Genomic DNA, 1153433 nt, shown 5'->3' with positions numbered 1-1153433 from the left:
CCTCCACCGCCGGCACCGAAACCGCAACCGGAGACCTAGGCAAAACATTCGGATGATAACCCAAGTTAGCAAAAAAGGGCGTTACCTTAGTGGAGCTGCTCTGAGTGTTGTTATAGGAGAACTCCGCCAACGGAAGCATCTTCAACCAATCGTCTTGGAGATGGCTGACATAACATCGAAGGTATTGTTCCAGGGTTTGATTCGTCCGTTCGGTTTGCCCATTTGTCTGAGGATGGTATGCAGAAGACAAACAGACATCAATCTGGAGTGCCGTACAAAAGCCCTTCCAGAACCTAGACGTGAACTGCACGCCCCGGTCAGAGATGATCTCGTCTGGTACCCCATGCAATCGGAATACGTTCTGGATAACCAAATCCACTGTCTCTGCGGCTGAGGGAAGACCGGTACACGGAATGAAGTGAGCAGCTTTAGTCAATCGATCCACCACCACTAAGATGGTATTGTGCCCGCCTGAGACTGGCAACTCCACAATAAAATCCATGGAGATAGACCCCCAAGGGCGAGATGGCACGGGTAACGGTTGGAGGAGTCCCGTAGGAGCCACACGAGGGACCTTGCACCGGGCACAAACCACGCATGAGTGGACATAGTCCTTCACATCCTTTAGACAGGTAGGCCACCAGAAAAAACGGCTCAGAAATTCCTGCGTCTTCTGTACCCCCCTATGACCAGCCAACACGGAGTCATGGACCAACTTGAGAACCCGAAGTCTTACGGCCTCCGGGACATAAATGCGTCGCTCTCTCAACCACACACCATTCCGAAGAACAAGAGTTACATCATTCGGGGGGGCAGCAAGAAATACGTCACCATCATACGCCAGCTTGATGTCCTTCCACAAGTCCTGGTCCTGGATTACTCCAACGAAATTGGCATCCGATAACACGGTCTGAGACGGGGTTCCAGGCACGGAGTCCACGGCGTGGATTCGGGACAAGGCATCGGCTTTCCCATTACGTGAACCTGGACGGTATGTAACGACAAAATTGAATTGGTTAAGAAATAGGCTCCAACGGGCTTGCCGTGGAGACAGGCACCTGGCAGACTTAAGGAATTCCAGATTACGATGATCTGTGAGTACTATCACTTGCTGCGCGGCTCCCTGTAAGTGGTGTCTCCATTCCTTGAAAGCGGAAATAATCGCCAATAATTCCTTGTCCGCAATGTCATAGTTCCTTTCTGCAGGGGACAACCGTCGGGAAAAGAAAGCACACGGATGTAAGAGACTCTTGTCCCCAGTCCTTTGAGAAAGGATGGCCCCTAATGCGTAGTCGGAAGCGTCGACTTCCACGATAAAGGGAAGTGCGGGATTCGGATGTACCAATATAGGCGCTGAGGTAAAACAAACCTTGAGACGATGGAAGGCTTCCTGGGCCTGGGCGGACCACACAAACTTCTGTCCTTTCTTGGTTAACAGAGTGATGGGACGAACGATCTCTGAAAAATTACGGATAAAACGTCGGTAAAAGTTGGCAAAACCGACAAAGCGTTGTACCTCTTTGACGTTACCCGGTTCCGGCCAGTCCAGAATTGCTTGTATCTTGCCAGACTCCATGTTCAGTCCCTGAGGAGAGATGACATACCCTAAGAATTGTATCTGTGAGCAATGGAATTCGCATTTCTCCAGTTTAATGTACAGGTGATTTTCCCTCAGCCGGGTAAGTACGGTCTTGACGTGCTCCTGGTGTTCCTGTAGGGAATCAGAAAAGATTAGGATATCGTCCAGATAAATCACCATGAATTGGTCCATGATATCCCTAAAAATATCGTTAACTAGATGTTGGAAAGCCGCGGGAGCGTTACAAAGTCCAAAAGGCATCACTAGGTACTCAAAATGTCCATACCGACATCGGAACGCGGTCTTCCACTCGTCTCCGGGACGTATGCGAAGTAGATTATATGCCCCACGGAGATCCAATTTGGTGAATATTTTTGCCTGTTGGACCCTCTCCAATAGCTCAGGAATCAACGGTAACGGATACCGGTTCCGGATGGTTATTTTATTCAGTTCCCGGTAGTCAATACAGGGTCTCAGAGTCCCCTCTTTCTTTTTCACGAAAAAGATGGGTGCCCCTGCTGGTGAGGTAGACGGGCGAATAAATCCCTTGGCTAGGCTCTCATCAATGTATTCTTTTAGTGCTTCTAGCTCAGGTGCCGCCAACGGGTAGACATGGCCAAACGGAATCTCCGCCCCTGGGAGTAAGTCTATGGGGCAATCATACGGTCTATGCGGGGGAAGCCGATCGGCTTTTCTTTTGTCGCATATGTCAGCAAAGTCATCATAAACCGGGGGTAGAACAGGTACCTGTACAGTGCCCTCCGCATTCGGTGTTACTGGAACCGGAACAGTTGGACTAATGGTCGGACCACTCTGCGGTGGGAAGGATATTTCCTTAGTTTCCCAATCGATGACCGGATTCGTAGACCGTAGCCACGGAATACCTAAAATAATCGGAAAATGAGGAGAGGAAATTATCATGAAAACAAGGGTCTCCTGCTGACCTGGCTTCATCACGCATTCTAGTGGTACTGTTTCCCGATCCACTGGTCCAGAGCTTAACGGAGATCCGTCTACCGTCTCCATGGTAACCGGTGAGGATCTTTGCTGAGTCCGGATACCGTGTTTCCTGGCAAAAGAGGAGTCCATGAAATTTCCCCCTGCCCCAGAATCTATCATTGCAGAGGTAGGTATTAGATGCCCCTCCCACCGGATCTGAATGGGGAGCGAGCAATGGGTATATTTCCCTTCTGAGTCCTTCGGTGAGGTTGACATTACAGTCAAGGGAAATACCGCATCCAAGTGCCCACTTGCCTCAGAGATATCGGACTCTGCGTCCGTGTTGTCACACTCTGCCATGGCTGCCAATACCTTATTTGGGCGATTCGGACGTTTCGGGCAGTCGATCAAGAAATGATCCGATTGACCGCAATAGAAACACAAACGCTCACGGAGCCGGTGTTCGCGACGTTCGTTGGTCTCTCGCTTTTGCAGAGAGTCCACTTGCATAGGAACGTCCTCGGCCTCCCGTGGTGTCCTGAGAGCGGGTTCTCTAGAAGGAAACGCAAAGTTGTTTACACGGTTTACAGCTGCCCATTTTTCCTGTCTACGCTCCGTCAAGCGGGTATCAATACGCACACAGTGCTGGAGAAACAGTTCAAAATCCCCTGGAGATTCGGAACGAGCTAACTCGTCCTTGATGGTACCGGACAAACCTTTTCTGAAAACAGACAATAATGCATTGTTTCCCCAATCGGTGTCTACCACTAACCTCTGGAACTCAGTGGCGTATTCAACGACAGAACGCTTTCCCTGACGTAAGGAAAGGAGAGCCGATTCAGCGGTAGCACGGCGATTCGGATCATCAAACATTTGCGCCATTGCGTTCAGAAAGTCATCCAGGTGATTTAAACGGATGTCCCGATTCTCTATCATAGGATTAGCCCAAGCCAGTGCTCGTGAGGTTAATAACATGATTATACATAACACTTTGGACCGGTCAGAACGGTAATAATCAGCATGTACATCAAAAAACAGTATACATTGGTTCACAAATCCACAAAACTGACTACGATCACCATTGAAACGGAATGGGGGTAACCTAGGCATACCGGCAGCTGATACGGACGTAGTGGGGACGGCTTCCTGAGCCTCCACTCTGACTTGCAAATCCTGAATAGCCGGACCCAGTACCTGGTGATCATGGCCCAGCTGTGCCTCCACATCTCTGAGTTTAGTTTGCACCGCCTCCATCTCCTGCTGCAAGGAGTTGATCATGGAAAAGAGCTGATCTACTCGTGTCTCAGTCATTGCCCCAGCGAAATCCTCTTATGGCCTGAGTATAATGTAATACTACTGTATGTTCTGAGGATTTCGATAGCGTAGGGCAATGACAACAGAGACGAGTTCTTGGTACAAGATGTTATATAATATGTACACACGGTAGATACACAACGGGAATAAACACAGTAAAACAAACACACAAAACACTTTTACGCAACGGAGTGAAGGGGATTCCCGGGGCCACGCACCGGACTCCCCCAGGGAGACCACCAGAGCGAACCCCTGGACAGGGACTGTCCGGCAATCAACCCCGGAAGGCCTAAATGCGCAGCAGCCGGTACACAAGGGGCAAGTGGTATAGTCCAGGAGTGTCCGTACGGGATGATTGTCCAGAGTGGTTACGAACCGGGCAGAGTGCTGATCAAGACGGCAGACGGAGTCCGGGCACAGCTTGACGAAAACCGGGTATGGTCCAGAGTCGGTCGGTAGATTTTCAGGAGAATCCAAGGCAATCAGGAAGTAGAAACAGCAAAGCAGGAGCACACAGCAAGCAGTATACTCAGGCACTGGACTGGGCTGAGAGGCGGCCTTTTAAGCAGCTGGACAGGAAGTAGGGCAACAGAACCTTAAACTCCATGTTAACTGAGGGCAAGCTCATTCAAAAGAGAACTGGAAAACCTGGAAACCTGACACATGGACTGTTTCCACCAAGCTCAGAGATCGGGGCACTAGCACAACGAGGGGGATAGGGCTTTCCAAACAAGCGGCCCACTGAAATCCCATGCGTGAGCTCCTGAGAACAGGCTCCTTCACTTAGCCACAGTGGGGACCGGGGCCCGGAAAGCTCCAAGCTACCGGGCCACCGTGGACAATCTAAACTTTTGTGCCAGGAGGCAGATTACGGACCACCAGGCAGTGCTGCAGGGGACGTGACCCAGACGAGCTCCCCTGAAGAGGCAACGGCAGCCAGAGACTTGGTTTACCCTGTTGTCAGTGTCTGCTTCATTGCTGAGTGAGTACCCGACTGACCCCTGCACTGCAACCCTACATCCCCATCCAGAGTCCCGGGGCCCACACCTACCCATGGAGGGTAACGTCATCTTGCTTCTCCACTCCATCACCCCGGGTACTCCCAACGGTAGCGGCGGTACTCCCAATTAACATACACCACGGGTGGCCTCACAAACTGTACCAATCCCCTGTAAATACCCCCTTTTCCATGTGAGTGTGGCCCCTAGCCCCCGGGTCCGGAGACCCTCGAGCCACGAGTAATCATCACCCCCGGATCTGAGCGGTTCGATCCGCTGCAGGGGCGGCACAGTCATAGTAAGGGATATGGGGCTACAAAATAAAACAAAATGGGGTCAATTGCTCTGCAAACACATGTGGATGAGGAATAAATAAAAAAATGATGTTGGATCCCCTCTATTTTTTTATAACCAGCCAAGGTAAAGGAGACAGCTGCGGACTGGTATTATCAGGATGAGAAGGTCCATGGTTATTTGACCTTTCCCAGCCTAAAATAGCAGCCCTCAGCCATGCCCAGAAATGGTGCATCCGTTAGATTCGTCTATTCTGGCACTTTTCACAGTTCTTTCCGATTGCCTTGGTGTGGTGGCAGTCTGAGTAATATTTTTAGGGTTCATGTCAGCTGTGAATTGACAGCTGACATCAAGCCCAGAGGTTAGTAATGGATAAGCGTCTATCAGACACCCTCATTACTAACCAGTTAAAAACCACACACAAACTGGAAAAAAATAGTTAATTTAATACAGACTTCCCCACACTCCCTTGTTCACCAATTCAATAATTCAAAAAAATCCTTGAAGTTCTGGCATAATCCATAGGTGTAATGTCCCACAAAGTCAATCAAATCCTATAGAGCCTTGTTCTGAAACCATTCTAAGAACAAGGTTCCATACGTCACTCCCAGACAGCGGCAGGTATGGAATTTTTCACACTTGTGAGAAACTCCGTGTCTGCCGCTGACTGGCAATGATCTATGGAGGCTCGTTTTCAGAATGATGCTCCATAGGATTCAATGGACGTTTTTGTCTGACATTACACCATTTGATTACGCCGGAACTTCAAGGATTTTTTTAAATTAATAAATTGGTGAATGAGGGAGTCTGTGGGGAGTCTTGGAGTCTTTATGCAACATTGGATTACATCAGAACTTTGAGGATTTTTTTTAAAATTAATACATTGGTGAATGAGGGAGTGTGGAGGAGTGTTTATACAAATAAACAATTTTTTTCCAATGTGTGTGTGTTTTTAACTGTACTACTGGAATAATAATGTGGGTGCCTGATAGATGCCTATCTATCACTAACCCAACGCTTGATGCCAGCTGTCAATTCACAGCTGACATCAACTACAAAAATTATTACCCAATTGCCACTGCACTAGGGCAATCGGGAATACTTGGGCAAAGTGCCAAAATTCTTGCATCTAATGAATGCGCCACTTCTAGGGTGGCTACGGGCTGCTAATTTTAGACTGGGAAGGGCCAAATAACTACGGACCTTGCCAACCTGATAATACCAACCCCTAGCAGTTGGCTTTAACTTGGCTGATTATCAAAAATAGGGGCCCCACACCATTTTTTTTATTTATTCCCTATCCACATTTGTTTGAAGGGCAATTTTCCTGCACTTACCCCTATTTTGTTTCCTTTTGTAACCCTCTAGCCCAAAGGTCTCAAACACATGGCCCGTGGGCCGCATGCAGCCCCTGAGACTGCTTCTTGCGGTCTCCAGACACCTAGACTACGTGATGATTGCGGCCCGGTACATAGACAGGGCTGCCGCCGTCAGCACTTTTTTCCGGTGAGTATAATCTGTGCACCACACAGAGCAGCACATCTCTACACAGCTTTACTAATGGCAGCTGCCACCGGTCAATCAGAGGCCAGCAGCTAATGTGGGTGTATTCTGATTGGCCGGTGCGGCTGCCATAAGTAAAGATGTGAGAAGAGCAGCAGTGCCGCAAATTGTTTCCCAGTAGGAACACGCTGATGGCGTCGACCCCGTGTCTGTACTGGGCTGCAATTGTCACGGGCTCTAGGTGCCTGCAGCTTCAAGAAGCAGGTAAGGAATACAACAAGGGAACAAAGGAAAGGTGAAGGGGGCAATATGGGCACATTACTACTAGGGAGCAATATGGCCACATTACTACTAGAGCATAATATGGGCACATTACTACCAAGGAACAATATAGGCACATTACCACAGGGGAGGGGACAATATAGGTACCTTACTACCTGGGGACAATATGGGCACATTACCACAGGGGATAATATGGGCACATTACTACCAGGGGACAATATTATCACATTACCACAGGGGAAAATATGGGCATATTACTACAAAGGGGCTATATGGGCACATTACTACAAGGGAACAATATGGGCACATTACTACAAGGGAACAATATGGGCACATTACTACAGGCGACAATATGGGCACATTACTACAAGGGAACAATATTGGCACATAACTACAGGCGACAATATGGACACATTACTACAAGGGAACAATATTGGCACATTACTACAGGCGACAATATGGGCACATTACTACAAGGAGGCAATATGGGCACATTACTAGAAGGAGTAAATATGGACACATTACCACAGGGGACAATTTGGGCACATTACTACAGGATGGGGACATTGCTAAAAGATGAGGACCAGGATGGAAATAGAACTACAAAATGTTGGCCAAAATTACTATATGGTGGTAATTGTAAAATGATATTACTTACAAGAAGAGGATAAAATTTTAAAAAAAATCACAATAAAGAATGATTTTTTTCCCATAAAAGTATTTTTAATATATAAACTAAAATAAAAAAGTGCACATTTATTATAATAAACAGGCAAAAAATGTTCAAAAAATGTGATCCAAAGGTGTATAGAAAAATATGTGATCACTAAATATGTCACTGGGTTCAGTAATGAATGCGGCCCCCAAATATTTTTTTTTCTATGTGTGGCCCTTATACTCAGCCGAGTTTGAGACCCCTGCCCTAGCCCTTACTACGACCATTTTACAGCACCAAAGTTCAGGTCCCCATTGACTTATATTGGGTCCAGGGTCAAGACCGGGCGCCAAATGGAAAAGTCTGGCCCAACCCGGACAACCCGAACATCCTCAGGTCCGTTCATCCCTACTGGAGTATGCGCAATAATTTTTAAAAGCCTGATGTGTGATTTGGCTTCTATATAGTAGCACAGATTACCCATGGTCTGTTTTATCTCATTGGCTTCCATCCCCAGTACAGGAGCCAGCACTATAGTATTTAATCCTTTAGTGGAGACAAAAACCTAGGAGACAGCACGGACCACTCTATAACTCTATACAGCGTTATTTTTGTGTTCAATGTATAGATATTACAGTAGATTACAGTTGAAACCTTAGGCTATATTAACAGGTTGTGCATTTGCAGCATTTTTTAATGCCTTTTTAATGCAAATGAAAAAGTTGCTTTTTCAGTAACAAAATAGCTATAAGAAGAAAATTTCTTTTGGAGATTTCATGCACAAAATTGCTTTTTTTCCCCCCTGACTAAATCGGAAAAATGCTACGTTTTTTAAATCCGCAACATGTCAATTTGTTCAGCGTTTTTGCTGCGTTTTTTCACCAAAGAAAGCAATGAAGAATTGTAAAAGCTCTGCAAAAAACCCACAACCATGCATTTTTGCTGCGCTTTTGCTGAATAAAACTAACTTTATTAAATGTACACTGCAGACAAATGACACATATAATTCACACAAAAAATGCAGCAAAAAACACAACAAAGACACACCCAAAAGAGCAGCAAAAATGCAGGAAAACCTGCTGTTTGTAAACATTATCTTTAAAGGGAACCTGTCACCACTTTTCGGCCTATAAGCTGAGGCCACCACCACCGGGCTCTGATATACAGCATTTTAAAATTCTGTATATAAGAGCCCAGGCCAGGGTATAACATACAAAACACTTGATAATACTTACCTAATGGTCGCGCTGTGGACCTTATGGGCGTCTCCATTGTCCAGTGCCGGCGCCGCCTCTTTAGGCCATCTTTGTTCTCCTTCTCTAGCCGCGGTGCATGACGGGTCCGACGTCATACACACTCACCGGCATTCAGATCCTGAGCAGGCGCACTTTGATCTGCCCAGAACAAATCTGTTCTGTTCTGAATCTGGGCAGAACAAAGTATTGTAGTGCGCCTGCGCAGGACCGGTGAGTGTGTATGACGTAGCCGCGTGATGCACCCAGGCTTCAGAAAGAGGACGAAGATGGCCGAAAGAGGAGGCGCCGGCACTGGACAACAGAGATGCTCATAAGGCTCACAGCGTGACCGTTAGGTAAGTATTATAAAGTGTTTTTTATGTTATACCCCCGGCCTGGGATCTTATATACCTCATGTTAGAATGCTGTATATAAGAGCCCGATGGTGGTGGCCGCAGCTTATAGTCCAAAAAAGTGGTGACAGGTTCCCTTTAATGCTTAGAGAGCATGTTTTCCATGCAAAAAAAGGCTGCAAATATTGCAATATAGCGTAAGGCGGGCTTTGCATGCTGCGACATCAGTAACAATGTGTTACCGATGCTGCAGCGATAGTCCCGCCCCCGTCGCACGTGCAATATCTAGTGAAAGCTGCCGTAGCGATTATTATCGCTACGGCAGTTTCACACGCACATACCTGCCGTGCGACGTCCCTCTGGCCGGCGACCCGCCTCCTTCCTAAGGGGGCGGGTCGTGCGGCGCCACAGCGACGTCACACGGCAGGCGGCCAATTGAAGTGGAGGGGCGGAGATGAGCAGGATGTAAACATCCCGCCCACCTCCGTCCTTCTCATTGCAGCCGGCAGCAGGTAAGGTGAAGTTCCTCGCTCCTGCGGCTTCATACACAGCGATGTGTGCTGCCGCAGGAGCGAGGAACAACATCGTACCTGTCGCTGCACCGGCATTATGGAAATGTCGGAGGCTGCAGCGATGATACGATAACGACGCTTTTGCGCTCGTTCATCGTATCAAAAAGGATTTGCACGTTGCGATATCGACTGCGACGCCGGATGTGCGTCACTTTCGATTTGACCCCACCGACATCGCACGTGCAATGTCGCAACGTGCAAAGCCGCCCTAAGTCCTTTCAAGTGTTAACAATTACGAATGCCTTTGCTTTTATTTTTAATTGCATTTAGCATGTGAAAATGAAGTTTGCTTCTCCAGCATGCACTTATTGAAAGGCACTTCAAGCTGTTTGATGCCTTTCAGTGTCCAACCCCAAGTGCCGAACTTAGTTATGAACATATCATATCAAATTAGTTATTGACTTTAATGAGAAATCAATTTCAGAATTTTCATTTTGTTTACATAAAACCTGTTAAGCAATATGAACAAAAAAGGATGCAAAGGTGAATAATATACTTTGTGCTTCAATTTCTCACTGTTTGTAAAGTACTGTTAACATTCAGGAAAAATTCTTTCTTACATCTAGAGACTGAAAACTGAAGAGATAAATGTAGTTTTAACCAGTCTAGGTAATATTAAGCAAAAACAAGCTATAAATATGTGTATCACCAGTCTCGCTTTAGTCTCGAAGTTTCTCGAAGATACTATATATCTGAGAAGGAAAATGTATCAGTCTCGCTCTAAACTATCAGAGGTCGTCTGTAAAGATTTTTTAGACCTGGATATAAACATTGTTATATATAAGTGTATACAGTGCAAACTATTTCCTTTTAGGACTACAATTTCTATTTAGGCATCTGCATTATTGGTGATGGTCACTTGCAGGTTTTATTTTCATTGCTGCTTTTTCATAAGGTCATATATAGATATGAGCAGACGCATGGAAGTTCGGTTCCATGGGTTCAGCCGGACTTTAGATTAATTTCGATTTGTGACCCAGACTTGACCTGAACCCCAATGGAAATCACTAATTGGGCAGTTCGGGTCTACGCCCACATGCAACCAGCCATACACAGAACACTTTTGGAGTGGGGACTTTTAATTTTTTTTGGGTGCACACTACATCCGATCACGCTGTTGTTACCTCCAGTGCAAGCCATGCAAACACTGCAAGCGACTCATACTGGGCTGAGCACCGAGTGTACCCGAGCAAAACGATGCTTCCTCGAGTGGTCAACATACGTAAAGAACCTGAACTCCGAGCCTTGTCTTTAGGTAAGGCTGGCAGTATCCTATGGAACCTCGTTCTGAGAAAATTCTTAGAACAACACTCCATAGAAATCAATGGACATCATGGGATATTACTCTTTGGATTACATTGGAACGTCCAGGATTTATTTTGAAGTAATAAATTGGTGCATGAGGTTGTGTGGGGGAGTGTTTATTCACCAATTGGATTACGCTGGAATATCAAGGATTTTTTTTTTTAATTAAAAAAATTGGTGAACAAGGGTGTGTGGCGGAGTGTTTATGCAAACAAACTATTTTTTCCTGTGTCTGGGTTTTTTTAAACTCTATACTTGTCAGGTTAGTAATGGGGGGTTTTGATAGAATCCTCACCATTACTAACCCCTGGGCTTGGTGTTAGCTGTCAATTCACAGCTGACAAAAACCCCACAACTATTACGACAATTGCCAATCAGGAAAAGCCAGGCAAAGCACCAGAATTGAGGTATCTAATGGCTGCTATTTTTAGACTGGGAAGAACCAAATAATGTGGGCATTTCCAACCTGATAATACCAGCCCCCAGCTGTCTGCTTTACCTTGGCTAATTATCAAAAATAAGGGGGGTAAACTCTGCTTTTTAACATCTATTTCAATCATTTTAATAAACCGGGGTGGGATACCCTCTATTTTTGATAACCAGCCAAAGTAAAGCTGACAGGTCAGAGCTGCAGCCCGTAGCTGTCTGTTTTACTTGTGCTGGTTATCAAAAATAGGCGTTAAGCCATGTAATTTTTTTTTAATCTTCATTGTTCACAGAAGTGAACAGTCATCTTCCACATGCAATAAAGATTGTTGATTGGCTGCGCTGCAGCCAGTCATCAAACTTTACTAACATACGAATACGAACAGTACCTGAACACCAAACACGGACATGGACTTTTTTTTCTTAAAAGTCTGTGTTACAGTCCGAGCCCCAGACACCAGGTGTCCGGTACAAACCCCAAACTTCATCCTTCGGGTCCACTCTTCCCTAGTCAAAAGGATATTGCTGTGTAATCAGTCTAAGCTTTGCCTGCATCCGTTAATTTCATTCAGGTTTACGGAAGATAAAAGGTTAAAACATTTTTTCAGTATGACTCCGTGCATCTGGTGACTTTTTCTAAATGAAATCACCATACAGACCGGAACCCAGGCCTTGTTTACTTATGTCTCCCTGAATTAGAAGTCTTAACTTGCTACATCACAGAGAGTTGCAATAACCATATATAACACAAAATACAGAGCTTTGATACAATGAAAGATGATGGAAAACAAAGCATCTGTCAAGACTTATCTTGGTGATTCTGGAGCATTGCATTTATAAAGCTTATCTGCCTAGATTAGACTGGTCATTTTTTAATACTCTGATTTTTAATTCCGCAGAAACCTCCCACAAAACAAATACATGTAATAAACAAAACAGATGACTTTTATATCCTGTTTCTCTTAAAGTATCGCAGTCATCTTCTGATATTCCATTACCTGTTCCTTTGATGAACTGATATTGATGAGAAAAAACATTCCATAATATATCTGTAGGAGTTATATTATTAACAGCTATTTATTGTCTATCTATATAGAAGTCTGATTTAAAGGGAACCTGTCACCAGATTTGTCCCCCATAAGCTGCGTTCACCACCAGTAAGCACTTATATATACAGCATTCTAGAATACTGTACATAAGAGCCCAGGCCGATCTGTATAAAGTAATAAAACAGCTTTTATTATACTCACCTGTGGGGCAGTCCGATTCGTCATTGGCCTTGGTCCAGCGCCTCCTTTCTTTTTGCGATCGCCTTCCTCCTTCTTGCTTCATGTGGATGACGCATTTTACGTCATCCACACAGAGTTTGTCATTGCGCTCCTGCGTATGCGCACTTATCTCTGCGCTGCTGAGGGCAGAGCAACGTACTATAATGTGCAGGCGCTGGGAAAAGTTAAAGAATGCCTGTGCATGCGGACTACAATACTTTGATCTGCCCTTTGCAAGGCATAGAGAAGTGTGCATGCACAAGAGTGTGGAGGACTCTGTATGGATGATGTAGGACGCATCATTCGTACGGAGCATGGACAGAGGACAGCGATCGCAAGCAGAGAGGAGCTGGCTGACCAAGATTAGCGGCGCCCATTGTACAGGACCGTGCCACAGGTGAGTATAATAAAAGGTGCTTTTTTACGTTGCACAGATCAGCCTGGACTCTTATATACAGTATTCTAGAATGCTGTATATAAGAGCTTACTGTTGGTGGCTGCAGTTTATAGAGAGGGCAAATCTGGTGACAAGTTCCCTTTACAAAGCCTAAAATGCTGAAAAATGAAAAAAAATCAACAAATGTATGGTCTCCTTACCTACAGTTGTGTATAAATAATTTATTAGGAGGTTGATTTTAAACAGAAGCTATTGGCTCTTGTTTTCGATATATACTTTTATTCTGTTCCTCATAAACTGTAAGCTTATGAGCAGGGCCCTCACTTCTCTTGGTATCTGAATTTTGTTATTTGTATTGTCTCATATTGTCTGTATGTGTCCTCTCTGAATTGTAAAGCGCTGCGGAATACGTTGGCACTATATAAATAAAAATTATTATATTATTCTGAAGCATATTTTTGTAGACCTCTAAAATGTACAGTTTGCAACTACAGATGGATTTGAGTAAATTGGAGAATTGGGCTGAAAAATGGCAAATGAGGTTTAACACTGATAAGTGTAAGGTTATGCACATGGGAAGGAGAAACAGATGCTACGATTACTTACTAAATGGGAAACTGCTGGGGAAATTAGACATGGAAAAAGACTTAGGCATCTTAGTCAAGAAGAAGCTAAATTGGAGTGCCCAGTGTCAGGCAGCTGCCACCAAAGCAAATAGGGTGATGGGATGCATTAGAAGAGGTCTGGGGGCACGAGATGAAAACATCATTCTCCCTCTGTACAAATCACTCGTCAGACCACACTTGGAGTATTGTGTGCAATTTTGGGCGCCAGTGCTCCAGAAAGACATTACTGAACTTAAAAGGGTTCAGAGACGGGCAACTAAAATAATAAGTGTAGTGGGTGCATTGCAATACCCAGAAATGTTATCAAAATTAGGTATATTTACTCTAGAAAAGAGAAGACTAAAGCCCAGATCACATGTAGCGACGCAGCAGCGATCACGACGACGATCTGACCTTATCAGGATCGCTGCTGCGTCATTACATGGTCGCTGGTGAGCTGTCAAACAGGCAGATCTCACCAGTGACCAGCCCCCAGCCAGCAGCGACGCGTGGAAGCGATGCTACGCTTGGTAACTAAGGTAATTATTGGGTAACCAAGCAAAATGCTTCACTGGTTACCCGATATTTACCTTGTTTACCAGCGCACACCGCTTAGCGCTGGCTCCCTGCACTCGTAGTCAGAGTACACATCGGGTTAATAAGAAGACCGCTTTGCTTATAGTTACCAGATATGTACCTTGGCTACGTGTGCAGGGAGCAGGGAGCTGGGAGCTGGCTTCAAGAAGCTGCGGACGCTGGTAATGATGGTAAATATCGGGTAACCAAGCCTTTGCTTGGTTACCCGATATTTACCTTGGTTACCAGCGTCCGCAGAAGCCGGCTCCCTGCTCCCTGCACATTCAGTTTGTTGCTCTTTCGCTGTCACACACAGCGATCTGTGCTTCAAAGCGGGAGAGCAACGACCAAAAAATGGTCCAGGACATTCAGCAACAACCGGCGACCTCACAGCAAGGGTCAGGTCGTTGCTGGATGTCACACACAGCGATATCGCTAGCAAGGTCGCTGCTACGTCACAGAAAATGGTGACTTAGCAGCGACGTCATCGTCGCTGTCGTTGTGTGTGACATGACCATTAGAGGAGACCTAATAAATATGTACAAGTATATCAGAGGGCCGTACAGAGATCTCTCCCATGATCTGTTTGTACCAAAGACTGTGACAAGAACAAAGGGGCATTCTCTTCGATTGGACGAAAGAAAATTTCTACATCAGCATAGAAGAGGGTTCTTCACGGTAAGACCAATAAGGCTCTGGAACTCTCTTCTTGGGGTATTGGTGATGGCCAACTCACTGAATGAATTTAAGAGAGGAATGGATGCTTTTCTTGATAGCAACAGTATAGAAGGTTATGAATAACATAATATTACAGGTAGCTGGTTGACCCAGATTAGGAGTTGGGAAAGAATATTTTTCCCTATGAAGAAAATTGGCTCCTACTCTGTGGGTTTTTACCTTCTCCTGGTTCAACACTGCAGAACAGCCGCACTAAAAATAGGCTGAACTAGATGAACATAATGTCTTCCTTCTGCCTTACAAACTATGTTACTATGTTACTATGTATTTCTGTTATTCCATTTAGAAATTAATCAATCAATTTACAACTGGGTGTCACTAGTTGAGGGGTTCAGCACTCACTACTCACTCTACAATTGGCCAGTCCTTCCTGACAGTGTTAGATTGTGTAGGGGCACATCCCCTCTAAAAGTGTAAGTGTAAAACCCTCTTGTTACATTTCCATGAGGCAGGATGCCCCAGAATTATTTCTGCATGGGTGATACAAGCATACTTGTCACCACTGTGAGAGCTCATCTTTAAACTTTATGATCTAGCTGAAATTAATAAAAGTAGTATCTGTGTGTGTGGGCGGTGAGGAGTAATATATATATATATATATACAGTATATAGTAAAGGCCAAAAGTTTGGACACACCCTCTCATTCAAAGAGTTTTCTTTATTCTCATGACTCTGAAAATTGTAGATTCACATTGAAGGCATCAAAACTATGAATTAATACATGTGGAATGAAATACTTAACAAAAAAGTGTGAAACAACTGAAAATATGTCTTATATTCTAGGTTCTTCAAAGTAGCCACCTTTTGCTTTGCTTATTGCTTTGCACACTCTTTGCATTTTCTTGATGAGCTTTAAGAGGTAGTCAGTATGAATCTACAATTTTCAGAGTCATGAGAATAAAGAAAACTCTTTGAATGAGAAGGTTTGTCCAAACTGTTGGTTTGTACTGTATATACAGTTAGGTCCAGAAATATTTGGACAGTGACACAAGTTTTGTTATTTTAGCTGTTTACAAAAACATGTTCAGAATACAATTGTATATATAATATGGGCTGAAAGTGCACACTCCCAGCTGCAATATGAGAGTTTTCACATCCAAATCGGAGAAAGGGTTTAGGAATCATAGCTCTGTAATGCATAGCCTCCTCTTTTTCAAAGGACCAAAAGTAATTGGACAAGGGACTCTAAGGGCTGCAATTAACTCTGAAGGCGTCTCCCTCGTTAACCTGTAATCAATGAAGTAGTTAAAAGGTCTGGGGTTGATTACAGGTGTGTGGTTTTGCATTTGGAAGCTGTTGCTGTGACCAGACAACATGCGGTCTAAGGAACTCTCAATTGAGGTGAAGCAGAACATCCTGAGGCTGAAAAAAAAGAAAAAATCCATCAGAGAGATAGCAGACATGCTTGGAGTAGCAAAATCAACAGTCGGGTACATTCTGAGAAAAAAGGAATTGACTGGTGAGCTTGGGAACTCAAAAAGGCCTGGGCGTCCACGGATGACAACAGTGGTGGATGATCGCCGCATACTTTGGTGAAGAAGAACCCGTTCACAACATCAACTGAAGTCGAGAACACTCTCAGTGAAGTAGGTGTATCTGTCTCTAAGTCAACAGTAAAGAGAAGACTCCATGAAAGTAAATACAAAGGGTTCACATCTAGATGCAAACCATTCATCAATTCCAAAAATAGACAGGCCAGAGTTAAATTTTCTGAAAAACACCTCATGAAGCCAGCTCAGTTCTGGAAAAGTATTCTATGGACAGATGAGACCAAGATCAACCTGTACCAGAATGATGGGAAGAAAAAAGTTTGGAGAAGAAAGGGAACGGCACATGATCCAAGGCACACCACATCCTCTGTAAAACATGGTGGAGGCAACGTGATGGCATGGGCATGCATGGCTTTCAATGGCACTGGGTCACTTGTGTTTATTGATGACATAACAGCAGACAAGAGTAGCCGGATGAATTCTGAAGTGTACCAGGATATACTTTTCAGCCCAGATTCAGCCAAATGCCGCAAAGTTGATCGGACGGCGCTTCATAGTACAGATGGACAATGACCCCAAGCCTACAGCCAAAGCTACCCAGGAGTTCATGAGTGCAAAAAAGTGGAACATTCTGCAATGGCCAAGTCAATCACCAGATCTTAACCCAATTGAGCATGTATTTCACTTGCTCAAATCCAGACTTTAGACGGAAAGACCCATAAACAAGCAAGACCTGAAGGCTGCGGCTGTAAAGGCCTGGCAAAGCATTAAGAAGGAGGAAACCCAGCGTTTGGTGATGTCCATGGGTTCCAGACTTAAGGCAGTGATTGCCTCCAAAGGATTCGCAACAAAATATTGAAAATAAAAATATTTTGTTTGGGTTTGGTTTATTTGTCCAATTACTTTTGACCTCCTAAAATGTGGAGTGTTTGTAAAGAAATGTGTACAATTCCTACAATTTCTATCAGATATTTTTGTTCAAACCTTCAAATTAAACGTTACAATCTGCACTTGAATTCTGTTGTAGAGGTTTCATTTCAAATCCAATGTGGTGGCATGCAGAGCCCAACTCGAGAAAATTGTGTCACTGTCCAAATATTTCTGGACCTAACTGTATACATATAAAAAAATAAAATTAACCCTACTTAAAAAAAACCCTTAAAAGTAAATGACATTGCAACAGTAATATTAACGTTGCCTTTCTATAACGTGTAGTTATTGAATCTGATTTTGAAACAGATTGTAAAAAGATGAAGCATTGCAGCTTTCCTGTGATTTAAAGTAGCTGCTTTTAACAAATTCTTAAAGAACATGTCTCAAACAGAAAGCAACTTGTAAAATGCTTTGAGCTTTTTTATCTGATATAGAGGGTGACTGTTCAGGACCCCTTACCTAAATTAGGTAGAACACCAAGCTCCATAAAGCTCAAATATTGGACTATAATAGCAGCAAACCATACTGAGTTCAGCTTAAAGAGAATCAATCAGGATGATTTTACTAGTGAAACTAATGGTATGACTGTATGGTTTCCAGTAGAGCAATAAATATATGATACTTGTTCTGTAATAATCCAAAGTGCTGAGAAATGAAGATTTGATGCCACATGTGAATGGGCTTGAATTGTTCCCGGTACTTCACTGCCCTTCCAAGCAAATTTGCTAGTTGCTTGTAATCTTGATTTCTCAGTGCTACAACCTTAGATTACTACAGAACAGTTATCAATTGTATTATTTTACTAAGATAGACCTACCACTATTTTTAGTATCAGGGAATCTTGGGGCAATGGCCAGTAAACTCCCAGATTTTGTAAATTATCACATTGCCTTTGTTACATTTAGCCTCCGGCCAATGCAATATTTGTATGTGACTTGCCTATTACTATCACTGTTCATGGGCATTTCTTCAGGTAATGTATTCAGTAAAGAGAAATATAAATGATCTGATCACCCTATTAAATTCGAAGGACTCTAGACACTTGGTGTACATTATTCATGCCATGACCTTCAACGCGGCAGCACAGATCTGTTTCCTTAGGAAACAATGCACAGGGAGAAGACTCCTGACCCCTTTACAAAATGACTTTTTTTAACTGAGTATTTGTAAGAAGACGAAAAACAAAAGTTTTGTTTTATCTTGTGCTTCTGACAAACTCAAAGAAATATTTTTATACATTCCTCTGATCATCGCCTTCATTTGTATGCAAACCTCAGCAGTTTGTTTTGTTTCACTGGAATATAATTGATATGGCTTATAATCTGGATGCAAAGACTTTGCAATTTCATTATCAGTCACCTAATTGATAAATGTATCATCCTTCGAAATAGCAAGATAAGCTTCAACACATTTAGTTGATTGTTAAGAGAGATGAACCTTGAACAACACTTTAATTTTTGGATTTATTGTAACTTTTCTCATTTGGACTGTGAATAATGGAGTTTATGAACAAAGCAAGATGTCTTTATTAAAGCTAAAAGTCAAAATCAATTTTATTCTGAAAACCATAGGGAGTTTTCTACCTGAATGATGCAAAAATTACAAATTCAAGGTTCATAGTCATTTATAGAAGTCTGTTGAGCAGATGGGTATTTAGAGCACTGTAATTGGATATAGCTAATTGGTAGCAAAACAATTTTAATATAAAGCATTTAAAGGGGTTGTCCACCACTAGGACAACCCCTTTTGATTCCCCATTTTCCCCATGTAAAGTAATAAAGCTTACACTAACCTCCTGTACCGGTGTCATTGCAGCTGCTCGCGACGTCGGAGCTCTCGTGACGTCACAACCCCATATGAGCCCCGGCATCGCGAGCATCCAATCATCACTGGCTTCTTCCCTGCTTTTAGATCAAACAAGTTAATTAACAGGAAGTGATTGGAGCCACTGCTGCTCACTTCCTGTCAATTGTTCATTTGGTCTGAAGGCATGGAGAAGGAAGCCAGCGCTTATTGGATGTGGAGCTCGCGTGATGTCACAACCCTACATGAGCCCCGGCATCGCGAGCTGCTGCAATGGCGCCGGTACAGGAGGTGAGTATAAGCTTTATTATTTTTTTTCTGGGGGAAACATGTGGAATCAGACAGGGTTTTCCTAGTGGTGGACAACCCCTTTAAAGGAAACCTTTCATCTTAGAATCTAAGGGAAGTTGGGGCTACTAAGACTCGTGATCTTTTGAATAATGTTCAGGGTTTAGTTTGCAGGATATTTATGAAAGGAGAATATACGGTAATGTTATTATTGCACTACACCCAATCTGTGACTTCTGGGCAGGGTCCAGCACTGAGCAGTCTCAGTGTTCTTCAAATTATACCCACTGTTTTCTTGTGTGATATATTGTCTTGCCCGTGATTGTGCTGAGTGGGTCACCAAGTCCCCTAAGGGGATTAAAAAAAAAATAAAATAAATGAATAAAAAGTAGTTGGAGGTTTTTTTTTCTAATTTTAAAAAGTTTCAAAACAACCCTCTTTTCCCAAAATGAAAACTGTTTTATATAAAAAATAAGCATGTGTAATATTAGTACATTCATAAAACTCTATCATTTAACATGTAAACAAAATGGCCTAATTTCCTTTTTTGCACCTTCTTTCAAAAAACCTATAAAAAGTAATAAAAGAAAAAATTATGTCCTAAAATTGAACTACTAAAACCTATAGCGTTCACACAAACTACCATACCTCGTATAGTTCCATAGATGAAAAAAGAAAAAAGTTATGGGTTTAAGAAAATGATCGCTGTAACCATTGAAGCTCTGAATCTTTTTAAACCACTAAAATAATTGCTGTGAGGGCAGACGACCGAATTTTCTGTCCAAGGGTGATGCCACAAAATGTAGGATCCTGCCTGGGCCAATGTTATTCAATGACACTGTGCACATGTCCGATTTTTTTCACAAACATGCTCTGCCTCATTGAATATCATTGGTTGCATATATACGGTATTATGTTTTCATGTATATACAGTTAGGTCCAGAAATATTTGGACAGTGACACAATTTTCGCGAGTTGGGCTCTGCATGCCACCACATTGGATTTGAAATGAAACCTCTACAACAGAATTCAAGTGCAGATTGTAACGTTTAATTTGAAAGTTTGAACAAAAATATCTGATAGAAATTGTAGGAATTGTACACATTTCTTTACAAACACTCCACATATTAGGAGGTCAAAAGTAATTGGACAAATAAACCAAACCCAAAAAAAATTTTTTATTTTCAATATTTTGTTGCGAATCCTTTGGAGACAATCACTGCCTTAAGTCTGGAACCCATGGACATCACCAAACGCTGGGTTTCCTCCTTCTTAATGCTTTGCCAGGCCTTTACAGCCGCAGCCTTCAGGTCTTGCTTGTTTGTGGGTCTTTCTGTCTTAAGTCTGGATTTGAGCAAGTGAAATGCATGCTCAATTGGGTTAAGATATGGTGATTGACTTGGCCATTGCAGAATGTTCCACTTTTTTGCACTCATGAACTCCTGGGTAGCTTTGGCTGTATGCTTGGGGTCATTGTCCATCTGTACTATGAAGCGCCGTCCGATCAACTTTGCGGCATTTGGCTGAATCTGGGCTGAAAGTATATCCCGGTACACTTCAGAATTCATCCGACTACTCTTGTCTGCTGTTATGTCATCAATAAACACAAGTGACCCAGTGCCATTGAAAGCCATGCATGCCCATGCAATCACGTTGCCTTCACCATGTTTTACAGAGGATGTGGTGTGCCTTGGATCATGTGCCGTTCCCTTTCTTCTCCAAACTTTTTTCTTCCCATCATTCTGGTACAGGTTGATCTTGGTCTCATCTGTCCATAGAATACTTTTCCAGAACTGAGCTGGCTTCATGAGGTGTTTTTCAGCAAATTTAACTCTGGCCTGTCTATTTTTGGAATTGATGAATGGATTGCATCTAGATGTGAACCCTTTGTATTTACTTTCATGGAGTCTTCTCTTTACTGTTGACTTAGAGACAGATACACCTACTTCACTGAGAGTGTTCTAGACTTCAGTTGATGTTGTGAATGGGTTCTTCTTCACCAAAGAAAGTATGCGGCGATCATCCACCACTGTTGTCATCCGTGGACGCCCAGGCCTTTTTGAGTTCCCAAGCTCACCAGTCAATTCCTTTTTTTCTCAGAATGTACCCGACTGTTGATTTTGCTACTCCATGCATGTCTGCTATCTCTCTGATGTTTTTTTTCTTTTTTTTCAGCCTCAGGATGTTCTGCTTCACCTCAATTGAGAGTTCCTTAGACCACATGTTGTCTGGTCACAGCAACAGCTTCCAAATGCAAAACCACACACCTGTAATCAACCCCAGACCTTTTAACTACTTCATTGATTACAGGTTAACGAGGGAGACGCCTTCAGAGTTAATTGCAGCCCTTAGACTCCCTTGTCCAATTACTTTTGGTCCCTTGAAAAAGAGGAGGCTATGCATTACAGAGCTATGATTCCTAAACCCTTTCTCCGATTTGGATGTGAAAACTCTCATATTGCAGCTGGGAGTGTGCACTTTCAGCCCATATTATATATATAATTGTATTTCTGAACATGTTTTTGTAAACAGCTAAAATAACAAAACTTGTGTCACTGTCCAAATATTTCTGGACCTAACTGTATGTTGTGGAACCAAGCCTAAAAAAGTCATTTAACATAATTTCATCCATAACAATATTAAGGTAGAGTTTTTGAAACACAGACTTTATGTTTTAGACTTGAAGAGCCACAACACGATTTTTTTATAGGTTGGTAAACCCTCATTCACCTGCATTGAATTGTAATTTGAGGGTGAATTTTGGTATAAATTCTGCAGTTTTGTTATATATGTAATAAGGGTGAACATGTTATAATGAATAATCCATGAAGAATAAATTGTTTTCCAGAACAACATTAAATTCTGTATAGTGTATCTGATCTATGCATAGAAATATTTTTTTTTCTTTTGCCTTATTTTTCTTAAAGGGAACATGTCATGTTTTGCTTTTTTTCTATATTAATCTACCCCCAATGTGTTTTAAATGATGCAACGTGTATCGCTAACATGGTTTTAAAAACAAAAAATTCCATGTATTTATCTTAAAAAAGACTTTATGCCTAGGTGAATGCAGTACATACCTTAGGTTTCAGTCATAGGGGTGACACTTTTGCTGGGTTCAGTCACTGTCACTCAAGTTCAGGCACAATTCTGTTTTTAACTTAGTCATGCATCACCACCAATTCTCCTCTGCTGAGCCCCACCCATTACAGTCACATGGTCATGACATCACCATAGATCCTGCACCACCACTTCTCTGCTTAGCTCCGCCCATTACGGTCACATGGTCGTGACATCACCATAGGGCCTGCATCGCCACTTCTCCTCTGATGAGCCCCACCCATTACAGTCACATGGTCGTGACATCACCATATATCCTGCACCACCACTTCTCTGCTGAGCTTGGCACAGTACCGGTCACATGGTTGTGACATCACCATAGAGCCTGCACCACCACTTCTCCTCTGCTGAGCTCTGCCCAGTACGCACATGGTCGTGACATCATCATAGGGCCTGCACCACCACTTCTCCTCTGCTGAGCTCCTGACTCTTACTTTTTATAGTCCATGTGACTGCTGTCTTATAGATCTTTAAATGTTAACAGAAGCTGTTATTAATATGACAGCCCTAATAATCCCAAATTTTCATCTCTAATGTTTATCAGAGGATAAAAATTAGAAAACAATAAGAATTTGTATTTCCATCTGGTTTTCGTTGTTAGAAATGCCAGCTTTGGCCACAAGCCATATTTATTCTGCAGATTTACAGCTGTAATAGCAATCATATATAATATTTGAATTACATTTGAAGTATTTTAACCTACTATTGTATGTAATTGAAATCCTTCATCTGTGGATCTTCTTCGTTCAAGTAATGACAGGAGCTTCATGCAATCCTGAGATTGATGTTTGCAACCCTTGACATAAAAACTTGGCACCTAGAACAGATCGTTTAATTCCATGGTCACTGCCAAAATTGCTTGGATTGGCATTTTATTTTCCTGTCAAGAATTAATGACATGTTTGAACTCTGCCCCTGACAAGGTGAAGGATAATTTGTGAATCAAAACACATCAGCATAAACACTATTTATACTAGTATTTTCTGTATTTTAGTTACTAACTGAACACTTAAAATTACATTTAGTCGTTTGTTTATTATGTACCTGGGTACATATGTAAATTTTATGTATACATTTCTTTAAGCCTTTACAATAACATCATTAGGACATTGCGAAGAAAAATGATATTTAAAGGGAATGTACAGTGGGCACGGAAAATATTCAGGCCCCTTTAAATTTTTCACTCTTTGTTTCATTGCAGCCATTTGGTAAATTCAAAAAAGTTCATTTTTTTTCCTCAGTAATGTACACTCTGCTCCTTATCTTGATAGAACCCCCCCCAGAAATGTAGAAATGTTTGCAAATTTATTAAACAAGAAAAACTGAAATATCACATGGTCATAAGACAGAATACACAGACAGACAGTATACATAGACAGACAGACAGTATACATAGACAGACAGACAGTATACATAGACAGACAGACAGTATACATAGACAGACAGACAGTATACATAGACAGACAGTATAGATTCACAGACAGATAGTATAGACCGACAGATAGTATAGACAGACAGATAGTATAGACAGACAGATAGTATAGACAGACTGTATAGACAGACAGACAGTATACACAGCAGACAGTATTGACAGACAGACAGTATACACAGAGAGATAGTATAGACAGACAGTATACACAGACAGACAGATAGTATAGACACAGTCAGGGGCGTAACTAGAGTTTGATGGGCCCCGGTGCAAAGTTCAGACCTGGGCCCCCCCTCCACGTACATCGACATTTAGGGTACAGGATAATGACACTGACACTCGGGGTACAGGATAATGATGCTGACACTTGGCTCTTACCCACAGCACCCAGATTTCCCATGATCTGAAATCCCTCTATCAGCACCCAGCTTTCCTATTTTCTGATATCCATCTTGTCCTCGGCACACTGCTTCCCCATGCTCTGCTATACATCTTTCCCTCAGCACCCGGCTTTCCCATATCAGAGCATGGGAAAGCTGTGTGCTGAGACATGATGTATAGCAGAGCATGGGAAAGCTGGGTGCTGAGAGAAGATGTATAGCAGAGCATGGGAAAGCTGGGTGCTGAGAGAAAAGAGCCTTTTTCCCTCAGCACAAAACGTTCCCATCCCCTGCTTATATCTTTGTCCCCCCTTGTATATACAGTCAGGGCCAGAAATATTTGGACAGTGACACAAGTTTTGTTATTTTAGCTGTTTACAAAAACATGTTCAGAAATACAATTATATATATATAATATGGGCTGAAAGTGCACACTCCCAGCTGCAATATGAGAGTTTTCACATCCAAATCGGAGAAAGGGTTTATTAATCATAGCTCTGTAATGCATAGCCTCCTCTTTTTCAAGGGACCAAAAGTAATTGGACAAGGGACTCTAAGGGCTGAAATTAACTCTGAAGGCGTCTCCCTCGTTAACCTGTAATCAATGAAGTAGTTAAAAGGTCTGGGGTTGATTACAGGTGTGTGGTTTTGCATTTGGAAGCTGTTGCTGTGACCAGACAACATGCGGTCTAAGGAACTCTCAATTGAGGTGAAGCAGAACATCCTGAGGCTGAAAAAAAAGAAAAAATCCATCAGAGAGATAGCAAACATGCTTGGAGTAGCAAAATCAACAGTCGGGTACATTCTGAGAAAAAAGGAATTGACTGGTGAGCTTGGGAACTCAAAAAGGCCTGGGCGTCCACGGATGACAACAGTGGTGGATGATCGCCGCATACTTTCTTTGGTGAAGAAGAACCCGTTCACAACATTAACTGAAGTCCAGAACACTCTCAGTGAAGTAGGTGTATCTGTCTCTAAGTCAACAGTAAAGAGAAGACTCCATGAAAGTAAATACAAAGGGTTCACATCTAGATGCAAGCCATTCATCAATTCCAAAAATAGACAGGCCAGAGTTAAATTTGCTGAAAAACACCTCATGAAGCCAGCTCAGTTCTGGAAAAGTATTCTATGGACAGATGAGACAAAGATCAACCTGTACCAGAATGATGGGAAGAAAAAAGTTTGGAGAAGAAAGGGAACGGCACATGATCTAAGGCACACCACATCCTCTGTAAAACATGGTGGAGGCAACGTGATGGCATGGGCATGCATGGCTTTCAATGGCACTGGGTCACTTGTGTTTATTGATGACATAACAGCAGACAAGAGTAGCCGGATGAATTCTGAAGTGTACCGGGATATACTTTCAGCCCAGATTCAGCCAAATGCAGCAAAGTTGATCGGACGGCGCTTCATAGTACAGATGGACAATGACCCCAAGCATACAGCCAAAGCTACCCAGGAGTTCATGAGTGCAAAAAAGTGGAACCTTCTGAATTGGCCAAGTCAATCGCCAGATCTTAACCCAATTGAGCATGCATTTCACTTGCTCAAATCCAGACTTAACACGGAAAGACCCACAAACAAGCAAGACCTGAAGGCTACGGCTGTGAAGGCCTGGCAAAGCATTAAGAAGGAGGAAACCCAGCGTTTGGTGATGTCCATGGGTTCCAGACTTAAGGCAGTGATTGCCTCCAAAGGATTCGCAACAAAATATTGAAAATAAAAATATTTTGTTTGGGTTTGGTTTATTTGTCCAATTACTTTTGACCTCCTAAAATGTGGAGTGTTTGTAAAGAAATGTGTACAATTCCTACAATTTCTATCAGATATTTTTGTTCAAACCTTCAAATTAAACGTTACAATCTGCACTTGAATTCTGTTGTAGAGATTTCATTTCAAATCCAATGTGGTGGCATGCAGAGCCCAACTCGCGAAAAATGTGTCACTGTCCAAATATTTCTGGACCTAACTGTACATGGAGGCCTGAGGAGACTGGCTGTATTATTATACATGGAGGCCTGGAGAGGCTGGCTGCATTATTATATATGGAGGTCTGGGAGGGCTGCATAATACAAAATGAAGGACACCTTATACATGGAATATAGGGGTGCCTTATGCATGGAGGCGTATGGGGCCGCAAAATGCAATATGAAGTTTTATGGGGTTGTGTTATAATACATATAGGACTATGGGGGCTACATTATAATATATGGAGGACTATGGAGGCTACCTTATACATGGACTATGGGAGTGCATTATAAAACATTGGGGACTATGTGGTGCAGTGTAATATATTGAGAACTATGGGTGAATTATAATATATGGAGAACTATGAGAAATTCATTATAATAATTGGAGGGCTACTTTATACAAGGAGGACTATAGGGCTGCATTATAATATATGGAGGCCTATGTGGTGCAGTATAATACATGGAGAACTAGCGGGTGAAATATAATACATAGAGAACTATGAGAAATTCAAGATAATAATTGAAGGGCTACTTTATACATGGAGGATTATGGGGGTGCATTATAATATATGGAGGACTATGTGGTGCAGTATTATATATTGAGTACTATGGGGTGAATTATAATGCATGGAGAACTATGGGAAATGCATTATAATATATGGAGGACTATGGAAGTGTATTCTAATATATGAAGGGTTATGTGGGACCCTTTATACTATTTGGAAGGCTATGTGGGTGACATTATTGTATTTGGAGAACTACAGTTAGGTCCAGAAATATTTGGACAGTGACACAATTTTCGCGAGTTGGGCTCTGCATGCCACCACATTGGATTTGAAATGAAATCTCTACAACAGAATTCAGGGGCAGATTGTAACATTTAATTTGAAGGTTTGAACAAAAATATCTGATAGAAATTGTAGGAATTGTACACATTTCTTTACAAACACTCCACATTTTAGGAGGTCAAAAGTAATTGGACAAATAAACCAAACCCAAACAAAATATTTTTATTTTCAATATTTTGTTGCGAATCCTTTGGAGGCAATCACTGCCTTAAGTCTGGAACCCATGGATATCACCAAACGCTGGATTTCCTCCTTCTTAATGCTTTGCCAGGCCTTTACAGCCGCAGCCTTCAGGTCTTGCTTGTTTGTGGGTCTTTCCGTCTTAAGTCTGGATTTGAGGAAGTGAAATGCATGCTCAATTGGGTTAAGATCTGGTGATTGACTTGGCCATTGCAGAATGTTCCACTTTTTTGCACTCATGAACTCCTGGGTAGCTTTGGCTGTATGCTTGGGGTCATTGTCCATCTGTACTATGAAGCGCCGTCCGATCAACTTTGCGGCATTTGGCTGAATCTGGGCTGAAAGTATATCCCGGTACACTTCAGAATTCATCCGGCTACTCTTGTCTGCTGTTATGTCATCAATAAACACAAGTGACCCAGTGCCATTGAAAGCCATGCATGCCCATGCCATCACGTTGCCTCCACCATGTTTTACAGAGGATGTGGTGTGCCTTGGATCATGTGCCGTTCCCTTTCTTCTCCAAACTTTTTTCTTCCCATCATTCTGGTACAGGTTGATCTTTGTCTCATCTGTCCATAGAATACTTTTCCAGAACTGAGCTGGCTTCATGAGGTGTTTTTCAGCAAATTTAACTCTGGCCTGTCTATTTTTGGAATTGATGAATGGTTTGCATCTAGATGTGAACCCTTTGTATTTACTTTCATGGAGTCTTCTCTTTACTGTTGACTTAGAGACAGATACACCTACTTCACTGAGAGTGTTCTGGACTTCAGTTGATGTTGTGAACGGGTTCTTCTTCACCAAAGAAAGTATGCGGCGATCATCCACCACTGTTGTCATCCGTGGACGCCCAGGCCTTTTTGAGTTCCCAAGCTCACCAGTCAATTCCTTTTTTCTCAGAATGTACCCGACTGTTCATTTTGCTACTCCAAGCATGTCTGCTATCTCTCTGATGGATTTTTTTCTTTTTTTTCAGCCTCAGGATGTTCTGCTTCACCTCAATTGAGAGTTCCTTAGACCGCATGTTGTCTGGTCACAGCAACAGCTTCCAAATGCAAAACCACACACCTGTAATCAACCCCAGACCTTTTAACTACTTCATTGATTACAGGTTAACGAGGGAGACGCCTTCAGAGTTAATTGCAGCCCTTAGAGTCCCTTGTCCAATTACTTTTGGTTCCTTGAAAAAGAGGAGGCTATGCATTACAGAGCTATGATTCCTAAACCCTTTCTCCGATTTGGATGTGAAAACTCTCATATTGCAGCTGGGAGTGTGCACTTTCAGCCCATATTATATATATAATTGTATTTCTGAACATGTTTTTGTAAACAGCTAAAATAACAAAACTTGTGTCACTGTCCAAATATTTCTGGACCTAACTGTATAATGTAGCAGCCAGCTTCTCCAGGCCTCCATGTATAACAATGCACCCAGCCTCCTCAGGCCTCCATGTATAATATAGCACCCAATCTCTCCAGACCACCTCCATGTATAACAATGCACCCAGCCTCCTCAGGCCTCCATGTATAATATAGCAGCCAGCCTCTCCAGGCCTCCATGTATAACAATGCACCCAGCCTCCTCAGGCCTCCATGTATAATGCAGTATCTCCAGGCCTCCATGTATAATGCAGTATCTCCAGGCCTCCATGTATAATAATGCAGCCACCCCAGACCTCCATATATAATGCAGCCTCCCCAGACCTCCATGTATAAAGCAGCCTCTACAGGCCTCCATGTATAAAGAAGCCTCTCCAGGCCTCCATATATAACGCAGCCTCCTCAGACCTCCATGTATAAAGCAGCCTCTCCAGGCCTCCATATATATTGCAGCCTCCTCAGACCTTCATGTATAAAGCAGCCTCTCCAGGCCTCCATGTATAATAATGCAGCTACCCCAGACCTCCACATATAATGCAGCCTCCTCAGACCTCCATGTATAAAGCAGCCTCTCCAGGCCTCCATATATATTGCAACCTCCTCAGACCTTCATGTATAAAGCAGCCTCTCCAGGCCTCCATGTATAAAAATGCAGCTACCCCAGACCTCCACATATAATGCAGCCTCCTCAGACCTCCATGTATAAAGCAGCCTCTCGAGGCTTTCATGTACAATAATGCAGCTTCCCCAGAACTGCCTTCCCAAGCCTCTGGCCACTGTTTACTCACTTATATTAAAAAAAAACAAGTACTCACCTTCTCTCTTCCTTCCACCGCTGCTGTCCTCCCCGCTGCTCGTTCTCCCGGTGCTGCGGTCGGCGTCCTCCTGTCCTGCACTCTGTGCACTCAGCACAGCAGTCGCTCGGGAGTGATGTCATCGCACAGGGGGAGAATGGTGATGCATAGCGCGGCACCGGCCACGCTATGCTTCATCATTACTGTGCGCGGTGACGGGGGAGACGCCGCAGCCGCTGACACCAGGTAGGGGGCCCCGGTGCCGCCGCTGACATCAGGCAGGGGGGCCCGGTGTCAGCGGCGGCAGCAGGTCAAATAGCGGCCGCGATGTCTGTGACAGATCAACGCAGCTCCTCTCACACTGACAGGAGCTGGCTGCTGATCTGCCTGGCGGCCGCCGGGCCCCTAACCTCCCGGGCCCGGTCGCGATCGCGACCGCTGCGACCGCGGTAGTTACGCCACTGGAAACAGTATACACAGACAGACAGTATACACAGACAACTACATATTGCACACTATACAGGACACCCATATCTTATACATAACACGTACAGACAGCACATAACACATGATTCACATTATATACTCACCTCCTTCTTGGCCTCCTGGAGTTCAGAGTGTCATTAAAAGCAACTTCTCCTTCCACAGCAGTGCAGGCAACCCTCCCCCCTCTCTGTGTGGTGAAGACGGAAGCAGACAGGACACAGAGGAGGGGAGGGCATCCTGTGCTGGAGCCTGTGCACCGCAGAAGCAGCAAATGACAGTGAACTGCTGCTCCCTGCGGCGCCCTATCTGCTGTCTGCCAGAAGGGGCCCTGTGTGACTGATGGCCATTATACTCAACTAGCCTGTGCTCCCCCGGCGTCCTCCTACGATGCTGAGAACTGACCAGCGTGTAAGCTGCGCAGCGCATGATGTCAGTGTCATGCACGGCCACTTACAGCAGCGTCGGCTATCAGTGTATTCTCTGCTCCCCATGCCCAGGATCGTGTGCGTGTGGAGCAATATTCATGGCCTTAATTGGCGGACGGCACATCACAGTACAGGGACCCGATGGATCTATCTGAATCAGCGGCTGGGGCCGGCGGGCTCCCTACACCCCCGGGCCTGGTTGCAGTGGCGACCTCTGCAACCGCGGTCGTTACGCCCCTGGCAGTATGTTTAGGGTCATTGTCATATTGGAAGGTGAACCTCTGCACCAGTCTCAAGTTTTTTGCAGCTTCTAACAGGTTTTCCTCTAGGATTGTCCTGTATTTGGCTCCATCCAACTTCCCATCAACTATAACCAGCTTCCTTGTCCCTGCTGAAAAAAAGCCTCCCCACAGCATGATGCTACCACCACTAAGTTTCACGGTGGTGTTTTCAGGATGATATGCAGTGTTACTTTACCACCACACATAGAGTTTTGAAATCAGCTAATAAAGATCTACCTTGATCTCATCTGACCAGAGCACTTTATTCCACATGCTATGTAGAGGACACAACCAACATGAGGAAAAAGGTTCCCTGGTCAGATGAGACCAAAGAAAAACTTTTTGGTCTAATTGCAAAATGCTATTTGTGATGGACATTCAATTGAAATTACAAAGAAAATGGTGCTATAACCCAAAAATAACGGCTTTTGCATGGAATATAGATATTCAGTAGCGATAAGAGAATTAATTCGCTGTTGAGACATCCTGCAGCCCATGTGATTTTTTACTTGAAAGATTAGAAAATACATAACATGCTTTATATTTCAGTACACAGACTACCATATTGTTATTGCAATATAATTGTTTTTTGGCCTTGAGAATGACTTATAAAACTAAATTTGCTAGTGGATTCTTTTTGAAATTCCTAGTTGTTCAGATTTACCCAAAGCATAATATTATGTGATGGTAAAATGCGGTATAGCTAAAAGCTTTCACAGACAGAGGAAAAAGGTATTATAACACAAAGCTTGTACGATGTCAGATTCTTATTATGTCTGCAACAATGAAGAGTCAGTCTTTGATGCATCCCTAAAGGTGGACATTTTTATTTTAATTGGACCATCTTGTAGTGTCCTATGATGAGTGTACCTGTGTGCCCTGCAATGACTTCATTTGCCCAAAAAACTTTTAAATTCTTGGATCACAACTGTCTTTGAGTTCTGAAGATGCACAACATTTTTGGATCGCTTCTTATCACTTAGAACTGATTTGGGAAGTTTGGCTTGTATCAAAGACTTGTACTATACTACTGCCAAGGGATAGTAAAGCACATTACTTGGCGCTGAGCTACATCAAGACAATGAACACGCATCCGTTATTTCACAGAGTTCTACTGTTAATAGGAAAATACATTTTAAAAATAATCTTGAATTGTCACTAAAAATATCCACTTGTCACTACACAACAACATGATTAACCCCTTCACGACCCCTTGGACATGTGTGTCCCTTTTAATGCGGGCTCACACGGCTAGCTCGCATTATTCCCTGCACATATCTGCTCATCTAATCAGCAAACATGCAGCTTACAGGCGCAGGTAGATCTCTGACCCACCCGTGCCTGTTAATCCCTTACATCGTGCTGCCAAATTCTGACAGCACATTCTAAAGCGCTCCAGCGGGGATCACACTATTGCCCACTACCTTCAGCACTTCTGTGACATAATGACAGGGTGGGGTCAGGTGATGACCACTATCGCTGTCATGACTCACTTTCTGTGAATGCGGGCAGAGCGCCTGCACTGACAGGAGATCAGCATTTCTGCTGATCAGAGGGATGCTGAAGCATTGCCCTGATCAGCAGAAGCTATCAGACACTGCAGGCATAAAGTCCCCTATGGGGACAAGTAAAATCATTATTAAAAATGGTAAAAAAAAGTTTTAAAAAATATAAAAAAGCAAACAAAAAACTTAACGTTCAAATTACCCCCTTTTCCCTTTGAAAATAACACAATAAAAAAAAAACAAAACCCCAAAACCACATATTTGGTAACACCGCGTTCAGAAATACCTGATCTATCAAAATATAAAATCAGTTAATCTGATCGGCAAAGGGCATAGCGAGAAAAACAAACAAACGCTAGAATCACATTTTTTGGTAGCCGCAACCTTGCATTAAATTGCAATAACAGACGACCAAAACATCACATCTACCCAAAAACAGTATAATTTAAAATATCAGCTCAAGATGCAAAAATAAGCGCTCACACTGCCCCAGGTACCAAAAAAACTGAGAATGCTACGGGTCCTTAAAAATTGCACCAAAACTGCAATTCTTTTTTTTTTTTTTTTTTTTTTTTACAGGCTTCTGATTTTTTTTTACCACTTAGTTAAAAGAAAAACTACGGTATATATCTTTAGTATCTACAAACTCGTACTGACCTGGGAAATCATATTCCCAGGTCACTTTTACCATATACTGAACATGGTAAATAAAAAACGTGAAAAACAATTGTGGAAATGCACTTTTTTTTTTTTGCAATTTCACCGCACTTGGAATTTTTTTCCCCATTTTCCAGTACAAAATGTGGCAGAATGAATGGTGTGACTCAAAAGAACAACTCGTGCTACAGCAAACAAACCTTCATATAGCAATATTGATGAAAACATAAAAACGTTATGGCTCTTGGAAGAAGGGGAGGAAAAAACAAAAACGAAAAATGGAAAATCGCTCGGGGGTGAAGGGGTTAAAGGCAATCTGTCACATTGAAAAATTAGTCTGATCTGTCAGGAGGAGTATGTTAGAGAGCAAAAGAAGCTGAACAGATTTATATATTGTTTTCAGGGTGAAATATTCCATACAGCTTGCATTTTGTTTATTTAGATTACTGTTCTTCCTATAAGTGCACTGGGTGGTTCTATAAAGTGATTGACAGCCTTTTCTGATTGTGTACACAGGAATAGCTGTCAATAATAAACTAGGACTTCCCACTGTACACCTATGCATAGAAAAAGTGCTTAAATGGCTACAATTCAAATTAGGCTGGATTCACATGATTGTATGGCATCCGATGCAAGTGCATCGCATGCAATAATGCTAATGACCCTCAGCTCTCGCTCTGCTGGCAGCAAGAGCCATGTGATTTGCAACTGGAATCCGATCCTGCGATTGGATCACAACTGCGGAGGAGAGGTAGGGATTAATCTCCCCATCTCCTCCATTGTCAGCTGATGGGATTATCGCACAGCACTCGGATGTCATCCGAGTGTAGTCCAATTTTTCACTCGCACCCATAGACTTGAATGGGTGCGAGAGAAAAGAGTCTCGCATTGCAATCGCAGCATGCTGAGATTGTTTTCTCGGTCCGATTAGGGCTGAGAAAATAATTGCTCATGTGCGCTGACACACAGGCTAATATTGGTCCGAGTGGAATGCGATGCTTTATCGCACGCCACTCACACCGATTTTCTCGCCGTGTGGCTTAGGCCTAAACACTCTAGATTTTGCTGCAAGTACTCAACATGTGCACAGGACCTTTGGCTTCCAGACATTTTTATCTAAGATATATGCACAGAGCCATAATGTAGCCATGTGCACGAGGCTTGTATTCTTCGTCTCGTACCGTAATAGGTAACTCGTGGAGATCCTTGCAGACCTGTTCTTACCTTTTTATTCCGTAGCTTTAGTGATGAGAACAAGGTTCACTACATTTCAATGAAAGCAATCAAGCGGCTACAGCCTAATTGGCAATAATTGGAAGAATTGGCAGAGCACCATAGTAGAAGTGGATAACATTCTCAGCATCAAAGCTGATGAAATAGCTGTCATATAGATAAAACCGCCCGTACTGTGGGAGGTCAGGGCAGTGTTACCATATTATGTGCTATAGATGATATGCTGTAATTTGGTTCAGTAGATCCGTGTAAAATTTGGCTTCATTATTGCTCATTGTCCCAGATTGATACTATCTAATTTCCCTATGTCAATTATACATAAGCCAGTGTAATTGAAGCCAATTAAGTTGGGTTTAAGCTATGTCCACATGCTGCAGTTTTGTGTTCACTGAGTGACAGTGTGTCTGACGCTTACAAACACATGCCCGGTCTGCGAGTTTATATCGTACAGTAAAAATAAATGAATCAAAAAATTGGCGTAGGGTCCCCCCATATTATGCTACCCAGCACAGATAAAGCATACGACTACAGGCTTCAGCCCCATGCCATGTGCTTATCTTGGCTGTGTATCAAAATAAGAGGAACCGCATGTGGCTTTTTTTAATTTTAATTATGTAAATAAATAATTTAAAAAAAACGGCATGCAATCCCCTTCCAATTTTGATACCCAACCATGATAAAGCCTGACAGCTGGGTGCTGATGATCTCAGGCTGGGGAGACCGATGCTTATTGGGCCCTCCCAGCCTAAAAATAGCAGCCTCCCAAGATTGCTGCATCCATTAGATGTGACAAACCCTGCAATTTACCCAGATTTTCTCAATTTCCCTGGTGCAATGGCAATCGGGTAATTAGGTGTTAATGTCAGCTTACATTGCCCCTGAGCACTAGATTAGAAATGGGAGAAAACTATAAGACACCCCCATTACTAATCTGTAAGTTAAATTAATTAAACACACTGAAAAAAATCACCACTTTCACCACTTGTTTAACTCCCAAAACACCCCTGCAGATTCGATGTAATCCAAACAAGGTTCCATGACGATTTGAGCTCTGCTACATCTAAAGGTACAGCGCACGATCATGGAACATGACTGCCCTTTGTGGACTTCAGGCAGAGAATGAGCTGCGATCAGTGGTGACATCACTCAGGTTAGCCGCGGCCACAGCTGGAGATTCTCATGGCCCTCCACATGTGACCGCAGGTTACTTGACCTCATGTGACTTCAGTGACCTCACCTGAGGTGAGGTCACTGAATTCATTGAGGTCCCCTGAGGTCAGGTTACCTGTGGTTATAGGTGGAGAGCCGTGGGAACCTCCAGCTATGGCTAACCTGAGTGATGTCACCGCTGATTGCACGGCTCACTCAGTCTCTGCCTAAAGTCCACAGCGGGCAGTGGACTAGACCAATGGCAAAGATACAACGCTGGATCTCGAAGGTTATAGAGCTGGAAGTAACAGATAATTTTGTTATTTTGAACATGGTTGTGATGATTTAGTTAAAAATGTTAAAGAAGACCTGTCAGCAGGATATTTGACCCTTAAATAATGGTATGAGTATAAAGCCCCTTTAATGCTTATTAAATTTCTTCCTTTATAGTAGAATTTCATTAAGGAAGTTTTGAGAAATCTATTTTTGAAGTGCACCATGGCAGGTTCTTCTCTCAGCAATTCCGCTGTACTTTGTTGAACACTAAAAGTTGATTGATAGGTCACTCTTCACTCAGTGCACCATCATTGCCAATCAAACACTGTCATTGCCCAGGTTTGTTTCATCAGAAGGGACTGCCTATCCAGTGAGCTCTTGATGACATTGTGAGATTAATGTATTGGCTCCCTCAACATCATTGAAAGGAATCTGTCAGCAGGTTTTTGCTACTTCATCTGAGAGCAGCAGCAAAGAGATTCTGAATCTAACCATATTTAACTTAGATCACTGTGTGCAGCTGTTGTAACTTTAACTAAGAATAGAGTTTAGTAGAGCTGGGAACTGTCCCCGCCCACACCAGGCTCTCAATAGAGATTGTGCATTGACTTTGAGGTGTCAATCACAGCTGGGGGCATGTCTGACTGCCATGCATGAGGCCAGGAGTCACACAAGTGTTAATCACAGAGCAATAAATTCTTTAGTTTAGATAAACAATAGCTCACACAGGGATAAGAGAAGCACAGTTGCATTTTCTTTTTTAGCCCTCGCAGAATGCTGTCCTCAGCTTACATTGCAAAATCCTGGTGACAGATTCCCTATAAGAGCTCACTGCTAACAAAGGCATCATCATACCTATAAACTCGGGCTACAGGTTTACAGGTCCTCTTTAAAAGGTTAAACTCCTTTAAGATAAGACACTCTAATACTTTTAAAAACAGTCCTCTATGCTGTAAAACATTTCCCACACAGGAAAGTGAGAAACCAAATACTGGTAAAAACTGTACTATTTTTCATCAATAGCTTTTGAACTAGTATTAATATTTGAGAGAGTCTGGTGGATCCATTTTTATGGTTATAAATTTCAGTTTGCAGAGCTATCATTCATTATTTGCAGTGCGGGTTGCCTATGTCTATTCACATATAAGTCAATGAAACATACTGGAGGTGCAATAGAATTTCTACTTTTCCATATTTTCTCTTTGGGTTTTAACATTAATTCTTCTGTGCATCCCTGTACACAGCTACTTTGCAGCACTGAGGTTTGAACACTTCGAGGTGTAAGCAGAGGATATTTTTTTTTCACTGTCATAGAAATCCATTTGCATTGATGAAAATAGTTTTTTTTATTGCTTTGTAGCTGCCATATATAGGTCATCAAGTGCACCCTGCATAATTGTCACCTGTCACTTGCTGGGCAACGTGGTGTCATATAGAAAAACCATCTTCCTATATCTACATTGTATTTTTGCATAATGTGCGTCCCCTCTGCCCTGGGCTGATAACCATAACAAGAGGATCAGGTTGATGGCTGGTGCTGTCTCTCAATTTTTACCTCCCTATGCACCAACGGTAAATGTGGACTTGTCACCTGTCATGGAGGGGTCTTACTTACCGGTAGCTGTCACCTATGATAATAGTGCTGTCACCCTCCTCCTTGCTTTTACACCTATGCTGTAAATTATACCTAGTTTGCTGTATACACATACACCTGAAGCACAATATGCCACAGTTTTAACAAACAGAATTTAGGATGTGATGACTGTTGTGACCACTTGTTGTCTTTAAAAAGGGAACTAAAATAATCCGCCTGTGTACAAGAGCCCAAATCGCATCATTTTAGTGTCCGCCTCTACAGTAGTAGCTCATTTACTGCAGAGCTAGTGGTAAAAGCCATAATAGGAGAAATATTTCCAGGAGTGGGTAGAACAATAACAGAAACAAGGCCAGGTGCCACAGGGGGGCTTAACAGATTTTGCATTAAATCCTGTTAGGAATACCCGCCGTGGTCACAATCATCCTCCTCCGGTTGCCAGAATTCCCTGCTGGTCTGTCCACTCTGGGCTATATCGCCTTCAGGTTGCACGACTATACACGATGCTGTCCCATGTGTGAAAGTGGTGTGTGATATGGGGACGCTGCGCATGCAATGTGTTCCACAACCCGGGAGACATGGGACTGTGTCTCCCGGATGGCAGGCAATATGGACGCTGCCTTGCCTAGTGTAAGCCAATAATGGAAAAGTGTGCACCCTGCTGACAGGTGGGCATGAGTGGGGAAGGAGGGGACATCTGAGCTTAATCATTAGCATTGGGCAGGCTATTTCAACCCTGCTCCTAACCCTATCCCAATGCTGTTTATTTCAGTTCCCTAACACAATTTTTGGTGAATGTTTCCTGGTAAACTTCTGGTTGTTTCAAGTTACTTCTAGTTTTTCATCCCTGGCTATAGTTTTCCCTTAGTTTTTCTTATTCGATACTGTTCCACTAGTTTTGGTTTTACTCCTTTACCTGACTCTGACCTCATCCGCATCACCAGACTCCAGCTATCCTGCAACAGCAGTCTGGGAAGGGCTCTGTCCAAGCCCCACTTCCATTCAGAAGTGGGTGAAGAATATCCCGGCCTTTAATGACTACCTAGCAATGGGAGCTATTGCTGGTCTATGCGCGTCATAACTGGATTGGTTAGCGTTACCTATGCTCTCAACTGTCGGTCAAGAGACGGGGGTGACCTCAAATGGGAGAAGCAAAGAGGCGCCATAAACTGCAAGTGCACTGAATCACCCAGCAGTGCAGTTGTAAGCCAGATTTGCATAATAGTAAAAAACAAATTGTGGTGCAATGATGCATCAAATGGCGCTTTAATAATAATGTTTTAGAATGTTTTACACTTCTCTATCACACAATAGCTTTTTTTGCTCATAGTGTTACGGCTTGTTCCCTGAGTTTTCAGAATATTCTAATTTTTATGATAAAAGCAATCCCCACCCCTTGTAGGATCAATACAACTCAATTTAATACACTTATAATTTTCTTGAAGCATTGAGAACTTGTTTACTGATAATAGCAATTTTACAATAGGGGTTTAATTTCCATGAAATTGTTTTGGCCTAGTATGAAAGTAAAAAAAAGACTAAAAAATCTCTTATCTTTACTATGTAGGATATGGACTGTTCTGCATATGGTCCAATGACATTAAAACACCTACATTGTAGATAAGGCTCTAGTTTTGTCTTATCACAAGGCAAACAGAAAATTAGACCACAGCATTATGTTGTACATCCCAACATTATTGATATACTCACGTAACAAAGGCTCTGGTCTGAAGCCAAATCCTAGTTTGTGCTTGGTAAATTTTGAATCAAGGTATGTCCTTATTATTTGCTGTTTACCACCTTCCTTCATCGGGCAGCACATCATCAGCACTCCTCCATGACTCTGTATCCTAAAATTTTTAGGACTCTTGGCTAAAGTTGTATTTTTCTGCTGGATTCAAAAATTCATATATTCCATCTACAATATCTGAAATATTGTAAATAAAACTAAGGTCCCTAACATGATAAAATACAGTCTGAATAAATAATATAATATTGAGCAGCATTCAGTATGCTGACATCCCCATTTGGACAGGATGTGTGACGCCCTGGTAAATCCAGGTAGTCACAGAAAGAGTTAATCCTCCTTGGCAGCTACACAATCCCCACACAGATGTACAGCAGCCAATCAGGCCCTACTCACCCCCTCCCAAGGAAAAGGGAGGGGGCGAGGGGAGTTAAGGAAGTGACAGAGCAGAATTTAGTTCAGTTGTGCTGTAGCCAGTGGAAAGTTGACAGGGGAGGCTTGCAGCTCCCCAGAGAAAGTGGTAGCCGGGGTCGGAGCCCTGGACTACTGGACTAGGTGGCTGTGAGGGCCACAGGCGACGGAGAACCTGAGGCGACCGTGACAGGGTTGTAGCCCGCCGGTGCCTGGAGAGGGACCCAATCCGGAGGCTGTTCAAACGGACTAGTCCACACAAGAGAGAGACAGACAGAGAGTGTGGAAGGAAGGGCCCCTGGCTGTACATCTGGGTGTGGGACCCGAAGACACCCACCAACGGTGACCGGCCATTTGGCAAGTTGCTTTACAAAGGACTCTGTGTTTTCTGACCACACACATCAGCCTTGCTTCATCCAACACCAAGACAACCGAACTGTGAGTTTCCTGCTCCTTGCAATCCCTGCTACCACTACAACTCCCAATTGGGCCCCGGGACTACAACTCCCCTACACGTGAAGGGGATCCCATCTTGCTGCCCCACACCATCAGTCATGGGCACGGTCCCCAGAGGCAGCGGCGGTGCCACTATCTCATCACCGCAACCCACGGGTGGCATCACACACAATCCCCCTTTACATATTCCCCTTTTATTGTGGAGCCTGGGGTCACAGACCGGGTCACGCCACCGTGATACCTCTAGAAGTGACCCTATTGGCCCGGCTCTGAGTACGCCCTATCCCTGGGTGACACAATTTGGCGTCATGAACAGGATGATTCTTACCCCATCCGTGACTTGGTTGACGTGCGCCTTATAATCCGTGAACTGTTTGAAAAATTTTGGCCTGCCACCATCTTGCCCGCCATTTTTGGCGCCAAAACAACGGCACCATCTTCTTCCCCGAAAATGGCGCAAAGTTGAAGCCCCGCCCCCTGGGAATACGGCCAGAAGGAGTGCTTGCAAAAGACCAAGGGGGGACGGGCAGAGAAGCAGTGGCATGTAACCGGAACTGTAAAGTGCAGGGACGCCAGGACTCTGCAAAATTCCATTCCTGGACACAAGAGCGGCAAGATGTCACAGCAAGCTGCAACCCTGATGACATCTCACCCACCCCCGAGCATGGCCGCAACGGTGATGACGTCGGCTCCAGCAGTCCGCCCGTCCGCAACGGTGATGACGTCGGCTCGGGCAGTCCGCGCGGCCGCAACGACGACAGTACACGTCCTGAAATCGCCCCCAGCTGTAGCGCTACCAACTCCCAAATGCCCCGTCCCGGCTGTGGAGCAGCCAGAGTGCAACTGTAGAGAGGAGGAGCAGGCCACTGAGCGATGGGGCCCTCGGCAGTTAGCGAGGCCGGTTGTAGATAGCGCCGAGGGCATCTGAGTGGGCCTGGCTCCTGAGCAGGAGGCAGAGCACGGAACCCGTGCCCCGTACTGGGAGTGGCGGCAGCAGCAGCAGTGGTAGTGGAACATGGACGGCTACCCACAAGCTTAAAGAATGACTGTTTTATGGACTGTCACCCCTGTCGAACGTCCTCAAGTTCCCGGAGGAGGCCATTTGCACAACAGGCGGTGGGTGTCAGGATAGTTAAAGGTTTAAGAAAACGTACCTCCCAATGTGGGAAGATGTATGGTTGTAATGTGTTAATTTTTTTTCTTTTCCCGCTAAAATAAACGTCAGTGGCCGGACAGCCCACGGACAGGCTGTATTCAACCAAGGGGGAGTGTGACGTCCTGGTAAAACCAGGTAGTCACAGAAAGAGTTAATTCTCCTTGGCAGCTACACAATCCCCACACAGATGAACAGCAGCAAATCAGGCCCAACTCACCCCCTCCCAAGGAAAAGGAGGAGGCGAGGGAGTTAAGAAAGTGACAGAGCAGAATTTAGTTCAGTTGTGCTGTAGCCAGTGGAAAGCTGACAGGGGAGGCTTGCTTCTCCCCAGAGAAAGTGGTAGCCGGGGTTGGAGCCCTGGACTACCGGACTAGGTGGCTGTGAGGGCCACAGGCGACGGAGATCTGGCAGCGGGGAACCTGAGGCGACCAGGACAGGATTGTAGCCCGCCAGTGCCGGGAGAGGGACCCAATCCGGAGGCCGTTCAAACGGACTAGTCCAGACAAGAGAGAGACAGACAGAGAGTGTGGAAGGAAGGGCCCCTGGCTGTACATCTGGGTGTGGGACCCGAAGACACCCGCTAACAGTGACCGGCCATTTGGCAAGTTGGATTACAAAGGACTCTGTGTTTTCTGACCACACACATCAGCCTAGCTTCATCCAACACCAAGACAACCGAACTGTGAGTTTCCTGCTCCCTGCAATCCCTGCCACCACCACAACTCCCAATTGGGCCCCGGGACTACAACTCCCCTACCCGTAGAGGGGATCCCACCTTGCTGCCCCACACCATCAGTCCCGGGCACGGTCCCCAGAGGCAGTGGCGGTGCCACTATCTCATCACTGCAACCCACGGGTGGCGTCACAGACAATCCCACCTTTACATATTCCCCTTTTGTTGTGGAGTCTGGGATCACAGACTGGGTCATGCCACCGTGATACCTCTAGAAGCGACCCCATTGGCCCGGCTCTGAGTATCCCCTATCCCTGGGCGACACAGATGAGCCCCGACATAGCCCCTATATACAGTATAAGACCCCAACATAATCCCCTATATACAGTATGAGACCCCACATAGCCCCTTATATACCGTATGAGCCACCACATAACCTCCCTATATGCAGTATGAGCCCTCACATAGCCTCCTATATACATGCATGAGCCCCCACATAGCCTCCTTATATAAAGTGTGAGCCCTCAAATAGCCTCCCAGCCCTCATATAGCCCACTATACACAGTAGGAGCCACCACATAGCCTTTCTATATACAGTGTGAGCCACCACATAGCCTCATATATACATGCATGAGCCCCTACATAGCTTCCCTTTATACAGTGTGAGCCCTCATATAGCCCACTATATATAGTGTGAGCCCCTACATAGCTTCTCTATATATAGTGTGAGCAACCACATAGCCTCTCCATCCATATACAGTGTGGGCCACCACATAGCCTCATATATTCAATATGAGCCCTCATATAGCCTCCTATGTCCATACATGGCTGGTAACTTAGGCAACACAAATGTCTGTGTTTTTGAGAATGGAGATGAATTTTTAATAAGGAATAAACTGTGAAGTTGCTTGTTTTTATAAATATTTTGCAATTTTCCCCATTTATATACTTGAGACAACCCCTTTAAGTAGGATGTTTGGTATAATGATTGCTCTATGAATAATATAACCGCCACCTATATGTATGATTGGGATTTCACATTCTCTTAGCCACCACCTGAGATAACAGCAGACAGCATCTCTGCAATATTTTTTGTTAATTTAATAAATTAACATGTATAAATCAAATCAATTGACCGTTTTGTTAGAGAACTCACAAAGTGATTGAGACACTTGGCAATTAACAGTGATTGATAAGAAGTCAAACGGTGAGGATATTCAGAGCAGTTTCAATGTTCTCTGTTGGCCTCTAAAACTCAGACTGATAAATATCAAAAAGAAACATAGAGACCTCAGTGGCAAAGCGCAGTCAATTACCTCTGTCCCAGAGCATTCTCTGAAATGCTCAGAAGAAAGATCTATAATTAAAACCAAAACAATCCTCCGTGCTGTGCAGGTTATATTCTGCGGTCACTCCCCACTGATCTGATTCAGCTGCAGACTGAGAAATTGTGTTAAAATTTCCCTTGTGGATGGAAGAATGAGATATACACAGCAGAACCAGCTGGACGCGGTCAAGAATTATCTCTTCCTTGCAAGCAGAAAAGTCTCAAGTCAATGACTATTTCTATGACATTTTGGCTATATATAATGATCAGAATAAAATACTGATCGTTTTCTATTCATCCAGTTTACATGTGTGTTCCAGTTCTGATTGATAGGTCAGACCTTACACTGGTTTGCTCTTATTTTTAATTTTTGGTCCAAGTGCAATGCGACAAAACAGTGCATGGCACTGGGATCAATGTTATTTTATGGGGTTGTGCACATGCCTGAGTTGCTTCTGTCAATCAGATCTCACATGGCCATGCAAGTCAATGGATTAGTGGAAAAAAAACGGACCGCACTCTGATTACATCTTAGGCCTCTTTCACACGTCCGTGTCTCCGATACGTGTTTGGTCCTTTTCCTCACGTACCGGAGACGCGGGCACACGTAGACCCATTAAAATCAATGGGTCTGCGCTCACGTGCGTGTTCTGCCATGGACCGTGTGTACATGTGGAGCATACGTGTGTCCGTGTGCTCCAAATGTCAACATGTCCGTTTTTCTCCTGCATCACGGGTGTCAAATGGAGCGCAAACGGACCACACAGAGGTGTTCCGTGTGACACGCTCCAGAGAAAACACACGTGTCTGAGGAAAAAAAAACTTTACTCACCTTCAGCACTGCTTTCTCTGCCGCTGCTGTCACTTGCTTCTGACCGCCGCTCATTATGCTCATTGCATATTCACTTCACTGCGGTCGAAAGCTGCAGCAGCGGGGAGTCGTCAGGACCGGAGACCAAAGATCAGCACCACGGACAGCGTCGCCAGGGACAGGTGAGCAGAAAGTTCCCGTTCTCCGTGTGTTATCACGGATAACACACGGAGAATACACGTGTGCCATAAACACTGCTCACGGAGGGCAAAACGCTCCTTTGACACGTTCGTAAAAAACGTGCATGGTTTTTCACTGATGTGTGAAAGACGCCTTATGTACAATTTGATTTTCACAAACTGACAGAATAGAGAAGATAGAATTTTTTTTTTATCAATCCTCCCCACATCCGAGAAAATCACAGTCTGATTATACTGTGGTCGCTCTTTGGTGTGGAAAAGGAAGATTTTCAGCTTACCTAGAGTGGGTGCCCCATGACTTCAGAGATGGTGCACGGAAATCCTCCAGTCCGGCCTGGTCTGGTGTAGTGGTTAAAGAGGTAAAGAAAAAATGGATCCAGCACCAGAGATTAAGTATAAAAATAGATTTTTTTTTTATTGATACATTAAAAAAATGGCATCTTAAGATGTAACCGCATCAGGCATACAAGACACCTTACACATTTCGGACAACATACATTAAAGAACGTCCTTAATCATAGGTCCTATGACTAAGGACGTTTTTTAATGTGTGTTGTCTGAAACGCGTAAGGTGTCCTGTATGACTGATGCCGTTACATCTTAAGATGCCTTTTTTAATGTATCAATAATTTTTTTTTCGATTTTTATACTTAATCTCTGTTGCTGGATCCATTTTTTTTTTACCTGTTTAGTCGCTCTCTGGTCACACTCTAATCGCACTCTGGTTACACTCTGGTCACTCTCTGATCACACTCTGGTTACACTCTGATTATATTGTGGTCACTCTCTGGTCACTCTCTGATCACACTCTGATTATATTGTGGTCACACTCTAAATCACACTTTGGTTACACTCTGGTCACACTCTAATTACACTCTGGTTACTCTCTGATCACACTCTGGTCACACACTGGTCACTCTCTGGTCTTTCTCTGGTCACACTCGTCACACTCTCACCCATCTGACCAGAGTGTGATTAGCTTTATTGTTCAAATCTTCCAACAGTCTCAAGAGCTTGGAGCATATAGCAGGATACAGGCCGTTATACAAGGAGAGCTGACAGGGCTTAGAAGGGCACAAACCCAGCAGCACGACTGGTATTTGCTCCTCGCGATGATCAACAAGAGGAGTACTGTATGAGCTGTATATAATGACCTTCAGTGGGATACTACATGTTTAATTTTAAACTGTCATGAACAGACTATATGAGGGCAGCACGAGGCCTGATATCCTGTAATGGGACCTTGGCACATAGCCCATTAGGTACCAAGATGAAATCCTCAGAGCCAATGTCAGTCTACAGCATATGCTGGTGCAGTGGGGATTGGGTTCCTCCTGGTACAGAACAGTGTCCTGCCTCATGTGGTCAGAGTATAGGCAGGTCCTTGATGATAAAAGCATTGATTAGCCTTTACACTTCCTAGATCTGAATCCAAATGGAAACCTCAGGGGCACTATCTATTAGTGCACCAGACGCTGCAAAGTACTAAAACAATTAATAACAGTAAATCCATAAAAGGTACAAATATTTGTGCGCAGACAATCCAAAATAATGGATGTCATGACAAAAAGGCGACTCATTAGGACATGAGAGGAAAAAATGAAGAAGAAAGAGTTATACTGCACATATTTTATTGGAAAACATCAATAATAATAAATTACATGGATAATATAAAAAAATTGTTTAAAAGAACAGAGAGTCCTCAGTGGTTGATACCTTTTAATGGCTAACTGAAAAGATGGTAATAATTGCAAGCTTTCGAATAAAATTGTTTAAAAGAACAGAGAGTCCTCAGTGGTTGATACCTTTTAATGGCTAACTGAAAAGATGGTAATAAAGCTTGCAATTATTACCATCTTTTCAGTTAGCCATTAAAAGGTATCAACCACTGAGGACTCTCTGTTCTTTTAAACAATTTTTTTATCTCTACTGGCTAACACGGTACAAAGATATATTTTACTTGTATGGATAATATAATACATAAGAAAAGGCACTATAAAAGGAGGTAGATGGATAAGGAGGCAGCACAGGTCCAAGGGTGTTCAAAAAGCCTACTGCATAAACCCAATAAGGTTTATAACAAAACCCAAATGGTAATTGTACACAAATGACACTTCACTGGCATCACATTAGAAGGGGTACAAAGGAAATAAATACACATGTAGAGTTTAAATTGCCAAGTGCTGTGAACAGGTCCGCATGGAGATACAGATAATATCCAATATTGTCTAAAAAAAGTAGTGAATCTTTGAATTATATAGAATAAATTAATTATATTGAATAGATCTCTTCTCCCATGTGTATATATATATATATATATATATATATATATATACAGTTAGGTCCAGAAATATTTGGACAGTGACACAAGTTTTGTTATTTTAGCTGTTTACAAAAACATGTTCAGAAATACAATTATATATATAATATGGGCTGAAAGTGCACACTCCCAGCTGCAATATGAGAGTTTTCACATCCAAGTCGGAGAAAGGGTTTAGGAATCATAGCTCTGTAATGCATAGCCTCCTCTTTTTAAAGGGACCAAAAGTAATTGGACAAGGGACTCTAAGGGCTGCAATTAACTCTGAAGGCGTCTCCCTCGTTAACCTGTAATCAATGAAGTAGTTAAAAGGTCTGGGGTTGATTACAGGTGTGTGGTTTTGCATTTGGAAGCTGTTGCTGTGACCAGACAACATGCGGTCTAAGGAACTCTCAATTGAGGTGAAGCAGAACATCCTGAGGCTGAAAAAAAAGAAAAAATCCATCAGAGAGATAGCAGACATGCTTGGAGTAGCAAAATTAACAGTCGGGTACATTCTGAGAAAAAAGGAATTGACTGGTGAGCTTAAATTTGCTGAAAAACACCTCATGAAGCCAGCTCAGTTCTGGAAAAGTATTCTATGGACAGATGAGACAAAGATCAACCTGTACCAGAATGATGGGAAGAAAAAAGTTTGGAGAAGAAAGAGAACGGCACATGATCCAAGGCACACCACATCCTCTGTAAAACATGGTGGAGGCAACGTGATGGCATGGGCATGCATGGCTTTCAATGGCACTGGGTCACTTGTGTTTATTGATGACATAACAGCAGACAAGAGTAGCCGGATGAATTCTGAAGTGTACCGGGATATACTTTCATCCCAGATTCAGCCAAATGCCGCAAAGTTGATCGGACGGCGCTTCATAGTACAGATGGACAATGACCCCAAGCATACAGCCAAAGCTACCCAGGAGTTCATGAGTGCAAAAAAGTGGAACATTCTGCAATGGCCAAGTCAATCACCAGATCTTAACCCAATTGAGCATGCATTTCACTTGCTCAAATCCAGACTTAAGACGGAAAGACCCACAAACAAGCAAGACCTGAAGGCTGCGGCTGTAAAGGCCTGGCAAAGCATTAAGAAGGAGGAAACCCAGCGTTTGGTGATGTCCATGGGTTCCAGACTTAAAGCAGTGATTGCCTCCAAAGGATTCGCAACAAAATATTGAAAATAAAAATATTTTGTTTGGGTTTGGTTTATTTGTCCAATTACTTTTGACCTCCTAAAATGTGGAGTGTTTGTAAAGAAATGTGTACAATTCCTACAATTTCTATCAGATATTTTTGTTCAAACCTTCAAATTAAACGTTACAATCTGCACTTGAATTCTGTTGTAGAGGTTTCATTTCAAATACAATGTGGTGGCATGCAGAGCCCAACTCGCGAAAATTGTGTCACTGTCCAAATATTTCTGGACCTAACTGTACATATACATATGCAGTATATATATATATTTGACCTATCCCATACGTGAAACAATACCAGTCTCTAAAATTTGTAAACAGATATACACTAAAAACTCATGCCCATAAAAGTGTTAAAAGGTGCAGGCAGGCCTGTGGCACAGAGGAGAAAGATCCCCGAAAGATAAAAAACCCAACATACGTTTCACTGTGTTATCATAACATGCTTCATCAGGGTATTACAAGCATATAAACTACTGAGTCACATTACGAGCTGCCATAATGAAGTTCATGTTAATTGGATCAACCTGGGATTTAAACTTTTTCCTTTGATTTTCGGAGTGATATGGAATCCAGCCTTCAGTTGGATGATGATTTTGGTTTCCACTGGCTGTTCATAACTCATTTCGTTTACAATGAATTGCTCAATTTATGTCACTTAAAACTTAAAACTTTTGTTCATCAACATCAGATTTGTGATTTAAGTGTTTCCTTAAATTTTTTTTGACCAGTAAATATACAGGTGCATCTCAATAAATTAGAATATAATAAAAAATTAGTTAATTTCAGTAATTCAATACAAAAAGGAAACACATATATTATATAGAGCTATTACAAACAGAGTGATCTATTTGAAGTGTTTATTTCTGTTAATGTTGATGATTATGGCTTACAGCCAATCAAAACCCAAAAGTTATTATCTCAGAAAATTAGAACATTATATAAGACCAACTGAAAAAAATATTTTTTACACTCAGAAATGTTGGCGCCTACTGAAAAGTCTGTACAGTAAATGCACTCAATACTTGGTCAGGGCTCCTTTTGCATGAATTAATGCATCAATGCAGTGTAGCATGGAGTCGATCAGCCTGGGGCACTGCTGAGGTGTTGTAGAAGCCCAGGTTGGTTTCATAGCAGCCTTCAGTTCGTCTGCATTATTGGGTCTGGTGTCTCTCATCTTTCTCTTGACAATACCCAATAGGTTCTCTATGGGGTTTAAGTCAGGTGAATTTGCTGGCCAATCAAGCACTGTGATACTGTGATTATTAAACCAGGTATTGGTGCTTTTGGCAGTGTGGATAGGTACCAAGTCCTGCTGGAAAATTACATTTCTATCTTCAAAAAGCTTGTCGACAGTAGGAAGCACAAAGTGCTCTATAATTTCCAGGGAGATGTCTGCGCTGACTTTGGTCTTGATAAAACACAGTGGACCTACACCAGCAGATGACATGGCTCCCCAAACCATCACTGATTGTGAAACCTTCCCACTAAACCTCATGCAGCTTGGATTGTGGCCTCTCCACTCTTTCTCAAGACTCTGGGACCTTGATTTCCAAGTGAAATGAAAAATTTACTTTCATGTGAAAACAACACCTTGGACCACTGAGCAACATTCCAGTTCTTTTTCTTCTTGGCCCAGGTAAGACACTTCTGGCATTGTCTATTGGTCAAGAGTGGCTTGACGCAAGAAATGCAACAGTTGTAGACCATGTCCTGGATATGTCTCTCAGTGGTGGCTCTTGAAGCACTGACTCCAGCAGCAGTCCACTCCTTGTGAATCTCCTCCAAATTTTTGAATGGCTTTTTCTTAACAATCCTATCAAGGCTGCGGTTATCCCGATTGCTTGGGCACCTTTTTCTACCACACTTTTTCCTTCCACTCAACTTTCCATTAATATGCTTGGATACAGCACTCTGTGAAAAGCCAACTTCTTTAGCAATGACCTTTTGTGGCTTACCCTCCTTGTGTAGGGTGTTAGGTGTCCAGAAGGCAGTCATTATCAAGTCAGCAGTTTTCCCCATGATTGTGTAGCTTACTAAACCAGATTAAGGGACCATTTTAAACAGTTAGGAAGCATGTGTTTTCTGGTAATTATTCTAATTTTCTGAGATAATGACTTTTGGGTTTTCATTGGCTGTAAGCCATAATCATCAACATTAACAGAAATAAACATTTGAAATAGATCACTCTGATTGTAATGACTCCATATAATATATGGTTTTCCTTTTTTGTATTGAATTACTAAAATAAATTAACTTTTTGATGATATTCTAATTTATTGAGATGCTCCTATATTATAAGTATATTGTGAGTAGAGTTGAACTGATCAGTTTGTGGGACACTGGTCCATATGTCAAGCCCATAGTCTCTAGCCACTACGTAAGAGGTTTGCAAATCTCTTAACTTCCGGGATACCTGACACGGCTTTCAATTACCAGTGTCATGACGTCCTCTGTGCATTGCACCGCAATGATGACTTCATGCCAACCTGGCTACTCAAGTGCTGCTCAGGGGATCCCAGAAGGTAAGAGATTAGTGAGTCTCCCATCAGCAGCCAGAGACTACAGAATTTTACGATACTCCAGAGTCTTGTGAATTATTCTGTTCAAGTCCAATCATGAGACTTTTGTGCTACATGCCACAATATACACGTTATGTTAAATCCATAGCAATTTACCGATTTGGGTTTGACTCACTGACCCAACACCAGGTCAGATTACCAATACATGTTTCTTTTTCCATGAGGAAATTTGAAGTTATGTGACTTATGTCTTATGTGAGCCATTTTTGACTGACCAACTCTCTGATGTATACTGGCCTTGTTGGATTAACATGCTCACTTGGCCGAGCTTGCTCATATATTAGGGAAAGAGAGATCTGATTGGCTAAGGAGCTTTTAGCAAAGAGCAATGTTATGTAAAAGGGTCAAATTGACCTTTTGTTCTAGATAACTGTATCCTACTTTAGAGCTTCAGTGCTTTTTGTAATGATTGCTTAAATATGATAAATGATCCTAATTTCTTAGGTGATGGTCGTGAGGAAAAATTGAACTAGTTCAACTGGAGCTCTTGCTATATTCTTACTGATTTCAGGGATGCAAAATTGGCTAACAAGGACAAATCGTTAAATGAACAATTAATTGTCAAAGAAAGTCAGGTTTTCTCATTTCTTTTTTTTCTTGTATTGAATTTGTCACTTTTGAGATACATTTGAGACGTAAAGCCTATGGTATGGGGTTATTAACAAATATATGAAAAACTATTCTTCCTAATGGGATCTGGTAGTATGAGTGATTACACAGTAGCAAGCATTCAGTCTGGTAATGGAATATCAGAGCTGATTGCTTTGAGATCCGATCTGTAGACTGAATTTTGTGATTTCTGGCAGCCTGTAGTTGCAGGACAGACAAAAGAAGTACAGATTTCTTTTCAATAGTTCGGTCTGTGATTGATTGTCAGGTAAGTTGACAGAAATCCCAATTTCCCCGGCTGCCCTAGTTCATTTCTACATCTATCTTTTGTCAAGATTTTCAGTAACACTATATGGATTTGCTCATTTTAAATTCGTATAGTTCCCTTCCTCCGATGCTTTTACAGGTTATGTTGTGGTTATCAATGATTGCATTTAATGGACATTGCTTGTGCTTACATAGTGACCACTGATAAGATACAGCCCTTCTAACAAATTCTTGGTAATTCAGTTGGAATAGGTTGTAAGTTGTTAATGATTTTAATCTCATGTTGTTTTTCTACTTTTAGACACACTGTCAGTGCCTCGCTGGTCCCCACAGATTCCACGCAGAGATCTGGGAAACTCCATCAAACACAGGTAATCATAACTCATGCAAAACAATGGATGTTGGCACAATGATTCCAAATTCTATTTTAATAATTCTCTATGATTTCACAACCAATTGGTTATATGCCTTGGCCTTTACATAATACCAATGTTGTGCATATTTTCACTATAGAAATAGAGTATAAAGGTAATTGTATAAAAAGGAAGAACCTATTCATTCTGCTTTAGATTTGAGTCAGAAACATGGGACATTTAAGTCACATTTTGATTTACCCCCAAATAATCTCCCATTTATTGTCCATCAAAACATCCATCTCATTGTAATAATATTGTATGTATCCGAGGATTGATGTAAAAATATGCATTAAAGGGGTATTTCCAAGTAGTCTCTTTACCAGCTGAAAACTATGCAGCCTCCTTACTTCCTAGTTTCTAGGAGTGAGGACATTTCTGCTTGAGTGACTGTTCTGGTAAGTAGCAGAGCTGTATTATTTGTAGAACAATAAAACTCAACAAAGGTTCCACTGTAACATTTCCAGCTCTCAGTGGTTTGTACTGGAGTGTGCACACTACTATCACTATATTTACATATAGAGATAACAGTAATTTGAACAAGCACATGGCTCAGGACAGTGAGAGCAATGATTAGGAGAACTGTTGTGAGAGCAGTCGTTTGTCGGCGCTGGTGATTTTGCAAGATTTATAACAGCAGCTTGTCAGGAGCTGAGAAGCTAACTGCTGTATAAAAATAATTAGGCTGCGGAGAGCTGACTGGTCTGATAGGAGTTAACCACTCTCTTTACGTGTAACCACTGCACATTCTGGTCCAGGATCTGGGCAGGCAGTAGTGACTGAACGTTATTGAATCCAGCTGTAAACTTTGTGACATAGAAGCTATAATTGCAGGAGAATAATGGCAGATAGAAAAGGCAAGTCAATTGCAAACTTGCTTATTTTCATGCCTTTTAATTAATTAAAGCCATTTAATAACTAGGAATATACCCATTTAAGTGATTACTTCACCTTTAGGCTAGATCAGAAAAATCACACAGATTTTTGTTATTTTTACACTTTCTGTTGCTATCTACAGTAGGAATGCATTCTTCAAGTACATACAAATCTTTAGAACTAATATGCCTATTATAAGCTACACTTTATGGATAAAAGAATGGGGACACCCCCTTATTATCATTGAAGTCAGAATTTTTATTCAGTGCCATTGCAAAAGATGTATAAAATCAAGCACGTGGTCATGTCGTGTTCCATTACAAACATTTGGGTAGGGATAGGTGGAGCTCACTGGATTTGAGCATGGTCCTGTGATAGCATGGCACAGTAGTAATAAATCAGTTCACATTTTTCCCCCAAATATTCCACAATCAACTGCGAGTTTTATTATTCAAAATTGAATGTTCTTAGAAACCACAGAAACTTGTCCACAAAGTGGAGATGAAATAACATTACAGAGCGCAGTTGTCAAATGTATAATATAGTCACCAAAGTTCTCCTGACTCAATAACTGCAAAGTCCAAACCTCCTCTGGCATTAACATCAGCACAAAAACTGTAGGCTGTGAACAAAGTTGGCATTGGTTCCATGGTCAGGCAGTTGCTTGCAAGCCTCACATCACCAAGCACAATGCCAATAATCAGATGGAGTGGGGTAGACCCCAAACATGACAGATATATGCTCGTTATCCAGTATTGAATAGCGAATGCAAAGAAAGTCAGTCCTGTTTCCACAAAAATCATAAACCCTAAGAAACGTAAGATTGCAGCATTCCCTCGACCCTAGAAGCAGAATGGGTGTTTTTATTTGCGTAATCCCATGCTACATTTCATAGTGAATAAAGAGACGTGTTCTGCTTGAAATGATGATTTGAGAGCTGCAATCTTCTTTTTGTTTGTGATGTAAAGCACACCGCCAATGAACCTGAGGACAACTGGATTTTGCCAACTCTATTGTTTGGTAGAGGAGAGATAATGCTATAGGTTCTTTTTTTATGGGGAAACCTAGGCCCTTTAATTCCAGTCACTGAATATTTTAATACTTCAGCATATAAAGGCATTTTGGACAATTTTATGCTTATGACTTTATGAGAGCAGTTTGAGAAAGGCCCTTTTGTGTTCCACCATGAATGTTCCACGTGCACAAAGCAAGGTCCATGGAGGCATGGTTGAGTGTTTGGTGCACGCAGAGTTCTGACCTCAACCCCATCGCACACCTATATTATGAACTAGAATGGAGATTGTGAGCCAGGGCCTCTCGGCCAACGTCAATGTCGGCCCTTATAAATATTTTTCTACAGGAATGAACCAAAAATTCCACACTCTTGTAGAAAACCTTACCATATGAGTGGAAAATATTTTTTTGCTGTAAAAGGGGGAAAACTCCATATTAATGCCCGTGGAATTAGAATATATCAAGCAAATCATTGAGCTTACTTCTATAATACATTATTAATACACAATAAAACAGAAATGTTAATGCTGAAGAGGTCACTTGTATGATCTGCATTGATAAACCAGGTTGAGGGATATACGTGTTGTGAAGAAAAAGGTAATAAGCACCTTAGTGTCTTATTATTACTATTAATGGATGGTTATCTGGTTTGCACTTATGATTCAGAACTAATAGCATGTGTTGCAGAATATTATAAATTACAGGTTGGCAGGTTAAAGGAGATTAGTGTCTTTACTGTGATGCCATCTTCTATAAACATGGAAGAATTGCATGATTGCACAGTAATTTAACCAACCCGCTCATTAAATTTTGTATTTTATGACCACCTTTTCAGCTTCATTTGCTCAGTCTATAGTAGTAATTTTAATAAATATTTATACATAAGTTAAAGATGACGCATTTCCTTTGTATTTTAGGCCAAAAAATACATATTTTCATCTTTTACATGTTTAAATTACAAAAATAAGAAAATGGGCTTATGCAAAAGTTTGGGCACGCTGCATGGTTAGTAAATAGTAGTATCCCCTTTTGGCAAGTATCACAGCTTGTAAACACTTTTTGTAGCCAGACAAGAGTCTTGCAATTCTTGTTTGAGAGATTTTCTGCCATTCTTCCTTGGAACAGTCTTCCAGTTCTGTGAGATTCCTGGGCCGTCTTGCATGCACTGCTCTTTTGCGGTCTAGCCACAGATTTTCAATGATGTTCAGATCAGGGAACTGTGAGGGTCATTGTAAAACCTTCAGCTTGTGCCTTGAGGTCATCTATTGTGGATTTTGATTTGTGTTTAGGATCATTATCCATTTGTAGAAGCCATCATCTTTTCAACTTTAAAGTGTTTACAAGCTATGATACTTCCCAAAGGGGTTGTTACTAGGTGCTAACCATGCAGGATGCCCAAACGTTTGCATTGGTACATTTTCCTTTTTTGGTAATTTAGAAATTTAAAAGATGAAAATATTTTTTTTGCCTAAAATACAAAAATACAAGGGAAATTTGTCAACTTTATACCTTTTAGAGATCATTTCATCTTCAACTTGCGTAACTGTTCACAATAACAGTAATTTTGCATGCCACTGTATATATGTCTGTGCATATACAGTATATCTAGTTATATATATGTATATAATTTTCAGTCACATGTATGTATATATGTATTAAATACAATACTCTTGTGCACATATCTAGGGCATTCATGGACCAGTACTGCTATAATACGCGGTAACATGAATATTTGGAGCATTAAATATTCCATGTAGTAGTGTTATTAGGCTAAATCGTACATGGATTTGAAAATCACTTTTCTTAGCCAGAACTATAACCACTACAGTTGTGATTTTCCCTCCCCGTTCTGTTTTCTAGGCCATGTATTCAGCTTTTGGACATTCAGAACTGCCAGTGGTAAAAATTGATTTTAAATATACAAATCACAGCACTAATCAAAGTGGAAATACTAATTATTAAAAAGAAATTAACATCACAGTGTAACAAATAATAAATATAACATAATAAATAACTATAAACATTTTATGTTCATTTGAACTACATAGCCTTTATATGCAGTGCCATAAAAGTACAGTCCCGTAAAAATACAAAATGTCATATCTATTGTATTAGCTTATTTGGATTTAATAATATATTGTACAAAGGAAATTCATTATCATGTCTTTGTCTCTGCAGCAGAAAATTAATGGCTGGTATGATTAAATATAGTGGTCATGGTCAACGTTGAAAGTGTTTTCCAACTGGGGTTCCCATGCAGCCTAAAATTCCTTGGACTTTGGTCAAGGGTTCTCTATCTGTTTTCTTTTAGGGATGGCAAACTAAGGGTATGAGCATATAATGTCGTTTAGATGCCAGTGCAGTTTCTGACTTTTCCTGGCTTTGCTCTTGTTCTTACGGTGATGGCAGTTTTCACTCTATACTGCTAAGTTTAGAAAGCGGGTGACTTTCGGTAGTAGAATGAGCATTTCCCTTCATGATGTCATTTAGATGCCAGTGCAGTCTCCGAGTTTTCCTGGCTTTGTTCTTGTTCTTATAATGGCTGCAGCTTTCACTCTATACTGCTAAGTTTAGAGACTGGGTGACTTTCAGTAGTAGAATGAGCATTTTACTTCATGATGTCATTTATATGCCGGTGCAGTCTCCGATTTTTTCTGGCTTTGCTCTTGTTCTTATGTTGATGCAGCTTTCACGCTATGCTGTCAAGAGAGCGGGTGAGTTTCGGTAGTAGAATGAGAATTTCACTTCATGATGTCATTTAGTTGCCAGTGCAGTCTCCGACTTTTCCGGGCTTTGCTCTTTTTCTTACGGTGGCGGCAGCTTTCTCTGTATACTGCTAAGTTAAGCGAGCGTGTGACTTTCGGTAGTAGAATGAGCATTTTTCTTCATGATGTCATTTAGATGCCAGTGCAGTCTCCGACTTTTCCTGGCTTTGCTCTTGTTCTTATAATGGTTGCAGCTTTCACTCTATACTGCTAAGTTTAGAGACCTGGTGACTTTCAGTAGTAGAATGAACATTTTACTTCATGATGTGATTTAGATGCCGGTGCAGTCTCCGAATTTTCCTGGCTTTGCTGTTGTTCTTATGTTGGTGCAGCTTTCACGCTATGCTGTTAAGAGAGCGAGTGACTTTCGGTAGTAGAATGAACATTTTACTTCATGATGTCATTTAGTTGCCGGTGCAGTCTCCGACTTTTCCGGGCTTTGCTCTTTTTCTTACAGTGGAGGCACCTTTCTCTGTATACTGCTAAGTTAAGCGAGCGTGTGACTTTCGGTAGTAGAATGAGCATTTCACTTCATGATGTCATTTAGATGCCTGTGCAGTCACCAACTTTTCCTGGCTTTGCTCTTATGTTGATGGCAGCTTTCACTGTATACTGTTAAGTTTAGAGAGCGAGTGACTTTCGGTAGTAGAATGAGCATTTCACTTCTCCGACTTTTCCGGGCTTTGCTCTTTTTCTTACGGTGGCGGCAGCTTTCTCTGTATACTGCTAAGTTAAGAGAGCGGGTGACTTTCGGTAGTAGAATGGGCATTTGACTTAATTTACTGACGTAGCTAAAAGAAGTAATATAAGACAAAACGTGCAAAGTCATATGTCACTGTGCACTCTATAATAATAATTTATACGCCGCTTTTGTGGCTATTTTTTGGGCAGAATTCGCCTGAAAAATACGTTGTGTGCACATATACCAAGCCAAATCAAAAATACTTGGCAGGTATATGGAGCCATCAATGAATCTGTGCCACAATAACTAATCATGAAATATTTTTCCAGACTTTAAATCAACTTTTTCAAGTAGGAGAGAGAGTAGAGGTACCTTCATATAAAAAGTACCCAAGTGAATAAAAAAAGAAAAACAATAACAATTATAGCTATAATATCACTTTGCACCATAGGAAATTTTTTTTTATGGAAAAATGGGAATAAAAGTATTACAAATTTCATATCCCCTACTAGTAAAGTACTAAGTCCTTCACCTCCCCGGCAGTTCAGCCGATTTGTCTGTAAGAGTTAACCATAGTGTTCCAGGATAGCAATATGTTCCTCTTGCTTAATACAAGGTGATTGATTATCCTGTTTAACAAGAGTAAAGACTGAATGGTTCGCATCCTACTTGAGAGCAATCTCATCTTCTCTCTCGCTCCCTCACTCATCTCCCAAGAAGGAGGATCTGGCCTGAATTTGAATCCCATTTCAGCAACTGAACTATTAAGATGAGATAAAACTCAGCAAGGATGATAAAAAGAAATCAAATTAACTTGAGGTCTGGCAGTAGTGCAATAAACTCAACGCTGTTAAGATGGAAGTATTTTGTATGCGCATTGGAGATAGAAGCCAATCCTTCCTCCCCATCCAGGCATCGATAAGACATTTTCTCGCGTGAATATTGGACTAGGTTAATACTTGGTATATGAAGTTTGATATCAGGCAGACATAATGATGTCCATTCTGCACATTCTGGTAAATCCTTCATGTTGCAAAATTTAAAAGGCATTGTGGGTGTAAAATAAACCAGAATGACAGCAACTTCATGTGAAAATGAAAATGACAATCAAGTACGCTATATCTGTTGGGGAAGTACAAGAGCTGCCTACAAAGTGCAAGTCTTCACATGTAAACATACTGATAAAAGTGGATTTTAACTCAAAAATACGAATATAATTCAAATAATTCATATATTTTACTTGGATACATCAGCATTAATGTAACACACTGACAAAAAGATATAGTTCAACAAAAATTCGAACCTTTCCACGCTCTATGCAACACATTAAATCAGAATAAATAAAGCTTATTCTTACGTAGAGCAAATGAATGGGGAATTAAACTGGTTGTTTCATCTTAAAGTCCATTTCCAGAAAGTATTTTCTCCGGGCACTCCTGTTTCCTCCACCCTCCAAAGACATTCTAATGGGGAATTTAGATTGTAAGCCCCAATGGGGATAGTGATGATGTCTGTACAGTGCTATGTAATATGATGGCACTATATAAGCAATGCATAGTAAATAAAAAAGAATACCACTCTTGTTTATAGGTTGTATTTTGTGTTGCAGCCCAGCCTCATTCAAGAAAATAGAGCTGAGCTACAATACTTCATGCAGCCTATAGACAAGAGTTGGGAAAGAAGAAGCCTTTAAAATCTCCTATAGTTTCACACAATCAATTTAAGGGAATCTGTCAGCAGGTTTTTGCTATGTAATCTGACAGCAGCATTATGTAGGGACAGAGACCCCGATTCCAGCGATGTTTCACTGTAATCCGGTGTTTGGCTCCACACTCACGGGGTGCAATAACAGCTTCAGACTCTATTCACATTGTAGACAGGCAACTTGATGTCTCCTAGTTGCTCAGAGAGACGGGCATCAGCAGATTAATTTCCATTTCTCCTCAGTCCTGAAAAATTTAATTCCCGTGGATTGGTGTGCAGCTCATGGGAGCTTAGGTTGCTGATTACCACCCACTGCCATCTTCTTCCTATTTAAGGGATGGGAATCTGTTTCTATGATCTGATAATAGGTTCAGCATAGCTCCAGCGATTGTGGTGATCCAGTTCTTAGTGATCTGTAGTTGCTATTTTGAGTGGTGTGGAAGTTTCCCTGTTGTGCATTTATTTCCTTCCTTTTTATTTATTCCTATGTACACGTATAGTCTCTCCTTTGTGGTTGAGTGCAGTGTGTATGAGTTTTTGTTCTCCCTTGTCCATGTCATTTTTGTGGGGTTTTGTTACTGTGTTTTCCTGCCCACCCCGAGGGTGAGGGAGAGGGGGAGTAAGATCAGGGCTTGGACAGTAGTCAGGGTCACGCTGGGGGCTCAGACCTTGCTACCATCAAGCGTACTTCTGAGATAAGGGACAGCACAGGGTCCCTAGTCTGAGGGTTAGTCTAAGGGCGGCTTTGCACGTTGCAACATCGCATGTGCGATGTCGGTGGGGTCAAATCGAAAGTGACGCACATCCGGCGTCACTTTCGACATCGTTGTGTGTAAATTCTAGATGATACGATTAACGAGCGCAAAAGCGTCATTATCGTATCATCAGTGCAGGCTCCGACTTTTCCATAATTACGCTGCCGTGACAGGTACGATACTGTTCCTCTTTCCTGCGGCAGCATACATCGCTGTGTGATACGCCGCAGGAGCGAGGAACATCACCTTACCTGCCGCCGGCGGCTCTATGGAAGGAAGGAGGTGGGCGGGATGTTTACATCCTGCTCATCTCCACCCCCCGCCGCTATTGGCCGCCTGCCGTGTGACGTCGCTATGACGCCGCACGACCCGCCCCCTTAGGAAGGAGGCGGGTCACCGGACAGAGCGACGGTCGCAGGGCAGGTGAGTGAATGTGAAGCTGGCATAGCGATAATTTTCGCTACGCCGGCTATCACAAGATATCGTACCTGCGACGGGGGCGGGGACTATCGCGTGCGACATCGCAGCATCGGCTTGCGATGTCGCAACGTGCAAAGCCCGCCTAAGAATCCCTGTGTAATCATTTCATACCCTGTAATAGTCATTTAGTTTACTGGGTGCAGCAGTTATGATAGTCACAGTTTTCTCAGATCTAGCAGAGCTCAGCTGTTGAGCTGTGTATAACCCCACACACTCCACAGCTTTCTGTGTACATTGTTTAATGACAGAGCTGCTAATCAGTGCTGGGGTCATGGTTGGACTTTGAGGCACAAGGCCAGTTGTCTTGTAGTGATAAGCTTCTGCTAATAAAACACATGAATGTACTGAAACAGCATAACATATCTCTGTAATCAGGGTTTGTGTGCCTACATTATGGTGCTGTCAGATTACACAGCAAAAATCTGATGACAAATTCCCTTTAAGACAGATCTGTACCAGATTTTACTTTACAAACTACATACATTGCTAAAGCAATCTCCTAGACCCTATGAGGCTGGTGTACTTACTTGAAATTCTATGTGAAAATAGGTTTATAATCCTATATGAAAGTGTCTTAACTTGATACTATAACGAACATGAGCTGGACTGTTAAAATGTTTGTGTTAATATTATGCAGGAAAATTTTCAAAAAACGTTATATACCAGCTCCATCTGGTCTAAGGGATCTAACAATATATTTAGTTTGTCGTATGAAATCTGTTAACGGATCCCATTTAAATACTTTTTTAATACTCCATTGGTTCTCTATACAAACCTCCCCTAAATCTCTAAAATGCTATGATAGATGGAATGGAAAAAAAAAAAGTTAAAAGTCAGACTGAAGTGAACTTTTGTTGACTTTATGTCAATATAATCTTTTTCCAAAACCTTAAAAAGCAAAAGCCTAATTAATCTTTATATATGGCGGAAATTATTTCTTTGGTGTATGAGGGCTAACCAGTCTTGACTGTAGGACAGCAAAGGGCATCTCTAATAACGAATGACTAATATATCTACTACAACTTTGTGAGTGAACTTAATATACTTCCCTTATTTCGCAGGTTCTCAACCAAGTACTGGATGTCTCAGACCTGTACTGTCTGTGGGAAAGGGATGCTATTTGGACTCAAATGTAAAAACTGCAAGTATGTGATTCACTTTATACCCTGTGCAGAACTGTTCATGACTCAGATGAAATGTATTTAAACTTGGGGATGGATAAAATACGCTTCTTTTCAGTGCAGATTATTGCTATATATTTTAATAATAGAAATATTTTTCCCCGCTATTCCAGAATTAGTATTCTAAATGGAATGAGCATTTTCAATACAAAATGTATTACCTGAAGTATTGTGTTATTCCATATTTACAAATAGATTTATAGTGTTTAATACAACATTCTGTCAATAGCCTCCCTAGAAATTACACTATTTTAGTTTGTCCACAGATAGATATTTTTTATGACCCATATACATACATTATAATGAGCCATGTACAGCGGGTGAAATAAGTACGGATTATGTCATCAATTTTCTAGTAAATATATATCTAAAAGTGCTATTCCCACCATATGTCAGTAACAACCCATCCAATCCACACAGGCAAAGAAATCAAGCCATAGATGTCCATACATTTGTTTTTCTTTAATAATGAGAAATGACATACGTAAAAAATATGGAACATATGAACACAGAAATAGGTGCAAAAAGCCATGGAAAGTCATGACACTACCTGTAACCTTTCAGTAATTAGAAAGCAATCTTGCTACTTAATGAAAAAGATTATCAGCTGGTTCAACTGATGGCCTACAAAAAGGTGTCTTATTACCAAGGTGCCACACAAAAAACATCTCATGATGGGTAAAACCAGTGAGCTGTCTCAAAACCTTTGTAACCTTATTGTTGCAAAACATACTGATAGCATTGATTACAGAAGAACTTCTAAGCCACTGAATGTTCCAGTGACCACTGTTAGGGCCATAATCTGGAGGCATAAGGAACATCATTAAAACAAAAACCAGCCACGACCAGGTGCTCACCACAAGATTTTAAATAGAGGAGTGAAAGAATTATCAGAAGAGTTGTCAAAGAGCCACAAAACCCCTATGGAGAGTTACAGAAAGACCTGGAATCAGCAGTTAACAATAGTTTAAAAAAAAAAACCATTGAGCAGCCTCCATGGCCTGTATGCTCACCATGCAAGACTCCATTGCTGAAGAAAAAGCATGTTCAAGTGCTTTTAAAGTTTGCTCAACAACATTTAGACAAGCCTGTGAACATTGGGAGAATATAATCTGGTCAGATGAGACTAAGATGTAACTCTTTGAATGCCATAATACACACCATGTTTAGAAGCCAAAAGGCACCATACTAACAGTAAAGTTTGGAGGTGGGAACTTCATGGTGTGGGGCTGTTTTTCAGTATATAGCACTAGCAAACTTCATATAATTGAAGGAAGGATGAGTGGACAATTGTAATGAGACATTCTTGATAAAAAATCAGCTGCCATGTGCCATGATGATGAAGATGAAACAGGTATTGACAGTTCAGCAAGACAAAGATCCCAAACACACAACCAAGGAAACTCTCAATTGGTTTCAGAGAAAAAAATAAAGCTGATAGAATGGCCAGGCCGATCACCTGACCTTAATAGAAAATTTATGCAAGAAACTAAAGCACAGAGTTCATAGGAGTCCATGGAACCTTCAGGATTTGAAAAGTCAAAAAAGAGGAAAAAACAAGAGCATATGTGCAAAATATAGAAAACTTTATTAGAAAATCACAATAAGTATTTATAAAATCAAAATATTAAAAACCACCACAGGAGATGAGGGGGGTACATATTATAGACAAAAGGAGGGTCTACTTTTAATAGTAAAAGGGACCATAAGTACCTAAAGTGCATCTGCACCTAGGAGAACACACAGGCCCAGTCCCATATCAACATGTTGCCCCCGAACCAAAGGTAAGGGGGATACATGACGTCTGATGGGAAATGGTCCCCCAATATAAAAAATGTAAATGTAAATAATCACTCCACAGTCCACTGTAAGTGTAAGTGGGAGCAGGCGATCAAAACGTAGCACCTGCGCAAAAATAATACCATTAAAAACATCAGCTTGAGACACAAAAAATAAGCCATCACTGAGCTCCAGATTCTGAAAAATGAGAACGCTACGGTTTGCAGAAAATGGCGCAAAAAATGCACCACTTTTTAGGACATACTCTGATTTTTTTTTAACCCCTTAGATAAAAGTAAACCTATACATGTTTGGTGTCTACGAACTCGTATAGTGAATAAAATATCTCAAAACCAATCATGCAATCCCACTTTTTTTTTTTTTGCAATTTTTCTGTAAAGAAACCAGTTACACTGCAATCCCTTGTGTGGCCTATCTTCTTCCCGCGCTCCAACACCATCATCTATCCCCTGGGGCCTGGCCCTACTTGCGGAGGGCCCAAAATCCAGGCTGCCATTAACATCAGCCCCAGTAGTGAGAAACTGTGCAGTGACGGCTCCATCTAAATAGCCGCAACCCGCAAGTGGCGTCACGACAAAAACTTTATTATCATTCCTATGTACATAACCCCTTTCAAGCGACCCCCAGGGTCACAGAACCAGGCAACGGCCACCCAGTGAACTGTCCCAGTGAATATACTGCCCGGGACCGAGTACCGTATAGCCCTGGGGTGCGTCATTTACACAGGACAAAAGGGCTGCCAATCCAGATCGTTTTTAAGAAAGCTTAAATATAACTGCACTTAACAATGCGGTTCTTTGCCTGTTCGGACAGTCTAAAAGTTGGCAACACGCATTCCTTGCAATGTTCAATCTCCAATTATTGTCCTTTCTGGATGGGCCTTAAACGAAATCTGTCATCTTAATTTTGCCACCTATTCTGAGAGCAGCATATTGTAGAGACACAGACCCTGATTCCAGCGATGTGCCACTTAGGCTACTTTCACACATCCGGTTTTTGCTCTGCGGCACAATACGGCGCTCTGCAGAAAAACCGCAACTGTTTTTTTTGCCGCCGGTTGCGGGTTTTTTTGCATAGACGTACATTAGTGCCGTATTGTGCCGCATGGGCTTGCGTTCGGTCCGGTTTTTGCCGCATGCGGCAGATTTAGCCGATGCCGCGGCTGGATGAAACGTTGCCTGCAACGTATTTTGCTCCGGCAAAAAAAAACGCATCGCGCCGCATCCGGCCGCTGCGGCGCATTTTTCAATGCATGCCTATGGACGCCGGATGCGGCGCGATGCGGAAAAAAACGCATCCGGCCTCCGCATGCAGTTTCTTCCACTGCGCATGCTCAGTAGCGTGCCGCAACCGGAAAAAAACGGACCGGCCGCATGTAAAAACTTATGCAAAGGATGCGGTGTTTTCGCCGCATCCGTTGCATAGGTTTCACAGCCGGATTGAGCCGCACGGCTCAAACCGGATGTGTGAAAGTAGCCTTACTGGGCTGCAGAGTGTAGTTTTGATAAAATCACTCGTTTATCAGCAGAAGATTATTATCAGAGGATTAGTATTGCCAAGTAGTCCTCTATATTCATGAGCTCTGTAAAACCGCTGATCACTATCTTTCTGCCAAAAAAAAGAAAGTTGCCAATCAGTGGTGTGGGTGGGGTAATACAGAGTTCAGAATTCAGACAACTGCTAGCTCTGCAACTGATAAAACAGTGAAATTATCAAAACTGCAGCAAGCAGCCCAAGAAGTAGTAAGTGATACATTGCTGGAATCAAGGACTCTGCCCCTACATCTTGCTATCAATCTGATATAATTCCCTAATACAGATCTTAAAATGACATGTTTACCTCTTCCTTTTGTCTCTAGAAGTTAAATATAGGGAAGATTTTATATATATTTTTATATATTTAGGTCATTAACATATAGGGGTGAAATGTATGAATGTGCACAGAATATTCTCAGCAAGCCCTGCGGTTTTGAGCAGCACCGCACAGCCGTCCTCCACTGCGTGGCCTCTTATGTCTTCCTTGTGCCTTTTATTTTCACCTTCACACTTTAGATTTAACAAATAAATCTAATGGCCAAGAACAGTCAGGAGCACACCACTAAATAACAGGGCTGTTTTCACTATGAACTGCAGAGACATCAGTCACATGCTTGACTCTGTTTTGTATTTGGAAATAACCTTCACAAAGTTCTCAGCGGCTATGACTATAATAGAGGGAACTCAATTACCAACATAAAAATGAAAACGAGTACAAAATCAATCTTGAAAACGATAGGTATTTGATCACATATACTGCAAAAACTACAGCACAGTCACATTTACTATGGGGGGGGCAGGAAAGCATCCAAGCTGAGCAGCATGGAGTGTAATGTGTACTGTATGTGAGTATCAAATGGGAACTAGAAGGCAATATATACAATTATGGTATGAACTAACTCAAGTTTAATAAAAACAGCTTCCAAATTTGGTAATTTCCACTTTTTATTTTGAAGGGTTATTCCTATGTAATTATTTTATGTCTGACTCTGCCCACAGTAAGAGGTGCTACAAACCAGCAGAGAACGTCTGAGCTATATTGGGCCTAAAATGGTTTCCATAAAAAAGCAGTGCTGCATACCTCATAGTGTAAAGCTGTTTCCATAGCTCCTATTAAAGGGAATCTGTCAGCAGGATTTTGGAATGTGATATGATGGCAGCATTAAGAGGCTGAGACACTGATGTGTCACTTATTAGGATCTATGCTTTGGTTTCAATACAATAAATGTTTTATTAACACTGCCTGGACTATAGCCCGCCTGATCCCTGGTCTGACCACGCTCCCTCCTCTGTTAAGCAGCTCACTGTCAATAGACAATGTACACACAAATCTGTGGTGTGGCTGAGGTTAGCTTTCTGAGATCTGCTACATCTAAAAACTCTGCTTCACCCAGTAAATTAAGTAATACATCACTGGATTCAGAGTGCCTTTCCCTAAATTATGCTGCTCTCAAATGAGGTAGCAAAAACCTGGTGACAGATTCCCTTTCATTTCTGTAATTGATATTGGACCAGGTTACCCGGTTGACACTGTAAGGTGGCAGAACCTTGAAGGAGTTATTCCCCTCTCAGCCAAGAGGAATAACTAATGAAAAACAGTATCCAAAACAGTAAATTTCATTTTTATTTTAAACTCAGGTAGGGTCTTACTGTAGTTGTGTATATCACTATACGGAATAGTCAAATACAGTAAGCAATACACCCCATGCTGCTAAAGTTGGATGAGTTTTCCTGCCCTTGACTTATTAAATATTACTGTTGTCAGGCTGCCACTAGGGGGAGCTAGAGTCCTGCAGGGAAATACACAACACGGAGCTGAATAAGCAAGGAGGGAAACTCTGTGTGTGCTGGTGCAGTATCTCGCAGCATCAGCCGAAAAGCATCAGCGGGGGATGGTCGGGCAGGCTGAGTCATACACAGTACGGGGAGAAGGAAGACCGCAGGAATGAGCAGAGGCAGGGTCGAGGCCAGGCCGAGGTCAATACCAGAGGAAGCAACCGAGTGGGGAGGTAGGAAAGGGAGGAACAACCGGGACTATTGTGGGAAGGAAGGAGGTGGGACAGAGGAATTACAGAATGACTAGGGGACGGAATATAGACAGAAACTGAGGGCACAGAGAGGAGACGGATCAGGATCACACTTACAGGGACCAGTAAATACAGGCAAAGCAGCGCTAAGCTTATAGCTGGCGCTGGTTCACCGGAGATAACAGTATTTAAAGCATCCAAGCTCCGGAAGGGAGGCCTGGGAGAAGGCTCTGCCCCCTAGCAATGTGGATGGGGAGGCGAAACCGTGACAACTGTGCTATAGTTATGGTAGGATATGTGATCAAAAACCTATCGTTGGCAAGATTAATTTTGCCCTTATTTTCATTTTTATGCTGGAAATTGAGTTCCTTCTATTCCTTACTTCAATGTCGCCTAATAGGAACCTGCAAATTATTTTGAAATATTTATATATCATAACAATTTGTTTACTCTATCATGCTTTATCCTTAAAGTGATTCTCTGAGAAATGTTCTAAAATAAATAAATAAAATGTCTTAAATAGCAAACATTTTTTCAAGTACCTTTATTTATATTTAGCAAAAATGTGTGCTTCATCTAGTGCACGCTGTCAGGAGGTTAAAGATGGCAACTTCCATCTAGCTGTGTATAAAAATCCTAGAACGTGTGAAGATCGAGACAGACATTCTTCCTGCTCTGAACTGAACTGTCAGGCTGACTGAGATGGATGTTCTTTCTTAGTCAGTTAAAGAAAGGTGTTTATCTTCTCCTTTAGTCTGCCTCACTCAGTGTCCTGTCAGGTTGACTGAACAGTGGACTGTGTGTTCACGATGCCTGACAGTCCGTCCTCCTGTGTGTCCTCTGAAATCTAGGACAGGTACACACTGTTTATGGTAGCTGCCATCATTTAAAATCCTGACAGAATGCACTAGATGAAGCATACCTTTTTGTTAAATAAAGGTATAGTATTTAGAAAAAAAAGTAATATTTAAATTTGTTTTATTTATTTTCTAACAATTCTCAGAGATAATCTGTAAAAGAGATCTATGTCAGTCTACAAAAACTCTGTTAACATATACAGATGTACCGTGTTTCCTTGAAAATATGACACTGTCTTATATTATTTTTTGCCCTGAAAAATGCTCTAGGTTTATTTTTGGGGTAGGGTTATGTTTGGGGAAACATGGGTTGATGGATTGGGTTAAGATTACCCACAAAAGAAGGCAGGCACCCCCCAGGAGAATCATACTTGCCAGACCCCAGACATCTGCATCACTCCCAGGTCTCATGAGTTCCACAGCCCGTGCTCCCAGTAGTGCAGGTCCTCGACGTGTTCCACCACAAGTCCTCGATGTGTTCCACCACAAGTCCTCAATGTGTTCCACCACAGGTCCTCGATGCATTGCACTGCAGGTCCTCTCGGAAGCAGTACGGTATCCCCGTATGTGTGTGTGATGTTACTGCGATCAGATGTGTGTGTGTGTGTGTGCGTGTGATGTGTGATGTCACTGTGATCGGATTTGTGTGTGTGTCTGAGAATAGAGGGATCCTGGACCCGATGTGTGTGTGTGTGTGTGTATATATATGTATGTGAGCAGACCTGACAGCAACGCTGATCAGCCTGGGAGAGCTCATCCATTGTCGGCACCTGCCAGTTGTAGCTATTCAAGGTCTGGTGAGTGCGTATGCAGGGTCTGTCTTCTCTCTTTTGGGGCTGTCTTCTCTCTTTTCGGGGGTGTCTTCTTTCTTTAAGTGTCCTTCATTGTTAAATAACAACTAGTTCTTATTTTCTTGCTGGACTTATATTAAAGGCATACTCCGAAAAGGCTGAAAATCCCTGCTAGAGCTTATTTTCGGGGTAGGGCTTATTTTTGGGAAACATGGTAGCAGCTGCCACCTTGACAGCAGTGTGCCTACATGCGGTTTATTAAGTTAATGTTTTGATGAGCCTAAAATTGTTTTTTTTTTTTGTGATAGCAAAATAATAAAAAAAAATCTTCTTTCAAATCTGCAGGGATACCGCCTCCATCAGTCCTGAAGCTGGTTGCATGCTATATATGATTCACATGTCCACTGTAGTCAATCACTGGCCTCAGCAGAAATGTTCTTTACATGCTCAACATCACCTCTGAGGCCAGTAAATGAAGACAATAGTAATGGAAAGTATAGCATGTCTGTGATATCACCACTTCAAGACTGATGGTGTTTTTTTTATTAATGTATTATCCTATTGCCATTTTTTAAGCTATTTTCCCTTTAATTAGTTGGCAGAACAATGGCTGGACTCGGCATAGGGCAACAGGATAATATATAATGCTGTGTGTGCATTTTGGGTGTGCTCATACAATCATCACTGGTCTAAACTAAAACTTTTAACTTTCATAAAAAAAGAAACATTTCATTGACTGAATTTCCAAGGAAATCTGGCAATTTTATTTTAATTTTTATTTTGTATTTGATACTTTTTTACTTTTGGCAAATAAGCGATGAAGTAGCTCCCACATTGTACTTCTGATTGCACCAATAAATCCAGTAATTGTGGATCTCCTGCTGCCATATTAGCTTATTTTACTAGCAATTTACTTATATTTTACTCTTTATACTAACGACTTACTTTTGTTCCTTTTTCCTCTATAGGCTAAAGTGCCACAACAAATGCACCAAAGAGGCCCCTCCATGTCATTTGTTAATTATACATCGGGGAGGTATGTATCCCGGGAGTACAGAGACTTCAATTGTAGATTTCAGCACTTAGAATTCTCATTGGATCTTAAGATAATTTACGTGAAATAATACAATCAAGATAACGGTGGAGAAGACCCTGGTGGACCTATCTAGGCTTGCACAAGACCGATCTTCATCCAGCTAGTCGCCATAGCTCGAGATCGAGACAAAGGCCATTAAATGATAAAGAGAAATAAAGAGAATACATTGAGCATTGTACATTCAGTGTTCCCAGCAGATTTGCTGTGCCTTTTTTTATTCAAAGGAAATGCAACCATTGTGTATAGTGTGTCAATCAGTTCACTATGTGCGCTAGTGATATTTTACTATTAGAATGTTAATCATTCTATGGATCTATGCTTTCACAAAAAAACGGAAATGGAAACCCTATCTGCCAGGAGCTTACTTGGGCATACAATGCATTATATGCAGGTGTTTGTGGTTAAAATGTACCCCTGCGTATAGTAACAAGCTAAGCCTCAAGTAGAAAGGAAACTGTGAAGGATGTTCCATTGCAGGAACAATTAGGTAACCCCAGATCCCAGCTCCTATGTGCAACTATGTTCTCTACAACTCATATATTCACGCCCTAAAAAATGCACACAGTGCTATTATTCCCATGGAATAAACCATAGATAATAGTTGATGGAACGGACAGATTTCGGCAGTGTCAGCTGTTCATCTAAGGCCTCTTGCACACATTGACTGTTTGTTGAGGTGTTTTTACCTCAGTATCTGTAAGCCAAAACCAATCAGAGGAAAAGTATAATGAAAACATGACACCACGTCTGTATTTTTTACGCACTCTTTGTTTTGTCTTACAAATACCTTTTGTGAATAAAGTTGCTCTGACCTTCCCTGATCGGCAAATGTTGAAGGAAAGTATGGACAGGCATGTTGGATTTAAAGAGGACCAACCACCAGGATTTTCCTATATAAACTAAAGCCAGAGCTATACTGACACTATCATGCTGATTCTATACATACCTTTAGTTGTGAGATTGGATGTCTAGTTTCTGAAATACAGGCAAGTAAAGTTTGTGAAATGCACTGTTATTTAATGATAGGTTCACCGGAATATCTAATAGGTGGGTCGGGTTTTGCTAGTTATTCCTGCCCTTGTCGTCCTGCCTGTCCTTCCTTCTCCTGTCTCTGTTATTTATGTTAATTACACTATATCACAGATTTACTAAATCTCTTCACTAAGATGGCATCGGAGTTGGCCCCTGCGCATAGTGCATATCTCGGCTCCATCTTTGTGAAGACAGTGTGACATCATCTTATTGTTTTGTGGCCTATGCAAGGGTGGCGCGTGCGCCCTCACATCCTCTACTCTGGTTGTGACCAGGAGAGGGAATGCACCGTACTCACGTAGGCCACAAAACAATAATATGATGGCATGATATCACCAGTATAGCACTCGCTTAAGTTTATATATGAAAATCCTGGTGGTTGGTCCTCTTTAAACATTCCCAATTCTTATGAACCCAAGAAAAATAAGCCAACACCAAAGGTGTGTGGTCGCAATGTACTCCCCTCTCTCCATTGTGCATGTGTATCAGAGTGTGGGGGGTTAGGGTTAACAGGACTAGATGCTGGCCCTTTTGATCAGTATCCAAAGTGAATGACAGGTATTTCAAAGAGTCTGGATACTTCACTCAATCCTATGTGGTCAATCTCTAACGGCAAGTAATGAAGATCGGAATCTATCATAAAGGATAGTAGACATAATAAAGTTATCTTACAGGAAAAATTAACAATAAGATCTCTGCACAGGCAATAAAAAGGTAATAATGTCACAACACAGAATCAACAACATAGGAATTGTAGTCAAAGCAGTGCGACAACGCAGGAAAGATACACTGAGTACAGTCACAGCACAATTATATTATTATGTATACAGGTATAATGCGCAAGGTCATGCAACAAAATAGTAATACCAAACACAATAAGGTCACATTACATGAATAATAAACATACTGCTACTACCAGAAGTGTAGGCATATTGCTCTATCTTTGAGTTCAGCTGATCTCAGACCACCACTTTTTGCTTAAATGCTGTACGTGAAATACATATGTAAAATCTTGTGTAAATATTGAGCGATCACATAACCACAGTCCTTGAGAAGTCTATGCATTTGAGAATCAAGGCAGTATATAGCGTAATAATAATAAGTATAATATTTTATTTATTTAGTGACAATATATTCTGCAACACGTTACAATTCCTACTGATCTATTAAGTAAAAAATGACTCCTTTACAGATGAAAGAAAAACGGATATTTATTTAACAGATCAGTTTTCCATAGACTTCAATTTAAAAAAAAACCCAAAACATATGCAGCTGAAATCAGTTTTTTATAAATGGATAAAAAAGTTTTGTCTGCACAACTTTTTGCCAAAAGATTGCTGCTGGATTCAGTCTAATGGATGATTACTGGTCATATGAACAAAGCCAAACACATACTTCAATACATATAATGAGAAGTGAGGGTCCTGATCCCAAGCTTAAAATCCATGAGAAGGTTGAGATAAAACAAAAAAGGGAAAGGGTAAAAAAAGTGTCATGTAAGGTCCGACCATCAGTATAATAATAAGGTACATTCAAATAACACTGCATGAACCGATCTCCAGCCAGTATCTGTACTAGTACAGGTATAAAGAGCTAACAAATGTGTAGAAGAGAGAACAGGGGAAAGTTAGTTAGATTAGTGAGTGGATACTGGGAATGAATCCGATTGTAGCAGCACGAGAGAAGTCCTGGAGAAGGGAGTGGGAATTTCGGATTATATAGGATGTTAGTCTTAGCTAATTAGCGGGACGGAGAGGATGGGTAGGGTGACAAAGAAAGATGGGGAAGAAGATCAGGGCAGTGCAGAAATGTGAAGAGCTTTGTGTGTACACTGACGAGCAAAAGAGTAACAATGTTTTGAACATTTGACTCCCAAGCTCCATATCTCACCATCCACTAAACCTTTGAACGTGAGGCTACCTTCGATATATAGACAATCACCTTGGATATCTCATACATAAATTTGACTTACAATTATTTAGCATATGATTAGCTAGACCGATTCTTGTCATGTCACTGCATTATTACTGTTTTGCTTTTAGTGTTTGAAAAATATTTTTCTTCCTGTATACTACAAATTACAACATTTTCTTACGTTCCCTAATAGCTCAGTGTGCTTGTAGGTTAATTCCCAAGGGAAAGGTCACTGGTTTGAATTGAGAAGCAGCTATAAAGAATATTTCCCAAGAAAAGAGAAACAGCATCATCTAGCTCATTGATAGCGGTCTCTCGACCCCAAAAATTGTCTAACTGCATCATGTGAGTGCCATGAGGGTTGGAAGAATACTAAATGAAGTCTGTCCATCCATTCAAAAGCCAAAAATGGACATCGAGGCAAAATATTGGCGTCAACAAGTTGGCTCATTACAATGTCTATCAGTTCTGGTGCAACAAACACGGCAGTGGAGGCAGCTCATATAATTCGTAATAGTGAGATCACAAACATCCATGAAAGCACTGTGAGATGCATGTTACACAAGTCTGTAATGGTGGCACGAAAAAAGGGGAAGAAGCTTCGACTTCAATATCATCATAAGACACGTCGGCTTCGGTTTGCTAAAAAGTACGAAAAGTAGACAGTAGAAGATTGCAAACGAGTGATTTGAAGCTATGAAATGAAAGTTAATAGACTAGGCTCTGATGGGTGCAAATGGGTCTTGAAAAACAAGTAAAAAAGGGACTAATGGATTGAGAAATTGAAGGAACTGTCAAGTTCAGTGGAGGAAGCCTCATGATATGCGGTTGTTTCACAGCCAAAGGTGTTGGATACTTGACCAGGATCAATGGTGGTCTCAATGTTGAGCTATACAGTATGTCAGTATAATACAAGACAAGTTACTTTGTATATTCGAGTACTATGGGTATAAAAATGACGATATAATGTTCAAGCAGGATAACAACCAGAGGCTTACAGTATGTCGGGATTGGCAAATAAATGGTTCAAGGACAATGAAGTAGAGGTGCTGGATTGGCCACCACAGTCCCCAGACTTCAACCGAATCGAACACTTGTTTGTAGAGTTGAAGAAAAAGCTGTACACATAGCCAAGTGAGTCGATCAGTATGCACCAACATTGGGAATGTGTAGAAGAGATTTGGGATCAGATTTCGGTTGAGACATGCTTGAATCTGATTAAGAGCATACCCAGAAGGATTCAGGTAGCGTTGAAAGTTAAAAGTGGATTTAGAAACACTAACAAAAAAATAAAAATAAAAATTTAGAGTTTTAGGAGCAAAAAAGTAACAATGCAATGACATAACAAGAATCTGCTAAATATTTACTACACATAATTATGTAAGAAATAGCCAAGATGATTGTCTATATAACTATGGTAGTCTCACACTCAAAGTTGTAGTGTGTTTGTTAACCTTTTGCTTGTCAGTGTAAGTGAGATAAGTTTATATTGGATTCTGTAATGGATGGGAAAATAATGTAAAGACTGGCACATGGTAGCGAAAGGACAAAAATATGATACTCTTTTCCGCATTCATGATAGATTATAGAGCAAAGAATTTAGTGAGTAGAAGACGGATTACTGGAGAGTTGCAGTAGTCCAGATGGTAATAAATCAGAGCAACTGTAAGAGTTTTTGCAGAGTCAAAGATAAGAGAAGATCGAATTCTAGAGATGTTGTTGAGCTGCAGGTGATATAGAGTGTGTTATACACTTAAGCTCCTAGCCTACTTCATTAAAATCTGTTTGTCCGGTAGAATGCCATTAACCACTGTTGATATAGAGTAAGTCCTGGAGTATCTGTAGGTAACATTCCCTAGCATGTATAGGTGATAGAGTATGTGACTAGAGGGGGAAGATACAGCAAATGCTGCCTATTTATTGGTTACTTCTAAATTTTTTAAAAATTCTACCTGTGTAAAGTTGACCATCACTAACAAGAGCTTTTTTTTAATTTTTAGCACGACTAGTTAGGACTGAATCGGTTCCATGTGACATCAACAATCCTTTAAGAAAACCTCCACGGTACTCAGACCTCCACATTAGCCAAACCCTTCCTAAAACCAACAAGATTAACAAGGTAAGTCACTATGGGTCAGTACAACAAAATAAGCAGTTTGCCTGCACATTATCTGTCTATGATAGGGTAAAATACAGAAGACCAGGGCAGACAAGTATGCGATTTGACAGAGACAGACCATACATGCAGTCTGTATGTGCCACGTAAATAATTCACCCATTACTTTAAGACATGGCGTCTGGTTTACTGCAAGCGTCATACAGATTCCATTGTTTGCTACCAGCATACAGTCATTTAGTTCTGGTTTAGTTGGAGAATTGTAATAAGGGGGCTAAATGTAGGAAGCTATGTTCGTCAAATCTCATTTATTTATGTTGTCAGTATCAATAGCCGAGACATATGGATATACGTAACGGAGAATTTACAGGCCTGGCATGGATGATAATGCATTTGTACAGATGAATAAAGTCAGGGACAAATGATAAATACACACGTCTACACTACACAACAGATAACAGGAAACACAGGCCTGATTGCATTACATTGATTTGTTTTATGCCAGTCATTGCAATTACAGCATGCTCTCTCATTTATAATGTAAGATCTAACTCACGGTTACTCCGGGATCGGAAACATTGAACTTCCCATTGCCTTCAGTGGTTATTTGTCAGTGTTGTCTCTGGGATGTTTTCTCTAGTCCTTACTTACCTCATGTGTTTGACCTCTGGTCAAAAATATACAGAAAATAAAGTGCTAGGATAAATAAGTGTAAATGACCAGATCCATCATTACAGATAATATATTACAAATTGAAGAATTTAGCACTAGTGTACAATGACTTCATCGATTACTATGAAAATGAGTATTTTGTTCACCTTCTCTGTTCACTTCTTGCACTACAGTCTAGTTACATCTAGATTTAAATGGCTGTACCGAATTTAGAAGTCTTACCCCGTTCATCGGATAGGGTATAGCTCCCAATCGCTGGTGTCTGAGCGCTGGTACCTCCATCGATCCCTAGAACTGGGGAGCCCCTTGTGAATGGACTTGTTGTCAATTATGCACACCTCCATTCCATGCATTTGTAATAGTACCGACAGAGATAACCGAGAGCAGCAGTCACTTGTCTTCAGCAATCTGTTTTTTTGGGGCTCGTTAGGGGTCCTAGTGGTCAGACCCCCTAGAAATCAGTAAGTTATCCCCTATTATATGGATTAGTCCTAACTTCTAAACTTGGTGCAACCCCTTTAAAGGACTTGGGGGGTTTTCATGCCACAGGCATCTCTTTGTTTAAAGGGAACATGACAGGTTCCTTGAGGTTAACTACAGTGGTTTGGATGGAGATTTGCATATTTTGATAATGTGATTTAGGTTCCACATTAATGTTCCTATCTTCTAAAAATTCCTGCCTTATATTTTCTCCATAGGCTTGATTACCAGCCTACACATTGGTCTTAGCCTAATGATTTTTGCAGGCTGTCTGTCATGCCCAGGTAGATGTGATTATAGGAGCCAAGACAGGATTAGTCCTGGGAAGAGACACTCACCAAAATAATTCTGGGTCATTATCAAGATCAACGTTTATTTCTACAAATTAGTGTGCAACATACATAAAAGATTTTATGAGAATAAACAGATCTGCATCTGTACCAGTATAATAGCAGTTTGGGACGGTCAGAGGACCTGACAGGTTCCATTTAGTGAAGATGGCTTTTCGGTGACAACTAGTATGCCAAAATTGGGCACCCTGATTTCCCTGGGTAATCCAAAATGACACAACTGCAATATCTAGAATGATAAACAATTAAAGGGGTTGTCCTCTACTAGGACAACCTTTGCTCTTCCAACATGTTTCCCCCAATTAAAATAAAAAAGCCTATATTCACCTAGGCTGCTGGCATCGCTCCAGCACTATCAGCGCTCGAGTCAGGATATCATCACTAAGGATGCTGCATCATCTGAAATGCGTAGAGGATTAATCTAATATTTTTGTAATAAAGACTTTCTAATAAAGAGATTTGCAAGTCTGTGATGCTGGACACTCTCGACTTTAGGCGAGGATACGTTTTTTTATTTTAATTGGAGAAAACATGTGGAATTAGAAGGGTTTGTCCTAATAATGGAGAATTCCTTTAAGGACAATTTTAAAAAGAGATCAAATTAAGAAGTTGTGATTAGTGGCACAAATATTTCATTACATTTTTCATTTACTTCTTTCTTTTTAAGAAGGGGGGGGGTGATATTTATTATAGTATTAGGAATATTTTGCCCTGATTGCTAGCTCCCTACTGTAAATTGAGATTATGATATCAGTGGTCGCACATTTGCAGAAAATGCCGTGCCCCAAGCAAACAGCTTAAGCAATAAAACATGATAAAATGGTGAAATGTTTGGGATAAACATAACACTAAACGTGGAGTGAACAGACGGGCTAGAAATAACTGTGACATTTGAAATAGAGAGCGAAATAGCAATTTTATCTGAGATTAATACATATGTTCCTGTCTTCGTCGTCAGACATGTATGTTTCCCTTCCATCCCTGAACAATTAGTTTGTACCAATCTAGACAATGACAAATATTTCCAAAAGCGCGGTGCTTTATTTTCTTTTTAGAACAAATGGCTTTATATATAGAACAGAGCTGATGCATTTAACATGGAAAAAAAAGTAATGAGTTAATAAGATGCCGTGAAAAGTTTGTTTCCCCATTTTGCTTGAAATATATTGGGCGTATAAGGCCATGTACACACTGTATTTGGAGAGGGGTTTTTTTACCTTAGATTTTCTAAGCCCGAACCAGGAGTGGGTAAAAAAAAGCAGAAATTGTGAAGTTTTTGTGTCTTTTACACTTTTCCTCTGATTGTTCCACTCCTGGTTTTGGCTACAAACACTAAGATAAAACCTCATCCAAATTCTCAACATGTGTACCTGGCCTAAAAGAAATGACAGCGTGCTTTATTGTGATGCATATAATGTATATTACACAGTCATAACTAAATACTTCTTTACCGCTGAGCTTACACTTCAGTGACGGCTCCTCATATAATAATAGAAAATAACTCCGGCACACTCCAAAGAATTGTGTTCAAACAAATATCTTTTTATTGTAATATAGTCCGTAGTGAAAAATGGTATTTTACAGACAGTATCATCAGGCTCCTCATATAATGTCCATTAAAAATTATTTTGTGTATATATATTATTGAAGTTCTATTTTCTTACTAGGATTTATTGGTTATTGCACTTAATGTTAAGGCAATTCATTGATTAACGTCACAAGGTTCTTGATGAATATACTGAAGATCGCAGGGGAAGCATGCTTGAGTTACTCGGAGCAGTGGGCGAGTGACAGGGGTTATGCTGAGGGCACAATGTTCACTTGTTCCTTTGTGAAACTGACTGGATGGCTGCGGAGCCATCTGCTTCTAGCGTCTTCCCAGATGGTATGTTGGGATTTTAGGCATTGTGTCTTTACATATAAATAAAATAAGGCAACAAAACAAACACACACTCGTGAGGAGGAGTACTGAGAAATTGTGTGGGAAAAATATCAGATAAAAATCAACTTGAACCTTTTGCATCAGACTCATAGAGCCGTTGCATAGACAGAACACATAGGCTATGTTAGGGCTAAGATATGTTTTTTGACAATGCACTTCACCAACGCACTAAAAATTGGTGGAATAATTCATAGGCTCCAATTCATCAAGACCGGCAATGTTCTCTCAGGTGTTGATGAGGGGGAATGGTGAAGTCATTGAGGCACGCGCTTCTTACCGGTGTTGATGAGGGGAAGTGGTGGAGTCACAGAGACACATGCTTCTCGACGGTGTTGATAAGGTTGAGTGGTGAAGTCACAGAGGCACACGCTTCTCGCCGGTGTTGACTAGAGGGAGTGGTGGAGTCACGGAGGCACACGCTTCTTGCCAGCGTTGATGAGGGGGAGTGATGGAGTAACTGAGGCACAAACTTCTTGCCGATGTTGACGAGGGGGCTTGGTAGAATCACAGAGGAACATACTTCTCGACAGTGTTGATGAGAGGGTGTGGATGAGTCTATGAGACACACACTTCCCTCCAGTGTTGATGAGGGGGAGTGGTGGAGTCACAGAGGCACACACTTCCCTTCAGTGTTAATAAGGGGAAGTGGTGGAGGCACATGCTTTTTGCTGGTGTTGATGTGATAGAGTAACTGAGGCGCACGCTTCTTGCCGGTGCTGAAGAGGGGGAGTGGTGGAGTCGGTGAGGCACACACTTACCTCCAGTGTTGATAAGGGGTAGTGGTAGAGTCACAGATGCACGTGCTTCTAGCTGGTGCTGATTAGGGGGAGTGGTGGAGTCGGTGAGGCACACACTTCCCTCCAGTGTTGATGAGGGGGAGTAGTAGAGTCACAGAGGCACACGCTTCTTGCCGATGCTGATGAGGGGGAGTGGTAGAATCGGCGAGGCACACACTTCCCTCCAATGTTGATGAGGGAGAGTGGTGGAGGCACATGCTTCTCACTGGTGTTGATAAGGGGATATGGTAGAGTAACTGAGGCACATGCTTCTTGCCTGTGTTGATGGGGTTGAGTGGTGAAGTCATGGAGGCACATGCATTTCACCAGTGTTGAGGAGAGTGGTGGAGTCAGGAAGGCACAAGCCTCATAATGAATCGGGAACATCTGACAAGTGGCGTGTGCCTCCATGCACCTCATTCCAGTCATAAGCTGGAGTAAGATTTCTGGCATAAGGAACACAACAGTTTATCATGAATGAGACAACCTGTGGGGTCATGCCACCTTCGTGCACCAATTTGGCAGAACTGGGAGAAACAGGCGTGAAAACGCTAAATGTTGGAAAATTTGGGAAAAACTCTGAGTGACTCTTCACAGCTTTTTAGGAGACTTCTGGAGTAAAAAAAAACTTGATGAATTGGGACCATTGACTTCAGCTGTGTTTAGTTAATTCACTTGCTGCATTTTATCAGGGGTTTATAACTGTTGCCCTTTTGATGTTACTGAATACGTTTTGACGTACTTTCATAACCACCGAAGCTCCAAAATTCAGATGAGACTGTATTATTCTTTAACACTTCTATGTAACACCTTCAGGAGTCCAGGCACTTCAGATATGGGATTTTGTTTGACAGGGTCTACATATTTTATATTTATTTAAGGCCTTACCCTAAATAAAACAGTATTGGCTATACAAGGGTAAAGAGTAGAGATGAGCAGATCAATCTGCAGGGGTTCGACTTTGAGTTGAATTTCCTGAAGCTTGCAGTTCCATGCAAATTTAAATGCTTTGAAAATTGATTCACAAAGATGGTAAAAAATCCCCACAACTTGTCCGGCAGTGTTTCCCACAATGCTGAAGCATCAAAGAGCGGGGGTAATGATGTTTTGCATGGCTGTGCATCCTTCCCCCTAATACCATGCAACACGGTCTGTTCCCATTTATCAAGAGGAAGATTATACCTTGTATGATGGTGGGCAGTATTTGGGTTATCAGAGATCAGCATGTCCCATTGGAGCATAGCCAGCCTCAGGACCGGAAGCTTGTGCAGTAGAGTTGCATTCCTCTTCCAGAATCACCAGGTAAGCGCATTATACAGATCAGATTGAAACAAAATGACCCTCTATCTGTACAGTTACAAACTATCTAATGATGTGAGTTGACGCAAATCTATTTTGGAGGGTAAATTCTGAGAATTCAATTTCAAACGGTCCGCTTATCTCTACAGCCCAAATGTTTCTGAGTTTAGTGCTGCAGTCGGAGTAAAGATATAATTTATGGTGATTTCTGGTGATCATTAGTTGATAATTGTAAAACATTTGTCAACCATTTGCTTATATCTCAGCTTCCTAATATCTGTAAGTGTTAAAAGAGGTTGGTTAGGACTCTGTTATAGTGGTGTTAGTCCACACTTTGCGCTATATAGATAAATGTCTACAATTCACCCTGACTCTGCTGCTCTGCACTTAGTACAGTACTATGATGATGACTACGCCGTCGTGTTAACCTACTGTATACCTATAGAATAACGAAGATGAGTTTTGTCCAATGTGTCACTGTGCGTCTGCTCTCCTCTCATCTGCTTCCCAATGTGTTATCTCTTTTGTTTTCCCAGGACCACATTCCAGTGCCCTACCAGCCAGATTCCAGCAGCAACCCTTCCTCTACGACATCCTCCACACCGTCCTCACCTGCTCCTCCGCTTCCCCCCAGCGCCACCCCACCCTCTCCTCTCCACCCGTCCCCACAATGCACCCACCAGCAGAAGCCGTTCAACTTACCAGGTACCAAAGCCCACCTGGGACAAACAAAGAGCTTGACAACCTAATTCTGTGCTACATTACTGACACAGGAAAGGTTTTATTACTTATGTTACACATGAGGGGGTTCTGGTGTTTTATGTAAATATCAATAAATGTTGGCTGGAGCATTGGAGGGCAGATTGTCTTTATACACACCTCTATAGGTTGCTCTATGGACATAATACCTACATAATTATGTATGCATGCATCCCACAAATCCAACTCACAGCACAGCCTGTGTGACTGCTTTTATGAGTATTAGAATTTTTGGTTACATTTAATAAAACTAAGAATCCCCCAATTACCAACAGATTAACAACCAGACCTGTTCATGTCTGGTGATACTTTGTAAAAGTATAAGCGTCTTTAAAAGGGTATTCCACTACTAATGTGATCCCCTTTCATTTATCTTAACTTTTCCTAACTAACACTTTCCAAATATACTTCTGCTTCCTAGACTGCTCCTGTAAGCTAATATCTCTGCTGCTCCTATATTCTTATGATGTTGTTTTAGCTTTCATCTTTTCTTTCTGGAGACCAGAATCGGCCCTACTCAGCAGGGCATGTGACTGGTGGAGGTGGGGCTCCTTCTCTGTGAGTGGCAAAAGTCTGGGCACGTATACCCAGATCGCACTTCACTCTCCTCTGTCTACTTTACAGTTCACTGCGAGGTGCAGCTCGTGCGATGTGATATGCTCTCTAATGATGATCACATCGCAGTGCACACTTCACTCTCCTCTCTGCCTGCTTTACAATGCAGTGCTTTCATGTGACAAACGCTGCGATATGACAATCATTAGGTAGTGTATCACATTCCACGATCTGCACATCACAGCCCTTATCAAATCAAAGCAAAGCACTGTAAAGCAGACTGAGAGGAGAGTGAAGTGTGATCTGTTCATACGTACCCAGAGTGCTGTCACTCACAGAGGCAGCTGCGTCCCCACCAGTGATGTGCCCTGCTCAGTTGGTCCGATTCCGTTTTGCAGCCAGAAGGATCAAAGCTACAACAACAATAAAGGTATTTATGAGCCATTTAGAGATTAGCTTACAGGAGCAAAATAGTTAGCAGAAGTATGTTAGCAAAGTATTAGAAAGTATTAATTAGGAAGAGTTACATTAGAAGTGGAAAACCTCTTTAATATTCGTCTCTATAGATTAATAGCCTTTTAATTTATGTGTTTAATTATTTTTTTTTCAGATTGTATCAAACATCTTTATTTGCAAACAATATTATTATTATTATCATCATCATCATCAAGGTTGTGAAATTATAATCATATCTCACATATTTACAAATTAATTGATTTTACCCTATTGTGAATCCTGTACATTTAGTATCCTGCTTCATAATCTATGAAATAGACAAAATGTTTGATTATATCTTCAATATAAGCAGCTTAAGGCCCTGTTACAAGCAACAACGTATCTAACGATATATCGCTGGAGTCACGGATTCCGTGACGCACATCCGGCATCGTTAGAGACGCCATTGTGTGTGACACCAACGAGCGGCCGTTAACGATGGAAAATACTCACCAAATTGTCCATCGTTGACACATCACTCATTTTCAAAAAAATCGTTGATTGTTGAGGACGCAGGTTGTTCGTCGTTCCCAAGGCAGCACACATCGCTACGTGTGACACCTCGGGAACAACGAACTACAGCTTACCTGCGGCTGCCGGCAATGAGGAAGGAAGGAGGTGGGCGGGATGTTACAGACGCTCATCTCTGTCCATCCACTTCTATTGGGCGGCCGCTTAGTGACGCCGCTGTGACGCCGCACAAACCGCCCACTTAGAGAGGAGGCGGTTTGCCGGCCTAAGCGACGTCGCTAGGCAGGTAAGTCCGTGTGACGGCTCCTAACGATATTGTGCGACACGGGCAGCGATTTGCCCGTGACGCACAAACGACAGGGGCGGGTACGCTCGCTAGCGATATCGCTGCGTGTAAAGCCCCCTTTAGTCTCCAAAATACCAATTAACTAGACCAAACTGATCAATCAGTCAAAAAATGTTGATGTCTTGTGGATTTCTATTGCATTGTCAGTTTAGACTCGTGATTGTCTAAATCTGTCACATTTAAAGGGAACCTGTCACCAGATTTGGGCCCTATGAGCTGCGGCCACCACCAGTGTGCTCTTATATACAGCATTCTAACATGCTGTATATAAGATCCCAGGCCGCTGTCTAGAATGTAAAAATCACATTACAATACTCACCTAACGGGCGATGCGGTGCAGACTGGTCGGATAGGTGTCTCCATTCTCCGGCACCTCCTCTTTCGGCCATCTCTGTCCTCCTTCTTCTGAAGCCTGAGTGCTTCAACTTACTGATTTGCATTAGTACTTGCAACTAATGCACATTTGAAATAAGGAGTTAATTTTTAGTAATATTCATTGATGTTATTTTTAATAACACTTTATATTGTCAGCGCGCCTAGCTGCCTACTAACATATATTGTCAAACTTAATAACCTTTCAGCCAATTGGTCAATATTTTGTGAATTTCTGTTGTCAAAGTTTTATTCAGAGTAAAAAAAATAGTATCAAAATAGTTATCATTTATATTTTTCTTCTTAGAGGGTTTCCCAAGAACAAAGTTAATTTTAATCAATAGATCTTACAATAAAAAAAGGTTAAACAATTGGATGTGATTAAAATAATGTTCCTGTACTGAAATAATCTTATATATGTGTCTCTGCTGTGTACTGTGTAATGGATGTGTCTGACCGTACAGGGACATGACCTGATCATACATATCCTGGGCTGGAGAGGACGCAAAATAGTATAAAGACATTACAGCATGGGATCACAGCTGATTTTCTTTTTGTAAGGTAAAGTATTTCTCTGAGAGTATTTAAAGGGGTATTCTTATTTCCAAGATCCTATCCCAATATGTAATAATAATAATAATAATATTAGCAAATACCTTCAATAAGAAATGTAGTATAGTTCTCCTCATATAGCCATTTCTCTTACCTCATGTGAAGGGCATTGCAGTTTACTAATTTTCACTATTTTACCATGGATACCTAAGTTACAATGCCCTGCACATGAGTTAAGAGACATGGCTATATCAGGAGACCTATACTACATTTCTAATTGGAGGTATTTGCTAATATTATTACACCTGCTACATATTGATATAGGATCTTGGAGGTGGGAATACCCCTTGAAGCAATGTTTTTAATGTTTTACCTCAAAGAAAGAATAATTTGTCATCTCAGGCTATCCAGTCTCTATTACTTTCTCCTCTGCCCAGGAGCTGTGGTATGATCAGACCATATCCCTGTATAGTCAGACACGGACATTACACAGTACATAGCAGGGACACATATAGATTACAGTATCTCAGCACAGGAACATTTTTTCAATCTCATCCAAAGGTGTAACTTATTTCTATTCCGAGATCTATGGATTAAAAAGAACTTTGTTTATAGGACAACCCCTTTAATCCACCTCATAATTAGCAGGTAATGGCTGTGTATTACAGCTATGACCTGCGTCTAACAATCTATCCATGATTGTTAACCTGTGAAAGCCAGGTGTCAAACTCCAACAGCTGGATTTTGCACTCGCCAGCATAGGGGCGCGCCATTTTAAGATCACATCAGTGCGCCTGTGACATGATCACAGGTTGCTGATGAGTTGCTATGACAGCAGGGATCTGCTGAAAACATCTGTGCCTGTCATAGCAGAGATACTTTGAAACCATGCCTGTGGCCAAGCTTCAAAGGAGACTGTGATTTTTATTATATGTAGCAATGCCATGGCATTGTTGTATATAGCACAAGCGATCAGATGATTGCAATTTTCAAGTCAATCATACTGCAAGATAATTTTTTACCACAAATGGTACACCGTAAAACAATTCCCAAAAAACATGTCAGAATTATATTTTTTCACAATTTCTCCATATTTGAATTTTTCCCCCCATTTTACACTATACGTGGTAAAATGAATGGTGACATTCAAAAGTGCAACTTTTCCCGGAAAAACCAGAGATGTGCGAACCCGAGGTTCTGTGTTCAATGTTCATACTGAACACAGACTTTACAAAAAAGGTTTGGAGTTCGGGTGCTTTACGTATACAAACCACTCACGTGAGCATCGCTATGTTTGGGTACTCTCGGTGTTCAGCCCAATGCAAGCCGCTTACAGTGTTTGAATGTCTCTCACTGGGGGTAACAACAGCATGATCGGATGTAGTGTGCACCAATAAAAAAATAATAAACAACCCAGTACACCCTCTGACGGAAGTGTTCTGTTCATGGCTGACTGCATGTGGACGGAGACCCTAACTGCCCACTTAGTGACTTCCATTGGGGTTCAGGTCAAATCCGGGTCCCAAACTGAACTTTATCTAAAATCCGGCTGAACCCGCCGAACCAAGCTTTCACAGGTCCGCTCAGCTACTTGGTTAGTGTGGACAGAAAACTAAAAAAGTTATGGCCTTGGAAATAAGGGAATGAAAAAGCAAAAACTAAAATTGGCTGTTGAGCACCCCACAGGGCCTGGGGGTTGTACTCGTCACTGAGCCGACGGTGGAGATTTGGAATGTCACGGTGACCTGGCCCGGCTTCATGGCCCCGAGGTTTTCAACAAAAGGGAGAGGGAGGTGGGATGGGGATGTTGGGAGTAGTTGTCTTTCGTGATGCTACCTGTGGTATGCGGCTATGAGAGGAGCCGCCGCTGCGGGATGTCGCTTGCTTCTGGGGCCGATGGTGGGATGCAGCTCGGGTGTTCCAGCTCTCCACAGGTAGAGCTATGGACCCAGGGAGGATGATGAGTGCGGTAGTCTATGGCACCGGAGAGCGGGGGCAACGACGCTGCCAATGACAGGGAAGACACAGGAGCTGTGGTTCAAGTTCTACTCACTGTCAGATTAGCGCTCCTGGAGTACTGGTCTTCAACAAGATGGGCTCCAGCCGATGCCGGATAATTCAGAAGCCAGTGCCAGTGTTGTGGATGGTGAGCCTTTACTCCGTTCATGGTTTCAAATGGGCCCCCGTGGCCTGAAGCTACACATGGCCCCCTCTCTGTGGTGTTTAAGTACAGTCCCGTCTAGTAGGCAGTGCAAGTCCTTTGATGGACCACTCTATGGTCACGACTCCTGGCTCTATATGCTGCTTTGCCCCAAGCACTGTTGTGGGACAGAAGACCTGAAATCCTTTGCCCGGCAGAATTCTTAAAAGGACTTGAAGTTTCCCTTAATCTAGGGCTCTACACCCGTCTGCGCTGGTCCTGGGGGAGCTGACTCTGTATCCCCTCAGCGATCGTGTTCTCCCTTGTCCCACCAGATCCACCGGTATTGCTGTTCTCCTGTTTGGAACTTCACTCCACCAGCCTGTGTCTGTCTCAGGCCGGCTCCTAACTCCTTTTCCTCTAACTGCGTTGTGTCTTCTCTCTTCCCCCGGACACCAGCTCTCCCCCTCCCAGGTTCCTAGACTAGTGGGTGGGAAGGCCCTTACCATTAGGCGGCCTTCCATGTGACCCGACCCTAGCCTGGTCACCAGTTGGAAAAGGGCAATGGTGTGTATGTATGGAATGAGTAGTGCGGAACCAGCACTGACCTCCTCTGAACCCGGGATGAATATTACACCTTAAGTCAGGTGCAGTACACTGTGGCGCTTGAAGCCTCAGGGGCGCCACAGCTGTGCCGCAAAGAGGTTAAAGGAAACCTGTCACGTGATAAAGGGTTAATCTGTAGGTTAATAGCTTTCCGAACCTCCCTGGCACCTGCACTTTAAACTCCGCTGCCGGGAGGAAATTAACTTTATTCCTCCTGACAATGTTTGTTTTTTGTTTTTCAGTCATCATTGTAGCGCCAGGTTCAGTCACCGTGTATTGAAAGTCGTGGCTGTAACTGCACCCCCCTGCCCTGACTGACTCCTCTAATGCGTGTTATGGGCTAACATAATTTTATTGATTCTTCCATTTCACCAATATTATTTTACAGTGTAAACTCTGTGGGGTAGGGGTTTCCCCCCAAAATGTGGATATTTGTAAAAAAAATAATTATTTAGTGTTTTGCCTTTTTTAGGTCTTGTAATGTGAGGAAATTGTACCATTCAAGGGTTCATATGACTTTTAGTTGACTTTTTATTGCTGATTATTAGGAAGGAGTTGGAAGAGAAAAACTGCAATACTAGAATTTCAATCTTTTTTATATTCCCTACGTGCACACGGAGTCTTTTTGGAGCAGAAAGTGAGCAGAAACAGATAGGAAACTGAAAATCCTCCTCCAAAACTCAAGGCTCCTCAAAAATTTGGAGTTTCCACTCAGTTTCTTTACAAAAAAAAAACAACTCAGCAAAAGACTCCATGTACACACAGCCATTGATAGAATTTTTCAAGCAGGTTAATTATTTTTTTTTTATATATAGACTCAGTGATGCCATATATGCATAGTTTATTTTTTATTATTTATTTATTCTCTATAGGGAATAGATTCAAATTTTCCTAGATTTTAATTATATACATTACAGTTCAAAAGTTTAGGGTCACTTAGGTATTTCCTTATATTTAAAAGAAAAAGAAGCTAACATTTAGAAATCCCTTGAAAACCCTTGTGCAAAGATGTTAGCACAGCTGAAAACAGTTTTGCTGATTAGAGAAGCTATAAAACTAACCTTCCTTTGAGCTAGTTGAGAATCTGCAGCATTACATTTGTTGATTCCATTAAAGTCTCAAAATGGCCAGAAAAAGAGAACTTTCATGTGAAACTCGACAGTCTATTCTTGTTCTTAGAAATTAAGGATATTCCATGCAAGAAATTGCCATGAAACTGAAGATTTCCTACAGCGGTGTATACTACTCCCTTCAGAGGAGAGCACAAACAGGTTTCAACCAGAGTAGAAAGAGAAGTGGGAGGCTCCGCTACACAACTGAGCAACAAGACAAGTACATTAGAGTCTCAAGTTTGAGAAATTGACGCCTCACAGGTCCTCAATTGGCAGCTTCATTAAATAATACCTGCAAAACGCCAGTGTCAACGTCTACAGTGAAGAGGTGACTCCGGGATGCTGGCCTTCAGGGCAGAGTGGCAAAGAAAAAGCCATATCTGAGACTGGCTAATAAAAGGAAAAGATTCATATGGGCAAAAGAACACAGACATTGGACAGAGGAAGATTGGAAAAAAGTGTTATGGACAGATGAATCGAAGTTTGAGGTGTTTGGATCATACAGAAGAATATTTGTGAGATGTAGAACTGCTTAAAAGTTGCTGGAAGAGTGCCTGACACCATCTGTCAAGCATGGTGGAGGTAGTGTGATGGTCTGCGGTTGCTTTGGTGTTGGTAAAGGGGGAGATTTGTACAAGGTAAAAGGGATTTTGAATAAGAAAAGCTATCACTGCATTTTGCAACACCGTCCCATACCCTGTGGGCAGCGCTTGATTGGAGGCAATTTCATCCTACAACAGGACAATGACCCAAAGCACACCTCCAAATTATGCATGAACTATTTAGGGAAGAAGCAGGCACCTGGTATTCTATCTGTAATGGAGTGGCCAGCCCAGTCACCAGATCTCAACCCTATTGAGCTGTTGTGGGAGCAGCTTGACCGTATGGAACGCAAAAAGTGCCCATCAAGCCAATTCAACTTGTGGGAAGGGCTTCTGGAAGCATGGGGTGAAATATCTCCAGATTACCTCCGCAAATTAACAGCTAGAATGCCAAAGGTCTGCAAAGCTGTAATGTCTGCAAAGGGAGAATTCTTTGACGAAAGCAAGTTTGAAGGAAAAAAAGTATTTCAAGCAAAAATCATTATCTCTAACCTAGTCAATGTCTGGACTATATTTTCTATTCATCATGCAACTCATTTGATAAAGCTAAATAAAAGTATGATTTGTCATGGAAAAGACAAAATTGCCTGGGTAACCCCAACAAACTTTTGAACTGTAGTGTATATATGTAATATATACAACAAAATACACACATATATATATATGTGTGTGTGTGTGTGTGTGTGTGTGTGTGTATATATATATATATATATATATATATATATATATATATATATAAAAGCGAAGTCTAAAAATCAGAGTAAATAAAAGGTTTTAAAAAATATATATATATTATATATATATATACATATATAAAAATATGCATGTATATTTTTGAAAAACATTTTTTTTACTTTGATTTTTAGACTTTTTAGGTGACTTGAAACTGCAATCATTTCTCCGCTTGTCTTATGTACTGCAGTATTGTGTTTTTGCATTATGTAGCCAAAATGATGTTCTTCTATAAAGCTCAGCCACAGGATTAAGATGGTAGCCATGGGGGCTTTCAGCAGACCCCCAACTGGTATGAAAACATTATGGTCGCTCTGTGATTGCTTTGTGGGACCGATTGGAAAGGAGAGTAAAGACACACCGACAATCACATAGTTTAAATGCTGCTGTCAGTGTCCGTCATTGTTAACAGCATTTAAAAGGCTAAAACACAGTGATCAGAGCAAGCTCCGATTGCTGATGTTACCGGCAGATGGTGGATGTTTAACATTTAGCATCTGCTAAGTATGATGCTAGGTCATGTCCTGATCCCACTCGATACATGAAGACCTGACATCGGATGTCTTAGTCATTTGAAGCATGAGCACAAGATCACATAGTCATAGTCACATAGTTACTAAGGTTGAAAAAAGACCTAGGTCCAATAAAGTTCAACCTTCCTCCACCAGTTCTACAATTGGTCACTAATTCATTTATAACCAACAATGCTTTGTGTACTGAGGAAATCATCCAGCCCTTTTTTGAAAGATGTTATAGTATCTGCCATTACTACCTCTTGTGGTAGGGCATTCCACAGTCTGACTGCTCTAACTGTAAAGAACCCTTTCCTATTTAGCTGTCGGAATCGCTTTTCTTCCACTCGCAGTGAGTGCCCCCTGGTCCTTAGTATTGTCTTCGGAAGAAATAAGTCATGTGCCAGTCCTTTATATTGACCACACATATATTTATACATATAAATGAGATCTCCTCTGAGACGTCTTTTTTCTAAGCTAAACATATCTAAGATGGGAGTCTATAGATCAGTACCATTTAAACAGAGGTCGTCTTGCGATTGTCAGATGGGCACACTTACTTTGAATACATTTGTGCAAAGAACCTTGCATTTTTTACATGTGTAGCATAGTGGAATGTATGTAATGTTAGCAGAGTGCTGCTTGTTTATATATCTATATGATTGAACACTTATTTGCCACCATTATTTTAGTTTTATTGTATTCAGAAAGTTCAATTACCAAATCCTTCATTCTTGAGTGATATACAAATATCTGTAAACACTAATCATATAACCATTAGAGATAACATTGGCTTGAGATGTTTCTTTTCTTGTAGGGTCGAATAACACCTCTCATCCATGTACCTCATCTTTGCTGCAAGGTTCTCATTACTACAAGTACAAACAGCAGTTCATATTTCCAGGTAATTTCCTCACAATTCTTGTGTAAACCATTTTTCTATAAAGAAATTTACATTATGGTGACTCGCTGATGGTAATTTGTGGAGACCTATAGAGATGAGCTACAGAATTTCTTGCATTATTCCTTGATCTTTGGGATCTTTTGATATATATTTTAACATCACCGTGTACTTGTATGATTCAGAATGGAGATCTATGCGTAGGACACCCAGTCTTACACTATGTTTGATGTATTTACAGATACTCACTCTTTCAACACTGTTATTATATGGCTTGTTTGATTAGTTTAAATCTAATATCTGTCGTGGCAGAGATATAGTTACGGTATATATATGAAGATCTGGTATTTAATAAATATTACAAAATCGGTGTTTTCATCCTGTCAATATGGTCATCTTAGGTGAAGACCACTTTAAATGTGTTTGAAGAGTTCTTCTAATCTCGTCTATTATTTCCCATAGATGTTGTGCCTGAAGTTCCTCCCCGAGCACCTCAAGTAATCCTTCATCCTGTAAACTCTAATCCAGTGTAAGTGTTCCCTGCAGCTTCCATTCTAATTTTAATGTTGTTTAGTACAGTTTTGGAAGGAGAACTATTTTATTTCTTTGTCCCTAATAGTAGAAAGAGTAATCTACTGTATGTAATTTATATAATATTGTACTAACAGTTTTTAAAATCCACATCAATGTACCTCAGCAGTGAAATCACATTTAAGTTTTCTTCCAGGGGCAGACATACAAGTGCAGCTCAATATATTAGAATATCATCAGAAAGTTAATCTATTTCAGTAATTCAATAAAAAAAGGGAAACACATATATTATATAGAGTCATTACAGAGTGATCTATTTCAAGTGTTTATTTCTGTTAATGTTAATGATTATGGCTTATAGTCAATGAAATCCCAAAAGTCATCTAAAAAAATTAGAATAATATCCCATTAACACCTGCAAAGGCTTCCTAAGCATTTAAAATGGTCCCTTAAGGCCCTGTTACACGCAACGACATCGCTAACGAGATGTCGTTGGGGTCACGGAATTCGTGATGCACATCCGGCCTCGTTAGTGACGTCATTGCTTGTGACACGTATGAGCGACCGCTAACGATGCAAAATACTCACCAAATCGTTGATTGTTGACACGTCGTCCATTTCCCAAATATCGTTGCTGGTGCTTGACGCAGGTTGTTTGTCGCTCCTGAGGCAGCACACATCGCTACGTGTGACACCCTGGGAATGACGAACAACCGTATCTGCGTCCTCTAGCAACGAGGTGGCCGTGACATTCATGCGGCTGCTCTCCGCCCCTCCGTTTCGATTGTACGCCTGCCGTGTGACGTCGCTGTGACGCCGCACAAACTGCCCCCTTAGAAAAGAGGCTGTTCGCCGTCCACAGTGACATCGCTAGGAAGGTAAGTATGTGTGATGGGTACTAGCGATTTTGTACGCCACGGGCAGCGATTTGCCTGTGACACAGAAACAACGGTGGCGGGTGCTTTCACGAGCGACATTGCTAGCGATGTCGCTGCGTGTAAAGCCCCCTTTAATCTAGTTCAGTAGGCTATACAATCATAGGGAAGACTGCTGTCTTGACAGATGTCCGGAAGGCAATTATTGACACCACAAAAGGTCAATGCTAAAGAAGCTGGCTGTTCACAGAATGCTGTATCCAAGCACATTAATGGAGAGTTCAGTGTAAGGAAAAAGTGTGGAAGAAAAAGGTGCACAAGCCACCAGGAAGGAGACACAGACCCTGGAGTTTGAGGACGAGATCTAAGATAGCGAGGGGGGGGGGTGGGGGGGGGTGGCTGGGGGAGGAAACAGATCAAGGGGTAATATCCCACACAGAGAAGAAGGAGATGAAGGAGGGGAAGAAAGCCATGTCTGTCATAGTGGAGGGAAGAATAAAAGTGAAAGACTCTGGTTGGCTAAGTGAACTCTAGTGTTGCATGTGTTGCTAACTGTCCACTACGGCGAAGAAACCAGTAAGTGTCATGCATCTCACTCAGTCACATCTGGAGACAGAGACTCCTTGACGAAAGATTGTGGTGCCCATGCGGCCCGGGGCAACACCTTCCATCAATAGTATTATTCAATATTTACTTGAACCCCCAGGTTTCTATAAACTGTGTGACCAAAAATGAGCCTAAATTCAGACATAAATCTGTCAAGCAACAACGAGCCTAAGCTGAATGTATTTTTTAGCTTTATTTTAAACGTGCCCAATCCCAGGTACAGATACATAACTCCATCATTTCTTGATCCTTTCAGGATGAGTTTGTCCTTACGTTGAGTGTTTTCTATTCCTCTATGCGAGGTATTAAAGTCATTTGGGCTATTTGGCATCTTGAATGTCTGGATTACATTAATATGCTTCAGAGCTGCTTGTCTATCGGTTCAACTGAAGACTAAAACATAAAAAGAGATTTAGTGTTTAGCTTGAGAGACCAAATAAAATAACATATAAATTAATCCTCCGGCAGGGTGCAGTGTGGGCAGCTGAATAAACAGAGAAAATAAAATGAGTTGGCAATCGCTAGGGCTCCTACTTCTGCCTTTTTTCTACATTTACATTATCCGTAATGCCACTACATGATCTTGCCAGTATTTAAAATGCGCCGGTTTATTTAATAAGGTAACCAAAAGCTGAATGCAAACATGTTCATCTTTGCTGTTAGCTGGTTTAGGAACTGCACAGGTTTGATAAATATTCCATGCGCTCCAATCCTGTTTGCGAATATTGATATCTTCTTTACTTTGGCATTCATTCTATGCGCACAATTGAAGAACGGATACGGATGTTCACATCGTTGTTTTGTTTTTTTAATTTGCAACGGCTGAACATTCACATTCCAGCACCACTTTAAAGATAGAGAAAAATCACAAAACTTTATATTATTTGTAAACCTGTAGATTGGGGTCCATCTTAACAGAGGTCGCCTTGTCATTGGCAGATGGGCTCACATAATTTGATCAAATGTGTGGAAAGAACTTCATGTTTTAACATGTACAGCAATAATGGAATTCAGTTATATAAGGTTTGCAGATTGCTGTTCCATAGTGTTAGTTTATCTACATCTATATGAAGACGAAGTTTCAAGAATACCATTGTAATCATGTAAAGCATTCTTCTATATTAAGAAAATATGTGTTATGAATAGAGATGAGTTGACCCGAACTTTAAAGAAGTGGTTCCCTCATATTTATTATTGGCCACAATTATATTATGTTGGGAAACAAAGTTTCTCTCAAATACCTTGTGTTGCCAATAGTGCCTGTGTGCTGCGCTATCGCATTCCGCTCTTCCCCATCGCCTGACCCTCGGGCTCCGTGACCTCAAGAATCCGGTAATTTCACGTCAACGTCCTGACATCACTGTGACCGGCCCCAGTCTCCATGAGTCACTGGGCTGTGGGTGGAGTTTTCCCCCGCTCATCACAGCCCTGCGTCACAACGCAGCATCTCCCTGCTCACTCCTCCTTCGCTGCAGAGAGCACAAGCAAGAGGGATTCTGGGTGGTGACGAGCGGTTAAACTCCGCCCACAGTCCAGTGACTCATGGAGACTGGGGCCGGCCGCGAAGATGCCAGGTGATCAGGAAGTTGACGTGACATCACCGGATTCCCGAGGTCACGAAGCCCGGGGGCAGGTGATGGGGAAGAGCGGACTGCAATAGCGCCACTCACAGGCACTATTGGCAACACAAGGTATTTGAGAGAAACCTTGTTTTTCAATATAATATCGTTGTGGCCAATAATGAGTATGGGTGAACCACCTCTTTAAAGTTCGGAGTTTGCATGGAACACGAAATTTACAAAAACAATCAGTGTTGGAGTTCAGGTGCTTTATGTATACTGACCACTCAAATGAGGATTGGGTGCTCAGGTACACCCCATGCTCAGCCCAGCGCGAGCCACTTGCAATGTTTGACTGGCTCGCAGCGGGGGTAAAATCAGCCATATCAAATGTAGTGTGCACCCAAAAAAATGAAAAAAAACAATCTCCCTCCTCCGGAAGTGATCTGTTTATGGCTGGCTGTATGTGGGCAGAGAGCTGAACTGCCTAATTAGTGACTTCCAATGAGGTTTGATTCAAGTTTGGGTCCAGAACAGAACTTTATCTGAAGTCCAGCTGAACCCATCAAACCAATCTTCCACGGGTCCGCTCATCTCTGGCTATGAACACTGTACCAATGGAGTAGTCTGGGGAAAGGGGATGGGTATGGCATAGTAAAGGCCTGCCCTGGGTGCAAAATTCTTAAGGATGCAAAATTTGGCAAGAAAAATAACAAACCACCACACCCACCAGAAAGTAGCTGTGGCCACAAATCTAAGGCAATGCAAATGCTTTATACTTCTAAGCAAACATCACTTTGAACTCTATTGGTGACTACATGACTCTAATACAGTTACATCGTGGTAGAGCAGGGACCCTTAGCGTCCACCACTCTCTATTCTGTAGTCTGCATGCTGCTTGTAGGCCTGTGGCAGTGTCGCTACACAGATGTATTGTACCACCTATGCTGGCCTGGGTCATGTTCAGAGGAGAAAAGGACTCAATCACTTGAATTAGTTGAGTATAACCTTTGTTATTATGTCTTTTTTCTTTTTTTCGGAGGGAGGGTGGGGAGGGTTAGCAAAAACGTGACATTGTTCCTTTTAGAGTCAGGCACTCAGAGGTCATCATTATTTTTAAGGAGGTGTTAATACTTTTTAAATGTAGCACTCAGGAGGCATTATTTGCCTTAAAGAAGCACTCTGGGGCTATTATTACTGCATTAGGGGGCGTAATACTTACCTTGCCCTGAGGCTGACAACCCACACTATATCATTACACTGTACCAAAGCCATGTGTTTGTGAAATATCTGCCTGAAATTTCAGCACTGGAGTGGTGCTTTTAATCTAAGGGGTACTTTGCACACTGCAACATCGCTAGCCGATGCTAGCGATGCCGAGCGCGATAGTACCCACCCCCGTCGCACATGCGATATCTTGTGATGGCTGCCGTAGCGAACATTATCGCTTCGGCAGCTTCACACGCACATACCTGTTCATTGACGTCGCTCTGGCCGGTGACCCGCCTCCTTCCTAAGGGGGTGGGTCGTGCGGCGTCACAGCGACGTCACACGGCAGGCGGCCAATAGAAGCGGAGTGGCAGAGATGAGTAAACATCCCGCCCACCTCCTTCCTTCCGCATAGCCAGTGGAGGCAGGTAAGGAGATGTTCCTCACTCCTGCGGCTTCACACACAGCGATGTGTGCTGCCACAGGAACGACGAACAACATCGTATCTCCTATTGGTGCGACATTATGAAAATGACCGACGTTACACAGATCACCGATTTTCAGCGCTTTTGCGATCGTTTATCAGCGCATCTAGGATTTACACATTGCGACGTCGTTACCGGAGCCGGATGTGCGTCACTTTCGATTTGACCCTGATGATATCGCAGTAGCGATGTCGCAACATGCAAAGTACCCCTAAGTCCCCTGTCTTATACTCACCATCTGGCATCCTCTTCTGTTGTCACTGCAGCTCCTGTCTGTGTCCTGTGATTTGCGACTTGCTGGCAGCTCCAGTGCTTCATGGAGCCTCCGGAGGTCCCAACTCAATACAGTTCTATGAGAGACTCGTTCTGGCCTCGTTCTTGCTCTCATAGAGATGCATTGAGAGATTGTAATGTAACTTTTGTACTCTGGGCAGTCATTAGTTAAGGGCACAAGATAGCGCTGCGGGGCCGGAGTGGTGCCAAAAAGGAAGAAAATGTATATCTTAGAGACTCCGGCTGTCCATGGGTGGCCACATGTAATGTTACATTTTCCCTTAGGAACTATTCACACTGTGTTAATGCAGTGCACCCTATGGGATGCATCAGAATCCTTATAAATAGGATTCAGGTAGAAACCTCAACTGAGCCATAAATTGTAATGACACCATTGCAGTTCAAATGGACTGAAAGAAGGTGGGCACCGTCTAAAAAATACAGAGTCCAACTCAACTGTATTTTTGTCATCACAGTCTATGGCTATGTCAGAGATCCAGCTGAAGCCTGTTTTTTAGGAGATTCTTTGGACGTACCGTACAGTGTAAATAGGGCTTTATAGCAGTCCTTACAGTGGAAAATAGACTACGCTATCGTCCTCAATTAGAATATGGTTTTGTACCAAAACACCTTGGGTAGAGATGAGTGAACCCGAGGTTCGGTGTTTGTACCAAACACAGACTTTACACACAAAAAAAGAGAGGTCGCATTCAGAGTTCAGGTGCTGTACATACAGTCATATGAAAACGTTTGGGCACCCCTATTAATGTTAACCTTTTTTCTTTATAACAATTTGGGTTTTTGCAACAGCTATTTCAGTTTCATATATCTAATAACTGATGGACTGAGTAATATTTCTGGATTGAAATGAGGTTTATTGTAGTAACAGAAAATGTGCAATCTGCATTTAAACAAAATTTGATCGGTGCAAAGTATGGGCACCCTTATCAATTTCTTGATTAGAACACTCCTAACTACTTTTTACTCACTTAATAAAGCACTAAATTGGTTTTGTAACCTCATTGAGCTTTGAACTTCATAGGCAGGTGTATACAATCATGAGAAAAGGTATTTAAGGTGGCCACTTGCAAGGTGTTCTCCTATTTGAATCTCCTATGAAGAGTGGCATCATGGGCTCCTCAAAACAACTCTCAAATGATGTGAAAACAAAGATTATTCAACATAGTTGTTCAGGGGAAGGATACAAAAAGTTGTCTCAGAGATTTAAACTGTCAGTTTCCACTGTGAGGAACATAGTAAGGAAATGGAAGAACACAGGTACAGTTCTTGTTAAGCCCAGAAGTGGCAGGTCAAGAAAAATATCAGAAAGGCAGAGAAGAAGAATGGTGAGAACAGTCAAGGACAATCCACAGACCACCTCCAAAGACCTGCAGCTTCATCTTGCTGCAGATGTTGTCAATGTGCATCGGTCAACAATACAGTGCACGTTGCACAAGGAGAAGCTGTATGGGAGAGTGATGCAAAAGAAGATGTTTCTGCAAGCACGCCACAGAGTCGCCTGAGGTATGCAAAAGCACATTTGGACAAGCCAGTTACATTCTGGAAGAAGGTCCTGTGGACTGATGAAACAAAGATTGAGTTGTTTGGTCATACATAAAGGCGTTATGCATGGAGGCAAAAAAACACGGCATTCCAAGAAATGCACTTGCTACCCACAGTAAAATTTGGTGGAGGTTCCATCATACTTTGGGGCTGTGTGGCCAATGCCGGCACCGGGAATCTTGTTAAAGTTGAGGGTTGCATGTATTCAACTCAGTACCAGCAGATTCTTGACAATAATGTGCAAAAATCAGTGACGAAGTTGAAGTTACGCAGGGGATGGATATTTCAGCAAGACAATGATCCAAAACACCGCTCCAAATCTACTCAGGCATTCATGCAGAGGAACAATTAAAATGTTCTGGAATGGCCATCCCAGTCCCCAGATCTGAATATCATTGAAAATCTGTGGGATGATTTGAAGCGGGCTGTCCATGCTTGGCGACCATCAAACTTAACTGAACTGGAATTGTTTTGTACACAGGAATGGTCAAATATACCTTCATCCTGGATCCAGGAACTCATTAAAAGCTACAGGAAGCGACTAGAGGCTGTTATTTGTGCAAAAGGAGGACCTACAGAATATTAATGTCACTTTTATGTTGAGGTGCCCATACTTTTGCACCGGTCAAATTTTGTTTAAATGCGGATTGCACATTTCAATCCAGAAATATTACTGAGTCCATCAGTTATTAGATATATGAAACTGAAATAGCTGTTGCAAAAACCCAAGTTGTTATAAAGAAAAAAGGTTAACATTAATAGGGGTGCCCAAACTTTTTCATATGACTGTATGCAAACCACTCACGCGAGCATCGTTGTGCTCGGGTACGCTCGGTGCTCACCCCAGTGTGAGCCGCTTGCAGTGTTTGAACAGCTCACACTTCGAGAAACAACAGCATGATCGGATGTAGTGTGCACAAAAAAAAAAATAATGGAAAAAACATGCCCCCACCCACACCCGGAAGTGTTCTGTTTTTGGCTGGCTATATGTGGATGGCGACCTGAACTGCCAATTAGTGAAGTTCCATTGAAGTTCAGCTCATGTCCAGGTTCCAAACCAAACTTAATCTATAGTCCGGCTGAACCTGCCGAACCGAACTTCCACGGGTCCACTCATCTCTAATCTTGGGAGCAATATCTGCCATGTTGATAGATTAGGTTTTCCTTGCCACCAGTGTATTAATTCTTTTTTTATGGCAAACTATATGCCAGCTTCAATCTAAAGCTGGGTTCACACATAGCGACAATGACAACGACGTCGCTGTTACATCACCATTTGCTGTGACACAAGCCGGCGCTGGCAGCGAGAGCGGCGGATGCTGGTAACGAAGGTAAATATCGGGTAACCAGGGAAAGGTCTTCCCTTGGTTACCCAATGTTTACCCTGGTTACAGCTTACCGCAGGCTGCCAGTCGCTGGCTCCCTGCTCCCTGCTCGCTTCAGTTCGTCGCTCTCTTGCTGTCACACAGAGCGATGTGTGCGTCACAGCGGGAGAGCGACGACCAAAAAATGAAGCTGTACATTCAGCAACGACCGGTGACCTCACAGCAGGGGCCAGGTCGTTGCTGGATGTCACACACAGCGACGGGACATCGCTGCAATGTCACAGAAAATGGTGACGTAGCAGCGATGTCATTGTCGTCGTCACTGTGTGTGACACCACCCTAACTGGCTGTTATCATTTACTACCATAATATATTTACAAAAATTGCATAGAGACAGAAAACTGCCTGTTCCACGTGGCACTTGACAGTTTTTGACTGATCTGCATTATTTGCCTTACTAGAAATATTATCATCATCATCACCATCATCATCATCAACAAAAGTAAACTGTTAGTTGAGGTCTCTAGGTCCAGGGTCTCTAAAGGTTAAATATCTGCAGATCGGTTCATTATAAAGCATGCATTTATGATGAGTACAAGAGGCATCACATAACTTCATGGGAATGTATAGAATGAGGACATTTCTCACTGCAATGGAAAGAATGCGTCAGAGGAACAAATAGATGTTTTACGTGGATTATAGCTGCTGATCAGCTTCACTTCTCAAAGCAAATGTTTGACTTTACCTTCACGACTTCCCTATAAATACATGCATTGTGTGTGCCAGGGAGATTTACTATGTACTACAACTGTGATGCGAAGACTATGTGTTTTCAGTCTGAGTGTAGTCTGGGATAACAACTGACCACATTCTAACCAGTAGCGCTGTGCAGCTGAGCGTTTATTTACTTGGATCGAATATCCACATGAAAATACTCACAGCATTCACTAATCACTAGTCCTCTGAGACTCCCCTACTCAAGTCTATGGGTGGGCAAAAACAATTGGATTCTATACTGATCAGTTGTATGGCATCTCTGTTTAACAGATACATTACAATTCTTTAACATAGAAACTGTATTTGTTCTTATTAATTGTAATAACTGCTGAGTATAGAATGCATATGGATGACAATACAGAATAAATAATGTCTATATTTCTTTGGATGAAAATCAGATGACTTTTTTATTCACTTGTATGGACTTCACGTAAATGTTACTATCAGTTTAGAGCCCACTAGATATTAAAAGAAAATCAAAAGAAACAGAAACAAAGATTACAAAAATAAACAATGGAATAAAAATCCATTTAACCTCTTAATGATCCATGACGAACCTACATCTGTCCCTGCACATGTCGGCTGATCTGATCAAGCAACATGTGCTTTTAACAGCCACTATAAGGATGTGCTCACATGAGCGTATGACTCAGACGAGTGCGATGCGAGAAAATCTCGAATTGCACTCGGACCAATGTTAGTCAATGAGGGAGAGCAGATGGTCAGCTTTTTTCTCATCCACATTCAGAATGCTGCGATTGTCAGCGAGAGACGTGTCATTCGAACCTATATAAGTCTAAGGATGCCAGTGAAACATTGGACTACACTCGGATGATATGTGAGTATTGTGCGATACACACATCAGCTGACATTGGAGGAGATGGGGAGATTAATCTCCCCTTCTCCTCAGCAGCTGAGACCCGATCGCAGGATCGGATCACAGTTGCATGACACTTGGCTCACACTGGCAGCACAGCAGGAGCCGAAGGTTATTAGCATATCGCATCCGATGCACTTGCATCAGATGCTATACGATCATGTGAATGCAGCCTTAGACTGGAGATCTGACCCCAACTGTTAACAAGATAAATCCTGCTGTCAATCTCTGCAGGATTTACCACACGCCAGTGGGGAGCACGTTGTTTCCCGCTCCCATCGGCGCTCCTGTGACATGATTATGGGGCACCGATAGGTTGTCATGACAGACGGGGGTCAACTGATGACCCCTGTGTCTGTCATGACGATCCTCCTGTGAATGCCGGCTGTGAGTTGACGTTCATAGCAGATTGTGATTTCTGCTATATAGGTTCCCTAAGGGGACTAGTAAAAAATAAAAAAAAAAGGTTTAAAAAATATGAAAAAAAATACCCATTGCCCCATTGAAAATAAAAACATAAAAAATTTAAAAAACATATTTGGTATCGCTGCATTCAGAAATGACCGATATATCAAAATATCAAATCAATTAATCTGATTGGCAAAGATAACGAGGAAAAGAACATAAAAATGCCAGAATTGCAGTTCTTCAGCCTCCACAACAGAAAAAATGTAATAACAGGCAAGCAAAACAAAATAATATCCCAAAATAATATCAATAAAAGCATCAGCTTGAGGTGCAAAAAAGGCCTGTACAGCCCCAGATCCTGAAAATTGAAAATGGTACGTTGTGACAATTTCTGATTATTTTTTACCACTTACTGTAAATAAAACAAAAATTCTACATGTTTGGTGTCTACTTAATCAAACTGAAATGGAGAACCATATTACCAGGTCAGTTTTAAGTAAAAATCTTCCAAAACAATTGTAGACTTTCACTTTTTTCCTATTTTGCCACACTTGGAATTTTTTCCTACTTACCATTACACCACATGATAAAATGAATGGATTCATTCAAAAGTACACCATATCCCGCAAAAAATCAAGTCCTCACACGGGTATATTGACAAATAAATGTAAAATTATGGTTCTTGGCATAAGGGGAGGTAAAAACTAAAGTGCAAAGCCGAAAAATCGTCAGGTCTTAAAGGGGTTAAATGAAAAACTATCAGAGATGAGTGAGAGTGAGACGGAAACCATCCATTTAAGATGGCAGATGATTGTGTTACTCTTCTCACATTGGTTGATGATTTGTGACGGTGGTTTTCTTATAGAAATACAGCTTTTAATATTCTGATAACAGGTCTCTGCACTGAAGACAATTCATACATGACTTTTCTCACGTCTGCCAAACCATTTTCTAAAAACAGCCAAAAATGGCAGAAAGCCACTGAGGTTTCAAGTGGGCTACTGGGATGATCTTTCCACTGAATATATTCAGAAAACTTCCATCTTCTGAGCCAAGACAGGCTGTGAAAGGAAGGAAAAACATTTCACAGGAAGGGCGTATGGGTGTGGAAACCATGAATATGATCTCAGTCTATGTTTCTACAGAGGCTATGGTTTGGAACAAATAATTTCCAATTCCCTCTTCATGGCTGTAAGAATAAATCGTGAGATCCAAAATTAAAACAAGAAATATAGCCCCATTCCAACACAACCACCAACTTTCATCAAATCAGAACATGAAAAACATAGAATAGTTTTTTCTCTACTCCATGTCATGTGCTATGGGCCATTTGTCATTACCCCATAACTTTCTATGACATATTACATGGACAATGTATTTAGTGACAGCTAAAATGCAGTAATGTCATAGCGAAGGGATAATTCACACAGTACTGTCACATCATAGAGACATACAAATAGCATCTTCACAAGGAAGACAATGGGGCCTCTAGTGCCAACCATTAGAGGTAACCATCTTGGAAGTCAATATTGATTCTTTAATGAGACTTGCCACATGACTTAAGGCCCCGTCACACTAAGCAACATCGCTAGCAACATCGCTGCTAACGAACAACTTTTGTGATGTTGCTAGTGATGTTGCTGTGTGTGACATCCAGCAACAACCTGGCCCCTGCTGTGAGGTCGTTGGTTGTTGCTGAATGTCCTGGGCCATTTTTTAGTTGTTGCTGTCCCGCTGTGAAGCACAGATCGCTGTGTGTGACAGCGAGACAGCAACAACTAAATGTGCAGGCAGCAGGAGCCGGCTTCTGCGGAGGCTGGTAACCAATGTAAACATCGGGTAACCAAGAAGCCCTGTCCTTGGTTACCCGATATTTACCTTTATTACCAGCCTCCTCCGCTCTCACTGTCAGTGCCGGCTCCTGCTCTGTGCACATGTAGCTGCAGCACACATCGGGTTAATTAACCCGATGTGTGCTGTAACTAGGAGAGCAGGGAGCCAGCGCTAAGCATTGTGCGCTGCTCCCTGCTCTGTGCACATTTAGCTGCAGCACACATCGGGTAATTAACCCGATGTGTGCTGTAACTAGGAGAGCAGGGAGCCAGCGCTAAGCATTGTGCGCTGCTCCCTGCTCTGTGCACATTTAGCTGCAGCACACATCGGGCAATTAACCCGATGTGTGCTGTAACTAGGAGAGCAGGGAGCCAGCGCTCAGTGTGCGCTGCTCCCTGCTCTCTGCACGTGTAGCTGCGTGCGGTGTTAACCAAGGTAAATATCGGGTTGGTTACCCGATATTTACCTTAGTTACTAAGCGCAGCAACTTCCACGCGGCGCTGGGGGCTGGTCACTGGTTGCTGGTGAGCTCACCAGCAACTTGTGTAGCGACGCTCCAGCGATCCCTGCCAGGTCAGGTTGCTGGTGGGATCGCTGGAGCGTCGCAGTGTGACATCTCACCAGCAACCACCTAGCAACTTACCAGCGATCCCTATCGTTGTTGGGATCGCTGGTAAGTTGCTTAGTGTGACTGGACCTTTAGTGTATAAAGCCAAGCCAAAATCTTCTCCAATTTGTAAACCACTTTTTTGGGGGTTCCTTGACACTACAAAATAGGAGACTGGTTGACTGATAGAGAGGCCCTTGACTGAAGTTCTTATGCAAAGTTGCATAAGAATGAGCATAGAAGCAGTGATGTACAAAGTAGAGGTGGGCTTGTTACAGATTTCACATCCGGATTCAGAGCTTTAAAGAGGTATTCCCATCGCCAAGATCCTATCTGAATATGTAGTAGATGTAATAATGATAATATTAGCTAATACCTCCAATTAGAAATGTAGTATAGTTCTTCTGATATAGCCATGTCTCTTACATCATGTGCAGGGCATTACAGTAGCTTCGATATCTATTGTTATGAATACTAGCAACTAACTAAAAGGTGCTTTACATGCTGCAACATCACTAATGATATATCATCGGGGTCACGTCGTTAGTGACGCACATCTGGCGCCGTTACCAACATCGCAGCGTGTTACATCAAGGAGCGATGATCAACGATCGCAAAAATGTCAAAAATCGTTGATTGTTGACACGTTGCTCCTTTTCATAATATCGTTGGTGGTGCATGCCGCTGGTTGTTCGTCGTTCCTGCGGCGTCACACACCGCTATGTGTGACGCCACAGGAACGACGAACATCTCCTTACCTGCGTCCACCGGCCATGAGGAAGGAAGGAGGTGGGCGGCATGTTCCGGCCGCTCATCTCCGCCCCTCCTCTGCTATTGGGCGGTCGCTTAGTGACGCCGCAGTGACGTCGCTGTGACCCGTCCTTAAAGGAGGGATTGTACGGCGGTCACAGCGACGTCGCTGAACAGGTATTTGCAGTGACGCTGCCGTAGCGATAATGTTCGCTACGGCAGTGATCACCAAATGTAGCACGAACGACGGGGGCGGGTGCTATCGTGCACGACATCGCTAGCTATCGCTAGCGATGTCGCAACGTGTAAAGCACCCTTAACTGTCACCAAATACGTGGTTGTAACCATGGAGCTTAGGTATCCATGGTTATCAGGAGAACTATACTACATTTCTAATTGGCAGGTTTTTGCTAATATTATTACACCTATAACATATTGGGATAGGATCTTGGAGATGGGATTAACCCTTTAAATTCTGCCCTTGAGTACACTTTGGAGAATGTATGAAAGCATACACCTTAATATACTGCTATGTTCGTGCTAATACCTGTGTTATGACTTTAAAAAGCAGATTTAGAAAATTACAAATTCTATTATGTTGATTGTCCTGTTCCCATGACATTATCCAAATATCAGTAATTACAACTGAATTTTTTATTATCTGTTCCAGTAATGAAGGAAATCCATTACTTCAAATTGAAGTGGAGCCAACATCTGAGGTAAATAATCGCACTGATTTACATAAGTCTTGAAGGACGGCAAAATTTAATATTGTTTTTCTTACTGTATGCTACAAATTTCCATATGTTTATGGGACATACAGTATAATAATGATTTTGTACAGATGTAAGCACCATATAAGTTCGGCCTTTGTAAAATGTTTCTAATCACGCAGTGGTATATCTTGGGGTAAATTATGTAAAAGGCTTTTTCAATGTGGGACATTGATGACAAACTTACCATAAGATGCCGGTCCCACCGCTGTAACCTGCATCTGTCTTGAGAACAGGGCCGCACTGTGCTCTGTCAGGAATGGAGAAGTGGCCTCACGGTTATCATGAATTTTTATACAAGCTCTAACAATTGCCGACTATATCATCCTGTATATATGCCATAAGTGTCCCAGATCAGACAAACCTTTTAATGTAAAAAGTACCTGTTACAAACCAATCAGGCCAGAAATAGCTGCACAATAGTCCAGAATCATGCGTGGACTGAGTGACGTTGGACCTGTTTCATAGTAGAGCGGACTTTTCTTACCAATATGCTGCCCATATTCAGATGACAGCACAGCATTAAAGTGAGTCTGTCACCCCCGAACTGCCTAAACATTTATATAGGAGACTTAGCCCCTATTTAAATCATACTACGAAAGTATAGCTTAACTTAATATTTTCTTAGGCTATGTGCGCACTAGAGCTTTTTACCTGCGGATTTACCCACGGATTTGCCCCGGAAATTTCTTGAGAAATGTCTGCAATCTTTGTGCAGACATTTCCCATGAAATTCAATGAGAAAAAAAAATAGCTGTGCGCACTGTGCGGATTTTTCTCAAGAAAATTTCTTGAGAAAATTTTCTCGAGAAACTTTCTTGAGAAAATGTGCATGTCCATTAATTTCCGCAGGTACCTGCGGTATTCCGGGGGTATTCCGCAGGTAGCAATGATGTGCGGTATACCACCGGAATAGCCGCAAATTACCTGCGGGAATGCTCATCGCTGCCTGCGGTTTTGCAGGAAGCGATGTCATTATGCCAGGAAGAGGAAGCGGAGCAGAGTAAACACAGACGTCACACTCCCTGGACGCCGCACAGAAGCACTTCCGTGCGACCTCCAGGTCTGTCCCGTGCAGTCTGTGTCCTGCTCCGGCCTCGCGGCTGCCTGTACTGCAGGGTGTCAGTGTCTGCCCGCAGTGTCAGCAGCCTGTCACGCTGCAGCGCAGGCAGACACTGACACAGGCAGACACTGACACTGCACTGCAGGGTGTCAGTGTCTGCCCGCAGTGTCAGCAGCCTGTCACACGGCAGCGCAGGCAGACACTGACATCCTGCAGTGCTGGGAGCCGCGGGGATGACGATCGCTGCTGTCAGGAGGTGAGATCATTACCTGCTGTGACGATCTCCTGCCTCCTGACGTCAGCGCTGTCACTGCTGTCTATGCCCGTCTCGCGAGCGGCCCGAGACTGTCACTAGCGGTGACGTCACGGGCTCTCGCGATACTTCTGACAACGCGGCGGGCATAGAAGTCAGTGACAGCGCTGACATCAGCAGTACAGGAGATGATCACAGAAGGTAATGATCTCATCTATGCTCCTGATGGCAGCGCTCGTCATCCCCTGCAGTGACCTGAGCTGACCTATTGATGTTAGCTCAGGTCACTGCACAGCTCTCCCAGCCAATGGGGAACATTCTGTTCTTCATTGACTGGGGCAGCGACTATGGTATGGATCGCCGTGGGACCCCCCCTTATTGGATTACGCCGGATGTGGATTGATTGTTCTTTTAAATAAATTGGTTAAAGAGGGAATGTGGGGAGTGTTTTTTCAAATAAAACTTTTTTTGTTGTCTATTTTTTAATTATTACTGACTGGGTTGGTGATGTTGGGTATCTGATAGACGCCTGACCTCACCAACCCCAGGGCTTGATGCCAGGTGACATTACACATCTGGCATCAACCCCATATATTACCCCGTTTGCCAACGCACCAGGGCGCGGGATGAGCTGGGGCAAAGCGCCAGGATTGGCACGTCTAATGGATGCGCCACTTCTGGGGCGGCTGCGGCCTGCTATTTTTAGGCTGGGGAGTGTCCAATAACAGTGGACCTCCCTAGTCTGAGAATATCAGACCCCAGCTGTCCGCTTTACCTTGGCTGGTGATCCAATATGGGGGGGACCGCACGTTTGTTGTTTTAAATTATTTATATAATTTAAAATAACAGCGTGGGGTGCCCACTGTTTTGGATTATCAGCCAAGGTGAAGCTGCCAGCGGTGGTCTGCAGGCTGCAGCCGTCTGCTTTACCCTAGCTGGCTACAAAAAATGGGGGGACCTCACGTCGTTTTTTTTTAATTATTTATTTATTTTATGGCTAAATACAAGGCTAAGCACCCTTTAGTGCCACATGAAAGTCACTAAAGGGTGCCAGCTTAGAATATGCAGGGAGGTGGAACATTATATAGGTTTTTCTCATCTATCTATCTATCTATCCCTCTATCTATCTATCTATCTATCTATCTATCCATCTATCCCTCTATCTATCTATCCCTCTATCTATCTATCTATTCATCTATCTATCTATCTATCCCTCTATCTATCTATCTATTCATCTATCCATCTTTCCCTCTATCCATTATCTGTCTATCGATTATCTTTATTATTTATTGCAGGGACAAACCTGCGGTAAATCCGCAGTAAATCCGCGGCAAATCCGCGGCAAAACCGCATGCGGATTTGGTGCGGATTTTTTCCGCAGGTCCGGAAATCTTTCACTGGCAGAAGTTTCTCAAGAAATTTTCTTGAGAAACTTCACATTTCTAGTGCGCACATAGCCATAAAATGTTATTTGTAGTGATGAGCGAGTACTAAAAAGCTCGGGTGCTCGAGGCTCGGGCCGAGCATCCCAAGATACTCGTGTACTCGGCCCGAGCACTGAGCCCAATGTTATCCTAAGGGAGACCCGAGTATTTTTATGAAATGACCCCCGGCAGCATGTAGAAACCCTAAAAATGTCACAAAAGTCTCAGAAGAGTGCTCAAATGACATGGCAACAGCATGGGGAAGACCCCTTGAAGCATTTATCACTGAAAAGTCACAGCTGTGAACAATTTTGTCCGCGTTTTACGCCATTTTTACGGACTCACCAGAAAACCTTCCAAAATGACACCAAAATGAATTTTCATGGCGGAAATGTTAAGGGCACATACCCAATAGTGAGATAGAGCTGGTGTATGTTACTTTTGGAGATTACATGAAAGATTTTACGTGAAAACATTGTGTGGCACTCCGATGTCCCTGAGAAGAGACGTACATGAAGGCCTCTTGAGTCTAATGTGCCCATTTTGAGGAAGTGGATCTATTGTAGTATAGCCCTTTGGCAGGGCAGCCAAAAATTGGGAGGCTCCACATTGTCCCTGGATAGAGACGTGCATGAGGGCCTGTAACCCTGAAGTGTCCATTGTAAGGAAGTGGGTCTATTGTAGTATAGCCCTTTGGCAGGGCAGCCAAAAATTGGGAGGCTCCACGTTGTCCCTGGATAGAGACTTGCATGAGGGCCTGTAAACCTGAAGTGCCCATTGTAAGGAAGTGGGTCTATTGTAGTATAGCCCTTTGGCAGGACAGCCAAAAATTGGGAGGCTCCACGTTGTCCCTGGATAGAGACGTGCATGAGGGCCTGTAAACCTGAAGTGCCCATTGTAAGGAAGTGGATCTATTGTAGTATAGCCCTTTGGCAGGGCAGCCAAAAATTGGGAGGCTCCACGTTGTCCCTGGATAGAGACGTGCATGAGGGCCTGTAAACCTGAAGTGTCCATTGTCAGGAAGTGGGTGTATTGTAGTATAGCCCTTTGGCAGGGCAGCCAAAAATTGGGAGGCTCCACGTTGTCCCTGGATAGAGACGTGCATGAGGGCCTGTAAACCTGAAGTGCCCATTGTAAGGAAGTGGGTCTATTGTAGTATAGCCCTTTGGCAGGGCAGCCAAAAATTGGGAGGCTCCACGTTGTCCCTGGATAGAGACGTGCATGAGGGCCTGTAAACCTGAAGTGCCCATTGTAAGGAAGTGGGTGTATTGTAGTATAGCCCTTTGGCAGGGCAGCCAAAAATTGGGAGGCTCCACGTTGTCCCTGGATAGAGACGTGCATGAGGGCCTGTAAACCTGAAGTGTCCATTGTCAGGAAGTGGGTGTATTGTAGTATAGCCCTTTGGCAGGGCAGCCAAGCCAAAAATTGGGAGGCTCCACGTTGTCCCTGGATACAGACGTGCATGAGGGCCTGTAAACCTGAAGTGTCCATTGTCAGGAAGTGGGTGTATTGTAGTATAGCCCTTAGGCAGGCCAGCCAAAAATTGGGAGGCTCCACATTGTCCCTGGATAGAGACGTGCACGAGGGCCTCAAAACATTGTTCCCATTGCAAAGGAGCGGGTCTCCTGTCGTGAAACAAAGGCCTAACTATTGTAACGGTCATCATGGTGGCGCATGAGGAGAAGGAGGAGCAGTCCAGCGATTATCCAAAGTCCAGAAGTGTGTACCCATGGGTGAGTGGAGGTACATGGCAAATTCCCGTTTCAAACTGTAAATTACGCTCTCATTTGCTGGTGGTGTGGTGAAGTCTGGCCCAATCCAACCCTTGTTCATCTTGATCAGAGTCAGCCTGTCAGCATTTTCAGTTGACAGGCGGGTGCGTTTATCTGTAATGATTCCACCTGCGGCACTAAAAACACGCTCTAACAAAACGCTAGCGGCAGGGCAGGCCAGGACTTCCAAGGCGTAGAGAGCCAATTCATGCCACGTGTCCACCTTGGATACCCAATAATTGTAAGGCACAGAGGAATGTCGGAGTACAGTTGTTCGATCTGCAAGGTACTCCTTGAGCATCTGGGCAAACTTAGGATTTATTGTGGCACTACCCCGCACCTCAGGGGCTGTGGTACGTGAGGGGCTGAGAAAACTGTCCCACATCTTAAAGACTGTTCCCCTACCTCTGGCGGATTCGACTTGTGCCTCTCTCGGCTGTACGCCTTGGTTGTCCACTGATTCCTGACCTATGCCGCTAGCGTTTTGTGAGGGGAATGCTTTGCCTACTTCCGTGACTATGGCCTTCCGGAACTGCTGCATTTTGGTTGACCTCTCCGCCTCGGGAATAAGAGACATAAAGTTCTCCTTGTAGCGTGGGTCTAACAGTGTTACCAACCAGTAATGATTGTCGGCCAAGATGTTCTTAACGCGAGGGTCACGAGACAGGCAGCTTACCATAAAGTCAGCCATGTGCACCAGACTCTTAACAGCCAGTACTTCAGTATCCTGACCAACACGATGACTGAACATGCTGTCCTCCTCCTCCTCCTCATCTACCCTGTCCTCTGGCCAGCCACGCTGAACCGAGGATATGACTGGTGTGCATGTCATATCCTCAATTTGGCCGGAGAGTTGCTCCATGTCTTCATCCTCCTCCTCGTCATAGTCCTCCACTGCACGTTGTGATGAGACGAGGCTGTGCTGTGTGTTATCACCCACACCCACTACTGTTTCTTGCTGCAACTCATCGCGCTCCGCCTGCAATGCATCATGTTTGTTTTTGAGCAGAGACCGTTTTAGAAGGCAGAGAAGCGGTATGGTGACGCTAATAATGGCGTCATCACCACTCACCATCTTGGTGGAGTCCTCAAAGTTTTGGAGGATGGTACATAGGTCGGACATCCATCTCCACTCCTCAGGTGTTATGTGTGGAGTTTGACCCATTTCCTGACGGCTTAGGTGATGCAGGTACTCAACAACTGCCCTCTTCTGCTCACATATCCTGACCAACATGTGCAGAGTTGAATTCCAACGCGTGGGGACATCACACACCAGTCTGTGAGCCGGAAGATGCAAACGGCGCTGAAAGCCGGCAAGGCCGGCTGAAGCAGTAGGTGACTTTCGAAAATGTGCAGACAGGCGGCGAACTTTTACCAGCAGATCAGACAGCTCTGGGTATGACTTTAGAAACCGCTGAACCACGAGGTTGAGCACATGGGCCACGCATGGAACATGTGTCAGCTGGCCTCGCCTCAAAGACGCCACCAGGTTCCAGCCATTGTCACACACGACCTTTCCTGGCTTTAGGTTCAGAGGTGTGAGCCAGTGATCTGCCTGCTGTTTCAGAGCTGTCCACACCTCTTCTGCATTGTGGGGTTTGTCACCTATGCAGATTAGCTTCAGCACAGCCTGTTGCCGCTTCGCCGAGGCAGTGCTGCAGTGCTTCCAGCTTGGGACTGGTGTGGAGGGTAAAGTGGATGAGGATGCGCAGGAGGAGGCTGAAGAGCATGACATTCCGGAGCTGTAGAGTGTGGGTGAAACCCTGACTGAGGTAGGGCCTGCAAACCTTGGTGTGGGAAGGACGTGTTCCGTCCCTCGCTCAGACTGGGTCCTAGCTTCCACAATATTAACCCAGTGTGCCGTCAACGAGATGTAGCGGCCTTGCCCACAAGCACTTGTCCACGTGTCTGTGGTTAGGTGGACTTTGGGTGAAACAGCGTTGTTCAGGGCACGTGTGATGTTTTGTGACACGTGGTTATGCAACGCGGGGATGGCACACCGGGAGAAATAGTGGCGGCTGGGGACCGAGTATCGTGGGACAGCTGCCGCCATCAGGTCGCGGAATGCTTCTGTCTCCACCAGCCTAAAAGGCAACATTTCCAGCGCAAGCAGTCGCGAAATGTTAGCATTTAGAACTGTGGCATGTGGGGCGTTGGCAGTGTATTTGCGCCTGCGTTCAAAGGTTTGCTGAATGGATAACTGAACGCTGCGCTGGGACAAGGACGTGCTTGATGATGGTGTTATTTCTGCGTAGGCAACTGCAGGTGCAGGCCCGGAGGAGGCTTGTTCGCAGGCAGCATGGACAGGGGATTGGCTCGCATGCACAACAAGCGAAGACGTAGCAGTGACATCAGCAAGCACTGCTCCTCGACTCTGTTGTACTTCCCACAAAGTCGGGTGCTTGGCTGACATGTGCCTGATCATGCTGGTGGTGGTCAGGCTGCTAGTTTTGGTACCCCTGCTGATGCTGGCACGGCAGGTGTTGCAAATGGCCTTTTTAGAATCATCTGGAGCCAACTTAAAAAAGTGCCAGACTCGGGAAGACCTAACATTTGTACAGGCACCTTGTGTCGTGTTGTTGTTCCGGGGAACGGTTGCCTGACTTCTGCCTGGAGCCACCACCCTGCTTCTTAGGGTATGTGCGCACGTTGCTTTTTACCTGCTTTTTACCTGCTTTTTTGCTGCTTTTTCTTCTGCGCTGTTTAATGCCAAAATGGATGTGTTCTACTGTTCAAGCAAAGTCTATGGGAATTTGGGTTTCTTGTTCACACTATGTTGTTCAAAATGCTGCCTTTTTGTGGCAGAACTTTGGTCAAAAACTCAGCTTTGCAGTGCAAAACCCAAATGGCAAAAACAATTGACATGTTGCTTCTTTGAAAAGCTGAGTTTTTGACCAAAGTTCTGCCACAAAAAGGCAGCATTTTGAACAACATAGTGTGAACAAGAAACCCAAATTCCCATAGACTTTGCTTGAATAGAAAAACACATCCATTTTGGCATTAAACAGCGCAGAAGAAAAAGCAGCAAAAAAGCAGGTAAAAAGCAGGTAAAAAGCAACGTGCGCACATACCCTCACTGCCTTTTGGGATGCTACGCCTCCCTCCCCCTGTGCACTGCTGTCCTCGCTCTGCATATCCTCCTGCCAGGTTGGGTCAGTTACTGGATCATCCACCACGTCGTCTTCCTCTTCCGCACCCTGCTCCTCCTCCTGACTTCCTGACAATTGTGTCTCATCATCGTCCACCCCTTGTTGAGACACGTTGCCAACTTCGTGAGAACGTGGCTGCTCAAATATTTGGGCATCTGTACATACGATCTCCTCATGACCCACTTCAACATGAGCTGGCGAGAGGCCAGAATGTGCGAATGGAAACGTGAACAGCTCTTCCGAGTGTCCAAGTGTGGGATCAGTAATGTCCGAGGATGTGTACTCAGCCTTGTGGTAGGAAGGAGGATCAGGTTCTGAAATGTGCGGTGCAGTATCACGGCTACTGACACTTGACCGTGTGGAAGACAGAGTGTTTGTGGTGGTGCCAATCTGACTGGAAGCATTATCCGCTATCCAACTAATAACCTGTTGACACTGGTCTTGGTTCAAGAGTGGTGTACTGCTGCGGTCCCCAAGAATTTGGGACAGGACGTGCGAGTGACTAGATGTGGCCCTTTGTTGTGGCGAAATTAGAGCTTGCCCACGACCTCTGCCTCTGCCTGCACCACCATCACGTCCACTTCCTTGTTCCTTGCCAACGCCCTTGCGCATTTTGCAATGCTGTGCTGACGTGTATTCACTAGACTTGTGCGTTATATCCAAGTTTGTGCAAATCGTGCACCTGTACGCTGCCACCGACAGGCACACACGTGCGGTTTTTAAATGCAAGCACGGACGCACTAAGAACCTAACAGGTTTTTAGGAGCGACAATTACTGAGAAGTCTGACACTATCAGACACTGCTGACTGATGTGTATTATACACTAGACTTGTGCGTTATATAATAGTTTGTGCAAATCGTGCACCTGTACGCTGCCACCGACAGGCACACACGTGCGGTTTTTAAATGCAAGCACGGACGCACTAAGAACCTAACAGGTTTTTAGGAGCGACAATTACTGAGAAGTCTGACACTATCAGACACTGCTGACTGACGTGTATTATTCACTAGACTTGTGCGTTATATAATAGTTTGTGCAAAACGTGCACCTGTACGCTGCCACCGACAGGCACACACGTGCGTTTTTTAAATGCAAGCACGGACGCACTAAGAACCTAACAGGTTTTTAGGAGCGACAATTACTGAGAAGTCTGACACTATCTGGACTGTTTTAGACTGTGTACACCAGCCCCAGATATGATGATGAAGGCTGGTATACGGTCACCACTAGGAATGGCTATATACCCTGCCTGCCTGCCTGCCTGTATACTGCTACAATAGTCCTGACAAGGACTCTTCTGGTCACTTGCCTGTATTCCGACCTGGCTATACCCTGCCTGTATATAGCAACAATAGTCCTGAGAAGGACTCTGCTACTGTACTCCGACCTGGCTATACCCTGCCTGCCTGTATACAGCTATAATAGTCCTGAGAAGGACTTCTGGTCACACTGTTTGCAGCCCTGCTATGGAAATAGCTATAAAGGGCCGCAAACCTTTCCCTGAAGCAGAAACACTCTCCCTGCACTCACTGTCTGGATAGCTGTGTGCAGAGGACAGCGCGCCCGCCGGTATAAAGGCTCGGTCACGCTGTGCAGGCCGGCCAATCACTGCAATTCCACAACTAACAGGGCTGTGGCATTGCAGTGGTCTGCCAGCCAATCCCTGCATGAGGGCTGGCTCTCAAAAGAGCGCCAACATGCAGGGATGAAGACCACGAGTAGAGCACGAGTATTTCGAGATTACTCGGTCCCCGCCGAGTAGCCCGAGTACAGTGATACTCGTGCGAGTACCGAGTAGTGACAAGCATACTCGCTCATCACTAGTTATTTGATATGCAAATGAAGGCACTTTAGTGGTGGACTTGAGATGGCCTATGTGCTGGTACACCATCACGCCCTTCTATTTAGATAATAAAGGCGGTACATTGATTGACTTGTCTTCAATGGTCAGAGTCTCCTATCCACACCTGTGCACTGACACTCGATGATCGTGGCAACACACTCATAGTGTTAGTGCAGGCACACTCTGATGTCTCCTGCAAGGAGCCAGACATAATAGCACACTCACAGCGTATTGACACTATAAGCATGGTGCCACCATCATCCAGTGCCAGAGCGCAGACAGGAGACACAATGTTTTCTCTTGGCATTAAAGATAAATCAATTAATATAAGAAACAGGCTTGATTATGCAAATAGGAGGGTGTGACGGTGCACCAGGACATAGGCCACGCCAAAGGTGCACCAAAGTGCCCTCTTTTGCATTTCAAATAAAATTTAATTAAACATTAAGTTAAGCTCTACTTGCCTATAATGATGTAAAGGAAACATGTACATTTAAACCCAATGCCATGAGGAAAAGAACTTTAATCCTCCTGGCAGCATTCCATTTTCAGTCATGGGGGCGGTGCGCATGTTCACTCACCGGTCTGTGTATGTAGAACAGTGGCTAAAACCACCCCCGCACATGGACTGACAGTCGCTCAGAATTAGAGGAATCTGTCAGTCAGTCCGGAGGACATGGTTACAACCACCTCTGTCCATACACAGAGCAGTGTGCCGCCCCCGCGCCAGCAGCCGGGCCGCTCGCATCTGGATCCACGGTGGCTCGAGGGACCTCTGGACCCGGGGGTCGGGGTGGCGTGGCCACTCGGAATGAAGGGGGAATATTTACAGGGGAGGATGGGAAAAGTTCGGGACGCCACCCGTGGTGTGTGGTAAGGTGGAGTACCACCGCTGCAGTTGTGAGAACCCGGTGGCGATGGTGTGGGCAGCCAGGTTTTTAACCCCTCCACGGGTAGGGCAGATGCCCCGGGACTCGATGAGGGTGACGGGAAGGTGCCTTTGGGATGGTAAAGGTCACTTATATACTCAATCAGTCCAATAACGCTGACACCGACAACTGTGGTAAACCAAAGTTCTTGACACCGCTGCCGCTGGGAGGGAGGACGCCTGGATCCCGTGCCCGTTGGTGTTGCCTGTTAGTCTGTGACCTTTACCTTGGCACCTAGTGTTTTCTGGTTGGTCCCTTGAGTATAAAACTGGTCAGGTCCTGCTCACCAGTATGGCTAACTGGGTGAGCTTGCTCTCAGGGTTCACGCTTGGAATTTTCTGGACCGTATAGTGGGAAAGTCCTAGTACCCCGATTTTGGAGCGGGTGGAGAACGGACCTTGAAGGTTCCGTCCTCGTCAGGTAAATTGCCAGGATGCCTGAAACTACTTCCTGACCTAGGTTCCACGTACCTTGTCATGCCCTGGCCCCTGCACGGTGATGGCACAAGGCCGCCGGCTGTCCTCCTCGACAGTCCGTGCCCCTTGTCACGATCCCCTGCGCCCGGGGTCCAGCTCCTACCTGTAACGCCTGCCTGGATCAACAGACTCAGGGGGGATGTATTGGACAGACTAGAGGGAAGCCACTCACCAAGCAGGACCCCCAGAACCCTGAAACCCTTTAACCCCTATACAGGGATTTGGAATTACACAGGGCCCTAGAGATCACTACCTGTGGAAGGCTGCAGTCCGATGAGAGTAGTCGTCAGGCAGGGTCAAACCAGGAATAGCAGAACAGGGACAGAATTGGCAGACAAGAATGTAATCAGAAAACGGAGCAGAGGTCAAATCCGGATAGGGCAGCGAGGTACAAAAACAGCAGGCAGAAGGGTAGTCAGAAAACACGCAGAAGTCAGCACACAGGAATCACAAAACAGAATAGGGCGGACCAGGAGCCAGGAAATCAGAACTATCTCTGGCAGTGGTCATGTGACAGGAGGGGGAATAAGAAGGGTGTGGTGTCTTCCCATTGGCTGTAGCTGAACGCTGGCAACTTCAGCTGGAAGACACACGCCACCCACAGTCTGCCAGCGGTACTGCAGATCCCAAGATAACCCAGCCCAGTGGATGATCGGAGCCTGCGCCCACCGGTGCTACTGGCATCGACTCCTCTCCCATCACCATAACCATCCACGGCAGGAACACGATGTCACCTGGTGATCGGAGCAGAAGTTGCTGGAGCAGACTCCGGCGGTGACACTACCAAGCCCAGACCAACGTCTTCCACCTAGTAGTTCCAAGGAGCCCAGCTGCTGACCTCCTCTCACTTTCACCTCCAGCACTACACTGCTCTGCTCCTGACACTCCTGACCTCCCCTTAAACAACCCCCCAAGTGGGCGACCCTATTCCACTCAGGCCGTCCACTGGTGTGTCTGGTGGGTGTGGTGCAGAGTGTTCCTAGGATTTTGATTAGCTTGTTCTTGGCAACACCAAAGGTCAGGGACCCATATCTAAGGAGGAGGTGGATACTGTGCAGAAGGGCAGATTGCACAATACCCAGTGACGACCTGGTAGGCCAGGGCGTCACAGCAGCGCTACCCTTGTGGATGAAACCAGATTGTCACCAGGAGGAGTAATGTTCTTCTCCCAGCAGTGGGGCTTAATGTGCTGGTGCTGCGTAGGTTCAGAATGCTATAAACCTGCAGATTAACCCCATATCTGCAGTTAACATTTTTCCACATGACATGTTCATTTAAATAGGGGCTAGGTGCATTGTATAAATGTTTAGGCAACTTAATTGCCATTTTTGGAGATTCACGTAGCATTTATAATAGAAGGAAATAAATTGTTTATAACTGCAGAATATAAGACTATAAAGCATGGATGGACTGCCAGAGAGTGAGAGGTCCCTCAGGAGCTCCAGATTCTGGAGAATATTAACATATTGGCTTTTGCACTATATAAACCATGCAGTAGCTACTGTATCTCAGCGCTATCTGCTATATTTTCTTTTTGCTTTAAGTAGCTTTTAGTTTGTTTATTCCATGATAGATTCGGATTTACTTCCCTCAGCAATTTTATAGCGCTTTGTTGTTTATTTTTATTTTGTTTTAATGTTAATTTCAAAGTTTGCAAATTCAAATACTTTTAATTTTGTGCCCTCCAATTTAAAACAATACGACTGAAATCTGTCTGCTGAGGGTAATTCTGTGGTTTTATTTCTTTTCTGTTTTAGACAGGACCCCCAAAATCCTTTGAAGTGCTGCCAGACGTCCCAGCAGGGCACTATACTGATCATTGTTCTAATATGAAATATTTATTTTTGTTTTTCCATATTTGAACAATTCCGTACACATTAACTCCTAGTGCCTGAGGAGTCAAGATTATGATGGGAAGTGAACGGAACACTAACAGACGTATTTAGTCACAAATATTTAGAACCCAGGGCAGAATTTAAGACGATTTGGATGTAAATATGTAAATAAAATGAAACATTTAGGACTATACAAAGAAAGTCTTATTTAAGGGTTTTTCCGGGGAAACTCCAGTACTACCTCCCTGCTGTTGTCATCTTTGTCTACTTTGCCGCAATAATGATGCGCCATCTACACCTATGACTGCTGCAGCCAATCATTGACTTTAGTAGTATATGGCAAGAATACAGCTGAGGCTGATGATTTTTGGCAACTGTCATATGAGTAGATTGTGCGTCATTCCCATAGCCACGTAAGCAACAGATGGCACCGGAATGGTGGCGCTATAGTGGAAAACCCCTTTAAAAGTTGATTTCTTTGAATGTCTTTTTGATTTTATGGTCTTCTGATAAGCTGTTTGCTGATTGTTAATTATTCTTAGAACGAAGAAAGCAATGAGAAAGCAGACGAGTCTGAAGATGACTTTGAGGAGATGAACCACTTGTTACTTTCAGCCAGGAACTTTCCTCGCAAAGCCAGCCAAACCAGTATATTTTTGCAAGAATGGGACATTCCATTTGAGCAGCTGGAAATTGGGGAGATGATCGGCAAAGGTCGCTTTGGTTTAGTGTATCATGGACGTTGGCACGGAGAAGTGGCAATTAGGCTCATTGACATCGAGCGGGATAATGAAGACCAATTAAAGGCATTCAAACGGGAGGTAATGGCTTACCGACAAACACGACATGAGAATGTGGTACTCTTCATGGGAGCCTGCATGAGCCCTCCACACTTAGCAATCATCACCAGGTAATATTCTACTTCATATTTACAATTGCTTTGTGTTACAGCTTGTTTTATCCATATTTACTATTTATATTGTATTTTATCCCACATTGCTGCCACAAATACAGACTAGATAAATATTCTCTGCAAGTTTTTCAGTCTGTATTGGCCATTAGGAAAATGTTTTACGAATATACACTGGAGGAAATAAGTATTTGTTCTCTTGCTGATTTTGTAAGTTTGCCCACTGACAAAGACATGAACAGTCTGTAATTTTAAGGGTAGGTTAATTTTAACAGTGATTAATAGAATATCCAAAATAAAATCCAGAAAATCACAATGTATAAATTATATAAATATATTTGCATTTTGCAGAGAGAAATAAGTATTTGATCCTTCTGGCAAACAAGACTTAATACTTTGTGGCAAAACTCTTGTTGGCAAGCCCAGCAGTCAGACGTTTTTTGTAGTTGATGATGATGAGGTTTGCGCAAATGTCAGGGGGAATTTTGTTCCACTCCTCTGTGCATATCATCTCTGAATCATTAAGATTTTGAGGCTGACACTTGGCAACTCAGAACTTCATCTCCCTCCATAAGTTTTCTATGGGATTAAGGTCTGGAGACTTGTTAGGCCACTCCATGACATTAAAGGGCTTCTTTTTGAGACACTCCTTTGTTGCCTTGGCTGTATGTTTTGTGTCATTGTCATGCTGGAAGACCCAGCCAAGACCTATTTTTAATGTCCTGGAGGCGGGAGGGAGGTTGTCACTCAGGATTTTTTTATACATGGCTCCATTCATTGACCCATTGATGCGGTGAAGTAGTCCTGTGCTATTAGCAGAGAAACACCCCTAAAACATAATGTTTCCAACTCCATACTTGACAGTGGGGACATTGTTCTTTGGGTCATAGGCAGCATTTTTCTTCCTCCAAACATGGCAAGTTGAGTTAAGGCCAAATTTTTGTCTCATCTGACCACAGCACCTTCTCCAAATCACTCTCAGAATCATCCAGGTGTTCATTGGCAAATGTCAGATGGGCTTGCATATGTGCCTTCTTGATCAGTGGGACTTTGCGGCCACTGCAAGATTTTAATCCATTATGGCCTAATGTGTTACCAATGTTTTTCTTGGTGACAGTGGTCCCAGCTCCCTTGAGATCACTAACAAGTTCCCCCTATGTAGTGTTAGCCTGATCTCTCACCTTCCTCTTGATCCTGGATACCCCACAAGGTGAGATTTTGCATGGTGCCCCACATTGATGTCGATTGACACTCATTTTGTATTTGTTCCATTTTCTTACTATTGCACCAACAGTTCTCTCCTTCTTACCAAGCCTCTTACTTATGGTTTTGTAGCCCATTCCAGCCTTGTGCATGTTTATGATCTTGTCTTGACATTCTTAGAAAGCTCTTTGGTCATGCCCATGTTGTAGAGCATAGAGTCTGACTGATTACTTGAGTCTGTGGACAGGAGTCTTTTATACAGGTGACAATTTAAGACAGCTGTCTTTAATGCAGGTAACGAGTGATTAGGAGCATTTAACTGGTCTCTAGGAGCCAGAAATCTTAGGCTGCTTTCACACTTGCGTTGAACGGCATCCGTTGCATTGCGTTGTGTGACGGATGCAATGGATGCATTGCATATAGTGGCACAATGGATGCTACGGATCGTACAAAATAACGCAATCCGTTATAAGTTTTTTTTCTTGACTTTACACATCTGGGCATGCGCAGTTGTGTAAAGACGCATGCGTTAACGGAATCCGTCAAATGACGGATTCTAACTGAATCAGCCACCATAAGCGTGCACTATAAAAACAACAGACGCCGACGGAATCCTGCAGGTTGCGTTTTTTTTACACTCCGCCAAGCGCAGAAAAACGCTACACGCAGCGTTCCATCCGCCAGGCGGATGCAACACAGCATCCGTTGCTATCCGTAGCTAATAGAAGTCTATGAGGAATAAAATAGTTTCCTGCAACGGTTACCGTAATTCCTCTAGGCAGTGGATAGCAACGGATGCCGTTCAATGCAAGTGTGAAAGCAGCCTTAATGTGTGGTAGGGGATCAAATACTTATTTCTATGTGCAAAATGCAAATAAATTTATATAATTTATACAATGTGATTTTCTGGATTTTATTTTTGATATTCTATCAATCACTGTTAAAATTAACCTACCCTTAAAATTATAGACTGTTCATGTCTTTGTCAGTAGGAACACTTACAAAATCAGCAAGGGACCAAATAATTATTTCCCCACTGTAGATAATGCTAGAATATGCTTAGATCAATGCCTTCAGTATAGATAGAGCAATATACCAGCGGCCTTCCTATAATTATGGCCTGCGGCTGACACAAACTTCCTGTTTATTGCTCGTTTGGTAAGAAGGCTGTGAAACAGAAGCCAGAACTGATTGGCCGCGGGGATTGCGTGGTGTCACAATGTCACGTAAACACTGGGAGAGCAATCCGTGGCACTGCTGCAATGGCGCTGGTACGGGAGGTGAGTATAGGCTTTTTTTATTTTACCTAGGGGAAATATGTAGAACCCTTTTAATCTGTCCTAATGAGTGCCGTGGCTTGGCTCTTTCTCTAATTTTCATAGATTTGATGGCGAGTGCATCGCATAAGTTCAACCACTTCTTAAATAACTTGTTTAGTAAAATGGTGGCCAGTTTTCATAATATTCCAACTCAAGGGTCTCATGGGATAATCAAATATTTATGGCAACTCCTGATGATATTCCATTGGTGAACGATGAGGATAATCTTTGTAAGCAATAGCCAACTTTGCAAAGTTTTTTTTATTGCTCCAATACAGTATATGCACTTGCCTATCTTACCATTTTGTTTTTATGCGGATCTATTTTATCTTATTCCTTTCCTTCGGACCACACATGATTGAAGGGGAATCAGAGGGAGGAAAATAGCTTTGCATAGGAGCTTTGTAGAAAAAACGCCTTTAGAGTCAAGTCTATGCAAAGTTGATTTATATTCTCCATTTGCATTGGGCCATGGTTGAAACATATGATTTTATCCCTGTAAAATCAGTCCCTTGGTGATTCAAGTGGTCTCTCCTGTAAATTCGCTAAGCATTTCATCTGACTTTCCCTTGCTATCCAGACAGCTGTTCAGTATGGATACATGTTGGATATAACATTTCCCTTGAGAGTTCCTCTGCCAAAGTGAATGAGTTAGGCATTTTAGTATGTAAATAGCGCAATAGTTTACCTACATTTATCTATAATTTCACATGATTGGCGTTAATGCTTTGAAACCCTAATGAGTATTAGCGGTACTCTATTAGCTTTGAGTTAAAATAGTCTTGCCATCCTAACTCGTATCCTAATTATCGTAGTATGTATACAACTACCCACCAAGTGACCCACACATTGCCTTTGATGATGTTCTCCTGAGAGCGGAATATAATGATAATTACTTTATTCATATCCTCGTGTCTTTTTATGATTAAGGCACAATTATAGTAAGTATGCTGTGTTAACTTTATGGACTTAATTTCATACTAAAGTTAATTTTTATGCATTTCTAGCAAATATGGTTAAGCGATAACAGTGGTTCAGATGGATCATTATAATAGGATTGGGAATTCTTGTGTATAATTTATGAAGTGTTTCTGTACAGGAGATATTTATGCAGGACAGCAGTTATACATCACTAGGGGCAATTACACAAATGCAAGTCACCGGAAAGTACTTAATCATGGCCATGAACTTCAGAGCTTCTGATAAATTCTGTATGAAAGGAAAGGACAACCTTTCTGAATGCCCCTAAAGTGGAGTTTAGTGCGGTTATCACTCCGACTTCAGTGTAGATATGAGAGTTGTGCACATTGTGCTGTATTCACTCACAGAATGGATGGAATTACTCTTGGATCAAGAATGAGTCAACATTTGTTCAATTGGTTTTACTGTTTGGCATCAGTAGATGTCTTTAAATCAGCGTAGGACTTTTGACTGCAATGTTCTCACAACAGAGCGTACAGATGCTCAGCGTGTAGCACAGCACAAGAGTGACAACGAGGAAATCTTAGAGGGAAGGCTCTGGTGATAGAGAGAGGGGAGATGGGACACTACCTGCAACTCACCTCAGTCTGTACCCTAAGTTCTCTAATATCCATACATAGGTCCTTCCTCCCATCGTCATCATATGCTGTCCCATCGCATGCCCAAACTCACCCTGGCTAGTGAGAAGGCCGTCGAGAGATGGGACACTTCCTTCAACTCACCTCAATCTGTACCCTAAGTTCCCTAATGTCCATATACAGGTCCTTCCCCCTGTCACCATCACGTGCCTAGGCCCTCACTTGCCCAAACTCACCCTGGCTAGTGAGAAGGCTGTCGAGAGCACTAGTCTCACTAGTACAATAATACAACACAAGGTAAGAGAGACAGACAGAGGGAAACAAACACAAAAAGGAAAACTTTTTTTCTATGCAGCAAACCACCACCACTGCAATAGTCAAGACTCCTCAGCTTCTTCCAGAGACTGGCTTCTTCCAAAGTGGTCAGCATAAGAATGAGATTCTATATCCAGCATCAGTTGGTAAGACATGTGACTTTTTATAGCGAAGGGCAGTGGTCACAAAAGAACTGCACCTGAGATTAGTGCTACAAAGAACAGCCAGATAGGGAAGAATCCTTAACCTCTGCAGCACTAAGAGAAATAGATACATTCAAATACCAGTTGTAGACCTGCGAACAATGAGGAATAGTGACCTTCAGGTCTTACGCATACCAGAGGTATTCCCAGAGCGGGACACACTAACGACAAATGTGTAATAGTTCAGCAGCAGTTACAGGGTCATTAAAAGTACTGTACATTTAATATATGAAACATAATTTGTAGTGTCAAACATATCAGTTAGCGAGTTTGTGAGATTCACCAAGGGGTTTTATCAGACAGTCTTAATCCCATTAGTTGATGAATTGGCAAAATGTCCCAATTCCTCGGTGAATGCTGAAGTATGTTGGACTGGGACTTGCCTCTGAAGCTTTCCCTGTGGGTACTGCCTCAGAAAGTGAGGCCTGATCAAAGGCGCACATCAAGAGCCTCTCTCATTCTGCTGAACACAGCAGTGACATTCCCATGGCAGTTGTTTTTGGACACAGAATCTGTAAAAAAATCAACCAGACTGACAGTTCCCCAAAGAAATGTCAGATCTTTTATGTCATAGAAAGAGCAAACATATATGACCATGGTCTGAGAATTATAGATCACAAATGTTACATCTATCTACCTGCTCGACTTCATCCTCTGGGTTTAATCATCGAGCAGATAACCTAGAGAGACATCCGGAGACGCCATATCATTTTTACATTAAAACTGTATCTACAACATTGGAATATTTCTGGAATCCTAATCCAAATGAATGTACCTTATAGTATTATAAATCTCACTGACTAGTAAATTTATCGAGGTCAGCTGCAGTTACTGAAATAACAGCCCATGTTCTTTATAGATGACTTCAAGGGAATCTGCCACCAGATTTTTAACACTTAATATGAGAGCAGAATGATGTAGAGACAGAGTCCATGATTCTAGTGATGTGTCACTTAAAAGGCTTCTAGTTTAGTAGTTTAGTTTTGATAAAATCATTGTTTTATCAGCAGGATATTGTTACTAGAGGACTAGTAAATCTGCTGCTATGTAGCCATCTGTATTTGTGAGCTTTGTATATGCCACACTCATCAATGATTGACAGCATTCTGCCTACACACAGGGTATCCATCAGGGTTGTGGGCAGAGTTATACAGAGTTCAACCTTCAGAGAACTGCTAGATCTGCAGCAAATGAAACAGTGTTTAATCAAAACTGCAGCAAGTAGCCCCGTAAGTGATGCATTCCTGGAATCAGGGTTTTTTCCCCTACATCATGATTCTCTCAGGTGCAGTAACAAAAATCTGGTGATATACTTCATGTAAATAGAAGAATAATCTAAAGTTATTGTGCCTATACCACTTGTGGGACTTAATTGGCCAATAAAAATGCGTCTGCGTGTTGCTTGATTTTTCAATGTCAAATTCTGTCCCCATGGTGCCCGTAAAGCTCTTTCACTTTACATCTCATTCAGACTCATTCTGGACAGATATTTATCCGTTAGCTTAAAGGGGTTGTGCACTACTAGGACAACCCCATCTGATTCCAAATATTTACCCCAGGTACAATAAAAAAGCCTCTACTCACCTCCCAAACCGGTGCTGTTCCAGCAGTGCCATGGCTCATGTGACGTTGTGACATCACGTGAGCCCTGCGTCCTATGAGCGCTTCTGTCTCCCCGCCTTTAGATCAAACAAGCAGTCAACAGGAGGTGAGTGCAGCCACAGTGCTCAAATTCTGTTGATTAACTTGTTTGGACCGAACGCTGGGAGACTAAAGCCGGCGCTGTTTGGACTCAAGGCTCAAGGTATAGGCTTTTTTTCTTGTACCTGGGGAAACATTTGGAATCAGAAGGGGTTGTCCCAGTAGTGCACAACCCCTTTAGGAGGATAGATAGGGCTATAAAGGATTGCTAGGAAATGCATTACATGTGCTGCTGTTCTTAACTCGTGGCGTGATACTTGATACTTGCCGTATTCTTCAATCAGGTGCCTATGTCTAAGAGTGGGATATACTGATGTCACTTTTTGGTCAATAGGGCTTGTAACAAAGGACGCTTAGCGCTTGATATCATATGAGAAGGAGTAAACTTATATGCATAAGTATGTAAGAAGTGAAAAGGTAATGTAACCCCCTTACTATTATCTGTAATTGAGGACGCCTGGAGCTCATACTGCTCAGGGAAAGTGCGTTTTCATTTTATTCCAGTTGAAGACATCTTACAATCCTCACCATTTTCTTCTAGTAACATGTTTAAGGTCATTTACCAAGCCATTAAGGATGTAAGTCCCAACTGTTTGGCAATACCCTTAATCGCATCTCTAGTGTAGTTTTTCAATCTCTGTTGATTGTAGTATATAAAGTTTATCCAGTCTGCATTTTTGTTTATAGTTACCCACCATATAATGGATTTCCACCCAGCTGCTACCTGGTTTCTAGCCTTGTATGCATTGGGCACTCCCCAGGGAACTCCAGTGTCATCTATGTAGATGCTAGAATCAAAGGATCCTTGGGGGTGGGGGGTTCACGTTATTGTCTCTCCCTACTATGAATATTTGGCCATATCCCTATTGACAACTGGGGGAAGGGCATGACTAGCTGGATATCCACAGAATCCCCTTGAGAACTATGTCGCAAACCAAATGTCCTGCTCTTACCGTGGTCTGATTTGACCATATGGCTGAGTAGTTGACGTGACAGGAGATATTGATCCGTTCTCTACAAGAGTTGTCCTGGAGCTCACCAAGATTGTGTCCATTCCCTGAAAGACTAAAAGAAGTATAATTACCAAGATAAGCAACTACCTATGGTGGCAAATCCGATTTTGTAATTGTCGAGAATAAAAGTGATAACTGGTGATGGCTGAAACCTGTAAAAGTCCGGATCCACTCAGGTTCCCAAGTAGCCATACACTGAGCCTGGGTCCGGAGTTTTCAGGGAACTCGAGGTAACTATCTGGATCTGGCCACTCGGGTAATTAAAAAAAATAAAGGAAAAAGAAAAAAATAGGCAAAAACAGTTGCGTTATACTTACTAGTCTAGTGCACGCGCATTAGTGACACTACTTCTGGGCCTGCTCATTTTTCTTCATACATAGGCTCTACTTCCCCCGCCCAGCGTCTGTGATTGGTTGCAGTCAGACTGCGCCCCACCCTGTGTGACATCGTGTCTGACTGCAACCAATCACACATGCTGTGTATGTCCCTATTGTGGTGTAAAAATAAATAAATAAATTGGCGTAGGATCCCCCCATATTGTGATACCCAGAGCAGATAAAGCATATGGCTACAGGCTGCAGCACCCAGCCATGTGCTTATCTTAGCTGTGTTTCAAAATAAAAGGGACCCCATTGAGGTATTTTTTGAATTATTTAACTAAACTAAATAATTTAAAAAAAAAACTGCGTGCAGTCCCCCTCAATTTTGATACCCAGGCATAATAAAGCCGATAGCTGGAGGCTGGTATTCTCAGGCTGGGGAGGCCCATGGTTATTGGCCCCCCAGCTTAAAAATAACAGCCTGCAGAGATTGACTGTGCTGTGAGCGGTGATGTCACTATGTTTAACTGCAGTCACAGTTGAGTCTCCCATAGTACCCCAACCTGTGTCTGCAAGTATACTGACCTCAGATGACCTCATTGAACTCTAGGGGGACCTTACACCAATTGATTTATTTATTTTTACAACACTGTAGGGACACAGACAGCGTGTGTAATTCCAACCAATCACAGATGCTGTCTCACAGGGTGGGTACGCGGTCTGGCTTCATCCAATCACAGACGCCGGGACTGACAGTGGGCGAGAGAAGCAGTGAATATGTATGAGGGTTAAGGAGCAGACCCGGAAGTAGTGTCACACCTGCATGGGACACTCTGTAAATATAATTGTCCTGCTCTAATCCTGCTAGCGCCTTCTACTACCATTTTACAGCACAATATTTAAGTCCATATAGACATATTGGGTTTGGTATCTGGGCAGATGTTCAGGTTCAAGTCCAGTCCCGAACTGGATTTTTTTTTTTAAACGCAGAACCCGAACAACAGGCTGGATGGTAAAGGGATTAAAGGTTTATTACCATCATCTAAAATGGTGGCATATTGCTAGGCTACACATTACTTTATTATTAGTGGGGATTAGAATTCCGGAGCCCCTGTGGATCCAGAGAATCAAGGGAACTTGGTAGAATTTGTTTGATTGGAATAACTCCAAAACACCATTTCTAAATATATTTGTTTTTAATCTTAAACAAATTGTGGTTTATTAACAATCTAGTTTATAGCAACAAAACAAAATAAAACAACTGCAAAGAGAAAAAACAGACTTTGTGTGTGGGTTTTATTTCAAGTGAAAAATAGCAATAGAAACACATTTTAATGTTGCCTCTATTTCAGCTAATAGAAATACTTTTTAATACTTTTGCAATAGAATTTCTGAATTACTCAATTTTCTATCACACAATTTCCTACATCTTGTGTGTAAGGCACACAAATGGTTAATCAAAAACCATGGGTCTTATTTCTATGTGTCACTGCTTTTCCTCATTGAGATTAATGTAAACCATCTAGGACTCATTAGATGCTCAACTATTATGGGATGCAGTAATCTCTACAGTATCTAAGTGTATAGGCCAGTATATAGCAACGTATGTAAACTACTTACATCCCGAATATGAAAATTTGATGGCTACCCCAAAGCTAATATTTATAAATAGTGTCGTAAATCACAGCACCTTTCAGTCATCAGCTTTTGGCAAATTTGAAATCCTATACATATTTATTGAAGGTTTCTTAATGAAACTAGATGGGCTTCACTGAAGAGTCCCATAAATCTTGATAGATTAAGGCATGGCCATTGAGTGATACCATTTTACGGAAAGTTTTTTGTAGGTGACCTAGAAAAGTTTTATCTAATCATATTTCATATTATCTCGGAATTCCTTAAAATGCATCCATTCTTGGAAAATCTGTGCTTCCATTCATACTTCAGGAAAGCTTTATGTAGTTGAGGTTAAAAATGTTAGGATTCTTTTTTCTTAAAGGGGTATTCCCATCTCCAAGATCCTATCCTAATATGTAGTAGGTGTAATAATAATAATATTAATAAATACCTCCAATTAAAAATGTACTCGCTTACCTCATGTTCAGGGCATTGCAGGACCTTAGGTATCCATGGTTATGACCACACTTAAAGTCACAGTTAGTTAGTTACATAGTTGCTTGTGGTCATCAGCATGAATACCTGAAGGTTGCTTTACACGCTGCAACATCATTAGCAATATTGCTAGCAATCGCACCCGCCCCCATCGTTTGTGCGTCACATACAAATATCGTTAGGAAGCTTTACACGCACTTAACTTCCTACCGACGTCTCTGTGGCCGGCGAACAACCTCTTTTTTAAGGGGGAGGTTCATGCGGCGTCACAGCGGCATCACACAGCGGGCCACCAATAGAAGCGGAGGGTCGGAGAGCAGCCGCATTAACGACACGCTTACCTCGTTGCCGGAGGACGCAGGAATGCTGCTGTTCGTCGTTCCTGGGGTGTCACACGTAGCGATGTGTGCTGCCTCAGGAACGACGAACAACCTGTGTCCAACACCAGCAATGATCTTTTGAAAATGAACGAGGTGTCAACGATCAACGATTAGGTGAGTATTTCTGATCGTTAGCACTCGTTCGTAGGTGTCACACGCAACGACATTGCTAATGAGGCCGGATGTGCGTCACGAAGTCCATGACCCTGCCAACATATCGTTAGATACGTCATTGCGTGAAAAGTGGCCTTAAGGTCTTGGAATGCCCTGAACATGAGGTACGTGAAATATTGAATAAGAAAAATTATAGTACATTGTTAATTAGAAGTATTTGCTATTATTATTATTATTACACCTATACTTATTGGCATAAGGATCTTGGCTATTGTAATACCCGTTTAATACTAAATCCCAGTATATCAGTGAACCCAAGGTGGGAAATAGTGACCTAAAGAATGGAAGCATATAGACACTGTTTTATTGATATGTTGTACAGATTACAGGACAGGCACCATAACCATTGACAATACATGGGATAATTAATCATCTTGGCATATTCCAATCAGAACAACAGTGCATCACTGAATGGCAATTGAGTACAGTACAGTGCCAATAGAACACACAATGTACACATGTCAACAACATCCAGGAAATCATAAAAAGAGACCTTCAGAGTAACAAGTAACAAGAAACACAAAACATGCTACCGGGACAATATTGTATGTTACAAAGACATTATATAATTAAAGGGTATATCTGGGACTTTTTTTTTTTAAATGAGTCTGATGCTGCTACTTACTGGCTTGTTGTGCCTGGTGCCATTCTTCACCGACACACATGGGTCACAGACTGCTCCTGCCGTTGATTCAGCTGTTTCTGCTGATGTCACTACAACAGGGCAGTGGCTTCCCATCCGCTCTGCTCTGTAGACAAGACAGGACTGCTGACATCATGCTTATTGACAGCCGACTCTCCCAGTTAGGCAGCGGGGAGTCGGCTGTCAATCAGTATGACGTCAGCTGTCCCACCCTATCTACAGTGCAGACCAGAAAAGAAGTCCTCGATCTGTTGTCGCAACGTCAGCAAGAGCAGTGAAATCAGCATGAGCAGTCTGTGACTAATCTGTGTCAACAAAAAATGGCGACAAGCACAGCAGGCAGGTAGGTAGCAACTACCTGCCTGTTAGTGCTTGGGCACATTTTTTCTTTTTGTAGAAGTCATGGATATTTTCACTTTAAAGATCTAGCATAGTCAATGTTTTGCATTTTGATAGTTATACAGGATAGATGAAACTTGTTACTATATGGGGAATTGTATGATGTTTTATAATTATTAGTTCTGAAGGGTAACATCTCTCTTTGTGGAGAGTGACATGCCAGTGTAAGGAAACTTAAAGGCTATGCAATGCTCCTCGGGGAAATTAAATGTGCACATTGCCTCTTCAGAGAGAAAAAGGAATTGAACTCTAGTGCTATCTATTGGAAGTAGCAATCCTATAAAGGGTACTTTACAAGCTGCGATATCGGTACCGATATCGCTAGCGAGCGTACCCGCCCCCGTCGGTTGTGCGTCACAGGCAACATCGCCAACACCCGTCACACGGACATACCATCCCTGCGACGTCGCTGTGGCCGGCGATCCGCCTCCTTTCTAAGGGGGCAGTTCATGTGGCGTCACAGCGACGTCACACGGCAGCCGTCCAATAGCTGAGGAGGGGCGGAGATGAGCGGCCGGAACATGCCGCCCACCTCCTTCCTTCCTCATTGCGGGTACGCTGAGTTTTGTGTCCGGTTTCGCGATAGACTTGCATTAGATGCAGAAAAAACGCAAGTAAAAAAATGCATGTATTTTTAGAGCGCTTTCTCTGCATATAATCGGCATGTCTATATCAATAAAGTTTTGTCAAAGCCAAATATCAGGAAGTAGAAAAAACAAAAGCAGCTTTAAGACATAAAATACCAACAAGAGACAAAAACCATAGTGTCAAAAATGCGATAGAAAAGCAAATAATCTAATTTACATAATGGGTGCAGAAATTCTGCAACATCAATATGTCACCCAAAAACATCATCGTGAGACCATAGCCTTAGGGGCACTTTGCACGCTGCGACATCGCAAGCCGATGCTGCGATGCCGAGCACGATAGTCCCCGCCCCCGTCGCAGCTGCGATATCCTTGTGATAGCTGCCGTAGCGAACATTATCGCTACGGCAGCTTCACATGGACTCACCTGTCCTGAGACGTCGCTCTTGGCCGGCGACCTGCCTCCTTATTAAGGGGGCGGATCATACGGCGTCACTGCGACGTCACACGGCAGGCGGCCAATAGGAGCGGAGGGGCGGAGATGAGCAGGATATAAACATCCCGCCCACCTCCTTCCTTCCGCATATCCTACGGAAGCCGCGGTGACGCCGGTAGGAGATGTTCCTCGCTCCTGCGGCTTCACACACAGCGATGTGTGCTGCCGCAGGAGCGAGGAACAACATCGGACCGTCGCGTCAGCGTAATCATGGATTACGCCGACGCTGCACCGATGATACGATCACGACGCTTTTGCGCTCGTCAATCGTATCATCAAGCCTTTACACACTACGATGTCGCATGCGATGCCAGAAGTGCGTCATTTTCAATTTGACCCCACCGACATCGCATCTGCGATGTCGTAGTGTGCAAAGCCCGCCTTAGATGTTTAGTCAAAACCAAAAGTGGGACACGAAGAGGAAAAGTATAATAAAATCATGGGCACCGCTTCTGAATTTTTTACCCACTCCTGGTTTCCTGGTTTTGTCTTACAAATTCTGAGGTAAAAACTATCCAAATACTCAGTGTGTACATGGCTTTCGTGTGGCGGCCAAACAACATTGTTAGGTCACGTGCATTCGTTAAGTATTTGGTGAGTTTTTACTTTAGTATTAGTAGCCAAAATCAGGAGTAGGTGATAAATACAGAAGTGGTGCTCATGTTTACTTTTCCTCTGATGGTTCCACTCCTGGTTTCCTGGTTTTGTCTTACAAAATACTTGGTTTCATCTTAATACTAAGTGTTGACATGGCCTAAGTGTGGTGACCAAACAGGATTGTTAGGCCCTTTGCACACGTTGAATATTTGGTGAGTTTTTTACCTCAGTGTTTGTTCCACTCCTGGTTTTGTTTTACAATCAGAGGGAAAGTATAATAAAAACATGAGCACCAATTCTGAAGTTTTTAATCACTTCTGGTTTTGGCTAACACTGAGGTAAAAAACCTCACCAAATACTCAATATATGCACAAGGCCCAAGTATTTGGGGAGTTTTTACCTCAGTATTTGTAAGACAAAACTAGGAGTCGGTAATAAATACTCATGTTCATGTTTCTATTATACTTTTCCTCTGATTAATCCACACCTGGTTTTGGCTTACAGATCCTGAGTAGAGTTGAGCAAGTACCTAACTATTCATACTTTCTATACTCATAACGAATGCTGTCTAATACTCGCGTATTCGTTCCAAATAGCGTGTGCAATGCAAGTCAATGGGGAAAAACTCGCAATGTAATGAGTAACCTGAATGCCGTACTTTTTGTGTGAGTAGCGAATAGTGCGGAATTCGGGTTACTCATTACATTGAGAGTATTCCCCATTGACTTGCATTGCACACACTATTCGGAATGAGTACACGAGTATTAGACAGTACTCGTTATGAGTATAGTGACTATGAATAGTTAGGCACTTGCTCAACTCTAATCCTGAGGTAAAAATCTCACCAAAAACTCAACATGTGCACGTGGCCTTACACTTTTAACCTGCAAATTAACCAGGTTAATAGTCCTTGGGGACATAACAGGTTTATTTCAGTGCACAGTTTGATTGTGGTTCTTCCAACCACCCCAGTGCATTCATTTACTAATTTGTAGGTGTTGACAGTTATCATGGTAGGACATTAATGGACAAAGGAACGTGCAAGCCAAAGCTTTGCTATATACATTTACATCTCTAATGAAAAAAGATCCTTAATTTAAGAGGTTTTGTTGTTCAGAAAACAATAAAAAATATGAAAATAAAAGGAAGAAAAGTAGATTAGGAAAGACAACACAAGGATAAATTACAATCTATGTTTTAAATTTTGTTTTCTAAATTACCGTAATAAGATTTTTCTGAACTGAGCCTATATCGGATAATAGACGTTCACCCTGCCTAGTATACTTTTCCTGGACTGAATGATCTTGCATACTGTAGGTCTTCACTTCCTTCATGCGAGGGCTATTTCTTTGCAGTATTTAATGTAATGAATGCCATTAATCTAAAGTTAAGGAGATATTGGCGTTCAGTCAAGGGATATAGCAGGATGCATTGATCAGGGGTAGAAAACCTGTCCTTCCATCAATATAAGGCTAGAAGACCAAATCAATCCTAGTAATGAATCAAAACAAGCAAATGATAGGTCTTTATATCTATCTTCTATGCAGTTCATCAACCAAATATTTTTTTTGCTTCCAGCTATAAATCTACAAGTACTGTAGGCTTCAAAGTGTTAACCCTTGCTTGTATCCATGATAATAGTTAAATAATGCAATCTAAAGTTATTTTTTAGACTTTTTACCATTTCATAGATGTAAGTTTATTTTTTTTCCATTATTGAACATAACTTGACTGGCACGGTCATTAATAATTATTGACTTTATGTTGGATAACAATCTACCAACAGCGTAAAGCTTTGCTTATTCAGTAACCGGCACATAATCAATGAAATATTCTTTACATGTCAGTCAGTATTCAGATTTTAATGTCTAACCTGATGCGATTTAGTCGTCTGATGTTATTTGATTAGGAAAACCTCTTTTAGTTTAGCAGATGCATTCTCATCCGGTAAATTACTTAAAGAATTATATACAACAGGGGTGGACAATTCATTTGCCCCAAGGGCCATGGGAGACTGTGACTGTTGTGTACTAAAATTAATTCTGCTCAATATAATTATTATGCTATAACTATTGTTATCTTTTTATATTAACATTCATTTTTATTACTTAATTTTGAGCAGAATTAGGTAGTTTATTCGCTGCTACTGCTATTATATATTATGGCAGGGCTTGTTGTAACATATTTTAAGCAGTAGTAGCCAATCAAAACCATAGAATATACTGCTTTTAATAAAGTTTATAAATATACAGCTTCTGTTATTCATCCCTTGTATCTTGATCCATATTCCCATCATAGTTTGATGCCCCCACAGCCTCCTACACAGTATAATACTCCCACTATACCCCACACAGTATGATGCCCCTATGGCTTCTCCCTCCTCCCACACACAGTATGATGTTTCTATAGAAGTGACTGACAAAAAAAGGTATAGTTGAAATCGAGATGCTAGATGGGTGACAGGGCAGTTGGGGTGTGTTGCCGATCAGCACCAGGGTCCCCTAGCTAATGGGTGGTACACCACTTTTTCTAGCTCTCTGATTATTCTGGTCCATGGTTTGAACGTTGGCAGCCAAAGAGCCGCATGTGGCCCGTGAGCTGCAGATTGTCCAGGTCTCATATAAGGGAATATAATAGACGATGCATACTCAATGTACATAATGCACTGGTTCTGCCTGTATCTACCTCAGTCAGAAGCATCTGAAACTTGATATTAATTTGAGTTTTTTTCCAATGGATTTTAAGAGGTTAAATTGACCTGATTGGGGCTAGTTATGACCGCATCAGTTACTACAACTACCAGCTATGCAACTCAGTGGATACCCATGCTTTGTTGAGCTGGTTCTGCTCCTAAGATCCTTTTCACACATCAGTTTTTTGCCGTCAGTCCTAATCTGTTGAATTTTGAATAAAACGGATCCGGTGACTGATGCCGATGGATCTGTTTTTCTCATTGACTTGTATTAGCGATTGATTGCGACGAATGGCCTCACGTTTTATCGACGTTCGTCGATCCGTCGAAAATTGTTTGTCCGGCAAACAGAGACAATGGACAAAGTAACGTTTTTTGTCTACGTCGAAAAATCGGACAGCAACAGATCCGTCGCCGTCCATCATTTGGTAGAATGGAAGCCTACAGGCGCAGGATCCGTCGTAATCCGTCAAATGACGGAATCCGGCGACGGATTCTGTTTTTTTTAACTGAACATACTCCAATTTATTATTTAGTATCCGCTAGTCGGATCAGTCGAAAAACGGATCCGTCGCATCAGTTTTTCCACAATCTGCGACAAATCTGTCGATCTGTCGAACCAACGGATTGTGACTTATGGCAAAAAACTGATGTGTAAAAGGGGCCTAAACCCACTCTAACAGTGATAGTGCGTGGACACCACACATGTACAGCGACCATTTCTAAGGGGTTAATGTTGCTCCCTTTGGATAGTAGGAGTGCTTAAAGAATTCACTGAACACAACATTTAACCTTGGAGCATGTAGGACTTGTAGTCTTTTCGTCTTCTACAAGCCAAGTGACACGCCATTTTTTATGCTGTTTTGGGTAGTAGGAGTATGGGTTTGTAGGTCTGATATGCTTCCCTATTTGGGGCATTTTTAGTTGGTATATCTGCTTTACAGAATTAAGAAATTATATTTTGATTCAGACCTGCATTTATTTACTTGTCAAAAGGGGTTTTGTCTCCCAAGATGGGAGGGACAGGAGCTATCAGCTGATCACAGGGGGACAGGTTCCATCATTCCTTGCAGAAAGCAGTACTGGAAAAATAGAGTCCACACCGACTGGAGTATATTTTCCTCAAATTTTGTGACTTTCTTTTTAAAGTTGCAAATGATCAATCAGGCAAAAACATCTGGAAACCCTAAACTCTGCCCACAATAGTTAACTAAAAAAAGAATTGTGATTATTGAGAACTAAAAAGATCACTAAGCTAAGAAGAAGGGAGAGGGAGATGATCAGATAATAGGCTGGGATGTTAAGAGATAACTCCCGGTACCTACCTGCACGCAACCTCAGATCCTCACAAGATCTCCTTCTCTGCTCCTCTCTTATCTCCTCTTCCCACAATCGCGTACAAGATTTCTCCCGTGCCTCCCCCATACTCTGGAACGCTCTACCTCAGCACATCAGACTTTCCACTACCGTGGAAAGCTTCAAGAGGAACCTCAAGACCCACCTCTTCCCACAAGCCTACAACCTACAATTGCCCTCAGTCCAGTAGACCACTGTGCAACCAGCTCTGTCCTCACCTATTGTACCATCACCCATTCCCTGTAGACTGTGAGCCCTCGCGGGCAGGGTCCTCTCTCCTCCTATACCAGTCTGTCTTGTACTGTTAATGATTGTTGTACATATACCCTCTCTCACTTGTAAAGCGCCATGGAATAAATGGCGCTATAATAATAATAAATAATAATAATAATAACTCATTTCCTGGAGTGTAACTAGTGTGCCAGGGTCTGGTTAGGTACTAGTGACCCTGGCTCCATGGAAACCAACTGTACACTAGGAAAGATAATGGCTCTCATTGCAAGATGACAGCAGATAGAAAAGGAAGGTCAATTGCATATTTTCTTGCTGTCTGATTTAACCAAAGTAACTTAATAACTTGAGAATACCCCTTTAATATGTTGTCTGTCATAAATTATCCTACAGGTAAAATATATCTTTGTACCGTGTTAGCCAGTAGAGATAAAAAATTATTTACAAGAATTGAAGTCCTCCGTGGTTGATACCTTTTAATGGCTAACTGAAAAGATGGTAATAATAGCAAGCTTTCGAGACTACGGAGGTCTCTTCTTCAGGCTCAGTATAACACAAAATCTTAAGAGTCACATATTTATACACAACAGGACATAGAATGGGGCAGTAAATAAAGCAAGTGACATGAAGCAGAACTATCACTAGGGCAAGAGGACAAACTGTTGTGACCATAAATATTGCTGCAGTTCAGTGTGAAAGTTTTATTGTCCTCTGATTAGGATCTAGTCCAGGGCTGTGATGCCCCTGGATGGTCTGAGGAGCACATCTCTTAATTGATGTAAAAAGACAAAAAATGCAAAAAGGAGAATCTGATCCCCAAAGGACTCTGGATTACAAACCCAATTCTACATACCTATAATACCCATGGCTAACACGGTACAAAGATATATTTTACTTGTAAAAAGACATGAATCCATGAGACACATTCATTCCTGCGCTTTATCCTAAATCAGAAATGCAAAAAACGATTTTGCATTATTATTTTTTTTTTGCTTTAGCAAACGTATATAAGTGAAAAATAAAATCTGCCAGGGAGGCAATAACTACTTTAATTGTAGATGCCAATTAGAGAGTTTGTTTTTCTACCGAGATTACCAACTCCTGGCAGGTTGTAAATAGCAGGACGGCCAACCCATATGTATCTTTTACAAACTGCTCTTAGATTTGCGCAGCTTCGCTAGCTGTATCCTCTTGAGTATAAGTGCATGTTCAGCACCAGCCGGTAAAATACATTATCTCAGCCAATGCATCTGTGAACATGGAAATGTCATGTGACCGTATCCGCAAAAAAATGAAATAAGTTAGCAAAAAACTCAGAAGAATCTGGTTACTTGAGGGATTTTCTAATACCGCTAAGGAAAAATATGAAGCATAAAAATTCCTTTTAAAAGAAAATTACCACATTTTTCTAAAATTCTGACAGATGTTCCAAATAAAGACAAACCTTCTCAGCATATGTTATTACTAATAAAATGGCTTCTTCTTCCAGATGCTAAGGTGCAGCTGTTTTAGTGAACCTGTGTTTTATATGCTCTTTTTAAACTAGCTATAATTCTAGCAGATGCTGATTCTCCGCAGAATTTCTAAGCTATTAGCTTTACTCATCTTATAACACACTTCTTATAGCGGCGTGCAGACACAGTTTTGTATATTCCGATACATAAATTATATTTCTGTTATGGGTAATCTGTCAGGAGGTTGTTGCTATTTAATCTGAGAGCAGTATGGGGGCGGACAGGCCGATGCCAGGTATGTGTCACTTACTAGGCTGTGGGCTGTAGTTCAACCAGTGTTTTATCAGCAGGAGTGTTCTGTTTCCACTTAATGGCAATTGAAAGTCTGTAGTTAAAGGAGTTGTCCGACATTAGCTTAACAAAAATTTTTGAGTTTATCTGTGCTGTATTGTCATATAAATCACACCTACATTGTTATTTTTTGTTTTCTAACTTTTGTTCCTCTTGAATTATCCCTTTATTCTCTGCAGCTTCTTGTTTACATTCAGATCCAGCAAACATGACCACTTCCTGTGCAAAACCTCAGTCAGAGCTGTCACCACCCACCCCAGTGTCCAGCCTCACCCCCTGCCCGCCCCCTGCACACACATTCCCTGTCAGTATATTCTGCCCCAGCACCTGACCTGGTATCACTACAGTATTGCAAATAACAGCCCCACATCGGGCTCTGCACCGCACACGCACACATATGGCTCTGCACCGCACACGCACACATATGGCTCTGCACCGCACACATATGGCTCTGCACCGCACACATATGGCTCTGCACCGCACACGCACACATATGGCTCTGCACCGCACACATATGACTCTGCACCGCACACATATGGCTCTGTACCGCACACGCACACATATGGCTCTGCACCGCACACATATGGCTCTGTACCGCACACGCACACATATGGCTCTGCACCGCACACGCACACATATGGCTCTGCACCGCACACATATGGCTCTGCACCGCACACATATGGCTCTGCACCGCACATGCACACATATGGCTCTGTACCGCACACGCACACATATGGCTCTGCACACGCACACATAAGGCTCTGCACCGCACACGCACACATATGGCTCTGCACCGCACACGCACACATATGGCTCTGCACCGCACACGCACACATATGGCTCTGCACCGCACACATATGGCTCTGCACCGCACACATATGGCTCTGTACCGCACACGCACACATATGGTTCTGCACCGCACACATATGGCTCTGTACCGCACACGCACACATATGGCTCTGCACCGCACACGCACACATATGGCTCTGCACCGCACACATATGGCTCTGCACCGCACACATATGGCTCTGCACCGCACACGCACACATATGGCTCTGTACCGCACACGCACAAATATGGCTCTGCACATGCACACATAAGGCTCTGCACCGCACACGCACACATATGGCTCTGTACCGCACACATATGGCTCTGCACCGCACACATATGGCTCTGTACCGCACACGCACACATATGGCTCTGCACCGCACACGCACACATATGGTTCTGCACCGCACACGCACACATATGGCTCTGTACCGCCCACGCACACATATGGCTCTGCACCGCACACGCACACATATGGCTCTGCACATGCACACATATGGCTCTGCACCGTACACGCACACACATGGCTCGGCACACGCACACATATGGCTCTGCACCTCACACGCACACATATGGCTCTGTACCGCACACGCACACATATGGCTCTGCACCGCACACACACACATATGGCTCTGTACCGCACACGCACACATATGGCTCTGTACCGCACACGCACACATATGGCTCTGCACCGCACACGCACACATATGGCTCTGCACACACACACATATGGCTCTGCACCGTACACGCACACACATGGCTCTGCACACGCACACATAGGGCTCTGCACCGCACACGCACACATATGGCTCTGCACACGCACACATATGGCTCTGCAACCCCCCCATCCCCATCGGGAACACATGTGGAGTACATACTCACCTGTCCTCGGTCCCCGCCGCTCCTGCACGTTCGTGCGCTGTCTGTGCTCTCTTTAGCACAGTAGTGACGTCACCGCTGTGCTGAAGAGAGCACAGAGAGCGGGAGGGACAGTGATGAGAAGCAGCGCTGCGCTGCTTCTCATCAGCACTTTCAAATGTACCGGCATCTGTGATCTGTGATGCCGATACATTTGAATGTGTGATCCTGAGCAGGGGGCCCGGTGCTGGAGCTGACACCACGGCAGCTGCCACCAGGCCCCTCCCCCAGGTCACGGACTTCACAGCAGTGCAGGGGGAGGTTACTGGAGAGTAAAAGAGGTGCGGGGGAATGTGTGGGAGGGTGCAGGGAAGGGAGCGGGGCTCATCACACTATAGACACCCAGCAGGGAGGCGACAAGGTGTTCCACATTTGCATGTCAACATGGCCCTGCCCATGTTGACATGAAATGACCGGAAGCAGCAAAATCGCGGCAGGAGCGGTCACATGACCGCTCTGAGCCGGGGGAGAGCGGCTGACAGCAGGGCAGGTAAGTGGTCTCTATCTACTTACCTGCCCCAATGTAGCCCAATAGGGAAATAAAAAAAAAAATGTCAAAGAAGCCGGATAACCCCTTTAAGGGAATGGTGTGAGAAGTCCTACCTTCATTTCCAAGAAGTGGAGCAGACATGACCAGAGCGCTCCAGAGTGGATGGATTCAAACGTGCACACGATGAGATGAAACAATGGTGGTTTATTTGATCCATAGGCCAAAGAGATGCAGTAGTACTATACTGGAGTTGTCCGAGTAGCTGGTACTGTGGTTGTCTTGTGGGTGTCTGCCCCTGGAGCCGCTACTGGTCAAAAAACGTTGGCCTTCTGTAGCCCAAAAAAGTATTTCTCACACACTGCCTGAAAACTAAAATGGATGCTAGGAAGTGAGTTTACAAAAAGGGCTGCAAACCACTCCCACCGACAAAGGGAAAATCTAAAGGAACAAACCAGGAAGCAGCAAGGCCTGACCAGTAGGTGGCAGTAGCAGTTAAGTATGAATAACATAATTAACATAAGGCTATGTGCGCACATATCATTCTGTACCTGCAGAAATTTCTACAGCGATTTGAACAGCACACGTGCGCTTCAAATCGCTGCAGAAAGAGTCCGTAATGAAAAAAAAAAAAAGCCGATTCCATGCGCTCTGAGTGCAGCCCCTCCCATAGATAGAGTGGGGGATGCATGCCGAGCGCAGGAAAGAAGTGACATGTCACTTCTTAGAACGCACGCTTCGGGCAGCAGCTGAAGCACTGCGCTCTAAGACGCCACGTGCGCAAGTCTCCTGCATAATCTTCATAGATTATGCTGGGGATGCAGGACGCATGCAGTTACGCTGCGGTGCAGATCGCAGCGTAACTGCATGCAAATATGCAACGTGCGCACATAGCCTCACAGTTATAAAGAAAAACATGGAGGAACAGCACACGGAGATTATCACTAAAGGGCTAGGTCTTGTGCAGGTAGTCCAGCTAATCTGTATAACCCCGCCCCCCACTGACTAGCAGCTTGCTCACAATGCACAAAATATACAGGAAGCTGCCAGTGAGGGGCTCAATATTCTGAACACTGCTACATCTACAGCAGAGAAAACAGGAATTCTATCAAATCTGCACCAAAGTGTCCAATAAGTGACACATCACTAGAATCAGCGTCTCTGTCTTTACATCATGCTGCTCCCAGAGTATATAGCAAAAATCTGGTGACAAATTCCCTTTAGACCTGCAACACACATCCGTTTAATTTGTACGTGTGCAGTACGTAATTGCACGTACCGGAGACGCGTACACACGGAGACCCATGTTATTCAATGGTACATGGCACACACACGTAAAATCACACGGAACATGTGTCCGTGTCGTACGTACGTGTGTGCGCTTTTCTACACGGACGACATGTCCGTTTTTTGCCGGCAGCACGCAGGCACGGACCCGCTTTAGTCTATGGGTCCGTGCCTACACGTACCGCACACGGAGTATGTCCGTGTTCAGCACGTTTCGTGCGTGTGCGTTTTTACACTAGCGATCTTATTTTTTGGTTTTTTTTATATTAAAGTCAGTATACTTACCTTTTTTTCTGCTGTTCTCAGTCATACTTACATTGGCGCTCGGTTTTTTTCTTCCCCCGGCTCATACCGCTCCCCGATCACCAGCGCGGCGAGGAACAGCTGTGCAGAGAATACGCGGCAACAATTACTTTGAATATGCCAGCCGCTCATTAATCAATCTCGTATTCCCTGCTTTCCCCACCCACAGACGCCTGTGATTGGTTGCAGTCAGACACGCCCCCCACGCTGAGTGACAACTGTCTCACTGCACCCAATCACAGCAGCCGGTGGGCGTGTCTATACTGTGCAGTAAAATAAATAAATAAATAATTAAAAAAAACGGCCTGCGGTCCCCCCAATTTTAATACCAGCCAGATAAAGCCATACGGCTGAAGGCTGGTATTCTCAGGATGGGGAGCCCCACGTTATGGGAAGCCCCTCCAGCCTAACAATATCAGTCAGCAGCCGCCCAGAATTGCCGCATACATTGTTGGCAAATCGGGGTAATAAGGAGTTATTGGAAGCCCATAGCTGCCAATAAGTCCTAGATTAATCATGTCAGGCGTCTCCCCGAGATACCTTCCATGATTAATCTGTAAATTACAGTAAATAAACACACACACCCGAACAATCCTTTATTAGAAAAAAAAAACACTAACAAATTGCCTTGTTCACCAATTTAATAAGCCCGAAAAAGCCCTCCATGTCCGGCGTACTCCAGGATGGTCCAGCGTCGCTTCCAGCTCTGCTGCATGAAGGTGACCGGAGCTGCAGAAGACACCGCCACTCCGGTCACCTCCACGCAGCAACTGAAGACAGCCGCGCGATCAGCTGAGCTGTCATGTCACTGAGATTTCCCGCGGCCACCGCTGTATCCAGTGACAGCGGGTAACCTCAGTGACAGCTCAGCTGATCGCGCTATTCCCTTCATTAGCTGCGTGGAGCTGACCGGAGCGGCGGTGTCTTCTGCAGCTCCGGTCACCTTCATGCAGCAGAGCTGGAAGCGACGCTGGACCATCCTGGAGTACGCCGGACATGGAGGGCTTTTTCGGGCTTATTAAATTGGTGAACAAGGCAATTTGTTAGTGTTTTTTTTTCTAATAAAGGATTGTTCGGGTGTGTGTGTTTATTTACTGTAATTTACAGATTAATCATGGAAGGTATCTTGGGGAGACGCCTGACATGATTAATCTAGGACTTATTGACAGCTATGGGCTTGTAATAACTCCTTATTACCCCGATTTGCCAACGCACCAGGGCACATCGGGAAGAGCCGGGTACAGTCCCAGAACTGTCGCATCTAATGTATGCGGCAATTCTGGGCGGCTGCTGACTGATATTGTTAGGCTGGGGGGCTCCCCATAATGTGGGGCTCCCCATCCTGAGAATACCAGCCTTCAGCCGTATGGCTTTATCTGGCTGGTATTAAATTTGGGGGGACCGCACGCCGTTTTTTTTAATTATTTATTTATTTATTTTACTGCACAGTATAGACACGCCCACCGGCTGCTGTGATTGGGTGCAGTGAGACAGCTGTCACTCAGCGTGGTGGGGCGTGTCTGACTGCAACCAATCACAGGCGTCTGTGGGTGGGGAAAGCAGGGAATACGAGATTGATTAATGAGCGGCCGGCATATTCAAAGTAATTGTTGCTGCGTATTCTCTGCACAGCTGTTCCTCGCCGCGCTGGTGATCGGGGAGCGGCGAGTATGAGAGAGGGCTGCTCACTTCAGTCACTCGGGGGATTAGCGGTCACTGGTGAATCCTTCACAGGTGACCGCTAATCAGTACGCGGCACACAGACAGAGCCGCGGCATGACAATGAAGTCGGGTGAAATTCACCCGAGTTCACTCTCATCGCGCAACTCTGTCTGCTGTCAGCCGACATGTATCAACAACATTGTGCATCACACAAACGGACATTCCACACGAACATTCCACGTACACATACACGGGCATTTTACACACAAACATGGACATTTTACACGTACACACGGCTCGTATATGCCATCACACGGATGCCATACGTACCGGAGAAACGCCCCCAAAAAAAGGAACACTGACCCGAAAAACGGACCGTGTCACACGGACTTTTTTTTTTTTGCGGAAGTGTGTTTTAGGCCTTAATTTGTATTTTTTTGTTTCTATTATATTTATGGTTATAAAATTATATGTTTAGTACCAAACATCTTTTATGGTCCACAGGCCATTGAGCGGACAATATTGATAAGCTTGCGACTGCTGTGTAATATATCCTGTAATGGTATGCATCTACAAGAATTGTAATGAATGCTACCAAAACTTGAACTGACACAACATGAAAATCTCCATTGGTCCCTAAACCTTGACTGAGCCTTCCCCAGCTCCCCTATCTCCTCTGTCCCCACTTATCTCTATTCTACGAGCATGAGCATTTCACATTGTGGAGCAGAACAATTCTTATGCGGGCGTCACACAAGACGATCTATTGTGCGATATGTTGTCGGGGTCATGGTTTTCGTGACGCACATCCGGCATCGTTTGCGACGTCGTTTCGTGTGACACCTACGAGCGTCGCAGAACGATTGCAAATCGGTTACAAATCGTGTATCGTTTACATGTCGTTTATTTTTAAAAAATCGTTTATTCTTCTTTGCGCCGGTTGTTCATCATACCTGGGGTAGCACACATCACTCCGTGTGACATGGAGGGAATGATGAACTGCAGCTTACCTGCGGCCGCCGGCAATGCTGAAGGAAGAAGGTGGGCGGGATGTTTACGTCCCGCTCATCTCCGCCCCTCTGCTTCTATTGGCCGGCCGCTGTGTGACGTCGCTGTGACGCTGAACGTCTCACCCCCTTCAGGAAGTGGATGTTCGTCGCCCACAGCGACGTTGCTCAGCTGGTAAGTACGTGTGACGGGGGTTTAACGACTTTGTGCGACACGGGCAGTGATTTGCCCGTGATGCACAATCGGCGGGTGCGGGTACGATCGCTCGTGCGATCGCACGATAGATCATATCGTGTGACGCCCGTATTAGTCTCTTGTGTAGAAGGAGTTTTCTGAGATCAGGAAAAATTGGGCTGAAGAAAAACAAATTGACAAAAATAATCAAAGGCCCATTACTTACCTGACGATTCCCCTGTGTACTGCAGCCATCTCTTTTCACTATATTTGTTTGCTGAGCTGCAGCGATGATCCACTACCTACATGAACATTATGGTCTGTTGCTGATCTTAGTAAAAGTGCAAACTCTGAAAGATTGTGAGCAGCAAGTATTTGCATGTATCCGGTAATCCAGTATGTGTCCAGTGTGTGAGTTTAGTGCTCTAGACTAAAAGAAAAAGCCTTATAAGCTCCTGAACTTAAATATTTTGTAAAAGTTTAAATACTATAAAACGTAAACACAGCGCTTCGCATCATTCTCCTTCTCCTAATTTCTGTTTTCTGCTTCTAACTGCTGATAATCAAATTTGAAGTTTAATCCCACCGTGGCCAATTTTCACTCTTCTTCTTTCATTTTTTTCCTCCCGCTTCAAAGAGCTATAACTTTTTTATTTTTCTATCAAAATAGCAATATTATGGCTTATTTTTTGTACATAGTTTTCCAATGCAATGTACTTGAAACTAGAAGAGAAATTCCAAAAATAGTGGAGTGATAAAAAAACTGAAATTCCATCATTGTTTTGTTTTTATGTCATTCCTAATCCTACGATTATGATGATTTGATTTGTATCACATTTTTCTAAGACCCATAAGTTTAGTATTTTTTTTTCATTAGATCCGTGTTTTTGTCTTTTTGTGTTATGACACAGTATGTTCTTTTTTTGCTATTATTTTGTGGTTTCATTTTTAGTAGAGGCTTGAAATTTTGCTGCTGAAATGACTATTTGGAATTGTTCATAATTCTCTCCACCTTGATTAAAGCCCCAGTTCGACCTGCTGAAAACCAGCCTTAAAGCATAACAATGTCTCAACCATGCTTCACTGTGGGATGGCGCTCTTTTTATGATGAAGTGCAGTGTTGGGTTTTCCTCAAACAAACCTTTTGGAATTATAGGCAAAATTTCAACCTATGTCTCATCAGACCATAACACGATTTCCCAAATGCTTTTGGAAGACTTGATGTAGATTTTGGCAAAACATAGCCAGAATTTATTTATTTATAAATTAATAATTTAAAAACAATGCCGTGGGGTCCCCCTTATTTTTGTTAACCAGCCATGGTAAAGGAGAAAGCCATGGTTATTTGGCTCTTCCCAGCTGAAAAAGAGCAGCCCACAGCCGCCCCAGAAGTGGCGCATTCATTAGATGTGTCAATCATGACGCTTTGCCCGACTCTTCCTGATTGTCCTGGTGTGCGGGACAATTGGGGTAATGTTTTAGGGCTTGATGTTAGCTGTGAATTGACAACTTGTATCACGCCCAGGGGTTAGAAATGGATAGTCATCTATCAGACATTCCATTACTTATCCCAGTAAGTGCAGAGTTAAAAAACACACACATACTGGAAAAAGTAGTTTATTTGTATAATTACTATCCTAAACTCCCTTGTTCACCAATTTATTGATTTAAAAAACTCTGCAAACTTCTGACGTAATCCAATGGTGTAACGTCACACAACGTTCATAAAATCCTATGGAGCCTCATTCTTAGTACGAGGCTTCATAGGTCACTCTCGGTCACCGGGAGGCATGGAATATCTCATGCTTATGAGAAATTTCATATCTGTCACTGATCACACGGGACCTATGGAGCCTGCTTCTTAGAACGTTCTGAGAACAAGGCTCCATAAGTCACTTACAAACAGTGCCAGACATGTAATTTCTGACACTCAAGAGAAATTCTGTACCTGTCACTGACTTCGAATAACCTATGGAGCTTTGTTCTCAGAACAAGACTTCATAGGTTAGTCACGGTCAGTAGCAGGAATCTTTCTGGCATCTTTTCGTCCATGCATCTTTCCCATGCCAAACGCTTCGTCTGTGTTTGAGTTTGAGCAACGGACACTAGGTGTACAGTAAGAATCCCGAACTATACCATTCGGGTTTGCTCATCCCTACTCAGCACTAATAACAAATGTAAAAGTAGAAGACAGGTGAAGAGATCTCTATTGTAATCTAATACTACTACATACAGTTAGGTCCAGAAATATTTGGACAGTGACACAATTTTCGCGAGTTGGGCTCTGCATGGCACCACATTGGATTTGAAATGAAACCTCTACAACAGAATTCAAGTGCAGATTGTAACGTTTAATTTGAAGGTTTGAACAAAAATATCTGATAGAAATTGTAGGAATTGTACACATTTCTTTACAAACACTCCACATTTTAGGAGGTCAAAAGTAATTGGACAAATAAACCAAACCCAAACAAAATATTTTTATTTTCAATATTTTGTTGCGAATCCTTTGGAGGCAATCACTGCCTTAAGTCTGGAACCCATGGACATCACCAAACGCTGGGTTTCCTCCTTCTTAATGCTTTGCCAGGCCTTTACAGCCGCAGCCTTCAGGTCTTGCTTGTTTGTGGGTCTTTCCGTCTTAAGTCTGGATTTGAGCAAGTGAAATGCATGCTCAATTGGGTTAAGATCTGGTGATTGACTTGGCCATTGCAGAATGTTCCACTTTTTTGCACTCATGAACTCCTGGGTAGCTTTGGCTGTATGCTTGGGGTCATTGTCCATCTGTACTATGAAGCGCCGTCCGATCAACTTTGCGGCATTTGGCTGAATCTGGGCTGAAAGTATATCCCGGTACACTTCAGAATTCATCCGGCTACTCTTGTCTGCTGTTATGTCATCAATAAACACAAGTGACCCAGTGCCATTGAAAGCCATGCATGCCCATGCCATCACGTTGCCTCCACCATGTTTTACAGAGGATGTGGTGTGCCTTGGATCATGTGCCGTTCCCTTTTTTCTCCAAACTTTTTTCTTCCCATCATTCTGGTACAGGTTGATCTTTGTCTCATCTGTCCATAGAATACTTTTCCAGAACTGAGCCGGCTTCATGAGGTGTTTTTCAGCAAATTTAACACTGGCCTGTCTATTTTTGGAATTGATGAATGGTTTGCATCTAGATGTGAACCCTTTGTATTTACTTTCATGGAGTCTTCTCTTTACTGTTGACTTAGAGACAGATACACCTACTTCACTGAGAGTGTTCTGGACTTCAGTTGATGTTGTGAACGGGTTCTTCTTCACCAAAGAAAGTATGCGGCGATCATCCACCACTGTTGTCATCCATGGACGCCCAGGCCTTTTTGAGTTCCCAAGCTCACCAGTCAATTCCTTTTTTTCTCAGAATGTACCGGACTGTTGATTTTGCCACTCCAAGCATGTCTGCTATCTCTATGATGGATTTTTTCTTTTTTTCAGCCTCAGGATGTTCTGCTTCACCTCAATTGAGAGTTCCTTAGACCGCATGTTGTCTGGTCACAGCAACAGCTTCCAAATGCAAAACTACACACCTGTAATCAACCCCAGACCTTTTAACTACTTCATTGATTACAGGTTAACGAGGGAGACGCCTTCAGAGTTAATTGCAGCCCTTAGAGTCCCTTGTCTAATTACTTTTGGTCCCTTTAAAAAGAGGAGGCTATGCATTACAGAGCTATGATTCCTAAACCCTTTCTCCAATTTGGATGTGAAAACTCTCATATTGCAGCTGGGAGTGTGCACTTTCAGCCCATATTATATATATAATTGTATTTCTGAACATGTTTTTGTAAACAGCTAAAATAACAAAACTTGTGTCACTGTCCAAATATTTCTGGCCCTGACTGTATACCAGTGTGAATAGTATTGATCTACCTTCTATAATGTCTTGCATTTTATGATTTTCCATGCAATATAACAGTTCATGGACAGGTTTATCATTTTGTGAATTTATGTTAATGTTATTGAGTGTAGTCTTGGGGTCAGACCAGTGGTTAGTATTGCTTTGCTGGCTTATAGATCGTGCCTTGCAGCACCTTGATCAGTGTAATTGCTTGCATTTGACAACTGAGTTTTTTAGGGTGATTATCTTTTAAGGTAAAAATAAAAAAGTGAAATTTTAATAGTATTTGTATTTCTGTGAATATGGACTTAGAAGACTATTTCATAAAATGTACATGAGCATTTATCTAATAGGAATAGGTAATATTTCCTTGTAGCTGGAGTTGGGTTCTTGAATCTATACTGCTCATGGGCCTAAAGGGTACTTTACATGCTGCGATATCGGTACCCATATCGCTAGCAAGCGTACCCGCCCCCGTCGGTTGTGCGCCATGGGCAAATTGCTGCCCGTGTCGCACAACATCGCTTACACCTGTCACACACACTGTGTCACCTGTCACGGTCATCGCTTACACCTGTCACACACCTGTCACGGTGTTTGTGACGCACATCCGGCGTCATTAGCGACATCGCAGCGTGTAACACGTATGAGCGACCTGGTAAAAATCGTTGGTTTTGGAGAGGTCGTCCAAACACCAAATATCGTTGTCTGATGAGTAACGAGGTTGTTTGTCGTTCCTGCAGCAGCACACATCGCTGTGTGTGACACCGCAGGAATGAGGAAACTCACAGTACCTGCGTCCTGCCGGCAATGAGGAAGGAAGGAGGTGGGCGGGATGTTCAGCCTGCTCATCTCCGCCCCTCCTCTACTATTGAGCAGCCGCTGGTGTCATAATTAAGATTAACGACTGCTTTCACAATGCCAAGGTAATGAGAAAAAGAGTAGAAGAACAACTAAACGAATGGACAGACATGCTGCAATATCGCTAACGATTTAACGTCAGGGTCACGGTGTTTGTGACGCACATCCGGCGTCATTAGCGACATCGCAGCGTGTAACACGTACGAGCGACCTGGTAAAAATCGTTGGTTTTGGAGAGGTCGTCCAAACACCAAATATCGTTGTCTGATGAGTAACGAGGTTGTTTGTCGTTCCTGCGGCAGCACAGACAGCACAGACGTTAAATCGTTAGCGATATCGCAGCATGTCTGTCCATTCGTTTAGTTGTTCTTCTACTCTTTTTCTCATTACCTTGGCATTGTGAAAGCAGTCGTTAATCTTTAATATGACACCAGTGTGTACTTGACTGTCATGTCAGAAAAACTAATAGATGAGTTGAAATGGAGAAGAAACTCATTATATGAATGACAGCACATTAGATAACGCAGCAGACATATGCTCCTTTGCCCATTCACCTTTCTACTCCCTCTCCTCATCTCCTCCTCTACTAGTCCACTTAACTGCACCATTGATAAATTTGTACAATTTTCTTGCTCTGCTTTTTTTTCAGTTTCATTTCCCCTCCTGCTATCTTGGCAATTTGACACGGAGTCTTACATTTGTTTATATTTATTTGCTTGTCGGAGTTACCGTAGTTTGGGACATAGCGTAGGTTTAGATACCTGTGGGCTCAGAAGCGCTTTCACCATCAATCTTTGTCGTCTGAAATACTACATCAGAAAAACTTCTGTAATCCATTCAGTTTTGGGCACCTCTTTAGACAGCTAACAAAATTACTTACTAATAACCTGTACATATTAGATGACCTAGGAAATAGAATAGGTTTTACGCCTACACAATATACTTGCTATTGCTCATTTCTGTGGCACATTTTATACATTTTATCCACCGCTGTCTAAGTGAATCTATTCACTATATGGTATTACACGACTTACTGGATATATGTATTCCTATACAGGTGAACAGTAGGTAACGTATATCTGCTATAGAAATTAGACTGAATGATTTCCATTATTTTTTGTTAATGGTTATCAGCTGTTAAAGGGAACCTGTCATAAAAATAGTGTATAGATGCTGACTGCTCACAGTCCCTTCAGATGACTGAAAACAAGCAGCTGCAGGCAGAATATAACTTTATTATCTACAGGGATGTCCATTCAGAGAGCCGCATATACAGTGCGGGAAATAAGTATGTGATACACTGCCGATTTTGCACATTTTCCCGCCTACAAAGTATTGAGAGGTCTGTAATTTTTATTGTAGGTACAATTTAACTGTAACCAACAAAATTAAAAAAATCCAGAAAATCACATTTTATGATTTTAAAATAATTAATTTGCATTATATAAGTATTTGATCACCTCCCAACCACCAAGGTTCTCACAGACCTGTTATTTTTTCTTTCAGAAGCCCTACTACTCTGCACTTATCACTATTAGTATTTATTGAACCTGTTTGAACTCGTTACCTGTATAAAAGACACCTGTCCACACACTCAATCAATCACACTCCAATCTCTCCACTATGTCCAAGACCAAAGAGTTGTCTAAAGACACACAGGACAAAATTGTAGACCTGCACAAGGCTGAAATAGGCTACAGGACAATAGGGAAGCAGCTTGGTGAAAAGGCAACAACTGTTGGCGCAACTATTAGAAAATGGAAGACACACAAGACACATAAGATGACTATCAATATTACTCAGTCTGGGGCTCCATGGAAGATCTTGCCGTGTGGGCTAAGGATGATTCTGAGAAAGATCAAGAATTAGCCCAGAACTACATGGGAGGACCTGGTTAATAACCTGAAGAAAGCTTGGACCACAGTCTCAGAGATTACCATTAGTAACCTACTACGCCGTCATGGATTAAAATCCTGCAAGGTATGCAAGGTCTCTCTGCTCAAGCCATGACTGTCCCCATTTGAAACTTGCTAGTGACCATCTAGATGATCCAGAGGAGACATGGGAGAAGGTCATTAGTGATGAGCGAGTACTAAAAAGCTCGGGTGCTCGAAGCTCGGGCCGAGCCTCCCAAGATACTCGTGTACTCGGGCCGAGCAACGAGCCCAATGTTATCCTATGGGAGACCCGAGTATTTTTGTGAAATGACCCCCCGGCAGCATGGAGAAACCCTAAAAATGGCACAAAAGTCTCAGAAGAGTGCTCAAATGACATGGCAACAGCATGGGGAAGACCCCTTGAAGCATTTATCACTCAAAAGTCACAGCTGTGAACAATTTTGTCCGCGTTTCACGCCATTTTTACGGACTCACCAGAAAACCTTCCAAAATGACCCCAAAATGATTTTTCATGGCAGAAATGTTAAGGGCACATACCCAATAGTGAGATAGAGCTGGTGTATGTTACTTTTTGAGATTAATACATGAAAGATTTTACGTGAAAACATTGTGTGGCACTCCGATGTCCCTGAGAAGAGACGTACATGAAGGCCTCTTGAGTCTAATGTGCCCATTTTGAGGAAGTGAGTCTTTGTAGTATTTTCCTTTGCCAGGGCAGCCAAAAATTGGGAGGCTCCACATTGTCCCTGGATAGAGACGTGCATGAGGGCCTGTAAACCTGAAGTGCCCATTGTAAGGAAGTGGGTCTATTTCAGTATAGCCCTTTGCCAGGGCAGCCAAAAATTGGGAGGCTCCACATTGTCCCTGGATAGAGACGTGCATGATGGCCTGTAAACCTGAAGTGCCCATTGTAAGGAAGTGGGTCTATTTCAGTATAGCCCTTTGCCAGGGCAGCCAAAAATTGGGAGGCTCCACATTGTCCCTGGATAGAGACGTGCATGATGGCCTGTAAACCTGAAGTGCCCATTGTAAGGAAGTGGGTCTATTTCAGTATAGCCCTTTGCCAGGGCAGCCAAAAATTGGGAGGCTCCACATTGTCCCTGGATAGAGACGTGCATGATGGCCTGTAAACCTGAAGTGCCCATTGTAAGGAAGTGGGTCTATTTCAGTATAGCCCTTTGCCAGGGCAGCCAAAAATTGGGAGGCTCCACATTGTCCCTGGATAGAGACGTGCATGATGGCCTGTAAACCTGAAGTGCCCATTGTAAGGAAGTGGGTCTATTTCAGTATAGCCCTTTGCCAGGGCAGCCAAAAATTGGGAGGCTCCACATTGTCCCTGGATAGAGACGTGCATGATGGCCTGTAAACCTGAAGTGCCCATTGTAAGGAAGTGGGTCTATTTCAGTATAGCCCTTTGCCAGGGCAGCCAAAAATTGGGAGGCTCCACATTGTCCCTGGATAGAGACGTGCATGATGGCCTGTAAACCTGAAGTGCCCATTGTAAGGAAGTGGGTCTATTTCAGTATAGCCCTTTGCCAGGGCAGCCAAAAATTGGGAGGCTCCACATTGTCCCTGGATAGAGACGTGCATGATGGCCTGTAAACCTGAAGTGCCCATTGTAAGGAAGTGGGTCTATTTCAGTATAGCCCTTTGCCAGGGCAGCCAAAAATTGGGAGGCTCCACATTGTCCCTGGATAGAGACGTGCATGATGGCCTGTAAACCTGAAGTGCCCATTGTAAGGAAGTGGGTCTATTTCAGTATAGCCCTTTGCCAGGGCAGCCAAAAATTGGGAGGCTCCACATTGTCCCTGGATAGAGACGTGCATGATGGCCTGTAAACCTGAAGTGCCCATTGTAAGGAAGTGGGTCTATTTCAGTATAGCCCTTTGCCAGGGCAGCCAAAAATTGGGAGGCTCCACGTTGTCCCTGGGTAGAGACGTGCATGAGGGCCTCAAAACATTAAGTGTCCATTTTAAGGAAGTGGGTGTATTATAGTATAGCCCTTAGGCAGGGCAGCCAAAAATTGGGAGGCTCCACGTTGTCCCTGGGTAGAGACGTGCATGAGGGCCTCAAAACATTAAGTGTCCATTTTAAGGAAGTGGGTGTATTATAGTATAGCCCTTAGGCAGGGCAGCCAAAAATTGGGAGGCTCCACGTTGTCCCTGGGTAGAGACGTGCATGAGGGCCTCAAAACATTAAGTGTCCATTTTAAGGAAGTGGGTGTATTATAGTATAGCCCTTAGGCAGGGCAGCCAAAAATTGGGAGGCTCCACGTTGTCCCTGGGTAGAGACGTGCATGAGGGCCTCAAAACATTAAGTGTCCATTTTAAGGAAGTGGGTGTATTATAGTATAGCCCTTAGGCAGGGCAGCCAAAAATTGGGAGGCTCCACGTTGTCCCTGGGTAGAGACGTGCATGAGGGCCTCAAAACATTAAGTGTCCATTTTAAGGAAGTGGGTGTATTATAGTATAGCCCTTAGGCAGGGCAGCCAAAAATTGGGAGGCTCCACGTTGTCCCTGGGTAGAGACGTGCATGAGGGCCTCAAAACATTAAGTGTCCATTTTAAGGAAGTGGGTGTATTATAGTATAGCCCTTAGGCAGGGCAGCCAAAAATTGGGAGGCTCCACGTTGTCCCTGGGTAGAGACGTGCATGAGGGCCTCAAAACATTGTTCCCATTGCAAAGGAGCGGGTCTCCTGTCGTTGTAATGTCCATTCTGCAAAGAATGGGCGAAAAAATTTACCACTGGGGGTATACCTGAAACAAAGGCCTAAGTATTGCAATTTGTAACGGTCATCATCATGGTGGCGCATGAGGAGAAGGAGGAGCAGTCCAGCGATTATCCAAAGTCCAGAAGTGTGTACCCATGGGTGAGTGGAGGTACATGGCAAACTTTAAATTCCGCTCTCATTTGCTGGTGGTGTGGTGAAGTCTGGCCCAATCCAACCCTTGTTCATCTTGATCAGAGTCAGCCTGTCAGCATTTTCAGTTGACAGGCGGGTGCGTTTATCTGTAATGATTCCACCTGCGGCACTAAAAACACGCTCTGACAAAACGCTAGCAGCAGGGCAGGCCAGGACTTCCAAGGCGTAGAGAGCCAATTCATGCCACGTGTCCAGCTTGGATACCCAATAATTGTAAGGCACAGAATAATGTCGGAGTACAGTTGTTCGATCTGCAAGGTACTCCTTCAGCATCTGGGCAAACTTAGGATTTCTTGTGGCACTACCCCGCACCTCAGGGGCTGTGGTACGTGAGGGGCTGAGAAAACTGTCCCACATCTTAAAGACTGTTCCCCTACCTCTGGCGGATTGGACTTGTGCCTCTCTCGGCTGTACGCCTCGGTTGTCCACTGATTCCTGACCTATGCCACTAGCGTTTTGTGAGGGGAATGCTTTGCCTACTTCCGTGAGTATGGCCTTCCGGAACTGCTGCATTTTGGTTGACCTCTCCTCCACGGGAATAAGAGACAAAAAGTTCTCCTTGTAGCGTGGGTCTAACAGTGTTACCAACCAGTAATGATTGTCGGCCAAGATGTTCTTAACGCGAGGGTCACGAGACAGGCAGCTTACCATAAAGTCAGCCATGTGCGCCAGACTCTTAACAGCCAGGACTTCAGTAGCCTGACCAACAAGATGACTGAACATGCTGTCCTCCTCCTCCTCCTCCTCCTCCTCATCTACCCTGTCCTCTGGCCAGCCACGCTGAACCGAGGATATGACTGGTGTGCATGTCATATCCTCAATTTGGCCGGAGAGTTGCTCCATGTCTTCATCCTCCTCCTCGTCATAGTCCTCCACTGCACGTTGTGATGAGACGAGGCTGGGCTGTGTGTTATCACCCACACCCACTACTGTTTCTTGCTGCAACTCATCGCGCTCCGCCTGCAATGCATCATGTTTGTTTTTCAGCAGAGACCGTTTTAGAAGGCAGAGTAGCGGTATGGTGACGCTAATAATGGCGTCATCACCACTCACCATCTTGGTGGAGTCCTCAAAGTTTTGGAGGATGGTACATAGGTCTGACATCCATCTCCACTCCTCAGGTGTTATGTGTGGAGTTTGACCCATTTCCCGACGGCTTAGGTGATGCAGGTACTCAACAACTGCCCTCTTCTGCTCACATATCCTGACCAACATGTGCAGAGTTGAATTCCAACGCGTGGGGACATCACACACCAGTCTGTGAGCCGGAAGATGCAAACGGCGCTGAAAGCCGGCAAGGCCGGCTGAAGCAGTAGGTGACTTTCGAAAATGTGCAGACAGGCGGCGAACTTTTACCAGCAGATCAGACAGCTCTGGGTATGACTTTATAAACCGCTGAACCACGAGGTTGAGCACATGGGCCACGCATGGAACATGTGTCAGCTGGCCTCGCCTCAAAGCCGCCACCAGGTTCCGGCCATTGTCACACACGACCTTTCCTGGCTTTAGGTTCAGAGGTGTGAGCCAGTGATCTGCCTGCTGTTTCAGAGCTGTCCACAGCTCTTCTGCATTGTGGGGTTTATCACCTATGCAGATTAGCTTCAGCACAGCCTGTTGCCGCTTCGCCGAGGCAGTGCTGCAGTGCTTCCAGCTTGTGACTGGTGTGGAGGGCACAGTGGATGAGGATGCGCAGGAGGAGGAGGAGGCTGAAGAGCATGACATTCCGGAGCTGTAGAGTGTGGGTGAAACACTGACTGAGGTAGGGCCTGCAAACCTTGGTGTGGGAAGGACGTGTTCCGTCCCTCGCTCAGACTGGGTCCCAGCTTCCACAATATTAACCCAGTGTGCCGTCAACGAGATGTAGCGGCCTTGCCCACAAGCACTTGTCCACGTGTCTGTGGTTAGGTGGACCTTGGGTGAAACAGCGTTGTTCAGGGCACGTGTGATGTTTTGTGACACGTGGTTATGCAATGCGGGGACGGCACACCGGGAGAAATAGTGGCGGCTGGGGACCGAGTAACGTGGGACAGCTGCCGCCATCAGGTCACGGAATGCTTCTGTCTCCACCAGCCTAAAAGGCAACATTTCCAGCGCAAGCAGTCGCGAAATGTTAGCATTTAGAACTGTGGCATGTGGGGTGTTGGCAGTGTATTTGCGCCTGCGTTCAAAGGTTTGCTGAATGGATAACTGAACGCTGCGCTGGGACAAGGACGTGCTTGATGATGGTGTTCTTTCTGCGTAGGCAACTGCAGGTGCAGGAGTGGAGGAGGCTTGTTCGCAGGCAGCATGGACAGAGGATTGGCTCGCATGCACAACCAGCGAAGACGTAGCAGTGACATCAGCAAGCACTGCTCCTCGACTCTGTTGTACTTTCCACAAAGTCGGGTGCTTGGCTGACATGTGCCTGATCATGCTGGTGGTGGTCAGGCTGCTAGTTTTGGTACCCCTGCTGATGCTGGCACGGCAGGTGTTGCAAATGGCCTTTTTTGAATCATCTGGATCCAACTTAAAAAACTGCCAGACTCGGGAAGACCTAACATTTGTACAGGCACCTTGTGTCGTCGTGTTGTTCCGGGGAACGGTTGCCTGACTTCTGCCTGGGGCCACCACCCTGCTTCTTACTGCCTGTTGTGATGCTACGCCTCCCTCCCCCTGTGCACTGCTGTCCTCGCTCTGCATATCCTCCTGCCAGGTTGGGTCAGTTACTGGATCATCCACCACGTCGTCTTCCTCTTCCGCACCCTGCTCCTCCTCCTGACTTCCTGACAATTGTGTCTCATCATCGTCCACCACTTGTTGAGACACGTTGCCAACTTCGTGAGAACGTGGCTGCTCAAATATTTGGCCATCTGTACAGACGATCTCCTCATGACCCACTTCAATATGAGCTGGCGAGAGGCCAGAATGTGTGAATGGAAACGTGAACAGCTCTTCCGAGTGTCCAAGTGTGGGATCATTAATGTCCGAGGAGGACGTGTACTCAGCCTGGTGGTAGGAAGGAGGATCAGGTTCAGAAATGTGCGGTGCAGTATCACGGCTACTGACACTTGACCGTGTGGAAGACAGAGTGTTTGTGGTGGTGCCAATCTGACTGGAAGCATTATCTGCTATCCAACTAACAACCTGTTGACACTGGTCTTGGTTCAAGAGCGGTGTACTGCTGCGGTCCCCAAGAATTTGGGACAGGACGTGCGAGCGACTAGATGTGGCCCTTTGTTGTGGCGAAATTAGAGCTTGCCCACGACCTCGGCCTCTGCCTGCACCACCATCACGTCCACTTCCTTGTTCCTTGCCAATGCCCTTGCACATTTTGCAATGCTGTGCACTGCTGACGTGTATATTCACTACTTGTGCGTTATATCAAAGTTTGTGGAAATTGCACACAAGTGCACCTGTACGCTGCCACCAACAGGCACACACGTGCGGTTTTAAAAACCTAGCACGGACGCAATAAGAACCTAACAGGTTTTTTTGGGGAGCGACAATTACAGACAAGTCAGACACTATCTGGACTGTTTTACACTGTGTACACCAGCCCCAGATATGATGAAGGCTGGTATACGGTCACCACTACCCTGCCTGCCTGCCTGCCTGTATACTGGTACAATAGTCCTGACAAGGACTCTTTTGGTCACTAGCCTGTATTCAGACCTGGCTATACCCTGCCTGTATATAGCAACAATAGTCCTGAGAAGGACTCTGCTACTGTACTCCGACCTGGCTATACCCTGCCTGCCTGTATACAACTAGAATAGTCCTGAGAAGGACTTTTGGTCACACTGTTTGCAGCCCTGCAACTGAAAAAGCTATAAAGGGCCGCAAAGCTTTCCCTGAATCAGCGACACTCTCCCTGCACTGACAGTCTGGATAGCTGTGAGCACAGCACAGCGCGCCGGCCGATATAAAGGCTCGGTCACGCTGTGCAGGCCGGCCAATCACTGCAATTCCACAACTAACAGGGCTGTGGCATTGCAGTGGTCTGCCAGCCAATCCCTGCATGAGGGCTGGCTCTCAAAAGAGCGCCAACATGCAGAAATGAAGACCACGAGTACAGCACGAGTATCGCGAGATTACTCGGTCCCCGCCGAGCAGCCCGAGTACAGCGATACTCGTGCGAGTACCGAGTAGTGACAAGCATGCTCGCTCATCACTAAAGGTCATATGATCAGATCATATTAAAATAAAGCTTTTGGTATTAACTCTACTCGCGGTGTTTAGAGGAAGAATAAGGATGAGTAAAACCCAAAAAACACCTCCCCAATCGTGAAGCATGGGGGTGGAAACATACTTTGTGGGAGTTTTTTGCAAAGAGGAGAGAACTACTGCACTGTATTGAAGGGAGGATGGATGTGATCATGTATTGCGAGATTTTGGCCACAAATTTCTTTCCCTCAACAAGAGCACTGAACATCGGTCGTGGCTGGGTCTTCTAGTATGACAATGACCAGTCAGGGCAACTAAAGAGTGGTTCTGTAAGAAGCATTGTAAGGTCATGTAGTGGCCAGCCAGTCTTTAGACCTGAACCCAATACAAAATCTTTGGAGGGAGCTGAAACTCAATGTTGCCCAGCGACAGCCCCGAAACCTGAAAGATCTCGATAAGATCTGTATGGAGGAGTGGGCCAAAATCCCTGCTGCAGTGTGTGGAAACTTGGTCAAGAACTACAGGAAAAGTCTGACCTCTAACTGCAAACAAATGTTTCTGTACCAAATATTAAGTTCTGTTTTTCTATTGTATCAAATACTTATTTCATGCACTAAAATGCAAACTAATTACAGTGGAACCTTGGTTTACGAGAACAATACGTTCTGGGAGTGTGCTTGTAAACCAAGTAACTCATCTAGCAAAGCAAGATTTCCCATAGGAAATCATTGGAATGCAGACAATTCGTTCCACAACTTGTTCAATGTCCCATCCTGGTCTCCTATTGTGCCATTCCACACATGCCCAAACATGCACAAACACGTGCAAACACACATATTATGCTCACCCTACCTTCTGTTCCCTCGCTGGCCTCCTGGTTCTTGTAGTTCGCTGCTACAGGATGTGTATCGGGTAATCATCGCGACGATGCCAGAGCCTCCGCTGCCAGAGCGCTGACGTCAAAGGCATGAGCCGCTTGCCTCTGCTTGGTCAGCACGCTGCCTTTGAGTAGCGGCTGACAGCGGATGGTTACCTTATACACATCCTGTACTGGCGAACTACAAGAATCAGGAGGTCGTCGAGGTAACGGAAGGTAAGGTGAGCATAATATGTGTGTGTGTGTGTGTGTGTGTGTGTTTGTGCGTGTTTGTGCGTGTTTGTGCGGACTGCAAGAGCGGGTCAGAGCGCGGTGAAAGTACGGAACCAGAAGTGTGTGCAGTGGGTATTTGCTCGTACAGCAAAGCTTGCTCGTAAACAGAGTTACAAATTTACAGCAAACTTTCCTCGTATAGCGAAATACTCGCACACCGGGTTACTCGTGAACTGAGGTTCCACTGTATTTAAAAATCATACAATGTAATTTTGTGGATATTCTTTTTTTTTTTTTTCTGTCTGTCACAGTCACTACGATAAAAATTACAGACATCTCCACTATTTGTAGGTGGGAAAACTTGCCAAATCGGCAGTGTATCAAATACTTATTTTCCCCACTGTATTTAAAACACTGCCTCAGGTAAATCCTATTTTATTAATGTTTTGACTAAATGCATTATTCAGAGTGATTCAGAATATCCTTCAATTCAGTGACATGCTATGGATGGTAAGGTTTTCTTTTCAGCCTTCGGCTCAAAATGGATCAATAATCTGATACTGTTTGGATTATTTAACAATAATCAATTTTCTATCAATATAATTACCATATTTTTAACTTTTTGCCTATTAAAGGTGTTATCTGGGATTAAAAAGAAATTTTCAAATAGGAAATTCAATTAAAGAGGCTGTTCAACCAATAAATAGTATTTTTTTAAATGAGTTCAGACTAGTAAGAAAGGAGAACTATTCACTCACTGATCCCTCACCCTTCTGTCCTGTTTACCCAGCCCCTACTGGTCTCTGATCTTTGGTAGGGTCTCAACTTACAATAAATAGTGGTCAGTGCTCGCTAAGCCAATCATTTGCTGGGGATGGTCACAAAAAGTGACCATTCTGGAAATTTTGGTATGCTTATAAATTGTACACACCGCTCATTAATTTCAATTAGAATTGGCACTGTTATAGCTTGCCCCACACCCTTTGAACTGTTTTTTTTTTGGGGTACCTCTCTAACAAAAAGATATTTTTCAACCCAGAATACCCCTATGTCCGAATTAGTTGCTAATATGTACAGTGTGCTGTCGAGTGATAAATGTCATGGTTAAATCTTCTATATACACATAATTATTATGGACAATTGAATACTACCCCAGATATAAAAAAAGCAAGTATAAAAATATAATATAAATTATTTTGATAGTTAATAATTGGGATTTTAAGTTGGGAAGTTTTTAAAATAAAAAAATTAAAAAAAAAGTACCTTTATGACCTCTTTTACTTAGGGTTACTTTACACGCTGCGACATCACTACCGATATATCGTCGGAGTCACATTGCTAGTGACACACATCCGGCGCCGGTAGCTACATTGCAGCATGTAACACAAATGAGCGACGATCAACAAAGGCAAAAACGTGAAAATCGTTGCTCTTTGACACGTCATTCATTTCCATAATATCGGTGCTGCTCCAGGTATGATGTTGTTTGTCGTTCCTGCGCAGCACACATCGCTATGTGTGACGCCGTAGGAACGAGGAACATCTCCTTACCTGCGTCCACCGGAAAAGGAGGAAGGAAAGAGGTGGCCGGCATGTTCCGGCTGCTCATCTCCTCCCCTCCTCTTCTATTGGGCAGCAGTTCAGTGACGCTGCTGTGACGTCGCTGTGACGCTAAACGAACCGCCCCCATAGAAAGGAGGTGGTTTGCCGGTCACAGCGACGTCGCAGAGCAGGTATGTGCGTGTGACGCTGCCGTAGCGATAATGTTCGCTATGGCAGCGATCACCACATATTGGCCGTACGACGAGGGCGGGTCCTATCGCTCTCGACATCGCTAGCAATTGCTAGCGATGTTGCAGCATGTAAAGCCCGCCTTAGTCTCCTCTCAATTTATCAAACCATTCAGAATGGTACAGAAATATTGGAGGGAAATAGGTGAAAGAAAATATGTAATTAATTTCTATGGGATTATTTCCTGTCACCAGGTGTATCAGTTCTTGGGTTCTAGAGGTAGATCAAAGTAAATTGCATACAGCATTTTTTCATACGAGTGTTGGTGCATCATGTGCCCAACTACATATCAGTTGTATCTATCTCATAGAACATCTGATTATATATTGTTAATCCACTAAGCTGTAGCTCAGAGTGCACACATTGATCTAGGGTTTTGGCACAGCAAGCTGGAAGGTATGTCAACCTACAAGGACTTGGACAACAGGATTTGATGAATGGCAGACAAAGAAGGCAGTGTACTCCGGAAGCCACAGAACTAGGCAGACAAATGAGGAAAACACCAGGTGTGAAGCATCAGATGGATGCTTAATGTGAACAGTGTCCAATAACAATTTGCGATGTTAAAGTAAATGATGGGTTAACCTGCAGGTAGCAAATGAAGAGTTAACCAGTGGGTTTTAAGGATTGCAGAAATAACAGGTATTTGCAAAGATGAATGCAGCATAATGTACAGAATCTGTAAGAAGCAGATTGAGATGCCTACAGCAGACAATGAGTTATCCAGGAGGTTTTGAGGGGCATTAGGTGCAAATTGTGGAAATCCCATGAGTCTGGGGATATGATGGCAACAAAAGACACTTGGTGGAAAACTCCAAACAGCAAATGATCAAATTGCAGAGTCACTAGTCATATAAATACATACATAGGTGTATCTAATTGGGTCTAAAACAATTGTAGGCTTCTTGTAGGACTTGATGTGGAGCACAGTTTAAGGGTCTGTCTGCACGTTGCTTTTTTTTCTTATGTTTTGGTTGCGTTTTAAACTGCACTATGTCAAACTGCATGCTTTTGCTTACCCAGCAAAGTCTATGAGAAATCAAAATTTCCATCTGCACATTGCTTTTTTCAGGCAGCGTTTTGTTTGACAAATATTTGTCAAAACCTTTATCAAAAAAGCAGCATGTTCATTCTTTTTGTGTTTCGGTCACATTTTGTCACCCTTTCAAATGAATGAGGTGTGTCAAAACGCAACAAAAATGTTAGCTGTGCATTTGCACTGCCTTTTGGTTCCATTTTCGATGCATTTTTATCAACAAAAACGCAGGTCACCAACTTTTCTCCATTCTCTCTCTCTCTGTCTCTCTCCGCTTCATACTGTTACACTGCTCCAGCGGCTTCTCCTGCTTCTGAAAGTTCCGGCCGCTCATTAGGCTCATCTCATATCCACTGTTTCCCCCACCCACTGGCGCCTATGATTGGTTGCAGTCAGACGCACCCCCACGCTGAGTGACAGCTGTCTGACTGCAACCAATCACAGACACCAGAGGACGGGTCTATATTGTATAGTAAAATAAATACATTTTAAAAAAACAGCGTGTGGTCCCCATAAATTTTGATATCCAGTCAAGATAAAACCTCACAGCTGGGGGCTGGTATTCTCAGGCTGGGGAGACCCACGTTATTGGGAGCCCCCCAGCCTAAAAATATCAGTCAGCAATAGCCTGGAATTGCTGCATCTATTAGATGTGACAGTCCTGGGACTTTACCCGGTTCATACTGATTGCCCTGGTGCAGTGGCAATCGGGGCAATAAGGAGTTAATGGCAGCCCATAGCAGCCACTAAGTCCTAGATTAGTCATGGCAGGCATCTATGAGACATCCCCTCATCACTGATCTGTAAGTGAAAGTAAATAAACACGAACACCGAAAAATACTTTATTTGAAATAAAAGCCAAAAAAGCACCCTCTTTCACCACTATATTAACCACCCAAACACCCCCCAGGTCTGACGTAATCCACATGAGGTCCCATAACACTTGCAGCACTGCTACATCTGACACTCACAGCGAACGCCATAGAACAAGACTGAATGCTGTGAGCACCATGCACCAACTGAAGTGAGGCACGCTATCGGCGGTGACGTCACTCAGGTGATTTCCGGTCACAGCTGGAGTGGTTCAGCTGTGACTACAAATCAGGCCATGACACAGAGACAGCGCGATGGAAATGAACTTGGGTGAACCTTTAACGTCACAACTATGGGCCCAGCACTATTGCCTGTGTCGTGGCATTGACATCAGAGGTTCACCTGAGTTCATTCTCATCACATGACTCGGTCTCTGACTGCTGTCAGCAGGCAGTCATGCTTTATGGTGCTTCTGTGACAGGACAGGGATGTAGCAGAGTTGAATCGCCGAGTGACCTCGTGTGGATTACTTCGGACCTACAGGGGTGTTTAGGGGTTAATAAAGTGGTGAAAGAGGGTGATTTTTGTAATTTATTACAAATAAAGGATTTTGGGGGTGTATGTGTTTATTTACTTTCCCTTACAGATTAGTGATTGGGGCGGGGTCTCATAGACAACTGCCATCACTAATCTAGGACTTAGTGGATGCTGTGGGCTGGCATTAACTCCTAATTACCCTGATTGCCACTGCACCAGGGCAACGGCAAGAGCCGGGTCCAGCCAAGAATTGGTGCATCTTATGGATTCACCTCTACTGGGGCGGCTGTGGGCTGCTATTGTTAGGCTGGAAAGTGCCAAATAACGATGGCCCTTCCCACCCTAATAATATGAGCCCTCACTTGTCTGCTGTACCTTGGCTGGTTTTAGAAAAATGGGGGGGACCCCACGTCCTTTCTCTTTTAAAAAAAAATAAAAAAAAATAAATGACTAAATCAATTTTTCATAAGCAGCCAATGTACAGCAGATAGCTGAGGGTTGCAGCCCGCAGCTGCTGCTGTTCTTGTGCTGGATAAGAAAAGTGGGGGGGACCCCACGTCATTTTTTACCCCCAAAAAATTAAAAAAACAACTGTCCAAATTAGCTGTCGCTTTATCGAACTATTCTATTTCTTTCAGTCTATTTTACATGTTCTTTCTATCTGTTCTTTCTATCCGTTCTTTCTATTTTTTCTATCTATCCTAGCTATCTATCAATTATCCTATCCTATCATATTTTATTTCTCCTTTAAAAAATGCACTGTCAATAATGCATCCAAAACACATTCAAAATGCATCTACAATCATATGAAAAAGTTTGGTCACCCCTATTAATGTTAACCTTTTTTCTTTATAACAATTTGGGGTTTTGCAACAGCTATTTCAGTTTCATATATCTAATAACTGATGGTCTCAGTAATATTTCTGGATTGAAATGAGGTTTATTGTACTAACAGAAAATGTGCAATCCGCATTTAAACTAAATTTGACTGGTGCAAAAGTATGGGCACCCTTATCAATTTCTTGATTTAAACACTCCTAACTACTTTTTACTGACTTACTAAAGCACTAAATTGGTTTTGTAACCTCATTGAGCTTTGAACTTCATAGGCAGGTGTATCCAATCATGAGAAAAGGTATTTAAGGTGGCCACTTGCAAGTTGTTCTCCTATGAAGAGTGGCATCATGGGCTCCTCAAAACAACTCTCAAATGATCTGAAAACAAAGATTATTCAACACAGTTGTTCAGGGGAAGGATACAAAAAGTTGTCTCAGAGATTAAAACTGTCAGTTTCCACTGTGATGAGCATAGTAAGGAAATGGAAGAACACAGGTACAGTTCTTGTTAAGCCCAGAAGTGGCAGGCCAAGAAAAATATCAGAAAGGCAGAGAAGAAGAATGGTGGGAACAGTCAAGGACAATCCACAGACCACCTCCAAAGACCTGCAACATCATCTTGCTGCAGATGGTGTCAATGTGCATCGGTCAACAATACAGCGCACGTTGCACAAGGAGAAGCTGTATGGGAGAGTGATGCGAAAGAAGATGTTTCTGCAAGCATGCCACAAACAGAGTCGCCTGAGGTATGCAAAAGCACATTTGGACAAGCCAGTTACATTTTGGAAAAAGGTCCTGTGGACTGATGAAACAAAGATTGAGTTGTTTGGTCATACAAAAAGGCGTTATGCATGGAGGCAAAAAAACACGGCATTCCAAGAAATGCACTTGCTACCCACAATAAAATTTGGTGGAGATTCCATCATGCTTTGGGGCTGTGTGGCCAATGCCGGCACCGGGAATCTTGTTAAAGTTGAGGGTCGCATGGATTCAACTCAGTATCAGCAGATTCTTGACAATAATGTGCAAGAATCAGTGACGAAGTTGAAGTTACGCAGGGGATGGATATTTCAGCAAGACAATGATCCAAAACACCGCTCCAAATCTACTCAGGCAAATTTTGTTTAAATGCGGATTGCACATTTTCTGTTAATACAATAAATAAACTTCATTTCAATCCAGAAATATTACTTAGTTCATCAGTTATTAGATATATGAAACTGAAATAGCTGTTGCAAAAACCCAAATTGTTATAAAGAAAAAAGATTAACATTAATAGGGGTGCCCAAACTTTTTCATATGACTGTAAAACGCATGCATTTTGGATGCATTTTTTTTGTCAAATGCAGTGTTTACAGTTGTCAAAGTCTGCCAGAGGGTGCATTTTTTTTGTCAAATCAAGAATGCAGCATGCGCACATACCCTAAAGAGTTACAGCAGTTGAGGAAGGGAGCCAAACATGTCACTAAGGATGCACTCACACGAACGTGTGACTCGCACGATTATCGGATCGCATCACCCGGCACGGCTACACACTCTCCTGACAAGAGCGGTTCTGCTGCATGTATTTCTATGCAGCTGAAACGCTCCTGTCCAGAGAGTGTGCGGCCATACCACGTGATGCCGATGTGAGACTCGCCGAGTCACTCGCAACTGTGACTCTGGCCTGAAGATGAGACATGAGACAGGTGCGTAAGAGATACAACTGATCTATTGAAATTAGTGTAAGAACATAATTAAGGTACATTCAATATTTGCTCTCCAAAAAGCTGTTGAGAAATGTATGTCATTCCCAACAATGGTGTGGAAGAAGTTGCTGAAAAGCAAAGCAGAATAAGAGTTAAAAGTAATTGCAACAAATATTATAACGCCTAATATAGAAATATTATTTTTACACATTGTGTTACAGCCATGCCATTCTTATGAATAAATTAAGATAGTTACATAAATGGCACTCTTGTAACTACTTACACCACTTTTCATAAATCTTCCAATCTGTGTTAAAAAAAAAGTGAAGATCTATTACAAGCACTAAGACATGCAAAAACCATTTAGAAACGTATGGTTCTGCAGCATGTTTTTGTTGCTTCTCAACCATTCTTCTTGGGTGTTAAAGTAGCAGCATTTTAGGGTACATTTACATTGGCTGATAATTGGGAATGAACATTCCTAAGAAAAAATAGGCTGCAAATTACCTGATGAATGAGTGTTGTGCTTAAAAATCATGACTCTTGGCAGCACATCATCCGGTGTAAACAGCACATGTGCACAGAACATTAGGTGATACTTCTGTGCACATGGGCATAAGGTTGACCTGTCTAAAGAGGCTATTTAATGAGACATGTGATGCCAGTGTTAAGGCAGCCTTAGTTTTCTTTTATAGTAGTCAATGACCTGGAGAGAGCTGGGACCACATTCTCAAACATTACTAGTAGTAACACATTTTGCCGTCATGGATTAAAATCCTGCAAGGCATGTAAGATCCCCCTGCTCACATCAGCACATGTCTAGGCCCATTTGAAATTTGCCAATGACCATCTGGATGATCCAGAAGAGACATGAGAGAAGGTCTTGTGGTCAGATGAGAACAAAATAGAATTTTTTGGTATCAACTTCACTCACCGTGTTTGGAGGAAGAAGAAGGATGAGTATAACCTCAAGAACACTGTCCCAACCGTGAAACATGGGGGTGGAAACATCATACTTCGGGGTTGATTTTCTGAAAAAGACGACTGCACCGTATTGAAGGAAGGATGGATGGGGTCATGTATTGCTATATTGTGGATAACAACCTCCTGTCCTCAATAAGAGCATTGAAGATGGGGTTATGGCTGGGTCTTTCAGCATGGCAATGAGCTGAAACACACAGCCAGGGCAACAAAGGAGTGGCTCTGGAAGAAGCATTTCAATGTCCTGGAGTGGCTTAACCAGTCTCCGGAACTGAACCCAATAGAAAATCTTTGGAGGGAGCTGAAACTCAATGTTACCCATCAACAGCCCCGAAGCCTGAAAGATCAGGAGAAGATCCATATGGAGGAGTCAGCGTATGATAAAAATGACAGACCTCTCCATTCTTTGTAGGTGAGAAAACTTGCAGAATCAGCAGTGTATCACATACTTATTTTCCCCACAGCATATACCAGACTGACGCTGGTCTAATGAACTAGCAGCATTATACCCTATGGACTTTCAGCAATTATTACTGGTCACAGAAAGAAAGACAAACTTCTTTATGAGTACCGTATATAACTTTTGTTTTCAATTTAAATTAAAGAAATATAGTGATTAAGGTTAAAGAAAAGCCATTCATCCAGGTTAATCTATTATTGCATCATCGTTTTTCAGTGAAAATGTAATCACCACGTTTAGAGGTTTATTCAGAATTATATTTTACTATATTCCATTGTGCACCTCTGTTTTAGTGTCTCTTTGGTGTCCATTTTTTTTTAGTTACTTTTAGTTTAATTTAATTAAATTGGAAGTGAATGTGTCTTAAAAGTTTGCCATTTTCAGGTTTCTTCAGCCCACAGGCTTGCACAAGCTAAAATAATAAAATCAGTGTGAGGCTTTGTTCACATGTTGGGTTTTTTTATTACAATTTTTGATGCGTTTTTGAGTGTAAACGTGTCACAAAACCTGAAGGGAATCCTGAGTCAATGAAAATCCTGAAGTCTTATGCGCACGTTGAGTATATTCTCCTTGGAGCTCTGGTGCAGATTTAAATCTGCAGCATGTCAATTCTTGCAGCGTTTTTGCTACATATTTCACCCATACTAACTGAAAGAATTGACATGTTGCAGATTTAAGTCTGCACCAAATCTTAATTTGCAAGGAATAATATTCAATATGTGCATGAGACTTCAAGAATCTCATTCACTTTGGTGGGACTAGGAAAGCTTTCACATTTTGTAACAAATCTGCAGAGAAAAAAAGAAATGACACAAAAATGCAATAAAACAGCAACATGTGCACAGACTCTTAAAGAGTCAAGGGATCAATAGTACACATGAAAACACTCAACTTTTGTATGTTATTAGAGATATTTGCTTCCTTCTCCTCCTGGACTGATGTGTAAAGCCCGCTTTACATGCTGCAATTTCGCATACGATCTTGTATGCGATTTGCAACGCCCCCATCGTATGTGCGGCACATTCAATTTGTTGAACGTGCCGCACATACGAGTAACCCCCGTCACACGTACTTACCCATCCATATGATCTCGATGTGGGCGGCGAACGTCCACTTCCTGGAGTGGGAGGGACGTTCGGCGTCACATCGACGTAATGCGGCAGCCGGCCAATAGAAGCGGAGGGGCGGAGCTGAGCGAGACGTAAACATCCCGCCCACCTCCTTCCTTCCGCATTGTGGGCCGGGAGCCGCAGGATGCTGGTAAGATGTGTTCATCGTTTCCGGGGTGTCACACACTGCAATGTGTGCTACCCCGGGTACGGTGTACAACCTGACGTGCAATTCTAGAGACAGGTACGATGTGTATGCGATGAACGTTTTAACGTTCAATCGCAATCGCACGTACCTGTCACACACTGCAATGTACTTATGATGCCGGATGTGCGTCACTTACGACGTGACCCCGCCGACACATTGTAAGATACATTGCAGCGTGTAAAGCGGGCTTTACTCTAAATTCATGGTTAAATTATGTAAAATCGGTGATGGCACTTGGTGCTTTTAAAATTCTGCGGAGAGGGGAGGAAGAAGGAGGAAGAATCTGGAGAAAGACGCAGACATGCTGCTACAAGCTCTCCTGAAAATTACAGTGGCAATTCTCCATGGAACTTTATTAGCACCAACTGCCATCTCCTATCTCAGTAAGGAGAAAATCTGTATTCACTGAAGACAAATTTTACCAGCGACTTAAGAATTGTGAGAATGAAAAATCAGTTCAGGTGGCAAAAGAGGCGGATTTCTCTAATAGAATATAAAACAAAATATCTTATATTCACGTACTGTTCATTTATAGAAAAAAAATACTCTTTAAGGTTTGAGTTACAGAAACCACTGTGACTTATCAAATTCTATCACACTCTGCAAGGAGCCAACGGTGTACAGAGACAAACGGGAAAAAGAATACTGCTATTAGGGATGGACAGGAAGGGCAAGCCCTGACACTAACCCTAGGCAACCCTGAGCTCCCTGTTGCCCAAAATGGGTTCTTTCACCACATCATGTTCCTACAGCTATCTTACCCTAAGCTTGGCCCTTACTAGTGTGCAGGGCATGAGGAGCATTGGTCCTGCTCTACAATAAGGACTCAAAGGGAATAAGACAGACAAGAGTAAAATATACTTCTAGGCAGCTACTTTAATTTCCGTGGCCCTCATCTCTACACTGATACCAAGGTATAGCAGGCTATCACTGGCAATTACCCAAGCTAAAAGGTTACTACGTATACCGCTGATAAAACAGAACAACTGAGATTGGCCTGTACGGAAAGTCTTAGGAGACAAAAGAACAGCTTTAACCCTTACAGCACCAGCACAAGGGAACTCTGCATGGCTAACATGGAAGCAAAAAAGAAATCAAGTCCTTGCAAAAATGGCGAGTTTGGCTGATATTCATCCAGTATGTATGGTCACAAAAGCCTTCTAGCTGTTCTCAGAAGCAGAAGTCAGTCGTTGGCCTATCAAGTTAACAAAAATCTGGCTTTTTCATTAGCTTTTTTGGGAACAGGAACCAGTACATATTACACCCATGTCCTTTATTTAAAGTTGACTCTTACAGGAAAGATTAACAGATCAATTAGATGCCATGATAAGGAATCACAACTTCCTCTGTAAATGAATCATGGGGCAGGGCTGTTTCTGGAGCAGCGCGCTCGCGCTGCTGTATTGTGTACTGCCTCACTTTAATGTGATGGTGACAGATTTATAGTCATGTTCCTTTTCATTAGTCTGGTAGAGAAGGATGTCTGATAACAGAAAGCACTTATCAATGACATACTGTAAGCCATTTATATCAGACCAGCGCAAGACAGAAGCTAATACGATTCTGCGATACGTGACGGAATTGCATGTTTTTGATCAAGTTGCCTAGGATGTGCAGTACAAATGTAGAAATAGAATAACAGCCATACAATCCCATGTCAGGCCATATTTATTAGATAATAGATATTGAATTATTTGTAATATATTTGACATTCTGATATTTGCCTGTTGATTTCTTACAAAAATAAGTTTTATCTGAATATGTTGAAAGAAGAAATAATTGCAATTATATTCTTATTAAAAGGGTTATCTGGCCATTTAAATTTTCCTTTAAAAATGGCGTAGAATGCTGTCTATATGTCATAAAGTATGCTCCCATTACCGATCCTCCGCTGCCCCCGGTCTGATGCTTCTGGTGGTCTCTGTACTTCCTGCTCTGTCACAACACAGATAGATGAGCACGCCAGCCAATCACTAGCCACGGTGGTAACTCAGTCGAGTTAACTCATCAGCAATGCAGACAGTGATTGGCTGGAACAATCACATTTTTAAAAAGAACCAAGACTGGCAAGGAATATAAGGAACCATTAGAACCTCAACTGTGGGGAATTGTGACAATAAAAATTATTTAACACAAATAACATAGGGCATTTGGGTAACAATATTTGATGAAAAAGCGCAAAAGACATCCTACCGCAACAAGGTGTACCCAGTTGGAATGGTCTTGTATCTAGTATTAAAGTGAACCTGTCACGTGGAAAAATGCTCTTAACCTGCAGATCTGTAGGTTAGTAGCATTCTGAACCTGCCCGGCGCCTGTACATTAAACCCCGCTGCTGGGAGGAAATTAACTTTAATCCTCCTGGCAGCATTCCGGTTTCTGTCTTGGGGGCGGTGCCGCTACAGGTTCAGTCACCACTCAGTTCAAAGAGAGTGGAGCCACACCCACCGCACTGACTAACAGTTCTCCAGCAGTAGAACCATCTGTCAGTAAGGCATAGTTACAGTCGCTTCTCTACATACACAGAGTAGTGACTGAACATGCGCCAGTGCCGCTCCAATGACTAAAACTAGAACACTGCCCGGAGGATTAAAGTTCTTTTCCTCTCAGCAGCGAGGTTTCATGTACAGGTGCCATGCAGGTTTAGAAAGCTATTAACTTGCACATTAACCCCATATATGCAGGTTTACAGCATTTTTCCACATGACAGGTTCCCTTTAAAACCTTACTTGTCAGTGGCATCAATGTAAATAAGTGCCGAGAGGGACAAGACCCAACTGCAGCCACCTGTCGTGGGAAGCTATATAGATAAAATGCCTAGCTCAGAGAGAGAGAAACCACTATTTGTACAAAAAAAATATAGAAAAACTAAAAAAATGAGGCGGCGCATAAGATGGTAAATGTGTGTGTTACCCCCTGGAGCAGGCGAACTGCTCGGATCCGGGCTTTGCTGTGGCTCGAGGGTCCCCGGACCTTGAGCTCAGCGGCCTCTCGATTTTAAAAAGGGGGGCAAGTTATTTATAAGGGATAGTTTGAGACGCCACCCGTGGTTCGCGGTAAGGGGAGTACCGCCACTGCTGGTGGGAGTACCCTGGGGAGATGGAATGGGGCAGCCAAATGTTGATCCCTCCACGGGTAGGAGAGGTCCCGGGACTCTGGAGGAAGGTGGTGGATAGTTTTGTGCAGGATATGTGGGCAGGCAGGACGCAGGGAGGGCAGTGTACTCACTCAGGCTGTGAAGATGTTAGTACAGTCATTAAGCAGACTCTGACACAGGAGTAAACCAAGTCTCTGGGTACCACTGCCGCTTTGGGGAGCCCGTCCGGGTGTCCGTCCCCACTGGTATTGCTTAGTGGTCCGGAGCCTGCCTCCTTGCACAAGTGTAGAAGTTCCTAATTGACCCGTCGGCCTGAAGCTGTCACGGTCCCGCTCCTTATATTTATATACTGGAGCTGTGCTCTCAATGGTTGACACTTGGGATTTCAGTGGGTTGCATAAGCTGGAAAACCATATCCCCCTCCTTTTGTTGATGCCTTCGATCTCTGAGTGCTTGGGGAAAGTTCATAAAGAGACTATCCTTCACAGGTTAATTATCAGGTTGGGTGAAGCTACGTCCCGATCTAGGGTCCTGTACCCCCCCGTGCTCGGACCGGTCCGGTTACTGGACTTTCTGGTGCCGACCTGTTCTCCAAAACTAAGTCAGTACACCCTTTCCAATGCCCTACGACCAGGTCTCCGACTCCTCTGGTCCCAGACCACCGTCTGTGACCCAACCAAGGTCACACATGGAGCTACAACTCCCTCAGCTCCTCACTCTTTGAGGGCTACTCTAGAACTGACTAAATCCCTCCCACCAGTCTGCCTGACCCCTAGGCGGGTGGCCCTTTTCCAGCTAGACAACCCACTGGTGTGTCTGACAGGGTGTGGTGTGAGGTGTCGTTAGGATTTGAGTGCCGATGGGAGCAATACCAGTGTGTAGAACCCAGAACCATGGAGGGTGGGTTCTGCACTTAGGCCTGCGACACACTCACGTGAAAATCACGCACGTGCCGAGAGACACGTATTTCCCCTGCGTGTTGCGTGCAGGTAAGTACATGTCTTTGGTACATGCGGGCCACGTGTGTTCTCCGCATGCTATCCGTGATAACATACGGAGAACAGGTTATTTACATACTCACGTGGTCCTTCCTGCTGTCAGTGGTGCTGATCTTTGGTCTTCAGCCCTGCCGTCTCCCCGCTGCTGCTGGCCGCAATGAAGTGAATATTAAATGAGAATAATGAGCGGCGGTTGGCAGAAAGTGGCAGCAGCGGCAGAGACAGGAGGGCTGGAGAAGGTGAGTTAAGGTTTTTTTTGTTTTTTCTCTGACACGTGTGTTTTCTCCGGCGCGTGTCACACGGGACCGCATCCACACTACATCTGTGTGGTATGGGTGCGGGCCCTGTGACACCCGTGCTGACGGAGAAAACGTGGACATGTCAGCGTGTAGAAAAACGCACACACGTACAAACGCACACGGACACACGTTCCATGTGGTTTTACATGTGTGTGCTTGCTACAATAGGGTAGCATTGCAGAACGTGTCTCCGTGCTGCCGATACGTGCAAAAAATGGCAAACACGTACCGGCGGCACGGATGTGTGTCGCAGGCCTAAGAGAAAGGAGAGTGCAGTCCACTGTGACACCCTGATAGTTAGGGGCGTCACATGTGTAATAGTAAGAGCACATTTCCACTGTGGCCATTTCACACACAAAACCTAGGACGACTCTTACGCTTTTTGATACAATAAGGTTAACCAAGTGCCCTATGTTATTACCATGTACTAATACCATTTATTTACTTATAGGGCATATGGTCATTTTGTGTTTTTTTTAACTTGGATTTTCTCTGAAGCCTCAGTGTATACGTGCTCTTACTATTGCATGTATTCCAACTTATGCTCCTACTTATTTATTTATTTTTTTATTATATCATTTTATAAAATTGTATGTTTTTTTTTTTACAAAATAAGGGATCAATCTCTTTGTGATACAGTTTCTCTTTGAACAATAATCATTGTCATTAATAGTCGATTGTATTACTGTATATGCTGCCGGTAACGGCTTGTGCTCCGGCACATGTACATGACAAGCAGGCAACAATATTTTGTTTACTTGGATCTCTTTGTAAAGAACTTCTGTTTAGAAAACTTCTTTGTAACTGATGATTAAAAGGCTCCTGATCTCTCCGAGCAATTAGTACAGATTTCACAAGTCCCATTGAACTATGTATAATGTAAAACTAATGAGAACTTCAAAGACACTGAGAGTCCAGGTTATCACTAGTAGTAAATGAGGTATTATTAACTCCTCATATCTTTTTTTGCGCCTCGCATACTGTGATTTGCCCATAGTGTTTAGATCAGGTTTCTGAGTTGCATTTACTGCATATAGTGATGAGATTTTTTTTAAAGGAAATCTGTCAGCAAGTTTTTGCTATGTAATCTGAAAGCAGCATGATATACAGACAGAGAGCTTTATTTTGGTGATTTATATGTTGTCATTTTGATACAATTACTTGTACACATCAAAAGTTCTCTGAAGCTCTGTATAGCCCTGCCCACATCACTGATTGTCAGCTTTTTGTAAACACTGTGCATAGTAGGGAGCTGCTAATCAGTGGTGGGGCAGGGTAAGGCCCCCTTCACACGTCAGTGAAAAACACACATTTTTCACTGACGTGATAAAGATGCATATGTCTCCCCGTGGGTCGTGATATTGTCACACATGTTCTCCGTGTGCTATCCGTGATAGTACACGGAGAATAGGCGCTTATGTTCACCTGTCCATGCTGCTGCTGTCCGGGGTGCTTAAGTCTCCCGAAAAGCTGTGTCCGACCGCTGCCGTCTCCCCGCTGCTGTTACTTTCGGGTTGTGGTGCAGTGAATATCCATGAGCATAATTAACCGGCCTGAAAGAAGAGACAGCAGCGGCTGAAGACAGCATTGCTGGAGATAGATGAGTTTAAACAGCTGTTTATTTTAAATGTACCTGTTTTTCTGGTATGTGTTACATAGATCACATCACTGTATGGGCCGTAGGACATCAGTGATGCCGGAGAAAAACGGACATGTCTCCGCGCAGAACACATGGGCATGTGTGTGTACCACACAGAAACATGGTCAGCAAAAAATCACTGATGTGTGCGCAGACCCATTGATTTTAATGGGTCTGCACATGCCCGTGATTCTATTTCGTATAAAAACTGCAACATATGTACCAGAATCACTGACGTGTGAAGGGGGCCTTAGACCGAGCAGGAGGACTAGTCTTTGGGTTCGGTTCCACTTGCATTTTGCACTCACGAGTACAATCCGATAAAACATTGTATTGCACTCGCACCAGTGCAAAACTATGGGTCAGTGTTCATCTGCGATTGATATCTCATGCTATAGCGGCATGTGGAATGAATCGCAGCATGCTGCATTTGGCAGCGAGTCTCAGCTCACACCCCCCCATACAAGTCTATCGGAGTCTGTGAAACATCGCACTGCACTCGCATGTAATCCGAGTACAGTGCGATATACATAGAGACAGGCAAGGGAGGAGATGTGGAGAAAGCGCTCCCTCTCTCTTCTCTGCAGCTGTGATACGATCGCATGACCCTCAGCTTACACCCGCAGAAGAGGGTCATTAGCATATTGTTTCCGATGCTCTCGCATAGAAAGCTATACGCTAGTGGAATCGTACCCTTTTAGTGCTAAACATTGATTTTATTGAAACAACAACAGGCAGCCCAGTAAGTGATACATTGTTGGAATCAGGGTCTCTTCTGCTTTATCATGCTGTTATTACATTACATAGAAAAAACTTGCTGACAGATTCCTATCAAGTTTCCATAAGAAATTGTATTTATACACGGACACCTATTGTATTCACAAATACATAATTACATATGTTTAGGGCACCATTTCTCTTTGAATCATATTTTTAAATCTCTGTAAAATATCAGGTAATTGTCTTTACTCCACTTTTGTTAGCAAGATAAGAATGCAGATACAAGGGCATTACACATCAGCGTAACTCATGATCTCACATTGTGGGGATTCTGGGCATTTGTATCTAATGTACATATGTGTTTTTGTTTCAGCTTGTGCAAGGGACGAACACTGTACTCAGTGGTACGGGATGCAAAAATTGTCTTAGATGTCAACAAAACTAGGCAGATAGCACAAGAAATTGTGAAGGTAAGTAAGCAGTTCATTTTCATTGTCTCTGTTAGGCAATTTCTGATGTTTTTGGCATTTTTAGAGCAAAAATAATATTAAAAAAGCAGTACAGTTAAAAGTAAGCAGTGCACAACAACAAATTGTCATTTTGTTATTATTATGTACTGTTCTTCAGATCCAGATTATTCATTTATGTGCGCACACCTTTGTGATGGCGGGGAACAGTAACCATTAGGCCTCGTTCACACAATCGGTTTTCATCAGTTCACTCTATCAGATTTTATTCTGTGTTTGATCGGTGTGTTTGTTTTTACCATCAGTGTTTTTATTTTATGGCGGAAGAAAAAATGTCAGAGGTCCCCTTCCCATTACAATGTTAAAAAAGAACAGCACACAGCTGGTATCTACATGCAGTCTGTGATGTTCACAAACCCATAGACTTGGATGGGTGAGCTTGAGCTATGACTCAGATAACAAATAGACATGTCTCCGTGTCTTATGAACAGCACCATGTACTATAATGAGTACGTGTTCAAAATACATGAAAAATGGACTTCTGGATCAGGCCTACAACAGCACGGAAGTCACAAATACAGGGTGATTCCCTCGCTACTTTACCCTGAAAACTTGCTGTAACTTCTAAAAGAGACGATCTATCATACTGAAATTTAGACTGTATGTACCACCCTGAGAGGGGCCCGGCCGCTTCCTCCGCTTGCTCGGACCACTACCACTCACTGTCACTGTACAAACTAATCTGCTTGAACTTCCTGCTCCAGGACAGTAGTCTCCTCGGTGGGCGTGTCTTTCCACCTGACTCCGCCCACCTGGTGTGCTCTACTAGCCCTGAGGGAGGCATAGGGTCTCCCTTTCGGGTGACATGTGTGTGACCTCACAGGGGGCGGGGGTGTGTGTGTACGTGGCTGATGTAATTACCTGTGACCCCTGGGGTCCAGGGCGTCACATACTCCCTTGGTTTAATGCAGACCGTCCGCGGGCTGCCCGACCAACTCCGGTTTATTTTTCTTTCTCAAACTGTAAAACGGGAAAAACGGGAAAACACTACAATTATAATAACATTAATACACACTATGGTTACTGAAGGTCTTCCCTTAAGGGAGGCATTTTACTTTAACGTTTCAAACTTTATTAAACGGGAACGGGTCCATGTCCTTCCGCCTTCCGCACCCAAGCAACCTTGCCCTGATGCTGCCCCTAAGAACTGGGCAGCACCCCTTTTCCCCAGTCCGGAAACATGGCAGGTCACCCAGGCGGGAACGGGTACAGTGCAGCGCACCCGGCAGTTGTCAAAGGGCTCCCCGGAGGATGGTCACCGGTCCCGGTACTGACCAGACCCCAGCCTGCTCTGCTGTGGGTCCTTCCTCCAATCTGCCTCTCCGGAGGCCAAGGGAACGGGAAGGCATGATAAAGGGGGCAGTATAGGGCAATATTTACAAGCCCAAAAGTTTTTGGGTGGCCGGCAAGTCCACGGCCTTGTCCATGAGCAGTCACTCACGCAACAGGGGTTTTCAACAACACACAAGTCCCAACGAGGACGGGTACTTTTTAGCTACTCAGATTTCCACCTTACTCAGTGGGAGGTTCCTCTTCCTCAACCTCCGATGCGGATTCACCCTCCGCCTCAAACATCTCCAGAACGCAACAGGCCCGATGGGAAAGGACCATCCGGTATCCATTCCCCCCGCATCGCGGGATGTACGTGGCCGTCGGAGCACTGCCATCCGGGAGACTTTCGCCGGCCTCCTATGACCCTAAGACCAGCTCGGTGTCGGGACCGGAGTCGCTGCTATCAGTTCCCACTCGGCTGGGCCTTATCTCCCTTTGGGCCGGGCGGGCTGCCGGGGCTATTTCTCTCTCCACAGCCAGCGGGCTGCCAGCAGCTGCAGTAATTTCTGGGCCGGTTTCTCTTCCAGCCACCCCGACCTCCGGGCCTTCCTGACTCAGCACTTTGGGTCCTGCTACCATGGCAGGAGGCAGCGGGCCAGGTCGACCAGCCGCGAAACTTCCCACGGGTGACAGCGGAGACCGTATATGGGCTAAGGGCAGACCTGGCCTCTCAGCCGCAGCGGCCGGCCCCGGAGGGGCACAGAAGCGTGGGTCACTCACCAGCTCCTCCACTCGGCCTCCATTTCATACACCCGGGCGGTCGCAGCCAGCGCCTCTACCTCTGCGGTCCACCGCTCCATCAAGAGGCGTATCTGGCTCTGGTGGCGCTGGCAAATCTCCGCCGTCCTGACCCTCATCCATGCCACGATTCCGGGTGCGGGCTCTGGATCCTCGGGCTGCTCGGATGGGGCGGACATGTTACTTCTGCGCCGGCGGGGTCCAGGAACAGAGCGGATGCAGGGCCCTGGAGTCCCTGCCTTTTTATCTTCTCGGTCACATCAGGCAGCCTTCTCGCCCACGGTGTGGGGGGTTGGTGGTCGTGTAACGGGTCGTGACGCCACCCACGGGTCGTGGTGACGGGAGACACACCACCGCTGCGGCTGAAGTGATGATGGGCTCCTCCGGGATCGGTGTTGCGGCCGCAGCCGAGATGTTAGCCCCTCCGTGGGTAGGGGCGGTGTGTCCCAGGGCCCAGTGGGGGACTGTAAGGGTTATTTGATGCTGTTGTCGGGGTGCAGGGCGCCGTGCCGCGGTGTAGTGTGTCGTGCCCGGATGGCACTGGTGTACTCGCAATTAATTCACACTGAGTCACTGGTAAACCAAAGTTCGGGTCTTGTCGGTTCCCGCGGCCGGCTGCTGATGTCCCCCCTGCGGGGTTGATGGTGGCCCCTTTTCCCGTGCACCTCTAGATGTTGTGTTTCGGCCCCCCCCTGCCTGAGCAGTGGTAGCCCGCTCCCCGGCTTTGAGCTGCCGGAGGAGCCCTCGGTTGCCCGCAGGCGCTGGCCCGTCGGGTGTTTGGCCCTTGGTGGTGGCGCTCACCCGGTCTCGGTGGGCTTTTGCCTTCTTTCGGGACTTTGGTTGTGGATGAACCCCTGAGGTCCGGCCAGCAATCAGTCAATTTGCCTATACTCAGTGGCTTCTAAGCTAGGACGGGGTCTGAGTACCCTCCTTTTGGTGCTCCGGTACACGTTTGACTCCCCGGTTCAGGACCGGCGGGCTCCAACCCAGGCCCGGTCCGTACGGTTCCGCCGGTTGCTGTACCGGTACACCTGCAGATGGCCACCACTGTCTGTCTGCCTGCCTGATGTTATCCAAGGGGCCCAGGCTCCTACCTGAGTCCCTGACAGCTGCTCCACTACCACTCACTGTCACTGTACAAACTAATCTGCTTGAACTTCCTGCCCCAGGACAATAGTCTCCTCGGTGGGCGTGTCTTTTCGCCTGACTCCGCCCACCTGGTGTGCTCTACTAGCCTTGAGGGAGGCAACAGGTCTCCCTTTCGGGTGACATGTGTGTGACCTCACAGGGGGTGGGGGTATGTGTGTATGTGGCTGATGTAATTACCTGTGACCCCTGGGGTCCAGGGCATCACACTGTACATACTTTAGTTAATGAGAAACTAATGTTTTAAATCAGGTGTTGAACATGTTCATCATTTACATCCAAGCACGCCGGCACGCGGCGTTCCATATTGATGTATGTGTTCCACAGGTCATCTGGGGTCATAGTCTGAATTTCTCTCTGTATGTTCTCTTGGAGAGCCTGTAGTGTTTGTGGCTTTTTTGGAGATACCAGAAGTCGCTGTTTCACTTCTTGAATTGTTTTTAGAAATCCTCCATCATGCCTATCCAGTATATCTCCTGTACAATCCAGGTTAAGTCCGCTTTAGGCCTCTGCCACACTTCCGCAAAAAACACGTACGCGTCTCGTGTTCCATTTTTCGGGTCCGTGTTCCATTTTTTATGTCCGTTTCGCCGGTATGTTTGACATCCGTGTGATGGCGTATGCTCGCCGTGTGTGCGTGTGGAATGTCCGTGTATGCGTGAGATACGTACTTGTCATGTCCGTGTGCTGTCCGTTTAAAATGATGCGTTTTTCAGTAAAAATGACTTAGAAAAATCATCATCATGAGATACTGGTGTGTCTAATTTGATCTAATTGAACTGCAGGATTGGTAACATGTGTAGGTGTTTTTTCGATTAAAAACGCACACGGACGGTACGTGTAGCACACAGACATGCTACGTGTCACGTACATGCATGCACGGATCCATTGACTTTAGCGGGTATGTGCCTGCATGCTGCCGGAGAAAAACGGACATGTTGTGCATGAGGAAAAACGCACACACGTACAAACGACATGGACACATGTTCCATGTGGTTTTACGTGTGTGTGCCTGTTACCATAGGGTAACATTGGTGTATGTGTCACCGTGCCGCCGGTACATGCAAAACGTACCAAACACGTACCGGCGGCACGGATGTGTGTTGCAGGCCTTACACACTGCGACATCGCTAGCGATCGCACCCGCCGCCGTTGTTTGTGCGTCACGGGCAAATCGCTGCAATACAAAGACAGAAAGAGTAATGAAACTAGTGAAAAAGGATCAAGAGCAGATAAAAGGCTACCAAAGTATGTACAGTCCAAATTTCACTGCGGTCGACCTTCTCTATAAGAAGTTACAGCACTTTTTCCGGGTAAAGTATTGTGTGAATCACCAAGTATATTCAGCACGCGCTCAAATCATATACAGTTGACAGCAGAAGTTTACATACACTATATAAAAAGACATATTTGCATGTTTTTCTCACTATCTGACATGAAATCAGAATAAACCTTTCCCGTTTTAAGACAATTAGGAACCAAAATTATTTTTATTTACCAAATGCCAGAATAATGAGAGAGAATGTTTAAGGCATTTTTATTACTTTCTGCAAAGTCAAAAGTTTACATACGCTAAGAGTACTGTGCCTTTAAACAATATAGGACAGCCCATATGATGATATCATGTCTTTGGAAGTTTGTGATTGGTTTATTGGCAACATCTGAGTTAATTAGAGACACACCTGGGAAGTATTTTAATGCACACCTGAAACACACTGCTGCTTTGTGTAGCATCATGGGAAAGTCAAAAGAAATCAGCCAAGATCTCAGGAAGAGAATTGTGGATTTTCACAAGTTTGGTTCACCCTTGTGTGCAATTGTCAGATTCCTGAAGGTGCTCGTTCATCTTTCCAAACAATCATATGCAAGTACAAAAATATGGCAATGTCCAGCCATCATACCACTCAGGAAGAAGACGTGTTCTGTGTACCAGAGATGAATAAGGTTTGGTCAGACATGTGCATATCAACCCAAGAACAAAAGCAAAAAACCTTGTAAAAATGCTGGTGGAAGCTGGTAACATTGTGTTATTATCCACAGTTAAATTAGTACTGTATTAGGCTATGTTCGCACGTACCTGCTGAATATTCTGCAGCGATGTGACAGCACATGTGTGCTTCAATTCGCTGCAGAAACACTGCATAATGGATGCAATGTTTCAGCAGAATAACTGCCAAATTCATGCACTCGGGATGCTGCCCCCACCATAAACAGAATGGGAGCAGCATCCAAAGCGCACAAATTAATTGACATGCTGCTTTTTTGTACGCACGGATTTGGGTCAAAATTTTGACATCCAAATCGCTGTGTTCAAAAAAGCATTGTGCGCACATGTCATGCACAATCTACATAGATGGTGCAGGGATCGTAGGACGCATGCATTTACGCTGCAGTACAATACGCAGAGTAAATGCATCCAATTACGCAACGCGTGCACGAGCTCTTAATATGGGCTGAAAGGCCACTCTGCCAGGATGAAGCCATTACCCCAAAAGAAAAATAAAAAAGCCAGATTAATGTTTGTAAATGCACACAGGAACAAAGACCTTAATTTTTGGAGACATGTCCTGTTGTCTGACAAAACTAAAATTGAACTGTTTGGCCATAATGATCATCGTTACGTTTGGAGTAAAAGAGAGAAGCTTTGAAGCCTAAGAACATCATCCCAACTGTGAAACACGGGGGTAGCAGTATGATGTTGTGGGGTTATTTTTCTGCAGGAGGGACTGGTGCACTTCACAAAATAGATGGCATCAGGAGGAAAGAAGATTATGTGGCAATACTGAGGCACCATCTCAAGACATCAGCCAGGAACTTAAAACTTGGGAGGAAAAGGGTCTTCCAAGTGGACAATGACCTGAAGCATACTGTTAAACTGGTTACAAAGTGGCTTTTTATATGGTGTGTGTAAATTCCTGGTGTCAACTGTAGATTCTTGACAGTTCTTGTCAAATGTACTACTGAGAACTGAAGTTAGAGGTTTCCATTGTCGAAGCACGAATGTAAACTAATTAAAAACTAAAAAATAAACAGCTCAGTTGCATTTGACTTCAGGGATAAATAATAGTAATGACAGCAGTAATACTCGTAGTCAGAACTCTTTCCTACACTTTTCTGGCACCTCTAAAAAGATGTAAGCCTACAGTAAGTGAATAATAGAACAGTGAGCACACAGCTGGATAGTTCCTCACCCAGATCTGCCCGCTTGATTCTTTCTGAAGCCAGGAGTCAGAAGTGGAGCAACAAAAAAGTAAAGAACAGTTAGGTCTTGTGCCTACAGGGCGTTTTTCCAGCGTTTTTTCTAGCGTTTTTCATTGCTTTTTTAATCAATAAAAGCAAGGAAAAAGCATCCCAGCAAAGTCTATGAGAATCGGGACTTGCTGTGCCCACGTTGCTTCTTTTTCAGTTGCTTTTTTTCTTGCTGAAAAAAGAAGCAACATGTCAATTGGTTTAGCGTTTTTTCCTGCTTTTTCCTCCAATTGACTTTAATGGACTCTTGAAAAAAGCAGGAAAAAATGCATGTGTAATGCCCACGGTGCTTTATATTTTATGCGTTTGGGTGTTTTTAGAGAGAAAAGAAAGCTATGGCTATGTAGATTCCTTCATAGAAGAAAGCCACATAGCCAGTGTAGGCAGCTGTTTCCTTATCTCAGTGTTTACTACTACACCTTTCTGCAGGGAACCTCGCTGACATCACAAGGTAAAGAGTTCATCCCAGTGGGGGATCTCCAGGAAACCCCCTTGGTAATCCTCCTGCGTGAATTGTATTCACCTCCTGACATCCCTGGACTTCCTGCAGAGAGGTGTTGCGGTAATACACCACAAGAATACTGAGTGCCTGGTGCACAGCAGGGAACCCCCGCTGACATCAAGGTGAAGCCCGAAAAACCCCAGTGATCCTCTTTCATGAACTGTGTTACCCTTGTGCTGTACAACAGCCATTCAGTATTCTTGCGGTGTTTTACTGCAACACCTCTCTGTAGAGAAGTCCGGGGAAGACACAAGGGGAATACAGTTCATGCAGGAGGATCACCAGGGTTTCCTGGAGATCTGCTGCTGGGATGAATTCTTCACCTTACTCACCTCTCTGCAGACTCCCGGGCTGTGTTCGATCGGCTCTAGGACCCGCCGGTATGCAGCTGATGTTGTCACCTGACAGCATCAGCTGATCGTTTATGTCCAGGGGTGAAAAGCCAGCCGGCTTTTTAACAATCAGATGATGAATCAGCTAATCTTTTCTGGACATAAATGATCAGATGATGCTGTCAGGTGACGGCATCAGCTGCTTACCGGTGGGTCCTGGAGCCGATGGGACGTGACCCAGGAGTCTGAGAAGGCTTTTAAACAATCAGCTGATGTGTCATCTGATTCAGGTCCTTGAACCTGTGTCAGGTTCAAGGACCTGAATCCAATATCATCTGATTGGAAGGCAAGCCGATCAGATGATGTGTCATCATCTGATCAGTTTGCCTTCCGATCAGATGATATTGGATCCGGACTGGACATCGCGGGACCCTCGACCAAGGACTATAGCGGAAGGGGGGTTCTTTAGTTCAATGAAGATGGAGTCACTAATTGTGTTGTGTTTTATTTCTAATAAAAATATTTTTCTCTGTGTTGCGTTTTTTTTTATCTTGACTAGAAATTCATGGTAGCCATGTCTAATATTTGTACCCAGCCGGGAACCAAAAATATAGGGAAGCCCTTTTTTTTAATTATTTCATGAATTTAATAAAATTATTAAAATAAAAAAAAACAAAACGTGGGCTACGCCCAATTTATGTGTCCAGCCAGGTACGACTAGGCAGCTGGGGACTGGAATCTGCAGTACAGGGTGGCCCAAGATTTCTGCCCCCCCCGCTGCGAATTGCAGTCCGCAGCCACCTCAGAAAATGGTGCGTTCATAGAGGCGCCATCTTTTGGCACTGTATCCAACTCTTCCAGTGGCCCTGGTATCGGTTTGATCGCTGGGTAATAATGAGGTTAGGGCCAGCTGTGTATTATCAGCTGGCCCTAAGCCCAAAATTCATAGTGTCACAACAATATTAAACATAGCCACCATTTCTAGTAAACATAAAAAAAACACAACACAGAGAAAAATATTTTCATTAGAAATCAAACAACACAATTCATGACTCCATCTTTATTGAACTAAAGAACCCCCCGCTCCGCTGTAGTCCTAGGTCGAGGGTCCCGTGATGTCCAATCCGGATCCAATATCATCTGATCGGAAAGCAAACTGATCAGATGATGACACATCATCTGGTCGGTTTGCCTTCCGATCAGATGATATTGGATTCAGGTCTTTGAACCTGACACAGGTTCAAGGACCTTAATCAGATGACACATCAGCTGATTGTTTAAAAGCCTTCGCAGACTCTCGGGTCATGTCCCATGGGCTCGAGGACCCGCCGGTAAGCAGCTGATGCTGTCACCTGACAGCGCCATCTAATCGTTTACGTCCAGCGAAGATCAGCTGATTCATCATCTGATTGTTAAAAAGTCGGCAGGCTTTTCACCGCTGGACATAAACGATCAGATGATGCTGTCAGGTGACAGCATCAGCTGCTTACCGGCGGGTCCTGGAGCCCATGGGACATGACCCGGGAGGCTGCAGAGAGATGAGTAAAGTGAAGAGTTCATCCCAACACCAGATCTCCAGGAAACCCTGGTGATCCTCCTGCATGAATTGTATTCACCTTGTGACATCCCTGGACTTGCTGCAGAGAGGTGTCGCGGTAAAACACTGCAAGAATACTGAATGGCTGTTGCACGGCACAAGGTGAACACAGTTCATGAAAGAGGATCACCGAGGTTTTTCAGGCTTCACCTTGATGTCAGCGGGGGTTCCCTGCTGTGCACCAGGCATTCAGTATTCTTGTGGTGTATTACCGCGACACCTCTCTGCAGGAAGTCCGGGGATGTCAGGAGGTGAATACAATTCATGCAGGCAGATTACCAAGGGGGTTTCCTGGAGATCCCGCACTGACATTAAAGCTGGTGTCACACTAAACGACAGCGACAACGACGTCGCTGTTACGTCACCATTTTCGGTGACGTAACAGCGACCTTGTAAGTCGCTGTTATGATCGCTGCTTAGCTGTCAAACACAGCAGAAGCAGCGATCATAAGGTCGCTGTGCTACATGTGCAGAGAGCAGGGAGCCGCGCTTAGCGCTGGCTCCTTGCTCTCCTGCAGCACACATCGGGTTAATTAACCCGATGTGTGCTGCATCTACATGTCACAGTTCAGAGAGCAGGGAGCCGCGCTTAGCGCTGGCTCCTTGCTCTCCTTGCTACAGTATGCATTGGGTTAATTACCCGATGCATACTGCAGCCACATGTCACAGTGCAGGAGCCGGCGCTTGCAGCAAGAGCGGAGGCTGGTAACCAGCGTAAACATCGGGTAACCAGGGAAAGGTCTTCCCTTGGTTACCCGATGTTTACGCTGGTTACAGCTTACCGCAGCTGCCAGTGCCGGCTCCTGATCGCTTCATTTCGTCGCTCTCTCGCTGTCACACACAGCGATGTGTGTGTCACAGCGGGAGAGTGACGACCAAAAAATGAAGCTGGACATTCAGCAACGACCGGCGACCTCACAGCAGGGGCCAGGTCGTTGCTGGATGTCACACACAGCGACAGCGACGGGACGTCGCTGCAACGTCACAGAAAATGGTGACGTAGCAGCGACGTCGTTGTCGTCGTCGTTATGTGTGACACCAGCTGAACTCTTTACCTTGTGATGTCAGCGAGGTTCCCTGCAGAGAGGTGTCACGGTAAACACTGGGAGATAAGGAAACAGCTGCTGACACTGGCTATGTGGCTGTCTTCTATGAAGGAATCTACATAGCCATAGCTTTCTTTTCTCCCTAAAAACGCCCAAACGTATAAAATATATAGCAGCGTGGGCATTACACATGCATTTTTTCCTACTTTTTTTCAAGAGTCCATTGAAGTCAATTGGGGAAAAAAGCAGGAAAAAACGCTAAAACAATTGACATGTTGCTTCTTTTTTCAGCAAGAAAAAAAGCAACTGAAAAAGAAGCAACGTGGGCACAGCAAGTCCCGATTCTCATAGACTTTGCTGGGATGCTTTTTCCTTGCTTTTATTGATTAAAAAAAGCAATGAAAAACGCTAGAAAAAACACTGGAAAAACGCCCTGGCCTTAAGCATTCCTTGATTCTATTTCTTGTATAGTTACTTTAAATATTATAAATTACAATACTGATTTATAATATTGACTAATCTTGCATATTTCCTATGAGTTTCACAGTACAGTAGCCATGAACAACATTGCTGACTGTGAAGGATTACTAAAATAGTGAAGACTTGTGTTATAATAAAAATGTGTATTTGATTAGCTGCTCATATTTACATCGCATGTTATCTGATAGATGAAAGGATAACTAATGTTGCTGCCGTTGTTGATTAGCGGCTGTTATGTAATAGTCAGAAAAATAGCAATTCTGGAAAAAAAACAGAGAAAAGATTATTACTCATTTTTTCCATGTGTAACACCATATTGTTGCTGAAGATGGAAACAAGATAAATCACAGAGCAAGATAAACATTTTGATGCATAGTTCATAATTTATTCTGCTTTTCAAGAAGGTAATTGCTTTGTGCTGCTAAAAATGTTTAGATCGGAGAACTCTTGCAGTGTAAGCAAGATTGTGCCACCAAGTATGGTACAGCGAAACAACTGACAATGATAGATCTAAATCATTTCTCCACAAAATGTTATGCAGCACACATCAAAAGCCAGAAAAATTACAAGACTTCATTTTCTGCTCCGCTGAGCATGTAGAGGTGAAAAGATCACAATCCATTGTATGGGTAGGTGTGTTTTTCATGTAATTAATCTCGTCACTATTGGCCTTTGTATAATAGAAGATTATTCTTAATCACCAGTAGAAAAATTGGATGATCTGCTATAATAAACTTGTTTTTGTAATATTGCTGCGCTTATAGTTTGTTTATTAATTGTATCCTCATTCGTCTATATATTACTAGACTTTGGTTACTTTTAGCTTGTTTACAGTCATATTATGTGACTAGATATTTTTTTTTTATCTCCTGCAGATTTAGTTTAGTTTTCTGTCTACGTGTAGCGCCGAGGGACTCTGACTTACTCACTGCCCTGGCGAGGTTTTGTCCTTCTGCGAACTACCCGGGTCGACCATGTGAGCTGCTGTCTTCTCCTCTTCCCGGGACCTGTGCACACTGCACAGGTTCCCTTGGAACACATCTAGTAAACGTGCACATGCCCCCTCTTAAATGGGCGGCACGCAATTTACATTAAATGCCTCTCAGTCTATGACTGAGAGGCACTAAGTATTTAAGTAACCCTCCCATTAGCGGAGGTGCCTGCGTAACTCCTATAGTTAGTCAGTCTCCAGTCTGATAGCTAGTTGTTAGGTTCCTGTGCTCCTGTCCTGTTTTCCCTGTGTCAGTTACCTGTACCTGTCTTCCCATACCTATTTATCACTGCTGTGCTCACCATATCTGTCTGTACCCCCCTGCCTGTCTGCCTCAGCCATCCCGCTTGTATCTGCCGATACCGGTGTCTGTACCTGAGTCCGTCAACTGTCCTAGGGGTCAGCTGTCACAGTCTGCTACCCTCTCACTGCCAGCACTGTACCAGGAGATAATGCAGATGCGGGAACAGCACAAACAAATTCTGTCATTTTTGCAGATCGTCAACACCTGTCAAAATGACCTGTGTCCGGTTGGCTTTTCGGCATCTATCCAGCCTGTAGTTCTGGCACCAGCAGAATCCTGGCCTTGTTTATCTGCTTTACCTTGTTTTGAAAACAATCCAAAGCAATGCCGAGGGTTCATCAATTAGTGCTACTTGCACTTTGAACTTTTGCTACATCAGTAGCCTTCAGAGCGAGCCAAACTTTAATTTCTGATGTCGTAGCTCGACAGGGAGGCCTTGTGGTACAGGCTTAATTAAGCCATTCCCACTAAAGGTTAAGTCCGCATCCCACCTGTGGTCCAGTGGATCTACTAACGCGCTCGATGCTCTTACACCGGCTGCTAGTTTTACACTACGCCCTATATTTTAATGTCTTGCTGGAGAGGAATAGCTTGCTACTGCCCCCTCTACCATGGTACCCAACTCTCATGACCCCACAACTTTCCTCCTGGAAAACCTCTGTTGTGTGGCTGCAGTTATGTGGATAATGTACATCTTTATATTTTCTACCTTGAAGTTATGTTTGAGGGCTCCAATTTAAGGATCATCATTGCAGATTGAAGCTAATTAGAGCATCGCCAAATATATCCTTTCTGGGTGTGACTTTAAGGATTAAATGGAACTCCACAGCTAATTATCAATCTCGGCTTAGGCTACAAACAGTCCACTCACCCAGGAAGTCCCAACAGCACATGCACAACATCATCCCTGGTACAAGAACACACAATATAACCGGTACCAAAAGCCACAACTTATACAGCGATGCTTAGGATTCTATGGAAGAACTTACTCTGACACTGATAGTACTTTTTATACTCACACCAAGGTTCTGGTGATTGAGCAGAAATCATCACAAGAAGGAAAACTTCACAGTCCTTAAACTGGTATGCAGCATTTTAATTAGTACCAATTTAATTGGTATTATTTAACACTTACTTTTTTTATACACTCGGGGTGCTTCTTGCATGGTTCCTTACTTGAAGGAGGGGGTAAACTATAGAAAGTATCTCCCTGTTGCAGTCAATGAGAGCACGCACTGTCTCACATTTTGAGCTGTAGTTGCTTTTCACCAAGTCGTCAGTCAATCGTGCTAATGTGATGCTATTTGTTGGGATTTCATTATCCTTCTAGACATTGTGTAACCACTGAATTCCTTACAAACAGCATTTCAGACTCATCAATGTCCATGGCTCATGGATTTTATCCTCTTAGGGCGTTCTATCTTCAGGACCCTCACTGCACATACACTCTTCATAGGCCCCATACAAAGTTCTATCTATGCAGTTCAATCCCACCGTCAAAGGTTACTCAACTATCACAGGTCTTTAATAGTATTGCTATGATCATATTGGCCACAGAGACCTTTTGGTCTCCGACCAGATACATGCTAAGGATTGAGTGCAACCCCTGAACCCACTATGGTTATGCAGTTAACAAAAAGCAAAATTCCTAAAATGTCAATCTATTAGATATGCATTAACGGACAAATAACCAAAAACAAAAACACTCCCCTTAAAAGTTACCAGACAGTAAGAGCAGATTAGGGAAAAAGGAAGGTAGGTATACAGGGCTGCCGGACTGGATCAATCTAATACTTCAATTGCGCTGCTACTGCCCCTAATAAACCGCCCTACCTGCCTGTGGAAGTCAGCACCCTAATAAGCGCAAATGGTGCCCCCACTCACCGTAGACTAACCCTAAAGGTCCCTAAACTGTCCCTCGCTCACCATGTGAGTACCAAACCACCACTAACCACATGTACAAAAAACATCTTAAAGGGGAGATGGCTATCAATCAGCCTGACATCAGCAGTCAGTCCCAGTCAAAATAGCAGAGCGGAAGCCGCAGAATTGCCAGCAGTCTGTGACAGCTCTGTATGAGCAGAGATTTTAGCCAGGAAAAGCAGACCGGTAGTTAGCCACCACCATCTTTTTAGTTCTTAGGCACATAAGAAAAAAAAACCCCTTTTAACTAAAACAGAAATATTGACATCATTGAGACAATGGTTACATAGTTACATAGTTATTTAGGTTGAAAAAAGACCTAGGTCCATCTAGTTCAACCTTCCTCCACCAGTTTCACATTTGGTCACTAAGTCATTTATAACCAACAATGTTTTGTGTACTGAGGAAATCATCCAGCCCTTTTTTAAAAGCTGTTATAGTATCTGCCATTACTACCTCTTGTGGTAGGGTATTCCACAGTCTGACTGCTCTATCTGTAAAGAACCCTTTCCTATTTAGCTGTCGGAATCGCTTTTTTTCCACTCGCAGTGAGTGCCCCCTGGTCCTTAGTATTGTCTTTGGAAGAAATAAGTCATGTCCCAGTCCTTTATATTGACCACACATGTATTTATACATATAAATGAGATCTCCTCTGAGACGTCTTTTTTCTAAGCTAAACATATCTAACTTTTTCAACCTGTCATTATATGGGAGGCCTTCCATTCCTTGTAGTAGTCTAGTTGCCTGCCTTTGAAATGACTCTAACTTCTGAATGTCCTTTTTAAAATGTGGAGCCCGAAACTGGATCCCATATTCCAGATGTGGCCTTACATGTGATTTATAGAGGGGTAACAATACGTTGGGATCACGGGATCTAATCTCTCTTTTTATACACCCTAGAATCTTGTTTGCTTTTGCAGCTGCTGCTTGACATTGAGTGCTGCTGCTCAGCTTATTTGTAATGAGAATACCCAAGTCCTTCTCCTGTTCTGTAGTCCCGAGTTTACTTCCATTTAATGTATATGCAGTTATAGGATTACTCTGTCCTAGGTGCATTACTTTACATTTATCAACATTAAATCTCATTTGCCAAGTATCTGCCCATTCTGACATCTTATCCAGATCTTTTTGGTTCATTAGCTGGACACTGTGGTTGGACATTGTACCGTGGGTGCAGTGGCTAAACATTATAAGCTTACATAGGCATATCGATAAACTTTATTAAAATACAGCAGCCTAAATCTGGCTTTACACGCTACGATATCGTTAATGAATTATCGTCAGGGTCACGTTGTTTGTGAAGCACATCCGGCGTCATTAACGATATTGCAGTGTGTGACACTTATGAGCGACCTTAAACGATCGCAAAAGCGGTCAAAATCATTTGCCGCGAAGAGGTCGTCCTGAAACAAAAAATCGTTTTCTGCTTATTAGTGATGTTGTTCCTCGTTCCTGCGGCAGCACACATCGGTGTGTGTCACACCGCAGTAGCAACGAACATCTCCTTACTTGTCTCCACCGGCAATGCGGAAGGAAGGAGGTGGGTGGAATGTTACGTCCCGCTCATCTCTGCCCCTCCGCTTCTATTGGACGCCTGCCATGTGACGTCGCTGTGACGCCGCATGCACCGGCCCCTTAGAAAGGAGGCGGTTCACCGGCCAGAGCGACGTCATAGGGCAGGTAAGTCCGTGTGATGGGGGTAAGCGAGGTTGTGCGGCACGGGCAGCGATTTGCACGTGTCGCACAACCGACGGGGGTGGGTATGATCGCTTGCGATCTTGCTAGCGAGATCGCAGCGTGTAAAGTCCGCTTAAGTTTGTAAGGGGGCAATTATGGCTATGTGGAGATAACCGCCTTTAACATAATATCTAGATTTTTTCATTTTCTGCTGTTATGAAATTTAAATATTTCAGTTGGAACATTCCTGGAAATGATCTCGCAAAGGTTTCCGCACTATATATCTACACTGGCAAGCAGTTTGTCAGTTTCCTGCAGTCAGCTGCACAATGATTTAGAGCGCATTAATGTCATGTAACTTCTAGTAAGAACACAATAGCTATTTTTCTAGTCTTCAAAGAAGTCTTAGATTATGATTCTCTTTGCTGGGAAACATGAAAATGAAGCAACAATATGTATCTAAGGCAAAGAACAGTCTTGGAAAAAGGAATTTTAAATTTCCGTCTTTGCCCTGTCAAGCTAATACATCTCTGTCATGGAGCAATAAGTATTTTATAGTTTTTGTGAAATGCTTTTACGTAATAATGAGGAATACTGGACTAGCTTGTATACTAAAATGGCCATTTTGCATTCGACATTTGCCTTGAAACTATACTAGGTACAAGAATTTTTCCAATTGATAAAATAAAAAGAAAAAAATAAAAACTTAGTTTTTAGATTTTAGAATAGGAAACTGCAAATCATTCAGAACTTTTTAGGCATTCTACAAACTTACATATAACAAAATCTAGACTAATCTTATAACAGTCACTGGCGCCCTCTGCTTCCTTTTACATCATTCATGCAACAGATGCATTTTGGACATGAATTACGCTAGTCTGTACCAAAAACAGGACAGATAAAAAGAAATTCCAAACACAGGTGTGAACATACTTTTATAAAAACAGACATGTCTATAGAGCAGAACAGTCCTCTTTAATTTTAACTTAAAGAGGTTATTCACTACATTTACATTGATCGCCTATCCATAGGATTGGTCATCAATGTCTGATTGGCCGGAGTCCGGAGTCCGACACCCCGCACCCCGACACCCCGCACCCCACTTATCGGCTGTTTTCAGTTCCAGTGGCAGCAGCAGGCAGTTGGAAATGCTCAGTTCCGAAGCTGCTCTGTTTTCTGATAACAACCACAGCTGGGTACTGCACATACACCTTCTATTGATTTGAATGGGAGGCAGATGTACAGTATCTGGCTGTGGCTCCGGGACTAAGCATTTCTGTCTCTGATATTGTGTCTTTTTAAGTAGTTTTTGTCACGGATGTGACATGGTTGACAGACAACCCTGTGATGTCCAGTTGCAAAAGGTCGCTGCATTTGTCTGTGCAAACTGCTCCTTAATATTCCAGTCTTTCCAATGTGGTGTGAATGGAGTTTTGTGTGTCTTCTCTGTTAGGCTTTACTTTCTTCCCTTTAGGACCCTGCGGAGATCTTTTCCTTTTAGCTGCTATTCATTATGCCTCTGTGTTTTTATGTACCTGCATTTTCCCTTTGGTATTTTGCTGGTGATAGAGTTAAGTTTCTATTCTGTCCTGACAGCTTTGCATCACTTTAAATGTTTAATTGGAAGGACCCTGAATAATCTTGAGAGCAGGGAATATCTGATCTCTGTTCCTGCCCAGACCTATTTTTTATTATATGAAGATTTTCAGAACAGCAGTTTCTAGTTTGCTGAATACAAGTGACTTTTATTTTTCCTTTGCCATAACTATATTCATTATTGACTATAAGTATAATACCAAAATTAAAAAAGTAAGAAACTGTTATGTATCTGCCTACTTAAAGAGGGCACCATTAATGATCTCGGCAGTAGGTATTCTTTTTCCAGGTCCCAAAGGCTCCCTGCTGTTCACTTTTACCCCCATATTGTTATTTAACCTTTGCTGCATGGGTCTCTGGGTTGTGTCCATAGAATAGCTGCTGACCAGTGGAGTGAGTTAAGGGAATTAGTTTGAACAAGACAGTTCAGAACTAGAGAGGCGAGGAAAATGGCTAACTCATATCCATAGGTTTTGTCATGGCTAGCTGAATTCAAGTCAAGTGGGTCAAGAAGGACAAATGGGAAATAAAACCCGTGTCAGAAAACAAAGGGTCAATCCTTAAATAAACCCACCAGAGCAGTAATATGATACTACAACTGGCAAATGACATGGTGAATGGTGGACATGTAAATAGGGTTCTGTGCACAACCATTGGCCACCAAACTTGTCACTGGTCTGCTGACCATCCCTAGTCATTGGCCAGTGGCCACCTCACAGAACCTGTATTAATATAGTTTCATTAATATCCATGGCAGCTCAACACAGGCATGTATGGGAAGTAACTCCCCCAACAGAAGAGGTAAGATGGAGTATGGTGGACAGCGAGCACACCGACAACCTCTAAACCCAACACTGACTGCTCTGCCTTCAGCGCCGCCTAAGAAGATAGATTGGTGGCAACTGACAGCAGTAATAGCCAGCGCAAGACTTCAAGAACAAGTGGCATATTACAAGGAAGTGACAAAAATGGTTGCAAAGCCCAGGATAAAGAATAGAGATTAATGATAGTAATGTGACTACAGTAATGTAAAAGTACACAATTTGTGGTATGCAGCTGATTTGCACAAAGGCGTAATATTAAGCTTCTGATCACACCATGTATTATGCACCATTTATAATAGCAATGTCTGAATATGTAGCAAAGAAAACTTTGTGACCCTGTGGGTGCGACAGCTGCCTCTGCACTTCCTAGCTTCAACCCTAAACCTATACCGTAGCTTTACATTGTTTTATAATTAGTTGAATTTAACAACATCATTGTGAATTTGTAAGTTTTTTCTTCAAAAAAAACTAGAAGCAATTAATAAATTACATTTTTTTTTTGTTTTTATTTTAGGGAATGGGATATCTTCATGCCAAGGGCATTCTACATAAAGACCTCAAATCAAAAAATGTTTTCTATGACAATGGAAAAGTAGTGATTACTGACTTTGGCCTTTTCAGTATATCAGGTGTGCTGCAGGCTGGCAGGTATGATATAATGTCGTTCATTAATATTGTATATGACCTATGTGTTTATATTTTCATCCCTACCTCATAAATCATGCAGAAAAGTATAAGGGGTACTTTGCACACTACGACATCGCAGGTGCGATGTTGGTGGGGTCATGTCGAAAGTGACGCACACCCGGCGTCGCTCTCGACATCGTAGTGTGTACAGCAAAAGCGTCGTAATCATATCATCGGTGTAGCGTCGGCGAAAACCATAATTACCTTGCTGCGACGGTCCGATGTTGTTCCTCGTTCCTGCGGCAGCACACATCGCTGTGTGTGAAGTCGCAGGAGCGAGGAACATCTCCTACCTGCGTCCCAGCCGGCAATGCGGAAGGAAGGAGGTGGGCGGGATGTTTATATCCTGCTCATCTCCGTCCCTCCGCTGCTATTGGCCGCCTGTCGTGTGACGTCGCAGTGACGCCGCATGACAGGTGAGTGCATGTGAAGCATCAGTAGCGATAACATTCGCTACGGCAGCTATCACAATGATATCGCAGCTGCGACGGGGGCAGGTACTATCACGCTCGACATCGCAGCATCGGCTTGCGATGTCGCAGCGTGCAAAGTACCCCTTAGTCTTGAGTCATATATTTCAAATATACTAAATGTAAATTTGACTGGAGTAAATGAAGAATGATCCTATCATAAGTACTGGGATGCAAAATATACATGTATGATAATAAGTAAGTGCACATGTCCCATAGAAGAACCCCATGTGACTGCCAGCTCTGGATATTTCATACTACTTGCCAATAAGTGGCAAGACTCCAGTTTCAAGAAAAATATGCATTGATATCAAATGTGGATGTGTAGGTTTGGCTTAACGGTTGTTGTAGGGAAAAGGGAGGACAAACATTATATCTACCTCTTCTAGGTGGCTAAGCAAGACACCTTATAGGGGTTGTCTGGGACTTTAAGATTGATGACCTGTCCTTAGGATGGGTCATCAATGTCCAATCACTGGGGGTGTGACACACGGCACCCCTGCCAATCATCTGTTCCCAGTACCAAAGTTTGCCAAAACTATTGAGTTGTGGAGCCTTACAGCACAACTCTGTTGATGGATGACCAGGTACTGCACGTCCCTATTGACTACACTAGAGGGTGAATATTGAGTACCCAGCTGTGCCCACTATAAACAGTTGATGGAGGTGTATTGTTCAGTCCTGCAACTGAGTAGTTCCAGCTGGACGGCACAAGAAACAGCTGATTGGCGGGGTGTCGCTCTCCCACCGATCAGACATTGAGGACTTATCCTGAAGTTAGGTCATCAAGGTTAAAGTATTGACAACCATGTTAAATGGTTGGCCCATTTTGATTTTTTTTTATGGGACATCTTATATCCCTATGTACATTACTTTTATAAGTTCTGCAGTAATAAACGTAATTTAGTGGTTACTTTTTCATGATCTTAGAAATTAAAAAAAAATAAATCTAAGGACTTCAAGATTCATCTTTTATAGTATATCTCTAATCAATGGACAATTCCACCCAAATTGTCTGAATAGGAGTAGTTTTTTTAATGTAACTGAAGATTTCTTTTTGCCGAATGCCATTGATAAAACAATTTAAAAATAAATGGAATATCAACAAAACTACGTCCCTCACATAAGACACGACAGAGGCACCAGGTACTCTAGCGGTTCTTCATTGTAAATGAATTAAAGTATGTGGGTAACTGCACTGTGTGATTGACAGATTGCCTAAGAACAACCGGAGATATAAGATAGTCTTGAAGATATACAGTGTTGTTTTAAATGTGAAAAGATCAAAAATTCATGTTTTCCATTGATTAATTTCAGTGATATTGGGTTTGTTCTAGGTTTTAAATTTTTTTTGCAAAAAAAATCCATACGAAATTGAGTTAGAAATCCCTTGCTTTCCCTTCCCATAACCATTGAAAAGGTGTTATATCTTATAAACAATCCTTCATTCTGTGCACTTTTAGGACATGTACATCAATTTGTAAGGAGTATCCAATTTAAGACTGTTTGGCCCTATAGTCAGTGGCTCCATCAATGCTTATGTCCAATCCGTCTGAAAACAGGATTAGGGTTTATGTACCGATGGGGTCATAGACTATGATGATGCAGACTGAGTCACAGCATGCTCTGTGTGTTGTATCATTTTCGGCCATATATGCCTATTGGAGGTGGGCAGCAAGATGCAGCCGAGGAGGAGTTGATTTGGCTTTGTGCTAAAGTCATCCAAATTTTGGGGGAGCTCTTTATCAGAAAAATAGATCTCTGACATACTGTACGTAATAAACAGAATTTTGGACACCAAAAAATTAAATAATGATAGAAAATGGACATTGATTTTCAGTCAATATTTACATGTATATACAGCAGTTGAAATAAGTGTTGAACGTGTCACCAATTGTTTAAGTAAATATATTTCTGAAAGTGCTATTGACATGAATTTGTGTCAGATGTCGATAACAACCCATCGAATCCACACAGGCAAAGAAATAAAATCATAGATGGCCATAAATTTAGTGATGTGTAATAATGAAAAATGACAGAGGGAAAAAAGTATTTCACACGCTTACTGAAATTTATTTAACACTTCATAGAGATAACGCAAATTTGTGTCCAAACACCGAACTTTATGTGGCGGGGAGGCTGTAAAATAAAGAATATAATTAATAATAAACATTGTCATTATATCTACAGTTCCCGTGACGCGTCCTGCAGACTCTGTCTTCTGGCCGCTTCTGCTTTCGGGTCCGATCATTGCTGTGCACCCGAGTAACCACCACTGACTTACAGGACCTTCCATGATGTCATAGCCATGTGACCAGTCTGGTGTGAATGTTGTACAAACATTGGGTTACAGACTGGTCACATGGCTATGACGTCACGGAAGGTCCTGTAACCCACGAGGTAACAACATTCACACCAGACTTGTCACATGGCTATGATGTCATGGAAGATCCTGTAAGTCAGATGTAGCTGAGCTGAAGATGCTCGCCTGCCTTTGGACTACGTCGGAGATTTTTTTTGAGTAATAAAGATGGAGTCCTAAATGTCTTTTGTTTTATTTCTAATAAAATATTTTTTTCTGTGTGTTGTTGTTTTATTTTACTGTTAAAACAGACAATCACAGCATGGGCGTCTGTGATTGGATGCTGGAGTAACCTGAAACCAGCCCATACATTCTAGAATCTAAAATGTATGGGCAGATTCCAGGTTACTCCAACAGCCCATTCTGCTTGACAACATCTGTGATTGGCTGTAGGGTCCCTCACACATATAGAGGTATAAAAATAAATAATTAAAAAAATGACGTAGTGCTTCGCAGTATTTTTGATTTTGATTCTTAGTGCAGATAAAGTGGATGGCTTCGGGCTGCCACCCCATCTGCCTGGCTTTACCTTAGCTGGCAATCAAAATACAGGAAGCCCATTAATTTTTTTTTAATTATTTTAAGAAATAATAAAAAAAAATTGCATGCGTTCCCACCGTATTTTGATTGCCAGTCAGGTAAAGCCAGGCAGTTGGGATTCGTAGCGTGGTACGGCTCAAGCTTTCTGGTCCCCCCACACTAAAAACCGCAGCCCACACCTGCCCTTGCAAATGGAGCATTGATTCTTAGCGCCGTTTCCAGGGCCTTTACCAGGCTCATTCAGCGACCCTGATGGCGGTGGCACGCTGGGTAATAAAGGGGTTAATACCAGCTTTGTATTCTCAGCTGGTACTAAGCCCGAAATTCATGGTGTCATGCCAAATTAGACATGGCCACCATAATTTCTAGTAAACAGTAAAAAAAAACACAAAACAGTAAAAAAAAAAACTTTTAGTAATCGAGGGGTACGAACAATTTTGATCGTGTATATATATATATACTGTGTGTATATATATATATATATATATATATATCTATATATCACATTTGCAAGTGACTAAAAACATGTAAATAAATAATTTGTGCAGTAGTTATTGTGAGATTGACATTTTCTGATGTGTATGACTTTATGTTTGTACTATCTGTGTTGCATGTAGTACATCACACACTAGATGTGGCTGCAGATGGTCATATCTTTAGGTATTGTAAAAATTAGTTTGGAAACATTTTACGTGATGTTGTCTCGTATTTATGTGGTAATTCCAAGGTTTCCATAAGTTTGCTATTATATCATTATCCACACTATACTGTTATGATCCGGAACCATGGAAGATCACCACAAATCATTGGCAAAAAGGTGACAAGAGCATTGGCAACTAATCTGGCCGCCATCCCCTTACTAACCAACACAACTAGAAGTAGCCGAGGGGTGAACTAACATCCTGTGCACCGCGAACCCAGCCGGAGAACTAACTATCCTAAAGGTAGGAAAGATGAATAACTCTCTGCCTCAGAAAATAGACAAGAATAGCAAGCCCCCCACATTCAAAGACTGTGGTGATATAGGAAAAACACAATACACAGGTAGATGACAGGATTAGCAAAAGGTGAGGCCCCCGCTGACTAAAATAGGAAAGGACAGGAAAGGGACTGATGGTAGCCAGAGAAAAACCCTGCAAAATACCAACTTCCTGATAGTACAAAAAGGCCCTCAGATCGCTCGATCTGAACTCCATCCTATACCAGGTGCCCTTGTCATACCAATGAACAGAAAACAAGAATTATAACAAATTCAATAAGCCATAAACACATGGACCCAAAGGAGCTATACTCCACACAGAACTGCAGGGAGTTCCTCAACAATCCACTGAGGGGGAAAATCCCTGGAAGGAAATAAACTGAAACCAACCACAACAAATGACAAACCCAGATAAGCAAAAGAACCAGGCAATAAATAAAGAGCAAGAACTTATCTGCAGTGGATGTGATGTAGAGCAGGATTAAGCAGGCTGGAGATACAGAGAACAACTGACATCCGGCAACAGCCTGCAATCAGACCAGGACTTAAATAAGCAGAGAGTTAGGAAAGGAAACACCCACTGCACAACACACCTGGTCTCTGTCCAAACCCTTCCTGGCCACCAGAGGGAGCCTCCCAGCAGCCAAGACATAACTAAAATTCACAACAGTACCCCCCCCTTGAGGAGAGGTCACCGAACCCTCACCCACGTCACCGGGTCGCTCGGGATGAGCATGATGGAAGGCGCGAACCAACCTGTCCGCATGAATGTCAGAAGCCACAACCCAAGAGTTATGCTCCTGCCCATAACCCTTCCATTTCACAAGGTACTGAAGCTGACGCCTACTGCGACGGGAATCCAGAATTTTTTCAACCTCATACTCCAGATCCCCTTGTACCAAAACAGGGTCAGGAGGCGCTGCTGCAGGAACTGCCGGCTCCACATGTTTCTTCAACAAGGACTTATGGAAGACATTGTGAATCTTAAATGACGCAGGCAGAGTCAAACGGAAAGATACAGGATTAATAATCTCCGAAATCTTATAAGGTTCAATACATCTGGGCTTAAATTTAGGAGACGGAACTCTCATAGGAATATTTTTAGAGGACAACCACACCATGTCCCCTACTTTAAACCAGGGACCAACAGTCCGACGCCGGTTGGCAAACTTTTGGGCAGTTTCTTGGGACTGAAACAATTTATCCACTACCTGTCCCCAAATCTGCTACATTCTGTTGACCACCGAATCCACCCCAGTCAGACGCCTCAAGCTGCCCTGAGAGGAACCTAGGGTGATACCCAAAATTGCAGAAAAAGGGGGACACCAACGTGGTAGAGCTAGCTCTATTGTTAAGGGCAAATTCAGCCAAAGGCAAAAACGAAACCCAGTCATCCTGATCCGCAGAAACAAAACACCGTAAATAGGTCTCCAGGGTCTGGTTAGCCCTTTCAGTCTGACCGTTGGTCTGAGGATGAAACGCCAAGGAGAAAGACAGCTGAACACCCAATTTGGAGCAAAAAATCCTCCAAATCTTGGATACAAACTGCACCCCTCTGTCAGAAACAATGTTTTCGGGAATACCATGCAAACAGACAACATGTTGCAAAAACAAAGGCACCAACTCTGATGAAGACGGCAACTTAGATAGGGGAACCAAGTGGACCATCTTGGAGAATCTGTCACAGATCACCCAAATCACAGTCATTTTCTGAGAGACGGGAAGCTCTGAAATAAAATCCATAGAGATGTGCGTCCAAGGTTTCTTAGGTACAGGCAAAGGCAATAATAGCCCACTAGAACGTGAACAACAGGGCTTGGACCTAGAACAAACTCCACACGACTGCACAAAACGACGGACATCTCGGGACAGGGAAGGCCACCAAAAAGAGCGTCTCACAAGATCCCGAGTACCAAAAATGCCAGGATGACCCGCCAAAACAGAGCAATGAACCTCAGAGACAACTCGGTCTCTCCATTGGTCTGGGACAAACAGTTTCCCTGTAGGACATCTCTCAGGTTTATCCCCCTGAAATTCCGCCAGTGCCAACCGCAGATCAGGCGAAATAGCCGAGAAAACTGCACCATCATTCAGGATAGTAGACGGTTCGACAACCTCCAAAGAGTCAGCGCAGAAACTCCTGGAAAGGGCATCGGCCTTAACATTCTTGGTGCCCGGCAAAAAAGAGACCACAAAATTAAACCGGGTAAAAAACAAAGCCCACCTGGCCTGCCGAGGATTCAACCTCTTGGCCGAGTCCAGATAGATGAGATTCTTGTGGTCCGTAAGCACCACAACTTGATGCCTAGCCCCCTCCAACCAATGCCTCCACTCTTCAAATGCCCACTTCATAGCCAATAATTCCCAGTTCCCCACATCATAATTCCGTTCAGAAGGAGCAAACTTCTGAGAGAAAAAGGCACAGGGCTTAAGTTTACCCAAAGTAGCGTCTCGTTGAGACAGAACAGCACCTGCTCCGATCTCTGAGGCATCGATCTCAACTTGAAATGGGAAAGACACATCAGGTTGCTGCAGAACTGGGGCAGAAGTGAATCGCCTTTTAAGCTCCTGGAAGGCCACAATAGCCTCAGGGGTCCAATGCTCAGCATCAGCTCCCTTCTTTGTCAAATCTGTCAGAGGTTTGACAATGGCAGAAAAATTGGCTATAAATTTACGGTAAAAATTAGCAAACCCCAAAAACCGCTGCAGGGATTTTAGAGAAGTCGGTTGCACCCAGTCGTAAATAGCCTGAATCTTAACCGGGTCCATTTCAATAGCGGAGGGAGACAGGATGAAGCCCAAAAAGGAAATCCTTTGCACCCCAAAGAGGCACTTTGACCCCTTAACATACAGTGCATTATCCTTAAGTATCTGAAAAACATCCCGTACTTGCCCCACATGAGAGTCCCAATCATCAGAAAAAATCAAGATGTCATCCAAATACACAATCAAAAGTTTACCAATAAGGTCCCGAAAAATATCATTCATGAAGGCCTGGAAGACGGAGGGTGGATTAGTGAGCCCAAAAGGCATCACTAGGTACTCAAAATGCCCCTCAGGAGTATTAAAAGCCGTCTTCCATTCATCACCCTCCTTAATACGGATGAGATTATACGCACCCTTGAGATCCAGTTTCGTAAACCATTTGGCACTCTGCACTCTAGAGAACAGATCAGACATCAGAGGCAAAGGGTACTGATATTTGACTGTAATTTTATTAAGAAGACGGTAATCAATACAAGGCCTCAACGAACCATCTTTCTTAGCAACAAAGAAGAAGCCAGCACCCAAAGGAGAAGATGAGGGCCGAATGTGCCCCTTCTCCAATGATTCTCTGATGTATGACCGCATGGCATCATGTTCGGGCACAGACAAGCGTTCCCTGAAGAAGTTGTCACGAAACGTGCGTTGGAGGCGTGGGTGTGTGGACAGAGGTAATATGCGCTACTTGTAAGCCTATTTACTCATTCAATTGTAGATCTTTAATCCTCTTTGCCTGATTTGCCCCTGACTACTGGTTCTTTCAGTATGTTTGTACATTGCAGCAGCCCGAATTCCTTTAAACTTGCTCTGCATAATTATATTATCTACTCACTCTGGATTTCCATATAAACTAATTGTTTGGGCTCCCCCTGTTGGTTGTTTACTGCTAGAACGTGCACTTTTGCACTTTATAATCCCATAGGCTGCAATACAGGCTGATTACATATTTAATTTTCCTTGGATGTTTATAAGCACTGTTTCACTTTATATTTATTAATCCTTGGACATAATTTTGATCTACCTTTAAAATGTTAGATCAAACAAACAGCATGAGTTGGATAACCATTGCATCAATTTAGGCCAGAGAAACAAAATGGTATAACTCCAATATAATTAAAAATATTTTAATTTTATTTCAAATTCATAAAATCAAGACATAATAAAGACAAAAACAAAATTCACAGCAGTAAATCCTCAATAGAAGGAGGACCGGTACCATACATAAGGAGAATATAGTATATGAAAAATTTCAACAGATGTCAACATACAGTTAGTAATGGTATTTCATCCTTAATCCATAGGGAAAGGGAAAGATATACTCTAATCGCTACTAGAGTTTCAGCAATTAATCACCCTCAGAGATGGTATAATCCCTATAGGTGTTGATATCATGCATAAAGAGTATATGAAATATTTCCAAACATATGTCAGCAAACAGTTGGTAATAGTATTTGATCCCTACTTTTTTTTTTTCCAAAACGTTTTTTATTGATTTTTCAAATTTGTAAAAACATGACAAGTATCATTGCAAAAGAAGAACATTCGTCTGACAAAATGTGACATAGAGGTGGGTGATACCCCAATTTGGAGTTCCATGTTGCTGTTCGATTTAAGATAGTATACAGTAACATTAAACCAAAACATAGGTAATGAAATATAATATAACATATGCAATACAATTCGTTAAATCTCTGTGTCGTCCCTGAATGATTTCAATTTTGCTAGCGTGTCTTGGTATTCCCAACCGTCTCGTCTCCCCCTCCCGCCAGAGCCCCCTCCTAGGTGATTCTCAGTTTACCCAGGCTGTCCTGAATATCGCTCAGGATATACCACTCCGAGTGAACAAAAGGTGCCATCAGGTTAATTATTTCTCCCTGTGTGAATTGGCTTTCAATAAAATGTCTCCATCTCACAAAAAACTTGGCTGTCAACCCATCTTTATCCCTCTCCGCTTCTAGTTTTTCCCACTTCAGAAGGTTGTGTAGTTCGCCCACAACCTCCTTTATGGATGGGCCCTCCCTTTGAATCCAGTGTTTTAAGATGCAACGCTTAGCTATCATGGCTATGTCATGCATTATTGCGTATTTCCTCTTTTCCTGCGTGCTCGGTCCTCCTCCTACTCCTCCCTCAAAGGAGTGGAAAATCCACACCATTAAGTCTAGTTTGCTGAAAATTCCCCATGTTGACTGGGCAAATAGTCTGACTTGGTTCCAGAACCTAGCGATTGTCTCACATTCCCATAGCCCATGCAGCATATCCGTTTTTTCTTTTTGACACTTAGGACACCACCTATCCCTACCTGGTATGTTGAAACCTATAATGGCCCTATGTAGAATTCTGAATTGAGTGTCTCTCCATCTCTCATTGGTAATATGTTTCCGCACTTGTACCCATCCTCTCAGTATATCATCCACCACTTCTTCCCTTCCCAATTGTTTCCCCCACGCTTTTAAAGTCCGACTATCCTCCCGTGAGATAAGCACCCCCCTTAGCGATCGATAAATTTTAGAGACATTTATACTTGTTACATCACATTCCAGTAACTCATCAATCGAACTTCTGTTCAGCTCTCTTCCAACCACACCCAGGTCTCCTATTATTCCATGTTTCAATTGTTCATACTGGATGACATGTGAGCTATTAAGGTTGTACTTATCCAACACTTCCCGACCTGTCATCCACCTCCTGTCCTCCACATTCATAACATCTATCATTCTCCTGACTCCCCTCTCTTTCCATCTAGTAAATAGCTTGTTTTCTCGTCCCAGGGGAAAATTTGGGAATGCCCAGGGGTTCAAGTACTTGGACACTTTCCATGAGAGCCCCAGTTTTTTCCTTACCGACTTCCATGTTAGCATGGTGTCTCGGAATATAATTGAGTTCCTTATGTGCCCTTCAACCCTGGATAGTGGGGAGTGCAGAATGGACGTCAGATCCCACGGTGACGCATATTTAGTTTCCATCGCATGATCTGAGTGCCTACTCGTTCCTCTCACCCAATCAATTACATGCCTCATGATACATACAAGATTATACCCTTGGACATCTGGAAAGTTTAGACCTCCCTCCTCTGCTGACTTCATCAGCGTACGCAGCTTTATTCTGGGTTTCCTTCCCCTCCACAGAAATTCTGTATACGCGGAGTTGAGCTTATTCACATCCTTTAGTTTTAGCAATAGCGGGATTGTCTGGAAGGGATACAGCAGCCTAGGAAAGCTCATCATTTTTATCAGGTGGCATCTTGCCAGTAATGGAAGTGGCAGACCTTTCCATCCCTTTAATTGAACTATAATTTTCCTGATTAGCGGTCCATAATTCAAGTTATAGATTGTTTCCACCGATCTTCCTATATGCACTCCCAGGTATTTAATTGAAGATTGTGCTATAGGAATTCCACATAGACAGCCATCCCTTATTTGTCCCCCCATTGTCCCATGATGCCCCTTTAGGAACATGATCTCGCATTTTTTTTTGTTCAGTTTGAAACCGGAGAATGAGCCAAATTTTTCAATCAAGGCAAGAGTCTGTGGCAAATCCGCACCGGGGTCCCCCATATAAAGTATGATGTCATCAGCAAAAAGCGCTGTCTTTACTTCTGAACCCCTTATCTTGATTCCTTTAAAGCTATTTTGTCCCTGTAGTATTCTTGACAACGGCTCGATTGCCAGGTTGAATAAAAGAGGAGATAATGGGCAGCCCTGTCTTGTTCCCTTCATCAAAGGGAACACGTCTGATAGAAAGCCCGGAGTGTGTACCCTAGCTCCCGAGTTGGCATAAAGGTTTCTAATGTAAAGTCTCATCTTGCCTACAATCCCTATGGCCTCCATTACCCTGTCTAACCACCCCCAATTTACATTATCAAACGCTTTTTCTGCGTCAAGTGTAACTAAGGCAGGTCTAGCCCCTCCCTCAGTGAGACCCAGTCTAACCGCGTCTACCACTAGAATTGTCTTTCGGATATTGGTAACGGCATTTCTCCCCTTGATAAACCCCACCTGGTGATTCGTAATGATCCTAGGTAAGATCTCGGCCAGTCTATTAGCCATGATCTTGGACATAATTTTTAAATCCTGATTTATGAGCGATATAGGTCTATAACTAGAGGGATCATCCAGGTCCTTGGTTCCCTTGGGGAGTAATTTAATATATGCTATGTTGGAATTTTTGGGTATTTCCGCCCCTCCCAGGAAAGCATTAAAGACTGAGGTTAGATCCGGCGAGATCAGATCCTTCAGAGCCTTATAGACTTCACTATTGAAACCGTCAGGTCCCGGTGCCTTGTTGGTGTTAAGCTCCCCAATTGTTCTCGTCACCTCCTCTACTGTGATATCTGCGTTTAAGGCACTCAAATCTTCCTCCGTCAAGCTAGGCATTTGGGCTTGTCTTAGCCACTCTGCCTCATCAGTCATGTCGTTATTCCCTGACCCATATAGTTTTCTATAGTAATCTCCCAACAGTTTATTAATGTCCTTAGGATCCGTAGTCACCTCTCCCCCCTTTGTTTTCAGTTTAGAGATCACTGTCATCTTTCTGCTGCCCCTTGCCAGATTGGCCAACATCCTTCCCGCCTTGTTGCCAAACCTATGTAAGTCAACCTCCTTGTGCGACCAGAATAGTTGTTCCTTTTTTTGGCCCATTCGTCAAATCCCTCTTTTGCCTCCAACCATCTGCCTTTTGTCATGGGAGATCTATTTGTCACATAATTTGTATATGCTACCCGTACTGCTTCACTATGGAAATTATAATTCTCATTGGTTTTCCGTTTGATCATGGCTGCGTACCCCACCAGACGGCCCCTTAGGACCGCTTTTGCCGTTTCCCAAAATATCACTGGGGACTCTCTATGTTCCTTATTGTCCTCTGCGAATTCTCCCCACCACTCCTGTAGCACCTTATGGAAATTATCTTGCCTGAGAAGGAACGATGGGAATCTCCATATGATATCTGTACCTCTCCTGAATTTCTCTCTAATGCCCAATCTCACCGGACTATGATCAGAGATCACCATATTCTCTATCACACAATCTTGCGTTCCACTCAGTAAGTCTTGCGAGATCCAGAACTGATCAACACGTGACCAGCTATCATGAGGGTGAGAGAAGTGTGTATACTCTCTGTCATGTGGGTGAGTTAGTCTCCAGATGTCTTTCAGTCCTACGTCTTCTAATGTTACATCCCTATTGTCTAAACTCCTGCCCACATTAGCTGTCCCTTCCTCGCCCCTCCTCCTATCTTCAGCTGAGTCTGGGACAGTGTTAAAATCGCCTCCCACTATAATGTTAGCCTCCCCATCTGCTAATATGGTGGCCTTTATGTCATCATGAAATGTGATTTGTTGTGAATTTGGGCCATAGACATTATAAATACTGAGTTTACCCGCTGGACTAACGATTGTTAAGTGCTGCCACCTTCCATGGTCGTCTGCCTCATGTGCCACTACCTCATGACTGAATTGTTTATTTATTAGAATCATAGTGCCCGCTTTTCTACCTTGTGCCGCTGCCCCGTAAACGGTGCCCACCCAATGTTTCTTCATGCGGAAAAAGTCCTCCCCCCCCAAGTGGGTTTCCTGTAATAAGGCAATGTCTGTCTTTAGTCTTTTCAGATGTCTCAATATCATTGCTCGTTTGTTAGGTGATCTCAGCCCTTTAACATTCCACGTAGTTATCTGTATCATGTTAACCTGTGTATTCTGCTTTTACTACTCCCTCCCCTATGGGCCCCTGCATCAAGGAAGACGAGATGTTCGACACTAGAATCACAGTTGGTACCACAAAATCGACACTCCCTTTCCCCACCTTGCAAATATAACAAATACAACAAAAAGCATGTAACTGTAAAACATATTTTCCCTTCCGAGAAATCCACGGCGCTTCCCGCCACGTTGGTGAGCTCCCCTATTCCTAGCCAAAATATGTAGCTCCCTAATCACCCCCCAAAAAATATATGTTCTATCCCCGGACTAACTTGAATAAGCCTTTGAAAATTATGCAAAAATTAGCACAGTATGTCAAAACCTCAGCAAGATTCTCCAGTCCTACTTATCTCTGACTCCAGGTAGCCATCAGTCCGCCCAGAACAGGCCCACTTCATTTGAATTTGGATGATGTTCCTGGACAAAGGAGAAAAAGAAAAAAAGAAAAAAAAAAGACCAAGGGGAGAGAAGATGGAGAAAGAAAGGAGAAGAACAAAAAAAAAAAAAAAAAAAAGAGAGGGGGGGGAAGAGGACCCAGACTTTGGGATGTTTTCCTCTCTTTTCTCCCTTCCCCCTCCTCCTCTCACCTCCCCAACCCTCTCTCCGTAATGCATCCTCCTCAACGCCTCTCCCTGTTTGGGAGGAGAAAAAAAAAAAAAAAAAAAACAGGCAAAAAAAGGAAAAACAATGAGCGAGTTCCAGTTCAGGTATCATGGTTTCTCTCCAAGGGTTGGTTCCTGTGTTCCAGGCGAGAATTATGCTGTCGACCCGGGCTTGGCCTCCTTTCCTCCCTGGTCTCGACTTGCTTTTGTCCCCCAAAACGTCCCACATCTCTTCCTGAGCTTGTGGGGGATCTTCTTCTATTATTCCCTTCTCCACTAGCTCCTTTTTCTTGCCTTTCTGACCTAGTCTTGTCGAGCTCTGCCATGAGAATGTTTTCTGCTTCTTTGTAGTCCTTGTAGTATACAAACGAGCCATTGGGGTTTCTAACTTTCAGTGTAGCAGGGTATAATAGCTGGCACTTTACTTTTTTGTTGTACAGAAATGAGCAAATTTTGGTAAATTCTTTTCTCCTTCTGGATACTTCCGCTGAATAATCCCCAAAAATTAGCAGTCTGTTGCCTTGATATTGTAGTGGACGCTTTCGTTCTCTAAAGGCCCTCAATATTTCCTCCTTATGCTTATAATCAAGGTATTTGACAATCACCTACCTGGCTCTTATCGGGGTATTCTTGTTTGAGTTTTGGCCCTCTCCCTTATTCGCCTCCTGGTGTCTCAGTGGACCCACTCTGTGGGCTCTTTCAACTCTGAATTTCGCCTTTATGCCCAGGGCCTGCGGTAGCTCCAACTCGCATATATTATCCAACTGTCCAATCGATACAGACTCTGGCAACCCGACTATACGTAGGTTGTTTCGTCTCGATCTGTTTTCCAAATCGTCTGCTTTATCCTTCAAGTATTCATTAGATTTTGCTAGAGCTGCTATTTGTGCTTGCATAGCCAGTATTGTCTCCTCGGAGTCAGATATTCTCTGCTCTGATTCTGCCAGTCTAGAGGCATGGGCATTTATCTGTTTTTGCATATTAGCTAATGATGTTTGTATGGCTGCCTCAATAGCCACTTTAACCTCTTTTGACAAGTGTGATGTCACTTCTTCAGCCAGTTTTTTATAGTCCACATTAAGCTTTTGTGTGTACTTGTCTTGGCCTGCAGGTGGTGCTGTTTTCTTAGTTCTCTTTGTCTGGACTGGGCCACCACCTCCATCCCCCAATAGCTTGCAGGCTTGTGATGTTGGTGTAGTAGGCTGCTTTTTGTTTCCTTTGGAAGGGGTACTATGAATTCTTGCATTTGACTTCCTGTGAGTCTGAGTGGGATTAATCTCCCTGTGCTGTTTGTCAGTTTCATCCTCCAACACTGCTGTGTCTCTGAGCTGCCCTGCTTTGCCTGCATCTTCTCTCCCCTCTGCCTCCATATCTCCTTCATCCTCCCATTGCGATCCACTGTCATCAGTCCCCTGCATCCACCTCTCTCCTGCTGTGTCCTCCTGTGACTCCTCGCTCATATCTTCCTTATCTCCTGTCTCCTCGCTCATATCTCCCTTATCTCTCCCCTTCCAGCTCTGTGTTTGCTTTTCTGTGTCTCTCACCATGCGTTCAGGCTCCTCCCCCATCAGGCTCGGCGCCATTATCTTATCTTCTCCTCTGTCCATATCAAAGCTTCTCCAGGCTGATTCACCGCTCCCAGCACTTCTCAGGAGGTACCTTTCCATAGCTGTCTGCTTTAGGTAACCTCCTGTGCTGCTCTCTGTTTGGTGGCTCGTCCGGGGGGTCTGTTTTTAGTCGGTTTCTGTGAGGGGTGGCAGGAGATTCTCCTCTAAGCTTCCACCTCAGCCAGGACAGGAACAGGAAGTCTGATCCCTACTTTTAAGGGCAAAGGTACACTCACACACCTCCCTGGGGACAGGCAGGTGTCGCGGTATCTATCCTACTGGTCAGTATATGGTTGGTTTTTGATGTCAATACTCACAGGGATTATATTATCCGTGAGGGCGATTAATTGTTAAAACCCCAGTAACTGTGTGAGTGTACCTTTGCCCTTAAAAGAAGGGATCAAATACTATTACCAACTGTTTGCTGACATATGTTTGGAAATATTTCATATACTCTTTATGCATGATGTCAACACCTATAGGGATTATACCATCTCTGAGGGTGATTAATTGCTGAAACCCTAGTAGCGATTAGAGTATATCTTTCCCTTTCTCTATGGATTAAGGATGAAATACCATTACTAACTGTATGTTGACATCTGTTGAAATTTTTCATATACTATATTCTCCTTATGTATGGTACCGGTCCACCTTCTATTGAGGATTTACTGCTGTGAATTTTGTTTTTGTCTTTATTATGTCTTGATTTTATGAATTTGAAATAAAATTAAAATATTTTTAATTATATTGGAGTTATACCATTTTGTTTTTCTGGCCTATCTTTAAAATGTGCAATATTCTCTGTCCTCCCAATACCTGTTGGCATTATTTTATGTATGCTTTATGCTCTATGTTCAATAAAATTTGTTAATAAACTGACTGATTTTGGCCGTATACTATGGTTTTTGTTTTCTATATTATACCATTATACATACTTTTCAGAATTTATGTTGCGGCAACCTAAGTTCAGCCTCACGGGGGAAACAGGGTCCTAGTCTGACCCAATGACGTCTCCTTATTGTTACATTATTATTATTCTTTTACTATAAATAGTTGTCACAGAGACCATTGCTTAGCAACAGTTTCAAACCAAACAATTTGGACTATTCTTCCTGTATACACCTATACACAATAGTATGCAGCATTATTCTCTAAGAATACTATACTATGTTCTCTTCTAGTTGTCCTTGATTTTGATGGTTGCTTCTTTGAGTAATTTTTATATTTGATTATTACAATATAAATACATTACTCACACATATTTACAGACAGGAAAAGTGAATGCCTCTTTATGTTAGTACAAAGCACCACAAGTGTATAGAAAAGGCATATTATGTGAATACTAAAATAATAAGGGCTTAAATAGAATTTTAATGACTCATATACGGTAAGTAATAAAAAAAAACCCCAAACCTTTAAAATTTGTACTGGTCATGGACACAGCGATGTATTATAATGAGATGTGCATCCATGTGTTTATCACATGACAGATTCTTATTCCACGAAACAACATAGTTACGTATTGAATGCCTACAAACAAAGATCTCTAAAACTGCAAAAATGTATATAGCAAGTCTTTTGGAAAATTGAAAACTTTCTATTATACAAAGAATAAGCTGTATTTCCTGAGACCTTAATACGCCTTAAGCCTCAGCTGGATAGCATTGCTTTCCCTTTTCTTACCATATCACAAGCTTGTTTTCTTGTCTATAAAATGCTTCATGAATTAAGGGGTTGTGCTTTTTCAGAAAATTTTGGTTCAAGGGCACAGTTTGTTATATAAAAAAACAATGTTGTATTTGCTAAGGAACAACAACCGATGTTCCAGGACAGTAGATGAGCTATAGCACCAGGTCAGGAATAAGGTAAAACTTAAATTTTATTAGTCTAATAAAAATTAAGAATTTATTGTGCAAGAGAACCTAATCCATAATAAAAATACCAAAGGAATTTGCCCTATAGAAATGCACATGCAAGGATGCTCAAAAAAAATGGCCATAGTATCAAAAAAGCTAGATAATAAAACCTAGTTCAAAAAGGCAAGGGGAATCAAGCAGTAGACCATATGTACTGTATGTTAGTAACCGTGTGGACAATATTTTATATAGAAATCAAATTGGTACTTAAACAAGACCGTGGTCCAAGAAAACTGATATAAAAATGGGCCTATTCAGGGATTATATTAGCACACAGACCAAAGCTTAGACAGTGACAGTGGTCCAGTTTAGTAAGCGGTATGCAGCTTTTTTTTTTTTTATTCTTTTTATTATTATAAACTGTGCCCAGGGAACAAGATTTTCTGAAAGGGCACAACCCTTGAAATAGGTTTGATGATGTCTACTCAAATGGGTATTCTACTACTTTTTCAACCCGTTGGCATATATCATAGATCTTTAAAACAATACCTTTTGTAATATACTTGTATTAAATGAATACCTTCTATGAGTGCATCTCAGCAGGGATTACATAGTATTCAATTGTTTTACAGATTCTTCTTCCTCCTATTATATCTGATACTTCCTTTTCTGGCACAGAATTCAGACCAAATGAAAGGAAGTTGTCACTGGGCTGCTGATAGTGGGTGTCAGCATTTTGGAGTGCATAAGAGCTTACCTGAGCATGTCTCCTGAAGACACAATTAGTTTGCCTCATGCAAGGTGACAGTTTCATTCAGCAGTAACAGCTGGGGCCAACACCTTTGCTAGTGAAGTGCTGCAATCTGCATTTCAAAAGCAAAGGTTTTAGGTGATCTAATCACTGACATGGACAGCTGAAAGCGCCAAAATTTGCATAACAAACAAAGTGACAGGACAGTACTGGCCATGTAGGAATTTCTAGATGTGCTAGTACCTATCCTGAGCTGTTCTGACACTTGGTATCTCCCAATATCTTCAGCAGTGCGGGGTGGAGAGTGGAGGGGGTGTGCTGTGTGCTGACTCACAGGCCACTGCAATGTATGATGGAACTTGTAGTACTAGAGCACAGTAAGTGTGGGGACAGGAATTGATCAATATAAACATTAGAGTTACAGCAGGCAGATACCAAGCGATGCTATCTGCATGATAAAAGGTTTATATTACTATAATAAGAATATGGATGCATTTAGTGGCACATAATAGCACAAGTAATGAATAAAAATGAAATCAGTTAGGGTAGTGGATAACTTTTATAATGCAACAGTTCAATAAAAACAGTATAACCATTCATGATTTCCTTAGCATCTACTTCAACTTCAACCTATGTTGATTGTGAGGCATCTCAATTTTCTGAAAAGACTCACATGGGGTTGTAGGGCTATCCTATACAGTATATTTGCAAATATAGAACAATGTTTTTCAGTTTCCTAGTTCACAGATGTTCTCTAGTTGAAACAATCAGGCTATGTGCACACAACATCTCCTAGACGCTGGTGTATAAACCGGGTTTTCCAAGATGAAGATGCTTCATAAAATGATGATGTTGTTTTTCTTGGTGTCTTCATCAGCATTAAACTTGTCCTTTTTGCAGATGTTTTGCCACTGTTTTTTGGGGGGATTTTCAACTTTACATAAAGCACAGCTTCTAAAGGCCGCTTTACACGCAGCGACATCGCTAAAGCGACGTCGTTGGGGGTCACGGAATTCGTGACGCACATCCGGCGCCATTAGCGATGTTGCTGCGTGTGACACCTACGAGCGATCGAAAAAGGTCACAAAATTGTGAAAAATCGTTAATCGTTGACATGCTCCCCTATTCCCAATTATCGTTGCTGTTGCAGGTACGATGTTGTTCGTTGTTCCTGCGGTAGCACACATCGCTATGTGTGACACCGCAGGAACGAGCAACCTCACCTTACCTGCGGCCGCCGACAATGAGGAAGGAAGGAGGTGGGCGGGATGTTCGTCCCGCTCATCTCCGCCGCTCCGCTTCTATTGGGCGCCCACTTAGTGACGTTGCTGTGACACCGAACGAATCGCACACTTAGAAAAAAGGCGGTTCGCCGGTCACAGCGACGTTGCTAGGCAGGTAAGTAGTGTGACGGTTGTTTTTTCCCTAGGAGATCTCCAGTGATGTCTGTTGCAGTGTGCCTGTTTTTGGATGCAATTTTTGTCTTTTTTCCTAGTCATCTTGATCTCGCTTTTTGGAGCCTGGGACAAGTACTTTGTCTTCTTTCCTGTGACTGAATGGATTTCATGCATTTTTCTCTTGTTTGCAATGTTTACTTGATTCTGTTTCAATTTGTTTTGAAATGCTATGGAAACTGTTCATTCTCAGTGAAAAAACGCATAGTGGAGTTTTTCTCTCTCTGTCTGAACATTGTTCTGCATTTTTTTGCTCAACTATGCGTTTATGTTCCATTGTGTTCCCACTGATGATCTTTATCAAAAGGACATTGCTGAGCATCCAGTAAAGGCTGTTTTCCATCATTTTTTGAATATTTACTTTTTATTGTATTTAGTATTCCACTTCTATATACTGCTCATTATTAGTCATGTTGAATATTTTTCTGCCTATGGCAGTTGCTACTAAGCCATTTTTGTGACAACCTCTTTTAAATGCAAATCCTGCCTGCTGCCCTGCACAAGAGTTCCTTGGTGTAGTAGGAGGAGGATTGTGTGGTCCTAAGGGAATTTTTGATCATCAGGAGTTGGTATATATTAGGGGTTTTGCTGGCTGCACCCAGTGATATATCTTATCCTTGTGTCTTAGCAGGGCCTCTCTTTGCTCAAGTCTATTCCTAACCAACTGAGTATTGTTTGCTTCTTATATCATTATCAATATGTGTTGGGGGCTTTAACTATCCCTTTGGGGCTGCTCCGAGGCAAGATTCCTTTCTTTATCTTTGAGGCTAGCTAGTTTTTAAGGCGGTTGCAAGGCGTCTGTCACGTCCCCACCAGAGTCCACTCCTGCAACTTCAGCTTTGATCACCAGGCGACGCTGTGTTCCTGCTGTGGATAGTGCTGGGGATAGGAGAGGAGTCAGTGCCAGTAGCTCTGGTGGGCAAAGGCTCCACTCATCCACTAAGCTGGGTTTCACTGGGATCTGCAGTACCACTGGCTGACTGTAGGTGGCGTGTGTCTTCCAGCTGAAGTTACCACCATTTAGCTACAGCCAATGGGAAGACACCACACCCTTCTAATTTCCCCTACTGTCTGCTGCTTACTGCCAGAGATCGTTCTGAATTCCTGCTTCCTGGTTCCCGCTCTGTTCTGTATAGTGATCCCTGTGTTTTGACCTTTGCCTGTTCTCTGACTACCCTCCTGCCTGCCGTTTTTGTACCTTGCTACCTGATCCGGATTTGACCTCTGCCTGCTTTCCTGATTACATCCTTGTCTGCCTGATTTTGTCCCTGTCTGCATTTCCTGGTTTGACCCTGCCTGACCACTACTCTCAACGGACTGTAGCCTACCACAGGTAGTGATCTCCGGGGCCCTGTATAATTCCAAATCCCTGTACAGAATTTCAGGGTTCTCGGGGTCTTGCTTTGTGAGTGGTTTTCCTCTAGCCTGTCCATTACAGCCAGACTGAGTCTGTGGTTCCAGGCAGGCGTTATTGCATCTAGGTAGAGTAGGCATGCTCCACCGCTATTTCTTGTTGTGTATATATAGTCAAGGGGTTGCTGCCAGTTAGTTTCCAACCACTCTTGTTCTCTATTTTTGGGGTTTACCTGTTTTTTTTCTCCCGGACTATTGGGGTAGCAGTTCATAGTTCTTGGGTTTCCCCTTTCCCTGGATTGGGAAGGAGTTTACCCGAATGGGATATTTACAGGAATATCAGTGGTCTCCTGATCATAACAGCAGGGACTCTTGCATCAAATGAATGCGATAATTCCGGGCAGCTGCTGGCTAATATTTTTAGGCTGGGGGGCACCCAATAACCTTGAGTATCCCCAGCCTGAGAATACCAGCCTCCAGCTGCCAGGCTTTATCTGTGCTGGTATCATAATATAATGGACCCTGCACCAATTTTTTTAATTTATTTATTTTACTGTACGATATGGACCCGCATACCGGCATCTGTGATTGGAAGCCTCAGACACGCTGTCACTCAGCGTGGGGGCTTGTCTGACTGCAACCAATCATAGAGGCTGGTAGGCGAGGGAAGCAGTGAATATGTATGAGCCTAATTAGCAGCTCGGGAAGAAGATTGAGAGGCCGTGGGAGCAGTGTGACAGCCGCCTTGTTGATTCGGTAAGTCTGAAGCGTTTGCACCTACCGATTTGTGCCAGATTCTGGTCCCCATAGACTTTATATGGGGACTGAAATCTGGCCAGACACCAGGAGTCAATCCCCCGCCAACCCCGAGTCAGTGGGGGATTGATATGCCAGTCCTCTGAAACGCAGGGACAAAATGAAAAGAGAAAGATGCACAAAGATACAGCCAAAATAAAACTACAACGTGCACACAGCAAAATTGGAATCTCATAGACTTTGCTGGGGAAGGAAATGCATGCAGTTTTGGTACTAAAACTGCACCCGAAAAACGCGGCAAAAAACACAACGTGCGCACATAGCTTAAGAGGTTCTTTATATTTAGGAAGCGGCAAATCTATACATGACTTGTCTTGGTCTAAGCTGAGAATTGGATGTAATTGCATGTAGACTTGGCAGTCATATAGTAAGTTAATCAGCGCTTGAAATTAATTTGTATACAGTGTGTCCACCCATATCCTGTCCACCGCCATTAACTTGAGAACGGCGGCAGCTATAGGCATAGAAGTGGTGTCTAGGTATAGTAAAGTAGCCATGCGCTTCGCAATGAAACCACCTATAGCACCACCTGGTGGAAAACAACGGAGTTAGCATTTTTATCTCGAAAACGGAACGAGATAGAGAAAAAAATGAATTACAAAGTTGTAGGGCATCATCAATGCAATACGAATCGATACCTTGCATACAGAAATGCTGTGATTAGAACGTGTAAAATTCTCAAGGCTGCGGACGTGAAGCGATACCTCATGGAGACTTTCCTACAAGTCATTGGGTACGGTGGCTGAGTGGAGTGGACTCCACGCTCACCTGATCTGACCTCATTGGACTTCTTTCTGTGAGGTCACATCAAACAGCAAGTTTATGCGACCCCTCCACCAACATTGCAGGACCTACAATGACGTATCACAGATGTTTGTGGAAATGTGTCACCTACCATATTGCTCAATGTGCAGCACGATACAGTATGCGGTCCAGAGTCCAGATGTGCATTGCAGCTGATGGTGGCCACTTTGAGCATCAAAGTTAAATGAGCGCCATATGCGTGACCAGCATTCAATGTTTTGGGGGGTGTCATGGGTTTCATATCATAGCATTTCTGTATGCAAGGTGTTGATTCGTATTGAATTGATGATGCCCTACAATTTTTTAATTCACTTTTTTTCTCTATCTCGATAAAAATGCTAACTCTGTTGTTTTCCACCAGGTGGCGCTATTGGTGGTTTCATTGTGTAGTGAATGGCTACTTTACTATACCTAGACACCACTTCTATTCCTATAGCTTCCGCCGTTCTCAAGTTAATGGCGGTGGACAGGATATGGGTGGACATACTGTATATTTTAGCAGTGGACTTTTATACAAAGATGCCCTAGTTTGTTATACAAATAAACAGATATATAAAAAGTGAGTCTACCCTTGAAAACATGCCTAACATATGACAAACTTGATTGCTGGTAGGAAATAGAAGTTCTACTCAATACTATGACAGAAATAGCTTTTTTGCAAAATAGGTAAATAAATGAACTCGCAATAAAGATTAAATTATTTACTAAATCTCCTAAAATACATCAATACACAATTTTGAAGTATAAATTTATATGCAACTTTTAAAGTTAATGCAGATTAATTGATTAATGCAAATACCATGTCCTGACCAGTAGCTTTCGTATTTTACTTGAAATTTAAAGTTCAACTTTACCAAAATAGTATTAAAAAAATCCAGTGGTTGCATCAAGAGATTACGACCCAGCATGTTGTTCAGTCGATACGCCTGTGCAGCAGGATGGAGAGGAGGAAGAGGCTGACTCATTGTCAGCTTCTCATTGAAGCGAAGGCTCTTCATCGAGGTGTCTAATCATTCATCGGATCACCATTAGCGGGGTTCACACAGATGTGGGCTGTAGATGTTTTTGGAAGAACTTTTACATGGAGGAGTCTCCAAGCAGATAAAGGGGTTTGGAGTCACATGGAAACCAAACAATTTAACCTCTGCAACAGAACCAGGTAGCTCAATATTCCTCTCTAAAATTTGCAACTTTGTGAACATAGCGGCTTTGGGCATCTACCTACATGCCAGGGAGTTGAGATCATACTCCACATGAGCAAAGTCAAAACATTCACAAGCAGCCTTGGGATAAAAAGTTCTGGGAGAAGAGAGTGAGGCCAAATCAGGAACTCAGTCCTCCTCAGTGGGCATATTATCATCAGATGGGGTAGGACTGGTCCATCTGCAGTGCACACCTTTTTGACTAATCAAATTGATTTGGATATGCCGCAATCAAAGTCTGAAAAGGTATCAATATGCACTTCAAACTTTCCCCACACATTGGGTTGGCCTGTAATCAGCCTAAAAGACATATGCATCCATACAATTAGTTTATAGGTATTGATCCAGCTGTTAGGTTACATTTAAATGGAAAAAATATATAAATAAATACATTGATTTGCCAGAGAACGCTGGAAAATTAAACTTTCAAAGTCACACTTTGTATCTCGACCAACTTGGCAGCATTCCATGCTTCTGCTGATATAAAACACACCATTATAAACCAATGATAGTTAGAAGTGAATTGACTATGAAACCCACTCCTCTGTGTGTGACGCTTTGTCACTTACTGCTATTAAGTTTAATGACCTGACTTACTTACCTCCCACTGCTATCTAAATTCTTTCCCTTACTCCTGATGAACTGTCACCATGAAAATGGAAATCTGCCACCCTCCACTGAGTATTATCTCTGTATATCAATATGTATGCTATGCATAACCTGTCTAAAAATATGTGCAGTACCTCTATGGAGGGGGCATATTATACATCTCTTGAATAGAGTTATGAATTTCTTTAGCATGATCTTAATATCGGCAATATTCCCCGTTCTGCCTCAGATCTCCCACACCTCATAATTAGTAATGTCTTTATAATATTATACTACACTCTCTTACACATTTTACATAGAAAACCAAGCTAGGAAGCGGGCATTAAATAAGATTATTTTTTTATATCTTGTCTTTTTGCAATTATGGTTCATCAAAGTAAGTGAATAGGAAAAGAAAAGATAATGAAGAAATAAATTATTGTAAACTAATTAATTAGATTGGGCATGAATTGCTTTGGAAGAAATGTGTTTCTGAAATATTACCCTATAAATGAGTTGTTAAATTACTGTAAAGGTATATGAAAGGTACGTACCTTTAAAATGGTGTGGCTAGAATCTATTATATAGTTATTGATTAAAAGATATTTTAAAGAGAACCTTTGAGGACCATTGTGCAATGTAAAGTAAACACATGGCTGTAATACTTTGGTGAACAATCTGTTTTGTTGTTCTTTCTATTTGAAGTTTTCTGCTAATTAGATTATGGTGTACAAGGGCCAGACTGTGTACTAGGTCTTCTCCTCCCTGTCTGTGATTCCCCGGCCCATCCACCTGCCTTTGGTCAGTGAATGACCTGCCTCCTATGTTTGAAATTTCAGCACTGACCAGTCAGTCACAGACTGAAGGCAAGCGGAGGGGCAAGGGAATCATAGACAGGGAGAGGACCCAGTGTACAGTTTAGCCTGTGTGCCCTAAAATCTAAATTGCAGAAAATTTAAGATACTGATTAAAGAAAAACCACAAAGTGGATTTCTTCCCCGAAGGTATCAATTTAATCAGTATTACAACACCATTACAGAATGTCTTTACTTTACATTACAAAATCGTGCTGACAGATTCTCGTTAAGTTTTTAATTTAAAGTTTTTCCATTTAAATTATTTTTTTCATTAATTTGAAATTAAAAAGACCTTTCTTATACTCATACATTTAAAATTCATCCTGTGTTTGGCACTAATAAACATGATTCGCTTTGAATTGCTTTTATAAATAGGCTGTGCACCTAAAAAATGGCTAGGGCTAACTGATGCGAACTACAGTGCCCAGCCAAAGAATTAAATGGAACTTCAATAAGATGAGCAAAACAATCACAGGTCAAACCACTGAAAAAAATGAAAAAACAAAAAAAAATTTCCTTATTGATGCATTTGTGGTGCGCACCAGTTAACCCTAGCCATTTTTTATGGACTTTTGCTTTTTTGTGATTCTATTTGGCTATTTGCAGTGACTGCACTCATTGTGGTGTTTGCTTTGGCTTTTTTTGGTTATTTAACCCCTCAAACTCAAATCTTCAGTTTGTGGATAACTTATGGTACGGGCAGGTTCTAGTTTAGAGGCTCCTAAAGGCCACTTTACACACAGAGATAAATCTTTGGCAGATCTGTGGTTGCAGTGAAATCATGGACATATTGTTCCATTTGTACACAGCCACAAACCTGGCACTGATTGTCCACAATTTCACTGCAACCACAGATCCGCCACAGATTTATCTTTGTGTGTAAAGTGGCCTTTAAGGAATCTCAGGTAGAGTCATCCGTGAGCGGGAGCATCAATTGCACTTTTTAGGGTGCCGACCTCTGCAGCAAGGTAGGGCCATCCCTTAGGGATATTCCTAGGGCCCTGTAGTGTTTGTATATTGTATACGTTTCCTCTTACTCATTTAGACCTGTTTCATACGTCAGTGAAAAACTTGGATGTTTTTCACTGATGTGTAAAAAACGCATATGTCCCTTTGTGTGCCGTGATTCATGGCACACATGGGTTATCCATGTGCTATCCATGAACAGTGATCCGTTATCCATGATAGCACATGGACGTATACTCACCTGTCCCCGCTCCTGCTGCCCGTGGTGCTGAACTCTTCGGCTCTGCTGTATCCGGCTGCCGCTGACGACCGCTGCAGCTACTTCCGGATCAGCTGTGCTATGCATATGCATGAGACTAATGAGCCGGCTTGGAAGCAGCAGAGCGCAGCGGCTGAACACAGTGTTCCTGGAGAAGGTGAGTATAAAACCTTTTTAATTTCGACGTACGTGTTTTTTTGGTACGTGTTACATGGATCACACCATAGTGTGGTCTGTGGGACATCAGTAATGCTAGAAAAAAACGGACTTGTCTCTGTGCAGAAACACAGACACACATGTACGTCGCACGCAAAAATCACTGATGTTCATGGTTCTGCATATGTCTGTGATACGTACCAGAATCACTGACGTGTGAAAGAGGCCTTATATCGACTAGTTTCTGGTCTATTACCTTTTTTTGAAGGAGTTTTTCATTGATATCTTTGCTTATTGTGTTTTTAAAGCATATTTATTACTTTTGGAAGTTTTAGGAATTTTTTTTTCTGTTAACCATCTTTTTAGATTCCTCCCATATTGTTAATTGTTGGCTTATGAACACATGTTGCAATAAGACCCATAGTAGCATGAGACCAGCTCTGCTACATGTTAAGAAAGTAATATCATTTTAACATTATATATTATCAATAATAATAACAACACTAATAACAATAACTAATAATTAATGACTCATATTGAGCAGAACTAAGTTCAGCCTATTGGTTTGGCCCTCCGTCTCACACTCGAGAAAATTAATTTCTCACCTCTGAGAGTCATGCTGATGTTGTTCGGTATGACTCCAGTACTTCACAATGCCCAAATTTTGAACCTACCAAATCTCATTAAAGAGTTTACTCTTAGGGCTCGTGCACATAACTGTGTTCTGATCAGAGTTTGATGAGAGTTGTATCAGTTTTTCTCTGACGAGGAGAGGAAAAAAAAGTTTCTCCACCTTCTTCATTGTATTTCTCAGTGAAAATCGGACTGCGCTCGGATGTCATCCAATGTTTTTCACAGACCCATATACTTGAATGGGGGTGTGCCATCTGATTTCTTGGAGAAAAATTGTGCTTACTGTAACTTGTTTCACACACTGGATCAATCAGAGAAAAAGTTAATCTCAACTGCGCCTTTGATTAACCTTGATCCGAGTGCAATCCTTTTTTTTTTTTTTTAGTGGATAGAATTCAGACCATAAATAGTGGACCCTTTAAAATAGTGTGAAATCCTCTGAGAAATGAAAAAATTGAGGCTACAGCTCAAAAATCGCAGAGCAGGGGGCACAAATCTAGAAGACAACTTTGTCCACGGACCCTAAGATACTGCCTCTGCTTGCTCTGAATTGTTGTGTCATGGGTAACAATCCTAGTGATAACAAACCAATGATATAAGTCTAAGAGTACTTCGCACGCTGCGACATCGCTACTGCGATATTGTCGGGGTCAAATCGAAAGGGACGCACATCCGGCAACGGTAATGACGTCGCAACATGTAAAGCCTAGATGCGCCGATAAACGATCGCAAAAGCGTCGAAAATCGGTGATCTGTGTAGCGTCGGTCATTTTCATAATGTCGCACTAATAGGAGATACACTGTTGTTCCTCGTTCCTGCGGCAGCACACATCGCTGTGTGTGAAGCCGCAGGAGCGAGGAACATCTCCTTACCTGCCTCCACCGGCTATGCAGAAGGAAGGAAGTGGGCGGGATTGTTTACGTCCCGCTCATCTCCGCCCCTCTGCTTATATTGGCCGCCTGCTGTGTGACGTCGCTTAGGAAGGAGGCGGGTCACCGGCCAGAGCAACGTCGTAGGGCAGGTAAGTGCGTGTGACGCTGCCGTAGCGATAATGTTTGCTACAGCAGCTATCACAAGACAAGATATTGCATGTGCGACGGGGGCAGGTACTATCGCGCTCAGCATCGCTAGCCGATGCAAGCGATGTCGCAACGTGCAAAGTACCCCTAAGTTACAAAAACAATCAAATAAAGTAGTACAACAAAAATAAATAAACAATGACACTATAAAATGACTGGAATGACCATTTTATCCACCTTTTAGTTGGAAATGTCCTATTAAGTTATATTTGTCATTGTATTTTCTTATGAGAAGTACGGTATATGATTTTTCAGAGTGGATGTTTCTGCTTTTAATACCACATACCGTGCTATATTATGTTCATTTAAAAAATCCTCAAGATCTTAATGAATAACAAGCCTAGCTATTATTCATGATAATTACTTTATATAAGAATAATGATGTAAGTGAAATGGAAGATTTAACCGAGAACATTACACATAATAATTAAACAGCTGGATTTATTTTTAATTCTTGCATTATAGTTTACAGGGGCCTGCATAGTTCTATTAAGAAAAATGTATAGTACTGTAAATATAAACCTAAAATCCTCAAGTAATATATTAGAATAAACCGAGTTGGTAAACAAAAGTGTTTAATTGGTGAAAGGATGGGGGAATCTGAAGAGAGCATTAGCTTTGGAATATATTCCCAAAAAGAAGAAACAAAAACAAAAAATAATTGGTGTTATTACAGAAATCAGCTATAACATTAAAACCATTGACTAGTGCAGGGGAAAAAAGGCTTCTTGTTTCTACTCAGAGTTTAGAAGGATTCAGCTAATCTGTTTTTAATCATGTTATGTTATAGACCTAATTGAAAAGAGAAGAATTAACTGGGTAAATAGGCAAAATTAGCAATTGTAAGTAGCTACTGTATATAATATGATGACAGCAATATATTAAAATGTTACAATTTTTGATGGGAATGTTTCCTTAATTTCAGACTGAAGGCACCAAAACCATGAAGGAACACATGGAAGCAAGGAGTAAAAGCATATATCAGGTGTTATCTCAGCTAGGTATGTTTGACTCTGAAATGTTACGGCATTTAAGAGAAAAACATACTTCAATAGTTGGCCCAAGGACAGAGCCATGCTGTAAACTAGTAGGACAGGCAGGTCCCCATTGGTTTCTCATCACTCACTGACCTAGATTGACAGGTGTCTGCCCACTTGCACATATAGGCATTGATCTGTCAGTCCAGGGTAGCGGGTAAGGAGAAACAGTCGGGGACTGGTCTGTCCGACTAGTCTGCTCTGCTGCTCGGCATGTTGCTCTCAGAAATTCTGCGGTGTTTCTGAGTAAGCATACCTGGCTGAGATAATACAGTATATCCAATGTCTGATACATAAATCAAAAATTAGTGGCTATAATTATAAAAAAAAAAGCATGACACTTATAAATAAAAAATACACCAAAACTAGTGGATGTAATTATTAATCCCATCAGTAAACAAAAGATTAATGCAAGTAATGGTAAATATTATTTTTTTTTACTGATAACTATTAAAAACAGAATATTTAAACAGGAAAAATTCATAAGAAAGATGCTATGTACGTATGGCCTGGATAACGTAAAGGCATAAAAGCATATAAGGTGCAATGGAGCAAAAAATAGAGGATAAAGTTCAGTATATGTATTGCTGTGAATTTATTTAATAATAAAAGAGGGAGAGCCAGCACTGCTTGGGAATGGCAGGCATTCAACAAATAGAGTGTAAATTCACAAATTCATTCCAACTGTACTATAATGCAAAATGAGATTTTTATCAAACAATTCATCTATTTTTTGATCCACCCCTGCCACATCACGGCAAATCTCAATAGGAGGGTCCTACTCTATATTTTATATTTTCATTGTGCCATGCGGCCTAGTAAATTTATTAAAAGCAGAACCATATTAAAGCAACACATTTACCTGTAACATTTCAGAACCACTTCCATGTTGGAAGGAGAGGCAACGGCAAATAAAGGCAGCCCAGGTCCCAGCATGTGCAGCAAACGCCACACACACCAGGACAATATCAGAACTGGCCCTCACAGTGCCTGACCAGTAACCATGAATAAAGGCGGAGCAGGCCAGAGTAAATTGTGCTTAATTAACATGCCTGTGAATAAGGTAATACCTCCAATAAATATAAGTGCATCTCAATAAATTAGAATATCCTCAAAAAGTTAATTTATTTCAGTAATTCAAAACAAAAAGGAAAACTCCTATATTATATAGAGTTATTACAAACAGAGTGATCTATTTCAAGTGTTTATTTCTGTTAATGTTCATGATTATGGCTAACAGCCAATGAAAACCCAAAAGTCATTATCTCAGAAAATCAGAATAATTACCACAAAACACCTGCAACGGCTTCCAAAGCATTTAAAATGATCCCTTAATCTGGTTCAGTAGGCTACACAATCATGGGGAAGACTGCTGACATGACAGATGTCAGAAGGCAGTCATTGACACACTCCACAAGGAGGGAAAGCCACAAAAGGTCATTGCTAAAAAAAGCTGGCTGTTCAAAGAGTGCTGTATACAAGCATATTAATGGAACGTTGAGTGGAAGGAAAAAGTGTGGTAGAAAAAGGTGCACAAGCTACCGGGATAACCGCAGCCTTGATAGGATTGTTAAAAAAAGGCCATTGAAAAATCTGGGGGAGATTCACAAAGAGTGGACTGCTGCTGCAGTCAGTGCTTCAAGAGCCACCACACACAGATGTATCCAGGACATGGGCTACAACTGTCGCATTCCTTGTGTCAAGCCGCTCATGACCAATTGACAACACCAGAAGCGTCTTACCTGGGCCAAGGACAAAAAGCACTGGACTGTTGCTCAGTGGTCCAAAGTGTTGTTTTCAGATGAAAGTAAATTTTGCATTTCATTTGGAAATCAAGGTCCCAGAGTCTGGAGGAAGAATGTAGAGGCCAAAATCTAAGCTGCTTGAGTTCTAGTGTGAAGTTTCCACAATCAGGGATGGTTTGGGGAGCCATGTCATCTGCTGGTGTAGGTCCACTGTGTGTTATCAAGACCAAAGTCAGCGCAGCCGTCTACCAGTAAATTTTAGAGCACTTCATGCTTCCCTCTGCCGACAAGCTTTTTGGAGATGGAAATTTTATTTTCCAGCAGGACATGGCACCTGTCCACACTGCCAAAAGTACCAGTACTTGGTTTAATAGCCACAGTATCACTGTGCTTGATTGGCCAGCAAATTCACCTGACCTAAACCCCATAGAGAATCTATGGGATATTGTCAAGAGGAAGATGAGAGACACCAGACCCAACAATGCAGACGAGTTGAAGGCTGCTATCAAAGCAAGCTGGGCTTTCATAACACCTCAGCAGTGCCACAGGCTGACCGCCTCCATGCCACGCCACATTGATGCAGTAATTCATGTAAAAGGAGCCCCGGCCAAGTATTGAGTGCATTTACTGTACAGACTTTTCAGTAGGCGCCAACATTTCTGAGTTTAAAATCATTTTTTCAGTTGGTCTTATATAATATTCTAATTTTCTGAGATAATGACTTTTGGGTTTTCATTGGCTGTAACCATAATCATCAACATTACCAGAAATAAACACTTGAAATAGATCACTATGTTTGTAATGACTCCATATAATACGTGTTTCCCTTTTTGTATTGAATTAGTAAAATAAATTAACTTTTTGATATTATAATTTATTGAGATGCACTTGTAAGTGATAATAAAAGCCTAACAATAGAAACCCACACAAATGAAAATGCACAATTATTGATAGTACAATTATAACTTGTTGTGTATGATGCACATGTGGGGTTCCAGGCAGAGTGTCCCTCCTCTGCCTTGCTAATGAAACTTAGGGTAAAGATGCTAAACCCTATTTAGCACCTGTGTGGCTTTCTCAAACTGATGGTAAAGGACCACAAGGTTTCTAACATCCACGAGCTCTGTGATGTCATCATGGAGGATGGAAGCGGATTCAAGTGGCTCCTGTGAAGCTCTAGTGAACGCCATGCCCAAGAGAGTTAAGGCAGTGCTTGTCGGTACTTGAAAATAATAGTGGCCACACAAAATATTTATATTTTGGGCACAATTTGGTCATGTACACTTAGAGGTGTGCTCACTTTTGATGCCAGCAGTTTAGACATTAATGGCTGTGTGTTGAGTTATTTAGAGGGCACACCAAATTTAGCCTGTTATACAAGCTGTATACTGACTACTGTACATTTTATTAAAGTGTCTTCAGTATTGTCCCATGAAAAGATATAATAAAATAGATACTGTATTATTAGTAGGGTCATTAATATCAGACTGAATGTGTACCGTAGTACACCGTTTACTAAGTAAACTATTTACTAAGCCAGAATACCAGTGCTCGGTCCACTGTGTTGTGACTTTTCCTGGGCACTACACCTCAACTCCCATTGAAGTGAATTGGAACTGAGATGTAGTATCAGAGAATGGCCTCTATAGAGTATTTAGAGCTCTAGCGGTCCAGGTCCATATACTATTTAGTTCCTGCTGTTATGAGTCTTGGTAAAAACTGATCATGGAGGTGCAGAGTGTTGGATATCTGATATAGATGATATAGATTATATAGATGACTAAAGACAGATAATTGGTTTCTAATTTCTGTATGATTCTTTTAATCTTCCTTAAAGGGAATGTGTCAGGTGATTTTGTAGTACAATACTGTTATCTTTAAATAGGGCTTGAGGAGACCTTTCAGAATCAGTAACTTTTATAGCTCTCCCTCTTCTTGTTATCTTGTTGTAAGCTCCTTAGAATTCAGTTTAACATAGTAGCTAGGCAAGCATATGTACAAAAAACTGCATATTCACTGCTTCCCCCTCCCACTCCTCAGAGCTGGCATCAGTGATTGTAAATCTGAACTGAATTTGTATTGCTCAACAGTGATAGTGATTGCACTGGGAGGTGGGTGGGGGGAGAAGTGAATATGTAAATCGTATTTACATACACTTGACTAGTGTGCACTAGACACTGAATTCTACTGAGCTTACAACAAGATAACAAGATAAGGCAGAGCTATAAAACTTACTGATTCTGAAAGGTCTCCTTAAGCAATATTTAACATTAGTATTATACTAGAAAATCACCTGGTTGATTCCCTTTAATCAGTGTGCTCAGTAATCTTTTGTCTGTGTTTTATATGAAAAGTAAATACAACTATGGGTAAATCCCCCACCTCTAAATCTTTATATATATATATATATATATATATATATAGATATATTTTTTTTTCTATGTTTTTAAATATATGTAAAGTGGCAATGGACCTCAAGGTCAAGCTATCACCATGTGTGGAATGTGAAAGTTTCACACAAACTAAATTTTGTTTTTGGGTGTATAATTACAGAGTAAGGTGTATATGTATATATATATATATATATATATATATATATATATATATATATATATATATATATATATATATAATATATATATATATATAGAGAGAGAGTTATAGGGACCTCTGTGTGCTTTGGGGACACAGCAAATGTTCGGATATCTAGTTGTTTTGTACAAAGTGCAAAATCTCTCTCTAAAATAAATCTTTCTACAGTGACAGCAGGAGGGAAGCACTAAGTTCCCGGTGAAGTAAATTGCTATGAATAAAAATAGCAATGCAAGAAGAGACAATTCCATTGCCACTCTGTTTACAAAGTAGTGTATTGTAATCTTCAGTCTAGAATACAGAATTCAGCCAAATCTAGGAAGTCATGTTTTAGGCTCTTGACATATGCTATATAAGATAACATGCACATTGCAGTGCGACTTGACACCATCACCTTAGGTGATGAATTTGCCTTTTTAGTCTCACAAAGGTTCACCGTTAGTTAATGGGTATCAGTCTTTAAACGTGTTAAAACTGCTATTAGCAGCTGGAAAGTTTCTGCATTATTATGTGGGAGATCCTTTCTTCTATGGCTTTTATGAAGAGTGTTTCGTTGTATCATAACTTGCAATTAAAACACAGCAAAAAATGATGTTGGGCAATTATTTTTCTTATCATTTGTCAGGATGAGCTGCACAGTCAGGAAATGAGGACACCTGGCGCAGTCTACTGTGGGCTTCGCTGTGGTTTGAAGGCTTGGGATGCATTAAACATCAGTTCCAACAATGGAGAAAAAAACCCTTCTAATTATATGCTTCAAGGTTATCTTTAAACACCCAGCTTTGTTGTTCTTTGGTCTTAGGGCAGGCGTCCTGTGGAGGTTGATAGCCTCTTCCAGACATGTAGAAACACCATTTATCCTATATGATATTGGGTCTATGACAGCTCTCAAATGGCATTTCAGCATAATTCTTATCCCACATTTCACTGCAGCGTACTGCTCTGCACATATTGTTAATAATGCAATATATTTCTTGTATACCACAATGTTCAATACATTTAAAGAGAATCTGCCACCAGGTTTTTGCTATTTAATGTAAGAGAAGCATAATGTATAGACAGTCACACTGATTGCAACAATGTACAACTTACTGGGCTTTTTGCTGTAGGTTTGTTAAAATAATGGTTTTATCAGCAGGAGATTATCATTAGAGAACTAGTAAACTGGTTACTAGGATGTCCTACATATTCATGAGTAGAGATGAGAAAGTACCTAACTATCCATACTTGCTATACTCATAACGAGTACTGTCTAATACTCACGTATTCATTCCGAAAAGCATGTTTAATGCAAGTCAATGGGGAAAAACTTGCAAAGTAACAAGTAACCCAAATGCCGTTCTATTCATGCAAGTAGCGAATAGTATGGCATCCAGGTAACTCGTTACATTGCAAGTATTCTCCATTGACTTGTAACCTCGCCCCCACCACTGATTGGCAGCTTTCTGTGTACCGTTTACATGGGCAGAAAGCGGCTTATCAGTGGGGGGAGGTAAGCGATTACTTAGCACTCAACATTCAGATCTGAAGCTGATAAAAGTGATTTTATAAAAATAACAGCAAGCAGACCAATAAAGGCCGCTTTACACGCAACGACATCGCTAATGAGAAATCGCTGGGGTCACGGAATTCGTGACGCACATCCGGCGTCGTTAGCAACATTGTTGCGTGTGACACCTACGAACAACCGCTAACGATCCTAAAAATGGCAAAAATCGTTGATTGATGACACGTCGTTCCTTTCCCAAATATCGTTGATCATTTTGGACACAGGTTGTTCGTCGTTCCTGAGGCAGCACACGTCACTATGTGTGACACCCCGGGAATGACGAACAACAGCGTTTTTGCGTCCTCCGGCAACGAGGTGGGAGTGACATTAATGCGGCTGCTCTCCGCCCCTCCGCTTCTATTGGTGGCCCGCTGTGTCACGTCGCTGTGACGCCGCACGAACATCCCCCTTAAAAAAGTTTGTTCTCCGGCCACAGCGACGTCGCTAGGAAGGTATGTGCGTGTGATGCGTACTAGCAATATTGTTCGCCACGGGCAGCGATTAGCCCGCGACGCACACACGACGGGGGCGGGTGCGATCGCTAGCACCATCGCTAGCGATGTCGCAGTGTGTAAAGCAGCCTTAAGTGACACATCAAAAGAATATACAGTGAGAAAGCTGTAATTTTCCCCTAGCACTTTGATGGATGCCCACTTTGCTCTCTGCATAGTAATGACTGAGAGCTGCCTTGATGACTGGAACCGAGTGGCTCCAGGGAGAACATCACTTTTCTTTCCCTGTAACCGCTGCTTCATTAAACCTGCCATGTATGATTTATATCCTATTTGTCTGTAGATTACCACTTTATCTGAACATAAAAACTAATTCCTAGAGGTGAGAGGTTTACTTTAAATTCTAGTAAAGTGGACCTCTCCCAGAATTTCACAATACAAATGGCATACATTAATAATTTCATACTGGACCTGCTGAGGTCGATGTACTTACTAGGACAAATCCATTTGAAAATGGCTGTATAATCATTTGTTGAAATTTCTGTTCTTAATATTAAAATGTGTATTTTATGCATCTAAAGCTAAAGCTGGAATCATACTATGATAGTTGGAATGCCTATATTATATATGCAGTTTGTATTCCAAAATCTAGTAATTTACTCTTGTACTGTTTTCATTCTTTTCAGTTATGTTTTCAATAGTCCATTAAGTGAATCTTGAAAGACTCTTGGGATTTTTTTAATACTTTTAAGTACATGATTTTTTTTCAGTAGAGTTCATTATGGTTCGAGGCGCTAAAAACTTCTTACTGTGTCCCTTATCAGTACAGTATAAATTAGCACATTTACTTCAATTACCCAGCTGCAAATCCCCAGCAATTTACCATCATGAAAAATGAGCAAAAAAAATACTGTAAATAACAGATCTTTACCACATACAGTGCATAAATGATTACCAAAAGTTTCTCCTAAAGTCAAATTTAGTTGGTTGTGAATCTCTGAAAGGTAATAGGTTTTGTCTAAAACCACAATGGCCCCACCTTTGTCTGCCGGTTTGATGACAATGTTTTGATTACTCTGAAGATTAGAAATAGCACGTGACTCTTCAGGTGTACAATTATGTTTTAAGGTGAAATTTGCCCCTGTGTATATCATCCAGAGTATGATTGATGTCATTGGTGACCAGACAAATGTATGTCTCGACCGAGTGATAGTTTTTGGGAGGGCATAAATTACTCAGAATGCGTAGACCTAAATTATTAAGCTTAAAGGTATCGGTGGACCCAGAGCTATCAATCTCAACCTGGCGATGTGATGGGACGTTAAAAAGTACTTTGAGACGGAGATTTCTGAAGAATCTCCTGGTCTCTTGGTCTAACTTGAAGGAGTCGAAGGCTGGAGTAGAACAGAACGATAGTCCTTTTTGGGTGGATTCTCACTTGCGAGTTTCTCGCAGTAGAGCAATGCGAGAAAAACTCGCATTGGAATCGGACACATGTTAGTGAATGATTCAGCTCTCATCTGCGATTTTTTTCTCAGTCCAAATCGGGCTGAGAAAAAAATCGTAGCATGCTGCTTTTTTGCGAGTTTCTCGGCGAGTCTCTCCAATGCAAGTCTATGGGAGCGTGTAAAAAATCAGATGCCATGGGATGGCACTCACACCATCCTAGTGACATCCGATTCTCTAACGACATTTCTTGCATGTTTTCCTAAAACACTGGAAACGAGTGATGTGTCACAATGTCTGTCAATCTCTATTCTCTGTCAGTCGGTCTCTCCCTCTCGGTCTCTATTCTCTCTCTGTCAATCTGTCGGTCGGTCACTATGTCTGTCCCTCTCTCTGTCCATGTCGGTCTATCCCTCTGCCCCCCTCTCTCATACTCACCGATCCCCGATCACCGGCGCGGCGCTGCACGGCATTCACACTGCTCTGACGGCTTCTCCTCTTTTGAAAAAGCCGGCCGCTCATTATTCAATCTCGTATTCCCTGCTTTCCACGCCACCGGTACCTATGATTGGTTGCAGTCAGACACGCCCCCACGATGAGTGACAGCTGTCTCACTGCAACCAATCACAGCAGCCGGTGGGCGTGTCTATGCTGTGCATTTTAAAAAAATAAATAAATAAAAAAACGGCGTGCGGTCCCCCCCCATTTTAATACCAGCCAGATAAAGCCATACGGCTGAAGGCTGGTATTCTCAGGATGGGGAGCTCCACGTTATGGGGAGCCCAACAGCCTACCAATATCAGCCAGCAGCCGCCCAGAATTGCCGCATCCATTAGATGCGACTGTTCTGGGACAGTATCCGGCTCATCCCAATTTGCCCTGGTGCGTTGGCAAATGGGGTAATAAGGAGTTAATGGCAGCCCATAGCTGCCAATAAGTCCTAGATTAATCATTGCAGGTGTGTATGAGACACCCACAATGATTAACCTGTAAATTAAAGTTAATAAACACACAGTTAAAAAATCCTTTATTAGAAATAATAAACAATAACAAAAACCCTCGTTCACCACTTTATTAAGTAGCCAAAAAACCCATCCATGTCCGACGTAATCCACGGAGATCCCGCGTCGCATCCAGCTCTGCTACATGAAGGTGACAGGAGCTGCAGAAGACACCGCCGCTCCTGTCAGCTCCACGCAGCAACTGAGGTGAGTATCGCGGTCAGCTGATGATGTCAGTCAGGTAACTCCCGGCCACCGCTGGATCATCCAACAGTGACAGCAAGTCACCCGAGTGACAGCGATGAAGTCACAGGTGAGTTGCGGTCACAGGGGGAGAATACAGCTAGCCGCGTGTAACCTGAGTGACAGCAGCACTAATCGTGCTGCTCAATTCAGTCACTCAGGGGATTAGCGGTCACCGGTGAGTCCTTCACAGGTGACCTCTAATCAGGACGCGACACAGACAGAGCCGCGGTATGACAATGAAGTCGGGTGAAGTTCACCCGAGTTCATTCTGATCGTGCGGCTCTGTCTGTGTCTGCTGTCATCTGCCATTCAGCTCGGCTACATGGCTGTCTGTGTCTGCTGTCAGCGGCCATGTAGCAGAGCTGAATGGCAGATGACATAGTAAAAATGGATCCCCTACGAATTACACACGCATTACACACGCTCTGCTATCCTTGAAGTAATTAAAAAAAATCATCGCACTTGCATTGCACACTGACCTAACGTGAACTTAAATCGGTCGAGCTTTTTTCAGCCTAGTCGGACCGATTTTACACCCAAGTAGTGATACAGACAAATTAGCTACTGTGGACTGAGCACCTCTTCCTCACTGTGGTGTTACCAGTGTTGGGGTTGATTCCATCTATTAGGGGACACTTCTAACCCTTGAGGGAGGGACTAACTAGGGTTAAGTCGTCGAGGAACGGGGGCGTCTTCACTTTAGGACGCCGACGACCGTCATTGAGGAAGGGTCAGGTTAGGGAAGTTTTTTCCTCCCTTTCTCAAAACACCCATTTTAATTATACGTGTTTGTAAGTGATTTTTTGATAAATAAAACATTCTAATTTTAAAGTAGTCATACTCTGGTTTTGCTAAAAATTTCTACTTTATGTCATCTATATTGGTATATAATCCCCTACGAATTACACACGCATTACACACGCTCTGCTATCCTTGAAGTAATTAAAAAAAATCATCGCACTTGCATTGCACACTGACCTAACGTGAACTTAAATCGGTCGAGCTTTTTTCAGCCTAGTCGGACCGATTTTACACGCATAGGTGTGTTTCCAGCCTTTGTAGGATGGTTGACTCGCTGGGGGAAAGGTTGCAAGAGGAGATATTGTAGACCAAGTTGGTCCTACCTGTGAGCGGACTATAAGCACCATGTATATTTAGTCTATATCAATCTCTTTTAGACTAATCTCTATTCTACATATGTGTGAACAGGACCTGATTCTCACACTCCTTAAAGGAGTATGTCTTTTTTTCGCATTACCCCTCTTTTTCTGATATCCTTTTTCTCATATCTTTTTCTCATATCCTTTTTTTCATGTCTCTCATGTCTTTTTTCCCCTTCTTTTAACCTTTCCTTCTTCCATTTTCTTTTTCTTCTCTTCTTCTTTCATCATCTTTTCTTCACTCTTTCCAGATGTCATAATATAACAAAAACCTCCCTGATAATAGTCCCATCTCGGGTTTGCACTTTGGGATATATGTTTCAATTAGACGCACATAATGATGTATCTCCTCACCTATGCCCACTTACCTTGCAGGCCATATGTTTGTATGTTTTATTTCATGTCATGATGAGATTGTAATCTTTTCTGTGATTTTTCTGTTATACCCTGTCTGATCTAGTGTTAAAATGTCCCTGATGAAGGCTCTTTCATGAGCTGAAGCATTGGACAGAACCATTCAATGTGAATTGTTACACACTGGTTGTCACCAACATTTTTTCTTTGAATAAAACACACGCATACAACGAACTTATTTACTGTGTACCTTCTTCCTTAAACTGTGTGCCGGGGTTTTTCTACAATTTTGGACTACTTTTTTCTCCTGAGCACCAGGCTTCCAGCAGTTGAGTGCAGCTTATCTCCTTTTTATCATAACAGGGCTAGACATGGGATGTGGCTTCAGTCTCTATAAAAAATGAGATCTCCAACTTACAGGAAATCATCGCTGAAGATATTGTGGTCATGTTTCTTATCATGTTTTATCTTTCTATAGATATAAAACATGGTATGTATAGCATTATCCATTTAGCCAATCTCAATTTGGGACTGATACTCCAGTTGCACAATATGCCGCAAAATATTATGATTGTGATGCTGAAAGTGTACCTCCCACAAATATCAGATCGATACAAACCCCAATATTCATGACTGACCACTGGAGCTCAAGAACTCAAAAGACTAGGACAATCATTTAAAATTCAGCAGTTCTCCTCCTCTGCATAAACAAACCTCAGACTGACTGTCTTTTTCCCAAGAATTCCCCTGCTGCAACTACTTTTCCACACCATGGGGTCCTGGCTAAACGGGGACAGATGTTAGATTGCAAGCTCTCTTTTCTCCTCAGTTATAATTAGTTTCGTCCTTCCTAGCTATACTTAATCCCATATGTTCAGTGTCCGGGTGGATATGTCCTTTCTAGAGACCACGAAAAAGCTGTGGAAAGATAAGGCACAATAGGGTCTTACCCGGTATGACAAATGGTGGTGAATATCAGAAGGAACACTCACCTGGTAGGGTTGTGTCAGTCACAACCCCTTTGAAAGCATGTAAATAACGTGGAAGGCAGCGGTCCCGCAGCAAGGAGTAGTTTCAAACAGCAGGAGAAAAGCAGGTTTTGAATACCGCGCCAAACCACAGGAGTCCAGGTGAAGATAGTAAAACTCTTTTCTTTATTTTCACAGGTCTACGCGTTCAAGGACGTATTCGTCCTCTTCCTCAGGACAAATGTGCAGAGAATACTATAGTGAAACAGAGGCCAATGGCTTCCAACATACATATGGGAGCCATTGGCCTCTTTTGCGCTATAGTATTCTCTGCACATTTGTCCTGAGGAAGAGGATGGATATGTCCTTGAAACGCATAGACCTGTGAAAATAAAGAAAAGAGTTTTACTATCTTCACCTGGACTCATGTGGTTTGGTGTGGTATTCAAAATCTGCTTTTCTCCTGCTGTTCGAAACTACTTTCTAGAGACCAGAGAGATGTAGAATAGTTTTACAACTTTTCTTTTGCTGGCCACTATCAAAGGCCACTCTAAAATGTGAAGTTTTACATAATTGAGGGAAACCAGTCAGTATCAGCCTTAGGCCTTTTAACAATGCGTTCTGATCTACATTCAGTGGTCCAATCGGGGCTTCTGTCCAAACCACCCACAAAACGGGTTTCGTACACGTGGTGACGGGGCCATTGACTATAATGATGCAGATGGAGTCACACTGGGCTCTGTCTTGTACCATTTTCAGGCGTATACACTTTCTGGAGGCGGACAGCCACATGTAGTAGACATAGCAAACTCCAAATCTTCTCCAGAGGGGAAACTCCACCACATCCACTGAAAAGCTAACCACAGCTTTTTTCAGAGACAACTTCTTTTTAGGTCAGCATAGAATGAACTATCACTGGCATATGGGAGAGCCAGGAGTGAGTTTAACTAATGAAGGCGAGTGGCATTAAGGTGCAGCAGCTGAGATTAAAGCTAAATGTAATCTCAGAGGAATCAACAAAGATCCCTTAACCCCTTCATCATCAAATAAGTTAAATCCATTCAGGTTAAAGAGAACACGTGATCAGCAAATCGCCATGACTTTTTAATCAAAGAAAGTGCAACGGTCTCAGACAAACCTGACACACTCGTGACAGACAGTTCTCAGGAGCTGGAGCCTGAAACTAGATAAACAGCCAAACACAAGACTCAGGCAATGAGTGAATGTTCCATGTGGTTTTAAGTAGGCCCAACCAGGGCACAAGATGGTATCCACAGGTTCAGAATCTGCTATCTTATTAAAGGGCAATTGCAGAAGACAGCAGCAGCCTTCAATGGCAAGGAATGAAAATGCAGCACAATTATCAAGCTGAATAATAGCAGCCACTGATTGTCAATCTGCAAAAGGACACCACACTCCTGACACTAAGCTTATGAGCAGTGCCCTCATTCCTTTGGAAGTGATGAATTATCTATTGATCCATAAAGTCTTATCTTGTTTGTACAAGTACCCTCTAAGTTGTAAAGTGCTGCAGAATATGCTGACGCTTTATAAATAAAAATGATTATTATTATACCTCCTAGAAATTTGTGAATACATTGACAACAAGGTGTCACTAGTTGGAGGTCTGTCCCAACACAGCCTGACACTGTCTAATCAGTACTAACAGTATCTGACTGTGTAGAGACACACCCATTTGTCAAAAGGAATTGTAACACCCAGTTGTCAATTTATTCCTAAGTAGTCAAAAGAAATAAAACAGAAATGTTACAATGTTAAGTTTAAAAAATGAAAGGTCCAGCATTGTTAGTTCATGGGAAATCCAAGTATTAACAAAAATGCAGTCAGGAACAGTGACCTGTCTTTTCTGAAGTGGCTATCCCGGATCAGGAAATCGTAGCTACCTTCTTTTAAAACATTCCCACACCAGTCCACAGCTTGTGTGTGATATTGCACTACAGCTCCATTTTCTTAATTTAGCCTGAGCTGCACAACCTATGGACCGGTGTGTCGCTTTTACTGGAAGACGTTTTTCAGATCCTATGAGGCTTAAAGGTGTTACCTTAGGTTAATATCTTCAGGAGCATACTACTCATATGCATGTCAACTTCCTGCTTGCAATGCACTGCGGATGATTGACAGTGAGCAGCAATATTGCTCTTCTGGCCAAAACTGTGCATCGCTTCTAGCAGAGATAGCTGTATCTCTGTCATAGTAGGAGTGCAAGGACACTGAAGGTGCCTGGTTCCAACAATCCCTCCAGCTTCAGAACAATGCTCGCAAGCTGTGTAGCAGACAGCTTGTAAGTGCATGCTATTTTCTTAGGAAACTGGACATCTTTGATAGACTACAAAGTGGCTAGTAACGAGCTGTAAATTAAAGAGAAAATATCATTCCTTATACCGGATAAAATCTTAAATACTTTATTACTAACTACCGTATTTTTCATTTTATAAGACGCATCGGATTATAAGACGCACCCCAAATTTAGAGAAAAAAAAGGAAAAATAAAAAACATGGGGTCTGTTTTATAATCCAATGGTGTCTTACCTGAGGGGGGTGGTGGCGGTGGTAACAGGAGGCAGGGGCAGTGCTGGAGTAGGCGATGCTGCGGGTGGTGCAGAGGGGAGCCCAGATAGTCACTGCAGGCTGCGGCGCAGCTCTGTCCTGTACCTGCGGGCTCTGCTCTGCGCTGGGGCTTCAAAGAAATGCCGGAGCCGGTGCCTGCACTTATGAGAGCTTGAGCTGAGATCTCCATCTGCACATGCGCCGACTCTGGGCGCCATTATTTGAAGTACTCACCGTTGCCGGCAGCACAGATGCCCGTCACCACCCACACAGATGCCCGCCTCCGCCGGCCGCATAGTTGCCCGCCACCGCCGACCGCACAGAATCCCGCCACCGCCGGCCACACAGATTCCCGCTGCTGCAGGCTGCACAGATGCTTGCCGTCGCCACACAGATGCCCGCAGCCGCAGGCCGCACAGATCCCTGCCACCGGATAATTGTCTATAAAATGAAGGTAGTTTCTGGTTGAAAGCTGTAGTGGATGGTGAGATATGGAGCCTGAAAGTTAGTTTTTGCTGCTGCGTTTTTCCTGCCAAAAGATGTAGAAATGATGAAGAAATTTTTACATCCAAATACTCAACGTTGCACATAGCCTAAGAAGGATTTTCTTTATAAGAGGCTTCTCGGTTTTCACCTTAGAAGGTTTATTTTGGGTTTTGATTTTCAAATATTATATTTCAGGAAAAGATTTATGTGCTTGAAAGGGAATGTTTGTATGTTTTGATAAAATCTGGGGTTCTAGCATAATACTATTAATAAGGGTTGTCAGTATCAAGTAGTACTATTTTTTCCTTCGCATATGTTGCCAAACAGATACAGGAAGTGGCATGTTGGGTAGAAATTAAACGTGTTAACCCTTAATGTATGAAACTAATGTCTTTTAGTTTTGTTATTTGAATTTAAAAAGAAACAATTAAAAAAGAGGTAAATTGCAAAGTTGTTTGTTTATAGAAGCACTTTACAATTTTACCCATTTAATAAAATGAGATAACTGCTTTAACACATTGAAGGAAATTATAATCCAGCTACATTGAAAAGAACAGTGGACATACTGAATATTATGTTTATATGAGTATTGGTAAATGTGCCCCAATGTTTTCACTATACTGTTCTGAATGTGACAGCATATTGTACCATCCATTCCAGATCAGGTCACTCTCTCTGGCTTTTTACAGTCATTTGTTTTTATACTGTCAACGTGCAGCAAATAAATAATGGCTCATTGTGATTTTGGATTGACAGGATGTAGTTTTTATATACAGCACCATTTTTTCAGAGTTTTTTTACTTCTAACTTTGATGAAAAAAAAGTGTGGCTTACACCGGTCAATTTTGGTGAAGTTTTTATTTCTTTTTACATTAGGAGTGAATTCATAAGTGCTGTAATATGAAGGCAAAACATAACATTTTTTACATTTTTGCTGGAAAATTAAATACATCAATAAACTGGTATGTGAAGAAAGTCTTTAAAAAAAACAATTAGTTTACTACAAGGCACATGTATAGGCACATTACCACAGGAGACAATATGGCCACATTACTACAGAGACAAGGATGGGCACATTACTACAGGGGACAAGGTGGGCACATTACTACAGAGGACAAGGATTGGCACATTACTACAGGGACAAGGATGGGCACATTACTACAGGGGACAAGGATGGGTACATTACTACAGGGGACAAGGATGGGCACATTACTACAGGGGACAAGGATGGGCACATTACTACAGGGAACAAGGATGGGCACATTACTACAGGGAACAAGGATGAGTACATTACTACAGGGGACTATATGGCCACATTACTACAGGGGATAAAGATGAGGACATTACATTTTATTGGTATCTATTTTGATTTTTGATATTTATCAGTAGCTGCTGCATTTCCCACCCTATGCTTATACGCGAGTCAATAAGTTTTCACAGCTTTTTGTGGTAAAATTAGGGGCCTCGGCTTATACTTGGGTCGGCTTATACTCTAGTACTGTATATACAGTAACTAAAAATCTGTCAGTGAGCTTGTTGTGATGGGGAGCTTGTAACATTTTCATCTGTCATCTAGAACCAACAAGAGAAACAAAACCCACATAAAAAATATAGTTCTATATTTTGCATTAAAAATTGGCACCAAAGACTAAATAGATTTTATCTGTGTATGAAGAGTCTGGTGTAACTACTGTATCTCCCAATGCAGCATATATGGTACACACAAGGGGGCAATCAGATTAAAAAAATAACTGAATATATAGATAACCCCAATACCATATATTAGCAGCTCTGGTCTGATGTACAGTGACAGAGATGGTAAATGTACAGATGATAAAAGAAATTATTGTTGCAGCTGACTAGGTAAATAAGGCTAGAGAAGACAAACACAAAAAAAAATACTGTGCCTTTACTGTCATATTACATAACCCTACCTAGAGACATACAATATGGCGTCCTGCTCGTCTGTCCCTATATGTTCTCCTGGTAAACACCTATTCATTCAATAGTTATTCCAAAAAGTAAAAAAAAAGTAAAAAAAAAATGTATGGAACAAATTGTCGTTGTGACGCCGCATGAACCGCCCCCTTAGAAAGGAGGCGGTTCGCCAGCAACAGCAACTACGCAGAAAAGGTAAGTCCGTGTAATGGGTATTAGCGATGTTGTGCTATTTGTTGGGCAGCGATTTGCCTGTGTCGCACAACTGACGGGGGCGGGTACGGTCGCTAGCGATATCAGTACCGAGAACTAAAGTCTATAGGTGTGCAAAAAAAATGTAAATCAAATACTATTCATCCGTATTGCCTCCTTCCTTTACAGATACTTTGTGATTATTAACGTAAATTATATTTGAGCATGTAATGTACATTTTTAACCTATTGATAAAAACAGACATACTGATGACACATGAATGTTATACGGATTAAAACCTTCTGTCTTTTTTTAATGGAAAAATGGATCATTTTGTCCAATACAGGGGATAGTTTGTTCACAAGGGCGCAACTGTCGCTGAGGTCATGACTGCGACTGAGCTCAGGGGTGCAGGGGACCTGCCTAGTCAAGCACCTGCTTCAGCTGAATGTGCATCCAAGAGCTGGTCAGGTCCCAGCTCTGCAGAACAAGCTAGCAGCCGAACAGTGGCCGGCAGCTGATGTCGGTGGTACCATGACTGGTGGCTGCACATGACAGTGACATCATGTGCCATGGCACGCATGCCGATATCAGCTGCTGGTCACTGGGCGCTGGCTACAGAGGACAGTATGGGAGCAGAGGGAGGGGAGTAAAATTGTTATTTTTGTTTTTTAATGCTTTGGAGACTGAACAGGTACTGTATATACCAAGATAGTGCCCATGATAAAGACATATATACCAGAATGGGGACCATATATATCAGGATGGGCCCAGGATGAGCTCATATATACCAGGATGGGCCATATATATACCAGGATGGGCCCAGGATAATGACATATATACCAGGATGGGTGACATATATACCAGGACGGGGAAGAGATATACCAGGAGGGGCCCAGGATGGGGACAAATATACCAGTATGGACCCAGGATGAGGGACATATATATCAGTATATGCCCATGATGAGGGACATAAATACCAGGATGGGGGCCAGGATTAGGACATATATGCAAGGATGGGGGACATACATACCAGGATGAGCCCACGATGAGGACATATAAACCTACCAGCATAGGGACATATATACCAGGATGGGGCTCATGATGGGGAGATATGTACAAGGATGGGGCATAGGATGGGGACATAAATCTTCTTGTTAGCGCAGTGCTGTCAGTGACCTCTTTAAATACATAACACCGTGCAGCCTCCATGGAGACCCCAGGCTCCCAGATGCAGAAGCCAAACCCCTGCATCCTGCAACCCTCGCTCGCACAGCCTGTGCCCTGCACCACAGCACACCGGTCAGCAGCCTCTCTACAGGCACAGCCATCTTCAGGTCATGTGATGTCCACATGCTTCTGACCTCCCTCACTATGATGCGTGTGGTGTGGGCCGGTGGTTCCTCATATCTCCCCTTCCTCCCTTCCTCACCATGACTGTAGTGCGGGCCATTGGAGGTGATGGCCAGCGCGTGCGCAGTGCTATGTTGACATGAACATAGCACTATGCACGCGCCGGCTCGGCTTTGGACAGAATAATTAATTCAGAGTTATAAAATTAATAGATAGATTATTTGTTACACTTGATAAGGGTCTATTTGCCCATAGCAACCAATCAGAGCTCAGCCTTCACTTTGCCTCAGCAGCTTCAAAGCTGAAAGCTGCACTCTGTTTTCTGTAGGCAGCCAGAACAATCTTTCTCTCAGTTTTAGTTCTGCAGTAGTAAAGAGGCGTGGCCTGTGACTGAACGGGGCAGGTCTCTTGTGCACTGCTGAAGCCAATCAGGAGCTGGGGGCATGTCCTCTTTTGCCATCCCGTCTTCGGACACAAGGACACATTCAGTATTACATTATAGATACCGGTGTATTAGGCCTCATGCACACGTTGAGTATTTGGTGAGTTTTTTACCCAGTATTTTTTTGTAGCCAAAACAAGGAGTGGGTGATAAATACAGAAGTGGCTCACGAGTTTCTATTCTACTTTTCCTCTGATTGTTCCACTCCTGGTTTTGGCTACAAATACTGAGGTAAAAAACTCACCAAATACTCAACATGTGCACGTGGCCTTACCCATCTGCCTGTATCTGCTCAGTATGGAGCAGGCTTAGAAACTGATACATACCTTCGCACCAACTATAACATATAGTTACATTAAGGGTGCACAAAGGGAATTAACAACATTTTTACAAATGTTATTAAATGTCTGGATTCAGATTCAGAAACACACTTGCAGCTTGTGAAAAAACCCAGAATGTTTAGGCTAGGTTCACATTTCCGTTGTTTTAAATCCATCAGGTCCATCAGCAATGGATCAGTTGTTTTTTAGATGTCCCAAATTGTAGAAAAAAGACCTTGCGTCACCACACATAGGTGCTCAGGAGAAAGAACGTTAATAAAAGGGGGTAACTCCGGAACACTAATCATTTCCAGTGGGTATTTGAAGTAAATACACGAAAAAATTGATTTCAGATCCTTTTCTTTTTATTAGTCCAAAAAAATTGTGAAGAAAGTGCTGTACAAAATAATGTCCACCAGGTAACGACGTTTCGGCCTGAAAGGCCTTCCTCAGGTCGGACAGACTAGATTCAGCAGGTTATATGTAGGGTACGTATGTACGTAATCAACCGTGTATATAGTCAGATAGTCACAAAGGTCGAAGCGGCAAAAGTATGCAGGATTATTCAATTGAAGATGAGTAGTTGCAGCAGTTTGCTGTATATGGAGGAGACTGGTCAAACAAGCAATCAAGTAGACCCTTCTATGTTGTGACTAGAGACTGAAGACAGGTAAGTGGACGTCCTCAGGGTAGGTAAGGATGATCTCAATTGGTATAGGTGAATCCCGCACGGTCTGGTAGCACATAGGAGATGTGGATCTCTAAAGATGTATTGCTGTACCTGAATAAAGCTGGGTTCACACATAGCGACAGCGACAACGATGTCGCTGTTACGTCATCATTTTCTGTAACGCAACAGCGACCTTGTAAGTCACTGTTATGATCGCTGCTTAGCTGTCAAACACAGCAGAAGCAGCAGCGATCATAAGGACACGCTTCACTGTGCTACATGTGCAGAGAGCAGGGAGCCGCGCACACTGCTTAGCGCTGGCTCCCTGCACTCCTAGCTACAGTACACATCGGGTTAACTACCCGATGTGTACTGCAGCTACATGTGCAGAGAGCAGGGAGCCACGCACACTGCTTAGCGCTGGCTCCCTGCATTCCTAGCTACAGTACACATCGGGTTAATTACCCGATGTGTACTGCATATACATGTGCAGAGAGCAGGGAGCTGGCACTGGCAGCGTGAGCGGTGGACGCTGGTAACGAAGGTAAATATCGGGTAACCAGGGAAAGGTCTTCCCTTGGTTACCCGATGTTTACCCTGGTGACAGCTTACCGCAGCTGCCAGATGCCGGCTCCTGCTCCCTATTCGCTTCATTTCGTCGCTCTCTCGCTGTCACACACAGCGATGTGTGCGTCACAGCGGGAGAGCGACGACCAAAAAATTAAGCTGGACATTCAGCAACGAGCGGCGACATCACAGCAGGGGCCAGGTCGTTGCTGGATGTCACACACAGCGACAGCGACGGGACGTCGCTGCTACGTCACAGAAAATGGTGACGTAGCAGCGACGTCGTTGTCATCGTCGCTGTGTGTGACACCACCTTTAGAGAGCAAAGGAAGTTTACCACATCAGTAAGGAAGTATACCTCATCAGCAGGGAAGTATCCCAGGTAAACATATATGTAGATAGATAGATGTAGGTCTCTGGATAGCTGTGACTTCAAGGGGTTAACCTGGGAAAGGGGTCCATAGGTTATGTTTGGCAAAAGTCCAGAGACTACCAGGCTACAGGTGCCTGTGGTGTGGTGGGGATGGCCGACCGAGCGTCCTCTGCGTCCTGTGAGGTACCACAGTTTTTTAGATGTCAACTGACGCAACGGATGTGTTTTTCACATGATTCCTTTCACAGGAATCCTGTGAAAAAACTGATCCATCGCGTCCGTTACATCCGCTATGCGTCAGTTTTTTGACGGATCAGTCATGATCCGTTTGTGTTTGGGACAGCCCAGTGGGTGTGCCAAACATGCTGGGCATGCTCAGTAGAGCATGACGGAATCCAGCACTTGATTCCGTTGTAAGATGGATTACGACGGAATCCTGCACCATAGACATCCATTACAAGCTTGACTCATGGCGACGAATTCCTGCGCGGCGCGTTAATTTTGACGGCCAGAAAAACGTTACATTCTGTGTTGCTCCCGCCCGGCGGTCAGTCAAAAAACGACGGACCGCGACGCAGTGGCTGCAACTCAAGGTCATCAGTCGCATTCCGCCACTACTACAAGTCTATGGGACACAACGGAAACCGCTAAATGGATTGCGTTGTTTACCATAGCCGTGGATTCTGACTGATACATTTTAACGGAAATGTGAACCTAGCCTTAGGCTGCTGAGGTCCGGTTCAAGACATAGAATTTCTCAGATTTTAAGAAAATGCTTAACAATTTTTTGGGGAATTCGTGTTTTGTTATTCACTGACAGAAATATTGGCATGTACAGAATCAAGTCAGAAGATAAGAAAGACTGCAATAGTTTATCTTCAGTCTGTGTGATCTCTTAAGCTGGGTTCACACTAAGCGACAGCGACAACGACGTCGCTGTTACGTCACCATTTTCGGTGACGTAACAGTGACCTTGTAAGTCGCTGTTATGATCGCTGCTTAGCTGTCAAACACAGCAGAAGCAGCGATCATAACGTCGCTGTGCTACATGTGCAGAGAGCAGGGAGCCGCGCTTAGCGCTGGCTCCTTGCTCTCCTAGGTACAGTACACATCGGGTTAATTAACCCGATGTGTGCTGCAGCTACATGTCACAGTGCAGAGAGCAGGGAGCCGCGCGCACTGCTTAGCGCTGGCTCCTTGCTCTCCTAGGTACAGTACACATCGGGTTAATTAACCCGATGTGTGCTGCAGCTACATGTCACAGTGCAGAGAGCAGGGAGCCGCGCTTAGCGCTGGCTCCTTGCTCTCCTAGGTACAGTATACATCGGGTTAATTACCCGATGCGTACTGCAGCCACATGTCACAGTGCAGGAGCCGGCACTGGCAGCAAGAGCGGAGCCTGGTAACGAAGGTAAATATCGGGTAACCAGGGAAAGGTCTTCCCTTGGTTACCCGATGTTTACGCTGGTTACAGCTTACCGCAGCTGCCAGTGCCGGCTCCTGCTCTCTTCATTTCGTCGCTCTCTCGCTGTCACACACAGCGATGTGTGTGTCACAGCGGGAGAGTGACGACCAAAAAATGAAGCTGGACATTCAGCAACGACCGGCGACCTCACAGCAGGGGCCAGGTCGTTGCTGGATGTCACACACAGCGACAGCGACGGGACGTCGCTGCAACGTCACAGAAAATGGTGACGTAGCAGCGACGTCGTTGTAGTTGTCGCTGTGTGTGACACCAGCTTTATTCCAGTTTATGGCTTTCTCCTCACCCATGGGTATTTGTAGGTTTGTATAATCTATGGAGCACAGCAGACTTTAATAATACAATGGACGTCTCTCTCGTCTGACAACAATGATGCTCTAACCCCACATGCTCTTACAGGGAATGTGTCACCAGAAAATGATCTTGTTTAAAACAAGTTTTTGTGTTACTCCTTGTAACTCCTTCACGACTGGTCAATTTTCAGTTTTTGCACTTTTGTTTCTTCACTTTCATTGTTACTTCTCCTTTTTCCAAGACCCATAACTTTGGGGTTTTTTGAGAGGTGAGTCGTATTTTTGAATGACACCCTCCATTTTATCACGTGATGTATTGGAAACTGGGAAACAAATTCAAAGTGAAGTGACAAAAGTGCTTTAATTGCCACTGTAATAGATTGATGGCACCATTTAAAGGGAATCTGTCACCAGGTTTTTGCTACCCCATCTAAGAGCAGCATAATGAAGAGACAGAGACCCTGATTCCAGTGATGTATCACTTACTGAGCTGTTTGCTGTCATTTTGATAAAATCAATGTTTTCTCTGTTGCAGATCTAGCAGATATTTGAATACAGAGTAGGGTTATAAAATGCTCATGCAGCTGCTGGACTGAACGCCAAGTAGTCCTCTAATGGTAATCTGCTAATTAAACAGTGATTTTATAAAAGCTACACTACACAGCTTAGCCTAGTAAGTGACACATCGCTGGAATCAGGACCTCTGCCCCTACGTTATGCTGCTCTCAGATTAGGTGGCAAAAACCTGGTGACGGAGACCCTTTTACAGGTAAATGGGTGTGGATGGAGGTCCTATCCAATCAATGTTGTTAGAGTCAGATGATGGCTGAATAACAGAGCCATTATCTGCCGGGAAAGATGAGGGCTTAAATCCTGGGCCCGCCTAAATACAGGGAACCAACATATGACATGCCAATGCATCATATGTCGGTAAGGGGCTGGACTTTTTTTTTTTTTTGCAATATTTTCAATTTTTTTTCTTTATACGATTTTTATAAAAAAAAAAATTGCAATCTTGCAATTTTTACATTTGCAAAAATATAAAACATGCAAAACATACTAATTAGTAATTGTGACAACTTAGGCCTATTGTTCAGCCTCTTTACAACAATGGACATACTGGGTATGTCAAACAAGTTGGTGGGCTTCCACATTATTGGTAACACAAAGGCTCTGGAAAAACGCTATGGCTCCCCCCTCATAAAAGAATTCCAGCAAAATCTGTGCTCCCAAATCCAAATACCCCCCCCTTTCTAAGTCCCACAATGTGCCTAAACCACAGTTAAGGTCCAGTCACACTAAGCAACTTACCAGCGATCCCAACAACGATAGGGATCGCTGGTAAGTTGCTAGGAGGTTGCTGGTGAGATGTCACACTGCGACGCTCCAGCGATCCCACCAGCAACCTGACCTGGCAGGGATCGCTGGAGCGTGGCTACACGAGTTGCTGGTGAGCTCACCAGCAACCAGTGACCAGCCCCCAGTCTCCTAGTTACAGCACACATCGGGTTAATTAACCCGATGTGTGCTGCAGCTAAATGTGCACAGAGCAGGGAGCAGCGCACAATGCTTAGCGCTGGCTCCTTGCTCTCCTAGTTACAGCACACATCGGGTTAATTACCTGATGTGTGCTGCAGCTAAATGTGCACAGAGCAGGAGCCGGCTCTGACAGTGAGAGTGGAGGAGGCTGGTATCGAAGGTAAATATCGGGTAACCAAGGACAGGGCTTCTTGGTTACCCGATGTTTACATTGGTTACCAGCCTCCGCAGAAGCCGGCTCCTGCTGCCTGCACATTTAGTTGTTGCTGTCTCGCTGTCAGACACAGCGATCTGTGCTTCACAGCGGGACAGCAACAACTAAAAAATGGCCCAGGACATTCAGCAACAACCAACGACCTCACAGCAGGGGCCAGGTTGTTGCTGGATGTCACACACAGCAACATCGCTAGCAACGTCACAAAAGTTGTTCGTTACCAGCGATGTTGCTAGCGATGTTGCTTAGTGTGACGGGGCCTTAAGTGTCCACATGTTTGGCATTGTTGTAGTGAGGAGAGAACGCCTAATTTACAGGGTGCAGGTCTCCAGAAGCACGAGCTGGGCACAATGTACAGTCACCACAATGGGCAAGACAAGGGCTTATTTGTAATTTTTAATTCTGCAACATTTTCCAGAGACTAAATCGTCACTACACCATAGATGAATTCCAAGAGGGGCGTACTTTCCAAAATGTGATCACTTCAGGGGTTTTCTGTTGTTCTGGCACTTAGGGGCTCTGCAAATGGAGTCCGCAAACTATTCTAGGAAACTTTGTGATCCATAAATCAAATGGCACTTCTTCCCTCCCGAATCCTGAGTGAAGCCATTGTAAAGCCACATGTGGGGTCTTATTGCTTATTCCAAGCAGCATTTGCTTGGGCCTGTCCCGCCCACAACCATGAATCATGGAGACGGAACTGAAAAGCACCAGGTACATGCTGTGCAGTTCTATTTTTGCATGTGAGGCCGCATGGCACACTTTAAATAAAAATATTTTAGTGTAGGGCTTGGCAGGGTAGCTTGAAAAATTGCAATTTTTTGCCAAAAATCTCATTTTTCAATAGTACAGCTTGGAATGTTGGTACTATGCACACTTTGCAATACATATTATTTTGAGTAGAGGTTGTTTTTTTGTTGTTTTTCATTGTTATAGAGGTTTTTGGTTGGTCCCCATCTTGCAGTGCACCTCAATTTTATTTTTCCATCTGTCCTGATTTTTGGCGATTGGTGGCTGTTCACACATTGCCATCCAACCCTGTCCACAGGGTATATATTCTAAGCAGCATGTGCTTGGGCCTGTCCCGCCCACAACCATGAATCAGTCATGGAGACGGGACTGAAAAGCACCAAGTACGTGCTGTGCAGTTCTATTTTTGCATATGTGAGGTCGCATGGCACACTTTAAATAAAAATATTTTAGTGTAGGACATGGCGGTGTAGCTTGAAAAATTACAATTTTTTTGCCAAAAATCTAATTTTTCAATAGTACAGCTTGAAATGTTGGTACTACGCACACTTTGCAATACATATTATTTTGAGTACTGGCTGAGATCATACCCGACTGAGATCATACATGACTGAGTTCATACCCAGATGAGTTCATATCTGGCTGAGATCATATATGACTGAGATCATAACCAGATGAGTTCATTCCCAGCTGAGATCATACCCGACTGAGATCATACCTGGCTGATAATCATACTCGGCTGACAGCATACCTGGCGGAGATCATACCCGGCTGACATCATACCCGGCTGACATCATACCCGGCTGAGATCATACCCGGCTGAGATCATACCCAACTGAGATCATACCCGACTGAGATCATACCCAGCTGAGATCATACCCGGCTGAGATCATACCCAACTGAGATCATACCCAGCTGAGATCATACCCGGCTGAGATCATACCCGGCTGATATCATACCCGGCTGATATCATACCCAGCTGATAATCATACTCGGCTGACACCATACCCTGCTGGCTGAGATCATACCTAGCTGAGATCATACCCGGCTGACATCATACCTGGCGGAGATCATACCCGGCTGAGATCATACCCGGCTGACATCATACCTGGCGGAGATCATACCTGGCTGAGATCATACCCGGCTGAGATCGTACCCGGCTGAGATCATACCAGGCTGACATCATGCTGCATGTATCACTTCTCAGGTTCCTTTTAATAAAAACCTGATTAAAACATTAGGTGATTTTTATATTGACACATTCCATGTAAAGAGCATTATATATCCGCTGCATGTGGCATTTTTACTGTATGTACTATCTTTCATGCCATGCTCAGCCGACTTTGATCAAAGAACTAAAACTTATAAAATATTTGCTGCCATGAGATTTTATATAATTTAATTTCCAGATAAAAAAAATTGACATTTTTGAAGATGCATTCAGATTACATTGGTCATCCTTCTCCTAGCCCTTCACCATTAAGCTTCTGTGCTCCATCACCTGTCACTTTGTCATTATTAGAACATGCTGACAGAATAATTGGGATAATTACATAATGACATCCCATGTGGTTCCTCTTCCTGTTATCAAAGAAATGGTAAACTGTTATGATTTAATTTTGAAATATTGTTCCGATAGTTATCCAGTAGTTATCTATCTAATGCTGATCTGCCTACCAAAACCACTTGCATAAAGATGGCTTTTCTGTAGAATAAATTAGTAATAGACTAGGGTCACACCATTTTTTTTTTTACCATATAACTGCAACATACAGTTTTGCTGCCTACTGCAGAAAAAAACCACAACATATACACTAGAGATCAAAATTAGAGAACAATGTATGATCATTTGCGTTTTTCAGAAATAATGTAATCTACGTTGATCAACATTTGAAGGTTTTTTGTAAGGGGTACACCATGCCACTAGAACAGTGTTTTACAACAGATACAAAGTTTATCAACATAAAACCTTCATTATGCCCAAAATGTAATGATCATAATAAGAGAACAACAATGACTGTAGCACAGACAAACATTATAAGTACATTTTCCAAAGGTAACAACAGTCACCTATCAGTAGGTAGTGCACAGGCCATTGCTTTGAATGACTTGAACACATCTGCGGCCACAGGACGTCACTGATCTCTCACACTGCTCTGGTATGATTTTGGTCCACTCTTCTTCCAGTCTCTTCCACACTTCTTTGACTGTTGTGGGTTTCTTGGCCATAACTTTGTCACCAAGGATTTTCCAGATTTTTTCTATTGGGTTTAGATCAGGACTCTGGGCTGGCCATTTCAATGTTTCAATGTTTTCTGGTTCAAGGAACTGCTTTACCCGTTTTGCTGTGTGACAGGGAGCATTATCCTGCTTGAAAATTTCTGGCTGATTGAGTGATGAACGCACGTAAGGAACCACATGTTGTTGAAGAAGGTTATGATACACATTTGCATTCACTCTGCCATGTAGCTGTATAAGAGGCTGAACTTTGGCTGCAGATAACATTCCCCAAACCATGACACTTCCTCCACCACCTTTCACTGACTTCATAACACACTTTGGGTTCAATCTGTCCCATTTGTTCGCGAACATAATGTTTCCCATCAGACCCAAATAAATTATACTTGCTTTCATGACTAAAGTGAACTGTGGACCACTTCTCCTCTGTCCACAGAACATGCTCCTCACCAAAGGGGAGTTTAGCCTTTTGATTTTTTTCTGCTAATGAGAGGTTTGGTCACTGCAGAGTTTGCTTTCAGTCCATATGCTCTTAAACATCGTGATACTGTATGACAAGACAGATCCTTACCTTGTTCAGTGCTGACTTGGCGAGCAATTCCAGCTGCAGCATTTAAACGATTACCCATGGAGATTCTCCGCATTATCCTGTCCTCTTGCATTTGTATTTTGAGGGCAACCAGCCTTCTTGTGGGACTTGAAAGAGTTTGTGATGTTGTAAAAATGCAATATTCTTAAAATCACCGACTTAGAACGACTTACTTTTTTCGCTATGGCTGATAGGATCACCCCTTTGGCCTTCATTTGGACAACCTGCGGCCGGAGGGTTTCAGTTACTTTGGCACACCATTTTTGCAAAGTCAGTGCAAACTGGAAAGTTAAGCTGCCAGTTAAATAGGGTTTGTCAGATAATTAAATTAAAGAAATTAGCACCCGATGCCATATTAACACCAATAACTTGCAGGAGTCTGAAAGTGTTCTCTAATGGAGTTGAGCGGACAGTGAAAAATCCGGGTCCGGCGGCTATCCGGCGGGTTGATAAAAAAGTCCGGATCCAATCCGGAGTTCGGCCCCATATATGTCAATGAGGACTGGAATCCGGGGACGAGAGAGAGAGAAAAAAAAAAACTGATCCGGATCGTGCACCCGGAAAAAACGCGTCCGGGTCGGACTCGGATCTGTCGCTCAAACCGTGCGGATACGGATTTTGCCGATCCGGGTCCGCTCAACACTATTCTCTAACTTTAATCAGTGTTCTTTTTCATTTTTCTCATTTACATTTTTGTGCTTTTCAATAAATTCTATGTATGAAATAAGCTTAAAATACCGCTAGTTTACTCATGTTAGGATATAATCACATAGGACTACACAATTACCTTTACATTTAGGAAATTGTGTGTTGTTCTGTTCTCTAATTTTGATCTCCAGTGTAATGCTGCAGTACCATTCCATTAAAGAAAAAAACAACACATTGTGAAAGAGAGGACAAAAATCAAGCAGGCTGCACTTTTCTGTCATGTCAAAAACATTATTTAGATGTATATATACACTGTATACAGTGGAACCTTGGTTTGAGAGTGTTTTGCAAGACAAGCAAAGCTTTTTAAAAATTTGTAACTTGGTTTAAGAGCAATGATTTGCAAGAAGAGCAAATAATCATCATGCACACTTCCGGTTCTGTTCTTTCACTATGCTCTGACTCGCTCTGGAGGTAACTTTCTGTACATATGTACTGTATACAGTATACCATTGTACAGTACAGTATATACTATACAGCATGTCTATCAATTTGCATTTGTGGGTACAGTACTGTACATTCTTTCTTTTATTGCTTGTACTGTAATCTGCCTATGCAGTATTATATCCTACTCCATATTTGGCTTAGTGCTCCCCTTATTTTGGGGAGAATACATTTGGGGTGTGTTTTTTGGGGTATTGTACTAGAATAAATGTTGTTATTTTTATACATCATTTTTTCTTACACCAACAATTCCATTCTAAGCTAATGTGCAGTTTAATATGTTTTATATGTTTTTTACTGTATTGTACAGTATTTTGTATTAGCATACTGTAAAAAATGTTATATGAATACAGCACATTATTTTGTATTACTGTAATAAGTTTGTATAAATGCAGTAAATATTTTTGGTTGTGGAGCAAATTGTCTGCATTTCAATTATTTCCTATGGGAAAATTTGCTTTGATATAAGAGTAACTTAGTTTAAGAGCACACTCCCGAAACCAATTATGCTCACTGCATATATTTTTTTTTTAATGTGGGTATCATTTTGGGCAGAATCCAACTCTATATGAATCTTAATCATCATGCTTTAACAGAACAATACATTTTTAAATATGCAGAAAATAAACATATGCAACAGCTGAATGGCAAAAACATGGTGTGAACCTAGCCTCACATGGCAGCAAATCAAATGAGTAGCTCTCGTAAATGGCCTGGAGTCGGCCGGAGCAGATGTAGTGCTGTTGCCATTTCACTTATCTTCTGATCATCATTGAGTGGCTCAGACTTGTAGCATTTTCTTTCCAGTCCATTCCAAGCAACTTTAAGGGTCTTAAGAGTATTTAGAACAGGGAGCCCTTGACTGTCATGGATGTTTGCCAGCGAAAACACTGCTGTAGATGGAAAACATGATCTGGAATCAGTGACAAAATCCTTATTATTTGTGCACATTTACTAAACCTGTTATTTTTAAATGCAAGTATCAATCCATCATTTTTCAGTGTATAATGTACCAAATTTATGAGGGGTGTACACTGTACACCCACCTGAAAACATGCCCCTCTGGTATACCGACCACCAACTTTTCATGACACTTTTCTAAAGAGACAAGAGAGAACGGCCTCCTATTCTTGCTTGAATATGACATGCACTCTTATTTGATACATTTTACCTGTGTAAAATGATTTTAAACATTTAACAGTTTCCCTTATTGTGCTTTTCCCAATGGCTAGTTTAAATGTGGCCATGGGTATGCATATCACATATTTGCGGTCACATGACTGCCGACTATCGGCACTGGAAAATCTGTACAGTGTGCACTGTGCATGCTGTGAGGATTCAAAAGTCTGCAGTCACACAGTGTCAAATCTGGACAGCCCCTTTAAGTTTTGTATTGCCTCAGTTAGGCTTCTTTTTAGCTGGACATTTATGTGCTCCCTCTTTTCTCTGCAGTGTCGGTGGTACTTTCTCATTCTCCAAACCATTTCATTGTGATTCATAAAACACTATTCAGTAGATATTTCACTGGATGAAATTAATCTTGTCAGGCTTTCCGTAATTACTGCTTTTCAGTGGCCAATTTGTGGTTTGATTTGTTGACTTGTGGTCTTTTATTGCCAAATGCATAATCCAATTTCACTTTAATGTCATCAGAATGTTTTCTTATTTATGAGGGCTGTTCCGTAAGCTGCTGCCTTGCTTTGTTTATTACATTGAATCCATAAAAGAATAATTAGCGCTTAGTGACCTAGAGCTAAGAAGCAGAGAACAGGGCATAGGCGCGCTGTGTTCTTGAACAGTAGTGTGTGTTTAGGAATACGACATGTGACTGAGATCATACAGAAGGCATCCAAAGCCATAGACACTGTTCTAGCTGCTGAATAAAACTGGTAACAAAAGTTCAAATCCCAAAAGTTCTTGCACAACCAGAACAATTTCCGTACTAATACAGATGTAGCTTTACCTACACTAACTTTTCACAATGCAGACAATTAACTCCGTACTCTCAAAGTGGATATGCCAATTTATAAAACTTTTTGTATATTATAGGCTCTGAAAAGTGTTGCTGCTTGGTGGAGGTCTGTGCCCTAAGACATCCACAGACCAATAAACACACCTCTTTGAAGTCTCCAGTTCTTGTATAAGGTCCATACACAGGTCAGAGAGAGCGAACTTACAAACCTTTAGGCTATGTGCCCACGCTGCGGAAAATGCGTGGATTTTGCCGCGGATTTCTCGCGGAAAAGCCGCGGATTTTCCAGAAATCTGCAGCACAGCTACTCCCCAGCCATTTCTATGGCATTTGGGAAATGCTGTGCCCACGCTGCGGATTTTTCCGCAGCGGAAATCGTGCGGATTTTCGTGCGGAAAAATCTGCAGCATGTCAATTATTGTTGCGGATTTCTCCGCAGGGTCCCATATACTTACCTGCCTTGATAGAGACCAGAGTCACTTTCTCCGTCCGGTGTACAGCAGCGCGGTGGATCCAGCCAGGTACAGGAAGGAAGAGGTGGGCGGGGCCTGCACGAGCTCCGGTCATGTGACAGCCGCAGCTAGTTCAGGCCCGCCCACCTCCAGCACAGTGAACCAGACGCTGCCTGACAGTGACCCGGCCGTCGGAAAGTGAGGTGCTGCATGATGGAGGTAAGTATGAGCACTCCGATCACTGCAGCACTTGTTCTGCATTGAGGATGCAGTGCCGAAGTCATGGTACTGTATCCTCAATGCAGAATCACCGCACCATATCCGCACGACATTCCGCTGTATATCCGCAGCATTGAAACAGAGAAAGTTCTGTTGCGGATTTCTGGGAGCACCTGCGGAATGTCTTGCGGATATATCCGCAGGACAATGTCCCCGTGGGCACATAGCCTTAGAATTCAGAGAGCTGTTTTGACCGATGGGTGTGGGTTTCCAGACCCATCCCCCCACCGTACCCTACCCCCCCCACGTCTGCATCTGTTATCAGTACTGCTCCAGTCCAGTTTGTGACCTGTCAGCAGTCATAGTGTTTGCTGAGGGAGCCGGAGGTCACAACTCAATGCAACTCTATTAGAGCTTCATTCTGGCCTCATTCTGGCTCATGTCATGCCAAGCACCCTAGCGATTTTGCTGTACTCCACACCGACCGTCTGCACCTCACCTGATCCCTCAGCTGCCGCACTCAGCAGCGTCTCACAACAGACCGTAATATACCCACCTAACACTTATAACAGTGTTTATATGAGGAAGGTCATTGATTGACCAAAACGTCAGAAACTAAACACTGCTACGTGAATTACCCAATGCAAGGGATTTTTTGCTTTCACTTCATTTGAGTGCCAGATTATTTTTCTATATCCCAATATAGTATCAATAAAAAATGTCTCGGCCCACAAAAAATAAGCCATCAGACAGCTTCACCGACTAAAAAATGAAAACATTACAGGTCTTGGAAAATGACGATGCGATGCCCCAACCTTTTTTTTTCACCAGTAAAATAATAAAATAAACTTGACATGCTAGAAATTGTCTTAATTGTACTAATGAGGAGAATCTCGTTGTGAAGTCATTTTTACAACACAATTTATACTGTATAAACAATTTCCCCCAAAAATGTCTGATTGTAGTTTTTTCATAATTTCTTGCCATTTGGAGTTTTTTTAACTGTTTTCCAGTACACTATGTGGTAAAATGAATGACGTCATTCAAAAGTACAATTTGTTCCACAAAAAACATGCCCTCATATATCTATGTAGACAGAAAAGTAAAAAAGTTATGGCTCTGGGAAAGAAGGGATGAAAAATGCAAAAAATGGAAATTGGCCCCATTGGGAAGGAGTCAAAAAAGGCTCCATGTGTAAATGCAAGATTCAGTCAATCTTCACCTCTAGAAGAGATCTTTCTTGAGCTAAGCATGATTTCTCTTTGACTGATTTTCAATTACCTTTTATCTGATAATTCTCGACTTATTTCAAGAAATAAAGTGGGGAAAAATAAGTATGTGACACACTCAATCAATCACACTTCAACCTCTCCACCATGCCAAGATCAAAGAGCTGTCTAAGAACACGAGAAACACAATTGTAAGCCTGCACAAGGCTGGATGAGCTACAGGACAATGGACAAGCAGCTTGGTGAGAAAACAATAACTGTTGGTACAATTGTTAGAAAATGAAAGAAACACAAGATGAATGTCAATCTTACTCGGTCTGGGACTTTGTGCAAGATCTTGCCTTGTGGGGTAAGGATGATTCAGAGAAAGGTCAGGAATCAGCCCAGAACTACAAGTGAGGACCTTGTCAATGACTCAAAAAGAGCTGGGACCACAATCTCAAAGATTACCGTTAATAACACACTACGCCATCATGGATTAGAATCCTGCAGGGCACGCAAAGTCCCCCTGCTCTTGCCAGCACATATCCAGGCCAGTTTGAAGTCCGCCAATGACCATCTAGATGATCCAGAGGAGGCATGGGAGAAGTGGAAAGGTTATATGGTCAGATGAGATCAACATAGAACCTTTCGGCATGAACTTCACTTGCCATGTTTGGAGGAAAAAGAAGGATGCATAAAACCCCAAGAACACCGTCCCAGCCATGAAGCATGGTGGTGAAAACATTATACTTTGGGGGTGCGTTTCTGCAAAGAGGACAGGATGACTGCACTGTATTGAAGAGAGGATGGATGGGCTCATGTATTGTGGTATTTTGGCAAACAACCTTCTTCCCTCATTAAGAGTATTGAAGATGGGTTGTGGCTGGGACTTTCAGCATGACAATGACTCAAAACACACAACTAGGGCAACTAAGGAATGGCTCCAAAAGAAGTGTTTTAAGGTATTGAAGTGGCCTAGCCAGTCTCCAGACCTGAACCCAATAGAAAATCTTTGAAGGGAGCTGAAACTCAATGTTGCACAGCAACAACGCCGAAACGTGAAAGATCTGGAGAAGATCTGTATGGAGGAGTGGGCCAATATCCCTGCTGCAGTGTGTGCAAACTTGTCAAGAACTACAGGGAACATCTGACCTCTGTAAATGCAAACAAAGGTTTCTGAACCAAATATTTAGTTTTGTTTCTTCTATTTTATCAAATACCTATTTTATGCAATAAAATGCAAATTACGTATTTAAAAATCATACAATGTGATTTTCTGGATTTTTTTGGGGATTCTGTCTGTCACAGTTGAAGTGTACCTACGATAAAAATTACAGACCTCTCCATTGTTTGTAGGTAGGAAAACTTCCTAAATCGGCAGTGTATCTAATACTTATATTCTCCACTGTACACCTCTATAAGATTGTGTGAGGCCGTAGCGGGCCAGGTAGTCACAGATAGGGCCTTGCACTACACCGTTCCCTAACAGGTGACAGCAGCCAAACATAGAAAACTCTAGTCACCCCCCTCAGTGCTTGATGGACACACCAGGTGGCGGAACCAGGTGGTTGGAAGACGCCCACCGAGGAGTCTCAGACAGCCTGAGGCGGGAAAGTAGTTAGTACAGTTCTAGAGTTCAAGTCTAGAGGTCAAGTGGAGAGGTGTGTGGGCTGGAGCTGTGTGCAGCTTCAGCAGAGGAGAGACCCAAAACTAAACCGGTACCAGGGAAGGAGCCCTGGTACTGCTGGCTAGGAGGCAGACAGCGGTCCCTGTCTGCAGGAGCCGTGACGACGTCTCGGTGGAACCGTGGTGGACCAGGACAGGATAGTGGCCCGCCGGTACCGACCCGGGGAACTGACTCGGAAACCGGAGCACAAAGGGGGGTACTCAGACCCTGAAGCTAGGTCCAGAAGCTACTGGGTGCTAGCTAATTAACTGATTGTGGCCAGGACTAGAGGTCCTGTCCCACCCAAAGTCCCGACTGAAGAAAACAGCCCAACGAGGGTGATAGAATGCCACCACCACGGCTCAGAGATCCCACGGGCCAGCGTCTGCGGGCAAAGGGCTCCTCAGGCAACCACAAGCCGGGAGCGGACTCCTGACGTTGCAGGCGCAGGTAGTCCACCATCACAAACGGGTGCAGGAGAAAGACGGAGACCACCAACCGAGTGGGGGACCAGACTGAAGCCGGCTGCGGGCACCGACCACCATCACCTTGGTTTACCAGAGACTCGTGTGTTTACTAATAGTGAGTACATCAGTGCCCTCCGGCAGCCCATCTTCCTGCACCGCCAAACATCCCCAACGGGTCCTGGGGCCACCATCCCTGCCCACGGAGGGGTTAACAACTTGCTGCGCAACATCTCCCCCGGGTGCCGAGTAACTGCACGTCCACCTTCACCACATCCCGCCACCCACTGAAGGTCCGGATCCGAGCGGCTCGGCTGCCGAGCACGGGGCAGTACAATTGTATTTCATGACAAGAATAGGCTAAGAACACAATGCATCTGTGCCCACTGTCGGGTGCATGTACTCAGGAGGTATGTGCTCGCCAATTCCTATAGTCAGGAAGGATGCCAAAGCATCCATCCACCATAGTTACTCATTGCAAAAAAAAAAGATACTTCATAGTTTATGTTTCTTTACAGTAGGAATGCTCAGTAAAACAAATGGTGAGCTAGGGAGGCCGAAAGAAAATAGTTTTGGCTCCATCTGGTGAGTGGGGCTAATGGCAATATTATAGTGTATGGCGGTTGGACCCTCAGCAATCAGTAAATTATTCCCTATCCTGTAAATAGGGAATAAACTTTTATTCTGCACACAAGTATTTTATAGTTCTGGACAAACTCCATTTTGTACAGAGTGATAGTACAACTCCCAGGCATGTATAGTATATGGGCCCTTACTGTCTTTTATTTCATATGGAGGCACACAGAAAGGTTTTTTAATGGATCTTGTGTGAATTCAACACAAAACAAATAGCTTGTTCATCAGTTTTTGTACAGTAATCAATGGAACCTGTGTAGCAGCACGAGCTCACAGTAGCCCTAACAAGTATCTCAAGACATTTTAGTAGTCCATACCAAGAAACTTTCAGAAACGTAGGATGGTGTACTCACTTTTTCATTACATAATCTACATTCTTTATTTATATAAGATTTTACTTGTTTTAGAGTTACAAAATGAGTTTGATATTTCATTTATACCTGCAGTACTGTTTGAAGAAATATTCATTTAATAGTTACTTAGTACCTTGAATGGAATTTTGTCCAGCATCCCATGTTATAATCATGACATTATCCTACAACGATAGGAGTGGTGAGCAGCAGGTAGCCATAGTACATTCCCTATAAATCTAAAGGTACCATCACACTCAGCGACGCTCCAGCGATCCCACTAGCGATCTGACCTGGCAGGGATCGCTGGAGCGTCGCTATATGGTCGCTGGTGAGCTGTCAAACAGGCAGATCTCCACAGCGATCAGAGATCAGCCACCAGCCACCAGCGACCCGTGTAACCACGCTGTGCTTCGTAAGCATAGTACACATCGGGTTACTAAACAAAGCGCTTTGCTTATAGTTACCCGATGTGTACCTTGGCTACGTGTGCAGGGAGCAGGGAGTCGGCTTCTAGAAGCTGCGGATGCTGGTAACCAAGGTAAATATCGGGTAACCAAGCAAAGTGCTTTGCTTGGTTACACGATGTGTACCTTGGTTACCAGCGTCTGCAGAAGCCGGCTCCCTGCTCCCTGCACATTCAGATTGTTGCTCTCTCACTGTCAAACACAGCAATGTGTGCTTCACAGCGGGAGAGCAACGATCAAAAAATGGTCCAGGACATTCAGCAACGACCAGCGACTTCACAGCAGGGGCCAGGTTGTTGCTGGATGTCACACACAGCAACATCGCTAGCAAGATCTCTGTTGCGTCACAAAAACTGTGACTTAGCAGCGATGTCACTAGCGATGTCGCTTAGTGAGACGTGGCCTTAAGAATGTAAAAGTAATGCATATTCATTGTTAATACACCATTATCAAGTGACATATAGAGGTTTTTCCGGAGACTTTGCTATTGTTAGCCTTTATAAAATCTATTGGGATCTGACTCCCTTTCCAATCAGCTGGTGAATGCCACTTCTCCTACATTGTTTACAAGCCAAAGATCCCTACATTTTCTAGTGGCTGTGGCTTTACCTGATACTACATCTCCCTGCTGCTCAATACTAATAAAGTTTGTGAAATGCAGCTACTTTACCAAGGAGACATCAATTACAAGCTAGGAAGAGATGTGTCATTTAAACAATGAAGACAGAAGGGAAGAGAGTGCGGTGCTCGCTTGATGGTTACAGAACTCCCAATAATCTAGTTCGGAGGCAAGGTCACCAAAGTTTCAGAAAACCCTTTCCAAAAATAGTAAAAAAAAAACTTGGCAGATAGTTGTGATTTACTTCCTATGGCTTTTATGCAAATCTGTGTGTCTGCATGGTAACAGACTACAAGTAGTGATGAGTGAGCACTACCATGCTTGGTACTTGTAACAACCAGTTGGATGCTTAGATGGCCTCGACTCGTGTACCGAGTATAATGGGAGTCAATGGGAAGATTCTTGCATTCTTCATTGTCTTCCATTATACTCAGTACAGAAGTCAAACCTGTCTGAGTGACTGCTGGTTACGAGTATTGAGCACTCAAAGTGCTTGCTCATCACTAACTACAAGCAAACTCAATAGTCTGATTCTGTAGTCATACTACCTTCCATCTGTCACTTACTTCTTAATAACATACATTTCAAAGGTTAAGAGTTAGTACAGGTGAAAGAAAGTAACACATGAATGCAGGGCTGCCATCAGGAATTTCAGGGCCCCATATTGCCAAAATGTTTGGGCCCCCCTCAGACTCCCACTCCACCACAGCTCCGCCTCTACCTCTCAAACCTTCGGCAATAAAAAAAAAGTTGCTTGCAGCATCATAACCAAGAAATAAGGTTAAAACACAATTTTATTCTATAAGGTTAAAACCAACACTAGGTTGGATACACGTCCACGAAGTATAAAACAATGTCTTACGTGTTTCAATCCTAAAAGAGCTTCTTAGTCTTAGATATATCCTGCTAGATTTGCAAAAGTAAGTTATGGAATAAAATAGTTTTTTAACCTGATTTCTTGGACGTGATGCTGGAAACAACTTTTTTCTATTGCCGGACTTTGCTTCTTTGAACACGAAGCTGACCTCCTTGCACCATCTCCCAATGAAAGGACCCAGGTTATGCGTTTACCTGGTGAGCTGAGATCCTCCTTTGCATACCTCGAACATTCCACAGTCACATAAATATAATAATAATATATAAAGCTACACATATAAATATATGTGTGTGTATGTATGTATGTATGTGTATGTCCACTAAAGGAATCCGCACATTTACAATCACAAAGTTTTGCACAGACGCCTCATTTGACTCAGGGAACGTCATAGACTACATTTTGAGGGGAAAATTTAACCCCACACTTTGCAGTTATTTGCCAAAAAACCCTGCCTCCATTAAAGTCAATGTAGCTGGGAGCTACAGGTCATTAATAGGAGCTGTGATTGGTTGCTATAGGACATTCTTAGTATAAGAAACTTATATGTGAGATAATATGATTTCTGTAGAGAGATGGATAGAGAGAGAGAGAAACAGATAGAGAAAGACACAAGGAAAGAGACAGACAAGGAAAGAGACAGTCAGACACAGACAGGGAAAGAGACAGTCAGAGACAGGCAGACAGAGACAGACAGGGAAAGAGACAAAGTCAGATAGACAGAGACAGACATACACAGACAGACAGAGAATGAGACAGGGAAAGATACAGACAGGGAAAGGGACAAGGAAAGAGACAAACAGGGAAAGAGACGGACAGAGAAATAGACAGACAGACAGGGAAACAGACAGAGACATACAGAAAGAGACTGACATACAGAGATAGACAGACAGAGTGAGGCAGACAGAGACTGAGACAGACAGACAGGGAAAGAGACAGACAGAGAAAAAGGCAGAGACAAACAGTAAAAGAGGCAGAGACAGACAGGGAAAGAGACAGACAGACAGGGAAAGAGGCAGATAGAGAAAGACAGACTACATGAACATTTACACACACAGCTCTACAATAGCCACATATATACACACACTATGCATTACCTCATCTTGCAGTTTCTGATCGGTGCAGAGCAGGAGAGGAGCCACTGGGAACTGCACGGTGGCTGCAGCAGCTGAACAGCTGCAGGACCTTCCAGTTCACCGGTCATATGATCAGGCACATGATTAGTTAGATGACCTGAAATCTCCTTCACCTTCTCAGCCTCCATTCTGGTCCAGTCCATTTCCTGTCCTGCTCTTCACCGATCACATAGATCAGTGCAGAGCAGGAAGAGAGAGGGCAGGTCTCTATGAGCGACCTAGGCCCCCCTCATTACCCTGATGGCGGCCCCACCCCCTGTGTCCCGGTCAGCAGAGGAATGAAAGAGGAGGGGCCTGGGCTGTCAGCGGTTTGGCCCCCCTCCTGGCTTCTGCTCACGGGGCCCCTTACAGGAGTCATGTGCTCACGGGGCCCCTTACAGGAGTCACGGTTGTAATGCCCTGATGGCGGCCCTGCATGACTGCATGATCATGGCATAGAGTTTGTTTGATGTCTGTAACCTCAGTGACACATTGGTCTGCATGGCAGCTGTTGATACAAAATGGTAGAATATTTGTATTCACGTTGTACATTTGTTTTTATTTGTAATTGCATTGGACCAATAAAAAAAGTTTGGCTCCAAGACCTTTTCATAGCAATCACTATTGATCTGTTAACATGAGTATATACAGTATATTTGAAGGATACTTCATGAAAAAATAACATTTTATGATGCTTTTGGATCAAAGGAAAGTTTTTCTACTTCTATAGAAGTTATACTTCAACTTTGTGCATGTCTGTGGTCATCGAGTTCCTCAGAGGCTTCGTTCATTCCCACTGTTTGACAGCTGTTTCATTATTCCTGTTATAACATTGGTTTATCGCCATGTCTAAATACATGGAATAGATCTAATCCATGGCACAAATATTTATATAGACTACTCTTTTCTCCATTGATCAGACGAGAAGACAAGCTGCGGGTCCCTAATGGTTGGCTTTGTCATTTGGCTCCTGAAATAATACGGCAGCTGTCTCCTGATACGGAGGAGGATAAACTTCCATTCTCAAAGCACTCTGATGTATTTGCACTGGGGTAAGTAAATTAATTAAATATTTCTGTGTAGTGGGAGAATGCTGTATAGAAAATATACCCGTTCCAAGGAATTTTACATTACATAGGACCTTAGTTCATTTAGTTGAGCATATCATTTTTCTACCATGAATAGTTAGTTAATGGATTTTCTTGATTAAATGAGTTATTTCCATAGTTAGCAACATGTGAAAAGGAAATCTTAATTATATAAATCATTCTCGCTGCACCTAATTTGAAATATTTTTATCTATTCATTCTAAAAAAAATTATAAAATTAAATTCAACTGGAATTTTTTTTTTTTTTTTTAAGATATCACAATCTTTTTTTTAAAAAAAAGTTATACTCATGGTATGTTAATACTTTATTACATATCCACAGAACTATTTGGTATGAGTTGCATGCTCGAGAGTGGCCATTCAAAAGCCAACCTGCAGAGGCCATCATATGGCAAGTGGGAACAGGCATGAAGCCAAACCTTAGCCAAATTGGAATGGGAAAAGAGATATCGGTAAGTAATACGCTAACAAGATTCTTTCAACCTCCTGTAAATACTGTATTTTCTGTGATCTGTTGTGTGGAGAGATCACTAGTTACATCTAAGTAAATTCTCTTTGGCCCCATTCACTCATTACAGGTTTTGTTCGTATTTTCCTCAAGTGTTTGAAGCCAAGATAAAAAGTGGATTTTAAACATGTAGCAAAAATAATATAAATAAATAGATTTCACTGAGGTCCATAGAGAACTACAAAGGCAGTATCAACAAAACATGTGTCGCGGGCGGAGGAGGGGACGCTGCGCTCACCTACTGCTCGGGTCCGGCTGCTGCTGCTCGGTGGTGGCTCGAGCGGTGGGCCGGATCCCGGGGACTCGAGCGGTGCTCCTCACCCGTGAATGAAAAGGGGAATGGTTTTGGGGATTTATTGTCCGTGACGCCACCCACGGTTGTGGTGAGGTTGTGACACCACCGCTGCTCTGGACGGGGATCCCGGGAGCGATGACAGGGAGCAGCTTGGATGTTGTTTTGCCCCTCCGTGGGTAGGGGGGTTGGTTGTCCCGGGGCCCGGTGAGGGGAGGATGGCAGGTGGATTACGGGACCTGGTGAGGTGCAGGGTCGCGGGGGCAGCGCGGTGCCGCATGGCACAGTGGTACTCACTCAGCCAATGATGAATACAAAGTCTCCGGTAAAACAAACGGATGGATGGACGGGTCCCACAGACGGCTGCGGTGGTTCTTCTCCCGGTAGTTTGGTGGTGACTGCCTTTCCCTGCGCCTGTGTTGTGTTCTCGGTTCCGGTGGCTTCCCACCGGTAACCCGCTCCCCAGCTTGAATGGATGCTGAGGGAGCCCCTTTTGCCCGCATGCTCTGGCCCTGGGAACTGTAGCCTTGGCGGTGACTGTGTTTCCCTTCACGGTTCGAGCTGTTGCCTTCAATCGGGTCTTGACTGCTGGGAAACCCCGGAGGTTCCCTTCGCTAACGGATTTGACCAGTTTTACGGCAACTCCTAGCCTGGTCGGGGTCCGTAGGCCCTGCCGAATGGTGCTGGCTTCTCTTCGCTCCCCTATCCGGTACCGGCGGGCCACCACCCGTCCCCGGTCCTTACGTTCACGTCCATCTGCCTCGCCTGCAGACGGTCACCACCGTCTGCCAACTTTGCTATATGTGCCCGGGCCACGCACCCAGACACGGTCAGTCTCCTCTACTACCACTTCCCTAACTCATCTCACTGCTTTTTCCCGCCTCCAGGACTGCGAACTCCTCGGTGGGTGGGGCCAACCGCCTGGCTCCACCCCTGGTGTGGACATCAGCCCCTGGAGGGAGGCAACAAGGATTCTTGTCTGACTTTGGTGTGCCTAGCCGGGGTGTGGGGTGTGTTGTTGCAGCACCTGTGACGACCTGGCCTGTCCAGGGCGCCACACATGAGTTTTTGAAATCTAGGTGTTACTAGCTGCTAAGTTGTTATATGAGGCTAAACAAAGAATACACATTTCCTTTCTTCCACAAACAAAGCAACTCATGTCCATGGATTGCACTAACATTTTCTAATAGTGTTGTTCAGTGGACAGTTTGTATTTAGTACCTTCAAAATGTGGAAATCATGGCAAAATAAAATATGCTTTGGGAATGAAACTATGGCATATTGTGTACTCCAAATGCTTTTCCATATGTAAGATAAACATAGTAGATACTCACCCTGCCTCTTTGATGCTGCCCTAATCTCAGGGATTTGGCTGCGCCAGTTATGCCACATCGACAGCTGACATCACAGCTGCAGCCAATCACTGACCTTGGTGGCTCATGCTAACTACAACGGTAAAGCTGGTGAGCTCATTGTTTTGGCTTTAGCTATGATGTGAACTGTTGACTTCACATCACCGCTGCAGCCAAAATACTATCACCAGAGCAGCGATGGAGAGCCGTCTCTGGATCGATCAGAGAGTATGAATACCTGCTGTGCGATTTGGATCCACGTTTCTCAAGGTTGAAAACCCTTTTAAGCATTTAATGCAACAGTTCAGAAAAGATCATTTTAGGTGTGTATGGTTGCAGGTGATTCTCTAAATAGGAACATCTATTAAATATCTATATGTAGATGAGTAAATATTGATACAAGAGGACAAGAGTGTTGCTTTCAAAAATTGACAAGCTTTATTATACAAAAGTGGATCACAAACAGCTATGCTATAAAACCACCGTGTAAAAACAAGCATGAAGTGCCCAGTGCAGGGTGATGTACAGGACCTTGGATCTTGGATTTCTGCTTCCAGGACCAAGGTTATACCATCAGGGATATCAAGAGGGGTTATCTTCGTGCTTGGAGGGCTCCTCATTCCCAATTGCTTAGATACACCCCTTAAAACGATTAGACTGACTCAAAAGTCCGCTTCATTGGGACTTATAACAATCAATGGAATACCATGTGGGGAATTATGAACAAACACTCTTGTCCTCTTGTGTCAATAATGTATATTGAGTAGTGCTCAGCAATGGTTTTGCCTAATCGTGGCACACCAATTGCTATTATGTTCTGCAACAGTTTGAGAATTTTTGTATATATAGATGAATTAGTATACCTGATCCAGTAATTAAGGCATAAACAACCCAAATTATCATACTATATTGACTATAGAAGTGTATGAAAAGTTGAGAAGAAGAATGTCGCAGTGGTCTCCCATCATTAGGAGATTTGTGACAGGTTTGGGGCCCCTTTGCCTTATGAGACTCTGGATTTTAAATGTGTTTTCCTTTCCTTTGGTGCAGCAAGGGGTTAATGTCAGTTTCTCTGCTAGCAGCCTCTGGCTAATTCTTCTTGTGTTGCCCAGGGTTATGGGGTACTTGGTAAAGGGCGGTGTGTAACTGGGGAATGTCACTTTGTTGGCCGTTGCCCGGTCCCATGCCCTGGGTGCTTTGTGATAAGGGGAATATTTCCAGGGGATTAGGATAATGTTCACATGTCACACCACTTGCGGTGTTGCGGCTATGTAGATGGAGCCGACGCTGCACAATGTTCACTACTGGGGCTGGTTTTAATGGCAGCCTGGATGTTAGGCCCTCCGCAAGCAGAGTCGGACCCCAGAGGGTAGGTGATATGACGGGTGTCGGAAGAAGGTAGGCCACACAAGGGTTTCAGTGCAACTGGTTCTTTACTCACTTTCTGGTGGTAACTGGTCACACGAGGCTGATTTCACCTTCAGGTACCCTTAGTCCTAGTGCCAGTGTGACGCCCTGGCCTATCAGGTTATCACAGGGTATTGTGCAATCTGTCCTTCTGTGCAATATCCACCTCCTCCTTGGTTATGGGTCCCTAACCATCGGTGTTGCCAAGACCAGCTAATCAAAATCCTAGGAACACTCTGCACCACACCCACCAGACACAAGTGGACGGCCTGAGGTGAATAGGGTAGCCCACTTGGGGGGTTCGTTAAGGGGAGGTCAGGAGTGTCAGGAAGAGGCAGAGTAGTGTGGGAGGTGAAAGAGAGAGGAGGTCAGGAGCTGGGCTATTTAGAAGTACTAGGTAGCAGATGTTGGTCTGGGCCTGTTTGGAGCTGGAACCCCGGTCGCATGGGATCGTGACAAGGGGCACGGCATTGTCGTGGAGGACAGCCGGCGGCCTTGTACCATCACCGGGCTGAGGCCAGGGCATGACTGGGTACGTGGACCCTAGGTCAGAGAGTAGCTTCAGGCAACCTGACAATTCACCCGACGAGAATGGAGCCTTCAAAATCCGCTCTTCACCCACTCCAAAATTGGGGTACTAGTGCAATGAGGAGAATAGGACTTTCCACAAATACGGTACAGAAAATCCCAAGCGTGAACCCTGAGAGCAAGCTCCCCCAGTTAGCCACACTGGGGAGCGGGACCCGATTAGTTTCAAGCTATAGGGACCAAGTAGAAGAGAACAAGGTGCCAAGGGAAAGGTCACAAATCAACAGGCAACACCAGGGGAAATGGGACCCAAGCGTGCTCCCTCTCAGCGGCAGCGGTGTCCAGAACTTTGGTTTACTAAGTTGTCGGTGTCAGCTTTATGGACTGAGTGAGTACGCAAGTGACCTCCCCAATGGCACGTCCCGCCACTATCACCGAGTCTCGGGGCATCCCCCCTACCCGTGGAGGGGTTAAACACCTGGCTGCCCACTCCATTGCCACCGGGTACTCCCAGTTGCAGTGGTGGTACTCCACCTTACCACACACCACGGGTGGCGTCACAAACTATTCAATACACCATCCCCTGTAAATACCCCCTTGATTCGATTGGCCGCACAACCCCCGGGTCCGGACGCCCCTTGAGCCACCGCGGATACGGATCCGAGCAGCCTGGCTGCTGACATGGGGGCGGCACACCAGTTTAGTAACCTGGTGGCTTCTTCCCCTGTACCTGTATTTTGGTTGGTGGGTCCCCATGGCGTAGAGCAGCTGGGGATCCCCTCCTGGTTGTCTTCTAAAGCAGTCCGTATGACGGTAGCTTGAACCCTGTGGGGTTGGAGTCTCTGGTCCTGTCTCCGGTTCTCCCGTTGCTACTGAGTTCCGAACTTCAAGGTCAGTGAGGTCGTTGATGGTCCCCTCACTGTGCAGGTGTTATAAGGTCTGCCTGGAGCTTTTGCCTGACCTAGGGTCCTGTACCCCGTTGGTGCGAAGTTCCGGGAGTACTCCACCGTTATCCACCGGCAACTAACCGCCTGAGCCTTCAGGTCACTGTTCACTCCTGTCAGTCCGTCTGCTCACTTTTACTGTCAAACTCTTTCTCTTGCCCCCACACTCTCCACTGTCTGACTGTCCACTGTCTGCCCCTTCCACCTGGTTGTCTAGTGGACTGGATTGGCTCCACCTCTAGGCGGCCATTCATTGGTCCAACCTTAGCCTGGTACCATTCTATGGGGGAATGTTGGGGAAAAACAGGGATTATGTAGTGTTTGTGTGTTACCGGTGCTGGTCTTCTGGGTCCCTAGGGGGTAGGCCCTGCATCCTGGTGGGGATGCAGTACCTTATAACTCCCTGATGGCTTCAGGGGCGCTACATTCTCATATGCAGCCAATTGTGAACACACCCATTCCTTTTGAATGGTCACATGTACTATCACATAACGCCAGTAATAGAATCCACATTCTGAGACTAGCCACAGAGGAGAAACGTCAGAGTAGAAGAATCCGACAAACCTGCCTCACAGGAATCACTGCACCTTATCTGCCCCATATTCATACATGCTGATATACCACTATACTCTGGAGTTGGGTCAGAGGTGATCAATTCCTGCATAGACAGTGTTTGGAAGGACTCGCAATCAGGGCATACATCAGGGCCACCTATCTGATCTTCTTCCTCCTCAGTCAGGGTGATCCGTTCCTCTCCTACCTTCTGCTCACCAGCAGATATTACCCCTCGACAGGTACCAGAGACCTCCTGTGTTACACTGCAAGATGGCACCAGATCATAGAGTCCTACCTGCTCCCTGATTAGAGAAGCGTCCGGAGTAGTTGTGGATGCCACCAGAGCAAGGGCCTCAGCCGCAGAAGACTTCACCCTTCTGAGATGCTCTGTCTCTTCAGCACGGCATCCTGGACATGCTCCCCTACCTATCAGTTTTTGATTTCTAGCGGTCTAATGAGAAATGCTGCACCTTCATTGTTTACACGTGCAGCAACACCAATATGTATGTTGCTTTTCTGCTGTAAAGAAGTAAGGGTATTTGGCTTATTCAGTTTAAATCACAAGGAACCCATTAAAGGTATATGTCAATAATGTACATTTTTTTGTTCTCTGTGTTTCTTAACATCTTACTTCATGTTGTTCTTGTTTTACATTAAAATAAAAACTATTTATTAATTCATATTTTTAGGACATTTTGCTTTTCTGCTGGGCCTATGAGCAGGAAGAAAGGCCAAGTTTCACCAAACTGATGGAGATGCTGGAAAAACTGCCAAAGCGGAACAGACGCCTCTCTCATCCAGGTCACTTTTGGAAGTCAGCTGAGTGAGTGCACTTAATAAGTGAATTAATTATGTTAAATAACTTGTTTAAAGAAGATTTAAATTATATCAATAGCTAATGGTATGATGTTTATTTATAGAAGTGATATGGGAATTATCTTAAGTATTATAGAGGACATAATCTGTCTGATACGTCATGGAGAAGTGATTCATTAAAGCTCCACTCCAGGGTTTTTCTTCTTTTCACCTCTGGATAGGTGCTTTTAATCGGAGGTTCCTGCCCCCCCCGGTTTTATACTCCACCTTTTATCGCTCCCATCGGACTCAAGCGGTTTATGACCTGCCGGCTGCTCCAGTGTTTAATGCAGAGACCACTCTGCAATGCAAGTCTATGAGATCCTCTTTCTGCTTCTCCTAGACTTGCATTGAGAGCATGTCATATAACATCTGACTTCTGGTCAGTCAGAAGTTGTGGTCATAATATGGCGATATGGGTCCAGAGCAATGTGATTAAAAGGTGAAAACACCAGAGGGGGAATATAAGATCGGGGGCAAGGACCTTAGATTAAAATCACCACTTCAGCGATGAAAAAAAAGCTGTAGTGGTGTTTTAAGTATCATGTGCTTTCCCAAATATTTCCACATTTAGAGGGGTTTTCTGGCCTTAGGTTACAAGCCTGCAGTCACTCTGCGTGACTGCAGACTTGTGAATACTCATATGATGTGCACTGGATGAGGATTTTTTGGTGTCAGTGGGCGATCATCTTATGGCAAGTATGCCATTTGCATATTCCGACTAGACTGATCTGGCCTTACTCAATACACTGGCATTGAGCGATGCCGCACCCATCTAGTCAGCATGTGCCCGCATGTATGCAAATTGCATATTTGTGGTCATGGGCCTGCTGCTCCCAGCGGCAGCATAGAGAATCTTCACAGCGCAGTGCATGCGATGTGAGAATTCGCAAGTCTGCAGTCATGGGGAATACAAGCAGACTTGTAGTCTAAGGCCAGATAGCCCCTTTAAAATATTTGACCATAATCCAATATACTTCTTATCACGGAGAACACCAAAACTAGTGATATACAGAGGGTGAAACAAGTATTGAGCACGTCACCAATTTTTTTTTCAATAAATATACTGTATTTCACCAGATGTAGTTAACAACCCCTTTTAATCCATAGAGGCAAAGAAATCAAACTAGATGTCCATAAATTAAGTTATGAGACATGACACAGGGGAAAATATTAAATACCTGAAGAAAGAGAGGTGCAAAAAGCCATGGAAAGTTATGACATTATCTGAAATCTATCAATAATTAGAAAGCAATTCTGCCACTTAGTAAAAAAAATAATATAAGCTGGTTCAACTGATGACCTATAAAAAGGTGTCTCATTACCAAGGTGCCACACAAGAAACATCAGCGGGTACAATTGTTTCAAAGAAAACAGTAAGTAAATCACTCAACCTCCATGGAGATTAGAATGGGCAGCACAGGGGCTCAGTGGTTAGCATTGTTGCTTTGCAGTGCTATAGTCCTTGGTTCAAATCCCACCAAGGACAACATCTGCAAGGAGTTTATACGTTCTCCCTGTGTTTGCGTGGGTTTCCTCCAGATTTTCCAGTTTCCTCCCAAATCATACTGATAGGGACTTTAGATTGTGAGCCCCAGTGGGGACAGTGATGATCATGTCTGTAAAGTGCTGTGGAATTAATATAAGTGAGTAAAAATGCCTTATAATGGGTAAAACCAGTGACCTTTCTCATGACCTTCGCAACCTTATTGTTGCAAACATACCAATGGCATTGGTTACAAAATTTCTAAACCACTTAAGGTTTCAGTGAGCACTGTTGGGGCCATAATCCAGAAGTGGGAATACTTAATTTTACCATAAACTGTCTACGACCAGGTGCTCTTTGCAAGATTTCAGAGAGAGGAGTGAAAGAATTATTAGAAGAGTTTTCCAAAAGCCAAGAACTACCTGCGGAGAGCCACAGAAAGACCTGAAATCAGCAGGTACCTCCATTCCTTGTATGTATGCTCACTTCACACCGATGCTTCTCATACTCTTCACCAAAGTGTGTTCAATAAAATGGCGCTGGAGATCGCGGTATGCGCATGAGCGGACTCCGGTGCCATTTTAATGAAGACCTGAGTACTGTGGTAATGCGCACGGGCCACCAACAAACAGCAATGGCGGTGTGATATTCAAATAAAGAAAAGGGGGCAAGCCAGGAGGACGCCAGAGGATGAGGAATAAATGCGAAGACTTGACCCACATAGACCCGTCCATATTGCACACATCAATCAAACTGCAGTGTTTTTCTGCAACTTTGATTAAAGATATTTAATCAACCAAGCATCACATCTTTCTATAACAGGTATACCTGAATTCAGCATCTCCGTGCCTGTATGGCACTGCCTTTACCTCATATAGCAAAATCTTGCTGATTGGTCCTCTTTAAATAAATGTCTGTAAGCGTGTTCAATAATTTTTCCCTGTGTCATTTCTTATTATTACACATCACTAAATTTATGGATATCGTCTTTGCCTGTGTGGATTGGATGGGTTGTTACCAACATCTGGTTAGAAATTGATATCAATAGCACCTATTGAAATATATTTACTTAGAAAATTGATGATGTGTTCAATACTTATCTCACCCACTGTGTATGAATACATGTAAAGTTGCTTAGTTTTGACCCTGTTATAACTGATTAATACATGTTTTTTCATTCTTTTTTTTTTTTTCAGGCTGTGACATATCTTGTGTGGTACATTGGCATCTTAGTTCCCCCTTTTCTACATCTGCCTTCTCCCTGTCCCATGCACTACTGTTCTCTTCCTCAAGCTTTGGAAAATCTGAAGGTGGTAGAACCTGTAGGAAAGACAGTGAAAACTGAGGACAGGTGGAGCCTTGCACTCTTACATGACAACAAGCCATGGGCTGTCCCATCTGATTTCGCCCACCTGTAGGTTGGATTGTTTCATTGAGAAGTTCTGACTTCCTCAGAGACTGGAGTGGTAGAAGGAGATTAGAAGATATGATTTTGGCCAGAGCTGTTAAGATTCTTGGTGGTCATTATATGCGCTGTATTGTTGTGAGGGCCAGTTGTGCACATAACTCTAAACTGACCCTGAATATGCACCTCCAATATGCTAGAAACTGCTGCAGAACTCTGGGATTTCACAGTCCTGTGGCCCTCTCTAGCAGTTAACGTAGATGGGGGAAATTTCTTGACTTTACCTAGAATAAATTGTCTCCCGTTTGTCCTACCCAATCTAAGGAAGGCAAACGAAGCTCCAATTTTATTTTTTTAAGATGTTTTTTGATGATCGAAACTGATTGGGAAATATGAAGACCCTCTACAGTTTTACACTGATCAATCTGGCTGATTGATGTGAGATTGTACATTAGTGACTGGATTGGTTGAACGATAGATGTCCTTTATTTGTGTCTAATTTGTATTCTTCGTTAGGTTACTGGCAGCATGCTGCTTTTCCCGTGCAGTACAGGGGGCACGTTTACAGAGAAAATAACCTCCCAGTTCTGAATCCATAAACACTGCGTTTGACCTCCCCAGGGTTCATTTTAATGACTTTACACTTATGTGTACAATTTTTCCCGACCATAGAAACCAAACAGACTCCAGTTTTAATGATCTAATTGGAACCATTTAAGGAAAAAGCTGATCATTTTAGATTGATTCTTGTTATTCATTGTATTTTCTCCACCTTATTGTTAATGATTGAACCATGTTCACACCTTGTATTGACTTCCACTAAGATGTGACATAATTCAAGTTTGTGAAAGTTCACAAGGCATTTTTTGCTAGTGTTGCATGATTTAACACAAAATATACTTGCTAAATTTTTAATGTTGTATGTTTTATGAGTTGAAACATAGGCCATTTTAATCCCGGATAGTGATACACTACTCACAAAATGTTAGGGATATTTGGCTTTTGGGTGAAATTTATGTAAAATGTTCACACCACAGTGATATTTTATCATGAAAGTAGAGCATTTAAGTAGAAGCAGCAATGGTGATTTCCTCATTTCAAACAATTTAGTGAAACAAAAGCCAACAACAGTGGCAGGTATATACCCCAAAAATGTCAATGTCTCAATAACTTGTCATGTGGCCTATAGCATCAATTACAGCTTGACAACAACATCTCATGCTGTTCACAAGTCGAGTTATTGTCTGCTGAAACATGGTATCCCACTCTTCTTCAAGGGCGGCCCTCAGGGCATTGAGGTCCTAGGATACAAAGTTGCAAGCCTCTACCTGGTAACTCAGCTGATCCCATAGATTTTCTATGGGAATCATGCTTGAAAAAGCTCAGGGCACTCCATTTGCGGTACCAGTCTCCAGCAGCCATTCCCTAATGATGCAACCTCAGTGAATTGGAGCATTGTCATACGTAAAGATGAAATTACGCTTGTGTTATTTATGCAGAGCCACAATAACTGGATTAATTATGTTATTCAAGTAGTAGGGGCTTGTCACTGTACCATCCATAAACTGTATGGCAGTTCTGTATTGATGAGATGCCACCTGGCCACACTGTAACACTACCACCAAAGGCTCGTCTGGTGACAATAGTGGCTGATGCATAGAGATCTCCTAGACATCTCCAACATCATTGGTGGCCATCATTTCTGCTCAGTGTGAATCGACTGTCAACAGTGAAAAGCATTGAGGTCCACTGATCCCTCACTGATCCAGCAAGACGATGACATCTGTGCCTGGTCATCTGGTCAGGTACCCTTGAAAATCATCTAGCAGGCAGACCACGCTGATGTAAATGGTTTTAAATGGTCTGTCTTGACACTTGGGTACTTCTCACCTCCCTTAAAATGTACCTGGAGTTGTGTGGTATTCATCATTTGGCTCAGAAAGGCATTGTTTATAATGAAGCAGTCAGTGTGTGATGTGGCCAAAGGAAGTCTATTTCTATGCCTTTCTGTCACTCTTCCAGTCTTTATTTATCTTTTTTGCAATCTGTTGATAACTCTGACCCTCTAAGCTTAGTGAGTGGCCACTTCCATCTGAGAACATCCTGCTTGAAGCCTCGCAATGGCAAGGTAATGTTGATCAATTGTTAGGTGTTGTCTTGGTCTCATGATGTCAAAATGTGATCAGCATGATGAGGAGGACTGTTTAAATGCCAAGTCTAATTGAACTTCAAAATTTATTGGGCGATTCATGGATCAAACACTTGTTGTGTATTTTGCCATTAAGCTCCTTGTTAAAGAACATTAAGTTGTGCAAAAAATACTGAAACATTTACCAGTTGGACATGTGCATTCAAAAGTTTAGAGAAGGCCACATTAAGTTCATCTGAGAAGGTTAGCGTGCATTTTAGAATCATCTTGAAATTTCACCCAAAAAAACAAATATCCTTAACTTTTTAGTAGTGTAATTGAAGTCCATCCTGAGAAAATCCAAAGCAAAGTGATTATTCACATCAGCCCTTGCTCTTGAGTGGACTTTCTTATTCCATGTCCAATTCAGCTCTAGCGTTACATTAGTCACATTAGACTAATTTCAGCCAAATCTGCAGGTTTAGCCGAATGTTTTTGTGTATTGGGGTCCCGGACAATTGGCAGGGGAGTTAGAGATCCAGCATGTTTGATTTTTAACTGGGAATCATTTTGTTCTCCTAGAGATAAGACGTGTCTAATGTCAGCTTTCTCATGAAGAACACAGGAGCGCTTGGCCAAACGAGCGATCCTGTGTATGGGAGAGCCTGTTGAGTTGGCTGCTGACACAAAGATTGCCCAATCAATTGTTCGGCCTACAGTCATCTAATGTGTATGGCAGCCCATAGATATATTAGATGCCAATTGACTTCCTGCCACTGGTATCCATCAGGAATTGGTGGTGTCTGTCACACTATTGGGCACTGCATTGTGTTTTTTGTTATGAGTAATAACCATAATTTATGTGTCATCTGACCCTTATATATGCTACATGCAAACACTGCATCTGATTTGAATGCATATTCTCAGAGCTACATGACAGAAGACCTGAAAATGTTTGGTAGTTTTGTGGTTAACACTATTGCGTGGCAGTTTTGGAATCCCAGATTCCATTCTACCTGAGTGCGTGTTCAGACAGCTGTGTTGCACTGTCCATATACAAACTCTAATGCCAGATTACCTTTGGGTCTCCTGTCCCGAATTTAAATTCTCGTAGGCCATATTATTATTATTTTTATTATTTATTATTATTGCGCCATTTATTACATGGCGCTTTACATGTGAAAGGGGTAAACATAATAGGGACAAGTACAATAATCATAAACAATACAAGGCACAGACTGGTACAGAAGGATAGAGGTCCCTGTCCGCGAGGGCTCACAGTCTACAAGGGATAGGTGAGGATACAGTAGGTTAGGGTAGAGCTGGTTGTGCGGCGTTATATCAGACTGAGGGTTACGGCAGGTTGTAGGCTTATCGGAAGAGGTTGATCTTCAGGTTCCTTTTGAGTCTGATATGTTGTGGCAGAGCATATGGACCTGACGTGCTACACAAGGGTCAGGAGACTCCCATTTTGGCAATGTTTTGGGTTTCCAGAGATAGGCACATAATGGACCATAGGTACTTATTAGTGATGAGCGAGCACAACCATGTGCGGGTGCTTGACACTCGTAACGAACAGTCGGATGCCTGGACAAGCTCGACTCGTGTACCGAGTATAATGGAAGTCAATGGAGAATGCAAGCATTTTTCCAGAAGATCTTCTGGAAAAATGCTCAAGTTTCCCATTGACTTCCATTTTACTTGGTATACAAGTCGGGCCCGTCTGAGCATTTGACTGCTACTTACAAGTACTGAGCAGGGTAGTGCTCGCTCATCACTAGCACTTATCTGTCCTTCCTCTGCACTATATGCACTACTGTACTCTTTTCTCTTACTAGGAATATACATGGCAGCTATCAGACACAGGACACAAGATTGTCTGTGACCAGATGGTTGGGGGCAGCTTAGTATGACTTCATGGCCCGCATGTAGCCCCTAGACCAGACGTTATACATCAATACTGTAAAGTTTATGACCCTCTAATGTAAATGATCAGGATACATTTTCTCTCTTACAAACCTACAAACTACACACACAACAAAGTTAGAATTTATGTATCACAATAATTAAAAGCACATAGAGAAAAATGGCTGAAATAGAGAGTTTGATGTCATCTTCAGGTATATTGTCCCTTGAGATATTTAGGGGGAAAACAACTGATTATTAAAAGAATTGGATCATATTAAGAGTAGAGTTAGACCTTTCTGCAGGTTTAGAAATTCGAAATAATCTCCTCCAAAACATTTCTAACCACAGAAATAGGACACATTCTCATAGGGATAAAATGCTAATATTCTTTTGTTGCATTCTGTTGCAATTCTTTTAAAATAGCTGTTCTTTTAAAGCCTTCTGCTTATATTAAGGAAAGAAAACAGAAAAGGCATACAGGCAAAATATAAAAGGACGTAAAAGTGAACAACAAGGCATTTAATACAAGCTTGAGAACAATGAAGGATAGGACAACATACAGTGTAGTGACAAAGTTCTAGGCTATACTCATTTTGATTGTGTATATGTCAGTAGCTATTTTGAATTTATGTGTAGAACAGACCCTAGAAATTGGATTAAATAGCCCTTAATTTCTTTTAAATAGTCCCTCATTCTTTGTTATAATATGAATTAAAAAATGTTCCACTCTAATACTAAAATAGTAGAGTAAATTGCATTGATCACCCTAAATGTCTGGTTTGTCTCAGGGAAATATGGTAAAAAAAAAGTATCCATACCCAGTTAACTTTTCCACAATTTTTCACGTTATAATCACAAACTTACATGTGTTTTATTGTTTGTTTTTCTTATATGTCAACACAGAGTAACAAGTATTTGTGAAGTGTAATGAAAATGATATATGGTTTTCTAAATATTTTAAAAATATAAATCTGAAATGTGATACACTTTTGTATTGAGCCCTCTCTAGTATGACACTTATAAATAAAATCTCCCCTGAAGTAAAAAAAATACCCCAGAAGTCACCTAATTGGTAAATTCTGTCGACCTCTGTGTAATTTATTCTCAATATACCTACAGCTGTTCTGTCAAGGCATCAGATGTTTGCTTGAGAACATTAGAGATCAAACAGCATCACGAAAACCAAGGAGCACACCAGACAGGTTAGAGATAAAGTTGTGAAGAAATGTAAAGCAGGGTTAGGTTATAACAAATAGCCCAAGCTCTGAACATCTCATGTAGCACTGTTCAATCCATTTATCAAAAATAGAAGGAGTATGGCCCAACTGCAAACCTACCAAGACATGGCCGTCAACTAAACTAACATCCCAAGCTAGAAGAGCACTAATTAGAGAAGCAGCCAATAGGCCCATGGTCACTATGGAGGAACTGCAGAGCTCCACAGCTCAGGTGGGAGAATCTATCCATAGAACCACTATTTGTTGTATACCCCACAAATTATGCAAAAGCGGCAAGAGGAAAAAATTTTTTGAAAGCAAGCCATTAGAAGTCCCATTTGCAGTTTGCAAAAAGCCATGTAAAGGACACAGCAAGCATTTGGAAGAATGTTCTCTGGTCAGATGAGGCCAAAGTAGAACTTTTTGGGATAAATGCAGAACACTTTATGTGGCGGAAAACTAACACTGCACATCACTCTAAAAACACCATCCCCCAAGAAGCATGGTGGTGGCAGCATCATACTGTGGAGATGCTTTCCTCAAGCAGGAGTAGGGAAGCAGGCTAGAGTTGATGGAAAGATGGATGGAGTTAAATACAGGACAATCCTGGAGTAAAATCAGTCAGAGGCTGAAAAAGACTTACGGGGTCACCTTCCAGCAGGACAAAGACTCTTAACACACTACCAGAGCTACAGTTAGGTCCAGAAATATTTGGACAGTGACACAAGTTTTGTTATTTTAGCTGTTTACAAAAACATGTTCAGAAATACAATTATATATATAATATGGGCTGAAAGTGCACACTCCCAGCTGCAATATGAGAGTTTTCACATCCAAATCGGAGAAAGGGTTTAGGAATCATAGCTCTGTAATGCATAGCCTCCTCTTTTTCAAGGGACCAAAAGTAATTGGACAAGGGACTCTAAGGGCTGCAATTAGCTCTGAAGGCGTCTCCCTCGTTAACCTGTAATCAATGAAGTAGTTAAAAGGTCTGGGGTTGATTACAGGTATGTGGTTTTGCATTTGGAAGCTGTTGCTGTGACCAGACAACATGCGGTCTAAGGAACTCTCAATTGAGGTGAAGCAGAACATCCTGAGGCTGAAAAAAAAGAAAAAATCCATCAGAGAGATAGCAGACATGCTTGGAGTAGCAAAATCAACAGTCGGGTACATTCTGAGGAAAAAGGAATTGACTGGTGAGCTTGGGAACTCAAAAAGGCCTGGTCGTCCACGGATGACAACAGTGGTGGATGATCGCCGCATACTTTCTTTGGTGAAGAAGAACCCGTTCACAACATCAACTGAAGTCCAGAACACTCTCAGTGAAGTAGGTGTATCTGTCTCTAAGTCAACAGTAAAGAGAAGACTCCATGAAAGTAAATACAAAGGGTTCACATCTAGATGCAAACCATTCATCAATTCCAAAAATAGACAGGCCAGAGTTAAATTTGCTGAAAAACACCTCATGAAGCCAGCTCAGTTCTGGAAAAGTATTCTATGGACAAATGAGACCAAGATCAACCTGTACCAGAATGATGGGAAGAAAAAAGTTTGGAGAAGAAAGGGAACGGCACATGATCCAAGGCACACCACATCCTCTGTAAAACATGGTGGAGGCAACGTGATGGCATGGGCATGCATGGCTTTCAATGGCACTGGGTCACTTGTGTTTATTGATGACATAACAGCAGACAAGAGTAGCCGGATGAATTCTGAAGTGTACAGGGATATACTTTCAGCCCAGATTCAGCCAAATGCCGCAAAGTTGATCGGACGGCGCTTCATAGTACAGATGGACAATGACCCCAAGCATACAGCCAAAGCTACCCAGGAGTTCATGAGTGCAAAAAAGTGGAACATTCTGCAATGGCCAAGTCAATCACCAGATCTTAACCCAATTGAGCAGGCATTTCACTTGCTCAAATCCAGACTTAAGACGGAAAGACCCACAAACAAGCAAGACCTGAAGGCTGCGGCTGTAAAGGCCTGGCAAAGCATTAAGAAGGAGGAAACCCAGCGTTTGGTGATGTCCATGGGTTCCAGACTTAAGGCAGTGATTGCCTCCAAAGGATTCGCAACAAAATATTGAAAATAAAAATATTTTGTTTGGGTTTGGTTTATTTGTCCAATTACTTTTGACCTCCTAAAATGTGGAGTGTTTGTAAAGAAATGTGTACAATTCCTACAATTTCTATCAGATATTTTTGTTCAAACCTTCAAATTAAACGTTACAATCTGCACTTGAATTCTGTTGTAGAGGTTTCATTTCAAATCCAATGTGGTGGCATGCAGAGCCCAACTCGCGAAAATTGTGTCACTGTCCAAATATTTCTGGACCTAACTGTTCAATGAAATGGTTTAGATCAAAGCATATTTATGTGTGTGAATGACCCTGTTATAGTCCAAACCTAAATCCCAAGTGGCAAGATTTGAAAACTGCTGTTTACAGACATTCTCCATCCAATCTCTCTGAGCTAGACCTATTTTGCTAAGAAGAATGGGCAAAACTTTTAGGCTCTAGAAATGCAAAGCTGGCAGCACTAATTGCAGGGAAAGGTGGTCCTACAATGTATTGACTCATCATTTGTTTTATCATTTCACAAATACTTGATACTTAGTGTTGACATATAACATAAAATCCAAATAAAATAAGTTTAACTTTGTGGGTGTAATCTAAAAACGTGAAAAACACTATACAGAAAATAACACTAAACATTCTACCTAGGATGTCCAGTTTCTAACCATAATCTGATATTGTTAATAATTTATATAAAAATGGCCATCATCATTTGCCATAATTAAGGAGACGTAAAGTGAGTTTGTCAGTAGGAAAAACCCTCCTAAACCATCTATATGGGCATGTAGGTCATAGAAAGCTGAATAAAATAGTACGTTGATATAGGCAATCTGATGTCTTATTCCACAGAAATCCATGTTTTTGTATATGTAAATGAGCTGTTCCAGACTATGGACCGGACACTAATCAGTATGAGAATCTGACTCGAAAGCTTATGAAATGAAGGAGAGTGTGGTCCGATTTTCACAGCCTGGTACGATTTTTTTTATTTTTAACATACAAGAAAAACTAATGACGCTCGTACCAAACTCTCATTACACTGTGAGGGCTCATTTATAGCTCTGTATATTGGGAATCGAAACCAAAAATATAGTATTTCCTTATACTTTCAAATCTGCAAGTTTTTCCTTTTTGAGAGCTCCTCATTTCTAAAATGTTACTGTTGACTTTTTCAAAAGTCATCTTTTTTAAATCTCCACAAATTTTGGCAAAATAGAGCGATTTCAGATAAAAAAAATGAAATGTTAAAGTGAAATTAACAGGGACCATGTAAAAAAAACTTTTTTAAATGATTATCAAACTAATAATTGATTAATAATGGATTTTAATTTACATAGTGCTGACATGTTGGACATAATAGTGAACAGTTATATTAAATTTCATTGGTTCCTGTACCTATATGACTCACAATCTAATTTCTATACCTCACGCATAAGCCAAGAAATAAACACTTACCCCAATTTACAATATGTGTATATCCATACTTAGACGCTGTATGGCACAGATCCTGAATACGGGGCTTTCATCCTGCTCTGGGCCCATAATTGATCTCTTGGAACCTCTGAATTTGTGTGGTGGAATTGCTTACAATTTTGCAGAGGCATTCTTTGTTCCATGGGATAGTATAGTAGCCACTTGACATACTATCATACAGAGTCTATGTATAGGTTGAATCTCATCTTCAAAGTTTTGATGGAAGTTAGGAAATTGAAATCATGTGTAATCATGATAAAGTTGTACAAAACATAAGCAGATGTTGGCATGGTCAGTGTTGGTAGTAATTCTAATTAATGGGGTTGTCCTATATCCTCTCAATATCCCATATTAGGCAATATAGATGTTATAGAAATGGGTCTGGATAACTATGTATTACTTGGTGCTTTGTCCATTTGTGTGATATTACACCTGCAACTTTAGATGAGCTGACCATACAAAAATCAAATTTACTTGCTCTAATGGATTTTCTCTGGAAAATCTCACATGTAAGTCATTTTCTGCAACTTTAATGTCTATTATTATAATCCGGGACAGGCGAGCGATATAGCACAGAAGAGCGATATGGAGAGGCTGCACAATGCTGAGACTGGCCAGTGGCTCTCCTCACCTGAGCAAGACATCTGCATAGAAATACATGCTAACACGCTCAGGTCAGAAGAGCCGCCGGCCAGCCTGAGGATTGCGATGTGATCCTTGGGCAGTAATAGAACAGTCTGACTGAATCACTGATGTCAAAACAAAGGAGTGGGCGGGATTATGGGTCGGGGAAGGGAGTGAATATTAATTTCCTTTAGCACAAGTTCCAATCACCGATATCAGCACAGAGGGCGGGTAGGAGTATGGGCAGGGGAAGAGACTAGATTCATTTCCATTAACACATGCTCCAATCTCTCACACCACCGCAGATGAGTGGGCGGGGGAGGGGAGTGAATATTAATGGGCAACCCAATCACTGACTCCAATACAAAATATAAGAGAGTAAAGGAGGAAGGTGTTCACTTGCTGCGCCAAAGAGATCACTCCAGCAGATGTTCAGATTAATGTCACTTTATTAATCATATGGGTCAACGCGTTTCTGGAGCATCTGCCCCCTTCATCAGGACCATCAAGAACAAGAAACATCAAATCTGTCCCAAACGGACAAAAACCTGCATTATATAGTGTATATGACGTCATTAAAGCAAAAAAAACGGCGGGAAGCACAGCCACGTTGTCAAAACGTGACGTACTACGGCCAGTCTGCTCAATTAAAAAAGAAATAACATGTGTCACCCATCAGAAGACAGGACCAATGTGATGACACCACCATCAACTGAAACAATTGAAATTGAAAAAAATAAAAATAAATAAATAAATATACATATACATAGATAGGGGGAGACTCCACAAAATATAATAGTGAACACGCAATTCACTAAGTGTGCAATCTGGAGTGTAGCGTACACAACCCGTATAAATCTCAGTTATGATGTGTCCAAACTCAAGAGTAGAGAGGTGCACGAACTTAGGAAGCCCTAGGTCTGTAAATCACATTGAAACAGGGATATACGACCGAGCTCAAGCCGCCACCAGAGCATGTGCAATCCTCCCATTGAAAAAAGTATATCTCCCGTGACAGTGAAGTGTATTTATGAATGGGTCTGCAGGAGCACGAAGCCCGCTACAGATCAGTAACCCAGGCAGGGTTCAAGAAAGTTCAGAGCGTGGGAAAAATTGACAGGACGCATGCGTCAGTGATATGAAGCAAGAACCAGGGTTCAATGGAGGGCAGAAGCGTGGGAAAAAAACTCCACGCGCATGCGTGGGAGTGAAAGTGAAGAAAAACTTTTTAACCTATCAAAGGAGAGACTAAGCGCCCATTAACCCAGTAAAAAGGGGTATCCGGGGAGTCTTGTAAGGATGGTATATGTCTCTGTTTGAGTTAATAAAGAGAGAAGAAAAAAGTGGTGAATCCCCGGAGGAGAACATAGATCCTGTATAGTGGTGTTAAATCATAAAATAAAAGATTATAGTGCACCAACCATCACCAATATAAGAAAAATCTCTTTAGAATCAAATAAAAACTATATAAATATATGTACATATATACGGAAATACGGAAGCCCATAAACTTTGGACCAACCTTCAACATATCTCGACAATCAAAATGATATGTAAATCTCAAAACCACATATAGAAAAATTTACATGTACACATCGAATAATATATTACATCCAACACAAATAAAAACATATACGAAAAATCCATGATAAAACCAGGTCCATGTGATGGTATGATCTCGTGATAAGAAACACATAAATATGATATTAAAATCAACAGAGAAATGACATCATATAATAAAATAATCTCGTAATAAAACACATAAATATGATATTAGAATCAACAAAGAAGTGACATTATAAAATAACCCTAAAAAATTAAAAAATCAAAAAATTTTAATAATATTTAAAAAAGACCATAAAATGACTAAAAAGGATTACTGATCCCTCTGGTATAAATTAATGAAATAAGTCAGTAACCTCATTCAGACCCTGGGGCTTTAATGTATTTAACTTATATATCCAATATGTTTCTTTTTTATTAAGGGTATCCATCCTATTGGGAACAAACGGGGGTATTTGTTCTATTGGAGTCACTTTTAGTTTAAACTTCTTCTCATGATATATCGTGGTGTGCCTAGATAGTCCATGTAGTAGGAATCCCACCTTGACATTGTGCCTATGGGAATTCATTCTTTTATGTAGGGCTTGAATGGTCCGCCCTACATACCGTTTGCCGCAGTCACATTCGATTAGATAAATTACAAAGTCGGATTGACACGTAAGGTGTCCCTGTATCAAAAATTCCCCACTATCAGGGAGAGAGCCAAAACTGACTCTTCCATGTTGAATAGACCTGCAACAGAGACAATTCTTAGTAAAACACTTGAATGCTCCCATGGGTTTGTCCGTCCCCATAGTACAAGGTGGGTTCCGCAGCCTACTCGGGGCTAGATGATTTTTCAGGTTGGTTGCTCTACGAAAGGTGACACCAGGACGAGCAGGTAACACCTCTTTAAGATAGGGGTCATTTTGTAATATGGACCAGTGTTTCCTTAAAACCCCTTTGATGGCCTCACCATCACAACTAAAAGTGGTCAGAAAATTGGAGGAGAAATTCTCCTTCTGCATGCCTTTCTGCAGCCCCCTGTCCCTTGCATCTAGTGCATCATATTGCGTCTGGCCCCTATTGTCATGATATGCTTTCTTTATGACCTTCAGGGGATAATTCTTATCAATAAACCTATCTTTCAGGATTTTAGCCTGATCCTTGAAGTCTTCATCTCGCGTGCAATTTCTCCTAATTCTATGGTACTGGTTCTTGGGGACATTAAGTAGCCATTTATCATAATGGCCACTATTAAAATTGATATAACTGTTACTATCTACTTTCTTGAAGAAAGTCTTAGTAATAATTGAATTGTTAGCATGCGAGATAGTAAGATCAAGGAAATTGATAGACGTATGATCTATAGTAGGTGAGAATTTTAAACCCCACGTGTTATTCTCAATACCCTCCAAAAACAATGAGCAATTATTTTCGGTATTATCCCAAATAATGAATAGGTCATCAATATATCTTCTATAGACCACTACGTGTCTGAACAATACAGATGAGTAAATATATTGAAGCTCAAACAGTCCCATCACTAGATTAGCAAAAGTGGGTGCTGCCCTAGAGCCCATGGCAACGCCACAGCACTGGTGGTTCATCGTATCCTGGAAACTAAAGAAATTATTTTCAGAAATAAATCTCATACTGTCAAAGAGAAATTCCTTTTGTGCAACAGGTAGGCGGTCATCAACTTCCAAGAACTGCTTGAAACACTCAAGACCAAGATCATGTGCAATATTGGTATATAAAGATGCAATATCCAGAGTCAGAAATAAAAACGACTCTTTCCAAGTGATGTCCTTTAAAATCCCTATGAGGTGGGGTGAGTCCCTAAGAAAACTCCTTAGATTATTGACATGTGCCCTCATTATGCAGTCCACATAGGCTGCCAGGTTCTCGGTGAGTGACCCGATCCCAGATATAATTGGTCTCCCAGGGGGATTGCTCAGGCATTTATGAATTTTCGGGAGATGATAATAAAATGGCAAAACTGGATTCTTAATATCTAGAAATTTATACTCATCTTGGTTTAGAATCCCCGAGTCTGAGGCCTTTTTTATCAGAGCCCGATATTTTAAAATCGACTCTTGATATGTGGATACCCCCACTATCTCATAATGATTATTATTGGACAGCATCCTCAATGCTTCCTGGATATAACTACTTTTATCCTGTAGGACAATGCCCCCCCCTTATCCGCATTACGGATCACTAAATTTGTGTTGTTTTTCAAGGAAGACAGTGCCATTTTTTCTTCCCTAGATAGATTTGACCTCATGGGTTGTTTGGTTTTCTGTAATCTCTTAAAATCTTCCAAGACCAAGTCCTTAAAGGTCTTGATGTGGTGCCCTGTACTGTGTAGGGGATAAAAGTTCGATTTGACCCTATATTCAGTGTGAAGGAAAACATCACTACTATCACCTTTGTTGTTGGAAATAGGTCTATTCATTTGAAAGTGCCTAGTGAGTGTGAGCTTTCTGATGAATTTCTGGAAATCCACAAAAAGCTCGAAGTCATTGGAAGGCTTAGTAGGGCAGAAAGAAAGACCTTTTTTAAGGACGTTAATCTCATTTTTAGACAGGGTATGGCTAGAAAGGTTAAATATACCAAGATTGTCAGTTTTACTTATATGAATTTTTTCTCTTTTTTGCTTGAGCCTAACTCCTGCTCTAGTCCCTCTGCAGTGTTTTTTCTTTTTGCTCCTCTGGGAGTCATGAATTTCGTGATAGGCATCTGTGAAACCCTGGCAAGGGGTAAAAAAGGCACGCAAACATCATTCTTATGAGTATTATCAATGGTGATCAAACCATCAGTAGAGGTACTTGGCTCAGATAAAGATGTCTCAAAACAGGGATCACAATCAGTCATCTCAGATGAAGCAGGTAGAGGTAGAAAATCATCGTGCACTGATATATCTAATAAGTCTATAAAGTCATTATCCGGGAGATCCCCTTTCTGTACAGGGGTAACAATTGTATCCAAACAAGAAAGAGATTCCCTATTTTTCCGGATTCTCTCAATCTGTAGTCTTAGAGACTCGGCCTGTAGTCTTGTATCCTCAAAATCAATGGGTACTCTGGAGGGAGGGGGAGCTACAGAGGCAGCTGCAGCATGATCTCCCTTGATGGAAGCACCATCTACAGTAGACTCCGCAAAAACCTCCTCCGTGTCTCCAACTGATATAGGTACATGAGGAGGGTTGCCCACATTGGGCGTAACAATAGAGGTACCTCTGGGCATGGCAGCATTGACACTTTTAATAATATCTTTCCTGTTACGTGACACTGTACTATTCTTATGATACCTGCTGTTAAAGAAGTTCCTATAGCTCCCCTGGGATCTGGGTCTACGAGCAGGAGGATCTCTGACGGTGGTCTCTGTCTCTCCCTCCTGTGTTTTTTTGGGGATCATATCAGTCCTGTCCCTTTGTAATTTCTTAGCCTTACGAAAAATAGTGTCTTGCTCTAATTGAATCAGTTTAGTGTTAATGTCAGAATTCAATATTTTGAATTCTGGATGTAGATCATATTTATTCAGGTCTTTATAAAGTTCTGCAATGTTCCTGGATGCCTCAGTAGCAATCATATTACGTTTTTTGAACAGACATTGCAACATGCTCTGCATACAATTCCTTAGGATAGTGTCCCACTCATTGGAGAACAAAGGATCAGTAGGAAAGGGCGACTCATGTTTGATTCTGAGCCCCCTGGGACAGAGTTTTTCTTCCATGTAAATAGTTAAAAACCGGGCATCAAGCCCAAACCGAAGTTCCTCCTTAAGTAAATCTTCCAAACGAAGAAACAATTTCTTCATTATAGCAGTATCTTCTTCTGAATAAATATCGGGCAAATCAAGCTCCCAGTCAATATTGTGTATCTCTGGGGTACCTACGGTTTGAAGGATCAACTTCTCCCTTGATGACAGTCGATTATTGAAGTAATCCATTATAACAAACGACCCTCTGCTGCTCCGTCCACAGATAAAGAAGATCTGGTCTTGCCAGGTCCAGTAATACCGCAACGTGGAGAAGACTGTGGAAAAACCAAGCGCAAATAGGGTTTTACCCCAATATGTATGGGGTGGGGAGGGGGGAGTCAAGGTACTCACCAAATGTAGTTGTGCAAGCCACAACTACTATAAAAGCATGTATTTTGCGGATCCCAGGCAGCAGCCACCAGCAGACAGCAGATCACAGAGAGTAAAGGAGGAAGGTGTTCACTTGCTGCGCCAAAGAGATCACTCCAGCAGATGTTCAGATTAATGTCACTTTATTAATCATATGGGTCAACGCGTTTCTGGAGCTTCTGCCCCCTTCATCAGGACCATCAAGAACAAGAAACATCAAATCTGTCCCAAACGGACAAAAACCTGCATTATATAGTGTATATGACGTCATTAAAGCAAAAAAAAACGGCGGGAAGCACAGCCACGTTGTCAAAACGTGACGTACTACGGCCAGTCTGCTCAATTAAAAAAGAAATAACATGTGTCACCCATCAGAAGACAGGACCAATGTGATGACACCACCATCAACTGAAACAATTGAAATTGAAAAAAATAAAAATAAATAAATAAATATACATATACATAGATAGGGGGAGACTCCACAAAATATAATAGTGAACACACAATTCACTAAGTGTGCAATCTGGAGTGTAGCGTACACAACCCGTATAAATCTCAGTTATGATGTGTCCAAACTCAAGAGTAGAGAGGTGCACGAACTTAGGAAGCCCTAGGTCTGTAAATCACATTGAAACAGGGATATACGACCGAGCTCAAGCCGCCACCAGAGCATGTGCAATCCTTCCATTGAAAAAAGTATATCTCCCGTGACAGTGAAGTGTATTTATGAATGGGTCTGCAGGAGCACGAAGCCCGCTACAGATCAGTAACCCAGGCAGGGTTCAAGAAAGTTCAGAGCGTGGGAAAAATTGACAGGACGCATGCGTCAGTGATATGAAGCAAGAACCAGGGTTCAATGGAGGGCAGAAGCGTGGGAAAAAAACTCCACGCGCATGCGTGGGAGTGAAAGTGAAGAAAAACTTTTTAACCTATCAAAGGAGAGACTAAGCGCCCATTAACCCAGTAAAAAGGGGTATCCGGGGAGTCTTGTAAGGATGGTATATGTCTCTGTTTGAGTTAATAAAGAGAGAAGAAAAAAGTGGTGAATCCCCGGAGGGGAACATAGATCCTGTATAGTGGTGTTAAATCATAAAATAAAAGATTATAGTGCACCAACCATCACCAATATAAGAAAAATCTCTTTAGAATCAAATAAAAACTATATAAATATATGTACATATATACGGAAATACGGAAGCCCATAAACTTTGGACCAACCTTCAACATATCTCGACAATCAAAATGATATGTAAATCTCAAAACCACATATAGAAAAATTTACATGTACACATCGAATAATATATTACATCCAACACAAATAAAAACATATACGAAAAATCCATGATAAAACCAGGTCCATGTGATGGTATGATCTCGTGATAAGAAACACATAAATATGATATTAAAATCAACAGAGAAATGACATCATATAATAAAATAATCTCGTAATAAAACACATAAATATGATATTAGAATCAACAAAGAAGTGACATTATAAAATAACCCTAAAAAATTAAAAATCAGAGATACACAATATTGACTGGGAGCTTGATTTGCCCGATATTTATTCAGAAGAAGATACTGCTATAATGAAGAAATTGTTTCTTCGTTTGGAAGATTTACTTAAGGAGGAACTTCGGTTTGGGCTTGATGCCCGGTTTTTAACTATTTACATGGAAGAAAAACTCTGTCCCAGGGGGCTCAGAATCAAACATGAGTCGCCCTTTCCTACTGATCCTTTGTTCTCCAATGAGTGGGACACTATCCTAAGGAATTGTATGCAGAGCATGTTGCAATGTCTGTTCAAAAAACGTAATATGATTGCTACTGAGGCATCCAGGAACATTGCAGAACTTTATAAAGACCTGAATAAATATGATCTACATCCAGAGTTCAAAATATTGAATTCTGACATTAACACTAAACTGATTCAATTAGAGCAAGACACTATTTTTCGTAAGGCTAAGAAATTACAAAGGGACAGGACTGATATGATCCCCAAAAAAACACAGGAGGGAGAGACAGAGACCACCGTCAGAGATCCTCCTGCTCGTAGACCCAGATCCCAGGGGAGCTATAGGAACTTCTTTAATAGCAGGTATCATAAGAATAGTACAGTGTCACGTAACAGGAAAGATATTATTAAAAGTGTCAATGCTGCCATGCCCAGAGGTACCTCTATTGTTACGCCCAATGTGGGCAACCCTCCTCATGTACCTATATCAGTTGGAGACACGGAGGAGGTTTTTGCGGAGTCTACTGTAGATGGTGCTTCCATCAAGGGAGATCATGCTGCAGCTGCCTCTGTAGCTCCCCCTCCCTCCAGAGTACCCATTGATTTTGAGGATACAAGACTACAGGCCGAGTCTCTAAGACTACAGATTGAGAGAATCCGGAAAAATAGGGAATCTCTTTCTTGTTTGGATACAATTGTTACCCCTGTACAGAAAGGGGATCTCCCGGATAATGACTTTATAGACTTATTAGATATATCAGTGCACGATGATTTTCTACCTCTACCTGCTTCATCTGAGATGACTGATTGTGATCCCTGTTTTGAGACATCTTTATCTGAGCCAAGTACCTCTACTGATGGTTTGATCACCATTGATAATACTCATAAGAATGATGTTTGCGTGCCTTTTTTACCCCTTGCCAGGGTTTCACAGATGCCTATCACGAAATTCATGACTCCCAGAGGAGCAAAAAGAAAAAACACTGCAGAGGGACTAGAGCAGGAGTTAGGCTCAAGCAAAAAAGAGAAAAAATTCATATAAGTAAAACTGACAATCTTGGTATATTTAACCTTTCTAGCCATACCCTGTCTAAAAATGAGATTAACGTCCTTAAAAAAGGTCTTTCTTTCTGCCCTACTAAGCCTTCCAATGACTTCGAGCTTTTTGTGGATTTCCAGAAATTCATCAGAAAGCTCACACTCACTAGGCACTTTCAAATGAATAGACCTATTTCCAACAACAAAGGTGATAGTAGTGATGTTTTCCTTCACACTGAATATAGGGTCAAATCGAACTTTTATCCCCTACACAGTACAGGGCACCACATCAAGACCTTTAAGGACTTGGTCTTGGAAGATTTTAAGAGATTACAGAAAACCAAACAACCCATGAGGTCAAATCTATCTAGGGAAGAAAAAATGGCACTGTCTTCCTTGAAAAACAACACAAATTTAGTGATCCGTAATGCGGATAAGGGGGGGGGCATTGTCCTACAGGATAAAAGTAGTTATATCCAGGAAGCATTGAGGATGCTGTCCAATAATAATCATTATGAGATAGTGGGGGTATCCACATATCAAGAGTCGATTTTAAAATATCGGGCTCTGATAAAAAAGGCCTCAGACTCGGGGATTCTAAACCAAGATGAGTATAAATTTCTAGATATTAAGAATCCAGTTTTGCCATTTTATTATCATCTCCCGAAAATTCATAAATGCCTGAGCAATCCCCCTGGGAGACCAATTATATCTGGGATCGGGTCACTCACCGAGAACCTGGCAGCCTATGTGGACTGCATAATGAGGGCACATGTCAATAATCTAAGGAGTTTTCTTAGGGACTCACCCCACCTCATAGGGATTTTAAAGGACATCACTTGGAAAGAGTCGTTTTTATTTCTGACTCTGGATATTGCATCTTTATATACCAATATTGCACATGATCTTGGTCTTGAGTGTTTCAAGCAGTTCTTGGAAGTTGATGACCGCCTACCTGTTGCACAAAAGGAATTTCTCTTTGACAGTATGAGATTTATTTCTGAAAATAATTTCTTTAGTTTCCAGGATACGATGAACCACCAGTGCTGTGGCGTTGCCATGGGCTCTAGGGCAGCACCCACTTTTGCTAATCTAGTGATGGGACTGTTTGAGCTTCAATATATTTACTCATCTGTATTGTTCAGACACGTAGTGGTCTATAGAAGATATATTGATGACCTATTCATTATTTGGGATAATACCGAAAATAATTGCTCATTGTTTTTGGAGGGTATTGAGAATAACACGTGGGGTTTAAAATTCTCACCTATAGATCATACGTCTATCAATTTCCTTGATCTTACTATCTCGCATGCTAACAATTCAATTATTACTAAGACTTTCTTCAAGAAAGTAGATAGTAACAGTTATATCAATTTTAATAGTGGCCATTATGATAAATGGCTACTTAATGTCCCCAAGAACCAGTACCATAGAATTAGGAGAAATTGCACGCGAGATGAAGACTTCAAGGATCAGGCTAAAATCCTGAAAGATAGGTTTATTGATAAGAATTATCCCCTGAAGGTCATAAAGAAAGCATATCATGACAATAGGGGCCAGACGCAATATGATGCACTAGATGCAAGGGACAGGGGGCTGCAGAAAGGCATGCAGAAGGAGAATTTCTCCTCCAATTTTCTGACCACTTTTAGTTGTGATGGTGAGGCCATCAAAGGGGTTTTAAGGAAACACTGGTCCATATTACAAAATGACCCCTATCTTAAAGAGGTGTTACCTGCTCGTCCTGGTGTCACCTTTCGTAGAGCAACCAACCTGAAAAATCATCTAGCCCCGAGTAGGCTGCGGAACCCACCTTGTACTATGGGGACGGACAAACCCATGGGAGCATTCAAGTGTTTTACTAAGAATTGTCTCTGTTGCAGGTCTATTCAACATGGAAGAGTCAGTTTTGGCTCTCTCCCTGATAGTGGGGAATTTTTGATACAGGGACACCTTACGTGTCAATCCGACTTTGTAATTTATCTAATCGAATGTGACTGCGGCAAACGGTATGTAGGGCGGACCATTCAAGCCCTACATAAAAGAATGAATTCCCATAGGCACAATGTCAAGGTGGGATTCCTACTACATGGACTATCTAGGCACACCACGATATATCATGAGAAGAAGTTTAAACTAAAAGTGACTCCAATAGAACAAATACCCCCGTTTGTTCCCAATAGGATGGATACCCTTAATAAAAAAGAAACATATTGGATATATAAGTTAAATACATTAAAGCCCCAGGGTCTGAATGAGGTTACTGACTTATTTCATTAATTTATACCAGAGGGATCAGTAATCCTTTTTAGTCATTTTATGGTCTTTTTTAAATATTATTAAAATTTTTTGATTTTTTAATTTTTTAGGGTTATTTTATAATGTCACTTCTTTGTTGATTCTAATATCATATTTATGTGTTTTATTACGAGATTATTTTATTATATGATGTCATTTCTCTGTTGATTTTAATATCATATTTATGTGTTTCTTATCACGAGATCATACCATCACATGGACCTGGTTTTATCATGGATTTTTCGTATATGTTTTTATTTGTGTTGGATGTAATATATTATTCGATGTGTACATGTAAATTTTTCTATATGTGGTTTTGAGATTTACATATCATTTTGATTGTCGAGATATGTTGAAGGTTGGTCCAAAGTTTATGGGCTTCCGTATTTCCGTATATATGTACATATATTTATATAGTTTTTATTTGATTCTAAAGAGATTTTTCTTATATTGGTGATGGTTGGTGCACTATAATCTTTTATTTTATGATTTAACACCACTATACAGGATCTATGTTCTCCTCCGGGGATTCACCACTTTTTTCTTCTCTCTTTATTAACTCAAACAGAGACATATACCATCCTTACAAGACTCCCCGGATACCCCTTTTTACTGGGTTAATGGGCGCTTAGTCTCTCCTTTGATAGGTTAAAAAGTTTTTCTTCACTTTCACTCCCACGCATGCGCGTGGAGTTTTTTTCCCACGCTTCTGCCCTCCATTGAACCCTGGTTCTTGCTTCATATCACTGACGCATGCGTCCTGTCAATTTTTCCCACGCTCTGAACTTTCTTGAACCCTGCCTGGGTTACTGATCTGTAGCGGGCTTCGTGCTCCTGCAGACCCATTCATAAATACACTTCACTGTCACGGGAGATATACTTTTTTCAATGGGAGGATTGCACATGCTCTGGTGGCGGCTTGAGCTCGGTCGTATATCCCTGTTTCAATGTGATTTACAGACCTAGGGCTTCCTAAGTTCGTGCACCTCTCTACTCTTGAGTTTGGACACATCATAACTGAGATTTATACGGGTTGTGTACGCTACACTCCAGATTGCACACTTAGTGAATTGCGTGTTCACTATTATATTTTGTGGAGTCTCCCCCTATCTATGTATATGTATATTTATTTATTTATTTTTATTTTTTTCAATTTCAATTGTTTCAGTTGATGGTGGTGTCATCACATTGGTCCTGTCTTCTGATGGGTGACACATGTTATTTCTTTTTTAATTGAGCAGACTGGCCGTAGTACGTCACGTTTTGACAACGTGGCTGTGCTTCCCGCCGTTTTTTTTTTGCTTTAATGACGTCATATACACTATATAATGCAGGTTTTTGTCCGTTTGGGACAGATTTGATGTTTCTTGTTCTTGATGGTCCTGATGAAGGGGGCAGAAGCTCCAGAAACGCGTTGACCCATATGATTAATAAAGTGACATTAATCTGAACATCTGCTGGAGTGATCTCTTTGGCGCAGCAAGTGAACACCTTCCTCCTTTACTCTCGGTGATCTGCTGTCTGCTGGTGGCTGCTGCCTGGGATCCGCAAAATACATGCTTTTATAGTAGTTGTGGCTTGCACAACTACATTTGGTGAGTACCTTGACTCCCCCCTCCCCACCCCGTACATATTGGGGTAAAACCCTATTTGCGCTTGGTTTTTCCACAGTCTTCTCCACGTTGCAATACAAAATATAAGACATCTCCTGAAAATAAGCCTTAGTGCATCTTTTTGAGCCAAAATTAATATAAGAGGTGGTCTTATTTTCTGAGAAACACAGTACTTTCCTTTCATATATTAGTATTTTAGACTGTCATAAATTTTCTGTAACACAAACTGTTGATAAATGCTTTGCTCTTGAATTTCCCACTTAATTTGTTCTGTAATTACTTAGATTGCACAAATAAGCAGATGACTATGGCTTTTGACCATCATTTAGTTCATGCACTTTAAGTAGTTGATATATTAAATTAAGCAGAGAACACAGGAGCAGACCACGTTGTACTTTGTGGAACAAGTGTTTGATGGCGCGCTCGACAGCAGGCTGGCAAATATGTTACAAATGGACTTCCATTTGTAGCCTAGAGCATAAGAAAATGAGCTGCCCTTTTCATTGTGTTTACTTAATAAGCTCAGTTGTGCGACTAACGATTTTTCTGCTGGAGTCAGCCACTGACGTGGCCTTTCCTGAACACCAGTAAATATAGGTACATATATAGGTTAGTACAGTACACTTCAAGACCATGGCAACTGGAAACAGCTGTGATTGAAAACATCAGATCTGTTTGTTGCAGATGTAAATGAGTGCACTATATCTGTTTAGTAAGCAGAAATGAATGGTGCAGAATTAGGACAAACCTCCTTTAATAGGAATCTGTCATCAGGAGTTAGGCATTAATCCTGATTCCAGTGATGTATCATTTACTGCGCTGCTTAGGATAATTTTTACAAAATCGCTGTTTTATCAGAAAGAGATTATAAACAGGTAACTAGTTGGCCTAATTCCAGGTAGTGCACCCCCACCCCCACCACTAATTGCCAATCTGTTGGTGGGAGTGGAGTTATACAGAGCTCGGTATTCAACAAACTGGTAAATCTGCAGCAGATAAAACAATTTTTAATCAAAACTGCAGCACTCAGTATAGTAAGTGATACATCACTGGAATCAGGGTCTCTGTCTCTAGATCATGCTGCTCTCTTTAGTTATCAAAATCTGGGTGATAGATTCCATTTTAGATATTGATCACTTCTGATCATCCCTTATGGAGGTATTATTTTATTTAGGCTAAGGACACACGGTGAGAAAAATGGATTTTTTTTTTATCACATTCCACTTGGACCAATGTTACTCAATGGGATCGCCACCCTAATTGGACTGAGAAAACAATCGCAGCATGCTATGTGTGGAATTCGATTTGTTTTCTCTTGCACCCATACAAGTCTATGGGTGCGAGAGAATCATCGCATTGCACTCGCATTACAGCTGAGTACAGTGCAATATACGCATCAACTGACAATAGAGGAGATGGGGAGATTAGTCCCTCCCTCTCCTCCACAGCGCATGCCCCCTCCTCCGCTGCTGTGTTGTGATCACAGGATGGCATCACAGTGGCATGACACTAGGCTTACAGTCCAGCAGAGCGGAAGCTGAGTGTCATGCGATGCACTTGCAGTAATGCCCGTGTGGCCCCAGCCTTAATTCTATCCTATAAGTAATTTCTTTAATAGACTTTTTATTGAAAAAGAAAAGTAAAAAAGAAAAGAGAATAGAAAACGAAAGGTGGTCACAACAGCACAAAAGAAGTAAAAATTCAATAGCATCAGTCCTAAGAAGACATTACAATTTTAAACATAATTATCTATAAATGCTATAAGTGAGGATTCCACAATGATGATATTGACCAAACCAATTGTTAGGACCATTTAACATACTTTTTAATCGTGCTCTATCTACACTGACTGACTTTGAATGAAATAAGAATAATTACTTATAAACTGTTATGTTTGATGGTTTTCTGCATTGAATTAAACCTGTCACATTCTGATCAGTGGACAACTTGTCATACAGCAGAAGAGGAGATACATGTACCATATTTTGGCATTTACATAGGACGTCATGTTCTATGTACAGATTTAATATAGGTCCTCAGCAATGTGACGTACCAAGAATTGTTTATCCCTTTTCTGTATTTCACAGAAGGGGTCACTTCACCTACATTCCTCTAAATAATAGATGGCGGCTACACATGCTTGTTTAAAGCCTGCTTTACACGTTGCAATTTCGCATACGATATCGTATGCGATTTGCAACGCCCCCATCGTATGTGTGGCATGTTCAATTTGTTGAACGTGCCGCACAAACGATTAAACCCCGTCACACGTACTTACCCATCCATACGACCTCGCTGTGGGCGGCGAACATCCACTTCCTGGAGTGGGAGGGACGTTCGGCGTCACATTGATGTCACGCGGCAGCCGGCCAATAGAAGCGGAGGGGCGGAGATGAGCGGGACGTAAACATCCCATCCACCTCCTTCCTTCCGCATTGTCGGCGGGAGCCGCAGACGGAGGTAAGCTGTCGTTCAATGTTCCCGGGGTGTCACACACTGCGATGTGTGCTGCCTCAGGAACATTGCCCAACCGCACGTTCAATCTTTGAGGAATGAACGACGTGCATGCGATGAACGGATTTTCGTTCAATCGCAATTGCACGGAGGTTTTACACGCTACAATCATACTTATGATGCTGGATGTGCGTCACTTACGACGTGACCCCGCCGACACATCGTAAGATTTATTGTAGCGTCTAAAGCGGCCTTAAGGGTTTTCAAATTCAAGAAGCAGAAAACTTAATAAAAGAGACTAAAAGAATAAAAACTAAATCTTTGCAAGGTTTTTTAGTTTTACTATTTAGTGGAGGCTTGGGGAGAGATATTATTTAGAAAAAGTTAGTTTCCATGACCTAAATGAATATATTTCCAGAAGTGCGAGGAGTTTATATCGATAGAGAGGAACCCTATTATTCACATAGACGTGTACAGCTGTCCAGGCATAAAACTAGAATTTTCATCAAAATAAAGCTCAATTTATTTTTTTTCAGAAATCCAAAATTGTGATGGCTTGCAGTCATGAAATTCTACATTATTAAAACAGATTTCTCCATCCAATATGCAGTAGTTTTTATGCCTTGTGTTACTTTCACCATTATTTTCACTTGAATTATCTCAGCTGGGGATCAGTTCAGTAACTTAATTTGTTCCTCCAGCTAAGAAGCGTTCTCACACAGTGGTACACTACCCATCGTGCGGCTTATTGGTGTTTGTTCAAATGAAATAAATCTTTTCGTTCCTCTGCTGAAAACTGTAAATGCCAATTAATGTGTATCTCTCACTTAAATACATCAGAGGCAGTCCTCTTTTTATGGTGCCATCTTTTTTTAAAAGGAGACCCTAAAATTGTCTTGAAATTAGATTTTGATAGTCAAATGTTCAAATATTCGAATATATCTTCAAATTCAAACACATAATCAGATTACAAGGGTTTTTGGACAGCTTATTCACCAAATAGAATATAATCATAAGTTTATTAGGCTACAACTACAATGAAACATTTTGTGTGCTGGGATATTTCAGTTACAGTTATTAAAAAGGATGTCCACTACTTGGATAACCCCTTGTCAATCCGTATGTTTCCACCTGTTAAAATGATAACACTTATACTCACAACTCTAATGCCAGCGCTGTTCTAGCTCATGTTACGTTACGCGATTCATGTGGTCAGCCGCTCTCCCACCTTCACTCTTCACTCTGGATGTAGGTGACATGTCTAAAAGCGGGAGAGTGAAGTGGCCTCAGGGATCGCGTGACGTAACTCTGTTACACAATCCCGCGAGAGACAATGCTGACACTGCTGGAACAGCGCTGTCACCAGAGGTGGTTATAAATATTACATTAAAAGGGAGAAACATACATAGAGGGCTTTGTCCAAGTAGTAGACAACCCCTTTAAGGTACAGTACAGTTGTAGTCCAGAGGAATACCTTTAGTTTTCAGCAAGTTGGTATCCTCCCTTGGACTTCAACTGTCATTCAACAGTTACGTTGCAAAAACTGTGGCTAAAAAGTGTTCCTGTAGATCAAGCCTAATTGCTAATACACACAGCAAGAAACTGTATGCACGGACACTGTATGGCAGTAAACAAAGTCAACACAGCTCCCTAGATGGTGCTCCACCGACCTCCATGTGCCGCTCTACAGGTTCTCATAGGGTGTTATATGTATGGAACTATCCTCCCCTAAAAGTACATTTGGCATTCAAAGAAGCATAGTAGAACTTCTTGTGTTGGATTGGTACCAAGTCTAAATTGAAAAAAAAGTCTATATATGATTGACGGCATATGGAGGTACAGTAGAGTTCTCATGTATTTCTGTGAGCTCCAAACCAAATGGAGCCATAATACAGTGTATGAATCCATAGACTAAGGTTTTACTAAAAATGGTTTCCATCCACAGGATGACTGCCTCTTCAGCATGTACAGGTATAATAGCATTTTGCATATTTTACATCATGAGTGATGCCGCTCTATTTCATGTCAGATTTCTGCTGGATGAATTTTGGTGTGATTATTTAGTTTCCAGATAAATTGGTTTGCAATATTGTGGTGCAAGCTGAATATTAGTAGCCGTGCAGTCATGAAAGAAAAATGAAATAGACTGTGATACTAAATCAAACTATTGGGGGAGGGCAGGATAGGATGGAAGGGGGTCTTATTCTGTAAATTTTGTACAGAAAACATTTCTAACATTTTCTACACTTTCAAAAAGTATTTATAATTTTACGCTAAATGTCAAACTGCATAAAACGCTCTACAGAAGGGAGCTAGTTAAATATAGGGATATGGTCAAAGTTCAATGTATCTCTGGCCTGCAGAAGAGCTGCCTTGTGCTACGCCAGTGCATTGATCTTAAAATGTGTTTCTTTTCCTCCTACCCACCTGTGTTTTCTCATGCAGTGTTTCGTAAAAAGTGCCGCTGTCTTCTATTACTTACGCCAATAAAGAATTTGAAAGGGATTGCATCAAACCTAAGATTGCCTTTGGTCTTTTTTTTCCCTCGCCTGTTTCTGTATATTCATTTCTTATGTGATCACGATCTGGTATATCTTATTATGGTTATTAAGCTTTTCTCATTACAAAAATGAAGAATTAATTTGTTTTTATGGGGTTTAGGATGGGAGAGGGCACCAGGTTGTTGTTGGTGCCATCAATATCGTCCATGAACATATTGTAGACTGAATTATAATATATTACTTGATGATGTCCATGAGGTATTGTCATCTAAACTAGTCATTGTTTAACTCTTAGAGAACAGATTAACTACTATATTCCTTGACTGTATAGATACAAGTTCTGTTGTTTTACATTTTCGCTTATACTATCATTTAATTCACAAAACTCTTCTAAAGGAAGTGACTTTTAGGCCAAGGAATTACATAACATGTCAACATGTTTTTCCCTTATGAGCTACGGCCGCCACCATTGAGCCCTTATATACAGCATTGCGTACCATATATTAGATCCCAGGCCACTGTGAAGAACCTAGGCGGCGGTCCGGTGTGATGGGTGTCACTGCTCTCCGGTCCAGTGCCACCTCTCTGTGGTGATCTCCATCCTCCTTCTTCTGCGGCCCATGTGCATGACGCGTCCTATATCATCCACACTAGCTGGCATTGAGGTCCTGCACAGGCGCACTTTGATCTGCCCTGCTCAGTGTAGATCAAAGTATTGTTGTGCACATGCACAGGCGGTTTTTAACCTTTCCTCGCGCCTGCGCATTACAGTACTTTGATCTGACCTCAGATCAAACTGCGATTGAGCACGACCTCAATGGCAGCCTGGGCTGGATAGAAGGAGGATGGAGATTGCAGCAGAGGGGAGGTGCCGAACCCGAGAGCAGCGATGCTCATCGGACCAGACCACCCCCTCAGGTGAGTATTATAAAAGTGTTTTTTACATTCTACACAGCGATACAGTATTCTAGAATACTGTATATAACGGCCCACTGGTGGCGGCCGCAGCTTATAGTCGCCAAATCTGGCATCAGGTTTCCGTTAAGTATTCCCAAGCTATTTGTTCTACCCATCTCTGGATCCATGTATCATTACAACTTAATCCACACATCTTATGGAAATTAAATAAATTCAGTCCTGCTGGGCTGCAGATAAGTGCATAGTTAATCACAATATCATAGTTTAACCCAAGAGGGTAGTTTAGAGATTTTATTAGTTTGCCATTGTTTATCTGCTTTTAACTGTACTGTTTATCCCAACCAATTTATTATATGCTGCACAGGCAATGCTACCAGGTGTGCATCTTGGGAGATGTATGCATGTCTTGAAAAGCCGATAGAGAGTGAATATGTCTGTGTTTAATGTCAGCGTTACATATTTGGAAGCCCAGGTAAATATACAACTTGCAACACTCAGGAGCATTGAATTTAGAGCTCACTGAGTGTGCTCTGGCTGGGGCCAGGGATATGGAGGATAGTGGAGGTGGGGAAGGTCAGGACCCAAAAGTAGGTAGCTGGGTAACATCTAGAAGAACGGGTAAGGGGGAAAAGTGTCAGGGAGCCTAGTCTTGATTTGGCACAACCTAGTAAATATGCCTGTTTGGCTGATAATAGGAATGCAGGGCCAGGACTAGGATCACTACAGCAGGACGTTGCTGCTAGCAACCAGGAAAACGACTGCTGTAGGAAGGAGGGAAATAGGAGTGCAGCAAAGGCCAGGCAGATGTTGGTTTTGTGGACTCCATAATTTTGTAGACAGGCAAGGTCATCTGCTGCCAAGACCATGAATGCTGTACATTGTGTTGTCGGCTGGGTGCTCGGGTTCGGCATATTGTGGACCGGTGGACAGATTGCTGGGTGGAACTGGGGAAAACACAGCGGTCATGGTGCACATTGGTACCAATGACAAAGTTAGAGGGAGGTTGAAAGACCTTAAAAACGATAACAGGGAACTAGGAAAGAAGTCCAGGATTTCCAAGGTGGTGTTGTCAGAAACACAACCGATGCCATGAGCATCACTAGAAAGATAGCTGGAGCTTAGAGAGGTAAATAAGTGGCTTAGAAATTTGTGCAGTATGCAAGGGTTTGGGTTTATGGAGAACTGGACTGATTTCTCTATCAGCTACAGGCTCTATAGTATGGACAGGCTGCAACACAATGGGTAGGATGCAGCTGCACTGGGGGAAAAAGGGTTAGGTGGATGAGATCTGGGGGGAGCGAGGATAGTAGTGCAAAAAAAGAGGATAGTTAGAGTAGACAGAGAGAGTGAAAAGAGTGAGACAGTAGGGGTCAATAAGGATTTAGAGGGGCTGGGATATGCAAGGAAAATAGGGAGGCGAAAAGTAAGGAGTGTGTTAATGTTACTAAATGTCTGCTGGCTAGTCTTGCAAACAAAATTAATTAATTTGAATCTCTCAGGTCAGCCACAGATTATGATGTGGTGGGCATTATGAAAACCTGGCTGGATGAGAGCCATGACTGGGTGACAAACGTAGAGGGTTACACGACATTCAGAAAGGACAGGAAAGACAAAAAAGGGGCAGCAGTGTGTATATTTATCAAATGTAACCCAGGACCTATGTTCAATGACAACATTGGGGAAGCTGCGAAAATGTAGAGTCAGTATGGGTAAATGAACATAGGCCAATAATGGAAAGCTGGCATTTGCTATAAGTCTCCTAACATAGCTGAACAGGTAGAGGATGAAATGCTGCAACAATTTAAAAGGGTAACAAATAATAATTGGGTCCTTACTATGGGAAATTTCAACTATCCAGACATTCAGTGGGACATAGAATCTTATGGTTATGCTAAAAGCTGCAAGTTCTTATCTACAATTCAAGACAATTACCTTTCTCAGTTGGTAGCTGAACCAACCAGGGGAGATAATTTGCTGTATCTGGTACTGTCAAATATACCAGATACAATTTCAGATCTATAGGTCCAGGAGTAGTGATGGGCGAACCCCCCGATGCTCGGGATTTGGAAACTCGCCCGAGCTTTTTGTAAAGTCCAAGTTCAGGACTGGAGATAATGCGAACTTGCGTTCGAACCCCGAGCTTGGACTTAACAGTTATGGGATTGGGCTGTAAAATAAAGACTATAGTTAATAATAAACATTGTCATTATACTTACCAGTCCCACGCCACGTCCTGCAGACCCGCTGTCTCCTGGCTGCTGCTGCTTCTGGGTCCGATCATTAACTTCTGGTGGTATTCACTGCACTGCTCGTCACTCAGCAGTCTTCGGCTTTTTTTGGCCGTGTTCAAGGTGACGTCAGGGTTCACCCGAGTCCATGGCTTAGCCATGGACGTGATTGAACTTTAACTGTCAGTGTCAGCCTGCTTCTTGCTCTGTAGATGAATCAGACCCTGACGTCATTGCGAACACAACTAAAAAAAGCTGAAGACTGCCGAGTGACGAGCAGTGCAGTGACTACCGCTGGAAGTTAATGATCAGACCCAGAAGCAGAAGCGGCCAGGAGATAGCGGGTCTGCAGGATGCATCGCTGGACCAATAAGTATAATCATAATGTTTTTAATATTGTGTGTTATGATCCGGAACCATGGAAGACCACCACAAATCATTGGTAAAAGATGACAAGAGCATTGGCAACTAATCTGGCCGCCATCCCCTCACTCACCATCAACACTAGAAGTAGCCGAGGGGTGAACTAACATCCTGTGCACCGCGAACCCAGCCGGAGAACTAACTATCCTAAAGGAAGGAAAGATGAATAACTCTCTGCCTCAGAAAATAGACAAGAATAGCAAGCCCCCCACATTCAAAGACTGCGGTGTTATAGGAACAACACAATACACAGATAGATGACAGTATTAGCAAAAGGTGAGGCCCACACTGACTAAAATAGGAAAGGACAGGAAAGGGGCTGATGGTGGCCAGAGAAAAACCCTGCAAAATTCCAAATTCCTGATAGTACAAAAAGGCCCTCAGATCGCACGATCTGAACTCCGTCCTATACCAGGTACTCTTGTCATACCAATGAACAGAAAACAAGAATCACAACAAATTCAACAAGCCACAAACACATGGACCCAAAGGAGCTATACTCCAAACAGAACTGCAGGGAGTTCCCCAGCCAAGCAACTGAGAGGGAAAATCTCTGCATGCAAATAAACTGAAAACAACCACAGCAAATGACAAACCCAGACAAGAGCAAAAGAGCCAAACAATAAATAAAGAGCAAGCACTTACCTGGGGTAGATGTGGTGTGGAGCAGAATGAAGCAGGCTGGTAATACAAAGAACAACTGACATCCGGCATAGCCTGCAATCAGATCAGGATTTAAATAAGCAGAGAGTTAGCAAAGGAAACGCCCATTGCACAACACACCTGGTCCAAGTCCAAACCATTCCTGGCCACCAGAGGGAGCCTCCCAGCAGCCAAAACATAACTAACATTCACAACAATTGTGCTTTTTTACAGCCCCTGGACCCAAACTGGACCCCGACTGTAACACGGGTTTCCCAGGAAAAAACATGTGCGGGACCTTGTGCACGAACACTATGTGTTCGGTACGGGTCCAGAACTTTACAGTTTGGGTTCGCCCATCACTATCCAGGAGCACTTGGGCAGCAGTGACCATACTACGGTAAGTTTCAATGTAATATTCAATAGAACATTTCAAATGGGAAATGCAAAAATCTGGAACTTTAGGAAAGCTGATTTCAATAAATAAAGGGAAAAGCTTAATCGCGTAGACTGGGACCATGTCATGGTAACTGGGGATACCGAACATAAATGGGGCAAGTTTAAGGATATACTACTAGAATCCTGTAGAAAACTGATACCATCTGGTGATAAAATGTCCAGGAATAAAAAGGATACACTATGGATGATTAAGACAGTACAAAGTATAATAAGACAAAAGCAAGGGCATTCAAAATGTTGAAGGCAAAGAACACAGAAATAGCATTTTAGGTGTATAAAGATCTCAATAACAAATGTGAAAAAGAAAATCAAGCAAGCAAAATTAGCTACTGAAACACAAATTGCCAACGATATCAAAATAAATCCCGAAATTTTGTTATAAATATATAAATGCCAAAAAGAAAACAAAGGATACTATCAGCCCCTCAAAAGATAATAACATGATAATTATAGAGGAGAAAGAAAAGGCTGAGATATTAAATAGGCACTTTTCATCCATGTTCTCCAAGGAACTGCCTGTTCCAGGGATCAGTCATCAAGGCAAAAATCAAAGTTAATCCCTTGATGTAACTAATTTAACACAAAAAGAAGTACACCTGTGTCTAAGAAAATTAAACATTGACAAATTCCGTGGGCCAGATGGCATTCATCCATGAATATTGAGGGAATTGAGCTTAGCAATTCACAGACCTCTGTATCACATCTTCTTTGACTCTTTTGAAACCATGTTGGTGCCTCAGGATTGGTGGATGGCTGATGTGGTACAGACTCTTAAGAAAGGTAAGGAGGTGGATTCAGGCAACTACCGTCCAGTAAGTCTGCCATCAGTGGTGTGCAACGTTTTTTAGGGCATTTTAAGAGATGACAAGCAAAACTATATTGCATAGAATAATATAATAACTGATAAGCAGCATGCATTCACGAAAAATAAGTCATGTGTAACCAACATGTTGGCTTTGTATGAGGAGGTAAGTGCAAATCTGGATATTGGTAATGCAGCTGATGTGATTTGTTTGGACTTTTCAAAGGCATTTGATACTGTGCCCAATATCAGCCTTTTAATGAAGCTCCAGAAGCAGGCACTAGGGAAAACTATATGCAGATGGGTAAGGAATTGGCTGAAAGATAGGAAAAAAGTCATGTAAATGTTACATTCTCTAAATGGGCTATAGTCAGCAGTGGGGTACCGCAGGGATCTGTGCTAGGACTGATTCTTTTTAATCTCTTTATTAATGACCTTGTGAATGGGATTTATAGTAAAGTGTCAGTCTTTGCTGATGACACCAAGCTATGTAAGATATTAAAAACTGACCTTGCTTGTACAATATTACAAAATGATCTGGATAAGATGTCTGAATGGGCAGATACTTGGCAAATGAGATTTAATGTGGATAAATATAGAGCAATGCACCTAGGACGGAGTAATGCTATAACTGCGTATACATTAAATGGAAGTAAACTCGGGACTACAGAACAGGAGAAGGACTTGGGTATTCTCATTACAAATAATCTGAGCATCAGCACTCAATGTCAGGCAGCAGCTGCAAAAGCAAACAAGATTTTAGGGTGTTTAAAATTAGAGATTAAATCCTTTGATCCCGACGTATTGTTACACCTCTATGAATCTTTTGTAAGGCCACATCTGGAATATGGGATCTAGTTTTGGGCTCCACATTTTAAAAAGGATATTCACAAGTTAGGGTCAGGTAAAAGGCAGGCAACTAGATTATTACAAGGGATGGAAGGCCTCATATCATGAGAGGTTGGAACAGTTGGGATTGTTTAGCTTAGAAAACAGACGTCTCAGAGGACATCTCATCAATAGGTATGAATACATGTGTGGTTAATACAAAGGACTGGCACATGACTTAGTCCTTCCAAAGACAATACTAAAGACCAGGGGACACTCACTGCGAGTGGAAGAAAAGCAATTCCAGCATCTAAATAGGAAAGGGTTCTTTACCGTTAAAGCAGCCAGACTGTGGCATACCCTACCACAAGAGGTAGTAATGGCAGACACTATAACAACTTTTAAAAAATAGCTGGATGATTTCCTCAGTACACACAACATTCTCGGCAATAAATGATTTAGTGATAACAATGTATAATTGCTGGAGGAAGGTCCAGCTTGATGGACCTAGGTCTTTTTTTTTAATTAATAGAACTATGTAACTAAATGTACAGGTGAAAATTGCTATGACTGTATTGGAGCAGCATACAAGCAAACATACGCCGATGGACTATTATTGTGTTAAGGTTTATGTAAACATTGAATATAAACATTTTTATTCAAATTTTACTGCTCTATTCATAAAAATGTAAGGTACTTATCTCACAGTTTATTCCAATTGTGCAAGCCCATCTGCCAACTGCATGGTGAGCTCTTCAGATGGAATCCTACAGAGGTAGCTTAATTTGATATAATTGTGCACAAAGTAGCTCTAATATATAAGTACTGTATAGCAGTAATTCAATTCCTATATTCAATGTTTACATATAGAGTGCTATTGTACACTGCATGGGAAACCAGGATGCACACTAAGAGGAAGGCAAGTTGCTGGAGGCAACATGGTGCTCTGGGCAATGTTTACTTGGAAAACCTTTGGTCCTTGAATTTGTGTGTATGTTCTAGCACTTTTGACAGGTAACAACTACCTAAATAAACATTGTTGCAGATCAAATAAATCATGTCATAGCCAAGGACAGGGACCACTTTCAGTAGGATACTGTGCTCTGCCACACTGCAAAAAATATTCAAGAATGCTTTAGGTAACGTCACAAAGAGTTCACGGTATTGACTTGGCCTCTAAATTTACCAAATCTTGAAAAACAAGTCCAATCACTGAATTCCCTAATTGCAATTTACAGGACCTTCTGCCAATGCTCTTGCACTAAATACTACAAAACATTTTCAGGGGTCTTGTGGACTCCATGCAGGATTAGTCTAAATTAATTTTGGTTCCCAAGATGTATAAGCAAAATTCTGTGCTTCCTTCCAAATCCATGTAATCAGGTGACAACTACAGTGATTAAGCCATTGCTAAAGGTTAGTGGAACATACCTGGTGGTCTGTTTAAGTGAATGAGTGTGATACTGAATTCTTAGAGCAAGTCGTGCATATATGCTGCTAAATAACTGAGAACTAACAAATAAAAAAACAAACAAAATTACTTCAGGCCAAACTCAAGAATACAAAATCAACTCAAAAAGCAATGTCCCTGAAACAGACTCAAGAAAGCAGCCCAACATACTGACCCAGACGAGACCTTGAAATAAATACTAGATTTATGAATGTAGTTAGTTGTTAAACCAATCCCAGTAGATCAGTGTTTCTCAAATCCAGTCCTCAAGGCCCACCAACAGATTAGGTTTTCAGGATTTCCTGTCACGGCTGTCTCTTTGCATTTGAGACTTGTGACAGATTCGGGCTAGAAAGCCATTGCTTTGTTCACCCCTGTAGTTAAATGTAGTTTCCTTACCTTTGGGGAGGAGCGGGTTAATGTCAGTATTCCTTGCCAGCGAACATTCTCATTACCATCCCAGGTGTTTCTGGTTTGGACCACTCCCAATCCCTAAACACTAGAGATCAAAATTAGAGAATAACACACAATTTCCTAAATGTTAAGGTCATGGTGTAGTCTTATGTGATTACATCTCAACATGAGTAAACTTGCAGTAATTTAGCCTTATTTCATAGATTAAATTTATTAAAAAGCACATAATAAAAATGTAAATGATATAAATGAAAAAGAACACTGATCAAAATTAGAGAACACTTTCAGATACCTGCAAGTTATAGGTGTTAATTTGGCACCGGGTACTAATTTCCTTAATTTTCTGATAAATTCTATGTAATTGGCAGCCTAATTTTCCAGTTTGCACTGACTTTTCAAAAATAGTGTGCCGTTCCAAAGTGACTGAAACCCTCCAGCAGCAGGTTGTCGAGATGAAGGCCAAAGGGGTGACCCTGTTAGCCATAGCAAGAGAAGTTGGTCATCTCAAGTCTGTGATTTTGAGAATATTGCACCTTTACAACCTCACAAAGTCTTTTAAGTCCCCCAAGAAGGCTGGTCGCCCTCGAAAAACAATGCAAGAGAAGACAGGATAATGCAGTGAATCTCCATGGGTAATTGTTTCAACACTGCAGCTGGAATTGCTCACCAGTTCAGCACTGAACAGTCTAAGGATCTATCTCATCATACAGTGTCAAGACGTTTAAAGAGTACTAACCACCAGGATTTTCCTATGTAAACTAAAGTCAGTGCTATACTGGTGCTATCATACTGATTCTAAACATACCTTTAGTTGTGAGATCAGATGTATAGATTCTGATATACAGGCAAGTCTTTGACATTCACTGTTACTTGATTGATACGTGCTATAGAATATCTAATAAGTGAGTCGGTATTTGCTAGTTATTCCCGCCCCTGTTTGCTGCCTGGCCCTCCTCTACCATGTGTTTCTTCCCTTCTTCCACCCCTGTAATAACAGAGACAGGGGAGGAAGAACAGGCAGCAGACAGGGATGAGAATAACTTGCAAAACCCAACCCACCTATTAGATATTTTGCAGCACCTATCAATCAAGTAACAGTGAGTTTCACAGACTTGCCTGTATTTCAGAAACTATACATCTGATCTCACAACTAAAGGTATGTTTAAAATCACCATGATAGCACCAGTATAGCACTGGCTTTAGTTTCTATATGAAAATCCTGGTGATTGGTCCTCTTTAAGAGCATTTGGACTCAAAACTCACTCTACAGTGACCAAAGCAGAAAGAATCAAAAGGCTAAATTCCCCTTTGGTGAGGAGCATGTTGAGTGGACAGAGGAGAAGTGGTCCACAGTTCATTTTAGTGATGAAAGCAAGTTTAACTTATTTGGGTCTGATGGGAAACATTATGTTCGTGGGACACGACTGAACTCAAAGTGTATTAAGAAGTCAGTGAAAGATGGTGGAGGATGTGTCATGATTTGGGGAATGTTTTCTGCAGCAGGAGTTGGATCTCTCATACAGCTACATGGCAGAGTGAATTCAAGTGTGTATCAGAACCTTCTTCAACAACATGTGGCTCCTTACTTGCGTTCATCACTCAATCAGCCAGTAATTTTCATGCAGGACAATGCTCCCTGTCACACAGCAAAAGGGGTAAAGCAGTTCCTTGAAACAGCAAATATTGAAACAATACAATTGCCAGCTCAGAGTCCTGATCTAAACCCAATAGAAAACCTCTTGAAAATCCTTGGTGACAAAGTTATGGCGAATAAATCCACAATAATCAAAGAACTGTGGAAGAGACTGGTAGAAAAGTGGACCAATATTAAACCAGAGCAGTGTGAGAGATTAGTCATGTTCTGTGACACAAGATGTGCTGAAGTCATTCAATACAAAGTCCTGTACACTGCCTACTGATTGGTGACTGTTGTTACCTTCAGAAAATGTAGTTATAATGTTTCTCTGTGAACACTGATTGTTGTTCTCTAATTATGGTCATCACATTTTGGGCAAAATAAAGGTTTTATGTTGATAAACTTTGGATCTTTTGTAAAACACTGTTTAGTGGCATTGTGTGTATCCCTTACAAAAAAAAGCAACCTTCAAATGTTGATCAATGTAGATTACATTGTATCTGAAAAAAGCAAGTGATCATACATTGTTCTCAAATTTTGATCTCCAGTGTATATACCCTCTGCTCCCAGTAGAGGGTGCCACTTATTCACTCTCATTTGGATGCTTGGTTTGGAGTTGGTAGGAGCTGGTGGAACCCTCTCTGCAAGTTGCTGTGTAGGCTGCAGTCTTGGTGCTGACTGCAGCAGTCTGTTGGTGTGTTTCCCCCTGTTTGACTTCCTTCCCTGGTATGTCGTTTTAATGCAGCGGTCGGGTTAGTGGTAGGGTCACACAGGCCTTCAGTTTCCTGCTCGGCAACAGGTGAGGAACCTGTATAAGGATTGGCTAGGAGTGCAGGGTACAGCTACAGGTAATCGGAGGAGGTGTCCATTTTTCCTCTCACTAGCATTAGGGCCCACCATGGTTAAAGTGTCTCCAGTGTACCCCTTGTGTTGTGTGTCACGTTGTGTGCCATATTTCCCTGTCACTAGCATGAAATTTCCTTAGTATTAGTGAATTGATACACACAGCACTTCTGGAGTGGTGCTCAAGTAGGGACCAAAACCGTCTAAAGTAGACAGCGGTGGACACCGTGTCATACCTGACTACGCCAGTTGCTATACCTTCTGAGGACCCCCTGCACACACACTTATGAAAGTCTGAGAACGAAACATCTGTGCTTGTGCTGGTCCTACAAGTTCTTCTCAATAAAAGGCCACTATTCACATTTATTTTGAGTGCCAAGTTTCTACATCTATTTCCTTAGTATTACACAGGTGATGGAATTATTCCCTGTGCAATATTGAGGAAATTCTGAAAACGTGATCTGTTGGTGGGCCTTGAGGACTGGAGTTGAGGAACACTGCCGTAGATGGATATCTTAGGGTACAAAAGAGCAGAGAGAAGAGGCCTCCACAGTGAGATGAAGAAGAAGCTTTTATTTCAAACCTCACATCTATAACACTAGTTAAAACTACGCTGTTACACATGCTCTAATTAGTGCTGATTCAAGGTCTTGTAATGTGACACAGCTAAACTCAACTGACTCATGCAGGAGGTTAGACCAGTAGATATGGCTGTCTGATATACATTTTACACACTGAGGAATCTTCTCTAAGTTATGGTGTGGCCATTTTCTTCTTTGCTTTGTTGCTGTCTGCTTATGATTGGTCAGAATCATAAAGGGAGAAGAAGTACATTCCTATTGTAATCTGTCTGATGACACTAACTTGGATTTACAAGATTAACTCATTAGGTGGCAAAGGGTAGATAGATAGACAGGGGAACAATGACAAAAGGATGTAACACAAACTTGATGACTGCAGCCAAATACCAAAACTGCAGAGGACACAGATTTTACCAACTGAATGCTACCAGAAGTAATCAAGCAGCTCCTAGAGTCTTCCTCTCTCCTAGGTGCTCAAATACAGAATGAGGTTCTATTTCTGGCATCAGGTGATGGATCAAGTGAACATTTAAAGGTAATGGGAGTGGTTGCAAACCGGCTGCACGTGAGGTGAATTAACCAGGATCTGTAAGCAGGTAAAATGCCATTAATCTCTTAATGACCGCGGGCAGTAATCTTACATCCTAGCGGTCATAGTGTTACTGCCCGCGGTCTGCTGCATGCTGCTTACAGCGATCGGCACACATCACAGCTGATTTTTACAGCTGACATGTGTGCCTGCCAGGCATGAGCAGAATCAACATCCGCCCATGCCATTTAACACCTTAAATGGCGCTGTCAATATGTGACAGCGCCATTATAATTTACTCACCGGCCAATACCGGAAGTCATGTGACGTGATCTCGTGACTTCCGGTTGTTGTCATGGTAGCACAGAGTCATGTGATGACTCCTGTAGGTCACATGACTCACTTCCTACCTCACACAGCCGAGAGCTGGGTGAGACAGTTTAGGAGCATATCTGCTGTTCACAGCTGTGTACTGTGATCAGCATATATGGAAGAGCGATCAGACAGCTGATCCATATAGTCCCCTAGGGGACCTAGTAAAATAAAAAAAAGTTTTAAAAAATAAAAAAAATAAAAAAACCTAAAAGTTCAAATGACACCCCCTTTCGCCCCACTGAAAATTAAAGGGTTAAAAAAAAAAATATACACACATTTGGTATCACCGAGTTCAGAAATACCCGATCTATCAAAATATAAAATCAATTAATCTAATCATTAAATGGCGTAGCGGCCAAAAAAATCAAAACGCCAAAATTACGTTTGTTGGTTGCCACAAATTTTGCGCTAAATACAATAACAGGCGATCAAAACGTAGCATCTGCACAAAAATAGTACCGTTAAAGACGTCTGTTCGAGACACAAAAAAATAAGCTGTCATTGAGCCATGTATCCCAAAAAATGAGAACACAACAGGCCACGGAATATGGCGTAAAACGCCACTTTTTTGGACAAACTTCTGATTTTTTTTTAACCCCTTAGATAAAAGTAAACCTATACATGTTTGGTGTCTACGAATTCGCACCGACCTCAGGCACTACATCAGTTTTACCATATAGTGAGCATAGTTAATAACATATCTGAAAAAAAATATTTTTTGCAACTTTTTCTGCATTTGAAATTTTTTTTGCCATTTTCCAGTACCCTATATGGTAAAACGTATGCTTCCATTTCAAAGTACAGCTTGCTCCGCAAAAACTGAGCTCTACATGATCATATTGACTGAAAAAATAAAAAAGTTACGTCTCTCAAAAGAAGAATGGTGAACCCCCCAAAAAACGGAAAGCGCAATATCTGCCGTTTGTGAAGGGGTTAATCCTTACTGCATCAACAGAAAGCAAATATATTAAATATAAGGAGCCGTGCAGGTTAGGCTATGTGCGCACGAGTGCGCTCTGCACCGCACCTAAAAGATGCGCTTCAGAGCGCAGCTGAAAAGCTCCGTTTTGAAGCGCATGGTGCCGGCAGAGAACGTGCGCTCTGCATGCTGCCTCTCCCTATAGACAGCATGCAAATCGCACGGAAGTGACATGTTACTTCTTAGAACGCAGCAATTCGGGCAGCAGCTGAATCGCTGCGTTCTAATATGCCATGTGCGCACGGCTCCTGCACAATCTCCATAGACTGTGCAGGGGACGCAGGACGCATGCAGTTACGCTGCGCTGCAGATCGCAGCGTAACTGCATGTAATACGCACACGTGCGCACATAGCCTCAATGTTCTGATAGAAGGGCTTGTATCCCAGAACCGTCACAAATATTATAAGGACAGAAGACACTCATGACAGCAGGCTTTTCTTCTTAAATGACATCCCTGGTGAACTGTAGTACTAGTAGAAGTACAAAGCACAACATAAGTTCTGCTGTAAAGCTGGGGTCACACTAAACGACAGCGACAACGACGTCGCTGTTACGTCACCATTTTCTGTGACGTAGCAGCGACCTTGTAAGTCGCTGTTATGATCGCTGCTTAGCTGTCAAACACAGCGACGCAGCAGCGATCATAACGTCGCTACATGTGCAGAGAGCAGGGAGCCGCGCACACTGCTTAGCGCTGGCTCCTTGCTCTCCTAGCTACAGTACACATCGGGTTAATTAACCCGATGTGTACTGCAGCTACATGTCACAGTGCAGAGAACAGGGAACCGCGCACACTGCTTAGCGCTGGCTCCTTGCTCTCCTAGCTACAGTACACATCGGGTTAATTACACGATGTGTACTGCAGCTACACGTGCAGAGAGCAGGAGCCGGCGCTGGCAGCGTGAGAGCGGCGAAGGCTGGTAACGAAGGTAAATATCGGGTAACCACCTTGGTTACCCGATGTTTACCTTGGTTACAGCTTACCGCAGCTGCCAGATGCCGGCTCCTGCTCCCTGCTCGCTTCATTTCATCGCTCTCTCGCTGTCACACACAGCGATCTGTGCGTCACAGCGGGAGAGCGACGACCAAAAAATGAAGCTGGACATTCAGCAACGAGCGGCGACCTCACAGCAGGGGCCAGCTCGTTGCTGGATGTCACACACAGCGACAGCGACGGGACGTCGCTGTAACGTCACAGAAAATGGTGACGTAGCAGCGACGTCGTTGTCGCTGTGTGTGACACCACCTTAATACATTCAGCTATCAGTGGCTTGTTCTGGAGACTTAACTGTTAACATTGTATTTACATATAGAGATAACAGGGCATTTCAAGAAGCATAGTGGTCCAGGAGCAGAAAGCTGAGATTAGAAGTCCTGCTCTGAAAGTTGCATGGACTGCTGATTTATAATTGCATGTATTCAGAAGATAAAGGTAGAGGAGAAACGGGGAGGGAGGTGAGGAGTTAAATGCCGTGTTGAAATCAATGGTCCAGAGAGAGCTGACTGGGAAGTTAAGAGTTAATACCTCTAGAGAATGAAACTACTGTGCACTTTTGGCCTGGATCTGGAGGCCAAGCTCCATAGAAACCAGTTGCACACAATAAAAGATAAAAACAGTTTTTGCAGGAGAATGACAGCAGGTAGAAAAGATTAGTTTATTGCAAACTTGCTTATTTTCATGCTAATTAATACCCCTTTAACTCACCCAATCACCCCCTTTTCCCCCATTCAAAAATTAAGAAATTAAAAAAAGTAATAACTAAATATATTTGTTATTGGAGTTCTGAAAAAAGTCTGATCTACCAAAAAATAAAATTATTTAAACTTCCCATCAAACTAAAAAAAACAAAAAAGAAAGAAAAATTGTAATGCCGGTGTTGACATTTTTTTCATCTAAGGTGTTCACCAATAAACAGAAGTAAAATATATTATGTAGACCAAAATGATAAAATGATATCAATAAAAACTACGACTCTGTGAGGGAAAAACAAAATTACAATAGTTATGTCTCAAAAAATGGCAATTCTTTTTTTTGTAAAGGTCTGAATTTGTATTAACCACTTTTATGTGTGTGTATATATATATATATATATATATATATGTGTATATATATATGTGTATATATATATATATATGTGTATATATATATATATATGTGTATATATATATATGTGTATATATATATATGTGTATATATATATATGTGTATATATATATATATATATGTGTATATATATATATATATGTGTGTATATATATATATATATATGTATATATATATATATATATATATATATATATATAGTGAGGTAGCGTGGTCGGCTGCGCAGCAGAAGACACGGGATCCAGGCACCAAGGTTCACAGCACACGGTTTAATACTCAAACAAAAGTCCACAACAGTACACATGTGCCTCTCCGGCAGAAAACTCAGGGAGTTGTGTTCACTCCCTCACACTAGGCACCCCCGCCCTTGTTCCTGTTTCCTTTTAACCCTTCTTTCAGCCTGTAGGGAAACAGCATTAACCCTGGAGTGGAGTTGCTTTCTATCATGGAGTGAGCACAACCGGGGCGAGACATACCGGCCGTCATAGATAACCCCGGTCACAGTCTCACATACCCCCCCCTTCAGTTCAAGCGTGCGGGGTTGAACTCCCGCCATCAAACACGGGCCGCGGGACAAGGCATCGGCGTTGCCCAGCAACCTACCGGCCCGGTGTTCAACCATAAACCGGAAGTTCTGCAGAGAAAGGAACCTCCGGGTAACCCGGGCATTCCGTTCCTTGGCGGACCTCATCCAGACCAGTGGAGAGTGATCCGTCACCAAGCGAAACTGCCGTCCCAGCAGGTAATAGCGTAGGGACTCCAAGGCCCACTTGATCGCCAGGCACTCCTTCTCCACAACGCTATAATTCCGCTCGGGAGGGGTGAGCTTCCTACTTAAGAAGGTGACGGGGTGTTCCTCCCCCTGAACTACCTGAGACAGCACTGCCCCCAGGCCGACCTCAGAGGCATCAGTCTGTACTATGGACTCCTTCCGGAAATCAGGGTTTACAAGAACGGGCAGTCCGCACAAAACCCCCTTCAGGGCCCGGAAGGAGTCCTCGGCCTGCGGAGTCCAGCGCACCATGACGGTCTTCTTGCCTTTGAGAAGGTCCGTCAAGGGGGCTGATAGTCCCGCAAAATCTTTTACGAACCTCCTGTAGTACCCCACGATACCCAGGAAGGCCCTAACCTGCTTCGTGGTCAGGGGTCTAGGCCACTTCTGGATCGCCTCAACCTTGTTAATTTGGGGCTTAATCACTCCTTGGCCTATCACGTAGCCCAAGTAGCGGGCTTCCGTGAGTTCCAACGCACATTTCTTGGGATTGGCTGTCAATCCGGCTGTTCGAAGCGCGTCCACCACCGCTTGTACCTGTTCCAAGTGGGTCTGCCACTCGGAGCTGTAAATAATGATGTCATCAAGGTACGCTGATGCATACGCCTGGTGGGGTTCCAGCACCAAGTCCTTCAACCTCTGGAACGTGGCCGGAGCGCCATGTAACCCAAAAGGCAAGACAACATAGTGGAAGAGACCCTCCGGCATAACAAAAGCGGTTTTCTCCTTGGCGGACTCCGTCAGTGGCACCTGCCAGTACCCCTTGGTCAGGTCGAGCGTGGTGAAATATCGCGCCTGTCCCAGCCTATCAATCAGCTCATCCACCCGGGGCATGGGGTAGAGATCGAACTTGGATATTTCGTTCAATCTCCCAAAGTCATTGCAGAACCTTACGGACCCATCGGGTTTTGGTATTAGGACAATGGGACTAGCCCATTCACTCCGGGATTTTTCGATGACCCCCAGGCGTAGCATTGTCTTCACTTCCTCTGATATGGCTTGTCTTCGAGCCTCCGGCACCCGGTATGACTTCAGGCGTACCTTCAGGTGAGGCTCGGTGACAATGTCATATCGTATCAGACTGGTCCTACCCGGCAACTCGGAGAAGACATCGGGGTTCTGCTGAACAAGCCGTCTGGCCTTTCGCCTCTGTTGCTTGGTGAGGGCTTCTCCAATCCTTACTTCCGGTTCGTCCTCTCCGGAGGTTGCTGGAGCCGGGTTTGGACGACCCGAAGAGGAGGGAGATGGGGGAAAATCAACCATCAGGCTTTCCCGTTCCTGCCATGGTTTTAATAGGTTGACATGATATATTTGTTCAGGTTTCCGCCTACCGGGCTGCAATACCTTATAATTGACCACCCCGACTCTTTCCTTTATCTCGTAGGGGCCTTGCCACTGAGCCAGGAATTTACTCTCCGCCGTGGGGATCAATACCAACACCCGATCCCCGGGTTTAAAGGTCCGCACGGTGGCTTATCTATTGTAGCGGCCGCTTTGCGCGGCCTGAGCCTCCTGTAAATGCTCCTTCACAATTGGCATGACCGCGCTTATGCGGTTCTGCATTCCTAAAATGTGTTCAATCACACTTTTATGGGGGGTGGGCTCTTGCTCCCATGTTTCCTTTGCCAGGTCCAACAATCCCCGGGGATGTCGCCCGTATAACAACTCAAAAGGCGAAAACCCCGTGGATGCCTGTGGCACCTCTCGTATGGCAAACATCAAATAGGGAAGCATCATATCCCAGTCTTTCCCGTCTTTGGAGATCACCCTTTTGAGCATGGTTTTCAGGGTTTTATTGAATCGTTCTACTAACCCATCCGTCTGAGGATGATACACAGACGTACGCAACTGCTTGATCTGGAGTAGCCGGCATAGCTCTTTGGTCACTTTAGACATGAATGGGGTCCCCTGATCCGTAAGGATCTCCTTGGGCAACCCCACCCGGCAGAACACAGCAAACAACTCCCGAGCTATAAGCTTCGCTGCAGTATGTCTGAGAGGTATCACCTCTGGATACCGGGTGGCATAGTCAACAATCACTAGGATGTGTTGGTGCCCTCGAGCAGACTTTACGAGGGGCCCCACCAGATCCATCCCTATCCGTTCAAAAGGGACTTCTATAATGGGTAAGGGCACCAACGGACTGCGAAAGTGGGTCAGGGGTGAGGTAAGCTGACACTCCGGGCAGGTTTCGCAGAACCGTTTTACCTCCCCAAAGACCCTGGGCCAATAGAACCTTTGCAATATTTGCTCCTGCGTTTTCTTGACCCCTAGGTGGCCACTCATCAGGTGTTTATGAGCCAAGTCGAGGACCCGCTGGCGATACGGCTGGGGCACCACCAACTGCTCTACCCCCACGCCCCGTATTTTATCTACCCGGTAGAGTAAATCCTGCTTAAGAGCGAAATGGGGGTACCTTACCTGGGCACCGGGCAGCTGTGCCACCCCGTCAACTACTGTCACCCGACTCCGGGCATGTATTAATGTAGGGTCCTGGAGTTGGGCTGTCCCAAACGTATCCGGGGACGCCTCCAACTCCGGGATGGGCTCGACCGTCTCAGCCTCTCCTGCCAATACCTCTAGGGGCGACCTATCAGGTTCACATTCTGTCCCTATCATGGGAACCCCTACGGCAGGCGTCCCGGATTCAGGATTGTAGGGCTCAGGTCCCGGACTGTCCAATATCTGAGGGGACTTAGGAGGTCCCTTCCATAAAGTCCAAAAATAGGGCAGATCCCTTCCTAGGATCACGTCATAGGGAAGAGTGTTAATAAGTCCCACCTCATGTTGCACCTGACCGCAAGGTGCTGTGATGGTGACAATCCCCGTGGGATAGTCTCGGCGGTCCCCATGTATGCAAACCACCCCCACGGTACGTCCTGTGGCCTTTACTTTAGCCCTTAGGGTTGATCGCACAAGGGTCACTAAGCTTCCGGAATCCAACAAGCCTGTAACCGGACATCCATTCACCTGTATTTGGCACAAGTGGGGCTCAGTCTCTGGGGAGACCAGGTCAGCGGTACACACCACCTGAGCATACATTGAACCCCGCCGGGTAACCCCACAATCCATGGGCTCCGTGGTGAGTGGACACTGGGCTTCCATATGTCCCACCCGCTGGCACCGCCAACATCTAATAGGGAAGGAAACCCCCTTGACGAGTTGTCGTTTAGGGTACAGAACCTTCCGGACCTCAGGGACGGTGGGCGCGGCCTCAGACGGGACGGTGCAGGTGTCGGCGGTGGGTCCTTGGCCCTAGGCTTGGAGGGGCCGGACCGACGGGCGGTACGCAAAGTCTCAGTGTCCCGTATCAAGTCCTGCGTAGCCACATGCCGCTCTACCAGGGACACTAATTGGTCCAGGGTACTCGGGTCGCCCTGTCCTACCCACCGTTGAATGGTGACGGGTAAAGTGCGCACAAAACGATCAACTACTACCCTTTCCACCATTTGCGCCGGGCTCAGAGTGTCAGGCTGCAACCACTTTTTTACGAGATGCAACAAGTCATAGGCCTGTGAGCGTACGGGTTTGGCTTCCTCATAGAACTACTGATTTACCCGCTGAGCCCGTACATAGGTATTCACCCCCAACCGAGCCAGTATTTCGGCTTTCAAAGACGCATATTCTATGGCGTCCTCGGTACAGAGGTCCAGGTACGCTTTTTGGGGCTCCCCCGTCAGATAGGGCGACAATACCTCAGCCCACTGGGGGGTCGGCAGCTTTTCCCGCTCGGCCACCCGCTCAAACACCGCCAGGAACGCTTCCACATCATCCCCCGGGGTCATCTTTTGCAACGCTTGTCTCACCGCTTTCCGGACGCTGCCGTCGTCACCCGGGGTTGTTGCTGCCGGTCCGGCACGGATCGACTTGGCCAGGAGGACCATCTGTTCTTGGTGCCTCTGTTCCTGCAATTTCAAGGATTGCTGCTGATGATCCAACGTCCGGAGCAGGTGTGTATTCGTCTGTTGTTGCTGTGCAGTAGCCTGAGCCAGCTGCTTTAGTATGTCCTCCATGGCGTCGCCGGGTTTGGGCTGTAGTATAGCCGCTCGAATCCAGGACATGCGCTGCTGGGTCACCAGGGATGGATGCTACACCTCACCGGGCTGGCATGCCCGCCGATTCTCCACCATATGTGAGGTAGCGTGGTCGGCTGCGCAGCAGAAGACACGGGATCCAGGCACCAAAGTTCACAGCACACGGTTTAATACTCAAACAAAAGTCCACAACAGTACACATGTGCCTCTCCGGCAGAAAACTCAGGGAGTTGTGTTCACTCCCTCACACTAGGCACCCCCGCCCTTGTTCCTGTTTCCTTTTAACCCTTCTTTCAGCCTGTAGGGAAACAGCATTAACCCTGGAGTGGAGTTGCTTTCTATCATGGAGTGAGCACAACCGGGGCGAGACATACCGGCCGTCATAGATAACCCCGGTCACAGTCTCACAATATATATATATAAAAAGTTTATATATTTGGTATACCACAGTTCCTGATCAAGAAGATTATGCAAGTATATTGCCAGGTCATTTTTATAGCACAATGAATGCTGTACTATTAAGACCTCAAAAACAATGGTGTCATTGCGTTTTTTGACTCTTTCATCCCACTTTTATATGTTTTCCTGCTTATAGTACATCAGTAAAATGAATAGTGTCATTCAAAACAAGAATTCTTTGTTAAAAAACAAACACTCCAATGGCTATGTTCACAGAAACATAAAATTTTATTGAAATAAATGGAGGAAACTACAGGAGAACAAAAATAAAAAATTATATTGTATCCCAGTCTTTGTTTTCAATTGCCCTTGGAAAACATTTCTAATAGTGTAAAACAGAAAAATGTATAAAACAATGGCAGAATTACTTTCTTTCCCCATCTATCCCTCCCCCAAAATAATATAATTTTATAAAAATGTAAATCTACATCAAAATGGTTCTTTAAAAAATATGACTTACCTAAAAAAAAGAATCGTGATGGGTGGAGCCGGACTGGAAAAGTCCAGACTCATGCAGTTGCAAAGGTACCAGAGTGTCAGGTGAGGTCACTGAGTTCATTGAGGTCCCCTGAGGTCAAGTTACCTGTGGACACAGGTGGAGGACCGTGGGAATCTCCAGCTGTAACCGCAGCTAACCTAAGTGACATCACCATTGATCACGCGGCTCACTCAGTCTCTGCCTGAAGGTCACAGCGGGAACTCATGCTCAATGATACTCACTGTGACTCTGATGTAACAGAGCTGGAATCATCGTGGGACCTCATGTGGATTACGCCGGACCTGCAGGAGTATTTTGGGGGATAGTAAAGTGGTGAAAGAGGGTGATTTTTTTTTTGTATGTTTTATTTCAAACAAAGAATTTTTTTGGTGTTTGTGTTTATTTACTTAAACTTACACATTAGTAATGAGGGGGTGTCATAGACGCTTGTCATTGCTAATCTAGGGCTTAGTGGCAGCTGTGACCAACCTTTAACCCCTTATTATGTCGATTGCCACCACACCAGGGCAATCGGGAAGAGCTGGGTAAAGTGCTGGGATTGTCGCATCTAATAGATGTGAAAATTCTTTGTGGCTGCAGGCTGCTATTTTTAAGCTGTGGGGCTGAATAACCATGGGTCTCCTCAGCCTGAGAATACCTGCCTTCAGCGTCAGGCTTTATCACGGCTGGGTATCAAAATTTGGGGGGACAGCACGCCAGCTTTTTTAATTATTTATTTAAATAATTGAAAAAAGCCGCACGCGGTTCATTTTGTTTTGCTGCATAGCCAAGATAAGCGCACGGCTGGGAGCTGCAGCCTGTATCTGTATGCTTTAACTGTGCTGGGTATCATAATATGGGGGGAGCCTACATCAAATTTTTAATTTAGTTATTTTTGCTGTACAATAGATGCACATTGATTGGAAGCAGTCAGCTGACATTCTGACACTTAGGGTGGGGTTGCGTCTAACTGCAACCAATCACAGATGCCGGTGGGCGGGGAAGCAGTGCATATGCAATGAAGGTAATGAGCGGCTCCGTAAGTGAATGAGTAGCCTGGAAGAAGTAAAAGCATGCCGAAGCCTCAGTAAGTCAAGTCCGCTTGCTCCTAACCCCCTATCCTTTCTACCACTTTTAATCCCCAGATTCTGGTCCCCATAGACTTATGCGGGCTTTACACGAGACGACTGATCGTGCGATGCATCGTCGGGGTCACGGTTTTCGTGACGCACATCCGGCATCGTACCTCGATGTCGTCTCATGTAACACCTCCTAGCGACGCAGTATCGCTCACAAATCGTCGTGTACTCGTCGCTAGGTTTCATAAAATTGTTTAATTAAAATGGCGGCGGTTGTTCATCGTTTCCGTGGCATCATATGTTGCTCCGTGTGACACCACGGGAACGATGAACAGCAGCTTACTTGCCTCCCATGGCTCCCGACGGCTATGTGGAAGGAAGGAGGTGTGCGGTATGTTTACATCCCGCTCATCTCCGCCCGTCCGCTTCTATTGGCCGGCTGCCGTGTGACGTCGCTGTGACGCCGAACGTCCCTCTTACTCCAGGAAGTGGACGTTCGTCGCCCACAGCGAGGTCGTCCAGAAGGTAAGTGCGTGTGACAGGGGTTAAACGAGTTTGTGCGCCACGGGCAGCTAATTGCCCGTGACGCAAAAACGACGGGGGCGGGTATGATCGATCGTGCTATCGCACAATCGGTCGTCTCGTGTAAAGCAGGCTTTATATAAGGACCGGCATCTGGCCAGATACCCAGGATCAATCTTGCACCAGAGCCGTTTTTTTTTTAACCCGGTTAGACCCGCTGGTCTGCTCATCACTAAAAAAGCAACATTACCATAAAAAAAAATGACAGAAGTTATGGCAACATCCATAACTTTTTCTTACACAGGATGTGCTGTTACTGTGCAAAAGCTGTAAAACATATTTTGTATTGATGAACTCATACTGTCACAAAGAATAACATTAACAAGTTCTAATTGATGTCTTATCCATCCCCAAAAAGGAAGAGATGATCACAGTCAGAGTTATGTGCACCCTAAAATGATGCCACAGAAAAATTCATTTCAACCGCCTTCCAAAAAAGAATCAAGTAGACAAAAATAATTAGTTTTTTAATGCTGCAAAACAAAATGTTATAGCGTGTTGAAGGCCAAAGTTGTCTTAGTACTTAAAGGAGTTGTCCCATGAACAAATATCTTTTTAATTCACAGATCTTGGAGTAATAATACATTCCACAATTGGATGTGTTTTTTAAAAACATGTCCTTTGATGAGATAATCTTATATTATGCTATGTATTGTTTAATTGCTGTTTCTGACCATGTATGGAATATGGTCTGATCATACTACATCTCCTGGGCCGAGAAAGAAGTAAAAAAGTATACATACATTAGAGCACAGGATTGCAAATAATTATTTAATGATGTAAAACATTTTTAAAAAATAGTCAGGGAAATGTTTAACCTCACAAAAAGAATCAACTCTGATCTCATGCTGTGCTATCTGTATACTCTCTTTTGTCTCCTCCCCTGTCCAGGAGTTGTGGTATGATCAGACTGTGTACCTGTACAGTCAGACACATCCATTACACAGTACATAGCAGGGACACATGTATAAGATTATCTCAGCACAGGAACATTTTTTTTAAATACATCCAATTGTGGAAATTATTATTATTCCAAGATCTTTTGATTAAAATGAACTTTAAAATTAACTTTATCTATGGGAAAACCCCTTTAAGGTTTCCAATTTTCAATATCCTTAACAAATGGCATATTTTATTAGCGAAAGCTGAGATAACTTCTCTTGGCTGTAAATAAGCTCAGTCTAGATCTGTCTTGTATATGGTGCATCGGATGTAATAAGGAATTGCATTACACTAAATCTTAACTTGATGCCAAGTTTTTACCGCTACAGACTAACATTCTGGCATATGAGTACAACACAATGATTAATACAGTTAAAGTAAAACACTCTGCTGCCTGCACCAAATGTTTTCCAACCAATTTGTCAATGATATAAAAACATAATAATATTCTGCTGATGCAGCAATTCAAAATATTCAAATGAAGAGTAAAATATATCATAAAACAGTGCACAACCAAGAAACAGAAGGATAAAAAGAGGTTTAACTGTATATAGTAGAAGTAGATTTGTCAAAAGAAGTGGAATGGAAACGTCTAGAAGTTGACCTGTCCACCAATCAGATGTCAGATCTAATATATCTATTGAATTTGCAAAATTGGGGCTTTGATTTCCCAGATGCAGCCTGCAAAATCTCCTATATGTACACGTATATATGCTCAACGGGTGTAGTGTTGAGTAAAACACATGCTTATGGTATATTCCGAAAAACATCCTACAGTCCCTGACAGAGGTTCTGTCGCTTATCCATGTTATGTAAATAAAAGCATATAACCTGACTTTAAATTCATCCATTGGTTTCATAAATTACTCTTTTCAAAGCTGAAACCCTCCCAAATTTGGTTTAGGTTATGAAAATAAAATTGCTGCAAAGCTGAAATATTGATCATTTAATGAACACAGAAAGGTCAGATTTTGTCAAGACAAAAGTTTTGTCACCTTGTCATATAATGTACCCAATCCAAGTTTACATCCTCACCTGTACTCACTAAATGATCGGTTAATTAGTGGTTGTGTATAAGATGAAACCCAGCACCCCAGACCTTCAGTTGAACTGCAACTTGACCTCTGACAACATGACAAAAATCCACCCTGCGACCAAAGCCTTGATTTATCAAGAGGCTGAAGAACAGATCCAGTTCAGAGGTGGCTGGCACCTTTAATGTGGCTCAGCGTCAAGTACAAAGAATTAGAAAAAGATTTGAAGAGACTGGAGATGTTTTTGACAAGCCCGGGTCTGGCAGACTCTGCAAGACAACTGCTTAGGAGGAACGTTTGTTGGTTAGAAAATCCAAAGCCTGCCTCTCTTCCACTGCAGCAGAGCTCCAAAAGGCCTGGTCACCTCAAGTCCCTGTGTCAACTAGAACAGTTTGTAGGATTCTGTCTTGAAATGGCCTCCATGCCCAGAAGCCAGCACTAAACAAAAGGCAATTAAAAAAAAACGTGTGGAATTTGCCAAGTCCCCCAGCCTGCTAAACAGATGGATGCTGGAAAAGTGGAAGAAGGTGGATTTCTCTGATAAATCTTCAGTTGAATTACACCACAGCCGCCACTAATACTGCAGGAGACCTACTGGAGCCCGTATGGATCCAGAAAACAGTTAAGTTTGGTGGTGGAAAGATCATGGTCTGGGGTTACATTCAGTATGGGGGTGTGCGAAACATTTGCAAGGTGGAAGGCAATATCAATAGCCTAAAATGTCAAGACGTTTTACCTACCTCTTACATTCCCAATCATAAAAGGGGTCAAATTCTGCAGCAAGATGGTGCTCCATCTCATACACCCATCTCTACAACAAAGTTCCTCCTGGCAAAGAAGATCAAGGTGCTCAAGGACTGGCCAGCCCACTCACCAGACATGAACATCATTGAGCATGTTTGCGGTAGGATGAAAATTGTAGCTTGGAAGACAAACAAAACCAAAGAATCCAGATGAACTCTGGGAGGCATGTAAGACTGCATTCTTTGCTATTCCTGATGACTTCATCAATAAATTGTATGAATCATTGTTGAACAGCATGGATGCAGTCCTTCAAGCTAATGGAAGTCACACAAAATATTAAATATGGCTCTAATAGCACCACAACTTCATTCACCAATGTTATGCAACATATCTTTGTATTAGAAGTTAATTATTTGTTTGAATTTCACATTACTTTCTGTGGGCGACAAAACTTTTGTCTTGCCAAAATCTGACCTTTTTGTGTTCATTAAATGATCAATATTTTTGCAGCAACTTTATTTTTATAACCTAAACCAAATTTGTGAAGGTTTCAGCTTTCAAAAGAGTAATTTATGAAACCAATGGATGAATTTAAAGTTAGGTTATAAGCTTTTATTTACATAACATGGATAAGCGACAGAACTTCTGTCAGGGACTGTATATTCCAGTCAACTGACCTTCAGGAAATCACAGGCTTCAGCAGCCTAGTGATATGTGAGCATGTATTTAGGCTACTCTGTTTTATTACCCTATAACACCCCCTTATTAAAGACCATAAAAATTAACAGTAAGTAAAAAGGCCCATATCTCTGTAACCAAAGGGCACATTAAAAAATGTAAATAATATAAAAATTGAAAACTTAGGTTAGAAGCAGGAATAAAATAGGAGCAAAAAAACTGGTCATTTTTCTTCTTTGAAAAGTCTAATTTAACTATACATAAATATAAATATTCTTTGATCAACAGCTCCCACCTAAGTATGATGCCCCCACACAGTATGATGCTCTCACAGCTTCCCACACACATAGTATAATGAGCTCCACACACAGTATGCCTCTCCAGCTCCCCCACAATAGTATGATTTTCCCACAGCCTCAGTATACACAGTGTGATGTACCTAGAGTTCCCCGCACAGTATGGTAACCCCGCTGCCCCCATACAAAGTACGATAACCTATTGAACCTCACACACGTTATAATTCCCCCGCAGCCCCCCTCACACACTATGACGCTCTTACAGCTTCCCACACCCATAGTATAATGCGCTCCACACCCAGTATGCCTCTGCAGCTCCCCACAATAGTATAATTTTTCCTCAGCATATGCAGTATGATGTACCTACAGCTCCCCGCACAGTATGGTAACCCCGTTTCCCCCTATACAAAGTACGATACCCTATTGAACCTCCCACACATTATAATTCCCCCACACTCCCCCCACACACTGACACTCTTACAGCATCCCACACATGTAGTATAATGTGCTCCACACACAGTATGATGTCTCTCCAGCCCCCCCACAATAGTATGATTTTCCCACAGGCTCAGCATATACAGTATGATATACCTACAGCTCCTCGCACAGTATGGTAACCCCTCTGCTCCCATACAAAGTACGATATTAAACCTTACACATATTATAATTCCCCCACAGCTCCTCCATATGCAATATGTTGGCCCCAACAGCCATTCACTCGATTGTATAATGCATCCAGACACAGTATGATACACCCTACAGCTCCCCAACACATTATTATGGCCCCCACATATGCAGTTGATTATACCACAGCCCCTCACATACACAGTATGATGCATCCACAGCACTTCCCAGGAGACTGACAATAAAAATATCCTCACCTAGCCCCATTTTCCAAAAATGCTGTTCTGGTCTGTACAGTGGGTGAACTAAGGCTCCACAGACCATTCAGATCTAGTGACATCATCGCACCTGGTATATGTAGACTCAGACACACAAGCTGAAGAGTGGGAGAGGTGTCAAATGACTCCATGCTCCATCATTGTATTCAACTATATCTGCATCCTGAGGATGCAATGGAGACCCCCAGCAGGGACCTTTGGCCGTCTTGGTCTGCGAGATTGACAGGTACAGCCACAGGACCATATGATGTTTGCAGATTGCCCAGGTCTGTAGTAGGCTGTTTACATGTGCAACAGGCAAAGAATCTGCCTACTCCAATTGATAACAATTTAGAAAATCATCTGCCGGAATAACGATGTGAGGACTTTGATATGTAGTTTTGTTAAAAGATATATAAAAGTACATTTTTTTAAGCTGTTACCAATGACTATATATATATTTTCATCGTCTTCATGCAGCATGAAGTTCTTGTCGCTAAGTGCCGTGAAGGAGGGTGCAGCACAAGCTCAAGACAGGTTTCCTTTGAATGTGCTAGCAACATATGATTTTCACAGTGGTTGTGTGCAGTTAGGTTATCCTTGTGGTATGGAGGCCGTCATCATTTAAACGCCTAAAGGTTCAGTATGAAGAAATGGTTTCCTAGCAACTAAAAAAGCAAAGAATAAAATAAGCAGAAAGAATAAAAAGAATTCTGTACCTACCGCAGATTGCTATAGTAAGAATTAACTGTCCACGGCTTCTTCTAAATACAAATGTAATTTTTTTTTTTAAACATACATTTTTATTGCATTTTTCAGAATTATTACAATATGTCTAACATTTGAACAAGAATAAATTCACCTTACCAATTTACCCACCCTTGTTTTCACCCACCCTCTTTTATTCCCACTTTATCCCCCCCAACATTTTTAATACACAAAACACCAGGTATAAGTCGCGAAAGAATACACAGCTCCTCTATATTCTGATTCCCGTTTGAAGCCCTATTTCTCTGAAACCCTCGTCTCGCCCTACTGTCGTGTCTCTACTGCGTGTGTATTTTCAGCTTTCCCAATGTGCCTTGCAAGTCTCCCAGTAGATACCATTCCGTATTAGTGCTGTGATAGGAGAGAAAAAGGCGCAATAGGGTCTTACCCGGTTTACAGGGTGAAACAAGAAAAAGGCAATGCACTCACCTGGCAGGGTTGTGCCAGTCACAACCCCTTTGCAGACGTGGATGAGCGCTTAGGTGGTTCAGCAGCGGCCCCGTTACAGAGCAAATTTTCAGCGTAAAAAAACTGGGGAAAACAGGTTTTATGCCGCGCTAAGAGACCACAAGCATAAATATAACAATTTGTTCTTTTATTTAGGTCATTCCAACGCGTTTCGGAGACTCATCTGCCTCCTTCCTCAGGGAAAAGAATCTCTCTTTTCTTGTGGTCTCTTAGCGCGGCATAAAACCCGTTTTCCCCAGTTTTTTTACGCTGAAAATTCCATATTAGAGGAAGGAGATACCACTTTCCGTATTTCTGCAACTCCATACTGTTGTACTATAAATCTCTTCCATTTTTTAAAAAAGTTTCCCGTTAGTTTGTCCTTATTTCTTTCGGCTTCCAACTGTTCAATATTGAGCAGCTTTTTAATCTGATTAACCACCTCTTCCTCTGATGGAACAGATTCCTCGAGCCATCTGCGTAGTAGGGCCTTTTTCCCTATCATAGCAATATTATGGAAGAGTCTTGGAATCGTGGTCCCCCGTGTATCTCCTCCTCCTTCCTTTTCTTTAGTCCTGTGGTGGAAAATCCATAACAATGGGTCTAGTTCCATTTCCACTTCCCATACTTTTTCTATAAGTGTCTTCATTTTTCCCCAAAATTTCTGACTTTGTGGGCACTGCCAAATCCCGTGGTATAAGTCCGTTTTCGGCTGCTTACATTTGGGGCAATGTTCTATTTTATTCATAGTCTGCTTGGTGGGGATGTTAAAACCATAAATTGCTCTGTGCATTAATCTAAACTGTGTGTCCCTCCAGCCCTCATTAATCACCTCCTTCCTCATCCTCATCCATCCCTGCTGTATCTTTTCCCCTGCCTCTGTATCTTTTAGTTGTCGTGCCCATGCTCCCCAGACCTGGTCCGAGTGCAGTGGTACCAGTGCTGTTCTCAGATCTTTGTACAGGGAGGAGATAGTAATCTCCTGTTTATCCTTCATTATAAATTGGTCCATTTCATTCATTACCTGTTCTTTTCTAACATCCCTCAATAGTCCCATTATTCCCTTTTCCACCTGTTTGTATTGTATGATTTGGAATGGGGAAAGCCCGTACCTGTTCACCATCTCCTCAAGGGTCAACCACCTATGTTCCGTTTCATGGAGCAGATCCTTCACCCCACTGATCCCCTTATTTCTCCATTCTAGAAATAGTTTGTTTTCCCTCCCTGCTGGGAATTCCGGAAAATTCCAGATATTTAGGTATTTGGAGATTCGCCAGGACAGGTTAAACTTTTTCCTCACTGCTTTCCACGCCATTATCGTATCCCTACATACCAGGGAGTGCTTAATTTTCCTCGGAATATTGGCCAATGACGTGTGTAATATTGCCCCCAAGTCCCATGGTCTACAGTACTCACTTTCCAATTTTATGTTGGAATAGCTATTTGTCTTCCTCAGCCAGTCTATTACATGCCGCATCAAGCATGCAAGGTTGTAGCCTCTCACATTTGGCATCTTGATTCCTCCCTTTTCCAGTGGTAGCATTAGTTTTTCCGCCCTAATTCTTGGTCTTTTTCTCTTCCATAGGAAGCTTGTAAATGCTTTATTAAGTCTATTTACATCCGCATGCTTTAATAATATAGGGATAGTCTGCATTGGGTATAGCAGCTTCGAGAAACTCATCATTTTTAAGAGGTGGTTTCTACCTAGCAGGGATAGCGGCAGCCCCTCCCACATCTTTAGCTCTCGTTCTATTTTCTGTATCAACGGTATGAAGTTTAATTCATAAATGGAGGCAGGCTGGCGTCCCATCTGGATCCCCAGGTATTTAAGGTGGGTTTTTGCTATCAGTATCCCACATATGTTATCCCCTATTCCATAGGTTTTCAGGGATGACATGGTTCGCTCATTCAGAAACAGTATTTCACATTTTGTCTTGTTCAATTTAAAACCTGCCATAGACCCAAATCTCTCTATCTGTTGTATTGTTTTTAAAAGGTCATTCTGTGGTCTATTCATGAATAATATGATATCGTCCGCGAATAGAGCTGAATGTACTTTTTCCGTTCCAATGTTAATGCCCTCAAAGCAATCCCCTCCATTGATCAGTTTTGATAATGGCTCAATGGCTAGATTGAACAAGAGAGGAGACAGTGGGCACCCCTGTCTCGTCCCTTTGGTCAAAGAGAAGGGTCGTGACAAAAATCCGGGTGTCGCCACTCTTGCCTGAGGGTTTGCATATAGTATGCCTATAAATGTTCTGAATGCTCCCCTGAAGCCCATATTATCTAGGACTGTTTCCAGCCATGGCCACTGCACATTATCAAATGCTTTTTCAGCATCCAACGTGATCATGGCTAGAAATTCCCCTCCTTGTAGATCCCTGTGTCTGATGGCGTCCATTACTATCATGGCCTTTCTTATGTTTGTCACGGCTGCTCTCCCCTTTACAAACCCCGATTGGGCGGGAGAAATTAGCCTTGGTAATACCTCTGCTAATCGATTGGCCATCAATTTGGCCACTAGTTTAAGGTCTTGGTTGATTAGTGAGATTGGTCTATAATTCGTTGGATTGTCCAAATTTTTGTCTCCTTTGGGTAAAAGTTTTATATATGCAGTGTTAAGGTGGCTAGACATTCCCGTACCCCCTAACATTTTATTAAACATACGTGTCAGCCTTGGTGATATTTCCTCCTTTAGTACTTTATAGAATTCCCCATTGAACCCGTCAGGCCCCGGTGCTTTATGTATACTCAGTTCTCCTATTGTTGTTTGCACTTCCTCTATTGTGATGTCCGCGTTCAGTCTAGTCAGTTCGTCTTCGGTTATTTGTGTAAGTCCTAATGTCTTTAGCCACTCCCTCCCTCCTTCTCTATTTTCATCCCCTTTACTATATAGTTTGGCATAGTATTCCCCCAAGATCTGGTTGATCTCCTGCGGATTCGTCGATTTGGTCCCATCCTGTCTTGTCATATTAGCTATTAACGTCAACGGTCGTCTTCCCTTTGCCAGGTTAGCCAGCAGTTTACCTGCCTTATTGCCAAATCGGTGCAAGTCAACCTCCTGCTGAGACCTTACTAGTTCTTCTTGTTTTCCTTCCCACATGTCAAACTCTTGTTTTGCTTCCTTCCACTCTTCTTTTGCTTTTTGGGATTTGTTTTCTAGGTACCTTGTGTATTTCTCTCTCAAACTAGTGCTTGCCTCCTGGTAATGTTTTTGCGTCTGTTTCCTGATTTTGGCTACATGCCCCATCAGTCTCCCCCTTAATACTACTTTCGCTGTTTCCCAGAATAGCATTGCCTCTTCCTCGTGCCCGCTGTTAGAGCCGCAACATTCCTCCCACCACTCCTTTAATGTTTTAATAAAATCTTTATCTTTGAGTAAGAATGATGGAAATCTCCATATATAATCCGAGCCCCTCTGTATTCTGTAATTTAAGTCTAAGGTCACCGGGCTGTGGTCGGATATAACCATGTTCTCTATGTCTACATCCTTGACCCTGTGCCAGAGTCTTTGGTCTACTAACATAAAGTCAATCCTTGACCATGCTTCGTGTGGGTGTGAGTAGTGTGTAAATTCACGTTCATATGGGTGTTGCGTTCTCCAACTGTCCTGCAGATTTGTGTCTTCCAGTAATTTGGCCATCAAACCCTTTGTATTCCTACTCTGCCTACCTTGTTCCTTGCCATACCTCCTATCCTCCTCTTTCGAAACTACTGCATTAAAATCTCCCCCCACTATCTTATTTGGGTCTACATCCACTCCCAATTTGTTGGTGATAAAGTCAAAGAAGGCTTTCTGTTCGGTATTAGGGGCGTATATATTTTGTATACTAAACTCTCCCTGCGGGCTAGTTAATTTGATATGTATGTACCTCCCACCATCATCACTGTCTTGGGACACTATTTCGTGAGTAAAGTGTTTGTTTATTAAGATCATTACCCCTGCCTTCCTTCCCTGGGATCCTGACCCGACTACCGCCCCCACCCATAATTTTTGCATACGAAAAAAATCCCCTTTTTGCAGGTGGGTCTCCTGCAGTAGTGCGAAATCTACCTTCAGTCTTTTAAGGTGTCGTAATATCATCATGCGCTTATGTGGAGACTTCAAACCTTTTACGTTCCAAGTGACTAATTTAACCATTATCCCAACATCTCGGGACATTTATGTCGCTATATGTTCTCACTTGTGTGTGTCTTGGCGCCTTTCCTTGGTCTTTTCCCTGCCTTAACTCCGCTGCGTACTGACAACTATGTATTGCCTGGGCGCAACCTTGTGCCCTCTTCTTGGCATTAACTATAAACCTGTTGGCTACCCCCCCCAACTGCCCTCAGTTTTCTTTCGGTGTTCTTATAGCGTTGCTTTCCCTGAACCCAACTATTCAACCTAAATCTATGGTCAACTAACAACCCCTCAACTGTCCCCCCCTTTACAATCAATCGTCTCGTCACTTCCATTTTTTCTGTGATGCTCCTGGCTCCGCAATCCCCTCTCAGCCCCCTAATTAACATTTACATATGGCCTGTCCCCCATTGTTCTGTTATCTAACCCACCAGAGCAAGGCCTTCCTGGTCAATAACCGTGCCAGTATACAATACCCCCTCCCTCATTGCCCAATAGCCGTGCCAGCATACAATACCCCCTCCCTCATTGCCCATACCTATTATTTGTTACCTCTGGTCTCAATTTCACTTCACCTCCCATCAGCATAAGTGACCTAGCTACCAGAAGAGCGATTTATCAGTAGATACTAAAAAGAGAGAAACCCGGTCCCCCATAGATGTTAGGATCCCCTACAAGGGCACCTTGGTCCATATAGATTGAAGAGGCGAGGGGAACTGAAAAGAAAAGAAAGGAAAAGCCTACAAGAGGGGGGAAAAAAAGGAAGAGGAAGTAGGAAGTGGAAAAGGAAGTGGAAGAGGAAGTAGGAAGTGGAAAAGGAAGTGGAAGAGGAAGTAGGAAGTGGAAAAGGAAGTAGGAAGTGGAAAAGGAAGTGGAAAAGGAAGTAGGAAGTGGAAGAGGAAGTGGAAGAGGAAGTAGGAAGTTGAAAAGGAAGTGGAAGAGGAAGTAGGAAGTGGAAGAGGAAACTGAAATAGGAAGTGGAAGAGGAAGTAGGAAGTGGAAGAGGAAGTGGAAAAGGAAGTGGAAGAGGAAGTAGGAAGTGGAAAAGGAAGTGGAAGAGGAAGTAGGAAGTGGAAGAGGAAGTGGAAAAGGAAGTGGAAGAGGAAGTAGGAAGTGGAAAAGGAAGTGGAAGAGGAAATGAAAGAGGAAGTAGGAAGTGGAAAAGGAAGTAAAAGAGGAAGTAGAAGTGGAAAAGGAAGTAAGAAGTGAAAGAGGAAGTGGGACAGGAGGTGAAAGTAGGAAGTGGAAGTGGAAGTAAGTAGGAAGTGAAAGAGGAAGTGGAAGTAGGAGGTGGAAGAGGAAGTAGGAAGTGGAAGAGGAAGTAGGAATTAGAAGAGGAAGTGGAAAAAGAAGTAGGAAGAGGTAGATGGGATGGTAAAGGAAGTGCAAGAGAAGTGGAAGAGGCAGTATGAAGTGGAAGAGGAAGTAGGAAGCGAAAGAGGTAGTGAAAGGGGAAGCAGGAAGCGGAAGGGGAGGCGGAAGAGGAAGTAGGAAGCGGAAGCAGAAAGTAAAGATGCAATAATAAACAGTAGATGTTACTCATTCCCTGCATTCCGTCAGTCCCCTCTCTCTTGGGCCCCTCAGTTCAGTTCAAAAATATCGATTCTTCTCCCTGCAGACTCTCTCATGGCGCTCCCCTCTTCTGGCCTCCAGGCCAACGCGACGGCGACCTCCTTGCTTTTGGACTTCCTGCATGTATCTCCTTCCCCTCCATCCAGTCATTCCGGCCCGATGCCCGGCTCTCCTCCTCTCTTCCTTGCCGAGTATGGTGCCTCTCCAGGAAGTCCTCCGTCTGGTTTCTGTTCTCCATCTTCTCCATCCATCTCTCCGCCTCACTCAAGTCTTTCGTCGCAAAAAGGGATCCATCACGTCTTGTTACTCTCAGTATTGCAGGATACAGCAGTTGGAATTTATGCCTTTACGATACAGTGCGGTACAAATCTTACTAAAGGCTTTCCTTTTGTGTGTAACCTCCGCCGAGTAGTCACCGAAGATCAGCACCTTATGCCCTTGTAGAGACAGTGGGGTCCTCCTTCCTCTAAACGCTCGCAGTATCTCTTCTTTGTCTTTGTATTCCAAGTATTTTATTATCACTTGGCGCGGCCTGGGTGGTCCCGTCACTCCCGTGCTGTCTTCCTTCCCACTTGTTCCTCTTGTGCCTGGACGCTCTCTTACAGGGCCTACTCTGTGCGCTCTTTCCACCCTGCATTTGTGCGTTAGACCTAGCGCCTTGGGGAGCTCTGCTTCACATATGTTGTCCAATTGCCGCATGCTTATAGATTCCGGCAAACCCACCAGCCTTAAATTGCTTCTTCTGGAGCGGTTTTCCAGATCCTCTAGTTTGTCTCTCATGGCCTGGGATCCCTCCACCATCTCCTGCAGCTGCCCCTTTAATGCTGCCACCTCGTCCTCTGTGTCAGAGATTCTTTGCTCCATCTCTGACATCCTGGCTCCATGCTGTGTGATCTGTTCCTTTAAGGGTGCTAGCACTGCCCCCACAATAGCCTCTAGAGAGTCTTTGATCTTGTCTGCCAGGTGCACTGCCACTGCTCCAGCCAGACGGTCATAATCAATTTGCAGAGAAAAGGAGAACTCCGGCACACTTATAACTTTCCCAAAGAAGAAGGTTCACACAGATTCATGTAATTCTTAATCTGCTTTTCTTTATTAAAGAAGGTGAAAAAATGGTGCTTTACAAATATAGAAAGTCCGCCAGGACGTTTCGGCCTTGGGCCTTCATCAGGTCGGACGATCTGACCATATCAAGCAGAGATCCGAAATGAGAAGAAAATGTAAGCAGCCGTTTATTGTCTGTATATTTACGTATACAAACACACGCACCCCTTCATACAAGATCCAGCATATGATTAGATCCTGTGAAGAAACAGAGGCATTGAAGTAGTGTCAAAGAAGGACTATGTGGACTAGGCGGACTAATGTAGTAAGCCTAGATAGGTGCAGGTTGGCTTGTTCTTATCAGACTGAATCCATATAGTACCGATAGGAAAAATCAACACATTAAATAGCACTGTGGTTATTGGTACTGGAATAGGTCAGTGGAATAACGTCAAATCCACATGTTTTTCCCTATAAATAGGGAGTATGTGTATGCTGGTAGCGGTAATAAATCGGTAACAGCAGGAGGCTGGAACAGGTCCTGCTAAAGGTTTAATGTGTCTGGCAATCGGAGGAAATTCCAGTGGAATTGGCCATAGGAGGGCTTCTAGTCCACATAGGCACTAGGGAAAGCGCAAGTTTATGCTGGTGACACCAATATGTCAATTGGAACAGGAGGCTGGATGAAGACCTGCAACAGGCTAATGTGTCCAGGAATAGGAGAGACTCCAGTGTGGGCTGACCTCCATGTGCGGTGGTGGCTGTGCGCGCTGCGCGTCCTGTGTCAATAATCAATTTGCAGGCCTGGGAACTGCTCGTGCTGCTGGGCTGTCTGCTGCTAGTGCTGCTGGGCTGTCTGCTGCTGGGCTGTCTGCTGCTGGTGCTGCTGGGCTATCTGCTGCTGGGCTGTCTGCTGCTGGTGCTGCTGGGCTGTCTGCTGCTGGTGCTGCTGGGCTGTCTGCTGCTGGTGCTGCTGGGCTGTCTGCTGCTGGAGTTGCTGGGCTGTCTGCTGCTGGAGTTGCTGGGCTGTCTGCTGCTGGAGTTGCTGGGCTGTCTGCTGCTGGAGTTGCTGGGCTGTCTGCTGCTCGTGCTGCTCGGCTGCCTGCTGTTCGTGCTGCTCGGCTGCCTGTTGCACGTGTTGCCGAGCTCTTTGCTGCTCTTTCAGCTGCTCCCCCTCCTCCTCCATCCGTCCCCGCTCACCTCCCTGCACACCGCCGCGGCCGCCATTTTGCACTCCATGTGCACTGCTTTCTCTGCAGCACCCTGCTCCAGCTGTCTGCCACCCCTCCGGAGGAGGTACCGCTCCATGCACGGTCACCTCCCGCTCCTCGCCTCCCCTTCTCCGCCTCCTCCCCCGGCCGTGGGGCTCCTGTAGTCGGTGTGTGGGGCTGAGGAACGTGCGGAGCTCTGTCTCCCGCGTCCTCACATCACAGCGCCGGAACCGGAACTCAAATGTAATTTTAAGCCATATCCTACTTGGTAAAGGTGCTAAATAATATTATCATTATCATGTACCAATAATGTATTTGTCTCTTGGAAAGTTATGAAAATTGCTTTTTATCTCTAAGTAATAATGAGCATTATATGTTATATATTAAACTTTGGGCAAAGCTATGTTTGATTCCTGACGGGTACAATCCTATGGATAGGGAACCTGCAGCAATAATGCACCACAAAGGGGTTTGCTAGGAAATGTAAGGAAGTAAATAAACAAAATAACTAAAATACTTTAAATATTAAAGATTTTTCTAAATGCCTTTATTTAGTGAAAAGGTATGTTTTATCTACTGCATTCTGTCAGGATTTTAAAGATGGCAACTGCCATAAGTCAATGTGCACCTGTCCTCGATTTTAAAGGACTCGAAAGAGTACGAGCTGCATAAAGAACATCTGCTCAAAACATACCTCTAGTCAGAGCAGTCTAGTGTCAAGCATCATGAACACACATTCCTCTGTTCTGTCCAAGGAGACAGACGTACTTCCTGCACTGCACTAAAACTGTCAGGCTGACTGAGAGGGATGTTGATTCGCTGTCAGTGAAAGAAAGGTGTTTTTCTTCTCCTTCTCCTGTCATGTTGACTGAATAGAGGACTGTGTGTTCATGAAGCTTGAGAGGACGCTCCTCAGACCAGAGGTATGTCTTGAGCAGATGTAGCTTGTCTTCCTGTGTGTCCTCTAAAATTGAGGATAGGTGCACCCTTGCACACTTATTTATGGCAATTGCCATCTCTAAAATCCTGACAGCATATCTTTTTGCTACATAAAGGTATTCAGAAAAAAAATATTTAAATTTATATAATTTTCTTTTATAGCAATTCTCAGATAACCCCTTTAAGCAAGAATACACTTTACTGGAGCGTGCACCACAATGTAGTTTACGATTATTAGCAAGATAATTTTGTCAGTGACAAAAATACAAAATAAATCTTCACATTACGTGAAGAAAAAAAATAGTAGAAGAGTAAAAATCTAGATACAATAAATGGTATAATAATTATAATAGTACAAATAATATAGCGCTTGTGTGATGACATTTTACTTGATGATTATGATTTAGATGGTTACAAATAATCTATATATACATATTGGGCAGAAAAATATAACGTGTGTTTATAACTACTGAAGTAAATGTCATTTCAACTGTGTATACTTTTCATCTCAAAGGGATAAACTAAATATGTGCCACTGTGATGATCAATAGGTCAGAGGACAGGACAAAGAGAGGAACACTTCATTTTCCAAGTAATATTCACAGGTGTCTGGGGAGCTGGACAGGGCATAGTATTTTGTTTTTGGGACGCATGCTGTAGCCACTTGTGTGCCACCAAACTGACATTGAGGACACAAAGTGGTCATCAATTGTTTTTGTTCTTGGGATAAAGTGGTAGCCTAAACTAGTTGCATTGACACTAACACATGCCAACACAGTCTTCTGAATAGAAGGGCAGAACAGAGGTGTAACATCAGTTACATGTACATTAACCACACACTCAGGTACAGACTGGTCTACAAGGACAACAGGTGGATTCCCCAGTGAGTCCTTGATCAGGATTGGGTTTCCAGCCCCTTGGGTGACGATTGGTGGACATAGTACACTAGATGCACCATATATAGCAGGCAAACTATAAGGGGATGCACTTTTGGCCAACATGTGGGCACTACTTTTGCATTTACAATTCTTTTGCAGGATGTGCTCAAATGAGACCTATCAAATGAGTGGTGGGCCACCAATTTCCACCCACTGCGTTTTCCATATACTTTAGTGAAGATGTGGCTACTTACACACCCAACCACTTTGCCATTTAACTGCATGGAAAATATGTTGACCAACATGTATTAGTATTAATATTGGCATGTAGCTGTATACTAGGCACCCTGAATCAATGGTAATGGTGGACCCTTGGCACCCCAGTCTGATGATGCAACAACTACAGTTTGGAGACTTGTAAGAAGATCATGTACTTCACATAAAAAAAATGATTTTGCTGTATTTTTCACAGTATACATTGCATATTCTGTATGATACATGCAGAGAAAAACTGAAAACCATAACAGTGGGTACTAACATTAAATACAAATTTAGTTAGTATACTTCCATCATCCACCAAATGATTGTGTTATTGCTATCACATTTAGTAACAGCACAGGCTCATCAATTCTGTGCAATTGATTAATCTAATTTTCACAGATTATATTACAGGTCTATAGCATATACAAAATTACACATTTTTGCAATCTAGGAAACAATCCATTAAATTCCAGTTCTAGATTGATCACATCCTTCTTGGCTAATAGTGACATGAATGTAAAAAAAACTTTAGCATCAATATTTAAGTATGTTACTTTTACATTTTAATTAGATCCCATGATATTCTCATTTTCAACCACTGTTGGAAATTTTCCCACCCTGGGCAGAGATTAGTTGGAGCATTAGCCGAGCCTGCCAAGTGAATCCTCTGTAATGGAAGAGAAGTAACAAATGCTTTAAGCATATTGTATGCATATGAATATAGTCCAGATACATTTGTATGCACATACATAACACTGCACATAGTAGTGTCCAATGTTAAAAACTGCAGCACAGCATCTATTCAGTTGTGTGGACATTGTACATACAGTTAGGTCCAGAAATATTTGGACAGTGACACAAGTTTTGTTATTTTAGCTGTTTACAAAAACATGTTCAGAAATACAATTATATATATAATATGGGCTGAAAGTGCACACTCCCAGCTGCAATATGAGAGTTTTCACATCCAAATTGGAGAAAGGGTTTAGGAATCATAGCTCTGTAATGCATAGCCTCCTCTTTTTAAAGGGACCAAAAGTAATTGGACAAGGGACTCTAAGGGCTGCAATTAACTCTGAAGGCATCTCCCTCGTGAACCTGTAATCAATGAAGTAGTTAAAAGGTCTGGGGTTGATTACAGGTGTGTGGTTTTGCATTTGGAAGCTGTTGCTGTGACCAGACAACATGTGGTCTAAGGAACTCTCAATTGAGGTGAAGCAGAACATCCTGAGGCTGAAAAAAAGGAAAAAATCCATCAGAGAGATAGCAGACATGCTTGGAGTAGCAAAATCAACAGTCGGGTACATTCTGAGAAAAAAGGAATTGACTGGTGAGCTTGGGAACTCAAAAAGGCCTGGGCGTCCACGGATGACAACAGTGGTGGATGATTGCCGCATACTTTCTTTGGTGAAGAAGAACCCGTTCACAACTTCAACTGAAGTCCAGAACACTCTCAGTGAAATAGGTGTATCTGTCTCTAAGTCAACAGTAAAGAGAAGACTCCATGAAAGTAAATACAAAGGGTTCACATCTAGATGCAAACCATTCATCAATTCCAAAAATAGACAGGCCAGAGTTAAATTTGCTGAAAAACACCTCATGAAGCCAGCTCAGTTCTGGAAAAGTATTCTATGGACAGATGAGACAAAGATCAACCTGTACCAGAATGATGGGAAGAAAAAAGTTTGGAGAAGAAAGGGAACGGCACATGATCCAAGGCACACCACATCCTCTGTAAAACATGGTGGAGGCAACGTGATGGCATGGGCATGCATGGCTTTCAATGGCACTGGGTCACTTGTGTTTATTGATGACATAACAGCAGACAAGAGTAGCCGGATGAATTCTGAAGTGTACCGGGATATACTTTCAGCCCAGATTCAGCCAAATGCCGCAAAGTTGATTGGATGGCGCTTCATAGTACAGATGGACAATGACCCCAAGCATACAGCCAAAGCTACCCAGGAGTTCATGAGTGCAAAAAAGTGGAACATTCTGCAATGGCCAAGTCAATCACCAGATCTTAACCCAATTGAGCATGCATTTCACTTGCTCAAATCCAGACTTAAGACGGAAAGACCCACAAACAAGCAAGACCTGAAGGCTGCAGCTGTAAAGGCCTGGCAAAGCATTAAGAAGGAGGAAACCCAGCGTTTGGTGATGTCCATGGGTTCCAGACTTAAGGCAGTGATTGCCTCCAAAGGATTCGCAACAAAATATTGAAAATAAAAATATTTTGTTTGGGTTTGGTTTATTTGTCCAATTACTTTTGACCTCCTAAAATGTGGAGTGTTTGTAAAGAAATGTGTACAATTCCTACAATTTCTATCAGATATTTTTGTTCAAACCTTCAAATTAAACGTTACAATCTGCACTTGAATTCTGTTGTAGAGGTTTCATTTCAAATCCAATGTGGTGGCATGCAGAGCCCAACTCGCGAAAATTGTGTCACTGTCCAAATATTTCTGGACCTAACTGTATACAGTATATTTCACAGTGCCTCGAAAAAGTATTCATACCCTGTGAACTTTTTTGCATTTTTGTGCATTTTTGCTGGTTATACCTACAAGCTTTAATGTATTTTATTGGGATTTTTGGTGATATACAAGCACAAAGTAACATATACAGTTAGGTCCAGAAATATTTGGACTGTGACATTTTAGCTGTTTAGGGTATGAATCGGACTAGTGCAATGTGAGAATATCTCACATTTCACTTGTGCGAGAAAAATCGGACATAGACGGATCATCCGTGTATGTCCATTTTTTCACAGATGATAAATGAATCGCAGCATGCTGCGTTTCGCAGCGAGTCTCGGCTCACACGCACCCATACAAGTCTATGGGTGCGTGTGAAACATCGCACTGCACTTAAATGTCATCCAAGTGCAGTGTGATGTACCGAGAGACAGGCAGCAGAGGAAAGGGAGAAAGTGCTCCCTCCTTCTTCCCCACAGCTGTGTGTGATCCGATTGCAAGATTGGATCACAGTCACAAGACCCTCGGCTCACACTCGCAGCAGAGGAACTTTAGCATATTGCTTCCGATGCTCTCACATCGGAACCTATGCGCATGTAGAACCAAGGCCTTTGGCTGGCATCACACTGGCATATGACTTGCATGAGTGCAATGTGAGAAAATCTTGCATTGCACTAGACCCAATGTTAATCAGTCAGGCAGCTCAGATCTGTGAGTTTTTCCACACCAAAATACTCAACGAGTAATGATTATCCACAATGCTTTAACATTTGTGAGAATAACGTGCCATATATATTCACTCACGACTAGTTATAATTAATATTTACCCATTAGGTTAGATTTTGTATATGTCTCTTGGTGTATGTAAATAGTATAATAATTCTATAACACTAATATTATACAAATTACTTCTAGGACAACACACTGCATTTCACATGGAAGGAATGTGTAATTGATATCACATAAATACATTTGGATATAGTGGGCTGCATGTGGGGAAAAAGTATCATTGACATACGTTTCACTGCATCAGCGCGCTTTAATCAGAATTGTTCAGTTTCGCTGAGCTTTGGTAACTGACTATTCTAGTTATTATTTTTATTTGTGTGTGTTTTTGCGCGATCGTCTAAGTCTAATTTGTTGTGCAGACATCTGAATCTGCAGACTAAAGTCTTCAGGTAAGATGTTTCTTAGGTTATGGGACCTATATTGCCCAGTTGCTTTTTTTTACCATAATTAGATTTATTTAGCAGTAATGAGCGAGCATGCTCGGAACTGTTAGATACTCGATAGAGCATTGGGGTGCTCGGGTACGCTCATTACTCTATCTAGTATCGCGGGTGCTCGGGTATGCTTATTACTCGATACAGTATCGCAGGTGCTTGAACACCATACTCAAGTCCCTGCCCCGCATGTTTTGCAGCTGTTAGATAGCCAATATATATGTGGAGATTGCCTACCATACATAGTAATGCCTTAAGCCCGCTTTACACGCTACAAGATATCTTACGATGTGTCGGCGGGGTCATGTCGTAAGTGACGCACATCCGGCATCGTAAGGTATGTTGTAGCGTGTGACAGCGACGTGCAATTGCGATTGAATGAAAAACCGTTCATCGCATGCAAGTCGTTCATTCCTGACGAATTGAACGTCAGATTGTTCATCGTACCCGGGGTAGCGCACATCGCAGTGTGTGACACCCCGGGAACGATGAACGGATCTCACCTGCCTCCTGCGGCTCCCAGCCCACAATGCGGAAGGAAGGAGGTGGGCGGGATGTTTACGTCCCGCTCAGCTCCGCCCCTCCGCTTCTATTGGCCGGCTGCCGCGTGACGTCGATGTGACGCCAAACGTCCCTCCCACTCCAGGAAGTGGACGTTCGCCGCCCACATCGAGGTCGTATGGTAGGTAAGTACGTGTGACGGGGGTTAATCATATGTGCGGCACGTTCAACAAATTGAACGTGCCGCACATACGATGGGGGCGTTGCAAATCGCATATGATATCGTATGCGAAATTGCAACTTGTAAAGCAGGCTTTAGCCATGTTGGCTACTGGCATTACTGTGATTGGCCAGCAGCATCATCAGATCTTATATGTGACCTGTGGGCATGATGCTCGGCATACTGTCGAGTTGATGTAGGAGGGAACGCTTTGATTAGAGCAGGGTTTGTATACTTGCCCCCTTTAGTGCCTTTCATGTGGCACTAAAGGGTGTTTTTAGCTTTGTTTAACTTACTAAGTAAACAAATAAGTAAAAAAAAAACAGCTTGTGCTCCCCCTACTTTTGATATCCAGCCAAGGTACAAAGGTACAAAAGACAGCTGTGGGCTGGTATTATCAGGCTAGAAAAGGCCCATGGTTAGTTTGCCCCTTCCCAGTCTAAAAATTCCAACCCACAGCTGCCACAGAATTGGCGTATCCATTAGATGTACCAATTTTGGGACTTTGCCCCGGTGCAGTAGCAATCGAGGTAATACGTTTTGGGGTTCATGTCAGCTGTGTAGTGTCAGCTGTAATCAAGCTCAGAGGTTAATAATGGAGAGGTGTCTATCAACACCCTCATTACTAACCCAGTAAGTAAAAAGAAAAAAGACACACACAGAAAAAATTAGAATATGCATGCCCCCACACTATCCCTTGTTCACCTATTATCAAAAATGTTCCTACTAAGCTCTTCCATTGTAGTCTACGATCCATGAATGCAGCTCCGGCACCTTTGAATAGCAGTAAGGTACAGCTATTCACAGCCACCGGGTAGTGAGACAATGCTCATCAGAGCCGTCACCACTGTCACTTTCTGAACAACCTTTTCTGCAGGTTGTCATTTCTCCCGCTTTATGTCCTGCTTCTTCACCGCATTTCCTCATTAGTCCATTTCCTCCAGTTTTTCACATTCCCTTGCCCTTATCAATATTGCGGCAAGAGTTCAACTGAATCAATTTAATAAAGATATAATAATAACGCAGACATTTTGTTTAATGAAAACATTTATTATAAACATTTTTGTTGCTTTTTCTGTTTCACAATCACCATATTATATATATTTTTATTTTTTAGTTGATGGTTTATTTGATCCCATTACTTCTTTTCACAAACATTGACTTGCATACTTTTTAATTTTTTCCACCATGCCCTTTTTTCCCGTTTCCCCGCTTTTCCTATTACCTTGTATTCACCACCGTACACATATATATTTATTCATACATCATTATTTTTGCCCTGCTATCAGCATAATTCCACCACATCGTTTTTTGTCTCTTTCCCGTTTTTTTCTTCTTGTCTCTTCTTTTCTTTTTTTCCCTTTTTTTCTTTTCCTTCAACTTTCAGAACTTTATTCCCTCCCCACGTGTCCATGAGTCACAGGGAGGGTGATGACGCAAATAGTAAATACGTGGCTTGTTTGTAACATATATATGGGAGCCTGTGGCCCCCCTTTGCTATAGTATTCTCTGCACATTGTCCTGAGGAAGAGGACGGACATGTCCTCGAAACGCGTAGACCTGTGAAAATAAAGGGAAGAATTTTATTACATCATCTGGACTCCTGTGGTGTGGCACGGTATTTAAACCTGCTTCTCTCCTGCTATCTGACATATCTCCACGCTGCAGGACAGCTGCCTTCCACGCTACATAAATGCTTGCTAAGGGGTTGTGACTGGCACCACCCTACCAGGTGAGTGCTTTTATTTGCATTTACCCCTTGTGTCATACCGGGTAAGACCCTATTGCGCCTTCTCTCTCCACAGCTCCTTTTGCCTCCAATTCAAGTAATGAGCACTCTAGCATTTTATTGCTCGCTCATCAGTATTATTTAGCTAATGTCGATTTTTTTGATACTGAGTTTGCCTGGTTAATAAATATATACTTTATTGCATTCCATTTAGTCTATTTTTTGTACTATGTTTAAATACATTTTAATATGGTAGGTGCTATGTAAAGGCAGCATTACATGCTACGATTTATCTGACGATATGTCGTCGGGGTCACGGATTCCGTGACGCACATCCGGCATCGTTAGCGACGTTGTTGCGTGTGACACCTACGAGCGACTCCGAATGATCGCAAATAAGTTGAAAATTGTTGATCGTTTACACGTTGTTCAGTTTCAAAATATTGTTCGTCGTTTGGAACGCAGCAGACATATTGGTACATTTGACACCCTGCCAACGACGAACAACATCCACACGACCGCCTTGGTCAAACAATATATTGCTGAACGATTTAGCGTCGTTTGTGAGATGTGTACGTGTGACCGATAATAAACGACCTATGAGCGATCTCGGCAAATCGTAACTACGATCTGGGCGTGTCACATCGCTAATGAGATCGTCAGATAAATCGCAGCATGTAACGGGGCCTTAAGGTATAATGATGTGGATGGATTGTGTGGTGCTATTAGTAGTGAATGAACAACAAAGAAAAAATGGAGTTTCCAAGTCCATTAAAAAATTGTAAATTTTATTTTATTTTATCACATAATAAATTAATTACAAAAGATCATATACAAAAATACATTACAGAAAAAAAGTGAGGCAAAAGAAGGGGAGGAAAATACCCCCAGGCAAGGTGATATGGCTACAATAACATGTGGGGATTAAGTATTAACCTTTTCCAAGAAGGGTACAATCCAATTACAACTGCATTCCTATCAGCAGTGGATTAGTCACAATGGACGTTAGGGTACCTTCACACTTTAGCGATGCAGCAGCGATCCGACCAGCGATCTGACCTGGTCAGGATCACTGCTGCATCGCTACATGGTCGCTGGTGAGCTGTCAAACAAGCAGATCTCACCAGCGACCAGTGAACAGCCCCCAGCCAGCAGCGACGTGCAAGCGACGCTGCGCTTGCACGGAGCCGCTGTCTGGAAGCTGCGGAGACTGGTAACTAAGGTAAACATCGGGTATGGTTACCCGATGTTTACATTAGTTACCAGTGTGAGCAGGGAGCAGGGAGCCGCGCACACTGAGCGCTGGCTCCTTGCTCTCCTAGCTGCATTACACATCGGGTTAATTAACCCGATGTGTAATGCAGCTACATGTGCAGAGAGCAGGGAGCCGCGCACACTGAGCGCTGGCTCCTTGCTCTCCTAGCTGCTGTACACATCGGGTTAATTAACCCGATGTGTACAGCAGCTACATGTGCAGAGAGCCGGAGCCGGCAGCACAGGCAGCGTGAGAGCTGCGGAGGCTGGTAACTAAGGTAAATATCGGGTAACCACCTTGGTTACCCGATGTTTATCTTGGATACAGCTTACCTCAGCTGTCAGACGCCGGCTCCTGCTCCCTGCTCGCTTCATTTGTCGCTCTCTTGCTGTCACACACAGCGATCTGTGTGTCACAGCAGGAGAGCGGCTTTGAAGAAAACGAACCAGGGCTGTGTGTAACGAGCAGCGATCTCGCAGCAGGGGCCAGATCGCTGCTCATTGTCACACACAGCGAGATCGCTAATGAGGTCACTGCTGCGTCACAAAAAGCGTGACTCAGCAGCGATCTCGGCAGCGAGCTCGCTGTGTGTGAAGCACCCCTTAGTAAACTGCAGTTCTTTGCTTACCCATTTAAATTCACAGTTATCCCCACAGGAGGTTGATGTGCCCACCAGAGTATAATAGAACCCTCCAAATGCGCGTTTTCGCGTCAGTGTACTTTACTGCTTCATCAGGGAAGGCATAAGTAGTGAATCTAGTGATGATCGTTACTATTCGCACTAATAGTACGGTATTCAGAGTATTTGTTATATTGTGAGTTTTAATATATTCACCTCGCTATATTCTGATGTTCCGCCCAGCCATTTTGGTGCCTGATTTGCAGCCATTAAACATGCTGGGCTTCTTAACCAATCACAGTAATTTCGCAGCCATCTTGGTTGTGGGATTACTGTGATTGGCTGTCTTAACTATACAGCGTCATAGGGTCTATAAAAACCTTCCGCTACCATTTTGCGCACATTGCGTCTGGAGTCAGCATTGTATGAGTATAAGGATAGATCAAGAAGCTGCTAGGAAGAGTATGGGCCTATTAATAACACAAATAGCCCTTTTCAGGGCTGCCTGCAGTGTATAGGTCAGTGTGGCGTATGGAGGGACAGATTTTGAAGAAGGAACAGAGTTTAAAGCAGCACGTCACTACCTCCATAGTACCATCCAAAATACAATAGTTCTTTTAAGAGCTGAAACCAAGGAACAAGGTCACAGCAGGAGGGAGAGATTGTGGAATAGGTAGGGAATCGTGACCTGTTTCCACAATATTTAGGGGTTTACAGCCTGACTTGTGGCATCCACATCAGCCACATTAATACGTTGCTAGTGACCTTTGCAAATAGTTACAAAGCAGTACTCTAGCATTTACTGCTGCCTGAAACACTAAACGCTCGTTCCTGTTTCCACAATATTTAGGGATTCACAGCATGGCTTGTGGCGTCCACATCAGCCACATTAATACATTGCTAGTGGCCTTTGAAAATTCAAAGCAGGTCTCTACCATATTGTGCTGCTTGGTACAAAGTACTCACTTGTATTTTTTCCACAATATTTTTGTGGTCAAAGTTTGCTTGGCTTGACAATGACAATGACAAAAAATCCACTTGTTAAGGGACATGGATGTGGGCGTGGTGTTAGCAGTGGTAGGCAACAAAGCACTGAGTCTGTGTCAGGTCAGAAGATGCTTGATGCATCCACTATGTTCCTTGCCAAATTTCCCAGTCTGGAACGTAAACGTGTGTGGAAGCCAGAAGAACGAGAGCAGATTCTGTTTTAGATGGCAGACAAGGCCACTTCGCATTTATCAAGCAGCAACAAATCCACAACCACACAGTCTACTATGGATACACAGAAGGTTGGCTCATCCAATCCTCAACCTGGTCCTCCTTCCTCCCTCTATCATCAGTCACAGGAGACATATGACTCCAAGCTTGGCCACTCTGAGGATCTGTTTTGTACGTATCCTTTGGTTGGCTCTGGGCTGTCACCGTGCAGCTTTGAAGAGGGACGCGAGGAGGTGGCGTGTGTTGATGCGCAACTATTTGAAGACCTATGGCCAGAAGAAAGCCACTTTGAGAAACCTAATTTACTGTCTCCAGAGGTGGAAGCTGATGATGATGAGACATAGTTGCCATCAGGTCAGCCTACAATCTCAACTGGGAAGGAGGATGAGATGGAAGACGAGGTGGTTGATGAGGAGTCTACTGATCCGACCTGGACCATTGACATGCATAGCCAGCACAGCAACACAGAGGAAGATGGATATGTAGCACCAACACAGGCACCAAGGGGTAGTGGTTTGCCCAGAGTGAGAACTGGGTCAACTGTTCCAAAGAGCACCCCCATTGTGGCCCAAGTCAGGGCATGGGGGCTTTCAGCTACTGTGAATAGCTACATTCAGAGAAAAACATTGTAATCTGTAGCATCTGCCATACCAAGTTGAGTAGAGGTCAGGGCAAAGGCAACCTGAGCACCACCAGTATGCGGAACCACATGGCAGCCCTACTCCCCAGTAGGTGGGCAGAACACCAGGATACCAAATTTGTGTCTGCGGCTCAAACCACTGACATGTTGCCTGTGCTATGTCCTTCACAATCTGCTGTCCAGGAAGCAGGCGCTCATACATCCTGCCCACAAGGTGCGATTGCATAGACACAGCAAACATCAACCAAATTCACTTTTTGTCCCAGCGAAGAGTCCAGTTGTCCGTGTCTGAGATCTTGAAAAGGAAGTGTAAATACCCAGCCATGCACCCACAGTCAGAAAACATAAACTTGCACATTGCCAAAGTGCTAGCCGTGGAGATGTTGCCATTTAGGCTTGTGGGAACACAGTGTTTCTGTGATCTCTTGGCAGTGGCTGCTCCACGATCCAGTGTTCCAAGCCGCCACTATTTTGCCCGTTGTGCCGTCCCCACGTTACACAAGCATGTGTTAAACAATCTCAAACATTCTCTGACCAACGCCATAATTGGGTAGGTCCACTTAACAACAGACATGTGGACAAGTTGTTGTGGACCTCAGAATAACATGGAGGAGGAGGAGGGAAAAGCCCAACACTACAGTGGCAGCATTGTAAACTGCTATGGAATATGTATTCCACTATCTGAGTCTGAATGAGGGAGGGACCGCCCAAATGTATAAGTAAGAGCAATCCATCCAAAACGTATGTTACAGTGTGGCGCCCCTGACCTGGTCAGGCACCACTGAGTACTGCACCCATGTTGGGTCAGTACAACACAGGTAATCCAGAAGGCTGACCGGGGTGTGGTTACACAGGCGCATAGTAACCAGGTCTCCCACATTGACCTTTGAAGGGACCCCTGGGGAATCCAGGAGGGGGCATGGCCTCCATCTCCACTCAAGGGGTGTGGTAGGGAGCCTGGTTGCTAAGTTGCAGAGGCAGGCACAGAGGGGAGGAAGTAGTGAGCCAGTCAGTCAGTGAAGGTCAGGCGGAGGAGTCGCAAGGAGGAGACCTGGAGGCTGTCACTAGTCAGACACCGCAGGTGCAGTGGTTACTGACTAGGGAGAATGGTCACCTGGTAGTGCCGCCCGAAATCTATCCAAGGCTGGAGTGCAAAGGGGTGGCTGAGTACGGGGACTGCCAGGCGAGGACCAGGCCCGCACGGGGTTACAGGTCCCCAGAGCAGGGGCCAATTCAGTTGGCCTGCTCAACCTGCAGGTGGGGGGACTTCACACCCTCCACCATAACACCACAGAGTCCGGGGCCAAATAGCAACGAGGGGGCCCATAGTTCATAAGAGGCAAGTAGCCGGAGTGACCTGGTCTAGGCGACAAGCAGACGGGCCGAAAAAGGGGACAACAGGCAGCAGCAACTCCCCTGGGTGATCCCAGCAGGACTTCAGGTTGGGGTCACCACAAAAACACAAGGGCTAGGAAGGTGAGTCAGTGGCCACCCTCACAAGTCAGCCTGAAGGAATTCCTGGTTCCACCTGGTTATCACGGCTTTGCCCGAGTTACTCACCCCTTCCATCTGACGTGAGTAAAAACCCTGAAAGACATTCTTGCTGTGCGTGTGAGTCATTCTGCGACCTGTGGTTCCACACACCCAAACTGGGCCCTAGGGCCAGCCTCACTCTCGGGAGGCAACTACATCTAACTGCATGCAACATCAGCCACAGGCGTCCCCTAATCTGCAGTGGCGGCTGCAATACCGAGAGTGGTGTCACTAATCCTATAGAAGTCAACCTACCTGTGACCAGAAGGACCCAGGACGTGCTGTCCCTGAAGACCCGGAGACAACCTGAAGGTAATGGGGCGACACAACAGGACCACTTGAGGCCCCTCAGGTGAATGATCAACATACTAATGGACGCGTTCTAGCTTGCCTTGTAAAGTTCTAGGGAATAGCTAACTAGAAATTATGTATGACAGAGGGACCTACAAAATGTATGTCAGGGCTCTCCCAATTGCAAAAGTAAAAAAAAAACCATAACATTACGTGTGAACAAATGCTAAAAGAGATATTTTTTTTCTCCAGTTTATTTAGCCTTATATACAAGTGATTATGCAGGAAAAACTGTTTCTTAACCTTTTTGGCCTGTAAAATGCAACTTAAATTTGGTTTGGTAGGTGTTTTTGTGCATCTGTAAAAGTGGCGTAATACTGTAACACCCTTATTCCCAGAAACCATATGTGAAACAGAAATGCATGCAGGCATATTCTCCTGGCTCTTCCCATTCAGTTTCATCACTTTCCCATCTATTGCACCCTTTTCCTCAGGTCCCCAGATATCTTTATTGGGTCCAGCAGAAAATTACTCGCATTTCCCATTGACTTGCATTGTTCTGGCTATTCGTAACAAATACGCGAGTATTGCAAAGTACTTGTTACGAGTGTAGCCATTACGAATATTACAGTACTCGCTCATCTCGAGCTATTAGGTTTGATGGCTGTCATTTTGCTAAATTCACATGGAGTGAATTAAAAAAATCTGTAATCTGAAAAATACTTTTGTAAAATGCAAATAGAATTCAATTTTACTATAATAGGTTTGCCCAACTGCAGATAAATTAATATGTCCTTTATATTATGTAATGTTGTATTATCTATTTTAGATTCATTATTCTTACATGTGTGATGTAATGATTTTGAATAATTATTAATCATGTGAAACTGTGGAGATCTATGAGAGCATGTTCCTAGCATAAATACTGTGGTTTTATGGCACATTTTTTGAGCAGAAAATCTGTTGTTTCTAAGGAAAGTGGATGTGATTTATTGAAAACGCATGATCACTGTATATCAAAAGATCCTATTAGTATCTATAGGCTTCTATGTGGTGCATGAAAAAAAGAATGTAAAAAAATCATTTACAGAATACCTGCAAAATATGCAATTAAAAAAATGCAGTTGTGTTTTTAAGTTTAGAATTACAGATGGGTGAGCCCTCAGACGTTTGGTTTTGCTGCTGCGGGCATTCAACTGTGCTGTCACCGCTCATCCCTGTCCAAGGCTGCTCATACACTGCTGTGTGACCCACTGCAGTGACCTGGGATGAGCTCATGAGGTCATCTTAGTTCACTGCAGTGATTCTCACACAGCAGTGTATGAGCCTGCAGTAACTGTTTTCCCTGCCAATGAGCAATGATCTGTTCTTCATTGGCTGGGACAGTGAGTCTTGGAACATTGTGGTACTCCCTTTTGGATTATGTCAGACCATGGATTAAGGATTTTGCAAAGAAATAAATTGGTAATTGAGGGTGTCCTTTGTCTGTATTTCTTTAATAATTTTCTCTTTTTATGTTTTTCAAGTTCACTTTTGGGGAATGTCAACTCATGGGATTATGCTATGGATTACAGCAGACTTTTTTTTAAAATGCTTCTTTAATAATTTGATGAAAGAGGGCTGTAGTCATTGGGGTATTTGTTCAAATAAAATATTTTTTTATATTTCTACTGGATTATTATTGGGGGTGTCTGATAGACACCCACCTTTTACTAATACCAGGGCTTGATGTCAGCTGGCAATTCACAATTTTCATCAACTCCATATATTACCCCATTTTCCATTGCACCAGGTCCACGGGAACAGCCGAGCACAGTGCCAGATTTGGCGCATATAATAGATGTTCCACTTCTGGGGCGACTGCGGGCTGCAATTTTTAGGCTGGCATGGGCGAAAGAACCATGTCCCTTCCCACCCTAAAAATATCATCCCCCAGTTGTCTGCTGTCTAGAGTTGAGCGCGGTTCGCGGTTCGAGGTTCTCCAGTTCGGGGCTCGAGTGATTTTGGGGGCTGTTCGAGATTGAACTAGAACTCGAGCTTTTTGCAAAAGCTCGATAGTTCTAGATACGTTCGAGAACGGTTCTAGCAGCAAAAAGCAGGGCTTTTTACAGCTACAGTGTGCAGGAGCCATCGCTGGCAGCCTGCCACAAGCTGGTAACCAAGATAAACATCGGGTATCCAACCAAAGCGCTTTGGTTAGTAACCCGATGTTTATCCTAGTTACGTGCAGGAAGCCGACACTTCCCCGCTCAGCTCACTCCGCCCCCTCGTGCCCGTGGCATGTACACACGTACACACACACACACACACACACACACATGGTCCCGCTCGGCTTACCAGCGGTGATGAAGTCCCGCCATCCCGACCTCAGCGCTGTCACTGTCCTCCATGGCCGCCGCTTGTCACATCACCTTCTCTCGCTTCCGACCCGAGACTGACTAGCGGTGACGTCACGGGCCTTTCGCGATACTTGGTGTGAAGGCGCCGGTCATTGAACTCAGTGACAGGTGCTGTCAGTGTGCTGGAGATCAGCGCAGGTAATGTACCTCGCTGACAGCAGCACTTGTCATCCCCTGCAGTGACCTGGGCTGACCCATTGATTGACCCCTTGGCTCAGGTCACTGCACTGCTCTCCCAGCCAATGGGGAACATCCTGCTCTTCATTGACTGGGACAGTGTGGATCGTCATGGCAACCCCTTGCATTACACCAGACCTGGATTTGTTTTTCTTTCTAATAAATTGGTTAAAGAGGGAATGTTTTGGGGAGTGTTTTTTCAAATAAAAATGTGTTTGTCGTCTATTTTTTTTTATTACTGACTGGGTTGGTGATGTCGGGTATCTGATAGACGCCTGACCTCACCAACCCCAGGGCTTGATGCCAGGTGACATTACACATCTGGTATTAACCCCATATATTACCCCGTTTTCCACCGCACCAGGGCGCGGGATGAGCTGGGGCGAAGCACCAGGATTGGCACATCTAATGAATGCGCCACTTCTGGGGCGGCTGAGTCCTGCTATTTTTAGGCTGGGGAGAGTTCAATAACCATGGACCTCCCTAGTCTGAGAATATCAGACCCCAGCTGTCTGCTTTACCTTGGCTGGTGATCCAATTTTGGGGGGACCCCTACGTGTTTTTTTTTTTAAATTATTTATTTAATTTAAAATAGCGTGGGGTGCCCTCAGTTTTGGATTACCAGCCAAGGTGAGGTTGCCAGCTGTGGTCTGCAGGCTGCAGCCGTCTGCTTTACCCTAGCTGGCTACAAAACTAGGGGGAACCCTACGACATTTTTTTTTTCATTTTTTTGGCTAAATACAAAGCTAAGCACCCCTTAGTGCCACATGAAAGGCACCAAAGGGTGCAAAATTACAAAATGCAGGAGAGTGGGACATTATGTGTCTTTCTGCCATTATAATGACAGAAAAGACTGATCTGAAGTGCACAAGCACAGGAAAATCACCAGAGCGCTCTACGCTGTGAAAGCAGTAGAAAATGGCACTGGAGGGAACATGTGACCGCCTCATGTAGGATGAGGCTATGGATCCTGGGTAAATTTATGCATTTACCCTCATTCAGTTTTTTTGCAGTACACAAAAAAAACGGAAGGCACACGGAGGACAAACAGATGACAAACGGACTGTCTACGGAACGGAAACGGATGCCACACGGATGCACCCGTGAAAAAAACGGACTGTTTTTTGCAGACCACTGTTTTTTTCTCCACTTTTTCTCCATTTTTTCTCCACTTTTTCTCCACTTTTTCTCCACTTTTTCTCCATTTTTTCTCCACTTTTTCTCCACTTTTTCTCCACTTCTCCACTTTTTCTCCACTTTTTCTCCACTTTTTCCCCACTTTTTCTACATTTTTTCTCCACTTTTTCTCCACTTTTTCTCCACTTTTTCTCCACTTTTTCTCCATTTTTTCTCCACTTTTTCTCCACTTTTTCTCCACTTTTTCTGCACTTTTTCCTCCACTTTTTCTCCACTTTTTCTACATTTTTTCTCCACTTTTTCTCCACTTTTTCTACACTTTTTCTACACTTTTTCTACATTTTTCCTCCACTTTTTCTCCACTTTTTCTCCACTTTTTCTTCACTTTTTCTCCACTTTTTCTCCACTTTTTCTCCATTTTTTCTACACTTTTTCTACACTTTTTCTACACTTTTTCTACACTTTTTCTACACTTTTTCTCCGTTCTTTTTCTCCACTTTTTCTCCGTTCTTTTTCTATGGTCGGTCTACCCATTAGCTCTGCCATGCATAGTGTAGCTCTACACCTACTGCACATGTTACTTTATGATTGACATCTCTTTCGTACCAGAGCTGTCTAAGCCTACTCTGACCCCATATTTGTCATTACTATATTGTCCTTGTACTGTATTATGACATTTGTATCATGTGTTTCATCTCTTGCTGTGTTGCAATTTTTTTGCTGCATCCCAATTGTACCTCTACATTGTTCGAGTTTATGTTATTGTTCTCTCACGCTTTTGTGATACTGATTATTGTCATTTTTCATGATTACATGCAGATAAGTCCAATCTGACGAAGGCTCAGGCCGAAACGTCATTTGTAACTTGTTTTGGACAAAAACATATATGCTTATGAAAAAAATTTTTTTCTTAATACGGACCAATAAAGAGTGATTTTGCATTACTATCCGTTGTGACTTACTGACTTAGTCTGGGAGATTTAGAGTGCCGAGGTTACTCACTAATTTTATCTATTATTACCTCTGAGCACCTATATACCAGTGAGCAGAGCTTCCTCTACAGTAGTTCTCCTGATTAGGCATGCCCTTACCTCATGAGCAGGGCATTGCAGCTTTGGTAGCAACCATTACGACATGGACTCTGCTGCTGTGGACCCGGGGATAGTGAGTGCAGATTCATTGCACCCACACTCCTCACATGAAGGGTCCGCACTCCTAGAAAATGGAGGATACGTTCCTTGAGTGTCTCCCCCCCATATTCTAGACGGTCCAGAGTCGTCGTGGGACCCCTTTATTTTTTTTCTTACAATAAATTGGTGAAAGAGGAAATGTTTTGGGGACTGTTTTTTCAAATAAATTTCTTTTGTCGATTTTTTGTTTTTGTTAGTACTGACAGTTTATGATGTTGGGTATCTAATAGACGCCATGACATCACAAACTGCTGGGCTTGATCTCAGGTGACTTTACAGATAGTATCAACCCGATTTATTACCCCGTTTGCCACTGCACCAGGGCACGGGATGAGCTGGGGTGAAGCGCCAGGATTGGCGGATCTAGTGGATGCGCCACGTCTGGGGTGCCTGCGGCCTGCTATTTTTAGGCTGTGAAGGCCCAATAACTATGGACCTTCCCACCCTGAGAATACCAGACCACAGCTGTCCGCTTTACCTTGGCTGGTGATCCAATTTGGAGGGGACCCTACTTTTTTTGTGTAATTATTAATATTTATAAAATAATTATAAAAAAAGAGCCTGGGTGGTCCTCCACATTGGATCCCCAACCACGGTAAAGCTGCCAGCTGTGGTTTTCAGGCTACAGACGTCTGCTTTACCCTAGCTGGCTATCAAAAATGGGGGGACCCAACGTCATCTTTTTTTTAACTATTTTTTAAATAGAAAAAATTAATGGGCTTCCCTGTATTTTGATTGCCAACCAAGGTAACGACAGGCAGATGGGGGTGGCAACCCATAGCTGTCTGCTTTATCTGCGCTGAGAATCAAAAATACCGCGGAGCACTATGTCATTTTTTTTAAAGATTTATTTTTACAGCACTGTGATGTGCAGCAATCAAAATACAGGGAAGCCCATTTTGTTTTTAGTTATTTAAATAAATAATTAAAAAAAATATATATGGGCTCCCGCTACATTTTTTGTATTGCTAGCTAAGGGTAATCCAAGCAGCTACTGGCTGCTAACCCCCACTGCTTGGTGTTACCTTCACTGGCAATGGAAAATCCAGGGAAGCATTTTTTAATTTTTTGGCCAAAAAACTACAAAAAAAGGACGTGAGCTTCGCCATATTTTTGTATGCTAGCCAGGTATAGCAGGCAGGTGCTGGAAGAGTTGGATACAGCGCCAGAAGATGGCGCTTCTATGAAAGTGCCATTTTCTGAGGTGGCTGCAGACTGCAATTCGCAGCAGTGGGGCCCAGAAAGCTCAGGCCAACCTGTGCTGCGTATTCCAATCCCCAGCTGCCTAGATGTACCTGGCTGGACACAAAAATGGAGCGAAGCCTACGTCATTTGTTTTCTAATTATTTCATGAAATTCATGAAATAATAAAAAAAGGGCTTCCCTTTATTTTTGGTTCCCAGCCGGGTACAAATAGGCAATTGGGGGTTGGGGGCAGCCGTACCTGCCTGCTGTACCTGGCTAGCATACAAAAATATGGCGAAGCCCACATAATTTTTTCAGCAAAAAACTTCTGCGTACAGTCCTGGATGGGGTATGCTGAGTATGCTGAGCCTTGTAGTTCTGCAGCGGCTGTGTGTCTGTATGGAGAAGAGCAGACAGCAGCTGCAGAACTACAAGGCTCAGCATACTCCATCCAGGACTGTATGCAGAAGATTTTTGCCCACCAAAAAAATGACGTGGGCTTCGCTATATTTTTGTATGCTAGCCAGGTACAGCAGGCAGCCACGGGCTGCCTCTAACCCCCAGTTGCCTATTTGTACCCGGCTGGGAACCAAAAATATAGGGAAGCCCTTTTTTTTTTTTAATTATTTCACTTATTTCATGAAATAATTAAAAAACAAATGACGTGGGCTTCGCCCCATTTTTGTGTCCAGCCGGGTACAACTAGGCAGCTGGGGATTGGAATCCGCAGCACAGGTTAGCCCGAGGTTTCTGGGCGCCTCTGCTGCGAATTTCAGTCCGCAGCCGTCCCAGAAAATGGCGCTCTCATAGAAGCGCCATCATCTGGCGCTGTATCCAACTGCCCTGGAGCCGGGTGGCTTGTTGGGTAATCATGAGTTAATACTGGCTTTGTTTTACTAGCCAGTATTAAGCCAGAGATTCTTAATGTCAGGCACGTTTGACCCGGCCATTAAGAATCTCCAATAAAGGGTTAAAAAAAAGACCCCACACAGAGAAAAAATACTTTAATAGAAATAAATACACAGACACATTAGAGACTCCATCTTTATTACCCCCTGTCAGCCCTCCACGATCCATGGTCTTCTGTCTTTCTCGTTCAACAAATGCAGCTCTGCTCAATCACTGCTGCATGAGGGAAGACGCTGCTTCCCGTGGAGCATTCACTCCGTGAAAGCTGCACGAGAAGCAGCGTGCAGCCTTCACTCCGTGAGTGATCAGTGCTGCTGGCTGTCAGCGGTAACGCTGACAGACGCGTTACCATAGCAACGGTGCTCTCGGAGCCGCGGTTAGCGGTGACGTCACTGCTAACTGCGTTGCTATGGCAACGGTGATCTCCGTTAATGACCGGCTGTGTCAGCCGGTCCCTAACGGAACAGGGAGTCGACCGTGTGCTAGAGCATGTCGCCGGTACACGGCAATACACAAATGTGCACCGTGTACCGGAGAGATGCATTCGCAGGTCCTACATGACGCGTCATAGTCATGTAACCAGTCTGTAGCCAATGAGATAATAGCCGCGTGACTGGTCACATGGCTATTTTGACGTCACGATAGGTCCTGCATCACTGCTTGCAGTGCCGGTCACCGGGAGAATTCAGCGATCATCGGATGGAATAGGGGCAGGAGACAGAGTGCAGGAGGGATCGCGGGGACCGGTAAGTGTTATGGCAATGTTTATTAACTGTTTGTGTACATTTATCATGCATTTTTATGTGTTTGTGATTGCCTCCCATTATAGCCTATTGGTTCGAGTTCGGTTCGTCGAACGTTCGACGAGCCGAACTCGAACGGGACCCCCGTTCGGCGAACCGACCTCGAGCCGAACCGTGACCAGTTCGCTCATCTCTACTGCTGTCCCTAGGCTGCTTTCGAAAAATTGGGAGTACCCGAAGCTGTTTTTTAAATTATTTGTTCAAATAATGTAAAAAAATCAGCATGGGATCCTTTCTATTTTTCAAAAACAGCCAAGGTACAGCAGACAGCTGAGGGTTGCAGCCCTTAGCTGCTGCTGTACCTGTTGTAGATATGAAAATTGAGGGGAACCCCAAGTCATTTTATTTCTAAAATTAGTAATTTATTCTGCTAAATAGCTGTACAAGTTATCCAGGTATCTCTCTATCTACATATATCTATGTCTATTCATCTATCTTTTCTATGTATTCTATCTATTTTAACTATCTATCTATCTATCTATCTAGCTAACATTTATCTTTAATTCTAGCTTTACACATAAAAAAACAATTATTGTAGTAAGATCCATTTTTTTCCGGTACATGTCACACGGATGTGACACAGTTGCCATTCGTGTGATGTCCATATTTGACCCATGCTGCTGGAAAAAACTGACTTGCCTCCTCAATGTGACTCACCCGGACACGCAGGCGATTCACACAGACACACTGCCAAAGTGAAAACACTGAGGTGTGAAGAACTCTATTGACTTTAGTAGGCGTGTGAACGTGCCTATGGCAGGTGTTAAAACGGACACCACACGGACCAGTGACAGGGAGGTGTGAAGAAGGCCTAACATGGACATTCCTGAGATGTCTCTGTTCGCGGTCCGTACATGGACACTAGGTGTGTGGTACGGACTGCGAGGTTTGCCCAACACTATTCAGAATCAAAGCTTTTCTGTAGTTCTGTATTAGAAAAAAAGAACACAGGTACAAAAATAAACACAACATATAACGGGGGAAACTATAAACATATGTGCCGCCCCTGCAGCGGATCGAGCACTGATCCGGGGGTAGTGTCAATTCGTGGCTCGAGGGTCTCCGGACCGGGGGGCTTAGGGGCCACACTCTAAAGTGAAAGGGGATATTTACAGGGGGTTATAGTTCGTGATGTCACCCATGGTGTACGGTAACTGGGGATACCGCCGCTGCGGTTGGGAGTGCACAGTGTGATGGAAGGGGGGCAGCCAGGTGTCATTGCCCTCCACGGGTAGGGGTAGGCCCTGGGACTCTGGATGGTGCTATGTGGTGCCGTGAAGGGGAAATAACTCAGGTACTCAGTCAGTCAATAAGTAGACGCTGACAACCGGGTAAACCAAGTCTTTGGGTTCCGCTGCCATTCAAGGGGAGCTTGTCCGGGTCCCGTCCCCTGCAGTGCTGCCTGGTAATCCGTGATCTGCCTCCTGGCACAAAGTGTAAATTTACCGTAGTGGCCCAGTAGTCTGGAACTTGCTGGGCCCCGCTCCCCACTATGGCTAAGTGTGGGAGCTTGCTCTCAGAGCTCACGATCGAGATTTTAGTGGGTCGCTTGTACGGAAGGCCCTATCCCCCTCATTGCGCTAGTGCCCCGATTCTGGAGCTGGTGGGAACAGACCATAAAGGCTTCGTTCTCCGCAGGCTAATTGCTGGGTTGCCTGAAGTTTCTCCTCGACCTAGGGTCCATGTACCCCGCCGTGCCTTTGGTCCCAGACCGATGATAGGACCAGGCTGCTGACTGTCCTCTCTGACAGGTCCCAGGCACCTAGCCTCAATCCCCTGTGACCGGGGGTCCGACTCCTCTAGGTCCAGACCATCGTCTGCAACCTAGTTAGCTTCTCCTGGGAGCCACTACTCCCAACCTCCTTCGCCTTACTCCTCCATTTCACTTCTCTACACAACTACTGCTCAACACTCCTCACCCCCCTTCCTGACCCCTAGGTGGGCGACCCTATTCCGCTCAAGCCGCCCACTGGTGTGCCTGGTGGGTGTGGTGCAGGCTGTATCTAGGATTTGATTTGCTGTTGCAGGCAGCACTGTAAGATGGGGACCCAGAACCATGAGGGACTTGGATACTGCACTTAAGAGAGAGAGTACAGTACCCTGTGACGACCTGATAATCCAGGGGCGTCACACATATAAAGAGGGAAAAAATAGACACAATTATTATTGCATATATTGGTGCAGACACCTGCAGAAAAAAAAACCAACAGAAAAAGTTCATCAAAAGCACTATGTGTATTATTATACTATGTGTATAATCTTTGATATGTATTATCTGTGGATGGAATACAGGAGAAGCTTTCAGTATTTATATCCGCTGTATAGAGTGCTGTGGCCTCCTTTCTATTTTTTGCTACTGCTGTCAAATTTGTGAGACAGCACAGAGCCCAACTTCAACTGACTTTAGCCTCCCTTTCTTAAAGCGACAGAGCTATTATATATCACTAAGTTATACAGGCTTTTTTTCAGTCAAATCAAAGTTTATTAAACATTTATTGTAAAAAGATATGCAGCATAATTATTCATATTTCAAAGCATAAAAGGAAGCATTCAGGGTCATTCATGAAAAACCTGTACCAGAGGTCTAACTTTGAACAGTAAAGCATAGTATGTACAGTATGTGTTAATGGTAAGTTCCATTTCTAATAGACACTAGAAAAGGTTTGAGTGGAACATTACCTGAGATAAAAAAAAACAAAACAAAACAAAAAACAATAACAAAAAAAATAATGAGGGACATGTGGCAGGAAAATAGGGTGGGGCTCGCTTTGTCGATTTATTATTTTGGCACTCTCATTTTTAGAGGTCTCAAACCCATATTGTTGGTAAGTGTTAGAGACAGAAATGGAATAAAATAGGTTTTTCAATTGGATCTACAGAAAGCCAAAAGTGGAATTGGAAGGGGGGAGGGTCCATGGAGGCAGTGGTGTACCATCAATAGAGGCAGGCCACGCGACCGCTAGGGGGCCCGTGAGCTGGAGGGATCGCACTCTCAGATGCCGATATAGTTGAAAGCGATGATGACACAGAGCGCAGCGCGCCCTCTCATTATTGTCCCCGCTGTGCTCTGACAGTTCTTCAACACAGCGGTGACATCACTGGTAAGCGCCAGCCGCCACTGTGTTTAAGTACTAGGCAGGGCACAGACATCTGGTGAACTAGGAGCAGCGGCGGGGGACCGAGGTGAGGTGGGTATGCAGGACCAGCGGGGTATCCATCGGAGGGCCCCGGGTCCTCAGTGGTCCCCCCCAACATGCTTCATATAGGGCTGGCTAACCGCCCTCTGCTATCGGCTGGCTGGGCTAGGGCAGGGGGTCTCCATGCGGCTCTACAGCGGCTATTCCAGGCCGTTCTTGTGCAGCCCCGGGAGTGTCACAGTTAACAGAGGCTGCCCTGTCTGCTGACGTCACGCTGTGCGCCCTGGACTCCTGCTTCCTGCCGGAGAGGATCAATGGAGCCTGACCGGGAAAGAGACTGACCGGGAAAGAGACTGACCGGGAAAGAGACTGACCGGGAAAGAGACTGACCGAGAAAGAGACTGACCGGGAAAGAGACTGACCGGGAAAGAGACTGACCGGGAAAGAGACTGACCGGGAAAGAGACTGACCGGGAAAGAGACAGACCGGGAAAGAGACAGAGAGATAGAGACAGACAGGGAAAGAGACAGACAGAGACAAATGGTGAAAGAGACAGAGACAGACGATGAAAGAGACATACTTGTGCATCTCTGTGTGCGAGCATCTGTTTGCATGATTATGTATGTGTGTATGTCTGCGTTCATGTGCGTGTCTATGTGAATATGTGCATGTGTGTGTACGTGCAACTGTCTGCATGTATGTAAATCTTTCTGCATGTGTGCATATCTGTGTGCCTGCCTATGTGTACGTGTACCTGTTTGTGTGAGTCAGCATGTCTGTACATTTGTCTGTGTGTCTACGTATATAAATGTATATGTGTGTATGTGCGCATTTCTGTGTCTGCATATGCGTGTCTGTGTGCATGTCTTTGTGTGTTCATGCGTGTGTTTACGTATGTATGAGTGTGTGTGCTTGTCTGCATGAATGTTCATGTCTGTGTGCATTTGTATGCATGTGTCTGTGTGCCTGTCTGCATGCATTTGTCTGTCTTTGTATATCTGTCTATATATGTAAGCGTGTGTGCATGTATGTGTGTCTACATACGTTTGCATGTCAGTGCATCTTCGTATGTGTGCATGTCTGCATGCATGTGTCACTGTGTGCCTGTCTGCATGTGTATGCATGCATGTGGGCCTACATCACATCTTTAAACATCGCTGCTATGCGCCGCGCTCTGATGTCATTGCGTGGCCTCGGATGGGTGGGGTTGCCATTTGACCACACGGGCTATGAAGCTGCAGGGTGGAGGGGGGAGGGCGCAGGAAGGTGAGAAGAATCATTTTGTTCTTCCCTCTGTGAATTGACAGAGTAGTGGATGTAAGAGCCGAGGATGGGGCAATTTAGGGGCCTGGGATGGAGGAACACAGGGGCCCAGGATGGGTCAGTGTAGGGGCCTGGGATGGAGGAACATAGGGGCCCAGGATGGGTCAGTTTAGGGGCCTGAGATGGAGGAACATAGGGGCCCAGGATGGGACAGTTTAGGGGCCTGGGATGGAGGAACATAGGGGCCCAGGATGGGTCAGTTTAGGGGCCTGGGATGGAGGAACATAGGGGCCCAGGATGGGGAAGTTTAGGGGCCTGTGATGGAGGAACATAAGGGCCCAGGATGGGACAGTTTCAGGGCCTGGGATGGAGGAACATAGGATCCCAGGATTGAGCAGTTTAGGGGCCTGGGATGGAGGAATATAGGGGCCCAGGATGGGGCAGTTTAGGGGCCTGGGATGCAGGAACATAGGAGGCCAGGATGGGAGACATTACTAAATACAGGGGGTGAGCATGGCGAACATAATTACTACATGGGGCCAGAATGAGGAACATACATTATTGGTTTATGATGGCAAATAGTGTAGATAATTACTGTAAAGGCAAATTAGGGGACATTATAACTGATGAAATATAGTTTATTTTTTAGGATGCTATCTTCCATGGTGGGAACAAAAGTCTGATGTAGTGTAGAAATTGGTGAAACAGTGTGGAATGTGCCCTGGGAGTGATCAGCTATAGGTGACCGTGTGTTATTTTCTGCAGAGGCATGTTCTGGCTGAGAGAAGTGATGACGGTCAGCACCAGATGGAGAGGAAAAGCGAAGGTGAACAACGTCAGCTAGAGACGTCACTGGTAAGTAGAGATGAGCGAACCGGTCGCGGTTCGGCTCGAGGTCGGTTCGCCGAACGGGGGTCCCGTTCGAGTCCGGTTCGTCGAACGTTCGACGAACCAAACTCGAGCCAATAGGCTATAATGGGAGGCAATCACAAACACATAAAAATGCATTATAAATGTACACAAACAGTTAATAAACATTGCCATAACACTTACCGGTCCTCGCGATCCCTCCTGCACTCTGTCTCCTGCCGCTATTCCATCCGATGATCGCTGAATCCTCCCGGTGACGGCACTGCCAGCAGAGAAGCAGGACCTATCGTGACGTCAAAATAGCCATGTGACCAGTCACGTGGCTATTATCTCATTGGCTACAGACTGGTCACATGACTATGACGCGTCATGTAGGACCTGCGAGTGCATCTCTCCGGTACACGGTGCACATATGTGTATCGCCGTGTACCGGCGACATGCTCTAGCACACGGTCGACTCCCCGTTCCGTTAGGGACCGGCTGACACAGCCGGTCATTAACGGAGATCACCGTTGCCATAGCAACGCAGTTAGCGGTGACGTCACCGCTAACCGCAGCTCCGAGAGCACCGTTGCTATGGTAACGCGTCTGTCAGCGTTACCGCTGTTACCGCTGACAGCCAGCACTGATCACTCACGGAGTGAAGGCTGCACGCTGCTTCCCGATTGTAGTGAGGATTGTAGTGAGGATGAGGTTCCCCAGCCCATGATGGGCTGGTGCACCTCATCCTCACTACAATCGTCACTACTACTACACTAGTGAGGATTGTAGTGAGGATGAGGTTCCCCAGCCCAAAGTGATGAGCTGGTGAACCTCATCCTCACTACAATCGTCACTACTACTACACTAGTGAGGATTGTAGTGAGGATGAGGTTCCCCAGCCCCAAGTGATGAGCTGGGGAACCTCATCCTCACTACAATCGTCACTACTACTACACTAGAAAGAAAGAAGACAGAAGAGCAGGATCGTGGAGGGCTGACAGGGGGTAATAAAGATGGAGTCTCTAATGTGTCTGTGTATTTATTTCTATTAAAGTATTTTTTCTCTGTGTGGTGTCTTTTTTTTAACCCTTTATTGGAGATTCTTAATGGCCGGGTCAAACGTGCCTGACATTAAGAATCTCTGGCTTAATACTGGCTAGTAAAACAAAGCCTGTATTAACTCATGATTACCCAACAAGCCACCCGGCTCCAGGGCTGTTGGAAGAGTTGGATACAGCGCCAGATGATGGCGCTTCTATGAGAGCGCCATTTTCTGGGACGGCTGCGGACTGAAATCCGCAGCAGAGGTGCTCAGAAACCTCAGGCTAACCTGTGCTGCGGATTCCAATCCCCAGCTGCCTAGTTGTACCCGGCTGGACACAAAAATGGGGCGAAGCCCACGTCATTTGTTTTTTAATTATTTCATGAAATAAGTGAAATAATTTAAAAAAAATGGGCTTCCCTATATTTTTTTTTCCCAGCCGGGTACAAATAGGCAACTGGGGGTTGGAGGCAGCCCGTGGCTGCCTGCTGTACCTGGCTAGCATACAAAAATATGGTGAAGCCCAAGTCATTTTTTTGGTGGGCAAAAAACTTCTGCATACAGTCCTGGATGGAGTATGCTGAGCCTTGTAGTTCTGCAGCTGCTGTCTGCTCTTCTCCATACAGACAGACAGCAGCTGCAGAACTACAAGGCTCAGCATACTCCATCCAGGATTGTATGCAGAAGTTTTTTGCGCCCTGAAAAAATTATGTGGGCTTCGCCATATTTTTGTATGCTAGCCAGGTACAGCAGGCAGGTACGGCTGCCCCCAACCCCCAGTTGCCTATTTGTACCCGGCTGGGAACCAAAAATAAAGGGAAACCCTTTTTTTATTATTTCATGAATTTCATGAAATAATTAGAAAACAAATGACGTAGGCTTCGCCCCATTTTTGTGTCCAGCCAGGTACAACTAGGCAGCTGGGGATTGGAATCCGCAGCACAGGTTGGCCTGAGCTTTCTGGGCCCCACTGCTGCGAATTGCAGTCTGCAGCCGCCTCAGAAAATGGCACTTTCATAGAAGCGCCATCTTCTGGCGCTGTATCCAACTCTTCCAGCACCTGCCTGCTATGCCTGGCTAGCATACAAAAATATGGCGAAGCTCACGTCCTTTTTTTTGTAGTTTTTTGGCAAAAAAAATAAAAAATGCTTCCCTGGATTTTCCATTGCCAGTGAAGGTAACACCAAGCAGTGGAGGTTAGCAGCCAGTAGCTGCTTGGATTACCCTTAGCTAGCAATACAAAAAATGCAGCGGGAGCCCATATATATTTTTTTTAATTATTTATTTAAATAACTAAAAACAAAATGGGCTTCCCTGTATTTTGATTGCTGGACATCACAGTGCTGTAAAAATAAATCTTTAAAAAAATGACGTAGCGCTCCGTGGTATTTTTGATTGTCAGCGCAGATAAAGCAGTCAGCTATGGGTTGCCACCCCCATCTGCCTGCCGTTACCTTGGTTGGCAATCAAAATACAGGGAAGCCCATTAATTTTTTCTATTTAAAAAATAGTTAAAAAAAAAAATGACGTTGGGTCCCCCCATTTTTGATAGCCAGCTAGGGTAAAGCAGACGGCTGTAGCCTGAAAACCACAGCTGGCAGCTTTACCGTGGTTGGGGATCCAATGTGGAGGTCCCCTCAGGCTCTTTTTTATAATTATTTTATAAATATTAATAATTACACAATAAAAGTAGGGTCCCCCCAAATTGGATCACCAGCCAAGGTAAAGCGGACCTGTGGTCTGGTATTCTCAGGGTGGGAAGGTCCATAGTTATTGGGCCTTCACAGCCTAAAAATAGAAGGCCGCAGGCACCCCAGACGTGGCGCATCCACTAGATGCGCCAATCCTGGCGCTTCACCCCAGCTCATCCCGTGCCCTGGTGCAGTGGCAAACGGGGTAATAAATCGGGTTGATACTAGCTGTAAAGTCACCTGAGATCAAGCCCAGCAGTTTGTGATGTCATGGCGTCTATTAGATACCCAACATCATAAACTGTCAGTACTAACAAAAAAAAAAAAAATCGACAAAAGAAATTTATTTGAAAAAACAGTCCCCAAAACATTTCCTCTTTCACCAATTTATTGTAAGAAAAAAAATAAAGGGGTCCCACGACGACTCTAGACCGTCTAGAATATGGGGGGGAGACACTCAGGGAACGTATCCCCCATTTTCTAGGAGTGCGGACCCTTCATGTGAGGAGTGTGGGTGCAATGAATCTGCACTCACTCTCCCCGGGTCCACAGCAGCAGAGTCCATGTCGTAATGGTTGCTACCAAAGCTGCAATGCCCTGCTCATGAGGTAAGGGCATGCCTAATCAGGAGAACTACTGTAGAGGAAGCTCTGCTCACTGGTATATAGGTGCTCAGAGGTAATAATAGATAAAATTAGTGAGTAACCTCGGCACTCTAAATCTCCCAGACTAAGTCAGTAAGTCACAACGGATAGTAATGCAAAATCACTCTTTATTGGTCCGTATTAAGAAAAAAAAATTTTCATAAGCATATATGTTTTTGTCCAAAACAAGTTACAAATGACGTTTCGGCCTCAGCCTTCGTCAGATTGGACTTATCTGCTTGTAATCATGAAAAATGACAATAATCAGTATCACATAAGAGTGAGAGAACAATAACATAAACTCGAACAATGTAGAGGTACAATTGGGATGCAGCAAAAAAATTGCAACACAGCAAGAAATGAAACACATGATACAAATGTCATAATACAGTACAAGGACAATATAGTAATGACAAATATGGGGTCAGAGTAGGCTTAGACAGCTCTGGTACGAAAGAGATGTCAATCATAAAGTAACATGTGCAGTAGGTGTAGAGCTACAGTATGCATGGTGGAGAATAAGTGGAGAAAAAATGGAGAAAAAAATGGAGAAAAAGTGGAGAAAAAGTGGAGAAAAAGTGGAGAAAAAGTGGAGAAAAAGTGGAGAAAAAATGGAGAATAAGTGGAGAAAAAATGGAGAAAAAGTGGAGAAAAAAATGGAGAAAAAGTGGAGAAAAAGTGGAGAAAAAAAATGGAGAAAAAGTGGAGAAAAAGTGGAGAAAAAGTGTAGAAAAAGTGTAGAAAAAGTGGAGAACAAAATGGAGAAAAAGTGGAGAAAAAGTGGAGAAAAAGTGGAGAAAAAATGGAGAAAAAGTAGAGAAAAAGTGGAGAAAAAAAATGGAGAAAAAGTGGAGAAAAAGTGGAGAAAAAGTGGAGAAAAAGTGGAGAAAAAGTGGAGAAAAAAATGGAGAAAAAGTGGAGAAAAAGTGGAGAAAAAAAATGGAGAAAAAGTGGAGAAAAAGTGGAGAAAAAGTGGAGAAAAAGTGGAGAAAAAATGGAGAAAAAGTGGAGAAAAAATGGAGAAAAGAATGGAGAATAAGTGGAGAATAAGTGGAGAATAAGTGGAGAAAAAAATGGAGAAAAAAATGGAGAAAAAGTGGAGAAAAAGTGGAGAAAAAGTGGAGAAAAAAATGGAGAAAAAGTGGAGAAAAAGTGGAGAAAAGGTGGAGAAAAAGTGGAGAAAAAGTGGAGAAAAAATGGAGAATAAGTGGAGAAAAAATGGAAAAAAAACGGAGAAAAAGTGGAGAGAAAGTGGAGAAAAAGTGGAGAAAAAAATGGAGAAAAAGTGGAGAAAAAGTGGGGAAAAAGTGGAGAAAAAAATGGAGAAAAAGTGGAGAAAAAGTGGAGAAAAAGTGGAGAAAAAAATGGAGAAAAAGTGGAGAAAAAGTGGAGAAAAAGTGGAGAAAAAGTGGAGAAAAATTGGAGAAAAAGTGGAGAAAAAAATGTAGAAAAAGTAGAGAAAAAATGGAGAAAAAGTGGAGAAAAAATGGAGAAAAAGTGGAGAAAAAGTGGAGCACCCTTTGGTGCCTTTCATGTGGCACTAAGGGGTGCTTAGCTTTGTATTTAGCCAAAAAATGAAAAAAAAATGACGTAGGGTTCCCCCTAGTTTTGTAGCCAGCTAGGGTAAAGCAGACGGCTGCAGCCTGCAGACCACAGCTGGCAACCTCACCTTGGCTGGTAATCCAAAACTGAGGGCACCCCACGCTGTTATTTTAAATTAAATAAATAATTTAAAAAAAAAAACACGTAGGGGTCCCCCAAAATTGGATCACCAGCCAAGGTTAAGCAGACAGCTGGGGCCTAATATTCTCAGACTAGGGAGGTCCATGGTTATTGGACTCTCCCCAGCCTAAAAATAGCAGGACTCAGCCGCCCCAGAAGTGGCGCATCCATTAGATGCGCCAATCCTGGTGCTTCGCCCCAGCTCATCCCGCGCCTTGGTGCGGTGGCAAACGGGGTAATATATGGGGTTAATACTAGATGTGTAATGTCACCTGGCATCAAGCCCTGGGGTTGGTGAGGTCAGGCGTCTATCAGATACCCGACATCACCAACCCAGTCAGTAATAAAAAAAATAGACGACAAACACATTTTTATTTGAAAAAACACTCCCCAAAACATTCCCTCTTTAACCAATTTATTAGAATGAAAAACAAATCCAGGTCTGGTGTAATCCAAGGGGTTGCCATGACGATCCACACTGTCCCAGTCAATGAAGAGCAGGATGTTCCCCATTGGCTGGGAGAGCAGTGCAGTGACCTGAGCTAACATCAATGGGTCAGCCCAGGTCACTGCAGGGCATGACAAGTGCTGCTGTCAGCGAGGTACATTACCTGCGCTGATCACCAGCACACTGACAGCACCTGTCACTGAGTTCAATGACCGGCGCCTTCACACCAAGTATCGCGAGAGGCCCGTGACGTCACCGCTAGTCAGTCTCGGGTCGGAAGCGAGAGAAGGTGATGTGACAAGCGGCGGCCATGGAGGACAGTGACAGCGCTGAGGTCGGGATGGCGGGACTTCATCACCGCAGGTAAGCCGAGCGGGGTGTGTGTGTGTGTGTGTGTGTGTACATGCCGCGGGCAGGAGGGGACGGAGCGAGCTGAGCGGGGAAGTGTGGGCTTCCTGCACGTAACTAGGATAAACATCGGGTTACTAACCAAAGCGCTTTGCTTGGATACCCGATGTTTATCTTGGTTACCAGCTTCTGACAGGCTGCCAGCGATGGCTCCTGCACACTGTAGCTGTAAAAAGCCCTGCTTTTTGCTGCTAGAACCGTTCTCGAACGTATCTAGAACTATCGAGCTTTTGCAAAAAGCTCGAGTTCTAGTTCGATCTCGAACAGCCCCCAAAATCACTCGAGCCTAGAACTGGAGAACCTCGAACCGCGAACCGCGCTCAACTCTACTGGTAAGTCAATGTATTACATGTACACACACACACACACACACACACACACACATACACACACACACTATACACTATATACAGAACTCCTATGTATAATGTCACCGGTGAATACAGCTGTATTACCTATATACAGATCTCCTGTCTATAAAGTCACCAGTGATCACTGTATTAGCTGTACACTATATATAGAATTCCTGTGTATGTCACCGGTGATCACTGTATTACCTGTACACTATACACATACAGTACAGACCAAAAGTTTGGACATACCTTCTCCTTCAAAGAGTTTTCTTTATTTTCATGACTCTGAAAATAGTAGATTCACATTTAAGGCATCAAAACTATGAATTAACACATGCGGAATGAAATACATAACAAAAAAGTGTGAAACAACTGAAAATATGTCTTATATTCTAGGTTCTTCATAGTAGCCACCTTTTACTTTGATTACTGCTTTGCACACTCTTGGCATTCTCTTGAAGAGCTTCAAGAGGTAGTCAATGGAAATGGTCTTCCAACAGTCTTGAAGGAGTTCCCAGAGATGCTTAGTACTTGTTGGCCCTTTTGCCTTCACTCTGCGGTCCAGATCACCCCAAACCATCTCGATTGGGTTCAGGTCTGGTGACTGTGGAGGTCTGGTCATCTGGCGCAGCACCCCTTCACTCTCCTTCTTAGTCAAATAGCCCTTACACAACTTGGAGGTGTGTTTGGGGTCATTGTCCTGTTGAAAAATATATGATGGTCCAAATAAACGCAAACCAGATGGAATAGCATGCCGCTGCAAGATGCTGTGGTAGCCATGCTGGTTCAGTATCTCTTCAAGTTTGAATAACTCTCCAACAGTGTTACCAGCAAAGCACCCCCACACCATCACACCTCCTCCTCCATGCTTAACAGTGGGAACCAGGCATGTAGAGTCCATCCGTTCACCTTTTCTGCATCGCACAAAGACACGGTGGTTGGATTAAAAAGATTTCAAATTTGGACTCATCAGACCAAAGCACAGATTTCCACGGGTCTAATGTCCATTCCTTGTGGTTTTTAGCCCAAACAAGTCTCTTTTGCTTGTTGCCTGTCCTTAGCAGTGGTATCCTAGCAGCTATATTACCATGAAGGGATGCTGCACAAAGTCTCCTCTTAACAGTTGTTCTAGAAATATGTCTGCTGCTAGAACTCTGTGTGGCATTGACCTGGTCTCTAATCTGAGCTGCTATTAACCTGCGATTTCTGAGGCTGGTAACTCGGATGAACTTATCCTCCGCAGCAGAGGTGACTCTTGGTCTTCCTTTCCTGGGGCGGTCCTCATGTGAGCCAGTTTATTTGTAACGTTTGATGGTTTTTGCCACTGCACTTGGGGACACTTTCAAAGTTTTCCCAATTTTTCGGATTGACTGACCTTCATTTCTTAAAGTAATGATGGCCACTAGAGATGAGCGAACCTCTGAAGGCTCGAGTTCCGTTCGTCGAACTGAGGCCCCATTCGACGAACATTTGACGAACCGTTCGACGAACCACTCGAACTCTATTGAAAACAATGGGAGGCAAACACAAACACATAAAAACACATTATACATGTACACATACAGTTAATAACATTGCCATAACACTTACAGGTCCCCGCGACGCGTCCTGCACTCTGTCTCCCACCGCTTTTCCTTCCGATAATCGCTTCGTCCTCCTGGTAACCAGCACTGATGATAGGACCTATCGTGACGTCAAAATAGCATGTGACCAGTCATGTGTCTATTATCTCATTGGCTGCAGACTGGCCACATGGCTAGACGTCATTGCTAGGTCCTGTCAGTGCATCTCTCCGGTAAGCGGTGCTCGTTTGAGCATGTCCCTTTACTGGCAAGATGCTCTGGCACATGATCGGCTTCCCCATCCATGCATGTCGGCGTTCTTTACACAGTCAGCCCACATGCAGGAACTAGATGCCACAGCCGGTGAATAGCAACACCGGGAATCACGTGATCGTAGCACCGTTGCTGAGTGAATAGACTGCACGGGAAGCATCAGCGTCTTCCTCCCATGCAGTGCTATCTGATGTAGCAGAGCTGCATGGGTTGAAGGAGAAAGAAGACAGAAGAGCAGGATCGTGGAGGGCTGACAGGGAGTAATAAACATGGAGTCTCTAATGTGTCTGTGTATTTATTTCTATTAAAGTATTTTTTCTCTGTGTGTTGTCTTTTTTTTAACCCTTTATTGGAGATTCTTACTGGCCGGGTCAAACTTAATACTAGCTAGTAAAACAAAGCCAGTATTAACTCATTATTACCCAGCAAGCCACCCGGCTTCAGGGCTGCTGGAAAAGTTGGATACAGTGCCAGATGATGGCGCTTCTATGAAAGCACCATTTTCTGGGGCGGCTGTAGACTGCAATTTGCAGCAGAGGGGCCCAGAAACCTCTGGCCAACCTGTGCTGCGGATTCCAATCCCCAGCTGCCTAGTTGTACCTGGCTGGACACAAAAATGGGGCGAAGCCTATGTCGATTTTTTTTTTTTTAATTATTTCATGAAATTCAAGAAATAATTGAAAAAATGGCTTCCCTATATTTTTAGTTCCCAGCCGGGTACAAATAGGCAGCTGGGGGTTGGGGGCAGCCTTACCTGCCTGCTGTACCTGGCTAGCATACAAAAATATGGCGAAGCCCCGGTCATTTTTTTGGGGGGCAAAAAATTCCTGCATACAGTCCTGGATGGAGTATGCTGAGCCTTGTAGTTCTGCAGCTGCTGTCTGCTCTCCTGCATACACTAGTGAATGGAGCATGCTGAGCCTTGTCGTTCTGCAGCTGCTGTCTGCTCTCCTCCATACAGACAGACAGCAGACAGCAGCTTCAGAACTACAAGGCTCAGCATACTGCATCCAGGACTGTATGCAGGAGTTTTTTGCCCCCTTAAAAAATTACGTGGGCCTCACCATGTTTTTGTATGCTAGCCAGGTACAGCAGGCAGGTACGGGGTGCCCCCAACCCCCAGCTGCCTATTTGTACCCGACTGGGAACCAAAAATATAGGGAAGCCCTTTTTTTTTTAATTATTTCAAGAATTTCATGACTTGGGCTCTCTGGTTAATAATGGGGTTAGGGCTAGCTGTATATTATCAACTGGCCCTAACCCCGAAATTCATAGTGTCACGCTAATATTAGACATGGCCACTAGTACAGATAAAAAAAACACAAAACAGAAAAATATTTTTATTAGAAATAAAACACAACACAATTAGTGACTCCATCTTTATTGAAATAAAGAACCCCCCTCCGCAGTAATCCTGGGTCAAGGGTTCCGCGCCGTCCAATCCGGATCCAATACCATCTGATCAGTTTGCTGGAAGGCAAAGCGATCAGATGATGTGTCAGGTTCAAGGGCCTGAATCACATGACACAGCAGCTGATTGTATAAACGGCTTTTATACAATCACCTGATGCATCAGTGCAAAAAACCCCCCCAAAACTACACACTTCTGTGCAGACTCCTGTCCGACAGCATCAGCTGATAGTTTAGCCGGCCAGATCGCTCCGTTATCTTCATGTAGCAGAGCTGACAGTGTCGTGTCGACCTGGATTGTTGTTTGGGGATTTTAATAAAAAGGTAAATGAGGTTTTTTTTGTCTTTTATTCCAAATAAAGGATTTTTCGCTATGTGTGTTTCTTTACTTTCATTTACAGTGTAATCATGGAAGGTGTCTCGGGGAGACACCTGTTATGATTAACTCCTTATTACCCCGATTGCCACTGTACCAGGGCAATTTGAGATGAGCTGGGTAGAGTCCTGGGACCGCCGCATCTAATGGATGCGGCAATTCGGGGCGGCTGCTGGGTGATATTGTTAGGGTGGTGGGCTCCCCATAATGTGGCGCTCTCTATCCTGACAATACCAGCCTCCAGCCGTGTGGCTTTATCCTGGCTGGTATCAAATATGGGGGGAACTGCATTTTTTTTTTATTATTATTTATTTATTTATTTATTTATTTTACTGCATGATATAGACCCGCCCGCCGGCGACTGTGATTGGTTTCAGTGAGACAGCTGTCACTCATCGTGGGAGCGTGTCTGACTGCAACCAATCATGGGCGCCGGTGGGTGGGGAAAGCACGGAATAACTCATTGAATAATGAAGTGGCAGCCATTTTCAAAACAGGAAATGCCGCTGGAGATTTGTGACAGCCGTGCAGCGAGACGCCCGTGATCGGTGAGTAAGAAAGAGAGAGGGATTGTGCTGGGGACACAGGACGCATGCAGATACGAAAGGTGCGCCCATACGTACTGTGAAAAGCCACGCATTTGGTGCTCGAACCGTTCTCGATCGTAACTCGAACTGTCGAACTTTTAGCAAAAGGCTCGGGTTTGTCGAATGACTCGAACACCCCCCAAAATCACTCGAACATGAAATTGGCGAACCTCGAACATCGCTCATCTCTAATGGCCACTCGTTTTTCTTTACTTAACTGCTTTTTTCTTGCCATAATACAAATTCTAACAGTCTATTCAGTAGGACTATCAGCTGTGTATCCACCAGACTTCTGCACAACACAACTGATGGTCCCAACCCCATTTATAAGGCAAGAAATCCCACTTATTAAACCTGACAGGGCACACCTGTGAAGTGAAAACCATTTCCGGTGACTACCTCTTGAAGCTCAAGAGAATGCCAAGAGTGTGCAAAGCAAAAGGTGACTACTTTGAAGAACCTAGAATATAAGACATATTTTCAGTTGTTTCACACTTTTTTTAAAACTATTTCATTCCACATGTGTTAATTCATAGTTTTGATGCCTTCAATGTGAATCTACAATTTTCAGAGTCATGAAAATAAAGAAAACTCTTTGAATGAGAAGGTGTGTCCAAACTTTTGGTCTGTACTGTATATATATATAAATATTGTACAGTGTGCCATGAAAAAGTATTCATACCCTGTGAACTTTGTTACATTTGTGTACGTTACACCCACAAGCGTTAATGTATTTTATTGGGATCCTATGTGATATACTGTACAAGCACAAAGTAGCAAATACAGTTAGGTCCAGAAATATTTGGACAGTAAAGCAAGTTATGAAATTTTAGCTATTAAAGGATGGAGTTGACTCGCCACCCCAGGGCTATGGGACACCCAGTGCCGGGCCGGACTAGTCCGGGGGACGTCAGTGGTGGGTGGGCCCGACTCCGTACCCTGGTGGGGTCAATTAATATGGCTTCAGTGGGGGTGATTAAAGTTTATATTTGTCGTGACGCCACCTGTGGTTTGCGGCTATTAAGCCGCCGCTGCTGTATGGGGCCTCCGGGGCTGATGGAATAGCAGTGCTCCCCACAGGTGGAGCGGTACCCCGGGGCACAGTTGGTGCTTGTAAGTGTCTGTGGTGATGTTGGTGTGAATGATACGGTGCAGGGCCAACAGGCAGTGAAAGAAACAGTCACAAACAGTAGTCTCTTTACCTTCTCCTCTTTTACTTTGAGAACAGTCCAGTCCTGGAGACCATTACAGGTGGTAGAGGGCTCCGGCCAGCCTGGAAGTAACTGAGGTATCTTTTTGGCCAGATGAGTATGAGGCCTACTCCTGCTCTTTCTTTGCTGTTATAGGACCCTGCACTCTGGATTAGCAATGGCCCTCTTGCTGCTGGGACCGATGATACGTCCCTCTCCCTGTGTGGTAGGCTGCGCAGGCCCTCTCTGGTGCTTCTCTGCTGGAGTCCACACCGGGCCCTGGTGATGCAGCTGTACCTTCAGGTTGTTTATGGGCCAGGTGCTTGCAGCTCTCCTGCCCTTCGTATTCAGCTACCAGGGAATATTTTAGTCCCTGGTGGCCACAGACTCCGATGTCCAAGTGTACTTCTTTGCCTCTCTGCAGCTCTGGCCTCCCTGGACTGAGCTAACCAGCTCCAGCCCCAGTTCACCAGACTGCACACTCTGCGTCTGCTCTCTCTGCTCTCTCCTCACAGACTGAACACTAACTCCTCCCTCAGGTCAGACTTGAGGAATGCTCCCTGGAACTCCAGGTTTAGAGCTCCCCCTGCTGGCCTGAGGGAGAAACTGCGTTGGATGTTGAACTTACTGGCCAATGATTCCCCCAATTACCTCCAGGCTCAGCATTAACCCTTTGGAGGGGCAATGCCATTGTGGCAACCAGGTCCTGGGGCGCCACACTCCCCCTTAGTTAAACTCAGTACTCCCGGACTGAAGAAACAAAAACAAGACATAACATGTTAGAACATTTCATCCCATGGTGGGAGACACATTTTCTTAAACGTTACAAACTTAAACAGTACTATAAGAGTCCAGTGTGGCTCCCTGCCGGGTGTCCATTACACTGCTCCATGGGGGACACGCCGCGATAAAACCCCCAACATAGGCTCTGGGCGTGCGTCAGAGCATTGATGACCCCACTCTATGCACGCCGGACGGGTTTTTCTTCAGGGGTGAAGAGCACAGTAGGTGCAACCTATAAACAATTGAAGTTTTGGCCACTCATAGTCCAGTGACCCAGTTGTCCATATACTTAATCATTTAAATAAAAAGCATTTTATACACAACATTACAGACATTTTAAATAACTATATACATTCTAATAGGTACTTTTTCTTTTTACTCTCTATACCTCGGAGGGGGCTGTCCCCGAGTGCTGCGTTGGGACCTGTGTAGCTCTGGTGTTTGTCCCTGACTACTTGGTGTATGCACTACCTCAGTGCTACTGGTAGGCCTAACCCTGATAGGTATACGTGATGGTTGCCTACGTGGTCTGAGATTCTCTGAGGGTACGACAGGTTCACCACTGGCAGGCGGTTGATTCTCCTGTTCCACTGCTGGCGGGACATCTATTGTTGGGACCAACTTGTCTTCAGGTGGATCCGGGACCTCTTCTGCTGCTGGTTCGACCATTTGCGGGAATGTCAATACTGGTACCACTATAGCATTATTTATTCGGGTCCATGTTTTAGGGAATTTTCCAAGTATTGTTTGGATCATCTCTCCCTTTTTTTCTTGAATTTGGGGACTTTCTTGTACTTCCTCTACTTCCTTTTGGATTTTGCACCATTCAGGGCACGCTTTCAGGCGGTCTCTAGAAACTGCTTGATAGGTCTTGCCTTCATCTTTGCTTATGAGACATACTTTACTATTGTCAAAGTTGGAGGGAATAATGGTGTAGGGTTCATTCTCCCACTGATCATCTAATTTATGCGCTCTCCGCTTTTTCTTGAGGACCTGTTCTCCAGGTGCTAAGGGAGTTGCTGGGGCTGTTTGATTGTAGTTCTTTTCTTGTCTCATTCTTGCTTGGGACAGGCTCTTTTCTACGCATTCCTGAACTTTGCGGTACTGCTGTTGCTGCTCTGTATCCCAATCCTCTATCTCTTGGACCGCTTCAGGTGACACAGTTCCCATCTCAAAGTCTACAGGTAACTTGCCAGGTCTTGCTCGCATCAAGTAAGCAGGGCTGCAGTTGGTCGAGTTTACTGGGATATTATTGTACAAGTCCACTAGATCTGGTAACTTCTCTGGCCATTGGTTTCTTTCTTCTAGAGGTAGAGTCTTGAGCATATCAATAACCACATGCTACATCTGCCCTGTGTCTGGTGCGGGCTCAGCTTGGCTACATCTGCCCTGTGTCTGGTGCGGGCTCAGCTCGGCTACATCTGCCCTGTGTCTGGTGTGGGCTCAGCTCGGCTACATCTGCCCTGTGTCTGGTGTGGGCTCAGCTCTGCTACATCTGCCCTGTGTCTGGTGCGGGCTCAGCTCGGCTACATCTGCCCTGTGTCTGGTGCGGGCTCAGCTCTGCTACATCTGCCCTGTGTCTGGTGCGGGCTCAGCTCTGCTACATCTGCCCTGTGTCTGGTGCGGGCTCAGCTCGGCTACATCTGCCCTGTGTCTGGTGCGGGCTCAGCTCTGCTACATCTGCCCTGTGTCTGGTGCAGGCTCAGCACCACTACATCTGCCCTGTGTCTGGTGCGGGCTCAGCTCCGCTACATCTGCCCTGTGTCTGGTGCGGGCTCAGCTCCGCTACATCTGCCCTGTGTCTGGTGCGGGCTCAGCTCCGCTACATCTGCCCTGTGTCTGGTGCGGCCTTAGCTCCGCTACATCTACCCTGTGTCTGGTGTGGGCTCAGCTCAGCTACATCTGCCCTGTGCTTGGTGCGGGCTCAGCTCCTCTACATCTGCCCTGTGCTTGGTGCGGGCTCAGCTCCTCTACATCTGCCATGTGCTTGGTGCGGGCTCAGCTCCTCTACATCTGCCCTGTGCTTGGTGAGGGCTCAGCTCCTCTACATCTGCCCTGTGCTTGGTGCGGGCTCAGCTCCTCTACATCTGCCCTGTGCTTGGTGCGGGCTCAGCTCCTCTACATCTGCCCTGTGCTTGGTGCGGGCTCAGCTCCTCTACAGTTGCTGGGGCTGTTTGATTGTAGTTATTTTCTTGTCTCATTCTTGCTTGGGACAGGCTCTTTTCTACGCATTCCTGAACTTTGCGGTACTGCTGTTGCTGCTCTGTATCCCAATCCTCTATCTCTTGGACCACTTCGGGTGACACAGTTCCCATCTCAAAGTCTACAGGTAACTTGCCAGGTCTTGCTCGCATCAAGTAAGCAGGGCTGCAGTTGGTCGAGTTTACTGGGATATTATTGTACAAGTCCACTAGATCTGGTAACTTCTCTGGCCATTGGTTTCTTTCTTCTAGAGGTAGAGTCTTGAGCATATCAATAACCACATGGTTCATCTTCTCGCACAATCCATTGGTTTGGGGGTGGTACGGTGTTGTTTTGATTTTCTTACAGCCGTACATGTTACAGAACTCTTGAAACACTTCTGCCTCGAATGCAGGACCTTGGTCAGTCAGTACCCTTTCAGGATAACTGTGAGGCCGACAAAAGTATGCCTGAAATGCTCTAGCTGCTGTTCTGGCTGTCTGGTCTTTCACAGGCACTACTACCAGGAAACGAGAGTAATGGTCCACAATCGTGAGGGCGTAAACATAGCCTGACCGGCTTGGTGTTAACTTCACGTGGTCCAGGGCCACCAACTCTAGGGGCTGCTTCGTGACAATTGGCTGTAGGGGAGACCTCTGGCTGGCATCATCCTTCCGCCTCAGGTTACATGGACCACAGTGTCGGCACCACTTCTCGACTGCCTTTCTCATGTGCACCCAGTAGAACCGATCGCGGAGTAGGGTCTCCAACTTTTTCCACCCGAAGTGTCCTGCTTTATCATGGTAAGCTGCTAGGACCATTGGAGCATCCCTCTGTGGGACCACTATCTGCCAGACGAGTTCATTCGTTCGCCAGTTGACATATCTCTTGCATAGCTTGCCTTGGTAGGTGAACAGTCATCCCCTCTCCTTCCACAGCTGCTGGGCTTCTTGTGGAGCATCTGGACCGAGATGGGTCTCAGCTTGTGCTAGCTTTTCTTTGACCAATCGCACGGCCGAGTCACCATTGTGTGTCTCTTCCCAATTATGGTGGAGTAATGGGTTGACCGAGACCTCGTGCTGGCTCGAGCGCTTCCCTCCTACAGCATGCTCACACTGGGAGAAGTGGCGTAGCAAAGGGGGGGCGGAGGGAGCAGTCCGCCCCGGGCGGCACGTGTCAGGGGGGTGGCATTTTGGCCACTCGCCTTCAGTTCTGCTGCACCCGGGCTGAGTTCCGGGGACCGGAGTCCTCAGCAGGAAACTGTGGCTGCTGTCTCTTTAAGGCACGCAGACCACAGTGCCCTGCTGGATTGAGCTTCATCTGTGGGCGGAGCTACCACCCGGCGTCCTGCTCTGTCCCAGAGAGATGAAGGAGTGCCAGCCAGCAACCCCCAGCAGAGCGCTGGCCTCCGGCGCTGTGTGGGCCCCCTCTCATCCGTGTCCGAGCAGTAAGTGCTACCCCCCTCCCCCCCTCCCTGCCTCGACCTGCATACTCCCTCCCAGCCACCCGGTTTCTGGGCCCCAGTGAGCTGCATGGGCTTTCCCCACCTCAGGAGCTGCATGCGCGGGCCCCCAGGAGCCGTGTGTGTTGGTACAGGCTGAGCTCTGCTACATCTGCCCTGTGCTTGGTGTGGGCTCAGGTCTGCTACATCTGCCCTGTGTCTGGTGTGGGCCCAGCTCGGCTACATCTGCCCTGTGTATGGTGCGGGCTCAGCTCTGCTACATCTGCCCTGTGTCTGGTGCGGGCTCAGCTCGGCTACATCTGCCATGTGTCTGGTGCGGGCTCAGCTCGGCTACATCTGCCCTGTGTCTGGTGCGGGCTCAGCTCTGCTACATCTGCCCTGTGTCTGGTGCGGGCTCAGCTCTGCTACATCTGCCCTGTGTCTGGTGCGGGCTCAGCTCTGCTACATCTGCCCTGTGTCTGGTGCGGGCTCAGCTCTGCTACATCTGCCCTGTGTCTGGTGCGGGCTCAGCTCTGCTACATCTGCCCTGTGTCTGGTGCGGGCTCAGCTCCGCTACATCTGCCCTGTGTCTGGTGCGGGCTCAGCTCCGCTACATCTGCCCTGTGTCTGGTGCGGGCTCAGCTCTGCTACATCTGCCCTGTGTCTGGTGCGGGCTCAGCTCTGCTACATCTGCCCTGTGTCCGGTACGGGCTCAGCTCTGCTACATCTGCCCTGTGTCTGGTGCGGGCTCAGCTCGGCTACATCTGCCCTGTGTCTGGTGCGGGCTCAGCTCGGCTACATCTGCCCTGTGTCTGGTGTGGGCTCAGCTCGGCTACATCTGCCCTGTGTCTGGTGTGGGCTCAGCTCTGCTACATCTGCCCTGTGTCTGGTGCGGGCTCAGCTCGGCTACATCTGCCCTGTGTCTGGTGCGGGCTCAGCTCTGCTACATCTGCCCTGTGTCTGGTGCGGGCTCAGCTCTGCTACATCTGCCCTGTGTCTGGTGCGGGCTCAGCTCGGCTACATCTGCCCTGTGTCTGGTGCGGGCTCAGCTCTGCTACATCTGCCCTGTGTCTGGTGCAGGCTCAGCACCGCTACATCTGCCCTGTGTCTGGTGCGGGCTCAGCTCCGCTACATCTGCCCTGTGTCTGGTGCGGGCTCAGCTCCGCTACATCTGCCCTGTGTCTGGTGCGGGCTCAGCTCCGCTACATCTGCCCTGTGTCTGGTGCGGGCTCAGCTCCGCTACATCTGCCCTGTGTCTGGTGCGGCCTTAGCTCCGCTACATCTACCCTGTGTCTGGTGTGGGCTCAGCTCAGCTACATCTGCCCTTTGCTTGGTGCGGGCTCAGCTCCTCTACATCTGCCCTGTGCTTGGTGCGGGCTCAGCTCCTCTACATCTGCCATGTGCTTGGTGCGGGCTCAGCTCCTCTACATCTGCCCTGTGCTTGGTGAGGGCTCAGCTCCTCTACATCTGCCCTGTGCTTGGTGCGGGCTCAGCTCCTCTACATCTGCCCTGTGCTTGGTGCGGGCTCAGCTCCTCTACATCTGCCCTGTGCTTGGTGCGGGCTCAGCTCCTCTACATCTGCCCTGTGTCTGGTGCGGGCTCAGCTCCTCTACATCTGCCCTGTGCTTGGTGCGGGCTCAGCTCCTCTACATCTGCCCTGTGCTTGGTGCGGGCTCAGCTCCTCTACATCTGCCCTGTGCTTGGTGCGGGCTCAGCTCCTCTACATCTGCCCTGTGCTTGGTGCAGGCTCAGCTCCTCTACATCTGCCCTGTGCTTGGTGCGGGCTCAGCTCTGCTACATCTGCCCTGTGCTTGGTGCAGCCTCAGCTCTGCAGCAGCTGTGTGTGCGGGCCCCCAAAAGCCGCGTATGTGTCTATATGTGCAGCAGAGTTGTGTGTGTATGTATGTATGTATGTATGCAGTAGAGCTGTGTGTGTCTGTCTGTATATAGCAGAGTTGTGTCTGTATGCATGTATGCAGAAGCTACAAAGTTGTGTGTCTGTATGTATGCATGTATGCAGCAGCTACAGAGTTGTCTGTATGTATGCAGCAGCTACAGAGTTGTGTGTACCTGTATGTATGTATATATATATGTATGCAGCAGCTGCAGAGTTTTGTGTCTGTATGTATGCTGCAGAGTTTTGTGTCTGTCTGTATGCAGTAGAGCTGTGTGTGTCTGTATGTATGCTGCAGAGTTGTGTGTCTGTCTGTATGCAGCAGAGCTGTGTGTGTCTGTATGTATGCAGCAGAGTTTTGTGTGTCTGTATGCAGCACAGTTGTGTGTGTTTGTATGCAGTAGAGCTGTGTGTGTCTGTATGCAGCAGAGCTGTGTGTGTCTGTCTGTATGCAGCAGAGCTGTGTGTGTCTGTCTGTATGCAGCAGTGCTGTGTGTGTCTGTCTGTGTGCAGCAGAGCTGTGTGTGTCTGTATGTATGCAGCAGAGTTTTGTGTGTCTGTATGCAGCAGAGCTGTGTGTGTCTGTATGTATGCAGCAGAGCTGTGTGTGTGTATAATAGGCCTACATGTGTGTAAAAAGGTGAAAGTCTAGGACTAATAGCAGCTGTCTACAATTAGATCTTTGATTGTAGTTCCATGAAAAATAAATATTTTGATGGTTTTCCAAATTTTTGAAAATTTCTGGATTATCAACGGCCAACGGAGGGGGCGGCAAATTTGACGACCGCCCCGGGCGGCAAAAGCAGTAGCTACGCCACTGACTGGGAGACACCTTGTTGATGGAAAGCCGGTAACTCTATCTCTTCGAGTTCATCCAGGTCTTCTCCAGACTCGGGTAAGTGAGGCATTCTGGACAGCGCATCAACATTGTTATTCTTCTTGCCAGCCCGGTACTTGATGGTAAAGTCAAAGTTAGACAGCCGGGCCATCCATCGCTGCTCCAACGCACCTAGCTTGGCTGTTGCCAGATGTGTCAACGGATTGTTGTCCGTGAAGATGGTGCTTGAAGCGTTCAGTCACTGCCCAAACAATAGCAAGGAACTCCAGCTTGAAGGAACTGTAGTTTTCTGGATTCCTTTCTGTGGGACGAAGCTTCCTACTGGCGTAAGCTATCACCTTCTCTCTGCCTCCCTGCACCTGGGACAGAACTGCTCCCAGTCCCACATTGCTGGCATCTGTGTACAGTACAAACGGCTGGCTGTAGTCAGGGTAGGCCAGAATTTCTTCTCCCGTGAGAGCCCCTTTCAGCCGGACAAAAGATGTTTCTATTTGGCTGTTCCATTCAAATGGAGGGCTTTGCTTCTTAGCCTTCTTTGGCTGGCCCACCAGGAGATCTTGAAGAGGCGCTGCTATCTTTGTGAAACCATCAATGAACCTTCGGTAGTAGCCCACCAGCCCAAGGAACTGCCGCACCTCCTTTACCGTGGTGGGTCTTGGCCAGTCCTTGATTACTGTGACTTTCTCCGGATCAGGTGCCACACCTTCTGCACTGACCACATGACCCAGGTACTGTACCTTTGGCTTCAAGAGGTGACATTTGGACGGCTTTATCTTCAGGCCATAATCCGACAAGGACTCAAACACTTCTGCTAAGTGCCTCAGGTGGTCTTCGTAGGTCTTGGAGTAGACTATGACGTCATCCAGGTACAATAGCACGGTTTCAAAGTTGTAATGGCTCAAGCAGCACTCCATCAATCTCTGAAATGTCCCTTGGGCGTTGCAGAGCCCAAACGGCATACAATTGAACTCGCAGAGACCCATTGGTGTCGTGAATGCAGTCTTCTCCTTGTCCGCCTCTGCCACGGGAACTTGCCAATACCCACTGGTGAGATCCAGGGTGGAGAAATAATTAGCTGATTTTAAGGCTGTTAGTGACTCTTCTATTCTGGGTAGTGGATAAGCATCTTTATGTGTAATGCGGTTAATTTGTCTGTAATCTACGCACATTCTCATTGTACCATCTTTTTTCTTTACGAGCACTAGTGGAGCTGCCCAGGGGCTACAACTATCTCTGATAACCCCAGCCTCCTTCATTTCCCGTAACATTTATTTGGCACGCTGATACTGTGCTGGGGGTACAGGGCGGTATCTCTCTTTATTGGGATGATGGTCACCAGTGGGGATTTGATGTTTAACCCCTTTTACCTGCCCAAAATCTAGGGGGTGTTTGCTGAAGACTCGCTCGTATTCCTGTACCACCTGGTAAACCCCATGCTTTTGGTGTGAGGGGGTGGAGTCGGTGCCCACATGTAATTTTTGGCACCAGTCCTCCAGCTGTCCCTTGGAGCCATTGTCTTCCGCCTGGTCGGATGGGATCAAGGGTTCCACTGCTTTGATGGTATTGTTACTGACAGTGTACAGTTTTGCTACGGTGGCGTACCGGGGCAATTTGGCTTCCTCCTCCCCACAATTCAGGACACGGACGGGCACTCTTCCCTTGCGGACGTCTGCTACCCCTCTGGCTATCAGGACTCCAGGCCTGCTGTCTGAATACACCGGTTCTACCAAGGCCGGGTAATCCTGACCCTTGAGGCCTATTGCTGCCCGACACCATATCAACATTTCACTTCTTGGGGGTATTGCAATGGGGAGGGGGTCACTTACCCTCACACTGCCAATTTCTCCTCCGGCCAGTTCTACCTGCTGCCTCCTCATCAGGGCTCTGATTTCCCTCTGTAGGGCACGCTGCTGTCCGGAGCTGGCAGTTTCAGACGCCTGCTGCAACAAAATTATCACTTTGGCAAGACAATTTTCCATCCCATTTGTACCAATGGTTAGCAGTGGGTTAGATTCTTTGCGATCAATATCTACAATTATCATCCCCTGACATGGCAATTCTACCCGCCCCACTTTAATGGTTACCTCCTTATACCCAATTTGAGGCAAGGGCTGACCATTACTGGCCACAATTGTTAAATCATCATCTGGGCCATGGTCAATGTCTGAATCAGCCCAATATCTTTTGTACAGTTTATAAGGGATGGTTGTTACCTGGGACCCCGTATCCAGGAGGGCATTTAAAGGGATCCCATCCAACAAAATAGGTAGGACCGGTCGTCCTCCCACATACTTGCTGCGACTGGGAGTTGAGCCGGGCTTCCTAACACCTGGGGGTTGGCTCCTGGCCCCAGGTTCGGCCCATTTAAAGGACAGTGTCTTGCAATGTGGCCCGCCTGGCTGCAGCGGCGACAGATCGGTTGTCCAGTTGAATCATACCGGTCTGTGTCTCGGGTCGGCGGAATCCTCCTTTGCCGCATCCACGGGATCTGGACTGGAGGCCAACTCGATTCTTGCAGGCGATGGGGTCACTTGTAGAGACTGCACGGTCTTGGCAAGGGCAGCCACTGTCTTGGTCAGTTGTTGGACCTGCTGTCTGAGCTCTGCAGTGGGATTTTTATCCAGGGTCTGCGCCTCAGCCCCTGCAGCGGCTCGTGTTGCAGGCACCACCTCTGGGTACGTGATAGCAAGAGGCCGGAGGGGTACTGGGTCATTCGGTGTAGATTCTCTCAGTACCCGGATGGCCTGGTCCTTAAACTTTGCAAAGTCCAGAGCAGGGTTCTGCAGGACCATGATACGCAGCTGTGTCCTGTGGGCGTCTGACAGGAGCCCTTCTATAAACTGCTCAGTTAGGAGCTTGTCTTCTTCACGTACACTCTCTGGGTCCACCTGTTTAATTGCTCTCAGAGCCTCCTGCAAGTTTAAGGCATAGTCCCATATGCTGTCTGTGACCCGTTGTTTGCACCCAAAGAATCTCATCTTTATTTCTGCTGCGGTGCGGGTGTCAAAAGTACTCTTTAACTTAGCCAGTATCTGGGTTGCTGTCCCTTTATCTGTGTCAGGCCAGGACTTCACTTCAATCCAAAACGAATCTCCGGCACTCCAATTGGAAAAACAAGAACAAAGTCTGGGTTTCTTTGGTGCTTTTTTATTGTAAAGAAAATGAAAAAGTCTGTCTCAACGTTTCGGTCTCGATGGGACCTTTATCGAGAGTAATATCAGACTAGGTAAAAAAAGGAAAACACAAATATTATAAAAGGAAAATATTACATGAACATAACTTTAACAAAATACATAGTATGAGACAATTGCTCAAGTTCATACACAAAGTGCACACTGTAAAGTCCATGACATATGATTCTGTGTCTGGATGAATTTCATATACAGAGGTATTAACATGTACATACCCAGTAACAGAATGATAATAATCCAAAAGAAATTGAGTACTATGAAGCAATATAACATGTATGCATGTGAAGAGATGACAGAATTGGGAAAAACACTTACACATACCTAAGAGGTTAGGGATTAATGTATGGATTGCACCGAGAAAGAACGATGTGGGTCATCACAGAAACAAGGGGGGGGGGTTACGTGTGAGCACTAGATGAAAAAGACAAGATGTCCATTAAGAAATCATGCAATAAATATAATACATAAAACTCTATCAAGTGTATGTGGATACCTGTGACCATATAACGAAATATCAAAGTCAGCCGGTAGGTGTTGCCAGAAGAATCATATAGTGGTATTCTGCATGGATAAGGGGCCACAGTCCGAGACTGGATGCGTGTTAGTGAAAAGTAAGAAGAGAGTAAGGAAGGAGGGGGGGGGAAGGGGAGAAAAAAGGGGAGAAGGGAAGTAGAGAGGGTTATATATGGTAAAACGGGATTAGTAACCATGAGTCATGAAGAAAGTACCGTTTGAAAATAAGGTTCTCTAAAGTAATACCTGCCGGGTGGGGGTCAAGAGCTCAGTGACTACTATACAGATAGATCACCTGTATGATCCGAGAGGGAACAGCCTAATGGAAAAACTGAAGAAAATTATTGTATGGTAAGGTAGACCCTGCATGGAAGGTAGGGGACAACACTATCTACCTGTCAAAAAGTAGTGGAGAAATATACGGTTGGTATTGGTGTCAAGGTCCTAGATAGGATCAGTCTGGAGGTAGCAGGAATGCCCTGTTAGGCAGTATCGGTCTCCTGTACTTGCTGCAGGCTTGTATAATACCAGGTAGAGAGCATATATATTCTCTACGTGAAGGAGAAGAGTCTCAATAGTAAGCAGTGATGAGAGACATGCAGTGAGATGTCAATGTAATACCTTAGAAAGGGGTAACTGGCGTAAGGACAGGTCCTATGCTGTAGGATATTCCCAAAGGGGTACTAAAAGAAACAACAAAGATATCAGGGAGTATGGATGAAGACAAAAAACAACTGGTCATGAGATAGTAAATGGACAAATTGTACCTTAAAGTGAATCGGTCAGAAGACCTATGGGGAGCATAGGGGACCTGTATTTGTAAAGACACAGAAAGGGGTTAAAAGGAGGAAGAGTCTCTGGAAACAAGCATGGTGTATGAAGCGGTACAGACCTGCGTCCGGTAGAGGTTCTGGCTGGCTGCTACAACGTCTATGAAACAATGCTGCCTTAAATGCTGGGGATAATGATCGGAGTGGCAGCAGGTGAGATCGACTTCCTGGATGCGAAGTGGAACGCAAACGGAGTCAGGTGGAACGCATGGCGGCGCATGCGCAGACCGGATCAAGTCCGCGCATGCGCACAGCCAGGCTGGGTCTGCATGAGGAAGTTGGTGGTGAAAGGTGGAACTGTGGCGCTATACCGCGCTTGCGCAAGTAGAGACCGTGTGTTATTGCAAAGTGAGGTGGTGAATGACATACTGACCTATGTGGCGTGAGGAAAATAGTGCCGTTCAAGTGACCGCTGGAAGAGAAGGGTGAACCAGTGGTGAGCAGGTATCACGTGGTGAAGGGAGCCTGAAAAATGGGAAAAATAAGTTAGTAAGCATAATACAGGGAGGGGACAATGTGAATTAGACAAGAGTATTAAGAGCATAATAAGACACAAATGCCATAAAACATAACTCATAAAATACTCTCCTATAGACATGTATCACAGGACATGGCTATGAATGTAAAATAGGACACACATAAAAGTAAGACACATATAAACTCACAAGGACCTATGAAGAAGAACCAAAAGGACTACAAAAAGAATCAAAATGTAGAATCTTAAACGAACCAATGGAGTACAAAGCATATCAAAGGTGGACTTCATATTCCTGATTTAGACCTCGGGGTTCAAGAGTACCCAATGTATAGATCCAAAAAGCCTCCCTTTCTTTTAGTCTGCGGACTCTGTCGCCTCCCCTACGCATTTGTGGGATGTGTTCGATGACCTGGAATCTAAGTTGAGCTACTGTGTGATGAAATGTATCAAAATGGTGGGGAATAGGCAGTAAAGGTTGCTTGCATCTGATCGTGGATTTATGCTTACTGATGCGGTCCCGGATATGCTGGGTGGTTTCCCCAACATATCCGAGACCGCATGGACACTTGATCAGGTATACCACAACGGAAGAATCACAAGTATGGTATCCCTTGATAGAGAAGTTTCTGCCTGTATGGGGATGTGTGAATCTATCACCCTTTGTAAGGTTATTGCATTGGAGACAATGTAGACATGGAAAGTTTCCTGTTTTGGGAGGTCCCAGGAAGGTCTGACGTGATGGAACGGATGGCCCTATGTCAGCTCTAATCAGGCTGTCCCTAAGGTTCCTGGCTCGTTTATGGCAGAAGATTGGGGGCGTGCAAAACTCCTTTATGGAAGGGTACGCCTTTTGTAACAATGGCCAAGGGTCGCTGAAATCTTAATCTTAGTCTTACTAGTATTTTTCATCCCCCTAGATCATACCATCCCATCGAGACTTATATTTCTTTGGTCTCCGATGACATTGATAGCGTATTGAGGGATATTGATAAAGGTAACTATAAGATTAGACATAACAACACTCCTGAGGAAGACACTGCCATCAAGGGACTTAGGGATAATAGAAACATTGTAATTAAGCCAGCCGACAAAGGGGGCTCTATCGTTATTCTTGATAAGACCTATTACCTCTCTGAGATACACAGACAATTGCGCGACAGCTCAACTTACTTACCCGTTCCCAGGGATCCCACCCCTCAAATACGTGAACGTATCAGAGACATTGTTGACTATCACCTGCTACAGGGCACAATAGACAAAAAGTTAGCGGAGTATCTCATCAAGTCCAACCCTGTGACACCTGTTTTCTATGTTCTACCCAAGATCCACAAAAATTTACAACAACCCCCTGGACGACCCATTGTAGCCTCTACAGATTCTATTCTTTCACCATTGGCCATTTCCCTGGATAAAATTCTTACACCCCTGATTCCTGTGATCTCATCATATCTGAAGGACACATCGGACTTCCTAGCTAACATCAGGTCCCTCACTTCCTTGCCTCCCAACTGCCTTCTTGTAACTCTTGACATAGATAGTCTCTACACAAGTATACAACACAGTGACGGCATCCAAGCCGTCAACTGGTTCCTGAAACGTCACGGGACACTATCTCCCCTACAACATTCCTTTTGTATTGACCTTTTGCAACTCGTACTAGGGAATAATTTTTTCCTCTTCGAGGATCAATTTTATGTACAGCAATGGGATCCAATGTAGCGCCCCCATACGCTAACATCTACATGGCGCATTTCGAGGACACATTTGTGTACAACCATCCACTTTGGATAAGACATGCCATCGGGTGGAGGAGGTACATTGATGACATTTTTGTCATTTGGCAAGGGGATTCTCAATCCCTCGATACCTTTCATCATGATATCTCTTCCTTCCGACCGGGGCTTACATTCACGATACACAGCGACCCTTTCCAAATTAATTTTTTGGATACCCTTGTCATCTTATCCCCGGATGGGACAATCACGACAGACTTATATGTCAAACCCACTGACAAGAATAGCCTCTTGCTATATTCAAGTTGTCACCCTCCACATATAAAAAAGTCGTTACCTATTTCTCAACACAAAAGGGTCGAAAGGATCGTCTCTGATCCCCAGAAACAAATAACCCGGTTTCGTGAGATGGGCGAAAAATTCCTCTCACGAGGCTATCCTTCCTCTGTGGGCTTCAACCGATCCACTCGTGCCCGTAACAACAATGCCGACACCCCACGAGTCCATTGTGTCCAAACATACCACCCTTTTGCTCCACTCTTTAAGGATATTATCTCGAAACATTGGCCATTGTTACAAAAGGCGTACCCTTCCATAAAGGAGTTTTGCACGCCCCCAATCTTCTGCCATAAACGAGCCAGGAACCTTAGGGACAGCCTGATTAGAGCTGACATAGGGCCATCCGTTCCATCACGTCAGACCTTCCTGGGACCTCCCAAAACAGGAAACTTTCCATGTCTACATTGTCTCCAATGCAATAACCTTACAAAGGGTGATAGATTCACACATCCCCATACAGGCAGAAACTTCTCTATCAAGGGATACCATACTTGTGATTCTTCCTTTGTGGTATACCTGATCAAGTGTCCATGCGGTCTCGGATATGTTGGGGAAACCACCCAGCATATCCGGGACCGCATCAGTAAGCATAAATCCACGATCAGATGCAAGCAACTTTTACTGCCTATTCCCCACCATTTTGATACATTTCATCACACAGTAGCTCAACTTAGATTCCAGGTCATCGAACACATCCCACAAATGCGTAGGGGAGGCGACAGAGTCCGCAGAGTAAAAGAAAGGGAGGCTTTTTGGATCTATACATTGGGTACTCTTGAACCCCGAGGTCTAAATCGGGAATATGAAGTCCACCTTTGATATGCTTTGTACTCCATTGGTCCGTTTAAGATTCTACATTTTGATTCTTTTTGTAGTCCTTTTGGTTCTTCTTCATAGGTCCTTGTGAGTTTATATGTGTCTTACTTTTATGTGTGTCCTATTTTACATTCATAGCCATGTCCTGTGATACATGTCTATAGGAGAGTATTTTATGATTTATGTTTTATGGCATTTGTGTCTTATTATGCTCTTAATACTCTTGTCTAATTCACATTGTCCCCTCCCTGTATTATGCTTACTAACTTATTTTTCCCATTTTTCAGGCTCCCTTCACCACGTGATACCTGCTCACCACTGGTTCACCCTTCTCTTCCAGCGGTCACTTGAACGGCACTATTTTCCTCACGCCACATAGGTCAGTATGTCATTCACCACCTCACTTTGCAATAACACACGGTCTCTACTTGCGCAAGCGCGGTATAGCGCCACAGTTCCACCTTTCACCACCAACTTCCTCATGCAGACCCAGCCTGGCTGTGCGCATGCGCGGACTTGATCCGGTCTGCGCATGCGCCGCCATGCGTTCCACCTGACTCCGTTTGCGTTCCACTTCGCATCCAGGAAGTCGATCTCACCTGCTGCCACTCCGATCATTATCCCCAGCATTTAAGGCAGCATTGTTTCATAGACGTTGTAGCAGCCAGCCAGAACCTCTACCGGACGCAGGTCTGTACCGCTTCATACACCATGCTTGTTTCCAGAGACTCTTCCTCCTTTTAACCCCTTTCTGTGTCTTTACAAATACAGGTCCCCTATGCTCCCTATAGGTCTTCTGACCGATTCACTTTAAGGTACAATTTGTCCATTTACTATCTCATGACCGCTTGTTTTTTGTCTTCATCCATACTCCCTGATATCTTTGTTGTTTCTTTTAGTACCCCTTTGGGAATATCCTACAGCATAGGACCTGTCCTTACGCCAGTTACCCCTTTCTCAGGTATTACATTGACATCTCACTGCATGTCTCTCATCACTGCTTACTATTGAGACTCTTCTCCTTCACGTAGAGAATATATATGCTCGCTACCTGGTATTATACAAGCCTGCAGCAAGTACAGGAGACCGATACTGCCTAACAGGGCATTCCTGCTACCTCCAGACTGATCCTATCTAGGACCTTGACACCAATACCAACCGTATATTTCTCCACTACATTTTGACAGGTAGATAGTGTTGTCCCCTACCTTCCATGCAGGGTCTACCTTACCATACAATAATTTTCTTCACTTTTTCCATTAGGCTGTTCCCTCTCGGATCATATAGGTGATCTATCTGTATAGTAGTCACTGAGCTCTTGACCCCCACCCGGCAGGTATTACTTTAGAGAACCTTATTTTCAAACGGTACTTTCTTCATGACTCATGGTTACTAATCCCGTTTTACCATATATAACCCTCTCTACTTCCCTTCTCCCCTTTTTTCTCCCCTTCCCCCCCCCCTCCTTCCTTACTCTCTTCTTACTTTTCACTAACACGTATCCAGTCTCGGACTGTGGTCCCCTACCCCTGCAGAATACCACTATATGATTCTTCTGGCAACACCTACCGGCTGACTTTGATATTTCGTCATATGGTCACAGGTATCCACATACACTTGATAGAGTTTTATGTATTATATTTATTGCATGATTTCTTAATGGACATCTTGTCTTTTTCATCTAGTGCTCACACGTAACCCCCCCCCCCTTGTTTCTGTGATGACCCACATCGTTCTTTCTCGGTGCAATCCATACATTAATCCCTAACCTCTTAGGTATGTGTAAGTGTTTTTCCCAATTCTGTCATCTCTTCACATGCATACATGTTATATTGCTTCATAGTACTCAATTTCTTTTGGATTATTGTCATTCTGTTACTGGGTATGTACATGTTAATACCTCTGTATATGAAATTCATCCAGACACAGAATCATATGTCATGGACTTTACAGTGTGCACTTTGTGTATGAACTTGAGCAATTGTCTCATACTATGTATTTTGTTAAAGTTATGTTCATGTAATATTTTCCTTTTATAATATTTGTGTTTTCCTTTTTTTACCTAGTCTGATATTACTCTCGATAAAGGTCCCATCGAGACCGAAACGTTGAGACAGACTTTTTCATTTTCTTTACAATAAAAAAGCACCAAAGAAACCCAGACTTTGTTCTTGTTTTTCCAATTGGAGTGCCGGAGATTCGTTTTGGATTTCAGTTGATTATTTTCTCCAGAGCACCCTATTATACTCAGTGAGCCAGGTCTATTCGATACATAGGACTTCACTTCACACTGGGCCGCGCCGGCTAGCTGCCCCATTAATATGCCCACCTTCTGGCTCCCAGTCAGAGGATACACTCTAAACAAGCTGTGCAGCCTTTCTCTGAAGTCGCTCAGGGTATGTGACTCCCTGGAGTACTGCGGCAGCCATTCTGCACCCGGGATGTACAGCATTGTGATCGGCGGGGGCTGGGGCGGCGGCGACTGGGATTACTTGGGCCGGTGCTGCGGCGTCTCGGGCTGTGGCAGCCACCTGCTCTCCCTCTGTGTCGGACATCTTCCTCTCCCTTAGTGGACCTTACCAGGCTCCGCTCACTTTTCAAAATCTTTTCAGAGTCGCGCGGGGTTAACGACCCTCCGCTCTGATGGCGCGCTCCCTTCGCGCTCTTTTTTGGGCACGCCCCCCTTCTTCCTGCGCTCAGCAGTGCTAATGGTGGCGGCAATTTTCAGTAAAACACACAGTCATTTCAAAGGCGCACAGTACCCGGTGGGCGCCGGGCACGTTATCCTGTTCGTGACGCCAAAGTTGACTCGCCCACTTCAGGGCTATGGGACACCCAGTGCCGGGCCGGACTAGTCCGGGGGACGTCAGTGGTGGCTGGGCCCGACTCCGTACCCTGGTGGGGTCAATTAATATGGCTTCAGTGGGGGTGATTAAAGTTTATATTTGTCGTGACGCCACCTGTGGTTTGCGACTATTAAGCCGCCGCTGCTGTATGGGGCCTCCGGAGCTGATGGAATGGCAGCTTGGATGGTCCTGCTCCCCACAGGTGGAGCGGTACCCCGGGTCACAGTTGGTGCTTGTAAGTGTCTGTGGTGATGTTGGTGTGAATGATACGGTGCAGGGCCGACAGGCAGTGAAAGAAACAAACAGTAGTCTCTTTACCTTCTCCTCTTTTACTTTGAGAACAGTCCAGTCCTGGAGACCGTTACAGGTGGTAGAGGGCTCCGGCCGGCCTGGAAGTAACTGAGGTATCTTTTTGGCCAGATGAGTATGAGGCCTACTCCTGCTCTTTCTTTGCTGTTATAGGACCCTGCACTCTGGATTAGCAATGGCCCTCTTGCTGCTGGGACCGATGATACGTCCCTCTCCCTGCGTGGTAGGCTGCGCAGGCCCTCTCTGGTGCTTCTCTGCTGGAGTCCACACCGGGCCCTGGTGATGCAGCTGTACCTTCAGGTTGTTTATGGGCCAGGTGCTTGCAGCTTTCCTGCCCTTCGGATTCAGCTACCAGGGAATATTTTAGTCCCTGGTGGCCACAGGCTCCGATGTCCAAGTCTACTTCTTTGCCTCTCTGCAGCTCTGGCCTCCCTGGACTGAGCTAACCAGCTCCAGCCCCAGTTCACCAGACTGCACACTCTGCGTCTGCTCTCTCTGCTCTCTCCTCACAGACTGAACACTAACTCCTCCCTCAGGTCAGACTTGAGGAATGCTCCCTGGAACTCCAGGTTCAGAGCTCCCCCTGCTGGCCTGAGGGAGAAACTGCGTTGGATGTTGAACTTACTGGCCAATGATTCCCCCAATTACCTCCAGGCTCAGCATTAACCCTTTGGAGGGGCAATGCTGTTGTGGCGACCAGGTCCTGGGGTGCCACAGAGTCACACTAGCGTATGAATTGGACTAGTGCAATGTGAGAAAACGTGGACAGTGAGAAAACGTGGACCAATTTGATTCAATGAATCAGTGCAGATCTTCAAGTTTTTTTCTCAGCTCTAATTAGACTGAGGAAAAAAATTGCAACATGCCACGACTGATCTTGTATGTTGGACAAAAGTCCCCAATGCAATCTCTGGGTGCAAGAAAAATCATGGGACATTGGATCATTCATATGTGTCCATTTTCTCACAAATTCATTAGCATTCTATAGCATAGGACACTGTAATTGGGTTTGTAAATGATTGTTAAATAAGTGTGCATGCCGACGATCAGTGTTTGCAACGTTTTGGACACAGCATGCTTCAGCTGTGTCCAAAATGCTGCGTTTTACAGTACAAGCATAGTGGATGGGATTTCTAGAAATCCAGTACCCCCTATGCTTGTTTTTTCAGCAGCTAACACTGACCTGCGGAGCGTCTTTCCAGACCACAGCATGTCAATTGTTTGCTGCGGATTCGCATGTGCCCTTCGTAGGGAGAACACAAGCGAGAGATCGCAGCGCACCAAACCCTGATACTGTAGTAGGTACGAGCAGCTGCAGTCTCCTGCGTTCTCCTGCGGAGAAGACTCATGGACCCGCAGGTCAGGACCCACTGTGTCCAGGACGCTGCGATTCCTGATCATGGGCATGTACCTTAATGCTCAGAATAAAAAAATGCATGTCATACGGATGTCATATGCATGTTAGGTGAGAAAAAAAAATCAATCACTCGCATCACACACGGATTCTCCTGGATGAAAATTAGTCCGATTTTGCATACACTAATGTGGCTCCAGACTACGGCGGGCTTTGCACGTTGCGACATTGCAAGCCAATGCTGCGATGTCGCATGCGATAGTCCCCGCCCCCGTCGCAGGTACGATATCTTGTGATAGCTGGCGTAGCGAAAATTATCGCTACGCCAGATTCACATGCACTCACCTGCCCTGCGACCGTCGCTCTGGCCGGTGACCCGCCTCCTTCCTAAGGGGGCGGGTCGTGCGGCATCATAGCGACATCACATGGCAGGCGGCCAATAGCGGCGGAGGGGCGGAGATGAGCAGGATGTCAACATCCCGCCCACCTTCTTCCTTCCGTATAGCCACTGGTGGCAGGTAAGGAGATGTTCCTCCCTCCTGCGGCTTTACACACAGCAATGTGTGCTGCCGCAGGAACGAGGAACAACATCGTACCTGTCGCGGCAGCATAATTATGAAAAAGTCGGAGCCTGCACCGATGATACGATAAAGACGCTTTTGCGCTCGTTAATCGTATCATCTAGGATTTACACACAACGATGTCGAAAGTGACGCTGGATGTGCGTCACTTTCGATTTGACCCCACCGACATCGCACGTGCGATGTTGCAACGTGCAAAGCCGCCCTAACAAAACATTCAAGATACAGTTATATAATCAATATGGGCTTAAAGTGCAGACTCTCAACTTTAGGCCGGCATCACACTGGAGTATGATTTGCACGAGTGCAACAAGAGAAAATGTCACATTGCACTCAACCCAATGTTAGTCAATCAGGCAGCTCAGATTTTTTATTTTTTCCTCACGAAAATACTCCATGCTGCGGGCGTGCTCCGAGTGTCATGTGATTGTGATCCTATCCTGAGATTGCATCACAGCTGTGTGCGAAGGAGAGGGAGGGGTTAATCTCTCCATCTCCTCCATTGCCAGCCTGTGCATATATTGCACTGTAATTGAATGACATCCGAGGGCAGTCCAATGTTTCCCTCGCACCCATAGACTTGTATGGGTGCAAGTTACATGACTCTCACAGACAGTCGCATCATGCTGCGATTTTTTTCCTCAGTCCTTTTAGGGCTGAGTAAAAACTTGCAAATCTTTCAGCAACGATACCACAGTGGAGTACAAACCACCTGCTTGCAACCTTCGCTTGAAGGAACTGAAAATATCACAGCACAGTCCGAAGGAAGGAAGGGATATTTAAACACCAAGGGAATACTGACAATTAACAGCTGGGTGGAAGTTGAGCTTCTGCTGGATCCAAAAGGGAGAGAGAAGAATCCAGCAAGAAAGCTACCTATACCAAAGAATACTGACAGCAGGAACAATGGAAAGTCAGGGAGCATTCTGCGCAGCCAAACGCTGTGACCTTCTCTGGCTATAAACCACGTGACTGTCTGTCACACGTGCCGCACCCGTGACACTTCTCATGAACCAAAATATGTAAAGTCCAAATTTTGTTACGGTAGACAGTCTCTCTTAGAAGTTACAACAATTTTTCCTGGAAAAGTAGCTAGTGAATCACTATTAATAGTTAATGATGGGTAAGCATGCTTGGCACTGCTCATTACTTGATCGAGCATTGGGTGCAGTGCTGACTATCGCATGGTGCAGTGAAGCAGCTTCTTTCAATGATTGGAGCCACAACGCTAAGGCGGGCTTTACACGTTGCAACATCGGTAACGATATATCGTCGGGGTAACGTCGTTAGTGACCCATATCCGGCGCCGTTACCGACATCGTAGCATGTAAACCCTAGGAGCGACGATCACCGATCGCAAAAACGACAAAAATCGTTGATCGGTGACACGTCGCTGCTTTTCATAATATCGTTACTGCTGGTATGATGTTGTTTGTCATTCCTGCAGCACCACACATCGCTGTGTGTGACACCGCAGGAAAGACAAACATCTCCTTACCTACCTCCACCAGCAATGCGGAAGGGAGAAGGTGGGCAGGATGTTATGTCCCGCTCATCTTCGCCCCTCCACTTCTATTGGCCGGCCGCTTAGTGACGTCGCGGTGACGTCACTGTGACGCCGAACGCACCTCCCCCTTGAAGGAGATATTGTTCGGCGGTCACAGCGACGTCGCCGACCAGGTATGTGTGTGTATGTGAAGCTGCCGTAGCGATAATGTTCACTACGGCAGCAATCACCACATATCGCATGTGCGATGGGGGTGGGTGCTATAGCGCTCGACATCGCTAGCAATTGCTAGCGATGTCGCAGCATGTAAAGCCCGCCTAAGGCTATGTGCGCACGCTGCAGATTTACAGCGGATTCTACCGCAGATTTGCTGCAGAAAATGTGTCTAACATTTCTGCAGTCAATCCCCAGCAAAACCTATGGGTATAAAAATTGCTGTGCGCACAGAGTATTTTTATACCTGTGGATTTACCTGCGGATTTTCCGCTGCGGAATAAATGTGCATGTCACTTCTTTTCTGCAGGTACCTGCGTTTTTTGCCATAGATAATGGTAAAAATCCGCAGGGACAAACCTGCGGAAAAACCGTGGCAAATCCGCACCAAACCGTGGAAAAACCGCATGTGGATTTCGTTGCGGTTTTGGTGCGTTTTTTTTACCGCAGGTGAGGGATTCTTTAAGGGGGTCCGGATTTTCCTTGAGAAAAAGTCACTTTCTAGTGCACACATGACCTAATGTGCGCAGAAGAAAATGGACTTTTCTTAAGAAAAATCCGCACCCTCTGGCAGAATACCGCACCAATGGCAAAAACCGCGGTAAAACCTCACCCACGTTTTTACCGCGATTTGCCGCATTTTTGCCGTTGGTCCCTGTGGTTTTTTACCATTATCTATGGCAAAAACTGCAGGTACCTGCAGAAAAGAAGTGATGTGCACATTAATTCCACAGCGGAAATTCCGTGGGTAAATCCGCAAGTATACAAAAATGCAGTGTGCGCACAGCATTTTTTTTATACCCATAGGTTTTGCTGGAGAATGACTACAGAAATGTTAGACACATTTATTGCAGAAAATCCGCAGCAAATCCACGGTAAAATCTGCGGTAAATCCGCAGCGTGCACACATAGCCTTAAGCCAGCTTTACACCTTACAATTAGGTATGCGATCTCGTATGCGATGTGACACGCCCAGGTCGCATATGCGATTGAATGAGATTGCAGCAACTCACCGCTGCTCCTCTCACCTCCACGCAGCAACTGAGGTGAGTAGCGCGATCAGCTGAGCAGTCACTGAGGTTACCCGCGGCCACCGCTGCATCCACCGCTGGATCCAGTGACAGCGGGTAACCTCAGTGACAGCAGCTGATCGCGCGGCTGTCTTCATTACCTGCGTGGAGGTGACCGGAGCGGCTGTGTCTTCTGCAGCTCCGGTCACCTCCATGCAGCAGCGCTGGAAGCGACGCTGGACCATCCTGGATTACGCCGGACAAGGAGGGCTTTTTGGGGCTGATTAAAGTGGTGAACCAGGGTATATGTGTGTGTTTTTTATTTCTAATAAAGGATTTTTCGGGTGTGTGTGTTTATTTACTGTAATTTACAGATTAATCATGGAGGGTGTCTCATAGACGCCTGACATGATTAATCTAGGACTTATTGGCAGCTATGGGCTGCCAATAACTCCTTATTACCCCGATTTGCCAACGCACCAGGGCAAATCGGGAAGAGCCGGGTACAGTCCCAGAACTGCCGCATATAATGTATGCGGCAATTCTGGGCGGCTGTTGGCTGATATCGTTAGGCTGGGGGGCTCCCCATAACGTGGAGCTCCCCATCCTGAGAATACCAGCCTTCAGCCGTATGGCTTTATCTGGCTGGTTTTAAAATTGGGGGGAACCGCACGCCGTTTTTTTTAATTATTTAATTATTTATTTCACTGCACAGTATAGACACTCCCACCGGCTGCTGTGATTGGGTGCAGTGTGACACCTGTCACTCAGCGTGGGGGCGTGTCTCACTGTAACCAATCATAGGCGCCGGTGGGCGGGTAAATCAGGGAATACGAGATTGTTTAATGGGCGGCCGGCTTTTTCAAAACAGTAAAAGCCGCCGGAGCAGTGTGAATGCCGTGCAGAGCCGGGGATCGGGGATCGGTGAGTATATGAGAGAGGGGGATAGACTGACATGGACAGAGAGTGAGGAACAGAGATAGTGACCGACTGACAGAGATTAGTGCATGACAGACATTGTGAGGCGCTTCAGAACGCAGCTTTTCAGCTGCGCTCTGAAGCGGACCTTTTTTAAGCTGCGGTGCAGAGCGCACACCTGCGCACATAGCATCAGACACCAAAATCGTATGAGGGATGTCACACGTTACAATTCACTAGGTTCATACAACAAAACGTCCAATGTATAAGGAATAAACGACGTGTATGCGATCACCGTATTTTCGGTCAATCTTGATCGCACGTAGGTTTCACACGCAAATACGTCACGAACGATGCCGGATGTGCGTCACTTACAACTTGACCCCGACGACGGATTGAAAGATTTATTGAAGCGTGTAAAGCAGGCATTAGAGCTGAAAAGCTGAAGAACTTCCAGGTTAGACCTCCTTTTCTCTCTCTCTTACATGTGACTGTCTCTGCTCTGCTACATCTGACTATCTCACTCAGATGTAGCAGAGGAAATATGGTTAGAGAGACGCTACATCAGATGTAGTGTCTCTGACCGTCTGTGCTCTGCTACATCTGACCATCTCTGCTTTACTGCATCTGACCATCTCTGCTTAACTACATCTGACCATCTCAGCTCTACTACGTCTAACAGTCTCAGCTCTGCTACACCTAAGTGAGACGGTCAAATGTAGCAAAGTAGAGACAAATGTAAATTCTCTAACCATCCCTGCTCTGCTAATGACCAACTAATACCACATACAAAGCACAAATACCACCACATCATGACCAGACCACATAGTGACTGAATAATACTGCATAAAAGGGACAAATACCGCCACACCATAATCAGATCACATATTGCCACCACATACTGACCAAATAGTACCATAGACAAGGGAGAAATACCACTAAACTATGACCAGACCACAAATTACCACCGCATATTGAGTGAAGAATACAATACTGATAATAAAAACCACTATACTAGCAACACTAAAAAACATCAATAGTGACATTTTACACAGGAGCTCTGTATATAGTGTATACTATCCAGGCTATACAGTCATCACCAGTGACATTATAAACAGAAGCTCTTTATATAATGTACAGATAATCTAGTGATCACCAGTAATATAGGGCTCCAAGAACCCAACTGGATTGCAGTGCAACTCCATGCCAGTTAGGGGAAATGGGTGCTATTTTAATAATTGATTCCTATGAACCAAAGAGAACTAGCTGAATGCCACCCCTGCCCCCCACCCTGCAAAGTATGATACCTCCTCAGTGACCACAACACAGTACCATGGCTCCGACACAGCCCTTCAAACAGTATTCTTACTCCCCATTCAGTATAATAGCCTTCCATACAGTATGGCTCTTAGACCCCTCCAGATAGTTTGATAGCCTTTAAACAATTCATTACAGAGTATGATGGCCCCTCCACATTGTATAATCTCCGCACACAGTATAATGGCCCCCACTATCCCTTTAAACAGTACAGTGGCCCACACATAGTCCTGCAAACTGTATTATTATCTCCCAAATAGCACTGTATACAGTAGAATGACCCACACAGTCCTGCAAATAGTAGAATGGCTCCCAATTAGCCTTGCAAACTGTATGGCCAACTTGTAACCCTGTGAACTGCATAATGGCCTTCACATAGCCCTCAAAACAGTATAAAGGCCCTACACAGCCCTGGAAACATATAGAGGCCCCCACATAGCCCTGCAAAATGTATAATGTCCCATTAATTAAAAAAATAAAATAAAAATACCTCCCCTCATTTCCCTGCTGCTCTGGTGTTTACAGTGTGTGGTCTGCAGCTCTGCATTGCTCAGCACTGCAGGAACATTGATGTTTCAGTATCGTGCCAACTCTGAACTTAGATGTCAGTGCTCAGATGTAGGGTGAGTGATGGAGAAGAGAGCGGCTCCCTCTTCCATCATTACTTTCAATTGTATCTGCATCGCCAATACAGTTAAAAGTGCAATGCCAGTAAGGGTAGGCCTGTCAATCGGTGCTGGCAAAGGGTGCCCTGACTCAAGGACCACAGAGAAGCTGTGTGGTCTGCCACTATTAGCGGTACGCCCCTGCATGATTCTGTACTGGGAAAGGCACTAACTACCACAAGATTTGTACAACGTCTCAAAGTCTGGCGAGCTGCAGACTTCTGAGAGAGAACTCTTTGGCAAAGCAATAGGGGCTCTCACACTGGCGCATTATCACACTGCTTGGAGAATTCTAATGGTATAATTACGGCATGCAAACTATTAAATGCTCCAAATTCTCTACTGTATATAGCAATTAACACTTTAGTAGTTTAAGCAGATTCCAAATTATGTTTGACTAGATCATAATGCTTTTTGCTGAACCCATACATTTTCTAAACTCATCTCTGTTGGCTTTATATACTGAGGTTGCACTTACAAATTGTATTCAGTTTCTTTTAAGTACATGAAATTACCCTGCAGTTGACACCCCATGTATATGTGTTTGTCATTAATTATGTACAGTTTCATTAGTGCTTTTCCCATCAAAACAATTTTTCTGTTCTTTATAGACAGTGTGGGTCATACAGGTTAATTTTCCTTCTTAGTGGAGTCCTTGAACTGCACATGTTCTGCGTACAAATGGCTTTTGTGCGTAGAGATTTCAGCAATTTCTTTCCTCTCATCTACAGGGATTTGTGAGATTCTCAGACCGACATCCTCCTGCAATGTTGGGTACTTTTGAACCATTTCAAAGATTGTGTTAAAAAAAAAGAGAAGAATAATCACAAAGATTATTATAATGCTTTCTAGTGGAAGGTGATATAGAAGACAGGACACATTTTTAAGACATGAGGAACGTATTTAGGTCATTGTATGTCTCATAGCACATATATAAGTCTACTGAAGTGCATACAAACTAGATGCTAGCTCCTTTAAGATGCAAATATCCATAAGCTACATTTATCAGACATGTCACAACTGCAGAGTATTGAAATATTGTCTGATAGTGTGATAATCTGTAAGATAAAAAGATGATCACACCCGAAAAAAAATCCCAATGCATTGATGAAGGTGCCATGAGACTGTATAAGATAACCTACTGTTACATGATATGAAAACGTTTTACGTGGAGCGTAATGTTTGTAAATGACGAGTTGTATGAATTATATGACTGCTGATCATTTTTAGACACCATCTATCATCCATCAATGACTATGAGTTTTTTAAACACTCCTTTAAAATGCCCTATTAGTGAATGTACTCTATTTGTCTCCAGCTTGTAACTCATTTTAGTAATACAATGGACCACTGGCGGACACAGACGGAAGAGGACCACTGTGCAAGAAAACTAATAGGGCCCTTTGCAGTCCAATAGCTCATCATAATGTACAATTATACCTACTGTAGAGGTGGGAATGAGCCCCCTTACCTCTTGTGTCCTTGTGCGGCTGCACAGGTTGCACCAATGATATGTCCACCCCTGCAATGGAGAATAGGCAAATGTGCCTAACCTGGCCCAACCATGTAGATGCTCTCCTGGACTATCTCATAAAATAACTTCATAACTCCTCAGCAATACTGGCTTATGAGGCATTGATCTTGTCAAAGTAATCTAATCACCTTCTGCGAGGAGATAAGTCCCAGACTGGACCAAGGTAATGCAATGAATGTTGTATATGTAGACTTTTCACAGGTGTTTGATAAGATGCCTCATAATGACTTGGTATATAAAATTAGAACTATTGGACTTGGGGGAAGTATATGTAAATGGGATAACAACTTGCTCAGTGGTTATTAATGGAACACGTTTTGATTGGGTCATAATTAACTGAAGGTACCAAATGAGTCCCTATTAGGGTCTATAATATGTAATAGATATATCACAGATCTTGTGGAGGGCATAGAGAGCAGAATTTCAATATCTATTAAATTCTTTATGGTAATCAACATAGTGGAAGATGATTTATATAACAGAAAGTTTGGCTAAGAAATGTAGATAAATGGAAGGTCATGTACTTGGGCCAAGGAAACAAAATGTACAATATTATGTACTAAAAAATGAACTGAAAAACTGGGTAGCCCAAGGACACACAAGTCTGAAACATGTAAGCATGCAAGATGAACTCTGTACTTTTAACCCTTTAGTGCACAATGACATGCATGTACAGCAATGTGTGGAGGTGGCTCATGAGCCAAGCTCCATCCACATGCATTAGATCACTACTGTTAACCATCTACATTCTGCTGGCAATGTTTGACAGCTGCAGTCAAAAGGAATAATTGCATTCAGCTTCCTCTTACGTGACTGTTAGACATTAATGAGTTACAATGGAAGTCAGGGCCTGCTTAAAACCCTTAACGACTGCAGGCAGTAAAATTATGTCCTAACCCATATAGTTGTAATCCTCGGCGGCTGCTGTGGGCAGCTGCCAGTAATCCACGCACATGTCAGCTGATTTGAAAAGCTGACATGTGTGCCTCACAGGCACAAGTGGATCTGCTATCCACCCGAGCCTGTTAACCCCTTAATTGCGATGTCAAAATGTGACATTGTGAATTAAATCACCGCCACAGTAAATCTTCACTTACCCAGCCCCATTAGCGGCACTGTGATGTGATCTCTGTGAGCCGATGGTTGTCATGGTAGCATGGTAGCTACCTGTAGCTATCATGAGTCACTTCTTGATTCACCCAGCCGACTGCTACCAGTGACAAGAGGCGAGTATTTCTGGTGATCTCAGCTGTGTAGCTGTGATCAGCAGAAATTAATGAGCGATCAGACGGCTGTTCTTTATAGTTCCCCTTGGAGTAGTAAAATAAAAAACTTAAAAAAAGTTTTAAAAAATTTAAAAAAATAAAAAACTTAAGTTCAAATCATCCCCCATTCGCCCCAATGAAAATTAGAGGGTTAAAAAAATAGAAAATATGCACACATTTGGTATCGCCAAGTTCAGAAATGCCCAATCTATCAAAATATAAAATCAATCAATCTGATCGGTGAACGGCGTAGCGGCAAAAAAAATTCCAAATGCCAAAATTACATTTTTTGGTTGCCACAAATTTTGTGCAAAATGCAATAACAGGTGATCAAAACGTAGCATCTGTACAAAAATGGAACCATTAAAAAACATCAGCTTGAGACGCAAAAAATAAGCAATCCCTGAGCCATACTGTAGATCCCAAAAAATTGGTATGCTATGGGTCGTGGAAAATGGCGCAAAAAGTGCGCCACTTTTTTTGGACAAACTTTGGAATTTTAGAATTTTACACCAACACATCAGTTTTACCATGTAGCAAACATGATGAATAAAATATCCCAAAAACAATCATGCAATTGTAATTTTTCCTCACTTGGAATTCTTTTGCCGTTTTCCAGAACAGTATATGGTAAAACTTATGGTTTCATTTAAAAGCACTATTCATCCTGCTAAAAAAAACAAGCCCTCATATGGCAAGATTGACAGAAAAATCAAAAAATTACGGCTCTCGGAAGAAGGGGAGCAAAAAAAAAAACAAAAACAAAATGAAAAACAGAAAATTGGCCGGGGTGAAGGGGTTAAAACCCCTGTCACTTGGTAATCCTGTGAAACTCACCCGCAGGCTTAACTTCATAAGAGACCCATGTGATTTGCAGTGATTTGACAGCACATGTGCGCGTCAAATCGCTGCAGAAAGACTGCGTAATGAATGCATTTTTTTTGTTCAAAAAATCCGATTTCATGCGCTATGGCTGCTGTCCCCACCATAGAAAGAGTGGGAGCTGCATCCAGGACGCACAAATAATTGACATACTGCTTTTAGGAACGCACGAATTTGGGTCAAAATTTTAGCACCCAAATCGCTGAGTTCTTAAAAGCAACGTGCGCACGTGTCATGCACAATCTTCATTCAATCTTCAGATTGTGCAGGGGACGCAGGACGCATGCATTTACGCTGCAGTGCAATACGCAGCGTAAATGCATGCTATTACGTGACGTGCGCATAAGCCCTTATTCTAGTATATAGTATAATGGACAAGCCCCCTCTGAGGTGAAAAAAAAAAGTTATATTAAAAAAAAATTGAAATCATAATATTTTCCCACCATTACAAATAAAGAAACTAAAAAACAAAATAAACATATTTAGTATTGTCTTGTGCATAAAAGTCAGTTCTAGCAAAATATAAATAAATTAACCCTTTCGGACAACTCCATGAAGAATGCAAAAATCAAAATAGTAGAATTACTACTACCAAACATAGTATGTACCTCAAACTGGTAACAATAAAACGGCCAGCTTATGCAAAAACAAACCCTCTCCCAGCTCCATTGATGGAAACAAATATTAGGACTTGAACCTAATTATAGTTTTTTTGCAGAATTTTAATTTTTTTTTGTTCACAACTTAAATAATAGTACTCCCCTGGAGAATCATGGCAGTATTGCATATTTTTACCATTTCATCCCATTTGCAATGATGTTCCTGTTTTTTAGTATGCTGTATGGTAAAATTGATGGCATAACTCAAAGCTGAATCTCATCTTGTGAAAAACAAGGCCTTACATGAATATGTTGGCAGACAAGTAAAAATGGTATTGTGAGAAAGGGGAAAGAAAATGTAAATGTGACATGAAAATTGGCTGAGGAGTTAAGGGCTTATTACAGGTTACAGGGACATTTTAAAATGAGATCTGTTCCTGCTGCTGAATTTTCCTTTTTTGCTCTTACTATGTAAAACTGCTAAAAGAAAAGAAGACTTCGTGGATAGTAAACTCACCTTTATCAATTAGTGCCAGGCAGCTACAGGCAAAGCAATCTAAAACATGGGATGCATCAAATGAGGATTAGATGTCATAGACAAGACAAGAACATAGTTTTGCCTTTATAGAAGACACTAGTGCGGCCACACTTAGAATCCGGGGTACAAAATTAGTCTCCAGGCCACGTGCACACATTAAGTATTTGGTAAGTTTTTGTTACTTTAGCCAAAACAGGAGTAGAACAATCAGAGGAAAAGTATAATAGAAACACGTGCACCACTTCTGTATGTTTTACCCACTTGTGGTTTTGGCTTACAAATAGAGATGAGCGAACCCGAGTTGCGGTGTTCATATCGAACACAGACTTTACAAAAAAAACAGAGTTCAGGTTTGGAGTTCCTATTCGGAGTTTACGTATGCAAACCACTCACGCAAGCATAGCTGTGCTCCGATACACTCGGCGCTAAGCCCAGTGCGAGACACTTGCATTGTTTGAATGGCTCGCACTGGGGGTGGTGTGACTGGATTTAGTGTACACCAAAAAAATAATGGAAAAACCTTGCCCACTCTCCCTGGAAGTGATCTATTTATGGCTGGCTGCATGTGGGTGGGGACCCGAATTGCCCAATTAGTGATTTTCATTGGGATTCAGTTCAAGTCCAGGTCCCAAACCAAACTTTATCTACAGTCCAGCTAAACCCGCCGACCCGAACTACAACGGGTTCACTCATCTCTATTTACAAATACTCAGGTAAAAAATTCATCAGGCATTCAACGTGTGCACATGGCCTAAGAAGGACACAGCTGAACTAAAATGGATACAGAGAATAGCGAGGTTATTACGGGAATAGGTGTTCTGCAATACCAAAACATTTTATCAATTGGGGTTATTCAGCTTGGCCATGCGAAGGCTTTGGCGTGATCTTATTTCAATGTTCATATACAGTTGAAATCAGAAGTGTACATACACGATCTAAAAAGACACATCTGGATGTTTTTCTCACTATCTGACATGAAATCAAAATAAACCTTTCCTGTTTATGTCAATTAGGAACCAAAATTATTTATATTTACCAAATGCCAGAATAATGAGAGCGAGAAAATAAATGTTTTAAGGCATTATTATTACTTTCTGCTAAGTCAAAAGTTTCCATCCATGTCATTAGTATTTGGTACCATTGACAGTAAACTGTATGACTTGGCTATCGTTCCACAAGCTTCTCACAATACTTGGTAAAATCAATGTGAAGGAGACTGAAAAGACAAAAGGCGCTAATAGGACACTAACGTTACAAATGTTTATACTATAAATATCAGATGCGCTCACCTGATACAGTTGTGAAAATAGTCACAACTGCTATTGAAAGCATTTATAACCTATAAAAATTCAGGAATCACAGATTATGATATTCAAAATAGAAATGTATTTGTACAAAGTGCCAGTGCAAACAGTAAAATTTCATTATACATACCAGTGCAAACAGTAAAATTTCATTATACATAGGATAACATATATTGGGATATTGGGAGGGATGTAAAGCCACACCACAAAGGGTGGCACACTACTTACAGATGCTGTAACAGGTTAAATATGTAATAAAGCTGGCCAGTGGTGATCACATATATCAATATAGGTATATCACATATTTTTGAAACAGGTGATTAAGTAGTTGATATCTAACCTATACATATAGTTACATGGAAAAATGTATCAAACATTAGCAGGGTACTTAATATATAGAGTCTACTGCCCCTAAATGTTACATCTACCCCATGACCGTTAGTATTCCATAAATGTAACCATCTAAATACCTGTGGCCATTAGTGAATCGCATAAGTCCTGTGCAGCACTGCAGAATGTGCCACATGGGATTTTATAAAATCACGTTTAACCATTACAGCTGACCATCTTCTTACAACAATGTGGGAGTCCACTTCTATTTGAAATTTTGACTCAATATTTAGTAGGAATTTGGGTCCATTCCTCCTGACAGAACTGGCATAGCTGAGCCCTGTTTGAGATCAGGGTATTGTGATGGCCACTCCAAAACATTAACTTTTTATTCTTAAGTCACTTTGTAACCAGTTTGGCAGTATGTTTTGAGTCATTGTCCATTTGGGAGACCCATTTCTGCCCATGCTTTAAGTTCCTGGCTGATGTCTTGAGATGCTGCTTCAGCATTGCCACATAATCTTCTCTCCTCATGATGATGCCATCTATTTTGTGAAGTGCACCAGTCCCTCTTGCAGCAAAACAACCCCACAACATGTTGCTGCCACCCCTGTGTTTCACAGTTGGGATGGTGTTCTTAAGCTTCAAAGTTTCTCCTTTTTTCCTCCAAATGTAGCGATGGTCATTATGGTCAAACAGGTCAGTTTTAGTTTTGCTAGACCACAGGACATGTCTCCCAACTTTAAGGTCTTTGTTCGAGTTTGCAAACATAAATCTGGCTTTTTTTATGTTTCTTTTGGAGTAATAGCTTCTTCCTGGTAGAGTGGCTTTTCAGCCCATATGGAGACAGGACTCGTTTCAATGTAGATAATGACACAATCTTACCAGCTTTTGCCAGCATCTTCACAAGATCTTGGGTTGATATAGACATGTTTGACCAAAGCACGTTCATCTCTGGTATACAGAACTTGTCTTTTTCCTGAATAGTATGATGGCTGGACATTCCCATCTTATATGTATTTGTGTATAATTGTTTGTACAAATGAATAAGGCACCTTCAGGTATCTGGAGATTGTACCCAAGGATGAACCAGACTTGTACGAGTCCACAATTCTCTTCCTGAGAACTTGGCTGATTTCTTTTGACTTTCACATGATGCTACCCAAAGAAGCAGTGTGTTTCAGGTGTGCATTAGAATACATCCACAGGTGTGTCTCTAACTCAGATGTTGTCAATAAACCTATCAGAAGCTTCCAAAGACATGATATCATCATATGGGCTGTCCCATATTGTTTAAAGTCATAGTACTCAGTGTATGTGAACTTTTGACTTAGGAGAAAGTAATAAAAATGCCTTATAACATTCTCTCTTATTATTCTGACATTTGGCAAATATCAATAATTTTTATAATCCTAAGTTATCTAAAACAGGAAAGGTTTATTCTGATTTCATGTCAGATAATGAGAAAAACATGCAGATGTGTCTTTTTAGATAGTGAACGTAAACTTCTGGTTTCAACTGTATAGCGGGCTTTACATGCTGCGATCTGGCTAGCGAGATCGCAAGCGATGGTACCCGCCCCCGTCGGTTGAGCGACACGGGCATATCGCTGCCCGTGTCGCACAACCTCGCTTACCCCTGTCACACGGACTTATCTGTCCTGTGACGTTGCTCTGGCCGGCGACCCGCCTCCTTCCTAAGGGGGGGTTGTGCGGCATCACAGCGACATCACACGGCAGGCGGCCAATAGAAGCAGAGGGGCGGAGATGAGCAGGACGTAAACATCCTGCCCACCTACTTCCTTCTGCATTGCCGGTGGACGCAGGTAAGGAGATGTTCCTCGCTCCTGTGGTGTCACACACAGCGATGTGTGCTGCTGCAGGAACGAGTAACAACATCGCTAATGAGAAACTAACGATTTTTGTTTTAGGACGACCTCTCCACGGCAAACGATTTTTGCCGCTTTTGCGATCGTTTTAGATCGCACAAAACTGTTACACGCTACGATATCGTTAATGACGCCGGATGTGCGTCACAAACAATGTGACCCCGACGATAAAACATTAACGATATCGTAGCGTGTAAAGCCCCCTTATACAGTGCCTACAAGTAGTATTCAACCCCCTGCAGATTTAGCAGGTTTACACATTCGGAATTAATTTGGCATTGTGACATTTGGACTGTAGATCAGCCTGGAAGTGTGAAATGCACTGCAGCAAAAAAGAATGTTATTTCTTTTTTTATTTTTTTTTTAAATTGTGAAAAGTTTATTCACAGGGTCATTTATTATTCAACCCCTCAAACCACAAGAATTCTGTTTGGTTCCCCTAAAGTATTAAGAAGTATTTCAGGCACAAAGAACAATGAGCTTCACATGTTTGGATTAATTATCTCTTTTTCCAGCCTTTTCTGACTAATTAAGACCCTCCCCAAACTTGTGAACAGCACTCATACTTGGTCAACATGGGAAAGACAAAGGAGCATTCCAAGGCCATCAGAGACAAGATCGTGGAGGGTCACAAGGCTGGCAAGGGGTACAAAACCCTTTCCAAGGAGTTGGGCCTACCTGTCTCCACTGTTGGGAGCATCATCCGGAAGTGGAAGGCTTATGGAACTACTGTTAGCCTTCCATGGCCTGGACAGCCTTTGAAAGTTTCCACCCGTGCCGAGGCCAGGCTTGTCCGAAGAGCCAAGGCTAACCCAAGGACAACAAGGAAGGAGCTCTGGGAAGATCTCATGGCAGTGGGGACATTGGTTTCAGTCAATACCATAAGTAACGTACTCCACCGCAATGGTCTCCGTTCCAGACGAGCCCGTAAGGTACCTTTACTTTCAAAGCGTCATGTCAAGGCTCGTCTACAGTTTGCTCATGATCACTTGGAGGACTCTGAGACAGACTGGTTCAAGGTTCTCTGGTCTGATGAGACCAAGATCGAGATATTTGGTGCCAACCACACACGTGACGTTTGGAGACTGGATGGCACTGCATACGATCCCAAGAATACCATCCCTACAGTCAAGCATGGTGGTGGCAGCATCATGCTGTGGGGCTGTTTCTCAACCAAGGGGCCTGGCCATCTGGTCCGCATCTATGGGAAGATGGATAGCATGGCTTACCTGGAGATTTTGGCCAAGAACCTCCGCTCCTCCATCAAGGATCTTAAGATGGGTCGTCATTTCATCTTCCAACAAGACAACGACCCAAAGCACACAGCCAAGAAAACCAAGGCCTGGTTCAAGAGGGAAAAAATCAAGGTGTTGCAGTGGCCTAGTCAGTCTCCTGACCTTAAAGTCCACATGAGACACCCAAAGAACCTAGATAACTTGGAGAAGATCTGCATGGAGGAGTGGGCCAAGATAACTCCAGAGACCTGTGCCGGCCTGATCAGGTCTTATAAAAGATGATTATTAGCTGTAATTGCAAACAAGGGTTATTCCACAAAATATTAAACCTAGGGGTTGAATAATAATTGACCCACACTTTTATGTTGAAAATGTATTAAAATTTAACTGAGCAACATAACTTGTTGGATTGTAAGATTTATGCATCTGTTAATAAATCCTGCTCTTGTTTGAAGTTTGCAGGCTCTAACTTATTTGCATCTTATCAAACCTGCTAAATCTGCAGGGGGTTGAATACTACTTGTAGGCACTGTATGAGGAGATAGTACAGAAATGTGTGCAATGCTCTTTTCACACCTAGACCTGCAACGGTCACAAGGGAACTCTCTATGTGCCTAGAGAAAAGATTTAAAGGGAATCTGTCATCAGTTTTTTGCTAAGTAATCTGAAACCATCATAATATATGGACAGAGACCCTGATTCCAGGGATTTAGCACTTACGGAGCTGCTTGCTGCAGTAGTTGAATGTCACTTTCAACAAAATTATTCCATATAAAACAAAACCTACAGAAAACATCTGTTAAGTAGAGATGAGCAAATACAAAGTTTGGTGTTTGGTGTTCATACCAAACACAGACTTTACAATAAAAAACACATCCGAACTGACACAGGTCCGCTTATCTCTAATGTTAAGGAATAATCATTTCTATTGATTTGTATTAATGCCAATATCATGTTCTCCTTTTTGATCACATCACTTTTGGATCAACCAAAAATACACCAATACAGTTGATGATTCTTATGACCCAGTTCTAGCAATATATGTGTATTTATGTCATTTTATATACTGTACATTAATTTAAAAGAGGCTACAAGACGAGAAGCTCAGCGTTTCATATAATCAAAGAGGAAACTAATGAAAAAGCTCATAGTAAGACAATTAAAAATGGATATAGGATATACAGAATAGGCATAGCATAGCATTTCGTGGCAGATCTATAAGCTGCACTGGAATAATCTGTTGCGATCATGTATAGCAGTTTAAGTTAATGAGCAATTAACAATGCTTGTCAATTGCTAATTAACTGATTTATTACAGGCTTGTGACTCACAATGGGCACTATTAACGCTCTTCATACTTTCCCTGCCAACCAATTACAAGTGGCTTCCTATTGTGACGCTTTTATTCGTCCATCAGTGAAGCGGGGCTGTTTTTTTATGTAATGTTACACTTTAACAATTGCTAACTTGTAGATCATGTCCTGGTAGAATTTTACTTTATAATTCAAAGTTATGCAATATTTTATATGGTTCCTGCGTATATTAATTTGTAAAACTGTTTTCATGTTCCAAGTAAATAGGTGTAAGGGGACTATTAGAGCGTGTAGTTTATCTGTAATCCACGTTAACGGAAATCTGTCACATGAAAAAACGCGGTTAACCTTTAGATATAGTGAATAGGCATGAGGAAACCCGGACTGTGAACGTTGGTGCTCACACTGCACACCGGGTGTCCAGGTCTGGAACTCAAACACGGACTTTAAAAAAAAAAAAAAAAAAGGTTGAGTTTGGAGTTTGGGTGTTGTTCATATGCTAATAACATTTTTTGAAAGGCTTTGTAATGGGGCTCAGGGTGGTAGTCATGGGCGAGGGCTTAACTGCTCCGCTTCGTCCGGTATTCTCCTGACAATGGGGTTGGAGTGTATGTGGGAGTGTTACCTTGCCACAGAGGCACTTCTCAGTTACAAGCCAGACTCTCATTGTCTTTTTCACACTGTGCGGTTCCACGGTCAGAGCTATTAAGGATAAGTCCACAGCGATTAAAAACTGCATGTACTTTACTCATAACACAGTTCAAACATTGTTTGATTTCTCTTGCGACAGGTTTCACAATTGGTTTCTCATAAGGCATTAAAATTTTAGTACAGTCCAGCTCTTCTGTTATGGTTGCAGATAAGGTCACTACCAATTAGGATGGGGGCCACCTGACGATTCCCTGTCCAACTAGGAAACCCAGGACTGGTGACATCTAATGTGGCTGATAGCACTGCGGCCATAGACACACAGGGGAACAAAATATGTCACTGCTGCTACACACATAAATACACATTATACATTCTGCTAAGAGCAATGACGTCTTCAAGGGGTTGCAGGTCACAGTTCACTCTCCTACATTCCTCCCATCTTTAATCATGGCCATCCTTGGCCATGCAATAATATGGAAAACACTAAAATAATGTAATAAAATTGCTAAAACACTGCTAATAAGTCTGGCATCCAGTTGTCTTCTTACTTTAGGTTGTCCCGACATTAGTCCCACTAGGTTGGGACCCTGGAAGCAATGAAAATCCAATTTCATGTAAACAAGGCCATAAGGCCTACAGAGCAATTGGCCTGGCAAGTCCACAGGCATAGTTCCGACATGGCTGGAACATTAGGTATTCTGTTCTCCCTCCCACCAATCATGGTCCATAGGACTGGGCACAGTCTCTTAGGGGCTGGTTAGGACAAAGTCCATGGGATTTGGGGCATAGTTTGAATGGGTAAAGTTCAATGGGACAAAGTTCAAAAGTGCAATGAGGGGCAAAGTCCATGAGATTTGGAGACAAAGTCCATGAGAACTGTAAGGCTATGTGCCCATGGGACAAAGTACCCGCAGATTTTTCTGCGGAAAACCCATGGATTTATCTAAATTTTCCAGATAAATCTGCAGGATAACGCAAGTACAGACACTAACCATGTTATCCTATGGGATTTGGGGAGTGCTGTATCAATGTTGCGGTATGTGCAGCTGCGGAATATTGTTAGGTCCTGGTGGTGGATCCTCTGGGCCGTGTACCGGACTTCTCCAGTGAGGCAACCCTGTACAGGGACTGTCCGGTCACCCCACCAAAGGGTCTAGATGCATGGTAGCCTGAGCACTAACGGTACAGGAACAGAGTCCTTCAGGAGACTGGGATGAAGATGTCTCTGGGACCACGGAGCTCCTGGAGGTAGTCCAGATGACGAGGCTCAGGTTCAGGTGCTGGGTAGAGACGTCAGGCGGGATCCAGGTCCAGCTGAACAAGAGGGCAGAGGTCAGCGGGTGAAGCCGAGGATCGGAGACGGGTTCAGGCTGAAGAAGATGGTGGGGTCACAGCCAACAGTCACCGAAAGACTTCCTGGGCGAACCGTGGTCAGGACTGTGTTAGAGTGGCAGGACGGGCTTTGCGAAAGACTCAGGTTTAGAGAGAGGCAAGGCACTAGGAGACCTGAACACCTAGCTTACAGAACACATTGATCAGGCGCCACCCACATGGAAAGGGGAGTCTTATATACTCTGCACCTGTCTCAGCCATATCCTGTTTCAGGAGTGCTGGGCCTATAAGACAAGGTGAGTGGGCGCAACCCCGCCCTATACACATGCATGTGCCTGAGAATCAGAGTCAGACTCAAGAGACCAGGAACAGGACGCAGGAGAGCACGAGCGGGAGCGGCAGCCGTGACCGGTGGGCACGTGGACCGGATCAGTGGGTAAGGAGTGATGCTGTGACAGTGAGACTGGATCAGTGGGTAAGGAGTGGTGCCGTGATGGTGTGACCGGATCAGTGGGTAAGGGGCGGTGCCGGGACACCGGGAGCGTGACAAATATCCTGCGGATGTCCCACAGCCACACGTAACTGCATGTCAATTATTCATGCGGAAATATTCATGCGGATGTCCTGCCTTTCCACTATGGAGATAGAAGGCGAGATGTCCGCAGGTATTTCTGCACTTGTTCTGCAGGTTTACCTCAACAAAAATGCTTGAATCCCACAGCAATGTAAAGCTGCAGATTCCGGGGAGCAGCTGCGGTAAACCTGAGGAAAAGTCCGCGGGTACATTGTCCCGTGGGCACATGGCCTTAGGGAAAAGACCTTGGCTGAAGAGATAGATTCCCCCAACCCACAAGGGTCAAATTTGTCTTCGAATCCAATCCAATTTATTAATTAAAAATAAATCCTGGAAGTTCCAACATATTCCAGAAATGTCTCACAACGTCTGAAGTTTCTCAGAACAACACTCCATAGGTCACTGCCAGTCAGCGGCAGCCCAGAATTTCTCACCAGCGGTGACATCACTAACAGTTTGCCGGGCTAGTAATGGGGGTGTCTAATTGACACCTACCCATTACTAACCATAGGCTTGATGCCAGTTCTCAATTCGCATGTGAATATAAAGCAAAGTATTACCCCGATTGCCATTGCACCTGTGCTATCAGGAAGAGTCGAACAAAGTGCCAGAGTTGGCGTATCTAATGGATGCACCACTTCTGGGGTGTATGTGGGCAGCTATTTTCAGGCTGGGATGGGCCAAATAACCATGGGCCCTTACATCCTGCTAATACCAGCTCCAACGTGTCTGCTTTACCTTGGCTGGTTATCATAAATAGGGTGAAGCCTACACGGTTTTTTAAAATTATTTATTTAAATAATGAAAAAAAACGTGAGGGATCCCCTCAATTTTTGATAGCCAGCCAAGGTACAGCTGAGGGTTGCAGCCTGCAGTTGTCTGCTTTACCCATGCTGGTTAGAAAAAAAAAAGAGGGACTGCACATCTTATTTTTTTATATATTCTCTATCCACATTTGTTTGCAGGGCAATTGCTCTTGTTTTGCTTCCTTTTGCAGCCACCTAACACTTACTACGATCATTTTGCAGCCATTTTAGAGCACACAAGTTCAGGACTCCATTGACTTATATGGGGATCGGTGTCCAGGGAGAGTTTGGAAGTACCAAACCGAACTTTTATTTATATCCGACCAAACCCAGCGAAACCGCATATCCATGGGTCCGCTCATCACTACACGTGAATTGAGAGGGCAAGATCAACCAGGAGTACAAAGAATCAGATTTCCTTGGCAACATTTAGCACAAAGTTGTTTAGTTTCATGTGTACTATTTATGTATGAAATAAAAATGTAAATGACTGTTACTCATTAACCCCTTTCACTTTAATGACCAGGCCATTTTTTGTAATTCTGACCAGTGTCACTTTGGCAGGTTAAAACTGTGGAATGCTTCAATGGATCCCAGTAATTCTGAGACTGATTTTGTGACTTCATGATAGTGGTAAATTTAGGCCGATATTTTTTGCATTTATTTGTGAAAATATTGAAATTTGATGAAAATTTTGAAATTTTAAAACTGTTATTTTTTATGCCCTTAAATCTAAGAGTTATGTCACTCAAAATAGTTAAGAAATCACATTTCCCACATGTCCACTTACATCAAATATAACTATTTATTGGAATATTTTTTTTTTATTTTTTTGTTCTTTATTTTTAGATTGTTTTTATATTTTTGCTTTTTCTTCACTTTTTTTTTCCTTTTTCACTTAGTGTCTTTATGGGACATTATCTTACAGTACTCTGATTGCAGCTGCAATGTTCTGCAGTGCTCGATCACTGCAGAATATCGCAGCTGTCAGAGCTGCACTGAGAAAGCCTGAGTGATCATGTGCAGGCATGATCACTCAGGCTTTCCGTAGTCAGGTGACCTGGAGGTCGTCATGACGACTATGGGTAACCATGACAATGACCGGGCCTTTGCGATTACATCGCGGGGGACCGATCAGAGGGGACAGGGAGCACAATCCCTCTCCCAATCCTCTAAGTACTGAGATCGATATCGATCGCAGCATTTAAGGGGTTAAACAACCAGGCACGGAGCTGTGAGGGCAGGGGCTTGGCTGTCGGGTAAGTGCCTGTGCCCCTGTGATTGCCAGGATCTACTGCTACGTCCTTGGTTGGTACGTACCTGACCAGTAGGACATACTGGTACGTCCTTGGTTGGGAAGGAGTTAAAGGGAACCTGTCACCATGAAAATGCAGTCGAATCTGCAGGCACCATGTTATAGTTCTGTCGGAACAGAGTAGTCTATTTTGTAGCTTTGTGGTAAAAGATTCAATATATCCTGTTTTTTAACCATATAAATCTCTTCTTTTTCTGGTATTTTCAGTCCAGCGGGTAGCCCTATCTGTGACTGACAGTTACTTCTGTATGCACATTTATGCAAAGAAAGCTGTCAGTCACTGAGAGAATTGCCCATTGGACCAAAAATCCCTGACAGAGGACAGGATTAAATGATTCAAATACAAGTTATGTAGAATATTTTCTCACAAAATGATATACAGTTCCTTGAAAAACAAAATTATACCCCATGAACTTTACCATATTTTTTCACGTTACATCCAAAAATCTAACCTCTTCACAACACATACTGGGTATGTCATGGATCATGTCAGGTTAATCCCTGCCTGCTGTCACCGGTAGCCGGCAGCAATTGCTGCACATGTCAGCTGATTTGAACAGCTGACATGTGCGGCTATCAAGCACGAGTGGATTCGCTACCCACTCTTGCCTGTTAATCCCTTACAGCATGCTGTGAAAATGTCACAGCACGATGTAACAGCGGGCCACAGTAAGCATTGACTTACCCGGCTTCATCAGTAGTCATGTGATGAGATCACATGGATCTGATGGTTGCCATGGTAGCACAGGGTCATGTGATGATTCCTGTAGCTATCATGAGTCAGTTCCTCTTACAGCCAGCAGAGGGCCGTGTGTGAGAGGAGAGCTGCTTTTGTGCAGATCAATAATAATAATCTTTATTTCTATAGCGCCAACATATTCCGCAGTGCTTTACAATTCAGGAGGATAATATACAAACAAGTAACAGTTATAGAAAATACAATATTTAGAGGGGAAAAAAAAAAAAAAAAAGAGAAACAACCCTGCTAGTGAGAGCTTACAATGCTGCTCTGATCTATAAGAAAGAATGAGCGATCAGACTGCTGATACTTCTAGTCCCCTAGGGGGACTAGTAAAATTAAAAAAAAAAGTTAAAAAAAGTTTTAAGAAATTAAAAAAAATAAAAAACCTAAAAGTTCAAATCATCCCCTATTCGCCCCATTGAAAATTAAAGGGTTGAAAAAATAAAAAAATATACACATATTTGTTATTGCTGTGCTCAGAAATGTCCGATCTATTGAAATATAAAATCAATTAATCTGATTGGTAAACGGCGTAGCGGCAAAAAAATTCCAAACAACAAAATTACATTTTTTAGTTGCCGCAAATTTTGCGCAATATGCAATAACAGGCGATCGAAATGGCGCTTCTGCTCAAATATGATATCGTTAAAAACATCAGCTCAAGATGCAAAAAATAAGCCATCACTGAGCCATAGATCCTGAAAAATGAGAATGCTATGGATCACGAAAAATAGAGCAAAAAGTGCACTTTTTTTTGGACAAATTTCTATTTTTTTTAACCCTGTAGATAAAAGCAAACCTATAAATGTTTAGTATCTACAAGCTGGTATACACCTGAGGCATCACACCGACATATCAGTTTTACCATATAGTGAACACTATGAATAAACTATCCTAAAAACAATCATGCAGCACTTTTTTTGCAATCTCTTTGCACTTGGAATTTTATTGCCGTTTTCCAGTAAACTATGTGGTAAAACTTATGGATTAATTTAAAAGTATAACTCGTTCCACAAAAAAATAAGCCCTTACATGGCAAGATTCATAGAAAAATAAAAAAGTTACGGCTCTTGGAAAAAGGGGAGCAAAAACAAAATGGAAAAATGGAAAATCGCCCGGGGGTGAAAGGGTTAAATGTATTTGGGATTTTGTGTGATATACCAACATTAAGCAGAAAGTGTTTGTGAAGTATAAAAAAAATGACACACAGTTTTCTAAATATTTAAAAAATAAAATTTCTGAAAATTGTGATGTGAATTTGTATTCAGCCCCCTGAGTCAATCTGTAGGACAACCTTTCAATGCAATTACTGCTGCAAGGTCTCTACCAGCTGTGCACATCTAGAGGATGACATTTTTGCTAATTTTTATTTTCAAAATAGCTCTAGCTCAGCGAGATTGAATGGAGAACAATGTTCATGTCTTACCACATATTCTCAATGGGTTTTAGATCTGGATTGTGACTGGGCCAATCACATACATGAATATGTTTTGATCTAAGGCTAGTTTCACACTTGCGTTCAGCGCCTTCCGTCACTATGGAAAATAGCGCAGTCCGTTAACGGACCACGCTATTCTCCATAGAGTTGTATGGACGACGCACTGTAACGCAAGTGTCTGCGTTGCATCCGCTGGACGACGCAGCGGCGTTATTTTGACACTGCGTCTAGCGGATTGAACGCAGCATGTAACGTTTTTTGGAGCGTTAAAATAGCGCACCATGACGGATTCTGTTGGAATCCGCCACGGTGTCTAATAATTGTCTATGGTGGCGGTTTCCGCCGCTATGCGCTAAGCGGCGGAATCCGCTGACGGATTTCGTCACGTTCTACTGCACATGCTCAGCATGTCCAACAGAACGATCGAAATCGTTTAAAATCACTCCTGGTCTCTGTCCCCCCTCTCCCCTCCTCTCTCATACTCACCGATCACCGGCGCGGCGCTGCACGGCGTCCACACTGCTGCGGCGGCTTTTCCTCTTTTGAAAAAGCCAGCTGCCCATTATTCAATCTCGTATTCCCTGCTTTCCCCGCCCACCGGCGCCTATGATTGGTTGCAGCCAGACCCGCCCCCACGCTGACTGACAGCTGTCTCACTGCAACCAATCACAGCCGCCGGTGGGCGGGTCTATACTGTGCAGTGAAATAAATAATTTAAAAAACCGGCATGCGATCCCCCCAATTTTAATACCAGCCAGATAAAGCCATACGGCTAAAGGCTGGTATTCTCAGGCTGGGGAGCCCCACATTATGGGGAGCCCCCCAGCCTAACAATATCAGCCAGCAGCCGCCCAGAATAGTCGCATCCATTAGATGCGACAGTTCTGGGACTGTACCCGGCTCTTCCCGATTTGCCCTGGTGCGTTGGCAAATCGGGGTAATATGGAGTTATTGGCAGCCCATAGCTGCCAATAAGTCCTAGATTAATCATGTCAGGCGTCTCCACGAGATACCCTCCATGATTAATCTGTAAGTTAAAGAAAATAAACACACACACCCGAAAAAATCCTTTATTTGAAATAAAAGACAAAAAAACCACCCTCTTTTACCACTTTATTAAAATCCCCAAATACCCCTCCAGGTCCGACGTAATCCAGAGGTCCCGCTACACATCCAGCTCTGCTACATGAAGCTGACAGGAGCGGCAGTAGAACGCCGCTCCTGTGAGCTCCACGCAGCAGCTGAAGTGAATGGCGCTGTCAGCGGGGACGTCACTGAGGTAATGCCGGTGTGTGTGTGCGGTGCTGATGGGTGCGGTAGTGTCGGGATGTGTGCAGGAATGATGAGTGCTGTAGTGTCGGGCTGTGTGCGGGGCTGTGTGCGGGGATGTCGGGCTGTGTGCGGGGATGTCGGGCTGTGTGCGGGGATGTCGGGCTGTGTGTGGTGATGTCGGGCTGTGTGCAGGGATGTCAGGCTGTGTGCGGGGATGTCGGGCTGTGTGCAGGGATGTCGGGCTGTGTGCGGGGATGTCGGGCTGTGTGCGGGGATGTCGGGCTGTGTGCGGGGATGTCGGGATGTGTGCGGGGATGTCGGGCTGTGTGCGGGGATGTCGGGCTGTGTGCGGGGATGTCGGGCTGTGTGCGGGGATGTCGGGCTGTGTGCGGGGATGTGTGCGGGGATGTCGGGCTGTGTGCGGGGATGTGTGCGGGGATGTCGGGCTGTGTGCGGGGATGTGTGCGGGGATGTCGGGCTGTGTGCGGGGATGTGTGCGGGGATGTCGGGCTGTGTGCGGGGATGTCGGGCTGTGTGCGGGGATGTGTGCGGGGATGTCGGGCTGTGTGTGGGGATGTCGGGCTGTGTGCGGGGATGTCGGGCTGTGTGCGGGGATGTCGGGCTGTGTGCGGGGATGTCAGGCTGTGTGCGGGGATGTCGGGCTGTGTGCGGGGATGTCGGGCTGTGTGCGGGTATGTCGGGCTGTGTGCGGAGATGTCGGGCTGTGTGCGGAGATGTCGGGCTGTGTGCGGGGATGTCGGGCTGTGTGCAGGGATGTCGGGCTGTGTGCGGGGATGTGTGCGGGGATGTCGGGCTGTGTGCGGGGATGTCGGGCTGTGTGCGGGGATGTGTGCGGGGATGTCGGGCTGTGTGCGGAGATGTCGGGCTGTGTGCGGGGATGTCGGGCTGTGTGCGGAGATGTCGGGCTGTGTGCGGGGATGTCGGGCTGTGTGCAGGGATGTCGGGCTGTGTGCGGGGATGTGTGCGGGGATGTCGGGCTGTGTGCGGGGATGTCAGGCTGTGTGCGGGGATGTCGGGCTGTGTGCGGGGATGTCGGGCTGTGTGCGGGGATGTCGGGCTGTGTGCGAGGATGTCGGGCTGTGTGCGAGGATGTGTGCGGGGGTGTCGGGCTGTGTGCGGGGGTGTCGGGCTGTGTGCGGGGATGTCGGGCTGTGTGCGGGGATGTCGGGCTGTGTGCGGGGATGTCGGGCTGTGTGCGGGGATGTCGGGCTGTGTGCGGGGATGTGTGCGGGGGTGTCGGGCTGTGTGCGGGGATGTCGGGCTGTGTGCGGGGATGTGTGCGGGGGTGTCGGGCTGTGTGCGGTGATGTCGGGCTGTGTGCGGGGATGTCGGGCTGTGCGCGGGGATGATGGGTGCTCTCTCTCTCTCGGCCCAAAGAAAACTTAACGCAATGCGTTATTTCACTGGAATCCGTGGCCTTTATTATCACACTTTTTGCAAGGCATCCGTCACATGCGTTACACAACGCAATGTGACAGATGCCGTTCAACACAAGTGTGAAACTAGCCTAAACCATGTATTGTAGCACTGGCAGTGTGTTTAGAGTTGTTGACCTGCTGAAAAGTGAACTTGCGCCCCTATTTCCAGCCTTTTGCAGCCTCTAAGGCCTCCGACACATATCTGTGTCGCCAGTACGTGTTTGGTACGTTTTTGCACGTACCGGCGGCACGGAGACACGTACACCAATGCTAGCCTATGGTAGCAGGCACACACACGTAAAACCACACGAAACGTGTGTCCGTGTCGTTTGTACGTGTGTGCGTTTTCCAACACGCTCGACATGTTCGTTTTTCGCCGGCATCACGCAGGCAGGACCCGCTAAAGTCAATGGGTCCATTCCTGTACGGACGGCACATGTAGCAGGTCCGTGTGCTACACATACCGTCCGTGTGCGTTTTTTAGTGAGCGATGTCGGTCAATCTATTTTTTCTGTGGTTGTCAGTCAATATCCCTTTTTTTTTCTGTGGTTGTCAGTCAATATCCCTTTGTCGGTCGTTCTGTATCTCCCCCTGTCTCATACTTACCGATCCCCGATCACCAGCACGGCGATGAACAGCTGTGCAAAAGCTACAGCGGCTTTAACTATTTTGAAAATGCCGGCCGCTCATTATTCAATCTACTATTTCCTGCTTCCCCCGCCCACAGGCGCCTATGATTGGTTGCAGTCAGATACGCCCCCACACTGAGTGACAGCTGTCTCACTGCAAGCAATCACAGTAGCCGGTGGGTGTGTCTATATTGTGCAATAAAATAAATAAATAATTAAAAAAAACGGCGTGCGGTCCCCCCAATTTTGATACTAGCCATGGTAAAGTCACACAGCTGAAGACTGGTTTTCTCAGGATGGTGAGCCCCACGTTATGGGGAGCCCACCACCCTAACAATATCAGCTAGCAGCCGCCCGGAAAAGCTGCATCAATTAGACGCGACAGTCCCAGAACTCTACCCGGCCATCCCGAATTGCCCTGGTGCAGTGGCAATTGGGGTACTAAGGAGTTAATGGTAGAAGCCCATAGCTGCCACTAAGTCCTAGGTTAATCATGGCAGCCGTCTCCCCAAGATAAGTTCCATGATTAACCTGTTATTAAAAGTAAATAAACACACACATTCAAAAAATCCTTTATTTAGGATAATTAAAACAAACACTCTCGTTCACCAATTTAATAAAACCAAAAAATTCATCCAGGTCCACCGTAATCCATGGATGTCCCACGACGCTCTCAGCTCTGCTACATGAAGGTGACAGGAGCTTCCACACACAATGACCGCTCTCTATCAACTCCAAGCAGCAACTGAAGTGAGCCGCGCGATCACCGATGACATCAGTCAGGTTACTCGCGGCCACCACTCAATCCTCTAACTGTGACAGCGAGTCGCCCAAGTGACTGAAGTGAGCTGCGCGATCAGCGATGAAGTCACAGGTGAGTAGCGGTGTCGGGTGGGTGACTTCAGCTAGCTGCGGGTAACCTGAGTGCCGGCAGAGGTAATGTCGCCGCTAACTTCAGTTACTCAGGGGATTAGCGGTCACCATTGATTCCATCACGGATGTCCACTAATCAGGATGCCAAACACAGACAGAGCCGTGGTATGACAATGAAGTCGGGTGAGGTTCACCCGAGTTCATTCTCATCGCTCGTCTCTGTCTGTGTCAGCTGTCAGCGAGTATGTAGCAACGACATTTTACAACACACACAGATCACCACATACGGACACCACAGGGACATTACACGTACGCATACACGGACATTCCACATGCACACACGGCAAACATATGCCATCACACGGATGTCACACGTACCGGAGAAACGCCCATAACAAAAGGAACACGGACCCGAAAGAACATGAGACACGTACGTTTTTTATGCGGAAGTGTGTCGGAGGCCTAACAGGTTTTCCTCCAGGATTGCCCTGTATTTACTTCCATACACCTTCCCATCAACTCTGGCTAGTTTCCTTGTTCCTGCTGAAGGAAAGCATTCCCACTGCATGATGCTGCCACCACTATATTTGACAGTGGGGATGCAATGTTAGTTTAGGTGGATCGCCATGTCTTGGTAGGTTTGCAGTTGTGCCATACTCCCTTCCATTTTTGGATGATGGATTGAACAGTACTTCATGAGATGCTCAGAGCATAGTCTATTTTTTTTTTTTATAACCTAACCCTGCTTTACTCCTCTGAACAACTTTATCCTTGACCTGTCTGTTGTGTTCCTTGGTTTTCAAGATGCTGTTTGATTCCTAATGTTCTCAAACAAACTTCTGAGGCCTTCACAGAACAACGGTAATTATACTGAAAATAAATTACACACAGGTGGACTCAAGTTACTAATTAGGTGACTTCTGGAGGCAATTGTCACTCGGGACTTTATTTAGGGGTGCAAGACTAAAAGGTGCTGAATTCAAATGCACATCACAATTTTTAGATTTATATAGTTAAAATATTTAGAAAACCATGTATCATTTCCTTTACACTTCACAAATATTTGCTGCTTTATGTTTATATGTCACAAGAAAAATTCCAATAAAATACATTGACAGTAAGTTTGTGGTATAATGTGATAAAATATTGGAAAGTTCACTGGGTATAAATACATTTTCAAGCCACTGTATAAAATCTGCTTAGCTCGACTTGCTCTATAACATGATGCCTATACAATGGACTCAATTTTCATGGTGACAGGCTCCCTTTAAGGCTCCAAAAAGGGGTTGTTATTTACTAATTAAAATGAATCTGTGACCAGGTTTTTGCTCCCCCATCTGAGAGAAGCATAATATGGAGACAGAGACCCTGATTCCAGCAATGTGTCACTTACTGAGCTGTTCGCTGTCATTTTGATAAAATAAGTGTTTTCTCTGGTGCAGATCTGGCAGTTATACTGAGCTCATGAATATGCAGGACTATGTGGTACAAGGCCAAGTAGTCCTCTAATGATAATCTACTGCTGATTAATCAGGGATTTTATCAAAACTACACAAAGCAGCCCAGTAAGTGACACATTGCTGGAATCAGGATCTTTGTTTCTACGTTAACTGCTCTCAGATTAGGGGATATAAACCTGGTGACAGATTCCCTTTAAGGCTGTGTGCACACGTTGCGTTTTTTACCGCGGAAACGCTGCGTTTTGAACCGCAGCGTTTCAGTGGCAAATTGCATGCGTTCAGCTTTCCCAGCAAAGTGTATGGGAAAGCTGAAAAATCAGTGCACACGCTGCGCTTCTTTCCGCAGCGTTTTGGATGCCAAAAATCGGTGCGGAAAGAAAAGCAGCATGTCACTTCTTTTGTGCGTTGTGGCTGCGTTCTCTCCCCCATTGAAATCAATGATGTGGGGTCAGAACGCAGCTACACCGCATGGACCTGCTTTTTTGTTGCGGTCCGCGGCCTTTGTCGGCACGCCAGAACGCAGGCATTTACCTGGAAGTGAGGTCAAGAGGTTTCCTGTTGACCTCACTTCCTGGCAAAGCCCCCGGTGTCGCCAAAGTGCCCGCCCCGACCCCCGACCCCCCTCCCAAAAATCCAACATGGCCGCGCGCACAGTAGCGCACCGGCCGCCCTGCTCCTATGTTATCTGTCGCATGTGCCTTGAGACATGCGACAGAAAAATGCACCCAGGCCCTGCCCATTCACCCCAATTCCCCCCGGTGTCATACATACCTGTCCGGTCGCAGCGCTGATCCCCCACGGCCCCCTCATCCTTCACAGCAGACGCCGGCCGGTCACATGAGCAGAGCAGCTGACAGCCAGCACTGTGTTCAGTGTGAGCTGTGCTGGCTGCTCAGCACTCTGCAGCTGTGACCCGGGGAGAGTGGGTGCAGATTTTTGGCACCCACTCTCCTCAAATGGAGGGTCTGCCCTCCTAGAAAATGGGGGATACGTTCCCTGAACGTGCCCCCATATTCTAGAAGGTCCAGAGCCGACGTGGGACATCCAAATGGATTTCTGCGGACCCATTTTTTTTATTAAATTGGAGAACAAGGGAATGATTTGGGGAGTGTTTTTTCTAATAAAAATGTTTTTGTTGTCTTTTTTTGCTTTTGTTTACTGTCAATTAGTTATGTCGGCTGTCTGATAGACGCCGTGACATCACTAATTGCTGGGCTTAATGCCAGGTGACATTACACATCTGGTATCAACCCCATTTATTACCCCGTTAGCCAACGCACCAGGGCGCGGGATGAGTTGGGGCGAAGCGCCAGGATTGGCGCATCTAATGGATGCGCCACTTCTGGGGCGGCTGTGGCCTGCTATTTTTAGGCTGGGAAGAGTCCAATAACCATGGCTCTTCCCACCCTGAGAATACCAGACCTCAGCTGTCAGCTTCACCTTGGCTGGTGATCTAATTTGGGGGGACCCCATGTTATTTTTTTTTTATTATTTTTATTTATAAATAAAAAAAAAACCTGGGGAGCCCTCCAAATTGATCACCAGACAAGATGAAGCTGCCAGCTGTGGTTTGCAGGCTACAGCTGTCTGCTTTACCCTGACTGGCTATCAAAAATAGGGGGTACCCCACGCCATTTTTTTTTTTGTTTTTGTGATAAAAACTAGGCTAGGCACCCTTTAGTGCCACATGAAAGGTACTAAAGGTGCCAGCTTAGAATATGCAGGGGGGGGTGGGACGTTGTATATATATTTGACCTCCATTGACGCTTTTTAGGCTGGATGCCCACAATCGGGATTTGCAGCGTTTGGGGCGCAGATTGTTTTCCCTGCGTCCATGACGCTGCGTTGTGCAGTAGAAGCACAGTGGAAGGATTTTTAGAAATCTCATGCCCACTATGCTTCTTTTCTCCGCAGCATAAACCGACCGGTGGCGCAGCTTCCCGAGCCTCAGCATGTCAATTTATGCTGCGGAGATGAGAGTGTTCTCTGCAGGTAGCATAGAGCTCCACAGCAGCCTGAACCCAAATCGTGGGCATGGCCAGCTGCGTTCTCCCGTGGACAACACTCACATCTCTGCAGGAGGCTGACACTGTGTACTGGACGCCATGTCGCTGGATCATGGCCACATAGCCTTAGGCCTGTTTCACACGTCAGTGATTCTGGGACGTTTGTGCTTTTTTTTAAACGTACCAGAATCACTGACATACGCAGACCCATTATAATGAATGGGTCTGCTCACACGTCAGTGATTTTTCACTGCACGTGTCTCCGTGCAGCGTACCCGCGTGTGCGTGATTGCCGCACGGAGACATGTCCATTTTTTTCTGGCATCACTGATGTTCCACGGACCACGCAGTGGTGTGGTCCGTGAAACACGTGCCAGAAAAAAATTGCTTTTAAAATAAAAATCATTTTTACTCTCCCGGCGTCCAGCGATGTCCTCTGCAGCCCGTTCTGCCGGCTGCTTCTGAGCCGGCTCATTATTGTCGCGCATATTCATGATGTGTGACACAGCCGACCCGGAAGCAGCTGCCGCGGGGGTCAGCGCCAGCCGGATGCTGCACCGCGTGAGCGATCAGCACCATGGACAGCGGGAGCGCGCACAGGTGAGTTAATCTCTAAGTGCAATCACGGGCCACGGAGAACGGAGCACGGATTGCACTTAGACAACCCATGTGTGCCGTGATTCACGGCACACGGAGGGACATGTGCATGTTTTACACGCCAGTGAAAAACGTCACTGTTTTTCACTGACATGTGAAACGGGCCTAAAAGTGAGAATATTGTTGCTACAGCAACATTTTGGGTGAAGTAGCTGTAGATTCAAAATGCTTAATATACTCCTGAATAAAATCCTTGAGGGGTGCAGATTCCAAAATGGGGTCACTTGTGGGGGTTTTCTGACGTATAGGTACCCAAGGGGCTCTGCTAATGTGACATGGTGCGCTAAGTTTATTTCAACTTTTCCAAAATTCAAATGGTGCTCCTTCCATTCCAAGCCCTCCCATTTATCCAAACAGAATGTGGCGAAGGAAATGACATCACAGGTTTTTTTTTCCAAAGGTCTGTGTTCAACCAACTTTATTAACACTGACAAGTCTTAAAAAACGCACCTAAAAAAACGCATGAAAAACGCATGAAAAAACCATGAAAAACGCATGAAAAACGCATGAAAAACGCATGCGTTTTCGATGCCTTTTTCTCAAAAAAGCATTGTTTACAATTCTTCCCTCTGCCAGAGGGTGCGTTTTTTTCCGCGCTGAAAAAAAAGCAACGTGTGCACATACCCTAAGAACGTTTGGATCACTGTCACAGAACAATAACCATGTGCCTCGGTAATGTCTCAGAGATCAAGCAAGCAAATTGGTGTTCACATAGATTGGCATAGTCTTGGGATTCAAGTGTTGACATTTTTTTGTTCATGTTACCATGGAGGTCACTTTACGTAAAGTACAAGTTTTTAAGATAATAAGAAACATAAAGATCAATTAATTTTCTGAAAATGAAATGGCATTAACCATAGTATCTTTACAATGGCCATTCGGGAATGTCTTCTGCTGTGTCCTGAAAACACACAGAATTTCATATTAGAAGATTAGGTTCAAACTGTTTTTTAACTATTTTATTTAGGCCATCTCAGTCTCCATATGCAAAGCGCTCACTGAATTTTGTGTATGTAGAATAAGTATTTCTCCTGTTATGCCGCTATATATCTATAGTGTGGCGCAGGGCGGTATAATTAATTTTTTCAAGAACTGGTGGTCTCTAACAACCACCAGCTCCATGATGTTGTCATGGAAGAGAATTCCAGCGGCTCCTGTGAAGCTCTAGGCAACTCCATGCCCATGAGAGTTAAGGCAGTGCCTGAAAATAATGGCGGCCGCACAAAATATTGACACTTTGGGCACAATTTCATATTTCTCACTTATGGGTGTACTCACTTTTGTTGCCAGTGGTTTACACATTAATGACTGTATGTTGAGTTTTTTAGAGACAAATATAAGAGGAAAGAATTGCTGTATAATAGGGATCAACCAAGCAACTCTGTGTATATAGACAAAAATATTTTATTGGTTCAAAAATAAACATACATAAATGTCACATGGAGAAAAAAGTGCAATGTTAAAAACGTCGCAGATTGACCGTTAACAAACACCCCAGATCTAGTACTATAATAAAGTACTAGTGTCCTGATAATAAATGACAAATTTGGTACAAGAGGCAAACATGCAAGCACGTGCACAATTAGGCTATGTCCGCACGTTGCTTTTTACCTGCTTTTTACCTGCTTTTTTGCTGCTTTTTCAACTGCAGCGTTTAATGTCAAAATGGTTGTGTTCTGCTTTTCAAGCAAAGTCTATGGGAATTTGGGTTTCTTGTCCGCACTATGCAGTTCAAACTGCAGCCTTTTTGTTGCAGAACTTTGGTCAAAAACTCAGCTGTGCAGTGCAAAACCCAAATGGCAAAAACAATTGACATGTGAATTGTTTTTGCCATTTGGGTTTTGCACTGCAAAGCTGAGTTTTTGACCAAAGTTCTGCAACAAAAAGGCTGCAGTTTGAACTGCATAGTGCGGACAAGAAACCCAAATTCCCATAGACTTTGCTTGAAAAGCAGAACACAACCATTTTGGCATTAAACGCTGCAGTTGAAAAAGCAGCAAAAAAGCAGGTAAAAAGCAGGTAAAAAGCAACGTGCGGACATAGCCTTAAACCTGCATGAAAATAACCCATGCCATGTAAATAGACCACTTTATCTGACACCACCAACCCTGTGTCAGTATACTATAAGTTGTGAGCCTGGGTGGAGTACACTTAGAATAGAAAACTATGGTGAAAAACTATAGTCAGTAAATCAGTAAGTCAGATTAACCCCTTCAGCCCCCGGGCATTTTGTGTTTTTCCGTTTTGTTTTTTTCCTCTCTTTCTTCCGAGAGCCGTAACTTTTTTATTTGTCTGTCAATCTTGCCATATGAGAGCTTGTTTTTTGCGGGACGAGTTGTACTTTTAAATGAAACCATAAGTTTTACCATATAGTGTACTGGAAAACAGCAAATAAATTCCAAGTGCGGAAAAATTGCAAAAAAAGTGTGATCACACAATAGTTTTTGGGATATTTTATTCACCGTGTTCACTATATGGTAAAACTGATGTGTCATTGTGATGCCTGAGGTCAGTGCGAGTTTGTAGACACCAAACATGAATAGGTTTACTTGTATTTAAGGAGTTAAAAAAAATTCACAAGCTTGTCCAAAAAAAGTGGCGCACGTTTTGCGCCATTTTCCAAAACCCATAGCGTTCTCATTTTTCGGGATCTGAGGCTTAGTAATGGCTTATTTTTTCGTCTCGAGCTGACGTTTTTAACGGTATCATTTTTGCGCAGATGCTACGTTTTGATCGCGTGTTATTGCATTTTGCGCAAAATTTGCAGCGACCAAAAAACGTAATTTTGGCGTTTGGAATTTTTTTGCCGCTACGCCGTTTACTGATCAGATTAATTGATTTTATATTTTGATAGAGCGGGCATTTCTGAATGCGGCGATACCAAATATGTGTATATTTTTTATTTTTTTAACCCTTTAATTTTCAATGGGGTGAAAGGGGGGTGATTTGAACTTTTAGGTTTTTTTTATTTTTTTTAAATTTTTTAAAACTTTTTTTTTATTTTTACTAGTCCCCCTAGGGGGCTATAGCGATCAGCAATCCGATCATTCTGCCCTATCTGCAGATCACAGCTACAAAGCTGAGAACTGCAGATTTGGTGCTTTACTTTCAATGCTGGTTATATTCCAGCATTGAGAGGAAGTGACCCAGGCGTTAGCTACAGGCATCATCACATGACCCTGTGCTACCATGGCAACCACAGAAAGTCACGTGATCATGTCACGTGTCTTCCGATGGGGGCGGGGTAAGTCACTGTCATGACGGCGCGCATATACATCTCTCTGCCAGATTTTGGCAGCGAAATGTAAGGGGTTAATGGTCGCGGTTGGAAGCGATTCCACCTGCGACTAGCAGGCACACATGTCAGCTGTAGAAAATAGCTGATATGTGCGCAAATCGCCACCGCCTGCCCATGGCAGGGGGCATGGATTAACCTCACACGATCCATGACGTACCCAGTACGTCATGGGTCACCATTAAGGGGTTAAGAAATTCCACCCTAGGTGCAGACCATAAAATGGCAATTTGTTCTAAAATCTAACTACCCACTGCTATACAGGGAGAGCAGTGTGTGTTCCACAGATCAGCTTATATATGGGGTGCAATTGCAGCCCAATTCTCAATGTATTATACCGTCTGAGCCGGCAACTAACCAACTGTGTCCGATCAAGCCAATGCATGATAAGAAATGCTGGGCCGAAACCCAGAAATGAACAAGCACGTAAGACTGGAATGTGTAACGCGCATGCCCAGTAGCAGCAAGGTGAATGCGATGTGTCATGTTGGGCAAAAACCCGGAAATGAACTAGCGATCGGAGCTGAAGAATATAGCGTGTGTGCCCAGTAATAACAGAACATCCCCAATACCCAGGTACATACAGGATAATCACCATCCCTTATATATAGACACCTCACTGTACTTGTTCGGATATCTCGTATCATCTCAAACAGGGATGCACAAAGTGCTATACTCATTATCTCAAATACCTATCTCGGTATCATCAGTGCATGTTTAAATCTAAAGCAGAAATTTTTTCGCTACTGTTTTAATAATTTCATACACAAATAGCTAGACGTTATATCAATACTGCATGTCTAGTATCATAGTAACGCAGATACACTGAATTGAAATCCGGAAGTGAAATGCTCACACACACGGCGCCTCGTTCAAATAGCCCCAAATAGAAAAAGCACATAGGGCTGCAATGTGTGACACGCAAGCCCAATAGTAGCAAAGTGATTGCGCAATATGATATGCTGTGCTAAAAACAAAGTACATACAAGGTAATCAACATCCATTATATAAGCACATCTCACTGCACATGTTCGAATATTACATATCATCATACACAGAAATGAAAACTGCGCAAAACTTATTATCTCTGATACATGTCCTGATATTGCCCTGAGTGCATATTTAATCTAAAGCGGAAATATTTTTCGTTACTATTTGAATATCCTAATACGAAAAATGGCCAAGCGATCTATCAATAATGCGCATGTCTAATATTGTAGTAACGCCAGTATACAAAACAAAAAAGGGAAGTGGAGTACCCATGCAAGCAGCGTAAAATACAAATAGTCCCATCGGTCCAAACAACAAGGTGACGCCGAAGCGCAACATCGTGTCAGCCCTCCATGAGGGGTCAGTATTTGATTTCAATTTTCAATATTTGAACATGCACGGTGCGACAAAACAATCAAGCACGGCACATGTCCAGTGTCTTAGTAGCCAAAGTTAACATCTAACTCTGTACATAACATATTGGAATATTCATATAATTATTATGGGCTAGCCCAGCTTATACTTCCAATATTCTCATGGCATAGGTATTGATCTCTTGATATATACAATGTATGAAAAAGTATATACAAAAGGAATATTTTCTCAGATTATAAGTCTTACAAAGGGATACACAGAGTTGCTTGGTTGATCCCTATTATACAGCAATTCTTTCCTCTTATATTTGTCTATTGTTCCTTGTTGATGTTGGAGATCCCAAGAGGGGAAAGGTGCCCCCTGTCTTTTTATTACTTTGAGTTTTTTAGAAGGCACACAAAACTTACACTGTAATACAAGTTGGACACTGACTACTTTACATTGTATCAAAGTATCATATCTTCAGTGCTGACCCATGAAAAGATATAATAAAATATTGAAAAAAATGTGAGTGGTGTACTTACTTTTGTGATATACTGTACAGATCAATTTTGTCTGCAGACAAAAAATATTGTTCAAGGGTATTTGTTTCACTTTTATGAGTAGTAATGAAATTTTTCACTGCACCTCGAGGTATGTCAGGTAGACAGTTTACATATATTATTTAAGCGTTCCCTGATCCTAACTTTAAAGTTTGCAGTGGTACAACCGACATATTTTAGATTCCAAGCAGAACATTCGGTAATATAGACTAGATAGTCTGAATTCCAGTTCAGGTATCATTTAATCTGAAGAACTGTGACATTTGTTGAAAATTGACTTTGTACTTACTATATTACATACGAATACAGTGTAGGTGATATCCACATTTATAAAATTCCTTGGATATCAAAGAGCATTTTTGAGAATGTAGCATACTAGTTGATATTATATTGTCAGTGGTAAAGGATTTCCATGAAATATTTCTAATTCTATCTTTTACTAATGTTTCTAAAATCTGATCATTATATAATATTGGCATTTTTTTTAAATATTTTTTTTATATCAACAAATTGGGAATTATATTGTAATATTAAACTCAGCTGATTAGCTTGTCTTTTATTCTTGATGTCAGTTTGAGCATTGATGAAAATATTTATCTTTATTTTGTGAAATATATTTGCTGCTCTGTTTCCCACTCATGATTTAAAATTTCTTTTTATTGTGATTCATATAATGTATCCGTGCTGCAGTAAAGGTTGTCTCTTGTAATTTAAAGTTTCCCAATAAATATACATTTAACTATATGTAATGGATGACGACTGTGTAAGTGATGATCGACAGTGCTCGGCATTGCTCAATACCGTATTTTTCGGACCATAAGACGCACTTTTTTCCCCCAAAATGTTGGGGGAAAGTGAGGGGTGCGTCTTATGGTCTGAATACAGGGCTGCGGGGAATGAGGGTGCTGCGGTGGAGTGGGTCATCGGGGGCACGAGCAGGCTGTAGCAGCCTGCCGTGACCACGTGGACCCGCTCATTTAATATGCACGCCCATCATCCCGCCCATCATCTCTCAGCGCTGAAGCTGGCACTGACAGGTGGGCGGGATGATGGGCAGGGGATAAACAGTCGGCCCGCATGATCACCCCTGGCAACTGCAGCCTGGGGTGATCATGTGCGGCTGTATTCACTGCTCCCCGCGCATCATCATCAGCGCGGGGTACAGTGAATCCGTACACATTACTCACCGTTCCCCTGCAGCACCGCAATCTCCTCCTGTCTCCTCCGGTCAGCTGACTTGCGTGGAGACTGCGTGGCACTGCCGCTGACATAGACGGTAAGAGGAGCTATGCTGCAGGGAGTGAGGTGAGGTAAGGTGAGTATGAACGTTTATTTTTTTTTTATGTGCCATAGGATGCGGCCATACACCAGGATGATGGGGGTATATGAGCAGGATAGGGGTTTGTTATTAGCAGCATGGGGAGTATATGAGCAGCCTGGGGAGTATATGAACAGCCTGGGGAGTATATGAGAAGCCTGGGGAGTATATGAGCAGCCTGGGGAGTATATGAGCAGCCTGGGAAGTATATGAGCAGCCTGGGGAGTATATGAGCAGCAATGGGGAGTATATGAGCAGCAATGGGGAGTATATGAACAGCAATGGGGAGTATATAAGCAGCCTGGGGAGTATATGAGCAGGCTAGGGAGTATATGAGCAGCCTGGGGAGTATATGAGCAGCAATGGGGAGTATATGAGCAGGATGGGGAGTATATGAGCAGGATGGGGAGTATATGAGCAAGATGGGGAGTATATGAGCAGGATGGGGAGTATATGAGCAAGATGGGGAGTATATGAGCAGCCTGTGGAGTATATGAGCAGCTTGGGGAGTATATGAGCAGGATGGGGAGTATATGAGCAGGATGGGGAGTATATGAGCAGGATGGGGAGTATATGAGCAGGATGGGGAGTATATGAGCAAGATGGGGAGTATATGAGCAGCCTGTGGAGTATATGAGCAGCTTGGGGAGTATATGAGCAGCATGGGGAGTATATGAGCAGCATGGGGAGTATACGAGCAGGATGGGGAGTATATGAGCAGGATGGGGAGTATATGAGCAGGATGGGGAGTATATGAGCAGGACATTACCCCATAAGTGTCAGCAGCAGATCCTCGCCCCATAAGTGTGTCATGACCCCATTTTTTGCTTAAAATTTTATTTTCCCATTTTCCTCCTCTAAAATCAGGGTGCGTCTTATGGTCAGGTGCGACTTATAGTCCGAAAAATATGGTACTCGCACTGCTCAATACTCGACCGAGTGCTCGGGCACACTACTTGTTGCTGATGCTCGACCACATGTTTCGTGGCTGTTTTTTAGCCACTAAACATGCTGGGATTGCCTGCCAATCACAATAATGTCGAGAACATGTCGGCTACTGACATTACTGTGATTGGCTGGCTGCATTGCTTCATGGGGGTCTTATATAGACTTCTGGGTGTAATGCTTGGCACAGTGTAGTTCAGGGAGAGTTGATGTAAGAGAGACAGATTAGGGCAGACATATAGTTAGGGTTTTACACTTGCACCGTTTAGTGTCTTTCATACCTTATAGGTTAAACCATGCTAAACATAAGTAGCCTGGTTTGACCTAATAAATTAATAAAACGGAGTGGGGGTCCCCCCCATTTTTGATAACCAGCCAAGATAAAGCAGAGAGCTGTGGGCTGATATTATCAGGCAGGGAAGGTCCATGGTTATTTGGCTCTTCCCAGCCTAAAAAATAGTAGAATGCAGCCTCCTCAGAAGTGAAAGATGTGCCAATTCTGGTGTTTTGCCCCAGCTCTTCCTGATTACCCTAGTGGGATGGCAATCAGGGTAATATTTTGGGGGGTTGATGTCATCTGTGAATTGTCAGCTGACATCAAGCCTAGGGATTAGTAATGGAGAGGGGTCTATCAGACACACCTATTACTAACAGAGTAAGTGTAAAGTTAAAAAACACCCTCACACAGGAAATAAATGAATAAAGACTCCCCTACACTATCCCTCATTCACAAATTTATTAAAAAAAAAAAACAAAACCATGAAAATCTAATGTAATCTATTGTGTTGTGTTCCCTTCATGTCCCCTGAATCCATAATCTAATCTATGGAGCCTTGTTCAGAGAAAGAGACTTCATAGGTCACTTACGGTCAGTTTCAGACTGAAAGTCACTCCCAGGCAGCACCAGACCCAGAGATTCTCAGGCACTGTGACATCAGTAACGTCACTGCGAGTGAGAGATTCTGCATATGGCGCTGACAAGGAGTGACCTCTGCAGTCACATTCAGTCAGTGCCTGACCTGGAACTTCCAAGCTAGAAGTAGGAGGGAGAAGTTTCGGGTCAGGTGCTGTCCAGGAGTGACTCCATAATGCACAACTGGTTAGTGCTAGACCCGGAATTTCTCAAAAGTGGGGACATCACTAAAGTTACTGACATCTTGCACTGACCTTGAGTGACCTATGGAGCCTTGCCCTCTGAACGAGGCTCCATAGGTTGGAGAACAGGATTCAGGGGATGTCAGTGGGCCACTACACAATGGATTACGTTGGACCTTCTTTTTTTTTTAGTTATTTGGTGAATGAGGAAAAGTGTGGGTGAGTCTTTAGTCAAGTAAACTATTTTTTACTGTGTTTTTTACATTTATAGTTACTGGATTAATACTAGGGATTTCTGATAGACCCCTCTCCATTACTAATCCCTTGGTTTGATGTCAGCTGACAAATCAAAGCTGAACTCAACCCCTCAAAATATAACCTCGACTACCACCACACCAGTGCAATCAGGAAGAAGAGCAAAAAGACAAAAATTGTACAGCTAATGGATGCGCCAATTCTGAAGCAGCTGCGGGCTGCTATTTTTAGTCTGGGAGAGGCAAATCACCATGGACCCTCCCAGCCTGATAATACCAGCCCACAGTTGTCTGCTTTAACTTGGCAGGTCATCACAAATTAGTGGGATCCCACGCCAATTGTTTTTATTTATTTATCTAATATATAAAGCTGAATGTGTGTGTGTGTGTGTGTGTGTGTGTGTGTGTGTGTGTGTCCGGGATTGACATCTGCACCGTAGCAGCTACAGCCACAAAATTTTGCACACTCACACGTCTGGACCCCGAGAGCGTCATAGACTATGTTGTGAGGTGAAATTTTAACCCTGCGCATTCCAATTTACCAATCAATTTTGCCCCTATCTACATAATGGGGAAAAAGTGAAACGAAAAGTGTATCCGCATCGTCGCATTTACAATCACGAAATTTTCAACAGACACCTCATGTGACCAGGGAATATCGTAGACTATGTTTTGACAGGAAAACTTAACCCCACGTTTTACAGTTACGCTCCAAAAAACATGCCTCCATTAAACAAAATGGAACCTGGAACTACAGGTTATTAGTAAGAGTTGTGATTGGTTGCTATAGGAACAAAAGACATTCATAGTATAAGAAGCTTATATGTGAGGTAATAAGATGTCAGTGTGGAGACGGATAGAGAGAGACAGACAGAGACAGACAGAGAGACAGACAGGGAAAGAAACATAGAGATAGAGACAGACAGGAAAAGAGACAGACAGAGACAAACGGTGAAAGAGACAGACAGACGGTGAAAGAGACAGACCTGGAAAGAGACAGATGGGGAAAGAGACAGATGGGGAAAGAGACAGACAGACATGGAAGGAGGAGACAGCCAGAGAGACAGACAAAGATAGATGGGGAAAGACACAGACCTTGATAGAGAAAGACAGGGAAAGATACAGAGAAAGAGAGACAGACAAGGAAAGAGACAGACAGAGACAGGCAGACAGGGAAAGAGACAGACAGGAAAAGACACAGACAAAGAGACGGGGAGACAGACGGGGAAAGAGACAGACCTGGAAAGAGACAGATGGGGAAAGAAACAGAGAGATAGAGACAGACAAAGAAAGAAACAGACAGAGACAGGCAGATGGAGAAAGAGACAGACGGGGAAAGAGACAGATGGGGAAAGAGACAGACGGGGAAAGAGACAGATGGGGAAAGAGACAGAGACAGGCAGGGAAAGAGACAGATGGGGAAAGAGACAGAGTGAGAAAGAGGCAGACCTGGAAAAAGTCAGACCTGGAAAGAGACAGACCTGGAAAGAGACAGACCTGGAAAGAGACAGACGGGGAACGAGACAGATGGGGAACGAGACAGATGGGGAAAGAGACAGACGGGGAAAGAGACAGACGGGGAAAGAGACAGACAGGGAAAGAGACAGACGGGGAAAGAGGTAGACGGGGAAAGAGGCAGATGGGGAAAGAGGCAGACCTGGAAAGAGACAGACCTGGAAAGAGACAGACCTGGAAAGAGACAGATGGGGAATGAGACAGATGGGGAAAGAGACAGACGGGGAAAGAGACAGACGGGGAAAGAGACAGACGGGGAAAGAGGCAGACGGGGAAAGAGGCAGATGGGGAAAGAGGCAGACGGGGAAAGAGGCAGACCGGGAAAGAGACAGACCTGGAAAGAGACAGACCTGGAAAGAGACAGACCTGGAAAGAGACAGACGGAGCACATTACTTGGCCAATTTAGTTAAATCTGTGTGGAATATCTTGGATGTTGAAATATATGTTGTGAAATGCTTCTATTAGCTTACTTTTTGCCTTTTAATAATTACATTTCTATTTGTTTTGTGGGTTTTGTGTGCAGAATACATTTTTGTTAATACATTCCATTTTGTTAACAGCAGTTATTAAACCGGGCAAAGCCGGGTAGTACAGCTAGTAAATAAATAATTTAAAAAAGGTAAAGCAGGTATCTGCAGCCCTTAGCTGTCTGCTTTAACTTGGCTAGTTATCAAAAATAGAGGTGAACTCATGCCATTTTTTAAAATTATTTATTTATTAAATTAAACGAGCCTAAATTCGCTCTTTAGTGCCACATGAAAGGCACTAAAGGGTGCAAGTGTACAACCTTGCCTATATGCCTGATCTAATCTAAGCTGTCCCTACAACATCAACTCTCCCTGAACTGCAGTCTGACGAACATTGCAACCCTGGATCTCATATAAGACTCGATGATATGATGCGGCCGGCCAATCATAGTATTGCCAGTAGCCAATGCGGATATGCCATTACTATGATTGGCAGGCAATCCCTGAAAGGTTTAGTAGCTCAAAAATAGCTGAGAAACATGCGGGGCAGGAACTTGAGCATGGATGTTGAGCACTCTTGATACTCAGCTGCATATTGTGTGTGCTGAGCACTGCGTTGTTTGATCCAGTAACAAGTAGTGCTAAGCATGCTTGCTCATCACAATTGAGAAGTTGAGAAAAAAAATTAACTCCTTCTTCTATTGAGCGATTAGTAAATTTGATAATGATGGGAAATATTAAGCTCACATAGAAACTCCACTCTATAAATCGTTAATGGTTGCTTACTCTGTTGTTCTGCAAAGGAAGGTCCCGGGCGCTTCTTCAAAGATTTATAAGGGACCATTGCTTTTGGTTATGTAGCATTGGAAACCCGATAGGGAAACTGTGACTTTATGAAAGTAATAAATAAATATTTTCTAACAATTTAGTATAAAAATAACTATAAAAAGACATTTGATTAAACCATTGAAACCCTAACGATGTCCCAACAAAGCATCCAAAGCCGTAGTCCCAATACAATTCTGCTAACTAGGTCACGCTATATTTAAAAATACCTAATAGAAACTAACAGAAACAAAAATATATTCTATTTTAAGCATCCTAAATATGGTTAAAAAATTAGTACAAATTTGAACAATTAATTGTTTTGCGCACAATCATTGTAAAAAAGTTAATTATGAATATCTACCATAAAAAGACTTCGATAACATAAATATGAAGATGAAGACAAAAAATACCACCTTTTAACCCCTTGTGAGGAGAAAATAGTACAATAGAAAAAAATATCTAATATCAGTGTTACAAGCGACTATACTGAGTTTTTGCATTTCTTGTGCAATCGTTTTTGTGAAAGAAGACGTGTGCCAACCATAGAGGACATGTGGCATCACTTAGGGATGTGTGGCAGCACAAGGGGGCTATATTCAATATAAGGTGGCCATATCCAGATTAAGGGGGCTAATTTTAGGATGGGGGGGCTATGAGGGACATATACCCTATATGATTTGTTAGACGGACACTATATAAGACGGACCCCATTTATTAAAAAATCCTCTATTCCTTCACCAAATGTGGGGGTGCGTGTTATAAAGCGAAAAATACGGTAAATAAGCATGCCTGCTTTTGCACAGCTGCTCTACTATACAAATTTGACAACCGTACTCACCACATCTACATCAGAGATTGCTGCCACATGTTGTTTTCTGCATATGTACCTTACTACCTACCTAATATTTCTTCTTATTTCCTTTTTAGTAAGGGTTGAATAAATGGGGTTGGAAAGATTGTAAAAGGTTAATTATAGTGTTGAACAAAATTTATAGTAAAAGAAAAAGTGAGAATGGCAATAAATGCAGCATTGTAACAAAAAAACACTATACTAAGAATGTGGAAGCCGCCACCAGCAGCACCAGATGTATACGCAGTAGTACTATGAAACGCAGGAAACAACTGGCCTCCTTTGCGTCCAACAAGTGTATTAATAGGAAGGAGTCAGAGGGCATTATGGAATATAGAACACATCACTCATCTCGGTTGCAGTAGGATGATGTTTCCACCAACAGTGACACGGTAAATTCGCATCACTGTTCTTTCCAAAACGGTCTACCTGATCACAAACAACTAGGACGGATTATTTTTGGATCGTATTTTTAATTAGAAAAAAATACAAAAAACCTGTCAGTTTACTGTATTATTAAATGGGCTGCTGATTCCTAGCATCCTCTTATTGGTTAAGGTCATTTTGACATTACTAATGGTGTGTTTTCATTAAAGAGATTGATGGAGGTTGGATATATTCCAGGAGAACTGAGAGTATTGTACACATCTTTTCAGGACAATTGAAGTACTTGCAATTTGCAGTGAAATTATGCACTGAGAATCACATTTTTGAGCAATATTTGCTGATATGGGAAAATCTGGATTTCAAGAGAATTCTAGTATTTTTTATTAAATGTAATGGCAATCATTTACACTTAAAGTAGGCAAGAGAAATTGAATAAAGTCCATTACACCGGCACTTCCATTATTTACAGATTTTTGCTACCTCATCTAGGAGAAGATTGATGCAGACAAAGAGACCCTGAATCCAAATCTCACACAGAGTTTTTAGAATTAGCAATACAGCTGAGCTGAGATAGCTGCCACCACCCACAAAAGGCTTTGTGTGTTCGATGTCTGTAGATAGTGAGCTGCTAATCACAAGAGGGGAGGAGTCGAATAACATGGCAAGAGCCATCTAGTCACAGGAATGATAATGGCCGAGTGATAAAATCTTCAGTTTAAGTAAACAACAGCACACGCCGCTTGAAATGTTACACATCTTTGAATTCTGTATCTTAAACCCTACATCATGCTGTCCTCAGATTACATAGCAAAATCCTGCTGACATATTTCCTTTAATGTTATCATGTGTTGCTTTTCTGGGTCTCATTCTGCAATCTGCATAGTGTGTCTACCTGTTTATTATTTACAGATGTAGTAGTGCAGCCTTCCTAAATTATATACTCATTGCTATATCTGATAATAGGAGGTGCAATTTTTATCCAGTACAACCATAAACAAGGGCTTTAAGACTAGGTGTATTAGGTATCTTACATTTAAAAGAAACAACACCTTGCTGGTTAAAACACTGAACACAAGACATACTGTATATGAAGGGTCTCGCTTCAATACAAATATGATAAATAGGTCTAAATAAATTAAGCTCTTCATAATTATATAACTGAATTCCACCTGAAAAATGAAGGTAGATATTCCAAACTACCTAGTTAAAATTTTGGGAAGGTTTTCTTGGCTAAAAAAATAAATGATCACTCTCATTACAAGGAACTTTCCACCAATCAATAATACAAAATAATATGAGAAGCTGTGATAAATCTCAGGAAAAAATGTTTCTTTTTTCTTACACTTCACAGCAAAGTGAGAAAATGAGTGAAATGGAGAGGCAAAGACACTGTCACGTCCCCACCGGAGTCCGCTCCCTCGACTTCTACTTCAATCACCAGGCGACGTCAGGTTCCCGCCGTGGATAGTGCTGGTGATGGGAGAGGAGTCGGTGCCAGTGAGTCTGGTGGACGCAGGTTCCGCTCATCCACTAACCTGGGTTTCCCTGGGACCTGAAGTACCACTGGTTGACTGTTGGTGGCGTGTGTCTTCCAGCTGAAGTTACCAGCATTCAGCCTCAGCCAATGGGAAGACACCACACCCTTTTAATTCGCCCTCCTGTCTGCTGGCTACTGCCAGAGATAGTTCTGTTTTCCTGTTACCTGGCTCCCTCTCTGTTTTGCTTAGGGACCCCCTATGTTTGGACTTCTGCTTGTTTTCTGACTATCCTTCTGCCTGCCGTTTCTGTACCTCACCGCCAGTGCCAGATTTGACCTCTACTTGGTTTCATGATTATGTCCTTGCCTGTGTGATTCTGTCACTGTTCTGATTGCAGCCTTCCACAGGTAGTGATCACTGGGGCCCTGTGTAATTCCAAATCCCTGTATAGGGGTTAAAAGGTTTCAGGGTGCTAGGGGTCCTGCTTGGCGAGTGGCTTCCCTGTAGCCTGTCCATTACAGCCAATCTGAGTCTGTGGTTCCAGGCAGGCATTACAGACACACATACTTCTGCAGCTGATTTCCAGTAAGTGTTTTAGCTCACCAAGGAGATGGATTTACAGCTACACTGCCCAGTATTCTGACCTCTATGCTGATGTTGCTGCTTCTGGCTGAATACTAGAAATAAGCAGGTACAGGCTTTGCTCAATTTTATATAGGTGTGCTTGTCTGTGTAATAAAGAACTTGTCTCTTCTACTCTCAAGTGTTGTTCCCACCTTCAACTCTGCTGCAATAAGGTACATGATAACAAGCTTGTTTCTGCTCACCTGCTGCTACTGCATCTTCAGCTCTGCTGTGTCTTGTCACCAAATTACAAACTAGTCTTAGCTATCCAGGTGAAGCCACATCAAAAAAGTGCAATGAAGGCATACTTCATAAAACACATGGTGTCACAATAATGCAAAGGTTCTTTAATATATACAGTTGTTTCAGGTGGGATCCCCCGTCATTCTAGGTAAGGACCCTCGAAGAGGGAAAAGAGCAGTCCTTGTAACAGGGGCAGAAACATAGTCCATTTTCCGCAACAGGTGCAAAGTGCATTAAAGTACAACAGTCCCTATTATAAAACAAGAGTCCATTCAGCGAACACAGCCAATGGTTTGAAAGTGCAGAACTCTCAGGTTCTGCTTAAGTGCCCTAAATTCATCAGAAAAAGGAACAATGAGTACAAATAAAAATACAATAAAAGTTCAGCTTGTTCACTTTTCAAGTGCTAGTTCTATCGTCTCCATTAAAGGCATATTGAACAGTCCCTTACATACATCATCACATAAGGTAAAAATGAAGTAAACCAATTCTGTAGTGGCCACGCTTCCCGAAGTAATGATTTTAAAACCTCTTGTCGACAAATGGAATTTATTACTCAAACATACGGAAATAAAAAACTGATACAACGCGTTTCGGCGGGAACAACCGCCTTCCTCAGGTATCTAAATAAAAAAGCATCTCACTCTGCTTTACAGATAAAAAAATAAATACAATTTACCTGGTAATCAAATAAGGGTGTGGATATAACCACAGCTGTATAATCAGTCTCTTAGTTCACTTCAACTCTAGTGGTTCATTAAAAACAAATCCACAAACAACAAATCACTTAAAAAATCATAAAACTAAAAGCACTGTGAGCATTTATCAATAAAATTACTATCAATAAGATTTATCAAATAAAAGGTAGTACAAAAAAAAACCCCATTCTTTCAAAAACAAAATAAAAATCATTTATTTGTTTATATTTTTTTTTCCTTTCCCTTTTTCCCTTATATTTAGACAGGGATTTATACTATATTCTTTCCACAATATCATTAAGGCCATTGGGATACAATGTTTGAAGGCGGTAAATCCAATATGTTTCTTTGCGATTGACCAAAGAATTTCTATTGATAGTTTCCATAGGTATCTGTTCTAGAGGTGTCGCCCTTATATTAAAATTCTTATCATGCTTGAGTAATATATGTCTTGATAAACTATGTTTTAAAAACCCATTTTATGCTCTATTTGTGTGCCTGTTCATACGAGCACGTAACGTCTGTATCGTGTGTCCACGTACTGTAGCCCACAGCTACAGTCGATAACATAAATAATATAATCGCTATCGCTATCGCAATTCAGATTTTGTTTTATTTTAATTAATTTGCCTGAACCTTTACTTGTAATCTGTTTTGCTCCATGGTTTATAATTCAATACGTATGACATTTCCTAGAACTACATCTAAAAACTCCAATCACCTGATCTTCATTTTTTTCTATCCTTGCTGATTTTTTTTTATTTTCTCTTAATCTACTTGGGGCTATTAAGCGTTTTATTGTGGAGGGGCTCTATCTATCATTTCATGCAGCACGGAAGGCTCTGACCATCACTGCTTGTGTGACGCCCTGGACTAGTCAGGTCGTCCCAGGTAGTCTCATGCACACACACACCCTCCCTGAAAGGGTGACAGCAGCCAAACATAAAACCCTTGTCACCACCCTCCAGGTTTGATGTCCACACCAAGGGGGCGGAGCCAGGCAGTTGGCTCCACCCACCGAGGAGTTCACAGGCCTGGAGGCGGGAAAGACACAGAAGTTCTAGTTCTAGTGCAGAAGGTAGATGAGTCTTGACAGTGAAGGAGAGAGGTTGAGTTCAAGGGCAGACCTGTGACCAGGCCTGCCAATAGTCTACTTAGGTGGCTGGGTCAGAGCCCAGTCATCTGTGGCAAGGAGTCAGACAGTGGTGGCCGCCTGCAGGAGCTGGGATTACAGCCGGTGGAACCGTAGGGACCGGGGTCGGGCGGTGGCCCGCCGGTACCGAACCGGGGAAACGATTGGAAACCGGAGCACCAGGAGGGGTACTCAGACCCAGTACAAAGCCCCGAACTGACAGGGCCGAGTCAAATCAACTGATTGAGGACTGGACTTAAGGACCTATCCCACACAAGAACCGTTAGAAGACAACAGCCCAACCATACAGGGTAAAGCTACCGCCAAGGCATAGGGACACAAAGGGCCAGCGTCTGCGGGCAAACAGGGCTCTTCCGACAACCAGCAAGCCGGGGAGCGGACTACCATTGCTTAGGCATAGGAGTCAAACATTCATATAAAAAAGGTGCAGGAGAAAGGCGGAAACCACCAACCCGTTCAGGGAGAAGCTGCAGCATTTATCATCCCTTTGGTTTACCAGAGACTCCGTGTATTGTATCATAGTGAGTACACCAGTGCCTTCGGGCTGCGCACCACGCCAGCTTCCAGTACGCACCCGCTCCCCCGCCTCCTCACTTACCCTCGGGCCCCCGGGACCATCACTCCCCTACCCACGGAGGGGTCAACACCAAGCTGCGCAATACCGTCCCCGGGAGGCCTGGTTAACGGCAGCGGTGGTGTCCATCTATTCAGCACAACCCGTGGGTGGCGTCACGAACTTACAACCCCCCTACCAAACCACTGCGTCCCCGGCCATGGAACTCCCCCCCACGAAGTCCCTGCGTGTAGCGCCAACCCCCTTGCAGAGCGACGTGACCCCCGGGTCTGTTAGAAGCTCGAGCCACCACCCACCGTACAAGCACGGATCTGAGCGGCTCGGCGGTTGCAGCCAAGCCCGCGGGGCGGTACACATGTACCACGGAAGGCTCTGTCCATCATGATATGTACCACTGAAGATTCTGTCCATTATTACATACACTAATGAGCAAATGCGTAACAATGTTTTAAAGTTTAAAGGCCCAAAAAAAGGTGAAGAATACTCGACTTCAATATCACCATAAGAATTGTAGAATCGGATTTGCAAAACAAAGTACAAAAAGTGGACAATAGAAGAGTAGAAACAGGTGATTTGGAGTGATGAGATGAATGTCAAAAGACTAGGCTCTGATGGATGCAAATGGGTCTGGAAGAAACAAGGGAAAAAGGGCTAACTGATCAATAAATTGAACGAACTATCAAGTTCGGTGGCGGAAACCTGTTGAGATGGGGTTTTCATAGCCAAAGGCATTGAATCCTTGAGAATGATCGATTGTAGTCTCAATGCTGAGCTATATGTAAGTATCCTACAAGATGAGTTTCTTTGTACACTCGAGTCCTGGGTATGAAAAGGACGACATAGTGTTCCAGCAGGACAACAACCTAAAGCATTCGTCAAGATTGGCAAAGAAATTATTTAATGATCAGTAGAGGTGCTGGATTGGCCCTACAGTCCCCAGACCTCAATCCAATTGAAAATGTGTTTGTAGAGCTGTATACATACCCAAGTGTGTCATCCAGCATGCACCAACATTGGGAACTTGTAGAAAAGCCCTGAGACCAGATTTTGATCGAGACCTGCTTGAATCTGATCGAGAGCATGTCCAAAAGGATTCAGGCAGTGTTGAAAGCCAAAAGGTAGATTTACAAAATGCTAACAAACTAGTAAAAACTAAAATTTAGATTTTTAGGAGCAAAACAGTAACAATGCAGTGACATAAAAATCTGTATAACTAATCATATGCTAAATAGTTGCATTTCAAATTTATTTTTAGCCAATACGATTGCCAATAAAATTAAGGTAGTCTTACTTTTGAAGCTGTAGCATATAGTGAGATATGGATCCTGAAAGTCAACAGTTCAAAACATTGTTACCCTTTTGCTTTTCAGTATATAATGTAGAAATATTCACTGCACATTCAATTGATACAATCGTGTAGAATTTATTGCAGTGATGGACACCCACTCCAGCCTCTCTAGCATCTCATCTAACTTAGTATGTGCACTGCATTTTGCTATACCATTATTACATATAAGATATCACACTGAACACTTAATCCGTCATTATGTCTACCACATAAGGCTCTTCTAATTACTACACATATTACTAAAGGCTCTGTAGATCATTATATGCACCACTCAAGCCTCTGTCAACCATTGCATGTACCACAGAAGGCGCCATTGATAATTGTAATGTAGCAGAGCTGAAATCGTCGTGGGATCTTGTGTGGATTACGTCGGACCTGGGTGTTTGAGGGATTAATAAAGGGGCAAAAGTGGGGTTTTGTTTGCATTTTATTTCCAATAAAGGGTTTTTTTGGGTGTTTGGGTTTATTTCCTTCACTTACAGGTTACTAATGGGGGGTCTCATAGATGCCTCCCATTACTAATCTAGGGTAGAGTGGCAGCTGTGAGCTGCCATTAACCCCCAATTACCCCGACTGCCACCGCACCAGGGCAATTTGGAAAAGTTACAGAGTTGTCATATCTAATCGATGCAATAATCCTGGGCAACTGCATGCTGCTATTTTTAGGCTGGAGGGCTCAATAAGCATGGGTGTCCTTAGCCTGAGAATACCAGCCCCCAGGTGTCGGGCTGTATCATGGTTGGGTATCAAAATTGGGGAGGGGGGGGGACTGCAGCCAAAAATAAGCCACATGCGGTTCCTTTTAGTTTGATACACAGCCACGATAAGCACATAGCTGAGAGCTGCAGCATGTAGAAATATTCTTTATTTATGCTGGGTATCATAATATGAGGTGAACCTATTTTCTTTTATTCATTTAGTTTTACACCATGATAGTGATATGCAGACAGGGTGTATGATTTGCTGCAGTTAGAGAAGAGTGAACAGCCGGGAAGCAGTGTTACAGCCATGCGGGAGACTCGGTAAGTATGCTTCAATCTCATTTTCTTTATTTTTTTTCGAGTTCTCGGATGTGGATCATTACACAGAGTTCCTTAAAACTCTGTGCCCAGGTCCGGCACCCGGATACATTTAAAGCTGTTCGAATCTGACTCTGAGGCTAGAAAAATGTAGCGAGTGGAATGTGATAAAAACTCTCTTTCTACTTGGACCAATGTTGCTCTATGGGGCATCAGTGATTCTTTTTCTCAGCCCAAGAAAACAATCCCAGCATGCTGTGGGTGGAATCCGATTAGTTTTCTCTCACACCCATACAAAGTCTATGGGTGCGAAAGAAACATTGGATTGCACTCGCATTACCCCGGGAGTATAGTACAATATGCACATCAACTGACAATGGAGGAGATAGGGAGATTAGTCCCTCCCCCATCTCCGCAGCTGTGCTGTGATCGCAGGATCGCATCACAGTGGCATAACACTTGGCTTACATTCCAGCAGAGCAGAAGCCGAGTGTCGTGCGATGCACTCGCAGTAGTGCTCGTGTGGCCTCAGTCTTAAAGGCCGTGTCTGGCCATGACTAATTTGTACCAATAAGTGCTATGCACATCATTACATGTATCACTGAAGGCTTGATTTATCATAAAATATATTACTGAAGGCTCTGTCCATCACTATATGTACCACTAAATGCTCTGTTTTCCATTATAGGTAACACTAAAGACTCTCTTCATCAATAGAATTAGCACTTATGGCTCTGTCTATTATTTTATGTTTTTCTGAAGACTTCTGATCCTCATTCTATTGTCTATTACTTCCATATCACCCACAATTAGAAATGACAGATGGAAAGTCAAAATCTATGAAAAAAATATTAATTTAAACACATACCCTATACTCTTTTAAGCTACAGTTGGTACAAGATAGCAGTGACATTGTCATCAACCTCCGAGGAGTCTTGATTGGAAACAACTCCTTTTGCACAGAGTTCCAGCAGGTGGACTTCGACAGTTTTGCATTGGCTTTGGCCTAGAATGTTACATTATAGACATCTCAAACTACTGACTCAAAGTAAACGAGTCATTAGCCTGGGACTGGGACCATATTTTCAGCTAAATGACATGAACTTGACACTTTTAAAGGCAATAATACCTGAATTTTTGAATTATCAAGATTTTACATTCAAAGAAAGTTGAGTAATAGACATTTTCTGGTATAATTAATGATGAGCGAGCACTACCATACTCGGGAGCTTGGTACTTGGAATGAGCAGTTTGCTGCTCGGATGTGCACGATTTCAGTATCTGAGTATAATGGAAGTCTCTGGGGAACTCGAGCATTTTTCCGGAAGAGTTCCCCATTGACTTCCATTCTACTAGGGTAGTCAAGTCTTTCTGAGCATCTAAGTGCTCATTACTAGCGCCAAGCACCTGAGTGTGGTAGTGCTCACTCATTACTAGCTCTAATGTAGCTGTCGATATACTGTATAAAATATTTATACTATGTGTAGACATTGATAAAATGAAATAGCATCTGACAAATGTGTACGTTAGTAATGACTACAAATATTGTAGAGTATCTGTACATCACATACTTTAGCGATCATTGCGTTTCAGAATGACTTTAGTTAACAATAATGCTGGAGGCACATAAGCATAAGATTTAAAGATGAAAATATGGAGTGTTGGAATTCTCCGATTTCCATTCAGTATAAATAGTGATTATTCCTTGAAGCTTTGTAGAGGAAGAAAAATCCCAGAGCAGTAGAAAGGATGAGAGGGCTCCAGGAAAGTAGTCTGTGCATCCTGAGAAGGATTTGCAAGTGTAGTGAGTGTAGCCGGTCCCCTTTATTTTGTGCGAAGGAGGAGATTGCTATGGGTGCTAGCCTTGCACAGAGAAGGAAGGTTAATCCTAGTACAGTCCCCGTTACACAAGCAGTAAAGCAGCCACAGGACTCCCACTGAGTAATTAGCACTTAGAAACTCCAGATGTAAAAAGGGCCCGATAGAGGAGGGGGTTTCATGGAATATGAAGGCTAAGAAGAAAGAGAGAATGTGAGCGATGGCTGGACAGAGTGAACGAATCGTAAGAATCATGAAAGTAAGATTTTTACCTATTCTTTACCTAAGCAGCTTTGTGGGAACTGCGGTAACATCGTTTGTGTATATTATATAGCAATGCCACAAGTAACTTGCATGTATTAGGCACAAGTGATGACAGCTGATGGTAAAATGTCTGCAACAGCGAGAACTTTATTAGAAATAAAACATTTGCATGGAGGGGAAAATGAGAATTATCCATGTGTCTCATTACACTTAGACCCCAAATAATTAGTCCTCCATCATGGCACTGAGGGATGATTAGGAAACGCTGTGTCCCAGGATGTGTGGCTCCTCACATCAGATATATGAGCAGGTGCTATAAAGTGAGCCTGGAATCATGGATGGAAGGACAGGAGACACCAGGTCACAATGATTAATTTGTCCTTGTTTTAGCCCCACCCATCTTCTTCCTGCTCCCACGCAGATGTCACCCTGACATTTGGATTATATGACGTCACGCTGAATATTACTTTTTAGAAATATTAATCATTTTACATGTGAATTTAGATTTCTGTAAAGAAATAATAAAATGTATTATTGTCTGACATCTACCTAGTCTCCAGGTCCACCCCATGGTGCAGTGTTCCTACTAAGAAAAGAGACATTGGTTACTAAAAATATGATTTCTTCCCTGGTTTTCTTCTGTCTGTAAAACTGACACATTTCATTACTGGCAGAAACCTGTATGAGAGTCACTGAATAACCCTCAATATTTTAATGGCTAAGCCGGAATATCTGGAATATCTATGATTATGATGCACTTTCTGGAACCAACTTTTAACTCTGCAAGATCCTGAATTTAGATTATCAATAATTTATCATACATCGTGTATTCATGCGCCTTTTTAAATGTTCATTTTTTTTTTTTAAAACAAATACAGAGACAACAGAGTAAAGGGAAAGAGAACAGTATATCAAGCCGATAGAGGATAATGATAGAGTCAGTGGTTAAAAAGGACCTTTCACTGGATTTTTTTATTTAACGCCCTTTAATTGTGACTGTTCCACTAATTCTGGAACTATTATTTTTTCCCTATGCCCCTCTAAATTTATGCCCGTGGTAATAAAGTTGGAAATTTTTCCATTAACCAACTAGGTGTACAACACTCAACTTCTCTGTGGGTGTTTACTTTTACACCGTGTTGTTTGAAGGGAAAATATGCATTTTTATTACTGGGGGCCTAACTTTGTAACATAAGAATAAGAAAAACAGTTCCAGAAACAGTGGAAATTGGAGGAGGCATTTAGTTTAATCCCTTCTCTAAACTTGCCTACATGTATAGCGCAAGTGTCGTGCGGTGTTCAATGTTGCACTTGCTGGGTGTCATGCCGGAGTTGGACTCTGTTCACACTGCAGAGTCCAACAAACAGCCTGGGTTACCTGAGTTGCACAGCATGTCATGGGCATCGGCTGGTTCTGGCTTCACTGCTCCCCAGTACTGCAGGAGGTAAATCCTGCTGACTTGTGATCATCTGCTGGAAGCTCAGCTTACCATCCTCAGCTGCCTTCACCCTTTATCAAGTTCTGGATTCTGGGGCTGAGTGCCAGATATAGCTTCTACTACCTTGGTTCCTGTGGTTTTCCTGTTCTATGGTGACTAACAAGTTGCAGTTCTACATGGTGTGTGACTTCTCCAGTTGAGCATTTATTTCCTACCCCTTTTGCGTTGTTCCCCAGTTCACATACTGTTCCTCCTTTGTGTTTGTGTGCATGAGTTTTCATTTACCCTTGTCTGTTCTTTTTTGTGGGGCTTTCATTACTGGGTTTCCGGTCCGCTCCCTGGGTGGGGAGTAGTATCAGGGCTCAAACAGGAGACAGGGTTATGCTGGGGGCTCGTACCTAGCTACTATTAAGCCTATCTTTGAGATAAGGGACAGTGCAGGTGCCGTAGTCTTAGGGTCAGCCTAGAAGACCCTTTTCCATTGGTACATACCTATTGACAGCAAGTCAAAGGCAGGTAAGTAAGAAACTCTCTCTGCCTTCTGCTGAGCTCTGCCTGCTACTGTTTACCAGAGAAATGCCACTATCAATCTAAGATACAGATTTTTAAAACATAAGAACCAGTGATCAAGCCCTTCCAGATGCCCTTTGTCCACCCCAAGATGTAAACCCTTTGCCTTCCATTACAGTGCTCTTTTGAAACCCAACCAGTAGCTATGCTTCATAAGAAACTGTGATTTCTACTACATACTGGACTAAAATTGTATAGCTGTATAAAGTCTTGAAAGAAGGTTTTGGCACAATTGAAACTGTTCCATAAAATTAAGTATTTTTCGCGGAAAATTATTCCAATTACACGTGTTTTGTCATACACGTTTATTTTCTTTGTGTGCATTGGAACAATACAGACAGAAAAAACAAACAGAAAAAAAGGCAAATTGGACATAATTTCACACAAAGCCCAAAAAATAGCCAGACAAAATTGATGGCAACCTTTAAAATGTATGGGTAAAACAACTTTGTTTCAAGCATGTGATGCTCATTCAAACTAACTTGTGGCAAGTAATAAGTGTGGGCAATATGAAAATCACAGCTGAAACCAGTTAAAAAGGGAAGACATTGACATAATATTTGCACTGTGTGTCTGTGTGTGCCACTCTAAGCATGAGGAACAGAAAAAAACTGTTTGAGGACTTGAGAACCAAATTTTTTTAAAAGTATCAACAAGCTCAAGGTTACAAGTCCATCTCCAAAGATCTTGATGTTGCTTTGTCCATAGTGCACAATATAATCAGGACATTTACAACCCATGGCCCTGTAGCTAATCTCCCTGGATGTGGACGTCATATAAAAATTTAATGAAAGGTTGCAAATGCAGAATAATCTGAGTGGTGGGATAAGCAAAAAAGTTTAAAGGAAATTCAAGCTGTCCTGTAGGCTCAAGGTGTATCAGTGTCAGCGCAAATTTTCCTTTGACATTTTAATGAAATTATTTGCTTTGGTAGGAGACCCAGGAGCACACCACTGCTGACACAAAGACATGAAAAAGTTAGATTGCAGTTTTTCAAAATGTACAAGAGTAAAGCGGGCTTTACACGCTGCGACATCGCTAATGCGGAGTCGTTGGGGTCACGGAATTTGTGACGCACATCCGGCCGCATTAGCGATGCCGTTGCGTGTGACACCGATAAGTGATTTTGCATCGTTGCAAAAACGTGCAAAATCGCTAATCGGCGACATGGGGGTCCATTCTCAAAAATCGTTACTGCAGCAGTAACGAAGTTGTTCCTCGTTCCTGCGGCAGCACACATCGCTGCGTGTGACGCCGCAGGAACGAGGAAGCTCCCCTTACCTGCCTCCCGGCCTCTATGCGGAAGGAAGGAGGTGGGCGGGATGTTACGTCCCGCTCATCTCCGCCCCTCCGCTGCTATTGGGCGACGGTTCAGTGATGCTTCAGTGACGTCGCTGTGACGCCGCATGGACCGCCCCCTTAGAAAGGAGGCGGTTCGCCCGTCACAGTGACGTTGCCGGACAGGTAAGTATGTGTGACGGCTGTTGTGCGACACGGGCAGCGATTTGCCCGTGTCGCGCAACAGATGGGGGCGGGTACCCACACTAGCGATATCGGGACCGATATCGCAGTGTGTAAAGTAGCCTTAAGCCAAAATCCTTTTTGGAAACTGTCTCGTGGACAAATGAGACCAATATAGAGCAATATAAAGTTTTTTGGTAAAGCTCATCATTCTACTGTTTACTGAAAATGAAACGAGGCCTACAAAGAAAAGAACGCAATACCTACCATCAAATATGGCTGAGGTTCAAAAATGTTTTGTGATGGTATGAATAAAAATGTCAGCTTGTCACTGAAAGAACAAGCCCTCCCACAGCTCCAACAACCGAAAAATAAAAAAAGTTACAGATCTCGGAAAATGGCAACACAAGGATTTGTTTTACAAATTTCCAATTTTTTTCCAATACTAAATTAATAAAAAAAAAAACCTGAAAATGGTTAATACTGTTGGAATTCTACTGACCTGGAAAATAATTTTTCAAGGTAATTTTTACTATAACAATGAATGACTTAAAAATAAAACCCATCAAACAAAGTCAGAATTGCATTTTTTCGCAATTTCACTGCACTTGGAATTTTTTTCTACTTTCTTTAGTTAAATAAATGGCGTCAATCAAAAACACAAATTGTCCAACAAAAACAAACCCTTATACGCATATATTGAAAAGAAAATGAAATAGATATGGCTCTTGGAAAAAGAAGAAGCAGAAGAAGAAAAAAACAAAACATAAAAAGGAAAATTGGGCGTATTATTAAGAGGTTGTATCACAAAATCCAGTGAACATTTTTAACAGGGCTGTAAAAGTTATTAGTACCAAACTGCAATATAAAACACAACCAACAAGACTGGCTATGTTTCTGAAAAGAGGGCAAAGTAGACTTTTTTGCAGGAAATATTTGCTTATAAATTACAAATTTTGGTTGAATAAAAAGGTAAAAGTTAATTCAATGTTGAAAATTACTGAAACCTTCAGACAGGAACATTTGGACAAGTTATATAAACTGTATTGGATAGTTTTGGATTTCCCTAAAGTTCGCAGTACTTTGTAAAATAAAGCTTGATAATTTTTTGGAGTAGCTTTGAACTCACCTTGCCTTTTATAAAGGCTCCATTGTCAGGTCAAAAGCCAAAGTCCATATCACTACTAAAGAGAGGAGTTGTGAAAACAGAATATTTCTCATATTTAGTGAATTATAAAATGTTAGAGATTAATTAGAGATTCTCAGATGCTTCCTTTTGTTTAAAAGATCTACAATTTGGCCAGATCTACAAGTGTGCTTCACCTTTTGTGTCCCCCATTTTCACCATAGATTGTAAGCTTTCGAGCAGGGCCCTCATTCCTACTGTAGCTGTTGAATTATGTACTATTTTGTTTTGTATTTGTGTATACAACCCCCCACCGGATTGTAAAGTGCTGCGGAATATGTTGGCGCTATATAAATAAACTTTTTTTTTATTATTATTATTATTATTATTATAAGTATCTAGAACAATCTAATGAGCCTGTGGAAAGATTATTGGGAAGGAAGGAGAACAAGGTCAGCTGTGACCTCAGATATGGCTAATGGATTCTGTTCTATCAGCTTTGTATAGAGGTGTTACTGTCATTGTACTCCTGCCTCTGATGGTAAGGAGCCTACTGAAAACTCTGGTTGGTAAAACAGGGAGCTCCAGTGGGAAATGACATATCTTACATTCCCGAGATTTTTCCTTCCAATCAGCAGATTGGAAACATTCTTGTTTACAGTTACTAAATGTAACTCTATTTTGGCCAAATCTTGTTAACAGCTAAGAAGTTCTCAGTTTAGAATTTTCTTTAAGATATGTATCTCTATGGCCATATACTGCAGATTTAAGGGTGCTTTTACACGCTGCGACATCGCTAGCGATTGCTAGCGATGTTGCGAGCGATAGCACCCACCCCCGTCGTTCGTGCGACATGTGGTGATCGCTGCCGTAGCGAACAATATCGCTATGGCAGCGTCACACGCACATACCTGTTCAGCGACGTCGCTGTTGCTGCCGAACAATCCCTCCTTCAAGGGGAAGGTGCGTTCGGTGTCACAGCGACGTCACAAAATGGCCATCCAATAGCAGAGGAGGGGAGGAGATGAGCCGCCGGAACATGCGGCCCACCTCCTTCCTTCCTTCTTTTCCGGTGGACGCAGGTAATATGATGTTCGTTGTTCCTGTGGTGTCACACATAGCGATGTGTGGTGCCGCAGGAACGACGAACAACCAGCGGCATGCACCACCAATGATATTATGAAAAGGAGCGAGTGTCAACGAGTGTTGAGGAGTGTCAACGATCAACGATTTTTGCCGTTTTTGTGATCGTTGATCATCGTTCCTAGCTGTCACATGCTGCAATGTCGCTAACGATGCCGGATGTACGTCACAAACACCGTGACCCCGACGATATATCGTTAGCGATGTCGCAGCATGTAGAGCCCCCTTAAGGCGTTAGTCACACAATCGTAGGTTCTCTCATCCGAGAAAATCGGGTGGATTATGCTAATGGCACTGATCAGAGTTTGATCGGGGTGTCAGCATAGTGTGGTGCGATTCTCTCAGATGACAGAATGAGAGTGCAAAGCGTTGTCTGTATGATGGCAGCAAGCACACAGTAATTGCCCTGGGAAGCATGTACTGTCAACTAGAAGCAGAGGAAGGGCTCTAATATGCAAATGATGTGGCAAAATGTTACACCAAACTCTTGGCCACACCAAGGGTGCACTAAAGCCTCCTCATTTGCATATCAATTAAAAGTTACTTTCTCAGACACTGTTTCAGTAACAGTTATAGATCATATGGTATATGATTTGTCCTGAGGAAGAAGCCATAAGGCTTTGACATGCGTAGACAAATAAAATCATTTCTTCTACATGGATCCTCCTTTCTTTGGCAGCGTGGTCTATTAACCATTTTCTCTCCAAATTTGAACTGCATCTCCATGTGGGTTCTGCTGCAGCTGTATTTACGTCATTACAGTGGGTGTGACTCTCACAACCACCACAGGTGAGTCTGCGCTTACAGCACTATTGCTGACAGTGTTTTAGGATAAGACCATATTTGCGCTTACTGTCTCTTCCAGCACTTTTAACCATAATCACTGGGTAATGATTGCCAGATTTCTTATCTCTTTCGATTCAATCTCTGTATTATTTTTCCTAATATATACACTTACAGTATCTTACTCACTATTGTTGTACTACAACACACACTATTCATTAACGTTTTTATACCAGAAAAGTGGAGTAAAGCTTAGAAAAGTCACAAATTTTTGGCACAACGTGAGAATTGCACAAAATTTCACAACTTATAGCTTTTCAAGACAGTTTGAATCAGTTCTGCTAAAATGGGTGGAATTGGGGAAGAGTGAGGGTGGGACTGAGTGTGGCCGTGCCTGGCCATCCAATTAATCAAAAGTGCCTGCATTTTGTACGGCGGAAACGCTACTACAATTCTTGACTGGAGCGGCATTTCTGGCATGGTACATGGAGGTGTACACCACTCAGAAGATTCAGCGCATTCATTCAGGAGCGTGCGCCTCTTAATGAATTTGGCATCTTGTACTCCACTAAGAATAGTATAGCGCGAACATGAGCGACTCCAGTATTGATGAATCCGTCCCTATGGGTAGAATTTATTCATTTGTATTAAGTCTTTCTCTGCCTATCGCTAATCCTGTGCTGTACTCACACCATCCAGATTCCCCGCCTATTTGGCCAAACTGGCCTCTGCTTTTTTCCAAGGTATGACAGTCACTCCTGATAAGTTGTGCCATACCATGCGATACCAGGCATTATTTGGAAGCTCGCCTAGTCGCCGCTTAAGCCCTATTAGCCTTCTCTGGCTGATACAATCTGGTGCAAAGTGTAAAATGACGGCAGCGATTTTAGGTGATTTGTATAGAGAGAATTATTTGAATTCTGTAGATTCAGCAAATTCACCAAAAATCAACATAAATTTATGAGTAGAAAAGAGAGGAGGCGAACAAGGTCCAAGTTTTTTTATGCAAAAGTGTTTATTATAACAATAAAGATAATTCATTTGGGAGCAGCAGATGAAAGCATGTTATAAAAATCAGTGGTGAACAATAGTCAAAACCTGCAGCGTGTCACGCCCATACTAGTTAGTAAGACAAAAACACTGCATAGGGACTTATATGCATACATGAATGTCCAGACGGTAGAAAAATAGTATTTAATCATCCAGAGAATTATTGAAAAACCACCAATGTGGGGCACAGAGAGCTTTTAATGTAAAATATTATATATAATGCCTAATACAAGCTCATATAAATACAAGAATTAAATTGCCAACCACATATAGTGAAAAAGCAAAATACATTGGATATCAGATATATTAATTTCTCAGCAAACGACATAAACTAATATTATGGTACAAAACCAATACAGTATAATCGTATATTTGTCTATTGCAAAAGTTACTGTCTGGAAAGGAATAGACAATGTACTAACAGTACAATTGGTGATGAGTGAACCATATAAGACATATGAAATTGTCCCTAGCAGAAATTCATGTATATCCCTTATGCACTAAACAGCTGAGCGGTAGCAGGGGGCCCAATAAGGACTTACCCAAAAGTTAGCCCTTACAAAGATAGTAGAATAGTATAAACGAAGACATAACAATAATCATACCAGAGCAGCTGATCAGACACGTGGCAGGAACGCTGCAGGAGACAGCCCGACGGCCGTTTCCAAATTTATGAGTGTTTAATTGATTTGCTCATCTATGTTCTCAATCTATCTATCTATCTATCTATCTATCTATCTATCTATCTATCATATATACTACACTGAATATGTAATGCTGCTAGCAATAAGATTTCCTATGTTTAAAGTATTTTACATGGCTGTAACACAAGCAATGCCACCATGGGGATGTGGCATACATTACAAGCAATTCTATGACTCATACGTCAATTGCCAACATATCTTAAATTAGTCACGTCATGTCTGAACTGTTAGTATGGATAATGGTTTTCAAACCAATGTAGCAAATTGTGCATACGTTTCTGCTTCTTATCAGTGCAGCAGGAGTCTGTGTCCCGAGTAATACTGGGGTTGATTGCTGTGTGTTTCATCGCTTCTGACATTTCTCCTTGCATTACGCTGCTGTAATTGTTTGTTCTACCCCCACGCTATCTATAAGTCGTTGTTCCCTGTCCTTCTTATTTTCGTAATGATTTTTATTATTGAACTTGTCGTGATTCTCAGAAGTTTCTGGGTAGCCATAGCTAATGGCCAACTCTGTCTAGGTTTATTGCTGATAAACAACAAATACCTAAGAACGTTGCTATTCAGAGGGAAAAAAACCAATATATAATTAATAACACACTATTCAATGATTTTTACAAGTGGAGTGCAGGCCCTGCTCTCAGTTTACTATGGGGACCCTTGATCTTGGGTTGCAAGCTTGCATATTTTGGCTAAAATATGGAACAATACCTAATGTATTTTAAATATCATTTTCCATTGTTGTATTGAAAAAAATATATATACAGGATGCAGCCAGGCCCTTTAGTGTTGGTTTGGTAAATTGGGTGTAGTTCTGTGTGGTGCACTTATATAGTGCTGGGCAGCCCACCTGATCTAATGCTGTGGGTGTCATCAATAGGCTGTAAGCCAGACACTGTGTACGGCCTCCTTCACACATTCATGTCTCCGGAACTTGTGACTTCAATTTCCGCACGTACTGTGGACACGGACACACGTAGACCCATTAAATTAAATTAAATGGGCTTGTGCACACGTCCATGTTTTCATACTTACTGTGTGTCTGTGTGAAGCACACAAATGTCCATGTGCTCCACACTGTGACATGTCCGTTTTCTGCCAGCAGCACAGGTGTCACATGGACTGCACACTAATGTGATCTGTTTGGCATCAGCGTGACACGTATAGGAGAAACAAAACACAGGTGACATAAAAATAAAGAATGTTTTTACTTGCCTGTCTCCGGAGCTGCTGTCATAGTTGCTTCCGGGCCCGCTTATTATGCTCATTCACTGCACTGACCGCGGACACAGAAGCAAGTGTGACAGCAGTGCCAGAGACAGGTAAGTATACAAGTTCACACTGACCGTGTGCTATTCCGATGTCACATGGATATCATACAAAAAGCACACAGAACACACACACCAACCAGCATACTGACCTGCCCCACGGACTGTCACACATGTGCATTAGATGCACAAACATGTGACAAAGGCCTACCTGTGTGACTGGCACCCTATGCAAGTCTAATATCATCAGCCACTTCCTCTGTTAAATTGATAGGCTGAGTGGTTGTTTCATCAGTACTTTGCACCTGTACTCCCCTCCACCACCACCTTTATCATGGGGGCTGCTGCTTCCTGCTAGTGCAATAGTAATCTGAAATAGGGGTTACATTAAAGGTAAATAGAGCTTCTACAGTATGGTCTCGTATTATGCAATCTTTTATAATAAATTATGGTATGTATATGAAGCAGCATGGGGCGGTCATCAGCCAATATCTGTAAATGTTCAGAAAGAAGAAAGTGCTACAATGTAAAAAGAAGGACAACGTTCTGAGAAAAAATATGGAAATAAAAGATGTGTTTCTATGGCTGTCTTAAAATTGAGGACAATGGGAATTAACTTACAATCAGTAGCATAGCTACTGTGGGGGCAGAGGGGGCAGTCACCCCAGGCCCATGACCTAGACGGGCCCACTCAGAGCAACTGCCTCCCAGGACCATGTTAAGACACCGATTTTTTGTTTTGTTTTGTTTTAAACCCCAATTCCCTTTTGCCAACTAGCAAATCTGACAATTTTTTCAAGGGGGAGTGGAGAGGGAGGGAATCTCTAATCTGCTCCATGCAGGACCTGCGATGACGTCATGCCCATGTGACCCCCATGTGGGAGGAGCCAGAAGATAAATGAGAAGCTGACTCTGTAGCAGATGAGGGCACATGACAGGTAATGAGTGAAGAGGAGGACATAGGGGGTGCTGAGTGTGACAGAGTGAGGCAGAGTGAGGAGCAGAGTGTGACAAGAGAGGGGCAGAGTGTGACAGTTACAGAGTGTGAGGGGCAGACTGTAACAGAGAGGGGCAGAGTGTGAGGGGCAGAGTGTAACAGAGAGGAGTAGACTGTGAGAGGCAGAGTGTGAGGGGCAGAGTGTAACAGAGAGGGGCAGACTGAGGGGCATTGTGAGGGGCAGAGTGTAACAGAGGGGGCAGACTGCGAGAGGCAGAGTGTGAGGGGCAGAGTGTAACGGAGAGAGACAGTGTGAGGGGCAGAGTGTAACAGAGAGGGGCAGACTGTGAGGGGCAGAGTAACAGAGAGGGGAAGATTATGAGGGGCAGAGTGTAATGTGACGCCCCTGCACTAGTCAGGGTGTCACAGGGAACTGCACTCCTGTCCTTATAGTTCAGAACCCACCCTTCTTGGTTCCAGGTTCCACCCAGTGATATTGCTACCAACCTCATTCAAACCCCTCCCACTGGTGTGAGTTTTTTTCTTGTGTGTTTTTTCCTCTTTATCTCTGGGTGCTGTGGAGGATCTTGTGCTTTATGAATATCACACAATTAGCTGGGCAAGTCGATCAGCTTACTTCTCAGGTTAAGGATATATCCGATTATCTTGCCCAGACACCTGCGTTAGAACTTAAGATACCTTTACCGGATTTGTTCTCTGGGGATCGATCTAGATTTGTGAACTTCAAGAACAATTGTAGGTTTTTTTTTGCCTTGAAACCAAAGTCCTCAGGGTCGTCCAGGCATAGAGTTCAGATTGTTATCTCCCTGCTGCGTGGTGACCCCCAGGATTGGGCCTTTTCCCTGGCGCCTGAAGATCCCGCTCTTGCTGATGTGGATTTTTTTTTTTCAGGCTCTAGGGTTGTTATATGATGAACCTAAGGCTATTGATCAAGCCGAGAAAACTTTATTGGCTTTGATCCAGGGTCAGGAACCTGCAGAGATATACTGTCAGAAATTTCATAAGTGGGCGGTCCTTACTGAGTGGAATAATGCGACTCTTGCTGCTCTCTTTCGGAAGGGGTTGGCAGAGCCTGTAAAGGATATTATGGTGGGCCTTCCTGTCCCCTCTGCTCTCGATGCCTCTATGTCATTGGCCATTCAGATTGATATACGTTTACGTGAATGTGCCGCCCCTGTGCTCGACGCCAGCCGAGCCACTCGGGTCCGAATCTTCAGTGGGTGGCTTGAGGGTCTCCAGACCCGGGGGGTCCTGTGGTCACTCCGATCTAAAAGGGGTTGGTGTTTCGGGGACGTAGGTGTACGGCCAGAGCCGTGTGTAAGTTCGTGACGCCACCCACAGGATGTGGTGAAGGTGGACACCACCGCTGCGGTTACAGGGCACCCGGGGGAGATGTTGCGCAGCAAGTTCTTAACCCCTCCGTGGGTAGGGATGGTGGCCCTGGGACCCGTTGGGTAGAGCTGGGTGGTGAAGGGAGATGGGCGGCCGGAGGGCACTGATGTACTCACGATTAGTAACACACACAAGTCTCTGGTAAACCAAGGTGATGGTGGTCGGTGCCTGCAGCCGGCTGCAGCCTGGTCCCCCACCCGGGTGGTGGTTTCTGTCTTTCTCCTGCACCGTTTGTGTGATGGTGGACTACCTGTGCCTGCAACGTCAGGAGTCCACTCCCCGGCTTCTGGTTGACTAAGGAGCCCTTTGCCCGCAGACGCTGGCCCTTGGGATCTCTCTGCTGTGGCGGTGGCTTTCTATCCCCCTTGTTGGGCTGTTGTCTTCAGTCGGGTTTTTGGGTAGAACAGAACCTATAGTCCTGGCCACAATCAGTTAATTAGCTAGCCCCCAGTAGCTTCTGGACCTAGCTTCAGGGTCTGAGTACCCCCTTTGTGCTCCGGTTTCCGAGTCGGTTCCCCGGGTCAGTACCGGTGGGCCACTACCCTGTCCCAGTCCACCACGGTTCCACCGAGCCGTCTTCCCGGCTCCTGCAGAAAGAGGCCTCCATATGCCTCCTAGCCAAAGGTACCAGGGCTCCAACCCTGGCACCTGTCAGTTAGTTGCAGACCTGACACACAGGCCTGCCTCCACTTAACTTCACCTCCACTAACAGACTCCTCAGCCTAAACTCCCAGACTAAAACTGACTGTGTTTTCTGCCTTAGGCTCTCTGAACTCCTCGGTGGGCGTGTCCAACCACCTGGCTCCGCCTCCTGGTGTGGCCATCCATCCAGCTCTGAGGGAGGTGAATAGGGTTTTAAAGTGTGGCTGCTGTCACCTTGTTAGGGGACTGGTGTAATTCGGGGCCCTATCTGTGACTACCTGGCCCGGCCAGGGCGTCACATGAATGTAAAACAATGCGTGCAGAGGTTTCACTCTCAGAACGGTCTCCGGAGCCTATGCTGTGTGATTAGGGTCCTTTCTAGGGTAGAACAGCAAGATTTTAGATGGTGTAATAAGCTATGTTTCTTCTGTGGAGACGCCTCTCATACTATTTCTGCCTGCTCTAAGCGCGAGAAATGACTTTCAATTACTTTGGGAGGTTTACAGTCTAAATTTGTTTTGTCGGTTTCTTTGATCTGGTCCCTATCATCATTTTCGCCTATGGCTTTTATTGATTCAGGAGCTGCACTGAACTTGATGAATTTTGGGTTTGCTGAGCGTTGTGGTTTTTCTATGGTGCCTTTGTATGCTCCTATCCTTTTGAGGGGTTTTGATGCTACTGCTTCAGCTGAAAATAAGCCCCAGTTTTGGACCCAGGTGACGATGCGGGTCGCGCCTGACCATCAGGAGGTTTGTAAATTTTTGGTCTTGCATAAATTGCATGACATTTTGGAACTGGGATTTCCTTGGTTGCAAGCCCATAATCCAGTTCTTGATTGGACTTCTTTCTCTGTGACTAGTTGGGGCTGCCAATGTGTGCATAGTGATACTCCTGTTTTGTCTATTTCATCTCAGACATGGGAGGTCCCTGACTATTTGGCTGATTTCATGGATGTGTTTAATGAGACCAAGGCTGCGTCATTGCCTCCGCATAGGGACTGTGATTGAGCTATTGAATTGGTGCCTAGTTGTAAATTTTATAAGGGATGGCTTTTCAATTTATCTGTGCCTGAACATGTTGCTATGCAGACTTACATTAAGGAGTCTTTGGAGAAGGGTCACATTAGACCATCATCTTCCCCTTTGGGCGCCGGGTTTTTTTTTGTGGCCAAAAAGGATGGTTCATTGCGGCCCTGTATTGATTATTGTCTCCTTAATAAAATCACGGTTAAATATCAGTATCCATTGCCTCTGATTTCCGACCTGTTTTCTAGAGTGAAGAGTGCTGGTTGGTTTACTAAACTCGATCTTCGGGGAGCATATAATCTCATTCGCATTAAGCAAGGTGATGAATGGAAGACGGCGTTTAATACCCCTGAGGGGCATTTTGAGTACCTAGTGATGCTCTTTGGGCTCACTAATGCCCCTTCTGTCTTTCAATCTTTCATGAATGATATTTTCCGGGACTTTGTGGACAAGTTTTTGATTGTCTATTTGGATGACTTTTTGATTTTTTCTCATGACTGGGATTCTCATGTTGAACAGGTTCGGACAGTATTTCAGGTTCTCAGGGACAATGCGTTATATGTCAAGGGATCAAAATGTCTGTTTGGCGTACAAAAGGTCTTTTTTTGGGGGTTTAATTTGTCCCCATCTTCTATTGAGATGGATCCGGTCAAGGTCCAGGCCATTCATGATTGGGTTCAACCTACTTCTTTGAAAAGTCTTCAGAAGTTTTTGGGTTTTGCTAATTTCTATCATAAATTCATAGGCAATTTTTCCAGTATTGTCAAGCCATTGACTGATTTGACTAAGAAGGGAGCTGATGTTGTGAATTGGTCTTCCGAGGCAGTCTTGGCTTTTCAGGAACTGAAAAGGGGGTTTACTTCTGCTCTGGTCTTGTGGCAGCCTGATGTGTCTATTCCTTTTCAGGTGGAGATCGATGCCTCGGAGATCGGAGCTGGGGCTGTCTTGTCTCAAAGGGAACCTGTGACTTCTAAAATTAAACCCTGTGCTTTTTTTTCCCGGACATTTTCACCACCGGAGCGAAATTATGATGTGGGGAATCAGGAATTATTTGCTATGAAGTGGGCTTTTGAAGAATGGCGACATTGGCTGGAGGGGGCGAGACATCAAATTGTAGTACTTAGTGATCATAAGAATTTAATTTATCTTGAATATGCCAGGAGGTTGAATCCTAGGCAGGCTAGATGGGCCTTGTTTTTCACGTGCTTTAATTTTGTGGTCTCTTATATTTCGGGTACTAAGAATATTAAGGCGGATGCCCTTTCTAGGAGTTTCTTTGCTGATTCTCTGGATGTGACTGAGCCTGCTACCATCCTGCATGAGGGATTGATTCTCTCTGCAATTTCACCTGATTTAAGACTTGCTCTTGAGGAATTTCAGGAGCACAAACCTGAAAGATGTCCTGCAGGGAAATTGTGTGTTCCTGATCAATGGAGTAGTTGAGTGATGTCTGAAGTTCATTGTTCTGTGTGAGCTGGTCATCCTGGGATTTTTGGCACCAGGGATTTGGTGAGTAAGTCCTTTTGGTGGCCTTCTCTTTCTCATAATGTGAGCAGTTTTGTGCAGTCCTGTGAAATCTGTTCTAGATCCAAGTCTTCTTGTTCTAGTGGACTATTATTGCCATTGCCGGTGCCTAAGGCGGACTTTACATGCTGCGACATCGCTACCGATATATTATCGGGGTCACGTTGTTAGTGACGCACATCCGGCGCCGGTAGCGACTTCGCAACGTGTAAAGCCTAGGTGCGACGATGAACGAGCGCAAAAGCGTAAAAATTGCTGATCTGTTTCACGTCATTCATTTCCATAATGTCGTTACTGCTGCAGATACGATGTTGTTGTTTGTTCTCCCTCCGCTTCTATTGGCCGGCCGCTTAGTGACGTCGCGGGACGTAGCTGTGACGCCGAATGCACCTCCCCCTGAAGGAGATATACTTCGTCAGTCACAGCGACGTCGCCGAGCAGGTATGTGCGTGTGAAGCTGCAGAAGCGATAATGTTCGCTACGGCAGCAATCACCACATATCGCATGTGCGATGGGGGCTGGTGCTATCGCGCTGGACATCGCTAGCAATTGCTAGCAATGTCGCAACGTGTAAAGCCCGCCTTAGTTATTCATCAGTGCATATAATACTTCATATGCTCTATGGATAATTGGTCACTGTGCGTTCTAATCGGATTTTACTACCACGTTTTTCTTGCCTCTGCTGTTTTACCATTACACCTGTACCATCCCAATTTTTGATATATATTTCTATATATTTTTTCTGCTTTTGTGTAATAATTAAATGTAATAATATTTTGGCCATATCTCAGTTTCCTCTTCTTCTTTTGTGTTTTCAGTTCTAATTACCAAGGGTCACATTAATATTGTCCTCTGTATATACACACTACATAGTATGATTAAAACATATTTATTATAATTGATTGAGTATATGTATGTTTTTCTGTGTGTTTGACCACCCAACTCTTTTCTTGGGCATTTTCTTTGCCCAAGGATTCTCAAATATTTTACTTTGTTGATGCTTTTCTTCTGCACTTGGTCTCATTTATGATGACCCTGATAAGGTTGTGGTTGCTTAGTCTAGCCTGATCCGCAGGTTGGTTCAGGGAAATCATAAAGTACAGTAGAGTACTATTGCTCGCAGTTCAGACGTTGGGCAGTGGAGACCTCCTGGAATGACCCAACTCTCCAGAGTCAGTTTAGTTGTGCCAGGGACTTTCTAGCCAGATTAGAGACAGGATGGCCATGATGGCTTACAGTCCCTCCTCGTTATCTCTTGAGGAAGTTATGTCATTGGCTGTTTGTACAGATGTCTAAATCTGGGTTCACATACAACGACAACGACAATGACAACGACGTCGCTGTTACGTCACCATTTCCTGTGACGTAACAGCGACCTTAGATGATGGCTAGTAAGATGTCAAACATGTAATTTTAAGCAGCGATGGAGCAGCAATCACAGCGACCTCGACGGTTGTTGAGCAATGTCACACGCGTCGCTATGCGACGACTCAGACCTTGATAGAGGCATGGTGTTTACCCCTAGACATGTTTTGCGTTGCCTCTTTTCACGCCCCTCTGTTCCGATTGGTGATCGCTACAGCGCCTTTGTGTTGCCTTTTTTCACGCCCCTCTATTCCAATTGGTGATCACTACAGCGGCGCCTGATTGGGTGACCGTGCCAAACAAAGGAAGACGCAGTAGTGCTTTCATTCATTCTATTTCATTTCATTCAGATCCACAAAGAACAACACACTAGCGACACCAGACAGAGAATCTACTACGTGGAACAACAAAGAATGGAACTTAAAGAATGAAATCACTGTAATGCCTTCGGCAAGGTACCCAATCGGAACGCTGTAGTAACCACCAATCGGAGTCGTAGGGGCGTTGCAAAATACACCGAAAAAACACGCCCTTGTCCTGCCTTCAGTCCTACGTCACTGCCTTCAGCGTCATCACGACCGTCGCTTCTGCGGTGTCAAACACAAGGATGCTGAGCTTATCATCATGGCGCAGCGGGATAGCAGCAATCAAAAAATGACCTGGAATATTCAGGAGCGAGCAGCGATTTTGCAGCAGGGGTCTGATCGCTGTTATGTGTCACACACAGCGACATCGCTGTTGAGGTCGTTGCTACGTCACAGAAAATGGCGACTTAGCAGCGATGTCGTTGTTGTCGTCACTGTGTGTGACACCACCTTAAGGGAAAAAGGCACTTTTAAAGGTGTGTTAGTGACTTAATTTATTCCTCTCATTCAGTAGACATGAGCGAACATATGTAAATTGGGGCCTGAAGAGAGTCCAATGAAGGAACTGAACTTGGACCACTTGCTCAATTTGTTTTTGTACTGTGGTTGTTCTGGCCACGTTATGATTCAATGTTTCAAATGCAATAATTCATTTCTTAAAAGAAAAAAGAAGGGACTTTAAAGTGTAAAGACACAGGTTTTAAGAGTCTGAAATCATCTATTTTGCACATGTCTGTTTTTTTCTTATAAGTGTCTTTGGCATAAAATCTGGGTTTATTGTTACTTCTGCATTTGCAGATTCAGATTCTGTCTTAGAGCTCATTGACAGTGATTTCACTATTAAATGTGGATACAGTGTTTCTACTCTCGCTCATCCTATTAAAGTGTCAGCGATTAGTAATTCTCTTGCTCAAAGTCATGTTACTTCTAAGGACGAGAATGTGTGCATGGAAGTGGGAATGTTACACATAGAATCCATTTCATTTATGGTTCTTCTTTACCTGTTAAAACCTTGTGTTAGGCATGCCCTGGTTGGTTAAACACAATCCTATTATTAATTGGGAGACTTATGAGATTAAGGGGCACTTCGCACACTACGACATCGCAGATGCGATGTCGGTGGGGTCAAGTTGAAAGTGACGCACATCCGGCGTCGCAGGCGATATCGTAGTGTGTAAAGCCTTTTTGATTCGATTAACGAGCGCAAAATCGTCGTAATCGTATCATCGGTGTAGCGTCGGTCATTTCCATAATTTGGAAATGACCGATGTTACGATGTTGTTCCTCGTTCCTGCAGCAGCATACATCGCTGTGTCTGAAGACGCAGGAGCGAGGAACATCTCCTACCTGCATCCTGCGGCTCACGCCAGCTATGCGGAAGGAAGGAGGTGGGTGGGATGTTTACGTCCCGCTCATCTCCGCCCCTCCACTTCTATTGGCCGCCTGCCGTGTGACGTCGCTATGATGCCACACGACCCGCCCCCTTAATATGGAGGCGGGTCGCCGGCCAGAGCGACGTCGCAGGGCAGGTGAGTGCATGTGAAGCTGCCGTAGCGATAATGTTCGCTACGCCAGCTATCACCATGATATCGCAGCTGCGATGGGGGCGGGGACTATCGTGCTCTGCATCGCAAGCATCGGCTTGCGATGTCGTAGTGTACAAAGTGCCCCTAAGTCTTGGGGGCCTTTTTTCTAATTGTTTATCTAGACCCTTACCTTATGTGAGATCTCACCTTGCAGGATTCATTCAGAATTCGGAGGATGTATTTTCAGAGACTGAGTGTGAAGTGCTTCCTCCGCATAGGACATATGATTGAGCAATCAAATTCATACTAGGTGAGAAAATGTCTAAGTCACATTTGGTTAATCTCTAAAGCAAGGATAGCAGAAACTAAACACCCAAACAGAGAAGCCGACCACAGACTACAGTTTCAAGGGTTCAATTCCAGATGCATGATTGCATGTTTTTCCTATTCTGAATTTTAGTGCTCTGCATCTCCATCTGTTCCTTAGGAGGTACGAGCCAGGTCCAAGTTTGTATCTCCTAAATTTGCTGTCAGGGTTATTCTTGTTCAGGTAACATGTGGCTAGGAACTTCAGTTTGTATAGGAACCAGTTAGGCCAGGTTCAATAGTTTAGAGATAAGACCTGTCCTACCTTGTGAGAAACCACATGTGCATAACACAAGCCTGTTCCACTCAGGTTCAGGCACCTCACCAGCACTTGTCCTTGACGCACAGTGGCTAGCGTGTGGGCAACTGAGAGTCTGGATATCTCTTCCCCACCTTCTGGAGGCTCACCCTGAACCTGCATTCCTTTCCAAGGTATCTTGGTCCAGACCAGCATATCGAGCACTGATTTCATAATACTTCACCCAACGGTCCCAGTCCCTCATACTTTTCTTCAGTCTTCTTAGTGATATGGGCAATCACTTTCTCAAAAACGCATTCACATACTTGGCTACAGTCTCCCCTTCCCTCTGAACCCAATAGAATAGATAGATGCAGAGATTGCCTAAGTCACTGGTATCTCTGTTCATGTCTTCTAAAATCCGAATGACTTTGTTCACTATATCACAGTCTCTCAGTTGTTGAAACATAACCATCTGTCGGACCTGCAAGGCAAAAAGGGATTTACTTCCAGCACCTGAAGTTGTATCAAAACAGGCTCTTACTCATAGCCTGTTTTGTCTTGAAACACGTAAGACGCAACGATTTTAATATTTTGTATTTTTATGCACCAATAAAATTAACAATGATTTTATCAAGTCTTTGAATATCTTGGAATTGGAATGATACATCTTCAGGTGCTGGAAGTAAATCCCTTTTTGCCTTGCAACTCCCAGGAACCGGACCGTTGACTGTCCATGCACTGATCTCTGATATCAGCCACAGCAAGTCCAGAGGTGAGCTGATCCTGAAATACTTTTTCTTCTATTTGTCGGACATCTCTGTCTAAGTTCAGGAGGACTATTTTTGCCTGTAAGGCAAGGGTAATGGAATACATGCATAGCATGCGTTTGATTTGTTCTACCCAGTCCCAGAGCAGCAGATCATCCCCCATAAACTTTGGCAAGTTGCTGAGCAGGGCCCCCGGAGGGATATTGCCCCTTGTGGTCTCGGTCACTGACTGGTGACCGTTTCTGCGTTGGAATGTTGCATCCTGCTGGCTTCCCCAAGTGTAACATAGGGGCCAGAAATGCAATACACAGTAAAGACGACTGTGAACACAGCCACGCACATGTGCAAAATTTCCAGGGGCTGGCGGTGACACCAGCTTGTGGAAATCATGTTATTATGCCTACAGGCATGTGACAACATGGAAAGAGGGCCGACTGTTCTAGGGAAACGTATCGACTAGTCAAGCCCCTAATTATCATAGAAACAGTGCACTTTATAAATGCTTTTTTTAAAACATTGATTTTATTGAATAACATTACACAAAACTGATTAGGTAGGGTATTTTCAAATACAGATTTGAATGCTGCTGGAGGGCATAGAAGACTTTACAGGTTCCCTTTAAAGTTCCTCATAGCTTCCTCTCCACAATTCATGATATGGCCTCATAGCATGCTCCGCACCCCACAATTCATTACATGGCCCTCATAGTATCCTCTCCAACCCACAATTCATGATATGGTCCTGATAACTTCCTACTCCCTCTACAATTCCTTATATATGGCCCTCATAGCATTCCTCCTATCCCACAATTCATTATCTGGCTCTCATTGCATTCCCCCACCCCACAATTCATGATATGACCCTGATAACCTCCTATCCATACTAAAATTCATTATATATCCCTCATAGCATCCTCCTCACCCAACAATTCCTAATATGGCCCTCATAGCATCCCCACAATTCATTATCTGGCCCTCGCAGCCTCCTCCCCACCCCATAACTCATTATAAGGCCCTGGTTGTGTATTGTCCTCATACCCTACAATTCATTATAAAGCTATCAGGGACATATGATAAATTGTGCGGAGAGTGACAAGGACTAAAGTGGGCTTTACACGCTGCAACATCGCTAGCATCGGCTAGCGATGTCGAGCGCGATAGCTTCCGCCCCCGTCGTACATGCGATATTGTGTGATCGCTGCCGTAGCAAACATTTTCACTACGGCAGCGTCACACGCACATACCTGGTTAGCGTCGTTGCTCTGGCCGCCGATCTACCTCCTTTCTAAGGGGGCGGGTCGTGCGGCGTCACAGCGACGTCACAAGGCAGCCGTCCAATAGCAGAGGAGGAGCGGAGATGAGCGGCCGTAACAGGCCGCCCACCTCCTTCCTTCCTCATTGCCGGTGGTCTTGAGGTAAGGAGATGTTCGTCGCTAATGTGGTGTCACACAGTGCGATGTGTGATGCCGCAGGAACGAGGAACAACATCACTAATAAACAGGTAACGATATTTGGTTTTAGGACGACCTCTCCAAAACCAACGATTTTTGCCTGTTTTGCAATTGTTTAAGATCGCTCGTACATGTCACACGCTGCGATGTCGCTAAGGACGTCGGATGTGTGTCACTAACGACGTGACCCCGACGATAAATCATTAGCGATATCGCAGCGTGTAAGGCTATGTGCACATGTTCAGGATTTGCAACATAAAATTGCTGCAAATCCTGATGTGTTGACAGGAAGAACACTGGGTAATATACATGCTTTGCCTGTAACTGTAAAATGTTCAGCCAGAAAATCACAATGTGTACACCTAGCTTTAAAATCAGTTGGGGGAACATCACACAGACTGATAACTTTATATTTATTGGGCGGCAGAGATTATAGTTTATGGGGGGCACTATGCTGGCTTATTTATCACTTTATATTGTGAATGGTGGGTGGCTAATTTTATGATATATAGCTTGGTACATATTTATATTCAGGGGCGCAGCCTGAGGGATTTTATATTCAGGAGGCAAATGTATATATACAATATATGGGCCTTTGCTATTTTCAGGGCTGCTGTGATCAGTGTGACAAGACGAGTCATGGCTGGAAGATGGTGACATGAAGGTCTGACCAGATGGAGAAGAAACAAGAGAAAATAACTAAGCAGATGAGACGCTATGACTTGTAGTAATGCTGTTATTTGTTAAATCCCTTAGGCCACATTCTCACATTCATATGATGCGTTCGTGTGTTGCCAGACATTTTTGTATCAGATGGGACATGGGCTCATAGAGTTTCATAAATTCATTTACATATCTGTAAAAATCACAGTTCCAAAAATGAGATCTGCGAGACTCGGAGCATGTGCTGTTCTGATCCAATTTTGAGGAATAGGACATACTCCATGGTTCTGTGCACTGTCCGAGAAAAAAAGTCAGGCAGCACACTGACACTGCACATGGATGCAGGAATGTAGCGTTATTATGTATAGCACCGTCCATTATTATTTAGTGTACTCATTATGTAAAGCGCCATCCTTAATTACATAGTTTCCCCTTTTATGTACAACACTGTCCCTTATTAGCATCCTCGCTAGTTATGTATGGTGTCCCTTATTATATAGTGTCTACTCTTGTTATGTATAGCACCATATCTTATATAGCGTATTTTCATAATTTTTGTATTCCAGTGCCCTCTCTGTCACACAATCCTTTCTTGTTAGATATAAAATGACTGCTGATGGAGCAGCATCTGACCAGAAGGCCTGTCAATCAGCTTCTCCATTAGAAAATAAGTATTACATCTTCCATCAGCAGTCAGGTCATTTTATATCTAACAAGAGCGGACGCTATGAAATAAAGAGGGAGCACTATAAATAACAAAAAGAACAAGAAAATCCAATCTGTAAGGGATGGTGCTGTACATAACAAAAGAGGGCATTATGTAATATATATAGTATGTCCACCCATATCCTGTCCACCGCCATTAACTTGAGAACGGCGGCAGCTATAGGCATAGAAGTGGTGTCTAGGTATAGTAAAGTAGTCATGTGCTACGCAATGAAACCACCTACAGCGCCACCTGATGGAAAATAACGGAATTAGCATTTTTATCTCAAAAACGGAATGACATAGAGAAAAAAAGTGAATTACAAAGTTGTAGGGCATCATCATTTCAATACAAATCGATTTGTAATTCACTATTTTTCTCTATCTCGTTCCGTTTTCGAGATAAAAATGCTAACTCCGTTGTTTTCCACCAGGCGGCGCTATAGGTGGTTTCATTGCGTAGCGCATGGCTACTTTACTATACCTAGACAGCACTTCTATGCCTATACCTGCCGCCGTTCTTAAGTTAATGGCGGTGGACAGGATATGGGGGACACACTGTATGTATATGTGATGCCCTGGCAAAGCCAGGTTGTCACAGAAAGAGTATATCCTCCTTGGTAATCTGATCCCACACCAGTGCAGCAAGACAAACCACTTCCCCCAGGGTAAGAGAAAAGCAGAGCAGAGGGGAGGGGCTGGAGCAGAGTGTTTGGAGAGACAGAGAGAAGAGAAGTCTGGAGTTGTAGCTCCCAGGCTGAAAGTGAAGCGTGCTCCAAGAGGGTCGGGACAGGCCGTAGTGAGGAAGGGGCCAGAGGTAGCCGGAGTAGGGTAGTGGCTCCTCGGCACCTAGGGTGACCCGGATCACTACAGGGGAGTGGATTCCCCGTTCCCGGCTGAGGAGAAAGAGGAAGAGAGTGGAGAGAAAGGCACCTGGCTGCAGGGAAAGAACAGGAGCTGCTGCACCGTGTGTGGGACACTAACACCCCCGTACCGAAGGCTGCGGACACCGGCAATTCCTAGTTTACCAGTGACTCCGTGTGAATTACTTGTGAGTACGCCCGTGCCCTCGGGCACCGCATCGCAGCACTGCGCCCTCCTCCCTGCATATCCCCGAACGGGCCCCGGGACCAACTGCCCCTACCCACGGAGGGGTTAACATCTAAAGCTGCATCCCAACACCGTTCCCAGGAGTCCCGCACCTTCATCGCAGCGGTGGTGTCCACCATTACCACAACCCGTGGGTGGCGTCACTGACAATCTCCCTTACCCTAATCCCCTTTTACTGTGGAGCCTGGGATCACAGACCGGGTCATGCCACCGTGATACCCACAGAAGTGACCCTGTGGCCCGGATCTGAGTACCCCCTGGTCCCCGGGCGTCACATATATACATTTATATCTCCAGCTTTGTTGCCGTAAAAAAAAGGGGGGGCCCAGGCAAAATTTCTTGCACAGGGGCCCTAAGCTGTCAGTGTCCACCCCTGGCTTAATGTAACATTCATCTGAATGATTAACTACGTAACTCTGGCCATTTGGACAGAGCAGTAGCTATTTTTGAAGTGGCTTTCTACTCTTAAGAAAAAAGATGGTAAAAAGTTACCGAGTACTAATTTGTAGCTACGCAGTATTTGCGCTACTGTTCAGCAATGGTCAATGGAAAGGACATTATTTTCACAGCATTTGATGATTTGTTCTTTATTCATTAAAAGCATTTATTAAAATATCAAATATCTTTATAAAGTTTATAGCGTATTTCAATTCTTCGCCAGTTTCAAGGTCTTCATTTACTGTGAATGAATGGGAACATTTTGTTTATTTGCATTTTGCTCACAGAAAGGATATAAAGAAGTGACAGCGTGATATATGCATTAGATATGCAGTTTAGACTTATTTACTAACTCTTAAATCCTAGTTCCCTAATACATTACTTAGGCTTTTCCTTTTATGTGCAAGGACATATTACAGGACTGAGATGTACCAAGCCACGATAGGAACCCATATAGATACTGTACATTGTACTTCTACTTATCTCCAAATCCCTAAAATATTGTATGTCCATTTTTTCTCCAAATTGTAAACTACAGTTCACTCATAGAAAAACACAGGTAGACTCACTGTGAATGGACTGCTTCTTGCGATCGTGGTGAATATAGAACTGGATTTGCAACCGAAAGCTGCTGTCCACTGGCTAGCATATAAAAGAAAGGTTCTAGGAATAGTAAAATCTTCAAATTTTATTAGAAAAATCAATAATTAAAATCCATGATGATAGAGATACAAATTCAACACTGGTGGATTCATGTTTTTACTGAGGCTTATTTTTTCAATAAAGATTATATTTTTTTGTCACACATTGTAATTTATAATGCTCACGGCCCGTGTAGAAGCAGTAAGCGGGAATAGTGGACCCACTGGACCACAGGGGGACCTGAGCTTACCCTTTAGTGGGAGGGGCTTAACTAAGTGGCCACCGTGAGGTGGATGCCAGGTAGCACTCCCAGGGCAGTGACCGGTACTGTGGCAGCTGACCTCCAAGGCAGGTGATGGATACAGGAATAGACGGGTACAGTAGTGGTGACTGAGGCAGGCTGGACAGGTGGGTACAGACAGCAGTAGTGGGCACAGCAGGGGTAGCAGGTATGGGAAGGAAGTTACAAGAGACAGACACAGGGTTAACGGGACCTGACAACTATCTAGCAGACTAGTATACTGACTAATTGAATATGTTGTGTAGGCACCTCACTAAATTGGAGGGTGCCATAAATACACAGTGCATCTCAGCCATAGGCTGAGAGGCATTTACTGGAAATAGCACACTGGCTTTTTAAGAGGACGACCGGTGTGCATGCTCGTGTCTTAGGTGCACTCCCGGGAACCGTGTGCAGCATGTACAGGGCCCGGGATTGGAAGGAGGCAGCAGCACATATGGATGGACTGGGGGGTGCGGGGGAGGATGCGACCCAGCCGCAACAGCGAGTAAGCTGGCGTTTCTGCAAAGACGCCGCCGCTACGTATTTATTTTTATTTTGTTACCAATTTTTCTTCCATTTTAATACTGTGAATGAAGGGGATGACAATATAGTCCACTATTATTTTGGTAACTATATGAAAAATTACTTGACCAACATAAGGCTCACTTCTCTACCAATGACCTAAAGCCAGCCCTAATTCTTTGTATTACTGTACAATATGAGCCTACAATGGATGGGGTGATTGTATAACAATGCCATATTTAACAATAAATTGAATAAGTGAATTCTTATTAAAGGTACTATTTGACCTGGATACGGAGTTATTGATGTCCTCTGGCTACAAATGAGTTAAACAGTCCTGATAAAAAATAGTTGATATTTTAATGGGCTTTTAAGCAGGCTCATCAGGCAGGGCAGACACTCGTTTTACTTGATGATATGTAGAACATACAGAGCTGCCTCCTATGATAAAGAACGGCATTAATAAAGTCATATTCTATGCATGCCAAGATGGGAAATTGTGGCGCCAGTTCAGTGCATTGCAAATTATAGAAGGAGAAAACAAACAGAAAACACAAAGCAGCTGCTATTTCCACTACGCTGTATTTTGAACTCATCCAACAAATTATATAGAAAAAATAATTGCCGATACAGAAAATGTTAACAGGGCTCATTACACAGCGATGAACGCTGCACTTTTGTCATAACTACTTTTAAAGTCTCTTTTCATTACTGCAGATCTATGTGTTTTATAGAGAAAACTCACCCAGTGTACAAATGATTTCGGTTTTTTTCACCTAATTTAGACATAAAATATGTACACTACACATAATTATTTTTATGCATATAAGTTCATGTAACATCATGTGGTAGAAGGAAGGGATGCTTTGTTTCAGAGCAGCCGCAGAATGCGAGTATGGGCAGTTTGCATTGATTATTCCAAGTTCAATGGAAACGTTCACCTTTGATTTAGCTTTGATCGGACCACGCTATACTGTTCACTTTGGTCATCGCTGACACTGTAATATATGTAACTGAGGTAAGTGAATATGTCAATTGTTGTTATAGGTTTTCTTGGTTTTCTTCTGTTTTCTTGGTACCAAGATTTTAAACATTAATCTCATATATTTGAAGGTTTCTAATTCATAGAGATTGTATAATAAGAACTCTGATTGCTGTATTTTTCAGATTGTAATATGCAGTTTTTTTTCCCCACAAAACTGCGGGTAAAATGGGGGTGCATCTTACAAAACATATATGGGCGGCGGTGGTGGAGTGGGGTCATAAGGGACAGGGTCACAGGACGCGCTTGGGGGTGTCGTGGTGGGCACCATTGATCTGAAGGTGGGCGCTATTGATCCGTGGGCAGACTGCGAGGGTGTCACATGACGGGGTGTCTTGGCGGCGGATCCATTAACCTGACTGCCAGCTCCATTGAGTCGCCAGCAGTTGACGTGATGACCTAAAAGAAAATGGCCACGAAATCAGCGCAGATTGATGCAATGGACTTCAAGAAAATGTCCAATTTCTTGAAGTCCATCTCGTCAACCACGGGTGATTCAATGGAGCCTGCAATCAGCTCAATGCACCTGCCGCCGATACACCCCGTCCTGTGAGACCCCCACAGCCCGCCCACCCACAGATCACGGGCACCCGCTGGAACACCCCTGGACGTGTGCTGTGACCCTGCCTCCTGTGACCCCGCTCCACCACCGTCGCCCTGGTAAGCCATATCTGTGGGATTCAATGGTGCCCGCCGCTACACGCCCGAGCACGCAGTATAGCGGACCCTTCTTATGCCTCCTAAGCCTCAACTCCCACTCCTCTGAGCCCGCAGCATTGCTGACCCTGCCTCCTGTGACCTTCTGAGCCGCTCACCACCACCGCTCCCCCAGTCAGCATTTGGATTAAGACGAACTAGGATTATAACACGGACCCTCATTTTCATATTAAAAATTATATATTCCTATTTTCCTCCCCTAAATTTAGAGTGCTTCTTATAATCCAGTGTGTCTTATAAAACGAAAATTATGGTATATTAGGAATCAATTATCAGCATCACAGATTTATTAGATTTCCACATGGAAATATACAAAACTCCACTTATTGTAGAGCAAATTAGACTCTCGACACTCTTTCCTCATATTATTGTGAACAACTTTGGGGCTATGATCCCATGTAGTGTAAATACAGTGCTTTTTATGCTACTTCTTTGTCCTGAAAATCCGCTGACTTCTGATTTCTATAAATCCTGTCCATTGTGCTTCTACTGTATAACGCAGCATTTTGGATAACACACAAAGTCCAAAACACTGCTATTCCTGATCATGTGTACCCATCCTATTAGTCCAAGCAAAGTGGATGGGATTTCATGAAAACTGCCTCTGTGCATTTAATGATGATATAGGCTGGGCTCACATGAGCTTATGCAAAACCGTTCATTTTATCAATGATTTTTCATTCATATTGTCATTCATATGCAATCCATTTACCCGTTATTTCCACCCATATGTCATCCATGTGTTTGATTTTCTGCATATAAAATCCGTATGTCTTTTTTGTTCATCTGTATGGAATCAGTTTTTCAAATGAATAATTGAATAAATAATTACAGGCTAAATACAGTTTTCCTGTCTTCATAATTGTAATGTATTCATGAAAAAAACAAAAAAAGAAAAAAGTTTTTTATTGTGGCTGAATCCTGATGAAGAAGTGGGAGACTTCGAAACCCAAAGATGATTAAACCACTTGCAGTTTTCATATCTTGATAATGTGTTCCTTCATCATCCTCAGCAGTGCAGAAATTAACCACGCCACCGCTACTATCTCCAATGCTGTCTGGCTCACAGAGCCTGTGGACCAGCCGCAGCTCAGGTTAATACCCCTAATACCAGACCTGTTTAATAAGTTAGCAGGAACTAAATGGTTTTCTAAACTTGACTTGAGGGGGGCATATAACCTTATCTGTGTTCAACAGGGTGATGAATGGAAAACCGCTTTTAATATGCTGGAGGGTCATTTTGAAAGTCTGGTGATGCCATGTGCTTTGACACAGCTCCGGTGGTTTTTCAGAATTTCATAAATTACATCTTTTGGTCTCTTGTGGGTAGATTTGTGGCAATCTATCTTGATGACATTTTTATTTACTCATGTTCTGAGGAGGCACACCAGGGACATGTCTGGCAGGCCCTCCAAATTCTTGGTGACAATCATTTATTTGCTAAGCTGGAGAATGTGGTTTTGAATTGCAGCAGGTCCAATTTCTAGGTCATCTGGTTCCTGCTTCAGGGTTTCAAATGGATCCCGTTAAGGTCCAGGCCATCCGTGATTGGGTTCAGCTAACTAACCTTAAAGCATTGCAGAGATTTTTAGGTTTTGCAAATTATTATCAGAAGTTAATTAAGAATTTTTCGGTCCTAGCTAAAACATTTACTAACATGATCAAGAAAGGGATTGACTTTTCTTTATGCGACAGAAGATACCCAAAGGTGACATCATTTTAAAAACTGCACCCCTCAAACTGCTTAAATCACATCCAAAAGGTTTATTAACCCTTCAGTTGCTTCACAGGAACTAAAGCGATGTGGAAGGAAAAAACGAAAATTTTACTTTTTCCCACAAAAATGTTGTTTTAGCCCCACATTTTGCATTTTCAGGAGGGTAACAGGGGAAAATGCTCCATACAATTTGTTGTGCAATTTGACCTGAGTACAATGATACCCTGTACGTGGTAGAAAACTACTGTTTGGGTGCATGGTAGGACTCGTAAGGGAAGGAGCACCATTTGACTTTTGGAACTCAAAATTGTCTGAAATAGTTAGCGGATGCCATGTCACATTTAGAAAGCCCTTGATGTGCCTAAACAATTAAAAAAAAACCCACAAGTGACCACATTTTGGAAACTAGACCCCTGAATGAATTTATCTAGATCTGTTTTGCACTTTGAACCCCCCAGTGTTTCAAAGAATTTTATAACATTTAGCTTTGAAAATAAAAAAAACTAATTTTTCCAATAAAAGTGTTGTTTTAGCCCCTAATCTTTTATTTTCACAGAGGTAACAGGATATATTGAACCAAAAAATTTGTTGTTCAAATTCTCCTGAGTATTCTGATACCACATTTGTAGTGAGAATCTACTGTTTGAGCACAAGGCAGGGCTCAGAAGAGAAGGAGCACCACTTGACTTTTGGAAACGCAAAATAGGCTGGAATCGTTAGCAAATGCCATGTCGCGTTAGGAGGGCCCCTGATGAGCCTAAACAGTGGAAACCACCAACAAGTGACCCCATTTTGAAAACTAAACCCCCTCGTGAAATTTTTCTAGATGAGTGGTGATCACCTTGAACCCACAGATGCTTCACAGAATTTTAAGGCTATGTGCGCACTTACCGGATTTTTCGCGGATTTTGCCGCGGATTTGCTGCATGTTTTGCTGCAGAAAATGTTCATAACATCTCTGCAGTGAATCACCAGCAAATCCTATGGAGAAAAAAAATCCTGTGCGCACTGGGCGGAATTTGACAGCTGCATGTTTTGCTGCGGGAATCCCGCAGCAAAAACAAGTGCATGTCACTTCTTTTCCGCACATCGCTGCGGGATTTCACTCCATTGACTCAATGTTAATCAAGAAATCCCGCAGGGAATAACGCAGGCAGCAAATTCTGTGCGGTTCACTGCGTTTTCCTGCGTTATTCCCTGCGGTATTTTGCGGTTTACCTCCGGTAATGTGCATCACTTGTCTGCGGTTTTGCAGGGAAGTGATGTCATTACAGGAACAGGAAGTCGTGCAGAGTAAACACACACACATCACACACACACACACACATCACAGACACATAGATCACATAGACACAGACACATAGAACACACATAGAAAGAAAACGGAAATATAGGAAAAAAAGAACGTGGGCTCCGCTGCATATTTACCGTCCAGCCGAGGTAAGCACACAGCGGCGGCCCGGTATTCTCAGGCTGGGGAGGGAGAGGGGCAGGGTTAATGTCCCCCGCCTCACTCCCCCTCTGGCAGCCGAGAATATCAGCCGCAGCTGCCCCGGCACTGTCGCATGCAATATGCGACAATACCGGCGTGTCCTCGGCTCTTCTTGCCACCGTGTAGCAGTGGTGGCAAGGTAATACAAGGGGTTAATGATGGTGGGGGACCACCGCCATTAACCCCAGGCTTGATCATGGCAGCGTCTATGTGACAGCTGACATGATCAACCCGTAAGTAAAGTGAAAAAAAACACAGACACCGAAAAATCCTTTATTTTAAATAAAACAAACAAGCCTCGTTCACCATTTTATTAACCCCTCCCGCACCAAAGCTCCGGCGTAATCCAGGTCCGACGTCCAGCGCTGCTTCCATCCAGCCGCGACTGTCACAGACACCGCGCTGAATGAAAGCAGCAGAGGTAATTACCGGTCATTTCCCACGGCCGGTAATGTGAACTCATTGCCGACCGTGGGAAATGCAGCGATCTGTCCTCTATCTATCTATCCCTCTGTCTGTCTATCTATCCCTCTATCTATTCTTCTGTCTATCTACTCTCAGAATTAAATGACTTTTTTTTTTTTTCTTCAATGTGCTTTATTGCATTGAATGCAATAAAGCACATCCCAACCCGCACGCGGCAAAACCGCGGCAATACCGCGAATAATACCGCGGTAAAACCGCAGCAAACCGCGGCAAACCGCATGCGGTTTTCGGGTGCGGTTTCCCGCGGTTTTTTACCGCGGGTGCGGTAATCTTTGAGGGCATGCGGAATTTTCTCAAGAAAATTCCACTTCCCAGTGCGCACAGACCCTAAAACGTTCTGGTTTATGGACCTGTGCTGAGGTACGTCGTACAGTGCTGGGGTTGCTGTCATTACCATTTATTGTGGGTTAAGAAAAGAACATCCCTCTTGTCCTTATACTTGAAAACCAGCATGTCAATTGTTTTTGCCATTTGCGTTCAGAACTGCAAAGCAGAGTTTTGCCCAAATTTCTGCCACAAAAAGGCTGCAGTTTGAACTGCATAGTGGGGTTTAGAAACCCAAATTCCCATAGACTTTGCTTGAAAAGCAGAACACATTCATTTTGGCAATAAACGCTGTAGTTGAAAAAGCAGCAAAAAAGCAGGTAAAAGCAGGTAGAAAGCAAAGTGGGGTCTTAGCCTAACACCAATTATAGCTGGACCTTAGGGACACTTTGCACACTATGACATCGCAGGTGCAATGTCGGAGGGGTCATGTCGAAAGTGACGCACTTCCGGCATCGCACTCGATATCGTAGTGTGTAAATGCTAGATGATACGATTAACGAGCGCAAAATCGTCGTAATCGTATCATCGGTGTAGTGTCTGGGAATTCCATAATTACGCGACTGCGACAGGTACGATGTTGTTCCTCGTTCCTGCGGCAGCACACATTGCTGTGTGTGAAGCCGCAGGAGCGAGGAACATCTCCTTACCTGCGTCCTGCAGCTCACGCCGGCTATGAGGAAGGACGGAGGTGGGTGGGATGTTTACGTCCCGCTCATCTCCGCCCCTCCGCTTCTATTGGCCGCCTGCCGTGTGACATCGCTATGACGCCGCACGGCCCGCCCCCTTAATAAAAAGGCGGATCGCCGGCCAGATCAACGTCGCAAGGCAGGTGAGTCCATGTAAAGCTGCTGTAGCGATAATGTTCGCTACGGCTGCTATCACAAGATATCGCTGCTGCGACGGGGGCGGGGACTATCGTGCTCGGCTCCGCAAGCATTGGCTTGCGATGTCGTTGTGTGCAAAGTGCCCCTTAATGTTTTAGGCAATTTCATTTGCTGAAACATTGAAATTGCTGTGATTTGTTGTACAGAATTGAACAGCCAATCACAGCGATAGTAGGTGCAGGAGAGCGGCGAAACTCCCCATGGCAACTAGTTCTGGTACCATGTTGTCATATTTGGCAGACACCTTTCTCCGATCACCGTGTCTGAAGAGGTTCCCATGATGTACATTTATGTTAATTTGTGGGAACCCCTTCCTGACCATCACGTAAACTAATGTCAAATGTCAAGAAGGACTCAATGGGATCTGTTACCCGGATTTTACTAAATAATCTGAACGCAGCACAATGTCAGAAGTCAGGACAGAGGCCATAATACCAGCGATATATTACACACTAGTCTGCTTGGTGTAGTTTTATCTGGTGCAGATCCAACAGTTCTCTGAATGCTGAGCTGTGTATAACCTCATTCACACTCCTGATTGGCAGATTTCTGTATACACAGTGCATAGACAGAAAGCTGACAATCAGTAGTGACGCTACACAGAGCAGGATGACTATATAGCATGAAATAACTAGTCCTATAGTGATAATCTCCTGCTGGAAAACACTGATATTATTGATACTACAACAAGCATACGAGTAAGTGACACATCAGTGGAATCAGGGTCCCTTCCCCTATATCATGCTGCTCTCAGATTACACAACAAAAACCTGCTGACAGATTTTCTTTAACCCCTTAATGACATATTACATACATTTACATCATGGTGGGTAAAATTTTCTGCAAAGCCCCTGGCTGTTTAACCCACTAAATGCTGCAATCAAAAGCAATCGCAGCATTTAGGAGGCTGGGAGAGGGAGTTCCACCCACTTGGAGATGTGATCACGATGACCTGATCATTGCCATGGTAACCCAAGATTGTCATGACAACCTCTTTGTCAGTCAGCTACGGCAGGCCTGTTAGACCATGCAAGGAGCATAGTCTAAAGGCCGCTATACACGCTGCGATATCGTGACCAATATCGGTAGCATGCGTACCCACCCCCATCAGTTGTGCGACATGGGCAAATCGCTGCTGTGGCGCACAACATTGCGCGGACCCGTCAAACTACTTACCTGCGTACTGACATCGCTGTGGCCGGCGAACCGCCTCCTTTCTAAGGGGGCGGTTCGTTCACTGTCACAGCGACGTCACAGCAGCGTCACTGAACCGCCGCCCAATAGAAGCGGAGGGGCGGAGATGAGCGGGACGTAACATCCTGCCCACCTTCTTCCTTCCTCATTGCCGGCGGCCGCAGATAAAGTGAGGTTCCTCGTTCCTGCGGTGTCACAGATAGCGATGTGTGCTGCCGCAGGAGCGACGAACTACTTCGTACACAGATCAACAGCGATATTTGAGAATGGACCCCCATTTTTGCGACGATTCAAAATCGCTCATAGGTGTCACATGCAAAGACATCGCTAAAGCAACCGGTTGTGCGTCACAAATTCCGCGACCCCAACGAGATCGCTCGGGCGATGTCGCAGCGTGTAAAGCCCGCTTAAGAGACTTCTGTTTCAGTGTCACACTGACAGGTATATTGTATTGAAATGCTTGTGTATTGCAATATACTATATGACAATTCAGAGTCATAAAAGTTCACATAGTTAATGCCCCACATGAAGAAAATTAATAAGAAACAACTGTACAAATATTTTTTAAAAATCAGAAACTAACAAAAAATGAGAATAAAACAAAAAACACAAAATATTAAAAAAAAATGTATATTTATGTAAAAATAAAGAAAAAAGTACACATATTTGGCAACAACAAATCTATAAAACTTTCACACTAATTAACCCCTTCAGTAAATACCATTAAAAATAAATGAAAAACGTAGCAAACACTATATCTTTTCATCATACAGCTGACAAAAATGTAGACAAAAATACAATAGAAAAAAAATCAAATTTAAATAAAAATGGTACTGCTAAAATCATCATCTTGTACCACTAAAACATGCCACCACCATTCAATGCCATCAGTGAAAAAAAAAAAACAAAAACAAAAAGGTATAGCTGTCAGACTACAGCAATGGAAAACATTTTTTTTCTATACAATTCTTTTTATCGTGTAAAAGCATCAAAATATATATATATAAAAAAAAACCCAAAACAATATAAATGGTGTATAGCTGAAATCATACTCAGCAGTGGAATGTTAAGAGACCACACTCATTTTAAAACCACACCAATTTTTTTTATCACACCCATTTTCACTCACTTTCATCAACCACAACAACTAATGGCAACTAGGTCACGTCTCACTAAGCGACATCGCTAGTAACATCGCTGCTGAGTCGGTTTACGTGACGCAACAGCGATCTCGCTAGCGATCTCGTTATCTGTGACATCCAGCAATGACCTAACCCCTGCTGTGAGGTCGCTGGTCGTTGCTGAATGTCCTGGACCATTTTCTTCAAAGGTGATGTCATGCTGGGCAGGACACATCGCTGTGTTTGACACTGTGTGACAGGGTCCCAATGACAGCATAGATCGTTATAGGTCGCTTCTGCGACCTGTATCGTTACTGAGTCGTTGGTAAGGTCTGACTGTGTGACATCTCACCAGCGACCTCCCAGCGACTTACCAGCGATCCTTATCAGGTCGCATCGTTTTCGGGATCGCTGGTAAGGGGTACTTCTCACATAGCGAGATCGCTAGCGAGGTCGCTGATGAGTCACATTTTTTGTGACGCACCAGTGACCTCATCAGCGATCTCGCTGTGTGACACTGAGCAGTGATCTGGCCCCTGCTCTGAAATCGCTGCTCGTTACACACTGCTCTGGTTCATTTTTTGGATGTTGATCTCCTGCTGTGAAGCACACATCGCTGTGTTTGACAGGGAGAGAGCAACGATTTGAATGTGCAGGGAGCAGGGAGCCGGTGTCTGGAAGCTGCGGATACTGGTAACTAAGGTAAATATCGGGTAACCAAGCGAAGGGCTTTGCTTGGTTAACCGATATTTACCTTGGTTACTAGGGTACGCCGCTCTGACGCTGCCAGTGCTGGCTCCCTGCTCCCTGCACTCGTAGCCAGAGTACACATCGGGTAAATAAGCAAAGCGGTTTGCTTATTAATCCGATGTGTACTCTGGCTACGAGTGCAGTGAGCCAGTGCTAAGCGGTGTGCGCAGGTAACCAAGGTAAATATTGGGTAACCAAGTGAAGGGCTTTGCTTGGTTACCCAATATTTATCTTAGTTACCAAGCTTAGCATCGCTTCCACCCGTCGCTGGTGGCTGGGGGCTGGTCACTGGTTGCTGGTGAGATCTGCCTGATTGACAGCTCACCAGCGACCATGTAGCGACGCACCAGCGATTCTGACCAGGTCAGATCGCTGGTGGGATCACTGGAGCATAGCTAAAGTGTGACGGTACCCTTAGTCGCTACATGTGACGGGGGCTTTAAAGTAAATGCACTGTCCCCTTTTTACCATACCTTTTTACCTTACACTTCATTTATAGTCTTATTGTCTCATGTTTGGTCCATATTGTTTCAGTCACCAGCAGTCACTTTTTATCATGGTGAATTGTACTAAAGGGTTTTCTACAAGTTTTTTAAATTAGTGCTAAAAGAATTTTACTCAAATTTGAAAGTGCGACCTCCTGTCCATTTGCCACCTCAACTGTCTGCTGCACCTAATCTCTGGCATCAGCAACCAAAGGCAAAATATGTGTCATATACTACCACAGCATAACAAGAACACATATTACCACCACACAGTGACTGAATAATTGCCCATACAAGGGAGAAATACTGCCCCACCATGAACAAACCACCTATTATCACCACATAGTGACCGAATAATGCTACATACAAGGGACAAATACAGCCACACCATCACTAGATGATACAGTTAGGTCCAGAAATATTTGGACAGTGACACAAGTTTTGTTATTTTAGCTGTTTACAAAAACATGTTCAGAAATACAATTATATATATAATATGGGCTGAAAGTGCACACTCCCAGCTGCAATATGAGAGTTTTCACATCCAAATCGGAGAAAGGGTTTAGGAATCATAGCTCTGTAATGCATAGCCTCCTCTTTTTCAAGGGACCAAAAGTAATTGGACAAGGGACTCTAAGGGCTGCAATTAACTCTGAAGGCGTCTCCCTCGTTAACCTGTAATCAATGAAGTAGTTAAAAGGTCTGGGGTTGATTACAGGTGTGTGGTTTTGCATTTGGAAGTTGTTGCTGTGACCAAACAACATGCGGTCTAAGGAACTCTCAATTGAGGTGAAGCAGAACATCCTGAGGCTGAAAAAAAAGAAAAAATCCATCAGAGAGATAGCAGACAGGCTTGGAGTAGCAAAATCAACAGTCGGGTACATTCTGAGAAAAAAAGGAATTGACTGGTGAGCTTGGTAACTCAAAAAGGCCTGGGCGTCCACGGATGACAACAGTGGTGGATGATCCCCGCTTACTTTCTTTGGTGAAGAAGAACCCGTTCACAACATCAACTGAAGTCCAGAACACTCTCAGTGAAGTAGGTGTATCTGTCTCTAAGTCAACAGTAAAGACAAGACTCCATGAAAGTAAATACAAAGGGTTCACATCTAGATGCAAACCATTCATCAATTCCAAAAATAGACAGGCCAGAGTTAAATTTGCTGAAAAACACCTCATGAAGCCAGCTCAGTTCTGGAAAAGTATTCTATGGACAGATGAGACAAAGATCAACCTGTACCAGAATGATGGGAAGAAAAAAGTTTGGAGAAGAAAGGGAACGGCACATGATCCAAGGCACACCACATCCTCTGTAAAACATGGTGGAGGCAACGTGATGACATGGGCGTGCATGGCTTTCAATGGCACTGGGTCACTTGTGTTTATTGATGGCATAACAGCAGACAAGAGTAGCCGGATGAATTCTGAAGTGTACAGGGATATACTTTCAGCCCAGATTCAGCCTAATGCCGCAAAGTTGATCGGACGGCGCTTCATAGTACAGATGGACAATGACCCCAAGCATACAGCCAAAGCTACCCAGGAGTTCATGAGTGCAAAAAAGTGGAACATTCTGCAATGGCCAAGTCAATCACCAGATCTTAACCCAATTGAGCATGCATTTCACTTGCTCAAATCCAGACTTAAGATGGAAAGACCCACAAACAAGCAAGACCTGAAGGCTGCGGCTGTAAAGGCCTGGCAAAGCATTAAGAAGGAGGAAACCCAGCGTTTGGTGATGTCTATGGGTTCCAGACTTAAGGCAGTGATTGCCTCCAAAGGATTCGCAACAAAATATTGAAAATAAAAATATTTTGTTTGGGTTTGGTTTATTTGTCCAATTACTTTTGACCTCCTAAAATGTGGAGTGTTTGTAAAGAAATGTGTACAATTCCTACAATTTCTATCAGATATTTTTGTTCAAACCTTCAAATTAAACGTTACAATCTGCACTTGAATTCTGTTGTAGAGATTTCATTTCAAATCCAATGTGGTGGCATGCAGAGCCCAACTCGCGAAAATTGTGTCACTGTCCAAATATTTCTGGACCTAACTGTATATTACCACCACATAGTGACTAAATACCACAGAAATACCACCATACCATGACAATATCACATACTACAACCGGATAGTGACTAAATAATACTGTATACAAGAAGAAATACTGCTACACCTTGACCAGGCCACACAATACCACCACATAGTGACTGAATAATAAAATACTCATCATTGATAATAACCACATTACTAATAACACTAATATCATCACTAGTGACATTATACACCAAAGCTCTGTATATTGTATGCAGTGTAGACGTAATACAGGGATTACCAGTGACATTATACACAGAAGTTCTGTATATAGTGTATAGTGTACAGGTAATACAGTGATCACCAGTGACATTATACACAGGATCTATGTACAGTGGCATGCAAAGGTTTGGACGCCCCTGGTCAAAAATACTGATTGTGAACAGTTAAGCAAATTGAAGATGAAATGATCTCTAAAAAGGCATAAAGTTAAAGATGACGCATTTCCTTTGTATTTTAGGTAAAAAAAAAAATTACAGTCCCCTCACAGTCCCCTGATCTGAACATCTTTCAAAATCAGTGGCTAGACCTCAAAACAGCAGTGCATGCAAGATGGCCGAGAAATCTCACAGAACTGGAAGACTTTTCCCAAGGAAGAAAGCATGAAAATCACTCAAACAAGAATTGAAAGACTTTTGGCTGCTAGAAAAAGTGTTTACAAGCTGTGATACTAGGTACTAACCATGCAGGGTGCCCAAACTTTTCCATTGGACCATTTTCCTTTATTGTTAATTTAAAAATGTAAAAGATTAAAAAAGAATTGCCTAGAATACAAAGTAAATGTCTTTTACTTTATGCCTTTTAGAGATGGTTTCATCTTCTACTTGCTTAAGTGTTCAAAATAACAGTAATTTTGACCAAGAGTGCCCAAACTTTTGCATGCCACTGCATATAGTGTGTGGTCTACAGGTAATACAGTGATTACCGGTGACATTATACACAGGAGCTCTATATATACTATATAGTGTTAGTGTACGATAATACAGTGACTTACCAGTGATGACTAGAGATGAGCGAACCGGTCCCAGTTCGGCTCAAGGCCGGTTCGCCGAACGGAGGTCCCGTTCGAGTTCGGCTCGTCGAACGTTCGACAAACCGAACTCGAACTGCATAGGAAACAATGGCAGGCAATCACAAACACAGAAAAACACCTAGAAAACACCCTCAAAGGTGTCCAAAAGGTGACAAACAACTCACAACACAACACAAACACATGGGAAAGTGACAAGGACATATACTTATGTAAAAACAAAAGAGCTGGACAAAGAAAAAGAGGAGGAGACACAGATATAGGCATTGCACGCCCTTCTAAAGTCATGTAAAACACCGCAAGGTGACTCCAAGCGGAGTCTCCCTTTTTTCCAAAAATTGGGCCCCACACACACCCACCCCTTCAGTGGCAGCACTTGTGCCCTAGTTGTACACTTCACAGCTAGATTTGCATCAAGCACATTCAAAAATACGCTATTCTTAACCGTCCCCAGGATGACACCGGGGTAGGTAGCAAAGTCTTTCCTGATCCCAGCTCTGTTCATCTTGGCTTCTTTTAAAAACACAGCAAGCAAGGGTTACTCCAAGCGGAGTCTCCCTTTTTTCCAAAAATTGGGCCACACAGACACCCACCCCATCAGTGGCAGCACTTGGGCCCTAGTTGCAAACAGGATGTTTTGATTTGCATCAAGCACATTCAAAAATACGCCATAATTAACCGTCCCCAGCATGACACCGGGGTAGGTAGATAAAGTCTTTGCTGAACCATGACTTGTTCATCTTGGCTTCTTTTAAAAACAATGTAAGCAAGGGTTACTCCAAGCGGAGTCTCCCTTTTTTCCAAAAATTGGGCCACACAGACACCCACCCCATCAGTGGCAGCACTTGGGCCCTAGTTGCAAACAGGATGTTTTGATTTGCATCAAGCACATTCAAAAATACGCCATAATTAACCGTCCCCAGGATGACACCAGGGTAGGTAGCAAAGTCTTTCCTGATCCCAGCTCTGTTCATCTTGGCTTCTTTTAAAAACAATGTAAGCAAGGGTTACTCCAAGCAGAGTCTCCCTTTTTTCCAAAAATTGAGCCCCACACACACCCACCCCTTCAGTGGCAGCAGTTGTGCCCCAGTTGTACACTTCACAGCTAGATTTGCATCAAGCACATTCAAAAATACACTATTCTTAACCGTCCCCAGGATGACACCGGGGTAGGTAGCAAAGTCTTTCCTGATCCCAGCTCTGTTCATCTTGGCTTCTTTTAAAAACAATGTAAGCAAGGGTTACTCCAAGCGGAGTCTCCCTTTTTTCCAAAAATTGGGCCCCACACACACCCACCCCTTCAGTGGCAGCACTTGTGCCCTAGTTGTACACTTCACAGCTAGATTTGCATCAAGCACATTCAAAAATACGCCATAATTAACCGTCCCCAGCATGACACCGGGGTAGGTAAATAAAGTCTTTGCTGAACCATGACTTGTTCATCTTGGCTTCTTTTAAAAACAATGTAAGCAAGGGTTACTCCAAGCGGAGTCTCCCTTTTTTCCAAAAATTGGGCCCCACACACACCCACCCCTTCAGTGGCAGCAGTTGTGCCCCAGTTGTACAATTCACAGCTAGATTTGCATCAAGCACATTCAAAAATACGCCATAATTAACCGTCCCCAGGATGACACCAGGGTAGGTAGCAAAGTCTTTCCTGATCCCAGCTCTGTTCATCTTGGCTTCTTTTAAAAACAATGTAAGCAAGGGTTACTCCAAGCGGAGTCTCCCTTTTTTCCAAAAATTGGGCCCCACACACACCCACCCCTTCAGTGGCATCAGTTGTGCCCCAGTTGTACAATTCACAGCTAGATTTGCATCAAGCACATTCAAAAATACGCCATAATTAACCGTCCCCAGCATGACACCGGGGTAGGTAGATAAAGTCTTTCCTGAACCATGACTTGTTCATCTTGGCTTCTTTTAAAAACAATGTAAGCAAGGGTTACTCCAAGCACAGTCTCCCTTTTTTCCAAAAATTGGGCCCCACACACACCCACCCCTTCAGTGGCAGCAGTTGTGCCCCAGTTGTACACTTCACAGCTAGATTTGCATCAAGCACATTCAAAAATACGCTATTCTTAACCGTCCCCAGGATGACACCGGGGTAGGTAGCAAAGTCTTTCCTGATCCCAGCTCTGTTCATCTTGGCTTCTTTTAAAAACACAGCAAGCAAGGGTTACTCCAAGCGGAGTCTCCCTTTTTTCCAAAAATTGGGCCACACAGACACCCACCCCATCAGTGGCAGCACTTGGGCCCTAGTTGCAAACAGGATGTTTTGATTTGCATCAAGCACATTCAAAAATACGCCATAATTAACCGTCCCCAGCATGACACCAGGGTAGGTAGATAAAGTCTTTGCTGAACCATGACTTGTTCATCTTGGCTTCTTTTAAAAACAATGTAAGCAAGGGTTACTCCAAGCAGAGTCTCCCTTTTTTCCAAAAATTGGGCCCCACACACACCCACCCCTTCAGTGGCCGCAGTTGTGCCCCAGTTGTACAATTCACAGCTAGATTTGCATCAAGCACATTCAAAAATACGCCATAATTAACCGTCCCCAGGATGACACCAGGGTAGGTAGCAAAGTCTTTCCTGATCCCAGCTCTGTTCATCTTGGCTTCTTTTAAAAACAATGTAAGCAAGGGTTACTCCAAGCAGAGTCTCCCTTTTTTCCAAAAATTGGGCCCCACACACCCACCCATTCAGTGGCAGCACTTGTGCCCTAGTTGTACACTTCACAGCTAGATTTGCATCAAGCACATTCAAAAATACGCTATTCTTAACCGTCCCCAGGATGACACCGGGGTAGGTAGCAAAGTCTTTCCTGATCCCAGCTCTGTTCATCTTGGCTTCTTTTAAAAACACAGCAAGCAAGGGTTACTCCAAGCGGAGTCTCCCTTTTTTCCAAAAATTGGGCCACACAGACACCCACCCATTCAGTGGCAGCACTTGTGCCCTAGTTGTACACTTCACAGCTAGATTTGCATCAAGCACATTCCAAATCCACAAGCATTTACTCTCCCCAGGATGACACAGGGGTTGTAAATTCCTTCTGGATCCATGACTTGTTCATTTTGATGAACGTCAGTCTGTCCACATTGTCACTGGACAGACGCGTGCGCTTATCTGTCAGCACACACCCAGCAGCACTGAAGACACGTTCAGAGACAACGCTGGCAGCTGGACACGGCCATTTTTCTAGGTTTGAAGCCCAAAAGGAGCAAGGCTCCAGTTGCACAGTCATGGCATCGATGTTCATTTGGAGATACTCCTGTATCATCCTCTCCAGCCGTTGACTATGTGTCAGACTTGTTGTCTCTGGTGGCCTTGCAAAGGAGGGTCTAAAAAAATTATGAAAAGATTCCATAAAATTGCTGTTACCTGCACCAGATACGGTACTACTGGTACGTGTAGACTGTTGAAGATGACGAGACCGTCCCATGTTTGTCAAGTTACAACTGGGAGATTCACTCCCTGCACCTGCACGGTTGTTTGGTGGAAAAGCGGATCTAAGATCGAGTAACAGCTTCTGCTGATACTCCTGCATACGTGCGTCCCTTTCTATGGCTGGAATTATGTCACAAAATTTGGACTTGTACCGGGGATCTAATAGTGTGGCAAGCCAGTAGTCATCATCACTTCTAATTTTGACAATACGAGGGTCATGTTGGAGGTAGTGCAACAAGAAGGCACTCATGTGTCTTGCGCAGCCATGCGGACCAAGTCCACGCTGTGTTTGTGGCATAGAGGTGCTAACCGTTCTTTCTTCCTCTGACATCTCCCCCCAACCTCTTTCAACTGAAATTGGACCAAGGTCTCCCTCATCTGCTGAGTCTTCCATGTCCATGGACAGTTCGTCCTCCATTTCTTCATGTCCTCCTGCACCTTCCTCAACATCTCGCCTGCTACCATGCGCCCTTGTTGATCCCTGTCCCCCATGCTCCCATGCCTGGCGCCTTGGTGATGATGAACGTCTGGGCCTTGGTGATGTTGTTGTCCCTTGCGCATATGAATCCTCCTGTAGTTCCTCCCCTTCCTGTTGTCCCACCCCCTGACTCCGAATAGTGTTTAGCGTGTGTTCCAGTATGTAAATGACTGGAATCGTCATGCTGATAATGGCATTGTCAGCGCTAAACATATTCGTCGCCATGTTGAAACTGTGCAGAAGGGTGCATAGGTCCTTGATCTGAGACCACTCCATCAGGGTGATCTGCCCTACCTCTGCATCTCGTTGGCCCAGGCTATACGTCATGACGTATTGCACCAGGGCACGGCGGTGCTGCCACAGTCGCTGTAACATGTGGAGAGTTGAATTCCAGCGTGTCGGCACATCGCATTTCAGGCGATGAACCGGCAGGCCGAAAGACTTCTGGAGCGATGCAAGTCGCTCAGCTGCGGCGCTTGAACGGCGGAAGTGAGCAGACAGTTTTCGTGCCCTGTTCAGAAGGCCATCTAGGCCGGGATACTGTGTTAAAAATTGCTGCATGACAAGGTTCAACACGTGAGCCATACAAGGTACGTGTGTCACCTTGCCCAGGCGAAGGGCCGCACCCAGGTTTGCAGCATTGTCGCACACGGCCTTACCAGGCTGCAGGTTCAGTGGAGACAACCATTTATTAAACTCGGACCGCAGAGCTGACCACAACTCCTCAGCTGTGTGACTCTTATTCCCAAGACATGTCAAGCTAAAGACCGCCTGATGCCGTTGCGCTCTGCTGCCAGCATAGTAATGAGGGGTGCGTGATTCCTTCTGCGCAGTGAGAACACTGGTGGCCTGACCAGGCAGGCTTGGGGCGGAGGTGGAGGACCCAGATGAGGTGGAGGATGCAGAAGCAGTGGCGGAACTTGGACAGACAGAGGATTGACACACAAGTCGTGGGGACGGCAAAACTTGTGCAGCAGACCCTTCACCATCTATCACCATAGTTACCCAGTGCCCAGTCAGCGACATGTAACGTCCCTGTCCATGCTTACTGGTCCAAGTATCGGTGGTGAAATGCACCCGTTCACACACAGAGTTTCTCAATGAAGCGGTGATGTTGTGTGCGACATGCTGGTGTAGCACGGGCACACCTTTCTTAGAGAAGTAGTGGCGACTAGGCATCTGGTACTGGGGCACAGCGACAGACATAAGGTCTCTAAAATCCTGTGTGTCCACTAGGCGGAAAGGCAGCATTTCGGTAGCCAACAGCTTACAGAGGGATAGAGTCAACCTCTTAGCTTTGTCATGGGTCGCAGGAAGTGGCCTTTTATTTGACCACATCTGAGGGACAGAGATCTGGCTGCTGTGTGTAGACGGTGTTGAGTAGGGTGTCCCTGGAAAAATGCAGGTTTGTGAGGAAAGTGCAGGCGGAGACATGATGTTGCCTTCATCCAAAGTTGGTGCTATCGATGTCTGAGAGAGCTGTACACACTCACTTGTTTCCCCTTTCAAAACAACTGACGACCTACCAAGCAAACTGCCTGTTGCGGTTATAGTGGTGGAAGTTGTGGGTGGAAAAACAGATGTGACAGCTGTCCCCACAGTCCTAGAAGATGACGAGCGCGCGGATGCACTGGAAGGGGCAGGCGGTGGATGGTTCGCTCCGCTAGGCCGCATTGCAGCACGGTGAGCTTCCCACCGGGCCATATGATATTTATTCATGTGACGATTCATGGAAGAAGTTGTCAAACTGCTGAGGTTTTGACCTCTACTAAGAGAACCATGACAAATTTTACAGATCACATAATTTGGGCGATCTTTTTCTATGTCAAAAAAGGACCAGGCTAGGCAAGGTTTAGAGGCCATGCGACCTGTTGATCCACCCCAAATAATGCTCAGAGGCAGAGTGGTGGCTGAGGATGCAGTTGTAGACGTGCTACCAGTGCTCCGACTCTGTCCAGGAAGGCGCAAGGTAACTTCGTCGTTGGTTGCATCCTCCTCCACCGCCTCTGTTGACCTCCTCGAGTGCCTGACTGGGGGTTGACAGTAGGTGGGATATAGAACTTCATCATCAATTGTTGTGTTTGCACTCCCCTCCCCCTCAGACCGAGCCTCTTCTTGCCCTGACCGAATATTTAAGTTGTCATCCCAATCGGGTATCTGCGTCTCATCTTCATCAGAATGTTCCTCATTGTCTATAACCACAGGTGTTACAGTTTGTGAAAAAGGGTCAACATTATGCTCAGAAACTTGGTCCTCACGGCCTGAATCAGAGTCACAAAGGTTCTGGGCATCACTGCAGACCATTTCCTGTTCTGTACTCACTGTAGCTTGGGAGCAGACCTCTGATTCCCAGGCTATAGTGTGACTGAACAGCTCTGCAGACTCAGCCATCTCAGTTCCACCATACTGTGCAGGGCTGATGGAGACTTCAGAGCTGGGAGAAATCAAGTGTGATTGGGATGACAACTCAGAGGACTGGTGTTTTTTGGATGCGGTACTTGAAGTGGCTGAGAGGGCACTTGTTGGACCACTTGAGATCCATTCAAGCATTTTCCTTTTTTGCCCATCATCTACCTTTGTTCCTGTTGTTCGTGTCCGTAAAAAAGGGAGCACATCGGATTGTCCACGGTAAGTAGTAGACATCTTACTTTTGCTGGTAGATGGTCTATCTTCAGCAGATGATAATGGAGCTTTGCCACCTTCCCCACGGACAACACCTTTTTTGCCTTTTCCACCACGCCTCTTCCCCTTTCCACCAGCATCTGTCATTTTGCCACTCATGTTGATTGCGACAAGATTGTGGACTGAAAATGTGGTAGTAAAAATTGAGAGGTGGTGTAGATTGCAGTGGTGGTCTAGCTTTATTAACAGCAGAATAATAAAGAATAAATATCCCTGACAATGCAACTACGGCCCTTAAACTGGCAGCAAAAATTGCTAGTATAATGGCTTAGTTATAATGAGTTGGAGTGTGCAATGCAGGCAGACGCGCTCTGCAAATGTCTTTGCACTAGTGGGACTATAGCAAAGTCCAATAGCCACGTATAGGATGCCACTAGGTACACTTAGTGTTAGCTAGTATAATGGCTTAGTTATAATGAGTTGGAGTGTGCAATGCAGGCAGACGCGCTCTGCAAATGTCTTTGCACTAGTGGGACTATAGCAAAGTCCAATAGCCACGTATAGGATGCCACTAGGTACACTGAGTGTTTGCTAGTATAATGGCTTAGTTATAATGAGTTGGAGTGTGCAATGCAGGCAGACGCGCTCTGCAAATGTCTTTGCACTAGTGGGACTATAGCAAAGTCCAATAGCCACGTATAGGATGCCACTAGGTACACTGAGTGTTAGCTAGTATAATGGCTTAGTTATAATGAGTTTTGAGTGTGCAATGCAGGCAGACGCGCTCTGCAAATGTCTTTGCACTAGTGGGACTATAGCAAAGTCCAATAGCCACGTATAGGATGCCACTAGGTACACTGAGTGTTTGCTAGTATAATGGCTTAGTTATAATGAGTTGGAGTGTGCAATGCAGGCAGACGCGCTCTGCAAATGTCTTTGCACTAGTGGGACTATAGCAAAGTCCAATAGCCACGTATAGGATGCCACTAGGTACACTGAGTGTTAGCTAGTATAATGGCTTAGTTATAATGAGTTGGAGTGTGCAATGCAGGCAGACGCGCTCTGCAAATGTCTTTGCACTAGTGGGACTATAGCAAAGTCCAATAGCCACGTATAGGATGCCACTAGGTACACTGAGTGTTTGCTAGTATAATGGCTTAGTTATAATGAGTTGGAGTGTGCAATGCAGGCAGACGCGCTCTGCAAATGTCTTTGCACTAGTGGGACTATAGCAAAGTCCAATAGCCACGTATAGGATGCCACTAGGTACACTGAGTGTTAGCTAGTATAATGGCTTAGTTATAATGAGTTGGAGTGTGCAATGCAGGCAGACGCGCTCTGCAAATGTCTTTGCACTAGTGGGACTATAGCAAAGTCCAATAGCCACGTATAGGATGCCACTAGGTACACTGAGTGTTTGCTAGTATAATGGCTTAGTTATAATGAGTTGGAGTGTGCAGAGGACAGGAGGGTACAGTGCCAGGATTGTGGGGTCTGGGTAGAGGAATGGAAGCCTGCCTTTCTATTCCCTCCTAATAGGGAAATGCAGGGAGGAAATCCCTGACCTTGGCTACACAGACGCTGGCGCTGTTTTCAGGACCTGTCACCTTAACTCTGACCCTGCCGGTTTGAGCCCTTAAAAGGACTGCTAGAAAGTGCTCTCCCTAAGCTGTCCAGCGCTGTGTATGGAGCGCATACAGCTGTATCAGCGATAGGACAAAGGACGGATCTGCGACAGTGATGTCTGACACCAAAGACGCAGAAGAGATAATGGCGTCCTGGAGGAAAATGTCCGGTTTTATAATGCAGGGACATGTGACATGGACATCCTATCACACATGCCGTTGCTTCTCTGGCTAAAAGTCCACTTAGCTGTGTGTGTGTCTGGGATTGGCTGACATGCTGGCCCGCCCCACTACACGCGCACGCTTAGGGAAGGAAGACAAGGAAAAAAAAAAAAAAAATGGCGAGCCATTATACAAACAGCAGTGATCTGAAGGCGCTGTTCACGCACACTATACACTGAAATGTCATAATAGTGTGATTCACAGAGTGACTTACACTATTACAGCAGAAACCAAGCTAGGATTTAGCTGTTTTTTTGCTGCTAGAACCGTTCTCGAACGTTTCTAGAACTATCGAGCTTTTGCAAAACGCTCGAGTTCTAGTTCGATCTAGAACAGGCCCCAAAATCACTCGAGCCTAGAACTGGAGAACCTCGAACCACGAACCGCGCTCAACTCTAGTGATGACCCTAGTAGAAGTCATTCATCTTTGCATTTCCTCTTGATTAGGCTACTTTCACACCTTCGGTTTCTGCAATGCGGCACAATCCGGCACTTTGCAGGAAAATCGCAACCGTTTTTTTTTGCTGCCGGTTGCGATTTTCCTGCATAGACTTTAATTAGTGCCGCATTGTGCCGCATGGCCTTGCATTCCATCCGTTTTTTGCCGCATGCGGCAGATTTAGCCGATGCGGCGGCCGGATGGAACGTTGCCTGGCACGTTTTTTCGTGCGGCAAAAAAAACCGCATCGCGCCGCATTCGGCCGATGCGGCGCATTTTTCAATGCATGCCTATGGCGGCCGGATGCGGCGCGATGCGGCAATAACCGCATCCGGCCGCCGCATGCGGTTTTTGCCACTGCGCATGCTCAGTAGCATGCCACAAGCGGCAAAAACCGGACTGGCCGCCTGTAAAAAACTTATGCAAAGGATGCGGTGTTTTCACCGCATCCGTTGCATAGCTTGCACAGCCGGATTGAGCCGCAGAGCTCAAGCCGGATGTGTGAAAGTAGCCTTAGGTATCACATGGTGGCAAAGAGTCACTGCAGCTGCTTAATACAAACACCTATAAACAGTTTGGTACTGTCTCTAATGTGACAGCCTCTCTACTTTCTATGTCCATGCTCAAATATTGTTCATTGGTGGTCCCTGTGTCTTAAGGAAGTAAAATAGTGGTCTACTTACATGACCATTTCCTCAGCTTTCTTACCTTCATTGTGAGCAGATGCTAAACAAGAACAGAGCATGTCCAAATACAGAAGATTGTACTGCTTGATTGACTCATGCAATGCACCTTGCTAAGCACCTAAAAAGAACTGAACAAAACAAACAAAATCGAGGGAAATGATCTTGTGAGTAAATTACATGACTGTTGCCATTTTGGATTGTCTAGATCAGGGGTCTCAAACTCGGCTGGGTGTATGGGCCGCACAGAGGAAAAAAAATAATTTGGGGGGCCGCATTCTTTGCAGGACAAAGTGACATTTTTATTGGTACCATATATAATATATATATATTTTATTTTTTTTTACACACCTTGGGATCACTGATTTTGAACATTTTCACTTGTTCATTATAGCAAACGTGCACATTCTTTCTTGGTTTAAATATATACATTTTTTTTTTTACATTTTATTCTTTTCTTGTAACTAATAGTCTTACAATTAGCACTATATAGAGATTTTGACCAACATCTTTTAGTAATGTTCCCCATATTGTTGTAACGTGCCCATCCTTGTCCCCTTGTAGTATTGTGCCCCATTCTAGTCTCCATCCTACAGTAATGTCCCAATCCTATAGTAATGTCCCCATCCTATAGTACTGTGCCCACCTTGTCCCCATTGTATAGTAATGTCCCCAGCCTTGTCCCCATTCTATAGTCATGTGCCCATCCTAGTCCCTATCCTATTGTAATGTGCCCATACTATAGTAATAATATCCCCATCCAATAGTATTGTGCCCATCCTTGTAATGTCCCAATCCTATAGTAATGTCCCCATCCTAGTCCCCATCCTATAGTACTGTGCCTACCTTGTCCCCATCCTATAGTAATATCCTCAGCCTTGTCCCCATTCTATAGTCATGTGCCCATCCTAGTCCCTATCCTATAATGTCCCCATACTATAGTAATAATGTCCCCATCCAATAGTATTGTGCCCATCCTTGTAATGTTCCAATCCTATAGTAATGTCCCCAGCCTTATCCCCATCCCATAGTAATGTGGGCACTTTATCCCCATCCTGTAGTAATGGGTCAGCAGCTCCCCTCACCTTCCACAAACACTGGAGTGAAGCTGAGGGGAGTGGTCTGCGGCCCCAGATCCACAGTGATTGGAGAGATCGGTCACAAGGCCGGTTTCTCCAATCAGAGCTGGGGGCGGGTGAAACACAGGTCACCCAGCTCCAGCCAATGATCAGGGCTACAGCTGCACTGATCTTGGCTGGATTTCAATGTTTCAGCGATTTTCAATGGCTGAAACATTAGTGGCTGTGATTGGCTGAGCGGTGTTTGTCAGCCAATCACAGCTTCCGTAGGTCCGGGGAGGAGACACCACCCCTCCTGAGGTCCCCTCCTCCCCGAATCTAAGGTATTTGCAGCTATCGCAGCCACCGGGGCTACGATTTCGCCATGACGTACTGGGTACGTCATGGGTCCTTAAGTATCATGGAGCCATAACGTACCCAGTACGTCATAGGTCGCTAAGGGGTTAATGTCCAACACACACACACACAAACCATTCTTCTCACCTGTCCTGCGCTCCCTCCGCTGCCTCATCTCTGCTTCGTGCGGCCCCCAGGCCCGTGCCCCTGGTCACTATCGCGGCAGGTGTAGTATCACTGTCATTGATTTATGTGAGATGATTGTATTGCCGGCACAAGAGCGCAGCGCCTGCAACACATTCATCTGACATAAAGCGCAGACAGTGGCTGCGGCCCCTGCACCTGCTGCGATAGTGAACAGGGGCACGGGCCTGGGGGCCGCACGAACTAGCCTTAGGGGCCGCATGTGGCCCGCGGGCCGCGTGTTTGAGACCCCTGGTCTAGATGCATGGAGCACCTCTGTCCATGGGCAGCAGAGAGCTTGACAGTGATGTTTTTGGGTAAGGCTAGAGTGACTCGCGCGAGGATTGAGTCGCACCACCCGATACGCCCTGATGCTCTCTGGACAGTAGCATGCATCTACATTTCGTGGTCTTCCTCGGGGGGCCGTGATGTATTGTCAACATATAAAACAAAAATATCACGGCCCCCCGAGGAACACCATGAAACGTGCGCGTCGGGGCACATTTTCCAGGGCATCTAACTACTATGGGTGAGTTTATTGTCTCTCAATGTGGCCTTTTCTTTTAAGGGTATCATTTTGGAATGCTATATATGTGGTGACATAGCTATGATGATTTTGTATCAGTTGAGAGTAATGGGTATATACTGTATTACATGTGAATATTAAATTAATAGATTGAGTCCCTTGATACATACAGAGAATATATATTGCCCCGCAGAAATATATAGGGTCATCGCTTGATAATTTGTCACATCAATAACTGTATATCTTTGGAGTAATGATCTTGCCCTCGTTGTTTTTTGCCCGCCTATTTTTCTTCAGGGACTCCCTGTGTACACTTGCATGTCATTATTAAGAATTTTATATGTGGTATTTTACTTCTTGCTGTAATTGACTTTTCTCTTAAAACTTTTCTAATTTTTTGCAACAGGTTGTTATTATGTGATTTTTGTACATGTTGGTCATTTATTGACTATGATTATGTACACGCCTTACTTCTCTTGTTACAAGTAATATAATAATGATATGAGGTCTCTTATATGTTAAGGATGTCTTCTCCCAACATAAATTTTAGATTTTCAATAGGATTTAGATCCAGACTCATTGCTGCCACTTCAGAACTCTTAAGTGTTTTGTTTCCATCCATTTCTTGGGCTTCTTGAAGTATGTTTGGGGTCATTGTTCTGCTGGAAGACCCATAACCTAGGCTGCAAACCCAGGATTTGTATACTGGACACTACATTGTGAAACAAAATCCTTTGGTAATCTTCAGATTTCATGATGCCTTGCACACAGACAAGACACTCAGTGCTACAGGCAGCAAAACAACCCCAAAACATCTTTCAACCATATTTAACTGATGTGTTCTTTTCTTTGTAGACTTCATTCCATTTTTCGTAAACAGTAGAATGATATGCTTTACAAAAAAGCTCTATTTTGGTTTAATTTGTCCACAAGACACTTTCCTAGATGGATTTGGCTTAATCACATACATTTTGGCAAACTGCATTAAGATTTAATTTCATTCAAATGTCACACTGACACTCATGTTCCCTGAGCCTGCAACACAGCTTGAATTTCTTTGAAACTTGATTGAGGCTTCTTATCCACCATCCAGACTATCCTGTGTTGCAACCTTTCATCAATTTTTCTTAGCCATCCACGTACAGCAAAATTCGCTACCATGCCATGGGTTGTAATCTTCTTGATTATGTTGCGCACCATGGACAAATGAACATCAAGATCTCTGGAGATGGACTTGTAACCTTAAGACTGATGATATTTTTCCACAGTGTTGGTTCTCAAGTCCTCAGACAGTTTTTTTCTTTCTGTTCTCCATGCTTAGTGTGGCAGAAACAGACACAAAATTCAAAGAATAAGTCAACTTCTCCCCTTTTTATTTGGTCTCAGGTGTGGTTTTCATATTGCCCACACCTGTTACTTTCCACAGGTCAACTTGAACAAGCATCACATGCATGAAACAATGTTGTTTACCCAAAAGTTTGTAAAGGTGCCAACAATTTTGTCAGGCCCATTTTTGTGGTTTTGTTTGAAAATATGTCAGTTTGTCTTTTTTTCACTTTTACATGTGTTGTTCGAATACATATAAAGGAAATAAACGTGTGTAACAAAACATTTGTAAATACAACAATTTTCTGGGAGAAATACTTCATTTTCTGAAACAATTTCAAAGGTACAAACACTATGGAGTATGACTGTATATATAATAAATATATATACAGTATAATATTTTATTTTTTACAAGTTGTAGATTTATTTTAAAAAATGTACTGTATGTGCATGGGAAAAAGCTGGCTCATATATTTTTCAAATATTATGATTAATCAGAATGTCACACAGTAACAGGTATTGCAGATATACTAACAGGTTGTAATTTATTCATTTATTTAGCCTAATGCTTGCTTGGACCAGAAGCATTAATTAGCAATAAGCTGCTATAAGACCTGAATGGCTGGCAATTGAATTCTATCTGTTCCATTTCATAATATAGTAGATTACAATAGCTGAGCATGTCCATATTTAGCTATTACTTTGATGCTGGGTCTCCGCAGTCCCTGGCTGCCTCGTGTCAGCCACCGTGGTATTAACTTCTGTCACACAGTCATTTTTGTGTTTGATATATACCTACTTACATGTAAGCGGCATTTACGTAGTCTAGTCATATACCATCCATCTGTTTATTCAGGCAGACAGGTGAATGAGGCCAGCTGCATATGAAATTTTATGTGGAAAGATGTAAATAATAAAATATTACATGATACAAATGGGTGCTAAAAGCCTGGTGTTTAAAGGCCCAAATAGCCTACTGCCGAAATACTGGTCTGTCTGTCCCAAAAATAAATATGGAAGAATTTCAAAATCCTTGTTATGGTGCTTCCTTGGCCCATGGTACTAACAGTGGACTTAATCTTTTTTTTCTTATCAGACTTCCATTTTGCTTCACACTTCTTCTATGGCAACTGGTACTATGCTGACTCCAGAATTTAGATGTGGAGTATTTTTTCCTGAATTTTTTGGCTAAAGGATCAGAGTGAGAGTTGCCTTATTAAGACCCCATTGAAAATAATATAAAAGTCAGGGGGCATAAGGATCGGGCAGCTGAAATTTAATTGGGCGAGCAGAGTGTCCCCGTGTTTGGGAGATTTAAGAAACATAAGTGTCAGATGAAAAGATACTATCTAATGTGCATGGTCAGCTTTAGTCATAAATTGGAAACTGTAATACAGGGTGCCAAGGTTGCGGCTGAGCTGAGATACAGTTAAGGTACTGTATGTGCTCCATGCCCACGATGAGTTTCACTCACGTTTTTAACGTTGCGTATTTTTGCTGCATCGAAAAAGCTACATTTTACAGTACCAGAAAAGGGTATGGGATTTATAGAAAACTAGCTGTAGTACCCTGGCGTTGCCCGGGATAGTAACTGTCTCTCTGTCAGTCTCTGTCTGTTTGTCTCTGTCTGTCTCTCTCTGTCTATCTCTGTGTGTCTGTCTCTGTGTCTGGCTCTGTCCGTTTCTGTGTGTCTGTCTCTCTATCTGTCTCCTTCCATGTCTCTTTCTCTGTCTGCCTGTCTGTATGTCTGTCTCTATCCATGTGTGTCTCTGTCTCTATCCATGTCTGTCTGTCTGTCTGTCTATCTCTTTGTCTGTTTGTCTATCTCTGTCTCTGTATCAATCTCTCTGTCTCTCTATCTCTGTGTCTGTCTGTCTCTCTAGCTCTGTGTCTGTCTGTCAGTCTGTTTCTCCATCTGTCTCTTTACCCGTCTGTCTTTTTCCCCATCTGTCTCTTTCCCCGTGTGTCTCTATCCCTGTCTGTCTCTTTCCCCATCTGTCTCTTTCCCTGTCTGTCTCTTTCCCCGTCTATCTCTTTGCCCATCTGTCTCTTTCCCCATCTGTCTCTGTCCCTTTCCCTGTCTTTTTCATTGTCTCTGTCTCTTTCCCTGTTTTGTCTCTTTCCCTGTTTTCGTCTCATTCCCTATTTTTGTCTCTTTCCCTGTCTCTTTCCCTGTCTGTTTCTCTGTCTGTCTCTTTCTGTCTGCCTGTCTCTTTCCCTCTCTATCTGTCTCTGTCTGCCTTTTACTCTTTGTCTCTCTCTGTCTCTTTCCCTGTCTGTCTCTAGCTGTCTCTGTCTGTCTCTTTCCCGGTCTCTCTCCCTGTCTTTCTGTCTGTGTCTGTCTGCCTCTGTCTGTCTCTTTGACTGTCTGTCTCTTTCCATGTCTGCATCTTACTCTGTCTGTGTCTATGTCTGTCTGTCTCTTTCTGTCTCTCTCTATCCATCTCTCCACCGACATCTTATTACCTCACACATAAGCTTCTTATACTAACAATTTATTTTGTTTCTAGAGCAACCACTCACAGCTGTTGTTATTAACCTTTAGCTCGCTGCTCCATTGACTTTAATGGAGGCAGGTTTTTTGGAGAGTAACTGTAAAGCGTGGGGTTAAATTTTCCTGCCAAAACATAGTTTATGACGTTCCCTGAGTCACATGGGGTGGCTGTGCAAAATTTCGTGATTGTAAATGCAACGGTGCAGATTCTTTAGCGGACATACACACACACACACATACACTCAGCTTTATATATTAGACTAATGTCCACGGTTCTTCTTTTTTATGCTGCGTAATCTGATCTATGGTGCGTTTTTCCAATCCGCAGCATGCCAGTTTCTCTTGTGGATGCGCTGAATTTTCTCTGCGGAATTCCCTTATAGACTTGCATTAGATGTAAAAAACACACATGCGTTTTAGTGCGTTTCCGCAGCAGAACTGCATCAAAAACACATGCAATCCACACTTAAGAATGTGAATACCAGGAAGTTTAAAAAATAAAACAGCTTTACTTAAAGCATTCCACCCGAAACAGAAACTAAAAAAACTACGTCAAAAATAAAATAAAAAAGCACACAAAAATGCAATGAAAAAACACAAGTAGACTAAGGTGCAGAAATTTGACAGTGTCAATTTTTTTTTTACAAATACTGATAGTGGGAAGGTAGCCTTAGGGGTACTTTGCATGTTGCGACATCGCATGTGCGATGTCGTTGGGGTCAAATCGAAAGTGACGCACATCCGGCGTCGCTGTCGACATCGCAGTATGTGAATCCTTTTACATACGATTAACTAGCGCAAAAACGTCGTATCGTATGATCGGGGTAGGGTCCGACATTTCCATAATTTTGCAGCAGCGACGGTACGATGTTGTTCCTCGTTCCAGCAGGCAGCACACATCGCTGTGTGTGAAGCCGTAGGAGTGAGGAACATCACCATACCTGCGTCCCGGCTGCAATGAGGAAGGAAGAAGGTGGGCGGGATGTTTACGTCCCGCTCATCTCCGCCCCTCCGCTTCTATTGGCCGCCTGCCGTGTGACGCCGCACGACCCGCCCCCTTAGGAAGGAGGCGGGTCGCCAGCCAGAGCGATGTTGCAGGGCAGGTAAGTGCGTGTGAAGCTGCCGTAGCGATAATGTTCGCTATGGCAGCAATCACAAGATATCGCTGCTGCGACGGGGGCGAGGACTATCGCGCTCGACATCGCAGCATCGGCTTGCAATGTCGCAACATGCAAAGTACCTCTAAGGGTATGTGCAAACAACGTCTTTTAATCTCGTGAGGAAGCACCAAGTTTTTTAAGCAAAAGATGCTGTAAGAAAACTGTGGCAATGTTTTTCCAGAAGCAACTTTTTGTGGCTTTGGTTTTTATGGCGGATTTTACTACTATGTATAAAATAGTGAACAGGTTTCAAAATTAAGCCTTCAGAAGAACGGTCAAGTAAATTTTTTTAACAGGTTTGTGGATTTACAAAGTGTTTAAAAGAAACTCAAACAACTGAACAGAGGAACGGCCAGTCATTTTTACAATGTAGTGCATATGGTTATTCTTTTTATTGTTTATTTAATGCTTTTTCAGGCGGGTTACAGAGCGTACCCACCTGAAAAAGATGTTATGTGCACATACCCTAACAGTGATAATAGTCTTTATTTCTATAGTGCCAACATATTCCGCAGCGCTTTACAATTCAGAGCATCATATACAAGCAAGTATAGTTATAGAAGATGCAATAATTAGGGCAAAACTAAAGACATCCCTGCTCGTAAGAGCTTGCATCTACAATGAGGTGGGGGAACAAGGTACAGGTGCTTATTTACATCGACGATCCAGCCATCTCAAAGAGATGGGGGATAGATAAAGGCTGCATGAGCCAGTCACCATCCAGTCTTTGTGATGCTTTTGGGTGCGATGGAGTTTGACAGAGAATTATGTTCTGAGAAGTAGTGGCGGGACTATGTGAGTTGAATTCGATTAGGGAGTGTGATAGGCCAACCAAAGAAAGATGTGTTTTTAGGGAGAGTCTGAAGCTGAGTAAGTTGTGGTTTGTCCTAGTTTCTTGGGGTAGAGCATTCCAGAGTATTGGTGCAGCTCGAGAGAAGTATTGAAGTCGGGAGTGGGAGATTTGGATAAGAGTGGATGTTATTCAAAAGTCGTTTGCGGAGCGTAGAGAACAGGTAAGGTGATAGACTGAGATGAGGGTGGAGATGTACGTGGTGCTGCATTCTGGGGAGCTTTGTGGGTGAGAACAAGCAATTTGAATTGGATCCTATGAAATTGAGCAGCCAGTGCAATGAATGGCACAAAGCAGAAGTGATCAGGTACAGCGCAAAGCAGAGGTTAAGGTGGATGCTCATGCTGGATGTTTTATATCAAAATGTTCAATCTAAAATCCTACAGTGTTTATTCAGCAGAAGGCAAAAATCCCTGCATCACATGGTCATAGCAGCATATTAGTGGAAAATTCCTTGTATTTTTCCCAGTGTACAGGGTATAGCGTACACTTTACATGGTAACTATATTAGCTTAATCATCTACTGTAACCATGGTGCTCACAATGAATAATACATATGGATTTCCAAATTCCCATGTTTCTTAGGGCTGTTTTATAAGGAGGCTATGTAATCATCTCTATTCTTCATTTAGATCTTAAAACCTTTATTTTTGTGACAGATTTTATTTTTTGGGTTTAAATCAACTCTACAACCTCTGAGAAATCACATTGAGGTGTCATAATGTCCATCTATGTGACTGAGAATAGATATAGGGGTAAAGATGTAGCAGTCGCACAGGCCACAGAATAGTCAAAGGACCCTCTGCCCAATAAGAAGACAAAATCATTAGAGCTGAGCAGATCAATCTGAAGAGGATTGACTTTCCTCAAATTTTCAGATCCCTGTGAATTTGAACACTTTGCCACCTGATTCACAAGGATCACAAAGAAAAAATGCCAGAACAATTTCCCACACTGTTAATAACTCAGAGAGTGGGCTGATGACGTCTGGCAAAGCTGGCAAGACTTCCCCATAATGCCATGCAGCTATCACAGCACATAGTCCAGCGCGGCCACCAAGGGGGACTATCACAGCCACCATCAAAAAATTAGATTTGACCAAGCAGTACTATTTTAGGATTTTGCAACATATGGAAAAAAGGCCACATCGCATAGCTCATTCATTATAGAGATAGAAAAATGCCTAATCTAAATGTGGTGTATTACTAAGCACTGAAGCAGACTGAAACTGGGAGTGGTGGTCTCACTCTGTGAATAATATACCAAAGCTTCAAGTGATATAGGGAGATGCTGGACATGCAAAGTCAGTGTGACTGTGAATTGATTATACTGCAGTAATAACACCTCAATAACAGCATTTTTAAAAAAGATTTTTCACCAAATGCAAAGGAGGACAGTTTACAACCCTTGTGTCCTAATTTGGCTATAAAAACAAATATAACAACTAGAAACACAAGGTTTGTGTGTTACAGAAAGCATACTTCATAGATTTAGATATGGGCAAGCCATAATTTAAAGATTTAAAGAGAAAGGGTGGCAATGGGGATATAGAAGGAAGGCCCTGATGATAGAGAGAAAGGAGAAGGGACATCTACTAGAACTCATATGAGTTGTACCCTCAGTTACCTAACATCTATATTCAAGTCCTTCCCCCCATCGCCATCACGTACCTAGGCCTTCGCTTGCCCTGAAGTCACCCTGGATAGTGAGAAGGCTGGAAAGAGCACTAGTCACACCACTGCAATAATACAACACAAGGTAAGGGAGACAGAGGACAAAATATACAAAAAGAAAAACATTCCAAGTCTCTTTAATGCATCAAAACATCGCAGCTGCAATAGTCATGACTCCTCAGCTTCTTCCAAGGATAGGCTCCTTCCAAAGTGGTCAGAAATACAATCTATAATAATGGGAATCTATATCTAGCATCAGATGGTAAGACACGTTCCTTTTTATAGTGTATGGGTGTGGTCACAAAACAGACGCACCTGAGATTAAGACTACAAAGAACAGCCAAATAGGACACTGTCCTTAACCCCTGCAGCACTAAGAGAAAGTAGGTACATTCAAAAATATCAGTTGTAAACTTGTAAACAATAAGGTGTTGTGTCCCTCTAGTCCCAGACTCGCCAGAGGTCTCCCCACAGCAGGACACACTCATAACAAATGCATGGTTTCATAATTTGTTTTCTACACACCTCCTTGTTTTAGAATAGTCCAATAGACTCATATGCGTCACCTAAAAGTTGCTGTTGGTTACCGTCATCCATTTTCCCTCAGCCACATAAGTTGAGGATACTTGGACATTAATATGGTTGTGTTTTTACTACAGAGCTCTAAACAGGTTCAATACAGTCCAGGCGATTAGAGACTTTGCTTATAACAATTTTTTTTCACCGCAAAATGCATTTTTGGGAAGATTCGTGGAAGCTTGAAAATTCAAACTTCAAACGACCCAACTGTTACCAGTGTTATACAGTTATTTGGACAAACACAATACAACAGTACTCTACAATTAATGAATATATGAATCCCACTATTACTACACACGAAAGAAAGATGAGGCACTTCCTTAAAGGAGTTGTCCCACTGACAAAGTTAATTTTAATCAATAGATCTTGGAATAATGTGCCGTGCTGCTCGGATCCGGATCTACGGTATGACTCGAGGGGTTCTCCGGACCCGGGGGTTGCGCAGATACTCCGAATAAAAAGGGACGTATTTATACGGGATTGGTTGTAGAATGTCTATGACGCCACCCACGGTGTGTGGTGAGATGTAGCACCACCGCTGCCACTGCGGGCTCCCGGGGACGTTGAGCTGGCAGCTGGATGTTAACCCCTCCGTGGGTAGGGATGGATGTCCCGGGGCCCAGTGGCTCTATGCTGAGGATGGTGATTGCAGTGACCGGCGCACCTGGCCAGGCCGGAGCTGTTACTCACGGTCGAATAAAGCACACAAGTCCTGTGGTAAACCAAGGTGATGGTGGCCGGCTGCCGCAGACGGGAGTATCTGATCCCACACCCGGGTTGGTAGTCAAAGTCTCTCTCCTCTGGACTCCGTGTTTTGTAAATAGGACTTCCTGGTGTGAAACATGCGAGTCCGCTCCCGGTCCTCTGGTTGGGAGCCGTGCCCGTCTGACGCTGACCCTTGGAATCTACGGGCCCTGGCGGTGGCCCTATCCCTCTCTGTGGGAGGTAGTCTACTTTTCGGGACTTAGGTTGGGACAGGACCTAAAATCCAGCCCTCAATTGGTTAATTAGCTAGGCCGTCGATGCCGGTCCTGGCTTCAGGGTCCAAGTACCCCCTCTGTGCACATGGTTTCCAGGTCAGTTCTCCGGTGTCAGTACCGGCAGGCTCCAACCCTGTCCCGGTCCACCTCGGATCTCCGGCTGCCATCTTCCCGTCTTCTGCAGACTCTGGCTACCGTCTGCCACATAGCCAAGGTGTCAGGGCTCCGACCCTGACACCTGCCAGATTTCACCTCCAAACTCGAACTCAACCTGATCTATCTGACTGTTTTCCTGCCCCGGGCTCTCCAGACCCCTAGGTGGGCGTTTCCAACCGCCTGGTCCTACCCACTGGTGTGTCCATCCTTCCCTGAGGGGGGTGACTAGGGTTCAATGTCGGCTGATTTAACCCTTCGTGGGATAGGTGTTATGCGGGGGCCTATATCTTTACTTACAGCAAGATGGAATTGCAGCTGTATATTGCTCAGGCCAAAAGACTACTACTACTCCAGCAGGATACAGCTAAACCCCCACTAGGTGGAGGCATCACAGGTGAAGGGGGAGCCAATCACACTCACTTACAAATAAGGAGGAGGTGATTGCTGGATGGTAAAACTGCACACTAGTGGCTTGCATATAGCACTGTTCACACTAGCAGACGCACAGTCACAAACCCGCAGCCTATTAGGTGACGCCCATACTATTAGATCAGGTGGGCTGCCAAGCCGTACCCCCACTGCGCGCTACATAGGGACAGAAACTTTAATAGCAAGGCCCAACAAAAAGGGGCCTGGCTGTATCCTGTACAAAAGGGGGCCTATATGTGCAACTACCTGGTTTTCCAGGGTGCTACAATAATATTAAGCTCCACAATTGAATGTGTTAATTTATTTTTCCTGTTTAAGATAATCTTATACGATTATTTCAGCACAGCTACATTATTTTTGAACACATCCAATTGTGGAATGTATTATTACTCAAATTTATATTGATTAAAATTAACTTTGTTCATGGGGAAAAACCTTGTTATTTTTTATCAAACGTGTGTAAGCCATCCACCAGTCACAAGGTGACCTCTTTGGATGGACACTAAGGGGTACTTCACACACAGCGAGATCGCTGCTGAGATCGCTGCTGAGTCACGGTTTTTGTGACGCAGCAGTGACCTCATTAGTGATCTCGCTGTGTGTGACACTGAGCAGCGATCTGGCCCCTGCTGTGAGATCGCTGCTCGTTACACACAGCCCTGGTTCGTTTTTTTATTGTTGCTCTCCCGCTGATAAGCACACATCGCTGTGTGTGACAGCGAGAGAGCAACAATCCTGAATGTGCAGGGAGCGTCTGACAGCCTGCGGTAAGCTGTAACTAAGGTAAACATCGGGTAACCAAGGTGGTTACCCAATATTTACCTTCGTTACCAGCCTCCGCAGCTCTCACGCTGCCAGTGCCGGCTCCTGCTCCCTGCACACTCTAAGCTAAGCGGTGTGCGCTGGTAACTAAGATAAACATCGGGTAACCATACCCGATGTTTACCTTAGTTACCAGTGTCCGCAGCTTCCAGACGCCGGCACTGTGCAAGCGCAGCGTAGCTTGCACGTCGCTGCTGGCTGGGGGCTGGTCACTGGTTGCTGGTGAGATCTGCCTGTTTGACAGCTCACCAGCGACCATGTAGCGACGCAGCAGCGATCCTGACCAGGTCAGATCGCTGGTGGGATCGCTGCTGCGTCGCTAAAGTGTGACGGTACCCTAACTCTATCACTCAACACTATGTGCTTAACCAGGGCTCACGTGAATTAGGGAACAGATAGCATCCAGTGCTTGACATGGCGCATGGTAAAACAGGGTGTCTCACATAATTTGATTGTGTATAAATCACAAAACCAGGTGGACACGCTTACAGCTGTGGTGCATGAATCACAGGATGGACTCCAGAATCAAATGAAGAGAAAAGGATTGGCACTCACAAATAAAGTTCCTTTTTGCATAATTTATTCCATTTGTTTCATTCCATTTTCTTTCAAAAAAATGTGTACAAGATGACGTGTTTTGGTCAAAAAGTGCAGACCTTTTTCAAACAATGTACAAGTCAAGTTTGTTATCGCCATCTTTAAATAGTGTCTACAAATGCAAAAACCACTGAAAAAATAATGAAAAAAACCACACCCAATCATTAACTCTTTGTGGTGTTAGAGGTGACTCACACCAGGCCCATATACAAAAGACTGATGTCAAGAGAAACATCCCAAAGAAGAAATAAAAAAAATCTCAAAAATGCTCAAAAAAATATTTGTATTTATGATACAAAAAAATACATGATACAATTTTTTTTTAAATTTTTATCAAGAAACAAATGGAATAATTTTCTACAAAAAAGAACTTTATTTGTGAGGCTAATCCTTTTCTCTTCATAATTTGACTGTGGATATGTACAACTTTAAACTGCACCATTGCTTATATACTACAGGAGAATACAAAGTTGTTCTGACAGAGAATACCTGCTTACTGTGGTATAATAGGGACACAGTATGTTGCATGACGGGATGAATGTATTGCAAAATTTCAGTTCCACTTTCACGGCACACTTTCACCGCCTTGTCATTAACTCTGTGGTCCATGGCATAACATGAAGCTTCTCGGCTCCAATGCATAATTGTCAACAGGGCACCCAAATATCACAGGTCTTAGCAATATTGGTTTTCTTATATGGACCAATGGACCTCTTGGCCCTCCCCATGCTAAGGCTCAGGTGAGACTGCAACCTCTGTACCCACTAGAGTGGTGCCACTACTGGCCGTGGCATAGCCCACTAACACTACTACCCCAGTGTGCCTTCTTTATCACAATTCAGTTTTGTAAAAAAATAAGTCTATAATGAAGCAAAATATAATGCTAATAAAGCTATTTCCAGTGCATTTAATGAAGTATTTCTGTTTCACTTTTCTGTAAACTGACATTGGTATTTAATGTACTCTTCTGTGTATAGCGTAGAAGTCAGTGATTCATTGTACATACCACATTAATTAAATATTAGTTGTATCTAAGACGTCTTAATTAGGGGCATAGAACAACCAAAGAGGTTATTATGATGGGTGATCCAAAATAAATGGCAATGTTAGCCTATAGTACATATATTAACTATTTAATTTCAGAGGCATGCTGCCATTGTGGCGCCCCTGACCTGGTCAGGCACCACTGAGTACTGCACCCATGCTGGGGACAGTACAAAACAGGTAATCCAGAAGGCTGACCGAGGTGTGACTACACAGGCGCATAGTGATCAGGTCTCACACATGTACCTTTGGGAGGACCCCTGGGGATCCCAGGAGGGGGCGAGGCCTCCATCTCCACTCAAGGGGTGTGGTAGAGAGCCTGGTTGCTAGGTGACGTAGGCAAGAACAGGAGAGGAGGGAACAGTAAGCCAGGCAGTTGAGTGGTGGAGTGCGGGGAGGGCAGAAGCAGACCCTGCAGCTCTACACAATTCTGACAACGTACGCGCAGTGACTACTGACGGGGGAGAACGGTCACCTAGTGGTGCCGTCCGAAATCCACACAAGGCTAAAGAGAGAGCAACGGAGTGGAGAGTAAGAGGACTGCCAGGGAGGTACCAGGCCCGAAGGGGTAACAGGTCCCAGTGCAGAGATAGATCCAGCTTTCTTATGCCAAACCTGCTTGAGGGGGCACTTCAAACCCCCAAGACAACACCACAGAGTCCGCAGCCACGTAGCAAAGTGAGGGCCCATAGTTCACAGGAGGCAAGCAGCCGGAGTGACCTGGTCCAGGCTACAAGCAAACGGGCCGAAACGAGGGGAGCAGCAACTTCCCTGGGTGACCCCCATAGGGACTGCAAGTCGGGGTTACCACAAACAACAGAAGGGCTAAGGAAGGCGAGTCAGTAGCCACCCTCATAAGTCAGCCTGAAGGACGCCTGGTTCCAGCCTGGTTCATCCCAGCTACGCCCGGGTTACTCACCCTGCCATCAACAGTGAGTAAAACCCCTGAAAGACATTCTGCTTGTGTTGAGTTATTCTGCGCCTTGTGGTTCCACACACCTACACAGGGCCCTGGGGCTTGCCTCACTCTCAGGAGGCTATTACAACTGACTGCACCCACCATCAGCCCCAGGTCTCCCTTAATCTGCAGTGGCGGTCCCCACTGACCGCAATTCTGAGAGTGGCGTCACGACAATCCTAAAAGAAGGTTTCCTACCTGTGACCAGACTGTTCCATCCACGTGGAGTCCCTGAAGGTAATGCACCGACACAACACTTGTGGGGCTACACATCTGGCGTCACGAACAGGATAAGGACTAGACCTGTTCAGACAGGTGACCATGTGCCTGGGCGGTCCGCTTGAAAAATTGGAAGCGCCGCCATATTGCCACCATGAAAAGCGCGCTGAAAAACAACAACAGCCCGCGCTGGGAGAAGTTACCGCCCACGAAGAGGTGTGGCTACCCAGAGATCCCCTGCAGAGTTCTGGTCTCGCAAGTGATGAGAGCGGAAGCGTTCAGAGACGTCGGGAAAGAAAGAGAGCCAGAAGCCTGCTACTAGGAGAAGGAGACGCAGAGGAGATGGCGTCTGAACGCAGAGACCCAGAGCCAGGCTCCGCTGCCTGGTGGTATCGGGAACTTGCCCAGTTTTGCGACCGACTGGAGGCCAGGGTCGTATGGCAGATCAGCGAGGGACGCACGGAGCTTCTGGAGATGGCTGCAGCGGTTCAGGCCTATGAGAGGGGAACCGCACGACGAGTGCCAGACCGAGCGGCGACGACTCAGACCCCGATGATGTTACCGATGGGTGAGTCCTGTGTTGCCACTGCCAGCGCGAGTGCCCCGACCCCTGCTTCCACGCCCGCGGTCCCTGGAGAGATGCCCGGCGCGGCGACGCTGAACCAGGCCGCAGCCACGCCAGGTGCGGCCCGCCAAGCCCAGGCCGCCGCAGCGATGCCCTGCCCGGCCCGCAAAGATCCGGCTGCCACCGCGACCCTCCTCCACGCCGCAGGTGTGACGCTGACCCAGGCCGCTGCCATGCTAGGCCCGGCCCGCCAAGACCCCACCGCAGCAGCGACGCTCGTCCGCGCCGCAAGTGAGGTGCTGAACCAGGCCGCAGCCACGCCAGGTGCGGCCCGCCAAGCCCAGATCGCTGCAGCGATGCCCAGCCCGGCCCGCCAAGAACCGGCCGCAACAGCGACGCTGACTCAGGTCGCTGCGGCGACGCCCAGCTCAGCCCGCCAAGAACCGGCTGCAACTGCGACGCTGATCCAGGCCGCCGCCATGCCAGGCTCGGCTCGCCAAGACCAGGCCGTCGCCATGCTAGGCCCGGCCCGCCAAGACGAGGCTATACAGCTATTTACCCCGGCCTGCAAGGCCAGAGCCGACACCGCTCCCCAGTCCAAGGAAGTCCCTGCTGGGAAGTCCCTGCTGGGGGAGGACCCCGAATACTGGAAGCTGAAGGCTGATCTAGAGGCCCACTTCCCAAAGGAGATGGTGGACCGGTATCTGCTCCCCCCGCATACCCACAGGAAGACTCCTGCAACATCCACGCCAAAGAGTCCACCGCCCTGGCCTGCTGATGAACATCCATCCCTAGCGCTGCCACAAGAGGAGTGCTCAGAAGAACTAAGGGGGAGGGGAGGCCAGGAAGCTGAGAAGCTGACCCCAGAGCCATCAGCAGTGGATGCAGCACCAGTCCAAGAGCCAGAGATGCTGCCGTACTCCCGCTGGGATGAAGAGGGCCCGACATCCTCCGCTGAGGAAGATCTGTCCAGATACATCACCTGGGAGCCTGCAAGCGGTGAGATAGCAGCCAAGCAGGACCCAGCCCGCAGGACACGGCGCCGCAGCAGGACAAGGGATCCACCTGCACAGCAGTCTCCCGAGAAGAAGGACGAGGTCACGGCCAGAGACTTAGAGGAAAAGCGGTTCTTGAGAAGGGCCAAATCCCAGGTCAGAGGCCCACTTTGTCGAGGAGTAGTAGAAGACTTCAGTTTGAAATCAGGGTATGGCTTCATAGTAGCACCTGGTGTAAAGGAGGGCATCTTTGTGAACAGAAGGGATGTTAGAGCCCATTTGCCTAGAGGACACCCAGGAAGAAACCTACAGATGGGAGACTCAGTAGAATTTACAAAGCACCAAGGAGAACGCGGATGGTACGCACTAGATGTTACACCATGCCCCAGAAATCCCTACAGTAAACCTGCTGTCTCAATACTACAAGAAAAAGAAACAGACAAAGAAGAAGAGGAAAGAAAAGACAAAGAACCCATTGATGAGACCACTACAGATGATGACAGAGATGGAGAAAGCAACAGGTGCCGCAGCCCTACAGGCCCAAGCCCTGGTGAGAAGGAAAAAGGAGCAAAGTTCATGTAAAGTAAAGTAAAGTACAGAAGTTACAAGTTTTGACAAGTTTTGCAACGTTTACCTGTTCAAGAAATGCGCCCACATGAACTAATGTGAGAAACCTCTTTTTGCACTTTGAAAATTGAACCTTAAGGCTATGAACTGGCTATAGCCACAAACTCTCGCAGTGTAAATAGTTACCCCAGAGGTACCACCACCAGAGCCAGCCTGTTTATGGGGCCTGGCTCGCCTGCAACCAGGGAGCACGCCTGTTTATGGGGCCTGGCTCTCCACCACAAAGAGGGTACCTGGTCAGCACCAACTGTGGAGGCTGCCTCTACATCCTGCCAGAAGAGGCTGAAGGCGCGGCTCCACCGGGCCAGGTATACCCTGAAACCACCAGACCATGAAAGCCGCCTCTACATCCTGCCAGAAGTGGCTGAAGGCGCGGCCAACGGGAGAGGCAGATTGGAGGAAAGGTCTGGGGAAACGGATGGCCCAGACCTGGTTACCAAAAGAAACCGGTGACCTGCCTCCTGAGAGGGTTTAGGGTGGGTTAACGGACTTGTGGGTGGAGGGTGGTGATGTATGGTACCTGGTGGTTTTAAAATGTTTTACAATGTTTTACTGTTTTACGCATTTTAAAATGTTGTCTTGCAGCCCGAGGACGTGCTGGTGATAACTAAGGGGGAATGTGGCGCCCCTGACCTGGTCAGGCACCACTGAGTACTGCACCCATGCTGGGGACAGTACAAAACAGGTAATCCAGAAGGCTGACCGAGGTGTGACTACACAGGCGCATAGTGATCAGGTCTCACACATGTACCTTTGGGAGGACCCCTGGGGATCCCAGGAGGGGGCGAGGCCTCCATCTCCACTCAAGGGGTGTGGTAGAGAGCCTGGTTGCTAGGTGACGTAGGCAAGAACAGGAGAGGAGGGAACAGTGAGCCAGGCAGTTGAGTGGTGGAGTGCGGGGAGGGCAGAAGCAGACCCTGCAGCTCTACACAATTCTGACAACGTACGCGCAGTGACTACTGACGGGGGAGAACGGTCACCTAGTGGTGCCGTCCGAAATCCACACAAGGCTAAAGAGAGAGCAACGGAGTGGAGAGTAAGAGGACTGCCAGGGAGGTACCAGGCCCGAAGGGGTAACAGGTCCCAGTGCAGAGATAGATCCAGCTTTCTTCTGCCAAACCTGCTTGAGGGGGCACTTCAAACCCCCAAGACAACACCACAGAGTCCGCAGCCACGTAGCAAAGTGAGGGCCCATAGTTCACAGGAGGCAAGCAGCCGGAGTGACCTGGTCCAGGCTACAAGCAAACGGGCCGAAACGAGGGGAGCAGCAACTTCCCTGGGTGACCCCCATAGGGACTGCAAGTCGGGGTTACCACAAACAACAGAAGGGCTAAGGAAGGCGAGTCAGTAGCCACCCTCATAAGTCAGCCTGAAGGACGCCTGGTTCCAGCCTGGTTCATCCCAGCTACGCCCGGGTTACTCACCCTGCCATCAACAGTGAGTAAAACCCCTGAAAGACATTCTGCTTGTGTTGAGTTATTCTGCGCCTTGTGGTTCCACACACCTACACAGGGCCCTGGGGCTTGCCTCACTCTCAGGAGGCTATTACAACTGACTGCACCCACCATCAGCCCCAGGCCTCCCTTAATCTGCAGTGGCGGTCTCCACTGACCGCAATTCTGAGAGTGGCGTCACGACAATCCTAAAAGAAGGTTTCCTACCTGTGACCAGACTGTTCCATCCACGTGGAGTCCCTGAAGGTAATGCACCGACACAACACTTGTGGGGCTACACACCATGTCATAAGCACATTATAAAAAATTGTAAGCTTAATAAAAGTACGGTATATATAGCCAATAATCACTAATCCAGGAGGGAGTAGTGCAGGTGCCATGCTAAATATCCCTTCATTTTGGGTGATTTTTCCCCAATAGTGTTTCTTCTGTTATAAATCCCCAGAATTAAAATGAAGTAAGGCTATAACTTCAAGAAAAAGGAAATCCACTTTCAATGTCACCTAGCCCAGTTGAAGGGGCTCCTAAAAAATATAAGGCAAACACAGAGATTGCCTAAAATAGCAAATAAGCTGTTGAAGACCTTTCTGCTCCAGAATTGCCGTTCATTTGCTCTCCAGAGTTCCTTGTTGTCAGGGCTCAGTAGTTATGGCCCATCATCAAAATGTGATGGCTGCAGCCAATCACTGGATGGCTCACTACATCAACCTTAGTATATTTGCTGAGGCTAAGTATTATATTGGTACATTAAAGCTGCAGTCCTGCCAATAGAGAACTCCTGGGAGTAGTAGAGAGGTGGTGCTGGAGGAGCCGACAACGGTTGCAACTTCTTTTACTCCATTTATTTAGAAACACTCCTTTAACCCCTTAATGACCTCGGGCAGTAATATTACGTCCCTGCAGTCATAGTGTTAATTCCCACCTGCTGCTGCGGACTGCAGGTGAGGATCCACGCACGTGTCAGCTGATTTGTACAGCTGACATATGTGCCTCGCAGGTACGAGTGGAATCGCTATCCACCCATACCTGTTAACCCCTTAAATAATGCTGTCAAGATGTGACAGCGCTATTTTAACGGCGATCACGGTCATTACATACTCACAGGCCGGCAATGGAAGTCCCTGAGATATCAAACAGAGAAGGCAGGTCCGGAATCTTCAGATGGTGATTAAAGAAGTAAACCAAAACAGATTTCTTCACCAAAGGTATCAATATAATCAGTATTACAGCATTGTTACAGCCATGTCTTTACTATGCATCACAAAATCGTGCTGTCAGATTCTCTTTAAGCTACAGGAAATAAAAGTAGGGAGAGATGGTGAATCACTGATTGGCAAATGAAAGAAATAATCGGTTTATGTGAACAGCTCATTTTCCTGAACTTGTAGTACATGATGATTATTATGAAGTAGTGTTCCCTTTTGATTGGCGACCTCATGGTTATGAAATTGCTATTGGTATTATCAAGATGTTTCATTTACAAAGTTGTATAGAGTAAAATATTCTAAGAAAGACCCGTAAAAAGTCCACTCTGCACTATGAATTTCTAGAACCACAGCGTCAATTCTTGATATCAAATTATTGCTGATTAAATCTGAGCTAAAACTCAGCTGAAAATTACTCATCTGCTAACATGAAAATAAAAACAAAATTCCCAACGTTTAAAATAAACATACTTTCTATATTGACCTCCTAGGGAGAACCCATAGCAATGCGTCCCTGGTCTGTTTCCAATCTCTACGCATATTCAGCCTCAAGCAATGATGTGTTTTCATATGTGACCATTACAGCAATCACATGACATGTCATCATGTTCCGCCCCGCGCACGGCTGCAGCCGAGCCGCTTGGGTCTGGGCTCGTTTGGTGGGTGGTTTTGGACCCGGGGGCCACGTCGCTCTGCAAGGGGATGCTGGCGATCTCGATGGGGGTGGTGAGGTAGGTGTACGGCCGGAGCCGTGTTTGAGTTCATGACTAGAGATGAGCGAACTGGTCGCGGTTCGGCTCGAGTTCGGTTCGCCGAACGGAGGTCTCGTTCAAGTTCGGTTCGGCGAACCACTCGAACCGCATGGGAAACAATGGGAGGCAATCACAAACACATAAAAACACCTAGAAAACACCCTCAAAGGTGTCCAAAAGGTGACAAACAACTCACAACACAACACAAACACATGGGAAAGTGACAAGAACATATACTCATGCAAAAACAAAAGAGCTGGACAAGGAAAAAGAGGAGGAGACACAGATATAGGCATAGCATGCCCTTCTAAAATCATGTAAAACACTGCAAGGTGACTCCAAGCGGAGTCTCCCTTTGTTCCAAAAATTGGCCCACACAGACACCCACCCCTTCAGTGGCAGCACTTGTGCCCCAGTTGTACACTTCACAGATAGATTTGCATCAAGCACATTCAAAAATATGCCATCCTTAACCGTCCCCAGGATGACACCGGGGTAGGTAGCAAAGTCTTTCCTGATCCCAGCTCTGTTCATCTTGGATCATTTTTAAAAACAATGTAAGCAAGGGTTACTCCAAGCGGAGTCTCCCTTTTTTCCAAACATTGGGCCCCACACACACCCACCCCTTCAGTGGCAGCAGTTGTGCCCCAGTTGTACACTTCACAGGTAAATTTGCATCAAGCACATTCAAAAATACGCCATCCTTAACCGTCCCCAGGATGACACCGGGGTAGGTAGCTAAGTCTTTCCTGATCCCAGCTCTGTTCATCTTGGATCATTTTTAAAAACAATGTAAGCAAGGGTTACTCCAAGCGGAGTCTCCCTTTTTTCCAAAAATTGGGCCCCACACACACCCACCCCTTCAGTGGCAGCACTTGTGCCCCAGTTGTACACTTCACAGGTAGATTTGCACCAAGCACATTCCAAAATACGCCATCCTTAACCGTCCCCAGGATGACCCCAGGGTAGGTAGCAAAGTCTTTGCTGAACCATGACTTGTTCATCTTGGCTCCTTTTAAAAAACACAGCAAGCAAGGGTTACTCCAAGTGGAGTCTCCCTTTTTTCCAAAAATTGGGCCACACACACACCCACCCCTTCAGTGGCAGCACTTGTGCCCCAGTTGTACACTTCACAGGTAGATTTGCATCAAGCACATTCAAAATCCACAAGCATTTACTCTCCCCAGGATGATACAGGGGTAGTAAATTCCTTGTGGATCCATGACTTGTTCATTTTGATGAACGTTAGTCTGTCCACATTGTCACTGGACAGACGTGTGCGCTTATCTGTCAGCACACACCCAGCAGCACTGAAGACACGTTCAGAGACAGCGCTGGCAGCTGGACACGACAAAATCTCCAAGGTGTAAGTGGAGAGCTCTGGCCATTTTTCAAGATTTGAAGCCCAAAATGAGCAAGGCACCATTTGCAAAGTCATGGCATCGATGTTCATTTGGAGATACTCCTGTATCATCCTCTCCAGCCGTTGGCCGTTGTGTCAGACTTGTTGTCTCTGGTGGCCTTGCAAAGGATGGTCTAAAAAAATTATGAAAAGAGTCAATTAAATTGCTGTTACCAGCACCAGATACGGTGCTACTGGTACGGGTAGACTGTTGAAGATGACGAGACCGTCCCATGTTTGTCAAGTTACAACTGGGAGATTCACTCCCTGCACCACGGTTGTTTGGTGGAAAAGCCGAGCTAAGATCGAGTAACAGCTTCTGCTGATACTCCTGCATACGTGCGTCCCTTTCTATGGCTGGAATTATGTCACAAAATTTGGACTTGTACCGGGGATCTAATAGTGTGGCAAGCCAGTACTTATCATCACTTCTAATTTTGACACTACAAGGGTCATGTTGGAGGTAGTGCCGCAAGAAGGCGCTCATGTGTCTTGCGCAGCCATGCGGACCAAGTCCACGCTGTGTTTGTGGCATAGAGGTGCTAACCGTTCTTTCTTCCTCTGACATCTACCCCCAACCTCTTTCAACAGAAATTTAACCAAGGTCTCCCTCATCCGCTGAGTCTTTCATGTCCATGGACAGTTCGTCCTCCATTTCTTCATGTTCTCCTGCACCTTCCTCAACATTTCGCCTGCTACTATGCGCCCTTGTTGATCCCTGTCCCCCATGGTCCCATGCCTACTGCGTTGGTGATGATGAAGGTCTGGACCTTGGTGATGTTGTTGTCTTGCGCATATGAATCCTCCTGTTGTTCCTCCCCTTCATGTTGTCCCACCCCCTGACTCCGAATAGTGTTTAGCGTGTGCTCCAGCATGTAAATGGCTGGAATTGTCATGCTGATAATGGCATTGTCAGCGCTAAACATATTCGTCGCCATGTCGAAACTGTGCAGAAGGGTGCATAGGTCCTTGATCTGAGACCACTCCATCAGGGTGATCTGCCCCACCTCTGCATCTCGTTGGCCCAGGCTATACGTCATGACGTATTGCACCAGGGCTCGACGGTGCTGCCACAGTCGCTGTAACATGTGGAGAGTCGAATTCCAGCGTGTCGACACATCGCATTTCAGGCGATGAACCGGCAGGCCGAAAGACTTCAGGAGCGATGCAAGTCGCTCAGCAGCGGTGGTTGAACGGCGGAAGTGAGCAGACAGTTTTCGTGCCCTGTTCAGAAGGCCATCTAGGCCGGGATAGTGTGTTAAAAATTGCTGGACAACAAGGTTCAACACATGAGCCATACAAGGCACGTGTGCCACCTTGCCCAGGCGAAGGGCGGCACCCAGGTTTGCAGCATTGTCGCACACGGCCTTACCAGGCTGCAGGTTGAGTGGAGACAACCATTTATTAAACTCAGTATCCAGAGCTGTCCACAACTCAGCCGCTGTGTGACTCTTATTTCCAAGACATTTCAAGCTAAAGACCGCCTGATGCAGATGCGCTCTGCTGCCAGCATAGTAATGAGGGGTGCGTGATTCCTTCTGCGCAGTTACAACGTTGGTGGCCTGACCAGGCAGGCTTGGGGCGGAGGTGGAGGACCCAGACGAGGTGGAGGAGGCAGAAGCAGTGGCGGAACTTGGACAGAGGATTAACACTCAAGTCGTGGGGACGGCAAGACTTGTGCAGCAGACCCTTCACCATCTATCACCATAGTTACCCAGTGCCCAGTCAGCGACATGTAACGTCCCTGTCCATGCTTACTGGTCCAAGTATCGTTGGTGAAATGCACCCGTTCACACACAGAGTTTCTCAAGGAAGCAGTGATGTTGTGTGCGACATTCTGGTGTAGCGCGGGCACACCTTTCTTAGAGAAGTAGTGGCAACTGGGCATCTGGTACTGGGGCACAGCGACCGACATAAGGTCTCTAAAATCCTGTGTGTCCATCAGGCAGAAAGGCAGCATTTCGGTAGCCAAGAGCTTACAGAGGGATAAAGTCAACCTCTTAGCTTTGTCTTGGGTCGCAGGAAATGGCCTTTTATTTGTCCACATCTGAGGGACAAAGATCTGGCTGCTGTGTGTAGATGGTGGTGAGTAGGGTGTCCGTGAAAAAATGCAGGTTTGTGAGGAAAGTGCAGGCGTAGACATGATGTTGCCTTCATCCAACGTTGATGCTATCGATGTCTGAGAGAGCTGTATACACGCACTTGTTTCCCCTTCCAAACCAAATGACGACCTACCAAGCAAACTGCCTGTTGCGGTTACAGTGGTGGAAGTTGTGCGTGGAAAACCAGGTGTGACAGCTGTCCCCACAGTCCTAGAAGATGAAGAGCGTGCGGATGCACTTGAAGGGGCAGGCGGTGGATGGTTCGCTCCGCTAGACCGCATTGCAGCACGGTGAGCTTCCCACTGGGACATATGATATTTATTCATGTGATGATTCATAGAAGAAGTTGTCAAACTCCTGAGGTTTTGTCCTCTACTAACAGAATCACGACAAATTTTACATATCACATGATTTGGGCGATCTTTTTCTATGTCAAAAAAGGTCCAGGCTAGGCAAGGCTTAGAGGGCATGCGACCTGCTGAGCCCCCCCGACTAGTGCTCAGAGGCAGAGTGGTGGCTGAGGATGCAGTTGTAGACGTACTACTCCTCTGTCCAGGAAGGTGCAAGGTAACTTCGTCGTCAGTAGCATCCTCCTCCACCGCCTCTGTTGACCTCCTCAAGTGCCTGACTGTGGGTTGACAGTAGGTGGGATCTAGAACTTCCTCATCAATTGTTGTGTTTGCACTCCCCTCACCCTCAGACCGAGCCTCTTCCTAACATGAACCAATATTTAAGTTGTCATCCCAATCTGGTATCTGCGTCTCATCGTCATCAGTATGTTCCTCATTGTCTATAACAACAGATGTTTCAGTTTGTGAATAAGGGTCAACATTATGCTCAGAAAGTTGTTCATCACGGCCTGAATCTGAGTCACAAAGGTTCTGGGCATCACTGCAGACCATTTCCTGGTCTGTACTCACTGTAGCATGGGAGCAGACCTCTGATTCCCAGGCTATAGTGTGACTGAACAGATCTGCAGACTCAGCCATCTCAGTTCCACCATACTGTGCAGGGCGGATGGAGACTTCAGAGCTGGGAGAACGCAAGTGTGATTGGGATGACAACTCAGAGGACTGGTGTTTTTTGGATGAGGTAGTTGAGGTGGCGGAGAGGGCACTTGTTGGACCATTTGAATTCCATTCAAGCATTTTCTTTTTTTGGCCATCATCTACCTTTGTTCCAGTGTTTCGTGTCTGTAAAAAAGGGAGCACATCGGATTGTCCACGGTAAGTAGTAGACATCTTACTTTTGCAGGAAGATGGTCTATCTTCAGCAGATGTTAATGGATCTTTGCCACCTTCCCCATAGACAAACCCTTTTTTTCCTTTTCCAACACGCCTCTTCCCCTTTCCACCAGCATCTGTCATTTTGCCACTCATTTTGATTGCTACAAGATTGTGCACTTAAAATGTGGTAGTAAAAATTGAGAGCTGGTGTAGATTGCAGCGGTGGCCTATCTTTATTAACAGCAAAATAAACAACAATAACTATCCCTGAAAATGCAACTACGGCCCTTAAACTGGCAGCATAGTTTGCTAGTATAATGGCTTAGTAACAATGAGTTTGAGTGTGCAATGCAGTGGTGCTGCAAATAGCTTTGCACCAGTGGGACACTAATGGAAGTCCAACAGCCACTTTTAGGATGCCACTAATTTTACTCAGTGTTTGCTAGTATAATGGCTTAGTAACAATGAGTTTGAGTGTGCAATGCAGAGATGCTGCAAATAGATTTGCACTAGTGGGACACTAGTGGAAGTCCAACAGCCACTTTTAGGATGCCACTAAGTTTACTCAGTGTTTGCTAGTATAATGGCTTAGTAACAATGAGCTTGAGTGTGCAATGCCGAGGTGCTGTAAATAGATTTGCACTAGTGGGACACTAATGGAAATCCAACAGCCACTTTTAGGATGCCACTAAGTTTACTAAGTATTTGCTAGTATAATGGCTTAGTAACAATGAGCTTGAGTGTGCAATGCAGTGGTGCTGCAAATAGATTTGCACTAGTGGGACCCTAATGTAAGTCCAACAGCCACTTTTAGGATGACACTAAGTTTACTCAGTGTTTGCTAGTATAATGGCTTAGTAACAATGAGTTTGAGTGTGCAATGCAGAGGTGCTGCAAATAGATTTGCACTAGTGGGACACTAATGGAAGTCCAACTGCCACTTTTAGGATGCCACTAAGTTTACTCAGTGTTTGCTAGTATAATGGCTTAGTAACAATGAGTTTGAGTGTGCAATGCAGTGGTGCTGCAAATAGCTTTGCACCAGTGGGACACTAATGGAAGTCCAACAGCCACTTTTATGATGCCACTAAGTTTACTCAGTGTTTGCTAGTATAATGGCTTAGTAACAATGAGCTTGAGTGTGCAATGCAGTGGTGCTGCAAATAGATTTGCACTAGTGGGACACTAATGGAAGTCCAACAGCCCCTTTTAGGATGCCACTAAGTTTACTCAGTGTTTGCTACTATAATGGCTTAGTAACAATGAGCTTGAGTGTGCAATGCAGAGGTGCTGAAAATAGATTTGCACTAGTGGGACACTAATGGAAGTCCAACAGCCACTTTTAGGATGCCACTAAGTTTACTCAGTGTTTGCTAGTATAATGGCTTAGTAACAATGAGTTTGAGTGTGCAATGCAGAGGTGCTGCAAATAGCTTTGCACCAGTGGGACACTAATGGAAGTCCAACAGCCACTTTTAGGATGCCACTAAGTTTACTCAGTGTTTGCTAGTATAATGGCTTAGTAACAATGAGCTTGAGTGTGCAATGCAGTGGTGCTGCAAATAGCTTTGCACTAGTGGGACACTAATGGAAGTCCAACAGCCACTTTTAGGATGCCACTAAGTTTCTTCAGTGTTTGCTAGTATAATGGCTTAGTAACAATGAGCTTGAGTGTGCAAAGGGCAGGAGGATACAGTGGCAGGGTTGTGGGTCAGTGTACAGGAAGCCTCACTTTCTATCCCTCCTAATGGGGAAATGCAGCGAGGAAGTCCCTGACCTTCGCTACACAGACGCTGTTATCTGTAGCTGTTAAAATCTGTTTCCACGGACCTGACTGTCACCTATGGCTCTGAGCCTGCTGTTATTAGCCCTTACAAGGGCTAATAGAAACTTCTATCCCTATTCTGTATAGCGCTGTGTGTAGAGCATACACAGCAGTATCGGAGACAGGAGCTACGCCAGCGGTGACTGACACCCAGACGCAGAAGAGATAATGGCGTCCGGACGGGCAGATACCCGTTTATATAATGCAGAGGCATGTGACATGGACATCCTATCACACATGCCGTTGCTTCTCTGGCTAAAAGTCCACTTAGCTGTGTGTGTGTCTGGGATTGGCTGACATGCTGGCCCGCCCCACTACACGCGCGCGCTTAGGGAAGGAAGACATGGGAAAAAAAAAAAATGGCGATCGCCATTATCCCAGCAGCAGTGATCTGAATGCGCTGTTCATTTCATAATAGTGTGAGTCACAGAGTGACTTACACTATTACAGCGGAAAGCCAGCTAGTAATTAGCTTGGCTTTTTGCTGCTACAACCGTTCTCGAACGTAACTAGAACTATCGAGCTTTAGCAAAAAGCTCGAGTTCTAGTTCGATCTAAAACAGCCCCCAAAATCACTCGAGCCGCGAACTGGAGAACCACAAACCGCGCTCAACTCTAGTTAAGACTACAAGTACATCACCGCTATATCCTTCTGGCAAAAGTGCAGCTCAGTCAACCATATAAGTGGCATAAGGTGGTGCCATACATTTTCTTCAGAACTCTTCTATAATATGACATTAATTGGACCATGCTACAATGTTTTCCAATGGATTACATTACTGCACACCACGGTTTTCCTCTGTGTATAACTCTTAGGTCCAGTGTTATTAACTTTATTTTTATTTAACATTTTTTAAATACAATAACATTAAGATTATATGTAAGGGGGAAGGGAAAAGTGGGAAAACTAAAAAAGGGAGGGGAAATAGCTAATTAAATCTATATCAAAGGAGGAGGAGGGAAAATGAACTACTAAGGTTCTACTGAGATCTCTAATACAAAAGTAGTAAAAAAAATAAAAATTAAATAACCCATATTATTATAGAAGACAACCATCGGTATATTAAACTCAGCTCTGAGTACTGAGAAGTCCTTTAATTTTTTAGTCCTTCGAAGATCTTGACTCGTCATGTCTTTTATGTATTATACAGTCTATATGTAAAAATCAACTAAAGAAAAGGAGGAAAAACATTATTCTATAACTGCCATCTCTCGGTATACTTTATAAATTTATTCTCAAAGCCAGTGAGAATTCAGTCGCCTATGTGTGGATATCCTTCTATGATGTCTCCAATTTTAGGTAAATCTTTCTGTCCAGTGTGAGCCCCAGTAATTCTTTGGATTCCAGATTTTTCTATGCAAAAAATTCCTCTGCTACCGTCCTACTTTGCTGTCATAAAGGGAGAGAGACCATCAGAATCTGTGCAATTCTCTACTATATACTGTAAGTATAGGATTACTTAAGGTTCATCAAACATGAACCCACACTTTAATGGTAATTGTAACGGAGGATCCCATGAAGTAAGCCAAGCATAGAATTGTGGGGGGAAAAAATCCTTACATGTGTATTATTGTTGACTCACCCTATAATTTTGTACGTGTGGTGGAGGAAAGCTTTAGTCATTATAATTAGATAAGCCTTTACAATTAGTTGGTGTTTACAATTACGTTTGTTTGTGTTCTTATTTACCAGCGTATACACTGGATTTATGATGTATATTCAATTATAGCTAAGTTATAGTATTCCACAGAACATTTCGACTATGATAAACATATAAAATGTAAGAGAATGCCTTGATTATATAACATCTTTTATTTTTACAATTAAAATAGATACAATCCCTATATAGTCAGCTAAATACGTGTACTATATATATTGTGGCAAGAAGCTGTCTGTACAACCGGTATATTTTAGCCTTTTAATTTCCTCTGTTACTTTGCACAAGTATTCTCTTCTTTACCTTGAGAGTCACATCCAGCCCACACTCCCACCCAGAAGTGACATCCAAAGCTGTTGATATAATGACAGCCAAAGCTGCCGAACTGAAAGCTCACAGAGATCTTAGGCTGTGTGCGCATTTTGCATTGAGTTTCTTGCAGTTCTAAACGCATCCTCTGGCAGATATTGTCTTTGTCAAATTTGTTTTTTACCACAAAAACGCTATAAATACGCTTGCGTTTTTACTGCTTTTTACATGCTTTTTCATTGCTTAAAGTCAGATGTGTTTTCAATAGAAATACACTACTAAATAAAGTTTAAACATTCAAACATTATGAAAGAAAAGGAAAAAAATGATAACAAATATCATGCTTAAAATCATACATAAAATAGCTTATTTTATTAAAATGATAACTGTGATATAATAGTTATGTTTCAAATAACATTAAATTATTGATTTTTATTAATTTAATTGTCGGACTGTGTGTGTGTGTAAAGGGACATATCATGCCCTTATTATACTGTCAAAAACGCATGCCTTTATTTTGTCAAAAAAGCAAGCTTTGTGCATCAAAAAAGCATGTAAAACGCTAAGATTGTGATTTAGGATGCGTTTTGAAACTTCTCATTGACTTTAATGTTAGCAAAACACTGCCAAAATGGCAAAAACAATTGACATGTTGCTTCTTTAAACGCAGAGATTTTGACAAATTTTCTGCAACTGAAACGCTGCGTTTTTAACAGCATTGTGCGCACAAGAAATCCCTATTTCCCATAGACTTTGCTTGAAAATCAAAACACATGCATTTTTGCATTAAAACACTGCAGTTGAAAACGCTGCGGAAACGCATGAAAAAATGCAAAGTGCGCACATAGCCTTATAGGCACTTAAAGGAGTTGTCCAACATAAACTCCAAATTTTTTTTAAGCTAATCTGTGCTGTATTGTGATCTAAAAAATTCCTACATTATTTTTTTTTGTTTTCTAACTTTTGTTCCTCTTGAATTATCACTTTATTCTCTGCAGCCACTTTATTTACCTGCAGCTCAAGCAAACTTGACTTTTTCCTTTCCTTGGTTGCCAACCTGACAGTCAGAGCTGGCACCGCCCGGCCTCACTGTTCAGCCCCGCCCCCTGCACACTCATTGGCTGTCAGTACACTGCTCAGCACTGATTTCTCCAGCATTGGAAATACAGAGCAGTGATACTACCTCTCATCTGTGACAGTACAATCACCTCATATTACATCCACGGCACATATAATGTAGCAATGTGCCCATCCTTGTCCCCATAATATAGTAATGTGCCCCATCCTTGTGCCCATCCTATAGTATTGTGCCCCTCTTGCTCATCCCATAGTAATGTCCCCTTTCCAGTTCCTCTTCTTGTAGCAATGCTCCATCCTGTAGTAGTGTCCCCTACTGTGCCATTCTTCACTCACGCAAATAAAACAAACACAAATTTTTCTCACCTGTCCTTGTTCCCTCGGTGCCCTGTTCCCTACTTGTGGAATGCTGCATGTGCAGGGGCCACCGCTTACAGAGCTGTCAGATTCCCAGAAGCTGTGCAAAGATGAGTTCTCTATACAGCTTCTCCAGTGATCAGCCCTGACCTCTGATTGGCTGGCGGCTGATGATTGCAGTATCTGTATACAGACCTCACATCTGCGCAGCACCCGGGAATCTGTCCTGTGATATAAAGCTCTGTCAGCGGCGGCCCCTGCACCAGCAGCGATCAGCAAGGGGTCTGCGGGCCTGCACGGTGCAAACAGCAGCAAGGGCTGCACGTATGTGGCCTACGGGCAGAGTCTTTGAGACCACTGTACTACGGGATATGTGGACGGGAGCGGGGTAGGGGGGCGGGGACCCCATGCACTGTACCCGCCCAGCAGGGTGGCAACATGAAGTCTGCTGTGTTTCCAGTCAATAAGGTCGATGTGACGTCACAGGTAGCAACAAACTCACGGCAGAAGCGGTGACATGACCTCTCTGAGCCAGGGGAGAGGGGCTGACAGCAGGGCAGGTAGGTATCACTATCTACTTACCTGCCCTTATGTGGCCCAATAGTGAAATGACAAAAAAAGGCAAAATAAGCCATATAACCCCTTTAACTTGTATTAAAAGGTTCCCACTTAACACCAATTTGGCACTCACATAAAATAGGTTATCCGGGACTATTTTATTTCTCTAAGCCTTAGATTTTATAGACCGTAGTCTGTTCTGAGTGATGCCCATCATTGCTGGCTCAGAGCAGTCACAGACTACTCCTGCCAGTGATTTTGCGGCTTCCACTGATGTCCTGTAGCTCTGTAGAAGGGAACGAAAGTGCAATAGAGTCTTACCCAGTATGAGGGTAGAAAGAAATAGAAGAGGTTACACTCACCTGGTGAGGTTGTGCCAGTCACAACCCCTTCCAACAGCTTGTGAGTGTTTTAGTGGTTCAGCAGCGGCCCCATAGAGACATACAGTATAAATAAGTTAAAAGTGAAAACAGGTTTAATGCCACGCTAAAAACCACAGATGCTGTATATTGAAAAGATTTTTATTTTCACAGTTTTACGCGTTTCAGAGACATCTCCTCCTTCAGGAAAAAAGAAAGCATGATTTTTTTTTCCTGAAGAAGGAGAAGGAGATGTCTCTGAAACGCGTAGAACTGTGAAAATAAAAAGAAAAATCTTTTCAATATACAGTATCTGGTTTTTAGCACTGCATTAAACCCGTTTTCACTTTTAACTTACCGTATTTTTCGCTTTATAAGACGCACTTTTGTTCCCCCAAATTTGGGGGAAAGTAGGGGGTGCGTCTTATAAACCGAATATAGGGGGGGTGTAAATATATATATATATATATATATATATATATATCTATATATACTTCAGGGTCTGCTCTGGAGCGGTGCCGGGGGCAGGTGACAGCTGCTTGCAGCAGCGTTATATCTCCTGCTCCCGCTCATATAATATGCACAGCTGCTGTCCATCAGCGTGGTGCTGAAACCGCATCACACTGAGGGGCTGGGGCAGCGGGGCATATTATATCTGCTTGTGCTTCCTTTGATTGCACATGATCCCCCCTGTGTTAGATATGGCCCCCGTGCTGCTGCCCATAGTAAAATAAAAAAAGCTTTACTTACCTCCAGCGCTGATCTCCCGGTCTCCTGCTGCTGCTGTCTGTGATCAGGCGCGCAAAGATGATATCACTCTGCCGTGCCGATCACATGACCGGCAGCAAGAACCAGGAAGTGGAGGAGGGACTCGGAGCTCAACTGCGAGGAGGGAGACACAGGGATTACAGCGCTGAGAAGGTAAGGAAAGTGTTTTATTTTATTATTGGCAGCAGCATGGGGGGCATATCTAACACAGGGGAGATGTGCCATCTATAGTGGCCATGGGCAGCACACATGGGGGCCATATCTAACAGAGGGGAGGTGTGCCATCTATAGGGGCCATGGGCAGCAGTATGGGGGCCATATCAAACATAGGGGAGGTGTACCATCTATAGGGGCCATGGGCAGCACAGAGGGACGTGTCCCAGCACAAGGGGGCTATATTCAATATAAGGGGGCCATATCCAGATTAAGGGGGGCTAATTTTAGGATGGGGGGCTATGAGGGACATATACCCTATATGATTTGTTAGACGGACACTGGCATTATAAGATGGACCCCATTTAACATTAAAAAAAAAAATCTCTTTTCCTTCACCAAATTTGGGGGTGCGTCTTATAATCAGGTGCGTCTTATAAAGCGAGAAATACGGTATTTATACCGATGTCCTGTAGACAGACCAGCTGCTTGTCTTCTGCTCTTCCCTGTTGACAGATTGTTACTGCTGATGGCATGCTGATTGACAGCTTGCTTTACATTGCCTAACTTTGGGAAGCCAGCTGTCAATCAGCTGATGTCAGTAATCATGCCTGTCAACAGAGCATCCTTGAAGATGAAGAGCTGCTCTGTTGACATGAGGTCAAATGAAGCAGCAGAATTGCCAGTGAGAGCAGTCTGTGAACGTCTCAGAGCTATTGCTGGGCAGAACAACCTGGTTGTAATCAACTACCTGCCTGTCAGTTCTTAGCCCCAGAAGAATAAAATAAAATTGTTCATGATAACTGATACCACTCACAGGGGTGCGCTTGGGATGAGAGTGAATATTTAATTTTTCATTGACACAAATTCCAATCACTGACACGTGCAGAGGGGTGGGAGGAGAATGGAGGTGAATATTCATTTTTTAATTAATACAAGTTCCAATCACTGAAGGCCGCAGAGCGGTAAATATTCATTTTTCATTAACAGGTGAGCTAATCACTGAAATCAATACAAAATATAAGACATCCCCTGAAAATAAGCCCTAGACCATCTTTTAGAGCCAGAAATAATTTAAAATACTGGCTTGTTTGTGGGCAAACATGATATTAAGGGGTTGTGCAGGCCTAGGTATTTAATGCGCTATTTAGAGGATAGGTAATTAATAGCAGATTTAAGGTCTGACATCCAACGCCTCCACAGATCATCTGTTTATTGCTCTAGTGGTGGGTGGACATAAATAATATGCCGAATCCTGTTTTCCAGAACTTCAGGCTTAAGCCCTGCTGGACCAACCGACATGTGGGTAAAGGCCCCTTTACACACTGAGACTTTCTAGCGATCCCACCAGTGATCCCGACCTAGCCGGGATCACTGGAAAGTCACTGGTGAGCTGTCAAACAAGCAGATCTGGCCAACGACGCAGCAGCGATACGGACCTTCAGAACAAACTCGCTGGTAGTTGGAGACGTGTCACACAGCAAGGGTAAGGGAACGCTATAGCACGCTGGGTTCTAAGTTGCTAATGATATCATTGTAACGGTGTCAAACACACTGATGCATGCTGCGCAGCAGGAAACAAAGGACCAAAAAATGGTCCTGAAAGATTTGTAACGATCAGCGACCTCACAGCGGGGGCCAGGTCGCTGATGCGTGTCACACACTGCAATGTCGCTGGGGAGGTCACTATTACGTCACAAAACCAGTGACGTTACAGTGATATCGCTAGCGATGTTGCAGTGTGTAAAGGGGCTTATAAACATAGACTTGGAGATACAATGATAGTTACAGTATACCCAATTTCACTGTGTTTATCTAAACAGATAAGATAGCATAAAAGTGTTAAATGGGATATGTTTTGTAATATCCCTTTATCTTAGAAGGGTTCTATACTTATCACAATTATCATTGTCATTTTGACCCCAAGAAGTCAGTTGTAAACCATGGTGTAATTTACCAGCAATGGTTCTAATCCGCTGCAGCTCTGCCACAGGAAAAATTAACTATTGCAAAGTCCCCAATGACATCAATGTGCTGTCCATGTATTATACAAATGTGCGTACCTGCCCCAGTCTCTGCCTAATTGATCAGTACCCTGGGTGAAGGACCCCTTTAGTATATTTAGGATACAATGCTTTTAAATTTGTTTTCTAAATAAAACAAGACAAGAGTGAAGTGTAAATTTGACTGTTTCTTTTCAGGATATAGTGAATGTGCTCCTGTGGTTATAGGGGCACATCCAATATTAGAATGTAGATCAGATTAGAACCAATAACACCTTTACAGTATTCTAATATTATGCCGGAAAGAAATGTAAAAATAGTATTGAGTCACATATTATGTTAACAAAGTCTAGAAGAACTTCCAGTGGAAAAGAGATTATGAATATGTCTGACCCTAACAAATCTGACCCGATTGCACTGATGTCAGATTTGGCAGGGCTCCAGATATCTGTTAGATCCTCAGGAATTGCATAGGCGGTAGTTAATAACGCAGTTAAATATATGTTGACTTAACTGTAAGCTGCAGAGATACACAATCCATGATAAAAATCCAAGACTAGGGACAGCTGTGCTACTTACCAGATCCTTGTCTGTGTTTATACACTGTATCATAGAGTGATGTACGCTGTGGAAGTCATTATTTATGAGTATTACAAGTACATACACTGTTATTTATATAGCTTGTCATTAAGGTGAACATTTCAGAGTATATAGACACTAATAAATTTGCTCCACATTAAGAGTAATTGTATATTATATTGTTATATTAATCCTAATAGTGTGATTTCTTTATATATACAGTATATTGACTCATGTGCAAGTAAAAAGACATTTCAGAGACTTATTAAATAAATTGTACAGAATAACAAGCAATTGTGTCTATTGGTTGAGTCTTTTATTGCTGTTCAGCTCCATTGAAGTAAAGGGGCTGAGCTGTAAAATAATACTAATAATAATATTAATAATAATAAAAAAAATAATCATTGTATTGCGCCAACATATTCTGCAGCACTTTACTATTAAGCAGAGACATGCACTAACAATAAAGTCATTACAAACTTACATATACTTCATGGGTGGGGTGATAGACAGAGTTGAGGGAGAAAATATAGGGTGGTGCAGGACTATGTAAAGTTTTGTGAGTGAGAGATACACTGACGAGTGTGACGCCCTGGCAAAACCATGTAGTCACAAATAGGCCCCCCCCCGCATAACACCTTCCCTCACTAGGCAACAGACAGCCAACCTAGAAACCCTAGTCACCCCCGCTTAGGGAAAGACAGACACACCAGTGGCCGTGACAAGGCGGTTGGACACGCCCACCCAGGGGTCTAGACACGGGGCGCGAAAACAAGCAGTTGAGTTTAGTTTGTAGTTCAGTTTGGAGAGGAGTGTGGGCTGGAGCTAAGTGTAGCTCCAGCAGGTGAAGTTCAAGTTGAACGGTGCCAGGGTAGGAGCCCTGGTGCCTTGGCTAGAAGGAAGATGGTGGTCTCCATCAGCAGGAGATGGGAAGACAGCTCGGCAGAACTGAGGTGGACCGGGGCAGGGTTGTAACCCGCCGGTAACAACACGGGGCACTGACCCGGAATCCGTAGCACAAAGGGGGGTACTCAGACCCTAAAGCCAGAACCGGAAACAAGCGGACTGGTTAATTCACCGATTGAGGCCAGGACTAGAGTTTCTGTCCCACCCAAAGTCCCTCATAGAAGACAACAGCCCACCAATAGGGATAAGAGGTCACCGCCAGGGCCCATAGATCCCACGGGCCAGCATCTTCAGGCACGGCTCCTCAGGCCACATCCAGCCGGGAGCGGACTCCTGAGTTTCAGGCTAGAAAGTCCACCTTACACAAAACAGTGCAGAAGAAAAGGATAGAGACCACCAACCGAGTGGGGGACCTGAATGCAACCGGCTGCGGCACCGGCCACCAGCACCTTGGTTTACCAGAGACTTGTGTTGTTTATTAACTGTGAGTAAACAAACACTCCCCGCGGTCGCTATACCCTGTACCAGAGCCACTGGATCCCGGGGCAACCATCCCTACCCACGGAGGGGTTAACATCCAGCTGCCATTACATCTCCCCCGGGTGCACCATCACATCAGTGGTGTTGTCCCAACTCACCACATACTGTGGGTGGCATCACGAACTTAATACGGCTTAGCCCGTATATATACGTCCCCCCATTTATTCGGCGTGTCCCCGAGACCCCCGGGTCCAGAGACCCTCGAGCCACCACCCCAGCAGGCCCAGATCCGAGTAGCGCCAGCTGCTGGCACGAGGGCGGCACACGAGCAAAAAGGGTAAAATGTTTTTAACTTTTGACTTTTAGGCTCCATATCTCATCTTTAGTGATAAGTGAGTGTGCTTGCCAATGCTACACTGAGCATCGGGGTGCTTGGGGACGCTCATTACTCCATCGAGTATTGCAGGTGCTCGAGCGAAAGCTTGAGTCCTCAATCCGCATGTTTTTCAAGTGGTAGACAGCCAATGAACATACAGGGATTGCCTGGCAATCATGGTAATGCTGTAGCCATGTTGACTACTGCCATTACTGTGATTGGCCAGCCGCATTGTATCATTGAGTCTTATTTCAGACCCAGAGGAATGATGCTGGGCACACTGTCCTCTAGAAACAGTTCAGGAAGAATTGATGTAGGAGGAAGAAATTAGATTAGAAGAGAGTTTGTACACTTGTACCATTAAGTGCTTTTCATGTAGCACTAAAGGGTGTTTTTGCTTTGGTAAAGTTAATAAATAAATAATACAAAAAAAACTTAGGGAGATGTCCCCTATCTTTGATAGCAAACAAAACAGACTTCCATGGGCTGATGTTATCAGGATGGAAAAACCAATGGTTATTTGGCCCTTCTCAGCCTTAAAATAGTAGCCTACAGCTGCCACAGAATTCGCACATCCATTGCTTGCGCCAATTCTGGTGCTTCACCCCAGCTCTTCCCAATAGCCTTAGTGTGGAGACAATCAAAGTAATATGTTTGGGAACTTGAAAAACACACACAGGAAAAAATAGTTTATTTGTATGAAGACTCTTCCACACTATCCCTTGTTCACCAAATTATCTTTTTTTTTTTTTTTTTTTTTAAAAAATCCACCAAACTCTGATGTAATCCATGGTGTATTGATTGTCAGACTCAGAATTTGTCATTTGCAGTGACGTCACTGAGTTACTGACTGCTGGACAGAAATACAACTCTGGCTGCCTCATTCAAGATGGATTGGAGAGCAGAAAGTTTGATAAGAGGTAGATCAATCAGTAGAGAGTTGCAGTATTCCATATGAGAATAAATAAGAGTGAAAGTAAGAGTTCTTGCAGTTTCAAAAGTGAGAAAATGTGAGATTCTGGTAATGTTCATAAGGGAATGAGTGGGTCAAGGGTTCCAGGAGTTTAGAGATGAGATGAAGGGGAAATTAGAGACAGGTCTGTAGTTAGCAGACCATTCTGGTCAAGGGATGTTTTCTTTTATTAAACGAGTTATGACGAACAAGTTTGAATGAGGAGGGAAAAATGTTGAAAGCATGAGAGAAGTAAAATATTTTAGTTAGGTGGTTAGTGACAGCCGGGTAGAGGGACTGAATTAGAAGTGAGGAAATAAGGTCATTGGAGCAGGTTGTAGGGTGAGAAGAAGTGAGGAGCCTGGTCACTTCTTTTGGACAAGATCAAAGGTGGAAAAAGAACTTGAGGTGCAGGAGGGAAGTTGATCCAAGCTGTGAGGGGATGGGGAAAAATGTTATGATGAATATGATTGTTTTTTTATTGGAAATGTGTGACCAGATCATCAGCGCTGATGGGGGCCTTAAGGGTTCAGGGGGAGTGGAAAATTTTGAAGAAATGTTTTGGATTGTTAGATAATGACGTGATGAGGGAGGAGCAGTAGACTTGGTTGGCCAAATGGAGAGTAGAGATATGAGTTTTGACCATGCTCTTATAGTGGATAAAATCTTTCACTGAAAGTGAATTTCTCCATTAATGCTCGGCACTCCTGGAGCACTAATAGAAAAAACGTGCTTGCAGAATGTGCTAGAGTCAACTTTGTCTGTGTCGGGTTGTTCTCCATGTAGCAGATGCTGCTTCATCCAGGGCACTTTCCAATGTCTTATTATAAAGTTGTCTCTCCAGTAAAGGAGACAAACTCTAGCACAGCGCCACCTATTGGAAGTAGCGATCCTAAAAGTCACAAGTGGATTTTTGACAATCCTTTGCAATATGACTCAGGATATATAAGCCAGATCAGAATCCCAATTTGCAGACACGGTGTTTCGGGGTGCTTGCCCCTCGTCAGTGCAAAGTATGGGGGTGTCTGATCTGGCTCATGAGAAAGCTATGTGGGGACCACGGGGGAACACTATTCTCCTTAAGGAGACTTTGCAAGCCAGTCTGGCTGCCAGGTAAGGGGACTTATAGCTGCAATGCCCCTAAAATTCCACGGGGGGAACACTATTCTCCTTAAGGAGACTTTGCAAGCCAGTCTGGCTGCCAGGTAAGGGGACTTATAGCTGCAATGCCCCTCTGGGAAATATTCAAATTGTCTCTCCAGTAAAGGAGACAAACTCTAGCACAGCGCCACCTATTGGAAGTAGCGATCCTAAAAGTCACAAGTGGATTTTTGACAATCCTTTGCAATATGACTCAGGATATATAAGCCAGATCAGAATCCCAATTTGCAGACACGGTGTTTCGGGGTGCTTGCCCCTCGTCAGTGCAAAGTATGGGGGTGTCTGATCTGGCTCATGAGAAAGCTATGTGGGGACCACGGGGGAACACTATTCTCCTTAAGGAGACTTTGCAAGCCAGTCTGGCTGCCAGGTAAGGGGACTTATAGCTGCAATGCCCCTAAAATTCCACGGGGGAACACTATTCTCCTTAAGGAGACTTTGCAAGCCAGTCTGGCTGCCAGGTAAGGGGACTTATAGCTGCAATGCCCCTCTGGGAAATATTCAAATTGTCTCTCCAGTAAAGGAGACAAACTCTAGCACAGCGCCACCTATTGGAAGTAGCGATCCTAAAAGTCACAAGTGGATTTTTGACAATCCTTTGCAATATGACTCAGGATATATAAGCCAGATCAGAATCCCAATTTGCAGACACGGTGTTTCGGGGTGCTTGCCCCTCGTCAGTGCAAAGTATGGGGGTGTCTGATCTGGCTCATGAGAAAGCTATGTGGGGACCACGGGGGAACACTATTCTCCTTAAGGAGACTTTGCAAGCCAGTCTGGCTGCCAGGTAAGGGGACTTATAGCTGCAATGCCCCTAAAATTCCACGGGGGAACACTATTCTCCTTAAGGAGACTTTGCAAGCCAGTCTGGCTGCCAGGTAAGGGGACTTATAGCTGCAATGCCCCTCTGGGAAATATTCAAATTGTCTCTCCAGTAAAGGAGACAAACTCTAGCACAGCGCCACCTATTGGAAGTAGCGATCCTAAAAGTCACAAGTGGATTTTTGACAATCCTTTGCAATATGACTCAGGATATATAAGCCAGATCAGAATCCCAATTTGCAGACACGGTGTTTCGGGGTGCTTGCCCCTCGTCAGTGCAAAGTATGGGGGTGTCTGATCTGGCTCATGAGAAAGCTATGTGGGGACCACGGGGGAACACTATTCTCCTTAAGGAGACTTTGCAAGCCAGTCTGGCTGCCAGGTAAGGGGACTTATAGCTGCAATGCCCCTAAAATTCCACGGGGGAACACTATTCTCCTTAAGGAGACTTTGCAAGCCAGTCTGGCTGCCAGGTAAGGGGACTTATAGCTGCAATGCCCCTCTGGGAAATATTCAAATTGTCTCTCCAGTAAAGGAGACAAACTCTAGCACAGCGCCACCTATTGGAAGTAGCGATCCTAAAAGTCACAAGTGGATTTTTGACAATCCTTTGCAATATGACTCAGGATATATAAGCCAGATCAGAATCCCAATTTGCAGACACGGTGTTTCGGGGTGCTTGCCCCTCGTCAGTGCAAAGTATGGGGGTGTCTGATCTGGCTCATGAGAAAGCTATGTGGGGACCACGGGGGAACACTATTCTCCTTAAGGAGACTTTGCAAGCCAGTCTGGCTGCCAGGTAAGGGGACTTATAGCTGCAATGCCCCTAAAATTCCACGGGGGAACACTATTCTCCTTAAGGAGACTTTGCAAGCCAGTCTGGCTGCCAGGTAAGGGGACTTATAGCTGCAATGCCCCTCTGGGAAATATTCAAATTGTCTCTATATTATAAAGTGTCATTGTTAACGATGGACAGGAGAGGGAGGAGATTGGAACTAAAGATGAATGTAGATTTAGATTGTTCATAAGTTGCTAGTTACTGATGTCATATAGATTTCTGTATGTATGATAAGTGAGGATGGACTGAGAGGAGTGACAGAGAAAGAAAGAAGAATGTCATCAGAGAGCATAGGGTGGGGAATGAGTGAGATTATGCACTGAGCAAAGCATGTAAAAAGATCAGTTCCAATCTATTCCAATTGTGGCACCCTGTGCCTAGTCTGTATGACACGTATTGTTAGCTTTAATGAGATATGGTTATCTCTGCTGTTCACTACAAACACACATTTTCCCACACTCCCTTACTGGGGCTGTTCACTTGAGATAAAACCAATGCTTGAGTGTGCACCCTAGAAGGAGATAGGGGAGGAGCTTAGGTGTGAGATAAATTAAGTCAGAGTTGTAGTTGCAGCCAGGGTAGACATGTGAGGGAAGTGAGGAGTGTAATATGGAGATGGTACTGTCGTCAGGTAACTGCTAAAACCTCTGGAGGGGTCTGCTACACATTAGCAGGGTATCAGGCCCTAGGCCACCAGGACTTTCAAAGTCGGTGGCAAACAAAGAGATTGATATTAACCTTTGTATAAGGAGCAGTGAATTTCCTGGGAGCACAGTGACACATTTGAGTCTGGAAACAAATAGTGAGATCTCATTTAGGATTCAAGTCACCTGTTCGCCATAAGGGACTAAAGATCCAGAGTTTTCTTGTCTTAGAAATCCCAAGATACCTATTCCAAGGTAGGGAAGTAGTAGCAGGAAAAGTACACTACCACCACATAGCAGAGAAGCCAACTCTCATTGGGGCAGGTCAGACCACCATCCTTGTAACGGCTGTAAGAAACATTCTGGAAGGTTCTGTAGAGCTCCAGTGAAAGGTAAAAACTCCCTGTCCTGTCTCTGGCTGAATTATTCTCTGCAGGAACCAGGCCTAGTTGGGGGGGGGGGTGAGGGGACAACCCTATGGCACTGCGCACCACCACCTAACTCTGGGGTCCTTCAGCAGTGCCCGGCCATACCAGAGCTGAACATCCCAACTACCGTCACAAACTCTGTTTAATTTTTTATTTTATTTTTCTCTTCCCTTTTTAATATTATTTTTAAACCCCAATTACAAAAGCCTGTTGCTCACACCCGGTATGCCCACATCGCCACTCGGACCCACCATCGTGACATAAGAGGTCTACCGGGGGTGGCACACCATCTTCATTCATAGATGAGTTAGTAAGTTATGAAAGGCAGAAAGAGGAGGTAACAGAAAGAAGATGAGTGGTAGATTATCAGTGGGGATGTTATGTCAACATTCATGAGATTGGGATTGTCAACGAATATGAAGTGTGGAAGCCAGGTGGCAAAGTGATCCAGGAACTGGTTAGTTTTGACTAGAGGGTGATACGCAAGTGTTTGAACAATCTAATGGTATGGGTCTCAAAGGATGGAGATATAAACGAGAGGATAACCAGTAAAGCACTGTGATGAAAAGAGCAGACCAACACCTCCACTTTTCAGGTCTGTGGTATCGAATATTGTAGCAAATCATACAAAAGAGCAACAGCAGCAGTGGTGTCCGACTGCTAGATTCAGATTTCAGTGAGAGCCAGAAGGTTGTGGGAATGGGAAAGGAAAAAGTCATGGATGTAAGGGTGTTTGTTACACACTGACCGTGAGTTCCAGAGGGCACAATTAAAAGAGACAAGAGAAGATATGCACTGAGTGTTAATAGGATTAACACTAGAAGTCCCAGAGAGGGGTCACTTAACATTTCTACCTTTGGAACCCAGAGACGGGTCGAATGACCTGAAGGATTTTAGCTAACATCCTATAATCAAACCATCTTTTGTTCTGTAATTAAGGCTATTACTGTCGCACCACAGGAGGTTGTTGTTTTCCATTGAGTTTAGCCATTTAGTTTCTAGTTAGTTCTCTTCAGTTTGGATTAAGGGTCATTTGACCCTCTTTCGGGACTTCAGGGGGGAGCTCGAAATTTCTGGGACTTCTAGTGTTAACAAGGTTTCTGTTTGCAGAAGGATGGGGTTATATTTACTAGTGGAAGGAGGGTCAGAGATAAGGGAGATGTCACCAGCTACTAGGAGGAGAAAAAAAGACAATGAGCAGGAGGTTAAATGATGTGTGCAAGAATAGTGTGTGCTATATGGTGATAGTGGATGGTTTGTAGCACTTGAGAAATGTGAGAACATCCTGAGAGCTGTGGATGGGAGAGTGGAGTGGAGGAGAGGGACTGATGTGGAGAAAGTGCACATAATTTGTGTAAGGACAGTAGATGTAAAAGAAAGCAGCAGCTAGGGCATACTAGAGACCACAGCAGGCAATATTATGCAAAGATAAACAAAGATGAGCAGAAATGACCATAAAGCAATAAGTGATTGAGATACAGTAACTTTGAACCGTTAGAAGCAGACACAAGATTAATTAGTTTATACCAAACATGATATCTTGCAATAACAAGGTGAGATGTTCACACTTGACAGATGTTACACAGCCTAATAAGTGCATATACAGTGCCTACAAGTAGTATTCAACCCCCTGCAGATTTAGCAGGTTTGATAAGATGCAAATAAGTTAGAGCCTGCAAACTTCAAACAAGAGCAGGATTTATTAACAGATGCATAAATCTTACAAACCAACAAGTTATGTTGCTCAGTTAAATTTTAATAAATTTTCAACATAAAAGTGTAGGTCAATTATTATTCAACCCCTAGGTTTAATACTTTGTGGAATAACCCTTGTTTGCAATTACAGCTAATAATCGTCTTTTATCAGACCTGATCAGGCCGGCACAGGTCTCTGGAGTTATCTTGGCCCACTCCTCCATGCAGATCTTCTCCAAGTTATCTAGGTTCTTTGGGTGTCTCATGTGGACTTTAATCTTGAGCTCCTTCCACAAGTTTTCAATTGGGTTAAGGTCAGGAGACTGACTAGGCCACTGCAACACCTTGATTTTTTCCCTCTTGAACCAGGCCTTGGTTTTCTTGCTTTGGGTTGTTGTCTTGTTGGAAGATGAAATGACGACCCATCTTAAGATCCTTGATGGAGGAGCGGAGGTTCTTGGCCAAAATCTCCAGGTAGGCCGTGCTATCCATCTTCCCATGGATGCGGACCAGATGGCCAGGCCCCTTGGCTGAGAAACAGCCCCACAGCATGATGCTGCCACCACCATGCTTGACTGTAGGGATGGTATTCTTGGGGTCGTATGCAGTGCCATCCAGTCTCCAAACGTCACATGTGTGGTTGGCACCAAAGATCTCGATCTTGGTCTCATCAGATCAGAGAACCTTGAACCAGTCTGTCTCAGAGTCCTCCAAGTGATCATGAGCAAACTGTAGACGAGCCTTGACATGACGCTTTGAAAGTAAAGGTACCTTATGGGCTCGTCTGGAACGGAGACCATTGCGGTGGAGTACGTTACTTATGGTATTGACTGAAACCAATGTCCCCACTGCCATGAGATCTTCCCGGAGCTCCTTCCTTGTTGTCCTTGGGTTAGCCTTGACTCTTCGGACAAGCCTGGCCTCGGCACGGGTGGAAACTTTCAAAGGCTGTCCAGGCCGTGGAAGGCTAACAGTAGTCCCATAAGCCTTCCACTTCCGGATGATGCTCCCAACAGTGGAGACAGGTAGGCCCAACTCCTTGGAAAGGGTTTTGTACCCCTTGCCAGCCTTGTGACCCTCCATGATCTTGTCTCTGATGGCCTTGGAATGCTCCTTTGTCTTTCCCATGTTGACCAAGTATGAGTGCTGTTCACAAGTTTGGGGAGGGTCTTAATTAGTCAGAAAAGGCTGGAAAAAGAGATAATTAATCCAAACATGTGAAGCTCATTGTTCTTTGTGCCTGAAATACTTCTTAATACTTTAGCGGAACCAAACAGAATTCTGGTGGTTTGAGGGGTTGAATAATAAATGACCCTCTGAATAAACGTTTCACAATTTAAAAAAAAAATAAAAAAAGAGAATAACATTCTTTTTTGCTGCAGTGCATTTCACACTTCCAGGCTGATATACAGTCCAAATGTCACAATGCCAAGCTAATTCCGAATGTGTAAACCTGCTAAATCTGCAGGGGGTTGAATACTACTTGTAGGCACTGTATATATACTAGAAGGTGGCCCGATTCTACGCATCGGGTATTCTAGAATTTACGTATTGTGTAGTTAATGTATGATTTTTGTTATATATATATATAGATGTTGTTGTGTGTAGTTACCAAGTGTTGTCTGGGTGTGGCGGGGGGTGAGAGCGGTGTTGTTTGTGTGTTGCGTTGTTTGTAGAGCGCTGTGTGTCTGTAGCGTTGTGTGTGTGTGTTGCGCGGTTTGTGTGGGTGTGGGGTGCGTGTGTGTGTTTTGGGGGGAGGTATGTTTTGTGCAATGTATGTGTATTGCGCGGTATGTGCGTATATTTGTGTATGCTGCGGTGTTTGTGTGTTGGGTGTTGTGTGTGTGCGGCGTTGTCTGTGTTTGTGGGTGTCTGTGTAGGGCGGTGTTTGTGGTTCCCAGTGTGTGTGTGGTGTGTTGTGCGGTGCGCGTGTGGCGGTGTGTGTGTGTTTTGGGGGAGGTGTGCACCCCCATCGTGCTCCATCCTCTATGCTGCTCACCCCCCATCGTGTTCCATCCCCCATGCTGCGCACCCCCCATCGTGCTCCATCTTCCATGCTGCGCACCCCCCATCGTGCTCCATACCCCATGCTGCGCACCCCCCATCGTGCTCCATCCCCCATGCTGCGCACCCCCCATCGTGCTCCATCCCCCATGCTGCCCACCCCCCATCGTGCTCCATCCCCCATGCTGCGCACCCCCCATCGTGCTCCATCCCCCATGCTGCGCACTCCCCATCGTGCTCCATCCCCCATGCTGCGCACTCCCCATCGTGCTCCATCCTCCATGTTGCGCACTCCCCATCGTGCTCCATCCCCCATGCTGCGCACCCCCCATCGTGCTCCATCCCCCATGCTGTGCACCCCCCATCGTGCTCCATCCCCCATGCTGCGCACCCCCCATCGTGCTCCATCCCCCATGCTGCACACTCCCCATCGTGCTCCATCCCCCATGCTGCGCACTCCCCATCGTGCTACATCCCCCATGCTGCGCACTTCCCATCGTGCTCCATCCCCCATGCTGCTTGTGACGACATGGACTCTCATGGGTTAAAGTTTCTTAAAATCCAGCCAGACAGCATGATAGATTGTCTATAGATGGGGGAGAAATCCCTCATTGTTTTTACAAGACTCTTGTTGACTCAATGTAATTGTGTTGGCCACTGAAAGCTAGACGTATTGTTCTCCAGACATTTCCAGTAACCATTGTATTGTAGTTGTGTATTGATAATGTAATTACCTTAGTAGCCATTGTCTAGTCGGTGACTCCCAGTTTACATGTACACCCTCAGTCTTTCTATGCACATCATTTAAATGAACATTGTCCATGCAGCTTGAAATTCCTCCAATGGGAGAAGCAATCTTGTCCAACCAATCGATGAGGACGCAGTGTATCCAAGTGGAAGGTTGTGGCTATAAAAAGGACTTCTTTAAGCCACCAGGGGTTGTTGATGGTTGATGGATCCAGTCTAAGCTCTTTGGAGCTGACTGGAGGATCAGGACATCTTATGGCTTCAATCTAGGGACTCCGGATCCGGTTGGAGACCATATCCACAGCCTAGGGATTTCGACTCCGGCTGCCAGGATTTTATCATCAAACCAGGAATACCTAAGGAGGACACGCAGGTTGGGACAGTTCAGTCACCTGTTACAGACTTTTCAGACCTCAGACAGCTTGGAACCTGTGAGGCATGGACATTCTAATCCCTGGTGAGCCAGCGGAAGGGTGAGACTCTGTTGCCTGTTACATTTGTGTGTTTTGCTGGTTATGCGTTATGTGCCGTTAATTGTTTGGGGATCCAATAAAGTCTAATTATTGTGGTTCCCTAACCCTGTGTTGTCTGAGTAGTGTTACGCCCACGGTTAAGGAGGCCGGCGTTCAGTTGGGATGAGCCCTGAGCCACGCTGTCTTTCTAAAGGCGGCGGGTTTTAGTGGACGAGAGCGCCCACTGAGCCCCGTGTCCCCACAATTGGTGGCAGCAGTGGGATACTACTCAGCCTGGTTTACCCAGGGGAGCTGCAGTGGACTGGTGTTTTCGGACACCGTCCAGGGCTCAACAACCAGGGAGGCACATAAGCATACCCAGCAGGCCATAGGGGAGGCATTCAGGTTTCGGACGCTGCCATGTCCAACCCCACCAGCTCAGCCATGGGACAATGACAAGAGAGGAGTTACGACCGCTGCAGTAAATGGATGCTGCAGGATCTGTGCCGGAGGCGAGAGATTGTCTGCTGGAACGCTGAGACTCGGTCAGACTTGATCCGGAAATTAGTCCGTTGGGATGCCCAGAATGATGCAGAGGACGATGAGGATCCCGCCGATATTGACCCAGAGGATGTAGACTATGTGCCACATCATGGATCTAGTGACAATTGGGAATCAACTTTGTCCAAAATGGCCCAAGCCACAGCGTTGTTGGATGCATTGGGGCCTAGATCCTCAAGAGAAGAGAGGGCTTATGTTCTGGAATATGTTTATGGGATTCCAGCTGCAGTACTGCTAACACCAGCCGGTCGAGAAGGATGGTCCCGCTACCCAGCAGAAGCTGCGCCAAAACAAAGGACTACAGACAGGGCCTGTGACTCTCCCAATCTATGGCACTGTTATACATGTGGGCGCAATGGACATATAGATAAGGATTGTCTCCAAAACCGAGGCCGCATGCTTGGAGCCCGTCTGCCACTCCAACCAGTCAACATGTGCCGAGATGAACCAACGAGACCTGGGGAATGCTGCTCCCAAGAAACACCAATAGCTGAGGAAGTGGTTTATCCAGTCCACACCCTACGGCAGGCCGGACACCGTACACCAGCTAACCTCCATCCCCACATCCAGACGGTCAAGGTCGGTGATATACAGGCTCAGGGACTTCGAGACATTGGATCTTCTATCACTCTGGTAAGCCCAGTTATTGTTTCTCCAGAAGACCCTGTACCAGATTCCCAATTATCCATCTCCCTGGCTGAGGGCCAGCGCTCAGACGTCCCTCTGGCATGTGTGCAGTTGGACCTAAAAACCGACCAGGGAGAGGTCGAGGTGGAGCTTGTGGATAGCCTCCCCACACCTGGTATTTTGGGGACCATCCAGGAAGTGATGGATGTGGGGATTGTGAACAGCCTCCCCATTCCTGACATTGTGGAGACTGACCAGAGCAAGGCTGATGTGGAGCTTATGGACACCGTCCACACACCAGTTACTTTGGGGTCTGACCAGGAAGAGGTCCATATGGAGTTTATGGACACCGTCCCCAGACCTGTTGTTTCAGGGACTAGCCAGGAGGAAGTTGAAGTGGGGTTCATAGATGGCCCCACCAAGCCTGTTGTTTCGGATACCACTCAAAGGGAAGTGAAAGTGGGGCTTGTGAATTACCTGCTCACACCAGTCATTTTGGAGAATGACCTAGGACAAGGACTAGCCAGTCAGTTTGAAGAAGCCATCACCCACCTCCAAGCCAAGCAGGACCTTGATGTGGATCTTTCTAACATCTTTTCCAGGGATGGTTTGCATTCCCGGTCTCCATCATCCACTTCTGAGCCAAGAACCGTGAGTAAGCCTAACCACACTGTGGCTATTGACTGGGGGAGGATTGATAGTGGGAGATTTGTGCAGGCCCAACTCATGGACCCCACCTTAGTACTTGCCCACAATATGGCTGCTCAACTTGGGGGAGGTAATCAGGGGGAGGTGTATAGATGCAAGCCTCTGTTGCTGACCTCACCATTAAAAAGGACAATGCCATCAAGAGGAGAAGGATGATCGGAAGCCTATCATGTCTGGCTAATATTAAGAAGGGGGAGGAATGTGACGACATGGACTCTCATGGGTTAAAGTTTCTTAAAATCCAGCCAGACAGCATGATAGATTGTCTATAGATGGGGGAGAAGTCCCTCATTGTTTTTACAAGACTCTTGTTGACTCAATGTAATTGTGTTGGCCACTGAAAGCTAGACGTATTGTTCTCCAGACATTTCCAGTAACCATTGTATTGTAGTTGTGTATTGATAATGTAATTACCTTAGTAGCCATTGTCTAGTCGGTGACTCCCAGTTTACATGTACACCCTCAGTCTTTCTATGCACATCATTTAAATGAACATTGTCCATGCAGCTTGAAATTCCTCCAATGGGAGAAGCAATCTTGTCCAACCAATCGATGAGGACGCAGTGTATCCAAGTGGAAGGTTGTGGCTATAAAAAGGACTTCTTCAACAATTCCACTGGCTACCTATGCTTCCACCATTTATGAGCTACCAGCGAAACTGTGGATAGAAGAGTGAATTGCACAAGCCCATTCTTGGTGCTGCAAGTGTGGAGCCCCGCATTACCTTCAGGTCGCCTCAGGGTCTTCAGGCACTCCACGTGCTGGGGATCTTCTGGCCGTGTTACTGGAATCACCCAGGGAAGTCGCAACTGCCGTTCTCCCCTTTCTGGCCCATTTGCGGGCAGCGTGGACCAAGGATAAGATGGCTCCAGGCTCGATCCTCCTTATGGGCCCCCTCGTTGCTGCTGTAGCTGCGGACTCTGTGTGGTTGGTGAGGCGCATAAAGTGCCCTCACCAGTAGGTTTGGCAGGCCAACTGAATGGGCCCCTGCTCTGGGGACCTGTTTCCCCATGCGGGCTTGGACTACCGGCAGTCCCCTTACTCAGCCACCTCTTGCTACTGCCCTAGGTCGTTTTCAGGCGGCACCACTGGTCAGGGGCGCCACATTTCCCCTTAGTTACCAACAGCACATCCTCGGGCTGTAAAGACAAAACATTTTAAAGTGCAAAACATTTAAAACATTAAAACATCATAAAAGCATCATAAAACATACCAGGTACCACTTTTCACCACCCTCCACCCACAAGTCCGTTACCCACCCAAAACCCTCTCAGGAGGCAGGTCACTGGTCCTTTTAGCAACCAGGTATGGGCCATCTGTTTCCCCAGACCTTTCCTCCAATCTTCCTCTCCTGGGGCTGGGGGTTGAAGGCAAGCCCCTCTCCCGTCGAGCCGCGTCTTCGGCCACTTCTGGCAGGAATGTAGAGGCAGCTTTCTTAGTCGGTGTTGCTTCTTTGTGGTGGAGAGCCAAGCCCCATAAACAGGAATGCTCCCTTGTCGTAGGCGAGCCAGGCCCCATAAACGGGCGTGCTCTGGTGGTGGTACCTCTTGAGGTATCCTATCATACACTGCGAGAGTTTGTGGCTATAGCCAGTTCATAGCCTAATGGTCCTTGTTAGAAATGCACAAACCAGGTGCAAAAGCAGACTTAAATTCTCACATCAGTTCATGTGGGTACATTATCTTGAACTTTTTCAAACGTAGATTTAACTCCAAACTGGTAACTCGAACTTTGCTGCACTCTCTACTTGGACTTCCTCCTTTCAAAACCAGTGCTTTTGCCTGTAGGGATTTGACACCTGGAGGTTTTTGTGTCTTCTTCTGTAGTGCTTGTGGTATCTTCGTCTTTAGCTGTATCTGTATCTGTGTCTTTATCTTGTTCTTTTTCTTTGTCTTTATCTGTGTCTTGTTCTTTGGTGGAAACTGCTAGGCTGTAGCTGGAGCTCCTTGGGCATGGTGTTACGTCCAGTGCATACCAGCCTCGTTCGCCTTGGTGTCTGATAAACTCTACAAGGTCTCCCATGTGTAGATCACGGCCAGGGTGTCTTCTAGGCAAATGGGAGCGGGAGTTTCTTTTGCTTACGGAAATGCCCTCTTTAACGCCAGGCGCTACTATAAACTCGTAGCCAGTCTTCAGGCTGAATTCCTCCAGATCTCGGGCTGTCACTTCTCCCTTCTGTTTGTCTGGAGTATGCTGCACAGGGGGTGGTCTCGCTCTTGTACGGCGCCGCACTTTGCTGGCTGGACTCCGTGCTACTGGCACCTTGCTGTCTGTGGGCTCCCAAGTCACATACATGCTGGGCATCAGGATGGATAGTTCTTCCTCAGCAGGGGGTGTTGGAACTTCTTCCCAGTGAGAGTAGGGCAACATCTCGGCCTCCGGGCCTCCCTCAACATTAAAGGGTGCTGCGTCCTCCTCCGACTGCTCAGGAATCGGCACTTCAGCCTCCAGGCCTCTCCTTCTCCCCCTTAGTGCTCTTGGGCACTCCTCCGGTGACTCCGGCAGCAGCGCTGGGGATGAACGTTCATCGTAGGGCCAGGGTGGCGGGGTTTTTTTTTAGCCACAGAAGGTGTCAGGTCCATGTCGAGTCCAGATGACTGCCTGGGGACTATGTATCTGTCCACCAGGTCCTTGGGGAAACGTGTACTCAGCTCCTCTTTGAGCCTCAGGAACACTGGTTCTTCTCCCAGCGGGGATGCAGGACCTGGTTCCTTCATCAGTGACTGGGGCGCGGTGGCTGTTTCTGCTTTGCAGGCTGGAGTAGACGGCGTTGCGGCCTGGTCTGGTCTGGATGGGCAGGATGCTGCTGCGGCCTGGTCTGGGCTGACCAGGCGTGGCATTGCAGCATGGGTCACAGCGGGGATCACAGCAGGCATCGCAGCATGGACTTCAGCGGGCACCGCTGCAGGCATCGCCTCCGGTAACTGAGCCGGTGGGGTCAGCGTAACCGAGCAGGCAGGGGCAACATGGGACTCACCCAAAGGCATCAGCATCGGGGGTCTGGGTGGTCACCGCCTGGTGTGACACTTGTAGCGCGGTCCACCTCTCATAGGCCCGAACCGCTGCAGCCATCTCCTGGAGCTCGGTGTGCCCCTCCATTACTTGCTGCATAACTCTGGCTTGCAGCCGGTTGCAGAACTGGGCAAGCTCCCAATCCCACCAGGCAGTGGAGCCTGGTTCTGGGTCACTGCGCGCGGACGTCATTCTCCCTGCGTCGTCGCTGCTCATCAAGTCCTCTCTGTATCTGCTGAGTTTCGTTTCTCCTTGCAGCCTAGTCACTTCCCGCCATCTCGGGACAGATCCGCTCCATCATTCGCAAAATCAGAGCGCTGCAGGGGTTCACTGGGTAGCCACACCTCTTCGTGGGCGGTTACTTCTTCTTGCCCGGGCTGCTGTTGTTTCTTGGCACGCTTTCTGTGGTGGCAACATGGTGGCACTTCAATTTTTTCAAAAGGACCGCCAAGGCACATGGACACCTGTCTTAACAGGTCTAGTTCTGATCCTGTTCGTGACTCCAGAATGTGGTAGGTCAGGTTGACTTCTATGGGAATCGTGACGCCACTCTTAGTATTTGAGGTCAAGGGGTGACCGCGACTGTAGTTTAGGGCGCGCCTGGGGCTGATGGTAAATGCAGTCAGTTGTTGTTGCCTCCCGAGAGTGAGGCTGGCCCCAAGGCTCAGTATAAGTGTGTAGTACCACAGGTCGCAGAAGATCTCACACACAAGCAGCAATGTCTTTCAGGGTTTTTACTCACTTTCAGATGGCAGGGGCGAGTTAACCCAGGCAATGCTATGATGAACCAGGAGGAACGAGGTATCCCTTCGGCTGATGTAGGGGTGACTGCTGACTCGCCTTCCTTGCCCTTCTTGTTTTGAGGTGACTCCTACTGGTAGTGTTACTGGAATCTCCCAGGGAAGTCGCAACTGCCGTTCTCCCTTTCTGGCCCGTTTGCGGGCAGCGTGGACCAAGGATAAGATGGCTCCAGGCTCGATCCTCCTTATGGGCCCCCTCATTGCTGCTGTAGCTGCGGGCTCTGTGTGGTTGGTGAGGCGCATAAAGTGCCCTCACCAGCAGGTTTGGCAGGCCAACTGAACAGACCCCCTACTCTGGGGACCTGTTTCCCCGTGCGGGCTTGGACTACCGGCAGTCCCCTTACTCAGCCACCTCTTGCTACTGCCCTAGGTGGTTTTCAGGCGGCACCACTGGGTAGCCTTTCTCCCCCGCCATCAGCCAATGACTGGTGTAGTGTCTGGCAGGGCCCTGCTCCTCTGCTCTGCCCTCCAGACGCGGCTCCTTCATTCCTACTCCTTTGGCTGCCTCTGCACAACTCCCTCTCTCCAGTCCCCCACCCACCACTAGCTGGGATGCGAGGGCCACGCCCCCTCCCTGGGCCCGCCCAGGGGACCCCTCTAAGCTGTGTGTTCCTGGTTACTTCGTGTCTGTGTGTCCACGCCCTAGTCAGCCTCTGGGATTACCTGTGTTGTACTAACCCAGGCGTCGGTGCAATACTCAGTGGCGCCTGACCAGGTCAGGGGCGCCACACAAGCACCTTATTTGCATATCAACATAAATACTTCTCTTAATATACATTTGTTTTGTTTTTTTTTTAAACAAATGACCATTTTCAGTTCTTTACATCCTATAAAATGTTTGTAAACAGCCTTGTGCATAATAATATGAAACAGGGCATTTTGTGGTTTTTTAGTTTTTAAAAAATTCTGTTATCATTGGGTGGTTTGACCAATAAAAATGGATACTCTAACGGTTGATGTTTTGAACATTATACTGACTCATTTCCATCCACCTTTTAGCAAATTCAGAGAAAAATAGCATTTTCATAATAATTTGGAATTTGCTATAGGAAGACTCTGGGAGATTGTCACATGTAGTACACAATCAGTACTTGCCAGAAATTCCTGCAGCTCCTATAGTGATGCTGTAGGCCTCTTGACATCATCCACAACCAATTTGTTTTCTTGTCCTCTCATCAATTATGGAGGGACATCCAGTTTTAGGTAATGTTACTGTTGTGGCAAATTTCAGCTGCTTTTTGATTACTGTGTTCACAGTGTTCCGTGGTATATCTAATACATTTGAAGTTTTTGGTACCCTTCTTCTGACTGATAACTTTCCTCAATGAGATCCCTTTGCTGTGTTGTTAGCTGTTTACTTACCATGACGTTTGCTGTAAAATGCAACTAATAAATGTTAATAACAGACTACTAGAACAGCTAATATTTACATGGCATTAATCAGAATCACTGGAAATGGTGGCAGCTGAGTACAGAAAGCCACGGACCCACTTGGGGGGAGGGGCGACATGACAAAGGGGGAGGCAGGGAGTGATGGGGTTAATAGGGACAGTTTGAGGTATGCTAATATGGCATTTGGGGATGGTCTTAGTCTGGGAGGAAGAGGAGGAGTAGGGAAAGGGTTAGTCCGGGAGAAGGAAGAGTTACCTCCTCTTCTGTTTCCAGACGCCGAACGATCTGGACGTGCACCTCCATGGCAGACCTTCAGGAGCTCCAGCGTCTGATTCAGGCAGTGGTCGCAGCGCACGGGCCCCTGGCAGTGCAAACCCACATCAGGGCTGCCAGGGTTAACCCGTCGGCGCTTGCCCCTCGTCCCCTCAGCAGCGGCGGGCGCCAGTCGCGGCCCCCCCCGCAGGTATTCCCCGGGCGCGGGGGGGACGAGGAGGAGATGCAAGAGCCCCTCCAGGGACCCTCCGCAGAGTGCTGCGCAGCAGCAGCGTCCGGCTGCTGCAGAAGCCGGCGGGAGGAATCTTCGCTCCAGCCGCGGCGGTCGGGAGGTGCGAGTGGCCAGCACGGGGCCTACTTCCGGTCCCGGCCTCCGGGCTGGATTTCCTGTGAGTGCAGCGGCTCCAGGTCGGGAGCGCGCTTGGCGCAGGAGAGAGGCCAGCAGATCCCCCTGCAGTCGGCGGGGGGACCGCGGGGCTGCAGGTGGCGGTACGTTCGGCACCGGGGGGAGGTCTGCGGTGCCTGACCCCGGTGCGGCTGAGGGATGGAGTGACGGCGTGAGCCCTGCGGCGACCGCGGGTCACTCAGTACCGCTGTGCAGCCCCCGGATGTGGCAGTCTCCCGTGGGAGCGGGAGGACTCGGCGGACGGAGGCCTGCAGTAGCCCAGGAGGGTCAGAGGCGATGGCTGCTGGGACCCGGAGCCGGGCGTCTGTCCGTCCGCGTCCAGAGGCCCCTTGCAGTCGGCAAGGGGGCAGGCGCAAGAGATCGAGGCCCGGGGTGTCGGCGCGGGGGACAGGACGGTCTCCTGGGTTGTCACCCCGGGGCAAGAGACGGAGCGGGGATGACTCTGCCCACGCGGCGGCCCAGTCTGGCGGCCGTGGTGGGGGGGGTGCTGCGGCGGCGCCCCCCGGATGTCGGATGGAAGATGAGGCCAGCGGCAAGGAGGAGGAAGAGGCTTTCATGTCGGAGGAGTCGGATGGACGACAGACGGAGGACAGCGAGGCGGCGGTCTCGGGGGACGCCGAGTGGCGGGTCGGGTGAGACGGCCGCGGAGGCGGCAGGGGTTGCGCTGGCGGGGGGCTTCGGGGGGGGGTGGCTGCGGCTACGGCAGCGCCCGCTGGTTTAGCTGTGTGGAGCCAATTGTTGGGGCTGGCGGCGGCTTCGGGGGCAGCGGGGGAGGGGGCGCAGGCGCCGGTGGCGGCGTGGGTGGGAGCAGCCGGTTCAGGGGCCGCGTCGGTGACGGAGGGTGATGGAGCGGGTGTGAGCAAAGGGGGGGGGCGAGGGGGGGAGTGAGACGGGGGGAAAAAAGGAGAAGGAAAAGGAGAAGGAGGATGAGGTGGTGCGCCTAGATGATAGGGCTAAAAGCGAAGTTTATGTTTGTTTTGAGGGCCGCTGGGGGCCCATTTAAAGAAGGAGGTGCGGGAAAAGATTTGGAAAGGGGAATATGTAGAGATATTTTCTCTGCTTCCCCTGGAGAAATTTAATCTGGATAGGGTTAAGCCGAGCGACTCCAAAAAGGAGAAGGACGAGGAGGAAAAGCGCCGTTATAGGCTTATTCCTCGGACTTTTGCCAACTGGTTGCAGGCATTTGCGATTTTGGCGAGCGTGGTCGGGGAGAAGGAGCCGGAGCATTGTTCGGCTTTGTTCGGGGTACATGGATGCGATAGGGGAGGCTTATCGGGTTTACGGCGGGCTGGCGTGGCTGCGTTACGACGAGCAATTCCGGCAGCGGAAGGCGTTGCGGCCAGGTATGCGATGGGACCATAAGGACATTTCCTTATGGATGCGACTGATGTCGGCACCGACTCAGCCCTTTCGGGGGGGCGCCGGGGGTCCGGCGGCCGGGTCCCGGCAAGTTTCAAAAAAGGTGTCTGTTGGCAGTACAATGAAGGGCAGTGCAGGTTTGGAGCGGCGTGCTGTTTTAAGCATGAATGCTCCGGATGTGGGGGAGGACATGGCTTGTCCAAATGTTTTAAAAAAGGAAAAGGAAAGGCTGGTGACGGGGCTGGTAAGAGGGACGACGCCGGTGAAGGTAGAAGTGATGGTTCCGTTTTTAAATAGGTATCCGGACGGGGAGGCTGCGGCATTGTTATGTTCTGGTTTTTCTGATGGTTTTCGTATCCCGTCGGTTGTTAATGCGTCGGTTCCGCCGTATCATAATTTGCGTTCTGCTCGGGATCATCCGGAAGTGGTGGATGAGAAGCTTAAAAAGGAGGTGGTTTTGGGCAGGATGGGCGGTCCTTATGTTGCCCCGCCGTGCTGGAATTTGGTGGTTTCGCCGTTGGGGGTGGTACCGAAGAAAGAGCGGAATAAATTTCGGCTGATTCATCATTTGTCTTACCCGGAAGGGTTATCGGTGAATGATGGCATTGCACCGGAGTTATCGGCGGTATATTATGTGTCGTTCGATAAGGCGTTGGACCTGGTCAGGGCGGTGGGGCGGGGTGCATTGATGGCAAAGGCGGATGTGGAAGCGGCGTTTCGGTTGTTACCGGTTCATCCAGATAGTCAGCATTTGTTGGGTTGCTGGTGGGATGGCAGTTATTATGTTGATCGTTGTTTGCCAATGGGCTGTTCCATTTCGTGTTCGTACTTCGAGGCATTTAGTTCGTTTGTTGAGTGGGTGGTTCGGGACGTGTCCGGGCTTACGTCCATCATTCATTACTTGGACGATTTTCTTTGTGTCCGGCCGGCGGGTTTGATGGTTTGTGCGGGTTTGCTATTTGCGCCGCAAAAAGTTGCGGCCAGCTTCGGGATTCCTTTGGCGCCGGATAAGACGGAAGGCCCGGCGCCGGTGATGTGTTTTCTGGGAATTGAGATTGACTCCATTGCTATGGAATGCAGGTTGCCGGCGGAGAAGGTCCGTGATTTGAGGACCGCAGTGACGGGGGTGAAAGCGGCGAAGAAGGTGCGGCTTAAGGCGGTGCAGTCCTTGCTTGGAAAATTTAATTTTGCTTGCAGAATTGTGCCGATGGGGAGAGTGTTTGCGAGGCGTTTGGCGACGGCGACGGCCGGTGTAAGGTCTCCGGCGCATTTTGTGCGGATCACGAAGGCAATCAGGGACGATCTGGAAGTATGGGATCAATTTTTGCAACATTTTAACGGCCGGGCGCTGGTGATGGAGAGGGTGGTGTCTAACAGGGCGTTGCAGCTGTTTACGGATGCGGCGGGGTCGGCCGGGTTTGGGGCCGTCTTCCGAGGTCATTGGTGTGTCGGGCAGTGGCCACAGGCGTGGCGGGAGAGCGGCTTGGTTAGGAATTTGGCTCTGTTAGAGCTATTCCCCATTGTAGTGGCAGTGGAGTTATGGGGGGTCGCACTTTGCCGGAAGGAAAGTGTGTTTTCATTGTGATAACCAGGCAGTGGTGCACGCGATTAACAACTTGTCTGCTAAGTCGGAGCCGGTGGTGGTGTATTTGCGGCATTTAGTGTTGAGATGTCTGCAGTTGAATGTGCAGGTAGTGGCAAGGCACGTTCCGGGTGTTGACAACGAGGTGGCTGATGCTTTGTCTCGTTTTCAGTTCAGCAGGTTTCGGGCGCTGTTGCCGTGGGCGGACGAAGTCGGAGTGGAGTGTCCCGAGGATTTGTGGCATCTGGTGAGGCGGTGATCTCAGAATTGATTCGGAACTCGGTGACCGAGGTGACTTGGTGCTGGTATACTAAGGTGTGGGCTGAATGGAGGAGTTGTTGTGTCTGATGTTTGGTGGGGAGAGCGTAGATTACTTGGTGGCTTTGTTGTCATTGGTGAGTACGTATTTCTCAGCCGGGCGATCGGCATCGGCTGTGGCACACCGGGTGTCGGCAGTGGCGTTTTGGTTAAAAATGAGAGGGGAGCGTGATGTTTCGCAGGATTTTCGGGTTCGTCAGGCTTTGCGGGGGTTTCGCCGCGGAGTACGGGAGAGGGACAAGAGGCGTCCTGTATCTTTCGGTTTGTTGAGAAGGATGGTGGGTGGCCTGAGCGGCATTTGTGAGTCGGTGTACGAGACGGTTCTGTTTACAACGGCTTTCGGTCTCGCTTTTTATGGGGCTTTCCGGATAGGCGAGCTGGTAAGCCCGTCCAGGGTGACGGGTGGTGGTTTGATGCTTGAGGATGTGCGATTGAGTGGTAGTCAGGTGGAGTGCCGGATTCGCCGGTCAAAAATGGATCAGCTGGGCCGTGGTAGGTTGGTTGTGTTATATGCGGTTCCAGGAGAGGAATTGTGCCCTGTGCGTTTAGTCGAGAGATTTATGGCCGTGAGGGGAGGGTTACCTGGCCCGTTGTTGCGGCATTTGAATGGGTCGTTTTTGTCAAGGTTTCAGTTTGTGGCGGTTCTGCGGCTAAGTCTACGTAACGCGGGGGAGCGCCCGGAGGAATTCGGGTCGCATTCATTCCGAATTGGTGCAGCGACGGAGGCAGCTCGTTGGGGGCTTGGAGATGAGGTGGTAAAGCGTATTGGTAGATGGGAATCTTCTTGTTTTCGGCGGTATGTGAGACCGCAGTTGTTGTAGCATCATGGTAATTTGGTTACGTGCGGGAGGTTTGCGAAAAGGGGGTGTTTCTAGCCGTGTTGGTGGTTGTGATGTTATTGGTTTTGATGTGTTTTCGTTCTGTTTTATTTGTTGTAGGGAAGTGCCTGATCTGGATCTTGGGGCACTCCTTCGTATTTTGGGGTGCCCGTCGGGCTGAGGTCCGCCCGAATGGTCGACAGCTGGGTTTGGATCGCGCGCAGGCGACTGTTCGATGGATCGGAGTTCGGGGCATGGAGTGGGGCAGGGTGGTCCCGGAATTTCGTTTCCATTGTAAAGTTGAGCGGCCCCCGGATGTGCTGGTATTACATGTGGGGGGTAATGATCTTGGTGCCCGGGCGTCGCGGGATTTGATCCGAGATATAAAAATCGACTTACTGCGGTTGTGGAAGCAGTATCCTGGTTTGCTGGTCGTGTGCTCCGACATAGTGACCAGGTTGGCATGGAGGGGGGCTCGGTCGGTGGAGAAGGTCAACAAGGCCAGGGCCCAGGTGAATAGGGTGGTGGCTAGGTTTGTGACCAGGAATGGTGGGATTGTGGTAAGGCACAGGGATTTGGATCCGGCAGATTGGCGATTTCGGAGGGGTGATGGTGTGCACCTCAATGATGTCGGGGCGGATTTATGGGCGTTGGGCCTGCAGGATGGTGTGGAGCGGGCTTTTGGTGTGTGGCGGGTCCAGGCCACGTAAGGGGTCACGTGGTCTGTCCTGTGGCGGGTGGGGTAGGTCTGGTCCAGAGGTTTGGAAGTGATTGGTGGCTGGACCGGGAGTCATTGTCTTGGTATGGTGGCTCTCGGTTCCGGGATGTGGCAGGCACGGGGTTCTGCCAAAGTGTGGGGTGTCAATCCGTGGGTGATTGGCACCTCGTCTCTGGGTTGGTGTGTTGCGGCCGGGGACAGGGGGAGTAGTAGTTAGTGGACTGGGCCTACCCCGGGGGGTATTGTAAATGTTATTGTCTATTGTTACCTTTATGTGGTTGTTTTGGGTCGCCCGTTGGACGGCGTCCCTAAGGTGCTAGTTTGTAAAACGATAGGCAATAAAAGGCTGCTGTGGCCATTTGAACCAAGTCGCATGCAGTACGTGTGTTTATTCTTAGAGGATAAGGGGTTTGGTTACAGAAACATCACGACCGGAGAATCCTCCCTCCGCTGGTCATGACTACTAGAGATGAGCGAATAGTAACTATTCGTGTTCAGATTATTTGTAACGAATCCCAAAGTACTACTCCGGTATGCATCACAAAAACAAACCTAATGTAAGTCAATGGGGACCCAAGCATTTTTCTTGCCATACTGGAATAGTACTCGGTATTTGGTAAGCATTATCCGAACACGAATAGTTACTATTCATCTATCACTAGTGACTACTATTTAACATGACATTAAATGAATTGGCAAAACCACATCCCCAATCATATGAGGGTGCTCACAGTTATGCAACCACATTATTTTAATTTTGTTATTTTTAATTTCCCCCTCAAAATGATTTTAGTTTGTTTCTAAATTGATTTGTATGTGTTATGGGTGATATTAAAGGTGGAAAACATTCTGAAAAGATTCTTCTGAGTATGATTTTTTGACATGACAAAGAAAAATGGCATTTTAACAGGAGTGTGTAAACTTTTTATGTTGACTGTATAACACTTGATCTGTGTATAAAGTGTAATTTGTTTCTCTTATGTGTAGCCTTCATGTGTAAGTAACTATTTGTCTGTTCTTTGGGTGGTGGGAAGCATTAAATACTCATATGCTGGCTGGCACTCTTTATTACACTATTTTCCATTTCCCACTTCAAATGTTACTTGGTTATAAAATGAATTATTATTCTTATTCTAATTATTATTACATATATTCTTCATTTCAGAAAAGCATTAGTGCACTATTCTAGGGTTTCATTGAGTTATTTGCCATTACTATTTAGAGTATTTCCTTATACTTTTACTAAAACTTCTTTGCTCAGCCTTTTACTTTTCCAATCCCTTAACTCCATTAAAGGGGTTAAACGGTTTAATTGATGTAATCTTTGCTGCATCTACTTTTGCAATAAGCTCTGTTTTTCATGTGGTCCTCAAGAGATGATCTTAGCGATCACTCATTACATTGCTGCATAGATGCGCTTCCAGACAGAGAATGTTCTGACCATCACTGCAGTGGTTGGACCCTAGATAGTTGTGATACAAATTTAGCCTTCCAAAATAATTATGGGGACTTGAGCATTTTTCTAGTGGATTTCTGGGAAAAATGCTCAAGTCCCCCATTGAGTTTCATTACACTCAGATGCTCAAGTCGTGCTTATTCGAGCATCCAACTGCACTTAATGAGTACCGAGCTCCCCAGCATGGTGGAGCTCTCTTATCACTAGCCATCACCCATGAGCATGGACTCCCCAAGAGTACTGGCATTTGAGAATACCATTGGCAAGAGATAAGGGGGTCCACTTCCATCTCCAAAGCAGCAAGTAACTTCTCTCACAGATACAAATAAGGATGTGTTATGATGAGCTATTCAAGTGCATAGTCCTCATATAGTATTCCTGCACAAGGGCCCTCTCCTTCATGTGTCTGCCCCTGTTCAGAATTTCACACTGCCTGTGTGCCTACTTTGTATAGTGTATCCTGGCACCATGTCTTTTTAATTAATCTGCAGTATTAAGAGGCCACATTTACTGAAATCAAAAGCTTTTCCAATAAAAAACATCTTAACAGGCCTAGATAAAGAGAACCTGTCAGGTGCAATATGCACCCAGAACCACGAGCAGTTCTGGGTGCATATTTCTAATCCCTGCCTAACCGTCCCTGTATCTAGTAGCATAGATAAAGAGATCTTTAGAAAAAGTATTTCTAAAGATTCTTTATAATATGCTAATGAGGCCAGGGACTAGTCGCAAGGGCATTAGTTCCTTTGGCTAGTCGGCCGTCTTAGCATGTAAGCACGCCCCTCTGGGAGGGCTAACATGCTAATGAATGTACAGCGTCAGAGCCATGGTCACACTCACCTCTGCTGCCACCACTGCTTTTCGGCTCAGTGCACATGATTATAATGTGCCTGGATGTCCGGTCATGCGCACTACACCAGTCTGCAGCCAAGACGTGTGCACCTGGCTTCATAGTACGTGTGACTGCAAGTCTGGGACTTCTGATCATGCGCACTGAGCCAAAATCCAGCATGGGGTGTTGTTACATCTCGTGGCTCTCCTGAGGTAAGGACTGAGGCAGTCTCCCATTCCTTGCCTGCCACGAGCACTCCTGCTCAGCAGCGCCGAAGGTCTGCCAGACTGCGCAGTGTACAGGAGATACCTTCTCAGAGAGGCAGCAGAAGGGTGACACCTAGTGGTTCTCCTGTTACAAGGAGTGAAGCGGTCTCCCATTCCTGGCCTGCCGCAGACTCTCCTGCTCAGCGGCCCCGAAGGTCTGCGAGGCTGCGCAATGTGCAGAGCTTTACTGCTCAGGGAAGCAGTGAGATTCCCGTTATCTCTGCACATTGTGAGACCGAGGATCCCGCCTCTATTTCCCAGAGGCAGGAGGGTGAGCATGTGCAATGCGTGGTGGGTCCTGATTCGCTCACTGACGTCACACGGCTTGATGACGGGGCTGGTGACGTGGTGAATCCTGACTGGCCAGGCTGGGACGTCGTGGACCCTGATTGGGTCAAGTCCGTCATCTCCGCCTCGCGCCAGCCCTTGGGTGGAGCTGCACCTCCTTAAAAGCTCCCCCTGCCATCATGGCGGCGCGCGACCGTCCTTCTATGTTTGGATGTCTGGCAGCGTGCTGCCACGCCACTGCTCAGGCATTACTGTCTCTTGTGGGCTTGGCCCTTGCTGCTCCGGCAGTACCTCGTTTGCAGGCCGTGTTCCTGCCTTGCTGCTCCGGCAGTATCCCCTTCAACAGGCCGTGTTCCTGTCCCAGGTGAGCTCCTCGAGTCTCCACCGGACTCACCTGGTTATTGAAAGCACACGTGCGTGGGCACCTCTGTGCTACCCTCGTGCCATATTCTCGTGACTTCCACTGGCACACGTGCGTGGGCACCTCTGTGCTTCCCCGTGCAACAGGTACACCGAGCCGTGAGATCTGTGCCATACAACCCTCACGGGTTAGGGCAGATCGGTGTACATAGATCGTCTGTGACATTCCAGACGATCGTTAGCAGCAACCCGCTCACTCTTCACCCACCATAGCGGCGGTCCCTTACACCGCACAGTGGACCTTGACCGGCGGAAGCTGTCCATTTCCCATCTTGGCACGCTTCCCCGGGTCCCCCTCGTAACATTACGGTCGCGCCAAAGGTCTGGCTATGGCTGAAGAGCAGCAGCAGTTGCTGCGTTATGTGCAGCAGTTGGAGTCACGATTGGCAGCAGTGGAGCAGTCTTCCTCCGATAAGACTACTCTGACGACAGTCGCCACCCAGGCGGCTACCCAGGCTGTGCTATTGGGCGGAAGGTCTCCTCGCCTTGCGCTTCCAGAGCGCTTTAGCGGCAACAGCTCTGAGTGCCGTGGTTTTATAAACCAGGTTACCACCTACTTAGAGCTGTCCGCGACTCTTTACGCTACCGAGAAGGCGAAGGTAGCCTTCGTCCAGTCCCTGCTCACAGAGAGAGCGCTGAAGTGGTCCACGCCGTTGTGGGAGCGTGGAGATCGGGTGGTGAATAACTTAACAGCTTATCTTGGGGCCATGAGAATGGTGTTCCTCGGGCCTCAAGTCACCCACGACTCCGCACTGCGCCTCCTACGACTTCGGCAAGGGTCCGCTTCAGTCGGGGACTTTGCGGTACACTTTAGGACACTTGCCGCAGAGCTAGACTGGCCGGATAAGGTCCTTGTCCCTGTGTTTTGGGAGGGCCTGGCAGGGTTTGTCAAAGACGCACTGGCCACGCGTGAGGTGCCTGCCACTTTAGAGTCCTTGATTCAGGTTGCCTCTCGCATAGGCATCCGCCAGGCGGAGCGAAGGCTCGAGGTCTCTTCAGCACCCACGTCTTCTCGGCCTAAAAAGCGTCTGCCTCCCGTCTTCCATCAGACAGGTCTCCCAGCCAGTCCTGTAGGCGACTCCGTGGAGTCAATGGAGGTGTCCAAGGTGGTCTCCTCTGCCCCAGGTTCTCGGTCTTGTGTCCTCTGCTTTTCCTGTGGGCAGAGGGGACACATAGCTACCCGATGTCCCAAAACCGTCGGGAAAAGACAGCGTTTAGTTTCTATCAGAGGGGGGACTCTAGACGCTACCTCTCCCTCTAGGTTGACTATCAGCGCCCAGTTGCAGTTTGGCACTACTCTCTTCTCTGCCCTGGCTTGCTTGGACTCAGGCGCTGAAGGCAATTTCATCTCGACCTCCCTGACAACCCGATACTCAGTTCCCCTGGTTCTGTTGCCCAAGCCACTCAGGGTTCGGGTAGTCGACGGGTCCATACTACTCGATCCTATCACCCAGATCACCATCCCTCTCAGGATGGATGTACCACCGGGACACCATGAGCAGGTGTCCTTCCTGGTGCTTCCAGGGGGGACGGATGAGATCCTACTGGACCTTCCCTGGTTGAGACAGCATGCTCCTATACTCAACTGGGAAACAGGGGAGATCTCATCCTGGGCAGGATCCTGTAGAGAGCACCTCGTGACTACCGAACCACCCGCTACCATTAGGTCGGTAGGGTCCTCAGGGAATACAGAGGTGCCGGGTTTACCGACACCTTATGAGGCCTACAGGGATGTCTTTTCAAAAAGGGCAATAAAAAGTGATAATTCTGGCACACTGAAGTAATTCAAGACATATGAGACTTTTCTTTTGAATGCTGAATCAATTTATTAGTGCAAAAAGGTTGAGGATAATTCATCCAACGTTTCGACCGTATCTTATGGCCGTTATCAAGGACAGAATTATCTAAGATCAAGAAAAATATATACAAGAAAATACAAAAGTAATTAGTACAGAACATACAGTCAATATTGCAAAAAAGAACCTACATCATAGGTTTGATCATATACAGCACATAATAAACATGTGAATGATGAGAGAAGGGAAAAACAGGATTGCACATAATACAAAAACCTATCAAATAGGAGACAAAGATCAGTATAATAATATAGATGCAGCATGCACACCCACCTATATCAACAATGCGAAGATGTGTGCTCAATGAACAACGGACATCGCCATTAAGTATAATGGGATCAAAATAAATTCGATCCTACACATGAAATGAAAAGAGGTATGTGATAAATCATACGGCACAGAGTAACACTTCTCATCATATAGTGTACTGCTAAGAAATGCTAGTAAAACAGGGATCTATACCTCACGTACTTATCAGCTGATAATGGGAGAAGATGACTAATGCCTTTATTGCAGGACTGGAAAGAGTTCAAGTTTGTAGTTGTTTCTAAATGTGAATCAAATATATCATCAATATGGCATGAAAAAAGGATTTATACCTAATGAAGACTTTATATAGGGAGAGAACACACTACCTGGTTTGTGGGGCAGAAACCATAGTAAGAGACACTAATGGGAGTGATGTGATTCCCACATTAAATGTTTCTTGGTTACCTCCAAGAGAACAGATGCTAAAATGCAAGGTACACAAAAGTACAAATAATGAGACCATGTCTGAGAACATAACGTCAGTATAAGTTACATATATCAGGGAATATAAAGGATCAATACTCCATACTACCTTAATGCAGTGTTCCTGTATACTAGCTATCAAATGCTGCTATCATAGGAGAAAAGGAGCACCTGTCCCTTTAAGACTCTATGGAAGATCACATGAAAAAAATGTAAGTTTTTTAAAGACAGTAAGTCAGGAGTGGGAAAAAGCACCAATCAAGACACATACCTGGAGAGGTAAATAGGAACCCAAATGCAGAGATTTGCTGGGTAGAATATGGAAAAAAGGGATCTGGGAGAAAACAGATAGAAATCAGAGGTGATCTAAATAAGAACCGGACAGCGTGGACAATCTGAAAACACATACCTTATGCTGCGGGTGTGGGATATGGGCCCCTGGGTAGTGTGCGCTGTGCTCCGCCATGGTGACTATATATAGTCTAAGTGAACCGGCGCCCTCCGTCCCACTTCCTGGAAGTGGAACGCAGTGTGCTGACCGTGGAGCGCACGCCGCGCATGCGCAACGCCGTCACCAGCATCGCGCATGCGCAGGGAGCGGACCACTGGGCAGAAGGCAAAAGAGGAGGTGTTATGACGTATATCTAAAGGGGCGTACCTGTAAACAATCCAAGTGGGGGATAACAGTGAACTGGCCTGTGGATTGCACGCAGCACGCGCGCCGTGCCTGGCTATTTGCTCAACGCACGAGCCGGGCACAGAGCACAGGTCAGGGTGTAAGGCCAATGACAGTGTCCTAGAGAAGCAATGATAATGCCTACGAAGTGCCAGGTGTCGTTGTTACAGGGTGAAGGCAGGAAGTTGCTGGTGCCAATGAGTGAAGGATCAGGTGGAGGTGGAGGGAGCCTGAAAATAAGAGGAACAAATTAGAACCAAGTGGAGGGAGCCTGAAAATAAGAGGAATACGTTAAAACCATGATCTCATATAAATTAAAACAAGAATTCTCCTTATACCAGTCCTTATACTGAGGTTTTACAGAAAAATGCACAAGAGGTAAATGTACAAGAAGTAAACATACCAAGATGTCGTACAAGCAGTAAATGAGGAAAGCAGAATCACTAAATCCTCAAAGGATATACAAATAAACTGCATCATTAGAGAGACAAAAGATGAAGAGCATCATAATTATATGCACATATCGTGTTCTCTATTCAAACCTTTGGGTTCCAATGTATTTAAGGTGAAAATCCAGTAGGATTCTCTCTCTTTAAGAACCCGTATGCGGTTACCACCTCTCCTAGCAGGAGGAACATGTTCTAATACCTGGTACTTGAGTTGGGCAATGGTGTGGCCTTGTGTGATGAAATGATATGGAATTGGTAAGAGGATCTGTTTGCACCGTATAGTAGATTTATGCTTACTAATGCGGTCTCGGATATGCTGGGTGGTCTCTCCAACATATCCGAGACCGCACGGGCACTTGATTAAGTAGACCACAAATGAGGATTCACAAGTAAAAAACCCTCGCACGGAAAACACCCGGCCCGAAAGAGGATGAGTAAAGGTGCTCCCCTTCGTGAGGTTGTTACACTGCACACAGTGATGGCAGGGGAAATTACCCTTCTTGGGAGTACCAAGAAAGGTTTGCCTCTGCATGATCTTATTGGAGCCGATGTCGGCCTTGACAAAATTGTCACGAAGATTGCGGGGTCTCTTATTACAGAAAAGAGGAGGTGAGCTGAATTCCCTTATCTCAGGGTAAGCTTTCCCTAAGAGTGGCCAATGTTTACATATGATACCCTTGATTAAAGGAGAAAACGGATGATACGTGCTTACGCATGTGATCCGAGGGGTCGACTTGTTGGTCGTGGGTTTATGGGAAGACCTCTTGTCTGCAATATTAGCTGGATATCCCCTGTGGAGGAACTTCTCACTCATCTCCAAGGCCCGCCTCTCCCGCTGCAAAGGGTCCGACACTATGCGTTCAACACGTTTATGCTGAGAGATAGGAAGTCCCTGTTTCGTATGGCGTGGATGACAGCTGGAGTAATGCAACAAACTATTGCGGTCAGTGGGTTTTACATATAAGTCGGTGCTAAGGGAACCCTCTGATAGAATCACCAATGTGTCAAGGAAATTAATTCTATTGTAATCATGATGGATAGTAAAGGAAAGCCCCTGTTTGAACGAGTTCATGTCACTATAGAATTGTAACAGGGATGTAAGGTCACCGCGCCAGATCATAAAGATATCGTCGATATATCTTTTCCAGCTGACTGAGTGTTCCAACCATAGGGTATGCTGATATACAAACGACTCTTCAAAATATTCCATGTAAATATTAGCATACGGGGGTGCTAAATTCGAGCCCATAGCGGTACCCCGTTTCTGTAAATAAAATTGATCCTGGAAAAGAAAGAAGTTGTTTTCCAAAACCAATTGCAAAAGATCGAGGCAAAATCTATTCTGCGAAGCAGAATGGGAACTGTGTCTGCCTAAGAACCACTCCACAGACCGGATACCATCTTGATGTTGGATACTGGTGTAAAGGCTGTTGACATCAAAAGAAACAAGGATACAACTAGTAGATAATGGCCCGATGGCCTGCAAATGTGACAAAAAATCCGTAGTATCTTTCAAATATGACCTAATCCTCGGGATGAGAGGAGTGAGAATCCTCTCAACAGTGATGGCAAGCGGTGATAAAACTGATTCAGTTGAGGCCACAATCGGGCGTCCTGGGGGTTGGTTCATATTTTTATGTATTTTAGGCAGTGTGTAAAAAACCGGTGTCACAGGATGGATCTTAATCAGAAAATCAGCAAGTTTCTGTTCTATAGTGTGGTTAGCAAAATGAAAATCAACGGTACGTTTGATGAGTCCTTGTATGTGGGAAGTGGGATCCCGTGGAATGGGTGCATAGGTGTCAGTATCCCTAAGTTGGCTCAGGATCTCCTCAGTGTAATATTTCTTATCAAGTACCACTATAGCACCCCCCTTGTCAGCCGGCTTAATGACAATAGTGGAATTATTCCTAAGATCTTGTATTGCACGGCTCTCCTCTATGGTGAGATTACTCTTAATTTTAAGATGCCCTTCATCTATGGATTTTAGTGTATGGCTGATCTCTCTGGAAACCATGGTAACAAATGTTTCTATAGGGTGATACGTCTTTGGAGGACTAAAGGAACTAGGGATCCTGAGATCCAATTGTTTCAATAGGAACATATTAGTAGAATCGGGAGAGATAGAGGAAGAGTCAGATTGTGTGAGTCTATCAGGACTGAAATGAGCCTTCAAACGAAGTGACCTATAGAATCTCCTCATCTCTTGGTCCAAAACAAATGGATCAAGAGAAGGAGTCGGACAAAATGACAACCCTTTCTGTAAAACTTCAGATTCAGTGATAGACAAATTATACGATGAAATGTTATAGACTAGGTTAGTACCTGTGACCGTGTTTGTACACGGTATGTTGGTGCAGGCCCGGCGGCCCCTCTTACTGCGCCTCGTTTTCCTCTTTGGGTAGAACGCTGAGCCAAAAAATGGGGTTGCCGGGGAATGTATTGGTCAGTTTCAGAACCTGAGGATGACGAATAACGATTATAGAAAGTAGGACGTCTGGGAATGTCCTCTGTATATTGCCACCGGTAGACTCGATTTTTTGAGTAATCCTCCTGATCACGGAGAAATGTAGACCTCTTTCGTTCCTGGAGAATCTTTCTGAATTCCGTTATGTTGTCCCTAGTTCGGGAATGGATCTTATCCCATTCGGTATTGGAAGTGGTGTTCTGTAATTGCTGTTCAATGGAATGAATGTTCTTCCCGAGATCCTCAATCTCTACTTGTAAAAACTCAATGGTGAGTATAATCAAGTCCATGGAACACTTGTTTATAATGCTCTCGAATTTAGTACAATAGTCGGGTTTGTCAGAGAAAAGGGTTGGTTTTAGTGAAACCCGCAATCCTCTAGGGATACGTTGGACACGGTGGTACTCGGCCAAAGTGGCACAATGCAATTCAAGGGCAGTGTGTCTTCTTAATTCTTTCTCATAGTCCCTAGAACGAACTTCTTCGGTAGGGACTGTCAAAAAAGTGTTGGGTACAGGCCATCGGGCCATTATCTACTAGTTGTATCCTTGTTTCTTTTGATGTCAACAGCCTTTACACCAGTATCCAACATCAAGATGGTATCCGGTCTGTGGAGTGGTTCTTAGGCAGACACAGTTCCCATTCTGCTTCGCAGAATAGATTTTGCCTCGATCTTTTGCAATTGGTTTTGGAAAACAACTTCTTTCTTTTCCAGGATCAATTTTATTTACAGAAACGGGGTACCGCTATGGGCTCGAATTTAGCACCCCCGTATGCTAATATTTACATGGAATATTTTGAAGAGTCGTTTGTATATCAGCATACCCTATGGTTGGAACACTCAGTCAGCTGGAAAAGATATATCGACGATATCTTTATGATCTGGCGCGGTGACCTTACATCCCTGTTACAATTCTATAGTGACATGAACTCGTTCAAACAGGGGCTTTCCTTTACTATCCATCATGATTACAATAGAATTAATTTCCTTGACACATTGGTGATTCTATCAGAGGGTTCCCTTAGCACCGACTTATATGTAAAACCCACTGACCGCAATAGTTTGTTGCATTACTCCAGCTGTCATCCACGCCATACGAAACAGGGACTTCCTATCTCTCAGCATAAACGTGTTGAACGCATAGTGTCGGACCCTTTGCAGCGGGAGAGGCGGGCCTTGGAGATGAGTGAGAAGTTCCTCCACAGGGGATATCCAGCTAATATTGCAGACAAGAGGTCTTCCCATAAACCCACGACCAACAAGTCGACCCCTCGGATCACATGCGTAAGCACGTATCATCCGTTTTCTCCTTTAATCAAGGGTATCATATGTAAACATTGGCCACTCTTAGGGAAAGCTTACCCTGAGATAAGGGAATTCAGCTCACCTCCTCTTTTCTGTAATAAGAGACCCCGCAATCTTCGTGACAATTTTGTCAAGGCCGACATCGGCTCCAATAAGATCATGCAGAGGCAAACCTTTCTTGGTACTCCCAAGAAGGGTAATTTCCCCTGCCATCACTGTGTGCAGTGTAACAACCTCACGAAGGGGAGCACCTTTACTCATCCTCTTTCGGGCCGGGTGTTTTCCGTGCGAGGGTTTTTTACTTGTGAATCCTCATTTGTGGTCTACTTAATCAAGTGCCCGTGCGGTCTCGGATATGTTGGAGAGACCACCCAGCATATCCGAGACCGCATTAGTAAGCATAAATCTACTATACGGTGCAAACAGATCCTCTTACCAATTCCATATCATTTCATCACACAAGGCCACACCATTGCCCAACTCAAGTACCAGGTATTAGAACATGTTCCTCCTGCTAGGAGAGGTGGTAATCGCATACGGGTTCTTAAAGAGAGAGAATCCTACTGGATTTTCACCTTAAATACATTGGAACCCAAAGGTTTGAATAGAGAACACGATATGTGCATATAATTATGATGCTCTTCATCTTTTGTCTCTCTAATGATGCAGTTTATTTGTATATCCTTTGAGGATTTAGTGATTCTGCTTTCCTCATTTACTGCTTGTACGACATCTTGGTATGTTTACTTCTTGTACATTTACCTCTTGTGCATTTTTCTGTAAAACCTCAGTATAAGGACTGGTATAAGGAGAATTCTTGTTTTAATTTATATGAGATCATGGTTTTAACGTATTCCTCTTATTTTCAGGCTCCCTCCACTTGGTTCTAATTTGTTCCTCTTATTTTCAGGCTCCCTCCACCTCCACCTGATCCTTCACTCATTGGCACCAGCAACTTCCTGCCTTCACCCTGTAACAACGACACCTGGCACTTCGTAGGCATTATCATTGCTTCCCTAGGACACTGTCATTGGCCTTACACCCTGACCTGTGCTCTGTGCCCGGCTCGTGCGTTGAGCAAATAGCCAGGCACGGCGCGCGTGCTGCGTGCAATCCACAGGCCAGTTCACTGTTATCCCCCACTTGGATTGTTTACAGGTACGCCCCTTTAGATATACGTCATAACACCTCCTCTTTTGCCTTCTGCCCAGTGGTCCGCTCCCTGCGCATGCGCGATGCTGGTGACGGCGTTGCGCATGCGCGGCGTGCGCTCCACGGTCAGCACACTGCGTTCCACTTCCAGGAAGTGGGACGGAGGGCGCCGGTTCACTTAGACTATATATAGTCACCATGGCGGAGCACAGCGCACACTACCCAGGGGCCCATATCCCACACCCGCAGCATAAGGTATGTGTTTTCAGATTGTCCACGCTGTCCGGTTCTTATTTAGATCACCTCTGATTTCTATCTGTTTTCTCCCAGATCCCTTTTTTCCATATTCTACCCAGCAAATCTCTGCATTTGGGTTCCTATTTACCTCTCCAGGTATGTGTCTTGATTGGTGCTTTTTCCCACTCCTGACTTACTGTCTTTAAAAAACTTACATTTTTTTCATGTGATCTTCCATAGAGTCTTAAAGGGACAGGTGCTCCTTTTCTCCTATGATAGCAGCATTTGATAGCTAGTATACAGGAACACTGCATTAAGGTAGTATGGAGTATTGATCCTTTATATTCCCTGATATATGTAACTTATACTGACGTTATGTTCTCAGACATGGTCTCATTATTTGTACTTTTGTGTACCTTGCATTTTAGCATCTGTTCTCTTGGAGGTAACCAAGAAACATTTAATGTGGGAATCACATCACTCCCATTAATGTCTCTTACTATGGTTTCTGCCCCACAAACCAGGTAGTGTGTTCTCTCCCTATATAAAGTCTTCATTAGGTATAAATCCTTTTTTCATGCCATATTGATGATATATTTGATTCACATTTAGAAACAACTACAAACTTGAACTCTTTCCAGTCCTGCAATAAAGGCATTAGTCATCTTCTCCCATTATCAGCTGATAAGTACGTGAGGTATAGATCCCTGTTTTACTAGCATTTCTTAGCAGTACACTATATGATGAGAAGTGTTACTCTGTGCCGTATGATTTATCACATACCTCTTTTCATTTCATGTGTAGGATCGAATTTATTTTGATCCCATTATACTTAATGGCGATGTCCGTTGTTCATTGAGCACACATCTTCGCATTGTTGATATAGGTGGGTGTGCATGCTGCATCTATATTATTATACTGATCTTTGTCTCCTATTTGATAGGTTTTTGTATTATGTGCAATCCTGTTTTTCCCTTCTCTCATCATTCACATGTTTATTATGTGCTGTATATGATCAAACCTATGATGTAGGTTCTTTTTTGCAATATTGACTGTATGTTCTGTACTAATTACTTTTGTATTTTCTTGTATATATTTTTCTTGATCTTAGATAATTCTGTCCTTGATAACGGCCATAAGATACGGTCGAAACGTTGGATGAATTATCCTCAACCTTTTTGCACTAATAAATTGATCCAGCATTCAAAAGAAAAGTCTCATATGTCTTGAATTACTTCAGTGTGCCAGAATTATCACTTTTTATTGTCTACTATTTTTTCTGGGCACCTTGATCGTGTAATTGTGAGCCAGACATATTCACGCAATTTTTCAAAAAGGGCGGCAGATACTCTTCCTCCCCACCGGCCATATGATTGCCGAATAGACCTGAAGCCAGGCTCCGAGCCCCCTAGGGGCAGAGTGTATCCACTCTCTGCGCCAGAGACGGAGGCTATGTCCAAATATATTCAGGACAGCCTGGCGAAGGGGTTCATTCGCAAGTCTATTTCACCAGCTGGTGCAGGGTTCTTTTTTGTGCAGAAGAAGGAAGGGGATCTGCGCCCCTGTATCGATTACAGGGGATTAAATGCAATCACGATCAAGAACAAATACCCTTTGCCCCTCATTACTGAGCTATTTGATCGATTCCGCGGGGCAAAGGTCTTCACAAAGCTGGATCTACGCGGGGCGTATAATCTAGTGCGAGTCCGAAAGGGCGATGAGTGGAAGACCGCCTTTAACACCAGGGACGGTCACTACGAGTATCTAGTAATGCCCTTCGGACTCTGCAATGCCCCCGCCGTATTTCAAGACTTTGTGAATGACATTTTCCGGGATTTGTATCTTTCCGTGGTTGCATACCTGGATGACATTCTTATCTTCTCCCCTGATCTTACCACCCATCGGAGGGATGTCATCCGAGTACTTAAGAGGCTCCGTACCCATTCGCTATATGCTAAGCTGGAAAAGTGCGTTTTTGAACGGGAATCCTTGCCGTTCCTGGGGTACATTGTGTCCAGTCAGGGGTTAGCAATGGATCCGGGGAAGTTGGAGACAGTGATGAACTGGCCTGAGCCCCGCTCGCTGAAGGCGATCCAGCGATTCTTGGGGTTTATCAATTATTATCGCCAGTTCATTCCCAACTTCTCGGCGGTGGCAGCACCCATCATTGCCCTTACCCGCAAGGGCGCTAATCCCAAAGCATGGACACGAGAAACGGTAGAGGCATTTCACACTCTCAAAACTCACTTCTCCAGAGCTCCCATCCTTCATCGTCCAGACATCTCCAAACCCTTCCTACTGGAGGTAGACGCCTCTTTGGTCGGTGCAGGTGCAGTCCTGTACCAGAAAAACGAACGAGGAAGGAAGCATCCTTGTTTCTTTTTCTCCAAGACCTTTTCTCCGGCGGAGAGGAACTACTCCATAGGGGATAGGGAGTTACTGGCGATGAAACTAGCATTCCAGGAATGGCGGCATCTCCTGGAGGGTGCGAAGCATCCATTTGAGGTATTTTCTGACCACAAAAACCTCACATACCTCCAGACAGCACAACGCCTGAACCCAAGGCAGGCCCGTTGGTCTTTATTCTTCTCCCGGTTCCGCTTTATTATCCGCCACCTGGCCGGTGAGAAGAACGTACGGGCCGATGCCTTGTCACGTTGTATGGTTGTGTTGGAGGAGGACGAGGAGGAGCCTCGTCTTATACTACTCCCGGACAGCTTGAGGATGGTCACTCCCACTTCTTTGGACCAGGTGCCACCTGGCAAGACCCTCGTTCCCCCTGAACTACGGAACGAGGTGCTATCGTGGGCCCATGCCTCCAAGGTTGGGGGTCACTTCGGGGTCAAAAGGACCAGAGACCTGGTGACCAGGCATTATTGGTGGCCGAGACTACCCCAGGACATACAGGAGTATGTGGGAGCCTGTATGTCGTGTGCTCGGAATAAGCCGTCCCGGCAGAGACCGGCAGGTCTTCTTCACCCACTGCCAGTGTCGGATCGTCCCTGCGAAGTGGTAGGGATGGACTTCCTGGGAGATCTGCCCAAGTCAGCAGGGCACAGGGTCGTATGGGTCATCACGGACCACTTCTCTAAAATGGTCCACTTGGTGCCTCTCCCACGACTCCCGACGTCACGTGCTCTCGCCACCTTGTTCATTCGGCATGTATTTAGGTTGCATGGCATGCCTGACAAGGTGGTGAGCGACCGGGGTCCCCAGTTCGCGTCTCGCTTCTGGAGAGAGCTCTGTAAGCTCCTGCAGATAGAGCTGAACATCTCCTCCGCATACCATCCCGAGACCAATGGACTAGTGGAGAGGACTAATCAGACCTTGGTAACTTACCTCCGCCATTTTATATCCGCGCACCACGACAACTGGGCTAACCTCCTTCCTTGGGCCGAATTTGCCATTAACAATTCGGTCCATGAATCCTCTGGCCAGACTCCGTTCCTACTCAATAACGGACAACATCCCAGAATCCCGGTTCCGATGCCCATTACGTCACCCGATACTAGAGTGGAGGATTGGGCGACCAAGGCCCGGGAGATCTGGGATGACACCCAAGAGGCTCTTAAAAGGGCTAAAGACCGGATGGTGACAACGGCTGATGTTCGCCGCCGCCCTGCACCATCCTTCGCCCCTGGGGACCTAGTATGGCTGTCCTCTAAGAATGTTAACCTACGGGTAGAGGTAGCCAAATTCGTCCCTAGGTATCTGGGTCCGTTTAAAATACTACAGCAGGTAAACCCAGTGGCATATCGACTCCAGCTCCTTCCACGCTGGGCTATAGCCAACACCTTTCACGTGTCCCTCCTGAAACCCGTACGACTTAATAAATTCTCGGGGTCCCTGCCGGCTCAAACCGACTCCCCGTCCGACGACCCTGAGGTGGCAAAACTTGTGGAGACAAAAGTCATACAGGGCAAGAGGTACTACCTCGTGGAGTGGGCCGGCCGTGGTCCAGAGCATAGATCCTGGGAGTTGGAGGATCATATCCACGCCCCGGGTTTGATAGCGGCCTTCGAGCACAGACAGGGGGGGGCCTAGACGGGGGGGTAATGTTACATCTCGTGGCTCTCCTGAGGCAAGGACTGAGGCAGTCTCCCATTCCTTGCCTGCCACAAGCACTCCTGCTCAGCAGCGCCGAAGGTCTGCCAGACTGCGCAGTGTGCAGGAGATACCTTCTCAGAGAGGCAGCAGAAGGGTGACACCTAGTGGTTCTCCTGTTACAAGGAGTGAAGCGGTCTCCCATTCCTGGCCTGCCGCAGACTCTCCTGCTCAGCGGCCCCGAAGGTCTGCGAGGCTGCGCAATGTGCAGAGCTTTACTGCTCAGGGAAGCAGTGAGATTCCCGTTATCTCTGCACATTGTGAGACCGAGGATCCCGCCTCTATTTCCCAGAGGCAGGAGGGTGAGCATGTGCAATGCGTGGTGGGTCCTGATTCGCTCACTGACGTCACACGGCTTGATGACGGGGCTGGTGACGTGGTGAATCCTGACTGGCCAGGCTGGGACGTCGTGGACCCTGATTGGGTCAAGTCCGTCATCTCCGCCTCGCGCCCGCCCTCGGGTGGAGCTGCACCTCCTTAAAAGCTCCCCCTGCCATCATGGCGGCGCGCGACCGTCCTTCTATGTTTGGATGTCTGGCAGCGTGCTGCCACGCCACTGCTCAGGCATTACTGTCTCTTGTGGGCTTGGCCCTTGCTGCTCCGGCAGTACCTCGTTTGCAGGTCGTGTTCCTGCCTTGCTGCTCCGGCAGTATCCCCTTCAACAGGCCGTGTTCCTGTCCCAGGTGAGCTCCTCGAGTCTCCACCGGACTCACCTGGTTATTGAAAGCACACGTGCGTGGGCACCTCTGTGCTACCCTCGTGCCATATTCTCGTGACTTCCACTGGCACACGTGCGTGGGCACCTCTGTGCTTCCCCGTGCAACAGGTACACCGAGCCGTGAGATCTGTGCCATACAACCCTCACGGGTTAGGGCAGAGCGGTGTACATAGATCGTCTGTGACATTCCAGACGATCGTTAGCAGCAACCCGCTCACTCTTCACCCACCATAGCGGCGGTCCCTTACACCGCACAGTGGACCTTGACCGGCGGAAGCTGTCCATTTCCCATCTTGGCACGCTTCCCCGGGTCCCCCTCGTAACAGGGTGTGGTGGCAGCAGAGAGCGGTGAGACTGACCATGTCTCTGACGCTGAACATTCATTAGCATGTTAGCCCCCAGGGGCATGCTAACATACTAAGGGGCCACCTGGCCAAGGGAACTATCGCACTTGCGACTTCTCCCTGGCCTTATTAGCATATTATACAGAATCATAAGAAATACTTTTTCTAAAGATCCCTTTATCTATGCTACTAGATACAGGGACGGTTAGGCAGGGATTAGCAATACACACCCAGGAGTCAATATGCACCCAGGAGTGAACCTGTCAGGTGCATATTGCACCTGGTAGGTTCACTTCAAAAATAGGATCCCTTCTTTGACATCACCTTCACAATTCTTGCATCCATTGAAATTGTGAGTTTTTGTATAGTTTCTGCTTGAATTTCTTTCCAGGATGCCAGAATATTCTCCATGAGGTACCGTTTTAAGCTAGAGTCACACTTGCTTGTGACTGGTGCAAGGATTGCATTGCATTGCCACCAGCTCTCCTGATAGGAGCAAGTCAGCTTCATATATTTCTATGCAGCTGATGCACTTGTCGCGGGTGGGGAGGGCGCCGCAGCGCTGCGCTAGCTAACGCTCGGGTCCGGCGCTGCTGCGACGGCTGCTCGGTGGCTCGAGCGGTGGGCCGGATCCGGGGACTCGAGCGGCGCTCCTTGCCCGTGAGTGAAAGGGGGTAGTTTGGTTTGGGGATTTGGTCCGTGACGCCACCCACGGGTTGTAGTGAGGTTGGGCACCACCGCTGCTGGTAACGGGGATCCCGGGAGCGATGGCAGGGAGCAGCTGGGATGTTGTTCTCCCCCTCCGTGGGTAGGGGTTGGTGGTCCCGGGGTCCGGTGAGGTGACGGGGAGGCAGGGTCGAGAAGGTGCAGGGTCGCTTGGACTGCGCAAGCGCGGTGCCGGACGGCACGGTAGTACTCACTCAGCCACAAATGTACGCAAAGTCTCTGGTAAACCAAACGGCTGGATGGACGGGTCCCGCAGCTGGCTGCTGTGGCTTCTCCCGGACGGTTGGTGGTGGCTGCCTTTCCCTGCACCTGTGTGTATGTTCGGTCCCGATGGATTCAGACCGGTAACCCGCTCCCCAGCGTGTATATGTACCGGAGGAGCCCTTTTGCCTGCAGGCTCTGGCCCTTGGAACTCTAGCTGTGGTGGTAGCTGTATTTCCTTTTGCTGGTTGGACGGTTGCCTTCAATCGGGTCTTGGCTGTTAGGAAACCCCTGGGGTTCCGGTCACTGACGGATTTGACCTCTAATGGCAGCTCCAAGCCTGGTAGGGTTCCACAGGCCCTGCCTGTGTGTGCTGGCTTCAATTCGCTCCCCAGTTCGGTACCGGCGGGCCACCGCCCGTCCCTGGTCCTACGGTTCCGCGTTGATCTGCCTCTCCTGCAGACGGCCACCACCGTCTGCCAACCTTGCTCTTAGTGCCCGGGCCACACACACGGACATGGTCAGATTGCTCCTCCACTACCACTTCACTCCTCTCTCTTTCACTTCCCTAACTGATCTGATCTGTCTTCCTTTTCACGCCTCCAGGACTGTGAACTCCTCAGTGGGTGGGGCCAACCGCCTGGCTCCACCTCACCTGGTGTGGACATCAGCCCCTGGAGGGAGGCAACAAGGATTTTGTGTCTGGCTGATGTGCCTGTCTCGGGGTGGGGGTGTGTGTTGCAGTACCTGTGATGACCTGGCTAGTCCAGGGCTCCACACACTCCTCTCAGGAGAGCCGCAGCGAGTCCAGGTGATGTGATCCTCTTTCGAGTCACGTGCAAATGTGACTCCAGTCTTATTGGGAACTGCCTCCAACCCTCAGATCTTTTTCTTGAGGATACTCAAAAGGTTCTCAGTAGGGTTGAGGTCAGTGGGAGCTAGTGCCCACACCATGAGTTTCTCTCCTTTTATGCCCACAGAAGCTAATGACTCACATACAGTATATTCTTTGCAGCATGAAATGGTGTATTGTCATGCATGAAAATGATTTTGCTACTGATAGATGGGGTTCTTCTTTTTGTACCATGGAAGAAAGTAGTCAGTCAGGAGCTCCATATACTTTGCCAATGTAATTTTCACCCCCCTAAAGAGGCCTACCAGCTCTCTCCTTATGATTCCAGCCCAAAACATGACATCCACCAACCATCCACTACTGCATTTCGTTACCATCCTAATCTGAAGAAGACAGAAATAGAGCATATAAATATTTTTATCATATGAATCCTCTCAGAAACCATAACTGAAATGCTTGCTACAGGAGCAGAGCAAGCAGCTTTCCAAAGATGTATTCACAGCCCGAACACCAAACTTAGGTTTATAGATTATAGATCATGTTCCAATACCGAGATGGAGTGGTGACAGAACAGCTTAACTGAAAATAACAGAATAGGAATGGAATTTTTATCTTAATTCATTGAGACCACATGGGTTTAGTGCTGATTTCAAAAGTAGTTTGGTGTTCAGGCTGTGAATGTGTCTTTGCATAGCTGCTTGCTCTGCTCCTGTAGCATGCATATTGGCTATGGTTTCTGAGTGGAATCATATGATACAAATAATTACAGTATATGCTGAATATCTGTCTTTCAGATTTGGATGAATAGATTGAATTTATATATGGAAGGCTCACCAATATTGATTTTTACCTTTGGAGCCATTGTGTAAATGGACAAACTGGGGAACTGATTTATTTTTTTCATTTCTATATAGTTATATTATCTTTTTTTGTATAGGCTATCTACATTATTATACGTTCTCTATTATCCTCCTATGTTTTTGTAGGTTGTCAATTTATGAACAGAGATGAGCTACCCAGGGTTTGGTGTTTGTACCTAATATAGACTTTACAAAAAAAAACAGATTTCGGGTGCTTTACGTATGCAATCCACTTGCGCGAGCATCGCTGTGTTCGGGTACGCTTGGTGTTCAGCCCCGTACGAGCCGCTTGAATTGTTTGTTCGGCTCACACTGAGTGTGACAACAGCATGATCAGATGCAGTGTGCACCAAACAAAAAAGGGAAAAACCTTAGCCACGCTCCCCTGGAACTGATTTGTTTATGGCTAGCTGTATGTGAGTGGAGACCCGTACTGCCCAATTAGTGACTTCCATTGGAGTTCAGGGCAAGTCCGGGTCCCAAACCGAACTTTATCTAATGTCTAGTTGAATCCACCGAACCAAACTTCCATGGGTTCGCTCATTTCTATTTGTAGATGCTCCAGTACTTTGCCACCTTTGGAAATCCAGATGTGTGCCAGGATTGGTCACTGTTGGTTATTTGCCCATGTCTGACATAGAGACATTGCATGGGAATTATTCGAACCTTGGATAACACTTATTTTCACTTTAGTGGTTGTAAGTTCCACTATGTGGATCCTATATGCTTCTACATTACTTTTGACATGGCTTATAAATATATACCGTATTTTTCGCTTTATAAGACGCACCTTATTATAAGACGCACCCCCAAATTTGGTGAAGGAATAGAGAATTTTTATATAAATGGGGTCCGTCTTTTTATGCCAGTGTCCGTCTAACAAATAATATAGGGTATATGTCCCTCATAGCCCCCTCATCCTAAAATTAGCCCCCTTAATCTGCATATGGCCACCTTATATTGAACACGTCCCCCAGTGATGCCACATTTCCCCTATGGCTGGCACACATCCTCTATGGCTGGCACACGGCCCCTGTGGCTGGCACACAGGCCAACTCTGGCTGGCACACAGGCCCACTGTGGCAGGCAGACAGGCCCACTGGGGCAGGCAGACAGGCCCACTGTGGCTGGCAGACAGGCCCACTGTGGCTGGCAGACAGGCCCACTGTGGCAGGCAGACAGGCCCACTGGGGCAGGCAGACAGGCCCACTGGGGCAGGCAGACATCACCCTCTGTTACATATCGCCCCCATGTTGCTGCTTTTAGTAAAATAAACTCTTTCCTTACCTTCTGCAGCACTGTCTTGTCTTGTGTCTCCCTCCTCGGGGTTGAGCTCCTCCAGTGTCTCCTGCACTTCCTACTTCCTGGTTCTAGTGCAGGTCATGTGATCAGGACAGCAGAGAGATATCTCTGCGTGCCTAATCACAGCAGCAGGAGGGAGACCGGGCAGACGCTGGAGGAGGTGAGTAAAGAGTTTATTATTTTACTATGGGCAGCAGCACGGGAGGCTATAGCTAACACAGGGGGAGGGGGGGATCCTGTGCGATCAAAGGTAAGCACAGGCAGATATAATATGTGCAGCTCCCCCAGCCCATCAGCGCGATGCAGTTTCAGCACCACGCTTCTGATGGACAGCGGCTGTGCATATTATATGAGCGGGAGCAGGATATCAAACGCTGCCGCTCCCAGCTTTTCCTGCCCCCAGCAGCCCCCAGCACCGCTCCAGAGTTGCCCGCACCTCCACTGGACTCTGTATATATATATATATATATATATACACCACCCTCCCGTATATTCGGATTATAAGACGCACCCCCTACTTTCCCCCAAAATTTGGGGGAACAAAAGTGCGTCTTATAAAGTGAAAAATACGGTATATATATATATATATATATATATAATGTATAGTATTTGTATGCACATATATATTTATATATGTGCATACAAATACTATACATTATATATATATATATATATATATATATATATGTGCATACAAATACTATACATGATATATATATATATATATATATAATTTCATTGGTAGCTCAATTGCAATTTATGAAAATTTTTTAGCATACTATCACAACAGTATTGCAGGTTTATGGCAGTTTTCCCTTATCCAATAGGCCTAATGCTGTGAAGGTTGTCCAATGAGCATGCACTGCCCAGCATACCGAGAGTCTTCATGTAGCAGTGTTAGCAATGCCTTGGTTCTTGCCAACCTCTATGTCATTTGGTCATTTCTCCTCTCCGTTTAGTCATATGTCTGATACATCCAAAACTCTCTTTGCACCTTCTCAGGTGTCCTTTTATTGATGATTAACAGGCGCCTAGACCATGTCTTATGGCTTCCAGGTCTTTGGTGAGCACTCTAAGGCTGTGTCCTCACTTTCCGTTTTCACTTGCGTTTCAGGTGCTTTTTAGGTCCGTTTTGAACTGCAGCGTTTTCATGCCAAAAGGCATGCGTTTTGATTTTCCTGCAAAGTCTATGGAAAATGTGGATTTCTTGTCCGCACTTTGCGTTTCCAAACGCAGCGTTTAATTTGCATAATTTTGCGCAAAAACTCTGCGTTCAAAGAATCAGCATGTCAATTGTTTTTGCCATTTGGGCTGCGTTTTGCTAACATTGAAGTCAATGAGAATTTGTAAAAAGCAAGAAACATCAAAATTCCAGCGTTTTACCTGCTTTTTAGCTGCAGAAAGAATGCGTTTTGGACTACATAAACACATGCTTTTCTGACATCAAAATAATGAAATGATATGTCCCTTTACACACACACATAGTCTGACAATTAAATTAATGAAAAATATAATTTTTTTTGCTATTTTAGCCATAAATAGTATAAAACCGCTATAATTATATCAAATATAACTATTTTCGTTATGATTTCAATATTTATATATGTGTTCCTTTTTTTCTCTTTTTTCATTGTGTTTGACTGTTTAAACTTTATTTGGCAGTGTCTTAATGTTCAAAACGCATCTGTCTAAACGCAATGGAAACGCAGGTAAAAAGCGCTAAAAACGCAGCTAAAACGCGGTAAAAACGCACACGTATTTACCGCAATTTAGTGGTCAAAAGCAACTTTAGCAAAAGCAATTTCTGCCAAAGGATGCGTTTAGAACTGCAACTAGGGCAACGCAAAGTGCGCACATAGCCTTAGGCTATGTGCGCACGTTGCGTTCAGTAACTTGCAGAAATGAACGTATCCTGTGGCAGAATTTGTCATTGTCAAATTTGGTTTTGACCACATAGACGCAGGAAATATGCAAGCGTTTTTATAGCGTTTTTGACGCGTTTTGACCACGTTTTACATGCATTTTCAGTGCTTAAATTGAGATGCGTTTTCAATACAAATACACAACTAAATAAAGTTTGAACATTCAAACAGTAGGAAAAAATTAAAAAAAATAATAATAATAACCTTTAAATCATACACTATAATGATAATTTACTGAAAATGATTAATGAGATTTAATAATTATGTTCAAAATAAAGTAAAAGCATTGTTTGACTAATTTTTAAAGTCGGAATGGATGTGAGGGCAAATTGAAACTTCTTGACCTCACGCTTGGTCACGCTTGGATCCAAGTGGGCGGCCCTATTCCCTTCAGGCCCCCCAATGGCATGTCTGGTGGGTGTGGGGCAAAATGTTCCTAGGGTTTTGACTGGCTCTGATCTTAGCAACACCAAAGAACAGGGATCCGTAACCAAGGAGGATGCGGATACTGTGCAGAAGAGCAGGTCGCACAATACCCTGTGACGACCTGATAGGCCAGGGCGTCACAACAGCGACATCTGTGAACAGGTAATTGCGTGTGACGCTGCCGTAGCAATATTGTTCGCTACGGCAGCGATCACCCCATGATGTGCCACCGACATGGGCGGGTGCTATCGCTTGCGACATCGCTAGCGATGTCGCAAGCGTGTAAAGCCCCCTTTACTGTTATATTTCAACTGCTCACATATAAACGTGATAAAAAAATCATCAACATTCCTCATTAACTTTGATTGTGTAACTATGGTCTATGCTAGTTTTCTATTTTTGAGAACATACAAAGAAGAAGGGGGGCATATTAAGGCACCAGGGGATTTTGATATAACGAATATGGCCTTAATAAGTGCACCATTCTGATTGAATGAGTGCGGGGTATTATACTTGTTAGGCCCTGTGTGCACATTGCTTTTTTGCTGCGTTTTTGCTGCTTTTTGGTGCAGTTTTGGGTGCAGTTTGTGGTCCTAAACTGCATGTATGACCTTCCCCAGTAAAGTCTGAGACATCCGAAAGGCTGTGAGCACATTGCTTCTTTTTTGCCTGCAGTTTTGGTTGCAGAAAAAAGAAGCAGCAAGTCACTTCTTTTCTGTTTTTCCCTGTGCTTTTCCATTGAATATAGTAAAAAACGCATGGGGGAAAACGCACCAAAACACGGCAAAACACATGCATTTTTTCATGCGTTTTTTTGTCCAGAGGTACGTTTTTGCTCAAGAAACAAAACTTCTGTGTGCGCACATACCCTAAAGGGGGCTTTACACGCTGCTACATCGCTAATGCGGAGTCGTTGGGGTCACGGAATTTGTGACGCACATCCGGCCGCATTAGCGATGCCGTTGCGTGTGACACCGATAAGCGATTTTGCATCGTTGCAAAAACGTGCAAAATCGCTAATCGGCGACATGGGGGTCCATTCTTAAAAATCTTTACTGCAGCAGTAACGAAGTTGTTCCTCGTTCCTGCGGCAGCACACATCGCTGCGTGTGACGCCGCAGGAATGAGGAAGCTCCCCTTACCTGCCTCCCGGCTGCTATGCGGAAGGAAGGAGGTGGGCGGGATGTTATGTCCCGCTCATCTCCGCCCCTCCGCTGCAATTGGGTGGCGGTTCAGTGACGCTTCAGTGACGTCGCTGTGACGCCACACGGACCGCCCCCTTAGAAAGGAGGCGGTTCACCGGTCACAGCGACGTTGCCGGACAGGTAAGTATGTGTGATGGCTCTTGGCGATGTTGTGCGGCACGGGCAGCGATTTGCCCGTGTCGCGCAACAGATGGGGGCGGGTACCCATACTAGCAATATCGGGACCGATATCGCAGTGTGTAAAGTAGCCTTTACTGTATTTTCAGGTTCTAAGCATATACTGTACCTTACAAGGGAATAGACTATTGTTAGTTTGATATGGAGTGGTACTATGCTGCACCCAGCAGCTTCTTTTAAATGCTTTTAATTGGTATTTTATATGTGTTCTCCTAGAATGTTTTTCTAATAATAAAAATTTGTATTGCACTTTACCTTTTGGTCCATGGTTGCTGTATACTGTTATTTACATTATATTTTCTTGGTATCTGGTGACTTATATATTCCCCCTTCTTCTGTGTATATTCTGATCTTTAGGTATATGGCACAGGTTACCAATTATTTATTATAGGTGGTGTAGACTGTCTTTTTCAGTTTTGTATTTATTGAGATAAAAAAAGGAAATATGACTTGTGCTTGTTTTTAACATAGAAACAATCTGCATTTAATAAACTATTCAATTATTATTATTAAACTCGATCAATGCTGCATATAATAGCTAAAAAATGAGTATATTTTCTTGATTTGTGACTGTACGGAATATCACTTTCGCGAATCAGTCCCCAAATATAGTCTCCCATCATGTTCTCATCATACTGTCCTTGGTAATGGCTTTCAAAGTTCATTATGTCCTGGTGAAAGCACTCATCTTGCTCCTCTGAATAAGCTCCAATGTTCTCTTTGAATTTATCAAGATGGGCATCAGGCAAATGGACTATGAGTGACATCCTGCAGCCCAGTGCAGCATATTTCTTTATCAGAGTCTGTACCAGCTGTGCATAGTTTTCCTCCTTGTGATTGCCTAGGAGGGAACAAAACTATTCCAAGCCACTTTCTGCTTTCTATTCAGCTTCTTGATAAGTCGCTGCACTCTTATGATCTTCTTGACTTGTAGTCCAATGAAGACACCTGTCGCGGGCGGAGGAGGGGACGCTGCGCTCTCCCACTGCTCGGGTCCGGCCGCTGCTTCTGCTGCTGCTCAGTGGTGGCTCGAGCGGTGGGCCGGATCCCGGGGACTCGAGCGACGTTCCTCGCCCGTGAGTGAAAAGGGGATTTTGATTGTGGGGGTTATGGTTATTGTCCGTGACGCCACCCACGGTTGTGGTGATATTGGTGACACCACCGCTGCTCTAGACGGGGATCCCGGGAGCGGTGACAGGGAGCAGCTTGGTTGTTATTTCTCCCCTCTGTGGAAGGGGGGTTGGTTGTCCCGGGGCCCAGTGATGGGGTAGGGATGGATGGCAGGCAGGTTACGGGGCCTGGCGAGGTGCAGGGTCGCGGGGGCAGCGCTGTGCCGCACGGCACGGTGGTACTCACTCAGCCAATGATGAGGACACAGTTCTCGGTAAAACACACGGCTGGATGGACGGGTCCCACAGACGGCTGCGGTGTTGTTTCTCCTGGCAGGTTGATGGTGACTGCCTTTCCCTGCACCTATGTACGGTAGATGGTTCCAATGGGTTCCCACCGGTAACCCGCTCCCCAGCTTGGATATGGGCTGGAGGAGCCCCTTTTGCCCGCAGGTGCTGGCCCTGAGAAACGGTTGCCTTGGCGGTGGCGGTGTCTCCCTCACTTGGTTGGACTGTTGCATTCTGTCGGGACTTTGCTGTTGGGAAACCCAGGAGGTTCCCTTCACTAACGAGTTTGGCAAATTCACAGCGACTCCTAGCCTTGCCGGGGTCCGTAAGCCCCTACCGGATGGTGCTGGCTTCTCTTTGCGTACCGGTCCGGTACCGCCAGGCCACCGCCCGTCCACGGTCCTTACGGTAGACTCCAATCAGCCACTCCTGCAGACGGTCACCACCGTCTGCCAACCTTGCTGTCTCGCCCGGGCCACACACCTGGACACTATCAGTTAGTTGCTCCACTACCACTTCTCCTCCTTCCACTTTCACCTCCAAAACTAATCTGTCTGTTTTCCCGCCTCCAGGACTGTGAACTCCTCAGTGGGCGGGACCAACCGCCTGGCCCACCCCCCTGGTGTGGACATCAGCTCCTGGAGGAAGGCAACAAGGGTTTCGTGTTTGACCTCGGTGTGCCTGCTGGGAGTGTGGGGTGTGTTGATGTTGTTTTCTGTGGCCCCTGGCTTGTCCAGGGCGCCACACACCAGCTTTGACCTTTGCCTCAGACAGCTCAGGTACAAGATCTTGGAGGCACTTGAAAGCTGTCGACTCCCTATCATGAACCCTGACAAATTGTTTTATGAGCCCACACTTGATGTGTAATGTTGGCATCAGCACCTTGCGGGAGTCCACTAGCAGCTCCCACTTTATGTTGTTCCTCCCCACAGAGAACTCTGTCTGCTGAGGCCAGTCCTGCCTATGATACTGCGCCTGAGTGTCCTGTTTTTCCAAAGACCAAGAATGCAAGGATACTTTGTAAAACCGCCTTGGAAACCCATCAGGAATTACACAATTTTTTCAAATCTTTAATAAGGTGCAAGTCATACTCATCATGCATCAAGACACCTAGCACCATCTTGACACTGGTGTATTCCTCTTTCAGGTACACCGAGTGAACCAAAAGAAGAGACCGAACATAGCTTTGAGGTTTCTGCATGAACAGGCACCATTCTTTGGGATTACAGGTGATTCTTATAGCCTTGAATAGATCTACCACATTGTTGCAGAATCACTGTCCATCTTGACAACAAAATAAGCTAGAAAAAGCTTGGTGACGCTTCCTCTGATCTGTCATTTGGACACATTCATCTACTAAGTTTCGTTGCTTTAGCCTTGATTTCAGAAGCTCAGCATTGGACTTGCTGAGATCAAGGTCTCTGATCAGATTCTTGATGTCTTTTTGGTTAGGGTAGTATAGCTTCCATTCCTCAGCTGCCTCTGAAAAATTGAAATCGGTATATTCAACATTGTCCTCGGTGTCAGACTTGCATCTTTCTCTTGGCAGTGGTTTATGTCTATCTGTAGGAGTTGGTACAGGGAACTCAGTGTGGTACTGGGGCGATGGAAGAAGGAAAGTCAAGATACTTTACTGGAGGTGCATTTTTGCCAGATTGACATTTGGAAAGGTCTACCATGCAAAGTACCAATAGGTTGAGTGGTCAGTAAGTTTACGCCAAGTTTTTGAGATAGCAAAATGCATTTCTCTCCTTTCTCCACTGTACCAACCTATAAGCAAATAATATAACATTTGGATTGAGAATTTGATTTATTTCATATATTACTAGAGATATGTAAAATAGTAACACTGCATATATACTGTATGTACAGTATATAGATATACAGTACAGACCAAAAGTTTGGACACACCTTCTCATCTCTAGAACAACTATTAAGAGGAAACTTTGTGCAGCAGGCCTTCATTGTAAAATAGCTGCTAGGAAACCACTGATAAGGACAGGCAACAAGCAGAAGAGACTTGTTTGGGCTAAAGAACACAAGAAATGGACATTAGACCAGTGGAAATCTGTGCTTTGGTCTGATGAGTCCAAATTTGAGATCTTTGGATCCAACCACCGTGTCTTTGTAGAAAAGGTGAACGGATGGTGTGGGGGTGCTTTGCTGGTGACACTGTTGGGGATTTATTCAAAATTGAAGGCATACTAAACCAGCATAGCTACCACAGCATCTTGCAGCGGCATGCTATTCCATCCGGTTTGCTTTTAGTTGGACCAATATTTATTTTTCAACAGGACAATGACCCCCAAACACACCTCCAGGCTGTGTAAGGGCTATTTAAAGGAGTAAAAGACCTTCATATCTCATGATTATCACACTTCTATCATATTAAATACAAGAAAATTCTATTCCATGATCATAACGTGCACTTTTATTAGTTTACATACAAAATTATTAAAGGGATGTCACTTGGAAAAACACAAAGTGCAGTGGTGCTTGTAAAATCACAATAAAAAACAGGGAGGTGTGTCTGAAGGGTCAGACCCGAGGATTACATAAATATAGGGGATGCCCCATTGCATGCATTTGGGCTTCTATGACAGATCAAACATATTGATCATAAGAGTATAAGTGATCCCTAGTAGTATTCAACAGGCTCATATAGTCAGATTAATCTGAATGCATAGCAGCAAAAAATATGATAAGTTTATAAAGCGTGGCTAAATAGCATAATTGACATAATATATTAAGAAAAAAACAAAGAGAAAAATTGTATGAAAAATACCCTGAATAATAATGAATAAACTGCAAGTGCTTAATAACAGGGTACTTAGTATATACATTTTTGCAAAAACGGAAGAAGCCATCCCACCTCGTCACGGTGTACCCATCTGGGACGGTCCCTAACCAACTAAAGTTAAAACCATTATACATACCTGACTTGTGTCTATCAAAACTCCAATGTGAATGGTAACAAGTGGTCAGCTGGGTCCCAGATTAAATACACAGCAAAGTGGGAAGCAATTCGTTATTCAGCCTCAGTATAAGGAGGGATGCGCCCCCAACTTGCAATAAAGCAAGATAGCAAACAAAAAACACCAAAAAACTGAGCTGTAAAAAAAAAACCCAGTAAACATGCAACATTACAAGCATGTAAATGGCAGCCTCTAGACAAGAAAAAAAACAAAAGAAAAATTGTATGAAAAATACCCTGAATAATAATGATAAACTGCAAGTGCTTAATAACATGGTACTTAGTATATACATTTTTGCAAAAACGGAAGAAGCGATCCCACCTCGTCACGGTGTACCCATCTGGGACGGTCCCTAACCAACTAAAGTTAAAACCATTATACATACCTGACTTGTGTCTATCAAAACTCCAATGTGAATGGTAACAAGTGGTCAGCTGGGTCCCAGATTAAATACACAGCAAAGTGGGAAGCAATTCGTTGTTCAGCCTCAGTATAAGGAGGGTTGCGCCACGAACTTGCAATAAAGCAAGATAGTAGCTCTTGTACAGGTCAAAAAGAGGTGCTGCAGACACCAAAGTCCAATTTATGAACCTATACTTAAATAGAGGACTCTATGAGTCAGTAGATCTAATAGTCAAATAACAATAGGAATCAAAGTGAGGTGCCCCAGACTGAAAGATACAGGCATAATAACCTACCAGGGTGTATCCTTGGACCCTGCACAGACACACCACCCTGCACCTGAGCTCAATTATGCTATTTAGCCACGCTTTATAAACTTATGATATTTTTTGCTGTTATTCATTTAGATTAATCTGACTATATGAGCCTGTTGAATACTACTAGGGATCACTTATACTCTTATGATCGATATGTTTCAGACACACCTCCCTGTTTTTTATTGTGATTTTACAAGCACCACTGCACTTTGTGTTTTTCTAAGTGACATCCCTTTAATAATTTTGTATGTAAACTAATAAAAGTGCACTTTATGATCATGGAATAGAATTTTCTTGTATTTAATATGATAGAAGTGTGATAATCATGAGATATGAAGGTCTTTTCCTCCTTTTTGTGGTTTCTTTTGGTGACTCTTCATACATATAGCTCTTAAAAATATGGACCTGCTTATTCATTGTTTCATTCATTCTTATTCATTCTGTTTTGTGTAAGGGCTATTTGACTAAGAAGGAGAGTGATGGGGTGCTTTGCCAGATGACCTGGCCTCCACAGTCACCAGACCTGAACCCAATTGAGATGATTTGGGGTGAGCTGCACCGCAGAGTGAAGGCAAAAGGGCCAACAAGTGGTAAGCATTTCTGGGAACTCCTTCAGGACTGTTGGAAAACCATTTCCGGTGACCACCTCTTGAAGCTCATCAAGAGAATGCCAAGAGTGTGCAAAGCAGTAATCAAAGCAAAAGGTGGCTACTTTGAAGAACCTAGAATATAAGACATATTTTCAGTTGTTTCACACTTTTTTAAGTATTTCATTCCAAATGTTTTCATTCATAGTGTCATGGAAATAAAGAAAACTCTTTGAATGAGAAGGTGTGTCCAAACTTTTGGTCTGCACACACACACACACACACACACACACACACACACACACACACACATATATATATATATATATATATATATATATATATATATATATATACATTGTATTTTTTTCTAGAACATTGAAATTTGTGTTAAAAGTCCTAATTACAGTTCTTTTAAAGTTTAATTCTCTTTTCCATCTGACTATTTTCCGTTTTTCGTTTTTGTATTTTCCTCCACTTCTTAAAGAGCCATAACTTTTTTTATTTTTCATCAACATAGCCATTTGAGGGCTTTGAGGGGTTTTTTTTGTAGTTTGGAATGAAACTATTAATTTTACCATTTAGTGTACTATTAAACGGGCAAAAAAATCTAAGTGTGGTGAAATTCCAAAAAAGTGCAATTCTACAAGTGTTTTTTTTTTTTTTTTTATTTATCATGTTCATTATATGGTAAAACTGACCTGACCAAACATGTATAGTTTTTCTTTTATTTAACTGATAAAAAAATGTAATAATTTTGCAAAAAAAAAAATTTACTTTTGGCGCTATCATTTGTACCCATAATGTTACCATTTTTCAGGATATGAGGCTGTGTGATGGCTTATTTTTTTCTCCCTATGTTTACATTTTTACTTTTATCATTTTCTGGTGCCTAAAATGCTTGGTAGCATCTTATTGTATTTTATTTTAATGTTGTGAAAGCTAAAAATATGTAATTCTTACATAGTTATATACAAGTGCATCTCAATAAATTAGAATATCATCAAAAAGTTATTTTTTTTCAGTAATTCAATACAAAAAGGAAACACATATTACTGTATATAGAGTCATTACAGAATAATCTATTTCAAGTGTTTATTTCTGTTAATGTTGATGATTATGGCTTACAGCCAATGAAAACCCAAAAGTCATTATCTCAGAAAATTACAGTATTATATAAGACCAACTGAAAAAAATATTTTAAATTCCAAAATGTCGGCGCCTACTGAAAAGTCTGTACAGTAAATACGCTCAATACTCATCTCTGGGCATCACAGACTTGGCCCTATCTTGGATCTCCTCATACCTAACCGACCGAACTTTCAGCGTCTCCCATTCTCACACCACTTCCTCACCTCGCCCCCTATCTGTCGGTGTCCCCCAAGGCTCAATTCTTGGACCCCTGGTGTTCTCCATCTACATCTTCGGGCCTGGGACAGCTCATAGAGTCCCACGGCTTTAAGTATCATCTCTATGCCGATGACACACAGATCTACCTCTCTGGACCTGACATTACCTCTCTACTAACCAAAATTCCACAATGTATGTCTGCTATTTCATACTTCTTCTCTGCGCGATTCCTAAAAAGGACATTTGTGTGTACTCACCGTAAAATGTCTTTCTTGGAGCCTTTCATTGGGGGACACAGACAGTGGGTTATATGTTGTCTCCAGGGGAGGCTTGACACTAGGTTTAAAAAAGAGTTAACTCCTCCTCCCACAGCATATAACCCCAGCTAGGCGGGAAGTAGCTCAGTTTGGTGTAAAAGCAGTAGGAAAAGGACAACCAAAACCACAAGGGTGGGAGCTGTGTCCCCCAATGAAAGGCTCCAAGAAAGACATTTTACGGTGAGTACACAAAAATGTCCTTTCCTTTCTCGCCTTTTCATTGGGGGACACAGACAGTGGGACGTCCCAAAGCAGTCCCTGGGTGGGAGCTGAACTATTAACAGTGTATAAAATCAGACTAAAGGGGGATTTACACGGTAGCGATATCGCTAGCAATTTCTAGCGATAGCGACCGTGTAAGTACCCACCCCTGTCGCGCATGCGATTGTTTGTGATCGCTGCCGTAGCAAACATTATCGCTACGCAGCGTCACACATACTTACCTGGTCGGCGGCGTCGCTGTGACTGCCAAACAATCCCTCCTTCAAGGGGGAGGGACGTTCGGTATCACAGCGACGTCACCGCAACGTCACTAAGCGGCCGGCCAATCAAAGCAGAGGGGCGGAGATGAGCAGGACGTAACATCCCGCCCACCTCCTTCCTTCCTCATTGGGGCCGGCGTCAGGTAAGGAGACGTTCCTCGCTCATGCGGTGTCACACATAGCGATGTGTGCTGCCGCATGAGCGATGAACCACAACGCTAAACAACCCTTACCGATTTTTGACTTTGGGACGACCTCTCCATGGTGAATGATTTTCACCATTTTTGAGGTCGCCTAAGGTCGCTGGTAAGTATTACACGCTGCAATATCATTAATGACGCCGGATGTGCGTCACTAACAACTTGACCCCGGCGACCAAACATTAACGATATCGTAGCGTGTAAAGCCCCCTTAAGAGCTGACTAACAACTACAACTGCAGTGAACACATATCAAAACACTGTCAAGAACCGAGCAGTGGCCACTTATAAATGGGCCACTGCCGCCTGATGGACTTGTCTTCCAAGAGCAGCATCCGCGGATGCATGCGTATGCACTCTGTAGAATTTTGTGAACGTGTGCACACTGGACCAGGTAGCGGCCTTGCAGAGTTGGGCCACCGAAGCCTGATGGCGGATAGCCCAGGAGGCACCCACTACTCGTGTAGAGTGGGCCCGCACAGATTGAGGGTGAACGGCACCTCGTGCTTTGTATGCCTCACAGATGGCAGTCCTGATCCATCGATGAATCATGGATATAGACGCCGGGTTGTCCTTTTTGTGTCCTACGGGGAGGACGAAGAGGGCATCGGACTTGCGCAACGGCGCTGTTCTGGAGATGTAGATCTGCAGAGCCCTGACAAGATCGAGAGTGTGAAGGGCTTTCTCAAAGGAGTGGACTGGGGCCGGGCAGAATGACGGAAACACAATGTCCTCATTCAGGTGGAAAGAGGATACGAAGGCGGGGGAAGGCCGAAGGACCACCTTATCATGATGGAATATCAGGTAAGGTGAGCGACAGGAAAGAGCTGCCAGTTCGGACACTCGCCTGATAGAGGTAATAGCGACTAAAAAGGCAACTTTCCAAGACAGTCGTTGAAGAGAGATTTCTCTCAGAGGTTCGAAAGGAGGAAGTTGAAGGACTCCCAGAACCAAATTCAGATCCCAGGGATCTAAGGGGTGGCGATAAGGAGGGACCAAATGCGTTACCCCTTGAAGAAAGGTACGGACCTGAGGGCGAGAAGCTAGCTGCTTCTGGAAAAAAATCGACAAGGCAGAAACTTGTCCTTTAAGGGTACTGAGAGCAAGACCCGAGTCCAGACCGTCTTGCAGAAAGGCAAGAACATTAGGGATTGAAAAGGTCAGGGGCGACCGATTATGACGGTCACACCAGGAAAGATAGGTCTTCCAGGTCCTGTGGTAAATGCTGGCGGAGAAAGGCTTCCGAGCATTAAGCATGGTATGAACTACCCTGGAAGAAAGACCCGATTTGGCTAGAATCAGGGATTCAAGCGCCACGCCGTCAAATGCAGCTGTGCTGTATTCTGGTGGAATATTGGACCTTGCGACAGAAGATCCGGGCGGTCAGGAAGACGCCAGGGAGTGACGCTGAGAAGTTGGAGGAGCTCTGGATACCAGGCTCTCCTGGGCCAGTCCGGGGCCACGAGGATCACTGGGATTCCCTCCGCTTTGATTTTCTTGATTACTCTCGGAATGAGAGGAAATGGAGGGAAGATGTAGGGCAGGCGAAACTGCGACCATGGAAAGACTAGGGCGTCGGAGCCGAGCGCTAGTGGGTCTCTCAACCGAGATATGAAGGGACGTATTTTGGCATTCATTCGAGACGCCATGAGGTCCACATCCGGGAGTCCCCAACGAAGAGTGATCTGATGGAACACTTCGTCGTGGAGGGACCATTCCCCTGCCGCTAGACCTTGCCTGCTGAGAAAGTCTGCGGCCCAGTTGTCTACCCCTGGGATATGGACAGCTGAAATAATGGGGATGTGCTTCTCTGCCCAAAGAAGAATCCTGAATACTTCCTTCATCGCTGCCTTGCTGCGAGTTCCTCCCTGACGGTTGATGTAAGCCACGGCCGTGGCATTGTCTGACTGGATCCGAACAGGGAGGCCCAATAGTAAGGGTTGAAAATTCTGAAGGGCCAAAAATATGGCTCTGATCTCCAGAACATTGATGTGCAGAGAGCGCACGGAAAGAGACCAGCGTCCCTGAAAAGGGTGGTGGAGAAACACCGCCCCCCAGCCTATCAGGCTGGCATCCGTCGTGACTACCTGCCAGTGGACCGAGCAGAAGGACTTCCCTTGAGATAGGGATGAGGCTTGAGTCCACCAGACGAGGGAGCTGAGTGCAGACCGAGATAGGCGGACTGACCGGTCCAGGGAAGCTGGATTCTTGTCCCAGGAGGATAGAAGATCCAGTTGTAGAGGGCGCAGATGGAACTGGGGAAAGGACATGGCTTCTATGACCACCACCATCTTGCCTAACACTCTCATTCCATTCTGAAGGGATGTGTGACAGCAAGACCGGAGGGATTGGGCGGCCCGGATCAGGGAAGACCTCTTGTCCTCTGGAAGAAAAACCCCTGAGCCATGTCTATCAGCATACCTAGAAAGGTGATGCGCTGATGAGGAATGAGGGATAACTTGTTGAAGTTGATAAGCCACCCTAGCCTTGACAGCGTGTCTAGGCAAATCTGCACGCTTTCTGAGCAAACGTGAAGAGAGCTCCCTTTGACAAGAAGGTCGTCCAAATAGGGAACGACCAGGATTCCTCTGGGATGTAAAATGGACATGACGGCCGCCATGACCTTTGTGAAGACCCGAGGCGGTGGCCAGCCCAAAGGGGAGGACCCTGAATTAGAAATGACGGTGTCCTACGGCAAAGCGAAGGAACCGTTGATGAGAGACACATATGGGAATGTATAAATAAGCATCTTGAACGTCTATGGAAGCTAGGAATTCTCCAGGTTCCATGGCGGCTAGTACTGCTCTCAATGATTCCATTCGGAAAGTTTGAATCCGTACGATTTTGTTCAGCCGTTTGAGGTCCAAGATAGAGCGGACAAAGCCATCTTTTTTGGGAATGACAAAAAGGTTTGAATAGAAACCTTTGCCGCGCTGTTCCAGGGGCACTGGAATGACAACGTTTGCTTTCTGCAAAGAGGCTATGGCCTGAAATAACGCCTGGCCTTGCGTTTTGGACTTTGGAAGATGAGAACGCAGAAACCTGTTGGCCGGCAGGGAATGGAAATCGATCTTGTAACCTGAGGTGACGATTTCTCGAAACCAAGCATCGTGAGTGTGGTCTAGCCAGATATCCCGAAAAAGCAGAAGCCGCTCTCCCACAGGAGTCGGATCTGTGGGATACCTGGCGTCATGCTGAGGGGGCCTGTACAGAGCGAGGTCCTTTGGGTTTAGGTTGCTTGGAGTGGGAACGCCAAGAAGAGCCCCTTGAGGGACCGGATCCTCGATCTGAGCGTTGGGACGGTCCTTGGGCCGATGGTTTTTGGGGGGCAGGCCGAAAGGACTGCCTGCGCCAAGAAGATTTTTTGAAATGTCTGGCTACAGGCCGCTTTTGTGGTAGTGTGGCGCCCCTGACCTGGTCAGGCACCACTGAGTACTGCACCCATGCTGGGGACAGTACAATACAGGTAATCCAGAAGGCTGACAGGGGTGTGGAACACAGGCGCATAGTGACCAGGTCTCACACATGTACCCATGAGAGGACCCCTGGGGATCCCAGGAGGGGGCAAAGCCTATACCTCCACTGGAATAGTGGCAGGGGGTTAAAAGCCTCCATCTCCTCTCAAGGGGTGTGGTGGAGAGTCTGGTTGCTAGGTGGCGTAGGCAAGAACAGGAGAGGAGGAGCAGTGAGTCAGTTAGAGCAGAGAACTCCAGAGGGCTCAGTGAGGAGCAGACCTGTGGGGCTGTTGCTGCCTAACAGCGCCCGCGCAGTGGCTATTGACGGGGGAGAACGGTCAACTAGGAGTGCTGCCTGAAAGCCAGCTTCAGCTAGAGAGTGCACGGAGTGGGAAGTAAGGAGACTTCTAGAGAGCACCAGGCCCAACCGGGCGGCAGATCCCGAAGCGAGGATAGATTCACCTTTCCCTGCTAAACCTGCCGGTGTGGGGCTCTTAAAGCCCACACCACAACACTACAAAAGCAGCAGCCACGTAACCGCAAGATTGGGCCCATAGGTCACAGGAGGCAAGAGGCTGGAGTGGCCTGGTCCGGGGAACAAGCACACGGCAAAACAACAAGGGGAGAGAGGCTTGGAGCATCTTCCCTGGGTGACCCCCATAGGGACTCAAAGTCGGGGTCACCCCAAACCACCAAGGGCTAAGGAAGGCGAGTCAGTAGTCACCCTCATAACGTCAGCCTGAAGGATACCTGGTTCCTGCCTGGTTCATCTCAGCTACGCCCGGGTTACTCACCCTGCCATCTAATGTGAGTAAAAACCCTGAAAGACATCCTGCCTGTGTGGTCATTCTGCGACTTGTAGTACTACGCATCTACACCGGGCCCTGGGGCTTGCCTCACTCTCAGGAGGCTATTCCAACTAACTGCACACACCATCATCCCCAGGCGACCCTCAACCTGCAGTGGCGGTCCCTACTGGCCGCAATACTGAGAGTGGCGTCACGATCAAAACAAGAAGATTTCCTACCAGTGACGGAGGTCCAGCAACGTGGAGTCCCTGAAGGTAATGCACCGACACCGATACAACACCTGTGGGGCTTCACATTTGGCGTCACGAACAGGATAAGGACTAGACCTGTCCAGACAGGTGACCATGTGCCTGGGCGGCCCGCTTGAAAAATTGGAAGCGCCGCCATATTGCCACCATGAAAAGCGCGCTGAAAAACAACAGCAGCCCGCGCTGGAAGAAGTTACCGCCCACGAAGAGGTGTGGCTACCCAGAGATCCCCTGCAGAGTTCTGACCTTGCCAGCTATGAGAGTGGAAGCGTCGAGAGACGGCGGGAAGGAAAGGAAGCCACAAGCCTGCTGCTGGGAGAGGAGCTGCTGAAAGAGGCAGAGCAGAAACTGGACAGCTTGTTACAGGAGGCAGCGAAGAGTCCACTGCTGGGAGACCGTGCAGAAGACGGCGCAGAAGAAATGGCGTCTGACCGCAGGAACCCAGAACCAGGCTCCGCTGCCTGGTGGTACCGAGAGCTGGCCCAGTTTTGCAACCGGCTGGAGACCCGGGTCGTGGAGCAGATTCGGGAGGAACGGATGGAACTGCAGGAGATGACCGCGGCGGTTCGGGCCTATGAAGGGAGAGCTGCGCGCCGGGTGTCAGGCGGGACGGCGACGACGCAGACCCCAGTGCTACCAACAACGGGTGAGTCGAATGATGCCCCGGCCCGCGCAAGTGCCCCGACCCCTGCTGCCACGTCCGCGGTCCCTGAAGAGGCGTCCGGTGCGGCGACGCTGAAGCAGGCCGCAGCCACGCCAGGTGCGGCCCTCCAAGCCCCAGCGGCTGCAGCGATGCCCTGCTCGGCCCACCAAGACCCAGTCCCTGCAGCGATGCCCTGCCCGGCCCGCCAAGACCAGGCCGCCGCCATACAGGGCGCGGCCCGCCAAGCCCAGACTGCTGCAGCGACGTCCAGCCCAGCCTGCACAGAGCCTCCTGCAACAGCGACACAGATCCAGGCCGCCGCCAGCCAGGGCGCGGCCCGCCAAGACCAGGCCGCCGCCATCCAGGGCGCGGCCCGCCAAGACCAGGCCGCCGCCATGCCAGGCGCGGCCCGCCAAGAAAAGGCTACCTCAGCATTTACCCCGGCCTGTAAGGCCAGAGCAGACACCGCTCCCCGGTCCACAGAGGTTCCTGATAGGCAGCCCACGGTGGGTGAAGACCCTGCATATTGGCAGATGAAGGCTGACCTGGAGGCCAAATTTCCACAATGGTTGGTGAGCCAATACATCCCCCCTCCGCATACCCCAAAGAGTCTCCTGCTAACTCCTGCAGCAGCTACACCAAGGAGTCCCTCACCTGGGCCGGCTGAAGAGCATCCATCCCCGGCACTGCCCCAGCTGGAGTGCCAGGAAGAACTAAGGGGGAGAGGAGGCCAGGAAGCAGAAGGGTTGACTCCGACTCCAGTGCCACCAGCAGCAGATGTGTATTCAGAGCCGGAAATGCTGCCATACTCCCGCTGGGACGAGGAGGACCTGACCCCCTCTGCAGAAGAAGAGCTGCCTAAGAGCTTCACCTGGGAGCCCACAGGCATGGATCCAGCCCGCAAGACACGGCGCAGAAGAACACAGTTTGCTCCAGCACCACAGTCTCCTGAACAGAGAGCAGTCACCGCCAGAGACCTAAAGGAGAAGCGTTTGTTGAGAGAGTCCAAAGCCCAGGCTAGAGGACCCCTGTGTTATGGCGTAGTGGAAGACTTTAATCTGAGAAGCGGCTATGGATTCATTGTAGCACCAGGAATAAAAGAAGGGATATTTGTAAACCGCAGAGATGTGAACGCTCATCTGCCAAGAGGACACCCTTGCAGAAATCTAAAGATGGGAGATTCCGTTCAGTTCACCCTGCATCAAGGCGAAAGAGGATTGTATGCTCTGGACGTAGCGCTATGTCCCAACAGACCTTACAGCCATCCCCTGCAACAAGAAAGACAAGAAAGACAAGAAAGACAAGAAAGACAAGAAAGACAAGAAAGACAAGAAAGACAAGAAAGACAAGAAAGACAAGACAGAGATAAAGAAACAGATACAGAAAAGGAATCAGATGCAGACCAAGAAAGGAAAGACACAGAACCTATAGATGAGGCAACCACAGATGAAGACAGAGACAAAGAGCAGGAAAGTCACAGGTGCCAGTGCCCAACGTGCCCTCGCCCTAGTGAAAAAGAGGAGTAAAGTAAAGTACAGAAAAGAAGTACAGAAGTTAAAGTTTTGAAAGTTTTGTTTGCAACGTTAAAGAAATGCGCCCACAAAAACTATTGTGAGAAATAAACTTAAGGCTATGAACTTGCTATAGCCACAAACTCTCGCAGTGTAAATAGTTACACCAGTGGCACCACCACCAGGGCCAGCCTGTTTAGGGGCTTGGCTCGTCTGCAACCAGGGGGGCCCGTCCGTAGAAAAGGGCCTTGGCTCACCTGCGACCAGAGAGCACGCCTGTTTATGGGGCCTTGGCTCACCACCACAAAGAGGGTACCTGGTCAGCACCAACTGTGGAGGCCGCCTCTGCATCCTGCCAGAAGAGGCTGACGGCGCGGATCCACCAGGCCAGGTATACCCTGAAACCACCAGCCCATGAAAGCCGCCTCTACATCCTGCCAGAAGTGGCTGAAGTCGCAGCCAACGTGAAAGGGTTTTGGGTGGGTTAACGGACTTGTGGGTGGAGGGTGGTGATGTATGGTACCTGGTGCTTTTAAATGTTTTACATGTTTTAATGTTTTATGCATTTTAAAATGTTGTCTTGCAGCCCGAGGACGTGCTGGTGATAACTAAGGGGGAATGTGGCGCCCCTGACCTGGTCAGGCACCACTGAGTACTGCACCCATGCTGGGGACAGTACAATACAGGTAATCCAGAAGGCTGACAGGGGTGTGGAACACAGGCGCATAGTGACCAGGTCTCACACATGTACCCATGAGAGGACCCCTGGGGATCCCAGGAGGGGGCAAAGCCTATACCTCCACTGGAATAGTGGCAGGGGGTTAAAAGCCTCCATCTCCTCTCAAGGGGTGTGGTGGAGAGTCTGGTTGCTAGGTGGCGTAGGCAAGAACAGGAGAGGAGGAGCAGTGAGTCAGTTAGAGCAGAGAACTCCAGAGGGCTCAGTGAGGAGCAGACCTGTGGGGCTGTTGCTGCCTAACAGCGCCCGCGCAGTGGCTATTGACGGGGGAGAACGGTCAACTAGGAGTGCTGCCTGAAAGCCAGCTTCAGCTAGAGAGTGCACGGAGTGGGAAGTAAGGAGACTTCTAGAGAGCACCAGGCCCAACCGGGCGGCAGATCCCGAAGCGAGGATAGATTCACCTTTCCCTGCTAAACCTGCCGGTGTGGGGCTCTTAAAGCCCACACCACAACACTACAAAAGCAGCAGCCACGTAACCGCAAGATTGGGCCCATAGGTCACAGGAGGCAAGAGGCTGGAGTGGCCTGGTCCGGGGAACAAGCACACGGCAAAACAACAAGGGGAGAGAGGCTTGGAGCATCTTCCCTGGGTGACCCCCATAGGGACTCAAAGTCGGGGTCACCCCAAACCACCAAGGGCTAAGGAAGGCGAGTCAGTAGTCACCCTCATAACGTCAGCCTGAAGGATACCTGGTTCCTGCCTGGTTCATCTCAGCTACGCCCGGGTTACTCACCCTGCCATCTAATGTGAGTAAAAACCCTGAAAGACATCCTGCCTGTGTGGTCATTCTGCGACTTGTAGTACTACGCATCTACACCGGGCCCTGGGGCTTGCCTCACTCTCAGGAGGCTATTCCAACTAACTGCACACACCATCATCCCCAGGCGACTCTCAACCTGCAGTGGCGGTCCCTACTGGCCGCAATACTGAGAGTGGCGTCACGATCAAAACAAGAAGATTTCCTACCAGTGACGGAGGTCCAGCAACGTGGAGTCCCTGAAGGTAATGCACCGACACCGATACAACACCTGTGGGGCTTCACAGTAGAATGGTACTTTTACCACCCGTCGCCTCAGATATGAGTTTGTCCAGGGATTCACCAAACAGACGAAGACTCTGGAAGGGAAGTGTGGACAGGGACTTCTTGGAGGCACTGTCCACATTCCATATTTTTAGCCACAGAACCCTACGGGCGAAGACAGCATTGGCTGCCATTAGGGCTGACCAGCTAGCTGCATCTAGGGAGCCGTGAAGAAAATAATTAGAGGCGAGAGAGAACAAATCAAGAATCTCAAGAGCCTCTGGAGGAATATTGCAAGGGCGAAGCAACTTGCGCAGGTTCCTACTCCACATGCTCAAAGCTCTTGCCACCCATGTCATGGCAAACAGGGGGCGCAGAGAGGAGCCCGAAGCCTGGAAAATAGATTTGATCGCAGCCTCAACTGCGCGGTCGGACGAGTCCTTGAGAGACGCGTTGTCTGAAACAGGCATAACCGTGTGTTTAGCCAGTCTGGATACTGGCGGATACACAACGGGGGGTACTGACCAGGGCTTAACCATTTCCGGAGGAAAGGGATAAGCGAATGAATAGGAGTATTTTTTTATTAAACCTCCTATCAGGGTGATCCCACCGTTTAGATATGTTTTGATGAAAAATCGGATCCTGGGCAAAGGACTTAGGAGGCTTCTTGGCTCGCTTGATTGCCGACTGAGAAGTCGGGTCCGAGGGCTGATCAGAAATCGACAGAGAGTGATTGACAGCCGCTATTAAAGTGTCTTCCATATTCCTAGACTCACAAGGGACATCTGAATCAGAGTCAGAGTCTCGGGAATAGTGACTACTAAAGGTCACGGAGCCTGAGTCAGACTGACCATCGTGTGAGTCAGACGAGGCGGAGCGGTCGCAATGGCGCCTTTTGGAGACAGCCTTTTTACGTACTGGGGATGATACACCAGACGAAGGCGGGCTCCTCTGAAGGAGTTGAGCCGGGGGGAGGCTGCGGGAGCCTGTGGAAGGCTGGGATATCTGAGCTGCCAGGTCATCTAACCTTTTAGACATCAGAAGAGCCCATGCAGGGATAGTCTCACTCATCAGACGGGGGTGCTGCCTGAATGGTGGCCGGGGCCGAACCCACAGATTGCACGACTCCCTGGTCCGGCAACGCCTGTTGTGACAATGTAGTAGGGGCATCGCAGCCCCGGCAGAGTGGATAGCTTCGCCCATTGGGAAACGAGCTTCCACAGGTGGTACAAGCATAGTACAGGTCCATAGAGGATGCCTGGGAAGCTTTATCACCCTTGCGGTTTTTACGCATGTCAGCAACAAACGTACAATTAGTACTGTGAGCCTCTAGCAGTATTACACTACTGTGGGTGAGGAGCTACTAGCAGTATTAGAAAGGGACTGCTATACAGAGCTGGTATATACCAATAGTAAAGTGGCATACACTGCCAAACAGTCGGTATATACCTGCAGACACAGTCAGTATATACCGCTAAAAGCTGATATACACCACCAGCCAGCAGGCACACACCGCTAGAAAGACAGCGATATACCGCTGATCAGAGCGGTATATAGTGCTGCAGAGTTGCAGAGCCAAGGAGGCGATCTCACACGTGTCTGCTCCCCACATGTAATGGCGTCCAGCTTTCTCTGGCAGCATGGAGGGGAGAGACGGCCCACTAGAGGGAGCGGCTTCTGGAGCATTGGAGGGGGCGTTGCTAAGAATGCAGGCTGAAGCCGGGAGCTAAATTTATGAGGATTGGTTTCTTCAGCTCACCTGCTGCCCGGACTGTTCAGCCTTGCGGGTGCCCTGGATCCTTCGGTCTATCCCGACCGGTAACAAGGAACGTGGGAAGAAAAAAGAGAGAGAGAGAGCGATCCGGCACAAATCCTCCTTAAGTTAAAATATTCAAGTCTTTATTTGGACATATTTAAAAAACACATCGTGAAGACCAAAAAATTCATTCAGATGATGTCAGTACAAATCGTGAAGGCTTAACGCGTTTCGGACTAATAATATAAAAACAAAACAAGTCCTTAATCATAAGTCATGTATGATTAAGGACTTGTTTTGTTTTTATATTATTAGTCCGAAACGCGTTAAGCCTTCACGATTTGTACTGACATCATCTGAATGAATTTTTTGGTCTTCACGATGTGTTTTTTAAATATGTCCAAATAAAGACTTGAATATTTTAACTTAAGGAGGATTTGTGCCGGATCGCTCTCTCTCTCGCTAAATTTATGATGTTTTCCCGGGAACACGGCCTGCATCGCCCCACCGGCGCCTCCTCAGGCGGTGGTTGGATGCAGGGGACGGATACACGTCGTCTCCCTACCTGCTCTTCCTCCGTCTGAAGACGCATCGGTCCTGGGATGCGGAGACCTCGGGGACACATCTTCGGCTCAAGGCTAGCAGGTGCTCGGCTCTGCTTAGCCCTCTGGAGCTACCTTTGTGAGGTGCTTCCAGGGAGCCTGGAGGGGTACGCAGACCCGACCACTTGGGCGCGAGGGAAGACTGACGGCTTTTGCACACCAGGTTTCCTCTGCCCATAAGCGGGGAGAACGAGGGTGAGCACACCCTGGTATTGCCCCATAGTCAAAAATAGAATAAAATCACAAAGAAAAAGAAATAAATAAACAAAAAACATGAGCTGGCCTGGGGCTCAGGCCAGATGTGTCAGCCTCCCTGCTGACACTAAAAAGAACTGAGCTAGTTCCCGCCTAGCTAGAGTTATATGCTGTGGGAGGAGGAGCTAACTCTTTTTTAAACCTAGTGTCAAGCCTCCCCTGGAGACAACATATAACCCACTGTCTGTGTCCCCCAATGAAAAGGCGAGAAAGGAACTTAACATGGACAAAACAGAGTTCATTGTCTTTCCTCCTCCTCACTCATCTCCTCCAACAAGCCTTTCCATCAAACTTAATGGTTGCTCACTCTCCCCAGTCTCACAAGCTCGTTGCCTTGGAGTAACTCTCGACTCTGCTCTATCCTTCAAGCCACACATCCAAGCCCTCATGCAGACTACAGCTCAAAAATATCTCCCGTATCCGTGCTTTCCTTAACCAAGAATCAGCAAAAACATTAGTGCATGCCCTAATCAACTCCCGCCTTGACTACTGCAACCTCCTGCTCTCTGGCCTCCCTTCCAACACTCTTGCACCCTTCCAATCTATCCTAAACTTTGTTGCCCGCTTAATCCACCTCTCCCCTCGCTATTCCCCAGCCTCGCCACTCTGCCAATCCCTTCACTGGCTTCCCATCGCCCAACAACTCCAGTTCAAAACATTAACCATGACATACAAAGCCATCCACAACCTGTCTCCTCCCTACATCTGAGACCTAGTCTCCCGGTACCTACCTGCACAACCTGAGATCCTCACAAGATCTCCTTCTCTACTTCTCTCTTATCTCCTCTTCCCACAATCGCGTACAAGATTTCTCCCGTGCCTCCCCCATACTCTGGAACGCTCTACCTCAGCATATCAGACTCTCCCCTACCGTGGAAAGCTTCAAGAGGAACCTCAAGACCCACCTCTTCCAACAAGCCTACAACCTACAATAGCCCTCAGTCCAGTACACCACTGCGCAACCAGCTCTGTCCTCACCTATTGTACCATCACCCATTCCCTGTAGACTGTGAGCCCTCGTGGGCAGGGTCCTCTCTCCTCCTATACCAGTCTGTGTTGTACTGTTAATGATTGTTGTACATATACCCTCTTTCCCTTGTAAAGCGCCATGGAATAAATGGCGCTATAATAATAAATAATAATACTTGGACGGAGCTCCTTTTGCATGAATTACTGCATCAATGCAGCGTGGAGGCAATAAAGCTGGTGTCACACATAACGACGACGACAACGACGTCGCTGCTACGTCACCATTTTCTGTGACGTTGCAGCGACGTCCCGTCGCTGTCGCTGTGTGTGACATCCAGCAACGACCTGGCCCCTGCTGTGAGGTCGCCGGTCGTTGCTGAATGTCCAGCTTCATTTTTTGGTCGTCACTCTCCCGCTGTGACACACACATCGCTGTGTGTGACAGCGAGAGAGCGACGAAATGAAGCGAGCAGGAGCCGGCACTGGCAGCTGCGGTAAACTGTAACCAGCGTAAACATCGGGTAACCAAGGGAAGACCTTTCCCTGGTTACCCGATGTTTACGCTGGTTACCAGCCTCCGCTCTTGCTGCCAGTGCCGGCTCCTGCACTGTGACATGTGGCTGCAGTACGCATCGGGTAATTAACCCGATGTGTGCTGCAGGAGAGCAAGGAGCCAGCGCTAAGCGCGGCTCCCTGCTCTCTGAACTGTGACATGTAGCTGCAGCACACATCGGGTTAATTAACCCGATGTGTGCTGCAGGAGAGCAAGGAGCCAGCGCTAAGCGCGGCTCCCTGCTCTCTGAACATGTAGCACAGCGACCTTATGATCGCTGCTTCTGCTGTGTTTGACAGCTAAGCAGCGATCATAACAGCGACTTACAAGGTCGCTGTTACGTCACCGAAAATGGTGACGTAACAGCGACGTCGTTGTCGCTGTCGTTTAGTGTGACACCAGCTTAAGCCTGTTGCACTGATGAGGTGTTAGGTTATGTGCGCACGTTGTGTCTTTCCATGTGTTTACGCAGGGTTTTAAACTGCATTGTAAACGCATGTGTCCTGCTTCCCCAGTAAAGTCTATGGCAATTAAGCAAATTCCATGTGCACATTGCGTTTTAAAACGTAGTGTTTTGGATGCCAAATTTTTGACAAAATTGATGCGTTCTATAAATCAACATGTCACTTATTTTGTGCGTTTTGAATGCGTTTCCCACTCTGTCTATGATAGAGCAAGCAACCAGAACGCATGAATTCTGCATCCATTCTGCATTCACAATGCATCCAATACGCAGCGTTTTGGCTGCATTTTGAAACATATATATACGCATATATGCATATATATGCATATTTGTCACAGCAGAACGCAACGTGCACACATACCCTCATGAAAGCCCAGGTTGCTTTAATCGGTGCCTTCAGCTAGTCTGCATTGTTTGGTCTGGTGTCTCTCATCTTTCTCTTGACAATACCCCATAGATTCTCTATGGGGTTTAGGTCAGGCGAGTTTGCTGGCCAATCAAGCACAGTGATATTGTGGCTATTAAACCAGGTATTGGTACTTTTGGCAGTGTGGACACGTGCCATCGCCAAGTCCTGCTGGAAAATAAATTTTCTGTTTCCAAAAAGCTTGTCGGCTATGGGACTATAAAGACCAGCAGTCTGATCAATCATTAATTTCTCCTGATTGGAGCAGCATTGCTCTGATCAGGAGAAATGTTACGTTACTATTACAGCTGCTGCTCTGCTGGCTGTAACAGGAACAATGTTATGATAGTGACTGGAGTCATCACATGACCCTATGCTACCATGACAACCATCTGCTCCCCGTGATAGCATCACAGGGCCACCAATGGCGTCGGGGAAAGGTAATTTTCCCATTGAGGTGCTTTAAATAGTGCTGTCACATTGCCACTAGATGCTGGTGGATCGTAGATCCACCTGCGCCTGCAAAGCACACGTGTCTGCTGTACAAATCAGCAGACATGTGCAGGGATCACCACCGGCTCACCGCAGCAGCCGGTGGTGATCACCCATTCATGATTTAGGATATAGCATTACATCCTCGGTCATGAAGAGGTTAAATAATTTTTAAAAAAAGAAACATACAGTTTTTGCTATTTTGATCCACAGTCAAGATAAGCGCATGGCTAGGAGCTGTAGCCTGTAGCCATGGCTTGATCTGTGCTGGATATCATAATATGGGGGGACCCTACGCCAATTTTTTATTTATTTATTTTTACTGTACGAGACCTACAGACTGAGTTTGTGACTGGAAGCGTCAGACACGCTGTCACTCAGCGTGGGGGCATGTCTGACTGCAACCAATCACAGGCACCAGTGGGTGGGGAAAGAAGTGCATATTAATTTAAGGTTATGAGTGGCCTGGGAAGAAGAATAAGCGTACAGCCGAGCCGGTGACTCGGTGAGTATGAAGCGCTTGCTCCTTCCTACCCTTTTGCGCCGGATTCTGATTTCCATAGATTATATGGGGACCAGCATGAAGCCAGATACCAGGAATGAGTTTCCCGCTGACCCAGAGTCAGTGGGGTATTGATTTGCAAGTCCTCCCATCACTAGTGAAAAATGCAGGAATAAAACGCAAGAAGTAGAACATGCTGCAGTTTTGTTTGTGACCAATAAACCGCAAAAAAAAAACTGCAGATGCACACAGCAAATCTGAATTCTCATACACTTTGCAGGGAAGTCAAAAGTGAGACTTTTGACAACAAAACTGCACCAAAAAATGCAGCAAAAACGCCACAGAAAGCAGTGTGCGCATGTAACCTTACTGAGTTACTGATGTTACCGTTCATGAGAATTTCCAAGTCTCGCTTTGCCCTCTCTGTGAGACCCGCAACACACATCCGTGTAATTTGTACATGTGCGGTACGTATTTGCACGTACCGGTGACACGTACACACGGAGACCCATGTTATTCAATGGAAGATGGCACACGTACGTAAAATCACACGGAATGTGTGTCCGTGTCGTAAGTACGTGTGTGCGCTTTTCTACACGAACGACATGTCCGTTTTTTGCCGGCAACACGCAGGCACGGACCCGCTTTAGCCTATGGGTCCGTGCCTGCACGGACCGCACACGGAGTATGTCCGTGTTCAGCACGTATCGTCCGTGTCCGTTTTTCATCACAAAATCTGAAACACTTGTTACCAATCTATCAGGTCAATTGATGGCCATTAATTCTGGCGCCAAACATACATTTCCTGTCTCATTTGCACGCCAGACAGCAGCTGGGCACCTGTCCTCTCACTGCAGGGGAACTTTGAGCACAGAGAACAACACAGGTACTGAGCATGGCGCCCAGAATCGATACAGAGAGGCTGATTGGAGAAGTAGAGAGGCATCCAGAGCTGTGGGACACACGTGTTGATGGCTACCATGACTGGTTAATGGCTGGTTACCCTAGGAATGGATGGTCTCAATGTACCCCTGGAAAGAAAAATAGATATGGTGAGTACAGATAATTGCATTGCTTCTGTCTTTACCTACATGTGCACAGTCTGTAGGCAGAGTATAAACATATTTGTATAGTTGGTTTTGCATGTATTAATGGGCCTGACTCATTTTGAGATACACTGGAGACTCACAAACAGGAGAGTGTATTTATTTGGCCTTTTGAAGTATTCATTGCAGTTTACTAGTAATGTCAGCATGTGTATATGTGGTCTGCAAAGCATTTTATGCATGTACAAAAGGCATTTCAGGGTGGTTAAGCCACTATTAAACATGTTTGGGGTTTTATTTGGTTTGCATTTCTGTGCTTTTTCTATTGCAAATGTGCTGAGATTTCTCTATACATTTTGAGTTGTATTTCTATGTTTGGTTTATTATGCATGTTCCTTGGTGTCACCATGTCTGGAATAGTAACAGTAATGTGTAGTGTGTAATGGAAAATATATGTGGAACATATGGCACTTCATGGGTTAGTAGTCATTTTGTTTCTCATGGCTTTCTGTAGGTTTATTTTTTTTTTTTTAACAATTAAAAGGAGATAAATGATTATTCAGTGGTTTAAGATTTTTACTGGTGAACTTGTTTCTCATGCTTATTGTGTTATTATGTCACTATATGAGTGTTATGGGTTGTTGTTTTCATACACATGGATGTGTGTTCCTATTTTTTACAATTGCTGCAATACAAGACTAATGTCTAATTTTTTTGAATCTACAATTGTTAGATTTTGTGATCTTATTTTACATTTTTTTTTTTTACAGTGGATCTTGTCAAACGGCGATGGCGCTCAGCCCGTGACCAGTTCAGAAGAGAGTATAACCCTGTGGCCACCACAGCTGCCGCTGCAAAAAAGAAAAAATATGTCCATTATGAAAAACTGAGCTTCTTTATGCCCATTATGGAAGTACCAAAGTAAGTTTCTACCATTACATCACATGGTGGTTTTATTTAAAAGGCACACACTAATTGTTTTTTTTTTTGTCATCAAAGTACCGAGGATAATCTGGACGATAGTGAGGAAGCCCAGTCAGCAGTATTAACAGCGACCTCTGCTTCTGACATGGAGCCAACCTCATATCAACCTCCACCAATCCCCAACACCAGCCAGCCAGACGCAGCAGAAATGTCCTCTGATTTGGGTTTGGGAACAAGTCAATCCACTACTGTAATTCCAGGCCAGTCTACAGGGCAACAAAGTGGCCCTTCACCAGTTCTTGCAGAGAGTAGTCCACAGCAACATGCAGCCACACAGCCAAGAATATCAACTAATACCATGCGCACAGTAGCACAATCTATCCGTGGTCGCAGACATAGGCGTTATGAAGATTTACGTTCCCTGCCAGATATCATTGATACCAGAATTATACACATGATGAATTCACTGATACCAGAGAGTGATGGAGAGAGATTTTGCCACTCCCTTTCTCCCTCTCTTGCATTGGTTGCACCTGATAGGCAGGACAGATTGAGGGCGTCCTTAATAACACTAATATCTGCTACCCAATGTGAGCCAGAACCCATTTATTGTTTTGAAGTGATAGAACAATGGAGAGCCAATCCACGTGGCCCACACAAAAAAACAAAACTCAATAAACTGTGGAAAGCCAAACAGATGAACATTTCTCTAATTTTCAACTTAATCCTGTAGTGCAACAAACACATATACAGTGTCCATCTTCTTCTATGGTAACTGATGTACAAATTAGGCCAACAGTTGTCCCAAACCACACAGGTACATTAATGACACAAAGGCCATCTCAACAGCCAACATTTGTCCCACAAATACCCCAACAAACACCAATGCAAACCTCTTTTAACTATCCTAGTATTGTTAGTAATGTTCATACACTATCTCAAATGATTCAACAACCAACAGCATACCATGTTCCTAATAATCCACAACAACAGTACTTTCAACAACAGACTTACCCAAATAACTTCACATACACACATACTCAGCCTCTTCCAACACATCAATATGTACCACATACACTTGGTCTCCCATCTGCTCAAACAACGGCCTCATTATTTGTTCCAAGTACAACAACTGTTACTAGTGGAAACACTGATCAGTCACTCACTACAACATCTACTGTTGTGCAGCAGACATATTCTGTAGGTGTAAATGCAATGGAGACTACACAGGAAAGCATCACTAGCCTAGAGGATTTAGTTGAATCATAATGTGATATTGTATGTATTATTTTACATTTTGGTATGTTTTCTAGGGTATTGCTGGTGGGGAAACATATCAAAATGTAACACATTACTTACTCTATATACATGTGGTCATATTTTTTGTTTTCCTTTACAAAAATTCTATAGAAATTACTCTATCACTTCAAAAACAATACCTGCCTGTTAGAATGATGCCTTGCTCTGGACATGTTGTTTGGACCATCCATTAGAATAAACTGGGTTTAGGGAAAAAATGCACGCACATAAACTACTACACTAACATTCAGACACTTTTATTATTAAAAATCCAGCCACGATGCAGTATCTGCATATGGTCTGGTCCCATACTTGTATTCCAATAGTGTCAAACAAATTATGTTTGCGTGACATTATTGCATAATAAAGTATAGTGTTTTGTATGGGCTAATGTCCCTGACAAAATTGTATTTAAAAAAAAAAAACAGGGTGTCTTGCAAAAGATAACATACATACATAGGTAAAATAATAATTCTGGACTAACTTTTTCAAATCAAAATTGCCATAATTTTATTAGTCATGTCCATTCAGTAGTACTGTTTTTAGAATAACAAAAATTTCTGATGTTATAACAATATAGTTATATCACAATAGCTTATGGGGACCACAAACACAACCAACCAACCAAAAAACCTCAAATTATACCTATGTATGGTCATTTTGTCTTTTGTAAAACATATGTGTTTGTGCTTATGTAACCAAGTGATAAAAAACTATAACAATGCCAAAATTATACATGACTATGGCGATTTAAACTAAAATATTCTTTAAACTGATTCCTCACTTGTAAACCAGAAGTGGACACAGTGGTTCTGACACTACCATTCTCTACAAATGCTACAAATGGTGCATTTAAAGCAGGCAACTCCTCAATGTCTTCGTCATTGCTTTCATGTAATCTACAGTAATTATGTAACACTACTGTCGATTTAATGACAGCCTTGACGGTGGTTGGTTGGAGTTGGATGGTGGTTTGGTAAATGCGATATCTTGAGGCCAAAATGCCAAAGGCACGTTCAACATAGCAACGTGCTCTTGCCAATTTGCTATTAAATAGGGCTTTTGATCTGTCCAGCCCCCTTCTGGGATATGGACGCATAAAATGCCTAGACAATGCAAACCCCTGATCTGCAACCATTACAAAAGGGACAATTGGGCCATTAGTACCAGGCAATGGTCTTGGTGCAGGCAAACTTAAACTATCAGACATTAATCGTCTTGCTAAATGTGAACTTCTGAAAATGCGTGCATCTGAGGCACTGCGATAGGCCCCAATAACAGCAAATAAAAAGCAGTAGTTTGTATCTACCATGGCCAAAATAACTACAGAAAAAAACTTATGATAATTAAAATATCTTGATGCAGAGTTTGGTGGTTTCTTCACTCTAATGTGTTTTCCGTCAATGGCACCAATACAATTAGGGAAAGCTGTTTTCTCCAAAAATTCATCTGAAATGTGCATCTATTCCTGTGTTGAAGGCAGCTGCATGACATGATGCCTAAGGATCTCCCAAAGCACAGTGCAGGTATGCAGGATAATCTTGCCAATTGTGGACCTTCCCAATAAGAATTCGAAATGCAGACTGCTGATGGATTGCCCAGTTGCTAGGTAACTGAAATAGAATAAAAACATGACATTACTTTGACTATTCATGTAATTTGTATTTCACACCAAATATTTGTATCATCCAATGACTGGCGAGATACTGTGTATGTTTTTTTATAATTTCTTTGGTTGGGAAAAGCATATGTGATCTTTACTTTCCATATTGGAAAAATATTTAATTTTGTGTTTAATAAACAAGCTTGTTTGAGTTAAGCCTCCTGTTTCTTCAATTTTGGTAGAGATAGAATGGTAGATGTGACTTCTCAGATCTTAATTTTAAATTGCACTGTGGTTAAGTGATCAATATAAGTTTTCTACAAAGACCATAATTTTAAATTACTTAATTTCTATAAAATGATGCCTTAGCGACTTAACATGTATTTCAATATAACCGATAAAGCATGAGTATACATGACAACACCTACCGTAAAGTCACCAACAGTCGTTCCTCAGGGGAGATGCTAAGGCGCATAGAGGTGTCCTGATGCTTCAAACGATGGTACACAAGGCCAAGGATGTTGTCAAATGAATTCATGGTGAGATGGCAGTAGGCTTGGAATTTAGGTGGGAATTTCCGCATTTCGCCATATAAAATATTAAAATGCCCATGTGTTTTCCTGAGCTTCACAAGGGGGTGAATCCACATCCTTTTCTCCAGTGGTGGCTCTTCTTCAATCATATGTCGCCTAACCCCAAATCTCCTAGATATCAACCAGAGCAAATACATGGTTGCTTCATTGGAGAGAGACATTTTGGAGTGTGTCTAATGTGAGAATGAGCTCTGAAGCCATGTTTTTTCAGGCCTTTTAAGCAATAAATAAACAAATTGGGTAGTTAATTGACCAATTTAACACACCAGGAGCACATTTAGAAGGGCTAACAAGGTTATTTGTGTGAAAATACGTATCAAAAAACGGACGGCACACGGACTGCACACGTACGTATTTTGTGTCAATACGGACATTCCACACGTACACGCATACGCCATCACACGAATGCCATACGTACCGGAGAAACGCCCCAAAAATATGGAACACGGACCCCGAAAAACGGACCGTGTCATACGGACTTTTTTTTGCGGAAGTGTGTTTTAGGCCTGATCTAGTAAGAGCGGTGATGTGCTGTAACGTTACTGACATCATCACCACTTGTCATATATTTGTGAGACATTGTGGGAACGCCATGGACTATGTCAGAGTTGTGAGGTGTATTTCTTTTTATAATACATTTTTTAACAAGGGGCTATCTCTTGTTTTTATTTCCTTATTTCTCATTTTATGTCTTTGAGGTTTTTATTTGTGGACTATGTAAGATTCGGTGGACTAATTGGGATCTGCATGGCTTTTTTTGTAATAAATTGGTGAACCAGGGCAAGAGCCTGGGAGTGTTTTTTAAAATAAAATATTTTAATGTGTGTTTTATTATCTTTATATTCTTAGTTAGTAAGTAGTGTCTGATAGATGCCTCTTTTTACTAAAAGAAGGTTTGATGCCAGCTGATACTGTACAGCTGACATCAACCTAAAGTACCATTACCTTGATTACCATCACAACAGGGCAATTGGGAACAGCCGAGGTGCCAATGCATCTAATGTGATATGCCACTTCTAGTGTAGCTGCAGGCTGCTAATTTCAGTCTGGGAAGGGACCAATGACCACGGACCTTCTCAGCCTGATAATATCAGCCCACAGCTGTCTGGTTTACTTTTGTTGATTACCAAAAATAGGAGGGGACCCCCACATCATTTTTTAATTTATTTCTTATTTACTATCCCTCCTCCACCAGCTATCGCAACACTGAATGCAGGTAACAGTGGTTGTACTAGAGAAAGGACAGTATGTAGCCCTGAAAAGGATTTCTGTATTAATGGTAAAGAAATGTTATACAATTGTTAAAGGGACGGTCGAGGGTCATTGTAGGCATGGCAGAGCCTGCTGTTTGGCTGCAGCGCAGCCCAGTGTTCTTCCTCTGTACCCCAACCGCCAGTTTAGTGCAATACAGTAATAAGCATACTTTTTCTTCATGTGTCACAAGCACTGACACTGTCACACGTTCTTTTAACCAAACTTCTTTTCTTCAAAAACAGTCTTTTATCTCGCCTGAGGCGGTTAAATTCTTGTACCCTAAAGGGGTTATGTGACGCCCTGGACTAGTCAGGTCGTCCCAGGTAGTCACACACATACCACCACCTCCCTGAGTAGGTGACAGCAGCCAACCAAGAAACCCTTGTCACCACTCTCCAGGTTTGATGTCCACACCAGGGGGGACGGAGCCAGGTGGTTGGCTCCGCCCACCGAGGAGTTCACGGGCCTTGAGGCGGGAAAAGACACACAAGTTCAGACAGAAGTGGTAGAGCAGTCTAGAGAGTAACCTTGACAGTGAAGAAGGGAGGACGAGTTCAAGGGCAGACTTGTGACCAGGCCTGCCAACAGTCTACTCAGGTGGCTGGGTCAGAGCCCAGTCACCTTTGGCAAGGAGGCAGATGGTGGTGGCCGCCTGCAGGAGCTGGGATTACAGCCAGTGGAACCGTAGGGACCGGGGTCGGGCGGTGGCCCGCTGGTACCAAACCGGGGAACCGATTGGAAACCGGAGCACCAGGAGGGGTACTCAGACCCAGTACAAAGCCCCGAACCAACAGGGCCGAGTTAAATCAACTGACTGAGGACTGGACTTTAGGACCTATCCCACACAAGACCCATTAGAAGACAACAGCCCAACCATACAGGGTAAAGCCACCGCCAAGGCATAGAGACCCAAAGGGCCAGCGTCTGCGGGCAAACAGGGCTCTTCCGACAATCAGCAAGCCGGGGAGCGGACTACCGTTGCTTAGGCATAGGAGTCACACGTTCATATAAAAGGTGCAGGAGAAAGGCGGAAACCACCAACCCGTTCAGGGAGAAGCTGCAGCCAGCTGCGGGCCCCGTTCATCATCCCATTTGGTTTACCAGAGACTCCAGTGTATTGTGTCATAGTGAGTACACCAGTGCCTTTGGGCCACGCACCGCACCGCTCCGCTTCAGCATACGCCCGCACCCGCTCCCATGCCTCAGCACCTCCCCCGGGCCCCCGGGACCATCACTCCCCTACCCACGGAGGGGTCAACACCAACTGTGCAACACCATCCCTGGGAGGCCTAGTTAACGGCAGCGGTGGTGTCCATCTATTCACCACAACCCGTGGGTGGCGTCACGAACTTACATCCCAAACCAAACCACTGCGGCCCCGGCCGTGGAACTTCCCCATCAAGTCCCTGCATGTAGCGCCAACCCCCTTGCAGAGCGACGTGACCCCCAGATCCGTGAAAGGCTCGAGCCACCACCCACCGTACGTGCACGGATCCGAGTGACTCGGCGGTCGCAGCCGAGCCCGCGGGGTGGTACAGTTACCATTAGTAATGGATAAGTCATACATTTTGCCTGTTGACCGTTTCTCGGGTACTCAGGCTCCCATTGGGGTCCCTAAGCTCCTCATCCTCTCCTTCAGCTTCATTGTTCACAGAAGAAACAATAGTCTTTCCGGCCACTCAAGCCCTACTCTCTTCTCGGGAGCCCACTGACTTTCCGCTGACTGAGGAGCTTCGTTGGGTATCCACCAGGGAATGGCCACCATTCGGGTCGCACTGCATGTCCAACACCCGGATTTGACCCAGAAGGTCATGCCAAATTAAAGTTATTGGGATTTTCCTTCACCACATCCCTCTCGCAGGCTGTTCATCTCCCTCAGGGACTCTCCTCACTCTGACTTCTTAACCGTTATTTTTCAAACTAAGCCCCTACTCTTCACTAATTCCCTTTAGCTCAGGAGTACCAGGGAAGAAGCTTGCACATTGTGGCCAACTAGTGGCCATTTAAACACATTACACCATAACATGGCTAGCATGCTCGCTCATCGTTAACTGTAGCCTTTACCATTTCGTCAGAGAGGACGTCAACCCTGAAAGAATATTGTTCAGTAGTGGAAAATCTTTTTAAGAATATTACCCTGGAGATAAGCAGATTACGTGTGTGAATGGAATTTAACAGCAAAATAAGCAATATCTACCTGCAGCCTTAGTTGAGATCTTCAGTCAAATACTGTTTTAACTATGCGCAATAGTCTAATTGGAAGCACAGCTATAGAGTGAAAATTAAGTTACAGTTGTTTGCTGTCTTTGGGGTATTTCTGGTGGAAGTAAAAGGTCAACACTTACTACAGTGTGAGCGAGCTATAATCTGCTATATTTCTGTTCTCCCTGACTGTGTATATGCTGCATAGCAGGAATTCAGACAGGGACGTAATGATTGCAGTGACAGTGGAGGCAATAACGACCACCCCCATGCAGGAGTGGGGCCAATGCCAATTTCACCTGGATATGTGTCCTTGGATGCACATTCAGCTGAAATGTATTGCAGCACAGAGACCTAATGGCTCCCTGCACTCCAATACACGGTGGCGGCCAATCAGAGGCTGGCAGCAGATGTTGACTTGTCAGTGACGGGTGGCGAATGACGGTGACTTCATGAGCTGGCCGTGCCGGGACGCAGAAGTCATCAGCTGTTTCTGCATCACCTATACAGGAGAACGCTCCACAATGAGGGAGAGGAGGAAGGTGAGAATAATGTTTTTTTTTTTAAATGTACTGGAGAAGAACTGAAAGGGTTCCGGCTGAGGAATATCATTGCATTACAGGAGACATTATTAATGGCGATATTATTTCAGAATGTGGCCATAATTAGAGGATGGAAGGCATTATTACAGGATAGGGGCCAGGATAGAGGACATTATTACAGGATAGGGGCCAGGATCGAGGACATTATTACAGGATAGGGGTCAGGATGGAGGACAATATTACAGGATGGGAGACTTTATTAAAGTATAGGGGCCAGAATGGAGGACATTATTACAGTATCATTGTCAAGCTTACAGACATGCCGGTGGGGCCTCAGGTCCAAACCCTGCCCCGGGTTCACAGGATGGTAGTTATACCACTGTATATAGAGCAAATAGAAGCCAAAATATCCAGCGGATCACAGGCGACTTAAGGTAAAAAAAAACTAGTTTATTTCTTACATTAAAAGTCCATATCATGTAGAATCCAGCAGATACAAGGCATATAATAGTAAATTTCATTCAACGCGTTTTGATATGTTCAGTTGTCAGAGAGTCTTATTCATGGATAAGACTCTATGACAGCTTAGCATGTCGAGATGCGTTGGATGAAATTTACCATTATTACATGCCTTGTATCTGCTGGATTCTACGTGATATGGACTTTTAATGTAAGAAATAAAGTTTTTTTTTTATCTTAATTCACCTGTGATCTGCTGGATATTTTGACTTCTATTTGAATTGGGGACCTCCTTACCTGGGATCATCCGTGCAGGATTAAGTAGTTCAGTCCCACATGTATTTTAGGCAGTGAGCTGGATTTTTGTTTGCTCAACTGTATATAGAACAGTCTGTCAAGGAGTGATTACAGTGCGCTTACAGTGTAGTGAGTGGTGACATTTTATTAAACACATCAATAACCTAAAGAATGCAAGCCAGCGTCTGCAGAAGAAATAACTTCACTTTCTCTCTGCAGCTGTTGTTCCAGTTACACATCTGCACATGTTTCACATGGTATTTATCGGGAGATTAGTACTGTGGCTAGAGGTAAACACAATTTTTTCATGACTGATTCCATGTAATACAGTGTTGAAAACAATACATTTTTTCTGTGAAATTCTTTGGCTTCTGCTAGTATGACCACAGCCAAGCCTGTAGGGCTGCATGGGAAATGTACAGTAGCCATAATAAATGTATTATGAGGGAGAAAAAAAGGCACTGATGTATCCAAACAGAGAATGTAATACGTCTGTATATACTTGATGTTACAATATGAATGTAATATGTCTGTATATACTTGATTATTCAGGAATAACCACATGGCAACGGTTTACTGTGCATTTAAATACTATGAGATGGTGACAGATGAAGTAGTCAGGGATTACTACATTTCCCCAAGATTCCTCTCATATGCCTAAAAAGATCCAAGAGATAAGGGGGCTTTACACGCAATGACACCGCTAACGAGATGTCGGTGGGGTCACGGAATTCGTGACACACATCCGGCCTCGTTAGCAACGTTGTTGTGTGTGAAACGTACGAACGACCGCTAACGATCAAAATTACTAACCTAATCGTTGATTGTTGACACGTCGTTCTTATCCCAAATATCGTTGCTGTTTCAGGACGCAGGTTGTTCGTCGTTCCTGAGGCAGCACACATCGCTATGTGTGACACCCCAGGAACGAAGAATAACACCTTACCTGCGTCCTCCGGCAACGAGGTGGGCATCACTTTCTTTCGGCTACTCTCCGCCCCTCCGCTTCTATTGGTTGGCTGCCGTGTGACGTCGCTTAGAAAGGAGGCGGTTCGCCGGCCACAGCGACGTCACTAGGCAGGTAAGTCCATGTGATGGGTCCTAGCGATGTTGTGCGCCACAGGCAGCGATTTGCCGATGACGCACTACCGACGGGGGCGTGTGCTTTCACCAGCGACATCGCTAGCCATGTCGCTGCGTGCAAAGCAGCCTATACATTTCTTGTCCAGAAAAAGTTGGGAGAGGTATATTCCAGTTTTGACATTGGTGGTGGTAACACACATCCTTTTTTTTTCTTAACGAGTGGTTGATAGTAAGTCTACTGCATAGTCGGGGAAGCTGATGTCTAGTTAGTGCACACCCGAGCAGGTGATCATTTTTGTTTTGGGCCTCGATGTAAATACTTTGCATTTATTTGAACACTAACAATAAAAAACAGGAGAAGCCATGCTTAAAGCAAACTTCTGTATCACTTTCTCTTACGGCATTGTTCCCATTTTGCCTAATTCTACACACCTAATCTTCATGGAGTATGGTATAACACTATTGTACTTTTTGCCTATAACTGGCAATTTTTCCTTTGTGACAACCATGAGTTCCCCACTCAGGAAGCTGCTGTGGGATTTCTTAGGTAGACAAGCATTTTAACACAACCTCTATGCCTTAAAGGGAGGGATGGGCGATCCTGATCTGTAAAGATTGGGGATCGTACCGATCTCATAGTGATCGTGTGCGCGATCCCGATCACAAGCTTTCCTGGGAAGCTCGTGTTATAGATCGGGTCCAGATAGGGTCCAGGGGCTGTAAAAAGAAAGAAAGAACATTAAAAAACATTATGATCATACTTACAGGTCCCGCGACGTGTCCTGCAGACTGTCTCCCGGCCGCTTCTGCCTCCGCGAGTGATCATTACTGTGCCCCCCGGTAACCAACACTGGACTTACAGGACCTTCAATGACATCATACCCATTTGACCACTCTGGTGTGAATTGGCTTACAGACTGGTCACATGACTATGACGTTATCAAAGGTCCTCTTAACTTCCGGGGGTATTATCTGCCAGGGCCGGCTCCAATTTCTGTGGGCCCTGGGCGAAAGAGAATCAGTGGGACCCATACACACATAGACATGCACAGATACATACGCATACAAGCATACCTACACATATATATTTAAAGAGAAATTCACAAAAACACATATAAACAGACATAAATCTAGACACAGTCATATACACTGACATAAATAGATACGGATCATACATGCACATACAGACACATTAGAGATATTTATAATATTGGGAAGTCGGCAATAGCCTTATTCACTTTCCCGCTTGTCTCCATCCAGCTCATCCTGGGCATGTGTCTGTGTCACGCTGATTAGTGGCAGTCACTAACAGACATGGCCGCACATAGAGAACATTAACACTGCTGTATATACATCACAAGAGAGGCTGGGGACATACATATTACTGTGGGGGCATACATATTACTGAGGAAAGGGGTATACCGCAATGGGAGGCATACAGCTGTAGAGAGGGGCAGTGGCTCTGGGTGGGGGGACAAGCAGCTCTGAGGTGGGGGGTTACATGCAGCTCTGGGGGTATACAGCTCTGGGGTGGGGGGGGGAATACAGCTCTAGGGGGACATACAGCTCTGGGGGGAATACAGCGCTGGGGTAGGGGGACATACAGCTCTGAGGGGGTATACAGCACTGGGATGGAGGGGACATATAGTGTTATGAAGACCCCATAGTCCTCCATATAGTATTATGTAGCCCTCCCATGTAGCATTATGCAGCCCCCATATTGCACTATGCAGCCCCCATATGGCATTATGCAGCCCCCATATGGCACTATGCAGCTCCCATATGGCAGTATGCAGCCCCCATATGGCACTCTGCAGCCCCCATATGGAATTATGCAGCTCCCATATGGCACTATGCAGCCCCATATGGCATTATGTAGCCCCAATATGGCACTATGCAGCCCCCATATGGCTCTATGCAGCCCCCATATTGCATTATGCAGCCCCCATATGGCACTATGCAGCTCCCATATGGCATTATGCTGCCCCCATATGGCAGTATGCAGCTCCCATATTGCAGTATGCAGCCCCCATATGGCACTATGCAGCCCCCATATGGAATTATGCAGCTCCCATATGGCACTATGCAGCCCCATATGACATTATGCAGCCCCCATATAACATTAGGCAGCCCCCATATAGCACAATGCAGACCCATATAGCATTAGGCACCCTCATGTAGTATACAGCCCACATATAGCACAATGCAGACCCATATAGCATTAGGCACCTTCATGTAGTATACAGCCCCATATAGCACAATGCAGACCCAGATAGCATTAGGCACCTTCATGTAGTATACAGACCCATATAGCACAGTACAGACCCTGATAGCATTAGGCACCTTCATGTAGTATACTGCCCCATATAGCACAGTACAGACCCAGATAGCATTAGGCACCTTCATGTAGTATACAGCCCCATATAGCACAGTACAAACCAAGATAGTATTAGGCACCTTCATGTAGTATATAGCCCCATATAGCACAGTATAGACCCAGATAGTATTAGGCACCTTCATGTAATATACAGCCCAATATAGAACAGTACAGACCCAGATAGCATTAGTCACCTTCATGTAGTATACAGCCCCATATAGCACAGTACAGACCCAGATAGTATTAGGCACCTTTATGTAGTATACAGCCCCATATAGCACAATGTAGACCCAGATAGCATTAGGCATCCTCATGTAGTATACAGCCCCTATATAGCACTGTGCAGAACCAGATAGTGTGACGCCCTGGCAAAACCAGGTAGTCACAGATGACTGTACCCCCCACCAAGGGTACAGGAATCGCCTCCTTCTTGGGATTCAACACCACAACCCACACACAGGAACACCAGCCGCAAAGCCAAGTCGCCCCCCCCATGACAACCGGGACACACCAGTGGGCGGGACCAGGCAGATGGGAACGCCCACCTAGGGGTCTTGAGGTGACAGGGGGAGGGAACATAAGAGTTGAGTTCAGTCAGTGAGAGTCAGCAGTGAGAGGAGTGGTCAAGGGTCAGAGCCCTTGGACCACGGGAAAACCGACTAGTTGGCAGACGGCAGTGTAGGGCCACAGGCAACGGAGATCCGGTCGCGGGAGACCTGAAGTGGACTGGGGCAGGATTGTAGCCCGCCGGTACCGACAGCGGAATTCCGGTCCGGAGGCCGTGCACAGGCGTGGTACCTGGACCCTAGGACGAGGCAAGCTTCAAGCCCCTTGTTAATTGACCAGCGGGACAAGGTTCTAGGCCTTGTTTCCAGAGAGAAGCCGAGAGAGCAAAACGGAAGCCCAACACGGGGGATAGGGTGTCCGCCAGAACCCACTAAAATCTCAAGAATCGGATTTTGCAGGCACGGCTCCCTCTATACACAAAACCACTGGGGAGTGGATTTCTCCCATTCCAAGTGGGTTAAATCAACACACAGCAAGACACAAGTGCAGGAGGAAGGGTCCCTATCTTGCTAACCCATGTGCGGGACTAGCACACCTCTCCAACGGCAATCGGCATTGGTTTACAGTACAGACTCTGTGTGGATTATTCTCAATCGTGAGTACACCGGTGTCATCCGGTGCAACCTGCTGACGGCGCACCAGCACTGCTCCCCACCTACACCTGGGCCCCGGGACTACACCTCCCCTACCCCTGGAGGGGATACCATCTTGTTGCCCACCACCATCGGTCCCGGGCACTGGCACCAGAGGCAGCGGCGGTGCCACCATCTCATCACCGCAACCCAGAGGTGGCGTCACAGACAAAAACCATCACTTCTGTAAATACCCCCTTTTACTGTTGCGAGGACGGGTGGTTGAACGAGCCCCGGGTTAGGTCACCATTCAAGCCCCAGACACGTTCCCGGATCCGAGCGCCCCGAGCAGCCCCTCTGCCGTGGAGCGTCGCCCGTCCGCGACAACAAAACCCTGGCGTCACGAACAGGATTCTTACCCCATCCGTGACCTGGATGACGTGCGCCTTACGATGAATTCCGTGAAAGGATCCAAAATCTTGAACTGCCGCCATCTTGCCCGCCATTTTTGGTGCCAAAACAATAAAGCCATCGTCTTCTTCCCTGAAAATGGCGCGAAGCCGAAGCTCTGCCCCCTAAGAACGCGGGTGGAACCCGGTGACTCCAAAAGCAGAAAGTTGCAAAGGACAGTGGGTCCCGCGACACTGCTGTTGAAAACCAAGGGGGAGCAGCATGTGATCCGAGAAGATAAAGGGCAGGGACACCAGGACTTTGCCAAATCCTGTTCCTGGACACAAGAGCGACAGGATGTCTCAGGGATCCGACAACCAGCGTGTGGAGGGGCCCGTTCCCGGGACCACCAACTGGATTGAGGAGCAAACGGAAAAGATGTGGCGACGAATCCAAGCCCAGGCTCACTTCATCCTGACAAGGTGGATGACCAAGATGAAGGTCCTGGCTGCAGCTGTTCGGGCACGCGAGATAGAGATGGCCTCGGAGGAGCGAGTAAGCAGTGACCCACGCCCCTATGCTCCCCAGGAACTTGCCATCCCGGGTGAGGGGTCCGGCCTGCCCCCGTCCGCCATGTCGCCTCCCTCGCCACCCGTGTACGCGGCCAGTGCCCCAATCGACTTGCTACTCCAAGCTGCGGCAGCGGAACCCGTCCCATCTAAAAAGGAGGACCCAACCACAGGGACCTCGGGCCTTAACTGCACTACCGACCCGGCACCCGTCGTGGCCCCGAGCCAGGCCGCAACCCTGATGACATCCCATCTGGCCCCGAGCCAGGCCGCAACCCCGATGACATCATCCCCAGGCCCGGCACTCCGCCCGGTCGCAACTGTGATGACGTCGGCTCCAGCAGTCCGCTCAGCCGCAACGGAGGTGGCACCTGACTTAGAGTCTAACCCGGCGGCAGAGCCAGCCACTCCCAAGCACCCCATCCCGGCTGTGGAACAGCAGGAATGCACCTGCAGAGAGGCGTAGCAGGCTGTTCAGCACTGGGGTCCAGTATGTGAGGCCAGTCGTAGCCGGCGCCGAGGGCATCCGAGTGGGCCTGAGTCCCGAGCAAGAGGCGGAGCATGGAACCCGTGCCCCGTACTGGGAGCGGCAGCAACAGCAGCTGCGCAGGGAAATCGCTGCCAGAGAGAAACGTAAGGCGGATGTGCTTGCCCGCACTTACAAAGAGAAGGATCACCTGTGGCAGGCTACCTTCCGGGCCCGACATACAGAGGACAGGTCCGATACTTTGACCCCCAGAAAGGATGGGGTTTCATCTACGAACCGGGACTGGATTCCGAAATATTTGTGTCCCGGAGGGATGTAGCCCCTCACCTACCAACCGGCCACCCAGACTGAGATCTGGAACCCGGGCATATGGTAAAGCTACACCCGGCATTGCGGAAAGCAAGGGTGGTTCGCCCTAGATGTCAAAAAGTGGGTCGTGGTTGATGAAACACCATACCTCGCCTCCCACCGTCACCTACATGAAAAGAAGTAAGGTAGCAGATTCCGGCTACCTTTGTTTACCCCGGTTGACAGTTAAAAACATAGACCATGGTTTCAGGACTGGCGAAACCACCCCAAAAACTTTCTTGGGTCTTGTAAATAACCTTCTTCTACCTTCTTGTTACCCCACTGCCAGGAGGCGGCACTCGCTGGAGAGGTCGGTTGGAGGAAGGGCCTGTGGTGGAGTCGGCCGAGGCCCAGTCACCACAGAAACCGGTGACTACCCTCCAGGCCAAATGGTTCCGGTCCATGGTACCCTTTGGGGTGACACAGGGTGCGGAACATTTGCACCGACACTAACAAGGACAAACACAGGAACCCGGGACGGATGTGACACCTGTGACTAGCGGTTGCACCGAGGGTGGGTACAGGTGTTTTGGGTGGCAGGACAAAAGGGAAAAGGTAGATGGCAACAGTTAGGTAACGTTTAAGCAAGGTGCCTCCATAAAGGGAAAAAGTGTAAAATGTTTCAATGTTTACCTGTTTCAAATGTTTTTACCTTTTTTCCAGTTGCTGAAAAATAAACACCGATGCCAGACAGCCCCCAGACGGGCTGTGTTTTACCAAGAGGGAGTGTGATGCTGCAGTCACCGGGCCCCCCTGAGTAGCGGTATGCTACTCCTGCCACCGCGAGTGGGCTCCACCGGCAGCCCAGGGCCCCAGCATTTGACCGGGTTTACCGAGTGCTGACGCCGGCCCTGTTCACTGCACTGCTCATCACTCAGCAGTCATCGGCTGTTTTCGGTCGTGTTTGCAGTGACGTCAGGATTCACCCGAGTCCATGGCTCATGGACTCGATTGAACGTTGACTGTCACTGTGCGAGTGTCGCATCACGGCCCACAGTCTCCTGACAGCAGCGGGTCGGCTGCATGTGTTCTGTGCTTCTCACTTTGCATAAACTGTGTCTGTGCACAGTGATGAAGCAGAGCTGACATTGCTGTCCCTGTGGATTACATCGGACTAAGGATTGTTTTTATAATAAAGATGGAGTCTCTAAATTTTTTTTTGTTTTATTTCTAATAAAAAAAAAATTCTGTGTTATGTTTTTTTAATGTGTACTAGAAATTCATGGTGGTCATGTCTAATTTGGTGTGACACCATGAATTTCGGGCTTAGTACCATCTGAGAATATAAAGCTGTTATAAACCTCTTTATTACCCAGCATGCCACCTAAAGCCGCTGGACGATCCGGGTAAAGCACCTGGAAATGGCGCTAAGAAACAATGCGCCATTTCAAGGGGTGGCTGCGGGCTGCCAAGAATACCAGCCCCCAGCTGCCTGGCTTTACCTGACTGACAATGAAAATACAGAGGGAGCCCCCCAATTTTTTTTTTAATTATTGTTTTAAATAATAAATGTTTTAGACTCCATCTTTATTACTCCCTTTTACCCCTCCATGATTCTGATCTTCTGTCTTCTTCAACCGATCTAGCTCTGCTATATCACAAAGCACGAGGGGTGGGAAGAACGGTGCTGTCTGATCACTCGATGAGTGAACAGAGGCTGCGGGTTGTTAAATGGTGACGTCACCGCTGCCACAGTTGCCATAGTAACCTAACGAGCGGGTTACTATATGCTCTGCATGCACGCACACCCGTACGCAATGCTCTGCATGCACGCATGCAATACTCTGCATGCACACATGCCCACACGCAATGCTCTGCATGCCCGCACACAATGTTCTGCATGCTTTCACGCACGCAATGCTTTGCGTGCATAGGGGGGTAGGGTAGCAGCGGCAGCGTTGCGGGGGTGTCATTGGAGACGGTAGCAGTGACGGTGCGGCGGGAGAGTGGGGTGTGTCATTGCAGACTGGTTGCAGCGGCGGCGGGGGGAGGGGTGCCGATACTTACACAGGCCGACAGCTGACAGGCCGGGGGGAGAGTGGGGCATTCTCATTGGAGATGGTAGCAGCTGGGGGTGGGGCGCAAGTACTCACACAGGCCGACAGGTGACAGGCCGTAGGGGAGAGCGCGGGGTGTCATTGGAGACGGTAGCAGCGGCGGCGGGGAGAGGGGCGCCGGTACTTGCTCAGGCCGAGCAGGTTACAGGTGTAAAGTGGAACAAACAGCATACGCTGTGAGCTGCACAAACATGGTGCCTATCTCCTCCCTCTGCTGTGATCTGGACAGCCCAGGTCACAGCAGGGAGCTGTCCTATATTAGGTATAGAGTCGGAGCCCGCCCATCAAAGTGAATGCACAGGGGGCTGCCATAAAGGAGGTGAGTAACTGTCGTTATACACAGCAAATCCATGATGGCAGCCCCCAGTGCTTCAGTAAAACTAGAATTAAATAAAAAACAACTAAACAGTGAGTTTAATTTTGTATTAAAAATACTTGATTTCATAATCTCTATTATTATTACAAAAAAAAAAATCCGTGACACCTTCCCTTTAATAAGACCATTTTACAGCCATTTCGGGTCAACTTTAGGTCCCTAACCAAACTTTTACCTAAAGTCTAGCTGAACTCGGGGAGCCTGAACTTCCATGGGTCCGATCATCTCTAATTATGAGAAGTGTGCTAACCTCTAAACACACATAGACCCCGATTCAATCCTTGTGCTTTTTAAGTCACTTTCATTTTTTGTCTTGTCATCTTAGTTGGTTTGGGTTTTTTTTGCTACAAATTAATAAAAAATCGCGCACAGGAATAATGAATTTGGTGCCAACTCAAAAATGTACTTTTTTTCTGTCTTTTGTGACTTTTGCACTAAAAATTGCACCAAGCGTTTGTCGTACTCAAAAATTCACCTGGGGGGACTGGACACTTTTTTTAAAAAGTCGCAATTGATGAATCAGCTAAAAATATCTGGAATTGCTAAACTGTGCTCAAAAAGTGAAAAAAAGAAAAAGCAGCTCTTATAAAATACACATCAAAAAAGGTGCAAATAGAATAATGAACTGGGTGCAAACAAAATAAGGCACAAAACACGCAAAAGTAAACAAAAAACTAAACAAAAAAAGACACAACACACAAAACTAAACAAAAAAAAACCAAAACAAAACTTAAGGCACAAAACACACAAAACAAAAAAAAAACAAAAACAAAATCAAAAAGACACAAAACACACCAAACTAAACAAAAAAAACCCCAAAACTCAAAAAAGGCACAAAACTAATCAAAAATACAGGAGCAAACACAATAATGGATTGGGGCAATAAACTAATTTACTACAATAGCAAAAATAGATTTAATGCCCTTTTTTAAAGGTGTCAAAAATGTTAAAAAATAATTTGATAAAAATGGATTTTGGACCATCTATGAATGATAACTTTAATTTGTAATGAAGAGGTTGTTTTTATTTTTTTGTGATTTTTATGTCTGGCATATGCACAGGACCTAGTTTTCATTTCAGAAACAATGAGTGCCTTAACAGCGTAAAATCCCAAGGACATGTACATACAAGAACACACAGGATTTACAAGGTTTCAAGGTTTGCAGTTAAAAGATAGAACAGATGGTAAAAGCTTAGCTTCAAAAGATATGTCCGTTTAAAATTCCTGGTGCCAGTGTGATTTCCACGTTGTAAAGAATTGTAGTTTTCCCTGAGATGGTGTATTTTGCGTGTGGCTCAGACGCTGAGCTGTCACACAATGCCAACATGCTTGCGGGCTTGTTAGTGTAGAGAGACTAGAGAACTGTGCCACCTGCTTCTATTCTCACATTACTGCCATAGCTACTATTGGCTTGCCTATTTGTTGGCCAGTATAGATCTCAAGTACATTTACTGTACCCATACCATCCTTCCAATGAGGTGACCATGATCTCGCTGAAGAACAAGAAGCCCATTATTGAGAAGTGGACGCCTGAATCAGTTCTAGGTATTGATCCAGCAAAGGTAAGATGATTTGAGGAGCACTTACTTTTTGCTTCACATCTATGTCATTTTTTTTTCTCGATACTATTTATTTTTATATATATATTATTATGGCATTATCATGTATTTTGTATGCATTATCATAGCATGTACTATCAAAATATTATCACAATTTCAGACATATTGTTTATTACTATGTATCGATCCTCAAACTTAGGGCAGGTTACATTCTAATGCTTGGGACATATTACTTTATATAAACGATACTCTCCAGTATCCGGCTTTGAATTCTACATTATGTTTTGTAATCTAAGCTAAATCATCTGATATCAAATATAAAAGTATATTAAGCATTTACATGTATAAAGGATCTTGTACTGCAGACTGGGATTATGTAATTTGTTTTATATGTTTATGCATAAAGGACATCTACATGCTGAACAATATATAATATGTATAACACACATTGTATGTACTGTATGGGTTGTGTATATGTCTAGAAGAAATATTACTGTTTATTTAAAGGATCTTAGTCAAATATAATACAAATGATAAACTTGACTATTCATATAATTAAAATATTTTGTTATTTTAAGAATTTACTATTAAATAAATAAATTAAATGTAATAAGATCCGCATCAATGCTTAGCCTTAGGAGAAACATTATTAGGGCTTAGGCACAAAATTCTATACATGACATATTTTGCAGTCTATTTATTTTATTTATTTATTGCTCATTGCTTATATAGTGCCATCATATCCTGTAGCACTTTACAGATGTGATCACCTCTGTCCCCATTGGGGCTCACAATCTAAATTCCCTATCATTATGTTTTTGGAGTGTGGGAGGAATGTGAAGAACCCGGAGGAAACCCATGCAAACTTTTGTAGATATGGTCTTTGGTGGGATTTGAACCCAGGACTCCCACACTGCAAATCAGCAGTGCTAAACACTGAGCAGCAAGTCTGCGATTGGACGGGTATTTGCAGCCATAACACACACTGTAAAATACGACCGCAATACAGTATATGTGAATAAGCCCTTGTTAAAGGAAATCCGTCACCAGACTTAACACCTAACCTGAGAACAGGATAACGTTGGGGCAGAGATCCTGATTCCAGCAATATGTCACTTACTGGGCTGCTTAGTTTAGTTTAATCAGCAGTAGATTAATTAGAGGACTTTTTAGTGAGTTGCCAGGAAGTCCGGCATACTTATGAGCTCTGTATAACTGCTAGATCGGCAGCAGAGAAAACATTGATTTTATCAAAATGACAGCAAACAGCTCAGTAAGAGACACATCGCTGGAATCAGTATCTCTGCCCCTATGTTATTCTGCTCTCTGATCAGGTAGCAAAAACCTGGTGACAGATTCCCGTTAAAGTGAACCAATCACCAGCATTGTCATATATAACCTAAACCCAGTGCTATACTGGCACTATCAGGCTGATTCTATATATACGTTTAGGTGTCAGCTCGGATGTATAGGTTTTGAATTCCAAGAAAGTAAAGTTTATAAAATCATCAGCTTCTTGAGTGACAGCAGCTGAGGAGCAGATAATAGTTGGCTGGTATTCATAGTTATCGATTTAATTTTTGACTTGCAGGACCTGTGTGAGGTCATACCCATGTGACCACAAAGGTCATGAACAGAAAAATGTTGCTTCCAGGTATCAACTTTGTTGGCTGAGGCCCTACCCCTTCTGGTCTCATGGGTATGCCCTCACCACAGGTCCTGCAAGTCAAAAATGAAATCGATTGTATAATACTTATGCTAATTCCAGCAGGGGGAGGGGATAACTATGAATACCCTCCAGATATTATCTGATCCTCAGCTTCTGTCACTCAAGAAGCTGCTGATTTTATAAACTTTACTTTCTTGGATTTCAAAACCTAAACATCCGAGCTGACCACTAAGGTATGTATAGAATCAGCCTGATAGTGCCAGTATAGCACTGGCTTTAGGTTAGATACGAAAATCCTGGCGATTGGTTCCCTTTAACCTTTGTTCATAAGCAGCTTTTGTCACTTTTGTGAAATACGCAGTGGTAATGAATTGGAATTTGTTATAGTGGGAGTTTCCTCTGTTGTTTTCAGGGGTAAATACACAGTCAACTCTATTTCAATACATCATATTTTTGACATTCAATATCGTACACCCATTTTCTTCAGAAACCGTTAGTCATTTGCCCTTTCAACACTATATCCTTTTTATTTAAGTTTTTGCCAAATACTTTTGTCACACACATAACTCTTTCCTCTGTTGGCTTTTGTGTGAATGAGGTCAATAATCCCATGCTGCTCATCGAAGTATCATAGTAAGTTTGATACCATGACTCATACACATGAGATAACCTCTTGATTATTTTGTTATTCTTCCTCAGCATAAAAATGCATGTGTTAAAGGGAACCTGTCACCAGTTTTTTGCCCTAAAACATGCGGCCACCACCAGTGGGCTCTTTTATACAACATGCGAACATGCTGTCTATAAGCGCCCAGGCAGCTGTGTAGAACATAAAAAATACTTTATAATACTTACCTAAACCGGTCGCTGAGGTGGATGTGTGTCAAATTGTCATCTTTGTCCTCCAATGTCGGCACCTCCTCTTTCAGCCATCTTTGTCCTCCATCTTCTGAGGCCGTGGTGCATGACGCTTCCGACGTCATACACACTCGCCGGCATTGGGGTCCTGTGCAGGTGCACTTTGATTTGCCTTGAGCAAGGCAGATCAAAGTATTGTAGTGCGCCTGCGTGGTGGGACCGTCGAGTGTGTATGACGTAGAGGCATCATGCACACAGGCTTCAGAAGGAGGACGAAGATGGCTGAAAGAGGAGGACAAAGACGACCATTTGAGCCACATCCACTGCAGCGACCAGTTTAGGTGAGTATTATAAAGTGTTTTTTATGTTCTACACAACGGCCTGGGCTCTTCTATACAGCATGTTAGAATTAAGAGCCCACTGGTGGTGGCCGCAGCTTATAGGCCCCAAATCTGCTGACAGGTTGCCTTTAATGTCTATGTGATAAGGGGAATAAGCCTCCGCTTACAATGGAAGACAGTTCTGGTCATGTTGAATTTCTAGATGTCAGATTCCTCTTTTCATTGCCATGTACTGTAGGTTTGTCAACTTTTTTGCTACCTTTACAGCCAACATGGCAGTTCACTGATGGACTCCACATAGCTTGCCACTAAGGTTTATGCTGCCTCATCTGAGAGCAAAATAAAGTAGAGGTAGAAACCCTGATTCTACCGCTGGGTCAATCATTAAGCTTCCTGGTAAAACATTGTTTCTCTGAGGCTCTGCTAGTCTTCTCAGTGATGAGCTCCTGCTTTCTAGCTCTCAGCATTCATGACCTCTTTCTGTTCCTTCCCCATTACTGATTGTTAGCTTTCTGCCTATGCACAGTGTCAGAAGAAAAATGTCATACACAGGCAGGTTAAAATGATCTCCTCATTTCGAAACAATCGTAGAAAAAAGGAGGAGTTGGAATCCAGCAATGTTAAAAGATTATTCAGAATTTCATAGCTTCTTATGCTGCGTGCCAATGATCAGTGTTTGCAGCGTTTTGGATGCAGTGTGTTTTCGCTGCATGCAAAATTCTGTATTGTATGGTACAAGCACAGTGGATTGGATTTCTAGAAATCCCATGGGCACTGTGCATGTGCAGCCTGCAGCGAAAACTGAGCTGCGGTGCGGCTTTCCTAGCCACAAGCATGTAATTTCTTTGCTGCGTAGTCACAAGCGTTCTCTGTAGGAAGAACTTAAGTGAGAGACCACAGCACCCCGAGCCCTGATCGTGGGCATGAGCAACTGCGGTCTCTTACATTCTCCTGCGGAGGAGACTCACGGTCCCGTAGGTCAGTGCTGCCACTTCCAGGATGCAGTGGGTTCTGATCGTGGGCATGTACCCTTAAAAGGATTTATACCATCATGATATTAAAAGCTGAAAGACAACGTGTTTCGAACAAGAAAACCGTTCTCAATCGTATTTAACATAAAACCACACTGATGACATTTACATACATATGCGGGTATGACAACTATATTAGAAAACTGTCAGACAACATACTAATGTTATAAAACTTTAACAATTAGCTCAGCAGGTGACATGCCACTCAATTCAGTTTTCCTGACCCTACTTTATGTTACCCTTATATTGAGAAGCATAAAGTTGTTGAGAGGTATGTATCCACAGCAAGTCACAACTGTGTCCACAAAAGAATTTTCTGGTGGACTGAAGATAGAATATACCAACAGGAGCCGAGCAATTACAGAGGAGCTCCAACAGAGCTCCAAAAGAAGTCAACCCAAGCTGACACCTTGCTTCTGAGATTTTTCACTTCTATATTTATTATGCCATTAAAAGTGGACATGCATTATTTTACATAAATAGAAGGCATCATTTTCATTTGTAGACCTAGAGTGCCTTGTGAAAGTATTCATCCCCCTTGGCATTTTTCCTGTTTTGCTACCTCACAACTAGAGATGAGCGAACCGGTCGCGGTTCGGCTCGAGGTTGGTTCGCCGAACGGACCTCCCGTTTGAGTTCGGTTCGTCGAACGTTCGACGAACCGAACTCGAACTGCATAGGAAACAATGGCAGGCAATCACAAACACAGAAAAACACCTAGAAAACACCCTCAAAGGTGTCCTAAAGGTGACAAACAACTCAAACACATTGGAAAGTGACAAGGACATATACTCATGCGAAAACAAAACAGCTGGACAAGGAAATAAGAGGAGGACACACAGATATAGGCATGGCACGCCCTTCTAAAATCATGTAAAACACCGCAAGGTGACTCCAAGCGGAGTCTCCCTTTTTTCCAAAAATTGGGCCACACACACACCCACCCCTTCAGTGGTAGCACTTGTGCCCCAGTTGCACACTTCACAGCTAGATTTGCATCAAGCACATTCAAAAATACGCCATAATTAACCGTCCCCAGGATGACACCAGGGTAGGTAGCTAAGTCTTTCCTGATCCCAGCTCTGTGCAGCTTGGATCATTTATAAAAAACACAGCAATCAAGGGTTACTCCAAGCGGAGTCTCCCTTTTTTCCAAAAATTGGGCCCCACACACACCCACCCCTTCAGTGGCAGCAGTTGTGCCCTAGTTGTACACTTCACAGCTACATTTGCATCAAGCACATTCAAAAATACGCCATTCTTATCCGTCCCCAGGATGACACCGGGGTAGGTAGCAAAGTCTTTCCTGATCCCAGCTCTGTTCATCTTGGCTTCTTTTAAAAACACATCAAGCAAGGGTTACTCCAAGCGGAGTCTCCCTTTTTTCCAAAAATTGGGCCCCACACACACCCACCCCTTCAGTGGCAGCAGTTGTGCCCTAGTTGTACACTTCACAGCTACATTTGCATCAAGCACATTCAAAAATACGCCATTCTTATCCATCCCCAGGATGACACCGGGGTAGGTAGCAAAGTCTTTGCTGACCCATGACTTGTTCATCTTGGCTTCTTTTAAAAACAATGTAAGCAAGGGTTACTCCAAGCGGAGTCTCCCTTTTTTCCAAAAATTGGGCCCCACACACACCCACCCCTTCAGTGGCAGCAGTTGTGCCCTAGTTGTACACTTCACAGCTACATTTGCATCAAGCACATTCAAAAATACGCCATTCTTATCCGTCCCCAGGATGACACCGGGGTAGGTAGCAAAGTCTTTCCTGATCCCAGCTCTGTTCATCTTGGCTTCTTTTAAAAACACATCAAGCAAGGGTTACTCCAAGCGGAGTCTCCCTTTTTTCCAAAAATTGGGCCCCACACACACCCACCCCTTCAGTGGCAGCAGTTGTGCCCTAGTTGTACACTTCACAGCTACATTTGCATCAAGCACATTCAAAAATACGCCATTCTTATCCATCCCCAGGATGACACCGGGGTAGGTAGCAAAGTCTTTGCTGACCCATGACTTGTTCATCTTGGCTTCTTTTAAAAACAATGTAAGCAAGGGTTACTCCAAGCGGAGTCTCCCTTTTTTCCAAAAATTGGGCCCCACACACACCCACCCCTTCAGTGGCAGCAGTTGTGCCCTAGTTGTACACTTCACAGCTACATTTGCATCAAGCACATTCAAAAATACGCCATTCTTATCCGTCCCCAGGATGACACCGGGGTAGGTAGCAAAGTCTTTCCTGATCCCAGCTCTGTTCATCTTGGCTTCTTTTAAAAACACATCAAGCAAGGGTTACTCCAAGCGGAGTCTCCCTTTTTTTCCAAAAATTGGGCCCCACACACCCACCCATTCAGTGGCAGCAGTTGTGCCCCAGTTGTACACTTCACAGCTAGATTTGCATCAAGCACATTCAAAAATACGCCATAATTAACCGTCCCCAGGATGACACCAGGGTAGGTAGCAAAGTCTTTCCTGATCCCAGCTCTGTTCATCTTGGCTTCTTTTAAAAACAATGTAAGCAAGGGTTACTCCAAGCGGAGTCTCTCTTTTTTTCCAAAAATTGGGCCCCACACACCCACCCATTCAGTGGCAGCAGTTGTGCCCCAGTTGTACACTTCACAGCTAGATTTGCATCAAGCACATTCAAAAATACGTCATTCTTATCCGTCCCCAGGATGACACCGGGGTAGGTAGCAAAGTCTTTCCTGATCCCAGCTCTGTTCATCTTGGCTTCTTTTAAAAACACAACAAGCAAGGGTTACTCCAAGCGGAGTCTCCCTTTTTTCCAAAAATTGGGCACCACACACACCCACCCCTTCAGTGGCAGCAGTTGTGCCCTAGTTGTACACTTCACAGCTACATTTGCATCAAGCACATTCAAAAATACGCCATTCTTATCCGTCCCCAGGATGACACCGGGGTAGGTAGCAAAGTCTTTCCTGATCCCAGCTCTGTTCATCTTGGCTTCTTTTAAAAACACATCAAGCAAGGGTTACTCCAAGCGGAGTCTCCCTTTTTTTCCAAAAATTGGGCCCCACACACCCACCCATTCAGTGGCAGCAGTTGTGCCCCAGTTGTACACTTCACAGCTAGATTTGCATCAAGCACATTCAAAAATACGTCATTCTTATCCGTCCCCAGGATGACACCGGGGTAGGTAGCAAAGTCTTTCCTGATCCCAGCTCTGTTCATCTTGGCTTCTTTTAAAAACACAGCAAGCAAGGGTTACTCCAAGCGGAGTCTCCCTTTTTTTCCAAAAATTGGGCCCCACACACCCACCCATTCAGTGGCAGCACTTGTGCCCTAGTTGCAAACAGGATGTTTTGATTTGCATCAAGCACATTCCAAATCAACAAGCATTTACTCTCCCCAGGATGACACAGGGGTAGTAAATTCCTTCTGGATCCATGACTTGTTCATTTTGATGAACGTCAGTCTGTCCACATTGTCACTGGACAGACGCGTGCGCTTATCTGTCAGCACACACCCAGCAGCACTGAATACACGTTCAGAGACAACGCTGGCAGCTGGACACGACAAAATCTCCAAGGCGTAAGTTGCGAGCTCTGGCCATTTTTCTAGGTTTGAAGCCCAAAAGGAGCAAGGCTCCAGTTGCACAGTCATGGCATCGATGTTCATTTGGAGATACTCCTGTATCATCCTCTCCAGCCGTTGACTATGTGTCAGACTTGTTGTCTCTGGTGGCCTTGCAAAAGAGGGTCTAAAAAAATTATGAAAAGATTCCATAAAATTGCTGTTACCGGCACCAGATACGGTCCTACTGGTACGGGTAGACTGTTGAAGATGACGAGACCGTCCCATGTTTGTCAAGTTACAACTGGGAGATTCACTCCCTGCACCTGCACGGTTGTTTGGTGGAAAAGCCGAGCTAAGATCTAGTAACAGCTTCTGCTGATACTCCTGCATACGTGCGTCCCTTTCTATGGGTGGAATTATGTCACAAAATTTGGACTTGTACCGGGGATCTAATAGTGTGGCAATCCAGTAGTCATCATCACTTCTAATTTTGACAATACGACTGTCATGTTGGAGGTAGTGCAACAAAAAGGCACTCATGTGTCTTGCGCAGCCATGCGGACCAAGTCCACGCTGTGTTTGTGGCATAGAGGTGCTACCCGTTCTTTCTTCCTCTGACATCTGACCCCAACCTCTTTCAACTGAAATTTGACCAAGGTCTCCCTCATCCGCTGAGTCTTCCATGTCCATGGACAGTTCGTCCTCCATTTCTTCATGTTCTCCTGCACCTTGCTCAACATTTCGCCTGCTACTATGCGCCCTTGTCGATCCCTGTCCCCCTTGGTCCCATGCCTGCTGCGTTGGTGATGATGAACGTCTGGACCTTGGTGATGTTGTTGTCCCTTGCGCATATGAATCCTCCTGTAGTTCCTCCCCTTCATGTTGTCCCACCCCCTGACTCCGAATAGTGTTTAGCGTGTGCTCCAGCATGTAAATGACTGGAATCGTCATGCTGATAATGGCATTGTCAGCGCTAAACATATTCGTCGCCATGTCGAAACTGTGCAGAAGGGTGCATAGGTCCTTGATCTGAGACCACTCCATCAGGGTGATCTGCCCCACCTCTGCTTCTCGTTGGCCCAGGCTATACGTCATGACGTATTGCACCAGGGCTCTGCGGTGCTGCCACAGTCGCTGTAACATGTGGAGAGTTGAATTCCAGCGTGTCGCCACATCGCATTTCAGGCGATGAACCGGCAGGCCGAAAGACTTCTGGAGCGATGCAAGTCGCTCAGCTGCGGCGCTTGAACGGCGGAAGTGAGCAGACAGTTTTCGTGCCCTGTTCAGAAGGCCATCTAGGCCGGGATAGTGTGTTAAAAATTGCTGCACGACAAGGTTCAACACGTGAGCCATACAAGGTACGTGTGTCACCTTGCCCAGGCGAAGGGCCGCACCCAGGTTTGCAGCATTGTCGCACACGGCCTTACCAGGCTGCAGGTTGAGTGGAGACAACCATTTATTAAACTCGGACCGCAGAGCTGACCACAACTCCTCAGCTGTGTGACTCTTATTACCAAGACATGTCAAGCTAAAGACCGCCTGATGCCGTTGCGCTCTGCTGCCAGCATAGTAATGAGGGGTGCGTGATTCCTTCTGCGCAGTGAGAACGCTGGTGGCCTGACCAGGCAGGCTTGGGGCGGAGGTGGAGGACCCAGATGAGGTGGAGGATGCAGAAGCAGTGGCGGAACTTGGACAGACAGAGGATTGACACACAAGTCGTGGGGACGGCAAGACTTGTGCAGCAGACCCTTCACCATCTATCACCATAGTTACCCAGTGCCCAGTCAGCGACATGTAACGTCCCTGTCCATGCTTACTGGTCCAAGTATCGGTGGTGAAATGCACCCGTTCACACACAGAGTTTCTCAAGGAAGCGGTGATGTTGTGTGCGACATGCTGGTGTAGCGCGGGCACACCTTTCTTAGAGAAGTAGTGGCGACTAGGCATCTGGTACTGGGGCACAGCGACAGACATAAGGTCTTTAAAATCCTGTGTGTCCACTAGGCGGAAAGGCAGCATTTCGGTAGCCAACAGCTTACAGAGGGATAGAGTCAACCTCTTAGCTTTGTCATGGGTCGGAGGAAGTGGCCTTTTATTTGACCACATCTGAGGGACAGAGATCTGGCTGCTGTGTGTAGACGGTGTTGAGTAGGGTGTCCCTGGAAAAATGCAGTTTTGTGAGGAAAGTGCAGGCTGAGACATGATGTTGCCTTCATCCAACGTTGGTGCTATCGATGTCTGAGAGAGCTGTACACACTCACTTGTTTCCCCTTCCAAACCAACTGACGACCTTACAAGCAAGCTGCCTGTTGCGGTTACAGTGGTGGAAGTTTTGCGTGGAAAAACAGGTGTGACAGCTGTCCCCACAGTCCTAGAAGATGAAGAGCGCGCGGATGCACTGGAAGGGGCGGGCGGTGGATGGTTCGCTCCGCTAGGCCGCATTGCAGCACGGTGAGCTTCCCACCGGGACTTATGATATTTAGTCATGTGACGATTCATGGAAGAAGTTGTCAAACTGCTGAGGTTTTGACCTCTACTAACAGAATCATGACAAATGTTACATATCACATGAGTTGGGCGATCTTTTTCGATGTGAAAAAAGGACCAGGCTAGGCAAGGCTTAGAGGCCATGCGACCTGTTGATCCACCCCGAATAATGCTCATAGGCAGAGTGGTGGCTGAGGATGCAGTTGTAGACGTGCTACCAGTGCTCCGACTCTGTCCAGGAAGGCGCAAGGTAACTTCGTCGTCGGTTGCATCCTCCTCCACCGCCTCTGTTGACCTCCTCGAGTGCCTGACTGGGGGTTGACAGTAGGTGGGATCTAGAACGTCATCATCAATTGTTGTGTTTGCACTCCCCTCCCCCTCAGACCGAGCCTCTTCTTGCCCTGACCGAATATTTAAGTTGTCATCCCAATCGGGTATCTGCGTCTCATCTTCATCAGTATGTTCCTCATTGTCTATAACCACAGGTGTTACAGTTTGTGACAAAGGGTCAACATTATGCTCAGAAACTTGGTCCTCACGGCCTGAATCAGAGTCACAAAGGTTCTGGGCATCACTGCAGACCATTTCCTGTTCTGTACTCACTGTAGCTTGGGAGCAGACCTCTGATTCCCAGGCTATAGTGTGACTGAACAGCTCTGCAGACTCAGCCATCTCAGTTCCACCATACTGTGCAGGGCTGATGGAGACTTCAGAGCTGGGAGAAATCAAGTGTGATTGGGATGACAACTCAGAGGACTGGTGTTTTTTGGATGCGGTACTTGAAGTGGCTGAGAGGGCACTTGTTGGACCACTTGAGATCCATTCAAGCATTTTCCTTTTTTGCCCATCATCTACCTTTGTTCCTCTTGTTCGTGTCCGTAAAAAAGGGAGCACATCGGATTGTCCACAATAAGTAGTAGACATCTTACTTTTGCTAGTAGATGGTCTATCTGCAGCAGATGATAATGGAGCTTTGCCACCTTCCCCACTGACAAAACCTTTTTTGCCTTTTCCACCACGCCTCTTCCCCTTTCCACCAGCATCTGTCATTTTGCCACTCATGTTGATTGCGACAAGATTGTGGACTGAAAATGTGGTAGTAAAAATTGAGAGGTGGTGAAGATTGCAGTGGTGGTCTAGCTTTATTAACAGCAGAATAATAAAGAATAAATATCCCTGACAATGTAACTTAGTTATAATTAGTTGGAGTGTGCAACGCAGGCAGACGTGCTGCAAATGTCTTGGCACTAGTGGGACTAAAGCAAAGTCCAATAGCCACGTATAGGATGCCACTAGGTACACTGAGTGTGTGCTAGTATAATGGCTTAGTTATAATTAGTTGGAGTGTGCAACGCAGGCAGATGCGCTCTGCAAATGTCTTGGCACTGGTGGGACTATAGCAAAGTCCAATAGCCACGTATAGGATGCCACTAGGTACACTGAGTGTGTGCTAGTATAATGGCTTAGTTATAATTAGTTGGAGTGTGCAACGCAGGCAGATGCGCTCTGCAAATGTCTTGGCACTAGTGGGACTATAGCAAAGTCCAATAGCCACGTATAGGATGCCACTAGGTACACTGAGTGTGTGCTAGTATAATGGCTTAGTTATAATTAGTTGGAGTGTGCAACGCAGGCAGATGGGTTCTGCAAATGTCTTGGCACTAGTGGGACTATAGCAAAGTCCAATAGCCACGTATAGGATGCCACTAGGTACACTGAGTGTGTGCTAGTATAATGGCTTAGTTATAATTAGTTGGAGTGTGCAACGCAGGCAGATGCGCTCTGCAAATGTCTTGGCACTAGTGGGACTATAGCAAAGTCCAATAGCCACGTATAGGATGCCACTAGGTACACTGAGTGTGTGCTAGTATAATGGCTTAGTTATAATTAGTTGGAGTGTGCAACGCAGGCAGATGCGCTCTGCAAATGTCTTGGCACTAGTGGGACTATAGCAAAGTCCAATAGCCACGTATAGGATGCCACTAGGTACACTGAGTGTGTGCTAGTATAATGGCTTAGTTATAATTAGTTGGAGTGTGCAACGCAGGCAGATGCGTTCTGCAAATGTCTTGGCACTAGTGGGACTAAAGCAAAGTCCAATAGCCACGTATAGGATGCCACTAGGTACACTGAGTGTGTGCTAGTATAATGGCTTAGTTATAATTAGTTGGAGTGTGCAACGCAGGCAGATGCGCTCTGCAAATGTCTTGGCACTAGTGGGACTATAGCAAAGTCCAATAGCCACGTATAGGATGCCACTAGGTACACTGAGTGTTTGCTAGTATAATGGCTTAGTTATAATTAGTTGGAGTGTGCAACGCAGGCAGATGCGCTCTGCAAATGTCTTGGCACTAGTGGGACTATAGCAAAGTCCAATAGCCACGTATAGGATGCCACTAGGTACACTAAGTGTTTGCTAGTATAATGGCTTAGTTATAATTAGTTGGAGTGTGCAACACAGGCAGATGCGCTCTGCAAATGTCTTGGCACTAGTGGGACTATAGCAAAGTCCAATAGCCACGTATAGGATGCCACTAGGTACACTAAGTGTTTGCTAGTATAATGGCTTAGTTATAATTAGTTGGAGTGTGCAACGCAGGCAGATGCGCTCTGCAAATGTCTTGGCACTAGTGGGACTATAGCAAAGTCCAATAGCCACGTATAGGATGCCACTAGGTACACTGAGTGTTTGCTAGTATAATGGCTTAGTTATAATTAGTTGTAGTGTGCAATGCAGGCAGACGTGCTCTGCAAATGTCTTTGCACTAGTGGGACTATAGCAAAGTCCAATAGCCACAGATAGGATGCCACTAGGTACACTGAGTGTTTGCTAGTATAATGGCTTAGTTATAATTAGTTGGAGTGTGCAACGCAGGCAGATGCGCTCTGCAAATGTCTTGGCACTAGTGGGACTATAGCAAAGTCCAATAGCCACGTATAGGATGCCACTAGGTACACTAAGTGTTTGCTAGTATAATGGCTTAGTTATAATTAGTTGGAGTGTGCAACGCAGGCAGATGCGCTCTGCAAATGTCTTGGCACTAGTGGGACTATAGCAAAGTCCAATAGCCACGTATAGGATGCCACTAGGTACACTGAGTGTGTGCTAGTATAATGGCTTAGTTATAATTAGTTGGAGTGTGCAACGCAGGCAGATGCGCTCTGCAAATGTCTTGGCACTAGTGGGACTATAGCAAAGTCCAATAGCCACGTATAGGATGCCACTAGGTACACTGAGTGTGTGCTAGTATAATGGCTTAGTTATAATTAGTTGGAGTGTGCAACGCAGGCAGATGCGCTCTGCAAATGTCTTGGCACTAGTGGGACTATAGCAAAGTCCAATAGCCACGTATAGGATGCCACTAGGTACACTGAGTGTGTGCTAGTATAATGGCTTAGTTATAATTAGTTGGAGTGTGCAACGCAGGCAGATGCGCTCTGCAAATGTCTTGGCACTAGTGGGACTATAGCAAAGTCCAATACCCACGTATAGGATGCCACTAGGTACACTAAGTGTTTGCTAGTATAATGGCTTAGTTATAATTAGTTGGAGTGTGCAACGCAGGCAGATGCGCTCTGCAAATGTCTTGGCACTAGTGGGACTATAGCAAAGTCCAATAGCCACGTATAGGATGCCACTAGGTACACTGAGTGTGTGCTAGTATAATGGCTTAGTTATAATTAGTTGGAGTGTGCAACGCAGGCAGATGCGTTCTGCAAATGTCTTGGCACTAGTGGGACTAAAGCAAAGTCCAATAGCCACGTATAGGATGCCACTAGGTACACTAAGTGTTTGCTAGTATAATGGCTTAGTTATAATTAGTTGGAGTGTGCAACGCAGGCAGATGCGCTCTGCAAATGTCTTGGCACTAGTGGGACTATAGCAAAGTCCAATAGCCACGTATAGGATGCCACTAGGTACACTGAGTGTTTGCTAGTATAATGGCTTAGTTATAATTAGTTGGAGTGTGCAACGCAGGCAGATGCGCTCTGCAAATGTCTTGGCACTAGTGGGACTATAGCAAAGTCCAATAGCCACGTATAGGATGCCACTAGGTACACTAAGTGTTTGCTAGTATAATGGCTTAGTTATAATTAGTTGGAGTGTGCAACGCAGGCAGATGCGCTCTGCAAATGTCTTGGCACTAGTGGGACTATAGCAAAGTCCAATAGCCACGTATAGGATGCCACTAGGTACACTGAGTGTGTGCTAGTATAATGGCTTAGTTATAATTAGTTGGAGTGTGCAACGCAGGCAGATGCGCTCTGCAAATGTCTTGGCACTAGTGGGACTATAGCAAAGTCCAATAGCCACGTATAGGATGCCACTAGGTACACTGAGTGTGTGCTAGTATAATGGCTTAGTTATAATTAGTTGGAGTGTGCAACGCAGGCAGATGCGCTCTGCAAATGTCTTGGCACTAGTGGGACTATAGCAAAGTCCAATAGCCACGTATAGGATGCCACTAGGTACACTAAGTGTTTGCTAGTATAATGGCTTAGTTATAATTAGTTGGAGTGTGCAACGCAGGCAGATGCGCTCTGCAAATGTCTTGGCACTAGTGGGACTATAGCAAAGTCCAATAGCCACGTATAGGATGCCACTAGGTACACTGAGTGTTTGCTAGTATAATGGCTTAGTTATAATTAGTTGTAGTGTGCAATGCAGGCAGACGTGCTCTGCAAATGTCTTTGCACTAGTGGGACTATAGCAAAGTCCAATAGCCACAGATAGGATGCCACTAGGTACACTGAGTGTTTGCTAGTATAATGGCTTAGTTATGAGTTGGAGTGTGCAGAGGACAAGAGGGTACAGTGGCAGGATTGTGGTGCTCTGGGTAGAGGAATGGAAGCCTGCCTTTCTATTCCCTCCTAATGGTGAAATGCAGGGAGGAAATCCCTGACCTTGGCTGCACAGACGCTGGCGCTGTTTTCAGGACCTGTCACCTTAACTCTGACCCTGCCGGTTTGAGCCCTTAAAAGGACTGCTATAAAGTGCTCTCCCTATGCTGTCTAACGCTGTGTATGCAGCGCATACAGCTGTATCAGCGATAGGACTCAAGACGGAGCTGCGACAGTGATGTCTGACACCAAAGACGCAGAAGGCAGATAATGGCGTTCGTGAAGAAAATGTCCGGTTTTATAATGCAGGGACATGTGACATGCAGATCCTATCACACATGCCGTTGCTTCTCTGGCTCAAAGTCCACTTAGCTGTGTGTGTGTCTGTGATTGGCTGACATGCTGGCCCGCCCCACAAGACGCGCGCGCTTAGGGAAGGAAGACAAGAAAAAAAAAAAAAAAAATGGCGATCGCCATTATAGAAACAGCAGTGATCTGAAGGCGCTGTTCACGCACACTATACACTGAAATGTGATAATAGTTTGATTCACAGAGTGACTTACACTATTACAGCAGAAACCAAGCTATGATTTAGCTGTTTTTTGGCTGCTAGAACCGTTCTCGAACGTTTCTAGAACTATCGAGCTTTTGCAAAAAGCTCGAGTTCTAGTTCGATCTAGAACATGCCCCAAAATCACTCGAGCCTAGAACTGGAGAACCACGAACCACGAACCGCGCTCAACTCTACTCACAACCTGGAATTTTACTGTTTTTTTCTTTTTAATGTTTGCATCAGTTCATGTGAATAACATGCCTACAACTGTCAACATTTGGTGTGCATAACTATTCACCCCTAAAGTCAGAACTTTGTAAAGCCTCCTTTTGTGGCAATTACAGCTTTAAGTCGCTTTGGTTAAGTTCCTCTATGAGCTTTCCACATGTTGCCACTGGGAATTTTGCCCATTCCTTAATGCAAAACTGCTCCAGCTTCTTCAGGTTAGATGGTTTCCTCTGGTGAACATCAATCTTCGAGTCTCACCACAGAATCTCAATTGGATTAAGTCTGGGCTTTGACTAGGTCACTGCTATTCATTTACACCTTTTCCCTTAAACCATTTGAGTGTTGCTTAAAGCCCGCTTTACACGCTACAAGATACTTATGATGTGTCGGCGGGGTCACGTCGTAAGTGACGCACATCCGGCATCGTAAGGTATGTTGTAGCATGTGACAGCGACGTGCAATTGCGATTGAACGAAAAAACGTTCATCGCATGCACGTCGTTCATTCCTGACGTATTGAACGTCAGATTGTTCATCGTACCCGGGGTAGCGCACATCGCAGTGTGTGACACCCCGGGAACGATGAACAGATCTCACCTGCCTCCTGCGGCTCCCGGCCCACAATGCGTAAGGAAGGTGGTGGGCGGGATGTTTGCGTCCCGCTCAGCTCCGCCCCTCCGCTTCTATTGGCCGGCTGCCGCGTGATGTCGATGTGACGCCAAACGTCCCTCCCACTCCAGGAAGTGGACGTTCGCCGCCCACATCGAGGTCGTATGGTAGGTAAGTATGTGTGACGGGGGTTAATCGTATGTTGCAGCACGTTCAACAAATTGAACATGCTGCACATACAATGGGGGCGTTGCAAATCGCATACGATATCGTATGCGAAATTGCAACGTGTAAAGCAGGCTTTAGCAGTATGGTTTGGGTCATTGTTTTGAACCTCCGTCCCAGTCTCAAATCACTGACAATCTGTGTTGGTTTGGCACCAGACATAACATTTACCTTGGTGGCTAAAAAGTTCAATTTTGTTCTCATCTGGCTACAGCACCTTCCTCCATACATATAAGGAGTCTCCCACATATCTTTTGGCAACTCAAATTGAGCCTTCTAATTTTTGACTGTAAGTATAGGTTTTTTTCTGGCCACTCTTACATAAAGGCTAACTCTATGGAGTGTATGGCTTATTGTGGTTGTATGGGCAGATACTTCAGTCTCTGCTTGGGAACTCTACAGCTCCTTCAGGGTTATCTTTAGTCTCTGTGCTGACTCTCTGATTAATGCCCTCCCTGTCCGGGCTGAAAGTTTTGGTTGGTGGTCCTTTCTTGGCAGTTTTGTTGTGGTACCATGTTCTTTCCATTTGATGATAATGGATTTGATGTTGCTCTGGGGGATCATCAGAGATTGAGAAATTTTTTTAGAATCCAACCCTGAATTGTACACTTTGTATCTGACTTCTTTGGAAATATCCTTGGACCTCATGATTATGGTTAGTGGTGCCTCTTGCTTAATGGCGTTGCAGCCTCTGTGACCTTTTAGAAAAGGTGTGTATATAGTGACAGACCAAGGGACACAGATTCCACACAGGTGGGCTTCCTTTCACTACGCATGTGACTTATCAAGGCAATTGCTTGCATCAGAAACGAGCTTCATAGCAAAAGGAGTGAATACATATGCACATGGCAATTTTTATTTATTTTATCTCATAAATTTAATTTTTGCCTTTATTTTTCTCACTTCACTTCCCCAACATAGACTATTTAGTGCTGATGCATCACACACAAGTCGGATTACAGAAATATTTAAATACAAATTCTAATGTAACAAAATAGGTAAAAAGCCAATGAGGGTGAATGAAGGCACTGTAAGCTAATCTAGTGTGACACATGGTGTGTGCTTCAGGATATATTCACATTAAGTTTTTGTGTGGATATTTTTATGGCTGAAATATTCACCTGTAAAAAGCGCTATAAAACATTTTTGGGCATTTTTTTGATTTTTTTTTCTGCTTATAAATCATTCAGGACATTCAGGACATCTTGCTTCTATTTTTACGGGGAAAATTATGCATGGACAACATTGCCTTGTACACTACTGACATGTTTTCCAATTGAAATGAATAGGAAACTTGTTTAATGAATATTTGAAGTTTTGTATGTAGTCTTTATAGAGTCTTCTGTAAATTCCACATTAAAAATATCTAAGCAAATGTAAGGAGGTGAATTGTTTGCTGTTGTGTTCCTTTCCCTGAAAACATCAAATATGAATTGTATCCTGCATCTTTGTAAATCATGTGATAGATGAAGTGTGATGTCATGTATAGTGGTTGCCAGACTATAGGGTAAGACATAGTTAAGTGTTGGGACTAGCCCACAATGTGAGAAGTTAACTGATATTGAAAGAGACAGTTTAATTCTAGAAAATTAGTTAGGACCCAGTGTGTGACAAAAACGGACATATAGTCTGAATGTTTAGCAGGCTGCATGTATGGGTGACCTGTGGCAAGAGAAGGTGAAAGGAGACCGGATTGGAGGTAGTGTGTCCTGAAATACTGACTGAGACAGAGAATTCGAGACTACATTTAGACTAAAGACTGACCTTTCAACATGGTGGCCCTCAGACAGAAGTGCAAAGGATGGAACTCTAGTAGCCTGATCCCAATAAGCTTACAGCTCAAGATAATGGGCTGAGATGGACTCGTGAAAATTATAACCTGACTTTTCAGGGCCGAGTCTCCCTAGCCATCTGAGAGTTCAAGGCTCGACTTTGGCCATATTGGCAAAACCCTCTTACCCCTTTCACTAAGTGAAGAATAAGACATGTAGCCGCGGAAAGGTAAAAGGACTATCACAGACTGGATTGTGACGTTGTGCTGGGTTGTGTTGGAATGAACAGGAAGAATCCAGATGTAACTGAAAGTGTATCTGAACATGCTCTATATTGCTGAAATGTTCTGGAAGTTATGTGTCCACTATCTCATGTATAAAGTTGTTGATGAGGAACTGTTAAGTAAAGCCTTGTCGTTTGAACTGAATTGTTGGTCTTCTTGTTGAAATGAGTCATCCGGTCTTGGCCAGCCGAAGCCATCAGCAACATGTGCCCTGCATCAGCATATGGCCCATGCAAAACAAGTCCTATGTAGTATGTCAGGGCATCAGTAAGCAACACCTCGTCCACTACTACCACCTCATGCTATGTTACACATGCATAGCTAAACTATTAATTAAAGGGGTATTACAAGTTCTCTCTTGAGAGGCTCAGAGCTATGCAGTCTCCTTACAGTCTCTTTACTTCCTGGTTTCAGGCAGGGAGTGTTCTTTAATGGCAGCTCTGGTGAACAGAAGAACTGTACTATTAGTAAAATTATAAATTTCAGCACAGGTACATTCAGCTGTCAGTTCTGTTGACTACACGGTTATCCCTGTATTTACACATAGAGATACCAGGGCATTTGAACAGGTACTCAGTTCAGAAAAGAGCCGAGATCAGGAGACCTGTTCTTTAAACTTAGGACTAGTGATTTTGCAAAGAATAGGAAGGAGGTAGAGGGAAGTAAACCGCTAACTACAGTCTAAAGAGATCTGGGTAGGCACTAATGGCCGAGCTCCATGTAAATGAACTTTACACTATGAAAGAGAAAAGCTCTCATAGCAAGAGAATGACAGCAGATAAAAAATACCTAGTCAATGGCAAATTTGCTGACTAATTAAAGTGAGTTAATAACGTGAGAATACACATTTAGCTACAGCTCATGTACATGTTGATTTCAGTGGCATTGCTCTCTATAGACCATTTGCAGTAGATTGCCAGCAATAGTTGTGAATAAATTTTGAGTTACAGCATTCTGTCACTTTCAGATACCATAATATCTAACTTTCTTCTATATCCAGTATGAGGATACAATATTTGATCTATGTTGTGTATGTTTTTCTTGACAATGAATGGGTTACTTTGCAATTTTGATCTTTTGTTGTGTATATAAAACTGCTGTTCCTTAGCTCGTTGCTGAGTAAGCTGGATTCTGTACGGCTCCCTTCACACTATGTGGCTTCAGTATTCATAGACATTTGATTACAGCACAGTATGATGGGAAGTAACCCGAGGCAGATGGAAGGTATTGCTGACAAAAGTAGTGCACAGAGCTTCTTTCTGAGAGATTGAAACATGTAAACTGTTTTGACAAATAACAAATGAAAAAATAAAAGCCTCGTTACTTCCATCTTCCCACCCCTATATTATACTGTAGTTTTCACTTAGTCTGCAAACTTTGGGAATGCAGAACAGCAAAGTAGAAAGGTATTGAATGTGATACTTCTTATTATGGGCCTTATATTCCAATAACTAAGCCTGTGCTGACTGGAGAAGTAGACGGTCACTGCGTTGAGGCTGTTTATAGAGTAAAACTGACCGAATTTCCAACTAGCCAGTAATAAGGTGAAGAGGATAAGAATTACACTGTAAATACCAACAGCCTTCAACAAAAAAGGGAAAGGAAACATTAAGGTTTCCCTTAATTGTTAAAATACTACTAGCTCCAAAGGAAAACGATAGGAAATGGGGTCTCAAAGGTCCTCTAAAATTGTATGAACACTGGCGAGCTAATAGAGGGCTCTTATTTCTGTTATCCCGACAGCTATTCTTGGCAATCATTACGTGACGGGAAGGGCTATACTTATATACATGCTTCCTTCCTGTCTATACAGCCAACTCTGTATGAATTGTGATTCAGAATATGATAAATAACTTGTGAGATTATCTATAATTAATGAAAATTAACATAACGTGAACACCACTAAAGAATACCCAAGTTACAGTATATGAAATAGGGATTGGGAAATGGACATCATGCATGGGACGCTGGCCATTTCCTTACTAGATTCTCACAATATATTGGACTATATCACCTGCATCTGGAATTGGTGTACTGTAATGGCTTCAGTTATAGAAATATATTTCAACCATTTAATAGGTCAATTTTAACATATTTATTAATATAAGTTATATTTTATCAGATCCCCTTGATCTCTATTTCCCTTTACCTTCTTGCACATCTGTATATGTATGCGCTCATTTGAATATTTGCAGTATATTTTTCTGGAGAAGAAAAACCAGCCCCCCGCAGTCAATGACCCAGGAAATCCGGAGCAGAAAGGGTCCAGCTTCATGAATTAAATTGTAATCCTTTATTGATAAGTATAAATTCCAAAGTCCAAGTGCATAAAATGTGGTAGAGAATCAAGTAAATCTCATAGTAAAAATCATCAATGATGAGACCAATCTGGTGGCAATCAACGCGTTTCAGGTCTTAATCATGATCATGATTAAAGGGGTGGTTCACTACTCTGCAATAGTGGCCACATCCCTGTAAAACTGATAGTAAAAACCTAAATAACCAGACCGATATGGTGGCAATCAACACATTTCTGGTCTATATCCCCCTTATAGAGTTGGTTCACTACTCTGCAATAGTGACCGCATCTCTGTAAAACTGATAGGGAAGGCTTTTTCTAAATACCTTGTTCAGCCAATTCTGCCTCTGAGAAGCGCTATTGCGGTCCACTCATCCCCATGAAGTGACTCCTGGACTCCGTGACCTCTGAGATCCGGTAAAGTGTGTGGCTGTGTCGGTGAAGCGCTGTCAGACACGTACAAGTCTGACATGACATCGGCCGACACAGCCTGCGCTCTCTGAGCATGAGCGTGCAAGCACACAGAAACACATGCACGCTCCTGTCAGAAGTGTGCGCAGCTGTGATTGTGATGCGACTTTTTTTTTTTATTATTTAAATAAATAAATAAAAAAAAAAAACGACATGCGGTCCCCCTAATCTTCATCCCCAGCCATGATAATGCCGGCTGGGGGCTGATAGTCTCAGCCCGCAGCTGCGCGGATCCGGAGTTTTACAGCCCTACTTATGAATTGTTGCAACATATTCTGCAATGCTGTATAAAGATAGTAATACCACATCAGACCCTGTATCCATTGGGGATCATAAGCTAAATTCCAAATTAAACATACTTCGTTCGAAAACAGGATCAGTCATGCAGCGCTCTCCAACCTTAACAAACTCATATTCTTTATTCAATTCCACGATTGCACTTGACATAAGAACAAAGTGAACTAACATTCTAAATTAAATGAACCTCATGTTCTGTCATTGATATTATCATTTACCGCAAGGTCCTGGTGCCAATGACCTGCAGCTTGTCTTTGTGATTACATTCTGGACAAGGACAGTCTAAAGCTGCTGTGTAAGGGACTTTATTTTTGGTTTAGCTGAGAATTTTAATATTGTAGATTTGAAAGTTGAAATGTATAGCGATATCTGGAAGATGAATGAAAATAAGTGTAATTGCATATATCCAATATACTGTATATATATATATATACTGTATATACTGTATATATATGCTGTATATATATATTTATATATAGATATATATACTGTATAAATATACTGTATATATCTATATATATATATATATATATATATATACACACACAGTACAGACCAAAAGTTTGGACACACCTTCTCATTCAATGAGTTTTCTTTATTTTCATGACTCTGAAAATTGTAGATTCACATTGAAGGCATCAAAACTATGAATTAAAACATGTGGAATGAAATACTTAAAAAAGTGTGAAACAACTGAAAATATGTCTTATATTCTAGGTTCTTCAAAGTAGCCACCTTTTGCTTTCATTACTACTTTGCACACTCTTGGCATTCTCTTGATGAGCTTCAAGAGGTAGTCACCAGAAATGGTTTTCCAACAGTCTTGAAGGAGTTCCTAGAGATGCATAGCACTTGTTGGCCCTTTTGCCTTCACTCTGCAGTCCAGCTCACCCCAAACCATCTCGATTGGGTTCAGGTCTAGTGACTGTGGAGACCAGGTCATCTGGCGTAGCACCCCATCACTCTCCTTCTTAGTCAAATACCAGTTACACAGCTTGGAGGTGTGTTTGAGGTCATTGTCCTGTTGATAAATAAAAGATGGTCCAACTAAACGCAATAATATATAAATAAATCCCCAACAGTGTCACCAGCAAAGCACCCCCACACCATCACAACTCCTCCTCCATGCTTCACGGTGGGAACCAGCCATGTAGAGTCCATCCGTTCACCTTTTCTACAAAGACACAGTGGTTGGATCCAAAGATCTCAAATTTGGACTCATGAGACCAAAGCACAGATTTCCACTGGTCTAATGTCCATTCCTTGTGTTCTTTATCCCAAACAAGTCACTTCTGTTTGTTGCCTGTCCTTAGCAGTGGTTTCCTAGCAGCTATTTTACCATGAAGGCCTGCTGCACAAAGTCTCCTCTTAACAGTTGTTCTGGAGATGAAAAGGTGTGTCCAAACTTTTGGTCTGTACTGTATATATATATATATATATATATATATTACACACGTGGTCAAAATTCTTGGCACCCCTCGTTTAATGAAAGAAAAACCCACAATGGTCCCAGAACTAACTTGAATCTGACACAAATAATAATAAATAAAAAAAATCTATGAAAATTAACAAGTTAAAGTCATAAATTGCTTTACAACCATGCTTCCACAGAATTGTTTTAAAAATTAAACTCATGAAATAGGCCTGGACAGAAATTATGGCACCCTCCTCCTCCTCCTACACTTAATATTTTGTTGCACAACCTTTTGAGGCAATCACAGTAATCAAATGATTCCTGTTACTGTCAATGAGATTTCTGCATCTCTCGACAGGTATTTTTGCCATTTTTCAAGAGCAAACTGCAACTGCTCCAGTTGTCTCGTGTTTGAAGGTTCCCTTTTCCAGACGGCATGTTTCAGCTGTTTCCATGTTTCCAAAGATGCTCTCTCTCTCTCTATCTCTCTCTCTCTCTCTGATATATATATATATATATATATATATATATATATATATATATATATATATATATATATATATAAAAATATATATGTTTCCAAAGATGCTCAACAAAATTTAGGTCAGGGCTCATAGAAGACCACTTCAGAATAATCCAGTGTTTTCCTCTGAGCCATTCTTGGGTGTTTTTAGCTGTGTGTTTTGGGTCATTATCCTGTTGCAATACCAATGACCTGCGACTGAGGCCAAGCTTTCTGACACTGGGCAGCACATCTCTCTACAATCCCTTGATAATCTTCAGATTCCATTGTACCCTGCATAGATTCAAGACACCCTGTGCCAGATATAGAAGAGCAATCCCAGAACATATCAGAGCCTCCTCCATGTTTCACAGTAGGGACAATGTTCTTTTCTTGATATACTTCATTTTTCCATCTGTGAACATAGAGCTGATGTGCCTTGCCAAAAAGTTCCATTTTTGTCTCATCTATGCATAGGACATTCTCCCAGAAGCTTTGTGGCTTGTCAACATGTAGTTAGTCAAATTCCAGTCTGGCTTTTTTTTTTTTTTTTTCAACAATGGTGTCCTCCATGGATGTCGCCAATGAAGTTCACTTTGACAATGACGGATGGTGCGATCTGACACTGATGTTCTTTGAGCTTGAAATTCACCTTTAATCTCTTTAGAAGTTTTTCTGGGCTCTTTTTTTACCATTTCTATTATCCATCTCTTTGGTTTGTCATCAATTTTCCTCCTGCAGCCATGTCCAGGGAGATTGGCTACTATCCCATGGATCTTAAATTTCTGAATAATATGTGCAACTGTAGTCACAGGAACATCAAGCTGCTTGGAGATGGTCTATAATCTTTACCTATAACATGCTTGTCTATAATTTTCTTTCTAATCTCCTGAGACAACTCTTTACTTTGCTTCCTCTGTCCATGTTGAGTGTGGTACACACCATGTCACTAGACAACACAATGAGTATCTGTAGCCCTATATACAGGCACACTGAATGATTACAAGATTGTAGACATCTGTGATGCTAATTAGTGGACACACCTTGATTTAACATGTCCCCCATGTCACATTATTTTCAGAGGTACCATCATTTCTTTTCAGGCCTATTTCATGAGTTTTATTTTTCAAAAAAATCTGTGGAAGCATGGTTGAAAACCAATGTCTGGCTTTTATTTGTTCATTTTCGTTTATTTTTTTACATTTATTATTACTTTTGTCAGATTCAAATTATTTCTGTGACCATTGTGGGTTTTTCTTACATTAAACACGGGGTACCAACAATTTTGAGCACGTGTGTAGTACATATGCATCTCAATAAATTAGAATATCATCAAAAACTTAATTTATTTCAGTAATTAAATACAAAAAGGGAAACACATATATTATGTAGGGTCATTACAAACAGAGTGATCTATTTCACGTGTTTATTCATGTTATTGTTGATGATTATGGCTTACAGCCAATGAAAACCCAAAAGTCATTATCTCAGAAAATTAGAATATTATATAAGACCAACTGAAAAAATTATATTAAACTTAGAAATGTTGGCCTACTTAAAAGTCTGTACAGTAAATGCACTCAATACTTGGTCGGGGCTCCTTTTGCATGAATTACTGCATCAATGCGACATGGCATGGAGGCGATCAGCCTGTGGCACTGCTGAGGTGTTATGGAAGCCCAGGTTGCTTTGATAGCAGCCTTCAGCTCGTCTCTATTGTTGGGTCTGGTGTCGCTCATCTTCCTCCTGACAATACTCCATAGATTCTCTATGGGGTTTAGGTCAGGCAAGTTTGCTGGCCAATTAAGCACAGTGATACTGTGGTTATTAAACCAGGTATTGGTGCTTTTGGCAGTGTGGACAGGTGCCAAGTCCTGCTGGAAAATGAAATTTCCATCTCCTAAAAGCTTGTCGGTAGAGGGAAGCATGAAGTGCTCTAAAATATCCTGGTAGACAGCTGCGCTGACTTTGGTCTTGATAGTACACAGTGGACCTGCAATGACCGTAGGTCCAAAGAGAATCCAGTGGGGCAAAAACCAAGACAGAGGCAGAAATAAACAAGGGTTCCTTTACTGGGTTGAGCATTAGAGTATGATTCAGAATAAATAATGATTGACTTAAGAACCCCTCAAAGCACCACAAAAGTGAAATTAACACACTCAGCTTTTAGCCGGAATCAATGCGCCGATCTCAGAGTTCCTGGGTTATGTATAGTACTTTAGGAACCAGGAATAAATTTATCTAATCACCAGGTTGAACAAAGAAAAACAATTAACTATAAAGGCAAGAGGTGTAAATCCAATGGGGGCATCTGAGGGAACCTTTGAGATGACGCACTGAGTATAATTATCACCACTAAGAACAAAGCCTTAAATTTTACCAACATTGGCTTTACACTGAACAAAGGGATACCAGGGTATCTTAAAACTATGGTACCGTTAGCTTCAAGGGAAGTTTCACACAGGCCTGTGGTCCGAGTTCGCTGTATATAATTCCAAAGAAGGAAGAAAAAGGAAACACAAAAATCTTCTTGCTCTATGGAGGTCTTCACCCCGGTCCTGCCACGCAGGGACCCCGGACTTAGTCGATATTAGCCAATTACTCCACACAGAACACAATCTCAGGCCCACAGCTCTGTAGTAATCCTCAGACAGAACACATGCTTCCTTGGTCCAGAGAACAGCCCTGCCCTCAGGAAATTGGAGCTCCTTTCTCTCACACAACACGGTCCAATTTCTTCAGCACAGCTCCTGGTTTTGTGAGGAAAAGATAATGAAAAAGAAAAAAAAATAGTCTCCAACAGTCTCTATGATCTGTTTCTCTTTTCAGACTGTTTTTAGCCCGCAGTCACACAACTATCTCTCTCAGGCAGCCCGGCCTCAGCACACTTTCTGATGACATGGCTCCCCAAACCATCACTGACTGTGGAAACTTCCCACTAGACCTCAGGCAGCTTGGATTGTGGCCTCTCCACTCTTCCTCCAGACTCTGGGACCAATGATTTCCAAATTTATTTTAATCTGAAAACAACACCTTGGATCACTGAGCACAGTCCAGTTCTTTCTCCTTGGCCTTGGTAAGACGATTCTGGTGTTGTCTATTGGTCATGACTGCCTTGACACAAGGAATGCGACAGTTGTAGCCCATGTCCTGGATACGTCTGTGTGTGGTGGCTCTTGAAGCACTGACTCCAGCAGCAGTCCACTCCTTGTGAACCTCCCCCAAAATTTTGAATGGCCTTTTCTTAACAATCCTATCAAGGCTGCGGTTATCCCAGTTGCTTATGCACCTTTTCCTACCACAGTTTTTTCTTCCACTCAATTTTCCATTAATATGCTTAGATACAGCATTATGTGAGCAGCCAGCTTCTTTAGCAATGGCCTTTTGTGGCTTACCCTCCATGTGTAGTATGTCAATGACTGCCTTCTGGACATCTGTCAAGTCAGTAGTCTTCCCCATGATTGTGTAGCCTACTGAACCAGACTAAGGGACCATTTTAAGTGTTTAGGAAGCCTTTGCAGGTGCTTTGGGGTAATTATTCTAATATTTTGAGATAATGACTTTTGGGTTTTCATTGGCTGTAAGCCATAATTATCAACATTAGCAGAAATAAACACTTGTTTGTTGTTTGCAATATTTCTGCAGCTCTTGGTAGGAAAAACGCAGCAGCAAAAAAGTGCATTATTGCCGAGTTTTCTGTGCACTGCTTGATGCTTTTTTTACTTTAATTTTTGGTGCTGTTTTTTTCCCACTCAGTATGAGTGAAATCTGCAGCAAAAAAATTAATAGAATAGACATCTGCAGATTTAAATCTGCAAGGAGAAAATAAGCGACATGTGCGTGAGACTTCAGGATTCTCATTCAATTTGCTGGCATCAGGCAACTTTGACAAATCTGCTAAAAAAAACCCCTCAGATAAATCTGCAATGTGTGTACCGGCCCTTAAGGCCTAGCTCCCACTTGCTATTTAAACCGGCGAGTGCAATCTGAGAAGAAATCAGATTGCACTTGCAGCAATGTTATTCAATGAGACAGCTGTAATTGGGCTGAGGAAATATATTAGCACTAGAAGGTGGCCCGATTCTACGCATCGGGTATTCTAGAATTTACGTATTGTGTAGTTCATGTATGATTTTTGTTATAGATATAGATATATATATATATATATATATATATATATATATATATATATATATATATATGTTGTGTGTAGTTACCAAGTGTTTGTGTAGGGCGCTGTACATGTTCTGGGTGTTGTCTGGGTGTGGCGGGGGGTGAGAGCGGTGTTCTATGTGTGTTGCGTTGTTTGTGGAGCGCTGTGTGTCTGTCGCGTTGTGTGTGTGTGTGTTGCGCGGTTTGTGTGGGTGTGGTGTGTTTTGGGGGAGGTATGTTTTGTGCAATGTGTGTGTTGTGCGGTATGTGCGTATATTTATGTATGCCGCGGTGTTTGTGTGTTGGGTGTTGTGTGTGTGCAGCGTTGTCTGTGTGTGTGGGTGTCTGTGTATAGCGGTGTTTGTGGTTCCCTGTGTGTGTGTGTGTGTGTGTGTTGGGGGGAGGTGTGCACCTCCCATCGTGCTCCATCCCCCATGCTGCGCACCCCCCATCATGCCCCATCCCCTATGCTGCGCATTCCCCATCGTGCTCCATCCCCCATGCTGCGCACCCCCCATCGTGCTCCATCCCCCATGCTGCGCACTCCCCATCGTGCTCCATTCTCCATGCTGCGCACTCCCCATCGTGCTCCATCCTCCATGCTGTGCACTCCCCATCCTGCTCCATCCCCCATGCTGCGCACCCCCCATCGTGCTACATCCCCCATGCTGCGCACCCCCCATCGTGCTACATCCCCCATGCTGCGCACTCCCCATCGTGCTACATCCCCCATGCTGCGCACTCCCCATCATGCTACATCCCCCATGCTGCGCACCCCCCCATCGTGCTACATCCCCCATCGTGCTACATCACCCATCGTGCTACATCCCCCATGCTGCGCACTCCCCATCGTGCTACATCCCCCATGCTGCGCACCCGCCATCGTGCTCCATCCGCCATGCTGCGCACTCCCCATCGTGCTACATCCGCCATGCTGCGCACTCCCCATCGTGCTACATCCCCCATGCTGCGCACTCCCCATCGTGCTACATCCCCCATGCTGCGCACTCCCCATCGTGCTACATCCCCCATGCTGCGCACTCCCCATCGTGCTACATCCCCCATGCTGCGCACCCCCCATCGTGCTACATCCCCCATCGTGCTACATCCCCCATCGTGCTACATCCCCCATGCTGCGCACTCCCCATCGTGCTACATCCCCCATGCTGCGCACCCGCCATCTTGCTCCATCCGTCATGCTGCGCACTCCCCATCGTGCTACATCCCCCATGCTGCGCACTCCCCATCGTGCTACATCCCCCATGCTGCGCACCTCCCCATCGTGCTACATCCCCCATGCTGCGCACCCCCCATCATGCCCCATCCCCTATGCTGCGCATTCCCCATCATGCTCCATCCCTCATGCTGCGCACCCCCCATCGTGCTCCATCCCCCATGCTATGCACTCCCCATCGTGCTCCATTCTCCATGCTGCGCACTCCCCATCGTGCTCCATCCTCCATGCTGCGCACTCCCCATCATGCTCCATCCCCCATGCTGCGCACCCCCCATCGTGCTACATCCCCCATGCTGTGCACCCCCCATCGTGCTACATCCCCCATGCTGCGCACTCCCCATCGTGCTACATCCCCCATGCTGCGCACTCCCCATCGTGCTACATCCCCCATGCTGCGCACCCCCCATCGTGCTACATCCCCCATCGTGCTACATCCCCCATCGTGCTACATCCCCCATGCTGCGCACTCCCCATCGTGCTACATCCCCCATGCTGTGCATCCGCCATCGTGCTCCATCCGCCATGCTGTGCACTCCCCATCGTGCTACATCCGCCATGCTGCGCACTCCCCATCGTGCTACATCCCCCATGCTGCGCACTCCCCATCGTGCTACATCCCCCATGCTGCGCACTCCCCATCGTGCTACATCCCCCATGCTGCGCACCCCCCATCGTGCTACATCCCCCATCGTGCTACATCCCCCATCGTGCTACATCCCCCATGCTGCGCACTCCCCATCGTGCTACATCCCCATGCTGCGCACCCGCCATCTTGCTCCATCCGCCATGCTGCGCACTCCCCATCGTGCTACATCCCCCATGCTGCGCACTCCCCATCGTGCTACATCCCCCATGCTGCGCACCTCCCCATCGTGCTACATCCCCCATGCTGCACACTCCCCATCGTGCTACATCCCCCATGCTGCACACTCCCCATCGTGCTTCATCCCCCGTGCTGCGCACTCCCCATCGTGCTACATCCCCCATGCTGCGCACTCCCCATCGTGCTACATCCCCCATGCTGCGCACTCCCCATCGTTCTACATCCCCCATGCTGCGCACCCCCCATCGTGCTCCATCCCCCATGCTGCGCACCCCCCATCGTGCTACATCCCCCATGCTGCGCACTCCCCATCGTGCTACATCCCCCATGCTGCGCACTCCCCATCGTGCTACATCCCCCATGCTGCGCACCCCATCGTGCTACATCCCCCATGCTGCGCACCCCCCATCGTGCTACATCCCCCATGCTATAATAGTTCTCCTATTATACTCAGAGAGGAGTATAATAGGAGGACTGTAATAGGAGGAGTAGTCCTGGAGGGAGAGGAGTATAATGCCGGCTCCCTGCACATGTGTACCGGGAGCCGGTGTACACTGGTAACTATGATACACATCGGGTAACTAAGGGACCTTAGTTACCCGATGTGTATAATGGTTACCAGCGTTCAGGGGCTCCGTCAAGATCCCAGCATCGCAAGGTTATGTCTGGCGCTGCTGGGATCGTGACGGAGCCGGTGTACACTGGTAACTATGATACACATCGGGTAACCAAGGGACCTTAGTTACCAGATGTGTATAATGGTTACCAGCGTTCATGGGCTCCGTCAAGATCCCAGCATCGCAAGGTTATGTCTGGCGCTGCTGGGATCGTGACGGAGCCGGTGTACACTGGTAAATATGATACACATCGGGTAACCAAGGGACCTTAGTTACCCGATGTGTATAATGGTTACCAGCGTTCACGGGCTCCGTCAAGATCCCAGCATCACAAGGTTATGTCTGGCGCTGCTGGGATCGTGACGGAGCCGGTGTAGAAGCAAGCGATATCCCAGGATGTTGTGAGTGTGTGGATGTGATGTGTGAGGTGTGTGTGAGAGTGAGTGTGATCTGATGTGTGTGTGTGTACTCACCTGGGAGTCGGAGCTCCGTGTCAGTTGGGCCAGAGCGAGCGTGCATTGCGTGAGGGGGGTGGGGCCTGCAGAGAGCCGGGGCGAGAGGCCAATCCGTGTGGGGGGGCGGGGCCATGGCGAGCCCAGCGGCCAATCAGCTTTGTGTCACCGTAAGGACACAATTTTGGAGCATGACAGACAGACAGACAGACAGAATAAGGCAATTATATATATAGATGCTGCAAATGGACGTGAATATCTATATCGGACTAGACTCGCCAATGCAAGTGTATGGGTGAGAGTAAAAAGCAGACTGTAGATGGATGTTGCATGTGCTGTCCAATTTTTTTCTCGAATCTCATGTGATATACATTATGCACATACATTCCTTGCCAGAACCCTCCTGATAACCAATAAAAAATAAATAAATAAATAGATAATAAATGGATAGATAGATAGATAGATAGATAGATAGATAGAGGGGTAGATAGATAGAGGGATAGATAGATAGATGGATGGATGGATGGATGGATGGATGGATGGATGGATAGATGGATGGATGGATAGATGGATGGATGGATAGATGGATGGATGGATAGATGGATGGATGGATAGATGGATGGATGGATAGATGGATGGATAGATGGATGGATGGATAGATGGATAGATCGATCCTGGTGCTATATATCACAACCCCCCTATATATTATACACTTGCACCCATTAGTGCATTTCATGTGGCACTAAAGTATGTTTAGTCTGGTTTAACCTAATAAATAATTAAATAATTTAAAAAGATCAACTTTGGGTCCTCCCGATTTTTGATAACCAGCAGACAACTGCGAGCTGATATTATCAGGCTAGGGTGGTCCATGGTCATTGGGCTCTTCCCAACCTAAAAATACCAGCCGCAGCCACCCCAGAAGGGGAGCATCACATTAGATGCTCTATTTCTGGCGCTTCACCTTGACTCTTCCTGATTACCCTGGTGCAGTGGCAATCGGGGTAATAGTATTTGGGGTTAATGTCAGCTGTATAATGTCAGCTGGCATCAAGCCCTGGTGTTAGTAATGGAGAGGTGTAAATCAGACATCCCCATTACTAACCCAAAAGTTTAAAAAAAAAAAAACACTCCCCAACACTTTCTCTGGTTCACCAATTTATTAAAAAAATGCAGGTCAAACATAGTCCAAGAAATCCTTCCAGGGAAGGAAACCTGAAAGACATAAAAAATGAGAGATATAAAAACATGACACTGTCTCTCGTTCACCAATACATGAAAAAGCAAAGTTCCCAGCTCTAACATAGACCAGCGGTTTGCATGATATTCCTCGATTACAGCGATGAAAGGTTATAATAATAGGGGGGTTGTGACAATATATAGCTGCAGGATATCTATCTATTGTTCAGATTTAATTGCTTTATTATTTCTGACAATTAGCAAGAATGTGCATAGAGTATTCTGATGTTAAAACCGCATTGAATATGAATGCCATACAGATGCTAGGCAAGAAAAAAAAATTGCACACTCACATAGCACTCGCATGACATACACAATAACATGACACTCATCCCACCTTTCGGGATGAGTATCAGAGCAATTATTGATATGCTAGTGGGAGGGAGACCTAAGATAGTAAATGCTCCTACTTGGCAGGCTAGCCGAGGTTCAGTAATATGGTAGTAGCTTGCCTGCTAGCTCTTATTAGGAAGTAGGTTAAATAGATAAACTAGATGAATCTTTTGCAAGTAGTAGTCATGTGTGAAGAACACCCTGGCCAGCAGGGCTCACTCAGATATAAACTGTCCATAAGTTCTAGGCAAGAGTTCCTGGATGCGGTGGTATGTTACATCACAATAGTGCTATGAATACAGCCACAGATTAAAAAGCAATCCTTAGGGGTACTTTGCACGTTGCGACATCGCTACTGCGATATTGTTGGGGTCAAATTGAAAGTGACGCACATCCGGCGCCGGTAACAACGTTGCAATGTGTAAAGCATAGGAGAGAAGATGAACGAGCGTGAAACAGTCAAAAATCGCTGATCTGTGTCACGTCGTTCATTTTCATAATGACGGTGCGTCCGCAGGTACGATGTTGTTTGTCGTTCCTGCAGCTCCACACATCTCTGTGTGTAAACCTGCAGGAGCTACAAACATCTCCATACCTGCGTCCGCCGTCCACCGGCAATGCGGAAGGGAGAAACGTTGGTTTCTCTCTCCCCAACTTCAAACCAAATGAGTTAATCAACAGAAAGTGGTGCTGCGGCTGCCACTCACTTCTGGTTGATTGCAAATTTGGTCCAAAGGCGTGAGGAGAGAAGTCAGCAGTGATTGGAAGTGGGGCTCATGTGGCATCGCAATATCACATGAGGCACGAACCGAAGTTACTGACAGCGTTGGAACGGCACCAGAACGGGAGGTGAGTACAGGGTCTTTTAATTTAACTGAGGGAGGCAAGTGAAATCAGAAGGGGTTGTTCTAGTAGTGTTTACAGTGTTACATGTGCCACAGGTTCAAAAACATGGCACTATATATTGAAACACTATTTTGCAATCAATACATCATTCTTTTGGTTATATTAGCAAATACAGACCTGTATTGAAGTAATTACAGTGTTAAGTTATTGATTTTTGCAGAATGATTATAATATAATGCCCAAGCTAATATGGGGAGTCGCTTTTTATCTTTTAAAAAAAAAAAAAAATTATTAAAAAGATTTTGTATATTGAGAGAATTGTGGAGAGGTTCACTTGGAAATTAGGCATGAAGAATAGCATGCACTCTCCCAAGATTTGTATCGCCCATTCCCCATGAATAATGTGACTACCTGACTCCACCGGAATAAAATATATAAACTCCAACAGGCTTATCTGTCACCACATGGCCAGGAGCTGTCCGTCATTATTATTTTCTTCTGAAATAGCTCTGTCAGTACCCATTCAGTTATAAAGTGAAGCTCGGTGCAGATACTCAGTGCATTCAATCATCCCTGTTCCCAGCCAAGGGGAGGAGGAAAGGTTATATGCAGAAAGCACCCACATCTTTTGGTTTAAAGGTCAACGTCGGGAACAGCAATATGCCTGTTTATCAAAGCTGTACCATGCTGAGTCAAAATATATAAATGGAAAATTCTTCATTCCTTTGTATTTTTTCGACAAATTAAACTACTCTACTGTTCCGTCTTTTTCTTACCCGCAGGAAAACTAGAGCATTTAAGAAGGGATGTTCAATTGTGAAAGACTGGCACGTAAGGAGGTTTTGCCATCCACTCCTCATAAAAAAGAATATCATATATATTTATATTCTATATTTTATTATTCTATGTTGTTTCCTTATCCCTTCTGGTGATGGGGTCACATTAGTGCAGCACTCTGAGTCAGTGAGTTTTACACTAGGCTTTGGAAATGGCAGCAGATGGTATAAGCTGGGCACTAACGCATTTTACCATTATTTATGTCACTTGATTGGGCAGCGGCAGATATTTTTAGCATCAATCTTCTGTCAGATACAAAGCCTGCTTTATGTTTGTGGTTTTACTGGCCTCTTAACCCTTATATGTTGACCTAGAGGATAAGCAGTTTAGGTAGATTGGGAGGAATAACCTAAAAAGGGAAATCAGTCACATTATGTTATCATCACTTGTGAAAGCAGGCATAGCGGGAGAGGTTACAGTCTCACTCAATGGGGAAATATTACATCAGTAAAATCAGCACCATGGGTCAGATTTATCACTGCGGTCCAATTCTTAGACAGTGCAAACTTAGAGCAAACAAACAAGGAAAATGCACCAGCAGTGGTTCATGCTATTTGATACATCTGTCTTATTTTAAAACGGTTTACCTATTAATTAGGACTAGCTTTAGTCCGAAACGCGTAAGGTACATGTAGCCTAGTCTTTATGGCTTTTCTTTTTTTTTTTTTTTTTTTTTTTAGTTATTTCAGTAAAATATGTGATTTTATCTACAATCAAGTAACCATTTATTTGCGGCTGGATTCCTACTTCCTCCCTCCCCCTTTCATCTTTATCTACTAAGTTTACATTGGCTATTAGTTTGCCTTAATTTGTGGCACCACTCTGGGCAGTAAGAGCCAGGTCCCAGCTGTAACATCAGTGGGAGACCCGGTGGCTATTGCAGGGGTACAGTGCCTAAACCTGCGCAATCGCCATGACTAAAAATATAGCCCAATAAACAGGAAAGAATGCTTCAGATGTAGCAGAGCTGGAATGATCGTGGGACCTTGTGTGGATTATGTCAGACCTGGGTGTTTTTGGGGTTAATAAATTGGTGAAAAGGATTTTTTGTATTGTAATTTAAAAAAAGGATTTTTTTAGTGTTTGTGTTTATTTCTTTTCACTTACTGTATTTTTTGGACTATAAGATGCACTGGACCATAAGACGCACCCTGGTTTTAGAGGAGAAAAATAGGAAAATAAAATTTTAAGCAAAAAATGTGGTCATGACACACTGTCATGGGGCGAGGATCTGCTGATGACACTGTTAGGGGGGTAATGTCCTCAAATTCTCTACTAAGGTACCCCAGCCTGGTAATGATCCTCCTGCCTTGTATATGATCCCCATCCTTGTATATTTGTACCCCATCCTGGTATATGCCCTTATCCGGCTATATACTGGCATCCTGCTATATACCCCCATCCTGCTATATACGGCCATCCTGGAATATGTCCTCAACCTGCTATATACCCCCATCCTGCTATATACCCCCAGCCATCCTGCTATATACCCCCATCCATCCTGCTTTATACCCCCATCCATCCTGCTATATGGCCCCATTCATCCTGCTATATGGCCCCATTGTGCTATATGGCATGTATCCTGTGTCACACAAAAAAAACGTTTATACTCACCTTTCCTCGCTCCATGCAGCATCGCTCCACCCCCTGTCTGTGGCGGCAGCAGCGCTGCTAGAGTGTGGAACCGTCACCGTTGTCTGCAGCATCGCTCCTCTTCCTGTCTGCCTGTCAGCTGACCAGTGTGGAGACTAGCGGTGTGCACAGTCATTACGTCATCGCTGTGCTCACCGCTCTCTACACAGATCAGCTGACGGCAACAGACAGGAGGAGATCGCGATGCTGCAGGTAAGTGACCGGTGAGTATACCGTAATATTCACTGCGCCCCGCGCTGATGATGATGCGCGGGGAGCAGTGAATACAGCCGCACATGATCACTCTAGGCTGTAGTTGCCAGGGGTGATCATGCGGGCCGGCTGTTAATTATGGGCGCACCCCTGTCCACCTGTCAGCGCTGGCTTCAGCGTTGAGGGATGATGGGCGGGAAGATGGGTGTGCATATGTAATGAGCGGGCCCACGTGGTCACAGCAGGCGCTGCTACAGCCTGCTCGTGCCCCCGATGACCCGCTTCACCACAGCACCCTCATTCCCCGCAGCCACATTCAGACTATAAGACGCACCCCCCACTTTCCCCCTACATTTGGGGGAAAAAAAGTGCGCCTTATAGTCCAAAAAATGCGGTACATATTAGTAATAGGGAATGGGTTTCATAGAGAGAGGGTCTCTGGGGCTTAGTGGCAGCTTAGTGGCAGCTGTGGGCTGTTAGTAACCCCTAATTTTGCCACCAAACCAAGGCAGTCAGGATGAGCCAGGTAACGTTCTGGGATTGTCGCATCTAATGACAATCCTGGGCAGCTGCAGGCTGCTATTTTTAGGCTGGGGGTGACCCAATAAGCATGGGTCTCCTCAGCCTGAAAATACTAGCTCCCAGCTGTCAGCTTTATCATGGTTGCTTATCAAAATTGGGGGGACCACACTCTGTTTTTAAAATTATTTATTTAAATAATTAAAGAAAAAAAGCCACATGCTGTTCTTCTTATTTTGATATACAGCCAGAATAATTGGAGCTGAAGCCTCTATGCTACAATTTTTTTTAAATGTATTTATTTTAACACCAATCTACAGTGACCCGCAGACAGGCTCTGTGATTGCAAGCAGCCAGACACACTGTCACACAGGCTGGGGGCAGGGGCATAATGACCACGGTCACAGAGGTCACCATTACGACCACGCCTGGCAGGTTAGATCAGCAGCCAGCTCCCTTCTGTGAGAGACGAGCTGCACTGTTCTGTGGCAGACCACGCGGTTGCTATATGACCCGTGAGTCAGGGGCGACCTAGTGTCAGCGGCGGCGGCAACGGGCACCCCTCGCCAGCCATTGCACACAGCAATGATGAAGCATCGAGTGGCGTGTGCCGCTTCATCATTCTCCCCCTGTGCCTGTGCGGTGACGTCACTCCTGTGCGACTGCTGTGCTGAGGCATGCAGAGTGCAGGACGGGAGGATGCTGACTGGAGCAGCGGGGAAACGAGGAGAGAGGTGAGGACAGAGCAGCAGTGAAATGAGGAAAGGTGAGTTCTTGTTTTTTTGTTAGTTTTTTTAAATCAGTGAGTACACGTTGGCCAGAGGCCTAGGGGGCTGCATTATACATGGAGGCCTGGGGGGCTGCATTATACATGGAGGCCTGGTGGGCTTCATTATACATGGAAGTCTAGGGGCTGCATTATACAACATGAAGGACACCTTATACATGGCCAAAAGGGTGCATTATACATGGACGCCTAGGGGGCTGCATTATACATGGAGGCCTATGGGACTGCATTATACATTGATGTCTAGGAGGCTGCATTATACATGGAGGCTTAGGATGCTGCATTATACATGGAGGCCTATGGGGCTGCATTATATATGGAGGTCTAGGGGGCTGCATTATACATGGAGGCCTATGGAGCTGCATTATACAACATGAAGGACACCTTATACAAGGACTATAGGGGTGCATTATACATGGAGGAGTATGGGGCTGCATAATACAAAATGAAGGACACCTTATACATGGACTATAGGGGTACATTATACATAGAGGAGTATAGGGCTGCTTAATACAATATGAAGGTGTATGGGGCTGCATTATAATACATATAGGACTAAGGGGGCTGCATTATATATATGGACTGTGGGGGTGCATTATAAAACATGGAGGGCTATGGGAGTGCATTATAATATATGGAAAACTATGGAGTGAATTATAATACATGGAGAACTATGGGAAATGCATTATAATACATGGAGGACTATAGGGGTGAATTCTAATATATGAAGGGTTATGTGGGACTCTTTATACTATATGGAAGGCTATGTTATTGTATTTGGAGAACTATATACGAGGGGGGGGGGGAGATGCAAGCATGGGATGGGAATGTTTTGTGCTGAAGTAAAAGGGCTCTTTCCCTCAGCACCCAGCTTTCCCATGCTCTGCTGTACATCTTCTCTCAGTACCCAGCTTTCCCATGCTCTGACATGGGAAAGCTGGGTCCTAAGGGAAAGATGTATAGCAGAGCATGGGGAAGCTGGGTGCCGAGGATAAGATGGATATCAGAACATAGGAAAGCTGGGTGCTGATAGAGGGATTTCAGATCATGGGAAACCTGGGTGCCGAGGGTAAGAGCCAAGGTTCGTGATCCTGTACCCCAAGTATCGCTGTACGTGGAGGGGGGCCCCAGGTCCAAACTTTGCACCGGGGCCCATCAAACTCTAGTTATGCCACTGGCTGGGGGCACTGTCTCACTGCAACCAATCACAGATGCCAAGACTGCAGGTGGGCGGGAGAAAAAGGGAATATGTATGAGGCTATTGAGCAGCTCTGGAAGAAGCAGTTGCAGCCGTGCCGGAGACTCTGTAAGTATAGCATGTTTGCTCTAATCCCCCTATCCCTTCTACCACCATTTTTAAGTGCCGTATTCTGGTCACCATAAACTTATATGGGGACTATTGTCCGGCCAGAGATCTGGGATCAATTCCAGGCTGGAACTGTTTTTTTTGTTTTTTTTTAAATCAAGTTAGACCCACCAATCCCGGATATCTGCGAGTCCGCCCATCAATCAACATTCTAAATATTCAGTTTCTTATCTTGCTATTTTTAATTGATTTTCTGAGATTTTACTAAATACTCTATAGTATACTACCTGCAGCTGTTTCCTTCCTTATCTCTATGCAGAACAGATAGAAGCACTCATTTGTTATAGCCATTGCCACTAAAGTATGACTTTGGAGAATCTGTGCCGGAGTTGCAATTCACCAGAGGGAAAGCTGTGCCCCAGGCAGGACTCCGCTGTGGATAGTGAGTGCATGCACAGTAATGCATTTCCATTAACTGTTTTAAGCAATCACTTTTACAACCACATTTAGGAGGTTAGCGGTGTGAAACCAATAGCTATAGCGAGGCGGCTGTCCTCTCCCAGGAGGTCATAGATTACTGCAAATTCTATTTTTTACAGCATTCAGTCCTTAGAGGACAAGTGGAATTGTGTGCGGCTTCAAAGACCCTTATTTAGCAGCTTTTCCTGATAAATTGTTGGGATGAGGCTATGTAATCTATGGCGAATATTATAGAAATTGTATACAGTTTGAAGTGATCAGTGTAGAGATCAGATTATATTCCTTCCTTTTGCTATACTGTAATTACATATATGCTGGTACTTATGTTATGTTTTAGGGCGGCGTTACACGGTACGATATATCGTGTGATCGCATGAGCGATCGCACCCGCCCCCGTTGTTTGTGCGTCACGGGCAATTTGTTGCCCGTGGCGCGCAAAGTCGTATACCCCTGTCACACGTACTTACCTCCCGAACGACCTCGCTGTAGGCGGCGAACATCCTCTTCCTGAAGGGGGAGGGACGTTCGGCGTCACAGTGACGTCACACATCGGCCGCCCAATAGAAGCGGAGGGGCGGAGATGAGCGGGATGTAACATCCCACCCACTTCCTTCCTTCCGCATTGCAGGCGGGTTCCCAGGGTGTCACATGGAGCGATGTGTGCTGTCTCGAGAACGACGAACAACCGGCGCGCAGAAGAAGAAACGACTTTATGAAAATGAATGACATGTCAACGAGCAATGATAAGGTGAGTATTTTTGCTCGTTCACAGTCGTTCGTAGCTGTGACACGCTACGATATCTCTAACGATGCGCATCACGGAATCCATGACCCTGACGACATATCGCCCGATATATCGTAGCGTGTGACGCCGCCCTTATACTGTTTGGAGCCAAAAAGAAAATATAGTAGTTTAACTTTTTTTAAGTATAGCTCCATTCAATGAATAGCTGTCAAGTGCTTTTCATACATTTATTGCTTAAACCAAAACATATGTCACTTAATTAGGTTACTTATTGTGTGGAACAGACATTATAACATCTTAAGCCTGATTTATTTAACAATTTGCACAAGAAAACTACTACATTTTGGGAAAACACACAGTTACACAAAAATGTTGCAATTTTTGTCATTTTTTTGCCATAGCCAGCAACGTTTTGAAAAGTGTTCAGAGCATTGGTGGAGGAGTCTGGTATACCAAAGAAACAAGGGAAAAAATGGATAATGGATTGAGAAATTGAAGGAACTGTCAAGTTCGGTGGAGGAAGCCTGATGATTTGAAAAGTTGTTTCACAGCCAAATGCATATGATATTTGACCAGGAGCAATGGTGGTCTCAATGCTGAGCTATATGTGAGTGTTCTAAAAGACAAGTTACTTTGTACACGCGAGAATTATGAAAAAGAAAACATAGTGTTCCAGCAGGACAATGACCCGGAGCATACGTCTAGATTGGTGAACAAATATCACACGGAATTTTTGCAGTAAACTCGTCGGTTGTCAGGCCAGCATCTGACACTGTTCACTTTACAGATTCTGACACTCCACTAGATTGTTTCTCTGGTGTTTCTGAGCATCACAGGAGGGCTCGGGCGTTGACCAGCTGGGTACTCATTTTTAGGGCTCCGCCACACATCCGTGAAAACCACGTCCGTGTAAAACGGGCCATTTTTCGGGTCCGTTTTCCGTTTTTTAGGTCCGTTTTTATGGTATGTGTGGCCTGCGTGTGTATCCCGTATGCTAGCCGTATGTGCGTGTGGAATGTCCGTGTGTGCGTGAGTGAAATAACTGACATGTGTATGTGTTGTCCGTGTGAAATGTACGTGTGTGATGCAAAATGTCGTTACTACATGTCGGAAGACAGAGTAGAGGGAGGAGAATGAACTCGGGTGAACTTCACCCGACCTCATTGTCATGCCGCGGCTCTGTCTTTGTGCCGTGTACTGATTAGCGGTCACCTGTGAAGGATTCACCGGTGACCACTAATCCCCCGAGTGACTGAAGTGTCCCCCCCTCTCTCATATTCACCGTTCCCCGATCACCGGCGCTGCACGGCGTTCACACTGCTGCGGCGGCTTTTACTGTTTTGAAAAAGCCGGCCGCCCATTAATCAATCTCGTATTCCCTGCTTTACCCGCCCACCGGCGCCTATGATTGGTTGCAGTGAGACACGCCCACCACGCTGAGTGACAGGTGTCACACTGCACCCAATCACAGCAGCCGGTGGGCGTGTCTATACTGTGCAGTAAAATAAATAAATAAATAATTAAAAAAACCGGCGTGCGGTCCCCCCCCATTTTAATACCAGCCAGATAAAGCCATACGGCTGAAGGCTGGTATTCTCAGGATGGGGAGCTCCACGTTATGGGGGGCCCCTCACCCTAATAATATCAGTCAGCAGCCGCCCAGAATTGCCGCATACATTATATACGACAGTTCTGGGGCTGTACCCGGCTCTTCCCGATTTACCCTGGTGCGTTGGCAAATCGGGGTAATAAGGAGTTATTGGCAGCCCATAGCTGCCAATAAGTCCTAGATTAATCATGTCAGGCGTCTAGGAGACACCTTCCATGATTAATCTGTAAGTTACAGTAAAAAAACACACACACCTGAAAAAATCCTTTATTAGAAATAAAAAACACAAACAAATTCCCTCATTACCAATTTATTAACCCCGACAAACCCTCCATGTCCGGCGTACTCCACGGACCTCCAGCGTCGCGTCCAGCTCTGCTGCATGGAGGTGACAGGAGCAGCAGAAGACACCGCCGCTCCGGTCACCTCCACGCAGCTAATGAGATGAGTAGTGCGATCAGCTGCTGTCAGTCAGGTAACTCGCGGCCACCGCTGGATCCAGTGACAGCGGGTAACCTCAGTGACAGCAGCTGATCGCGCTACTCATCTCATTAGCTGCGTGGAGGTGACCGGAGCGGCGGTGTCTTCTGCTTCTCCTGTCACCTCCATGCAGCAGAGCTGGACGCGACGCTGGATGTCCGTGGAGTACGCCGGACATGGAGGGTTTGTCGGGGTTAATAAATTGGCAATGAGGGAATTTGTTTGTGTTTTTTATTTCTAATAAAGGATTTTTCGGGTGTGTGTGTTTTTTTACTGTCACTTACAGATTAATCATGGAAGGTTTCTCGGGGAGACGCCTGACATGATTAATCTAGGACTTATTGGCAGCTATGGGCTGCCAATAACTCCTTATTACCCCGATTTGCCAACGCACCAGGGTAAATCGGGAAGAGCCGGGTACAGCCCCAGAACTGTCGCATATAATGTATGCGGCAATTCTGGGCGGCTGCTGACTGATATTGTTAGGGTGGGGGGCCCCCCATAACGTGGAGCTCCCCATCCTGAGAATACCAGCCTTCAGCCGTATGGCTTTATCTGGCTGGTATTAAAATGGGGGGGGACCGCACGCCGTTTTTTTTAATTATTTATTTATTTATTTTACTGCACAGTATAGACACGCCCACCGGCTGCTGTGATTGGGTGCAGTGTGACACCTGTCACTCAGCGTGGTGGGCGTGTCTCACTGCAACCAATCACAGCCGCCGGTGGGCGGGTAAAGCAGGGAATACGAGATTGATTAATGGGCGGCCGGCTTTTTCAAAAGAGGAAAAGCCGCCGGAGTTTTTATAACAGCCGTGCAGCGCCGCGCCGGAGATCGGGGAGCGGTAAGTATGAGAGAGGGGGGGAACTGACCGACAGACAGCTAGAGGGACAGACAGACATAGAGACCGACCGACAGACATAGAGAGAGACCGACCGACCGACAGACATAGAGAGAGACCGACGGACTGAGGGAGAGAATGAAACATAAAAAGAAAAAAGACTGACATCACATGAAAAAAGCACAAAACATACAGGGAACAAACAGAGATGCGTCCGTGTCACTCGGACGTGCGCACAGACCCATTGACTTTCATTGGGTCCGTGCTGCGTGTTGCGTGAATAAAACGGACATGCTGGCGTGAGACACGGATCAAAAAACGCATCACGGAGACGGACTCACGGACATAACCAAAAACGCAATTGTAACCGCAGAGATATAGTAACATTGGTGCACGTTTGGCCGTGTCTCCAGTATACACGGAAACGGACCAAACACGCACGTGTTTCACGGATGTGTGTTTCAAGCCTTAGACAGGCTAGCAAGAGATAACTTCTGCTAGCCTGCTTGTTTATTTCTGGGATCACATGTTGTAGGAAACTTATCACATCTGCTCCTCTAAAGGCTGCTTTACATGCTGCGACATTGCTAAAGCGATGTCGTTGGGGTCACGGAATTCGTGACGCACATCCAGCCATGTTAGCAATGTCGTTGCGTGTGACACCTACGTGCGATCGAAAATCTTTGACATGCTCCCCTATTTCCAATTATCGTTGCTGCTGCAGGTACGATGTTGTTCGTCGTTCCTGCGGCAGCACACATCGCTATGTGTGACACCACATGAACGAGGAACCTCACCTTACCTGCGGCCGCCGGCAATGAGGAAGGAAGGAGGTGGGCGGGATGTCCGTCCCGCTCATCTCTGTCCCTCCGCTTCGATTGGGTGGCCGCTTAGTGACGTTGCTGTGACGCCGAACGAACTGCCCCCTTAGAAAGAAGGAGGTTCGCTGGTAACAGCGACGTCGCTAGGCAGGTAAGTAGTGTGATGGATCCGCGCGATTTTGTGCGCCACGGGCAGCGATGTGCCCATGATTCACAAACGATGGGGGCAGGTACGCACACTAGCGATCTCGCTAGCGAGATCGCAGCATGTAAAACAGCCTTAATACTTAGGGGGGAAGGAGCTTCCACCCAACGCCAATTATAGTTTTATACTTTGTTGGTCTATTTGCTGTTGTGTCCCAGTCCTGTTGGTGTTTGTGTTGCTTTGCATCAGGTGTTGTTGTGGAGAAACCCGTTGTCTTGTTTCCTCCCTGCTCTTATTTTCCTCCTATGCCTTTATTGTCTCATACCTCTGTGTGAGCATGCTATAAGATAATGTTTTGGTTTCCCTTGTGTGTCTATTTCTGTGGGCTTTATCCCACCCCTGTCCTGGCCCTCCACTCAGGTTTGGGGAGGTGGGTATAAGATCAGGGCTGGTCAAAAGTAGGGCCAGGGTGGCAGCTTAAATATCCTCATCTTCAGCGATAACTCTGAGATCAGTTATAGATAAGGACCTCTAGCCGTAGGGCCACAATAGGAGTCCCTGTCCCCTGCTTTCTCTTTTAGCTCCATGACAACAAAATGGTTCAATGACAATTAATCCGAGGTGCTAGATTGGCCGTCACAGTCCTCAGACCTCAACACAATCGAACATTTGTGGGTAAAGTTGAAGAAAAATCTGTATATATGTGATGCCCTGGCAAAAGCAGGTAGTCACAAAAGTGTATATCCTCCTTGTTACCACCAGAAACCCACATTTAGGCATAGCACACAGCCATTAAACCCTAGCCACCCCCTCATGATAATAAGGACACACCAGTGGGCGGGATCAGGCGGATGAGAACGCCCACCTAGAGGTCCTGAGGTGTCAGAGGCGGGAACACAACAGAAACAATCTGAGTCAGAGAGAAGGGAAGTTCAAGCTGAAGTGTGAAGAGCTGAAAGCAGTGTAGTCCAATGTAGTAGCCCTTGGACTACCCGGCTAGGTGGCAGACAGTGAACAGGGCCACAGGCGACGGAGATCCGGTCGCGGGAGACCTAAAGTGGACCGGGGCAGGGTTGTAGCCCGCAGGTGCCGACAGCGGGAATCCGGTCTGGAGGCCGTGCACAGTAGGGGTGCCTGGAACCTAGGACGAGGAAGGTTGCAAGCCCCTCTCCAATTAACCAGCCGGGGAAAAGGTTCCAGACTTTGTCCCACTAACTGCCCAGATACAGCGAAACGGAAGCCAAATGCGGGGGATAGTGTGTCCATCAGAACCCACTGAAATCCCAAGGGTCAGTTTTCACGGGCCACAGCTCCCAACGCACAGAACCGGGAGTGGACTTCTCCATTCCATGCAAAGTCATCCAAAAGGAATGACAAACACAAAGTGCAGGAGGAAGAGATACCTGTTCATTAACCTGGGTGCAGGACTCGAATGCACCCTCCTAAGGCAGCCGTCCACTGGCAACTTGGTTTACCACTGGACTTGTGTGAAATTACTGAACTGTGAGTACACCATTGTCCCCCAGTCCAGCCCGGTGTGCCACCTCCAGCAGGAATCACTCTTGTGTTCAATTCTCTGGCCCCGGAACTACACCTCCCCTATCCGTGGAGGGGATCACATCTTGCTGCCCCGCTCCATCAGACCCGGGCGCCCCATCACCAGGCAGCGTCGGTGCCACCATCACTTACCGCAACCCACGGGTGTCGTCACAGACACAACACCTCCCTTGTAAATATCCCCTTTCCGACGGTTGTGAGGACGGGCGGCTGTGCGAGCCCAGATCTGGTCACCAGTTGAGCCGCAGCAGCGAACCCGGATCCGAGCAGGCCCCCGAGAAGAAGTGGCAGTGGCCCCCACCCGCAACATACAGTCATATGAAAAAGTTTGGGCACCCCTATTAATGGTAACCTTTTTTCTTTATAACAATTTGGGTTTTGCAACAGCTATTTCAGTTTCATATATCTAATAACTGATGGACTGAGTAATCTTTAAGGATTGAAATGAGGTTTATTATACTAACAGAAAATGTGTAATCCGCATTTAAACAAAATTTGACCGGTGCAAAAGTATGGGCACTTCAACATAAAAGTGACATTAATATTTTGTAGATCCTCCTTTTGCAAAAATAACAGCCTCTAGTCGCTTCCTGTAGCTTTTAATGAGTTCCTGGATCCTGGATGAAGGTATATTTGACCATTCCTGTTTACAAAACAATTCCAGTTCAGTTAAGTTTGATGGTCACCAAGCATGGACAGCACGCTTCAAATCATCCCACAGATGTTAAATGATATTCAGGTCTGGGGACTGGGATGGCCATTCCAGAACATTGTAATTGTTCCTCTGTATGAATGCCTGATTAGATTTGGAGCGGTGTTTTGGATCATTGTCTTGCTGAAATATCCATCCCCTGCATAACTTCAACTTCATCACTGATTCTTGCACATTATTGTCAAGAATCTGCTGATACTGAGTTGAATCCATGCAACCCTCAACTTTAACAAGATTCCCGGTGCCGGCATTGGCCACACAGCCCCAAAGCATGATGGAACCTCCACCAAATTTTACTGTGGGTAGCAAGTGCTTTTCTTGGAATGCCGTGTTTTTTTGGCTCCATGCATAACGCCTTTTTGTATGACCAAACAACTCAATTTTTGTTTCATCAGTCCACAGGACCTTCTTCTAAAATGTAACTGGCTTGTCCAAATGTGCTTTTGCATACCTCAGGCGACTCTGTTTGTGGCGTGCTTGCAGAAACGGCTTCTTTCGCATCACTCTCTCATACAGCTTCTCCTTGTGCAAAGTGCGCTGTATTGTTGACTGATGCAAATTGACACCATCGGCAGCAAGATGATGCTGCAGGTCTTTGGAGGTGGTCTGTGGATTGTCCTTGACTGTTCTCACCATTCTTCTTCTCTGCCTTTCTGATATTTTTCTTGGCCTGCCCCTTCTGGGCTTAACAAGAACTGTACCTGTGTTCTTCCATTTCCTTACTATGTGCCTCACAGTGGAAACTGACAGTTTAAATCACTGAGACAACGTTTTGTATCCTTCCCCTGAACAACTATGTTGAATAATCTTTGTTTTCAGATCATTTGAGAGTTGTTTTGAGGAGCCCATGATGCCACTCTTCATAGGAGATTCAAATAGGAGAACAACTTGCAAGTGGCCACCTTAAATACCTTTTCTCATGATTGGATACACCTGCCTATGAAGTTCAAAGCTCAATGAGGTTACAAAACCAATTTAGTGCTTTAGTAAGTCAGTAAAAAGTAGTTAGGAGTGTTTAAATCAAGAAATTGATAAGGGTGCCCATACTTTTGCACCGGTCAAATTTTGTTTAAATGCGGATTGCACATTTTCTGTTAATACAATAAACCTCATTTCAATCCAGAAATATTACTCAGTCCATCAGTTAATAGATATATGAAAGAGAAATAGCTGTTGCAAAAACCCAAATTGTTATAAAGAAAAAAGGTTAACATTAATAGGGGTGCCCAAACTTTTTCACATGACTGTATATACCTAAGTGGGTTGAGCAGTGTTACACCTCGTGGCTCTCCTGTGGCAAGGAATGAGACAGTCTCCTTGCCTGCCACGAGCGCTCCTGCTCCGCAGCGCCGAAGGTCTGCCAGACTGCGCAGAGTGCAGGAAAAACCTCCTCAGAGAGGCAGCACAAGGGTGACACCTAGTGGTACTCCTGTTGCAAGAAATGAGGCGGTCTCCCATTCCTTGCCTGCCACAGCTCCTCCTGCTCAGCAGCCTCGAAGGTCTGTGAGGTTGCGCAATGTGCAGAGATTTGCTGCTCAGGGAAGCAGTGAGACTCCCGTTATCTCTACACATTGTGAGACCGAGGATCCCGCCTCTATTTCCCAGAGGCAGGAGGGTGAGCATGTGCTATGCTTGGTGGATCCTGATTCGCCCACTGACGTCACACGGCTTGATGACAAGGCTGGTGACGTGGTGAATCCTGACTGGCCAGGCTGGGATGTCGTGGATCCTGATTGGGTCAAGTCCGTCATCTCCGCCTCGCGCCCGCCCTTGGCTGGAGCTACACCTCCTTAAAAGCTCCTCCTGCCATCATGGCGGCGCGCGACCGTCCTTCTATGTTTGGATGTCTGGCAGCGTGCTGCCACGCCACTGCTCAGGCATTATCTTCTTCTGTGGGCTTGGCCCTTGCTGCTTAGGCAGCACCTGGTTTGCAGGCCGTGTCCCTGCCTTGCTGCTCCGGCAGTAGCTCCTTCTACAGGCCGTGTTCCTGTCCCAGGTGAGCTCCTCGAGTCTCCACTGGACTCACCTGGTTATTGAAAGCACACGTGCGTGGGCACCTCTGTGCTACCCTCGTGCCATATTCTCGTGACTTCCACTGGCACACGTGCGTGGGCACCTCTGTGCTTCCCCGTGCAACAGGTACACCGAGCCGTGTGATCCCTGCCATACAACCCACACGGGTTAGGGCAGACCGGTGTACATAGATCGTCTGTGACATTCCAGACGATCGCTAGCAGCAACCCGCTCACTCTTCACCCACCATAGCAGCGGTCCCTTACACCGCACAGTGGACCTTGACCGGCGGAAGCTGTCCATTCCCCATCTTGGCACGCTTCCCCGGGTCCCCCTCGTAACAGAGCAGTATGCACCAACATTGGGAACGTGTAGAAGAGAACTGGGATCAGATTTTGGTTGAGACATGTTTGAGATTTACAATACACTAACAAAATAATAAAAAAAAATTAAAAATTGAGATTTTCAGGAGAAAACAGTAACAATGCTGTGACATGCCGAGAATCTGCATAACTAATCATATGCTAACTAGTTGCAAGTCAAATTTATGTATGGGATAGCCAAGATAACTGTCTTTAAAATTAAGATAGTCTCACTCTCAAAGCTGTAGTGGATGGTGAGATATGGAGCCTGAAATTGAAAAGTTCCAAACATTGTTACTCTTTTGCTTGTCAATGTATATGTGTGAGGGGTGTGTGCCTCTATATAAGGGGCTAAGATAGGGCTCATACTGTACATAGAGTGTTATGTGAGGGCTCATACTGTATGTAAGGTATGTAGAGGGCTCAAATATTATATACTTTGTATAGGGGCTATATGGGAGCCCATACTTTGTATAGGGTCTATGTGGGGGCTCATACTGTACATAAGGAGCTATGTGGGGGCTCATATGGGGACTATGTGGGGGCTCATACTGTATATAGAGACTGTGTGGGGCTCATACTGTACATACATGGTTATGTGAGAGCTTATACTGTATATAGGGGCTATGTGGGGACTCATACTGTATATAGGGAAGTTGTGCGTGGGCTCATATGGTATATAGGTGGGTGTCAGTATACTTAATTCTGCTCAATATTAAATGATACAATTAATGTTAACATTAAAAAAATTAGAATATGTTAAAATTAATATTGAGCAGAATTAATTTCAGCCTATTGCTGAAATTAATCCCATTTATCACAACAGCTGGACCTTAAAAGAAAATCCGGTTTGGGACTGGGCTTGAACCCAAACATCTGCCTGGACGCTGAACCCCAAATACGTCTATAGGGACCCAAACATTGTGCAGTAAAATGGTGTTAGAAAGGGCTATTGGCATTAGAGCAGGACAGGTATATTTACCAAGTCTACCGCCTGGCTGTCACACTGCTTCCGCTCATTAACTCTCATATATATTCACTGCTTCCCTCAACTCATAGTCCAAGCATCTATGATTGGTTGCAGTCAGACTGCGCCCCCACTCTGTCTCAGAGACTGTGATCAGTTTGAATCACACACGCTGTCTGCGTCCGTATAGTGGTGTAAAAATAAATAATAAATAAATACATTTTGTAGGGTCCCTCTATATTGTGATGCCCAGTGCAGATAAAGCATACAGCTACAGGCTGCAGCCTCCAGCCATGTGCTTATCTTGACTGTGTATCTGTCATGATCTATTCCTGGCTCAGCCGTCGCTGAGCCATTGCGAGTATTCTCTCTCAGGGTTCCAGGACGTGAGGGGTTAATCCTTACTGTCTCACTTTGATGGACTGGCTCCTATATCTGGCGCTGCACCTCCGGTGCTTCACCAGTGATATTTCCGGCTCAGCTGCGTCTGTGACCTCCTTCTTTACCCTCAACCAATCTGATCTCCCTCTCTCCCTGGACCCATCCTGACCTGTCTCCCATCTTGTCCCTGTCTTCACCTCTGTTCCCCTCCGGTCCAGTCCTGTCCTGTTCATTCTTCCCTTAGTCCGGTTCCCCGACCTCTGACCTGTGACCCTTTTCCAGTCCTCATCCCCGGTGTTCCCCATTCCTGTTTCCGCGGTTTTCCGGCTCCTGACCTTCTGGCTATCACCTGACCATGTTTTTACCTTCTCCTGTATTACTGACGCGACGTCCTGCTACAGACCCGAATTGCTTACTACACTTCTGCAATCTAGTGGGCTCGTCTGCTTACTGCTCTTTGAGGTGAGCTTCAGTGTTTTCCTTCGGAGACCATTGCTTTTGACATGCTTTTTTCTACCGTATCGCCTCTTAGTGGGTGGTCTGCTAACTACTCCCTTACTTACCCCTGTTACTTATCAGTATAATCTGACAGTATCAAAATAAAAGTGGCTTTTTTAAAAATTATTAAAAAAAATAATTTTAAAAAACATCCTGCGGTCCCCCCAATTTTACAATTTTATACTGGTATTCTCAAGTTGGGGATGCTCATGTTTATTGGGTCCCCCCAGCCTAAAAATAGCAACCTGCAACCACCCAGAATTGTCGCATCCATTAGATGTGACTATTCCGGCACTTTACCCGGCTCATCCCGATTTCCCTGGTGTAGTGGCAATTGGGGTAATATAAGGGGTTAATGACAGCTCCCAGCTGCTACAAAAGCACTAGATTGGTAATGGGTAGGGTCTATGAGACCCCCCATTACTAATCCTGTAAGTGAAAAGAAATAAACACAAACACCGAAAAATCCTTTATTTGAAATAAAATACAAAAACCCTCACCCTTTCTCCAATTTATTAACCTCAAACACCCAGATTCAATGTAATTCACATGAGGTCCCACTTCTGCTACATACTGAAGTAGCAGTACGCAAGCACATTACAAAAAATTAACACCCGCTGCAGCTTCAAGCAGAGACTGACTGAGCCACAGCTGTGAGTGGTGATGTCACTGAGTTTAACTGTGGTCACAGGTGGAGGTTCCCACAGTACCCCACCTGGGACTGCAGGTAAACTCACCTCAGTTGAACTGGTTGAACTCAGTAACGTTACTTCAGGTGAACTGAGTTCAATCAGACCTGCAACTCCTGGCAGAAAACCACATTTTGTTTACCAAAAAATACAGATTTGGTGCTGAAATTTATACACCAAATTCCTGCACCAAATATGCATCTTCTGGCAAAAAACACATCAAAACATGATGTGGTTCTCATGCGATATTGATGCAATTTTTTGCCATGAGATGCAGATTTGCTGCAGGAATTTGGTGTATTAATTCTAGCACCAAATAATAATAATAATAATTTAATTTATTTATATGGCGCTATTAATTCCACAGCGCTTTACATACATTGGCAACACTGTCCCCATTGGGACTCACAATCTATAGTCCCTATCTGTATGTCTTTGGAGTGTGGGAGGAAACCGGAGAACCCGGAGGAAACCCACGCAAACATAGGGAGAACATACAAACACCTTGCAGATGGTGTCCTTGGTGGGATTTGAACACAGGACCCCAGCGCTGCAAGGCTGCAGTGCTAACCACTGAGCCACCGTGCCGCACGTGCAGCATCTCTTGGCAAAAAAACCTGTACAAAAACGGTTTTGGCATTGTTTTGGTGAAGTTTTCTGCCAGGAGATGGAAATTTGGTGCTGTAATGTCTGCACCAAATTTGCATCTCCTGGCAGAAAACAGGGCTGAAAAAAACATTTTTGTGCGGTATTTTACCACCGAATTTATACACCAAATTCCTGCACTAAATCTGCATCTCCTAGCAAAAATAAGCATCAATACCGCATCAAAATTGCATTGCATTTAGATGTGTTTCATTGCCAGAAGATGCAGATTTGCTGCTGGAATTTGGTGTATAAATTTCAGCACCAAATATGCATATCCTGGCGAAATATCGCATGAAAACCGCATTGCGTTTTGATGCACTTTTTGACTGGAGATGTAGTATTGGTACAGGAATTTTTTGTTTAAATTACAACATGAAATCTGCATCTCTTGACAAAAAATATGTGCTTTTTTGCAAGGTGGTGCAAGTCCGATTGAACTCAATTCACCTGAGGTGAGGTCAATGAGTTTAATCAGTTCATCTGAGGTGAGGTTACCTAATTAGCCCTCCTGACCTAGGTTTCTGGTGTCATCTATAGGTCACAGTTCAGACACTGTGCATCACACCTATCTATATGATGGGCTCCCAGTGCATTCCTTATTAGTGTGCAAGTTTTTTGCTAAGCAGTCGCCCTCTTCCCCTCTAGGTTGAATGGGATGAATGACTGTGACATCAGCATCTTGCACCTGGGCTGTGGCCGCCTTCAAGAGGAAGGTCTACCACATTCTGTTTGTGCATGCTTCATCTGGTCTGGCACCTCTGGTGGGGCCCAATAACCATGGGCCTCCCCAGCCTCAGAATACGAGCCCCCACCTGTTGACTTTATCCTGGCTGAGTATCAAAACTGGTGGGGGCTACACACCAATTTTAAAAATTATTTATTTATTTAATTATTTAAAAAAAAAAGCCACATAGGGTCCCTCTTATTTTGATACACAGCCAAGATAAGCACACGGCTGGGGGCTGCAGGTGGACGAACCTGAACAGTAACAGAATTCCCTGAGAACTACATGTTCAGGGTCCGTGCATGGACACTAGGTATCTGGTACGGATCCCAAACTGTACAGTCCGGGTTCACCCATCACTAGTCATGATCTCTCATGTGGTCCCTTGGCAAAATTAAATTTCTTATCTCTTTTCTGGTATGTATTGTGCTATGTTATGAATAGCGCCGTACATAACGGAAAAAAATTGAGTGGCACTGTCTTTGTCATCATGCATCTGCAGATGTTTGTTAATCACGTGACCTATCACATTATCTATCAATGGGATCATGTTACATGTCACGGGATACATTGGATGCTTAGAGGGACCCAGACCTTCTAAACTGCCCAGGGCCCTGGCTACTCTTAAGCTGGTGTCACACACAGCGACAACGACAACGACGTCGCTGCTACGCCACAATTTTCTGTGACGTTGCAGCGACGTCCCGTCGCTGTCGCTGTGTGTGACATCCAGCAACGACCTGGCCCCTGCTGTGAGGTCGCCGGTCGTTGCTGGATGTCCAGCTTCATTTTTTGGTTGTCACTCTCCCGCTGTGACACACACATCGCTGTGTGTAACAGCGAGAGAGCGACGAAATGAAGCGAGCAGGGAGCAGGAGCCGGCACTGGCAGCTGCGGTAAGCTGTAACCAGCGTAAACATCGGGTAACCAAAGGAAGACCTTTCCCTGGTTACCCGATATTTACCTTCGTTACCAGCCTCCGCTCTTGCTGCCAGTGCCGACTACTGCTCTGTGCACATGTGGCTGCAGTACACATCGGGTAATTAACCCGATGTATACTGTAGCAAGGAGAGCAAGGAGCCAGCGCTAAGCAGTGAGCGCGGCTCCCTGCTCTCTGCACTGTGACATGTAGCTGCAGTACACATCGGGTTAATTAACCCGATGTGTACTGTACCTAGGAGAGCAAGGAGCCAGCGCTAAGCGCGGCTCCCTGCTCTCTGCACATGTAGCGACGTTATGATCGCTGCTTCGGCTGCTGTGTTTGACAGCTAAGCAGCGATCATAACAGCGACTTACAAGGTCGCTGTTACGTCACAGAAAATGGTGACGTAACAGCGACGTCGCTGTTGCTTAGTGTGAACCCAGCTTTAATCCACCCTTGTCTCTGCTGGTAGCCAAGAGCAGTTGTAACCCTGGCAGACCTGGCAGTATTTAGTACATTTCCGATCTTTAGCTGTCTGGCTTCTACAGGGATAACAGCTGATTGTCTAGTGTTATCTTAGTGAGACAACCCCTTTAACAAAGCCCCGATCTGTGCCTCAAGCACAGTTCAGGGCCCCTTTATTCTGTGCCTACTATATACTGTTATACAGTAACAGTGTACAGTAGCTGTTTTGATCACTGTGATTGCAGCCAGGCAAATGAAAAAAAATATTATTGAATAGCATTGGCAGCATGTTTTTATACAGCCTATTTGCAATATGCTACTTAATCATTCTGCTTCTTCTTAATCCAAAAAGTGCATCTCTGGCTGTTTAGCGGTATTACATAGATAAAGGTTGTTCTGAGCTTGTTGCTAGAGACTTGTCAGGGTAATATGTATATCCTCACATAGCCAGAATAGATTGGAGCTTGGCCTTTCATTAGACCGAACTGTTGCTCATTTCTTATCTCAAATACCAGCAGATTTGTTTGCACATTTGATTGTATACTTAATCCTACTAGATACCTGTCCGCCTAATGAAACAAAATCATATTCATAGCGGGTTAAGCTGTGATGGCTATGGCTACCCTTGCACTGTGCAGCAAAATTACCGTCTGTCCAATTATGCACAATACACATAGATATTATTAAAGGGAATCCTCACGTCTGAAAATATCGCTAATATCATTTAATGTTTTATCTTTTAATTATTTAACAAAATACAGAAAATTCAAATCAGTCTGGAAGTGCTATGGGTGGGAAAAAGCACACTGTTTATGGTCCTAGTTCAAACCTTAAGGCCGCTTTACACGCAATGATATCACTAACGAGATATTGTTGGGATCACGGAATTCATTAGCAACGTCGTTGCGTGTGACACCTATGAGCGACCACTAACGATCAAAAATACTCACCTAATCGTTGATCGTTGACACGTCGTTCATTTTCCAAATATCGTTGCTGGTGCTGGACACAGGTTGTTCATCGTTCCTGAGGCAGCAGACATCGCTACTAGTGACACCACAGTAACGACGAACAAAAGCGTTCCTGCGTCCTCTGGCAATGAAGTGGGTGTGTCGTTAATGTGGCTGGTCTTCGCCCCTCCGCTTCTATTGGCGGGCCGTTGTGTGACGTCACTGTGACGGCGCACAAACCTCCCCCTTAAAAAAGAGGTTGTTCGCCGCCCACAGTGACGTCGCTAGGAAGGTAAGTATGTGTGAGGCGTCCATGCGATATTGTTCGCCACGGGCTGCGATTTGCCCATAACGCACAAACGACGAGGGCGGGTGCGATCGCTAGAGACATCGCTAGCGATGTCGCAGCATGTAAAGCACCCTTTGGTCTAATGGCTCGTGCATACAACCAGTTATATTGGATGAGTGCTGTAGGTGGTTATAGCACTCGAGCCTATGATATTCTATGGGACTGTGCACATGTCAAATGTTTAACCTTGCACCAAGTAGACCTTGGAAAAAGTCGGTGATGTCCAATCTTAATCCAAGTGGTGGATCAAAATCAGCACTGTATCTTACTTGTACTGTATGTCCATATTGATTGCGCTACAACACAGCAGCCATATTTAATTACTGTTTCATGACATATGACAAAAAATTACGTCATATGTCATGTCCCTGACTTGATGCAAGCATATACTCTGAGCCCTTATCTTTCCCAGCAGATGATGGCTGCATTATTCAGCCATCCTTGGCCTCTAACAGCTACAGGTGGAGCAGAGCTCCACCCATGGCTATTAACCTGTTAAATGCTGTTTTTAATTTCTGACAGCTGCATTTAACATGCACTCACTTGGGGGCATGCCATTCTTTGCATTCATTGGCACACCTATGATGCGATTGCAGGATGTTGATGGGTGGCCATGACAGCCGGGGGTCTGCTGAAGACCTCCCTACTTGTTATGAAAAGTCTCCTGTGAAAGCTAGCATTTAGCAGGTGCTGAAAAGAGACCGTGATTTTTGCTATACATAACAGGGCTGATGCACTGGTATGTATAGTACAAATGATTGGATAATTGCCAGTTTAAGTCCACCTAACAAATGCAGTAAAAAATTAAAGAAGTGTGAAAAATATGAAAAAATCCAAATGACCCCCTTTAACAATAAAGCAATTAAAATAAATCACGTATTTGGCATTGCTGCATTTGTAAAGGTCTGATCTATCAACATATAAAATAAATTAATCTGATCAGTAAATGACATAACGAGAAAAAAAACTACAGAATTAAGATTTTTGGCATATCATGAGAATTTAAATTGTTACTGATCTCTAAAAATTGTTTTTTTACAAATTTATAAAATGATTTAGCAACATAAATTTTTTAAAAATTATGTATATTTGGTATCTTTGTTACTGTACTAGAGAAACATTTTGCTAGGTTAGTTTTATGGTATTGTGAACAAAAATAAAACAAAAACAATTGTGAAATTGTATTTTTATTTCAATTTCAGTGCCCTTGGATTTTTTTTCCTGCTTTCCAGTGCATCACATCATAAAATGAATGGTGTCATTCAAAAGAATAATTTGCCTCTCAAAACACAAGCCATGTGGATGGAAAAGTTATGTCCCATTCACTTGTGTCCGACTCCTAACCTAAGCAGACATATCATTTGCTTGTGAGGGTGGAATGAGCTGACAGATTTTCTTTAGCAAATACAAAAAGTCATTGCTTATTTATTTCTAAGTCTTTGTATGAAAACATATTATTTTTACATAATTGCGATTTTTGTTTTTTATTTTATTACTAGATCATATGACATTATAAGAGTGATTCCTCCCTGACCTATGAGGATGGCGTATTTCATGCCTGGGTACTGCTGTTCTTCCTCTGAATAATTATTAGCTAGCGTTGGCTTAATAAACAATTCTAGGTCTTGTACCTCAAGGTCTATGTAAAAGGTTATTAACTGAATGAAAATGGTGACAAGAAAAGAATAGTTTAATTCCAGTGACAGGTACAAAAATCTATCCTGTATAAAGATCTGTATCATTTTTTTCTTCAAGAATCAGAGAGATTTTGTTTCTTTATTTTTAAAAATACAATAAAGACTATTAATTTTATATTGCAATGTATGCATTTTTCTGTCAATGAATGGGAATTATTTACTAGTGGATGATCAGTTGTCCTGGTCATAAAAGGAGGTCCCAGATCGCTCCTTTAAAATGAGCTGTGTTCTTGCATATTTATTGGATGGAGGCGTTTGTGAACAGCAAATTTCAGGTATTGCCACAGATTCTAATGGGATTTATGTGAAAATGTAAAAAAGTGAATTTAGGGTTGTTGTGCTGCTGGATTGTGAACCTACACCCCAGTCTCAAGTATTTTGCAGCCTCTAACAGGTTTTAATCCAGGTTTGCCCTGTATTTAGTGCCTTCCATTTTCCCATCAACTCTGACCAGCTTCCCTGTCCTTGCTGAAGAAAAGCATCTCCACCGCATGATGCTGCCACCACCATGTTTGACGAAGGGGATGGTTTTTCATGGTGGCACATAATGTTAATTTTGCCATACATAGGGGTTTGCATTTAGCCCAAAAAGTTTTACTTTGGTCTCATCTGACCAGAGACCAGAGAACCTTCTTCCACATGCTAGCTGTCCCCTACATGGTTTTTGCCAAACTGCAAACGGAACTTCTTATAGCTTGCTGTTAAAAATGTCTTTCTTCTTGCCACTCTTCCATAAATGGCAAGTATACGACTAAGGCTATGTGCGCACGTCGCGTAAAAACATGCAGTTACGCTGCGCTTTGTAGCGCAGCGTAACTGCATGCGTCCTGCGTCCCCTGCACAGTCTATGGAGACTGTGCAGGGGCCGTGCGCACGTGGCGTTTAAGAGCGCAGCGCTTCGGCTACTGCCGAAGCGCTGCGCAAAAAGAAGTGACATGTCACTTCTTTCCTGCGCTTTGCCGGCAGCTCCTGCACGGTCTATGGCAGGAGCTGCAGGCAGAGCGCATGGAATCGGCGCTCACTACGGACATTTCTGCAGCGATCTAAAGCGCACATGTGCTCTTCAGATCGCTGCAGAAATTTCTGCAGGGCTTGTACGCAACGTGCGCACATAGCCTAATAGTTGTTCTGTGGACAGATTCTCCCTCCTGAGCCGTGGATCTCTGCAGCTCCTCAAAAGTGACCATAAGCCTTTTGGCTGATTCTCTAATTAGTACTCTTCTTGATTGGGATGTAGTTTTAGGTGGATGGCCATTTCTTGGTAGGCTTGCAGTTGTGCCATACTTCTTCCATTTTTGGATGATGGGTTGAATAGTGCTCCGATAAATGTTCGGATATTGGGGTATTTTTTATAACATAACCCGGCTTTACTCTTCACCACAACTTTATCCTTGACCTGGCTGGTGTGTTCCTTGGTTTTTATGATGCTGTTTGATCCTTAATGTTCTCAACCAAACTTCTGCTGTAGTTATACTGATAATAAATTACATAAAGATGGACTCAATTTACTAATTAGGTGACTTCTGGACTCAATTGGTTGCAATTATATTTCGTTTTATCACTAGAGTTGAGGCTAGGCTCCACCCACCTCGCACTCCGCACACATTACCCCGGTTGGCTCCACCCACCTGGCACTCCGCATACATTACCCCACTTAGCTCCACCCACCTCGCACTCCGCACACATTACCCCACTTGGCTACACCCACCTGGCACTCCGCATACATTACCCCGCTTAGGTACACCCACCTGGCACTCTGCACACATTACCCTGCTTGGCTCCACCCACCCGGAACTCCGCACACATTACCCCGCTTGGCTCCACCCACCTGGCACTCCGCACACATTACCCCGCTTAGCTCCACCCACCTGGCACTCTGCACACATTACCCCACTTGGCTCCACCCACCTGGCACTCCGCACACATTACCCCGCTTAGCTTCACCCACCTGGCACTCTGCACACATTACCCCGCTTGGCTCCACCCACCTAGAACTCCGCACACATTACCCCGCTTGGCTCCACCCACCTGGAACGTCACACACATTACCCAGCTTGGCTCCACCCACCTGGCACTCCACACACATTATCCCGCTTGGCTCCACCCACCTGGCACTCCACATACATTACCCCGCTTGGCTCCACCCACCTGGCATTCCACACACATTACCCCGCTTGGCTCCACCCACCTGGCACGTCGCACACATTACCCCACTTGGCTCCACCCACCTGGCACTCCGCACACATTACCTCGGTTGGCTCCACCCACCTGGCACTCCGCACACATTACCTCGGTTGGCTCCACCCACCTGGCACGTCGCACACATTACCCCGCTTGGCTCCACCCACCTGGAACTCTGCACACATTACCCCGCTTGGCTCCACCCACCTGGCACTCTGCACAAATTACCCCACTTGGCTCCACCCACCTGGCACTCTGCACACATAACCTCGCTTAGCTCCACCCACCTCGCACTCCGCACACATTACCCTGCTCGGCTTACCTGCGGTGATGAAGTCCCGCCCTCCCGACCACAGCGCTGTCACTGTCCTCCATGGCCGCCGCTTGTCACATCTCCTCCTCTCGCTTCCGACCCGAGACTGTGACTAGCGGTGACGTCACAGGCTCCCGCGATACTTGGCTGTGAAGGCAGCGGTCATTCAAGTCAGTGACAGGTCTGCTGTCAGCAGTGCAGGAGATCGTCACCGCAGGTAATGTACCTCGCTCCTGACAGCAGCACTCATCATGCCCTGCAGTGACCTGGGCTGACCTATTGATGTTAGCTCAGGTCACTGCATTGCTCTCCCAGCCAATGGGGAACATTCTGTTCTTCATTGACTGGGACAGTGAATATGGTATGGATCGTCATGGGAACCGCTTGGATTACAGCAGACCTGGATTTGTTTTTCTTTCTAATAAATTGATGAAAGAGGGAATGCTTTGGGGAGTGTTTTTTCAAATAAAAATGTGTTTGTCGTCTATTTTTTTTTATTACTGACTAGATTGGTGATGTCGGGTATCTGATAGACGCATAACCTCACCAACCCCAGGGCTTGATGCCAGGTGACATTACACATCTGGTATTAACCCCATATATTACCCCGTTTGCCACCGCACCAGGGCATGGGATGAGCTGGGACGAAGCACCAGGATTGGTGCATCTAATGGATGCGCTACTTCTGGGGCGGCTGCGGCCTGCTATTTTTAGGCTGGGGAGAGTCCAATAACCTTGGACCTCCCTAGTCTGATAATATCAGACCCCAGCTGTCCGCTTTACCTTGGCTGGTAATCCAATTTTGGGGGGACCCCCACATGTTTTTTTTTTATTATTTATTTAAAATAACAGAGTGGGGTGCCCTCAGTTTTGGATTACCAGCCAAGGTGAAGCTGCCAGCTGTGGTCTTCAGGCTGCAGCTGTCTGCTTTACCCTAGCTGGCTACAAAAATAGGGGGAACCCCACGTCATTTTTTTTTTAAATGTATTTGGTTTTTTTGGCTTAATACAAGGCTAAGCACCTCTTAGTGCCACATGAAAGGCACCAAAGGGTGCAAAATTACAAAATTCAGGAGAGTGGGACATCATGTGTCTTTCTGCCATTATAATGACAGAAAAGACTGATATGAAGTGTACAAGCACAGAAAAATCAAAGGAGCGCTCTACGCTGTGAAAAGCAGTAGAAAATGGCACTGGAGTGAACATGTGACCGCTTCATGTAGGTTGAAGCTATGGATCCTGGGTAAATTTATGTATTTTCCCTCCTTCCGTTTTTTTGCAGTATGCAAAAAAAACCGGAAGGCGCACGGATGACAAACGGATGACATACGGACCATATACGGAACAGAAACGGATGCCACATGGATGCACCCGTGAAAAAAAGGACCGTTTTTTGCAGACCGCAAAAACGGAACGGTCGTGTGAATGTAGCCTTATTCTGATCTGCCGTTTATAAACAGCAGGCATAAATAAGTGAATAGCGCCCCCCAGGGTCAGAAAATCTCCGGGGTTTCAGGGGGACCCTGGGGATCATGATTCAGGCCAGTTTTTCCAATCCCCGCTCTTGTGATCACTGGTATACACCGTATACCGATGATCACGTTACAGTAAATGACAGCGCCGGTAAAAAATTATTTATCTCCCATCTGGCATGAACAAACATGTCAGATGGGAGATAAATCTCCTCCACAGTCCCCTCCGGTCCCCCGCTGTCGCCAAAGTGCCTCCCCCGACCCCCTCCCGGAAATCCAAGATGGCCACGCGCACAGCAGCGCGCCGGCCGCATTCACCCTACTCCTCTGATTTCTGTTGCATGTGCCATGACATATGCGACAGAAAACTCCTCCCCAGGCCCTGCCAGGTCACCCCCTATAACCCCAACGGTGTTCCCCGGTGTCCCACGGTACCTGTGCAGTGTTGATCCCCCGCGGCCCACTCCTTCACAATAGACCCTGCCGCATGCATAGAGCGGCTGTCAGCTCAACTTCCTGTGTTCAGACACAGTGAGTGGTGGTAACCATGCATCTGTAAGCTACAGCAATGCCCTGCTCATGAGGTAAAGAACATAGTAGATCAGGAGAGCTATACTACATTTCCAAATGGAGGTATTTGATTTTATAGTTGCCCTGCTGAACGACTACCAAACATGAGAGTCCGTTATACGCCACAAAAAAACATGTCTAAATAGCAAGCTCTATTGTTTAGTATTCATTCAGCTGGATAACTGGACTTAAAGGGGTATTCCATCTCCAAGATCCTATCCCCAATATATAGTAGGTGGAATAGCAATAATATCAGCAAATACCAATATTTGGAAATGTAGAATAGTTCTCCTGATTAGGCATGACCTTACCTCATGAGCAGGGCATTGCAGCTTTGGTAGCAACAGTTACGACATGGACTCCGCTGCTGTGGACCCAGGGAGAGTGGGTATAGATTCATTGCATCCACACTCCTCACATGGAGGGTCTGCACTCGTAGAAAATGGGGGATACGTTCCCTGAGCGTGTCTCCCCATATTCTAGACGGTCCATAATCATCGTGAGACCCCCTTATTTCTTTTTCTTACAATAAATTAGTTAAAGAGGAAATGTTTTGGGGAGCTTTTTTTTCAAATGAAGGGAATTTTGTTACTTACCGTAAATTCCTTTTCTTCTAGCTCTTATTGGGAGACCCAGATGATTGGGGTATAGCTACTGCCTCCGGAGGCCACACAAAGCACTACACTAAAAAGTGCAAGGCCCCTCCCCTTCTGGCTATACCCCCCCGTGGTATCACGGGTTCTCCAGTTTTAGTGCCAAAGCAAGAAGGAGGAAAGCCAATAACTGGTTTAAACAAATTAACTCTGAGTAACATCGGAGAACTGAAAAACCGTTCAACATGAACAACATGTGTACCCGCAAACAACAAAAAACATCCCGAAGGACAACAGGGCGGGTGCTGGGTCTCCCAATAAGAGCTAGAAGAAAAGGAATTTACGGTAAGTAACAAAATTCCCTTCTTCTTCAGCGCTCTATTGGGAGACCCAGACGATTGGGACGTCCAAAAGCTGTCCCTGGGTGGGTAAAGAAATACCTCATGTTAGGGCTGCAAAACAGCCCTCCCCTACGGGGGTGTCACTGCCGCCTGCAGGACTCTTCTACCTAAGCTGGCATCCGCCGAAGCATAGGTATGCACCTGATAATGCTTGGTGAAAGTGTGCAGACTGGACCAGGTAGCTGCCTGGTACACTTGTTGAGCCGAAGCCTGGTGTCGTAATGCCCAGGACGCACCCACGGCTCTGGTTGAGTGGGCTTTTAGCCCTGAAGGAACCGGAAGCCCCGCAGAACGGTAGGCCTCTAGAATTGGTTCTTTGATCCATCGAGCCAGGGTGGCTTTAGAAGCCTGCAACCCCTTGCGCGGACCAGCGACAAGGACAAAAAGTGCATCGGAACGGCGCATGGGCGCCGTGCGGGAAATGTAGAGTCTGAGTGCTCTCACCAGATCTAACAAACGTAAGTCCTTTTCATACCGGTGAGCCGGATGAGGACAAAAGGAAGGCAAGGATATATCCTGATTAAGATGAAATGAGGATACGACCTTAGGGAGAAACTCCGGAATGGGGCGCAGCACTACCTTGTCCTGGTGGAACACCAGGAAGGGAGCCTTGGATGACAGAGCTGCCAGCTCAGACACTCGCCGAAGCGATGTGATCGCAACGAGAAACGCCACCTTCTGTGACAGGCGAGAAAGGAAACTTCCTTCAGAGGCTCGAAAGGCGGCTTCTGGAGAGCAACTAATACCCTGTTGAGATCCCATGGATCTAACGGCCGCTTGTACGGGGGTACGATATGACAGACCCCCTGTAGGAACGTGCGCACCTTAGAAAGACGTGCTAGACGCTTCTGAAAAAACACGGATAGTGCCGAGACTTCCCCCTCAAGGAAGCCGAGCGACAAGCCCTTTTCTAACCCCGATTGCAGGAAGGAAAGAAAAGTAGGCAATGCAAATGGCCAGGGAGACACTCCCTGAGCCGAGCACCAGGTTAAGAAAATCTTCCACGTTCTGTGGTAGATCTTAGCAGAGGTGGACTTCCTAGCCTGTTTCATGGTGGCAACGACCCCTTGGGATAATCCTGAAGACGCTAGGATCCAGGACTCAATGGCCACACAGTCAGGTTCAGGGCCGCAGAATTCCGATGGAAAAACGGCCCTTGGGACAGTAAGTCTGGCCAGCCTGGTAGTGACCACGGTCGGCCGACCGTGAGATGCCACAGATCCGGGTACCACGATCTCCTCGGCCAGTCTGGGGCGACGAGTATGACGCGGCTGCAATCGGATCTGATTTTTTCCGCAGTACTCTGGGCAAGAGTGCCAGAGGTGGAAACACATATGTGAGCCGGAACTGCGACCAATCTTGCACTAAGGCGTCTGCCGCCAGAGCTCTGTGATCGCGCGATCGTGCCATAAATGCCGGGACCTTGTTGTTGTGCCGAGACGCCATTAGGTCGACGTCCGGCACCCCCCAGCGGCGACAGATTTCCTGAAACACGTCCGGGTGAAGGGACCATTCCCCTGCGTCCATACCCTGGCGACTGAGGAAGTCTGCTTCCCAGTTTTCTACGCCCGGGATGTGAACTGCGGATATGGTGGATGCTGTGTCCTCCACCCACATGAGGATTCGCCGGACTTCCTGGAAGGCTTGCCGACTGCGCGTCCCTCCTTGGTGGTTGATGTATGCCACCGCTGTGGAGTTGTCCGACTGGATTCGGATCTGCTCTCTTTCTAGCCACTGCTGGAAAGCTAGTAGGGTAAGATACCCTGCCCCGATTTCCAGAACATTGATCTGAAGGGTGGACTCCTGCTGAGTCCACGTCCCCTGAGCCCTGCGGCGGAGACAAACTGCTCCCCACCCTGACAGACTCGTATCTGTCGTGACCACTGCCCAGGATGGGGGTAGGAAGGATCTTCACTGTGACAATGAGGTGGGAATAAGCCACCATTGCAGAGAGTCCTTGGCCGTCTGGGAAAGTGAGACTTTCCTGTCCAGGGAGGTTGACTGCCCGTCCCATTATAATGGTACAGAAAAAGGAAAAAACGGGTTTTAGCCGCGCTAAAAAACCACTGATGTTGAGTTGATTAAAATTTCTTTTTATTTCAGCATTTCCAACGCGTTTCCGAGACAAAGTCCGTCTCCTTCCTCAGGGAAAAAAGAAATCATTTCTTTTTTCCCTGAGGAAGGAGACGGACTTTGTCTCGGAAACGCGTTGGAAATGCTGAAATAAAAAGAAATTTTAATCAACTCAACATCAGTGGTTTTTTAGCGCGGCTAAAACCCGTTTTTTCCTTTTTCTGTACCATTATATTGCTTTGTACGGGGCCGCTGCTTAATACCACGTTGACATTTAAATGTGATTCAAGGGGTTGTGACTGGCACAACCGAAATAGGTGAGTGTTTCCCTACTTTACATTTAACCAGAGTTATATCGGGTAAGACCCTATCTGCGCCTTTCTCTCTCCCCCCACCTTTAGTGCCCGTCCCATTGGCGGAGAATGTCCCCTTGCAGTTGGCGCAGATGAAACTGCGCAAAGGGAACTGCCTCCATGGCTGCCACCATCTTCCCTAGGAAGTGCATGAGGCGCCTTAAGGGGTGCGACTGGCCTTGAAGGAGAGACTGCACCTCTGTTTGCAGTGAACGCTGCTTGTTCAGCGGAAGCTTCACTATCGCTGATAGAGTGTGAACTCCATGCCGAGATACGTTAGTGATTGAGTCGGTGACCGATTTGACCTTGCCAAATTGATGATCCACCCGAAAGTCTGGAGAGTCTCCAGCGTAACATTCCGGCTGCGTTGTCATGCCTCGAGGGAGGGTGCTTTGACGAGTAGATCGTCCAAGTAAGGGATCACCGGGTGTCCCTGAGAGTGCAAGACTGCTACCCCTGCTGCCATGACCTTGGTGAACACCCGTGGGGCTGTCGCCAGACCGAATGGCAGAGCTACGAACTGAAGATGGTCGTCTCCTATCACAAAACGTAGAAAACGTTGGTGCTCCGTAGCAATTGGCACGTGGAGATAGACATCTTTGATGTCTGTTGAGGCAAGGAAGTCTCCTCGAGACATTGAGGTAATGACGGATCGGAGGGATTCCATCCGGAACCGCCTGGCGTTCGCATGCTTATTGAGCAGTTTTAGGTCCAGAACAGGACGGAAGGAGCCGTCCTTTTTTGGAGCCACAAAGAGATTGGAGTACAAACCCTCGCCCTCGTTCCTGAGGGGGGACAGGGATCACCACTCCTTCTGCTCTTAGAGCGTCCACCGCCTGCAGCAGGGCATCTGCTCGGTGGGGAGGTGGGGCCGTTCTGAAGAATGGAGTCGGAGGACGAGAACAGAACACTGTCCTGTGCACGTGAGCACAATGTCCGTCACCCACCGGTCTGTGACCTGTGGCAGCTAAATGTCGCCAAAGGCGGGGGAGTCTGCCATCAACCGCGGATGCGGAGAGAGAGAGAGAGCTGAGAGTCATGAGGAGACCGCCTTGGTAGCGGTTCCTCCGGCTGCCTTCCTTGGGCGTGATTGAGCCCGGCCGGAATCTGAGCCCGTCTGAGGTTTTGTAGCCCTTTTGCACGAGGACAATTGGGACCTGCCCGAGCTTGGGAAGGACCGAAACCTCAACTGTACTTTTAGGACAGCATTAATAGGGTAAGTCGCAGTGCAGACATTGCGGAGTTACGGACGCCTCTGCGGTACAGATGTACATGTGCTCAAGGCCAGCTGCGCAAGAACAGCTGAAAAGGTTAGGTTGCCTATACGGCTGTGAATGCCGGAGCAACCGACACGTCGATAGCCTCCTAGACAGATTTCAACCAGAGTCCATCTGTCTGTGAATGGCATCTTTAAGTGAAGCCCCATCTCCAGTGCAACTATGGCTCTAGACGCAAGCCTGGAGATTGGAGAATCCACCTTTGGACCCTGGGTCCAGCGCTTGACCACGTCAGGGGAAAAGGGATAACGTGTATCTTAAAAACGTTTGGAGAAGACGCTTATCTGGTAAGCGTGGTGTTTCTGGACTGCTTCTCTGAAGTCAGCGTGGCCAGAAAAATACTCAATATCCGTTTGAGATACTGAAAAGGGACTTCTCCTGCTATGAAGCTGACTCCTCCACTGGGGGAGCTGAGGGAGAAAGATCCAACCTTCCATTGATGGACGCTATATGATCATTCCGTATGGCGTTACCATCCGGTGTATCCGGATTGATAGCGATGTCAGGATCAAAGTCCTGGAGAGCTGCCTTATCATACAGAGAGTCCTCCTGGGACCCCCCCGTTCCAAATGAGGTTGGTCAGGAAGATTGCCCATGGCCTGTCTGGACTGCAAGTCTCTATCTTATGACAATATATCTGTCGAAACTGCAACTCCGTCCCTGTCCTTGGACAGGGATGACAGGTGGTTTCTTTGGCCACGACTAGTAGAGACCCCGGCAGACGAAGTGCTAGAGACCCCGGCAGACGAAGTGCTACAGGGGAGCATGCACACAATGGGACGGTGTCATGAACAGCATCCCATGTAGTAAAAACAGCACTGAAAATCTGTGTTGCTTTTTTGCCGCTGCCGACTAGCCATCTAGAAGTATATAGCCAAGATTGGTGACCGTACAGTGCAATGTATAGCATACAAGCATAAAGTACAAATGAACACTGCAGCACAAGCAATACAAGCAGCATAGAAGCCTGTGCCCTGGCACCTCTGCTCTTCTGCTGCTGTAGACTAGTCATCTAGGGGAATATAGCCCAGAAGAGTGACCATACAGTGCAATGTATAGCATACAAGCACAAGTACAAATGCACACTGCAGCCCATGCAATACAAGCAGCATAGAAAAAAACCTGTGCCCCAGCACCCTTGGTTTTCTGCTGCTGTAGTCTAGCCATTCCAGGAGAATATAGCTAAGACTAGCGACTGTACAGTGCCATGTATAGCATACAAGCATAAACACAAATGAACACTTCAGTACGTGCAATACAAGCAGCCTAGAAAGCCTGTGCCTTAGCACACCTGCTTTCCTGCTGCTGATGTGTCGCTCTCCAAGCGGGCATATAGCGACCTATGCAGTTAAAATACACATGTACACACTGCAGTATATATTGGGGTTAGCACTATGTGTGCCGCTTACCGCCCGCCTATAAGCGGGTGTATGGTCGCCACCGTCCTGCCTGGTTGCCGAAAGTCCGAGCTCGGACTGCAGTAATGGCTGCCGGCGTCTTCCCCAGCTCGTGTGAGGAGGGGCGGGCCGTGGGCGTGCCCCAAGTCAGAGCGGGAATCCGGCGTCCGACAGTGTGCAGTGAGAGGGCTGGAGCATGTAAATAAGGCTCCAGCCCTCGGCGCTGCTGATTGCTCAGCGTCTGTCCCCTTCCCTGAGTGACAGGGAGGGGGCGGGAACGAAGCGGCACTAGGCCGCAGAAGCCGGGGACTGGATTTATAAGCGCCGCCGCCGTAAAAGCGCGGTCGGCGCCCAGTCCCCGGCGAACTACAAGTCCCAGCCGCGCCGCCGCTCCCGGAGCGTCCGGCGCGGTAGTTCCCAATACACAAAGTCACTCAGCAAAGCTGCAGTGACTGTAACCCTTTACTGTCCCCGGCGCACTAGCACACCCAGCAAGTCTGGAGTGTGCTGTGCCTGTGTGTACGGGGACACAGAGTACCTGTAATGGTGCAGGGCCATGTCCCTGAATGGTACTCCAGCTCCGTATCCAGCAGGTTCAAATGGGTCTGTGGATGGAGCCCGGCGTCAGAGCTTTGAGGCCGGCAGGATCCCACTTCCTCAGAGCCCCCCAGGGGGATGTGGAAGGAAAGCAGCATGTGGGCTCCAGCCTCCGTACCAGCAATAGGTACCTCAACCTTACAACACCATCAACGGGTGAGAAGGGAGCATGCTGGGGGCCCTATATGGGCCCTCTTTTCTTCCATCCGAAATAGTCAGCAGCTACTGCTGACTAAAATCTGTGGAGCTATGCATGGATGTCTGACCTCCTTCGCACAAAGCTTGAAAACTGGAGAACCCGTGATACCACGGGGGGGTATAGCCAGAAGGGGAGGGGCCTTGCACTTTTTAGTGTAGTGCTTTGTGTGGCCTCCGGAGGCAGTAGCTATACCCCAATCGTCTGGGTCTCCCAATAGAGCGCTGAAGAAACATTTTTTTTTGTTTATTTTTTTTGTTAGTACTGACAGTTTGTGATGTCGGGTATCTGATAGACGCCATGACATCACAAACTGCTGGCTTGATGTCAGGTGACCTTACAGCTAGTATCAACCCCATTTATTACCCCGTTTGCCACCGCACCAGGGCATGGGATGAGCTGGGGTGAAGCGCCAGGATTGGAGCATCTAGTGGATGCGCCACTTCTGGGGTGCCTGCGGCCTGCTATTTTTAGGCTGTGAAGGGCCAATAACTATGGACCTTCCCACCCTGAGAATACCAGATCACAGCTGTCTGCTTTACCTTGGCTGGTGATCCAATTTGGGGGGACCCTACTTTTTTTTGTAATTATTAATATTTATAAAATAATTATATAAAAAGAGCCTGGGGTGACCTCCACATTGGATCCCCAACCACGGTAAAGCTGCCAGCTGTGGTTTTCAGGCTATAGCCTTCTGCTTTACCCTAGCTGGCTATCAAAAATGGAGGGACCCAACGTCATTTTTTTTTTTAACTATTTTTTTTAAATAAAAAAAATTAATGGGCTTCCCTGTATTTTGATTGCCAGCCAAGGTAACGCCAGGCAAATGGGGGTGGCATCCCGTACCTGTCTGCTTTATCTGCGCTGAGAATCAAAAATACCGCAGAGCGCTACATCATTTTTTTTAATGATTTATTTTTACAGCACTGTCATGTCAGGCAATCAAAATACAGGGAAGCCCTTTTTGTTTTTAGTTATTTAAATAAATAATTAAAAAAAATATATATGGGCTCATGCTGCATTTTTTGTATTGCTAGCTAAGGGTAATCCAAGCAGCTACTGGCTGCTAACCCCCACTGCTTGGTGTTACCTTCACTGGCAATGGAAAATCCAGGGAAGAATTTTTTATTTTTTTTGCCAAAAAACTACAAAAAAAATTACGCGAGCTTCGCCATATTTTTGTATGCTAGCCAGGTACAGCAGGCAGGTACGGCTGCCCCCAACCTCCAGCTGCCTATTTGTACTCGGCTGGGAACTAAAAATATAGGAAAGCCCTTTTTTTAATTATTTCATGAATTTCATGAAATAATTTAAAAAAAAAAAAAAACGACGTGTGCTTCACCCCATTTTTGTGTCCAGCCGGGTACAACTAGGCAGCTGGGGATTGGATTCGCAGCACAGGTTATCCCGAGCTTTCTGGGCCCCCGGCTGTGAATTGCAGTCCGCAGCCGCCCCAGAAAATGGCGCTCTCATACAAGCGCCATCATCTGGCGCTCTATCCAACTCTTCCAGCAGCCCTGAAGCCGGGTGGCTTGCTGGGTAATCATGAGTTAATACTAGCTTTCTTTTACTAGCTAGTGTTAAGTCAGAGATTCTTAAAGTCAGGCAAGTTTAACCCAGCCATTAAGAATCTCCAATAAAGGGTTAAAAAAAAGACACCGAACAGAGAAAAAATACTTTAATAGAAATAAATACACAGACACATTAGAGACTCCATGTTTATTACTCCCTCTTATCCCTCCACGATCCATGCACTTCTGTCTTTCTCCTTCAGCCCATGCAGCTCTGCTACATGAGCAGCACAGCATGGGAGAAAGACGCTGCTGCTCCCCGTGCAGTCTTCACTCCATGAGTGATCAGTGCTGCTGGCTGTTAGCGGTAACGTTACCGCTGACAGACGGGCTGCCATAGCAACGGTGCTCCGATCACGTGATTCCCGGTGCCGCTGTTAGCGGTGACGTCACCGCTAACATGCGCTTTGCTATGGCAACGGTGATCTCCGTTATTGACCGGCTGTGTCAGCCGGTCCCTAACAGAATGGGGAAGCAGAACGGGGAGTCGACCGTGTGCCAGAGCATCTAGCCGATACACGGTGATACACAAACGTGCACCGTGTACCGGAGAGTGCACTGACAGGACCTAGGACAGGACATGACTTCAAAGTCATGTGACCAGTCTGTAGCCAATGAGATAATAGACACGTGACTGGTCACATGGCTATTTTGACATCACGATAGGTCCTGCATCACTGCTGGTTACCGAGAGGACGCAGCGATTACTGATGGAAAAGCGGAGACAGAGTGCAGGACGCATCGCGGGCACCGGTAAGTGTTATGGCAATGTTTATTAACTGTATGTGTACATTTATAATGTGTTTTTATGTGTTTGTGATTGCCTCCCATTGATTCCTATGGGGTTCGAGTGGTTCGCCGAACTGGTTCGCCGAACCGAACTCGAACGCGAACTCCGTTCGGCGAACCAAGCTCGAGCCGAACCGGGACCGGTTCGCTCATCTCTAGTTATCACTTTCCAAAGGTCTGATTACAAATGCACGTCACAATTTTCAAATTTAGATTTTTAAAATACTTAGAAAACTTTGTCTTGGTATATCACATAAAATCCTAACAAAATACATTTGTTAGTTGGTGTAATATGAAAACAGTGTGGAAAAGTTCATGAGATATGAATACTTTTTAACACACTATATGGATTCCTTAGCTTTGTACTACTAATCATGGATACTTTGATACTACATATCATATCATTATATCTAAATTGTCATCTTTTCTGCGGTGTGTGTTGCCAAAACATTGAGTCATTTTTTTTAACATCTAGATTTTTACAAATATATATTTTTTGTAATGAAATATAATTTATTAATTTTCTCATTTTCTATTGGCTTTTTGTGTATTTTTCGTGTATACAGAACTTATAGGACTGCAGAATGATTTAACTGTGAAACTGTCAGTCCGCCCATTGTCAGTCTAGCAATGACTTTGTAATTCTTTTACCTATATTTTTTTTCTGAGCTCTTCTTAGATAATGACCAAAGAGAACATCAAAATTGAAGGTTCAGGTAACAAAGAACCTGTAAAAGCCAAAAAATGCATTAGTTTTAATGAAAACCAATTGCAAAAAAATGTTTTTAGCTCCAAGTACCTGCATTTAAGTAAAAAAAAGTTCTTTTAGTTCTACTGCTATGGCCATGTCTCTTACCTCATGTGCAGGGCATTGCAGCTTCAGTATCCATGGTTACGTCGACTTATATAGTGACAGTTAATAAGTTAGTTGCTTGTGGTCGTAACCATGGATACTTAAGCTGCAATGCCCTGCACATGAGGTAAGAGACAAGGCTATATCAGGAGAACTGTACTACATTTCTAATTGGAGGTATTTGCTTATGATATTACTACATATTGGGATATGATCTTGGAGATGGGACTTTTCCATTAACTCCCCAGGGTGATTTTCCATTTTTCGGGCGAGGGGGGGTTTGGTCCCCTTTTTCCGAGAGCTGTAACTTTTTTATTTTTCCATCAATCTTGCCATATAAAGCCTACTTTACACCTTACAATTAGGTGTGCGATCTCATTTGCGATGTGACACGCCCAGGTCGCATATGCGATTGAATGAGATTGCACGTAGGTCGTTCATTTGCTGTCACACGTGCGTTAGTAGTCTATGTTAAATTGATCAATTTTGTGTGCGATCCTTTAGATCATGTGTTCTGTGACATATGCATTGGGCACCTTTTTTTTTTTTTATTTATTGACTTGACAAGCGTGTGTAATGTGTAGGGATGCGTTTTTACTATGTCATCTGCCATTCAGCTCTGCTACATGGCTGCTGACAGCAGACACAGACAGCCATGTAGCAGAGCTGAATGGCAGATGACAGTAGACACAGACAGAGCCGCATTGTCAGAATGAACTCGGGTGAACCTCACCCGACTTCATTGTCATGCTGCGGCTCTGTCTGTGTCGCGCCCTGATTAGCGGTCACCTGTGAAGGATTCACCGGTGACTGCTAAAGTCCTGAGTAACTGAATTGAGCAGCCCTCTCTCATATACTCACTGATCCCCGGCGCTGCACGGCGTTCACACTGCTCCGGCGGCATTTACTGTTTTGAAAAAGCCGGCCGCCCATTAAACAATCTAGTATTCCCTGCTTACCCTGCCCACCGGCGCCTATGATTGGTTACAGTGAAACACGCCCCCCACGCTGAGTGACAAGTGTCACACTGCACCCAATCACAGCAGCCGGTGGGCGTGTCTATACTGTGTAGTGAAATAAATAATTAAATAATTAAAAAAAACGGAGTGCGGTCCCCCCCAATTTTAAAACCAGCCAGATAAAGCCATACGGCTGAAGGCTGGTATTCTCAGGATGGGGAGCTCCACGTTATGGGGAGCCCCCCAGCCTAACAATATCAGCCAACAGCCGCCCAGAATTGCCGCATACATTATATGCGACAGTTCTGGGACTGTACCCAGCTCTTCCCGATTTGCCCTGGTGCGTTGGCAAATCGGGGTAATAAGGAGTTATTGGCAGCCCATAGCTGACAATAAGTCCTAGATTAATCATGTTAAGCGTCTATGAGACACCTTCCATGATTAATCTGTAAATTACAGTAAATAAACACACACACCCGAAAAAATCATTTATTAGGAATAAAAACACAAACATATACCCTGGTTAACCACTTTAATCAGCCCCAAAAAGCCCTCCATGTCCGGCGGAATCCAGGATGCTCCAGCGTCGCTTCCAGCCCTGCTGCATGGAGGTGACCGGAGCTGCAGCAGACACCGCCGCTCCGGTCACCTCCACACAGCAGCTGAAGACAGCCGCGTGATCAGCTGAGCTGTCACTGAGGTTACCCGCTGTCACTGGATGCAGCGGTGGATGCAGCGGTGGCCGCGGGTAACCTCAGTGACAGCTCAGCTGATCGCGCTACTCACCTCAGTTGCTGCGTGGAGGTGACCGGAGCGGCGGTGAGTAGCGCGATCAGCTGAGCTGTCACTGAGGTTACCCGCGGCCACCGCTGCATCCAGTGACAGCGGGTAACCTCAGTGACAGCTCAGCTGATCGCGCGGCTGTCTTCAGTTGCTGTGTGGAGGTGACCGGAGCGGCGGTGTATTCTGCAGCTCCGGTCACCTCCATGCAGCAGCGCTGGATGCGACGCTGGATCATCCTGGATTCCGGCGGACATGGAGGGCTTTTTGGGGCTGATAAAGTGGTTAACCAGGGTATATGTTTGTGTTTTTTATTCCTAATAAAGGAATTTTTCGAGTGTGTGTGTTTATTTACTGTAATTTACAGATTAATCATGGAGGGTATCTCGTGGAGACGCTTAATATGATTAATCTAGGACTTATTGTCAGCTATGGGCTGCCAATAACTCCTTATTACCCCGATTTGCCAACGCACCAGGGCAAATCGGGAAGAGCCGGGTACAGTCCCAGAACTGTCGCATATAATGTATCCGGCAATTCTGGGCGGCTGTTGGCTGATATTGTTAGGCTGGGGGGCTCCCCATAACGTGGAGCTCCCCATCCTGAGAATACCAGCCTTCAGCCGTATGGCGTTATCTGGCTGGTTTTAAAATTGGGGGGTCCGCACGCCGTTTTTTTTAATTATTTAATTATTTATTTCACTACACAGTATAGACACGCCCACCGGCTGCTGTGATTGGGTGCAGTGTGACACCTGTCACTCAGCGTGGGGGGCGTGTCTCACTGTAACCAATCATAGGCGCCGGTGGGCGGGGTAAGCAGGGAATACGAGATTGTTTAATGGACGGCCGGCTTTTTCAAAACAGTAAAAGCCGCCGGAGCAGTGTGAACGCCGTGCAGAGCCGCGCCGGTGATCGGGGATCGGTGAGTATGAGAGAGGGGGTAAGAGGGCTAGACTGACATGGACAGAGAGAGAGGGACAGAGATAGTGACCGACTGACAGAGATTAGTGCATGACAGACATTGTGAGGCGCTTCAGAACGCAGCTTTTTAGCTGCGCTCTGAAGCGGACCTTTTTTAAGCTGCAGTGCAGAGCGCACACCTGCGCACATAGCCTCAGACATCAAAATCGTATGAGGGATGTCACACGTTTCAATTGACTAGGTTCGTGCAACAAAACGTCCAATGTATGAGGAATAAACGACGTGTATGCGATCACCGTATTTGCGTTCAATCTTGATCGCACGTAGGTGTCACACGCAAATACGTCACGAACGATGCCAGATGTGCGTCACTTACAACTTGACCCCGACGACGGATTGAAAGATTTATTGAAGCGTGTAAAGCAGGCATTAGACCTTGGTTTTTGCAGGACAAGTTGTAATTTTAAATGAAATCAAAAGTTTTACCATATAGTGTATAGCAAAATAGCAAAATAATTCCAAGTGCCGAAAAATTGCAAAAAAAGTGTAATTGAATGATAGTTTTATGGGATATTTTATTCACCGTGTTCACTATATGGTAAAACTGATGTGTCGCTGTGATGCCTGAGGTCGGTATGAGTTTGTAGACACCAAACATTTATAGGTTTACTTTTATCTAAGGGGTTATAAAAAATTCAAACGTTTGTCCAAAAAAGTGGCACACTTTTTGCGCCATTTCCGCAACCCGTAGCGTTCTCATCTTTTGAGATCTTTAGCTCAGTGATGGCTTATTTTTTGCATCTCGAGCTGATATTTCTAACGGTATCATTTTTGTGCAGATGCTAAGTTTTTATCGCCTGTTATTGCATTTTGCACAAAATTTGCGGTGACCAAAAACATAATTTTGGAGTTTGGAATTTTTTTGCTGCTACACCGTTTACCGATCAGATTAATTGATTTTATATTTTGATAGATTGGGCATTTCTGAATGCGGCAATACCCAATGTGTGCATATTTTTTTATTTTTTTTTTAACCCTTTAATTTTCTATGGGGCGAAAGGTGGGTGATTTCAACTTTTAGTTTTTTCAATTTTTTTAAAACTTTTTTTACTTTTTTTTAATTTTACTAGTATCCCTAGGGGACTATAAGTCAGCAGCCTGACCGCTCATTCATTTCAGTTAAGCTGAGATCAGCAAAAATGCTCGTCTCTTGTAACAGGCAGCACTCGGCCGGTTGTTACAGGAAGTGAGTCATGATAGTTACAGGAGTCATCACATGACCCTGTGCTACCATGGCAACCATCGTCTCCCAGTAATCACATAACGGCACCACTGATGGAGCCGGGTAAGTGCACCTTTATCGTGGCGAGCATTTAAATTGCGCTGTCACATTTTGACAGCACAATTTAAGGGGTAAACAGGCGTGGGTGGATCACGGATCTACTTGCGCCTGTGAGGCACACATGTCAGCTGTTCAAATCAGCTGACATGTGTAAGAATCAGCACCAGCTTCCCGCAGCAGCCCAAGGTGATTACCCATTGATGATTTAGGATGCACCAGTACATCCTGGGTCATTAAGGGGTTAAGTTTTAAACTTTGAAGGCCAGAGACTTGTAAACTTAGCAACCAAATAGTTTATGCTGTTTATAAAAATGTTATCCTATCCAGTAGCTACAATTCATCTACAGTTTTTGGATTTTTTTTTAAAATACATTAGATGGGTGATGCCAAGTGCACAAACTGTCTCAATTTCCTCCTTATCTGGAAACTTCCCATAATTCCTCATACATTGTGAGTTTTTACTATGTTATATATGTTTTTTTTTTTATTCAAGGTGATTTTTCATTGCTGCATATCATATGTTGCCATTGCAGTGGGTGAGCAGACCCCCTGCAAAGGGAAGCTTAGTTAACCGGAAATGTCATTAATAAAAGTGTTTTATTTGTATTGTGTTAGGGCACCCCCTAGTGGCCGGGTGGGACGGCTGTCACCACAGTGGAAGGAGGAGCCGGCAGAAATCAGGGGGAGGGAGGAGAAGTGTATGTGTGTGTGTGTGAGAGGCAGTTGGATCCGGGACGCGAGAGAGTGAACACCAAGGGGCAGAGTGTGGGAGCTGAATCCATAGGGGGCGCCGGAGAGAACGGGAGTGAACGGAACCTCGGAGAGAGCGAAGCAACCGGTGTGGGTCCGGTGTGTGTGTAGCCGAAGTGGGAGCCCGGCGAAGTAGATTAACCAGGGCACATCCCCACGAGAGGGTACGTTAGGACAGGTTGTCCCCCAGCTCCAAGAAGTGCCATTTACAACTGCCGGATTGTGAAGGAGTGTGCAATAAAAGATGTCTTTTGTTTTCACTACATCCTGCCTGAAGACTGTTTGTGCGACGACCGACAAGTGCACCATCACACTCTGCCCCACCAAGACATCTCCCGACCTTGAGGTAATGGTGGAACCAGGGGTAAACCTGACAGCAACGGCCACGACTACAAGGCCCGAGGCACCCCTGGCACCCCGTTGCATGTGGCGTAGTCGGCAGGATGCGAATTCCCTGCCAGGGACCCAAAAAGCCGGAGATCAAGTGGTGCCTGGGGCACAGGATCCGGACCATCGGAGAAGATTCCCAGTCCCATGGTGGGAAGAAGAAACAGTGCCTGCAGCGTTGGACCGGGCACAAGATGGCGGCAAGATGGCCGTCGTCTGTAAGGACGAAGAAAGCGCGCGAAAAGTTGGCGCCAAAAGAAGAGCCTGGGGCTGGCCGGTGCCGAAAAAGAAGTTCGGAGTACTCCGCCCAAAGAGGGGAGGTGCCGGTCCCAGGGCACGCAGAAAAACATGTGAAGTGGGCGGTGTTTTGAAGAAAAAGAAGAACCGCCGCGGAGGGGTCGATATGATGTGTGAGACTGGGGGTGGAGTATGCCCAAGAGCGGGAAAAATAGGCCCGCCTCCACTTCCTCCAGCATCTCCACTGACCTCGCCGCCATTGCCAGAGCTACCGAGTGTTTGCGCGATGGAGACCTCCAGGCAGCAACGGGAGATAGAGACCGCGATGGCACTCACCCATCTGGGCCGAGGACGTCCCAAGCAGTCTGCGGCTGCAGCTGCGGATGTGTCACCGCTCGAGTTACCGGCCACCCCAGGAGGACAAGGGCGCCCGTCCAAAGTAACCTGGATCACCACGTGGGACGCCGTGACCGGGGGAACCACAACAGAGGTCCGGGCGACCTATACCACTCCGCTGCCGTCGGGGAATCGGCCTCTGGGAATCCTTCCAAACCCAGACCTAGAGACACCCCCGCCCGTCGCGGTGGGACCGCCGACCCCTACTCCTGTACAAGCCCCGGAAGACTCACCTACCCGGAAGCTGGAACAGGATAACTGGGGCTTCTTCTGGGACCCGGTGCAGCCGTCTCCCCTACCTCACAGAAAGTCACCGTCCCCAGAGCCGGACCCCGTACAGGAGAGACTGCTCGCTGAAACTGTCGCCCGGGAGATGATGACCGGTCCCCGGGGTGAAGAGTTGGAGTTACAGTTCACCACGGGCATAGTGGTGAAATTCAACCAGCAAGAGGGCTACGGCTTTATCCGGGAGGAGACAACCGGCGATGATTACTTCTATAATCGGGTGCATCTGGATGTCGAGGGCTTACCTCAGCGCCTACACACGCTCTACCCAGGGGAGAAAGTCCGGTTCATACCAGAGGTGGGATGCCGAGGCCTCCTTGCGGTCAGCGTCACCCGAATGCCCACCTCACAAGAAGCTGTTCAGTAGCAGCAGGAATTGGAGTGGGAGGAACACCAATGCCGGCGGCGGGCGCAGTCAAGACCGGTACTGGCTGAATCCTCTCATCCAAGACGCACTTTAGCCGTCGCTCCGGAAGTGATGCCCGGACCGACCACCGACTCGGAGAGGGGAACCCCGGCGGTGCTGGCTATTAGCCAGAATCTTAACACCAACCCGGTTATCGTCCTGGATATACCTCCGCCGCCTAGGGTAGCGACCCCATCACCCCCGTCGGTGACTGAGGAGACCACGGCACCGAAGCCTGCCGTCGCCTACGAGCCCTTCCAGAGGCTGCGCCGACAGCCCGGACAGTCTCTGTCGGACTACGTCAGGGCTCAGAGAGCCGAATGGAAGCGGGCTTTGCACCCAGAGTAAAGCATCCTGACCGGTTTATTGGAAGACCGGTTTTTGTTTGAAGTTACCGTTTAGCAACGTTCAAGTGACTGAGCCCGGAGAGAGTCTGCTGCCGGACTGGGCCAGGGGCTCCTCCGCGTCATTGAGAAGGAGAAGTTTTTGTGTTTCTGCTGTTTACCACCCAAAGACCGGGAGCGCTGCCAAGCCTCCGGGCACAACCAAGACCGGGAGCGCTGCCAAGCCTCCGGGCACTACCAAGACCGGGAGCTTCCAGTTGGAACTCCGGGCGCTGGACTGGTGCCCCTTCTTCCGGGCATCCTCTTGTGGACAGGTTCGCAGTGTATTCACCATGTTTGTTTAGTTTTAAAAAAAATAAATGTGATTTTTAGATGGAGCCTTGCCGGGAGGCTCGGGTTTTAAGAGGGGAGGTATGCAGTGGGTGAGCAGACCCCCTGCAAAGGGAAGCTTAGTTAACCGGAAATGTCATTAATAAAAGTGTTTTATTTGTATTGTGTTAGGGCACCCCCTAGTGGCCGGGTGGGACGGCTGTCACCACAGTGGAAGGAGGAGCCGGCAGAAATCAGGGGGAGGGAGGAGAAGTGTATGTGTGTGTGTGTGAGAGGCAGTTGGATCCGGGACGCGAGAGAGTGAACACCAAGGGGCAGAGTGTGGGAGCTGAATCCATAGGGGGCGCCGGAGAGAACGGGAGTGAACGGAACCTCGGAGAGAGCGAAGCAACCGGTGTGGGTCCGGTGTGTGTGTAGCCAAAGTGGGAGCCCGGCGAAGTAGATTAACCAGGGCACATCCCCACGAGAGGGTACGTTAGGACAGGTTGTCCCCCAGCTCCAAGAAGTGCCATTTACAACTGCCGGATTGTGAAGGAGTGTGCAATAAAAGATGTCTTTTGTTTTCACTACATCCTGCCTGAAGACTGTTTGTGCAACGACCGACAAGTGCACCATCACACTCTGCCCCACCAAGACATCTCCCGACCTTGAGGTAACGGTGGAACCAGGGGTAAGCCTGACAGCAACGGCCACGACTACAAGGCCCGAGGCACCCCTGGCACCCCGTTGCACCATAACAGAGATTTTCTTTAGATTATACTACATACGCCTCCTGTTACTACTTTGTGCACATTCATTAAAGCGTTCTAAACTCCCAAGGGATGTTCTGACAAAGATCAAGTGAAATTTTTATTTTCATGGTGTTTTGTTTAATTTTCCCAGGTATCACACACTTAAAGCTTCAGAAATTATTTTCCACGTACATAACCAGTGATTTTACTATTCTGGTGAAATATAAAGCATCAGAAAAGTGTAGCTGTTCAGGAGGGAAAAGGTACAATATAGCTGCGAGGTGGACATTTCTGGACAGTTCTTCAACATTGATGGACTGAAGCATCAGTAAATGATGGGCTGAAGAATTCACTATTAACAGGGGCATGTACTTGTTCAGTAATGTTGGAGGACAAACCTTCAGATATATTGTCAATACTTGTCTTACTTTCCTGATAAAAGAGAAGTAATTGCCAAATCTGCCAACATGTATTTTGTATGTCTAAATACAGTCTAAATGCAGACATCCTGACCACGCCAAGTAATCATATAGATGCAGTACATATAAACATAATGAGAAAGCAAATGGAGCTTATGGAGCTTATGGAGCCTGAACATACAAGGTGTCTGTACTAGAGAACTGCTGCTATGGAAAGAGTCTGTTCAGGACTCCAATCCAGAAAAACTGAATTTTTAGTAAAGGGATAGAGAAATAGCCCATAGTTAATGTAAACGGCAATGTGAAACAAATGGCAGGCCTTTCTGTTCTGAAAGGTAAAATAGAGCACCATTAGGGGAATCCATTTTAAAGAGAACATGTCATGTGTAAAAATGGTGTCAACCTGAAGATATGTGGTTAATCTGCAATTCATTTAATAGCATTCTGCAATTGCTCTGTGCCTACAGATGAAACCCCGCTGCCGGGAGGAAAAGAGCTTTATTCCTCCCAGCAGTGTTCCAGGAGACAACATTTTTGGGTAAAAATTTATTTTCATTTGCTTAAAAGCCATGGATACGGGATGAAGCAGGCAGCACCATGGATGATGGCTGTTTTCCACAAAACTGCGCTTCAAGGGGTCATATATACGGAAAATTGCCATTTTGCTCAACACTGCGCTTTAAGGGGTCCTATTTGGAATGAAATGGGAACAGCTTCCTTAAGGCCCCGTCACACTAAGCAACATCGCTAGCAACATCGCTGCTAACGAACAACTTTTGTGACGTAGCAGCGATGTTGCTAGTGATGTTGCTTAGTGTGACATCCAGCAACAACCTGGCCCCTGCTGTGAGGTCGTTGGTTGTTGCTGAATGTCCTGGACCATTTTTTAGTTGTTGCTGTCCCGCTGTGAAGCACAGATCGCTGTGTGTGACAGCGAGACAGCAACAACTAAATGTGCAGGCAGCAGGAGCCGGCTTCTGCGGACACTGGTAACCACGGTAAACATCGGGTAACCAAGAAGCCCTGTCCTTGGTTACCCGATATTTACCTTCGTTACCAGCCTCCTCCGCTCTCACTGTCAGTGCCGGCTCCTGCTTCTTGCACGTGTAGCAGAGTACACATCGGTAATTAACCCCATGTGTACTGTAGCTAGGAGAGCAGGGAGCCAGCGCTAAGCATTGTGCGCTGCTCCCTGCTCTGTGCACATGTAGCTGCAGCACACATCGGGTAATTAACCCGATGTGTGTTGTAATTAGGAGAGCAGGGATCCAGCGCTAAGCATTGTGCGCTGCTCCCTGCTCTGTGCACATTTAGTTGCAGTACACATCGGGTAATTAACCAGATGTGTGCTGTAATTAGGTGAGCAGGGAGCCAGCGCTAAGCGTTGTGCTCTGCTCCCTGCTCTCTGCACGTGTAGCTGCGTGCGCTGGTAACCAAGGTAAATATCGGGTTGGTTACCCGATATTTACCTTAGTTACCAAGCGCAGCATCTTCCACACGGCGCTGCTGGCTGGGGGGTGGGACACTGGTTGCTGGTGAGCTCACCAGCAACTCGTGTATCCAGGCTCCAGCGATCCCTGCCAGGTCAGGTTACTGGTGGGATCGCTGGAGCGTCGCAGTGTGACATCTCACCAGCAACCTCCTAGCAACTTACCAGCGATCCCTATCAGGTTGGATCGTTGTTGGGATCGCTGGTAAGTTGTTTAGTGTGACTGGGCCTTTAAAGGTAATGGTAAGGGGTGCTTCACACACAGCGAGCTCGCTGCCGAGATCGCTGCTGAGTCACGGTTTTTGTGACGCAGCAGTGACCTCATTAGCGATCTCGCTGTGTGTGACACTGAGCAGCGATCTGGCCCCTGCTGCGAGATCGCTGCTCGTTACACACAGCCCTGGTTCGTTTTCTTCAAAGCCGCTCTCCTGCTGTGACACACAGATCGCTGTGTGTGACAGCAAGAGAGCGACAAATGAAGCGAGCAGGGGAGCAGGAGCCGGCGTCTGACAGCTGAGGTAAGCTGTATCCAAGATAAACATCGGGTAACCAAGGTGGTTACCCGATATTTACCTTAGTTACCAGCATCTGCAGCTCTCACGCTGCCTGTGCTGCCGGCTCCGGCTCTCTGCACATGTAGCTGCTGTACACATCGGGTTAATTAACCCGATGTGTACAGCAGCTAGGAGAGCAAGGAGCCAGCGCTAAGCAGTGTGCGCGGCTCCCTGCTCTCTGCACATGTAGCTGCATTACACATCGGGTTAATTAACCCGATGTGTACTGTAGCTATGGTAGGAGAGCAAGGAGCCAGCGCTCAGTGTGCGCGGCTCCCTGCTCCCTGCACACACAGCTGTGCGCTGGTAACTAATGTAAACATCGGGTAACCATACCCGATGTTTACCTTAGTTACCAGTCTCCGCAGCTTCCAGACGGCAGCTCCGTGCAAGCGCAGCGTCGCTTGCACGTCGCTGCTGGCTGGGGGCTGTTCACTGGTCGCTGGTGAGATCTGCCTGTTTGACAGCTCACCAGCGACCATGTAGCGATGCAGCAGCGATCCTGACCAGGTCAGATCGCTGGTCGGATCGCTGCTGCATCGCTAAGTGTGAAGGTACCCTAAAAGACAACTCATAAAACAGTGCATACAAAAACAATTATAAGAACAATGACAGATCTGTCTTATCATTAAAACGTATTGGACCTTGAGCTTTCAGGCAGATAATCAATTTAGCTTCTTTCCTCAGTAGCAATTATGCAAATCTCCTCCCTGCTGTGGTAAGCTAACCCTTTCTAAACCTGTAAAAGATAAAATTTCTGGATTTGATCCATTTTTCTCCTGTATGTGAGTAATTAATTAAATTCTGCAAACCTTTTCCTGGTGAGATGGACTTACAATGTACCCTACATCTTACATACAGATTGTCTTCCTGATGTAAAAGGAACTGTAGGGACAGAAAATTACATACACTACATACTGTGCTTTACAGGAGATAAATTGAGATACCCTTTAAATTTGAGATCCTATATACAAAGGATTCACTGCAAGGTGATTTCTGCAAAAGGTACAATTCCCACAACTAAAATGACCTACAAAACAACATTTCTTAACCAATATGGGATCTAGTTGTGGGGGGTTTCCACTGTTTAGGCACATCAGGAGATCTGCAAATGTGACATGGTGTCCACTATCTAATCTAGACAATTTGTGCTCCAAAATTCAAATGATGCTCCTTCCTTTCCTAGTCCTGCCGTGCATCCAAGCAGTAGTTTTCCTTCAATTATGGAGTACATGGAATATCCCTGTAGATATGGTGCATTTTCTATTGTTACCCTTGTAAAAAATGAAACTTTTTGAGGTTAAAGCAACCTTTTTTTGCGGTAAAACAATTTTTTAAAATATTTTTTCCATTTTCACGGTTCAAAGTTATAAAATTCTGTGAAGTACCTGTGAGATCAAAGTGCTCACCACACCTTTAGATAAATTCCTTGAGGGGTCTAGTTTTTAAAATAGGGTTACTTGTGAGGGGTTTGCACTGTTTAGGTACATCAGGGGCTCTCCAAAACGTGACATGGCGTCCTCTAACAATGCCAGCTAATTTTGCATTCCAAATGATAATTGGTGCTTCTTCCCTTCCGCGCCCTGCCGTGCATCTGAACAATAGTTTTCAAGCACATACTGTATGTAGTATTGATGTTGTCAGGAGAAATAGCACAACAAATTGTATGATGAATTTTATTTTGCTACTCTTGATAAAATGCAAAATTTCAGGCTAAAACATTTTTTGTGGGAAAATGTTTCCAAAATTGTGTCACTTGTGGGGGGGTTGTTTAGGCACATGAAGACTGATATTACTGGTAATACTGCTATATGAGTAAATATACTGCCATGCTATGATCAAATAATACCACTAATTAGTATGTAAATAATGCCACCATAATGATTAATATCAAGTAGACTATGCCAAAAGCAATATTATCAGCAATGGTGCAAAAAGAGATAAATACTTTGTTGTGCATCATCTTTAGAAGTGGCTTCCTCCTGGGATGACAGCCATTCAGACCAATTTGATGCAGTATGCAGCATATGGTCTGAGCACTGACAGGTTTACCCCGCCCACCCTTTTAACCTCTGCAGCATGCTGGCAGCACTCGTACATCTATTTTGAAAAGACAGCCTCCGGATATTACGTTGAGCACGTGCAATCAACTTCTTTGGTCAACCATGGAAAGACCTGTGTTAAATTGAACCTTTCTTGTAAAACCGCTGTATAGTCTTGGCCACCGTGCTGCGTCTCAGTTTCAGGGTGTTGGCAATCTTCTTATAGCCTACGCTATCTTTATATAAAGTAAAAATGTTCAGATCCTCAGAGAATTTTTTGCCATCAGGTGTCATGTTGAGCTTCCAGTGACCAGTATGAGATAGTGTGTGAGCGACAACACCAAATGTAACACACCTACTCCCCAGTCACACCCGAAATCTTGTAACACTAATGAGTCACATGACACCGAGAAGGCATAAAAGGCTGATTGGGCACTTAAAGGTGCACTCCTTTTTATAGCCAGCGGTTTAGACATTAATGGCTGTGTGTTGAATTATGTAGAGGGCACCAAATTTACACTGTTATACAAGCTGTACACTGACTACTTTATATTGTATCAAAGTATCATATCTCCAGTGTTGTCCCATAAAATGATATAATAAAATGTATACAAAAATGTGAAAAGTGTACTCATTTTTGTGATATACTGTACTAACTATATTGACCTAGACAGTAATATTGCCCCACTGTGACCTGGACAGTAACAGCAGTCTCCTTTTGTGCGCCACAGAGTAATAATGCCCCCTCTATGCCTCCATACAGTACTAATGCGCTAACGGTGCCTCCATACAATAACAGTCCCCCCTTTGTGCTTCCATATCGAAATAATGCCCCCTCTGTGCCTACAATAATCTGCCTTGTGCATCCTCTTATTAATTAAATTCCCCATGCTCTGCCTTATAGTAATGATGTCCATTGTGTCTCCTTATAGTCGCAGTCGCACTGTGCGTCTATATGGTTCTAATACTCCCCTGTGCCTCCTTATAGTAATACACCCCCCCACTTTGTGACTAATTGAATTAGGTCCTTTAATATTATTATTACTCTTGTGCGTTAATATAATAATACAGTCACCCTGTGCCTCCTTACCGTAATACTGCCTACCCGTGTGCCACTTTATAGTAATTATGGCCCTCATGTGCCTATTTATAGCAATACAGAAACCTTGTAGTATTTTGTGAGGGAGGGGGTGAACTTGAGAGAGAAGAGATCCAAATCATAAGTATTTGAGTCTTTCTTAAAATCTGATTTACAGCTACACCATCTGTATAAGAACAGATTCCTCTTCATATTTCCCACAAACTCCATTTATCTAACATTACCAAAGATACATTTATCACCTTTTAATGACTTTTCCTAAAAGCCTCTTTCTATAATGTCATATTCATTAATCATCATGGGAAGATGTTAAGTTAATGGTCAATATGGACACGGGGATGTTCTGGATGGATCTAGGGAGGTGAGAGTAACCTTTATGGAAATGTGTTTCTCCTCTTTTTTATAGCTTTCAATCATTACATCATTAACCCTTTTAGATTGTATATTTGTATAAATAGGATATTAATGCCAAGAATAATTTATATATTTAAAGTTCAGTATTGAATTTTCCAAACCTAATGAGATAAGACTACGAATTTTTACACAATTCTTAAAATAGTAAAGATTTTCCAAATGTTATAATATCTTCTACATAAGAATGTAAATGCTAAGGAGGGGCCTAAACCAGAAATCAGTATAGTGCCAGCTCCGGGATCTAACATCTGTACCCAGGAGACCTTACAATCAAAGGTAGTATGTCAAACATACACATGAGTCACTGTCAATCATTTTTGATAATTAAGAAATAATGTTTGATTTTATTACGGTCAAGCTAAGAATTTTTACAAGTATATGATAAAGTATATGACAGGGGTCCCCAACCCTCGCTCGCAAGCCACATGTGGCTCGCTTGCTCCTGACATGTGGCTCACCATTGGTCCCCAGAAATGTAGCTGTACAGGGCCACAGGCCCTCTGTTTCTCAGAGCCGGCATTTATTAGTGGGCAAAGTGGCAGCTAATTCAGGGCCCTCAGGTTCTGAGGGACCCCGAGCCTTTAAATCATAAACTTCAGCAATAGTACAAGTTCTGTACAATTACTGAAGCTTCCGCAGTTGCAGAATGACCTTTGGTGACATCACAGCCATGTGACTCACCTAAGGTACTAACGCTGCACTGCGAGAGTCCCCAGACCTGCACATATGTAGTGTCAAGGACCTGGAGACCTCGCCTCTATGCAAATGTTTGCGCGTCTTTCAGGCAGTTTTTCGTTGTGTTCCCCCGTTTGTCTTCCTTCCCTGGTGTGTTCTTTCAGTGCAACAGTGGGGCTAGCATCCCTTACCTGCCCACTCCCTAGCCAGGGACTATTATAGGGTCTCTCAGGGCTTCAGGTTCCTGCTTGACAACAGGTTAGGAAGCTGTGTAGGGACTGCCTAGGAGTGCAAGGTTCAGCTGCAGGTAAGTGGAGGAGGTGTCCATCTTCCCTCTCACTAGTCCTAGCTCCCTCTGTTGTTAATGTGTCCCTGGTGTACCCCTGGTTTGTCGTTGTGTACCCTCGTTAATTATGTGTTTGACATCACGCCGGACCTTCCCCTAGTCCGTGTGTGACAGGGTGCATGCAAACCATCGGACTGTACTTGGATGTCATCCAAGTTTAGTCTTATTTACACCAACATAAACAAATGAGAAGATGGAAAAATTGAGTTCTCCATCTTTTCTTACCCTTGCATGCAAGAGAATCAGATAATTGTAAATTATACTTGGTTCAAACTCTGATCAGACTTTGAGACTTTGTGACCAGACCTGAGGAAGAGTTTGCATTGGCACTTCTCTATATCAATCAGTGTACCAGCAATGTTATGTGTGTGGCATACACTTGAAGTTTCATTAAACCAAATTTCCATTCAAGAGATATATAGAAGGGGTTAAAGCCGTGCATCAGCCAATAATGAAGCTGTAGAAGCGTTGATGAAGTATAATATTCTTTTTATTCCATCGGTCTACGCGTTTCAAAGTCAAATGACCTCTTCCTCAGGACCAGTACATCAACAAAAAAGGCCTTTTGTTGATGTACTGGTCCTGAGGAAGAGGTCATTTGACCTTGAAACGCGTAGACCGATGGAATAAAAAGAATATTATACTTCATCAACGCTTCTACAGCTTCATTATTGGCTGATGTGCGGCTTTAACCCCTTCTATATATCTCTTGAATGTTCATCCACGTGGGGCTGCAGCAGACGCCAGGATCTCATGCGTACTAGTAGTTGTGACTTTCACAACTATACTAGGTGAGTGTATATTCTCTGTATATACCCGACTGTCCTTTTGGTGTTACACTATCAGCTTGGCTTTATGTGAAAAGATTGCAGTTTTATGTGATATTTAAATTAAGAAAAAGCACTATATAATAAATCGCTGTGCAAACGTCAGGCACAAAATAAGCCATGTTAAAGGTTGCGTAATCTTAAACTATGATGTCCAAAGATGCAACAAATGAATCATTCTGTTTGTATTGTTTAAAACTTAGTTTAATAAATCCCATGATGTATTCCATGATCTCAATATTGATTAGTAGCAGATGAAGGCTGGAAGGGCTGAGCATGCCAAGCCTCGCCGGGTACAATAATGGAAGTGAAGGACTTCTTGGACAAAAGAACATGATGTGTTTGAGCCAAGGTGTCTGATGTTAAACTTAAAACAGTTTGCCTTTAATATAATATGAAATCTGGAAATTATTTTTCTCATGTTTGCTAAAAACTTGGAATTTTGATCTCAGTCAAGATTCTTTCCAAATTGATGATGGGTCATTCTGAGGAAGGCTCCCCATAACTATTTAAGATTAATTTCTTACCTAATGCTAAGGCCTCTCTTACTGCCAAATAGAATCTCATGTTTTCTACTGAAGAGAGCAACACCCAAAAAAACGTGCCTGCATATCAAGATTTTGGTTTATTATTTATTATACATTGCTTATAAAACGATATCATTTCCATAGTGCCTTACATACATTGTCATCGCTGTCCCCATTAAGGCTTATAAACTAAATTCCCTAAGTCATATAGCAAGGCTCGTTAAAGGATTGATATTTTAGGATTGCTAAATGAGTAGGTGGCACTAGAGTTCAAGTCATTACCCTCTCTGAAAAGGCAATTTGCATATTTAATTCACTAGAGGAACATTGCAGGGCCTATAAGTCTCCTTACACCGACATGTCAGGCATGTCACTCTACACAAGGAGAGACGTTACCCCTTATTCCTTAGCTAATGCTAGCGAAAGGTGAAAATGCTCAATCTCCCAAACAAGAAAACTTACAGCTCCAGGTTTTAAAAATCCTGTTTTGAACATATATACTAATGAGGCTGGAAGTGCATTGGGGGTGAACCATTGCACAGTAAATGCATGACTCTCCTTCATTACTCCTACCCAGTGATATTCTTATCTCCTCGATTGACTGCTCCGCTCTCTATTGCATTGGCCGGCAGAGAGCAAAGCAGTCAATCGATGAAAACAATATGATGTTGAGTGAGTAAAAATGAAAAAGGGGCTATCATAAAATAACCCATCTCTCTCTCTCTCTTTCTCTCTCTCTCTCTCGCTCTCTCTCGCTCTCGCTCTCTCTCGCTCTCTCTCTCTCGTCCCGGATCCGCTCCCCATTCACATACATGGGTCCGGATTGGATCCAGACTTCTTTTCCAACCCACGACGGATCCACCGGACCCGGATTATTAGAAGTCCGCTCAACTCTAACTAGGACCAAAAAAGCAGCTCACAAAATAGATAAAAGATACACAAAGCTGTTACCTAAGTGCACAGAAGACAAAGAGGAGGGAATTATGATACTATATCTTGTCCTCCCTCCTGTACCCTACCTGACTGTGGAGGTTGGCAGCCTAAATAATGACAATGGCGGCCCCCGCTCATCGTCGTCTATCCCTTAACTGCCCTAATAGATCCTGCCAACACACAGCAAGAATAAAGTGCAATTAGTGCCTAAAACAAAAACGTGAATAAGTGTGCAAATCAGAGACTACTGGTTAAATGAACCTAGCTTCATATAAGGCAAGTAATATGATTAGGGACAGTAAGAGGTACTCAGCACTCTATCTGAAACAACAACAAAGAGCACTCCAAGGTTTCTTCAACAGGAAATTTGTAGCTGCAACAGTAGCAACACCACAGCTCTGCAGAAACAAGAAGGGAGTGGCTGCAGCTGAGATTAAAACTACCTGTTAGATGTCACAGAGAGTTTTGCACCGACTGTCATGGAGGTGTTGGGCACTGTTCAGATTGCATATTCTGACACTGTGCCCGATGGTTTCTCTGGTGTCTGGGAGGAGTTTACCCCTGTTGTTTTGTAGCTTCCTTCCTGCTTTTGGTTTTCCTCCTGAACCTCTTATTGTCCTTACCTTTGTGAGCAAGCTGTGTAACAGAGTTTTGTTTTCCCTTGTCTGTCTTTATTTGTGGTTTTCATCCCACTCCTGTAACGTCTGAGGGGAGGGAGAATCAGATCAGGACTGGTCAGAACCAGGAAGAAGACTCTGGCCTCGCCACCATCAGGAGTATTCCTGAGATTAGGGATACCTTAGGGCTCCTTAGCTTGAGGGACAGTTTAGGAGCCCCAGTTATCCGCTATTCCATAGTCATCATGATATGAGATCTCTGCAGGATAGAAACTAACCTTTAACTTCTTCAGTGATGGAATTAAATATGCTCTAACTCAGAGTAAATGGTGAGCAGGCACTAAAGTCGATCTGCGATCCCCCAATGCGCTGGGACCTTCAGATTCCATATCGCCTATAGATTACATCAGGCCATCCAATACTCTTGACAGTTCGCAGTGTCTCCTATGTCAGTTAAGGTGTAGACAAGAGGCGTATAGCAGCCATTATTGTTATTTATTGTGCTAACTTCTGTGGTTAGATAAGGCACAGGAGGGATGACAAGATACAGGGTCATAATTCCCTCCTTTCTGTCTTTTGTGCACTGAGGTAACAGCTTTCAGTATCTTTTATCTATTTTTATGTGGGTTACTAGTTTTTAATGCATATCTATTAAATTGATGCTTTTTATATGGGTTATTCTTTGTTAGCCTCTTTACAGACACTTGCTAATTTAATTATTGATTAGTTTAAAAATTAAAAACACTGAAACCCTCACTGTTAATTGGGCTGCCCCCAATACAACACTAGCCTCATTAGCATATAAGTTTGGAATATGATTTGGAATGACGTAGGTATGCATTACCAGGTCTTTTCAGGACTTTTCTTTGGAAGAATAACATTGATGACAGATTTTCCTAAAAATAAATTGATGTTCTACCTATAGCAGGGCCTGAAGAGGTCGTGCATAACTTTTTGCTTTCCACACCTCTTCCTTGGGTTCTGCACTTAGCCTGACACAGAACATCAGTGTTCCTTTAAATATATGTAAAAAAATGTAAAAGTTACTTTCCCTAAAGTTTAATTGGAGTGTGTTAATCCAAACACCGGCAGCATGATAAGAATATTCTTGCTCCTTCCCCCTCTTGAACAGTATAGCTGCCAAACACCTGCACTCTTTCTACAACCTAGGCCTTTATGTCTGTATACAGAGCTGTGTGACTTTTCTCTTGGCTCCTGATGGCTTTGTTATCAAGTGCCCTCAGGAAAGTTCCTTTCAGCGCTTCATATCCCTGGTTGCTGAGACGTATGTTAGAACATTGTGTGCATTCGCTGGGTAAGCAGCCTCTTCAGTCTCCATGGCTTGCAGGTGCTCCCTACACACTAAGACCCATCACAAAATCCACTACTGCAAACTTGACACCTCTCTGTTTTCCAGCTCTTTGTGTGCACAGTAAGACTAGAGAATGAACAAGTCTTTATGCAAAACATCAATTAAACTTATTTTTACCTCTCTAGGATTTTTTTGCCTCTAGTATTTTAACTCAATCAACGCTACCAACATTTGCATAACTTTTGTTTTAAAAAGTTCTCAAGATTTCTTTCACTGTCTGCTTGAACAAAAAAAATTGCATTCATAGTCTTACATTCAATATATAATATAAACTATTTTCTTCCTTTATTTCTCCGTTTATTTAACATGAGAACATCATGTTCTATAAGGATAAAACAACGAAAAGGCTTGAAGAAAATTAGGAAGCTGCATTGTGCAGTGTTTCATTCAAGGTGTTCAGCCCTTATAACATACAGTGGGGAAAATAAGTAGTTGATACACTGTCAATTTTGCATGTTTTCTCACCTATCAAAGAATGGAGAGGTCTGTAATTTTTATCATAGGTACATTTCAACTGTTACAGACAAAATCCTCCAAAATATCCTGAAAATCACATTGTATGATTTTTAATTATTTAATTTGCATTTTATTGCATGAAATAAGTATTTAATACAATAGAAAAACAGAACTTAATATTTGGTACGGAAGCCTTTGTTTGCAAATAGAGGATAGACGTTTCCTATAGTTCTTGCACACACTGTAGGAGTGATTTTGACCCACTCCTCCATACATATCTTCTTCAGATCTTTCAGGTTTTGAGGCTGTCGCTGGGCAACATTGAGTTTCAGCTCCCTCCAAAGATTTTCTATAGTGTTCAGGTCTGGAGACTGGCTAGGCCACTCCAAGACCACGAAATGCTTCTTACAGAGTCATTCCTTAGTTGCCCTGGCTGTGTTTCAGGTCATTGTCATGCTGGAAAACCCAGCCACAAGTCATCTTCAATACACTTACAGAGGGAAGGAGGTTGATTCCCAAAATCTTGCAACACATGACCCCCATCCATCCTCCCTTCAATATGGTGCAGTTGTCCTGCCCCCTTTGGAGAAAAGCACCCCATGTATGATTTTTCCACCCCCATGTTTCAAGGTTGGAATGATGTTCTTGAGGTTGTACTCATCCTCCTTATTCCTCCAAACACAGCAACTGGAATTAATATCAAAAAGTTCTATTTTGGCCTCATCTGACCGCATGACCTTCTCCCGTGCTTCCTCTGGATCATGCAGATGGTCATTGGCAAACTTCAAACAGGCCTGGACATGTGCTGGCCTGAGCAGGGGGACCTTTCATGCCCTGCAGGATTTGAATCCATGGTGGCATAGCATTTTACTAACAGTAATCTTTGAGACTGTAATCTTTTCAAGTCATTGACAAAGTCCTTCCATGTAGTTCTGAGTTGATAACTGACCTTCCTCAGAATCATTACCCCACAAGGCGAGGTCTTGCATGCAGAGCCAGATCGAGTAAGATTGACAGTCATCTTGTTGCCTTCTCACCAAGCTGCTTGCCTATTGTACTGTAGCCCAACCTAGTTTGTGCAGGTCTACAATTTTGTCTCTGGTGTCCTTAGACAGCTCTATGGTCTTAGCCATGATGGAGAGGTTGGAGTGATTGAGTATGTGGACAGGTGTAGTTTTATACAGGTAACAAGTTCAAACAGGTGCAGTTAGTACAGGTAACGAGTGTAGAGAAGGAGGCTTCTTAAAGAAAAAATAACAGGTCTGTGAGAGCCATAATTCTTGCTGGTTGGTAGGTGATTAAATACTTTTTTCATACAATAAAATACAAATGAATTATTTAAAAACCATACAATGTGATTTTCTGTATTTTTTTTTAATCTGTCTAAGTTGAAGTGTACCTGCGATAAAAATTACTGACCTCTCCAATCTTTGTAGATGGTAAAACTTGCAAAATCGCAGTATATCAAATACTTATTTTCCCCACTGTAGAAAACATTATATATGGAACCGTCATTAATGTCAGAAGTCACCACAGAAGCAGGTATATCTGGCAACTGTGAGAGCACCCAAATAAAACCATTATGGATTCCAGTTATAATGAATAAATGGGAGAAATGGGGCATTTACTTTAGAGGACTTTTATTTTAGGGTTACAAAAAATGTGAATCTTTGCTTAAAGCCATAGCAAAGATTTTTCTCCTGTGTTAGCATTCAAATTGTTGTTGTTGGCCTATAATGAAATACTATGGCCGAGTCAGAGTACCTTCTCAACATACATCACTCGGTGCCAGTCACTTTTGATTTTTATTTTTCTTGTTAGTGTGCACAATGCCTGGATCCAGCCTCTTACCTTTCTTAAGTATTAGTACCACGTTAGCCATTCTAAAATCCTGAGGTGCCAACCCTGTTACAAGGGAGTCTAAAAAGATAAGATACAGTAGTCTTTCAAGTACTGAGATCAATTACCTTAATATTCATGGATGAATGGACTCTGGGATTTGTCAATGTTTAATTTACTAAAACACAGGCGTACGTCTGCTTGTGTTAAATTAGTTGTATCAGGAGGGACTTTGATTTTTTTTCTTGTTGAATAGTCCCAGGAACAGTCAGTTCCTTAGTGAATACAGATGAAAAGTGTCTGTTTAATATCTCAACCTTTTTTTGTCCTCTATAAATATCCTGTTATAATATTTTATGGGGCCAATATCATCTTTTTTTTCCTTTTGGCATTGATGTATTATAAAAAATGTAGGGGTTTATTTTAATTTCTTTTCAAATTTTTGTTTCAGTAGCTAATTTTACTAGCTTGATTTCTTTTTTTTACATTTCCTATTGAGAATTTTATCCTCCTGAAATGCTATTTCTGTATTCTCAGCTTTCAAGATTTTGAATGCCCTTTGTTTTTGTTTTATTATACTTTGTACTGTTTTATTTATCCATAGCGGATTCTTTTTATTCCTGGACATTTTATTACCAGAGGGTATACGTTTTTTTACAGGATTCTAGTAGTATATCCTTAAACTTGCCCCATTTATGTTCAGTATCCCCAGTTACCATGACATTGTCCCAATGTACACAATTAAGCTGTTCCCTTAATTTGTTGAAATCGCCTAAAATTCCAGGCTTAGCATTTCCCCTTTCAAATGTTCCATTAAATATTACATTGAAACTTACCATATTATGGTAACTACTGCCCAAGTGTTCCTGGACCTGTCCATCTGAAATTATATCTGGTCTATCTAACAGGACCAAATCCAGCAAATTATCCCCCCTTGTCAGTTGATCTACCATCTGTGAGATGTATTTGTTTTGAATTGTAGATAATAACTTGCAGCTTTAGCACAACACGAAGATTCTATGTCCCACTGAATATTTGGAAAGTTGAAATCCCCCATAATAAGGACCTGATTATTATTATTATTATTATTATTATTACATAAACAGGAGCAGAACAACCCAATGCACATATAGCCTAAAGGAGCAATACATCTTAGCTCCAGAGATTATTTGACAAGTACACAGACCATGTCCACCTATAATATTAGCTGTCAAGCTGACAGCTGGCTCAGAGAAGGTGTAGCTTGCCGACTCCCAGTGATCAATTGGACTCGGATCTTTCACAAGTGAGTACAATTGAAGCCCTGTCCGGTTCAGGGTGATGTTAGCAACATAATCAGGTCAGCTGATCACACTGCTGACCTCACTCCTTGGTGCCACGTAGACGGCTAAAGTTTGGTGTGGGAGGCACTCAAATGGAGCTGAAGACACTAAAGACTTATTGTAATTAGTGGAATTGGAGAATAAAGTAGATTACACAGTGTGTGAGAAAGGGTGGGGGACACAGTATGGGGAGCAAGTGGGGGAAGAAATTTGATGACACAATATGCGGACCAAGGGGGGGAATTTGAGGACACAATATGGATAGTGGGGGGGATGGATGCAGATACAGTATGGGCAGTGAGAGGGGAAATGTGAGGACGTAGTATGGAGAGTGAAGGGGGAAAAATTTGAGCACAGTGAGGTTAGCGAGGGGGTAAATTTGAGGATGCATTATGGGGAGCGAGGGGGCTGGATAAGTGTGAACAGAGAATGGGGAGTGAGGGGCATGAGTTTGGAGTACAGTATGGGATAAGAAAAGTGTGAGGGTGCACAGAATAGAGACTGAGTAGTGTGGGGGGCAGAATAAAGGGGGTAAAATGGGGATAGTTGTAGGTTCATGCTATATATATATGTATATGGGTCTCACTTGACATTACAATTCATGTACAATGTACTGATTGTAGTTCTTGTGATGTATTTCTGTAGTGAAAAGGGGTTTGAATACTCTGTTTTTGTACTGACGGGGGTTATATGGATGTATTTCTCTACTGCTGCTGTTCTTTTGAGTAATTTTATTATTGCTGGTGTTCTAGTGATGTATTCTTGTGCTGTTATTGGTTCTGATCCTGTACACATGTAACAATCCATAACTTGTGCATTCATGCGCCGACTAGACATATGTGGCCTTGCTCAATGAAAATAAACTAAGGAAGGCTGGACACATCTAATCAGAATGTGTCCAGAAGTATACAAACCATACACTGTGTGCAGAATTATTAGGCAAATGAGTATTTTGATCACATGATACTTTTTATACATGTTGTCCTCCTCCAAGCTGTATAGGCTTGAGAGCCAACTACTAATTAAGTCAATCAGGTGATGTGCATCTCTGTAATGAGGAGGGGTGTGGTGTAATGACATCAACACCCTATATAAGGTGTGCTTAATTTTTAGGTAACTTCCTTTCCTTTGGCAAAATGAGTCAGAAGAGAGATTTGATGGGCTCTGAAAAGTCCAAAATTGTGAGATGTCTTGCAGAGGGATGCAGCAGTCTTAAAATTGCCAAACTTTTGAAGTGTGATCACTGAACAATCAAGCGTTTCATGGCAAATAGCCAAATAGCCAACAAGGTTGCTAGAAGCATGTTGGGCAAAAAAGGCGCAAAATAACTGCCCATGAATAGAGAAAAATCAAGCGTGAAGCTGCCAAGATGCCATTTGCCACCAGTTTGGCCATATTTCAGAGCTTCAACGTTACTGGAGTATCAAAAACCACAAGGAGTGCCATACTCAGGGACATGGCCAAGGTAAGGAAGGCTATAAAACAACCAACTTTGAACAAGAAACATAAGATAAAACGTCAAGACTGGACCAAGAAATATCTTAAGACTAATTTTTCAAAGGTTTTATGGACTGATGAAATGAGAGTGACTCTTGATGGGCCAGATAGATGGGCCCGAGACTGGATCAGTAAAGGGCAGAGAGCTCCACTCCGACTCAGACATCAGCAAGGTGGAGGGGGGTACTGGTATGGGCTGGTATCATCAAAGATGAATTTGTGGGACCTTTTCGGGTTGAGGATGGAGTGAAGCTCAACTCTCAGACCTACTGCCAATTTCTGGAAGACAACTTCTTCAAGCAGTGGTACAGGAAGAAGTCGGTATCGTTCAAGAAAAACATGATTTTGATGCAGGACAATGCTCCATCACATGCATCCAACTACTCCACAGTGTGGCTGGCCAGTAAAGGTCTAAAAGATGAAAAAATAATGACATGGCCCCCTTGTTCACCTGATCTGATGATCTGAATCCCATAGAGAACCTGTGGTCCCTCATAAAATGTGAGATCTACAGGGAAGGAAAACAGTACACCTCTTGGAACAATGTCTGGGAGGCTGTGGTGGCTGCTGCACGTAATGTTGATCATAAACAGATCAAGCAACTGACAGAATCTATAGATGGTATTCTGTTAAGTATCATCATAAAGAAAGGTGGCTATATTGGTCACTAATGTTTTTGGGTTTTGTTTTTGCATGTCAGAGATGTTTATTTCTAAATTTTGTGCAGTTATATTGGTTTACCTGGTGAAAATAACAAGTGAGATTAGGAATATAGTAGGGAGGGCCACTGGTAAAGAAAAGACCAAAGCAAGTACTTAGTGAAATACAAAAATAATTTTTTTAAGTATACATGAAGTAAGGACAGACAGTGGTGGCGACCCAGATGGAAAAAATCGCCAGACACAGAATTGCACAAACACCACCTGCTGATGTCATAGGACTGCTAGACACAAAGGGCTTAGTATCGAAAACCCATTAGCCAAAAAGTGGAGAGATAATGTAATATATAATAGACTGATTATAGTCACCCAAGTGTTTATCTCCCTATGTGGGCCAAAAACATGTCAACAATTAAGCATATTAAAAGGAAATACCTTGAGACATGTTGAAGAGGTGCTAGCAGGCAAAGCAGGTGGCAGTGGGCGGGGCCCTCAACGCGTGTTTCACCGGGCGTGGCTTCGTCAAGAGGCACTTGTACATGTGATCAGGCTTCAACTCACAATTGGCCCTTCCTGGCAGATTTCCACTTAGACGTTCCTGATTATCCTCTGCATATATCCGGCAAGGTATAACATGTAGGCCCCTGAGTACCTGGGGTGCTGTCAATTAACATACTGGAGTCCTTTGATGTCTCAGAATGCAGATATATGTGATGTTTTGGGTGTGCAGGTATATGTGATGCTCTCAGTGCCAAGTCCTGTGTATGTATTCTGTGGCATGTAAAGGTTTGGGCACCCCTGGTCAAAATTGCTGTTATTGTGAACAGCAAGTTGAAGATGAAATTATCTCTAAAAGGGATAAAGTTAAAGATGGTACATTTCCTTTTGTATTTTAGGCAGAAAAAATAAGTTATTTTTATCTTTTACATTTTAAAAATTAGAAATAAGAATATAGGCCAATGGAAAGGTTTGGGCACCTTTGGAAATTTAGTTGCTTAGATAACTTTGACCAAGGTTTCAGACCATAATTATCCTGTTAGGTTATGGCTTGTTCACTATCATCGTTAGGAAGGGCCAGGTGATATAAATTTCATAGCTTTATAAAAATTCAGCCTCCTTCAACCTTCTGCTAAAAAACAGCAGCCATGGGCTCTTCTAAGCAGTTGCCTAGCACTCTGAAAATAAAAATGGAGGAGGCCTACAAAGCAGGAGAAGGCTATAAGAAGATAGCAAAGCGTTTTGAAGTTGCCCTTTCCTTAGTTATAAATGTAATTAGGAGATCTCAATTAACAGGAAGTGGAGGTCAAGATAAGGTCTGGAAGATCAAGCAAAATTTCTGTCCAAGCTGCTCATAGGATTGCTAGAGAAGCAAATTAGAACCAGTACTTGACTGCAAAAGACCTTACCAGACTCTGGAGTTATGGTACATTGTTCTACTGTTCAGATACTGCACAAATATGGCCATCATGGAAGAGTCATCAGAACACAAACTCTACTATATTCTCACTATAAAGTTCAGCTTCAGAATTATGCAAAAGAACATCTAAACAAGCCTGATGCATTTTGGAAACAAGTCCTGTGTACAGATGAGGATAAAATAGAACTCTTTGGCCACAATGATCAAAGGTATGTGCGGAGATAAAGGGGAAAAGAATTTCAGGAAAAGAATATCACGTCAACCATTAAGCATGGGGGTGGATCAATCATGCTTTGGGGTTGTGTTGCAGCCAACAGCATGGGGACCATTTCCTGGGTAAAGGGAAGAATGGATTCAATGAGATTTCAGCAAATTCTTGATGAAAATATAAGACAATTTGTAAAAAAGCTGAAGTTGAATAGAGGATGGCTTCTACAAATGAATAAGGATCCTAAACAGGTGTCAAAATCAACAATAGACCTCGAAAAGTGCAAGCTGAAGGTTTTACCAATGGACCATCATCTGAACATCATTGAAAATCTGTGGCTAGGCCTCAAAAGAGCAGTGCATGCAAGACAAGGAATCTTACAGAGCTGGAAGACTTTTCCAAGAAAGAATGCATGAAAATCTCTCAAACAAGAATTGAAAGGCTCTTGACTGGCTACAAAAAGAGTTTCCAAGCTGAGCTGTGATATTTGGCAAAAAGGGTGCTACTAGGTACTAACCATTCAAGGTACCCAAACTTTTGCATTAGCCCATTTTACATTTTTACTAATTGTATTTTCTGCATTATATAACACATTTCTTTTCCTCCAAAACTGGGGGGAAATGAGGGTGCGTCTTATAATCCGGATATGGCTTACCAGAGCAGCAGTGGTGGCGCGGGGTCACAAGAGGCAGGGTCGGTGATATTGAGGGCTCAGATGAGGGGGTGTCACTGCAGTGGAGCAGCTCAGGAGGGTAACAGGATGGAGAGTTGGCGATACTGCCTGCTCGGGGGTGTCGCAACAGCGGGCGCCATTGATCTGCCCACAAGCTGAGTCGTGACACCCCCTCTTCTGAGTCCACAGCATCGCCGACTATGCTTCCTGTGACCCTCCTGAGATGCTGCAACACCACCAGACCCCCCTGGTGATCTAATATAAGAAACACTAGGATTATAAGACAGACCCTCATTTTAACATTAAAAATTATTTTTTACCATTCTCCTCCTCTAAATTTGGGGTGCATCACTTCTAAATTTGAAGTGCATGTTATAATCCAGTTTGTCTTTTAAACGAAAAATACAGTATATATATATATATATATATATATATATATATATTTATATTTATATATATATATTTTTTTTTTCTTTGCCTAAAATACAAGGGAAATGTGTTGTCTTTAACTTTATATCTCTCAGGGATCATTTGATCTTCAGCTTGCTTAACTATTCACAATAACAGTAATTTTGACCAGGGGTGCCCAAACGTTTACATGGTACTGTATGTGAATGAGCAAATGTACTCTGCTTTCAGCTTTACGTTTTTCATAAAGGTGGCTTCACACAAATCCCTTTAAAAAAAATTGACTTTTTTAGATCTCATAATCCATGTAATGAATTGCAGAAGTTTTGCTATTTTTTTTAAGCAAATTGAAAAAATACCTGATGAAACACTAATAGGAAAAAATAGACATCAAGCCAAAAACTGATTTATTCTGATCCATTCCAGAACACTGTTAAAAAGTGGTCTCTTTTAACATAGAAGAAAAAAACCAGACATCTAAATGAGGCATTACAGCTTTTTTTATTTCAAAAACCAATGCAGCAAGTAGTTAGCTGTAAAAATCCACAACGTAAGATTGTATGCTGTGGATGGAAAATCTCCACCTCAGGTCAAAATATTAGAGGTAGGACACGTAGGTCGATATAAGTGATTTTCTGTTGAGATGTTGTATTGCTGACAAACGCTTCATATTTCTTCTTTGTTGTTATATATATATATATATATATATATATATATAATATATATATATATATATATATATATATATATATATATATATATATATATATAAAATGTACAGAATTATGATGTTCTGTGGTCTCTTTTGTGTAGTTCCTCTGTAGTTATTCAGGAGAAGATGAAGAAAAAAAATTCTCCATCTTATGAGTCTGTGGAAATTGGATAACAGTGTAGTCCGATATTTTGCACGCACCCATAGATTTGAATGGGTGCGCACTGTCCGACATAAGCTGCCAATTGCAGCATGCTTTGCTTTTTTATCATTCTAATTTGGCATGATAAAAGAAATGCGGGTTGACACTGCCCCATAGTATAACATTGGAGTAAGTACCATCTGATAGCACTGGTCCCAATTATAGGGTGGTGTAAGCGAGCCCCAATTGTCTGATCTGTGCTGTAGACTCTTGTAAAGTCCAGAGCACAATAACCCTGCTGATTTGCTGCATGGACCTTGTATCTGAGGACTATAACTGGTTATATTGGTGTATACTTATCTCTGATTTACACTGGAGTATAAAATGGAAAGGACAATGTAAGAAAAATCCCATTGCAGTTGGACCAATGTTAGTCAATGAGGCAGAGCAGATCTACAGGATGCTGTGATTGCACTTGTCTATTGGACACGAGTCGTCAGTGCAAATCAATAACTGCGAGCAAAAAAATCGGATGCTACATGCATGTCTGTCTGCCGTCCTCTCTCTACGGACACATTACCATTCTGTTGATGCTCCTGTAAATGATTGTAGAATAATAACTGCTAAGAAAAAAATCACATGCCAAACGGATGCCAGGAGAGAAAATATTCACACACTCACACGACATATGGAATACTAAACACATTTCACTCATCCAACTTTTCTGGATGTGAATGGGACCAATTTTTTTTAGACATAAGTGGGAACGAGCCCTAACTCTCACCTGAGCTCCGTAGTTCAATCGCCATGGAATCAGTCAGCACTCGTAGTTCACTCCTGAAAACCAGGAGTTCAGTCCAGGCTGCAGTTGCGGTTCAGTTCATGTCACAGCTGCGAACCCGGGCTGAACTACGGAGCTCAGGTGAGAACTCTGGAGTTCAATGCAGGTAACTGCAGCCAGGCCTGGTATTATTGGCGGTTCCTCCGGTAGCCAGTCAGATTCTGAGTAGACCTGTAGCATTAATAGAACCATAGAGCTCAGAATAGGCTCTGCTATAAAACATTCAGCCATCAGTGGTTTGGTCTCTACCACAATTTTAAAATTATATTTACATATTAAGTAAAGATAAGTGGACCAGATAAATTTGAACTTGACTATTTGTGACGCCCTGGGCAAGCCAGGGGTCACAGGTCATCACACCACCACACCCTACACCCCAGTTAGGCACATCAGCTAACCCAAAATCCTTGTTGCCTTCCTCCAGGGACTGATGTTCACACCAGGGGGTGGGCCAGGCGGTTGGCTCCGCCCACCGAGGAGTACACAGCCCTGGAGGCGGGAGGAACCAGGCAGTCAGCTCAGGGAAGAGCTTGAGAGGAGTCGAGTTTAGGAAGTGAAGGAGTAAAACAAGTAGTCAAGTGAAAGTAGAAGGAAGTGAAGTGGTAGGGGAGCAAAGGAGAAAACTGGAGAAAAAGAGTAAAAGTGACAGTAAGAAAGCCTGAAGCTGGTCCGGGTGTGTGCCCCGGACTGAGACAGCAAGGTCAGCAGACGGCGGTGACTGTCTGGAGGGGTGATTGCTCGGAGGTTCCTGGAAGGACCGCGGACGGGTGGTGACCCGGCGGTCTGGAGCAGTGTACAAAGAACAGTCAGCACCAGGGCAGGGGCCTCTCGGACCCCGGCAAGGCTAGGAGTCGCCATAATTTGCCAAATCCGTCAGTGAAGGGGACGGCTGTCTCCCAACAACCAAGTCTCGATTGAAGGCAACAGCCCAACCACTAAAGCAGAGACACCGCCACCGCCAGGGCACCAGTTTCTGAGGGCCAGCGCCTGCGGGCAAAGAGTAGAGCTCCCCCGATCCAGCTTGAAGCCGGGGAGCGAGTTACCGGTGGGAACCCATCGCAACCATCAACAACATAGGTGCAGGACAGAGGGACATCACCGTCACCTACTGGGGAAAACAAGTGCAGCCGTCCGTGGGAACCGTCTTTCCAGCCGTGTGTTTTACCGAAAACTGTATCAACGTCTCAGGCTGAGTGAGTACCACAGTGCCGCAAGGCACAGCGCTGCCCCCGCGTCCCTGCGCCCACCAAGCCCTGCATCTCCCACCTCATCACTGGGCCCCGGGATCACTAACCCCTACCCACGGAGGGGCAACCCAACAACTGGCTGCTCCACATCATCACTCCCGGGATCCTCATACAGAGCAGCGGTGGTGTCAACAAATCACCACAACCGTGGGTGGCGTCACGGACAATAGACTATATCCCAAAACCCAATCCCCTTTCACTCACGGGCGAGGAGCGCCACTCGAGACCCCCGGGATCCAGCTCACCGCTCGAGCCACCACTGAGCAGCAGCAGCCGGACCCGAGCAGAGGGGTGAGCGCAGTGCTGACACCCTCCTCCCCGCCCGCGACATGTTCTCATAAAGTGTAATGGGCAATTCAGTTCACAGAGCAGTTACATATTCTCCTTGAATTTAATGTCCCTTAGGCCTGTTTCACACGTCTTTCATTGACGTGTAAAAAAACACATATATCCCTCCGTGTGCCGTAATTCACGGCGCACGTGTGTTCTCCATGTGCAATCCGTGATCCGTCATCTGTGATAGCACATGGGAAATATACTCACCTGTCCCCGCTCCTGCTGTATTAATATCCAGCTGGTCTGCCAACATCCTGCACATCCTATTGCTAACACTCTATAAACACACTATCTACCACTGAACTGTCTGCACCTAAAATACACTAATCTAAGCAAGTTGCTAACTACGCCTATCATCCACTCCAGCACGTTTGTTTCTCTACATGTCTACAATAAGCATCCTATCTAAAATCCTTACCTAATGATTACTAACTGCAGTTCTATCATATTAATACTCTATCTATCCTACCTATTAGTCCTTAACTCTAATGCTCCTGGCTGACACGGAACAAGAGGCCAATCCCTATACATTACACATTGTTTGCATTATAATATATGCATGGGGAATACACCTACATATTGGTGGTGTCTGTTCTCTGTAATAATACCATGTAAAAAACACATAAATACATGGGCGCTAAAGGGCGCGAGCTGATGCACCCATCCAGCTCAGCTATATCGCTGGCACAGCAATGTACTTACCCAACAATTTACATTCAATATAATAATTTGTACACTTCTATGGGAGTTGCTCTACTCCGTAGGGGTGGACGTGGCGCGGCCACCTTCTACACCTCAACAGGTTGAAGCCACATACTCTTGAAACCATCTGAACCAAATAAGTTTATCTCGGTCTCATCAGATCACAGGACACAGTTCCAGTAATCCATGTCTTTAGTCTTCTTGTCTTCAGCAAACTGTTTGTAGACTTTCTTGTGAATCATCTCTAGAAGAAACTTCTTTCTGAGATGACAGCCATGCAGACCAACTTGATACCGTGTGCGGCGTATGGTCTGAGTACGAACAGGCAGACCCACCACCCTTTTAACCTCTCTAGCAATGCTGACAGCACTCATATGTCTATTTTTAAAAGTTCTGGATATGATGCTGAGCACGGGCATTCAACTTTGGTTGACCATGGTGAGGCATGTTCTGAGTGGAACCTTTCTTGTTAAACTACTGTATGGTCTTGGCCACCGTGCTGCAGCTCAGTGTCATGGTGTTGGCAATCTTCTTATAGCATAGGCCATCTTTATGCAGAGCTAAAATTCTTTTTTTAGATCCTCAGAGAAGTCTTTGCCATGAGGAGCCATTTTGAAGTTGTAGTGACCAGTATGAGAGAGTGTGTGAGTGATAACACCAAATTTACCACACCTGTTTCACAGTCACACCTGAGACCTTGTATCACTAATAAATCACCTGACAATGGGGAGAGAAAATGGCTAATTGGGAACAATTTGGCAATTTTCACCTTGTGGTGTACTCACTTCTATTGCCAGCAGTTTAGAGATTAATGGCTGTGTGTTGAGTTATTTAGAGGGCACCAAATTTACACCGTTATACAAGCTGTACACTCATAACTTTACATTGTATCAAAGTGTCAGATCTTCAGTGTAGTTAAATGAAAAGATATAATAAAATATTTACAAAAATGTGAGGGGTGCACTCACTTTTGTGAAATATTGTATGTGCTAAGGAGGCTGGCTTTGGCTGACTGCCCATTTTAATAGTGAAGCCTCTCCCCTTCTTTTGTGTACATTGATTGCGATGGATAAGGACCTGGCTTAGCTTTTGATTTGAGCCGTCAGCCAGTCCCCTTCCTGTACAGCTCGTATGGTGCGCTGACATAGGAAATTATTTCTTGCATCAAAAATAGGACCGGAAGGGGAGCTATCAGGACCATGGAGTATTAGTGACTTGGCGACATCAGTGGAACTTTTCTACATTAGTGCATTAATAAATTATGTAGAAATACAGCAGAATCACATATTAATCTCATTTTATAACGTGAACAACCTTTTTAATTTTCGTACTAGTTTTATCTGTAATTCTCACTTTAACAATATGTCTCCATAAGTGGTAAATAAAGCATCTTTTACGTCCATCTTTAAGGACCTGAACATTTTTTGTTTATGCACTTTTGTTTTTCTCTATTCTTCAAAAAGCAATAACTTTTAGGTATTTCCATTGACATTGATGTAACCCATTGGTTCCCCGCAAGCGTGTCTCAGGGAGCTGGATGGGTGTCAGTGTGCACATACACCCATTTAAATGCCACAGTTAGAGAATGTCATTGGTGTTTAAATGGTTAACCAGCCTGTCAGAGACTGAAGCTGGCTATGTAATATAGCCGTCTGTGGAGGGAGCTCAGCGTCTGAGCACCCTCATCACATGCAGACCCCTCTCTAGGACATTTTATCATGCTCTAACGCAGGATGGGGTTAAATAAGACATTTCTCAATGAAATTAAGAAAGGAAATACATATGGGACTGGGATGTTACATTATTTTGAAGAGCATATTGACTCCACATTAGGGAATATGGCTTCAAAGTAAGCAGGAGACTTTTTTATCTAGGGAATTCAAAGTCGTCAGGAAATGCTTGGTGTTCACTTATTCCCATTGTAATTGTGTTGTGTATGATAAAATTGATTTATGTATTTCCTAAAGTCATTGATCCTCATCATAGATGCTTCCTCTCTCCATGAAAAGACTAGGTTTGCTGTTCTCACAAATGTATGATCTACTGTAATAAATTTTCATGATATGACATGATAGATTTCATTAAATAGGTTGAGTTTTATTATACATCAACTCTACAGGGATCGATCAAAATTATAATATTACTTAAATGGAATTTGTCTATAGGAAATGACCTATTGTTTAAATCTGTTTTTTTTGTGCTAAATGTTTTCTTTGTTTTTTGTTTTCTTTTGTTTTGTTTTGTTTTTTTTAATTTTGGGGAATGCATTTTTTTCTCCTTATCACAATTTTTATTAATAAGAAAAATTGGAAATGTTGCCATTTTTAAACTGCTTTATGTACTGTCTAGAATTCCACATGTACATTAACAGCAATAATCAAACTATAAGCCTATCTTTTATAGTGAAGCATCTAATTATCCAGTGCAAAGGAATAAGGGGCAAGGGAACTGGGACATCGCCTATTGTGATGGTGGATCCTGTGTTATCAGTTGTGTATAGAGGTGTTACCTGTCATTCTAATCCTGCCTCTAGTGATAATGAGCCTGCTGACAACTCTTACTGAAATAACTGGAAGTAAGAGTCTAAAATAGCACCAGTGGCCACTGTGAAAATTGAAAAACTACTACCATATTTTTCAGATTATAAGACACACTTTTCCTCCCAAAAATTTGGGAGGAAAAGGAGGGGTGTGTCTTAAAATCCAAATATAGCTTACTGGGAGGTGAATTGGCAGGGGGCTGTCTGTGCGGCTCTGTGTGTGGACGACCATGTGCGTGCGGGCGGCCCGGTGCCTGTCGGTGCCGGCGGCCGGCTGCCTCTCCGTTCTGGCGGCCGGCTGCCTCTCTGTGCAGGTGGGCGATCGGCCTGCTGGCTGCCACTCTATGCAGCTGGGCAGGCGGCTGGGTGGCTGTGCGGACTGCGATGGCTGTGCGGCGGGTGTCCTAGTCTGTCCGCAGTCACAGCATCAAATGATGGTGCCAGGAGTCAGCACGTGCGCAGATGGAGCTTTTGGATGACAGCTCTATCTGCGCATGCGCCTCTCCGGGTGCCATTTCTTTGAAGTCCGGACCATGGACAGACTGGGACACTCACCGCATTGGCCTGCTCCACCACACAACCACCGCAGCTTCCGCTGCCAACAGTGACCCACCGCCGCTGCCACCACTGACCTGCCGCTGCGACCACTGACCCGCCACCACCGCTGCCACCACTGACCCACCACTGCCGACACTGCCACCACTGACTCACTGCTGCCATCACTGACCCGCCGCCACCACTGCCACCACTTACCCGCTGCTGCCACCACTGACCTGCCACCGCTGCTGCCACTACTGACCCGCCATCACTGCTGCCACCACTGACTCGCCGCTGCCACCACTGACCCGCCACTGCTACCAGAACAGCCTTTGCCTCCTGTGATGCTGCTCCACCACCACTGTTGTTCCCCCTTCTGGTAAAACAATACCACAGTATAAGACGGACCCCTTTTTTTTTTACTTTTTTTTATCTCTAAATTTAGGGTGTGTCTTATAATCTAGTGCACCTTATAAAACAAAAAATACAGTAATTTTGTTTTTAAATAATTGTCAGAATTCTCTGATTCTGGTGCCAAGAACAGGCGAGCACAGGATTACAAGTATCCAGTTGGCATACATGCAATCACATTCCGACTAAACGTACAAGGCTGGACAAGTCTAGTAGGAATGTTGCTGGAAGTATGCAGATCACATACTTGCAGTCATATGCTGGCACTGGAGAATCCTGATAGTGCACACACTGCACACTGTGAGGTTTCACAAGGCTGCAGTTACATAGAGTAACAGTAGACTTGTACTCCAGGACCTGACAGCCCCTTTAAGTTTATTGGAATAAAATTGTCGTGCGGTATCGGCATATCACTTGCTGTGTGTCATGGCAGCATTGGACTTGGTTCACACTGCAGAGTTCGACATGTTGCCTGGCATCCCTTAGTTGTTCAGCCTGTCTTGCGCGTCGGCTAATTCTGGCTTCACTGCTCTCCAGTACAGCAGGAGGTAATTCCTGCTGGCTAGTGATCATCTGCTGGGAGCTCAGCCTGCTGATTACCATCCTTAGCCACCTTCACCCTTTATAAGGTTCTGATTCCAGGTGTTGAATAACAGATATAGCTTCTGCTTCCTCGGTTCCTGTGGTTATCCAGTTCTATGGTGATCAACAAGTTGCGGTTCTGCGTGGTGTGTGAGTTCTCCAGTTGTGCATTTATTTCCTACCCTTTTTGCTTTACTCCCCAATTCACTTATCGTCCCTCCTTTGTGTTTGGCTGCAAAGTGCAAGAGTTTTCATTTACTCTTGTCTGTGCTTTTTTGTGGGGTTTTCATTACTGGGCTTCCGACCCGTTCCCTGGGTGGGGGAGGAGTAGTATCAGGGCTTGGACAGGAGACAGGGTCATGCTGGGGGCTCGAACCTTGCTACCATCAAGCCTACCTGCGAGATAAGGAACAGCGCAGGGACCCCAGTATTAGGGTCAGCCTAGGAGCCCCTGTTCCATAGGTTCTAACCTCATGGCAACATTTTTTTTTTTTTATTTCTCTTTCCTAGCTTTCAGCTTCTCTAAATCTTCAATGTTGATTAGTTTACAAAACTTCAAATAATTTTCAAATATTGCAATTTTACTCAATAAGACAAATATAATGTTGGTTGACCAGATGCTGATCACCGAGCAATAACATACAACGTACTGTAAACTTATAAAATAATACAGTATACGGAAGAAAAAATCCAACTTTAGAGTGGTGATTTATATTTATACATCCTATAGCTACAATTGCAATGAACACATAAATTAGTTTAGTCCGTGCAAAACTTGATGAATATGATTTGACAAATCTATTAGTCAAAATATTCATTAGCGAGAAATACATTCACCGGGTCCGTATGTAATTGTACACAGTGCATATTCTGTCAGAGAATTGACTTCTCCAATAGCGTACGCAGGGATCTACAGATTGATGATTCATAATAAATCAACCCGTTTCTTAAGAAGGAAAACCATTTTTGTCAGGGTCAATATCAAGCACAACATTTTTCCTGAGATAGGTTATTAGTGTCATAGAATGAGAAATTGTACAAAAAAAAATCAGGTAAAATATTTTTTAATCTCTGCACAGTTGAACCTATTCTTCACTCAGAAATTGATATTGATTACTGCCGGGAATTGTATTAAATCTGACTATTGCTATGGTATTCATTTAATTTAGACTTGAAATCAAACATTGCAATGGAATTCTTCTCAGCTGCCTCTATAATACCCAAACCGGCCTAGTACAACAGGTAACACAGGTAAGGTCTACTGGTTATACATCCCGATGTCTTCTGAACTCTGAATAAAAGCCGCTCACCTTGTCACGCTAGTCCTAATTACTAGTACCTTACTATTACAAATAATTACCATACATCCATTTCCATGGAAACTAGTCTATTCACAGAGAAGGAGCACGTAAACTATGCATGGAAACCAATGTGTAGCTAATCTAGAGCATGTTGTGAAGTGGTTACATAAGAAATGATAACATCGATATAAGCGGGGCTACTGAAGAGCTTGTGCATAGCTAGTAAAAGGTTAATCTAGCCATAATTATCACCTAGAGGATTTGGAATATAATCATAAGACTGGTGCGGTTTGGTCACCAGGTCGATCATTGCACACTAATGTCGCGGGCGGAGAGGGAGCCGTCGCTGCTGCGCTCTCGCTGGCGCTCGGGTCCGGCGCTGCTGCTGCTGCTCGGTGGCTTGAGCGGTGGGCCGGATCCGAGGACTCGAGTGGCTCTCCTCGCCCGTGAGTGAAAGGGGTGGTTTGGTTTGGGGATTTGGTCCGTGACGCCACCCACGGTTTGTGGTGAAGGTGGGCACCACCGGTGCTGTTGACGTGGATCCCGGGAGCGTTGTTAAGGAGCAGCTGAGATGTTTTCCCCCCTCCGTGGGTAGGGGGTTGGTGGTCCCGGGGCCCGGTTGAGGTGACGGGGAAGCAGGGTTGGGCAAGGTGCAGGGGGAGCGCTGGAACTGCGCAGCGTGGTGCCAGACGGCACGGTAGTACTCACTCAGCTACAAACGGATGCAAGTCTCTGGTAAAACAAACGGCTGGATGGACGGGTCCCGCAGCCGGCTGCTGTGGCTTCTCCCGGACGGTTGGTGGTGGCTGCCTTTCCCTGCACCTTGTGTGTGTGTTCGGTCCCGATGGCTTCCCACCAGTAACCCGCTCCCCAGCGTGTATATGGGCTGGAGGAGCCCCTTTGCCCGCAGGCTCTAGCCCTGGGAACTCTAGCTGTGACGGTAGCTGTATTTCCCTTGTGCTGTTTGGACGGTTGCCTTCAATCGGGTCTTGGCTGTTTGGAAACCCCTGGGGTTCCGGTCACTAACGGATTTGACCTGTTTAACGGCAACTCCAAGCCTGGTCGGGGTCCGCAGGCCCTGCCGGTTTGTGCTAGCTTCACTTCGCTCACCGGTTCGGTACCGGCGGGCCACCGCCTGTCCCCGGACCTACGGTTCCGCGTCGATCTGCCTCTCCTGCAGACGGCCACCACCGTCTGCCAACCTTGCTCTTGGTGCCGGGGCCACGTACCTGGACACAGTCAGTTTGCTCCTCTACTACCACTTCACTCCTCTCCTGACTCCTACTCACTTCTGACTCGCACTGAACTGACTTCCTTTCCTGCCTCCAGGACTGTGAACTCCTCAGTGGGTGGGGCCAACTGCCTGGCTCCACCCCACCTGGTGTGGACATCAGCCCCTGGAGGGAGGCAACAAGGATTTGTGTCTGACTGATGTGCTTATCTCGGGGTGGGGGGTGTTGTGTTGTAGTACCTGTGACGACCTGGCTAGTCCAGGGCGCCACACTAATGTTTCTTTGAACTCAGAATTCGTCTTCTTACACACAGTCCTATAAGGCTTGTAAATTCGGGCCCACTGCCCGACTGTACATCACAGTCATCATTTGGGCCATAAGACATGGATGTGTAAACCCAGCTATATATGGGGTGGAAAATGAAAAGCAAACTTAGTAGTTTGTACTTGTAAATGCTTACTAGGCCTCATTCCCCCAAACTATCTTACGCCGGTGTCACATGTGGAAGTAACTCGCGCGTGAATCGTGTCGCATCACCCGGAACGACCTGCCACTCTCTGAACAGGAGCATACAGCTTTATAGAAATACCATATTTTTCCGTTTAAAAGATGAACTTTTCCTCCCAAAGCGCTGGGGCTGCGGGAGCTGTGCTGCGGCAGCTGTGCTTGGGCTGCGGACACTGTACTGGGGCTGCGATGGCTGTGCTGGGGGCGGCAAGCTGCTGTGCTTCAAATAATAGCGCTCCTGGAGTCGGTGCGTGTGCAGATGGAGCTCTCGGCTCAAGTTCTCATCTGCGCCCATTGATCTCCAGTAAGCGGACTTTAGGAAAATAGCACCCGCAGGTGATGCATGTGTAGATGAGATCTCAGCTTGTCATTGATTCGATAACTCAATCTGTGCACGCGCCGACTCCGTAAACCATTTCTTCGAAGCCCGCTCTGCTGACAGCATCTGGGACACCTGCCGCCCCGTCCGCAGAATCACCCCCCTAGTCCACCACCGCCTCTGCCTTGTGTGGGGTCACATGGGGTGGGCACTACCACCACCAGATGGGGTGGCTCCACCACCATTGCTGCCGCCTTCCCCTGTTAAGACACCACCGGATTACAAGACGAACCCCATTTTTTCCCCTTTTTTTTCCCTCTAAATTTGGGGTGCGTCTTATAATCCAGTGCTTTTTATAAACTGAAAAATATGGTACATGTAGCTGCACGCTCCGTTCAGAGAGCAGGAGGCCGTACCGGGTGATACGACTCGATTCTTGTGCAAGTCACTCGTAAGTGTGACACCAGCCTTATAGTAAGACTGTCTTTGTTGCCCATAGCAACCAGAAAGAGCTCAGCTATGATTTTACCACAGCAGTATAACCAGTTCAAGACCAGGCCATTTCTAAATATTTACAGTTTAAAGAGCTGTCAAGAATGTTCTCACTTGAAAATTTTAAATCATTTTTGCATATTTTTTCAGGATACATGGGGCATAATTTTATGCTATTTTCGTAATCTTAGTTATTTTTTTGCTGATATCGGCTATTGGTTCAAAACTAAAGGAAATTTGTAATGTATTTTCCATATTTTTTTTATAACCACAGAGAACAAATGAAATTTTCAAAACTTATTCTTTTTTCCATAAATTCTATTTATATATTGGACATATCAACAGCGATTAGGATTGGCAGCAGATTTCTGAAAAACATTTTTCCCAGCTTTTCATTTATATATTTATAAATGTATTTAATTATTTTCATTTATATCACATATTGTGTTCCCCATAAGATCATTAAAGACCTTTGTAGGGCATTTCAACATCTAAATACTTTTTTTTTTTTATCTGACTTTCCTTGTAACTGGGGCTAGAATAGTAGCCTCAGTTATAGGAGAAATTCATCCTTTAGTCTCATAGGACCTTCTCCCTACACTCAATGATCACATGATGGCTTAGGAGGAGGAGGCACTGTTTGCGTTTCCTATTATGTTAGACACATTGCTTGCTCAGTGCTGTGTAAACAGCAATGGGAAAAGCAAAGGCACGAATAAACTGTCTCTTCCTCCTCTATGGGGAGTCTGACTGTGTCTGTTAGCTGCCTCCCCTATTCAGCCATTGCATGATCGCATGTGTAGTTGCTCTACTATGCAGTGACATTTTAAAACATGACTGCAGAGTAGAACACGAACCACATGGATGTTTATTGTTTACTAGAAGGTGGCCCGATTCTAACGCATCAGGTATTCTAGAATTTATTGTGTAGTTACTGTATGATTTTTGTTATATATATATAGATGTTGTTGTGTGTAGTTGCCAAGTGTTTGTGTAGGGCGCTGTAAATGTTCTGGGTGTTGTCTGGGTGTGGGGGGTGTGAGAGCAGTGTTGTTTGTGTGTTGCGTTGTTTGTGGAGCACTGTGTGTCTGCAGCGTTGTGTGTGCGGTACTGTGTGTTGCGTTGTGTGTGTTGTGTTGTTTGTGGAGCGCTGTGTGTCTGCAGCGTTGTGTGTTTGGTGCTGTATGTGTTGCACGGTTTGTGTGGGTGTGTGTGTGTTTTGGGGGGAGGTATGTTTTGTGCAGTGTGTGTGTGTGTTGGAGGAGTAGTCCTGGAGGGAGAGGAGTATAATAGTAGGAATAGTCCTGAGGGGAGAGGAGGATAATAGGAGGAATAGTCCTGGGGGGAGAGGAGGATAATAGGAAGAGTAGTCCTGGGGAGAGAGGAGGAGAATAGGAGGAGGAGTCCTGGAGGTGAGGAGTATAATAGTAGGAATAGTCCTGGAGGTGAGGAGTATAATAGGAGGAGTAGTCCTGGGGGGAGAAGAGGATAATAGGAGGAGTAGTCCTGGGGGGAGAGGAGAAGAATAGGAGGAGTAGTCCTGGAGGTGAGGAGTATAATAGGAGGAGTAGTCCTGGGGGGAGAAGAGTATAATAAGAGGAGTAGTCCTGGAGGTGAGGAGTATAATAGGAGGAGTAGTCCTGGGGGGAGAGGAGGATAATAGGATGAGTAGTCCTGGAGGTGAGGAGTATAATAGGGGGAGTAGTCCTGGGGGAGAGGAGTATAATAGGGGGAGTAGTCCTGGGGGAGAGGAGGATAATAGGAGGAGTAGTCCTGGGGAGAGAGGAAAATAGTAGGAGGAGTAGTCCTGGGGGAGAGGAGTATAATAGGAGGAGTAGTCCTGGGGGAGAGCAGGATAATAGGAGGAGGAGTCCTGGGGGGAGAGGAGTATAATAGGAGGAGTAGTCCTGGGGGAGAGCAGGATAATAGGAGGAGGAGTCCTGGGGGGAGAGGAGTATAATAGGAGGAGTTTGTCCTGGGGGAGAGGAGTATAATAGGAGGAGTAGTCCTGGGGGGAGAGGAGGATAATAGGAGGAGTAGTCCTGGGGGTGAGGAATCTAATAGGAGGAGTAGTCCTGGAGGGAGAGGAGGATAATAGGAGGAATAGTCCTGGGGGAGAGGAGGATAATAGGAGGAGTAGTCCTGGGGGGAGAGGAGGATAATAGGAGGAGTAGTCCTGGAGGTGAGGAGTATAATAGGAGGAGTAGTCATGGGGGGAGAGGAGGATAATAGGAGGAGTAGTCCTGGAGGTGAGGAGTATAATAGGGGGAGTAGTCCTGGGGGGAGAGGAGTATAATAGGGGGAGTAGTCCTGGGGGGAGAGGAGGATAATAGGAGGAGTAGTCCTGGGGGTGAGGAATCTAATAGGAGGAGTAGTCCTGGAGGGAGAGGAGGATAATAGGAGGAATAGTCCTGGGGGAGAGGAGGATAATAGGAGGAGTAGTCCTGGGGGGAGAGGAGGATAATAGGAGGAGTAGTCCTGGAGGTGAGGAGTATAATAGGAGGAGTAGTCCTGGGGGGAGAGGAGGATAATAGGAGGAGTAGTCCTGGAGGTGAGGAGTATAATAGGGGGAGTAGTCCTGGGGGGAGAGGAGTATAATAGGGGGAGTAGTCCTGGGGGGAGAGGAGGATAATAGGAGGAGTAGTCCTGGGGAGAGAGGAAAATAATAGGAGGAGTAGTCCTGGGGGAGAGGAGTATAATAGGAGGAGTAGTCCTGGGGGAGAGCAGGATAATAGGAGGAGGAGTCCTGGGGGGAGAGGAGTATAATAGGAGGAGTAGTCCTGGGGGAGAGCAGGATAATAGGAGGAGGAGTCCTGGTGGAAGAGGAGTATAATAGGAGGAGTAGTCCTGGGGGAGAGGAGTATAATAGGAGGAGTAGTCCTGGGGGGAGAGGAGGATAATAGGAGGAGTAGTCCTGGGGGTGAGGAATCTAATAGGAGAACTAGTCCTGGAGGGAGAGGAGGATAATAGGAGGAATAGTCCTGGGGGAGAGGAGGATAATAGGAGGAGTAGTCCTGGGGGGGGGAGAATAATAGGAGGAGTAGTCCTGGGGGGAGAGGAGGATAATAGGAGGAGTAGTCCTGGGGAGAGAGGAGGATAATAGGAGGAGTAGTCCTGGGGAGAAAGGAGGATAATAGGAGGAGTATTCCTGGGGGGAGAGGAGGATAATAGGAGTAGTCCTGGAGGGAGAGAGGAGGATAATAGGAGGAGTAGTCCTGGGGAGAAAGGAGGATAATAGGAGGAGTAGTCCTGGGGTGAGAGGAGTGTAATAGAAGTAGTCACGGGGGGAGAGGAGTATAATAGGAGGAGTAGTCCTGGGGGGAGAGCAGGATAATAGGAGGAATAGTCCTGGGAGGAGAGGAGGATAATAGGAGGAGTAGTCCTGTGGGGAAAGCAGGATAATAGGAGGAGTAGTCCTGGGGGGAGAGGAGTATAATAGGAGGGGTAGTCCTGGGGGGAGAGGAGGATAATAGGAGGAGTAGTCCTGGAGGTGAGGAGTATAATAGGAGGAGTAGTCCTGGGGGGAGAGGAGGATAATAGGAGGAGTAGTCCTGGAGGTGAGGAGTATAATAGGAGGAGTAGTCCTGGGGGGAGAGGAGGATAATAGGAGGAGTAGTCCTGGGGAGAGAGGAGGATAATAGGAGGAGTAGTCCTGTGGGGAGAGCAGGATAATAGGAGGAGTAGTCCTGGAGGTGAGGAGTATAATAGGAGGAGTAGTCCTGAGGAGAAAGGAGGATAATAGGAGGAGTAGTCCTGGGGGAGAGGAGGATAATAGGAGGAGTAGTCCTGGGGAGGTGAGGAGTATAATAGGAGGAGTAGTCCTGGGGGGAGAGAAGAATAATAGGAGGAGTAGTCCTGGGGGGAGAGGAGTATAATAGGAGGAGTAGTCCTGGGGGGAGAGGAGGATAATAGGAGGAGTAGTCCTGGGGGGAGAGGAATCTAATAGGAGGAGTATTCCTGGTGGGAGAGGAGGATAATAGGAGGAGTAGTCCTGGGGGTGAGGAGTCAAAGAGACAGTGCTGGGTTACTTGTTGGTCTCCTGCTGTGCAGCACGCATCAGCATGTGACAACGGGAGACCAACGATCTGAATGGGCAGGGAGCTGGCATAAGCTGGTAACCATGCTACACAATATTACCCGATGTGTACCATGGTTACCAGCGTACCCCGCCCCCCGCACGCAAGGGAGCCCACACCAGCGTACGCCGGCAACCCCAGCAATGCAAGGGTATGTGTCGGCTGGGTTGCCGGCGTACGCTGGTGTGGGCTCCCGGGTGTACAGCACTCACCTGGGAGTCGGGGCTCCGTGTCGGTTCGGGGAATGCATGCGGGGGGCAGGGCCAGAGCGAGCGTGCAATGCGTGTGGGGGGCGGGGCGTGGCCGAGTTGCCAATGTGTGTCGCCCTGGGCAAGCCAGGGGACACAGATAACAACACCACTACACCCCACACTCCAGGTAGGCACACCTGCTAACCAGAAATCCTTGTTGCCTCCCTCCAAGAGTCTGTTGATGCACACCAGGGGGTGGGCCAGGCGGTTGGCTCCGCCCACCTAGGAGCTCAGAACTCTGGAGGCAGGAAGTAAACCAGGCAGATAGCCCCGGGCAGGGGAAGAGTGCAGTCTAGCTGAGGGCTAGAGTAAACAACAAGAAGTGAAAGCGAAGGAAAGGAAAGTGAAAAAAAGGAGGAAAGCAAGAAGTGGAGACAGCGCAGGGAGTGTGCGACGCCTGAGAGCCCAGCTGTGTGTAGGGCTAGAACAGCAAGGTCAGCGACGGCGGTGACTGTCCGGAGTGGGACAGTTCGGAAGTTCCTGGAAGGACCCCGTTGGCTGTGTGCCCGGTGGTCTGGAGCAGTGTTCCGAAGGACAGTCAGCACCAGGGCAGGGGCCTCTCGGACCCCGGCAAGGCTAGGAGTCGCCCGATTTGCCGAATCCGTCAGTGACGGGGACGCAGATCCCCCAACAACAAAGTCCCGATTGACGGCAACAGCCCGACCATTAACGGGGAGACACTGCCACCGCCAAGGCACCAGTTTCCCCAGGGCCAGCGCCTGCGGGCAAAGTGTAGAGCTCCTCCGGCCCAGATTGCAGTCGGGGAGCGGGTAACCGGAGGGAATCCACCGATACCACCAGACCACACAGGTGCAAGGAAGAGAGAAGTCACCGCCACCTACCGGGAGTGCAGGTGCAGCCGTCTGTGGGACCGTCCTACCAGCCGTTGGTTTACCGTACAAACTGTGTCCGTGTCAGGCTGAGTGAGTACCATAGTGCCGCAAGGCACAGCGCTGCCCCCGCGTCCCTGCGCCCTCCAGGCCCTACACTTTACATCTCTCCACCGGGCCCCGGGATCACCAACCCCTACCCACGGAGGGGCAACACAACACCTGGCTGCTCCCATCACCATCCCCGGGACCCCCACACCGAGCAGCGGTGGTGCAATCACCACAACCGTGGGTGGCGTCACGAACTATAACCCCAACAAACAACCCCTTTTCACTCACGGGCGAGGAGTGTCGCTCGAGACACCCCGGGATCCGGCCCGCAGCTCGAGCCACCAGGAGCAACTGCCGGACCCGAGCAGAAGGGGTGAGCGCGGTGTGCTGACACCCTCCTCCCCGCCCGCGACAACTTGGCGTCACGAACAGGATCTTACCGCTCTGCCGTCAGGTAGAGGTGCGCCTTGTTACCGCCGGAGACATCCGGCAGAAAAATTTCAGAAGCCGCCATCTTTGGCGCGAAAAGTTCCCGCTCGAGCGTCTTCTCGAGCAGTAGAAGCGCGAAGGCCAAAACCCCGCCCCGAGAGAGGAGGGGCCGGAAAGAGCTAAGGGGGACGCGATGGCGGCTGGCGGCATGTAGTCGCCGCTATAAAAGCAGGGACGCCAGGACCTTGCCAGAATCCCGTTCCTGGAAGCAAACAGTGGAGATACCATGTGGATGCCGTCCCGAAACACCGTGGCCCCCGCACCGGGGACCGCAGCGTGGGTGGAAATCCGGACCGCGCAGCTCCACCTAAGGCTGCAGGTCAAGATGCAGCTCCTCATGGAGGAGTGGGAGACCGACATGGCGGACGTTGTGGCAGCCGTGCGGAGACGCGAGGAGGAAGCGGAGGAAGGGAGGGTGAGTGACCCACGCCCCTATGTCCCGGAGGGACCGGTCGCTGCGGCTGAGGGACCCGGTCCAAGCCCTCTCCCCCCGTTGCCTCCTTCGCCACCCGTATCGGAGGCCGTGACCCCGCCACTAGGCCCGCTACCACCGCAACCGGTAGCGATACCCAGCCCGTCCGCCCCAGCGGACCGACCTGTAGCCGGAGCCCGAAGCAAACCGGAGGCATTGCCATGGAAGGCCCCGAAGATTGCGCCAGAGACAGTCCCCGAGCAGTTCCCCGAGCCGGAGCCGATGACCCGCTCCGAGCCGAAGGCCCAACTGCGGAAAGCCCCTGTGCCCATCCCCCACACCTCGGCTGAGGTGGCGCCGGGTTGTTGCTGCAAGGCAGCGCCCAAGGCCATGACACCGCGGGATACGCCGCCCACCTTTCTGACAGTGGGTAACGTACTGGATGTCCCGCGGGGCTCAACCCGTGTGCCGGAGCCATACTGGGACAGGGAGCCGACCAAGCTGGGCCTGGAAATCGCGGAGAGGGAGCGAAGAAAAGCCGAGCTGGTAGCCCGAGCCATCCGGGAAAAGGAGAACCTGCGGCAAGCGACCTTCCGTGTCCGGGGCCCGTTCTACGAGGGGCAGGTGCGGCGCTTTGATATCCGCCGGGGCTACGGGTTCATATACGAACCGGGCCTGGAGGCCGAGGTGTTTGTAGCCCGGCGGGATGTGCATGCCCATCTGCCCGAGGAGCATCCTGGCCGCAACCTAATACCAGGGGACATGGTGCGTTACACTCGGCACTGCAGAGAGAGGGGGTGGTTTGCCCTGGACGTAAAGCTGAAGGGCAGCCCGGAGAGCAAGGTGAGCTCTGCACCCCCTCCCTCGGAGGAAGCAGCAGCAGGACCGGAGTAGGGCAGCGGATGCCCGTTGCACCGTCCCCCGTTGGGACCACCACTGAGTTATCTGTTTGAAAGTTTTTGAAAATTCTGCAATGATGAAAGATGATTACCCGAGTTTGTTACCTGATTTGCTGCAGTGATTTGCCACCGGCAGGAGCCGGCACCGTTGTCCCCGTGGGGACCGTTTAAAATGCATGGGAACTATCCATGGACAAGCCCGTGAACTCTGCAGGGCAACCACAAACGTTAAGTGGCTTGTAAATATGTTGGGTACCGTTACCGTTTCCGCAATGCCGCCTCCGGAGAGGCAGGTTGGAGGGAGGGCCCTGAGCAGAGCAGGCCAGGGCCCAGCCACCAAAGGGACCGGTGGCTACCCTCTGGAGGGAAGGACAGATCCCGCTCGGGTGACTTGTGCTGGACTGTGGGTCAAGGGGTGCTGCCTGGGTTTTAGGGGCAGCATCAGGGCCAGGTTGCTTGGGTGGGAGAGAGCGGAAACCGTGACCGTACACCGTTGCAACGTTTAAAGTAAAATGTGCCTCCCGTCTTGGGAAGAGTTGATTAAAAATGTTATGCTTATGTTATGTTTAACCCTGTTATCCCCTTTTTACAGAAAAATAAAACCGGTGTAGGACGGCAGCCCGCGGACGGTCTGCATTTTGCTAAGGGGGAATGTGTCGCCCTGGGCAAGCCAGGGGACACAGATAACAACACCACTACACCCCACACTCCAGGTAGGCACACCTGCTAACCAGAAATCCTTGTTGCCTCCCTCCAAGAGTCTGTTGATGCACACCAGGGGGTGGGCCAGGTGGTTGGCTCCGCCCACCTAGGAGCTCAGAACTCTGGAGGCAGGAAGTAAACCAGGCAGATAGCCCCGGGCAGGGGAAGAGTGCAGTCTAGCTGAGGGCTAGAGTAAACAACAAGAAGTGAAAGCGAAGGAAAGGAAAGTGAAAAAAAGGAGGAAAGCAAGAAGTGGAGACAGCGCAGGGAGTGTGCGACGCCTGAGAGCCCAGCTGTGTGTAGGGCTAGAACAGCAAGGTCAGCGACGGCGGTGACTGTCCGGAGTGGGACAGTTCGGAAGTTCCTGGAAGGACCCCGTTGGCTGTGTGCCCGGTGGTCTGGAGCAGTGTTCCGAAGGACAGTCAGCACCAGGGCAGGGGCCTCTCGGACCCCGGCAAGGCTAGGAGTCGCCCGATTTGCCGAATCCGTCAGTGACGGGGACGCAGATCCCCCAACAACAAAGTCCCGATTGACGGCAACAGCCCGACCATTAACGGGGAGACACTGCCACCGCCAAGGCACCAGTTTCCCCAGGGCCAGCGCCTGCGGGCAAAGTGTAGAGCTCCTCCGGCCCAGATTGCAGTCGGGGAGCGGGTAACCGGAGGGAATCCACCGATACCACCAGACCACACAGGTGCAAGGAAGAGAGAAGTCACCGCCACCTACCGGGAGTGCAGGTGCAGCCGTCTGTGGGACCGTCCTACCAGCCGTTGGTTTACCGTACAAACTGTGTCCGTGTCAGGCTGAGTGAGTACCATAGTGCCGCAAGGCACAGCGCTGCCCCCGCGTCCCTGCGCCCTCCAGGCCCTACACTTTACATCTCTCCACCGGGCCCCGGGATCACCAACCCCTACCCACGGAGGGGCAACACAACACCTGGCTGCTCCCATCACCATCCCCGGGACCCCCACACCGAGCAGCGGTGGTGCAATCACCACAACCGTGGGTGGCGTCACGAACTATAACCCCAACAAACAACCCCTTTTCACTCACGGGCGAGGAGTGTCGCTCGAGACACCCCGGGATCCGGCCCGCAGCTCGAGCCACCAGGAGCAACTGCCGGACCCGAGCAGAAGGGGTGAGCGCGGTGTGCTGACACCCTCCTCCCCGCCCGCGACAAATGCGTGCAGGGGGCCGGGGCAAGAGGCCAATCCGTGGGGGGGCGGAGCCTGGGCGAGCGGCCAATCCGTGCGGGGGGGCGAAGCCGAGGCGAGGCGAGCGGCCAATGAGACGCTTGTCACGGTAACAACAGAATTTTGGAGCAAGACAGACAGACAGACAGAATAAGGCAATTATATATATAGATGAGTGGTCCAGTAGTATTTAACAAGAAGATAAGTCTCATTATGTTCATCACTTGTCCAGTATTAGTGACAGTAGAGTTGTGCAAGAGGAAAGTCAGCATTTCATGTATAATTCAATAAAGAACAATGATACTGGAGGCAGATATACATAGAGACTTTTTCACAGAAATATATGACTATTCTACTGGTTGGTTATCACATCTCCCTATTCCTGCAAAATCCATACAGTATTTGCCTAGGGTGCCATGGGCCCATTGGTAATCTTGATTCTGGGGTCCACTGTTCAGCTACATGCAAAAATAACCTGACCCTAGAACACAAATTTAATTATGATTCTATGTAGAGTTGAGCGGATTAATTTAAGTTCGGGTTTGGCTTTACTTTAGTTAAACATTCGGTTCATGACCCAGACTTAACCCTAACATGACCCTTGACCCTGAACCCCATATAAGTCAATGGAGATCCGAATTTTCATGCAAAGAGGTCATACTAAGGGCTAGGGGGCTGCTGAAGGAAGCAAAAAGGCAATTGCCCTGCAAACGTGGCTATGGAATAAATAAAATATAATAATAATAATAATAATACTATGGGCTTCTGCCCATTTTGTATAAGCAAAGGAGGTAAAACAGACAGCTGAAAGCTAAACCCTCAACTCTTAGCTGTCAGCTTTACATTGGCTAGTTATCAAAAATAGAGAGGATCCCACTCTGGTTTTTTTTATTATTTAAATGAATAAATAAATAATTTAAAAAAAAGGCATGGACTCTGCCCTATTTTTGATAACCAGCCAAGGTAAAGCAGACAGCTTGGGATTGGTATTATGAGGGTGGGAAGGGCCATGGTTATTTGGCCTTTTCCAGCACAAAAAATAGCATCCCACAACCGCCCCAGAACTAGCACATCCATTAGATGCGCCAATTCTGTCACTTTACCCGGCTCTTCCCGGGTGCCCTGGTGCAGTGGCAATCAGGGTAATACTTTTGGGGTTGATGTCAGCTGTGAATTGAGAGCTGACATCAAGCCCAAGGGTTAGTAATGGCTAGGCATCTATCAGATACCCCCATTACTAACCCAGCCAGTATAGAGTAACAAAATGCAGACACAGGTTGGGGAAAAAAGTTTATTTGACTAAACACTCCACCACACTCCCTCGTTCACCAATTTAGTACTTCAAAAACAGAGTAGGGCATATTGCAATTGGTTGTTGGATATTGTCTATGGAACAGACAGAAAAAGATGAGCATTATATTTGCAAATCTTAATCAGTCCCTCTAGATTTTGCAAGGAGCGGCTTCATACATTTGGTCAAATAAGATCTTGAAGACATCCCCAATTTTCTAAGTAAATATATTCCTAAATATACTATGGACATGAATTTTTGACCAGATGTTGGGAAAAATCCATCCAATCCACATAGATAAAGAAATCAAACCATAGATGCCTCTAAATTTAGTGATGTGTAAGAATGAGAAATGACACAGGGAAAAAGTATTGAACACGGTTACTGAAATGTATTTTATATTTCCTACAAAAGCTTTGTTGGTGATGACAACATCAATTCTCCTAAAATAGTCGCATGCATTGCTCAAGAGTGATGTTGGCAATTTCTTCCACACAAACACTCTCCACATCCTGAAGGCTCCATGGGGTTATTCTATGAATGCCAGTTCCTTCTATACATTTACTACAACAACACAGCAACAGTCACACCTATCCTAAAGAAACCTTCCCTCGACCCAACCTCTACTACCAGCTATCGACCCATATCGCTACTCCCACTTGCCTCAAAACTCCTGGAACAGCACGTCCATGCTGAACTTTCCTCCCACCTCTCCTCTAACTCTCTCTTTGACAACCTACAGTCCGGCTTCCGTCCACATCATTCCACTGAAACTGCCCTGACTAAAATCACAAATGACTTACTTACCGCCAAAGCTAACAACCACTTCTCTGTACTCCTACTTCTAGACCTATCCTCAGCCTTTGACACTGTTGACCACTCCCTGCTACTACAGATCCTCTCTTCCCTTGGTGTCAGAGATCTCGCCCTCTCTTGGATCTCTTCATACCTCTCCAACCGCACTTTTAGTGTCTCCCATTCCCACACAACCTCTTCATCCCGTTCTCTCTCTGTTGGTGTCCCTCAAGGCTCTGTCCTGGGACCCTTACTTTTTTCTATCTATACATTTGGCCTGGGACAACTCATAAAGTCCCATGGCTTTCAGTACCACCTATATGCCGATGACACTCAGATCTACCTCTCTGGTCCAGATGTCACATCTCTGCTGTCCAGAATCCCAGAGTGCCTATCTGCTATATCTTCCTTCTTTTCCTCTCGCTTTCTAAAGCTTAACGTGGCCAAAACTGAACTGATCATCTTTCCTCCATCTCCCCTACACTCTCCACCTGACCTATCCATTACAATTAATAACATCACGCTCTCCCCAGCACCCAAAGTTCGGTGCCTCGGAGTGACCTTTGACTCTGCCCTGTCCTTCATACCGCACATCCAATCCCTCACCACCTCCTGCCGTTTTCAACTCAAAAATATCTCCAGAATCCGCCCTTTCCTCAATCCCCAATCTACAAAAATGCTAGTGCATGCCCTCATAATCTCCCGCATCGACTACTGCAACATCCTCCTCTGTGGTCTCCCTGCTAACACACTCGCCCCTCTCCAGTCCATCCTTAACTCTGCTGCCCGAATGATCCACCTCTCTCCTCAATACCACCCCGCTTCTCCTCTCTGCAAGACCCTCCACTGGCTCCCAATCGTCTATCGTATCCAATTCAAACTACTAACCCTGACCTACAAAGCTATCCATAATCTGTCTCCTCCATATATCTCTGAACTAATCTCTCGCTACACTCCAAAACGTAACCTCCGGTCCTCCCAAGATCTCCTTCTCTCCTCCTCTCTCATTCGCTCCTCATGCAACCGACTCCAAGACTTCTCCCGAGCATCCCCAGTCTCCTGGAACTCACTGCCTCAACACATCAGACTATCTACTACACTTGCAAACTTCAAACGGACTCTGAAAACTCATCTGTTCAGAAATGCCTATAATCTACAATGACGCCACAGCCCCACCATCGTGCGGAGCTGCCGCCCCACCACCGTGCGGAGCTACCGCCCCACCACCGTGCGGAGCTGCCGCCCCACCACCGTGCGGAGCTGCCGCCCCACCACCGTGCGGAGCTGCCGCCCCACCACCGTGCGGAGCTGCCGCCCCACCTACACCCCACCTACTGTCTCCTCCCCAAAATCCTTTAGGATGTAAGCCCGCAAGGGCAGGGCCCTCTTCCCTCTGTACCAGTCTGTCTATTGTAACTTGTATATGTATTCTGTATGTAACCCCCTCATGTACAGCACCATGGAATCAATGGTGCTCTATAAATAAACAATAATAATAATAATAATAATAATTTACTATTGGATTCAGGCCAGATGGTTAGTTGGGCCATTGTAGCAGCATTATTTTCTTTCTCTGAAACTATTTGAGAGGTTTTTTTGGCTGTTGTAACACCACCATTGGCATCCCTGCACTGACCTACTCTCCTCTCCTGGTGAGGATGCCAGCACACTCACCCTTTCGGCCAATCAGCAGTGGCTGCTTCCTCCCTGGTCCCTGCTGCCAGCTCCCAGGACATGCATGCACTGCAAAGGCCTCCTTGGAGCGCATTTAGAGTGTGTGCACCTATTCTTAAAGGGCATAACCTGGAAGTGCCTTTCAGCCCATGGCTGAGAGGCACTGTGTATTTAAGGCACCCTCCCCTTATGGGATGTACCTGGGCAACGTGGTCTAATCTTAGAGTCTCGTTGCTAGTTGTTCAGGTCTCGCGACTATGTGCTGCTATTGTGTTACTTACACCTGTCTATTTTGTAGTACCGGCCAATCCAGCTGCATTGTTCCATATCAGCCAAACCTTTTGTACAGACCGCTCCTGCTGCATCGTTCCATATCAGCCAATAATGCTGTACCAGCCACTCCTGCTGCATCGTTCCATACCACCTGAGCCTGCTGTACCAGCCACCCGCTGCTGCATCTATCTACAGCAGCTATACCTACCGTACCCATTGCTGCATCTATCTGTACTGGTCATGCTTTCCCCATCAGCCATCCCTGCTGCATCTGCCTTATCAGAGACTGTCAGTATCTATACTATTGGGACCAGGTGTTGCACCACCAAGTTTCCCTGAGTGGCACTTAGATATACCAGCAGCTAAGTTCATCCTCACCATCAGAGGCTCTAGTGAAAACCCAGTGTTTGCATACTTCCCACCCCTCAAGTGTATTATGTGCTGCGACCCAGTGGGTCCACTCTCGCTCTCACCCTGAGCTTACAGCTGTGAGTGTGAGATCATTGACTTCCTGAAATGTCCACCTGTTGGGTGTCGCAGGATGGTAGTCATGGGCGAGTGATTGACTTCAGATGTCCTGGCTCGCTACTTACAGGACATGGTCCTGGCTGGGTGTGTGGACTTGTGTCGTGTGGAATGTATGTCTATGCAGGCCACATGTCACCACTGGTTTCAGCTAGCCAAGACCAAAATATGAGGAGACCATCAGTTCAGTAGAAACCACAACTAGTTACTTAACAGTTCATCTCCACAAACTTTATACACCCGATAGTGGGTACACATCTTCCAGCATGTTTCTGTTGTACAAAGCATAATCAGACAAATTTGCAGTTCCCGCTGGATTGTTTCCATTCTTACTGGTCCTGTGAGTCCCAGCACAATGCAGCCTAATGCTACAGTCAAGTTCGTGACAATCACCTTAATTTCCAGTGGCTCCACGTCCAGTCTCCTCATAGAGGAGAGGATCAGAAGTTCCGTCACTATGGCAAGAGTAGAGCCTAGTGCTCCCAGACACATCCATATCCACGTCGCTTCTCCTCTTAGAGAAGGGGGAAAGGCAAAGCCAGTAGTGCTAGAGTAGAGCTTTGCACTGTCGGATGCTTGAGGAGACTCTGCCCAGGAAAGCCAACTCTGCTCAAGTCTCAGTCTGTTACAACCCTTTACCTTTTAGGCTTGGGGACTAATCGATAAAGTCACATTCTCTAGATCTTTCTTTCTGTGGCCAACTTTGTATGGAGGCTTGTCTCTAACCTCAGTGTCTCATTCAGCACTTATGGATCACGCTATCTTGCCTACAGCCTCCTTTCCTTTCTCCACCACAAGTCACCCACTGCATGGGACCTTCACAACGTACAGACTATCCGTCTGTATCTATCACACACTAGGTCTTTACTAACTCGTCCAGCAGAAACCATCTCTTACCCTATTAGCTAACCCCCTTCGATTGTTAGCTAGTCCCAACACTTAAATATTACTTACCATATAGTCTGGAAACTACATTCACAAGTGGTATGCAATATAGGTCATAACATATTAATTATTACACAGGAACATATTACAATATATTACCTAACATCACATTTCACATATTACAGTATTTAAAAAGTGCAGGACACAATTCACATTAAACTACATGACAATACCATAGTTGGTGTCCTTAAGGGAAGGAATGTGACAGCACCCAGTCCATTTCCCTACACACCCTCGTTTCATCTTCATCATTCTGGTAGACAGCAGCAGCTTTTTATCAAGAATGTCTCAGTACATTTGTACATTCATCCTTCCTTCAATCATATGAAGTTTACCAGTGCCATATTCTGAAAAACAGCCCCACACCATGACGTTCCTACCTCCAAAATTCACTGTTGGTATGTTGTTTTGGGGTGATACTCAGTACCTCTGGACCTCCAAACATTGTGTGCATTATGGCATCCAAAGAGTTCATATTGGTCTCATTTGAGAAGACTATTTTCTCGCAGTAATTCACATGCTTGCCTAAATGTTGTTGTGCAAAGTTTAAATGCACTTGAACATGCTTTTTGTTCAGTAATGGAGTCTTGTGTAGTGAGCGTGCATATAGGCCATGGAGGTTGAGTGCATTATTTATTGTTTTCTATGAAACAATTATACTTGCTGATTCCAGGTCTTTCTGTAGCTCTCAAAAGGTGGTCCTTGGCTCTTGATTAACTCTTCTGTTAATTATTTTCACTTCTCTGTCTGAAATCTTGGGGGGAGAACCTGGTCATGACTGGTTTATGGTGAAGTGATGTCCTTTCTACAGATGAGCGATCCTGATCAGCAAAGATCGGAAAATATTAAAATCATATGATCTTTTGCCAGATCGGAATCGGACATCCGAACGATTACCGCAAAAGCCAAAAATCTTGCCAAGGATTGGTAAATGATCGGATGGCAGAAACCATCCTCTCTCTGCCCATCAAAGCCACGTCATTTATTGGCATGGCTGTGATTTGTCACTCTAAAAAAAGGAAGCAAAAGGGTTAAAGCAGTACATACTTACCGCAGCTGCATCGCTACTTCCAGGTCCGACAGTTATCACTAATGCTTTTCCCCTCCACCGGTGTCTCTGATTGGCTGCTGTTGGACCACGCCCTCACCTTCTGAGACAGTGTCTGTGATTGGTCAGCATCACAAACTCACTGTGCGGGTCTCTATTGTAGTGTAAAATAAATAAATAAAACAATTGTCGTAGGGTTCCCTGTATTGATACCAGCATAGATAAAGCCATGACTACAGGCTGCAGCCCCCCACCGTGTGCTTATCGTGGCTGTGTATCAAAATTAAAGGACTCGCATGTGGCTTTTGTTTTTTTTTAATTATTTAAATAAATAATTTTAAAAACTGACATGTGCCTCCCCCCTTCCAATTTTGATACCCAGCCGAGATAAAGACCGGTATTCTCAGGCTGGGGCAGCCCATGCTAATTGGCCCCTGCACACCTTAAAAATAGCAGCCTGTAGCTGACCAGGATTGTCACATATATTAGATGTGACAATCCCGGGACTTTACCAGGCTCTTCCCGAATGCCCTGGTGTGGTGGCAATTGGGGTAATAAGGGGTTAATGGCAGCTCACAGCTACCACTAACCTCTAGATTAGTGATGGGGAGGGTTTATTACCACCACTAATCCTATAAGTAAAAAGATATAAACATAAACACATAGAAAATTCTTTATTTAATATATATAAACCACCCTCTTTCATGAACGTTTTACCCCCAAAACACCCAGGTCCGATGTAATCCACAATATGAGGTTCCACAACACTTCCAGCTCTGTTACATCTGAATTCACAGCACACAGCCATAGAGCATGACTGCCCACTGTGAGCTTCAGGCAGAGACTGAGCCACACGATCAGTCTATTTGCGGTCACAACTGAAGGTTAACATGTCCCTCCACCTGTGACTGTGGGTAACCTACCCTCAGGGGACCTCAATGAATTTTCAATGAGTTCACAGACCTCCATCTCCTTGCAGAAAACTGCATTTTTTTGCCAAGTACTGCAGATCTGTTGCTAAAATTTTTACACCATATTACTGCACCCAGTCTACAGCCTCCTGGAAAAAAAAGTGCACACTACCACATGCGGTATGATGCGGTAGTGATGTGATTTTTATCTTTTTTTTGCCGGGTGTAGATTGGGTGCAGGAATATGGTGTAATAATGTCATCCCCAAATCTGCATCTTTTGGCAAAATAAAATGCACAAAAACAGTTTTGATGCAGTTTCGGTGCAGTTTTCTTCTAGGAGGTGCAAATTTGGTGCTGAAATCTGGTGCAGGCATTTCAGAAACAAATTTGCACCTCCTGGAAGAAAACGGCACCGAAACGGCGTCAAAACTGTTTTTGTGCATTTTTTTGCCAAGAGATGAAGATTTGGTCCTGAATTTTTTTACACCATATTGTTGCACCCAATCTACACCTCCTAGCAAAAAAAATCACATGACTACAGTATCATACTACATGCGGTAGTGATGCTTTTTTTTGCCAGGAGGTGTAGATTGGGTGCAGGAATAACTATTTAGAAAAGCACGTATCATTTCCTTTACACTTCACAAATGCTTGCTTCTTTGTGTTAGTATATCACATAAAATCCCAATAAAATAAATTAAAGTTTGTGTGTGTAACGTGAAAAAATCTATCTGTACTGGTCATGCTTTCCCCATCAGCCATCCCTGCTGCATCTGCCTTATCAGAGACTGTCAGTATCTATACTATTGGGACCAGGTGTTGCACCACCAAGTTTCCCTGAGTGGCACTTAGATATACCAGCAGCTAAGTTCATCCTCACCATCAGAGGCTCTAGTGAAAACCCAGTGTTTGCATACTTCCCACCCCTCAAGTGTATTATGTGCTGCGACCCAGTGGGTCCACTCTCGCTCTCACCCTGAGCTTACAGCTGTGAGTGTGAGATCATTGACTTCCTGAAATGTCCACCTGTTGGGTGTCGCAGGATGGTAGTCATGGGCGAGTGATTGACTTCAGATGTCCTGGCTCGCTACTTACAGGACATGGTCCTGGCTGGGTGTGTGGACTTGTGTCGTGTGGAATGTATGTCTATGCAGGCCACATGTCACCACTGGTTTCAGCTAGCCAAGACCAAAATATGAGGAGACCATCAGTTCAGTAGAAACCACAACTAGTTACTTAACGGTTCATCTCCACAAACTTTATACACCCGATAGTGGGTACACATCTTCCAGCATGTTTCTGTTGTACAAAGCATAATCAGACAAATTTGCAGTTCCCGCTGGATTGTTTCCATTCTTACTGGTCCTGTGAGTCCCAGCACAATGCAGCCTAATGCTACAGTCAAGTTCGTGACAATCACCTTAATTTCCAGTGGCTCCACGTCCAGTCTCCTCATAGAGGAGAGGATCAGAAGTTCCGTCACTATGGCAAGAGTAGAGCCTAGTGCTCCCAGACACATCCATATCCACGTCGCTTCTCCTCTTAGAGAAGGGGGAAAGGCAAAGCCAGTAGTGCTAGAGTAGAGCTTTGCACTGTCGGATGCTTGAGGAGACTCTGCCCAGGAAAGCCAACTCTGCTCAAGTCTCAGTCTGTTACAACCCTTTACCTTTTAGGCTTGGGGACTAATCGATAAAGTCACATTCTCTAGATCTTTCTTTCTGTGGCCAACTTTGTATGGAGGCTTGTCTCTAACCTCAGTGTCTCATTCAGCACTTATGGATCACGCTATCTTGCCTACAGCCTCCTTTCCTTTCTCCACCACAAGTCACCCACTGCATGGGACCTTCACAACGTACAGACTATCCGTCCGTATCTATCACACACTAGGTCTTTACTAACTCGTCCAGCAGAAACCATCTCTTACCCTATTAGCTAACCCCCTTCGATTGTTAGCTAGTCCCAACACTTAAATATTACTTACCATATAGTCTGGAAACTACATTCACAAGTGGTATGCAATATAGGTCATAACATATTAATTATTACACAGGAACATATTACAATATATTACCTAACATCACATTTCACATATTACAGTATTTAAAAAGTGCAGGACACGGGGCGTGTCCTGGCTATGGAGGAGTGAGGACGTGTTTGTCTCAGCTCCTGCCACCGGACTACACTACTGACAATTAAACCAGCCCAAGAGCCTGGAAGAAAAGGATATGCAGCGCAGGAGAAGGGAGAGCTCCCAGGGGCCCAGCAGAGGAGCGTCACGGACAGAGGAGAAGGGAATTAGAGGCTTCCTTACCGGGCCGAAGCAGAGGACAGCACTGCAGACATCTCCCAAGATGGAGAGGCAGGGGAAGCCCCAGCAGCAGCAGAGACAGAGGGAGGAAAGCACCCGGGCAGTGGAGGAGAGGCAGCTGATAACCCCAGACAGCCAGCGTGTCCAGGTACAGGGGAGCCCTGGAGCAGGGAGCATGGGTACAACCCCCACCATTGCTGATTGCAGACCTGCAGTGGGGAGGCCTCAGGAGGGGGGAGAGGTGCCCTTACCCCTGTCACAGAAGGAGGACAATAATAAATCTCAAGCAGAGGCTGTTATTGCTGCAAATGGGGAACAGGGCCCTGCTAGTGGAAATCTCCTATCTTCAGTGAGACACAGCCTGAGTCAAAGTGTGTATGATATGGAAATGCAAGCAGAGTTAGAGCCTGCCACAAGTACAATAAGATCACATGAACCAGGAGTGCTAACAGAACTTAATGAAATCCGGGCACACATCTCTTCTATGCCCACCAGAGAAGATATGGAGACATATATAGCAAGGCTGGAACAGGCATACCGCACAGAGCTGTCAGCCCTGAGGGGGGAGGTGGAAAGAGTGGACACTCAGAACCAAATACAGGCAGCTAAAATACAGAATATAGAAGACACCACTCAGGCACAAGGGGCCATTTTGGATCAACACTCCTGCCAAATACAATATATGGTGGAAGCAATGGACGATGCTGAAAACAGGGGCCGGAGAAACAATTTAAGGGTCCGGGGTTTACCAGAGTCTGTTGAACCTAAGGATCTCCAGAGAGCCCTCCAAGTGATGTTTAATGAGATCCTGGGTGAACCATCAAGCCAACCCCTGGAGCTAGACAGAGTGCATAGAGCGCTTGGCCCTAGACCTACACAGAATGACAGACCACGAGATGTGATTTGCAGGGTCCACCGTTATGTCCTTAAAGAGGCCATCCTGTTTAAGCTGCGCAGTGGAGTTTCACCAGCATACGAGGGGAGCCAAGTCCAGATTCTGCAGGACTTATCCCGTTTCACTTTACAAAGAAGGAGAGCACTGAAACCTCTCCTGGACATGCTCCGTTCGTATGAGTTTCAATACAGCTGGGGATTTCCCTTCCGCCTGCAGGTCCGACATGCGGGAAGAATGCATGTTCTTAGGAACCCGACTGATATGCCATCGTTTGCTGCAGCCCTGGACATTCCATTGGTGCCTATAGAGGAATGGCCGGTGTTTCCAATGGGGGTTTGGGGTGCTGCCCCAGATGGTGATCGGATGCGTGGCCCTCGAAGAGGAAGACCAGTCTGATGTTTAAGGAGTTATTGGTTCATAAACAAAAATTCATTGGGTTGTTTCTCAATAGAATGTACCTCCCAGTTTTGCTATAATTTTTTTGCCAGGGGGATTAAGTCTTTCTGATTATGAGGGGGGGGGTTCCCTCCCGCCTTCCTGGAAGAGGGGGCGGGGGGGCACCCCCTGACGGTGTATAGCACAATATTCTCTCTAGACCTTGTGTCCTCACATTATATAGGGCTCTGGCTGACAAACTAAGTTGAATAATTGCTTATTGTTAGTCCGGGGCAGGGGGCTCCTTTGTAGAAAGTTCCCTCCCTGATTGGGATAACACGCCATAAAGGAGTGGCGTAGTCTCACCATCCCTAGGTTAGACAGTTTGGTATTCTCTTATACCTATACAGTTACTTTTAGTCTTTTTAGACCCGACGTTAGGGTCTTGCTGTAACCTTGCAGGCGGGAGGCACTCTGACCTCCTTGCCTTTGGTTTCTACTGCTTTGTTGGTAGTTTCTTTTGTATTCTCGACCTTCTTACCTCTTCTCTTTTATTTCCTCTTCTTTTTCCCTGCTCTTCCTATCCTACTTGCCTGCACATCTCTCTCTCTCTCTCCCTAATCCCCGAACCTATCCCTAGAGTCCCCACCGTTCCTCCGCATTGAAATGACGCAGATTAATTGGGGTTCACTAAATGTGAGGGGACTTAATGTCCCGCAAAAACGCTCCCAGATATTTTTTGACATGCACAAAAAAAGAGTCCATATACTATTGATCCAAGAAACACATTTTAAAACGGGCCACCTCCCCATCTTTAGAGACAGATATTACACTAACTGGGTCCACAGTTCCAACCCAGAGTCAAAATCCAAGGGAGTGTCCATAGGCATCCATAAGTCCCTAGTGCACACAGTTCTAGATACACGGGTGGACACGGAGGGAAGATTTATATTCCTGAAAATTAATGTTAACTCATCCATCTTTACCATTGTCAATTGGTATCTACCGAATAGAGATCCGGCGACGACCTGCTCCTCTCTCCTGTCATCACTGGATGAATTCGCAGAAGGGACCGTGATCGTGGGCGGTGATTTAAACTTCACTTTGGACCCTAAGGTAGACACAACGTCGGGACATAACTTTCTCTCAATAAGGAAACTAACGAAGGTTAAACGTTGTATACAGGAACTCAGATTAGTGGATGTATGGAGAACACTACACCCAGTAGACCGTGACTACACATATTTTTCCCCGGCTCACTCTTCATACAGCCGCATAGACCTATTCCTTGTAAGTCAGAAGGCCCTGACATGGCAGATACAGGCCTCTATAGGCAGTATCTCTTGGTCAGATCATGCCCCCATATTTTTGAGCCTCACTATGCCGGATGGGCCTGGGAGGCCGTGGTCTTGGCGGTTGAATGATAGTCTGCTGAGGGACCAGGGATGCTTGAAAGACCTGCAGAACACAATAGATGAATTCTTGGAGATACACTCAGGAGACACTACTACCCTACCTGTTCAATGGGAGACACTAAAGTGTGTGTTGAGAGGGATTCTGATCAAACATGGGGCTAGGATTAAGAGGGAGAGAGCCCAAACCATTCTGTCTCTACTTCAGAATATTTCAGACCTAGAGAAGATCCATAAGCAGACATTATCCCCGGTGACACTGACAGAGCTAGTTAAAAACAGAGAGGAACTTAAATCCATTCTGGACCGACAATACGAGCGCCACAGGAATAGACTAAAAAGATTTATGTATGAATATGCGGACAAATGTGGCAGACCACTAGCTAGGTTATTACATCCGAGGGGGGACCCCAGTCACATCCCTACGATCAAAAAATCGGACGGCCTTTTGACTCAGAACCCAATCCACATAGCGGAGCAGTTTCAAAAATATTATAGTGACCTTTACAACATAAGGGGCAAATTTGGGGATATGCCACAAGAAGCTTTGGAGACTAAAATAAATGATTACATACTTAAAACAGCCCTGCCGACTATACCCAATACTGAGGTTGAAAACCTAGAAGCAGACTTTACAGAGACAGAAGTGGCATCTATTATCAGGGATTCTCCTTCAGGCAAAAGCCCAGGTCCGGACGGGTTTACCCCCAAGTTCTATAAAATTTTTCAGACTCAGTTATCCCCGTTCATGACCAAAGTATTTAACTCCATATCTGAAAACTCCCAGTGGGTAGCACAGTCTCTTGAAGCACACATATGTGTTATCCCCAAACCGGGAAAGGACCACTTGCTGGTTACAAATTACAGACCCATCTCACTGATTAATTTAGATTTGAAATTTTTCTCTAAAGCACTTGCCAACAGACTTGCCCTGTCCCTGCCTGGGATAATACATACAGACCAGGTGGGATTTGTAAAAGGCCGGGAGGCACGGGACAACACCAACAAATTGTTCCTCCTGATGGCTCGGTCGAGGGCTCAGTCTCTCCCCATGTGTTTACTTTCAGTGGACGCGGAGAAGGCCTTCGACCGGGTCAGTTGGAGCTTTATGATGGCAGCCTTGAGACAGGTGGGTTTGGGTCAGAAATTTTTGGGTAGAATTGCGTCCCTGTATACGAGACCCTCAGCAAAAGTCAGGACAAATGGGTTTCTATCATCATCCTTTCTGGTCCACAATGGAACGAGACAGGGATGTCCACTGTCGCCCCTCTTATACGTCATAGTCATGGAGCACCTTGCGGTCGCCCTGAGAAACAACACAAGCATCCACGGGATAGAGGCGGGGGGGAGAGCCGTAAGCTGGCTCTATTCGCGGATGACCTTCTCATGTTCATTTCCCAACCACACATATCCTTCCCGTCCTTGCTTAAGGAGTTCGAACAGTTTGGCAACTTAAGCAACTTCAAAGTAAATTTTTCCAAATCAGAGGCCATGAACGTGACTTTATCGGCAGAAGACCTTGCGAGAGTATCACAAAACTTCCCTTTTAAGTGGCAACCGTCAGTTTTAAAATATCTGGGAGTTATGGTACCTAGGGATCCAGCAAAAATTGTACATCACAATTTTTTCCCCTTATTAGAAAGGACAATCAGGGACTTAAAGAAATATGACAAAAAGAGATTGACGTGATTTGGGCGTATAAACGCGATAAAAATGGATGTGTTACCGAGGTTCCTGTTCCTGTTTCAGACAATACCCATACAGCTACCGCTAAGTTACTTCTCCAAGATCCGGACAGCCTTGTCTGGGTTTGTCTGGGGGAACAGGAGACCCCGAACAGGAATTAAAACTCTGACCAGACACAAAAGTGACGGGGGGGCGGGGCTCCCAAATTTTCAGTTATATTACAAGGCAGCTATCCTAACGAGATTACTGGACTGGCATTTTCATGGTAATTCGAAACAATGGGTGGTGATTGAACAGGATGTACTGGGAACTCCCTTACATTTACTTCCATGGTTAGAGAAAGAAAGTAGGATCCAGATAGCGAAAGGAATGGAGTTCACGCGGACAGCGATGGGGATGTGGGATGGAGAGATAAAAAAGGGATATCTCTCTCAGGAGCAGGGCCCACTTACCCCCGTATTCGGTAATAAGAAGTTCCCCCCAGGACTCCACTCCCATAGATTCGGGGGATTTACTCGGGCGGATGATACCCGTTTTTGTCACGTGCTCCAGGGACACACCCTACCAACTTATACTTCCATGCAGGCCACAGGGAGAGAGATTTCCTGGATGGAATATATGCAGTTGAAATCTTTCCTCTCGTACCAGGACAGGGAGAGAAGGATGAGGACACCCCCTACTCCTTTTGAGAAAATATTTTTACAGGGGTCATCACCTGGACGTGGCATCTCACTCATCTATAAAATGCTGAACCAGAGAAATAGGGTGGATAAACCTCACTTTGTCTGTAGGTGGGGAGAGGAACTGGGAGAGGATATTGCAGAGGACGATTGGAGCAGAGCGTACCTGTGGACCCACAAGCTTTCCTTGGCGTGCGCCGCTCAAGAGAAAAGTTATAAAATTCTCACAAGGTGGTACCATTACCCGACTAAATTACATGCTATATTTCCCTCTGTGTCTGATGTGTGCTGGAGGTGTGGCACAGACACAGGTACAATGCTACACATATGGTGGAGCTGTACTAAGCTGCAACCCTTTTGGGACTCAGTGTTCTACCTGTACAAAAAGATGAGCGGAGGTGAAATAGAAAAATCCCCCCAGGTTGCCCTTCTTTCTATGCTCCCAGGAGCTATTAAAACACAAAAAAGGGACATGTTGCGATTTTGCCTGGCGGCTGCCCGTATGATTATCCCACGATTTTGGAAACAGACTAGATGCCCTACGGTGCTGGATTGGTTGGAGGAGATGACAAACCTCCAGAGAATGGAGGAGCTGACAGCAGAACTAAATGGGAACACAGAAAAATTTACTACAGTTTGGAGACCATGGATTATGTTCATGGAGTCCCCAGAGTTTGTGGAGAGTTTGGCGAGCTTTTTGAGCTGAGAAACGGTGGGGAGTCTCATTCCTTCCCCCCCCTTTTTTCTTTGCTTTTCTTGCTTCCCCCCTCCCCTCCCCCCTTTTCTCTAATTTCCTCTTCTTTATGCTTATATCTTTCCTCTTCTTTCTTTCTTTTCTGAACATTAATCTGCATTTTTCTAGTTTCATTTTTTATATGAAAAGATTTATCAATAATTCATAAGACAATAGACATACAAGGAGAATGAGTATATTAGGATACGGGAAGTCAAAAGAAGTAAAATTCTGACCTATAATTTACAAGTGGTTGTATGGTAATAGCACAAAGATAATTTGAAGAATTCCAAGAAATTTAGTAATGTAACAATTTCTGGATGTTATCCCGGCATTGAGAAAATGATGCTTATGTATTGTAATTGCACAAATGATATGTTTGTATGTTGACAACAGTTTCATCAATAAAACAGATTTGAAATAAAAAGTGCAGGACACAATTCACATTAAACTACATGACAATACCATAGTTGGTGTCCTTAAGGGAAGGAATGTGACAGCACCCAGTCCACTTCCCTACACACCCTCGTTTCATCTTCATCATTCTGGTAGACAGCAGCAGCTTTTTATCAAGAATGTCTCAGTACATTTGTACATTCATCCTTCCTTCAATCATATGAAGTTTACCAGTGCCATATTCTGAAAAACAGCCCCACACCATGACGTTCCTACCTCCAAAATTCACTGTTGGTATGTTGTTTTGGGGTGATACTCAGTACCTCTGGACCTCCAAACATTGTGTGTATTATGGCATCCAAAGAGTTCATATTGGTCTCATTTGAGAAGACTATTTTCTCGCAGTAATTCACATGCTTGCCTAAATGTTGTTGTGCAAAGTTTAAATGCACTTGAACATGCTTTTTGTTCAGTAATGGAGTCTTGTGTAGTGAGCGTGCATATAGGCCATGGAGGTTGAGTGCATTATTTATTGTTTTCTATGAAACAATTATACTTGCTGATTCCAGGTCTTTCTGTAGCTCTCAAAAGGTGGTCCTTGGCTCTTGATTAACTCTTCTGTTAATTATTTTCACTTCTCTGTCTGAAATCTTGGGGGGAGAACCTGGTCATGACTGGTTTATGGTGAAGTGATGTCCTTTCTACAGATGAGCGATCCTGATCAGCAAAGATCGGAAAATATTAAAATCATATGATCTTTTGCCAGATCGGAATCGGACATCCGAACGATTACCGCAAAAGCCAAAAATCTTGCCAAGGATTGGTAAATGATCGGATGGCAGAAACCATCCTCTCTCTGCCCATCAAAGCCACGTCATTTATTGGCATGGCTGTGATTTGTCACTCTAAAAAAAGGAAGCAAAAGGGTTAAAGCAGTACATACTTACCGCAGCTGCATCGCTACTTCCAGGTCCGACAGTTATCACTAATGCTTTTCCCCTCCACCGGTGTCTCTGATTGGCTGCTGTTGGACCACGCCCTCACCTTCTGAGACAGTGTCTGTGATTGGTCAGCATCACAAACTCACTGTGCGGGTCTCTATTGTAGTGTAAAATAAATAAATAAAACAATTGTCGTAGGGTTCCCTGTATTGATACCAGCATAGATAAAGCCATGACTACAGGCTGCAGCCCCCCACCGTGTGCTTATCGTGGCTGTGTATCAAAATTAAAGGACTCGCATGTGGCTTTTGTTTTTTTTTAATTATTTAAATAAATAATTTTAAAAACTGACATGTGCCTCCCCCCTTCCAATTTTGATACCCAGCCGAGATAAAGACCGGTATTCTCAGGCTGGGGCAGCCCATGCTAATTGGCCCCTGCACACCTTAAAAATAGCAGCCTGTAGCTGACCAGGATTGTCACATATATTAGATGTGACAATCCCGGGACTTTACCAGGCTCTTCCCGAATGCCCTGGTGTGGTGGAAATTGGGGTAATAAGGGGTTAATGGCAGCTCACAGCTACCACTAACCCCTAGATTAGTGATGGGGAGGGTTTATTACCACCACTAATCCTATAAGTAAAAAGATATAAACATAAACACATAGAAAATTCTTTATTTAATATATATAAACCACCCTCTTTCATGAACGTTTTACCCCCAAAACACCCAGGTCCGATGTAATCCACAATATGAGGTTCCACAACACTTCCAGCTCTGTTACATCTGAATTCACAGCACACAGCCATAGAGCATGACTGCCCACTGTGAGCTTCAGGCAGAGACTGAGCCACACGATCAGTCTATTTGCGGTCACAACTGAAGGTTAACATGTCCCTCCACCTGTGACTGTGGGTAACCTACCCTCAGGGGACCTCAATGAATTTTCAATGAGTTCACAGACCTCCATCTCCTTGCAGAAAACTGCATTTTTTTGCCAAGTACTGCAGATCTGTTGCTAAAATTTTTACACCATATTACTGCACCCAGTCTACAGCCTCCTGGAAAAAAAAGTGCATCACTACCACATGCGGTATGATGCGGTAGTGATGTGATTTTTATCTTTTTTTTGCCGGGTGTAGATTGGGTGCAGGAATATGGTGTAATAATGTCATCCCCAAATCTGCATCTTTTGGCAAAATAAAATGCACAAAAACAGTTTTGATGCAGTTTCGGTGCAGTTTTCTTCTAGGAGGTGCAAATTTGGTGCTGAAATCTGGTGCAGGCATTTCAGAAACAAATTTGCACCTCCTGGAAGAAAACGGCACCGAAACGACGTCAAAACTGTTTTTGTGCATTTTTTTGCCAAGAGATGAAGATTTGGTCCTGAATTTTTTTACACCATATTGTTGCACCCAATCTACACCTCCTAGCAAAAAAAATCACATGACTACAGTATCATACTACATGCGGTAGTGATGCTTTTTTTTGCCAGGAGGTGTAGATTGGGTGCAGGAATAACTATTTAGAAAAGCACGTATCATTTCCTTTACACTTCACAAATGCTTGCTTCTTTGTGTTAGTATATCACATAAAATCCCAATAAAATAAATTAAAGTTTGTGTGTGTAACGTGAAAAAATCTATCTGTACTGGTCATGCTTTCCCCATCAGCCATCCCTGCTGCATCTGCCTTATCAGAGACTGTCAGTATCTATACTATTGGGACCAGGTGTTGCACCACCAAGTTTCCCTGAGTGGCACTTAGATATACCAGCAGCTAAGTTCATCCTCACCATCAGAGGCTCTAGTGAAAACCCAGTGTTTGCATACTTCCCACCCCTCAAGTGTATTATGTGCTGCGACCCAGTGGGTCCACTCTCGCTCTCACCCTGAGCTTACAGCTGTGAGTGTGAGATCATTGACTTACTGAAATGTCCACCTGTTGGGTGTCGCAGGATGGTAGTCATGGGCGAGTGATTGACTTCAGATGTCCTGGCTCGCTACTTACAGGACATGGTCCTGGCTGGGTGTGTGGACTTGTGTCGTGTGGAATGTATGTCTATGCAGGTGTCACGCTCCCCGGGTCCTCGGCTCCCCTTCCCGGGTCCCCTGCCCCGCTCCCCGGCTCACCTGCCACGCTCCCCGCGTCCCAGTCCCTTGTGCCCGTCCTTCCTGGGCTTCCTGGCCGCCGATCCCGGCGCCCGACGGCCTCCCAGGCCCTGCTCGGCTCCCCTGCGTCCTCCTCTCAGCCTCCTTCCCTGGCTTCTGGCACCCGGGCCGCGCGCACGCGCATTAGGGCGCGCGCGCGGTCACTGACCCTTTCTTAAAGGGCCAGCGCCCATTAACAGGAAATGAGGTTAGACAGGTACGGGGTATAAAGGGGGTTCTTGTCCAAGGGGGCGGGGCCTGATCTTCGTGTTTTCTGAGCTAGGAGTCAGGTCTCCTTGTGTTTTCCTGCCATACTTACGTATCTCTCTTCTAGAGCTGATCCCGCCTCGCCATCCAGTCCTGCTGAATCCCGAGCCCCGCACGCTGTCCGTCTGCCATCTGACAGTCCGTACCATCTCGGATCCCTGCGGTGACCTGTCATCTCGCTCCCAAGGTTCCGGACCCCGCCTGACATCATCTCGGCCTCCGAACCTGAGCTACGTCACCCGGACTACCATCTGTGACTCCGTGGTCCCAGGGACTCCTTCGCTACCTTCACTTGCACGGACTGTTCTGCTGCCCATCAGTGCTTCAGCTACCGGACTCCCTACCACCATCTTAGAGTTCGGTCCAGTGGATCCACCTCCTGGGTCTGCCCGACCGCCCGGCCCTGACAGTAAGATCAGGCCATGGATCCCGCTGCAGCACTATTGGCCCTGCAAGAGGAACTCCAACGCCAGCGTGAAGTCCAGACCCGCATGCTGCAATTTATGACCTCCGTGGACACTCGCCTGTACACATTACAAGCATCAATGACGCCTGCAGCACCCAGGTCTCCCACTAGGCAATCCACGGCTCCCGCACCAGTGGCAGCCGCGTCGGATGCTTCCCGACTCCGTTTGGCGTCACCTCCTCGTTATGCTGGAGATCCCAAGACCTGCAGGGGCTTCATAAACCAATGCTCCCTTCACTTCACGCAGCTGCCCCATCTGTTCGCCTCCGACCAAGCCAAGGTCGCCTTTATAATGTCTCACCTGGAGGGCGAGGCACTGGCGTGGATGAACCCCTTGTGGGAGAAGGAGGACCCCATGACCAAGGATCTTCAAGAGTTCCTGCAGGCCTTTCGCAGTACCTTTGACGAGCCGGGACGCGCCTCTGCGTCTGCTTCATCACTTCTCCGCCTACGTCAAGGAACACTGACGGTGGGCCAATACGCCATCCGTTTCCGCACTTTGGCTTCTGAACTCGGGTGGAATAATGAGGCCCTGACAGCCGCCTTCTGGGAAGGACTGTCAAGTCGCATCAAAGATGAGTTGGCGGGTCGTGACATGCCCTCCACCCTAGATGCCCTGATTGCCCTAGCCACGCGAGTGGACATTCGTTTTCAGGAGCGCTCCAAAGAGCTGGTTCGTGAGCGACGTGCGGTACGGCACTCCTCTCCGCCACAGAAGTCCTCTGTGCCACAGTCATCTACAGCTGGGATTCCTGTCCACGAACCCATGCAGGTTGATCGAGTACGACAGTCTGACCAACGTCGAGCAGAGCGGCTCGCCAAGGGCCTCTGCTTTTACTGCGGAGGGGACACACATCTCCTACGCTCCTGTCCGGAAAGGCCGGGAAACTCCAAAGCCTAGGGTTGGTAGGAGAGGCCACCCTAGGTGCTGGGGCTCTCTCCGACCCAGTTATGTGGACGGTACAAGTATCAACAGGAGAGACGCGCTTCACGGCTGAGGCATACCTCGACTCCGGAGCAGCAGGCAATTTTATCCAGCAGGCCACGGTGGACAAATACCAGCTGCCTGTTACTCTACTCGAGAAGCCCCTACTGATTGCCTCGGTGGATGGGAGACCCCTCTCTGATACCATCTCCTGGATCACGAAGCCGGTGGAACTGCGTATCGGTGCTCTGCACACCGAGAACATCGCTCTCTACGTCCTTCCACACATGTCCCACCAAGTCCTGCTGGGACTTCCTTGGTTGCGAACACACGAACCCTCAGTCAACTGGGGTACTGGCGAAATCACCCGTTGGGGCTCTGCCTGTCATGAGAGATGTCTAAAGTCTATACAACCAGTCCGACGACCTCCGGTTCCTGAGAACCTACCGGGTCTGCCCTCGGCCTATTGGTCCTTCACGGACGTTTTTGACAAGAAGGAGTCTGAGGTACTTCCGCCACACCGTCCCTACGATTGCGCCATCGACCTGCTCCCAGGAACAACACCACCTCGAGGACGGATATATCCGTTGTCTCCAGCCGAAACCAGGGCCATGTCCACCTACATCATGGAAAGCCTGGCAAAGGGATTCATCCGGAGATCCTCCTCTCCTGCGGGAGCAGGCTTCTTCTTCGTTAAGAAGAAAGAGGGTGACCTTCGCCCATGCATTGACTACCGGGGCTTGAATCAGATTACTATAAAAAACAAGTACCCCCTACCGCTCATCCCCGAACTGTTCGATCGGCTCAGAGGAGCCCGTGTGTTCACCAAACTGGATCTTCGGGGTGCCTACAACCTAGTTCGTATCCGCTCTGGGGACGAATGGAAGACCGCGTTTAATACTCGCGATGGGCACTATGAATACTGTGTGATGCCCTTCGGTCTGTGTAACGCTCCTGCCGTATTCCAAGAACTGGTGAACGACATTTTTCGGGACCTCCTCTACGTATGTGTAGTAGTTTATCTGGATGACATTCTTGTTTTCTCTCCGGACCTCCAGACCCACAGAGAGAACGTAAAGCTGGTTCTACAAAGACTGAGAGAGAATCGTCTCTACGCCAAATATGAGAAGTGCGTCTTTGAGCAGTCTTCTCTTCCTTTCCTGGGATACATCATCTCGGGGACTGGGCTGCAGATGGATCCCAAGAAGGTCTCCGCCATTCTCAACTGGCCTCCCCCTTCTGGGCTGAAGGCAATCCAACGGTTCCTGGGATTTGCCAACTACTACCGCCAGTTTATTCCTCACTTCTCCGCCCTGACTGCTCCTCTCTCCGCTCTGACCAAAAAGGAGGCTAATCCAAAGGACTGGTCACCTGCGGCCGACGCCGCATTTTGCTCCCTGAAGCGAGCATTCGCCTCCTCTCCTGTACTCCACCGACCAGAGTTAAACCGCCAGTTCACCTTAGAGGTGGATGCTTCCTCCTCAGGAGCCGGAGCAGTGCTCATGCAAAAATCCTCCTCCGGGAAGATGGTGACTTGCGGTTTCTTCTCTAAAAGCTTCTCAGCACCTGAACGTAATTACACCATCGGTGACCGAGAGCTATTAGCGGTCAAACTGGCTCTGGAGGAGTGGCGCTACCTCCTGGAAGGAGCAGTGTACCCCGTGATTATTTACACGGACCACAAGAACCTGGAATACCTGCGGTCCGCTCAGCGACTGAACCCACGGCAAGCCAGGTGGTCCTTATTCTTTGCCAGGTTTGACTTCCAGCTTCATTTCCGACCCGCGGACAAGAATATACGCGCTGATGCCTTGTCTAGGTCTCTCATGCCCCTGGAGCAGGAGGAAGAGACTATCCAACCTATCATCTCTCCTAACAAGATTGTTCCGGTGGCTCCTGTCACTCTGGCCCAGATACCACCCGGGAAGACCTATGTCTCTGAGACCGACAGGGAAAAAGTGTTACACTGGGGTCATGCCTCGAAAACAGCCGGCCATGCAGGCCAGAAGAGAACATGGGGTGCGATTGTACGCCATTACTGGTGGCCATCCCTTCGCACGGACGTTGCCGCCTTTGTCTCTGCCTGCCCCTCTTGTGCCAGGAACAAGACGCCCAAACACCTGCCCTATGGCCGTCTTCTGCCTCTGCCGATACCCTCAGTTCCATGGCAACACATAGCGATGGACTTTATTACGGACTTGCCAGTATCCTCCGGACACACAGTCATATGGGTCGTGGTGGATCGGTTCTCCAAAATGGCTCACTTCGTCCCTATGCCCGGACTGCCCTCTGCTCAGGAACTCGCGGAAGCCTATATACAACACATCTTTCGCTTACATGGCTTTCCTTCCCACATCGTGTCCGACAGAGGAACTCAGTTCACCTCCCGCTTCTGGAGGGCTCTCTGCAAACATCTGGGAGTGACTCTGGACTTTTCTTCCGCTTACCATCCTCAGTCTAATGGCCAAGTGGAGAGGGTCAATCAAATCTTGACATCCTTCTTACGTCACTATGTCAACGTCCATCACGACGACTGGTCCACGCTTCTGCCTTGGGCTGAGTTCTCCCATAACCACCACGTCAGTGAGTCGTCCTCCAAATCTCCCTTCCATGTCGTTTACGGACTACAGCCTTCCGTCCCGTTGCCTATATCCCCTTCTTCGGATGTCCCTGCTGCTGATACTGTAGCCCGTGACTTCGCTACCATTTGGGACTTTGTCAAGGCGTCCCTTGGGCGCGCTTCCCAGCGGATGAAGAAACACGCTGACAAAAGGCGTCTAGACCCTCCGTGTTTCTCTCCTGGTGACCTGGTCTGGCTTGCTTCCCAGTACATCCGACTGAAGATTCTTTCCTACAAGCTGGGTCCTCGCTACATCGGGCCGTTTAAGGTCCTCAGCAAGATCAATGAGGTCTCCTACAAACTGAAGCTTCCGGCCACGATGAGAATACCCAACTCCTTCCACGTCTCTCTCCTCAAGCCGGTGTTCCTTGGTCCCTTCTCCGCTGCTGCCAGCCCGGCTCCTCCTCCTATTGCTGAGGACGACATCTACGCGGTAAGAGATATCGTGGCCATGAAGACTGTTCGTGGCCGGCAGTTCTTCCTGGTGGACTGGGAGGGGTATGGTCCTGAGGATAGATCCTGGGAACCCAGGGAGAATGTGGGCACTCCTCTGATCCGTGCCTTCATGTCTCGGTTGCGGGGAGGGGGGCGTGGGGGGGGGGTACTGTCACGCTCCCCGGGTCCTCGGCTCCCCTTCCCGGGTCCCCTGCCCCGCTCCCCGGCTCACCTGCCACGCTCCCCGCGTCCCAGTCCCTTGTGCCCGTCCTTCCTGGGCTTCCTGGCCGCCGATCCCGGCGCCCGACGGCCTCCCAGGCCCTGCTCGGCTCCCCTGCGTCCTCCTCTCAGCCTCCTTCCCTGGCTTCTGGCACCCGGGCCGCGCGCACGCGCATTAGGGCGCGCGCGCGGTCACTGACCCTTTCTTAAAGGGCCAGCGCCCATTAACAGGAAATGAGGTTAGACAGGTACGGGGTATAAAGGGGGTTCTTGTCCAAGGGGGCGGGGCCTGATCTTCGTGTTTTCTGAGCTAGGAGTCAGGTCTCCTTGTGTTTTCCTGCCATACTTACGTATCTCTCTTCTAGAGCTGATCCCGCCTCGCCATCCAGTCCTGCTGAATCCCGAGCCCCGCACGCTGTCCGTCTGCCATCTGACAGTCCGTACCATCTCGGATCCCTGCGGTGACCTGTCATCTCGCTCCCAAGGTTCCGGACCCCGCCTGACATCATCTCGGCCTCCGAACCTGAGCTACGTCACCCGGACTACCATCTGTGACTCCGTGGTCCCAGGGACTCCTTCGCTACCTTCACTTGCACGGACTGTTCTGCTGCCCATCAGTGCTTCAGCTACCGGACTCCCTACCACCATCTTAGAGTTCGGTCCAGTGGATCCACCTCCTGGGTCTGCCCGACCGCCCGGCCCTGACAGCAGGCCACATGTCACCACTGGTTTCAGCTAGCCAAGACCAAAATATGAGGAGACCATCAGTTCAGTAGAAACCACAACTAGTTACTTAACGGTTCATCTCCACAAACTTTATACACCCGATAGTGGGTACACATCTTCCAGCATGTTTCTGTTGTACAAAGCATAATCAGACAAATTTGCAGTTCCCGCTGGATTGTTTCCATTCTTACTGGTCCTGTGAGTCCCAGCACAATGCAGCCTAATGCTACAGTCAAGTTCGTGACAATCACCTTAATTTCCAGTGGCTCCACGTCCAGTCTCCTCATAGAGGAGAGGATCAGAAGTTCCGTCACTATGGCAAGAGTAGAGCCTAGTGCTCCCAGACACATCCATATCCACGTCGCTTCTCCTCTTAGAGAAGGGGGAAAGGCAAAGCCAGTAGTGCTAGAGTAGAGCTTTGCACTGTCGGATGCTTGAGGAGACTCTGCCCAGGAAAGCCAACTCTGCTCAAGTCTCAGTCTGTTACAACCCTTTACCTTTTAGGCTTGGGGACTAATCGATAAAGTCACATTCTCTAGATCTTTCTTTCTGTGGCCAACTTTGTATGGAGGCTTGTCTCTAACCTCAGTGTCTCATTCAGCACTTATGGATCACGCTATCTTGCCTACAGCCTCCTTTCCTTTCTCCACCACAAGTCACCCACTGCATGGGACCTTCACAACGTACAGACTATCCGTCCGTATCTATCACACACTAGGTCTTTACTAACTCGTCCAGCAGAAACCATCTCTTACCCTATTAGCTAACCCCCTTCGATTGTTAGCTAGTCCCAACACTTAAATATTACTTACCATATAGTCTGGAAACTACATTCACAAGTGGTATGCAATATAGGTCATAACATATTAATTATTACACAGGAACATATTACAATATATTACCTAACATCACATTTCACATATTACAGTATTTAAAAAGTGCAGGACACGGGGCGTGTCCTGGCTATGGAGGAGTGAGGACGTGTTTGTCTCAGCTCCTGCCACCGGACTACACTACTGACAATTAAACCAGCCCAAGAGCCTGGAAGAAAAGGATATGCAGCGCAGGAGAAGGGAGAGCTCCCAGGGGCCCAGCAGAGGAGCGTCACGGACAGAGGAGAAGGGAATTAGAGGCTTCCTTACCGGGCCGAAGCAGAGGACAGCACTGCAGACATCTCCCAAGATGGAGAGGCAGGGGAAGCCCCAGCAGCAGCAGAGACAGAGGGAGGAAAGCACCCGGGCAGTGGAGGAGAGGCAGCTGATAACCCCAGACAGCCAGCGTGTCCAGGTACAGGGGAGCCCTGGAGCAGGGAGCATGGGTACAACCCCCACCATTGCTGATTGCAGACCTGCAGTGGGGAGGCCTCAGGAGGGGGGAGAGGTGCCCTTACCCCTGTCACAGAAGGAGGACAATAATAAATCTCAAGCAGAGGCTGTTAATGCTGCAAATGGGGAACAGGGCCCTGCTAGTGGAAATCTCCTATCTTCAGTGAGACACAGCCTGAGTCAAAGTGTGTATGATATGGAAATGCAAGCAGAGTTAGAGCCTGCCACAAGTACAATAAGATCACATGAACCAGGAGTGCTAACAGAACTTAATGAAATCCGGGCACACATCTCTTCTATGCCCACCAGAGAAGATATGGAGACATATATAGCAAGGCTGGAACAGGCATACCGCACAGAGCTGTCAGCCCTGAGGGGGGAGGTGGAAAGAGTGGACACTCAGAACCAAATACAGGCAGCTAAAATACAGAATATAGAAGACACCACTCAGGCACAAGGGGCCATTTTGGATCAACACTCCTGCCAAATACAATATATGGTGGAAGCAATGGACGATGCTGAAAACAGGGGCCGGAGAAACAATTTAAGGGTCCGGGGTTTACCAGAGTCTGTTGAACCTAAGGATCTCCAGAGAGCCCTCCAAGTGATGTTTAATGAGATCCTGGGTGAACCATCAAGCCAACCCCTGGAGCTAGACAGAGTGCATAGAGCGCTTGGCCCTAGACCTACACAGAATGACAGACCACGAGATGTGATTTGCAGGGTCCACCGTTATGTCCTTAAAGAGGCCATCCTGTTTAAGCTGCGCAGTGGAGTTTCACCAGCATACGAGGGGAGCCAAGTCCAGATTCTGCAGGACTTATCCCGTTTCACTTTACAAAGAAGGAGAGCACTGAAACCTCTCCTGGACATGCTCCGTTCGTATGAGTTTCAATACAGCTGGGGATTTCCCTTCCGCCTGCAGGTCCGACATGCGGGAAGAATGCATGTTCTTAGGAACCCGACTGATATGCCATCGTTTGCTGCAGCCCTGGACATTCCATTGGTGCCTATAGAGGAATGGCCGGTGTTTCCAATGGGGGTTTGGGGTGCTGCCCCAGATGGTGATCGGATGCGTGGCCCTCGAAGAGGAAGACCAGTCTGATGTTTAAGGAGTTATTGGTTCATAAACAAAAATTCATTGGGTTGTTTCTCAATAGAATGTACCTCCCAGTTTTGCTATAATTTTTTTGCCAGGGGGATTAAGTCTTTCTGATTATGAGGGGGGGGGTTCCCTCCCGCCTTCCTGGAAGAGGGGGCGGGGGGGCACCCCCTGACGGTGTATAGCACAATATTCTCTCTAGACCTTGTGTCCTCACATTATATAGGGCTCTGGCTGACAAACTAAGTTGAATAATTGCTTATTGTTAGTCCGGGGCAGGGGGCTCCTTTGTAGAAAGTTCCCTCCCTGATTGGGATAACACGCCATAAAGGAGTGGCGTAGTCTCACCATCCCTAGGTTAGACAGTTTGGTATTCTCTTATACCTATACAGTTACTTTTAGTCTTTTTAGACCCGACGTTAGGGTCTTGCTGTAACCTTGCAGGCGGGAGGCACTCTGACCTCCTTGCCTTTGGTTTCTACTGCTTTGTTGGTAGTTTCTTTTGTATTCTCGACCTTCTTACCTCTTCTCTTTTATTTCCTCTTCTTTTTCCCTGCTCTTCCTATCCTACTTGCCTGCACATCTCTCTCTCTCTCTCCCTAATCCCCGAACCTATCCCTAGAGTCCCCACCGTTCCTCCGCATTGAAATGACGCAGATTAATTGGGGTTCACTAAATGTGAGGGGACTTAATGTCCCGCAAAAACGCTCCCAGATATTTTTTGACATGCACAAAAAAAGAGTCCATATACTATTGATCCAAGAAACACATTTTAAAACGGGCCACCTCCCCATCTTTAGAGACAGATATTACACTAACTGGGTCCACAGTTCCAACCCAGAGTCAAAATCCAAGGGAGTGTCCATAGGCATCCATAAGTCCCTAGTGCACACAGTTCTAGATACACGGGTGGACACGGAGGAAGATTTATATTCCTGAAAATTAATGTTAACTCATCCATCTTTACCATTGTCAATTGGTATCTACCGAATAGAGATCCGGCGACGACCTGCTCCTCTCTCCTGTCATCACTGGATGAATTCGCAGAAGGGACCGTGATCGTGGGCGGTGATTTAAACTTCACTTTGGACCCTAAGGTAGACACAACGTCGGGACATAACTTTCTCTCAATAAGGAAACTAACGAAGGTTTAAACGTTGTATACAGGAACTCAGATTAGTGGATGTATGGAGAACACTACACCCAGTAGACCGTGACTACACATATTTTTCCCCGGCTCACTCTTCATACAGCCGCATAGACCTATTCCTTGTAAGTCAGAAGGCCCTGACATGGCAGATACAGGCCTCTATAGGCAGTATCTCTTGGTCAGATCATGCCCCCATATTTTTGAGCCTCACTATGCCGGATGGGCCTGGGAGGCCGTGGTCTTGGCGGTTGAATGATAGTCTGCTGAGGGACCAGGGATGCTTGAAAGACCTGCAGAACACAATAGATGAATTCTTGGAGATACACTCAGGAGACACTACTACCCTACCTGTTCAATGGGAGACACTAAAGTGTGTGTTGAGAGGGATTCTGATCAAACATGGGGCTAGGATTAAGAGGGAGAGAGCCCAAACCATTCTGTCTCTACTTCAGAATATTTCAGACCTAGAGAAGATCCATAAGCAGACATTATCCCCGGTGACACTGACAGAGCTAGTTAAAAACAGAGAGGAACTTAAATCCATTCTGGACCGACAATACGAGCGCCACAGGAATAGACTAAAAAGATTTATGTATGAATATGCGGACAAATGTGGCAGACCACTAGCTAGGTTATTACATCCGAGGGGGGACCCCAGTCACATCCCTACGATCAAAAAATCGGACGGCCTTTTGACTCAGAACCCAATCCACATAGCGGAGCAGTTTCAAAAATATTATAGTGACCTTTACAACATAAGGGGCAAATTTGGGGATATGCCACAAGAAGCTTTGGAGACTAAAATAAATGATTACATACTTAAAACAGCCCTGCCGACTATACCCAATACTGAGGTTGAAAACCTAGAAGCAGACTTTACAGAGACAGAAGTGGCATCTATTATCAGGGATTCTCCTTCAGGCAAAAGCCCAGGTCCGGACGGGTTTACCCCCAAGTTCTATAAAATTTTTCAGACTCAGTTATCCCCGTTCATGACCAAAGTATTTAACTCCATATCTGAAAACTCCCAGTGGGTAGCACAGTCTCTTGAAGCACACATATGTGTTATCCCCAAACCGGGAAAGGACCACTTGCTGGTTACAAATTACAGACCCATCTCACTGATTAATTTAGATTTGAAATTTTTCTCTAAAGCACTTGCCAACAGACTTGCCCTGTCCCTGCCTGGGATAATACATACAGACCAGGTGGGATTTGTAAAAGGCCGGGAGGCACGGGACAACACCAACAAATTGTTCCTCCTGATGGCTCGGTCGAGGGCTCAGTCTCTCCCCATGTGTTTACTTTCAGTGGACGCGGAGAAGGCCTTCGACCGGGTCAGTTGGAGCTTTATGATGGCAGCCTTGAGACAGGTGGGTTTGGGTCAGAAATTTTTGGGTAGAATTGCGTCCCTGTATACGAGAGCCTCAGCAAAAGTCAGGACAAATGGGTTTCTATCATCATCCTTTCTGGTCCACAATGGAACGAGACAGGGATGTCCACTGTCGCCCCTCTTATACGTCATAGTCATGGAGCACCTTGCGGTCGCCCTGAGAAACAACACAAGCATCCACGGGATAGAGGCGGGGGGGAGAGCCGTAAGCTGGCTCTATTCGCGGATGACCTTCTCATGTTCATTTCCCAACCACACATATCCTTCCCGTCCTTGCTTAAGGAGTTCGAACAGTTTGGCAACTTAAGCAACTTCAAAGTAAATTTTTCCAAATCAGAGGCCATGAACGTGACTTTATCGGCAGAAGACCTTGCGAGAGTATCACAAAACTTCCCTTTTAAGTGGCAACCGTCAGTTTTAAAATATCTGGGAGTTATGGTACCTAGGGATCCAGCAAAAATTGTACATCACAATTTTTTCCCCTTATTAGAAAGGACAATCAGGGACTTAAAGAAATATGACAAAAAGAGATTGACGTGATTTGGGCGTATAAACGCGATAAAAATGGATGTGTTACCGAGGTTCCTGTTCCTGTTTCAGACAATACCCATACAGCTACCGCTAAGTTACTTCTCCAAGATCCGGACAGCCTTGTCTGGGTTTGTCTGGGGGAACAGGAGACCCCGAACAGGAATTAAAACTCTGACCAGACACAAAAGTGACGGGGGGGCGGGGCTCCCAAATTTTCAGTTATATTACAAGGCAGCTATCCTAACGAGATTACTGGACTGGCATTTTCATGGTAATTCGAAACAATGGGTGGTGATTGAACAGGATGTACTGGGAACTCCCTTACATTTACTTCCATGGTTAGAGAAAGAAAGTAGGATCCAGATAGCGAAAGGAATGGAGTTCACGCGGACAGCGATGGGGATGTGGGATGGAGAGATAAAAAAGGGATATCTCTCTCAGGAGCAGGGCCCACTTACCCCCGTATTCGGTAATAAGAAGTTCCCCCCAGGACTCCACTCCCATAGATTCGGGGGATTTACTCGGGCGGATGATACCCGTTTTTGTCACGTGCTCCAGGGACACACCCTACCAACTTATACTTCCATGCAGGCCACAGGGAGAGAGATTTCCTGGATGGAATATATGCAGTTGAAATCTTTCCTCTCGTACCAGGACAGGGAGAGAAGGATGAGGACACCCCCTACTCCTTTTGAGAAAATATTTTTACAGGGGTCATCACCTGGACGTGGCATCTCACTCATCTATAAAATGCTGAACCAGAGAAATAGGGTGGATAAACCTCACTTTGTCTGTAGGTGGGGAGAGGAACTGGGAGAGGATATTGCAGAGGACGATTGGAGCAGAGCGTACCTGTGGACCCACAAGCTTTCCTTGGCGTGCGCCGCTCAAGAGAAAAGTTATAAAATTCTCACAAGGTGGTACCATTACCCGACTAAATTACATGCTATATTTCCCTCTGTGTCTGATGTGTGCTGGAGGTGTGGCACAGACACAGGTACAATGCTACACATATGGTGGAGCTGTACTAAGCTGCAACCCTTTTGGGACTCAGTGTTCTACCTGTACAAAAAGATGAGCGGAGGTGAAATAGAAAAATCCCCCCAGGTTGCCCTTCTTTCTATGCTCCCAGGAGCTATTAAAACACAAAAAAGGGACATGTTGCGATTTTGCCTGGCGGCTGCCCGTATGATTATCCCACGATTTTGGAAACAGACTAGATGCCCTACGGTGCTGGATTGGTTGGAGGAGATGACAAACCTCCAGAGAATGGAGGAGCTGACAGCAGAACTAAATGGGAACACAGAAAAATTTACTACAGTTTGGAGACCATGGATTATGTTCATGGAGTCCCCAGAGTTTGTGGAGAGTTTGGCGAGCTTTTTGAGCTGAGAAACGGTGGGGAGTCTCATTCCTTCCCCCCCCTTTTTTCTTTGCTTTTCTTGCTTCCCCCCCCCCTCCCCCCTTTTCTCTAATTTCCTCTTCTTTATGCTTATATCTTTCCTCTTCTTTCTTTCTTTTCTGAACATTAATCTGCATTTTTCTAGTTTCATTTTTTATATGAAAAGATTTATCAATAATTCATAAGACAATAGACATACAAGGAGAATGAGTATATTAGGATACGGGAAGTCAAAAGAAGTAAAATTCTGACCTATAATTTACAAGTGGTTGTATGGTAATAGCACAAAGATAATTTGAAGAATTCCAAGAAATTTAGTAATGTAACAATTTCTGGATGTTATCCCGGCATTGAGAAAATGATGCTTATGTATTGTAATTGCACAAATGATATGTTTGTATGTTGACAACAGTTTCATCAATAAAACAGATTTGAAATAAAAAGTGCAGGACACAATTCACATTAAACTACATGACAATACCATAGTTGGTGTCCTTAAGGGAAGGAATGTGACAGCACCCAGTCCACTTCCCTACACACCCTCGTTTCATCTTCATCATTCTGGTAGACAGCAGCAGCTTTTTATCAAGAATGTCTCAGTACATTTGTACATTCATCCTTCCTTCAATCATATGAAGTTTACCAGTGCCATATTCTGAAAAACAGCCCCACACCATGACGTTCCTACCTCCAAAATTCACTGTTGGTATGTTGTTTTGGGGTGATACTCAGTACCTCTGGACCTCCAAACATTGTGTGTATTATGGCATCCAAAGAGTTCATATTGGTCTCATTTGAGAAGACTATTTTCTCGCAGTAATTCACATGCTTGCCTAAATGTTGTTGTGCAAAGTTTAAATGCACTTGAACATGCTTTTTGTTCAGTAATGGAGTCTTGTGTAGTGAGCGTGCATATAGGCCATGGAGGTTGAGTGCATTATTTATTGTTTTCTATGAAACAATTATACTTGCTGATTCCAGGTCTTTCTGTAGCTCTCAAAAGGTGGTCCTTGGCTCTTGATTAACTCTTCTGTTAATTATTTTCACTTCTCTGTCTGAAATCTTGGGGGGAGAACCTGGTCATGACTGGTTTATGGTGAAGTGATGTCCTTTCTACAGATGAGCGATCCTGATCAGCAAAGATCGGAAAATATTAAAATCATATGATCTTTTGCCAGATCGGAATCGGACATCCGAACGATTACCGCAAAAGCCAAAAATCTTGCCAAGGATTGGTAAATGATCGGATGGCAGAAACCATCCTCTCTCTGCCCATCAAAGCCACGTCATTTATTGGCATGGCTGTGATTTGTCACTCTAAAAAAAGGAAGCAAAAGGGTTAAAGCAGTACATACTTACCGCAGCTGCATCGCTACTTCCAGGTCCGACAGTTATCACTAATGCTTTTCCCCTCCACCGGTGTCTCTGATTGGCTGCTGTTGGACCACGCCCTCACCTTCTGAGACAGTGTCTGTGATTGGTCAGCATCACAAACTCACTGTGCGGGTCTCTATTGTAGTGTAAAATAAATAAATAAAACAATTGTCGTAGGGTTCCCTGTATTGATACCAGCATAGATAAAGCCATGACTACAGGCTGCAGCCCCCCACCGTGTGCTTATCGTGGCTGTGTATCAAAATTAAAGGACTCGCATGTGGCTTTTGTTTTTTTTTAATTATTTAAATAAATAATTTTAAAAACTGACATGTGCCTCCCCCCTTCCAATTTTGATACCCAGCCGAGATAAAGACCGGTATTCTCAGGCTGGGGCAGCCCATGCTAATTGGCCCCTGCACACCTTAAAAATAGCAGCCTGTAGCTGACCAGGATTGTCACATATATTAGATGTGACAATCCCGGGACTTTACCAGGCTCTTCCCGAATGCCCTGGTGTGGTGGAAATTGGGGTAATAAGGGGTTAATGGCAGCTCACAGCTACCACTAACCCCTAGATTAGTGATGGGGAGGGTTTATTACCACCACTAATCCTATAAGTAAAAAGATATAAACATAAACACATAGAAAATTCTTTATTTAATATATATAAACCACCCTCTTTCATGAACGTTTTACCCCCAAAACACCCAGGTCCGATGTAATCCACAATATGAGGTTCCACAACACTTCCAGCTCTGTTACATCTGAATTCACAGCACACAGCCATAGAGCATGACTGCCCACTGTGAGCTTCAGGCAGAGACTGAGCCACACGATCAGTCTATTTGCGGTCACAACTGAAGGTTAACATGTCCCTCCACCTGTGACTGTGGGTAACCTACCCTCAGGGGACCTCAATGAATTTTCAATGAGTTCACAGACCTCCATCTCCTTGCAGAAAACTGCATTTTTTTGCCAAGTACTGCAGATCTGTTGCTAAAATTTTTACACCATATTACTGCACCCAGTCTACAGCCTCCTGGAAAAAAAAGTGCATCACTACCACATGCGGTATGATGCGGTAGTGATGTGATTTTTATCTTTTTTTTGCCGGGTGTAGATTGGGTGCAGGAATATGGTGTAATAATGTCATCCCCAAATCTGCATCTTTTGGCAAAATAAAATGCACAAAAACAGTTTTGATGCAGTTTCGGTGCAGTTTTCTTCTAGGAGGTGCAAATTTGGTGCTGAAATCTGGTGCAGGCATTTCAGAAACAAATTTGCACCTCCTGGAAGAAAACGGCACCGAAACGGCGTCAAAACTGTTTTTGTGCATTTTTTTGCCAAGAGATGAAGATTTGGTCCTGAATTTTTTTACACCATATTGTTGCGCCCAATCTACACCTCCTAGCAAAAAAAATCACATGACTACAGTATCATACTACATGCGGTAGTGATGCTTTTTTTTGCCAGGAGGTGTAGATTGGGTGCAGGAATAACTATTTAGAAAAGCACGTATCATTTCCTTTACACTTCACAAATGCTTGCTTCTTTGTGTTAGTATATCACATAAAATCCCAATAAAATAAATTAAAGTTTGTGTGTGTAACGTGAAAAAATCTATCTGTACTGGTCATGCTTTCCCCATCAGCCATCCCTGCTGCATCTGCCTTATCAGAGACTGTCAGTATCTATACTATTGGGACCAGGTGTTGCACCACCAAGTTTCCCTGAGTGGCACTTAGATATACCAGCAGCTAAGTTCATCCTCACCATCAGAGGCTCTAGTGAAAACCCAGTGTTTGCATACTTCCCACCCCTCAAGTGTATTATGTGCTGCGACCCAGTGGGTCCACTCTCGCTCTCACCCTGAGCTTACAGCTGTGAGTGTGAGATCATTGACTTCCTGAAATGTCCACCTGTTGGGTGTCGCAGGATGGTAGTCATGGGCGAGTGATTGACTTCAGATGTCCTGGCTCGCTACTTACAGGACATGGTCCTGGCTGGGTGTGTGGACTTGTGTCGTGTGGAATGTATGTCTATGCAGGCCACATGTCACCACTGGTTTCAGCTAGCCAAGACCAAAATATGAGGAGACCATCAGTTCAGTAGAAACCACAACTAGTTACTTAACGGTTCATCTCCACAAACTTTATACACCCGATAGTGGGTACACATCTTCCAGCATGTTTCTGTTGTACAAAGCATAATCAGACAAATTTGCAGTTCCCGCTGGATTGTTTCCATTCTTACTGGTCCTGTGAGTCCCAGCACAATGCAGCCTAATGCTACAGTCAAGTTCGTGACAATCACCTTAATTTCCAGTGGCTCCACGTCCAGTCTCCTCATAGAGGAGAGGATCAGAAGTTCCGTCACTATGGCAAGAGTAGAGCCTAGTGCTCCCAGACACATCCATATCCACGTCGCTTCTCCTCTTAGAGAAGGGGGAAAGGCAAAGCCAGTAGTGCTAGAGTAGAGCTTTGCACTGTCGGATGCTTGAGGAGACTCTGCCCAGGAAAGCCAACTCTGCTCAAGTCTCAGTCTGTTACAACCCTTTACCTTTTAGGCTTGGGGACTAATCGATAAAGTCACATTCTCTAGATCTTTCTTTCTGTGGCCAACTTTGTATGGAGGCTTGTCTCTAACCTCAGTGTCTCATTCAGCACTTATGGATCACGCTATCTTGCCTACAGCCTCCTTTCCTTTCTCCACCACAAGTCACCCACTGCATGGGACCTTCACAACGTACAGACTATCCGTCCGTATCTATCACACACTAGGTCTTTACTAACTCGTCCAGCAGAAACCATCTCTTACCCTATTAGCTAACCCCCTTCGATTGTTAGCTAGTCCCAACACTTAAATATTACTTACCATATAGTCTGGAAACTACATTCACAAGTGGTATGCAATATAGGTCATAACATATTAATTATTACACAGGAACATATTACAATATATTACCTAACATCACATTTCACATATTACAGTATTTAAAAAGTGCAGGACACAATTCACATTAAACTACATGACAATACCATAGTTGGTGTCCTTAAGGGAAGGAATGTGACAGCACCCAGTCCACTTCCCTTCACACCCTCGTTTCATCTTCATCATTCTGGTAGACAGCAGCAGCTTTTTATCAAGAATGTCTCAGTACATTTGTACATTCATCCTTCCTTCAATCATATGAAGTTTACCAGTGCCATATTCTGAAAAACAGCCCCACACCATGACGTTCCTACCTCCAAAATTCACTGTTGGTATGTTGTTTTGGGGTGATACTCAGTACCTCTGGACCTCCAAACATTGTGTGTATTATGGCATCCAAAGAGTTCATATTGGTCTCATTTGAGAAGACTATTTTCTCGCAGTAATTCACATGCTTGCCTAAATGTTGTTGTGCAAAGTTTAAATGCACTTGAACATGCTTTTTGTTCAGTAATGGAGTCTTGTGTAGTGAGCGTGCATATAGGCCATGGAGGTTGAGTGCATTATTTATTGTTTTCTATGAAACAATTATACTTGCTGATTCCAGGTCTTTCTGTAGCTCTCAAAAGGTGGTCCTTGGCTCTTGATTAACTCTTCTGTTAATTATTTTCACTTCTCTGTCTGAAATCTTGGGGGGAGAACCTGGTCATGACTGGTTTATGGTGAAGTGATGTCCTTTCTACAGATGAGCGATCCTGATCAGCAAAGATCGGAAAATATTAAAATCATATGATCTTTTGACAGATCGGAATCGGACATCCGAACGATTACCGCAAAAGCCAAAAATCTTGCCAAGGATTGGTAAATGATCGGATGGCAGAAACCATCCTCTCTCTGCCCATCAAAGCCACGTCATTTATTGGCATGGCTGTGATTTGTCACTCTAAAAAAAGGAAGCAAAAGGGTTAAAGCAGTACATACTTACCGCAGCTGCATCGCTACTTCCAGGTCCGACAGTTATCACTAATGCTTTTCCCCTCCACCGGTGTCTCTGATTGGCTGCTGTTGGACCACGCCCTCACCTTCTGAGACAGTGTCTGTGATTGGTCAGCATCACAAACTCACTGTGCGGGTCTCTATTGTAGTGTAAAATAAATAAATAAAACAATTGTCGTAGGGTTCCCTGTATTGATACCAGCATAGATAAAGCCATGACTACAGGCTGCAGCCCCCCACCGTGTGCTTATCGTGGCTGTGTATCAAAATTAAAGGACTCGCATGTGGCTTTTGTTTTTTTTTAATTATTTAAATAAATAATTTTAAAAACTGACATGTGCCTCCCCCCTTCCAATTTTGATACCCAGCCGAGATAAAGACCGGTATTCTCAGGCTGGGGCAGCCCATGCTAATTGGCCCCTGCACACCTTAAAAATAGCAGCCTGTAGCTGACCAGGATTGTCACATATATTAGATGTGACAATCCCGGGACTTTACCAGGCTCTTCCCGAATGCCCTGGTGTGGTGGCAATTGGGGTAATAAGGGGTTAATGGCAGCTCACAGCTACCACTAACCCCTAGATTAGTGATGGGGAGGGTTTATTACCACCACTAATCCTATAAGTAAAAAGATATAAACATAAACACATAGAAAATTCTTTATTTAATATATATAAACCACCCTCTTTCATGAACGTTTTACCCCCAAAACACCCAGGTCCGATGTAATCCACAATATGAGGTTCCACAACACTTCCAGCTCTGTTACATCTGAATTCACAGCACACAGCCATAGAGCATGACTGCCCACTGTGAGCTTCAGGCAGAGACTGAGCCACACGATCAGTCTATTTGCGGTCACAACTGAAGGTTAACATGTCCCTCCACCTGTGACTGTGGGTAACCTACCCTCAGGGGACCTCAATGAATTTTCAATGAGTTCACAGACCTCCATCTCCTTGCAGAAAACTGCATTTTTTTGCCAAGTACTGCAGATCTGTTGCTAAAATTTTTACACCATATTACTGCACCCAGTCTACAGCCTCCTGGAAAAAAAAGTGCATCACTACCACATGCGGTATGATGCGGTAGTGATGTGATTTTTATCTTTTTTTTGCCGGGTGTAGATTGGGTGCAGGAATATGGTGTAATAATGTCATCCCCAAATCTGCATCTTTTGGCAAAATAAAATGCACAAAAACAGTTTTGATGCAGTTTCGGTGCAGTTTTCTTCTAGGAGGTGCAAATTTGGTGCTGAAATCTGGTGCAGGCATTTCAGAAACAAATTTGCACCTCCTGGAAGAAAACGGCACCGAAACGGCGTCAAAACTGTTTTTGTGCATTTTTTTGCCAAGAGATGAAGATTTGGTCCTGAATTTTTTTACACCATATTGTTGCACCCAATCTACACCTCCTAGCAAAAAAAATCACATGACTACAGTATCATACTACATGCGGTAGTGATGCTTTTTTTTGCCAGGAGGTGTAGATTGGGTGCAGGAATAACTATTTAGAAAAGCACGTATCATTTCCTTTACACTTCACAAATGCTTGCTTCTTTGTGTTAGTATATCACATAAAATCCCAATAAAATAAATTAAAGTTTGTGTGTGTAACGTGAAAAAATCTATCTGTACTGGTCATGCTTTCCCCATCAGCCATCCCTGCTGCATCTGCCTTATCAGAGACTGTCAGTATCTATACTATTGGGACCAGGTGTTGCACCACCAAGTTTCCCTGAGTGGCACTTAGATATACCAGCAGCTAAGTTCATCCTCACCATCAGAGGCTCTAGTGAAAACCCAGTGTTTGCATACTTCCCACCCCTCAAGTGTATTATGTGCTGCGACCCAGTGGGTCCACTCTCGCTCTCACCCTGAGCTTACAGCTGTGAGTGTGAGATCATTGACTTCCTGAAATGTCCACCTGTTGGGTGTCGCAGGATGGTAGTCATGGGCGAGTGATTGACTTCAGATGTCCTGGCTCGCTACTTACAGGACATGGTCCTGGCTGGGTGTGTGGACTTGTGTCGTGTGGAATGTATGTCTATGCAGGCCACATGTCACCACTGGTTTCAGCTAGCCAAGACCAAAATATGAGGAGACCATCAGTTCAGTAGAAACCACAACTAGTTACTTAACGGTTCATCTCCACAAACTTTATACACCCGATAGTGGGTACACATCTTCCAGCATGTTTCTGTTGTACAAAGCATAATCAGACAAATTTGCAGTTCCCGCTGGATTGTTTCCATTCTTACTGGTCCTGTGAGTCCCAGCACAATGCAGCCTAATGCTACAGTCAAGTTCGTGACAATCACCTTAATTTCCAGTGGCTCCACGTCCAGTCTCCTCATAGAGGAGAGGATCAGAAGTTCCGTCACTATGGCAAGAGTAGAGCCTAGTGCTCCCAGACACATCCATATCCACGTCGCTTCTCCTCTTAGAGAAGGGGGAAAGGCAAAGCCAGTAGTGCTAGAGTAGAGCTTTGCACTGTCGGATGCTTGAGGAGACTCTGCCCAGGAAAGCCAACTCTGCTCAAGTCTCAGTCTGTTACAACCCTTTACCTTTTAGGCTTGGGGACTAATCGATAAAGTCACATTCTCTAGATCTTTCTTTCTGTGGCCAACTTTGTATGGAGGCTTGTCTCTAACCTCAGTGTCTCATTCAGCACTTATGGATCACGCTATCTTGCCTACAGCCTCCTTTCCTTTCTCCACCACAAGTCACCCACTGCATGGGACCTTCACAACGTACAGACTATCCGTCCGTATCTATCACACACTAGGTCTTTACTAACTCGTCCAGCAGAAACCATCTCTTACCCTATTAGCTAACCCCCTTCGATTGTTAGCTAGTCCCAACACTTAAATATTACTTACCATATAGTCTGGAAACTACATTCACAAGTGGTATGCAATATAGGTCATAACATATTAATTATTACACAGGAACATATTACAATATATTACCTAACATCACATTTCACATATTACAGTATTTAAAAAGTGCAGGACACGGGGCGTGTCCTGGCTATGGAGGAGTGAGGACGTGTTTGTCTCAGCTCCTGCCACCGGACTACACTACTGACAATTAAACCAGCCCAAGAGCCTGGAAGAAAAGGATATGCAGCGCAGGAGAAGGGAGAGCTCCCAGGGGCCCAGCAGAGGAGCGTCACGGACAGAGGAGAAGGGAATTAGAGGCTTCCTTACCGGGCCGAAGCAGAGGACAGCACTGCAGACATCTCCCAAGATGGAGAGGCAGGGGAAGCCCCAGCAGCAGCAGAGACAGAGGGAGGAAAGCACCCGGGCAGTGGAGGAGAGGCAGCTGATAACCCCAGACAGCCAGCGTGTCCAGGTACAGGGGAGCCCTGGAGCAGGGAGCATGGGTACAACCCCCACCATTGCTGATTGCAGACCTGCAGTGGGGAGGCCTCAGGAGGGGGGAGAGGTGCCCTTACCCCTGTCACAGAAGGAGGACAATAATAAATCTCAAGCAGAGGCTGTTAATGCTGCAAATGGGGAACAGGGCCCTGCTAGTGGAAATCTCCTATCTTCAGTGAGACACAGCCTGAGTCAAAGTGTGTATGATATGGAAATGCAAGCAGAGTTAGAGCCTGCCACAAGTACAATAAGATCACATGAACCAGGAGTGCTAACAGAACTTAATGAAATCCGGGCACACATCTCTTCTATGCCCACCAGAGAAGATATGGAGACATATATAGCAAGGCTGGAACAGGCATACCGCACAGAGCTGTCAGCCCTGAGGGGGGAGGTGGAAAGAGTGGACACTCAGAACCAAATACAGGCAGCTAAAATACAGAATATAGAAGACACCACTCAGGCACAAGGGGCCATTTTGGATCAACACTCCTGCCAAATACAATATATGGTGGAAGCAATGGACGATGCTGAAAACAGGGGCCGGAGAAACAATTTAAGGGTCCGGGGTTTACCAGAGTCTGTTGAACCTAAGGATCTCCAGAGAGCCCTCCAAGTGATGTTTAATGAGATCCTGGGTGAACCATCAAGCCAACCCCTGGAGCTAGACAGAGTGCATAGAGCGCTTGGCCCTAGACCTACACAGAATGACAGACCACGAGATGTGATTTGCAGGGTCCACCGTTATGTCCTTAAAGAGGCCATCCTGTTTAAGCTGCGCAGTGGAGTTTCACCAGCATACGAGGGGAGCCAAGTCCAGATTCTGCAGGACTTATCCCGTTTCACTTTACAAAGAAGGAGAGCACTGAAACCTCTCCTGGACATGCTCCGTTCGTATGAGTTTCAATACAGCTGGGGATTTCCCTTCCGCCTGCAGGTCCGACATGCGGGAAGAATGCATGTTCTTAGGAACCCGACTGATATGCCATCGTTTGCTGCAGCCCTGGACATTCCATTGGTGCCTATAGAGGAATGGCCGGTGTTTCCAATGGGGGTTTGGGGTGCTGCCCCAGATGGTGATCGGATGCGTGGCCCTCGAAGAGGAAGACCAGTCTGATGTTTAAGGAGTTATTGGTTCATAAACAAAAATTCATTGGGTTGTTTCTCAATAGAATGTACCTCCCAGTTTTGCTATAATTTTTTTGCCAGGGGGATTAAGTCTTTCTGATTATGAGGGGGGGGGTTCCCTCCCGCCTTCCTGGAAGAGGGGGCGGGGGGGCACCCCCTGACGGTGTATAGCACAATATTCTCTCTAGACCTTGTGTCCTCACATTATATAGGGCTCTGGCTGACAAACTAAGTTGAATAATTGCTTATTGTTAGTCCGGGGCAGGGGGCTCCTTTGTAGAAAGTTCCCTCCCTGATTGGGATAACACGCCATAAAGGAGTGGCGTAGTCTCACCATCCCTAGGTTAGACAGTTTGGTATTCTCTTATACCTATACAGTTACTTTTAGTCTTTTTAGACCCGACGTTAGGGTCTTGCTGTAACCTTGCAGGCGGGAGGCACTCTGACCTCCTTGCCTTTGGTTTCTACTGCTTTGTTGGTAGTTTCTTTTGTATTCTCGACCTTCTTACCTCTTCTCTTTTATTTCCTCTTCTTTTTCCCTGCTCTTCCTATCCTACTTGCCTGCACATCTCTCTCTCTCTCTCCCTAATCCCCGAACCTATCCCTAGAGTCCCCACCGTTCCTCCGCATTGAAATGACGCAGATTAATTGGGGTTCACTAAATGTGAGGGGACTTAATGTCCCGCAAAAACGCTCCCAGATATTTTTTGACATGCACAAAAAAAGAGTCCATATACTATTGATTCAAGAAACACATTTTAAAACGGGCCACCTCCCCATCTTTAGAGACAGATATTACACTAACTGGGTCCACAGTTCCAACCCAGAGTCAAAATCCAAGGGAGTGTCCATAGGCATCCATAAGTCCCTAGTGCACACAGTTCTAGATACACGGGTGGACACGGAGGGAAGATTTATATTCCTGAAAATTAATGTTAACTCATCCATCTTTACCATTGTCAATTGGTATCTACCGAATAGAGATCCGGCGACGACCTGCTCCTCTCTCCTGTCATCACTGGATGAATTCGCAGAAGGGACCGTGATCGTGGGCGGTGATTTAAACTTCACTTTGGACCCTAAGGTAGACACAACGTCGGGACATAACTTTCTCTCAATAAGGAAACTAACGAAGGTTAAACGTTGTATACAGGAACTCAGATTAGTGGATGTATGGAGAACACTACACCCAGTAGACCGTGACTACACATATTTTTCCCCGGCTCACTCTTCATACAGCCGCATAGACCTATTCCTTGTAAGTCAGAAGGCCCTGACATGGCAGATACAGGCCTCTATAGGCAGTATCTCTTGGTCAGATCATGCCCCCATATTTTTGAGCCTCACTATGCCGGATGGGCCTGGGAGGCCGTGGTCTTGGCGGTTGAATGATAGTCTGCTGAGGGACCAGGGATGCTTGAAAGACCTGCAGAACACAATAGATGAATTCTTGGAGATACACTCAGGAGACACTACTACCCTACCTGTTCAATGGGAGACACTAAAGTGTGTGTTGAGAGGGATTCTGATCAAACATGGGGCTAGGATTAAGAGGGAGAGAGCCCAAACCATTCTGTCTCTACTTCAGAATATTTCAGACCTAGAGAAGATCCATAAGCAGACATTATCCCCGGTGACACTGACAGAGCTAGTTAAAAACAGAGAGGAACTTAAATCCATTCTGGACCGACAATACGAGCGCCACAGGAATAGACTAAAAAGATTTATGTATGAATATGCGGACAAATGTGGCAGACCACTAGCTAGGTTATTACATCCGAGGGGGGACCCCAGTCACATCCCTACGATCAAAAAATCGGACGGCCTTTTGACTCAGAACCCAATCCACATAGCGGAGCAGTTTCAAAAATATTATAGTGACCTTTACAACATAAGGGGCAAATTTGGGGATATGCCACAAGAAGCTTTGGAGACTAAAATAAATGATTACATACTTAAAACAGCCCTGCCGACTATACCCAATACTGAGGTTGAAAACCTAGAAGCAGACTTTACAGAGACAGAAGTGGCATCTATTATCAGGGATTCTCCTTCAGGCAAAAGCCCAGGTCCGGACGGGTTTACCCCCAAGTTCTATAAAATTTTTCAGACTCAGTTATCCCCGTTCATGACCAAAGTATTTAACTCCATATCTGAAAACTCCCAGTGGGTAGCACAGTCTCTTGAAGCACACATATGTGTTATCCCCAAACCGGGAAAGGACCACTTGCTGGTTACAAATTACAGACCCATCTCACTGATTAATTTAGATTTGAAATTTTTCTCTAAAGCACTTGCCAACAGACTTGCCCTGTCCCTGCCTGGGATAATACATACAGACCAGGTGGGATTTGTAAAAGGCCGGGAGGCACGGGACAACACCAACAAATTGTTCCTCCTGATGGCTCGGTCGAGGGCTCAGTCTCTCCCCATGTGTTTACTTTCAGTGGACGCGGAGAAGGCCTTCGACCGGGTCAGTTGGAGCTTTATGATGGCAGCCTTGAGACAGGTGGGTTTGGGTCAGAAATTTTTGGGTAGAATTGCGTCCCTGTATACGAGACCCTCAGCAAAAGTCAGGACAAATGGGTTTCTATCATCATCCTTTCTGGTCCACAATGGAACGAGACAGGGATGTCCACTGTCGCCCCTCTTATACGTCATAGTCATGGAGCACCTTGCGGTCGCCCTGAGAAACAACACAAGCATCCACGGGATAGAGGCGGGGGGGGAGAGCCGTAAGCTGGCTCTATTCGCGGATGACCTTCTCATGTTCATTTCCCAGCCACACATATCCTTCCCGTCCTTGCTTAAGGAGTTCGAACAGTTTGGCAACTTAAGCAACTTCAAAGTAAATTTTTCCAAATCAGAGGCCATGAACGTGACTTTATCGGCAGAAGACCTTGCGAGAGTATCACAAAACTTCCCTTTTAAGTGGCAACCGTCAGTTTTAAAATATCTGGGAGTTATGGTACCTAGGGATCCAGCAAAAATTGTACATCACAATTTTTTCCCCTTATTAGAAAGGACAATCAGGGACTTAAAGAAATATGACAAAAAGAGATTGACGTGGTTTGGGCGTATAAACGCGATAAAAATGGATGTGTTACCGAGGTTCCTGTTCCTGTTTCAGACAATACCCATACAGCTACCGCTAAGTTACTTCTCCAAGATCCGGACAGCCTTGTCTGGGTTTGTCTGGGGGAACAGGAGACCCCGAACAGGAATTAAAACTCTGACCAGACACAAAAGTGACGGGGGGGCGGGGCTCCCAAATTTTCAGTTATATTACAAGGCAGCTATCCTAACGAGATTACTGGACTGGCATTTTCATGGTAATTCGAAACAATGGGTGGTGATTGAACAGGATGTACTGGGAACTCCCTTACATTTACTTCCATGGTTAGAGAAAGAAAGTAGGATCCAGATAGCGAAAGGAATGGAGTTCACGCGGACAGCGATGGGGATGTGGGATGGAGAGATAAAAAAGGGATCTCTCTCTCAGGAGCAGGGCCCACTTACCCCCGTATTCGGTAATAAGAAGTTCCCCCCAGGACTCCACTCCCATAGATTCGGGGGATTTACTCGGGCGGATGATACCCGTTTTTGTCACGTGCTCCAGGGACACACCCTACCAACTTATACTTCCATGCAGGCCACAGGGAGAGAGATTTCCTGGATGGAATATATGCAGTTGAAATCTTTCCTCTCGTACCAGGACAGGGAGAGAAGGATGAGGACACCCCCTACTCCTTTTGAGAAAATATTTTTACAGGGGTCATCACCTGGACGTGGCATCTCACTCATCTATAAAATGCTGAACCAGAGAAATAGGGTGGATAAACCTCACTTTGTCTGTAGGTGGGGAGAGGAACTGGGAGAGGATATTGCAGAGGACGATTGGAGCAGAGCGTACCTGTGGACCCACAAGCTTTCCTTGGCGTGCGCCGCTCAAGAGAAAAGTTATAAAATTCTCACAAGGTGGTACCATTACCCGACTAAATTACATGCTATATTTCCCTCTGTGTCTGATGTGTGCTGGAGGTGTGGCACAGACACAGGTACAATGCTACACATATGGTGGAGCTGTACTAAGCTGCAACCCTTTTGGGACTCAGTGTTCTACCTGTACAAAAAGATGAGCGGAGGTGAAATAGAAAAATCCCCCCAGGTTGCCCTTCTTTCTATGCTCCCAGGAGCTATTAAAACACAAAAAAGGGACATGTTGCGATTTTGCCTGGCGGCTGCCCGTATGATTATCCCACGATTTTGGAAACAGACTAGATGCCCTACGGTGCTGGATTGGTTGGAGGAGATGACAAACCTCCAGAGAATGGAGGAGCTGACAGCAGAACTAAATGGGAACACAGAAAAATTTACTACAGTTTGGAGACCATGGATTATGTTCATGGAGTCCCCAGAGTTTGTGGAGAGTTTGGCGAGCTTTTTGAGCTGAGAAACGGTGGGGAGTCTCATTCCTTCCCCCCCCCTTTTTTCTTTGCTTTTCTTGCTTCCCCCCCCCCTCCCCCCTTTTCTCTAATTTCCTCTTCTTTATGCTTATATCTTTCCTCTTCTTTCTTTCTTTTCTGAACATTAATCTGCATTTTTCTAGTTTCATTTTTTATATGAAAAGATTTATCAATAATTCATAAGACAATAGACATACAAGGAGAATGAGTATATTAGGATACGGGAAGTCAAAAGAAGTAAAATTCTGACCTATAATTTACAAGTGGTTGTATGGTAATAGCACAAAGATAATTTGAAGAATTCCAAGAAATTTAGTAATGTAACAATTTCTGGATGTTATCCCGGCATTGAGAAAATGATGCTTATGTATTGTAATTGCACAAATGATATGTTTGTATGTTGACAACAGTTTCATCAATAAAACAGATTTGAAATAAAAAGTGCAGGACACAATTCACATTAAACTACATGACAATACCATAGTTGGTGTCCTTAAGGGAAGGAATGTGACAGCACCCAGTCCACTTCCCTACACACCCTCGTTTCATCTTCATCATTCTGGTAGACAGCAGCAGCTTTTTATCAAGAATGTCTCAGTACATTTGTACATTCATCCTTCCTTCAATCATATGAAGTTTACCAGTGCCATATTCTGAAAAACAGCCCCACACCATGACGTTCCTACCTCCAAAATTCACTGTTGGTATGTTGTTTTGGGGTGATACTCAGTACCTCTGGACCTCCAAACATTGTGTGTATTATGGTATCCAAAGAGTTCATATTGGTCTCATTTGAGAAGACTATTTTCTCGCAGTAATTCACATGCTTGCCTAAATGTTGTTGTGCAAAGTTTAAATGCACTTGAACATGCTTTTTGTTCAGTAATGGAGTCTTGTGTAGTGAGCGTGCATATAGGCCATGGAGGTTGAGTGCATTATTTATTGTTTTCTATGAAACAATTATACTTGCTGATTCCAGGTCTTTCTGTAGCTCTCAAAAGGTGGTCCTTGGCTCTTGATTAACTCTTCTGTTAATTATTTTCACTTCTCTGTCTGAAATCTTGGGGGGAGAACCTGGTCATGACTGGTTTATGGTGAAGTGATGTCCTTTCTACAGATGAGCGATCCTGATCAGCAAAGATCGGAAAATATTAAAATCATATGATCTTTTGCCAGATCGGAATCGGACATCCGAACGATTACCGCAAAAGCCAAAAATCTTGCCAAGGATTGGTAAATGATCGGATGGCAGAAACCATCCTCTCTCTGCCCATCAAAGCCACGTCATTTATTGGCATGGCTGTGATTTGTCACTCTAAAAAAAGGAAGCAAAAGGGTTAAAGCAGTACATACTTACCGCAGCTGCATCGCTACTTCCAGGTCCGACAGTTATCACTAATGCTTTTCCCCTCCACCGGTGTCTCTGATTGGCTGCTGTTGGACCACGCCCTCACCTTCTGAGACAGTGTCTGTGATTGGTCAGCATCACAAACTCACTGTGCGGGTCTCTATTGTAGTGTAAAATAAATAAATAAAACAATTGTCGTAGGGTTCCCTGTATTGATACCAGCATAGATAAAGCCATGACTACAGGCTGCAGCCCCCCACCGTGTGCTTATCGTGGCTGTGTATCAAAATTAAAGGACTCGCATGTGGCTTTTGTTTTTTTTTAATTATTTAAATAAATAATTTTAAAAACTGACATGTGCCTCCCCCCTTCCAATTTTGATACCCAGCCGAGATAAAGACCGGTATTCTCAGGCTGGGGCAGCCCATGCTAATTGGCCCCTGCACACCTTAAAAATAGCAGCCTGTAGCTGACCAGGATTGTCACATATATTAGATGTGACAATCCCGGGACTTTACCAGGCTCTTCCCGAATGCCCTGGTGTGGTGGAAATTGGGGTAATAAGGGGTTAATGGCAGCTCACAGCTACCACTAACCCCTAGATTAGTGATGGGGAGGGTTTATTACCACCACTAATCCTATAAGTAAAAAGATATAAACATAAACACATAGAAAATTCTTTATTTAATATATATAAACCACCCTCTTTCATGAACGTTTTACCCCCAAAACACCCAGGTCCGATGTAATCCACAATATGAGGTTCCACAACACTTCCAGCTCTGTTACATCTGAATTCACAGCACACAGCCATAGAGCATGACTGCCCACTGTGAGCTTCAGGCAGAGACTGAGCCACACGATCAGTCTATTTGCGGTCACAACTGAAGGTTAACATGTCCCTCCACCTGTGACTGTGGGTAACCTACCCTCAGGGGACCTCAATGAATTTTCAATGAGTTCACAGACCTCCATCTCCTTGCAGAAAACTGCATTTTTTTGCCAAGTACTGCAGATCTGTTGCTAAAATTTTTACACCATATTACTGCACCCAGTCTACAGCCTCCTGGAAAAAAAAGTGCATCACTACCACATGCGGTATGATGCGGTAGTGATGTGATTTTTATCTTTTTTTTGCCGGGTGTAGATTGGGTGCAGGAATATGGTGTAATAATGTCATCCCCAAATCTGCATCTTTTGGCAAAATAAAATGCACAAAAACAGTTTTGATGCAGTTTCGGTGCAGTTTTCTTCTAGGAGGTGCAAATTTGGTGCTGAAATCTGGTGCAGGCATTTCAGAAACAAATTTGCACCTCCTGGAAGAAAACGGCACCGAAACGGCGTCAAAACTGTTTTTGTGCATTTTTTTGCCAAGAGATGAAGATTTGGTCCTGAATTTTTTTACACCATATTGTTGCACCCAATCTACACCTCCTAGCAAAAAAAATCACATGACTACAGTATCATACTACATGCGGTAGTGATGCTTTTTTTTGCCAGGAGGTGTAGATTGGGTGCAGGAATAACTATTTAGAAAAGCACGTATCATTTCCTTTACACTTCACAAATGCTTGCTTCTTTGTGTTAGTATATCACATAAAATCCCAATAAAATAAATTAAAGTTTGTGTGTGTAACGTGAAAAAATCTATCTGTACTGGTCATGCTTTCCCCATCAGCCATCCCTGCTGCATCTGCCTTATCAGAGACTGTCAGTATCTATACTATTGGGACCAGGTGTTGCACCACCAAGTTTCCCTGAGTGGCACTTAGATATACCAGCAGCTAAGTTCATCCTCACCATCAGAGGCTCTAGTGAAAACCCAGTGTTTGCATACTTCCCACCCCTCAAGTGTATTATGTGCTGCGACCCAGTGGGTCCACTCTCGCTCTCACCCTGAGCTTACAGCTGTGAGTGTGAGATCATTGACTTCCTGAAATGTCCACCTGTTGGGTGTCGCAGGATGGTAGTCATGGGCGAGTGATTGACTTCAGATGTCCTGGCTCGCTACTTACAGGACATGGTCCTGGCTGGGTGTGTGGACTTGTGTCGTGTGGAATGTATGTCTATGCAGGCCACATGTCACCACTGGTTTCAGCTAGCCAAGACCAAAATATGAGGAGACCATCAGTTCAGTAGAAACCACAACTAGTTACTTAACGGTTCATCTCCACAAACTTTATACACCCGATAGTGGGTACACATCTTCCAGCATGTTTCTGTTGTACAAAGCATAATCAGACAAATTTGCAGTTCCCGCTGGATTGTTTCCATTCTTACTGGTCCTGTGAGTCCCAGCACAATGTAGCCTAATGCTACAGTCAAGTTCGTGACAATCACCTTAATTTCCAGTGGCTCCACGTCCAGTCTCCTCATAGAGGAGAGGATCAGAAGTTCCGTCACTATGGCAAGAGTAGAGCCTAGTGCTCCCAGACACATCCATATCCACGTCGCTTCTCCTCTTAGAGAAGGGGGAAAGGCAAAGCCAGTAGTGCTAGAGTAGAGCTTTGCACTGTCGGATGCTTGAGGAGACTCTGCCCAGGAAAGCCAACTCTGCTCAAGTCTCAGTCTGTTACAACCCTTTACCTTTTAGGCTTGGGGACTAATCGATAAAGTCACATTCTCTAGATCTTTCTTTCTGTGGCCAACTTTGTATGGAGGCTTGTCTCTAACCTCAGTGTCTCATTCAGCACTTATGGATCACGCTATCTTGCCTACAGCCTCCTTTCCTTTCTCCACCACAAGTCACCCACTGCATGGGACCTTCACAACGTACAGACTATCCGTCCGTATCTATCACACACTAGGTCTTTACTAACTCGTCCAGCAGAAACCATCTCTTACCCTATTAGCTAACCCCCTTCGATTGTTAGCTAGTCCCAACACTTAAATATTACTTACCATATAGTCTGGAAACTACATTCACAAGTGGTATGCAATATAGGTCATAACATATTAATTATTACACAGGAACATATTACAATATATTACCTAACATCACATTTCACATATTACAGTATTTAAAAAGTGCAGGACACAATTCACATTAAACTACATGACAATACCATAGTTGGTGTCCTTAAGGGAAGGAATGTGACAGCACCCAGTCCACTTCCCTACACACCCTCGTTTCATCTTCATCATTCTGGTAGACAGCAGCAGCTTTTTATCAAGAATGTCTCAGTACATTTGTACATTCATCCTTCCTTCAATCATATGAAGTTTACCAGTGCCATATTCTGAAAAACAGCCCCACACCATGACGTTCCTACCTCCAAAATTCACTGTTGGTATGTTGTTTTGGGGTGATACTCAGTACCTCTGGACCTCCAAACATTGTGTGTATTATGGCATCCAAAGAGTTCATATTGGTCTCATTTGAGAAGACTATTTTCTCGCAGTAATTCACATGCTTGCCTAAATGTTGTTGTGCAAAGTTTAAATGCACTTGAACATGCTTTTTGTTCAGTAATGGAGTCTTGTGTAGTGAGCGTGCATATAGGCCATGGAGGTTGAGTGCATTATTTATTGTTTTCTATGAAACAATTATACTTGCTGATTCCAGGTCTTTCTGTAGCTCTCAAAAGGTGGTCCTTGGCTCTTGATTAACTCTTCTGTTAATTATTTTCACTTCTCTGTCTGAAATCTTGGGGGGAGAACCTGGTCATGACTGGTTTATGGTGAAGTGATGTCCTTTCTACAGATGAGCGATCCTGATCAGCAAAGATCGGAAAATATTAAAATCATATGATCTTTTGCCAGATCGGAATCGGACATCCGAACGATTACCGCAAAAGCCAAAAATCTTGCCAAGGATTGGTAAATGATCGGATGGCAGAAACCATCCTCTCTCTGCCCATCAAAGCCACGTCATTTATTGGCATGGCTGTGATTTGTCACTCTAAAAAAAGGAAGCAAAAGGGTTAAAGCAGTACATACTTACCGCAGCTGCATCGCTACTTCCAGGTCCGACAGTTATCACTAATGCTTTTCCCCTCCACCGGTGTCTCTGATTGGCTGCTGTTGGACCACGCCCTCACCTTCTGAGACAGTGTCTGTGATTGGTCAGCATCACAAACTCACTGTGCGGGTCTCTATTGTAGTGTAAAATAAATAAATAAAACAATTGTCGTAGGGTTCCCTGTATTGATACCAGCATAGATAAAGCCATGACTACAGGCTGCAGCCCCCCACCGTGTGCTTATCGTGGCTGTGTATCAAAATTAAAGGACTCGCATGTGGCTTTTGTTTTTTTTTAATTATTTAAATAAATAATTTTAAAAACTGACATGTGCCTCCCCCCTTCCAATTTTGATACCCAGCCGAGATAAAGACCGGTATTCTCAGGCTGGGGCAGCCCATGCTAATTGGCCCCTGCACACCTTAAAAATAGCAGCCTGTAGCTGACCAGGATTGTCACATATATTAGATGTGACAATCCCGGGACTTTACCAGGCTCTTCCCGAATGCCCTGGTGTGGTGGAAATTGGGGTAATAAGGGGTTAATGGCAGCTCACAGCTACCACTAACCCCTAGATTAGTGATGGGGAGGGTTTATTACCACCACTAATCCTATAAGTAAAAAGATATAAACATAAACACATAGAAAATTCTTTATTTAATATATATAAACCACCCTCTTTCATGAACGTTTTACCCCCAAAACACCCAGGTCCGATGTAATCCACAATATGAGGTTCCACAACACTTCCAGCTCTGTTACATCTGAATTCACAGCACACAGCCATAGAGCATGACTGCCCACTGTGAGCTTCAGGCAGAGACTGAGCCACACGATCAGTCTATTTGCGGTCACAACTGAAGGTTAACATGTCCCTCCACCTGTGACTGTGGGTAACCTACCCTCAGGGGACCTCAATGAATTTTCAATGAGTTCACAGACCTCCATCTCCTTGCAGAAAACTGCATTTTTTTGCCAAGTACTGCAGATCTGTTGCTAAAATTTTTACACCATATTACTGCACCCAGTCTACAGCCTCCTGGAAAAAAAAGTGCATCACTACCACATGCGGTATGATGCGGTAGTGATGTGATTTTTATCTTTTTTTTGCCGGGTGTAGATTGGGTGCAGGAATATGGTGTAATAATGTCATCCCCAAATCTGCATCTTTTGGCAAAATAAAATGCACAAAAACAGTTTTGATGCAGTTTCGGTGCAGTTTTCTTCTAGGAGGTGCAAATTTGGTGCTGAAATCTGGTGCAGGCGTTTCAGAAACAAATTTGCACCTCCTGGAAGAAAACGGCACCGAAACGGCGTCAAAACTGTTTTTGTGCATTTTTTTGCCAAGAGATGAAGATTTGGTCCTGAATTTTTTTACACCATATTGTTGCACCCAATCTACACCTCCTAGCAAAAAAAATCACATGACTACAGTATCATACTACATGCGGTAGTGATGCTTTTTTTTGCCAGGAGGTGTAGATTGGGTGCAGGAATAACTATTTAGAAAAGCACGTATCATTTCCTTTACACTTCACAAATGCTTGCTTCTTTGTGTTAGTATATCACATAAAATCCCAATAAAATAAATTAAAGTTTGTGTGTGTAACGTGAAAAAATGTGGAAAGTTCAAGGGGTATGAATATTTTTTCAACGCATTGTATCTACTTCACAGTGCTGTGTTAATTCGGCCATTTCATGAATTATAGTTTGAATTTGGAGGGATCAGTGCCTAGAATGTGAGAAATATACTGGCCTTCATATTGAATGCTGCGACTTTTAGGCCTATTTTGCAGGCAATCTACAAACAATATTCGAAAAGTCCATCAACTGCTCTTCCTATAATTGAACTAAATACTGATTTGTATTGATGTTAATGCTATTTTTACCTAGTAGCCAGATTGTGATCAACAGGTAAGTAGCAATAGATTGAGCATAACCTCATTCTTGGCACTAACACGAGATTTACTTCTCAATCTGGAAATGATGTTTAACTCTGACGAATATAAGCACAATCAGTTAGAATTATTTCTTAGTTGTTGCTATGGGGACGTGGAGTCTTTCCCAAGCCTAATTGGCAATGTCACAAGTTGGTGTTGACAGTGTATGATACAGTCATTCATCAGATTGATAGGTAAGCTATTGTGGCAGTAAAATGAATTGGTTCCACCCCCTCCTTCCCAGCACTCTTAGAAAACCTTGATTGTTCAGGTAAATGTAAAAACCAATAACTCTTTCATTGTCGTGCTTATTTGGTACGTAGTATCAAGTGCAAACTATATGACTGTAGGTCTTATAGCCAATAATATCTTTACTACTTACGATACTTTACTTACTAAACTGTACTATAATATGCTATATTATATACACCTATAGAGCATGACATGATATTAACAATGAATTCTATATACAAAATCTGGGTATATATACTACAAATATGAAAGAAATTACATTTTTTAGGTTATATACGGGATTTCTATACACAATTTATTAATATGCAGCTTGTACTGAGCAGGAGCATGATAATCAGGCTAGATGCATTGAGATTGAGAGACAGGGAGGAGGGACACTGAGGAACTGTCAATCATGCTAGATGGGGGATAAATAAGTAGAAGTGAGGTGGGACACGCTAGATGGGTGGATGTTAAGCAGAAGGGAGCAGGGACACTAAAGAGCTGTCCATCATGCTAAATGGGTGTATATTAGGCAGGAGGGAGGAGGGACATAGAACTGTCAATCATGCTAGATGGGTAGATTAAGCAGCAGAGAGGGGGTAAATGCCAGATGGGTGGATATTAGGAATAAGGGAGGAGGAACACTGAAGAGCTATCAAACATGCTAAATGTATGGAGATTAAGAAATAGGGAGGAGGGACATAGAAGAGCTGTCCATCATGCTAAATGGGTGGATATTAGACAACAGGGAAAAGGGACATGCCAGATGGTTGGATGTTAGGAATGAGAGAGGAGGGACACTGAAGAGCTATCACTCATGCTAAATGGGTGGAGATTAAGCAGCAGGGAGGTGGCACATGCAAGTTGTATGGATATTAGGAATCACGGAGGAGAGACACTGAAGAGTGGACATTCATGCTAGATGGGTGTATATTAGGCAGCAGGGAGGAGGGACATGCCAGATGGGTGGATGTTAGTAATTAGGGAGGAGGGACACTGGATAGTTGTCAATCATGCTAAATGGAGATTAAACAGCAGGGAGGTGGGACATACCAGATGGATGGATATTAGGAAACAGGGAGGAGGGACATAGATGAGCTGTCAATCATGCTAGATGGGTGGAAATTAAGCAGCAGGGAGAAGGGACATGCAAGATGGATATATATATATATTAGGTAGCAAGGAAGAAGGACACTGAAGAGATGTCAATTACGCTAAATGGGTAGAGATTAAGCAGCAGGAAGGTGGGACATGCCAGAATGGTGGATGTTAGGAATCAGGGAGGAGGGACCCTGAAGAGCGGTCAATCATGCTAGATTGGTGGAGATTAAGCAGCAGGGAGAACGGGCACTGAAGAAATGTCAATCAGGCTAAATGGGTGGAGATTACGCAGCAAGGAGGTGGGACATGAAGGATGGATGGATATTAGGCAGCAGGGAGGAGGGAAACAGAAGAGCTGTCAAGCACGCTACATTGGTGGAGACTAAGCAATAGCGAGGATAGACACTGTAGAGCTGTCAATAATCTGTGAAAAGATTTTTTTTAAACCTTTAAAAATAATTTTGACATTTATTTACAAGTAAGTTCACCAGCCTCATCAGGTCTAATGGATCTATGTAATAATGTATGCAGTGTTACAGTATACAATCTGCTCTTGCATAGTATGTGCCTTGTATGGAATCCATTAGGATACAGTATATGTCAGAGGTGCAATATGAACCAATAACAGGTTATGGTAACCATACAACACTGTGCAATGTGTTTCTGTAAACCCTAACTCAATTTTCTCATTTGATTTGGTTATTGATGTGGGTAATATTCTCCCATATGTTTCATCTTTCCTTTAAAAAAAAAAGAAAAAGGTCAGTCCATGTCTTAAATTTTCAAGATAATTTACATATTGTTGAAGCTATTAAATAATACATTGTATAATTGCTTGTTTTATTAAGCCCAGAGCCCTTCAGTTAATTATCCAGATAAGTACATTATACCAGCTAACAAACACGTTACCAGCTGCACAAATCACGGGCTTCTTTGGTTTGCGGTATAATTTCACTGACTTGTACCCAACTATTATCTTTCAAAAGCGAGTTGAATTTTTCAGAACACCAAAGATTCCCTCAGAATCATTGCCAAGGACTCTAAGAGTAAAAGTGCAATGATTATAACATTAAATGCTGTGCTTGGATTGTGGATATAATGAGCCATCTTATGTGTGAGATTAGTAGGGAAATTGTTTTATGTCCTGTGATCACTTTGAAACGAGGTTATGTATAAACAATGAAGAATATTAAAATCCAATTAATTACTTTTATCAAACCTGTGACAAAAGACATTTACATTTATTTGGTCGCACTACATGAAGCAGGTCGGATGTGCTGATCATTGTCTAGTAGAGTGATCAAGGGGAAAGCTGGTCACAAATGTTAAGACAAGGACAATTGCACTATTTTAAAATTCATGATTGAAGGTTTTTTAAATGTTAGTGTTCCACAAGGACAAAAGGAAATCCTCACATCTTATCTGTATGATTGTGTAACATCTTTGTACTTCAAACTCATCTGTTTGCTCTATTGCTACCTTCACACTTAGCGATGCAGCAGCGATCCGACCAGCGATCTGACCTGGTCAGGATCGCTGCTGCATCGCTACATGGTCGCTGGTGAGCTGTCAAACAGGCAGATCTCACCAGCGACCAGTGACCAGCCCCCAGCCAGCAGCGACGTGCAAGCGACGTTGCGCTTGCACGGAGCCGCCGTCTGGAAGCTGCGGAGACTGGTAACTAAGGTAAACATCGGGTATGGTTACCCGATGTTTACATTAGTTACCAGTGTGAGCAGGGAGCCGCGCACACTAAGCGCTGGCTCCTTGCTCTCCTAGCTACAGTACACATCGGGTTAATTAACCCGATGTGTAATGCAGCTACATGTGCAGAGAGCAGGGAGCCGCGCACACTGAGCGCTGGCTCCTTGCTCTCCTAGCTGCTGTACACCCTAAGGGGTGCTTCACATACAGCGAGCTCACTGCCGAGATCGCTGCTGAGTCACGCTTTTTGTGATGCAGCAGTGACCTCATTAGCGACCTCGCTGTGTGTGACAATGAGCAGCGATCTGGCCCCTGCTGCGAGATCGCTGCTCGTTACACACAGCCCTGGTTCGTTTTCTTCAAAGGCGCTCTCCCGCTGTGACACACAGATCGCTGTGTGTGACAGCGAGAGAGCGACAAATGAAGCGAGCAGGGAGCAGGAGCCGGCGTCTGACAGCTGAGGTAAGCTGTATCCAAGATAAACATCGGGTAACCAAGGTGGTTACCCGATATTTACCTTAGTTACCAGCCTCTGCAGCTCTCACGCTGCCTGTGCTGCCGGCTCCGGCTCTCTGCACATGTAGCTGCTGTACACATCGGGTTAATTAACCCGATGTGTACTGTAGCTAGGAGAGCAAGGAGCCAGCGCTCAGTGTGCGCGGCTCCCTGCTCCCTGCACACACAGCTAAGCGGTGTGCGCTGGTAACTAATGTAAACATCGGGTAACCATACCCGATGTTTACCTTAGTTACCAGTCTCCGCAGCTTCCAGACGGCGGCTCCGTGCAAGCGCAGCGTCGCTTGCACGTCGCTGCTGGCTGGGGGCTGTTCACTGGTCGCTGGTGAGATCTGCCTGTTTGACAGCTCACCAGCGACCATGTAGCGATGCAGCAGCGATCCTGACCAGGTCAGATCTCTGGTCGGATCGCTGCTGCATCGCTAAGTGTGAACGTACCCTAACACTTTCGCTGCCACATAATAAAGAAACTGGAAGGGTTTGTCACATTTTTAAAGGCATCAAAGTAGAAGGGCCACTTAGTTTCTTAGGGTCCAGAGGTGGACTTTGATGGCCTTGTCTATCTCTGTGTCTGCCAGTCATGCCTCAAAGTCAATGAACTGCTAAACTGTACATCACTGAGTGAAAAGTCTTAAAAGAGGTTTAGTAAAGCCTCTTCTATGTTACGAGTGTGTTGCATTCCCAGGTTACATCTTGTATTGATGTGAATTTATTTTCTGTAGATACTGAAAGGGTTAAGAATAGTGATGAGCGAGTATGCTTGTTACTACTCGGTACTCGCACGAGTATCACTGTACTCGGGCTACTCGGCGGGTACCGAGTAATTTTGCAATACTCGTGCTGTACTCGTGGTCTTCATCCCTGCATGTTGGCGCTCTTTTGAGAGCCAGCCCTCATGCAGGGATTGGCTGGCAGACCACTGCAATGCCACAGCCCTGTTAGTTGTGGAATTGCAGTGATTGGCCGGCCTGCACAGCGTGACCGAGCCTTTATACCGGCGGGCGCGCTGTGCTCTGTACACAGCCATCTCATATTCCCTGCTTTCCACGCCCACAGGCGCCTATGATTGGTTGCAGTGAGACACGCCCCCACGCTGAGTGACAGGTGTCTCACTGCACCCAATCACAGCAGCCGGTGGGCGTGTCTATACTGTGCAGTAAAATAAATAAATAATTTAAAAAAACGGCGTGCGGTCCCCCCAATTTTAATACCAGCCAGATAAAGCCATACAGCTGAAGGCTGGTATTCTCAGGATGGGGAACCCCACGTTATGGGGAGCCCCCCACCCTAACAATATCAGTCAGCAGCTGCCCAGAATTGCCGCATACATTATATGTGACAGTTCTGGGACTGTACCCGGCTCTTCCCGATTTACCCTAGTGCGTTGGCAAATCGGGGTAATAAGGAGTTAATGGCAGCCCATAGCTGCCACTAAATCCTAGATTAATCATGTCAGGCGTCTCCCCGAGATTCCTTCCATGATTAATCTGTAAATTACAGTTAAAAAACACACACACCCGAAAAAATCATTTATTAGAAATAAAAAACACTAACAAAGTCCCTCATTACCAATTTATTAACCCCGACAAACCCGTGGGGACCGCACGCCGTTTTTTTTAATTATTTAATTATTTATTTCACTGCACAGTATACACACGCCCACCGGCTGCTGTGATTGGGTGCAGTGAGACAGCTGTCACTCAGTGTGGGGGCGTGTCTCACTGCAACCAATCATAGGCGCCAAAAAGCAGGAAAGCAGAGAATACGAGATTGATTAATGAGCGGCCGGCTTTTTCAAAAGAGGAAAAGCCGCCAGAGTTTAGTGAACAGCAGTGCAGCGCCGCGCCGGTGATCGGGGAACGGTAAGTAAGAGAGAGGGGGGAGAATGACTGACAGACTGTGAGAGGGGGACAGACAAGACAGAGAGAGACAGACAGAGCGAGACCGACCGACGGGAGATAGAATGAAAAAAAAAAATGACCTACATCGTTAGTAAAAAGCACAAAACGTGCGTTTTGGACATCGGAGTGCCACACAAGGTTTTCACGTAAAATCTTTCATGTATTAATCTCAAAAAGTAACATACACCATCTCTATCTCACTATTGGGTATGTGCCCTTAACATTTCCGCCATGAAAATTCATTTTGGTGTCATTTTGGAAGGTTTTCTGGTGAGTCCGTAAAAATGGCGTAAAACTCGGACACAATTGTTCACAGCTGTGACTTTTGAGTGATAAATGCTTCAAGGGGTCTTCCCCATGCTGTTGCCATGTCATTTGAGCACTCTTCTGAGACTTTTGTGACATTTTTAGGGTTTCTACATGCTGCCGGGGGGTCATTTCACAAAAATACTCGGGTCTCCCATAGGATAACATTGGGCTCGGTGCTCGGGCCGAGTACACGAGTATCTTGGGATGCTCGGCCCGAGCCTCGAGCACCCGAGCTTTTTAGTACTCGCTCATCACTAGTTAAGAACTTTTTTTTTCCTGCTGGCTGAAATTACTCTTCACCTTTGTCACAGCTGCAGCATTTTGTCATCATGTCCTTCCCTAAATATACCCAATCTTGGCTTTACACCATGCAGATGATAGATATTTTCTATCTTGACCACGTTGAAGGAGCTTGTCTCTATATTACTGTGATGTCTTTGAGTTGCAGCTGCAAAGTTTCCTGCTGAAGAAACTAAGGAGTGCTTTTTGCTCTGTCTTTCACCACCCGTTTGTCTTACCTTCCCTGTGTTGTTTTATTGTAGTATTGAGCCTAGTGTCTAGCTGCTCTACACACTAGCTAGGATAAGTTCAGGGTCTGCTTGGGCCTGGGTACGTGATGATGCACAGGGGGAAGAATCCATCTAGGGATGTTAAAGAGCTTAGGTATCAGTCATAGATGAGTGTGAGGTTGAGACCCCTCTCCCTATCGCCAGGGCATTCCTTAACATCTTCCCTGGTTTTCCCCCTGCTGGCACCCCGGCGTGACATTCTATCATGAATCCTGCCTAAATGGATGGAGGATGGATTATAGTCAGTTCTGCCATTCCATAATTAGGAATACAGATTTAATATATATATATATATATATAAAAGAATGTTGTTTGAACATGAGGTGAAGGTTCTGAAGACTTATACCACTAAAATGCCCACATTATCATAATTAGGGAGAGTAGCATATCTTTAGGACAGGTCAATGACATCAAATGGTTGGGGTCCAGCTCTCGGCACATCTGACAATCACCAGTTTGAAGGGACCGAGAGCTGCGTCCTTTTCATTATTCACACCAGAACATTTTATTTGTGTTGTGGTCCCTTCAAACAGCTGATTTGTGGGGTTTTGTGAAGCAGACTGCTACTGATCTCATATTAATGCTAATCAGTTTGTTCTTTTTTTTTAATATTACAATAATGATGCGACTGTTAAAAGACATTTATGAAGTGCATTGAGTATTTATGTCTCCACTGTGTGTTGTATGTGAATATAATCGACCTGAATTTACTTTAGATCTATTTACTAACGTTTGCCCGAGATGCTTTTTGAAATCCGTTCACAGATATTTGATCCCCCTCTGCATATAGTGCATGTGCAACTTTCAGTATATAACCAGAATACATTGGCCAAACATTTCTTCAGGAATCTTTATCACTGCAGTTGTGCAATAAAGAGGAAAGGAGGATTTAGGAGGACCCCTGTACCAGTAATGAGTGGGGCCAAGTGATTATACAACACAAAGCAAAACAAAAAACCTTAGTATCTGTTTTTCAAGATTATTTCACTGTGAAACACTTTGAACACTTTATCATCTAGATTAAAAAATATTGTTTTCAACTTAGACGTATAAAGGAATATGCTGTGCACTGCTACTGTCCAGTGATTGAAGGAAGCTTGTACGGCTCCTAAGTAGAGATGAGCGAACCGGTCCCGGTTCGGCTCGAGGCCGGTTCGCCGAACGGGGGTCCCGTTCGAGTTCGGTTCGTCGAACGTTCGACGAACCGAACTAGAACCAATAGGCTATAATGGGAGGCAATCACAAACACATAAAAATGCATTATAAATGTACACAAACAGTTAATAAACATTGCCATAACACTTACCGGTCCTCGCGATCCCTTCTGCACTCTGTCTCCTGCCGCTATTCCATCCGATGATCGCTGAATCCTCCCGGTGACCTGCACTGCCAGCAGAGAAGCAGGACCTATCGTGACGTCAAAATAGCCATGTGACCAGTCACGTGGCTATTATCTCATTGGCTACAGACTGGTCACATGACTATGACACGTCATGTAGGACCTGCGAGTGCATCTCTCCGGTACACGGTGCACATATGTGTATCGCCGTGTACCGGCGACATGCTCTAGCACACGGTCGACTCCCCGTTCCGTTAGGGACCGGCTGACACAGCCGGTCATTAACGGAGATCACCGTTGCCATAGCAACGCAGTTAGCGGTGACGTCACCGCTAACCGCGGCTCCGGGAGCACCGTTGCTATGGTAACGCGTCTGTCAGCGTTACCGCTGTTACCGCTAGCAGCCAGCAGTGATCACTCACGGAGTGAAGGCTGCACGCTGCTTCCCGATTGTAGTGAGCATTGTAGTTAGGATGGAGGTTCCCCAGCCCCAAGTGATGCCCCTCACTACAATCGTCACTACTACTACACTAGAAAGAAAGAAGACAGAAGAGCAGGATCGTGGAGGGCTGACAGGGGTAATAAAGATGGAGTCTCTAATGTGTCTGTGTATTTATTTCTATTAAAGTATTTTTTCTCTGTGTGGTGTCTTTTTTTAACCCTTTATTGGAGATTCTTAATGGCCGGGTCAAACGTGCCTGACATTAAGAATCTCTGGCTTAATACTGGCTGGTAAAACAAAGCCAGTATTAACTCATGATTACCCAACAAGCCACCCGGCTCCAGGGCTGTTGGAAGAGTTGGATACAGCGCCAGATGATGGCGCTTCTATGAGAGCGCCATTTTCTGGGACGGCTGCGGACTGAAATCCGCAGCAGAGGCGCCCACAAACCTCGGGCTAACCTGTGCTGCGGATTCCAATCCCCAGCTGCCTAGTTGTACCCGGCTGGACACAAAAATAGGGCGAAGCCCACGTCATTTGTTTTTTAATTATTTCATGAAATAAGTGAAATAATTAAAAAAAACGGGCTTCCCTATATTTTTGGTTCCCAGCCGGGTACAAATAGGCAACTGGGGGTTGGAGGCAGCCCGTGGCTGCCAGCTGTACCTGGCTAGCATACAAAAATATGGCGAAGCCCACGTCATTTTTTTGGTGGGCAAAAAACTTCTGCATGCAGTCCTGGATGGAGTATGCTGAGCCTTGTAGTTCTGCAGCTGCTGTCTGCTCTTCTCCATACAGACAGACAGCAGCTGCAGAACTACAAGGCTCAGCATACTCCATCCAGGACTGTATGCAGAAGTTTTTTGCCCCCTGAAAAAATTATGTGGCTTCGCCATATTTTTGTATGCTAGCCAGGTACAGCAGGCAGGTACGGCTGCCCCCAACCCCCAGTTGCCTATTTGTACCCGGCTGGGAACCAAAAATAAAGGGAAGCCCTTTTTTTATTATTTCATGAATTTCATGAAATAATTAGAAAACAAATGACGTAGGCTTTGCCCCATTTTTGTGTCCAGCCAGGTACAACTAGGCAGCTGGGGATTGGAATCCGCAGCACAGGTTGGCCTGAGCTTTCTGGGCCCCACTGCTGCGATTTGCAGTCTGCAGCCGCCTCAGAAAATGGCATTTTCATAGAAGCGCCATCTTCTGGCGCTGTATCCAACTCTTCCAGCACCTGCCTGCTATACCTGGCTAGCATACAAAAATATGGCGAAGCTCACGTCCTTTTTTTGTAGCTTTTTGGCAAAAAAAAAAAAAATGCTTCCCTGGATTTTCCATTGCCAGTGAAGGTAACACCAAGCAGTGGGGGTTAGCAGCCAGTAGCTGCTTGGATTACCCTTAGCTAGCAATACAAAAAATGCAGTGGGAGCTAACATATATTTTTTTTAATTATTTATTTAAATAACTAAAAATAAAATGGGCTTCCCTGTATTTTGATTGCTGGACATCACAGTGCTGTAAAAATAAATCTTTAAAAAAATGACGTAGCGCTCCGCGGTATTTTTGATTCTCAGCGCAGATAAAGCAGACAGCTATGGGTTGCCACCCCCATCTGCCTGCCGTTACCTTGGTTGGCAATCAAAATACAGGGAAGCCCATTAATTTTTTCTATTTAAAAAATAGTTAAAAAAAAAAAATTACGTTGGGTCCCCCCATTTTTGATAGCCAGCTAGGGTAAAGCAGACGGCTGTAGCCTGAAAACCACAGCTGGCAGCTTTACCGTGGTTGGGGATCCAATGTGGAGGTCCCCTCAGGCTCTTTTTTATAATTATTTTATAAATATTAATAATTACACAATAAAAGTAGGGGACCCCCCAAATTGGATCACCAGCCAAGGTAAAGCGGACAGCTGTGGTCTGGTATTCTCAGGGTGGGAAGGTCCATAGTTATTGGGCCTTCACAGCCTAAAAATAGCAGGCCGCAGGCACCCCAGACGTGGCGCATCCACTAGATGCGCCAATCCTGGCGCTTCACCCCAGCTCATCCCGTGCCCTGGTGCAGTGGCAAACGGGGTAATAAATCGGGTTGATACTAGCTGTAAAGTCACCTGAGATCAAGCCCAGCAGTTTGTGATGTCATGGCGTCTATTAGATACCCAACATCATAAACTGTCAGTACTAACAAAAACAAAAAATCGACAAAAGAAATTTATTTGAAAAAACAGTCCCCAAAACATTTCCTCTTTCACCAATTTATTGTAAGAAAAAAAATAAAGGGGTCCCACGACGACTCTGGACCGTCTAGAATATGGGGGGGGAGACACTCAGGGAACGTATCCCCCATTTTCTAGGAGTGCGGACCCTTCATGTGAGGAGTGTGGGTGCAATGAATCTGCACTCACTCTCCCCGGGTCCACAGCAGCAGAGTCCATGTCGTAATGGTTGCTACCAAAGCTGCAATGCCCTGCTCATGAGGTAAGGGCATGCCTAATCAGGAGAACTACTGTAGAGGAAGCTCTGCTCACTGGTATATAGGTGCTCAGAGGTAATAATAGATAAAATTAGTGAGTAACCTCGGCACTCTATATCTCCCAGACTAAGTCAGTAAGTCACAACGGATAGTAATGCAAAATCACTCTTTATTGGTCCGTATTAAGAAAATTTTTTTTCATAAGCATATATGTTTTTGTCCAAAACAAGTTACAAATGACGTTTCGGCCTGAGCCTTCGTCAGATTGGACTTATCTGCATGTAATCATGAAAAATGACAATAATCAGTATCACATAAGAGTGAGAGAACAATAACATAAACTCGAACAATGTAGAGGTACAATTGGGATGCAGCAAAAAAATTGCAACACAGCAAGAAATGAAACACATGATACAAATGTCATAATACAGTACAAGGACAATATAGTAATGACAAATATGGGGTCAGAGTAGACTTAGACAGCTCTGGTACGAAAGAGATGTCAATCATAAAGTAACATGTGCAGTAGGTGTAGAGCTACAGTATGCATGGCAGAGCTAATGGGTAGACCGACCATAGAAAAAGTAGAGAAAAAGTGGAGAAAAAGTGGAGAATAAGTGGAACATAAGAGGAGAAAAAGTGGAGAAAAAGTGGAGAAAAAAGTGGAGAAAAAGTGGAGAAAAAGTGGAGAAAAAGTGGAGAAAAAGTGGAGAAAAAGTGGAGATTAAGAGGAGAAAAAGTGGAGAAAAAAGTGGAGAAAAAGTGGAGAAAAAGTGGAGCATAAGTGGAGAAAAAGTGGAGAAAAAGTGGAGCATAAGAGGAGAAAAAGTGGAGAAAAAAGTGGAGAAAAAGTGGAGAAAAAGTGGAGCATAAGAGGAGAAAAAGTGGAGAAAAAGTGGAGAAAAAGTGGAGCATAAGAGGAGAAAAAGTGGAGAAAAAGTGGAGAAAAAGTGGAGCATAAGAGGAGAAAAAGTGGAGATTAAGAGGAGAAAAAGTGGAGAAAAAGTGGAGCATAAGAGGAGAAAAAGTGGAGAAAAAGTGGAGAAAAAGTGGAGCATAAGAGGAGAAAAAGTGGAGATTAAGAGGAGAAAAAGTGGAGAAAAAGTGGAGAAAAAGTGGAGCATAAGAGGAGAAAAAGTGGAGAAAAAAGTGGAGAAAAAGTGGAGAAAAAGTGGAGAAAAAGTGGAGATTAAGAGGAGAAAAAGTGGAGCATAAGAGGAGAAAAAGTGGAGAAAAAAGTGGAGAAAAAGTGGAGAAAGTGGAGAAAAAAATGGAGATAAAGTGGAGAAAAAGTGGAGAAAAAGTGGAGAATAAGAGGAGAAAAAGTGGAGAAAAAGTGGAGAAAAAGTGGAGAATAAGAGGAGAAAAAGTGGAGAATAAGTGGAGAAAAAAATGGAGAAAAAGTGGAGAAAAAGTGGAGAAAAAGTGGAGCATAAGAGGAGAAAAAGTGGAGAAAAAGTGGAGAAAAAGTGGAGCATAAGAGGAGAAAAAGTGGAGAAAAAAGTGGAGAAAAAGTGGAGAAAAAGTGGAGCATAAGAGGAGAAAAAGTGGAGAAAAAGTGGAGAAAAAGTGGAGCATAAGAGGAGAAAAAGTGGAGAAAAAGTGGAGAAAAAGTGGAGAAAAAGTGGAGCATAAGAGGAGAAAAAGTGGAGAAAAAGTGGAGAAAAAGTGGAGAATAAGAGGAGAAAAAGTGGAGAATAAGTGGAGAAAAAAATGGAGAAAAAGTGGAGAAAAAGTGGAGAGAAAGTGGAGAAAAAAATGGAGAAAAAGTGGAACACCCTTTGGTACCTTTCATGTGGCACTAAGGGGTGCTTAGCTTTGTATTTAGCCAAAAAAATGAAAAAAAAAATGACATAGGGTTCCCCCTAGTTTTGTAGCCAGCTAGGGTAAAGCAGACGGCTGCAGCCTGCAGACCACAGCTGGCAACCTCACCTTGGCTGGTAATCCAAAACTGAGGGCACCCCACGCTGTTATTTTAAATTAAATAAATAATTAAAAAAAAAAACCACGTAGGGGTCCCCCAAAATTGGATCACCAGCCAAGGTAAAGCAGACAGCTGGGGCCTGATATTCTCAGACTAGGGAGGTCCATGGTTATTGGAATCTCCCCAGCCTAAAAATAGCAGGCCGCAGCCGCCCCAGAAGTGGCGCATCCATTAGATGCGCCAATCCTGGTGCTTCGCCCCAGCTCATCCCGCGCCCTGGTGCGGTGGCAAACGGGGTAATATTTGGGGTTAATACCAGATGTGTAATGTCACCTGGCATCAAGCCCTGGGGTTGGTGAGGTCAGGCGTCTATCAGATACCCGACATCACCAACCCAGTCAGTAATAAAAAAAAATACACGACAAACACATTTTTATTTGAAAAAACACTCCCCAAAACATTCCCTCTTTAACCAATTTATTAGATTGAAAAACAAATCCAGGTCTGGTGTAATCCAAGGGGTTGCCATGACGATGCACACTGTCCCAGTCAATGAAGAGCAGGATGTTCCCCATTGGCTGGGAGAGCAGTGCAGTGACCTGAGCTAACATCAATGGGTCAGCCCAGGTCACTGCAGGGGGGTGACAAGTGCTGCTGTCAGTGAGGTACATTACCTGCGCTGATCTCCAGCACACTGACAGCCCCTGTCACTGAGGTCAATGACCGGCGCCTTCACATCAAGTATCGCGAGAGGTCCGTGACGTCACCGCCAGTGTCAGTCTCGGGTCGGAAGCGAGAGGTGATGTGACAAGCGGCGGCCATGGAGGACAGTGACAGCGCTGAGGTCGGGATGGCGGGACTTCATCACCGCAGGTAAGCCGAGCGAGCGAGCGAGCGAGCGAGCGGGCGGGCGGGCGGGCGGGCGGGGGGGGGGGGTGGATGTGTGTGTGTGTGTGTGTTTGTGTATGTGTATGTATGTGTACATGCCGCGGGCAGGAGGGGGCGGAGCGAGCTGAGCGGGAAAGTGTGGGCTTCCTGCACGTAACTAAGATAAACATCGGGTTACTAACCAAAGCGCTTTGCTTGGATACCCGATGTTTATCTTGGTTACCAGCTTGTGGCAGGCTGCCAGCGATGGCTCCTGCTCACTGTAGCTGTAAAAAGCCCTGCTTTTTGCTGCTAGAACCGTTCTCGAACGTATCTAGAACTATCGAGCTTTTAGCAAAAAGCTCGAGTTCTAGTTCGATCTCGAACAGCCCAAAAATCACTCGAGCCGCGAACTGGAGAACCACGAACCACGAACCGCGCTCAACTCTACTCCTAAGTAGGAAGGTGTCTGGTGCTACTAAGCACCAAGCCATAAGAAGACCCTTTAAAGAGGTTGTCCCACAAAAAAATATTATTCAAAACTGAAGAAAGAAGTATCTTTGCTATAAACATACATTAAAAATAAGGTGTGATTTTGTATACAGATCCACATCCAACAGTGAACCTATATGCTCCCTGCTCTATCCCCGCTCATTTTGCATCATGATCTTTCTGTAAAAAGGCTAATACTTTGTGTTAAAGTCTGAAATGTCATCTAATCCCTATCTATTTATTGTTCTAATCTAAACTAATTTATAATATAGCTGCATTAAAAAAATCCTATTCCTCTCCACTACACTTTGGCTTCTATTTTTTTAAGGTTTTTTTTCCTGTCTGACGATGCTTTGTTTGGGAATCCCAGTGCATGCTGCGATACTCAAACAAAGTGTCATCAGTGGTAAGAAGCTGCTGTCTCTTACCCAGCCCTTACCCCCTCCTTGAAATGAAGCATCATCGGTGACGCTTGTTTCAGAGGCTGGTCTGGTCCCTGCCATTGTGTGATTTGCACAGTGACAGCATGCTCTGTGTTGCCATTTCAGATCAGTAGAGCTGGCATTAGAGCAGTGAGAAGTGATCATCAGAATACCCAGGGGCATTTAGAGACCAGCAAGGCACTGCTGGTCTCTGAATGCTGCCAGGTGCATTGACACCGCATACTGATTTTTGCAATCCTCTATCCCTCAATTTCCAAATGGCTTTGTATTCTCTCCCATACACAGCACACTACAAGGAGAAAGTTTCCCAGCCTGTGTGTGGATGTGCATTAAGCTCTGTGTTGAGGTAAATGACTTGATAGCGCAATCAACATGATTTTGACGTGTCTCCCTCTGCCTGTTTTCTCTGCTTCTCACTCCCCTACCACTACCTCTACATATAATTTAATAAGTGGTGTAACATAACTCCTCACTGTGCTGACAAGACAGATTTGAGCTGTTTATTCAAAGTGGATGATAATTTTAGGAGCCTGGGGAGGGAAAGAAGTAGAAGTGAATCTCAATAAATTAGAATATCATCAAAAAGTTAATTTATTTCAGTAATTCAATACAAAAAGGGGAACACATATATTATATAGAGTCATTACACACATAGAGATCTATGTTAATTGTTTATTTATGTTAATGTTGATGATTACGGCTTATGGCCAAGGAAAGCTTGTCGGCAGAGGGAAGCATGAAGTGCCCTAAAATTTCCTGGTAGATGGATGTGCTGACTTTGGCCTTGATAAAACACAATGGACCTACACTAGCAGATGACATGGCTCCCCAAACCATCACGGACTGTGGAAACTTCACACCAGACCTCAATCAGCTTGGATTGTGGCCTCTCCACTCTTCCTCCAGACTCTTGCACCTTGATTTCCAAATGAAATGTAAAATTTACCTTCATCTGAAAACAACACCTTGCACCACTGAGCAACAGTCCAGTTCTTTTTCTTCTTGGCCCAGGTAAGACGCTTCTGGCATTATCTATTGGTCATGAGTGGCTTGACACAAGGAACAGTTGTAGCCCATATCCTGTATACATCTGTGTGTGGTGTATCGTGAAGCATTGACTCCAGCAGCAGTCCACTCCTTGTGAATCTCCCCCAAATTTTTGAATGGCCTCTTCTTAACTATCCTATCAAAGCTGCGGTTATCCCAGTTGCTTTTGTAACTTTTTTTACCACACTTTTTCCTTCCACTCAACTTTCCATTAATATGCTTGGATACAGCACTCTGTGAAAAGCCAGCTTCTTTAGCAATGACCTTTTGTAGCTTACCCTCCTTGTGGAGTGTGTCAATGACTGACTTCTGGTCATCTGTCAAGTCAGCAGTAGTTATGTGCGAAGCCCCGATGTTTGGAATTGGGAGACTTGCCCGAGCTTTTTGTAAAGTTCGAGTTCAGGGCCGGAGATAATGCAAACCTGCATCCAAACCCCGAGCCTGGACTTTATAGTTATGGGATGGGGTGGGGGGGCTGTAAAATAAAGAACATAGTTAATAATAAACATTGTCATTTTACTTAATGGTCCTGTGACGTGTCCTGCAGACCTCCTATCTCACGTTCTTTTCTGCTTCCGGGTCCAATCATTAACTTCTGGTGGTATGCACTGCACTGCTCATCACTCGGCAGTCTTCGGCTTTTTTCGGCTGTGTTCGCGGTGACGTCAGGGTTCACCCGAGTCCATGGCTTAGTCATGGACTCGATTGAACTTTGACTATCACTGTCAGTGTTAGCCTGCTTCTCGCTCTGTAAAGACGCTTGTCTGTACAGAGCGATGAAGCAGTGCTGACATTGCTCTCCCTGTGGACTACGTTGGACTAAACATTTTTTTATAATAAAGATGGAGTCGCTAAATATTTTTTTGTTTTATTTCTAATAAAAAAACAAATTTTTCCATGTGTTGTGTTTTTTTTTTTACTGTTTACTAATAATTCATGGTGGCCATGTCTAATTTGACATGATACCATGAATTTCGGGCTTAGTACCAGCTGTAAATACAAGATGGTATTAACCCCCACCTAGCGTGCCACCGCCATCAGGGCTGCTGGACAAGCTGGGTAAATCACCTGGAAATGGTGCTAAGAAACAATGCGCCATTTCCAGGGGCAGCTGCAGGCTGCAGTTTTTAGCATGTGGGGCCCAGAATGCTTGGGCCTTACCATGCTGAGAATCACAGCCACCAGCCACCTGGTTTTACCTGACTGGTGATCAAAATACGGCGGGAGCCCACACATTTTTTTTTAATTATTTTTTTAAATAATTAAAAAAAAATAATGGGCTTCCCTGTATTTTGATTGCCAGCCAAGGGAATGACGTCATACCTGGAAACAGACCATACATTCTGGCATCTTCCTTTGTTCAAGCCCAGAGTGTATGATCTGCCTCCAGGTTAGTGAGTGTGACCAGCTGAGCAAGACTACATTGCTGTCATCTATTCTATAAGCTTTATGGCTGTGTGCAGTTCCTGCCACATACAAATGTATGGGCTGGTTTCAGGTTACTCCAACAAGCAATCACAGATGCCCATTCTTTGTGCCAGTGTCTGTGATTGCCTGACATCTCAATACTGTAAAAATAAATAAATCATTAAAAAAAATGACATAGTGCTCCGCAATATTTTTGATTCTCAGCGCAGATAAAGTGGGCGGCTATGGGCTGCCACTCCTCGCTGCCTGGCTTTACCTTGGCTGGCAATCAAACTTCAGAGAAGCCCAATATGTTTTCTTAATTATTTAAATAAATATTTTAAAATATTGCGTGGGTTCCCGCCATATTTTGATGGCCAGCCAAGTAAAACAAGGCAGTGGGAGCTGGAATCCTCAGCGCAGGGTGGCCCAAGCTGTCTGGGCCTCCTCCACTGCGAACTGCAGCCCCAAGCCACCCCAGAAAATGGCGCATTCATAGAAGCACTATTTTCTGGCACTTTACTTGGCTTGTCCAGTGGCCCTGATGGTGATGGCACGCTGGGTAATAATGAGGTTAGGGCCAGCTTTGTATTATCAGCTGGTACTAAGCCCAAAATTCATGGTGTCACGCCAAACTAGACATAGCCACCATGAATTTATAGTAAACAGTAAAAAAAACACAATACATAAAAAAATTTTTTTTATTAGAAATAAAACAAAAAAAATTTAGAGACTCCATCATTATTATAAAAAATCCTTAGTCTGACAGTCTGTCCACAGGGAGAGCAATGTCAGTTCTGCTTCTTCGCTCTGTACAGACAAGCATCTATTTAAAGAGAGAAGCAGGCTGAGGTTACGGTTCCACTAGCGTATAGCTTCTGATGCGAGAGCATCGGAAGTGATATGCTAATGATCCTCTGCTGCGGGTGCCAGCCGAGGGTCATGTGACTGTGATGCGACTGTGATCTTGCGATCGCATCACAGGTGTGGAGAAGAGCGAGGGAACACTTTCTCCCCATCTCCTTCACTGCCTGTCTCTGCATATATTGCACTGCACTCAGATTACATGCGAGTGTAGTGCGAAGTCTCACACACTCCCATTGCCTTGTATGGGGGTGCATGAGCCAAGACTTGCTGCCAAAAGCAGCATGCTGCGATTCATTCCGCATGCCTCTATGGTATGAGAAATCAATTGCAGATGGACACTGCCCCATAGTTTTGCACTGGTGTGAGTGCAGTCCAATGTTTTATCGGATTGCACTCATCAGTGCAAAACACAAGTGGAACCATTCCCTGACAGTGATAGTAAAAGTTCAAAGACGTTACCACGAACAGAGCCAAAAAAAAGATGAAGACTGCCGAGTGACGAGCAGTGTAGTGAATACCACCGGAAGTTAATGATCGGACCCAAAAGCAGAAGTGGCCGGGAGATAGCGTGTCTGTAGGACACGTCGCTGGACCAATAAGAATAATTATAATGTTTTTTAATTATGTGCTTTTTTTACAGTCTCTGGACCCAAACTGGACCCGAACTGTAACACGGGTTTCCCAGTAAAACCAGTGTTCAGGACCTTGTGCATGAACACTATGTGTTCAGTATGGGTCCAGAACTTTACTGTTTGGGTTCGCCCATCACTAGTCAGCAGTCTTCCCCATGATTGTGTAGCCTACTGAACCAGACTAAGGGACCATTTTAAACACTTAGGTAGCCTTTGCAGGTGTTTTGTGGTAATTATTCTAATTTTCTGAGATAATGACTTTTGGGTTTTCATTGGCTGTAAGCCATAGTCATCAACATTAACAGAAATAAACACGAAATAGGTCACTCTGTTTGTAATGACTCTATATAATATATGCGTTTCCTTTTTGTATTAAATTACTGAAATAAATTAACTTTTTGATGATATTATAATTTATTCACATGCACTTGTAGATCACAAGGGTTAAATTACAAAAATGTTTGCTGATTAGTTGTCATTTAATAGCTTGTATCGATAGACTGACTGAAGTTCTGATGTTTATATTGGTGATATATCGCTCTTTCAGCATAAACAGTCATTGGTCTTGGCAGCGCATGTTCGGTATCCACAGATTGATAAGCTGTAGAGAACAAAAATTTAAAGCCTTCACTCAATGAATGAATGTTTTGTGTTCAACAGCCTATTTACACTGGTTGATATTCTGAAAACAAGTGTTTCTAAGAATAATCGGCCAATATAAATGTACCCTAAGTAAGCCAGCAAATAGATAGAAAAACAACGACACATACGAACGAAAATCCAGATACTAACGTTCTTTATTTCATCCAATGGTGCAGGTAAAAAGTGGGAGGAGAGCTGGGTGGAGTCGTAGAAGTGCTTTTGGGCATGAAACGGCCGTCGTTTTGAGGGGACCCGCACCCAGCTTTCCTCCCGCTTTTTACCTGCACTGTTGGATGAAATAAAGAACGTTAATATCTGGATCTTCGTTGGTATGTGCCGTTGTTTTTCTATTTTCTGGCTTTATGAGAAAACTTCTCTGTTCAACGAGCACCCACAGCCAGTCTACCTCCTGGATCGACTTGAACTAACCTACTCCTTGCTGACACCGGTGCGAGACACAACGCGGTGGTGCAGGACCACTCCTGTCTATTGTTTGTACCCTAAGTAAGGTATGAAGCATCCTTACAAGATCTACTGTTTTGAACATGTGATTTAGCCATCTCAATTTCACCCTTTTCACAGTTATACAGTTTCTTACACATGCCTATATTTTTTGCTTCCAATACGTCAACTTCAAGAACTGTTCATCTTTTGCCTATTAGATGCCACGTCTTGACAGGGGCCAATGTGATGAGATCAATGGTATTTACTTTGAATGAAGGCTGATGGTGCATCCTATCATTTATTTTCTGTTGTATTCACATGGGATACAAAAGAAAAAAATGCATATAAACTTAGATGTTAATGGAGGTATAGTAGAGGATACATGCATCCAATATCTATGGCAAAACTATTACTGCTCCATGCAAAATTGAGCAGTTATACAGCCACCTGTGAGATCTACCAAAAAATTCAATATGATCAATAGAACTTTTTATCTTTAACTTCTTCTTATATTTGACTAACTTTCATGAACATATATTAAATCTTTGAGTTCCTTGATTTCTCCATAACCATTTTTAACTGTTGCCAAAGATTTCCAGATTGTTAATGCATTTTCTTTGCTGCTGGGTTGGACCTGCAGGGACATTTTTTTGGCATGTGAAATATCATTTTAGTTATTGAGATACAGCTGTAGTTCCTCAGAAAATGATAAGTTGTTTTCAATTAATTGCATAACCATTGTACATGGTATTCAAGTAGAAGACAGCCAAGCAGCTGTTTTATACATTTCACAACAGTTTTCTCAGGAATCATTAGAATTTTTTGGAAAATGTCTTTCTTTTTGTTAATGGCTCAATGGTTTTGCAAAACTAATATGGCCATTACCAACATGCAAGCTATTTTTCAAGATTTGGTCTAATACAGCAAAACTGCAGCCATTATGACTTTTATAAAGTGGCTGAATAGGGGCCTGACAAGCTCATCACATGCCGACTGCTATATGGGACCCCAACCTAAAAGTGGTCTAAATTACACATATTGACACAATTGTTGGTATCCTTCTGGTAAAGTGAGAAAACTCACAATGGTCACTGAAATAACTGGAAACTGACAGAAGTAATTTTTCAATTTAAATTTACTGAATATTAACTAATGAAAACCAGACATTGCTTTTGGAATATTGTTGAAACAAACTCCGAACTAATGAAAAAAAGCCTAGCCAAAAATGATGGTACCCTTAACTTAATATTTTGTTGCACAACTTTTTATGGTAATTATTGCGAACAAGCAATTTCTCTAACTCTCAATCACACTTCTGCATCAGTCCACAGGTATTTTGTATACTTTATTAAATTTTAAGGGGTTTACAATAACAGGGGAGGGTGTAATTGAAGTATTTAAAATGCATTCTTAAAAATATTGTTGAAATAACAAAGAAGGGGAAGAGGAAGGGAAGAAAGGGTAGGCTAAAAGTGGATGGGAAGGGGTATTGGGGGGGAAGTGGGAATGGAAGGAGTTAGGGAATATAAAGGGGGAGGGAGGAGAAAGGGAAGGAGGAAGACGTTGAGGTAATTCGTTAAGTTTCAAAGTCAAGCAAGATTATAAACTCATATTCATTTAGCACAGTATATAAACACATTCGGAAATAACATATTACATTTATATTATTTAGATAATGTCAAGGAACTAATTCAAAACAAGGTTTGGCATGTATTTCTGGGACCAAAGAGACCATCTTATTTTATATCTTTGATAGTTTTTTTCTTTTAACGCAATATTATACTCATATAAATTATGAGCTGAAACCCTGTCCGTAACTTCTGAAATAGATGGGATTCTTTCTTCTCTCCAGTTGGCTGCTAATAAATTCTTAATAACTAAGAAAATGTGACAGACAATGTATCTATACTTTTTCTCATATTCTTCTAACCCTATGGAAAGAATAACAAATTCTGGAGTAAGATTTATATCTTTTGCAGTCAATTGCTTTAAGAGGTCTCTGACTTTCTTCCATAAGGGTTTAAGTAAAGGACATCCACAGAAAATGTGGATAAAGGATCCATTTTTCCCGCAACCTCTCCAACATAGTGGTGAGTTTTCAGCAGAAAACTTGCACAACTTTAGAGGGGTATAGTACCATTTGGAATACACTTTATAATATGTCTCCTGAAGAGAAGCACAGGTTGCAGTTGCATAAGTTGTTTCCAGAGCTTGTTTCCATGTACTTATAGGGAATTCCTTGTGCAAATCTTTCTCCCAATTATTTAGGTTTAGCTTTTTCTCAAATTCATAATCTTCATTTAGCAAGGAATATATATTACTGGTTTTCCAAATAATTTGGTTTAATGGATTATTCAATAAATTTATTAGGGGTTTAGGAAGCTGAAATCTAGGTTTTTTGTTTGTAAGAAAATTTTCTATACGGTACCAAATTTTTTTCTCTTTATTTGGGGTGTTGAATTTACTTTGTATGTTTTTGAAGGGCAAGATTTTGTTATTTTCTATTAGGTCGAGAAAATTGTTTATGTTGTATTGTTTCCATTTTATTATGTTCATTTTGGGAGTCAGAATTTGTATTGTTTCAATTGGGCAACATTTAATATCCTCCAAAGGTACATTATCTTTCATCAATGTTTTTAATAGGGATTTCCATGCCCATAGTTCTGTTTTACTTGTTTGAAAGTTAGTTAATGTTTTTTGTGTGTTTAAAAGTTGGGCCAAAATGATATCTGATTTGGGAATGTTTCGATTATAATGTTTTTCTATATGTACCCAACTATTTTTAAATTCGGTAATTAGACTATTTTGGGTCTGTTTAATGAGACTAGTTAAATAATAAGCATAAATATTCGGTAAACCTAGGCCTCCATTCCTCTTATGTTTACATAAAATGTTTTGGGAAATTCTAGGTTTCTTATTTTGCGAGATGAATAGTGATAACTGAGATTGTAGTTTCTGGATCCAGTGCTTAGGAATTGTTGTTGTTAAACATCGGAATAGGTATAGAATTTTCGGCAAAATAATAGATTTATATGATATGACCTTTCCCATCCATGAAACTTCAGTCATCTTTAAATTTTTCAATTCATTTTGGATGTTGTTTAATAATGGGGTAATGTTCATAGATACAATTTTTTTGGTTGGGTTTGTAATGTATATCCCTAAATATTTCAATTTTTCAGTTTCCCACTTGAAGGCAAATTCCTTCTGAATACAATCTTTTAAATCAGGGCCTATGTTATAACCCAAAATTTGGGACTTAGAATAATTGATTTTATAATATGATACGGCTGAGAAATCATCCAGAATATTAATTGTATTTCTAAGTGACTCTAGTGGGTCGGTTATACTACGAATTACATCGTCAGCATATAGTGTGATTTTATACTGTTTGTGATTTGTGGAAATACCTTTTATATTTTCTCTTACTCTAATTTTTTCAGCTAGGGGTTCCATCATTAAGGGAAATAATAAAGGAGAGAGTGGGCAGCCCTGTCTGGTTCCATTGCTTATAGAAAAATTACTAGAGAGGAAGTTATTGACGTAGATTTTTGCAGTGGGTTGGGAGTAAATTTCTAATATTAATTTTAATATCTGACCATTAAATCCAAATTTTTTCAAGGTTGCTATCATGTAACCCCAATGGATCCTATCGAAAGCCTTCTCTGCATCCAATGAAAGGAGCAGAGAAGGCTCCTGATTTTTCTCAACCAGATCCACAAGGTTCAAAATTTTACGCGTCGCATCAGATGACTGCCTGTCTTTAATAAACCCCACCTGATCCAAGTGGATCAAATTAGGGAGAATTTTCTGAAGCCGGTTTGCAATAAGCTTAGAGATTAACTTCATATCTGTGTCAATCAAGGATATCGGCCTATAATTTGACATGTCTAGAGGATCACCTTTATTTTTTGGGATAATAGTAATATTAGCTGTAAGCATCTCTTTTGGGATATGTCCTTCTGTAGATAAGTAGTTAATTAATCTGGTCAGATATGGGGATAATATATCTCCAAATGTTTTATAATATTCATTATTTAACCCGTCGGGACCTGGTGATTTCTCTAATTTAAGCTGTTTGATAACTAATAAAACTTCTTCTTTTGTATATAGCTTATTTAAAGATTTTAAATCATTATTTGAAATTTTGGGAAGGTCAATTTTATCTAGAAAATCCTTTATTGATTTTTCAGTGGGTTGTATTAGGTTATCGTTATCTAACAAGTTATATAAATCGTGGTAGTATCCGGCGAAGGAATTTGCAATATCTTTAGGATGTTTACAAAGGATACTGTCTTTATCTTTAATTGCTGGTATTCTACTTTTAACTCTTTGTTGCCTAATTCTTTTCATCATTAATTTTGTGGGTCTATTATTAGAATGGTAAAAATTTGTTTTGTTTATTAACGTCACTTTGTTGTACTCTTGGGTTAGTAAAGAATTTAGTTCTATTCTCAGATTCAGAATGTGGGAGTGATTTGTATCTGATGGGTTTATTATTTGTATGTGTTCAGCTTCCCTAATATTGTCTGAAATTTCTTTGAATTTCTTCAATTTTTGCTTTTTATCTTTACTGTTAATTTGTATCATTATCCCTCTTATGACCGCTTTATGTGCGTTCCAAAGAGAGCTAATTGAAATGTCGTTTGTGTCATTTTCCTTGAAATAATTTTTAAGGGCTTCTTCAATTACTGCAGTATGTTTTGGGTTTCTAAGCAAATACGAATTGCACCTCAATATTCTATCACTATTATCTAATTTTCCAGAACCTATCTGAAAATTTACAGGGGAATGGTCAGACCAGGTTCTTTGACCTATGCTTACAGATTTAAATTTATTTATTGTAAATAATGTAGTTAGAACCAAGTCTATTCTTGAAAAAGTCTTATGGGAGTCAGAATAATACGTATACTCTCTTGAACTCGTATTTAAGCACCTGAACATATCAAACAATTCTTCGTCTTCAAGCCAATTATCTAATGTAGGTAAAAGATATCTTGTTTTAGATGTTGAATCTAGCATGCCATTTGGTACCATATTAAAATCACCAAAAAGAATCAAATCCCCCTTCTGAACTTCTCTGACAATAGTCATCAACTTATTAAGGAAGTGTATCTGGCCTCTATTTGGTGCGTATACATTAACAAATATATATATTGTGTTGTTGATTTTGCACACTATTATGCAATACCTACCTGCCTTATCAGATACCTTAGTAATAAGTTCAAAGGTTACAGAATCTCTAATTAGAATAGCCACTCCAGCCTTTTTTTTTCATTTGAGGAAGTATATTTGTGGGGAAAACGTCTATGATTGAATGAAGGCGGTTTGGACTTTTTAAATTTTGTCTCTTGGAGACCTACAACATCCGCCTTTGATTCTTTCAGGAATTTCCATACCGCAAATCTCTTCCTTGGACTGTTTAGTCCCCTGACATTATATGTCAAGAGATTAAGTGTCATTAGCAATAGTATTGAAAAAGGTGGTTATTCCGAATGTTGTGTGGGGTAACCAAAGATTAGATTCGTATAAACATATAACTTGACTATTATTTTGTTCCTGTATGGAAAGAAAAAGGTTAAACACAAGTAATACAAACAAGAAAAACATAACTGTATAACATAAGTCCCAAAGTCTCCCTGGAGGATCTTGATATGGAAATGAAATGAAACCCATTTCAAGAATCACTCCTGATGGGAGTAAAGTTCAACAGCCAATGTCTTACTCCAACCTCTTTTATGAGTGGATATCCAAATCCAGTGATAATGAAGTGTTCTTCAAATCCAGGTGGTGGACCATAAATATTGTCCAACTAAATTGATGAGCCTAGAGAAGAAATAATAAATCAAGTTGTAACGAGTCCAAGATCCTTCAGCATCTTCTCGCCTTCTTTCGCAGAGATGATAGACAAAGTCTTTCCTTGATGATGGATTAGGATCTTTGTAGGAAATCCCCATCTATATGATATGTTGTTCTGTCTAAGTAGTTGAGTGATACTATTGAGACTTTTCCTCTGTAGAATGGTTTCTTTAGATAAATCCGAAAAATCTTTAAATTCTTGTAGGATGAAGGAAGACTCTTGTGAAGTCTTAGGTATTCAAATAGTTTTTCTTTCGTTTTATAGAAATGTATCCTGAGAATGGTATCCCTCGGAGTGTCTTGTGATGTAAATTTTGGTCTAGGTAGCCTATGATCCCTATCTACAGTCAAATCCAATTCTGACATGTTAGGCAAGGTTGTTTTCAGTAGTTTCTGGATATTTTGCAAAAGTTCGGTATTTTTGACATTTTCAGGAATGCCTCTAACCTTAAAATTATTCCTGCGATTCCTGTCTTCTTGGTCAGTTAGTTTTTGTTTCAAAATTCTGATTTCTTCTTTCATTTTCAATTGCTCTATAGCGACCACTTTGGTATCTTTTTTCAATGAATCGACTTCAGTTTCTGTTTTTTTAATTCTTGTGGACATAGAATTGAAAGTTGATCTCATTTCGTTGAACCGTTGATCTAAGTCCGACTGAATTGACATTCTGAAATTAGAAAGTGAGTCCGAAATGAATTTTTGGAGTGAGAGTATATCTTGTGATAAAATAACATTTTCTTTTACAGCTCCTAAGTCCATCGGTGAGGTATCAGGTGGGTTATTTTCGACATCCAAGCGTGCTCTTTGTTTATCTGGACTGTTGAGTGAAGAAGAAAGTTCATTTCCAGAATCTGAATCTGAATCCATGGCCCAAGCATCCCAGTCAGCATCTCTGTTTTTTGACGCATCCTTTTCTTTTTGTCTTGAGCCTCTTTTCTTCCCTTGTTGTTGTTTGTCTTTAATTATTTTGGGAATTGCTCCAGAGCTTGGATTCCTAGGTGAAATATTTGTTGTGTTAGTTGGTGCCTCTTTGGTGTTTCCACAGGTATTTTGGAACATGACTTGTGATTATAGTTGATCGAATCCGCCAAAATCTGGGACCGACGGATCACTGCTGTATTGAAAAAAAAAATCCAGATCCACTCTGGATTCCGGTGCCCATATAAGTCTATGGGGACCAGAATCCAGAGGTTAAAAACATTTCTGGAGGGGATAGGGGGGAGGAGCGCACGCGGTGTATTCACCTGAGGCTGTGTCATGGCAGCAAACTCCTTTCGGGTCACGCGTTTCCCTTCCAGAGCCGACAATTCAATATTCATAGTTTTGCCCGCCCACCGGTGCTTGTAATTGGTTGCAGTTAGATGCGCTTCCACCCTGAGTGACAGGATGTCAGCTGACTGCGACCAATCACAGGCGGCAGGATGGCTGGTGGGTGGGGAAAGCAGTGCAAGTGTCTGCGAGTCAGTATGGTAAATGTGCATGTTTTTCAGAAACACATGCACGCTCCTGTCAATAGTGTGCGCGGCTGTGCTGCGATGTTAGACTCTAAACATGAGCGTGCATGTACTTAGAAACACATGCACATTCCTGTCAGAAGTATGCGTGGCTGTGCCAGTGATGCGGGTTTTTTTAATTATATAAATACATTTAAAAAAATAAAACGACATGCGGTCCCCATAATTTTCATCCCCAGCCAAAATAAAGCCTGCTGAGGACTGGTATTCTCAGCCCGCAGCCGCCCGTTATTGCCGCATCTATTAGATGTGACAATCCCGGTGCTTTACCGGCTCTTTTCAATTGCCCTGGCGCGGTGGCAATCGGGGTAATACGGGGTTAATAGCAGGGCACAGCTGTTACTAAACCCTAGGTTAGTAATGGCACAGGCGTCTAAGAGATACCTGCATCACACTAATCTGTAAGTGAATGTAAATAAACACAGACACAGAGAAAAATCCTTTATTTAGAATAAAGTACAAAATGCAGTCTCCTTCAGCTCTTTATTAACCCCCAACACCCTGCAGGTCTGGTGTTATCCATACGAGGTCCCAAGCCACTTCAGCTCTGCTACATAACACAGCCAGCGGCCATAGAGCATGACCGCTGGCTTTGCAGACAATGACTGAACCGCGATGACTGCACAGCAGCCAGATACTGTCACAGGCTGGGGGCACATCTGCCTGCAACCAATCACAGAAAAGAGGACGGCCGGTGGACGAGGAAAACACAGAAAGCTGTGTGTAAACGATACACAGGAAGTGAATGTGCGACCCGGAAGCAGTGTGTTGCCGTGACACCGAGTCTCGGTAACTATGAAACACAGTTTTATTTCTGTTTTTATTTATTTTTCAATTACTTTCCCAAGTGGCGGATCTGGATCGTGCACCCAGAGTCCCGCTCAGCCCTACTTGTGAGTAACATGCTCCGCCTTCATCTGGTTTGGGGGGTGCCTTCTTCAGACTGCATGTTTCATAATTTTGTATTTGAGAAGACATCATAATCAAATTCAAATTAAATTGAAGATTCAGATCAATAATCAAATCTTTGAAAAAAAATTCTGGCAAATGAATGGCAAAAAAATGAGCTGGAGTAAATGTTGGTATATGTGCAATAGAAAAAGCACTTGTACACTGTGGCCTTTTCATAGACAAAACCTAAGAGAGAAAACCACAAAATGAGCATAAAGCCTATAATAAGTAAATAAATAGTATTAGCACATGTAAATAACATAGGACATTTGGTTAACACTGTTTGATAAAAAAAAAAAGTGTAAAAACCATCCCACCATGAGAAGGTGTACCCAGTTGGGACAGTCATGTCTCTAGTATCTAAACCTTACGTTCTAGCACACAAGCAGATTACTATTTGGACATGTGAAGAGTTGTACGGAGCAGTAGTCGTGGGCAAGAGATTGACTCTGGATGCCCTGGCATGCTACATGAAATAGCTCACACACAAGGAGACCAACTGTTCACTTTAAACCACAAATATTTACTGGACAGTTCTTTCACCACTTTACAGTCCAGATAGCGGGCACATATCTTCCGGCACAGTTTTACTTAGTGTGCCGCCCCTGTGCCAGCAGCCGGCGCTGCTCAGATCTGGGCCTGCTGTGGTAGTGGCTCGAGGGTCTCTGGACCAGGGGGTCTCGCGGACACGCCGAATAAATGGGGGGATGTAGATGTACGGGCTAGGCCGTATTAAGTTTGTGACGCCACCCACGGTGTGTGCTGAGTTGGGACACCACCGCTGCTGTTATGAGGCACCCGGGGGAGATGTAGTGGCAGCTGGATGTTAGCCCCTCCGTGGGTAGGGATGGTTGCCCCGGGACCCAGTGTCTGGTGCAGGATGTAGCGATGGCAAGGGGGATGCTTGATTACTCACAGTCAATAAATCACACAAGTGTCTGGTAAACCAAGGTGCTGGTGGCCAGTGCTGCGGCCGGTTGCATTCGGGTCCCCCAACGGCTGGTGGTCTCTATCCTTTCCCTATGCACTGACTTTGTGTAAGGTGGACTTCCTAGTCTGGAACTCAGGAGTCCGCTCCCGGGTGGATGTGGCCTAAGGAGCCGTGCCCGCAGACGCTGGCCCATGGTATCTATGGGCCCTGGCGGTGACCTCTTATCCCTATCGGTGGGTTGTTGTCTTCTATGAGGGACTTTGGGTGGGACAGGACCTATAATCCTGGCCTCAATCGGTTAATTAACCAGGCCGCTAGTTTCTGCTTCTAACTTCAGGGTCCGAGTACCCCCCTTTGTTTTCCGATTTCCGGGTCGGTTCCCCGTGTCGGTACCGGCGAGCTACAACCCTGTGCCGGTCCACCTTGGTTCTGCCGAGCCGTCTTCCCATCTCCTGCTGATGGAGACCACCGTCTGCCTCCAAGCCAAAGGCACTCTAGCTCCTACCCTGGCGCCGTTCAACTTGAACTTTTCCTGCTGGAGCTACACCTAGCTCCAGCCCACACTCCTCTCCAAACTGAACTACAAACCAAACTACACTAGCTCGTTTTCCCGCCCCGGGCTGTCTAGACCCCTGTATGGGCGTGTCAAACCGCCTGGTCATGCCCACTGGTGTGTCTGTCTTTCCCTAAGGGGGGGGTGACTAGGGTTTCAGGTCGGCTGTGTGTTTCCTAAGTGAGGGAAGGTGTTATGCGGGGGCCTATCTGTGACTACCTGGTTTTGCCAGGGCGTCACATAAGCATTAACAGAAACATTTCAACTTCCCTTTGGTTTGCATCTGATCTAACTGGGTCGGTGAGTCCCAAGGCAACCCAGCCCAGCGTTACAGCACACACCATGACAGTCACCTTACTTTCCTGCAGTCCCATGACCAGTCTCTGTAGGGGTCCCATAATAACCGGAGTAAAGCTTTGCGCTCCCGGACATCTAGCAGGAAACCTCTTGGTTGACTACACTCACATGCCAGCTGAGGTTAACCCGGTACCTTGATAGTTAAGGGGCCTGACTAGTTTAAAGAGCCATTAAGAGTACAAATTCCTGTGATGTTATCTTTTTTAAAACATTGAAACACCTTGCATGCCTTCCAACCTTTTGTATGTACTTTAATATTCACTTATTAATGCAAAAGGTTCCTGTCTAATATCTGTAAACTGACCTGACTTGCAACATTTTTTATGTTACCTTCAATAAGTAAGGTTCTTCCTTCTCCTATATGTATAGTTCTGCTTAGAAAAAAAGCTACTAACAAGCCCATTTACTTTCTATCCTGGAGAAGGGAAAATGAGAGGACTTTTACCAGTTATGACATATCACACATTTTTAAAAAAAATAATGGTTTGAAATATAGAAAAAATTCTTTCAAAACTCTTGAGATGGTACAAAATGACTAACTTTCAAATAAAAGTAATGGGTTCTGACAAGTGACAATTACATAGGTGATATGGTGCACATCGGGTAGAGCTGCCCCAGCATCTGATCCTTTTCGGATTAAGGGGTACTTTGCACGCTGCGACATCGCAGGCCGATGCTGCGATGCCGAGCGCGATAGTCCCCGCCCCCGTCGCAGCTGCGATATCCTTGTGATAACTGCCGTAGCGAACATTATCGCTACGGCAGCTTCACATGGACTCACCTGTCCTGGGACGTCGCTCTGGCCAGCGACCCGCCTCCTTATTAAGGGGGCGGGTCGTATGGCGTCACTGCGACGTCACACGGCAGGCGGCCAATAGGAGCGGAGGGGCGGAGATGAGCGGGATGTAAACATCCCGCCCACCTCCTTCCTTCCGCATATCCTATGGAAGCTGCAGTGACGCCGGTAGGAGAGGTTCCTCGCTCCTGCGGCTTCACACACAGCGATGTGTGCTGCCGCAGGAGCGAGGAACAACATCGGACCATCGCGTCAGCGTCATTATGGATTACGCCGACGCTGCACCGATGATACGATTACGACGCTTTTGCGCTCGTTAATCGTATCATCGAGCCTTTACACACTACGATGTCGCATGCGATGCCGGAAGTACGTCATTTTCAATTTGACCCCACCGACATCGCACCTGCGATGTCGTAGTGTGCAAAGCCCGCCTAAGTCTGATCTATTAAATTAGCCTACAAAATGTTTTTTTTTGTGCTAAATAGGTTTTCTATCTGGCACAGACTTTGTGTAACAAGCATTTCAATTTTTGAAATATTTTATTTTAGTAGAATTTACTTAATACAATTTTTTTGTTTGTTTTCTTAATTATTTAAAAATAATATATTCTTTTTTTATGTATATTTAGCTGCAGGCATGTCCCTTTTTAGTCTCCCGTAGTCTGCAAGTATTTTGGACTCTATTTACGTTTATAACGGCATTCACCTAGCAGTGTGTCCTGATAAAACTGCTCCCGGTGCTCGTCACTGACATCTCAAAGATTATGGGAGATACAAAATCGAAAAAGGAGTCCAGGAAATGTAACTTGAGAGACATATTGCATCCCAATTCTTTGTAGCATTGCAACAACTCAGTCACAAGATCACTATAGTTTGGTGCTTTATGGTGTTGCTAAGAATGTTTACCACTACATTTTTGAACGATTCCCACTCCGGTGCCTCAGTCTTGTTTAGTTTTGTGTCACAATCAGTGTCTTTCATAATTTCCCTGACACAATAAAATAGACTCCATTTAGGCTATGTGCCCACGTTGCGTTTTTTCCGCGTTAATGCTGCGTTTTGAACTGCAGCATTTTCAGTGCCAAATTGCAAGTGTTCTGCTTTCCCAGCGAAGTCTATGAGAAGTCCAAAATTTTAATGCGCACACTGCGTTTTTAAACGCAGCGTTTTGGATGCCAAAAATCGCTGCGGAAAAAAAATCAGTATGTCACTTCTTTTGTGTGCTGTAGCTGCGTTCTCCACCCATTGAAATCAATGATGTGGGTCAAAACGCAACCAAAATGCACTTGGCCTGCATTTTTGTTGCATTCTGCATGCTTTTTTGACAAGCAAAACGCAGGTCTTTTCAGTCTCTCTCTATCGATGTCTGTCAATCTCAGTCTGTGGATGTCGGTTAATCTCCCTCTGTCTGTCGGTCGGTCTCTTTCTCTGTCAGTTGGTCGTTCTATCCGTCACTCTCTCTGTCCGTCGGTCTCTCTATCTGTCTGTCCCTCTCTCTGTCTGTCGGTCGGTCTCTCCCTCCCCCTCTCTCATACTCACCGGTCCCCGATCACCAGCGCGGCGCTGTGTGGCTGTCACAAAGCTCTGGCGGCTTTTCCTCTTTTGAAAATGCCGGCTGCTCATTATTTAATCTCGTATTCCCTGCTTTCCCCGCCCACCGGCGCCTATGATTGGTTGCAGTCAGACACGCCCCCACGCTGAGTGACAGCTGTCTCACTGCAACCAATCACAGCCGCCGGTGGACGGGTCTATATCATGCAGTAAAATAAATAAATAAATAATTAAAAACAAACAACGTTTGGTCCCCCCCAATTTTGATACCAGCCAGGGTAAAGCCACATGGCTGAAGGCTGGTATTCTCAGGATGGGGAGCTCCACGTTATGGGGAGTGCCCCAGCCTAACAATATCAGCCAGCAGCCGCCCAAAATTGCCGCATCCATTAGATGCGACAGTCCTGGGACTCTACCCGGCTCATCCCGAATTGCCCTGGTGCGGTGGCAATCGGGGTAATAAGGAGTTAATGGCAGCAGTCCATAGCTGCCATTAAGTCCTAGGTTAATCATGGCAGGCGTCTCCCCGAGATACCTTCCATGATTAACCTGTAAGTTAAAGAAAATAAACACATACACCCAAAAAAATCCTTTATTTGGAATAAAAGACAAAAAAAAAACACCCTCTTTCACCACTTTATTAACCCCCAAATACCCATCCAGGTTTGGCTTAATCCACACAATATCCCACGACGTTCTCAGCTCTGCTACATGAAGCTGACAGGAGCGGTCACAGACCAGACCGCTCTCTGTCAGCTCCACGCAGCAACAGGAGTGAGCCGCACGATCAGCGATGATGTCAGTCAGGTTAGTCGCGGCCACCGCTGGATCCTCCAACTGTGACTGCAACTCGCCCAAGTGACTGAGGTGAGCTGCGCGATCAGCGATGAAGTCATAGGTGAGTTGCGGTCTTGGGTGGAGGACTCCAGCTGGCCACAGGTAGCCTGAGTGACGGCAGCGCTGATCACGCTGCTCACTTCACTCAGGGGATTAGCGGTCACCGGTAAGTCCTTCACGGTTGACCGCTAATCAGGACGCGACACGCAGACAGAGCCGCGGTATGACAATGAAGTCAGGTGAAGTTCATCCGAGTTCATTCTCATCGCGCGACTCTGTCTGCTGTCAGCGGGCATTACTGAGCTAATTTACCATGGGACCGCACTGCAAAAAATGCATCCAAAATGCATGCGTTTTGGATGCATTTTTTTTTGACAAACGCAGTGTTTACAGTTTTAGAGGATGCGTTCTTTTCCGCACTGTTATGAACCCAACGTGCGCATATACCTTATAAGAAATAGTTATTAAACATTTAACTTGGATGTTACTCAAGGTACCTGTCATGATTGACTCCTGGCTCAGCTGGAGCTGAGCCTTTTTTTTTAGTTTCACTTCTGATGCAGGTCATGTTAGGGGTTAATCCTTTCTGCCTTGTTCTGGAGGTCAGGCTGCTTTATTAGGGCACTGTTTCTCTTGGACTTCGCCAGTGATACTTCTGGCTCTGCTGTGTTATGCTCTTGAGTGACCTGTTGTCTGCCCTGCCCCCTCCTGACCTCCGTGTTCACCTGACCTGTTAACCTCCTCTGTTGTCTGTTTCCATCAGTGTCTCTCCCGCTATCTCCCTGTTCGTTCCTTATCTGTTTACCTTAATCCTGTCTTGTCTTCCCACTCCCCCTCGCTTCTAGGCTCTCATTTCCCCCAGCTACTGACTATTTGCTTCCCTCTGACTACGTTTAGACTTTGCCCTTGTGTACTTACAAGACCTCATGTTGTGACACGGCTTTCTGATGATTCTACTGCCATCTGGTGGGCTTGACTAGTATTACCTCTGCTAGGGAATTCCCTGCTCATACGTTTCCTCCACTTTTACGCCCCCTAGTGGTTTACCAGCTAACTACCTTCTCAGATAGTTTCAGGAATCCTCTCAGGCCCACATTACTGCGCTGTACTGCTATTGTACATCTTAGAGTACAGCGTGACATTACCTTTAAATTTAGAAACCCTAGCTAACCTTCCATCAAACAGAAGACAAAAATACATACGATATTACACCCCAGCTTATTGCCATTTCTTTCCTTTTTAAAACTTTATCTACCTATTGTATGTCACCAGAAAAATCCTTGAGGGGAGATATGTATCATCGTAGCTCAGTGATGTAAGCCCAGAAGCAGGCTCCAGCAAAGTTACTGATGAGAGAGTTAAGGGGAACCTGTCACCAGATTTTTCCCTTATAAGCTGCAGCTACCATCAGAAAGCTCTTATATCTGAAAAGTCATTAATCTCTCTGACTGCTCATAAACCCGGCCCTGACATGCCCTATTAAAGGGAACCTGTCACCAGATTTGTCCCTTATAAGCTGTGACCACCACTAGAAAGCACTTATATACACCATTCTAGAATACTGTATATAAGTGCCACAGCTGCTCTGCATAATGTAAAAAACATATTTTATTATACTTACGTACTGGGCGGTCGAGACCAATGGGCGTTACTGGTCTTGGTACGGCATCTCCTATCTTTTTGCGATCACCGTCCTCCTTACCAGCTTCATGTGGATGATGCATCCTACATCATCCACACAGAGGCCACCATTGCTCTCCCACGCGCTTTTGTACTGTAATGCGCAGAAGTGGGGAAAAGTCAAAGACCACCCGTGTGTGTGCCTTAGTGCACACACACGGGTGGTCTTTGACTTTTCCCCACTTATCACCTGATATATCTTAGTATATCTTAGTATACGTTGATATGCCCTCAGCAGGGCAGAGAGAAGTGCACATACATAGGAGCATAGTGGAAGCCTCTGTGCAGATGATGTAGGATGCGTCATCCACACAAAGCTATCAAAGAGAATGGCAATGGAGGGAAGGGAGGAGGCGCCGGGCTGAGAGCAGCGACTGCCATCAGACCCGACCGTCCCACAAGTGAGTATAATAAAAAAAAAATTTTATGTTATACAGAGTGGCCTGGGAACTTTTATACAGTATTTTGGAATGCTGTATATAAGAGCTTACTGGTGGTGGCCGCAGCTTATAAGGGACAAATCTGGTGACTGGTTCCCTTTAATCTAGCATGTCAGGGCCGGGTTTACGAGCAGTCAGAAAGCTGGGTGAGAATGACTTCTCACATATCCCTAACCCTAAGGGGTACTTTGCATGTTGCGACATTGCTAGCATCGGCTAGCGATGCCGAGCGCGATAGTACCCGCCCCCGTCGCACATGCGATATCATGTGATAGCTGCCGTAGCGAACATTATCGCTACGGCAGCTTCACACGCACTTACCTGCCCTGCGACGTCGCTCTGGCTGGTGACCCGCCTCCTTCCTAAGGGGGGCGTCATAGCGACGTCACACAGCAGGCGGCCAATAGAAGCGGAGGGGCGGAGATGAGCGGGACGTAAACATCCCGGCCACCTCCTTCCTTCCGCATAGCCGGTGGAGGCAGGTAAGGAGATGTTCCTCGCTCCTGCGGCTTCACACACAGCGATGTGTGCTGCCGCAGGAACGAGGAACAACATCGTATCTCCTATTGGTGTGACATTATGAAAATGACCGACGCTACACAGATCACCGATTTTCAAAGCTTTTGCGATCTTTTATCGGCACATCTAAGCTTTACACGTTGCGACGTCGTTACTGGCGCCTGATGTGCGTCACTTTCGATTTGACCCCGACGATATCGCAGTAGCGATGTCGCAGCGTGCAAAGTACCCCTAAAGCATGTTACAGGAGGTAAAAAGGAAACAATGAGTTTCCTTCAAGGCTGTGAGTGTGGAAGTAAGCACATTTAAATGGAAATGGTTCCTGTCTTGCTAAACAAGCAACCAAGTGAGTTGTATCGTCACACTATCCACACTTAAAGGCTATGTCCACATGTTGCTTTTTACCTGCTTTTTTGCTGCTTTTTCAACTGCAGCGTTTAATGCCAAAATGGATGTGTTCTGCTTTTCAAGCAATGTCTATGGGAATTTGGGTTTCCTGTCCGCACTATGCAGTTCAAACTGCAGCCTTTTTGTTGCAGAACTTTGGTCAAAAACTCAGCTTTGCAGTGCAAAAACCAAATGGCAAAAACAATTGACATGATAAACATGCTGGGCTTCCTAACCAATCACAGTAATGCCGCAGCCTTCTTGGTTGTGGCATTACTGTGATTGGCTGGCTGCTCAGCATCATAGGGTCTATAAAAGACCTTCTGCCACCATTTTGCGCACATTGCATCCGAAGCTTGCGTTGTATCAGCGTAAGGATAGAGCAAGAAGCTGCTAGGGAGAGTATAGGCCTCTTAATAACACAAAAAGCCCTTTACAGGGCTGCCTGTAGCATAGATCAGTGTAGCTTTCAGAGGGACAGATTTCCGAGTAGGGAGAGTGTTTAAAGTAGTGTGTGTCACTACCTCCATCGTACTGTCCAGAAACAAGAATACAATAGCTCTTTTAAGAGCTGATAGCACAGAACAAAATCACAGCAGGGAGGCAGAGATTCTGGATTAGAAACTGTTTCCACAATAATCATTAGAAGGAAAAACAGGGAGGGAAACAAATCCAGCACTGTTCACCTTAAAAATCTTGAAGTTTATTAGGTCACATAAAAAAAAAAGGTTAATGGATCAACAAAATCTCTCCATATGCCTTTCCACACCTTACGCGTTTCAGAGAAAAAAACTTCTTAATCATAGGTATTTGCCTCATTGGTTTTTACCCTCCTCATCCATGTCATTCTGCAGCCCTCAATTCAAGTTTTCAGAGGGCCATCATCAGTTGTTAATCAACAGTAATTTAAAATTGCTATGGAATATGTTGCTTCTATGTCAGTCACAATGTGGGACAACCCATGACAAGGGTCTCCAATGACAAATATTAGTTTGGTATGACTACTGTCCTGGTTTGTCCAGTGCACAATGTGCATTGTTTACAAAAATTAGCCCTATGGGCCCAGTCATGGTTGACACAGAAAAGAAACGGCTTTATATGAGAAGTGGTAGACGTTAACAGCAGTAGTAAAAATGTACATGTACCGCCCCGGAGCTCGGCCGGCTGCCGAGCCGCTCGGATCCGTGCTCGTCGGTGGGTGGCTCAAGCTCTTCATGGACCCGGGGGTCACGTCGCTCTGAAAGGGGGTTGGTGCTACACGTAGGGACTTCGGTTGGGAGGTTCACGGCCGGAGCCGCGGTTGTTTGTAGGGGATTTAAGTTCGTGATGCCACCCACGGGTTGTGGTGAATGGATGGACACCACCACTGCCGTTGACTAGGCTCCCGGGGACGGTGTTGCGCAGCTTGGTGTTGACCCCCTCCGTGGGTAGGGGGATGATGGTTCCGGGGTCCAGAGGGAGCTGCTGAGGCGAGGGGATGGATACGTGCTGGGGTGTCGGTGCGGTGCGGCGCGGTGTGCGGCCCGAAGGCACTGTTGTACTCACTATGACAAACACGCTGGAGTCTCTGGTAAACCAAACAAGATGGTGAACGGTGCCCGCAGCCGGCTGCAGTTTCCCCTTAACAGGTTGGTGGTTTCTGCCTTTCTCCTGCACCTCACTTATGTAGAAATCACGACTCCTATGCCTGAGCAACGGTAGTCCGCTCCCCAGTTTGATATGTGTCGGGAGAGCCCTCTTTGCCCGCAGACGCTGGCCCCTTGGGTCTCTATGCCTGGGCGGTGGCTTTACCCTAATGGTTGGGCTGTTGTCTTCAGTCGGGTCTTAGGTGGGAAAGGTCCTAAAGTCCAGTCCTCAATCAGTTGATTTGACTCGGCCCGGTCGTTTCTGGGCCTTGTACTGGGTCTGAGTACCCCTCCTGGTGCTCCGGTTTCCAATTGGTTTCCCGGTTCGGTACCGGCGGGCCACCGCCCGTTCCCGGTCCCTACAGTTCCACTGGCTGTAATCCCAGCTCCTGCAGGCGGCTACCACCGTCTGCCTCCTTGCCAGAGGTGACTGGGCTCCAACCCAGACACCTGATGTAGATTATGGCAGACCTAGGCACAGGTCTGCCCTTGAACTTCACTCCACTCCACTTCACTGTCATGACTAGACTACACTACTCTTTTTCTCGCCTTGGGGTCTGTGAACTCCTCGGTGGACGGAGCCAACCGCCTGGCTCAGCCCCCCTGGTGTGGACATCAAACTCGGAGGGAGGTGACAAGGGTTTTGTACTTTGGCTGCTGTCACCTTTTTAATGGGGGGAGTTGTGTGTGTGGGACTACCTGTGACAACCTGGCTAGTCCAGGGCATCACATACATTTTGTGGTAATTTAGTTTGGCTCGCTCTTATGTGGAGGGATTAGAAACAGTGTAGAAATGCAGTCGTTGTTGAATTTAATCAGAGTAAGGCCAGAGTCACACTTGTGAGAGACTCGTGCAAGTCTTGCATCATATCACCAGACATGCCTGCAGCTCACCAGAGAGGAGCGTCTCAGCTGCAAAGAAATACATGCATGCAGCTGACCCGCTCTAGTCAGGAGAGTGTGTGGCCACGCCGGGTGATGCGATGTGAGACTCGCGCGAGTCTCTCGCAAGTGTGACTCCAGCCTAAAGCCTGCTTTACACCTTTCAATTCTGCATACGATATCGTATGCGATGTGACACGCCCCCATTGTATGTGCGACACGGTCAATTTGATGACCGTGTCGCACAAACGATTAATTGCTGTCACATTGCCGGCGGGAGCCACGGGATGCAGGTAAGATCTGTTCATCGTTCCCGGGGTGTCACACACTGCGATGTGTGCTACCTCGGGAACATTGAACAATCCGACGTTCAATTTTAAGGAAATGAACGACGTGTATGCGATGAACGGTTTTACGTTCAATCGCAATCGCACGTAGCTGTCACATGCTACAACAACACTAACGATGCCAGATGTGCGTCACTTACGACGTGACCCCGCCGACACATCGTTAGATTTGTTGTAGCGTGTAAATCCCGCTTAAGTCTGTCTGCATTTTCTGTGGAGAAGCGTGTGCACCTATCAGTAATGATAGCCCCAGCAGAACTGAAAACACACTCTGACATCACACTAGCAGCCAGGCAGGCTAGCACCTCCAAGGCGTATAAGGAGAGATCTGGCCAAGTTTTCAGCTTGGACACCCAATAATTAAAGGAAACTGAAGCGTCAGAAAGGACGCAGGTATGGTCACTTAAGTACCCCTTGACCATGTCGTGCAACTTCTCCCTCCTTGGCATTGTTACAGGCACAGATAGCCCTTGCTGATGAGCTGGTTTATTGAAAATGGCCAAGTTTTCACACATTTTCCCCCCACCTCTGTTGGATCTGGTGTTCGTGTCTCCCCATTAATTCTAGGTGTGGAAAAGAGTCGGTAACTCTGCCGCCAGCGTTGTCTGAGGGTGATGTTTCAGCAACTGATCTACGGCGAATGACCCTCTTGAAGGCTTCCATTGAGCAACCCTTTGGTGACTCCAAAAGGAGAGAAGGAAATTCTTCCTTGTACATTGGGTTCAGAAAGGTGGACAATCAGTATAGGTTGTTGTTGGATAAAATGTGTATCACACGAGGGTCTTGCCACAGACACTTATACATGGACTGTGCCATGTAGGCCAAGCTACAAACAGGCAAAGGTTCTGTGTCCCCACCTGCTCCTCATCTCCAGCCCATCCATGTTTGACAGACATGATGCTGGGGTTGGGAGTCCCCTGTATAGATTTGGGAGTCCCCTCAGTAGCACAGAAAAACAAGTCCTCTCCCTTCTTATCCTCCTCATCATCACCCAATGTTGCCTCAGAATATTGGCTGGGTAGTATCAACCATTGGGAAATCTGGCTTCATAGCCACATGCTGGGCACTCAAAGCTTCCTCTTTGAGATTATGCAGTGATTGCTTCAACAGACATAGTAGTGGGATGTTTAAGCTGATAAATACCTGATCACCGCTCACGAGCTTGGTGCAGTACTCAAAGTTCTCAAGAACCTCACAAATGTCAGCAATCTATACCCACTCCACAGTTGTTCTGTGTGGTGGCTGACTCTCAATCTAACAGGCATGTTGAAACTGGTATTCAGCAACTGCCCTCTGCTTTTCACTAACCCTCACCAACATATGATATGTAGAGTTCCACTGCGTTGGCAGGTCGCACATGACTCAATGACTTCACAAATTCAAGCCCTTTTTCAGCGCTGTAACACCAGCAGAAGCGGTATAGGAATGGCGGAAATGGTCACTAATACGGCGCACCTTCTCAAGTTAACATGAGCTTACATGTTGCATGTACCTCAAGTCATACTCCAGCTCACTATTTTGTTTTTTGTTTTTTTTTACCTTCTCAAGTAGGTACGGCAAGTCAGGGTATGTTTTGATACATTTCTGAACAATTAGGTTCAGCACGTAAGCCATGTATGGAACGTGTACCAGCTTGCTCACCTTTAAAACCGCCACTAGGTTACACCCATTATCACAGACAACCAGACCGGGTTCGAGGTGCAGCGGGGATAGCCATGTGATGCCCCAAGTCCTCCTTGGTTACGGATACCTGTCCTTCGGTGTTGCTAAGAGCAGAGCCAGTCAAAATCCTAGGAACACTTTGCACCACACCCACCGGACACACCATTGGGGGGCCTGAAGGGAATAGGGCCACCCACTTGGGGGGTTGGTAGGGGAAGTCAGAAGTGTTAGGAAGAGAGAAGTGTGAGGAGAGGAGAAGAGAGAGGAGGTCAGGAGCTGGGCTCCTTGTAGAATACTAGGTGGCAGATGTTGGTCTTGGCCTGGCAGAAGCTGGAACCCCGGTTGCAGGGGATCGTGTCAAGGGGCACGGATCTGCCCAGGAGGGCAGCCGGCGGCCTTGAGCCATCTCCAGGCAGGGGCCAGGACACAACGGGGTACGTGGACCTTAGGCTGGGAAGTAGCTTCACGCAGCCCTGTAATTTACCCGATGAGGGTGAAGTCTTCAAGATTCATCCTCCACCCGCTCCAAAATCGTGGTACTAGCGCAACGATGGGATAGGACCTTCCCAGTATCTTGTCCAGAAAATCCCAAGCGTGAACCTTGAGAGCAAGCTCACTCCGTTAGCCATACGGGTGAGCGGGACCCAACTAGTTCCACACTACAGGGTCCAAATAGTGAAGAAAGTGCCATGGAAAAGGTCACAGGCTAACAAGCAACACCAAGGGGCACGGATCCACGCGGGCTCCCTCCCTGCTGCTGCGGTGCTCAGAATTCTGGTTTACAAGTTGTTGGTGTCAGTTTTCTTGGACATAGTGGGTACGCAGAAAAAATCCTATCCTCCCCAACATCACCCCTTCACTACCATCACCGGGCTCCCGGGGCAAAACTCCCTTACCCACGGAGGGGTTAAACACCTTGCTGCCATACCACCGCCACCTGGTGCCCCCAACAGCAGCGGTGGTACTTCATCTTACCACGCATCGTGGGTGGCGTCACAAACTTCCAATCCCCCTGTACATAATTCCCCCCTTTTCAATTCGAGGGTTCGCGCAACCCCCAACCTGGGTCCGGAGACCCCTCAAGCCTCCGCGGTTCTGGAACCGAGTGGCTTGGCCGCTAACATGGGGGCGGCACAGCCACTCATTGGACTGTTCTATTATACCTTGCCACAGCTCTTGCTGAAATGTGTGGTGTCTGACATAAACAGATCAGCTTTAGCAGAGCGTGTTTCTGCTTTGCCCATGCACTGCTGCACAGCTCCCTGCTTGGCAGTGATGGGGAGGGAAATTCAGCAGAGGAGGAAGAGAAGGGGAGATAGGAAGTGGTATATGATGAAGAGGAAACACTGCTATAAGTTGGGCCCGCTATTCTTGACGTAGGTAGGATGTGTGATGTTACAGTTTGCGACTTTGTCCCAACCTCTACCAGGTTCACCTAATTTGCCATGACAGATATGTATCGTCCTTGTCCACAAGAACTCGTCTGTGTAATCACAGCTTGTAGGCAGGATGTATGAGCACCTGCTTCCTGGACAGCAGATTGTGAAGGACGTAGCACTGGTGACATGGCAGTGGTTAGACCCACAGACACAAATATGGTACCCTGGTGTTCTGCCCACCTGCTGTCTGTCTGCAGTTTCCAACGTCATGTCTGCTCTCTATTTGAAACTTAACTTTTCAAAACTGAACTACTTCTATTCTCTCCATCTTTTAAACTCCCTTCTCTGTTTGTGGTACCACAATATTAACTCCTAGGCAGCAGGCTCGCTGTCACGGGGTTATTCTCGACACCGATCTCTCCTTCATCTCCTAAATACAATCTCTTGGCCGCTCCTGTCGCTTGCCCCTCACTAACATTTCTAGAATACGCACCTTTCTTACCATAGAAACTAAAAAAACCCTCACCATGGCCCACATCTACTCCCGCCTTGACTACTGCAATTCTCTATTAATTGGTCTCCCCCTAACTCGACTCTCTCCTCTACAGTCCATCCTTAATGCTGCAGCCAGGGTCACCTATCTGGCTAACCGTTACTCGGATTCTTCTGCTCTGTGCCAGTCATTGCACTGGCCGCCCATATATCACAGGATCCAAATCAAATTGCTTGTTCTCATTCACAAAGCTCCCCACAATGTGGCACCCCCCTACATCTCCACTTTCATCTCTGTCTATCACCATACTCATTCTCTACGCACCGCAAATGAATTTCGACTAACATCCACACTAATCCAAACCTCCCACTATCGGATCCAAGACTCCTCCCCATCTGCACCAATACTCTGGAATGCTCTGATTCAAGAAACCAGGATGAACCACAACTTACTCAGCTTCAGATGCTTCCTAAAAACACATCTTTTTAGGGTGGCCTATCACACTCCCTAATCAAATTAAATTCACATAGTCTATCCACGACTACTCACAACAAAACTCCATCAAACTTCACTGCACCCAAAAGCATCTCAAAGATTGGCTGACTGGTTCAGGCAGCCTTTATCTATCCTCCATTTCTTTGAGATGGTTGGATTGTTATTGGAAATGAGCAGTGCACCTGTATCTTATCCACCCACCTCATTGTAGATGTAAGCTTTCATGAGCAGGTTTGTCTTTTTTGCTAAAAATTATTGTATTTTCTGTAACTGTTACTTGCTTGTATATTAGCCTCTGAGTTGTGAAGGGCTGCGGAATCACTATAGAAATAAAGATTATTATTATTTTTACTATTACTGGGGTGCTTGGCTGCCATGTGGTGCTCAGGTTGCCTTTGCCTTGGCCTCTGCTCAACTTGGATGGCAGATGCTACAGATTACAATGTTTTTCTCAAAAGGACTTTCAGAAAAAATTTCCAGACAGTGGCTGAACGCCCCCTTGCCCTCACTTGGGCCACAGTGCTCTTTGGAACAGTTGAACCAGTTCTCACTCTGGGCAAACCACCACCCCTTGGTGCCTGTGTTGGTGCTACATATCCATCTTCATCTGTGATGCTGTGCTGGCTATGCATGTCAACGGTCCAGGTCGAATCAGTGGACTCATCCTCAATCACCATGTCTTCCATCTCATCCTCCTTCCCAGTTGAGATTATAGGCTGACCTCATGGAAACTGTGTGTCATCATCATCAGTCTCCACCTCTGGAGACAGTAAGGGTATGTGCACACGTTGCTTTTTTTTCCGCGCGGAAAAAAACGCACCCTCTGGCAGAGGGGAGAATTGTAAACAATGCTTTTTGAGAAACAACGCATCGAAAACGCATGCGTTTTTCATGCGTTTTTCATGCCTTTTTCATGCGTTTTTCATGCGTTTTTTAGGTGCGTTTTTTAAGACTTGTCAGTGATAATAAAGTTGGTTGAACACAGACCTTTGGAAAAAAAAACCTGTGATGTCATTTCCTTCTCCACATTCTGTTTGGATAAATGGGAGGGCTTGGAATGAAAGGAGCACCATTTGAATTTTGGAAAAGTTGAAATAAACTTCGCGCACCAAGCCCCTTAGGTACCTATACGTCAGAAAACCCCCACAAGTGACCCCATTTTGGAATCTGCACCCCTCAAGGATTTTATTCAGGAGTATATTAAGCATTTTGAATCCACAGCTACTTCACCCAAAATGTTGCTGTAGCAACAATATTCTCACTTTTAGGCCCGCTTCACATGTCAGTGAAAAACATTGACGTTTTTCACTGGCGTGTAAAACACGCACATGTCCCTCCGTGTGCCGTGAATCACGGCACACGTGGGTTGTCTAAGTGCAATCCGGGCTCCGTTCTCCGTGGCCCGTGATTGCACTTAGAGATTAACTCACCTGCACCCGCTCCCGCTCTCCATGGTGCTGATCGCTCCCGCGGTGCAGCATCCGGCCGGCGCTGACCCCCGCAGCAGCTGCTTCCGGGTTGGCTGTGTCGTGCATCATGAATATGCGCGACAATAATGAGCCGGCACAGAAGGAACAGGGAGGACGGGCTGCAGAGGACATCGCTGGACGCCGGGTGAGTTAAAATGTTTTTTATTTTAAAAGCACGTTTTTTTCTGGCACGTGTTTCACGGATCACACCACTGCGTGGTCCGTGGGACATCAGTGACGCCAGAAAAAAATGGACATGTCTCCGTGCGGCAATCACGCACACGCGGGTATGCCGCATGGAGACACGTGCAGTGAAAAATCACTGACGTGTGAGCAGACCCATTCATTATAATGGGTCTGCGTATGTCAGTGATCCTGGTACGTTTAAAAAAAAGCACAAACGTCCCAGAATCACTGACGGGTGAAAGAGGCCTAAGGCTATGTGGCCATGATCCAGCGACACGGCGTCTAGTACACAGTGCCAGCCTTCCTGCAGCTGCCCATGCCCACGATTTGGGTTCAGGCTGCTGTGGAGCTCTATACTACCTGCAGAGAACACTCGTCTCCGCAGCATAAATTGACATGCTGAGGCTCGGGAAGCCACGCTACCGGTCAGTTTATGCTGCGGAGAAAAGAAGCACAGTGGGCATGGGATCTCCAAAAATCCTTCCACTGTGCTTCTACTGCACAACGCAGCGTTATGGACGCAGGGAAAACACTCAGCGCCCATAACGCTGCAAACCCTGATTGTGGACACACAGCCTAAAAAGCGTCAATGGATGAAGGGATGTCAAATATATAGAACGTCCTACCCCCGCCTGCATATTCTAAGCTGGCACCTTTAGTACCTTTCATGTGGCACTAAAGGGTGCCTAGCTTAGTATTTATCCAATAAAAAAAAAAAAAAAAAAAAAAATGAAAAAAATGGCGTGGGGTCCCCCCTATTTTTGATAGCCAGTCAGGGTAAAGCAGACAGCTGTAGCCTGCAAACCACAGCTGGCAGCTTCATCTTGGCTGGTGATCAATTTGGAGGGCTCCCCATGTTTTTTTTTTTATTTATAAATAAAGAATAAAAAAAAAAATAACGTGGGGTCCCCCCAAATTAGATCACCAGCCAAGGTGAAGCTGACAGCTGGGGTCTGGTATTCTCAGGGTGGGAAGAGCCATGGTTATTGGACTCTTCCCAGCCTAAAAATAGCAGGCCGCAGCCGCCCCAGAAGTGGCGCATCCATTAGATGCGCCAATCCTGGCGCTTCGCCCCAACTCATCCCGCGCCCTGGTGCGTTGGCTAACGGGGTAATAAATGGGGTTGATACCAGATGTGTAATGTCACCTGGCATCAAGCCCAGCAATTAGTGATGTCACGGCGTCTATCAGACACCCGACATAACTAATTGACAGTAAACAAAAGCAAAAAAAGACAACAAAAAATGTTTTATTAGAAAAAACACTCCCCAAATCATTCCCTTGTTCTCCAATTTAATAAAAAAAAATGGGTCCGCAGAAATCCATATGGATGTCCCACGTCGCCTCTGGACCTTCTAGAATATGGGGGCACGTTCAGGAAACGTATCCCCCATTTTCTAGGAGGGCAGACCCTCCATTTGAGGAGAGTGGGTGCAAAAATCTGCACCCACTCTCCCCGGGTCACAGCTGCAGAGTGCGAGCAGCCAGCACAGCTCACACTGAACACTGTGCTGGCTGTCAGCTGCTCTGCACATGTGACCGGCCAGCGTGCACTGAAGGAGGAGGGGGCCGTGGGGGATCAGCGCTGCGACCGGACAGGTATGTATGACACCGGGGGGAATAGGGGGTGAACGGGCAGGGCCTGGGGAACAGTTTTCTGTCGCATGTGTTATTGCACATGCGACAGAAATCATAGGAGCAGGGCGGCCGGTGCGCTACTGTGCGCGCGGCCATGTTGGATTTTCGGGAGGGGGGGTCGGGGGTCGGGGCGGGCACTTTGGCGACACCGGGGGCTTTGCCAGGAAGTGAGGTCAACAGGAAGCCTCTTGACCTCACTTCCAGGTAAATGCCTGCGTTCTGGCGTGCCGACAAAGGCCGCGGACCGCAACAAAAAAGCAGGTCCATGCGTTGTGGCTGCGTTCTGACCCCACATCATTGATTTCAATGGGGGAGAGAACGCAGCCACAACGCACAAAAGAAGTGACATGCTGCTTTTCTTTCCGCACCGATTTTTGGCATCCAAAACGCTGCGGAAAGAAACGCAGCATGTGCACTGATTTTTCAGCTTTCCCATACACTTTGCTGGGAAAGCTGAACGCATGCAATTTGCCACTGAAACGCTGCGGTTCAAAACGCAGCGTTTCTGCGGTAAAAAACGCATCGTGTGCACACAGCCTAAATCATATTGCTTAAAGTGGCTTTCTTGTGGCTGTAGCTCCTCAAAAACTTGCGCATGAACACACGCCACCTCCTCACATCCCTCTTCAATGCTGCACGGTGAGAGGCCAGAGCCAACCAAAGGATATGTACAAAACAAATCCTCAGTGTGGCCAAGCTTGGAGTCATATGTCTCCTGTGACTGATGATCGAGGGAGGAAGGAGGACCAGGTTGAGGATTGGATGGGCCAGCCTTCTGTGTATCCACAGTACACTGTGTGGTCATGGAAAATTTGTTGCTCCTTGAGAAATGCGAAGAAACCTTGTTGTCTGCCATCCAAGACAGAATATGCTCTCGCTATTCTGGCTTACACAAATTTACGTTTCAGAATTTGAGGAGGAGGAGGAGGATAAAGCCCAGTGACATAATGGGCACATTGTAAACTGATATGGAATATGTATTCCATCATCTGAGTCTCAATGGGGGAAGGACTGCCCAAATTTATAAGTAGGAGCAGTCCCTCCCAAATGTACGCTACTGGGCCACCTCAGGGCCATCACCAAACTCAGCTTTCCTGACACCTGAGGACCCTCTTAAAACTTGAATTGAGGGCTGCAGAATGACATAGAAGAGAAGGAGGAGAGTAAAGCCCAACTGTTATGGTCAGGAGACCGAAAAAGATCTTGCAAAAATCCCATAAAAAAAGGTTAATGATAATACACAAGAAAAGTTGGAAACTTAGCTGGCTGCAATCCATTGACTACACAAACAGAATTAGAAGTAGCGGTGGAACCGTCCTAATAAACCTAGATGCCTCATCACCGCCAGAGAACTAACTAACCTCAAAGATGGAATGAGGAATCCTGACTTACCTCAGAGCAGCCCCAAAGGAAAGTTGAAGCCCCTAACATATAATGACGTTAATGTAAGAAAAAACAACACACAGATGGTAGATATAGAAATAAGCAAAGTGAGGCCCTGCTAGCTAGATATTAAAGTATAGGATAGTGTAATGCTGCCACCAGGGGGAGCCAGAGCTCTGCAGCAGACGACACTACACAGAGCAATGAGAACCAGGAAGGAAATGCACAGCGTTCTCATGCACTGCCTAATCAGCACAGCTGAGAAGCACAGCTGCAGACCATGCAAGGAATAGTCACACAGGCTGGGTGAAACACCATACGGGCAGAAGCAGGACCGGAGGGACAAGCAAAAGCGGAGTCAAAGTCAGGCCAAGGTCAGTACCGGAGGAAGCAACAGAGTGGGGAATAGGAGGGGGGACACAGGACAGGAGGGACGACCAGGGGACAGAACACAGACAAGGGCACGGGGGCACAGGAACAGACAGATCAGGATATCACTCACAGGACCAGCAATCACAGGCAAAGCAGAGCTAAGCTAAGCTTATAGCCGGCGCTGGTTCACTGGAAGTGTCAGCTTTTAAGGCATCCAGGGGCCGGAAGTGAGGCCTGAGAGAAGGCTCTGCCCCCTAGCCATGTGGATAGGGAGGCGAATCATGACAGATAGATTACTGGTTGAAGCCAGTTAAAACCCTGAATAATACCAACACCTGATAATCAAAATTCCCTTAAAGATCACATGATCTTTCCTCCAACTATACCAGGAACTCTTGTGCAAATACTTGTAAATAGAAAAAGCAAATATAATAGAAAAGATCATAACTACAAAAACACATGAGATACAAAAATGCAAAAGTCCTGATCAAACAGGGAGTAAAAACTGCCTTTCTTGCTGGAAATAAATCGCCCTCCAAAAATAGTGCAGGAAAAGTATTTATTCACTTGCAAGAAACAACAAGGAATATTCTCAAACACTGATTTAGAAAAAGACACAGATTAAGCAGAAGCGCCCTTCAGTGCAAATTCAGCCTTTAACCAAGTCCAGACTAAGAGCACAAAATACTTATCAAGCATAGCTGCAGACTCAGGATGACATGGGAACAATATCGATGCAAAGGAATGAAAAACCGCTGTAGAAATCATTCCTGGAGAATCCAAAAAGGTGCAAAAAGGCAAAACAAAAACCTAAAGGGAAAGGCAAAAGCCTAAAGGCTGGAGGACAAAATTCAGGACATCTTCAAATGAAGCAGAAAAAATTAGCACCGGCAAAGGTTAGACAGAGACTGCCTTGCTATATCCCCCCAGACTGGACTCCATATGCTTCCTGAAGCAGAAATCATCTCCAACACCTGTCTGAGCGACAGATGCAAAATCAGACTACCAGTACTAGCCACCAGAGGGAGTCCAGAAATACTCCCGGGAACAGTACTATCTCTGATGATATTCACAACACTCAACACTACAAAGGGCGCATTGTAAACTGCTATGGAATATGTATTCCATCATCTGAGTCTCAATGAGGGAGGGACCACCCAAATGTATAAGTAAAAGGAGTCCCTCCAAAACGTATGTTACAGGACCACTTGAGGCCCCTCAGGTGAATGATCAACATACTAATGGACGCATTCTAGCTTGCCTTGTAAAGTACTGGGGAATAATTAACTAGAAATTATGTATGACAGAGGGACCTACAAAATGTATAAATCAGGGCCCTCCCAATTGTAAAAGTAAAAAAAGTCAAAAACACTACATGTGAACAAACACTAAAAGGGAGGGTTTTTTTTTCTCGAGTTTATTTAGCCTAATATACAAGTGATTATGGAGGAAAAACCTAACCTTTTTGGCCTGTAAAATGCAATTTAGGTTAGGTTTGGTAGGTGTTCTTGTGTATCTGTAAAAGTGGGGTAATACTGTGACATCTTTATTCCCAGAAACCATATGCGAGTCAGAAATGCATGCAGGCATATGCTCCAGGCTCTCCCCATTCAGTTGTATCACTTTCCCATCCATTTCAGCCTTTTCCTCAGGCCTCCAGTTCTCTTTGTTGGGTCCAGAAAAAATTACTCACATTTCCCATTGAGTTGCATTGCACTCGCTATTCGGAACGAATATGCGAGTATTACAAAATTTTCATTATGAATATACCAATTACGAATATTACGGTACTAGCTCATCTCTACATGCGATCACTCACTCATGGTATTGACGCTCATTCGCAGTGGCAATACTTGGAATCGTGATAGTTTATGAATCGCATGCAGTCACACAGATTGACTCAGGACCCTTGTCCTAAGCTTAGACAACTCCTCGAAAACTACTGTATATCCAGTGTAAACACCTCTCTCTTTCCTTATTTTCAACACATGGAGACATTGTATATATATATATATATATATATATATATATATAGGCATTTTACAATGATTATGTCTATGTATTGTGTCTATGCTTATTATGTCCACTAGAATTTGTGTGTTAAAGGCAATCTGTCAGCAGGTTTTTGCTATATAAGCTGAAATCAGAATAATAGAGGGCAAGAAAGCCTGATTACAGCAATGTGTCACTTACTGGGCTGCTAAGTTCAGTTTGGCTGATATAGATGTAGCAGAGTTAAGTCTGCTGCTCTATGTATAACCCACCCTCCCCCCAGACTGGCAGCTTCCTCTGTACACCATTCTTTGTTAGCAAGCTGCTAATCAGTGATGAGGAAATGGTAACACAGATTAGCCTGACTGCTCTTCAACTGAATTTAATCAGGCAGTGTTAATCTCCTCCTGATAAAATACTAATTGAATTGAATTGAAACTTCAAAACAGCCTAATAAGTGACAAATCCCCGTAATCAGGCTCTTGTGCCCTAAATTATGCTGTTCTCAAATTATATAGCAAAAACCTGCTGACACATTCCATTTAAGACTTGGAGTACTTCTCTGTGATTCCAATAAAAAATGATTTTTTAAAAAAAAAAGAATGTAGCATACCTTGTGCTTTTTCATTTTGAGTTATACTGTAATTTTTATTGCGCTCTATAAGTGATCATTTAATTATCTTGATTTTCAAAAATAATGTTTCATAATCTTCCTCCTATTGTAGCGTTGCCCTATTAAACCAGTTAGTAAGATTTTGCTTGACATGATAAATCTAAATGGGCCCTTCCATAAATGACGTCTATCACAATTACAAGTGCATCTCAATAAATTAGAATATCATGAAAAAGTTGATTTATTTCAGTAATTCAATACAAAAAGGGAAACATATATTATATAGAGTCATTACAGGGTGATCTATTTCAAGCAGAGGTGTAGCTAGGGGTTCAGCTCAGGGGTGGGGATGGGGGCAAAAAATCTGAGTTGGCCCCTAACCAGTAATCCTGATTACAACTACGGTGTCGCACCCTAATTATGGGTATAGGGGACCCTCACCAGAAGTCAAACAAAAGCCAGCACTGATATAATTTCCAAGACCATTTTAAGCCTCTTTCACACGTCCGTGTCTCCGGTATGTGTTTGCTCCGTTTCCTCACGTATCGGAAACACGGGCACACGTTAACCCATTAAAATCAATGGCTCTGCGCTCACGTGCGTGTTCTGCCATTGACCGTGTGTACATGTGGAGCATACGGATATCCGTGTGCTCCACACGTCAACATGTCCGTTTTTCTCCTGCATCACGGGTGTCACACGGAACGCAAACGGACCACACGGAGGTGTTCTGTGTAACACGCGCAGGAGAAAACACACGTGTTTGAGGAAAAAAACAAAAAACTTTACACACCTTCTCCAGCCCTCCTGTCTCTGCCGCTGCTGTCACTTGCTTCCGACCGCCGCTCATTATGCTCATTGCATATTCACTTCACTGTGGCTGGAAGCTGCAGCAGCGGGGAGTCGGCAGGGACGGAGACCGAAGATCAGCACCACGGAGAGCTACGCCAGGGACAGGTGAGCAGAAAGTTTCCATTCTCCGTGTGTTATCACGGATAACACAAGGAGAACACACGTGTGCCAGAAACACGGCTCACGGAGGGCAAAACGCACCTCAGACACGTCCGTGAAAAACGTGCATGGTTTTTCACGGACGTGTGAAAGAGGCCTTAAAGAGTTGCAATGAATCTGTAAAAAAAAAAACACATGTTATCTGGATGTTCTGCATGGGATCCCCTTTTTCTTTACAGCCTTAAGGGGGCTTTACACACTACGACATCGCTAATGCGAAGTCGTTGGGGTCACGGAATTGGTGACGCACATCCGGCCGCATTAGCGATGCCGTTGCGTGTGACACCTATGAGCGATTTTGCATCGTCGAAAAAACATGCAAAATCGCTCATCGGTGACATGGGGGTCCATTCTCAAATATCGTTACTGCAGCAGTAACGAAGTTGTTCCTCGTTCCTGCGGCACCACACATCGGTACGTGTGACACCGCAGAAACAAGGAACCTCTCCTTACCTGCCTCCCGGCTGCTATGCGGAAGGAAGGAGGTGGGCGGGATGTTATGTCCCGCTCATCTCCGCCCCTCCGCTTCTATTGGGTGGCGGTTCAGTGACGCAGCTGTGACGTCACTGTGACGCTGTACGAACTGCCCCCTTAGAAAGGAGGCGGTTCGCCGGTCACAGCGACGTCGCCGGGCAGGTAAGTACGTGTGACAGGTCTGGGCGATGTTGTGCGGCACGGGCAGCGATTTGCCTGTGTCGCACAACAGATGGGGGCAGGTACCCACGCTAGCGATATCGGTACCGATATCGCAACGTGTAAAGCGTCCTTTAGGGGTCGCTTACATTAGAGTTTAAATCTGATGAGTGCAATGAGAAAATCTCGCATTGTACTAGCCCAAATGTAAGTCAATGTTGCGGGTCTGATCTCCGAGATTTTCTTCAGCTCTATACAGACTGAGGAAAATAAAGTCAGCATCCAGCAGAGCCGAGTGTCATCAGGATATCACATCCCATGCACTATGCTCATCTGACCCTGGCTTAGACTTGAATGGGTGAGTCTGACCAGACACAGAAGAAGCAAGTGCATGATGGAATTTTTTTTACATGCAAATTTGGTCAGTGAAAAAAAAAATTGCTCCTCTGCAGGACCTCACTGAATAACATGGCTCCGTGTGCTGTCAATGTGATGTCTGCTTTATCACATACACCACTCAGCCAAAAATACACTGGTGTGAACCCGGCCTAATGGAGGGCTCATTCACACGTCACTGAGTCTTCATGTACTCAATAACAGTCCGTGTGTTATCAGTTAGGTCAGTGACAATGTTTGTTATCAGTTATGTCAGAGTTTCATCAGTTTTTCTCGGATAAAAAAAAAAAACGTTAGGAGGTTTCTCTTATCAAATACTCATTAAAAAACAGACAGCAGACAGCCGGCATCTGAGGGCTTCCAATTTCTTCATGGATCCATAGACTTGCATTATTTATATCAGAATCTGAAAAGGCTCTGTGATTTTGTGTGACCCACTAAAGCGGGCTTTACACGAGACGATAGATTGTGCGATATGTCGTTGGGGTCACGGTTTTCGTAACGCACATCCGGCATACCGCATGAAGTGGTTTCGTGTGACACCTCCTAGCGCCGAGTATCGCTCACAAATCGTGAGTCGTGTACTCGTCGCTAGGTTTCATAAAATTGTTTAATTAAAATGGCGCCGGTTGTTCATTGTTTCCGTGGCATCACACGTTGCTCTGTGTGACACCACGGGAACGATGAACAGCAGCTTTACCTGCCTCCCGCGGCACCCGACGGCTTAATGGAAGGAAGGAGGTGGGTCTCCGCCCCTCCGCTTCTATTGGCCGCCTGCCGTGTGACGTCGCTGTGACGCCGAACGTCCCGCCCACTCCAGGAAGTGGACGTTTGTCGCCACAGGTCGTCTGGAAGGTAAGTACGTGTGACGGGGATTAAACGAGTTTGTGCGCCATGGGCAACTAATTGCCCGTGACGCAAAAACGACGGTGGCGGGTACGATCGATTGTGCTATCGCACGATCTATCGTCTCGTGTAAAGCAGGCTTAAGTCTTCACAAATACACAGACCTGTGATCAGCCCCATAGACTCTCATAGGTACAGGCTCTATCTGTGATCAGCCCCATAGACTCTCATAGGTATGGGTTCTATCTGTGAGCGGCCCCATAAACTCTCATAGGTACAGGCTCTAACTGTGATCAGCCCCGTAGACTCTCATAGGTACAGGCTCTATCTGTGATCAGCCCCATACACTCTCATAGGTACGGGCTCGATCTGTGATCAGCCCCATAGACTCTCTTAGGTACAGGCTCTATCTGTGATCAGCCCCGTAGACTCTCATAGGTACAGGCTCTATCTGTGATCAGCCCTGTAGACTCTCATAGGTACAGGCTCTATCTGTGATCAGCCCCATAGACTCTCATAGGTACGGGCTCGATCTGTGATCAGCCCCATAGACTCTCATAGGTATGGGTTCTATCTGTGAGCGGCCCCATAGACTCTCATAGGTACAGGCTCTATCTGTGAGAAACACGGATAAAACTTGAATGAGAAAAATAGAAATCGGAATAAGGCCTCAGAGAGACGTCAGCGAGCACGAGCAAGAGCCAGGTCTGTATAGTGAGGATCTGTATAACGTCTAATGCTGTCCTCACTTATTGCGCTGCACACCCAGCGCATGCCCTGCTGTACTGCCGTCCATGCCCTTTACATACTACCATTTACAATGATGAGGTCTAGTAACACAAGGATAAACCTGCAAGGGTAAATTTACATGTGAAGTACAGACTGGGAAACAACTGATGAGTCTGGTATTGACCACTTCACTGACATCACAATGACAGTGCAGCAGCCAATCAGTGAGCTGAGCAGCTCTGAGCGGGGCGGTCAGTTTACACTGGCAGAGCTGCAGAGCTCACTGATTGGCTGCTGCACTTTCATCGTGATGTCAGTGAAATGGTCAATACCAGACACCAGCAGCAGAGACTGGCCTGTACGGTGAGGACAACATGGTTTGTATTTTTTTTACTCTTGGACGAAGATTAACCGAAAGTGGAAAAAACTCTTCAAGGATGTCATAGGGTCACTATTACAGGTGGCATTGTCCTATGGTTACAGTTCAGTACAGTGTCTGGACAGGAGCACCATGCAGCCGGCATCAGTATACAGTGGCAGGGCAGTGTCACAGACCTGCAAATCCCTAAACACCCCTCCCCCACTATCAGGTCTAAACACAGGTCGGGGTCACACTATCCCTGACTCTCAGGACCCTGAAACCCTTTGCACTGCACATGGAGGGGGATTCTATCAGATATGAAATAGAGAACAGGGCAGAATTTCTCCAGTGTTCACTGGAAACAATCACCTCCCCAGAGAAGTGATGAGTGTCCTGCCCTCCACTCACCAGCAGCACAGCCAGCAGTGTGTGCAAAGATGCTGTCCTCACACTCTTCTCTCTGGCAGCAGTACATGTCACTGATCCACAGATACTGCCTGGAGGCGCAGAGCTTCCTCCTCCTCAGTGCTGCATTCATGCTCCTGGCAGATTCCTGAGTGAGTCGAGCAATCTGTATTTTGATTGGTGAAGCCTTCCACAGCAGCCCCCTGCTGACTGCTGATTCACCTATCAGCGCTTTCCTTCCACTTTCTCCTGCTCTCTCACTGCAGCCTGATCTCTCTGCCCTCACCACCTCGCTCCCTCCAGCAAATGCCGGATTTACTACTTTACCCTGCTTTACTCCTGCATAGTAAAAGAGTAGAAGAAGCTACAGGTGGGCCCCTCTGAGCATGGGAAAAAAAACAAGGAGAAAAATTGTATGAAAAATAACCTATAAATAATTAAATTGCAAGTGCTTAATAACAGGGTACTTAGTATATACATTTTTGCAAAAAGGTAACAAGCTGTCCCACCTCGTCACGGTGTACCCATCTGGGACAGTCCGTAACCAACTAAAGTTAACTTGGGGTGCACAGTTATTGGTGGCAGACACCCTGGGTGTGCCCCTCCAATGGAGGGGTCTCAGGTGACCCCCTTGGTTGCTCCACTACTGCCTGGGGTGATGGTCATGCTGATTGCTATCTGAGCAGAATATCACCCTTCAGCTCTAGGGTTCTGCTTGGTAAAGATCATTTTTCAGAGCACAAGAGTGGGGCTGGAGAGCATTTAGTGCTGACACCCCTGGGCATAGTACATTAAGTTGCTGCTATGGATGGGTGATCCCGAACTGTAAAGATCGTGGATCGTACCGATCACATAGTGATCGTGTACACGAGCCCGATCATGAGCTTTTCTGGGAAGCTCGTGTTACAGATCGGGTCCAGGGACTGTTAAAAAAGCACATTATTGAAAAACATTATGATCATCCTTAGAGGTCCCACGGCGCATCCTGCAGACTCTGTTTCCCGCCGCTTCTGCTTCCGAGTCGATCATCACTGTGCCCTCCCGATAACCAGAATGACTAAAGGACCTTCTGTGATGTCATACCCATGTGACCAGTAATGTGTAAATGCTGTATTACCTCATTTGCTACAGACTGGTCAAATGACTGACGTCATCAAAGGTCCTGGATGGTAATTGACCTTTGATTGTCACTGTGGAAGTCGCGACGCGTCACATCACGGCGCACAATCTCCCAACAGGAGCGGGTCAGCTGCATCTATTTCCATGCAGCTGAGGCGCTCCTGTCCTGAGAGCGTCAGGTGTGGGGTAATGCAATGCAAGACTGCACACGTCATACCCTCACTGTCAGCCTGTTTCTCGCTCTGCACAGAGTGATGTAGCAGAGCTGACATGGCTCTCTGCTTCTCACTATGTATGGACTGTGTCTGTGCACAGTGATGAAGCAGAGTTGACATTGCTGTACCTGTGGATTACGTCAAACTAAGGATTGTTTTATAATAAACATGGAGTCTCTAAATGTTTTTTTTGTTTTATTTCTAATAAAAAAAAATTTCTCTGTGTTCTGTTTTTTTTTACTGTTTCCTAGAAATTCATGGTGGCCATGTCTAATTTGGCGTGACACCATAAATTTCGGGCTTAGTACCATCTGAGAATACAAACCTGGCATTAACCCCTTTATTACCCAGTGTGCCACCGTCATCAGGGCCGCTGGATGAGCCGGATAAGGCGCCTGGAAATGGCGCTAAGAAACAATGCCAGTGGCAGCTGAGGGCTGTCGAGAATAACAGCCCCCACGTGCCTGGCTTTACCTGACTGGCGATCAAAATATGGCGGGAGCCCACGATTTTTTTTTAATATTTTGTTAAATAATTAAAAAAATAATTAATGGGCTTCCTTGTATTTTGATTTCCAGCCAAGGTAAAGCCAGGCAGATGGGGGGTTGGCAGCCCCATAGCCATCCGCTTTATCTACGCTTTATCTACGCTGAGAATTCAAAATACAGTGGAGTGATACGTCATTTTTTAAAATTATTTACCTATTTTTATACAACTATATATTGTACATATATATATATATATATATATGTATATATATATATATATATATATATATATATATATATATATATACAACTCTGGCCAAAGTTAAGAGACCACTGCAAAATTTTCAGTTTTTCTGATTTTTCTACTAGTATTTTCAGAAAATAAATACAAGATTTATTGCTTGGAAATTTGGAGACACGTCAGTAGTTTATAGAATAAAAAAACAATTTACATTGTACTCAAAAATATAAAGAGAAAAATCAGAAAAACTGAAAATTTTGAAGTAGTCTCTTAATTTTTGCTAGAACTGTATATATATATATATATATATATATATATATATATATATATATATACATACACTGTATACCTATATACCTATATACACCACACATCAAAATATAGGGAAGTTCTTTTTTTTTTAGTTATTTAAAAAAATAATAAAAAAAAATGCTTGGGCTCCCTCTGCATTTTCTATTGCTACCCAACTGCTTGGTGTTACCTTCACTGGCAATGGAAAATCAAGGGAAGCGCCTTTTTTTTAAAGTTTTTTGCCAAAAAACAAAAAAAAAAATGACGTGGACTTCGTCATATTTTTGTATGCTAGCCAGGTACAGCAGGCAGGTATGGGCTGCCCCCAACCCCCAGCTGCCTATTTATACCCGGCTGGGAACCAAAGATATAGGGAAGCCCATTTTTTTAATGATTTCATGAAATAATTAAAAAAAAAAAAAAAAAACGGCGTGGGCTTTGCCCAATTTTTGTGTCCAGCTAGGTACAACTAGGCAGCTGGGGTTTGGAATCCACAGTGCAGGGTGGCCCAAGCTTTCTGGGCTCCCCCCGCTGCGAATTGCAGTACACAGCCACCCCAGAAATGGTGCCTTCATAGAAGCGCCATCTTGTGGTGCTGTATCCAACTCTACCAGCGACCCCGGTGCCGGGTGGCACTCTAGGTAATAAGGGGCTAATACAAGCTTTGTTTTACAAGCTGGTATTAAGCCTGAGATTCTTAATGTCAGGCCAAGTTTGACCCTGCCATTATGAATCTCCAATAAAAGGTTAAAAAAAGACACCACACAGAGAAAAAATGCTTTATTAGAAATAAATACACAGACACACTTAGGGACACCATCTTTATTACTCCCTCTCACCCCTCCATAATCCTGTTTTTTTGTCTTCTTCAACTGATCTAGCTGATCTAGCTCTGCTATATCACAAAGCATGGTGGGGGGGAGAATGCTGCTGTTCCCCGTGCTGTCTAATTGAGCAGAGGCTGCGGGTTGGTAAGCGGTGATGTCATCGCTACCACCGTTGCCACAGTAACCTATAGCAACGGTGATCTCCGATCACCTGATTACCAGCGCCGCTATTCACTGGCTGTGGCATTACAGTGTGTGGCAGCCAATCCCTGTATGTGGGCTGACTCTGTAAAGAGCGCCAACATGCAGGGAGGGGGAGCCGAGCATGTGCTCGAGCATCTCGCCGGTACTTGGCAGTCGCCGAGTATACCGAGTACTGAGAAGCTCGAGTGAGCACCGAGTAGCGGCGAGCATGCTAACACTACAGGACCTTGCATGACGTCATAGTCATGTGACCAGTTTGTAGCCAATGAGATAATACAACATTCACACGTGACTGGTCACATTGTTATGGTCCTTTAGTCATTCTGGTTACTGGGAGTTACAGCAATGATCAATTTGGAAGCAGAAGCGCCGGGAGACAGAGTCTGCAGGATGCGTCGCGGGACCTGTAAGTATAATGACAATGTTTATTATTAACTATATTCTTTATTTTACAGCCCCCTCTACCCCATCACATAACTGTAAAGTCCAAGATCGGTGATCAGACACAAGATCGTGTTATCTCGATCCCGATCTTTACAAAACGATCGGGCGAGCCTCCCTGATCCCGACCATTGGGGGGGATCGCCCACCACTAGTTGACCCGCCTTCTGGGTACTTGCAATCACAGTGCCAAGGATTTATCAGTCATACAACATACAGGACTATCACTTCAGGTAGTTATGTTTACACAGTTTCTTGACCCTGTTCTACCTTAATGCTTGGATGAGTGTCTTGAACCCTGTTTTAGTATTGCACAAATGAGCTATATTTCCTAGAAGTGTCAAATCTGATCTAGTGTATGAAAAAAACAATCGGCACAGGATTTTGTAACTAGACATATGATGAACATTCACTTCAAAGCACTGCACATACAGAGGAGCTGGAATTAGTCACATATTATGAAGCATGTACTATGAGGGAGATATATCTTGCCGAATGACCCATAATATTGTATTTTGATTATTTTCACTAGTGTACTTGCAATAGAAACCTATCTTGTGGCCATCATTATTCATAAAACTCTGAATATATAATAAATAATATCTCATTGATCAACATCTACATAAGATGTAAGTATTAAAGAAGTTGTCCAGTTACCAAAACTGATTTTTTTTTTTCTGATAAATCTTGCTATTATGTGCCTCTCCACACATCTATCACGTTATTTTACCAATATTACCTTTTATCATGCTCTAGCATAACATCTTCATTTCTGGCTCCAGGTCTGATGGAGTTAATCGCTCTCTTGACTTCCTGGGTTCAGTTACTACAACTTCCATAATCCTTTGCAGTAACTAGCAATCTATCTCACACCCACTCTGAGCTTCACCCAAACTGTTCCCTCCCCTCAGATCTCCACCACAACAGTTCCCTCTCCTCCTTCCTGTGTGCACTGCCTAATCATGGTAATCATGGTGTATACAGTTGGTACTATGCAGCAGAAGTCACAGAGTGGAGCAAGTTAGTGACATGTATCATCCGGTCACCTGCACAACAAGTTCCAGAGTGGAGACAGTTAGTGACATATAGCACACTATGTGTCAGAGCAGAGCATGTCACTGTCTCCACTCTGGGACTTGTTGTGCAGGTGACCGGATGCTACATGTCACTTACTGTCTCCACTCTGGGACTTGCTGTGCAGGTGACCGGATGCTACATGTCACTTACTGTCTCCACTCTGGGACTTGTTGTGCAGGTAACCGGATGCTACATGTCACTTACTGTCTCCACTCTGGGACTTGTTGTGCAGGTGACCGGATGCTACATGTCACTTACTGTCTCCACTCTCGGACTTGTTGTGCAGGTGACCGGATGCTACATGTCACTTACTGTCTCCACTCTGGGACTTGTTGTGCAGGTGACCGGATGCTACATGTCACTTACTGTCTCCACTCTGGGACATGTTGTGCAGGTGACAGAGTGGAGCAGATTGGTCCCATGTAGCGTCCGGTCACCAGGATACTGTCAGAGGATACTGGCGGCCACAGCTCCAGGGGGTCATGAGCGTGCAGGATAGCGCTGCTCAGTGCCAGAACTGGAAATACAAGCCAATGGAGAAGATGCATATAATGGTAAGTGACGCTCATTGGGAAAATAAAAAAATGGGTGAACCACCCCTTTAAGTAATTATCCCAAATAATTTTTTATACAGTGTGTCCACCCATATCCTGTCCACTGCCATTAACTTGAGAATGGCGGCAACTATAGGCATAGACGTGGTGTCTAGGTATAGTAAAGTAGCCATGCGCTACACAATGAAACCACCTATAGCGCCACCTGGTGGAAAACAACAGAGTTATGATTTTTATCTCAAAAACAGAGCGAGATAGAGAAAAAAAGTCAATTAAAAAATTGTAGGGCATCACCAATTCAATACGAATCGACACCTTGCATATAGAAATGCTATGATATGAAACCCATGACCCCCCCAAAAACATTGAATGCTGGTCACGCATATGGCGCTCATTTAACTTTGATGCTCAAAGTGGCCACCGTCAGCTGCAATGCACATCTGGACTCTGGACAGCATACTGTATCTTGCTGCACGTTGTGCAATATGGTAGGTGACATGTTTGCACAAGCATCTGTGATACGTCGTCGTAGGTCCTGCAGTGTTGGTGGAGGGGTCGCATACACCTGCTGTTTGATGTGACCTCACAGAAATAAGTCCAATGCGATCAGGTCAGGTGAGCGAGGAGGCCACTCCATGCAGCCACCATACCCAATGACTTGTAGGAAGGTCTCCATGAGGTATCGCTTCACGTCCGCAGCCTTGTGAGTTTTATACGTTCTAATCATAGCATTTATGTATGCAAGGTGTCAATTCGTATTGAATTGATGATGGCCTACAACTTTGTAATTCACTTGTTTTCTCTATCTCGTTCCGTTTTCAAGATAAAAATGCTAACTCCGTTGTTTTCCACCAGGTGGTGCTATAGGTGGTTTCATTGAGTAGCGCATGGATACTTTACTATACCTAGACACCACTTCTATGCCTATAGCTGCTGCCGTTCTCAAGTTAATGGCGGTAGACAGGATATGGGTGGACACACTGTATACTTAAGAAGGTTCCTTAATGTTACATCCATTACAGTAAGTGTCAGAACCTCTCCGAATTGCTATTTTTTCCTTTTAACAAAAAAAATGGTTTGCTCTAAAATGTAACTTTGAAATCAATTCATGAGTAGAAAATCAATAGTCTAACAATGACATTGCTCCATAACATTAATCTAAATTATGGCACCGGGTCAAAGATGTATGGAACCTAAAAAGGTCACTGACATAACCAAGGATCAATATTTCAGTGCCACGTTCAGTGCTAGTAATAGAAGGAAATCTGTACTGTAGGCACAACTGAAAAGAAATAGTGAAGTGCTTTGAATCAATCATATATGGCAAGTGACTAGACAAGGGGTTTCCTTGAATTATCCTTTTAGACCAGACCTATTGAAAAGCTTCTAAAAATATTCCTTATATTTAACACCATCTTGAAGATCTGCTGGTAGTAGGTGGAAATCCTTGCGAGATTCAGCAGCTGAAAATTTACCACAATTATTACCAGAAAGAGCCCTGATACTTATTATTGCTGCTAATACACTTTGCAATGAATATTAATATATTGTGTATCTGGCTGGGCATTGTCTATTCGTGCAAAGCGAGCTAGAAGAGCTGTTTCCTGCAATTTTCTAAATAAAGCAGTCACTGACTGATCAGCTGGTCTGTTATTTGAGAAAATGAAATTTAAGTGCATTAAGTTAAGCACCCAAATATACAGATGCCTATACTGTAAAGCCATGATAGAGACATATTGAATCTTCAGAACATATTAAGAGTCATAATGCTATTATAACCATCAGAAGAAGGAGAATTTTCATATTTATGAAAAATGTATATATATATATATATATATATATATATATATATATACCAAGCAAGTGTCCCCCATTACATTTAGCCTCACAAAAAAATAATAATATTAAATATATATATATATATATATATATATATGTTTAATATTATTATTTTTTTGTGAGGCTAAATGTAATGGGGGACACTTGCTTGGCTGCTAGATTGAGGGCAGGGCTTTAGATACAATCCCACTCTGCAGTATCTCAGTGGAGGTATCGCACTGTCCACCCACTGACCTCTGTGAGTGTGTAACCTCCTTTTGTGAGGTTACCTTGTTGAAGCTTGAGCAAGGCTCCACACACTGACTTCTGTCATCACTGGAATCACCAACCAGGATCTGTGTCTTGCTCTGCACACTGACTCCTGACACTCCAGATTCTCAGAAGGTCTGCAGCTTTTCAACACGGAGCCACCACCTGGCCTCCCAGCTAGTGTGTCTTCAGGGTAGTCTGCAGGCAGCACTAAAGACACATTGTCTCCTCACAGAATGCCTCCTGGAAGTAAACTGCTTCCAAGGACACAGAGACCATGTGACCAAACTCACCTCTGGCAAGTAACAAGGGGGGACAATATGAAAATCACACCTGAAAGCAGGTAAAAAAAGGAGATATTGACTCAATCTTTGCATTGTGTGTATATGCCACACTAAGCATGGAGAACAGAAAGAAGAGAAAAGGACTGTCTGAGGACTTGAGAGCCAGCATTGTTGAAAAATATCAACAATACAAGGTTACAAGTCCATCTCCAGAGATCTTGATGTTCTTTTGTCCATGGTGCACAACATAATCAGGAAGTTTACAACCCATGACACTATAGCTAATATCGTGGGCAGCATAGGAAAATTGATGAACGGTTGCAACACAGGATAGTCCGAATGATGGATAAGGAGCCCCAATCAAATTCTATAGAAATTCAAGCTGTCCCGCAGACTCAGTATGCATCAGTATCAGCACGCAATATCTGTTGACATTGTAATTAAATTAAATGCTATGGCAGAAGACCCAAGAGGACCCCACTGCTGACTCAGTGACATATAAAAAGCTAGACTGCAGTTTGTTAAAATGTACATGAGTAAGCCAAAATCCTTCTGGGAAAGCATCCTGTGGACAGACAAGGCCAAGACAGAACTTTTTGGTAAAGTACATCATTCTACTGATTACCAAAGACAGAATGAAGCCTACAAATAAAACATCACAGTATCTACTGTCAAATATAGTGGAGGTTCAAAGATGTTTTGGGGTTGTTTTGCTGCCTCTGGCACAAAGTGCCTTGACTGTGTGCAAAGCATCATAAATTCTAAAGTTTACCAAAGGATTTTGGGTCGCAATGTAGTGCCCAGTGTCAGAAAGCTAAGTTTGCGTCCCAGGTCATGGGTCTTCCAGCAGGACAAAGACCACAAACATACTTCAAGAAGCACCCAGAAATGGATGAAAAAAAGCACTGGAGAGTTCTGAAGTGGCAGTTTTCAAAAGAAGACTGGTCTAAAATTTCAGTTGAGAGGTGTAAGAAGCTTGTTGATGGTTATAGGAAGTTATTGCTTACATTATACATTCCAAAGGGTGTGCAAGCAAATATTAAGGTGAGATTGCCAACAATATTGTCCAGCTTATTTTGGTGGGTTTGTGTGAAACTATGTCCACTTTGCACAAAACATTTGTAATTGGAATCAATTTCTTGTAGAAATACTTCATTTTCTGGAATAATTTAATGGGTTTCCACAGTTTTGGTCATGACTATATACAGCAGGTGAATTAAAAATTGAACATGTCACCAATTTTCTAGGTAAATATATTTCAAAGGTGTTATTGACGTGGATTTCACACCAAATGTTGGTAACAACCCATCCATTCCACACAGGCAAAGAACTCAAACCTTAGATGTCCGTAAATTTAGTAATGTGCAATAATGCTTCTCTAATTAATGGTCTCCTTGCTTGAGATGTCTGTTTAGGTGGACTGCCATGTCTTAGTAGGTTTGCAGTTGTGCCATTCTCCTTCCATTTTAAGATAATGGATTGAAATTTGCACTGAGGTGTTCAGTGTTTGGGCTATTTATTTTTTAATAATGTAACTCTGCTTTATTATTCACAACTTTATCCCTGATCTGTCTGGTGTGTTCCTTGGTTTTCATTATGCTGTTCTCAAACAAAACTAACACAGAACAACTGTTTTTGTACTGAGAATATTTTATACATAGGAGGACTCAATTTACTAATTGGGCGAGTTCTGAAGGCAATTGGTCACTTAGGATTTTATTTAGGGGTATCAGACTATAGAGGCTGAATACAAATGCACGTAACAATTTTCTGATTTATATTTTTAAAATATTTGGAAAACCATTTATAATTTCCTTTACGCTTCACAAATACTTGCTACTTAGTGTTAGCATATCACATAAAATCCTAATAAAACACATTTTACGTTTGTGGGTATAGTGTGATACAATATACATTATATATACAGATATACACACATAAATACAGAGAGAGCGTTGAGTAGTAAAATTCTAATCAATACGGAATACCAGAAAAATTCCCCAAATTTTCACAAGATTAAGTTTCATATAACATTTTTTTAACTTATAACATGAAAGGCAGGTTAATAATATACCTTTCATAACAAAATCATAAGTTTTACTTTAGTTGATGTAGAAGTGAATACACACGACATCAAAAACTACTACATCTGGTATTTTGTATGACATCCATGAATTTTAAGTACAGCACCAAGTCTAGGCATGGAATGAACAAGTTGGTGACATACTGCAACATCCATCTGTGGATGGAGAGTGATGATCAATTTGTTGCCTCAAATTTACCCAGAGGCGTTTTGGTTGAATTCAGATCAGGAGACATACTTGCATAATTTTCACCTTGTTCTGCTTTAGGCCCGTTTCACACGTCAGTGAAAAACACTGACGTTTTTCACTGGCGTGTAAAACACGCACATGTGTCCGTGCGGCAATCACGCACACGCGGGTACGCTGCACGGAGACACGTGCAGTGAAAAATCACTGACGTGTGAGCAGACCCATTCATTATAATGGGTCTGCGTATGTCAGTGATTCTGGTATGTTTAAAAAAAAGCACAAACGTACCAGAATCACTGACGTGTGAAAGAGGCCTTAGAAATACAACAGATGTACTGTATGTGTTGTTTCATGTCATGTTGGAAAATTGCACGTCAACCAGGGGCATGTAGTGGTAGCATTTTCTCTTTCAATATAGAGCAGTACATCTGATGTTCTTGATGTTCTTTTGCCTGTTTGTCCTGATGAAGGGAGCTGAGTCTCCTGAAACGCGTTGACCTGAGCATGAAATAAGCAACATTAATCCTATACTTCCATCATCATTTGGTCATTGGCATGGCTTTGGAAAACCCCTCTCTACTACTTTCTGTTATGGTTAAGGACACACGTAAGTATTTGCGAACGGAACGTATGTCCGTTCCGTACTTACGTGTGTCCATGTGTTTCTCACGCCGACATGTCCGTTTTCTCTCCAGCATCACGGGTGTCACATGGAACGCAAACGTGTCACACGTAACACACATGGACCACACGGATGTGTTCCATGTGACACGCACCGGAGAGAAGACATGTGTGTGTGAGAAAAAAAAAACATTACTCACCTTCTCCTGCCCTGTAGTCTCTGCCGCTGCTGTCACTTGCTGCCGACAGCCGCTCATTATGCTAATTGATTATTCACTTCACTGCAGCCAGAAGCAGCAGCAGCGGGGAGTCTGCAGGGCTGGAGACGGAAGATCAGCACCACGGACAGCGACGCCAGGGACAGGTGAGTAGAAAGTTCCCATTCTTCATGTGTTATCATGGAGAATACACGGAGAACACAAGTAGCCCATAAACACGGGTCACAGAGGGCAAAATTCACCTCTAACACGTCCGTGAAAAATGTGCGTGATTTTTCATGGACATGTGAAAGAGGCCTATAGGAGAGCAATGGGCCCATCATACTGTGTATAGCGGAGCTATAGGCCCATCATAATGTGTATAGGGGAGCTGTGGGGGCATCATACTGTGTATACAGGAGCTGTAGGGCATCATATTGTGTATAGGGAGCTGTGTGCCCATCATAATGTGTATAGGGGAGCTGTGGGGGCATTACACTGTGTATAGGGGAGCTGTAGTGCATAATACTGTGTATCAGGCTAAAAACAAAGGAGAGCACAAAATAGGGCTTTACCAGATAAATGGTGAGTTAGGTAAAATTGAAACCACTCACGTGGCAGGGTTGTGGCAGGCACAACTCCTATATAAGGTATAATTTAATGGCGGTTGCTGCAGCGTCACGTGAATAATCTGGAAGGTACTGGAGAAAGAATGGATGTATTGCTGCGCTACCACCAATGCGAAGAAGTGTTGATTAATATTAGTAATTTATTTTACAGGTCGACGCTTTTCTGAGATCAAGTCCCCTTCCTCAGGACCATGGAAATCAGCAGTCTTCTTGACTGTTGTTGATTTCCATGTTCCTGAGGAAGGGGACTTGATCCCAGAAACGCATCGACCTGTAAAATAAATTACTAATATTAATCAACACTTCTTCGCATTGGTGGTAGCGTGGCAATAAATGCATTTTTTTCTCCAGTACCTTCCAGATCATACTGTGTATAGCAGAGCTGTGGGCCCATCATATTGTGTATAGCAGAGCTGTGAGCCCATTATACTGTGTATAGGGGAGTTGTGGGCCCATCATACTATGTATAGTGGATATGTAGGGGCATAATACTGTGTATAGAGGAGCTGTACCTGGGAGACTCGGGAGGCATTGTTAAATGTTAAGTGGACACTTAACAAGCATTATTGTTATAGGGGCACTCAGGGTATTGTGACCGTCACAGGCAGACAGGGGGCATTATTACTTTCTAGGGGCAAAATGTGGACATTTTTCTAGGGCACTTGCCAAGGGCAATAATATTTTCCAAGGTGCAATTTTACCAAGTAGAGGGTACAAAGGAGGCGATTTACCATGTAAGGAGCACAGTGGTGGCATTATTATGTGGGGGGCACAGTGATGGCATTATTTTGTGGGGCAGTAGGAGGAGTCTGTTTTGTGCCACACAGTAGGTGCAGTAATAGGGGCACATACAGCAGCAGCGGCTCAGCATTGGGGTATTAGCAAGATGAGGCGGTTGTGCCGGTCGATGATAGATGAAGATGGGGCTGTTGATGTGAGAAGTCCGATGTGTTTTCTGTAATCTCTGCAGATGAGTTGTGACTGGAGAAGTTGTCATGTCGGTCTGGGACAGATGGAAAAGACAGGAAAAGTGACCGACTCCATCAGAATGAACATCAGCTGTACGTCGCTAAAACTGTACTGTAATCTCTTACATGTACTATAGGACTGGTATTTGCCACTATATAGTCACCATATGGCGGTAATATCGGTTTTGGCCTCTATGTAGATTTAGTTTCAGTAACAGCGCGGTCATCTGCTGAGATTCCTGTATATCCACTATTAAGGCACACTACCATAGTTGTTACAGTTACCTGGTCAGGTGCCCCTTCAGATGTTTCGTTCCCCCTGAGCTGAACACCTAGCTATGCCTCTGCTTCGGTATAATACCATAATACAATAATATTCAAATACAGTGTTATCTAAAGCATCCAAACAATGAAAACAAGTTCCCCAAAGCATTGCTAGTCATTTATCTGTGTTATGGTCCATGCACTAATCTAGTTGCTTTTCTTGGCAAAAGGGGCATGAGAAGCTGCAATGCAAAAAATGTACTCCAGAAAACTGGCATAAATTGTAGCTGAAGTCTACAATAGCTGGTAGCTGGGATATATATTTCATTTTCTGTAGCACAAACAGAACAAAGAGGCACCTTTTAATATATTTAGCACTCCAGCAGACTTTTGATTTCAGACTTGTATATGAATTGTGGAAGTCTATGGCACAAACAGTAGAGATGAGCGAACTGCACATATTCGGGATTGGCAGGTCTAACTGGAAACTGGATTTAAAAAAAAAAAACTCAGTTCAGGGCGAGAATGAATCCAAAATATCTGGACAGATCCGATTCCCATATAAGTCTATGGGGACCCAAATATTGTGCTTTAAAATGGTGCTAGAAAGGACTAAAGCGGGCTGTACACGCTACGATATCGTTAATTATCGTCGGGGTCACGGTGTTTGTGACGCACATCCGGCTTCATTAACGAGATCGCAATGTGTGACACTTATGAGGGACCTTAAACGATCGCAAAAGCGGTCAAAATCGTTTGCCGCGGAGAGGTCGTCCTGAAACAAAAAATCTTTTTCTGCTTATTAGTGATGTTGTTCCACGTTCCTGCGGTACCACACATCACTGTATGTGACACCGCAGGCGCGACGAACATCTCCTTACCTGCCTCCACTGGCAATGTGGAAGAAAGGAGGTGGGCGGGATGTTACGTCCCGTTCATCTCCGCCCCTCCGCTTCTATTGGCCGCCTGCCGTGTGACGTCGCTGTGATGCCGAACGAACCGCCCCCTTAGAAAGGAGGCGGATTGCCGGCCAGAGCGACGTCGCAGAGCAGGTATGTGCGTGTGACGCTGCCGTAGCGATAATGTTCGCTACGGCAGCGATCACCACATATCGGCCATATGATGGGGGCGGGTGCTATCGCGCTCGACATCGCCAGCAAATGCTAGCGATGTCGCAGCATTTGTGTAAAGCCCGCATAAGGGAATTAGACTAGGTGCTCTATACTTACTGAGTTTCCAGCATGGCTGTAACATTACTTCCGGGGTCTCATTACCCTCATACATATTCACTGCTTCACCTGCCCACCGGCAGTTACGGCTTCTCTGATTGGTTGCAGTCGGACTACGCCTCGACCCTGTGAGACAGCATGTGTGACTGCTTAGAATCCCACACGCTGTCTGCATCTTTATAGTGGTATAACTATAAATAAATAAAACAATTGGCACATGGTCCCCTCATATTGTCATGCTCAGCACAGAGAAAGCATAAGGCTACAGGCTGCAGCCCACAACCTTGTGCTTGTCTTGGCTGTGTATCAAAATAAGAGGCACCCCATGTGGCTTTTTTTTAATTATTTAAATAAATCATTTTAAAAAATGGCATGCAGTCCCCAGAATTTTGATACCCAGACATTATAAATCTGACAGATGGGGCTAATATTCTCAGGCTGGGGAGGCCCATGGTTATTGGGCCTCCCCCTAGCCTAAAATTGCAGTCATCCAGAATTGTCACATCCATCATATGCAACAATCCCGTCACTCGGCTCATCCCGATTGCCCTAGTGCGGTGGCAATCTGGGTAATATAAGGGGTTAATGATAGCTCACAGCTGCCACTAAGCCGTAGATTAGTAATGGAGGGCATATATGAGACCCCCCATTACTATTCTATAAGTAAAAAAGTGAAAAGAAATAAACACAAACACCCAAAAAATCATTTATTTGAAATAAAATACAAAAAAACACTCTCTCCAATTTATTAAACAAACATCCAGTTCTGATGTCATCTACATGAGATGCCACAAGAAATCTGGTTCTTCTACATACCGAAGTCACATTGCGCGTGCACAGAACATGTCCACACGCTGTGGCATCAGGGAGAGACTAACTTAGCCACAGCTGTGAGCGGTGAGGTCACTCAGTTAATCTGTGGTCACAGCTGGAGGTTCCCGTGGTAAACCACCTGTGACCACAGGTAAACTGAGCTCAGGTAACCTCACTGAACTCAGTGACCTCACTTCAGGTGAACTGAGTTCACAGACCTGCATCTCCAGGCAGAAAACTGTGTGTTTTTTGCCAAGAGATGCAGATTTGTTGTTGAAATTTATCCACCATATTCCTGCACCAAATCTGAATCTCCTAGCAAAAAATCACATCAAAACCGCATCAAAACCGCATTGTATTTTGATGCCAGATGATACAAATTTGGTGCAGGAATATGGTGTATAAATACTCCAAATATATGTGGGTTTCAGCCTGTTGCCGTATGCTTTATTTGTATTGGGTATCATAATATAGGGACCCTATATCAATTTATATGTTTATTTATTTTTGCATCAATCTAGACACACACACAGCACCTCTGATTGGTTGCAGTCAGACATGCTGTGACACAGGCTGTGAGCGCAGTCTGACTGCAATCAATCACTGATACCGGGACTGCCGGTGGGTGGGGCAATCAGTTAATATGTATGAGGGTAATGAGTGGCCCCAGAAGTAGTGTTACAGCTGCGCAAGAGACTCGGTAAGTATAACGCTCCTGCTCCTATTTTGTTTTTTTGTTTTTTTTATCTTTTTATTAAAATTATTTGGGTGGCCAAATCTGGATAGTTATACAGATTCCCTGAGAACTCCACATCCAGGGTTAGCACACAGCTACTAGCTACCCGGTATCGATCCCAAATTTTACAGTCTGGGTTTGCCCATCACTAATAAACAGTTCTAGTCAGTGCCACAGTAATAACCTTCTGTATACTTGATGTTTAGTATAACAATAGTTTACCATGTTACCATGTTAATGAATCTAGATTTTCCAGCAACCGGGGCAAATATTCAGTTTGGTATCCCTCCTATATACAGCTTAAGGGTTAAGCCAGGTAGAGTTGTCACATCATAGTTTTAGTGCAGCTGCAATATCTTTTTAATTGGCTGTTAGGGTGTAACTACATGGGGCTGCCATATTTCAGTTTCTTGCTGCAATAAAAAGTGCACTGTTTAGCCATGATTTTGCAAAAAATAGCAAAACAATGCTTTAATTACCAACAGTACTGACAACACCACCAATATCAACTACACAAAAAATATTAACAGCACGGGTATTACCACTAACATTGACAGTACTGGCAACACTCCCAATACCAACAATACAGGCAGCATGCGCATTACCACTAATACGGACATAGTTACATATAGTTACATAGTTACTAAGGTTGAAAAAAGGCCTAGGTCCATCTAGTTCAACCTTCCTCCACCAGTTCCACATTTGGTCACTAAGTCATTTATAACCAACAATGTTGTGTGTACTGAGGAAATCATCCAGCCCTTTTTTAAAAGCTGTTATAGTATCTGCCATTACTACCTCTTGTGGTAGGGCATTCCACAGTCTGACTGCTCTAACTGTAAAGAACCCTTTCCTATTTAGCTGTCGGATTCGCTTTTCTTCCACTCGCAGTGAATGCCCCCTTGTCCTTAGTATTGTCTTTGGAAGAAATAAGTTATGTGCGAGTCCTTTATATTGACCACACATGTATTTATACATATAAATGAGGTCTCCTTGGAGACGTCTTTTTTCTAAGCTAAACATATCTAACTTTTTCAACCTGTCATCATATGGGAGGCCTTCCATTCCTTGTAATAGTCTAGTTGCCTGCCTTTGAACTGCCTCTAACTTCTGAATGTCCTTTTTAAAATGTGGAGCCCAAAACTGGTTCCCATATTCCAGATGTGGCCTTACAAGTGATTTATAGAGGGGTTACAATACATTGGGATCACGGGATCTAATCTCTCTTTTTATACACCCTAGAATCTTGTTTGCATTAACAGCTGCTGCTTCACATTGAGTGCTGCTGCTCAGCTTATTTGTAATAAGAATACCCAAGTCCATCTCCTGTTCTGTGTTCCCAAGTTTACTTCCATTTAATGTATATGCAGCTATAGGATTACTCCGTCCTAGGTGCATTACTGTACATTTATCAACATTAAATCTCATTTGCCAAGTATCTGCCCATTCTGACATCTTATCCAGATCTTTTTGTAATATTGTACTATCAAGGTCAGTTTTTAATATCCTACATAGTTTGGTGTCATCAGCAAAGACTGACACTTTACTATCAATCCCATCCACAAGGTCATTAATAAAGAGATTAAAAAGAATCGGTCCTAGCACAGATCCCTGCGGCACCCCACTGCTGACTGCAGCCCATTTAGAGAATGTACCATTTATGACTACTCTTTGTTTCCTATCTTTTAGCCAATTCCTTACCCAGTTGCATATAGTTTCCCCTAGTCCTTGCTTCTGGAGCTTTAATATAAGGCTATTGTGTGGTACAGTATCAAATGCCTTTCCAAAGTCCAAATAAATCACATCAGCTGCATTACCAATATCCAGGTTTGCACTTACCCCCTCATAGAACCCCAACAGGTTGGTTAGACACGACTTATCTTTCATGAGTCCATGCTGTTCGTCAGTTATTATATTATTTTCTGCAATATATTTTTGCATGTCATCCCTTAAAATGCCCTGTTCAGTTGCCTGAATCTACCCTCTTACCTTTCTTAAATATTGGTACCACATCAGCAATCCTCCAATCCTGAGGCACCAAGCCTGTTACAAGCGAGTCTAAAAAGATGAGATACAGCGGTCTGTCGATAATGGAGCTCAATTCCCTCAATATTCGTGGATGAATGCCATCTGGCCCTGGGGATTTGTCAATGTTTAATTTACTTAGACGTAGGCGTACTTCTTCTTGTGTTAAATTAATTATATCGGGTGGTGAACTTTGATTTTTCTCTTGTTGAATGATCCCTGGTACAGTCAGTTCCTTGGTGAACACAGATGAGAAATGCCTATTTAATATCTCAGTCTTTTGTTTGTCCTCTGTAACTAACTTGTTATTATATTTTAAGGGGCCAATACTATCCTTTGTTTTCCTTTTGGCATTAATGTATTTATAAAAAGATTTTGGGATTTATTTTAATGTCCTTGGCGATTTTTGTTTCAGTAGCTAGTTTTCCTTGCTTAATTTCTTTTTTACATTTCCTATTGATATCTTTATACTTCTGAAATGCTTTTTCTGTATTCTCAGCCTTTAAGATTTCAAACGCCCTTTGTTTTTGTTTTATTATACTTTGTACAGTCTTATTTATCCATAGTGGTTTCTTTTTATTCATGGACATTTTATTACCAGAGGGTATAAGCTTTTTTTCAGGACTCTAGCAGTATATCCTTAAACTTATCCCATTTATGTTCGGTATTTCCAGTTACCATGACTTTGTCTCAATCTACACATTTAAGCTCTTCCCTTAATTTGTTGAAATCAGCTTTCCTGACAATAATGGCAACACCACCAATACCAACAATACCAACTATACTAACAATGCAGGCAGCATGGGAACTACCCCTAAAGCTGTCCATACTGGCACCACTGAGAAGAAATTGAGAAAGAAAAGCCTCACCCAATTATTATTACTTCATCTGAAAAATATATTCGGAATGCATCAATATACACTGATTTGTCATAGATAGTGTGAATAATATTGGAAGCTCATTTTTCTTTTCTGGACAGAACAACTTTTTCATCATAATATTTAGGGGACAAAGCTAGCTTGTGGAAGAAGGTTCTTTGGGCTAAATGTACATCACCCGGAAAACACCATCCCCACTGAGAAACATGGTGGTGGCAGCATCGTGCTGTGCAGATGCTTTTTTTTTTCTTTAGCAGGAACAGGGAAGCTGGTCAGAGTTGATTTTAAGATGAATGGAGCTAAATACAGGGCAGACTTGAGACTGGGGTGTAGGTTCACCTTCCAGCAGGACAACGACCTTTAAACATTCTGCCAGAGCTGCAATGGATGGTTTAGATTAAACCATACTCATGTGTTTCAATGGTCCAGTCCCAGTCCGGACCTAAATCCCATTGAAAATCTGACATAACCCTAAAAACGTGAAGCAGTAGTTGCAGCAAAATGTGGTCGTAAAAAAGTATTGACTCAGGGGCAGAATACAAATGCACATCACAAGAGGTATTTACAGAGAGGCTACAAGGAGAAATAGTTTGGAGAAGGTGGCAGACAGAGGGGCTTAAAGGAGAAATAGTCTGTAGAATATGGCAGACAGAGGGGCTAAAAGGAGTCTGTAGAATGTGGCAGAGAGAGGAACAAAAAGGAGAGATAGTCTGTATAATGTGATAGAGGGGTTAAAAGGAGAAATAGTCTGTAGAATGTGGCAGACAGGGGGGCTTAAAGGAAAAATATTCTGTAGAATGTGGCAGAGGGGCAAAAAGGAGAAATAGTCTGTAGAATGTGGCAGACAGAGGGGCTTAAAGGAAAAATATTCTGTAGAATGTTGCAGAGGGGGTAAAAGGAGAAATACCGGTAGTCTGTATAACGTGGCAGAGGGGAAAAAAGGAGAAATAGTCTGTAGAATATTGGAGGCAGAGGGGCTAAAATGATAAATAGTCTGTAGAATGTGGCAAACAAGAGGGGCTAACAGGAGAAATAGTCTGTAGAATGTGGAAGACAGGGGGGCCAAAAGGAGAAATACTCTGTATAATGTAGCAGAGGGGCAAAAAGGAGATATAGTCTGTAGAATGTGGCAAGAGGGGTTAACAGGAGAAATAGTCTGTAGAATATGGCAAACAAGAGGGGTTAACAGGAGAAATAGTCTGTAGAATGGGGAAGACAGGGGGGCTAAAAGGAGAGATACTCTGCAGATTGTGTTCAGAAGGGCTAAAGGGAGGGATACTCTATAGAATGTGGCAGACAGAGGGGCTAAAAAGAGATGCTCTGCAGAATATAATGTGATGTGTACTGATGTGCAGTCTATACAGGACTGAGATATGCACCTGGCTCTAATATTATCCTCAAGAGGGCTCGCTGACTATTCATTTCAGTTACTTCATTTCCAAGAAAAGCCTTCTTTGTTTAATGAGTATTTCAACAGATCCTTCTCAGGCTCATTAGCAGTAAGAGGAAACCTATAAGATTGTCAACAGGTAAACCACATACCAGAGCCCAAGAAATGAGGAATAATTCCTTTGGTTTTATTCTTAATAGTTGGCTAATTGAAGATACATAGCCTGGTTGTTGAAATTTGGGGAATTAAGTTATGTAACAGATGCCTGATCTATCTCATCTGCTGGCTTTCTGTTAATGAGGACTGTTTGGTTTCATTCCACACCCATAAAAATCTGGTTGGATGTCAATGTTAATTCGTTTCAATGATGATAGGGGAAAGGAGGTACATTAGGCAATAAATTCCTCCTCGCTATCCTGTCTGAGCTCATGCCTTCGCTCTTGGCTTCCTACATATTTATAGTGCTTTCCCATCTTCGCCTTGGAGTGGAAGAAGGGAGGAGAATAAATAAGAGGGAGGGAGAAGGAGAAGGGGTGGGAGAGTCATTTAATTGAATCCCCCATTGTGAATACTGAAGAAGAGAACAGACATTTAAAACTCTTTCTAAAGAAGGGAAAGGGGATCTTGCAGGAGGTGAGTACCACAACTGTTACTTATACTGCACAAGTGCCTGGATGTAGGAGAGGATCCATAGTCATTCAGCTGTTGGCTGCCTCTTAACATCACAGGTAAGCACTTTTTGTCGTCTGACATAAGAAATTGCTGAATTAGTTCAATGACTGTATGGATTTAAGTCTAAACTTCTTGCTTGTTTTAAAAAGGGAAATTGAATTAGTAACAAGCGGAGTTGTGGGATTCCTGCAGATCTATTTATCTGTTTTATATTGATAGATGCATTAAGACAGATGAAAGGTGTGCCTAGAGAAGGTGAACAAGCTTTAAGACAGGAAAGATAGCCCATAACAAAGTATGGAAAGCAAAACAAGAGACAAAAGAAAGCTAAACACTCATGCTCCATTCCCTCCTTTCTGCCTAATGACAGTCATTTGGAAAATAAATGAGCGAAAACCAAAAAAAAACTGTTCACTTTCAGAAGTTTCCTATTCTCTGAACATAATATTATGTAAGTTTTTCTATGATCAGGTTTTATTACTAAATTAAAATGTCACTTACTCTTTGTTTACTTTAATAATGATCTTTGTTTACTATAATAATGCTCTTCAGAATAAAGGCTTCTTTGTCAATCACATGGACATCTGAAATCTGAGTCTTTGGAATGAGCATTTCCATCACAGAATACAAATCCAGATCCTTATTTTATTTATTTATTTGCTTTACTCACTTATATAGCTCTATTTATTCCACAGTGCTTTACAAATGTAAACAATGCCTTAAGCTCTGGTAATATTTAGGCCAAGCTTAAGTGATGGCTGGACTTTAGCTGTTTACTAGGAGCTTGTGCCTAGGAATGTTACTTTGTCTTCATTTGTTGCTCAGGTACAACTCAAGAACTTTTTTGCCCAATATTCTAGGAGTAAAGTGATATATAGATTGGTCGTGATCTGGTATATGAGTAATAGCTCAATGTTGGACATTTCATCGGAATCCTTCTTAATCACTGGCCTCCTGGCTGCATCATATAGTTTATCCACATAGCTTGTATTCTATGTTTAGCTGCCTAATTGCGTATTTGAGGCTATGTATGAAGAGGAACACAGATAAATACTGGCAGACTATCTGAAATCTGGCTAAGTGTAAAAGAGATGATATGTTAATGATTTTCAAAGGCTGCTCTGAAATGTGACAACCCTTATGTTCACTATGGGATGGATAACATCAAGAAGGGATAACTGGATCTGTTTTGTCTATACTATGTTCATCATGTGTAGATAGCACAATATTGCAGTGGAGCACATGAGCCCCTCCCTTTAAGTCAGCTGTCATTTCATAAAATGTGAATTGTATAGTTGGAACACTTTAATATATACTGATTTGCCATAGATAGTGTGAATAATATTGGAAGCTCAATTTTCTCTTCTGGGCAGAACAACTTCTTCCTCCTGCCATGAAGGGGACACAGCTAGCAGGTTCTCTGGTCGGATAAGACCAAAGTAGATTTTTTGGGGCTAAATGAAAATGCTGTGTATGGTGGAAAACTAAAAACACCATCCCCACCAAGAAACATGGTGGTGGCAGCATCATGTTGTGGAGATACTTTTCTTCAGCAGGGACTGGGAAGCTGGTCAGAGTTGATGGGAAGATGGATGGATCTAAACACAGGGCAATCCTGGAGAAAAACCTGCAAAAGACTTCAGCCTGCGGCATAATATTACTGAGGAGCAGCTGAGTCCCTCCCTTTAAGTCACCTGTCGATTAATAAAAAGTGAATTGAAAGTGTTAGCTGTGGGAGTAGATCTGTCATTATAGGTCCTATATAGTAAAGAGCAGAAATGTCTATTACATCTACAATACCCACAGTGCCATGCTTTTTCTGTATATACGTCTACTTCATAAAAATTCATTATGCTGTATACCACAAGTTTCCAAAACCTGAGAGCAATTAGCTCTGTGTTGCTGAAGTTTGATGGCCAAAATATGTTCATCAGCAGCTCCCAGCTGTTTACTCTGTGTTCAATTTAGATTGCCTCTCCCATCTGTCACTTTTCTGGTAACTGTGGTTATTAAAAGTAGCAAGCACACAGGACTGCTCAGAAGTTTAGGACAGAGAGAGCAATTTTCTATCATGTATTATAATGTATGATATCCATATAAGCTTCATAATACACAAAAAGATCAGAAGCTGATAGTGGGGTTCTAGAGTCATGTCAATCCATTATCCCTACATATGAAGATGAGAAGCAGACATTAGGGTTCTAGAGTCATGTCAATCAATTATCCCTACATATAAAGATGAGAAGCAGATATTAGGGTTTCAGTGTCCTGTCAATAAATGATCCCTATATATAAAGATCAGAAGCAGATATTAGGGTTCTAGAATCCTGTCAATCCATTATACAGTATATATGTATATATATATATATATATATATATATATATATATATATATATATATATATAGATAGATAGATAGATATATAATAATATATATATGATCAGAGCTGACCAGTGCTTTTGGGTAAAGGTACTACTAAAGAAGTACGTCAGCAGCTTAGTTTGTGTAATGTCTATATCCCAAGTAAACTGTCTGCAGAGGTTAGGCTAGTCTTTGAGTTCCCTTTGAGCAGCTGATGAAGGTCAATATTGATTACTGAAACGTCTTCACTTCATACTGTATTTGCTTCTTTTCATAGTAGATTCATTCTTCTCACTATAGTGGAGTGCCTGGTTACATTGATATTACCATTACAGCCTAGTCTTTGATAGTTCTGTGCCACATCTAATCGAGCTATCCAGATCTTGCATTTTCGGACACAAGGCTACAAAATATGATATCTTATTTTTGGATGTCCTTAGGGGGGGGTTCTTAAAAGTGCCTAAGCTGAATCCAAATTGTGCTACACTATCTTGGAGTTAATCCTAGAACAGCTACAGTACAAAGTATCATAAGGTCCTCTAGTTGTAGACATGTAGAGGTCCATAGAAAAGGCTTAAAGCCAATGTTGTGAATATTAGAGGCAATCCAGATCATTGGCACTTGTATTGTGGAATCCTTATGCGCAGATGTGCCTTAGTATGCAGAGGACAGGTACATTAGCTATATAACAAGAGCAGTTGTGAGGAGTCTTGGATTGCCAGGGAAGGAGGTGCAGCTGCAGATTACTTTCAGAGTGCTCAGTGCTGATCGGAGAGCTCAGCGAGCAGAAAGCTCTGTGCTTCTTATAGGCACACACTCCGCTCTCCAAGGTGCTGGAGGGAATCTGAAGGCATCTTCAAGATCCAGCATGCCCAGCCTGCAGCGGGGAGCACAGCACAAACAGGGTAGGTAACCTGCCATGTGCTTATGGCTTCGCTTATTATGGATCTGAGGAGTTCTAGGTTTCATTCAGACTCCATCACTCACTTTGATGAAGACAGTAGAGAGTAGAAACAATAGTATTAGATACCATGTGTGGATCACTAGAAACACACAATTCTACATGCAGAAAAGTATATAACATGTATTGATTAACCCTCTAACAACAGGTTTATTTCAGAATCAATATCAGTTATATTCATGGTATAAATATAGCTTGATTGAATCAAGAAGAATTAAAAAATATTGTCTAGAATAACATTAATTTTTCATATTTATACAAAATAAGAAAAGAATAAGAATTTGCCTTCATTAAACTGTATTCTTAGAGAGGAACAGGGCTAGAAGAGCACAGGGGGATCGAAAAGAAACTTAGTGTTTCTCTATGGGATCCACTTTGTTGTTGTATTATTTTTGTTTATGATCTGATACATTACTGCTGTCATTTTCATCAAATACAATGGACACTGTAATATATATATATATATATATATATATATATATATATACATATACATATATATATATATATATATATGTATATATGTGTATATATGTGTATATAAATATATATATATATATATATATATATATATATTATCTATACCCCATCTGGATAGGCTTTTACTATTCGAAGCTTCGAGGCGGTGTGAAGACGCTTTTTTCAGATAATAGGCATATAATAAAAAAAACTGTGTAAAATTATATTAGACATTCCCATAAGTTTATTTTTACCGTTACTTTACTTTCACTGGGTAATTAGTGGAACGAATAAGTGCTCAAAATAACTCCTTCTGACAGGTTTACCCTATTTCCCATTTCAATTTGTGCAAGTTTGTTCTTTACCGGCTATCACGAAAGTCCAGTGTTTTACATGCAAATAATATAGAATTCAACCCTAAAATTCTAAGTTAGATTCTAAATTATTGATTTTATGGCACAGTTTATTCCATAGTTCTATATGTAACCATGGGATAAATGTAAAAAGAACAAGTACAATAAACAATACCTAAATGAATGAAAAACAGAATGAGAGAACAGTACAATGACAATGCATATTGAGGGAAAACTGTGCCATGAGGGCTTACAATCTACAAGAGAAGGGGAAATTATAGAATCGGCTCAATTAGTTGTGTTATTGCAGCAAGGTTATTGTTGTTTGTAGACTTGTTATGGAAATGAGTATCCAGGTTTTGAAGCTTTCAATGGTGGTTGAGAGTTTTCAGTTGCTGGGGGTAGTGAGTTTTAGTGTATAGGGGAAGAAGAGGAGAAATCTTGTAGATAAGTGCAAGACAGACATCTAAATAAACCTGACACCGAATATAATGTTTTAAATACCACAGACGGTAGAACCAGATGAAATGTGTGATACAAATTTTTAAGATTAACAGTTGTTATGTAAAAAAAATAATCAATGTTAAAACATAAGCAAGAAAAAATAGGTGTATATATATATATATATACATATATTCATTTAGAATCGGCCAGCATAACTAACACCAACACATCACCCAAGAAACCGCCAGCATAAACAACATCAGCACATCACCCAAGAAACCGCCAGCATAACTAACACCAGCATGTCACCCAAGAATCGGCCAGTATAACTAACACCAGCACATCATCCAAGAATCAGCCAGTATAACTAACACCAGCACATCACCCAAGAATCGGCCAGCATAACTAACACCAGCACATCACCCAAGAATCAGCCAGCATAACTAACACCAGCACATCACACAAGAAACCGCCAGCATAACTAACACCAGCATATCACCCAAGAATCGGCCAGTATAACTAACACCAGCACATCATCCAAGAATCAGCCAGTATAACTAACACCAGCACATCACCCAAGAATCAGCCAGTATAACTAACACCAGCACATCACCCAAGAATCGGCCAGCATAACTAACACCAGCATATCACCCAAGGATCAGCCAGTATAACTAACACCAGCACATCACCCAAGAATCGGCCAGCATAACTAACACCAGCACATCACCCAAGAATCGACCAGTATAACTAACACCAGCACATTACCCAAGAATCGGCCAGTATAACTAACACCAGCACATCATCCAAGAAACCGCCAGCATAACTAACACCAGCACATCACCCAAGAATCAGCCAGTATAACTAACACTAGCACATCATCCAAGAATCGGCCAGTATAACTAACACCAGCATATCACCCAAGAATCAGCCAGCATAACTAACACCAGCATATCACCCAAGAATCGGCCAGCATAACTAACACCAGCACATCACCCAAGAAACCGCCAGCATAACTAACACCAGCACATCACCCAAGAAACCGCCAGCATAACTAACACCAGCATATCACCCAAGAATCGGCCAGCATAGCTAACGCCAGCACATTATCCAAGAATCGGCCAGTATAACTAACAACAGCACATCACCCAAGAAACCGCCAGCATAACGAACACCAGCATATCACCCAAGAAACCGCCAGCATTACTAACACCAGCGCATCACCCAAGAAACCGCCAGCATAACTAACACCAGCACATCACTCAAGAATCGGCCAGCATAACTAACCCCAGCACATCACCCAAGAAACCACCAGCATAAATAACACCAGCATAGCACCCAAGAAACCGCCAGCATAAATAACACCAGCACATCACCCAAGAATCGGCCAGCATAACTAACACAAACATCACCCAAGAATCAGCCAGTATAATTAACACCAGCATATAACCCAAGAAACCGCCAGTATAACTAACACCAGCATATAACCCAAGAAACCGCTAGCATAAATAACACCAGCACATCACCCAAGAAACTGCCAGTATAACTAACACCAGCACATTACCCAAGAATCGACCAGTATAAACAACACCAGCACATCACTCAGGAATTGGCCAGCATAACTAACACAAACATCACCCAAGGTTTGGCCACCAAAACTAATGCCAACACATCCCCCAAGTATTGGCCACCATAACTAACATTAGCACGTCACCTAAGATTCAGTCAGCATAACTAACACCAGCACATCACCCAAAATGAGCACATTTTCCTGTTATTCCTTGGATAAATACCAGCTGGAAACCAATAACGGCACCAATTTTGTGTCCCGTATGATGAATAGTGTGGGAATTGTTCTCCAGACAATGGATACTTGTTCAGATTTAGTCTGAGCTGTAGGATATATTGTAGACTGTGCATTTATATTGATCATAGAACTGCCAGTTTGCTTAGTTACCAATAAAACATGGATTTTCTTGTGCCACAGAATGTTGTCTTTCTTGTTACCAAGAATAAAATTAGCAACATGAGTCATCTGGTTCCATGTAAACTAGTGGTAAATTGCTACGGGATCTCAGAGTAATATTGCTCCTTGACTTGTTGCATTGTATCACATACTGTTACATAAAATGAACAAGGGTTGGCAGAATCTAATTACATCAAAATAGAGAGTGGAGCAGGATGTGGGCATTCAATTAGTATATGAAATGATGAAGGCACTTGATCACCCCTCACATAATTACTCCATTACAATAAACTCATCTCACATTTGCTACAGAAAGGACATTAGGAGTCATGTAAAACACGTGCCAAGTTATTTCTAATTAATCTTTAACTTCTTATGGCATTGTCTGTCAAGCTGGTATAACCATCACCGCAGTGCCGTACTTTATATAGCTTCATAGCCAGCATAACCCTCTGATAAATACTAAATGTAAGATAAAAGCAAAGATCCGGCTAGGAACTGAATCTAAGAGGCTATCAAAGATAACACAGCACGATAAATGACAAACTCGGCACTGCTACATCACAAAAGCTAGCACTGCTACATGCTGTTAGGGAATAGACGTGGAACAAATGTCACGTATTCTAAGTTTCTATTTGGGATATGGTAATAATTTATAAATATAACCATGATTTTTATACGTTGTCCTTCATTACCTGCCGTCTCCACCAATTAGTGTTCACAGTGTAGTTAACTTCCAATATATAGAGATCATATTCTGTTGTTTCTTTTGTCATTCGTATCTTGGACCTAGATTCCGTAAAACAGTAACAGTTTGTTTCTTAAACTTCTTTTTTATTGTTTCTATTGTTGTTGTTTTTCAATACGGACAAGTTAAGTCACTTAGCACAACCCATCATGGTGCGGTATGCAATACGTACATTGTCATAGGACTTTAGGTAAATTGGCTACGATGGCTTTATAGTGTATCTCCTTATTACTTATTAATTATCACTTGCACATGAAGTTTCAAAAATTAATTTTAACACCACAATGACCAGGTTTGATTTCGCATTAATGTCTACCTTATTTTTTTGCCTATCTGCGTAACTTTTTTTTCTTAGTATTTACTTGGCGTGGCTTTGTATAATGTAAGAGTAATTGTATTTTTGCAATTTTTAGGGGTACATATTAATTGCTGGAGAAATGGGTACCGTATATTTTGTTATTGTGGTCTAAATAGGAAGAATTTATTTTCACACTTTTTGGTTATTTTTTCATGTTTCCACTGACTCACCCCCAGACAAAGACTATGCAGTGAAACATAAGTCAGAGTGGGGGGTTATTTGGTGTTAGTACAGTATTACTATCAGGGCCGACTTAACAGCATTATGGGCCCCTGGGCAAATCAGTGTGCTTGGACTACTACAACAACCACTCACAGGAATAAAAAATGGTTAATAATATTAAACATATATTTATTTTATTGGCCTTTTAACAAAACTGGGAATAAAACATTAAAGCGTATGGCATGGAGGATAGCTAAAGCTGGAATCTTATCTGGCCTTTGTTAGCTAAGATGAAGAACTCGTCTTTTTCAGGCTATATTTTAGTAGTATTAAGGGTGAAGGAGTCAGCACACTAGGTCACCAGCATGAAAAATGGTCAGTTCAACGCTGCCATTCTTTAAGTGTAAAGTTGTCCGAAAGTTTAGTTATGCTTTAACATACATAGATTAGCAGCAGCCCCGGGCAAGTTCCCATCAGGCCCATGCGCTAAGATGGCCCTGATTACTGTCCTTTGTGGGTATGTATTTACCTAGATATTCTAACCACAGTGGTAGGAGTGGGTAATTGAGATGAGAGAATCAATTCACAGGACCCCAGTCCAGCAGCCAGGTCAGGATTCAGAGACCACTGGAAATCGCTGTTTCCTTCATGGCATTACTGATGCTCTTTTTTATTTATCCGGGCTGGTGTGACATCATCATGACACAGACATGATATCTAATCTAAAGAGAAGCCATGTATGCCATCAGGAAAGTGGTGATCTGTTGGGTTCCTAACTGTCACGATTCCTCTGTGCAGAGCATCTTGCACTAGAGATGCTCTGCTGTGTTTTCTAGACTGCTGAGCTGTCCGGTTTATTCACTGTGCAGGATTCCATTCTGGTTCTGGGAGGTGTATTCTCAGGTATTTCATCTTGCTCCCTGAGAACCTTGCCAGTTGTACATTTTGGTTTGGTAGTTGTGCTGTTAACATGTGTTTTTTACTTTGTTCTGAGCTCTGCTTTCTGACTCTGGATTGTTGCTTGATTTCTCTTTGCCTGCTCCCTGTTTCTCTCGTGACTTCTTGGCTTTTGACCACGGACCGTTATCTGACTACGTCTCAGTATTCTCCCTGAAGTTATTATGTATCTTCCTGGAATACTGACCCCGGATCATGACCTGATTACGCCTGAATTCTCCCTGTGTCCATACGTACCCTGGATTTCCTGACTACCCTTCCGTCTGTACTGCCCATAAGTAGTGACTGCATTACACCGTCCAGTTGTCATGCAATATTGAACTCGTTGCTGGACCAAGATCTTGAATATTGATTCTCCCATCTCTGGTGGGTCATGGACTGCGATTGGAAGCATGCATGTTAAGGGTTTAGCCCTGTTTGCCTATGTTATCTATAGCATGTAAACACTGATTATTACTTTATTAGCTATTTACATCCACATGTGTGTTTTTGCTGATGTTTGATGAAATCTCCACTTATCTCTACTGCTGTTGGTGTATCTGACAATTACTTGACAAAAAGCATAGGCTTTCATCAGCTCTTGGTTCAGGCTGGTTATGGACAGGTCTAATTACCTGTGCCACTCTGTATCTGCTGAATTAAGTGGCCACCATGTTTTTCCTCTCTTTTCTAAATGGTTTTATGAAAGCAATGAATTAATAAACTTGATATTCTATTACCACCAAGTCCTGTATCTGATTTATGAATAATTGGTACATTATGGACTTAATAATTGGTACACTCAATAACCTTTAAAATTAATTCTTCAGGATGATGTGTAAATACCTAATAAATGCAACATTTTAATTTTCATCAGAAAGTATATTCAATCTTCCTTTAAAGCAGAATTAGTGTATAGGTGTACGGGATCCATTTTAGTTTCCCAATCCCCAAATTTATCACCAAGAAACATAGTGACCAGATCAAAGTGGGACAAGGGGGAGGATTATATAGCCAGAATTGGCAGGGGACACCCAATCCAGAGCAGATTGGGACGCCCATTCAAGGCTTATTTTACTGTATCGTGAAAACACTGTGTTGAATAGAAGAAGACCCCATAAAATCTGTTGTAAAAAATTGTTTTAGCTATCATAATTCATGATTAAGTGTAGTGCATGCCCTATAACGCAGGTTACAGAAAACAAAACACTTAGACATACTAGAGTAAGCTCTGAAACGCGTGGAGATTGCTCAAGCAGACCAGCTACAATTACTACTTTTTACAAGAAGACATTACTCAGCTGAAATGTAAATATATTAGTGTATAAAATATAATTGTCTTTAAGAAGAATCCTATGTATAATTATAGGCTAGTTTCACCTTTGGACACTTGTGGCCAAACTATCTATCCTAGATTATATATGCCTTGTAAGCTATGCACGGTTGGTCTGCGTGGGCTGGAGGCTCGAGCATTTTTTATCGTGGGTGACTAGCAATGTCCAGCTTACCCAATTTTGAATATGTAATATCCAAAGACATTTTTTTTGTAAATATCTGTTGTGTTCTTATGAGAATTAAGCATTGTGAGCCCTTATGGCTGTAGAAATTCTGCAGAATTTTATATTCAATAAGATCAGTTAATCCTAAATTTCCTTTTGCTGTAATGTTTCACAATATATTGTGTACTTTGTGTAGGCGGGGGAATATTGCTATATACAATATTCAATTCTTAAAGCTTAATAAAAATAATTACATCTGGGATGCTTACTGTTGCCCATATGAGCAGAACAGATTGAGATCCGTATTTTTTACAAATATATATATATATATATATATATCCCATATATATATATTGCCTTGACCATATACAATATACATTCAAATCAAATGTTAGTTGGTGGGGAATGAGGAGCCGAACAGATCCACTGCTTGGTTTCCTATACTTGTACAACACATTCCTAAACTACAAATTAGATAAAGTAAATTCTGTTTTCCATATAAAGTATTGAAAACAGCTCAAAAGCAGGATGTAGCTTACTATAAACACTAGAAACAACATATAGTATTACACACAAATATGATACATCGGATACAGTGGTATAGGCACACAGCACCAGCCTTAAGTTTATGATTTACTACGGCTCATGATTTCTCAATGTGTTGATTGTGGTCTTCCAAGACATTGCAGGAAACCTACCGAATTATGTTCAATCATTGAGTTATTATCGTGCATAATAGAAATGGTTCAATAATAAGTAGAGTTCTGCTGCTGAACATAAGATTACTCGGAGCTGAACGATCTTCTATTGGCAAGTCACGCTGCACATCTCCAGCTTAACCCTCACAGCCTCATTAAAAATGTATATTAATCTCCGTGAGGGCAGGCGAAATGCACAGCAATTAATCAATCCAATTTGTTTTCATCAATGAAATTAGTGCTGACAGTCCCCAAAAACATTAGATTTTTGATAAAACAACAAAAAGAAATGCAGATGGCTTGCTTTCCACATGGCACATCCTAGGTTCTGCTTTCAAGATACACATACCTCAAACTAAAGATAGTTTTAGATATCTATGTCTTATCCCATTCTAGTATTCTCAACCCTAGAGTTATGTTTGGGATGCTCCTCCAGAGGGCCACCATAGAAAGAACATGTTTAGGCAAGCTAAAACTAGGAATTAAACGAAGACAAGATACCTCCAAACCAGTGTAAATCCATTTTAATCACAAATTTGTCAATTTTCTGGGTTATAAATGTGAACATTATTATACCAACTGAAATACTAACTGAGCCAAAATTTGATGAGCAGGAATTCTAAATAATACTCAAAAGAGGGTTATCATCTCTATCATCGATGGTAGAGAAACTGGAGCAGCAAGCTCTAAAGGTGGCCATACACATTACGGCTGACGGCTATCTATCCTAATACCAAAGACAAGCTCAGCTGTGTTTTGTATGGGGAGAGGAGAGTAAGCTGAATCTATGTGCAGCACCTCTGCATGACACCCTCCTGCTCTGTTTTTAAAAGCTATAATAATAGCAAAAACTGCTGCAACTTAGTGGCATACAAAAAGTGGCTGTTGGACTTCTGTATTGTCCCACTAGTACAAAGATATTTGCAGCACCTCTGTTTGCATTGCACACTCAAACTCATTGTTACTTACTAAGACATTATAATACCAAAAATTGAGTAAACTTAGTGGCATACAAGAAGTGGCTGTTGTACTCCATTAGTGCCCCACTGGTGCAAATCTATGTGCAGCACCTCTGCATGACACCCTCCTGCTCTGTTTTTAATAAGCTATAATGATAGCAAAAAATACTGCCATTTAGTGGCATCATAGAACTGCCTGTTGGACTTCCATTAGTGTCCCACTGGTGCAAATCTATTTGCAGCACCTCTGCATGACACCCTCATGCACATTTTGCTACGCTAATTTTATAGCAAACTCAGGGAATTCATTGCTGCATTTGATAATTCGGAGGGATAGAAAGTGATGCTTCCTTTAGCTTTTCCTTCTGTTCATAGACAGCATCTCCAAGTCCACACCCGAAGAGCAATTTCTCCTCCACGTGTAAGTGTGGAGAGGCAGCTAGTGCGCATGCATGTGCCGATTTACCCCAGCTGCAGCCTAACTACAGTGTTTCGCCTAGTGAGTATGCTCAGCCTGACTGTGCCATTCCTGAGGCTAAGTCTTCATTTCGGGATACAGCGGATGCTCCCACACTTAGTGCGAAAAGCCTCTTTGCACAGGTACTTGCATTCCGTGCCGGGTCTAAGTCCTGTTTTGTGCCTAGACACCATGCTAAAGCTGATAGTCTTTTTTCAGAGACTGTATTTCATGCAACTGAGCATGCTCAGCCACTTACTGCATCAGAGACTAGGTCCGGTAATGAACTCTTTGGCCCTGCCCCTGATGTGGGGGGCCCATATAGACCACAGGGCATCAGGTGTCCTGACGATGTGGCTAGGCCACTCCCAAATGGCTTGCAGAGGCCCGCCCCTATGACTTGTCACCTCATTATTCATGGTCAGACGATGACTGGTGAGGTGTTTGTGTCGTGGCAGCCATGAGGTCATTATTGAAGTTTCGGTTCCAAATAGGACGCTAGTTATGCCACTCATGACGTGTCACTCTGCTTTTGTCTCCAGGAGGTGCATTGTGGTCCACCCTGGTTTGGGGCGGACCAAGGTTATAAAACGGGCTGGAGCCAATAAGGAGGTGCGCAGTCTTCTATTATGCTCCGAAAGAGCACACCTCCATGTGTTGAACCCATTGCGGCTTTAGGCCAGAGGTAGGCAGGGATAGGGCGTCGATGCAGGCCGCCACCACAGTTGGTAACGCAGAACGGTTAAGACCAGCTCCTGTCCTACAAGTCCTGCTTGTGCAGCCCAGTGGCATTAACAGGCCTGCTGCTGCTGATGCACCTGCTGTCCACAGGTGTGGCCCCAATGCACACGGTCAGCATACTGAATGGCCCCTGTGATGTTAACAGGGAGTTCCTGGGCTGGGTGGGCATGTGGACCCTGTAACGCTAACAGGGCTCCCAGTCTCCAGATCTGAGTGGCGTCTAACTCGGTTCAGGCAACTATTAGTTTCATAGCCACACAGATCTGTATCCTCCATCTAACCTTCCAGTTGCCAACCTCTCCTTTTCCATCTGGGAGCACGGTGGACATTGACTGCTGATGGGGATAAATACCTTTCTCTTTCTTTTCTTATTAATTTTCGTTATATAGCGGTAACATAGTATATACCACCTTATCCAAATCTGCCAGTCCCACCGTAACAGATGGTGTTTCTTCATCAAATGTTACTTTTGCTTAACCAACAAACCCACGGACAAAAACTTTTTTCCCCTTTCCAACACACCTGTTCCCTTTTCCACCAGCATCTGTCCTTTTTGAACTCATTTGGTATATGACCAATTGTGCAACTCTGCAGGGACACCGTACTCAATGCCATCTCAGCCCAGCAGCCAGCCCTCGGTCCCTCAGATGTGGACAAGTAAAAGACCATTTCCTCCTATCCATGACAAAGCGTTGAGATTCACTCTGTGCAGCACTGGTGTTTACTGGAAAAGCAGATCTAAGAATCCGTACCACCTTCTGCAGATACTCCTGTATACGTGCGTCCCTTTCTATGGCAGGAATTATTTTGCCAAATTTTGTCTTGTACCGGGGATCTAACAGTGTGGCAACCCAGTAGTTAGCATTACTTCGAATTCGTACAATCCGAGGGTCATGTTGTAGGTAGTGCAGCAAGAAGGCGCTCATGTGTCTTGTGCATCCAGGAGGACCAAGTCCTTGGCGTGTTGGTGGCAGAGAGGTGAGAATCGTGCCTCCTTCCTCTGCCCTCTCCCCCCCCACCTCGCACAACCTAAATGTGAGCAAGCTCTCACTCATCTGCTGAGTCTTCCATGCCCATCGCCAGTTCGTCCTCCATTTCTTCATGGGCTCCTGCACCTTCCTCAACAATTTTTGCAGATTCTATGCGCCCTTGTTAATCCCTCTCTCCCACCGTCCCTTGACTTCCGCCTAGGTGCCGCTCACCGTCTGGACCTTGTAGATCTTATTATCCCTTCTGCATATGACTCCTCCTGTACTTCCTCCCTTTCCTCTTAGACCAACACCTGACTCCGAATAATGCATACAGTGTGCTCCATCTTGTAGATGACCAGAATTGTCACGCTGAGAATGGCATCGCCAGTGCTAAAGATCTTCGTCGATATTTGTAAACTGTGTAGAAGGGTGCATAGGTCCTTGATCTGACACCACTCCAGCAGCGTGATCTGCACCACCTCTGGATCAAGTTAGCCCAGGGTATACGTCATACCGTATTTCAGCAGGGCTCTGCGGTGCTGCCACAGACGCTGCAACATGTGCAGATTCAAATTCCTGCGTGTCGGAACATCGCATTTCAGGCGTTTAACTGCCAGACCCTAAGACTTCAGGAGCGATGAAAGTTGTTGAGCTGCTGGGTGCGAAGGATGAAAGTGAGCACATAGCAGCGTGCCCGCTGCACAAGGCCATGTAGGCCGGGATGGTATTTTAAAAATTGCTGGAGAATCAGATTCAACACGTGAGCCATACAAGGCACATGTGTCACATTGCCCTGACGAAGGGCCGCAGACAGGTTTGCATCATTGCCGCACACGGCTGTTAAGTCACCAACGTAGTCCACTCAATCAATTTGTACTCCAGTCGCCAGGTGACAACGTGTTCCTTTCGTGCATAGTGCTGATGATGGGAAAGGAGTCAATGCCAGCGGCGCAGGTGGACGCAGGTTATGCTCACCCACTGGGCTGCGTTACCTTGACAGATGCAGAACCACAGGCTGAATGTAGGTGGTGGGTATCTCACAGATGAAGTACCATCATTCAGCTACAACCAATGGGAATACACCGCACCCTTTTTTAGGCCCCTCCTGTCTGCAGACCACTGCCAGACAAAGCTATGAACCTCTTGTTACTGTTACCCCTAGTTCAGTTTTATGATTTTGTGTGCTTGTTACCTGTGACTACTTTTCCTGCTTGCTGTTTACGTACCTCGTTGGCCGATCCAAATTTCACCTCTGCTTGTTTTCTGATTAAGTCCTGGCCATCCCATTCTGTTCCTCTTCCTCAATTAATGTTTTGACCCTGCATGACTACTATTCTCTCGAACTGCAGCCTTCCACAGGTATTGATCAACTTGGGCCCTGTGTAATTCCAAATCACTGTATAGGGGTTAAAGGGTTTCAGGGTTCTGGGTGTCCAGCTTGGTGAGTGGCTTCCCTCTAGCCTATCCTTTACAGCCCATCTGAGTGTGTCGATCCAGGCAGGCGTTACACCGTGCCCTGGTCAGAAGGCCATGTAGGCCGGGATAGTGTTTTAAAAATTGCTGGGCAACCAGGTTCAACACGTGAGCCATACAAGGCACGTGTGTCACATTGCCTTGAAGAAGGGTCGCAGACTGGTTTGCATCATTATCGCACCCGACCTTCCTTGGCTGCTGGTTGAGTGGAGACAACCATTGATGAAACTCGGTCTCACTCTCCAGAGCTAACCGTCCACAATTCCTCAGTGGTGTCTCACATTTCCCCTACATTTCAAAGTAAACATTTGACCGCCTGATGGCCTTGAGCTCTGCTGCCAGCATAGTAAGGAGGTGTGTGGGATTCCTTGGGCGCAGTTACAAGGAAGGGTGGACTGACCACACAGGGTTTGGGCCGAGGTGGAGGACCCACACGAGGTTGAGGAGGCAGAAGCAGTGGAGGAACTTGTACATACAGAGGAAGGATTGACACACACGTCGTGGGGACGGCAAGACTTGTACAGCAAACCCTTCTCCATCTCTCACCATAGTTACCCAGTGCCCAGTCAGCAACATGTAACTCCCCTGTCCATGCTTACTGGTCCAAATATCTGTGGTGAAATGCACCCTGTCACACACAGAGTTTCTCAAGGAATCGGTGACGTTGTGTGCAACCTGCTGTGGTAGCGTGGGCATGCCTTTCTTGGAGAAGGAGTGACGACTGGCCATCGGCTCTTGGGGCACTGCAATGGGCATAAGGTCTCGAAAATCCTCGGTCTCAAAAGGGTGTAAAGGCAGCCTTTCTGTTGCCAACAAGTTGCAGATGATGAAACTCAACCTCTTAGTCATGTCATGCCCTTCGAAAATCATGTAAAAGACAGCGAGGGGACTCCAACCACAGTCTCCCTCGTTTCCACTAATTGGGCCACACACACCCCACTTGACTGGCATCACTTGACCCCCCTTTTCAAAATGAAAAAGATGCTTTGCATGAAGCACTCTCAATAATACGCGTGCCTTTCACGTCCCCTGGATGACCCAGGGTAAGAAAAGTCCTCTGAGAGCCATGACTTGTTCATCTTGGTTCTTTTTTCAAAAGCGAGGGGACTCCAACCACAGTCTCCCTCGTTTCCACTAATTGGGCCACACACACCCCACTTGACTGGCATCACTTTATCCCCCTTTTCAAAATGAAAAAGATGCTTTGCATGAAGCACTCTCAAAAATACGCGTGCCTTTCACATCCCCTGGATGACCCAGGGGAAGAAAAGTCCTCTGAGAGCCATGACTTTTTCATCTTGGTTCTTTTTTCAAAAGCGAGGGGACTCCAACCACAGTCTCCCTCGTTTCCACTAATTGGGCCACACACACACCCCACTTGACTGGCATCACTTGATCCCCCTTTTCAAAATGAAAAAGATGCTTTGCAGGAAGCACTCTCAAAAATACGCGTGCCTTTCACGTCCCCTGGATGACCCAGGGTAAGAAAAGTCCTCTGAGAGCCATGACTTGTTCATCTTGGTTCTTTTTTCAAAAGCGAGGGGACTCCAACCACAGTCTCCCTCGTTTCCACTAATTGGGCCACACACAACCCACTTGACTGGCATCACTTGATCCCCCTTTTCAAAATGAAAAAGATGGTTTGCATGAAGCACTCTCAAAAATACGCGTGCCTTTCACATCCCCTGGATGACCCAGGGGAAGAAAAGTCCTCTGAGAGCCATGACTTTTTCATCTTGGTTCTTTTTTCAAAAGCGAGGGGACTCCAACCACAGTCTCCCACGATTCAACTAATTGGGCCACACACACACCCCACTTGACTGGCATCACTTGATCCCCCTTTTCAAAATGAAAAAGATGCTTTGCATGAAGCACTCTCAAAAATACGCGTGCCTTTTACGTCCCCTGGATGACCCAGGGTAAGAAAAGTCTTCTGAGAGCCATGACTTGTTCATCTTGGTTCTTTTTTCAAAAGCGAGGGGACTCCAAAAAAATCATGTAAAACACAGCGAGGGGACTCCAACCACAGTCTCCCTCGTTTCCACTAATTGGGCCACACACACCCCACTTGACTGGCATCACTTGACCCCCCTTTTCAAAATGAAAAAGATGCTTTGCATGAAGCACTCTCAAAAATACGCGTGCCTTTCGCCTCCCCTGGCTGACCCAGGGGAAGAAAAGTCCTCTGAGAGCCATGTCCACATTGTCAGTGGACAGACACGTGTGCTTATCTACCAGCAGACCCCCAGCAGCACTGAAGACAGGTTCCGAGAGAACGCTGGCTGCAGGACACGACAAGATCCCCAAGGCGTACGTGGCAAGCTCAGTCAATTTATCCCGATTGGAAGCCTAAAATGAGCAGGGCTCAAGTTGCACAGTAATGGCATCGACGTTTCCTTGCATATACTCATATATCTGTGTGTCCTCCTCTTTTTCCTTGTCCAGCTCTTTTGTTTTCGCATGAGTATATGTCCTTGTCACTTTCCCATGTGTTTGTGTTGTGTTGTGAGTTGTTTGTCACCTTTTGGACACCTTTGAGGGTGTTTTCTAGGTGTTTTTATGTGTTTGGGAATGCCTGCCATTGTTTCCTATGCAGTTCGAGTTCGGTTCATCGAACGTTCGACGAACCGAACTCGAACGGGACCTCCGTTCGGCGAACCGAACTCGAGCCGAACCACGACCGGTTCGCTCATCTCTACTTAACAGTTCCATCAATTTCTCACTCATTTAGTCCCTTTTTCTCTTGTTGCTTCCAGACTAATTTTCCCCCTATCAGAGCCTACTCTGTTGACTTTTGTCTCATCAGTCTGAATAACCTGTTTACATCTTCTACTGTCCACTTTTTGCAAACTCCAACTGACGCTTCTTATGACCATATTGCAGTCGAGACTTTTTCAAGCCACCTTTTCAGACTTGTTTAATGTGTGTCGCACCATGTTTGTATGGACATCTGTGATCTCACTATTACAAAGTATATGAGTCACCTCCAGTACCGCGTTTGTCAGGCCAAAACGGATAAATCTTGTAATCAGCCGACTTGCTGCCTCCATTATTTTACCTGGACGTCCACCTATTGACTTTTAAATCGATGGACAGACTTCTTTTTGCATCTTACAACTGTCATGGCACTCATGATGCAGTTTGTCAATTTTTTTGACCGAGAGATCACTATCGATGAGCTGGGTGATGCTGTTTCTCTTTTCATAGGACATCCTCTTCATGGCTGCTCCTTGATTTGATCCAGTGATCTCTCGCTTGTGAATCAACCTAATAACACACTGAGCTATTAGGGAATGTGAGAACAGGTTGTAATTTGTAGTATACAGGAAGAAAAAGATTTTTTTTACCACCAGGAGCAAAAGATTATCAACGCAGTGACAGGACAAGAATCTACATAACTAATCATATGCTACATAGTTGCAAGTCAAATTTATGTATGAAATAGCTGAGATGATTGTCTATACAATGATGGTAGTCTCATTCAAAGATTTAATGGATGGGGAGATAAGGAGCCTGAAAGTCAAAATTGTTACCCTTTTGCCCGTCAGTGTATATAAGATGAATTTGGACGAAATTGCAGATTTAAGCATGAGTAACAAATTTACTGATATGTATGGAGGTTTTCTGAATGCAGTGTGATGGCAGATTCTCTAGGGAAGAAGAATTGGGCATGCTGGATTTCAACATGTCCAATCTTCTGTTCTTATGACAGAAATGTTGTTACTAGAGGTGCCTGTAAGCAATGCATTCTTCCTTTTCTCATTTAGAAAAAGAATCATGTTTAGGCAAGCTGGGCCTACATTTGTATGGGGGGAGGTAAGAAGAATAGCTGTCAGCCAAAGAGTCACAGAAGGTATATGGAAGCTTTGCACATAAAATACTATATCGGGCTTTACACGCTACGATATCGTTAATGAATTATCGTCATGGTCACGTTGTTTGTGACACACATCCGGCGTCATTAACGAGATTGCATCGTGTAACACTTAAGAGTGATCTTAAACGATCGCAAAAGAGGGCAAAATCGTTTGCCATGGAGAGGTCGTCCTGAAACAAAAAATCGTTTTCAGGATGTTAGCGATGTTGTTCGTTGTTCCTGCGGCAGCATACATCGCTGTGTGTATCACCGCAGGAACTAGGAACCTGTCCTTACCTGCCTCCATCGGCAATGCGGAAGGAGGAGGTGGGCGGGATGTTTACGTCACGCTCATCTCCGCCCCTACGCTTCTATTGGCTGCCTGCCGTGTGACGTCGCTGTGACGCCGCACGACCCGCCCCCGTAGAAAGGAGGTGGTTCGCCGGCCAGAGTGATGTCGCAGGGCAGGTAAGTCCGTGTGACAGGGGTAAGCGAGGTTGTGCGACACGGGCAGCAATATGCCCCTGTTGCACAACTGACAGGGCAGGTACGATCGCTTGCGATCTCGCTAGCAAGATCGCAGAGTGTAAAGCCCGCTTATCTTACCAGCAATGTTCCAGCAGTGTAATTTGTTTCATTTTAGCTAATTTGCATCCATGCATTTAAATACTTTTATTATTGTCAGCTGTGTCGTGTGACTTCCCTTCTTACCATCAGTACAATACCTGCCCTACTGCGTAGTGAGTGTGTCAATTTCTGACATGCACTGTGTATGCTGTCAGCTTGTCTAATTTCTAGTGTAAATTATATGACCTTGATTGAAGCACTGACAGGGAGACACCTTCACAAGCAGTAGGCAGGGGAGCAGTCTAAGTGCTCATGCGCACGTAACTGCTGAATATTCTGCAGCGATTTGTCAGCGTGCTTCAAATTGCTGCAGAAACACTGCATAATGGATGCAGTTTTTTTGTAGAAACATGACGATTACATGCTCTATGGCTGCTGCCCCCACCATAGACAGAGTGGGAGCTGCATCCATAGCGCACGGAATAATTGACATGCTCATTTTATGAACGCACGGATTTGGGGCAAAATTTTAGCATCCAAATCTCTGCGTTCAAAAAAGCATCGTGCGCACGTCTCATGCACAATCTTCATAGATTGTGCAGGGGATGCAGGACGCATGCATTTACGCTGCAGTGCAATACGCAGCATAAATGCATGTAAGTACGCAACATGCATCACGTACAATACATTAAGAATTTGCACTTTCCTTTCTGTGACAGCAAAATTATGCAATTTATCTATCCTTTGCTGACATTATGGGGGAGAAGAACAATTACAATGTGAGGAGGCTCCACTCTCCTGCCAAACAAAAGGTATCATGGGAAGTGTAGGCTGCATTAGGAGAGCCTATCAGAGTGAAAGATGTCCCAAATACAGAAATGCCACAAGGTGAAACAGGTTTAGCATAAATCCTAAAAAAGACCCTGCATTATATAAGCACAAATATACTGGAGTGCTACATTAAAGGAGTTGGCTACCTTGTGGGTATTTTTTTTTTTCAATTAATTATATGTATTTGGGGCTAAACTCATTATTGTAATTGGGTTCATATACAACTTTTGTTCTATTTTGCTTTTACAGGCTTTTTATTTCCCTGCACATTCAAATACATCAAAGTTGAAACAAAAAGTTTGGAAAGGCAATACCGTGCAGCTTTTGTATTGAAACTCTATTATGAAATTATTTTTTTTGCCCAAAACACATGTAATTTAAGCCGTATACCAGCATTCTTGATTTCACCACCATAGTGGTGCTATTATTCTAAGGTCCATGCTCCTAGTCTTATACTTACTGTCTGGCGTCTTCACCTGTTATCGATGCTGCTACGGTCACTCAGCCCCAGCTTGTGGCCTCAACATCTCACTGGCTATAAGTCAGAAGTTACGTCATGAGAGGCAGAATGATGCTCTCATAGACTTGTATTGAACAGTGATATCTGGTTTGCTTCATGAAACACTGGAGCAATTCAGAAGGTCATAAACTGTGTAAGATGGGAGTGTCAGTGATAGAGTGTGAAGATGCTAAAGGGTGAGTCCAAGTATAGGGTCAGAGACCTTAGATTACAAGCACCAATTGAGCAGTGGAAAAAACCCCAGCTGGAGTGGTTCTTTAAGACAAAAATCTGTCCAAAGATGGCCAACCCCTTCAAGACAGAACATAAATGAATCTCTTAGTCCAGAAGACATCAGTACATCCATTGTTTAAAAATCAAAGACATATCTATGACATAGTTGCTAATTCTCCTGGAACATCTGGGAGACCCCCAGACAAAGAAGGTACCTCCAAAAGTGATGAAAAAGTTGCTTATGCCAAAACTTTATAGCCTCCTGCACTCCCAGATGATTTCTTCTATTGAGGAGGTATGGAAGGGGGTATAGAGAGGAATCGTCTAAAGACAGTCAAAGTTATTGGGGAAACTATTTGTTCTTTTCAACCAAGAAGTCTTGAAACAACCTACTTAAGAACATTGGATAATCATATTTAAATTGTCTTTGAATGTGTGAATTCAACACACCGCTAGCTCTTTCGTTGCCATTGGCACCATGAAGCCAGCCATAATGTCCATGGCTCAGACATGGCAGTGACATGATCATCTCCTTATTCTCATACCTCTACTTTGAGAGAATAGGCAAATCACAGAGACTTTTTAATATGAAGGAATATATCCTTTTGCAAATGTAAAATATATAAAGCCCAATCTTAGATAATTAGCGTATGCATTGGTCATCATATCAGGCAGAAATATTGACCTATATTATAAAATGTAGCTCCAATTATCATTTATTATGGAGGAATCTTATGGTATGGACAATTTCAATAAGACTGGAATGAAGACAGTGATTGACACTTACTGACTAATAGAAATAATCAATGTAATCGCAACGACTTTTCACAATTTTAGACAAGGATATATTTATTTATAAAGCCTTGGGGTAATTTGCGTTCATGCAATGCATTTTCTATGTATTCATTATCCCCAGCGAGTTGCTGTGAGTTTGGTAAATTATGTCATATATGAAACACAATAGTTATTTTGGATCAGATGTTTCAGTGTTTCCTTTGAATCGTTTCTGTTTAATCACAGCACTTTGTAAAACAGAGTAATCAGGGTATGAGACATACTTCTTAATACCTTCATTGCTAGGGAAGATCTGGTGCATTCATATATAATTCAAAAAACTCCTCTTTTGCAAGTAAACACATGCGTTCAAAAATAAATACTTGGGAAACATAAAAGGCTTTGAATAAAAAACTAACAAGCAGAATAAAAATAACGTTTGCTTTGCAGCTTGAAAGAAGATATACAAAAAGCTGTCATTCTCCTTCATATAATATAAATAGAAGACATAGAAAGTGGCATATGCAGACTAAAATATCTAAGATGTGCAGATATTAACCTGTTGGCTGCCATGAGCGACTTTTCTGCACTCGTCGATTTGCATGAAGACTTGAAGTTTCGAGCTCCTATTAGTTCAAGGATCAATTTTAAAGAGCTATTCCTATCTGGGACATTCATGGCATATTGATATGTTCTCAATGTATATTACTATCCGAGGTGTGGAAAAAATGTTGAAAAGTAAGCATTTGGGGATTTGGTCAGGATTATTGGTGTCCTCAATGCTGAGATATACAAGCAGGTACTTATCCATCATGCAATACCATCAAGGAGGCATCAGATTGGCTCCCAATTTATTCTGCAGCAGATCAATAACACCAAACATACAGCCAATGTTATTAAGTACTATTTTCAGAGTAAGAACAACAAGGAATCCTGCAAAGACAATATAGACAATATATCCCCCCTATTGGAGAAATTGAAGGGGAAAAAGATACGGTACTTATCTAAGTGTAGTTTAAAGAGGTGTTTCACCCCTTTTCATTACTGGCCACATCAATATTATGTTTAGAATAAAGGTTTCTCTCAAATACCTTGTGTTGCTAATAGTGCCTGTGAGCGGCGCTATTGCAGTCCGTTCATCCCCTTCATGGGCTCCGTGATCTCTGATGTCAATTGATGTCACATCAACTGAAGTGGGCCGCAGTCTTCCTGAGTCACTTGGCTATGGGTGGCGTTTCACCGCTCGTCACAGCCCAGCATCACAGCCCAGCATATCCCTGCTCTCTCCTTCACTGAAGTGCACCGCAAGCAGGATGGACGCTGCCCTGTGATGAGCGGTGAAACGCTACCCACAGTCCAGTCACTCACGGAGACTGGGGCCAGCCACATTGGTGTCAGGGCAACAGGAAGTTGATGTAACATCACCAGACATCAGAGGTCATGGAGCCCAGGGGGTCACATGAAGGGGATGAGCGGACCGCAATAGCGCCGCTCACAGGCATTATTGCCCACACAATCTATTTGAGCGAAACTTTGTTTCTCAACATAATCTCAATGTGGCCAGTAATGAAAATGGGTGAACCACCTCTTTAAGCTTGAGGGAAATGTGTGTGTATTAAATGGTAGATGCACTCACTTTTATTCTAAACAAGGTAGACTCGCTATCTACGTTTGATGTTGGTTTCAATTGCTGGGTATGCTGCCAGGTCGATCCACAGTGAATCGGAAATTTACCAAAAAGTTTGAAAATTTTGCACTTTTCAAACTTTGAATTTTCTGTTTGGCCTCATGGCACGGCTCAAAAGGGAAGGAGCGCCATTTGAATTTTAGGGTGCAAAGTTGTCTGGAATAGATAGCGGACTCCATGCCGCATTTGGAGAGCCCCTGAGGTGCCTACATAGAGGAGCTCACAAACAAATGACCCCATTTTGGAAACTAGACCCCTCAAGGATTTATCTAGATGTTTGGTGAGCACCTTAAATCCCCAGGTGCTTCAAAGAATTGTGTAACGTTGAGCTGTGAAAATGAAATATACATTTTTAACCACAAAAATGTAGCTTTAACACTAGAACTACTGGACTCGTGACACCTATATAGAAATACATAGTGCAAAGTAGTCAAAATGACTACCTCAGTAGTTCTAGTGTTAAACTCACATCTTTCATTTTCACTGTGGTAACAGGAGTAAATGCACCATACAATTTGTTGTGCAATTTCTCCTGAGTATACCAATACACCATATGTGGTTGAAAACTACTTTTGAGGCACCATAGAAAGTGAAGAAGGCAAGGAGCACCATATTTCAGTTCAGAATTTGCTGTAATGGTTTGCAGGTGCTATTTCACATTGGCAAAGCCCCTGACGTGGCAGAACAGCAGAAATCCCCCCACAATTGACCCTATTTTGCAAACTGCACACCTCAATGATTTCAACCAGGGCTGCAGTGAGCATATTGACACCAATGGGAATTTTGTCTGAATCACATTTTTTAGAGGTTTACGCGTATTCCCCAGTGTAAGTGCTCAGCATAGAGCACAAGATAAATGTGAGACGCTCCATAGTGCAATCTTTTGGGAGACAGAATAAACAAATCAATAGCAGTTAAAGAATTGGCTTTATTTATTTTTAACGTTGTACACCATGCGGTTAAAGTGATTAGGCAGCTTTATTCCTCTGGTCAGTACGATTACAGCGATACCAGGTTTATAGGGGGTTTTTTTAGGCTTGGCTACTATCACGCTAAAAATGCTTTTTTACAAAATAAAGGGGTTTTTTTTATATTCTGCTGACACAGTCATGTGAGGGCTTGTTTTTTTATTTTGCAGGTTGAGTATTGTTTTTATTGGTACCATTTTGAGCCACATAATATTTTTTGATCACTTCTATTACACTTTTGTGAGGCAGAAGCGTGAAGAAACAGCAATTCAGGAATTCTTTTTTATTTTATTTTTTTATGCTGTTCACTATGTCATAAACATGATAAGACAGTTTTATTTTTCCAATCAGTACGATTACAGCAATACCACATTTATATAGTTTTTTTTACAGTTTTACAGTTTTTTATAGTTGTTTTGATGCTTTTAAACCATAAAAACAATTTTACAGAAAAAAAAAATAGTTTTTGCATTGCTGTATTCCAAGAGCTATAGCTTTTTTATTTTTTTGCTGACAAAGTTGTACGTCAGCTTCTTTTTTGCAGGACAACATGACGTTTTCAGATGTACTATTTTTATCTACATAGTAATTTACAATTAGTAGTTTTTGGGGATAGAAATGCATTCCATTTTCTCTACTTTCTGCCTTTTCACAAAGAAGAGATTGGATCAAAATATTTTACACACAGACAAAAAAACCTAGCATAACCTGTTTTAGATACTATATATAAAATATCCTATTCGATCCTGGGGTCAAGGAGAGTAATACAATGGTTTTAAAATGTGCTGAAAAATGTCAGTGACTTAATTATTTTTTTAAAGAACTGAAGATCTAAAGCAGGGTTCCCCAACTCCAGTCCTCGAGGGCCACCAACAGTGCATGTTTTCAGGATTTCCTTATCATTGCATGGGTGTTGGAAGCATCAACTGTGCAGGTGATTAAATTATCACATGTGCAATACTAAGGAAATCCTAAAAACATGCACTGTTGGTGGCCCTTGAGAACTGGAATTGGGGACCCATGATCTAAAGTGATACAACAATTTTATTTATATGCATTGTTATTAAGCAATCTTAGGAGAAAAATATTTGTATTATTGAATTGAATATGAACTGAGCTCCAGTTCTAGGTCACAGCCACTACACGGTGAATGGCGCAGTAGTGCACTCAGTGAACACTTGAGATCTGAACACCGGCGCTGCTGAAAACAGCTGATTGGTGGGGGGCTTGGTGTCGGACCTCCACCAATCACTAATTATCCAAATGATAAGTAATTAATATAAGTCTGAACTGTAATTGTTCATGCATTGCTCTGCCACCGCTGAGCCAGTGCATGCATCTTCTCACCGGGGTTTTAGGTCTCATGGGAGAGGCTTGTTCCATCCTGCCTCGTCCCGGAGGCTGTGACACTATGTCTTGGTGCTGCTACCTCTGGGATGTCGTCAGTAATAGTTCCTGCTCTGTAGCGTGCACAACTGGTTCCTATGAGTCTGACTCTGATCCGTCCCATCTCCCAGCTACCTCTTATTGACCTGTTTTCTCTCTGTTCAGCTTGTCCTTCACATCCTCCTTACTCCGGTTCCATCATGTGTCTCCTTAGACCTGTCTGTCTGACCCACGGTCCCGTCCTGTGTCTCCACCTCCTCTGTACGTACTTTGATCTCCCTGCTACTGAACTTGGTTTCCATCCCCGACTTCGGCTTTCTTTTGCCCTTCTGCCTCTGATGTTACTTCCTGGCTTCCGACCCCTTGCTTCTACCTGTTAATGGCTTATTTTTTCCCAAGTACTGACTAGACATCCTGGTATTAGACTTTGGCTAGAGCTTGTGTCCTCCTTCACCCTCTTCTGGGGTTTTTGCTAACTGCACCTTGGAGCTGCCTCTCCAACTTGCTTCAGTGTTCGCCACAAGCGAAGCATAACATGATCAACCACTTTAAAAATATCCTGTATAACGTATTGACCGGCCCTGAAGCAAAGACCCTTATTTCCTGACATAAAATCAGTCTATCCCATTGTACTGCATACATTCTATACTTTATTATGAGCCTGAAAAAGAAAATATTAATCAATTAGTCCATATCCTGCTCTAAAAGTTCAAACTTCTAAAGTGATACTAAAGGTATGTTGTATGTTAGTGCATAGTCACAGACAGCTGTAAGTCAGTATGGGACATGCTCGCTCGCACATTCATATTAACAACATTCGACTTCTTTCTTTTAGTGAGGAAACTCATCTCCAGCTAGAACAAAACTCATTCTGATGTGATGCTCAAACCCATTTCCACTTGAGATTGGAACTCCGACCAGATATATTCAGGGTGCCCTGTAATGCCTGGCACGTATTTGCCTAATTTGAAAACATGCTGCAAGCAATGAATATTCTGAGTAGCTGTTGTTGTACAAGGGATGTAGAGAAGATTGTTAGGAGATAAAAAAGAAATCTGAAACACTGGTTCTCAACACCGTATTATTTTGTAGATTAGAATCACACACCTTCTATATCTTCAATACATTAGTACAGGATAAGAACATGGCGAAATTGGACCAGACCCTAAACGACATTAATGCTCAAAACAATAACTAACTTACAGAGGTATTTTCATCTCCAAGATCCTATCCCAGTATGTAGTATATGTAATAATATTATCAGTAAATTCCTCAATTTTAAATGTAGTATAGCTCTGATTAGCTATGTCTTACATCATGTAAAGGTAGTGTCATACTAGCACTAGGATGCTGTATCCAAGCATACCATTTGTTGAAAGATCGAATGCTTTGTTGCTGAAATATCTGTAATAAAAGTTGCAGAAAAGCACTGCACTTTGATTGACGAGTGCATCGGGACCGGCCTATGTGGGTCAGGTCTTTGATGTATATTCCTCCTCCTGCATTTTGTATTGCACGCCAATAGCAGCAATGGTGGCGTGGCACGATATTTAAATAAGGAAAAGGGGGCATGCAATACAAGACACAGGAGGAGGAATATACACTGAGGACCAGACCCACTGCACACGTCATTCACAGTGCAGTACATTTCTGCAACTTTGCTTAAAGATATTTCAGCAACCAAGCATCCGATCTTTCTATAACAGGTATGCCTGGATGCAGCATCCTAGTGCCTGTATGCCACTGCCTTTACTTTATATAGCAAAATTCTGGTGGTTGGTTCCCTTTAACACGCTGTCTAAATCAGTTGTTCATTTTTCATTAATCATTGACTGATTGTGTTTAGGGAATTTCAGAATTCTTTGTACAGATGATTCTTGATCCCTTGAATTCTTAACAGATAATTTATTTGTGCATCATCTTTATGAATTTTGATCTACTTGTTGCTTTAGAGGGGCTCTATTATAGCCGATGGTTCTTCACGGCTGCTCCCACTGAAAAACATCCAACTGGTATGAGAATTAGGCCAGCATCACACTTGTGAGTGACTCACTTGAGAATCGAGTCGCATCACCCGGCACGGTCTACCGCTCTCCGGACAGGAGCATGCAGCCGCATGTATTTCTATTAACCCTAGAACGCGCAACCATAGAAATCTACCATAGAAAACAAGTGACCTAGCAGGCCTGCGAGGCCCCAGGTATGCTTTCTAGGGTTAAGCTGCACCCTCCTGTCCAGAGAGCAGCAGGCTGTGATAGGTGATGCAACTCGATTCTCGAGCAAGTCATACACAAGTGTGACTCTGGCCTTTAGACATTGTAAAAATAATTTTTCTCACTTGAGGGATGATCAGAAGTGATCAATATCTAAAATGGAATCTGTCATCAGGTTTTGCTTCCTATTCTGAGAGGATAGTGTAGAAACAGAGACCCTGATTCCAGCGGTGTGTCACTTACTGGGCTGCGGAGTGTAGTATTGATAAAATCATTGTTTTCTTAACAGGCGATAAATCATTAGAGGACTAGTAAACATGCTGCCAGGTGGTCCTCCATATTCATGAGTTCCATGTAGCCCCGCCCCCCCCATTGGCAGCTTTCTGTGTACACAGTACATGGGCAGAAAGTTGCCAATGATTGGTGGGAACAGAATTATACAAAGCTCAGTATTCAGATAACTTGATAGCTTTGAGATCTGCAGCAGATAAAATAGTATTTTATCAAAATGACAACAAACAGCTCAGTAAGTGACACATCTCTTGAATTAGGGTCTCTGTTTCTACATCATGCTGCTCTAAGATGGATAGCAAAAACCTGATGACAGATTCCATTTAAAAGAAGATGTTCTTGTAAGCCTTCTATTGACTTATTCTTATAGCCTTCAGATATCAGCCTATACATGACCATCCTCATGATAGAATTTTCAAAAGAATACCTTGAAAAAGTGAACTTATAGATCATACTGAATGTAAGTATGTGATACACTGACGATTTTGCAAGATTACCCACCTACAAAGAATGGAGAGGTCTGTAATTTTTTTGATAGGTACACTTCAACTGTGACAAACAGAAACACCCCAAAATCCATAAAATCACATTGTATGATTTTTAAATATTTTATTAGCATTTTATTGCATGAAATAAGTATTTGATACAATAGAAAAACAGAATTTAATAGTTGGTACAGAAACATTTGTTTGCAATCACAGAGGTCGGTGTTCTTGAGGTTATACTCATCCTTCTTTTTCATCCAAACACGGCAAGTGGAGTTGATACCAAAAAGTTCTATTTTGATTTCATCTGATCACGTGCCTCCTCTGGATCATGTAAATGGTCATTGGTGAACTTCAGAAGGGCCTGGACATGTGCTGATGTGAGCAGGGGGACCTTGCATGCCCTGCAGGATTTTAATCCATGACGGCATAGTGTGTTACTAGCGGTAATCTTTGAGACTTTGGTCTCAGCTCTCTTCAGGTCATTGACCAGGTCTTCCAGTTTAGTTCTGGGCTGATTTCTGACCTTTCTCAGTATCTTCCTTACCCCACAAAGTGAGATTTTACATGGATCCCCAGACCGAGAAAGATTGATAGTCATCTTGTTTTTCTTCCATTTTCTAAAAATTACACCATCATCTGTTGCTTCACTAAGCTGCTTGCCTATTGTCCTGTAGCCCATACCAGCCTTGTGCAGGTCTACAATTTTGTCCCTGGTGTCCTCAGACTGATCTTTAGTCGTAGCCTTGGTGGAGAGGTTGGAGTGTAATTTATTGAGTGTGTGGACAGGTGTCTTTTATACAGTTAGGTTCAAACAGGTGCAATTAGTATGTGCGGCACAGTGGCTCAGTGGTTAGCAAATCCCACCAAGGACACCATCTGCAAAGAGTTTGTATGTTCTCCCCATCTTTGCGTGGGTTCCCACCAAGTACTCCGGTTTCCTCCCACACTCGAAGACAAACAGACAGGGACTCTATATTGTGAGCCCCAATGGGGACCGTATTACCAATGTATGTAAAGCGCTGTGGAATTAATAGCGCTATATAATTGAATTAAATTATTATTATTAATTAGTACAGGTAATGAGTGCAGAGAAGGAGGCTTCTTAAAGAAAAAATAACAGGTCTGTGAGAGCCATAATTCTTGCTGGTTGGTTGGTGATCAAATACAATGCAATAAAATGTAAATTAATTATTTAAAAATCATACAATGTGATTTTCTGGATTTCTTTTTTATTTTGTCTATGACAATTGAAGTGTAGCTATGATAAAAATGACTGACCTCTCCATTCTCTGTAGGTGGGAAAACTTGCAAAATCAGAAGTGTATCAAATACTTATTTTCCTCACTGTATATATAGGTGTGTTCACAAGCATTGTATTTACTACCCACTGTAAATCATAAAACAATTGTCAGCCTTTGAGACTTGGGGGATTAAATGTGTAGCCATTACTTATTTCCTCCTTTTAGAACATTTCATACTATAACTCCAACCTGAAAAAGCCACAGAAAACCACTTTAAGCAATGTAGATCTTGAACGTTTTTCACATTTAGGTTTTACATCTCTTTGATGTCACTTTTTATTAGTAATATGATGGAAGAAAAGAAAAGTTTACATTTCTGTTCCAAACTCATCCTGGCAGTTTGTGCCTGCTCAAGCCAGATGCCCTTAACAGTGAGACGTTATCTCTGCAGCCATTGATTCAATCTGCTATTTATATTACCTCGCTTATCTCTGTAGATTGTTTTGAGTGGTTTAATTCTCTGCTTGCATCTGCCAGCCTAAAGACCTCCAGAGCAGGTCATTGTGAAGTCACCTGATCAGCTGTGCATTATAACAGTTTTATAGTATTACACCTATCATACTGCTGCAATCTCTCTCTTTTAACGATGCACACTATAGCCGACTTTACACGCTATGAGATCGCTACAGCGATCTCGTTGGGGTCACGGATTTTGTGACGCACATCCGGCCGCTGTAGCGATATCGTTGTGTGTGACTCCTAGGAGCGATTTTGGATCGTTGCAAAAACATCCAAAATCGCTCCTCATTGACATGGGGGTCCTCTCCCAATTATCGCTGCTGTCGCTTGGGCAAAGTTGATCCTCGTCCCTTCGGCAGCACACATTTGCTACGTGTGACGCCGCAGGAATGAGGAACCTCTCCTTACCTGCGACACGCCAGCAATGAGGAAGGAAGGAGGTTGGCGGGATGTTCGTCCCGCTCATCTCCACCCCTCCGCTTTGATTGGACGGCCGCTTAGTGACGTCGCTGTGACACCGAGCGAACCGCCCCCTTAGAAAGGAGGCGGTTCGCCGGTCACAGCGACGTTGCCGAGCAGGGAAGTACATGTGACGCTGCCGTAGCGATAATGTTCACTATAGCAGCGATCTTCACATATCGGCATAACAATAGGGGCGGGTGCTATCACGCTCGCCATCACTAGCATCGGCTAGCGATCTTGTAGTGTGTAAAGCCACCCTATGGGTAGTTTCACACATCCGGCTTTTCGCTGATTTGCCAGATTTGGTGGACTCAAGTACAGTTTGATACAGTACAATGGCAGCGCGGTAACTTCCGGGTCACATGCTCCAGTCACATGACAGCATGCAGGGCCGGCTCCAGGTTTTTGTGGGCCCTGGGCGAAAGAGTCTCAGTGGGCCCCATCCACACACAAACATGCACAGATACATACCCATACAGGTGTGACGCCCCTGGACTATCAGGTCATCACAGGGTACTGCACAAACTGCCCTTCCGTGCAGTATTCCAAGTCCCTCATGGTTCTGGGTCCCTATCTTGTGGTGTTGCCTACATCACATCAAACCCTAGATACACACTGCACCACACCCACCAGGCACACCAGTGGATGGCTTGACTGGAATAGAGTCGCCCACCTGGGGGGTCAGGGAGGGGAGATGAGTAGTGTAGTGAGTAGTCTGTAGGCAAGAGTGAGAGTGAGAGGAGGTTGGGAGTGGTGGCTCCCAGGAGAAGCTGTCTAGGTTGCAGACGGTGGTCTGGACTTAGAGGAGTCGGACCCCAGTCGCAGGGGATTGCGGCTAGGTGCCTGGACCTGTCAAGGAGGACGGTCAGCACTATCACTGGTCCGGGGCTGAAGGCACGACGGGGTACACGGACCCTAGGTCAGGGAGAAGCTTCAGGTAACCCGGCAATTAACCTGAGGAGAACGGAGCCTTTATGATCTGTTCCCACCTGCTCCAGAATCGGGGCACTAGCGCAACGAGGGGGATAGCACCTTCCAAACAAATGGTCCAGAAAATCCCAAGCGTGAGCCCTGAGAGCAGGATCCCACACTTAGTCATAGTGGGGAGCGGGAACCGGCAAGTTTCAGACTACTAGGCCACCACGTTGAAGTTAAACTTAGTGCCAGGATGCAGGCCATGAATCACCAGGCAACACTATAGGGGACGGGACCCGGACGAGCTCCCCTCAAGCGGCAGTGATACCCCGAGATTTGGTTTACCCGGTTGTCAGCGTCTGCTTATTGACTGAATACCTGAGTGACTCCTGCATCCCACGGCATCCCACCGAGTTCCGGGGCCTTCCCCTACCCGTGGAGGGCAACAACACCTTTGCTGCCCCACTCCATCACCCCGGGTACTCCCAGCAGCAGCGGCGGTATCCCTCCCTTACCGTACACTACAGGTGGCGTCATGAACTATATCTCCCCAGTAAATACCCCCTTTCCATTTGAGTGTGGCCCCTAGGCCCCGGGTTCGGAGACCCTTGAGCTACGAATAATCACCCCCGGATCTGAGCAGTTCGACCGCTGCAGGGGCGGCACACAGGCATACATACACATACATATTTAAAGAGAAATTCACAAAAACACACATAAATAGACATAAATCTATATGTAGTCATATACACTGACATACATAGATACACATCATACATACACACACACAGACACATTAGAGATATTTCTAATATTGGGAAACCAGCAACAGCCTCATTCACCTCCCCTGCTTGTCTCCATCCAGCTCCTCCTGGGCATGTGTTTGTGCCACGCTGATTGGTGGCCGTCACTAACAGACATGGCCGCACGTAGAGCACACTGACACTGCTGTATATACATCACAAGAGAGGCTGGGGAAATACACATTACTGGGGGGCATACATATTACTGAAGAAAGGGGTATACAGCAATGGGGGGCATACAGCTTCAGAGAGGGGCAGTGGCTCTGGGGTGGGGGGGGGACAAACAGTTCTGAGGTGGGGAATGACATGCAGCTCTGGGGGTATACAGCTTGGGGGGTATACAGCACTGGGGTTGGGGGACATACAGCTCTGAGGGGGTATACAGAACCGGGGTGGAGGAGACATACAACTCTGGGGGTATAGTAGTATGTAGCCCCCATATTCCTCCATATAGTGTTATGAAGCCCCCAAAGTTCTCCATATAGTATTATGTAGCCCCCATGTAGTATTATGCAGCCCCCATATGACACTATGCAGCTCCCATATGGCACTATGCAACCCACATATGGCACTATGCAACCCCCATATAACATTAAGCAGCCCCCATATAGCACAATGCAGACCCATATAGCATTAGGCATCCCCATGTAGTATACAGCCCCAATATAGCACAGTGCAGACCCAGATAGCATTAGGTTCCTTCTTGTAGTATACAGCCACTATATAGCATTCCAGACCCAGATACAGCCACCATATAGCACAGTGCAGACCCAGATAGCATTAGTCATCCTCACGTAGTATACAGCCCATATATAGCACAGTGTAGATCCAGATAGAATTAGGCACCCTCATGTAGTATACAGCCTGTATATAGCACAGTGCAGATCCAGATAGCATTAGCCACCCTCATGTAGTATACAGCCTATATATAGCACAGTGCAGACCCAGAAAACATTAGGCACCCTCATGTAGTATACAGCCTGTATATAGCAAAGTGCAGACCCAGATAGCATTAGGCACCTTCATGTAGTATACAGCCTGTATATAGTACAATGCAGACCCAGATAGCATTAGGCATCCTCATGTAGTATACAGCCTGTATAGTACAATGCAGACCCAGATAGCATTAGGCCCCCTCATGTAGTATAAAGCCGCCATATCATTTAATGCACCCCCATGGTCGTCTGGCCACAGTGATTAATATATACTCACTTTTCCTCATTTCCCCGCTGCTCCGGTCTCCTTGGCATGTCCACTGCTGTCACTCTGACCTCTCTGCAGGCGCGCAGTGACGACATCACCGCGCTCCGCTGCAGAGTTGTCAGAGCGCCGACAGTCACACAGCGGGGAGAATGATGAGAGAGGGAGCACGCTGCTCCGTCTCTCATCATTGCTTTCAATTGTATCGGCACCTGCGATGACGATACAATTGAAAGTGTGATCCTCGACGGGGGGTGGGGGGGCGGTGACAGCGCTGGCACCAGGTCCCCCTGCCACTACGAGTGAGCCCCCCGGTGAACCAGGGCCCCAGCATTTGACCAGGTTTGCTGGGTGCTGACGCCGACCCTGACAGCATGTGACTGGAGCTTGTAATGCTGCCATTGTACTGTATACACTTTACTGGACTGCACCGAATCCGGCATACCGGCGAAAAGCCGGATGTGTGAAACTTGCCTAAGGCTATGTGTCCACGTTGCTTTTCCCTACTTGCAGTTCTAAATGCACGTTTTGTCCTTAATTGAATTAGCCAAAGTTGCCTTTTGCAGAACTTTAGTGCTGAAAACGCATGCGTATTTGCCGCGTATTTGATGCGTTTTTAGCGCTTTTTGAATGCTTTTTCAAATGCTTTTTGACACATGCGTTTTGAACATCAAGACACTGATAAATAAAGTTACAACAGTCAAACTAAATGAAAAAAGAGAAAAAAAAGGGGCACATAAATATTTGTATGGAAAAAAAGAAAATAGCAAGATTTAATAGAATTATAGCGGTTGTTTAATAAAAAACGGAAATATAGCAATAAAATGATAATTTCCTTTAAATAAATTGTCGGACTATGTGTGTGTGTAAAGGGACATATGAAATCATTATTTTGATGTGCAAAAAGCATGCGTTTTAGTAGTCCAAAACGCATGTTTTCTGCACCTAAAAAGCAGGTAAAACGCTGGAATTTTGATGTTTCTTGGTTACTCCCTGTTTCTCATTGACTTCTATGTTATCTAAACGCACCTCAAATGGCAAAAGCAATTGACATGCTGCTTTTATAAACGCATGTTTTTTGTCAAAAAATATGCAAATTTGACGCAGCGTTTTCAAATGCATGGCAGGCACAGTAAAACCCTATTTTCCATAGACTTTGTGGGAAATCAAAACGCAGCCATTTGGGCACTAAAAAGGTGCAGTTGAAAACGCTGCAGAAAAGCATGAAAAAACGCACCGTGGACACAGGGCCTAAGGCTATCATAGTTTTCAGCAGTGTGAGTCCTGTTTACACAAGACGATGCACGGCCAAGAACTGACCACTAACAAAAGATCATATCACAGATGACTGGCAGCCAGTTTACATGGCAAGATAACCATGAAACAAGTGTTTCTGACAGCGCTCGTTCATGATTATTTTGCATTTTAAGGCTATGTGTCCACGTTGCTTTTTACCTGCTTTTTTGCTGCTTTTTCAACTGCAGCGTTTAATGCCAAAATGGATGTGTTCTGCTTTTCAAGCAAAGTCTATGGGAATTTGGGTTTCTTGTGCACACTATGTTGTTCAAAAAGGTGCCTTTTGTGGCAGAAATTTGGGCAAAAACTCTGCTTTGCAGTTCAAAACGCAAATGGCAAAAACAATTGACATGTTGCTTCTTTGAAAAGTAGAGTTTTTGCCCAAATTTCTGTCACAAAAAGACACCTTTTTGAACAGCATAGTGCGGACAAGAAACCCAAATTCCCATAGACTATGCTTGAAAAGCAGAACACATTTTGGCATTAAACGCTGCAGTTGAAAAAGCAGCAAAAAGCAGGTAAAAAGCAGGTAAAAAGCAACGTGGACACATAGCCTTAAGCTATGTTCACACAGGGCTTTTTTGGTAAGTTTTTTTCCTGACCAAAACCCTGATCTTGTGGCAGGAAATTTCCTTTGAGTCATCTGCGTTTTTCATGCGTTTTTTAGTGGCGTTTTTGCTGTAGATTTGGTGCGGGTTTTCTGCTTTTTTTCTACAAAATGGGTTGTATCAATGAAAAAAACGCAGCAAATCTGTAGCAAAGAATTGACAGGCTCATTCTTTAAAAACCTGACCAAAAACGCAGGTATTTGACAAAACAGTCAGGAAAAAAACCTGATGTGTTTGTGTGTGTGTGTGCATGAGATTTCAGAAATCTCATAGACTGCTGGGACTGTAAAAAGCAGCTTTTTATTAGCATTGATTTGCATAAAACCAAGGCAAATCTGTAGCTAAAAAACGCAACAAAAACTTACCAAAAAAGCCCTGTGTGAACATAGCTGAAATGCAGCTTTAGAACCTTAACCTGAACAGTTGTAGTGGAAACAATCATTTATCTGCAAAGTCATTTATCTGCAAAGTATCCTGTGATAACAGTGGCAACTCCAAACCCTTCCCTCTGCCTTGGTTGACATTTCCTGGAAAGGATGTTTAGTGAAGTTGGAGATGTTGATCAAGTATGGTGGTAAGGTGTCGTCATTAGTGATGAGCAAATAGTAACTATTCGTGTTCAGAATATTCAGAACGTATCTCAAAATACTCTCCTGGTATTCGTCACAAATAATGAACCTAGTGCAAGTCAATGGGGATCCTAAGCATTTTTCTTGTGATGAATACTGGAATAGTACTAGGTATTCGGTAAGCATTATCCTAACACAAATAGTTACTATTTGCTCATCACTAGTTGTTATCACTAGTACAAGTGTGGCGCCCTGAGGCTTCAGTCGCCACAGAGTATTGCATCTGTTTTAATATTGTAATTCTCTCCCGGGTGAGAAGAGGTTAATCACTGGTTTGTTTCACTTACACTAAAGGTACCGTCACAGTTAGCGACGCTCCAGCGATGCTACCAGCGATCTGACCTGGCAAGAATCGCTGGAGCGTCGCTACATGGCCGCTGGTGAGCTGTCAATCAGGCAGATCTCCACAGCGATCAGAGATCAGCCAGCAGCCACCAGCGACCCGTGTAACGATGCTGTGCTTGGTAACCATAGTACACATCGGGTTACTAAGCAAAGCGCTTTGCTTATAGTTACCCAATGTGTACCTTGGCTACGTGTGCAGGGAGCAGGGAGCCGGCTTCTAGAAGCTGCAGACGCTGGTAAATATTGGGCAACCAAGCAAAGCGCTTTGCTTGGTTACCCGATGTGTACCTTGGTTACCAGTGTCCTCAGAAGCCGACTTCCTGCTCCCTGCACATTCAGATCGTTGCTCTTTCGCTGTCAAACACATCGATGTGTGATTCACAGCGGGAGAGCAACGACCAAAAAATGGTCCAGGACATTCAGCAACGACCGGCGACCTCACAGCAGGGGCCAGGTCATTGCTGGATGTCACACACAGCAACATTGCTAGCAAGATCGCTGTTGCATCACAAAAACCGTGACTCAGCAGCGATGTCGCTAGCGATGTCGCTTAGTGAGACGTGGCCTTAAATCCTGAGCTCATAACTTACATAAACACCCAGATAGTGAGCCAGTCATCACATACAGGAAACCAGGCTGAGGATATCCCCCCAACACTGCTGAGTCATTCCTGAGGTGGGGGCCACTCTCAATGAGTAAAAATGACAAGCAGTTTCACTTTTAGTCAGAGAACAGCCCAGGACAGAGAACAGAGCAGTCAGCCTTGAGGGAGCAGTGTTTAACAAGCTGGCCCTGGGACGGGAGAAAGGTGGAGATAGTCCCAGGGCCAGGGGCCACAACATCGCACTCTGCAGGAGTGATATTGAAAGAGGGCGAGAGGCAGAGGCAGCCGGTGGAGATGTTGGGACAAGAGGAGATGGTAGCTGTGGTCGAGCCTAACCATTCCCACAGTGCCAGCGCAAGTTGGTGTGCAGGACCCTTGGTTTGGGAAACCTTCACGGACTCCAACAAATCTGCAGGAGATGGGGATTTCATGTCCACTACCCACTTTCCCGGAACACAGTGATATATAGGATCCGGGGTCAGAGCTACAGTCAGACCCCATGGCTGGGACACTTAACACCGACAGCAGGGTCCCTAAATTGCTTCAAGCTACGGGGAACCGTGTGTCAGCGCAAGGTGGAAGGTCTCACACATTTCCACAGACACTGGTGATTACCTCTTATTCACCCAGGATCAGCTGGAGTCCATCCTTGGCAGCGGAGAGCGGCACCTCCGGGGCACCTTAAGAACTATGAGTAATCGGAACTTTGAACTGCAGCCCCCTGTGTTGTCCTTGTCATTGATGGCGCCGCTGCCCCGAGCTTCGGCGCCATCAGCCATCCCCATCGTCCTCATTCTCACTGGGCCTCGCTCAACCTGTGCGGAGCTGGACTATCAGAGTTGCGTTAACATCAGCCCCGGAGGAGAGCAACACCTCACAGTGGCAGCTAATCCCTGGCCGCACACCACGGGTGGCTCTGCAAAGTATCCCCCATCCCCATCCAACACTGCTCCTGAGAGAGGAGAAGTCACAAGAGCGGTCAGTGGCCAAGACTCCCAGTCACCACGGCCACTGGTGACGCTCCCCAAGGACCCTTCACCCTCCTTCCAACCCCCTCTACACCGGACAACCTTGCACCCGCCTGTTTGTCTCCTCATGTAGACGATGGGGCCACAGAGCCGGATCAGGCCAGTCACAGCAGCAACCCCAAATACCACTGACCCGATGACGAGTAACCCCCTTAGGCCCTGTGGGGCTCTACACAAGAATACAGTGGGCATTTAGTGATATATAAGCACAACATTCATGATTGGATAAAAATCATTTTCTCAGGCATGCATCAATTATGAAAGCAAAAATGGGATTGTTAGAATTTGTTTCCCAATCACACATTTCACGTTAATATGTTTTCTGCATAATTCAATGCACAATAGAGATGGACAAACCCACAGATATTCCAGAGCAGTGGGTCCAACCGTAGTTTAAAAAAATCCTGGTTCGGGACCGGAATTAATCACAAATATGTGACCCTACACCGATCCCCATATAATCTATAGGGACCCAAATATTGTGCTTTAAAATGGTGGTAGAAAGGGCTAGGGGAATTAGAGCAGGAGTGTTATATTTACCGGGTCTTCCACACAGCTGTAACACTACTTCCAGGGCTGCTCGTTAACCCTTATAGATATTCTCTGCTTCTCTTGCCCATCAACAGTTGCGACATCTCTGATTGGCTGCAATCAGGCCACACCCCCACACTGTGTAACAGCGTGTCTGACTGTTTGGAATCACACATGCTGTCTGCATCTCCATAGTGGTCTAAAAATAAATTAATAAATTGGCATAAGGTCCTTCCATATTGTTATACCCAGCACAGATAAAGCATATCGATACAGGCTGCAGTCCCTGGCATGTGCTTATCTTGGCTGTGTATCAAAATAAAAGGAACCTCATGTGGCATTTTTTAAATTATTTAAATAAATAATTTTAAAAAATGAAGTGCGGTCCACCGAATTTTGATGCCCAGCCATGATAAAGCCAACAGTTTGGTGCAGTGTTTAACAAGCTGGCCCTGGGACGGGAGAAAAGTGGAGATAGTCCCAGGGCCAGGGGCTACAACACCGCACTGAGTGGTGTTCTTAGGCTGGGGAGACCCATGGCTATTGGGTACCCCCCAGACTAAAAATAGCAGCCTGCAACTGCCCAGAATTTGATGCGATAATCCCAGCACTTTACCAGGCTCCTCCCGATTACCCTGGTGTGGTGGCAATCAGAATAATATAGGGGTTAATGACAGCTCACCGCTGCTACTAAACCTTAGATTAGTAATGGGTAGGGTTTATGAGACCCCCATTACTAATCCTGTAAGTGAAAGAAATAAAACACAAACACTGAAAAAAATCCTTTATTTGAAATAAAATACAAAAAAAATACCTTCCTCTAATTTATTAAATGCAAATACCAAGTTCGACTTATTCTACATGATGTCTCACAACGATTCCGGCTCTGCTACATACTGAAGTCACGGCGCTCGGGCACAGAACATGTCAGCACACTGTGGCTTCAAGCACAGACTAACTTAGCTGCAGCTATGAGCAGTGATGTCACTCAGTTTATCTACGGTGACTGCTCATTGAACTTAGTGACCTCACCTCAAGTGAACTGAGTTCTAAGACCTGCATCTCTTGGCAGAAAACCACATTTTTTTGCCAAGAGGTGCATATTTGGTGGTGGAATTTATACACCATATTCCTGCACCAAATCTGCATCTTCTGGCAAAAAACCTGCATCAAAACACGAAGCGGTTTTGATGCGGAATTAATGTTTTTTTGCCAAGAGATGAAGATTTGATACTGAAATTTATATACCATATTCATGCACCAAATCTACCAAATCTACATCTCCTGGCAAAAAAAATCGCATCAATTCTGCATCAAAACCCCATCATGACTACAACCAGTCAGAAACCCTGGGACTGCCCATGGGTGGGGAAAGCAGTGAATAAATATGAGGGTAATGAGCGGCCCTGGCAGTACTGTTACAGCCACACAGGAGACTCGGTAGATACTGTATAACGCTTCTGCTTCATTCCCTATTTTCTTTCTTTTTCCTTTATTTTTTTTTAATTATCCGGGTGGCCAAAACCGGATAGTTACATGGAGTTCCCTGAGATCTTTGTGTTTGGGGTTGGTGCACAAATACTAGATATCCCAACAGATCCTGAATTTTACAGGTTGGGTTTGCCCATCACTAGAGCACAGCACTTTTATTTTCAGGTAATTTGTTAAAAAGTTGTCCTCTATTGTATCCTTTTTATTGGAAGCTTTTTATGAAAAGCTTAAAACATGGTTTCCAATTGCTTTGGTTTCATGATCCTTAAAGGGTTTGTCCCACGAACAAAGTTAATTTTAATCAATAGAATAATTTACACAATTGGATGTGTTTAAAAAGAATGTTTCTGTGCTGAGACAATATTATATATGTGTACCTGTTATGTACTGTGTAATGGCTGTGTCTGACTATACAGGGACATGGTTTGTCATACCACAGGTCAGGGGCGGACACTGAGAGCAAAGGCCCCTGTGCAAGAATTGTGTATGTCCCCCCATCCTCCTCCCTATGGCAAAAAGTCACCTCTGCGACATGCAGAGCAGTGTGTCCCGGAGAGTCTGTAGCACATTGAGAAGAGGAGGCCGGCACTGGACACCAGAGAGAGCAGAGGTAGGTGAGTATATGATCACACATTACATGCACATACACACATTTAGTGAATACAATATTTAATGTGAGCCTTCTTTAACAGAGGGGACAGGAACAGGTCAGGAGAGGATCTTCTTTTCTTCAGTCAGCAGCAGCACAGGCAATGATGGCACAGGCTAAAGTAGCTTGTGGCACCACAAATCCCAACAGACCCAACAGCAGTACAGCCATGGCCAAAAGTTTTGAGAATGACACCAAAATTATATTTTCACATGATCTGTTGCTCTCTGGTTTTTAATTGTGTTTGTCTGATGTTTACATCACATACAGAAATATAATTGCAATCATATTATGAGTACCAAAAGGTTATATTGACAGTTAGAAAGAGTTAATGCAGCAAGTCAATATTTGCAGTGTTGACTCTTCTTCTTCAGGACCTCTGCAATTCTCCCTGGCATGCTCTCAATCAACATCAACTTGTGGACCAAATCCTGACTGATAGCTGTCCATTCTTGCATAAGCAATGCTTGCATATTGCCAGAATTTGTTGGTTTTTGTTTGTCCACCCGTCTCTTGATGATTGCCCACAAGTTCTCAATGGGATTAAGATCTGGGGAGTTTCCAGGCCATGGACCCAAAATCTCTATATTTTGTTCCATGAGCCATTTTGTGATCACCTTTGCTTTATGGCAAGGTGCTCCATCATGCTGGAAAAGGCATTGTTGGGTGCCAAATTGCTCTTGGACAGTTGGGAGAAGTTGCTCTTGGAGGACATTCTGGTACCATTCTTTATTCATGGCTGTGTTTTTAGGCAAGACTGTGAGTGAGCCGATTCCCTTGGCAACCCCACACATGAATCGTTTCAGGATGCTTAACAGTTGGCATGAGACAAGACTGGTGGTAGCGCTCACCTCTTCTTCTCCTAATAAGCTGTTTTCCAGATGTCCCAAACAATCGAAAAGGGGATTCATCTGAGAAAATGACTTTACCCCAGTCCTCAGCAGTCCACTCCCTGTACCTTTTGCAGAATATCAGTCGGTCCCTGATGTTTTTTCTGGAGAGAAGTGGCTTCTTTGCTGCCGTCCTTGAAACCAGGCCTTGCTCAAGCAGTCTCCGCCTCACAGTGCATGCAGAAGTACTCACACCAGCCTGCTGCCATTGCTGAGCTAGCTCGGCACTGCTGGTAGTCCGATCCCGCAGCTGAAACCGTTTTAAGATACGGTCCTGGCGTTTGCTGGTCCTTCTTGGGCGCCCTGGAGCCTTTTTGGCAACAATGGAAGCTCTCTCCTTGAAGTTCTTGATGATGCGATAGATTGTTGACTGAGGTGCAATCTTTGTAGCTGCGATACTCTTCCCTGTTAGGCCATTTTTGTGCAGAGCAATGATGGCTGCACGTGTTTCTTTAGAGATAACCATGGTTAACTGAAGAGAAACAATGATACCAAGCACCAGCCACCTTTTAAAATGTCCAGTGGTGTCATTCTTACTTAATCATGACTGATTGATCGCCAGCCCTGTCCTCATCAACACCCACACCTGTGTTAATGGAACAATCACTAAAACAATGTTAGCTGCTCCTTTAAAGGCAGGAATGCAATGATGTTGAAATGTGTTTTGGGGGTTGAGGTTCATTTTCTTAGCCAATATTGACTTTGCAAGTAATTGCTGTTAAGCTGATCACTCTTTATGACATTCTGGAGTATATGCAAGTTGCCATTAGAAAAACTTAAGCAGTAGACTTTGTAAAAATTAATATTTGTAGCATTCTCAAAACTTTTGGCCATGACTGTACAGCACAGTGACTGCTCTCCTCACATCTCTAAGCAGGAATGAGGCGGAGCAGAGTAGTCACTGTAAGATGAGATGGCATCTCTGCTCACTGTTGCCAAGCTCCAGCACATGATCGGTTCTGTTATTGCACTGATCATAGCTGGACTTCAACGTTTCAGGCAACTTCATTGCTTGAAACATTGAAATTGCTGTGGTTGGTCGCTCAGAATTGAACAGCCAATTGCAGCAATTGTCATTGTGGGGGGGGGTCAGAGAAACCCCCCATGATGATGAGGGCAGGTGCCCTGCTATCAGAAACAGCAGGCACCTTCAGACGATCACCGTCACTGCAGTCATAGTGGCCGCATGAAAGCCAGGACATACCCCGTATGTCCTTGGTTGACAACGCATTATCAGGACATACCCAGTACGTCCAATGCTGGGAAGCTGTTAAGACCCCCATACACGGCAGACTAAACTTGGGCTGAGCCCACTTGATGGGATCGTCTGATAGTCTAATGTGTATTTTAGACTCCTAAGGCTCACACATTGCATCTTTTCTTAACAAGCGATCTTCTTAACAAAGATGCAGCGTTTTTGGCCTTAAAAAACACACCCGCAGCAAAAACGCATAAAAAAAAGCTTACGTTTTCACCGTATTTTTCCAATGAGTTTTGTAAGTCAAATCTATTAACTGGAAGGGCTCAAAAACACTGGCAAAAATGCAAAGAGAATTGACATGCTGCATCTTCAAAAACGCAGCCAAGATGCAGCCAATAAAAGATGCACTGTGTAGATAGCAAAATAGAAATCTCATAGACTTTGCTGGGAGAGGGATATGCATGTGTGGCACCCCCGAAGCTTCAGTCGCCACAGGGTACTGCACCTCACTTAAGGTGCAGTGCTCATCCTGGGTCCAGAGGAGGTCGGTACCGGTTTCACAACACACAAACTCATACATACAGTTAGGTTGCCCTCCCCATTGGGGACCGGGCTAGGATCGGGTCTGTAGTCACCAAACATGGGGGGCTGCCTCCCACTAGTTACAGGGAAACAGGAGAGGAGCGGCCACCAAGGGCGAGTTAGGAGCTTACACAACAGTGAGGAGTTCTCCAACAGGAGAGGAAAGGAGAGGACAGGTTTTCGGGAGCTTCTGTGGGACATAGGAGAGTACGGTCGCCAAGGGGAGAGCTTCATTGTTCCCTCGGAACTGGCGCTAATCAGGGTGCAGAGCCCTAGGGTGGAACAGACGTTACGTTAGCCTTCCCTGATGAAGCGGTGAAGTATACCAATGCAAAAACGTGCATTTGGAGGGTTCTTTTCTCATCTTGGTGGGCACGCTAATTTCTTTGGGGGCAATTTATAAACAAATGGGTAAGCAAATAACTGCAGTTTATTAAATTTCTCTGTGACTAATCTATTGTTGATAGGTATGCATTTTATAGTTTGATCTTACCTTCCCTTATAAAAATGTTTAAACTATAGTCATATGAAAAAGTTTGGGCACCCCTATTAATGTTAACCTTTTTTCTTTATAACAATTTGGGGTTTTGCAACAGCTACTTCAGTTTCATATATCTAATAAGTGATGGACTCAGTAATATTTCTGGATTGAAATGAGGTTGTACTAACAGAAAATATGCAATCCACATTTAAACAAATTTTGACTGGTGCAAAAGTATGGGCACCCTTATCAATTTCTTGATTTGAACACTCCTAATTACTTTTTACTGACTTACTAAAGTACTAAATTGGTTTTGTCACCTCATTGAGCTTTGATCTTCATAGGCAGGTGTATCCAATCATGAGAAAATGTATTTAAGGTGGCCACTTGCAAGTTGTTCTATTTGAATCTCCTATGAAGAGTGGCATCATGGGCTCCTCAAAACAACTCTCAAATAATCTGAAAACAAAGATTATTCAACATAGTTGTTCAGGGGAAGGATACAAAAAGTTGTCTCAGAGATTTAAACTGTCAGTTTCCACTGTGAGGAACATAGTAAGGAAATGGAAGAACACAGGTACAGTTCTTGTTAAGCCCAGAAGTGGCAGGCCAAGAAAAATATCAGAAAGGCAGAGAAGAAGAATGGTGAGAACAGTCAAGGACAATCCACAGACCACCTCCAAAGACCTGCAGCATCATCTTGCTGCAGATGGTGTCAATGTGCATCGGTCAACAATACAATGCACTTTGCACAAGGAGAAGCTGTATGGGAGAGTGATGCAAAAGAAGCCGTTTCTGCAAGCACGCCACAAACAGAGTCACCTGAGGTATGCAAAAGCACATTTGGACAAGCCAGTTACATTTTGGAAGAAGGTCCTGCAGACTGATGAAACAAAGATTGAGTTGTTTGGTCATACAAAAAGGCGTTATGAATGGAGGCAAAAAAACACAGCATTCCAAGAAAAGCACTTGCTACCCACAGTAAAATTTGGTGGAGGTTCCATCATGCTTTGGGGCTGTGGGCCAATGCCGGCACTGGGAATCTTGTTAAAGTTGAGGGTTGCATGGATTCAACTCAGTATCAGCAGATTCTTGACAATAATGTGCAAGAATCAGTGACGAAGTTGAAGTTACGCAGGGGATGGATATTTCAGCAAGACAATGATCCAAAACACCGCTCCAAATCTACTCAGGCATTCATGCAGATGAACAATTACAATGTTCTGGAATGGCCATCCCAGTCCCCAGACCTGAATATCATTGAACATCTGTGGGATAATTTGAAGCGTGCTGTCCATGCTCGGCAACCATCAAGCTTAACTGAACTGGAATTGTTTTGTAAACAGGAATGGTCAAATATGTCTTCATCCAGGACCCAGGAACTCATTAAAAGCCACAGGAAGTGACTAGAGGCTGTTATTTTTGCAAAAGGAGGATCTACAAAATATTAATGTCACTTTTATGTTGAGGTGCCCATACTTTTGCAGTGGTCAAATTTTGTTTAAATGCGGATTGCACATTTTCTGTTAGTACAATAAACCTCATTTTAATCCAAAAATATTACTGAGTCCATCAGTTATTAGATATATGAAACGGAAATAGCTGTTGCAAAAACCCAAATTGCTATAAAGAAAAAAGGTTAACATTAATAGCGTTGCCCAAACTTTTTCATATGACTGTATAACGCCTACATGTTTTTGTAGCCTTATCACCTTGTATGGGGGTACTATTTATACCCCTTTGCTCATTTATTCTGCAATTTATTATTGTATATGATCTATAGTCTATTGTAGGTAATTTTTTCACTATATCATATTTGTATATGGAAATAAAGTTTAGATTTTTATATCTATATTTGGCCTGGTAACTCAATTTTTTCTTGTTGTAAATGAAGCCCTTTTTGGAGTGGTCTACAATGTTTTGTGATATCCCTTTGTAGGAACTGTGGAAATGTTTGCATTAGTTACGTTGTATCACCAGAATCTGCAGGACAGGGGGATTGTATGTCCTTCTGGCCACCACACGTTCCCGGAGCACAGTGGCACATAGGACCCGGGATCGGGATTACGGTCAGGCCCCACAGCGGTTCTGCGTCACCTGCATACGGGACGGGACGTTAACTTACAAGAACCGGGGTCCCCAAGTAGCTTCAGGCCACGGGGATCCATCCTTAAAAGCGCAAGGAGGAAGGGCCCACAGACTACCGTACCGGTTCTGATCTCTGAAGGATCCTGGATTGTCTGGGGCCCATCACGATGGATACCGGTACTCTGAGGCAGCATTTGAACTGTGAGTAAAAAGACCTGGAACCACAGCAGCTGACTCAGCCTGTTATTGCCGTTGCCGTCGCCCCGCGCTTCGGCGCCAACGGCCATTACAGCCCTCATCATCTTCCCCGGGGCCCGCCTCACCTGTGGGGAGCAGAACCATCCTTGCTGCGACACCACCAGCCCCGGCGGACATCACCTGCAGCAGCGGCTAATCCCTGGCCTTGTACCACAGGTGGCGTCACGAGGCAAACTACTACTCCCACTATCATCCCCCCTTTCATTGTAAACCTCGGGACCACGAGGGTGCTACACATGCATTTAGGTGCATCTTTGGGACTTCAAAAATGCACCAAAAATGCAGTAAAAGATGCAGTGTGTTAACATAGCCTTACTCTACTATGGCAGATGATGTTGAGGGACAGAAGGAAGCAGCGTGCTAAATTTCAGTACCCGATCCTTTTGTTCTCCTTTGAGATAAGTTGTTGCTAGACAAAACTAGCAATGACTTTCTCATAGAGAACACAAGGTAAGGGGTATGTATATGAGGAGTTGAGAGAAAACTGCTGGCTAAACCATCATGTGACTGAAAGTTATCTGATGTGTATAATAGCTGATCCTTTCTCTTAGATAATTAAGGTAATTATGACTTCTGATCTGAACCCAACCGAAACAGCATGGGGAATTCTGAAGAGATAAGTTGGGAATCATTCTCCATTCAGCAACCAAGCTCTAAAAGAGGTTGTTCTTGAAGAATGGAAAAGATAGATGTTGCAATATGCCACCTACTTGTTCATTCCATGCCTAGAAGGCTTAGTGCTGTCCTTAAAAATGACACGTCATCCAAAGTACTAGATGTATTGTTTTTCTGTATACTGTATTTCAGTGGTGAGCATTTCACTCCACCTGAATAATAGTGATTTAGTTCTTGCATGTCTGCCACTCCTCAGTAAATTCCTGTGACATTTATGTGTTTGCCCCAGAGAAATGTTTGTCTGGAAATACTGGTGTGAGGTGTTAGGTGTGGTGATGGCCACATAATAATTATATTCCTTTAACATACCTGTATTTGACCCTAGTTGACTCTACTAAGAGTTCGTTCACTCGGCCGTAGATTCTCTCATTTGAGAGTATCGAGATGATTATTTTGTGACACTTGGCTAAAACTCTGATCAGAATTTGAGCCGAGTGTCATTTACTGTGATTTGATTTTCTCACATGTGAGAATCAGATAACACCTGAGAAAATGGAGAGTTTAATTTCTTCATCTTCGCAACTGTCAGTGTTGGCATATATCAGACTGCAGTCCGATGTTTTGCACGCACCCATTGACTTGAATGGGTACGTGCCATCCGATATACGCTGCCAAATGCAAAATGCAGCAATCTTTCCTCTTGCCAGATTATCATGAGACAAAAAGCTCTGGTCGGCACTGCCCCATAGAATAACAATGGAGCGAGAGCTTTCCAAATAATATCAGGTAGCATTTGGCCGTGTTATGCACTCGTGTTAGCATGCTCTAATAATGAGAATATTGAATATACAGTATATACCGTATTTTTTTATTTTATAAGATGCACCGGATTATAAGACGCACCCCAAAGAGCAAGAAAAGGTGGAAAAAAAATGCGGTCACTTTTGTAATCCTGTGGTGTATTACCGGAGGGGGCAGTAGCAGTGGTGGAGGAGGGTGTGCTGGTGCAGCGGTAGAGGCTAGTGCAGCAGCAGGGGATGGGCTGCGGCGACGGCTGGGGCAGAGGCGGAAGCTGGGGCGGAGGCTGGGGCTGCGGTGGAGGTTGGAGCTCTGGTGGAGGCTGGGGCTCGAGCTGCGGCACAGGCTGGTGCTGCCATGCTTGGGCAGCTGTGCTTGGGCTCGGCCTGCGGCGGTGGCTGCTGCGGCAGAGTCTGGGGCTCAATGGCAAGCTTAGATCTCATCTGCGCAAGCTCCTGTGCAGATGAGAGCTTGGGCCGAGAGCTCCAACTGCACACGCTCCTACTCCGGATGGCATTATTTGAAGTCCTCACTGCGTGACCCGTAAAGCCACCGGAGACCACGCACAGCAGCTGCAGCATCAGCCGCCAGAGACCACGCACAGACCCCGCACAGCCACTGCAGCAGCCGGAGACCCCACACGGCAGCTGCTAATACTGCACAGCCGCCCCAGCACAAGCATCCGCAGAACTCGCACTAGCCCTGCCACCGCAGCCCCTGTACAGCTGCCACAGCATTCCTCCGGCCCCTTGCGACCCCTCTCCACCACCCCGGTAAGCCACATTCAGATTATTAGACGCACCCCTCACTTTCCTCCCAAATTTTTGGGAGGAAAAGTGCGACTTATAATCCGAAAAATCCGGTATGTGTAGAAATATAATTATCAATAAGGGATTATGTCAGGATGTATGTATGGACAATTGTTTACTATATTGGGTATATGAGTGTATATATATATATATATATATATACTAGAAGGTGGCCCGATTCTAAAGCATCGGGTATTCTAGAATTTATTGTGTAGTTAATGTATAATTTTTGTTATATATATTAGATGTTGTTGTGTGTAGTTGCCAAGTGTTTGTGTAGGGGCTGTACATGTTCTGGATGTTGTCTGGGTGTGGCGGGAGGTGAGAGCGGTGTTGTATGTGTGTTGCGTTGTTTGTGGAGCGTTGTGTGTGTGTTGCGCGGTTTGTGTATGTGTGGCGTGTTTTGGGGTGAGGTATGTTTTGTGCAATGTGTGTGTTGTCCGGTACGTGCGTATATTTATGTATGCCGCGGTGTTTGTGTGTTGAGTGTTGTGTGTGTGCGGCGTTGTCTGTGTGTGTGGGTGTCTGTGTAGGGCAGTGTTTGTGGTTCCCAGTGTGTGTGTGTGGTGTGTTGTGCAGTGCGCGTGTGTGTGTGTGTGTGTGTTGGGGGGAGGTGTGCACCTCCCATCGTGCTCCATCCCCCATGCTGCGCACCCCCCATCGTGCTCCATCCCCCATGCTGCGCACTCCCCATCGTGCTCCATCCCCTATGCTGCGCACCCCCATCGTGCTCCATCCGCCATGCTGCGCACTCCCAAACGTGCTCCATCCGCCATACTGCGCACTCCCCATCGTGCTGCATCCCCCATGCTGCGCACTCCCCATCGTGCTCCATCCCCTATGCTGCGCACCCCCATCGTGCTTCATCCGCCATGCTGCGCACTCCCAAACGTGCTCCATCCGCCATACTGCGCACTCCCCATCGTGCTGCATCCCCCATGCTGCGCACTCCCAAACGTGCACCATCCGCCATGCTGCGCACTCCCAAACGTGCTCCATCCGCCATGCTGCGCACTCCCGAACGTGGTCCATCCACCATGCTGCGCACTCCCAAACGTGGTCCATCCGCCATGCTGCGCACTCCCAAACGTACTCCATCCGCCATGCTGCGCACTCCCAAACGTACTCCATCCGCCATGCTGCACACTCCCAAACGTGCTCCATCCGCCATGCTGCGCACTCCCAAACGTGCTCCATCCGCCATGCTGCGCACTCCCAAACGTGGTCCATCCGCCATGCTGCGCACTCCCAAACGTGGTCCATCCGCCATGCTGCGCACTCCCAAATGTACTCCATCCGCCATGCTGCGCACTCCCAAACGTACTCCATCCGCCATGCTGCACACTCCCAAATGTGGTTCATCCGCCATGCTGCGCACTCCCAAGTGTGCTCCATCCCCCATGCTGCGCACTCCCAAACGTGGTCCATCCGCCATGCTGCGCACTCCCAAATGTGCTCCATGCCCCATGCTGCGCACTCCCAAACGTGGTCCATCCCCCATGCTGCGCACCCCCCATTGTGCTCCATCCCCCATGCTGCGCACCCCCCATCGTGCTCCATCCCCCATGCTGCGCACCCCCCATCGTGCTCCATCCCCCATGCTGTGCACCCATCGTGCTCCATCCCCCATGCTGCGCACCCCCCATCGTGCTCCATCCCCCATGCTGCACCAGCATCAGCCTCTCTGCCCGCAGCATCAGCCTCTCTGCCCGCAGCATCAGCCTCTCTCCTCCCAGCATCAGCCTCTCTCCTCCCAGCATCAGCCTCTCTCCTCCCAGCATCAGCCTCTCTCCTCCCAGCATCAGCCTTTTCTGTCCCCAGCATCAGCCTCTCTCCTTCCAGCCTCCCCCAGCCTCAGCCTCCCCCAGCCTCTCTTCTCTCAGCCTCCCCCTCCCAGCCTTCCCCAGGATCAGCCTAGCCTACCCCAGCATCAGCCTCTCTTCTCTCAGCCTCCCCCCTCCCCCTCCCCGCCTTTCCCAGGATCAGCCTAGCCTACCCCAGCATCAGCCTCTCTTCTCTCAGCCTCCCCCCTCCCCCTCCCAGCCTTCCCCAGGATCAGCCTCCCTCCTCCCAGCATCAGCCTTTTCTGTCCCCAGCATCAGCCTCTCTCTTTCCAGCCTACCCCAGCCTCAGCCTCCCCCAGCCTCTTTTCTCTCATCCTCCCCCCTCCCAGCCTTCCCCAGGATCATCCTAGCCTACCCCAGCCTCAGCCTCCCCCAGCATCAGCCTCTCTTCTCTCAGCCTCCCCCCTCCCCCTCCCAGCCTTCCCCAGGATCAGCCTCTCTCCTCCCAGTCTCCTCCAGCACGCCGTGCTCCTCTGCCGACACTCACAGATCCGATCGCATACACTCACACATACACCCGATCGCATACACACCCGATCGCATACACACCCGATCGCATACACGCACACACACGATCGCATACACTCACACACACACACATAGACGATATTGCACATACGCGCTCACACTCACAACATCCGGAGATACCACATGCTTCCGGCCATGTGATCCTCCGGCAGGTCCTAGCAGCTCACAGCACAGTATCGCCGCCGAGAAGCAAGCGATATCCCAGGATGTTGTGAGTATGTGGATGCGATGTGATGTGTGTGTGATGTGTGTGTGATGTATGTGTGAGGTGTGTGTGAGAGTGAGTGTGATCTGATGTGTGTGTGCTGTTATGTGTGTGCTGTTATGTGCGTGCGTGTGTGTATGTTACGCCGCTGCAGGACCTTGATGCGCTGGTAACTATGCTACCATGGTTACCAGCGCATCACGTCCCCCACTCGCACGGGAGCCCACACCAGCATACGCCGTCCAGCCCCAGCAATGCGAGGGTATGTGTCGGCTGTGTTTGCGGCGTATGCTGATGTGGGCTCCCGGGGGTACAGTACTCACCTGTGAGTCGTGGCTCCGTGACCGTGTCGCTTCGGGGAATGCGTGGGGGGGCGGGGCCAGAGCTAGCGTGCATTGCGTGAGGGGGGCGTGGAGTGGCCGAGTTGCCAATGCCTGCAGGGTGCCGGGGCTAGAGGCCAATCTGTGGGGGGGGGCGGAGCCTGGGCGAGCGGCCGGCCAATCTGTGTGGGGGCGCAGCCTGGGCGAGCGGCCAATCCGTGTGGGGGGCGGGGCCATGGCGAGCCCAGCGGCCAATCAGCTTTGTGTCACCGTAAGGACACAATTTTGGAGCATGACAGACAGACAGACAGACAGACAGACAGACAGAATAAGGCAATTATATATATAGATATATTTTTTTTTATTTATTTTTTCAACCTTTTCCCACATTTCAGGTTTCAAACATAAAGATAAAAAATTTAATGTTATGGTGAAGAATCAACAACAAGTGGGACACAATTGTGAAGTGTAAACTTTTTTAAAAAATAAATAACTGAAAAGTGGGGCGTGCAATATTATTCGTCCCCTTTACTTTCAGTGCAGCAAACTTACTCCAGAAGTTCATTGAGAATCTCTGAATGATACAATGTTGTCCTAAATGACTGATGATGATAAATATAAGCCACCTGTGTGTAATCAAGTCTCTGTATAAATGCACCTGCTCTGTGATAGTCATAATGTTCTGTTAGCGCAGATAGCATCATGAAGACCAAAGAACACAACAGGCAGGTCCGTGATACTGTTGTGGAGAGATTTAAAGCTGGATTTGCTTCCAAAAAGATTTCCAAAACTTTTAACATCCCAAGGAGCACTGTGCAAGCAATCATATTGAAATGGAAGGAGCATCATACCACTGCAAATCTACCAAGACCTGGCCGTCCATCCAAACAAGGTGAATACTGATCAGAGATGCAGCCAAGGGGCCCATTATCACTCTGGATGAACTGCAGAGATCTACAGCTGAGATGGGAGAGTCTGTGCATAGGACAACAATCAGTCGTACACTGCACAAATCTGGCCTTTATGGAAAAGTGGCAAGGAGAAAGCCATTTTTCAAAGATATCCATAAAAGATGTCAATTAAAGTTTGGCACAAGCCACCTGGGTGACACAGCAAACATGTGGAAGATGGTGTTCTGGTCAGATGAAACCAAAATCAAACTATTTAGGCACAATGCCAAACGATATGTTTGGCGTAAAAGCAACACAGCTCATCACCCTGAACACACCATCCCCACTGTCAAGCATGGTGGTGGCAGCATCATGGTTTGGGTCTGCTTTTCTTCAACAGGGACAGATAAGATGGTTAAAATTGATGGGAAAATGGATGGAGCAAAATACAGGACAATTCTTGAAGTAAACCTGTTGGAGTTTGCAAAAGACCTGAGACTGGGACGGAGATTTGTCTACTAACAGGACAATGATCCCAAACATAAAGCGAAATCTATAATGGAATGGTTCACAAATAAACGTATCCAGGTGTTACAATGGCCAAGTCAAAGTCCAGACCTGAATCCAATCGAGAATCTGTGGAAAGCTGAAAACAGCTGTTCACAAACACTCTCCATCCAACCACACTCAGCTCGAGCTATTTGCAAAGGAAGAAGAGGCAAGAATTTCAGTCTTTCGATGTGCAAAACTGAAAGAGACATATGCCAAGCGATTGCAGCTGTAATCACAGCAAAAGGTAGCGCTACAAAGTATTAACTTAAAGGGGACGAATAATATTGCACACCCCACTTTTCAATTATTTATTTTTTTAAAAAAAGTTTAAAATAAGCAATAAATTTCATTCAACTTCACAATTGTGTCCCACTTGTTGATTCTTCACCATAACATTAAAATTTTTATCTTTATGTCTGAAGGAGGAAATGTTGGAAAAGGTTGATTAATGCAAGGAGATAGAATACTGTCGCAAGGCATATATATACAGTCCCTGACAGAAGTTCTGTCGCTTATCCATGTTATGTAAATAAAAGCTTATAACCTGACTTTAAATTCATCCATTGGTTTCATAAATTAATAAATTACTCTTCTGAAAGCTGAAACCCTCCCAAAATTGGTTTAGGCTATGAAAATAAAGTTGCTGCAAAGCTGAAATATTGATCATTTCATAAACACAGAAAGGTCAGATTTTGGCAAGACAAAAGTTTTGTCGCCTTGTCATATAATGCACCCAATCCTAGTTTACATCCTCACCTGTGCTCACTAAATGATAGGTTAATTAGTGGGTGTGTATTAAAAAGAAGCCCAGCATCCCAAACCTTCACTTCAACTACAACTTGACCTCTGACAACATGCCAAAAATCCACCCTGCAATCAAAGCCTTGAGTATCAAGAGGCTGAAGACCAGATCCACTGGTGGCTGGCACCTTTAATGTGTCTCAGTGTCAAGTACAAAGAATTAAAAAAGATTTGAAGAGACTGGAGATGTTTTTGACAAGCCCAGGGTTGGCAGACCCCACAAGACAACTGCTCAGGAGGAACATTTCTTGGTTAGAAAATCCAAAGCCAGCCCCTCTTCCACTGCAGCAGAACTCCAAAAGGCCTGGTGACCTCAAGTTCCTGTGTCAACTAGAACAGTTTGTAGGATTCTGTCTTGAAATGGCCTCCATGGTCGAATCAGTGCCCAGAAGCCAGCACTAAACAAAAGGCAATTACAAAACCGTGTGGCATTTGCCAAGTCCCACAGCCTGCTAAACAGATGGACGCTAGAAAAGTGGCAGAAGGTGGATTTCTCTGATGAATCTTCAGTTGAATTACATCACAGCCACCGTAAATACTGCAGGAGACCTACTGGAGCCTGTATAGATCCAGAAAACAGTTAAGTTTGGTGGTGGAAAAATCATGGTCTGGGGTTACATTCAGTATGGGGGTGTGCAAAACATTTGCAAGGTGGAAGGCAATATCAATAGCCTAAAATATCAAGAAGTATTAGCTACCTCTTACATTCCCAATCATAAAAGGGGTCAAATTCTGCAGCAGGATGGTGCTCTATGTCATACATCCATCTCTGCAACAAAGTTCCTTCTGGCAAAGAAGATCAAGGTGCTCAAGGACTGGCCAGCCCAGTCACCAGACATGAACATCATTGAGCATGTTTGGGGTAGGATGAAAAAGGTAGCTTGGAAGTCAAAACCAGAGAATCTAGATGAACTCTGGGAGGCATATAAAACTGCATTCTTTGCTATTCCTGATGACTTCATCAATAAATTGTATGAATCATTGTTGAACCGCATGGATGCAGTCCTTCAAGCTCATGGAAGTCACACAAAATATTAAATATGGCTCTAATAGCACCACAACTTCATTCACCAATGTTATGCAACATATCTTTGTATTAGAAGCTAATTATTTGTCTGAATTTCATATTTCTGTGGGCGACAAAACTTTTGTCTTGTCAAAATCTGACCTTTCTGTGTTCATTAAATGATCAATATTTCAGCTTTACAGCAACTTTATTTTCATAACCTAAACCAAATTTGGGAGGGTTTCAGCTTTCAAAAGAGTAATTTATGAAACCAATGGATGAATTTAAAGTCAGGTTATAAGCTTTTATTTACACAACATGGATAAGCGACAGAACCTCTGTCAGGGACTGCATATATACTGTATCTATATATGCCAGTTATGATGTTGGAGCTGTCAGTCAGATGTAATGGAATACTAAATTAGCTGATTGCTATCACTCACAAAGTCTGTTATGTTTTGTAAGTCAGTGGAACCTGTATCAAACCTGTTTGTGATAGCTTGGGGATAGCCATTAATGTCAAATTAGAAGGATGATATACTCCAACTTTCCTGATTTGCATATATATGAAAGAATTCCTTCCGAAAATGATGTACCAATCAGGACAGGTCACATGATGGTCAAAAAGATAAACAAAAAGGGCTCAGACAGGCGACATATGTATTATCAGCAGTACCAAGGAGAGAAGAGGCAACACCTATCTGTGTGGAAACGGGCATTGGATGGTAAATATTGTTTGATTTGTAGTCATGTTGTACTTGTATATTCATATCTTCTGCGTGTTCTGTTAGTGTAGGTTATTTTATGTTGAAGTTACTGTGATGTATTTTGCGTTGTCTAAAAAACACGCTGCACTGAGTACTCTTTACATAGGCATAGAATTACACTGACGAGCAAAAGGGTCATAATGTTTTAATCTTTTGAATTTCAGGCTCTGTATCTCACCATTCACTACAGCTTTGAGCGTGAGACTGCCTTCATTTTGTAGACAAGCCTCATAGCTATCTTATATATAAATTTGACTTGCAGCTATTTAACATGATTAGTTATGCAGATTCTTGTCATGTCACTGCATTGTTACTGTTTTGCTCCTAAAAATCGAAATTTAAATTTGTATTATTTTGTTAGTATTTTGTAAATCGACCTTTGGCTTTTAACACTGCCTGAATCCTTCTGGGCATGCTCTCGATCAGATTTAAGCATGCCTTGACCAAAATTTGATCCCGAGTCTCTTCTACACATTCTCAATGTTGGTACATAGTGTATTTACTAAATTGAATACACAATCATCCGGTGAACAATTATTACACAGATGTAGCCATACTGAATTGAATGCATTTTGACTTTTATCATTATTCAACAATGACATATACTGTAGGTTCAAAGACACCAAATGGCAAACTAACAATCTTTCTGAACATGGCAAATATGCAGTACCCAGCCACCACCACTATAAGTTGACAGGGCAGCTCCAGAGTTGAGCATTTCTGGTCACAGGCAGCCACCACCGATACTGCGAATAGGTGGAGGTGCGAGGTGTCGGACCCCTGGTTGACTAGACATTGATGACTTATCCTAAGGATAGTCCATCAATGTTAAAGTAGTGGATAACCCCTTTAAGACATTTGGATGTTGTGAGGAACAAGGTTGTTGACTGGAGCTAACTGATATAATTCTAAATCTTTTATTTGGAGATATACAGTCCCTGACAGAAGTTCTGTTGCTTATCCATGTTGTGTAAATAAAAGCTTATAACCTGACTTTAAAGTCATCCATTGGTTTCATAAATTACTCTTTTGAAAGCTGAAACCCTCCCAAATTTGGTTTAAGTTATGAAAATAAAATTCCTGCAAAGCTGAAATATTGATCATTTAATGAACACAGAAAGGTCAGATTTTGACAAGACAAACGTTTTGTCGCCCACAGAAAGTAATATGAAATTCAAACAAATAATTAACTTCTAATACAAAGATATGTTGCATAACATTGGTGAATGAAGTTGTGTTTCTATTAGAGCTATATTTCATATTTTGTGTGACTTCCATGAGCTTGAAGGACTGCATCCATGCTGTTCAACAATAATTCATACAATTTATTGATGAAGTCATCAGGAATAGCAAATAATGCAGTCTTACATGCCTCCCAGAGTTCATCTAGATTCTTTGATTTTGACTTCCAAGCTTCTTCTTTCATCCTACCCTAAACATGCTCAATGATGTTCATGTCTGGTGACTGGGCTGGCTTGAGCACCTTGATCTTCTTTCCCAGGAGGAACTTTGTTATAGAGATGTATGTATGAGATAGAGCACCATCCTGCTGCAGAATTTGACCCCTTTTATAATTGGGAATTTAAGAGGTAGCTAATACTTCTTGATATTTTAGGTTATTGATATTGCCTTCCACCTTGCAAATGTTTCGCACACCCCCATATTGAATGTAACCCCAGACCATGATTTTTCCACCACCAAACGTAACTGTTTTCTGGAGCCATACGGGCTCCAGTAGGTCTCCTGCAGTATTTGTGGTGGCTGTGATGTAATTCAACTGAAGATTCATCAGAGAAATCCACCTTCTGACACTTTTCTAGCGTCCATCTGTTTATCAGGTTGTGGGACTTGGCAAATGCCACACGATTTTTTAATTGCCTTTTGTTTAGTGCTAGCTTCTGGGCACTCATTCGACCATGGAGGCCATTTCGAGACAGAATCCTACAAACTGTTCTAGTTGACACAGGGACTTGAGAGGTCCAGGCCTTTTGGAGTTCTGCTGCAGTGGAAGAGGGGCTGGCTTTGGATTTTCTAAGCAGCAAATGTTCCTCCTGAGCAGTTGTCTTGTGGGGTCTGCCAACCGTGGGCTTGTCAAAAACATCTCCAGTCTCTTCAAATCTTTTTTTAATTCTTTGTACTTTGCACTGAGACACATTAGCGGTGCCAGCCACCTCTGCAGTGGATCTGGTCTTCAGCCTCTTGATAATCAAGGCTTTGGTTGCAGGGTGGATTTTTGTCATGTTGTCAGAGGTCAAGTTGCAGTTCAAGTGAAGATCTGGGGTGCTGGGTTTCTTTTTATACACACCCATTAATTAACTGTTCATTTAGTGAGTACAGGTGAGGATGTAAACTAGGATTGGGTGCATTATATGACAAGACAAAAACTGGCAAAAACTTTTGTCTTTCTGAAATCTGACCTTTCTGTGTTCATTAAATGATCAATATTTCAACTTTGCAGCAACTTTATTTTCATAACCTAAACCACAGAACTTCTGTCAGGGACTGTAACTGTAAATATCCATGATTAGGCAGAGGAATACAAATGCCATATCTATAAAATGAGATTTGCAGGGGAATCTAACAACCGTTTTATATTCCTACAGCACAGCATAAATGAAGCATTGCATGGTGCACACTGAAATCGAAGTGCTGTCCACGTAGTGGATACTTATGTCAGGTCCTCCAAAATTAAAGGTGTTCTAGCTGTTCCTTGCTCTGTATAATTATGGAGATTCTGAACAATGGACCCCACTTTATGAAGTCAATGTTATAGGTTACTGATGCTTCCTGGGAGATAAGCCAAGATGAGCATTAATATGTATGTGAAAGTCAGGAATGATCGACCAACAACTATCATATGTGTATCGCTAGATGAATGATACTTCCAAGCTATATTTTATGCAGCAATAAGACTAACCACAACTTTTGCAAAAAGCACTCTGTCCCGTCCTTGAGATTGATGCAGGTCATACTGGTGGGGTTTGCATTTACTATACATTAATAGCGAATTCTATGGCATAGGATGAGAATTCCTATTTGACATACATCACATTTCAAATGATTTTCTTCTTCTCAATGAAAAGATGTCCAAATGTGTCACAATATTATTAACAAGGTCATCTTAGGAAATCCCATATCTGTACAGAGAGTATAAATATTTCACAAGACAATCCCGGGTAGATTTCACGTGTTTGCAGGGAATTGTACTGATGGCAGGTATCTCCCAGGAGTATTGTCTGAGCTCCAGGGAAGGCATACAACTGGGTTATAATAAGATGATGGCGCTACAGTCTCTGAGCACTGAGATATACTCTGGGGTGTTGAAGAGATTAAACCTCAGATAACCGTGAAAATCAAGGATTCTTCTAAAAATCAAATGCATTTTTTTTTTATTAGAAAAAAAAATCCAAAAAAGACGAATGGGAGGAAAAGCACAATAGCGAGACACAGGGTCATTAAAGTTGTATAAAGGACTTTCAGAGATATTTCTAAATAAAGAAAAATGTCAGCTCACCGCACTTTGTGGCCTTTGAATCAAAATTTCCTGAGAGATCCCGCATGGATCCACCCAAAGTACAAGGAAAAAGTAAAAATTATCCTGCTTAGAAATCGGAGGTCCCCGAAGAATAAAACCTAGCTTTTATTAGATTACAAAATTGATGATTCAGGACAGCAATTGGCAGTGCAGATTAGGAACTGTAAGTACAGACCTATGTGTTTTGGTGGGTAGCCTTAGTTCCTCAGCCTGAGCACGCATTACAAGGATAGACACGGCCAAGGACATATATATGTATATACATATATATATATATACAGTTAGGTCCAGAAATATTTGGACAGTGACACAAGTTTTGTTATTTTAGCTGTTTACAAAAACATGTTCAGCAATACAATTATATATATAATATGGGCTGAAAGTGCACACTCCCAGCTGCAATATGAGAGTTTTCACATCCAAATCGGAGAAAGGGTTCAGGAATCATAGCTCTGTAATGCATAGCCTCCTCTTTTTCAAGGGACCAAAAGTAATTGGACAAGGGACTCTAAGGGCTGCAATTAACTCTGAAGGCGTCTCCCTCGTTAACCTGTAGTCAATGAAGTAGTTAAAAGGTCTGGGGTTGATTACAGGTGTGTGGTTTTGCATTTGGAAGCTGTTGCTGTGACCAGACAACATGCGGTCTAAGGAACTCTCAATTGAGGTGAAGCAGAACATCCTGAGGCTGAAAAAAAAGAAAAAATCCATCAGAGAGATAGCAGACATGCTTGGAGTAGCAAAATCAACAGTCGGGTACATTCTGAGAAAAAAGGAATTGACTGGTGAGTTTGGGAACTCAAAAAGGCCTGGGCGTCCACGGATGACAACAGTGGTGGATGATCGCCGCATACTTTCTTTGGTGAAGAAGAACCCGTTCACAACATCAACTGAAGTCCAGAACACTCTCAGTGAAGTAGGTGTATCTGTCTCTAAGTCAACTGTAAAGAGAAGACTCCATGAAAGTAAATACAAAGGGTTCACATCTAGATGCAAACCATTTATCAATTCCAAAAATAGACAGGCCAGAGTTAAATTTGCTGGAAAACACCTCATGAAGCCAGCTCAGTTCTGGAAAAGTATTCTATGGACAGATGAGACAAAGATCAACCTGTACCAGAATGATGGGAAGAAAAAAGTTTGGAGAAGAAAGGGAACGGCACATGATCCAAGGCACACCACATCCTCTGTAAAACATGGTGGAGGCAACGTGATGGCATGGGCATGCATGGCTTTCAATGGCACTGGGTCACTTGTGTTTATTGATGACATAACAGCAGACAAGAGTAGCCAGATGAATTCTGAAGTGTACCGGGATATACTTTCAGCCCAGATTCAGCCAAATGCCGCAAAGTTGATCGGACGGCGCTTCATAGTACAGATGGACAATGACCCCAAGCATACAGCCAAAGCTACCCAGGAGTTCATGAGTGCAAAAAAGTGGAACATTCTGCAATGGCCACGTCAATCACTAGATCTTAACCCAATTGAGCATGCATTTCACTTGCTCAAATCCAGACTTAAGACGGAACGACCCTCATACAAGCAAGACCTGAAGGCTGCAGCTGTAAAGGCCTGGCAAAGCATTAAGAAGGAGGAAACCCAGCGTTTGGTGATGTCCATGGGTTTCAGACTTAAGACAGTGATTGCCTTCAAAGGATTCGCAACAAAATATTGAAAATAAAAATATTTTGTTTGGGTTTGGTTTATTTGTCCAATTACTTTTGACCTCCTAAAATGTGGAGTGTTTGTAAAGAAATGTGTACAATTCCTACAATTTCTATCAGATATTTTTGTTCAAACCTTCAAATTAAATGTTACAATCTGCACTTGAATTCTGTTGTAGAGGTTTCATTTCAAATCCAATGTGGTGGCATGCAGAGCCCAACTCGCGAAAATTGTGTCACTGTCCAAATATTTCTGGACTTAACTGTATATATATATATATATATATATATATATATACGTCCTTGGTCATGAAAGGGTTAAGCACCATAGAGATCTGTAGTACAGTAAGTGCTATTCCTTGCAACCTTAAGTCACTAAGGGGTACCTTGCACGCTGCGACATCGCTAGCCGATACTAGTGATGCCGAGCGCGATAGTACCCGCTCCCGTCGCACATGCGATATCTTGTGATAGCTGCCGTAGCAAACATTATCGCTAGGGCAGCTTCACACGCACTTACCTGCCCTGCGACGTCGCTCTGGCCGGCGACCCGCCTCCTTCCTAAGGGGGCGGGTTGTGCGGCGTCACAGCGAAGGTCACACGGCAGGCGGCCAATAGAAGCAGAGGGGCGGAGATGATCGGGACGTAAACATCCCGCCCACCTCCTTCCTTCCGCATAGCCGGTGGAGGCAGGCAAGGAGAGGTTCCTTGCTCCTGCGGCTTCACACACAGCGATGGAACAGCGAGGAACGAGGAACAACATCGTATCTGCTATTGGTGCAACATTATGAAAATGTCCGACGCTACACAGATCACCGATTTACGGCGCTTTTGCGATCGTTTATCGGCGCATCTAGGCTTTACACGTTGCGACGTCGTTACCGGCGCCGGATGTGCGTCACTTTCAATTTGACCCTGACGATATCGCAGTAGCGATGTCGCAACGTGCAAAGTACCCCTTAGTTGACACTATTTTGATCAAAACAGTGTTAAAGTCATCCCACTATGACAAGGTGTACCCAATCAGGGTGATCCCTACCAGGGATGGACTGTGATAAAAAAGCAGTCCTGGCACACAAACTCCACCAGCCCACAGATTATAACACCCCTCAGCCCCGATCAGTGAATTTTGTGTTTACATTGTCCTGCCTCCCGCCACTCACTTAGGGAGTTATTTGAAGAGCCACATGTGAATGTCACCACAGTGGGTATTTCTAACCACAGCTCTATTTAAATGGTGCTCGTCAAAGCTACCTTTCTTGGGATTGTGAGAGTCTCAGCATTCAGATCACATAATGTACAGTATATACACTGTGGCAGTATCAACTACATAATGTATATACAGCAGCCGCAGTATCACCTTAATAATGTATATAGACTGATGTACAGTATATACACTATGTAGATGATATACAACAGCTCTATATACATTATGCACAGTAGATGATACTGGGACTGCTGTATGTATATTACATAGTACTGCCAGCAGTCGCAGTATCAGCTATATAATGTACTAGCTGTACTACCTGGCTTCGCCCGGGTTAATAACTGCTGTTAACAAAATCGAATGTATTAACAAAAATGTATTCTGCACACAAAAACCACAAAACAAATAGATATAAATGTAATTATAATGTCTGTCTCCCCCTCTGTATATATCTCTCTGTCTCTCTCTCTATCTCTTTGTCTGTCTGTCATTTTCCCTGTCTTGCTCTGACTGTCTCTGTCTCTTTCTCCATCTGTCTCAATCTCTTTCCCTGTCTGTCTATCGATCTCTTTCCCTGTCTGTCTATCTATCTCTTTCACTTTCCCTGTCTGTCTCTTTCCCTGTCTGTCTCTTTCCCTCTCTTTCCCTCTCTTTTCTTGTCTGTCTGTTTCCCTGTGTCTGTCTCTGTCTCTTTGTCTGTGTCTGTCTCTTTACCTATCTGTGTCTGTCTCTTAATCTGTCTCTCTCTTTCCCTCTCTTTCCCTGTCACTCTGTCTCTGTCTGTCTGTCTCTTTTTGTCTGTTTCTTACCCTGTCTGTGTCTGCCTCTTTCCCTGTCTGTGTCTGTCTCTTTCCCTAGCTGCATTGTGACACGCCAACATTCCATTTAAGGGCGTGGCTGCGCATTCTTCTGAAGTTCTGGCTGCACTGTGGCTCCCAGCTCCATTCGCTTTAATGGAGGCAGGTTTTTTGGTGAATAACTGTAAAGCGCGGGGTTAAAATTTCCCCTCAAAACATAGCCTATGACACTCTCGGGGTTCAGAAGTATGAGTGTGCAAAATTTTGTGGCTGTAGCTGCGACGGTGCAGATGCCAATCCCGGACATACACACACATACACATACACACACACATACACACATTCAGCTTTATATATTAGATATAGACTGCTGTATGTACATTATATAGGGGATACTGCAACTGCTGTATATACATTACATAGATCATACTTCCAGTAGTCAGTGTCACCTATATAATGTATACTGTATAGACTGCTGTATTTACATTACATAGATGCCACTGAAGCAGTCGCAGTATCACCTATATAATGTACATGCAGCAGTCTATATACATTATATAGGCGATACTGAAACTGCTGTATGTACATAAAACAGATGCCATATTGAAAGTAACTCACCCAGATTCCTGAGATGGGGAAGAATGGAGAGCTGCAGCAGGTCTAGCGTAGGGTGACAGGCATTGGGCGCGCAGAGGAGTGGGATCCATTCCCTAGGACTGATGAGAAGGATGAACTCCGCCCACAAAAATATGTTCAGACGCTGGCACTGGCCAGTGTCAAACAGATAGAGCAATGTAGTTGCCACAGCGGCCCTTGTCTGTGTGTGTGCGCTGCGGTGGCCCCTGTCAGAGTAAGCAAACACGCACACTAAAAGGAACAGAGGCATCAAATGGCAAAGTGGACCATCAGCCCTTTAAGACTCTGCGCACACACACAGACAAGGGCCACCACTGCACGCACAGGGCTCTATGCTGCACTCTTAAGCCTGAAACACACGTTCATGAAAACCACGTGCGTGTAATACGGGTCATTTTTCGAGTCCGTTTTCCATTTTTTAGGTCCGTTTTTATGGTATGTGTGTCCTGCGTGTGTATCCCGTATGCTAGCCGTATGTGCGTGTGAAATGTCCGTGTGTGCGTGTGAAACTTAACTGACATGTGTTTGTGTTTTCCGTGAGAAATGTTGCGTGTGTGATGCAAAATGTCATTACTACATGCCGGCTGACAGCAGACAGAGTTGCGCGATGAGAATGAACTCGGGTGAACTTCACCCGAATTCATTGTCATGCTGCGGCTCTGTCTGTGTGCCGCGTAATGATTAGCGGTCACCCGTGAAGGATTCACCGGTGTCCGCTAATTCCCCGAGTGACGGAAGTGAGCAGCCCTCTCTCATACTCACCGATCCCCGATCACCGGCGTGGCGCTGCACGGCATCCACACTGCTCTGGCGGCTTTTATTATTTTGAAAAAGCCAGCAGCTCATTAAACAATCTCGTATTCCCTGCTTTCCCCGCCCACCGGCAAATATGATTGGTTGCAGTGAGACACGCCCACACGCTGAGTGACAGCTGTCTAACTGCAACCAATCACAGCCGCCGGTTGGCGTGTCACTATGGAGCAGAGAAATAAATAAATAAATAATTAAAAAATCTGGCTTGCAGTCCGCCCCAATTTTAATACCAGCCAGATAAAGCCATACGGCTGCAGGCTGGTATTCTCAGGATGGGGAGACCCACATTATGGGGAGCCCCCCAGCCTAACAATATCAGCCAGCAGCCGCCCAGAATTGCCGCATACATTAGATGCGACAGTTCTGGGACTCTACCCGGCTCTTCCCGATTTGCCCTGGTGTGTTGGCAATCGGGGTAATAAGGAGTTAATGGCAGACCATAGCTGCCACTAAATCCTAGATTAATCATATCAGGCGTCTCCTCGAGATACCTTCCATGATTAATCTGTAAGTTACAGTAAATAAACACACACCTGAAAAAATCCTTTATTTGCAATAAAAACCACTAACAAATACCCTCGTTCACCACTTTATTCAGCCCGAAAAAGCCCTCCATGTCTGGCGTAATCCACGGAGTTCCAGCATCGCTTCCAGCTCGGCTACATGGAGGTGACAAGAGCTGCAGAAGACACCGCCACTCCTGACAGCTCCATGCAGCAACTGAAGACAGCCGCGTGATCAGCGATAATGTCAGTCAGGTAACTCGCGGCCACCGCTGGATCATATAACTGTGACAGCAACTCACCTGTGACTTCATCGCTGTCACTCGGGCGACTTGCTGTCATAGTTGTATGATCCAGCGGTGGCCACGAGTAACCTCAGTGACATCATCGCTGATCGCGCGGCTGTCTTCAGTTGCTGCATGGAGCTGTCAGGAGCGGCGGTGTCTTCTGCAGCTCCTGTCACCTCCATGTAGCAGAGCTGGAAGCGATGCTGGAACTCCGTGGATTACGCCAGACATGGAGGGCTTTTTCGGGCTGAATAAAGTGGTGAACGAGGGCATTTGTTAGTGGTTTTTATTGCAAATAAAGGATTTTTTCAGGTGTGTGTGTGTATTTATTTACTGTAATTTACAGATTACTCATGGAAGGTATCTCGGGGAGACGCCTGACATGATTAATCTAGGATTTAGTGGCAGCTATGGGCTGCCATTAACTCCTTATTACCCCGATTGCCAACGCACCAGGGCACATCGGGAAGAGCCGGGTACAGTCCCAGAACTGTCGCATCTAATGTATGCGGCAATTCTGGGCGGCTGCTGCTGGCTGATATTGTTAGGCTGGGGGGCTCCCCATAACGTGGGGCTCCCCATCCTGAGAATACCAGCCTGCAGCCGTATGGCTTTATCTGGCTGGTATTAAAATTGGGGGGGGGACTGCCCGCCGGGTTTTTTAATTATTTATTGATTTATTTCTCTGCTCCATAGTGACAGCTGTCACTCAGCGTGTGAGCGTGTCTCACTGCAACCAATCATATTTGCCGGTGGGCGGGGAAAGCAGGGAATACGAGATTGATTAATGAGCGGCCGGCTTTTTCAAAATAGTAAAAGCCGCCAGAGCTTTTATAACAGCAGTGCAGCGCCGTGCCGGAGATCGGGGAACGGTAAGTATGAGAGACGGGGGGGAACTGACCGACAGACAGCGAGAGGGACAGATAAGACAGGGAGACCGACCGACAGACATAGAGAGAGACCGACCGACCGACGAATTGAGCGAGAGAATGAAACAGAAAAAGATAAAAGACCGACATCACATGAAAAAAGCACAAAACGTACATGGAGCATACAGAGATGCGTCCGTGTCACTTAGGCGTGCGCACAGACCCATTGACTTTCATTGGGTCCGTGTGTGCGTGTTCCGTGATGAAAACGGACATGCTTCCGTGCAAAACGGAGACACAAACATAGCACGCACATGGACACACGGACCTTAATGAAAAACGCACATGTGTCCTCAAACATTAAATAACATTGGTGCACGTTTGTCCGTGTCTCTGGTATATACGGGAACGGACCAAACTCGCACGTGTTTGACGGACGTGTGTTGCAGGGCTCAAGCTGAGTTCACATGTCCTGTAATCATCTGTTAGAAGGGATCCTGCAGAGATCCATTGGGAGAAAAGTTCTGCAAACACATCTTTTTCTCCATTTTAAATAACTGATGTCTGCTGGATCCATTTATTTTTTTTTTTAACATTGGAGACAATAGAGAATGGATCCATTAACGGATTGATATTTAGACATCCGTTATTCTTGCATTTATAAGTAAACTGTTTTTTCCTTACACGATCCGTTTCAAATGGAAGATAAATATCAATCCGTTAACGGATCCGTTCTCCCTGTTAAATGTTAATGTTGTCTCCAATGTTAAAAAAATGGATCTGGCAGAAATAATTTCCCCAATGGATCTCTGCAGGATGAATTCTAACGGATGATTACAGGACTTATGAACTTAGCCTTATAGGGGTTAGCGGCGGGATGAGCGGGGCCGCGGCGGACCACTATGCATATTTACACCACAGCCCAGCAGGCAAATGAAAAGGCCCCCCCTTTAGAGCATTTAGCGTGGGGGGACTCATGGGTTTGCGTTGCCTGACACGTTAATTCTTGTTTTTTAATGGTTTTGTATTCATTCATTTGTACATTAATTGTGGTTGGTATGGTCTGTTCTGCACTCTTTCTCCTCCCCCCACTTTTGATATGTTTTATGGTACTTACCTTCTAGGTGCTTCTGTAGCCAGTCAGCTGACTGGGCAGATTTGAGCAACAGATACAGGATTGGCTGTTGGCTTTTGGCGGGAAAAGCGAATTATATATAGACTGTCATCTGGTGTCAGGTGTCAGTTCTGACAGGAAGCGGATGCAAGCAGCTCCCCGCCCGCCCTCCCCTTAGGTTTAAGTTGCGGTTTTATTAGTTGGGTAGTCGCCCAGCTAAGCCTTGGTGGACAGTGTTTTTTCTGAGATATTGTAAGATTAATTATTTATACAAGAGGTTATTTTTTGGTCTAATTTATTTAATGGTTAAAATTATTATTTAATGGTTAAATTATTATGTAACCCATTAATAAACACCGTGGCCTTTATTCACCAAGATATGTTTTCTGTGTTTTTGTTGTTAAGTTATATTTAGCTGTATAAGAGGTGTCTATGGCGTCTGCGATCCCATGCCCATTGTGCCAGATTGTCAGTCCAGGCCTGTCCCTAACTAATATCTCACCTCACTTTTCACAGACAAGCCTCAATATATATAGGGAGCAGAGTAGGACCTAGACCTGAGTGTTTTACACTTGGATGTGGAAAGCTAAATAGACAAATGTATAGCACAAAATGTAGTGACCCCCTACCTCCATTGTACTAAGTACAAGAAACTAAGGCAAAACCAAAGACATGAGTGAGCACACCTATTGGTATAGTGGAATGTGTAGGTGCATATTTGCAATTTGGCCATTAATAGAAAAAACATAGAATAAAAACAAATAGATATCATGCAGTAAAGGCCCCGTTACACGCAATGACATATCTAACGATATGTCGGCGGGGTCACGGATTTCATGACGCACATCCGGCGTCGTTAGCGACGTTGTTGCGTGTAACAGCTCAGAGCGAGTGTTAACGATCAAAAATACTCACCTAATCGTTGATCGCTGACAATCGTTCATTTTCAAAATCTTGTTGGTCGTTGTGGACATAGGTTGTTCGTCGTTCCTGAGGCAGCACACATCGCTATGTGTGACACCCCGGGAATGATGAACAACAGCTTACCTGCGTCCTCCGGCAACAAGGTGGGCGTGTTGTTAATGCGGCAGCTCTCTGCCCCTCCGCTTCTATTGGTCGGCCGCTGTGTGACGTCGCTGTGATGCGCACGAACCTCCCCCTTAACAAAGAGGTTGTTCGTCGTCCACAGCGACGTCGCCAGGAAGGTAAGTATGTGTGACGGGTATTAGAGATATTGTGCGGCACGGGCAGCGATTTGCCTGTTACGCACAAACGACGGGGGCGGGTACGCTCGCTAGCGATATCGTACCGTGTAAAGGCCCCTTTAGTAAATAAATAAATAAATAAATAAATTGTAAAAGTACTTGTAAATAACATTGAGTCTTTAGTTAGCACTATTTTGATCAAAAGAGAGTAAAAGCCACAATGAATTAATGCGTACTACAGTGTGCACTTATACTAACTAGTATTGATGGGCAGACTTGCAGATACCCGGGATCAGCAGGTCCAACTAGGTTAAAAAAAACAAAACAGTTTGGACCCATAATTAATCTCAGATATCGCTTTTGTCGCCCTTTTCCGAGACCGTTCTCAAGTTTTGGGATCTTGGGCTCATTGATTCCATATTTTTGGCGTCTTGTGCTGGCGTTTTTAATGATACCATTTTTGGGTAGATGTGATGTTTTGATTGTCTGTTATTGCATTTTAATGCAATGTTACGGCACCCAAAGGAGCTTAATTCTGGTGTTTGGAATTTTTTTATCGCTACAACATGTACTGATCAGATTAATTGATTTTATATTTTGATAGATCAACATTTCTGAACACTACTATTGTCTCTGGTGTTTTTTTAATATGTCTGCACTGTGTTGTATTTTGTATGTGTGTTTTTAAACTTTTTGATACACAAATAAAAATTGTATTATATTATACTAATTCTGGAGTGAGAGCCTTTTGGTCAAGCGCTTTTCTTGTGATTGATACATTTCTGAACACGGTGATACCAAATACATGTCTTTTTTATATTATTATTATTATTGTTTTATTTTAAAAGGGGGATTTGCATTTTAATTTTTTTTATTTTGTAATATTTTTAAAACTTTTTTTTACATTTTTAATTTATTTTACTTTATGACTGCATAGTCTGATCGCTTCTCCTGATCAGAGTGAGGTTCAGGACAAATGCTGTGTTACTGTGAGTGCTGGTGCCCTGCCCGCATTCACAGTAAACACGTCATGGCAGTGACAGGGGTCATCATCTGACCCCACGCTGCCTTGCCAACCCAATGGTGTCCCGTAATTGTGTCACACAGCCGCTGATGGCATCGAGGAACAGCGCGATCCCCACCGGAGCACGTTAGATCTAAGGGGACTCAGCCGCTCCTGTTAGCTGCACATGTTTGCTGATTGTAGAAACAAACATGTGCGGGGATTAATGCGGGTTTGTCATGTGAGCCCATATTAAAGAGACAGACATGTAAGGATGTACAGGTACACCCTTGGTTATGAAAGGGTTGATGAAAAATGGCTTCTATCAATTCCCCTTAGGAATCTTTCACCCAAAATAGATAATTGGCCTCCACCTCTTGCTTTTTCTCCACCCACTCCCCCCTTTTTCTCACCCTACTACATTTCCCCTTTTTGGCTCTCTTTTCATGTTTCCAATTAACTGTTTATCCTGCTAGAATATGTTACCTGCTTACTATGTATTACTATGTATGTTCTTAAATTTTTCAATAAAAATATACAGTTTAAAAAAGTATATAAATATTGAAACCCACTGTGGGGCATAACTACAGTAGGGTGTGGAGGTTGCACTCATACCTGGGCCCTGGAGCTTAGGGGAGCCCGAAAGGTCCTTTTGGCCCATATCAGAAGTCAAATATTATTTAAGACCTGGCATAATTGTAGGCCATTTTGGAGATTTTTCAGCAGGGCTCACATGTTATGCATCTGCATAAAATCTAGATATATGGGTAGCCTCAGATCTTCCCATTTCGGCACCTAAACATGTAGGTCTGTGTCTACCCCTGTGTAGGCTGTTCTATTCAATGACGATGCTTTTGTACATGAAATACATAGTAAGTTTTCATTGATATCAGTGCTGTGCAGCGCTTTTTATTATTGTTATTATTATTATTTTTATTATTGTGTGGCAATGAAATTTCAATGCATGGATCTGCAATCAGCATTTGTCTCCAGAAGGTGGTAAGCCGTCTCCCTTACTTTTTTTATTTGGTGTAATGGTAAATGTGTTATACATGTCTTGGATGATGCACATTGCAGCTCCTTGCACTACAGACCTTCAGGCTATTGTAGCAGTTTGCACTCCTCAATTTTAGGAACAAGGTGTCATGATTGTCTCCCTGCATGTGGAGACCAGCCTTTGAACTGGAGCCTCTCATCTGGCTCTATTCATTTAAATGGGTTTCATTTCTCTTGGCACTGAAGGGGTTAGTGCCAGTTTTGCTATTGCAGCTTTTCCAAAGCAGTTCCTTGCAGATTGATCAGCTGCACTTACTAAGTAGTCACACCCTTCAGCTTTAAATAGTGGTGTATCCCAGCACTCCCAGCTGAAGATACAAAGTCATATGGGTCCTGGCCCCCTTTGCGGAAGGTTTTGCAAGTCATATTCCTGTGCTCAGGCTATATATTGTTAATTTTCCCCTGTTTGTCTTTACGTCCGTGGTGTGTTGTTAGTGCAGCAGTGAGGGCTAGTGAACCCCACCTGCCCTTCACCAGTCATTGTTACTATAGGGTCTTCTGAAGGTCCCAGGTTCCTGTTCAGCAACAGTTGCGGATACTGTATAGGAACTGGTGAGGAGAGAAGAGACAGTTGCAGGTGAGGTCAGGAGGTGCCCACCTACCCCTCTCACTAGTTCTAGGGCCTCCCGTTGTTTTTGCGTTCCCGGTGTCCCACTTTTCTTGTGTTTTTTGTTGTGCATCAGACACACGTGGGTCTGAACGCACCCCGCCATGATTGCTACACCCGGCAAGCGTGATACAATGCCATCTTATGAAATCCCATTTCTGTATCAGCCTATAAAATGCACTAAAAATATGTGAGCACCTAATTAATAAAAAATATTTTATTCTTACAGCTGCAAAAAATACAGATGGAGACTGGACACATGATTTCAAGGATTCCTGAAAATTAAGAAGATGTTAAGCTACTTCTAAATGAACTATTCTTAAAAGCCTACCAGACGTCCAGTGACACAGCCAAGGCTTGTTTGGATATAGTGTTACGTAGGAAACCTAAGAATTGTAGGCTGCTTCCACAGCAAGCTCCTGAAAATAAGACCAGAAGCATGAGATAGGTGATGTAACGCTATGTTCATCTGCAATCCTGAGGCAGTTTTTCTTATCTGAAAATCTGAACCAGTGTTCAGAAGATATATAAGGAATCTACTTTGTCAGCTTCAGACTCTAAAACGCTCTTATATTGAAACTGACATAACCTTCCTACAAATTTACTTATTTTCAACAGACTTTGAAGAGCCTTGCCATGGAGGAATATGAATTTAGTGTTAAACAGTTACAACCGAATGTCATATCGGTACGCCTCTACAAGAGAAAAGTGGGCGGCCTGGGGTTTCTGGTCAAACAAAGAAGGAGCAGACCACCAGTGATCATTTCTGACTTAATTCGGGGTGGGGCAGCCGAGCAAAGTGGTCTTGTTCAGGTCGGTGACATTATATTAGCAGTGAATGATAGGCCACTTGTAGATGCTACTTATGAAACTGCCCTGGAAATACTACGCAGTATCAGCTCAGAGACATTTGTGGTGCTCATTCTTAGAGGTCCTGAAGGCTTCACCACTCATTTGGAGACAACCTTTACAGGAGATGGAACACCCAAAACAATTAGAGTTACCAGACCTCTGTGCCCAAAAACAAGTGACTTGTCAAGTCAGAGCCTATATAGTAAAGACCAACAAAATATGGTGGACAGTGCCACAAGTTCAGCTGGTTCTTCTTGGCAGGAAGTCCACCAGCTTCTAAACTTAAATGGGCTTGACGGGATCAAAGGAGATGACATCAGTATGAGTCCTTGCCATAATGGCGGAGCCGAAAACAATGTTATCATGAAAGAGATTGAACCAGTAGTGAACTTGCTACAGAATGCTTGTAAAGAGCTAAATGGAGATCATGTAGCAGAAAGGAAGGATGCAGAAGTTCAAGTTGAAAGGTAAGACATCCCTCCATAAAATAAGCCTAACTTAACCTCCTGCTCTAGCATTGTATATTAAATGACAAACCATCATATCATTCAACCCCCCATTAGATGTAATTACAGTAGTTCACAAAAGAGTGTACAACCCTCACATTTTTGTAAATATTTTATTATATGACACTTTGGTACTATGTAAACTAGTCAGTGTGCAGCTTGTATAGCAATGTAAATTGGGTGTGCTCTCAACATAACTCAACACACAGCCATTAATGTAAAAACTGTATTGTCTCATGAAACGATATAATAAACTATCAAAAATGTTAGGGGTGTACTCACTTTTGTAATATACTGTATATCCCTTTACAAAAAGGAACTGAATCGTCACTTTTAATACCTGTGAAATGTAATCAGTCTTCAGTTGGCAGCTGTATCTCTAGAGTATGATCAAATTCAGCATTTCCTAAAGATATTATAGCACTACTCTAATTTTCTTTCTATATCCACTTTTACATAAGCTCTCAATATCCAGGTCAAACTGTAACAGTTGGGGTTCCGTGGTAATATAGTAGTGGCTATGTGTTAGTGGTACTCTCCTTCAAGAATAGAGATAATAAAATGTGTTTCACACTTGAAAATAAGAATATTTACCTTATCTGTATGCAAAAGCAGAGACTACCTCTCAGACTATTTCTTAAATGAAAACTTTTTTAGGGTATGCGCACATGTTGAGTATTTGGTTGCAGACATTTCTGCACCATTTCTGCATCTTTTAGAAAGAAAATCCCAGAGCAAAAACGCCCCTTTTTGTTGCATTTTTGCATGCGTTTTTCAATTGAATTCAAAGGGTAAAAAATGCAGAAATTACATGCCGCATATGATTTACTGCACCAAATCTGCAAGGATAAAATACTCAACGTGTGCATTACACTTCAAGATTCTCATTGACTTTGCTGGCATCAGGATTAGCTTGCAGTTTTGTGACATACGCATAAAAAAACAATATAAAAACACAACCTTAGTGTCCAAACCCCCCCAGTTAGCTACACTTAGACAGAAAATTCAAAATAACTTTATTCAACTCCATTCATTTTTCAGAATATGCAGGGAAATAGTTCGTGCTTATCATAAATGCTGTAACAGTCTTGAATATTTAATACTGAACCCCATTCTCATAATACTAATACATTCAGCTCTGACTCAATATTTGCTCTATAATTTACAGACGTATAATTTTCACACTTGTCACCAATTTTCAAAAATGTCAATAAAGGTGGATAGCATTTTATGGGAGGAATAAAACCTTCCCACACAGCAAAATATTTATTATTATTATTATTATTATGTATTAGTGATGAGCAAACATATTCAGCACTATTCATTACTCACACGAATATTAAGGTATTTAGGATATTCATTACTCGTCGAGTATTTTGCTCCTCGCATCATGAGTTGCGAGTCCCCACCCCACATGTTTGGCGCCTGATTTTCAGCCACTAAACATGCGGTTATTGCCTGCCAATCAAAGTAATCCTGTAGCCATCTTTGCTACTGGCATTACTGTGGTTCGCAGGCACAGTGAAAAAAAAAATGATGTGCGGTCTCTCGCCTATTTGTGATAAGCAGTTCTGGTTAAGGAGACAGCTGGGGACTGGTATACTCAGGCCAGGAAGGTCCATGGTTATTGGGCCTTACCCAGCCTAAAAATAGCGGACTGCAATTACCACACAATTGGTGCATCCAGTTGATGCGTCAATTGTGGCGCTTTACAACTCTCAACCTGATTGTCCTGATGCAGTGGCAATCAGGGTAATATATGGGGTTGATTTCACCTGTGATTTGTCAAAAATCACACCTGCTACCAAGCCCTGGATTAGTAATGGAGAGGTGTCTATGAACAACCTCCAATTACCAACCCTGTAAGCAAAAAGAAAAAAACCCACAAACACACAAAAATCCTTTTTTTAATTACTTCACCAACCTCTTTCACCAATTTATTAACCCCCAAAACACTCCAGCAAGTCTGACGTAATCGACACAACGTCTCACGATGTTCCCAGCTCTGTTACATCCAGAAGCTGCAGTGATGGAAAATGTGATTGATCACTGCAGCTCCTGGGACACACTGAGGGCAGTGAGGAACTGGGCTGTAACAAGCTGTGACGTCAGTTCCAAGTGTAACCACCGGGGAACCCACTACTGGATTGCTGAACTGTTGGATTGTGGGACACAATGACACAGCAGTCTTGAAAACCAGCTGTCAGGTGACCGGCGTTCACGCACCCCCACTGCCCTCAGTGAACTCAGTTGAACCCACTTCCATATTGCTGGAATGCTGTGCCGTCATGTCCCGCAATCCAACAGTCCTGCAATCTGGCGGAGGAGCAGCAGAGGAGTGTGAACTCCGGTGACCTGACTGCTCGATTGCCAAACTGTCAGACTGCAGGACACAGTGACACAGCAGTCCAACAGTCCAGTAGCTGTGAGGCTCAGAAACCTTAAAGGAGCATTTAAGGGAACCATTAACTTTCCTGGAGTTCCCAGCTGTTGGGACACTTGGAGGATGTGAACTCTTGCTAGAATATGAATAACTAATCGTATGCTAAATAGTTACAAGTCAAATTTATCTATGAAATAGCCAAGATGCAGTTCTGATACCATTTTTTTTTTGCCAGGAGGTGTAGATTGGGTGCAGGAGTATGGTGTAAAAATGTCAGTATCAAATCTGCATCTCTTGGCAAAAAACTGCACAAAAACATTTTTGATGCTGTTTCTGTGTGGTTTTCTGCCAGGAGGTACAAATTTGGTGCTGAAATGTCTGCACCAGATTTCAGCACCAACTTTGTACCACCTGGCAGAAAACCGCACCAAAATGGCATGAAAACTGTTTTTGTGCATTTTTATTTCAGATTTGGTGCTGAAATTTTTACACCATATTCCTACACCCAGTCTACACCTCTGGGTAAAAAATTGCATCAAAACCACATGCGTTATGATGTGGTATTGATGCGATTTTTTTTGCCGGGAGGTGTAGTTAGGGTGCAGGAATGTGGTGCAAAAATTTAAGCACCAAATCTGTTTCTCTTTACAAAAAAATGTTGTTTTGTGCCTGGAGATGCAGGTCTGTGAACTCAGTGACCTCACTCCGGTCACTGAGTTTAATGAGGTTACCTGAAGTCAGGTGACTTACTGTTAACGGTGGAGGATCGTGAGAACCTCCAACTGTGACTGCAATTAACCTGAGTTACTTCACCACTCATCGCTGTGGCGCAGTCTCTGCCTGAAGCTCACAGTGGGCAGTCATGTTCTATGTCCACACGCTGTGCCTTCAGTAATGTACCATAGCTGGAATCATCTAGGGACCTTGTGTATATTACTTCAGACATGGGTGTTGTTTGGGTTAATAAAGTGGAGAAAGAGGGTGTTTTTTGTATTTTATTTCAAATAAATGAGTTTTTCGGTGTTTGTGTTTATTTCTTTTCACTTACAGTTTAGTTAGATGCCTCCCATTACTAATGTAGGGCTTAGGGGCAGCTGTTGGCTGCCTTTAACTCCTTATTACCCTGATTGCCATCCCACCAGGCCAATCAGGATGAGCTAGGTAAAGTGCCAGAATTGTCACATATAATAGATGTAACAATCCTGGGCGGATGCAGGCTGCTGTTTTTAGGCTGGAGTGGCCTAATAAGCATGGGTCTCCCCAGCTTGAGAATAGCAGCTCCCAGCTGTTGGGCTTTATCATAGCTGGGTATCAAAATTGGGCAGTGCCGCATGACATTTTTAAAAATTATTTATTTAAATAGTTTTTTAAAAAGCCGTATGCGGTCCCTCTTATTTTCATACACAGCCAAAATAAGCCCATGGCTGGGGGCTACAGCCTGTAGCAATTTGCTTTGTCTGTGCTGGGTATCATAATATATATAATGACAAAACAATTTATTTATGTTTACACCAATAGAGACGCACGCACAGCACCTCTGATTGGTTACAGTCAGACACACCCCACCCTGTGTGACAGTGTGTCTGACTGCTTACAATCAGAAAAGCAGGTGCTGCCAGTGGACGGGAGAAGCAGTGCATATATATGAGGTAATGAGTGGCCCCGGAAGTAGTGTGAGCGGCCCGGAAGCAGTGTAAGTCACGTGACAGGCTTGGTAAGTATAACGCGCCTTCTTTCCCCTTTTTTCTTTATTTTGATTTTTTTAATTACCCAAGTTGCCAGACCTGGATTGTTACCCAGAGTTCCCTGAGAACTCCGGACCTACGGTCGGTGCTTGGGTACTTTTGAGCCTGTGTGGATTCGGACTTTTATAGTCTGCGTCCGCTCATCACTAATCATGCTGTTTCCTGAGACACTAAAATTACAAGAATCACCCAGGATGCCGGTGTTGAAGTGAAAGCAGAAGAAGTTTACAGTGCTTCGATCCAGCTGCTACAGAGTACAAACCTAGATGCTGAATCAAGGTCTTGCAGATCTTTTTGCTCAACTCTAGGAGACAGATATTCTGCTGCTTTTAAGGTGGAGTGTGAACAGTTTCAGTGCCAATATTTTATCTGACCTGCGTGTGCAAAATTGTTAGATTTCTCTATACTGCGAGTGATATAAGTATGGAACACATCACCAATTTTCTAATGAAATATATTTCAAAAGGTGCTATTCACATGAATTTCTCACCAGATGTTGATAACAATCAATCCAAAACATAGATGTCCATAAATTAAGTTATTAGAAGAATACAAGGCACTCCCAAGGTTGGCTGCAACGTGTGATTTATTTAATGTGCATAACAACAAAAGAACGTTTTCGGTCCATAGACCTTCCTCAGTAAGCACATTCGTGAGGAGGAGTTCAGCGTGGGTGATAAGCGCGGTGTCCACCGCCGCATGGAGGCTGCCATGGCAGCCTCCATGCGGCGGTGGACACCGCGCTTATCACCCACGCTGAACTCCTCCTCACGAATGTGCTTACTGAGGAAGGTCTATGGACCGAAAACGTTCTTTTGTTGTTATGCACATTAAATAAATCACACGTTGCAGCCAACCTTGGGAGTGCCTTGTATTCTTCTATTGACAAAAGGCCTTGGAACCTGAAGTGCACCCCTACATCTATTATCAGTATAGAGGAAGTGCCATTTACTCCTTTGTCATAAATTAAGTTATGTCTAACAATGAGAAATGAAACAAGAAAAAAGTACTGAACACATGAAGAAAGAGATATGCAAAAAGTCATGGAAAGTCATGACACCACCTGAAATCTGTCAGTAGTTAGAAAGCAATCCTGCCACTTATTGAAAAATAATATCATATAGTTCAACTGATGGCCAATAAAAAGGTTTATAATTACCAAGGTGCAACACAAGAAACATCTTGTAATTGGTAAAACCAATGAACTGTCTGAAGACCTCTGCAGCATTATTGTTTCAAAATATACTGATGGCATTAGTTACTAACAATTTCTAAACCAAAGGTTTGAGTGAGCACATTTGGGGCCATAATCCGTAAGTGGAAAAAACATAATTTCCCCATAAATTGGCCACAACCAGGTGCTCCCTGCAAGATTTCAGACAGACAAGTGAAAAGAATTATCCAAAGAGTTATCCAAAAGCCAAGAACCAGCTCTGGAGAGCTACAGAAAGACCTGGAATCAGGAGGTACAATTGTTTCAAAGAAAACAATAATTATTACACAGCACACAATTTATGGATGGCTATGGTTGATTTCTGTGCATGTGTGAATTGGATGGGTTGTTACCGGCAACTGTTGAGAAATTCATATCCATAGCACCTTTAGAAATATTTACCGTATATACCTAAAAAATTGGTGAAGGGTTCAATTCTTATTTCACCCTCTGTATTTACAAAAAATAAATTTGATAAGTGTGTAATGGATATATGAAAACCAAATATTGTCTGGGCACAGGTGAACAGCATGAGATGATAGATAAAAGGTTGGTATGAAAGTATTACTCACATCACATCACTTTTGCTAAACCCTTTACCAGTCGTAAAGTAGTGCATAAATTAATTGAGACAGTTTGAGATGACAACTTGAAGCTTGGGGATTGCATCCTGGTGTTTATGAGCAATGACATACAAGAGCACTGTCCTTCATGTCATGTCAACGATTGTTGAGAAATCAACATGGTGAATACAGGGAAACTTGGAAAATCAGAAATGGTGACAAAATAAGGAAGCAACAATAGAAACCAAAGAACGGTAGTAATAGTTATCACAGGTTTTAATACTCTACATTGGTAAATGGAATAAACTGAATTTATAGACTTGATATTATAAGAGTAAAAAGTAACCTTAAAGCCAAAATTACATATTTCTATTTTCACACTGGCCTCTACATCACCTATCTATCCTGCCACAAGAGCATCACAAATTATGAGAGTAAGAAGTCGCATCTCTAAAACTAAAAGGGTCATTGTATCACACTAAGCGTGTAGCATCAAGTAATAACATCTGATTACATTAATACAGGGAAATATTCACTTAATTATTTGTGCTTTCATTTTCTCAGGCCATTAGGTAGTTTGTAATTATTATTTTTTTTATTTACTTTCCTGCTGCCAAATTATTTTTATAGAAGTATCAATTAAACTTTTCATTTAAAATGTTCTCATTAAGGAGAAAAGCAAAGAAGGGAGATTGGAAAATAAACTGATTTACAAAAATAATTAGCAATGGACTTGTTGCCATCATCAAGTATTAAATCATTACTGGACAAGTTTAATTGTCAGTGTTTGACAGCACGATCCAAGGGGTTAACAGGCGGGGGAGGAGCTATGATCCACCTGCGCCTGTTAGCCACACATGTCTGCTGATCAGATCAGCAGACATCTGTGGGGAATACTGTGGGTTTGCCACTGGAGCTAACAGTAAATGGAGGGAGGCAACGGACACCCCAGTACGACCTTGGTCATTAAGAGCTTACAGGGGTTATCCACCTTTAGATACAATTGTGTTTTCTAGTTAAAGGGAATCTGTCAGCGGGTTTTTGCTATGTAAACTGAGGACAGCATGATATAAGAGCTAAAAAACAAAAACAACTGTGCTTCTCTTATCAGTATGTGTTCAATTGTTTAAGTAAACTAAAAATTACCGTTACAGAACTAGAAACTGTAGTCCGATGTTCCCCTCCTCTGATTGACCCCTCACAGTAAAGCACAATCTTATTGAGAGCCTAGTGTGGGTGGGACAGCTCTGCTGTGTTCCAGAATGTAAATTCAGAATCCCTTTTACATTATGTTGCTTTCAGATGAGGTAGCAAAAACCTGCTGACAGATTCCTTTTAAGTGCATGAAAGCGGTATTTTTTGCAATTGGTTTTCATTAAAAATGTTGCACCATTTGCCTAAATAAGTTAACTGAAAATCTATTAGTCAGCCTGTTATGATGTTTTGTACAGGAGTTTGTAATTTTTTCAGTGTTTTTTGAGTTCCAATCAGCTGATTTATTAGCATAGATCACATGCAAGTTGAATGTGCAGGACAACAAATAGTTCTTAAAAGCAAAACGGTGCAAAATGTTTATTCAAACCCAAATGCTAAAATAATTTTTATCCCAATATACATGCATTTAAGGAAAAATAAATGTCCCCAAAGGTAGACAGCCCCTTTAAACTGGCTATTTATAATGGAGAACTTAAAGGGAATCTGTTGGCTTATTTTAGCCCCTAAAGTGACTACACGTGTGTGTAGATCATAAAAACACAAGTCCATGCCTTTATTACTTAAAAAAACACTTCTCTGTGCAGAGAAATCCATCTTAGCCAAGTTTCACTCATTTTTGAAACACAAACTGTTCTTGCATCAGAAGACCACTGCGTCTCCTGACCTGAGATAACTACTTCATGAGCATACACGAAGCAGTTAGCGCAAGTCGAGAGATCCAATGGTCAGGTCAGGACTTTTGATCTAAGAATGGTTCTTGTTTCATGGATGTGTGAAGTCAACCATACCAGTCATATGTAAATGAGGTTGAAGATGCTTTGGGTGAAACTGAGCACTTCCATTGTCTTGGTTTACAGCTTCATTCTCAGTCTAATGGTGGTGTCACACATAGCGACGCAGTAACGATCACAACCAGCGATGTGATCTTATCAGGATCGCTGCTGTGTCGTTACATGGTCGCTGGTGAGCTGTCAAACAGGCAGATCTCACCAGCGACCAGTGACCAGCCCCCAGCCAGCAGCGATGCGTGGAAGCGTAACTAAGGTAAATATCGGGTAACCAGGGAAAGCACTTCTCTTGGTTACCCGATATTTACCTTAGTTACTAGCGTCCGCCGCTCTCACGCTACCAGTGCCGGCTCCCTGTTCCCTGCACTCCTAGCCAGAGTAGATAACGGGTTAATTACCGGATGTGTACTCCAGCTACGTGTGCAGGGAGCCGGCACTGGCAGCGTGAGAGCACACCGCTTAGCGCTGGCTCCCTGCACTCCTAGCCAGAGTACACATCGGGTTAATTACCCGATGTGTATTCCAGCTACGTATGCAGGGAGCCGGGAGCCGGCACTGGCAGCGTGAGAGCGGCGGACGCTTGTAACTAAGATAAATATCGGGTAACCAAAGAAAGGGCTTCTTGGTTACCCGATGTTTACCATGGTTACAGCTTACCGCAGGCTGCCAGACGCCGGCTCCCTGCTCGCTTCAGTTCGTCGCTCTCTCGCTGTCACACACAGCAATGTGTGCTTCACAGCAGGAGAGCAACGTCCAAAAAATGAAGCAGAACATTCAGCAACAACCGGCGACCTCACAGCAGGGGCTAGATTGTTGCTGGATGTCACACACAGCGACGGGACGTTGCTGCTACGTCACAGAAAATGGTGACTTAGCAGCGATGTCGTTGTCGTCGTCGCTATGTGTGACACTACCTTAACTCCAACCTCCAATGACTGACATGCTGCAGCAGATCAAACGTGGAGGACGGAGTTAGTCTGCGAATGGATCAGTGAGTTGATGCAGTGAAAGTGCTCTGTCATGCCCAGTGCAAGACAAACTATCCTCATCTGCAGTGGCGTAACTAGAGTATGACGGGCACCAATGCAAAATTTCCTCCCCCTCCATGTTGGTCAGATGTATGGGCCTTTGTAGCATTCTAACTCCTATAATGACACAAGTTTTGCCCCCACTCCCCTCTTCATTAAGTAGTATTGTTCCCCATCCTGTACAAATGTCCCTCATCCTTTTAAATATGTCCCCCATCCTGATATGTCCCCCATCCTGTGCTCCATTCCTGGTTAATTTTTCCCCAACCTATATGTCTCCCATCCTGGACCACTTTCTGGTAAATATGCCCCCTATTCTGGTTTATATTTCCCCATCCTAAACCCCTTTGTGGTAAGTATGTCCTCCATGTTGATAAATATTCCCGCATCTTATGCTCATTCCTGCTAAATATTTCCCCATCGTGATATATATATATATATATATATATACACACATATATTCCCCTTTCTGGTACATAGATGTTTATTCTGGGTCCCTTCCTGGTACATATGTCCCCATCCTGGTATGTATGTCCCCATCCTGGTATGTATGTGCCCATCTTGGTAAATATGTCCCCCCATCCTGGTATAAATGTCCTCATCCTACCCCCCTTATTAATGTGTATGTCTTTATCCTGGGCCCCTTTCTCGTATATATATTCTTATACTGGACCCCTTCCTGGTGTATATATGTCCAAATTTTGAGCCCCTTCTTGGTAAATATGGCCCCAATCCTTTATATATGCCCCCCTTCCTGGTATATATATATGTCCTTATCCTGAGCCCCCCTTCCTAGTATATATGTCCCCATGCTGGGCTCCTTCCTTTTAAATATGTCTCCATCCTGGTATATATGTCCCCCATCCTGGTATATATGTTCACCTTCATGGTATATATGTCCTTTTCCTGGGCTCCGTCTTGGTACATATATATGTCCCCATCCAGGCCTCCTTCCTGGTAAATATGTCCCACATAGTGGTATATATATATATATATATATATATATATATATATATATATATATCCCCCCTCCTTGTATCTATGTCTTTAACGTGGGCCCATTAATGGTATATATGTCCTTATCCTGGGCCCCTTCCTAGTATATCTGACCCCTTCCTGGTAAATATGTCCCCCATCTTACTCTATATGTCCCCCATCCTGGTATATATGTCCCCATCCTGGTATAAATGTCATTATCCTGGGCCCCTTCCTGGTATATTTCTTCCATCCTGAGCCCCTTTCTTGTATATATGGTCCAAATTTTGCCTCTAATTCATAAAAAAACAACAACATTTTTCTCACCTTCCTGAGCTCCCACGTCTTGCAGCGTCTTCCTTCTGTAGCTGGCGCAGGAGCCAGCAGCTACTATTGCCATGCCTGCTATAGCAACACATGACATAATTGCCATGCGCCCACAGTCATGGGCACGCTGATGTCAGGTTCTGGCCTCAGACGCACATCCAGCTGAAGTAGGTGCTGGGGTCGGCAGGCCCCCTGTGCACCTGAGACCGATTGCGGTATCAACCCCTGTGACCAAAATAATTACACCCCTGCTGATCTGCATATCACTTGACAGCCAACTCAGACAATGGCCGAATCCCACTACGGGGGGCTCCAAAATGCAGCTGCTGGGGAGATATCTCGGAATGCCACATCAGGCAGCCCGATGGCACCACCTGCTGGCAGTGCCTTTCCGCCCTGCTAGATATGCATCTGTGAAAGGCTGGACAAGAGCTAAGGAAGGAAACTAAATGTAACAGATGGATGTAGAGTCTGGTTACAGTGAATGCTGGATTATTTTTTATGGAAAATCCCTATAATTTTAAGGCTTTCTGCATCATAGTAAAGCTTACACAATGTTTGTGAGGTAGAAACAAATGCTGCATTTGAATAAATCAAGTGAACTTTAAGACTGCAGTGAAGAATTCGTAGGTGGTATTTTCTCAGAAATCTATTATTTGTTTGTTTTATACAGTTGTATTGTGTATACTGGAATATATAAATGTATTCTTGCATTTCTTCTTGGAGAGTAGCTGATATTTGTTATAGTGTAATCTGAGAGTAATTAATAGCTGGACTACATGACAGTATTTGGAAGGCACTAAGAAATATCATTCTTTTCAGATTAAAGGATGGTGGCTAAGTTCATCTTCCTCACCAGTGAGAATTATGTGGACATATTCACCTCCTGTCACTCTGCCTTTTGTGACAGCAATGTGTGAAGACCTTTCTGTGTTAACTATTAGTTCCAATTAGGCAATTGTCTATCCCTTAGAGAAGCCACTGTGATGTCTCATCATGACATTTAATAAAGTTAGGAAGAAAACATAGCATTTTTTAAAACATGTTTTCTGGGTTTCAGAACCCATAGTTTCAGAAAACTATGGCTAATTGCCTAATTAGCTAATCCTCGTGCACCCATAAATCTGCTTCTGTTTATAATTTTTCATTTTGTTCCTCCGTTGCGGATATATGTGTGACGCCCTGGCAAAACCAGGTAGTCACACAGTACAGGCCCCCGCAAAGCACCACTCCCACACAGGGTTAAACCAGCCGACAAAATCCTAGTCACCCCCTCAAGGAAGGACAGACACACCAGTGGGCGGGACCAGGTGAAAGAAAATGCCCACCAAGGGGTCTGGGGAGCGCGGGGCGGGAAAACAGTTAGCTAAGTCTACAGTCTGAAGGAGTCTGAGTTGAGTTTGGAGTGGAGTGGAGTCTGGAGGTGAAGCTGACAGGTGTCACGGTCGGAGCCCTGACACATTGGCTAGGTGGCAGACAGTGGTCAGTGCCAGCAGGAGACGGGGAGACGGCTGCCAGAGATCCGAGGTGGACCGGGGAAAGGGTTGTAGCGCACCGGTACTGACACTGGAGAACCGACCCAGAAACCATGCACAAAAGGGGATACTTGGACCCTGAAGCCAGGATCGGCACCAACGGCCTAGCTAATTAACCAATTGAGGGCAGGATTTTAGGTCCTGTCCCAACCTAAGTCCCGAAAAGTAGACAACCACCCACCGAGAGGGATAGGGCATCCGCCAGGGCCCAGTAGATCCCACGGGTCAGCGTCTGAGGGGCACGGCTCCCAACCAAAGGACTGGGAGCGGACTCCTGCGTTACACACCAGGAAGTCCACCACGGAAAACACAAAGTGCAGAGGAAAGGAGCATTGACCACCAGCCCAGGTGTGGGACCAAATATACCCATCTGCGGCAGCCGGCCACCATCACCTTGGTTTACCAAAGGACTTGTGTGATTTAATCAACTGTGAGTAACATCCCCGGCTTGACCAGGTGCGCCGGCGCCTGCCGTTACCATCCCCTGCACAGAGACATTGGGCCCCGGGGCATCCATCCCTGCCCACGGAGGGGTTAACATCCAGCTGCCAGCCCATCGCCCCCGGCAGTCCCACAGCAGCAGCAGTGGTGATACATCTCACCACACACCATGGGGAGCGTCACAGACAGTTTTCAACAACACCCATACAAATACGTCCCCTTTTATTCGAAGTGTCCGCGTAACCCCCGGGTCCGGTAGAGTCCCTCGAGCCATACTGCAGATCGGGATCTGAGCAGCACGACTGCTGGCGTGGGGGCGGCACATATGCCCATTTCTACTTTAGGAAGCCAGTATGGTAATTTATGGCTTGTTCTCCAAAGGAGTTTTCCTGGAGGCATGTAGTCTTCCCACCTTTATGACGCTGCCCAATCCCCGCTCAACAGCATCTGAAACTAGTCAAATAACTCTCAAGATCTTCTTGCAAGACCATTTTGCACAAAGACTTTCCTGAGCACACGTAGTCAAGTCACATCGAGAACGGGGAGATCCCACAAGATCACGCTGCTAAACCAATCTCAGATGCTGCCGAGCAGTGATTGGACAGTGTCATAGAGGTGAGATGACTACATGACCCCGGAGAGAACTCTGCTAACGAACCCTCTTCGATCACAAGCCAAGAATTAGCATACTGTGTGCAAAGGAACGAAGGGCATATCTCCGCAACGGAGGTGCAAAATAGAAAACAGTGGCACATTCAGGGGAGCATGTCACACGCCCCTTATTTGAGGGACATGTGACAAACTCCCTTCAAGCATTATGCTTGAACTCCCTTCAAGCTCTTACATATTTATCTGCATTTTATGTAGCATGAATAGTATTACACATTATATTTACTCACATAATATCACATGTATACAGAAATAGCAACATTATATTACAATTATAACTGTATTTTACACTTTATTGATTATTTTTGCAATTGTTTAGTTATAGAAAAATAGTGAAATATTCTTTATATAATTTACTGCAAAGCATTTTAGTGTTTAACAGCATTTTTCTGTGATTATTTGATAAGAAATATGCATTAATTCCGAGGGTGGATCTTTAGCAGTCTGGCAGAAGCATTCACTAAGGGCTCAATTCATTATTATATTTGCATCTTTTTATGTGTTTTTTTTTCCACAGTTTTTTGCCTTATTCTTTTTTTAATTAGTACCTTTATCAAAGTCTAGGTTATACGTGTTTGCTTGTTTTTTATATTCGTTATTGGCGATCTTGAGGTTTTCAGCTAATTCATCCATTACACATTTTTTATAAATGTATTCCAGTTACTCCCTGGAGTGATTTTATGGAAAGCTAAACTTATTTGAAAATTTTACGACGTTTTAGTGGAACATGTGACACATAGTGCTAAAATCTGGTAAACAAAATAAAAGAAGTAATATAAAAAATAAGAAGATCTTTGAATTTGTGCAATACAAGGTGCCCAACTTTGAAGAATTTAGGGCAAAAAAGCATCAATAAACACCACAAGACATAAAATAAACAAAAGTAACAAAAAATAAACAACTGCAAATAATACATTGATCCCTAAGTTTTTCAGCTAAAAGTTTGTGAAAAAGTTTATGGGAACTTACTAAATATCATCAAGGAAAGGTAAAACAAGGAAGAATTGTTTTTACTAAACAAGGTATCAGGGTTAGGCCTCATGCGCATTAGTATATTTGGGACTCAAATCTTAAAGAGGCTGTCAACTACTAGGACAACCCATTCTCATTCACCATGTTTGGTTAAATTAACATGAAAAAAAATATATACCCACCTCCCATGCCAGAGCTATTTCAGCAGTATCAGCGCTTTTGTTCCCAGGGCTCATGTGAGGTTCTGACATCACAAAAGCCACGCACTCAGTTCCCACCAGCTTCTCTCTCACCACCTTCGGAAGAACGAGAAATCAACAGGAAGTGTGTGACATGCCATAGTTATCACTTCCTGTAAATTAATCATATGTCTGAAGTTTGGGAGAGATAGGCCGGCAGTTATTGGGCGCGTGGCTCTAAAGACATAACAACCTCAAATGAGCCCCAGAAATTAGAGCGCCAATACCGGTGGAATAACATCGGAATGGAGAATGAGAATGTCCTAGTAGTGGACAACCTCTTTATAGATCTGCTAAATGAACAGTTGTGTAGTTCTCTCTCTGGGGTTATTTCAGTCATAAAATGTGGGGTGGCATGGTGGCTCAGTGGTTAGCACTGCAGTCTTGCAGCGCTGGGGTCCTGGGTTCAAATCCCACCAAGGACACTATCTGCAAGGAGTTTGTATGTTCTCCCCGTGTTTGCGTAGGTTTCCTCCGGGGTCTCCGGTTTCCTCCCACAGTCCAAAGACATACAGATAGGGACTCTAGATTGTGAGCCCCAATGGGGACAGTGTTCCTGATGTATGTAAAGCGCTGTGGAATTAATAGCGCTATATAAATGAATAAAATTATTATTATTCAAATGTGCCTAAGCCTCAAATGAAATCTAATATATAAAGCTGAATGTGTGTGTGTTTGTGTGTGTGTTTGTGTGTGTGTATGTCCAGGATTGGCATCTGCACCGTCGCAGCTACAGCCACAAAATTTTGCACACTCACATGTCTGGACCCCGAGAGCGTCATAGGCTATGTTTTGAGGGGAAATTTTAACCCTGCGCTTTACAGTTATCCACCAAAAAACCTGCCTACATTAAAGCGAATGGAGCTGGGAGCCACAGTGCAGCCAGAACTTCAGAAGAATGCGCAGCCACGCCCTTATATGGAATGTTGGCATGTCACAATGCAGCCAGGGAAAGAGACAGACAGGGTAAGAAACAGACATAGACAGGGTAAGAGACAGACACAAAGAGACAGACACAGACAAAGAGACAGACTGACAGGGAAAGAGACAGACACAAACAAAGAGACAGAGACAGACAGGGAAAGAAAGGGAAAGAGACAGACAGGGTAAGAGACAGACAAAGACAGGTAAAGAGACAGACAAAGAGACAGACACAGGGAAAGAGACAGAGGGAATGAGGAAAAGAGACAGACAGGGAAAGAGAGGGAAAGAGACAGACAGGGAAAGAGACAGACAGGGAAAGTGACAGAGATAGATAGACAGACAGGGAAAGAGATTGAGACAGACAGAGAAAGAGACAGAGACAGTCAGAGACAGACAGGGAAAGAGACAGACAGGGAAAGAGATAGCGAGAGAGAGACAAAGAGATATATACAGAGGGGGAGACAGACAGAGAATGGGAGAGAAACAGAGAGACAGTTACTATCCCAGGCGTTAATACATTCTATTTATACATTCTATCCCGGGAATGTTAATACATTCTATTTTGTTAACAACAGTTATTAACCTGGGCGAAGCCGGGTAGTACAGCTAGTATATTTATAAAATTAGTAAACCTATTAAAGAAGTTCATATGCAAAGTTTAAAATGGTTATTAGATGGAAACACCCTATAAATTAACCTTCTGGGGGCTATCTGGATTTAAACTGCATAGTGGCCCCAATACTATTTATTACATCATGATTTACTTCAATTTGTTATCGGTAACTTTGTATATCGATCTTTTATCGATTTTCATTTTTTGAGGGCTTAAATTAAAAATAGATATCCATAACAGGAGATCAGCAGGGTTTTGTTTTTTAAAAAAAAAAAAAAAAGAATCATTCACTTCAATGAAACAGCTTTGTTCCAAAAACTATACTAGGATATGGTATAGTTTTTGGAACAAAGCTGTTTCATTGAAGTGAATGATTCTTTTTTTTATATTATACACCTCATTCCCAGGATCATTGCAGTCACATCAAACCTCCAACAGCAATAATTAATAGGGATGATCGAATACTTAGATTATTCCGAATACCTCGCCGCTATTCGACGATTCACGAATATTCAATGCACAATTTAAGTCTATGGGAAACCCGAATAACAACTATTCGGTACTATTCGGGCTTCCCATAGACTTACATTGCACATCGAATAGTCGAATAGCGGCGAGGTATTCGGAAAATATTCGATAAGCCGAATATTTGAAGTATTCGATCATCCCTAATAGTTAACTGTAAAAACTTTGTGCAAAAACAGTTTATAATTTGTCTGATAATTAACAATTGAGTATTTTGATTTACAGATTATATGTATAAGAGCATTGGTAGAACAACTTTTAGGCTTATTTGCTATTTGTAAGCATGTTTGTGGTGTCATGAAGAAGCCAGAATTACAGTGCTGGCCAAAAGTATTGGCACCCCTGCAATTCTATCAGATAATACTTAGTTTCACAGGTGTTCTATGGGATTCAGGTCTGGACTCATTGCTGGCCACTTTAGTAGTCTCCAATGCATTCTCTCAAATTTTCTAGTGCTTTTTGAAGTGTGTTTTGGGTCATTGTCCTGCTGGAAGACCCATGACCTCCGAGGAATACCCAGCTTTCTCACACTGGGCCCTACATTATGCTGCAAAATTTGTTGGTAGTCTTCAGACTTCATAATGCCATGCACACGGTCAGGCAGTCCAGTGCCAGAGGCAGCAAAGCAACCCCAAAACATCAGGGAACGTCCGCCATGTTTGACTGTAGGGACCGTGTTCTTTTCTTTGAATGCCTCTTTTTTATTCCTGTAAACTCTATGTTGATGGCTTTTCCCAAAAAACTCTACTTTTGTCTCATCTGACCAGAGAACATTCTTTCAAAACGTTTCAGGCTTTCTCAGGTACGTTTTGGCAAACTCTAGCCTGGCTTTTTTATGTCTCGGGGTAAGAAGTGGGGTCTTCCTGGGTATCCTACCATACAGTCCCTTTTCATTCAGACGCTGACGGATAGTATGGGTTGACACTGTTGTACCCTCAGACTGCAGGGCAGCTTGAACTTGTTTGGATGTTAGTCGAGGTTCTTTATCCACCATCTGCACAATCTTGCGTTGAAATCTCTCGTCAATTTTTCCTTTCCTTCCACATCTAGGGAGGTTAGCCACAGTGCCATGGTCTTTAAACTTCTTGATGACACTGCGCACCGTAGACACAGGAACTTTCAGGTCTTTGGAGATGGACTTGTAGCCTTGAGATTGCTGATGCTTCCTCACAATTTGGATTCTCGAGTCCTGACAGTTCTTTGGTCTTCTTTCTTTTACCCATGCTCAATGTGGTACACACAAGGACACAGGACAGAGGTTGAGTCAACTTTAATCCATGTCAACTGGCTGCAAGTGTGATTTAGTTATTGCCAACACCTGTTAGGTGCCACAGGTAAGTTACAGGTGCTGTTAATTACACAAATTAGAGAATCACATGATTTTTCAAACAGTGCCAATACTTTTGTCCAATTTGGCTTTATGCCAATTTTTTTTTCATTGAAGACAAATTAAATGAAGATAATAATACCAAAGAATTTGTGATTGCAATCATTTTCAAGAAGAAACTGAGTATTATCTGACAGAATTGCAGGGGTGCCAATACTTTTGGCTAGCACTGTATATTGATGTCATGTCTGCTATCAGCGCTACATTAATTGCATGTTTAGAAAAGAAGCCAATTCATCAATCCATTGATTCCAAGACTTGGGGCCTTTTTGATTTTCAGTGTGCATGTTTCAGCTGATTGTCGGTATATAAAATTTTAATGGAGACAGAAAGGTGCCTAAAACCTGACTGACAGAGCTGTGTGAATGTGTCTCAAAGAAGTCAGGATCAGCCATCATTATCAAATGACTTTCCTGTTTTAATGTTTGTTCAATTGCAAGATAGGAAGCAAACAAAATGTGGACATGGTCATGAAAGATCAGTCGTTGTGTATTATATCACTGTTTCCCTGTTGTGGAGTTAGTACCAAGACGTTAAAGGAGATACATTGTGCTAAAATATTTTGTAGAACATAATTCAATGAATTTAAAGATTTTTGAAGTTGACATTCTATATATTACAGCCTAGAACATATTTGCAATCATATTTTGTGTATTACTAGTATAGTAGCACTGGATTAAAGGCTATATACATTCTTTTACATTGAAATTTCAACATCACGGGAAAGACTGGACCAATAAAAGTCACGCTAGGTAAGGGGAAGTACCACGCGCATCGTGATAGGGAAGGGAAGGGGAACAGTCTAGGGAAGAGGAAGATGGTGACCCCTGACTAAACCTTCCACTAGCCCCTGGCTGCTCTGACCACACTAGATAGGTTCACCACCGATGCGTCGAGCAGGATACCAGACCCTGACTGACCCTAGAACTGGACCCTAGGTAGGGAACGTAAGGGATGAGTGCTTGGTCAACCTCAATAAGCTGTATAAAAGACACAGGGAGCACACATGGGAAAGTACATGAACATCTTATCTCCAGGATGACTCAGGGAGAGGTACAGCAACAAACCACACTGTTTCTTCAGATGGATACAACCCGACTGCTTGCATCCAAGGCCTGTATAGGTTTTTAACTATCACCAGCAAAGACCAAGGGGAAATGACACCAAGGGAAGTGCTGATGATTAACAGCTGAAAGGTAAGGAACTCTGAAGGGTCCTAAAGGAAAAGAGATTAACCCCCAAGCAGAAAAGAAGGGAATGTCACTGAGCAGTTTGTGTAGCCAAACGCTATGACCTTCTACAGTCAGACACTACAGGACTGTCTGTCAAGCTTGACACACTCATGACAATAGACATGTTAATCATATGCAAATGTTAAAAAAATGGAAACAAAATTTACTACACGTCTCGACTTATTCATTATTAAGAATGAGCGTCATGCACAGAAATAAACACAAATACCTTGGCTTCTATCAATAAGGTTGTTAATGTTCTCTGAGGATTGTTCTGCCGGTGGCATGCACTGGTACTGGAAGTTCAGTATGGTACCTCATGGCAAAAAAATCTCTGAAGATCTAAAAAAAATGGTTGCTCTAGATAAAAATGGCCTAGGTTAGAAGAAGATTGCTAACACCCTAAAATTAACATATTTTTCGCTTTGTAAGACGCACTTTTTTCCCCAAAATTGAGGGGAAAATAGGGGTGTGTCAAACAAACCAAATCTAGCTTACCGGGAAGCGCTGCAGAGGTGGAGCAGTTGAGCAGACTCACATGAGGCTTGTGTCGTTGCCGTCTCCAGCTTCCTGTCATAGCAGTGGCATCGGTGGGGCTGTGGGCCTGTAGCTGGGGTGTCACGGTGGCGCAAGGAGGGCGCTATGTTTCTGCCGGCAAATGACTGCAGAGGCGGGCGCCACTATCTGCACCTGCGCTGCCTCTGACGCAATGGACTTTAGGAAAATGGCGGTGGAAGTGGCGCAGATTGAGATCTTAGAGAGTCGAGGTCTCTATCCACGCATGCGTTGCCTCTGCAGTGATTTTCCTATAGTCCATCACGTTGGAACACAACCCCTATCATCAGCCTTCAGAATATACTGTATCAGTGGGTGTATTCTGAAGGATGGTGGTGGTTGTAGTCATTTTTAGTATAAACACTCCAGGGAGGGACTAATGTAGTGGCCAAAGTGTTGTAAATGTGACTACAACTGTCTTCATCTTTCAGAATACAGCCATGTATGATATACAGTACATTGGTGTATTCCTAAGGATAAGGGGGCTGGTAGTCCCAGATCCTCATAACAGTGTGTCATCCACAGATCCCCCACAACAGTGTGTCATCCACAGATCCCCCATAACAGAGCATCATCCACAGATCCCTATAGCAGAGCCTCATCCACAGATCCCCCATAACAGTGCGCCATCCACAGATCCCCCTAACAGTCCGCCATCCACAGATCCCCCATAACAGTGTGCCATCCACAGATCCCCCATAACTGTGTGTCATCCACAGATCCCCATAACAGTGCGCCATCCACAGATCCCTGTAAGAGTGTGTCATCCACAGAACTACCATAACAGAGCGTCATCCACAGATTCCCCCATAACACAGCGTCATCCACAGATTCCCCCATAACTGAACATCATCCACAATTTCCCCATAACAGAAGGTCATCCACAGATCCCCCATAACAGAGCGTCATCCACAGATTCCCCCATAACAGAGCGTCATCCACAGATCCCTCAAACCGTGCATCATCCACAGAACCTCCTTATGGAGCGTCATCCACAGATCCTCCATCATCCCACAAGCTTCCTCTCATGTTATTCACAAACATGGTTCAAGTTACTTACAATGCTGCTGTTAAGTCTATATTGTAAAAATAATGTTTTTATAATTTTATTAAAATGTTTTAGAGCACTATTTAATTTTCCACTTCTAAAACCTAGGTGTGTCTCATAATCAGGTGTGTCTTAGGAAGCGAAAAATACGGTAAGCTGCGGCACGGTAACCAACACCATATAGCGGTTTCACGAGACAGGTTCCACTCAGAACAGGCCTCATCATGGTCGACCAAAGTAGTTGCATGCATGTGTGTCGCCCAGGGAAGGGTGTACTCGGTACCAGGCAGTTGTAAACGGGAATGTCACTTCAGGTGGCTATTGCCCAGTCGCGTGCCCTGGGGACACTTAATAAAAACGGGGTATTTACAGGGGATAATAAAGTTAATGTTCATGATGCCACCTGCAGGTTGCGATTAGGAATGGAGAACCGCTCAACATGGGTACTCCCAGGGATGGTGATAGTGGCAGCTATGGTGGTAGGCCATCCGCAGGTAGGGCTGTGCCTCGGAAATGTATGGTGTATAATGATGGAGACCACACCAGGTTAACTATAACAGTCTCTACTCACATGGACCCTCGGCTTGCTGGTTCCGGTCCTAGGAATATCAGTGCCAATGTAGTGACCTAGGTTGCTCTATCCCCGGCACTCTCTGTAGTTTGAGTCCCCGTAGTGTGGAGCATTTGGGAAACCCGACTGTCCCTTTTGGGGTACAGTCGCCTTCTCCGTACGGTGGGCAAAGCGGACCCTGTGGGAAGGTAAGTGTCCGAACCCCGATCCTAGTTTATGTTACGTCACCACCGAAGTCCGCTCCATCGACTTCTGCTCCGATCGCCAGGCGACGCTGTGTTTCTGCCGTGGATGGTGCTGGTGATGGGAGAGGAGTTGATGCCAGCGGCGCCGGTGGGCGCAGTCTCCATTCATCCACTGGTCTGCCTTTTCTGGGGATCTGCAGTGCCACTGGCTGACTGTAGGTGGCGGGTGTCTCCCAGCTGAGGTACCATCATTCAGCTACAGCCTATGGGAAGACACCATACCCTTTTTAATTCCCCTCCTGTCTGCTCACCTCTGCCAGAGATAGTTCTGAGAATTCTGGCTCCTGTTTCATCCTGTGATTTCGTGTGCTGATTACCACTTGTTTCCTGACTACCCTCCTGCCTGCTGTTTTTGTACCTCACTGCCCGTCCTGGTTTTGACCTCTGCTTGTTTCTGATTACGTCTTTGCCTGCCAATTCTGTCCCGGTTCCGCAATTCCTGGTTTGACCCTGCCTGACGACTACTCTCTCAGACTGCAGCCTTCCACAGGTAGTGATCTCCAGGGCCCTGTGTAATTCCAAATCCCTGTATAGGGGTTAAAGGGTTTCAGGGTTCTGGGGGTCCTGCTTGGCGAGTTCCTGCTTGGCGAGTGGCTTTCCTCTAGCCTGTCCATTACAGCCAGTCTGAGTCTGTGGATCCAGACAGGCGTTACAGTTTACTGCTGATGCCCCCGGATTATTTGGTTCGATGAAGTCCGTGAAGGTGTCCTCACAGTGCAGGTATTTATCAAACCGTTTGAAACTTGACATTTGAACTAGGGCCCTGTGCCCCGTGTATGCTCAGGTCCCAACGGTATCCCGGTACCCGTCCTGGCGACCTTTCTCATGTGCCCCTGGGGTCACCGTTACACGGACCCAGCTCAGGCACGTCCGCACACCTCTCCTGTGTGCTTCTTCTCAGACTGCCTCTGACTTACTGACCCCTTTCACCAGGCTGGCTATACCCAGGGACTCGTTCCCTTGGCGACCATCCCCTTCCATGGTTAACCCTTTATGCCTATTGTGGAGAGGAGAACTAGAATTTAGATGTGTGTTGGTAGAATCGGCACTGGTACTCCAGGTCGCAGGGGGTAGGTCCTGCATACCCTAGAGGATGAAGTTCCTTGTAGTGCCCTGAGGTTCTCAGGGGTGCTACACATGTGCTCAGCATCATATCCACAGGTTGAATTTTCAAACTAGACGTATTAGTGCTGCCAGCATTGCTGCAGAGGTGAAAGGGGTGGGGAGGTCAGCCTGTTACTGCTCATACCATACAGCGCACACTGCATCAAATTGGTCTGCATGGCTGTCGTCCCAGATGGAAGCCTCTTTTAAAGATGCTGCACAAAAAAGCCTGGAAACAGTTTGTTGAAGACACGCAGGCTAAGGACATGGATTACAGGACCCATGTCCTGTGGTCTAATGAGACTGAAATAAACTTATTTGGTTAAGATGGTGTCAAGCATGTTTGGCAGCAACAAAGTGAGTAGCACAAAGACAAGTGTGTCAAGTGGTGGGAGTGTCTTTTTTGGGGCTGTATGAGTGCTACCAACTGTGGGGAGCTACAGTTCATTGAGGGAGCCATGAATAGCAACATTTACTGTGACATACTGAAGCAAAGCAAGCCCAGTCACAGTCACGACCTCATCGACCACGATTGTTATGCCCCTGGTCACACAAAATTTACACTGTTATACTGACTACTTTACATTGTATCAAAGTGTCATATCTTAAGTGTTTGTGATACACTGTAACATTTCACAGAATAGCACCAGATTGAAAGATTGGCCTATGAAAATCTCTAAAAAATACATGATCACTAACACAATAAAATAGTTCATGTTTTGTAAGTGTAATATGATTATATTCATAGCAGTGCTGCTGCTAACAGCATTTCTATTGATCATGTGATAAACTTGCGTTAAAGAGAAAATACTTCTGTATCCTAGAGACCCCTACACCTGCCTCATCCCTTCTGTCAAAACCTGTAATGTGGATACTAATGTTTTCAAAAAATTGTAGAAAACACCCCAGCACTACCTTTGCATGATAATTGCTATGGGTTGAAAAACATGTGGCTTTAAAACAAGGATAGCATGGTGCTCACTTTGGGAGGCCAAGTTGCATGAGCCAACAAAATACAATGGGAGAAAAATTGAAAAGGGCACTCACAATCCTTAAAAAACAAGACTTTATTTACTCACATTTAAAAGTCCAGGCAGGGCAAGGCAAGAGAAAAAGAGTGAGGTACAGGAGAATGGTCTACCGCCGTTTCGGAGATATGGACCAGTAGAAGCGCGCCAGACATGCGAAATGGCTGTAGACCATTCGCCCTGCATCTCTCTCTTTTTCTCCTGCCTTGCCCTGCCTGGACTTTTAAATGTGGGTAAATAAAGTTTTGTTTTTTTAAGGATTGTGAGTGCCCTTTTCAATTTTTCTCCCACTGTATTTTGTTGGATACTAATGCTTTCTCACTAATGCGGGCTTTACACGAGATGACTGATCGTGCGATGCATCGTCGGGGTCATGGTTTTCGTGATGCACATCCGGCATCGTACCTCGACATCATCTCGTGTGACACCTCCTAGCGACGCAGTATCGCTCACAAATCGTGAGTCGTGTACTCATCGCTAGGTTTCATAAAATTGTTTAATTAAAATGGCGCCGGTTGTTCATCGTTTCCGTGGCATCACACGTTGCTCCGTGTAACACCATGGGAACGATGAACACAGCTCACCTGCGTCCCGTGGCACCCGCCAGCTATGTAAAAGGAAGGAGGTGGGCAGGATGTTTACATCCCGCTCATCTCCGCCCCTCTGCTTCTATTAGCCGGCTCCCGTGTGACGTCGCTGTGACGCCGAATGTCCCTCCCACTTCAGGAAGTGGACGTTCGTCGCCCACAGCGAGGTAAGTACGTGTGACGGGGGTTAAACGAGTTTGTGCGCCACGGGCAGCGATTTGCCCGTGACGCAAAAACGACGGGGGCGGGTACGATCGCTCGTGCTATCACACGATAGATCGACTCGTGTAAAGCAGGCTTAATAAATGGCTTCAGTTAGCCCGTCTTCTCTCATCAGACACATTGTTCTATAATTGCTGTTGCCAATTAATAGCCTCAAACATACATTTGCATTTATGTCCACATTAATTCTATGTTGTTTTGTTTTACCAATAGACTTTTGTCACATATGCTCAAATTTGCAATGGACTTCAGCTGTGGTTGGCTCCATTTGATTTCATTTATAACTATTCAAGATACAAATCACAGCAGCCTATATAAAGGTGTGTGAATAGACTATGACCTAACTTCCCTTGATTTTCTTTGGCGTCAACGAACAGAGACTTCAGTAAAATATAATAAGACCTCCTAATGTGCTTACACTAAGCCCTTAAAGGGGTTGTCCTAGCAAAAAATGTAGTTTTATCAATAGATAATGGAAAATTAAACACTTCCACAATTGAATGAGTTTAAAGAAAATGTTTTCTGTGCTGAGATAAATCAATAATGGTGCCCTTGATGCTTCTGGTGTAATTGCCTGTGCCTGACTGTGTAGAGCTCTTTTAGTTGCTGGTTGTGTGTCGCCCTGGGCAAGCCAGGGGACACAGGTCACACACCACCACACCCTACATCCCAGGTAGGAACATCTAAGCTAACCAGAAATCCTTGTTGCCTTCCTCCAGGAGTCTGATGATGCACACCAGGGGGTGGGCCAGGCGGTTGGCTCCGCCCACCGAGGAGTTCACAGCTCTGGAGGCGGGAAAACCAGGCGGATAAGCTCGGGGAGTGAAGGAGTAAACAGCTAAGATGAGCTAAGGAAGTGAAAGTAGAAGCAAAGTAAAGTAGTAAAGGAGGAAAGCAAGAGTGGTGACAGAGAGAAAGCCTGAAGGGTCCAGCTGTGTGTAGGACCAGGTCAGCAAGGTCAGCAACGGCGGTGACTGTCTGGAGGGGGACCGTTTGGAAGTTCCTGGAAGGGCCCCGTTGGCTGTGTGCCCGGCGGTCTGGAGCAGTGTTCCGAAGGACAGTCAGCACCAGGGCAGGGGCCTCTCGGACCCCGGCAAGGCTAGGAGTCGCCAAATTTGCCGAATCCGTCAGTGAAGGGGACGTAGATCCCCCAACAACCAAGTCCCGATTGAAGGCAACAGCCCAGCCAGTATAGAAGAGACACCGCCACCGCCAAGGCACCAGTTTCTTAGGGCCAGCGCCTGCGGGCAAAGAGTAGAGCTCCCCCGGTCCAGCTTGAAGCCGGGAAGCGGGTTACCGATGGGGACCCATCGCAACCAACAAGTACACCAAGGTGCTAGGAAAAGGGACATCACCGTCACCTACCGGGAGAGCAAGTGCAGCCGTCCGTGGGACCGTCTTACCAGCCGTTTGGTTTACCGTAAAAACTGTGTCAACGTCTCAGGCTGAGTGAGTACCACAGTGCCGCAAGGCACAGCGCTGCCCCCGCGTCCCTGCGCCCACCAGGCCCTGCACCTCCCTCACCGTCACCGGGCCCCGGGATCACCAACCCCTACCCACGGAGGAGCAACACAACACCTGGCTGCTCCGCATCACCATCCCCGGGAGCCCCGTATAGAGCAGCGGTGGTGAAATCACCACAACCGTGGGTGGCGTCACGGACAATAATCATCCCCACACCCAACAACCCCCCTTTCACTCACGGGCGAGGAGTGCCGCTCGAGAAACCCCCGGGATCCGGCCTATAGCTCGAGCCACCACTGAGCAGCGGCCGCCGGACCCGAGCAGAAGGGGTGAGCGTAGTGTGCTGACACCCTCCTCCCCGCCCGCGACAGTTGCATATGCTGCTTCTATGGATTTCACAGACGTTAGCAAGTTCAGGAACAAAAGTGGATATACTCTACTGATGCCATGTGCAGGGGGTCTTCTAGCTGCTGATTTGTATGATACCCCTCACTGACTGTTTCTTTCATGTAAGTAAAAAGTGAATGTGCAATAGCAGAGGACCTTTCATCTCATCTCAATAACGCACAGCAGGACAATGGATTTATTTTTATTTATATTAATATATATATATATATATATATATATATATATATATATATATACAGTATATACAGTTAGGTCCAGAAATATTTGGACAGTGACACAATTTTCGCGAGTTGGGCTCTGCATGCCACCACATTGGATTTGAAATTAAATCTCTACAACAGAATTCAAGTGCAGATTGTAACGTTTAATTTGAAGGTTTGAACAAAAATATCTGATAGAAATTGTAGGAATTGTACACATTTCTTTACAAACACTCCACATTTTAGGAGGTCAAAAGTAATTGGACAAATAAACCAAACCCAAACAAAATATTTTTATTTTCAATATTTTGTTGCGAATCCTTTGGAGGCAATCACTGCCTTAAGTCTGGAACCCATGGACATCACCAAACGCTGGGTTTCCTCCTTCTTAATGCTTTGCCAGGCCTTTACAGCCGCAGCCTTCAGGTCTTGCTTGTTTGTGGGTCTTTCCGTCTTAAGTCTGGATTTGAGTAAGTGAAATGCATGCTCAATTGGGTTAAGATCTGGTGATTGACTTGGCCATTGCAGAATGTTCCACTTTTTTTCACTCATGAACTCCTGGGTAGCTTTGGCTGTATGCTTGGGGTCATTGTCCATCTGTACTATGAAGCGCCGTCCGATCAACTTTGCGGCAATTTGGCTGAATCTGGGCTGAAAGTATATCCCGGTACACTTCAGAATTCATCCGGCTACTCTTGTCTGCTGTTATGTCATCAATAAACACAAGTGACCCAGTGCCATTGAAAGCCATGCATGCCCATGCCATCACGTTGCCTCCACCATGTTTTACAGAGGATGTGGTGTGCCTTGGATCATGTGCCGTTCCCTTTCTTCTCCAAACTTTTTTCTTCCCATCATTCTGGTACAGGTTGATCTTTGTCTCATCTGTCCATAGAATACTTTTCCAGAACTGAGCTGGCTTCATGAGGTGTTTTTCAGCAAATTTAACTCTGGCCTGTCTATTTTTGGAATTGATGAATGGTTTGCATCTAGATGTGAACCCTTTGTATTTACTTTCATGGAGTCTTCTCTTTACTGTTGACTTAGAGACAGATACACCTACTTCACTGAGAGTGTTCTGGACTTCAGTTGATGTTGTGAACGGGTTCTTCTTCACCAAAGAAAGTATGCGGCGATTATCCACCACTGTTGTCATCCGTGGACGCCCAGGCCTTTTTGAGTTCCCAAGCTCACCAGTCAATTCCTTTTTTCTCAGAATGTACCCGACTGTTGAGTTTGCTACTCCAAGCATGTCTGCTATCTCTCTGATGGATTTTTTCTTTTTTTTCAGCCTCAGGATGTTCTGCTTCACCTCAATTGAGAGTTCCTTAGACCGCATGTTGTCTGGTCACAGCAACAGCTTCCAAATGCAAAACCACACACCTGTAATCAACCCCAGACCTTTTAACTACTTCATTAATTACAGGTTAGCGAGGGAGATGCCTTCAGAGTTAATTGCAGCCCTTAGAGTCCCTTGTCCAATTACTTTTGGTCCCTTGAAAAAGAGGAGGCTATGCATTACAGAGCTATGATTCCTAAACCCTTTCTCCGATTTGGATGTGAAAACTCTCATATTGCAGCTGGGAGTGTGCACTTTCAGCCCATATTATATATATAATTGTATTTCTGAACATGTTTTTGTAAACAGCTAAAATAACAAAACTTGTGTCACTGTCCAAATATTTCTGGACCTAACTGTATATATATATATATATATGCAGCCATAGAGCTTCCAGTAGCGAACTATTGTGATTTTGAGAGATGAGCTCATTGGATAATATGCTCGTTACTTAGATGAAAATAATAGGCAGTGAGAAATAACATCATCCGAAACGGCAGCTAGAGAAGTCCCTGTCAAGCGTGATCAGTATGGTAAATTCACTTTTCCTCACTCTACTTCATAACCTCTATGGGATCGTTAGAAACAGCGTGTGTAACCATCAGCTAAAGCAGCACTACATGCTTGGGCACAGGCAGTTACACAGGATACAGCAGGGGCACCATTACAAGTTTATCTCTGCACAGCAACATTTTTTTAAACACATTCAACTGCGCTTAATTTTCTATTATCTAATGATTAAGGTACACTTTTTTTCATGGTACTTCTTTATTTATCATGAAGTGCTTATGAGTTCCTTCTTTTGTATAAAGTGTTGATGATTCTTCATTTTTGTAGAAATTGCTGATGAGTCCTTACTTTTGTATATAGTATTTCACTAGGGTGTCTTGCACGCCTTCTCAGCTCCATTTTACTCACCTCATATGGTTGCCTTGACCTATCGGTCTGCTACTGCAGGCTCGGGGACTGCCCTGAGAGTGGCCACCATCAGAGCTCCTAGTGAAGACCAGGTAGTCATTTAGCGAAACTCTCCAAGGTAAGCCTGGCCCATGGCGCAGTGGGTCCACATTCACTGGCGTTACAGTAAGATCAGACCAAGAGCCGAGTGAGGAGCAGACTAACATAGCACCTGCTAGTAGGGAATAGGCCAGGGAAGCAGAACTCTGCTGGTCCCAGTGGATATAAATTCCAGCAGAGTCTGACCTTGCCTTCCTATAGCCAGGTGGAGAGTCTCCAGACAGGAGGGTACCACAGAGCTGGGAGTGCTGCAAAGCAGTTCAGGAAGAAGACCTGCCCCTAGGGGGAGCAGAGCAGTAAACGTGGTGAGTAGGACGGTGCTGAGAAGGTGTGCAAGACACCAGCGTGACAGAATCTTTACATTTGTATATAATGCTTATAAGTTCTTACACTTGTATAAAGTGCTGATTTGTATAAAGTGCTGATGAGTCCTTATTGTTATATAAAGTGCTGATGAGTCCTTACATTTGTATAAAGTGCTGATGAGTCCTTATTGTTGTATAAAGTGCTGGTGAGTCCTTACATTTGTATAAAGTGCTGATTAGTCCTTACATTTGTATAAAGTGCTGATGAGTCCGTATTGTTGTATAAAGTGCTGTTGATTCCTTACATTTGTATAAAGTGCTGATGAGTCCTTATTGTTGTATAAAGTGCTGATGAGTCCTTACATTTGTATAAAGTGCTGATGAGTCCTTACATTTGTATAAAGTGCTGATGAGTCCGTATTGTTGTATAAAGTGCTGTTGATTCCTTACATTTGTATAAAGTGCTTATGATTCTATATTTTTGTATAAATGGCTGATGAGTCCTTCCATTTGTATAACGTGCCAATGAGTCCTTACTTTTGTATAAAGTTTTGATGAGTCCTTACATTTGTATAAAGGGTTGATGACTGAGTCTAAATCTTTGTATAAAGTGCTGTTGAGTCCCTGTTATGTATAATCAGTGGGCTCATCTGACAATTGTTTGGCAGAATGTTTGTTATGTTTAGTTGTGTTTTATTTGCTAGAATGTGCTTTCAAATTAAGGTCTAATTCAGACTGGAACTTTAAAACCACGTTTTGCGTAATACTTTTGGATGCAATACAACAAACCCATAGGAATATATGGGAGTCAGGTAGTACATCTGGAATGTAAACATGGTTCTTGATGTAATACATGTGTTTTGCTGAACCAAACTTACAGCATGACTATACTGTCGCGCATCTAAATGATGCCTAACTACTCTGCTTGTGCAATATTTTAGAATAAACAGGAGGGAGCAAATAAAATGTTCAGTGAAAAGTTATAGAGGACAAATGTTGTGACATATCATTGGTGGAACCTGTGCGGCTGCACAGGGGCCTGAGAGGTATGGGGGCCAATTACTACCTCCAAAATAGGAGGAATTGTACATTATGATGAGCTTTTGGCTTGCTGAGGGCATACAGTTAGGTCCAGAAATATTTGGACAGTGACACAAGTTTTGTTATTTTAGCTGTTTAGAAAAACATGTTCAGAAATACAATTATATATATAATATGGGCTGAAAGTGCGCACTCCCAGCTGCAATATGAGAGTTTTCACATCCAAATCGGAGAAAGGGTTTAGGAATCATAGCTCTGTAATGCATAGCCTCCTCTTTTTAAAGGGACCAAAAGTAATTGGACAAGGGACTCTAAGGGCTGCAATTAACTCTGAAGGCATCTCCCTCGTTAACCTGTAATCAATGAAGTAGTTAAAAGGTCTGGGGTTGATTACAGGTGTGTGGTTTTGCATTTGGAAGCTGTTGCTGTGACCAGACAACATGCGGTCTAAGGAACTCTCAATTGAGGTGAAGCAGAACATCCTGAGGCTGAAAAAAAAGAAAAAATCCATCAGAGAGATAGCAGACATGCTTGGAGTAGCAAAATCAACAGTCGGGTACATTCTGAGAAAAAAGGAATTGACTGGTGAGCTTGGGAACTCAAAAAGGCCTGGGCGTCCACGGATGACAACAGTGGTGGATGATCGCCGCATACTTTCTTTGGTGAAGAAGAACCCGTTCACAACATCAACTGAAGTCCAGAACACTCTCAGTGAAGTAGGTGTATCTGTCTCTAAGTCAACAGTAAAGAGAAGACTCCATGAAAGTAAATACAAAGGGTTCACATCTAGATGCAAACCATTCATCAATTCAAAAAATAGACAGGCCAGAGTTAAATTTGCTGAAAAACACCTCATGAAGCCAGCTCAGTTCTGGAAAAGTATTCTATGGACAGATGAGACAAAGATCAACCTGTACCAGAATGATGGGAAGAAAAAAGTTTGGAGAAGAAAGGGAACGGCACATGATCCAAGGCACACCACATCCTCTGTAAAACATGGTGGAAGCAACGTGATGGCATGGGCATGCATGGCTTTCAATGGCACTGGGTCACTTGTGTTTATTGATGACATAACAGCAGACAAGAGTAGCCAGATGAATTCTGAAGTGTACCGGGATATACTTTCAGCCCAGATTCAGCCAAATGCCGCAAAGTTGATCGGACGGCACTTCATAGTACAGATGGACAATGACCCTAAGCATACAGCCAAAGCTACCCAGGAGATCATGAGTGCAAAAAAGTGGAACATTCTGCAATGGCCAAGTCAATCACCAGATCTTAACCCAATTGAGCATGCATTTCACTTGCTCAAATCCAGACTTAAGACGGAAAGACCCACAAACAAGCAAGACCTGAAGGCTGCGGCTGTAAAGGCCTGGCAATGCATTAAGAAGGAGGAAACCCAGCGTTTGGTGATGTCCATGGGTTCCAGACTTAAGGCAGTGATTGCCTCCAAAGGATTCGCAACAAAATATTGAAAATAAAAATATTTTGTTTGGGTTTGGTTTATTTGTCCAATTACTTTTGACCTTCTAAAATGTGGAGTGTTTGTAAAGAAATGTGTACAATTCCTACAATTTCTATCAGATATTTTTGTTCAAACCTTCAAATTAAACGTTACAATCTGCACTTGAATTCTGTTGTAGAGGTTTCATTTCAAATCCAATGTGGTGGCATGCAGAGCCCAACTCGCGAAAATTGTGTCACTGTCCAAATATTTCTGGACCTAACTGTATACTGTTATTGTACAAGGGCCCTTTTCTGTCTGTGTTCGCCAATGAATGTTACAAAACTCTCTGGAGAAGAAGAATGTCTGCTGTGAATCATGCCTATTCAGGGACGGACATATTATTGTGCAACCTGTGCAGCCACACAGGGACCCAAGAGGTAAGGGGGCCCATTTCAACCTCCAAAGCAAGAGGAATTGTACATTTTGATGAATTATTGGACTGATAAGGGTCCATATACTGTTTTTGTACAAAGGCTTTTTTTCTTTCTGTATCAGCCAGTGTGCCTATTGCATATGAATGTTAAGGGTTGTCCAGTTTAGAACATACAACATTGTTAAACATGACAAAATAGCATTTATCTGAAAACCAGGTCATAAACTCACAGTTTTGTATTTTTTGTATGAAAGTTATACATAATATTACTGCTAAGTATGACTCTTTTCTAGGGTACTGTGGAAATGAAGGATGCCTGAAAATTATGGTTAAAAGGTGGATACCTTGTGTAATAAAGTATGTGTTTCCATTTGAAGAGTTGTCCAGGACTTTCAGAATAATGTCCTTATTCTCATGAATAGCAGATTGGTGGGAGAGTCTTAGGCGGGCTTTACACGTTGCGACATCGGTAACGATATATTGTCGGGGTCACGTCGTTAGTGACGCACATCCGGCGCCGTTACTGACATCGCAGCGTGTAAACCCTAGGAGCAATGATCACCGATCGCAAAAACGTCAAAAATCGTTGATCGGTGACACGTCGCTCCTTTTCATATTGCTGCTGCTGCCGGTACGATGTTGTTTGTCATTCCTGCAGCATCACACATCACTGTGTGTGAAACCGCAGGTACGACAAACATCTCCTTACCTGCGTCCACCGCAAATGCGGAAGGGAGAAGGTGGGCGGGATGTTATGTCCCGCTCATCTCCGCCCCTCTGCTTCTATTGGCCAGCCGCTTAGTGATGTCGCGGTGACGTTGCTGTGACGCCGAACGCACCTCCCCCTTGAAGGAGGGATTGTTCAATGGTTACAACGACGTCGCCGACCAGGTATATGCGTGTAAAGCTGCCATAGCGATAATGTTCGCTACGGCAGCAATCACCACTTATCGCATGTGCGACGGGGGCGGGTGGTATCGCGCACCACATCGCTAGCAATTGCTAGCAATGTCGCAGCGTGTAAAGCCCGCCTTAAGCTGCATTTACCTGGAAAGATAATCGCTCTGTTTAAACAAGGCTTTCACTGCCAAAAACAATTCCAGGCTATGCGCACTGAATTACAGATCGTTGAGTGCCCATCATTTACAGCGTAAACAGGCTATTAAATGACTGCTAATGTGTATATGTTTATGGACCGGCGGCCCTTTAGTGGTGCCAATCACTTGGCGTTAATGAACCCTTTTACCTGGCACCCCCACCAATAAGCTATTATCAGCTCTAATGGCGGCTGGATGTAAATACTGTTTAAAATAATAGCTTTTTATTTCAAAACTATTGCGTCATTCCCCTCCTCCATTAGTGGCCCTGTGACATTATCATGGGGTGCTGTTAGGTTGTCTTGACAGCCAGGGATCAGCTCATGACCCCTGTCGCTGTTATGACATAGTTCCTGTGAATGCCGACTGAGTGCCAGCGTTCATAGGAGATCAGCATTTCTGCTGTACAGAGTGGAGTTATTGGTGACGTTGATGCTAATGCTGAAGCACCGTTCTGAACAACAGAAGCGATCGGACTATATCGGCTTGAAATCCTCTAAGGTGCCTTTTAAAAACAAGACAAAATATAAGCTTTAAAAAATGTGAAAAAAAAGTTCTAATCATCCACCTCCCTTTTTCCCTATTGAAAATGAAACAATTTAAAAAAAATCACATATTTGGTATTGCCCTGTTTAAAAATGCCCTTTCTATGAAAATGTAAAATAAATTAATCTGACCGGGAATTAGGTTTTTTTGGTTGCCACAACATCACAATAAACTGCAATATAAGGCGATAAAAACATTGTATCTACGCAAAAATGGGATAATTAGAAACCAAAGCTCAAAAAGTAAAAAATAAGCTATCACTGAGTCCCAGATCCCCAAAAATGAGCACGCTACAGATCTCGGAAAGTTCGACAAAACCGCTATTGGGTTTTTTTGACAAATTTCTGATTTTTTTTTCACCACTTAAATAAAAATAAAACTCTAAATGTTTAGTATCTATGAACTTTAGTGACCTGGGAAACATAATTCAAGTCAAGTCATGAACATGGTAAATATAAAAACCTAAAAACAATCGTAAAATTGTATTATTTTTTTTGCATTTTTTTTTTTAAACACCAAATTTTATTCCAAATTTTCATATGCATTACATCTTGTTAAACAATATAGCAAGTATGGATTCACCATGTCCATTTACAGGTTATTGGCAATTAACTATTCCTCCGGTTTCCCTTGTTTCCCCCCCCTTCTATTCTAAAATAACCCCCCCAACAACTTAGCACACTTTTGTCCTCCTGTCTAGCCCACACGAAGAATACCCAACCACGCCTCATGTTCCCAGGGTCTTATCTGTGCTTAAGGGAACTAACACCTCTCGTAAAGCTTTGTATAGTGAAGTTATGTTAATTTCCCGCTGCTCCTGCATAATAAGTTGGTCCATGTCATTTATCTCTTGTTTTTTTTGCATTTTTACGGCACTTGGAATTGTATTTCCTATTTTCCAGTACAATATGGGGCAGAATGAATGGAGTCATTTAAAAGTAAAACTTGTCCAGCAAAAAGCAAGTCCTCATTTGGCTATATTGACGGGAAAATAAAACAGGTATGGCTCTTGGAAGAAAGGGAGGAAAAAACGAATGACGGAAAATTGCCATGGGGTAAGGGATTAAACTGTGTAATGGTGGGTAGGATTGGGTAGGGTGGCGAGTGAACCTAGAGATAGGTCATCAATATAATACTCCTGGACAACGTGAAACATTCAACATGCTCTAATATAAATACATTCTAAACTCTGAATATGTGTTATATATCTATGGTCTTTGACTTGCTATGCTAATGTTATACATTAATAACTGTTTGCTTTATTTTCAGCAAAACCCAGAAAGTAGGAGCAAATGATGGCACCATAAATGATGTATGGAGGAACAATAGTAATATGCCTGTCGTATTAAACAACCCTTACCTGGAATGTGATCAGGTATGACAGATGTTCGGCTCTTATATTTTACGCTAATTTGTATGATACCGGGATTTGGCAGAAGCATTACTTGTCATGGTTGTTCTGGATATTGTCTCCAAATCTCATCTATGTTCTATCATTCATTGAGTATTATAATCCTAAGGACAAATTGGTGTTCACTATTGACTAACAGTCAAGATTGTCACTTATTTCTGACAAATCAAACATTACATTGTGCATTCTGGAATGCGTCCGATAATCTTCTGAGACCGGGCCATATTTAATAACACCTATTTACTTCAATCAATGGATATTTCTAAAGCTATTTATGACCTTTTATATCTTGCGCATTGTTATACTATGATGTTTTAATACATTTTTTTTATCTGAAATATTAACAGCAAGAGCTTTGTGAAACTTAAAATAACAAGAGACATACAGCGAGAAATAACGGCAATCTGAACTTCAGAAAAATCAAATGAGAATTAAGTGGAGTGTAAAACACACAGAACCAAATGCAAATGATTAAATATTTTATTTATGCCAAAATTAGAAAAACTGCTTTCAATCCCATGGAGAGCACTTTGCCGTTGGCATATTGGTAGCTTATTGCATTCAATATAAAGCACACTGCGATGCCCTCTCGCTGGGTCTGCTACCTGCTTTCTAATTAAATCTGAAAACTTGAGGTGCTGCAGGGTGAGAGGAGAAGAATGAAACTGAAAGAGCTGCCTTTATGGTGACGGTGATTCAGACAAATTCTGACAACACTGTGCTCTCTGTTTACTACAGTCCATCAATAGAGTTGTCAGTCCTCAAATCTACTCCGATGACCTCTACCTAACAATCGAGAATTTGCAACATCGGGTAGAGCCAACAGACAATGGCTCAATAATTGGAAATCGGAAACTTCAGACACTAACATGTGAGAGATGGTAAAAACACAACATGCTAGCATTGGATCTCCATAACCCAGAGGTCCTTTTCTCCCAGGGATTACAGGTTAGAGGGCAGGAAGGTGCCCGTGAAAGACATCATGAGTGGTGCCCAGCCACTCCATGGGACAGCAGCATAAACACTAGAGGTGGCATCAGATTTCCCCTATGGTTACCAAGCAACAATCCCATTAGTCAAAGGATGGTCCCACAAACTGTTTCACAAAGAATAATAATGCTCATTTGAACAAACATTTATCGAAAAGAATGTTAGTTATATTGTTTCATAGTGTTTTAAGATTGAAGGTAGACGTAAAGGAATGGTTCACCCCTTTTCATTTGCCACATCGATATTATGTTGAGAAACAAGGTTTCTCTCAAATACATTGTGTTGCCAATAGCGCCTGTGAGAGTCGCTATTGCGGTCCGCTCACCCCCTTCGCGTGACCCCCCAGGCTGTCATGTCAACTGAGGAAGGTTGCAGTCTTCCTCAGTGACTGGGATGGGGATCCAGCATCTGCTTGCTTTCTCCTTCACTGCAGAGAGCTGCAAGCAGGAGCGACGCTGGGCTGTGATGAGGGTTAAACATCGTCCACAGCCCAATGACTCATGGAGACTGTGGCCGGCTGCAGTATTGACAGGTCAACAGCAAGTTACATAGTTACATAGGTTGCAAAAAGACCTAGGTCCATGTAGTTCAGCCTTCCTCCACCAATTTATACATTTTGTCATTAAGTCATTTATAACCATATAAATGTATGATATATAATATATATAATATATAATAATAAGTTGATATGACATCACTGGACATCAGAGATGATAATATCGATGTAGCTAGTAATGAAAAGGGGTGAACCACCTCTTTAAGTCCATCAAGTTCAACCCATGACCTAACCTAACATGTGATCCAGAGGAAGGCAAAAAAAACCCCATGCAACAGACAGTAAGCGCCACATTAGTGGGAAAAATTCCTTCCCGACTCCACATATGAAAATCTGAATAGTTCCCTGGATCAACGCCCAGTCACAGAATCTATTTTGAAAATGTTTCCAAGCAAAACTATAGGCGATCTAAAATGTTTCATCATCTTGGATTGAAATATTAGGAGATATAGCAGGGAACAATAGTGGAAATGCTGTAAGGACATGATCTGATCTATGACCAGATATTAGAGACCTTCCTATTCTGCTGATTTATTAATTTATATTTTTAATGGCAGATTTTAGTTTCGATTATTTTAAGCGTTTATAAACACAATTTAATACAATAGTTACTGTATGCAACTGATGATCAAATACTTAACGGGGTCGTCTCATCTAAAATGATAAGTCACTAAACAAAATAGAGAAGGCACCACCATAAATAAGCATGAAAGCGTGGAAGCATGCTCCAACCTGTAATACATAGCGAAAAACACCAAGAAAGAGGGGAATACGGGCACTGCTAAACCATCTATGCAATGGAAAAAGCCATAATAAACGAATGAAGCAAGAGAGGCTCTCAATATAAATGCAAAAGTGTAAGAATTTATTAGACAAATGCACAAACATTAAAGCCATTAAAAAATGGGGGGACAAAGAGTGACCCACCCATATGCAAAAAGGCACAGAAACCACAATGACTTTACTATGTAATAATTTGATGAACCAAATACAATACAGCTCAATAGATTATGTACACAGTGTTAGATGCAACTACATTGTCACCCAGCAGTTAACTAGCAAAAGTGTGGTACAAATCAAAGAGAGTCAGGATACTAACCAAGCGGTATTTTTAAACCATAAAGCAGGTATTGTGGATGCGCCTGCCTCATGCGGTACGCCACCATGTGTGGCTTCATCATGGGATGTGTAAGCAATGACCAGACCCAGCTTTATATAGGCACAATTGCTAACAATAATTACCAACCGGTGTGTTGAAAACCACCATGTACCCAGCAATGAAGGAGCTGAATCCCCTGTGTCTCCTATATATAAAAAATATATATATAAATATACATATGGAACCAAGGAAGTGGCGTGCGTTCCACAGTGGACCGCAACGCCACATGACCCGGTCATGTGACCGGGGTGACTTTAAGCTCCGCCCCGAAACTCCAACAGGGAGCGGTTATTGGCGTCATTCAGCGTTCAAAATCGCAGTGATAACCACAAGCGAGACGCTGACAGGAGATTTGTACATCATTCGGTTCCAAAAAGATATAAATTAACTTATCAATATAAATATATTTAGGACACAGAATTGGTCACTCATAATGGGGACTAAACAATAACAGTCATGAATGTATTTTCTCCAAAACAGTGCAAAGTAAAAAAACATGCATATATAAACCCAGGGAGCAAATAATCAGGTATACGGATAAAACCATATGAGATCCATAAGTCAACATATATTCAAAGAGCCTCTTAAAGAGGTATTCTCACATAATACCAGAATATGATTTGCAGACAGAAAACGGAAGTCCATTCAGAAAGCACAAAGTGTAAATGTCCATAATATACTGATCATCTACTTTGTATAATAGCCAGCAAATAGAAGGTTCTCATTAATACCATTGTGCATCACTGTGCCCAGCTTGAAGATTCACCAGGACTCTGTTCTCAGAAGTGCCGGAATGGGACTGATAAAATGATAAGTCTATAGTCATTCTGTGACTGCAGACTTATGAATCCTCCCAGTGCAGGCACTGTGTGCTGCGAGGATTTACTGGTTTCTGAGCTGGGAATGGGGATCATGTGACCACAATTGTGCACTATGCATGTTCCCGGCCAGAACTCAACTAGTGGGTGCAACCTCGTGCAATACAAGTGTATTGAGCAAGACCACACCCACTAGACTGCCGTGGCTACTAGTCACAACCGCCCACGCCATATACTTGTATTGTCAGGTTCTGGCCAGGAACATGCATAGCGCACAATTGTGGTCATGTCACTGTACAGTGTGTGCTCTTTTAGGATTCATAAGTCTGCAGTCACATAGAGTAACCGCAGACTTATAATTTTAGACCGGACAACCCATTACATTTTTTGAATATGCCACCTACACTGTATAGTAAAAAGTTTTGGGACACTTATTGGACCATTTACTACATTATGTTCTAGTTTCATGGGAATTTATGTTTCACCTGCCCTTTAACGTTAAAGCGACCGCCACTCTTCTGAGAAGACTTTCTGGAAGACTGTGGGGTATGTCTGTGGGAATTTTTCCCATTCACCCAGAAGAGCATTTGTGAGGTCAAAGACTAATGATGTATGAGATGACCCAGCTCAAAGTCTCTGTTCCAGTACACCCCAAAGTTGTTTGATGGGCTAAAGGTCAAGATTGTGTGTGAGCTAGTCAAGTTCTTATACACCAAATTGACCCAATGACGCTTATATGGATCGTGCTTTAAGGACCAGAACCTTCCCCAAACTTTTCCGCCAAAGTTGGAAGCATACAATTGTCTAAAATGTCTTGATCTGTTGAAGCATTAAGATTTCCCTTTGCAGGAGCTAAGGATCCTAACCCAACCTCTGAAAATCGATCCCCCATAGCACTATCCCTCCTCCACCAAACCTTTCAGTTTGCACAATGCAGTCAGACTGGTGCACATTTTCTTGGACTTTACTAAACTAGGACTCATCCATCAGCCTGCTAACTTCAAAACATACACATGAATCCAAAAGCCATCTACCCCCCCCAAAAAAAGTATATTATAGGCAAAAAAAAGTCTTTATTCTTAAATATAACATACATGTGAATAAATACCACATATGTTAAAAGCAAAGCGCTGCTATAAGTTTCAGGGACATGTATACTATGTAAATCAACAAAATCAACATGTTTATTACTGGCCAAATTGTATAAACATAGAGGACACTAAATGTCTTATAATATAAATGGGTAAAACCCTTCCAACAGCACTGAATAGGCTGTCCAACTAAGGCCAGTTTCACACTTGCGTTGTGAAGCATCCGTCACAGTGCGTTGTGTAACGCATGTGACGGATGCGTTGCAAATAGTGTGCTAATAAAGGTAACGGATTCCTTTAAAAGAATGTTTTGCGTTTTGTTGTTTTTTTAATGTTTCACCGGGAAAGGAGATTTGCGGTTGGGAGGAGAGAGAGAGAGAGGTGACCGCAAATCCCCTGAGTGACCGCAGTGAGCCGCGCGATCAGCTGTGCCGTCACTCAGGTGACCCGCGGCCACAGCTGCAGTCCTCCACCCGAGAGCTGTGTCCGCGGGTCACCTGAATTAGGGCACAGCTGATCGCGCGGCTCACTTTAGTTGCTACGTGGAGCTGACACAGAGCAGTCGTGTTCTACTGTCGCTCCTGTCAGCTTCATGTAGCAGAGCTGAAAGAGTCGCGGGACATCGTGTGGATTACGCCGGACCTGGGGCGGTATTTGGGGATTAATAAAGTGGGGAAAGAGGATTTTTTTTGTCTTTTATTCCAAATAAAGTATTTTTTCAGGTGTTTGTGTTTATTTACTTTCACTTACAGGTTAATCATGGAAGGTATCTCGGGGAGATGCCTGCCATGATTAACCTAAGACTTAGTAGCAGATTTGGGCTGCCATTAACTCCTTATTACCCCCATTGCCACCGCACCAGGGCAATTCGGGATGAGCCGGTTAGAGTCCCAGGACTGTCGCATCTAATGGATGCGGCAATTCCGGGTGGCTGCTGGCTGATATTGTTAGGCTGGGGGGCTCCCCATAACGAGGGGCTCCCCATCCTGAGAATACCAGCCTTCAGCCTTGTGGCTTTATCTTGGCTGGTATCAAAATTGGGGGGGACCGCAGATCGTTTAATTATTTATTTATTTATTTTACTGCACGATATAGACCCGCCCACCAGCGTCTATGATTGGTTGCAGTGAGACAGCTGTCATGCAGCGTGGGGGCGGGTCTGACTGCAACCAATCATCGGCGCTGGTGGGCGGGGAAAGCAGTGAATACAAGATGGATTAATGAGCGGCCGGCATTTTCAAAAGAGGAAAAGCCGCCGGAGCTTTGTGACAGCCGTGCAGCGCTGCGCCGTGATTGGTGAGTATGAGAGAGGGTGGGTGAGGGGGGAGAGAGACCAGGAGTGATTTTAAACGATTTTGATCATTCTGCTGGACACGCTGAGCATGCTCAGTAGAACGTGACGGGAACTGTCAGCAGATTCCGCCACTTAGCACATTGCAGCGGAATCCGCTGCCATAGACAATCATTACACACCTTGGCGGATTCCAACGGAATCCGTCAAGGTGCGATATTTTAACGTCACAAAAACCGCTACATGCAGTGTTCCTTCCGCCCGACGCAGCAGATGCAACGCAGACACTTGCGTTACAGTGTGTCGTCAATACAAGTCTATGGAGAATAGTGCAGTGCGTTAACGGACTGCGCTATTCTCCATAGCGGCGGATTGCGCTGAACGCAAGTGTGAAACCGGCCTAAAGAGAAGCAGTGATATAGTATAGTACTTACATGTGTAGGTGGTTTGCTTAGATACAGAATAAAGAAAGAGATTTGCATACAAGGAAAGGTATAGTGCACACCAAAAATAAATATGAAATTTATAGAGAAAATACTGACATAATCTTAAAAACATTTAAAAAGTACAAAAATATACAAGCAAAAAAATAGGATAAAATAATCCAAAGAATAAACCCCATACAAATCAATTGCAAAGAATAATAAATGTTATTATTATTGTTATTATTATTATTATTATTATTATTATTATTATTATTATTATTATTATTATTATTAAGCAAATAATGTGGCTAGATGCAAAAAACACATAAAAATAATATTAATACAAGAATAATAGCAAAACTATAAGAACATCCTATGGGAAGGAAATAAAGACCAATATGAGCACTTTTGCATTAAACACACAAGAATGACTTATCACCATAGGAGATAGCAAAATAGGTGCACAAAAAATAAAAATAAATTAAATAGTAAGGCAAAGAATATTGCATGGCGACTTTTTGCGCAGTATTCGTAGCACCTGCACTCGTTTTTTTGCTCTGCTACTGTGTGACGCCCTGGCAAATCCAGGTAGTCACATAACTTATCCACTCTCCTTGATACCACCAAAAACCCACACCCAGGTACAACACACAGCCATTAAAGCCTAGCCACCCCCTCATGATAATAAGGTCACACCAGTGGGCGGGATCAGGTGGATGAGAACGCCCACCTAGGGCTCCTGGGGTGTCAGGGGCGGGAACACAGTCAGTTGAAGTTGGAGTTTGGAGTTGAAGTTTGGAGTTGAAGTTAGTCAGTCAGTGAGTGGAGTTGAGTAGAGGAGAGAGGCAAGTTGAAGCGGAGTCAGGGGTAGGCGCCCTTGGACTATCCGGCTAGGTGGCAGACAGTGAAAAGGGCCACAGGAGACGGAGATCCGGTCGCAGGAGACCTTAAGTGGGCCGGGGCAGGATTGTAGCTCGCCGGTGCCAACAGCGGGAATCCAGTCCGGAGGCCATGCACAGACGGGGTGCCTGGATCCTATGACAAGGAAGGTTGCATGCCCCTTGTTAATTAACCAACAAAGGACGAGGTTTCAGGCCTTAATCTCCAGACGCCCAGAGAGCGAAACGGAAGCCCAATGCAAGGGATAGGGTGTCCGTCAGAACCCACAGAGATTCCAAGGGTCAGATTTCGTGGGCCACAGCTCCGAAACATACACCGTACCGGGAGTGGACTTCCCCGTTTCATGCGAAGTTGTCCCACAGAAGAGACAAACAGAGAGTGCAGGAGGAAGGGACACCTGTTTGCTACACCCGAGTGTGGGACCCGAATACACCCCCCAACGGCGATCGGTCACTGGAAACTTGGTTTACCCCTGGATAAGTGTGTGATTTCTGAACTGTGAGTACACCATGGATCCCTGGTCCAAACCCATCACGCCACCTCCAGCAGCCATCACTCCCGTGTACCGACAACGGGCCCCCGGGACTACATCTCCCCTACCTGTGGAGGGGATCACATCTTGCTGCCCCACTCCATCAGCCCCGGGTGCCCCATCACCAGGCCGCGGCGGTGTCACCATCCCTCACCGCAACCCACGGGTGGCGTCACAGACACATCAAAACCCGCTGTAAATATTCCCCCTTCCGACGGATCTGAGGACGGACGGCCGTGCGAGCCCAGGTCCGGTCACCACTCGAGACGAAGCAGCGAACACGGATCCGAGTGGCCCCAGAAGCATCAGCTGCCCCCGCCCGCAACAACTGCATTTTTGTTTTTTCCCGAGTTTGGTTAGATGTAGTGTCCTTGCTGCCACAACAGACGTGTCATCAAACTTCTTCTGGAGATTTGATGAAACCTGTGTTGGGGCGGTACATCTACACATGTAAGTATCATACTATATTGCTAATTCTATTTAGTTAGACAGCCTATTTAATTCTTGGGGAAGGATTTTACCCATTTATATTATAAACCATTTAGTGTCCTCTATGTTAATACAATTTGGTCAGTAATAAACATATTGGTTTACATAATAAAGAATAGAGATATTTTGGGGCTACAATATACTATATTTCCCATGACCTGCCTTTCTTTGTGTACCGTTTTTCTGCATCTGGTATGTGTGTAACTGAGCACTCGATGAACCCCCTTCTCACTTTTCTTTATGACCCCCTTGTTATCTCTGCCTATGCTATTCTACAGCTGGGCTCAGCTATGATTTAAGTAATCAGGGTGAGCATCAGCCCCTCTCTCCTGTGATGCACCTGAGTACTTTTCCAACACTATATACAGTCATATGAAAAAGTTTGGGCACCCCTATTAATGTTAACCTTTTTTCTTTATAACAATTTGGGTTTTTGCAACAGCTATTTCAGTTTCATATATCTAATAACTGATGGACTCAGTAATATTTCTGGATTGAAATGAGGTTTATTGTACTAACAGAAAATGTGCAATCCGCATTTAAACAAAATTTGACCGGTGCAAAAGTATAGGCACCCTTATCAATTTCTTGATTTGAACACTCCTAACTACATTTTACTGACTTACTAAAGCACTAAATTGGTTTTGTAACCTCATTGAGCTTTGAACTTTATAGCCAGGTGTATCCAATCATGAGAAAAGGTATTTAAGGTGGCCACTTGCAAGTTTTTCTCCTATTTGAATCTCCTATGAAGAGTGGCATCATGGGCTCCTCAAAACAACTCTCAAATGATCTGAAAACAAAGATTATTCAACATAGTTGTTCAGGGGAAGGATACAAAAAGTTGCCTCAGAGATTTAAACTGTCAGTTTCCACTGTGAGGAACATAGAAAGGAAATGGAAGAACACAGGTACAGTTCTTGTTACGCCCAGAAGTGGCAGGCCAAGAAAAATATCAGAAAGGCAGAGAAGAAGAATGGTGAGAACAGTCAAGGACAATCCACAGACCACCTCCAAAGACCTGTAGCTTCATCTTGCTGCAGATGGTGTCACTGTGCATCGGTCAACAATACAGCGCACATTGCACAAGGAGAAGCTGTATGGGAGAGTGATGCGAAAGAAGCCGTTTCTGCAAGCACGCCACAAACAGAGTCGCCTGAGGTATGCAAAAGCACATTTGGACAAGCCAGTTACATTTTGGAAGAAGGTCATGTGGACTGATGAAACAAAGATTGAGTTGTTTGGTCATACAAAAAGGCGTTATGCATGGAGGCAAAAAAATACGGCATTCCAAGAAAAACACTTGCTACCCACAGTAAAATTTGGTGGAGGTTCCATCATGCTTTGGGGCTGTGTGGCCAATGCCGGCACCGGAAATCTTGTTAAAGTTGAGGGTCGCATGGATTCAACTCAGTATCAGCAGATTCTTGACAATAATGTGCAAGAATCAGTGACGAAATTGAAGTTACGCAGGGGATGGATATTTCAGCAAGACAATGATCCAAAACACCGCTCCAAATCTACTCATGCATTCATGCAGAGGAACAATTACAATGTTCTGGAATGGCCATCCCAGTCCCCAGACCTGAATATCATTGAACATCTGTGGGATGATTTGAAGCATGCTGTCCATGCTCGGCGACCATCTAACTTAACTGAACTGAAATTGTTTTGTAAACAGAAATGGTCAAATATACCTTCATCCAGGATCCAGGAACTCATTAAAGCTACAGGAAGCGACTAGAGGCTGTTATTTTTGCAAAAGGAGGATCTACAAAATATTAATGTCACTTTTATGTTGAGGTGCCCATACTTTTGCACCGGTCAAATTTTGTTTAAATGCGTATTGCACATTTTCTGTTAGTACAATAAACCTCATTTCAATCCAGAAATATTACTGAGTCCATCAGTTATTAGATATATGAAACTGAAATAGCTGTTGCAAAAACCCAAATTGTTATGGCGAAAAAAGGTTAACATTAATAGGGGTGCCCAAACTTTTTCATATGACTGTATTTGCCCCATATTGTCGGCTTAGATATTGTCGGCGTGTGGATCTATAAGTGTGCAGATAATGAATTAGGCCGAATTGGGCCGGAAGGGACCAGAAGGTAACTGGATACATAGTCATTTTAAACAATGTTTGTGTTTCTTTTCACATTCATCAGTACAATATCTAATTTTTTACTTACCCCACTGATCCCTACTCCCTGTAATGAACTATTCATCTCTCCCTCCATCCTCCCCACCCATCTGGCCTCCTCCTCAGATCTTTTCCTCCACATAACACCCTTTGTCTGCAGACACACATGACCACCTCATGGCCTCTCCTGCTCCAATTTACTAACACTCTCTCTGGTTCTCCTCGCTGCTGGTGATATCTCTCCTAATCCTGGCCCTCCTAACCACATCCCCATTGTCACATCTAACTGCCATCCACAATCTAAGACAAATTTCCACAACCTTCTAACCTCATACCCATTCACCCGGAACCTTCTCCCTCCATTCCCACTAACAGGAACTCTATGGAACGCTCGCTCTGTCTGCAATAAACTGTCCTACATCCATAATCTTTTCATCACTAATAAACTTTCCTTCCTTGGCATCACTGAAACCTGGCTCACCCCCTCTGACACAGACTCTCCTGCGGTACTCTCTTATGGTGGTCTCCATCTGTCTCACATCCCCCCGCCCCAGTAACAAGCATGGTGGAGGAGTTGGTTTGCTCCTGTCCGAAAAATGCTCCTTTACATCAATTCCACTGCCATCTTCTGTTATTCTCCCCTCTTTTGAGGTGCACTCTGTTTGCATCTACTCCCCCTCCAACCTCCAACTGGCTGTCATTTATCGCCCTCCAGGGCCAGCCACCGCCTTTTTTGACCACTTCACCACCTGGCTACTTCATTTCCTTTCCACTGACATCCCTACCATCAACATGGGTGACTTTAACATCCCCATTGACACTTCCCACTCATCTGTCTCTAAATGTCTAACACTTACCTCCTCCTTTGGCCTCACCCAATGGTTTTCTGCAGCTACTCACAAAGATGGCCACACACTGGACCTCATCTTCACCTGCCTCTGTTCCCTATCTAACCTCTCTAACTCACCTCTCCACCTGTCTGACCACAACCTACTAACATTCTCTTCCCTCTCTTCTCCAAGTACGCAACCCCCCTCCACAAACCTTCACACCCTCGTAGAAATATCAAATACCTTAGTTTACACGCACTTTCTCAGTCCCATATCCATCAATGTCAATGGCTGCTCACTTTCCCCAGTCCCACATGCTCGCTGCCTGGGAGTAACTGAAGTGGTGGCCCCGAGGTACCTCTGGCTGTGTAGTCGTGGCACTGGTACTGAGGCAGACCCCTGGTTCCACCACTTCTTTAACTTCGGGGACTGACTTGAATGTGCAGTGTGGGACGTCTCTTTCACCGGCCGATGCACAAATAGTCTTCAGGCAAAAGTTGAAATGCATAAAAACTGACATTTATTCAAACACAAAAATCACACTTCGGTCAGCAGATTCCGGCAATATTGGTGGAGCTGGGGACAACCTGCCCAAACGCGCCCTCTGGTGGGGATATGCCCTAGATACTCCTCTTCTCCGGGCTCCCACTCTCCGGTCAAGCACGCACTGGACCCACACCAGCGGAATAGACCCTGAGGTTGCGTCCACCTCCTTTGCTCCGGTGTCCCCTGGTGTTCCGCTCACACACTCACACTTGCCGCTGCAGATGTTCACTGCCTGCTGTCCCGGATCCTTCTTCCCCCACACACACAGACCTTCCCTAGATATCCGGCCGACTCCTCCTTCCCCGGTGGCAACAGCCGTCCCACCCGGCCACTAGGGGGTGCCCTAACACAACACATACAATAATAAAAATCAACACTTTTAATAATCACAATGCCGGGTAAACTATGCTGAACTAGTAGGGGGTAGGCCCACCCACTACATGCCTCCCCTCTTAAAATCCGAGCCTCCCGGCAAGGCTCTTAACTATAAACACATTAAAACATAAAAACCTTTTAGGTCAGTCCACGACAACAGCGGCACCAGTTCAGCGGCGCTCCCGGTCTTTAGGGGCGCTTAGAGGCGCAGCAGCGCTCCCGGTCTCTAGGTAGCGCCCGGAGGCTCAACAGCGCTCCCGGTCTTACGATGGCGCCCGGAGACGCAACAGCGCTCCCGGTCTTAGATGGGCGCCCGGAGGCTCAACAGCGCTCCCGGTCTTAGTTGGCGGGCAACAGACCCGTAAAACTTTTAACAGAACTTCTGCCAGTTAAACAGCACCGGACTTCAACAACAGGGGGACAGTAGGGACTTACTCTGGGGGCCAGGCCCGCTTCCATTCCTCCGCTTGCGCCTGGATGTAGGCCCCCAGAGATTGTCCCGGCTGACGGCGGACCCGTCAGAAGGACACAGGGGCGAAAGGCAGCTCCACTGGCGTGGCTGCCTCGGCTCCTGGCGGGGGTGAAGGTGTCGCTCCCCGGGGTGGCGCGTCCAAAACAATGACCGGTTGATTGGTCACATGCTGACTCACGGTTACCACTGGAGAAATCTTCTCCGGGTCAACAGTCGGCCCAGACGATGTTTCCGGGGCAGCAGTCACGGTGCGCCGGGGGTGAGAGGGCTCGGACGGGACCGGTCTTGCATGGCTCCGGCGCCGCTCTTGTTGCTCCTCCCACTCCAGCTCCTCTTGCCACTGAGCCGCTTCCCGGGCGGTCGGCATCCGGTTCACGGCAACGGCAAATAGGCCGCGACTACCTGCGTCCGGCAGAAATTGAACCTTCTCACCCGGCCAGAGTGTGTGGAGCCGTTTGGGCAACCCCTCCACGTCCAGGTGGACTCTATTATAAAAATAGTCGTCCCCGGTGCTGACCTCGCGGATGAAGCCGTACCCCTCCTTCTGATTGAATTTTACCACCACGCCGGTGGTAAACTGCAGGGCCAGCTCCTCTCCGCCCGGACCGGACAGCATCTCCCGGACAAGGGTTTTGGCCAGAAGACGTTCCTGAACAGGGTCGGGCTTCGGGGACGGAGCTCTGGGGTGCGGTTCGGCGGACGGGACGATTACCGGGTCCCAGATGAAGCCCCGGTGGTCCTTCTCCAGACGCTCGGCAAACACTTCAGCCGGCTCCGACAAGGGAGCAGATGGTGTGGCGGCGCCAAGCTGTGGGGTCTCCCAAGGGAAGGCTGTAACCCTCGAACGGCTTCCTGGTGGCGTAGCATACGTCGCCTTCACTTCGGTGATGGTACTTCCGGTCTGTGCGTCCCAGGTGGTTTTCCAAGACACCTTATCAGGGCGCGTAGAACCTCCCGGTCCCACTGGAAGATCCACCAATGCTGCCTCACTGGCAGGGGCAAACCTGGGTCGGCCCCGGCCTAAGCTGATCAAAGCCATGGTTGTAGCCAGTTCTTCGGTTGCCCAAAAGCTTCCATCTCGGATCGCTGTGCTGTAACTAGCGGTGGCGTCAAAGTGAAGACTGAGGAAAAAGAAGGCGGGCCTCTGCTTCCCGCTCTTAAACAATATCCTCCCCCAGCTTCACGCAACATCTTGACTCCTCCGCGGCGGTACTTCTTTCTCTTCAGTACACCGCCCTCTCTACATGTTCTTCGGCGTGCCCTGGGACTGGCGCCTCCCCTCTTTGGGCGGAGTACTCTGTACCTCTTCCTCGGCACCGGCCAGCCCCAGGCTCTTCTTTCGGCGCCAATTTTTCGAGCCTTTTCTTCTTCTTGGGCCCGGTCCAACGCTATGGGCACTGTGTTCTCTTCCCACCAGGGGGCTGGGAATTTTCTTCCATAGTCAGGATCCTGTGCCTCAGGCACTACCTGATCTTCAGCTTCCTGGGTCCCCGGCAGGGAACTCGCATCCTGCCGACTACGCCACATGAAGTGGTGGCCCCGAGGTACCTCTGGCTGTGTAGTCGTGGCACTGGTACTGAGGCAGACCCCTGGTTCCACCACTTCTTTAACTTCGGGGACTGACTTGAATGTGCAGTGTGGGACGTCTCTTTCACCGGCCGATGCACAAAGAGTCTTCAGGCAAAAGTTGAAATGCATAAAAACTGACATTTATTCAAACACAAAAATCACACTCCGGTCAGCAGATTCCGGCAATATTGGTGGAGCTGGGGACAACCTGCCCAAACGCGCCCTCTGGTGGGGATATGCCCTAGATACTCCTCTTCTCCGGGCTCCCACTCTCCGGTCAAGCACGCACTGGACCCACACCAGCGGAATAGACCCTGAGGTTGCGTCCACCTCCTTTGCTCCGGTGTCCCCTGGTGTTCCGCTCACACACTCACACTTGCCGCTGCAGATGTTCACTGCCTGCTGTCCCGGATCCTTCTTCCCCCACACACACAGACCTTCCCTAGATATCCGGCCGACTCCTCCTTCCCCGGTGGCAACAGCCGTCCCACCCGGCCACTAGGGGGTGCCCTAACACAACACATACAATAATAAAAATCAACACTTTTAATAATCACAATGCCGGGTAAACTATGCTGAACTAGTAGGGGGTAGGCCCACCCACTACATAACTCTAGTCTCTGATCTCTCTTTCAAGCCACACATCCAAGCCCTCTTCACCTCCTGCCACCGCCAACTCAAAAATATTTCCCGGATCCGTACATTCCTTTCCCAAGAAGCTGCAAAAACCCTAGTGCATGCCCTTATTATCTCCCGTCTGCATTATTGCAACCTCCTGCTCTGTGGCTTCCCTTCTAATAGTCTCGCACCCCTACAGTCTATTCTAAACTATGCTGCCCGACTAATCCACCTTTGCCCCGGCTACTCCCCGACCTCTCCTCTCTGCCAATCCCTTCACTGGCTTCCCAACAACTCCAGTTAAAATCCTAACCATGACCTACAAAGCCATCCACACTTGTCTCCTCCCTACATCTGTGACTTTGTCTCCCGGTACTTACCTGCACGTAACCTTCGATCCTCACAAGATCTCCTTCTCTACTCCCCTCTCATGTCTTCTTCCCACCATCGCATCCAAGGTTTCTCGTGTGCCTCCCCCATACTCTGGAACGCCCTGTCACAACATATCAGACTCTCGCCTACCTTGACAAGCTTCAAAAGCAACCTGAAGAGCCACCTCTTCTGACAAGCCTACAACCTGCCGTAACCCTCTGCCTGATACAGCGCTGCACGACCAGCCCTACCCTCACCTACTGTATCCTCGCCTATCCCTTGTAGACTGTGAGCCCTCGCGGGCAGGGACCTCTCTCCTCCTGTACCAGTCTGTGTTTTGTATTGTTTATGATTGTTGTATTTGTCCCTATTATGTATACCCCTTTCACATGTAAAGCGCCATGGAATAAATGACACTATAATAATAAATAATAATAATAAGAAGAAGAAGAAGAAGAATATTGGGGGAGCTTTTGTTTTCATGCCTTTGTTTTGAAGTTATCCATAACCATTTCAGTTCTAGTTTTTGAAACGTCTGATGTGTATCTGTGGTGGGAAATCTCTTGTATGATAGATAGAGAAGCCCGATTTGTCACTCCACAACACCTTTCACTGTTTTATAGTCTAGTGGTGGCTGCTTTACATCGCTCCATCCGATATTTGTGCTTGGTGATGTAAGTCTTTAATGCAGCTCCTCAGCCATTCCTTGAAGCTTCCGGTGTACAGTTTTTGTGCTGATATTAACACCAGAGGAGATTGGGAAAGCTGCAGCTGCTGTGCTTTCTAAAGTATTTAAAATTTTTAATAATACTGCTGATTTTGATTTTGGAATAATTAGCTGGGAAGAATTACCATACGCTGACTTATCACATTCGATTTCAGTGAGCTCGTTCGAATACCCCATTCTTTCACAAGTGTTAGTAAAGGCTCACTACCTGGGTAGGTGTTTGGTTTTATACATTTGTGGCAATGGGACTGAATAGAAAACCTGATTCAATTGTTAAAAAATAAATAATTTAATATTTTCTAAATATGTGACCATTCCTGCCAATCATGCAAAAGGTGAAGTGTTTCTCCACAGTGTGTGGGATTTCCTTTAAGCGTTCCCCACACATGCAGATTATGGGATTCCCCTTCCACTTTTAGCTGATTCTTTCTCTCTGTAAAGCTTGATTTTAATCCCTGTTTCTGTATTTGCTACACATACTGTATAATCTGCTTTTAACTTATATTTCTGACACAAATACAGGATTTCCCTGCCAGTCTGGTAGATCCACACTGAAATACCCATCCCCTTGCGAGCAGACACTGGAGCCTAATCCATGTTATTCGATTTAGCATTATCTATTCAGCAATATTGTAAATTTAGAGTTGCAGTGAGCTGATTTGCTAAAGTGCCAATGATACACAAGGCCAAAATACTGTCGGATACTCTGGGTCCCATAGGTATTTAAACATCGAGCTTTGAAGAATCCGATGCAAGGACCTGACTACAATATGTAAAGTTAGACTTTATACCTCTACTGGGCACAGGAAAACAATGAACATATTGGAAAGCGTGTCCTGCTAAGAATTCAAATGTTTGTCAGCTGAGGTTCAACATTGTGCTGACCAGGTTGTGACTTGCTGGAAGAATATGAAATCCAATACAAGAAAATCTGCCAATGCTAGATTTTATGCGCATGTATGAATATACAATAGCTACTAAGCCTACTCAATACTTAAGGTATCACCGAATTCAAAAATCACAATTTATCAATCTGAACTAGGAAATAGTGATGGGCGGACTCAGACTATAAAAGTCCAGATCCACGCAGGTTCAAAAGTACCCAAGCACCAACCCCCGGGCCCGGACTTCTCATGTAACTCCGAGGTAATGATCCTGGTCCGGCAACTCAGGTAGTGAAAAAAAAATAAAGAGAAAAAGGGGAAAGCAGGCGCAATATACTTACTGAATATGTCTGTTTCTGGGCCACTCACACTAATTCTAAGGGTTGCTTTAAGCGCTGCGACATCGCTAGCCGATGCTAGCGATGGCGAGCATGATAGCACCCGCCCCTATCGTTATGGCGATATGTGTAGATTGCTGCCGAAGCGAACATTATCGCTACGGCATCGTCACACATACCTGCTTGGCGACGTCGCTGTGACTGGCGAACCGCCTCCTTTCTAAGGGGGCGGTTTGCTCGGCGTCACAGCGATGTCACTAAGCGGCCGCCCAATCAAAGCGGGGGGGGCGGAGATGAACGGGACGAACATCCTGCCCATCTTCTTCCTTCCTCATTGCTGGCGTGTGGCAGGTAAGGAGAGGTTCCTCATTCCTGCGGCGTGACACGGAGCGATATGTGCTGCCGCAGGGACGAGGATCAACTTAGGTCACACGACAGCAGCGATAATTGGGAGCAGACCCCCATGTCAACAAGGAGCGATTTTGGATGTTTTTGCAACGATCCAAAATCGCTCATAGAAGTCACACACAACGAGATCGCTACAGCGACCGGATGTGCGTCACAAAATCAGTGACCCCAACGAGATCGCTGTACGAATCTCATAGCGTGTAAAGCCCGCTTATGGCCGCTCATTAACCTATGCATATTCACTGCTTCACCCGCCCATCGGCAGGCACCGCGTCTCTGATTGCTACCAGTCAGATGCGCCCCTACCATGTGTGACAGCATGTCTGACAGCTTTCAATCAGACACACTGTCTGTGTGTTTATAATGGTGTAAAAATAAATAAATAAATAAATAAATTGGAATAGGGTCCCCCCATATTATGATACCCAGCACAGATAAAGCATACGGCCACAGGCTGCAGCTTCCAGATGTATGCTTATCTTGGTTGTGTATGAAAATAAGAGGGACCGCATGTGGATTTTTTTTATTATTTAAATAAATAATTTTTTTAAAAAAACAATGTTGATACCCAGCCATGATAAAGCCGACAGCCGATGGCTGGTATTCTCAGCCGTATAGAAACCCATACTTATTGGGCTCCCACTAGCCTAAAAATAGCAGCCTGCAGCAGCCCAGGATTGTTGCATCCATTAGATGCGACAATCCCAGAACTTTACTCGGCTCATCCCGATTGCCCTGGTGCAGCAGTAATCGGGTTAATAGGGGGTTAATAACAGCTCACAGGTGCCACTAAGCTCTGTAACTAAAAATAAATAAATATAAACAGAGAAAAAACCTTTATTTGAAATAAAATACAATAAAACACCCACTTTCACCCCTTTATTAACCCCCAAAACACCCAGATCCGACGTAACCCATGATGTTTCCAGCTCTGCTACATTACTGAAGGCACAGAATGCGGGCATAGAACATGACAGCCTGCTGTGGGCTTCAGGCAGGGACTGAGCCGCCGCAATGATCGGTGACGTTACTCAGGTTATTTGCAGTCACAGCTGGAGGTTCCCACGATCCTCCACCGCAGGTAACCTGACCTCATGTGACCTCATTGAACTGAGTGACCGATTTTTTTTAATTTATTTACTTATTTTTACCCCTATATAGGGACACACACAGCATTTCTGATTGAAAGCAGTCAGGCACGCTGTCACACAGGGTGGGGGCGCGAATGACTTCAACCAATCAGAGACGCGAGGACTGCCGGTGAGCAGGGAAAGTAGTGCATATGCATGAAGGATAATGAGACACCATGGAAGTAGTCTTACAGCCAGACTGGAGACTGGTAAGTATAATGTACCTGCTTCAATCCCCCCTATTCCCTCAAACACCATTTTAAAGTGCCAGATTCTGGTCCCCATAGACTTACCAGCATCCAGCCAGATATCTAGGATCAATTCTGGACTGGAAACTGATTTTTTTTAAACCCAATTGGACTCACTGACCCTGAGTATCTGTGAGTCCACCCATCGCTACTAGGAACATATGAAAATGTACAATTATAATTAAATGGTAATCCAAGGTAATACTACCTACAAAAAGCAGCAAACAACAGAACTTAAATTCGATAAAAGATACATCTTTCCTCATATTTTTTAATTAATTATATAAAACTGGTGTATTATAGAAGGATTGCACAAAATATTGGGTGCCCTATTACTGATCGTACAGAGATGAATAACTATTGTATTGGGGCACCGGGCCTCTTGCGCACCGCACCCCTTTGTCAAGGAGACCCTGTGAGTGGATGTGACTTATGGTGGGGTGCATGACACTTATTGATTTCTTTAAGCCGGTGTCCATCACCCCACTAGTAGTCGCTGTCGTAGACATTTAGTATCAAACGCAACACTGGAGTTCACTTGGTCAACAGGAATCGTTCACTTTTATTCTTCACACCGTTATGACAGACATGACCTTCTTTCCTTTTCTTTAGCTCACTGCGGGGTACTTCTCCTTGACCTGTTGCTCGCTATCTTGGACCTCGTCTTCAATCCCCAGGGTCTGTGTCTCCTTTCCCCTTTTTCCTCACACCTGCGTCCACTGCCTAGCCCCGACGGCTCACTAGCCAGATGACTCTCTAAGCCCGCTGGGGTGAGCCATAGGCTCCAAACCTCTTGACGTTCCTTAATTGGCCCTAACACCGAGGCCATGACTTTGTCAAGGAGAAATACCACAGTTGCAGGAAAGATATCTCCTTTTTAACAGTGAATGTCAGCTAAATCTCAGATTAATAGTCACTGAGTGCTAGCAAAGGAATTCAGACCACACAGAAAATATCTGATTTAAAACCCTCTCAGTAAGAGCAGGTGCACAAGTGACATGCTTTATTTTAGAAGCCTTTTTATAGAGCAATAATGGGTTAATCTTTTAGGAAAATACCTAAGTATGCCATTGGCTATATTAAAAGCATATGCAAAAAGCCTGGGATGTTTATCTATTTTTTGGGGACTTCCCCTCCAGCCCCTCCTGTGCTTCAACTCCATAACTTTCAAAGTGTGTGTCACGTAGCAGTGTTGTCAATATTTTAATTATGCTCCTGTGTTTCACGATATCAGCTGCTGACCTTGGCGTAGACATTAGAGATGAGCGAACCGGTCGCGGTTCGGCTCGAGGTCGGTTCGCCGAACGGGTGTCCCGTTCGAGTTCGGTTCGTCGAACGTTCGACGAACCGAACTCGAACAAATAGACTATAATGGGAGGCAATCACAAACACATAAAAATGCATGATAAATGTACACAAACAGTTAATAAACATTGCCATAACACTTACCGGTCCCCGCGATCCCTCCTGCACTCTGTCTCCTGCCGCTATTCCATCCGATGATCGCTGAATCCTCCCGGTGACCGGCACTGCCAGAAGAGAAGCAGGACCTATCGTGACGTCAAAATAGCCATGTGACCAGTCACGTGGCTATTAACTCATTGGCTACAGACTGGTCACATGACTATGACACATCATGTAGGACCTGCGAGTGCATCTCTCCGGTACACGGTGCACATTTGTGTATCGCCGTGTACCGGCGATATGCTCTAGCACACGGTCGACTCCCCGTTCCGTTAGGGACCGGCTGACACAGCCGGTCATTAACGGAGATCACCGTTGCCATAGCAACGCAGTTAGCGGTGACGCCACCGCTAACCGCGGCTCCGGGAGCACCGTTGCTATGGTAACGCGTCTGTCAGCGTTACCGCTGTTACCGCTAGCAGCACTGATCACTCACGGAGTGAAGGCTGCACGCTGCTTCCCGATTGTAGTGAGGATTGTAGTGAGGATGAGGTGCCCCAGCCCATGATGGGCTGGTGCATCTCATCCTCACTACAATCGTCACTACTACTACACTAGTGAGGATTGTAGTGAGGATGAGGTGCCCCAGCCCATCAAGTAATGGGCTGGTGCACCTCATCCTCACTACAATCGTCACTACTACTACACTAGTGAGGATTGTAGTGAGGATGAGATGCCCCAGCCCATGATGGGCTGGTGCACCTCATCCTCACTACAATCGTCACTACTACTACACTAGTGAGGATTGTAGTGAGGATGAGGTGCCCCAGCCCATCAAGTAATGGGCTGGGGCACCTCATCCTCACCACAATCCTCACTACAATCCTGAAGTGCAGTTTCTTCAAATTCATTTAAAGGCACTTGGAACGCTGAAATTGCTGCTTATAATTTAAGCCTCTATTAAAAACCTATTATCAGCGCTGGTTTATTGGGGATTTATTGGGCTGACAGGGGGTAATAAAGATGGAGTCTCTAATGTGTCTGTGTATTTATTTCTATTAAAGTATTTTTTCTCTGTGTGGTGTCTTTTTTTTAACCCTTTATTGGAGATTCTTAATGGCCGGGTCAAACGTGCCTGACATTAAGAATCTCTGGCTTAATACTGGCTAGTAAAACAAAGCCAGTATTAACTCATGATTACCCAACAAGCCACCCGGCTCCAGGGCTGTTGGAAGAGTTGGATACAGCGCCAGATGATGGCGCTTCTATGAAAGCGCCATTTTCTGGGACGGCTGCGGACTGCAATTTGCAGCAGAGGCGCCCAGAAACCTCGAGCTAACCTGTGCTGCGGATTCCAATCCCCAGCTGCCTAGCAGTACCCGGCTGGACACAAAAATGTGGCGAAGCTTACGTAGTTTTTTTTTTAATTATTTCATGAAATAAGTGAAATAATTAAAAAAAACGGGCTTCTCTATATTTTTGGTTCCCAGCCGGGTACAAATAGGCAACTGGGGGTTGGAGGCAGCCCGTGGCTGCCTGCTGTACCTGGCTAGCATACAAAAATATGGCGAAGCCCACGTCATTTTTTTGGTGGGCAAAAAACTTCTGCATACAGTCCTGGATGGAGTATGCTGAGCCTTGTAGTTCTGCAGCTGCTGTCTGCTCTTCTCCATACAGACAGACAGCAGCTGCAGAACTACAAGGCTCAGCATACTCCATCCAGGACTGTATGCAGAAGTTTTTTGCCCCCTGAAAAGATTATGTGGGCTTCGCCATATTTTTGTATGCTAGCCGGGTACAGCAGGCAGGTACGGCTGCCCCCAACCCCCAGTTGCCTATTTGTACCCGGCTGGGAACCAAAAATAAAGGGAAGCCCTTTTTTTATTATTTCATGAATTTCATGAAATAATTAGAAAACAAATGACGTAGGCTTCGCCCCATTTTTGTGTCCAGCCAGGTACAACTAGGCAGCTGGGGATTGGAATCCGCAGCACAGGTTGGCCTGAGCTTTCTGGGCCCCACTGCTGAGAATTGCAGTCTGCAGCCGCCTCAGAAAATGGCACTTTCATAGAAGCGCCATCTTTTGGCGCTGTATCCAACTCTTCCAGCACCTGCCTGCTATACCTGGCTAGCATACAAAAATATGGCGAAGCTCACGTCCTTTTTTTGTAGTTTTTGGCAAAAAAAATAAAAAATGCTTCCTTGGATTTTCCATTGCCAGTGAAGGTAACACCAAGCAGTGGGGGTTAGCAGCCAGTAGCTGCTTGGATTACCCTTAGCTAGCAATACAAAAAATGCAGCGGGAGCCCATACATATTTTTTTTAATTATTTATTTAAATAACTAAAAACAAAATGGGCTTCCCTGTATTTTGATTGCTGGACATCACAGTGCTGTAAAAATAAATCTTTAAAAAAATGACATAGCGCTCCGCGGTATTTTTGATTCTCAGCGCAGATAAAGCAGACAGCTATGGGTTGCCACCCCCATCTGCCTGCTGTTATCTTGGTTGGCAATCAAAATACAGGGAAGCCCATTAATTTTTTCTATTTAAAAAATAGTTAAAAAAAAAATGACGTTGGGTCCCCCCATTTTTGATAGCCAGCTAGGGTAAAGCAGACGGCTGTAGCCTGAAAACCACAGCTGGCAGCTTTACCGTGGTTGGGGATCCAATGTGGAGGTCCCCTCAGGCTCTTTTTTATAATTATTTTATAAATATTAATAATTACACAATAAAAGTAGGGTCCCCCCCAAATTGGATCACCAGCCAAGGTAAAGCGGACAGCTGTGGTCTGGTATTCTCAGGGTGGGAAGGTCCATAGTTATTGGGCCTTCACAGCCAAAAATAGCAGGCCGCAGGCACCCCAGACGTGGCGCATCCACTAGATGCGCCAATCCTGGCGCTTCACCCCAGCTCATCCCGTGCCCTGGTGCAGTGGCAAACGGGGTAATAAATCGGGTTGATACTAGCTGTAAAGTCACCTGAGATCAAGCCTAGCAGTTTGTGATGTCATGGCGTCTATTAGATACCCAACGTCATAAACTGTCAGTACTAACAAAAAAAAAAAATCGACAAAAGAAATTTATTTGAAAAAACAGTTCCCAAAACATTTCCTCTTTCACCAATTTATTGTAAGAAAAAAAATAAAGGGGTCCCACGACGACTCTGGACCGTCTAGAATATGGGGGGGGAGACACTCCGGGAAGATATCCCCCATTTTCTAGGAGTGCGGACCCTTAATGTGAGGAGTGTGGGTGCAATGAATCTGCACTCACTCTTCTTGGGTCCACAGCAGCAGAGTCCATGTCGTAATGGTTGCTACCAAAGCTGCAATGCCCTGCTCATGAGGTAAGGGCATGCCTAATCAGGAGAACTACTGTAGAGGAAGCTCTGCTCACTGGTATATAGGTGCTCAGAGGTAACAATAGATAAAATTAGTGAGTAACCTCGGCACTCTAAATCTCCCAGACTAAGTCAGTAAGTCACAACGGATAGTAATGCAAAATCACTCTTTATTGGTCCGTATTAAGAAAAAAATGTTTTTCATAAGCATATATGTTTTTGTCCAAAAGAAGTTACAAATGACGTTTCGGCCTGAGCCTTCGTCAGATTGGACTTATCTGCATGTAATCATGAAAAATGACAATAATCAGTATCACATAAGAGTGAGAGAACAATAACATAAACTCGAACAATGTAGAGGTACAATTGGGATGGAGCAAAAAAATTGCAACATAGCAAGAAATGAAACACATTATACAAATGTCATAATACAGTACAAGGACAATATAGTAATGACAAATATGGGGTCAGAGTAGGCTTAGACAGCTCTGGTATGAAAGAGATGTCAATCATAAAGTAACATGTGCAGTAGGTGTAGAGCTACACTATGCATGGCAGAGCTAATGGGTAGACCGACCATAGAAAAAGAACGGAGAAAAAGTGGAGAAAAAGTGGAGAAAAAGTGGATTAAAAATGTAGAAAAAGTGTAGAAAAAGTGTAGAAAAAGTGAAGAAGTGGAGAAAAAGTGGAGAAAAAGTGGAGAAAAAGTGGAGAAAAAATGGAGAAAAAATGGAGAAAAAGTGGAGAAAAAATGGAGAAAAAATGGAGAAAAAAATGTAGAAAAAGTGGAGAAAAAGTGGAGAAAAAGTGGAGAAGAAGTGGAGAAAAAGTGGAGAAAAAGTGGAGAAAAAGTGGAGAAAAAGTGGATGAAAAAATGGAGAAAAAGTGGAGAAAAAGTGGAGAAAAAATGGAGAAAAAGTGGAGGAAAAGTGGAGAAAAAATGGAGAAAAAAATGGAGAAAAAGTGGAGAAAAAGTGGAGAAGAAGTGGAGAAAAAGTGGAGAAAAAGTGGAGAAAAAGTGGAAAAAAAAGTGGAGCAAAAAGTGGAGCAAAAATGGAGAAAAAGTGGAGAAAAAGTGGAGAAAAATGGAGAAAAAAATGTAGAAAAAGTGGAGAAAAAGTGGAGAAAAATGGAGAAAAAAATGGAGAAAAATGGAGAAAAATGGAGAAAAAAATGGAGAAAAAGTGGAGAAAAATGGAGAAAAAGTGGAGAAAAAGTGGAGAAAAAGTGGAGAAAAAATGGAGAAAAAGTGGAGAAAAATGGAGAAAAAAATGGAGAAAAAGTGGAGAAAAAAATGGAGAAAAATGGAGAAAAAAATGGAGAAAAAGTGGAGAAAAATGGAGAAAAAAATGGAGAAAAAGTGGAGAAAAATGGAGAAAAAGTGGAGAAAAAGTGGAGAAAAAATGGAGAAAAAAATGGAGAAAAAGTGGAGAAAAATGGAGAAAAAAATGGAGAAAAAGTGGAGAAAAAATGGAGAAAAAGTGGAGAAAAATGGAGAAAAAAATGGAGAAAAAGTGGAGAAAAAAATGGAGAAAAATGGAGAAAAAAATTGAGAAAAAGTGGAGAAAAATGGAGAAAAAAATGGAGAAAAAGTGGAGAAAAATGGAGAAAAAATGGAGAAAAAGTGGAGAAAAAATGGAGAAAAAGTGGAGAAAAAGTGGAGAAAAATGGAGAAAAAAATGTAGAAAAAGTGGAGAAAAATGGAGAAAAAGTGGAGAAAAAGTGTAGAAAAAATGGAGAAAAAAATGGAGAAAAAGTGGAGCACCCTTTGGTGCCTTTCATGTGGCACTAAGAGGTGCTTAGCTTTGTATTTAGCCAAAAAAATATATATATATATAATAGATATTGGGCGTCTTTTCTTCTGCCAGTTCGCAGGCTTTAGTGAGAGCTGTAAGTTCGGCTTCCTGTGCTGACTTGTGTAGAGGCAATGGTTCCACAATAATGATATCTGGAGGGGCCACAACAGAGTAACTTGTGTGAAACCGTCCTGCCTTATTCGTGTAGCGTGAGCTGTCCGTAAAGAAGGTCAGATCAGCATCTGGCAATAATAGTGTCTCTAACAGTGGGCAGGTGGGAGCACTCAGATTGCATAAGTTCAAGGCAATCATGTTCCTGGGTGTTCGGGTCTTCATAGTCAATGTCCATAGGGGTGTCTGGGTCTTCATAGTCAATATCCATAGGCCTAGAGGGGATATCCCATATAAAGATGTATCCCCCCCTTGAGAGAGAAAAAAAATGAAAAAAGTCTGAAAGTAGTACAGTGCCATGGCGTAACATTGGAGGGTAGGAGCTAGAGTTGAGCGCGGTTCGAGGTTCTCCAGTTCGGGGCTCGAGTGATTTTGGGGGCTGTTCTAGATCGAACTAGAACTCGAGCTTTTTGCAAAAGCTCGATAGTTCTAGATACATTCGAGAACGGTTCTAGCAGCAAAAAGCAGGGCTTTTTACAGCTACAGTGTGCAGGAGCCATCGCTGGCAGCCTGCCACAAGCTGGTAACCAAGATAAACATCGGGTATCCAACCAAAGCGCTTTGGTTAGTAGCCCGATGTTTATCCTAGTTACGTGCAGGAAGCCGACACTTCCCCGCTCAGCTCACTCCGCCCCCTCCTGCCCGCGGCATGTACACGTACACACACACACACACACACACACACACACACACATGGTCCCGCTCGGCTTACCTGCGGTGATGAAGTCCCGCCATCCCGACCTCAGCGCTGTCACTGTCCTCCATGGCCGCCGCTTGTCACATCACCTTCTCTCGCTTCCAACCCGAGACTGACTAGCGGTGACGTCACGGGCCTCTCGCGATACTTGGTGTGAAGGCGCCGGTCATTGAACTCAGTGACAGGTGCTGTCAGTGTGCTGGAGATCAGCGCAGGTAATGTACCTCGCTGACAGCAGCACTTGTCATGCCCTGCAGTGACCTTGGCTGACCCATTGATGTTAGCTCAGGTCACTGCACTGCTCTCCCAGCCAATGGGGAACATCCTGCTCTTCATTGACTGGGACAGTGTGGATCGTCATGGCAACCCCTTGGAATACACCAGACCTGGATTTGTTTTTCTTTCTAATAAATTGGTTAAAGAGGGAATGTATTGGGGAGTGTTTTTTCAAATAAATATGTGTTTGTTGTCTATTTTTTTTTATTACTGACTGGGTTGGTGATGTCGGGTATCTGATAGACGCCTGACCTCACCAACCCCAGGGCTTGATGCCAGGTGACATTACACATCTGGTATTAACCCCATATATTACCCCGTTTTCCACCGCACCAGGGCGCGGGATAAGCTGGGGCAAAGCACCAGGATTGGCGCATCTAATGGATGCGCCACTTCTGGGGCGGCTGCGGCCTGCTATTTTTAGGCTGGGGAGAGTCCAATAACCATGGACCTCCCTAGTCTGAGAATATCAGACCCCAGCTGTCTGCTTTACCTTGGCTGGTGATCCAATTTTGGGGGGACCCCTACGTGTTTTTTTTAAAAATTATTTATTTAATTTAAAATAACAGCGTGGGGTGCCCTCAGTTTTGGATTACCAGCCAAGGTGAGGTTGCCAGCTGTGGTCTGCAGGCTGCAGCCGTCTGCTTTACCCTAGCTGGCTACAAAACTAGGGGGAACCCTACGACATTTTTTTTTCATTTTTTTGGCTAAATACAAAGCTAAGTACCCCTTAGTGCCACATGAAAGGCACCAAAGGGTGCAAAATTACAAAATGCAGGAGAGTGGGACATTATGTGTCTTTCTGCCATTATAATGACAGAAAAGACTGATATGAAGTGCACAAGCACAAGAAAATCACCAGAGCGCTCTACGCTGTGAAAAGCAGTAGAAAATGGCACTGGAGTGAACATGTGACCGCCTCATGAAGGATGAAGCTATGGATCCTGGGTAAATTTATGCATTTACCCTCATTCAGTTTTTTTGCAGCACACAAAAAAAACGGAAGGCACACGGATGACAAACAGATGACATACGGACCGTCTACGGAACGGAAACGGATGCCACACGGATGCACCCGTGAAAAAAAACGGACTGTTTTTTGCAGACCATAAAAATGGATCGGTCGTGTTAATGTAGCCTTATTCTGATCTGCTGTTTGCAGGCAGAAATAAGTGAATAACGCCCCCCAGCGTCAGAAAATCTCCGGGGTTTCAGGGCTAGCTGAGACCCTGGAGATCATGATTCAGGACGGTTTTTCCGGTCCCTGCTCACGTGATCACAGGTATACACCGTACACCGATGATCACGTTACAGTAAATGACAGCGCCGGTAAAAAAATATTTATCTCCCATCTGGCATGAACAAACACTTCTCCACTTCTTCTCCACTTCTTCTCCACTTCTCCACTTCTTCTCCACTTTTTTCCACTTTTTCTCCACTTTTTCTCCACTTTTTCTCCACTTTTTCTCCATTTTTTCTCCACTTTTTCTCCACTTTTTCTCCACTTCTTCTCCATTTTTTCTCCACTTTTTGTCCACTTTTTCTCCATTTTTTCTCCACTTTTTCTCCACTTTTTCTCCACTTTTTCTCCGTTCTTTTTCTATGGTCGGTCTACCCATTAGCTCTGCCATGCATAGTGTAGCGCTACACCTACTGCACATGTTACTTTATGATTGACATCTCTTTCGTACCAGAGCTGTCTAAGCCTACTCTGACCCCATATTTGTCATTACTATATTGTCCTTGTACTGTATTATGACATTTGTATCATGTGTTTCATTTCTTGCTGTGTTGCAATTTTTTTGCTGCATCCCAATTGTACCTCTACATTGTTCGACTTTATGTTATTGTTCTCTCACTCTTATGTGATACTGATTATTGTCATTTTTCATGATTACATGCAGATAAGTCCAATCTGACGAAGGCTCAGGCCGAAACGTCATTTGTAACTTGTTTTGGACAAAAACATCTATGCTTATGAAAAAAGTTTTTTTCTTAATACGGACCAATAAAGAGTGATTTTGCATTACTATCCGTTGTGAATTACTGACTTAGTCTGGGAGATTTAGAGTGCCGAGGTTACTCACTAATTTTATCTATTATTACCTCTGAGCACCTATATACCAGTGAGCAGAGCTTCCTCTACAGTAGTTCTCCTGATTAGGCATGCCCTTACCTCATGAGCAGGGCATTGCAGCTTTGGTAGCAACCATTACGACATGGACTCTGCTGCTGTGGACCCGGGGAGAGTGAGTGCAGATTCATTGCACCCACACTCCTCACATGAAGGGTCCGCACTCATAGAAAATGGGGGATACGTTCCCTGAGTGTCTCCCCCCCATATTCTAGACGGTCCAGAGTCGTCGTGGGACCCCTTTATTTTTTTTCTTACAATAAATTGGTGAAAGAGGAAATGTTTTGGGGACTGTTTTTTCAAATAAATTTCTTTTGTCGATTTTTTGTTTTTGTTAGTACTGACAGTTTATGATGTTGGGTATCTAATAGACGCCATGACATCACAAACTCCAGGGCTTGATCTCAGGTGACTTTACAGCTAGTATCAACCCGATTTATTACCCCGTTTCCCACTGCACCAGGGCACGGGATGAGCTGGGGTTAAGCGCCAGGATTGGCGCATCTAGTGGATGCGCCACGTCTGGGGTGCCTGCGGCCTGCTATTTTTAGGCTGTGAAGGCCCAATAACTATGGACCTTCCCACCCTGAGAATACCAGACCACAGCTGTCCGCTTTACCTTGGCTGGTGATCCAATTTGGAGGGGACCCTACTTTTTTTGTGTAATTATTAATATTTAGAAAATAATTATAAAAAAAGAGCCTGGGGGGACCTCCACATTGGATCCCCAACCACGGTAAAGCTGCCAGCTGTGGCTTTCAGGCTACAGACGTCTGCTCTACCCTAGCTGGCTATCAAAAATGGGGGGACCCAACGTCATTTTTTTTTTAACTATTTTTTAAATAGAAAAAATTAATGGGCTTCCCTGTTTTTTGATTGCCAACCAAGGTAACGACAGGCAGATGGGGGTGGCAACCCATAGCTGTCTGCTTTATCTGCGCTGAGAATCAAAAATACCGCGGAGCGCTGTCATTTTTTTTAAAGATTTATTTTTACAGCACTGTGATGTCCAGCAATCAAAATACAGGGAAGCCCATTTTGTTTTTAGTTATTTAAATAAATAATTAAAAAAAATATATATGGGCTCCCGCTGCATTTTTTGTATTGCTAGCTAAGGGTAATCCAAGCAGCTACTGGCTGCTAACCCCCACTGCTTGGTGTTACCTTCACTGGCAATGGAAAATCCAGGGAAGCATTTTTTAATTTTTTGGCCAAAAAACTACAAAAAAAGGACGTGAGCTTCGCCATATTTTTGTATGCTAGCCAGGTATAGCAGGCAGGTGCTGGAAGAGTTGGATACAGCGCCAGAAGATGGCGCTTCTATGAAAGTGCCATTTTCTGAGGCGGCTGCAGACTGCAATTCTCAGCAATGGGGCCCAGAAAGCTCAGGCCAACCTGTGCTGCGTATTCCAATCCCCAGCTGCCTAGATATACCTGGCTGGACACAAAAATGGAGCAAAGCCTACGTCATTTGTTTTCTAATTATTTCATGAAATTCATGAAATAATAAAAAAAGGGCTTCCCTTTATTTTTGGTTCCCAGCCGGGTACAAATAGGCATCTGGGGGTTGGGGGCAGCCGTACCTGCCTGCTGTACCTGGCTAGCATACAAAAATATGGCGAAGCCCACATAATTTTTTCAGCAAAAAACTTCTGCATACAGTCCTGGATGGAGTATGCTGAGCCTTCTAGTTCTGCAGCTGCTGTGTGTCTGTATAGAGAAGAGCAGACAGCAGCTGCAGAACTACAAGGCTCAGCATACTCCATCCAGGACTGTATGCAGAAGTTTTTTGCCCACCAAAAAAATGACGTGGGCTTCGCCATATTTTTGTATGCTAGCCAGGTACAGCAGGCAGCCACGGGCTGCCTCCAACCCCCAGTTGCCTATTTGTACCCGGCTGGGAACCAAAAATATAGGGAAGCCCTTTTTTTTTTAATTATTTCACTTATTTCATGAAATAATTAAACAACAAATGACGTGGGCTTCGCCCCATTTTTGTGTCCAGCCGGGTACAACTAGGCAGCTGGGGATTGGAATCCACAGCACAGGTTAGCCCGAGGTTTCTGGGTGCCTCTGCTGCGAATTTCAGTCCGCAGTCATCCCAGAAAATGGCGCTTTCATAGAAGCGCCATCATCTGGCGCTGTATCCAACTCTTCCAACAGCCCTGGAGCCGGGTGGCTTGTTGGGTAATCATGAGTTAATACTGGCTTTGTTTTACTAGCCAGTATTAAGCCAGAGATTCTTAATGTCAGGCACGTTTGACCCGGCCATTAAGAATCTCCAATAAAGGGTTAAAAAAAAGACACCACACAGAGAAAAAATACTTTAATAGAAATAAATACACAGACACATTAGAGACTCCATCTTTATTACCCCCTGTCAGCCCTCCACGATCCTGCTCTTCTGTCTTTCTCGTTCAACAAATGCAGCTCTGCTACATCACTTCTGCATGGGGGAAGACGCTGCTTCCCGTGGAGCCTTCACTCCGTGAAAGCTGCACGAGAAGCAGCGTGCAGCCTTCACTCCGTGAGTGATCAGTGCTGCTGGCTGTCAGCGGTAACGCTGACAGACGCGTTACCATAGCACCGGTGCTCTCGGAGCCGCGGTTAGCGGTGACGTCACTGCTAACTGCGTTGCTATGGCAACGGTGTACTCCGTTAATGACCGGCTGTGTCAGCCGGTCCCTAACGGAACGGGGAGTCGACCGTGTGCTAGAGCATGTCGCCGGTACACGGCGATACACAAATGTGCACCGTGTACCGGAGAGATGCATTCGCAGGTCCTACATGACGCGTCATAGTCATGTGACCAGTCTGTAGCCAATGAAATAATAGCCGCGTGACTGGTCACATGGCTATTTTGACGTCACGATAGGTCCTACATCACTGCTTGCAGTGCCGGTCACCGGGAGGATTCAGCGATCATCGGATGGAATAGCGGCAGGAGACAGAGTGCAGGAGGGATCGCGGGGACCGGTAAGTGTTATGGCAATATTTATTAACTGTTTGTGTACATTTATCATGCATTTTTATGTGTTTGTGATTGCCTCCCATTATAGCCTATAGGTTCGAGTTTGGTTCGTCGAACATTCGACGAGCCGAACTCGAACGGGACCCCCGTTCGGCGAACCGACCTCGAGCCGAACCGCGACCGGTTCGCTCATCTCTAGTAGGAGCAAGGCGCACTGTAGTCTTGTATGCCTTTGTGAGGAGATATTCTTCTGCTGACTTTGTTCGAAAATAGCCTTGAGATACAGTGGGGTGGGACAAGGATAGTGACAGGGTAAGCTAGGATAATGTCTTCGGTTTCTCTTTTCTTTTTTTTTTTTTCTTTCAACAGGGCTGCTACATGTTCCGGAGGAATGTGTTAACTTCCATCAGCTGCCAGTTATGGATTTAGGGGAACAAAGCTGGGATCGGGTGTACTCGGCACATTGGGTATACCAAAATGGCTATTTGGGGAGGAGCTTGCCACATGGGTAACTGCGTCACTGAGTGGAGGCAGGGTTACATTAGAGGGGGAGGAGGGTGTGAAAATACAGGGCGGTGTGGGCGAAGGGTGGGCCACCCCAAATGAAGCACAGTACATGGCAGTGGAAAGGTTTTGATGGGCATAGTGTGGGCAGGTAGAACAGTGTGGACCCTCGGCGCCAGTGCCAGTCTGGTTCTCTGGTACCTTCTTCCCCTGCACCTGTCTCTAATAATTGGTTCCCCATGGTATGGAACACTGGGGGTTCCCAATCTGTGGTTTGTCCACTTCTGTCCACCTGACGGTAGCGTGAACCCTGTGGGGTTGGAGTCTCTGGTCCTGTCCCCGGTAATCCCTTTGCTACTGAGTCTTCGGATTCTTTAGAGTCAGCAAGGTTCTTGATGGTCCCCTTGCTGTGCAGGTGTTCACAGGTCGGCTTGAAGCTCTGTCCTAGGGTCCTGTACCTCGTCGGTGTGTAGTTCCGGGAGTACTCCACCGGCAACCACTTCTCCTGGGTACCAGGTCACTGTTAACCCGAGTCAGGACGTCTTCTCAGTCACTCCTTTACACTTTTACAGGTACTACTCAACTGACTACTCTCCACAGTCTGCCCCTCCCACCTAGTCAACTAGTGGACTGGATTGGCTCCACCTCTAGGCGGCCATCCATGGTCCCACCCTAGCTGGGTACCATTGTATGGTGGATTTGTTGGGGAAAACTGGGATTACCTGGGTTTTTGGTGTTACCGGCACTGGGTTTCTGGATCCCTAAGGGGGTAGGCCCTTTATCCTGGTGGGGATGTAAAACCTTGTAGCACCCTGATGGGCTCAGGGGCACTACAGTTGTAGCTGAGACTTGTAGTAAGCATACAGAAATTGATCAAAGAAAGGGCTGGCGTCACATGTGCACACAGGTCCTCTTCTGCACAGGTAAATACCCCTCTTATTCATCATGTTTATGCCTGGGAGGCTTCCCCTTATACTTGTTTCTTGATATTAGTGAATAACAGGCTGTATTTGAGATAACTCTTGCTATAATTGCACCATATCTTTTCTCTATATCTACATTAATTAGCACAATAATATCATGTACTAAAGCTACAGCTGTTATTTACAGTATATTAATACTAGTATTATTGGCAATATACTTAGTTCGGGCCCCCAATAACATTAATAGCGAGCTTTATATCACTACAATAATTATATGGAATATGGCTATATCTGTTACATGATTGCTATACATACCACATACCATTGGCTGTATTTTACTTTATTTATTCTTGGGTCCTACCTTATCCCGCTTTTTTTTTTCCTCCATTGGGGAAAACATTTAACAGTACCTTCATATGGTTCTTTTCAATTGTTATTACTCATCACAACAAATTACCTTCTTTAAGATATTTTTCATTTTTTCATTATCTATTCCTTTTTCCTGTGCCTGTTGTATATTACACCATACTACACCAGATGAACATAACTAGTAAACTTTTTATTATATAGTGATTCACACTTAAGGGTGCTTTACATGCTGCAACATCGCTAGCGATGTCGAGCGCGATAGCACCCGCCCTCGTCGTTCGAGCGACATTTGGTGCTCACTGCCGTAGCAAACATTATCGCTACGGCAGCGTCACACGCACATACCTTGTCAGCAACGTCGCTGTGACCGCCAAACAATCCCTCCCTCAAGGGGGAGGTGCATTCGGCATCATAGCGACGTCACTGCGGCGTCACTAAGCGGCCGGCGAATAGAAGCGGAGGGGCGGAGATGAGCGGGACGTAACATCCCGCCCACCTCCTTCCTTCCGAATTGCTGGTGGACACGGGTAAGGAGATGTTCGTTGCTCCTGCGGTGTCACACATAGCGATGTGTGGTGCCGCAGGAGCGACGAACAACATCGTACCTGTGGCAGCAACGATATTAAGGAAAGGAGCGACGTGTCAAAGATCACCGTTTTTGAACGATTTTTTAATTGTTGATCGTCGCTCCTGCGATGTCGCTACCGGCGCCGGATGTGCGTTAGTAACGACGTGACCCCGACGATATATCGGTAGCGATGTCGCAGCGTGTAAAGCACCCTTTAGTTTACTCTTTTTCACACCATATTTCTTCTTTGAGTAACTCCTCTTCTCATACAGTTTGTACACCTACTGGATAGTATGCAACTGAGTACACTCATACCATATCTATAACTTACTTGGTTTTCAATTTGTGAACTGTGTTCCAATACTTTTTTCTGTGTTGTACTCTTATTGACCCTGATTTTTCCAGCCAATTGTTTTTTCTCCTGTATATTGGAATTATTGTATCTAACCTTATACCTCTGCAGAAATTCCTGTACTTGATTTTTATATTTTTATACATGTGACGCCCCTGTTCTAGTCATACTACCAGTGGGCATTCATTAATTTTTAACTACTAATACAATTTGCTATTTTTGACCAAATCGTTTTTTCTTAGAATTTCTTTGTTCTAAAACATTGGTGCCTTCTTGTAGTAAACATAACACAATACATTGTCTTTCTTATCACTTACTTCTTCTTCCATACAACTTTCTTTTATAATTGCCCAGGGTACTCCATACCAAGCTTAGGCTGTTCCAAGTAATCCTGCATCTTGCAAAGTTCCCTTCTTTTCTTTCAATGCCTTATTCCCTTGTTCATGTTCTAATCGACCACATTCTGACATACTGCAAATTAGCATCAACTTCTTCAACATTTTTTTCTTTTCTTTTTTTTTTCTTCACATGTTTCTTGCCATTCTTGTGGGTAACCAAATCACTGGGGGTTAAGCAACCATCAGACTTAAAAATGGACTTAAAGGCGCCCATTTGTTGGGGAATTTTCTGACCAGTTGTGAATTCTGAGACAGAACCTAACCCCGTGTCCACTCAGTGGGACACCTGTGTCCACTTAGGGGGGCACCGAACCAGGACCTTGATTGGCCTTTTCCCACTACTCAGAAGACAGCTAGTCTGAAAAAATTGTAGCAAGGCCGTATACCTTATGTCATTTAAGTTTGCCAGTACTACCAATCAACTGTACCTGGTCTACACAATACAATTCACACTGAAAATCCAGCGTAATAAAACACAACTAGCCAGACATATCCCCAATTTCACACAGAGAACAATTTTAGCAGACAGACAATTACAACCTTTTCAGGTTCTTTAAGGTCGCCTAGGAGGAATGGATCCGGTTGTAAAGATAGACTCACGAGACTAACTAGACTACCCCAGGCTAATGGGAGCCACCCAAAGACACAGATAAGAGAATGATTATAAATCAAAACTCTTAACGTAGTCTGTTTGGAATTGATCTGGCTCTGAAGGGTTGGGCAGCCTGCAGTCACCACAGGGACATCTGGTGTCGGTCTCCTAAGTCTCTGTTCTGTCCTGGATCGATTCGAGTCACAGCACCATCTTCTCAACTTCTCTCACTTGAACCCTATATTATACTGTCCTCTCTTGAGACCTTCCTTCTGTCCTCCTTCCTACATCTGTTACTTCCCCCTTAACCCTAACCCTATCTTTTCCACTCTGCTGCTATCCCAGCCCGGCCAGTAGGTGGCGCCTTCTGGCAACATTCCCAGCTCTGCTACATCTGTAACCTGCACCTAGCTAGCACATTACATATTAACATTTACAATACACATAGTTAACCAGTACAGGGGTAAGTCCAACTCCTACATTCAGAACTGATGTTATGCTCCACTAGATGAATTCCTCTGTAGTTGATTGGATTATGTAAACAATATATGGGCTTATGCGCACGTAACTGCTGATTATTCTGCAGCGATTTGACAGCACATGTGTGCTTCAAATCGCTGAAGAATGAATGCAGTATTTTTGTTAAAAAAAAAGCCGATTTCATGCGCTATGGCTGCTGCCCCCACCATAGACAGAGTGGGAGCTGCATCCAGAACGCACAAATAATTGACATGCTGCTTTTATGAACTCACGGATTTGGGTCAAACTTTTAGCACCCAAATCGCTGCGTTCATAAAAGCATTATGCGCGCGTCTCATGCACAATCTTCATAGATTGTGCAGGGGACGCAGGATGCATGCATTTACGCTGCAGTGCAATACGCAGCGTAAATGCATGTAAGTACGCAACGTGCGCACGAGCCCTAAGGGAGTCTACATTTTCCCACAATATATTGTACTTTCCATACAGCTGACTGCAGACCAGAGAATAATACAATACAGTACATGTGAATTATTAAAAATTATTAGAAAAACAAAATTAACTTGAGAGAAAAGCTGACTGTACACTTTATCTGTAGGATGAATGTTTATTTGGCCTTGAGAATACTTCTCATCCTGCCCACCACATACACATGCACACCCAGACTGGGTGAGAGTGCATGTGCCCTCAAAGAAAGAGAGGAGGATAAGTGCCGCTAGACAAATCTGTCAGTGGCACAAACGGATATAGCATGTCAACATTTATCATGCCCTACTCCTTCTTTGTCCTGACATCTACTATGTAGATTAAGCAAGGATACCATCATATACCATTCGGGTTCAGCTAACATTTATCTAATGCTCATGGACAATTGAATTACGTACCTTGGAGTAATAGAAAACTTATTGTTATTATGTCGAAGTCCAGGCGGCACTGTAATGTGAGTGTGAAAAAGAAAAAAATGCAAACTGTGACAGTAATATCTGCATATCTGCTGCTCATGATACGTAAATGAGTTAATCATGAAATGATGTTAGACTTTATGTGAAGAATTATTTTTGCTTTGGCTTCATGTCTGCACTCCATTGGGCTGCAAAAAGATACATACAGCTTAAAACCTCTTTCTTTCTCTTTTCTCCTTCCCTTTGGGCACTGACATCCTTCTCTTTTATAATTCCAGGTTTCAGCCTCGGGGAGACAGTCCCCTGCAAAGAGCCAGGTGAATGGAAGTCCTTCCAAATGTCCTCGATATCTAAGAGTGAAAAATTGGGACACGAATGCTGTACTGCATGACACACTGCACTTCAAGGCCTCAATGGTATGTTATAAACAGTCAGTGGACAACATCACCTAATATATAATTAACAAGAACTGAGGCATTCAATAGGATCAAGTGAAAAACATGAACCCTTAAATATCTACACCAAATATATATTCATAGTTCCATACTTTTTGAAGGTAGACACAAGTCGATCGAGTGCAACCTATAGCCTAACATGTTGGTCCAGTGGAAGGCAAAAACCCCATAAAACAAATGCTACTTTCTTCCTAACAATAAACACCAGTCAGATTAATTCCCTGGACCAACGTCCCATTACAGATTCAAATACCATAACTTGTAATATTATATTTTTCAAGAAAGGCATCCAAGTCCTCCTTGAACATTTAGTGAATTAACCATTATAACATCAGGCGTCGGAGAGTTTCATTGTCTCACTGCTCTTACAGTAAACAATCTTCTTCTGTGATTATGATGAACCCTTCTTTTCTGTAAACATGGGGGATGACCTCTTGTCACCAATACAGGGATAGATATAAAAATATCATTACAAAGATCTCTCTGCTGTCCTTTTATATATTTGTACATTCTAAGATAACCTCTAAGCCTTAATTTTTCCAAACTGAATAACCCCAAGCTTGATAACCTCTCTTGGTACTGTAGTTCACCCTTTCGTTTAATTAACTTGGTTACTCTTTTCTGTATGTACCCCTTCCTGTTCAGCTATATGCTTCTTAAACACTGGAGACCAAAACTGAGGATCATCAAATCATGCGCACTGTGCGTTGTGAGGATTCACTGTTATTAGTGTCGGGAAAAGCAGTCACGTGTCCGCGAGTATGCAATATACATACTCCTGGCTACATTCCAACTAGATGGGCGTGGCCTCGTGCAATACACTTGCATTGAGTGAGGCTGTGCCCAACTACTCAGAATGTGGCCGGGATTATGCATATCGCATACTCGCTGCCATGTTACCTCCACTCCCGGCACTAACATTCATGAACTCTCACAGTGCACAGTGCGTGCAATGTGAGGATTCACAAGTCTGCAGTTACACAGAGTTGATTTAAACTGGACAACCCCTTTTATCTACAAAAAAATGAAATTGACATTACTTAGACCAAGAGTTCAGTTTACATAAATCCCTCTGTAATATAACATTTTCCTACTCTGTGTTGATTGCCTTGCAGAGCTAGCATCATCATATATTAAAAAGAAGAGCTCCCAATACTGACCCCTGTGGTATCCCATTCTTAATAGTCATCAAATATGAGTGTGTTCTATTAATAACTACCTTCTGTTTCCTATTACTGAGCTAGCCATTATTCCTGTTACACTTATTTTTCCCTTCTCCCCCTTTAATTCAAGATGTTGAGTGTTAAACTTAATTTTATTTGCTGCAGGTAACTACTTATACTTACCATTGATATCCAAAAAGACATGGAGTCAAAATCCATAGTATTAAATAACATTTCATTTTTATTGATGCAAATTTAAAAAACCAACACAGTAATATGACATACAAGGGAGAGATTAGAGTGCAGACAAGACAGTGGATCTCATATACCCAAAGGGCATAGTAAGGTAAGAGTATATATGAGCATGGATCAAAAATTACATATATATACATATGTTATTGCACTTAGCCCAATATGAGGGAGCCCAACACGAAACGTGCTTCGTGGCCAGTGGGATCTCTTATCCTAAGGACAGGACGACATGGCTAAGCTGGGTCTTTCATTTTCCATCTAACTTTGTTATTGCCAGTGTGGATGAGCCATCTTGTGGCCATTATATTTATTGCAGGCTGTGTATTAATCCACTGTGTTTGTTATATTTATTGTGTATTGTAGAACCATTTACTTACTGAGACTATATCTGCATTCATGTATGGTGCCTGTCACTTATCACTTTACTAATTTAACTACCTCATGTATTGTATAGTTTGTGTGAGGAGAATTTCTGAATGCAGTAGGTGTAGCAGTTAAGGTTGGCTATATTTCTTTTGTGATACCTGTATAGTCATCCTGCTTTCATCTGCATTTAGCGTTATTGCCAATTTATTTACATATTAAATACAGTCAATATACTTCATATTGGGCTAAGTGCAATAACATATATATGCTGTGTATATATATACAGTCATATGAAAAAGTTTGGGCACCCCTATTAATTATTTTCTTTATAACAAATTGGGTTTTTGCAACAGCTATTTCAGTTTCATATATCTAATAACTGATGGACTGAGTAATATTTCTGGATTGAAATGAGGTTTATTGTACTAACAGAAAATGTGAAATACGCATTTAAACAAAATTTGACCAGTGCAAAAGTATGGGCACCCTTATCAATTTCTCGATGAAAACTCCTAACTACTTTTTACTGACTTACTAAAGCACTAAATTGGTTTTGTAACCTCATTGAGCTTTGAACTTCATAGGCAGGTGTATCCAATCATGAGGAAAGGTATTTAAGGTGGCCACTTGTAAGTTGTTCTCCTATTTGAATTTCCTATGAAGAGTGGCATCATGGGCTCCTCAAAACAAATCTCAAATGATCTGAAAACAAAGATTATTCAACATAGTTGTTCAGGGGAAGGATACAAAAAGTTGTCTCAGAGATTTAAACTGTCAGTTTCCACTGTGAGGAACATAGTAAGGAAATGGAAGAACACAGGTACAGTTCTTGTTAAGCCCAGAAGTGGCAGGCCAAGAAAAATATCAGAAAGGCAGAGAAGAAGAATGGTGAGAACAGTCAAGGACAATCCACAGACCATCTCCAAAGACCTGCAGCTTCATTTTGCTGCAGATGGTGTCAATGTGCATCGGTCAACAATACAGCACACGTTGCACAAGGAGAAGCTGTATGGGAAAGTGATGAGAAAAAAGCCGTTTCTGCACGTATGCAACAAACATAGTCGCCTGAGGTATGCAAAAGCACATTTGGACAAGCCAGTTACATTTTGGAAGAAGGTCCTGCGGACTGATGAAACAAAGATTGAGTTGTTTGGTCATACAAAAGGCGTTATGCATGGAGGCAAAAAAACACGGCATTCCAAGAAAAGCACTTGCTACCCACAGTAAAATTTGGTGGAGGTTCCATCATGCTTTGGGGCTGTGTGGCCAATGCCAGCAGCGGGAATCTTGTTACAGTTGAGGGTCGCATGGATTCAATTCAGTATCAGCAGATTCTTGACAATAATGTGCAAGAATCAGTGACGAAGTTGAAGTTACGCAGGGGATGGATATTTCAGCAAGACAATGATCCAAAACACCGCTCCAAATCTACTCAGGCATTCATGCAGAGGAACAATTACAATGTTCTGGAATGGCCATCCCAGTCCCCAGACCTGAATATCATTGAAAATCTGTGGGATGATTTGAAGCGGCTGTCCATGCTCGGCGACCATCAAACTTAACTGAACTGGAATTGTTTTGTAAACAGAAATGGTCAAATATACCTTCATCCAGGATCCAGGAACTCATTAAAAGCTACAGGAAGCGACTAGAGGCTGTTATTTTTGCAAAAGGAGGATCTACAAAATATTAATGTCACTTTTATGTTGAGGTGCCCATACTTTTGCACCGGTCAAATTTTGTTTAAATGCGGATTGCACATTTTCTGTTAGTACAATAAACCTCATTTCAATCCAGAAATATTACTCAGTCCATCAGTTATTAGATATATGAATGTGAAATAGCTGCTGCAATAACCCAAATTGTTATAAAGAAAAAAGGTTAACATTAATAGGGTAATAGGGGTGCTCAAACTTTTTCATATGACTGTATATATAGGAAATATATATATATATATATATATATATATATATATATATATATATATATATATATATATATATACAGTGCCTACAAGTAGTATTCAACCCCCTGCAGATTTAGCAGGTTTGATAAGATGCAAATAAGTTAGAGCCTGCAAACTTCAAACAAGAGCAGGATTTATTAACAGATGCATAAATCTTACAAACCAACAAGTTATGTGGCTCAGTTAAATTTTAATAAATTTTCAACATAAAAGTGTGGGTCAATTATTATTCAACCCCTAGGTTTAATATTTTGTGGAATAACCCTTGTTTGCAATTACAGCTAATAATCGTCTTTTATAAGACCTGATCAGGCCGGCACAGGTCTCTGGAGTTATCTTGGCCCACTCCTCCATGCAGATCTTCTCCAAGTTATCTAGGTTCTTTGGGTGTCTCATGTGGACTTTAATCTTGAGCTGCTTCCACAAGTTTTCAATTGGGTTAAGGTCAGGAGACTGACTAGGCCACTGCAACACCTTGATTTTTTCCCTCTTGAACCGGGCCTTGGTTTTCTTGGCTGTGTGCTTTGGGTCGTTGTCCTGTTGGAAGATGAAATGACGACCCATCTTAAGATCCTTAATGGAGGAGCGGAGGTTCTTGGCCAAAATCTCCAGGTAGGCCATGCTATCCATCTTCCCATGGATGCGGACCAGATGGCCAGGCCCCTTGGCTGAGAAACAGCTCCACAGCATGATGCTGCCACCACCATGCTTGACTGTAGGGATGGTATTCTTGGGGTCGTATGCAGTGCCATCCAGTCTCCAAACGTCACGTGTGTGGTTGGCACCAAAGATCTCGATCTTTGTCTCATCAGACCAGAGAACCTTGAACCAGTCTGTCTCAGAGTCCTCCAAGTGATCATGAGCAAACTGTAGACGAGCCTTGACATGACGCTTTGAAAGTAAAGGTACCTTACGGGCTCGTCTGGAATGGAGACCATTGCGGTGGAGTACGTTACTTATGGTATTGACTGAAAAAAATGTCCCCACTGCCATGAGATCTTCCCGGAGCTCCTTCCTTGTTGTCCTTGGGTTAGCCTTGACTCTTTGGACAAGCCTGGCCTCGGCACGGGTGGAAACTTTCAAAGGCTGTCCAGGCCGTGGAAGGCTAACAGTAAGTAGTTCCATAAGCCTTCCACTTCCAGATGATGCTCCCAACAGTGGAGACAGGTAGGCCCAACTCCTTGGAAAGGGTTTTGTACCCCTTGCCAGCCTTGTGACCCTCCACGATCTTGTCTCTGATGGCCTTGGAATGCTCCTTTGTCTTTCCCATGTTGACCAAGTATGAGTGCTGTTCACAAGTTTGGGGAGGGTCTTAATTAGTCAGAAAAGGCTGGAAAAAGAGATAATTAATCCAAACATGTGAAGCTCATTGTTCTTTGTGCCTGAAATACTTCTTAATACTTTAGGGGAACCAAACAGAATTCTTGTGGTTTGAGGGGTTGAATAATACCTGACCCTCTGAATAAACTTTTCACAATTTAAAAAAAAAATTAAAGAAGAAATAACATTCTTTTTTGCTGCAGTGCATTTCACACTTCCAGGCTGATCTACAGTCCAAATGTCACAATGCCAAGTTAATTCCGAATGTGTAAATCTGCAGGGGGTTGAATACTACTTGTAGGCACTAATGTATATATATATATATATATATATATATATATATATATATATATATATATATATACCATATATATATATATGTATATAATTTTTGATCCATGCTCATATATACCTATATACCCTTACCTTACTATGTCCTTTGGGTAAATGAGATACACCTTCTTGCTTGCACTCTAATCTTTCCCTTGTATGTAACATTACTGTGGTTTTTTGTTTTGTTTTTTGCTGTTGTTTTTTTAAATTTGCATTAATAAAAATTAAATTTTATTTAATACTATGCTTTTTGACTTCATGTCTTTTTGGATATTGGTTTCTTAGTAGTTTTCCTGTCAAATTTTCTTTTATGACTATAGTTTCTCAGATGATATTGATTTTTATACTTACCATTTGTAAAATAAAAATAAGGCAAACAATGTAAAAATACAACTATCTTGAAGTGTATGCAATAAATAATATTTGTTTTTTAGCCTACACCTTGCACAGAACAGTTGTGTATGGGTTCTGTCATGACTCCTTCACAGTATGTCCGTAAGCCAGAAGATATTCGACCAAAAGAGAAGCTTCTTCCCCTTGCCAAGGAATTCTTTGACCAATATTACACATCAATTAAAAGGTAATGCATTTGTGATACATTACTTTATGGTTAAATGTGACAATATAAAATTATTATTTTATGCTTCCATGCACTATGCCTGATAATAATTGAGTTTACTTTTTATAGTATATGTGCCCATATTTCTTGGTGATATTTTTTACACATAGAGCAAGTGAAATAAGTACTGAACACATCATCAATTTTCTAAATAACAATATATCTAAAAGTGCTATTGACACAAATTTCTCGAGATGTCAGCAACAACCCATCCAATTAAAACAGGCAAAGAAAAAAAATCTTAAATGTCCATACATTTAGGGATATGTAATAATGAGAAATGTGTGTGAGAAGCTGGAGGGAAAAGACCTTATTGGGTTGTGTATCACGCAACCAGATGTAAAGCCTGTAACCAAGCTGCTGCAGAGTCCACGTGCCGAGGAAGCCAAAGATCACTCAGGAACACTGTAAATGTGGAACTGTTACTGCGCTGCTGAAGATACACACATATCCAGGAGAGGTATAATGTGTGTATTATATCTCTCCTGGATGGTGGTTTAATTCAACGTGTTTCGAAGTGTAACCCCACTTTTTCATCAGGAAATCCACCAGTACAGAGTGCCGACACTCACAGGAACGCTACATTTCTGCTGATCAGAGCAATGCTGCTCTGATCAGCAGAAATGAACAAGCGATCGCAGTGAGCAGTGGAAAAAGTCCCCTAGGGTGACTAGTAAAATAAATAAAAAATCTAAAAAAAACCAGTTTTTAAAAATATGAAAAAATAAAAAACTAACATCACCCCCCCACTCGCTCCATTGGAAATAAAACAAAAAATATACATATATACATATATTTGGTATCGGAAATGGCCAAGCTATCAAAATATAAAATCAATTAATCTGATCGGTACACGACGTGGCGAGAAAAAAATTCCAAGCGCCAAAATTACATTTTTTTTGGTCGCCGCAAATTTTGTTAAAAATGCAATAACAGGCAATCAAAACATAGCATCCACACAAATATGGTATAATCAAAAATGTCAGCTCAAGACACAAAAAAGAAGCCATCACTGAGCCCAGATCCTGAAAAATGAGAACGCTACGGGTCTAGGAAAATGGCGCCAAAAGTGCTATTGTTTTTTTGGACAAAATTTTTAATTTTTTAAACTCCTTAGATAAAAGTAAAAGTATACATGTTCGAACCAACCTGAGGCATCATATGGACACATCAGTTTTACCATATAGTGAGCACGGTGAATAAAAGACCCCCAAAACAATTGTGCAATTGCACTTTTTTTTACAATTTCACCGTATAAGGTAAAACTAATGATTTCATTCAAAAGTACAACCCATCCTACAAAAAAAACCCCTCATATGGCAAAATTGATGGAAAAATAAAAAAAAGTTAGGGCTCTCGGAAGAAGGCGAGGAAGAAACAAAAATGAAAAACAGAAAATTGCCCGGGAGTGAAGGGGTTAAGAGCCATATGCATGAAACTGGGATATTTGAAGCAAGACTATTTGCAAAGTAACATTTTTTTTTTATTTTTCAATGGCTTAGAGAGAGAATCAGGTGATAGATAGAATTTTAGACCCTAGGTTAACACTAATACAGTGCTCCCCGCTGTGCACTTCGTTAGTATTTCTGTTGGAATCCTCGAAAAACTGTATTCCGATTGGATTTTTTGACAAATCCATTTTCTTGACTGAAGTCAATAGTCACTGTGGACACAGTTTGGCTTCCGTCCTAGTAGTATTTTCTGTTTCAAGCATGCACAAATCGTGGTTAATCTGGTAACAGTCTTTATAATATTCAATAGCGACATTCAAAATTGTGCTGCCTTCAGAGAATAAAGGCTGCTTTAGGCCTCTGCCACACTTACGTGACAAAACGTACCATTTTTGTCACGTACGTGTTAAAGGGGTGGTTTGATCCGTGTGTGCCGTGTTTGTGGCACGCACGTGTTCTCCGTGTGTTATACGTAATAACACACGGAGAACGGAAAGCCCCGACTTACCTACTTCTTCCGGTGCTGTCTGCGGTGCTGAATGTCAGTCTCCGCCCCAGGCCATGCCCCGCTGACGCTACTTCCGGCCCCCAGTGAAGGAGAAGCGCTGTTCAAATTCACTGGGGGACGGATGCAGGGGACAGCCGCGGCAGAGACAGCAGGACTCGTGGAGGTGAGTATGTGTTTATTTAATTTTTAACATGTCACGTGACTTTCTCCGGCGCGTGTCACACTGACCCGCATCCACACTACATCCGAGTGGTACGGGTGCGGGCCGTGTGACACCCGTGGTCCCGGAAAAAAACTGACATGCTGCCGTTTTGAAAAAATGGACACACGTAAGTACGGAACGGACACACGTTCCGTTCCGAAATACTTACGTGTGTCCTAATCATTATGATTACCTAGGTCCCCGTGTGCACGTGTCTCCGGTACGTGGAAAAAAAGGCACACACGTTCCAGAGACACGTGAGTGTGGCAGAGGCCTTACACGGTACGACCGATTGTGCAATTTTACAATCGATCGTACCCGCCCCCGTCCTTTTTGCGTCACAGGCAAATCGCTGCCCGTGTCGCACAAAGTCAGTAACCCCGTCACACATACTTACCTCTCGTGCGACCACGCTGTGGGTGGCGAACGTCCACTTCCTGGAGTGGGAGGGACGTTCGGCGTCACAGCGACGTCACACGGCCGCCGGCCAATGGAAGCGGAGGGGCGGAGATGAGCGGGACGTAAACATCCCTCCCACCTCCTTCCTTCACATAGCCAGCGGCGGCCGCGTGACGCAGGTGAGCTGCTGTTCATTGTTCCCGGGGTGTCACACGGAGCGACGTGTGCTACCCCGGAAACGATGAACAACTAAATTAAACAACTAAATTAAACAATATTATGGAACCTAGCGAGCAGTACACGACTCACGATTTGTGAGCGATACTGCGTCGCTAGGAGGTGTCACACAGGCCGGAATCGCCAGCGATGCCGGATGTGCGTCACAAAAACCGTGACCCCGACGATCTATCGCAGATTGTCTGGTGTAAAGCAGCCTTTAATCTACCAGTAGCCCTTGGCTCAATGTCTGTGACTAGTGATTTGTAATCTGTAAAGTATAGCCAGTGCAGTAATCAGATATACTGGAAAAAAAAAAACATTTTCCCATTACATTATAAAAGCTCAGATAAGCTGATGGGGATATGTTTTACAAGTAGGAGATTGTTTCCAATGAGAACCAACAGAATCAAGAATTCGCACAGATTGTAATAGACAATTAGTACAATGGAAGTAAGGCAATATCTTTACATATATATTGGTACTAAATATTTTACATAGATTAACTGTAAATGTTAGAAATGTGTAAATATTTAGGCCTTGCTTGGAAATTAAGATTTAGTTTTTTCTATAACCTGAAGACATGAAATGTTAAAAAATAGTTAAAAGAAGCTCAGTGGCTCCAACCACGTATCTGGTGGTTCATCCAGGAGAGGTAGCGATGATGTATACCATTCTTGGGCTACCTAACCACAGAGGCCTGTAATTTGTTGCAGACCCCAGTTGACTGCTATAGGACATCATGACTTACTGTACTGGCAAGTACCCCAAAAAGGGCCTGTGCTGATGTGGCACCCTGGACAAGCCAGGACGTCACAGGTACTGCAACAACCCACCCCACACCCCGGTTAGGCACATCAGTCACACACGCAAATCCTTGTTGCCTCCCTCCAGGGGCTGATGTCCACACCAGGTGGGGTGGAGCCAGGCGGTTGGCCCCACCCACGGAAGAGTTCACAGTCCTGGAGGCGGGAAAAGGAGGTCAGAGAGAAAACGGTGAGGGAAAGTGAAAGGAGAGGAGTGAAGTGGTAGTGGAGCAGACTGACCGTGTCCGGGTACGTGGCCCGGGCACCCAAGAGCAAGGTTGGCAGACGGTGGTGACCGTCTGCAGGAGAGGCCGATTGACGCATAACCGTAAGGACCGGGGACAGGCGGTGGCCCGCCGGTACCGAACCGGGGAGCGAAGAGAAGCCAGCACCATTCGGCAGGGCCTACGGACCCCGACCAGGCTTGGAGTCGCCGTTAAACCAGTCAAATGCGTCAGCGACGAGAACCTCCGGGGTTTCTCAGCAGGAAAGACCCGACTGAAGGCAACCACTCAACCGTGAAGGGAAACACAGCTACCGCCACAGCTAGAGTTCCCAGGGCCAGAGCCTGCGGGCAAAGGGCTCCTCCAGCCCATATACATGCTGGGGAGCGGGTTACCGGTGGGAAGCCATCGGGACCGAAGATACACAAAAGGTGCAGGGATTGACAGTCACCGCCAACCTACCGGGAGTGACCACCGCAGCCGCCTGCGGGACCCGTCCATCCAGCCATTTGTTTTACCAGAGACTCCGTGTACGTTATTGGCTGAGTGAGTACTACCGTGCCGTCTGGCACTGCGCTGCCCCCCGCGACCCTGCACCTCGCCAAACCCTGTCATCCACTTTTCAGTCACCATCACCGGGCCACGGGAGCACCAAAACCCCCTACCCACAGAGGGGAGAGAAACATCTCGGCTGCTCCCTGTCATCGCTCCCGGGATCCCCGTCCAGAGCAGCGGTGGTATCCCAACCTCACCACAACCGTGGGTGGTGTCACGGACTGACTTCCCAAACCCCAAAAACTATTCCCCTTTCACTCACGGGCGAGGAGCGCCGCTCGAGTCCCCGGATCCGGCCCACCGCTCGAGCCACCGAGCAGCAGCAGCGCCGGACCCGAGCGTGGTGAGCGCAGCGTCCCCTCCCCGCCCGCGACACTGATACCATATGGGTTAGACAGGGTGACTATAATTGCTGCTTTATATAACTACAAAATAATAATTCTAATCTAGCTATCTATCTATACTTTTATCTATATACAGTCAGGGCCAGAAATATTTGGACAGTGACACAAGTTTTGTTATTTTAGCTGTTTACAAAAACATGTTCAGAAATACAATTATATATATAATATGGGCTGAAAGTGCACACTCCCAGCTGCAATATGAGAGTTTTCACATCCAGATCGGCGAAAGGGTTTAGGAATCATAGCTCTGTAATGCATAGCCTCCTCTTTTTCAAGGGACCAAAAGTAATTGGACAAGGGACTCTAAGGGCTGCAATTAACTCTGAAGGCGTCTCCCTCGTTAACCTGTAATCAATGAAGTAGTTAAAAGGTCTGGGGTTGATTACAGGTGTGTGGTTTTGCATTTGGAAGCTGTTGCTGTGACCAGACAACATGCGGTCTAAGGAACTCTCAATTGAGGTGAAGCAGAACATCCTGAGGCTGAAAAAAAAGAAAAAATCCATCAGAGAGATAGCAGACAGAGTAGCAAAATCAACAGTCGGGTACATTCTGAGAAAAAAGGAATTGACTGGTGAGCTTGGGAACTCAAAAAGGCCTGGGCGTCCACGGATGACAACAGTGGTGGATGATCGCCGCATACTTTCTTTGGTGAAGAAGAACCCGCTCACAACATCAACTGAAGTCCAGAACACTCTCAGTGAAGTAGGTGTATCTGTCTCTAAGTCAACAGTAAAGAGAAGACTCCATGAAAGTAAATACAAAAGGTTCACATCTAGATGCAAACCATTCATCAATTCCAAAAATAGACAGGCCAGAGTTAAATTTGCTGAAAAACACCTCATGAAGCCAGCTCAGTTCTGGAAAAGTATTCTATGGACAGATGAGACAAAGATCAACCTGTACCAGAATGATGGGAAGAAAAAAGTTTGGAGAAAAAAGGGAACGGCACATGATCCAAGGCACACCACATCCTCTGTAAAACATGGTGGAGGCAACGTGATGGCATGGGCATGCATGGCTTTCAATGGCACTGGGTCACTTGTGTTTATTGATGACATAACAGCAGACAAGAGTAGCCGGATGAATTCTGAAGTGTACCGGGATATACTTTCAGCCCAGATTCAGCCAAATGCCGCAAAGTTGATCGGACGGCGCTTCATAGTACAGATGGACAATGACCCCAAGCATACAGCCAAAGCTACCCAGGAGTTCATGAGTGCAAAAAAGTGGAACATTCTGCAATGGCCAAGTCAATCACCAGATCTTAACCCAATTGAGCATGCATTTCACTTGCTCAAATCCAGACTTAAGACGGAAAGACCCACAAACAAGCAAGACCTGAAGGCTGCGGCTGTAAAGGCCTGGCAAAACATTAAGAAGGAGGAAACCCAGCGTTTGGTGATGTCCATGGGTTCCAGACTTAAGGCAGTGATTGCCTCCAAAGGATTCGCAACAAAATATTGAAAATAAAAATATTTTGTTTGGGTTTGGTTTATTTGTCCAATTACTTTTGACCTCCTAAATGTGGAGTGTTTGTAAAGAAATGTGTACAATTCCTACAATTTCTATCAGATATTTTTGTTCAAACCTTCAAATTAAACGTTACAATCTACACTTGAATTCTGTTGTAGAGGTTTCATTTCAAATCCAATGTGGTGGCATGCAGAGCCCAACTCGCGAAAATTGTGTCACTGTCCAAATATTTCTGGACCTAACTGTATCTATCTATCTACTGTATCTATCCTTCTATTGCCTATCTTATATAAAAAAAAAAAATACAGCAGCATACTGTGTGCACCAAGGTATATGCAAACATTTAATATGTGACATGTAAACTGCATTGCTGACATGTAAAGTGTACTTATGAAATGGAGGTACGGTATTTAGCCCACAGATTAATCAATTTATGCTCATCAGTTTTGACAAGGCACTAAGTGGTCTGTGCAAAATCACAGAGACATGTTCAATATTTATCCGAGTGTCAGATCAAATGCTGCCAATGCATTCTATGGGTCCGTAAAAAAATCAGACAAGACTCAGATGCCATGTGTGTGCTATCCTTTTTCACAAACTAGTTGATAGGAGAACCTGGAGACATTTTTTTTCTCATCTGATAACAAATGATGTAACTCCAACTATATTCTGATGACACTTTGCTGAAAACTGGATGAAACTGTAGCGGTGACCCAAATATCACCACAGTGCATTATGCAATTACGGTACACAAGAAGAGATTGCAGAATCAAAGCAAGGTTTTATTAACAGGCAGGAAATAAGTGTTTATACAAGTGAACGGGGGTAATTATTCTGGCAACAGTAAAGTTTTAACACACTAATCCTAGCTGGAGCGCACCAAATGTATGTCGCTCACAACAACAATAAACGTGGCAGACACAAACTAATCGCACCTGAACGGCACTAGCAACCTAGATGGCTCTTGCTACTTAGGCCGCGCGGACACCGCACTCTAGCTATGGAGGCATACGCTACTCCCTATCAAGTGCACACACCTGTAAAGTTTCACTCATGGCCCAGTCGAGGTGGGACAGGTCCACTCCCACGAGTTTGGGGCTGTGATGCTCGTCGATGCGCAATTCTCCTTGCAGGGCAGGGAGGAACTTTTCTTCTTCTTTGGATTTGCTGATCTCAAGCATGTGTCAGTCCAATGATTACTCAATGGTGATCATGGCTCTCTCACAGTGCGGCTCGCAGTCTCTCTCACAGCCAGCATCGTACCTATTCACAAATCACCGTTGTCTGACAGAACACAGACAGCGTCCCTTCTCTCTCACTTCCCTCAGGTGATCCAACTGCTCCTGTTCCCTCTTAAACTCTTTTCCCGCTCTTTTAGGGGACAGATTGGAACTAGTTCATAATTCAGAGGAGGAGTGCTGGCGAAGCCGGCTAGTATATAAAATACAGGAAACTGGGGAGTTCTCCTCTTAAAGTCACAGGGCTCTAACTGTTTTGAAGGGTGGATATCCCTATAAAACTCTGATCAACGCAATGATGAAACTCAGTCTTTTATTCTCATATATGAAAAATGGAGGCCGTAGTGGTACACTATAAAAACAAAAACTGACTAGCACCTGCTATCAGAATGAAACAAATGTGAACAGGTGCAAACAGTGTTGATGTTTTACATCTATCTATGGATAAAAGTCATCAGTCTTCAAGAGCTGTAAATACCAGAGAGAACATGGCCATTGTTACTGGTACATGGGTAATGCGTTTTAGATAGTTAATGCTATTAAAATGCTATAATGATCCATAAACAAATAATGAGAATCTAATCTGCAAGTGAACATTGTCATCATAAATCAAGTCTCCCAATCTGTCACGAGTGACATTACATGTTATTTCATGAACGTATAACATTTTTGACCTTTGCTTTACTATTGAAGATTTGGCTCTAAGGCTCACTTAGAGAGAATGGAAGAAGTAAGAAAGGAGATTGAAACCACAGATACCTACCAGCTTCGTGATACAGAGTTGATATATGGAGCTAAACATGCGTGGCGTAATGCAGCGCGCTGTGTGGGAAGAATCCAGTGGTCCAAACTTCAGGTGGGGTGATTTATCTGTATCCTATACATGTATCAGAATGGATGCACAATACTGTTCTATTGCACTGTGTTGCAATAATCTGTGAAAAAAGATATTCATTATGCTCTGCAGTTTTTCCAAACCACAAAGTATAATATATAATAGGGAAGGAATAGATAAAAGTTAAATAAGTGTATTACACTAACCTTTTCTGGGCCTTCACCTGTTTCCTTACTTCATGTGACTGTGGCCTTACGTGGTCGCGTAGGGGGCAATACCCCCCTCTGATTGCACAAGATCCATCACAGTGGTGACATAAGGAGTCAAATGAGGGTATGGGACAGCGAAGTACCATATTTGTTTGTTTTTTTTATTTAGTATTTTAATACCTTCCTGACCATCAAAAAATCTACAAAATGGTGTCTGACAGGATGCCATTTTGATGGATTCCCGCTAATCGATTACCTAAAATTTCAGTTATGCAAGAATCTTAAATTTGGGCGAAATCCATAGTGCATTTGAATAATCTGCTCATTTGATTGATTTGCTCATTTCAGGATCAGAGTGTCAGTTGGACCCTTAAATGGATCAGTAAGAAGGCCTTCTGCCATTGTGCAGGGTCCGTGAATGAGGCTTTGCTGTGTATACCTTGGAGCATTCATAGTACTGTATCTGAAGTGTAACCTGAAATATGTAGATATAGCAGTCACTGTTATGTTTTGAGACTCCCTCTGTGAAAATAAGAAGTAAAATTCTGGACAGTGACATTATTTTCTTTATACTGCCACAGGTCTTCGATGCTCGAGATTGTACGACTGCTCATGGGATGTACAATTACATCTGCAACCACATCAAGTATGCCACTAACAAAGGCAACCTCAGGTGAGACAGGGAAGAGACCAGAATGAAAGCCATATGTTTGTTTCAAAATGAAAACCAAAAAAGGGGGATATGCAGCCAATGGCTTATCCCTATGTCATATTAGATTAATGACAGCTACTTGAAGTAACCACGACGCTCATGCAAGCTATGCAGCTTCCTCAATAATATGTCAGATGACAGGAGGCTTCTTACTTGCCAGTGATAAGAGGCCATGCAAGTTATTGAAGCGCTGTCCAATATAAGGGAACAGCACAATATTGTAATACCATGAACTGCACAACATGAGTTTTTATGTGAAAACATTGTGTCTTCTAAGGTATATACAGTATGTGCACACATCTGTTAGACGCCGGCACACCAACCGAATTTTGCTAACAGAAAATACTTGAGGAAATGCCAGTTGTGTTTTTCCTGCTTTTTGCTGTCTTTTCGGTGATTGTAATTACATCTTTTTTAAACTTTTATATATAAACTAAAGAACGGCTTCAAAGTAGAATGGTCCAGTCACTTCTTATGACCACTTCACGTATTTAAAAACTTGTAAACTATTAAAATGACTTGAAAAGTCTGAACGCATGTGTGCCGCCCCCGCGACAGCCGACGGGCTGCTCGGATCTGGATCCGCAGTGGCTCGAGGGGTCTCCAGACCCGAGGCGGGGTCGCGTGGCCTCTCGAAAATAAGAAGGGGGAAGAAAGGGTGGATTGGATAGTGTTCGTGATACCACCAATGGGTCGTGGTAAAATAGGATACCACCGCTGCTGCATTTAGGAGAGAGGGGGAGCGCCCGGGACAGAAGGGATGGCAGCTGGCGATGTTAAGCCCTCCGTGGGCAGGGGAGGGTGTCCCAGGGCTCGGTGATGGTAGGCTGGGGACCCGTTGGAAGCAAAGGGGCACAACATACTCACACAGTCCAGAGATGCTGACACTGACACCAGGTAAACCAAAGTCTTGAACGCCCTGTAGCTTTAGTTCGAACACGATGGGTCCATGCCCTTTTGGCGTTGCTGGTTGGTCTGAAGCCTTGTCCCTTGGCACTGTTTACACTTGGTGGATCCCTTTTGCCTAAAAGTACTCGGGTCCCGCTCACCTGCATGGCTAGCAGAGTGATCTTGCTCTCAGGGTTCACACTTGGGATTTTCTGGACGGTTTTGGGAAGTCCTATCCCTCTCTTTGCGCTAGTACCCCAATTTATTAACAGGTTCATCCCACATTAAGGAGGCACTTTTACTTTAACGCTACAAACTTTTTGAGTTCATCTGTCAACAGGGGGACGCCACCGGTTGTGATTTGTGATGGCAGCGGGGACACAACCTACCCCGTTGCGGTCCCTTCCTGCAACAATCCAGTCACAACGTCCCGAATCCCAATAACCCCCCACCCAAACAACCTGTTCCCCCTGGAAACCTAAGGTGGGTCCTTGACTGGGTTAAGGTACCGGGATTTGCCAGATGACTCTTATGGCACAGGAGGTGCAATTATGTACAAGACACAAGTTTGTGTCGGTCACGCCAGTCCTGTGACCGTGGTCCATATTTACTTAACTATTTAAAACAACGAAGTCCTTGAAAAATTGGCAAAGTCCATGTACCAGTGTACACGTGTAGCAAATCTAGAGGAAAATCAGGTTACTTTCCCTTTTAATTGAAAACCGTTTCATTAAAGCACTCATTTTCTAGCAGTTTCTATATGAAAAATAACAAACTGTGAAAAACAACAAACGAAAGCATCGATATCTAATAATTCTATGGCATCGTTAACTTTTACAGTATTAACGTTTTTAATAATAGATGGTCGGGTCTCGTAGCCACGCTTCTTTGTGGCTGCGTGCTACCTCTGCTGACACATATCCTTCCTCAAACATCACATGCTTTGTCACCTCCAGGTCAAAACAGCCCCGTTCCCCACAGTGTCGGGTGTAAGTGACCATTTCTTCAGGCTCCAAATTACGTGCGGGGTGCTTCCAAGGAAGGTGCGGGGATATATCCCGCCGGGACACAAATAGCCCCGCTGTGAGGCCTGCTTCATGGATGAAACCCCATCCTTGCTCGGGGTCAAAACGATCTACAAGACCACGGCACCGTGGCCCTCTGACCCATGAAGCAGCGCTCCTCACCTGCTCCTTTTCAGCTCTGTTGTGGGCGGCAAGCTCACCGTTCTCTGGTGACGATCTCCTGCTGTAATTCTTGGCTGTGTCGCTCCCAGTAGGGGTCATCAGCGTCCGGCCTCAGCTCCCTAACTGGCTCTGGCTTGAACTGGACTCGTGCGGCCCCATCAGCCGTTGGGATTCCGCGTGGTAATGGAACCGGTGGACTGGAAGGTCTCACTCCCGCTTCTGTAGGCAGAAAAACCGACTGCTCCACAGCCAGTGTTGCAGGGCCCGGGTGCTCCGCCTCTGAGGATGGGCCCGGTGATGCGGCCGGGTCTGATCTGGCCAGGTTCCGGGGGACTGCTGACGTGACTGGGATGACGGTAGACATCGGGGCTGCTGCTGGATCTTCACATAAGAATACTGCAGGTTCCGCTGCCGCGATGGGTGATGGCAGCTCGGCGTCCGCCGAGGACAGGGTAGGTGATGGTGAAGTGGTTGCCACAAGCGGGGGCGGACTGGATCCCTCAGCCGCCATGGCCAGATTAAGGTAATCACCAGGGACTGGGTAACCGCTTACCTTTTCTTCACGTGGGATTTCAATCTCACGGGCTCGCACCACCACCGCAAGACTCCTCATCTCTTCCCTCCAGTGATTCAATATGAACAGGAACTGCGTCCGTATTCTCCTGCACAGCTGCTCGGTTTCTTCTTCAATCCAAGTCGCGGTCCCGGGAACAACACGTTCCGGTGACCAGCTCCGCTCCGCCATCTTGCCTCTGCATTGTCCAGGAACAGTATGGCAGAGTCCTAGTATGCCTGCTTCTCTTCTGCTTTCGCTACATTCAGGCACGCCCCCTCGGTTTTCTCCCAGCACTCTTTCGGGCGCTGTGGCCCTCTGGGAACTTCCGGTTACTGTTTCAGGCTGAGGACGAAGGGCGGGGATTCGGCTTTGCGCGCTTTCCAAGGAAAATGGCGTTTTTGGAGCGAAAACAGTGGAAAAATGGCGGCCGTCGCGGGAAAAAGAATTTGGACTCCCGGACTTCACTTCTCAAGGTGCAAGTCTCCCAGGTTAATGGGTCCTGCTCGCATCCTGTTAGTGATGCCAAGTTTTTCGAGGGTGTGCCGTACCTGCGACAGCCGACGGGCTGCTTGGATCCGGATCCGCAGTAGCTTGGCTCGAGGGGTCTCCGGACCCGAGGCAGGGTCGCGCGGCCTCTCGAAAATAAAAAGGGGGAAGAAAGGGTGGATTGGATAATGTTTGTGATGCCACCCACGGGTCCTGGTAAAATAGGATACCACCGCTACTGCATTTAGGAAAGAGGGAGAGCGCCCGGGAGCGATGGGATGGCAGCTGGTGATGTTAACCCCTCCGTGGGCAGGGGAAGGTGTCCCGGGGCTCGGTGACGGTAGGCTGGGGACTCGTTGGAAGCACAACGTACTCACACAGTCCAGAGATGCTGACATTGACACCAGGTAAACCAAAGTCTTGAACACCCTGCCGCTTTAGTTAGAACACACTGAGTCCGTGCCCTTTTGGCGTTGCTGGTTGGTCTGAAGCCTTGTCCCTTGGCACTGTGTTTACACTTGGTGGATCCCTTTCGCCTAAAACTACTCGGGTCCCGCTCACCTGTGTGGCTAGCAGAGTGATCTTGCTCTCAGGGTTCACGCTTGGGATTTTCTGGACGGTTTTGGGAAGTCCTATCCCTCTCATTGCGCTAGTACCCCAATTTTGGAGCAAGTTGAGAGCGATTAATGAAGATTCCGTCCTCGTTGGGTGAATTACTGGGCTGCATAAAGCTACTTCCCAACCTAGGGTCCGCGTACCCCGTCGTGCCCTGGCCCCTGCCCGGTTGTAGCACAAGGCCGCCAAACTGCCCTCCGTTGCAGTACCGTGCCCCTTGCCACTACCCCATGCGACCGGGGTTCCAGCTCCTTCCAGGCCAACCTCTGGCACCTGGTACGGGTACAAGAGCCCAGCTCCGCAGCGTGACCTTTCCTGTCACTGCTCACTGACACTCTCTGACTACTACTAACACTTCTGGCTCTCCTTCTACCATTCCGCCATCTGGGCGGCCCTATTCCCCTCAGGCTGCCCAATGGGTGTCTGGTGGGTGTGGTGCAGAGTGTTCCTCAGGATTTGTGTATACCTGTTCTTAGCAACACCAAAGGGACAGGACCCGTAACCAAGGAGGAGTGGGTACCATGCAGAAGGGCAGATTGCACGGCACCCTTGTGACGACCTGATAGGCCAGGGCATCACACATGTACTGCAAGTCATATTTACATTGCCATGCATATGTTCATTCCTTCTTATGCTTATTGAGCATAACCTGCCTGAAAAAGACGTGACACATACCCTAAGGCCTGTTTCACACGTCATTGAAAAACACAGACATTTTTCACTGACGTGTTAAAAATGCATATGTCCCTCCATGTGCCATGATTCATGGCACACGGGGGTTGTCCATGTGCAATCTGTGATCCGTGCTCTGTGATTCATGATTGCACATGGACGTATACTCACCTGTCCCTGCTCCTGCTGTCTGTGGTACTGAAGAGTCCCATGATGCAGCATCCAGCCACCGCTGTGTCACTTCTGCAGCTACTTCCGGGTCGGCTGTGCCTACATAAATGAATATGTATGACAGTAATTGGCCGAGCAGGAAGCTGCGGAGAGCAGAGGCAGAACACAACGTCGCTGGAGAAGGTGAGTATAAAATGCTTTTATTTTCAATGTCCGTGTTTTTCTGGTACGTGTTTGATGGATCACACCATAGTGCGGTCTGTGGAACATAGTGATGCCACAAAAAAACGGACATGTCTCCATGCGGAGCACATGGACACACATGTACGCCGCACTGAGACACGGTCAGTGAAAAATCACTGATGTGTGCGCAAACCCATTGATTTTAATGGGTCCGTGTATGTCTGTGATTCTGGTGCGTATAAAAACTGTCACATACGTAATAGAATCACTGATGTGCGAAAGAGGCCTAAAGCTGGGACAAAAGGCTCCTCATACCCCTAATAATATATTTGTAAGGTCTATTTGATTTCTTCTTCTTTCTGAAGTTCATTTTTTGGGTTCACTTTCCATATTATTTAGGAAATCAATGCTTCTTTTTTTGTTTTTTTATATATTTTTGATTATTGTTTTAATTCATACAAGGATACAAAGAGTAAAAAATATAAAACTCCAATTAATACCACAATATACGGTATCTACTGATTTACTTATTTAGGGGAGAAAGGGTAAATGAAAGATAAAAAAAAAACCTCAATGGATAAACTTAGTTAATTTCTCCAAAATTTTCAATTTACACTTCATACTAACAATGTCAGAATATTTTGATATGGAAAAACTGGCAAAGCAAATCAGTGCTTGTTAGTTTATTTCAAAAAGAGCATTCATGAGTAAAGCCTGCTTTACACGTTGCAATGTCGCATACGATATCGTATGCGATTTGCAACGCCCCCATCATATGTGTGGCACGTTCAATTTGTTGAACGTGCCGCACAAACGATTAACCCCCGTTACACATACTTACCTTCCATACGACCTCGATGTGGGCGGCGAACTTCCACTTCCTGGAGTGGGAGGGACGTTCGGCGTCACAGCGACGTCACACGGCAGCCGGCCAATAGAAGCAGAGGGGCGGAGCTAAGCGGGACGTAAACATCCCGCCCACCTCCTTCCTTCCGCATTGTGGGCCGGGAGCCGCAGGACTCAGGTAAGATCTGTTCATCGTTCCCGGGGTGTCACACACTGCGATATGTGCTACCCCGGGTACGATGAACAATCTGACGTGCAATTCTAGAGACAGGTACGATGTGTATGCGATGAACGTTTTAACGTTCAATCACAATCGCACGTACCTGTCACACACTGCAATGTACCTTACGATGCCGGATGTGCGTCACTTACGACGTGACCCCGCCGACACATTATACGATACATTGCAGCATGTAAAGCGGGCTTAAGTCATTTATCATGATGGCTATGGGTCGGCACCCAATCTGCTAAAGGTCCATCAGTTAAGTGGTGTGTGCTATTTTTTCCATGCCCACCCCCAGCGGCGTAACGATAGTAAGTCCCATGGTTACAGTCACGCTAGGGACCTAAAGCCTAGGTAGGCCCAAAGGTCCCTCTTGCCTATATACGACAACCAGTATTTATTAGGCTAAGTTGCTACAATGAGTATTTGGTGAGTTTTTGGTATTGCTGATTTCATATATTTAAATTAGGTTACTTTTGTTCATTGGGTTTTTGAGTGTTTCTTTTTTTTCTGTGTTCTTATTGATTTTTGACCCTCCAGATTTGTAACTTTTTATTATTTCATATTTTAAATAAAGCTGTTTTGTGTTTGATACTTCCTGGTTTTTGGCTTCTGCAAAGCTTTATTAACATGTCATTTGCGGGTTTTACTACATATCCACATATGTGTTTTTGACCTGATGATTTTCCACATCTACTGCAACTCTATGGGAAAAAAATCGCAAATAATACGGAGCGTGAGAGAAACTGAAAATGTTGCAGATATGGAAAATACACGGCAGGTCAGTTTATGCAGCATAAAAAAAGAACAGTGGCTATGAGCGTTGTATAAATTCTATCCACATTGCTCAAACTTTTAGCCTATGTTCACATGTCGCGTTTTTGCAGCTTTTTCATGCAAATTTAAATCAGCGTTTTACAGTACCAACAAAACCTACGAGATTTCAGAAATCTTATGCACACACTTGTTTTTTTTATTCTGACTGAATTTGAGGATGGCAGTATTTTTTCAATCTCCAGCATGTCAGTTCTTTCATCAGTTTTGCAGTTTTTTTCACCTATAGAAAGCAATGCGAAAGTAAGAAAAAGCTGCAACAAATGCAACAAACATTTTTTAAGCTTTCCGTGAATAAAACTAATTTTATTAAATATGTACTATAGATAATAAACACATGTAATCTGCACACAAAAAAAATTGCTACCAACTGCGCTGAAAAATGTGCGTTTTGTACACAAATCTGTGAAAAAGCGCATGTGAAAAAACTCACACCAAAACACAAAGCTGAGGCCACATAATTAATGCAAGTCAATCACATGACACTCGGCTGCTGATCTGCTGGAGTGTAAGCCAAGTGTCAATTGACTGTCACGCCACTGTGATGCGATCCTGCGATCACAGCACAGCCGCGGAGGAGAGGGGCGGGCACTGCAGAGGACAGGGAAGGACTAATCTCCCTATCTCCTAAATTATCAGCTGATGCAATTCTTGCACTGCACTTGCATTACACCAGTGTAATGCGAGTGCAATGCGATGTTTCTCTCATCTTCTCCATAGACCTGTATGGGTGCGAGTGAAAACTAATCAGATTGCATCCGCAGCATGCTGAAATTGTTTTCTCTGTCCGATTGGGCCTGAGAGAACAATTGCTCATGAGAGCAGCCCCAAAGAGTAACATGGGTCTGGGCGGAATACGATTTTTTTAATCGAATTCCACTTGCTCCGTTTTTCTCGCCATGTGTGCTCATCCTAATAACACAGGTAACTTAATTTACCTAATAAGTGTAAATATGCTGCAGAAACTCACCAAAAGCTTATTGTGGGAACGTAGCCTTTAAGATCAATGATTGTTGGGGGCCTTGTTGGAGATTCTACTTTTTGGCCAAGTAGCTTCATGTTTTACCTGTGTGCACCTGTAGCACCCAGGGGGCAGGGGTCAACAGGCACACAGTATCTCATATCTGAATTACTGATCACTGTGCTGGTGTGATGATCTGGGATGTCGCGGTGGCCTGCCCGGCTTCGTGCCCCAAGGTTTACACCAATAAGGAGGGAGAATGATGGGGGTAGTAGTAGGATGAATGTCCTGATGCCACCTGTGGTATGCGGCCAGGGATTTAGCCGCCGCTGCTGTCACTGTCCTCCGGGGCAGATGGTAGTAGCAGCCAGAGATGGTATCGCTCCCCACAGGTGGAGTGGGCCCCGGGGAGGATGATGAGAGGATTAGTGATGGCGTTTGGCATTGAGGCGCGGGGTGGCGGCGCCGGTAATAAGGAGTCCAAACCAGTTGCTGCAGTTCCAGGTGGTTTACTCACAGTTCGTGTCGCTCGCCCGGGTAATACCGGTCACTTGCTGTAATGGGCTCCGTCGCCCCGGGTAAGTTAGGAGAATTCACAGGTGTTAAAAAGAAGAAGAAAGTCCCTTGTCAGAGTTGTCCTTGTAGCGTTGAGGCACCTGGGCTGAGCGGTACACCCCCAGCCCCAGGCCCTGTGTAGAGAAAAAAGAGGTGGTGTCGTATCCCAGAACTGATGTTCCGGGTAGGCTGACTAGTGATTGTGTGGGTTTCCTCCTCTTCTACCCCAAGTGGTTGTCCTAGAGACCGGGGAATTCCCATGCTTCATGATGGCTAAACCCCTGCCTACCCTAGCACAGCTTCCCAGACAGAAGGTTCTTAAGCTTTATGTAAATTGTGAATGTGGAACACCGGTGATTAAGCCCCTACTTACCTCGAGATGAATACTGCAACTAAATGAGCTGCAATACTCTGTGGCGACTGAAGCCTCAGGGGCGCCACACACCCTTATACCTTTCATAAAGTTACTTTATTTTCATATTGCTTCAGAAAACTGTGGGGTTCAATATGTGCTTAAAAAATAAGGCCCAATACAAAGCTTACATATGGATCATACCAGTTAGATCTTTGTAGTGTACTTTATAATATATATTATGCCAACCAGCATATAATGGAGGCTTGTCTAATGTTTTTTCACAGATCAGCAATCACCATTTTCCCCCAAAGAACGGATGGAAAACATGACTTCAGGGTTTGGAATGCACAGATTATCCGTTACGCTGGATACAAGCAGCCTGATGGCTCAGTACTTGGGGACCCAGCTAATGTAGAGTTAACTGAGGTAATCACAATATTCAGCTAATCACTAATGGTTGAGGGATACTCACTGGTGACTTGCTTCTATTCTATCTACTTTATTGAAATGATTTCCATTGGCAGATTTGCATTCAGCAAGGCTGGAAAGCTCCACGAGGCCGTTTTGATGTCCTCCCTCTCGTTCTTCAAGCAGATGGCAATGATCCAGAACTGTTTGAGATCCCACCAGAAATGATAATTGAGATCCCAATCCGGCATCCTAAGTATGATAGCATGATCCACTGTATTAATTATCAGTTTATGATGTGCTTGCCAGGTATGGCATAGTTATTATAATAATGTAACACAATTTGCTGTAAATTCCTTTGACAAATGAGTATTTGTATACTTACTAGTGATGAGCAAGTGTAATCGTTACTATTCGCTACTCGCTTGGATAGTACGGTATTTGGCTTTCTCGTTACATTGCAAATTTTTGTGCGCTTGCCTTGTGATATTCATATGTCCCGCCCAGCAGCTTTGGCACCTAAGTTGCAGCCACTAAACGTGCTGGGCTTCTTAACCAATCACAGTAATGCCGCAGCCATCTTGGTTGTGGCATTACTGTGATTTTCTAGCCGCGCAGTGTCATAGGGTCTATAAAAATCACAGGTCATCCACATTGTTCCAGGATAAATTAATTCTCTCTCTCACTGTCTCTGTCTCTCTGTCTCTCTCCAAGCGTTTCATACCGATCACCGATGCGGTGTGGCTGTCACACTGCTCCCCCTACCTCTCATTCTTCTTCCAGAGCCACTCATTAGGCTCATACATATTCACTGCTTCTCCTGACCACGAGCGTCTGTGATTTGTTGCTCTCAGACCTGCCCCCACGCTGAGTGACAGCTGTCTGACTGCAACCAATCACAGATGCCAGTGGGTGGATCTATATCATATAGTAAAATAAATAAATAATTTAAAAAAAACAGCATGCGGTGCCCCCTATTTTGATACCCAGCCAAGATAAAGCCCCACAGCTGGGGGCTGGTATTCTCAGACTGGGGAGGCCTGTGGTTATTAGGCTCTCCCCAGCCTAAAAATATCAGCCAGAAACCGCCCGGAATTGCCACATTCATTAGATACGAAAGGCCCAGTCCCAGCACTTTACCCAGCTCTTCCCAATTGCCCTCGTGCAGTGGCTATCAGGGTAATAAGGAGTTAATGGTAGCTCACAGCTGACACTAAATCCCAGATTAGTGATGGCAGGTGTCTATGAGACACCCTTCATCATTAATCTGTAAGCGAAAGTAAATAAACATAAACACCCCATTTTTTTTTCAAAATCGCAGAGACAAGACTGATATTGATTTGACTGTCTGCTAAATTGCAAAGCAAGTGTATGGGTTTATAAAAAAATCGGACAGCACTCAGATGTCATCCTAGTGCGGTTTGATTTTCATGGCCTGTTAGATAGGAGAAGGTGGAGAAACGTCTTTTTTGTTCACATTGAAGAGAAACTGATGAAAATCAGATCAAGGTTTGATGAAACTCTCTCCGTTTTTCTCTGACATGAAAAAAATCTGCCATCTGAATGATCCCTTATGGTGAGTGTACAGCAGAATTCCCATTCAACAGATTTACAGAAAAATGTGCAGAGGAAAATTTCCATCCTAATCTAGATACTTAATTCTACCTATCATTTGACTGCAACTTGCACCACTAACATTTCACAATAATAAGGAAATTTCAGTAAACCAGGTTATCTAAACACATGGTATAAAAGGCTTCAAACACTGTCAACATATATGACCAAAAATATACTTAAAGTCAGAGATACCGAATAAGCCATTGGAAAGTAACGAGTCCATTTGGATGTACCCATTCCATACACTTGTATTGAGTGAGGATGTGCCCTCTAGTCGGGTTCAGGCCGGGAACATGTCTAGCACGCAATTGTGGTCATGTGACCGCCATTCCCACCTCAGAAACCAATGAATCCTCCCAGCACACAGTGCGTGCCCTCGGAGGATTCACAAGTCCGCAGTCATATAAAGAGATTGTAGACTTATCATTTTAAACTGGACAACCCCTTTAATTTACATAATAAGCACAGACATGGTGCAGAAATTCATTCAACATACAAAGCTCACCAAAAGCTCATTGTGGTAACTTAGCCTAGGGCACTGTGCACACGTTGCATATTTGGTGAGTTTCTTAACTCAGTATTTGTAAGGCTGGTTTCACACTACGTTTATTTAACATCCGTCCATAACGTTTTTTTAGCGGAAAAACGGATCCAGTGCAAATGCGTTTTCACTTCAATGCATTTGCAATGGACTCGCGTCCACCTGCGTTCGCATGCGTTTGCGTGCGTTAGTCACAGGATCCGTACTTTTGCGTTACTTTAACATGTTTCAAAAACGCTACTTGTAGCGTTTTTTACCTTTGTCAAAATAACGCATCTCACAGGATCCTTCACATTGCGCCGCGAGCTGCAATGCATGTCAATGAGCGCTGGATCCTGCCTAGCAGAATGCGTTGAGTTGCGTTGTAACAGGATCCTGCTTTTGTACTGAGCATGCCCAGAAAGTACTGAGCATGCCCAGAACCAGTCTCGCGTGATCTGTCTCTCCTCCTCCCTCCCTCACCCTCTCTATCTCTGTCTTTCCCCCTTCCTCTCCTCCCTCTCTCTCCCACCTGAGAGCTGCGGACACTCGTAACCAAGGTAAATATCGGGTAACCACTTCTCTTAGTTACCCGATGTTTACGTTGGTTATGTGTGCAGGCAGCCCTGCTCCCAGCAGCTGCAGACACTCGTAACCAAGATAAATATCGGGTATCCAAGCCCGATGTTTACCTTGGTTACGAGCGTCTGCAGCTGTCAGATGCCGGCTCCCAGTCTGGCACGTTTAGTTCCCCTCACTCCCGATCACATGACTCCAATGCCCGCCCCTAAACATCCAGTGACAGGATCCTGCAAAATAACAGATGCGTTAGCATGCGTTTTTTGCTGTAAAAGCAGGATCCGCTTTTGCAGCAAAAAAACGTTCCTGACGCATGTTAAAAAAACATAGTGTGAAAGCAGCCTAAGACGAAACCAGGAGTGGAACAATCAGAGGAAAAGTATAACAGAAACATGGCACTACTTCTGTATTTTTACCCACTCCCGGTATGGATTGTCCACCCTTTGTATCTTTAACTAGTATCAATATATTTGTGTGTTTTTATTTCTAGCACTTAGTTACAAAAGCTTGTATATTTTTACTAATCAGATTATTATTTATTCTTTACACTGCAGAGATTTCCATTTGCTCTCTACCATATTACAATAATGTGACAATATTACATTGTGTGTGTATATCATTTAGATCCATTCTAATATTACATTATTTTAAATTCTGGTCATCAGGTTTGAATGGTTTAAGGATCTGGATCTGAAGTGGTATGGATTGCCAGCGGTGTCCAGTTTACTACTAGAGGTCGGAGGCCTGGAGTTTACAGCGTGCCCTTTTAGTGGATGGTACATGGGGACTGAAATTGGAGTTCGCGATTACTGTGATAACTCCCGCTATAACATACTGGAGGTACTGTGGCCTGGTAAAGAGCTCCACCTTTTGGTAGCATTAGATAATAAAACGTCCCTATACATTTGTCCTATTTTTCCCGTATTCCAGATTTTACAGTATATAATATACATCTAAGTCGCAAATATTAGTAGGCTATATGATGAAAAAGGTGGACAATATTAATAAATGAAGAACAAAATATTACTACCCCTTATGTGCAAACATTATTTTAGTAAAAGGATAGAGATGTAATATTTATTTTTGTAAAAACGAAATGATACTGTAAATGCTAAGATATTGTTGTATTCCAGGAAGAAACAATCCTTAGTTCTTAGGGCTGAATATTCTTTACATCAGTAAAATCCACAACATCAGCTTTTCAGACACAACTGCATTTCAAACGATGTAGAGATATTCAGTGAGAAGGGATGGAGTAATAGCCAATGTTATTGTTCACATTCACTAAAATAACCCAGGCCCATTGTGCTGCGAATGTTACACTTTATCATTTGGACAGATCATATTTAGTAAAACTGTTTCCTGCAGGAAGTAGCTAAAAGGATGAACCTGGACACAAGAAAAATGTCTTCTCTATGGAAAGACCAAGCTTTGGTGGAAATTAATATTGCCGTTCTGTACAGTTATCAGGTATGACATAAGTACATGCGTTACGGCTGTGATATTTGAAGAATACCTCAAAGGTTTTTACATTCTGTCAATATGGACAATGAGAACTTAGAGGATATATCAGCTATTTGGATATATATATATATATATATATATATATACTATATCCTGTACACAGTCCATTAGTTACAAGTTTCTAAGCTGTTGTTCTGAAATAGCATCACTGCTGCTGCCACTCATTCACATCAATGAGGTAAAGCTGCAGTATCAGGCACAGCCATCTGCCAAGCGTCACAAGTTTGTAAGGTTTTTTTTTTTTTATTATTATTATTATTATTATTATGTATTTTACTCACTAAGGCCCCCGTTACACGTCTGTGATTCCTTTATGTATGATGTCCATTTTCGTACAGTACAAACCAAACACAGACATACGCAGACCCATTAAAATCAATGGGTCTGCGCACACATCCGTGTTTTCTCACGGACGTGTGTTCATGTGGCACACATGCATGTCCATGTGCTTCACACGGTGACATGTCTGTTTTTCTTCGGCAGCACTGATGTCACATGGACTGCACACTGATGACATCAGTATGACACCTACTGGAGAAAACACGTCTTTGAAATAAAAGTATTTTCTGTTCTCACCTGTCTCCAGTGCTGCTGTCTTCAGCATGCTGTCACTTGCTTCTGGGCACACTCATAATGCTCATGCATATTCACTGCACCACACACCCGGAAGCAGTATAACCGTTGGAGACAGCAGCGGAAGGGATAGGTGAGTATAGGAGTTCATGCTGTCCGTGTGCTATCATAGATAGGACACAGAGAGCACACTGACAGCACACGCTGAACACACACACACATACGCACCTACATACTTCACTTTCCCCATTGCGGCTCCCAATCTAAATTCCCTATCTGTATGTCTTTGGAGTGTGGGAGGAAACTGGACAACCCAGAGGAAACCCACGCAAACATGGGGAGAACATACAAACTCTTTGCAGATAGTGTCCTTGGTGGGATTTGAACAAAAAATGAGAATCATAATGAGCTGTTTTCTTTTCTTGTCAGAGTGATAAGGTAACAATTGTGGATCATCACTCTGCTACGGAGTCATTTATTAAACACATGGAAAATGAATACCGATGTCGTGGAGGTTGTCCCGCTGACTGGGTCTGGATTGTACCTCCAATGTCTGGGAGCATCACTCCAGTGTTTCACCAAGAAATGCTCAATTACCGTCTAACACCTTCCTTTGAATATCAGGTAGTTCTCCTAAAAAGTAGAAATATCCGAGCACTAAGATCCATCCTGGATTACACATATGTTATTTTATAAGCCACAAAATATTGATAGCATATGCTTCTAACATGTCAAAACTAATTGGTCAGTGGATTAAGATTATTAAAGTAGGACTGTAAATTGTCTGATAACACTATTTTAAAATGTTTTTAAATTTCATATATAATATAATAGTGGCTTTGAGGCATAAGTGAAGAAGGATCCGGTCACTTCTGCTAACTAATGGATTGCTTTTGAAGGCTACAGCAGTTTAAAAAAGTAAAAAAGATGGAACACAGCAAGTCATTTTGACATTGTTGTCAAATTGCTAATTTTTTTGGTGTCATTTTTTAACACTTTAACCCACCTGAAAAACACATCATATGTGAAGGAAGGTACGGATACCACACAGTACAGGCGTCTTGCTCCTTTGCCAAGGAGACTCCATGTACGGGTGTGACTTTGGGTGGGGTGCATGACACTTAGTGGTTTCTTCAGGCTGGTTTCCATCACCCCGCTGCCGGTCCTCATCGTAGACGAAATAGTAACCCACGCAACAACAGAGTTCACTTGACAACCAAACTTGTTCAGTTTATTCTTCACACTGTTATGACAGACATGGCCTCACTCCTCATGGTTCTGGTTTTACTGTTTCTAGAGGTACTCTTTCTTGACCTTTTCCCTGCTATCTTGGAACTCGCTTTCAAGTTGCTGGGTCTGCTACTTCATTCCCCCCTCGTCCTCACACCTCTGCTTCTTGGACCCGACGGCTGTCTAGTTCCAAAACTTCCCTGAACTCATCGGGGTGAGCCATAGGCTCCGAACCTCTCAAGGTTACCTTAGGGTTTCCTGATTGGCCCTGACACCATGGCCACATCTTCTCTTACTTGAATCTTATCCAGAACTGGCACCCCATGAGGCCCGCACCACTAGCCAACTTACTTGCCACTTATCACTCCTCCTTTACCGTAACTTACCCTGTCTTATCCAATACCTAATTTACCGCTACTTCAGTCTGCCCGCTAGGTGGCACCTGCTGGCAAAGAGCCCTGCCTCTGGTATTTTGAGAACCTACACTCCGCTAGCAGCATTTATATGTTAACATACATTTCTAACAAGGAAAATACTTTTAGTATAAAACACCTTTCACAGTACAGGTAGACAACGTATAGCATAAAACAGCGTAGGGACTCAACCACCTCTACACATGCACATACCCTTTGAGTGCATGGAGCTGTTGTATAAAGTATGAGTGATTGGCAACTGCAAGCTGAGGCGCTGATGAGACAGGAGGAGTATTAGAGACTTTGCAGCTAAGGCTCCATTCATAAAATTTCTAAATGGTTACTTATAACTTAGGAAAATCTCTCAATGTACATGTCAACATGTCCATAGAGTTAATGGCAAAACATATGCTAAAGGGTATTGTTAAGCCTTACCTAAGGCGGGCTTTGTACACTACGACATCGCAGGTGCGATATCGGTGGGGTCAAATCGAAAGTGACGCACATCCGGCGTCGCATTCGATATCGTAGTGTGTAAATCCTTTTACATACGATTAACGAGCGCAAAAGCGTTGTTATCATATGATCGGTGTAGGGTCCGACATTTCAATAATTTAGCAGCAGCGACAGGTACGATGTTGTTCCTCGATCCTGCGGCAGCTCACATCGCTGTGTGAGAAGCCGCAGGAGTGAGGAACATCTCCTACCTGCGTCCCGGCTGCAATGCAGAAGGAAGGAGGTGGGCGGGATGTTTACGTCCCGCTCATATCCTCCCCTCCGCTCCTATTGGCCGCCTGCCGTGTGACGTCGCTGTGAAGCCTCACAACCTGCCCCCCTTACGAAGGAGGCGGTTTGCCGGCCAGAGCGACGTCGCAGGGCAGGGGAGTGCATGTGAAGCTGCCGTAGTGATAATGTTCGCTACGGCAGCAATCACAAGATATCGCTGCTGCGACGGGGGCGGGTCTATTGCACTCCGCATCGCAAGCATCGTCTTGCGATGTCGTAGTGTACAAAGTACCCCTAAGATATTGCATCAACTGTATAAAATAAGAATGTATCCCTCCATTATGTCCCACTATGGCCTACAGTATATCAATGGCAGCTTGGCAATTAGATATGGCAGGGCCACTTAAAACTATCCAACTATCCTGCAGAACAATAAGATGCCTGGCAGTTCCACAATTCAATACATTATTGTGACATACTAGCAAAACCCTGAAAGGCTGCTATGTACATCAACACAACTGGACGGCCCCATCTAGAAACATGCACATGCATGTCTCCTACAGAGTTTTGCAAAATCATCTTTTTTCTGCGCTAGTCATTTTACTTAATTTATCCTTGGATATATTGAGAAATGAGGAAGGGTAAGGAAGGATAGATTTGTAAACACTAAATGCAGTGGGAATTTAATCTAAAGGCCGCTTTACACGCTGCGATATTGTGACCGATATCGCTAGCGTGGTTAACCGCCCCCATCAGTTGTGCGACATGGGCAAGTCACTGCCCGTAGCGCACAACATCGCGCGGACCCGTCACACTACTTACCTGCCTAGCGACGTCGCTGTGACCGGCGAACTGCCTCCTAAGGGGGCGGTTCATTCAGCGTCACAGCGACGTCACAGCTGCGTCACCGAACTGCCGCCCAATAGAAGCGGAGGGGCGGAGATGAGCGGGACGAACATCCCGCCCACCTCCTTCCTTCCGCATTGTGGGCGGGAGGCAGGTAAGGAGAGGTTCCTCGTTCCTGCGGTGTCATATGTACCAATGTGTGCTGCCGCAGGAACGAGGAACAACATCGTTACTGCTGCAGCAACGATATTCGAGAATGGACCCCCATGTCACCGATGAGCGATTTTGCACATTTTTGCAACGATGCAAAATCGCTCAAAGGTGTCACACGCAACGGCATCGCTAAAGCAACCGGATGTGCGTCACAAAATTCCATGACCCCAACGAGATCTCTTGAGTGATGTCGCAGCGTGTAAAGCTGCCTTTAGGCTACACTCACACGAGAGAAAATCGGATCAATTATGGTAATTACACTGGTCACAAATTCTGATCGGAGCATGAGCCAAGTGTCATTTACTGTAATCTAATTCTCTCGCATGCAAGAATCGTATCACTGGTGAGGGGAAGATAGAGAATTTACTGTAATTTATCCATTTTCTCCATTTTCTCCATTGTCTGTGTTGGTGTAAATCGGACTACACTCAGATGTCATCCGAGTGCAGACCAATATTTGGCACGCACCCTTTGACTTGTACAAGTATGCACTGTCCTAAATAGACTGCCAATCGCAGCATGCCAAATCGGCATGAGAAAAAAAAAGCACTTCTCCATACGATAGCATTGGTTTGAGGGCTATCCAATAAAACATCAGATAACCCTCGTCCATGCTATAAGCTCGTCTGAACAAGCCCTTAGGTGCAGTCACTGATCTTGCAGTGAGTATATAATACAAATATGTGCTGTCTACATATGCAACAGACTGCACACAGAGCACATGCACCCGTTATAGCCAGTGTGCCAGTGCATATGGCCCTATGCCAATGGGGCACACAGAGCTAGTCTCATCAACAATTTGCAGACGTAACTGGCCTGAGTTTTAGCATGGTCTTTTACCTATGGCCTTATGGAGCAGAGCTACAAGTCGTAAATACCGGAAGAAATAAATGGCAGTCAGCAAACAGTTTAGCAAATTATAGCGTGTTTTTCCAAAAATAAGACACTGTTTTATACTATTTTTGCCCCCCAAAAAGCTCTAGGGTTTATTTTTGGAGTAGGTCTTATTCTTGGAGAAAGATGGTTTCAGGGTAAGTTTACCACCCCCAGAAAAGCAGACCCCCCCTTCCTAGGAGACTCATACTTACCAGAGCCCGGACATCTGCGTGGCTTCCAGGTCCTCCCTGTGATCTCTGGCGGGCCCTCTCAGCAGGTATGCTGCACACTGTCCTCCCCTGCTTCTGGCTGACACACTCACACACATCAGATCGCACACATACATACACACATCAGATCACACACACACACTCACTAGTCACTCACCGCATCTAGCAGTACAGAATGCCTCCGGCCACAGGGAAAAATGGGATGAAGTTACGCATTTCAAATCCTGTAAGCATTCTATCGGCACCTGCAGGTCCTTGCTCTCCACCGCACTGTGCCTTAGGAAATCGGTATCACTGGATGTGGTGACTGTGTGTGTGTGCAATCTGATGGGTGATTGTGTGTGTGATCTGATGTGTGTGTGATCTGTTGTGTGTGTGTGATCTGTTGTGTGTACGGATGTGAGATCTGATGTGTGGGGTGCGAACACTGCGCGTCCTGCCGCTCGGCGTCTGGTGAGTGTGATTGCGGGGTGTCCAATGTCTATAATGAGGTGTCCAGCAGTATTCATTAACTTTTTTAGCTGCATGGACACTTCATTATTGAACTGTGACTAGGGCTTATTTTCGGGGGAGGGCTTATATTTAAGCCTTGCTCTGAAAATGCTGAAAATCCCAGCTAGGGCTTATTTTTGGGGGAGGTATTATTTTTGGTAAAAGAGTAGTATGTCAAAATCTGACAACATGCATATATTTTTTGTATGCGTAGCCTGACCCCTGGAACACTCATGTTTGGAAAGGAGTGAATGGGACTCCAACTAAGAAGCGAGCCATTGGATTCAAAAAGTTGGCCAAGTAAGTAGTATATTTTATCACAGTCTCTGAAAATAAATAGTACAAGCAATTGACGGTATCTAATGTTTTATATTTGTCACATCTATAATTTTATTACAGGGCCGTTAAATTTTCAGCAAAATTAATGGGACAAGCAATGGCTAAAAGAGTAAAAGCTACAATTCTTTATGCGACTGAAACTGGCAAATCTGAAGTCTATGCAAAAACATTATGTGAAATATTCAAGCATGCCTTTGATGCGAAGGTTAGCCTATTGTATTTTTTGCATTATTGAACCTGTATGAAATATCTAATGATGCAGAATGTCAAGTAAAATGTCTGAACTAATGAGAAATTTGACTGGTGCATAACTAATAACTCTGCTATTTTTCACACTTGAAGATTGCTTTGTGTAGTCCTATGGTGGCACCGCTTTCTTAAAGACTGGAAATATAGTGGTATGTTCACACGTTTGTTGCAGAAATGGCTCTGACGTATGGTATGAAAAGAGTGTCAATGACATTTCCATAACAAATCTGATACGTAACCATACAATAAGGCATCGATTCATCAAGACTGGTGATTTTCTTGCTGGTCTTGATGAAGGGGTTTGTAGAAGTCAGACACTCCTGATTCATTAACAACTTAGGCCAGTTTCACACATCCTTCTTTTTGCCAGTTTCGCGGATCCGGCACGCTCCCGTACAGTGAATACAGTACAATGACAGCGCTGTAACTTCCGGGTCACATGCGCCGGTCACATGACAGCACGTGACCGGCGCTTGTTGCGCTGTCATTGTACTGTAATCACTGTACGGGAGTGTGCCAGATCCGCGAAACCGGCAAAAAGAAGCATGTGTGAAACTGGCCTAAGTTGATTTTTTCCCTTTCCTGACACAGCCACATTTTACTACTTCACACAACGTAGTTAATAATTAACATTTACCACAATTTACATCAAGATAATTTTTGAAACATATACTGTATTTTTTTTTTTGTTAGGAAATTAGAAGGCTTAGGAGCACTTTGCACACTACGACATCGCAAGCCGATGCTGCGATGCCGTGCGCGATAGTCCCCGCCCCCGTCGCAGCTGCGATATCATGTTGATAGCTGCCGTAGCGAATATTATCGCTACGGCAATTTCACATGCACTCACCTGCCCTGCGACGTTGCTCTGGCCGGCGAACCGGGCGGGTCGTGCAGCGTCATAGCGACGTCACACGGCAGGCGGCCAATTGAAGCGGAGGGGCGGAGATGAGCAGGATGTTTAGTTTCGTGGATCTGGCACGCTCCCGTACAGTGAATACAGTACAATGACAGCGCTGTAACTTCCGGGTCACATGCGCCGGTCACATGACAGCACGTGACCGGCGCTTGTTGCGCTGTCATTGTACTGTAATCACTGTACGGGAGTGTGCCGGATCCGCAAAACCGGCAAAAAGAAGCATGTGTGAAACTGGCCTAAGTTGATTTTTTCCCTTTCCTGACACATTTTACTACTTCACACAACGTAGTTAATAATTAACATTTACCACAATTTACATCAAGATAATTTTTGAAATATATACTGTATTTTTTTTTTGTTAGGAAATTAGAAGGCTCAGAATGCCGTGCGCGATAGTCCCCGCCCCCGTCGCAGCTGCGATATCATGGTGATAGCTGCCGTAGCGAATATTATCGCTACGGCAATTTCACATGCACTCACCTGCCCTGCGACGTTGCTCTGGCCGGCGACCCGGGCGGGTCGTGTGGCATCATAGCGACGTCACACGGCAGGTGGCTAATTGAAGCGGAGGGGCGGAGATGAGCGGAATGTAAACATCCCGCCCTCCTCCTTCCTTACGCATAGCCGGCCGGGACGCAGGTAGGAGATTTTCCTCGCTCCTGCGGCTTCATACACAGCGATGTGTGCTGCCGCAGGAACGAGGAACAACATTGTAACATCGGTCTTTCCCAATTCATGGAAATGACCGACGCTACATCGATGATGCGATTACAACGCTTTTGCGCTCGTTAATCGTATCATAAAGGATTTACACACTACGATGTCTACAGCGACACCGGATGTGCGTCACTTTCGATTTGACCCCACCGACATCGCACCTGTGATGTCGTAGTGTGCAAAGTGCCCCTTAATCCATTCACTCTTGGCCAATTTTCCGTTTTCCTTTTATTTTTTTTGCTCCCCTTCTGCCAAGAGCCATAACTTTTTTAATCTTGCCATATAAAGGCTTGTTTTTTGCGGAACGAGTTGCACTTTTAAATGAATCCATAAGCTTTACCATATAGTGTACTGGAAAATGGCAAAAAAATTCCAAATGCGGAAATATTGCAAACAAAAACTGCGATTGCACAATTGTTTTTGAGATATTGTATTCACTGTGTTCACTATATGGTAAAACTGATGTGTCGGTGTGATGCCTCAGGTTGGTGTGAGTTCATAGACACCAAACATGTATAGGCTTACTCTTATGTAAAAGGCTAAAAAAATCAGAAGTTTGTCCAAAAAAAGTGGCGCACATTTTGCGCCATTTTCCACGACACATAACATTCCCATTTTTCAGGATCTATGGCTCAGTGATGGTTTATTTTTTGCGCAGACGCTACATTTTGATCTCCTGTTATTGCATTTTGCGCAAAATTTGCGGCGACCAAAAAACGTAATTTTGGTCTTTGGAATTTTTTTGTCACTACACCGTTTACAAATCAGATTAATTGATTTTATATTTTGATAGAGCGGGCATTTCTGCACGCGGCTATACCAAATGTATGTCTATTTTTTTTATATTTCTAACCCTTTAATTTTCAATGAGGCGGGGGGATTTGAACTTTTACGTTTTTTTTTTAAATTTTTTAAAAAAAAATTTTACTTTTTTTTTTATTTTACTAGTCCTTCTAGGGACGATAAGGATCAGCTGTCTGATCACTCATTCTTTTGTCATTCTTTTGTCCCGATCAGAGCAGCACCGTTCAGATTGGGTGAAATGCTCATCTCTTGTATCCTGCAATACTCGGCTGCTTGTTACAGGACCTCAGTCATGTGAGCTACAGGAGTCATCACATCACATCCTGTGTTACCATGACAACCATTGGATCCATGTAATCACACCACGTGACTTCTGATGGAGGCCTGTGAGTACAGTGGAACATCGGTTTACAAGTAACTTGGTTTGCAAGTATTTCGCTATACTCGCAAAGCTTGCTGTAAATTTGTAACTCAGTTTACGAGCATGCTTTGCTGGATGATCAGCAATTTCTAATTTTTTTAAACAAAATTTACATCAATTTTTTTAGAGACAACATCATAGTTGACGTGAATTTCAGAGGCCTGTAAATAATACCCAAAAGTGACAACATTCTAAAAATTGCACCAATCAAAGTGCTCAAAACCACATTCAAAACTACACCGCACAAAGAATTTATCTAGATGTGTGGTCAGCATCTTAAACACACAGGTGCTTCCCAAAGTTTTATAATGTTGAGCCATGAAAATTAAAAAATACATTTTCTCACAAACATGTTGCTTTTGTACAAAATTTTTAATTTTCTAATTTTCACACGGGTAACAGGAAAAACTCGACCATACAATTTGTTGCGCAATTTCTCCTGCCTACACCAATATTCCATATGTGGTGAAAAACTATTTTTTGGGCTCGACAAAAAAGGAGCACTATTTGAATTGACTGTCATTTCGGCAGAAATACAATGCGGACAACATGTCACATTTAACCTGACATGCCAAAACAGCAGAAACCCCCACAAGTGACCACATTTTGGAAACTACACCTCTTGAGGAATTTATGTAGGGATGTAGTGAGAATTTTTCACCCTCAGGCAATTCACAGAATTGTATAACATTGGACTGCGTAAATGAAAATTTCCCAATTTTTCCAATAAAATGTTGTTTTAGCTCTAAGTTATCAATTTTCAAAACGGTAAAAAGAGAAAACAAACTGAACAATATGTTACACAATTCCTTCTGAGTTTACCAATACCCCATATGTCATTGAAAACTACTTTTGAGGCACAGTGCAAAGCTCAGAAGGGAAGGAGCAACATATATTGCAGTGCAGATTTTGCAGGAAAGGTTTTAGAGTAACATGTCACATTGGCAGAACCCCTGAGGTGCTAGAACAGCAGAACCCCCCCATAAGTGACCCCATTTTACAAACTACACCCCTCAATAAATTCATATAGGGCTGCAGTGAACATGTTGACACTACATTTGCCTCAGAGAATTTGATACCATTGGGTGGTGAAAAAGAATAACAACATTTTTACCACTTAAAATATTGTTTTAGTCCCACGTTTTTAATTGTTATAATTTCTAATAGGAGAAATTTCATAACAAACTGTGTGATCCATTTTTTTTTCCTGAGTGCACCAATACTCTACATGTAATTAGGAACTACTATTCAGACACAGTGGAAAACTCAGAAGGGAAGGAGCTCCATATTATAGTACAGATTTTGCTGTTATAGTTTGTGGGTGCCAGAACAGCAGAACCGCCCATAAGTGACCTCGTTTTACAAAATACACTTCCAAACAAGTTCATCTAGGTGTTCAGTGATCATAATGATACCACAAGTGTGTCACCTAATTTTATACCATTGGGTGGTAAAGAAAAAATAATGACATTTTTACCTCAAAACTTTTGTTTGCACACTAGATTTTACATTTTTTCACTTAAAATGTATAACAGTAGCTCCAAAATATGTCACAAAATTTCTGCTCAGTGTGGCAATACTATATATATGGTTAGACAGTACCGCTTAGCCACAGGGTAAGACTTGAGAGGGAAGGAAGGAGCGCTATTTGACCCTTGGAGCACAGATTTTCCCTTGAATAGTTTATGGAATCCATATATAGAGCCCCTAAGTGCCAGGAGACCAGAATCCCTCCTCAAATGTCCACATTTGGGAAATGACACCTGTCTATGAATTTATCCACAAGTGTAGTGACTACTTTGACTTTATGGGTGTTTTCCAGAAACAGGCTGCAATGGATGTGACTGAGTGAAAATTTCAAATCCGCCATTGTAGTGCCTATAGATTTGGCCCGCTTCTGCTTCTGGAGACATGCACCTGGTAAATTCAGCGGGCTTCCTCACTACAGAAATGTGAAACGTGGATGCTAGATGTGGCTTAGTCATACACAGTAATAGAGGTCTGATACCTGACCTCATGAATATGAGACTCACTAACAGTATTAATAGCAACAAATAGTGAGAATTAAAATAAAAATGTAAACTTTAATATACTAATAAAACAGAGTTCAAATCTCTTGGCCACTAACAAACACATAAAAGACATACAATTGTGAAAAAACAGTACCCCTATATCTCAGGGGAGATAAAGTGTAAGGTGAGAAATATTCACATAAATATATCTATCCAGCAGTGTCCCTAGAGTATGCGTTTGTTAGGTGCCAAAAGAGTTGAACTTTATTTTATTAGTATAAAAAAGTTTTAATTGTAATTCTCACATTGCTGCTATTAAGCCTAGATGTGGTTTAAGCACACTGTGGGGCTGGGAATGGAGGGGGCATTTGCATTTGGGAGTCAAGATATTGCTGAATCTCTGTTTGGGGGAAGCTATGGCGCTTTTCCAGAGCCTTTGTGCTAGTAGTAATGTTGAAGCTCCATATATTTTTCATTAACAGATGATGGATCTGAGTGGAGGCTTGTTTTTTTTTGTGGAATTAGTTGAAGCTTTTATTACGAACATTTGACATAACATTTTGGATCACATTTATCCTGTGCATTACACTGAGCACTTTGAGGTTTACAATCTAAATCTTTGAATGACATGATTCAGATGAAACCCCCAAGAGATCTATTCACTATAGTGAGGCAGCAGAGTTACTCTGGACTTCACCTGGCCCCTGTTCAGCAGTATCTATCTTTTCAGAAGTGCACAAAACTGTGGCCGACTGCACTTTTATGAATGCTTAAAAAGCTAGACACCACTGGACTAAAATCCAGATAAAGTCTACAGTGTCTCAATCTGCCTCATTATAGTGAATATTTCATCAGGAGTTCTATCTGCATCATGTATTTCAGAGATTTACATGTAAACCCCGGTGTAAGCGCTCAGCATAGAGCACAGGATAAATGTGATTCAAGCCTTACTGTGAACTTTCGAAGACAGAATAAACAAATCAACAGCAGATGATAAATGTATTTGATCTATTTTTATTCCTTTCACCATGCGGTATAAGTGGTTATATAGTTTTATTCTTTGGGTCAGTGCAATTACAGCAATACCGGATTTTCATGTTTGGATAGTATCACATAGTAAAATAACGCTTAAAAAAAGTTTTGTCATCACCATGTTTTTTTTCATATTTTCTGCCAATAGAGTCATTTGAGGGCTTTTTCTTTCCAGGATGAGTTGACATTTTTATTGGTACCATTTTTGTGCACACAATATTTTTTATTGTTTTTTATTCAGATTTTTGCAAGGGATAATGAACGTTTTGCTACATTTTTGATCACTGCATTTTGCTGCATTTTTCCAATGCATTGCATGGGTGAAAAAAAGCAGAAAAATGCAGGAAAGAATTGACATGTCCATTTATTTTTTTTAGCTCAAAAATGCAGCTAAAAAAAAGTTGTGTGCAGACAGCAAAAATGAAAAGTCATAGACTTTGCTGGGGAAGCAAAGTCATGCAGTTTTGAGCCCAAAAACGCACCCGAAAAATGCAAAAAAACGCTACGAAAAACGATAGGCTAGCTTTAGGCTATGTCCTTACGTTACATTTTTGCTGTGTGTTTTTTCTGCAGTAAAACCTGGTCTTTTGGCAGTAAAAAGTCTGCGTTTTTGCTGTGTTTATTTGCTGTGCTTTTGGTGTAATTTGTCTGCAGTACATGTTTAAAAAAAAATTAGTTTCATTCACCACAAAAGCACCTGGATTTTTGCACTCTCACTGCTTTCAATGGTGAAAAAAGTAGCAAAAAAACGGAAAGAATTGACATGCTGCTTTAAAAAAGGCAGCAAAAATGCAGCAGTTATATATTTCAGTCAGAAAAAAAAGCGGTTGTCCATGACATTTCTGAAATCTCCCAGCTTTTACTGCTACTGTAAAAAAAAGCTTTTAAAGGGAACCTGTCAGCAGATTTGGGGTCTATAAGCTGCAGCCACCACCAGTTAGCTCTTATGTACAGCATTCTAACATGCTGTATATAAGAGCCCAAGCCACTGTGTAGAACATAAAAATCACTTTATAATACTCACCTAAGGCGCGGTGCAGTGCAGATGGGTCATATGGGCATCTCCGTTCTACGGTGCCGGCACTTCCTGTTTTGGCCATCTTCGTCCTCCTTCTGAAGCCTGTGTGCATGACGCGTACTACGTCATACACACTCGCCGGTGCTGCGCAAGCGCACTACAATACTTTTTATCTGCCCTGCTCAGGGCAGATCAAAGTGCGCCTGCGCAGGATCTCAATGCCGGCAAGTGTGGATGACGTAGGACTCGTCATTCACCCCGGCTTCAGAAGAAGGATGACAAGGATAGCCGAAAGAGAAGGCAGCGGCACCAAAGAACGAAGACGCCCATATGACCCAACTCCACCGCAGCAACCATTTAGGTAAGTATTATAAAGTTATTTTTATGTTCTACACAGCATCCTGTGTTCTTATATACAGTATTCAGGAATGCTGTATATAAGAGCGCACTGGTGGTGGCTACAGCTTATAGGCCCCAAATCTGGTGACAGGTTCCCTTTAATTTGCATTAAACTCATGAAATAAATATGCAAAAAAAGCCGCAAAAATGCAAATTGAGAATATAGCACTATACAAGCTGTACACTGACCAATTTACATTGTTTCAAAGTGTTATATCTTCGTGTTGTCTCATGTAAAGAAATAATAAAATATTTATAAGAGGTGTACTCACTTTTGTGATATACATAGTGGCGATTTTCAGTGTAAAGCCATCGGAAGAATAAGGTCATCTCTTTCAGCTGATTCACAGCTTTCAAAGCTGAAGTAGTAGAAGATACACAGTGGGAGTCATTTATACATTGCTGTACATATGTTTTTTGAGCGCTTTTTCAAGCTGCTGAAAAACTGTGAGCACATACAAAGAGATCACACTGCGTCTTTTATCGCTATTTTTGCATGTAAAATTCCACAAGTAAGCTTAAAAATACCCATATAAAATAAACCTATTTTGGGGGCCAAAACAACTCACTATTCAAATGTTCATGCTTTTAAGCTTCTTTCAAAAGAGACAAAATGTAGTATTTTCACCATTGCTTAATGGAGTTAAAAAATTACTGGAAAATGCATTAAAAATGCACGCATAATTTCCTTTGCAGAAGAAATAAAATAAAATTGGAAAAATGTTACAAAGAAGTTCAAAATGCTACGGCCAAAAAAATGCTGCAAAAATGTTCTGGAAATGACCAAAAGAAGCAAAAAAAGATTCTTCAGTTTTACAAAACAGAAGAAAAATTAAGAATTTCCTGAATTATTATCTGCTTGAAAAATGGATGTTTTTTAAAAGGTATAAAAAGAGAGTGTTAATACACGCTGACGGTATGTGCAAATATGTTTTTTTCGATTCTGTCAAAAACATCCATTTTTTTTAACCCAAAAGCATTTTTTGGTTGTTTCCTGAGCTCTTCATCATTTCATGGTGTATGTTTACTGGTATTTCCAGATGTTATTGGTTTTTTTTTTTTAATCCATTAAACAATGAAGAAAATGATAGCATGTATTGCAGTAAAAACACTGACAAAACATTCCAAAACACATCCAGATATCTTCCAAGCATCTTCTTATCCTTTCCATTGACTTCTGTTGTGAAGCATTGAGCATTTTCCAAGCAGAACATGGCTAAATAACTCACTGCACACTTTTTTAAACCACTTAGCATTTTTGGAAATCTGACGCAGCTTAAAATGACGCTGAACTGCTTACATGTATTTTTTATTGTTCTCTTAACATTTTTTTTCAGGTGGTTTTTGGAACATACCCATGGGGTGCTACGATAAGGGGTTGTATTTTCAGCCACAAAAATCTTCCAAAAATATTTTTGTATGTTTGCTCTGGATTTTTGCTGATTTCACTCAAGGGATTGCAGATTTACTTCACTTAAGGGATACAAACACAATCTTTATAGAATGTCAGATATCTTCCAGAATATCTCTCCTCTTCCAAATTTGCAGCGTTGGCATGTAGATGGAAAACAGACCCCTCGTCATGCCAAGCAAGGAATCTTATTTCACTTCCAATCTTACAATATTTGGAGCAGATAACCTCAGAAAACAAGATGAAAGATGAGAGGATCGCTTTGAACAACCCCAGGCCAGGTCAGTGCTCTTTGACGGTGAAAAGGAGCTGTACAAATTTTTAGACCTTGCAGGTTCCTTGGAGTGCGGTATGATTTGCTGGCTTGGTGTAACGTCATCTGTGTGCATACAACATGCCAACACAGCAAATTATAAGACAAGCCTGGGATCCTGGAAGGTCATGAAATTCGCGCAGCTGCTTTACACAGCCAGAGAGCATTGATTTGGACTGTGGTTCATCTCTAAGCAAGAGCAAACATAGTAAAGCCCAGCTGGGTAATAAATATCCAAGAAAGGATAGGCTAGGATTAGCGTTTTGTGTGTCTCCATTTAATTATTTTATTTTGCAATTTTAATACCTTGTCCCAGTGAGTATAATAAAATCCTTTCTTGGACATCCATGACCAGGCTGGGCTGCCCTATGTTTTGTATTCTGAGCTTATCTGCACCAAATATTGGAAAATTGGAAGTGAAGCAAGGTTCCATGTCAGTCACTACGACGTGTTTGTTTTCTATCTACATGCCGATGCTGAAAATGATTGCTATTAAAATCCCCACCAATTCCATCATGTGTGAATTTAGCCAATTATATATTTGTGACATTGCAATAGATTTTTTCTAGACTTTCCGTTCAAATTGTGTCCTAAATTATGATAAATGATTTGTCCTTTTGGAAGCCCCTCAATTGCCACTAAACTTTGCCCACTTCTTCTATCTTCTTTAAAAAGTGGAAGGCGTAAAATCGTTTTACACAATAACTCAGAGCATGATCCTCCCAGGAGGACTTAGACCACGTGCACACATTGAGTATTTGATGAGATTTTCCCCTCAGTATTTGTAGCCAAAACCAGGAGTGAAACAATCAGAGGAAAAGTATAATAAAAACACGAGCACCACTTCTGTATTTTTTACCCACTCCTGGTTTTGGCTACAAATACTGAGGTAAAGAACTCACCAAATACTTAACATGTGCACAGGACCTAAAACTATTTTTTTAATTTACCATTGTATGATTGTTGCCTCCCTTATAGTTTTTCTGATAAACAAAAACTTTTTTCTCTCCAGACCATGCCAATGGAAGAGTATGACACTGTGGATTTAGAGCATGAAACCCTCGTTTTAGTGGTGACCAGCACCTTTGGAAATGGCGACCCACCAGAAAATGGAGAGGTATGAAGCACATGAAAACCTTATTTTTTTATCCTGGCTGATGTTGTAAAAGGCAATACGAGAACAGAATAATGCAGTAAAGTTATTAGATGTACCCATAAAATTGGTCAACCTAGTTACCTTCACGCTGGAAACACAGTTATACATAGTGATGCATAGATGACTGAAACATATTTTAGCCACTTTAATAGATGCAAAGGCATCACTTCTGGGTAGTAAATGCATATATGAATTATATTATATTTTGGGCAAAAGAGCAAATGCTCAGGTCTTGTATTACCACAGGAATATCTCAATATAGTGCTGTTTTCTCTGTTACAGAAATTTGGTTGTGCCCTGATGGAGATGAGACATCCTAATTCTAACATGGAGGAGAGAACGTGAGTTAACATTATGCCATAGAGGCATCCAATTGGCCCACATTTATCAAAATTCATACCTACAAACATACCTAATTTATGTGGGAATGTCCCATACACCAAATGTAAAAACATAGGGGATATTTTAAAACCAAAACTGGACATTTTTTTGAACCTTCCCAGAAGTATTGGGGACAGGTAAAAAGTCTTTTTTGGTAGACCTTACACATTTTATCACAGCTTTATGTTTGTAAGGACTACACCCTCGATAGCTGCATTCAGTGTCAGACTGGCTACCAGAGGAAATGCCAGTAATACCAGTCCTGGCTGCGGTTACCTGGATTGGACTCCAGAGCTCTCACCTGAGCTCCGGAGTGCAGCCTTGACTGAAATCAGGGTTTGCAGGACTGAACCGAGAGCGCCGACTGATTGCCCAGCAATTGCAGTTCAGTTCATGTCACAGCTCTGGACAGGACGGGCTGGACTCCGGAACTCAGGTGAGAGCTCCGGAGTTCAATGCAGGTGACCGCAGCCAGGACTGATATTACTGGCGGTTCCTCCGGTAGCCAGTCTGATTCTGGATGCATTAGATGCATCTATGAGGCTCTATATATCGAACAAGGGGGCAAAAGGGAGTCTTTTTGCCTAGCATCAGGATAGTATGTGTTAGTATAATTTTTTTTAAAATGATATTGGAAAACTCAGACGTGCCATGCGCTGTTCGAATCCGCACTCGCGGAGTACAGCTACGGCATAGTACTCTGTTCACACTGCAGTGGCAACCTGGTCTCTCTTAAGTGCTCAGCTCGCTGGGCGTCGATGGAGTTATTTCACTGTGCAGGAGTTAATCCTATTTGGAGCAGTGTGCAGCTCCTCTGAGAGTCAGGTTGCTTTTTACCATTCACAGCTGGTCACTTCCTATTTAAGGCTGGGAAGTGTGTTAGGAGACCCCCAAAGATAGCTTAAGCAATCACAGTCTTAGTGGTTATCCAGTCTATGATAAACTACAGTTGCTTTTCTGCGTGGTGTGAAAGTTCCCCCGTTGTGTGTTTACTTCCTACCCTTTTCATTATTCCCTTTTACACATTTTGTCTCTCCTTTGTGTTTGAGTGCAGTGTCTGCGAGTTTTAGTTCTCTCTTGTCCGTGTCATTTCTGTGGGGTTTTGTTACTGGGTTTTCCAGGGAGTAAGATCAGGGTTCGTACAGGAGTCAGGGTCACTCTGGGGGCTTGGACCTAGCTACCATTAAGCCTATCTCCAGGATAAAGGTCTCGAGTCTGAGGGCCAGCCTAGGAGTCCATGTTCTGTCAGTACATACCCCGTGACAAGACAGCACAATAAATATCACTGTGTCTTTACCTCCGACATAAAGCACAAATCGTGTGACTCTCAAAACCTTTGACACTTCTGATAAATTTGACTCTAACAACATTTTGGATTTTGTGTAAATTCCTGTACAGAGTAAATAAGTTCCAGGAATAATTAGCTCATAAAATACATGTAGTATAATTGTAGTATATAAGCACAATTTTTATTAAAAAGCCATAAAAATAAACTTTTACTCAATGTATACCTGTGGAGATCCTTAATCTCTTGACATGTTTTTGAAATATTAGTATACAGAACGAGTAATTTACACATGATGACAGCCGCTGTAGATTCCCTTTGGCTTGGCTACTATAGGAAGAGCTGTCAAATTTTGATGTGATGGTGAAGAGACAGTGTCTTGATCTCTGTATTACAAATCATAGTAATTAGATTTCATATATAATATGGACCAATTAAACTAAATATGACTAGACTGTATTCAAAACATACCAATAATAATGAAGTACCTAAATTCATTTTAAGCAAAAGCTCTATTTGTACATAGGAAAACTATAGGGTCCTCTTATGGTTCTTTCCCCTACCTTCATTTCACATCTTTAATAATATATCTCTCTTTAGGAGCTACAAGGTGCGTTTTAACAGTGTGTCTTCTTCTGCTGATGCTCGAAAGTCATCTGGAGATGAGACAGGCCCTGGAGATAATTTTGGAAGTGCAGGTCCCTTAGCCAATGTCAGGTAAGTATAGAATGTTCTTTTACAAATACCTACACTCCTCAACATTGAAATTACAGCACCAAGAAGGAAAAGTCATGTGATTCTGGAATCACAGTATAGATATGTTAATGATATGTAAATGATGAAAAAATGGAAACAGCGGCCCTGATTTATCAAAGCAATGTTGCCAAGAATTGAGGTGTAAATTGCTTTGGAAAGTTCCAAAATTTGGGCGCAACTCAGAGCTGCACAAAACTTCTGCAATTTTAGTGTTTTCATGCCATTTTCTTCTGGCTATGTCAAAATAGGAGGAGCAAAGATGCGCCAGGGGCATGACGCCAAGGCTCGTCTAATACATGATGAAATGTAGAGTTACTTATGAAAGGGAATTTACACAAGTCAGGGAGTGGTATAAGATTTGTGGCATGGCACATAGAGGTGTATGCCGCTTGTTAGAAGCTTGTGATTCAATCTTGATTAATTGGGGGCAGCATATTCAAAACATTTTGATTTATTCACTATAGAGTGGCATGTTACTGTGAGCAGCCTGCATTTTCTAAGCATACTACCATGGTCTGCTATGTCATTGCACTTGTCATCCATCGAGCACAAATAGGTAGTGATCGGCTAACCCACCGATATTCGGGACCATTAATTGCTGATACATGCCAAGAAGCTGATCTGCATATAAGTCTATGGGGACCCACATATTTTGGTTTAAAATGGTGATGGAAAAGGTTAGAGTTATTAGAGCAGACGCATTATACTTGCCGAGTCTACCTCAAGGCTGTAACACTACTTCCAGGGCCGCTCAAAACCCTCATACATATTCACTGCTTTCCCATCCATCGGCAGTACTGGCAACTGAGATTGGCTGCAGTCAGACCGCACCCTCACCGTGTGTGGCAGCATGTCTAACTGCTTGGAATCACACACGCTATCTGCGAGTCTATAATGGTGTAAAAATAATTAAATAAAAAAATTGGCATAGAGCCCCCCATATTATGATATTCAGCACAGATAAAGCATATGGCTACAGGCTGCAGCCCCCAGCCATGTGCTTATCTTGACTTTCTATCAAAATAAGAGGGATCACATGCGGCTTTATTTAAAATTATTTTAATAAATAATTTTAAAAAAAATGGCGTGCGGTCCCCCCAATTTTGATACATGATGAAGCCAACAGCTGGGGGCTGGTATTCTCAGGCTGGAGAGATCCATGGTTATTCCCCCACACTCCAGCCACAATCCAGGCACTTTAGTCAGCTCATCCTGATTGCCCTGGTGCACTAGCAATTGGGGTAATACAAGGGGCTAATGACAGCTCATATCTGCCACTAAGCCCTAGATTAGTAATGGGAGGCATCTATAAGAACATCTCTTATTAACCTCAAATACCCAGATGCAACGTAATTCACACAAGATCCCATGATGATTCCTGCTCTGCTACATACTGAAGTTACAGCGCACGGACACAGAACATGTCCAAACACTGTGGCCTCAGGCAGAGACTGACTGAGCCGCAGCTGTGAGCGGTGGCATCACTCAGTTTATTTGCGGTCACAGATGGAGATTCCCACGATACCCCACCTGTGACTGCAGGTAAAAACTGACCTCAGGTGACCTCATTGAACTCAGTGACCTCACTTCAGGTGAACTGAGATCACAGACCTGCATCTTCTGGGAGAAAACCGCATTTTTTTGCCAAACATTAACACCTGTTATTACCCTGACTGCTACCACACCAGGGCTGGGTAGAGTGCCGGGATTGTTGCATCTAATGGATGCAACAATTTTTTGTGGATGCGCGTTGCTATGTTTAGACTGGGGGCCAATAACCGTGGATCGCCTCAGCTTGAAAATACCAGCTACAGCTGTCAACTTTATCATAGCTGGGTATCAAAATTGGGGGGACAGCACTCCGGTTTTTAAAAACTATATATTTAAATAATTTGAAATAAAGCCACCTGGGGTCTCTCTTATTTTGATATACAGCCAAGATAAGCACACGGCTGGAGTCTGCAGCCTATAACCGTATGCTTTATCTGTACTGGGTATCATAATATGGGGGACCCTACACCAATTTATTTTTTTATTTTTACACCACTATAGACACAGTGTGTGTGTGATTCCAAGCATGGGACACCAGTGGGCGGGGGAAGCAGTGAATATGTATGAGGGTAATCAGCAGCCACAGAAGTAGTGTTACAGCCATGCGGGCGACTCAGCAAGCATAACGGTCCTGCCTTATTCCCTATTTTATTTATTTTTCCAGATAGTTGCATGGAGTTCCCTGAGAACACTGGGGTCATTGCACAAATACTAGGTATCCGGCACGGATTCTGTATTTTACAGTCCGCGTTTGCCCGTGACTACCAATAGGATGTCATTGGTTGACACTTGCAAAGGGAGCTGCCAGCAGCTGATCTTGATGATTTGCAAGCCTAAATACATTCAGTGTGGCAGAACGTTCCTCATACTACCATTAATAATCTCATTGATAGCATGTCAAGCCATGTAAGTGTGTGTATTTTTTCTCATGACACTTGGGCCTCATTCAAACATCAGTATTTCTGATCAGTATTTCATTAGTATTTGTATTCCAAAACCAGGAGGATCTCCAAACTAAACAACAGGTGTCAATATTTTAATGGTGGTTCAGTGGTTAGCACTGCAGTCTTGCAGCGCTGGGGTCCCAGGGTTCAAATCCCACCAAGGACACCATCTGCAAGGAGTTTGTATGTTCTCCCTCTGTTTGCGTGGTTTCCTCCGGGTTCTCCGGTTTCCTCCCACACTCCAAAAACATACAGATAGGGAATTTAGATTGTGAGCCCCAATGGGGACAGTGTTGCCAATGTATGTAAAGCTGTGTGGTATTAATAGCGCTGAATAAATATTATTATTATTATTATAGTTTTTTTCTGTAAGTTCCACTCATGTTTTTGTTTTTATTTTGTCTCTCCATTGTGGAGATGTTTGCAATCAAAGTATTTGGCACCGAATGAGTTAACATTTGTTAACTCCAAGTGGGTGTTAACAGAGAGTTTTCACTGAAGGCGTGGACTTCTTCTCATCCCACATACTGACTAAGCATATGGAGGCAGCAACACTCCAGAGAAAAAACACAGCTCCACCATAGCTTAGAGCAGGTTTAGTATGTGGAATATAATCACACTAATGTCTGTTTTGCTGAAGCAACTTGTACTCATACTGCAGTGAGATCAGAGCTGTCATTAGGAGCTACTGGAGCACAACATACATAAGTATGATTACGGACAGTTCTCCAGACAGGTAGCATGGGGACAATGGGCACTACAGCAGAGTTGATGGAAGAGTTAGTAAAGTAGGAGAGTAGTAAATGAAGCACTAAGCACTGTGCATAAAAGTCTTTTTTTTGTGGTTCCACTAGGATAACAGGAATTGTTGAGACAAAGTTGGCCAAGAGCCAAATCGCGAAGATCAGAGTAAATGGCTGTTAGCTAATTTTGTGTCAACAAATAAACTTTTATGCAAAGTGGTGAGTGTCCCCTTTACTACTCTCCGATGTACAAGTGGACTTTTTCCATGTTGAGTAGCTCCTGAGCTGTATAACTACTATCAAGTATATATTGTCGTATGTGGTCACCACCTCAGTGTGAACAGTGAGCAATGTCAGATCCTTGTTTTCTATGCATTGGTAGGATTTGCAATGTGACTCCACTAAAGTAAGGTGCACTTTGCCTCCCTACTGACTAACGGCAGAGATTAGACCAAGGACATCAGGATTGTCTGACATTATACATCTCACATACTGAGAAACCTGCTATAAGCTATGGTTTGGCATGTTCTATTGTGTGAGTGTTGCTCCCTGCTTATGATTTGTCAGCATCATACAGGGAGAAGAAGTACACGCCCAATGAAAACTGTCTGATAACTCCCACTTGGATTTAAAGTATTTGGCACCTAATGCGTTAACTTTTTTTATGTGCAAATATTTAGACCAATGGAAAGGAAATTAAGAAAAAAAATAAAAATCAAGTTTCATTCTGCTCTGCAACCACTATTACATGGTGTGTCCTGTTCAACAGAGGGAATTTGGTGAAAGGTCTTATTTAGGTCTATTTACAGTATTCACAATTGATAAATTATAGCAAATTTTAATTTCCCCATAACAAAATTTACATTTATAAAAGTTTGCATAACAAGAGAGTAAATGAGATGTTATTGAGTTTGCTATTTTGTGAAATATGCCACCGATTTTCAATCACCAGCAGCGAATCTTAAATGGGTGGTTAACTAGTTAGTATTACTGGCCACATCAACATAACGTTGAGAAACAAGGCTTCTCTCAAATACCTTGTGTTGCCAATAGTGCCTGTGAGCGGCACTATTGCGGTCCACTCATCCCTATCATGTGACCCCGGGCATCGTGACCTTTGATGTTCAGGGTTGTCAATTTCCAGTTGATCTGACACCACAGAGGCCGGACCCAGTCTCTGTGAGTGACTGGTCTGTGGGCGACATTTCAGCGCTCATCACACCCTAGCGTCACAGCCCAGCATCACAGCCCAGCATCCCCATGCTCTCTCCTTCACTGCAGAGCACCGCAAGCAGGAGTGATGCTGACCTGTGACGAGCGATGAAACGCCGACCCAAGCCCAGTCACTGACGGACACCTGGGGCCGGCCGTGGTCATGTCAGGTCAAGTGGCAGTTGACCTGACATTACCGGATCTCCGGGGTCATGCGATGGGGATGAGTGGACCGCAATAGCACTGCTCACAGGCACTATTGCCAGCACAATGTATTTGAGAGAAGCTTTGTCTCAACTTTACATCGATGTAGCTTGGAAAACTAAGTAGTGAAAGTAGTGAACCACCTCTTTAATAACGCCCACTGCAAATGACCAGCTTAGTCACTTATCAGCTCTTGTCTACCTCTCCTTGATGTTACCCCATTCTAGTCAATCGCCAAACATGTAGCCTCCTAGAAAAAAAAAAAAAAGCAGAATGGAGATGACAGAAGAGGCTATGATGTTGTTACATCACCTCCTGGCAATGGCCATTCTTCAATTCTTCAAATATGCCACCAAAGTTTATCTTGAGAGAACACACTCAGGGGTACTTTGCACGCTGCGACATCACAAGCCGATGCTGCAATGTCAAGCGTGATAGTCCCCGCCCCTGTCGCAGCAGCGATATCTTGTGATTGCAGGCGTAGCGAATATTATCACTACGCCGGCTTCACATGCACTTACCTGCCCCGCGACGTCGCTCTGGCCAGCGAACTGCCTCCTTCCTAAGGGGGCGGGTCGTGCAGCGTCACAGCGACATCACATGGCAGGCGACCAATAGCAGCGGAGGGGCGGAGATGAGCAGGATGTAACCATCCCGCCCACCTCCGTCCTTCCGCATTGCAGCCGGAACGCAGGTAGGAGATGTTCCTCGCTCCTGCAGCTTCATACACAGCGATGTGTGCGGCCGCAGGAACGAGAAACAACATCGTACCTGTCGCTGCACCGGCATTATGGAAATGTTGGACCCTACACCGATGATATGATAACGACGCTTTTGCGCTCATTAATCGTATCAAAAAGGATTTGCACACTACGATATCGACTGCGACGCTGGATGTGCATCACTTTCGATTTGACCCCACCGACATCGCACCTGCAATGTCGTAGTGTGCAAAGCCCGCCTTAGTGTAATAGCTGCCTGGATAGCAACTTGGAAACTGGTTTATATAAAAAGTACATATATATGACTTATACTATATAATATTTCTCACATGTAGATCAATTTGACCTTTTTTCAATGTATTTAAAAGGGAATCTGTCAGCACACAATTACAAATGGAACTTCCCTAAGTAATAATGTGCCAACAGATTGTCTAGAAGCCAATACAGTATTATAGTTTGTGTTTTTACTTGTTTTTATCCTACTCTAGATTCTCAGTCTTTGGACTTGGTTCAAGAGCTTACCCTCATTTCTGTGCCTTTGCCCGAGCTGTGGATACCCTGCTAGAAGAGATGGGGGGAGAACGAATTTTAAAAATGGGGGAGGGAGATGAACTATGTGGACAAGAGGAATCTTTCCGAACGTGGGCAAAAAAAGTATTCAAGGTAATAGTGTTATCTAATAGCTAGCTAACACAGCTATGGTGTTTATGGTGGAATTTATTGAATATATGAATAGATTCAAAATGACTTTTTAAATGCCCATTAAAAGGTTATCCTATATGGCCAGCATACAGAAAAAGCAATGTATACACTATTCTGTTAATACAAGACCCTTGACCCTTAAGCTTTTTTGCCAATGGGCTATCTGATATGCCTCTTATTTCTTAACAAGACTTAAGGCCCCGTCACACTAAGCAACATCGCTAGCAACATCGCTGCTAACGAACAACTTTTGTGACATAGCAGCGATGTTGCTAGTGATGTTGCTGTGTGTGACATCCAGCAACAACCCGGCCCCTGCTGTGAGGTCGTTGGTTGTTGCTGAATGTCCTGGGCCATTTTTTAGTTGTTGCTGTCCTGCTGTGAAGCACAGATCGCTGTGTGTGACAGCGAGACAGCAACAACTAAATGTGCAGGCAGCAGGAGCCGGCTTCTGCGGAGGCTGGTAACCACAGTAAACATCGGGTAACCAAGAAGCCCTGTCCTTGGTTACCCGATATTTACCTTTGTTACCAGCCTCCTCCGCTCTCACTGTCAGTGCCGGCTCCTGCTCTGTGCACATGTAGCTGCAGCACACATCGGGTTAATTAACCCGATGTGTGCTGTAACTAGGAGAGCAAGGAGCCAGCGCTCAGTGTGCACTGCTCCCTGCTCTATGCACATTTAGCTGCAGCACACATCGGGTTAATTAACCCGATGTGTGCTGTAACTAGGAGAGCAGGGAGCCAGTGCTAAGCAGTGTGCGCTGCTCCCTGCTCTGTGCACATTTAGCTGCAGCACACATCGGGTTAATTAACCCGATGTGTGCTGTAACTAGGAGAGCAAGGAGCCAGCGCTAAGCATTGTGCGCTGCTCCCTGCTCTGTGCACATTTAGCTGCAGCACACATCGGGTTAATTAACCCGATGTGTGCTGTAACTAGGAGAGCAGGGAGCCAGCGCTCAGTGTGCGCTGCTCCCTGCTCTCTGCACGTGTAGCTCCGTGCGGTGGTAACCAAGGTAAATATCGGGATGGTTACCCGATATTTACCTTAGTTACCAAGCGCAGCATCTTCCACGCGGCGCTGGGGGCTGGTCACTGGTGAGCTCACCAGCAACTTGTGTAGCGACGCTCCAGCGATCCCTGCCAGGTCAGGTTGCTGGTGGGATCGCTGGAGCGTCGCAGTGTGACATCTCACCAGCAACCTCCTAGCAACTTACCAGCGATCCCTATCGTTGTTGGGATCGCTGGTAAGTTGCTTAGTGTGACTGGACCTTTAGTTATTTTTGCTCAGCTTCAGATTAGACAAAGTGACCGTGATTATTCCTCTAACATCAGAGGTTCTTAGATCAACTGTAGTAGTTAGTATGGATGTAGCAGGCAGAGCAAACCAATGCTAGAAAGTTTACCTCATCAGGAAATCATTGTTTGTCATAAGTGCCTTTATGTATGGTGGCAGTCTCACAATTCACAATGGAAATACCTAATCCTAAATTGCACCATATTGGGTTTAAAGATAAAATACTCTAATAATGTGTCTATAGAAAATATGGATATTTTTGTTCATATCTTTTTTTATTATTCTGATCTACTCGAATCTTTACATATCATTCTAGTTTCTGCAAAGTAATCAATATTTTTCATTTAATATTTAAAAGCGTTTTCTCAAAATCATAAAACAGATACAGTTTCAAAGTGCTCTTAAAAACAGACACTTTGCTAGTTACCTTTTATTAAAAATCCTCCCTGTTATCTGGAATAGAAGTGCTTTTAATTTTACAGTTTGCAGAGATTGTGGTAACCTAGATAAAAAGATATTTTTTATAAGAAGTAGATGATTTCCAAGGCAAGGAGTGCAGCGCTTCCAAGCTTTTTGCATAAAATCTAGCAAGTGCTGCTCTGCTGCTGGTCATAGTGATCTGGAAAGCTTAACTGGTCCTGGGCTTCTCAGATGCTGCATAGGCAAAGCTGCCTCGTCTTGCAGCACAGGATGATGCACAATTCAGGCTCGGCCATGCCGCTGGCCCAAACTGTCAACTTTAAAGAGCACACCACCTCCCTATAAGCATGACGTCAGGAGGCTGTGGAGTGATGTGCTCCAGAAGCAAGAAAATAAAAATAACGCTTTAAGTCCTTGCATGTCTATCATTACTTTGCTTAGGGTGAAACTTAAAGGGGTAAACCAGCCTTTTACAGATCAATATTATGCCACTGGAGTCCACTGATGTACCTAGTGGTCTTTGAAGTATTGTTCTCTATTGAAGTGAATAAGATAATGCAGAAATATCTTGAACAGTTTCTAAGAATAATATGGTGCAGGCACAAACAGCATGTTAGCAATGTAAGCACTGAGGAGACTGTGGCATTCTTTAAACAGCTGATCGTGGGTGGTTAGAACACAACACATGGGAAAGAGTGGGCACAACTACACCAAACATGTACTGGAAAATCCAGAATAATGGAATGAAGCAAGAGGAGTCCCTTGTTGCATGCAAAAAGTGTGAAAAAGTTTATTAATAACACAAAGAAATATTATTAAGAACACTTAAAAATGGGAAAGATCAAAGGGGTGATCCACCCATGAGCAGATTGACACATCACCACTAAAACCTCATGAAATAATGCAGATGGAACAAATCACATAGGCTCAAAAATAACAGTACCAAAGAACAGTATACAGCAATACATCACCAAACACATCACCAGCAACACATCACCAGTATACAGCAATACAGTCACTAAATGTAGGACTAACATAAATATGGTACAGATCAAAGAGAGCCAATACAATACCAGATAAGTAAATAGTGAGGGAGGAAGTGTGGGTGCGCCTGCCCCACGCGTTACGCCACCATGTGTGGCTTCATCAGGGGTAACCTATTTATTCATGGTGGTGCCGTCCCCATTTGTTTCTTGATCGTGGGTGGTTGACATTAATTTGCTACAGATTATTTAATATTGGTGACTGCTTATCTTCAAAAAGTTGCCCACTACTTGAACAACTCCTTCTCAATCACTATGGAAAACAGCCTATACTCACCTCCAGTGCATTGATGTCTGCACATGGTCTCCAAGGGCTTGTGTGACAATGTTAAGGTCACATGAGTCCTGCAACCAGTCAGTGGCCACTTCACTCTCACTTCTTTTGGACAAAACTGACACATGGAAGAAGTGAGAGCTGATGTTGTTCTCTGACTTCCTCCGAATGTCAGTTTTATCTAAAGGAGACCAGGCATCAAAATCACTGGAATGGTGCTAGCACAAGAGTTGAGTGTAGATTTGTTATTATTTTACATGGGGGAAATATAATGATTGAGAAGGTTGTTGTTCAAGTAGTGGAAAACTCCTTTAAGATGACTTAAACCAAATGAAAAAGGTTATCTAGCCTTTAAAACTTGATAATTTAACACCAGGATTAGATTTCTAGACTTACACCTATACCATAAGTTAACACATACAATTCATGTAAACTTACACAAAGTAAAGACATAAAGTTTATGTAATGTTTTCTTGCAGCAAGTAGGAACAAATAAAAAAAAATACACGATAAAAAAATCTTGTGTCTTAAGTTTATGCTAAGACTCCTGATCAGATGGCAGAAACCTCTGAGCTAGCAGCGTAATACCACCACTGGGAGTTTTCACACGTTTTTTGGTAGTATGTTGCTTGGAATAAAATAGATTACTTTTTACCTATGTTGTACACAGGCTGCCTGTGATGTCTTTTGTGTGGGAGATGATGTAAATATTGAAAAAGCGAACAATTCCCTGATTAGTAATGACCGAAGCTGGAAGAGGAGCAAGTACCGGATCAGCTTCGTGGCTGAGGCTCCAGAGCTCACGCAAGGTATGAAAGCTGAATTTAATTTTTAATCATGAATACTATCCAGTTTATAGTATTAGGTTCTAGTTATGGTTCTATACTATGGTTCTATTCTGAAAGGCTTCTGTTACTCCTGAAAGGCAGTGATATACAGTGCCTTGCGAAAGTATTCGCCCCGCTTGAATTTTTCAACCTTTTCCCACATTTCAGGCTTCAAACATAAAGATAAAAACTTTAATGTTATGGTGAAGAATAAACAAGTGGGACACAATTGTGAAGTTGAACAAAATGTATTGCTTATTTTAAACATTTTTAAAAATGAAATAACTGAAAAGTGGGACGTGCAATGTTATTCATTTCCTTTACTTTCAGTGCAGCAAACTCATTCGAGAAGTTCATTGAGGATCTCTGAATGATCCAATGTTGTCCTAAATGACTGATGATGATAAATATAAGCCACTTGTGCTTAATCAAGCCTCCGTATAAATGCACCTGCTCTGTGATAGTCTCAGTGTTCTGTTTAAAGCGCAAATAGCATCATCAAGACCAAGGAACACAACAGGCAGGTCCGTGATACTGTTGTGGAGATGTTAAGAGCCGGATTTGTTTACAAACAGATTTCCAAAACTTTAAAGATCCCAAGGAGCACTGTGCAAGCAATCATATTGAAATGGAAGGAGCATCATACACTGCAAATCTATTAAGGCCCGGTCGTCCCTCCAAACTTTCATCTCAAACAAGAAGAAGACTGATCAGAGATGCGGCAAAGAGGCCCATGATCAGTCTGGATGAGCTGTAGATACCTATAGCTGAGGTGGGAGAGTCTGTCCATAGGACAACAATCAGTCGTACACTGCACAAATCTAGCCTTTATGGAAGAGTGGCAAGGAGAAAGCCAGTTCTCAAATGTATCCTTAAAAAGTGTTGTTTAAGGTTTGCCACAAGCCACCTTGGGAGACACACCAAACATGTGGAAGAAGGAGCTCTGGTCAGATGAAACCAAAATTGAACTATTTGGGCACAATGCCAAACGATATGTTTGGCGTAAAAGCAACACAGTTCATCACCCTGAACACACCATCCCCACTGTCAAACATGTTGGTGGCAGCATCAAGCATCATGGTTTGGGCCTGCTTTTCTTCAGCAGGGACAGGGAAGATGGTTAAAATTAAGGAGCCAAATACAGGACCATTCTTGAAGAAAACCTGTTAGAGTCTGCAAAAGATCTGAGGCTGGGACGGAGATTTGTCTTCCAACAAGACAATGACCCCAAACATAAAGCAAAATCTACAATAAAATGGTTCACAAATAAACGTATCCAGGTGTTAGAATGGCCAAGTCAAAGTCCAGACCTGAATCCAAATGAGAATCTGTGGAAAGAGCTGAAAACTGCTGTTCACAAACACTCTCCATCCAACCTCACTCAGCTCCAGCTGTTTGCAAAGGAAGAATGGGCAAGAATTTCAGTCTCTGGATGTGCAAAACTGATGGAGACATACCCCAAGCGACTTGCAGCTGTGATCGGAGCAAAAGATGGCGCTACAAAGTATTAACTTAAAGCGGACGAATAATATTGCACGTCCCACTTTTCATTTATTTATTTTTTAAAAACGTTTAAAACAAGCAATAATGTTCGTTCAACTTCACAATTGTGTCCCACTTGTTGTTGATTCTTCACCATAACATTAAAATTTTTATCTTTATGTTTGAAGCCTGAAATGTGGGAAAAGGTTGAAAAATTCAAGGGAGCCGAATACTTTCGCAAGGCACTGTATCTACTGTATCTACAAGAGAAAGAAAAGGGAAATCTGGAAAAACCTGATGAACTTATTGTTAGTAAATTGGATCAATTATGATCTGTGCTATTATTTTTATAATAGATCCTATTAAAACCGATCCAATGGTGCCAGTGTAATCAGTGCCTAAAGCTATTTTTCTCAGTCATAATGACTCATATTTTCAGTAAATATTTCACAAGTATTTCTTATTTATGCTAATTGTGTGCTACAGTTATTTGATCATGCCAAATTATGACATTTGGTCATCATAGAGGGGTTTCCACACTTAAAACTGCCCTCTAAAATCCAAAACTAAGAGCTGTTTTGTAAAGCCCCTCATACACATTAGATTATACCAAGTTGCTGGTTGAATGAAAGTTTAACAAAAAATAATAATTCCAACAGTCATGCCCCTTTTCATCCATATTTTCCATTATAGTTGGTCAACCTGGCAATATATGTTCAGTGTCACCAGGTGATGAACGAACGAGTAACCGGTAAATATTCTTTTAACGAAACATCATTCGTAGACATAGGACATGATTCATCAAAGCTTCCACCACAGAATTCTGGAGTAAAAGCTTTGAAGAGCAGCTAAATTTAGGTGCAACTTGGACTTATTTAGCGACATTTGACATATTAATTCAAGTTTATCCCAACTTTGACAAAATGGGCACAGCTGGTATGGGACAGGGTTGCAGCAGGGACAGGATGCCACAGTTTATCTAATTCAGGAAGAGATGTGGCATTCTGTGCCGCCCCCGTACCAACAGCCTGCCGCCGCTCGGGTCCGGGCCTTCCGGTAGGTGGCTCGAGGGTCTCTGGACCCGGGGGATCTCACGGACACTCCGAATGAAAAGGGTTTGGGGGTGGTGGATGTAGGACGTATATGTACGGGCTGAGCCGTACTAGGTGCGTGACGCCACCCACGGTATGTGGTGAGTTTGGACACCACCGCTGCAATTACGGGGCATCTGGGGGGAGATGTTGTACAGCAAGTTGTTAACCCCTATGTGGGCAGGGATGGTGGCTCCGGGACCCGTTGGGATTCGCTGGTGCAGGGAGATGGGCGACCGTAGGGTACTGGTGTACTCACTATGAAGAAAACACACGAGTCTCTGGTAAACCAAGGTGAAGGTGGTCGGTGCCCGCAGCCGGCTGTGCTCTGGTCCCCCACCCGGCTCATGGTCTCTGTCTTTCTCCTGCACTTTTGTGTGATGGTGGACTGCCTGTGCTTGCAACTTCAGGAGTTCGCTCCCAGCTGGATGTGGCCTAAGGAGCCCTTGCCCGCAGACGCTGGCCCGTGGAATCTCTGAGCCCTGGCGGTGGCCTGTTATCCCCCTCGGTGGGCTGTTGCCTTCAATCGGGACTTTGGGTGGGACAGGACCTCTAGTCCTGGCCTCATTCAGTTAATTAACCAGTTCCAGTCGTTTCTGAACCTAGCTTCAGGGTCTGAGTATCCCCCTGTGTGCTCCGGTTTCCGAGTCGGTTCCCCAGGTTGGTACCGGCGGGCCCCGGTCCACCTCGGTTCCACCAATCCGTCTTCCCGGCTCCTGCAGACGGAGACCGCCGTCTGCCTCCTAGCCAAAGGCACCAGGGCTCCTACCCTGGCGCCATTCAATTTGGGGTATTTGTCTCTGCTGGAGGTGCAAACAGCTCCAGCCCACACTCCTCTTCAACTTGAACTCTAACAGAATCTAGACTGAACTGTTTACTTTCCCGCCCCCGGGCTGTCTAGACTACTTGGTAGACGTCTTCCAACCGCCTGGTTCCACCCCCTGGTGTGTCCATCTAGCCCGGAGGGGGGTGACTAGGGTTTTAAGGTTGGCTGATGTCACCTGTGAGGGAAAGGTGTAGTGCAGGGGCCTATCTGTGACTACCTGGCCTGGCCAGGGTGTCACAATTCCCTACTCCAGAAATATCATTTTGCCACCACCCGATATAATTAATTTAACACAAGATGAAGTACGCCTACGTCTGAGTAAATTAAACATTGACAAATCCCCAGGGCCAGATGGCATTCATCCACGAATATTGAGGGAATTGAGCTCCGTAATCGACAGACCGCTGTATCTCATCTTTTTAGACTCACTTGTAACAGGGTTGGTGCCTCAGGATTGGAGGATTGCTGATGTGGTACCGATATTTAAGAAAGGTAAGAGGGTAGATCCAGGCAACTACCGTCCAGTAAGCCTGACATCAGTAGTATGCAAAGTTTTTGAGGGCATTTTAAGGGATGACATGCAAAAATATATTGCAGAAAATAATATAATAACTGACAAACAGCATGGATTCATGAAAAATAAGTCGTGTCTAACCAACCTGTTGGGGTTCTATGAGGGGTAAGTTCAAACCTGGATATTGGTAATGCAGCTGATGTGATTTATTTGGACTTTGCAAAGGCATTTGATACTGTACCACATAATAGCCTTATACTAAAGCTCCAGAAGCAAGGACTAGGGGACACAATATGCAACTGGGTAAGGAATTGGCTAAAAGATAGGAAACAAAGAGTAGTCATAAATGGTACATTCTCTAAATGGGCTATAGTCAGCAGTGGGGTGCCGCAGGGATCTGTGCTTGGATCGATTCTTTTTACTCTCTTTATTAATGACCTTGTGGATGGGATTGATAGTACAGTGTCAGTCTTTGCCGATGACACCAAACTATGTAGGATATTAAAAACTGACCTGGATAGTACAATATTACAAAAAGATCTGGATAAGATGTCAGAATGGGCAGATACTTGGCAAATGAGATTTAATGTTGATAAATGTAAAGTAATGCACCTAGGACGGAGTAATCCTATAGCTGCGTATACATTAAATGGAAGTAAACTCGGGACTACAGAACAGGAGAAGGACTTGGGTATTCTCATTACAAATAAGCTGAGCAGCAGCACTCAATGTCAAGCAGCAGCTGCTAAAGCAAACAAGATTTTAGGGTGTATAAAAAGAGAGATTAGATCCCGTGATCCCAACGTATTGTTACCCCTCTATAAATCACTTGTAAGGCCACATCTGGAATACGGGATCCAGTTTTGGGCTCCACATTTTAAAAAGGACATTCAGAAGTTAGAGTCAGTTCAAAGGCGGGCAACTAGACTATTACAAGGAATGGAAGGCCTCCCATATGATGACAGGTTGAAAAAGTTACATATGTTTAGCTTAGAGAAAAGACGTCTCAGAGGAGATCTCATTTATATGTATAAATACATGTGTGGTCAATATAAAGGACTGGCACATGACTTATTTCTTCCAAAGACAGTACTAAGGACCAGGGGGCACTCACTGCGAGTGGAAGAAAAGCGATTCCGACACCTAAATAGGAAAGGGTTCTTTACAGTTAGAGCGGTCAGACTGTGGAATACACTACCACAAGAGGTAGTAATGGCAGATACTATAACAGCTTTTAAAAAAGGGCTGGATGATTTCCTCAGTACACAAAACATTGCTGGTTATAAATGACTTAGGGACTAAATGTAGAACTGGTGGAGGAAGGTTGAACTAGATGGACCTAGGTCTTTTTTCAACCTAAGTAACTATGTAACTATGTAACTATGTACTTGCCTGGAGTGAGATTTCTGGTGTAGCAAGCAGAGCCACACACCACTCGTCAAACGCTCCAGATTCATGAAGAGTGGTGCATCTCTACAAGAATCAGGAGCCTCTCATCAAGACCAGAGTGAAAAATGCCGGGCTTGATGAATAAGGTCCAAACTCTTTCCATGAATAAAAAATCCTTCAGCACAAAAAGTATCAAACTTGGTTAACTATACTTCAAACAAAAAATGGTATGTGATCGCTCAGCTGAAATGATCCTTTGTTCTTAGCTTTTACCCAATGCATAATTTAGTTGAAATTGTTCATTTTCACCAACTTTAATCTAAAGTGTATGGGGACTTTAAGAGTTGCTCTTGCACTGGAAACTTGTGCCAACCATGAATTGCATTCATCAACTTGACATCTAATACTCTTATTGACTAGATATGTCAATCAGACTTGCAGCTTTACTCTAAAGGATGAACCAACCCATCAAGATTGTGGTCAGAGTGATTAATTATAGTGAGCTGAGGTGATTAATATTGAAGCTTAAATTAATTACTATTTTATATTCATATACGATCCATATCATATTTCTAATCCAACACTTTTCTGTCTTACCAGCCCTCTACAGTATTCACAGAAAGAAGGTGTATGGTGCAAGGCTATTAGGTCGACAGAATCTACAAAGCACAAAATCCAGGTACTAAACAGTTGTAATGCCTCATGAATACAACCTCAATTCATGTTTGACAGCAAAAAGAATTGTAGAGATAAGTACTATAAATCTACAAGGTGTACAAGAAATGTTACTAAAGTTCTGGAAATAGTCTTCATTTGACTAATACATGCACTAGTTTCTATGGTCTGAACATCTATCTAAAGATTGTAATAATTTCAGGTAATATTGTTCCAAACTAAAGTACTTTAACCCATCCAACCCCACAAGCCTGTTTTCACCTTCCTATCCAGGCCATTTTTTTCAGTTGTGACCAGTGTTACTTTATCAGTAATAACTATGGAACGATTCAACGGACCTCAGAGGTTCAAGATTATTTATTTGTGACATAATGTGCTTCATGTTAGAGGTAAATTTAGAACATTATCTTTTGCCTTTATTTCTGAAAATATCTGAAATTTACCAAAAAAACTTTGTAAATTTCGTAATTTTCAAACTTTTCATTTTTATGCCCTTAAACCAAAGAGTTATGTTGCACAAAATAGTTAAGAAATAACAGTTACCACAAGTCTACATTATATCAGCATCATTTTTTGTTAGGAGGTTAGAAGGGTTAAAAGTTTATTAGCAATTTATCATTTTTCCAACAAAATTCTCAAAACTATTTTTTAGGAACCATTTCACATTTAAAGTGACTTTGAGAGACCTAGGCGACAGAAAATGCCCAAAAGTTACTCCATTCTTATAACTGCACCCCTCAAAGTACTCAAAACCACATCCAAGAAGTTTATTAACACTTCAGTTGCTTCAAAGGAACTAAAGCAACGTAGAGTCAAAAAATGAAAATTTCACTTTTTTCAACAAAAATGTTACTTTAGCCCCAAATTTTGCATTTTCACAAGGGTAACAGGAAAAAATACACCACACAACTGGTTGTGCATATTCTTCTGAGTACGCCGATAGAGGAAACCCCCCACAAGTACCCCATTTTGGAAAATAGACCACTCAAGGAATTTATCGAGATGTGTGGCATTGGTGAGCACCATGAACCAAGTGCTTCACAGAATTTTATAATGTTGAGCTTTACAAATGAGAAAAATCAAAATTTTCCCACAAATGTAGTCTGAGCCACATTTTTTTTATTTTCACAAGGGTACGAGGAGAAAATGCACATAACAATTTGTTGTGCATTTTCTCCTGAGTACGCCGATAAAGCATATGTGGTGGAAAACTACTGCTTCGGCGCACGGCAGGACTAGAAAGGGAAAAGCACAATTTTAGTTTTGGAATGCAAAATTAGTTTGAATTGTTACCGGATGCATGCCGCATTTGGAAAGCCCCTGAGGTGCCTAAACAGGGAAAACCCCTAAAAGTATCCCCAGTTTGGAAACTACCCACCTCAAGCAATTTATCTTGATGTGTAATATACACCTTGAACTACCAGGTGCTTCACAGAATTTTACAATGCGGAACTGTAAAAGTGAAAAAAATAGATTTTTCCTTCAAAAATGTTGCTTGAGCCCCAAATTATTTCATTTTCACAAGGGTAGAAAAATAAAATGGACCCAAAAAGTTGTTGTGCAGTTTCTCTTGAATATGCCGATACCACATATGGGGTTGGAATCTACTGTTTGGACACACTGCTGAGCATCAGAAGGAAGGAGTGATGTTTTGAAGCTCAGACTTTGATGGAATGGTCTGTTACGGAGACAGCAGCCATCTTAACTCAGACATCCTTCAATGCAGCACGGTGACCAAAACTTCCTACGCCGTATGTTTATGGTTGGCAGTTTGTGCGACACTCTTAATATTATAAAAATATTATTTTTACATATGACAGTGGTTGCCCTTAGATAACTGTGCACTAAGTTTTAGTCTGCAGTTTTTATTAATGCATTCATTTTCAGATACACAAAGTACTGCTGCTTTCTGTGTGAGTGTAATATTCTTGCAAGAGAATATCGATACAATAAAAGAAACTGGCCATTCTGATATTCACTTCAGCCAGAAATTAAAAATGTCCTGCATCCAGCACTTGTTGACCCATATAAGATTTTGTTACCACCACTGCATATCAAGTTGGGCCTAATGAAGAACTGTTTAAGGGTAAGTTCACAAAGTGCATTTTTCGCTGCGTTTTTCAGGTGCGTTTCTGCTCAGAAAACTGCATGACTTTGCTTCCCCAGCAAAGTCTATGAGTTTTCATTTTTGCTGTCTGCACACAGCGTTTTTTTTTACCTGCATTTTTGTGGTGCCTACAAAAACGCAGCATGTCAATTATTTTTGCGTTTTTCACTGCGTTTTCCACCCATTGAGTTCAATGAGATGTTCAAAAACGCAATGGAAAACGCAAATTGCAAATATAGCTGCATTTTACTGCGTTTCTATGGCTAAAAACGCAGCTATAAACGCAAAGGGTGGGTAGTAAAGTGACATGTACAGGAAGAGGATTCCTTCTATTAGTAAACACAGAAGCATGAATCCTCCCGGTACCGCCACCGCTGCTTCCATTTCCTGCCCGGTGCCATGTGTGCTCCCGTGCTGCGCCATGTCCGGGCGGGAGGTGGAAGCGGCTGCTAAATCAAAAGTGAACAGTAGAAAAATCTCATACTCACCTGTCTGCAGACTCCCGGTGCCATGTCCGCTCCCAGCTCCTCTCCCAGTACCGCCACCCCTGCTCTGGCTGTGTGCCGGCTCCCAGGCACATCTGATAGCTGCAGGACTTGGTGGTGAGGACCTGGCGGTGATCACCTGATGCGGTCACCTGACGCATCAGCTGATCGTAAGTCTTGCGGTGACGCCGGATTTTACCGCCTGGCCGGTTATCAGATGATGCCGTCAGGAGACTTCATCAGCTGATTACCGGCAGCTCCTGCAGCGGTCGGACGGGAGTCAGCACGACCGTGTGTAGTTGTTTTTTTTTGCACTGATGCATCAGCCTAGACTGTACAGCGAGCAAGCGCCGAGTGACTGATTCCCCGGTGCTTGCAGTCAGTTCATGACAGCTGCAGACAGGCCGGGCTGATCTCCGGAATTCAGGTGAGAGCACCGGAGATCAGCCCGGCCTGTCTGCAGCTGTCATGAACTGAACCGCAAGTGCTGGGGAATCAATCACTCGGTGCTCGCGGTACAGTCTAGGCTGCACTCTGGAGCTCAGGTGAGAGCTCCGGAGTGCAATGCAGGTACCTGAATCCAGGCCTGGCATTACTGGAGTTTCCTCTGGTAGCCAGTCCGACGCTGCACAGAAGTGTGTAGTTTTTTTTGTTTGTTTTTTTTTGCACTGATGCATCAGCTGATTGTATAAAAGCTGTTTATACAATCAGCTGATGTGTGATGTGATTTAGGCCCTTGAACATGACACATTATCTGATCGCTTTGCCTTCCAGCAAACCGATCAGATGACATTGGATGCGGATTGGACGGCGCGGGACCCGTGACCCAGGATTACTGCGGAGGGGGTTCTTTATTTCAATAAAGATGGAGTCACTAATTGTGTGTGTGTTTTATTTCTAATAAAAATATTTTTGGCCATGTCCAATATTGGTTTGACACCATGACTTTCGGGCTTAGGGCCAGCTGATAATACACAGCTAGCCCTAACCCCATTATTACCCAGAGAGCCACCCGGCATCAGGGCAGCTGGAAGAGTTGGATACAGCGCCCGAAGATGGCGCTTCTATGAAAGCGCCATTTTCTGGGGTGGCTGCGGACTGCAATTCGCAGCGGGGGTGCCCAGAAAGCTTGGGCACCCTGCATTGCGGATTCCAATCCCCAGCTGCCTAGTTGTACCTGTCTGGACTCAAAAATTGGGCAAAGCCCACGTCATTTTTTTTTTTTAATTATTTCATGAAATTCATGAAATAATTAAAAAAAAAAGGGCTTCCCTATATTTTTGGTTCCCAGCCGGGTACAAATAGGCAGCTGGGGGTTGGGAGCAGCCCGTTCCTGCCTGCTGTACTTGGCTAGCATACAAAAATATGGCGAAGCCCACGTCATTTTTTTGGGGGGCAAAGAAATCCAGCATATAGTCCTGGATGGAGGATGCTGAGCCTTGTAGGTCGGCAGCTGCTGTCTGTTCTCCTGCATACACAATTGGATGGAGGATGCTGAGCCTTGTAGTTCTGCAGCTGCTGTCTACTCTCCTGCATACACTAGTGGATGGAGTATGCTGAGCCTTCTAGTTCTGCTCCCCCTGCCTCTCCCTCCAGCATATAGTCCTGGATGGAGCATGCTGAGCCTTGTAGTTCTGCAGCTGTCTGCTCTCCTGCATACACTAGTGGAGAATGAAGAACATATTGAAGAAGGAAATGACATCAGGCCTTTTTTGTTCAACAATCTTTAATGGCATTGTTCACTGATAAAAAAACACATAAAAACGCAGTGAGCAAAAACGCAGCAAAACGCAGCAAAAAACGCACCAAAGCGCGGTAAAAACGCATGTCTTTTTTGCCACGGGTGCATTTTTGTGTGTTTATTGCCGCAAAAAACGCACAAAAACGCCGCGTCAAAAAAACGCAGTGTGTGAACTTAGCCTAAAGGTAATTGATAAAATGCAAAAGCAGTAGTAAATTTCCAAGGTTGAGTGAAGCAAAGATAAAGGAAGGAGTTTATATTGGAGAAACTCCTCACCCTGAAGTAGCTTACCAATCTCAGGTCTGTTTTTTGCAGGACAAGGAAAAGGCTGAATGAGTAGCATTCACATTAGTTGTAACTCATTTTTTTAGAAACTCAAGAGCAGATAACTATGAACAGTTCATGGAAAATCCCCGTAAAATATATAAGTATCTTGGCTTTTTACCTTTTCATGCCAGAGCCTGTTTTTTGCCTTCATGACTGGGCCAATGTTTTCATTTCTGACCAAATTCACTTTGACAGGTTATAACTCTGGAACGCTTCAACGGATCCCAGTGATTCTGAGACTGTTTTTTCATGACATATCGTACTTCAGGATAGGGGTAAAATTAAGAAGATATTGTCACGCTGTACAAAGGGTTGGTAGGACGTAGTACAGCGTATTCCCCACTATGTGGCAGCAGAGTAGTAAAGGAGAGACAAAGTAACAGTAACAGAAAGGCAGCTGAAGTACAGCAGAGTAACTTCAGCAGGCAGTTGGAAGAGATGATCTGATGCAGGAGCACGAGAGACAAGCAAAAAAGATTCTCAATCAATGAGGACCATTTTTCAAATTACTGAAACTTTTATGAATTAATTATATGTAGCAGTAAAAGGAAAATTCTTTGATATCATAGAAAAAAGAACTTACAAAGAATCTTTAATGTCAGATTTGAATTCAGGAAGTCAAATTCATTAAGAAATGGCTCATTTCATAACTAAATATGACAACTTTTGAAAATATGTAGAACAATGTAACACCCACTTGAACTTAAAAAAGATAACTCATTAGGTGCCAAATACTTTAATTGCTAATATCTCAGCAACAGAGACGTGAAATAAAAAAATAAGTTTTATTCCACTCTACAGAAACTATTAAACATGTGTCTAGTTCAACATGAAAAATTTGGTGAAGGGTCCTCTTTGAGGGAAGAGGTTTCTTGTTTCAGAATAACGAGTCTATAAACAAAGATATACTGATAAATAGTTGGCCTGGAATATTTCTAGCATACAAAAATAATCCCCGTTGCTAAGGAAACAAGTATTAACGTTGACAAGTGCACGTGCTAAGTTTTAACAGAAACGATTATGTCATTTTGAAATTGTGATTAAGAAAACTTAACTATGTCAGGTGAAGATTGGAACTTCAGCAAAAACATTTCATAGACATTTTGTTTTTGCTGGATAATGCACTCACCCACAATTCTTGTATTGACGTGTAAAAACCTAAATCTGTTTTGAAATTGTTAATCTTCCACCGTATTCTCCTTATTTGGCTCCATCTTGTTATTACTTCTTTCCAGAACTTCAAAAAATTATTGAAAAAATGAGAATTTATAACAAATGAGATGGTACTTGATTCTGTGTAGTTGAGGATTATAGAACAGGATAACAATTTTTTTGTTCTAAAGGATTAGAATTACTTTTTCAATTAATTAAATGTATAGAGCTGAAAGGTGATTGTGTTAAATAAAATAGTACTTCATCAAGACCAGTGTTTTCCATGCCAGTCTTGATTAGGGTGAGGGTGGCCTATAGATCACCTGATTCATTAAGACGCGCCTCTTAGTTTGTGATGGGCGGACCCAGACTGTAAAAGTCCAGATCCACACAGATTCAAAAGCACTCAAGCACCGACCCCGGAGTTTTCAGATGTTATTAACCCACTGCAACAGGGCAATCTGGATGAGCAGGGTAAAGTTCCAGGATTGCCACATCTAATAGATGCAACAATCCTGAGTGACTGCAGGCTGCTATTTTTAGGCTGGGGGGCCCAATAAGCACGGGTCTCCCCAGCCCGAGAATACCCTCTCCCAGCTGTTGGCTTTATCATGGCTGGGTATCAAAATTGGGGGAACCGCACACCATTTTTTTAATAATTTATTTAAATAAACATACACAGCCAAGATAAGCACATGGCTGGGGGCTGCTGCCTGTAGCCATATGATTTATCTGTGATTGGTATCATAATATGGGGGACCCTACACTAATAATTTTATTTATATATTTTATTTTACACGAATGAAGGTGCACACACAGCACCTCTGATTGTTTGCAGTCAGACACGCTGTCACACAGGGTGAGGGCACATCTGACTGCAACAAGAAATGCAGGACTGCCGGTAGGTGGGGGAAGCAGTGCATATGTATAAGGTTAATGAGCGGCCCCTCAAGTATTGTTAGAGCCGCGCGGGAAACTCGATAAGTATAATGTGCTTGCTACAATCCCCATATCCCTTCTACCACCATTTTAAAGAGCCGTATTCTGGTCCCCATAGACTTATATGGGAACCAGCGTTCGGCCAGGTATCCGAGATCAATTCTCGGCCCAAGCTGGGGTTTTTTTAATCCTGGTTGGACCTGCCAATCTTTGGTATCTGTGAGTCCATCCATCACTGCTCTTAATGAATCAGGTGAAGCACAAAGGGAAGTATACTTCTATGTGCATCTTGCCACAAATCCTACTTCAGTCAGGGAATAGGATTTGTGGCGTTAGGTATGCCACCACTTGGCAAGAATTTGATTAGCAGGGGTGGCCCCACCCCAGCTCTGCTCACTTAGTCTGAGCTGGGAAAAAATAGTTTGAAAAGACAAAAGTCTCAATATTCTTGCACAGCTTTGCATTTCTCAAAAACAATGACTTTTTTACGACTGTTTTCTGGCAAAAAGGTTTCGGTGAATCGGGGCTGTAGCTTTTAAGTCTGGACTAACCATATCAATAACCCTTGAGTAAATTATAGTAAATAAATATACTTTTTTTTACAACATAAACATGGTGAGAGCACTTGGTACAAGTTATTATCCTGGGAAAAAATCCCCCCCAATCCCTATGACTAATGAATCCTTCAGGAGAGAACCAATTTTTATTTAGGTCGCAGTATATACGGTAAGCTTCACTTTACCTTTGGAGATGGACAATAGAGTATCTTACTTCTTTGGTTCTCCTGGTTCTACAGCCTAACTGTAACCTAAAACTCAGAATAATCTCATGTTAATGTATTTCGTATGTGCATGTGTTTCAAATCATAAGCAAATACTAACTAAAATACATTTTGTAGTCGATCTACTATATTCCTTCGACTTCACACAAATGGACATCAAGAGCTGAAATACAAACCTGGAGACCACTTGGGCATATTTCCAGGCAACCATGATGATCTTGTCAATGCCCTGATTGAAAGGTTGGAAGATCCCTCTCCAGTCAATCAGCTGGTCAGGGTAGAAATCTTGGAGGAAAGAAATACAGCCCTAGGTAATCATTTCAACACCTTAACATACATGTATTTCAAATGGTGTTTTACTTTTTAGAGCTTGATGCATTTTTTTAGTTGACATAATGCTTATATTAGTCAGAATATAGTAGGCATGTAGACAATAGTAGGCAGGTAGACAACAAATCGTAGACATATCACATCAAAGGTTGCAAGACCCTAGCACTCACAGTATAACACTGGTATACTACAGAATAGTGTAAGTAAATGGGGTCATATTGCAATCCACAAGTTACACTGACAGTGACAAGCAAGTCGCAGAAAATCCAACTGGTGCTGACTTTTTGTGAATTGCTTGTCGCGGTATCTTAAGGGTTGCTATGTGACCCCATTCGCTTGTATTATGTCGATGTATTGACAGCATATAGCGATCTTTGGTGGCATGAACTGTGTCGCGACTCGAGTCACTGTGTAGCCCTAATTTGACAGATAACTCCGGAAAAACAAATTGTGTTTCAAACTTTTTCTTACTTTTTCAAATAAAACAAGAATTCTTATTTTTCTGTGTCAGACAGGTCTCAATTCATTATATTTTTCACAATGCATTTATTATACACATAAAATATTAGACCCTAACAGTAAAACACTAAAGCACAAACTTCAATGGTATGTCTATAATCTCTACAGGTGTAATCAGTAATTGGACAGAAGAGCAAAGGATTCCTCCATGTACCATATTCCAAGCCCTGAAATATTTTGTGGACATCACAACGCCACCAACCCCAATCCTGATGCAGCAGATTGCATGTCTTGCTACCAATGAAAAAGAGAAAAAACGCCTGGAGATTTTGAGCAAGGTGATATGATAATTGTATTATTATAATCTTGCATTAAAAGTTTATTGCCACAATGGCTTATTTTTTACATAGTACAGCACAGTATAATTATTGTTAATATTCAATTCAAACTCAAATTTCTCTCTTGTACTTTTGTGGCTTTTTCATCTTTCTTTCACCCAATGTCACAAAGCTGAAGGGGCAGTCCTATGTGGTTTATGGGAATGTTCAGAGCTTGATCTTGCTCCCCCTTGAACACATAGCAGATAGCTGAGCATAGGCTATCAGGGCAGTAAGGATGCCATGTGGGCTTTTGGGGGATTATTAATTAGACAGGATTAGAAGCAAATTTAGCTGGTATCATTGGGATTTTTAGCACAACATAGCTGAGCTGTGCCACAACGCAGCTGTCAAATGTTTTATTAGATAGTGTCAGTAGGTGCATCTGAGCATGCTCGATGGATAGCGTTAGAACTATTGGAAGACAAATCCAGATGTAACAGAAAGGTAAAGAGAGCCCTGGGTTCATTATAAAGGGTGTGATAGCTGCAAATCAGTGCAGATTTAACAATAGGTTGTATTGACACAATTCATTTTGTAGGTACAGAAAACTAAAATCACATTATGATTTGGGAATAACCCTTTGCTGCCACACAGCATAAAATATATGATGTATATTTAGGACTAAATGGTACGCTGTGCATAGTTCAGGCTACAACTCTTCAAAATCCCCTCCCTCACCCCAATGAGTTGCTATTTTTATTTTTTAAGTGACACATGCTGGTAACTACTTTTGTTCCCTACTTTTGATGACTTAAAACCGCATTAATATTATTGTATAGCCCTTTAAATTATATTTTGAGGTTGTGCCTGGAAGTGCATTGGGCAGTGACGATGCACTTCTAGCTTCTCAGCCTCATGTTGTATTTCCTACTTCACAGTATCCCTCACCTGGCTGACTGACAGATCATCAGCCTTGTATCAAATAACCTGTCAATCAGCTATGTAGGAAATACAACATGAGGCAGAGAAGCTAGACTTGCATCGTCCTTGCCCAATGCACTTCCAGGCACAACTTCTCTGCGCTATTTCTCCCTGCTGGAGCAGTGCTTTGGGGTCATAAAAGGATCATCTGGCTTTGAAGAGCTTCATAACTATATTAATGGTTTGGAGGTTAACATTTCTGTTGTAGCTAAGTTAAAGCTTATTCTACATAAAAAAAATAAATTAAAATCAAAAACTAAACTTTTAATAGTAGTTAAGGTTGAGCATTTTCTTTCTTTTTACAATATTTACAAAGGGCGATAAAAATAATCCTAGATAACATAATTATAAAAATTGTTCTAATTCATTTTCTACATAAATAAATCACATTTTCTTCATCACTAAGGGCTTACAAGAGTATGAACAGTGGAAGTGGTACAAGAATCCCACCATTGTAGAGGTGCTAGAGGAGTTCCCCTCCATTCAGATGCCATCATCTCTCCTGCTCACACAACTACCACTGCTGCAACCTCGTTACTACTCCATCAGCTCATCTCCTGACATGTATCCCGATGAGGTTCACCTCACTGTTGCCGTTGTGTCCTATCGCACGAGAGGTAGTATTTTCTTTGGCAGTTGCCTTCAATCATTTCTTTCTATTTATTTTAGGTAATTTTAATAGCTTTATGGGTTGGACAATATACAGCACCACGCAACATACATGTCTAGGAAAAAGTAGATGCCACAAGTTTGTACATGATAACGTAATTAAAATGAGTTTAAACTCTTCTACTTTATTTTGTTTTCATGTTGTCTTTCTCTTTGGATTTTCTAGATGGTGATGGCCCCATTCATCATGGTGTCTGCTCCTCTTGGCTTAATAGAATACAGACGGATGAAGTTGTACCCTGTTTTGTAAGAGGGTTAGTTACAAAAACTATATGAACATTATATCACATTTATTAATTTACCTTTGCCTACATAATTGTGGATTATTCCCTAGCTCTTACAACTCTTAACACATACCGTACTTACACCCATCCGTCATTTTATTACGTCCTAAATCCAAAAAGATGTGACGCTGAGTAAAATGTAAAGAAAACAAGAGTGCAGTTATGTGGCAATCTCTTAAAGCCATATTTTATTCTCAACAGAACATTTTTCATTTTATTTGAAAAAAATGACTCATTTAGAAATTGATGGCAACAACACAGCTCCAAAAAGTTGGGACAGGATTAACGAAAGGCTGGAAAAATAAGTGGTACTAATGAAAAATATCTGAGCGACAATTTTCAAGTAAGTTTCATGATAGTATATGAAAGGAATATGTTAGAGAGGCAGAGTCTCTCAGAAGCAAAGATAGTCAGAGGTTCACCAATCTGAAAGTTTCAGAAAAATGTTCCACAACATAAAATTGCAGACTTTGAAAATTCCAATATTTACAGTACATAATATCATCAAAAGATTCATAAATTCAGAAGAAATCCATGTGCATAAAGGACAAAGCCGACAGTCAATATTGGATTCTCATGGGCTCCCAGCCAGTACTGCATTAAAAAAGGCATTATTCATGGGCTTGGGAAAACTTCCAGAAATCATTGTCTGTGAACATCCATATATGCAAGTTAAAGCTCTATAATGCAAAGAAGAAGCCATATATCAACACAATCAATAAATACTGCCTTCTTCTCCTGGCCAAAACTAAATTAAAATGGCATGAGGCAAAATGGAAAACTGTTCTGTGGTCAGATTAATCAAAATGAAATTATTTATGGAAACGACAGGTGCAATGTTCTGCGGATTCAAGAAGAAAGGGACCATTCAGCTCGTTATCAGTGCATAGTTCAGATGGGCGGCTTAGGCTGCTTTCACACCTCCGGTCTTCAATGCGGCACAATCCGGCACTTTGCAGGAAAAACGCAACCGTTTTTTGTTGCTGCCGGTTGCGTTTTTCCTGCATAGACTTTAATTAGTGCCGCATTGTGCCGCATGGCCTTGCGTTCCATCCGGTTTTTGCCGCATGCGGCAGATTTAGCCGATGCGGCGGCCGGATGAAACGTTGCCTGGCACTTTTTTTGTGCAACAAAAAAAAAACGCATCGCGCCACATCCGGCCGATGCGGCGCTTTTCCCAATGCATCCCTATGGATGCCGGATGCGGCGCGATGTGGCAAAAAACGCATCGGGCCGCCTCATGCGGTTTTTGCCACTGCGCATGCTCAGTAGCATGCCGCAAGCGGCAACAACCGGACGGGTCGCATGTAAAAAACTTATGCAAAGAATGCGGTGTTTTCACCGCATCCGTTGCATACGTTTGACAGCCGGATTGAGCCGCATGGCTCAAACCGGATGTGTGAAAGCAGCCTTAGGCTATCTGCCCACGCTGCGGAAAATGCGCGGATTTTGCCGCGGATTTCTCACGGAAAAGCCGCGGATTTCCCTAAAATCTGCAGCTCAGGCACTTCCCAGCCATTTCTATGGCATTTTGGAAATGCTGTGTCCACGCTGCGGATTTTTCCGCAGCGGATTTCGTGCGGATTTTGATCCGGAAAAATCTGCAACATGTCAATTATTGTTGCGGATTTTCATCCGGATTTTGGCTTTAAAATTGGGAAAAAATCCGCATCAAATCCGCGGCAATTCCGCGGTAAATCCGCGGCAAATCCGCACCTTTGAAAAGGTGCGGATTTTGCGGGAAAGCTGCGGATTTTGATGCAGAAAAATCCGCAGCTACATTCTCCCGTGGACACATAGCCTTACACATATTGAAAGTTACAATAAGTGTAGAGCATTATATACAGTTGGCAGGTATTTTTACAACCTATGCTCCCACCCAACCAATGTCTCTTTCAGGTAAGGCCTCTATATTTCACCAAAACAATGCTAAATCTCATACTGCATCCATCACAACAGCATGGATTTACAGAAAAAGAGTTTGTGTGAACTGGCCACCTGCAGTCTGGACCTTTCACCAATAGAAAACATTTGGCCTATTATGAAAACAAACAGTTGTTGAGCAGGAAGAATCCTACATTAGATAAGAATGGGACAACACTCTTTTCCCAAAATTCCAGATATTGGTCTCCTCACGTCCCAGAAGTTTACAGACTCTTGTAAAAAAAAAGAAAAAGAGGGGATGCTAGACAATGGTAGACATGGTCCTGTCCCAACTTTTTTGAGGTGTGTTGTTGCCATTAATTTCAAAAATTTTCAAATAAATTGTAAAAATATCTGACTTTCACCTTAAGATCTGTGTTCTAAGTTCTGTTTTGTTGTGAATAAAATATGACTATGAGATATTTCCAAATCATTGTATTCTTGTTTTCTTAAGATTTTTTTTACAGTGTTTTACATTTTTTCGAATTGGGATTGTACATAATTCCATTCTATTACAAGGACACACAAACCAAATGATAAAAATGCCAATTGACCTACTACAGGCTCTGGTATGTACCAAGTGAATACATCACGTCTAAAGTAAACTGACCTGGACACTGGCAGAAAATACTTTATTCAGTTGTGGCCCTGAGCAATTTACCCATAATACCCCAGTGCCGTAGAGCGGCCATTTTAACTACTTTTGGATGAATAACTAGCACTAGCTATGATAAACTTATATGCTGCATTGAGATCTTATTAAGGTATAACATAGCATACTATACAGAACAGGCTAGAAAACTCTAATTACCGTGCAGACTGACTATGTATTGTATAATGATGCACAATAGTATAAGATGAATACCAATTTTAAGATGTTCTCAATATTTATTCCTTATCATTAGAGCACCCAGTTTCCAAATGCCACAGGAAGCACATGTGCCCTGTATCCTAGTTGGTCCTGGGACTGGAATTGCACCCTTTAGAAGTTTTTGGCAACAACGCCTCTATGACATGCAGCATAAAGGTAAGATTTTTATCAGCATCCATGCAAATGTATCATTCCCATAGATCTATGTTCACTCTGCATTGTATGGTTTACTCTTTCCATATTCATGTGTATTTTCATGGAAAATAGGTAAATAGCAACCACCCCATATGATCGCTTCACTGTACTACTATATATGTTTGCCAAACGTTTTTTCTGATAGCAGCTCTCCTGCAGTTTAGGTCAGCTGCACCTGCTTTGTAGACACACCCCTTGTGTTTAAATAGTTAGGTCTCCCAGTAAGCTTTGGGACTATACAAAGCCATTTGTATACAAGCCGCCTTGGTGAAAGGAGCTGCTGTGGATTCTCTTGAAGTCGTATCCTCTCCATTTTGGTTGTTTATCCTCTGTTTGTCTCCCCTACCCTCTTGTTGTATTAGTGCAGTGGTGGGTCTAGTGAACCTCACCCGCCTTTCACTAGCCAGGGCATCGCTAGCATTTCCTAGGGACTCAGGGTGCTGCTCAGCGATAGTTGGTGAGACTGTAAGGGACTGGCTAGGAGAGTAGGGACAACTAAAGGTGAGGATAGGAGGTGTCCATTTTCCCTCTCACTAGTCCCATGGCCCACTGTAGTTATTGTTTCCCTGATGTCCCCCTTGTCTGTGGTGTTTTTGAGGTGTGTTTTTCATTGTGCATCAGACTTCAGTTGGTCTGAAGGCGCTCACCACGCTTGTTGCATGATAGTCATGTAAACTGGGAAAGCTGCTAATGCATATGTTACCAGCAATGTGTAAAAACAGGTATTCTATAGAATACCTAGGCAATGTATACAATGCCGGAAATGGGTCGTCAAAGTATGTAATGCATCAGATGTTCATACATTTCCTAGTCATTCTATAGAATACCTAAATGACAAACAGGCGGAGTGTAGAATACTACAGGGGTGTGCTCCGTCCAAAGGTAGGTGGACAGAGCAGGCAGCAGCAAATCTGTGAAACTGGCTCAGATGCCCTTAACATTAGCAACCAATCAGATTCCACCTTTCATATTTCCAAAGAGTCTGTGAGGAATGAAAAGTGGAATCTGATTGGTTGTTAAGGGCTGAAAAGTGGAATCTGGTTGCTAAGGGCAACTGAGCCAGTTTCACACATCTGCTGCCTGTCCACCTACTACTTTTGGACGGACCACCCTGTATGCTTTCTGGAATGAAGTAATGTGCTTGCTGTGCCGTAGCAGCAGACTTCCATTTACTGTTTTGGGTGAATTGCTGTGCCGTATAATTACATCAGACTTTCCCTGAGCAGTTCTTGTCATTCTTTATTATACCTAGACATTTTATGTAATGGCTATGAAAAGTATAGAACAACGCAGATATTTCATACCTTGCCTGAAAACGACAGGGATTGTATACATTGCCTAGGTATTCTATAGAATGCCGGGTTTTCATACATTGCTTGTAACACACAGCAAACATATCCATAAGCACCTGTTTGTCAGACGACTCTTTTTGCATCTGTAGGACCACTATAGATCAGCACTCCATGCTCTCCCTGAAAAAGGTTGTCCAGTCTTGTAATAAAAATCAAATGTCACTACAAGTGAATGCAGACTTCTGAATTCTGACAGTGTTGGCAGTGGGCAGTTACGTGATAACAAGCCACATACCGACTAGATGTGCTTAATTCTCAATGCAAGTGAACTAAGTGGGGCCGAGCATTTCTAGTTGGCATGTGACCACATCTATACAACGTCACAAGACCAGACAACTTTTTTAATTTTGAATTTATAGCAAGAGTTGGGCACTGCTGCCATAGTTGGCCTGTGCCTATCCACAGTAGTGAATAAAAACAGGATTCACACCCTGATATGGCCTTAGGGTGTACAACATGCATGTAAAAATTATTATTGTACAAATGCTTGTAAAAAATGTACTCTTTTTCCATTATATACATTGAAATGATTAAAACATTACTTTCATTATGTATTATTTAAATGAATGATGTGATACACTTGACACCAAATAAATTATTAAATTGCAACTTATGGACTGAGTCCTTAAAGTGTGGATTTTCCAATATTACTATCTAATTGAGGGTAGTATCTCCAAACTCTCATAGTTATGTTGGTGGTGTATCTGTAGTGCGTACCACCTTAATTTTGCAAGGGACAACTAACATAATTGATAACATTATAGCATAACACATAAGATCCCTATCCCCTCTCTCCTCCTGGCATGTTTCGCCCCTAAACAAGCTTCATCAGGGTTACTTTAGCTTACTGCTTATGTTTAGCTGATTAAAATACATATTTTTAGGACTGAAACCCTGTCCAATGATCCTTGTGTTTGGATGTCGGGAATCAAAGATTGATCATATCTACAAAGAAGAGGCAATGCTTGCAAAGAACAAAGGAGTTTTTAAAGAACTGTTTACAGCATATTCCCGAGAACCGAATAAACCAAAGGTATTTAAATGTGGGATTTCCTAGTTTTGTACTAAAATATTGTAAATAATATAGTTCCTTTAGAATAGAACTGAGGAAAGTGTGGCCTGGAGGCACATCCAGCCCTCTGACTGTTCAAGTCTGGCCAGTGGACCGACACAGCTGAAGGGTTGAAAATAGTGGCCTGTGCACCATACCATAGCCTCCGCCACTGCTGCCTGCCACCTGATGTCACCGCTATCTGCATCCTCAGGATTCAGATAACGGTGAATACATTTGTGAAGGGTGCTGCCGCCTCCTTCTTCCCGCAATCAGCGTGTAAGACAGTAGACGCTATGATGTCACATCAGCACGTCATACTGTGTGAGTTCTATGCTGGGCTCATAATATATATATATATATATATATATATATATATATATATATTAATATATATATATATATATATATATATATATATGAGTTTAAAGGGGGCGATGTGGGGCTCATAATGCATATAGGAGGCTATGTGGAGCTCATAATGTATATAGAAGGCTATGTAAGGGGTTATATTCTATATAGGGGCTGTATGTGGCTCTTAAAGTATATTGGAGTAGGAGGCTATGTGGTGCTTATAATGTAAATAGGAGGCTATGAGGGTTCAAGCTATATTTAGGAGCCTGTGTGGGGGCTGATACTGTATACAGAGAGGCTATGTGGGGGTTCATACTCTATATAGAGGAGCTATGTGGGGGCTCAATATATATAGAGAGGCTATGTGAGGGGTCACTGTATATATAGGTGCTAACGGGGAGGCTCCTACTTTATATAGGGAGCGATGTGAGGGCTCACACTATACATAGAGAGGCTATGCTGGGGCTCATATTATATACAAGGAGATATGTGGGGGTTCATATGGAATATAAGTTAGCTATGTGGGGGGCTCATAATGTATATAGGGAGTTATGTGGAAGCTCATACTTTATGGAGGGGGCTGTTTGGTGGCTCAAATTGTAAAAAAAGGGGGCTGTGTTAGGGCTGATATAGTATATATGGGGATGTCAGCATACACAATTCTGCTCAATATGAAGTAATATAATTAATATATCTATAAAGTAATTATTGTAAGGAATGTTAATATTAATATTGATCAGAATTCATTTCAGCTTACTGGTTCGGCCCTCCACACCAGTCATAGTCTCTCCTGCGGTTCTTCAGAAAAATTAATTGCCCACCCCTGATTTAGAATATATTTGAAATATGTGATCACTAAAAATGTTCTTGGTGGCAAAAAAATAGAGTATTTTTCTACAAAATGTCCATTTACATATCTATTTATGATATTTGTATAGACAACATAGTTTACATTATACATGGATGAGTGGCATTAGATAGGTGCTGCTCAATCTTCTTGCAGCAGATTTTGTCCGCAGTTATGATGTTTCCATTATGACTGACATGAAAAACTCCCTCCCACTACTTTTTTTAAATGCACTTCTTTAGCAGTATGTGAACAGTCATAAAAGAAAAGAGGAATATGCTTTGAGGGACAAATTACACTGTAATAACTGAACATCACATTACAGATGTGACATTTAATGCTTTAAAGTGGTTGTTCCACGAACAAAGTTCATTTTCATTACTAGATCTTGGAATATTAATTAGATGGGTTTAAAAAAAGTTCCTGTACTGACATAATCTTATGTGTCCCTGCTGTGTACTGTGTAATGGCTGTGTCTAACCGTACAGGGACATGGTCTGATCATACTACAGCTCCAGGGTCGGGAAGGAAGTAAAAACGTGTACAGATATAACAGCACAAGATCGCAAAATATTCTTTCTATGAGGTCAAATATTTTTTAAAAAATAGGTAGGGAAATGTTTTACTTCACAAAAAGAATCAGCTATGGTCCCATGCTGTGAGATCTGTACTTTCTCTTTGCGTCCTCTCCTGCCGAGGAGCTGTGGTATGATCACACCATTTTCCTGTCACACACAGCTATTACACAGTACATACCAGGGGCACATATAGAAGTACAGGGTGGGCCATAAGTATGGATACACCCTGATAAAATGGAAGTGGTTGCTGATATCACCTTACCATTTGTGGCATATTAGTACATGTGGGGGCAAAACATTTGAAGTTGGGTGATGCCCATGGAGGCCATCTGCAAAGCTGCCATTTTGAATTCAACTTTAATTTTTTTAATGGGAAAGGGGGTCATGTGACACATCAAACACAAAGAGAATTGCACAAGAAAAACAATGGTGTGCTTATTTTTAATGTAGATTTATTCATTATCGAGTTATTGACACATTTGTGACATGGAACAACGACAGTAACCCAATAAATACCGTAGAAGAAATGCTACCACAGGCCTCTTGTATCTATTGTTTCAGGTGCCCCACATCCTGGATCCTGGATCTGCGGTATTGCTCTTGGTGTATCAGGACTCAGGAGTGGGAGAAGAGAATCGTGTTGACAATTCAACACGATGGGCAGCACTTTGAGCACATGCTTTAGTCATTTACTGTCGTTGTTCCATGTCACAAACGTATCAGTAACTCGATAATGAATAAAGCTACGTTAAAATGAGCACACCATTGTTTTTCTTGTGCAATTCTCTATATTTTTGATGTGTCATATGACCCCCTTCCCATTGAAAAAATTAAAGTTGAATTCAAAATGGCGGCTTTGTAGATGGCCTCCATGGGCGTCACCCAACCTCAAATGTTTTGCCCCTCCCATGTACTAATATGCCACAAACGGTAAGGTGATATCAGCAACCACTTCCATTTTTTCAGGGTGTATCCATACTTATGGCCCACCCTGTACATCTGTAATGTGTTCAATGCAATTTTTGAGCCAAATCTATAAATGGATTCATCTGAAAGGGAACACATCATTGCTTAATTTATATTCCCCATTTATTTTGACTTCACAATTAGTTTTAGCTAAAAATAAGCACGAAAAACTGCATATTCCAGCCTTAACGCGACTAGAGATGTGCGAAATGTATATCAGGGTTCGGATTATGGTATTTGAATACCTAGTACTATTCTAAGGAAAAAAAAAATTTTGTTCCAGCTCACCTGATCCAAGAGACCACTAGTTTGGAACCGTGCAAGGAAAAATAAACCAGACCAGGTCTGTTATCTTTTGTGACCCATATGGACTAATTTTTAATGTTTACACATTAATAAGGAGAGATTTTTATCTATATATTTTTTGGACCAAGTTGCTGAATTCACTACTCTGTATTTCCTAGTACTCTTCTAGTATTCGTCACAAAAAACGAATCTAAGTCAAGTCAATGTAGAATCCGAGTATTTTTCTTGAAGATTTTCCAGAATAATGCTCAGGTTCCTCATTAATTTGCATTAGGTTCGTTATTCATGACAAATACTGGAATAGTACTAGGTATTCAGTACAAACAATCCGAACCCGAATATTTCACTATTTGCAACACTCTACTGAAAACCTGACGTATATGATCAAAAAAGCACTTTAGTCAGAATTTCATTGAGGTATACCTACCTAATATATTTTAAAAAGCAAAACATTTAAGTATGGCTTTAAACATGTCTTTTTTATACTTTATTTAAGAAATATGTGCAAGATGTATTGCGTGAACAGCTCTCGGACGTGACCTTCAAAGCCCTGAAGGATCAGGGAGGCCACGTATATGTGTGCGGTGACGTCACTATGGCTGGAGATGTTCTTAAAAGTCTTCAACAGATTGTAAAACAACGTGGAAATATGAGTGCTGAAGAGGCAGGAGCCTTCGTCAGTAAACTGAGGGTGAGTGATCGATAACTACCAACTTTGTATACAGCTCCACTTCAGGGTGATCCAATCTGCTGGTATAGGGTTTGTATTATAATTGCCCTTCTTGGTTCACTAATTTCACGGTTCTTTCTTCCTACTTCCGTGCTTTGCAATATTTGAATATAATGTTATATAGAAAGAGATTATACTATAAAATTAGGTAGTTGCATAGATAAGATACGTAAATTTATGTAAGTTTTATGTAAATGCTGTTTAATATTAACTGGAATTTTCTTGTGTGTTTTTGTCAGCCACCATGACACAAATTGCCAGTGGTTCTCAATAGGTTAATAATGTTTATGCATTTTTTTTTATAAATATATATATATATATATATATATATATATACATACAAGCATATTACAATGATCAAATAAAGCGTTAAGGAGTAGAAATGGTAACGTTGGTAAAAGGAGATCAAATATCAGTTGCAGATAGACAGTATTTCCAAATAACATTGCACAATACATTGTAGAACAGTATGACTTGTGACCAGCAGAAGGCAGTGTTGTATAAGTTGTGATTCTTACACATGCATCCAATAATAATGCAGACTTTTTTGTACGTTTTATTGCAAAAGAATTCAACATATAGAAGTAGTACAAGAGAACATAAGTCTGAGTCTGGTAAAACCTTCTTAGTGACACCAGATTTGTCATAATATTATTGTCATTTGTTTTTAGGATGATAACAGATATCATGAAGACATCTTTGGAGTGACTCTACGGACATATGAGGTCACAAATCGTCTGAGATCTGAATCAATTGCATTTATTGAAGAAAGCAAAAAGGACTCAGATGAGTGAGTAGCGAGCTAGGTTTGTAGAAATTTGTGACATTTTTTCAATTTATAGTTGCAACTAAGTTATTGATAAAACCAAAAAACTGTGGCAGCATGCTTGTTAGTATAGGTGCAATGTATAGGTGCACATTCACACAGTGGCCTTTAACAGACAGAACCTAGAATAAACACAATAAATACCATACAATCAGTAAATAGTGATGGGTGAATAGTAACTATTCATGTTTGGATAATGCTTACCGAATACTATTCCTTGTGCAAAAAAAGGGAAAAGTCCGGCATCACGTCCCACTTAAAAATAAAATTCACTCTTATTTCTTCATTTAATAGGATGGCAAATGGTAAAACCATGGACACCCTCAGGGGGTTCTTACTCATAGAAACATATCCATACAAATGATTAAAAGCTATATATACCCTCCCACCAGGAAAAGCTCAATGACCATGATATCCGGCTAATAGATCTAAATAAATGCATAACTAAAAATTCAGAGTTCAATAGAAGCAGAGTGTAAATACAATATATGTATTACAAACCAGACAAGAAGAATAATAACATTAGAACAATGAGACCATATTATCACATGGTTTTTTTGGTATAGGGAGAATGGTAAAAGAGTACTATTCCAGTACTTTGGGATTTATTACAAATAATCCGAATACAAATAGTTAGTATTCGCCCATCACTATAAAGTAAACAATTAGCAGTAATACATGTAAATAACAGTGGGTACTTAGTTGACATTATGTTGATCGCATAAAAGTAAAAGTCACCGTGACAAGGTGTACCCAATCAAGATGGTCCCCAGCTCTTTTAATTCATCTCGCTATTTACCAGGAGGCCTCAAAATAGACAGGGGCAGAAGAAGACCTAAACAAGGGTGTTTTACATCTGTCTGTGTAAAGCTAAATAGACAAAATGCACAGCCCAAAAGGGAGTGATTCCTCCCCCAAATGTACTAAGTATAAAAACTAAAGCAAAACCGAAAACCATCTGTGACAGGCCGGGCCACTCAGACGTCTTTCCGCTCGGTTGCGACCCTGTCAATCTGTGACCAAACCTCATTTTGCAGCCCCATCCTGGCATCTCTAATACGTTGGAACCATGCAATACGACCAAGTCACTTCTGCCAACACGTGACATTCTACAATGCAGCACTGACACCTCCTGTTCCCGCGGGCATGGGGAGGCATGGGAAAGGGAACCGAGTAGGCCGGACAACCAACGGTGCGTCGCCCAGCTTTACCACAACCCCGACAAGCCAACAGGAACTTTCCCCTAGCACCAGTGGAACAGAATTAGTTTGGTAGTCTGTCGCCAATTCCTCATTAGATATATGCCTGGTCTGTTAGCAGGACAATATCGGCCCAGAAACAAGCCTGGGTAGCATGTAAAACTAAGCCGAGCTCACAGACATGGAATTTGGGAATCAAGATAAAAGAAACAGCTCAAAATTAAATTTTATAATGAATCGCCTTAATGGCACACTAGATAATACACTGTATACAAGATGAGATTTACAGAATATATATGTCAGAACTACATTTACAGATAAGATGTGCCTACAAACAGATGGATCAGATATTTTGTTCCTTTGTAATTAAGCCTGGTGCTGGCTTTCACAGGTGGTCGCTGTGGAGCCACAAGTTTCTTGGGACTTCTCACATGTCTATCGCACATGACCACCTAGAGAAGAACACCCACGAGATGTTCACTCTGAGGTTATGAATTCCTGCGTATTCCATGTCCCCTCCCACCTGGTGACCTAAGTCTGGGCTGGCCTTTTACTATCCAGGGAAATATAGATTTTCACTTTTCCTCATATCAGCCCCTGATAGTCTCACACGGAAGATATGACCATTAAAATTATTTGATCTATCCATAGATAGGAAACTCGGGGTGCCTATGGTCTTCTTACACTTAGTTATTAATTATTGGTTGCTACGCACATCTCACAGTTTAGCAGAAAAGTGTGTGACGTGCGTCTTGCTGTCAGGAATCTGAAAATATGCCTATCTTATTTGTGGAAGTGACAAACTCCCCAATATTGTAACTCTTTTAATGGCTCCATCCAGCCTGGACTTATCCTTTAAAGATTTGCTGAATCATGCAGTTCCCCGCCCCTGTTGTGAATGTCATCCGAGTTGGTGCTGGTGTGGAGCTCCCTCTGGTGGCCAGGAATGGTAATGAAGCTGAGTTTGAATCTGTGATTCAACAGGTGAATTAATTAATTGGGAATCCAAGAAATCCTATTGCAGATTGCTTTGTCTATTTAGGAGAGCATTTTCTACTTGGCGGCCGCCAGTGATAATGTTTCCTGCCTGCTTCTGAAGATGGCTGGGAGTTTTCCCTTCTATTTTATCCGTTTATTCGGTGCCCAAATCTACTCCAGATAAGTTTACTGTTTTTGTGCTTAATTGCTGGGTTTGCACTTAAGAGTGTTTCTGCTTATTCCATTTGGTTCTGAACCTGGTTTCTTGTATGTGAGGATCTGTCTTTATGCTTTTGTGAGCAGAGCAATTCCTCCAGCAAGAAAGGGAGCTTGCTCCCTGTTCATGTTTGTAGTATTTGCACTTTAAAATATTATTTGTTCTGTGATTTTTTTTCTTCCCATTATATCTGCAGTTCTACATAAAGTCTCTGGCACAAGAGCACTTGATATAGTGGGGGAGAGACCCAGTGGTCTCAGATCTTTTTTCCTACAAGGAGTTTGGTATTTTTTGCTGGCCGCAATCAGTTATCGGTCCTGTCCTGTTCTATCTAGTAAGTCGGGCCTCACCTTTGCTGATCTATATTTTCTATCTGTGTATTGTGTATTCTTATATCACCGTTGTTTACATGTTGAGGGCTTGCTATTCCTTTGAAGACTACTCCGAGGCAAGTTAGGATTCCTCATTTCTATCTTTGAGGTGTAGCTAGTTTCTCCGGCAGTGACGATGTGTCTAGGTGTGTTAGGAACATGCCACTGCTACTTCTAGTGTTGTCCGATATATAGGGGATTGCGGTCAACTTAGTTTCCAACTACTCTTGTGGTTTTGTTTTTTCCTGATTAATGGGATTTTTCGTGATTGTCCACGGTTACCAGATCATAACACGCCCCTCTACCTGCTTGTTAGCAGGGGGCTTGCGCCTACTCAGGAACTGTCCTAATTGGATTTGTTACCTCCACCATTTGGCTCTGGGGCAGAGCAGGATGATTTCTTTGGGCTGCTGGGCAAGTGGTTGGTTGGATGTGCAGTGACATCTGACTGACCTTTGTCATATTCCCATAATATTTCTCAGCATAATCCTCACACCTTCCCCCTTTAGAGGGCGCTAGGGGTAGCACATTCCTATGGTTCCCCGTGTGCCCATCCGTAATCTCCCCTGGATCCCACAGGAACCTCTCTCTTTCAGATTCAGAAACATTCACCTCTGTGGGGTCACCCAGCACCTCAAGACTGATACCTACTGGTAGAGCAGTCTGCAACCCCTGACACGAGGTAGCCAGATGAAGCATTAAGGCCCCACCTCCAGAGGGACCTTCTAGGCCCTGTTCTGGTTCAGCACCGGGTTCTGTTATTCCTCTGGTGTATGAGGGCACGGAAGGCAGTGCGTTGCCTGCACTCCATGCACTCAGGCTGCGAGTGACAACAGCTACGCAAGCCGTCTCTCCAGGGAATAACGACACCATCTCATCATCCTGTCTGGCTGGGGACAACACTTTCCTGTCATACTGACAGGCTGGGGATACAACTTTTCCACCACCCTGACAAGCTGTGGGCAACAGATGTCCCTCAATTTGGCAGGTTGTGGTAAATGCTTCCTATTCTGACAGGTGATGGGTACTGCTGTCTCATCCTCCTGACAGACAGAGGGTTCAACTTTGCCCTACGGACAAGCTATGGGTACGACTTTCCCATTACCCAGACCGGCTATGGGAAATACATTCCCACCACTTTGGCAGGTTATGGGAACCGCTTTCCCATACCCCTGTCAACTGGTGGGTACACCCTTCCCATCATCTGGACAGGTTATGGGTGCAACTTTCCCATCACCCTGACCATCTGCAGGAGGCCGTTCCTCACTCCCTTGACAAGTGATGGGGACCATTTTCCCATCACCCACACAACAGGGCCGGCGTCCGCACCCGGCGCACCTGGGTAAGTTCGGGGCCCTGGACCGCCAAGGGGGCCCACTCGCAGATGGCAGGGTGGCGTACCTCCAATGGCAGCAGGCCACGTGGCGCTTTGGAGTCTGTGAGTCAGGGGGGTCTGGTGCCAGCGCTGCACTGGCCCCACCCCATTCTGCAGCCCAACGCTGAAGATCGCACAATCAATTGTATCAGCATCGCAGATGGCGATACAATTGAGAGCAATGATGATAGAGGCAGCAGCGTGCTGTCTCTCTCATCATTCTCCTGCTGTGTCTGTCTACGCTCTGCCTCTGACAGTTCAGTTCAGTGGAGCGCGATGATATCATTATTGTGCACGCCTGTGTCCTGATCTGTCAGAGCGGCAGAACAGTGGCCACACTGAGGAAACCAGAGAAGACAGGGGAATGAGGAGACGTGAGTATGTATATCATGATGGTCAGATGACTATGGGGCTGCATAATGCTGCTACTTGGGAGCTGCATAATGCTGCTACATGAGGGCTGCATAATGCTGCTATGTGAGGGCTCCATAATGCTGCTATATGCGGGCTGCACAATGCTGCTACATAGGGGCTGCATAATGTTGCTACATGAGGCTACAATATAATATATATAATAATGCACTATATGGAGGAATATGAGACTGCATTATATTATGTGGAGCAATCTAGGGTGCATTATCTTATATGGAGGAATATTTGGTGCATTATCCTATATGGAGGACTATGGGTGCTGCATAACACTATATGGAGGAATATGTGGGTGCATTATATGAAGTAATATGAGGCTGCATTAAATTATATGGAGCAATATGGGTGCATTATATTACATGGAGGAATGTGGGGGCTGCATACTACTATACTCCCCAGAGCTGTAGGTCCCCTCCACCCCAGTACAGTATATCACCCAAAGTCTCTTCCACACCAGTGCTGTATACCCCTCAGAGCTATATCCCCCCCTCTGGAGCTGTATGCCTCTCCATTTCTGTATAGCGCCCTCCCCAGTAATGTGTATGTCCCCAGCCCCTCCTGTAATGTATATACAGCAGTGTCATTTGTGCTCTGTATGCGGCCATGTCTGTTAGTGATGGCCACCATGGTCACCAATCAGCGCAGCACAGTCACATGCCCAGGAGGAGCTGGACTGGAGACAAGTGGGGAAGGTGGGGGAGGCTGCTGTCATATTAAAAATGTCTGTGTGTGTATGTATTATGTGTGTGTATGTATGTCAGTGTATATGACTATGTATGGATTTGTCCCTTTATATGTGTTTTTCTGAATTTCTCTTTAAATATGTATATGCATGTAATGTATTCCTGTATGTGTACGTATCTGTATGTGCATGTCTGCTTGTGCATGGGGCCCACTGAGACTCTTTCATTCGGGGCCCACAAAAACCTGGAGCCGGCCCAGATGACAACCAGTGAGTACACCCTTCCCATCATCCAGACAGGTTATGGTTACTTTCCCACCACCTTGACAGGTTATGGGAAAGCGGTCCCCATAACATGCCATGGTGGTGGAAAAGTATTATAAATTGAGGTTGTGGGTTGTATTAATCACCTAGGCTGGTTAATGATGGTATTATTTTATTTTTCCATCCATAGTCTTGCAGCAGCACCAGGTAGCTAGCCAAAATGAAATGCCAGTATGGAATGCAGTACCCCAAGCTAATTGCATTGGTGGAGGAATTTTTCTGAGGCTGAGCCCCTCGCATGGGACTGCATGTGAGACCTCCTGTGGTGACAGCTCCACTGAGTCTACAGTCAATGTACACATAACTAGTGGCTAGGAGAACAATGGCTTAATTGAGATCCCTGTGACACTTAAGGTACCGTCACACATAACGAGATCGCTAGCGAGATCGCTGCTGAGTCACGGTTTCCGGGATGCAGTAGCGATCCCGTTAGCAATCTCGTTATGTGTGACATCTACCAGCGATCAGGCCCCTGCTGTGAGATCTCTAGTCGTTGCAGAATGGTCCAGGCTATTTTCTTCAAAGGCGATGTCCTGCTGGGCAGGACACATCGCTGTGTTTGACACTGTGTGACAGGGTCACAGTGACTGCTAAGATCGTTATACAGGTTGCTACTGCGACCTGTATTGTTCCTGCATCGCTGGTAAGATCTGACTGTGTGACATCTCACCAGCGACCTCCCAGCGACTTACCTGCGATCCCTATCAGGTCACATCGTTTTCGGGATCGCTGGTAAGTCGTTGTGTGTGACTGGGCCTTTAGGTCTAAAGGCCCAGTCACACTAAACAATTTACCAGCGATCCCAACAACGATACAACCTGATAGGGATCGCTGCTAAGTTGCTAGGAGGTCGCTGGTGAGATGTCACACTAAGTGACGCTCCAGTGATCCCACCAACAGCCTGACCTGGCAGGGATCGCTGGAGCGTCGCTACACCGGTTGCTGGTGAGCTGTCACATAGGCAGATCTCACCAACAACAAGTGACCAGGCCCCAGCCAGCAGCGCCGCGTGGAAGCATGCTGCGCTTGGTAACTAAGGTAAATATCGGGTAACCAACCCAATATTTACCTTGGTTACCAGCGCACACCGCTTAGAACTGGCTCCCTGCACACCTAGCCACAGTACACATCGGGTTAATTACCCGATGTGTACTCTGCTACGTGTGCAGGCAGCAGGAGCCGGCTTCTGCGGACGCTGGTAACCACGGTAAACATCGGGTAACCAAGAAGCCCTTACCTTGGTTACCCGATATTTACTTTCGTTACCAGTGTCCGCCACTTTCAGCTGTCAGTGCCGGCTCCTGTTCTCTTCACTCCTTGCCACAGTACACATCGGGTTAATTACCAGATGTGTACTGTGGCTACGTGTGCAGAGAGCAGGGAGCCGGCACTGACAGCTGAGAGCGGCGGACGCTGGTAACGAAGGTAAACATCGGGTAACCAAGGTAAGGGCTTCTTGGTTACCCTATGTTTACCGTGGTTACCAGCGTCCGCAGAAGCCAGCTCCTGCTGCCTGCACATTTAGTTGTTGCTCTGTCGCTGTCACACACAGCGATGTGTGCTTCACAGCGGGAGAGCAACAACTAAAAAATGGCCCAGGACATTCAGCAACAACCAGCGACCTCACAGCAGGGGCCAGGTTGTTGCTGGATGTCACACACAGCGACATCACTAGCAACATCGCTGCTACGTCACAAAAGTTGTTCCATAGCAGCGATGTTGCTAGCGATGTTGCTAAGTGTGATGTGGCCTTAAGCCACATGGCATGAAAATCGGACCAAGTGGAATGCGATAAAACATCACATTCCACTTGGACCAATATTAACCTATGTCCCAGCACCCATGAGAGATTATTTTCTCGGCCCCAATCGGACCGAGAAAACAATTGCAGCATGCTGTGACTGTAATGCGAGACTCTTTCTCTCGCACCCATTCAAGTCTATGGGACGAGAGAAAGATCGCACTGCACTCGCGGTACACCGGTGTACCGCGCGTTCAGTGCGAGAATGTCAGTAGCCAGCTACGGAGGAGAGAGGGAGATAAATCCCTCCCTCTCCTCTGCAGTGCTGGCCCGCCCCTCCTCAGTGCCGGCCCGTCCCCCGCAGCTGAGGTCCAATCACATGCCAGTGTGAGCCGAGTGTCATGCGAGGATCGCACTAGTGTTAGAAGAGTAATGGAATGATTGCTATACTCTAATTTCCAATCATGTGGCTGGCTTTCTGTGTACCTTAAACTGACAAGCAAAGATATATCTAATAAAACAATGAAAACAACAATTAGATCAACGTAACTAGTGTTTCATGCTGGCCAAAGTGTGCATACCCTAGAGCCTTGGACTGCACTCTATGTCCATTGGTATAATAGTTTTTAGTCTGCAGTCAGCTCCTCACACTTCTCCCCCACTTTTTCAGCACAAGAAGCCCTAAGCTCCAGTTGATGAGGTTGACTATCCCCTTTCTGGTGACAATTACTGGGGTTAGGAGCTTCCTCAGTTTGTCTCGATAGGCCACCAACATTGCTGTAGTTTCTCCTGAGAAACAGTACAGTTGAATAGTTGGATGCCAGACTCTGTTGTAACAATCGCCTATTCTCCCCCAGCAGGTCAATGGATTGTGGTCCGTTACTACAGTGATTACCTTCCAATACATATAGGGTAACAGTTTCTTCAGTGCCCAGACAATGGCCAGGCATTCCTTTTTTATGTTGGTGTACACTTTCTCTCAGTCTACCAGTTTCCATGAAAGATACGCCACTGGGTGTTCCTGTCCTGTGCCATCTACGTAACTAAGAACAATGCCCAACCCACGTTCTGATGCATCAGTTTGCACCAGACATCTCTTAGTATAATTGGCCATAGCTAGCACAGGGGCCCCAGCCAGGGCTTATTTGAGCTGTACAAAAGGCTGTCATTATAGGTTGGTCCATTCTATCTGCCAAAAAAACTCACTAAAGGACATAATTCAGAAAATATTATACAAAAATAACTCAACAGAAATAAAACCACCAGCCAAAAAAAAATGGTCAAAGGATGGCAAAAACACACGTAGGATGCAGACGGCCCCCCATTATAAAGGTTGGAGTTACACAGGTGTAGAATACCAGTAGAACAACCACCCACAGCCTAATATGTCAGGAGGGGGCGGTTGCTAGCATTAAACTACACACTAATGGGATTTTAACATAGGGTGCCAGTCACACAGGTACGCGCAATGCACAGTGTCTAGGCCACAGTCTATTGATAACGCCCTTCTATTAGATCAGGCAAGCTGCCCAGCACCAAATGAGTGCACCGACACAAAGGACAGAAATCTCAAGGGGCCGGCTGCATCCTGCGCGTGCTTTTGCCATCTTTAGACCATTTTTTTTTTGGCTGGTGGTTTTATTTCTGGTGAGGTTTTTTGTCCATTCTATCTTCCATCGGAATGTTTATGTTGTCAGATCAGTCAGAGGCTTGGCTTTGATACTGTACCCCAGGACAAATTTCCGGTAATACTCTGTTGAACCCAAAAATGCTTGCTTCTGGTTGCGGGGCTGGGGTCACAGAGTTATTGGTTTCACTTTGGCTTGGTCAGGCTTAATCCTACCACCCCCAACTCAGTGTCCTATCTATGGACCTCAGCCATCCCCATTTGGCACTTGTCCGCCTGAATGGTTAGCTAGCTTGCTGACTGTGATGGAATATCTCCCCTACATGCTGCAGGTGTTTCTCTCAAGTCTGGCAATATTATCCAGATAAGCCTGGGAGAACTTCTGACAGCCTGTGTGAAGCCCCGCTGGTGTTGTGTTGGTGCTGGTGCATTACCTTCAGGGACTCCACGTGGATGGAACAGTCTGGTCACAAGTAAGATGTCTTCTTAGGATTGTCGTGACGCCACTCTCGGTATTGCGGTCAGGGTAACCGCCACTGCAGACTAAGGGATGCCTGGGGCTGATGGTGGGTGCAGTCAGTTGTAGTGGCCTCCCGAGAGTGAGGCATGCCCCAGGGCCCTGTGTAAGTGTGTGGCACCACAAGTCGCAGAATGACTCACACGCACAAGCAGAATGTCTTTCAGGGGTTTTACTCACAGTAGGTGGCAGGGTGATTAACCCGGGCGTAGCAGGGATGAACCAGGCTGGAACCAGGCGTCCTTCAGGCTGACTTGTGAGGGTGGCTACTGATTCGCCTTTCTCCAGCCCTTCTGTTGTTTGTGATGACCCCGACTTGCAGTCCCTTCGGGGGTCACCCAGGGAAGTTGCTGCTCCCCTCGTTTCGGCCCGTTTGCTTGTAGCCTGGACCAGGTCATTCTGGCTGCTTGCCTCCTGTGAACTATGGGCCCTCTCTTCGCTACGTGGCTGCGGACTCTGTGGTGGTATGGTGTGGGCTTTAAGGGCCCCACACCGCCAGGTTTGGCTGCACTGGGACCTGATACCCTTGCTGGCCTGGTACCTCCCTGGCAGTCCCCTTACTCTGCTACCCCTTTGCTCTCTCTAGCCTTGGGTGGATTTCAGGCAGCACTACCAGGAGACCGATCTCCCCCGTCAGTAGTCATTGCGCGTACACTGTCAGCTTGTGTCAGACTCCAGGGTCTGCTGCATGCGTCTGCTCTCCCTGAGCTGCACTCACTAACTGGCTCACTGTTCCTCCTCTTCTGTTCTTGCCTACGCAACCTAGCAACCAGGCTCTCTACCACACCCCTTGAGTGGACATGGAGGCAACGCCCCCTCCTGGAAACTCTCAGGAGTCCTCCCAAAGGTACATGCGTGAGACCTGATTACTATGCGCCTGTGTAGTCACACCTCGGTCAGCCTTCTGGATTACCTGTATTGCACTGCCCCCAGCATGGGTGCAGTACTCAGTGGTGCCTGACCAGGTCAGGGGCGCCACACCTGCAAGCATGATATACACCATTTGCTGAAAGGTGACTGCCACATTCTTTATGCCAAATAGCATGACCGTAAATAGGAACATACCAAAGGGAGTGAGAAAGGCTGAATGCTCCTGGGAACCAGGTATCAAAGGGATCTGCCAGTAGCCTTTACTGACTAGGGTCTAGGGTCTATGCGAGGCATGGGGTATACATTGGTGATGGTTATCTCGTTCAGCCTCCAGTAGTCCATACAGAACCTTGCGCTCTGGTCCTTTTTCGGGACAGAAACTGCTCTGGTCGCCCATCGACTGCACAAGTGGACCACCACTCCCAGCTCTAAGATTTCATCTACTTCCTTCCGATTCATCTGCAGAACCTCGGGTGTAACTCAGTACAGCAGCAGAATTTCCTTTGTTGTCCTGGTGTCCACCCGATTTTCAATCAGGGTGGTTTACCAAGCTGGTTAGAGAAGAGCCCAAAATACTGATCTAATAACCCCCATAGTCGATTGGATTGGACTGGCGTGAGGTGATCCCATAAGGTGACTTGGTCCACTCCTCTCTTTTCTTTTGTGTGCTATAACAAGTCCAGGAGGTGATCAGATTCTGAGGCGTCTGGAGGGGGACAGTGTGTCGCCCGGGGACCAGGGGGTACTCAGATCCGGGCCACAGGGTCACTTCTGTGGGTATCACGGTAGCGTGACCCGGTCTGTGATCCCAGGCTCCACAGTAAAAGGGGATTTGGTAAGGGAGATTTATATTGTCCGTGACGCCACCCACAGTTGTGGTGATTGTGGACACCACCGCTGCTCTGGACGGGGATCCCGGGAGTGATGATATGGAGCAGCTAGATATTATTTCGCCCCTCCGTGGGTAGGGGGTTGGTTGTCCCGGGGCCCGGTGATGGGGTAAGCAGGGAGCAGGGCGCAGTGCTGCTGTGCGGTGCCCAAGGGCACGGGCGTACTCACAAGTAATTCACACGGAGTCACTGGTAAACTAGGAATTGCCGGTGTCCGCAGCCTTTGGTACGGGGGTGTTAGTGTCCCACACACGGTGCAGCAGCTCCTGTTCTTTCCCTGCAGCCAGGTGCCTTTCTCTCCACTCTCTTCCTCTTTCTCCTCAGCCGGGAACGGGGAATCCACTCCCCTGCAGTGATCCGGGTCACCCAGGTACCGGGGGGGCCACTACCCTGCCCGGCTACCTCTGGCCCCTTCCTCACTCGCAGCCTGTCCCGGCCCTCTCGGAGCACGCTTCACTTTTCAGCCTGGGAGCTACAACTCCAGGCTTCTCTTCTGTCTGCCTCTCCTTACACTCTGCTCCAGCCCCTCCCCTCTGCTCTGCTTTTCTCTTACACTGGGGGCTGTGATTTGCTGCACTGATGTGAGATCAGATTACCAAGGAGGATTAACTCTTTCTGTGACAACCTGGCTTTGCCAGGGCGTCACACACCCCCTTGGTAAAACACGGCCCGTCCTCGGGCCGTCTAGGCACCAACATTTATTAAAACTGGAAAAAGGAAAAATAAACACATTACAATCATACATCTTCCCACATCGGGAGGTACGTTTTCTTAACTCTAAACTGTTCTGCCGCCCCCACCTGCTGTGCAGATGGCCTCCTCCTGAACTTGAGGGCGCTCAACAGGGGTGACAGTCCATAAAACAGTCAACTTTTTAGCTTGTGGGTAGCCGTCCATGCTCCACTACCACTGCCGCTGCCGCCACTCCCAGTACGGGGAACGGGTTCCGTGCTCTGCCTCCTGCTCAGAAGCCAGGCCCACTTGGATGCCCTCGGCGCCGGCTACAACCGGCCTCGCTAACTGCCGAGGGCTCCATCTCTCACTGGCCTGCTCCTCCTCTCTGCAGATGCACTCCGGCCGCTCCACAGCCGTGACGGGGTACCTGGGAGCGGCTGGCGCCACATCTGGGGCAGACTTCCAATCGGGTGCCACCTCCGTTGCGGCCGGGCGGACTGCTGGAGCCGACGTCATCACCGTGGCGGCTGGGCGGACTGCCGGAGCCGGGTAAGATGTCATCGGGGTCGCGGCTACTGCTTGTCCAGGAACGGAATTAGGCAAAGTCCTGGCGTCCCTGCCTTTACAGTCCCGGTCACATGAACTGCAGTTCCTTCCTACTGCTCCCCCTTGGTACTCGGGAGCAGTCCTTTCAGCAACTTTTAAAGTTTTCCTTTCGCGTCCGGTCCTCTGGAGCTTCACTTCCGCCCGCGTTCTCAGGGGGCGGAGCCTCTTTTTCGCGCCCACCACTTGGGAAAGAAGATATAGCTACTGCACATGGCCGGGTTTGCTTTTAATCAGTTAAAACAAATCCCCCTGCCCCTTTTTGTCGTCTATGGTGAAGGGACCTTCCCAGTTGGCATTCAAGGTGCATGGGGATTAGTACTTTCACCTGCATGCCCACATTGAACTCTCAGGGCTGGGTGCCCCTATCATAGTAGGTTTTCTGTTGCCATTGTACCTGCCCTAAGTTTACCCATGCAAGCTACCCAAGGTGTTGTATCCTCTCTTGCAATCGCCTCAAGTAGTACTCCCCAGAAGCGAACCGATTTCCCAATGTTCTCGCACCAAGTGAAGTGAGCCCTGAGACTGCCAGCCGTATAATAGGTTGAAGCCTGCGACACCTCTCTGTAGGCAAATTGGAGCTCTGGCAGAGCTTCTTTCCAGTCCCCTTTCCCTCCGCCTCTAAGTTGGCACAGATCAATCATTTCAGGGTCTCACTGAACCACTTGCAGAGTCCATTTGTCTGTGAGTGGTATGCGGAAGTGAACACTGGTAGGACCCCGGACCGGCTCCACAAGGCAAGCAGTGCTTCCCCCTTGAATTGCATTCCCTGATCCGACACAACCTCCTTTCGGAAACCCACCCAGCTAAATATCTTTACTAATGCGTGGGCCACCCTCTTTGCATCTATTACTGAGAGCTACTGCACCTGAGTATCTGGTGGCAAAATCCACAACCGTTAATATGTATCTCTTCCCTGAGTAACAGGGTCGAGGCAGGGGGACCAATCAAATCCCCCCCACCCATTGAAAAGGTTCTATTATTAAAGTAATGATTTGTAAAGGGGCTCTGTATGGGGGGCCTCCCACCCATTGGCAGGTGTCACAAGTGCTTTCAATTTTTTTTTTGTATTTTAAGGGACACCGTGGGCCAGAAGAACCTGCTCATAACCCTGTTTTGGGTCATCCTTACTCTAAGGTATCCCCCTAAAGGACCCTCGTGCATTAAGGACAGGATCCCCCTTCTGTATTTCTCCAGCACCACCAAGTGCTTGGTATCCTGCCCGCTGTGTCTCATTTCACCTGATACATCAATCCCGTTTCCCATATAATGCGGACCACTCTTCCTCAGACCCTTCTTTGGTCACTGCACTCCTCAACCCTGCTTGAGATGGGTCTCCCTGTACCTCCTCCCTGATGTAATTTACCTCACACAGTTCATGTTCCGTCACAGTAACAGGTATTGCATTTTGTGCATTAAAAATCATGTTAAAAATTGCTCTGTTCCCTCTCGGTTGTCGTAGTGGGAACTGGTGTTTGGCGTTGTTCTACGATATTGGCCCACACATAAACCGTGTTCCTAAGTTGTTTCCCAGTAACACGTCTAAAGGCCGCTTTACACGCAACGACATCGCTAACGAAATGTCGTTGGGGTCATGGAATTCGTGACGCACATCCGGCCTCGTTAGTAACGTCAATGCATGTCAAATGCACGAACGACCATTAACGATCAAAATTACTTACCTAATCGTTGATCGTTGACGCGTCGTTCCTTTCACAATTATCGTTGCTGTTGCAGGACGCAGGTTGTTCGTTGTACCTGCGGCAGCACACATTGCTACGTGTGACACCGCAGGAACGAGGAACAGCACCTTACCTGCGGCCGCCCGCAATGAGGAAGGAAGGAGGTGGGTGGGATGTTCGGGCCGCTCATCTCCATCCCTCCGCTTCTATTGGGCAGCTGCTTAGTGACGCCGGTGTGACGCCAAACAAACCGCCCCCTTAGGAAGGAGGCGGTTCGCCAGCAACAGCGACGTCGCTAGGAAGGTAAGTATGTCTGACGGGTGTGGCGCCCTGGACAAGCCAGGACGTCACAGGTACTACAACAACACACCCCACACCCCGGCTAGGCACATCAAGATCAAACACAAATCCTTGTTGCCTCCCTCCAGGGGCTGATGTCCACACCATGGGGTGGGCCAGGCAGTTGGCCCCGCCCACCGAGGAGTTCACAGTCCTGGAGGCGGAAAAAGGAGGTCAGAGTAGTTTTGGAGAGTGAAGTGGTAGTAGAGGAGACTGGTGCGTGGCCCGGGCACATACAGCAAGGTTGGCAGACGGTGGTGACCGTCTGCAGGAGAGGCTGATTTAAGTGAACCGTAAGGACCGGGGACGGGCGGTGGCCCGCCGGTACCGGATCGGGGAGTGAAGAGAAGCCAGCACCATTCGTCAGGGCCTACGGACCCTGACCAGGCTAGGAGTCGCCGTAAAACCGGTCAAATCCGTTAGTGAAGGGAACCTCCGGGGTTTCCCAGCAGTCAAGACCCGATTGAAGGCAACAGCTCAAACCGTGAAGGGAAACACAGTCACCGCCAAGGCTACAGTTCCCAGGGCCAGAGCCTGCGAGCAAAAGGGGCTCCCTCAGCATCCATCCAAGCTGGGGAGCGGGTTACCGGTGGAAAGCCATTGGAACCGTGAACACAACACAGGTGCAGGGAAAGGCAGTCACCGCCAACCTACCGGGAGAACTACCGCAGCCGTCTGTGGGACTCGTCCATCCAGCCGTTTGTTTTACCGGAGAATTTGCATTCATCATTGGCTGAGTGAGTACCACCGTGCCGTGCGGCACTGCTCTGCCCCCGCGACCCTGCACCGCACCAGGCCCCGTAACCCGCCTGCCATCCCTAACCCTCACCGGGCCCCGGGATGAACAACCCCCCCCCCTACCCACGGAGGGGAGAAAAAACATCCAAGCAGCTCCCTGTCATCGCTCCGGGGATCCCCGTCCAGAGCAGCGGTGGTGTCACAACCTCACCATAACCGTGGGTGGCGTCACGGACAATATCCCTAAACCAAACCACCCCCCTTTCACTCACGGGCGAGGAGCGCCGCTCGAGTCCCCGGGATCCGGCCCACTGCTCGAGCCACCGACCAAGCGAGCAGCAGCAGCAGCCGGACCCGAGCAGTGGGTGAGCGCAGCGTCCCCTCCTCCGCCCGCGACAACGGGGACTAACGATATTGTGTGCCATGGGCAGCGATTTGCCTGTGATGCACAAACGACAGGGGGCGGGTGCGATCGGCAGCGACATCGCTAGCGATGTCACTGTGTGTAAAGTGGCCTTTACAGTAGGTGACACATTACTCTGACAACCGCCATTTCCTGACTGTGAGCCCAGTCTAAATGTAGTTGGGCCCTCTAAATGTTTAGAGATTCTCCTCCCACTACGTTGACTAACATACGGCTGGCAGGAACAATACATTGGTCCTGTACTAGAAGGTCTTTGATCAATGAGACTAAGGCTGCAGAGTCATGGAGCATGGAGTCCCACAACCTCCACACCCGCTACTCAGACTGACTGCAGATGCTGGTTCATGGTCCTTCAGGTGTCCCACCTAGACATTTGTCCTTATACCACATAGGCCTCTTTCTCTTCCAGTTGGGGTAGTGGGATCCTCTCTTCCCCAGCATTCCAGCCCCATTGCAGTACAGTGTTCAGAGGCTAGGGACGTGGATGATGTGGGCTAGAACGTTTCCGACATTCCTTGGCAAATAGCCCTTTTCTCTAGGAGAGAGCTAGCGTGGTTGCTGGTGGAAATCCAGGCCATACAACTCTTGGCTGAGTGGGACTGAGAACACCCACAGGAGGAGGTCAGTTCCGACATAGAGGGCAGCTTTGTAGAGGGACCACAGCTCAGGTATATCATTCAAATTTTCCCCATTGAAAATAAAACAAAAAGTAATAAAAAATACACATATTTATAATTCCAGAGTTCAAAAGTGTCTGATCTATCAAAATATAAAATAAATTAATCTGATCATTAAGCAGCGTAACAAAAAAAACCATAGCAATAAGAGTTGATCAAAACATCTCATCTATCCCAAAATGGTATAAATTAAAAATGTCATCTCAGGGAGCAAAAAATAAGCCATCACATAGCCCCCATTCCCAAAAATATTAGAATGTTACGGATCTTGAAAATTGCGACAAAAGCAATATTTCTTTTCTTCACAAGTTTCTGATTTTTCTGTTCACTTCTTAAATAAAAAAAAATAATATATTTTTGGTATCAGTGTACCCATACTGACCTGGAGAATCATATTGCTAGGTCAGTTTTACTATATAGTTAACATGATAAATACAAAAAAACTATTGTGGAATTGCAGTTTTTTGCAATTTCATCACACTTGGAACTTTTTTCCCATTTCCAGTACACTATGTGGCAAAATGAATGGTGTCATTCAAAAGTACAGCTCGTCTTGCAAAATACAAGCCCTCATAAAGCTTTATTTATAGAAAAATTAAAACGTTATGGCTCTTGGAAGAAGGGGAGGAAAAATGGAAAATTGCAATGTCATGAAGAGATTCATTTTTTCTATATTTACTGTTGTCCAAACCTGGGTGCACCATAGAGTCAGGTGTGTTTTATAGTTTGAAAAAATATGGTGTTTATTAAATCAGCCATGTTAAGAGAGATTTCATATAGGTCCTTTTTAATATAATCTCACATTAGATATGATACTTTTGAAAGTATAGTTCAATGGATTCTAGATTGAAAAATGTATTACGTGCCTTCTTTTTTTACCTGTTTTCTTAATTGTATTATGAGAAATGTCACTCTTGTTTACAATACTGCTTGCTCTGGTGTTGCCATGGCAACATCAACAAACTAAGTCTGCTGGCACGTTGTATTGTGACTCCTCTCCCATGTCTAAACACATACTGTATTTATAAGAGAGGAGCTCACATGATGAGATGTCCAAACAGCATAGGACATTAAAATTGTCTGGAGCAATGAAGGCAGTAGCTTAGCTAGCGCTATCAGCAGGGGTGTCTCCATCTTGAATCTTTTTCTGTAATTGCACAGAATACATTTAGCTACTGTTCAGCACCTTCTCTATAAAGGATTCACAGTCATAAGTCTATTGCTTTTTGTGCTGCATACTTATTTAATAAGTGACTGGTCAGTTTAAAGGAGTTTTCCACTACTAGGACAACTCCTTTTGTTTCCACATGTTTCCCCCAAGTAAAATAATAAAACCTATACTCCCATCCCATGCCGGTGCCCTTCCAGTGGTGCCACGCCTCGTGGTGCCGGGGCTTACATGGTGTTTTGACGTCACGCGAACTCCATGCCCAATCATTGTCAACATCTTCTTGCTGCCTTAGGACCAAATGAAGAATCAACAGGAAGTGAGTGCCGTGGCTGCGCTTACTTCCTGTTGATTAACGCATTTGGTCTGAAGGCGGGAAGTAAGAAGCTGATTTTGATTGGAGATGGAGCTTACGTGATGTCTAAACACCATGTGAGCCCTGACACAGTGAGCCGTGGCACCGCTGGAAGGGCACTGGTACGGGAGCTGAGTATAGAGTTTATTATTTTACCTGTGGGAAGCATGGAATTAGAAGGGGTTCTCCTAGTAGTGAACAACACCATTAAGGTTAAAATAGTCCCATCCTTCAAGGGTTATTCGTACTTCTGCAGCACTAATGATACAGATAGCTGTGGAGTGAAGAACAAAATATTCATTAGAATAGGACAGGTGCATTATACTTACCACTCGCTGCCACGTTCCCGCAGATATCTGTAGACGTGTAGTCGTCAGCGTCTCTCACCTCTTGATGCAGAGAAGTGGTGCCAGAATAAGCCTTTAAATTATCAGCAGGTGAAAGTTGGTAGTTGTTTCTCTTTTTTTATGATCTTTTCCAAGAAGGCAGTGCTCACAGGATTCTCTCTGGATGTCTTTAGGATGACCTGCATTATTAGGAAAGCCCCCTTAGTAAAGACCATAAAATTTAGCAGTTCTAGATGCATATTGCTCATCCCTGCCTATCTGTCCCTGTATCTAGTAGCATACATAAAGAGATCTTTAGAAAAAGTATTTCTAAAGATCTTTTATCATATGCTAGGCCAGGGACTAGTCGCAAGGGTGTTACTTCCCCCGACCAGTCTGGCCTCATAGCATGGTAGCACACCCACAGGGGCATGCTAACATGCTACTGAAAGTACCGGGGACTTCTGAACAGCGAAGACAGCGGACATAGGTACGCATGCCACCGGTGGTGACGCTGCATTGAGTAGCATGTTAGCACACCCCTGTGGGTGTGCTAGCATGCTAAGAGGACAGACTAGTCGAGGGAAGTAATGGCGTTATGACTAGTCCCTGGCCTCATTAGCATATGGTAAAAGATCTTTAGAAATACTTTTTCTAAAGATCTCTTTATCTATGCTACTAGATAGAGACGGTTAGGCAGGGATGCTTGTGGTTCTGGGTGCATGTTGCACCTGACAGGCTCACTTTAATGTCTACTAATGCTCTTCTGATACTTGTGGTAACATAGAGCAAGAGAATAATGTGATGAATATGTGATTCCTTTTTTTAACAATAACAATTTTTTTTCTCTTTCTCTTTAGGGTTTTCTGCTCATAACTGGAATATTTCATTGTACACAGATGGCAAACTGGTGATGAGGCACCCCGCACCCCATGCACACGGCATACCACACCTGCATGTACACTGTTTGTGGAGACATACATAAACCGTGTGTACTGCATGTATGACGACAGCCGACGACTCCACACCCATACGGCAAAGTGGAGACTTACATATACTAACTCGCTTTCTCATAAAAAGCCTCAATTACAAGATGGATTTTGTAGCTTCAGAGGCATTTTTTAATGGGGACTTTCAGCACTGATCTGCCTGCTGTACTGTGCTGTTCTTGTCCTTTGCTCATAAACATATATTAATATATGTAATGTAAGAGACATATACGCTATCTCTTCCATTGTACCGATGGGATTCCAGTTGTTTTCAATATAAACTCACTATGATAATTTTGCTTGAGATTCTGCTGCTGCATCTTGATCCAAGATATTAAATGCAAGAAAAAGAAAAAAAAACACCATTCTCTGGTGCATGAATCTTGTCCTTGTCCTCAGGCCTTGCTTTGTGTTTTTTCAGACTGCAATATGTCCAGGTAGTAAATGGGATTACAACACTTGTGTCATCTTTTATGCAACCATTTACTATTGTTATGTCAGTATTTTCTTACTATAATTAAAGCTTATGTTCACATTGGATGCCAATATATAAATCAATATAAATATACTCATTTTTTATATATATATATATATATATATATATATATATACAGTATATATATATATATATATATATATATATATATATACACTATATATATCTATATCTATCTATCTATATATATATATATATATATATATATATATATATATATATATATATATATATATATATATATATATATATATATATAGTTATAGTCATGGCCTAAAGTGTTGGCACCCTTGAAATTGTTCCAGTAAATGAAGAAAGTCTACTGAAAGTTATTGCAATTTCACATGTTTTATTTTGCACATGTTTATTTCCTTTGTGTGTATATGAACAACACAAAATAAAAATGAGGAAAAAAGGCAAATTGGACATTATTTCACGCAAAACCCCAAAAATGGTCAGGGCAAAATTGTTGGCATCTTTCCAACTTAGTAGGTAAATAACTTTGTTTCAAGTATGAGATGCTCATTCAAACTCACCTGTTGCACGTAACGGATATGGGCAATATGAAAATCAGACCTGAAACCAGATAAAATGGGGAGAAGTTGACTCAATCTTTGTATGGTGTTTCCGTGCGCCACACTAAGCATGCAGAACAGAAAAATGGGTAGAGAACTGTCTGAGTACTTCAACAATCTCAAGGTTAAAAGTCAATTTCCAGAGCTCTTCTTTTGTCCACAGGGCATAACATAATCAAGAAGTTTAGAACCTAAAGCATTGCAGTTTATCTCCCTGGGCATGGATGGTAGAGAAACATTGATGAAAGGTTGCGACACAGGATAATCCGAATGGTGGATAAGCAGCGCCAATCAAGTTCCAAAGAAATTCAAGTTGTCCTGAAGATTCAGGGTGCATCAGCGGCAGTGCAAACCATACTTTGACATTTGAATGAAAGGAAATGCTATGGCAGGAGACCCAGGAGGTCCGCACTGCTGACACAGAGAATTAAAAAGCTAGACTGCAGTTTGCCAAACCTAAATGAGTAAGCCAAAATCCATCTCTAAAAGCGTATTGTGGACAGATGACACAAAGATAGAGCTTTTTGGTAAAGCACATCATTCTACTGTTTACAAAAACCAGAATGAGGCCTACAAAGAAAAGAACACAGTACCTACAGTCAAAAATGGTGAAGGTTCAAAGATGTTTTGGGGTTGCTTTGCTACCTCTCGCACTGGGTGCTTTGACTATGTGGAAGTCATCATGAAATCTTAAGATTACCAAAGGTAAGGTCCCAATGTAATAAAAAGTGTCAGAAAGCTGGGTTTGCGTCCTAGGTCAGGGGTATTCCAGGACAATGATCCCAAACATACTTAAAAAAGCACCTAGAAATGGGTGGAAACAAAGCGTTGGAGAGTTATGAAATGGCAGCATTGAGTCCAGATCTAAATCCCATTGAACACCTGTGGAGAGATCTTAAAACTGCTGTTGGGAGAAGACGCCTTGAAATATGAGAAACCTGGAGCAGTTTACAAAAGAAGAGTGGTCCAAAATTCCAGTTGAGAGGTGTAAGAAGTTGATGGTTCTAAAAAGCGATTGATTGCAGTTATTTATTCCAAAGGGTGTACAACCAAAATATTAAGTTGAAGGTGACAATTTTGTCCAGCCCATTTTTGGAGTTTTGTGTGAAATTATGTCCAATTTGCCTTTTTTTTCTCTGTTTTTTTATGTTGTTCATAAAGGAAATAAATATATGTGTATGACAAACATGTAATTACCAAAATAATTTGGGAAAAATACTTCATTTTCAGGGACAATTTAAGGGGTGCCAACACTCTTGGCTATGATTACATATATAAACATATATATATATATATATATATATATATATAATCTACAAAAAAGTTGAGTACTTTTGTAAACCCATTGCATTATTACACCCTGTGTTACAGAGCAGAGAATTCTGCAGCTTCAGAAGTGAAGTCTGGTAATATTCCGTGGTGGCCAAATTTCTGTGCGTTAAGCTATCATGGAAAAGGCCATGTTTACATTCTCATGACAGACATGTAAAGCATATCCGCAGTATATCCCAGAAATGTCTATAAGATGCAGGTCCCATCTCTGGAGTCGGCATCTATCTCCAGAACAAAGGCCACCTAATTCCTATGGTCCCTACTGCCTCCACTGCTCTGGATGGAAAAAGATCCAAAAACAGCTAAGCAATGGGTTTGTCTGTTTTCCACAGTCCTGTAGAAGTGAATAGGAAGATCCCCCCCCCACCAATCATGGAGGAGAATACCTCTTAAATTATGGGAATTGTAGACTCTAAACCAGACACTGTGCAGTTATCTGTAGAGTTAATGTACTATAAATACAAATTTACTCAACTTTTTTCGGTCTGTATGTTAGGACTATATTTATACAAGATGGATTTGCTGCTACAAATTCCACATTAGAAGTCTGCATCCCCTGCTCCAGGTTTTGGTCAAGATATCTGTTCTCACTTTAAAATGTTTTTAACATCTCCCATCAGAAATTCGCTTTTTCCCTCTCTTTGCTGCCATAGTTTTTTTTAACCTCTCACAGCAACATTATCAAGGTATAAAGGTTATATGCTTTTTTTGAGGATTTTCATGTTATATCTTATAAACTTTTCATTTTTGCATTCATATATTGTGATGTTACAGATGTTATAAGAGTGTAAAGTTGCACGTATGTAATAAATGACAAGTAGCAACAATTGCTCAGAGATTTTATTGTTGATATGAGAAATAAGTAATACTTTATTATTCTTCTAAGACATAAGCGGGCTTTACACGCTGCGATCTCGCTAGCGAGATCGCAAGCGATTGTACCTGCCCCCGTCGGTTGTGCGACACGGGCATATCGCTGCCTGTGTTGCACAACCTCGCTTACCCCTGTCACACGGACTTACCTACCCTACAATGTCGCTCTGGCCGGCGAACCGCCTCCTTCCTAAGGGGGCGGGTCGTGCGGCGTCACAGTGACGTCACACGGCAGGCGGCCAATAGAAGCGGAGGGGCGGAGATGAGCGAGACGTAACATCCCGCCCACCTCCTTCCTTCCGCATTGCCGATGGAAGCAGGTAAGGAGATGTTCCTCGCTCCTGCGGTGTCACACACAGCGATGTGTGCTGCCGCAGGAATGACGAACAACATCGCTAACATCCTGGAAACGATTTTTTGTTTCAGGAGAACCTCTCCACGGCAAACGATTTTGCCCTCTTTTGCGATCGTTTAAGATCGCTCTTAAGTGTTACACGCTGCGATCTCTTTAATGATGCCAGATGCGCGTCACAAACAACGTGACCCCGACGATAATTCATTAACGATATCGTAGCGTGTAAAGCCCGCTATAAAGTGCACCTGCACTTTCAGACATTTGATGTCACAGAGACATATCAGACCGCACAGAATGAAGGAGCAGGAGCGCTCAGCCAAGTAGTGCCTTTTTCTGGACTCAATATTACCATGATAGAAAGTCTGTGAATTAGTATCATTGGAGAGCAGCACTCTGCAGAGCACGTCTGCCCCTACATTTTGTTACTGGGGTCTCAACCCTAGGACTCCCACCAATCAAAACTTCTGGGTTTTTTTCTGTGACGTCAACATTTTTGTAAAAGTGCACAATGAGGGGTGTACATACATAGAAATCATGCAGCAAAATAGCAAATGTCCTAATTCGGCCACACTCTATCCCCCAAAGTCACAGTGCACAGGTGCAGTCACACACAGGTGCAGACATACCTCTCAACTTTTAAAGGCAGGGAGATGGCCATGTATTATTGTACTTACTAAAAAAATTGTTTAAAAGAACTGAAGTCCAGTGGTTGATACCTTTTAATGGCTAACTGAAAAGATGGTAATAATTGCAAGCTTTCGAGACTACTCAGGTCTCTTCATCAGGCATGGTATAACACAAAATCTGAAGAGTCACATAGGACTTAGAATAGTGCAGTAAAAAAAAAACAAGTTATATAAAACAGAACTATCTCTATGGCAGGGGGCAAACTGTTGTGGCCATAAATTTTGCTGCAGTTCAGTGTGAAAGTTTTATTGTCCTTTGATAAGGGTCTGGTCCAGGGCTGTGATGCGCTCGGATGGTCAGAGGAGCACATCTTTTAACTGATGTAAAAAGACATGAATCCATGAGACACATTCATTCCTGCTCTGAATGTGTCAAAGGTCATCATAAGTTTGTATTCCCATAGTCTCCTGTCTCTCTGGGACTTGAAATTTCCTTTCAATACCAGCAATTTCATGTCCATGATGCTGTGGTCTGAGTTACAAAAATTTTTGGCCACAGGTAGATCCATCCTTTTTTCTCTAATTGTGTGGCGGTGAGAATTCATCCTCGTCCTGAGCTGTTGTCCTGTCTCCCCTACATACAGAACCCCAGTTGGACATTTGGTACATATAATTAAGTACACCACATTGGTTGTGGTGCAGCTGAAGGTACCTGGGATCTTGTAGTCCTGATGTGATCTGGGAATCTTTATCTTGTCCGTTGTCAATATTAATGGACAGGTCTTACATTTTTTCTGGTTGCAGGGAAATGTTCCTGTTGGTGTTGGAGAGGACAGGGAGCTTCTGACAATGATGCTTCTTAGATTTGGGGGCTGTCTAAAACACAGAAGGTACCAGCAATTTCATGTCCATGATGCTGGATTCATATCTTTTTACATCAGTTAAAAGATGTGCTCCTCTGACCATCCGAGCGCATCACAGCCCGGACCAGACCCTGATCAGAGGACAATAAAACTTTCACACTGAACTGCAGCAAAATTTATGGTCACAACAGTTTGCCCCCCTGCCATAGAGATAGTTCTGTTTTATATAACTTGTTTTTGTTTTTTTTTTACTACACTATTCTAAGTCCTGTTGTGTATAAATATGTGACTCTTCAGATTTTGTGTTATACCATGCCTGATGAAGAGACCTGAGTAGTCTCGAAAGCTTGCAATTATTACCATCTTTTCAGTGAGCCATTAAAAGGTATCAACCACTGAGGACTTCAGTTCTTTTAAACAATTTTTTTATCTCTACTGGCTAACACAGTACAAAGATATATTTTACTTGTACTTACTAAGTAATTTTGATCCTATTGAAGCGTCTTACTGTGCTCACCCACAATAATTCCCCTTTTAGGACCCATACAATATGATGACAATAAAAATCATTACCCTACACAGCATGATTCTCCTACAGTGAATTTACACAGAGAATCCTAACACGTGCAGTATGATGACCCCCCCACCAACACACGATGCAACAATGCTCCCAACAATGTATGACGCTGGTATAGTGCACGCCACACAACATAATTTCCCCACAGGTCCTCCATATACATAGAGGTCCCACCAGTGACTCTCACCTACAGTATTACGTCTCCACAGTTTTCCCACACACATTATGAGGCCCCTAGTAACCCCCAACAAAATATCATGCTCCCCAGTTGCCCCAAACAGTATGATGTCTCCTTAGCTGCCTTCACAGTATGATACTCCCACAGTGACCTCCACAACAGTATGATGTTTACACAGCTACCCACATAGAAGGGTGGCCCCCACAGTGCCCCAGACAGTATGATGATCCTCACAGACCATGAACAAAGTATGAGGTCCCCTAATGGGCCCACACAGTATCATGTCCCATAGTAATTCCCTATATTATTATGGGCCTCACAACCACCCAGACAGCATGAAGGCCTCCACAGCGCACCTACAAAATAGGATATCCTCTCATCCCCACACACAGTATGACGTTTCCACAAATCCCACACATGATGATGCCCCTACAATATGTCCCCACAGCCCCCACACAAATAAATTAATATCCCCATAGCCACTCACATAGTATGATGTCTCCTCATCTGCGCACACAGACCCCCGTACATTATGATGGCTCCTAAAACCTCACAAACAGTATTATGGCCACAGGGCGTACCCATAAAATACTACTGCCCACACACAAAATGATTTTGCCACAACCCCCTCACACAATATGATGTGTCCACTTCCTTTCAAACAGCATGAAAGCCCTACAGTGACCCCTCTCACAATATGATGAACCCCCACAGTTTCCCTACAGTATAATGGCCCCCAACAACCCTGACACAAAGTATGGTGACACTTCACAGCTCCCCACAAATAGAATGACAGTCCCCCATATACAGTATGATGGCCCCAACAGTCTTCACACAAAGCAAGATGGCTCCACACACAGTATGATGGCTCCACTGTTTCCCCACACACAGTGGGATGGCCTCCTTCAGATACAGACCCCAACGTGGTTCTCTGCTCTGTGCAGAGTATGGACTGAGATTACACGCAATCTAGTGACATCACTGTGCTGAGACCCAGACACACAGGCTCAATGGTGGCACAGGGAGCCGACGACTCCCTGCTCCACCCATTTGTTCAATGGTATTTACATCCTAAGGATTCATTCATTCATACTGTTGAAAATATGATGGGTGGAAGATCGTTGCAGAATTGAACTATGTTCCTAACTCCCCCCGGACTCTGCTGATATTAGCGGTACACTACTGCACAGAACCTGGCATGTTAGGAGATTAAAACTTGGACTTTACTAAATATATACAAATTGGCTTCAGGAAGAAGAAAATATAATTTATAATTAACAATTCCCAAATATATTTTTTATGATTAGGAATTTGTTCTAAAATATTAGATGTTATTTTCTTCCTGTGTCAAAATGATTACGTCTATTGGCAGTGGTCATTTACATTCAGCTAATGAGTCTCTTGGTTTCCTCGTTGTTGCAAATATGAAATTGCTGGAAAATATGTATATAAAAAGCTGTTTTTGTTGTCTACATCATATTGTAAAAGTGCATAGTAAATGAATTTATGACCAAAAGGTTACCCAATCAAAGAAGTTTCCCATTTTCTTTTATCCAAAATTATAAAATGTATTGAAGAAATGTGTATAATGTATAGAATAAGAGGCGCACTAATGGCAAGAGCGGATATGTCAGGTTTTCAATGCTTTCTTGGTGATCCCCACATAGAAAATTATATGACAGCAAATAAACAACATTAAAGGGGTCATTAAAAAACATTTGAAGCATAAAGGCTTAAACATTTTTAGTAGTCAAGCCTAAGAGATAATTTGCTTATTTACCTAGCAGTTTCTTTATCTCTGCTGAGTAAGGCTAGGTTCACACACTGCGTTTTTTTGACGCTGCGTTTTTGTGCGTTTTTTGATGCAAAAACCGCACAAAAACGCACCCGCGTCAAAAAACGCGGCAAAAAACGCACGTTTTTTTTGCTGTGTTTTGCTGCGTTTTTGCTCACTGCGTCTTTATGCGTTTTTTATCAGTGAACAAAAAAAAAAAGGTCTGATGTCATTTCCTTCTTCAATGTGTTCTTCATTCTCCATTAGTGTATGCAGAAGAGCAGACAGCTGCAGAACTACAAGGCTCAGCATGCTCCATCCAATAGTGTATGCAGGAGAGCAGACAGCAGCTGCAGAACTACAAGGCTCAGCATGCTCCATCCAGGACTGTATGCTTGAGGGAGAGTCAGGGGGAGCAGACCTACAAGGCTCAGCATCCTCCATCCAATAGTGTATGCAGGAGAGCAGACAGCAGCTGTCGAACTACAAGGCTCAGCATCCTCCATCCAATAGTGTATGCAGGAGAGCAGACAGCAGCTGTCGAACTACAAGGCTCAGCATCCTCCTTCCAGGACTGTATGCAGGATTTCTTTGCCCCACCAAACAAAAAAATGACGTGGGCTTCGCCATATTTTTGTATGCTAGCCGGGTACAGCAGGCAGGTACGGGCTGCCCCCAACCCCCAGCTGCCTATTTGTACCCGGCTGGGAACCAAAAATATAGGGAAGCCCTTTTTTTTTTAATTATTTCATGAATTTCATGAAATAATTTAAAAAAAAAAATGACGTGAGCTTCGCCCAATTTTTGAGTCCAGCCGGGTACAACTAGGCAGCTGGGGATTGGAATCCACAGTGCAGGGTGCCCAGAAATGCTTTCTGGGCACCCCCGCTGTGAATTGCAGTCCCGCAGCCACCCCAGAAAATGGCGCTTTCATAGAAGCGCCATCTTCTGGCGCTGTATCCAACTCTTCCAGCTGCCCTGATGCCGGGTGGCTCGCTGGGTAATAATGGGGTTAGGGCTAGCTGTATAGCTGGCCCTAAGCCCGAAATTCATGGTGTCACGCCAATATTAAACATGGCCACCATGAATTTCTTGTAAAGATAAAAAAAAAGCACAACACACAGAAAAATATTTTTATTAGAAATAAAACACAACACAATTAGTGACTCCATCTTTATTGAAATAAAGAACCCCCCTCCGCAGTAATCCTGGGTCAAGGGTCCCGCACCGTCCAATCCGGATCCAATATCATCTGATCGTTTTGCTGGAAGGCAAAGCGATCACGTGAAGTGTCAGGTTCTAGGGGCTGAAGCACATCACACATCAGTTGATTGTATATTATACAATCAGCTGATGCATCGGTGCAAAAAAAAAAAAAAAAATACTCACTTATGTGCTGATTACCGGCAGCTCCTGGAGCGATGGGGCGGGAGTCTGATCCCGTCCGATCGCTGCAGCAGCTGCCGGGAATCAGGGATGAAGTCTCCTGACGCATCCGCTGATAGGTGAAGCCGGCCGGGCGCTGGCGTCACCCCGAGACTTACGATCACCTGATGCGTCAGGTGACTGCATCAGGTGATCCATCGCCAGGTCCTGCATCCTGCAGGCATCCGTACCCGGGGAGACTGCACACACCCGGAGCGGCGATACCGTGAGAGGAGATGAGAGCGGGCATGGCACCGGGCCCCTGCAGACAGGTGAGTATAACTTTTTTTTTTTTTCGACTGTTCACTTTTGTTTTTGCAGCCGCTTCCACCTCCAGCACGGCAGCATACATGCACAGGACTGGAGGTGGAAGCGGCGGTGACGGTACCGGGAGGATTCACGCTTCTGTGTTTACTGACAGAAGGAATCCTCTTCCTGTACACGTCACTTTACTACCCACCTCCTGCGTTTATAGCTGCGGTTTTCGTCTTAGAAACGCACCAAAACGCAGCTATTTGCGTTTCTCATTGCGTCTTTCAACATTCCTTTGCACTCAATGGATGAAAAGCGCAGTGAAAAACGCGGGAATAATTGACATGCTGCGTTTTTGTGGCACCACAAAAACGCAGCTGAAAAAAAACGCTGTGTGCAGACAGTAAAAATGAAAACTCATAGACTTTGCTGGGGAAGCAAAGTCATGCAGTTTTCTGAGCAAAAACGCACCCGAAAACTGCGCAAAAACGCACTGTGTGAACTTACCCTTAGGGCATACAAATAATACTGAAGTCGGCCAAACCAGCCGATATCATTGGGATCAGCCGACAGTCAAATGTGAATTGGAGCCTCTCAACTCTACTCTGAAACTTGATGTCCAAGAGAGAGGGATCTGGCCTGCTGAATTTGCCGCGGCCTGTACTCTGGTGTACTCTGGTCCTCCCTGGAGATATTAAGGGTCTCTTGCAGAACGGTCATGTAGAGAATGAACTTGGCTAAGCTCAGTGTTCCTGTGAAAAAGGGAATTGGGAACCCTCAGTGTTGGCCAAAAAATCAATATACTCCATTTATCCTTGAAACCAACTATTTTTATTTTATTTTTATGTTTAGCAGCCTTTTAAAAGTGGTTATCCAATAAAATTCTAAAATGTCTACTCTCCAAACTCCAAAATCATTTCCACAAATTCAGTCTATTCCTAAAACCAAAATTTTATGTTTAAAGGGAACCTGTCACGTCCTTTTTTCATATTAAACTGTCCCCAATGTCTTGTTAGTAAGGCGATATGCGTCAATAACATGGTTTTGTCATACTAAAGTTCCCCATATTTATCTAAAAACACTTTTATGCTCAGATGAATTCATTACATACCTTTTCTTTCAGTCGTAGGGGTGGCGCATTTCTTCAGTTCAGTCACGATCCGCTTTAAATTATGCATGCCCCCTCACATTGTTATTGAATGCTGTGACTGTTCTGAAGGTCACGGCAATCTACTATTAAATCTCGCACTTACGCAGTTCCCCTCAGCTTCCTGGGCATGCTCTCTGTGTGTCCCTCTTCTTTCTTTTACTGACAGCAACTACAGCAGCAGAGCTGCGGAAGCACCGAGACGCCCTTACCGTGCGCACTCCCAAGGAGATGAGATAAAGCCCAGAACATGCTCACATGAAATTACGGTAATCTGGTAATGTACACCCAGATTCAGAGCACATGCTACAGGCTTTAGCACATCTCGAAGGGAGAGCGCACACTGAGAGCGTTTCGGTGACCACCGCCGCTCTGCTGCTGCAGATTTAGTCATGTAGCAGAGCTGAGAGCGCTATCCCGCCCACACCAGGCTCTCAACAGAGATTGTACATTGACAGTGAGGTGACAAACAGAGGAGGGGGTATGCTGGACTGCTTTGCACATCACTTTGTAGTTCGAACAATGATAAGGGTCCTGCTGCTTAAACAAACATAGCAAATAAACAACACATCGGATCTTGACAAGACAGGCTTCCCTGAATTTTCTGTGTTAAATGGAATCTATCACCAGGTTTTTGACATCTGAGAGAGCATAATGTAGAGACAAAGACCTGATTCCAGTGATGTGACACTTACTGGGCTGCTTAGTGTAGTCTTGATAAAATCACTGATTAATCAGCAGTATATTATCATTAGAGGACTACTTGGCGTGCTGCCAAGTAGTCCAGCACATTCATGAACTCTGTATAACTGCTAGATCTGCAGCAGTTATGCAGAACAGTTTATCAAAATGTTATGAAAACAGCTCAGTGAGTGACACATCGCTGAAATCGGGATTTCTGTCTCTACATTATTCTGCTCTCTGATGGGGAGCAAAAACCTGGTGACAGATTCGCTTTTAACCCTAAGGCTGTGTGGGCATGCTGTGTTTTTTGCCACTTTTTTGTGCAGTTTGCTGCCCAAAACTACATGTGTTTCCTTCTTTCAACAAACATTATGAGAATTCAGATTTGCTGTGCGCATGTTGCTTTTTTTTTGCCTGCAGTTTTGGGTTGACTAAAAAACTGTAGCATGTCAACTCTTTGTGAGTTTTTAGACTGCTTTTTTCAGGGCCCATACACACGCTGCAGTTTTTGATGCGTTTTTGGTGCAGTTTGTGGTGAACTTTTAGTCACCCCAAATTGCATCCTTTTTCTTCCCCAGCAAGGTCTAATAGATTTCAGATTTGGTGTGCGCACGTTGTATTTTTGGGGCTGCATTTTTGTGGTGACCATATAACTGAAGCATGTCAATTCTTTTTTTCCCTGTGTTTTTCACCCATTGATGATGAAAAATGCAAAGAAAGACACATAGTCGAAACATTTTCTGCAAAGTGGGCACCTAGCCTTACCCTATGTTATATGTCGCATTTTTGCAGCTTTTGTTGCTGCATTTTTTATGCAATTTATAAACTGCCAAGATAGCAGGTTTTGCCTGCAGAAAAAAAAAACAACAATGCAAAAACACATAAGATAGTCTTAGGGCTCGTGTGCACGTTGCGTCGTGTCACTGCAAAAAGCCGATTTCATGCGCTCGGGATGCTGCCTCTCCCATAGACAGAGCAGGAGCTGCATCCAAAGCGCACGGAATAATTGACATGCTGCATTTTTAAACGCAGTGAGTTTGTCAAATTTTTGACACTCAAATCGCTGCGTTCAAAAAAGCATCATGTGCACGGATTCTGCACAATCTTTATAGATTGTGCTGGGGACGCAGGAAGCATGCATTTACTCTGCAGTGCTAGACGCAGCGTAAACACATGAAATTACGCAACGTGTGCACGAGCCCTTAGGCTGTGAACGCACTTTGTGTTCACCTACTTGCAGTTCAAAACGCACCTTTTGGGCTTAAACTGATTTGACCAAAGTTGCCTTTTTCTGAACTTTAGCGCTGAATACGCATGCGTATTTACCGCGTTTTTTATGCGTTTTCAGCGCTTGTTACATGCGTTTTCACCAGCGTTTTGACAGATGCGTTTTGATCATCAAGACACTGCCTAATAAAGTTTAAACAGTCAAAAGAATGAAAAAAGGGGAAAAAAAGAAATCAACTATATTACTGTAAAAAATAATGAAAAAAGATGTAATTCATAAAACTATAGCGCTAATATACATTTTATAGGAAATATAGCAATAAATGCATATTTTTCATAAATTTAATTGTCAGACTATGTGTGTGTGTAAAGGGACATAGCAAATCATTATTTTGATATCCAAAAAGCATGCGTTTTGGTAGTCAAAAACACATGTTTTCTGCACTGAAAAAGCAGGTAAAATGCAGCAATTTGAAGGAATCTCGGTTTTTGCCATTTCTCATTTACTTCAATGTTAGCAAAACGCTGCAGAAATGGCAAAAACAATTGACATGCTGCTTCTTTGAACGCATGGTTTTTGCCACAAAATATGCAAATTAAACGCAGCGTTTCACAACGCAAAGTGCGGTCAAGAAATCATCATTTTCCATTGACTATCATGGAAAACCAAAACACATGCATTTTGGCATGAAAACACTGCAGCTCAAAACGCTGCAGAAACGCAGGTAAAAACACAAAGTGCGTTCACAGCCTTAAAGTCAGGACTTTGACTTGGCCAGTCCAAAACACAAGCCCTTTTAACCATTCTTTAATGGACCCAGCATCCCTTTAGCTCCAGGTCATAGACTGTTGCCCTTAAATAAATGGTTTGAGGAGGGAACAATAAATCAATCATAAGGCATCAAAGTGGTAAAGCAGCCCCCAATCATGATCCATCAACCATGCTTCACAGTCAAGATGAGGCTTTGTTGTTGATGTAGTGTTTTTTTCTTCCAGACATAAGGTTGTGCATACATGCTAAAATGTTCCTCTTTTGTCTTATCTGTAGATAAAACATTTTCCTAGAAGCATGACTCCGGAATGTCTGACTAAAGGCCTTGACCTCCACCCAACATCCCCCTACCACCCCAGGGTTCTTATCTAAAATAAACACAAACACTGCGTTACATTGGATATAAAGGCCACAGCAGCCCCATTTATTATTAACAAAACATAAACCATGTAACAATACAATTCTTCATTGAAGAACCCCCGAAAAAGGAGGGGGGGGGGGGTACCTGAAGGTTAACCAAAATGTTCTTGCAACATCAGCCCACCTCCTGACCCTCAGCCGCAACACACCGACTCGAGAGCCCAAGCCGGATGTTGCCCACACCATGTCCTGCTGAGACTCAACCCAGCAAGGACCCGTTTACCAAACAATTGCACCGCTAGAGGTAACCCGCTCCGGCACTTGGTTCCGTCCTCTCCTCTGTGCAAACCCCCACCTTCAGACACCCCCCTCCTTTCCGCCGCTGCGACAAATACGATCTTCCTCCTCTTCCTCGTCGATGTCGAATCCAAAATCAGGGCGGGCGGGCGGGAACGATTCCAGTCACCGTCCAGGTAGGAATGGCCCACCCCCCTCTGACCTGCCCTATATACGACCCCCTATAGCACCACCCCCTGACCAATCACACTGACCCCTGATCCTAACTGACCCTTAGCACCACCCCCAGATTTCGCGCTCAAACTGACTTTCTCCATTAACCCCTTATTAACCCTATGGCCTGGCATCCCTCCTAGTCATGTAGCCCTCCCTTGAGCCCCTTTGGGGCAGCAGTCCGGGCTCTTCCTTGACTCCGGAATGTCTGACTAAAGGCCTTGACCTCCACCCAACATCCCCCTACCACCCCAGGGTTCTTATCTAAAATAAACACAAACACTGCGTGACATTGGACATAAAGGCCACAGCAGCCCCATTTATTATTAACAAAACATAAACCATGTAAATGTAACGGGGGCAGGGGGCGCCTCAGGGGGTGTAGTCGGGTCCCCTCGCCTTGTGGGCCGCAGGCTGAACCCCGGCCCGGCCGTTACTTGCAAAACAGGTGTGTTGTTGGGGCAGAGTGTGGATGGCAGGGGCACATACATGTCAGCATTCTTTCTGTGCTCTTCAGCTCCCTTTTCACACACAGGAAAGAGGCAGTTACAGAGAGCAGGTAAACTAAACACCAATTTATTGTATAGAGCTTCCATCTTTTTGTTTGCAGCAGGTTTACTTTAGTACGTTACAAGTTACAGGTCCTTTTCAACAAAAACGGTTTCCTTTTTCTCTACGGGCACTTTCCTTTGCCTGCAGGGGACATACGTTAACCCCCTAGTAGCTGCGCTCTAACCCGGATTTACTGTAGGGCAGATCCAGCACACACTACCGGCTCTGGATAAGTTCTCACCTCTCCACTTCTTTGTCAGGGCACTAACCTTCAGGGGCCACTTGTTATCCCCCTGATAGCTGCACTCCACTCTAGTACACACCACCGGCTCCGGACTAGTCCCAACTCTTCCACCGTTTCTCATGGATTTCCTCTGCTTTCTAGCCAAGAGTACTCACTCAGGCTGACTGCCTCGTCTCACTCCCACACTGTGCCCCGTCACCTCAGACCGAGCTTGCTCGCCTCTCACATCTCACTGCACACTGGACTCTGCATTCAGAACCCTTCCTTCCCCACCTAGGCTGCCCTGCCCCTTCCTTCCCTGCCACTGTTACCAGGGGAACCACTGCTCTACACTGGCACCTAGTGGGGAAACAGTTTATGACAAGTAACATTTTACCATCAACATTTACAATTTGCCACCATACTCCTGTGGCGTCTTCAGGGGGGGAAAAACGTCTTCTCCACACTAGGGGTCCGTCCACCCCTTACATTCCTCCCCTCTTTAACCTCAGCCTCCTGGCGAGGTTCCGCACCTGCAAGACAACGCATATGGAAAACACACACACATTTCTTCAGCAGTATTCTTTTTCTTTCTTATCAATAAAAAAAACATTTTAAAACTAACGTATCAAAGCACACCAGATTGGCACACAAGTCCGGTGCCCGGAGTCCCTCCAGGGGAGCTCCCGGTCTTGGCTGATCTTCTGCCCGGAGGCTCTCCTCAAGCGCTCCCGGACTTAGATGAGCCGCGACCAACAGAAACAAAAGGGTTCTTTACTTAACAGTCGCGGGAGAAGTCCATGCATAGTCCCTGCATTCTTCTATTCCCGGGTTCAGTTCTTTTAACGTAGCTTTAACCATAAACACTCACCGGCTTCCAACAGTACCGGCTTTCGACAACAAACAGATCTTTTTCTTCCGGATGATTAACCCTCACGCTGGGTGGTATGCACGCAGCCATTCAGCCCGCTGGGCCCTCACATGGTCGGAGAGGGACTGTCCAGGTAAGCGGGGTAGCCTACGAAACGGCTCATAACCCGGTGGCTCCGGTACTTCTTTCTCCGATTCGGCCCAAACTCCGCCCCCGGCTTCACTCACTGGGTCCATGCTGTGCTGGCGATGCCTTCTGTTTCTTGCAGCGCCGCCCACATCTCCGGACCTCTGCAGCTTCTTGGGGCCGGTACCTCCCCTCTTTGGGCGGTGCACTCCGTTCACTCTGGGCTTCTTCCTCCGCCCAGGCCAGCCCAGCACTTTTCGTTTGGCGCCAAATTTTCGCGCCTTAAGTAAACCCATGAAGACGGCCGCCATCTTGCCGCCATTTTGTGGCCCGTACAGCACATCAGGCACCACTTGGTCATCTTCACAGTTTCTGGTCGGGGTCTTTCGCATGCGAGCCCGATCCTGCCGACTACGCCAAAATGTAACGGGGGCAGGGGGCGGCTCAGGGGGTGTAGTCGGGTCCCCTCGCCTTGTGGGCCGCAGGCTGAACCCCGGCCCGGCCGTTACTTGCAAAACAGGTGTGTTGTTGGGGCAGAGTGTGGATGGCAGGGGCACATACATGTCAGCATTCTTTCTGTGCTCTTCAGCTCCCTTTTCACACACAGGAAAGAGGCAGTTACAGACAGCAGGTAAACTAAACACCAATTTATTGTATAGAGCTTCCATCTTTTTGTTTGCAGCAGGTTTACTTTAGTACGTTACAAGTTACAGGTCCTTTTCAACAAAAACGGTTTCCTTTTTCTCTACGGGCACTTTCCTTTGCCTGCAGGGGACATACGTTAACCCCCTAGTATCTGCGCTCTAACCCGGATTTACTGTAGGGCAGATCCAGCACACACTACCGGCTCTGGATAAGTTCTCACCTCTCCACTTCTTTGTCAGGGCACTAACCTTCAGGGGCCACTTGTTATCCCCCTGATAGCTGCACTCCACTCTAGTACACACCACCGGCTCCGAACTAGTCCCAACTCTTCCACCGTTTCTCATGGATTTCCTCTGCTTTCTAGCCAAGAGTACTCACTCAGGCTGACTGCCTCGTCTCACTCCCACACTGTGCCCCGTCACCTCAGACCGAGCTTGCTCGCCTCTCACATCTCACTGCACACTGGACTCTGCATTCAGAACCCTTCCTTCCCCACCTAGGCTGCCCTGCCCCTTCCTTCCCTGCCACTGTTACCAGGGGAACCACTGCTCTACACTGGCACCTAGTGGGGAAACAGTTTATGACAAGTAACATTTTACCATCAACATTTACAATTTGCCACCATACTCCTGTGGCGTCTTCAGGGGGGGAAAAACGTCTTCTCCACACTAGGGGTCCGTCCACCCCTTACATTCCTCCCCTCTTTAACCTCAGCCTCCTGGCGAGGTTCCGCACCTGCAAGACAACGCATATGGAAAACACACACACATTTCTTCAGCAGTATTCTTTTTCTTTCTTATCAATAAAAAAATCATTTTAAAACTAACGTATCAAAGCACACCAGATTGGCACACAAGTCCGGTGCCCGGAGTCCCTCCAGGGGAGCTCCCGGTCTTGGCTGATCTTCTGCCCGGAGGCTCTCCTCAAGCGCTCCCGGACTTAGATGAGCCGCGACCAACAGAAACAAAAGGGTTCTTTACTTAACAGTCGCGGGAGAAGTCCATGCATAGTCCCTGCATTCTTCTATTCCCGGGTTCAGTTCTTTTAACGTAGCTTTAACCATAAACACTCACCGGCTTCCAACAGTACCGGCTTTCGACAACAAACAGATCTTTTTCTTCCGGATGATTAACCCTCACGCTGGGTGGTATGCACGCAGCCATTCAGCCCGCTGGGCCCTCACATGGTCGGAGAGGGACTGTCCAGGTAAGCGGGGTAGCCTACGAAACGGCTCATAACCCGGTGGCTCCGGTACTTCTTTCTCCGATTCGGCCCAAACTCCGCCCCCGGCTTCACTCACTGGGTCCATGCTGTGCTGGCGATGCCTTCTGTTTCTTGCAGCGCCGCCCACATCTCCGGACCTCTGCAGCTTCTTGGGGCCGGTACCTCCCCTCTTTGGGCGGTGCACTCCGTTCACTCTGGGCTTCTTCCTCCGCCCAGGCCAGCCCAGCACTTTTCGTTTGGCGCCAAATTTTCGCGCCTTAAGTAAACCCATGAAGACGGCCGCCATCTTGCCGCCATTTTGTGGCCCGTACAGCACATCAGGCACCACTTGGTCATCTTCACAGTTTCTGGTCGGGGTCTTTCGCATGCGAGCCCGATCCTGCCGACTACGCCAAAATGTAACGGGGGCAGGGGGCGGCTCAGGGGGTGTAGTCGGGTCCCCTCGCCTTGTGGGCCGCAGGCTGAACCCCGGCCCGGCCGTTACTTGCAAAACAGGTGTGTTGTTGGGGCAGAGTGTGGATGGCAGGGGCACATACATGTCAGCATTCTTTCTGTGCTCTTCAGCTCCCTTTTCACACACAGGAAAGAGGCAGTTACAGACAGCAGGTAAACTAAACACCAATTTATTGTATAGAGCTTCCATCTTTTTGTTTGCAGCAGGTTTACTTTAGTACGTTACAAGTTACAGGTCCTTTTCAACAAAAACGGTTTCCTTTTTCTCTACGGGCACTTTCCTTTGCCTGCAGGGGACATACGTTAACCCCCTAGTATCTGCGCTCTAACCCGGATTTACTGTAGGGCAGATCCAGCACACACTACCGGCTCTGGATAAGTTCTCACCTCTCCACTTCTTTGTCAGGGCACTAACCTTCAGGGGCCACTTGTTATCCCCCTGATAGCTGCACTCCACTCTAGTACACACCACCGGCTCCGGACTAGTCCCAACTCTTCCACCGTTTCTCATGGATTTCCTCTGCTTTCTAGCCAAGAGTACTCACTCAGGCTGACTGCCTCGTCTCACTCCCACACTGTGCCCCGTCACCTCAGACCGAGCTTGCTCGCCTCTCACATCTCACTGCACACTGGACTCTGCATTCAGAACCCTTCCTTCCCCACCTAGGCTGCCCTGCCCCTTCCTTCCCTGCCACTGTTACCAGGGGAACCACTGCTCTACACTGGCACCTAGTGGGGAAACAGTTTATGACAAGTAACATTTTACCATCAACATTTACAATTTGCCACCATACTCCTGTGGCGTCTTCAGGGGGGGAAAAACGTCTTCTCCACACTAGGGGTCCGTCCACCCCTTACATAACAATACAATTCTTCATTGAAGAACCCCCGAAAAAGGAGGGGGGGGGTACCTGAAGGTTAACCAAAATGTTCTTGCAACATCAGCCCACCTCCTGACCCTCAGCCGCAACACACCGACTCGAGAGCCCAAGCCGGATGTTGCCCACACCATGTCCTGCTGAGACTCAACCCAGCAAGGACCCGTTTACCAAACAATTGCACCGCTAGAGGTAACCCGCTCCGGCACTGGGTTCCGTCCTCTCCTCTGTGCAAACCCCCACCTTCAGACACCCCCCTCCTTTCCGCCACCGCGAGTGCGCATGACTCCTTGTGCGCGCGAGTCCTCCCACAGCAACAAAGCCTTCTCGACCCCCTCCATGAGCCCTAAGGCCAAATATCATTCCCCACCGAATTTAAATGGACCCCGTTCCGCCGCAACAAGTCGGCGGATGCCGCTTCCAACTCCGGGTGCCGAACAGCGACACCCCCGACCCTGGAAATAAAACGCCCAATCTCACGATTCACTTTGCTTCGTGCTCTGTTAACCGCCTCCACCGACCTGGCGTGCCGCCATGCCCGCCGCGCAACAATATCAGACCAGACGATTACTAGACCCGGGTGGGAGGACAGGAGCAGCAGGCAATCACACTTTATATCTTGTATCAGGTCCCTGGAAGCCCGGAGACCCAGGTCATTCCCACCCGCGTGTAGTACTACCACGTCCGGTGTTCTATCCAACTGTGAATGGTGACGCCAGGTAGGCAACACCTCGCTCCACAGCATGCCCCTGACGCCGATCCACCGCACTGTCGCCTTTTCCCTGGGGACCCCCAACTGACGGCCATCCGGACGTATTCCCGCACGAAACGCCCCCCAATACACGTACGAGTGGCCGAGCACCCACACCAATAATGGTAATCCTACAAAACAAAAGGTGACAACATGGGGGGGGGTGGGGGGGGGGGACACACGTGGAAGAAAAAAGGGGGCAATGAGTACCAAACAAATACCGCCCCCCGACCCCCCCCCCCCCCCTCCTCCAATATCTCACAACAAGGTTGGCCGGACGTAAGATCTAAACCTGGCCGAGTCCCAGCGTCCAATCTTGCGGAGAGCCTGCGCGCCCAGGCCCCAACGAGCCGCCTGAGTCGCAGCCCCAATCCTAAAGGAATGCGACGCGAACTCAGCCTCGTTGAGACTGCAACACTGCAGGCACCTCCGAAAGATACAGACGAATTGGTAACTGGACAAGGCTGACCCGTCCTGGTGGGACAAGAGGGACCCCGGGCGGGTTCCCCTCACCTCTAAAAACGCCGACAGCCGTTTAACGGGGCACTCCGCTAAACCGGGTACACCCCACAGTTCCACCACACGACCTCTACCCAGCTGGTCCATCTTTGACCGTCTCAAGCAACACCGCACCGCATCCATACCACATGCCACGTCCTCCAACAACAAACCTCCGTGACTCCTAGTGTTCCTGCTCACCAATTCACTAATTCTGAACGCCCCAAAGAAGGCCAAAACAAAAGCGGTCCCAAACAAAAGGCATTCATACTCTGAGAAACACACACGGGGCAAAACCGACAACAGCTTTCCCAGCAGTTCAAAAGACACCGGGCGCCGAAGGTATCGGCGCGCCCCCGTCCTACGGTAACCCTTCAATGCCTGGCGAACCCAGAAATCCTTAGTGACATCCTTCCAGCCCAATAACCTGAAAAAGAAAGCAATGCCAGCCAACCTGCCCGCAACCGCCGACCACGAAAGGCCCTCTTCCTTTGCCCTGCCCATCATGAACAAAACCAAATAAACTCTGTCACCTTCGGGTACATCACCTCCCACCTCCTCCACCAATTCAAGCCAACGGTCCCACGCTGCATTATAGCTGTGCCACGTGCTGGGTGCCACCGAATGCTTGATCAATTCCCAGGCCGGCTGCAAACCAGGTCCCACAACCAGACGGGCCACGCGGTCTCCTGCTGCTCCGCGTCCGGCGCCAGCATTCGAAAACGGTCCCACTGGAAGCGAGATAAAGCATCAGCCACGGAATTCAGCACCCCCGGCACATGTACAGCGCAGACCCACAAGTTCAACTCCAAACATTTCAACACCAAATGACGCAAGAGATCCACCACCGGGGGGGAATCAGCTGTCAACTTGTTAACGCACTGAACAACCCCCAGGTTGTCACACATGAAACGCACCTTTCTGTCTTTCAAATCCTGTCCCCAAACCTCTATGGCCACGACAATAGGAAAAAGTTCCAACAAGGCCAAATTCCTAGTCATACCGGAAACCCGCCATGAATCAGGCCACCTGCCGGCACACCATCTCCCCCCAAAATATGCCCCAAAACCGCTGGACCCTGCCGCATCCGTATAAAGGACCAACTCCTCATTGGACACCACCTCACGAAGCCACAATGACCGTCCATTATACAGCTGCAAAAAACGGGACCACACTCTCAGGTCTGCCTTGTGCTCCACCTTCAAACGCACAAAATGCAAAGGGTGCAACACACCGGTAGTGGCTTGAGCCAAGCGACGGGAAAAAACTCTTCCCATCGGCAAAATCCTACACGCAAAATTCAACTTTCCCAACAGGGACTGCAAATCCCGCAAACGAATCTTCTTAGCCTCAATGGCCCCTTGAACGCAACGCCTCAAATCCACCAGCTTGTCCTCCGGCAAGCGGCACTCCATGGCAACTGTATCTAACTCGATACCCAGGAATTTCAGAACAGTAACCGGACCCTCCGTTTTTTCAGGCGCCAACGGAACGCCAAAGCGGCGAGCAACCTGCTCCACTGTCCGAAGCAAAAGGGAACACTGCGAGGATCCAGCAGGTCCCATGCACAAAAAGTCGTCCAAGTAATGCAAAACTGAATCTAGGCCCACCTCCTCCTTAATTACCCACTCCAAAAAACAGCTAAACTTCTCAAAATAGGAACATGAAATTGAGCAACCCATAGGCAAACAACAATCCACATAAAACTTGTCCTCCCACCAACACCCCAAAAGGGGAAAACTGTCCGGGTGCACCGGTAACAGACGGAAGGCGGCCTCCACATCCGTTTTTGCCAAAAGCGAGCCACGACCCAGCTTCCTCAGCCATTCCACCGCCTTATCAAAACGCACATACGATACCGAAACCAGTTCCGGATCAATACCGTCGTTCACCGACCTGCCAGTAGGATATGACAAATGGTGAATCAACCGAAACTTGTTAGGTTCCTTTTTTGGGACCAACCCCAACGGGGACACCACCAAGTCGGGCAATGGAGGGGCATCAAAAGGCCCCGCCATCCGTCCTAGTTCCACCTCCTTCTGTAACTTATCTGCAACAATCTCACCATGTAGGCGGGTCGACTGTAAATTTTTTAAACGAATCTCTCCCGTCTTAACAACTGACGGTATCTTGAAACCAAAACTAAAACCTTCACTCAACAATTCCGCCGACACCCGATCCGGGTATCTACTTAGAAACGGCGCCATCCGATCTACCCTCACCGGGGTCCTCCCTTTTTGACGAAGGCTCTGCGGCCTTCCCTTTTCCCTTCCGGTAGCACTTGAGATAACTGTGGGCGCCACCACAGCCCGAACACTCGTGCTTGAATCGGCAGGAGGAACCAAATCGGCATTCCTTTTCATTGAACTGCCAGCAAACACCCTTTTTGGGCCCCGGCGAGGTGCCAAATGATCCCCCGCCGGTACTCCCTGGAAAGGACTGCGATGCCGACTTAGGCGCGGCCATCAGTCGCATCCATAGACTGATTTCTTTGTGGTCCCACCGTAAACTGGGTCTGACCGCTTTCCTCTGGCGAAACTGCTCGTCATACCGTAGCCAAGCAGTCCCCCCATAGGTCCTGTACGCCTCACAAATGGAATCCAGATAACAAAAAAGCGCCGAACAGTTATCCGGAGCCTTTTCCCCCACCACACTGGCCAGTATCACAAAGGCCTGCAACCAATTCTGAAAAGTGCGAGGAATAAGGCGATAACGCCGCCGTTCTTCCTCGTCCTTTTTGCTCTCGTCCGGTTTAACCCGATCCAGGTTAAACTCTCCAACGGAAGCAATGAGAATATTTCAACATATTCATCCTTCCATATTTTTTCCCTGGTCTCCTGCTTCAGATGCGCCCCCAACGGCCCATCAAAGCAGACATACACTTCCCCTCTCGCTTTGTCATCTAAGCGAACGATATCCACTGCAGCCGCAGCTGCGGCAGCAGGAGCCGCAGCCGCGGCAGCGGGAGCCGCCACCACCGGCTCAGTAACCACACTGCCACTTGCAACCCCTCCAGCCGCAGGAGCCACAACCTCCTGCCCCGTCGCTCCCTGCCACACCATGCTAGGGCCCCCCACCGGGGCAAACAAACCCCTGACCAACCTCAACAACTCGGATGCCACACTGCCGTCACCCGGCACTGCATTCATGCCCTGCCCACCACTCGGGCCACCAAGCAAACCACCCGTACCACCTATCACATTCAAACCCTGCACGCCATCCATACCACCAGACTCACCATCCATGGCCAAACCAGGTGTACGAGAAATAGGAAAAACTGTGGTCTTACCAGGCTGACTCCGAGAAGATCCCGAAACAGCCGTCACATGTCCTCCGCGTCGCACTCCAGCCGAATCCCCGTCATCAACGATATGGTCCCTGATGCCGTCCTCCGCGACGTCCTCCTCCAAGATGGCATCATCCTCCTCACTGGACCCAGGTCCAGGGAGCCCGCCGTCCGGCAGACTCGACCTTAGACCCCGTCCGCCCGCAGAACCACTTGTCCTCAGCGCCGTCCGCGACGATCCAGATGCTGGCGCCTCCGTGTAAACTCTGCCTGGGGCATGCCGGCCGGCATCCCCGCGCGCTCCAGCGGACCCCGACGCCGTCCTGTCGCTGTCCATCCTCTGCATCGAAAGGCCGGGCCCCGCTGATCCGGGCCGTCTCCTTGCATAATCCCCCGCCGGCAATGGGACCCTATGCTCCTGCATAGGCCCCGCTCGTGTTTCCGCCCGTGCTGCCGGTGCCACTGCGGCCTCATCCATGGCCTGTGACCCCTCTGGCCCACTGGACCCAGCTGGCCCCCACGACCCCGCCGGACCACACGACCCAGCTGGCCCCCGCGACCCCGCTGGCACACGCGACCCCCCTGACACACTCGACCCTGCTAGCCCACGCGACCCCGCCGGCCCACGTGACCGCGGCGGGTCAGGTGACCTCGCCGGGTCAGGCAAGCCTGCCGGATCACGAGAGCACGCCGGGCCAGGTGAGTATGAGGGGTCACGTGACCGCGCCGGGTCGGGTGACCTCGCCGGCCCACGTGACCGCGCCGGCCCACGTGACCGCGCCGACCCACGTGACCGCGCCGACCCACGTGACCGCGCCGACCCACGTGACCGCGCCGACCCACGCGACCGCGGCGGGTCAGGTGAGCGCGCCGGGTCAGGTGAGCCAGCCGGGTCACAAGGGCACGCCGGGCCAGGTGAGCGCGGCCGGTCACGTGACCGCGCCGGGTCAGGTGACCGCGCCGGGTCACGCGGCCGGGACGCGCGCGTCACCACAGTGCGCCGCGAACCGGAAGAGGAGGGGAGGCCGGCCATGTCGCTCACCGCCCCGCTGCCTTGGTGCCCGCGGCCCGACTTCCGGCCGGGGCCTCGCGACGTCCCGGCTCCCGGATCCACCGCCGCACGTCCACTTGGGCTCCGTCTCCGCTGCCGGCTCCTCGGCGTCATCTCAGGGCTGAGGCGCTCTGGAGGCCGCGTCCTTCGCTGCCGCTTCGGAGGCAGGGGGGTCCCATCTTCAGCGCCGTCACCGGTCCACCGCTGCAGCTGCTCGTCCATCCACCGCTGTCCACGCTGCTCCGCCATCCTCTTCATCTGTGCCATGAAGTCTTCCATCTTCAGGATCCAGAAACAATGATTCCAGTCACCGTCCAGGTAGGAATGGCCCACCCCCCTCTGACCTGCCCTATATACGACCCCCTATAGCACCACCCCCTGACCAATCACACTGACCCCTGATCCTAACTGACCCTTAGCACCACCCCCAGATTTCGCGCTCAAACTGACTTTCTCCATTAACCCCTTATTAACCCTATGGCCTGGCATCCCTCCTAGTCATGTAGCCCTCCCTTGAGCCCCTTTGGGGCAGCAGTCCGGGCTCTTCCTTTGTGCCAATGTGAAGTAAACCACAATGGTTTGGGGTTATTTTTTAGATAACATTGGTTTCCTCCCAGACGACCCTCATTCACCATTCTTGTTTTTTTACAGATGGTCTTCATTAAATCTTTTGCGGTTAGCCTTGAGTATTTTCTCATCTCTTTCAGTATTGTTTATGGTACTTTTGGAATGACCTTAAAGGGAAAATGTCAGCAGGTTTTTGCTATGTAAGGCCCATTTCACACGTCAGTGCAAAACACTGACGTTTTTCACTGGCGTGTAAAACACGCACATGTCCCTCCGTGTGCCGTGAATCACAGCACACGTGGGTTGTCTAAGTGCAATCCGAGCTCCGTTCTCTGTGGCCCGTGATTGCACTTAGAGATTAACTCACCTGCGCCCGCTCCCGCTCTCCATGGTGCTGATCGCTCCCGTGGTGCAGCATCCGGCCGCCGCTGACCCCCACAGCAGCTGCTTCCGGGTCGGCTGTGTCGTGCATCATGAATATGCGCAACAGTAATGAGCCGGCTCAGAAGCAGCAAGCTGCACGGGCTACAGAGAGCGTCGCTGGAGCCGGGTGGGTTAAAATGCTTTTTATTTTAGAAGCACGTTTTTTTCTGGCACGTGTTTCACGGACCACACCACTGCGTGGTCTGTGGGACATCAGTGATGCCAGAAAAAAATGGACATCTCTCCGTGCGGCAATCACGCACACGCGGGTACGCTGCACGGAGACACGTTTAGTGACAAATCACTGACGTGTGAGCAGACCCATTCATTATAATGGGCCTGCGTATGTCAGTGATTCTGGTACGTTTAAAAAAAAGCACAAACGTCCCAGAATCACTGACGTGTGAAAGGGGCCTTAAGATGAAGTCAGCATGCTGCAAGGGTTAACACAGAGAATTCATAGATGCCTGTCTTGTCTATTTCCAATCTGTTATTTATTTGCTATTTAAGCAGCAGGACACTTATTGCAGGACTACAATGCCACTCCCATTCCTCTGTTTGACACCTCACTGTCAATGTACAATCTCTGTTAGGCTATGTGTCCACGTTGCTTTTTACCAGCTTTTTTGCTGCTTTTTCAACTGCAGCGTTTAATGCCAAAATAGATGTGTTCTGCTTTTCAAGCAAAGTCTATGGGAATTTGGGTTTCTTGTCCGCACTATGCAGTTCAAACTGCAGCCTTTTTCTGGCAGAAATTTGGTCAAAAACTCTGCTTTGCAGTTCAAAACGCAAATGGCAAAAACAATTGCATGTCAATTGTTTTTGCCATTTGGGTTTTGCACTGCAAAGCTGAGTTTTTGTCCAAATTTCTGCCAGAAAAAGGCTGCAGTTTGAACTGCATAGTGCGGACAAGAAACCCAAATTCCCATAGACTTTGCTTGAAAAGCAGAACACATCTATTTTGCCATTAAACGCTGCAGTTGAAAAAGCAGCAAAAAAGCAGGTAAAAAGCAACGTGGACACATAGCCTAAGATCCTCGTGTGGGAGGAACTGCTCCGTGGGCTCAGCTACATGACTAAACCTAACAATTCAGATTGTATCAGAACAGCTGCACCTAGTAATCTAAGTGATACACTGTTGGATTTAGAATCTCTTTGCCTACATCATGCTGCTCTCAGATGACGTAGCAAAAACCTGCTGACAAATTCCCTTTAACAGAACACAAATTCCTAGTTAGAGTAGCTACAGCACTAAATTTTCTTCATCTATAGACAATTTGTCCAACTGTGGATTTCATATAATGTACACTTCAATCACTTAGGCCTTGTGCGCACAGTGCAATTTTTGCCACATTTTGTGGTGCAGTTTGTGGCCCAAATCTGCATGTCTAGCCTTAGGCTATGTGCGCACTTTGCGTTTTTTCATGCGTTTCCGCAGCGTTTTGAACTGCAGCGTTTTAATGCCAAAATGCATGCATTTTGATTTTCAAGCAAAGTCTATGAGAAATAGGGATTTCTTGTGCGCACAATGCTGTTATAAACGCAGCGTTTCAGTTGCAGAAAATTTGGCAAAAACTCAGCGTTTAAAGAAGCAACATTAATGAAAATCCATAATTTAACATTATTTTATGCATAAATATTAAAATGCAGTTATAATTTTGATAAAATTAGCTAATTTGTATATGATTTTAATCATGATATTTGTTATAATTTTTTTCCATTTTTTTCAAAGTGTTTGAATGTTTAAACTTTATTTAGTAGTGTATTTGTAATCAAAACGCATCTGTCTTTAAGCAATGAAAAAGCATGTAAATCGCGGTAAAAATGCGGCTAAAAGGCAAGCGTATTTATAGCGTTTTTGAGGTCAAAACCAAATTTGACAAAGACAATTTCTGCCAGAGGATGCGTTTAGAACTGCAAGAAACTCAACACAAAGTGCGGACACAGCCTTATGCTAGCATAGTCGATGAGAATTCTGAAGTGTTGCGCGCATGTTGCTTCTTTTTTCCTTGCAGTTTTGGGTACAGAAGAAAGAAGTTGCATGTCAATTGTTGGTGCGTTTATTCCTGCGCTTTCTAGCCTTTCCAGCCATTAATTTCACACAAAAAAAAAACACATGGCACAAAAACGCACCAAAAACCACATGCGTTCTTCTGCCACAAGGTGCAGAAATTTTCTGCACCAAAAACTCAGCATGTGCACACAGCTTTACAATGTTTTCGTAGCCTTTTCCAGTTACACACATTCACTTAGTAGACATGCTTCCATATCCTTAAAATCGTTGTCCGGTCTAAAGCGATAAGTCTGCAGTCACTATCTGACTGCAGACTTGTGTATCCTAACATCGTGCACACTGTGCACTGTGAAGATTCTCTGGTGTAAGATATGCTATGCGTGCACGTTGCGTTTTATCCCGCATTTATGCAGCGTTTAAAACAGCAGCGTAAACGCATGCGTTCTGCTTCCCCAGCAAAGTCTATGAGAAGTCGGCAAATTCCATGCGCATATCGCTTTTTTAAACGCAGCATTTTGGATGCCAAATATTTTACAAAATCGATGCGTTTAAAAAAGCAGCATGTCACTTCTTTTGTGCGTTTTGGTTGCATTTTCCACCCATTGAAATCAATGAGGTGTGTCAAAACGCAACCAAAATGCGCTTGCATTTTTGTTGCGTTCTGCATGCTTTTTTGACAAACAGAACGCAGGTCTTTCGATCTCGCTCTCTGTCCATGTCTGTCTCTCTCTCTCTGTCGGTCTCTCCCTCTCCCCCCTTCTCTCATACTCACCAATCACTGACCGATCACCGGCGCAGCGCTGAATGGCTGTCACAAAGCTCCGGCGGCTTCTCCTGCTTTTGAAAATGCCGGCCGCTCATTATTTCATCTCATATTCACTGCTTCTCCCGCCCACCGGCGTCTATGATTGTTTGCATTCAGACGAGCCCCCACACTGAGTTACAGCTGTCTCACTGCAACCAATCACAGCCGCCGGTGGGCGGGTCTATGTAGTGCAGTAAAATAATTAAGTAATTAAAAAAAAACGACATGCGGTCCCCCCCCAATTTTGATACCAGCCAAGGTAAAGCCTGAAGGCTGGTATTCTCAGGATGGGGAGCTGATGAAAATATCAGCCAGCAGCCGCCCGATATTGCTGAATCCATTAGATGCGACAGTCTCGGGACTCTACCCGGTTCATCCCAAATTGCCCTGGTGCGGTGGCAATCGGGGTAATAAGGAGTTAATGGCAGCCCATAGCTGCTACTAAGTCCTAGGTTAATCATGGCAGGCGTCTGTGAGACACCCCCCAATGATTAACCTGTAAGTGAAAGTAAATAAACACATACACCTGAAAAAAATCCTTTATTTGGAATAAAAGGAAAAAAAACCACCCTTTTTCACCACTTTATTAAAATCCCCAAATACCTCTCCAGGTCCGACGTAATCCACACGAGGTCCTATGACGTATCCATCTCTACTACATCAGAAGCTGACAGGAGCGGTAGTAGAACACCGCCCCTCTCTGTTAGCTCCGCGCAGCAACTGAAGTGAGCAGTGCAATTAGCGGTGACGTCACTCAGGTTACCCGTGGCCCCAGCTCTCAGGTGAAGGACTGCAGCTGGCCATGGGTCAGCTGAGTGACGGCACCGCTGATTGCGCAGCTCACTTCAACCACTCAGGGGATTTGCGGTCACTGGTGAGTCCTTTTCCTGTGATCGCAAATCAGGCTGCGCACACAGACAGAGCCGCGCGATGACAATGAAGTCGAGTGAAATTCAACCGAGTTCATTCTGATCGCGTGGCTCTGTCTCGCAGCCGGCCATGCTCTATGGGAATGTAGCAGAGCCAAGTGGGACCGCACTGTCAAAAATGCATTCCAAATTCATCAAAAACGCAGAGTTTTGGATGCTTTTTAAAACACATATGCAGTGACAAAACGCTGCTTTTTATTTGTCACACCAGAACGCAACGTACACACATAGCCTAAGACTTGGGAATATCGGTCATATGGACGCAATTATATCATATACATACTCTCAGCAAGATCAGAATAGATGGCCTCAAGGAAAGTGTATTGAGCGCTAGTTGGATTCTGGAAGTAAGTATATCGCGTCCAAGTGACCGACGTTTCCGGTTCTGACAGTAGAATCCAGACATTACACAGTGCTTGTGATGTGAGGATTTACAGGTCTGCAGTCACCTAAAGGGACACACTGAGGGACTGCAAACTTGTCATTTTAGAAAAGAAACAACAAAGAGCCAGCACCAATTTGCACTAAGGCATCAAATATTCCAAACTGCATTATAAAAATTTTTTTTTTTTTTTTTTTTTTTTGTTTTTTTTGAGATTTTTGGCAAAAAATTGCAATTTCTTGAGCTGCTTCGCCACGTCACGGCAAATCTCATTTGAAGCAGTCCTACACTAAAATATTTTTATAAAATGTGCCATGCGGCCTCACATATAAATGGCAGAACTGCTCTCAGCAGCACTCACCTGGTCTATTGCAGTCCCGTACCCATGACTGAGTCATGGCTGTGGGCGGGACAGGTCCAAGCAAATGCTGCATGAAATATATATATAGCCTGTGGACAAAGCCTGATGACCCAATGTGAACAGTCACCAAACGCCAAAATCTATACAGATGGAATACATCCCAAATTGGGGTGCATAGCAAGGTGGAGGTCAACCACCGACCAATTCAACAAAGAAACAACAAAGAGCCAGCACCAATGTGCACTAAGGCATCAAATATTCCAAACTGCATTATAAAATTTTTTTTTTTTTTTTTTTTTTTTTTTTTTTTTGAACTTGTCATTTTAGCCTGGACAACCCATTTCATCCATACATAAAGTCCCTACCAAAAATCAACTTATGGTTAAGAACCATTAAGGGTCAAAAAGCGTTATATAAGTTATTTCTCCTGGGCGAATATATGCATCTCCTTGTACACTGTGATGCTTTTAATGAAGTAAAAAAAAAAATGTTTTTTTATTATGTGCTGGTTTTTGTTATGGATTTTTTCTATACATTCTTTTAAGATGTTCTAAAAGTTCTTTGCATCAACACATGATTCACACTAACAAATCTTTTTTGAGAAGAAAAGATTTGTTAGAGACCAGTCTTTATGTGCCTTTATTAAATATGCACCTATTTAACTTACATTTATCTCTGCAGTATGGATATTTGCTGAGTCTATAATTGTGATACAAACCACACCTCAATATAATAGTAGTAGTAAATGCAGAAATCCATTTAAAGTGAAGCTGTCACTAGGCTTTTCCCCTAGGCTATGTGCGCACATTGCGTAGTGTCCATGCTGAAAAATCTGCAGCTATTTAGCAGTTCATGTGCGCTTCAAACTGCTGCAGAAACACTGCAGAGTGGGAGCAGCATCCAAAGAGCACAAAATAAGTGACATGTTGCTTTTTTAAGCGCAGCGATTTTGATCAAAATTTCAGCATGCAAATCGCTGTGCTCTGAAACGCAACGTGCAAATGGATTATGCACAATCTTCATAGATTTTGCTGGGGACGCAGGACGCATGCCTTTCTGCTGCAGTGCAATATGCAGGGTAAAGGCATGAAAAACGCACACGTGTGTACATAGCCTTATAAGCTGCAGCCACCACCAGTGAGCCCTTATATACAGCATTTCAGAATACTGTATATAAGAGCCCAGGCCACTCTATATGACGTAAAAAATACCTTTAGGATATTGAGCTAGGGGGCGAATGGATCCGATGGGCATCAGTGGTCTTAGTCCAGCGCCTCCTCTCTTCTTACGATCGCCGTCCTCCATAGCTCCGTACGGATGACACGTCCCACTTCATCCAGACAAAGGCCGTCATTGTGCTTCTGCACACGCGCTCTTTTGATCTGCCATGCTGAGCGCAGATCAAAATATTGTAGTGCACATGCGTAGGTTGTCTTTGACCTTTCCTCGCACCTGAGCATTACAGTACTTTGCGCTCCTGCCCAGGCACACTTTGATTTGCCATGCTGAGGTGAGAGCAATGGTGGACTCTGTGTGGATGACATAATGACATAGGACACATCATCTACAAGGAGCTGGGAAGATGGACAGCGATCGCAAGGATAGAGAAGGAGCCGGACCCAAGAGCAGCAACGCTCATTGGACCTGATCGCCCCCTAGGTGAGTATAATAAAGGTGTTTTTTTACGTTATACAGATCGGCCTGGGCTCTTATATACAGTATTATGGAATACTGTATATAAGAGTGTATCGCTGGTGGTGGCTGCAGCTTACAAGGCAAAAACCTGGTGACAGGTTTCCTTTAATTCAAAAAGGTTCACTTACTTTTCTTACACTTATTTTTAATAGGTTTTAATACAGAACACATGCTTTTATTTACTTTATGGTATGTAGTTAACAGTAGTATGCTCCTACCTCGACTCGAGTTTCGCCATCACACTGGTTTCATCAGGAGTGTCCGGTGTTAACAGTATGTTTGTATTTAACAAAAAAGGTTTTGTTCCCTTCTGCTTTCTAAAATGTTAAATAAAATTATTTATCACTTTTGTAAAAGTGTATAGGAAGTAAGATCTTGCATGCACATAACTCTAAAGGCCACTTTACACGCTACGACATCGCTCAAGTGATCTCGTTGGGGTCACGGAATTTGTGACGCACATCCGGCCGCTTTAGCGATGTCGTTGCGTGTGACACCTATGAGCGATTTTGCATCGTCGCAAAAACGTGCAAAATCGCTAATCGGTGACATGCCCCCCCTATTCCCAATTATTGTTGCTGCTGTGTGTGTGTGTATGATGTAGTTCGTCGTTCCCGAGGCAGCACACATCGCTATGTGTGACACCACAGGAACGAGGAACCTCACCTTACCTGCGGCCGCCCGCAATGCGGAAGGAAGGAGGTGGGCGGGATGTTACATCCCGCTCATCTCCGCCTCTCCGCTTCTATTGGGTGTCCGCTTAGTGATGTCGCTGTGACGCCGAACGAACCGCCCCCTTAGAAAGGAGGCGGCTCGCCGGTCACAGCGACGTCGCTAGGCAGGTAAGTAGTGTGATGGGTGTGAGCGATGCTGTGCGCCACGGGCAGCGATTTGCCTGTGTCACACAACCGATGGGGCGGGTACGCACGCTAGCGATATCGGTAACGATATCGCAGCGTGTAAAGCGGCCCTAAGTAAAATCTGTAGGAGGACCCTACATGCCTGGAGATATTTATAATACTGATGTCATCCTTTATGATTAAAAAAGGTCTTTGAACCCCCTCGGTCACTACCTCAGTTTCCTCGTATCCCCTATACCTACATTCCTGTTTTGTGACAAATTGGATATAAAAATTAGATTAATGTCAACTCCTCAAATGCTATATACCGGTATATCATAATTAGTAATTCGACAGAATAAATTGGTAAATAACACAGACAACAACCGACCATAAATTATGTATATACATAAAATATATGAAAAGGCAGCTAAACTACAATGTATGTAAATTCACAATATAACAAGAACTAGGCTAAGAACCATGACGTTCTGAATCAATCACACCTAAATGGGTTACATGGGCTTATGATTCTGATGAACTGTCAGTAGGATGGGTCTCAGGTTGGTGATTCGGACATGTTCACTGATCGGCTGTTTCCGGTTCCATGGAACCAGATCAGCCCTGTTTCCATTATTGTGTATTGACCACTGCCAAGAAGTGCACGTGGACTCCTATTGAATTGAATAAGGAAAAGTCATTCACAATGGACACATTATAAAATAACCATAAGGTGTAGTAATCTTCATGCACCACTAGCATAATCCTTGTATAATGCACAAAAAAGTGATTTACAGGATCTAGAAAAATTTGGTAAGCAAACAAGCGGTATAAATTTTTTTTTTTTCTGTTGATTACCGCTCTATCTTTTTTTTTTACCATTGTACAATGTAAAGAGAAGAATATTCAGTAAGATGTAGTAATTATAAAATCTGGATGGCGACATTCACAGTTCAAAAAAACAGCCTTATACTGTGCCGGATGGAAAAAAGGCCTCTATATGCTACTGGAGAACAATAAGTGTCAAATAACGTGAATATCCTGGACTGTCACTACAATATCAATGTCCATTCCTCATCATTAGCAAGTTTGTATGTTATACCTCCACACTGTATTAAAAGCATGCACCCTTTGTGTATAGTACCCAGCTAAAAGTGGTATGGATCAACATTGCTGATGTTTGTTTAAAGGATCAAATAAATGATGAAATAAAAACTCTAAATCAAGTGCTCGGTCTGTTTAATTTTTGTGTTATGTTGAAGCTGCCATTAATATGTTTGCGTTCGTTTACAGACGTCTGATTACTATTTTCTGCATTGAACACAGATACTAAAGGGACGCAGGCGCTTAGTGCACCCTTGGTTTGGTGAAACAGTTTGGGGTACCTTAAACCTATTTGTTTTGCATCTATAGAACTGTAAAACCTTTAGGCAGATGTGGAAAAAATTCTGTAAAGTAGGAATCCTTACAAGGGTAGAAGTGTTAATAGTTTGTTTTTATCAGTTTCCAAAATACAAATTGAGACCCGCAACACACATCCGTTTAATTTGTACGTGTGCGGTATGTATTTGCACGTACCAGTGACACGTACACACGGAGACCAATGTTATTCAATGGAAGATGGCACACACAAGTAAAATCACACGGAACGTGTGTCCATGTCGTAAGTACGTGTGTGCGTTTTTCTGCACGGACGACATGTCCGTTTTTTGTCGGCAACACGCAGGCACGGACCCGCTTTAGTCTATGGGTCCGTGCCTGCACGGACCGCACACGGAGTATGTCCGTGTTCAGCACGTATCGTCTGTGTCCGTTTTTAATCACAAAATCTGAAACACTTGTTACCAATCTATCAGGTCAATTGATGGCAAACAAAAATACCAGGATCTCATGATGAATGATTAACGTTAATTGGGTAAGAATGCGGGCCTTTAAAAACGGACAGCACACGGACTGCACACGTACGTATTTTATGTCAATACGGACATTCCACACGCACACACGG

General features: G+C 44.5%; 2 protein-coding genes across 8 annotated transcripts in view; both read left to right on the top strand.

Annotated features, from left to right (window-relative positions):
* The window catches only part of KSR2 (kinase suppressor of ras 2), a 724223-nt gene extending 448951 nt beyond the window's left edge, over positions 1 to 275272 (top strand). The window contains exons 6-20 of one of the 2 annotated variants that reach the window (XM_075324106.1): positions 51314 to 51383; positions 60763 to 60846; positions 68861 to 68928; positions 73935 to 74053; positions 80106 to 80274; positions 89641 to 89727; positions 90187 to 90253; positions 104073 to 104121; positions 117464 to 117831; positions 174984 to 175080; positions 193389 to 193522; positions 262037 to 262168; positions 262548 to 262677; positions 268501 to 268634; positions 271349 to 275272. In XM_075324106.1, the coding sequence (XP_075180221.1) occupies positions 51314 to 51383; positions 60763 to 60846; positions 68861 to 68928; positions 73935 to 74053; positions 80106 to 80274; positions 89641 to 89727; positions 90187 to 90253; positions 104073 to 104121; positions 117464 to 117831; positions 174984 to 175080; positions 193389 to 193522; positions 262037 to 262168; positions 262548 to 262677; positions 268501 to 268634; positions 271349 to 271355 (1715 nt within the window). In that variant the 3' untranslated portion in view covers positions 271356 to 275272. Of the gene's footprint in view, positions 1 to 51313; positions 51384 to 60762; positions 60847 to 68860; positions 68929 to 73934; positions 74054 to 80105; positions 80275 to 89640; positions 89728 to 90186; positions 90254 to 104072; positions 104122 to 117463; positions 117832 to 174983; positions 175081 to 193388; positions 193523 to 262036; positions 262169 to 262547; positions 262678 to 268500; positions 268639 to 271348 lie in introns of those variants that run through there. The other variant, XM_075324115.1, reaches the window with a different exon arrangement.
* Positions 275273 to 446914: 171642 nt separating this feature from the next.
* On the top strand, positions 446915 to 1119417 carry NOS1 (nitric oxide synthase 1). 6 transcript variants are annotated; one of them, XM_075324076.1, is made up of 29 exons: positions 446915 to 447115; positions 942684 to 943773; positions 978516 to 978621; positions 1015726 to 1015863; positions 1021737 to 1021882; positions 1030091 to 1030253; positions 1031023 to 1031114; positions 1039970 to 1040111; positions 1040210 to 1040349; positions 1043475 to 1043649; positions 1044178 to 1044279; positions 1045336 to 1045530; positions 1050147 to 1050232; positions 1050332 to 1050476; positions 1060579 to 1060683; positions 1061005 to 1061063; positions 1062989 to 1063105; positions 1069009 to 1069183; positions 1072926 to 1073064; positions 1078985 to 1079063; positions 1086709 to 1086902; positions 1087549 to 1087718; positions 1089088 to 1089298; positions 1089517 to 1089604; positions 1092463 to 1092584; positions 1094860 to 1095008; positions 1098574 to 1098768; positions 1099479 to 1099597; positions 1118701 to 1119417. In XM_075324076.1, the coding sequence occupies exons 2-29, from the start codon at positions 943091 to 943093 to the stop codon at positions 1118714 to 1118716; spliced, it is 4251 nt and encodes a 1416-aa protein (XP_075180191.1). In that variant the 5' UTR covers positions 446915 to 447115; positions 942684 to 943090; the 3' UTR covers positions 1118717 to 1119417. The 6 variants fall into 6 exon arrangements, with proteins under 6 accessions (XP_075180191.1, XP_075180199.1, XP_075180183.1 ...); XM_075324084.1 differs by lacking the exon at positions 446915 to 447115 and adding an exon at positions 622869 to 623000; XM_075324068.1 differs by lacking the exon at positions 446915 to 447115 and adding an exon at positions 870727 to 870825.
* The last annotated feature ends 34016 nt before the right edge of the window (positions 1119418 to 1153433 follow it).

This window comes from Anomaloglossus baeobatrachus, chromosome 1 (genome assembly GCF_048569485.1).
Source record: "Anomaloglossus baeobatrachus isolate aAnoBae1 chromosome 1, aAnoBae1.hap1, whole genome shotgun sequence".
Classification (NCBI taxonomy): Eukaryota; Metazoa; Chordata; class Amphibia; order Anura; family Aromobatidae; genus Anomaloglossus; species Anomaloglossus baeobatrachus.
The sequence above is the reverse complement of the archived record's forward strand: the minus strand, read 5'-3'. Positions and strand labels throughout refer to the sequence as shown.

Bases quoted from the DNA above. Each gene is read 5' to 3' on its own strand.
- NOS1 (XM_075324076.1), top strand. From the start codon at position 943,091: ATGGAGGAATATGAATTTAGTGTTAAACAGTTACAACCGAATGTCATA. The intron at 1,043,650-1,044,177 runs GTACTGTGGCCT...TGTTTCCTGCAG, and splicing joins CCCGCTATAACATACTGGAG to GAAGTAGCTAAAAGGATGAA. The intron at 1,095,009-1,098,573 runs GTATTTAAATGT...ACTTTATTTAAG, and splicing joins GAGAACCGAATAAACCAAAG to AAATATGTGCAAGATGTATT.